At 40.1% G+C, this 1153433-nt stretch overlaps 1 protein-coding gene and 1 long non-coding RNA gene across 29 annotated transcripts; one reads left to right on the forward strand and one right to left on the reverse strand.

Annotated features, from left to right (window-relative positions):
* Positions 1-37010: 37010 nt before the first annotated feature.
* Positions 37011-897979, reverse strand: Celf2 (CUGBP Elav-like family member 2). 28 transcript variants are annotated; one of them, XM_060372818.1, is made up of 16 exons: positions 897839-897979; positions 897575-897666; positions 675607-675705; positions 463978-464013; positions 217956-218152; positions 156839-156921; positions 121847-121895; positions 111614-111748; positions 104029-104108; positions 100104-100262; positions 96774-96837; positions 84189-84323; positions 56180-56299; positions 49465-49662; positions 45020-45163; positions 37011-42390 (listed from the first exon to the last, which is right to left on the reverse strand). In XM_060372818.1, exons 5-16 carry the CDS (start codon positions 218131-218133, stop codon positions 42263-42265), a joined length of 1473 nt encoding a protein of 490 aa, XP_060228801.1. In that variant the 5' UTR covers positions 218134-218152; positions 463978-464013; positions 675607-675705; positions 897575-897666; positions 897839-897979; the 3' UTR covers positions 37011-42262. The 28 variants fall into 28 exon arrangements, with proteins under 28 accessions (XP_060228801.1, XP_060228813.1, XP_060228788.1 ...); XM_060372830.1 differs by lacking the exon at positions 897839-897979 and adding an exon at positions 320143-320205 and having other exon boundaries at positions 897575-897613; XM_060372805.1 differs by lacking the exons at positions 897575-897666; positions 897839-897979 and adding an exon at positions 320143-320205 and having other exon boundaries at positions 37011-40846; positions 42219-42390.
* LOC132649275 (uncharacterized) lies at positions 383522-386757 on the forward strand. Its single transcript, XR_009587722.1, has 3 exons — positions 383522-383618; positions 384365-385120; positions 385745-386757. It is a non-coding gene; the product is annotated as an uncharacterized LOC132649275 (long non-coding RNA).
* Positions 897980-1153433: the final 255454 nt, after the last annotated feature.

A 1153433-nucleotide genomic window follows, 5' to 3' on the forward strand; every position in this document is an offset into this window, starting at 1 on the left:
CTACTCCTAGTGTTCTAGCCCCTGTCAGAGGCCTCACAGATCCTGGAGGGGGGACACCCGTGTGTTTCGACACCTGTGGCCCTTGTGGTCCAAGTCAGCCCACGTTAGGTTGCCTCCGTGCATTCCACTTTTCAACGGCAAGCAGCCTCCACGGCCTCTAAAGGTTCTCCTGACTCAGAGGCTCTCCCGTGCTCTTGTCTGTGGATGGGTTCGCAGTGGGATCTTTTGGGGTGGTAGATTTCAGAAGCCTGGACTTAAGTCTCTGGAGTGCACGTCCGTTCTGTCTATAAACACACCCCGGTGAGTCCATTTTTTATGCTCTAGATCCCCTCTAGTCACAGGACGGTTCTTCCCAAACACTAAAAACTTTGGTGCTTTTGTCAGTGACCTTCTCCTCCTGTCTCTCCGTAGTGGAGTCATAGAGGGGCATTTTTCCCTCCTTCACTTGCTCATGGCCCATTAGTGGCAAGAGCTGTTCCATTATCTGAGCCGTGATGCGCTCACTAGCTGGAAAGAGAAGGCCCGTGGGGGCGATTTCATTTCAAATTCAATGGCCCACTTATTCTAGTGGGCTTTAGTCTAGACCCCAGGGTCCACAGAGGTGGGTGTACCCCGGCTACCAGAGGTACCTGTGCTGGTGTGGAGGAAGAACAGAGGCATGGAGGGCGGAGGAACAGGAGGGAAGATGGAGAAGTCCCACTGCAAAGCAGAACTGCTGTTTTCCCTCCTCCTGACCCGGCTCAGCCGCAGTTCCTGCGTGCTCTGTGGTCTGCGGCTTCACACTAATCACACTCCCCCAGCTTTTAGACCTAATTCAAAAGGTTCTGCAGGAAAAGTTTGGTTTGCCCATGGGTAGCGCAGTGGCCTACTTGCGCATGGTAATAGGTGCTTCAGTCTGCTGCAGGTACCAGATAGCCACGGGGCATGGGTGGCTATCTTAGGACAGCCCTTACACAAAACAGCAGGCCTGCAGGCGTGTCTTGTCAAATGCGCAGCTGATTACTCATTTGTTCATCTCTGAACTAATTTAGCCCCTCAGCCTACACACACACCCCTTCCACAGACTTCCATTATAGGCTCTGAATTTGTGAACACGGAACTGCCCCTTTTCTCTCCCAAGGTCAAAGTCCTCACTCACCCGAGGCGCTCACTGCTGTTAGTTATTTTCCAGCTTCTAGCTTCATCGAGGTGTGCTCAAATGTCTTCCAGGCACAGCCTGGCTCTGCTTGACCCTTCCTGCCCTCCTCTGGTATCCCTTTCCCCTCCAATCAGGGTCTTTACTCACACTGACCTCCTCTGCTTCTTTGAGCATACTTAACCCTTTCCTGCCTCAGGGCTTTTGCACTTGTATCTTCTAGTGGGAGCAACATTTGTTTTTCTTGCCCTTTCCATCGCTGGCTGTCTCTCTGGGTCTGGCATAAACTCCATTTCAGAAAAGCCTGCCGTGTCAGTGAGGGTCTACGGAGAACACAGCGAGTAAGGTGCGCATCTGCTTACATCGATATTATCCATCTGCCTATGAGACGGACATTGTATTCCCCTGGGCTGGGTGACATCAGGCAGGGCGAGGATATAACGGACTTTTAGCATGTCACTCCCATTCTCTGCTCCAGCTTCTTCTCATCCCTCCTCCTTCCTCTTGGTCCCTTTTACTCCCGTAGACAATGTCTGCTTGCTACTTTTGTGCTATCTGCACATACATAATCCCGTGTTTCAGCATAACATTTACAATATTTGCCTTTTGAGACTGATTTGATTCACCCACATGATGGTCTACAGCCGAATTTGTTTCCTGCAAGTGGCATTTTTTTTCCTTATAGCTAAACAATTCCGGTGTGTATGGATGCCTTTTCTTTATCTGTTCCTCCCTTGTTGGGCACCTAGGTTGCTGCTGGGAAGAGTGCTGCAGTAAACATGGATATGCAAATAGCTCTGTGATGCACTGATGCGGAGTCTTTTGGGTAAATACTGAAGGTTGATTTACATTTGTTCAGAATTGCTTGGTAAATAACGCCCTTGATGAAGGAGGAAGAATGAATGAAAAGTGCGGTAGGGAAGAACCTGGGGACTCCCCCACCCGCAGCCCACGCTCACTCACACTGCTGGGTGTGGATGGTTCCTTCGCAGGCTTCCATGTTCCTCAAAATGTCACCTTCCCCAAAGACATGTCCATGTAGGTCAAACTCCTGAGTCCCAGATTCTTGCTTCCTCAGCTTAATCATCACTGTAATTTTAAAAACTCTCTTCGGTGTGGTGGTTAATGATGATCAGTGTGACAGGATTTCAACTCACTGGGGTATAGACCCAACCCTGGGTAAGTCTGGGAGGGAGGGGAGTTTCTGTGTGTGTGTGTGTGTGTGTGTGGTATATCCCTCCATCACTTTCCACCTTACCTTTTCAGACGGTGTCTCACTGAGCTTGAAGTGGTCCATTGGCTGGACTGGCTGACTGGCTGTCCATAAACCTGAGGGATCCTCCCGTCTTTCTCCACAGCACTGGGTAAGAGCGCACACTGCCACCCACAGGTGCTGGGGATCCGAATACCATCTCCCCCAGCCTGAGAGAGTATTTCCAGAGATTAGTTTCTGTGGAGAAGAGTCCCTTCCCGAGGTGGGTGGCATCAGCTCATGGGCTGGTAGTCCAGAGACAATATAAGGGGGCAGGTAGAAGAAAGCCGAAGACCAGCGCTCTCTCTCTGTGTTCCCTGGCCCCTGGTTACATACACAGCAAGCTGTTCTGAGAGGCTGAGCCTTCTAAAACCATCCGCCTAATATGTCTTCCCTCCCTTGAGGCGTTTATATCATGTATTTTATCACAGACACATAAGAATAATACAAGCTGGGGGGGGGCTCCATTTCTCTCAGAGTCTTTGCTTCCTGTCCATAGCTTTTCTCCTAAGCAACAGTTAGATCGGCACCGAGGAGAGTTTTGTGGGATGAATTGGACCTTTCCAGAATTCATATCCAGAAGTCCTGATCACTCACACCTTAGATATAGTTGCATTTGAAGACAGACCCTCACAGGTGTGGTTGACTTACCATGAACGAGCTATAAAGAAATCATAAGATACGTTGTTAGGCTGAAACCTAATTCCTGACTGCTGTTCTTACAGGGAGGTGGTACATTGTTTAAGCAACCCTTATGCATGGTTTTCCGATCTGCTTAACTTCCACCCAGTCAAGGGAACCTTCATCGACTCGTCCAAAGCCTCACTCCCTGCAGACAACACACTCTTTCCATGTTCTTGGTTTACCTGGTAGAGTTTCCCCAGTGTGTCCTCACGAGTCTGAGGTGCTTGTGGAAGTGAGATCTTGGCGTTTGTGGTGCTAATGGCTATACTGCTGGTGCCTTGTGCCTGGCTTGGTATCTAGAAGAATTTGTCATGTGTCCAGCAGAATAAGCAAAGGAGCACATCTGAAAACACCACAGGAGGGTCCCAGAACTAGAGGCCTGCTCACCTTGCGCAAACTGCCTCTGCCGCAGAAGCAGAGGACACGGGGCGCCGGGCACGGAGCATGGAGCATGGGGCAGGACCCTAACCCCTACATCTTCCATCCTTTGCACTATGAATGGTTCAGGAGTAAACGGAAGGTAGGGTTTTAGAGTATTGAAGGGAAAGGTAGCGTGGATTCCGTCATTTGCTCGGATTTTTCTCAGTGAAGTGACTCTGGAAAAGATAGAGACAAGGTGTTAGTGGAGGTGGAGTGTTGAGAGAGACTGACAGGAAGTTAGGTCACGGCGAGGACCATCGTCCTCACCCACAGCTCATGCTCCCCAGAGTCTCTCTTTGTGGGTGTTCTGTCAGGCTGCTCTTATGTGGTAGCTACTGAATAAGGGACAGATGGAGGGGGAATTCCAGAAGTTGCCACAGGCACCTCAGGGGAGGTCTGCTAATGCCAGGTTTTCCCCTGTCATGTTTTATCCTTTCACTGAGGGCGAGGGGAACACCACACTTCCTCTGAGTGTGATGAAAAACACATTCTTCGGTCCTCCTTGGCCTCCTCCCTTGTTTTTCTCTTCCTTTCTTACTGGTTTTCTTTATGTCCTCTTTTACACTTCCTCTTCAGCCTAGAAATCCCGCTGGATGGATGCTGCGCAGCCTCACAGATGTGCGCATGCGGGCTGGCTCAGTTCCTGTTCTGGGGAAGCTGGTTGGGGATTCTGGAGCGGTCTGGGTTTTTCTGCTGCAGCTGAAGGCGGACCGTGGACTCGTTGTACACATCCCTATGGATTGAGAGAAGAACGTGGGTGTGGGAGAGAGGAATGAAACGGTGGAGTAGGGAGGGTGGGTGGTGATGATGGCAGGGAGGAGACTGAGGCGGGACGCTTTGCTAGTGCCTGTGCTAGGAATTTCCTTAGGCCTTTGGTATCAATTTCCTTGGCTCTTCATCCCCTCCTCCTTTGCCATGGATGCTTCTAATATATATATATAATTTATTATACTACATGGGTTTTGATGTTGGAGGCATCAAAGGTCTTTATGCCTACAGATCACTAGGGAAACCAGGAATGTTAAACATGCAGGGTCCCAGAGGCCTCTCCGAATGGAGGAAATAAAATACCTGTTTTCCTGCCCGGAAAGCTGGAAATAGGTATTGTTAAGGACCTGGTGACGTTTTTTGCTATCTGTGGGGCAGACAAACCTGCCCCAAATTCCTCAGGATGTTTATCCCAGACTCTCCATCCCTAGACCTTTATCTTTAGTTCCCAGTTAATAGAACCCATTCTTAAGGGGCTATCACGTGGGTTTTATGGCTGACCTCTATGCTAACTCAGTCAGAGACCACATTGGATTCTAGGCCCTTTAGGTGTGGAACCCATCCTTGTCACATATACTTTGCAACCTCTTCGTGGTTTGCTTCTGCGTCCCCTTCATTCGTTCTGCATTTTTAAGGAATCATTGTCTATATATTGATATGCTGTATGTTTCATTGTGCATATGAGCTAACTCCTATTCATACGAACCCCACTGACCTTCCTTGATGCTCATCTCTCCTTTCCTCAGCCCCTTCCTCTCCAACCAGTCTCCCTGCTACTCTTAACATCACACGTATAGAGAAAACATGATGTCTCCTTTCAGTTAACCTGGTCTGAGCTCATCTCTCCTGAAAGAGATCAAACTCATTTGCAACCCTTCCCTCCCCTGCTTTCACCCTCCTACCTTCTGCTCCCTCCCTCCTTTTCTTACCATTCGTTTCTAGACTGAAGTGCCCTGTGCTGGGACAGAGAGTCCCAGACAGCGGCACTGGGCTTGTTCTGGAGCTCTGACATTTGTTGCCAGGAAAGCCTCCTCCTCATGTCTGCCCGGTCTCCCTGGTTTCCGAGAAGGCCTGCCCCCCAGCCCGACTCAGCGTCCTTGAGGGCACCAGTGTGCTGTGCTTGTGTTCCCGAATTCAATGCCAACCCCCTCACAATGGAACCAGTGCATGTTTTTATATACAGGGCCGTTCATTGTCACCTACATTTTTATATGTAAAGCTCTTTCCCAACAGGCCCTGAAAGGGATGCTCAGCCCCACGGAAGGTTTCATTGTCCTCTCCAGGTACAAGTGACACAGCATGCATGTGCGTATCCGTGTCACACATCGAACTGAATCACAGTAGCACAGTGCTAATGAAAGGGGGGAGAAGAAAGCTCTTTAAAACACGTTGTTTGATCAGAATTTCTCAGCCCTGACTTCGTGTTTGTTAATCCTTCTGGAAGAGAAATGCCACAGTAATGACTAAAGCATGCTGAGTGTAGCCTCGCTTTATTGAAAATGTTTTTTTTTTTTTTTTTTTTTTTTTTAAGGAGTCTAATTTGAACAGCAACATCAGCTGGCCTCACTTTAATTACAGTCTTCCATTTCTATTGGTAGTTGTATCTTGCTCAGGAGAGTCATGGGGGTGCAGGAAGGGTGGGGGACAGGCAGGGGAGGTCTTTCTCAGATGATTTCAGCCGCTTTTATGTAGATATGGATGTGTTTTCTTTCTTTTTTTCTTTCTTTTTAAATGAGCTAACATTTAACATACAGAGTGAGCAGCTGGGTTTCCGGAGCAGAGCTTGGAGTGAAAATACATCCTGTCTCTGTGTGGTTTTTTTTTTTTTTTCTCCCATGACAAACTTTCCCCTGGTTGCTGTTGTTCTCTTGTCCTTCCCGTGGCTGCTGCTGGCCTGCTGAGTTAGGAGAACCCGTGAGTGCCACACAAATGGAATAATCAGAGATGCAAGCAGCTGATGGCTTCAGCTGGTCACAGAGCTGTGTGCTGCTGGGGTCTACCGATTTTCCCCAGTGTGCTCTGTCCCACTGGTCACCTGCCTCTCTGCATAGCCCTGTGTTTGGGATGCGGTGGCCAGCGTGCAGTGACAATAGGCTCTATCCACTGGATATCCACCATCTCTGACCCCCTGTCCCCAGCGCTGGTTAGTTTTACCCTTTTCCAACTTGGAAACTATTTTAAATAGTCCCTTTGCACATAGCGCTGGTGAGCAGAGAACCCACAGACTTTGTGGGGAGACAGACAGAGGATTACATCACAGCAAGCTACTTGGAGATCAGGTCTTGTTTTACTTCTGTCATTCTTCCCAGGAGTGTTCCTGAGGTTCCCTGCCCCCAGAAAGTGCTCAGCCTACCTGGCTTGTGCTCTCCTCTTCCAGGCAGAGCAGAATGCTTTTCCAGTGTCTCCTCCCCCCCAAAAAAAACCCTCACTAAACCTCCATGCAGGGCACCGGAAAACAAAGGCTGTTGGGTTCACTAGGCTGGCTTTTTGTAAAAGGCAGTTTAATGGTTTTCTTTCGCATATTGCTATAGTTATATCAGTCACCGTGACTGAAAAATCACAACAGTTCTTATGCCTGGTACATGCTTGCCATTCTAGGACTTAGGAGGCTAAGAGGAAGGGTCAGCCTGGGCTACGTAGTAAGATCCTATCTGAGGATGTGTCTTGATAAGAGTTTGACCTCCCTAGCATGTGCAAGTCCTGGGCTCAGTCTGAACACAGACACAAATTTCTTCAAAAGAGGCGTCTCTGCTGAAGAGAAATAACTGGAAAGCATTTTGTTCTCCATTATTGAATTTTTAATTGGTGGTTGTAAATGTCATGTCACATTTAACATCTATTTAATATCTTTTTCCTTTGGGTTCTATACTGTATTGGCCATTAATTATTTCAGCAAATTCCCCTCGCCTGTCTCTGGATGCTGAGCCCTGGTGGGGAAAGCTGGTTGAGCAGAAAGGACCCTGGTAGGAAATAAGATGTGTTTCTGGCTCATACCCAGGCTCTAGTCCACCTGCCTCCTACATAGCTTCACCTTCTGCCCAGCGCTCTCTGGAAATAGTCCTGTCTTGCTTAACCCGGTGAACAAGACCTTCCAATATGGCATCCCTTGAAATGTGATGTTTTGCTTCTTCCCATTCCTCTGCCTGTTAGCCGAGCCAGGCATTAACTCCTCTAGAACATTTCCTTATAGTGTCTTTAGGGGAGTGGTCTTTGGTACAAGTCAAATCCTTAGATTGTTGGCTTCTAGTGCTCTCTTAGGTGTTGTAATATCTGGACAAACTCCTTTTCTCACATCTGCAGCATCTGTGGAGGGATAATTTCTTGGTCTGTTTCTGCGCTCATAACAGGACACCGCAGACTGGGGAAGTGTCGGCTTGAGGCCTGACATCTGGCACAGCTGGAGAACCTGCCTCATCTCAAGACTCACATCCATCCCCCCTCTGGTTTCTCCAGCAGGAGGGGTGGGTTCAGAAGTCACCGTGGGCACCTGTGGGTCTCACTGACGGACGGTTCAGCTCTTCAGCTCTGCGGCCTGGTGTTTTCTGACAGTTCTGTGTCTTCCTGAGCATTAAGGAGTGTTTCCCAGGATACATGCATGTCAGCGCTAGTGCCATCTTATCCCAGTGTTGACAGCAGTAACCTAAAGAAAGTGGTAAGCAAGGTAAATTGGCCCCTGTGCTGCGGGCTGGAGGGACAGGGAAAGCTTCCCCCATCTCCACTCCATTTAAGGGTAGGTCCTAACTAACCTCTCTTGTTTCTAAGATCTGAGTTCATAACAGGGTTCTCTTCATTACAGGTTCTCTGGCTTCTTCTCTCTCCTCCTCCTCCTAATCACCCAGGATCTGCAGGATCTGGAAGGTCCTCAGGCAACTCATGGAGCCTCAGGGTATTTGTTAACAGTGTCAGTTTTTTTTTTCTTCCCTAAACAAAACCTTGCTGGGTTGAGCCTCGAGCCTGCCTCTGCCTCTGCCTCTGCCTCTGCCTCTGCCTCTGCCTCTGCCTCTGCCCCTGCTCCTGCCTGACCACACGGCTCTCCAACTTCATAGCCTTTTCACCCTTTCTTCCAGGCAGGAAGATATTTATTTATTGGTATCTTATATTTTGAAATTTTATTTATTTTTTATGTGTATGGGTATTTTGTCTGAATGTTTGTGTGCAGGGCACCATGTATGTGCAGTGCCTGTGGAGGCCAGAAGAGGGCGTCAGAACCCATGAAACTGGAGTTACAGATGGTTGTGAGCTGCCATGTGGGTTCTGGGAACTGAACCCAGCTCCTCTAGAAGAGCAGACAGTGCTCTTAACTTCCGGGCTGTCTCTCCCGACCAGCAGCAAGCAATTTAACTTGCATTTTCTTATCTGCTCTTGCCCACTAGGACTAGATGGTTGTAATCCTGAGCCACTCACACCCATAAGATAAAACCTCAGCACCTAGCTTGATAATATTTGGACATGAGGCCATGGAACAGTAATTGGGTCATGGTAGGACCCTCATGGATGGAATCAGTGCCCTTATGAAAAGAGACGCAGGAGAGATGACCTCTCTGCCCGCCACATGAAGAGGAAATCAAAGGATTGCATTTGTATGCCTGGAGTCTGCCCTCACCAGAAATCAGTTCAACTCAGATTTCATTGTGAACTTCTAGACCCCAAGACCGTGAGATAATATGGTTTAAGTGTGAAATGCCCCTCGCCCAGGCTCACGGTTTTGAACCCTGGTTGGAGGTATTGTTTTGGGCAGTTGTGGGATCTTTAGGGATATGCAAATGGGTTGCATCAGACCTGAGCTTGGGGCTTGGTTGTGTAATCTTCAGGAGGTGGAGCTTTGCTGGCGGAAGTAGGTTGCTGGGGGTGGGGGTCGTAAGGCCTAGAGCAGCGGTTCTCGGCCTCCTTAACGCTCCGCTCCGACCCCCTAATGCAGCCCCTCAGGTGCTGACCCCAACCATAAAATTGTTTTAGTTGGTACTTTCTAACTGTACCTTAGCTACTGCTATGAATTGTAATGCAAACATCTGTGCTTTCCGATGGACTCAGGCGACCCCTGTGAAAGGTTTGTTTGAACCCTAGAGTGGTCACCACCCACGGGCTGTGAACCCCTGGGTGAGAGGCTCGCTTTGCTCCTGCGGGGCTCTCTGCTTCCTGCTGAGCCACTAGGCATGCCTCACCATATAGCAAAGGGTAACCCAAAGCAAATTCTCCTTTGATTTGTCTTAGCTAGAATTCACTGTGAGGAGAAATGCAGCTGATGAAGACAAAGACAGTTTAGTCACCTGGTTCTCGTCATCCTGTCACATTAACCCCACATTGGTCAGTTGTTCATCTCGGCGACCAAAGCAGCTGAGAGAACACCTCCAGGGAAGGGTTTATTTCCTTGGCTCCAAGGTTTCTGCCCACAGTCTGTGGCTTTGTTGCTTCTGGGCCCATGGTGAGGCAGACATCACAGGGGTGGGAGGATGTGGCAGAGGCCCCTGGCCTCTTCTCATGGCAGACACGAAGCAAAGGCGGAGGGAGGGTAGAGGGAGCTGGGGCACAATCCAGTCCTCCAGGAAGCACCTCCAGGAACCTGCTGCCCCCAACTTATCTTGCCTCCCAGACCTTAGAGAGCCTCCCTAAATAGCTACCCTTCAATGCATGGCAGCCATTTTATACTAAACCCCAACTAACCCCAGCTGCCTGAGACACTGTCATTGCCTGAAGCTTTACTGGCAGAAGAGGAGGATTCTGGACACACCCTGCCCCCCATTAAAGAGCCTACTTTCCAGCACTGTTGTCGTGTTGGTGGATAACTTTCTAAGACATCATCCGTGGAGAACACATTCAAACCCTAGCTCTGCTTTTTCACAAGGTCCTTTCTCCTGATCCACCTACAACCCTAGATGCCACTAGAAACTGAGACATTTCAAGTGTCCTCAGTCATTGTGTGAGCCTTTGGCACTCTGGGTATGGTCTTAAGCCCTGGAGGAGGGAGGGGCAGGGCTGAGGACTTCCTGATACATCCCAGACTGTCAGGGCTCAGTCATCCACTCTAGCGCTTCACTGGCGAGGCAGTGTGACATTGTTATGCTGTGTGAGTGATGGACAGCCTCCTTTAGTATTGAGATTGGGTTTGGAATTACCTGGGAGACATACCTGTAGGTGTGTCTCTGAGGGCATTTTCAGAGAGCTTTAACAGAGAAGAGAACACCCACCCCAAATGTGGGTGGTTCTGTCCACATGGTTCATATCCACGGACCATGAACTAGGGCCCAAGACTAGATAAAAAGAAGCTGTGTGATGGAAACTGGGCAGAGACTCGGTATAGCTTTTTCTTCATGCCTCACCTTACCTGTCCATCTGTGGAGCAGAGAGCCAGGCACATGCTGGGCCTCCGTACAGAAAGCTTTGCAGCATTCCAGGGTGGCCAGGCACATGCTGGGCCTCCATACAAAGCATTCAAGCATCCCCGAGGTGGCCTCGCCTGCCGGGCCACCCAAGTGTAACTGGGCAAGAAAGAAGGCCATGGGGCCTGACCCAAGAGCTGTCACCACCTGCCACCGTGACTTCTGGAGCTGTTTTCAGCTGTATGCTGAGCTATGCGAGGACCTGGAGTGGAGCTGCCTGGGAGAGGAGAGGAAGCTGGGCCATGATGTCACTGGGGACCACACCTCTGTAGCGCCGAGCTGCAGGAGGCCCTGAGCCCAGCAGAGGTGGTGAGTCAGGGACTCTATTTGAAGGTAGGTAAGCTGTAGAGATGGCCAAGCAGCTGCCTCTATCATGTGGCTGGGACTCTCTGTCACCATTGATGGTGGTCCCAGCTTGGCTCTCAGGAAGAGCCGAGGAGTTGGCATTGGTAGCGGAAAAGCCTGTTTCTGGAGGGTGATCTCTCAGCTCTGATTAACAAGGAACAGGGATTTCAGACACTCTCCCCGAAACCCTCCCCACTCCGTAGACCCAAAGCACATGTCCATCTACCCTGAAGTTAAAAAAAAATGTGTTTGGAGGAGAAAAGAGCCTGAGGTAAGCTCTGGTTTTCAGATGTAATGAGAATTTGGAAGCTGGATAGAGGGGCTCTCAGGGGCTATTGCTGGGACTCTTGCCTTGCGGCTTCACCCCCTGCCTCTCCCTCCCTGCTGCCCCTCCCCACAGTCATCCTTATAGGGGCTGCATCTTCTGCCTGTGCTCACCATCCTCAAACGCTCCCAGATCCCAGGGGGATAGGATCATCTTGAGCCTGATCTACCTGGTCCCCCAAACCGCTGTCACTAAAGGAACATCCCAGAGCCATGGTTGGCTTGTCCTTAGCCAACTTGGGAGCTCAGTGAGGAACATGGGTGCTATTTTCCAGGCTGTCATTATCAGGAAGCCTAGGGCACACTGCCAGCAGCTGCTGGCCCTACCTGGGGCTGCTAACTGCCCTGCCTGGCTCTACCTGGCTGAGCCTTGCTCTCTCTTTTCTGTGGGACTCAGAAAGTTGGAGTTTGGCTCACCCTGCAGGAAAACTGTTTCCTGCACTGAATCCCCTTCTTCCCTGTCCTCTTACTCTATCCATACTTAAAATTTTCTACCTCCAGTAATCACTCTCTCTCTCTCTCTCTTTCTTTTTTCCAAGAATGTACTCCTTGCCGCCCTTTCTTCTCCCCATATTCTGGGCATGAAATAACCATCGCAGTGATGGACTTCCAGCAACTACAGTCTGGGAAAGACAGGACCTGTCTATAGCCAATCACGGATGGAGGAATGGCTCGTGGGACCCTGCCCCTCCCTCCTGAGCCGATGGATTCAGCAGGAGGAGGAGCTGTTATTTTAGGATGTGTGTCCACTGGTAAACCCTCCAAGCTCCATCGGACATTTCCATGACCATGGGAACGTACAGTTATGGTTAAACCTAACTTGGGAGAGGTGGGGGTCATAAAACAAAACAAAAAAGATGCGAACATGGGAAAGGACTCTGGAGGGAGGCGTGACTTTGCCAGGGCTGGGGAGGCAGTGAGAGTGGGGAGTAGTTACAGTGTGTTTTGTACATGTATGAAACTGAAAAAGAAATTGATTAGTATTTAGAGAGAGGTAACTGAAGGCCAGAGAGGGCAAGACAGATGGGCTGGGCCACAGAGCATTTGTGGCTGAATATGGTCATGCCTACTTTTCTGCTTTCAGACGTGTTCTTTCGACACCCCACTGGCTACCTCTTCGCTGTTGGCTTGATTGATCTCCTCCAGTTCCCCTTCAGCTAGGTCTAATATGGAGCGGTGACCCTAGTGTGAGCGAACACTGTGGGAAGAAAGACTCCTCTGGGTTGGGTCAGCTCCTTCTACCTGCCAGTGGCCTTTGTCTGGTGTTTCTTGCTGATTCGAGGCATCCCCCTATGGCCTGTCCAAACCTGTTTCCTGCAGCGCCTCTGTCTGCTGCTCTGGGCGATCCTAAGCAATTATCTCTCCCATAAATGTGACGGATGGTCCCTCCTCGGACACTAAATCCACAGCTAAGCAGTTCGTGCTCATTTGCAAATCAGCTCTTCTCTTCCTCCCTCCCTCTCTCTCTACCCAGCTCACCCCCACCCATCCCCCACAGCTGTTGCAGCCCAGGATTCATGGTTTTCATTAGTCTCCTTCCAGGGGCTCAGCTGACTGTGGGGGCTGTGGGGACAGTGGTTCGCTCCGTTCTGTGTACTCCCCATAGGAGTTCTAACAAGGAGTTGATTTTCCAGGCTCATTTTCCAGGCAATGCAACGAGCCAGCCAGGCCTGAGAGATGCTGCAGATACGGGTGTCCTGGCAAACAGCATCTATGGAAAACCCACGGGCTAAATGAAAGTCTAGGGTCTGTGGTCCAGTTCCAGACCTGCCCCACCCAGATCTGTGTGACCTCAAGCAAGTGCTTTGACTTCTCTGAATATCCATTTTGGTCTCATGTGATCTGGGGTCCCAGCTGTAAGGGAGCTGGTGGAGCAATTTGAATGACTTGGTCAAAATAGTTTCCAGCTGCTGAGTGTCCCCAAAGCAGACTCAAATGTGCAGTTAGTGCTGCTATGATCCCCACACAGTAGATAATGAACACAAATCTCACAGAGGTTGATTAATTTGTCAAAGAACACACAGCTAGTTAGTACAGAGCTAATTGGTACAGGACTGAATGACCCCCAGGTCTAACTGAGGTCACAAACAGGATTTTGATGGTTTATTTCCACGGTCAGCTTGGTGGGGTTAGAAAGTGCCTATGGCATTGGTACAGAACACTTTTGGGCCCAATTGGCGGGGGACTGTTTCTAGAGCGGACCAGCTAAGGAAGGTAGGGCATCATCCCCCGGTCAGGGGTCTGAGTCTGATATCAAGGAAAGGGAGCCTCATCCCCCAGAGGCCAGCCCTCATTCCATTCTGCTTGCTGATCTGCCCAGATGTGAGCTTCCTGCTGCCTGTCCTGGTCCCTGCACGACTCCAGATAGAGAAAAATCCTCCCAAAGCCCCACAGTTGGGCTCCTCATCTCTAAAACGGGGCAGTTGGGTCAGTTCCATGGCCACATCCCACAAGTGAGGAGCTTTGAAACCACATCGATGCCCAGCGCCACCCCAGAACAGCTGTCCCCAAGAAGGCTGGCCCCAGACTGTCTCAGCCCTGGGGTGACCCTAGCATACACAGGGCTGACAGTCCCCAGCCCAGGGAACCCTAAAGGTCTCTTTTTTGCTAATAGCTTTGCTGTCATAATCTATCAGGTGGTGTGCATCATCCCAGAATCAGGTTCGCTCAGTGTACGATGCAGCCTCAGAACTGCTCAACACCAGCTACAGGCGGGCGAGGGTAGAGGCCAGGCTCAGAACAGGGAGGGGCTTGCTTCAGCCTGACCTGGTGCCAGCTTGCTCTGTGCGTAAACAGAGACACCTCCGTGGATGTCTCTTTCTTACTTCATTTTCTCATCTGTCACACCAAGCGCTGTCACTCCTGCAGAGAATGGCAGGCCATGTGACAAACTGAGCTCCCTAGCCAGGGAACTTGGAGATGGTGTCTCTTCACAGATGCTTCATTCCCAACGTCTTTAGCACGTCATAGTCCCATTCACTACTTTGGTTGGTACAAATTAAAATTCTGCTTGAGATTTAAAAAAAAAAAGTAGTCTGTGATGCCCCATGAAAAAAATGGAACCCTCCCCTGAAGTATTTCATCCTATGTTTCCATCCAAGAAGGGTAGAGTCTAGGATTTTGTGTTGACAGAAACAGCACAAAGAAGGGCACTGGGGTCTGGAAGGCTGACGAGGTTCCATATTGACGACTGAGCAGCCTTGAGGACCTAGGGAACATTCCTGACCACCGGAAGCCTCTGATTGATCCCTGTAAAATAGGTCCAATATGTCCTGACTCATGGAGATTTTGTGAGAAGACATGGAGGGGCGTTCTGTGAGCATTGCCTGGAGGCAGTGGCTCTATACATGCCTTCCTCAAAGAGGGCCCCTGGCGATGTCAGAGCTGTGTAATTTCATGACCTGGAGACTTCTCAGGAAGAGCTTGGAGTAGGCATCGTGGTTTGGTGAGTTTCCATCAAACATCAGGAGTGAGTCGTCTTCATCTTTGAACGGAGCGGTGGGGTTGCCGGATAGAGCCTTGCTGGAATGCTTGGCATGCTGATGTTGGTCGTGCCTGCATCGTTGTGAGCCAGATCCCTGACAGGAGCAACTTGAGGGAAGAGAGATGCATTTTGGCTCATCTAAGAGGGTTTCAGCCTACCGTGTTGGGGAAGGCACGACAGAGTTCATGGCAGAGGGAGTTTGTGGTAGAGGCTGCTTCCTCTGCGGTAGACCAGGAAGCAGCGAGAGCTGAGATGGTGAGGGCGATTAAAGGTAAGGATAACAATCCAAGATCTGCCCTAGTGAGCCCCTTCCACTGACTCAGCTCTGCCTCTCAGGGGCTCTGCCACCCCCAGGAACACTGCCTCCAAGTGGGGGTGGGGCGGGGTGGGGCAACACTTAAAACACCTGGATTCAGATGCAAACCCTAACACTCTCTGAATCTGCGTGCCAAGACTGTAACACAAAAGATGGCAGTATTTGGAGGCAGGACCTTCGGGGGATATTAGTCCTAAGGGTGGGGCCTCCATGCTGGATTAGTGCCCTTGAGAAAGAGACTCGGTCTCTCTTACATGAAGAGAACGACGGGAGCTCATGGAGCGAGTCTGCTCCATGATTCTGTGATTCTGTCAGCACACTACTCATTTTGGGGGGTGGAAAATGCTGCCTTTTCATTTCTGAGGGACTGGTTGTGCTGGGTTTCCTGGAGAAAGTGACATCCGAACAGGGACGATGGGGAGTGAGCCTTGTGTGGTACCTGAGGCAAGAGCCATGCGGGACATGGCAAGGCTGTCCACAGGTGTGTGACAGTCATCAGAGAGCATCAAAGGAATGCCGGAGCAGAGAAGGACATCCAGGCATGGGCTGGGGACATGCCAGGGCTTGGACACAGAAATGTGACAGAGCGAACAAGGATGGATACTCAAGGACAGATGAGAAGGGGACTCATGCAGCGAGTGACTAGTGGAGTGTGAGGAATCATGATTCAAAGTCCACCTCACATGGTACTTTCTGGGGCCCCTCTGTCACCAGCCCACCACCCCGTCTTTCCTCTCAGGAGCAGCCTTGATAGTGGCCACCCAAGCCACTCACTTGTCACTTGTCCTTCCCAAGAGGAGCCTCCATCTAGGTGATAATCACAGCCTCGGGGTTCTCTGTGTCCTCCGTTCGGCCTGGTCAGCAGCTTTTTACACAGAACAACACGCACAGGGACGGAGGTGGAAGAGAGCAACGGGGCTGCCATTTCTTTAGCCACATTTACTGAGCACCTAAAACATGCAAGTAAGAGGGCAAGAAACAACCAGAGGGGGCTGTGGAGAGGGCTCCTGAGGGTTAACTGCTTGCCATATTCCATCGTCGGCACTCACATAAAAATCCCAGCATGGCCTTGTGCACCTGTGACCCCAAAACCGGAGATGCAGAGACAGGGGGATCCCTCAGACTCACTGGCCACTCACCCTAGCCCAGTCTGTGAGCTCCAGATTCCGGGAGAGACCCTGTGACAAAAACAAAGTAACATAAAAATAAACCAGGGAGACTATTGAGGAAGACACCTGACACTGACCTCTGGTCTCCACACACAGGGGCGCACGTGTGTATATGTGTATACATACATCTTTCAGAAAATTAGGTCACAGCCCTGTCCTAGGAGGGAAGAAATGAACTATGGATGAAGAAAAGCCTCAGGGGACTTTTAGGTTGCCTGACCCAACCCCTCCCATTATGAGTCGCCTCAGAGGGGAGGTCTGTGGGACCCCTTGGTGGCTGTGAACTTGCTGGGCAAACTCTGTCCTTCCCTTGCTCTGGAGGTGGTGTCTGGGTCCTCAGCAGAGCGTGTGGGGACGCTAGCATTGTTACCCAAAGGAAGGCGCCGCTTAGCCACCTGCTTTATGCCAGGCGCTTCCTGGTGCTGTCCCCGTGAACTGCCCAGGCCCACCTCATACTTTCTCAGTATTTTCAGTCCCTGGCCTTATTGTTTGCCTTCGAGAACAGTCTTTTCCAGCCACCCTCTACAAGCTGGAGTCACGAGGGCTACATTTAAGTTTAAGTCTTCCATCAACGATTGTGAGACAGGGTGAGGAACGGGATCTTCCCTGCTCACCCAAAACATAGCAAGCCAAAGATGCTGTCCTCTTGTCCCCGAGTGCTCATCCCTGTGGAAACTTCTAGGCCAGTTTCGTCTTTCTCCTGCATGGTCCCCCTGGCCAGAACCTCCCTTCCTTCATTTTGTGTTATTTTGAGAACATTTCTTCCTCTGCATTTGCCTCCCTCTCTGTGCGTCTCTGTGGTGTCTCGGAGCCCAGGATCTGAGTCCTCTGCTTCTCCACCAGTCTGGGATCTGCACACAGCCAGGTGATTGCCCCCTTTAAAGCTCAGCATGGCCCATGCTTTTTCTGGAATCTGTGCCCGGCACAGGGTTGAGCTCAATGGCAGTTTAAACGGAGGGAAGCCTTTGACGATGCCCTCCTCTCACCTCTTGCCTCCACAAAGACACAGACCTTTCTGAGCACAGCTTTCGAGTCAGGTTTTATCCCACAGAGCCAGCATGGGGGAGTCTGGCCTTTTGAGCAGGCCTCCCTATAGTTTTGGCTTTCCTGTGATCTGGGTTTATGTAATGTTCCCTCATCCAGGCCATCACCTTCCTGTTGCCCCACCACAGACCTGGGCAGGAGAGGAACCACAGCTGAAGAGCTGTGCAGACGTTGGGATAGGTCCCGGCTGGGTACCCTGTACTGGGAAGGACCGAGATTTAGTGACAATGCAAAGGAGCTGAACTAGCAGGGATGCTGGGGATTGATCCAGGGTGCATGTGGTCTCAGGTGAGCATGCAAGCTCTACAAAGCCTGTTTCCCTGTTGAACATTGTGTCCCCCTACTCTGACTCTATGTCAACCTAGAACATCACAGTGTAACCCTACTTGGAGATAAGCTCTCTGTGGATTTGACCAAAGTAAGGGTCAAGACGGGATTAGATATGTCTTAAGTCGCTATAAGGGACTGCCCCTGTGTGACGCAGAGGACACAGGGGCTGCTTAGGGGAGAAGCCATGTGAAAGATGGAGGCAAAGAGGAGAGAGACGTCACTATGAGCTGAGGATTTCAGGGGTCACTGAACATCACTTCGGGCTGTGCAATGAACGTTAGCTTAGCTCAAATCCCCAGGGCTCATAGTGCACAGAGGACAAGATGAATGGAAGCTGAAGCAGTTAAGTCACCGGGGAGGGGTGACAGGTCATGATAGCTCTGGGAAACCAGGACAGGGTGTCATCAATAAGACATGCTCCCTTCTGCCTCTCCTCTACAGGGAGCACTCAGGAGAGATGTTCTCCCACAGCCCTCCTGGGGAGGAGACACCGCCCCTACCAGAAAGATCTCTCTGGAGGAGGATCTCTCTGGAGACAGAGAGCTTGTAAAGGGGGTGGGCTGAGTAGGGTAGGGTAGGGTATATGGATTCCTAAGGCCACTTCTATCTTTCTTCTCTTGTCAGTGGGACCTGTTCCCTGGGAGTGGGGACACAGAGTGGCTTTAATTGACTAAGAAAGCCAGTGGTCTTCATAGAGACCTATGTCATCTGAGCCAGGACAGGAAAATGTTCAAAGGTGGCCTCACAGCCTGGGCCTGACATTTCTCCAGGCGTGGTGTGTATTTGAGGTGGGAAAAGGGATGGCTTATCTTGCTGTGGGTTGAGCTACTCACCTGCCCAGGGGTCACTGTCTGAACATTCTCTCAGTCTATGTGATGAACCCTTAGCTCAGAGCCACAGGGCACAGAGGAGAGGGAGATATATGGACAGTTGTCAGGGTTTGGATGGAAAGCCTCTCCCTCCCAAAGACTTCTGTGTTGAAGGCTTCAGACTTAGCTGGCTGCACTGCTTGGCGAGTCCGGGCCCCGACAGTCTATTCCAACAGAGCGGTCACATGACCACCATGTCATCCCCGGGTCCTTGTCATCCGGCAGGGGCTTTGTGCCTCTCTGACCAACCCTGGTTTTCCCTTCCTCCAGCATGGCAGTGCCCTGAGGGAGGGGCATTGAGAAATGGCTCCTGGGAGCACATCTTGACAGGGCCATGGTGAGGAACTGTGAGGGTGAAGGTGTGCAGCTGGGCCCAGGGCGGGGATGGAGAGGGGTGTGTCTAGGGCAGAGGTGCTCAGCTGACACCAACCCTCTCTGAATCCAGAGCTGAGGACACAGGTACAGATGAAGAAGTGTTTGACAGGGTGCCATGCAGTTTGGCTTTGAGGATGTTAGCTGTCAGGCCTCTAGGTGGCCAGGGTAGGTTCTGAGCTTTCTTTTCGTGACAGCACCCATCCAGCCCCTCTTGTTGCTCATGGGAACACAGTTCACTGGCTCCAGAGTCTTTTGAGCTCATGAGTCAGGGGGTTTCTGGGCTCCTCACTCTGACTTGGTTGGAGACGTACAAAGGCCATTTCCAAGAGGCTGCTGATGGCATTTTTGAAGGTCTAAGAAGCTGTGGGATGCCCCCTTTCACCTGACACCCAGTCCCTCTTCCTGCCAACTTCAAGAGTGGGCTTCTGACAATGCCACAGCCCTCTGCCAGGTGACCGGCTGCAGTTCCTCCGAGTGCCAGGGAGGGGCGGGAGCACGGCCATCTGGCACAGGGATGGGGCTGGGCCTCACCTCTGCTCTCACCCTGGAGTGAAGCCTGCGCCAGAGGAGGGAGGCATGAGCTGTGAGTGACTTGTGAGTGACTTTCTCTCCGTCCTGCAACGACGGCCAACTCCTCCTCCTCCTTTAGACAGTGGTAACCTGCTCACTCACTACAGCCCTGTTCTTCGCTGTTAGACAATACCTGAGGTGGGGCCTCTGTGAGGGTACACACATAACACACACTCACTCACACACACACTCACATACACACATTCACTCACACACACACTCACATACAAACACACTCACACATACACACATTCACACACACACTCACATAGAAACACACTTACACATACACACACATACACACACACACTCACATACAAACACACACATACACACACACACTCACATACAAACACACACATACACACACTTACACACATACACACACTCACACACACTCACATACAAACACACTCACACATACACACACATACAAACACACTCACACATACACACACACATACACACATTCACATACACACACTTACATAGAAACACACTAACACATACTCACACATACACACACTTATACATACACACATACACACACACACACACACACACACACACACACACACACACACACACGGCGCTTATATAGTTTACAGTTCTGGAGATTCAAGAGCAAGGAGCCAGGATGTACTTGGCTTTGCTGGGGCCCCCATGGCACATGGCCTCCTAATGATGGCAATGCGCGAGGATGTCAAGATGAGGACTTCAGGAAAGATGCCAGCTCCTTTAGAGCAGCTGACATTCTTGCAGGGATTAATTTAGTTCCGTCAGACCTTCATTAATCCCTTCAAAACACGGTTGCCTACTCCTTTCTAATTACTCTCCACGATGCCCTGAGTCCTGAGCAGAGGACCAAGCTATCAACACACAGACTTCTCAGACACTCTCAAATAGTATCCAAGTGATAGCAGACGCCTGTGAGGACAACTGGCCAGGGAGTGAGATTATCAGATTTACCTCTAAGAAAAGAATCAGAGGCCACATGGAGCATAGACAGCCGTGGAGGGGTGTGGCCAGGGTCTGAGACAGAGGAGGGTGGCCTCAGGGGAGAAAGAAGCAGGAGGAGTTCAGAGACGGTCTTCGGAGGTGAACAAGGAAGGAGAGGAGTCTGGTGCGTGTGCACTGGTCACGGGGTGAAGGCACATGCAAGCACTGCAAACTCAGGCTCCCTGTGCTTTCCTTTTTTTTTTTTTTTCTTTTTGCCTATCGGAAAGTCCTGTAGATGTCACTGACCGGCCACACAAGCACCGCAACTCTGTAACTCTATGTGATGTGTAATTATAGCAACACAGGCGTAAAATTACCGAGGACAAGGAGCTGCAGGGTAATTACACGACTCTTTGTTATTTGGCTTTTCCTCCTCTTCTTCTTTTAAAGCTGCTTCCATTGAACACGCCCATTTGGTGGGTGGGTGGGGAGAGCAGGTGGCAGATGGGCAGAAAGATGAGCGCCAGTGAGGAGTGAATTCAGCATCGCTAGGGTCCTCAGCAGGGGAGGTGGCCGAGGTTGAGGTGAATGAAATCTCTCTGCGTGAAATCCGTGTGTCCCTTCGGTCCAAAGTGTTTCCGTCCCCTCACCCTCACCCTTAGCAAACATCTTCACTGCAGCGCTCCACTCCCGCCCCTGTGGATGGGGGATGGTTGGCTCTGGATGACCCTGAAATCAGGAAGGGGAGCCATGAGGTAGGCTGCGCACCACAGCATGCCAGCACGACCGAACAGCACATACGCCGTGGTCACAGCTCAACTCTGATGCCATGTGCAGCACAGCATCCTCTCTGACACCACACATACCAGGGTCATGGCTCAACTCTGACACCACTCGTAGAAGGACTGGGAGTTTGAGGCCAGCCTGAACTTATAGTGAGACCCTCTCTTAGAAGGGGGGTGGGATTGGTTCTGTGTGCCGAGGTAGCTTAGCCTCTGTGGGGCTCTTTGTCTTGGGTGAATGGGGAAGGAGAACATTGGTTAGCAGATCTGCTGATTCCTATCTATGGCATTTATGGATTTTTTTCCCCTGGAGGTATTTCAGCTTCTTTGGGGAAAGATGTCCATGTGCCCAGGCTGGGAGCACCACCCTGTTTGCCTGAGTGGAGGCTGACTGTCTTGCTTCTCAGCTTGCTAGCTCCTCTGTCTAGTACTACCTTCTTTCTGCCTGTTGGCTGACTTCATATTTCCATGTCTTATTATTCTTAGAGGGTGGAGGAGAATTGGTTGCATAACTGGGTGGGGCTAGGGCAAGGGAGTCTTAAATTCCTCCTAGGGACATTGAGAGAATTTTCTTGGGGGCTGGGTATTGGCCTAGTTGGCCGAGTGCTTGGCTTAGCATGAGGGAAGTGTCGTGGATTAGGCAGGGCTCTCTAGAATAACAGGACAGCTTACAGGCTGTGGTCTGTCTATCACATCCATGGCCACCTCCTGACAGAAAGGCCAAGAATCTGGTAGTTCTTCAATCCATGTTGGAATGACAACTAATGTAGATTCTAATACCAGCAAAGCAATGTGTCGGCAGAAGGGTGAATGAACTCGCCAGCAGGAGTGAGGGCAAGAAGTAAAGGGCACAGGCTTCCCCTGGAAAGTGTATCTCAGATTTAGGCTGAGGCCTCCCACCTCAAATGATCCAGCTAAGAAAGTCCCCGAGAGCCAGGCCCAACTGCTTGAGTTTTAATGGAGTCCATAAATTGACAACCAAGATTAGCCATCACACACTGGCTAATCACAGACTAAGTTCCACCCCCAACACTGTGTGAACTAGGCATGGCTGCTCATACCTGTAACCTTGGCACTTGGGAGATAGAGGAAGGAGGATCACAAGTTCAAGATCATCACTGCCTACATAGCAGATTTGAAGCTGGTGTCGCCCATGTCAGACTCAGAATAGAACAGAACCGTTTTCTGTTTCACCTCTTCATTTTCCTCAGCTGCTATGGTCTGAATTTGTCTCTCATGCCTTGCCCAAATGTTTTTGTAGAAACCTGGTCCCCAGTGTAATAGTGTTGAGAGTTGAGGCCTTTGCATGCAGCTTGGGAGAGAACAAGGACCTTGGTCCATGTCAAGGGCGTGGTAGAGAGAGAGAGAGAGAGAGACGCCCATTCTGTGAAACCCCACGGTGCCACTGTTTATGCAGTCCCCTCTTCGATTCAGTCACTGCTTTTGCTCCTGGGCGATGGGTCTCTGCTGGTCCTCCCACCAGACTGTTCTCCTGTCATCTGATGTTGAGGCAAGTGCTTAGGTGTAGGCTTGTGGCCTCCTCAGGCCTCATGCAGCTATGACTGGGCTTGGTTATGTGGCAGGAACTTATGAAGTAGGGTATTTTCGATTTGTGTGACACTTTCAACTTAGGATGGTTTCGTGCAAGAGGGAACCCTGTGACAGCTTGGGTTGGAAATGTCCCTCACAGGTCTGTTCGTGTGTTTGAATATTGGTTCCCTGGTGGCCTGGTCTTGGAGCTGTAGAGTCTTTAGGAGGTGAGGTGCTGCTGCAGATGAGTTCTGGGAGCCGGTCGAGTCATAGCTGAGCCAGCTCCTGGCCCCGGCTCTCTGCCTCCTGGTGCCCACACACTCCTGCTGCTGTCGTTTCCAGCTGTTCCAGCTGCCACACCTTCCCCTCCAGGAGGGACTGTACCCTCAAGCCACAAGGCCCACAAAACCCTTCCTCCACTGCTTCCCGCCAGGAACTTGGTCATAGCAGCAAGGAATGCTACAGACACAGCTGGCAACCTGGGAGGCTTGCTCTGGATTCTCTTTTGGGCAGATCTTTCTGGTTGCAAAGTGAGTCATTGGGGAGAACAGGGTGTTCAAAAGGGGCACAACACCTGGGGGCCAAGTATCCGGCTGGGTGAGTTCCCCAGCTCAGAGCTGAGAGTGGTCCTCCTGCCGTCCAGTCTCTGTCTTCCCCCCCTCGCACTGTTCCGACAGAGACGCCTGGTCTGCTGCTCAAGTGCTGTCAATCAGATAGACTGTATGGGAGATGACACAGGCGTCCTTTGTAGAAAATTATTTATTTATTTTTATTTCACAAAACCCAAGGCTGAGTGGGTGCTCTATGGTGCCCTTCAGTGGCGAGAGTGTTCCCCCGCGCCCCGGCTCTGGCTCAGGCCCGGCTGCTTATTATGCGAGGGTTATATTGTGTGGAAGTGTGGAACAAATGCAGCTGAGATATCAAATTAATACTGTGATCTGCTTCCCTGTTCTGTTGCCATAACAGTGTGCGGCTCTTGAGGCAGAGAGAGAATTAGACTGTATTGAAGGTGTTACTCCATGTTCTCCAGCTTGCGTTGTTAGTCGCCGCTCTAAGAGGTGAGGTGAACGCTTGCCTCTGCAGGCTTTCTGCACAGCCTTCTGCCCTGCCCTTGCTTTTGACCTGGGCTTTTGTTATCTGTGCAAGGAGGAAGGAGAGGTAGGACATCAGGACTCCTTATACAGTCCCTGTCCTTCTCAAACCATGGCTCTGTCTGTCTGTCTCCTTTACCAATTTCTCTCTCTCTGTCTCTCTCTCTCAGCAAGACTATCTGGCCAGAGGGCCCCAGCAATTCTCTTGTCTTTGCTGCCCCAGTGCTGAAGACGCAGGTGTCTGACACCATGCATGGGTTTTTTTTTTTTTTTTGTTGTTGTTGTTGTTTGTTTTTGTTTTTTTAGTGTGGGTGTTGGCTTGCATGGCAGGTAGGGACTTTACCAATGAACCATCTTTATAGAGCCCCTCCCCCTTTTGAGATAGGTCTCACACAGCCCAGGCTGACTTCACACTCATTATAGCCAAGGATGACCTTGAATGAGCCTCCTACTTCATGTCCCCAGTGATGGGATTGTTGTTGTACCATCATGCCCAGTTTTATGAGATGCTGAGGATTTATGTCTTCTAGGAGAGCCCTACCAACCAAGTCATGATGTTATTTATTTATCCATCCATCGATCCATTGATCCATCTGTCCATAGATCCATCCATCCATCCATCCATCCATCCATCCATCCATCCATCCATCCATCCATCCATCCATCTATCTATCTATCTATCTATCTATCTATCTATCTATCTACTTAAGACATGGTTTCTCTGTGAGCCCTGGATATCCTGAAACTCACTCTGTAGACCAGGCCTCAATTCAGAGATCCACCTGCTTCTGCCTCCCGACTAGGATTATAGGCGTGTGTCACCAGCACCTGACTGCCATGGTGCTTCTAAAAGTCAAGTCTTTGTTAGGTACAAAGTAGAACTGGATTAAGTTCTGGTTCTTTTGGTCTCATTTCTGACAGTTAACCCTGCTGAGGAGGGAAAATGAGAGATGGGGAAAAGGATATATTGATGTGCTGTGAGGCCTCAGGAGAGGAGAAAACGGCCTCCCTCAGCTTTCTCTACTCCGAGCGGCCAGGGTCCGGTTCCTCAGAGCCGTCTTTGAGGCTTTCTGTCCCAGTCCTCCAAGGCTGGTGGCAGATTCCCCACTGGGCGGAGTTCTAACTCATGTGGTTGCCCAACTCCCATAACAACGGTGTAAATGTCTTCTAAAGAAGGGGCTTTTCCTCATGGCTGCACCTGTGTGTGTGTGTGAGTGTGTGAGTGTGAGTGTGTGTGTGTGTGTGTGTGTGTGCGCATGCACACATGAATGAGTATTCAGGCCAGGTAGGTTGGGTATCTTTTTAGTTTGCTCTGCGATGTTTTTTTGTGACAGGGTCTGTCCCTAACACTGGGATGGAATTCAGGCACTGTTGTACGGTACTTTTCCCTGGGCTCTAGGGCTTGAACTCTGGTCCTCATGTATGGACAGCGAGCACATGACTGACTGAGCCGTGGCCTTCTGCACCAGAGGTTCTGCCTGGTGGTAAGGGCTGCAGACGCTTGGGATGAGAAGAGAGTAAGTGATGTCTGTATACGAGGGTACTGCACAGGCACGGTCAGGTCTCAAGTCCAGGACAGGATGAAGATCTTTTTTGTACATGGCTCTTTGGGAGCATGATAAACCCAAGCCTGGGGTGAGCCGTGGGCATGCAAGTGACAGAGAAAAGAGTCTATCGGTCCTAAAAAGAAAGCAATATTATCCTACAAGGACAATATCACTCTTTCTCTCCCCCCTCCCAACTAAATTATTCATGATGAAAAGTATAGAAATGGTTTTGGAGAGTCAGGTTCTTACGTCACGCCTGCTGCCTCTCATGTCACCATGAGAACATCAACACAGGGAGAAGAATGAAAAGGAGGGAATATTAATTGGCCTCATTAAAGGAAAACGCTTTGGGAAGGATGGCTTTGGGAGGATGTAAGATGCTGGGGTGAGGTTCGAGTAAAGTTGACATGAAGTCAAAAAGCTTTATGTTGTGAAACCTGGAATCTGCTGCAATGAGAAGAGTCAGGGCTTTTGTAAAGCTATTTGATCCTGGGGGGGGGGGATTAATCCATTGATGGCTTTATAATCAAATCGACTAGTGATATGTGGGGAACTATGGAAGGGGGGGCCCTGGTTGGAGGAAATAGATTTTGGGGGTGTGTCTTTAAGGGCCTGTCTTACCTCTCTGCTTTCTGTGTGAGTAGATTTCCTCTGTCTTCCTCCCTCCAGCTTTGCCACAGGCCCAGGCACACTGGAGCCAGCCAGACTGGGGCTTCTGAGACCTTGACTCCAAATCCATCCGTCCTGTTTAAGTGGTTCTTCTTAGGTGTTTTGTCACAGCAATGAATAAATGAACTTGGCGCATTTTTGTGCAAAGCTGGTTGTGTCTTTCATGGAAGTGTTGTGTTGTCATGGAATCCTGGGCAGGAACGCCTCTGTAACTAGGAGTAGGTGAGAAGGAGGGCCACAGGAGGCAAGGTCTGTGCTTCTACGATAACCTCGATAACCTCGGCTACAGTGTTCCATCTTAGTCCCCCTGCTGAGAAGGGTGAATAGCCATAGCTGCTTCCTTTTTTTTTAACTAATGGGTCTAACTTGCTTGTGAAATGTCACAGATGCTGCTTCGGTTAAGTCACCAATTCTGATTTAGCCGTAACAGTGTGTGTGGGGGGGGGAGGAGGGGATGCGGGAGTCACCAGGACTTTGCGGAATTCTTTGCTTGAATTTCATTTTGCTCATGTCCGGATGTCCACGGCTGGGAGGATCAAGGAGAGCAGGTCGTGGTGACTGTGCCTGCAGAAGCATGCGCCGCCCGCGTGCGCAGCACATGGGGATTTTAGCGTTTGAAATAAATGCCTTTAAGATAGCCAGCTCCATGAGTTTAGCAAATAAAAGGGCCCTATCATCATTATTATTTTTTAAAAAAGTTCATGAAAGATATTCATTTTGAGAGGAAAAATCACACTGTGAATATAAACATGATCTCCTGTATGCCAAGGGCAAGCGCAGACCCTTTATCTCCTGGCATTACAATTGAGGGTACTAAAAAAAGAGGTCCTTGTCTACTCAAAGGAGGGCTGTCAGACTTAGCAGATAAAAATTGAGGATGCCAAATTAAATCAGAATAAGATGAGCAGCAACAAAATGCTGGGTACCTATACGCAAAAGCATGTTAAGTCTGGACATTGAGGACACTGCATTGATGTCTGTACATCCATGATTGCCATGGCACATTTCACAATAGACGGGTGGTGGGGTCAGTTGTGGTGCCCTTCACCAGCTGAAGGCATAAACAGCGTGAGATGCACAGCCACCATGAAGTTTTACTCAATAAGCAGTAAACAAGGATGGAATCAGGGCACTTTCAGGAACATGGATGGAGCCAGAGGTCACTGTGTGAGGTGAAATGAGCCAGGCTTCAGAAGTCAACCATCACGTGTTTTTCTTTTTCTTTCTTTTTTGTTTTGTTTTTGTTTGTTTGTTTTGATACAGAGTTTCTCAGGGTAGTCTTGGCTATCCTAGAGCTTGCTCTATAAACCAGGCTGGTCTCAAATTCAGAGATCTGCCTGCCTCTGCCCCCTGAGTGCTAGGATTAAAGGCATGTGCCACCATCGCTCAGCACGTTTTTTCTAATACCGAATCTAGATTAAAACAATAAGAGAAGGTAAAAGGGAGACTATCTGAGAAGCAAAAGGAGACCAGTGGTTAGGGAGGAGGGTAAGAGAGCCAATGGGGTGAATATGGTCAAAATATGTGATACACACACATAAGATTGTGATAAATCCCTTTCCCCCATGCTTTTTGAAATAGTCTTAACGTGTAGCTCTGGCTAGCCTGGGCTATGTAGAATGAGCTGGCCACAGACTCACAGAGATATGGCTACCTCTGCCTTTCAGTGCTGAGATTAAAAGCACATTCATGCCTCATGCCCCGTGAAACCTACTTTTTTTTTTTTTTTTTTTTACTAAGATGGAAATACTAAAAGATGCATTGTTGAGTTGACCTAATTTTTCTCCCTGAGATGGAAAAACTCTGGAATGGGATAGAACGGAAGGCTGGAGTCAGGGAAGGAAGCAGCAGTACGGCAGCAATTTCCTGCCTCTTTCTTTGCTGACCAGAGATGGAGGATATGGGAGTCTTTAAAATGAAAACAAACAAACAAACAAACAAACCAAAAGCAACAGTGAACTGTTGTTTGCTTTGCTGGGCCATGGAGTAAAAGGTGAAGGTTAAATGAGATGCTATAGACAGAGCTCAGGGCCCAATGTCTGGTCCACAGCAGAAGTGTCAGGTTTTGTGTTTATCGGATGTGAGAGGCAATTTGTGTCTTATTTGTTCTTCCTCATCTGTTGGAGCACCATTCATGTTTGCAGGCGGCCTCTTACTGTTTGGCTGTAATCAGGATGGCTGCGTTCTGGCCTGTTGTCTGAGCTGGAATGGCTGGTGCCAATGGCCGCCCTTTGCGTGTGGGACTTGTTAGAAGGCTCACGGTTCAGAGACAGCATCTTGATGGTGAGCATCACAGCAGGGGCAGCCTGAGGAAGGCGGTGGTCTGCTCCAGGGTTATGTCAACATGTCCCCTGCACGTGCATTTCAGGGTGACGGCACTGCTGGCGGTGCCTGTTCATGGCTGAGCCAGTTCTCCTCAAAGTGAGAGTCAGCAAAACAGAACCGGGATTTCCCACAGGAAGGGGCATGGCTGTATGGCTTTCTGGTAAGTGCCAGGACTGCCTGGGGATTCCACCAAACCACCGGGCCTAGAAATGAACAGGGCTTCAGGTAGGAAAATTTACTGTGGACTTGATAGAGACATTTTGACACAGGTATGACAGGGGGAAAACCATGTTTTTTGTTTTTTGTTTTTTTCTTTTTATTAAAAAGTAATGTGTTCAATAGACATTGCTGATGTGTCCGTTCCAAACTCCATCCCTCTGCCTCAGCAAACCTCAGGGTTCTGGTTATAAATTTAAACATATCCCTTATTCCTACGCTAGGTTACTATATTATATGGTTTTAGATTGAGTGTCACTATCTTGAATTGTTTCTACCACAGTTGTCCCTGAGGACCCCTAGTTGACTGTCCCTTCAGCAACTCTTCATCCTAGAAGTAGGCAGACTATTAGAATAGTCTGTGGAAGCCGAACATTCTTTTACTGGCTGGAGACGCACTAGCTGGATTCAGGCTTAGGCAGAGTCACCTTCTCCCTGACATTCTATAAGCTGGTATTTTTGACCCAAATTGCAGGGGCCAACCTGGTTTCTTTGCTGTGCAGAACTACTTCTCTCAGGAAGCGAGAACTCTGAGGTACGTTGTAACCCTGGGTCCCCAGGTCTCCCATCATCAGTTCTAAGGCATATTAGGGTCTGTTTCTCATATGCTGGAAGCAGAATGTTTTGGAACACATACTATGTAGTTTCACGGATCGAAAGGAATTTGGCAATCCCTAGCCATCCTGGAATAGAGAGGAGGGACCCATTTTGCCTTCACTGGGTACAAACCCAAGGCTGCTGCCAGCCACTGGGGAGGGGTAGGAAAAGACTACACCCTTGAGATGTTAACATTCCTGTCACCCAGAGTTGGCATATTCACCACCCCTGCAGCTCTCTGGTGGTGTGGCTCACGGCTCAGGCAGGTACATTCCTGCCCAGCCATTCCCATGGTGGCTTACGTCTCCTGGACCTCACAATGTGAGATCAAGACTAAGGTAGTTGGTGCTCCCTTCCCAGGATATGCATGTTCTATATTCATCCCGAGGATGCTCCCTGCCGCCTTGGACTTCTCCCCGCCCCCCATATCCGTCCTCTCTTTTCTCCTGTCTCTGGTGCTGTCACGTCTCGCCTTTCTTCTAGCTGCAGTCCCACAGGAATTTTGATATCTGTCAGTTTGGCTGTAGACTCTCCCAAAGTGTTCCTCACCCTCTCTGAGCTCCAAAGTCCTCATTTCTTCCTCATGATTTCCTCTTTGTCCACCAATGTGTACTTTTCTGAGACAGGATCTCACTATGTAGATGCCTTGAACTTACAGCTGTGTTGACAAGGCTGGCCTCGAGCCCCAGCTGGCCTCTTTCTCCCCAGTGCTGGGTCTAAAGGCACACCACTTCAGGTAATGGAGAGCTTGTCAGTCACTCTGTGGACAAGCAGGGACTTCTTACATGTTTACAATTTCTTTCCTTCTTTTGTTTGTTTGTTTTTTGAGACAAGGTTTCTCTGTGTAACAGCTCTGGCTGTCCTGGAACTCGCTCTATAGACCAGGCTGGCCTCAGACTCCGAGATTCACCTGCCTCTGCCTCCCAAGTGCCGGGATCATGGGTGTGGGCCACCACTGCCCAGCTTCTGCAACTTTCTTAGGGGTCCCCAGAACTGCACAGCGATTCTGATCTTCTTGTCCTGTGTCCCTGACATCTGCTCGGTGTGTTAGTGTTGGCCTGTGGCCCACCGGGCTACAGGTGCTGTCTCTTTTATAGCGGTGATCATTATAATCACGTCACGTGATTATAAGAGAGATTTACTAACATGCTTCAGGGCATTCAGCTAATCAAGGAGGAGTGTGCACCTTAAAAAAAAAAAAAGTGGCTAAACACTTAGGTAGACGGACCTGGCCGGGGGATGAGGCGACTTTTCAGGTCATGGTATATGTTGAATTTCTGAGAGGAAAGTGCTTCCGGCAGCATTTCCCACATCTGTGTGGCTACAAAATGTTTTTTTTTTCCTCCAAGATGACTTTGCAGTTTGCGCTTGCAGGGTGACCTGGGAAACAGTAGTGTAGAGCTGTGTTTCCAGGTTTGCACTGCAGTGTCAGAAGAACCGAGCTAACCGTGAAAGGGACAGTTGTAAGTGCGGGTGGGTGACGTCTCCGTGGTTGCCACATTTGATGCTCACAGGGCCGAGGAAGCCAGGGCCTCGTGCCTGCAGGGCGAGCACCTCACCACCAGGTTAATGTCCCCACTGCTGTCACACCCTCTAGTGAAGACTGGCTAGTGATTTGTTTTGGTTTTGACCCGGGAAAGGTTGATTTTCTCATTTTCTTCCTGGGCCAGCAGTTCTTAACCTTCCTAATGCTGTGACCTTTAATACAGTTTGTTCCTCATGCCGTGGTGACTCCCCAACCATAAAATTATTTTTTGCTGCCACTTCATAACTTTAATTTTGCTACTGCTATGAATCACAATGTAGATATGTTTGGAGATAGAGGTTTGCCGGAGGGGTCGTGACCCACGGGTTGAGAACTGATCTCCTAGACACAAGGAAGGGCGTTGGATCTCTCCTGTTTTTTGTTTCTTTGACCTCTGTTCTGCAGAGGTCAGTGCCGGGGAAGGTGGGAACTAACAAATTATAGTTACTGGGTATATGTAGCTATAAAAACTGAATGGGTCACGTCAGGGATCGCCACAATCATGGTGGGATAGGAGGTGGGCAGACTGGGGATGTGGACAGAGGGGAGAGAGCTTCGGACTTGGGCCCCCTGCAGCTGTAGCCCAGTGGTGACCACAGTCTGCCCAATGGAGCCACAGCTCTGTCCTGTATACCCACAGAAGCCCTGGCCACCAGGCCTGTCCCTGCTTCCGTAAGGCGGGCAGTTTGTAAAAAGGTGAAGTTTTTTTTCTTTTTTTTTCACGGAAAGCATTTCCAAGCTGGTTAGAAAGCGCCCCGTGATCACGCGGGACCACGTGATCAGCTCTGCCCTTCGGGGAGATGCTGTTCACGAGCGGTCCTCTGCCTCACCACCAGTAGCCTTTCCGTGTGTCCCCGCCACGTTCCAGCAAGGAGACGCTGAGTCTCAGTAGTGGCCTAGAGAGTCCCTAGCCGCCCATCCTGAGCCTCCGGTGCACTGGCAATGCGGGCACCTCGGTGCCCTTGTGGAGGGAGTGTGGCCTGACTGGACTGCCGTCCTTTGAAGCGCTTTTCTTTCCCGGGCAGAGGGGCCAGTTTTGGCAGTACTCCCTGGGCATGGATGGTGTTAGTTTTGTGTGTATCCTGGTTCCTACCCAGTAGCTGGTATGGGGCGGGGCAGCTGTTTAGGACAGATCTTTTGAACAATTGAATGATTCGTGGGTGATGCCCCACATTTTTGGAGTCTTATGGGCAAGTTGGACCACCTCTCTGTGGCTGGAGGACATTCCTGGATGTTTGCGCTTACTGGTACCCCAGAAGCGGTGGGATCCTTTTGCCCCCTCAAGTCTCTTGCAGTGGGTCAGTCATGCTGTCGGGGTCCAGCCAGCTACAGACTGCAGATTGCCAGGCCCAGCAGGAACACAAGAGGAACCAGAGGGCCTGTTTCTTGGGAGGGCCTTGCAAGCAGCTGCCTCCTCTGTCCTATGGCTCCTCTGGTTTCTCAACTGTTAGAATTAAATCAAAGAGCATCCCTAAGTAGAAAACTTTCCGGAGAGGGTGAAGACTCACTTAAAAGAGATCTGCAGATTTTGACCCACCTACGGGCATCTCCCGCCATTGAGGACCCCGTGCCTAAGAACTCTGTGGGAAGTTTCTCCCTCCGTCTTTGGGGCTCACAAGCTCTTCCTCGTTACTGCCTCTGTCCTAGGCTTCCCAGGAGGTTCCCGACTTTTGCCAAGAGACTTCCAGTTTTCACCATCCTTGGTTCATGCCAGTTAGGTATCTCTCTGCATGCATGAATTTCCTGAGTTATTGTCCATTTGATACAGCCAAACGCCTGGGCACATCCTGCGTACTCCCATGCCCCCCCCCCCCCAGTCTGCCCAATGACCCGTGCTCTTTCCCTGCCTCCATGGCCACCAGGCTCTGTGAGCATGTGTCTGGCCGGGGAGACAGGCCCACGCGGCACGTACTCAGTACCTAGCGATTGGTGGATGCTAAGCGCTGCATTGGTGAATGCCGAGATGGGGAGGCTCCGGGTGCAATGTTTGCCGCAGGCTCTGGTAAGGGAGAGCCTGTCAGCCGCTCTGTGGCCAAGCAGAGACCTGTTACATGTACTCCAAACAAGGTTGGTGTTCTAGATGAGACACGACATGGGCAATAAGTGAAACGACAAAAGCAGAGCATTTTCGGCTAAGCTGAGATGAACACAGGGATGATGTAGGGAGCGCTCCACTCCGGAGCCTCCCCCTGTTGCTCTCCCCAGCATGATCACTTGAAGACCTAGCCTGGCTGCTTGTAAAGACATTGATTTGCCTTGGAAAGGTCTAGAATCTGCAGGCCTGTGAGAGGCTGACCTACAGGCAACCTTCTCTCTCCCCTGTGTTGGCGACCAAGGGGAAGAGCAAGGCTTTCCTATTGGGAACGACAACAACACGTGATACTGCACTGCACAGGGGCTCAGCATGAATGATGTGCTGGTTTGCTGACTCAGAGCCTCATTGTGGCCTACTGGCTTCATGTCACCTTCGGACAGTTCCTCGGGAATGGAAAATGTCTGTTCTAGGATTTGTTACACAGAACTCTCTACTGTAGATTCTGGCCAGCCATGGTACCCCGGGAGTGCCGTGAGGCATGCTAGGGGTGACTGAGCAGTCAGCGGGTAGGCGGCCAAGCCTTGACTGTTCATTTGTTGTGGCTTGCTGAACAGTAGTGCTGTGATCCAATCATCTTGTGTGTGCGTTTGGTTAATCCTAACAATCACACCCGCTAGGTACAGTTTCACCCTGGTTGTACTAGTGAGGAAATTACGGCACACATAGGCAACAATCAGTAATTAGTGGGAGAGCTGGCATTCAAACTGGGGCAGTCTGGGCTCTCCTGAGAACGTGCGTAAATGTTTTCTTTTTACACCAACTTCATGACAGAAGCATCACTCAGTGAGCCATGCTCGGAGAACCTCATGTGCAGCTTAAGCTGTGACTGACGGGTTCTAGAACACAGTGCCTGTGTGTGTTCTGTTTGTAGATACTTTTTTTTTTTTTCCTGCCTTAAAGACATCCCCCTGAAGCAGCAAGGATGAAGCTGGTTCCAGGCTGCTTTGCTGACCAGCAAGGTTAAAGAAAATGTAGTATTCTGCATGAAGCAGCTCTTGGAACATGATGCCAGCTCAGCTGGCACCGGGTTGACCTCCCTGCACAGAGCACACCGGACTCAGGGCTGTAGACCTACTGGGAGGACAGTGTGCGAGCCTGCACTTCTCTTGTGCTACTGAGCCCCACAGCCATCTTGCCTATGGCTTTGGAGAGTGAAGGCCACCTTTGGGCTAGCCAGCTCGTGATGGCTGAGCCCAGATCTAGCACACCGGTGTTACCAGTGTTTCCAGTGTTACCACTCTTTCTTACAAAGCATGGTGCCACCAATGGCATGTTATCAGCCCCTCTCTTGATGTGACAACCTGTTTGTGACCCTGGCCTTTGACTACAGGCTTTGATTTTTGGGGTGTGTGTCAGGTTTCTGAGTTGGAAATTTAGGGTCAGGGGAGGTAGAGCATGGAAGGAGTTCTGGCTCATGAGTGGATTTTCAGTAACGGCACTCTTTCTGTTCCTCACAGAGATGAGATCTGTCTCATAAAGGGTGAGGTGCCTGTACCATTTTGCAGGCAGAAATTTAAGTTTTTCTTAGACTCATGCATGAGAAAGAAAAACAAATCTAACCTAAAACTCCCAAGGTGGAGAGATCCAATAGAAATGCCATTCCATTCAAACTTAAAGCCTGTATAGAAAAAATTCAAAAATCCTCTCAAAGGACCAAGCAGCAGGCCTCCCGTTTCAGCCTGGAAATTCACAGGCCAGCTCCTTCTCACGAGCGGCTTTGAAATCTTGCCATCTCATCCAGAATGATCAAATGCTTCCTCTGCTGTCCCTCATTCTGTGGCCCTGAACAGAGCTGCCAGTGTCCTCCACAGGATATGGTTTCAGGGTCGCCTCATCTGACACGTATCAACCTCACTCTCAGGCCTGCCTTTCTTTTTTATCCCCTTCTTCACAGCCCAAGAGGATCACACATTCAAAAGGCAGTGGGCTTTCTAGGTTCGGGTGTGGATAGGTGCTTTCTAGTGGCCTTGGAGGTGAAGGATTTTTTTTCTTTTTTGTCTTATGAAGCACTTGGCTAGAGATTAGCCACAACCACAAAGATGGGATGCCAAGCCCTTGCTAAAATACACTTGGAAGAACTCCCCCCTCCACTCTGTTTTGTTTCCAAAGTCCATTTATTGAATATTAATTCATAAAGACAATGATATAATTTTAATGAAAAATATCCTATATCACTCAAGACTTAAAAGAACAATATCCCTTAAAAACACTGCTTTGAGAAATAATCACATTAACTTTACACACAAGTCCTTTCTTAAGCTTTATTTAAGAAATCGAGTACTATATAGTTCAATATATATAAGACACATCCAGTATTGTGTTCCTGATAGCAAGTGCATAGATTTTGTTAAGATACCATTTTCACTCGATAGAAACGGTTCATGGTCACACGAAGGTAATATTCCCAGTGAATTTTCCCAAGCATGAGAGGAAAAAACAGAACACAGCAAAAATAGTGAGCTACAACAGAAATGAAAAACGAAAACAGTGAATTAGTAGAACAGTCGATTCCTGATAAGTGAATAAGCTGATTGTCTGGCCACAGTGTTTTATTCACTTATCAGGAACGATGCCCCGTCTGCTCGTGTTCACTGCATTGCCTAGCCTGCTAGCTACGAGCCTGCCGCTCACACCCCATGGCTGTGGCCTGGCAGGCATATGGCTTCCAGCAGCCAGGAAATGTTGTTCTGTGGTTTCTCAAGGTGCCTGTGCGCAGGCAGTAGGCAGGCCTGCTCACAGCATGGTAGAGTTTTACAAAATCAACACTGAGTGAATTTAAGGAGCAGTCGGTCGACTTTATAGTCACAAGTGCTTACAGGACGAGCCTTAGTGTCTTCTGTGGAGAAGCCCACTTTGTCTATCTTTGTGTGAACATTTGTGCTGAATCGTGGTCATATTCGTATTTCAAAAACACATCTTGGAAAGAATTTTATCATCCTCTTTCCCAGCTCTTCCCTCCCTCATGCGGCCCATTCCTCCAGAAAAGAAAGAAGAAATCACACCTGCAGCCGTCTTTCCTCAGTAACGGGAGCAGTGGCCTCTCAGAGGCACACTGACGGCCCCACGAGAAAGCCAGCAGCCGTGTCACTAGAAATCAGCTTCCATCAGCATGCCTTTAGGACTCTGGAGCTCATTCCCAGTGAGGTGTTCGGCCTAGGGAAAGAGCCGCCTTTCTTCCGGTTAGTAGGCTCATGGCTCTTGACCTGACTGAAGACTGAGGAGCCAGCTGAAACCAAAGAGGTGTGTGTGTGTGTGTGTGTGTGGCAGCCAGAGCTGTCAATGGCACCAGGCTCAGGCACAGGGAGGCCCAATGCAGGCACTGTGTGCACTGAAACATTAGAAGGGTGAGAAGAGAAGGGAGCAGCCGGACATGGGATCTGGGAGGACTTTGAGGGCAGCGGGCTCCTGAGCAGGCAGGCAGTAGGGCCGGGAGGCTGAGGCTTCCCTGCTGGGGGAGTGGGCACAGTTCTTCTCTGGCCGGGGCTGGTGACAGTGGGAGCATAGCTCATTCCAGGAGGGGTGTGAGGCCTACAGCACTGTGAGCGCGCGCCCTCTGGGAGTGGACGGCCAGGACTTGAGAAGTCTCCCACATCCCTCCCAGAGCACGGCTTCACTGGTGAGCCTGGAAGTCTTCCCACATCTGCTCGTTTAGTAACTGAAGCTGCCCCTGAATGAAGTGAATTAGCTTGCAGAAATGCATTTCTAATCATACCCATCGATCCATGTAGCAGACACCTAAGTTTAACTCTTTTTACCCCTGTTGACAAACCCTAGGGGTTTGCCTCCTGTATAACCCTGACTGCAGTCATGTGACTTTTGAAATGAAGGTAGAGAGAGGGAGCCCCCGTCTACTGCTTCCATTCCTCCTAAGGCTGTAGCAGAGACGTCATGAATGCTGGCAACTGTGGATGTGAGGGAGGGGAGAGGAGAGAAACATGAGTGGTCAAAAGACCGTAAAGTGCCTTTGCCAAGGCCAGCCCTGCCGGCAGTTCTTAGAACCGCAGGGACAAGGCAGATTGTCTTGGAGGCAGCGTTAGCGGCGGCAGGCGGTGCATAGACCAGGTGGGATGTGAAGTTTCCTTGTTTCCCGAATCAGATATTCACTTAGGTGGAATCGACTGTATCTCTTTACACAACATATGGAAAAAAACAGATACGTGCAACAGTGAGGTGTGTAGATGCGCCAACACAGAATGACCACCAACGATACAACACGCAGAGAGAGGAACAAGTATTAGGAAAATGGTTTAATATTGGAGACAGAAGCAAAAAACCGCATCACACAGTAACATACATTACAAAAATAAGTCTGACTGTTCCAGCTACACGGTTATGTTCACAATGAGGACAGAAGGGCCAGAAAAAACTTCCATCTAAACAGCAAAAAAGCAAACTCCTAAAGTTTAACTAATACATTTATCCACTTAAAGTGACTGAGTACTTCTAAATCTAATTATCTTATTGTGTAACTGCACAATACAGAATAAAAAGTGAAACTTACCGCTGTATTTTAAGACAAAATTCTAATGCTAGATATAAGCAAAGGGAAAAAAGAAATCAAGCCAAAGTTTTTAATCTTAAAAGAAAAGCAACTTTCTTTCTATCAACCAGAAATCAAACTTGAAATCAGTCATTGTCAGGGGCCCACAAGAGTAAGCCACAAAAATTTCCATTTTTTTTTAATCTCCAGTATAAAAAATCCCACTGGTACAAAATGCATAAGTACAATCAGTTGTAGAAATAGGAAAGCCTGCATTTTTGTTTTTTTGTTTTTTTTTTGGCTCAAATTCCATCAAACAACAAAATCCAAATGCATCAATAAAACAGAAACAATACTCAAATGGTCTTACAGTTCCCACTAGATTGCATTAACTTTGGCTTTTCTCAGACAATATTTAAAAACTATTTTGTAATTCTAAACAAAATGGTATTATTAATCTACAAACAACAATTCCCACAGCACAAAAACACAAATACATTTTTTGTATGACATTATTCAAAAGGTAATGAAACTACATTTTTTTTAAGTTTTATTTTTTTTTAATTAGCACTTAAGATAATAAAAACAGAAACAGTAAATGATTCCAGAGTAGCACAAGCCAAAGACCTAGAACCCCTGCGGTGACAGAAAGATGAACTTGTTACACCTCGGAGGCGTCTGATCAGAGTTCTCTGAGTGAGTTTTAAAAGACTATTCTCTACACTTGATTTTTCAAACGCAGTTTCCCTGTATTTTGTCTTCCGGAAACAGGCCCTGTGCACCCTTGCAGCTTTTTCCTTTTGATATTGAAAGATAAAGGACAGTTTGTCTCTGAGGAAGGTTCTCTTTCTAACAGTGAAACATGCAAAACCAAAAGCCTCCCCCTCAATGTACTGTCTTGGTTGCCTGCAAAATCAGAAACATCAACAGAAAGTGCCTGCCTGGCCCGAGCCTCTGGGGAGTTAGGGACGGGGACCTGACTGCGGGTGGGTCAAGAGGAAGGAGGGCAGTTTGCTTCCATGGGAAAATAATTATCAGATTCTTTTTGAGATTTATGTCACTGATAAATGAGCAGATTCCGGATGCGATGGTCTACGAAATACAACTGGTATTCTCTTGTGTTTCTACATGTACCTACACACCACCACATAGTAGAGACTGAGAAATGTGTGTGGCCACTTTGTTAGTAAGCTGAGTGCTGCAGAAAGTACAAAATAGCCCTCAAGGATGAAGGAAGGCCCCGGCAGTAGTAAACAGGTGTGGGTAACACGGATCATGTCACTGGAAGTGCACGTGCTGTAAGGAAGAAACTGTTTTTTGCATTGTGAGAGGCTAATCCTTTCCATCTCAGGGCTATCACGTTCACACACACATTAAACCAAATGGGGTGGGTGAGAAGGAAAGGGAGCTGAGCCAGAAGCTTGCGGGGTATGCTTTCCCAGGGGCTGGCTGCATGTTGGGGCTGGACGCATGACAGTAAGGTCTGTCAAAACAAGACATCTGTTCATGTGAAGTCAGACTCGGAGGAATATGGCACTTGAAAAAGTGGCAGCAGGAACTAGTCCTAGTATTTGGTTAGTAACTGTGGTAAAGGGCACAGCTGAGCTCCTCTTAAATGGCCAGCCCCTTTAAGTGTGTTCACCCTAAAAAACCAGAAAGGCATGGAGAGGCCGGAGGCTCTGCGTGCAGCCACCTTGCATACGCAGGTGTCAGCTGGAGTTCGAGAATCCCTAGCATAATGGCTGATTCAGCATTACTTAGGAGTGTTTAAGAAACAAATGCAGAATTCCTTGAAAGGCTGGACTACTATAAAAGCCATTTAACTGCAGGGAGTATGAAAACACACTAGGACATACCGTGAAACCTGATCTCAAAAAGCAAACATCGTCTTTAGGGTTTTTGTAGGGGCCGAATCTACATATTTTTATTTTTACCTTCATAGGCCTTACTCAATCTTTTAAACTTAAACTAAAGAAGCAGAGGAGAACAGGAATGCGGGGGAAATAAAAAAAGAAAATAAAAATGGTATAGGAAAAAGACTTAAAAGTTTTTTTGGGTGGCTGGGGATCTCAAAGAACAAAAATAACTCAGAAGATACAGATGGGAAAAAAATTCCAAATCAAAAACACCCCCCAAAAAACCCAAGGATGACAGTATAAAAAGTTACCAACATTCCAGATAGCTCTGGGTAGAAAGGGTTAAAAGTTCAAAACTTTCTCACCTTAGAGGTTTCCAGATATTCTGAAGAAAATACATGTGAGGGCTGCCTTCACAGCACTGCGTGCAGAGTGGTTAGAAAAGTGAGACATGAGCACTTATACAATGTCTTACAAAAAACAGCATAGAGAAATAACAAACAATAACAATTTCAGGCAACAAGACCACAGAATAGCAAGTTAACAAACTTTGTAACCTTTTTTTTTTTTAAATATTAGGGATTTATACAAAACACATAATAAAATACCCATGTTATCAAATTACTTCTCACAAGAAACACACCGAAGCTCTAGGAAGGAAGTACCTTTGGAATTTGGCACAATATAGTTTTCACTTTTTTTTTCTTTAAAAGAAAAAACAAAAACAAATCACATTTTGCTGAACACAAACACATCTAATAGTTCACAATAAACAAAAGTGACACCAATGCTTCTCAAGCCAACACAAAACTTATTCTGGAATAGTTTTTTTTTTTTCTCTCACATGAAATTTTTTTTTAAGCAAACAACTTTTTTTTTGAAATTATTTTTTTTTTTTGTTTTCAGTAAACCAATTCTAAGCTTGTCTTATCAACAAATAACATTAAGACCTTAAGACTCATGATGAGACCACAACTTAATCCACAGAAGCACCAACGTGACGCAGTTTACAGTAACCTTTCTCCTGTACATTGGAACAGTATAAAATATAGGTCATTTCATGTGCATTAAACCATGGATTGTCTAACTGTGAGTCAGTTCAGCAAAAGGTGACACAAATAGGTAGCATTTGCCCCAAAACAGGGTAAATATTTTTTCTTATACTAATCTACAAAAAGTGGTTCTATATATATCTTAATGAGAAAGTGAGCCACCTAAAATGGCCTTATCAAAAAACTTTACACTGCCTGAAAAATGTAAAAACTATTACAGACCTCTGGAGACTTAAAATCAGACAGTTTTGTTTTCTCAAACTGTTTTTGGAAGTAGTCTGTTAGAAACCAACATTCTGTGTCCCTGGACACATATTGCTTTGTCACCAGTGACCGGGCAGAATGCCAATCCCTGTGTAATACTTTCAAGTCTGTTTTATGAAAAGAAAGAAATAAGAAAGAAACATTTTTGCCACAGGTTTTTTTTTTCCTATAATTTGTCTAATAATTTCAGTCTTGCATGAATGCAGCAATGTTTTTCACATTGACTTCCCAGAATTCATAGCTAGATGAGGTCACATGCAAATTTCAAAGGTCAAAACTAGATCAAAGGTCAGTAGGAGAACCAAATATGATGTGAGGTCAGAAAGACATCAGAAACAATGACGGGACGATGAAACTTTTTTGAGACGCCACAGGGACATGCTAGGCAAACGATGAACTAACGGGCATGGAGATGTCTAGGGAAAAAACAAGGAAGAGTAAAGTTACACAGAATCTACGCAGCAGCAACAAAATCACTTTCAAGGGTGCAGGAGAAAAACTAATGCAAATCTTAGGTCTTCAGGGAGTCTATGAGCCATTCACATAATTTGCATTTCTTACACTCTTTTTCCACAGCACAATGAAACCCCAAGAGAATCCATCTGGAGAGAGTGAGAGGGGATGGATTCTGGGTGCTTTGGGGTGAAGGACTAGCAAGGGACAGAGGAGAGGGTCCAGTCTGAACAAAGGTGACATAAGGGGAAGTCAAGACAACTGAATCATAAACTAGATAATGGAAATTACAAACAAAATAATCAGACAGATACAAACAACAGGAGGATAAAGCATGAACTTTAGGTCTAGGGTTCAACGGTGAAAAAAAGCCCATTCCTAGAACAATTCCTCTAGAGACTACTTCAGAAGGTTCTAGCTAGACAGAGAACTGCTCTTTAGGTACCCAATAAGTTAACAATAGGCAATAAATAACTTCCATTATTTCTGAGGCAGTAAAAATTTTGTATAAAAATAGAAATGCTTTTTTTACAAATAAAATTTACAGGCCTGTGGCTTTCTTTTTTATTTATGTATTATTTATGTATTTATTTATTTATTATTAAATTTATCTTTCAAGAAACATCAAGTATTTTCACTCATTTTTATTTGATTTTTTAAACCCTGTAGCTTTAAGAAACAGATCTCTAAATCTTTTTTTACATTAATCCTTTCTAAAAACAAAAATAAAACAATAACAAAATAGACAACCAGTGTAATAATCTGACCAATAAATGTCATGTTTCTTTGAACCCTAAAATAAAATCCTACTTATATTAAAACAAACCAATGTAGTGGGAGGATGTTTTGTGGAGTTTTAAGTGCTTCTCCTGGCTTCTCCCTCTGCTGGGCCGCCACGTTCACTCTAACCGTGGGGCCCTCCGAGGAGCGGGCGGGCGGGCAAGGAGGGGTGAGCTCCCCAGGCAGTGCTCTTGGGGCACCAGTGGTTTCAGAGTTAGAATTGCACATTAGTGTTTGCTTGCCTTTTAAATTCTCAAGATGTCATTTATTTCTTTATATGTTTTTCTTTAAAAAAAGCAAAACAAAAAAGTTTTAAAAAGGAGTAAGGATATTAAAATCGCAAAACAAAGGAGAATACAGTGGCACAGTTGGAGGAGGGATTTACTCAATAGAAACAAGGTAGCCCAGGTTTAGCTATGGCAGATTGGGAGAAGGGGGCATGAGTGGAGGAAATGGAGGCCTTATTGTAAAATAACCGTCTCTCTTGGTACAAGTTGCCATTGTGGTCCCTCCTCTGCCTTCCCTGTTGAGAACAGGCTGGCTTGTGGGACTTACCCTAAGAAAGCTAAAATAAGAGCAGGGAACTTCTGGGGCTAGGATCAGTAAGGTTTGCTGTCGTTTTTGGAGCGCTTCAGCTGCACCTTCAAGCGTTTCATGCCGATCTGAAAGCCGTTCATAGCCTGGATTGCAGCTTGTGCAGAGACTGGATTGTCATAGCTAACGAAACCTGGAAAACATAAAGGGGAAGGAGGTAGGGAGGTCAGGGTGAAGGGGAAGCCAAGTAGACAGTGGGGCTGGCGGGCTGGCGGCATAGCGTGGCTGCAATGCTGAGAGGTGCCAGTCCCAGGGTCTGAGCTGGGCTCTGCTGGGTTTATGCTGTCCCATGCATGCACAATGTATGCCTGTGGACAGCAGTGGAAATACCCACTGGCCAGGAGTGAAAAAAGCTGGCTGGACTACAAATTCTCCATGTAGGACAAAAACCCTCCCCACAAAACTAAAACTGAGTTGCTCTAGGAACTCTGTCCCTCTGTTTAGTGCTCTGAAGTCATACATGGTGTAACCCACCCGACCCTGCCAAGGATCCTTTGGAAAAAATCCTCAGGGAGAGAGTAAGTACTATATAGATGTACTATGTATCCATGTACATTCACAGACAGAGCCTACACAGGGTTGGCTGCTTCAGGATGAGTCACCCACCAGAGTAACTGACTTAGAATAATGTACACTAGCTTCTTGTCTCGGGGCTTAATCACAGTCTAAACATAGCCCAGTTGTTTGCAACTACAATAAGCCACCATCAGAGACAGGTCATGCCTGTTTCTGAAAAAGAATCAATGATATTCTACAGAGGTTCAGGAAGAGAAAATTCTGGTTACTGAGTTTGTTTTAACAACGGAGTGAGAGGCAAGTCAGGAGCACACGCGTAGCTTGGTTCATACTGAGTCAAGCCGTGAGCTTATCATTTCAGGGCTTTCAGGGGCAATAGGAGGCTATTCCATAGACTGATTTTCACTTCCAAACATCAGCAATTTGGAAGATTGTAGCATTTTCACCTCTATGAAGGTTTAAAACTAAGAGAAAATTCGTTTACAAACCAGTGGAGGGAGCAAAGGACATGAACATACTTTGAGCAGAGTTCTCAGTTGGCAAAAGTGGACAGATGGTATAAAGCAGGAAAGCTTTTCATATGTAGGCTATATTGCAAAAATGATTGTTTAAATTTCTATTAACTCTAATTCCCAGTAAAAGTAATCTCAAATCCAAGACTTTCATTCTGATGTGACTTCTCCTTCTCTCTGGGTCTCTTAGGTAGAGGTGGCAAGATGATTAAAGAATGGAAATGGGTCAAGAGTGAGATGGATGAAAGGATGGGTTTATTACGACAAGCAACTCAGCAAAGTGGGAGTGTAAGACACACAGACTCGCTCACTGAGAAACTTGGGAGGCAAAGCTTTTAAGACAAATTGAAAATACATCCCTCATTCTCACAGCTACAACTTGTCTTATCATGAACGTATTGGTTAAGTAGTTTGTGGATTGACAAAATCTCTTTCCAAGGTTATGTTTCCTCAAATCACAAACTACAATCCCTTTTAGTTTCCAAATAAGCTTAGAACAGTAATGAAGCTATGAAAAATGTCGCTAAAAGCCTTGCCTGGGGAAACCTTCCCACAGGTAAGCTGTGGCTCTCATACATGTACACCAGTTTTCATGGGGCTCCGCAACTGTTCCAAGGGAATCTTTACAGTTCCCACAGAGAGGGGCTGTGGGGTTAGGCTTTCTCCTAGGGTAAAAGCAGTCACTGGAAATGGTGATGCATTAATTCTTCTAACCCCTGAGGTCTAAGTTTTCCTGGATGATGAAAGAGCTTAGCAGCAGAGCTGTAGGAACCAAAACATTATCTACCAGTCAACTAAATAAAGTTTAAATTTCTGGCTATTTGAGAACCATCCCTACCTTATTTTCTTTGTAGCATATATATTCCTATTTTTTTGGGGGGGCCATATCTTATTTTATAAGATGTACTGCCTCCCACAATGTGAATTATTAAATTGTAGGGGTGATATCGGCAAAATGCTGTGATGCACACTGGGCCAGAGCTTGCTAAACAAGGCTCTGAACACCCCAACTTCTTTGGGGGCTAAATCAATTTAAAAAATAAAGCAGTCATGGATTTAACAAATGCTGTCCTTGTGGTATAGAAATACGGGGACACAAATTTTCATTATTTTGTGGAAAAAAAAAAAAAAGATGTTCCCTTTGGATAGAAGGGCTGTGAGGGCAGCCAGCTAGGTGTTTTGGAGTGTTTGGTTAGTACTGGTATATTCCTGTGCTCTGTGCCTACTCAGGCAGCCCTGGACAATCTTATAAGCCCATTATAATTTTGTTGTCTGTAACCATGGGATGCACCCACTGCTAATCCTTAGTCTACAGAGATGCAGTGGCAGCAGCCTAGCCACATCCTGCTTGTACGTAACAAGCCCTGATATAGTGTGTGAGCTGCTTGAAACTGCAGGAGTAAGGCTTGGTATCAGAATTCTAGCAGTGCTCATCTGTGGTAGTACAGACTAAACATTCCTGGCTCCATCTTCAGGGCTGGAAGAAACAGCTACTGCTCTGTGGTGAAAGAGAACCAGATATATAGGAAGATACTGTAGAACTCCAGTATAGAATATTACCTAACATAAGGGAATGCCCCCTTTGTACGGCTCTTCCCCCTTTTCTGATTAAATAACTTCGCCCAAATCTGTTGACATGCAACTAGAAGGTCAGGCGCTACCACCACGAGGAAGGCCCTATCCTGACTCCTGACTGGGAAACCTGCAATATTTAGCTAGGTTTCTTTTGCATACCAAAACACTTGCTCAGATTGGTCTGTTTGTCAATGAAGACTTTAGCAGAGATAACATTTCCAAAGGGCATGAACATCTGCAGAATGTCCTGGTCTCCAAACTCCTGTGGAAGGTGGTAAATAAAGAGGTTTGCCCCCTCTGGACCTGAAGAGGAAGAAAAAATCAGAGTAAGGTATCCCCCAAGTCTCAGTCCCCAAAGCCTCTTAGGAATACTTCAGTCACAGGCAGGCTAGTTGTTTGGCTTTTTCTTATGAAGAATGAGTAGATGGGGAATGTTAAGTGCTGGGATGGTCTTCAGGAAACATTCGTCCTCTGAAAATTTCTAATTAGCAGTAGGGGTGGGTGGGAGGTGGGGCGTGCTCTAAGTGGCTTCTTTTTCATGGAGAATCTCTAGATCACTTTAGCTGAACATTTGCACTCATCCCCACGGGGGCAAAAAGTGTAGTAGTGGGCAGGGCAGGGGTAGAATTTAGGAATGAGTTACTCCTGGGAGGCCATGCTTCATGTGTGGATGATCTCCTGAAGTAGAAGGGAATGCTCTTTGCCCTCTAAGCAAACTGCAGCATTTCAGAATGATGAATGCAACAGCAGTTAATGCTTCTCAGGTTTCTCAATCGCTTACTCAGTTACTCAGCCAGTCTTGATTAGGCCTCTCTGCGCACACACACTCTAACAGTCATCTGTATCAGAATGTGGCAGGAGTCAACAGTAGGAAAGGTGTCTCGAGCCTTGCAGTTTGGGTGGCTTTTACAGCTCTGAGAATTAGCCTTGGGAGTGCAGTAGATGCCAGAGCTTCTTCAAGAATGAGTTAAGCAAAGCTCTCCCCTTTCCATGGAAACATCAGAAACCAAGGGAGAAAGGAAAAGGGTTTTCTTAGCTATCCTGCTTGGAAAGTTAGTTTTAAATTCTTCACTGAACTCAAGACTCATCTACACAAGAGTTGTATAAAAGTTAAAAGAACAAAAAAAAAAGGGTACCAGATGTCGTTTGACAGAGAGAGGATAAAGTTGGGATACTTCTTGGATGCTGCAAAGAAAAGAGCTCACAGAAGTGGGAAAAGGACATGTGTTCCTGACTCTCACAGGAGAGGGAACCTCTGTTCCAAGTGGTCATCATGGGTCAGGATCCTGCAAGTTCCCTACAGAACTCCTGCAGTGGGGAATGAGCTCTATGTGTGTGCACAAGAGGAAAAGGAGGATAAAAGAACTTTGAGAACTATGTGAATTGGCACATCTTTGTCTGCCCCCAGAAAATTCTCTTAAAGAATGAGACTTTATTGAAACCAGAGATGAAGTTATTTCTTCTTTACTTAAAAACATGTCTACATTACTATGTTGTTATGGATTGTATGGATATATCTGTAATACAGCTCAAGGGAGGCAGCCTGTTTTAAAGGAAGACAGTTGACACGTGTCCTTAACTGTTTTCTTGTCCTAATATCGATAGATGTGAACTCAAATGCTGGAAATGGGTGTGCTAAATGCTACTGTACCATGTGCGTTTTTAGTAATAGGTATACTACTAGTCAAATGTGTGCCCAGATTGAGAGTGCCTTTGAAAAAAGGATTTAAATGCTCCAAGAAGGATTAATGGGCCCAATTAGCCTTGTAAGGAAGGTTGCTACTCCTGAAGTCTGAGCAGTAAGTGCAGTCTTAATGATTAGGACAGACTATGTGTGCCTGAATGATCACGGCAATCCAGAATGCTACATACATTCTGAATGTGCCCATGCCAGAGAGAGGGAAGCCACAAACAGTGAGACAAACAAAAAGAAGTCCTGGTTCTTTGTTTATTATCTTCCCAGGGACAAATTCCAACATCTTCATCACCCTCTTCTGACATCCCTTTACCAAGAAGCATTTTGACCTTTTAACCCTCCCAAATGGAGGGAAAAAAAAAGCAGTTTCATATAGAAAAACATTCACTATATGTAACTGATGCAGCTGATACCCAAATTAACATAAATTCACGCACGCACGCACGCACACACGCACGCACGCGCACACACGCACGCACGCGCACACACACACACACACACACACACACACACATGCATGGAATCCTGTTCAGAACTCACCCTTTGTCTGTGCATTTTCTCCTAGCACACCTCCACTGGCAGTTGTGCTACATTACTGGTCCCTACAGGCTGGTTGTTGTGTATTTCTTACAGGGTGCCCAGTGTAGCACAAAATCTTGAGGCATCTATCTGTCAGAACAAAGCTACACTAAAGTACCAGTGCCAATTGGGGGCCCCAATGACTTGTGGGTATAAAACTTGCCTCCTGTAAAGGGAGAGAGATGGGGATGTATGAGAGTGGCCAGAGGGGGTTCACAATGGCATGAAAGGTGGCAGAATTTCCTGATATTTACATCTGTTGGAATGCCACAGTCCTTCACAAAATTTAGCTATGGAAAAATTAATTTAAACAATTTCTTTGCCAAGTCTAAATGGCTATTTTTTCCTGTGGTGAAAAGAGTCCATGACTACATACCTCAGGGAACATTTCAGCTCAACTGAAGGTCGGTACAAGGACAGAGCTGTAAGTTGGGGAATCGGAAAATCTGCCGAGTAGGACACCTGTCTTCCCCCTCCTTGCTGCAGTTTGTATTTGAAATTACATTTTACTTAAACTAACGATAGATAGGTGACATTCTTGACCTAGGTTAGCCGGATGAGAAGGTGATCATGAGAGAGGTATGAGAAGGCAAGAGACAGGGCTGGAGAAAGGTACAAGCAAACCAAACCAATGAAATGAACAAACCAAAAGCTATGGCTAGTACCAAAAATAAAGAGCCCTAAAGCATATCACTGATAGCCAACATCCCTAAATTAGAGTTAGGGCTTGGCAATCATGACTTCTAGTCAAAGATAAGCAGCTTATGGCAGTGGGCTGAGGTGAAGTCATTCAGAAAAATGTTCTTATGTGGCCCAGACTTTAACTGATTTTTTTTTTAAAATCTTTTGGTGGCAGTTATGTCTGGGTGACAAAAGTTATATTGTCCTGTAAAGCCATGCGGGTAATGGAGAGAACCAGCATTCTCTGGAGCCATTTAGGAGACTTAGCTTGGTCATCTTCCAGGTTACCTCCTATGGCACTTATTTCTCACAGTGACTCTCAGACCCTACAGGGACTAAACAAAGACAGGCTTTCTTAGGGGAGACCTGTGATATTCATAAAGTTGGGTCCCTTCCAAATACCAAGTGAGACACAGTTGTCCAAGCAGCTACGCATGCTTGAAAACCTATGAAAGATGTCATAGCTGAGAGGAAAGGGAAGGAGGGTTGAAATAATGAGAAGTAACTTAGGTTTCGTTTATTCTTTTCTTTTTCTCAAGATCTCTATGCTCTTTGTCAAAGGAAAATTTATTTCCTACTTTTTTCACACTTTTAATTGTAGCTCCTTAAAAACTCCTAACTTTGCAGAGTAAAACTATGATATCGCTTAGATTACCAGATTCTTTACATTAATATCCAAGCAAAAGCAGTTTGTAACTATGGAGTGAGGGTAAAAGGGAGAGAAAAATAAAAACAAAAAAACTCTTCTCTGATTTACCTTTTTCCATATTCTGAGTAAGTCAGAAAGAAAACAGCACACTGCTGACTTCTTTAAAGCAAGTTCAGTCAGCAAAGAAATTAAAACAATTGCGTGTGGTGGTGTACCGCTGTCAGAGTGGCCAGGAGGCAGGGCCAGTGAGACTGGCACACATCAAGGGCAGCCTGGGCTACAGATGAGACCCTATGTCAACAAACCAACCAATAAAACAAGAGAATAAAAAAGAAGGATAAACTACCTTTTTCTTTTTCTTTTTTTTTTTTGAGTAGGCAATTAACCGTTTTATAATTAGCTTTAATTTAGTCTAAGTGCTAGCTTTCTGAAATGTATCCTGCCTGACGGGCAGAACATCCAGGCAATCCATCACTTTCTTCCTTTCTCAGAAGACACCCTCCCCTATAGACTAAGTCAATTCTAGCGGTGGGCTCCAGCATTAGTCAGAACCATTCCTTACTGAGAGGCACCTACACAACTTCAAGGGATGTGGACACCAAAAGCATGGGGAATTCAGAGGAGGTCTTCCCTCACACCAGCCTGACGCAAATGGTACCCTCCCAGTGAGGAGAGAGAGACCGAGTGCTCATGCTAACCAGGGAGAGGAAGTTCTAGGCATTTTTGATGGTAGCAACTAGTAAATAATTTTCTGTAAACAGCTGATGGATGAGAACTTCTTCAGGGGTAAGTGAAAAACTGAAGAAAAAAAAAAGAGATGGACAGAAGACTGATAAAGGGCTTGCTTGAGACTTTTTTTTTTTTTTAACATGAATACTAGAAATTAGGCGGGTGATTTCCCTTACGGCGCTGGTTCGAGCCAGCACCTCCTAGGCATGCTCTCAAGGCAACCGCAGGTCTGGCTGCCCCGCCAGGCCCTGGGTGCAGGTGGACACCTACCTTCCTTCTGGCTGCCTGCGGCACTCTGCTGTTGCAGCAGGCTCTGGCTGTACAAAGTGGGCAGTGCAGCTGCCGCATACTGCTGAATTCCTGAGTAGGCCTGGGTGAGGGCGTCCATGGTGCCAGCCGTGCCATTCGTCAAGCCTGTGGCGCCAAGTCCTCCATTCAGAGCCGCCATACCTGAGAGCATTTGAGCAACTTTACAAAAAACCCAACAATAGAGAAGAGAAATAGCACTTATTCATTAGTGCTTTCCAAAGGAAGTCAGAGAATCATTTGACACAGTACAACAGCAAGTGCATGCAGCTCACACACCAGTTAAACCAACAGAAAACAAAACATGACACATATGAAGAAATAAATCACAGTGATGTGGAGAAAAAAAAGAATTAAGCAATGACCACCCTCCCTCCCTTCGCCAGTGAGGTGCCGTAGTCAGACAGAGCCACTCCACGCAGTGTGCTGCTGGCAAGTACCACTGGGGTCTTTTTGAAATAGATGCCTCTGCTTCTTTAGATCTTAGAAGCATGTAAAGGAAAGCCCAAAGCCAACGCAAACCACAGCTCAGTAGCTGAGGCCTATCATATTCGTGCGCTGCCGTCCCCTGACGAGGCTCTTAGGCCATGGGTGGTTCGGGAAGCCCGGCGGCAGAGAAGCCTTCACACTCAAGCTGGGTGATGAGGAAGTGGCCGAGCAGGCAGGTCTTCCTTTCTAAACACTCAAGGGACATTGGGAGGGACTGGGGCCTCAGGAGTATGTAACCCAGCCGGCTCAGAATTGGCGAGCAGGACACCTCAAGCTACTACGGAAGATGTGTGTGTCTGTGTGAGCACACAACTTAGAGTAAGCAGTGTCAATGTTTTCTAGTGAACTGCAGTGACACTGTCTATAAGCTGGATTCTGGCAGCAGCTTGGGGGATGTGAATGTAGACTGGTTTGTGATTTTGTTCTTGTATCCAGGCTGTTCTATTCTGGCTGCTGACTGTGACATTTTCCTTCAACACAGAGTCAAAACAAACAATGCTTCATGGAGTATGAACTTTCATATGAACTCAGGAAATGGAGTTAGCAACAACACAATTGCCTTTGGTTTCCTTTTTGATTAGAAAGGCTTAAAAAAAAAAGGATCTGTTTCTGAGTAAGAATTTACTAGAAATAATGCTAATCTTGATGGCAATGGAGGATAGTCACTATGAGACGCTTGCAAAATCTGAGAAATCAAGTACCAGAAGCAGTTAACAGTCCCATTAGCGTTACCCGCAGCCCTCAAGGAGGAAGGGCAAGGGGAGACGTCCTGTTCACACCATTTGTGCTTATGTTAGTTGGACAACTTCATCTTTCAGACTAAAAGGAAAACACGGGAGCTACAAAGTCGACGACTTAGCAGTGGAGGACCTCCCAGTGCTTTGGGTCTGGGTTTTCTATTGTGGGGCTTAAGGAGACTGAACTAGGCCTTGAGGAGTGGTACAACAGTGTCTTCATAGAAGCCGGGTAAGGAAAAGTCTGTCGACCTCAATAATGAAATACTAGTCCTTGGAGAAAGGAAGTAATTTGAAGTCATTCAGCAGGCACAGAAGCAGTCAACTAAGAGGTGCTGGTCAGAAGAGGGCCCACTGCACCTGCACTGGGTTCTTATTACAAGGAAGCCTGTTCTCCTCTATGCCGTCAGAAAAAGCGCAGCGAGTGAGTTTAGAGAACATTTGTCCTCTTAGTCACCCCAGCGATTCCTCCACACTAGCCAATCACATTTGCCTTACTGTGTCTTCTCTTCCCACTCATCCCTATTGTTGTGGCTGCCAAAGGGCTGAAGAGTAATTTTCTTTTTCCCTTTTGGTTATGTTTTATCCTTACTGCTCAGTAAGTGTGTGATCCTTCTGAGAGGGCTAAAGGAGTGTGTCAGACAACTTGAAACCACTGGAGTGCTTCTTTGAGTAACACAACAGGCATTAGGAATGCAGGCCATCAGGTGTGAACTCAATTGCTTTACAGGACAGACTTCCGGAAGAATTGTGACTTGCCCTCTGCCCCAGAGTGAGTGGTTTCCTGTGTACACAGAAGCCTTTGGAACCCTGGGTAACCCAGCTGCCTGACACGGATATGCTGAGGCCTAAGCTTCACTCTAATGAATGCCTCCACATCTACCTGACACTCCACCACAGCTTGTCACATAAGTCCCATACCTGGAGCCTTCTTAGGTTGTACCTTTAAATTCTCCCGTTTTGTCATTTTCTACCTTTTAAAACAGATACAGAATGAATCCTCTCAGAATATTGGAAGGAGGTTTCAGGAACGAATAGAGTATGTAGGAGGCCTGCAGTTTCACCAAACAACAGTCCAGCTTAGTCCTCATTCTTCTGGGTAGTATTTTGCCATGTCTGCTTGTATTCTTCTACTATACTCCAACCAACACTTACTTTCCAGAAGCTCTGCTTGCTGCTGCTGCTATGTGTGTGGAAGACAACTCCTAGCCTTATGTGCCTGGGGACGGTTACAGGGAGGCATGAAGTAGATGACGTGTAATTGACCAGGTGTGGGGGAGACGGGTCAGAAGCCTGTGTAGAGGCTTGTGGGATAGTTGGTCTTCCCAGCCCAAAGCTTCCCTCTTCTATGACATAAATCTTTTGAATGAAGAATAGGAGGGATGAAAAAGTTCTTTCAAACACAGATGCATTGAGAATATTTAGACTATCCTGGAAAATGACATGGGTTAACCAAATTCAAGGATTAACAGGTAAAGGAGCGCATGGGAGTGTGTGAAGAGCTGTCAGAGGAGTTCAACTTTTGAGAGCAATTCTTATTACCTGATGTTCTTCTAATCAGTTCAGCTGTCAGCATCTGATTACCTCTAAAAGCCTTGGATAATAGTAGCAGAGGTTTGAAGAAAGTTTAGTTGAATAAAATAGGTACATTTGCAAGACTAAGGCTTTTTTTTTTGAGAAAGATGAATGGATCAATTATTTTTCCTATTCATCTATGTTCTCATGCATGCTATTTGGACAAAAAAAAAAACAAACAAAAAACAAAAAACAACAGCCTGGATAAAATGATAGGTGTGACAAACCTCTGTAAGGGAGGTCTGGGTAGTTGGCCTGATAGTATAGTTCGTATGTCACCTGACTACTAAATCTTTTACATTTAATTACTCTTCAGAGGTCTTCATTTACAGATCTAAATTAGTTAAAATGGCAGCCACAGCCACACATATGAACAATTATTCTTGTTAGCACTGTGGAGATGGTACTAGGTAGAACTAGAAGGAGGGTATCATAAGCAGACTACATTCATTTGCCAGCTGCTCTTGCAGGTGATACAGATCACATAAAAAGAGAGAAAAGTAAGGAATGCATTAGAATAGGTTTATGACCCCTTGACTGAGGTAAGTTTTCCTTTGAATAGATGACATGTAGCCTGCTAAGCTACAAGCCAATAAACGAGGATCAGGGGAAAGCAACTGGAATTAGGTAAGATCCTACCTATGTTGGCAAGATCACAATTGCAAAGGTGTTTGGGTTGTGCTCCGGTATGAAATGGCATTCATCTTTACAAACTTCTAGCAGATAGATGAAAACAATGATCCACAACATAAATAAAGAGCAGGATAGGCTAGGGTAATATGCTTAAATCCTCTCTTCCTTTATCCACAGAAAAGAATTTCAAAATCACTCTTCAACAAGTATTTTGACTCATTACAGTAAAAGAGCCATAGTTTTATGAACAATATGTTTAACCATGTGGGAGAATCACACAATTTAAACAAAAAGATGCATTTCACTTACATTTAGAAATAACTAATCAGGGAAAGGCTCTTGGGTAGATAGATCTGCACAAAGGATTTTTCATCTTAATTTAGATATTAATACATAAAACACAACCATAAAATCTTCAAACTATCTAGATGTGAGCCCCAAATAAGTCATGTTCTTTTTATCCTGTTGGTCTCTGGCTTTATTTTTAGAGGGCTGTACTTTTTCTTTTTTTTTAAGCTTCACTCATTAATATGTAAGGTAAAGGAAGGAAAAGGTTTTTCAAACAGTTTAACCAAGCAACTTATCTATGAACCCTTTTAGTAAGAGAGGGGCTGGCCTTCTGGCAGGGACGAGCACCAAGTGTAGGTTAAGGTGTGTCATCTACCTATTTTTTTTCTGGATGCTTTGATCATGAAGAATAGTTGGTTCTACTCAGAACACCAGAATCCTCTCATTATTGTAGCCATCACACCATACAATAACCATTTCTGGGACATAGCTGGCAAGGAAACAATATGCAAATGTCTTAGGAGCTGACTGTCTAGAAAAGTACTTCTTGATTACTTTAAGAGATTTAGCTTCAACAGGTGACATCATTTCCTTTGAGGAAGACTGAATTAGAGAGATTCCACCTTCAAAGGGTTTTCCTTAATATTCAATGAGACAAGCAGTAAATACTCCCTCTAGGTTGATGCTGAGGTGTTTAGATGTTTGCACTTAACACTTAGTAATCAAGAAGGAATATGTTTCCATTTGTGTATCATTTTTGTTTAATTACACATTTTCTTCCTGGTTCACACTGACTGGTAGGTAGGGATATACGAAATTAAGAGCATTCTTTCTTAACTTGTCAGGAACTATGCGTATTCCTATTAGCCCACTTACAAAGGATGAAAAATAGCAACTCAATTTATTCAACTGTTGTCCTTGCCAGCGCAAACTTTGTGTAACATATGACCCCACACAAGGACAAGGTGTGGTTTCTCATCATTCAACAAAGGTCCCCTTGGGCCCTCACAATAAAGATGGGAAAAGCCCAGCAACACAAAACAAAGCAGGTGCACAGGACACGGACGAGAGGACACACAGCAGTCATGAGCACGTGCTGAGGAGGACAACCATTCCCACTGGCCTGTTACTCTGCAGACCAAGGACAGGCTGGCGATCAGATCAAAGTCCTTGTTTGAGGGGAACTAGGCCCTGGGGCAAGAGAAGCAGCATGAGGGATGTATGCGCACCCCCGAAACCCAGGTGAAGGGCAAGTGGGCCGGCACTGCTGTGGACAAGGTCAAAAAGAGGAGCTGCACCGGACAGGACTCAGGCCTCGAGGCTCCTAGGTGGCTGTTGAAAAACGTAAAAGCTGGAGGCAGTTTTAACTCGAATAAAACATTCTGGCTGTCACAAGTTTACCAGTCCATGTACTATATGGCAATTAAGAGCTATGACACATGGAAAGAAACTTTTTTTTCTTTAGGGTCAGATAAAACTCAAGTTTTTTTTTTTTTGTTTTGTTTTGTTTTGTTTTTGTTTTGGGGGAGGTGTTGGTCTCCCTACAGCATCTAAAAGAAAGACTTAAACTGGAAGATTATCTACTTATTAAAGTGCTGTTTTATTACCAGGTTTATACAAGTTAATAATTATGCAGATGCATTTTAGACTCTTTAAACTTTTTGCTACATTTGTTTAGTGTGTGAGAGAGAGGCAGAGAGAGAGAGAGAGAGAAGAACGCTGTGGAGGTCAGAGGACAGCTTGTACAAGTGTGTCCTCTCCTACCAGGTGATCCCTCAGGGGTTGAACTCAGCTCGTCAGCTTTGGCGGCAAGCACCCTTACCTGCGCCAAGCCATCTTACTGATCACATTTTTTTTTTCAAATTATTACTTTGAACTTTTAAATGTAAACTAGGATTTTTGCTTTAAGATAATTACGATAGTGATCACTCAGTAAAACAGTTCAGTACTTACTGACTCAGAACTTAAAGTGAGGTAAATGGCCAGGACTCATTTATTAAAAATGTAAGCAGGCAGTGTTCCATTGCTTGCGTCATCTGGCAGACAAGGTCCACAGAGCAGAAACTGTGTTGGATGTTATGGACCTCCTGGGGAACTAGGGTGACCAAATAGATAGACGGGCAGGTTAGATGTCCTCCTTGTGGATGAGGCTAGTTTCCCTAGTGCAGAGGCCCACACTCTGTCCTCGAGTGTGACTCCTCCTCAGGCCTGGGCACTGCCCCGCATGCGTGTAGGTATCAGCAGGTGGCTGCGCGGGGCAGGCAGTGTCCTCTCTAAATGAATCAAGTGTCATTTGCTGAGCTATTGTCCAGATCCTGGGTCCCCGCCATAGCAGTCTCTACTGTGGGGCAAGCATAACTCTGGGTACTTAATGAAGACACTTCTCATTCTAGCAATACCTCCCTGCCACTCACGCTTATTTCTGGCTTTCCAATGACTAGGTTTTGCTCCTACACTTGTCCGGAATCTTTGATTTTTCAGGCTGCAGGGTACCTTTGATATCACTGGACCCAGAATTTTCAGTTTTCGGGTGGAGACTGCAGGCCAGCGAGGGAGCGGAGCTGCTGGAGCTCTTACAGCTGGCTGGCAGTAGAGCTGGCACATGCTTCCCAGCTTCTACGCCATTAACTTTTCTATTAGAATACCCTGCCTTGCAGCAGGACTGAGAAAACCAACACCAAGTCAAACTTCTGGATTTCAGGTTCCATCTGTCAAACCACAGCCATCTAAGGATTTGAACTTATGCTGCACATTGAAAAGAAGCTGGGGTGGGCTGTGGTTGGTTTATTTTGAGATAAAGTCGGGGGCGGGGATTTTGCCTATTGAACCATGTGCTCCTCCATCCCAAGTTTTAGTTCTCCCCATTTTAGATCCTTTTTAGTCAATTCTGGCTGACTGTTTCTGGAGAATTTAGGGGAAGGCTGTCCACCAGAGCAGCAAATACTCACTGTTTATGGTACCTGCTAGTGCATTAATATTATTCAGTCCGACAGTGGCTCCAGCCAATCCTTGCAGAGTCCCAAGAGAGGTCAAGGAATTCATGGCTGCACCAGCAGTAGAATTGGGGGTTGAAGCAGCCACTGAAAAAGAGAGAAATGGAGAGAGAAAGCACAAGATGAGAGCCAATTGGGTTGTTGTCACTAACAGGCTTACCATGGTGTCACTTAGGCACCTGTGTTTTTTTTCCTTAAAGTTTTTCTGTAAAAGACAAATGGGACTGGACTCAGGCCCCTTGGTACTTAGAGTTGATAACTGAAGAGATGACACGGTGAGCTGCGGTTGTAGCTCAGTGGTACTGACTCACCGAGCAAAACCTTATTTCAGTCCTCACCCTGCAAGAGCCCACCTCTACCTGTTTTGCCAGCAAAGTGAGTGTGCTCCTTGCTGCTTCCCGAGGGGGAAAATCTAAATGACAACTCTGCAAGTCTATGTTATCTGCTGTTAATCCCACTGTAGGAGACTCTCGCTCAAATTTATATGTTGAACTACTTTGCTCACCAAACTTTCTTTAGCTGTATCTCAAATGCTCTTAGATGTATAGTCACTGGATGATACATTACAGTTTACATTTCTAGAAGCATTGGTTATGGTCATTTCAATAATCAGTTGCTTTTCTAACTTTTAAATCCTTTCTATAAACATGTTAGCTTTACTTCCTTTCTGTTAATGTTCTAATAACAAAGGCCTTGGATTGATCTAAATACATTGTCCAACTCTGACTCTGCTATTTGGTTTTTAGAAGATTTTTACTGCGTAACTATTTATATGCTTGTGAGAGTATACGTGTATATGTTTGTTGGTACTCGTAGAGACCAGAAGAGGGAGTTGGATTCCTTGTAGCTGGAGTTATAGGCATTTGTGAGCCACCTAACATGGGTAATGATATCTGAAGCCCAGTCCTCATGCTGGAGCATAAATATGACTTGTAACGACTGAGTCATACTTCCTGTCCTCTGGTTCATACTCTTGGTCCTTGGTTTAACTGTATTTAATGATTTCTGAATGTGAGCTTTAATACTATTGAAAAATTATTTCTGTAAGACTCTCTGCACTCTGCCCAAAGTTTGGCTGTGAGTCTCAGCATCTGCTTCAATCCCTATTAGGTGGAGTCTTTCAGAGGACCCTCTATGATAGGCTCCCATCCTGTTTCCTCTATTAACACAGCTTCTGGTGTCTATCCTGTTTGCCATTCTGAATGAGATTTAAGCATCCTCCCTAGGGTCCTCCTTAGTGTTTAGCTTCTTTAGATCTTAGTATGATTAGTAGATTTTAGTATGGCTATCCTAGATTATATGGCTAATATCCACTTATAAGTGAGTGTATGCCATGCCTGTCTTTCTGTTTCTGGGTTGAGGGGGGGTAGAAAAACATGGAGAGGACAGGAGCCCCACAAGGAGACCAACAAAGCTAAAAAATCTGAGCCCAGGGGGTCCTGCAGAGACTGATACACCAACCAAGGACCATCCATGCAGAGGACCTAAACTCCCTGCTCAGAAGCGGCCAGTTGGCAGCTCAGTCTCCGTGAGGGTTCACTTCTAAGGGGAGCAGGGGCTGCCTCTGTCATGAATTCAGTTGCCTGCTTTTTGATCACTTGCCCCTGGCGATGCAGCCTTACTAGGCTAGAGAGGAAGAGGATCCAGGCTGTCCTGATGAGACTTGATAAGCTATGGACAGATGGCAGGGGAGGAGGACTTCCCCTTTCAGTGGACTAGGGGAAAGGGATAGGGGGAAAAGGGAAGGAGAGTGGGACTGGGAAAAGTTGAGGGAGGGGGCTTCAATCGGGACATATAATAAATAAATTGTGAAAAAATTAAAATTAAAAAAAGTTATTTCTGGAGATCTTTGAGGTCTGGGTTGAAGACGGATCCTTCAGGGATGATGTCCATTTAATTACACAAAGTACTAGAGGAAAAGACATAACAGAGACCTTTTCAGGTGGCTTTTGATCACCTATGTAAAGTTTATGCGAGCGCCTGTTTACTACTTGACGTTCTCAGAGGGAAATACCTATAGCACTAAGTTTTTTTTTTTTTTAAGATGTATTTACTTTATGTATATAGTGCTCTATCTGCATGTACTCCAGCATGCCAGAAGAGGGCACCAGATCTCATTATGGTTATGAGCCATCCACACGGTTGCTGGGAATTGAATTCAGGATCTTTAGAAGAACAGCCAGTGTTCTTAACCTCTGAGCCATCTCTCCAGCCCATACATATAAGCTTCCTTGTATTCTTTATGCACCAGGAGTCTTTGAAAAATTTTGCTTAAGTTTTTCTAATTTACCAAATGCCCCTAAGGTGTGATAGATATATTTATTTGAAACAGAGATGGGAAAATTTAAGCCAAAAGTGCTACTGGGAACAAAAGTTCTGTTGATAAGCGATTTTAAAAGTAGGCTGATAATTCATAGCTGATGAAGCAGCAGGAGAGACAGTTCAGTGTCTTCCTGGGGTCAGTGCATTCCTTAAGGACTAGTTCAAAGATTACCCCTAAAAGGGCTTGGCTTTAATCAGATCAGACTTCAGAGGCCATGAGCAAAAAAAAAAAAAAAAAACAAAAAAACAAAAAAACAAAAAAACAAAAAAACAAAAACCAACCAACCAACCAACACCCCCAAATAAATAACAACCAAACAAATACCCCACCCCCCAAACTACAAATGTGCTAAGGCTAAGAACAGTGGTTGTGATGACAATAGCTAGGAACCTAACATATCAGGCAAAGAGGCAATAGAAGAGAGCCATAGGAAGAGAGAAAGAAGGAAAGAAAGAAAAGGAAGGAGAGAGAAAGAAAGAGAGAGAGAAAGAACGAACAAATAAACCTGTCACTCATAGCCCAAGGCTATGCCTTTTGAGGAGTAATATCAAGGGCACCATGGCAGAGCAACAGTCTTTAGTACCCTAGTCTTTCTTTTTTTTAAACTACCCTAATATTGCTAAGTTGCTAAGCAAATATACAACCAAGAAGCCAGTTTGGGAATAAAGGATGAGGATCAGGATCCAGAGTTTCTCTATTATTTATCTAAAATGCCTGGCTGTTAAGAAAGCATCACAGTATAAGCCAAGAAATAAGATGTGATGCATACATAGCAAAAGAACAGATAAGAAGGGTCCAGATACTAAGATTTAGCAGGTGAAGGAATCAAAGAAGACATTAAAAAGCTACTCAACTAAAGGAAATCCTGCCTAAAGAATGGAAAAAAGGTATGCCAATGTTTCATCATCAAAAAATGCTAGCAAGAAGACAAAGAATATGAAAAAGAAAAATCCTACAGTTGAAGAATAAAAAGCTGCAATAAATTATTTCACCATAGGGCTCAAGAGCAGACATGCACCTATATAAGAATGAGTGAACTTGAAGCTATCAAAAACTATATACGTAAAAACTATATACATTCTGAAGAACTGAGAGAAAAATAAGCGTGAATATACTAACATATATAACTCAGGGCAAAAGGTGAGAGTAGAGACTAGAAAAATGTTCCAAAGCAGGATGGCTAATAATTCCTCAAATTTGATGAGAGACATTGACACATTCAAGAAAATGAACCAATTCTAAGTACAATAAATTGTCACAAAGGACCAGTATCTAGATATATGAGTGTAAATACTGAAGGTCAAAGACAGAGGAAATTCTCAAAGCCAAAGAAAAAGATCATTAAACAAGGAGCTTCAAGTAAGAGTCACAGCTGACTTCTCAGGAGAATCAATGCATTTACAATAGGATAGTGTCAATGATGGAAAAACCAAAACCAAACTAAAAGTATATCCAGCAAAATTATCTTCCAAAAATGCAGAAATAAAGAATTCCCAGATCAAACAAAGAAACAAACAACAAAAATACTTCACAGACACCAGATGTGCTTATAAGAAATAATCAAAATCTTTAGGTTTACAACAGATCGTAGGTAGGTATCAACACACATATATACACACACAGAGTGAAAGTAATTAGAAAGTAAAATAGTTTTCCCTCTTAACTAAGTAAGTAGGCTAACATGTATATAAATGAATGATTAGGTATGTGATATAAGAAATGTAATATACTTGACAATAACCAAACAAGGGAGGAAGATGGAGAGAAATTCTATGAGGGCTAGGAACTTAGATCTTGAGAATGAAGAAAGCTAGAAATTGCAAATAAGATTATAAATACCCTATAAATATAAAGATTTATTACTTGTTCTCTCCTTTATACAGTTTCTTTAAAATAAAAGATTATGTAAAGTAATTAAAATTTGTTGCTAGGTTTTTAACATACTGTTCATATAAATAACATTTAAAAGGCTGGAAGGAAAGGAATTATATAGAAGAAACATTTCTTTATCTTACTGAAACTAAGACTATAAATTAGAAGTATGTTCTGATGAGATAATTTATATTAGGTGCAGTTCCATGAGCCTTGTGGAAGAGTTGGGTGAAGAACAGAGGGCCCTGAAAGGGGGCAAGAACTCCACAAGAAGACCAATAAAGTAAACTAACCTAGCCCATGGGGGTTTACAGAGAATAAACCACCAACCACAGAACAAGCATGGGCTGAGACCTAGGCTCCCTACACGTATGTAGCTGATGGGCAGCTTGGTGTTCAGGAGGGTCCTTTAGCAAGTTGAGTGGCTGTCTCTGACAGACTCTGTTGCTTACTTTTGGATCACTTTCATTTAGGCGGGCTGCCTTGTTTGGCCTCAGTCAAAGAGGATGTGCTTAGTCATGCTGTGACCTGTTGTGCCAGGGTGGGTTGGTAGGGGGCCTCACCTTTTCTGAGGAGAAGGGGAGGAAGGAAAGGGGGAAAAGAGTGGGAGGATAGGACTGGGAGGAGAGGAGGGAGGGAGCTGTGATCGGGATGTAAAATTAATAAATAAATGGGAAGAAAATATAATTTATGATAATCATTAAGGTAATAACATTTGAAAACATGAAAAAATAATTAAATTAAAATGTTGTATTAGTAAATATTCATTTATTGTAATATATACTTAATGTAAAACCATAAAAGACTAGAGAAACAAAAAGGCATGTGACAAAAAAAGAAAAAAAAATAAAAGAACACACTGAAATTCAACTATATTTGTAGAAGTATTAACTAAAAGGTAGGCATGCTCAGACTGCTTAACAAAAATCCCCAGCTGAGATTTAACCATACTAAGTAAGGAGGCACACTTAAGATTCAGAGACATAAAATAATCTGAAAATATAGATGTTCCTTGACATCCATGTATCCTACCTGCTACACAGCACCCTATGAACATCCTGGTTCAGCAACACAGCTAGAGGCCTGCTGTTTTTCCTATGACGATGCGGCCACCTGGCAATGTGGTTCGCTGGTGCTGTTCCCATGGGAAATACGGAACCTATACATCACTAGCTCAGGAGAAGGTGAGCTCAAACTCTTAAGTATGATTCCCACTGAATACACACCGCTTTCAGAAGTGGATTCATAAGTCTGAGAGGACCGAAAAGATCTATCCTGTCAACTGCAGCCGTAAGGCACTGCACTGGCTAGACTAATAAGAGATGAATATAGAACTACCCCAAAGAGAAATACATTGGCCTAACTAACCTCTTGCATTGCAAAGGAGTGTCATATATTTTCACAAAACCTGTACTTCATCAGTGCCAAAGAAAACCACGGGGAATATGTTCTGATGAACATAGTCAGCATAATGCCTATACGACAGGCACAATGGACAGTGCCTATCAGAAGACTGACTTTACTCAAAGCCCATTTTTTCTTCTCTTCCTCGCATTCCTCAGAGTAAAGAAGTGAATGAAAAACAATAGGCTGAAACGGGAGATAATCCTCACACAGTCCAGGAAAGGAACAGAAAGCAAACTTGGAGGAGGTATGGAGGAAAGAAAATCTAGGCTCTTGGTCGTCTGACAATCATGTTGCTAGAAGCTGTTTGCCCACTGTCTGCCTGTGGTCAACTACGGGGGAATGTAGGGCAGAAGGAAGGAGACTCAGCAGCAGCATACTTTAGACACTGGAACTGGCAGGTTCCATGACTCACGGATGATTTTAGGGGGTTCTTTAGGTCTGAGAGGTGAGTTTGAGAGAAGAGGCCCTCCAGCATCAGGCAAGCCTGGTTCAGGGAACACAGATGGTCAGGAAAGAGCGGTGGGGCCACGGGACCATTCTGCCACGAGCAGTAAAGAAGCAGGGTGCAAGTCACAGGTCTGCTTACACCTTGTTTTTCTACTTCATTAAAAACAGTGCCTGGGAGTGACTACAGTGAGTAGACGGAGCACACGCCTCACTTCTCAGGGCACTGTTTTGTTTTTGTCGTAATTTCATTATTATTTGGAAATCCTAGTAGATGAAGGCAAAGAACAGGTATAGAGTGAGGAGTTAACTGTATGAGGTACCTCCCAGTGATACGGCTCTATACATGCTGCATCATTGGCTAAAACTTTAAAATTTGCCCTCACATTCTGTCTTAGTTGCAAAGAGATATTTCCAGTTGAATATGGACTTGCCTTTAAGAACCTTTTAAATTTTAACAATCTGTTTAAATTCAGATTTGTCACAGGGCCAATCTCAGTCAAGTACTTAAAAACTAAATGTTCAGCAGATGCATACTAGAGAAAAAAGATCTCAACCTAACACAGAAACAAATTAAATGGCACCAACCCACATATTTTCCTATTTCAGTGTTGCAGACAGCAATGGGCTGTCTTAGGCACCTGTGTTCTCTCTACCTAAAATTCATGTCAGGCTCCACCAGGAGCCATAGCTTTCACTTTCACTGAAACGATTTACAAAATGCACAAAGAGCACCTCAGGAAAGGGGCAGTGTATAAAGGACATTTTCCAAGAATGCCTTTTGGTAGGAGGCTGCTCCATACCATACAAGAGGCTGCAGGGAAATGCTAAGGAGGCACGGAAGTGGGCCCAGCAATGTTCGCTTTGCCTTGCCTATGTGCGACCGTGAGAACTTCCACACATGGCATTTGAAGCCTGCTTTACCATAGGTTATATCCCACCTCCCAGCCCAGAGGTTTGGACAATGTGGCTAACAAGGAAAGAAAATGAAATGTAGTAGACAAAAGTGTGGTCTTCACTAGCTCATGTGGCAGGCACAGCCTGTGCCCTTTTGTGAAAACTGTGTATGTGACAGTAGAAAATGTGAGACGTGAGATGGTCAAAGGAGACTGGTGATAAAACATGTTTACTTTGACATGGTCACAAAATTTCTTTGCTCATCTGATTAGATATGTTCCTTACTGTAAAAACTCTACACTGGAAAATCCCTAATACCAATCCCAATGGAGGGAACATGATGGCTTGTCTTCAGGTTTGTCCAGGGTAAACAATATATCCAGCATTTTACTGCCTTAGATGAAAACTGTGGTTCACAGACTGAGTACCTAGTCAGGCCTTTGTGATGCAGGGGAAAAACAGTGTTAGCAGATGCCCTAAAGGCTGCTGTCTACTATGGGACTCACCAGCACCAGGTCTGGCTTCTACTCCCTAGTTGTTGTCAACCCTAACGAGTAACCAGTCTCTCAGACATTCTTTCACTGCACGTGGATCCTTTAGGCAACCTGCAGACTAGCCAGAAGTCTTTTCCTTTACTAAAAAGATGAAAAAGCATACATGAAGGTGTTGAATGGACAGACATGAGCGGTACAGATGGCAGCTAGACTTCCAGCTGTGAACAGGGTCCACAGAACGACCACGTGACTTTTTCATGCTGATAGAAACAGAATTTGTTCTTTAACCAGCTCACATATTAAATAAAGTAGGATTAGTCACCTTGTTAAGAAAGTTTCATCTGAGGCTGGAGGGCATAGAACAGGGGAGAACACACCTTTACATACGCAAGGATTGGTGTTCCAAGATCAGCAACAAAGAGCTTAGTTTGTTTTCTTTCAAAGGTGATTTCTGCCAGAAATACATGGCCTCCCCCGCCCCTTTTCCTAGTTTTCCAGAGGTAAAAGGACCATAACTTTTATTCCCATCGTCATTTTCACTTTGCTTCTGGGAAAAGGGGTGACTTCTTGGAATGGAGAGACTGGCAGTCTCATGCATTCATTGATGATGATCATGAAACAAGAGGCCATGGAGCTTTGACAAGGCCTTTCTGTGTGTTCTCTTTCTATCCTGGGTAGGCAGATAAACTTTGGTTCCAGATTGAGTATGTTTTAAGAAAGAGGTAGGCAGAACAGTGCTCTCTCCTGAGATGTCCCAGCTTTAAGTCCTAGGACCTGTGAATATGCTATGCTACATAGAGAAGACAAACTAAAGTTGCTGGTTGGCTGGTACTGAGATAGGGATATTTTCCCATGGAAGTGGAAGTGAGAACTGGAAGCAAAAACTCCAGGAATATGGAAGCAGGAGAAGGATGTGGCCCAAAGTCCCTGGCTTTGCAGACAGAGACAAGGCTCAGGAATGAAATCAAATCACTGGCCAGAAGCAGAAAAAAGGGAAAGCTCCTCTAGCATCCTTTGAAGGAAGGAATGCAACTGGCTGAAGATACTCTGATGTCAGCCCAGTGATACTATGTTCTTGAAGCAACTACACTTGCAGTAATTAGTAACACAAATAGAAAACTCACTGTCACCAGGAATGACATTCAGAATGATGGCAGCTAATACTTTTTGGGTGCATACCAGGTAGTAGGAATTATAAATGATGGAACCCGGATTTACATGTAGCTCATTAACTATAGAGGGGCAGTTCATTAGCTATGGAGGGCTAACACCACATTTACATTTAACTTAAAATCCTATTTTGTGTTCTGGATTGAACTTGTGGGTACTGCAGATTTACTTACGGAGGCAATGAATTTGCTTGAAGCTCCTAGAGCTACTTGTTTTTGACTCTGTTGCTTCCAATCTGGGAGACACTAGGCAGTCTCAATGTAACTGAGGCTTAGCATTAATTCCCAAAGAAAAAGTAATATAATTATTTATCTCTGAGAGTGGACACGAAATCAGATGAGGTGGCATTGGTGTTCACTAAAAAAAAGATGAATTTGTTGGGAAACCTTTCTGTCCTTAAGAGAAATTTACTTCGACTGCACCATTCTACAACATTTGAAGATTCAAAGATTCAAAGTTTCCCCACTCCTTGGTAATTAGATGAATATGACAAATTCTGTAGCTTTTATTTCTAAGTTAGTCATCCAGAAAGAAGCCATCCCAACTCTGTGTGTGAGTGTGTGTGAGTGAGTGTGTGTGTGTGTGTGTGTGTGTGTGTGTGTAGTTTTGAGAACATCCAGAAGGAAGATAAGACATGAAACAAAAGTTAACTAAGGGAAGTTTAAAATGTAATATTTAGTTCATAAAGAGAAATCCAAGGGATGAAACAGTCTGAGGTGCTGACAGCAAAAGGGTATTCTTTTTAGTTTGAGAGATCAAAATTAGAACCAGTGGATGAAAGTTACAAAGCGATACATTTCAGGTTAATATGAAGGAGACTCATCTGAGAATTGATGTCTTCTAAAGTGAGTGGAGCTGTCCCAGAGACATGTTGCTCTTGGTTGTAAAAGTATGAATGCAGAGACTAGTTATGTATGAAGGGTTTGCTGCAGACCTTGGAGCTAGCCTTATAGCCTCAGAAATCCCTTCAATCAGCTTTTAAAAAGCTCTTAATTTCCCACACGTTCCAAACATGGCTGCCATCTCTAAAATGAGCACTCCAGTGAGGCAGAATTCTCACAGTTCAAGGCACAACTTTTGGAAAGTTTCCAGTTTCACTTCCCACAATATAAATGAAGATGTGAAATGCTCAGCTCTGTTTAAACACTGAGGGTCAAAGGTAACTACATAACTTTATGACTCATCAAGCTCGCCCTATTTGCAGTTTCTATCTTTTGTCCAAGTGGTATTTACTAGCACATGCCACTCCAATTCCAAATGAACATCCGTAAAGGCCAGATGTTTGTGCTGTGACCCTGGAAGCTGGTGATGCTCAGATGATATTGGGCCATCTGGTCAGAGGTGCCCTGTTTTTGTTTTTTTTTTTTTTAACATACATAATTTCATATATAACTCTCTAGGTCTGTGCATTCATTTACATATGATAGCCGTAACCATATATGCACTTAGCGATAAAGTTTTCTTTTGTTGTTTTTGGTTTTTGTTTTGTTTATAAGAGGTAGTTAGGATGTCCCACATCAGAATCAGGAGGTTCTTGGGGCTTACTTAGATCCACTAAAAACACTATGGTTATGGAGGAGACTCTCTGAAATCTGATTTCAGAAAGCCATCTTCATATTTCTTTTTCATGAGTGATTGGGGAACATTGGTATCAGGGATGTCTGAGGTAATTCTATCAATTTCCCAAACAACTGGTTTGGTATAAACTTTAGTTTGAGTCATACAAAAGTAAAGGTTTATGGAGAGAGGTCACATCTAGTTTATGGCAGGGAAGGAGAACTGGGACTCAGGGAAAATTAGGAGTTAAACTGTAACGGGTGTTTTTCTGTTCTATCTATTAAAAAAAACTCTACCAGAAGGCAAGCATTTTAAAGAACAAGTAATTTTTGCCAGTTTTGATTTTTCAGAACCTCAAGAGTGATGGCACACAGTAGGTTCTAACTAAGCATCTGCTAAATGAATGGACAGATGACCGAGGCAGGGGGATAGGATGTCCTCATACAGTTTTCTTACAGCAAAGCTGATTTGCAGACTAGAGAGACAAGGGCACTCATTTCTCTTTGGGTGACAGCCTTACTGTAGGGTTTCTAATGACCCAGAAGAAGCCATGGCTTAGTGGAGGACACACCAAACTGTTTCTTTTTGCTATATGCTATGGAAAGTAAAGGCACTTAAAAATAAAACCAGTGAAGCCAGATGCTGCCTTCATGTCACCAGAATAGAGCCAGGGACACTTTTCATTCTCCTGATACAATTCTTGAGAGGAAATGAGTAGATGGCTACTCTCAGCTTGCAAGTGGCCACTCAAGTGCATAATTAGATGTGAGGCCCAAATCCAAGGCCATTTGTGACTCTACTTGCCCTGAGATCCACTGGAAACACACTACGAAACTTCCCTATTGCTTTCTTATAATCTACAGAAGGTGGGTTAGTGTACAGAATCGCTGTTTGGGGAAGGCTGACTGCTGGCTGCTAGGAATGGCCTTTACTTAATCCTTCTGAGGAGTCCGATGTGACATGGAAGGTAGAGAAAATGCCCACTAGGGGGTTGTTGCTGCCTCACACCTGCCACGTCTTTACTGAAGTGTTTTTCTGTATCAAGAAACCCCTTTACCTGTGTGTTTGCAGGCCATATCCAGCACAACTCTATACAGCCTTCACAGGGAAAGCACATTTTCTTACACTGACCCTCTTCCCTAAATTTTCCGGGCAGCAAGAGTTTTCTTTTAAGCTACATAAAACAGCAACAATAGAAAAGAACAAGAATTGCCTTCAGTGCATTCATTAACCACTTTCCACAAAATAATTAGGTAGTGAACGCGCTTCGTCTTTGTGGTTTAGGAAACAAAACAATTGTGAACACAGAGAAAATGTAAGGCATGGGAGCCTGTGGTTGCTGTCTTGTCTCCGATCATCTTGGATGCTGTATTCCAGCAGTGTAGGAAAACAATGTGAGGGGCAGAATTATTATGCCATGACATGGGCACTATCATTATAAGCTAATCACAACCCTAGGGCATTAGTGAAATACAGAGTGTCTCTTCTCCCCTGGAGCCTAATTATTCTCTGATAACCCCACCTCTTATTTTAACTTATTTCTGAGATTTTTGAGAAGAGAGAGAGAAAAGGAAGGGGTGATGGGAGAAAAGAGAGACCGTGTTACATACCAGCATAAAAGGTTTTGAGTTGGTGTCCTCTCATTATTTGACAATCTATGGGAACATGTGTTTTATCCCATGTTCGCTGGTGACTTTCACTGCCCATTCATAGCGGGAAGTGTGTGTGTGTGTGTGTGTGTATACACACACACACAGAGGGATTCTCTGAAGACCAGAAAATTCTGTCTCAGAACTAGATTGTGACTTGAAACTATTTTCCAAATCTTTTACTCCATGAGAGCCAAAGTTTTGGAAGAGGAAAAAACGATGTGGACAAATACCATACTTTAAAAATACAAAGTAGTCTCACTGATTTCCTAACTTTAAATTTCATTATCAAATGCCTTTTGGAATACTCACTAGTTTGTTTGAAAGAAATCTATCGTAGTGATTGTCAATAAACTATATTATTTTTGGTACCATCTCCAGTCCCATGAAGACACACTTATAGAGATGAAAATGGCCTTTGAGGTCTTGAGTTTGAAAGAATAAAATTTATATAATTTTACCACACATGGATCTGTTAAGAATGGAGTAGAGAGAAAGAGAACACTGATACTTCAATAATATTTTGCTCGATCATTTATCAAGGTAAAAGTACTTTGCCAGCTGTGGTGGGGCCTGCTACATGCCAGCAACTGGGAAGCAGAGAGGCAGAGGAATAGACAAAGGTATAAGCATATACATGGGACAGGGGCAGGGGCAGAGGCAGCTGGATCTCTGTGAGTTCAAGGCCAGTTTGGTTCAATAGTGTTCCAAGCCAGCCAGAGATACAAAGTGAGATTCTGTCTTTAAAAAAGTACATTCCCCTCCATAGCTGCCCTCAGACAGACATGCGCTTTTACAAATGGTCATGGATACAGACTGAAAATGATGTTGACAACTACTGACAGGGGTGAGAAAATGAAAATACAAAGACCCAGAAAGAGAGGTCTTGTTTCCCAGGAACTCTTACTCTCAAGTCTTTTAAAGTGTTATAGAAATAACTGTCTCAACACCTCTGGTAAAACATTTTCCCCTCCAGACAAACTATCCTTTAGCCTCTGGCTCCGTGTCAGGATTACAAATGAGGTATCTGGATAGATGACCATGAAGACTTTTTGCCCTTATAATTTATGATATGACCAGGCTGTGGCCCCTGAAAAAAAAAAAAAAAAAAAAAAACAGTCGGAGGAAAGAAGGCCCCTGTCATCTGCTTTACTAACTACCTGCCTAACGGCTGACCTTCCTTATGGTGGAAAGAGAGTTTCCCAGATGAGGGGATGGCCAGAATCTATGCTCTGACAGATTCTTCTTTGGATAACAGAACCTTAGAAGTTCATGTCTTACTGCCTCCATTTGGAAAACAGAGATATGGGCTTGTCTGCATCAGAATGTGTATCAGCAAAGCTTTGTCTCTTCAAGCAGCCACCACAGAGCACACATCAGTGTGTTGCCTGGACAAAAAACAAAAAGCAAAAAACAAACAAAAAACTCTGGACAGGCCTCAGTGCCTGGTCCTTGAAAATTAAACCCACCCAGACATAGATGTCCACTCTTATTTAACCCAATAGCACTGTTTTGTCTTTGCCAAGGAGGGTTTAGTCTTCCAATTATTCATTTTAGGCACCATGGGAAGTTTTCTGTCCCCTGGGCATAAAGCACAAAAGGGGGGGAACAGCAAGGAAGTCATACAAGCATTTACATTCACATCCTACCACTCTTCTGAAGATTGCAGAAGTATTTATTTTCCAAGGCAAGAGGCCACAGGAATTCCTCTGGATCCTGGTTAGCAGTTCTCCATACCAAATAATTCCCTCACAATACTTGAAATTTTATTTTAGAAACAATAACTATAGTTTACTGTAGGCATAAGGTTATTGTGTAATTCAAATGCTGATTTCTGTATCCCCCATTTATAGTTGCAAGCCTTGTTCTGATAATCTCCTGTTTTAATGTTGTATAAACCCTGCTCCCCAATGGTACCCTGATATGTCAAATTGGCTTACAGCCAATCACTGAGCATGGGAGAGAATAGGGCTGGACTTCTTGCTAGCCAGGGGAGAAGGAGTTAGAGGAGACGAAGTAGGGGATTCAGCTGGGGATTCTGTCACTCCATCAAGATCTAGGAGAGTTGCTCAGCAGGAAAGCTACAAAGTGTAAGGATCCTGGGATGCAAGCTGGGAGGAAAACAGATTAGAAAAAATCAAATGATTAGCTCTACTGACTCTTGCTAAGATGTCAGCATTTTCTATAACAAAAATGGCACTTTCTACACTAATTTTTTTTTTTTACTGTTTTTTAAACCCCTACTCTGAATAGGAATTTTTCTTGTTTCCAGATCTAGATATTGAAGATTTTCACCTATATGTGAGGTCAGTATTCTTTTGCTTCAATTCTGGTATGTTCCCAGTTAGGCTGAGTTTTTCCTCATGTCTTAGAAGCTCTTTTTGATCCTTAGTTAGCAGATTACTTAAGCAAGACTATGCAGAGTCATCGCTGTCAGGCTAACTGGGGTAATTGTTAGTCCAGTTCTACATTCTGGGTGAGCTATTCCCACCCTCCACTCCCCCTCCCCCCCTTCCCTGTTCAGCAGTACTAGGAATTGTCCACAAGGCTAAGTAAGTGCTTTATTAGAGACCAAGAGCCTCAGCTTGATTTTACTCTTTAAGACAGGGTCTTACAAAGTTGACTAGGCTGGCCTTAAACTGTGATCATTCTGCCAGGTAACTGAGATGTACTGGCCTTTGCCAACAGGCCTGGCTATGGGTGCATTTTTTTTCTAAATACTTATAACTTTAGAAGGCATACCAGCAGAAAAGGGGGTGAATTTCAAGTACTGTTCCTAAAAAAGGCTTTGGAACTAGACCTGAAATGGGGAAAGGCATATAAAGATGTTAACCAGGTCTACAAATCAAGGCAGTTTCTCCAATACACTTGGCTGGGTTGCGATACTGAACCAGTAAGCCCAGGTTCTGTAGTCAGCTTTACCTAAGGACTTCCAGAAGTTAAGTCCTGTTTAACTAGGTTGACTGTACTGAGCAGAATGGCTAACTTCTAATCTTTGGAAGGACATCTTGGTAGCCAGTTGGAAAACTGTATGTATGTCAGTTCTTCAAAGTTTCAATCCATTTATTCATCATTTCTTTGCTATTCTGCTTTTCACCTTGTGGACTAGGTGTCTGGGAGAGATGAAAAGGCAAGGGTTGGGAAATGTTATCAGAGAGATTCATCTGTGGGGTCAGCCTGAGGACTGACTCTTCCAGGGACTGTTCTGTGACTGTCATAACCCTCCAATCCGCCTTCCTACTCTAGTCTTCCAGTTTTCACCTCACATCCACCTCTTTGGTTTCTTTTTTTCTAGATACTTCTCTTCAGTCTAGGAAAATGTTTGTTTTATCCATCTTAAAAACATTTTCCTTGGCAATGATGCATTTTTCCAAACTTTTAAGAATTACTTATTTTTAAAATTAATTTTAATTATGTGTGTATGTTTTGGGGTATGCTGTGAATGTGCATGTCTAAAGAAGCCAGTGGCACTTGATCCCCTGGAACTGGATGGTTGCCAATGGCTTGATGTGAGTGTTGGGAACCTAATTCATTCCTCTATTGGAGAAGGATGTGCTTTAAAATGCTAAGCCATTTCTCCAAATTCCATAAAAAGTTGTCTGTAATTCCAGGCTTTATCTCTCTTTCTCTTTCCCTAAAGAACTGTTCCAAAGCCACATAAATGTCAATGCCACAACATCACTTTGCTGCTCTTACCTTTCCTAATCCTTTTCTGTGTGGCATTCTTGAAACTGGATCATTCAGAGAACTTTCTACCTCTTGCTCCATCCATCTATCCCATATGTAAAACTAAGGATTTATACAGTCCTTTATTTTCTTCCTTGTTGATGCTACTTTAATGATTTACTTTAAGTCAGTGGTTTTGTCTCTGTAGCTGATTTTCAGTTCACTCTTCTAGCTGTGAGGATGAACTAGTCAACCTGTTAGATATATTCCACTGAGCTCAGTTTTAACATGTGCCAAATCAAATCATCTCATACTACACAGGTATCTTTCCCCTTGAACAACTCTCTACTACCACAAACATTGTCCTACTGATTGCCAAAACCGCACACGCTGGGGTCTGTCTTCTGTTTTTCCCCTTCACATCAAACTGGTACCTAATATTAGTGACTGACGTCCTTGGGGTTGAAGTCCACACATAGACGGCTTTTCAATGCTGCAACAAATTCTGGCTCTAAGCTTTAGAGCCTGAAAGGGTCCTCCATGGTTTTTATTTTCTATACACCTCATACTTTGAAATAAATGAGAAGATCCATTTTCTGACTAGATCATTTTACCTATACATTCACATTTGACATGTCTTTCATTCTATTTCTACTTACAAAAAAAAAATCCTATTTTTTAAGATTTGGGTTTAAATACCTAATTACCTACTTATCTATCAAAATTCTCATTTCCTCAGGACTAAGTCCTTCTTGTCACCAACCATGAACTTTCCCTTTGTGAATGATCTCCAACTAAATTTTACAGGTTTGAGTATTTTTTTCTATGTATCTGTGATATATAAGTTATAAGGAGTTCAAAAAATTAATCCACACATAAAATGAAAACTCCTTTTATTTTTTTCTTAAAAAAAGTTTTGCTTGCCTAGTATGAATGAGGTTCTTGGCTCAATTCCTACTAATTCCAGGTTGATGTGGGGGTGGGGAGAAAACTATATTGACTTGAGGTTGTCACAGCAAAAGTTTAGGGCTGGACTGCGACTCAGTGGTAGAGCACTTGCCTAGCATGTGTGAGGTCATTGGTTCAAAAGTTTCTCAAGAGCTTTTTTAAAAAATAGACATTAGATAATAAAATTCTAGGGAGGTATGACTAGAATCATGTTTTGTTTTTCTCATCTATTACAGAACACAGGCAATTAATACTTAATACTTTTCACCAGTGCTAGTAATGATGCATAACTGTATTTCACAGCAACAGAGATAACTGTGAAGAATAAAAATCTCATTAAGTGGTTATGATGGATAGAAAACACACCACTGAATTCACTTAAATATCACAAGAGAATTGGGTATTTGCTGTACAGTATGGGGACTGTGATGACCGATAATAAAAATGCTCACTGATACTTACACAGGAACAGAAAGAGCAAAAAAACAGACATGAAGAATTAGTCAATGTCTATAAATTTTTAAAAACTGCAGCCAAGACAACAACACACTGACTGTGTAACAGTCCTGAGGAGTTATCACAGGGACTGCTTCCTGAGTAAGGGGCCTAGGTGGACTCTGCTGACTTCAATCTGAGGATGACTGTGTGGTGAGCCTTAAACATCTGTTCCCTCAGCGGTTCAGCTGTATCAACTTTGAATTAGCTCAGGGCAATTGAGAGCCTCTAGTCTGCTCTAGGTTAGGAGTGACACACAAACCACTGGCTACCCAGCTCCTGTGCCAAAGTTACTCTGCTGGCAGGGGCCCAGACCATCTCACATATGAAGATACTAATGCATTAAAGAACTAGCTGTGGGTTTGACTATTTCAGACTCCCCACAATCATTTTCTTTAAAAGTTATCATTATTTAAAATGTGTGATTGTTTTGCTTATAAGTAAGTCTGTGTACCATGTGTGTGTCTGGTGTCTGTGGAAGCCAGAAGAGGTGTGGAATTGGAGTTTCGGTTGTGAGTTACCATATGGGTGCTAGGAATTGAACTTGGAAGAACTGCCAGTGTTAACAATTGAGATAACTTCTCCAGCCCCAACTCATTTTCTTGATGAAAAGTATAATATAAAGGAGGTTCTATATTAAAAAAAAAATCTGGTTGAGAAATATTTGCATCTTTTATCCTTACAGTGGCAGATTCCTGCTAAAAAGATAACCTTTCCCAAAAAGAACACTCTATTTCTAACAATTTGGTTTTAAAAAAAATATCAGATTTTAACATGTTAAACAACAACAACATCCTTGGTTATCATATAGTGATTCTACTGGGAAGCTTCCAAACAGGAGTGAGAACACACTTGTTCTCATGACAAAATCCTCATGCTTCTAGTTTTGTTCTTTGTCAAATCTATAAACAAGAACAAAAACTACCCAGAACTCCTGATTACATTGAATATATAGAAAAACATACAGTTTAAAGAAGAGAAGGAAAACTAAAGAAGATTGTTTCCTCACTTCTATCCAAATCAAAACTTTAGTATAAGGTATAAAAATGTTATTTAAAGTTTGTTAAAAGTGTACAAATTATAGTTTATACCTAAAGGCTGCTGAATTCACTTTACTATGGGAAGTCTTATAAAAATGGTTCTTAAAAAGCTAACGGTAATGTGAGAAAAGACTTGTGTCAATTTTATCTACTAATGTGTTAAGTACTTAAAGAATTCCACATACAAGGCTAATAGTTTAGAGCTCTTGTTCTTGCAGAGATCCCAGGTTTGATTTCTGGTACTACATAGTGGCCCCAAACCACCCATAACTCCAATTGTGTGGTGGACATGCATACACACAGGCAAAACACTCATATACAGAAAAATAAAGGGAAAAAAGAATTCCAGGTTCACAATAGATGCTCAATAAATATTTGCTGAGTGGATGAAGACTACATTATTAGATTATAATTACTACAGTGTCATTTTACTTATAAAAGCTCAAATGTAATACTTTATTCCATTGAGTTTCATAATGTCAGGACCAAGAACAGACATGGAAACTTTTAGAAAAGCAGCTCAAAAGCATTGAAACTTACAGGAAATGAGCCAGTACGATTTAAGAGGAAATGAGTCAAGAAGTGAATGTCAATCTTTTCTGTAGTAAAAGGGTGTGAGGATATTTGACTGATTTACCCCAAAAATAAATAGCTCATTTTACTGTTTTGACTCTGCTTACCTAAAATACAGACAATATAATACAGGAGAATTGAGTGCTTTGAGATTCATTTCCTTTCTGCGATGATAAACAACGGAAAACAATAGGCGTGAGGGGAACAACGGAAGGGTATGAAACAGGCATTCTTTATGAGTACGGTCCTGAACTACTACAATGCCATGTTCTGTAAGTACATTATAAGTAAAATTACTCTAGGCTAAATGGATCTCATTTTTCTAACCAGTGTAGGCATTCCATTGCTATGTGGAATTAACAATATATACATGTAATTAAGGGGTACTTGCTAAGGATGATTTGTGTCATTTTTCAAAAGTCTACCTTAGAGTAGGTGGTTCTGAAAATGAAGTGCTTTTAGTTGATAAACAGTGTTTCCTTATTCTGTACCTGTGAAATAAGAACATTTGAAAGCCAACTTTGTAAGAATCTTGTAATAAACCAGACTACTATATATAATTTTGTTCTAAGATGTCAGCATTGACTAATTCTCAGCATCCTGTCAGAGGTGAGTATTCACATGAAAGGTATGGCTGTATTTGGATTCCTCAGGAACAAATCCTAGGCTGACTGCGTCAGGTATCACCTCACAGATGCATGCATTGTAGTGAAAGAGAAGGAACGGCTCTTATAATATACTAAATAAGGACTTTTCATGTGTCTGTTCCATTAACATAAAAAATAAAAACATTAGAAAAAAAAAAACCCTAGGCAAAGTCAGGCAGATCCTTGTGAGTTTGAGGCCAGCCTGGTCTATAGAATGAGTTTCCAGGATAGCCAGGGCTACACAGAGATGCCCTGTCCTGAAAAACCAAGAAAGAAAGAAAGAATGAAAGGAAGGAAGATGGACAGATGGATGGACTGACCCTTTAGAAGCTAGTGTGGTGTTTAAAATGCACAGGGCAGTTGTGAACAGAAAAGTATTTCTACTTTGAAAGTGTAGTACTGTCTGGAGCAGTGCTTCTCAACCTGTGGGTACTGGAGCTGCACATCAGATATTTACATTACAGTTCCTAACAGTAGCAAGATACAGTTAGGAAGCAGCAACAGAAAAGAATGTTTCAGTTGGGGTCGGCACAACACGAGGAGCTGTGTTTAGCAGCCACAGCGTTAGGAAGGCTGAGGACTCCTGACTAGAGTGTGAGACAAATGCGTATGTTTAAACGACTGTCGCCAGAGCCAGATGCTGGGTGTTAGGGTGGAGGGATGAAGCGTGTCCTTTGGCAGCAGAGAGGATAGTGCTGTGACATAGGATGCTCACCCCATGGAGATAGCTTTCTTCCCCTTCTCTGTCCCCTAGGAGCTCTGTGCTGGAAGCTCCCTAGGAAGGAACTGCTATTGATTCAGGGGTAGACTTAGTTAAGCATTTATGTTAGAGTGATAAGCACACTGCATCGAAGGCTTAATTGATGAGGAAGTCATTTACATTGATTAAGATTTAAGTATATTCAGTTAGACCAGCACCATTTGTTGAAGATGCTGTCTTTTTTCCATTGAATGGTTTTGGCATCTTTGTCAAAACTCAGCTGTCCATCAGTGTGTGGATTTATGTCAGGGTCTTCTATTCGATTCCATTGATCCACCATTCTGTTTCTATGCTAGTACCATGTAGTTTTTAGTATTGTTGCTCTATAGTACAGCTTGAGATCAGGGATGGAGATACCTCCAGAAGACCTTTTACTGTGCTGGTCTAATTGGATGTCTACATGCAGAAAAATGCAAATAGATCCATACTTATCACCCTGCACAAAAGTAAAGTCCAAGTGGATCAAAGACCTCAATATAAAACCAGACACAATAAACTGCTTAGAAGAAAAAGTGGGGTAGAGCCTTGAACTCATTGGCATAGGAGACAACTTCCTGAATAGAACATCAACAGCACAATCTCTAGGAGCAACCATCAATAAATGGGACCTCATGAAATTGAAAGCTTCTGTAAAGCAAAAGACACTGTCCTCAGAACAAAACTACTGCCTACAGATTGGGAAAGGATCTTCAGCAACCCTGTATCTGACAGAGGACTAATATCCAGTATATATAAAGAACTCAAGAAGATAAACAGCAACAAATCAAGTAATCCAATTAAAAAATGGAGTACAGAGCTAAACAGAGAATTCTCAATAGAGGAATATTGAATGGCAGAGAAACACTTATAGAAATACTCAATGTCCTTAGTCATAAGGGAAATGCAAATCAAAATGACCCTAAGATTTCACCTTACACCCATCAGAATGGCTAAGATAAAAAGCTCAAGTGACAACACATGCTGGAGAGGTTGTGGAGAAAGGGGAACCCTCCTCCACTGCTGGTGGGAATGTAAACTTATACAACCACTCTGGAAAGCAATTTGGCACTTCTTAGACAACTAGGAATAGCACTTCCTCAAGATCCAGCTATATGACTCCTAGGCATATACCCAAAAGAGGCTCAAGTACACAATAAGGACATTTGCTCAACCATGTTTGTAGCAGCCTTATTTTAATAGCCAGAAGCTGGACACAGCCTAGATGCCCCTCAACTGAAGAATGGATGCAGAAATTGTGGTACATCTACACAATGGAATATCACTCAGCAATAAAAAACAAGGAAATCATGAAATTTTCAGGTAAATGGTGGGATCTGGAAAAGATCATCTTGAGTGAGCTATCCCAGAAGCAGAAAGACGCATACGGTATATACTCACTCATATACACATATAATATAGGATAAATCTACTAAAAGCTGTACACCTAAAGAAACTAATCAAGAGGGAGGACTCTTGTTAAAATGCTCAGTCCCTATCCAGAAAGGCAAAGAGGATGGACATCAGAAGAAGGAGAAAACAGAGAACAAGTCAGGAGCCTGACATAGAGGACCTCTGAAAGGTTCTGCCCTGCAGACTATCAATGCAGATGCTGAGACTTATGGGCAACCTTTGGGCAGAGTGCAGGGAATCTTAGGAAAGAAGTGGGAAACAGTAAGATCTGGAGAGGACAGGAACTCCACAAGGAGAGCAACAGAACCAAAAAATCTGAGCAGAGGGGTCTTTCCTGAGACTGATATGCCAACCACGGACTATGCATGGAGATAATCTAAGACCCCTGCACAGATATAGCCCATGGCAGTTCAGTGTCCAAGTGGGTTCCATTGTAATAGGAACAGGGACTGTCTCTGACATGAACTGATTGGCCTGCTCTTTAATTACCTCCCCCTGAGAGGGAAGCAGCATTACCAGGCCACAGAAGAAGACAATGCAGCCACTCCTGATGAGACTTAATTGACTAGGATCAGAAGGAAGGAAAAGAAGTCCTCCCCTATCAGTGGACTTGGGGAGGGGCATACATGCAGAGGGTGAAGGAGGGAGGGAACCACAGGGGGGATACAAAGTGAATAAAGTATAATTAATAAAGAATTAAAAAAAGATTTAAGTACAGAGATACTTGAAACAAAAATAATAACAAAAATCTTTACTGCAGTTTAATTTACACAAGTAGCAATATGTGGTTTTCTAAAGCCACTTTTAGGCTGGCATGGTTGTACACACCTTTAATCCCAGCACTTAGGAGGCAGAGGCAGGCAGATCTCTGAGTTCAAGGCCAGCCAGGCGAATGTGAGATCTTGTTGCAACAAAATAAATCAAAAGCCAATTCTACACCTGTGTGCAGTGTCAAGAACAAGCACTGCTGTATAAGCAGAAGATGGCTAAGTGATTTTCAAGAATGAGGCAAAGGAAGAACTCGAGATTCTGGGAAGACAGAGTGCAAGAAGAAAGGTGGAATGGTCTGGCATGTGTTTGGTGATGAAAAAATGATATGACTTGGTTTGGCTACCCAGAGGCAGTGCCTTCCTGGCAGGAAAGGGAAGAGCAGCCAGCAAGTATGGAATGCCATACTCAAGAGTGTGTTTTACTTTAGCCTAGATCACATTGAACCAAATTTAAAGTTACAACAGGGTTATTTTATTTGGTCAACAGTGTGAAAAATGGTCAGAGGATGGAAACTGCACTGGGGCCTTGCAGTATAGACCTAGCACGGGTCTCTATCAGCTTAGTGTCAGCTTTGAGAAAAGGCATTTGTAGGGTGAACCGACCAGGATGAAGACTTACAAGGTACGCTGCTGCCATGGCTGGATGAGAGCTCAGCCACTGCATCCCATTAGGCTGAGCAGAGTGGGAAGGTAGCAGGACAGGTCAGTGATGACGTTCACCTGTGGACTCCCGAGCTTCAGATAGACGCATCTCTAAGTGTCTTCTATCTGTCTCTCTGGGCTTTAGCATAGGCCCATAAGGCACTGCTTGGGGGAAATGTAGGGTCTAACACATTTGAATACACTGGCATACACACTGAAAGGCTCACAGGGTGGCTCAGAGATCTATGAATTGCTTTCTACATCGCGCAGGCTCTCTGTTGATGCAGATACAGACACATTTAAGACAACAGAGCCTCCTACAAACCGAAAGGCTGCAGGATAACCCCTAGGGACAATCTTCATATCTTGTTATACATGCAGCTGCCTGAATAACGCATGTGAACATGGACAGCATCATTCATTACTCTCTGAAGAGGGCAGAACAGGGAAAGGGTCTGACTCACATGAGAACACCTCCTCTAACCTCAGTTGCTCCAGCAGGTCACATCAATATTTCCCTGGAACTTTGAGACTTCAAGGAGACCAAAGATATTGAGAAAGACTGCCAAGAATTTAAAGGGAGAACTCTTTGAAGAGCCAACAGTGGGAATGGAGAAACGCTTCCTGGCATTTTAAAATGTCTTATGCTATTGAAAGAAATTATCCATTATCTTGAAGTGTGCACTTGACTGAGTCTGCACTTAGAGAAACATTTGGAGAATTTTAAAACATCTTTTTCTTAAGGAAAAAAAAAAAAGAAGAAAGAAAACAGGAGGCCAGTGAAATAATACAGTAGATAAGTGCAGTATTAGGTTTTAGACAGAAAATGCTTAAGAAAAGTTCACATATGGAGAAATTAATGCTATTTTCCATGTTCTGAATATTACTAGACAAGAGACCTCTGTATACACATTGTAGGAGACAAATATTACTGCCTTTAATAGCTAGCTATCTGCTGGACATACACTTTGTATCTTTCTATAAAAACAAACACATTTCTCAAAAACAGGTTCAAAACTGGGTAATAAGAAATGACCCAAGAATTAATTAACTAAATAGAAGACTGAAGTAAATAAAGAAAAAATTATCCTATCAAAATAAAAGAAACACGATTAAATTAGGCTCCAAAGACCCATGAGGAACTCATAAAAGGAATAATATGCACTTACCTGCTTTTTATTCTTTCATGATTTAATTTCTAATTTTATTCACTACTATCTGATAATTGCATGAAACACTTTATTCTAACCACGGGCAATTTAAACTATTTTAATTTTTATTTCAAGGCCATGAGACAAAGGAACCTATTTATTGCTTAAGGGGATTTTTTTAAAACAAAAATTAAAGCTTAATCTTTCATGTTTTAAAGCCAAGACTATTTAAAATCATTTATAATAATGCTGTAGGGAGACTTTTTCTCAGTATGCAAAATTGAAAAGATAAATTTACAATTATGAAAAAAATTAATAGTTTGGGGATTAAATTGTCCCTTTCCTTTGTAGATGAATTTGTCTGGAACTTACGAGACATATTTAAACACAGGGTAAATTTAAACCTGGTGTAGAAGTGAGAAGATGAGGCTTCATGTATTTTACAGTATGGCTGTTCATGGTATAGACAGTAAGCCCACTTTACTCGCATTTTAAAAAATGTGTAACAGCACTAGTCCTGTGATGGATCCTAACACTATTTTATAATTGATCATCCTGATAAAGAAGAGAGTCAAGAATGTTACTAATATTACCAACCACATTTTCTACATCTCTGACAAAGTCCCTGATGGAACTTAGCCAAACACATTTACTTTTACACTAAAAAATAAAAAAAAATAGTTTTTCCTTATAAGATTTAAATAGTTTTGCTGCCACACTTAAAGGTTCTAATGGAATCCTGGCTTTTATGCAGAGCATTCTCTAGGAGGGAAAATCCGCTTTTGGTCATCCTGAAGTGCATGCTGCTTCAAGAAGGCAGGGAAGGACACATGGCTAATGGGACATTTTGACCACAGAGCAGGATGAAGGCAAATGTGAAATGTTTTCATATAATTAAGATTGCCTTCTGGCAAGCAGACCATCTTCCTAGTCTGAGCACCCTTCACTTCAAGTTCAAAGATAAAGGCGCCCACGGGTTTCCTCTATTCTTGCCTAGAGCTGCCTGTGCACTGTGTCCTCTTAGTTGAGTAGATCATGTGTTGAGTGTATTCCTCTCTATCCTAACTGCTTTTTTAATGTAGGTAATAATTTGAATTAAAATAAAAACTATCAAAAGGAAAAATAAAGAAGGTTCAAATAAAATTCATAGCTAGGCATGGTGGCATATGCATTTAATCCAGCACATGGGAGGCAGAGGCAGGTCAGCTCTGTGAGTTCCAGGCCAGCCAAGGACATACAGGGAGACCTTGTCTCAAAACCCCAAAAGCACAATACAAAATAAAAAACTCATGATTTTCAAAATACTGGATGGAACAGCATTAGGGTTCGTATGTGAAATACCTCCTCTGGGCTCATACATTGAGAGCATGCCCTCTAGCTAGTGCCATAACTTTCTAAGCCTGCAGTAACTTCTGGAGTTGAGATCTACCTAGAGGAAGCAGGTCACTGAGGGTGCATTGTTAAAAGCTGTGTCTTGCCAAGGTCGCCTTCTGTATTTTGTCTTTACTTCCTGTTGCCATTAGGCAAAGAGACTTCTCAGCTCTCACTAACGCTGAGGTTTCTTGTGATGGGCATAAACACAGGGCCAAATGACAGGGGACTAAACTGAAACTAAGCTAAGCAGGTTAGGTCAAGCATTCAGCCTTTCTGCCACCGTGATGGGAGAGCTAACACAAATGGCCATGGATCCACTAACATGGGCCTCTGTTCTTTTCTTTTCTCTTTTTTTTTCTCTTTTTCTTTTTTGAGACAGGTTCACTATTTTCTCTGGCTGTCTTAGAACCCACTATATACCCCAGGCTGGCCTGGTCTTACAGAGGTGCAAGTCACAGAGCTCTATCTGCCACTGCCTCCTCAAGTGCTGAAATTAAAGGTATGAGAACACATACCCAGTTAAGCCTTACTGTTCCCCCCGCCCCCATTCCTGGAAGTGATACTATCCTTGCTAGTTTACTATTCAAGCTCCCCCCTCCTGGAACCTGTCCTTTTCTGACGACTACATGGGTTCTTTCCTTCCATTCTGGCTTTGGTACAAATGCTACCTTCTGATAGAGGCTGACTTTGTTCAGATCCTTCACTGTAAACCTTATTCTGTTCTATCAGTAGCAACAGCCTTATCTAAATTAACAGTTTGTTCTTTATTTTCTGAGGTCTCTCCTGAAAGACATGAAGACTCCTAAGTATTATGTATTTCTGGCTTACACGCCATACTTCTCCATACAAAGGCAGTATCTAGCATTGTAATATACCTTATAAATATTATTTACTGAATTATAATGTTTTCACACTAATATATTTTAAGGAAATCACTGTTGTTTTCATAAGGGAGAAACTAATGTCAGAGATGTTTGTGATGCTTGATACTGTCAGCTCAACATGATCTAGGATCCCTTACTAGACAAACCTTTAGCTGTGTCTGTGAGGCTAGTTCCAGAGATAGTTCCCCGAAGAGGGAAGACCTACCCTGAATGTGGGTTATACCACACCCTGATCTGGAGGAGCCGCCAAATGAAGAGGAGAAAGTGAGCCGAGCTCCAGCTTCATCTTGTGCTTCAGACTGTAGAAGCAAATGTGACCAGCAGCCTCAGGGCCCTGCAGCTGTCACTTCCCAACCATGATGGACTTGAACCCTTGAACTGTGAGCAAAATAAAACTTTTTCTCCACTTAAGTTGTTTTGTCAGAATAAGATAAGTAGTTAATATAGGGTCATTTAAGGATTTATTCAGATGCATTTGTGCATCAAATTAAAGATATAATTTCTTGAAAAAAAATGTCAAAGGTTGATTTTCCAGGAGTACTATTTATTCCATAAAATGAAGCCCATACAGAGTAATGGTGTATTTTAAAAACACTTGAAAGAATTAAATCACCATAGTTATGGGCTGTTGTCTACAAATTTTAGCACATTAAGGATAAATCCAGGAGATTCTCATAAACATTGCTCTCTAGATAAACAATGTTGTATCCACGGCCTAATTTTCCCTTTAGTTTTACAGGTTCAATGGACATGCTTTATTGCTTCTTGAAGTCAGAATTCTCGAGAAAGCTGGTGGGTTATATGTGGTAGCTTTCATTTCCTATTTTACTTGCACAATTACAATAAAGTTCTGCCACGATTTAGCTAATCATCTGGACACAGGTGAAAGAAGGGCATAGGATTTTCAAGAAGATAGAAGTAAGATAGTCCAAGTCCACTCCCTTATAGGTTACAGAGGAGGAGAGGGGATTATTGGCCCATACAGCTTAGAGACGGAAGACAATCCAACAGTCTTTTTTTTTTTTTTTTTTCTTTTTTTAAAAATAAAGAAAAAAAATCATGGTAACTAAGCAAACACATTAGGTCTTTCTTGTACAAAAAAGAAAAATGGTACTAGCCCTTGAATAAGGCAACAAAATTTCTAGGGGGAAAAAAAAAGACATTCAATTACATGCCCAGAGCGTGACCATAAATAAAAGACACATGTCCTTCACTACATCATGAATTTTAAACTCAAAGGTTCAGGATAGATTTGGTGTGAAATTCAGCACTAAAAAGATCAGAGAGTTTGAGAATCGGTGGAAAATTCTTAAATTTTTTTCCCTTTAAGGGAATAGGACACAAAGGCAGGATCATAAGACTGAAGGTGGCTATAATAATACCCAAGGAAACTTTTGTAAAAATAAAGGATGTAAATTCTTTTCATTGAAAACTTTTCTCATTTTATCTTTGGAAAATAAAACACACGCATACAAATTTCTTCCTAAGAAAGTATGAACTAGACTGGAGAGATGGGGCAGTGGTCAGGAGCCCTGGCTGTTCTTTCAAAGGACCTGGGTTCAATTCCCAGCACTCACGTGGCCATCTGTAACTCCAATTCCAGTAGACCCAACACCCTCACATAGACATACAAGCAGGCAAAACACCATCTAATTAAAAATAAGTAAATATTAAAAAGCAGGAACTAAAATAAACCAGACCCCCTGTGCAGGTTTTCCTTACTTTGTCCTGGACACATCTAACCTCATCCCTTGCCTCTGGGTGCATGAAAACTTGTATCTTTGTCGCGTATCATGTGAAGGAAGAGTAAGGCGTTCCACTCACCGGGACTTGTGAGGGCTCCCAGGGCACTGCTTGTGGTAGAGAGAGGGTTTGCGTTAGTGCTGGTGGCTGAGGTTTGAGCGGCAGCCGCAGCGGCAGCCAGTGTTGCCAGATTCTGTAATTGTAAAGCATTCATGCCTAGAGAGGGAAAGAAAGGTGCTGTTAGCCACAGGCACAAGTTTCTAAATCGAAATTGAGTGCACACACACACACACACCCCATCTAATCCCTTGTTGCCTCAGGGCATGTGTGATGTATCTTGAACAGGAACTGGGTTATGTGTCTCACAGGACACCTCCTTTGAGTTTTAGTGGTATCACTTTTCACTGCTAGAGGTGGACTACTAAGAAGGGGTACTTGCGCCATAGCCAGTACTGAGCAGACGCAGCTCAATGGGGACACTGTCTATCCTAACTTAGGGCTGTCTTCTCTCAATGCTGTGAAGGTAATTATGTAAGTTAAGAGAGTATTCTGTATTAACTCGCCAGGGTAATGGAGACTGGCAACCTCTATCTATTACATAGCTGTCATGAAAATGGTGAGATGTGGTCATAAGTGGCTGCAGGACGAGTAATGGTGTAAACTCCACATTCCGTAACAGGTTCACAGATATTACAGAGGAGTTATAGCTCATTGCTTAAAATTTCCTGCTCTGAATCTGACTGACACAGGTTCTAATCTTGGCTTTGTCATTTTTCCAGATATGTGGATATAGACAAATTACTCAGCCTCTTCATTTCTTGGTGGCCAGGCCAACTGGACCTGAATGCAGGGAGTTAGGCAAATAAATATGCAGAATGCAAATTACTCTAGCATGATCTAAGTATCCACTGAATGTTAGTGGTTACAGTTGTCACTGGCCCTGAATGTCTCCAGATTTATCTTATCATCTCCACAGTGGGAACTCAATACAGACGAACAGAAATTGGCAGTGCCTTAAATCACTTGAAGCGTATTTGCACTGATGCCAAGCCAGATGACCTGAGATCTATTCTCAAGGCCCCATGATGGAAGGAGAGAACGATCCTACAAGCTGTCCTTGATCTACACGTGTACGTGATAGACAGATAGACAGATGTAACACACACGCTAAACCTACGGCCAACATATTTTTTATTAGAATGAATTTATGATTAGTGAAAGTTAAGAAACAAAATGAAAATAAAAAATGGAAGAGTGTAGGATAGGCTGAGAGATCTTGGGCCAGGTTTGGAGATTGGGTTCCAGCCTGCTGCCTTTGCTGTTTATTATTTCAACATCCTTTTCCCCCTCACTCCTTATTTCTCAAGTCACAGGTTCTTCAAATACCTCAGGTATTTCCCCGTGATTCTCTTCACAGTAAGTAAAGGCAACAATGTATCTCTTCTTACATATAAGACTTAAATAGAAGATTCTATATATAGAGAGATTGGAGTCAAGTAATCAGCTTAATTTTAAATTTTCATAACTCAAATTCAAATACTCAATAACTATCTCTTCAACAGATTTGATCTGTTTAAGAAGAGCGGACTGGTAATGGTCCATATGTGCTGGGGGGAAGGGAGATAAGATTTTCTAGCAACATTCCTAAGCAGACTGGCAGCCACCAGTATATAGCTCACTGGCTGAGTACATAACTAGGCCTGGCTGCTGAGCCCTAGAAATAGCACTGCTTCTGTGTGCTCCTTTGCTTTGCCTCCTGATTTGAAAAGTAGCTCTTAAGGGTTTTGCTATAAAATAAGTTCTCATTATGTCCCAAATCACATCCGCCCCTCCTTAAGGAGCCATTGGGCTTGTTGGGTTGTGGTAAAAACCAAAACAGCCACCCACTTCTTTGGTGTCAACGCATAGAAGCACAATGTGGAATGTGTGAAATCAGGTGATCAAATGTGCTTGCGAGTGAAGCTCTCTCTTTGTCTCTCTGATAATGGTCAAACAGTGGCATATTTATATTAGAAACACTGTGGGTATTATGAAGCACTGGACTAAGTTTTCAGTTTCACTTTAGCAAAGTGGTAGTACAAATATGGGAATTATTTGTCTTTAGCGAATGCCCACTCAGACCAAAAAAAGGCTGTACTTCTTTAAAGCTACATGAACATGCTTCATGCTGAAGTGTGACGAGAACACCTGGCCTGTGAGTGATATTGCAAAGAGTGGGGCCTACTGCATAGATCCATCTGTCCCTTCTTGTGACTAATGGGCCCTCTAATGTTCTACTGATGTGAACCAGATGACCACACTACATCACCAACAGACAGATGGGCATATAAGAAAAGGATTTAGCACTGAAATGAAAACCTATACCATGCATTTGGTACCAATTATTAACAGACCATTATTAAAGGCTCAGGTCCGAGGGTCATTTTCCAGTACATCTGTGACTCTCAGAGTAAGGGACAAGCATAGTACTGGAGCCAGTGTCAGAAGTCTGTATCAGTTGGCCTGGCTGGGTATGTCCAATGGGTTAGCAACATCAAGCCTTGTCTAACGCCTTGAGAATACCTCTCTGAGGCCATGAGCACTGGATCCTGCCATACCTCACTGCTTCATTCTGACCACTACTCAGTTTGCATCTAACACAGCCTCTTTCTGTGTGTTATCTACAAACTGCTTTACTTATTTTGTATCCTACTTAGACACCATTTGTATATAATTCTTACTTTTATAACAAAATATTAAAGTTTTTGAAGATTCTATCTCACTCGAGCCTACCCAAACACACAGAGACACAGGCACAGATACACACATGCATGCTCTCTCTCGTGCGCACACACAAGGGTGGGTAGGGGGTGGGAGAATGAATACGTGGTATGTCATAGACTTTATTAAAATTATGGGCTGTTCTTCAAAGTGCTATTAAGAGTGCTGTCTATACAGCTAATCATGTTTTTAGCTCTCCCCATTCGTAATTCTTTGGTACTTTTTATCAGTATCAAATGTTCACAGTTTTCTTCAATGATTAGCTAATCAAATGTATACTTGTTAGATACATTCTTTACCATATACACCTTACATACTGACATTCATTACAGGTCTTGGAGCCAAGGTGACAACAGTGAGGCTCTCCCTGTATGAACTAAGGGTGAGGGTACGTGACCTTCCTCATATCCCCTTCACATGTGTACCGCCTGACAGAGTCTACGCCATCCTCTTCAACCTTTTCTTGTTGATAGCTAGAAAGGCCAGGGAGAATGACTGGCTCTAGGACACCACTGTGGGGGATGGCTAACAAGGTTCAAAGATCATTCTGCAAAGCAAAGACAAGCTACTGGCAAAGCTAGCCAAGCTGAGTAGCAGAGCATTGTAATCCTCAGCATCTGAGTGATTTGAGGAAAAAGGAAGGGGGCAGAGTCAGGCAGACTGTATTTGCCTAATCTCTCCACCCCCTCATCCATATAACTAAGCAGTACCTACTAGCCATGCTGGGACAGTCTCTGTGCAGAACACAGAGAATAAATGGACAAGGAAAACTGGTCCCAAAGAGCCTGCTGGGCACTAGAGTAGGGAGAAACCAGTGACCGAAGCTCACTGGTTCTCGGAAACAAGCCCACCCTCAACCACATTATCACCAAAGCCTTTGATCTGATGGAGTTGAGAGAGCAGGACAGGAAACACTGGTCAGTGGAGAAGTGGGGAATTACTGCCTTTCCCTGTCATGGAAAGGCACATCCTATTCTAAAACATAAGCATTCAGTATCATGGGGGCAATAGGGATAAGACAGCTTACCTGCTGATTTCCTAGGACTAGGCCCTCATGGTCCCTACATTCCTGGTTTCTCAGTGCAGCCCTGGCAAGAACATCCTATCCTTTATCCTTAACTTCTCTTTCTAGTACCTGCGATGTACTAGATTCTGTGTTGGTAACAAATGCACTGTTTACCAGAGCAGTGTGGGCCTGGAGAAGTGTGCAGGCTCTGCTCTGATAGGACCTGGATGCAAACTCAGCTGTCTCACTGTTTCTAACCCCAGCTATCTGGAGTAAACTGGATAACTGCTTGTTCCTTGGGATCCCCAACTACAGTATAATTCAAATAGAATCTATTTTCTGAGAATCAGTACATGTAAAGACCAAAAACGTGACCTTGGATAGAGCTTGGTTTAAATAGTAAGTTCTCTTAACTTCAACTAGCAAAACAGCAGTGTTATCTCAGGCAAAGACTGTGAGAATGAGGGCAAAGCAGCTGCCACATGCTTCTCAGGGCTTTGTGTGTGGTCTCAGTACTCGTAACAAAATACGGTGTATACACTACTACTGGTGGACAGGCCACAGATCGAGGGGACTGAAGTATGAAGAGGTCAAAGGGGAAGAGTGGCACAGCATAAAAATTCAAAGGAAATTTGGCAGGGGCACTAGAACTTCCCTGCTCCCCCATGTTTATCTACAGTGGTCTCGTTAACCTCCAATATAATCTAAGGCAACTAAAGCTGTCTGGTGAATCATTTGCATCTGTTATAATCCAGTGCAAGTCCTGCTTGGTAGCAATGCCAGGCTTTAGAGATACGCTTCACAACACGTGCTCTCAGATGGATGTCAGATACCTGTCATTCAGGGTAACCTTGTTTTATTAGTAGCAGAGAACCAGGTAACCAACAGTAACCATTTTATAACTTGTACTACATCATCTTTCTGGATCAGTTATTTTATTTCTTAATTTGATCTCTTTTTTTTTCCATTCATCTTACCTTGTTTACTCCATGTCAGACACAACAGATCACCAACAAATCAGTGGCTGTAGTTGCCTCAGATGGGTATCTGTGGTCCCCTTTTCAATACTAAATCTGCTACATACTCTTTTTCCCACACAGCTGGACATCCACTGATGGGGTTCAGTCGGTGTATGAACCCCCTAATGTTTATTTAAAAAGTGTTTTTGTTATGTGTGATCTTTTCCTATGAAAGACCCCAGAAAATTGTATATATAACCTTAGACTTACCGAGATAACTGAAAACAACAACAACAAACAAACAAAAAACAAAAGCAAAATAACCAACATCCTGGCAGAAAACAATTGAGTGAAATTTCAGTGATTATGTGATATGAGAAATCAAGAAGAAATTAGAGCCAAGGAGTGACAGAAAAAAAAAAAAGAAAAGGAAAACGATCCTCTTATTCAGTATTAACACACACACACACACACACACACGAAACAGAAGAAGCCCACAAAGCCAGTCTGTGTACAGCTGAACAGAGGACACAGCAGAGGCGGAAGCTAGGCAATGCCACAGAACAGCCCCGAAGCCTGAGGAGAGCTTGCCTTGATCTTGCTTTGGCTGTGTTCTCACAGCTAAACAGAGATGCACAGCAGGTCAGCACAGAATAGTGCTTCTCCCTCCTCTCAATCTGACACAGACCAGACACCTCTTCTTCTGGTCATCTGTCATTTATATAATGGTTATGATCCTAGGAGCAGTAGAAGGAACTTGGGAAACTTTTACTGGGCCTGGTGCTTCTCAACCCTTCACTGACAACACATACCCCTGGTGACAGGTTTGTGCTCATTCTACCACAAATAGGTACCTGGCTGGGGTGTTCTCACTCAGACATCTGATTTATTATCTCTTCTTCCTTAGGGCCAGCTGTTTGTAGAAAAGGTAATGGCTCCATGTCAGGAAGCAGGTGGGGCAGGCTCATTCTGCTTCCCATGCTCACCAGATTTTTCCCACTGCTGGAAGCTGCTTCCCACCCACAGCTGTTCTGATGGGAATGTAAACTCTGTCCTCCCTTTAGAAACTCTGCCTTGTTCTTGGTGGGCCTAAGTCAACAGCTAGGGCTCCTCCGGAGTCTTGCATGGTCTCTGCTTCCAGGCATGTGGAATTCACACTTTTGCTTCCTTTCATGTCTTCCTGCAGCAAGGAGCGCTCCTGTCTTTCCTTTTCTCTGGGTCCCTGCAGTAGGCCCTTCTTCCCACCCCCACTCAGACTTTCTCTTTCACCATGAAAGGGCACCAGACTGGAAGGCGCCTGTCACCCTTCTTGGAAGCTGGCTCTGGCTTGGCAAACAACTTTTCTGAGATGAAAAATGGCCACATTTAACTTCTGCTCAGTGGATACCTCTCAAACTAAGGCAATTTGGTGACTAGACATGCAAAACACTTAAGTTTTAGGAAATCTGAAAGTGAGTTACTATGATGATGGCAAAAGGAAACAAGTTGGGAGTAAGGAGATTCAAGTTTTCATTCACTATATAAGAAAAAAATCCTCAAAAATGAAGAAATTATGTACGAAACAGATGCACAATATTCCTACTTGAAACTTAAGATTAAAAAAATATTTATAAGGAGAAGGGCATGAAAATTTAATTTAATGTTCACCTTAGGTAATTTTGTGTCTTATTGTTCATGGCAATTATCATAAATCTGCATATCAATAAGTGAGAACAGATGTCAGTTGTTACAAGTGCTTGCCAATCAGGTCTGTTAAAAAGTGACAGATGGGTGGTTATAGAACATTCTCATAAGGCCTATTAGCACATTCACAGGAAGTGTCTGTGGTGTGGACTGCTGGAGACTCAGGGAAGAACACAGGGTCTTTGTAGGCCTATGAGCACACTTCATGCTGGGAGCTGCTCCAGCCGAAGCTTCTCAGACTGCCCAGACACTGCTTTTGCAAGCCCTCTCCACTTGTGAAAGACAGGCTCAGAGAACCTTCTCAGAGACTGGATTTTAAATTCACAAAAGGAAAGGTATTTTGTTGTTTTACGTAAATGTTTCACAATTGTTACTTTCAAAATTTAGAGTGGACTTCTAGAAGGGAATTATAGTCATTATAATCAGATTCAAAATGAAGCAGTTCCACTCTATTCCTCAGTAGGTAATTTCTCTTCATCGATAGCTTCAAATCTTTACGATTTATTATGGATTTCTGATTCTTGGGGTAGGATATAGTTCAGTTGGTGGAGTATTTGCCTATCATGTGCAGAACCCCAGGTTCCACACCCAGCATCACAGTTGTGGTGGTGCACTTTGAAGGAAAGAGGCAGGAGGGTCATGAGGTCAAGGCCATTCTCTTCTTAATGTATTTTTTTATTTATTACAATTAATTCACTTTGTATCCCAGCTGTAGCGCTCTCCCTAGTCCCCTCCCAAGCCCAACTTCCCTCCCTCTTCTCCTCCTATGCCCCTTTCCCAGTCCACTGGGAGGGGAGGTCCTCCTCCCCTTCCATCTGACCCTAGCCTATCAGGTCTCATCAGGACCACTGCATTGTCTTCCTCTGTGGCCTAGCAAGGCTGCTTCCCCCTCAGGGGGAGGTGATCAAAGAGCCAGGCATTGAGTTCATATCAGAGACAGCCCCTGTTCCCCTTACTAAGGAACCAACTTGGCACTGAGCTGCCATGGGCTACATCTGTGCAGGGGTTCTAGGTTATTTCCATGCATGGTCCTTGGTTGGAGTATCAGTTTCAGAAAGGACCCTTGGGCTCAGATTTTTTGGATCTGTTGCTCTCCTTGTGGAGCTCCTGTCCCCTCCAGGTCTTTCTATCTCCCCCTTTTTTCATAAGATTCCCTGCACTCTGCCTAAAGTTTGGCCACGAGTCTCAGCATCTACTTTAATACTCTGCTGGCCAGATGTCCCTCAGTTGAGAATGGATACAGAAATTGTGGTACATTTATTCAATGGAATAATACTCAGCAATTAAAAAGTAGGAAATCATGAAATTTGCAGGCAAATGGTGGGAACTAGATAGAAAAGATCATCCTGAGTGAGGTATCCCAGAAGCAGAAAGACACACATGGTATATACTCACCAGTGGGGATTAGACACATAATACAGGATAAACATACTAAAGCCTGTACACCTAAAGAAGCTAAGCATGAAAGAGGACCCTGGGGAAGATGCTCAATCCTTATTCAGAAAGGCAAATGGGATGGAAATTGGAAGAGGGAGAAAACAGGGAACAGGACAGAAGCCTACCACAGAGGGCCTCTGAAAGACTCCATCCTGCAGGGTATCAGAGCAGATACTGAGACGTAAGGTCATTCTTGGGTTATATACTTATGAATTTGAGGGTAGCCTGGATGAGAAACTGTCTTAAAAAGAAAAGAAAAGAAAAGAACTTGTTCTAGAAAAATACTCTTGTTTGACTTACACAGCCTTAATAAATTGGAAACAAATGAAGCGAGGCAGTTTCCTGTCTGCTCTGAGCAGCTACTTCTTTAGCAGCTGCTGGTCTCTACTATCAACTGGGATTTGTCATTTGCCCTTAGGCCATCTGTGTAGGCACATCACTGGAGCTTGTGTTTACGCCGACATACCTGACTTGGCTGAGACACAGTGCGGATTCATAAGCTGGATGGTGACAGGCAGCACAGGTTTTGGATCAGATTTACTGATCCAAAATTTTTGAAATATGGATTCATACCCACTAGCTTAATGACGTGGGTTAGGTTTGTTAGCTCTTCTTCTAAGCCTCACCTGTTACATGGCATGGTAACAGTCTCATTTTAATAAAGTGCCATTTGAGAGGTCTGTGTCCTAATCTACACCACACCACTTAATGGTTCTGGCTGTGATCTCTATGTAATTTAGTTAACTATTTCATACTTCTGTTTTTCCCACTGCAATGTGGTAAAGAGGTGATATATATAATTTCAATACTCTTGAAATTGTGTGATATTCTAAGGATCTAGGTTAAGTGCAAATGTGAAGTGTTACTCCTATTCGCTCATTAAATAGTATTCTAAGGTGCCACAGTAGCCATGAAAAAGTTAAAAGGCCAAAAGGATACTTGGCCCTTGTTCTTTTCGCCTTCACTTCATATACATGCTCTTGGGACAGATGCAGATCCCATACTTCTCAAATTTCAAAAATTCATTGAACAAATAATGAAGGAAAGTAAAATATCAATATGTTTCTGTTAGAAGTTTTCAAAAAGAAAATAAGATCAATTTCCTTTCAGAAAGCACAGTATGTATACATAAAAGGGGTTAGCTCATGAAGATTTGCTCCTAAATCCAATTCTGCTGTAAAATTGAGTATTTAGTACAAGTTCCTTTTATAGAAATCATAAAAACATTTGTAGTTTCAAAGGAAAATGGTTAAGATTTTTTGAAGTAAACATATAGTTGATGTATGGCTACAGTATAAAGTATAGCTCACTCTAGCCTTCTTTTAAACAGTCCTGGAGTGGCTTTGTTAGGAAAGAGTGGGAAGACGTACAGTAGGAGACATGGCCACCACATGCAGCTTGATGGGGTTAGTAAAGGAAAGCTACCAGATGCTCTGAACCACAAAAGGAGTTTCCTTATTTCAACCGGTCTTCAGGGGGTGGTGGGAAGTCTGACATCACAGGATTTAGCATGGCTTAGTGTAAGTGCCGAGATGCAGGCATTAGCTAGTACTTTAAACTTAACTCGCAGTATCAAGGGGATGGTGGTACGAGGATACTGTATAGCATAGCTTTTTAACTATCCCAGGAACAGTTGAGGTGTATGTGATTTCTGCAACTAACAGAAAAAGGCAGCTAGCTACAGGGTTTATGGTCTAAGAATCAGATTTTACTGATGCAATTACTTACGTCAGCTAAAATTTATTTTTTTTCTGTTTTTTTTTTTTGCCTTTGTTCTCTCTTCAAATGAAATGTTTTGCTCATATAAATAAACCATTTTTAAATCTCTGTCTCCTGCAAGACTATTATGCTTTGAAAGCTGTTTGTAACTAAACAGTATTGTTTTACAAAATGTTTCACAGTCTTTGGCAGTATGAGTTGTATATTTTCTCACTTTTACTATGTCAGAATATCAGTGTACCCTGTAACTTGTTTTATATTAGACAAACTATTTCCAAACTCCCAGAAATGCACTTTTGAAAGTAATAACAATGGTTTTTATGGTGATTTTCAGTTTATGTGTTCAGCTAAAGCTAAGTTTTATAACTAAAAAACTGGGCTGCATTGGGAATGCATCCAAGATACAAATTTATATCTATCAATTCACAAGCTGATTTTCACCCATCTATGCAGAAATAGTTGCTAGCACCTTTACAGGAGGACAGAACAGGTGTCGACATACACTATGGGCCAGGCCTTGCTCTCCAGGACTCGACCATGGCCTCCAGCACTGAGGAGTCTGAGGTGTTCAGGGACACTCTGGTAAGTTGGAGAGTTATGGAGTGGGTGGTTGGAATGAGAATGGCTCACATAGGCTCATATATTTGAATGTCTGGCTCCTAGCTGGTGGACTATTTAAGGAGGATGAGAAGGAGTGTCACTAGCGATGGTCTTTCAGTTTTCAAAACCCCATGCCAGACCCATTCACATCTGCACAGAGTTTATGGATCAGATGTACACTGTCAGCTCCTTTTCCATGCCATGCCTGACTGCCACCATGCTTCCCACCATGATGATCATGGACTAACCCTCTGAAAAGGTAAGCAAGTCTGCAACTAACTAAATGCTTCTTTTATACATTGGTTTGATCATGGTGTGTCTTCACAACAACAGAACAACAGTTAAAACAGCAAGATATCTATGTCACTCATCCACCATGATCACCCATAATGCTGTGGTAGGTAAACGACAGGTATAAAGAGTAAGTCCTACCAAAGTTAACTCCTATTTTGGGATAAAACATTCCATTACTTTACTGAAGAAAATAAAATAGCCCAAGCCATAAAGCTTTAAACACTTAGAGCTGATTTGATTATTCATATAAGTGAAAAGTACTTTTATAAAGCGATACAAAAAGGGGTGATGCCTATGTTCTAATACTTTAATATTCAAGATGCTGGCCCACAATGGACTGTCCAGAATTTGATTTCACAGTGTGTGTAGACTTAATGTGGTGAATTTAACATGATGAAGGTTCAAGAGAAGGATATTTTGGGGACCCCAGAACATTTTCAGAGTGTCTTTAAATTAGCCACCTGCTCCATGACACCTTGTAGGGTGACTCCTAGATACCCTGAGTTTTCAAATGAGCACACAGAACATGTAAATGCTAATATCTTGACCTGTAGCTGAGATGGCAGAGGCACACACATCCTAATGAAAAATGGCAGGGCACTCCGTCCACCTGGGAAGGCATGCTGGGTAACAGCCTCAGGAATAAATGACCTTTTTTTGCATAATGCAGCTCTGGGGATAGGGCAGCCTGAGGCTACCTCTCAGGAAACCCCCTAATTTTGAATCTGGGTGGGTCTGTGCTACTAGAAGGAAAACAATTCTCCCACCTGCTCAAAATGTGACAAATGCCAGCATGTATTTTAGCAGCTTGCAACTGAGAGGGTTCCCCCCCCCCCCCCCCCCGTTTTCTTTCAAAGCATAGAGACTCGCCTGAATATTCTGCTAATATCTTTCCAGATTCTATCACAGATTATAAACACATTAGTCAGTCAGTGTGATTCTTGGCACCAAGGCCAGCTTACTAATACATTGTCTTAAATATAATGCAATCATTTAACTATTTATCAATTTATAAACTATATTTTTTTAATAATCTAAAAGCTGTACCACAGTGCTAACAATAGATCTGACTAAACTATACACTCTAATGAATTGCCCTCATCCTGTGGACCACAACAGACCACTGGGCTGCTATTCACAGAAAATATATAGAGAAACCTTTTAGAATGAAAAACAACAACAGCAACAACAAAATCAAAACAGCACAGCAACAACATAAAAACCAACTATATATATATATGGAAAAAAAGTAAGTGGAAAACGGTTTCTATAGGGACACATAAATAAACTTGATCTTTGTTTTTATTTTACACATGTGGATTTTGTTTAATTAATTAGGGGCATCCCTAATTAAAGAAAAATGGCTTCATTCTAACATGTCCCCCTCAATCTCTTCTTTGCCTTTCCCACACCTACCCTTTTGGAATCAAACAAGGAAAAAGCTTCCTACAGTCCTCCTGGCAGGTTAATGGGCACCTGTATTCTGATTTCCTGCACACACTACCTCCCTGTTCCTGAGCTAGGGTAGGTGTCAGCATGAAAGGTGGCACAGTAGGAATGACCTTTCGCTAATCACCGTGTTGCAGCAGCTAATGGCACAGCTCATTATGAAATGGAATCCTCCAATAAGCTGCTTTTCAAATACAGTTACACTTTGATTTTTCTAAGAACAAAGATTATACTTTTACATAAAAGCTTCTGATGCACTATTCTGTTAACTGGGCACTAAAGTTTAAAAGAAAGGAACTGTGTTAATTGTCATCATCAAGGGACTACAAACTGTATCAAATGTATGCTGGCGATCTTGGATTTTGTTATAGAGGTAAGAACATTTTTATTGATCACCTATTATTAAAAAATTTTAGAGATGTTAATCATTTTAGCTGCCCTTAGACATAGAAACATTGCTGGAAACCTCCCAGTCACCACCCATTAAAAAAAAAAATCCCACAAATAACTAAAGAATATATTCTGCTGAAATTTGCAGCTCCTCTCACAATTGTTCTGCAAGGTGAACTGTGAACATGAAATGCAAATGCAAGAAAAAACATTTCAGAGCAGCTGATTCCAATTTTAATACCCAAGACACAAAAAGCTAATTTATCCTGTATTACTATTTACTCTTTTTCTCTGTTCTTTTATTCTTTGAAACAACCAACAATTCAGAAAATAGCAAGGTCAAAAGGAATGTCATGTTTCATGACTTACCAGCCATTTGCTGAATGCCACTGAATGCACCCAGGTTGCTGGAGGAGGTGGCCTGCTGCAGAAGCTGCAAAAGAACACAAGAATTCAGTTAGAACAATGTGGAGTCAAGGCAACCCCTCCTTAAATTGGATACAAATTTAGTTTCCTTTACGATTCCATAGTTGGCTGCCACTCCCTGTTGACAGGCTGAAGGTCCCCAGAGTTGGAGGTGTAAATCCATATTAATGTCTAATCTCCATTAAGAAACACAGACACTAGGGAAACTCACTAACACTGCTGCCTTAAAACAATTAATCAATTTACTCTTTTTAACACCAGGTGCTAAGTCTTTTGAAACCAACAAAGCATGACTAATTATAAGTCTCTGCAGTCTGGTAGTTACTATAACTCATCTCTGTCAATCAACATCCATTTTCTTCTCTCTCCTACTTTTCTTCCCAGCTCAGTTTTCCCTTTCTTCTTTATTAAATGACATTTAAAAATATTTATTCTTTGAGAATTTCATACCTGACTACAATATACCTTGATCATTTTCCTCCTTTGACATATGCCCCTCCAGATTTCATGTCTTCTCTTTTTATATCCCACTGAGCCCACTTAGCCACCCATATGCACATGGTGAATGGGTGTGGGACCTTCCATGGAGCATAGGCAACCTATCAGGGGCCACATAACAATGAAAAAAACGGCGTGCTTTCACCCACAGCCACCAACTGCTAATAGCTCCTCAGCTAGAGGTAGGGCCTTGTAAGCATGCCATCCATGCCCAGAGTCAGTTTTCTTTAACCTTCATCAGAAACACATGCATCTATGGACTCAAAACAATGTTAAGAATCATAATGACCTCAGACCTAAGAATGTCTATTTGCAGTCACAGCCACAGCCACATGGCCAACTAAGGGGCCAGCTATTCTTAAGATGGTCTTTACTAGCAGAAAAAAAGACAAAGTATTTGTCAAAATCTGGACTTATCTGGTATACACTGAATCTGTGTATTTTGGATATGTCAAAATCTTTACAAAAAGATATTAATTAATATGCCTGTAAAATTCTTCACATTCTACTTTCGAAACCCCACTGTCTGCTGTGCAGAATCTGTGGGTGTCACAAGGTATAAAGACACATGGTTCCAGTTCTGAAATGTTCTTGTCCACCTTAGCTGGACTGTAGGCTAATGTAGGTCCTATCTTAAGACATGTCCTTAAAGATAAAGTCGATATATGAGGAAACATACAGTTATGTACACACAAGCCTGTTCTCAAACTCACACAGGAAAACAGGGAGGTGAGAAAACCTGGGGATTATCCATTTTAATACATAAAAATCTTATTTTAGTTTGATCTTTTGTCTCATGTATTTGTGTTTAAAAGTATATGCTGTTGTTATTTTAATTAAAGTTGTAAAATTAGCTTTAAAGGTATTTTAAGGAATTAGTAATACCTGCTGAGGTAAGCAGACTATTTACAAAGTTAAGGTACACTCACCAATAACTGCACGCTTGATTTGTGGTTTAACACAGAGGTAGAGAGTGCTTTAAGGGCCAAAAGCCCTTTCAGACCAGAAGACTTTCAAGTGGCAAGAGAGGAGAAGCATGGCTAAGAACACACTGACAAAACCTACTCACATCTTATACAAAGTCAATTCTATAGATGAGGTTAAGTTTTATTCTCTTTTAGGTTATGAAAAGAATTTTCAGAGGGGGTAACAGGAGCACATATCAGAGATTTCTATGAGCTGGGGAAATGTGCCATAATATTAAGACAGGTACCTATGTCTTGGCTTTCAGAAATGGTAGAACAAGAAACTGGACTTATAGAAAGTATAAAAAGGCAAGCATGATGTTAACCTTGAATAAAAATTTTGATACACACAGGTAAGCAGATGGTCTGTGACAACCTCAACAACAAATTTGTGAAACAAACAACTTTTTTTTAAACATTTAAAACCCCTTTTAATGAGCCGGGCATGGTAGCGCACATCTGTAATCCCAGCACTTAGGGAGGCAGGAGTGGGCAGTCTTTGTGAGTACTGCCTAACGAAGCAAGTCCAGGCCAGCCAAGGCTACATAGAGAAATCCTGTCTCAAAAAAACCAACCAACCAACCAAAACAAACAGAAAACAAACCCAACCTTTTTAATGAATATGTAACTCAAATACAAAGGTATAGTTACAGGGTTGTCTAGCTACATCCATAAAATCTGCCCAATTATGAGCTGAACAAGGAGGACAACAATAGACATGCCAAACCAGATGCAGAAAAACCCATGAGGCCTCAACCCTACATAAAAAACTAGAGGCAATTAAGAGAGCTGTGAGAGGGAAAGGTGGTCCTCCCCAGGGAAAAGTACACCAATTGATTGACCCGTGCCAAACAATCAGCCCTGAGAACATACATGCTGGTAGTATTATGTGAACAAAACCCATTCTATTTAGGACTATATATGTATATGCCTATACATATACACAAAAAACAGTAATAAAGAGGTTATGAATTTGAAAAAGAGGAAGGTCTATGGGATGTTTTGGAGGGATGAGAGGGAAGGGAGGAATGTCCCAATTATCACCTCAAATATATTTTTAAAAAGGTGAAAAAAGAATTAGAGTAATTATTACTTCTGGAAAAGAAAGGAGGAGGAACAGAACAGTTTTAGGGTATAGGTTATATTCTACTTTATTCTTTTTTGGAAATAATATTACCAGGCAACAGACTAGGAAAAAAACATGGCAGTACACATGTAGATTTAAGCAAGACATGTGGCAAGAATATCCATGGTATTTTTAAGGATAAATAGCCACAAAATGACAGTAAACATAGTCAGTCTTTACTGGCTCAAATGAAGGCAGGAAAAGAATGCTTCCTTCCCTTATTCTTTTTTGAACAGCCTTGTTTTTTCACATGGGAACTCTGCTGGGCAGAGGGTGGCAGTGGTAGTGACAAAGGCTGAAAACTTAAGTTAGCTGAAAGCCCATAGACACATCCAGCTGTGTGATTTAGGTAAGGGCACTGAGTTCATGTCAGAGACAGCCCCTGTTCCCCTTACTAGGGTTCCCACTTTGCATAGGCTTTTACTGTGCCTGCAAACACTGTCTAGAAGTCTAGTGTATTGGGTTTTAATCAGCTGCCAACTGCTTCTACAAAGTTAGATTAGGCACATTCTTATGCTAATCAATTTAATTAACAAAAACCCGCCCTAATGCTGATTTCATTTTTGGGACTCAAAATACATGGAAAGTGGAATTTTGGCATACTTAAAGACAGCTTTGGACAGTTTCGGAGTTATGCTCTGCTCCTCACGGACACCACAGAGACCCCTATTCTCCAGCACTTACCGCCAGGTACTGTGGGGTAAGTCCACCCAGCCCTGTCAGGTTCCCCCAAGTGGCAGTGTTGAGCTGTTGCATCTGCTGTGCAAGTTGCTGCTGGAGGCGTCTTTGCTCTTTGTCCTTCTGTGTGTCAGCAAACTTCACCACGATAGGTGAAGAGCAGCCCTGTGGTCAGACACATTGGAAAGTGAAGAGGATGTTACAGCCTGATTGCATCCCTTTTGGATATTCAGTCATCACTGGGTTCATCTTTCTCAACTATCTTGGAGCACATGGAATGGTCTGGAATGGTTTTAAATGGTTTGATATTCCTTCTTCTCTGAAAGGTATCAATAGAAAACTCCATTATACTGTCACTGGTTTCTTTAAAGGGATCTGTTGGTGAAGCCACCTGCTTTTTTGTTTTATTTCACTGCCTCTCCTCTCTTCATGTGTCTTCAACTTTCCAGGACTTCCTTCAAGACAAAGACATTATCTTTAATTAAATTTCATGGCTTGTCTTTGTGTGTCTGCCATTTCCATATAACGTTACAGGATAAGCGGACAGAAATCACAATTGGAATAAAAATATCTCACTTTTTTTTTTTCACCATTCACTGATTTTCAGTTATGTATTTCTGAACACTGGAAAAGTGAAAATAATTTTGACACAATAAAAGTGAGTTTCATTTTAGAAACATGGATGAAGGACAAAGACATAAAAAAATATAGGCACTGAACAAAGTAATTATTCACGTGTTCTCAGAAAGGTCTCTTTTCCTCCTTCCATGTCACTTCTGTCCTACCCAAAGTCCCAAGAGCAAAACAAAAAATTCAGAAGCACATTCTATGTAGTCAGAGTGATGTATCTGAAATGGTAGGAGAAGGATTCTACATGGTTCCTTTTCTCAGTTAATCTCACCATTCTACAAGCCCCATTCAGTTTTAATTTCCTTTAAAAGGTAAGGAGTAAGAAAGAAATGGTCAAGGGTCATATAATAAAATGAACTAATTTTTGAGTTAGATATCATCTTTGGGAAAATATTAGCCTACAACTTCAAACAGGATGGCCCTATCTCAAGCACCTTTGAAATACCTGCTACTTGGTAAGAACTCTGCTAAAAAGTACCGTCCCTCCCAAGCCTTCAGTCCTTGATATGGGACATGGAGCACATTCCATAACCATTCTGTTACATTTTGCTGAGACTTTTAAAAAATGTTTTTCTACCCCAGAGATTCAATAAAATCTTATTATGTGATAACAGAATTCTCTCACAAAAGATAAACTGTTGAAATGAACCCTTCCCTTCCCTTCCCATTTGGTCATCTCTCTGTCTTCTAAAAGACAAGCCTGCACGGTTTCCTTCATCACTTTGGGTAGTTACTAGGAATTTAGCTATGAATTACATTAGGCTATCAAGTCTGTTATTTAAGAAAGTAAGAAATGTGAGATAACCATCTCAGTGTGAAGCTTTAATCTATCAGCCTATAACTCTGGTAGGCAGAGTCACAGAGCAGACTGTAAAATGGTAATAAATTACATAATAGTAGCATTTCCACTATTAAAAGCTTATTACTTTTCATTGGTATTAATTTTTCTTTATCTGCTTCATATTTCAGTACTTTACTGCTTCTATTCTTAGAGCAAAATATTCTAAAGACAAAACTAACATGGAGAAGTTTTGCATGGAGAAAGTTCTGTTGCTGCACCAAGCATGTTCCTTAACGAGCAACAGCATCTTCTACCTTCTCCTGTTAGTACATTCATTGCTTTCTTGCTCTTAAGTGTGAAAAAAGGCATAAAAGTATAACATCAGGTAAACAACTGTAGCTTTAATAGTGACCTGTTTAAGTCATAAAAGAAAAGCAGGAATTGTGTAGAAAAAAATGGGAAATTAATGCTGTATGTGTTTTAGAAACAAACATTTGAACAGTCACATCATTTTAAGTTAATGTTTTGCTTAAAGGTGTGTACCAAAGTCCTGAAAATAGTGTAATTAGTTAAAACTGAAGCAAACAACTGTAGTGTTATGATTATAGTAGAACTGCATGGCATGTGATACTCTGTTTAGAGGTCAAAATTGTAAATCAAACTCAGGGTCCTTTGTTTAAGGATGGGCATCCAGTTTTAAAAAGGAGTATACCAACTATGATGGAACCACAAAAGCGATCTGAAGAATAAACCTGAGCCAGCCTTATACAGTGTTTTTCTGCATGAAAGCCTCATTGTGCTTTCGCTCATGTCTCGTTCTGCCTTCTATCTTGAGCTCTTCTGCAGTGGAATGAGAGATTCGAAGCATATCAGCATTCTCTATGAACTCATCTGGGGATAGCAGCACTTTTAAATGTCAAAAGAACTTTAAAAACCTTATCTAAGGAGAGATCAATTTTGGTATAAATTCCTCAATTAGAGGAAATTAAAATAGCTAAATGCATATATGTAAATATGTACATATGAGGACTCCCCCTTTTTTTTTCTTTAATAGCATGATTACTTTAACATCTAAGCTGGGAAATAGCTGGAAATCCACAAATCTTGAGCAGCTCATGAGCAAAGGAAAAAGAACCCAAAATACAAGGAATGTGACTGCAAGGTAGACACTCTTGGAATCCTGCTTTTTATTTTCTACCATGTTTGATTTCACCTGAGCTTGCCTTCAGGTAGGGGGGTGGGATTGTCTTAAAAATGCATTGCACTGTAAGGAAAACACATTAATTATATATGTTAGGAATATCAAAGTCAAAATGAATGTTTAAAAAAGACAACAGGCTTTGCAATGCTGATGTCACAACTCAAAAGGTACAGTAAACACTTAATGACAATGCCATGCACACTCCTTCCACCCTTTCCACCCGCCTTCTGAGTTAATAAAAAGAACGTTCCCATAAAACATGACGCAGAATGATCACTTAGCTCCCAGCATGCTTTGGAAGATGCAGCATTGCAAAAACAAAAACAAACAAATAAAAACAAAAAAATAAAATCTCAATCAAAAGGGGATTTAAAAAAAAAGAAGCTCAAACAATTACCATTTTTTTGCACATTAAATAAAATTGAAAATATTTTTGTTCAAATAGGAAAAGACAGCTTTCTGTAACAGCACAAGGCCACCACCTCGAGAGAATCACCCACATACAGACACAGTGTACATGACACAGCAGCACATGCACTGTAGATGATCCTATCACACAATACAGAGTAAATGATGGCATGTCACTTCTGGAATGTTCTTGTGCAAAATTCTGAAAGATTACATCCCAAATCACAGACTGAGCACAGAGAGCCGTGCCTCTCCACCTGTGGCATATTTCACATTGCTGATTCTCCTGTTCCTCAAGTCACAACCTCTTAGGAGATTGGATTTGAGCACGCATATTTCTTTGTTGTTCACTTTTAATTAAAAGGACCAATCTAACTTTTCAGGAGACTAAAAATTATCATTTCATTGTTAAATAGGAGAATTACTAACTTTCTTCTTAATTCCTGAGATGAAAAAAACAATTGTTTGATGATATTAAGACCTTTAATCAGGTGATTTGTTACAGTATTGATCTGAGGTGGGGGTTGTTTAGCTTAGTACACACCAACCCTGCTGTGGGGTACTTAGTCAATCCTCTAGGTTCAGAATGACACTTTGCTTCAAGTGCCTCATATCTCAGGGCTCCAATAAAAGGCTCAGAAGACAGCTGTGGGGCAAGTGGAAGGTTTCACTGAAGTACATTTCAAGTCATTAGGGGAAAAATGTAAGTGGAAAGAGAAAAGAGGGAATGGAAGTGAGAAGGGACACGGAGAGAGAAAAAGAGGGGGGGATGAATATGAGTGAATGAAAAGCGAAATGGTGAAAGTTAAAATCTGTGATTGTCATGTGAACAATCCACACAGGAGAGAATTGCTTTACCATTCCCCATCATTTGCACAAAGAAAACAAAGAAAGGGCAGATGATACAGTACCTCCATGGTCTGAGACTGATGCATGGCTTTGATTGCATTCTGTGCCATTGCCCTTGTAGAAAATGTGACAAACGCACAGCCTGTGGGAAACAAGGGGACAGGGAGCAGGAAAGACAAAAAACAACAAGACAAAAGGGTTGGACGCTTGTTAAACCAACACAGTCTACGAGAACTGCCACAAGACGACACTGTTCTCAGTAGTACATAAAAATAAACAGCTTCTTTCTTTGGTTTTTATCTTATTTTTCTTTTTATTCACAGTGCTGAATTGCTAATCTGATCAAAGCAGAACAATTTATTCATTAGCTTATTATTATTATTATTTTTTAAGGGAACTAGGGAGCATGTTGCGTACTATTTTTAGCCACAAGGTTTGAAAGTAGCAAGAGGTAATTTGCATTTTCAGAGTTAAAAGTGGGCAACTTTCTATCCTCTCCTTGGCTGACGATCTCTGCACTGAGAGCATGCACACACCAGGACTTTGTATTTCAAAATTTATCACTGAATTTTAAGAAGCAAATAAAGAATTCATCAAACCAGGGGTCAATTAGCAAATAATTTTCAGGAGCTCAAAATGTTAACAAATAAATATATCTAACTCATCTGGATAGTTCAAAATATATAAATATAAACTGATGCTATTCAAATGTTAACAAATATACCAAATCCATTACAAAGTAGTAATTACTAATTATTGACAAAGCAAACTATTACTCTGAGCGAATTCAACAGTGCATATGAAATAAATTACAAAAACTGTTTTGTCTGTACAAAATTTTCATGACTTTTGAAGTTGTAACTTTCTGAAAGGAATCAGAGATTTGAACTAAACTTTAACACACACAAGACAATGTACATTTCTTTGAACATCTACTATAAGACCTATAAAGTTTTCTGTGTTTATTTTATCTAGTGATATAAAACTGCTAGCATCTCTAGCGCTGTCTCCTGCTTCTGATGGCAGCCCTGGTCACCATGCAGGTCACCAGTCTAACTACATGGCTCATCGCCCACTGCACTAATAAAAACACTGCCTTGTGAAATTTACATTTTATTCATCATATACCCTTGGGCTTCTTAGAGAAAAAGGCTGTGAAATTAATGCAGATTTAGGCTGATTTTATAATAATACCACAGCACACTAAAAGCTCAGCTAGAGCAATACAGACTTATTTCATTTATGATCTCTAATGACTTTAAAAGAGCATTGATTTTCAGCTTCTTTAGCTTGCACAGTTTGAACTTAGGTATCAGCGAATAATTTAGTGTTCCACTCAATTTCCTCAAAACATTATTATTACTACTTAAAAGATTTCCAAATGAAGCAGATCTAAACACTGAGAGGCTGGAGCCTATTGTCATTTCAGAGTAAAGGCATGAAAGCAGAATTCTGGCATCAGCAGTATGAGATTGTTGCCCCTGTGGCCAATAAACAAAGTAGGACATTCTATATTCAAACAACCAACAGATTGTTTGGTTTATGTAAATCAATTTGTGAGTCATAAATACATTTTCTTCCTTTGTCCTGCATTGTGGACCTGGTGAGAATACCATGTCAATCAATACAGCAGTATTCTGCTGCAGTGCCTTTTAATCAGACAGCACTAAGAGAAAGCAGTGCCTGTCCACTATCTCCAATGCACAATGACATCCAGTCATGAAAGGAACTAAGTGCGTACTTTCTGCAACATGTTAATATACAAAAGTTCCCCATACACAGGATGGTTATCCCATATTCCCCCTGATAGTTGAGCAGGTCTTAAGAAGCAGGCAAGAAGTCCAGCTCGCATAAATACTGAGCTGTTGCCTGCAGTTCTCTGACAGAGCAGTTGACAAAGCCTACTATTTAAAGATGCTGCATGTACCTAGACATGACTGTAGCTTTTGTCATCCAGAGAAGCAAGGGCCTTCTTAAAGGCCAGTAGACCACGTATGTAATAGTGTGTGAGAGGGATGACAGTGTCTCCACTGGATTCCGTATTGATGCTAAGATATAAAAGTATAGTCTTAAATTTACCAGATGTTTTAAAGTACTATCTCTTCAAAATGTTATGATCATCACTGAAATTACAGAGGAAATAATAGTTAAGATTTTAATTTTTCCACTTATTGCCTTGAGATTACAATGGAGGCCAAAGCAAATCATCTAGCAGCAGTATGTTTGAAAGCATAAGAAGCATGGACCAATTCTGCTTTAATGGTCATGAAAACTATTATATTAACTTCATTTGCTCATATTATTTAATGAATGTGTGCCAAGTTGACAGTTTCCAAATGGAGGTTAAAAATGTATTAGAAACATGTAAAATGTCAATAAGAATCAATAAGGCACCGCTTATTCATTTATCACAATTTCACATAAGTAACATGAAAAAGATAAAGCAATTACAGGCACAATAAAATCTCTATCAACCCGAATCATTGCCCTCTCCTTTAAGAAGCCTACAATTAAAAAACCAAACAATACTTAATTTTACAATCCTAACCCATTCAAAAAATGATCTGACAAGTGTGATGACTTCTTTAACCTTTTTATTCTGCTGGCGGTGGTGCAGGGAAAGAGAGAAGCTGTCTCCTTAGGGGCTTCTCTCAAGCTCTTTAACTGTGTGCTGTGCTCAATTACTCACTCAGAAGAAAAAAAAAATACTGTGTCATTTATAAAGTGGGAACACATGGGGAAAAATTTCATTCTCTGTACAACTCTGGATGAAGTTAAGCAGCTGAGGAGTCAACTGTTTTTTGGGATAGTAAAGCTTGTTAACTTTTGTGTCTTAGGGGAGCTTGTGGTAGTTCTATGTGGCTCTTCATCAGCACAGGATCATAAGAGCTCTACTATTAAAACTGGTCACTGCTTTTTCTACAGCTGGACCAGAAGGCTTTCTACTGGGCAGAAGTATCTTAGGTCCTAACTGGTCCATCCTTCTGCTTTCAGCGGCACTGAGTCTTTACAGGACAGGGCCTCTGACTGTGTACTGTCGGTCTATGACTATTTAGGACTCCTAAATGCAGTATCTTGGAAACTAGTATCTCTGTAATTGTATCTCTGGTAATGGACCTCAATGTTGGAGAAATTAGACGGGAGTAAAAAACATACAAGTATTAAAATGATACCACATTTATTTCATCTTTGGCGTGGATATAGTAGCATATATACACATCACTGTCTTAAAACTGCCAAATACATATAAGAGAAAAAAAAATCCTTTTGCGGCTAACCTACAGTTTAGCTGGCAATTGTTTCCACTTTTCAGAATGTCAGAGATTACTAATAGGAATGAGGGATGGAATTTTTCAGTGAGCCTGCCTTCTTGCTGCTAAAACAGATAGATGACTGACTGGGAAAAGGTTTCACGAAGTGATCTCCTCATACAGACAGGATCTAGGAAGCTCAGAACGCTGCCATAGAGGGTGGGGTGCTGGGATCATCTCTGCTGTACTTGCCATTTCAACAGAAAGGGCATCTTCCCCCACTCCCTTCTCCTCTGAGACAGGGTTTCTCTATGCAGCCCTGGCTGTCCTGGAACATGCTCTATAGACCAGGCTGGCCTTGAACTCAGAGATCCCCCTGCCTCTGCCTCCCTGTGCTGGTAATAATGGCGGGCACCACCACTGCCCAGTGAAAGGGCGTCTTAACTCAGGTGTTCTACCTCTTATCTCAATTACTAAGAGAATTTTACAGAGCAAGATGAATTCTTGCTCCATACCGAGAAAACAAAAACAAAACTAAAAGAAACCCCAAAGTTAGAAGTACTTTTAAAAGAAAAGAATACTACCAGCTCTCTTTCAAAAAGGCACAGTGGCCTATTATATCTCACAGAGGAGAAACATGATTTAAAGTTATTGTGCAGCATGAAGGAGACTTCAAACTAGGAAAAACTTACTTACAAATTCATCATCAACTAACAAAGATATTAATACAGCTAATTCTTGCTGTATCTTTTTAACAGTGGCAGGAATGACCAAACACACAGTACGGCATAATACTTGGGCACATGCATTAGTAATCTAATATATCATAGATAATGTTGGGTTAGCATATGGAGAACTGGCATTGACACAATCATTCATTTATGGCTTCTGAATTTGGGTACAGACTAGGACCCACCTAGCAGGTGACAAAGCCTCATTTCTTAGATGGGGCTGGAAGACTATTTTGAACAAAATGTAGTCAGTATTTCAAAGAACGTGATGAAAGTGTCCATGTAGATGAATACTATCTAGGTACTGAGTGGACAGGACTAAACTGTGATCAAAAGCCCTATCTTAATATACTGCTTGAATACAGACAAGGAACAAACAAGGATTTAAGTGCTAAGCCCAGTCTGTGCTATTCCTTGAAAACACTCATTTGTCAAAGGCTTAGGCAGGGGAATGCTGGAGCACAGCTGGAAAACTCTTAAACAAGCAGAATGAAAGTTACCTTAAATGGTAGTGAAGATTTGACTACAGTTTGTGGGGAAGAAAAACAAAATGAGCTTTTTTCACTGAGAGAAGTTACATTTTGCCATTGTGCAGAAAATCCCATGGGTTAGATCTCCGTAACCTTTTTGACTGTATGGATCAGTGAGAACATGTTTAACTTAGGAGCGCAACATCCTAAAGTGACACTGTTAAATATGTATGTTTGGTTTGGAATCCTCAAGCTATGCTTTTGAGAGCAAATGTCTCATTGGAAAGGTCACAGATGGGTTATGGTGGCCTCCTTGTTTTCTCCTGGAGAGCCGTGCAGGAGCTGCAGCTGTCCTTGCAGAATGGTGTAACTATTGATATGAAACTGTTGCAAAGTGATGAGGAACACGCTTTGGAAAACAGGAGAGTCAGCAGAATGAATGACTGTCCCCAGTGGGGGAAAGGCCTTAGATTTGGGCACTTTGCCCTTTGCATGGAATACTTGCTAAGTAGTTTTGTGTGACTGGCAAGTGCTAGGTACTTTCCATGTAGACACGTACAACTGTTTTCTGAGTGTCTGTCTCGGGACATGGACTGGTGGTAGTCAGCCCCCCCCCAAGATAATGACAGTAACTGAAAGTGTATTTAGGGCTTGATAGGTACAGCTGGGAGTGCTGGCAGCCTTTAGGCCTCTGAGCTGCTGAGTGGCGTTCTGAGTCAGCATCTCTGAGGGGTGTCAGCAGAGCGCCTGTTACAGAGGAAGTCAACTGGCTGATGTGGCAGAGGAAGAGCTGGGGGTTGGGAGAGGCCTGCTTGACTAACTGTCTTCATATTTATAGCTTAGCTGTGTAAACCCAGAATAAAGGTAAGTGGCCAACCATTCAACGGCACCTTCATTTATCATCATTAAACCGTCTAACTTAACAACTTTCTCAACATTTATATTCTGATTTTGGGTTTTTTGCTTGTTTGTTTGTTTGTTTGTTTGTTTTTCGAGACAGGGTTTCTCTGTGTAGCCATGGTTGTCCTGAACTCACAGAGATCCACCTGTCTCTGCCTCTCTAGTGCTGAGATTAAAGTCGTGTGCCACCATCTCCTAGCCTTATGTTCTGATTTTCTGTTAAGAGTATATTTCAGAGCAGCCAAGCTTTCATTTCACTTTTTATTTATTGTTATTTTTCAACAGCTGAGCTAGCTACCAACACTGAGTATCTTTCATTTGAAGGGCCACTAATGTGAGACATTTATTAATAGTTTATTGAAAACTGAAATTCTTCAATGAGAGCAAAATAGTAGCATGAAAAAGAATTTTTTTTTTTTTAATCAAATACAGTGAGTGATTTGGGAGCTGGTCCCTGAAGCCAGGAGTCCCTCCATCCAATAGGGAATTCTCACCAGTTCACCAGAAGTTACTTTTCTGTGTAAATATGGGGGTGGCACTGTTCGTTACACTGAGTCTACCCGTTTGCATGACATATTGAGGCGGCACCCATAACTTACTGTAGGAAAAGGCTGCTTCTGGGGCCATATGTTGGTTAATCAACCCAACAGCAGATCAAATCAGCTAACTTCTCCTAATAACTCGTGGGTGGTCTGCTCTTTCCCGTGAAAACTAATGACCCCTGAAGATATCCGTATGTGGTCATCTCCCCAGCATGGCACTTTATAGCTGCCTAAGCCAAGCCTAGGGAGGCAGGAAGCCAGCATTCAGCTTCACACTCACTGTCTCTAGCACCCGTCAAGACAGTTAAGTGTGGGAGCAGCCAGTAACTGGTTATTAATATTGCCCTGCAGGAGAAGCAGGCCAGACACACCTCAGTGCTGGCTGTCATCTAGGAATGGGGAAACAAAAAGACAGAGAGGAAAATAAACTAAGGTCACAAATTCTGGGACTGGGAGCTAGAATGACTCAGCGACTATAAACGTCACTCTGCTTACTTTAAAGGCCTTCCCTCCCTTCCTTTCTTTTTTGTCCTCTCCATGCTCTCTGCACTTCTTGTCTCAGGTGCTAAGTCTGTTATTTAAGGGTCACGCTCAGTATCTTCTGCAGCTGTTAGAGATCCAGCCTCTAAGTGAGGGTTAAATAACAAGTATTTCAGAACTGACAGGATGAATGAACTGTGATTTGCACAGTGCTCTCCTCCCCCTCCCCCTTTAAATCAACTTCAGAGGAAAACACAAGAATCAAAAGTTGGTGACATTCTGCTCCTCCGGGTTCTCTTGACAGCCTCCATCTGGGAACTCTGGAGGCAGATGTGGGTGAAACTTTTGTTCTGGTTTTAATTCTAGTTTTGAATCTTTATGTCTAAGATAAAAAAAAAAAAAGCCAAAAAAGTTTCTCTCATGGTTTTGAAATTAGGTAAGAACGGTGAGACAGGTGAAGGCCTGGCTATTTCTTTCAATGTATGGTTTGGGTACCAGAGCTGGCCTAGAACTAGAGGTTGAGAATGAGCAAGGTTCTTAATTAACTCGGAGGAAACTGCACTGCAAAATGAAGATTCCTCTACAAACTGAAAAACACTTGACATATACACTTCCTCTTTGGATTGACTTGGAAAAATGCAGGCAGAAAACTGTTAATACATACTGTCAACCTTCTTGTACTTTAAGGAGGGAGGTGTGAGGTCCTGGTAACGGGGAGGCAGGTATGGAAAGCCACAGTGATCCCCACTGATCCTCATGGCTTTAAGCCACAGCCTTTGCTTCTGTTGTGGCAAAAGAAGAGTCTACAGTTTTCTTAAGGTCAAGGCCTTTTTTCTGTCACAGGACTGGACAGGGGACTAGAGATGCTTGAGGGGATGCAGGGCAGGACAGGTACCGTTCCCTGAGGTACTGTCCACTGCATGAGTAGTGACACTCTCTCTAGGTTGTATAGCTTATCCATTTTCATCCCCCACCTTTCCTCCTTGTCTCCCAAATCTGCTCAATTTGAGGATGAAAAGGGGGTATAGAGCTAGGGCAGCCTTCCAGTGTTCCAAGGGACCTGATCTAATATGGCACTCAGACCTTTTCACCTGAAAAAGTAAGAGATGATCATTTTGATTACAGAGGAAAGTTCAGGTTGGATAACTTGATCACCTGGGATGTATTGCAAGCTGATCCCCCCCGCTACATGTGATGCCTACATCTCCCTTGACTGTGACACAGAGTTCCAATTAGCACTTAAGGAGAAAGACTTTACAGAAAGCACATTCACCTCGGCTCAGCCCGTCGGGTCCCCGGAGAATCCGGCATTCTTCTATCTGGCCAAATGGAGAAAACATCACTCTGATATCATTCTCATTACATTTCTTCGAAACCATTCCTATGAACAATTTTCGGTCTTCCACAGCTAAAAGATAAAAATAATGAAGAAAGGCCATGTCATCTTTCTTTTTTTCCCCGGATAATCAATGCTTCATTACCAAATCAAACCAGGCTTGGTCATGTGAGAATGAATGCAGCCCTAAAGCTAACTGCACACCTGCACCTGCCCTCTTCCTCCTGCTCACCCCATCTGTTCTCTCTTCCACTCTGACATCAAGAACAATTGATTTAGCTTCTAACTAGCCAGGCTGGTTACACTTGTGGCAGAAGTCGGTTCTAGAGGAAAAAGTTGTTGTTCCTTGAGAATCATAGGCATGCACCACCACACTCAGCTGATGAGAAACAGATTTTTAGTGCTCTCACTTTAATTTAAAATTTCTTCTTTTTAAAAATATTTATTTATTTTATTATGTATACAGTGTTCTGCCTGTAGGCTAGAAGAGGACACCAGATCTCATTATCTCATTACAGACTGTTGTGAGCCACCATATGGTTGCTGGGAATTGAACTCAGGACCCCTGGTAGAGCAAGCAGTGCTCTTAACCTCTGAGCCATCTCTCCAGCCCCAATTTAAAATTTCTAAGCCCTATGTATCTATTATATTGGTTAGTGCAGTTCTGAAAAACTGAAATGAAACAGGTAAATGTTTCTTGTCATAGAATTCCACATAATAAGAAAAGGACTAATTCCATCGATTTGTAAAACTGATTTCCGAGTCCATAAAGAGGGAAGTCAACTTTCCTAGGGTCTTTCAGGAAATAAGAGCTCTAATGTGGACTTGAACCCACTTTCGTTCCCCCCCCCCCCCGCCCAGAGTTCTAGTTTCTTTAGTGTTTCTTCCCAGCTAGAGGAAGCAGATGAGGCTTAAAGGGAGGAGGGACGGTCATGACTACGAGACTTCCCTCTCTGTTTTGGTGTTGTCCTTAACTTGAAATGTGATCCTGGTAATCATCTAATGTTTTTTCAGCTACTCTTTCGCTTCCTTTCCTTTCCTTAGCACTGCACTACGTGCTTTGGTTAACTGAAGCACTGTGATGGAGGGTGCTAGAGCAGTGTGCAGAATCCCCCTCTCTACACCCAAGGTACTTTCTAAGACAACTCAGAGAAAGTTGAGAGCTCTTTTCATGTCTCCCTAAGAGAAAACAAGAAATAAAGCAGACTCTGGAGAGACTTGGAGTAGGAGTAGGGAAAACAAGGCACTTAACATTTATGGGACAAAGTCAGGAACACACTGGTATATCTGAAGAAGGAGAAAAATCTTATGATCAGAGAGAATAGGCTCAATGACTAAGTACAGTGACAGATTTAAAGGTCACTGGATAGGCTACTTATTTGGATAAAACATTTCAAGTATTGTTCCTTTTATAGTTTTGGAACAAATGAAATGCCAGTGATTTACCGTGAATTAGCAAACGCCTAGTGGCCCATGGCATCAAGCTTCAGCAATCCCAATTCTCTTGACAAGGACCCTGTATAGTCTTCCTAGCTGAGTACAGGCTATCTGTGGGCTTGCCCCTGAATACGGAGGTCTGTGGACAGCAGGCCCTGTGAGAATATGGCGCCCCCTTGATGAGGCATGGGAATGGATGGAGAAGGAAGGAAAAGACTACTAGTCACGAATTCTTACTATTTTCTGCTTGGGACTCCTATGCCTGTTAAACTATGGCTGGCAGTGGTATGAGAATAAAAAAATCCTGTCATATTTCTTACCGTGAAGAATATTGCTTTTAGTTCTTTAAGAAAGAAGCAAATTTTAAAATTTTTGTTTGGTTTTCATTTTCACTGGTAAACTTGGAATTACAGCGGTTAGCTAAAACAATTTGTATATTTTGAGTTCCAGGGTGGTACTACAGTAAATCATACATGCAGATCCTGAGTAAGTTAAATATAGCCCCTCCCTCAAGATAAGTACTCTGAAAATGGAAATCATTTAAGAGGAAATCCTGACTTCCTGGGTGCCACTAAAAATAAACTCAGCCAGATATTAAGAAGGAAAGCAATTTTTCTTTAAAATACCATTAGCTAAAAAAGAAAAAAAAGGGGAGGAGACGTCCATATGCTAGTAAAAATGTTAATTTCCTGTTCTCTGTGTGAGGCTCATATCTAATCTTTAATCAGTAAGAATTTGGATTGTTTAAATCAATCTACCCTAAATGGAGTAGTCTGGGAGGTGCCTTAGATGAATAAAAAACAAAAAGTAAGCTCCCTTCTCTTTAGGGTAAAACCACTTTCCTCAAGGATACAATGAATTGAGTGGGGATGGAACTTTTACACCTGAAGTGCTGCACAGATGGGCTTCCTACTTCCAAAAACCAAAACCAAACCAAACCAAAACAACCCCCCAAACAAAAACAAACAAAAAAAACAACAAACAACAAAAAACCCCAAACCCAAAAAACAAACAAAAAATAAAACAACCCCCTTCCCCCCACAAACAAACAGCAATAGAACCAAAGGCCTTCCAGACCAGAGATCAATAAAAAAGTTCCTCCCATGGTATAATGGGGAAAGGGTTAATGTTTTGAGTAAAAGGGCAACTTCTTCCAGGTAGGGGTTAGAAACTTCATTTTAAAACATCCCTAATTGTAAGTCTGTGCTAACACCCTGGTATATAATCTGTCAAAGTCACACCTGGATTTGGGGCTGCTTGAATTAATTAACAACTTTTCAATGTGTTGGTGCTAACATATGGCATTTAATTACTCCCTCCAAATCTGCCAGTGGTCCCACTTTGAATTTCAAAACTATTTTTTCCATCTTCTAGTAAATCAGAAAGTGGCTGGGTGAAAATACTGAGCAATTCCTATTTTTAATGGTGGAAGGTTTTCACCTTCCCATAAAAACAACTGTAATAACTTTGGCTTACTCTGAGCTTGACAAAAAGATAGAGGTTTCAGAGGTCTTGAGAAAAAAAAGACAGGTTTTAAATAGCATTTCTGGATTGCAGGAACTAAGGTTCCCAACATGTTGTGAGGTAGGGAGGTTAAAAGAGGATGTGTTATATGGTATTTCTATAGAGAAGCTCCCTTGTAACAGGAAGCATCAACGCATTCAACACTGGCTCTAGCCAATGAGAACCAAGCACAGCGTCAGAGCTGAGCTCGTGCTTTAGTTATCACTCACTGGCCAACGAGGACTAGCTTCGGCCACTGCTTTTAAGTTTTGCACAGCTGGTACCTTCTACTTCATAGAAAGAGGACTGGGAGCTGATTGAAAACTGAAAGCTGGATGCTACAGAGAATATATGGTATACAGAATGGAAGAAAGTAACTATGCTTATGCTGGTTAATACAAGTACTCTTCCCCATATCACCTTAAACACACTTCCCTTATTATCACTCAGTTTTCTACAGTAGAAAAATAACAAAAAAACTGAATTCTGTAGACACCTGAGTATTTTAAAGTATTATAATTAAACACTCCATCAATTATTATTTATCTGGGGCTGGAGAGATGGCTCAGAGGTTAAGAGTACTGGCTGCTCTTCCAAAGGTCTTGAGTTCAATTCCCAGCAACCACATGATAGCTCACAACCATCTATAATGAGATCTGGTGCCCTCTTCTGGTTGGTATGTGTATGTGCAGGCAGAACATTATACATAATAAATAAATAAATCTTAAAACAACAACAAAATAACTATTCCTAACAAATTAACAAAAAAAGGTTTAAAAAATTATTACTTATCTGAAGTAGTAGTTTTTTTTTTAATTAATTTTTCCCTTTGGATAGCTGGCATAGTAGCACAGAAAACAAAATGGCAGCATGAATGAGACAGAGGATGCAGATTAAATTATAGCTTTGGAAGGGTGGGCTATAGAGAGCTATGAAAGTTTAGGATGCCCATTCAGTACAATCCAGCAGTACAGGGCTGATGTCTAAGCATCTAAAATTTCTCATCTCACTAGAGATTCCCTATATCAGACTGTACATGGCTAATGATTCAAAGCGTGACTGTTTTGCTGGAATTCTCTTATCCATAACTAACTGATCTGTGATTAGCAGTCCTGGCTATAAAAATTTTTAGATTGTGAGCACAGAGATAACGAAGACAGGAACTGTCTAGCTGTGATGAGTCCTTTGTTGCTATACATAAATGTCAGCAAACTCAATAAAAGTGCAATTAGAGCTTGTTGTACTTCTTTCACTGCTACAGGAGCTGTTCAGAGTGTCTGAACCAAAGAAATCTTTGTGTTCTTTATGCTTCTGAAACTATGCTAACCTGTCAAAAATACCATGGTGAAACAGAGAGGGCTGCAGCACTTAAATTTTGAGTGTTAAAAGTAGGCATTTCTTCTGATTCCAAAGTTAGGCCCAAAGAGAAACCTGTAAGTTGTTCATATTTATGTAAGACAAAGTTCCATTTGAACTTTCTTATAACAAGAGTTCTCGAAAGGTAATTGTAATTCTTCTCTCATGTTTTTGACTTTTCTAATCAAAAATTCAGAAAATGAAGGCAATAAGAGAACTCACTGTCTAAGCAGGTTTGTGGGTTTTCAGTGCTTGTGGATTCACAGATCTGTACTGTGGTGTGAACACTCCATGGCCACCTATGAACTGTGCTGCTAATTCAGCATCAGTGTAACCCGGCAAACTGAGTATTTCTGCTGTGCTCATTATGCTAACCCCTTCTCTGTTCTTTGTTAAATTTCCCCCAGTGGGCTCCTGCATCTGAACACCTGGCACTTTGGGAGGAGCTGATGAACTTTTAAGATGTGGAGGCTTTCTGGAGGTAGTATGTCACTGGAGGCGAGCTCTGAGAGTTTCTACAGCCTCACCTCTATTCCAGTTCCCTGTTTCCTCTGTGTGGTTGAGAGCTTGACATGTGATCTATTAGCTTCCTTTTCTGGCCTCCTGCCACCATGCCTTCCCTAACCTTATGGACTCTCCCTCTGAAACTACAAGCCCAAAAAAACTCTTTTTTCCTTTGGTCAGTATATTTCTTTTCAGAGCAACATAAAAGTAACCAACACAGAAGTTGATATCAGAGAGTAGGGTTGTTTCCGAGAAGAAACGTGGAAGACTTTGGAGCTTTGGACTGGAAAAATAGTTAAAGGTAGTTAGCAGAACTTAATGGTATGTTGTAGTGGGAGTATGAAAGCCACACGTACTGAGATTAGTGGAAATCAGGCTCAAGAACTTTCATAGGGGAATAAGGATTGTATTAGCAACAAACTTACAGACCATTTCTATGATGTTCCGGCAAAGAATCTGGCTGTTTTCTGCCTATGTTCTGAGAATTTATGCGAGGATAAATTAAAAAGAAATGGACTGCTGGATGTTTAATCCCAGCATTTAGAAAGCACAAGCAGGGGTTGGAGAGATGGCTCAGTGGTTAAGAGCACTGTCTGCTCTTCCTAAAGACCCGGGTTCAATCCCCAGCACCCACATGGCAGCTCACAACTGTCCAGTTTCAAGGGATTTGACACCTTCAAGCTAATGCATATAAAATAAAATAATAAAAAAAAAATAAAAAAAAGAAAGCACAAACAGATAGATCTCTATGAGTTTGAGGCCAGCCTGGTCTATGTAGTGAGTTCCAGGACAGCCAGGCTGCACAGAGGGACCTGTCTCCAGGGGTCCAATTAAAAAAAAAAGTAATGGCCTAATTTCTTTGATAGAGAAAACTTCAAATCAGCACAATGTTGAATCCGTGGTATAGCAGTTACTAATAACTTTTCTATAGGCTTACAATAAAAAAAGAGCAAATGGGGCAGAAAGACATTTAAAATGGAGCTTTTGTCACCTCTAGGTTCATTTATCCTTCCCCCCTCTTTCCAGTAGACTCTCTATGTTTTATCTAATGTTTGGCTCTGAGTCTCAGTACATGTTTCAAACCATTGCTGGGTGGAGCAATGGAGGACAACTCTGGTAGGCTCCTGTCTCCATAAGAAGACCATTTGCACCAACCAAGGACAATGCATGGTCTGGACCTAGGTCCTCTACTTATAAATAGCTGATGGGCATCTTAGGCTTCATGTGGGCCCACTAGTTTCGGGGGTGGGGGATATCTCTGACATGGACTATTGTTGCCTGCTTTTTGGCATCTCCCCCTGATGGGTTTGCCCCACCAGGCAAGGAAGACAAACTCAGTCCTTGTGCGAATAGATGAGCTGGGGTGTCTGGGTATGAGGGCTATTATGCAGGAGGGGAGGTAAAACTGGGAGAATAGGAGGGAGAGGCCTATGACCAAGATGTAAATTGAATTAATTAATAAAAATATGAAAAAAAGACTAAAAATGTATAGGTTGGACAGAAACTGAACACTATGAAGCTTAGTATTTTAGCTAAGGCATGTGCTAAAAGAGAGACTGTGATTGCTTCTTCTTCTTTTTTTTTTTTTTGTTTTGAGGCAGGGTTACTCTGTGTAGTCTTGGCTGTCCTGGACTCACACTGTAGAGCAGGCTGGCTGGCCTTGAACTGATAGGGTTCTGCTTGTCTCTGCCTCTCATTGTTAAGGTAATGAAGGAGAGGCCTCTTGCTCTGCACTGGAACAATAGGAAGGATGACCTTAGGAAAAGACTCCACCCAGCTAGATTCCAGTTTGTGAAAGGAGAAAGCCTAAGGGGTTGCTTCCGCATAGAAATCAATTGCTCCAAACACAGAAAAGCTGCTGATAATGCAGTCAAATGGAACAAGAGTCCATTTTTTTCTTTTTTTAAAGATTTATTTATTTTGATGTGCATTGGTGTTTTGCCTGCATATATGTCTGTGTGAAGGTGCCAGATTCCCCTGGACCCGGAGTTATAGACAGTTGTGAGCTGCCACGTGGGTGCTGGGAATTGAACTTGGGTCCTCAAGAAGAGCAGCCAGTGCTCTTAACCACTAAGCCATTTCTTCAGTCCCACAAGAGTCCATTTTAAGATGGCAGTTAACTTGGCAGTTAATCCAGATGGTACTGGTTTTGAAGGCGTGAGTATCACCTGTCTCAACTTTGTGTAGACATGCCAAAATAAAGCAACTAGCCACAACGTTGAGCAATGAAAGGAAGCAGGAAGAGAGGGAGGAGCCAGAGGACAGGAAGGTGGGAGGCAGAAGAGGAGGAGAGAAGGGCAGAGGAGAGCTGGGAGAACAGAGGCAGGAGAGAGATCTTTGAACAACGTGGAGAGATGGACTGAACCTAATATATCACTAACAGCAAGTATAATGTGGGAAATCTAAATGTTAGGAAACTATGAGGGCTTGGAGGTTTAGGATTGAGTAACTATTGCCCAGCATTGTGTTCTAGGTTAATTAAATTAATCATAGTCTCTGTGTGGTGATTCGGTTATACAGCTATTTAGGATCAAAAACAGCAGCATTACTAAAAGATATTTAATAGTAAATTTTAACAGTAACCTACAACAACATTGCAATGTTGGAGTCTCTGTGAGAAGGCCATAGCAGGCCATTACTTGAAGCTGTGAAAGTGAAGCCTGGTTGCAGTGAAGACTAAAAGATGTTGAAGGTGTCAGAGACATGAAGCATCTCCCAAACTGAACTGAATACACGGGAAAGAATCAGCTCAAAAAAAGAAATGTATGTTACAGGCATGCAGAAAAGCTGCAAAGCTCAGACATCTCAGCCCTTTTAAACTCCTGGACATGGAGCTACAGGCGTTGGTATTTTCCCTGCTGGGTTTTAGTGTTGCTTTGATCTAGTTTTTCCTTACTATGTCCCCATTCCTCCCTTTTGGAATTTTCTTTGTTTATGGTGGAAGTATGTAATTTACATTTTGGTTTAAGAGGGGGAGGTCACAGTTAAGAGATTGCCTTCCGTCTCAAAACAGACTTTGAACTTCTGAAGAGTGTTGAAACTTTATGGACTACTAGGATTTCTGAAGTTGAGGACGAAATACATTTTACATCATGAGAAGGCCATGAACCTTTGAGGGCCAGGAATGGAATGTGGTGATGTGAGTAGAAATGTCCCCATAGGCTCATTCATTTGAATACTTGGTCCCAGTTGCAGCTTACTTTATCTGCTACCCTGTACAGTTTCCTCACAAGGGCCATTTAAGGTGTTTTTATTGTAGGGGTAAGGATACCCAAATCCTCCTTGACTTTTGAGATAATGAAAAACTGGGGGCAAATAGTAAGGTCTATAGTAGTATTAGACTTAAACCAAACGCTGTGTCCAGAATTGACACTGGAGGGTAAAAGCAGCAAAACACCGGGAATTTTTGGCAGTACAGATTCATACATTTGACTATATACATGAATAATAAACAATACAAAGAAGAAAATATACAATATTTCAGTACTTGGGTATTTCAGGCCCTATGTGCTCACCTCAAATATCTAATTCGTGTGTTTATAAATATAAACTAAAGCTAAAATAAGACAGACCCTTTTCCACAAATTTTCATTTCTGACTTTTGTTCTGATCTAATTTAGAGATGTATGAGGCCGAAGGATAAGAAGATGTATATTGACAGGATTTTCCCACATGATTCACCGCCTCTCTTTGCCACTAAGGAGTAGAAGGGTATATGTTTCTGTCTGGGGCAGAAACAGTTAAAGGAAGACATACTCAGCAAGGAATGCTACACAGTCCGAATATCCCTCTGGGAGGTAATAACACTTTAATAAGTGTTCCGTCAGCCAGGTGGTGGTGGCATACACCTTTAATCCCAGGGCTTGGGAGGCAGAGGCAGGCAGACCTCTGAGTCTGAGGCCAGCCTGGTCTATAGAACAAGTTCCAGGATAGCCATGTAACAAACATCTTATTTTGAGGCTCAGGAAGAAACAAAAAGCCAACCCATAAGGTAGTTACCACTGGTCCTATTCTATCAACAAGCTCATACAAATTTCCATGTTTGAGTGGCTATAATTAGTTATTAAGTCAGTAAAATGAATAAAGTTCCATGTTAGGGTCATATTCTTTTTCCTTTTTCAGTTTTACTGCTGTAATGCCACCCCCTAGCCGACTTTAATTGTACATAGTAAGTGATAAGTGAGTAACTAATGAAAAAAGGAAGCAATTTAATCAGAGTCTCACAAAAAAGCAGTGGCAGATTTTTACAAGTCTCTTGTGATAAATGCTGAAACAGTATCGGGAAGGGGACTGGGCACTAAGGAAAGCGCAGGGCTGGGAAGGAAGGAGCAAAGCACCAGAGCCTCCTCAGAGGGCGGGTGAATGACAGAGTAAGCCTTGTCTCTGACACAAGTGCTGGCAACTCTTGGGACGTGGGAGTTTTCTTCAAAACTTTCCAGTTTGCGAAGAAGCCAGATAATAGGATGCATAACAATTAGAGAAAAAACAACAACAAAAAACCAAAACAAAAAAAAATCCCATGGAGAGGTTTAGAGCTCAATTGTAATTTACATTTGCCGATATACAGATCTCTAAGTGCATGGCTTCTGCCCTGATTACTAATTAATGAGGTGCAAAACTACCTGCTGGACGGAAACAATGCTGATTATGTCAATCTGTGGGCTAGAAGAGCTCTGGAGTCCATGAAGGTAGATACTTCTTTTTAATATACATTTCAGTAAATTAAAGGAACAAAACAGGGACAGGAGGCTTGTAGAGATGGAAGCAAAAATTTGATAAAAATGTGGACTATCAACTCTGAAGTGCCTTGAAGAGACAAATCCTATTTTATTATAGATCTCATCAAACACAATTTTTTTTTTCCAGCAACTGTATGTTCTTAATCAGCAGACTGAATTCTGAATGGATTCTGATGCAAATGTATTGGTATAATTTAGAGAAGAATGTAATAAGACAGTCAAAGAGGAACACTGAGAGAGCAAAGAATGGTAGCCTGTTTCTTAATGGGCTACTTATTTTCCACTCATGGCTTTTACACCTATCAGGTATCCCTGTGTTGTAGCAGGAGTAGATCAATACTAGCCAGATCCCATAAGGCCACCACATAGGGCAAGCCCTAAGCAGGATATGGCAAACCATTCTTGCCACAATCTTCACAGTTCGTGTTGTGCCTCCCCACCCCCCAAATGAATGAGAAAGAGTCGCAGAACACCAGTGTCTCCATATTTGTCGACAACAGTGGAAAGTTCCTGGAGCAATAGCTGTCCACCTTCCAGAGGGTAACAGCAGCTAGAGCTGCTCATCCCTCCGCCACCTGACTCGATTTAAAGTAGCAGACATTATTAAATCAGACAGTTGGTTGCCACCTACCGTTGGACTTTTCACTGTCTGCAGGTTTCATCTGAATGGGATGATGCATCTAAAAATATAAAAGTGAGAAAAAACTGTCAAACCAGCTCCAGAAATGTGATACTATCCAAGTACTGCTATAATTACATCACATAATTAACAACGAAGCTTTACAAGGTTGATATTACCTTAGTTTGTCGCCTGAGTTTTATTTTCAGGAATTTAAGTGACCCCCACGCCAGGGAAAACTGGAATAGCATTTAAAAGCTCGAGCTCTGGAGTCAGGCCGGAGTATGAAGCCTGGCTTCACATTCAATATAACTTTTACTCTCCTTATAGGTAGTTCTAGCTCAGAAATTTATCACAGCCATGTAGTGACTAGTGTAAGTTCTCCAGGATAATCTCTTCCTCTGTAGGATGGGAATAACACCTTCAGAGAAGGGCTGTGAGAGTTAAGTGAGGACACACATGTAGAGTGCTTAATGCACGAGCAGAGCCCAGGATGTGCTGAAGAATTTAGAATTATGGCTGCACTACTTAAATGATAATCATCTTTGTTGTCCACCAGTTCCTATATTTGCTTTCTGGGTTTATCTCAGGTCTTAACAGAAATACTTGAAGGTCTTCAGTGTCTTGACTTAGGTACCAGTATATAATGCAGAACCATTGGCATATATGGAGGGAAAGATAGGAGCAAGAGCAGGAGAGAGACATGAGCCTTAGGATTCATTTGTACATATACAGCAATATAGAAAACTTGAAGCAAATGAGGCTGAAATCCTGACCATGGAAGACCTGGATGTCCCACAGCTTGTTGTACAAAGCTGATGACACCACTGTGTGTGACCAGAGTTTACTCTAAGCACAGAATGCTCCGCTATTTCCAATTAAAATAAATCCCTCACACTATTTCCAAAGGTCCTCTCATTTGATATTTCATCTTACCCCACGGAATAGGGGAGCCACAGGAAGGGATGGAATCATTGGCTGTGCAAATGCTTTTATTACAATGGGTCCATTCTTTGTGAACTTTTAATTCCCCCAGTGGACTTCCATTACTTGCAAGCCACAGCTCTGGGTTTTATCGAATTTAAATGAAAGGGGAATGGTACTTAGTTATGGCACTTATATGATGGGACATTATTATCAGGTAGTTTGTGTGTACCACATGCCTGCCAGTGTCTTCAGAATACCAGAAGAAGAAGACAACGAGAAGGAACTGCCAATGGGAAATACCCTAAGAAATTTAGACTGTTATGTCCTCATAGGTATGATGTTCTGTCCATACAGCATAAGCCTTGAGATGCAGCACCAATTAGCATTCTCACTCCATAACTCATATTCAATTTGTAGCTCAGAGACTACTTGAGGATATAATGTTTAGGAGTCCTAAGTAGTCATTAAAAAACACCACAGAAACAAACTTCCGATTTGGCTGAAGAATAGGGAAAGAACAAGGTTTAAGGAAGATCAGCAGTATTGTCTTTGAGAAGGTTATCCTTTGGTTTCATCTGTCCACCCATTTAGCAAGTGTCATGTTCTATGCTATGGCCAGCTAGCTAGCAAAGGCCATAAGAGACGTTTTCTCTTCAGGTGCTATATGGTCCTGTATGGCTGGCAAGCAGCTTGCAGAGCAATGTGCCAAATGCTGGAGGAGAGGTAACACAGTTTCTAGGAACCAAGGGACAAAGGAACTTTTACTTTGCCTGAAAAGGAGAAAGTTAGCAAGCATGGTATTTAATTCCAGTCTTTAGACTTGCTATCAGAAGAGAGAAGATACCTTGTCAAGCCTATAGGTGTCCCAGCTGCTTTCCCCCTGCCGTCCTGTTGCTGTTGTTACAGTGAGATAACAAGTTGGGGCTCTCCTGAAACAAGGATTGGACTGGCTCCCAGGAACCTGATGACTCTAACCAGCAGGAAGCAGCCAAGAACTGTGCTTCCTCTCCCACTAACCCTTTCTTTCTCCTACCTTGTGTTGGGGTGTTGGAAGGAACTGGGTAAAGTAGGGAGAGAGAGATATAAGAAATGTAAATAAAAGAGTGTTAAAAAAGTACGCCAACAGCTATTAGGAGCCATTTTATTGCTAGTGGTGGTTTTGTTTTTGTTTTTTTCTTAACATTAGTGTTTGGGATTTAAACTACACATAGGGCAGGGCCCATGTCCAGCAATAGATGGACAACACAAAAGTCAGTGGCACCTTTGGAAATTCTTTGCCTCATAATATTTTGTCAGGGCATTAAAAAAAAAACAACCTTACAGATCATTTGTGTATACATTATGGCTTCTGGTTTTGTGTTATGAGATTCTCGTGTCTACTAATGTGTTTCTCTCTGATTCTCTATGTGTTTCTTGTGCTTTTTCTTTGCCTCTTCTTCAGATCTTTTATTTTTTTTACTAAGGAGAGACAGAAAGGAGATGTATCTGGATGGAAGGCAAGGTGAGGAGGAACTTGGACAAAGTAGAAACTGTAACCAGAATATGTTGTATGGAAAAAAAAAATCTATATAGTCAATAAAGAAAAAAAGAGTGAACACAGTTCCTTTTCAAAAAGTTTAGCATGCCAGTAAAAAGGGCAGCGTAAGGCTGTGAGGGTGTTCAGCATTCAGGTCTTAGAGGGTCTTGCAAGCTAAGAAATTGTTTTCTTTGTCAAGTGTGTGGTGAGGACAGAAGATTTTAGCAGTAAAGGCAACTGGGAAGAATTTTGACTTTAGGAAAAAAAAATGAGTTTTGGTGACACCATGAAGGATGAATTATATACAAGACACAGAAGCCAGGACGGCAGCTAGTAAACAACCCCAGTAACACTATGAGGTTATAAAATTCAGTGCTAACTGGCTCTTTTGGGGATGAGGGAAAAGAACTCCATGACCAGACAGCCTGATAGATCAAAGAGTCATTGCTCAATTGGGGAAAATGAGAGGAAAAACATTGAATGCTAGTCTGAACATGCTAAAATTTGATGTGACTCTGGTGTAGCAAAAAGTTGGAAATGGAGGGCTCAAGCTTGAGAAAGAATCCAGTGTGGGAGGTAGAGTAGGAGCCACAGGAATTGATGGAGTGAAAAGAGCCAGGAACAAGGACAGAACCATTGAGGGTATATATCAGGAAGACAACATCTTAAGAGGACAGAGCAGGGAGCTGGCAGAAGAGTAGGAGGCCATGATAGGGGAGTTCCAAGAATAAGGAAGTTGGGGCTGGAGAGATGGCTGGGTGGCTGAGGGCACTGACTGTTCTTACAGAAGACCTGGATTCAGTTACAGCACCTACATGGTGGCTCACAGCTGGCTGTAACTCTAGTTCTAGAGCTCTTTTGGCCTTTGGGGGCACTGCCTGCACCGGGTATACATGCACACATGCGGGTAAAACATTCATACACATCCAATAAAAGTAGAGAAATCTTTATCTAGGAATTTAAAAACCCAGTATCTGTGGAGTATTGGGGCCATCTCCATCTTATAAGAAGTAGAGGAGTGAGTAATGCAGAAGGCAACAGTGTATATGTTAAAGACTACTGCTTCCATTAGTTGCAAAGGGATGAATACATGTATCTTAGCAGATGTCAACAGTGGTACATGACATTTTTTTCCTTTCAAAATAATAAAGAACATACAGGTTAATACCCTGCAGAGAGTCAAATGATAGTCACAGATTAAAGATACAAGAAATGGAGGTAACTGTATCCATATTGTATAAGAAGTAAGCATGAAATGAGTGTGGCTCTTGCCCACAGGAAGCCTACTGTCTATCATGGTGGCTGACACGTTTTATAAAAGGGACTGACAAACACCAGAAAAGTAGCAGGCGTTAGTGCTAGGACCATCTAGGCTTATCTGTGATGTACATAGGACTCCAGAGGAGGGATCTGGAGCCACATGAAGAGTCTCTTTCCACTCTAAAGTTGTCCTCAGCTGCAGTTTTGAAGGGAACAATTGCCTTGACTAAGGACACACAGCTGGTTAATGACAGAGTTGGGATCAGAAGTCTAATCTCCCTGCTTTTAATCCAGTGATGTCTCTCCCAGACCACACTGCTTCTCCACAAAATGTCTAACGTGGGACTTGGACATATGGGCCTTTAATTAAGAACTCCAGCCTCACTCTCCAGAGTCTGGCAAACACTCTCCAAAGTGCCTACCATGTTCTCTTAGGTGAAAGTATCCTCTTCTTCCGTTAAACTCCCTTGATCTCTGCAGCTTTGTGACCAGGCTACAGCCTACCAGTCTACTATTCTTCATCGTCCTTAGCTGCTCAGTATCTGGCGTAAGAACATCTGAAAGGAATAGCAGCCGTAGTAAAGCAGCTTCTCCCAGTACAGACTTGAACTCTGTTTTGTTCTTTATTGGGCCCACAGGGGTGGTAAAATCTAGTTCACAGAAATCAGGGTTGTCAGACTATGGTGAATGCTGAGTGGGTGGTCTACTGCAGGTACGGTCTGAAGATAATTTAGATAATGTATGTAAAGCACTGTAACCTTTGAGAAAGGTGTTCAATCAGTACTGCATTAAGAATGGCTCATTATCATGAACATTGTTCATTTGAGTTATAAATTTCTGATCACATACAAGATATAAATGTCAAAAAGGACAAAAGCAGCATGGAGGAATGATTCTCATCATGTTGTTTTACTTCCTCAAAATCTCCTGATTCAACGAACTTTGAGAGGTTTCTTGAGTGGAATAGGAAGATCACTACAAAAGAATGGGCATTTTAGTTTAAAGGTTCAGATTATAATAAAGAAATTCTGCAGCAAGGGCATTTTAAAGGTTTGATCCAGCATGATCCTGGGACTGTTCATCCATTCATTTGTTTTTGTTTTCCATACATCCTGTTAGATGAAGAGCTGTCATTGTAATGGACTATGTAGAGGATACTGAGACAGGTCCATCAGCAGTTTTCTAGAGTACAGTATACGCTGAGCTCAGACAACATGGGAACTCAGAAGCACCCAAATACAGACTAAGGAAGGACAACCAGAATATAGTATCTCAGATGACTCAGGATGTTCCTTCTTGAATAAATCCTTGCTGAGCCTATGGCACAGGATTGTGAGTTTATGTCTGCCTGGGCTACATAGTGGGTACAAAGCCAGCCAAAGCAACCTTGTAAAACTATTTCTTAAAAGTTAAACAAGACTAGTGATACAGGTTAGTGGTAGAGCGCTTATGTAGCATGAATGAGGCCCTTGAATTAATTTCCAGTACTATAAAAAGAGCTGAGGAATGCTATCTCAAAAACAAAACAAAACAAAAAACAATACAAAACAGTTTCAAAGGCCCAAAGCAAGTGAAAACAGGATGTATTGTTATTATGGAATGATGCTATGACGTTCTAACCAAAACATGTTATTATAGAATGATGCTATGACTTTCTGACCAAAGCAGCAGGAGTAAAGAAGAGCATTTACTATGAACAACTTAGTTGAAGCATTGTAAGATGAGGAAAAGAGGACTATATTCATGAGTAAGTTTCAAAGAAGCAAGTGATGCAACACTGCTCAACCATGAACGCAAACTGCCCTAGTCACCAGGACTGGCAGCTAGAAGTCACACCCTCAGCACCTTTCTCAAGAGCTGAAGATGAAACTAATGGTGTCAGCACGGCTGTTTCTTAACAACTTCCAATGTGACAAAGGAACCTTGTTTGATGCCTAGGCTGGATGTGGGCCAAGGATACATTTTCATGTTGTGCACTGCACCTAGAGATTCTAACTAATGGCAACAGAGCAGAAAAGGCTCAGAGAACTTGGTCTCCATTTCAGAGTCTAGTGTCTCAGCAGTTGTAGGGGGTCCAGAGTCAGAGCTGAGCACAGTTCTGGGTTGCAAGTGAGCACATGACTGTCAAGATTTTTTTTTGGGGGGGCAAGAAGTTTCCCTAGAAAATTGTGCTAGATAAATTAAGGCTGTGTCTTCAACAATTATATAGAATTGGCTATGTCTGAAAAAAAAATTCAGTGATCTGCCTACATGACAATATGCCTGAAATGTCTGATGTGTCTCGGAAGTTTCTAAAACGCCAGCCTCTGACATGTAGAGGGTGCCTTCCCTGAGCTGTGCCGAAACATGAGTAATGAGTCCACTATTCGTACTTAATTCAGTTGTGTCGGTATCAAACTGAAAACCAAACCAAGCCACGTATTCCCACTCCCTGTGGGTAGTGTGTTTTCATGAGAAAAATGACAGGTGCCAGTTTTACACACAGACCCTGCTCACAAGCATGCAGCTAACCCAACATACTTCAGGTTGGCATTTCTATGAAGAAAGTTTTCTAAATTTGTATTACCACAGATTTTTTTTTTTTTTTGACTGATGGGAATCTCCTTTTAATTCTTTATGGAATAACAACACTTTGCCCACAGTTACACATCAAATTGATGGGTAGTTTCTTGGTCTCTGTTTGGCCTTACTTGTTTTGAATAAATGAAACATAAAAGGGAAAATTTAACACCTCCCTCCTTTTCTTCTTCACTGGGGTTGGGTAAGTAAGATCTTTATATAAGGGATGCTTAATTTCCTTTATATCAACTACTGGCATCATGTGTGTAGTCAAAGCAGAGTCACCCTGAGCAACCGATCTTACTTTAGTGTAGTAAGCAATGCTTCTGCGGAGCTGCTTAACTTTCACTGAGGAAAAATTTATGTATCCCCATCTTTTCTACCCCAAAGCTCTGACTGTGCACTATCCTCAACACACAGCCTCTTCTGCATGAGAATGTTTCTTGGATGCACCCTGACGGTGCTGTGGGACACAGGATCCCTGCATAAAGCTTCCCCACTTGGATGCTTCCTCTTCATGGGTGAGTAGCCTGGGGCTCATCTTCCTCTTTTCCCTTCACACACTCACCGAGCCCTAGAATTGATCTGTGCACTATGGTGCTTACAATGGCAAGTCGCTGACTGGAACAGGTATGTTTCACCCCCTGAAGGTGCTTTAGGTTCATCACAGAAGAGGCCAGCTGTGGCTGACAAAAATGAAAATGAGTATAGAGCTTTGGAACAAATCCATTCCTGAAGGTCTGTGAGGGTAACAGATCCTCACCTACCTCTGGCAGCAGCTGTGATGCCTAGAATCCAAGCATTATGCCACAGTGACAGATATGAAACTGGGCCACAGCACCTGCAATAACTGACCACTGTTTATAGAGCCCATTATAGAGGAGCCTAGGAGCTGATTTCTCCTAACCTTTATGCTCAGTCCAGTGATGCTTACCAGGAAGAAATGAGTTACCGCATGTCACTGGGGCAAGGCAGGAGATGGTGAGAGGACAGGGTGGATGAGTTCTTATGGAAATGAGAGCTCCTGTGAAACTTGTTTAATCCTAGCCATCACCAATTGATGAATTAATCACCTTTCACACCAGATTGTTGCCTGCCCTTGGATCCCTTTCCCCTAGCTGGGCTGCCATGCCTGGCCTCAGTGAAAGAGGATATGTTTAATCCTGCTGCGACTTGATGTGCTAGCAGAGTGAGTTGATACCCATGAGGGGCTCCCCTTCTCTGAGACGGGAAGAGGGAAATGAGGGAAGGAGGTGTAAGGGTGGGCCTGGGAGGAGAGGAGGGAGGGGGCTGTCATCAGGCTGTAAAGTAATTAAATTAATTAATTAATTAATGAAAAAATGCCATTTTAAATATGAAATAGGTTTCAGAAAATTACCTTTACACATCTCATTCTTAAAGCTATCCCAACACTAAATAGGACAGCTGTGCTAGCACATATTGTTAAGTTTACTGCAATAAGATATTTGAAAGTAGAGGAGGGGAATGAAATAGGCAAGTCTATGAATGAGCTCTATGCCAAATGAGAAAATTAAAGGGTTCCAGTTTATGGAAAAACAAAACAACTACAAAAACACCAAAAACCAAACCAAATGAATAACCCCCACAAAACCACAAAAAACTAATATTTTAATTTCACTCCAATGATAACACAAATGATAACACAAAACTAATATTTTAATTTCACTCCAATGATAACACAAAAAATGATTCCTGTAGGATACTTGGTATTTTGCTTGCCTAATAACTATGAAACACCAGATGCAAATTATACTATACTATCAACATTTTTATAAAAACAATGTTGTAAATGATAAGTTGGAAAAGAGTTGCCACCTACTGTAGGTAGGTGATTCCCTGAAGTGGAAGACTAAATATACCGTCAATAGTTCTGTTCTCTTTCTTACAGTAAGACACCCCATCTTACTTTGCCACCTTAAGGACTTCCATCATTCCAGTTACTGTCATATTATGCTCTGCATTAGGAGATGGGGAGAAACAGGGGTGACTTTAGAACCATCAATTCATCAGGACTGAGCAAGAACCTCTGCACTTGCTTTTGTTTCAACTGTAAATCAGCCAAGATGTGGTTACTCCAAGGACAGCTAAGCAGGAACACAGACGACAAAAATAATTTCTCAGATCAGTCAAAGCCAACTTTAATTGATATTTATCTATTATGAAAACAGAGGAAATCATCCCTTCACTCTTAATTTTTCAGACGTTTGTTAAAGGCTTTCTGTAAGTTAGACAATTATTTCTCACAATGTCACTGTTAAGTTGGTAACTTAGAGGAATCAAGAAGGCAGGGCCAAATACCTTGGCCTAGTCAGATAGCATGTAAGCTGGCAGCAGGATTCTAAATGCCTGTCTGTAGCAAGTTCATAAGCCCATAGCTTCTATTCCATGCATACATTTTATGTATCTACATAAAATCTAGAAAATACAAATAAAACATTATATATTTCTTTCTGAGACTGCCTCAATTCACTTAATATGATTATCTCCAGTTGCTGAAATCTTTAAAATCAATCAATGTATGGAAAACTTACTGTTACCTAAGCCATCATTCACATCCAAAGGTTGTATTAACTACATAGATTATTTGCTATCACAGTTATTTAAACCCTTCTTTATAAATTCTGGAGAAAGATGTTACCTTCTGAAGATACACATTCATGAGAGAAGCAGAGTATACACAAGGTTCATTTGGCCACGTGGCTATTCTTTGCTCTTTTGGAGCATTCTGACTGAGTTGCCATAGTAGGTACACCAAGAACTTTCAATCACTGTTTGCTGGCATATTTTTATATATAGGCTATAAGCCAAAAAATATGAGATTTGAATGGAATGGCAACAAGAAATATAACATATCATTTTCTTCCCATGGCAAATCACAACTTGAGAAAAACTCAGTGGAAAAAAAATCATGATTTCTTTCTTAGAGTCACTGAGCTATGTAAAGTGTCCAATAAAGTTATGATCATTTTTATATAGAACTTGCCCTGAGGGGTTTAGTCAGGGTCCATTTGAAAGCTAAAAGAATGTACTGTAAAGAATGGCCCTTTCTGGTCCTTGGAAACCAATGTTCAACTCCCAGTTTTTTGATACATAATAATAATATAGTGATGGGAAACATAGAAAACTTAGAATTCTGTATCTGCTTTTGGCTTAGTGGGCTCCAATTCAGCCTTTTTAAGTCACAATGACATGACCTATTTATATTTCTGCTAGAATAATGCAGTGTACTAAACAGGAAAACAAGCAATATAACTATTTATTCCTGGCAAAATATAAAATAAAATATGGCAAGAAAATTAGATTACTCTGGGTAGAATTCTATGAGGGAATTTGGAGTCTGTTATGGTGATTAAGTCATCATTTCTGACAGATTACTCTAATCGGCTGTCAAATAACATTCCCAACCCCATCTGTAACTTGGCATCCTAGTTATTCAGTCCATGTTACCTTCTGTGTATAAAGCACACACCAAACAAGAGAGCTGCAGACTAGCATTTATTATACTCATTAGCTATGATTAGCCTCTGTTTTCATACTAAGTAAAAACACAAGCTTCCACTTTGCTTTATTTATTCCTAAACTTAGAAGAAAAATGAATAGTTTAAAAATAGGAAGCATAGGCCATAAATTAAAAAATTAACTGTAACAAAAAAAATACAGACCTTTTAGAAATAGTGTTATTTAAGAAGGGAAATCCTTTTTGTTTTCTTTGACGTATTAGTGATAAAGTCAAATCGATGTCACTTTTCAAAATATGGTTTATTTTACTTCTATATGCATGAGTATTTGCCTGCATTTATATATGCATACCACATCTAAAACTGGTGTCCTCAGAGACAAAAGAGGGCATCAGTTCCCTTAAACTGGAGCTATGGTTAATTGTGAATTGCTATAAGGGTCCTAGGAACCAAACCTGGGTCTTCTACAAGAGCAGCAAGTGCTCTTGTCCACTGAGACATCTCTGTAACCCCCTATGCCACTCTTAACTCTCCTAACAGATCTGCTATATAACTGGTGATTTCTTCAACATAAGGCACTGCTTAGCACTTCCTATGTGCAAATATGTTGGGGAGCATTTCAGTCCTTCCTAATTTGTCACTCCATCTTTGTGTTATAAACATAGACAACTATACTGCTAGTTAAAAGCAGAATTTGCTAAAATTGTGCCTATGTTTCTTCAGACCTACATGTATTAAAGACAAAACCAAACAACCCCCCAAACAAAAATAAACTTAAAGGCATGAAGCAATTTGAAAATGGAAATAAATGGGGACATTCAGCATAAGAAGAGCCTTAAAGAATTACAATGCTGCTGAAATTAAACACACAATAGCTACAATTAGAGCAAAAGACCACAAAACCTTTGTGTGACGGCTTAAAGATCCAAATCACTACTGATTAATGAGCCAAAATAAAAAGAAAGGTAATAATGTGCCCTTTCTTATTGCTAAGTGGGAAATACATGAGTATCACTTCTTTTTGCTGTGAAACTGTCTTCTAAAGTCAATAATGATGCTCTAATACTCATTCTTCCAGACATTAAGCAGATGCTAAATCAGACATGATGTTTGGTGGAGCAACACAACACACACACACACAGTGTCTTATGCGGCCATTAAGGAGTAGCCAATGATCTGGAAGCTTGTGTACACTTCTAGTATGAAATGCCATATGCTATATAAATTTATTGTAGTCTCATACTTTAACAGAGTGCGTGTAGTTTTTAAAATGAATTATCTCTTTGGTATTAGTCTGTGCCCATAATGTGGCCTTTGGCTCCATTCCACGTTGGCTGTTTTTAGATTTGCCTACCCCCATCTCCAGAGTTGGGGTGAGCAGGCCCTGCAGGCAGGTGAGAGGTGATGCCGCAGGCTTCCTGCTAACTTTCATTCTGTGTGAAGATGCCCTTTTGGCTTCTTTTACCCCTCTGCCTGGCCCTCCAAGGCCTGCTTTTTCTTAGTGGTAAATTCTGCAGAGTTCCCTCACCTGGGTCTTCTCCACATTTTCCCCAGCGTTTCTTTTCCTTAAGAATGATTTCCTGAACTTCTTTCCAGAGAAATCGTTACTCAGACTTTTAAAGACATACCACTGCCTCATCTTCCCAGGAAATTGTTTTGGAAAGAGAAATCTGTCCAGTTGGACTTGAGTTTTGGTGATCAGAGGAAACCTGAGGTGCTGGACTGAGACCAGCACCAGTGGAGTGGTCCCCTCTGGCACAGCAACAACCCTTGCCACAGAACATTATGCTTAAGTTTCCTCTCTTTGGATTCCCAGATTAGACCTTTTTCTATTCATTTTCTCATTGCCATACTTATGCCTGTTTCCACAGCCACTATCTTAGCTAGGTCTTCATTTCTGCTCATCTGAAAGCCTTCAGTGTCTTCCTTACCAGTAAACTGTCTTCTACACCATTACCTTCTGAATTCTCTAGAAAGTTAGGTCTAGAAGTTTTCCCTTGTAGAAGAAACCCACAGATATCATCTAAATTCATTTCTAGCTCTTTGGCCTATATCTCAGGATACTGTGTACTTCAACTCAGTGCTCTCTTGTCTGGCTATTTCTCAACGCAATACTGTATTTCTCTTTTATTCAAAACATTTTTTTGAGACAGGGTTTTCTGTGTAGTCTTGGCTGTCCTGAACTCACTTTGTAGACCAGGCTGGCCTTGAACTCACAGAGATCCACCTGCCCCTGCCTCCCTGAGAGCTGGGACTAGGGATGTGCACCACTGCTCCCAGCTAACTTTTCTTATGCGTATAAACACATTATTTCTTGTGGCAACATAACTGCTGTAAATCTGTTCTATACAAAGCCTACAAACTAGGTTAAAACTATTACTTTTGTTGATGAAGCATGGCTTAGTAGAATAATTTCCTAATTGAAATTCATCTACTGCACAGCAAAAAACAAAACAAAACAAAAAACAACAACAAAAACCCCTGCATTATTTTCTTTCCAGATGACTGATAAAAAGTTTCAAAAGTTCGATTTTACAGGCTATTTACTCTGGAGAGAGCTCTAGTAATTTCTCCATAATATTTATTAGTTTTTATTTATTTATATTTTAGTTTTAAAAATTTAAAGATTTAAAAAAATTTTGATTATGTGTGTGTACATACCTGACAGCAGGTGCACAAGGAGGCCAAAGGTGTTGGATCTGGTGGAGCTGGAATTACAGGTGGTTTTGAGATACCTGATTGGTGTGGGGAACTGAATTCAGATCCTCCTCAAGAGGACTCTTAACCACTGAGCCATCACTCCAGCCCCATATTTACTAGTTTTAATCAAGTAAAATTAAACACCATGACTCATTGGACCCATTTATTAATTGTAGATCTTAGAGCCTGAGCTGTTGGTACTCTTGTTCACCTCACGAAACTGAAAAGCTTCTGTAAAGCAAAGCCCATTGTCAACAAAATAAAAGGACAGCCTACAGACTGGGAAAGGATCTCTATCAACCCTACATCCGACAGAAGGTTAATATGCAGACTATATAAAGAACTCAAGAAATTAAACGCCAACAAACTGAATAATCCAATTAAAAATGGGGTATAGAGCTAAATAGAGAGTTCTCAACAGAGGAATATTGAATGGTGGAGAAACACTTAAATGCTCAATGTTCTTAGTCATCAGAGAAATGCAAATCAAAATGACTCTGAGATTCCATCTTACACCATCAGATGGCTAAGATCAAAAACTCAAGTGACATGTGATGTGAGGATGTGGAGAAAGGAAAACCCTCCTCCATTGCTGGTGGGAGTGAAAACTTGTTCAAAGTGCAAACCACTTTGGAAATCAATCTGGTGCTTTCTCAGATATTTGGGAATAGCACTACCTCAAGACCCAGCTATACCACTCCTGGGCATATATCCAAAAGATGCTCCACCATACAACAAGGACATTTGTTCAACCATGTTCATAGCAGCTTTATCATAATAACCAGAATCTGGAAACAACTTTGATGTCCCTCAATGGAAGAATGGATAGAGAAATTGTGGTACATTTACACAATGGAATACTACTTGAGTATTAAAAAGAAGGAAATCAAGAAATTTGCAAATGGATGGAACTAGAAAAGATTATCCTGAGTGAGGTAACCCAGAAGGAGAAAGACACACATGGCATATACTTACTTATATATTAGCCATATAAAATAAAATAACCATACTAAAATCCACAGACCTAAAGAAGATTAAATGACAAGGAGGATCCTAGTGAGGAAACTTAATTCTCATTCAGAAGGGCAAACAGGATAGACACCGGAGTGGTGGAAGAGAGGGAACAGGATAGGAGCCTACAATAGGTGTCCTCTAAAAGGCTCCACACAGCAGGATATCAAAGCAGGTGCTGAGACTCACAACCAAATTTTGGGCAGAGCCCAGGGAATTTTATGGAAGGGGGAGGTGGAGATAGAAGGACCTGGAGGAGACAGGAGCTTCACAAGGACACCAACAAAGCCAAAATATCTTGGCCTAGGGAGCCCTGCAGCGACTGATGCACCAACCAAGGATCATCCATGGAGAGGACCTAGAGCCCCTGTTCAGATGTAGCCCATAGGCAGCTCAGTCTCCTAGTAAGGGGAGCAGGGGCTGTCTCTGACTTAAAGTTGGTTGCCTGCTCTTTGATCACTTTCCCCTGGTGGGATGACCTTGGCAGGCCACAGAGGAAGAGGATCCAGGCAGTCCTGATGAGACCTGACAGGCTAGGGTCAGATGGTAGGGGAGGAGGACTCTCCCTTTCAGTGGACTAGGAGAGAAAGATAAGGGATGAAGGAGGAGGGAGGGTGGGACCAGGAGGAGATGAGGGAGGGGGTTACAATTGGGTTTTAAAGTGAATAAATTATAAAAAAAATAAAAAAACCTTTTTTTTAGATTTATTTACTTATTATTTATATAGCATTCTGCCTGCATGTGTGCCTGCACACCAGAAGAGGCCACCAGATCTCTCTACAGATGGTTATGAGCCACCACGTGGTTGTTGGGAATTGAACTCAGGACCTTTGGAAGAAGAGCCAGTGTTCTTAACCTCTGAGCCATCTCTCCAGCCCTACTTTCCTAATTTCTTACATGCCTACAGAGGGAACATTTGATTGGGGCTTGGGCTGTTTGGTCAGTTTATTTTGTAGTAATAAGAAGATTATAATTAGAATTACAAGGTTTAGATTTGACCAAATAGTCTTTGCCAATTTCAGATATTTACAATGAAACCCCTTGATGCCCTAGGCTTTCTTAGACTCAAGCTTGAAGCAAGTGTCACACCAGAAGCAAGGACGTTACATGCTATAAATAAAAGTGTATGCTAGACAGTAAAGCACTACATGGCTCTAACGTTTCTCCTCTCATTTAAAGAGTATAGTTGGGAGTAAAAACTGCCCTGTGACTCGGGACATGTTCAAGTCCCACTGTGTGCTTCTACTTTGTAGAGCAGCAATCTACCCCTCCCCACAAACCATGAAAAACTCCTGATCTATAAGAAAGACGACCAAAGCTCAAAAACTAACTCAAAAAGAAATATTACAACTGTTCAGGGCAGATGACATTCTTTTTTTGTAATTATGTTTTAATTTTATTAAAATTTAAGAAGTTATCATTTATTACAATTCATTCATGTCCCAGCTGTGGCCCCCTCCCTCATCTCCTCCCATTCCTATCCTCCCTCCCTCTTCTTCCCTTATGCCCCTCCTCTAGTCTACTGATAGGGGAGGTCCTCTTCCCCTTCATCTGACCCTAGCCTGTCAAGTCTCATCAGGACTGGCTGCATTGTCTTTCACTGTGGACTGGCAAGGCTGCACCCCACAGGGGAAGGTGATCAGAGCACCTGCCACTGAGTTCATGCCAGAGAAAGTCCCTGCTCTCCTTACTAGGGCTGCACTTGGAAACTGAGTCTGTGGGCTACCTCAGAGCTAGGTAGGTCCTCTCCATGCATTGTTCTTGGTTGGAGTATCATTCTCTTCAGGGCTCAGTTTGTATGGCACTGTTGTTCTCCTTGTGGAGCTCCTGTCCCCTCCAGGTCTTTCTATATCCTTCTTTCATAAGATTCCCTGCACTCTGCCCAAAGTTTGGCTATGAGTCTCAGCATCTGCTTCAATATCCTGTGGGGTAGAGTCTTTCAGAGGCCCTCTGTGGTAGGCTCCTGTCCTGTTCCCTGTCTTTTCCTGCTTCCAATGTCTATCGCGTTTGTTCTCCTGAATGAAGATTGAGGATCTTCCATAGGGTTTTCCTTACTGTTTAGCTTCTTTAGGAGTATAGATGTTAGTATGTTTATTGTATATTATGTGGCTAATATCCACTTATGAGTGAGTATATACCATGTGTGTCTTTCTGCTTCTGGGTTAGCAGATGACATTCTTTTAAAGCCTTCAAAACTATAGAAAAGAAAGTATATACACAGCATCCCTTATGCAATAGTCGATCTACCCTAGCACTCACGTGGTTGTTACACTTTCTTCCTCAGCAAAAGTCTCTTAAGCTGTACGTATCAAGAAAAACAGCATAATAAATGCTTGCTTTCTTAGAAAGTTATTTCAAACTCAGGATAATGAAGCAGAAGGAACTCTACATTCTTATGGCTTCTAAACAAAGGAAATAGGTTGCTGAGTATTACTGATTAACTCGTTGTGGGCAGAAAACTGTTCTTCCTAACTTATTCTGGCCAAGAGGAACAAAATAAAACAAAGGAAAACTGCTTGAAATAACATCAATTCCATTAGTCTCCTCATAGTCTAGGATGTATTAATTCTATGTGGTCCCATTCAAAGATTTCCCAGCAGGTTTAACGTACCAATGAGAGGAGAAAATAGAGTTATGCAATAAAGGATCCTGGAAAACACAAGCCAGCCTTATATATCTATTTACTTCTTTTCCTAGATGGTCAGGTCACCTTAATTTCTTTTTGAATATCTGAAAAACCCAAGTCAGCAAAATAAGTCTTTTGTGCCACAGGAGATCCTGTTACTTTTTAGTTGTCAGATGAGGAGAGTAAAATAATTCAGCAATTGCAAAAGGTACAGCTCTATGTATATTTAGAGCTGACTTATCCTATACTATAAGAGAAACCCAGAAATACAGCACAGGTGACAGTAGTCCTATCAAAATGTGACTCTGACTCATAACCAAAGTTTGGGCAGAGTGCAGGGAATTGTACGAAAGAAGGCAGAGTTAGTAAGACCTGGAGAGGACAGGAGCTCCACAAGGACCAAATATATCTGTGCTCAGGGGTCTTTTCTGAAACTGATTCTCCAACCAGGGACCATGCATGGAGATAACCTAGAACCCCTGCTCAGGTGTAGCCCATGGCAGCTCAGTATCCAAATGGGTTTTCCAGTAAGGGGAACAGAGACTGTCTCTGACATGAACTCAGATGAATCATGAAACGGGATGTAAAAAACCGCTTGTACTGAAAAGAACTGGACCCCAACTTGAGTCTAAGAAATAACTGGGAAAAAAAGATAAAATCATAGTATCTCTGTCTTTTCTTTCATCTGCCTACTTTAATTTGGGACCATCTGCTTACCTTTTTATGTATCTGGACATGTTATAATAGTTAACATCAAAGTGACAGGATCTAGAATCACCTAGGAGCCAAACACCTAGGAATGTCTGCAGAAAAGCTGCTTGAGTGGGTTTGTGGTAGTAAGGACCACATTAAGTATTGATGGTACAATTCCATGGACTGGGATGCTGTACTCCAGAGAGAGAGAGAGAGAGAGAGAGAGAGAGAGAGAGAATGCCCTAAGCACAAGCACTCCCCTCGCTGTGGATGCAATATGACCAGCTGCCTCATATTCTCGCTACTTTGATTTTCCTGCCAGAATGAACTGTATTCTTGAACTGTGAGTCAAAATAAACCTTTCCTTCTTCAAGTTGCTTTTGTTAAGTATTCTGCTATTACAAGGGGATAACTAAAATCTATAATATTTAACTGTTATCATTCTACTTCAAAGCTAAAGTCACCAAGAGTAACTGAGACATCTTATTTGACCATACTACAGTGACCAACATATTCTTGATCTTCCAAATGTGCCTAAATGTCTTCAGCCAAATCTTTTCAAATCTGCAGTCACCATGGATGTCAGGAACAGCAGACTCTCATAGGGCAACCCCATGAGGCAATTATTCATGATGGCAGAGCTGCACCTTAAGCATGAGTGATGATTTGAGAAACAGTTTTCCCTTCAAGTAAGAAGGACTTCTTGGACAACCTTATAGAACCAGAACTGAGAGAAGGGTCATAGACCACACTTTGGCCAAGACAGTTTAATTATGCATATCTCTAACCCTCTGCCACCGTTGTTCTTCTATTTAAACTCAAAGCTAATGCCAGGATGTAAAGATGAAATTGGGGTCACTGGAGCCTTTATCAGTTTCTCTTCCCAGTGAATTCTGATTAAATCTTCTTTGTCTGCTTTTCAGTATTACCATTACCCATTTCTTTAATTAACTGCAATTGTTGGCTAAGTGTAGCTCATTGGGCTTTCTGGGACCAGAGCTTCTGCCTTAAAACCCTAGTTACAGAAAAAAAAAAAGTTGGTGTTTGTTCATCAATGTTTCGTTCTTGGAGCTGATATTGGCTATGTCTTGAACTAGGAGTTCTGAAACTTACCTAACACTGGACCCATTCAGGATGCCAACTGTTGGGCAGAGTGCATGAAATCTTATGTAAGAAGTGGGAAATAGTAAGATCTGGAGAGGACAGGAACTCCACAAGGAGAGCAACAGAACCAGAAAATTTGAACACAGGGGTCTTCCCAGAGATTCATACTCCAACCACGTACCAGGCATGGAGATAACATAGAACCCACGTTATCTCCATGCACAGATGTAGCCCATGGCAGTTTAGTGTCCAAGTGGGTTCCATAGTAATGGGAAGAGGGACTGTCTCTGACATAATCTGATTGGCTTGCTCTTTGATTACCTCCCCCTGAGGGGGAAGCAGCCTTACCAGGCCACAGAAGATGACAATGCAGCCACTCCTGATATGATCTGATAGACTAAGTTCAGAAGGAAGGAGAGGAAGACCTCCCCTATCAGTGGACTTGGGGAGGGGCATGCGTGAAGAAGGGGGAGGGGAGGGTGGGACCTGGAGGGGAGGAGGGAGGGGTTTATGGGGGGATACAAAGTGAATAAAATATAATTAATAAAATAAAATAAAATTTAAAAATAGTATTGATTCCAGGCTCCCACCAAGAAAAATTCTTATTTATTCTGTACCTGTGATACAGCTTTTGCATATGCACTTTTAAAATCTTCCATGATTCCCCAAATCTTACCTCCCAGATGAAATTGGGAATCACTGCCCTAGTTGTGCATACAAATAGACATGAGCATTGAAAATTGCTTTCATTTTCTTCTTCAATGTGTTCAAGACTCACCTGCTTTATAATAATTCTAGGTCTATGGCCAGAAAGATTATTATTATTCCTTTAGGTTTTCCTCAGAAATGAAAATGAGGAAACAAAATACCAATAGCCTCCTATGTAGGAGGAAAATCCAAGAATACACTGGTAGTTTGGACTCTGAATTTCTGCTTCTTTAAAATAATGCATTTGGCATAATTTTATGGGGAAGTTGTGAGAACACGGCGCCGTTCGTTGTCCCCTCTTCACCTGTACTTGATTGTGTTATCTCTGGCACACTATCAGCTGACCTTTCTGGGTTTCAGTTTCTTCATTATAAGTAGGGAGGTTAGTTACTATAAGCTCCTACAGCAGATGAACTATCATTAGATTTAGCCTACTTTATTTACTCCATATGTCTTTATTCCTCTGTTGACCCATATAAGAAACTGAAACAAAGAGAAACTTATTTTATTTAGCTGTAAGAGTCCCTGAGATTTTGACTCTTATTTTCTGCACTGATACTTACTTGTTATTAATGACCTATGAAGTTTTTACATTTGGACAGCTGTGACTAAAAATGACTTAACTCATTTCATGACAGAGATTCCTGAGCAAGTTATTCAGTGATACTGGTGAGCACTTTTTGGAGGAGCTGTGGTTATGGTTACCTTCTATCACACACACACACACACACACGCACGCACGCACGCGCACACACACACACACACACACACACACACACACACACACACCCCTAATCAAAATCCAGGGTAGAGTTTACACACCTACTTAAATGATAGCTTATAAATAATACGGCATAAATAAGATACTGGCAATAGATTAGAAACAGACAGGAGGCGCCAAGCATCAGTTAAATGATGGTTGTTTTCTATGTTAAATAATAAGCAGTCTAAGAAGTCTGAGGTTTTGCTTTCCATGGTCAAATACAGCCCTGAAACATTAAATGTAAATTTCCAGAAGTAACTTACAAGTTTTAAACACCATGCCAGTCTGAGCTTCAAGCTGAAATGTTGCTTAGTTCTTCCCCAAATATGAACCGTGCTTTTGTCTGACATACCAATACTATACTCTGTGCATTTAAAAGTATGTTTTCAAGAAAGAACTACACACAGGGTTCAAACTATGAGGTTTCAGGTCTAAACTGGGGATAGTGCAATCTATCTCCCATGGGTAAGTATGCTTTTACTTACAAGGTCACAGAGGATATTTTTCATGGATTTTTGTTATTTAAAATTTATTTATCAATTTAGTTCTCTTAATCTTAACAGACTTCTGGTTGCAAAGGCAACCAGAAACAACAACAACAACAAAAAAAAACTATCCATACTTTATTATTTATATATATTCAAATATAGGTAGGTAGTAAGTAGATAGGTAGGTAGGTAGATGGATAAACAAATACAGACAGACAGACTGCACTCTTGGTCTAGTTCTCAAGATATAGTAAACACAAATGCTATTACTTTTAAAAGTTTTTTGTTCTTTTTAATTTTATATGTATTGGTGTTCTGCTTTCAAGTATGTCTACACACTACATATGTGCAGTGCCTATGGAGGACAGAAGAGGGTGATGGATCATATCGCACCGTAGTTACAGATGGTTATATGCTGCAACATGTGACTACGGTCATGACAAGTCAGTGATGGTAATTGAACCTGGGTCCTCTGGAGGAGAAACCAGTACTCTTAAACTGTTAAGCCGTCTCTCCAGGCTCTAACTGAAACTTTTATTGATTGACTATTATTATTTTATTAAATTATTTAAATTTGGAAAGCCACTGAAAAACCGAAATCATGTACACAAACACAGAAGCAAGATTTGCTAGAAACATACTTATCCTATTTTGTAACTATTTCTCTGCTTTACAGCCAGAAAATAAAATAGGAAATGATAGAAATTTATTTACAAGTTCCCGACCCCTATGACTTGCTGACAATACTACTTCTGTACACTGATCATCAGAGGCCACTTTGTACAAAATGTCTCACATAGGTCCTTGGTATGTAGTTAAAAAGGCACTCTTCTGAAGAAACAATAGTACTGTGTTTGGGCAAGCTCATACACTTCTCAGCTCACAGAGTAGAATACACAACATGGCTGAAGCCACCGGGTTAAACTTCCAGGGATAAAGACGGGTTTCTTCTCTCTGAAATGTGACAGTACCATGGAAAGTGTGGGCCTAAAGGGGTGGCAAAAGTCATCTGCTTCTAAACATGACTGCTCCTTTAAATTCATACAAAAACAAGACCACAATGAACAGAAAGATTAATATCCCACGGATTCATCTCTTCATTCCAGCTTTCCTCTTGATGAAAACAGGATGCTTTAGTGGGACAAGAAGGCAGGCAGCAGGATGGAACAGGGAGAGCAGACAGGAGCACCTCTGCAGGCTGATTATGTGTAGCCAGTGTGGCAGTTGTGGGGTTCCCTGGCTGGGCGGGGGCTGTGATTAGTCTCATTACACTGTGTCTAAGGAATCTGCTGCCTGGTTGGTTCTGTTTCTCAGAGCCCTCACCTGTGGTGGAGCCTAGTTCCTTACTGGCAGGGGCAGTGGAGCAGCAGCAGCTTCTTCCATGGCTATGAAGAGTTCGCAGCACAAACCTAAGCTTCTTCATCAGTAAAACAGGGTACACCCAGCTGCTTTCTGAACTGCTCCAAATGTATTGAGCACAGAGGAGTGTGATGATGGCGGGTAGCTTGAAATTTGTAGCTGTTTTTCCATTTTAAGTCAATGTTCATTTTTTTTTTCCTGTTGCTTCAAGCTTAGAGGTTTTTGCTTAGTCTTTTAAAATAAGCCTCAGATCCTGTCATGTCTGCCCCCTTGGACAGAGAAGCACAGCAATGGGGAAGGGGATATAGTGCAGTCTCTATCTCAGTTGGATAGAGATAGGCCTTAGAATAAAGATGATGGGCTGGCAACAAACCCAGATAAAGAAAAGCCCCTTATAACATGAATCTCAATGGATGATGCTGGTAAAGCTATACTCCTCTGAAGAAAGGTGTTGCATTTATAATCATTGTTTTGTAAAGCTATTCCTTTTACGAGTAATTCTTCGATACTCAGATTCTTCTTAGAGAACCCTAAGATAGCAGCCTCATACTTGAGTTTTGAGCAAACTTCCTGCTTTGCCCACAGTGTTCTGTATGACCTATATGTGCTAAAGTATGGTTTCACAGCTGGGGCAGAGCTGAGCCACGTGCTCACATACAGAGGCCATAGCAGGATCCCCTGGAATGAGCACATGTGGAGATGTTTATATGACCTCTGGTCTCAAATGCTGGTGCCATCCTGCACAGCTAGAACCTGCAGAGCTGTCCTGATCCCACTGACAGCTCAGCAAACCATACTGAAAGCTGCAGCAGGATTAGGACTGAGAATCTGAACTTATTTTGTGATAGACCCCAAAGGAACTCCTAGACTCATGGCATGCTCTGTTGGTAGGAATGAGGACTATCATGCCAGATAGGGTCTATAACAGTAGGAAGCCCTTCAGTGACTTCATAATCCAGGCTTTCGGCCTTGAACCTAATTTCTTGTGAACCTAGTTACTAGTTGGGTAATCCAAACAGGATTCCCCCCTCCCCTTTGAGTCTTCCTTGTTTTTTCACCTTATTCATAGAGGCAGGATCTCTCACTGAACCCAGAGCTCGCTGTCCAGACTAGTCTAGCTAAACAGACTGCTCTTGGGATGCTGTCACCAACTGTCTCTGCTGGAATTGCATGCAGCCTGCCATGTCTAGCTGACATTTATGCAAGTGATAGGGATCTGAGCTCTAGTCCTCATGCTTGTATGGCAAGTGCTTTATCCACTAAGCCACCTCTCCAGCTTTGTAATGATGGTTTTTTATTACTGAGTGCTGTGTTGTTTCTCCAAGTCATGCTTTCCACTCTCCAAAACACTCTGCCTAATCCACTTACAGGGCACAGATACTAGAGTCTTAAAGACTGAACTGTCTCTAGTTGTCAGTGCTTTGCTAGAGGAGACAAGAGAAATTAATCTTTGGCACTTCAGTGTCCTCAAGTTTAACAAGGTAAATGCTATTGATATACCTCTGAAACATTTTTAGAAAGGATAACAACAACAACAACAACAAAAAACAACCCTATTTATAAACAGATGGCTCATTTTATCCCTGTTAACTGGGGACAAGAATCAAACAGATAAAAGGAGTCCACTAATAATTCTAAGACCTCATTAGGTAAAACACTTTTCCTAACTAACCTAACCAAAGGCTCCAAAGAAGGAATTGAGCCGATTTGACGGAGTCCATTCTCTTCTCCTTTTTTCTGCTCCTTGCTGGAAAATCTGAGTGCTAAGCTACTGGTAGGTTCTTAGAAGGGAAAGGAAAGCAGGTGCCTGGAGAATTACAAAGGAATTGTGAGATTCTGGGTGACCCAGATTTTTTTTTTTCAATGCAGTTTATTCAGGAACCTTGAACAATCATCTGACCCTGGGGAAAGCCAGCCCACAGCTTAAATAGCCTCTGGGTAGCCAACCCCAGCGTGCCACGTGGGCAATGCAGATAGGTCCACATACATGGAAGCAAGCCAGATCCTCAGCCTTAGCCAAATGTGGAGTTGTTCATGACAGAGAGCACTCACCATCGGGAAGGTGGAAGGCAGAAACCAGCTCCATCTTTAAGGCATAGCATTCCGCAGCTCTCTACAGTTCCCCCTTTTTGTTTTAGACGCATCAGGCAAGAGTAGAGGTCTGATCTCTGATATTAGAAATAAATTGGGACTTTGTACTGATGTTCATTTAGGTGTCATCCACCCAAAGAGCATCAGACCCGTCTGATACCTTTTTCTCAGAGGCGGGACCTGGGGCATCAACCCACATGCAATCAGACATGCTCTTCTCTGGGTCCAAAGCGGCTGACCCTGAGTGCAGTGCTTAGCCTCGCATCCTGAGCGTAACATTTTAGCTTTTTATGGTATCCAACCATGCTTGGGGAGAATGTCCTGCTTCAATGGCTGTAAAGGCCTGAATGATCATGGCTGCATTACGCTGTTGTGAGACTCTAATCTTGCACAACTAAAAGGAAGCTTGATGGTGTTCAATCAGAGGATTGACCTCATGCAGGAGCAAATTGATACCCTATGGCAAATCGCTCAACTTGGCTGTCAATGAAAATATGCTGGACTTTGAGTCACTAGCATATAACATGAGAATTTTTCCTGTGCTGCAAATCTGTCTAAACAATTGTCGAGCTATATTCTAGGTAATTGGACTGGAGAATTCGATACTACGATGGAGCAGCTGAGAGTGGCCATTGTCACAGTAAATTCTACCAGAGTGGACGCAGGACTAGCCACAGGATTATCATCATGGATTGCTGCAGCCATGAATCATCTGAAGGAATGGGCGGGCATGGGAGCGTTAGCAGGCCTTCTGGTGTTGGTCTCCTTGGTTTGACCCAGATTTTTCTACATGAAGTACTCTCTAAATACTAGCCTAAAATGGAAGGAAGTAAAGTCCCATAGACATAAACACTAAACAGGACGTGAGTACAGACAAAGCACATAAGGCGGAGGACAACTGAGTAAGACTGGAGAAACTTTTTTAAGAGACCAGAACCTTGGTTTTGCAGATGAAGAAGGAAGCAATTTCAAATGCTTTAAAGCATTTGCAGAAGAAGGGATGGCGGCAGGCGTATGTGTGTTGAGTCCTCATAGGAATCAATGATAGGAACAATGAGTAAGATAAAAGAATACCTGGCATACTGTCTTTTTTTGCAATCTCCTACACATACTGTTCACTGTTTTTCTTTTCGTATCAGTGATGTGACAGCAGTAATAGCATTTTAAAATACCGTGTTATTATGAAAACAATTTTAATAGTTTATGTCATAATACTAATGAGACTTCATAAGCACCTGCGTACAATGCCATTTACAGCAAAAGCAAGCAGTGAAATACACGAAGCTCTTTTCTGTTTACCTGCTTATGTCACCAATGACCTCTTTTGCACTAAGCAGACCTGACTGATGCCAGGCTCTTCCATTCTCTACTTCTTGGTGGATGAGGAAGAACTTTGGTGTTCTTAGAAGAACATTCTTCTCACTTACTCATGTCATACACTTTTATTTTGGGAGCCTCAAGGCTATGACATGTCCAGCCTGCTTCAACTGGGCATATGTCTTCTGAGCCGTGCCCAGTTCCCAATGAAGGATTAATGTTCTGCCACTGTCCAGATGATGAATTTTTATGGAATGACAGAATTTAGATGATTATCTGGCTTTATTTAAAGATTTTCATCTTTGACCTTGAAAGCCCTTTCTTTGCAATTCCATGCAGACCTTTACTCAAATTCATAGATACTTTCCTCTCTGATTTTCTTTTAAAGTTTTATCAACCTTTTGGAATCTAAGGTCTTAAAAATGAACTTAACATTTCAAGTTTACTCTTGAGCAATTGTGGAGAATGTTGATGTCTGAAATCTGTTATTTTATTGTGTAAGTATGCCATTCTCCTAAACAGTCATAAAACAATAATCAAATCATAGTTCTTTTCCAGGGAATTTTCGAATTCTCTCATAAAGCTCCATGAGAATACTATTATTTAGACATGTTTACTAAATAAAACAGAAACACCTTCTACAGAATGTTTTTGTTTTTTTTTTTTAATTTTTAAGATGGTGTAGCTGGATCTCTACTCTTATCCTGTGCTAGCATTTTTAACTTTTCATTACCAAGGAACGCTCAGTTAATTTCATCCTGTACATTTCCTTGTATTGAATAGGCCATGTTTGAAAAATATCTTGTTTTTCACTGTATTTAGTCAGAGCCATACACAATAACTGCCAGTCAAAGCTTCTGAGAGTTGATACACTGCTAGCCTAAAGCAAACATCCTGCTGTTCAGGCGGCACACAAAACTTTACAGTGGGTGGAATGAAATAATTCCCCATGTTCCTTAATTAATTAATTATTACATGTATGAATGAATTTCCTGCATGTTTATCTGTGTACTTTGTGTGTGTCTGGTGCCCACAGAGGTGAGAAGAGGGCATGGATTCCTCAGAGATGGAGCTACGGATAGTGCTGAGGATAGAAGGGTGTCCTCAGGAAGTGCAGTCAGTGCTCATAACTATGGGGTCATTTTTCTACCCTCCATGTCTTTATTAAAATAGTCTTCCCATATCTTACAGGAATAAGAAGATAAACGGTAGATTATTGAATCTGCTCAACTTAAGGTTTTATTTGCTATTCTCAAATAAGATTATTTTTAACTCTGGTATAGGATTTTGTATATTGATACAAAAATAAGTCTATTTTTAATACATTGGTAAATTTTAGTATATTGATATAAATTCAAGGTTATTTCCAATACTTTTAAACTGCTATTACAAACTGTTTAGGGTATTAGGTAATATGAATTCATTGCTAGTTAATTAACTCATAGTCATCTCAGACACTAGTCTAATTTATCCCAGGAATATACACCCTAGGTTTAACAGATAGGTGGGATTTTGTAGACAGATAGATTACATAAACTTTCATTACATAAAATTTCAAAAACTTCAGAGACCTACAGAATATGGCATTTAAACATGTCTTTATTATTTTAAAGATTCTTTGACAATGAGACAGGCTATCTCCTGGCAGCACCCTGCCTACCTTAAAGAAGATGATGAGCATCAAATAACCTCCATATGGAGATGGCTTCAAATGTTGCAAATGGGCCAGTCAGGTAAAAAAAATACCCTTGCTTCATGACAGACAGAATTCTGCCAAAAATGGGCAAGCTTAAATGCAGGACAAGTTGACTGCCGAACTCTGCCAAGACAGGGTAAGCAAGTCCCTGCTTCACATTTATGTCTGTCAAATATTCTGAGCCAGAAGGCTGAAGATGATGCACCGTTATAAAGTTATGGGTGACTGCTGAGGCAGCAAACTGTCTCTGTCAATATTTTATTTTTTGGAAGCTGCTAACATGCAACATGCACTTCCAGTAACTAACTTTATTCCTTCTCAGGTCTCTGGTGGGTTGAAGACCAAATAGTTACAGTTCCACAATTAAGATTAAGTTGTTTAGAGTTTAAGAAAATGTTTTCATACAGGTAATACCAATAAGGATAAAAGTTAATTTTGGTATAGAACTCTAAGCTTGTCAAGATAGGATAGATAATCAAATACTTTCTCCTAAGTTGCTAATATACATGGACTGGACGTTGCACATGTAAATTTTATTTAATAGTTTTCATAATTTTATAATTATTATTCTATTGAAAGAAAAGGAGCCTTTTATTGGACTTAAAGGGGGAAATGTTGGTATAATGTTCTTCTGGAATGTATACAATTTACCCTTGTTCATTCAAATGCTGATTTCTCTGCCCCACTATCTGGTTTCAATCTGTATATTGCATTGTCATGCTTATTCTAAGCATCATCTGTCTCAAGTTTGTGTAAACATGCCACCATTAGTTCTCTGTATTGTCAATAAAACAACCAGCCCCAATGCTGAGCAATAGAGAGAATAGGGTGGGACATCCTGATCCAGAGGGGTGGGGAGAAGGAAGCCAGGGGGAAGAGTAGGAGAGTGGAGATCAGCGGGCCAGGACTTGGAACCATAAGGAGGGTCTTGGAACCAGGAGCAAAGATGAACCGGACCTAAGATATGACTAAAAGCAAGTATAATGGGTGGTATCTGAATGGTAGGAAACTACGTGGGCTTGGGGGTATAGGATGGATTAACTATTGCCCAGCACTGTGCTCTAGGTTAATTAAATAATAATAATAATAATAATAATAATAATAATAATAATAATAATCAGATCTTCCCAGGTCTCAAGGATCTGGCTAGGACTACAAACTGGTGAAGTTTGACTACGGTGTCTTTCCATTGTATAATGGTTTTTTTTTCTTTCTTTTTCTTTTTCTCTAAAGCCGTGAGCTGGGAGTAACGTGGTCATAGCTGATTGAGCCCCACTTGGAGATGGGACTCTACACTCTCTACCTTGACCCCGATATCCCCCTCTGGTTTGACTCCTAGGGAGGTCCTGTATTGCCACCCCTTAAAAGACTCCTTTTTTAACCTTCAGTTACCTTAAAGAAAATCAAAGACCTTACTTTTTACTTAGCTTGCATTTTTGCAAGATGAAGTATTATATCAAAATAATAGCAACAAGCAGGACATGGCCTCTTTCAGGCAGGCAGTCCTGTGAAGCCAAATATTTAAATTCTGGTCAAATTTTGTGAATGAAAAACTACAGAAGGCAAACAAAAATGGATGCTCTGGTTTATATATCCCATAGAAAGTATACTTTCTGTGCTAGATGGCTGCCTAGAAGAGGTCATGCTTAGACCTAGAAGCTCCCAAGTAGAAACAATAACTTGTAAGGTATATATCTTTCCAGATTCCAGGAGTTTCACAGGCAACATGCCACTCACTCTCCAAGTCTGCTGTTAAGGTGAAAGACAAGTATTCTTAGTATTTAACAGCAGTTCTTAAATATTCTTTTATAATGTATGGTGCATCAGCCAAGACTCTCACTGACTCTTACTGAACTGTTATTGATTGAGGAGCTGAGACAGGTGACTATAGTGAAGCAATTAAGAACACATTGGACAGGTAAAACGAGAGCATAGGACTTTACGCTCTATGTTCCTGTATTTCCTTGACTCATCTCTTTATAGCTTTATAAAGATGTGCATTCCATACGTAGAACGAGCCAGATAACCATTCATATATATATCTATCCATTATATACCATTTATATATATATCCAGGACCTCCCTAGGAGTCAAACCAGAGGGGGATATCGGGGTCAAGGTAGAGAGTGTAGAGTCCCATCTCCAAGTGGGGCTCAATCAGCTATGACCATATATTTATGTTAGTATATATATATATATATTAACATAAATCTATATTTATCTTGTATTAGAATATTTACAATACAGGCAGAATTATATTTCTTTTCAAAGTCAAATTTGACTACTTTGGAAATACTGGAATAAATAAGATTAGTCTATTATTTATAAATTAAATTTCCTATAGCTACTTATTGGAAATTTACTTAGAGTAAACAATCATTTTCTTCTTGTTGATTCAGTTAAGAAGGGCAATGCTGATATTCTATATTCCCTAGCATCCAGAAAGCTACCTGGAAAGCAATAAAAATGTACTGTTTGTTGAATGAATGAACTCAAATTTTATATTATATATGACACACAATTTTGGAGATGCAAACCTACTTAAACAGATGCTTTGGATATTCTTTTCATAAATTTAAATAAAGAATATCTTAGAAGAAATTTCCTCAAGTTGGTCTAGGTAGGCATTAATTCATATAGCATGATTTATTTATTTTTTTGGGGGGCGTTCCATGACATGAGGAAGTAAGAGTTGAGAGATTTTATGACAAATAAAAATGAGAAAGGTAAAATAATAATCACGGCTCTGAAAACAAAGGCATTAAATACACATTAATAATTAGAGGTGCTTCAAAGAAAATGAGTGACTCAAAATACATTACAAGGGGAAATTTCAATTTGGTCCCTGGGAGAGCCCAGTTGTTCTGCAGAAAATAATAAACCCTAGCATTCCACTGATAATGACATGAAAACAATTCTATAGTTAGTTTAGTCAAATTCCACTTGGGAGGAAGGTGCCTACCCACAAGGGTAAATTATTCCTCCAGGGCAGCAAGGAAAGGGCCTCCATTCACATCATATGGGTGAACATACTTGTCCTAGGAGACCATTTTATTTTCAGCTTCTTCCTACTGTACCAGGATCATTTGTTTTTATAACCCAAATCTATATGTAGTCCTTGTTCACAGAGCACATGTTACTATAAAACATCTTTCACTATGCCTTCACTAAAATGGAGTGCTCTAAACAAATGTTCTCCTAGGGCAGTATCTCCTTAATACAAACTGCATTTAATAAAACAGGTAGTGATTCTAAAAAGGAAAGGATACGGCATATTCATAAAAAATGTCTGAAAGAAATTTGTGATTAATATTTCACAAGACACTTAGATTTCAGATTCCTCTTTGCTGTTTAAGTTTAAGAGCTTTTTCAAAATTGTATTCTCTGATATTACATCCTTTATTAAATTAATTTATACAGAGAATGCTCTGCTGATCTTGCTGTAGATTCCAATCTGAAGGTCTTACTGCCACAGAGAGTGTGTGTTAAGACCTTGCGCAAAGAGCCACAGTGTTATCACTTTCATGAGGATATTTGGCTCTAATATCTGATCACTGAAGAGGTCTCAGAAGTTTTTATGTGCCTCAGACTTATTACTTTTGTTTTTAATTGAACAAAATAAGTATATAATACAGAAGTATGTAATCCAGGTTGCCATCATAAGGATGTCCTCTCTGGACTACACAGCGGCAGATGCTGACGTCTCCTCTGGATGATGCTGTCCTGTTTGCCAGCTGTAGCTGTCTGAGAGGAGACTACTGCTCAGAGTGGCTGCACACACCTGAGGGGAAGCCCTGGGGAGGTTAAAGTTAAGGTTAAGCCTGGGCCGCACCATTTTTGCCTCAACAACAAAAAAGGATAGTTGTTGTGTGTGTTTGAAATTTTAATTTAATTATAATGTTTCTCGCCTTTCCTCCTTCTAACATTTCCCATATACCCCTCTCTGCTCTCCTTTACACTATCTTTTTTAAAAAATTATGATTTATATATTCTCTTTGTACATGGTGCTGGGGATTGACCCTAAAGCTAGAACTCTGTGGGTGGGCTATATTATATTCTTATCCCGAAAGGAGACACTCTTTAAACCTAGTGTGTCACATCTTCAGATTAGAGGCAACCAAAGTTTTTTCAAGAACATAAGTGGCATAGAAATAGAAAAAAATAATCAAATATTGCTGCAGGAAATGCAATGTCCCATTAAGTAACCTAGCCTGTGCACACAGGGATATAATACTCTCCTTCAGACTATAGGCATACTATTTACCTCAAGTGTGTGTGTGTGTGTGTGTGTGTGTGTGTGTGAGAGAGAGAGAGAGAGAGAGAGAGAGAGACAGACAGACACAGAGAGAGATTTCCATATTTTGTCAGAAGTAGAAAAGCCTAATGCATAGATCAAGTGTGCATTAACTGTCCACTGTCCTTCAGCTAGACCGAGAGGCCTCATCAAGATTGAGCCTTGCTATTTCTATAGTCCCTGGCATCCAGCAGTTGCTAGTAACTGCTTGTTAACCTCATGAAGTATTAGCAATAAACACTATGATTGATGATTGCTTAAGCATTAAGCAATCCCTTCTAGAATAGAGTTGATCATATGAAAAAAATGATTTGCAAACTTATTTCTTCCTCCCAATATGGACCTGCTGGATTAGCTCCCTTTGTTTCTACTAGTCTTTCTAGGGATTTGTATTGAACACGGAGATACAATATCTGGGGATTTTCTCAGTTACACATTTCTCAGAACAGGCTTAAAATATACACTTTGGGTTACCAAAAGGTCCAATTCTTCACCTCAGTCACACCCTACTTAATGAAAAGAAGGGTGCTTTAAAGTACAGTTGAAGAGCAGACATCACATGCCTCGACAGACATTTGGTCTTACTGGTTCCTTCCCTTCCTGTACTACTATTCAAGTTCTTTGCTTCTTTCAACATGGGAAAATAGTGCACAAGACTAAAAGGAAATCCTGATCATTAATCAGGTTCCACTGTACAATAAAAGTTCCTTAAGATACAAAACATGAACTGTACAAAAAAGAAAAAAAATGTACTATTTGATCTTGTTATGAATTGAAAGTTTTGGACACTTCAGAAAAAAGGCAGCAAATAATGGACTTTATCCACATGAAAGTGATTGCAACCAGAGAAGATCTGAAGTGTCAGAGGATGATATGCTTTCTTTGTCCCTTTTATTTTTATTCATAAAGGGATTGAAGACCTATGGTAAAGTGCAACATTAATTTCTTATAATTTTATAATATGAAGGCAACCAGTTAAAATAGTACTGCTACAACTTTAAATTACTGAACTCACTGGGTATTTAATGAGAGATTTAGCACAGCAGGGTTTCTGCTAAATTAAGTCTTGCCTTCACATCACAGTGGGAAAACAGGTGTATATTGGTTTAGAATTATGGAAATGTTGACTAATTCTAAGGCTTGTAATCAAACAGCAAGGTACCCTGTAATATTTTTTTCTTCAAGAATATGCATTAATCTTTGATGTCTGGTCCCATTTCTTACTGTCTACCAAAGGCTCACAACTGAAAGGCGACTAAGTACTTTCATGTTTTCCCTGCACCTCTTAAGGGTGATGTTTGTAAGACAAAGCTACAAAAAAAAAAAAAAAAAAAAGCAAGATGTGAGATTCTATCCCCATTGAACATTGTGAAAAGGCAAATGTAGCGAGTGTGTGTACTGTGAAAAGCTTTTAATCTTACTAATCATATCTGACTTCTCAAATTCTTGTTTAATCTGCTTCAAGTAACTGAGCCTATGAAGCTGAGATGGAAAAAGTATTCCACCAATTGTATTGTCCAATTCCCAGTATATTTATTTTAAAATTATAAAACTATTCTTTATCTTATGTGTACGGGTGTTTCCCTACATGTGTGTTTGTGTACCAGGTGCCTATTGCCGAAGGAGGCCAGAAGACTGTGTCAGATACCCTGGGAAAGCCACCACGCAGGTGTGCTCGGAGTCTCTAGCACCCGCGTCCTTTGGAATAGCAGGCAATGTTCTTAACTGATGGGCCATTTCTCTAGAACCTTCTCCAACTCCTAAATTAATTTAATTATAGGTTTCCAAAATCTTCACTCTTGAATTTTAGAAGAAAAGAACATGCAATATTTGAGAAACGTACAGAAGCACTTTTTGTTTGTAAGAATCAAATACAGTTGTCAGCACTTCTGTGCATTTCAATATATCTCATTCATATTCACCCCAGGTTTCTAGTAAATTGTACTAATCATTAAATATTACTGGCATGTAAATCGAAAAATACCATTAGCTTTATATTTTCTGTTCTGTGTCAATCCAAGGCCATAAAATGGGCAATAAAATATTGACTGATGGTCAGCTGTTATCAGCAAACTGGTTTTCTAGAAAACCCCTTTCCACAGGAAGACAGCACAGTGAAATCTAGCTTTCCAATCAAGGGGTGTAATCAAATGACCCAAATTATGTGCTACCTATACCTTATAAAAAGCAGTTTGTGACGAAAAATAATTTTTAATGTACCAAGATGGTTTTTGTGTGCTAATTATTGCAAAGCATTCATTTTTATGAGCAGGAACACAAAGTAGTCTGGATTAGAGTCTGGACATGAAAAAGTTAATTTTGTTCTATTTATGTCCAAGGCAGTAAATATTTGCCTATACTTTTCTAGAATTATATTGGAAAAATTTCACTTACATTAAGAATAAAGCTTGTATACTATTACTTTAAAAATTTTTAAGTTAATGATGAAAGATTTAATAAAAGTCAACTTACTAAAAATCACTTTGGAAGTTTTAGGAAGTAGTTTCACAGAAGGATCATTCTGTCACTAAACACTTGCTTTGCTATCCTTTGATTTGCTTAAATGAAGAAGAGAAAACTCCAAAGTGGTATGGCTGAATACCTGTGTTCATTAATTTATTACCCTTGGTAATTAAGAAGTTAATAGTCTGGCTAAGCGTGATGACACTTGTGCCTGTATTCCCAGTACTGACCCACAAGTTAGAGGTCAGCAAGGGCAGCAAGACCCTGTCTCAAAAATCTACCTCAAAAGAAACTTATATTTTGAAAATCTTTTGCTAAGCATCTTTCTTTTTATTTTTAAAATTAATTAATTTTTTTATTATTTACAATTTATTCACTTTGTTTCCGAGCTGTAGCCCTCTCCCTTGTCTTCTCCCAATCCCACTCTCCTCCCTCTTCTCCTCCCATGACCCTCCCTCAGTCCACTGATAGGAGAGGTCCTCCTCCCCTTCCATCTGACTCTACCCTGTCAGGTCTCATCATGGCTGGCTGCACCGTCTTTCTCTGTGGCCTGGTAAAGCTGCTCCCTTAATCACTTTACAGCCTAATTGCAACACGCTCCCTTCTCTCCTCCCAGTCCTACCATTATACTTCCCTTCCCCCATTGCCCACTCTGTTTCTCCTCAGAGAAAGGGAGGGTCCCCCATGGTACCAACACACCCTGGCACATCAAGCTGCAGTAGAACTAAGCACATCCTCTCCCACTGAGGCCAGACAAGTCAGTCCAGCTAGGGGAAAGGGATCCAAAGGCAGGCAACAGAGTCAGAGACCAGTCCCTACTCCAATTGTTAGGAACCCATATGTTGACCAAGCTGCACATCTGCTACATATGTGTAGGAAGCCTAGGTCTAGCTGTAGCCAAGCATCTTTCTACTACAGATGTTGTAAGTTTTTCAGTGAGCCTAAGCTTGAATTGCAAAAATTCTATCTTTTGGGGAAGCAGGAGGCTAAAATACTTAAGTGTGCCCATCTCAGTGTTCACATACTATACATGGTTTGTATACTTGTACAGGTATAGACAATAACCAAACATGGAAATTATAGCCTGAAACATCAGGAACATTTTATGCTTTTTTTTTCTTCTTACCAAAACAGACTTTAAAACATCATGGCACTTGGAGCATTTACCACAAGCCCTTTATTATAAGTAACACATATCATGATGTTAGTAAATTAACTTACCACTGACATTTAGGTAAATGAAGAAAATATACCAAATCAACAGTAAAGGACAATTTCTGCGGCCATGCAATACATAAAAGTCTCACAAAAATCTGATAAAACCTGATGAACATGTCATATGCAACATCAGTTCATTTCTAATGAATTAACCACTCATCAGCTATGATGAGGAAGGGGTGTGAAAACAAACACCGCAGGCTTTCTATGTTGTGTTCTTCACCAGCACGAAGGCGCAAGTTTGGCGTCAGAACACTGATTTTGTTAACCACCACTGACTGTTTAGAAGTCATTAGGAGCTTTAATATTATGTCTATACAGAGCACATTTTGTCCTTTCAAATGAAAATCTAAAGACTAAAATTGAAATGGGGATCCTGGAGAGTAAAAGCTTTTCCTTTTCCATTTGCTTCACGTGGGCGTGTGGGTGACCCCCGCCTTCAAAATCTTAACCCACCCAATACTCTTTGGCAGCTGCTGTACCAGCAGGGTCGCTCTGATTGTCTAGCCAGGGTATATGCTATTTGAGAGTTCTTCCCATTAGTGTTAATGCCAGCCTTTCTTTGTGGGCTGGCCAGCTAGTCTGGCTACTGCAGGGAACAGAGGGGTCAGCATGTACTCCTCAAAAGACCAAAGCCGTTTTTGGCACTAAGAACTCATAACTAGAACCTTTAGTTGAAAGGACCATTTTCAAGCAATAAAGTGATTTTGGTACAAAAGTAAACCGACTCACCCCAGGTAAAGTTTTAATATTGTGCAGTGCATTCTGGGCCTCAAGTGCAGCTTTTCTTGTATAAAATGTTACGAAACAACAACCTACAGAGAGAAATGAAAAGGTTTTAGAAATTTCTTTGAAGGCTTTGCTTAGATATAATGGAGACTGTAGTGAACAAATAATCTACTTAAAAGGATGCACAATTTAAAAATAATAAAGCACATGAGAGCAGTAATAACAACATCTCAAGCATTTACACGGCGCCTTTCATCCTAAATCACATTTATTAGCTTTTCTTGCACTGGAGATCAATTCATATCTCTCCGTGCTAACTACCTGGGATACAACTGTTTAGAAATGAAGGTAGGAGGTAGAAGAGGGAGGGCAAAGTGTTAATGGGACTTGGACCATAGCAACTACAGTAAAGAGAAGTACTTAACCACAGTAACATTAGCATAAACTTATATATAATTTTCTTAGAGTATCTCTAGAATGTCACACTTATAAAATACTTTGTAAGCGTAAAGGGTTAGAAAGTAGACAGATAAGAAGATAGGAAGGTTCTTAAAAGCTGTGATAGTGCCTTATTCTTTTATCTCTACCGTGGAGTGCATAAAGTCAAGATCTGTGCATAGGACCACTCGGTCCTTGCTTGTTAAAAATGATTAGCTAATTGATTTAAACCATTTTAAAATTAACTTGACTGGGCCATGCTAGTGCACACCTTTAATCCCAGCACTTAGGAGGCAGAGGCAGATGATCTCTGAGTTTGAGGACAGACTGGTCTATAAAATAGTACCAGGATAGCCACGGAGATATTTGAAAACAAACAAACAAAAACAAAACCACCACCACTAACAACAAAAACACTTGCAATATGAATGGGTATGTACCCAAACAGCTGTAAGCCGACTCTAGCCCATGCAATAAATAATGGCTGTGGCACAATCTGGGTTTCTCATTTCTAAGAGCTGATAGAAACTCAGAACAAAAATACCCCCAATGCAGGCCAGCAGATACCTCTTTTAAATCAATATTCTCTACCATTCTCTGATCTGAAATAAACTAAAGGTTTGCCTGTCACTTTCACCAATTTATAAAGATACTAGTTAACATCAATATACAATTTCTCAGCATATTCAGCTTGGGAAGAAGTAACATAAAAAAATTATAAATTGCCAGCTAAGGTGAGACCCTGTCTTACAACAAAACAAAACCCCAAATAAACAAACAAAACGCTCCCCAAAAACCCCTTTACAAAATTATTTAATTAATTAGTTAATTATATGCTCAGGCCACAGCCATGAGGGACAACTTGCAGGAATTAATTCTCTTTTTACCACATGGATCCCAGAGAAAAGTAAACTCAGGTGGTCAGGTTTAGTTGCTTGTACCTTACCATCTTGTTTCCCCCACTTTACATATTTAAAGAAAAAAAAACCCTATTTTTGATCTGGGTTGTCTAGTAAGTTTAAGACTGTTACAACCCAGAAATGAACTTTTAGCCTTGATTTCATAGCCATGTCTCCCTGCAGCTTTCTCTGGAAGAGAAAATTAAGAAGTTGTCTATGCTGGGGTGTAATGGCATTCTCTCTCTTTGTAATTTTGGCCCCAACTGGTACCTGGTCTCTCCATGGTCCCTTCCATATTTGCTATGCTGTACTGAATTATGGGAAGTGAAACTTCCTACCACTCCTAAAAGGTTATAAAGGTGAGGCTTTTCCTTTGTTCTGGGGATTGGTCTGAAACTTCTCAAGGCCTCTGATCTGGAGTTTAGAGCTGATCTCTGAGGGGCTCCTCTGGCCTCTCCCCACGACTCCTCTTGTGGTCTTTCTCTCTTGCTTTCTCTCCCTATCTCATTTACATCCTCAATGAAGTTCCTCTCCAGACTCTAGTGGAAAGATTCACCTTTCTTTTCTTTCCCTCTAAATTCCCATCACATTTAGGTATATCCATATATTGCATTGTTACCCTACTACCTCCATGCCTAATGATGGCTTTGGGGTCCTTACATTATAATAACCCACACTGAAGGTCTTTGTGGGCTAATTGCAAGGTTCCAGGCCAGTCAGCCAGCCAACCAACCTACTAACCCCAAACAAACAAACAAACAAACAAACACACACCCTTTTCTCCCCCACAAAAAACATCCCCAAACAAAGTTCATGGTTAAAAATAAAAATTTAGGTCAAGAATATACATATTAGTCTAGAGACTGGAGAAATGAGGGGATTAGAAAGGGGATTAAAATTTAAGAACTAAGCAGAAACAGCATCAAACACAAAATATAAAATAGAGGCCACTTGAAGAGTCCTGATACAATGCAGTTATCTCAAGATTAAAGAAACTCTATCACTTTGGACATCCAAACACAATCCCTGCCACTCTACTCCCTGGGAGGCACTGAGGTTCATGAATCCCATTTGCCAATCTTGAGGAAGGAGGTATGTAAGTGTCCTAGCTATTTTCAGTGTGAATTTGGCTGATGCCTCCATCTTGAAAATACTTCTTTTGGTGAACAGAAGGTAGGTGGGTTGTGTTTTTCCTTTTTAAACTGTTTTTCAGAAAGTTTGAAGTTAGCATTTGAGCAGTTGTGGGAAAGTAGGTGAAGAGAATAAAGGAATGAATGAAGGTGAGTGATGTACAGAAGAGAAAAAGGCAAGCCATCTCAAATCTCCCAATCTTTCTAAGGTTACCTAGGGTCCACCTACTCTACTTGAGCAATCACTATGGTGAAATCAGGGCCAGATCACTATACATCCTTTCAAATTTATACAGTTTATTAACTCTTTTACTGTATACTCATTTAAACAGAGAGTCTTTAGGATTATATCAAGATAGGCTCTGGTTTCACTCTAACACCAGAAAAGGTCCTGAAGACTCAAGTAGCATACTTCTTTTGCTACTTGATCATTTGCTGAACCCAGTAGCTCAGCTCCAGCAATGCTGTCTTAGCAAACAAATTTGGAGCTTTTTATGTAAATTCAAAAAGTCATTCTACCTCCCAGTGGATAGAGGTTCATTAACGGGCCTGACTACACTCCTGTCCTTAATCACAGCCTCAGTTGAGCAGACTATCATGATTAAATCTTAGCAATGTGGGAGAGCTGCAGGACAGACAATAAAACTAGGAATATTATCCCGTATTTTCTTTTGGTTTCTTGGATTAGATCTCTATATCATAGTTCCTTTTTCATTAACTTTAAATCAGTGAAGAAAAACTTGCCAAAAACTTTTTAAAAATTAAAAACTTTTGCCATTTTTTGTGTTAGAAGTTATTTCACACACGAAGATGACTGTCTTACAATCTGAAGAGCAGATACGGACATTCACATTTGAGGAGTTGCCATAGATGCAGCATTCAGGGGGGTGGAGCATTGGTCCTTCCCAATGGAACTTTGGTTTGCATACTTTCAGAATTAGGATCTATTTAAAGATTGTGTTTTGAGTACTCTTATAGTTTACTACAGATATTTAACCTACTCATGATTATTTACTTAAAATCTTAGATTAATTTATCAATTGAGAATATCTCTAAAAAGGAAAACATTTTCTCTTGATTTTTAAAAAATAATTATGGCAAAAGGCAAGGAAAAAGTCTAGATTTCAGATAACCCTTGAAGGCTTAAACAAGCATAAAATTGTCTTTCTTGCTGTCCCTAACTATAACTACAGCTGTTAATGGAACCAACCACCTGCTCTTAGATTTTCCCACACCAGCTGTAACTCAGGTCTGAGATGTGCTGAATTCATTTCGAGGTCAGATGTAACACCATATGGCCCAGCCACCAGATTCAGGGGACAAGCCTCCCTCCTTCTGCTTCAATACCAGTTTTTCAAGGTGGGTGGTTAAACACTTAAAATACCCAGATGATTTTATATGGTCAGTGGCTGTAACACACATCAGAGGGGCTAGCCCTCTTGTGGCATGTTCATTCCTGGGACTACTCTTTCATGGGGTTTCAAGAAAAGCCTTCTATTCCTCCACTCTTTCCTATGATTCCCCGCTCTCTGTCCAAAGTTTGGCTGTGAGTCTTAGCATCTGCTTTGATCCCCTGATGGGTGGAGTCTTTCAGAGGACATTTATGGTAGGCTCCCATCCTGTTCTCTCTCTTCAACTGCTTCTGGTGTCTATTCTATTTGCCCTTGTGAATGAGAATTAAGCATCTGACCTAGGGTCCTCCTTGTTATTTTGCTTCTTTAGGTTTGTGGATTGTAATATGGTTATCCTGTATTATATGGCTAATATCCACTTATAAGTGAGTATATATCATGTGTGTCTTTCTGTTTGTGGGTTACCTCACTCAGGATATCTTTTCTAGTTCCATTCATTTGCCTGTAGATTTCATGATTTCCTTGTTTTTAATAGCTGAGTAGTATTCCATTGTGTAAATGTACCACTATTTCTGTATCCATTCTTCGGTTGAAGACATGTAGGTTATTTCCAGATTCTGGCTATTATGAATAAAGCTGCTATGAACATGGCGGAGCCAATGTCCTTGTTGTTTGATGGAGCACCTTTTGGGTATATGCCCTGGCCAGACCAGATAGGAGCTCCATAAGACCAACAGAGCCAACAGTCTGGGCCCATGGGGACCTGAAAAGACTGATGCACCGACCAAGGACATGCATGAAGACGACCTAGAACCCCTGCTCAGTTGTAGCTGACAGTCAGCTCAGTCTCCCTGTGGGTTCCCAAGTAAGGGGAGCAGGAGCTGTCTCTGTCATGGACTCTATTGCCTGCTCTTTAATACCCGTGGTGGTGGTGGGGGCCTTATCAGGCCACAGAGGATGCAAATAGTCCTAATGGAACTTGACAGACTGGGGTCAGATGGTAGGAGAAGAGGGCTCCCTGTTGCTGAAAAATAGGGGAGGGGAATAAGGGGGAAGAGGGAGGGAGAATGGGATTGGAAGGAGACAAGGTAGGGGCTACAAGTGAATAAACTATAAAAAAAATAATTTTAAATTAAAGAAAAAAAGAAAAGTTTTGCTCCCCTTTAAAAAAGAGCACTGAGTATCCCCCGACTCGCAGGATCGCCAGCAGTGGATACAGTTTGAGTCATGTGCTTCAACAAGTCCCCACCCTTCTATTTCTGCTTTATGTTGTTGTTTTCTTTTTTAAATTTTAGTTATTATATATACAGTGTTCTGCCTACATGTAACACCTGCAGAAGAGGGCACCAAACCTTATTATAGATGGTTGTGAGCCTCCATGTGGTTGCTGGGAATTGAACTCAGGACCTTTGGAAGAGCAGCCAGTGCTCTTAACCTCTGAGCCATCTCCCCAGCCCTGTTGTTTTCTTGATGCTTCATATTTTTCTCATTTGCTCACTTGATACTGTCTAATGAGCACTTACATTTCATAATTTATCTCACAGTTATCACTCATTCAGGAATTTCTGCCAGTGACAGCATCCAAGTCTGTCCTTTTAGCAAAGCTCAGATGTAGAAAAGATAAACAGAGCTACCTTACAGTAGCTCTGTTTCAACAACACCAAAAACTCTGTGAGTTAATAAAAGTCACAACAGGAAAAACACCAATCACGCTTCATATGTCCATTTATTAACCCTCCCTAGCATCCTTCATCAGGGCTTTGACATTCTCAAGAACCAGTTCCATGGTAAATTTCGAGGGGTGATGCCACAACCCAATATCTTAGTGTCTGTGGCAAATCTAATATCTTCATTACCGATGGCCCTCTTCTGATGATGCTGTATACATCTAGGGCATGTATGTGAGAGCATGTGCACACGTGTGTGTTAGCATTCTGAGGTCTTTTCTCACAGACCACTAGCAACTCACTAAGAATCCATTCTGCTGTTAAAATTTTAAAATTCTATCAACCTATCAGAGCATGCAGGAAGGGAACATAGCAAGGAAAGAGATATGGAGTTACACACTATCCGAAGGCACCCCGTGTGCAGCGTCAAGAACACCTCTGGGGGTCAGGAGACAGCAAGGCAATCCTGGCTACTGAAGGACACTGAGAAACACAGAAAACCCACCAATTTCCATCGTCACACCTGCCATTCCATCTACCTTCTCACAGTACTGGCAGGTGCACTTGGAACCTTTCACTGCCCATACTCCCAGAAGTGGGTAAGTCTAGCAAAATTAGAGGGCTCTGCTTGGTAACATACTCTGTAATAACTATTTTAACTATGAGACTTAACTATGCCATCATGTGTCAGAAGTTGAGAGTGGTCATTTCCAGACAAGCCCAGAACCACATAGTCTAAATAGGGTAGTCAGTATCTATTATATTTTCAGCAACAGTTTCTGCTGTCATAAAGAGTTCCCTTAGGCATTTTCCCATCTTAATTGGTGAATAACTTGAACCACTGTTAAGGTTTCTTTCTGTTTCCAAAGATAAAGACCCTAATAGACTGGCCAAAGGAATTGTGCGGACACACACACATACACACACGCTTAAAAAAAACATAAAGAAAACACTCAATTTTACTGAAAGACTTTAATTTTAAATTATCAAGTACATTTATTCTTAAAAAAAAAAAAAACAAACCATCTGGGTTATTGCACATCTTTTCAGACCACAGATGTTTCTCTAGAAAATCTGTGCTTGGGACTTCTTGGTAATAATAGCCAGAGGGTGGAGAAGCACTGCTCGTGTAGAGAGAACCAGTTTATATCCTGGCTCGCCCTGATTCAGGCAGCAGACATATTCTTCAGTGTGAAAGGTAGTATCAACCCAGCTCAAGAGGATACTAACAGATTAGAATGAAAAATTAATTCTGCCCTTAAGGAGAGTGACAACAAACTTGTTAAAGAAATGTCACCTGAGACTTCTAAACCTAGTGCATTGGAGAGGTTACCACTGTGAGCTGATGCTCTCGAGGTGCCATTTAATTTTAGAAGCCCCATTTCTTTAAACCCTTGACTCCAAAATATGGACAATAAATATTTTTTAAATTACATTTGTGTCTGTATTTAAATAATCCAAGTACAAAGACAGTAGGTCAATGACTTGGATTGTTTTAAATTACTGAAATAGTAACTTATTAGGGACAGGAAAAAAAATCTCAGGTCACATGCTACCAACATCCATTCTCAGTGGCTGGAGCCAGTCCCATGTGCTGCTGGTATCAAGGACACAGGCCTCATAAGATTTTCTGCACTCACCAGCCTGGTCCAAAGACAACCCCCCCGCCTCCCATAGTAAAGTGCTCCTTAAATGGAAAAAAATTGTCTATTTACAATATCCATATTCTTAAACAAATACTTTAATATGGAAATTTATGTTACCTTTTTAAAACTATAGATAACCATCCAACTTGAGGACTGAGAAAGGGAAAATAATTTTCTGTGTCTAAAGTTGTTTTGAAAACAAATATTTCAGATTTGAAAATTACAGCTTGGTATCTACCATAAATGACCTCAAGAGGTTTATCCATGTTTCCAAGGTTAGTCAACATCGTAATCACAGGAAATCTACTTTGCTTTTTAAATCGAAGCACCTGCATGTTTAAAAGCAGTTACAGAATGACCGTTTAATGCTAATGCCCACACCTGTGTCTGTCCCTCCACCCACCACCAAATAGTCCTGGCAGGTAAAGTCAAGTTATACCGGAATTCCAGATTTCAATAGTTACCATGCAAACTAAAACTTTCTTTATAAGCCACCTTTGAATTCTATGTGGCTGTGAGGTCAAGGGAGCAAAGAAGGCTTGGAAGGTTAAATCAGGAAGCCTGATATGTTTTCTTACTATAAATGAAGTGGTTTTTTTTTTTTTTTAATTCACATTTATGAGCAAATCAGGTGACTGCTTTACTGAAGCAGGATTTCAACTGGATCTTGCATGCAACCTAGTATAAGCCTGAAGAGGACATGCTCTGCATACTCAGTTTCTTCTATGATCTATTTTATCTCCAAATTCTAGCTACTACGTAGATAATATATTTTTTAAAGAGGCAAAGGTTGTGATCTAGGTGGTTAATTTTATGCTCACTGCATCTCCCACACATTGTAGTTACCTATCAATTTCTGGCTTTGCCCTTACCAAGACCGTCTATTTTTCATTTCCTACAAAGCAGTTGAAGATTTTAATAACCCTTCCCCCAAAAAAATCCTGATTAAATTTTAAAAGCAATGTTAGGGTTGATCTTAAACAAAAATCAAACAAGAAACAAACAAAAAACTCAAACAACAATAACAACAACAAAATACCAAAAACTAAAAACCAAAACCAAGTGTGTTGCTCAATGGTGTGGGATATAACTATACCTCTACCGTTTCAAGGTGAAAAACAAGAACAAACTGTCATTCTTAGAAAGTGCAGAGATGCTTCAGGAACCTCTGAGGTACTCTGGAGAGTTAAAACCAACCCTTCCCACAGCCAAATCTACACACCAGGAAGACCTGCTCTTACCAATGAAAACACATCAGATGCACTGTTACTAACTTGTGACCTTGGTAGTTAGGTGCCCTGTGTGTTCATTTTACTGATTCTACCAGCAGTGGAGGAGGGTTCCCCTTTCTCCACAACCTCTCCAGCATGTGTTGTCACTTGAGTTTTTCATCTTAGCCATTCTGATGGGTGTCAGGTGAAATCTCAGGGTCATTTTGATTTCCCTCTCTCTGATGGCTAAGGACGTTGAGCATCTCTTTAAGTGTTTCTTTGCCATTCTGTATTACTCTACTGAGAATTCTCTGTTTAGCTCTGTACCCCATTTTTTAATCAGATTGTTTGATTTGTTGCTGTTTAACTTCTTTAGTTCTTTATATATTCTGGATATTAGCCCTCTGTGAGATATAGGGTTGGTGAAGATCATTTCCCAGTCTGTAGGCTGTCATTTAGTCTTTCCTTTTTAAAAGTGGGACTTTCACAGCTAAAATAACAGCTTCCCCAAACAAATGCCCCATTCTGTATGAATCAATTTTTAATGAAACTTTAGCCTATTAGCTTAGGTTTATAGAGCTTGATATAGTTGGCACCCCGATATATTAAGTACTACCATATGGCCACTACATGGACAACAAAGATATGCTATTTGCTTTTAGGACTTGAATCACATGGGCACCACTATCTGAAATACTAAATGCCATGCTTGTTCCTCTGACTTCTTTCCAAAATCCCTGCAGACAGGATCATTCCTACACAGTAAATTAGAACTAACTCTCAGCTAATCGGGAATATAAACACTGATCTCACCCAGCTACGTGGCAGCCCTACAGCTCCCCTCAGACATGAGAGGTATGAACATACTTCTATTAACTGCCTGGGAGATCCAGGCTGAAGCCAACTTCTTCCTGCCCTTCTCTTGGAAGACCCACTCTCTCTAGGTCTCAGCTTACTGAAGAAAGTGTTGTGTTTTGAATCTTCTGCCAGAAAAAAACTAGATTAAAAAAATTCTTGTTGCTTTTTGAAAAAAAAAAATCTCCATTAAATCTGCACTTTCTATCCTTCTGGCAAAGAAACTGAGGCTTGAGGTGTCTATTACCAGCCCATCCCTCTTTAAATTCCAAGTATGGCTCTCAACTGACAGAAGGTCAACAATGAAATGTGAGGGCCTGCTCTCTCCTCTTCTGGCTCTCTGGAATGACCCACGTACATAAATCCTTTAAACTATCTGACAAATTTTGCTGTCATCTTTCTCCCCCTCACTGGACAATTGCTACATCAGCAAGCGTTTCTTGGATTCTCTAAAGAAAGGTAAGCTCATTGAAGTTCATGTTTGTTCGGGTCCCAAGGGACAGTGTCAATGAAGAAAGCGGTTTCTTTTGCAACAGAAAATGCTGTTTGACCTTTGGAATAAAAGATAATAAAGAAACAGAGGATTTGATTACATTTTCTATTTTTCAAATTCTAAGTCTAGAAAAGTAAGGAAGGCCAAATTGTCCCCATAAGGTAAAGAAAGGAAAACAAACAAACTTACTGCAGTAAAACAAAACAAAACAAAACAAACATACAAGCCAGTAAGGAATGGCTTTCCTAAGGTCACTGTGAATGGCCCAACTTACTAGCCAAGTCAATTTCCCATGCCATCCTGGTGAGGGAGACTAGATGTCAGTAGGGATGGAAACAATGGGTCTTCTGTAAAGAGGAAGTGAGAGAAGGAATCTTAAGACATATCAAGAAAGACACTGTAGCATTATGTATGGTAGTGCTGTATTAAATCCGATTAAAGAGGATTTATCTTCTAAAGTAAAGAGGTCTCATTAAAACAAACTTATTTATAAGGTTATTCCATAATATAGATTCTCTTGAGGACAGAATGGCATTTTGGGTGGAGCCCAGTGGAGAGAGAATAGGTTAAGATTCGATCCATTTTCCTATGAACCTCAATTTTTAGCATACTGGATTATTAGAGGCTTGTAGGTCAGGACCCTTTCTTTGGTCTCAAACTCATGGTTTTGTTCAACTTATATTCATAAGAACATAGGCATTCTAATGTTAGTCTATCTAAACTGCAGCCTAGTCACAAGCCTCAAACCATATCAGGAGTACCAGTGTTCCTTTATTATAATTTTTAATAGAGGATCTCTTGTATACTGGTAGTCTGAGCTCTGCAAGGGGACATTTGCAACACAAACAGAGCCAGGTTGATTTTTGTTTTAAGGATCTGTAAAGAAGATGGTACCCTTACTTCCAAACTCTGATCTTTATATAATAAAATGAAGGAAAAAAATCCTTTGGCTATGGAAACCATAATGCTAACCTGAAGTAAAGACTGTACTTTCTTCAGACTTTTTATTGCCATCTATAAAGTCTTGAGAGCTAATATTTACAAACACTATTATATCTGTTTCCACCTCACTCCAAAAAAGTAAGTAAGCCGCTTTAAATAGTGAAAGTCTAATATAAATAAATTTTGGAGCCATGTAGAAAATTTCCCTGAATTCTCATGACAGCTATGACAGTTTTCTAAGTAATACTGTTTTTTTCTCCATTTCGTTCATGATCTTTCCGGAAAATCTCATGTAGTTATGTGACATCCTGTATCCTAACCACCCATGTTCCCTGATTAATGGAGGTCGCCAGATACCCTGTTCTCAAAATCAAAGGTTTGGGAAATTATTAAAAATGACAAAATGGTGCTCCTGGGACACTACTAGAAAATAAAAAGCAAGCAAACAAGCAAGTAAGCAAGCAAGCAAACAAACAAAAAACAGAGACTGATAAATCAACCAAAGACCATGCACGGAGAGAAGCTAGACCCTCTCCTTAGATGTAGCCCATGGGCAGTTCAGTCTCCATGTGGATTACCTAGTAAGGGGAGCAGGAGAAGTCATTGGCACGAACTCGGTTGCTTGCTCTTTGGTCATCTCCCTGTGGTGAGGTGGCATTACTAGGCAACAGAGAAAGAGGATCCAGAAGTCTTGATGATACCTGATAGGCTAGGGTCAGATAGCAGGGGAGGAGTCTCTCTCTATCAGTGGACTAGAGGAGGGACATGGGAGGGAAGAGTGAGGGGGCTACAGCTGGGTTATAAAGTGAATAAATAATAATAATAATAATAATAATAATAATAATAATAATAAATTAAAAAATAAAAGCTACTCTTCTTTGGATTATGAATTATATATACAGATGTCTGCATCTAATTGTGGCACCAACAAATAAAATCTTGATTTTACTCAGGTTTGGTTATAATGTCTACCTCCACTGGACAATACACCTGGTAGATAAGCAAAGACATGTATTTCTGGAAGGGCACCCCAAAAAGACCATTTCTTTAACTGACTTCTCTCACAGTGTTTGTTCCTTATGCAGAAGACCTGTGCAGTGAAGAGCTGACTGCACAGTTACATTTTGATCTGTTAGACATGACTTAAATCAATCTGGATATGCAGAAGACCATTTCTATGACTTTCTCCTTCAACAGGGTTCTGGTAAGAAAGTTATGGTGCACTACAAGTCCAGCCAGTGGCATAACAGGGATGATATTAATCATAATGTGGAAGAATTTTCCTCATTGACACATCTCTTGATGCTCCCTATGAGGTTGGCGTACAAGAAACTTAGTGGCTGACTTCTGAACTCTTGAGGTAGATGAATGGCCTCTTCCATGGAGTACTTTTTTAAATAATGATTTCACGTTAATTTAATTTGTGTGTGTGTGTGCGTGCGTGTGTGTGCGGGTGTCTTGCCTATATATATGTGCACCATGTGTGTGCCTGATCTTTCAGAGGCTAGAAGAGGGCATCGGATCTCCTGGAACTAGAGTACTGAGCTGCCACACAGGTACTGGGAATCAAACTCTGATCCTCTGCAAGAGCAGCAAGTGCTCCTAACTTCTGAGCCATCTCTCTAGAACCCATGGAGTACATTTTATGGTAGATGATGGTGGTAAAGAAGTCCTCCGTCTTGTTGATACCTATGACAAAGCCTGCTGAGGATTCTTTGGATGGTTTTCTTGCCTATCTTCTTCCTCTAATAAGGGCAAAACTGCCCCAAGCTATTTTCTTTAACTATACTCTTAGGAATTATAAGGTTACTAATTATTTCACTTTTTATGTGTTACAAATATTGCCTCCCTCCATGGCAAACTCCAAAGATACACACTACCACAACATGGCTACCTTATGCTCTGGATAATAGCCATAATGGTCTCTTAGATTAGCCTCTCTCTGAGGCACTCTGACTGCTGCCTCATCATCCCTTTGGTCAGCTAGAAGCAGTTGAGAGTGGTTGGCATCCTCAAATCCCTCAGGGTAACTTCCGAGAGTGGGGAATGAGGAACTAGGAGGAGTTAGACTGATTGCCAGGTAGGAAGACAGGCAGAAGGTGTAGGTAATAAAAATGGCGAAATTACAAGATGGCCTGCTTCTTTAACACTGTCCTGAGACAAAAGCCAGTATCCAAGTGGGTTCCATTGTAATAGGAACAGGGACTGTCTCTGACATGAACTGATTGGCCTGCGCTTTAATTACCTCCCCCTGAGGGGGAAAGCAGCATTACCAGGCCATAGAAGAAGACAATACAGCCACTCCTGATGAGACCTAATTGACTAGGATCAGAAGGAAAGGGAGGAGGACCTCCCCTATCATTGGACTTGGGGAGGGGCATGCATGCAGAGGGTGGAGGAAGGGAGGATTGGGACGGGAGGAGGGAGTGAACCACAGGGGGGATACAAAGTGAATAAAGTGTAATTAATAAAGAATTAAAAAAAAAAAAGCCAGGCCAGCTAAAAACAAAGGCATTGTAGGCTTTTGACTTTTATCAGCAGCAGGCCCTCTGCTAATGGACTGGCTCAACAATTTCAAGGCCAGATCACGACAGGTTATGCAGCAATTGTGGGCCAATCAACCACTCTCTATTTCTTCAAATAGATCAACTCTAAATTAAGGGAGGAAAACTCTTTTTTTACAGACTTAAAACAAAACAAAACAAAACAACACAACCCCAGCATCTTCATGAGTCTCCCTTCTGCTTTGTAGGTCTTTTCCTCTGTGCTGCAGGGCTGTATTCCCTTAATGCCAATAAATACCTTTCTTCACCGGCTGATTCTGTCTGCTCCTGTTTGTGGTGTTCCAGATTTCTCCACTGCTACCTGTCCCACTTGAGACTTTAATTGATAAAGAGAATAAACCAAATCAAGACCTCTAGACGGTATCAGTTACTTGTCTCAATTTGATGGTATGTTTGACAAATTACCACTTTAACCCTCTCATTCTTATTTGTAATGTAGGATTAATAATGGGATTAAAAACAGAGGAAATACACTGAAAGTACTTCTTGAACGTTAGAGATTATTAGCTATCTTTAATTTATCATGTTTCTCTAGGAAGCCTCTATCATAAATAGACTCTAAGTAGGTTCTCTTTTGAGGCAGGTGGGGGTGAGCAGCATTACCCTCTCTTTTAACAAATGACACTAAGATAAGGAAAGGCTGCATTGACAGCTGCACCACCTGCTAAGCTGACTCAATGGGCCTCTGGAGAGGAGGTAGGGAAAGGGACCTCTTTTAAAGCGACAACTATGAACTCTTTAATAGGGTTTGGAGCTGATTGTCTTGACAGGGTTTCTGAAGTAATTACTCAGAATCATCCTAGTTCAACCATTTGCATGACCTCTGAATACTCTTCACATCCATTTATATGGCCTCTAAACAGAAAACCAATTTTAATGGAATCATTTTGATTGACTTTCTTATTTAGGGTTCAACAAAATTTCCCCCAGTTGTACATTTTATGGTATGCCTCCACGCACAGAAATTCCCCAAAACAGTGCATATGAAACAAAACTGTTGCTATCCAATGAGTGCACTCAAGTGTCATTACTACACAAAGACTCTAAGCCTAGGTTTGTTTATTGTAATCCAACAACAGAGAAAGAAGAAAAAAAAGCCACCCTCGGCTTTGCATGGAGATACAATGTTCTGGGTGCCATCGACAGAAGGGAAGGAGGAAAGTGTCAGGCAGAAGTTTGGGGCACATACCTCCACGAAAAGGAGTTCCCAGAGGCTGGGCTTTGTTCTCAAGTTTCCCATCAAATAGGAAGATGCATTCAGAGGATCCTTTACTGCCTGATAAAATTCTTCTTGCTGTGACTCTGTGGTGACTTTCTTGCCATGCTATGTTAATGACTACCACAGCTCTGTGAGCTTCCATGGCTCCCTGGATCTACTTGGGGAAAAGTATGCTGCCAGGTATGCTAACTCAGAACACTAGATTTTTTAAAATTTTTCAAATGATTAATTAATTAAAAAATGTATATGGGCATCGTATGTCCATACATCATGTACGTGCCTTGGTGCCATTAGAGGTCAGAAACAGGGCATTGTTTCTCCTTGGCCTAGAGAAACAAATAGCTGTTGAGCTGCCATGTGGATGCTGGGACTAGAACCCAGGTCCTTTGCAAGAGCATTCAATAATCTTTGCCCCTGAGCCCACTCTCCAACCTCATGACACTAGTTTTTTAAATGAGTGTTTAACTCATCTAAGGCCCTTTCCACATATATTGAGGCTACAGCATTATAATCTTTTTTTGCTTCATATTCTATAAGCCTTTCAATGCAACATTCCATTTTCTGAGAATGACTGGGAATAATTTTTCAATTTCTGATCTAAGACACTGTGGCTTAGCTGTTAGACAAAATGCATTTGGTTTGATCCATTTAACCACTTACTGTTCACACAGTGCTAAATTCAGAAAGTGTACACAGCACACAGGAAACAGAGGTAGGTTCTCTTCCTCTTTTCAGTACCTTGTTTTAGGAGCACCATAAAGACCACCCAGGTGATGGCATTTCTGAAAGTGGAAGGTGTAATGTTAATAGTGATTCTATCTTCTGTCCCAATCATTCCTCTCATTTTTTGAGATTTGTACTTTTACTTTATAGTTTAGACTAACAGTGAAACAAAAATTTCTAGTATAAAATAGCCCTTTCAAAAGGACCTAATCTTTATTGTAAACAATCTGTGATGACAGGCTTTGGTAAGTATCTATACAGTGAAAATGTGGATGCTGAGCCAGCCATGAGAGAGTCATGAAAGAAGAAAAATGACCCCCCAAATTACATGGTTGGGACAAAGTGACAAACTTTAATCACACTGTGATTTTGAACAAGTAATGCTTCTGATTTTCTTGTGATCAACTTCTAATGTTGGAGTAAAGAAAGAAGTAGATCTTAGATACAGTGATTTAGTTTAATCTTCATTTCCAATAAAGGAAACAGAAGCATAAAGAGGTATTATCCTGAGAGCTTCCACACTGGTTACTGACAGAGCCTAGACAGGCAGGCAGATTTACACATTCCAGAGATTGCTACTACTTCACTGTTCCTCTAAGTAGAAACACATTAAGTATTTTTCAGAAAATAAAATAAGGTACAACTGATTTTGGAGAGAAGAAAAAGATATGGTTCCTATACTTGATGTAACAACTCCAACTTAGCTGCAGTTCACTTTTCATTCATTAGCAGGCTAAAAGAGATTCACATTCTTTGAAACCTTAGAATACCTCAGAAAAGTAAAAATGTCCTTGATTTTAGCATTTCCAAAACTTTTAATGCCATAAACCGAGCGTCAGAGCCACTCTGACACATAAGCGAAAGAATATGTCATCTACCAATCTGCCCCACCCTGCATCATGTATGTCCAAGTAGTATTTGATCTAAAATTTCTTCCTCTTCTCCTTCTCCTTCCTCTTCCCCTTCCTCCTCCTCCTTCTCTTTCTCTTCCTCCTCCTCCTCTTCTTCTTCTTCTTCTTCTTCTTGTTCCTCTTCTTGTCCCTCTTCTTGTTCTTCTTGTTGTTCTTCTTGTTCTTGTTCTTCTTCTTTTTCAATCATGGCCAATGGTACTTATTTGTCTATTAACTTTTTAGAAAAAAGGAAAAAGAAATATCTCAAGGGCTCCCAGTTCTTCCTCAGATGACTAGATGAAGATGAATTCCCATGCACCTTAGCCCTTTTTTTTTTTTTTTTAAACTTCAAGATCATTGCTTCTATAGATTTTTACTCCAAACACATATTATTATGGGGTGTGAAAAAACCTATTTTAAATAAAAAAGCAAAATACTACCAAGAGTAGAAAAGTTGTATGTGGCAAAGATTATATGTATAGAAAAACCAATGCTACACTATTACTTTCTAATTGTGCAGGAAACAAATTATAATAACACTCTTTGTCATCAGAAGAGATTTCTCTACCACTACATCTAACTATATTCTATAGCAAGACCATCAATGGCTCAAATAATTCAAAACAGTGAATATTCCAAACATCTTTCCACAAAATCCTGGAATACTTTGGATGTTAGTGACAGAGCACTTACTTTAATCAATGCAACTGTCTAAGTCTATTATTGAAGCTGGCTTGAATTCCCTGAATAAATTCCATTTTGTCAAAGAGCTCATGTAGAGCAACACAGCACAGGAGCCAAAGATTCAAATTTACTGTGAAAGCTTATAGAACAAACACGCTAAACACATGTCATTCTTCTAGGTTATTTGGAAGGCTGAACAGGCTTTCCTGATTTAAAAAATCCAATCACTGTTCATCCAGTGTATTTCTGCTTTTACCTCTCAGGATGGCATCCCGAGAGCTTCAACATTATGACAGACACAGTGAAAACTATCCTAAGATTTCATTACTAGTCATCTTTATCCACTGAGCTGTGTTAAAGAGCTGTCATAAGGCGATATATTTTAAGTACTTTATATAAGCCATAGAATCATCTTATTTCAAAATGATTGGTAAACTTGGTCAACTAAATGAAATAATCATCATATCCAATCAAAATGCAGACTTGAACAGATGTATTAGTGTTATACCTGTACAACGAAGCATGTAGCCAAATAAACACAGCACTCTTAGCAACAGATGTATATAACACCTTTCAAAACATAGTTATTTCTTAAAATATCATTTACCAAACATTCCTGAAGGTAAAATTCATGTAGGGTGTTGGCAAACCCTGGATTGCTGGAGCCACATGAGTGAGACCTGTTAGCTTAGGCTTTTCAGGGGAAAGGACTGAAGTTTTCGTGATGCCATCCTCTAGGAGTCTGGCTCTCTAGGAAGCTTAGATAAAGCAAAGTAAAGAAGTTCCATGTCAGAGAATACTGGCTCTCCACCCAAACTCATTCTTTTTTTCCCAAAGTGTCACAGTACATGTGTACTACAGTAGAATACTAAAAAACCACATGTGCTAGTTTCTTGCATGAGACCACATAAATCTAAGAGGATGCGAGTATAAGTGACATTTGCTGCTTCAGAACTCTGAAATTTTCTCTCTAGGAAGTCTGAGACAAAAACAATAATAAAAAAAAGAATTCCTGTGATACTATCAGGGATCCCAGAAAATTTTCCTGCCAGGCAACACACAGCCACCATGTTCTCCTGAGAAGCTCTAGAGAGGACAGCAGAAACCAAGGGACAAAATACTCACACAACAAAGATAAGGCCAGATAGCAGCACCTAGAATTACAGTCTTCCCAAACCTAGATGCCCAGACACCAGTGTAAAGACACAATCAATAACAGCTAGAGCCTAGCAACCCTATCACAATAGGCCCTGAGTATTCTAACATAGTTGAAGCACAAGAAAAAGACCTTAAAATCGTCTTTATGAATATGATAGAGGAGATCCTTAAAGAGGAAATGAATAAATCCCTTTGAAAAAAAAATCTATGAAAACACAAGCAAAAAGTAGAAGAAAATGAACAAAACTGTTCAAGATCTACAGTAGAAATAGAATTAATAACAAAAACCCAAACTGAGGGAAATAGGAAATGAAAAATGTAGGAGCTTGAAGAGGAACTTGAGATGCAAGCCTCACTAACAGAATATAAGCAATGGATAAGTGAATTTCAGGCATTAAAGAAACAATGGAAAAAATGGATGCCTCAGTCAAAAAAAAAGTTAAAATCTATAAAAACTTCTAGCACAAAACATCCAGAAAATTTGAGACACTATGAAGAGATCAAATCTAAGAAAAGTAAGAATAAAGGAAGGAGAAGAAACCCTGGTCAAAGACAAAGAAAATAATTTCAACAAAATCACAAAAGAATATTTACATATCCTAAGAAAGGAGATACCTATCAAGGTACAAGAAGCATACAGAAGAATAGACTGGTCTAGAAAAGAAAGTCCCCTTGGCACATAATAATCCAAACAGTAAACATACAGAGCAAAGAAAGAATATTAAAAGCCACAAGGGAACACCAAGTATCATATAAAGGAAGACCTATTAGAATACACCAGACTCCTCAATGTAGACGCTGAAAGCCAGAAGGCTCTGGACACATGTTCTACCAACTCTATGAGACCACAGATGCCAACCTAGACTACTATAGCCAGCAATTATTTTTTATTTTTTATTTTTATAATTTATTCACTTACATCCCAATTGTAATCCCCTTCCTCATCTCCTCCTAGTACCCAGCAAATTTTTCAATCACAACAGATGGAAAAACAAGACTTTCTATGATAAACCAATGGGTCAAGACAGAAATGAAAGACCTTACAGAATTGGATGAACTTGAATACACAACATACACAAACTTACGGAACACAATGAAGCCAGGTCTAAAGGGCAAGCTCATAGCACTAAATGCCATATAAAAATTCGGAGAGAACTCAGACTAGTAACTTAACAGTGCACCTCTAAGTTCTAGAACAGAAAGAAGAAACCACACCCTAAAGGAGTAGGCGGTGAGAAACAATCAAACTCAGAGCTGAAATCATTAACAACATAAACAAAAATTACAAAGAATCAATGAAACAAAGAGTTGGTTCTTTGAGAAAATCAGTAAAATTGACAAACCCTTATCCAAATTAACTAAAAGGCAAAGAGAAAGAACATCCAAATTAACAAAATTAGAAAAGAAAAGAGGAAAAATAACAGACACCAAAGAAATCTGAGAATCAGGAGGACATATGTTAAAAACCTGTACTCCACCAAAGTGAAAAATCTAAAAGAAGTGGACAATTTTCTTGATACATACCACTTACCAAAGTTAAATCAAGATCAGATAAGCTATTTAAACAGACCTATAACCACTGAGCAGTATGGCACACCTCTTTAATCCCAGCACTTGAGAAGTGGAGGCAGGTGGATCTCGGTGAGTTTGAGGCCAGTTTGGTCTACAAAGTGAGTTCAGGACATCCAAAAACAAAAACAAACAAACAAAAAAACCAATACCCAAACCAAACCAAAACACAAACCAAAACAAAACCCTCCAAAACACACACACACACACACACACACACACACACACACACACACACACACAAAAGGAGAAACAAAACCAAACCAAAACCCAACAACAACAAAAGCGAAATTAGATGTATGAAATAGAAAAGTCTCCTAACCTAAAAAAGTCCAGGTCAGGACCTTTTAGCTCAGAATTCTACCAGACTTTCAAAGGAGACTTAAGATCAATACTTTTCATAATATTACATAACACAGAAATAGAAGGAACATTGGACATCAGACAAAATGGCAGCCTACAGAATGGAAAAATACTTTCACCAACTATACATCCAATAAAGAGCTAATGTCAAAATATATACTGAACTAAAAAATAGAAATCAACAACCCAATTAAAAATGGCATAAAGATATAAACACAGATTTCTCAAAAGAGAAAACTGAAATGGCCATTGGGAAAATGCAAATCAAAACAACTTTGAGGTTTCATGTTAAACCTGACAGTTTGGCTAAGATCAATAAAACAAGTGACATCTCATGCTGATGAGCATGTGAAGTAAGGGAACACTCATCCACTTATTTTGGGAGTGCACCCTTGTACAACTACTAAAATCAGTGTGTCAGTTCCTGAGGTAGAAGGGAATCAATTTACTCTAAGATCCAGCTATGCCATTTTTAGTCATTTACCCCAAAGACTCCTCATCCTATTATAGAGACATTTGTTCAACCATGTTCATTGCTGCTCTATTCATAACAGCCGGAAACTGGAAACAACCTAGATGCCCCAAAGCAGAAAAATAGATAAAGTGTGGTATATTTATATAATGGAGTATTACTTAGCTGTTAAAAAATGAAATCATAAAATTTGCAGATAACATAAATATGTTATGAATTCGCTTATATGTGGATATCAGCTTTTAAGTCAATGATCAACAAGCTACAGTCCATACAACCACAGAGATTAGGTTTAGAATAAGGGACTAGGGGTGAAAGATAAATCTCATTAGGAAAGGGAAACAGAATAGATAGTTATAGATGGATGGGGAGCTTGAACAGGAGGATCAAGTGGGGAAGGGGAAGTGTGAGGAGAAAGGGTACAAGAAGAGAATCTGGGAGAATCAGTTAAAACTGCAACACGAAAAGGCAGACCATTTCTACCTCTGTGGGAAGGCAGTATGAGGACCTAATGCAGTAAAGCTTCTCAAAATATATACAAATGAAGATGATTGAAATAAAGTCACCAAATAGTGGGGGAGTCTGAGTCCCACTGGCCATCTCTTGTCATCAATGAAGCTTCCAGTACTGGGATTGGGTTATATTTAATTGAGTTCTTTGGGTCTTGTGGGAATCCCTAAACCACCAATCTTTTGCTAAGACTGTAGGCTGCTCTCCACAAACTGACAGCTGAAGACATCTACACAACCAACTGATCATGGAGAAGTTCCTACATAGAAGTTCCTCACCCTTCTATTCTAGGTCCTCTGCATATTACCGAAGGAGAAATATAAAAACCAACCCAGAATCTATAATGGTGTCCTGCCTGCAAGATATGACGAGGCAATGATGGCACAAAGCTTGTGGAGTAACCAACCAATATCTGATTTGACTTAAGGCCCACACCACAAGATGGCATCCATACCCAACACTGCTAGGGTGACCAAGCCCAGAGATGTAGAGTAAAACCAAACACCACTGTTATAACCCCCTCCAAACAAACAAACAAACAAACAAATTCCCCAAACAAAAAAAACAGACCAAAACCCTCTCTAGACCACCATTGCTAAAGCTCCTATGAACTCACAGAGACTGAGGCAGCAGGCACAGGGCCTGCACATGTCTGCAACAGGTCCTCTGCATACATATTATGGCTTCCAGTTACTGATTTTCATGCATCTCCTGACTGTAAACTAGTGGGTCTCTGATCCTTTTTATTGGGCTCTTTCCCTTCTGCTTTTCTTGTCTAATTCTTATGTGTTAGTTTTTGTTTTATCTGAATTTTTAAATTTTAATTTATTATTATCCCTTAGAAGCCTGCTTGTTTTCTAATGAGAGGTAGAAAGGGAGTAGATCTGGATGGTGGTAGGGGTGGGGAGAACTGGGAAGAGAAGAAGAAGGGAAACCATAATCAGGATATATTATATGAGATAATAAGGATATATTATGTGAGAAAAATATATTTTAGATAAAAAGAAAAAAACAAAACAAAACAACAACAAACCGAAAAAGAACTTCTGGCAGAGAATACTGGCTGTCCACCAAAACTTGTTCTTTTTCCCACAGTGTCAGGGCTACAGTAGAATACATGCTAAAAACTACATTTCTTAGTCCTTTGCATGAGGCCACATACATCTAGAAGGATGCAAGTAGAAGTGACATTTGCTGCCCCAGGACCTGGCTTTTAATAGAACAGACATGACAGAGCACCTCCTGTTCTTTCCTTTTTGTACTGCATGAATGGAGATGGCATAGCCAAAAACCAGAGATGTCTAGATCCTTGGAGCCTCATGGGGAAGGCAATCTGTCTATCAGACAGAAACTCTCAAGCAGGATTCTTTGTTGTTGTTTTAAGACAGGGTCTCTTTACATAGCCCTGCCTGTCCTACAACACAATATGTATACCAGGCTGACCCTGGACTCAGAGATCACCTGCAGCTGACTGCTGAGGTTTGGTCTTAAAGGAGTGCACCAGGATGCCAGACCCATGCAGGATTCTTGTTACTAACAAAAAGTAATCTACTTTGTTATAGTTCAGCTTATCCTCATTAATGTAATACTCAGTGACTGAAAAACACTGTATGGTAAAATAATGACCACTCAGAATAGGACATGGCATGTTGTGTCTACCTCACGCCTTTGGCATATTTTCTAGTAACTTTTTAAAATGGTTATTATTTCAAATATATGTTAAGGTAAAACTTGATTTTAGAATATTAAACAAGTGCATAGAAGTTGTGTGAGCAAAGAAATCACAATGTTTAACCTGTATTTACATTACCTTGGTGAGACTCTCCTTAAAAAAAAAATTAAACCACATGGTAAAATTCACAGGACTGAGAGAAAAATATAATTCTTGATAATTATGTCTAACATTTTATCATTGTTAATAACTGTTAAATTTCATTTGCTCATAGGAAAAAAATTGGTGCATTTCAAGATTTAGCTCAAAAAAAAAAACAACAAACAAACAAAAAACCATACAAAAGCTCATTTCTATCCTTTCCCCAAACTTATTCTTTCTTCTGTTAGTACTTTTTAATTTTAAAAATTATATTTTAACAGTGTTCTTTGCTTTTTAACAGAAACTTTTCAGTTTTATGAGGTCCCATTGATTGTTGATCTTACGACAGCCTACAGACTGGGAAAGGATCTTCACCAACCCTACATCTGACAGAGGGCTAATATCTAGAATATATAAAGAACTCGAAAAGTTAAACACCAACAAACCAAGCAATCCAATTAAAAAATAGAGTATAGAGCTAAACAGAGAATTCTCAATAGAGGAATATTGAATAGTGGAGAAACAAAGAAATGTGCAACATCTCTAGTCATCCAGGAAATCCAAATCAGAATGACCCTGACATTTCACCTTACACCCATCAGAATGGTCAAGATCAAAAACTCAAGTGACAACACATGCTGGAGAAGTAATGGAGAAAGGGGAACCCTCCTCCATTGCTAGTAGGAATGTAAACTTGTACAACCACTTTGGAAATCAATCTGGTGCTTTCTTAGAAAATTAGGAATAGTGCTACCTCAAGATCCAGCTATACCACTCCTGGGCATATATCCTAAAGATGTTCAACCATACAACAAGGACATTTGCTCAACTATGTTCATACCAGTTTTATTCATAATAGCCAGAATCTGGAAACAACCTACACGTCTATCAACTGGATACAGAAATTGTGTTACATTTACACAATGAAATATTACTCAGCAATTAAAAACAAGGAAATCATGAAATTTGCAGACAAATGGCTGGAACTAGAAAAGATCATCCTGAGTGAGGTAACCCAAAAGCAGAAAGACATATATGGTATATACTCACTTATAAGAGGATATTAACCATATAATATAGGATAAATATATTAAAATCTATAGTCCTAAAGGAGCAAAACAACAAGGAGGACCCTAGGGAAAGGGCTGAAACCTCATTCAGAAGGGCAGACAGACATCCAAAGTAGGAGAAGATAGGGAACAGGAAATGAGGACAGGGACCCTCTGAAAGACTCTACCGAGCAGGGTATTGAAGCAGATGCTGAGACTCATAGCCAAACTTTGTGAAGAGTGCAAGGAGTCTTATGAAAGAAGGGGGAGATGAAAGACCTGGAGGGAAAAGCAACTTCACAAGGAGACCAACAGAGCCAAAAAATCTGGATCTAGGGGGGCTTTCAGAGACTGATGTGCCAACACAGGATCATGCATGGAGAGGACCTAGACCCTTTGCTCAGATGTAGCCCACGGGCAGCTCAGTCTCCATATGGATTCCCTAGTAAGGGGAGCAGGTACTGTCTCTGACATGGACTCAGTGGCCAGCTCTTTGATCACATCCCCCTGGAGAGGTGGCCTAACTAGGCCACAGAGAAAGAGGATCCAGATAGTCCTGATGAGACCTGATAGGCTAGGGTCAAGTAGTAGGGGAGGAGGACCTCCTCTATCAGTGGACTAGAGTAGAGATATAGTGGGGGAAGAGGGAGGGAGGATGGGACCAGGAGGAGATGAGTGAGGGGGCTACAGCTAGGATACAAATTGAATAAGTTATAATAAATAATAATAATAAAGAAAAAAAAATTAAAAAATTATTTTTTATCATTACCTTTCATCTGTAAGACTGTTTTGTCTGAATGTTTATTTTTGTATCACTTGCATCACCAGTGACCCTGGCTGGCAGAAGAGATTGTTGGGCCCCCTAGAACTGGAGTTATGGTGGTTTTAAGTGCTATGTGGGTGCTGGGAATAATATCCAGGTCCTCTGGCAAAGCATCAAGCATTCTTAGCTATTATACCATCTCTCCAGCTCCTTGTAGTACTTTTAAACAAGCTGACCCATGGTCACATTAAACTCCACTCCCTTCCTCCACTGCCTCCAGAAATTACTACTTGTCTCAAGTGAGACCTGAGAGGCAGGTATATGACAAGCATGTGGGTGATGTAAAGAAGCTGAACTACAAACATCTCAGGAAGCCTGGGATGATTTGGCAAAGAAAAGAAGCAGGATCCCATGTGATATTCCTGGTAAGTTATGGGCTAGCAGATGAAGTTCTGGAAGTCCTGTAAAGTATTCATGAATCTAAGTTCATGTCTATATAGTACAAAGTAATAGAACTCTCAAACAATAAAAAGTCATAATGTTTCTTTATTCTTATTGGTTAGGATTTCATGTAATTCTAAAAAGTATGGAACTGGTGAGGCAGTGATGGCTTGTTGATACTGGTATTTGCCACCAGGCCTGATGACCTGATTTTGATAGCTGGTTCCACATGGTGGAAGGAGAAAACAAAATCCTGCAAATTGTCTTCTGACTTCCATTTTCATGCTGTGGCATAGCTCTACTTCCCCACAAATAAGCAAATGTAATTTAAAATTATAAAAATATCATTGCTATGAGAAGATATTCTTACCCTTTCATTGATCGATATTCCATAACAAAGAAAAAATTATTTTCAATGAAAATCAAAGGGAAGTATAAGAAAGATATCCACATATAAATTTGATCCTTAAAAATAAAGAAACAGAAACCACTGGGACAATTTGTTTCTTGAAAACTATTTGTATAACTCCTCCAGTGACCCCAAAGAGTTCGGTCTCCTCAGCCTGTTTTCTAACCATTGAGGTTGAACTTAGAAAGTCTGGGTGAGTTTTAACACCATTCATTCTTAACTAACACTGCAAATCCAGACTCTTAAAAACTGTACCCAGAAGATTACTTTAAAAGGTATTATCTGGAACATACTCTCATGACCCAGTTTTGTGACACCAATGCCAGGGCATATCTGGGTGTTGGCTGCTCTGGAAAGTCCCCAGATAAGAAATTCAGGCCATCCAATTAGGGCATTTCTAGTTATCTAGAGCCTAAAGATTCAGATTGGCTTTTACCTCAAAAATGGTTGAATAACGAGCATGGAGGGAAATGAGGGTGTAGATCAGACTGCTGAAAGGGGCAGGAGGACAGAGGGCTTGAAAAAAGAAAAACTGTGGGTGGGGGCATCTCTAAGACAGCTGGAAATATAAGCCAGGTTAGGCTCTCGGGAAGATGAGGGGGTGATTCTAGCTGAGACTCTTAGTAGCAGGGGTCATGGAGACTGAAGAGGACACCCTCTAACTAGACTGGACTCCTAGCAGACGGAGGGGAATACCAACCCACCCACAAAAACTTCCATCCATAGTTTACCTTGCCTACGAGATGTGCAAGGATAGAGAGAGAGCAGCGACTGAGGGAATGTGTAACTCATGCCTGGCACAACCTGAGATGTACCCCATAGGAGGGAGCCAACTCCCCCTCCAAAAAAAAAAAAATGTCTAAACTCCACTTTAGGCTAACTTTGTCTGCTAACAGCTTTTATATTCCTGATGGTTTTCTCCTTCAAATGGAGTCTGGAGGGTTTGCTAGTAATTTACTAGAAGTAAACTCCTTGTAATTAATCATCTTACCCAGAAAGATATACTTGGGAAGGCAGGGAATGTGGGGTGATGTCTATATTTCTTTTTAGGGTAGCTACATGGGACAGAACATTCCGAGGATGTATGCTTATGTGCCTTCTCATTAGCTTGATATCTTCGTTTGCTACTTTTCGTCAGGCAGCAATAGCAAGCATGGCTCACACTCAAACTGTGACACAAGAAGTGTCTGGCTGCAGGGCTAAGTCTGTTTGGAAGTAATGAGCTATATATTCACGCAGAAAAGAGAAAAAGCCAAGAAATGACTGGCAACTGAATCCTAGACACAAACAGAAACATCTTGTTCTATCTTCTTAACTAATGGCTTCCAACTAGTTTCTAGTGAAAGTTTTTGGTACTGCAGGTCATATTTTTGAATTTTAATAAAACATTTTCTAGCTTGATAATTTTTCTCCTATAAAAGAACAGCCATGCTTCTCCATATCGTCCCACTCTTAGCTTCCAGAAAGCTCTAATCTATAAGAAATTCCTGGTTACTTTACAAGCAAACTCATTGTGGCTGTAAGAACAGAACTATAGCTCAGTGCAATTCACTGTATTTCTTTATTACCTGAAAAAAAAAGAAAAAAAAAAAAAGAAAGAAACACATGGCACTTACTGTTCAAAAATGATCCGTATAATCTAACTGGCTAGCCTCTGTGTAAAAAATGTTGAGTCTCGGGTCTTCTTTGCAATATACGTTAATAGTCTACAGATTACCTAGGAGGAGTTAGAGGGATGAATGGGAGTGAATAAGATCAAAATATACTGTAGAAACTTCTCAAAATTAGTAAAAGTATTTTTTAAAAACAGTGTAAGTTACTGTTAACATTCCTGCAAACAAGAATGTTATCTCTAAAGGCTACAGTTTATAAAAAAAAAGTCTGATGCTTTAAAAAAATAAGCTTGGTAGAAAATGTTAGATCTTAAGCAAAACATGTGACCCTTAGCTTATATGTCTCTTTTACAGTCATAGCTGCCTGTGGAAGTAGAACATTTAAAAGTGAACACTGGCCTACAGTTCGTTTAGAGGTCTACATTCTGCATCTAGTATCTTGATTGCTTTCAAAATAAAAGAGAGCGTTAAGGATCAGCATTCTTAATTCCAGGGGCCTACCTAAGTGTAACTGAGTGAACAACACTCTAGCCTAAACACACATCTAAAAACAAAAGAGCAAAGCTACAAAAATACGGTGGCAATAGATTAAGTATTCTGTCTCCTAGGGCTTGCCCCTAAGCTTATGGGCTTCCAGGAGGGTCGATGGCTATAGCCCTGTGCTTTTCCTGGAAGAAGATAACAAAATAGAACTATCAGTTTGGGAAAGGAATTGCTAGATGTGCTTTATCAGTTGCTTCCTTTTGCTCTCATGTTAACTACAGCAGAATAATTAGTTTTGAGATTGTACACTGCCACAGAGAACAGAATAAACAGAAACAAGAGAAGATAATGGACTGATTACAAAGCCATCTTTTAAACATTTCATCAGTCTTAGAACAGGAGATAAAACAACTATTTCATGTGTGCCAGCAGGTTGCAGATTTAGCCCTGTAGTATTAAAAAGCTGTGTAGCCATATACAAACTGATTCTAATTTAAAGTAATAAATCAGAGGTGAATGCTGTGGTTTGGTTATCAGGTGATGGTTACTGTAAGTTTTAATCTAACTTCTGCATTCAAGCTGCCATGAGAAAACATTTTTAAAGGAGTAGTAAAAAATAATGAAGAAATACCCTTATAAAATTGTCAGCATCAAAGAGACACAGAAGAAGAAATAAGGAAATGAATTAAAAACTACCTGATAAAATGTAACAGTAAGCTAAGCATGAAGGGAAATGGACCAGCTTTTATCTCTATCACCTAAATACCAGATACAGACGTAAGTGTACTTTCCCTTTTTCCTGCCACTGACTATGCAATTCACACAGAAGCAAGATTCTATTGCCTCAATTAAGCAAAGCATCCCAAAGGGCAGTCTGTGTTACTTCCACACTGTGTATTGTTTAAAATAAAAGTAGTTCATTGAGAGCTGGCCAGAGAATGTGTTGGCTGCTACTTTCATTCGAGATATTAGAAAACCTGGAGACTCCACTATATTCTGAGAGCAGAGTAAATGACTGTTTTCTTTCCCCTGTGACATTTGATAAGGGTCCATTTGCTACTGTAGAATCTATTTATTGTATGTTAACTGAAATGAGACAAAATGAAAGCTACTAAAGTAGCTTTTTTATTCAGGAGGGTATTGTGTATTCGAATGAAGGGTTCTAGATTCCACAGTCCCCCAGGTATAGCAGAAAGACTGTCGTCTCAGAGCTATTGAGGTCTTAGTCTCACTTCTTACAGATGAGTCAAATCACTAATGCCTTTTGACTACATATTCCTTTCCTGTGAGAAATGAAGATACTAAGCCCTATTCTACTTTATCTCTGGACCAGAATGATGTAAAAATTGCCCTATTCACAAATGGATTCCCTTCAGATGTAAGGTTTTATTTAATGGGCATCAAAGTTCTCTAGGCAGAAAACCTATGGTGACTGCAGAAGCTAAACAGTTTTCAACAGGTGTTTTTTCTCCATGCTTCATTTCTGTCCTCCTAAAGAGGGGTTGACAACTCTTATGTGCTTCTCAGGACAGCTATGTGGTTACTGGTCTAAATGTTCTAAATTACATACTCACATATAAATGATAATATACAGCTGCCAACAAATAAAAGTATCCCAATTATGAATGCAAACAATAGTCATATACAAATGTTAAATAACCCTCAAGGGGCTATTTTTTCCCCATGAGGTGTTCCTTCATCAGGGATATGAATAAAGGCAATTTATAAAGACTATTTTGCAATGTTCAAGAAAGAGTATTAGTACTGTGACAGTTTTCAACTTAGGCTAATAATAAGGTTATTTTCCACCCACTTCTTGGCACTGCTATAACATAAAGCAATGTGGATCAAGGTATCAGAAGATAAATGATGAACAGTACACCAATGCCAGTTCATATAAAATATGATTAGGCTGATGACCATTGCTTAATTACTATCCCTTCTCTCTTTCAGTAAGCATATAGTTTAGGTATTAAGGGCTGACAAAGAGCTTGGCTTATGGCACCAAGATGGCAGTAAATTAATTTCTGTTATTCCAGTCAGATACCATCCTAAACTTTACACACAACTTATCTCTTGTCTGTGTTTCTATTAGTGACACTCCTTTTTATAAGCATTGCTTTTGGCATGAATAGGTGTGGCAGCTTAAGTATGGTAATTAGTGATTAGAATACTAAAGGATAAAAAGAAATAGAATATAAGCATGGCTTAAGGAGATAATGACCTGCTGTAGCAAAGCCACAAAAGTAGGGAGTCAGCAAACACCAAATTGAACTCATTGCCTTTTGGAATGACCCATTATACATAGTCTCCAACCCCCTGCCCCCTAACTTGCATGTTTCTGTTAGCTGTTGAGCAACAACAACAAAAGAGCCAAAAATCAATTAACATACCTAGAAAAGCACTTTGGGGATAGTCTAGGAAAAGGACATTAAAAGTGTTAACTGTGGCCTTAGTCTGTTTTAACAGAAGGAAATGGTGTCACATCTAGAAGCAAGATATGCATTTGAGTTCCGGTCTTGTCCCAGCAGATATCAGGAGGTAGATCAGGAGGTATTTCTGTGACAAGCTGGTGACCTAAGTCAGGGTAGGTTCCTGCGAGGATATGAGGGAGATTCAAGCAGAGACTCCTAGTAGCATGGACACCCTCTAACTAGACTAGTTTCCTAGTAGAGGGAGGGGAACACAACCCACCCACAAAAACTTCAACCCAAAATTCACCCTGCCACCCAAAATTTACCCCGCCTACAAGATGTGCAGGGATAAAGATAGAGACTGAGGGAATACCCAACCAATGCCTGGACCAACCAAAGACCTACCCTATGGGAGAATGCCAATCCCTGACACTATGAATGATACTCTTTTAAGCTTGTAGACAGGAGTCTGATGGAGTTGTCCTCTGAGAGACTCTACCCAGCAGTGCCTCAGAACAGATGCTGTGACTCACAGCCAAACATTGGGCAATGCTTAGGGAATCTTGTACAAAAGTGGGGGAAAAAGAGGAAAGGATGTGGAGGTAACCAGAGCTCCAGAAGAAGACCAACAGAGACAACTACAACTAACCAGGGTCCAGGGTTGATGCTGAAACAGAAGCATCAGCCTAGGACCATGAATGAACTAAGCTAGGCCTCCTACAAAGAAGTAGCAGATGGGCAACTTAGGCCTCATGTGGGTCCTCTAGTAAAGGAAATGGGGACTGCATCTGATATGGACTCACTTGCTAGCTTTTTGATCACCCCCCCGTCCCCACCGGCAGGACTGCCTTGTCAGGCCACAGGGAAGAAGACATGCTCAGACCTGATGGAATTTGATGGGCTGGGGTGGATGGAAAAAGGAGCTCCCCTTTCCTGAGGAATAGGGGAGGGGGAAAGGAGAGGGGAAGAAGGTCTGGGAGGACAGGAGGAATGGGGCTACAACCAGAATGTAAAGTGAATTAAAAAAAAATAGTTCATAGTTGAACACTGACAACAAATATCATAGATCTCTAGTTTCCAAAAGGGTACTTCAAAAGCTTAAGTATGCAAGGAACGGCCCTATTGTCCCCATCATAATGAACTGCACTAGTCCCAAAGGCTGCCTAACAGTGGCTCACTGAAAACTTTACTTCTGAGCAGGGTCCAGAGAGGGGCAAGTGTACTTCTACCCTTTGTTCCTATAACCAAGCCAAGAGTTGTCAGTGTCTTGATTATCCAGATGGCTCTATAAAACATAGGGGTTAGCTACTTCCCACGAAACAGACAGCACTTAAGAAGACAGGTGAGCTTTTGACCACTGTCACCTTCTTCCATATTCAGAAACTCTTAACTCAATTTCCACATTGAGAAACTCCTAACTGAATTTCTATTACAATTTACTACCTACAGTTACAATAAAATACCAGATATTAACACACACGGATACTAATTTACTAATAATAACAACGGTGAGGCCATTAGGAGCCTCACCTAATTAAGGAACAGGGAATCATCTTTGTATGCAGTCTGCTTTACTCTTATCTTTCAGTGTTAATATCTGGGTCCTACATGTTTTTTTAAATTTTATTTTTAATTTATATATTCACTTTACATCATGATCACAGGCTCCTCCCTTCTTTCCTCCTAGTCCCTCCTTCCTACCTGCTTCCCCCTAACCCCACCCTTCTCCTCAAAAAAGGGGAGCCCCCCCTCCCGCCAACTCACCCTGGCACATCAAGTGGAATCAGGACTGAGCTCATTCTTATCTACTGAGGCCTGGGAAGGCAGCCTCATTAGGGGGGAGAGATGGAAAGCGGCAACAAGGTCCATGTCATAGACAAGCACTCACTTAGCTTTCTAGGGCACCCACATGAAGATCAAACTGCCCATTGGTTACGTATGTGTAGGGCCCTACATGTTTTAAGACACCTGCAGAAAAAGGACTGATTTCCTGTACAGGCCTAGATCAATGTACAGGCTTAAAGCTATTGTGTGTTTATTGAGCAAAAGTTAAACTTTTCATTTCAAGTCTCTTACTTCTCACCTGAAAATGAAAATATATTAAAATTTTATTTTAATAACTTAGTAAATAAAACAAAAGCATAAAAAACCCAAACCCATGTACTATGAAAATTATAAAAAAAGCATCAAAGCAAGTATTTTAAAATCACTTATGTCCTGATCCATGAAATTTCTAGCTATGAGAACTATTTAACTTGTGAGAATCTTAGTTCTTCCTTATAAACTCATTTATCAAATGGTAAGCATTTCTCCAATTCTACTGAAAATTCATTCTTTGTATATGTATAAATGAAAGACCCATGAAACACGTATTTTAGAGTTTGTTGGGAATAAACCCCATTAACAAAACATTTCAGAAAATTAATGCCTGAAAAGAACAAAACATTTTAGAAAATTAATGCTGAAAAGATTACATTTTTCTAATTAACTGTATTCTTACTTTCTTACAGTGAAAACTACTGCAGACTCTTAAGAGGTATCATCGATTATACTAAAAAATGCACCAGGAGATAGGCTTGACTCACTCCCTTTCCTCTCTCTTCCACATGAAGCAAACAGGAATCCTTGGCTGCAGGCAACATTAGCGCTGACAGAATTGGCAGTAGAATTTACCATTAATTCACTTACCTCCCATTATAGAGAACCTTTTTAGTTAACGAAGTTTGTGGTGAAATTTTCCTCTGTACTCATTTAAATATAATCACTGAACTTATCTTGTCACTGTGAAACTTTTGAATTGTTCTCTTCACATAAATCTATGATTTCCTACACATACTAAGCTGTAATACTGAAACGATCTCATCCATCAGATCCCATCCCTCAGCCTTTTATTTGGCATCTTCCTCCCTGAAGGAGCTCTTAAAGGTTTTCCAACTAAGGAGAAATTACAGCCTGAGAGTAACTGGGGTGGGGGTGGGCGATGGTCCATGAAAGCCCTCCTTTCTCTCAGGGACAAGAGTATGTCCTGCAGAAATACTCATGGAGGCCCAAGGAAAGGCTGAGGATTTTGTGTGTGTCTGCTTTCAATCCTGTAGAACTGAGCTGGTGAAGTCTCATTAAAAATGACCAGAGGTAACAATGTTATGAAAAAAAGTCATCAAACATTATATCTTTATGAGAAGAGGAATGGAAACTGTAATGACAGTCACAGCAAACTAAATGTAGTCAAGCATCGATTTCTCTTGTTTGTAGTTCTTTGAGAATTTTGTACACTGTATTTTGGTCATATTCACTCCCTCCCTCCTGGTTCCTCCCAGATCCACTCCCTGCTCTATACCCACCCAAACTGTGTTATCCCCACCATTGCTCTCCCTCCTCCAAGTACAGTGTATGCTGTCTATCGTCTGTATCTTCTTCGATGTACAGCTTTCACTTGTGGGTGGTCAGCCAATCAGGGACCATGGAGAGTTGACTCTTCTAGCAGCTATGAAGTGGTAATAACACCTGAGCTGGGGTGCAATGTCCCGCCCACCTTCCCTTTCTATACTAGCCTGCTGCCTGGCCTGAGCTTTCAAAGGTCTCGTGTAAGCTGTCTCAACTGCTATGAATCCACATGTACAACTGCCCTACTCTGTCCAGAAAACACTCTTCTTTTGTAGCCAAGCATTTTTTTTTTAAACCTTGCTCCTGCTCAACTTGAGCTGTACATTAGAGTCACCTGAAAACCTTCAGATGCACCTGGGTCCTTCTGTAGAGGAATTGTTTAGATCAGAATTCAATGTCAGAGCTTTTGTTTTAAACTCCTCCAGTCAATTTTAAAATACAGGAAGGACTGAAAAACTCTGGTCTCTAGCATCTGATTTGAATTTCATATCAAGTGTGTGATAAGAGATCTCTGAGAAGGTGGGCCACATGCTGCAGACCACACGGTGGGATCACACTGACTGGATCCCATCTCAAAGACCCTGACTCCTTTTCAAAACAACAGGCTCACTTGTTATCCCATGACAGCTGGTCACAGAGCAGTAGTTACAAAGGAGGTTGAAGAGTAAAGTAACTGACTTCCACACACACACAAAAAAAAAAAAAAACAAGCAAAAACAAAACAAACAAACAAACAAACAAAAAACAACTCTTGTGCAATCTAGTACAAGGATGTGCAATCTAGTACAAGGATAGCAACTGACACCTCAGTCTCACCTCTAATGGCCAGTTGCATGGTGGCACATTTTTGCCAGAAGGCTATTTAACACATGAGAAATGGCTTTTTGGGGATCAAAAACAACTGTGCTTTGAAATGCTACTAGAGTAGGGGAAACAGCGTGGTTGCTGCTTTCAAGTGACTGCATCACTTTCTCTTAACTCCCAACCTCTCAGGGACAAGCCAGACAGAAATTCGGGAGGCAGGGCTTCCTCAGCGCCACTTGCTGGAGTATTGTGACATTATACTGGAGGAGCCGCATCTCAACCGTGACTAAATACTACTTAGTGAGTAGGAGTTTGACAAGACTCCAGCCTGAGGGAATGCACAGCTGCACAGGTGGGACAGCTGGCTCCTTATAACTGATGAAAAGCTAGAGATGAGCAGGTGACAATCCCTCACTGCTAATTGGCTCTTCTGAGCAAACAGCAAATAACCTAGGAAAACTGTGGGTTGTCAGGTTACTAAGAAGGGAAACTGACAGAGGGATGCAGAGAGAGAATATAAATTCAAAAAATAGTATTTGTATGCAGAAACTACCACACATTACCTCCTTCATCTAGAGTCAGACTTCATTCAGATAACCACTGGGTTCAAAAATAGAAACACAAATGGAACAACAACTAAATAACCATTAGCTGGGTAGTGGTGTTGCAAGCCTTTATACCAGCACTTAGGAGGCAGAGGCAGGCAGATCTCTATGAGTTCAAGGCCAACCTGGTCTACAGAGAGTTCCAGGACAGCCAGAGCTATTATTCAAAGAAACCCTGTCTCTAACCCTTGCCACCTCCCTACAAAACTAAACTAAACTAAACTAAACTAAACTAAACTAAACTAAACTAAACTAAACTAAATAACCATTTTTCACTTACAAAATCTTATGAGATAGAGAGTCTAACCTTTGTCAAAGAAGAAGCTATGGAGTATGTGCCTGGGAAGGCCACACTTAAATAAGGCCAGGCAGAAGATGAACCCCAGGTTCTCAAGGGCTCAGTGACTTCAGATTTCAAGACAGCATCCTGATTTTGTACTCCTGCACGTCACCATACTGAGAGATCACCTCCCACTGTATACCCTGGCCCCTGCTACTACACCAGAAGACACAACTCAGAGACTGCTGTAGATCAAAGTATCTCCTAAGTCTAGATGTGGTGTTCTGTGGTGGCGAGAGAACCCCTCATAAATCTGCAGAGAGAAGCATTCCCATCCATTGATTAAGATGAGCTAATCGCTACATTTATAGGTCAGCACCCTTGCTCTTTTAATCTTACCTCTCCATACCTGGACAGAACTATCTTAGGAGCAGAACTTTTTCCACAAAGCTGACATGGGAAAGAACTCAATGAGAACTTATGAACATACTCTGCATTACGCTGTAGTTTTCAATACATTATTGATGAAGAAACTGAGTCAGAGGGTAAATAGACTGTTCAAACTTGGGTGACTGGAATTTAAACCCAGATTTACTTATAATCCGTCTAAACCCATGGCTAGGGCTTCAGTGTATTTTTCTTTCTTTTGATGAAACATGTACACTTTAAGTACATTTTAAGGGTACAGTTTAGTGGTATTACTGAACTCCCACTGAGAGTTTAGTTAGTGGTACTACTCCCAGTTACACTTTTGTGCAACCATAACCACCATCCACTTTCAGTCCTTTTACATGTTCTCTTACTGAACTCATACTAAAACTCCTGCTTTATTCCTTTCTCTAACTTTCTGTCTCTGAATTTTACTGCTTACTGTAATACAGTCTCTGGCACAATAGGATAATAGTGGAACCTTTAAAAGTAGGAACTCAATGAGAGAGGACACCATTTGTGGATGTTCATGATGAAACAGTCTCCTCCTCTTCACATTTGGCAGGAAGGGCGTCAGATGTTTTTCAAGCACTTGTTCCTAATACACACATGTAACACCTCTTCCACCAATATCAATGGTGCCAACTAACTATGGCTTGAAATTCCCAAAACTGTGAACAAAAATAAATATTTTCTTTTAATATCTTGGGTGTATGTCTCAATAACAAAAAGCTGATGAATGCATCTAGGTATGTCCTATAAGTGCAATCATTCCAAATATTTTCTTTTTCAAAATGAGATCATATACTCGATGTTGATGGCAGGTTAGAATTTAGTTTCATGCTTTCTCCTTCTTTGGATACTTTCAGTATTTCAAAAGGTCTTTAGAAGAGAAAAGTGATCCTAACTGCTTCCTGGGTATTGCTTACTTTGTGGAGGAAAAAAAAAAGGAAGGAAGAAAGAAAGCAAGCATTATTCTTTGTCAATACCTCCCACTGAGAGTTACTGCTGCGATTAAACAGCCAATTATTGAATAGAATTATTCTGGGTTGAAGGAATACAAAAATATCAAACAAAAATCTTTGCCTTCAAGGTTCATTTCTTCAAAGGGAAAGGGGCGATCATATGAGACACCAAGAGATACAGCCACAAAAGAAAGGAGTGGGACCCAAACATCCTAAAGATTCAGTTCCATCTTTCCACTGACTTCTAGTCTAAGCCACTTGTTATCCCTGGGTTAAGATTTAATCAATATCTATTCAACTGTCTAGTTTCAATTCGGAGCAAGTGCACTAAGTGGGCCTGTAGGGATTCACTATTATATACACATTGTTTATTTTTAACACATGTAAATGAGGTGTAACTCACATACATATGAGATTTACAGAGAAAGGAAATGAGACTTGTACATAAAACAAGTTAAGACAGGCTAAATAAAATTAGCTATACATAAAACTTGACAGAAGTTTGGATAAAGGAGTTCAAGCTGGAGATATGCTAAAATTTAATAGGGAATGGTTAAATCCCAAAGGAAGGTGAGATGTCAGCAGAGCTGAAGTGTAGGAATTCTAGCTAATAGAGCTGTACAAAGGGAAACTTGTATTACAAGAAGAATTGAAGAAAACAAACTGGTTAATGAATGGCCTGGAAAACACAACTAAGGAATTTTTTTTGGGGGGTGGGGGTCTGTGTTTACCAGGCAATGGGATGCCACCAAAGGTTCACACATCATAATCAGCATTTTGCATACTCTGGACACATTGGCAGAACTTGTAAGAAAAGAACCAGAAATAAGAAACATAGTATGACCAGATTCTGATCCTGGCATTCATTGTTGGATAGCCCTCCAGATGGAACAGAGCTTACTGCTCTGAATCCACCAGGTCACACAGAGCAAGCTGGAAGCTGAGTGGAACCCTCCAGGTTTCCAGACTTGAGACTGAGCGCCCAATGTAATGAGAGTTAGAATTCAAAGACTAGTCAGTATAGAAGATCAAGCTGTATAAAGGGAACTCCAAAGGTCCCTAGCAGATTCATTTCCTCTAGTATTTAGAGAATTCTGATCAATGCACCACATGAAAAAACTACCAAAGGCAAGGAAAAGAGTCACTCAAACCAATTCAAGGCTCACTGGGAATTGTGCTACATTCCTGTAACGTGGAACTTAAGAGGCAAAGGCCAGAAGATAATTTGAGGCCTTGTCTCAAGAAATAAGCATAAGCATAAGTGGAAGCGGAAGAGGAAGAAGGGGAAGAGGAAGAGGAAGAAGAAGATCAAGAACAAGAATAAGAACAACAACTAGTACTAGTACTACTACTACTATTACTACTCCTAATAGTTGAGGTTTAAAAGCTCAAAATAGTAGCTTCCAGTTTAGAAAAACTTGTAATTCACAGCTTAGTGAGAAGAGACTCAGGATGGCTTAACTTTAGATTGGAAAAAAATAATAAAGATGTGAGAAATAAGCCAGGTGTGGGGGCATGTGCCTTTAGTCCCAGCACTCGGAGGCAGAGGCAGGAGGATCTCTGAGTTTGAGCTCAGCCTGACCTACAAAGTGAGTCCAGGACAGCCAGGGCTACACAGAGAAACCCTGTCTCAAAAATTCAAAATAAAATAAAATGATGTGAGAAATAGCAAAGACTTTCAAAAGTAGCTATCACCCATGTAATCAGGAGGTCCTAAAAATAAGACAAGAGAATTTTAAAAAAGATTCAAAGTGATTTTTAAAGATTAAAACTATGTTGACATGAAAAGGACAGTGAAAGCCAGATTAAGTACCACCCCTCCAAAAAGATTAATTATCTGTATCTTAAAATCAAATGGAGAAAACAAGACCCTAAAAGACAAACATCTAAAGAAAAGCAAATTAATGAGTTACAGGTTATATGAGAAGGGAATTTTTAAGGTGAGAAAGAGGCAGTTCAAAGCACTAAAAGAGTGCTAAAGTCTTGCCAAACTTGATGGATAATATAAACTCAAAATTCTAAAGAGCTCAATAAACTCCAAATATAAGAAATGGAACTCAAGACACAGTGTAACTCAAACTCAGCCATTATGGAAAGATTGCAAGCTGATGCAGCTACTCTAGAAATCAGTGTGGAAAATTCTCAAAATGTTAAAAACAAAACCAAAACGAAACCCAAAAAAAACACTACCATATGATCCATAAAAATGTGGTACATATACACTATGGAATACTCTTCAGCTGTAAAGAAAAATGAAATTATAAACTTTTCAGGCATTTGGATGGAACAAAAAAAGATCATGCTGAGTCAGGTAACACAGACCCAGAAAGACACACATGGTATGTTCTCTCTTATTGGAGGAGTCTAGTTCTAAATCTCCCAATATAAGGACATAACCCAAGTAACTGAAGAAAAAAGGGACCATTGCCAGGCTGGGAAGTGGAGAGCAAAAGAGAGGAATAGTAAGGTACAAGTGATCTGAGTGGAGACATGGAAAAGGGGGGGAGGGTTAGGGAGGAGAGGGAAATAAATATAGGAAGGTAAAATAACAGCAAGGATGTTTGAAAAAGTCATAAGGAATCATATTATTAAGTATTTTCCTAAAAACCACTATGATACACATATGTCATATATATATGATGTAAATACATTTAAGATGTATACATCTTATATATAAAATATACAAATCTTACAACTAGTTCCTAAAAACCCCTATAATACACATGTCATATATATGCCACACATATTTAGACATATATCTACATATGACACACATGTATACAGATATAGACACACACACATATACACACATATATCTTAAATTAAATTTCCTCATCTGTGCTGATAAGGCTTCCTCCAAGGGCCAAAGACCACCTAAGAAACATGCCAACAGCAGGTGCCAGACGCCCTCTTTGGAGGTGTTGGTTAGGCTGTCTTATTGCCTGTTGGTTGCTCCCCGAGGTGGAAGGTACACTCTTACTGCTGAGACACCACACATGTGAGACACAGGGCCATAGGTCCTGAGCTGGAAATGACTGCATGCGTCCCAGAGGGTGCCACACAAACATTCAAAGGAGGGAAGCAATCAACAGTCTTACCCAGCTACGACACCTGTGAACTGCAACAATGATCAGCCTGGCATGAATCTCAGGTACAATAATGGCACCCATCACATATTGAAGCCAGAATACATCCACAGCTCTCAAAACAAATACCCAATGCAATTAAAAATAAGCAAAGTTTGAGCTCACATCATCCAAAGATAATATACAGGTTCCCAGAACAGGAAAAAATTCTTAGCATCATTTGCCATGATACAAATGAAATTACAGCCACAACAGCACATACCACTCCACCCACACTAGAACTAATTTTTTTTAGAACTAAATTTAAGAATGCTGATTATACCAGAATATACTGAGACACTTAGAGTTTGTAGAAGTGTAAAAAGGTACAATTACCTTCGTTTCTTGATATATATACACCTACTACATAGCCACTGTACTTGGAGACATGCAGCCAGGAGAAAAACACATGCCTTACATTGTATTTGAACACTTACAAGAGCTTTAAAAATATGATCACAGCTATAAAAATAGGAGATCTGACGTGTTCCTGGGCATGATGGTGCACACCATTAATTCCAGTGCTCAGGAGGCTTCAGCAGGCAGTTCTCTATAAGTTTGAGGTTAGCCGAGCTCCACAGTGATACACTAAACATGTACATGTTTATATACTATATATACTAAACAAATACATGTTTAGTATATCCATTCGATGGAATACTACTCAGCAAGGAAAAGGAAAGAAGGATTGATTCAAAAGAACTACTGACTATGATTATGAACTTAAATGAGTATATTAAGTGAGGGGCTGGAAAGATAGCTCAGTGGTTAAAAGCGCTGTCTCCTCTTCCAGGGGTCCTGAGTTCAATTCCCTGCAACCACATGGTGGCTCACAACCATCTATAATGGAGCTGATGCCCTCTTCTGGCATGCAGGTGTACATGCAGATAGAGCCCTCACACATATAAAAAAATCTTTTGGGATGTAAAGTAAAATAAAAATTTAAAAAGAATATTAAGTGAAAGATACAGACCCTAAATAAGTACATGATATATTATTATTTTTATAATAAATTTGAGAAAATAAAAAACAATATATAGCAACAGAAAACAAATTAATGTGCTGGATGTGTATGCATGTGGTAGGGTTAATTCCAAGTAGTCTGAGGAGGCTTTCCGGCGCATATATATATATATATATATATATATATATATATATGTATGTATAATTTAGATTCTAGTGATGAATTCACAGGTATATACATGTTACAATTTACCACATCTAAAATTTTAAGCATGCACAAAACTTACTGCTAATTAACTATGTCTCAGAAATTGTTTTTAAAAAGGACACTGTAAAGATTATGGAACTACTATAGGAAACCGGAATGAGCAGTGGTAGTGATCAGGATGGGCAGAATTCAAGGCTGATGGCGAGGAAGCAGTAATCAAAGATAACTCCATGACTGTGAGGGTAGCTGACATGAAGTAAAGGTACTATTAATATAAAAAAGGATGATGTAAAGAAGTGTGTGTGAAGCCATTTGCTAACAGAACATCTAATTCTGAAAAAACAGCTAAAATTTGCAATGAGACAAGACAAGCTAGAAACCACAACACAGGGACTCTGCAGGCTCATTGCAACTTCATACTTTAGTCTTTATTGTCTTTCCTCTCTTGTTCCCAAAAATCATTTGTTCCTGTGCGTCACAATCCAACCTCTCAAAGGAAAACAGATGAGCAAACAAACAAAAGAGCAACACTGAAGTCTGGAAGAGTTCCACTTACCTATACATGACCTTCAGGGAACTTATAGGATCACACCCTGAGGCAAACACATCGCCATCTTACAGTTCCAAACATACACTCAGCAAAGTGGGGTTTTCACAGCCTCATAAAAACATTATATGTGCTGGCACTAAGAGGGCAGAAACTAGAAACGGGTAAAAGCTACGAGGCCATTTTGATTGTGGCCGCCTCCTTTTCCATCAGCGCCTGCCTTAGAGAATTGTTCTGAGAAGTGCAGTGTAGTTCTTCCCACCAGGGGCACGGGAAGCATCTATAAGCCTGGCGGGATCTCAGGTGAGCACGCTACTGAGAGGTCCCAGAGCCAGTGATGGGAAGAGATTCAGACTACGAAGTCAATTGTTTTTCTCCTTCCTCCTTTCATTTTAAATGTCAAAGCTCTTCACACTAGAGTGACACCCTAAAATGATGCTCTTACTTTTGTTGTTTTAGTTGAAACAATATTATTTCATGCTCCATAGAGTGCCCACCAGTTGACTTAAACCAGGAATACAATGAGTACTGTATTTCAAACTGGAAAGAAAGAAAGATAAGCTGATGGGATAAAATACTTTTTCTCTGCAATGCTTTACATTTGTTTAATCTACAGGTGTTTATCACTGTTTGAAGGCACTTCATTAAGCTATAAATGTACTGATAGACTAAAATAAGCCCAGCTGGGTGTGGTGATGTACATTTGTAATTTCTGTACTCAGGAGGCTAAGCAGGAAGATGCAGAGTTCAAGGCCCATCTGGGATAAAAGACCCTGCTTCAGGAAACAAAAAGAATGAACAAATATAAAAATCAAATAAGTAAAATGTCCTCTGAAAGTAAAAAACTTCAAGTTTCATAAAGGTGTAAACACAACTGCAATGTAATACAGAAAACACTAGGCACAACAAGACATACAAAGTGTCCTCGATATTTCTGGGAGAATATGTACGAGAATAGGAGAGTAGGCTCTTGGCACTATCCAGGTATGGACCTAGCATATAAGCAATCTAAGTATCGATGCTGTAATTACTTTCATGCCACTGATGACTGCTTTTATTGAAAGGCCAATTTGCTTTGAACAAAGGCTCTTCTCATCTGTCCTGCACTTCAGCTTCCTCATCTGGAGTGACAGCTTTTTTGTACACCAGATATCACTGAATGCTCTACAATAGAACCTCCCTTAATCTGTATAACATGTGGCTTTGTTTTTAGATCAGGAAGCCAAGGCAAGGATAAATCAAGTAGCTTATTCTCAGTCACAGATAGGAGACTGATCAGGGGTTGGAAATCAATTAATATCTTATTTCAAACACCCTGTTCTCAATCATGACCAGTCATTTTTTCAGTTATATATTCATTCAAATCCATACCTTTTATGTGAAGTTAGTATTTTTTCTAGTAGACAAAGTGGAAATAGAAACTAAACATGGCACTGAGATTAACTAAAATTAGTAAAGAGCATATGCTCAAATATAAAATGTGTATGACGTTTAATAATTTATAAAATGCACTATTGGTCTGCTCCTTCTAAAGCCAAGTAACCAAAGGGCTATGAACAGGCCAGTAATAGAACGACACAAAAATATGCCTCAGTTATGTACATTAGGAAGTACTGACAGACATCACCATGGGACTGCAGATAGAGAAAACATTTTTTTTAATTGCATGTGTGTGGCATTTATACCATGGGCTTCATGATGAGGCCAGAGGAAAACTTGTGGAGTCGGTTCTCTCTTTCCACCTTTCCATGGGTTTTGGAGATCAAACTTAGATCACCAGGCTTATACAGCAAAGCCTGAGTCATCTTGCCAGGGTGAACACTTCTTTTGAAGATGTGCTGGGAGTGGAGGTGCAGCCTTCTCTGAAGCTAGTAAGTTCTACTATTAAAAGTATGAATTTTAGTAAGTATCTGGTAAGATACTGTACACATTGAACACTATGCTGAATGCAGAACAATTCTAGTGTTCTTTCCTTTGAATTGTATTTTACTATTGTTTTTATGATTTCCTGGGTGACAAGAGCTTTCAAAAAACAGAGGATGTTACATTTCCTTTCCCTATCATACATATATGAATGTACAGACACACAAATTCATCTATACAATTATACGCTCTTCTTCTATCACTAGAAGATTTTGGAGGGCACTGTGGACCTGGACCACACCTTTTGTCCCTGTATGCCCAGGATACTGCACCCTGTCTATCACATAAGGTTAGCAGAGTAAGTGCACAGCATAAGCAAATAAATATGCCTGATTGTTGAGAATAACTAAAAACAGTTAAGCTAGTGCTAAATCACAGAGTCGAGCTTATTTCATTCTATCTCAGAGAAATCTGAATGCCTCCTTCATTCTAGGTACTGATGTAGACATAAAAATTCTGGGGATACAAAAAAACATTCTTCTAACAAGTAATGTGAAGGAGTTGTATGAAGGAGATTTGTAAAAATAAGTGATAGAAATTAAAAAAGATTTTCAAAGTGTTCATGGAGCTTTGATTTTTAACAGTATATTTTTATTATATGCCTATTTTTATTTGAAAAAAATTCCAGGAACAAAAAAAAAAAGGAGATTAAGCTGCCTCTTGAACTTCATATACAATATAAAGGTTTAAGATCAAGGTCATATGGAACACAAATGGTTTAGGCAAAAAAAAAAAAAAAAAAAAAAAAAAGAAAGAAACATTAAACCTCACTCTGAAGAATGTGTTAGACTTTAAGCCTAGATCGGCAATTTTCCCTGGAATTATAAACTTTGTTCAAATACACCTCTTAATCTTTGTTTTAGGTTCCTATTCTATCAAATGGGGTAAATTTTCCTGAGGGCATGGGGGGAAGTGACTGGAGGGCAAAGGAGGATGCAGTATGGTTTAACGGTTTCCTGACTTTGAAGTACTGTAAAAATGCCGCACTTTCATTGCAAACCTGTAATGCAGTATCATCAACACTGCGTTCTGTGGTGCTAGGGCAGCTCGACCACAGCTTTATTCACTCTTGTGCGACTCTTCCGTTGGTACATAGGAAAGAAAGCCACAGAACCAGCCCTGTCCTTATTTCTCAAGCATCCCAGTCCTGACAGTGGCAGGCCCAGCAACTAGTGATTACTCTGGGTTAAACAACCCAGTTCTGTCATCTGACACTCTTCCTTTGCATCTTAAATTGTTGTAAACTTATTCGCCTTGGAATTTAACCTGTGATACAAAAGCCTGACATGTTTGGCTTAAGAGCAATACTCCTAAAAACAGATTAGAGCACAATTAGGTAAAGAAAAAAAAAAACTCTAAAAAAAAAAAAAAAAAGGAATTTTAAGATGTGGTTTATTTATTCATTACTTTTTCTTAAGTCTTTTTCTTCCTTCACACAGATTAGAGCAAAGCTGTGGCTTCTGGAAGCATTTGCTTTGAAGAGTCACGGCTTGTAGAAAGACTGTATGCTTTCCACTTCTAGAGTCAAAAAATTCATACTGGACTCACAAAACAGCTAAGAGCAGCCATCATCTGGCAACTGTATGGTGGCTTGTGTAAAACGAACTGGTAGTCACAGTTCAGTTCCCATTTGACAGATGTCCACTTCAAAAAGATAATATCACACTCAGCAGCCTGGTTGGCAGAGGAGTGGTGATTGGGCATGGAAACTGCATTTACTTTTTCTGCCTAACTGGGTTGCTTATTAAAACACCACGTCATGTTGCAGCAAGGCAGAAGGCACGTGGCAGGTAATATGGCAATAGCGCTCAGTGAAATTCTGTGCTTCTCATTCACCCTACTTATGAACCCTGTTTTATTGTTTGTTACTTGTCTTAATTAGGCTGCATGTATTGAGTCACACATGGCTGTCTTCTAAGACCACTGTTAAAACATCACTTCACTCAGAGATTGATGGAGACTGTAATTACCCACAATCCTCTCTTCAGCTTTCCTTACAGTATCAGGGAAAATGTTTTGGAAACAGCAAGTGGTAAAAGGCCCTCCTTATTTTGTCCTGGAGTTAACAAAATGAACAAGTTACTTAAGGAATCCTAAAAAGAAAGGACATGGTGGTTCTTCATTATAAAATGTAAATTCTCACTTAGAATCTTATAAAAGACTTTAAAAAGAAACAAACAAACAACACAAAGAACCCAAATGTCCAATTTTCTGTTTTGTCTCACTGAAGTATACGGATCAATCTTGACAGTGAAACTCGGATGCCCTGCTCTCTCTCTCAGTGGAAGAGAGAGGGGAACCATGCTCCTAGCACAGCAGTGGAGTGTACAAATGAAGTAGTTCTTTTGCTGATTTCTCTCAACACGTGAAAGCATTTTGGTTATATTTTCTTTTAAATAACACCATATTCTGTTTTTAAACATTCTCACATACAAACATATAAAAGCAAACACTGAACCAACCTGATTTAGAGAAGAACATTCAAAAGCATTTTCAAAAGTGCAAAGGATTAACTGTGTTTATTTTCTTACATGAAACAATATCCATTATGTAGGGGTGTGTGTGTGTGTGTGTGTGTAAATATGGCAACAGGACCTATTCTGAATTACTATTATTTATCATAATATTTTCCTACTAAACACAATTTAAATATTTATGAAAGGGATGTATTAGCAATATGTGTTTTAGAGAAGTATAGCTATCAAAACTGTTAACACATTTACTTTCTTCTCAATATTATGGTTTCTATAAGAATTATCTTCTCCCCAAGCATGGATGGATACCATAAAAAGCTAAAATGATACGCTCAGGATGCGAGGCTAAGCACTGCACTCAGGGTCAGCAGCTTGCGACCCAGAGAAGAGCATGTGTGATTGCATGCGGGTTGATGCCTCAGGTCCCGCCTCTGAGAAAAAGGTATCGGACTGGTCTGATGCTCTTTGGGTGGATGACACCTAAATGAACATCTGTACAAAGTCCCAATTTATTTCTAATATCAGAGATCAGACCTCTACTCTTGCCTGATGCGTCTAAAACAAAAAGGGGGAACTGTAGAGAGCTGCGGAATGCTATGCCTTAAAGATGGAGCTGGTTTCCGCCTTCCACCTTCCCGATGGTGAGTGCTCTCTGTCACGAACAACTCCACATTTGGCTAAGGCCGAGGATCTGGCTTGCTTCCATGTATGTGGACCTATCTGCATTGCCCACGAGGCATGCTGGGGTTGGCTACCCAGAGGCTATTTAAGCTGTGGGCTGGCTTTCCCCGGGGTCCAAGGATTGTTCAATGTTCCTGAATAAACTGCATTGAAAAAAAAAAAAGAATTATCTTCCCTCAAAATGAGCTCTCTCGTACAGGCTTCTGAAAGCAGTGGTAATTCTGGGTAGGGTAAAACAAAAAACAAACTAGCCTCCTTTGAAATGATTGTTCATCATTGACAACTATGGTTCTTAGCGATGCCTTCCATGAAAGTCAGTGAACTCCTTTACTGGGCACAGAACCCACCTATTAAACCCACCCACCATTTTCAAAAGTAGATATAGCTGGCAGTAAGAGAGGCTTAATCAAATAACTGTCATAAGCAACAAAAGGTGACTCAGAAGTAACATCCTGCTCATGGTTGAGTTGTAATGTCAATTCTGCACAAACCATAGAGACGCCACATCAATGACAGATTTAAACTTGAAAATCCTCAGAAGATATAGAACAGTACTGAATAGAGGAACGTGGACTAAGCTCTATGCTGCTAACAGGGTGCCCAAGTAAGTGGGCATGTAATTATTTTGAAGGAGTCTGTCATTCTGAACACCAGGAACACTAGGATGCAGAAATTGGAATAGTTTCTTAAGCTTGGAATTTAAATGAGCTCCTCTATAGACTCTGATTTTTAGTTACAAACCAATTGTTTTGTCACAGTTTACACTTTCTCAAGAGAACACTGACTTTATCCAACTATTCTCATCCCTTCACTCACTCTACCACAATTTTTTAAGTACTAGAAATACTTACTCCGATTTTGTATATTTTCTAGCAACACAATTAAAAAAGAAAAGCACTCAAGATTTCCCTACCCAAAAATTCAGAATAAACATTTCATAGTTTATCCAGCTTACAAAGTCAGGTATTATTCTTTTAGCTTTCTTCTCATTATTTTTTTCTCTCTTTACTTCTTACTACTTCTTATCTAGTTCCCAATATACGCTTAAGTTCTTCATTGAGCAATGGATTTGCAACATTTTATACTTTATTCCTCAGAAGTCTTCCAGGGAGGACTTCACATCCATTTGGGAAAACATGCAAAGAAAAAAACAATTTCAGATTATAACGAAGTTTGAAACAATAGAGTTTAACACACAATTTATCATGCTTCCTGTGAGGATTAAGGATACTAGTCAGCATAATCTCAGGTAATGTGTATGAAGCAGGGCCTGGCAGTTCTTCCTCAGGACCCCATGCTAAACACCGTTGCAGTAAAAAGGGGGTTTACACTGCTGAGACAACCCAGGCACCAATGGATAACTCCAAGTCCATGGTCACAGAGATGATTCCTGTTAAATTCAGTGGGTCACAAAATAAAACGAAAAGACATGAACAGGATGAAGGGATCTGTCAGAAAGGAGAGTAGAGAGGAGTAATAGGGAGAACGAGAAAGGGTAGGGAAGATGACAGTGGTTAAGAATGCATTATACTATGTGAAATTGCCCAAAACCAAACTTTAAAAGGTGGGTTTTGAAGGTCTATATCGTTCTTTTCCCCTCCTGGAGAGAAAATGGAAGATGGAGACTTACAGGGCTCAGGAAGGTCACAAACTTGAAGGCCCCATTCCAAGGTTACACAGACAATAAAAACCCACAAGGGGACAGGACAAGAGGCTGTTCAGTGGAGTTTCCTGCAGGCGGGGCTGAAGCTCCAGGGATCCAGCTCTCCTGCTGTCACCCCTGCTAGGTGATGCAGCAGCTTTAGAGCCATTCCTGTAAGCAACCTCAAGACAGACTTGGGTGGAACCCTTTCATCAGTCTGTACTGGCGACCTATCTGGGTAAACAGATGTTTGTTCATGTTTCCTCAGGAAAAACAATGCAGCAGAAGGCCAGCTTGATTCATTAGGGATGACTTTGTTATAACTATGTGAGGGCTGCAACAGACCTCATCTCCTTGCATTTAATTGGAAAGCCTTCAGAAAGGCATTCTACACAGACTTTAACTGGTCTTATTCTAAATTCCCCACGGGGAGATGATAGAAGAAGGAAGATTGAAAATGAAGAAAAAGAGGAAGGAGGCTATATGAGCATGATACTGAAAAGGGAAACATCATACTTCCTGTCACATGATCTTAACTCCTCTAGTCTTTCACTTCATCTATGTCATAGGAAAAGCACTGAACTCTCAAGCATGTAAGTATAATGCTTTCTGAACAGTAGGCCACACACACACACACACACACACACACACACAAACAAAAAAAAAACCCAACCCCCCCAAAAAAAAAACAAAACAAAACCTTATTGCCACATGACTCTGGGCCACCTATTTCTCTTTCAATGATACCTTAACCTCCAAATCACACTTACAAGGAGTTTTGCACCAGTCCTTTTAAGATGAGCAAGGTATGCTCTTGAGAACTGCTAAGTTAGCTGCCGCAGTCCCATTGTCTTAACTTTTATATGGTGCTCTAAGTTCACCACTTCTATATAAAAGTTTGGCTCAAATTCTGTACCGCCTGTTTAAACGTTTTAAGAATAAACATCAGGATCCCAGGGGTTTGCATTAATTCAAAGAGCTTATCTATACAGATCCTTGCTCTGCACTTGAGCATCTTTAAAACTTCAATCAGCGTCTACCCCCACTTTTCTTTCTTTCTTTTTTTTTGAGAGCACAAACTCTCCTTTTAATGTCTTGCTATAGGTTTCTCCCTCTTTTCATTCTTGTGACTTAATGCTCTCAGTCCTTTTAAGTTAACCTGCTAGACTTTTCCATGTGGGTCCACCTTCCTAGACCTTTGTGATTCATGCTGCTCTCCTTTGGAATGCCTCCATCTACTTGACAGAACTTCAATAATACTTGCTAATACTGGGCATGGTGTCCTAGAAAGCAGCAAAAAGGCTTTGTGTGGTAGAAAGTGGTTAAGTTACCTGCTCCATACTGTTTGCCTCTAGCATCACTTTTTTTTTTATAGTTTATTATTCTTGTTTATTTATTTATTTATTACAATCGATTCACTTTGTATCCCAGCTACAGTCCCCTCCATCTCTTTCCAGCCTCATCCACCCTCCCTCTTTTCCCCCTACGTCCCTTCCCTAGTCCACTGATAGGGGAGGACCTCCTCCCCTTCTATCTGACCCTAGCCTACCAAGTCTCATCAGGGCTGGCTGCATCATCTTCCTCTGTGGCCTGGCAAGGCTGCTCCCCCCAGAGGGAGGTGATCAAAGACTTGGCCATTCAGTTCATGTCAGAGGCAACCCCTGCTCCCCTTACTAGGGAAGCCACTTGGTAACTGGGTTCCTATGGGCTTCCTCTGAGCAGGGAGGTCTGGGTCCTCTCCACGCATGGTCCTTTGTTGGAGTATAATTCTCTGCAGGATCTCTGGGCTCAGGGTTTTATTTTATTTTTTTATTTTTAAACTTTGTAAACTTATACAACCACTCTGGAAAGCAATTTGGCACTTCCGTAGACAACTAGGAATAGCACTTCCTCAAGATCCAGCTATACTACTCCTAGGCATATGCCCAAAAGATGCTCAAGTACACAAAAAGGACATTTGCTCAACCATGTTTGTAGCAGCTTTATTTGTAATAGCCAGAAGCTGGAAACAGCCCAGATGCCCCTCAACTGAAGAATGGATGCAGAAATTGTGGTACATCTACACAATGGAATATTACTCAGCAATGAAAAATAAGGAAATCATGAAATTTGCAGGTAAATGGTGGGACCTGGAAAGGCTCATCCTGAGTGAGTTGTCCCAGAAGCAAAAAGACACACATGGTATATACTCACTCATATAAACATACAACATAGGATAAACCCACTAAAATCGGTACATCTAAACAAATTAAGCAAAAGAGAGAACCCTAACTAAAATGTTCAATCCCTATCCTGAAAGGCAAAGAGGATGGACATCAGAAGAAGAAGAAAACAGGAAACAACCTAGGAACCTGCTACAGAGGGCCTCTGAAAGCCAGAAGAAGAAAACAGGAAACAACCTAGGAACCTGCCACAGAGGGCTTCTGAAAGCCTCTGCCCTGCAGACTATCAAAGCAGATGCTGAGCCTGATGGGCAACTGTTGGGCAGAGTGAATGGAATTTTATGTAAGAAGTGGGAAATAGCAAGAGCTGGAGAGGACAGGAACTCCACAAGGAGAGCAACAGAACAAGAAAATTTGAACACAGGGAACTTCCCAGAGACTCATACTCCAACCAAGGACTATTCATGGAGATAACCTAGAACCCCTGCACAGATGTAGCCCATGGCAGTTTAGTGTCCAAGTGGGTTACATAGTGATGGGAAGAGGGACTGCCTCTTACATAAACTGATTGGCCTGCTCATTGATCACCTCGAAGAAGACAATGCAGCCATTCCTGATGTGATCTGATAGACTAAGATCAGAAGGAAGGAGAGGAGGACCTCCCCTATTAGTGGACTTGGGGAGGAGCATGCATGCAGAAAGGGGAGGAAGGGTGGGATCGGGAGGGGAGGAGGGAGGGGCTTATGGGGGGATACAAAATGAATAAAGTGTAATTAATAATAATAAAAAAAGAAAAAAAATGATTGTACTAAAAAAAAAAAACTTAGTCCTTACAAAAATGCTTCCTTTCTGTAAAACTAAGTAAAAGACAAATATACTGAATATTTTCATATATTTAACCATGCAGAGTGTCTTTATGACAATAGACTTTGTGAGGTAACTATACACATCCAAATTTGAAGGCATGTAGTTACACTGGATACTCCTAAAGAATGTGGTTTACATTCTAATAAAGTTTGGAACTCTCTTTGTACAATGATTCAAAGAAAAAAAAATTTTTTGGCTCTGTTTGTCTCCTTGTGTAATTCTCCAAATCTTTCTATCTCCCTCTTCTTCCATAAGGATTCCTGCACTCTGCTTAAAGTTTGGCTATGAGTCCCAGAATCTCCTTCCATATCCCGATGGGTAGAGTCTTTCAGAGATCCCCTGTGGAAGATTCCTGTTCTGTTCCTTGTCTTCTCCTACTTCCGATGTCTCTCCTGTTTGCCCTTCTGAGTGAAGTTTCAGCCTCTTCCCTAGGGTCTTCTTTGTTGTTTAGCTTCTTTAGGACTATAGACTTTAGTATGTAGCATCACTTGTAATGCAGAGCATTTGGAAGGGGGCAATTTGGCCCACTGTCTTGTCAGATGCCTTCTTTCCTATATACCTCAATGCCTATATTTGTCTTTCTATATGTCTCTGGATATGATCAACACTGATTAATAGTAGCATTTTGTTTGATCATGAAGTTTAAATGAAGAAGAGGGTGAAAAACCAGCAGCACTTTCCGAATAATGCAGGAGACAGAGACAATGGTCCCTTGGCAGGTTGTGCTACAGAATCTACTATATAAATCCAAGGCACAACTCACCTCAAAGCATTTTATAATGATGGAATTCCAAAAGAGCTGAAGAATAACATCACGAACATTCTACTTCAATCTTGTACTTCTGTTCTCTGATTCCAACCTATGATCTACTAATAGGAATAAAAATTATATTCCTTTATTCTTCAGGATAATCACTGCCTGAAGTATATGAGTTTTCCTAATTTGAGTTAATGCCAGAGTGTGAATTCTGGATTAGACACTTCTTCCTCATTAATTTACATAAAGAGTGAAACAATAGTGATCCTAAACACCAATTTCTGTGGTCTCACATGCCATCCCTGTCTACCTTGATCCATTAATTTGCTATCATAATTTGTTCCCACTCAGGTGATTTCCTCCCTTTTCTATTTGTAGGAGAACTTGCTATTCTGCTTTTTACTTCTGTGTGGCTGACCACACAAACCAGCTAAAAGGCAGCCTGGAGAAACCCAGCACCTCATAATGCATCATCTCCTATGTGCCTTATATGCTTCTTTCTCCGTTGCATGTACTCACCAGCGTTGATCTGAAGGCCTTAGTCTTTAATACGTCTACCTGGACTAGTTTACTGCCAGAGTGTTTCTAATGCTGTCCCTAAAGCATCACTGAGATGCCTAAAGTTAATTTTCTACTGAGTTTTACAATATGGATCAGAATACTTTCAACTTCTTTAACCAACTCTCCTGAAAGCCAATATATTAGTATCTATCATTTCTGCTGTCAAAATACATAATTTTCTTTTAAGACAATATTATTTTAGGTTAATTTCTACTTTTCCACTTGGTAGATACTTAAATTCCTTGGTAGTTTTCAAAGGTTTTGATGTTCACAATGACTGTTGTATATTTATTCACATAAGGAATGCCTAATTCTTACTGGAAGAATACTTCCTGTAAAAAGTTTGAGTCAACCAATGTTGTAAAAGCAAGCATGAGAATAGGTGGTCTAAACATTAACAAAATTAGGAGGAAGAACCAACAATCTGAAACCTTAAGCCTAAATAAACTTTGTTAGCATTTTGGGCAATATATATAAGAATAAAAATTGGTATTAACCATACTAACATAATTTGACATTTCACAGTGGGTGGAATTATTAAGGATAATAGGCTTTTTCAAAGGGAACATAACATTATTTTTAAATGTGAGCATTTAAATTCATTTTATAATAACTATAATCAATTCTAAACTTCCATCAGAAGTAAAGTTTGAAGACAGAAGAAAGTAAGCCTTTTAATCAGAATGTATGAATTTTTAGGACCTATGGATTCAAAGTGGCAGCTCTCTGGCAATCCTTAACATGTTTCTAACTAAGTAACAGGACTGCCTTGTGGATGGCATCTTCCTGGTGGGGAAGTGGGACTGCTTATTTCCAAAGGACTGCTTTCATAATGTCTCACAGACTGGTCATCTACGGCGGCACGGCTGTATAGCTGATGCCACAGCCCCTCTGCCATAGAGAAACTGCACTGGGTGCTAATGAAGGGCAAATGAGACTTCTAGGCAGCCGAGCTATCAACATAAAATGGCAAACGCAAACTGTGAAGCTACCTAGGCTTCATTCTTTCCATCACCCGGCAATACGTGCTGAAGGCGCTCAAAGAGACAAAAGCCACGAGCCCTGTTTTCTGTCAGGTGAAATTTCTACCAAAACAAGCTTTCCTCTTCTGTCCAGAGCTTGTATTCTTTAGTCTTCTAAAACTTAAATCCATAAAACCTAAATCTACCAAGGACAAGACAACTGGGGACTTGCTAAAGGCTTAATCTTCCAGACACAGGAGAAGCGAAACAAAATAATCAGAGGCAGGCTTGAGTAATTTCTTGTCTTCTTTGATATTAGCTTTGATATTGGCACTCTGTGTGTTCTGTATCTCTCTCTCATTCCCTTTCTTCCTTTTTTTACTCTCCAGAGACATAAAGATCAAATGTACCCATGATAAATATTATCTGCTAAGGTAAAAACTGGCTTTGATCGAAGTAAGAGAAATAAGACAAATTCCAGTCATTCCACAGTATGGACCACTAGAAAAGATTCTTATGAGAACTTAAGGAAAGTTAGTTTGTATTTCTCGCTTCTTTAACTCAAATCATCCAATGTGTGGTATTTAAAACTCCATTTAAAAATACTATCTTGTTAACTCTTTCATTTATTTTTGTGTGTGATGTACATGTATGTATGTATCTATGTCTACTGGTTCCTGTTCCTGTGCAGGCATGCAGCCTGCGTCTTTGGGAAGTCTGCTGTCTCCACTCACTGTGAGAGCCCCAGGATTACAGATGCACACTGCCATATCCCACTTTACACAGGTCCTCACATATACACAACAAGCACTTCACCCCGCTAAGCCATCTTCCCAGGCCTCTAACAACACTTTTTGTATAACCATGTGATATAACGAGTGAGCCCATCTTTCACAAGGCAGGATTAGGATCCCTGCCTACACATACATGGACATTCTGATTGTGTTCTATATTTACCCTGCTGGTCCTCAGTCAGTTAATGATGAAAGAGTCCCACAGTAAGTGATACAGTGATTTCTGTTAGGATGAACTCACCTCAAGATAAAAGAATTCTTCCTGAGGACCACTCGATATAGAACAGTCCCACACAATCCGGGTACGGTTTTAAGAATTGTGGGACAGTTAGATGTGGTAGCACAGACCTATATTCCTAGCATCATTTGTATTATTTAAGGCTCTGATAGAAGTTTTCAGGAAGAAAGGAAAGGCATAGAGAATCGCGTTTTGTCACCTCATTCCCCCCGCCCTGAGCCCCCTGCAGCATAACACAATGTTTTTATAAACCTGTAACATTTTCGAGAATACAACTTATAAGATTACCAGCTGTCATTGTACTCCACTGCAACGTTCACATTTGGTATTTATTGAATATGTAAACACCTCTTAATGATAGGTATTACCTCTATCACGGGGATAGACAAACTGAGGTTCATTCTCTAAGTTATTGTATAGGAAGAAGCACCAGCTGGAAGTCTTTTTCCGGGGTCCACGCTCATTCTACCAGAACAAGAAGAATCATCTCGATTGTGAGCTGTCACTCTTCCCAATTCTGAACTTTTTTTGCATTAGGCGTTGCTGTGTTTTCCTGTCACTGTTCACTCTCTAGCCATCTAGTCCCACTCTCATTCCACTGTAAACTAAAGAGAGATTAGGTCAAAGTTAGACCTTATCTCTCAATTATTCTCAAACACTGAGTAAAGTCGGTGAGATGGAAAGAAACGTCTTGCCATCATATTCTACGATCAATGGGGCCAGTCTGGTGGGTCACCTGAACTGCAGCCTGACTGAGAGGAAGATGAGATAGTAATCATGTCATAAGCATCACGAAAGCTGCTCTTCTGAACCTTGAAGGCAACAACTCCTTGTAAGGAAACATGCACTTAATTTTCATTTCACCCAGAAAACACTGAGCTCTGAGCAATGCAGGGGTACACAGCTGCGTGACTAATGCCTCCTAACATGCTTCATGAATAAAAGGAAGTTTTGTTTTCCCAGCCCCAGCTTACAGAGATAGTCACCACTAATCATTTCTACTTTCTGTTTCTCTTTTGGCTTAGAAGTCATGAAAGAGATGCAAAGCAATGCGTTAGGATTGAGGTTCTGTCCATGACTTACAGCCTCAAATGTTAAGTTATTTTAATCACTTGGTTTTCATTCCTGTAAAATCAGAATAATGATTTAAATTTAGAAATAGCCTTCATTATAGAGCATGTTTCTTCTGAGGCCATGATCCTTGATTATAATTTTGATTTGGTCCAGCCCACATATTTCATTACCAGTAGTTATGGGCCTCATGTTTGGTCCTGACTGACCACAGTATCTGCATCTTCCGCTTGCTCTAGCACACAGCTCTTCCTGTTGCTCCGAGTCAAGGTGATCTTTCAGCTTTACCAGCTGTCCACTTTAGACTGTGTGGGAGGGATTCCACCACATTTGCTATCTTTTCAACCTTTTACCAGATCAGCTCAGCCATCCCCAGCCTCAGGTTCTCTACGAATTCACTTCTCTGCTTGTTCTTTTTTTTTTTGTCTCTTTTAGTTCTCCATGACCACTGCCTCTTGGGGCCCACTTTGAAACACAATCTAAGTGCACCAGGCTCCTTTCTGCTCTTCAATAGTTCTCCTGTTCAGTTTCCCAAACCAATAATGTTAAGTCTATTTTTCACAAATCCTCAATTCCACGTGGTGCTCTCAGAAATTTACTATTTACTATAAAAACAGAGAGTTCATCTACGAGATATTATCTACTAAAGAGCATATTTTCTCTCTATGTTGACCCTTTCAAAATGTTACTGCCTCCTAACTGCACTCCTGTCTTAAACTAAGTATCTTTCTACCCTTCTAATTATGTTCTTCAGTTTTTCCTTCTCTCCTTTCAAGGACCCTGACTCAAACGTATTTATATTTCTGTGGTCACCATTTATTCTGTTTGTTTTTATCATCATCAGATGCAGTGACAACAGCGGAGCATGTATAAAGTGCTCTTCCCTGATCAGCGCAGCAGTAAAGAAATCTCTGGACCAGCCCCACACACCTTCAGCTCCTCTCCTTCTCCTGAACAGCCAGCTTCCTTCTGAGATGTTGCATACTCCTTGCAACCACAACATTCAACATGTTTTCCTGGCCCTCATTCTTTTTGACCCTTCAGAGGCACCTCAAAATTGAACCTGTTTTTCTGTTTCCAACATTTTTCTTTATCATCGTTCCCACCATTGCAAATTCCTTCCCCACTTCTTTCAGATAAACCAAAACTTCTCCAGCATCATCGTTTTAATTTAGCAATTTCCTTCTTTCCTCTGCTGTTCATGCCCCTGTTACTCACTTCTTTCCTTTACATCCTCAGGATAGGCAGAACCCTTCTCTGAGCACAAGACGACACACCGTACTCATTTTTTTCCTTTGGTAGTTTTTTGCTTAAGTATACTTTCCAGACCCCCCCCCCTTTATCTAAAAGAGAAATTTTATTTTTTAATCCTAAGAAAACAAAAACTCTCTAAAACCTGGTCCCATCCTATAAATTTTAGGTTTGTGATTTTCCTGTTTTCCATTTCATTTCACATATTTTATATTTGTGAGACTTCAGCTTTCAGGCTATACTCTGCCGGTATCTCTTCTTCCCTCCCTCTTTTTCTCTCCTTCCTACCTTCTCTGGGAGTTACATTAAGCTAAGTCCATCCATTTGTAATGCTTAACTTTTTTTTCCACTTTTTTTCTTTATTAATTGCACTTTATTCACTTGTATCCCTCCTATGGTTCTCTCCCTCTTCCCGTCCCAATCCCTCCCTTCCTCCACCCTCTGCATGCATGCCCCTCCCCAAGTCCACTGATAGGGGAGGACTTCTTTTCCTTTCTTCCGATCCTAGTCAATTAGGTCTCATCAGGAGTGGCTGCGTTGTCTTCTTCTGTGGCCTGGTAATGCTGGGGGGGGGGGTAATTAAAGAGCAGGCCAATCAGTTCATGTCAGAGTGCATCCTAAAAATGCTTAACTTTTAATGTTTAATCTCTATTTACTAAAATCCCATTACCTCTTCCTATATCATGCAAAATAAAATTGATTTATTTCTTCTGTGAACTTCTCTAATTTCAATGTTTATCTTCCTCTTTTTGTGGTTACTATTATCTCATGTTCTTTTATTGTAGTGAGCTATGAGCTTACTTTATTGTTCTTAGATTTTAAGATTTTTAAAAGACAGTTATGAAGATAACAATATAATAATCTTTTATAACAAGTTCCTATCATATTCAATCATGGAACATCACTAACACTGCACCTTATGAGGACTGTCCCTGTTATTTTGATATGATTAACTGAAGTGCTCAAGTGTAATTCTTAGGGAATATCAGACCCAAGAATTGGATGTAGGCACATCTCCTTTTTGTTTTTGTTTTTCAAGATGGGGTTTCTTTGTGTAGCCTTCGCTGTCCTGGTTTGTAGGCCAGGCTGGCCTCTGCCTCCCTGAATGCTGGGATTACAGGAATGCACCGCCACGCCTGGCCTGGCTTGTCTTGTCTGGTTTTAAAGGTCCTATTTTTATCCACTATATAATATTTCTCATCATCTGCAGAACTGGCAGACCACCACTGAATAAAACATGCTCTTTCTGAACTGCAGAGGTAGTTTAGGGAGTAAAGTACTTGCTGTACAAATGTGAGCATCTGAGTTTAGCTCTGTATATCCATGTAAAGACAAGTGTAGTAGCACACATTTGCAACTGTAACACTCCTATATAGAGATGAGAGGAAAAGAAGTCTTCATGGAAGCTTACAAGCTTACTAGCCTGGATGGCACATACTGGAAAAAATAGCAGGGATGAAACAAGGTGGAAGGCAAGGCCTGACACCTAAGGCCATCCTCTAATCTCCACGTGTGCTCCCACAATGATGCCCAGAAACATATATGTAAATATATAAAACACAGAGAGATTTTTTAAAGTTCCTCTTAAGTTCTAACAGGTTAGGATAGTTTACTTAGTTAGATTCCCTAGTTTCTGAAACTGCTGGCATAACATATCTGTTAGAAGAAACAGACAGCTTAGACTTCAACTCTTAAAGAATGAAAACAGAGTAAAGCTTTTATACATCAAGATTAAAAAATGCAAAGAAAAAGAAAGATCTAATTCATCTGGATTAAGTAATAGCATAACTTTTGCCTCTTTCCTTGGCACCATCAAGGCCATCCAAAAGCCTTGCTTAGATAACTTAAACCATATTTAGACAAAGCCTCCAGTAATTCTAATTTCTGAGACTCTGACATCAGTGCTGTGAAAACATGGTAATTGTACTCTGCTGACAGAGTCAAAATCAATGTAAATTTGGGCTTCAGTTTTACAAATGAACAGGTAAAATTATATATGGTATGCACAGATACTGATGCAAAGAAAATGGCAGCTGTTGCTTTCTATACATAAGCAGCTAAGAACTGTAATCCTCTGAGAGCAATGTCATTATATAGCTCAAATCCCATCACAACAAATACCTTTACAACAGAGATGTCTGTATAACAAAAACCCTTTCAAGCCTTGGCTGACAGCCCACATATTTCAAGCAATATTTGATGTGAGACTTGGAGTTCACGGTAATGGGAATTGACCTGTATTTCCAAAGGTAAGATTTGAATGATTTCAGCTCTAACTCCTATCCCATGATACCAGGAGTCAGAGTGATGTACAACTCAAACCCATGAGTATAAGAACTAGACACAATGGCAGAAATGAAACCATCAGTGTTCTTAAAGGGAGAAATCCCATCTTTTCCCTTGGGGAACACTTAGCTATGAAAATGAAGCCACGAAGCGGAGCAGATGGCACGTTTTTCTTTTCTTTTTTTTTTAATCTCCTCTTACTGAAAGACAAAAGAGTTAAGTGTCTGAAGCCTGAGTAACGGCAGATACACACTACTAGCTGAGGAAACTGGACTCCATGTCCTATAGCTTTTTTGAGTCTCAGCATTCCCACCTGTAAAATGTGACTGACACTATCTGCCTTCAGGATTTTGCTAAAGCTGAATGGAACATATATAAACATATATGTTATAAACATATCTCAGTGAGGGCCTGATATGTGATACATGCACCCCAGAGTTCCTTTATATGTTTTCCCTCTCTCTTCAAAAGCTTTGCTTTCATTTCTGCATACTACTTTCATGAAATTAATTAGAAGACAAGGTGAACAGAAGTTAACAAAACATATAGTCTCAAATGTAGTCTGGATATGATATTGCTCAAAAGAATGTATGAGTAAGCCATACATAGAACATATGTGGCTGTGGAAAAGGACTTTGGGCCAACGTAAGGAACACATATTCAAAAATAAAGAGCAACCAGGCATCATAGTAAAATTTGACTTTTGATTCTTTTGTCAGAGGCCATTTTGAAAAAGGTCGATCAATCCAGTATCAATGTCCCATTTTCCTCAGTGAGGATGCAATGGGTCTGCTGCTATAGCTAAGTTTTTTCCATCCTACTCTAGAAAGAACTTTCATTTAAACACTACTTACTCCAAAAACATGCGTTATATTGTCTCTCTTAAGTTGGGTGCTATGAAAAATATTAAAATAAACTCCTAATTTCTTTGTGTGGAAAACATCTAAATATTCACCAAGGTCTCTAATATAATTCTGATTTCTGTGGTTTTACATTTTATTAATTTTAGATACCAGAATTTCTACTTTTCTAATTACAGAGGGTCAAAGTTATAGACACAAAATTATAGTCTCTTTAAACCAGCTGTAGAATTACATTATATGTTTTTTGGGGAGAACCTAGTTTATTAACAAAATCTGAAGGCAGATCTGTCTACTTTTACAAAGTGAGTATTGGCTGTTCACTTTTAAATTTCTTTAAAACAGCCCCAAAGGCCAATAGACACTATAGAGAACAGGAGCTAGCCCAGAACTTCACACAATTACAGAGTATTAACCTTAAAATTTTTCTTATTCTTTTATCTTCAAAAGGCTCAGAGAAAACTGAGATAAGGTTCATGTGCCTAACTAAAAAGCACGCACAAGCCAGACGAGCTCCCTCTTATAAGATGCTCATAAAAATAAAACAGGCTGGAAAGAAATAGTAAAGCACAGAGAAAAAGAAACTGTGACATCTACAGAAGAAAGAGAAGCCCTGTGAGGAAAGACTGAAAAGAGAATAAAATCTAAAGCAAGAAGGTTAAAACAGCAACATAAAACAAGTGGTAGCAGCAGAGGAAGCATTTTAAGTGCAGTCTATACAGACCTTACAATGTAGCAGGACTTAAAAACACAGAAACAGCAACCAAATTCTTGGCCTCAGTTTTAATAATTGCAACTTCTACCCCTCACCATTATCTTAAAATGGAGGCAGCAATAAGCACCAGGCTTTTCACTTTGATCTTAGCTCTGCTAAGGGTGTATGCCTTGGGTATTTCTATAGGTGTGTTAACTATCTCACGCCACTAGCCATGGCTTCAGCATACACAGTTCTCTTAATGATCCCTACTGGCCTCCAAGAATGGGCGTCTGTCTTCAAAGAGAACCCCTTCTCTGTCCCAGCAGTGGCATCACACCAACAGTTTGCAAGTCATTTTCAAGGTCTCTACAGGCTATGGAAAAGTGCGATACATTTGTAATTACATGAGAGATCATAAGAATGTAGCATAGAAAGAGTTAGCTCCTAAAATACAAGGTTGAGAAACATTGTTCCTTACAGGGGCAGCAACTCCACCCAGAGGCCACACTGCTTAGAACATGACCTCATACAAGCAATCAGGAGACCATAAAATGGGCAGCATTCCTGCCCTCCTTCTCGAGTCCCACCTGTCCCAGCAGGCGGGAGTTCTGGGAGGAGCCCTGAGGCGTAGCCAGAACACCAGGGCTGCCAGCACCAGCTGCTCTCAGCCTGCCCTCCCTTCCTCTTTGTACCCTCCCTCCTGCGTACTGAAGGCTCTGGGAGCTCTGCCCAGCCCTGGAGTACCCATCACAGTCACTGAGCCCACCCTGACACATGACTGACCCCTATCCCATGCGCCACATGCTTTCTGTACCTTTACTCTGGGGAGGGTTCTGACTCCGGTCGCGGAGGACGTTGATCTGGTAGACAGCTCCATAAGGCTCAAAAAGTTCTTTCAGCTCCTTTTCCGACCAGGACCTAGGGATCTGTCCGACAAACATCTTAATGGCATCTGGGTCTGGTTGGTCTGAATGATCCAAAGCTCCGTTCATCTTGTTGGCTGTGCCGTTACTGTCAAAAACGGAACCAGGAGCCAGAGTTAGAGCTTCAGGGTGAAGGACAGGAAGAAAAAAATAGTGGGGGTTGGGGGTGAGGAGGCGGAAAGAGGAAGAGGAGCACAGGGGAAAGTGCCTAATGAGTCGTAGAAATGTGAACTAAAACAAAGCAGAGGCACCATTAGGTTGCTTCTCAGCAGCAGCGTGATGCTTTCACTGCATGCTGCTGCTGTTCAGCATTGACTCTGGAGCACAGGGCAGTGCCTGGACGCCTGTCACCCAGGGCATGGACAGCTCAGAACCCAGGCTTGGGAGGCAGCTGCAAGTTAAGTGCAGGTCTCAATTGGCAAGGCTGCCATCAACACATCACAAATCGGCAGCATTATCAGCTCTGCTCTGGTTATCGCTGGGAAAGAAAGGCAGAGCTGGATTTCTCACCCTCTCCCCCATTCCCCGCCCTTTTTCAGAGGTTTTGGAAGAGAGGTGGTAATAATAAAGTCACATGGAAAGAAAATGAAACACTTGGCAGTCCATCAGATGACTAATGCAAGATGCTGGTGATGAATTTGCAGAGTGTGAGAGGCATCCATGTGTGCATCAAATTAGTACGATGTTGCTGCTCAGAATGGAAAGCGCTCCAGCTATGCAGCTCGGTGCAGCTGATTGGCTGCTTGCACTGAAGAAAAGGGCCAGAGCTTGGGGGGGGGCTCCCCTTTAAAAAGCACATTGTTTATGGGACCTAAGCACAAAGGGCTTAATTCAGAGAGGCAAAAGTGATCTCAGAATTGCTTGCTTTGTGTTGGGAAAAAATACACCAGAGAAAGTTGAGTTCCCACTAAAGAACACTGAATATTTCAAATCCTTCACACTCCATAAATTGCTCTCTGTATATCTGACTTCCAGATGTTGCACTTAAGTTCTAAACAATCACACGTTTGGGAAAGAGAAAAAAAGAGGAAAAAAAAAGTCTGCTTTTTCTTCTGCTAGCTTCAGTAAATATTTGGGGCGGATACAAAGAACTAAAGCATCTTTTAAATGTTTTTCTTCCTATCATTTTCCAGACCCACATTTGGGAGAGAAAAATTTGTTTCAAGCCTTATATGATGAAGAAGTCATTCCTTTTTACCTTGGACAACCCCTTTGAACTAGAATAACAAAGCAAACTAAATAACCTTTTCCTCATAACGTCCATCCAATACATTGTATACCCCAGCTTCTCTCTAAAAGAAGACTAAATGCTTTTAAATGTATTTTTTGTAGTGGAGTACTCTTAGTTCAGTTACTCAGTCTGTGAAAATACAAAACACCTGACCAAGTACAAAGCCAAGCCTAGTACCTACAGACCTGCAGGCAATCACATCATGATATAAGCAGGACATAAGCAGGTCAGAAAGACGATACATTGAACTGTAAATGGCAGGTGTGGTTTCACTGTAGCCTCAGAGAAATACCAAAACTGTACTGGAAAAAGATGGTAAGCAGAGTTCCTTATTCTGTTGCAAGAAACATACAACAGAAAGAACACTTTTAGCTGCTGCAGGTCTAGACTCAATAGACTGGAGCCATGTATATACACATATATATATATTTAAAAAAGCATGCCTGCAATCTTTAGCATGGGAACAACTGGGAGCTAAGGCAAGGGGTTCCTAAATTTGAGGACAACCTAATCTATACAGCGAAAAGTTTTACACACACACACACACACACACACACACACACACACACACCTCTAAAAGCCAAGAGCTTGTAGAACGAAAAAAACAAAACAAAACAAAAAAACAACTCAATTCAGATTTAATCCAGAGAGCAAATGATGTCAGATACTCTTCCCTTAGTTTTTTTCAATTTTTTCTACCTCTACTTCCCTATTTTATCACTTTTTTAAATCTTTAAAGTAAACAATCAGACTATCTAATATGAAGTATTTTTAAGAGCATTCTCTAATCAACCTTATTGTTATAAAAATGTTCTAATGAGTAAAATATTGAATACGAAATCTTTTTTAAACAATTCAGGCATAATGCAATGCTTATGTTAGAGCTAGATCATTTATCTTGTTCTCATGCACCTATCTTATTTCCTATCACTGAGAATTCAATAAGCAGTTTAGCCTGTATAGCTATGCTGGCACAGAGTGGAGGTGGCACACTTCTTTGCTGTAGAGTATATAGTGTTTATAGCACTTTGAAAGCTGAGAGTGTGGCAAGAGTTTGGGACAGGAAGGACTTGTGGTTACTGCTGTTGATAACCAGCAAGATGCAAAGAGGAAGGTACTGCCACAGTCTAAGCTAGTAGAAAGCAGAAGTTGGACGATGATTAATATGATGTAAGAGTTAGGCTCAATACACTGCCTCACAGCTAACCTTAGAGTTCTGAAGCAAGCACTCACTAATGTTCACATTTCAAAGGAATATTCCTTTTATGCTTTTCCAAACAACAAAAACTCAGTGAGTCAAAAAAGGAGGAAGGTTGCAAAGAGGGATGAATGTTTACCTCTCTGGTCCTTACATGGGAGAAAGTGCTTATTTAGCATCTCTTCCAGTCAGCTGTCCCTCCTAGACACTGTGGAACCTCTTATCATTCAAAGCACATGCAGAGCAGTGGCAAAATGCATGGCCTCTGTATCCTGACATCATCACTTTCTAAATGTACTACTTTGAGCTTCAGATCCTTCATCTATAAAATGGCTACAACAGATTCTGCCTCATATAGTCACATGGCCCAGATAAGTGTTCTATAAATGTCTGCTCTCTCACTATGTGCACTCCCTTTTTACAGCTGAGAAGAGTAAACACCATAAACTTATTTTTAGTTACAAATTCTTTCGGTATAAGTCCAAACATGACTCATATCCTTTGTAATAATAGTATCTTATATATACCAATACTATGTTATGTACCTTACGTTTTTGTATTTTTTATTGGTCTTGGGTTTTTGTTTGTATGTTTGTTTTTCACAGTTTCACTTTTAGACATGATGGCTGACCTGAACTGGCTATACAGAACAGCCTGGCCTTGAACTCACAGACATCTGCTTGCTTAGCAGATGTCTAGCAAGAGCTGGAATTCCATGGGTGAGCCACGACGTTTGGCAGTACTTTACATTTTTAATCCTCAGGACAAAGGACATTTTTTTTAATTTTTTTTTATTTTTTCAATGCAGTTTATTCAGGAACATTGAACAATCCTCGGACCCCGGGGAAAGCCAGCCCACAGCTTAAATAGCCTCTGGGTAGCCAACCCAGGCGTGCCACGGGGGCAATGCAGATAGGTCCACATACATGGAAGCAAGCCAGATCCTCGGCCTTAGCCAAATGTGGAGTTGTTCGTGACAGAGAGCACTCACCGTCGGGAAGGTGGAAGGCGGAAACCAGCTCCATCTTTAAGGCATAGCATTCCGCAGCTCTCTACAGTTCCCCCTTTTTGTTTTAGACGCATCAGGCAAGAGTAGAGGTCTGATCTCTGATATTAGAAATAAATTGGGACTTTGTACAGATGTTCATTTAGGTGTCATCCACCCAAAGAGCATCAGACCGGACAAAGGACATTTTTAATCCCTATGACAAAGTAGTATTTTCAAATGCCAACATCTGAGAAATAAATTCCCTTCCTAAGGTTACCAGACTATAAACTACAGTTAGAATCCAAATCCAGGCCCCAAAGTACGAAGTATTTCTAATCCACCATGTGGGGTTAAATGTGTGCAGTCTGGCTGGAATGGAGTGCAGACAACTCATAACAAGTCAAGGGAAAGACAAATTCCAGAGTAAGTCCTACTGGGTCTCTAGGTTTGCTCTCCCAAACTTAAAAACAACAACAACAGCGCAATGCTGGAAAGGTTTACAAACACCACTCTTCTTTCTATCTGTGGGAAACATGCTACAAGACATGCAACTTGGGAGCCTGTAAGGGTGCTCTGAAACCCACATCTTCTCACTCGTCACGTAAGATCATCGTCTGACCAGAACCTTTCTTCTCTATCCCACAGAGTCACTCTGATGAGTAGCTGTCACACATTTGTGTTTACAGCCTTTCTTGTCTGCCATTTTGAAAAGAGCCTTTGTACCCACTGTGAGGTGTATAACTTCTGTCTGGAAGGAAATCCAGTCATATGTAGCATAAGTTAAAACCACCACCAAACACTCCCAATCAAAAAACATGTATTTGGGATAGAGACTCACATCACAGTGACTCTCTTATTGTTTCTGCATCTTGATGGATCCAACAATCTTGTTAACTTTGTTTTAATATACCTAAACTTTTCCTTTGGACTCTGAATTTCTGTTTGGGCTGAAGCTCATTTCTCTTGGAAGTCTAAAGACTTCTGTTATCTTGTGGCTGTTGGTATAGTCTTCTGAGTAAGCCAAAGATTATGTGTTAATTAGGTTTTAAGTTAAGATTTTGAAGGTTCTTGCCAGAGGCAATAGATGGCTAAGGTACTATACATAGAAAATTATAGATAGATATATCCCAATCTCAGTGAAATCCTCTACTAAAATCTTTGTCAAAAAGACTTTGATTGACTTAGAAAATTACCACTAGCTTTTTTCCCCCTTTACTCCCTACCTTCCTTGGAACACAGGGTAGTGCCTTTTATAGTGTAGAAATTTAGATACAAATCCAAATAATATTAATAGAGGGCCTACCCTTTGCCAGAAAGCTTTGCCAACTATTTGACACACAATATCAGAATAGCTCCAGTTGGAATCATCTTCATTTTAGAAATGAAGCAAATGAGAGCCACAGTGGTAATGTGCCTTTTCCAATGTAATACCTGCAAGGAATAATGACTGTAAAATATGGATATAGTATGACTTAAAAGCTTATTGTCTTCACTTCTGGTTCCATGAACTAGACTTCTTTGGAGAAACCCCAAGGTAGTGTTTCACAAGGAGTCTGTGACCACTTGCAGACCTTGGACACAGATATATACATCTGTGGGCAGCTTGCCTGAAAACTTCAACAAGACCCTGAATACCAATTTTGCTTTTGCCTTTGGCAAAGAACCTATTCTAAGACTCCTCTAGGACAGGTGCCAAATGGAATGGGAGCATAAGTCAGAGAGCATGAAGCCAGGGGACAATGCTGGTATGAGTCTTGGAGCCAAGATGAAAACCTAATGATGTTGGGAGGGAGGTGAGAGTGCTTACATTTTGGTTTTAGCACTGCATTGACCTACTTCCCTACTCTATTTTCTAGTAAAAAGAAATCAGATCAACAGAAAATATGCAAAACTGTCTGTGGTTCCTATGAGAAAGCAGAATATCATTAAATATAATCAGTTCAATGTATTATTAACTTCAGGAAAATGTTTTATAAGGCCTAAAACTTTTCAAGTTTCCTTTTCAAGACTGGAAACAAGAAAAACAGATTTCTGATTTTGAATCTTTTCTTGGATAATGTTTGTTTATTTATATAAAGCAAGAGCAACAAATTTACGAAATGGCTGTGATAAATTCCAAGTGCCAATAAATACCCATATTAATGTACTAAATAAAAAATGCTATGTAAACAGATACTGTCTCTGAATACCTTTGCCTAAAAGTATCTGATCTTGTTGGTGTTAATAAATAATCACATTGTTCTTAACTTTTTGTTTGTTTACTCTTTATCTTCCTGTTTTTATTTTTTGAGATGATTTACAGCAGCTCAACCACGTCTATGCTGATAGAAAGGATCCCCATCTGTATACCTTAGTATTCTAAGCACTAGCTATGCATATGGCTACTGAGTACTGAACTGTGGCTAATACAACTATATAAATAAATTTTTATTAATTTATTTAAATAGCTTTAGAAACAAATAAAGCTCCTCTCCTCCCTTTAAAATACTGGTCAGAGCTGAGACTCACCTGAGCATGTGACTGTGGGGGAGTTATTTTGAAAATTCTATTAATGCTGAGTTGTGTAAGGCCGACAGGTCTGGTCTTGGCTCAGTATCAATTTAACTGTGTGCCCTCAAAGAAAATCACACAACTTCTCTGTACCTCATGTATCCCACTTATAAACCAAAGAGAATAAACAGCTTCGATTTGGCTATCATTTCTATAAGAAGGCTATAAGAATTACTGATTCCTGTAAAATCTTATATTAATGTTTAAACAAAGTATGCTATCTCCAGTGTGTTTGGTTATGGTTTGGATGCAAGAGAATGACTTACAGAAAACATAATTTAGATAATATGACCAGCTGCCTGGAACTTTGGTATAATGCCCCTTTCTGTGTCTAACTTGATCCCCATACACAGGCCAGAGTTGACAAGGTGTCATGTGCACGGTGGGGAGCAACACAAGCTTAGAAGAAACTGTGAGTGGCCAGCCGCCAAGGAGCCACCCCTCTCAAGATGTGCCAGCATTCTTCCTAACAAAACAAGCTGCAATGCCATCATTTCAGTTAGCCAACAAAGCCACTCTTTCAATAGGTTTAGGAATCATTTTTTTTTAAATAGTACTTGTACTTAAACTAGGCTGTTTGACTGTCACAGAAAACTGTCCAAGACAGAGCTGCATAAGGCATAGGAGGAAGAGAGGACTGACGATAAACCTGTCCGGTACTTCTGGCAGGCTACAGGATGAACATGAAATCCATGAAAACTAACAATCTTTTTCACTATCCATCTTGGTGGTACTGGTCATTAATAAGAACACTATCTTCTCCACAGAAGGGCAGCATAGTAACCACAGGCCAGGCAGAACCAGTGTTTGGAGAGTTTAGAAGCTACAACTTTCCAAAGGTCAACTGTCACTACAAACTTTTTTTTTTTTTTCAGTTAAAAACAAAATCAGGATTTCAGGTTCAAGCTCTGGGAACTGCAACTCCTTTTCAAATGTTCCTCTAAAGGGCTGACATGACCAAACTTCCATCTTCCTGCTTGCCACCCTTCAATAAGTTGCAGCTGGATACTGTTAGGCTACCCAGAAGTGAGGTTGTGCGTAGCTTAATACTTTTAGTAAATTTAAAACTCTCTGGATATCAATTATACCATCAATGGGATGTAAGAGTAATGGCTCGCCTGTATTTACTTGGAAGATACTATTATCACTTGACACGTATAGCAAAACCTTTTGAATTACAGCCATGCCACTCGTAAAATAAGACCCTAGATCTCTGGGGTGAAATGGCCATGTATCAGCTACGAAAACTTTATGGAAGATTAATTGGCATAATTAATACCGAAAATATCTGAAAGATGTAAAATCCTCCAATGCTCAAATTTTAAGTAAGTTAGCTTGTGTTATTCTGAAGAAAACATTCAAGGTTATCTACACATGTAATCCTGCTTGCAATACTTGTGATAACCTTGTAATACAAACTAACAATAATAAAAGGTTACTCTATACATGTACATGTAATACAAGGTTACTCTATACATGCAATAATATATACATTTAAAACACATACATGTAATACTGCTTGTCCATAAGCTGTTACAAAAAAATGAGAGGAAAAGAAATGTAATAAGAATGTACAGGACAGAGGTGGTGGATGAAAGATACCTAGAGGCCTGGCTGTTGTGTGGCCTGCCCACAGTGGGAGCCACTACAATGTGCAAGTACGTGGTGGAGAGATGAGAGAGAAAAGAGAAGTGGATTGGTTTGACCACCATGAGGAGAGGTGGAACTAGAGACACAGGGTGGAGAGAAATAGCCTGATCAGAGTAGCCTGCCCTGCCACCGGAGGCCATGGTGAAGTCCTGGCCAGTGATGCCTCTGCTGGCCATGTCTAGGTCTATGGCCATGTGGCAACAAAGGTCTGTGCAGATGTCCGAGGCTCACATTGCCACCAAAGGCTATGGGGACATCCCTGGTCTGGGCTGCCGCCTGGGCCAATGTTGGTGTCCAATGGCTGTGCAGAGCTGGCTCTGCCCCTTCCAAGCTGCAGCACTGAGTGAGCTAGCTGGGGCAGTGCTGGAGAGCTAGCCCTGGTGGTGTGGGTGTGGGAGAGCTTGGTGGGATGACCAAATTGGCTACCACCCAGGTCCAGAGTCAGGGCTTTGAGCTGGTCCACCCCAATATCTACCCCATCTATGAACTGCTAGAACACGTGAAGGGGCCAGTTCTGCAGATCTAAAGCTGACAGATCTCCATAACACAGGACAACAATGGGACATCTGAGAAGAGTCCTGACAAGGATCCACTATTGAAAGAGCAGCAGAAGCCAGGGGCCTCCAGCCAGACCAACTCACTGCAGTGAGCATTTGTGTGTGCAAAGGGGTATACTGCAGGACACACTGACATACTACAGCTTCCACGATGAGATGTGGGTTTTTTTAAAATTATTTTTTATTTTCTTTTGGTGCATAGGAGTCAGGGGAAGGTTGCAAGGGTAGAAGGTGGACAAGGGATAGGGAGATGAGTGAGATTGGAGTGCATGGTGTGAAATTCATAAAGAATCAATTAAAAGTTTTAAAAAAGAGTGTACAGGATGTCATTTTTTGTCACAAGCACCTTGGAAACGGCACGTTTTTGATGGATGTTTCAGTACAGTATTAGAGTTAATACTGGATTGTATCTGGTCAGATATCTGAAAGCTACACATCTGTTATCAGGGTAAAAAGTAACCATGACTCACAGGGAACTGTTCCTGTTTAGAAAAGGTCATAGAACAGCAGCATTTGGACTTAACAAGTGAAAGGAAAACCTGATTACCTTATCTCAATTTGACTGCTAGTAAAAAGCAGAAAGCTGGAAAACCCCTACAAAGAAGTAAATTTGGAGGCATGCAGAGGGGATACATGATGGCTGAACACACAATAACCCTTGCTGGGAAGGTAGCAAAGCACTGGCTATAGACTGTCCTCAATGAAAAACTCATTTCCTGCTGTGATTTGTCAGAAATAGTTCAGTGGACTATGGGACTTGAGCAGAAGGCATTTTCACTAGGTGGAAAAGTATTCCTGAGGAATGTTTAGAAATGGCAACAGGAAAACAATCATTTCAAACATGCTATACAGAGGCCCTCACCTTCCGAAGAGCTCAGACACATTGACACAGGCCCTCCTGGAAAGCCGACTGCTTCCACCTTAGATGAGGAAATTCCTCAGGCTACCAAGTGAGTATCTTTCCAGTTTACTTTATTTGCTCATACCTGACTGCAGAATGTGCTTGTTTGCTGTGGGCAAGTAGTTGAAAATGGCTCTTTAGGACGAGAGAGGAGATTGGTTTGGCTATCAATGAATTGGAAATTTAGATAGTTATGAAATGAAGATAAATACTGCAGGAAATTAACATGGGCTCAACTTCCCAAAATGAAAACTGATTTTTTTTTACCCCTGGCCTACCTGTTTATAATCTAACATAAAGTAACAAAAATAAAGAATGCACAAAACAGAAACAAACAATATAGACACAATGTCTAGTTTCCTGCAGACTAGGTTTTTGCAGTTCTGACTCTAGGGAGAACAATTCCTGCTTTAGACACTAGTGAAACAGTACCTAGAGTCATTCACCTGTAAAGCAGCAAGCGAGGAAGACTCACCACCCTCCACTCACTGCACACATGCTGGCTACCCAACTCACACAATTCCTCTATGGGAAATTCAAATACCTGAGAAGTTACCATACACAAAGCCCTTTTCATTTCTTCCCATCCTTTTTTCATGTTTGTAATTTATTGGTGTGTATATATTCGCACGTCTGTGCATACTTGCCTGTTTGTGTGAGTATGTGCAGTTATATGCATGGTATGGGTTCACATGAATGGTGAGTGTGGCAGACAGAGGTCTATGTTGATGTCTTCCTCATTTTCTATCTTACTGTAACACTTAAATCAATTCTATTTACTTATTTACAATTTATAAGGTATATGTGTATATGTGCCAGTCTGGGTATCACAGTATGCATGGGGAAGTGGGGAGGTCAGAAGATGACTTGGAAGAGCTGGTTTTCCTAGGGATCAAATTCAGGTCACCAGACTTCTCAGCTAGCACTGTTAACCTAATGAGCCATCTGGCTTGCTTTCCACTTTATTTTCTGACGTGGAATCTCCCACCAAATCCGGAACTCATTGGTTCAGCTAGGCTAGCTGGCCAAAGAGCTCCCGGGACATGCCTGTTTCTGCCTCCCTGGCAGCAGTATTACAAAGACATGCTGCTGCACCTAGTTTGTTTTGTGTGCATGCATGAGGGTTTTGGGCACCAGGGATCCAAAGTAATGCCCTCACTTTAGTGAGGCAGTAACAGTGAGTAATAGTTACCACCAATGTTTAAGTAAAGTTTAAACAAATCAAAGCCAAAGGATGGGAGAGTCTTGTTATTTCACTTAGTTGACCATGTGACTGAAAAGCGTAGGAGGTGGGAGGAGGTCAATCAGGGGAGAAGGAAGAGGAGAAGGCAAGTGTGACAAAGGAGATGAGAGTTTAGAGAAAGCAGCCCAGAAGCACTTCCTCCTAAACATGCCCGTGAGACACAAGGCTTGTGACTACGGGGAGAGAACTCTGGCAGAGATCCCTGCTGGGGATGGTGGGTCAAATGTGCTACTGGCCTTGTAAAAAGTAATAGGTCAGTCATTCAACTGATGTCTATGGTGTGTATCCTGGGAGTCTAGGATACAAAGCTGTTCCTCTATCTACTCTTTACTGTTATACTCCGCCAAGTCCTGCATAGAGATTCTGTCTGTGCAAATATTTCTTTTACCACACCTCTATGAAAATGGCCTGCTCATGCCCATCCAACTTCAATCTGAAAAAACACTCTAGCACCACCTCAAATTCTACACATCTTGAAAAAAGAACCTATAAGGTAAAGATGTGTGGGTTGGGGGGGCACATACATGTTTGCAGTGGGTGAATGGAGGGAGTGCATGCTAATATGTCCATGCAGAGGCCAGAGGATGTCAGTTGGGGAGTTCCTGCTCCGTTGCTCTGTCCTCGTCCTTATTCCCTCAAGGCAGTCTCTCCTTAAACCTTAAGCTAGGCTGTTTATCAACAAGCCTCAGTAGTCCTCTTGTCTCTATCCCCCAAAGGATTAATGGCTATAAGAGCTCATAGCCACACCCAGATTTTTTAAAATTTTTTATTTAATTATTTTTATTATTACAGTTTATTCATTTTGTATCTCCCCTGTACCTCCCTCCCTCTTCCCCTCCCAATCCCACCCTCCCTCTTCTCCAAACTTTGGGCAGAGTGCAGGGAGCCTTATGAAAGAAGTAGGAGATAGTAAGACCTGGAAAGGACAGGAGCTCCACAAGGAGAGCAACACATCCAAAAAGTCTGGGCACAAGGGTCTTTTCTGAGACTGATACTCCAGCCAATACTCTACTCATGGAGATGGCCTGGAACCCCTGCACGGATGTTGCCTATGGCAGTTCAGTGTACAAGTGGGTTCCATAGTAAAGGGGACAGGGACTGTCTCTGACATGAACTGATTGGCCTGCCCTTTGATCATTTTCCCCTAAGGGGGAAGCAACCTTACCAGGCCACAGAAGAAGACAATGCAGCCACTCCTGATGAGACCTGATAGACTAGGATCAGAGGGAAGGTGAGGAGGACCTCCCTTATCAGTGCACACCCAGATTTTTATGTGGATACTTGAGAGCCAAACTCAGATCGTGAATGTATAGCAAGTTCTTTTACTCACTAAGCCATCTCCCTGACACTTCCAGTGGAATTTTATGCTCAACTTCTCTACTACTGTAAATTCTCCTGGCACATCCAATAATCCTGAGAAATGAAACTGTTTCATACCCAACAAATATATAATACAGATTGAGTGTTTGTTCTTACTCTGATTTCTCCTTTCTGACCACCGAACCTACAGAAATAATAATTAATTAAAATAATTAATTATACTAGTTGGGTATAGTGTAAAACTGTGAAATTCTTGATAACATGGATGTCTTATTTAATTATAACCTCAATAAATATTCATTCAGTGACTCTCACAATCAGGACATTATTCAAGGCATTAAGGATAAACCTATTAGAAAAATGAGAATAAAATACACTTACAGAGGTTATATTTTAGTGGGTGACATAAAATAAGTAAAAAATATTATATGAGAAATATTTCAGTGGTGAAAGTAAATCAGGGAGGCAGAGCACTAAGTATAGTTTTGCAAATGAATGAGGTAGCCAGGGAGAACGTCATCTAAAATTCTAATGCTATCCCAACCTCTTTTCAATACATATTTTTATGAATGAAGCAACCTAATAGGGCAAGAAATCTTAAAGTTTATAAACCTTAAATATCATAAGATTACACCATCATAAAAAACATGCTATCCCATCTAGCACTGTCCTGTAAAATTTTAAGAGCTAGTGCACTAGTTCAAATGAGTTCATGTATCAGACCCATTTTTCTCTCAAGGCCTGCTGAGATTACTTGCCCTGAGTAGTCCATGTCCCAGTCATGGCTATTGTCTTGTGTTTCTATCATTGACAAATTATTCAGTGGTCTTTACCACTTTGGACTACAGGACTAAGAGTTTTCTGGCCTTAAGTATAATATAGCACTCAAAACTCTACCTACCTTTCTGTTAAACAGTGACCACCCATCCATTCATTCTTTATTTCATTATGTATAGCAGCAAATTAAGCTCAAGTTGGTCTCTCTTCAGCCTGCTCTTGGCCTACCTTTCTTGGTCATTTATGACCATAAATGATGTATAATCAAGGAGTACAAATAAAATGCAATTGCAGCTGAAAGAAGGCATACGAGTTAATCATTTCTTTTAAATACTGATTTGGTAGATTTTCATGCTACAAACCCATTTATGAAAAAGGAAAATCCAAAAGACAATCTACTTTTTTAAATCCCTAAATTGAACATTAAGATGAAATCAATACCAAAGAGAACATATTAATTTGAAAATTTGTACCCCTTCTTTCCAATAAGAAATTAACTTTAATATTTTAAATAACCAATAAAAATGATTTATGTCTTAAATCAACAATAGGCTTTGGAATTTAAATTACTTCTTCTTCTCTCTTTTTTTTTTTTAAGACAGACTTAATTCACTTTATTTTTCTTGTGTAAAAACCCTGATGTGGTAGCCATAGCTGGAGCCTGGATTCTCTGAATGGAGACTCTGGTGTGGGTTTTCACAAGATGATCAGTGAATTCCTGATAAGGACACATGGTGAACACAGTCTCTTTTCAGGGGTCGGGAGTCAGGTAGCTGTAGGTCGTGGAGATGGCATCAAGGGTGGCCTTGGCAAAGTTGCCCCGAGTGGCAGTGCAGCCCCTGGCTGATGTGTAGCAGTCATCAATACCAGCCATCATCAGTAGCTTCTTGGGCACAGGAACAGAGACAATGCCAGTGCCTCTGGGCGCAGGGATGAGACGCCCCAAAACAGAGCCACAGCAGCCTGTCACCTTGCATGGAATGGCAGGGGAGGGGAGGGGTGTTGCCAATCTTGTTCTCCCAGTAGCCTCTCCTCACAGGGAAGATGGAAAGCTTGGCCAAGATGACGGCCCCTCAGATGGCAATGGTTACTTCTTGGAGCACTGAACATCAAGACCAATGTGACCAGTGTAGTCCCCAATAGCAACAAAAGCCTTGAACTTGGTCTGTTGGCCAGCCCTTGTCTGCTTCTGCACTGGCAAGATCTTTAGAATCTCATACTTTAAGGGTGTACCCAGGAAAAAGTCAGTAATCTCAGATTCATTAATGGGCAGGAAGAAGAGGTTCATCTCCTCCAAGAACTTCATGTAGTTAACCAGGTGGCTCAGCTTGGTGACAGGGATGCAGTCCTTGTCTTTAGCTTTACCTCCACAAGCCCTGCAGCTTTGACCAACAGCCATGGCCTGGGTGAGGACCATGGCCCTTATGACCACTGCGGGTTCCACAGTGGCCTCCTAATCCTGGGCCTCAGGGTCCTCCAGGCCCTCCTGCTGCACTGGTGTCATCTGCCATTTGGTGTTTTCCCAAAGAAGAAGCTAAATTACTTGTTCTTACACACACACACACACACACACACACACACACACACACACAATCAGATCTAAACTCCCTAAAAATTAAAGTAAGACTATGTGCTAAAATATAATGGCTCTTTTACTAAGAGGCTGAATTTCATATGAAAATTCCCCACAGATAAATTTTGAGACATTTCTTCATTTTTGACACTACATCTGGCACAATGAATATAGATGATCATGTGTTTATATATCTGTCTAAGTGCCTTTCCTAAACACAGCCAGATGGAGTCTTTCAGAATGAAATTAATTTTAAATTAATTCACTCTGGACCTACTCCAGTTCCATGATTCTTAGCTTTGAGGCAGCAACCAAATCAATGTGAAGTCATGAACTTGAGAGAGATCAGGTTCCTTAACATCAAGGGAAAAATTAGTATAACTATTGTTGCTACCGCAACCCTAAGAGAAATTATTCATGTACCATCACAAGCTGGCAGTTCTGGACTGATCAACACTGAATAGTGGCAAAATGATCTGAAATTTTCTTTTGGATGGAAATAAGACTGTGGCTAATTTTACATTCAATATTCATAATGACGTGAGATGATTCCAGTGGAAATCAGTATCATTATCACTATCAAAGTAGCTGAAGATGTTATTATAAACTTGCCATGCAGACTGAATCAGGTAACACTGTGACAGGAGAGAGTTAATTCTAAGTACCCAAAGCGCATGTTTCTGTCTCTAGCTGTAGGTACTAAAGGAACTATAAACAAACATAACTAGGCTTTGCTTGCTGTCAATCTTGGTGGATGCCTTTATTATCATACTTGTTTCAATTGCAATTTACGTTTCCATGGAGACACAACAGTCAGCTCCAGAAAATTATAAGATAAATGTCAGGCAGTGATAACAGTGTTAATGAAGCTTCAGTGACAAGCAGCTCTGTGCTTCACTAATAAGCCTATTTTCTATTAACATATGTGGAACATGTCAAAAACCTGGAAAGTATTAAAAATTAAATATCCATCTATCTATATTTAAAAGAGGGAAGAGATCATTCTAGAAATAGCTTACATTTCTATGGTGGGAAAATTAGACATTAGTCTTGGCTCTTAGGAATGCATCAGCTGGCATCCAGAAGTGTAGAAATGGCTTTTTTTTTTCAACCAATGGCGGAATAATTTTTCTAATAAATGGTTAGGGAGAAAGTTCTTCTTTTGGACCTGAGATCTGTATTAAATCTGGCTATGACCATGGAGAGCTTTAAAGAAATCACTACAACTCATGTTCCCTAAACTTACATAACCCACCTCTTCCTCTCTGTTCTAGGTTACTGGATCACCAGTATCCAGAATTGTCACTGACTATTCTATAACTAAATATATGCCACTGAAATTTTAGCAAGTCACAAATGACAATTCTGGCTCTTTAGCTATCTGAAGATGGAGGTTAAAATTATACCACCACCTAAAGGAAGCTTCTATTAAATAAAACTGAAGGACAAATAAATTTCATGTTTAGGAAAAATATATAAATATTACTTAAAATGAGGCACATTTTTACGTTATGGTCAAAAATATCCTTTCAGCATGCTTAGTTAAAAGAAATGATCAAATTAGGTTAAATTAAAGGTATTTTTGCAAACCCAGTAGACAGACAAAGAGAGATCTGCTCACCTGAGTTTCTCCTGCACAGTTAATGCTGTCTTACCCCACCCCTACACTGTAATATGACTGATATCAACATTGATATGGAAAGGCATATGTCTCTACTCATTGAACAAGTGTGCACTAAGTCTCCATTGTGTGCTCGTCACTGGGTTCAGATCACAGTGACAACACACTGTTACTGTTTAGTAGCTTATGTAATCTAACATCCAAGGTCCTAAATAAAATGTTCTTTTTTTCTGTTCAAAGTTTGGTTTATTTTGAAATTATTATATGAGTAAAATTATCTGAGGCAAACCTAAAATTCTACTTTAGGAGTGGTAAGCTGTGTAAAAATCTCCCCTGACTCACTGTCATTCTAGGCTCCTTTCACTCAACCATACTTTTTAGTTTGTTTTGGGGTTTTGTTTGTTTGTTTGTTTGTGTTTCCTGTGTAGCCTTGGATGTCCTGGATTCATTTTGTAGACTAGGCTGGCCACCAACTCACAGAGATCTGCCTGCCTCTGCCTCCCAGAGTGCTGGAATTACAGGCGTGTGCCACTCCAACTGGCTTTCGACTATACTCTTAAGAAAGAAGGTTAACAGGAATCAAACCTCAAGTCTAGGATATGTCTGGGCTATGGCACTAGGGTGAGCACTTTTTATACCACTTATATTAAAACTGCTCTCCACACAGTATTTCTTCTCTTAAGGGCCATCTTCCGTTTTTTTCTCCATGCCTCTTGTAGATTGCATAGTGCAGATCCCATTCAGAGCTGTGAGGCATGAGCAGGAAGAAGGGAAGGGATGAACAACGTCATCTGGAGAGCCCAGTTATTTAGTCACGCTTAGATCTATTCTTTCCAGTTTAGTTCATTTCACCAAGAGAACTGAGAACTCAGGGATATTTTTAAAGGTTTGGTCTACAAGAAACTGCCTCAGGTGGGTGGAAAGATGGCTCAGAGGTTAAAAGCACCTGCCGCTTTTACAGAAGACACAGGTTCAGTTCCTAGTACCTATATGGTGGCTTATAACCATCCATAACTCCAGTTCCAAGAGATCCTACACCTTCTTCTGACCCCTGTGGGTGCCAGGGATGTATGTGACAGGCAGATACATTTGCAAATGAAAATACTCATACACATAAACAAGTCTAAAATATTTTTTTAAAAACTTCCTGATACCTTTTAGTATAAAAGTGGCAATGATCATTTGACTCTTGTGGCCAAGCTGACTATCCAGAACAGTAAGTCTTCTGCTGTATAGACCACTGCGTAGATAATACTGGTGTATCTGCTGGAGTCAGAAACTTAGAGACTTCAGAGCCCAAAATGTTATCAACCCACTCAACTACAAGACAGTCTTTCCTCAAAGCAAAATTCAACACAAACCACACCTAACACTATCAAAAAACAACAACAAGAGCCTGTAACGCTTTCCACAAACACTTCCTGGATGGTCTTCCTGTTGTCCTTCTCATGAAAAAGACACAGAAGAAAAAAAATTCAGAAAGTATACAAAAAACCCAGGATACTAGCCCTATGGCTGTTGTGCAGGTTCAAACTGGTGCTCTGAATGTAGGGAATACAAAGAAAAAGTTGTAAAGCTTAAATTTAACAACTTTGATAATGGGATTAAGAGTTTAGAACTTCCTGCTACAAATTAAAGTCTAGTACTATGTTACTATGAACTGGATAAGGAACATCTGTAGTTGTTGAATGAAAAAAGATTATCAACAGCATGCCTTTCTCATAATTCTAATCACACAACTTTATCCTTCCAGAAATATTGTTTATAAATGTTACGTTTCTTCCATTGTCTTTTCATGATAACTCACTGGGAAAAATACCCAGAAAGTCTAATACTGAAACTAAAAAGTTACCTGAGATTATTATTTGTGGTATTTTAAAATTCCTGAAATAATTACTTTGATTTTTAATAACAACACAGTATTAAAATAGTTTTTTTCTGTTAAAATAACAGCTGTAAATTTGGGCAACCTAAGTTGCAATAATAATTTTCCTAAATTGACAGTATTTGCTAAATAGCCTTGGAGTGAAAGGAGTTACATATGTGTGAAATAAACAGGATAGTATATTGGAGTGTGGCACTAGCTTTAAAAACAAGTTCAAAAGTGAAAGCTGAAAACACACATCTCCCTCTGTTTTGTGTTCTTGCCTCTGTTTATTGTGGTTTGATCACACAGAAGAAGCCCGATGTCTACTGACTTGAAAACAAGAAGTCTGTGCTGAGTGCTGCTGGGACAGCAATACCTTCTACTTTCAGGTATCTGTTAAGATTTTAGGTTTGGTCCAAGTGGGTTACCGAGTAATGGGAAGAGGGACTGTCTCTGACATAATCTGATTGGCCTGCTCTTTGATCACCTCCCCCTGAGGGGGGAGCAGCCTTACCAGGCCACAGTAGAGGACAATGCAGCCACTTTTGATGAGAACTGATAGACTAAGATCAGAAAGGAGAGGAGAACCTCCCCTATCAGTGGACTTGGGGAGGGGCATACATGCAGAAAGGGGAGGGAGGGTTGGATCAGGAGGGGAGGAGGGAGGGGCTTATGGGGGGATACAAAATGAATAAAGTGTAATTAATAAAAAATTTAAAAAAAGTTAAAAAAAAGATTTTAGGTTTGAATGCTTTTTTGATTAGCAATCTTAGGAGGGCAATCAATTCAAAAAATTGAATAGAGATTTCCCAACTAATAGGGTCATTAAAATGCTATTATGTAAGAAGCTTTTCCAGAACAACATGGAAAACATAGTAAATAGTCTTTTAGGGTTTGGGGTGCTAGGTTTGTGCTTAACAAGAATACCCTTCCTTACAAGGCCAGTGCATCAAAGTTAGTAATTATGCCAAGGCAACCTTCTCTCCACAAGGTAATATGGTATCAATTTTGGAAACCATACACTATTGAGGGAAATCTAGCTGTGAGAGCTTTTTGTATCCACAGTATTAGGAACAGAACCTGGAAACAACCCAAATGTCCATAACGGAAGAATGGATACAGAAATTGTGGTACTTTTACAGAATGGAATACTACTCAGCAATTAAAAACAAGGAAATCATGAAATTTGCAAGCAAATGGTGGGATCTAGAAAAGATCATTCTGAGTGAGATATCCCAGAAGGAGAAAGACACACATGGTATATACTCACTTATAAGTGGGTACTAGACCTATAAGATAGGATAAACATACTAAAATCTGTATACCTAAAGAAGATAAACAAGAAAGAGGACCCGGGGTAAGGTAATCAACCCTCACTTAGAAAGACAAATGGGAATAACATGGATCGTAAGAGAAAACAAGAGCAGGAGCCTACCACTGAGGGTCTCTGAAAGTCTCTATCTAGCAGTGTGTCAAAACAGATATTGATACTCATAACCAAACCTTCGGCAGAGTACAGGGAATCATATGAAAGAAGGGGGAGTTAGCATGATCTGGAGAGGAGAGGAGCTCCACAAGGACCAAATCTATCTGGGCACAGGGGTCTTTTGTGAGACTGTATCTCCAACCAAGGACCATGTATGGATACAACCTAGAACCCCTGCTTGGATGTAGCCCATGGCAGCTCGATATCCAAGTGGGTTTTCTAGTAAGGGGAACACACACTACTTCTGACATGAACTCAATGGCTGGCTCTTTGACCCCTACCCACACACTGAACCCTACTAGGCCACAGAGGAGCACATTGCAGCCAGTCCTGAAGAGACCTGATAAGTTAGGGTCAGATGAAAGGGGAGGAGGGAAAATAAAATCTCATCAACTAATGGAGATGGGTGACTGCTTACTGAATATTAAGAATTTAGTGCATGCAGGGCCTTGTCACAACTAAGAAGGTAACCCCTCCACATAGGTTCCAGCTAGGATGCACTGCCCTGTGAAATCCTACAATCATCTTTACTGAGGCAATTTTCAGCTCACTGACTGGCCCCTATGGAAAGGCTACCAGGTTTGTTTGGAGCTTTGTTTGTTTTTAAGACAATCAATAAGAATAACTAGGTTGGTTGGGTCAAAATAGATAATTCTTTTTTTCCTTTAATTAACAAAACAATTGAAAACCCTGGTAGAGAAGAATTATGGTGAAATAAATTAAGAAGTTTTTTATGAATGAAATCATATATTACTAAAACCACTCTAAGTGTGTTCTTAATTTAAATAAAGGTGGTCATTGTAACAAAACAAAGTATTTCAAGAATGGACATAATGTTAAGAAAGGACATAATGTTATTCTAACCCAAGACATAAAAGGTGGATTTGCCAGCAGCCAGTAGAGTATTATACTGCCCTTGACTTTTATTAAAATTCATGCATGGCTCTAATGTGGATAGGTCTCAGCTTCAATTATTTACAGCCTCACATCTCTATTGGTTATAGATAGGAGAAAGCAAGATACTGGGTAAAATGAACTAATATTTACATTTGGTCAATTATTTTCAGATCAGTAAGCAAAAGCAATTTCTTGTTCTCTGTATGGTAAATGAAGGTAAAGACTATTTCTGGTAAAATCTAACTAATGAACAATACAATAGAGCCCAAAGGACCTATATCTCAATTTGATTGTGGCTGGAGTACCTACCATTTGTTATACTGATTTTACTCTTAAGTACATATGTATGCATTTAGGAAGCATGTGGAGTCCATTCCTGATTAAACCAAACCCTCTTTATAAACATGACAGACCTTGCTGTTGAACTTTCACAGATAAACCAGCACAGTTTTTTGGTAGCTTTGCTGGTGCTAAACTGTGGGGCTCCTTTAATATAAAATCTATTTTAACTTTATATAGGTCTATGATCTCACTGACACCTTCAGGCTCATCCTCACTCTGAAAAAGTGACTCTCTCAAAGACAGAGGCTAGTGCTATCTCTCTGCTAGTGCTATCTCTCTCTGCTCCAGTGGAAGAAAGCAGTTAGGCTCTGTGCATGAACCCCAACAAGGATCTGCTTGGCATTTTTACAGGCTTATAAACAGGTATTCACAAAAAGGGATTTTCAAGTGACAGAGTACTATGAAATCTCCACGCTATACGATGAAGATAAAATCAGAACAATTTCCTTCTAACAAAAGGGAAACAGTTATTATATATGCTCCTGCAACTTCCGTTCCACATTCAAGGCAAGAGAAATCCATTTGCTTCACATATATTGCATTGTGCTTAGGAAACCTTTAAGAGGTTCGGCCCATCTTGGTTGATATTCATAGAAGTCATACTCAAAAAGGCTTATAATGACAAACTTTGTACAAGCATTTTTTTTTCCTAATGATTACAGCAGTTCTTGGGAATCATCTTTAAAGAACCAAAAAAAAAAAAAAAAAAAGCAGGAATGTTTTTTAATTAATTGAATCAAAAATCTTAGTAAGAGTTTAGAAACATTTAGAAACTACAAAACCATCTCCTTGGGTTGCCCAGCCACTGGGTTTTGTTGGCACCAATACTGTTAGTAATGCCTCACAACGAGTTCAAGGCCACCCAGAGCAGCTGCCTGACCCCTAGGATCTTCCACAAAAGCAAACACTTAGGAATCCCAAGTAATAATTTCTTTGAATCATCTCCTCCTTCTCACTCCTATGGTTATTATCCCACGTATCCTTTAAAATATTTGGTTACTTTTACTTTATGTGTATGTTTTGCCTGCATTTATGGCTGTGTACCACATGCATGCAGTGCCCACAGAAGGCAGAGGAGGGCGCTGGCTCTCTTAGAACTAGAGTTAGAGAAGGTTTGGCTCACTGTGAGTGCTAAGACTCAAAGTCAGATGCTTTGGAAAGGCAGTTAGTGCTCTTTACCGTCGAACCATGTCTCCACCCCCCCCCCCATACCCTATGCAGCAAATGGGAAGGGAGTATCAGCGAGACATCATGTAGATGAATGGGATATAGCCATCTTCCTTAGCGTTTAAGTACTGATCTAACCTAACAGTTCCGAACATGTTATTAACACACCATATAATCTCACTATCGTTTTGATTAGCTACATTTACCAAATAAACACTATCCTCTTCAGAAGATGGATGGCTAATGAACTGCTTTATTTTTTTTTTTTACCTAAGGTTATCAGAGAGTTCAGCAAAGATATTACTTCATGGAAGAATGTATTTAGAGATGGGGCTATGAATTGTAAATGAAAGATGGGCTATCCAATGACACAGAGAGTCAAGGGCCGTTTGGCTTGGAGAAAAAGAATCCTGAAAAGATTTCTTAGACTAAAAGAAGGGGTCCATTCTTTAAGAAAGTAAACAGCAACAATCTACAGATAGAGCACTGAGACCATTGCTCATCAGGGAAGCATAAAATGTGGCTTTGTGATTCAATGAAATTCTCTGATTCACTTTCTGTGGAATTTAATTCAGCCAGAGAAGGATAAACCATAAGACACACATACCATGCAAGAAATCATAAGGGGAAAGGGAAAAATAAAATTTCTAATTGAGATTACAACAATCTTTCTTTTAAAATTTATTATTTATTACAATTTATTCAATTGTATTCCAGCTGTAGCCCCCTCCCTTGTCTCCTCCCAGTCCCATTCACCCTCCATCTTCTCCCCCTATGCTCCTCCCCTAGTCCACTGATAGGGGAGGTCCTCCTCCCCTTCCATCTGACCCTCGCCTATCAGGTCTCATCAGGACTGGCTGCATTGTCTTTCTTTACGGCTTGGCAAGGCTGTACCTCCCAGGGGGAGGTGATCAAACAACTAGCCACTTAGTCCATGTCACAGACAGCCCCTGTTCCCCTTACTCGGGAACCCACTTGGAGGTATGGTCCTTGGTTGAAATATTGGTCTCTGCAGGCCCATTGGGCCCAGGTTTTTGGTTTTGTTTTTTTGTTTTGGCTCTGTTGGTCTCCTTGTGGAGCTCCTGTCCCTTTTAGGTCTTTCTATCTTCCCCTTCTCCCATAAGATTCCTTGAACTCTGCCCAAAGTTTGGCTATGAGTCTCAGCATCTGCTTCAATACCCTGATGGGTAGAGTCTTTCCAGAGATCCCCTGTGGAAGGCTCCTGTCCTTTTCCCTGTCTTCTTCTACTTCCGATGTCTATCCTGTTTGCCCTTCTGAATGACTATTAGCCTCTTCCCGAGGTTTCTCCTTGTTGATTTTCTCTTTAGGACTATAGATTTTAGTTTGTTTATTCTATATTATATGGCTAATATCCACTTATAAGTGAGTAAATACCATTTGTGTCTTTCTGCTTCTGGGTTACCTCACTCAGGACAATCTTCTCTAGTTCCATCCTTTTGCCTGCAAATTTCAACAAATGGTGCTGGTCTAACTGGATATCTATATGTAGAAAAGTGCAAATAAATCCATATTTATCACCCCACACAAAACTAAAGTCCAAGTGGGTCAAAGACCTCAACATAAAACCAGACACACTAAACCTATCAGAAGAAAATATGAGGAAGAGCCTGACCTCAATGGCAGGAAACAACATCCCAAATAGAACACCAACAGCACAGGCTCTAAGATCAACAATCTTTCTTTCTTTTGTTATTGTGCAAGTTTTGAATGTTCAGACCTGGAACATAGCTAGGCTTATTTTTGCACTCTTTTTAAATCTTTTTTAAATTTAAAAATTTTAAATCTTTTAAAGATATGCTTTTGTTTTTAAATAGCCTGAGAGCCAGCTGTGAGAGTACATGCCTGTAATCCTTGCACATCTTAAGTGGGAGTCAAGAGGACCAGGAATTCAAGGTCAGCTTTTTGATCACAAAGTGAATCTGATGCTATTCTGGTGCACATGAGACCTTGTCTAAAACAAACAAACAAACAAACAAATCAAGAACAAGAACAAGAGACCTAGTGCTGTTATGTTATACACACATTGCCTATAGGCCATAGAAAAAACAATCACAAACTAACCAGGAACCTTCCTTTTCACTGCCACCTTTAACAGTGCCAGACAGTAGCATGTAGGCTGCTGGGGCAAAAGGTTGTTACCTAGTGCTGGACTCTACAAGCTACAATACTGACCTACGTACAAGAAAAGATGTACACACTGGTGCAATTAGTGGTATTGCTGTTATGGATAGCTACATACTTTCTGATGGAATTTGAAGTCTGATCCATACAAGAGACTTTCATGGCTGGCACTGCAATCTAGACCAGAAAGCCAGTGATATGACTGAGGAGGTCACACATCCTAGCGTACAAGTAGTTATAGTGTCAAATTGCCTTCTAACTGTTTATGTTTAAACCCATAGACTAGCTTGCCTTCAACCTTGGCTAGAGACATTTCTTTGAACAGTGAGCTGTATCAATGATGAGATGCAAAATGTTGGTAATGAGAGACTATGGAGCTCATCCCTAATGCTACCTTTTTTTTTTTTTTCCTTAATTACATTCCATCCCAAGGCTCAGGGAGCATTGTGCAGAGATAAAAATAATGTAAGAACTTGATGATAGCAAGACATATTGTCAAGTACAGGTTTTTAGATTTGATATTGCTGTTGAACTCAGGGACTCACACCAGCTGTTATTACCCTCGTAAGACCCATGCAGCTAACATTTTGGCATAGATGGGAGACATCCTCTCTAGGCCTCATCCTTTGTTGAGGCACTGTTGACAGAGGATACCTGCGGGGGAAGGAGAATCATCCCTTTCTGAATGCATGGCTGTGGTAGATGCCCCAATAAATGTGGCCGCGGTGGATGCCCCATGCTGTGGTGGACGGCCCACACTTACAGTGGATGGGCAGCACTAACTAGACTAATATGTAATTTCAACACATTTTTAAAAAAAGAAATGAAGTTGGGAGGGGGCCATGTTGAGGGGGAATTTGGGGAGAATTGGATGAAAAATGGGGACCTTATATAATTCTGTTTTATTGTATACATGTATGACCTTAAGAGGGGACAAGAACTACACAAGAAGATCAATGGAGTCAACTAGCCGAGGACCATGGGGGTGCCCCAAGACTGAACCACCAACCAAAGCGCATGCATGAACTAGACCCAGGTCCTCTATGTAGCCGATGGGCAGATAGCCAGGTCTTCATACGAGTCCCCTAGCAATTAGGGTGGGACTGTCTCTGACATGGACTCTGTTGCCTGCTTTTGGGTCACTTTTCCCTAGCTGGGCTGCGTTGTCTGGCATCAGTGAAAGAGGATGTGCATAGTCCTGATGAGACTTGATGTGCCGGGGTGGGTTGGGAAGGAGTTCTCCCCTTTTCTGAGGAGAAGGGCAGGGAATAGAGGGGGAAAAGAAGAGAGGAAAGAAAGAGTGGGACTGGGAGGAGAGGAGGGTGAGGGTTGCAAAAGGGATGTAAAGTGAATAAATAAATAAATTTTAAAAATTAATATTAAAAACTAAGAACAACCTTTACTGTAAGGATTAAACAAGAAATGCTTTATGTTTAGCAGTCCTGGGAAAGAATAAGGGCTCAATACTTTCTGATTTTAAGTAAGGAAAAACAAGAACAAAAAAATGATAAAATAAAGATTTAAATTAAAAAAAATTAAAAATATTCTCATCAAAAGCTTGAGTAGAGTTGGGGTTTTTCTTTTTGGGGGACTTCATGGTTCTTAGTAATATACAGTTATTTAAAATAATTCATTAATTACACCGAGTCTATAAAACACTCTAAGATATTCTGAGAAAGTGTAATGAGCTGGAGAGGTTTTTATGCTAGCCAGACGCAACTTTAAATCAAAGGTGTGCAACAGCACAAAAGTCTGGGCAAACTACTCAGATAACTCTGCTATAGGATGAGCACATGCGGCTTCTCTGTGTTTCTGTGAGGCCTGCACAAGAAATGTTCATGTTTAACAGTACTGGAAAGAGTAGGAGCTCAATGCTTTCCGATTTAAGTAAAGAAGAATCTGGAAAATATAAAAAATGTGTGCAAAAATACTGTTTCTCATAAAACCCAAAAAGCCCGGAATACAAGATAAACACATAAAAGAATAGAGTCCTCACAAATGAACATGATTCCTGCATCCATAAAGCTAGAGAAAGCTTAAACATGTTAATCATGATATTGTAGAAATCTGAAAAAATAGGCAAACAGTTTTTGTACTGTGGAGGCCCAGCTGGGTTCTCTGAGCCCTATTTGGTTGTCTGGAGGTTGTTCCACATTCAGGCTGAATAGAGGTCACTGTTGACGTGACGTTCTCTCTGCAGTCACCCACAGCTCACTTCCGTTCTCTACTTCCTGCTGTGCACTCCCACTCACCTTGTAGAGTTGTTTTGACAGCATAGATTTCCCAGAGCAAGTCTATCCTTTATTATATCCACTCTACCTGACTCTCATATTAAATATAATCACTCCCCACAGAACTGTGTTTTCAAATGTAAGAGTCCTCCATACAACCTGTTATTTGCTTGGTCAGCACAAAACATATTTCAGACACTCATGAATCTCGATGTTCCTGCAAACCCATCTGAAGCTCAGCCAGCTCTTTCAATGGTACATAAAAGTATCTCTGCCACACAGATGCCCAAGTCTCATTTGTGGAGCAATTACAAAACTTGAGCAGCAGTGTTTCACAGTGTTTGTCCAATTTTGTATTTTTAGCTCAGGCTTTTTCCTTTCATAGATTATGGTAAATACAACATTTACTTCCAGAATGTGTGCCTTGCTGGGGTCATAAAAGAAAGTGCATAACAAGCAGATTACCTTTGGCTATAGCATTATAAGGAGGCAGACTATTATTCTAAATGGATAAATTTAGTCATATTAAAATTCTATTAAGTTGTCCTGCCCATAACATAGAAATTGGTGTGTTTTCAACTTCCAGCTTCCAGCTGGGGATTCACTGGGGGTACTTTTTAAAAAAGTAAATAACACAATTTATGTTTAGTTTCTACAGTTCTTTTCCATAGTTTACGGCTTTGTAATCTACCTTCTCTGCTAACATAGCAGTCTGAATACAGCAAATAGTTCTACTGGAAGCTACATTCTGTCCATCTACAGAAAAAGAGTAAATATTTGTAGTATTGTTTTTGTTCAAAGGTGGTATTTCTTATGACATTACATTCAGTGCCTAAATCTATTACTACATTAACCTCCAATTTGTGTATTTCCTCTAACTGCCGAACCATAATAATCATTATGAGTATAAAAAACATTTAAAAATATTTCTCATAAGCCTGCTTCTTTTCTGATCTTGCTACCAGTAAGTCAGATACAGGCTTATAAATGTACTGCTGCACTATGAAACACTCCGTCTTCACTAGAGAATGTCCACATGAGCCACACTACCACAGAACGTAGAGACTCCAACATGTAGCAAAACAGTAACTGCAGAGATACTCTGAGCTGCTGTACCTCAGTCTATATAGTGTTCCATTGCTACATGTTAGTGCTATGAACATATTTAAAGAACTTGCTCTTCTAAGCATTTTATTTAATAAGAAGCCAGGTGTGCTAGCACACACTGTAATTCCAGCACATATAAAAGCAGAGGGAGGCAGATCTGTGTGAGACTGAGGCCAGTCTGGTCTACAAAGTGAGTCCAGGTCATCCAAGGCTACACAGAAAAACCCTGTCTCAAAAAACGAAAAAGAAAAAAAAGTCAGCAGACTACCTAGGTTAATGTTTGATATAGTATTTTAAAAGTTAATTCTCACTCAGAAGAGCAAACAGAATAGACACCAGATGTGGTTGAAGAGAAGGAGCAGGATGGAGCTTCCACAGAATCTTCTGAAAGACTCCACCTAGCAGGGGATCTAAGCAGATGCTGAGACTCAGCCAAACTTTAGGTGGAGCACAGGGAGTCTTATGGAAGAGTTGGGGGGATAGAAGGACCCAGAGAGGATAGGAGCTCCACAAGACCAACAAAGCCAACAAATCTGGGTCCAGGAGGCCTGCAGAGACTGAAGTACCAACCATGCATGGAAAGAATCCAGGCCCTCTGATCAGATGTAGCTGATAGGTAGCTCAGTCTCTATGTAGGTCACCTAGTAAGGGGATCAAGGGCTGTCTCTGACATGAACTCTGTTGCCTGCTCTTCAATCACTCCCTCCAGGGAAGGCACCCTTTGCAGGCCACAGAGGAAGAGGATACAGGCTGTCCTGAAGAGACCTGATAGTCTGGGGTAAGTTGGTAATGGATGAGGATTCCCCCTTTCTGAGGACTAGGAGACTGGGGATTGGGGGTGGGGGAGAAGGAAGGAGGGTGGGACTGAGAGGAGTTGAGGGAGAGGGGCTATGACCAGGATGTAAAATGAATAAATTTCATACAATATAAAAAAAAGATATACAATAAAAAAGTTAATTCAATGGATACAGAAATTGTGGTACATTTAAACAATGGAATACTACTCAGCAATTAAAAACGAGGAAATCATGAAATTTGCAGGCAAATGGTGGAATTGAGAAAAGATCATCCTGAGTGAGGTATCCCAGAAGCAGAAAGACACACATGGTATATACTCACTTATAAGTGGGTAAACATACTAAAATCTGTACACCTAAAGAAGATAAACAAGAAAGAGGACCCAGGGTAAGATGATCCATCCTCACTTAGAAAGACAAATGGGATGGACATTGGAAGTAGGAGAAAAGAAGCAACAGGACAGGAGCCTACCACAGAAGGCCTCTGAAAGACTCTGCCTAGCAGTGTATCAAAGCAGATCTTGATACTCATAACCAAACCTTCGGCAGAGTGCAGGGAATCATATGAAAGAAGGGGGAGTTAGTATAACCTGGAGAGGACAGGAACTCCACAAGGACCAAATATATCTGGGCACGGGAGTCTTTTCTGAGACTGATTCTCCAACCAAGGGCCATGCATTGATATAACCTAGAACCTCTGCTTGGATGTAGCCCATGGCAGCTCAGTATCTAAGTGGGTTCTCTAGAAAGGGGAACAGGAACTGTCTCTGTCATGAACTCAGTGGCTGACTCTTTGACGTCCCCTCACCCTGGAGGGAGAAGCAGCCCTGCTAGGCCACAGAGGAGGACATTGCAGCCAGTCCTGAAGAGATGTGATAAGCTAGGGTCAGATGGAAGGGGAGGAGGACCTCCCCTATCAGTGGACTTAGAGAGGGGTAGGGAGGAAATGAGGGAGGAAGGGTGGAATTGAGAGAGAATGAGGGAGGGGGCTACAGATGAGATACAAAGTAAATAAAAAAATAAAAATTTAATTAAAAAAATAAAGGATCTATATGTGAAAAAAAGTTAATTCAAATCCTAGACTAAGACTAGCACTTGTGATAGGAATTTTCAAATGGAATAAACAGCATATAATTTTGCAAGACATGCCAAATTGTGTGGTAACCCAACTAATTCATCTGGGAAGAAAAGAAACATTAAAAATGCAGATTCCTAAATGCTGATGAAGACAGGAGACAAAATAAGAATCTTCTAACATGGAGGGTCAGCCCAGCCAAAATGTAAACTGAAGTGAAAGGACTATGGAAATTTTAAGTTCAATGGCAGAGTTTCTAGGACCCGAAAAGTAATAATGTATTCTACTTATTTGTTTTGCTTCTGTGAAGATGGATCTCATCGCGTAGCCCAGACTGGCCTCTACCCTGCAATCCTCCAGCCTTTCCCTCTTAGCTTTGGGACCTCGGGCATGAACCAGCATGCTTGGCATTGTAAATGTGTTTTTCTATAAGTCTAACCTTTCAAAGGCTTTCGGATTTCCAAGCCACAGAACCAGGGTGATTAAAGAACACCAAAGCATTTCATCAACCAGATTAAAAAAGATGACATGAAAAATATAGGGCTGTGAGATAAGAGTAGTCACTCAAGGCACATAATGGACATGAGGAAGAAACAGAACAAAGGCAGTAAGTTTGCCCACTGGAGGACGGGCACACGTTGGATCTATCAGAGCATTTTCCTACCTGGCCATTCATTCCAAGTGCTACTGTAGTGGTTCTGTTTGCTTGCTTGCTTGCTTCCTCACTGTATTTCCATCCTGTGGTCATCACTCTATTTAGAATACTCCATATACTTTAAATACTGACACTAAGGTTCTTGACTATTAAATAGACTCTACTGATGAGTCCAAATCTTTTTCAACTTTTTAAAAATTATTTATTTATTTTTATAAATAATTTTTATAATAATAATTTTAAAAGTTATTATTTATTTTTTATGTGCATTAGTGTGAAGGTGTCAGATCCCTTGGAATTGGTGTTATAGACAGTTGTGAGCTGCCATGTGGGTGCTGGGAATTGAACCCAGGGCCTTTGAAAGAGCAGACAGTGCTCTTAACCTCTGAGCCATCTCTCTAGCTGAGTCCAAATCTTTTGAACCAGATCCTTCAAGAACCACACTGTATTGAGTCTCACATTCTGTTGTCTGCCTCCATACATTTCTTCTTTTACAGAAGTATCTTGAACTGGTATCTTATTCCATTAAGAAATTATTACTTACAACAGACTGGTCAATTCTCCAATTTTCTTTACCTTTTTCTTTGTTATTATTAATTACAGTTTATTCACTTTGTATCCTGGCAGTAGCCCCCTCCCTCATGTCCTCCCACTCCCACCATTCCTCTTCCCTCTTCCCTGCTGCATGTCCCTCCCCTAGTCTACTAACATTCTCCAAATTTACCACATAGTTCTTGTCTATCCAAGTGTCTGAGGAGTAACCACATTTTACAGTGTTACATATCTTCACCATACACATCACCCAACAATCTTGTTCTTTTTGTTTTGTTTTGTTTTGTTTTAACAAGGAGAACAAGTACAGTGTAGTGGCAAGATCATATACCTATGAGTTCAAGAAGCCTGTTTGGAATTTTGTTTATTAATTGTGCCAGAAGCTTTCACTTGGAAAATGTCAGTTATTCTCCAAGAAATCACAGTATTTTTAAAGATCAAAAGAGGTATTGCACACAAAAATTCACTGAAAGCTATTAAAACTCTTTATAATATACATTATGTTTTTGTTTTTCTTTCAAAATATACTCTAACTGTCTTAAGGACAGGAATCAGGTCTAACAGTTTTTTGAATTCTCAGTTTCATTTATCAAGACACATCCTGTGCAATATAACCTAAATAAATATGCAAAGATGAATTATTCCGTACATCAAAGTCAATGGCAAAGGCCTGAGGAACCACAGCCTGTTGCTTAGTATTCTTTCCCACTTCAAGCTTGTCTTGTCCATGCTAATTCATTTTCCACTTGGCTTCTAGAGGATATTTCAAGAATGTAAATATGCTTCTGTTGCTCCTTAAAATCTTTTAAAGCTGCTTTAAATAATCTTCAAACTCTTGAGAATGGTCATGACTTCCTAGGAGCAGGCTGGTGTCTAATTCTATATAACTTTGCTAGTACCACTCTATCTTACTCAAAGTCTCTGTCTCAGATATATTAGACTATCATTTGTCCTAGATCATGCCCGACTACACTCCCCCACTGTCTTCCAGTATGGGAATGCATGCTCCTCATTTCCATTTAGCTAGAAAAAATTTATTTGCTGCTGAAACACTTCTTAAGATCCTCTAAGTAACAAAGCTTCATGCATATGAACAGACAAAGGTCCCTTTCAAAGAGGCCATATTTTCATTCTCAGATCCTGTACAGATTAAAAAAAAAGTACTGAAGAATACTCAGAATATAAAACTCTGTGAATGAATCAAACATTTGTATATTACTGTATGTGCATATATATGTATATACATATGTATATATGAATGAGAGAGAAAAAGAAAGACAAAGACAGGGACAAATGGGACCCCAGGAAAAAAAAACAAGGAGAGATTGAAACAGGAGAAAGAGGGGAGCAGGGAGGGACAAAGGAAGGGTAAGAGAGATAAATAAAGACAGACAGGCTCAATATGTATCCCTGGTTGGCCAGAAATTCAGTATATGATAAGGCTGGCCTCAAATTCACAAATCAGCTTGCCTCTGCTATCAGTGCTGGTCTTAAAGCCTATGCTACCACTCCCAGCAGCTTTCCTATTTTTTAATGTAAGTAAGGCATTGTTTCAAAAAACTATTCTTTTAGGTTTACTAATTTTTAAAGTCATAAACCCTTCTTCTGAAAGAACATTACATTTTTCACAACATTCTGAACAAATGCCAGGGACATGTGGATTGTTACTTCCCACCCCCACTGCCAAGTTCACAGTGGCCACCAAGCACTGCTCACAAGAATTACATGGGAACTTTTTTTTTTTTTAAAAAAAAAAAACCACCAACAATGTACAAATACTAAAATTCACTTGCCTTGCTGCCATTTCAAAATGTCACTATTATTTTTTGCATACCCTCCCCCTAATCCTGTTTGTGAGGAACTAACTAACATTATATCTTGTGAAGAGCAAAGATTTCACTACACTTCAAATACAGAGCACCCATGGAGCAGGAGAATGCTGGCTTCTTAAACAGAAGCAGTTTTAAAAATAAAGATTCAGGACTCCTTCAATTTTTCACTAGTGTTAGAAAAACTTTTCGCAATACTGCTTCACACATTCACACACAGAAGAATGCAAATAGATGTATCTTAACCACCCTTCACAACTCCAAAAGGATCAAAGACCTCAACAGAAAATTAAAAATGTTTTAATGTTGAGGACATTAAACTGAAATTGATATATTTATAAGATGGCAAAGATAATCCACTATTTTATAAATGTTTTTAATATAACACACATTTTGTTCATGGTTAAAAACACATGCTCATAAAATGTAACTGATTTTTCTCAAAGCCAATGTAAATAAATAACAGGTTAAATAAAAGGAGAATGGAGATTATACTGTTCTCACAGTAATTTATAGAAAAAAATACTAGACACCTGAAATGAGTTACTGTGACATCCAAAGATGATGCCTTCCATGGAATTACTGACCTTTTGGGTACATACAAATACATGCCAAGTAGATTTCTTTTAAATTACTAACTGATTAAACAGTTGAGGTGGTTTCCAAACTAGTATTGGGATATACATGCTCAAACTCCAACAATGTCCTTTTGTTTTTTACTTTAAATGAAATCCTATGAAATCATTTCTGACTTTAACATCTCAGAACACAAGACAGGTAGGAAACTGAAAGTGGTTTAATACAAAACATTACTGATTAATCAATTAATTAATCAGGCAGACTTGAGGGCCCCGTAGATATGCCTTGAGGGGATGTTGAAGAAAATATCAGCAAGTGATGCGGTTGACTTGAACGTGCTAGAAATGGAAAGGGGTGACGTAAAATAAAATGTAAGATTAGAACTTAGAAGTAGGATGACTCAAGTAACCACACTTAGGGCGGCAGAAAGGACGGGAAAGAGTTAGAGACTTCAAAGGCTTTATCCAAAAAGAGTCTAGAGAAATAAGGGAAATACTGTATTAATTGCACTGAGATACCTCACAAGCTCGGGTGACAATGACTTCTTTAAAGGTTTTACTTCCACATAAAATAATTGTATTCTCTTTGAAGGTTTGCCCATAACGTAGCCAATATATTTAGGAGGAGGCCTTAATATGGCTGCTTCTTGAACATAATTCCATTGGTATTAATGCAAGTTTTTCCTAGTCATTACAAAATATTTCTCAAAAAAGAGCTCAGGGGTTAAACAATAATCTTGAATTATAACAGTATTTCTTTTTTTTTATTATTTCCAAACAACTTAAAAGTATACTTTACACTTATATATTTTTTTAAATAAAGTTTTTAAGCACTTAAAATTTTAACTTTACAACTCAAACTACATACTACCTAAATATCATATATTAACTGGCTTAGTAACAAAAGCTAACTATTAAACTCTGGTATTGTTTTTCACCTATAACCTCTCACTTGACATAAATTTCACATTTATTCATTCCATTTCTCTTAAAAGTAATATTTCTTTAAGAATTACTACTTCTATAGTTATTCTTTACACGTTAGTTGACAAGTTCTTAAAGAATGAAACTTTATTCTCATGACTTTTTATTGAGCCTATATTTGCGGTTATTAATTATATTGTATTTTCCAAAGGAAAATAGAAAAGATAGAATATAATCACTATAATTACATTGTAAAACAGTAATTACCTAGTTACATAGCATTCCAAGCTCAAGTTCATGTTAAGTAGTGACTTTCTTTCTTAGATTTGATAATTTATGGCCCTTTTCAGTCCCAGCACCAAGGCTCCATCTTAAAGTATTGTACATTTCCAAGAGGCAGAAGACCACTCTGTTAACAGACTCAGAAGATGGACTCCTAATGAACACTAAGGAACTCCTACTGCCACTCATTTTAGTATCTTGACATCCCTAAGGAAAGCAGATTTGAAACAAATGAAACAAAGGCAGATCATGATACCTGTACAATTATTATCTTCAAATTTGTTATTCTGTGTATGATATGTGTGGGCACCTATGTGTGTGTGTAGGTCAAAGGAACGCTGTAGAACTGGTTCTCTCCCTCCACCTGATAAAGTTAATTTTTTCAAAAATTTTTGTTTGCAAAATTTGACATAGTATCAAGTCAAAAATAAAAAAAGATTCATGAGAGTTCAATGGCTTTTTACCAAACTAAACGAAGCCTAATGCACCAGCTATGTACTTTGGACTTCTGACCACCACTCTTGCACGCCATTCATGCAAAAGGGGAATGTCAGAGAAGTGAGAAATTGCAACAAACAAACAAAACTGTGAAGGTTAATACAGAGGTTGAATATAAATTATTGTAAAACAGGTACTGAGCCATTAAAGTACTGTTGGAGAAACCTTGAGCAGTATTTTTTCATACAGCTTAAATAATATTGAGAGAGAATAAAATATTGTCATAATATGCCAGAACTTGCTGGTGCAGGTGACTTCTCAAAATGAAAGATGTAGGAAGTTGAAACTGAACATTCATCTTTTTGCTTGTAGTGTCCTTCAACCTTGCAAAGCATTGGTTAATAAGGACTTTCCTTTTTAAACAAGATTCTAGGAAGTTGTATAAACCAACATTTAAGGGTCTGAAATTTCAAACACCACTGACATTAGGTACTGTGGCTGAGACCACAGCTGTTATGATTTAAAAGAAACCTACATTTGGATAACAAACATATGACCTGTGCTACAGCTCTGTATGAGCGGAGGCAGAAAAAGGGAAAGTTTCCTTTGTAGCCTTTGATTCTTAGGTCACTGCCAACAGCAGGAACACTTAAGAATAAGATTCATTCTATAATCTAGTTGACACTTACTAGAGGTCCATAACACAGCAAACATTTAAGCACTACAAGAACACATACACTACATGTTGGGAGAATACAGCAGTCATGTCCAACCAAACCCAAATTCCAAAGCTTTCATCCGGCAACATGAAGTTATACATCAAGCCTTACTTAGAGTCATCTAAGACTCTGAATGGGTTGTATTTCTGAGGCAACACATGATGATTTGCTACTATATCACTCTTGTGTTGAGAGCTCCAGGAAGCTGATTTTTTTTTCCACTTAACTCTGAAGAGGAAGAGCTATAAGATCAAAAGACATCTCTTTAAATGTAGACTTGCGACTCAGGAAGTGCAAGGGCAAATGTTCTGCTAGCAGTAGTTTAGTGCTTCACAAATAGGTTGTGATGACTGCTTTACTAGGTACATGCCTGTGATGTGTGGCTGGAACAAAGGACAAGACAACAATGATATGTTTTTCTTTAAAAGAGTATTACTGATAACCATAGCACAGCACATGTGCTTATGTTCATGCTAGTCATTTTATAGTCTATGGACTGCATTAATATTTATGTATCTGCAATCCAAAACTCAGTAAGTTTATTTGTGATAGAAATAATGCAGTTGTGAAAATACCACACAGGTTATTATATAAATATTGAGTTTTCCTGTTTTTGCTTAACATTTGCTAAGAAAAGGAAGGGCTTCCTTTGAGAAGAATTTTTATTTGTGTGGGTGGGTGGGTATGCAAAGACCAGAAGAGAGTGTCAGATGCCTTGGAACTGTAGGTAAAGGTGGTCGTGAGACACCCAATGTGGTGCTGGGAAACAAACTCTGGACCTGGGAAGGAGCAGGTTACATTCAATCTCTGAGCCACTTCTCCAGCCTTGCGAAGGAGCTTTTTTAAGGATTTCAAAATTTTACACAGCTCTGCTCCTAAAAATTATGTGATAACGTGTAGTTTTTTACTAGCCTTTCAGAGAAGATCATCAAGTCAGGCAAAAGCTACAGGAGACAGAGCCAGCAGGGAAGTCCCCTAGCCTTTTGAGACGGCATGCTCCTCTACAAAGCAGTGTAGAACAGCCAATAAAACCGAGCACTGGGGGGCTTGCTGAGACTGATACCCCAACCAAGGACCATCCATGGAGAGGACCTAAAACCCCCGGCTTACATGCAGCCCATATACTCAGTCTCCAAGTGGGTTCCCTGATAAGGGAGCAGGGACTTCCTCTGGCATGAACTCAGTGACAAGCTCTTTGATCGCCTCCCCCTGGGGGTGCAGCCTTGCCAGGCCACAGAGGAAGACAATGCAACCAGTCCTGATAGGCTAGAGTCAGATAGAAGGGGTGGAGGACCTCCCCTTTCAGCGGACTAGGGGAGGGGCATAGGGGGAGATGAGGGAGAGAGGGTAGGATTGGGAAGAGATGAGAGAGGGGGCCGCAGCCTGGATACAAATTGAATAAATTGTAATGAATGATAAATAAATAAAAATAATTTAAAGCCGTGCTGAAGACATTCCCAAGGCTGAAGAAGCAGTGATGTAAATATGTCACGAGCAGCATTTCCCAGGCTAGTTAATCTTGGCTGTCAACTGGGGTGGATGAGAGGTACTCTGATCAGTAAAGCATTCCTCCGGATATGTCAGTGAGAGCATTTCCGGTGGCACGGATATTGGGATGGCTGTGACTTGGTCCACTGGTGGATTCGAAATTTCACCAGACCATTTAGAAGGAGAATCTTAGTTGGCAGAAATGGGACGCCAGCAGTGTATCTCTGAAGTGTGTACCTTGGCTATGGTCTCTTCCTTTTATTCTTGCATGCTTCGTGACAACAATGAGTTTAAGATGCTTTGAGCAGCATTTTTAGCCTTACCTACAGCTCAGATTGAACATGAACTTAAATCTTTGAAACCATGGGCCAAAATAATATTTCCTTTTTAAAAGTTGTTCTCAGAATGGAAAGACAACACATTCATCTTCTTAACTACTTATTCTTTTGTCTGGACCCAAATATTCCATAGCTTGGACATGTATGTAAATAAGGCTTTCTTATTACCACCATTAGTTACAGTATATAACTGCACAAAAGTCTAAACTAAAAAATGCAGACTATTGAATATTATTAGTTCTGAGTTGGTGAAACTGTTTGGGAAGGGTTGGGAAATACAATTGTTGGAGGAGGTCTGTCACTGGTCTTTGACAGTCTAAAAGCCCAGGCCATTTCCAGTTAGCTCTCAGCTTGGTACTTGTGAATCATGTGAACTCTTAGGTACTGTTCCAGTGTCATGCTTGCCTGCCTGCTGCCATGTTTTCTACCATGATGGTCTTGGACTATAACCCTCTGAAACTGTAAGCCCCAAACAAATTCTTTCTTGTGTAAGCTTTCTTTCTTTCTTGGTCACAGCAATAAAGAAAGAATCTAAAATATAGAAACAACTCTAACACGTTTCATAAAGATCTGAGTCATCAGAAGTTTTCATTTTTTATATTATGAGTTTTACTCCTGAATGTAGAAATTAGAATTTAATCAGTACCTATAAATGTATAGAGGAGGATCAGGAATTTGTGGTCTTCCTTAGTTACACAGTAAGTTTAAGACTAGCCTAAGCTAAAAGATACTGCCTCAGAAAACAGAAACAAATAATTATCTGTTCAAAATATTACTTTCAATAATAAAATATTTTCTCTATGAATTAGTAGAAATTCAATTTTCATTCAGTATTACCATTCAGGAATTCAGGCCTTTATGTCTAAGCAGCTCCAAGACAAGATCTTAAATGGTTGCTCTTTCACTAAAGAACTGTCTTTTCATAAACAAACAAACAAACAAACAACAGAAAAACACAAAAATAAAACCAAATGCAAAGCAAGGTCAGTTTATCACTGAACTCAAACAAGCTGAAGAGTATATTCTATGTACAGTATCTTACCCTTCCCCTTTGTCCTTTGTCTTAGTTTGCTTTCTATTGCTTCAATAAAACACCATGAACAAAAGTGATTTGAAAGAAAGGTTTTCTTTTACTTACAGGTTACATCCCATAACTAGTGGAAGCCAATATAGAAGCCCAAAGCAGAACCCAGAGGCAGCATCTGACAAAGAGGCCATGAAGAAGGCTTCTTATAGTATCAAATGCCTGCTTTCATACAGAATACAGGGCCATTTTCCCAGAGATGGTACCACACACAGTAAACTGAGCCCTTCTAGGTCAATAATTAATCAAGAAAACACCCTAAAGACTTGCATACAGGAAATTTTGTGGATGTATCTTCTTAACTGAGATTTCCTCTTTCTGGATAACCCTAATTTGTGTCAAGCTAACATAAAACAGAACACACAGACACACATACAGAGACGCATACCCACAAACACATGTATGCATACACACCAACAACCAGAACACAGTCATTATAATATGTACAGTATGCAGTTGTGCTTACTACTACGATATTAAAAAATTCATCGCATAGCTTCATAGGCAATGTATACAGACAGTACTAAAGGAGGTACCCTACGATTGATAAGTGGTCTAAACTTTTTGCCACAAAATCTTTTCGTTTATTTGTTTGTTTTATATACTGGCATATAACAAATAAGTTCTAAAAAACTGTAAAGCTTTCAGAGTATGCTTTTATATCCAGGGAATCCATCCTTTTTTTTTTTTTTTTTTTTTTTTTAAAGAGTGATAATCCAGGGGACTGACACTGTGCCTGGCCCTACAGAAATACCACAGCATCTTTTCTGTAGTAACATAGTCCTCAATGCAAGGTCCAGATTCCACTGTGCTTTGGAACACAATATCTTTCCTGGAACTGAAAGTACTCTAGTGAGTTGTCTGCCTGTAAGGCACGTGTTAAGGTCACTATGATGTTTTAAACTTTCTCTTTGACTTAGGCTCTAGTCATATATATCCTCAATAGTATGCCTATACTGGATGGTTTTTTTTTTTTTTTTTGTTGTTGTTGTTTTGTTTTTTCATTAAGACAAATAATCATACCTTAAGGCTCTATTTTCATGAAGCTTATTTTAGTGTAATTGAAGAACTTGAAGTCAGTTTATATTATTCCCGTGTTACAAATTACTCTGTGTGTATGTGTGCATGTGTGTTGAAAATGTTGGGCATTTCAATGAATATCTCCCTTTACAATAAACAAATGCTCTGAAATCACTTCTGGGAATTTCTTATGTTCTAACACCAGATGGATTAGCTTTCCTTAAATCTAGTTGTATAAAAACTAGCAATAAAAATGTCTAAGCGATAGTTCTATATATAAGATCAAAGCGGAAAGGTGAAGGAGAAAAACAATTGCATTTACAGACATATTCGTTTCGGTAATTTCATTCCTCTAAACAATTACTAGCTAGCAAATACATTTTATAAGAGATTATGCTAGTAGTGTGATATATAAAATCAACAGATATATAATCTATGTAGCAATAGAGTATGCTCTTAAACATGCAATCTGATTAGAAACAGAAACTTATACTTTAAAGCTTGGCCATGGACACACATATGTACTGAATAAATACAGTTATATACTTCCTATCTCAGTATTTTTAATGATAAATGACTTAAAATAGTAACAGAGTGCTGTAGGGCATCAAAGTAAGAAACTGAAACTTCTAATTGGGGCTATGAGGAGAGGCAGTTTATGTGAACATTGTAGACAAGACTGTAACACCATTGTGATCACATGAGACAATTTTGTACTTCCAATTTAGGACTAGCAAAAATTGGGGCTGCAATAAAGCTGTCTCAAGGTAAATACACAAATGAGCGAATGGCAAAAATATGAATGATCACAAATGACTGATGAGAAAACACTTATCCAAGGATATGTAACAAACTGTTATGATAAACGCTAATTGTTAGAAGCAGTAGGAAATATAAAACGTGAACTAATAGTGTGGTCATTAAAAAACTGAAAAGACTACAAACATTCATTCAATGTCCAGACATAAGTGTTTTATTCTCTTTTCCTTCTCATCAATTTTGTGTACCAACACAATTGCTTTGAACAAAGAACTGTGAATATTAAAAAGCCACAACCAGATTCATCCAAGAGAATGACATTTTTAAATACACACAATGATTGCCTCTAAGCAAAGTTTAAAAAATCTTATTACACTGATACAACTAAATATATACTCAGGTGTGTATGCTTCTGTATGTATACTACTACCTTAGAAATTTCTGGAGACATATCTAAATCCTCTCTTATTACTCATTTCTTTAATATTGTAGTCTTTGTGAGAGTTGGATTCATACCCTGGCAGGCATTTTGATCTATTCTTGATATCTACAACTATGAGTACAAAGATGTGTGAGAGAAAACAAAAAAAGAAAAATAGCTGAGAGATACAAAGATCACATGATTTTGAAAACAGGATTTCTTGGTTATTAAAGAAATTGCTGTGAAAACAATTTTAAATATAACATAAAGTAGAAATTTAGAAATTTACCCTTTTGTCGTAGACAAACCATCCTTAAGGGCCCCTTGCTTTCTAAACAGAACATTCTGACTAGTCAAAGAATGGAAACTCAAGCCATCATAACTGTCAGATCTAATATGTCAAGTAGACAGAAAGTCCCATTTTTCAGAGTTATGGGAAGAGAATTTCAGGAAATATATTGGAACTTTTGTGTGTGTGTTTGACAGAGGAATGAACTGAATGGTTTACATCAACAGAAGAAGCTCAAACCAGAACAGAATCAAAACAGAAAATTTAGAGAAGTGCAGAATATTACTGTTTGAAAAATGGCAGACAGAGGAGGAAGAAGAAATGTGGCAGACATGAATTTAGTTTCTAAGAAAGGCATAAAAACCAAACTGTATAAATGGGTTTAGAAGACAAGTAGACACTTTAAGGGGGGTAGTAGGGATTTAAAGCTGTAGTAAAAGTAAGAAGTTGGGGTAGTGAAATTGAGAGGTGACAGGCAAAGTGACAAAATGTGACTGTTATTATGTTAGAAGCAGGCACTCTAGACCACTCACCATTTTAAAGTAAATTAAAATGAAGAGCTATTAAGTAACTGATCGTTAACTTACTAAAGGAGGTAAATGAAAGAAGTTAACACTCTCAATCAAGGAATATTTTCAGAATTTAGTTGTAAATGCTGTGTTAGCTTCTGTTTGGTTGCCTAATAATTTTTATCAAATTATCTGTTTTAAACTGCCTTTCTTTATCAGTATTTCATAATCAGGGTCTTCCCCGCATGGCCACATTACAAATAAGAAAGGTCACCGCATAAACCTGATCCCTGGCTCACAATAGTTTAGATTTATGTTCAAGAAAAATAATTTCACTGCCAACAAGAGAAGTGACCATGTTTTTTCACTCTAGACTCTGGGTATACGGCAGCTTAAGAGTTTGGTTTGTCTAGAACCTGCTGTTTAATGAGCTGATCTCAGCTGGGGCTCAGAGGTCTTCACACTACATTTGTCTAAATTCTTGGCCATTTCTACCACTCATCAGGTCAGCTTCAAAGGAGAGCCTTTGAACCTGAAACTACCATACTTAATGGTCCAGCTAAGTGGTTCCTATTAGAAAAGAAGCCATGTAGATTAAAGTAAGAAGTAAAATAACTGCACATGGTAAAGAAGAAAATTCTACCTTATGCCTACTTGGAATATTCTTGTTTCAAGAAAGACAATTTCAGTAAGTTTCTTTCCTTTCTATCCTTGTCTGTAAGAAGCCACTTGATGTGTTTTTTTTTTTAAAGAGTAAGTGTGAATCAGAGCACAATGTTATTTATATCAAGAGCATTTGTGCTCTGTTATATATGTTATAACATAGATATATAGTGTGAATGATTGGTAATGCTTCATAAACCTTCCTGTCCCTGATACAAATAATGACTAATTTTTTGAAAATTTCAAACACTGTCATTCGGTATTGTTTCAAAATATAAAATCAGTTTGTTTGAGACATGAAAAACATGAATTGCATGTATATTTGTACTGCTTCTTACTTTCAAATGAGCTACTTTTATCTCACCACCATTTTCATTTTCATCTTTACTAGGAATAAAAATGAGATCGCATTTCACAGAAAAATCATCAAGAATAATAAGCATGATTATATTAAGTATGTATTTTGGATGCACATGTCTAATCAAGAGGCGAGGGAATAAGGGGAGAGGGAGAAAGGTAGCATAATGGAAAGACACAGGTGTTCACACTTTAGTTTTGTAAGATTCTATTTGTCAAAAGTCCTTCCCCAGGCTGTCATCTGGCAGTAGAGTCACTGAAGCAAGCTGAGCAATGTACAAGACGAAAGAAGCAGGTTTTTTGTGTAGGCCAAGTACTTTCAGTTCTCAAAGAACCACCCCAAAATTCATAGAATGTTCAGCCCAGCCACATTAGGACCTCACAGAGTCGTTTAAGAAAATGTTGATTTTTGAACTATCTCCACCTATCTCTGAAATGGTATCTTAGCTATGCATAGGAGCTCATGCCTAGGTGGCAGAAGCAGGGTGACCTCCTCATGTTTGAGGTCAGTTTACTCTACAAATGAGTTTCAGGCTAGCCAGAGCTCTACAATGAGACCCTGCCTCAAAAAAAAAAAAAAAATCCACCAAGAGAAATAAAAACAAAATAAGCAACAAAAAGCGAGACTCTCCCTCCACACAATACTGTATATATTGGCATCAGAGTCATACTATGTCTCTTAGACATTTTACTCTTATATCCTTTTTTTTTTAATCCTTAATACAGGTTGAGTTTTGTAGTGGCCAAACGATAGGAATGGAAAAGGCTCAAAAAATGTAACTATAAAGCAGTAAATCAGAAATGGCTTAAAGCCAGAAATTGTGATTCACAAACAGTGAGTTTTGGCCTTCCAAGCTCTGTATTTCATGTGCTCGAAGGTCCTCGTTCAGAACATCTTTGTCAACAAGGATACTTCAGAGGCCACTAAACTTCCCATTATAGAAAATGCCTTTTCCCTCCACATCTCTGTCCACTACATCACTTCTAGTACAAAGACCAGCAAGTAGGGTAGGAGCTAGAAGGGCGGGGAAAAAAACTAATTTTAAATTTATCTGTCCTTAATTTCCTTTTTTTTTCTTTTTTCTGATAGCCATACTTTGAATGCCTTCTCTAAAATATGTGATATAATTCTCAACACAAGGAAGTTGAGAGGTGGACTTTAAGAGGTGAGGAGCTGAATGACACCCCATAACTGGATTAATGCCACTACAGCATTTTAGAGGGTTATGTATTTCAGTGTGAGCTGCTGAAAATGCAGGCTAGCTTTTTGTTGTTATTGCTGATGTTGTTGCTTTTGTTGTCTGTTTTGGTTTGTTTGCTTGGGTTTCCAGGCAAGGTTTCTCTGTGTTGCCCTGGCTGTCTTGGAACTCACTCTGTAGATCAAGATGGCCTAGAATTCATAGAGATCCGCCTGCCTTTGCCTTCCAAGTGCTGAGATTAAAGGCATGCACCGCCATAGCCTGGCTTTTGTTTGCTTTTGTTTATCAGCAGATCAGTTTTTCCTCTGTCTCATGTTGCATGATTACCCTTCTATAGTATTATGATAAAGCATGAAGGCACTTCTCATCATCATATTCTTGGACCTAACAGCCTCTAGAACCATGAGCCAAAAGAACTTCTTTTGTTTATAAACTTCTCAGTCTTGGTTAACCTTTTGTATTATCAGAAAACAGACTAGGGCATTCATAAATGCAAATCTGGGTTCAAGATATGACACTATTATATGCCAAACTAGATGTTCTCCCTGATCTTGCAGGAAGCTTTCTGTCAGCTCTATCCTAATTGGCCCCTGAACCAGGTACCCTGACCTTTCTTTCCTCACACCAATTTTTTAAAATTCTTTATTAATTATACTTTATTCACTTTGTATCCCCCCTGTGGTTCCCTCCCTCCTCCTGTCCCAGTCCCTCCCCTCCTCCCACCTCTGCATGCATGCCCCTCCCCAAGTCCACTGATAGGGGAGGTCTTCTTTTCCTTCCTTCTGATCCTAGTCAATTAAGTCTCATTAGGAGTGGCTACATTGTCTTCTTCTGTGGCCTGGTAATGCTGCTCCCCCCTCAGGAGGAGGTAATTAAAGAGCAGGGCAATCAGTTCATGTCAGAGACAGTCCCTGTTCCTATTACTAGGGAACCCACTTGGATACTGAACTGCCATGGGCTACATCTGTGCAGGGGTCTTAGGTTATCTCCATGCATGGTCCTTGGTTGGAGTATCAGTCTCTCAGGAAAGACCCCTGTGCTCAGATTTTTTGGTTCTGTTGCTCTCCTTGTGGCGTTCCTGTCCTCTCTAGATCTTACTGTTTCCCACTTCTTTCATAAGATTCTCTGCACTCTGCCCAAAGGTTGGCCAGAAGTCTGAGCATCTGCATTGATAGTCTGCAGGGCAGAACCTTTCAGAAGTCCTCTGGCTGACAGCAATTTCAAGTGCTAGAATAATGTTCTGTTTCAGTCCAGTGGTATACGTTTGCTGAAGACAAAAATTATTTTATTGGCCAAAATGTTTGGACAATAAGTACCTGCTAAATGAAGCTTTAAGCTTTGTAGAAGACATTAATTTATTTTATTTTATTATTTGAATTACTTGGTTTTAGGAGAGCATTTCTTCCTCTAGTTTTAAAGGAGCAAATGCAGGAAGAGAAGAACAAATTGCCATAATTTTATTAAATTAGAAAGTATTTTGATGTACTATCTATGAATGGGCTATTTTTTGAAGACTTTCTGAGTGAACACCAAAATATAGTTTTAGCTTGTTACTGTCTAATGGGTACAGCTTGCTGGTTGGAAACCAGCAAAACAACTAACTGATTTTAGCACTAGATTTTTTTTTTTCACTTTGACAATATCTGAACATCATGAAAGCTTTTGGAATTTGGTTCTTTATTATGTAAAACATGTCCTTGGTTACTAAACTCAGAGTAAGTCTACATTATTCTAATGGTTGCCACTTTCATTGCAAAAAGCTGGACGGGGGAAACAAGGAGGTCCAGTGAAGCTGGAAACTACTTCTGTGCAGTACTGGGAGTGACATAATGTCACATTCAGAAAGGATCCAGGACATAGTCAATGACTTGAAGCGTTGACACATTTTCAAAATAACCTATCTAAACGAAAAAGGTGCTATGTACAAAAAAGATAAAAAAAGTGTTTCATTCTTGTAAACACAACAAAAGTTCAGGATAGGAACCAAAAATCAGGAGCCACAGATGCTCTACTTTTGACAGTGCATTACCTGGAGTAGTCTGGATCCTTCAAGATGAATTCATATTCCGCCTGTCATTCTAGCTCTACAGTTACTGGGCAAATCCAAAATACAAAGGCCCTTTACCTGGTACCATGCCCTTCCTTGAGGAGTTAACTGACTCAGTTAGAGGCATTATTTCTTACCAGAGCCCTCCTCTAAGCATACTGACGTCAATGCATTCAGAATAAGATTCCTAAAGACCAAGAGACAGCATCTGCAAGAAGCATCATGACGACACTCTTCAATAATAAACACAATCATTTTCCAGACGGGAAAAGTTAAACGAAGCAAAAGAACATACTAACTTATACCACTGAGAAAAAATTTCCATTGTGCTACTCAAAATTAAGAATTTGTGTTTAGTTTTAAATTTATATAACTAACGCCTGCACCTTTATTTGGTGACAAGACCCATAAAGAAACGAATAAATCGCTTTTGTTTCTGTCCATAAAAGTGACCACAAAATTGGATGTTGGTTGACACACACTGTTTGTCCCAAATATTTGTTGAAGAAATGGAAAGCCACCAAAGAGAAAAGAAGAAAGAGTAGTACAAAATTGAAAGGGACACTTAGTAACCTGGCATTAGAAAAAAATATTTAATTTTTTATATAAATAGACTATACCTATTAAATATGCAAATACCTTAATACGAGCTATTTATTCATAAGCCCATAGAGAGTGGTTAACCTGAAAAATCATCAAGATAGATCTAAAAATTTTATATCAACCCTGCAAGTGGAACCATTAAGGAAGAAATTGGTTTTCTGTGTCTAGAAACTGGTGGGAATTTGATTCCTTCTAAATTTGCAAACTACATGTAATCCAACTTTACAGACATAACATTCTCGGGTAAATAGTGAGTTTAAGTTGATGTTTTCTAACCCAAGTGAAACATGCTCTGGGGTTGAATTCACTTACACTGTAGACACTGAGTTCATTTGCAGGCTGTTCATCCACCTTTAAGCTCTCGTTGCCTGTTCCAAAAAATGGATTTGAACAGCTTATTATTTGAGATGGGAGTCTGAACACTGTTTAAGCTGCACTTTCATTCATTCTATACTGCAGGGACTACAAGCTTTAGGCAGGAACACCCACAAAGTAGCTGTAAGAGTCTCTGTGTAGCATTTCTATGTTTATATGCAATAAACTGGGAAACCAAGAGCTTAAACTAGCCACATTATGAAGGAGTTGCAAAGGGATAAGGACACTGAAGGACTCAAGAGTGCCCCTGAGTCAGCAAGGCGAGAGAGAGTCAAGAGTCACTCTGAGAGTCACAGTTTAACGTATCTTTTTTCTAATCTGAATTTGATTTCAGAACAAGTGTGCTCCCTGAGTGGTGTTTTAGGATTTAAAGTAGGCCTTTGGAGGTGTGTGATATAGATTCCAATTTCAAAGGTGGTGCAGATTAGGTAATTCTCTGAATAATCTGACATTGGTTTGAGTCTGATATTCTCTTTGTGAATTTTCTGTTATTTAATAATGATATAAAAGTGTTGGAACATTATGCCCTTGGAGCAAACTGTAGCAAGTTGTCCTTTCACTTCTTGGACTAAAGGCATACTTGACGAGAACAGCCCTACTACCTGATAAATCACTACTCAGGGAGCATGTGCACCATGCCCATTATGCGAGGTATTCATTTCTTCTTGAATGTATAAATAGGCAAATGCACACTTCTACCAACAAATGACTACATTTCGTACTATGCAACTCCTTGAAGATGATATCTCTATACCTGGTCATGGTGTCTAAGGAATGACATACTGCTGCTGCAAATGAATTCTCTCATAACCTGTAGAATTAGCACTGGACCTATCTTCCCATCAAGTTCTTGTTTATGTAGGGGAAAGTCTAAAAATACCTAAGTCTAAGGTATTTATATATATATTAGCACTCTGAATTCTCATGTGAAAAGCTAATTTATTTTTATCCATTTCGGGGGGAGAGAAGGATAATTTTTCAAAGTATGTGAAGTACTTTAAATTGTTTAAAACTGTCATTTAAAAGCAAATAAAATTTTATAATACAAAGATGTAATTTCTGAATATATAAATTCTCTTTGAATTTATGGGATAAGTTATTAACGGTTAGATAAATTTGATTATTTAATATGTTTTCTATTAAACTTTTTGGGTTGTTTACAGAGAGCATTCTACTTATATGCATTCATAGGGAATCAGGTATACTGTAATGAATCAGGGAATCCCCCATCTCCTGACATAGCTAAAAGGTACTATTTCTTAGCAAGAAGGTTTTAGTAAAATAAAATCCAACCTCTAGAAGACAGGTCTATTAAATCTGCTCAACTGACTGCTTTATTTTATTAAACTACAAAATTAGTCTGCTCAAGTTTATTTAAGAAATGTAAAGTTTAAGGGAAAAATATCACTTCTGAATGATCACACCCTCCTTAACACACGCACGCACACACACACACACACACACACAAACACACACATGAAGAAAGGGGGTGGGAGTGGGAAAGGAGGAGGAAGAAGGGAAGAGAACATACACAAACACACACACAGAGGTGCCATATGCTACATCGTTTTCTGATGCCTCTTGTTAAAAAGTCATCATTCCTCACTAGTTTTGGCCTCTTTCATCTTTCTGCACAACTGGATGGATGGTGGTATGGCAAAGTGCCATAAAGTAGGCCAATCTGTCTGAGCAGCTCCATTCTCTTTTCCTGATACAGTCACTGTTTGAGACAGGCAGGGAGCAAGCAGGGCCTTCCATGCTCATTTAGCAGTGAGTGACAGAGGAGTTAAGTGACTTGTGAAAGGTCATACTACCAGTCAATGGTCAGGACAGAAATAGAACTGGGGTTTCCTAACCTCCTAGTCTCTTGCTAAAATGATTTAAGGACAAGAGAAATGGCTTCTGACTGTAAAATAACAGTCTTTTGACTGTCACATCCCTGTACAGGATGAGTCCCCACATTTACATAGTTTAACATCCCTGGATACCCAAAAGAAAGGTTATTGAGTTGGTAGGAAAAACTGAAGTCCAAGAATCCAAAAGTTAGCAACTCTAGTTTTTCTGCTATATGGCTGTAACATTATTTATAAGTTTGAGGTCACTATTCTTCCTATCTTCTATCTATAAAATGAGGACATTAAGAAGTACTGAATAACTTCTTAAATTTCATGCATGTGTTTTTATCACTTATCTCTCATCCTTTCAACCCATGCAGTCCCATACTACCTCACACACATACCCTATGAGTCCATTTAGCATTGTGTGTATGTTTCTGTGTTTAAAGCTGAGCACATGGTATTAGATAACTATAGGAGTTCACCCTGGAGAAGACTAATAATACTTCCTTTCCCAGCAGGCCTTAATTGCCTATAGTTATTCATCTAGGGGTGGAGCTGTATGACAATTCCCTGATCCACACTGGCATTATGACTGGTATCAACAACGTTCAGATCTTGTTTAGGCAGCCAGATTACTAAGATGCTATGGTACAGCTCTCCTATCATATATGAAAGATTATCTCACAGCAGACTTTCTGGTCCTTTGGCTCTTACAACTCCTCCCCCTTTCCATGATGTTCTCTTAGTCTGAGGTGTAGGAGCTGTGCTATAGATATAGAAATCTAACTGGACTTAAAGAGGACCTAGTATGTGTACTCATGCCTGGTTCTATAAACCTAGCCACCTACCTGTGCTAATAAGGTCATGGATCTTAGATAAGAATCTACTACTGCTAAAATCCTAAACCAGTATATATTCTAAATGTTTATCCTTACACCCACAGATAAGTGTAGTTATCACTCCTCTTCAAACAAAGTTTCTTTTAGCAGCTTATAGAGACCAGTATAGAAAGCCACAAGAACAACTGACAACTGGAGTTTAAAATTATTTTTTAAACAAAAATGGCAGAGTTCTGACTATACTCAAAATTTTCAGGATTAATTATATGCACATGGTTTGGGGTCATGCCATTTAATACAAAAACAAGAATTCAGTGTAGCTGATATACTAGCAAAAGCTCACTCATCTTTGGAATGGGATGCCAGAGAAGAGAATCTGAACAAGAATCCAGTGTAACAGACATTCTAAAAAACATCTCACCGATCTTTGAATTAAATACAGTGAAAAGGATTGGGGAAGAAGCACACATTTCAGTGGAATTTACTTATACAACCAGCCAACAAGTCTTTACTTTTTAAATTACTAAACAACACAGTATCTTTGCTGTTCAAATCAAGATTGACAAGGACTGTATTAATCAACAGACATATACTTTTGAAAAACTAAAAAATGTAGCTTTTAATTATAATTTGTGAAACATCTAAGAAAAGCCATTCTGATTACCCTCTTAAAAACAAACAAACAAAAGCAGAGAAGAAGCATTCCTACATAGCCTTTACAGAGAAATGCCTTTTTAGACAGAATGCTTTGAATACATTCTGCCTTATAAAAAATGTATAAAAGGATAGCACAGAAAGGGCTGTGAGCCATGACATGGCCTATCATGTTGTGCATGCATGAGTTAGCTTTTACAAGATCAGAACCAGAAGCTAAGATGACTACAAGCCAGCCTACGCCTGATGTTTCGGGAGTTCAACATCACATTGCTCAGGGTCAGTGGAAGATCCATTCAAAGTTACTTTCTCTGGAGAGTGATGCATTTTAAAGATATTTGGGTGAGTATGTTACTTATCACTCAGAACCGAGACTCCACTGCTCCATTTTAATATGAACAGGGATCATGTTCACGTTAGGACACCCATAACATATGTATTTTTTTTCATGAATATAAAGTAGACATACTATCCTAAGCAAGACCAGTATCTAAGAAAAGCAGCCCCCATAGTGGTTAATAGGACAGTAGGAAAACTGAACCACAGGAAAGCTAGCAAAGCCCACGGACATTCTCATCTTTGCAAAAACTTTGGTCTTTCTGAATGATGCCTACCTATTTTCCATAGTGCTCAATATCTTAGAGAATATTTTTCCTGTGATGATCTCAATGGAATCTTTGTGGTTTTTGTTTTTTGTTTTTTTTTTTTTGTAATAAAGAAAATAACTCTAAAAGATGACTCTTCGAAAGATCTACAGGTAATAAACCTTACATTTTAAAGACATTTCCTTGAAATCCAACATAGAGAACATTTAACAAAATCTCTGATGGTTTCAATAAGAGATGTGAAGGGAGAGATACAAAGGGATATGTATGAACACACGCTAGAGAGACTTCTATCACTATCAGTTTGATTTACAAATGTTGTTTTGTATTACTTGGGACCCTCCTAGTACAGTGGGTACAGTATGCATTCAGAAGCTGGGCCCCTCCAAACCCAATAATGTCTCTGCTAGGTGTGTAGCGTTTACAATGCTAACCGTGCCTAAGTTTACTGATGTTTAAAATAAAGGTGATAACAAAAGCCACATTATGTAGTTGTTATATAAAACCTAGTATTGTATGTTCTAAAAGTGTTGATTAAATTAATAAATCATTCTAACATAATGTTGGGGATTGTCCAACGGAAACAACATAGCAAATGTTTTCTTAATAGATGATGTTATCTTAAAAGTTTCTTTCAATCCTTCCTGACATGTTTCTTTTTTCTTTTTCTTTCCTTCCTCCTTTCTTTCTTTCTCTTTCTTTCTTTTTTTCTTTCTTTCTTTCTTTCTTTCTTTCTTTCTTTCCTTTCTTTCTTTTTCTTTTTCTTTCCTTCCTTCCTTCCTTCTTTCCTTCCTTCCTTTCCTTCCTTGTTGCTCTTTCTTTCTTGTCATATCATCAAAAGAAGCAGACTCTTTCCTCACCGATCTTTCTTCCATTTACTAATATATTTAATAATTTTAAATTGATATTTATTTACTTTTGTAACACACAACCCAGGCTTACCTTGAACTAACTATACAGTCTTTTATTTTAAGCTTTTTTCTTTTTTTATTATTGTCATTTATTACAATTTATTCAATTTGTATCCAGATATGGCACCCTCCCTCATCTCCTCCCAATCCCACCCTCCCTCCCTTCCTCCCCAGTGCCCCTCCCCTATTCCACTGAAAGGGGAGGTCCTCCTCCCCTTCTGTTTGACCCTAGCCTTTCAGGTCTCATCAGGACTGGTTGCACTGTCTTCCTCTGTGGCCTGGCAAGGCTGCATCCCCAGGGGGAGGTGATCAAAGAGCCTGTCTCTGAGTTTATGCCAGAGAAAGCCCCTGCTTCCCTTACTAGGGAACCCACTTGGAGATTGAGTCTATGGGCTATATCTGAGCAGGGGTTTTAGGTCCTCTCCATGCACTACCTTTGGTTGGGGTATCAGTCTCTACAGGGCTCCCAGGGCTCAGTTTTTTATTTATTTAATTATTTTAAATTTTATTAATTACAGTTTATTCACTTTGTATCCCCATGTGCCTCCCTCCCTCCTCCCCTCCCAATCCCTCCCTCCCTCTTCCCCACCTCCCCAAGTCCACTGATAGGGGAGGTCCTTCTCCCCTTCCCTCTGATCCTAGTCTATCAGGTCTCATCAAGAGTGGCTGCATTGTCTTCTTCTGTGGCCTGGTAAGGCTGCTCTCCCTTAGGGGGAGGTGATCAAAGAGCAGGCCAATCAGTTCATGTCAGAGACAGTCCCTGTTCCCATTATTATGGAGGCCAATTGGACACTGAACTGCCATAGGCTACCTCTGTGCAGGAGTTCCAGGCCATCTCCATGAGTGGTTCTTGGCTGGAGTATCAGTTTCAGAAAAGACCCCTGTGTAGGGCTCAGTTTTTATGGCTCTGTTGGTCTCCTTTTGGAGCTCTTGTCCCCTCCAGGTCTTTCTATCTCTACCTTCTTTCCTAAGATTCCATGCCCTCTGCTCAAAGTTTGGCTATGAGTTTCAGCCTCTGCTTCGATTCCTAGATCAGTAGAGTCTTTCAGAGGCCCTTTGTGGTAGGCTCCTTTCCTGTTCCCTCTCTTCTGCTTCCAATGTTTATCACATTTGTCCTTCTGAATGTCCATCTTCCCTAGGTCTTCCTTATTAGCTTCTTTAGGAATATAGATTTTAGTATGTTTATCCTGTATTATATGGCTAATATCCAGTTATGAGTGAGTATATATCCTGTGTGTCTGTTTCTGGGCTACCTCAAGAACTAGAAAAGATGGTGTTGATTGAGGTAACACACTGTCTTAAATTCCTGATTTTCCTGCTTCTGGCTCCTAAGTGCTGGGATTAGAGATTCGGACAGCCATGCTTGATTCCTCAATGGCTTTAAAACGCAAAGCCATTTAAAATTCTGGCCATCACTGGATATCTAGCCCACTGCGCTAGGCTTACCAATTATTCCTTGTTTACAGGTTGAAAAATCACTAACAAATTATAAGCCAAAGAAGACACTGTAACCAGCCATAGCAGCACAGCTTTTTATTTGAGGCCTGTAGTCTTCTGGTTAGTCTGTAGTTCACCCAATCCTCTGAGGCCTTCCACTCACAGACCTGAATCATTCCAAGCACTAAGTCAAGGAAGAGAATGGTACAGGGGTCTACATAGGACTCGGTTTTTTGATCTTCTGAAGAATGGTCTGCCTATTTGTACTTTCTAGCATTCTCACAGAAAAGAGATTTAAACACATTAATTATACTAGTAAATTCAAAACTTTATTTTAGAAACCATTAATTCCACTTTAAAGAATATTCCCAATTCTTGCATTCATCATTTGAAAGTAAAGAGATAGGACCTTCATGGTGGCTACAGGGATAAATGTACTTTATTATTTGTCTTCATATACCAAGTGTGAAAGCATGAATGTCAGATATTCGTTCAAAGAAAGCCAGTACAAGTTGTAAAAAATCAGCCAGTTTTCACTTTCTGATAGGGGAGAGAGACATACATGAAACGAATTCATATAAAACCATTTTTAATACCGACAAACTGGAATAGTTACAAACAGGATTAACAGTAATGATAAATTTGAATCTCTATGTTTTCTCACATATTTCAATATTTTGCTCCATAGATCTACTGTTTTTCCTCTGTAGCTCTGTCATGTCTCAGTTATGACTTTTTGAGTAGCTTTGAGAAATGGTATCTGCTAATGTTCTGTACATAAAGAAATTCTCTATCAATTGTTTTTAAGAATACTGCTGCTTGCCACTGGAGCCAATCAACTGTGATGAATAGTCAAAGAGACAAGTAGGTCTCTAAATTTACTTCATATCTGACAGCCCCTCAGCAGATATTGATAATGAATACCTATGACTCAAAATACAGCTTCCCCACAAGCATGTCTTTTCTTTTCTACCTAAGGGCAAAGTTGTTGTTGTTTTTAAATAATCAACTGCATCCTTCATTACTCTTTCAAGAACTCAACAAAGATTTGTGATATGCATTTAATATCAGGATCTATGCAGCTGTTGGGTTGGGATGAATATAAAAGGCTAAATTGGGACACACAATATTTTAATTCATCAGAAAGCCATTATTATGAAGTTTACCACTAGGTGCCAGTGAATGTTACCAATCAAAATGTAGTTTAAAAGGACAGAAATTTGTAGCTATGTCTCTGCCTCACTCTCTTTGCTTACTGGCCTTTAGGTATATATTTGATCAATCCGTATAAGGCACTATTTGTCACAAGTGCATTCCCATATAACTACATGGAGACAATTAATTTCCTAGGTGTATAATATATATTCATCAATATAAATGAAAACATCTGTTAAGCCCCTAATATAAGCCAAAAGCCATGTGTTACATTTGCAAACCAGTGCTAATACAAAATGGATAGAGTAACATACAGAAAGTCAGTCACCTATTGAGCTGATGAACTTTCAGAAAAAATAAATTTTGATGTGCTTATTATATATTTTGGCTGATGAGAACTCAAAATTGCATGTTAAGATTGTTGTAGTTTCTGATGAATAAAATTGATTCATTTCTAGTTGTCCCAGAGTAGAAATATCTTTGTGAGGCTAAAGATCTTAGCTATATTTAAATTTACTGAGTTTTTTTTTTTTAAGGCCTTTACTAACTCACAACTAGAAAACACTAAGAACCTTGCCTTTACAAGGTCTATCTTCATCCTCCACTCACTCAACTCCACACAAAAACAGTTGTCTGGCTGTGCCAAAATTTCAACGACAGGTCTCAACTCTGATTTTTGACTCAATAAGAACACAGCTCGGTATGAATGTATGTTTATCATCTTACCACAAATAAAAATCTTGTGCTATCCAAAGATTTGATACAGTATCAAAAACATTAAATTGTCTTCAGCAAGTTATATATTTACTGATAAATATACCAACTTTACTCATTAACAATTCTTGCAGCTGCACTATCCTGGCATTGTAAAATAACCACAATTAACGTATTGTATTTATAAATAATAGGAAATTACCTCAGTGTTCAAACAGTTTTACAAGTATTTTGGGTCACTATTAACTATCATATTATGGATGTTTATTCTCTGTATGTGCTGAGCAGGTCATTTGCTAGGCTCTAGAACAGTGTTTCTCAACCTGAGAGTCGTGACCCTTTGGGGGTCAAAGAATCTTTCATAGGGGTCACATATAAGATATCCTGCATATCAGATATTTACATTATGATTCATAACAGTAGCAAAATTACAGTTATGAAGTAGCAATGAAATAATTTTATGGCTGGGGGTCACCACAACATGAGGAAGTATATTAAAGGGTCACATGTGGCGTTAGGAAGGTTGAATACCACTGTTCTAGGATTAGACAGACAAATGAGAAACAAAACCCTTTACATGAGATTTTACATCCTACTTTTTAAATTTTTTCTTTTATTTTTATATTGTATAGTTTATTCATTTTATATCCCCATTGTAGCCCCCTCCCTCATCTCCTCCCAGTCACACCCTTCCTCCCTATTCCCCCTATCTCCTTCCCTTAGTTCCTCCCCTGTCATCTGCCCATAGCTTATCAAGTCTCCTCAGGACTGCCTGGATCCTCTTCCTCTGTGGCCTGGCAAGGCCTCATTGCCAGGAGCAAGTGATTAAAGAGCAGGCAACCTAGTTCATGTCAGAGACAGCTTCTGCTTCCCTTACTTGGGAACCCACATGGAGACTGAACTGCCTATTGGCTACATCTGAGTAGGGGGTCTAGGTCCTCTCCATGCATGGTCCTTGGTAGGTTATATCCTACTTTAAAATTTTAAGCACAAGGAAAAATAGGAAGGAACGTAATAATTTCCCAGACTTGGATTTATGAGCTACTTCTGTTCAATTATCATCTGAATGGAATGAGTTGTAATGCCTTCCACTGTTTTCAATCTAGAGGAAGTCAGACATAGGATATAATACATGAAGCTAAAGGCCAGCACACTTCCTAAAAGTAAAGTCTCCCTCAAGTCTGTTAAAATCACCAGAAGAAAAGAGAAATAAAAAAAGTGATGGTCGGAAGATGATACCTGTCAAATCAACAGCCTTTATTTCATTTCTTATGTTTCAGGGCAAGCTTCATAAAGAGGCTAAGTGGGGATTGAGCCAGAACTTCAATTCAGGCAAATTCACATATGCTAAGACACACTGTCTTGTTTAATAAGGGATTCTCAAAGTCCTAGCTCCACTGGAAAATTAAACTCGTTTCAACTGCAGTTAAAATATTTGCTTCCAGTGAAAGGTATTTATAAAATCTACTTTAGTGCTCTATTTTAATTTAAAAGTGTAAATTTAGGAGATTTCCTCTTTCACCATGTCTACATTCTATCACCCTATCTCCAAGACAACTTTAATTAGCAAGAAGAGTTCACCAAATGTTATCAACCCTTTCTACTATTCGACAATACATTCCTATATTCCCCTAACAGCCAATTAGTGATAACAGACAGGAAAATGGATTCTATAATATTCTAGATCCCTAATTCCCCACACACCATCTAGTGAGATGATAATTCTATTAATAGTAATGATGATGCTGATTATGCATTCTCAATGAATTTAAAACACCTATAAAGACCACTGTAATAGCAAACAAAACAACCTTGACTTTTCTTTTAGAAGCATTTCCCAAACATCGTAAAGCTCTTACAACATACTAGCAAGAATCCCAATGGCTTTCAAGATAGAATTTAAGTTTTGGTCCTCCATATTTTAAAGTAAGGTATTGATTAACCAAATAATCAAAGACTATTTCCCTTTAAAAGTCAGCAGTTAAGCAGAATGTGGATACTATGCAACCATGAGGGTACTGAGGTGGGAGAAGCAGCTGATGGAGAGTAAAGCGGAGTGACGATGACTTAAGCACAATCTATGTATGTACAAAAAATGTCAACACGAAACCTATAATTCTATAAAAGATGTGCTAGTAAAAACAAAAGAATGAAAAAGAAATCCATTTTCTTGTTTACTGTCTCTCTAAATAACAACAGTAGGATATGGTATCTTTGATGTTAGAAGACCAACTTCTGAAATACATAGAAAGGAAATCCATGTACTTATGTCTCCGTTTCAAAGTTACCTTTCATCATAAATATGCATTTGATATAGCTCTGTTTATAAATCATTTTTACTTTATCAATTTCTTTTGCCCTACATTACTACCATTGATTTTTCCAAAATATATATTGTTGCTTATAGTTTATTTCTACTTTTATTCTTTTTCCTTAAACAAATATTAAGGCCATTATCTCCTACTCCTCATCTACCTTACACTTTGCTTCTAGAAACATGTCTGAACTTAAAAGGCAATAAATAGTCCATTTTGAAGCATATTACCAGTTGGAAAACTGATAAGCCCATAGTAGGACTGTCAACAGCTATAGTGTCTCTAATTTGAACAGGGACTGTGTGTGTCCATTTGCACACATGCCTGTGATTATTAGTTAGGCATATAGACACATGTATACTATATGCATATACTTTGCTATGAGTGTAAATTTGTTATTGTCTTTAACTTCTTCAGTTACTCATTCCATTGCCTAGATAAAATAATTCACAATTTCAGATTCTGTATCCTTATGACTGTTTAAAGGTGCTTTCTACATACTGAGATCCATCCTGAAACAAAAGAAATCACTATTTCCATGGCTAAGGTGAAGGACAGTATGAAAAATCTTATAATTATAATATTTCCTTGAATAGAAGTCACTTAAGTAACATGAGATGTTGAAAAATTCTGTGTTAATACACCATGTATACTTAAAGGTTTAAATATAGTAGACATACTCTTACAGGCGAAAACTAGAAAAGAGACATAGGCAGAAAGTATATTTGAAAGCTACTCTGCAGGAGTCTCTAAATAATTAGAGACTTTTCCTTATCAAAGCTAGGCTGAGGCACACAAGTTGCACAGATTTGTCTTTTGTCAAAGAATAAAGTGTTCCTCTACTGAGCACAACTGTGAGTGCACTTGTGATGTGGGGCGAGAGACTGACATCGGAAGTCTTTCTCAATTACTCTTCACCTGGTTCTCTGAGACAAAGTCTCTGGCTGAACCAGGAGCACCCCAACTGGGCTAGAATGGCTAGCCAGTAAGTCATAGAGATTACAGGTGTGTGCCACCACGCCTATAATGTTATGTGTGTGCTAGGGGACCAAAATCATGTCCCCAAGCTTGCGCTGCAAGGACTTTACTCTCGGAGCCAGCTGCCAAACTGAAGACATGACTATTTTCGGTCAAATTCCTAAGATGACATTTCTACTGCTTTAGAAGACTCTTTTGGAACATATTATGAGGACTGCTTAGTTCTCAAATTGCTCAGGAAACCACACTGAATGTCAGTGATGTTTCTGCCTCTACTAGACACAGGGTGACCCACTCACATAATTTCAATCATTTTTCTTCTATTATTTCTATGTCATTGTTTAGTAAGAGAGAATGCAACAAGCCTGGTAAAAAATAAAGATATTATAAAGAAATGCTTGGTGCCTCTCAATCTATCAAACTACTGAAACAATAGATCCCCCAAATGGGAATTTCCCCAGGAATCTCATACTGGGAGAAGAAAAAGGCTCCAACCAGAAGGGAATTTTTCTTCAGTAAAAAGATTTCACAGTTCTAACAACCTCTCCGAGGTGTTCTAAGGTGTTACAGAAAGAGAGCAAAGTCCAAACACTGATGAGTCAATGGGTCGGACCACATCTTGACTAGAACTGCTTACATATGCAAATCCTTGGGGCCTCTATTTTTCTTTTTCTATTTTATTTTAATTTTATTTACTACAATTTATTCACTTTGTATGCCAGCTGTAGTCCCCTACCTCATCCCCTCCCAAACCCATCCTCCCTCCCTCTTCTCCTCCCATGCCCCTCCCCCAGGACATTGACAGGGGAGGACCTCCTCCCCTTCCATCTGACCCTAGCCTATCAGGTCTCATCAGGAATGGCTACACTGTCTTCTTCCTCTGTGGCCTGGTAAGGCTGCTCCCCTCTGTGGGAGGAGGTGATCAGAGTCAGCCACTGAGTTCATGTCAGAGACAGCCCCTGTTCCCCTCACTAACTCTGTATTTGGTTTTCAGGACCCCAAGACAGACTTCGGGAGTCACTCTTCCTCTTCTAATGTGGCCACACGGAATTCATCTCCTTTTTCTTGTAAATACTTTTATTTATTTATTTTAATTTGGCTTATTGAGGACAGGTACAAGACCTGGCTTGGGGCTCCGCTGTGGTCCCCAAGTAACAAGATAAGTTAAATAACATCAGATGAGGGCTTATTCTATCTCAAAGAACAGATGCCCACTTTCTTAATAAAGGGAAAAGTAAAAATTAAAAACTCTTTATAAGTAAAAACAGACTATCTTGAATTTAGGATTTGGTAGGGAGGAAAAGTTTCAGTTCATAAGATAGATTTTATTAAGTCTGCATCAAAGAAAAACCAAGGTTACTCATAATTAAAATAATTTAAATGCTGTATTCCATGAAGCTCTTCTAATTTTAGATAACACTAAATGACTTATTTAGTGAATAGAAAGAAAAATTTCCATTTTTAATGCCTTGTAAGAAAGTAAAAATAAAGCCATCAGAGGCCCAGAAAGTCTCTGTCCGAATGAAAATCTTATTAACAGGATGTGGAGGGGCACACCTGTAATCTCAGTGGCTGGAGGGCACAGCAGGAGGAACATGAAGTCAAGGCCAGCCTAGGCTGCAGAGCAAGAACCTGCTCTAAACAAACACCATTTCTTCAATAAATGCTGTACATTACTATTATTATTTCATCTGAGGACCTCACAGCACTTTCAAATGACAGCTTCCTGTTTTCAGAGGCAAGTAACACATGGAAAATACTGAGGAGCACATTCTAAGTAAACAGCACTCAGAGAAGAGGCTCAGCTGACTGACTCCCTCGCTGACAGCCACTCACCCAAAATGCCTCCTGATGCCATTCACATACTTACGCAGTTTTGCAAAGATTTAGTAAACTGCACTATTGTGCTACATAGGCAGGAGCCTCACTCCTTGTTAGTGGTTGTCAAGGCTTCCAAGCTTGCAAGCATGAAATGAGGTGGCAATTAAGGTCAGGCTCACAGTTCTGGACACAAGTAGAAACTGCCTTTAGATGAGGCTGCTTTGGCAGAAATTATGGTATTCTTGAATAAAAGGTCCTTTGTCAGTGCACTGCTGAGAATACCAATGACTGCAGGTAACACCATCAAGGCTGTACTTACTGCCTTGTCCTTCTTCATAGTACATAACCCAGAAGGCCTCTTTCCTTCCAAAACTTTCTGATTTTACCTCTAGGCATCACATTCATTATTTTCTTTTCTATTTTAAGAGTTAACATATATTTGTTATATATATGCATTATATATAGCTAATGTACACATATATGCACATATATAAACACACAGTATATACACCAAGCAAAACAAATATAAGAAGCCTAAATTAGGTTTCACCCATGGTTAGGTAACTGATCAGAAGAGAAGTACTAAGGTCTGAAGGCTTCTCATAAAGTTGTTCCATTCTTCTCAATGGGAAATGAGATGGAATGGGCGGCTCTTGGAAATTTAAATTCTTACATTCAGAAAACATCCTGTCCTGATGAGACCTGATAAGCTAGGGTCAGATGGAAGGGGAGGAGGATCTCCCCTATCAGTGGACTTGGAGAGGGGCTTGGGAGGAGATGAGGGAGGAGGCTACAGTTGGGATACAAAGTGAATAAACTGTAATTAATATAAAAATAAAAAATATATAAAGAAAACATCCTGTTAATGTAAATCAAGATCTTGCTTCCAGAAAGGACCAAAGGTAGGTAATTTTTTGAGACCTATTAAAATACAAGGTCATTCTTGCAACTGCTACCCTATTCCCAGACTTCTCACCTGAGCCTAGACTGGTAAAAACAAATTCCTACTTGTTACAAAGAAAGGGAAGAAAGGAAAAATGTAGAAAATATGAAACATCTACACAGTAGTTCAGTAAAATAATCAGCTCAGTACTGGAATAATGCCTCAGTAAAAATAAAATGAAATAAAATTTAAAATGTTTGAAATCACGTAACTAGAAACTGATAGGTAGGAATAAAAAGTTAGGCTGAAAAAACACCTGTTTGGGAGGTCTAAAGGGTAGAGGCAGCCTCAGCTAACTGGTTCAGAAACATCATCTGCCACCTGCCCTGGGGAAAAATTGGCTCACAGTCCTAGGCCTGTGGCATACTATTCTGAGTTCTCCCATCCCTAATAAGAACTGGCTGTATTTAAAGGCCTTTTCAATTTCCAACTTCCTGTGTGAGGTTTTGTGATTTCTAGCATCACTGGCTTCTTGAAGACTCTGGGGCCCAGGTCTGTTTACGACTCTCAAAAACTTAATCAATGTCCTAAAACAGACCCTTGTGTATATGGCAATTTTTTTTCATATGAAAGAGGTAATAATGCAAATCATTGAGAATTAGATGAATAATTTACAAGATGGGACTGTACTGACCAGTTTCACACACACAGAAGTGGTGACTCCTTATCTCACTGTCATACTGCCATCCAACAAACCCCAACCTCTTCTTAATGTGTCAGCTGTCAGAGGAGAAGTGCAGACTGAATGGTCCTTATCTCAAATATATGATTCTAGAATTATTTCAGATTTCAGCTTTTCAGATTTTAGAAGCTTTGCACAGACTTTAATGGTTGACCACCTCTAATCTGAGAAGCTGAAATTGGAAAACTTCTGAACTCAAACTTTCAAGTTAGATGCTGAAAAGAATTTCAGATTCTGAATTAGAAATGCTCAATCTGTATAATTAAGAAACTAACAGAAATAGATTAAAAATATCCTATGTCTCACACAACTGGAATATGAAGATTTCTTAGACATTCAAGTCCTGAAGAAATACACTGATAAATATACCTATATCATAAGAGCATAGTAACAAAACTAGTAAGATATATTTGCCATATTGAAATTAATAGAATAATAATACAACTATATAAATGAATACAAAAAAGAAAACCAGGAGGAAAATATGCAAAAAGTATAATTAACAATTGAGAGAATTAAAAAATTCCAAAGGCTAAACAGTATAGAAAATAAAATTGTATTTCATTATTTATCAAACAAATACAAATTGAAATGACAGACATCAGCTATGTCACTAAGAACACGAAGTCAAAGAAGGCCAGGCGGAGGTGAGGAGGCGCCCCTCACGGCTCTGGGAGGCCGGTGGGTCCAGTCACTGCAGAGGGTAATCTCTTGCACTTGGTGAAGTGAACGCACACTTCCTCTAGAGCCCCGAGCGCAGAACTAGACATTTCTCCATAAAGCCATAGTTGGACAATATATGTACAGCAAAACTCCTTGAAACGCCAGGACTGGAAGGTTGCTTATGGTGCCCACTAGTAGTAAATAAAATGAAGATTTACATGAGAGGATATCATGGAGCTATCACAATGGGAGATGATTCCCATCCCCAGCAACCTAAAATGCTCCAATAGTAGCAAATAAACAAAACACGGGAAGTAGAAATTTATAATCCCACTTACATTTATTATAAAATTAATTCATACAAATATATGATTTTCCATATACATCTAAAAAATATTTGATGCTCTGCAGTGATTATCTTTTATAGGAAATGGAAGAAAGGTACTGGAAATGGAAGAAGAAGAACTGAAATGACAGTACTCTTACACAGTCTGATAACGACAACTTGTTACTAGTACCAAGCAACAGGCTCTCTCCATCCCTACTGTGCATCTGCAAGACTGAAGAGAGGGGAAGGAGAAGAGTGCAAGAGCTAGAGGAAAAGAAGGGAACAGTAACAGAAGGGGGCAGGGGGAAGAATGAGATGGTTAAAGAAGAGATACAGAGAAACAAAAGCAGGGGGGACATCAAGGAAGGAAGCACAAGGGGCGAGGTAACAGGATGAGCGAAGGGCAGGAGGAGGGTAAGGAAGGAGGATGGGAATCATCAGGAAGAACAACTGAAAGTGAGCATAGTGGGTCTGTGGAAGCTGGCTTGCTGGAAATTCTCATGTGGCAAACTCTAGAGTTAAGAATCCCAAACTCAGGATGAAAAGACTAAAAAGGCGAGTGTTAGTAGAAACCTATAATCAGTAAGGAGACAGGAGAATCACAAACTAGAGGCCATCCTGAACTGTACAGCACAACCTGACTCAATAAAAGTGGAGCATTAAAATGTCTTAAATAGAAACACAGGTTTAAATAAAATACAACATGGCATCATCACATTAAATGTTTACCAAATAACTGGGATTACAGAAGGTATGAATTCAAACTAAAACTAATCTTCACATGGAGAAAAGTTTTCTAACATATTAGTGATAAGATTGAGAGCTCATATCAGAATATCAAGGCAGCTATTGCTAAATGGGAAAGAGTCCCAGAATGCTCAGGAGCACATATATGTATTAATCCACAACTTGCATGTGCATGCACGCACACGCACACACACACACACACACACACACACACACACACACACACACTATAGACAGATAGATAGACAGACAGACAGATAGACAGTGAGCCATAATTGGCTTTCCTATGAGTAGTGTAAGAATCTGGAACACTTCCTGTTTTTGTTTTTTCTTTTTATTTATTTAATCACTTTATAGCCTGACTGCAGCCCCTTCCCTTCTCTCCTCTCAGTCCTATCCACACACCCCAATCCTCCCATTCTCTCCATCTTGTATAAAGCTCTGGGGATGATGCAACTTTTTTCTTTAAGGAACAAATGATGCAATTTAGACAATATTCATAAAAATGTAATTATTGGCCAATATTTAGGTTCCACATTAAGTCTGGGCCTGGGAGCTCTCAGAGCTACCATGCTATGATGAATATGTAACCTTGTTCTGCCAAAACTCCCACCTCCTCTCCTCAGTTGCTTGCACTGCCCCAACGGCTGATGGACACACGAGTTGATACTGCAGGTATCACTAATTCCTAGCAGGGGACAGTAACCCTGTAACCCTTAAAGCCACAGAGGAAGCTATGACATGCATTGACACAGGTCCCTTTGTATAAATGGTGTGAAGCTACCTTAAACCTGGCACTGAGTCCACTGAAGTAGATACCAGAACTACAGCTTCACTATTTTTGGACTCAGAAGTAGCAGAAAATAACAGGACATGTAAAGGGAAGCTCTCAAGATCTCCTGTGGCAGAAAGAAATTCACACATATGAAGTCCCCTAAGAACATTTCTGAAGGCACGGATTTCTGACCAGAAGCTTAAATTGACAGGAAACAGATATACCCGGAAGTCTCTCTCCCTCTAGACAACATTCCCTCCACTGTCACACCGAGTTTCCCTGCTCAGATATCCTCTCTTTCCATTAAGATAACGAAAGTACAAGCAATGACTATTTATTGTTTAATTTGTAATGCTTTTCTTATCTTTGGTGAACATATCTAATGCAAAATCTCTGGGAATTCTAAGAATTCTATGCAAGGATACTTGAATCTTTGTACTCATTTTATAGTTCTACAAAATGAACATACTGCTTGCACTTAAGATCAATGTTAAAGAGTTAAGATGACTAAATTCAGGCTTCAAATGTTCTTTCTGGAGAAATCCTGTTTTTAATGTGGGCCACACCTTCTCAAAATGATTTTGGAAATTATGGTGAGGGCTATATTGCCATATTCTTTGCAGTGTGAACTCCTTGTACAGAGTAACATAGTCCAATAAAAATAGTTAATGGAATACTTACATAGCACTGATTTGTTTCAATTAAGGAAAAAAAAACCTGTAAGAAGGCAGGTAATGCTAAGGGTAGGACTAAGTATATAATATAAAAAGTAGTAATTTTTAAAAATTAAATTACATTTATTTATTTATCTATAAAGGACAGAGCACACATGTGCCAAGGTACTAGACAACCTGTAAGAGTCAGTTCTCTTACTTTTATGAAACTGTACTCCACAACCCAACTAATCAATTCAAAGCAATGCAACTACAAACCCGCTGTCAGATCCAAAAGACATTCCAACTTCCCAAACACTGAAAGGCAGTACAAATATCCAGAAATGAGTTCAACCTGTACTATAGGAGGATTTCTAATGGTTAGATAAAAACCAGCATTCCTCTGGAACTTATGAAACGGTTCCCCTCCACCAAAAGAAGTCATTTCGTACCTCTGGCAGAAGAGGCATATGGCTGGCTACATGTGGCATCTATGAGTATATAAAAGCACATGCTGGCCTCCAGACTCCCTCAGTATCACAAATACCTGTCACACCCTTCAAAGCCCATGCTAGCGTTTTAGCCCTTCTCACCTCCACCTCTACCCTAAATTCCCTCTAGCTCACAGGCTTCTCCTCCCTGACACCCATTCTCCTTATCACCCTGCTATTCTTGCTATGTTCTCTCTCTGCTCTTGCTTTTCCTACTACATGTTCTCTATTCTCTATCTTCTGCTATTCTCCCATCTCTTGCAAATATCCCTGGCCATGTTCAATCTACTTCTTTCTCTCTGCTCTGGATTCTTCCAGACACTTCTGGCTGTGTGTTCTCTCTTTCTCATTTGCAATAAAATCCTCTCCTTTACTCATACCATGAGGCAGTAATGTTATCAGTTTATATACTGGCAAAGTCAGATTCAACCTCAAGCTGGCCATAGATTTTGTGTTCTATAACACTACTGTACAGAGAAAGAACAGCTTTTTACTTTTACTTTTCACCTAGTGAAAGTCAGATATCTTAAATTATTCAGGTTTAAAACTTATTTTTAACATATAACTCAAATGTTAACTCACGTATTGGGATCAGTAATTTAACTTTGCCAGTCATGAAATCAGAGAATTAGAATAATAATGCTTAGCCCAAGTACACCACAGTTAAACACAGACTTTCGTTTCCTAACTGTGTATCTGCTCCAGTAGGCAATGTTCATATTCCTTATCAAGCTGCTGGTGCCTATCACATAGTATATGTAAGGTAACTAGAACAAAAAATACACACATTGACATTAAAGCTCTAAATATTCCACCGTCTTTTTTTTTTTTTTTTAACCAGAAAATGACTATATTCTCAGTAGAAACCTGATAAAATTAAGCCTCTAAGCAGCATTTCTTCTTGGTTCCTGTTTCACTCACCTCAAAGATGGACTATGACCTGGCAATGTAGGACAAAATAAACTCTTTCCTCCTTCTCTGGAGTTGTTTTGGTCATGATGGTTTTAACACAGTAATAGAAAGCAAATTAGAACAACTGTAGATTCCAGTTATCTGACAGAACATCATAATACTTTACTGGCATGTGGGAAAAAATGCAAGCAGAGAAACTTGAATTACTAGACAATCCTTTAAAAATTATCTTCCTCCAAATGTATGGAATTGAATAACTTCACATAGTTTATGACATCTTAACATTAGCATAATATTAATGGTAGGCACTGTCATTGAAAAATCAAAGGAATACTGGGATTCAAATGGCAGATGAGTGGTGTCTGTCCCTATTTCAGAGTTCAATAACTAAATATTTCTCATGCTTTCCTGAACTAATAAAAGGCTGAACATTAACAATAAAACCAAATTTCCTATTCCAGGAAAGGTCAAATTTATGACAGTCCATCTTTTCAAATTTTAAAAATATCCTATAATTTTAGTCTCCTAATCTCATAGTATTCTGTCTCTTAGGAATTTTCTTTTCTTTATTCCCAATTCTGAGAAAGTGCCAGATTGATTTCCAAAGATCCAGCGATACCACTCATGGACATATACCCAAAAGATAGCCCACCATTCAACAAGGACATTTGCTCATCTATGTTCCTAGCAGTTTTATTTGTAATGGTCAGAATCTGGAAACAACCCACATGTCCCTCAGTGGAGGAATGGATACGAAATTGAGGCACACTTACACAATGGAATACTACTCAACTATTAAAAACAAGGACATCATGACATTTGCAGCCAAATGGATGGAACTAGAAAAGATCAACCTGACTGTGGTATCCCCGAACCAGAAAGATACGCATGGTATATACTCACTTACAAATGGATATTAGCCACATCATATAGGATAAACATGCTAAAATCTACAGACCTAAAGAAGCTAAACAACAAGGAGCACCCTAGGGAGAAGGCTTAAATCTCATTCAGAATGGCAAACAGGATAGACACCAGAAGCAGTGGAAGAGAGGGAACAGAATGAAAGCATACTATAGGGGTCCTCTGAAAGGTTCCACCCAATAGGGGATCAAAGCAGATGCTGAGACTCAGCCAAATGTTGGGTAGAGCACAGAGCATCTCATAGAGGTGGGAGGCGAAGAGAAGAACAGAATAGAAGACCCAGAAATAAACCCCCACACTTATGGACACCTTATCTTTGACAAAAATGCCAAAACCATACAATGGAAAAAAGATAGCATCTTCAACAAATGGTGCTGGTCTAACTGGATGTCAACATGTAGAAAAATGCAAATAGATCCATACTTATCACCCTGCACAAAACTAAAGTCCAAGTGTATCAAAGACCTCAACATAAAACCAGACACATTAAATCGGTTAGAAGAAAAACTAAGAAAGACCCTGGAACTCATTGGTACAGGAGACAACTTCCTGAACAGAACACCAACAGCACAGGCTCTAAAAGCAACAATCAATAAATGGGACCTCATGAAACTAAAAAGCTTCTATAAAGCAAAAGACACCATCATCAAAACAAAATGAATACCTACAAATTGGGAAAGAATCTTCACGAACCCTCTATCTGACAGAGGGCTAATATCCAGTATATATAAAGAACTAAAGAAGCTGAAAAGCAGCAAACTAAGTAATCCAATTAAAAAATGGGGAACAGAGCTAAACAGAGAATTCTCTGTTGAGGAATATCGAATGGCAGAGAAACACTTAAAGAAATGCTCACCGTCATTAGCCATCAGGGAAACACAAATCAAAACGACCCTGAGATTTCACCTTACACCCATCAGAATGGCCAAGATCAAAAACTCAAGTGACAACACATGCTGGAGAGGTTGTGGAGAAAGGGGAACCCTCCTCCACTGCTGGTAGGAATGTAAACTTGTATAACCACTCTGGAAATCCATCTGGCGCTTTCTCAGAATCTTGTCTTTTTAAGGCTTCCAAGATTCCTGTAATTATGTTAATAAATGTAAAAAAAAACTTTAAAAATGTAAGATATTTATTGCAAATTGACACAATGTCATAGGAAGACGAAAAAGAAAAAAATTACCTTTCATGTATAAAAAAGCACGAGGGTTAAACACTCACTCACAAACAGGCCCTTTCCTCAATTATGTAATTGCAATAACTGCTTCAGTCTCCCGAAGCACGAGGGCAAATATTACAACTGACTCTTGAATAAGCAGTAGGTATTCATAGATAAAAGTCAGTGGTCATGGATGGCTAGGGTGAAGAACAAATAGGAGTTACTAAAGACGACACTGGAGAAAGGCAGGTTGGAGTCACATTGTGAGGTGCTCTCATGTTATGCTAAGAAGTTGAAACTGCATCTGTCAGTCAAGGGTAAGATGTTGGAATTATATAAGCAATAAAATAATGAGTTTGAGGCCTAGAAAAATCAGTGTGTTTAAAAAGCAGGCTTGGGGAGACTGAAGCAGTTACTGCAATTACATAATTGAGGAAAGGGCCTGTTTGTGTCTTATCAAGAAAAAGGTGCTATTTTTTTTTATTGTACGTTGGAAAGAAAAATAAACATGGTGAGTGTTTAACTGTTGGAGGTGAGGGAAAGAAAGGAGTAAACCATGATTATTGTGCATGCTTGTGAGACTTTTGTTTTCTGTGGAGAAAACATGTAAAACAAGGGAATTTCAGGTGCTGTTTGACACTTCACCATCAAAATAGAAATCCAATAAAAAGTAACTGCAATTCAAACAAAAAGTAGGACTGGAGCTAAAGATGTGGAAGTCTGTGTCATATGGGTATCTAGATACTTAAAAAGAAACTAGGGCTCAAGAATAAACTGCATTGAAAAAAAAAAGAAAATTAAGAATAAAAACTAAAAAAAAAAAAAAAGAAAAAAATTCAAGGAAAAAAAAACATATTTCCCTACAAGAGTTACAGACAATAGTTTACTCGTGATGGCAGAAGGGACATTCATTTTAAGGAAAATATTCATTAATAGATAAAGACTTTTCATTATTAACCAAAACTCGGGCATTTAAAACCCACTTAAGCTGCCATAAGAATCAGGCATGCAACATTTGTTCTGTCTTTACATACAGCAAAAGCTATTTCTTTTTTTTTTTTTAACTGTGGTTTCTTTTTTTTTTTTACTTTGTATTTTTTATTTTATTTTATTTTACTTTATTTTATTTTATGTGCATTAGTGTGATGGTGTCAGATCCCTTGGAACTGGCATTACAGACATTTGTGAGTTGTCATGTGGGTGCTGGGAATTGAACCTGGGTCCTTTGGAAGAGCACACTGTGCTTTTAACCACTGAGCCATCTCTTCAGCCCCAGCAGAAGCTATTTCAACAGAGAAAATGGAGCTGTATTATAAAGAATTGCTTAGATATTTGTGATTCATATTGTATACTAAAAAGTAATCAGCTGATGTTTTTATCTTCTTTTAATTCAATATTTTAAGACCAGCATACTGGTGAAGGTATCTTGAATTCTACTGAAGTCCTGTTTCTGTTGTAGATCAGAATGTAGAGAAAAGCAAACAGTGATTACTATTTTTAATACATTTCTCTGTGTGTAATAGATTTACTGGATTACAATTTGGCCTAAAAATGAACATCAAATTCAGAAACTTTAATGTGGTATGTAAAATTAACATTCATCAATCACAGTAGCTCTACCATAATAACTATCTCAATAAAGACTCCTGATGCTCCTATGCAAAAGAAAAAATTAAAAATACATTTAAAATTTTGGACTACAATTTTATTGTATTTGATGCTCTCCCCTAGGAAATGACTTTAAACGAGGATACCTCTGCAACAGTGACATTTTCTTATCATTAGCCAAACTGTTAACAAAAGTGAGATCATTATAATCCCATATAAAACAGAAAAAAAAATGGGGCAGTAAACAAGACACATTTCCCACAGGGTAGTATTAAAGCAAAATTGTAGCAGGCAGGGGGAAAACGATGCTTGGAATATAGAGGTTGGATTTTTTCCCCCTCATAAAATTGTAGTGGTAAATGTATCTATCAATAGTCAGTTGAGAAAGGTGCACCTTTGCTGATTTCCTTCAAAATTTTAGACTAAGGTGCTACCACCAGTGGCTGTGCATTTGACTATGCTGGAACCTGTCGAGAAAGTCACACTTTATTTTTCAGTTTATTAGTTTCTTTGAGCTCTAAATGCTGTCTTGCCACACTCCTCAATTTTTGGAAAAGTCTTATCTCCCTCCTGTACCGACCCACTGCCATGTTTCCAAGTGCATAAATCATTAAACAATCTCACTCACTCCATAACTAAAATGATTTTATATACATATAGTTTATAGGTATTTAACTCAGGTCTTTCTTACGATGCTGAGATCTTTGTGTACTACTCACTATTACATTTCCATTTGGATGTCGCACAGGTATCATCATTCTTTCCACACATCAATCTTAAACACTCCTATTCATTCAACCATTTCCTCTGAACTCGGTTTTCTTCCTGTGACAGTCTCTCCTCACACCAGTCACTGAAGTACACATAAATTCTAGTCTTTTACACCTTCCATCTCTCTCACTCACCATACTCAATCCATAATACCCTGCTGGCTTCTCTTTCCAAATCAACCCTACATGCTCAATTAAAAGATGTGTAGGATTGAAAAACAAATGTATTAAGAAACATTCAAGCTTCACAGTTCTAACTAGAAAGCCTCAAAGGTATTTGTAAACTAGCTGTGCTTGTTGTTTCAACATTTCACCATCTGTATTCTACTCTGGATTTTATTTTATTGACTGAAACCTTCCACTTCATAGAAGATAACCAGACAGCTGGCATGTGATATTCACATTACAAACACAACAGAAAGTTTGCTTTTTCCACCTGCCCTGAGCTGTATCCTCATTGGCTTCGAATATTAAACATTTTTCCATGCTTTAACAGTGCTTCATGTTATAGAACACTTTGGGAGCACTTTCCAAACAAGAAAATACACCTATACATTATTACACCTATAAACTTCCGTGTCCAAATACTAGAGAGGGTATAGAGAGTAGAGGAGTGGCTAAATGTAATTTTAAAGTATAAATACAAATTTCACAGTTCTAATTTCTGCATTTTTTTCAGAAAACACAGTCTACTTATGAATAATGTGCTGACTAAAGGGCAAAAACCAAACTTTTCTGTAATTAGTATCACCCTTAGCAGATATTTCACAGTACTGACTATCTGATCTACACTATAAAAATACGTCATGTTTTTAAACAGTAGGATCAGTGAGTTTCTAATAATAGGAATAACTAGGCAACATGTAGTAAGATCAAAATTCTTACATTAAAATTGTAACAATAACTATTTTCCTAGGAGTGAGTGTCTAATTCTTACAGTAGAGAGGAGAAATAAGTTACCTGCAAATAAAAGCCAAATGTGTAAGAAGAAAAACTTAGAAATGCACTGGGTTGACAGTTTTACTTGATCACAAATAACAATACAAACTCCTGCTATAATCAATTTTACTGGATTACAAACAAGGCAGAAAGAGAAGGAAATCTAGAATTCTAAGCCTATATGCTTATCCTCTTTCTAATGTTTCTTTGAAAATTATTATCTTTGGTTAAAAAATAACTAAAAAGCCAATGAAGAGAGAAACACTGACCAGAAGATTATCTTAAATGAAAACTTAAATCTGAAAGGATGAGTGATTCAATGTTTTTTATCTCCCTTTTTAGCTTCTTCCTTATAATTTTTTTCCCTCCCCTGTGATACCTTTTTCAGTGCTAGAGATCTTCTATTCCTCCCCAGTACACTTAGATTTGAATTGTTATCAAATTTGCCCTGGCCCAAGAACAAACAGGGCCGAGCAGGAGCAAGAATTAGACATTTACTTTTGAACCAGACTCTACCGCTCTCAGATGAACTGGAGAGAAAAGCAAACTGGCTCATGACCATTCACAAAAAGGAATGAAGAGAGCTGAGTCAGCTTGTCACTGTTGATGGTAAGGAACATTTACTCATCAGCTTCTTATCTCAGCTACAACAGTCCTTTACTTAGTCTATTTGATCTAAAATAGGTTATATAAAATATATTTCATTTGTCAAAAAGATAAAGTTCTAACCCTTCACTAATACTTCTTTCAATAATCCTGACTTTGTTTTCTGGTTACTATGTGGGAAGCTGTGGTTCAGTAACAGGCTTCATGACTTCAGTAACACAGCATATCAAACTTAAGTAACTAATGCACAATTCAGGGCTACGTGATATCATATGTTAAGACTTTCACGTGGTAATATGGCAGAATACATTATAACCTGAAAGGCCAGAGCCTAGAGAAGAAACCAAATTATAACCAAGTTGAAAAGTCCTTCATTAGAGATAATGACAGTGGCAATGAAAGAACATGATGGATACCATCTGTCTATGTGGGCCACAAAAACCAAGAGACAGCTATTTGGTTCTCCGAGTCAAGACAATGGACAGAAAGGGGACTGGAGGATACTTGATCCTAAACTGGAATGGCACATTTAACCTGATACCAGGGTTTAGGGTACAGAAAACCTTGCCAAAACAGGAATTAAGTGGCTGTAAGTAAAGGAACTACCCCAAGAGGTCACTTAGCTGGGTAGTTCAGTTTTCTAACATATTTTCATCTTGTTTTTTAATCTTAAGACATTTCCAAATTCAAAGATGTACTTTAAACTTTCTTGAGCTTCTCTAGGTATATAAAGATTGGACAATACCATTGAAACTACTTTTGGATATGTGAGTCAAGGGGAAGATGTATAAATATTTTCAAAGGCTGGTTTCTTTTGTTAACCATACAATGAAATATCTCTTCCAGCTGTGGTTTCTTAATTTTTACTGCAGACATGCCATAAAAATGAGTGGACAGGGCAGTTCTATTTAAAATACTTGGGGTAACTATTCTGACAACTAAACTGCATTAGATAAAACAATATGGAAGTTGTCAAGAGCAATCAAGAGCAGGAGAATGTTATAAGAAACAACAGTCAGTATTCCTTGGGTCACAACTTTGAGCCAGATTCCACAGAAAAAAAGCAACTGATTTCTTAACTGTATATTTTTTTCTTTTTCCTAAATTATTTTAACATTAGAATAGAATACATTTAAGGTCATAAGAGACTAAAGAAGTAGAATGAGGAGCGAGATTTGGTTAGTAGTACGCTTATTTCAGATGTCTTCAGATTAAGGACAACCAATAAGTTTTTCTCTCTTTCTCCCCTCCATCCCAGTTTGTTTAAGTTAGGGCTAATGATTTGAAGGTCAGACTGAATCACAGACAAGAGCAGTTGCCTAGCACTTCTTACCTTACAACTACAAGAACTGCTTAGTAAACTCTAGAAGTAGGAGGCAAAACAGAGTGGATTCCTGGGGTGCTGGTCATCCAGTCTGATAAAAACGGTAAGCTGCAAGTTCTGTGAGAGAACCTCTTCAAAAAAGGAAAATGTTCAGTGGTGAACCAGTTAGCGAAAATGCACGATGTCAACTGTTGACTTCCACACATGAGTACACCCCCAGCCATTCTCCCCACCACACATACACACGTGAATGCTGTCCACAGTGAAGGTTTATTAATAGCCTCTTTGGTACACACTGAAATGATGTGGATCCATTACATAAAAATTTATAGAAAAAATATAACTTGGGTCCATAGATTAGCCGTTTTTAGCTTCAAAATATGAAGAAATTTAAAATCTGCTGACTTGAGCTTTAAAAATCAAGATACTGTTAGTAAAATTTCAGGCCTATAGGGTTTTAAATATAGGAAAACCTGTCTGCCTTCGCTAAATTTGATTTTTAGCATGCAGTTTTAAAAATACAGATAAACTAGAGAGACTGAATGAAATATTGGACTTGTATAAAGGATTCTGGCTTTGAAATCTTGTTCTGCTCAGTAATGTTAAGCAAATAACTTTTATTTTTGTTAGCCTAAATTCCTTACCTATAAAATGGTAAGTTGCCTCATCCTATGCAGTTTTAAGAATTATTAATTCATATTAGTTAACATATCCTTGTGATAGTTCATATACTTCTCGTGGTATCATAAATGCTAGAGTTTCAAAGTACAGAATAGTTTCTAAGAATAGGACACTGGGAGAAACATATGCTTAGTATCTGAACTTTCAGTATGTTTATTTTCTGTTACTTTCGTCAGAAAGGTTCCATGGCCAAAAGCTTTGGCAACCCTTAATTTGACCAGACACCCAAACATGGCTACTTTGAGTTAGCTTACTCAAACAAATTTTAGAGATGGCAGTACTTTCCCAATTCATTAATTGCTTTTATTTATTTTCCATTTTACTCATGACACCTATTTTTTAGTGATTTACTCTTCTTTGCAATGAGATATCAAAATTAAGCTAGTGCCTTTTCCTTGATAATGCAATTTTCCTTCAACATAATGACCATAAGTAAATATTACAGTTGCCATTTCTTTAAAGGATTTGTGAAGGAGAAAAACAGTCAACTAGGTATCTTCCCTTTTCCTCAAGGAATGCAAGTAAAGGTAAGAAAAATAGGAGAAATAGAAGGAAGGCAACAAAATTTATATTTTAAGTATAAAATTGATTCATAACATAACACTTTGAAAGAGAACTGTTCTAACAGATTGCCTTGGTGAAAGACGTTACTAAAGCATTAGTTCTTCAGATATGGAAGTAAATGCATCTCCTCTGTTTTTGGTGCACAATGTAGGTGAGTATATGGCTACTTCTTTGCCTTTGCAAAATCAGGTCCAGTATTAGCACAAAGGCAAGAGGATGTACAAGAGACAGTAACCTCTGAGGATACAATGACATGACTGCTCCAAAACATGGTTCAGGCTTTTGTTGTAGATTGGAGGGAAAGTACTACCAAAGGTATGTGGAAGAGTCCAGAGGAGGGAGAGAAAGTAGTTAAATAAATATGCCCAGTTGACTGAATCAAGCCATGAGAGGAGGAAGTTGGAGGAAATAAGAGAGGTAGATAAAAGAGCAAAAGAGACAGAGACAGAAGACCAAGAATGAACCAAGAAAACCAAGAGAACAAAGATGGTGCATGGCGAAGTGGCAAGGTTATGTAAGAATGAGAAGCTGGATCAAGGGAAACCCATGAACTGGAGAAATCTATGGTAGGAGCCAGCGTGAGAATCGCTGATAGGAGCCAGGATGCCAGCATGGACTCTGTAACTGTCCTTGTGATGCTGAGAGAGCCCACAGGCCAGCATGCACTTTGGTATGCTGATAGGCACCTCAGCTAGCCATTTGTCCTGGGTTTCTCTTGGACCTGATAATAACCAGACAATATGCTAGTGCCAGACAAAAGCAAAGATGTTAATTTTAAGGAAGTCGCCATCTGTGATTGCTAAGTTGGCTTATGTTAGTGTGCACTAGTGTGCATGCATACATGCATTAGTGCCATTCTCTGAAGAAGAGAACCTCAGAGCACTTTGCTAACAAGCATAGAAAGAAATATCATGTTGTCTGTCTTCCACACAAAGTATCATTAGAACACCTAGCAGGAGCAGTGCTGATGAAAAATAAAAACAGAAAAATGGGCAATGATATAATTTAAAACAATGAATGATTGATGAGAATAATAAACAACTTCAAGATCAAAAGCAAGTCAAACCCAGCTATTACTCTACCAAAAATATCAAAATGTAATTATACTGTTTTCACACATCATTATTTGCCATTTGGGGAAATTAGACTGGACACAATAAGTAATGTAGAAAATAGCACTCAATTAAAACAAAAGCAATATTCCCTTAAAGAGTTTACATTAGAATTCTTTTTTTTAAGTTTTATTAATTACACTTTATTCACTTTGTATCCCCCCATAAAACTCTCCCTCCTCCCCTCCTAATCCCACTTTCCCTCCTCCTTCTTCACGTATGCCCCTCCCCAAGTCCACTGAGAGGGGAGGTTCTCCTCTCCTTCCTTCTGATCCTAGTCTATCAGATCTCATCAGGAGTGGCTGCATTGTCATCTTCTGTGGCCTGGTAAGGCTGCTCCCTGCTCAGGGGGAGGTGATCAAAGAGCAGGCCAATCAGTTTATGTCAGAGGCAGTCCCTCTTCCCATTACTATGGAACCCACTTGGACACTAAACTGCCATGGGCTACATCTGTGCAGGGGTTCTAGGTTATCTCCACGCATGCTACTTGGTTGGAGTATGAGTCTCTGGAAAGACCCCTGTGTCTTGGTTTTGGTTCTGTTGCTCTCCTTGTGGAGTTCCTGTCCTCTACAGATCTTACTATTTCCCACTTCCTTTATAAGATTCCATGCACTCTGCCCAACAGTTGGCCATAAGTCTCAGCATCTGCTTTGATAGTCTGCAGGGCAGACCCTTTCAGAGGCCTTCTGTGGCAGGCTCCTAACTTGTTTCCTGTTTTCTTCTTCTACCGATGTCTATCCTCTTTGCCTTTCAAGATGGGGATTGAGCATTTTAGTCAGAGTCCTCCCTCTTGATTAGTTTCTTTAGGTGTACAGATTTTAGTAGGTTTATCCTATATTATATGTCTATATGAGTGAGTATATATCGTGTATGTCTTTCTGCTTCTGGGATAGCTCACTAAGGATGATCCTTTCCAGGTCCCACCATTTACCTGCAAATTTCATGATTTCCTTGTTTTTTATTGCTGAGTAATATTCCATTGTGTAGATATACCACAATTTCTGCATCCATTCTTCAGCTGAGGGGCATCTGGGCTGTTTCCAGCTTCTGGCTATTACAAATAAAGCTACTACAAACATGGTTGAGCAAATGTTCTTATCATGTACTTGAGCCTCTTTTGGATATATGCCTAGGAGTGGTATGGCTGGATCTTGAGGAAGCGCTATTCCTAGTTGTCTTAGAAAGCGCCAGATTGATTTCCAGAGTGGTTGTACAAGTTTACATTCCCACCAGCAGTGGAGGAGGGTTCCCCCTTCTCCACAACTTCTCCAGCATGTGTTGACATTAGAATTCTTACCAACTTCTTTATTCTAAGAGTTTACAGTATCTGATTGTTAAGATAAGATTCATCTGCAGAAACAAATTCTTTTTCCTGAGAATTCAGCATCCATGACACCCTGGACAGACAGACATTCAGCAGGCCATCTTTCCCACAGTGCTTGTAATGCTTCCTATATTTTTTAAACTGTAAAAAAATAAATCAGCCAATGTGTTAACATATAGACATGACTTGCTTTCTCTTTCTTTATCCCACTTTCAAAGAACATGCTTTCAGAAAAAACGCTGGTTGCTATAGAAGCTGTATTGCAAACCACTTTAACATTAAAAGGCTGAAAAAACATTAAACTGTTTCAAGTCACCTTTTTAATTAAATGCGCACTAGTTCATTATAATAAGAATGAGGACAAAAAGACAAAATAATTTTGGAAAACAATGCAGCTCTTTGCTCTCAAATGGATTTCATATCTTACTAGCAAGAATCTCTAAAATCACTTGTAACTCTGACAAACTTCTCTTACAAAGCTATTTCTTAGAAATGATAGCCTTTTAGAAAAATAACAGCCTCGTGTTTCAAAAGTTACATTCCGTTCTTGTCACCATTATGTACTTAGGATAAAGTTAATGCTCACAATTCAATTCATTCTAGCCATGATGCCTCCAGCAAGTTAACTTGCCATAAAGACAGGTTTCACAGAAATCTGTACAAATAAAGCACTGCAACCCACAGAAAGCATTTTCAAAGTCGGCCTGACAAATTTAATCACTTCAATACCACTTGGACACAGTCTCTGAGAACTCATATGGACTGTCACGCAGTGGATCCAATCTCATCTGTAATACCATTAGCAGAAATTAACTGTAACCAATTGTAAGTGGCTACTAATTGCCCAAGACAATAATGGAAAATACTGACTCAACCTTAGAAGAGTTAATTTAGTCTGAGAGTAAGAGCTAAAGTCTGGGGCTATCATAATTATATCACAGGTTGGCTTTATTAGTCATTTATTCTGGAGTTCTAGCCGGAAAATACAGATGAAGAAATTTATAAGAAGCTGAGATTACACTGACAATCTCAGTCATGTTAATTGAACTCTCTGGATTATAAAGGACTTAAAAATGGACAACATCTGTAAAAAAAGTTGTTTTGGACTCTGGGAGTTTGCTCATCCAATGAAAGTACACCTGTGGCACAAGCTTGATGATGTGAGTTTGATCCCTGGACCTATCTGGATGTAGTAGCATAAAGCTGCAATCCCAATGCACTTATGAGGACTTAAGAGGTAGAGCCAGGCAATTCAGGAAAAGCTCAAAGGCCAGAGAGCCTAGAGTCAAGTAGTCAATAGATGTTGCTTTGACAAGGTAGAAGACCAGACCAAGCACAGCAGGTTAGCCTGTGACCTTCTGTGGCTTCCTGAACACATACACATACAAAACAAACAAGCAAACATTTTAAATGCCGTTTTCTGATACACTCAAAACCCCTAAGTTGTTTTACATACATAGAAATTATTACTAATATGTAGTGTTCTTGAGGCTGGGGATGTAGCTCAGTGGTGGTGAGCTTATTACCTACAGGGCTTTAGGCTTAACTCTCAGAAATGATGATGATGATGATGATGACATACAGGAGCACTACAGTGCACTGCTCCCAATCAAAAGAAATCATGTTCCCTGTAAAAGCTGGCATTTTCATATTTTGTCACAAACATAGCTTAGCCAGTTTTAAAACAGCTAAAAAACGGCACTGACAGAAAAGGCAGAGCATTGAGGTTTGTATCACAGGTTCGTGTCCTAATTTCTTTTAAGTCTTGGGCATAGGGTTCAGTATTTTCTCAAGCTTGAGAGAGGCTGATTAACTTCTGGACCAAGAGGACATGTTTCTTACAACAGACCTCATTCCTCTGCTGAACAGTCCCCTAGGGAGAAGAGGCCTTAACCCCCTTTCCCTAAGAGACCAACAATTTCACTTTAATATCATCAGATGAGCTGACTATATGGCACCTGGTTAAAATAACAAAATCTGAATATGGGCAGGGGTGGGTTAGCTTCCTAAAGTAATGTTAAGAAGCTAGTTAGACAAAAAAGGGTAATCAAACTTCAAACTTGTTGTAGGCTTACTTCTCTCTCTCACACTGTGTGTGTGTTGGGCTGTGTTTTCCCTCTTGAAATAATCCTACTTTAAAGAAAGAATCACTGCTGACTACAATGCTCTTAATGTTGCATTCAAGTCTTTAATCAAACACTCAGAATTCTCTCCATGAGTCTGCTATGCTTCTCGAATATTATAACCCACAAAATGCTTTAAAGGAGGCATATATAGAATCAAGCATGACTTATTCCCTATTTCCCAAAGGTTAAAAATAGAAAGCCTCTCATTTGAGGAGACTGCTTTTTACTCTAATTATGCATTATAGTATTAGATAAAAATCTTGTATGTTGCTGCATCTTTGAATATCTCTTCTTGCTTCATCAGAGTTAAGGTGTTCCACCAGCCATCTACTCCCTAGGCATCTGTGTTTCTGCCTCTACTAGTCACTGAACCTTTTTCAAGAGCTCATGTAACGCACTCCTTTCTGTAAATGCTTTCTTAGTTCAGCTTCCATGGTTTATATTCTCTCAAGTATCCTGCTGTGTTTCTTGTGCTCTTTTTTCTTGTTGTTCCGAATATAGAATTACCTGAAAGAGCTTTGCTAATCTCTAGGTGCCTTCTCCTATCTTTACATACTCAGTCCTTTAAAATGCACTATATCTAGACTGAAGTATTAATTCCTGTAGTTTTTACTATAACGTTTCCCCTCCAAAATCCTATAGATACCTCCAACAAGGTAAGTACAAAACTCAAGTAGTAATTTTTGCTGATGCCAGCTGCCAATCCCCACTTTTGACAGACTATTTTTCAAAGATGGCTTCAATAATAATTCTCCAGCATTCTTGTACAATAAGAACATACCATTTCCCAGTGAAGAAAGGGAGATCTAGTCTTTCTCTCTGAATCTAGGACAGTGTGGATATATATATATATATAACTCACCAGGTCTAGCACAGCACAGCTTTCTAGGAATTTATTCCTGAACATTAAATATATACATGGAATAGCCCCCAGATCATCAAATGATGCCAATCTCAGGCATCTGAGTCCTCATCATCAGCCATTTCACATTTCAACAGTTGCAGACTGGGCTAAAATACACTGTACAGCAACACTCCATGTCCTGACATGGCGTTTTCAAGAAATGATTAGCATTCGTAAGCTACCAAGTTTGAGGTGAACTGTAACACTACAGTAACTGCTATTCAAGCACAATCACAGACTGGTTCTGGACCCTCCTGCCATCCAGGAATTGGTTCTCTCCTAGCCACTTACACAGGAAAGACATCATTCTCCAAGACAAGACAAAGTGAGCAAGAGTCTGTCCACTGACTCTGCTTCTAGCTTCTCCACTTTTAACTGAGTCTATAATCGCTGAATCAATGTTCTTTTAAACTACCAACTTTACTGTCTCACTCCCCCACTACAGATCTCCAGCATCAATAAAGAAAATCCCAAACTCTTTATTGCATCATACCAAGGGTTCTGATTTGGTGGACACTTACACTTTATGCTTGCCTTATACTGCGGATGCCCTAACTCAATTGGTTTAGTTACCATCCTCTATAGGTAGCCTTAATGTGCCCACGCTTATACCTTGCTGATGCTGCTCATGCACTTTTTGCTCATACCATGCATATAAATTTGTTTTTAATGCAAAGTTCTGCTATGTGCAAATGTCCTTAGTTCTTATTACTTTCTGACATATCTTACCTTTCATCTCATATGATTATGTTTGCATGTTTCTCTCCTCTGTTGAATGGCAAAAATCATTAAAGACTCACACTGAATTTTTTAAAATTATTTATTTATTTTATTAATTACAGTTTATTCACTTTGTATCCCAGCTGTTACCCTTCCCTCAGCTCCTCCCAATTCCACCCTCCATCCCTCTTCTCTTCCCAAGTCCACTGATAGGGGAGGTCCTCCTCCTCTTCCCTGTGACCCTAGTCTATCAGGTCTCATCAGGACTGGCTGCACTGTCTTCCTCTGTGGCCTAGTAAGGCTGCTTCTTCCTCAGGGGGAGGTGAGCAAAGAGCCAGCCACTGAGTTCATGTCAGAGACAGTCCCTGTTCCCCTTAATAGGGAACCCACTTGGAGATTGAGCTGCCATGGGCTACATCTGCACTGGAGTTCTAGATTATCTCCACACATGGTCCTTGGTTGGAGTATCAGTCTCAGAAAAGACCCCTGTGCTCAGATTTTTTGGTTCTGTTGCTCTCCTTGTCACAGTGAATTTTTGACTCTCCCTAGTTTCTAATATATTGTCTTGCACAGACACCACCAGAAAAGAAACTAGTTTAAAAATTCTTCTATTTTAACATTTAACATTTAACAAACATTAAAAATGTGCAAGGACATGAAAAGAAGACCCCCTGAATTACCTTCTTTGAAGTTTTGAAATAGCAAAAACTAGTTTATTCTAGATAGAAAAAAGGTTAGAACAAAACTTGAAGTTTTAGGTTATATCCATACATGGTACTTGGTTGGAGAAAAAGTCTCATAAAAGACCCCTGTGCCCAGATATATTTGGTCCTTTTGGAGCTCCTGTCCTTTCCAGGTCTTCCTAACTCGCCCTTCTTTCACATGATTCTCTGAACTCTGCTGAAGGTTTGGTTATGAGTCTCAGGTTCTGCTTTGATACACTGCTAGATAGAGACTTTCAGAGGCCCTCTGTGGTAGGCTCCTGTCCTGTTACTTGTTTTCTACTTTCAATGTCCATCCCATTTGTCTTTCTATGTGAGGATTGATCATCTTACCCTGGGTCCTCTTTCTTGTTTATCTTCTTTAGGTATATAGATTTTAGTATGTTTATCCTATCTTATAGGTCTAGTACCCACTTATAAGTGAATATATACCCTGTGTGTCTGTCTGCTCCTGGAATAACTCACTCAGGATGATCTTTTCTAGATCCCACCATTTGCCTGCAAATTTCATGATTTCCTTGATTTTAATTGCTGAGTAGTATTCCATTGTGCAAAAGTACCACAATTTCTGTATCCATTCCTCTGTTGATGGACATCTAGGTTGTTTCCAGGTTCTGGCTATTACGAATAAAGCTGCTACAAACATGGCTGAGCAAATGTCCTTGTTGTGTACTTGAACATCTTTTGGATAGATACCTAGGAGTGGTATAGCTGGATCTTGAGGAAGCACTATTCCTAATTGTCTGAGAAAGCACCAGATTGATTTCCAAAGTGGTTGGCAGTTCAGTATCCAAGTGGGTTTCCTAGTAAGGGGAACAGGGACTATTTCTGACATAAACTCAATGGCTGGCTCTTTGACACCCTCTACCCCCCGAGGGAGAAGCAGCCTTGCTAAGCCACAGAGGAAGACACTGCAGCCAGTTCTGAAGATACCTGATAAGCTAGGGTCAGATGGAAGGGGAGGAGGACCTCCCCTATCAGTGGACTTGGAAAGGGCCAGGGAGGAGATGAGGGAGGGTGGAATTGGGAGGGAATGAAGGAGGGGGCTATGGCTGGGAAAAAGTAAGCACAAAGTGATAGGACAAGTGCTACTTAAGGAATAATATTGAGCTATCATAGCTGGGTGTGGGGTGAGGGCCTATCCAGCACTCTGGGAGGCAGAGGCAGGCACATCTCTGTGAGTTGAGGTCAGCCTGCTCTACAAAGGGAGTCCAGCCAAGGCTCTGCAGAGAAACCCTGTCTTAAAAGACAAAAACAACAATAAAGACCCTATCATAAATGTAAAACATCTCATTTCGAACCCATATTTTAAGCACTGGTATTCTGAGAAGAAAGGGGATGGGGACAGTTTATTGTTTATATGTTAACAAAGTCATTTCCCAGGGCAACTGAGATGACCACAGAAAGGCAGAATTTAGAAAGGAAGGTATTACTAATATCCTTCAGCTGGACAACTTTAGCTAGAACTCTCAGGAGCACTCAACCCCCTTTTATCTATCTATCTATCTATCTATCTATCTATCTATCTATCTATCTATCTATCTATCTATCTATCTATCTATTTCTTGCCCTGTGCGTTTATAGTTATGTTAACAGTCTGGTGTTACCTCTTAAAACATCAGAAACAAAACCAAAACCACTTACAGATAATCCAACTACATAGGAAACATATATCCCACTACCTACAAACCTTTCTATTGAGCATTCTGCTCAGTATTTGAAGAACATTCTTGGGCAAATCCAAGTGCCACATGCCATATTTTATAAATTATAATACAATCCTGACACCAGTATTTTTCTTTTGGGCACTGTTCGTAAACATTATCTAGAAATACCCCTCTTAATGGCTATATTTTATTTTATATAATGGCATAGTAGTGACCTCTAAAAACTAGAACCACACAATTCTGTTATACCCTTTGGCCTATACCAACCCACACTGTAAAAAGACAATACAAAAGCCATCAGATGTCTCCAATGAAACCTACCTAGTCTCCTGTCTTAAAACATCCTTGAACACCAATTTCTCCTGCAGTGCTTGTGACACCCATCTCTCCCTGCCTCTTTAGGAGAGTAGAAACGCCATTCACTGGAATTTATAGAAATGTATTTGTAAATGAAATTTTAGCTTTGTCTAACCATGCAAGAAGCTATTATCCATCCGTTATCTCTATGTGCATGATTAGAAATAATAGCTGATTTGTGAAGTTATCTATTACTGGAAATAATCAAGATTAATGAGCCCTGTGGCACTCGCTGAATGCCTCGAAAGATTTATTGCTCAGACTGTGCATTTCTCTTGTGTTGTTGTTGGTGCTGTCAGGCACTTTTTCTACAAATGCAAATGGAGACATGGATTAATTATAAAAGAGAAAAAAAGCTCTTTCAATCCTATCAAGTATTTTAGATTGTTCAATCACACCTTTTACAATGGCACCATCTTGTTTTATTTAATGATATAGGAGCCTAACTCCCAATCTCCTCTAGATTTGTAGAGAGTATGTAGCTCTTACCCTCAGTGACACAGGAAGCCGATACAAATGATACTGTTCAGTTAAGAATCTTGTCTCAAATCAAAAGAGCTTAAAAGCAAAGGGGAAAAATGGTTGCTATCACTGTGAATGTCAGGAGTTGAAATCACTTCCTCAGTCAGGGAGATCCTGCTTTCTCCTCAATGGAACTGCCCTACAGTTACAGGGCTAGATAGATGGCAGCAATGATGTACCTTTCTTCTGAGTGGCTAAATTAATTCAGGACAGTGTTATACCCTGTACCTTTCTGGAAATAGGACAGAGATACAGGATTCAAATAAAACTTCAAAAATGTGTAGCTAAATAATCTTGAAATTTTTAATTTATTTTATGTGTGTGAATGTTTTGTCTACAAATGGTATCTATGGACCACATGTGTGCCTAGAGCCAATGGAAGCCAGAAGGGGGAAATAGATGCCCTAAGATTGGAGTCACAATTGGTTGTGAGCTGCAGGGGTCTGAACCTGGGTCCTCTGAAAGAGCATTTAGTGTTCTTAACCACTGAGCCATCTATCCAGACCCTTCACCTTTTTATTTTACCAATTGTACAGTTAGATGAAATTACAAAACTGCTTTTGACACAAGGAAGATGGAAAGATGAGAAACAAAACCTTCTCATAACCAGATCTCATTTAAAGAAGCAGAATAAGGACTCCGACTCAGATCATCTATGTAAACTTTTTGCTCTTTATGGTTCATATGTAAATTGTGGAAAACCAGTACTAATAACATAAAGTCGTTTGAATAGACTAAACAAATTAGTACCTATAAAAGAGCTATGGGGAACTTTTAAAAAAAGGGGGGGTGTAACTATTTTTTGCCAGTAAAACTTACCAGTCAAGATGTACTCAACAACTACTTGTATTCCTTTCTAAATTATTATTATTATTATTATTGTTTGCTAAAATTTATTCACTTTGTATCCCGGCTGTAGCTCCCTCCCTCGTCTCCTCACAGTCCTTTTTCCCTCACTATGTCCCTCCCCTAGTCCACTGATAGGGGAGGCCTCCTCCCTTACTATCTGACCCTAGTCTATCAGATCTCATCAGGACTGTTTGGATCCTCTTTCTCTGAGGCCTAGTTAGGCCTCCTCATCAGGGGGAGGTGATCAAAGAGCTGGCTACTGAATCCATGTCAGAGACAGCCTCTGCTCTCTTTACTAGGGAAACCCCATGGAGCCTGAGCTGCTTACGAGCTACATCTGAGCAGGGGGTCTAGGTCCTTTCCATGCCTGGTCCTTGGCTGATTCATCAGTTTCTCCAGGATCCCCTGAGAGCAGATTTTTGGCTCTGTTGGTCTGCTTGTAGAGCTACTGTCCCCTCCAGGTCTTCCTATCTCCCCCTTCTCCCTTAAAATTCCCTGCACTCTGCCCAAAGTTTGGCTATGAGTCTCAACATCTGCCCTAACACCCTGCTGGGTAGAGTTTTTCAGAGGCCCTCTGTGGAGGGCTCCTGTCCTGTTCCCTATCTTTTACCACACCCGATGTCTACCCTGTTTGCCTAACTGAATGAAAATTAAGCCTCTTGTACTCTCAACTCATAGTGTTCTGAGGCATTTGTTCAAATCTTTAAATCTATTTTTCCCAGTGGTCAAAATTGCTATTTTAAGAATGGACATAAATAAGAAATTAAGAGATCTGACTGTTAGGTTCAGGTCAGCCATGAAGTAACAATATGATGTTGGTCACTTTATTCTTTTCAGCTTAGTTTTCCTTTCTATAATGAAGAGAAAGCTAGCTTACAATGTCTTTAATGATAACATTACATAAAACTAGATAATACTTACTCTTTTATTAAATTTGAGGAGAGGAATGTCACTGTAACATAAAAATCAATGCAATTTACTCAAAATATTGAATTGTAGAAAAAAAGAACAAAGTTAGATTTGAATATTTAGGGGATCACTGCATTATCCATTAGGAATTATAGTCAGGCAATAGGGTACTTGTACAAAAATTTTCAGACACCAAACCTTTTGCAAAACGCAATAATAGCAAAATATTCCCAACAGGATTCTTTTAATGTGCTACAGCCTGCATTTCCATAATGATATTAACAGGATCATTGGGTTCACTTAAAAGCATATATACACTGATGACCTTACTGTTTGATGATAACAGGACTTTTTTGTTGGTAAAGAGGTCTGTTAATCTCTAGACTATAATTACCCACTCTCTTGTCAGAATTTAGAATAAACTATTTTTTCTTCTGTTCCCCTTTCCACAGATTTGTTTCTAATTATCAATAGAATCTGAGATTCTTCCACTAATGGAAAATTAGCTATTTTTAAACTATTGCTTAAGCAATACCTTTATTTTTCATACAAAAGCAGACTGCTTGTGAATTCGAGTGCATCATTTCATAGTTTCTGTGTCCTAAAGCCTATCCGTGATTCTGTCTATTAATAGGCTATCTTGTAAAGCCAAAGTCAAATTTCAAACCGCTGCCATTTCAACCTTTTTGTACGATATTTTTCTCTCCAGTAATGCTCCAAACCTCTACTTCTGAAGCATTTTGTACAGACAGGTAGACATTTTTTTCAGTGAACCCTAGAGTAACCTAAATAAGAATACAGCCCATCACAAATCCAAGTTAGCTAAACATATAACAAAAATTATCATATTTGTGCATTCCTTTTCTCCCCAACAAGAACTAAGTACACAGATGACCTCTTAATTAATGTTTGGTTCCACTATCATATCTGACAAATACTATCAACATAAGTTGTTATTCAAGTATGTTTTGGAATTGTTTTTACCTTTCTGGTTATAGCCAACTAGAGAACAAGAGAGCAGATTCTTTTGGATTCCTCTGTCTTCTGGAGCCTGAAACATTATTTAAATGACACTTTCTCTATTGCTATAAAATCTGACAACCAGCAAGGCTGATCTTCACAGTGGGCTGGTAACAGCTCTGAATGTCATGAGGTCCATGCCCCTAGTTCCAGTGGATAACTAGTAATATAAAATAATTGTTCCTATTTTGGTTGAGATTAACAGTGGGACTCATGAGTGAAATGTGTTGGCTGTATTAAAACATCTGTTTTGGAGCTCTCTGCATGTATTCTCTGATTTAATCCTGCCACTAAATGAAACAGGAATAACCCTGTCCTGAAAATGAAGGTAAATAACTTTGCCCAGCTAAGTGGCAGAACCAAGATTCCAATTCAAGCTGTCAGAACCCCACAGCACTTGATCTTAACCACTGAACTCTCTACTAAATGCGTCAAGAAATAATTGTATTTCTTCCCTATTTTAGGGAAGACATAGGGTGTGTGGAAACAGGTAAAAGTGGGATGCGTTGTAGTTTTAGAGAGGAGACATGAAGCACTTAGCAAAAAGCTTTTACCCAAAACACACGTCTTCCCTTACTCACAGGTTAGTTATATATCTGAACATCATGCTTATTTCAGAAAGATAAACATGTCATAGTCACCAAACTACAGTTAAGGCCAGTCTTCACTACCTTCTCCTACTAAATTAAACTACAATTATTTTAAGAAGTCATTTTTATGTAAGCATTCACAGTAATGAGTCAAGAAGTTGAAATACCTTTTTGTTTCCCATGATTAAGAACCTATCAAATGGAAGAAACCCTCTCCCACCTCTATGGGCATTTGTCAAAACAGTAACATCCTTTTACTAATTTGTCATTTTCCCAATAGAAGTGTCAGCTGTCAACATACTCCATGGTATAAAGACAGGGCCATTAAGTTTCCTAGTCTCACTGCCAGTCAGGAGAGAATAAAATCACAGCCAAAGGAAACACTGTGAACTAGGATCAAACCTGCTGTAAACATTCATCCTCACGGCTATTTCATGGGGAAAAAAACAAGTATTTCTTTTTAAATAAATGGAATCTTCATCTCATATCTAGTCACTCTAACATTAAGTAATTTATTGTTTCTTAACAGCTGGTAGCCACACATAATGAGATATCCACCACGAATTATCTGAAGAATAATAAAACTGATGTCTTTGCTCAGAGGTTTGGCTGTTTAATCTTGCATGAATGCCTAAAAGACAGTAAATCCATTCTACTGTAGCTGAAAAAGCTAACTCAGGCTGGGCATGAAGGCACAGGCCTTTAATAGCATCACTTGGGAGGCAGAGGCAGGCAGATCTGAGTTGAAGGACAACCTACAGAGCGAGTTTCACACCAGCCAGGACTCCACAGAGAAACCTCATCTTGAAAAAGGGGAACAAACGCAAAAAAATAATTCACAATCCATGGACCTATTAACAAACAGTCATGGACTCTGTGCAAGATGAAGGGAGTTTAGTTTTCTGCTTAGATTTGGAAACGTAAACTACCGACTCTTAAAATCTATAATCGGAAAAAAAACCATAGTATATTTTGAAAAGGAAGTGATCTCAGGGCTCATCTAAGTAATTCCTTCAAATTACAGATGAGAGAATTGAAAGCCAGGGAAGAATGGTTTACATAGTTACTCAAGTATTCATAAAAATGTAACATCTGTAGCTTAAGTTCTCTACCTTCTACACTGCATCACACCAAACTTTCAATCTTTGGGCAAACCTACTACTCACAGTGCCCTATCTTGCTGTATCAATCATCAAAACCTTTTTATTGAATAAACAGTTAAACTACTGAGAAAAATTATAAAGTAATATATCAGAAGAAGAAGAATACCTCTTTAACTATATCATAAAGTTCATCTGTATTATTACAAAAATGAAAGAAGGGAGTTCACCCAAAAGCAGCTATATGTATACTTTATATAGAGCACCACTTTTGGCTGTTTTCAAGGAATTAGGATAGTTTTGAACTCTAAAAGGGAAGTAAAATGTAAATAGGGGTACAGAGGGGTGATTTTCATATTCTCTCCTACCCGAGGTAAAATCTACAGTAAAATCTACTTATCAATGAAGTACTGACCATACTTTGGTAAACTAGTCAATGGTACAGAAAACTTTAAAATATTCTCCAGAGTGTATTGATAGCCTCAGAATGAAGCTTGTTTTAATCTCTACAAATCAGAAAGTATATAGAAGAAACTATCAACACAAAGGGAGGAACCAGAATCCAGGAAAAATGCAGCAGTAAATAATCAGTGTGTCCTCTTAAGAAATGGATTTTAAGCATGCTTAGTTGATAACACACTAGAAACCCTTCAGTGCTAATTATTTATTAGAGTAGGCAAGAAAAGATGTCAAGGGCTCAGAAAAAAAATCTAACTAAATCTCCGTGCCTTATTTTTATCTGTCTTTACCTGGATTCTCTATGAGAATCTTCACATAGCTTCCAACATGTTAGAGAATGCATTCTCCTGTTTGGTTTCTTTAGCTCCTCTGGCTCTAGCAGATGCTTAAACCCATAATGTTAAAAGGGTGAAAAGGACTACTGAGGTAGTAGCCCCACCCTTTGCAGGGACAAATCATATCAAGAGTACCAATGCTCCTTTTAATCCTTTACTTACCTTCTCAAATTTAAATCATTCCATGTGTGACTCAGATGTATACACAATGAACTCTGTGCTACGTAAACTTGAATTTTTAAGTGGTACTCCCTACTATGATTTAGATATAACCCTCACAATCCTTCACCATGCAAGGCTGTTTCCAGCACTTCACAAATAGGACAGGAAATCACTGCGAAATGTAGCTTATTCAAAGTATCTCACTTTCTCTTGGTGCTACTGATGTGGCAGCATGTTTTACCTTACCACCAACAGTATGTTTTATAGCACCAGGTCAACTGTCCATGTTTCATCTTTACTAAAGAAGTTATCACAAGTTTGATGCTGTCCCTCTCCCGAGTAAACACATTAGAATTTAATAACGGTACATACATTAAAAGTTTAATTTGTATAAAAGAGAGACTGAACCAACATTCCAGAAAGTGAACCAAATACCTATCTCTCGAAACCAGCTTATAAACAGAAAATAGAAACATGTTGAAAACAATCCTAAAAAATGGAACTGGCTAAACTTAAATTTAATGACAACAAGCATGGATCAACTCAGAGTTCATACAATTTTCTTTTCATTAAATGGATATTAAGACTTCGGTCCAAAATAAAGATTGGCCAAGCAAAAGTCACTGTCCGGAAGAATAGCTTATCATGTTAAGTTTTAAATTAAGTACTCAGAGGACAGTCTCTCTATAATGTATAATAAAAAAGGCCCTTAAATATCTGAGTCAGTACCATATAGAAAGTATATTCTCACACACTGAGTGTTACATAGACCTTAAGGTAGTTGCTAATACATATAGAAACTTTCACATCTGTTACTAGCTTTGGATGAAATTAAGTCAGTAATTTGTTTACATTTCTAGATTCTCATGTAGTTGTTAAATATGTTCTTAAGAAATCCTGAGAAAATTGTAAAATCTCTGCTTCTAGATTTCTGAAGAAAACAATAATATCCACAACCAACTAAAGACAGGTCCCATCGAGAAACTCCTCCATAATCATCCACTCAGCAGCTAGCAAAGCACTAAGTGGATTCCTAGGCACTAAGAAATTATGTGTTAATGATATTAAAGACTTGAAAATAGATATTTAAATGATAGAAAAGGGAAAACAAAGTTAATAAAGAGAGTCAATATTTAGGCCACTGTTTAATACATGTCCTCACTTAATTTTTATGAGGTGTCTTTCTCATCTCTTTCTCTCTCTTTTTTTACATGAAAAAAAAAATAAGGTTCCTAAGTGTTAAACTGATCACTGAGGATGACGATTACTATAAAAAACTCAACATTGACATTTTATATGGGGAAAAAAAACACCTAACAGGTCCTTTTGTAAGGCTCAGATGACTGTCACTGTTTTCCAGAAGATTTAATTATCTAGTTATAAAAGCCTTACTATGGACTAATGAGAACTGATTTACTTGAAATTATTTTGGATTTTTGACCCCACTGTAGCTTTCTTGCCTTATCTGTGCATGGCTTAAAGAAAGAAAAAAATATTGGCAATCATTTAAAAAAATTAATCAAAACTTATGTATGAATGAGTAGCTGTTTCAGGGGTATGATCTGATGTAGGCATATGTTTCTCCCAGTGTCCTATTCTTGGAAACTATTCTGTACTTTGAAACTCTAGCATTTATGATACCACGAGAAGTATATGAACTACCACAAGGATATGTTAACTAATATGAATTAATAATTCTTAAAACTGCATAGGATGAGGCAACTTACCATTTTATAGGTAAGGAATTTAGGCCAACAAAAATAAAAGTTATTTGCTTAACATTACTGAGCAGAACAAGATTTCAAAGCCAGAATCCTTTATACAAGTCCAATATTTCAGTCTCTCTAGTTTATCTGTATTTTTAAAACTGCATGCTAAAAATCAAATTTAGCGAAGGCAGACAGGTTTTCCTATATTTAAAACCCTATAGGCCTGAAATTTTACTAACAGTATCTTGATTTTTAAAGCTCAAGTCAGCAGATTTTAAATTTCTTCATATTTTGAAGCTAAAAACGGCTAATCTATGGACCCAAGTTATATTTTTTCTATAAATTTTTATGTAATGGATCCACATCATTTCAGTGTGTACCAAAGAGGCTATTAATAAACCTTCACTGTGGACAGCATTCACGTGTGTATGTGTGGTGGGGAGAGTGGCTGGGGGTGTACTCATGTGTGGAAGTCAACAGTTGACATTGTGTATTTTCGCTAACTGGTTCACCACTGAACATTTTCCTTTTTTGAAGAGGTTCTCTCACTGAACTTGCAGCTTACCGTTTTTATCAGACTGGATGACCAGCACCCCAGGAATCCACTCTGTTTTGCCTCCTACTTCTAGAGTTTACAAGCATATGCTTCCACACTTGGCTTCACATGGATACTGGGGACCTGAACTCAGGTTCTCAGGCCTGCTCAGAGCTAGAATTTGAGCTACTGCTCCATTTCCCCAGCTCCAGCACTCTTTAAAAGTGGATGCTAGTTGCTACATGTTGCTCATCTAAATGTGCTGCTATCAATCAGGGCTTCCTTTAATTCTGAATTGTAAAGCATACTTGTAAACATGTCCAAGCACTGACAAATATCTCTGGGTCTGGCTCTATCCATGGATATTAAAGGGCACAGTGCACAGTAAGAGCCCCTGGGTCATATCTCTAGCTCTGGGTATAGAATGTATCAAGCCTGTGTCTCTGAAATGCTAATTCAGTCTTAAAGCATCTGCTTTTCTTGTTACTGTGACAAAAGTTCTGTGTCCCTTTTTTGCTAGTTGCTAACTTGGGATCCTAAGCATTACATGGGATTGTAAGGGAAAGTTCCCTTGCAGCATTCTCCTAATCCTTCAACATTCTTCCTCATCTATGTGTAAAGTCTGATTTATTTAAAGTTTGGAAACTTTATACCAGACCAATGCAGTTAACTAGCTTTCTCCATCTAACAATATATATGGCATGTATTTTTTTTAAATCCTGACTACTTTCTATGTCCATACTTTCTTTTATTTAATAGGAACCCTATTTTTCCTTTTTAATTCAAGAGATGAGACTTCAAATAAATTAATTTTTTAAAATAATTTGTTTTCTTACACTATTTTTGTTAATTTGCCTTTAAAAAAAAGATTTCAGCTAAAACAAGAAAGCCAAACAAATGGCAGATGCATGTAATTCCAGCACTCAGGGCCTAAGGAAGGAAGATTACGTTTTTTAAGTCTAGCCTGTACTACATAGTGAGACTGTACTAGAAAAATAAGACCAAAGAAACCAAAAAGAAGAAAAGAAACCTTACTTTGATCACTTTGAGACATTAACGTTGCAGTTAATTAAAGATATTGACTGAGAGTTTAATTGAAAAGTTTTCCCTACTCTGGAAACTTTCATAGTGTCTGCATGTGTCTCTTCATTTTACAAAGTGATGCAGATGCTCATCCTCATTTGTCCCTCCCATCCGACAAACCTTACTACTAAAACAAGTCTCCAGTGGGTGACAAAGGGAGCTAAGGTTAAAAAAAAATACTGTCAATCTTGAGACCTTGTGACAGCTGAGTCAATATTTAGGTTTCAACATAAATTGATCTCATTCAGAGTACAGCAGCTTTTGCTGCAAGTTTTTGTTTCTTTGTCTTGTTTTGTTTTAAAAATACAACTTTTTATAGAACACTTTCAGGGCAACCATTTTGGGAATCAAATTACTACCTCTCACAAACTTTCCTTATCTCTCATCCACCCACCCACATTCTCCATACCCTCCTACAGCCTGGACGACACTTATAGTGAATCTTTAATCCAAAACTGTCATAGAATATAACCCTTTGGACAAGTGTCACATAAATCCCCATTTTCTTTTCTGACCTGAAAAGTGTGTCTAACTTATCATGTAAGGAGAACAGTGCAAGAAATGAGTTGAGTGGGCCTTATTTTAGTTAACTGTCATAAATATACCTTTGAATGTCTTCTGAACACCATTACAGATGAAGGATCCATGCAGTAAAAGCAACTTCATGCCTTTACCTGCTCTGACATAGCAAAAGAAAAGTCATGCTTGGCAAGGGATCAGATAGTTCATTTCTATGGAAATAAGAATTAAGAGAGGAACATTTTCCTTTAATAAGAAAAAAAAAATGTTACTATTGCCAAAAGTCCCTGATTCCTTGCAAATTCAAAGACAGTTTCTGTAGCCAACCAGGAATATACACACAAATATCCCCAGATTCAAATTGATGGCTTAAACTTTTAACTAATTTGTCACTTAGTCAAATCATTTGCTTTCCAAATATGAATATTAAGCAGAAAACTCATAATCCCTATGGCTGGGCAAGAATAATGAGTCTTTACTAAAGAAATGATAGTTTCCTAAGCAGAGTCATTAGAATTGTGTCTTTCAGATCAGATTTTCATGCCATCATTTACACTTTCTGTGACTTTCAGAACTACCACTGCTTTCTCAACTGTGTTTGATATGTTTTTCTATGACATGCTTTGTCTCTGAATACAGGGTACTGCCATTAACACCAGTCTATAGAGCAATCATAGGCACTGAGAGGCAGCTGTTAGCATGTTTAAAAGGACAGTAAGTTATCACACTGAATATTAATTATGGGATTTAAAGAACAGTGATCAAGCATGGGCCAGAAATCTTCCAGTGCTATGTTGATTCTGAGGCAGTACTAAAATATTTGGGGAATGAAAGTATTCATTTCGGTGATGAAATTTGACTTTAAAATAAACTGACACTTTCCAAGAATGGAGAACACGGCTAGAGGTCAAAGCCACCAAGTACTTCCTAATACTTCCTAATAAAAAGGGACTTTGAATTCAGCAGTATTTTTTAAAATGTTTATGTTTGATTGATAAAAACAACAAAAACGGATTTAACAACTGTCACTATATCCTCAAATCTGACATATACTCCAGCTCACAGACCACGCTGGGTAACTCAGTGTTAAGGTAGTTTGATAATGGGCCCTTCCACATAGAGACCAGACAGCATTGCTCTAAAGCAAACCCCAATCTTTTCAGTTCCATAGTTATCACACACACACACACACACACACACACACACACACACACACTGATTTATTTTGCATTTGAGTGCACTATGAAAGTATTTATTTCTTTTAATGAGGAAGCAAATGTTAAGAAATTGTTAAGTCTTCATAAAAGATAAAGCACAGATGTATACTAGTGAGTTCCCATGACATCATACTACCTTCCTTAAACCCAGAAATATCTAGCCTCTCTCCATGCTTAATAGTAAAATTAGTACTCTGGCATTCAAGTCCATTTTTTTATTATAATAATAATAATCTTTAATCAGTCAACCACGTAAGAGTACAATGTAAAAACCATTTCACTCTAAACAAAAGTAGTTACACTGTGTTCATGTTCTCTGTAATGTGCAAAAATGAACACCTATGCCCTTCAACTTACCCATTATAATGTGGCAAGAATAAAATCAATCACCAAGACCTGATTTTCATCTTGTAACATCAAAATCTTTTCCTCAAGGCAAATTAACAATCTGTCACATGCATGTCAAAGAGTTGATATAAGTTACAGAGAGAGAAAGAAGGGATGCAGGAGAGAGAACAAATCCCAGAAAAAAAAAAACCTGAGTAATTGGGGGTTTGGTGCTTTCCATAGGCATAATTAAATAAAGGCTTTGATCCTGAAAAAAATCCCTAATGGGCTGGAGAGATGTGCTTGCAAAGCATCCAACTACAATTCCCAACACCCATAGGATGGCACACGGGCATCCAAAACTCCAGTTCCAGGGTCTTCTAACCTCTGTGGGTACCAGACATGCATGTAGTGCATACACATATATACATACATACATACGTACATATACACGTACCACTTATATATAAAATAAATAAATATAATTTTGTTTTTGTTTTTCAAGACAGGGTTTCTCTGTGGAGTCCTGGCTGTCCTGAACTCACTTTCAGAACTACCACTGCTTTCTCAACTGTGTTTAATATGTTTTTCTATGACATGCTTTGTGCCTGCCTCTACCTCCCTGAGTGATGAGACTGTAAATGTGTGTCACTGCACCCAGCATAAATATAATTTTTCAAACCAACAAATTAAAAAGAGAGCAAGAAGGGGTACATGAGAGGGTTTGGAAGAAGAAAAGGGAAGGGAAAATGTAATTATAATCTTAAAAAAAACACTAATGAAAAGAGCATGGCTTGAATTTACCTATACCAACAATTTCTTCTGTTTAACTTGGCAATATGAACTTCAGCTACAGATGCTCTTGGTCAGCATCACCCTACTGAGAAATCATAATAATATAACATGCAAGGGAATCTCCAAGACCAAGACTGTTATCACAAACTCATCATTTTATTTGAACACAGGATTAACCTAGTATAATACTGATATTAGTTCTGTCTCTCTTTTATTCAAAGTTTTCTATGTATGTTACATGACACCCATTTAGTTCGTACTTAACAGGGTGTGACGTGAAACATTTTATATCTCCCTTTTTTCTACATTTGGGGTCTCAAATAAAGTAAGAGTAAGTAGGGTGGTGAGAGATCAGAAACACATTTTCAAAGCTTCTTGAAACTCATTTTATTCATTCAATTTTCAAAAGGACTAATTAAGAAACAAAGTCGGTTTGGAGAAATATAGTATGAGACATTAGAAGTAGGGAAATTGATCTTTTTTATTTATTTTTATTTTTTATATTAATCACAGGTTATTTACTTGTATCCCAGCTGTAGCCCCCTCCTTCTTTCCCTCCCTCCCTGCCGCCTTCCAAGTCCACTGATAGGGGAGGTCCTCCTCCCCTTCCATCTGACCCTAGCTTATCAGGTATCTACAGGATGGCTGCAATGTGTGGCCTAGCAAGGCTGCTCCTCCCTCAGAGATGGGGGAGAAGGAGAAGCTCAATGAGCCAGTCATTGAGTTCATGTCAGAAATAATCCTTGTTCCCCTTACTAGGGAACCCCCTGTATACTGAGATACCATGGGCTACATCTGAGCAGGGGTTTTAGGTTATATCATGCATGGTCCTTGGTTGAAGAAACAGTCTCATAAAAGACCCCTGTGCCCTGATATATTTGATCCTGTCCCCTCTAGGTCATACTAACTTCCCCTTCTTTCATATGATTCCCTGCACTCTGCTTATGGTTTGGTTATGAGTCTCAACATCTGCTTTGATACACTGCTAGGTAGAGTCTTTCAGAGGCCTTCTGCAGTAGGCTCCTGTCCTGTTACTTGTTTTCTCCTACTTCCCATATTGATCCCCTTTGTCTTTCTAGGTGAGGAGGAAAACTGATCTTAAATTGGTTTTCCTCTGCCAGGTTGTATGACAATATGGCCACCTGCTGAAAAATCATGTTTCGATCAATGTTAGATCACATATATGACAGTAACAATGATGGAAAATTCCTATTGGTCAATGACAGCATCACAGTGTGACTTATTACTAAAAAGTTTTCAGTGATGCTAAGATAAACAAACTTATGGTGCTCTCTACTGTATGGAAATTTAGCACATAAATTATGTATAGTATGTAACGCTTGATAATCAACAACGGTGTTGATTGTTTCTACATCCACTCCATTTTTGTAATTATTTTAGTTTATACCTTACATACTTGGAAAATGTACTATAGGAGAAGATGGTTAATAGACGTGTCATTCATCTCATGTCCACGTCTCTCAGATGCACGAGGAGACAACTCCAATGACTGGTCTAGACAATTTAGATTTGTGTGATATACTCCATATGACATATGCACAATGAAGAAAGTGCCTAAAGACAAATTTCCCACAGCATATCTTTACCTTTAACTAACACTATTAAAGCACAAATAATATGCATAATCCTAAGACACTGAGTCTGTATGCTCACTTTAAAAAATATTTTGCTATGTAGCACTGGCCAGCCTGGCCTCCAACCCCAGGTCCTCCTGCGTCAGCCCCCTAGATGCTGACTTTACAGGTGTGTACCTGCACGTCTGTTAGGAACCCCTGGGAAAGCCATCTCACTATTAAACTGAGCCACTACTGCTGTGAAAAGACCGATCTTAAAGGTTTTGTATTCCAGAGACTTAAAAAAAAATCACTACTGATTGTCACTATCTAGGTCTCCAACAAGCCCCTTTCTTCCTTCTTTTTTCCTTTTCTTTTTTCTTTCTTCCATTTTCTTTTCTTCCTTCCTTCCTTCTTTCCTCACCTTCCCTCTAATTTCTTTCTTCATGCATTCATTCACTCACTCATAATTCAATGTAGTACTGGAAATCAACATCAGGGCCCCAAATGTGGTTCACAAGTACTCTCCTGATGAAGTTCTCCCCAAGTCCTTACACTGTCGTCTGAGTCATAATTAATTGTAAGGTATATTTACCAATTTTTCTCTCTTTGTTATCATGAAGGACTATGCCATGATTTGAATTCTAAGTATGTTTTATTAAATATTTTCTTTAATTTAGATATAACATGGTGACTCTTGATTTTTTCTATTATACCTTTCTTAAAGATGCTATAAAACTGTAGCGAAAATTCAAGAATAAAGAAATGAACATTCATTCCACAATTGCATCATCACCCTGACAATTTGATCATTCTGGCTTCTTGTTTGATTTTTTTCTAGAGTGCTAGGAATACTTAATGAGCAAAGATGTAATAAGTCCTCAGGTAGTGAAATAGGACAGAAAAATCACTATGATGCCACAATGTATCCTAGCTTCAAAAAGGGTTACAACGGCACCATTTAATAATAATAAGACAGAAACAGTTACTTCATATCTGAAATAAATTCTTTTCTAGGAAGATAAAATATTTGAAATATAGATAAAATGTTTCTATAAAAATCCTCCAAAATTAATATATTGTTCAAATGCCCCAACTATACAGCGAGAGCTCAAGCTATTTCATGTTAGTGTCATTATTTTGAAGGAACATTTTCTGGATACCCTTACCTTGGTTAAACTTGGCCCATTTACAGTTTCATAATATTATTATCTCCCTTTCATGGCACTAAGCACAGCTGTACTTTGACATTTATTGTTCTGATTAGTAGAAAATCAACGTTCATTCTCACAAAAATAAGGGTTGTGAAGAAGGGACTATCATTTTCATTTCCAGCAAATTCTCAGTACCAGGAATCAAGCATGGTACAAAAAAATTACTCAACACAGAATTCAGTAAAATGAATACAAATTTACTTGTTTTTAATCTAGCTGCTACGGACAAAAATTATACAAGAGACACACTACTGAATCATCATTCTATAAGGTTATACAGTTTCATTATTCCCCGCTTTACTCCCATCAAGTGAGATGCTTGATAACTTTGAAGTGTACATTTATAAGTACTTACTGGGGACAGGTGGTTTCTATTTTAATTCTCAAATTTTTGAAAAAAGAATACCTATTACTAGTCTCATTTTACAGATGGGAAGCTGGGATTTAGAAGGTTAAATAATTTGTTCGAGGACACATAATCAATAAACACAAAAGTAGATTTAAATTCATGCCTGATCTGACTCTACCCAGTATTTTTTCTAATCCATCCACTGAAAGACACCAGGGAAGCAAGCATGTTCTATTTCTGTTATAACTATCCTGGGCAGGAGTCTCTTGGTTAGGAAATAATGAGTACTAAGAGGTACTATCAAAAGAGCTATGATGAATTATTTGTTTTTGTTTTTTCTTTAAAGCTGTACTTTCCTTGCCTTACATATGGAATCTTACTCAAAGAGTAGCATATTTGCCATTCAGGTACTGTCAGACATTTTTATTTTCCTTGGAAAACAGAAAGTCAGCTTCAGTATAATAACAGGTATGCCACTGATTCCTTAATAAATTCAGTAAGAAAGCCCTCCAATAGGGATTTACTTCTTATACACTTAAAAATTTGTTTTTATGCCTAGAAGAATGTTTGTTTCCATGCAATACAAAGACATCAAAGAAGCTCAATGTCTACACCCGTCTTCTTGGCCACACACTTATATAGTCTTCTAAGTTATAATGGGTTCCTCCTTGGGGCGTATTTCACTTCACACATTGCTGTTAGAGACTTTGCACCCCACTTTCAAAATGCAACAGAAAAGTCGTGAGGTAACATCAATGGCATAAAAAGGTTGAAGTGACATTAAATGAGAAATAACTTGATGTTGGAAGAACCTGAGAAGGGGCTGAAAGTCACAAATTCAACCGCTCTACATAATTTCTACCTTTATGTAGAAGTATCTATCATGCCACCTAACAGTTACTGCAGAGCCAAGAAAAGTGATTTCCTGATTGTTTCACTTCAGCCCAACAATAGCTGCACCAGTGGTATCAGGAAAGGAGAAGATTCAACATGAGCACATGCAGGCACCTGTGCAGCGATCTTCCCACCCTTAGTTCCCTATTTCCCGGGACACAGCAAGGTATATTAAAATTTGGCCACACTTAATTATGTCTCATATAAAGCTGACTCAAATAGCAGCTGACCCTCCCCCTCCCTCCATTTCCACTGATTCACATGCACACACACACACACACACACATCTACACACGGGGGTGGGGGTGGAGGGAGAAAGGGAAGAAAGGGAGAGGGAGCCAGAGCTATGAGGGCCTCCATAATTCTCACTCACCATCCAGGCATGGGAGTTAGTGCTTAGCATTCCAGAAAAGACAGAATGTAAGGTAAAAATTCCAATAAGTAGCAAGACACGTGGGACCAGATCACTTGTTCTTCTGCTCAATCCTTTTAAAGGCATTCCATGCACCCATAACCATTTTGCCAGGCCCTAGGTTCTCTGGAGCTGCTGTGCCTATGCTGCCCGCCTCCTACCCATCCGTACCATTTCACTCCATACCTGCCACAGTTGTTCTCAGGCTCCTGTGCCAACATTCCCGTTTCCCAAAACATTTTCACTCTTCACAGGTAGATGTGCCTTCTCCCTGGAGTGTCCCTGCATTACTCTATGTCCTTGTTATTGTTCACGAATCTCCTTTTAGATAAAGCCCTAAAGACATCAAATTCCCTTGCCCTGCTCTATCACCTCCAGCTCATGCACCTTTTAGGATAGTTGTCAGTGTTCTGTCTCTCCTACCAGACTGTAGAATCCAAAAAGCTAAGAGAAACTGTCTGCTTTGTTTCTTGATAGTCCATAAACACTTGGTGAATGAATGAAATCTGACCATCATTTTACTTTTAAGTTTTCTCCTGCTGGCTCTAAAAGTAAAACCACATCTTACGCTTTTCCCATTTTGACAGCAATAAACCAAAAACCACTATTTCAACTGATCCAGAAAAACTCTAGCCAACATATTAGATACTGACTGGATAGTAAAACAACTTGTTTTATGAATTTATTTCTACCCATGTCTTTTCAAAAAGAATCTGAGGTCCCTTTAGTGTTAAGGAATGTCCTCTCCCTAATTTAAGAATTTCAGATTTATGTGAAGAAACCTGTTAGGGACAAGGTGATCTCATATTTTCAAAAAGCAAGTAAATGATCATTGTTAAGGCTATGCTCACCAATTTTATGTCACCTTGATACAAGATAAGAGTCATTTTGCAGGAGAGAACCTCAATTGAGAAATGTCCTACCAGAATGTGGGCAAGCCTGCGGAACATCTTCTTGTTGGCTGTTGTTGGAATGCCAACTCACTATGGGCAGTGCTACCCTTGGGACAGTGGTTCTACTGCCTCGACCCTTTAATACAGTTCCTCATGTTCTGGTGACCACAAACCAAGAAATTATTTTTCTTGCTACTTCACAACTAATTTTGCTATCTTTATGAACCTAATAGAAACATTTTTGGAGACAAATGTTTGTCAAAGGGGTCTTTACCCACAGGTCGAGAACTTCTGCGCTATAAAAAAAAAAAAAGCTCAGCAAGGGCAAGCCAGTAAGCAATGTTCCTCTATGGCCTCTCCTTCAATTTCTTGCCTCCAGGCTCCTGCCTTGATTCTCTGCCCTGATTTCCTTCATTGGTGGACTGTTGCATGAACCTATCAGCTGAAATAAACTTTTCTCCCCAAGTTGTTTTTGACCATGGTGCTCTATCACAGCAATAGAAACCTTAACTAAAACAAATGCCAACACTTATATACGCAACATCTGTTAATTTTTAAGGCAGGTATTGTCACTCTGGTAATGACAATGGTTGCCAAACTTACGGCTATCTTTAGTTCTCAAGATACATTAACCAACTGTCAGAAGAAACAATTATCTGACAAAAATATGAACTCCCCAAGTCACAAAAAAAAACGACAACTTTAAAATATGAAAACTGCTTAATCACCAAATTCCTTTGATAAGAAGAGACTTTGTACTAATCAAAGCACACACTGCAGGATTACAGGCTAATCTAGGCGACTAATTACACACAGCTTGAGAAAGAAGTATCCTTGAAATAGAGACCAGGCCTGTAAAGCTCTGCACTATTTTTCTGCCTGGTCTAATTTTAGATTATTTCCTGACCACTGAAGAGTTTGTGCTATGTCAGGCTTCCCCAGCCCAGGCAATAGATTTTTCTCTCTGGCTGCAAGTCACATTATCTCATGAATGAACTGTTATTTAGGTCAGTAAAGAGGCTCTGGCCTAATTGAATGTGCATTTTATCCCCGATGTTCATGCTCTATATATCAAAAATTTATATAGTTATTGAAAGTAGAGAGATACTGTCATCAAGAGGCAGAAGAGACCATGATGATTAGACTGCATTTGAAGCAGAACAGTTTAAAATACCAGAATAATTTCAAAACTTAATTCTTTTTCAAATTACATATTTATTTTGTGTTGGCAGTGTTCACACTGTGTTGCCCATACAAAGGTCAGAGAACAACCTGAAGTGGGCTCTTTCCTTCTACTACTTGGTAGAACTACTATGGAACTCAGGAAGTCAGGCTTGACAGCAAGTGCTTTTATCTGCTAAGCCATCTTATCTTTCCAAATCTTTCATATTTGAATGATACTTTTTGAACACCCATTTTTTAAAAAGAGGTATGCTTTCTCTCTTCAACTTTAGAGCCTAAAGTTCAACAAGACAAAGGCAATCGACTTTATATTTTTATTATTTTTTTTATGTGTGTGTGTGTGTGTGTGTGTGTGTGTGTGTATGTGTGTGCGCCCACACACATGAAGGTGTTCTCAGAAAGCCAAAATAGGGGATACCCTGGAGCTAGATTTACAGGTGGTTACAAGACACTTGATGTGGGTAATGGAACCAACCTAGATCTTCTGCAAAGGCTGTGAATGTTGTTGACTGCTAAGCTGGACCATTTCTTTATTACAGGCAAACAAAATATAATCCATTGGTTAAATGACTATACCATACTCCTTATGAGGGGAATGATGGAGAGACTGACCTTGGTAAATAGTGATTCGATCCAAATAAAGAATGTGGTTGAGAAGAAACAAGATCCAAAAGTCTAAAAGAAAAAAAAAAGGTGAGGCCCTGTGAGCTGATTAGAAAACTCAGCCTGTACCCACAAATTACCTTAAATCTGCCAAAGAAAATGAGACGAGTCTGCTAGTGGCACATTCATATTTAAAGATAACTAAAATATCCTTCACCAAAAGTGAAATATGAACTCTAGGATCCTAATGAAGTCTCTTCCAGAAGGAGCTGGCAGTCAGGCCTGACATATATGGTAGACATACACGTTCTTTTCTGAAAATACGTATGAATAATCAGCATTTGTTGTAATACAACTGAGTAACTACAACCCCACTGATAAACACAGCTCTGTGGGAGCTATGGAACCTTAGACTACGTATGCAGAATGCAGAAAGTACATATATTTCTTCCACTTCCTGTCTAAAGCTAAAAAACAAAACAAAACAAAAAAAAACACAACCAAAATATGGAGGTTCCACTTTCAGAGACCTTTACTTAGCTGGTCAGAAAAGGATCCAAGTATCAGTGTTCATGTATATATAGAAATAACAACAACCAATGTCAGTGTGACACTGATTATGTGTTTTCTTTTGTTTTGAACAGGGTCTCACCATGTAGCCCTGGCTGGCTTGGAATTCACTATGTAGGCAATGTACACCAGACTGGCCTGCGCTCAAAGAGATACTCCTGCCTTGTTCTCTGCTTCATGGCTACTGTGATTATAGAAACGTGAGTGGCTACACTGAATTCTTTTACAATAATCTCTCACATATGCTGCTACACTAGATAAGTTTTCTTTTTCTTTAAAGATATTTGCCATACTGGTGTGACATTTCAAGAAGTCTGATGTTCAAACTTTAAATAAGAAAGCATATTGTAATTGTGTTTCATTTACTATCAAATAAAGAAATAAACCTTATTTCCATGATGATTTCATGTAAAATTTGTGATCGCAAATTACTCTCAAAAAGAAAATGATGTACACAATGTCTAACAAGCAGAGGTATTTGAAGTAAAAACAGATAATTAAAATACTACAGCGTCAATAACTTTTAATGTTTCCATGCCTATGCTTTAATAGGAAAATCAGGACTATAGTAGTTGCTAACCATTTCAAATCACTATCTCTCATTTAATGATATCAAAGCACTTCACAGATATGTAATTCACTTCCACCTCTTTGTACATACTGCATTTATTTCTAAATATTCATCAAAAGCTCATCAGAGAAGGATGACCCTGAGTTTTTAACAGTGGCAACAGAGCTAAAAGCTGTAGCACCGAGAGGCCATAATAGGCAAGGACATCAGTAACACTAAGAAACTGCATGACAGAAAGTATTTCCTATAACCAAAGTAGCATTTTTCTATAATCAGTCATATTATGGAGATAGAACCTAGCCTATGTCTACCTTAATCCTCAGGAAGTTCAAAAGGCTTTATGTGCAGGAAAAGAAGCAGCCACATGGGAGCAGGTGTTTGAGTGATGTTTACTTAGTATTGATGAGGTAAATTAAAATGAAATGCATATGCCATGTTATGGCAGATAGAACAAAATAAAATTCTTTGGTGTCTCTAAGGAAAAAGAGCGGTGAGGCAACACGATGAGACAAACTGAGCTTTGCCTTTGTATGCCATGTTCTGCGGTCTCTTGTACTGAGAAGTTGGCTCACAGTACTAGTTAGGACCTCTTTCTCTTTTCTTCCTTTTTCTTTTGAGATCCGGCCTTCTGATGTCAAAGATCAGCATTTCAACAAGTTTTAGTATTAAATGAATCGAAGAAAGAAAATCATGCGCCAACTCACCACTTATAAGTATCTACTCTGTGACAGACCTGCTTCCTAAGGCTGAAAACTATAGCAAATTTTATAAACTTCAGAAATTTAAAATTTAAAGTGCTATGTTCTCATTCAGGCACACTGTCAGAAGATGGGAACTTCTGGTTGAGATTTCAGATAGTCAAGAAAAAAAGTTTGCAGAAGTGAAAGAAAGCACTCTTCTCTTAGGGAGCCAGAAGCTAAGCCTGCCAGGAAGTCCTTGCAAGTTCCATCTTCTGCCTCCAGGGCACACTCCTGGAGTTTGCAGATACAAGCTTATTGCAGTTGCACAACTCCCTTCTTTGAACTCTAGAGAAGGTTTAAAATCCTCCTCCATGGTGGGAAACATTAACATGGGATACATTTTCAGCATTTCTCCTAATTTCTGCTACAAGTAGGCTTTTCCTTAAGAAGGGCCATGAAAAAAGCAAAATATTTTCATTACGAGAAAAAAAAAAATCTCCATTTGGACATTAGTTTTGTGCAGGGTGATAAATATGGATCTATTTGCACTTTTCTACATGTACACATCCAGTTAGACCAGTACTATTTGTTGAAGATGCTGTCTTTTTTTCATTGTATGGTTTAAAAGGCTCCTTTGTCAAAAATCAGGTGTGCCCTCCTCCTGAAGGGGAAGCAGCCTTGCCAGGCCACAGAGGAAGACAATGCAGCCAGTCCTGATGAAACCTGATAGGCCAGGGTCAGATGGAAGGAGAGGAAGACTTCCCCTATCAGTGGACTTGGGGAGGCGTATGGGAGGGAACTAGGTAGGAAGGATGGGATTGGGAGGGGATGAGGAAGGGGGCTACAGCTGGGATACAAAGTGAATAAAGTATAATTAATAAAAAAATATATTAATTTAAACACACATACACAACAGGTGTACATAGGTGTGTGGGTTTATTTCTGGGTCTTCAATTCAATTCCATTGATCAACCAGCCTATTTCTATGCCAGTACCATGCAGTTTTTATTACTGTTGCTGGAGGTCAGATATGGAGACACACAAGTCACTTCTCAGTGGACGTTAGTCATATAGTACAGGATAGACATACTACAATGTATAGACCCCAAGAAGATAAGCCTGATGGACACCTTCAGCTTCATGTGGGCCCAATAGTTAGGGGAGAGAGAGAGATCTCTGAAACAGACTATGTTGCCTGCTTTCTGATCACTTCACCCTGATGAGACTTCCCTATGATGGCACAGGGGAGGAAGATGACCTCAGTCCTCATGAGAATAGATGAGCTGGAGTGACTGGGTAGGGGATCTCCCCTATTCTGAGAAAAAAGCTCATTGTCTTTTTTTACTTGTTTAGTAAATTCTCTGAAAACTTTGCTTTCCAGCTTGCCAAACTGTCTTAAAAATTCCATCACCCCGGTGAGGCAGGCCAAATTATTGGGTGCACTGTAAAGATAATGGTGCTGAAGCATTCTCTATCCATTTCACAGCAAACATTCCATTTCATTCAAACCAAGTGGAACAGCCAGGGATTAGGAATGGAATACACGTTAGCTGACTCATGGAAAGAGCATCACCCAGTGACAGCGCCAAGGTGGTGGATGGAAAGAGTGGTGGCATGCGAACAGGAGCACCTGTGTCCAAGCAACAGTCTGTTATCTAGCACAGGACACATGCATAGTTGTAGCTTTTCTACAGTCTGTCTCACATCCAAAAGACAGCAAACAATGGCACTCCAAAGTGTGTGAATGGTTAGTGAAAAATCACACTTTATAGTTTTACACAACAAACTAAAGGAAAGCTAGTAAAGCTAACAGATATAAAATACGAAGTATGAGTTAATTCTTAAATGATTTTTTTTTAACAAGAAGACCTATACATAGGCAGGAACAGCTGAATATACTATACCTATAGGAAGAGAATTTGTAGACAGAAAAGCACTTAGTATTATTACACAGTCGAGCTCAGGCTAAACTAGTCTGCTATTTTATCTATAAACATAGACTATGCTCTTTTACATTACATTTAAACATTGAATTCAACTGAAATACACCAAAATCTCCAGTGGCTTCAGAAGAGACGGTTTTAACATTAGAGTTTTGCATATTTTTCCTTCAGATAACATATTCCAAAATTGGTTGGAGAAAGTATTTTCATTGTGTTTAGCCTCTTATTTCTTTTCAGGCAATGCAAAACTTAGGCAGGATAAGGAAGGAGAAAACAAAAAGAAAAGTATTTACTTCAGCATATTTAACAGTGAAAAGCAGTCTCTTTTACTAAGTATAATTGTTTCTGCTGGCAAGTTGCTAGTAAATATTAGAAACTAGTTGGATACAGAATCTTAGAATGCATTTTTTTTTTCATAAAAAAATGAGTTAAGAAAATGATTCTGGGGTTTGGGGATAAAAGCTTTTAAAAATATTCTGTGAATCCTATTAGTCCCAAATCATAATCTGACAATCTCCATCACTATACTACTTCCTTATACTTAAAAGCCTGTTTTCAAATCCTTCATCAGAAAAAAAAAGAAGTGATTACTATGGCAATAGCTTTTCGTACATAATCAGTGTTTGTACTCATAAAGGCCTTGCATTCTCCTTGGATTAACATTCAAATGGCCTCCTTGTCTACCAGGCAGTGTCTGGGGCTGCTTTGTGAGTGTTTAGAAAAGAATAGCTGTTTATAATGTCATTAACTTGGGTTTCCTTTTTCTCTTCTTTATACAGAGTACTTTTCAACAAGCTAAAATTTTCACAAGGTGACTACCTGACTGTATTCATAATACTACTGTTTCCTCTGGCAAAGGTCACAGTCCCACAGCAATAGGTCAGGATGTTGGGTTTAGATTTCTGTGGTCTCACTGGCCTCCAGCTCCCCTCCCCTTTACTTCTACTCCCCAAACTACAAAACCACAAAACTTTCCAGAGGCTTAGAAGGTGCCCTCATACCTGGTCACATTTCCCTCCTTAAGCCAAAGCAGTTCATTAGCTATGGTGGTATTTCTTAAAACATAGATTGTAAAGCTCATTTTTCTTGCATGGGACTGTATCTGCTTCTCTCAAGGCTTTTCCTCAGGCAAGTTATCTTCTGCTCACAGATGGTACCATATCCTCCAGGCACTGCAGCTGACTAACCAACCAGGACAGTCTCCTTTGAGACTCAAACAACTTGGAATCCACTGGTGAGCAGGTGAGGGGACTGGTTCCCACTGACCCCCAGAAACACGTGGTTAGGAAGTGGGCTTAGTTCCTGATGGGCCCTCTTGACTGCCTTTGCCTGTCACCACATAGAATGCCCCTCGCTCTATGAGCTCTTTTTTGGTGTACATTCACAAGTTATTTCTGATGTCTATGCCCACTCAGTCTCCGATTAGAATACAACAGTCATTCAAAATGATTTGTTTCTATTGCGTGTACACAGTGTCCTCTTCGCCTCCTAATATTTGTGGTTTACTGTGTTAATGAAAATTAATTCCTCCTGCCTTGCGTGCTCTTAAATGTTTTGTGAGGCTTCTAAACAAGAAATATATCAGCATTCTTTGTAAAGATTTCATTCTTGCCCTTAATCATCTCAATTCTTTTGGTATACAGTTCAAAATCATCATTATTACCTTAAAGTTCCTTAAAGATTCAGTAACATACAACCATTTCTCTTCCATATTTTGCATTACCAGTATATACTATAGGATTTATACTTTTAACTGGATTTTACATTTACTTTTCTTATTAATGTGGAAAAGCTTGGATAAGAAATCATTACCAACTGATAATAAACTACAGAACATATTATTCACTACAAATTCCCAGCTGTTATTTTTTAAAAGGTAGATGTCATTTACCAAAACATGGAATTACTCATTTTGTATGAGAGCATTTCATTTATAGAATAACCCTATAAATAACACAGAATGTAAAAGAACATAATATATGCGCAATAAATTATTTGCACGGTCATAAATGTACACCAAAGTATTATTAGTAATTACTATTTATTCACTTTGTATCCCATTGTAGCCTCCTATCTCATCTTCTTTCAGTCTCACCCTCCCTCCTGTATCCCTTCTTCTTCCCTCCATATGTTCCTCCCCTAGTCCACTGATTGGGGAGGTCCTCCTGCCTACTATCTGACCTTAGCCTATCAGGTCTTATCCAGACTCTCTGGATCCTCTTTCTTTGTATCTTAGTAAGACCACTTCACCCGGGGGAGGTGATCAAAGAGCAGGCAAGCAAGTGCATGCCAGTGACTGCCTCTGCTCCCCTTACTAAGGAAACCCCATGAAGACTGAGCTGCCCATGAGCTACATCTGAGCAGGGAGTCTAGCTCCTCTCCATGCATGGTCTTGGATTCATCAATTTCTGCAGGTCCCCTGGATCCAGAGTTTTTTGGTTCTGTTGCTCTCCTTGTGGAGTTCCTGTCCCCTCCAGGTCTTTCTATCTCCCCCTTCTTCCATAAGATTCCCGCACTCTGCCCAAAGTTTGGATATGAGTCTCAGCATCTGCTTCAATACCGCCTGCTGGGTAGAATCTTTCAGAGGCCCTCTGTGGTAAGCTCCCGTTCTGTTCCCTTTCTTCTCCCATTTCTGACATCTATCCTGTTTGCCCTTCTGAATGAGGATTAAGTATCTTCCCTAGAGTCCTCCTTGTAGTCTTTTACAGACTCTGGGATACAAGTACATGATAAACACACACAAAGACATGTAATAGAAATCTCCAGTCTCTAGGAAAAAAAAAAAGTATCCTCCATTTTCAATGGATAAAATGTTCAAGTCAATTCTACCTAAAACAAACTAAAACTCTAAATGCATTTCCTGGATTTGGGCCATTGTCACAAAATCACTACTCTTCCATGTAGCTCCCCTGGCTGCCTTTAAAGCTTTGTTTTCCAACACAAAAGCAGATTTGAACACTGCTGTAGTGAGTGCTGTAGATGGGATTTAAATAATACAGCAGTTAGGACTAAAAAGGAACCTTTAGAAATGGCTAGACAGGGGATACTGCAGATGGGGAGAGGGAAAGGAAGGAAAACATGCACACACAAGAGCTCTTAGCACAGGGACTAGAGCATTTGCTCTCAGTCTACCAAGTCTGCCGTATCTTCTAGATGCCATCAAAACTTGGGGCCAGCAAAATAAGTTTGTTTTCTTCTTAAGGCTTTATTTTCATAATATCAGGTTTTTAATATCTTAAAAAGCATTCAAGTCAAGCACATCTATTCTGTTTACTCACTCAAAAGCATGTAAAGTATGAGGGCACATAGATAGCAAAAAAAAAAAAAAAGGAAAAGAAAGGAGGAGAATAACAACTTTTTTTTAGCCTTGGTTGTCTATTAATATTAAAACAATTAAAACAATATAATATTGTCTTTCATAAAACCAATAATTCTATTATTCTCCATTATTTCAATCCAGAAACTCTGGAGAAAGAAATCTGATCTTGTTTGTAAAATCTAATACAAAACACAGAGTAACAAACAGGACGTTTCAAGACATTTTACAAATGGTAAAAACTATCAATTAATTTTGTGTGAGTGTTCTGCACTTGTAATTCATAATGAATAGTAAAACAGAAAAAGAGGAAATTTATGGAATATGAGAATGTCTTTCTTAATCCTCCTGTCTTCTATTCAATAGAAATCAGAACAAATATATAATGGGCTATACAGCATGACCAGTCTCAACTGTAACCAAGCTTAGCATCGACACTACTTCACAGACATATCTCGAAACACACGAGAAGAGGATGTGAAGTTTCAACTGTCCTTCAGTTGCTCTCTGTGGGTCACTTGATTGTTATACGCAGTACAGTGTACAGACTACGGTCTACCACAGGCTCTCCCCAAGCCACTGGAAACAGGATCAACAAGGACACTGTGACTGCCTTTCTTCTTTCTCTTAGATATCTCACATAGCCTAGGCCGGCCTCAAACTCACTATGCAGCTGAGAATAATCTTGAACTCCACCTCCAAGTGCTAAAATTACACACCACACCCAGAAATTATTTGAAATGTAATCTTTTTTTTTTTTTAAGAAACTTTTATTTGCACTGGTGTTTTGCCTAAAGGTATGTCTGTGTGATGGTGTCAGATCTTGGAGTTACAGTTGTGAGCTGCCATATGGGTGCTGGGATTTGACCCTGGTCCCTCTGGAAAGAGTACTGACCCTGGTCTGTACTCTTACATCTGAGCCATCTCTTCAGCCCCAAAACACAGTACTAATGTACATTTATCATCTATTTTTCAAAATATGAAGTAAATGACTGATAGGTATTTTTTTAAGTCTTTTATTATCAAAATAAAATCTAGAGTCAACATAGTGGTATATAAACTTATGATCTAAGCCTTTGGGAGGCTGAAGCAGGAGGACTGAAAGTTAGAGACAGGCCTAAGTTAATGCAGCAAGAGTCTGTTTCAAAAAAAAAAAAAATCTAAGCATTTTTCTACATGTCCCTCTGAATCCAGAAAGCACTGCCTTGAATACCAAGTATTAACACTTCCTAATAACACTGAAGTAAGTAATCACAGGATGGTGGGTAAAGAGGAAGAGGCTAAAAAAAAAAAAGCTTTAATGAGGGAAGGTAGCATGGAATAAAAGACATTTGCTATGTATGCTAGAACAGCTGTACAAATACATGCCAGCTTTAACAGAGAATCAAGAGTACTACTGTGTATTTCCTATATTCCAGGCTCTATATTAGTTGATTTATATATACTTTTTTACTCCTCCGAACTTGAAAAACTTGGAAAGTTGTTGCTAATATCTTTAAAAAGCAACTGTATATCAGAATACTTCTGGTTTATATTTGATAATATCAAAATGGAATTTCTTTTCTCTCTCTTTCTGCACATCTTTACTTCCACCCCTGCTTTTTGAGATTGGGTTTCATAATGTAACCAAGGCTGTTCTGGAACTTGCTATGTAGTCCAAGCAGACCCTCAAGTCTTGATCCTCCTGCTGGAGACTCCCAAGTGCTTAGATCACAGGCAGTATGTCTTACAACACCGGACTATTTTAACTTTTTTTTTTAATAATGTAAATCTAGTATTGTAATAACATCGATAAAACTTAAATGTTGAATCAAAACTGTCAAATATAGTCAAAATGAGCTACCAAAGAATCAAACGCCTACAAATGTTCAAAGGGATTGGTTTAGTCCATTAAAAATCCATGTTTTATACAACAATGACACAATTTGTTGACATAAAAAGTAAAGTTCTCCCTGCACAGATGTAGCCCATGACAGTTCAGTCTCTTAGTGGGTTCCACAGTACTGGGAACAGGGACTGTCTCTGACATGAACTGATTGGCCTGCTCTTTGATCACCTCCCCCTGAGGGGGGGAGCAGCCTTACCAGGCCACAGAGGAAGACAATGCAGCCACTCCTGATGAAACCTGACAGACTAGGATCAGAAGGAAGGAAAAGAAGACCTCCCCTACCAGTGGACTTGGGGAGGGGCATGCATGCAGAGGGTGGAGGAAGCAGGGAGGGATTGGGAGAAGAGGAGGGAGGGAACTACGGGGGGGGGGGGAACAAAGTAAATAAAGTGTAATTAATACAAAATATTAAAATAAAAAAATTCAGATAGAGAAAGATGAAAACTAAAAAAAAATTAAAATATTGTTGTGTTAAAAAAAAGTAAAGCTCTGTTATCTTAACTCTGGAAGTCTTAAAGACAGTAAGCTATTTCTCCTAATAAATATAGTTGAAATGGTGCTAAATGCATTTGAGTGTATTTATTTTCTTAGTTATGCTTCTCAGGTTACAGAAAGGACCAATAGCAGTATTAAGTAAGATTTTGCACTAGCAAATATAAACAAAAATCAGGGCATTTCATCTACTTAACTGAAGATATGGTCTACTGAGGAAAAACTAATTAAGAGTTTACCCAAGCAACAAAAGAATGCTTTTATGTGACATTTTGTTGTGAAAGTGTCTGGAGAAGAAAAAACAAAGAAAATTAGTGACAACATCACCTCCTCTACCCTGTGAGAATAGAACAATAAACAAACAAACAAACAATAAATAAATGCTGATTTTTCTAAAAAAGAGATATTTGAAAAAATGAAGAGTTTATCAGAAAACTTTTTTTTTTTTTCTAAAAACCTAAATTAAATAACATAACTTGGGATTTCACTTTCCGGTCACTGACAAGTTCTAAAATACTAGTAAAGAGAAGCTGCAAATACTATGAGAATAACCAGCAGATATTAAAATCCCAGTCTCTCTACCACATGACACACTAGTTCTGTACTCCAAATCCACGCTCTGCATCTTCCCAGGTTACAGTGTCCTCCTACAAATTCCACTGTGGTAGCAGAGCCGCCTACTTCAGAGTGATGCTTGAAACAAAATATAAAAAGAGCTTTTGTCATACAACTCTTATATGGTTACTGCTAGAGACATTCACCAAAATCTGTAACTATTAAATAACAGAATTCTCTTCTACCTCCATGAAGCAAGTTTTTCTCTTTAAAAAACTTCACTAGTTAGTTCTCAGCCGGGTAAAAATGTATCTGAAAACCTAACAGCCACCACCTAAAGTCCTCACAATGGTCACGTAAGGAAACGTGCTTTAGATTTTCCATTCTGGTGATTCTGAGATCAAGCAATCTAGAACTTGGTAAGAAGAAAATGAAACCACAGTCTTATCTGCCTGCATCAAACGAAGTTGAACCACAGTAACTAAAAACTAAAGCATGTAAAATAAATTTTCTGCTCCATGTACACAGGCCTCTGCTTGTTAACTCCTCTCAGACTTCCCACCTAATTATAAAAACAGTGTTAACACATACATATACATATATACTTATAATACTCATAAAAACAACAATCTTTAAAGTCTGAACGCATCAAATGATTATTCTTATAAAGAAAATTTGAAGGTCTCTTATCTGAAGCTCAAACCTTTTATCCTCAGTTCTCAACTGGTTTCACCTGCACTGAAATAAATCTTTGGTAATAAGTCACACAAATAAGTATTTCTAAGTTAGTTTCAAATGCAATAAACACAAACCTAGTATTTGTAATATTAATAAAACCTATAAACAGAACTCTGTTCTGAAACCCTATTAACAGTCAATATCCACTGAATGGGTTAAATTGAGAGAGCATGTTGATTTTTCACAAACACTAGTTAGGTTTTTGTATTTTATCAAAAGTAGCTCATCAAGAGATGAAAAACTAAAAACTAAGGATCCTGTAAGAAATAAATATCTAGCCTAAATTAAAGTAAGTAGAAACACAAAGATAAATATCTACAGTTCAACTATAAAATATTCAATATATAAAAAGTACCTCATGTCCATGTAGAAAAAGTATTTCAAAGTAACATCATATCATTGTATGCATATCATATATATACATATATATATATATATTAGTTGTAAAGGTCCTGTTTAATAAACATCTAAGATTTAGTAAATTACTAAATATCAATAAATATTTTCAAGAACAGCTATTATTTTTAAAAAACCAAGGACTACAGATCTTTTTTTTTTATGAAATAAACAATCAATTTATTTAACTTGAAGAATATCTGCTTTAAAACACAATTGCTAAACACTGACTGGACACTCTGATTTATAGTCTGTTACATTCCAATGTCTTCACATAACATAGCTCACATTGACCATATTAGCTATCATTATCTACCTTATTATTATTATTTTTTAATTTTATTTTTCTTATTAGTTACATTTTGTTAACTCTGTATCCCAGCTGTATCCCACTCCCTCATTCCCTCCCCAATCCCACCCTCCCTCCCAGGACTACAGATCTTTAGCTCAGAGTCCATAATCCCTCCAGACTCATCTTCTCCCACACTGAATTACTGCTCTCATGCTTTAAAGAAGGTAATGCTCAGTCATATGACTGTTCCTTCACACTTCCATACATCTTCACCTGAATGATAATTTCTCTGAGCATTTGGGTTTTTGTTGATATCTCCTTCAACCTAAACAGTAGCGTTATGTAAGACAAATAAGGATAAAAGCAAAGAGGCAGGCAATTAGAGACAGGCTCATTGAAGCAGTGAGTTAAAGTATAGGTAAGAGAGACATAGGTAAGAAAAGGAATACTGTAGTCTGTAGAGTAAGTAAAAGTAACTACTGAATACTCTGAGAATAGGCATGACTCCACAGGATAAGCTGCTAGTTAAACAACCTAAATATGTGGGGTGGAAAGGAGTGGGGGTGAACACAAAACATAATAATCCAGATGGTAAGAATGGGGATGCAGTAATGGAGAAGGAAGAATTACTGAGAGATGACACAGACAAGCTCTACAGAAAGAACTTTAAACTAGAGTTAAAGAAAGATATCCTTTTCCTAGCATACTCATGTATATGTGTGTATGTATACATGTGTGTATGTGTGTAAGTATATATATGAGTATGTATGTATGTATGTTTCCTATAACTGTGAACCAATGAGGAGTAGCCCTCTCCCAACAGTAGCTGATACAATCCAGGAGAACCAAATTAAAGCAAACCAAGCTCAAGGAATGTCACATTATGATAAAAGAAATGTCTTCTACTTGCCCCAATTTCTGTTTTTTAGTAGCAAAAAGCATTTCATTCATGTCCCAGAAGTATCTAAAACCCAAGCGCAACATAATGCTCAAGCAATGTGGTTTAATGATTTTTAAATGTTCTATTTTCTTTGCAATTCAGAAGAGATCAACATAAGCATGTTTTTAAACCCTTACACTGGGTTTCTCTGAAAACTTTAGGGACAAAGAGTTTGGGACACAAGCAACATTCTGTTCTCAGAGAGCCACATTTTCAGTGGCTCATTAATTCCTCCCATTGCTGTTAGATTCTCTGCCCTTAGCAGGAGGCCAGTTTGTCAAGAAACCCAAAGGGAGCAAGAGAGCTGTAGCAGTCCAGCTGAGCCACAAACCCAGATAAAACTATTCAAGTACTGCCTGCCTCTGCTTGTCCTCTGAACACTTCGTGGGTCACAGGTGCTATGCTTAGGCCTGCAGGTATTCCTGACACTCCTGAGAAAGGACAAAGAATCAAAATCTAGGAAGGTAATACTAGTTCTACATACTGGTAAGTGTGAAGATAGCTTTTGTTAGCTTTATCACATTTAACATTGGCTTTTCCATAAGCTGTAATACACAAATATCCTGTTTAAAAGATGACTGCTTAAAGAAAGCTGTCATTTTAACAGCCTCTCTATAGACTTTTATATTTCAAATTCTACAAGCTGACATGCATAGTATATACAGGAAACATCTGGGAGTGCAGAAAATAAGAGTTACAAATACCTAATTATAAGTAATTTTTAACGAAAAAAGTAATTTGGAAAAACAGAGGAATACACGAAGAAACAAAGCTGAAAAATAAAGGGAAAAAAAGCACACGCAACCAATAAAGGCATCTTATGGAATGATTCAGACTAGAAAAAAAATGAGAGGACTTGGTTCATACTGTTTTCACAGACTGTATGTTTAGTGTCTCTCCCATCTATATTCATGATAAAATGATTAGACACAAACAAGGAATCTGGGTTAGTAAAAGCCTGTTGACATTAGAACACAGGTTAAAATGACGACAGACTCCAGCACACTTGAACACTCTGTAATCTTCTGAATACGTAAAATATTAACTGTAAGTCACACTGCCTAGGCTCTCGGTCCCAGGCCCCCATCTGCAATGCAACCCTTGGGAGGTAAAAGGGGAAAACAGCTGCAGTCTGGAGGGGAGCTCCAGAGAGGCGCAGAGTGTGCATCAACAATGTTTGTAAGACTAAAGGTCCAGTTCACTTTTTTCACCAAGGGAAGAGTAAAGGCTTTTAAAAAAAACCAGTTTGTTCATGGTTACATAATAATACACAAAACAAGTGATTTCCTTCTTGCCAATGTTTCATAGTAATATGTTACACCCAAGATCCCACTCAATTCTCTACATATTTTGTAGTTTTCTTGGCTTCTCACACATGAAGGCAGCATGCAGAGACAAAAACAAGGCTGTAAAATACCTAATTTCTGTTTTCCTCACAATTTCAATGATGTTTGTGCTTCCTGTCATTCACTTAAATTAGGTATTCTATACTTGAAACATTTACATGCAACACGTTTATAAGTGTGTACAATTTGGAGTTTTAAAACCAACTAATTCACACACCTACGCTCATAATTATCGTCAGTGAATAAGAACCAGATTAGCTGAAACAGAAAATGACAGTACTCTGTAATATATCAAGTTAAAAAGTTCGGATTACTCCTTAAGGAATGAAAGCAGAAAGCCTGTATTCTTAAATTCTACCTTAGATGTTTTATGGATGCATTTTTGCAGCACCTTAACAGTGTAATACTGCCATCAAATAAGGTTGATCTAACTTTTTCCAGATGCCAATAGTCCTTATGTGAGGAGCAGGAGGTAGACTAGGGGCAATGAATAATTATTATTCTTAATAATTATTCAAGGATTAAAAGTTCAACTATACTGCATACCAGAGAAAACCCTATTCTGCATACTTGAGAAAACTACTGAAACAGCTAAAATGCATATTCTGTACACTGACAGGTTTTTTTTTCAAGATGCAATAGCCTAAATGCAAAGAAAAGAAATATGTCAACTTTTCTATTGTCAGGAGTGTTAATAACCTGCAGCTATAAAACTCTACACTTTTCTTTGACAATGTCATAGAGATTAATAGCCTCCACAGTTCAAACTACACCTCCTTGACATTTCCTAGGAAGCAGGAAAAGCAACACTACAGGCAGACTATTGCTAACTAGAATACAGCCTTGGAGAAGGACAGAGGAGGGGTGCAGACAATGAGCTTGGAAAGAACATGAACTGGCACAGAACACTTTGTCCATTTTGGCAGAGGATTTGTGGGCTTGTTTATGATGTAAATGGTTGGACCTTAAATTAACAGTTGAATTTTCCATAATGTTGAAATTTGACAGATATAAGAGGTCAAATATAAGATTTCCCTGCAAAATATCATTCTAGAAGATCATCTGGCAAAACTATCAGACTGGATGAATTAGACAATAAAATTTTGTTCAAATAAAGGAAATAGAGAATGAAAATGAAGATGTAAATGGTTGGACCTTAAATTGACAGTTGAATTTTCCATAAGTTTGAAATTTGTCAGCTATAAAGGGTCAAATATAAGATTTCCCTACAAAATTTCATTCTAGAAGAACATCTGGCAATACTGTCCGACCGGATGAATTAGACAATGCAATTTTGTCAAAGTAAAGGCAATAGAGAATGAAAATGTCAGTATCTCAGAAAAAGCTTAGCCACAACTCAACATTCCAGAAAGGCCCTGAGGTCACAAAAATAAGAGAATTACTGAAGAGAAACTCTTCACTGCCTTACATCTTTCCAAAGATTCCCACCAACACCTCTCCACTTTAAATAAAAACAAAACTATGGCCTCCATACTGACACGAAGAGCTCAGCTCTCCACAACTGACTTTTCTTGAGGAATGGAGTATGTACTTCCCAAAGTCTGTTCTGCTCAATGTTAGCACCAGAGGTTTCCATGATATACAGAGTCTGAAAACACACCCTTCTCTCCATACCCACAATTTATAACAACCATCAAACACTCTGGAGTCCCAAATTACAGTCACCTGCTTAACTCTGTTTAAACTTGTTGTGATAAGTTTTATTTCTGCTGAAGTCCTTTTCATCCACAAAACATTTCTTAGTGTCCCAGGGACTCTAAGGAAAACAGTACTCTGAAAACTGAATTCGTAAGTTGGCTGAGGACAGTGTGAAAATTAAATTCAGAAATTCAGTGGAAAAGACATTTAAAACCCACGTGTAGTATTTTTCTAGTGGGGTAGTGAAGGGTCTCTAAAAGTTCAATCTTACAAACCTACGAAGGCTGGTTTGGGGCTCTCTGATTTTGCTGTTGTTTCCTCTTTTAATGAAGGAAATGCCCTTTCTCTCTAAAATGCTTCAGTAGGAGAAAAATAAATGATATGGCAAGCTATCTTGCAAAATTCTTTTCTGGTGAAGAAGTGTCCATGTGCTTATATTAAAAAAACTGTGAGAAAAATAATAAATTTGGCAATTCCAAACACTTTTTTCTCTACAAGTCTAACTTATTTGTTTTCTTCTCTTTTCTTTTTACATATCTTCTCTCCAGTAACTCAATCAAATATTAGCTTAGTGGAAGCAGTTATAGTCAAACTTAAAATTTGTTTACCAAAATTCTTTGGAAGTACAAGAATTCTCATTCACATATTAGTCCTGAGGGCTCTATTGGATATTATTAGTGATTTGCCTAAAATGAGTCAAGAAAAGAAAGAGTAAATGAGAACCTTGGAGTAGATGAAAATGATAGTACTTCAGGGACTGCAGAAGCCATGAAAATTAGCACTGAGACCTCATGCCCAGGACATAAAAGAAATCAGGACAGTCTTAATGAGAGTCAGGCAGAGCGCCTAATGAGAACCTTAATATACTTTATCTTCCCTTTATATTTCATTCCAATGTCATTAGATGCAGTGAACCAACCAGCACTTATTGAGAGCATACTGTGTGCCTAACTCTGGGCCAAGCACTCTGGGAAGACTCAAATTACATACATCAGCGGTTGGCAGGGTGGGATTTCCTGACCAGAAGCATCAACACCAGAACCTCCCAGGAACTTGTTAGAAATGCAAACTCAGCTCCACCTGAACTCACTGAACCTGCAACCTGGGGACGTATTTGGAATTGGATGTCTTTTAAAACAAAACAACAACTACGACTACGACAACAACAAAAAACCCTGCAGGGATTGCAAATACACTAGCCTCTAGCATTGTTGGGGAGCCATGAAAATGTGAAACAGCAGCAAAGCTGCCAAGTATACAGAGCTCCAGGTCTGATAAGCTCACTAAATGTTCAAATTCTACAATGCATTGTTGCTTTTCTAAATAAAGCCAGAGCATCTGAGAATACCTTCTCTTCCTCTCAAGGCTGCAGGAAACACACACACAGAAATCAGAATGTGGACTCTCAAATGAGCACATGATCCAATGAGTCTCCAAAAGACAAAGTGCTACAAAATAACCAATTCTGCAGCTTTAGATAAGCGATAAACCGGTATGGTCCCTCAAGGGAGTCTATCTATTCTGAACCGGCTATGTTGTGTTTAAAGGCAGCCCCAGTTCTCTTTTCAACAAATCATGATATGGTTCTAGGGGCAAAGCAGAAGTGATAAATTTGCATTTTATTGCTCTACTTGAAACTCTTTTTTATTCTCCTTACTGATAATCATTTCAGCATCATTTTGCCAAAGAGCACACAATGTTCAAACGCTTTAGTAATAATACCTACAGTTAGCATTATTGCTCATTTTATTACTGTTATTTGCTTTTCATGAATGGTCTTATTCACTGTCCTGGTTATTCATCTCACTTTACAGAAGGAAGATTAGCAAGATTAAATCCCCCACTGTCATACATCACACTAAAATATAAAGTTCAAACCTTCCTACAAATGACTATAGGGCCCAGGTTTCAGTCACTATCTCGTCTTCCTCAATTATTTAATGTACTAGAATATTATCTGCAAAGCTAATTTTAACCTCACTTCTCTCTGGCAATTCCATCCAATCACATAAAAGATGAGACAAGGGCTAAGATACTAAATCTGGAATTTCAGGTGGAAACATGTAACATGATTTCATAATGAATTAAAACAAAAAGGTGCAATTTAAACATACAGACATATTTGATCAAAGTCCCTTTAGATAATAGTATTTTACATTTTAGACAAGATTCTCAATGGCAAATTCTTACTCTGGATATTTATTCTTAAACTATGAAAGCTCAATGTGTATATAACTGAGATCCTATTAGTGGAACCAAAGTAATAAAAATTTATTAAATTATAATATTATATCCTAGGGTGTTATCATAGGTTATTACCACATACTTGGCTAATAGGGTCCACACTATTATAATATATTAAAATTAGATTGAATTACAAAAGTTATAATATTATCATCATAATCCTTAGTACTTACGAGGAAAACATTTTTTAAATTAAGTCCCAAAGCACTTGCCAAGCACAACTACAAATTTATATGTGGAGAAATCATGTTACAGAAAGACACACATTTATACCAAAATACACGGACACCTTTCCAAAATGTTTGACAGATTACAGGCTCACCCCATGTAGACTAGCAGCACAAATGCAAGTGATGCAAGGGAGAGGAAATGAAATACTTGTTCATTTAATGGGAATTACTGATTACCTATTATCAACTAAGTAGTATTCCAGGCTGGGCATAAACAGCAACAAGCCAAAGAGAAAATTTTTCTATTGTCTGGAAGCATACAATCAGTAAACAAATTAGAAAATAAACAACTAAGCATATACTATTAAATAGTATATTTAAATATTAAATAGTCAAAATGTCTCAAAAGGATCAATAACAATAAGAACAGAAAATGACTAGCTGCTATTTTTGATACTGAAGTTAAGACAATGTTCTGATGAAGTAACATGCAAGTAATTTTTTTTTAAGATGTGTGCTGGTGCACGACGAGATGGTTCAGTGCTAAGGACACTTGTCACCAAGCTTAATAACCAACTCCAACTCCTAGAACCAAGACAGAGGAAGGAGAGAAGTGACTTCTACCATATGTGTGCTCCAGATGTATGTGCATGAACTCATATGAACACACACACAGTGAGACAGAAGAGGTCAGAACAAGAATGGCTACATGTAGCTAAGCTAATTAGCTAGGTCTGAAGAATGGGAAACAGGAGTTAAGAATATGAGGATTTTCCCCCCAAGAACCTGGCTACCATTTAGGGAAATAGAAAAACAAAGATAGGTGAGAAGATTGGGTTTGATGGGCTATGCAAAGTTCCACATGCCCATTACCATCAAGCAAGTTGGATATTGAAGCTGATTAGAATAAAGGCTGAGGCTAGGGACACAAAACTGGATAGCATCACAGGAAAAAAAAAAAAAAAAAAAAAACAATGCTGAAGGGCTCTCAAACAGCTCAGGCATTGCAAACATAACACCAGAAGGTCTTCCCCACTCTCTTCCCTCTGCTTTGCTAAACCATTATGTTACATTCCTAATAACTACCAAGGTCTGGTTCCTTATTTGGCCATTTCCTTAAGCCTGACTCATTCCCGATGCTCTTAACCAAGGTCCAACTCTCAAAATCTACATGTCCTGTTATTCTTTTCAATCTGCATCTCATAAAAGGGTTTAGGGACTTTTCAGAACAGCTTTCTAAATGCTCCTGCCCAGAGTCTGAAATAGAAACTTTGAAGTATGTGTTAATGGACATCATCCTATCATTTATACCTAGCATATATGCTGTTTGTTTTTTCAATGCTGGGGATCAAACTTAAGGTCTTACAATACACCAGCCAGTGCTCTACCACTTGGCGATACCCAGTCCTAGCTAGTGGGCCTGGGAGGGTTGCCTGGTAATCTTATTTAACAACACAGTGCTAAGCCCAAAGCTTTCCACTAAGTGATGACTACAGCGCCTCGGTCTCTCTTGGCATCTGCTTCTTTTGTCAACTCTACCACTGACTGCTACTTACTTACTGACTGTCTCTACAATCTCCCTAAAACTTCCCATGTGTCAGCATTAGGAAATGGGGACTTTAGAAAGTATTAGATCAGTTAAGTTTACAAATATGGAGTCCCTGAGAGGATTAACACCCTATAAGAGGAAGAAATGAACTTAGAAAATTAGGGCATATGAGGATACAACTAGAAAGTGGTTCTCTGGTGAGCCTTATAAGAAAGCATTCACCAAAGCCAAATCTGCAGGCTACACTTCAGTCTCGAACTTCTCAGCCTTCCAAACTGTTGAGAAATTAATGTATGTTCTCTAAGCCCCTCTGTCTATGGTATTTTCTTACATCAGCCAAACCCAGTAAAATGTGATGAGCAGCAGGAAGACAAAGAGCTAAAACAATTTTTTTTTTTGAAAGACCAAGTTAAAAAGAAACACTATATAACCCTGGATGAGGTTCCTAAAAAGAAAAGGCCGAAAAATTAGAGGAGAGAAAGTAATCAAAGAATGAAACAGTGTTTTCTATAAATGGGAAATAATGTTGAAGATTCAGGATTTCCTCTGCACCTATGATGGTAACGGACACATAGATTCTGAACAGAATAACACTTGAAATCATTACATAGGTAAAAGGGACTCACTAAGCAGACCAAAACAAAACAGAGTGCAATGATGTAAGCTGCTATATAGTATTATGGCTCCAGGTTTATTGCTCTATAAATAAAATCCCATACAAATTATGGCTTTAAATATTTTCATAAGTTATTCTTACTTTTATAGGTTCTAATATATCGCTATGAAACTGTTGGTGTAGATTAAAATTTTATCAAACAGTACACATAAATGAGTATGTTTATAAAAGAGAACCTATTTTGTTTCTTGAAAACACTGTATCTACATCTTGTCAATGCTTGTTATAAATTATCTGCATACCATGGGAGGCAATTCACATAGATCACAGCAAAGGTTTCATCAGAAAAGCCACTGTATCCCTTTCCTCTGTTTTGCATTGCCATGAGTATTTCTTCACTTCCCCTTGTCCTATGCTTGCCTTAAATTCACATGTCCCACATCAATACCAGAAAAATTTGGTTTTCTAAATTGCACGAAACTCTAAAACATAAGTCTTCAATTAAAAAAATCTACCTGGCCAGGTGTGGTGGGACACAAGAAAGGGGACTGTTATTAGTCAGAAGCCAGCCTGGGCTACACAGTGAGACCATTTAATAGAAAAAAAATCAATCTCTTATAGTTCACTATAAGAGCTATATCAACACACTTTGTTCTTTTTTTTAATTCTTCATTAATTACACTTTATTCACTTTGTAACTCCCCTGTGGTTCCCTCCCTCCTCCCATCCCAATGCCTCCCTTCCTCCACCCTCTGCATGCATGCCCCTCCCCAAGTCCACTGATAGGGGAGGACTTCTTTTCCTTCCTTCTGATCCTAGTCAATTAGGTCTCATCACACTTTGTCCTTTTTAATGACTCCCTCATTTGTGCATTTCTGTGTGTGTGTGTTCAGCTTGACAAAAGCAAAGCAGAAAGTGACAACACTGCAAAACTCCTTGCCAACCTCACCCTCAACATACATTACATTTCAAAACCATTTAAAATTAAGACATTTATCTACCCATTTATTTGGATTGTGTGGCCCATGGTTTCTTTCAGTGCCAACCAGCATATAGTATAAAATGTAACAGATAATTATTCATCTCTTAATTAGCCTTAATAGTGATAAGTTTTCACTTTAATCATCAAAGTTATGATGTGCATTTAATATATCTTCTATTGACCAGCTTTAAATATTTTCAAAAAACATGATATTTCTCAATATGACTCCACAAGTTAATACATGCTGTGAAGAGAATTTAAAAATGTACCTGGGAAAATATGAAACAAGTTCTGAAGTCTTCTGAGGTAAATAAACAAATTCAAAGAGTGCTAATTTTGTAGCGTTTTCAAACTATCTGTACTGTAAATACAGCATCCCCTGCTCTTAGTCAGAGTGCAGGCCTCCAGCAGAAGAGGAGGTAAGGAGACTATAGCAGACGCAGAGAGTAGCTCTGAATAGATGCCTCTGGCCTCTACATCACAACTTCCAGTGTACAGAAGGCATACTCGGTAAGCACCTGTTTGCTCCAACACTAGCACTATGATTTCTCTGCTTCTCTTTGATTTTCATCTGAAAGGCTTCTCCTCTTCTATGTGATACAGAACATAAGACTCACTTTCATTCTGAGGTCCACTCAGAGCTTTCCTCTAGGGCTACCAGAAGAGACTACACAGCACTAATGTCGCCATTATACAGTCAATGCCATGAAAGGACAGTGAGGACATCTATGTGTACATACACAAGTCAGGACAACAGGGACACAAAGAAACACTCAGCTGAGTGTGTTGATATATAATTACTATGGACAGACAGATAGATACTCGTTATGTATAATGAACTCATTATGCATAGTCAATATCTATATATATTCACTATATATATAATGAGAAGACAGTGATTAGTTGCAGAAGGTTCTTCCCTTCCTCTATCACCACGAATTTATAAAACTTGCCTGATACTTACTTTTTGCTCTTCACTTGGGTTTGGATATATAGTACAACTTGGCCCTGAACTCACAGTAATCCTCCTGCCTTAGTTTTCCTAAGTTGTGTGATTGTAGTTATGGGCTGCCATACCCAGTTTAAATTTTCCATTTAAAACTCTCAAATTCCATGCAATAAGTACTACTATCATTGTTGCCAGAAATGTTTTAATAAAAATAAAATCAACCTGTATAATTTAAAATAATTATGATTTCAAGCTCATATATAGTGCTTCAAATATTAAGATAGTTTGAGATATTTATACTATGGCTATATAGCTCATTTGAAAATCATAATCCTTCAGAAAGAATAATGTGTCCTACTTTTTTAAATTATGCATGATTTTTTTATGATTTACACGTAACTTATACATGTAATATATACAAAACCAGTACAAAATGGATATTTCAATTTTTACTCTAGAATCCATTTCTATACTGTGTACTGCATAATATTTTCCTGATAATATAAAGCCTGTCAGAATTCCTACCATCCTAGTACCATAACTACTACTGTGTGGATGCGTTTTTTGGTTGTCAGGTAATCACTTTCTAATAGGATTATCTTCATAGCTAGCATAAGTCGACAACCACCCTATGTAAGTAACTTAATAAGCACTACAGTTTGGAAGACCATTCGATTTCGCACACCACATACCTCGGCCAGCACAAGTTGGCAAACCCACCTTAGATGTGTTCTTTCTTGTAATTTTCTCTTCAGGGCAAAAGAAAGTACAGGTGGGGGGAAAGATAGTCATTCTTAAACAAGGCTGCAATGTCCTAGGAACAATGACTGATGTTCTTCCTTGCCAGTACGGCTGGGTGCTCCCAGAAGCAGCCACTGATTCTTACACAGAAGGGCACAAAGCATTTCCCATGCTCCATTTCTCCTCTTTTGTCCGAACCAGCAAGATGGCAGCTATATGGTCTAACACAACTACTACCTATTCAGGGTTCTGCAGACTATAGGGCATTTTCTTAATCTAGTAAAAATGAGAAAATATGTTTCAAACCAATCCATTTCCAAAAAAGGAGAAAATATTTTTTTTATTTAATACTTTAATTCAACCTGGTACCCATGTTTATGATTTTTTAATTAATTAATTAATTAATTTATTTATTTATTTATTCACTTTTACATCCTATTCATAGGCCTCTGCCTTCTCTCTTCCAGGTGCCACCCTCTCTTTTTCTCTCCTCCCCCCTATTTCTCAGAAGAAGGTAGCCCCTCCCACCCACTCACCCAAAAATAACAAATTTGATGGCACACCTTTGATCCTAGCATGTGGAAGGCAGAGGTAAACAGTTTTTTGTGTGTGTGAATTTGAGGCCAGTCTGTCTACATAGAGAGTTCTAGGTCAACAAGGACTTGAGACTTGTCCCAAAAGAAGAATGGAGAAGGAGAAGAAAGAAGGAGAGGAGGAGGAGGAGGAGGAGGAGGGGGAGGAAACAGAAGAAGGAGGACATAGAGAGGAAGAAGAGGAAATTTTAAAACAATGCGAAAGCAGAACATCATGATAAAAAAGCCTAGTATCACAGCAAACCCATTTTAAAGTGCGTAATGCAAGGTCGGTGGGAAATTAACTCAAGCTGGTTTGAAGCACTTCCATCTTGTAGAACCTGGAATCAAGTAAACGAATCTCTTTGTTTTGGTGAGCTATGAAGCACTTGGTTGAGCCTTTACACTTTTAATAAACTGTTGAAACGGGACTCTAGGCAATTCAGGAACATCCAAAATATCATGACCATGGCTGATTTTAAGCCCACCCACAGAGGCTGAAAAACAACTCACTGAGACAGCCTCATTAAAATGTGAAATGTTAAAAAAAATAACATTTATACTCCCCCTACCTTCTTCAACCTAGACACACACAGTAGATGAGTATGTAAGCTCACTGAAAAGGAAAGTTAAAAAAAAAAAAGTTAAGAGCCCAAGATGTTCACAGGCTGGAACAATGGGGATGTGAGGGGTAAACAGAAAAGGAGTAAGAAACACACAGAGGTCAAGAAAAGATTTTTAAGGAGATAATAAAAATTGCCAAATACACTAAAGATATGAGAGAACTACCCTACCCTCTGGGTAAGGCTTCTTTCCCTGGTGACCCACCAGTGAGGGCCTGGATGGTAAAACTGGCTATGTCATGGTTTCAGGACACCATCCTCCCATTCAAGATTGGCCTAAGGGGCCAAAAGAGATCAACACACCACCAGATGGCCACACTAGGTCAAAATATAATTGTCATTTATTTATTTATCTATAATATTTGAGGACACTAGATCATAATAATGGCCATTAAATGTCCGTCTACTTTTATATTAATAAAAGATTAGAGAAATAAAAAAGTCTGTTTCCATAAAGAGGTAAATATTGAAATGGAAGGAGCCGCCTGTCACTCGACAGCACAGACCCTCAATTAGTAACTGTACCTTCACTGTGTAAACAGCAGAGGAAAGTAATTAACAATTAATAGAATCTGCCCTCAATTTAAAGCCTCGAAGGGAAGTAATTAAATTTAGTAGAAGCTGTAGCTTCTAAACAAGGACACATCATACAAACACAAAAGAAAACACAGATTTGAATAATAAATGCAAATTAGAAACAAGATTTGACTATAGAGGTTAAAGAGGAATGATCATAAAATTATTTTTCTGAAAAAAAAAACTATTCAAGGAACTAGTTTATGGACCTATTTTAATCTAGGCAAAGGTTTGTATTTAAATCTTGGCTGATGTACAATCTTGCTTCTACTGTATTTATGCATGCAGATCAGACAGCTTCCTGCAGCTTGAATTAGCTGTACAAGTACCTTTCATATCAATGCAGATAGATTTGATATACACTGTCAACATTACTACCAGGGATAGAGATCACAAACATTGCTCTGCTTGTTGGTCATGAAATAAAATTGCCAAGCAGATTTGTGTAGCTCCAGAGGGTAAATTAATGCAGGCAACATGGTTATCAGCAGTCTTTAGCCTGCCTCTCTAAGCTTCTAACAGAAACATTTAGGGAGAGGAAGCATTATGTCTGGCTACAGCTGCACATTACACGCTCCATTGAGACTCATGCTGATGGCTGAACTGAATAACAAACAGCTGGGTATAAATGTAAAAATCAGAAAATCAATTTTAAACACACATATTTCACAAATCCTCTGAAATTCTAGCACTGTACAAGAAAGATAACGTAACATTATAGAGTGAAAAAGTATACCAGAGATTAAAATTCCAAAATAACTCTGGGCAGCCTGGGGTCATTATGCCTCAACTGAGCTCTTCTGGCGAGGTTTCAGGAAGGGCAATGTGAGAACAAACAAAGGCAGGATCATCTCATCAGATTCTGTTTCTGGTCATGCTTGAGTTGATGGTCATCAGAAGTATCTCACTCACCAAAATGAGGAAAAGTTATTTCATGAATTTAACTGAGTTGAATAGAAAGGTTTCCCTCAAAGTCTTATTTCAGGAACCTTCATCAAGGATCCAGGTACTGGGGAAGGGTGTTGACAGAGAGTTATCCGCAAAAATTTCTAGTACAAAGCATCTGGGTTAAAGAATAAAAATAATCTAAGGAAGTGGCATATTTTAAAGTGCCCTGCAGGTACTAACTAACACATTAGAAACATTAAAGGAAAGGTTGTCAAATCTTTGCTTGCTTATAGAGAGGATAAAAAGGTCTTTTCGTGGGCAGTTTAAAAGGATGCATAACCATTGTGTAGAAAGGTTTGTATTAACCTCATGGATCAGATTTTGATGATAACACACCTTTGCATTTACAAAAGCTAGTCCCACAGGGTTATACCTGAGACGGGCAACCAGACTGCCTATCATTCAAACTAGGTCGGTTTCTAGAGGAAAAGGAGCACACTATTAATGATGGCATCAGGGCAACAATGACAAACTAGATTACCCCGCAGAGCGCGTCACATGCTCACTGTATCTTCAATACTGGGAATGTGAAAAGGAACTGGAAGCCAAACCGGAATGCCAAATAGGTGGTGGCCAGTCCTTCCTCTTACTTGCATCCATTTGTGCCTACTTGTACTCTTCTAAAGGAAGTTCAGAGAGCAAAAGATGGACCAGAAAAAACTCCTCACCACTTTGCTCACACAGCTAATCCAGTGGATCACAGTAGAATCAAATCTGACTCAGTAGGAAGGGCACTACAATCTTGTAGCTTTTTCAGACAGAAAGATCTATAATCTTTCCAGTTTTGATTAACTCTGAGTTTCTGCATCACAAGCTAATCGAACCAAGATCAACAAATTTTGTATCCGGCCACTTTGCTGAAGGTGTTTATCAGCTGTAGGAATTCCCTGGTAGAGTTTTTGGGGTCACTCACATATACTATCATATCATCTGCAAATAGTGATAATTTGACTTCTTCCTTTCCAATTTGTATCCCCTTGATCTCCTTCAATTGTCTTATTGCTCTAGCAAGGACTTCCAGCACTATGTTGAAGAGATATGGAGAGAGTGGGCAGCCTTGTCTTGTCCCTGATTTCAGTGGGATTGCTTTAAGTTTCTCTCCGTTCAGTTTGATGTTGGCTATAGGCTTGCTGTATATCGCCTTTACTATGTTTAGATATGTGCCTTGTATCCCTGATCTCTCCAATACTTTGAACATGAATGGATGTTGGAGTTTGTCAAATGCTTTTTCAGCATCTAGGGAGATTATCATGTGTTTTTTTTCTTTCAGTTTGTTAATATGGTGGATCACATTGATGGATTTCCGTATATTGAACCACCCCTGCATACCTGGGATGAAGCCTACTTGGTCATAGTGGATAATATCTTTGATGTGTTCTTGGATTCGGTTTGCAAGTATTTTATTAAGTATTTTTGCATCAATGTTCATAAGGGAGATTGGCCGGAAATTCTCTTTCTTTGTTGAGAATTGTCAAGCTATATTTTAGGTAATTGGACTGGAGAATTCGATACTACGATGGAGCAGCTGAGAGTGTCCATTGTCACAGTAAATTCTACCAGAGTGGACACAGGACTAGCCACAGGATTATCATCATGGACTGCTGCAGCCATGAATCATCTGAAGGAATGGGCGGGCATGGGAGCATTAGCAGGCCTTCTGGTGTTGGTCTCCTTGGTTTGCCTGTGGTATATATGCAAGATTAGAGTCTCACAACAGCGTAATGCAGCCATGACATGGCCTTTACAGCCATTGAAACAGGACAGTCTCCCCAAGCATGGTTGGCTACCATAAAAAGCTAAAATGTTATGCTCAGGATGCGAGGCTAAGCACTGCACTCAGGGTCAGCCGCTTTGGACCCAGAGAAGAGCATGTCTGATTGCATGTGGGTTGATGCCCCAGGTCCCGCCTGTGAGAAAAAGGTATCAGACGGGTCTGATGCTCTTTGGGTGGATGACACCTAAATGAACATCAGTACAAAGTCCCAATTTATTTCTAATATCAGAGATCAGACCTCTACTCTTGCCTGATGCGTCTAAAACAAAAACGGGGAACTGTAGAGAGCTGCGAAATGCCGTGCCTTAAAGATGGAGCTGGTTTCCGCCTTCCACCTTCCCAATGGTGAGTGCTCTCTGTCACGAACAACTCCACATTTGGCTAAGGCCGAGGATCTGGCTTGCTTCCATGTATGTGGACCTATCTGCATTGCCCACGAGGCATGCTGGGGTTGGCTACCCAGAGGCTATTTAAACTGTGGGCTGGCTTTTCCCAGGGTCAGATGATTGTTCAAGGTTCCTGAATAAACTGCATTGAAAAAAAAAAAAAAAAGATCAACAAAAGTACTAACTTATGTGAACACTGTCATGGAAACACTGTATTTTTCCAGTGCTTTTAAATAATATTATTTTTAGGGACTTTGATGTGTCAAAAACGATGTGGCAATATAATATTAATGCCACATGATCTGTAGGTTGAAGAATGAAGCTGGGGAAATGGTTCCTGGGTGAGGGCTCTTGCTGCCTAAGCATGAATGCCAAGATGAAAATTTTGAGAACCACTGTGAAAGCCTGATGTCGATGTGGGGGCTGTGACCCCAGTTCTAACAGGAGAGGGAAAAGCAGGAGGAGCTACGGTCTTTGCTAGCTGCTGGCCTAGATCCAGGTTCAATGGGAGATCCTATCTCAAGGGAATAAAGTAGAGAGTAATAAACTCTCTGTCCTCCGTATGTGAGTCTGCATATGTGTGCATATGCCACACATACATGCCCCCATCTAGCCTCTTTCTATTGCACATAAACACACATGCAAACTTTTTAACCTAATTTTTTTCTAAATTACATACAATATATTGGATATTACGGAATTTTTGGACAAAGTGTGAAATCACTTTTGAAAACAAATGAAGGTCTATGGAAAGTTAGGAAGATCAAACTAGTAAATCCTGGACTGACCCAACACAGCCTAAACGCAATGAACCTGAAGATCCTTCCTATTACGTTAAGTCTCTCCCTAAAGAAAATACAAGTATTTGTTAAGGTCACAGCTAAACCTCAGAATGACCCCATGTTTAATGCGTGTATGCCAAGAACATTTTACAAATCTTAGAACATCTTAAAACTCTTAGTAAACATCCAGTCCATATGAGACTTTGAATGTGTGAAGAATTACAAGTAGGAAAGAAATGCAGCAATTTGTTCATTGGCAAGGATTTTTAAATAATATAAAAAGAACAGATTCCAGTACAAAGAGATGCTTAGTTTGTTTCCACATGACAGCAAAACAAGCAGTGTCAGCTGACAAGGTCAGGTGAGACTCCTAAATGTCCCTCAGCTGCCCAACTGAATTTTAACTATTAGATCTGCAGAACAAGGTGCAGTTTGTTTACAGTGTAGTTTCTGACCTGCACTGTATTTACAATGGAATCAGTTTGCTATTCTAGAGTTACACAAGAAACCTAAAGAATTAGGTAATTCTAAAGGCTAATATACTTTAGTTCTGGGCTAATTACATTTCCTAAAATGAGTTCTGCAAATTGGCTTGGAACTAAGCTATCAAGAGTTCACGTACTTAGAAACAAAAAGACAACCTATCAAGAGAAACAATCCAGAAAAATACAGGAGGGGATAAAGGCTGAGAGTGATTGTAATTCATGGAGGGATCTTAAAAAATAGACAAATCGAGTTGCCCTCACATCTTACAATTAGCAATTATAGAAACTGCCCATCTCTCAGAATATTTACCACCAGAACTTACTTGCAAAGCTGTAACAATACATCCACATTTCAGAACAATAACAACAACAACAAAACCTTGCTGCCCTGCTGTATTACATCAACAACTTTGTTTTAACCCCAGTTATCTTATTTCAGTTGTACAAATGTTAAAAATACATAATGAATTTAGAAACCTTCATATTAGTCTATAAACTGGTCTGTTCAAAACATAACATATACTGTGACTTAAAAATCTTATTTAAAAAGATAGCACAGATATCCAGAATATATTAAGAGCTAAAGAAGTTAAAAGGCAATAAATCAAGCAACCCAATTAAAAAAATGGGGTTATGGAGCTAAACAGAGAATTCTCTGTAGAAGAATATAGAATGGCAGAGAAACACTTAAAGAGATGCTCAACGTCCTTAGCCATCAGAGATGCAAATCAAAACTACCCTGAGATTTCCCCTTACACCCATAAGAATGGCTAAGATCAAAAACTTAGAAAGACAAATGGGATGGACATTGGATGTAGGAGCAAACAAGTAACAGGATAGGAACCTACCACAGAGGGCCTCTGAAAGACTCTACCTAGCAGTGTATCAAATCAAATTAAGACTCGTAACCAAACCTTCGACAGAATGCAGGGAATTATTAAAAAAAGGGGGGGTTAGTATAACCTGGAGAGGACAGAAGCTCCACAAGGACCAAATATTTCTGGGCATAGGAGTCTTCCATGAGACTGTTTCTCCAACCAACCTAGAACCCCTGCTCAGATGTTGCCCATTGTAGCTCAGTATCCAAGTGGATTCCCTAGTAAGGGGAAGAAGAACTATTTCTGACATGAACTCAATGGCTGGCTCTTTGACCTCTAGGGAGCCAGCCCTAGAGGGAGGAGCAGCCTTGCTAGACCACAGAGAAGGACACTGCAGCCAGTCCTGAAGGGACCTGATAAGCTAGGGTCATATGGAAGGGGAGGAGGACCTCCCCTATCAGTAGACTTGGAAAGGGGCAGGGAGGAGATGAGGGAGGGAGGGTGGGATTGGGAGGAAATGAAGGAGGGGGTTACAGCTGGGATACAAAATAAATGACCTGTGGATTAATACAAAAAATAAAAATTATAAAAAAAAGATAGCACAACATTCATATTGGGGGATCTACCATATATATCAGCCCTAACCATGCAATAATTTAATTCTGACCCAATAAATAGTTCTTTGTTTGCTAACAAGTTTGCATCATCTATCAGAAAGGGAAACAAAAGACTCAAATAGTTTGTGAGGTTTTGGAACAAATTAGTTTCTGGAACAACCCTGTTTCTCTATTTTGCTGCTCCTCTGAAAGCCATTACAGTATTATTTCTTTAACTTTTTCAACAGTTTTAGGCTGTAGTATAGATTGGAAGGTGAATTATAATATCATAATATAACACAAAGAATGTAAATTTGGTACTTTAAAAACAAATTAACAATAAAATCATTATGATTTCCTCTTCCTATAGGTTTTCCACTCTAGGCCAAGGCACATTTTATATTTCATGGAGTTTAAAATCATGAAACAATAATGAACAAAATAGATGCCACATTATATCTCTTTTTACTTTCTTTTAAAAATTCAAATGGTTTAGACTCTCGTTGAAGTTAAAAATGAAGTCTGGTGTCTTGAAGTATAAAAGTAGGCCGGATGCTTTTCTTGTACGAGGGCCAGATTTTAAGGACCAGGGACAAATCCATGATGGTCCCGATAGGAACAGTTTCTTTCTAATCAGTGGTACAGCAATGGATGGGGTTTACAACTACAACATAAGGTCAGAAGAATACAACTGTACCTGCTCCAGGAAGGCCACAGTGTTTGTTTCTCTATTGCCCTTCATGCTTGAAGCTAAACTAAATTGTGGTTTCTTGTTTTACATCCTGGAAACAGTAGATTTGTGATAGTCGACACTACAGTGATTGAGATGACAATACAGCAAACAAAGCACTAAAAGAGTAATAGCATTTTCCTCCAATTACATGATCATCATTGTAAACCCAGCATTTTGACAAAGTGTTCAAACATCAGAGAATGGAGCTGGTATCACACAGTCGAGAGCCATGGTATTGGGCCTCATAGTCTGATTTCTGAAAGCCCTATAATGAGGATAGAGTAGATATACATTCCATTCTTTGGCTGTATTTTTGTTCAACAAAGCCTGCAATTTTCAGTCACTTGAAAATGTAATTACAGATAATGTTTGCATCAGTAGCAAGAATACAATAAGCACATGGGGCATGAAAACCCCACTCCAATCACATCCTCTTAGGTTACAGTGCTTGTCTCCTGCCAAGTGTAAAGGCACTTCGACAAGCTAATATCTGGTGTAAAATTGTTGATAGTTTGGATCAACCCATGCATGAATTCTACTCTAACTTTGCTATTAACTCTTATAGACACTCAGTGTTAAAGAAAAGACAGAAACTTATGTTTTCCCGAAAACTCAGGATCCTATTAAATTTTTATTCTTGAGGAAAAGCTATGCTACCTGAACAGGTCCCATACAAATAAACATACATACCTACATACACACATACATGTCAGTCACCTAAAATCAAGTAACAATTTGTTTAAATTTCACTTAATCTATTGCCTATTATATGACTTATTTGAGGAGGTAAGAATGGCTGTAACTCTAGAAAAGATGCTGCATAAAATCGTCAACTAATGAAGATGGTGGGGACCAAACACCACTTGAGAGCCTTTTTCTAAATCATAAGAAGCAGAGCTGCAGTTACCACACACACACACCCCAAATACAAATCAAATGCAAATGTTAAGAAGCTGAAAGTAAATCTCAGAGTGAAATTCCAGGTGTCTAATAAATTCCTGAAAGAAAACCCTTGATAAAACATAAAACCATAAATGAAGAAAAAGGATCCACCTTAACATCCAAAGTATTTCTCTATCTTGAGTCGGTAAGAATCTACCTCAGACACAAAGGTACCGGCACTAATACGGTTCCCTTTTGCACTGACACATCTACAACACTATTGCCTTCTAAACTAAAACACTGGGTCTTGCAATGAAATAAAATAAAAAGGCATTTGACAGAGAAGTATAAAAAAGCACAAGAGTATTGGTTACAAGTAAGAAACTGTATTTAGCTAAATATAGAAATCCTGGCACAAAACATCCAGGAAATCTAGGACACTATAAAAAAAAAAAACAATCTAAGAATAGTAAGAATAGAGGAAGAAAGAAGAGTTCCAGGTGAAAGTCACTAAAGTATTTTCAACAAAACCATAGAAGAACATTTTCCTAACCTAAAGAAGGAGATGCCTACAAAGTAAAAGAAGCATACAGAACACCAAATAGACTAGACCAGAAAGGACTCTCAGCATATAATAATCAAAAAATGAAACGTACAAAAAAGAAAGAATATTAAAACCTTCAAGAAAAAACAACTAAGTAACCTGCAAAGGCAGACCTATTAGAATTAAACCTGACTTCTCAATAGAGACTCTAAAAGCAGAAGGGCTTGGACAGATGTGCTGCAGACTCTAAGATGACACAGGCCAGCCCATACTACTTCAACCAGAAAAACTTTCCATCACAATAGATGGGGAAAATAAGACATCATTTATGATAAAACAAAACTTAGTCAATCTCTGTCTATCCATAAATACAGACTTACAAAAGGCACATGGAAAACTCCAAAGTAAGGAGTTTAACAACACCCAAGAAAATACAAAAAATAAGTAATCCCAGACCAGAAAAATCATACAGGGGAAACACACACACACACACACACACACACACACACACACACACACACAAGCAAAATAACAGGAGTCAACAAAGACTCCTCACTGATATCTCTCAATATTAACTTTCTTAATTCTCCATTAAAAAAAACAAAGACTACAGAATAGAAGTGAAAAAACAGGATCCATCCTTCTGTTCCATCCAAGAAACACACCTTAAAATTAAGAATAGATATTACTGCAGGGGTAAAAGGATGGAAAAAATTTATTCCAAGCAAAAGGACTTAAGAAGCAAGCTGTTGTAGCCATTCTAATATCTTAAAAAACAAACAAACAAAAAACAGACTTCAAACCAAAACTAATCAGAAGAGACAGCAAGGGACACTACATACTGAAAGAAAAAAAATCCAAGAGGATTTGGCATATCTATGTACCAAACACAAAGACATGAAAAGAAACAATGTGATGGCTTAACTCACATACTGATCCTCACACACTGACAGTGGACAACTTCAGTTCCCCGTTCTAGCCAATGTACAGGTCATCCTGACAAAAACTAAACAGAAACGCTGAAGCTAATTGGCCTTATAAACTAAATGGACCTAGCAGATATTTACAGAGCATTTCATCCAAACATAAAAGAAAAGACCCCTTTTTAGTACCTCATGGAACTTTCTCCAAAACTGACCACATACCCGGACACAAACAAGCCTCAACAGATACTAGAAAACTGAAGTAATACCCTGCATCCTATCTGACCACATGGAGTAAAGCTGTATATCAACAACAGAAACCAAAGAAGGCTTACAAACTCATGAAAACTGGACGACGACTCACTACTGATTTAAGAATGAGTCAAGACAGAAATGAAAGACCTTACAGAATTGGATGAAATTGAATACACAACATACGCAAACTTATGGGACACAATGAAGCCAGTTCTAAAGGGCAAGCTCATAGCACTAAATGCCATATAAAAATGCGGAGGGAACTCAGACTAGTAACTTAACAGTGCACCTGTAAGTTCTAGAACAGAAAGAAGAAACCCAAAAGAAGTAGATGGCGAGAAATAATCAATTCAGGACTGAAATCATTAAACACAACAACAACCAATACAAAGAATCAATGAAACAAAGAACTGGCTCTCTGAGAAAATCAGTAAGATTGGCAAACCTCATCCAAATTAAGGCAGAAAGAGAAAATCCAAACTAACCAAAATTAGAAATGAAAAAGGAGATAAAAAGACACCAAGGAAATTCAGAGAATCATAAGGACATACTTTAAAAACCTATACTTTACCAAATTGGAAAATCTAAAAGAAACGAGTAATTTCCTACATATATACCACTTACTAAAGTTAAATCAAGACCAGATAAGTCATTTAAACAGACTTATAACTCCTAATGAAATGGAAGCAGTAATTAAGTCTACTAACCAAAAATCCAGGGCCACGTGGTTTTAGCACAGAATCCTACCAGACTTTCTAATGAGATTTAATGCCAACACTCCTCAAATTATTCCAAAAAAGCAGACATAGAAGGAACATTGCCAAATTCATTTTATGATGCCCTGATGCCCAATCTACATAAAGACCCAAAAAAGAAAGACAATAACAGTCCAATTTCCTTTATGAACATAGATAAAAAAATTCTCAATACTTGTAAACTGAATCCACAGAGCATATAAAAAAGTCACCCACTGTGATCAAGTGGACATCATTCTAGATAAGTAGGGTAGTACAACATACATAAATCGATAAATATAATCTACCACATAAACAAACTGAAAAATAAAAAAAAAACACATGACCATCTTATTAGATGCAGAAAAGCTTTTTACAAAACCCAACACTCCTCTGTGATAAAAATTCTGGAGAGACTAGAATAAAGGGAACATAATAAAGGCAGTTTAAAAAAAGACCATAGCCAACATCAACTTAAATGGGGAGAATTTCAAAGTAGTTCTATCTAGAAACAAAACAGTACACTCTCTCACGATATTCAATACAGTACTTGAAGTCTTAGTTAGAACAATATTACAAATGAAGGAGATCAAGGGCATAGATCTCCCATGCTCATGGCTTGGCAGGATTAACATAGTAAAAATGGCCATCTTAGCAAAAGCAATCTACAGATTCAAAGAAATTCCCATCAAATTACCAACACAATTCTTTACAAACCTGGAAAGAAAAATTCTCAACTTCATATGGAATAACAAGAAACCCAGAACTGCTAAAACAATCCTCTACAATAAAAGATCTGGAGGTATCTCCATCTCTGATCTTAAGCTGTACTATAGAGCAACAGTTATAAAAATTTCATGGTACTGGCATAGAAACAGAATGGTGGATCAATGGAACCGAACAGAAGACCCAGAAATAAACCCACACACTTATGGACACCTGATCTTTGACAAAGATGCCAAAACCATACAATGGAAAAAAGATAGCATCTCAACAAATGGTGCTGGTCTAACTGGATATCTACATGTAGAAAAATGCAAATAGATCCATACTTATTATTACCCTGCACAAAACTAAAGTCCAAGTGTATTAAAGACCTCAAAATAAAACCAGACACATTAAATAGGTTAGAAGAAAAAGTGGGGGAAACCCTAGAACTCATTGGTACAGGAGACAACTTCCTGAACAATACACCAACAGCACAGGCTCTAAGAGCAACAATCAATAAGTGGGACCTCATGAAACTAAAACGTTTCTCTAAAGCAAAGGACACCGTCATCAAAACAAAATGTCTGCCTACAGATTGGGAAAGAATCTTCACCAACCCTTTATCTGACAGAGGGGAGAGCTAATATCCAGTATATATAAAGAACTAAAAGAGCTGAAAAGCAGCAAACCAAGTAATCCAATTAAAAAATGGGGAACAGAGCTAAACAGAGAATTCTCTGTAGAGGAATATCGAATGGCAGAGAAACACTTAAAGAAATGCTCAACGTCATTAGCATCAAAATGACCCTGAGATTTCACCTTACACCCATTAGAATGGCCAAGATGAAAAACTCAAGTGACAACACATGCTGGAGAGGTTGTGGAGAAAGGGGAACCCTCCTCCACTGCTGGTGGGAATGTAAACTTGTACAACCACTCTGGAAATCAATCTGGCGCGTTCTCAGACAATTAAGAATAGTGCTTCCTCAAGATCCAGCCATACCATTTCTAGGCATATATCCAAAAGAGGCTCAAGTACACAATAAGGACATTTGCTCAACCATATTTGTAGCAGCTTTATTTGTAATAGCCAGAAGCTGGAAACAGCCTAGATGCCCCTCAACTGAAGAATGGATGCAGAAATTGTGGTACATCTACACAATGGAGTATTACTCTGCAATGAAAAATAAGGAAATCATGAAATTTGCAGGTAAATGGTGGGACCTGGAAAGGCTCATCCTGAGTGAGCTGTCCCAGAAGCAGAAAGACACACATGGTATATACTCACTCAGATAGACATATAACATAGGATAAACCTACTAAAATCTGTACACCTAAAGAAACTAATCAAGAGGGAGGACTCTGACTAAAATGCTCAATCCCCATCCCGAAAGGCAAAGAGGATGGACATTAGAAGAAGAAGAAAACAGGAAACAACCTAGAAACCTGCCACAGAGGGCCTCTGAAAGGCTCTGCCCTGCAGACTATCAAAGCAGATGCTGAGACTTATGGCCAACTGTTGGGCAGAGTGCATGCAATCTTATGTAAGAAGTGGGAAACAGTAAGATCTGGAGCAGAGAGGAACCCCACAAGGAGAGCAACAGAACCAGAAAATTTGAACACAGGGGTCTTCCCAGAGACTCATACTCCAACCAAGTACCAGGCATGGAGATAACCTAGAACCCCTGCACAGATGTAGCCCATGGCAGTTAAGTGTCCAAGTGGGTTACATAGTAATGAGAAGAGGATCACCTCCCCCTGAGCGGGGAGCAGCCTTACCAGGCCACAGAAGATGACAATGCAGCCACTCCTGATGTGATCTGATAGACTAAGATCAGAAGGAAGGAGAGGAGGACCTCCTTTATCAGTGCACTTGGGGAGGGGCATGGGTGAAGAAGGGGAGGGTGGGGCCAGGAGGGAAGGAGGGAGGGGTTTATGGGGGGATACAAAGTGAATAAAGTATAAGTAATAAAATAAAATAAAATTTTTAAAAAACTGGAAAGGAATAAGTCAAGGTATTGCTACTCAAAGATGATGATACAAAATCAATTCACAAAAATATGTATCCCTTCTTTATAGAAATGACAAAAGGTCTGAGAAAGAAATCAGAAAAACAACACCTTTCAGAATAGCCTCAAATAATATAAAATACTTTGCACTGTATCTAACCAAGCACATGAATAACAAAAACTTGTATAACAAAAACTTTAAGATTTTTATAGAAAAAAACTGAAGAAGATATCAAAAAATGGAAAGATCTCTCATGCTCATGGACTGGTAGGATTATTATAGTAAAAATGGCCATCCTACCAAAAGCTGATTCAATGCAATCCCCATCAAAATTCTAACACAAATCTTCACAGATCTTGAAAGAAAAAAATTCAGCTTAATATGAAAACACAAGAAGTCTGTGGTAGCTAAAATAATACTGAATAATAAAAGAACTAAGGGAAGCATTAACACCCCAATTTTAGCTGGATGTGGTGGCACACATCTTTAATCCCAGCACTTGGGAGGCAGAGACAGGCAGATCTGTGTGAGTTCAAGTCTAGCCTGGTCTACAAAATGAGTTCCAGGACAGCCGGAGCTACACACACAGAAACTCTGCCTCTTAAAAAACACAACCCAAACAAAAAAAAACCAACAATTTCATGGTGTACTACAGAGCTACAGTATATTAAAAAAATAATGTTGGCACAAAACCACCCAATTGACCAACAAAATTAAACTAAAAACCAGACATAAAGCCACATGCTTAAGCACACCTGATTTTTTATAAAGAAGCCAGAAATACACACTGGGGAAAAAAGACATCTTCAACAATTGATGCTGGTGAAACTGGATGGCTACATGTAGATACTCCAAATAGATCTATACTTTATCACACTGCACAAAACTCAAGTCCAAAGGGATCAAAGACTTCAACATAAAACCAGATATACTGAACCTGATAGAAGAGAAAAACGGGAAATAGCCTTGAACTCAGAGGCACAGAAAAAGACTTTCTGAATAAAATACTGTTAGCCCAGGCACTAAGGTCAACAATTAGTAAATGGGACCTCAAGAAACTTATAAGCTTCTGTTTGGCAAAGGACAACATAATGTCATCCAGACAAAGTAGTAGCCTGCATAATGGTAAAAGATTTTTACCAAACACATCTAATAGAGGAATAATATCAAAAATATATAAAGAACTCCAAAAACTAGATATTAAAAAAACAAACAACCCAATTAAAAAAAAACAAGGTACAGATCTAAACAGTGTGTTCTCAATAAAGGAATTCCAAATGGCTGAGAAACACTTGAAGAAATATTCAACCACCTTAGTCACCCAGGGGAAAAAAAAATCAAAACCAGTTTGAAATTTCAACTTATACCTATGACAAATGGCTAAGAGGAATTTTAAAAAGTGGCAGCTCATGTTGACAAGGATGTGGTGCAAGGGGAACACTTATCCATTTCTGGTGGGAGCAAAACCTTGTGCAGCCACTGTGGAAATCAGTTTGGTAGTACCTCAGGAAAATGGGAATAAATCTATCTCAAGATCCAGTTATACCATTTTTAGGGACAGACCCAAAGGACTCTTCATACTTGCACCATGTACATTGCTGTTTTATTTATAATAGCCATAAATAAAAAAATCAACCTAGATGAGGGCTGGAGAGAGGTTAAGAACACCGGCTGTTCTTCCAAAGGTCCTGAGTTCAATTCCCAGCAACCACATGGTGGCTCACAACCATCTATAATGAGATCTGGTGCCCTCTTTTGGCATGCAGTTATACATGCAGATAGAACATTGTATACATGATAAATAATGCTTTAAAAAATTAAAAACAAAACAAAACAAAACTAGATGTCCCTCAACAGAAGACTGGATAAAGAAATTGTGGTAACTTAAACAATAGAGTATTACTCAGCCATTAAAAAATAAAGTGACATCATGAAATTCAAAGATAAATAGAAGGAACTAAAAAAAAAAAAATCACTGAGTAAGGTATCCCAGACCCAGAAAGACAAATATGTGAATATTAGCTGTTAATTCAATGATAACCAAACTCCAATCCATAGAACCACAGAGGTTAGGTATAGAGTAAGGGACTAGGGGTGATAGCTAAATCTCATTAGGAAATGGAAATAAAATATATAGTTATAGATGTATGGGAGCAATGGAATGGGAGGATCAAGTGGGAATGGGGAAGGGGGACAAGAGAGAGAATATAAGGAGAGTCAGTTAAAATTAACGGCCATCTCAGGGGTAGAATAGAAACCTAATATGGTAGAAGCTTCTTAAAATATAGACAAATATGAAGTCGATCTAAATAAAACAGCCAAATAATGGCTGAGACAGACCACCAGTTAGACATCTCTTGTCACCAAGTAAAGCGTTCAGTACTGAAACTAGGTTACATCTAATTGAGTTGTTGACCAAAGATGTCCCAAAAGAATTCCCAAATGACCCAGGCTATTACCAAGACTATATAGCTCATTCTCCACAACTTACTGCAAGGCCCCATTGCCAAAATCAACACTGAGACAACTCACTGAACATGGAACAGGAAGGTAGTCTTCACACTAGCAAAAAAGAAATGTAAACACCAACCCATGCACCATCTACATTGGAGTTCTGGCCACAAGATGTACTTGGACGATGGTTGTACAAAGTTTATGGGTGTAACCAGCCAATATCTGATTTAACCTAAGGTCTACTGCACGCCAGAACCTATACCTGATGCTGCTTGGAACCAAAAACCTGAAACTAGATATCCCATGGACCTAGGTTAAGAGCAAATACTACTGGTCTCTAAAGAAAGCAATAGAATGACTTGTAATGACATTCTACTACACTCACAGACTCACAGATTACCACCTTGCTCATGCACTGTCAGAGATGCTTCCTCCTGCAGCAGATGAAAATAAATATGCAGACATCCCCCCACCACCCCCAGACATTATGATGAGAATGAGAGCCACTGGAACATTCAGATTTGTCATCAAATCCCTCCCTTCAGAGCTCAGGAATCCTGCAGAGAAGGAGGAGTGTAAGAGCCAGAGGGGATAGAGGACACCAAGAAAACAAGACCCTCTAAGTCAACATGATCCAAGCATAGATGAACTCAGAGACTGAAGCAGCATGCACAGAGCCTTCACAGGTCTGAATCATGTCCTTTGTATATATATAATATGGCTTCTAGTTGTCCAAGTATATCTTGTAGACAGGCTTTTATAGAATTCCTGAATGTGAATTAGTGGGTCTGTTTCTTGTGCCTTCTCTTGGGTTCTTTTCCTTATGTTTGCTTTGTTCAGTTCTTATGTGTTAGTTTTTGTTTTCTCTTATTATATTTTATTATATCTTATTTTATTTATTATTATTCCTTAGAAGCCTATTTGTTTCCTAATGAGGAACAGAAGGGAAGCAGATCTGGGTAGGAGAGGAAGTGGGGAGGAACTGGGAGGAATAGAGGGTTTATATTAAGTGAGGAAAGATATTGTCAATAAAAAGAAAAAAAATTGTATTATTTAATATTCAAAATCCAACTACACGGTCACCAACACTTGCAGAAATTCTACCTGTTTTCTGCTTTGGAGCGATCTAAGAACTCAAAAATGTTTTTTTTTTCATTTAATGTATTTACACATATTTTTCTTAGGTTAATACTGGTCTCTGACATTATAAAACTTCAGTATTGTTTTTTGCCCTCTGAGAATTTCTAATACAAACTTAATTAAAACATTGTTCCAAAATCTGTTTCACCAAAAGGTGTGAACACATTTCTTAGGGCAGGGAAGTAGTCTACTCAGATTTTAGTTGCCATTGTCTGAGAGGAACAGGAGGAAGTGGCTAACACACTGGAGAGACCTGCACACAGCGACACTACTTCCCTTTGCTTGCACTGGCACAGTCCGAGGAGCATCCCGCTGTCGGCTGGGCACTATAGACCGGCTCTGGGGATCTGGCCTTACTGCTGTCTCCATCTTGAGGATGCAGGGTATTATCCTGTCTATTGAAACATTGCCAATGAGGAAAAACAACAAAACACCTCAAAAATCTTAAGACCAATCTCTAGGTTTAAACATCAGGGAGAGACAATAAAAAAGCCTTGAGCTTTGGGAAGATGCCTGGCTTTTCAGCACTCCCATGTTACTGAACCCCAATCACATAACCTTCAAAACATGTTTTAACTATTAATATTTTGTTTAAACTCACTAGCCTAAGTAAACCACAGTGTATCCTAAACAGAGAAAAAAATAAGATCATAAAAAAATTTGGAAATGTATCTATAGGAAGGATCCCTAAAGAATTAGTTTTCAGAATGAAAAAGAAAAAGGGGGTGGGGGCGCTGAAGAATGTTTTGTTGACATTAGGAGACTTTTCTTCTGTATAGCTATTTTAGTGAGCAGAGCACCAGAAGTAAATCTGTATCTAAAATATTACATCCCAAGCAGACATATGATATAAAAGCAAACTAATGGTGTGGCCATAATTCAACTTCTGTCTGTGGCCAATAATCCAATTTTGGTTGCTTTCTAAAATATTTTGGCCCAAATGAGTATCTGCCTTTAAAGGAAGTGAAACTTCTTTGACACTGATAAAATGTGCTAATTACAAAGAAGTGATTATTCCACACAGAAACACTTAGTATCTGTGTAACTGGCCCCCTTTTCTAAAGATCTGCCAGTTTCCCACCAGGGCCCTAGTTTTGCTTTTCCAACAAACTTAAAAGACAACTTTAATTTTCATCATCACCCAAATCCCTTCTGCCTGTATCGAAGACCCTATCTGGCTCACCTTACACATGAAATGCTCTGCTATAAAAGGCAAGAGACTGGGTTTGTGAGGTCAATTTCATGGCTTATAGAGTCTCTCCAAACAATGAGATGATCTTAAGCACAGCAGAAACCAAGTGCTCAGGGCGCATTATCGAGGACATTTCCTAGACAATGGGTTCACATTCTAAAGGCTTTGGCTTCTGAAGAAAACATAGTCATGATCTAAAAGAATCAGGTGATTTGCAGCACCAGGATCGAATGTTCACATTTGAGTCTGATCTCCTAGGACTCCAAGGAGCCTATCACCAATGTCTGGAGAAGGAGGACGTGCTTTCCTAAGTACAAAAGAAGAACTGGAATCCAGCAGCAGCTGGGTACCACCTAGGTGCATCAAACAGTTTACATACTACGCTCACTGTCATAGCCTACGCCGTACTGTAAATTAAAACTGAGTTTTTCTCTTCTCCAGCCACTCCTGTGTTCTTCAGGTGTGCTATGGCCAGAGTAGCTAATGAGGCCATTGGGTGGCAAATGCTAGAACATTTCGTTCCACATTCCTACCAGAGGCTTGGGTCTCTAAAATGGAAGGGATAGCGTCCCAATATGTGAGAACCAACCTTAATGTTGTTTAGCTGACTCCTTTATCCTAAGAAAATTGCAGTCTTAATCAGTAGGTATAGAGATGGGCCTTACAGATTACATATATCAGGATATTGAATGAAGATATTGCTTTGGCTTTATCTCATCCCAGAATCAGAGATCTGAGCATACGTTCACAGTTGGAACATGAACTGCATTATATTTCTCTATCATCATGCAGAAGGAGGATGAAAAAAGAATCAGTCATCATAATGCTGTCCTAGAGACCGACATTTCCTAAAAGTTTATAGCAGAACAATACTGCTTTATGGGTCTTTGCCTGAGACTTTGCAGCATGAATGCTCTAAAAGGAAAAAGATTAACAGTTCAGCTATAATGAGGGTTCCATTAAATTTGATGCTCCCAGGAAACAGGTGAATGTGTGGTCAGTGTCAAGTACTACGAAACTATAAAATATTTAGGTTGTCATCCTTGTTCCAAATTGGTCTCACAATAAAACTGTATGAAAACTGAATACCATTTTATTATTCATATTTTCTTGATGAGAAATTTTTGGAAGTCAATTGAGACTTGGAAGAAACAGGCATAAAACAAAGTAGACTTTAAGTCAGCAGGAGACCTAGGGTATATCTTATAAAGGATGCCTGGGCTGAAGAGACTCCATGCTGCCATACCAAAGTAAGTATGGCCAAAACAATACAAGACAAAGTTATTTCCACTTAGAAACACTTAGCCCACACATGGCCATAGAACTAAGGTGTTTTCATACTAAGAGAGAGAGGAAAAGAAAACACCTTTAAATTCTTATGAAGAAAAATAAATTTATGGTAATGCCAATCAAGAAAAAGAAAAAAAATGTGTTTCTAATCCAACATATTAGAGATCTTTAAGACACCAGAAGTCAGTAAAAATATATATTCAAAATGCGTTAGTACTAAAAGGACGAAATAGCACCCATAAGCAGATGTTTGTGAGCAGCTTTTCAACATCTAAACAGATAGGAAAGAAAAGGAGGAACTAGAAGTCATTAAAATATAGGTATGAAAGAAAAAATCCTGATAGGATTATGAAGCAACAGAAAGACAAATTTATTATTAAGAAATTGTTTTGAGATCAAATAGTATTCATAAGACTCAGACCTTATCTCTAGAAGCTCACATTATGAAAAGATGCTCTAGAAGACAATGCATCATGAGGAAAGATGTTACTAGCCTGGACTTAGTGAATAATTGCAGTTGGAGGCCTCCTGGTGACAATTTTGAGAAAGCAAACACAGCTGCAGCACAGCCAAATATAGCTGGCCAAGACAATGTCATCCATAAAGTTAATCACTCTGAAGTATGCTATCCGTATGCTCAACCCAAAAACCTCAACACCCCTTCTTTAATGCAGGAAGTCAAAATATAGATCTGCACACAGAAATATGCAGCTGTTCCAAGGCTGATATAGGTGTTTTGACATTTCTCTATCAAGGATCCAACTCTGAGAACTTTGTCAGGCATGGATATAACCCTTCTGAAATTCAGGAAAGGATAGTAAAACAAATGGGTTTTAGAGAAGAGTCAAATAAAAGTTATGTACCAAAAAAAAAAGAAAGAAAGAAAGAAAAAGATGATAAAAGCATCAAGAAAACTTCAAAAAATATAGACTTTTGTATCCCCACTGAGTCTAGGCTGAAGTACAAAGAAAGAAAAGAGTAAAACAAATACGCATTAAAAACTGTTTATACACCAATCTCCTACCAAATGCTGTCTTTTTAAATGTTGTTCATGTTACCCTTCTCTTCTAATTTTCTCCTACAACTTTCAAGGACAAAACCAAATCATACCTCAACCCAGCAGATCTTTTGGTTGTCCAACACACAATACCTTACTTCAGCTCCAAAAAGACAGAAGAACTGAGGTTTTGCATGTGTGTTTAAGTTTGTTTTTGTTTGTTTGTTTTGTTTTTTTACACCAATTAATTCTTAGGGGCTCAAAGGCTCATCAATCTCTCATAATGTCCATTTTTGTCAAATGCTCATTTAGGTACTGGGTTCCTATTACAATAATCAAATTTCAAGAACTGCTTTTAAAATCAGCCAGAAGCTGTGGACTGATGGTATGGTGCTCATAAAATAATGTCAGTACCAAGAAGAGCAGAAGGAACTCAGTCAGGACAACAGCCTATCTAATCACACAGAAGGAAAAGAAACAGGACTTACTGCCATGATTTTTCTCTGAGGAGGCTTTCCCCAGCGTGCTCAAATGCAGATCTTGTATGAGGCAGCTGAAGCTCAAGCACTGAAGCCCCAGGGACTTTACACTAAGTGGAAAAGGAGTCACTACACTGTGAGGGTCACAGCTGTTTACCCAGTAATATACATATTACTGGGTAATATATATATAATATATATAATAGTAATTATTATTTGTCTTATCAGGATAAATTTCCTTTGCCTCTTTTTATTTTATATTTATTTTTATTCTTTTTAAGAGAAATTAATCTGTGCTCTAGGCCAAAGGTTGAGAAATTTCTGAGACCTTTGGATAGCAGTAATCATAACTTGTAGTCCATAGTTGGTCTTACGTGTGAAATATTCCTAAAACATATTCTTCAGAAAGTGTATGTTATGTCACAATTTCCTAAGTTTCATAACTAAAGACCACTGAATGGAAGCTATCTCAAGACAATGAAGTATGATCAATAAAAACGTAATCTTGTAAATACCTATCTGCACACACTTAATATCTGCTGAGTACTGGCAAGCTGATAAGTTTTCACCTTTTAGTCCACAGAATCACCTGAGTCTTTTTACATCAGATAACTAAGGTTTAACTTTCTGGCTACAGGAAGAAATAATGAAAAACACAAATATAGTTCATGGGAATAGGATGTAAAATACCATCTTAAAACTTTATGAGCTCCAGTGTCCAGGTGGATTCCCTAGTAATGGGAACAGGGACTGTCTCTGACATGAACTCAGTGGCTGGCTCTTTGATCACCTCCCCCCTAAGGGGGAAGCAGCCTTGCTAGGCCACAGACGAAGATGATGCAGCCAGTCCTGATGAGACCTGATAGACTAGGGTCAGAGGGAAGGGAGAAGGATCTCCCCTATCAGTGGAGTGGGAGGGGGTGCATGGGAGGAGACAAAGGAGGGAAGGTGGATTCGGAGGTGGGGGGGAGGCTACAGCTGGGATACAAAGTGAATAAATTGTAATTAATAAACATTTTTTTAAAAAAGTGAAGAAAAAACTTTATGAGCTCAAGCAAAGCATGGAAATTAAGTCTTTTAAGAAAAAAAATAATAACACAATGTTGAACTTAGCATAGTAAATTAAAATACACAGGACTATACTGTATGGTATAAAAAAAGTTTTAAACTGCCCTAAAGTTATGTCAAATAAATCAGCTAAAGCTAACTGCATTCTGAATGCTATGTAAAATTCACAGTCCTAAATAAGGCTGTAAATGTAAAAACAAAAACCAAAACTGCAGCTACTAGACTAGGGACTCTTCCACGGCTATGTGGGGGGGGGGGGGAGTGTGCTATGTCGTGGAGAGACAAACCTCTTTAACGACTGCTACTGAAAACATTCTCCGTATCTCATTTTTAAAAGCACTGTTACTCAAAAAGGACCCTGGGCCAACTCGTCATCCAGACAGGGGATTCCTACCCTGATGCTGGCCTAAAGGCCGTACAGATTATTTAAACTAATCTGACCTTAAGGTTACATATGAATGACAGAACAGAATCAAATAAAATGTTTTAAATTTTATTGTAAACATAGTCCAAATTTACAGTAAATTTTTAGAAAAAAAAAAAATGGCCTAATATTTTGCCACTAAGTTGGCTGAGACTTTTGTTAACTGAAATCATTAAAATAAAACCCAAATCTGAATTTGTATTCATAGGTCATTTTGAAAGCCATATGGCTGCATATCTGTTATCACTACATTTTAAATTATCGGCTGATTTTAAAATATTACTCTCCATATCTGAACAAGGAGCGTAATATACAGCCTGCAGTTCATTAAAGAGAATGTTCATAAACCTCTGTTGGCACTAAAAAAGTGTAAATCTCTGATATGCTCACAGAAGGCATTTCAGCCACGTAAGTGGAATCATATTTCTATAGAAATAGTTGGAGTAATCACATTCTGTCATGATTGAGGACAAGCGGGAAGAGAGAAGCTGCTCCAAGCCTCCCGAAATGTTCTCCTCTTTCTTTTACAAGTCCTTTAGGAGGATTGTGCAGCTCACACTAAATGAAAAAGACATTCCCTGGAGAAGGAGGAGGTTGCTATCCCTTCACATCTGGATTCAGAGCAGGAAGATATTGGATAGCACAATTAAACAGTGATGATGCTAAAGGGGAATAATTATTTTACAATTACCTGTGAGCATCACATTTACTGCTCTAATTAGTTTTTGTTTCCCACATAGGTTTTTCCAGGGCCGCGTGGCTCCATTTCTCTTAGGTTCAGCAGCACTTTTTCTTAAGGAAAACATAAAAATAAATTTTCTGCACGACTACACAAGTAGCACAGCACTGACGGTGGCTTCATTATATGACTTGATACTTCTGCGATGGTGGAAACAGACAGAGGGGCATGAGAGCTTGGAGTTCCTAATGAATTGGAAACCATTAGTGTTTTCTAAAGCCCTTTTTTTCTGTAGTTTTGTAAAACAAATATTACACTCAGAACTACCTAGCTCTTTGTGATGACACAATCCATACCTAATAACAAAAAATGTGTCCTTCCCCTAAAGAAACAAAACCTCCCAATAATAAAATTCTAAGTTTGAAATAATGACTTTCTAAACTTGGGTGAAGTTCTTCAGATTCGGAAGTAAAGCACAACAATGACTTATTAATTTAGCTCCTTATGCTAAAAGTATAAAATTTTCCATTTAAATGCAAATAAGGGATTCTTGTGTGTTGTTGAACATTTATGAGCGCATAGTTCACTTCCGTTTATTTTTTGTAATTCCTGATAATGACATTAGATTCCTGTTATAAACACTACCTTGAATTTCTGCACAATACTTGTACTGTAACATGGGCTAGTTGTATGTACACTCATGTGCAACAGATTTAGCACATCATAACATTACCTCTTTTATGGGAACTGAGTGAGTGTTAACTTGTAAGAAACAAAATCACACACATCAAAAAGGGGGGGGGCTAAAAAGAAACTAAAAGTTTCATGATTTATGTAAAATGGAAAGACCACATTCCTCAAAAGCCAAACAGTGTTATAGCTGTTAGAGGGAGGAAAAACACACTCCGAGGTGGAAAACATCATCCCATGAAATCTTAATTACTAGGTTCATATCTGAAAATCCTATCTCCTTTTTATCTTGTCTTTCAAGGTTCTTGTTTTCCTAGTTCACTGCATCTCACCAACAGATGCTGGAGCAATCTCAATCCAGCACATTACAATTAAATAGCAAGACTTAACAATTAAAGTAATACCTCTGCCCAGATCAAAGATAACATTCATATTCTTAAAAGCCTATGTGGTAAGAGCTTTTGGTCTCAGAAGGCAGCTGACACTGAAGTAAGTACGTACTGTTAGCTGAAAATCCTACCCCAAAATATTAAAAAATTCTTCATTCAAGAGCCACATACATGCATAGCTCCTCTTTCAGAGTTTCAGTTTAGTCTCCTTTCATGATCATTGTGGAATCAGGTAAGAAATATCCAGATTCTTGGCATTTTATGATTTGTCATTTTCCACATAAACTTTAAAAGTCACACAAAAGGTGGGGAGGAAGTACCAAATGCTTTTAATCCTCTTTTTGTTAGTAAACTTTAAAAAGTTTAAATTGATGTATACTCTCATTAGTTAGTTAATAAACATATTTAGTAATTCAAGTTTGAATCAGAAGCAAGAGTGTTAGTGATGTTAAGTATGTGATACAGTATTCTCATATGGTAAGATTTTGGTGTTAAAGTATCACCACCTGTCCAACAGGAACACTACCTACCCTCTAGACCAGCCATGATAATTAGAGACCATATAAATCAAAGCATGTTGCCATGCAACTAACTAAACACGCATTTTCACTTTTTCAGAAGCAATAATGACTGCCTCCTAGGGGTAGGCGCATGGCCTTTTTAGAGTTCCCTTATCTATAAAATGAGGTCAGATGACACAGTCTCAGCCTGTTTTAACTTCAACATTGAGGACTGAAAGCAGATGATTTCCCCAAGTTTATTAATTTATAGTCAAGATGACTTACTCCTTTAAGGCTACTTACTGAATGTAAAACAAACAAACAAACAAACAAACAAACAATACACTTTATCAGTAACTTCTCAGCCTTCTAACACTGCAAATCTAAATACTGGCACTAATAATTTTCAAGCTACATTTTTCACCTGTAGTTCCTCATTTCTAAGCCATTATATATCGGTTCTCTTTAAAAAAACCAAAGATAAGAGACTTTAAATGTATCACTAATGAGGTAAAACCAAGAGGAAACACTCATTCCCATTCTCAATTAAAACCAAAAGCCCCAGTTTAAAATAAAATTTAAAATGCAATTCCTATTTCCATTATGCTTTGCTATGAATAATAGTTTATAATAACACACAAAAATAAAACTCTAAAAGCCAAGATTAGTTAAAATGCTTATTTCCATTTACAGTTTTGTTACTGAATGTTTAAAATCCCAAAACTTTGAAGCATATGTTATAGCAATTCTAGACCACTACAGAGCCTTAAATGATCTGGGCTCTTTAAACATTGGATGGCTCATGGGGCCATCAAGCGTAATAATTCATCTCAAAAGCTATTTGTTCATCTGCCTGGAGGACTCGAACATATTACATCTTGCAAACTTATCTAATATATTCCTGTGGGAAAACACCATTGGGAAAATACGTTCTGCTGCTTTAGAAAATCAACACCAGAAAGGCCCCTATGCTTTATTTAAACTCCTTTTATGAACAGGCCAGGAGCTAGCAGACTGCATTTCAGTCCACGTGGCAACATACCACCCATGACAACCAGTCCCCGAAACAATAAACCCACTCAGCTCTCTTCCTCAGAGTCCAAACATGGCTATAAAATACAGTGCCTGGGTGGGTTTCAAGCATTTTACAAGTTATGTTCCCATTCATATACCTCCAGCCCCCAAAAACAATCTCTAACACGAGTTAAGTACACACTCTTGTGAAAATATGTCTCAGCATTCTCAGGACTGTGGAGATGTACAACAGTTAATGGTGGAAACCAATAGCAAAAGTATCATTTGCAAAGACCATTTTCTTAGTTCATTTAAGCAATAGCTGACAAACGCTGAAAACAACCTGGGGTTGACTTCAAAGGCTACAGTTTGGAAATAGGGAACTTCTGGAAAGAAAAAGTGGGGTAGAAGTCATAGTAAGATTCATATAAAAACTCTATTGCTGAGATACAAAGGTTCCGTTCAGAGCTGGGTCTGAACAAGCCACATTCATCTAACCAAATGAAAAGGGGGAATTAAATTTTCATAATCCATAATTTAATTGACAAGAGACTACATCTTTCAGAGGCCATTAATGCTTTAAATTTATAGAGCATTCACTAGCTAGATATATTATGTCACTTAGGTAGCAGGTGACCATAAATTCAAAATAATGTATCCTACTCCTTGATTCGGCCCTAACATTCTAGTACGCGTAGAGAAAAACAGGGAAGACTTGCGAAGTAACCCGTGTGCAGATATGGACTAGGTGTGTGTAACATTTATATTTTAAGAGGAGGCCTGGATAGAGATCTCTTCAAACCATCAGGAGAATATTACTAATCAAGATTAATTTTACAGAGAAAAGTGCCAAAAGGGAATTCGATTTTTTAATTTGTTATCCGATTAACTCTGAGACCTGGCCGTGTCCACTCCCATGTTAGCCCTAAGATCGACTGAAAAGACAATTCATATTTAACAGATTCTATCATCCTTATCTCCCACTTGATTTTTTTTTTTTTTTTATTCTAGGGCGTCAATAATTGGCCACTGTGGAGTTTCTCAAGATTCTCAACTCATGATACTTAACATACCAGAAAAAGAATCCAGCATCACAAGGGAAAGTTAGCTGCCAGGGAAATGGATCATAAAGCTTGGAATGGCCTGAGCATTTTGAAGAGCAGCATAAGGTGCCAGAAAGCGTATAAATGTTAAGTCTCACAGCGGAGACAACAGGACAAATTTGTACATCATCTTACTGACGGCAGCCCCCCCACACACACACACACTAAATCTGATACATTATCAAATACCTCACTTGATAAGCGAATTAAATTCATCCCATCTCTCAGAAGGACAGACTTTGCCATCAGGCTCTGGCAATCCTTTTTTTCTATCTGGGGTTTCTTTACATAACATGCCTGAAACACAAGTGGCTCGTGCCGAGATCCCCGGAGCTAAAGAGAGAAACTTCCCTACGAAGATAGAAATCAGACACAGTTTCCTTTCCTCGCGGATCCCTGCCCTCTCTCTACTTGTCCCAATAACCGCTCCATCCTAGTTTGACGACACGTAAAACCACCAGAATCACATTAATTATTAAATCACGGACTGCCTATCAGACAAAACCATTCCGATTACGTAAAAAAAAAAAAAAAAAAAAAATACCTCTAATTTCTGCACGAGAGTACACCTGGCTAGTTTTAAGGGTTTGGACGCAGCCTCTTCCTCTCCCCCGTCCTCCTTCCTCCCATCTCAGGAAGGAGTGCAAGCGAGCCGGGGATGTTCGGCCGGGCCACCCCGCATTTCTAATGACACGAGCGTGCAAGGGAGCACGCGCCCGCCCCGCCCCGGACCCCGCGCCCCGCCGCCGCCCGGCTCGGACCGCAGGACGCCGCGCCCGGCCCCGGGGGGCCCCGAGGGGTTCCGGGGGGCGCCGGGACCCCGCGCCGGCACGCCCCGGGGAGGCCGGCCGCTCGCCCCGCTCGGCCCGGGCGCCGTCCCGGCCGCGTCCTCCGAGGCGAGGCGGCGGAGGGGAGGCGGCCGCCGCCTCGGGAGGGGGAGAGGACGACGCCCCGCCGTCCGCCACTCACATTCTGTCAGGCACGAGCAGGCGGCCCTCGACCATCATGTCCGGGAGGAAATCCAGCTTGAAGGCAGAAGTCATGGTCTCGGCGCACGCGGCGGCGGCGGCGGCGGCGGCGGCGGCGGCGGGGGGCTGTGCGCGCGTCCGAGCGGCCGCGGGCGGGCGGCGGCGGCGGCGCGAGACAGGCAGGGACAGGTGCGCGCGGCCTCCCCGGGCGGCCGCCGGAGCGGGCACTTGTCACATTCTCCCCCTCGCTCTCCGCGCGCTCCGCCAATCCCCTCCGCGAGCCGGCGCCGGGGCGGCCTGGCTGTCGAGCGCCAGGTGCGGCGGCCGGGGGCGGAGCTCCCGGGGCGGCCGCTCCGCGCTTAACCCCTGCGGGCCCGCCCGCCCCGCCGGCCCCGGCCTCTGCGCAGGGCGGCCCGGCGCCAGGTTCCCACGGCCGCCCCGGGGCGCGAGGCCGCGGGAGGCGGCGACGGAGCTCCGCGCCCCGTCGGGGTCCCCACCCACCCCACCCCCCGGCCGGTGTTCGCTGGGTGCTGGAGGAGAAGTAACAGTCAGAGAAATGGCCCGAGTGACCCTGGGGGGGACAGACGAGCTGTTAAACCCCCGAGGGAGAAAAGGGCCTGGCAGTGAGAAAGTCGCAAATCGCACTTTTCAAAGAAAAAAAGAAAAAATTGTCATTTCCCATTCCTTATCACAGATGTCAGAGGCCGGTCCTGTATCTTCGTGTCACGTTTAAGATTGGTGGGAAGACGGACGGAGAGGAACTGAGAGAAGAGCCAACAGATGCTTAGTAAAAGTTTTCAAGGAAAGTAGCTTTATAACCCGGCGTGTTGTTCTGATTGTTTGGTTATTTGGGCTAAAGCAAAGTTTTCACAGTGTCGACACACGTATGTTTAATTTCATGGTCTAAGACAACATCTTAAATTACATAGCAGAAACCTTACAGTTGGCTTTCTGTGATAAAGACTTTTTATTACATTTTCAAATGACATGTCTTACATTTTGAGGTAATACATATGTATGTATGCACTTAAGTATATGTATGTGTGCACATAGGCACATACACACATTACTAACACATAAAATGTCTACATTTTATGATTTTGTGTGATTTTTTTTTTTTTTTTTTTTTTTTTTTTTTTTGTCTATTCTGTTGTTATTCTGAAGAAAACCAGAACATTGCACTAAGGATCTGGGTTTTTCCTCACAAATCAAGGCATGCCTGGATTATGGTAGCCAAATGGTTAAATAACTAAGTGAGCAACAGTTAAATTAATTCAATTTTTCCTCACCAATTTCTTGTGTGACAGTGGGAACCCTCCTCAGAGATTATAAGACAAAATAGTTACGTGTCAATTTTAAATTCAGACAGGGCCGTGAGCAAGATGAAGTAACAGTTAAATCCACAGAAACAAACTTAACGGACTCAGGTGTCCTTCTTCAACTGGCTTTTAGCCTCCTAGCTGCAAGGTACGTAAAATGGAAGAAATAATCAACTTTCATTTTTAGATAAAAGCCAGGTCCCTCTGTATAACCATTTGACAGGCAACTGCATCAAAAATGAATTATTAGAACAAAACAATATTCAAGCCTTTCCTCCCTAATTCTAATGTTTTTTACTCCTTACCAAGCCATTGCCAACTACTTTTGAAATTATCCTCCTGAAGTAGTTAGCTGGATAATTGAAGACACATCTTGACAATTCTGGATCAGTTATTATATACTACTTACATAAATCCTAAATGCATACGAGTTGACTCTATAGTAAATTTAAGGTAGAATGAACAGAACCAACCTCCAAAGCAAACAAAACACAACAACACAACAAAAGAAAACTATTTTCACATCAGCTACACAATAAAGCTGCATGTTTACCTATGTTCTATGAGGCAGAAAGTGCTTCATCGACATATACACTTCTAAAATATTTATTTTCTCTTTAATTGCATGTGAATTAGTTAGACGACGGAGCTGTAGGGAAGCCCTCTTACTGACTTAAGCCTTCTCAGCAGTTTGTTAAATTCTAGCCTCAAATCCCTTGAGGCAATAGTGGATTCAAAGCAGCTTTTAATCATACTATAAGGAGGGTGAAGTAGGATGTAAGTAGGTCATAGGGAGAGAATTACAAGTGCATAGGCTATTGCCTTATTTAACAACTACTGTGTAGCATGCTTTTCAAAGCACATTTGCTTTTGCCATTTGAAGTTAGCAGCAAAACCAGGGTCAAAAATAAAAGAAAAACACACTACATGGAATATGGTGATGTGAACCAAAGAAAGCTTACAGGGTGGAGCTGAGTTTAAACACTCTGGCTGGCAAATACAAAAATAGTGGCGGCTGCCTAGGCACCTGATGGAGGAGCAGCAGGGAAGCCGAATGCACACACTCCCCCACCTGACAGGTTATCCCTGAGTCTTCCAAAGACAGCTTTTACTCCTAGTGTGTGTTCAGTTTCTATAATCATGTCACATACATGCTGTCCACTTCTGAACATCAACTTAAGCACAAAAAATAAAAATAAAAATAAAAATATCCAGCCAAATAGCTTTGGATGAAAAGCTTCAGTTTCTCATTTTACTGCTTTGGCAAAAAGAAAAAAAAAAAAAAAACTTAACAAGGCTCCTTTTTTAAATTTCCACACAGCAGTGAGCCATCAGGTATCATGTTTTGGCAGTTAAAATTAACTGGCAGACAGCTTCGCTGGGCCACAATTGAACACTTGGGTTCAATGAAGAGCGATTTTAAAGCCAAGGATCTTATCGAGAGCAATGAAAGGGGGCGAAGACATTAGCGGGGTCTCTCTCTAGTGGCCATGAGCTGGTTGGTGACACCACCTTGTGCTGATACCCCTGGGGACCAGGCTAGCAAGAACAATGAATTTCCCTCCTAGTTTTAGCTCCATTGGAACAAAATCTTAAAGCTCTTCTCTACCCCATCCCCCTACCTCCCCTAATTGTCTCCTTTTTTTAATCAACTTGCTATTCATTTCCCAAACAAAAGGCAATTCAAGAATTGGAAGCACTTCAAGGGAAAGTTTCTGAATGACCTCATTTTATATGAGGCTTTCCAAGGCAAGGCAGTGCACTGTGCTGTTTCAGCTCCCCTTCCCCTCTCAGCATCCCATACTGGTTTGTCCAGTGGCCATTGTTTGAGCACTGAATTATCACTAGTGTTAAAAACAGCTCTCAATAAAACAGTGCTAATAACACTGCACATGAGAGTGCACATTGCTTAAAATGGAAGAATCCTTTTCCTGCCACCCCACTCAGGGAACCAAAATGCATTCTGCTGACTATGGGTCTTTCAATGTTGCTTTTTGTTGTTTGTTGTTGTTTTGTTTTGTTTTTGCAAAGTGTATACTCAAATTTGAAAACTGATACCTGACAGACTATGATTAGCGTTCATACTAAAAGAAATTCCTTTTCTTCTTCTGCAGATGACTTTGTATTGTCTTAAGACAATTTCCATCTTTTATTACTACTGTTCTTAGCTTCCCACATAATTGTACCTTTAAAAGCATTAGCCAGCAGTAATTAACAAAGATGTGTTAGTATTGTTCACTGGACTTCAAATGCCTCATTTTTTTAAAGCATTTCTTACTCCCCTCACTACTGGCTGCTCAATGCAAACGAAAGGTGATAACATCTTTTCCATATCACGCTTTTGAATTCAGATTTTATTAGCACACTTGTTTCAGCTTAAAAAAACAAAACAAACAAACAAACAAAAAACAAGCCCAGTGTGTTCAGAGCCATTTGGGGGAAGAAATACAGGCCCTATTATGGGATTTTCCATCATTTCCAGGCAATAAACTTGAAATCCACATGAATTTTAAGTACCTGAGAGAGTATCTGACTTTGTGGGCATGTGTTTATTCTTGGCTCATTCCAGTTTTGCTAGCAACTTTCAAAAATACACAATGGCTTTTAAAAAAAAAAGATTTTAAACAACCCTCAAAAAGTCCTTAAGCAATACATTTTAAGTATAGCTTTTGTTACTAAAGGTTATCATTTCAGAATAAACATAACACTGATCATAAATTTAAAGCTATAATTTCTCCCCATACTGAGTGCATCTTTAACACATTCCTAGCACTAGGTAGGTAAAATTAAATACCCATGAAGGTAAAGTAGTTATTAAACAGTCATTTTACATTTTAAGGGAATATTAGTCTATTTCTCTGGAGAACAGTTTCTACGGATGTTTTGCAATCTTATGTTGTTGTTTAAATTTGTTTTTAATGGAGGCAAAACACAGCATGGTGAATTTCTCTTCTTTCTGAAGAGGCCCTTCACCGGAAGCTGCTTCTTTGCATACCTACCTTCTCACTGGAAAATGAGATGCCCCTCCAGGGCTGTCAGGAGCTTCCATTCCAATGGGAGAGAATGTTGACCCAGAGCCGAGCCATCGCCTCATTTCCCCAACTAACCTGACCTTTCCCTTTTCTCCTTTCTCCATTACACCACTCCTGCAGCCTTTAATTTTTCTTGTTCAGACTTCTCTTCCTTTCTCTGTTCCCCCACTTTTTCTATCTTTCAAAGGGAAGCCAGACAATGTCTGCACCCTCCTCTACAGCTGTGTGTCTGAGGAGGTGGGTGATTACCAAAGTGAAGAGAGGAGCTGGCGGAGAGTCACTTACTTGTACCAGAAATCAAATTTCACTTGCCTTGACCAAGGCTGAGTTCTGAAGTAGCAACAGCTGTCTCTATAGGGAGCAGCAGAATTCCTTTCTAGCGATTGCTAGGAGGAACAAGGGGGAGGATGAGAGATCGTGTACCACAAAGCAAGAAAATAAGATGTGAACACTGCGAAGAAGTCTGGGGAAAGGGTGGGGAGAAGGAAAAAGGCTTCCCTGTCTAGCATGGAGATTCGTAAACAGAAGGCATTGGAGGGGATGGGGGTAGCCTTTGAAGGAATGTTCCAGTACCCTTTTGGAAGTTGCCTAGATTTGTCAAATGATACTAGTGCCCTTATCTGGTGCCAGACTGGCCTCAGGAACAAAATTTATACTTACCAGAATGATATTTCTAATTCCCTTGTAATCCACCCATCAACACTCTATCCCATCAAATGTTTCCCCTAATCCACAGAAAGTTATCTGACTCTCTCCCAAGTTGTCAAATTTTAAAAAGGAGAAATTGCTGCCTGATGAAATACAACAGCTGAAGAGCAACAGCTGGGAGGACACAGTTGCTGGCATAACGCGAGGTCCCAGCGAGAGCAGGAACAGGTGGGCATGGAATAAAAAGAAATGGACAAATGGATGTGGCAAGCTTTCGGGTTGGGGTTGGCCGAGGCAGATCTTATCTGGAATCAAAATCTCCAATGAAAAAGACAATCGGCCTCATTTGTCTGAAACTTCTTCTTTTCCTGAGCAAATACAACTGGAAGAAGAGTGATGATTAAGAGACTAAAAGGTTGGGTTTCTGTAAAGTAAAGCACATGAGTCCACTTTACTCGCAATGATAACTGATCCCCAGCAAAGAGATTTGGGCTCCTGAGATCAGGAGATACCCGACCTGGTGTTTACAGGTCAGACCCTTTCAAAACTGAGGGGAAAGATCTTGAGATTTAAGAACCAAACCTGTTGGATTCTGAATTTCATTTTGTCAAAGAACTGGTTGACACTGGGACAAGTCATTTAATTTTCTGGATTCATCAGCTAGACCTTTGTCTTACGTGTGGTCATTACTTCACAGAGATGAATGGCTGGCAATTCAAAGCTTGCCATGATCCTCAGATAAGAAGTATAATGTGCTAGCCTAATTATTACTACAGCAATTATATAACTGAGCTATTAAAGTGACATGTGGGTTGAAAATATATCAAGGTATTGAGATCAGAAAAAAAAAATCCCCCCTATAATAATAGTTCAAATCTGGAACCACTTTTATTCTATAAGAGAGGTTTTTGAAGATTCCAAAATGACTATTTAAATTTGCCTTTGATGCTAATTCCTACTAAGTCTATTAGAGGAAATTTGCTTTCCTTCTCTTTCTTTCTTTCTTTCCTTCTTTCTTTCTTTCTTTCTTCCTTCCTTCCTTCCTTCCTTTCTCTCTCTCTCTCTCTCTCTCTCTCTCTCTCTCTCTCTCTCTCTTTCTTTCTTATTGAGAACTACCCAAGATCTTCATGAAAATTTTGCCATTTCATGCAAGTAGTCTAACTATTTATTCAGGGTGAATATAACGTGTTATATCTTCTCTCTATCTTTATCTCGGTTGTCAAGTGTAAAGCTGTTACCTAATCCTTAAGTCTCTCAATTCTTTCTTAATAGTAACAGCTGCATTTGGCCTATTTTATAGAAATATGGCAAGAAAGGAGGAGAGATAAACTTTGGGAATTAAAGATGAAAAGTAATTAAGCTCAGGAGTTTGTCTTGCTTGGTTTTAATAACAAAGATTGATATTTTCTTTAGCCCCTTCATTTCTATCATGCACATCCTTCACGGCCAGGTTCAACTTCCATCTATGTGCTAATCCTTCTCCAGCCATCATTTTCTTTTTCCCCTATGAGTCTTGGAGCTATTTGATGGCCAAGAAGTGTCTTCTCTTGAGCAGTGTGTATGTGCATTGTTTTGATTGGTTAATATTGTAATATATTTTTGATTAACATTTTAAATCCATGGTGCTTTAGAATTCTCTAATTCTTTCCAACAGCAGTTTCCATTGGTTGTGCATTTTAAAGTCTAAGAGAAATGAGGCATAGAATATTTTTTTCTTAGACTTCATGAGTGCCAAGTGTGGTGACATACTCCTATAAATTCCACTGTGTGGGATGCTGAGGCAGGAGGAGATATGAGAGCAGCATGGGGTGTATATGGAGATCCTGTCTAAAACTAACACAGAGACCTTATGAATGCTAAGGTGAGCAAGTGAGAACTCAGAAGCAGAAATGCTTTCAAATAATTTCCTTTCTTTTTCCCTCAATCCTTTCTTATTGTTGTTCTTTATTTCTTCTGGCCCACAAATCCTACACTCTTCCAAAAATGGACACCGGAAATAAGCTAAAAGAATCGTAATTCAGGAAGAATAGAGCAGTTAAAACCATTTGCTGTGACCAATGTCTTGATGAGATCTTTAGTGATGATGGTCCACTGATGAACAGTTTTATCAATGGCCAAGAAAAGAAGTGTGTGTCAATCAGAGTATACAGTGGGAATGCTACAACATAGGTTTTAAGATGGCAGATATCTGAGGCTTGACAGGTGGCTCAGTGGTTAAGATCACATACTACTCCCGCAGAGAACTAGAGTTCAGTTCCCAGCACCTTATTTGTATGGCTCACAACCATCTGTAACTCCAGCCCCCAGGTATGCAACACAGAAACACACATGCTCACACAACTCTCTCCCATGCTTATACCCACACCCAGACACACCACACGCATAATTAAAAACAATAAGATTAGTTTTTTAAATGGCAAATGTCGCTGAGCCTGGTGTCATAAGCCTGTACTTGGGAGACTGAATTGGGAGGATCAGCCTGGGCTGCAGAGTGAGTTCAGTGCCATCCCTGACAGCTTAGTGACATCCTTTCTCCAAAGAAAACACGGGTGTGGGGTGAATAGATTGTTGGATAGTGTTCAGTGGTAGAGCCCTTATCTACCATATTTAAAATACTAGATTCAATTCACACCAATAGAAAAAAAAAGAGAAGCAAACATTAAATTGTTATATATTTGCCACTGCCCAAAGAAGGAACTTAGCTGAGCTTGAGTTAGAGTCCTTTCCTCTGTGATCTCTATGACTCCAGGTATGTGACTTCATTATTTTCAGTCTCAGGTTTTTCATCTTTAAAATGGGAGCAACTATCATTACCACTTTGGATCTATGAAAATTACATTGGATGGTATGAACTTAATCACTTAATGTGATGCCAAGCAAAGAGTCATTATTGTATTCTTTCTAAGTCTTAATTGTATTCTTTCTATGATAGCATCTCACACTCAAATCTTTGTTGGGAACTAAAAAATGGAAGTGGAGAAGAAAGGAAGACAACCTTAATCTTCTAGCATTACAGTTTCAGTGATCCGTCTAAAGCAGCCTAACTCGGAAGTTAACTTTACGCACAGATACCACTCATTTTCCCAACAGAGCCCCGCATCCCTTCTGTCCAGAGTTCTCACTGGTTGCAGCTGTAAGCTTTCTCAAAACGCAGATTTAAAAAAAAAAAAAAAAGCCACGAATCTCAAGAGTGTGCCAGCAGTATGCAAGCTCCACTCTGCAATCACAACAAACTTTGTTGAATGGAGTAATTTGAAGGTAAATTCTGATTTTTGTGGCCATTGCTGTTCCGTGGAGGAACGCTGATCGTCTGCTTCATAAACCACAGTGATCCGTCCTGATCCGGGGTAGCCGGAGAGGGGCACACCAACCTTCAGTGGGCTGGGGCAGTAGCAGCTGCCCTAGTGATACATATCATCCTGGTCCATCCTCTCCCCACAGGTGACACTTCCTGTTGACTTAGCTTTGACTTACAAAGAAGTGTGCCAGGATGGGTCACAAGAGGAAAGCTGTGGAAAAGATGAGCATAACGACACGGTGATCCTCTCTAATGACGTTCCATGATGCATGAAGGCATATCGGGGACAAAGTAGATCCTGTACCAGATCCGGGTGCACCAGCAGCAATTCTGAGTTGCGTGGAGCTCAGCGCGCGCGCACACACACACACACACACACACTACATACATACGAATACATGCACACACACACACAAACGGAGACACACACGCACACAGTTCCCCTTGGTTGTTTTGTGCTGGCCACAACCTACCGTTTCACATCCTCGCATCCTCACACTACCTTCTTTCTCTGACAGCCCTCTCCCTAGTGTCAGCTGAGCAAAGTGCCACAAAATTATAATTGATTTCATACTTCCACAGCCTTGTCTTTTCTACAGACCAAAAGTCACCCTATCTCAGAAAAACTCGCAAGTCCAATAATTAAAGAGGCAATCTGTAGTTTCAGGAAATGAGAAAGAAGTATCTCTGCCCAGCCACTGAGTCCCCCGGGAATTATCAAAATAAAGAAATTCAGGGAAGGCTGGTAGATGTGATTCAAGAGGACATTGCTGTCACTAACTAGACTTGAACTTGTTACAGTGCTAAGAAGGGTAGATAAATGCCACAGAACAGAGGGGCTGCTAGGCAAACTGCATTCTTTCACTCAAATGTCTACATAACAAGGCTGGACATTTCTAATTCCGCAATCATAACGATTGAAAACTAAGTTACATTTTTCTTTATGAATGTTGGTGCCTTCCACTCTGAGCAATCATCCCCACGTAACATGTTCCTTTTTCATTTCACCTGGAAACACCCATCAACCTGGGTGTTTCCAGGGCTGTGAGCAATGAACTTTCCATCAGCTACATTTTCACCTAATTAACCCCCCTGATTACAATAATTAGTATTGATTCACTCTTTGAATGACTTCCTAGGTATTCAAGCACAATTCCCAGTTGCTGTAAAGTTCTAGATATGAATATTAGTCAAATGTTCTTTGTCATTTTTCCAGTCCCCCAAAAGCAAAGATATCCTGCAATTTTATCCGCTCACATTAAAAAAAAAAAAAAAAGAACCAATAAAGAAATGTTGTTAGGTTCCATCTCTTCAAAGAAAGAATTTTAATTCGTGGGAGGTTATAGATCTTGGCCTGTGGTCTGCTGAACACATTTATGTAAATGTTCCCGAGGCTTCTGCATGAAGAGGCTTGGGGTACAATTGTTATTCTCTAGTGAAAGAAACCATTTTACCAGTTTGAATCTTTGCCTATTCCTTTTTATCAGGTCCGGGGTGAGAATTAAATTTTTATGTCTACAATTGTTTAGGTTACCATCCAGGAAAATCATTGCACATGGAATGAATAGCATTGTGCAAACTACATTATCTTGTTACTTTTGTAGAAATAAAAGCAGACAAGTTTGCCAACTCGCAGCAATATACTTTTTTTTTCTATTTGCATAGAGAAAACACATTGTTCTGTATGTTAGAGGCTGGAACTGCATGGAGCGGGGGAGTGGTAGGGGACCCCTAATCCTGGAAAGTGGTAATGTATCAAAGCACCAGAAAAGGGGGGCGAGAAGTGAAATTATCCCTGTCTCTGGACTATTGATGAGCAATCAGAAATTTAAGTGACTGTATCACAGTTAAATAATTAACAATTTAGAAAAAAATCAACACGGTGGTCTCCAAGTGACTTCTTTATTTCAATGAGTTTCTGACAAGCTCCCAGCAAGCAGGGAAGGTTATTCTTCTCTCAGACCACACAGTCTCTCTCTCTCTCTTTCACTGATTTGCAACCTGTGTTTTAGATTGAAATTTTTCCATGAAAGCAGAACCTCTGTGTGCTGGTAACAGTTGGTTAGCCTTGGATATGAAGCTTCACCCATTACCTTTTATGAGCTCATCCTAAAAGCAATTATTGGTATACCCAATGCAAGGAGCAGTTCAGATCCCACTGGAATGAAGAGACCATAACAAGCATTCCTTTAAAATCCACTCTATTCACAATGGATAGCTTAAAGAATATTATCACATCGCACACATATGCTTTGGGTGTACCTAAGCTCTGGAAATATTGCCGGTAGGAAATCTCAACTTGCAAAGGCAATTGTGGGTAGCCAATAACATTTATGTAAATAATTCTACATTAAGCCTTTAAATAACATTTCAACTTAAGTTTTAAAATATTGAAACTTGTCTCCAAATCCAAGGAATAACTGGTACTTCATAATTGTGTTTTCATAAATAATATATATTGTCTTTCTGGTTGATAGGGAGCATCTCCAATTTGGACAAAACTCTATCAGCAAATATTTGAAACCAATTTTATCTTTTAATTTTATTTTTTGGAAGAACACCCTTTTGCTTTTCAAATTAGGCTCTTAGTTTCATTCTATGAATTTACTAATATATATATATATCATATATTGATCTGGCACAAAGAGTTTATTAAGCAAAACACTAAAACATAAATATATATTCTTCACGAACATCAGTCTTAGGAAGAGGATTTTCATTGAAATCAACTACTGAATTACTTATTTTTATTATGGTCAGGTTTTTTTTTATATTTAATGTGCAATAAAAATGGTTTCAACATTTGAGAAGTTTGAACCAGATTTTTCTATGTTCTCTTTTATAGTCTCACAATTTTCACCTTAGAAGCCAATGTTTATCTTATAAAATGAAGGGCATCTGAATATATGTGAAATGCTTGCCTTGCATAGAAATGCAGTTTGTAAGAATATTAGCATTAAGTCAAAGATCAATATATTCCATTGAAACCTTTAACATAACAAAGTAACAAACAATAGTTTATAATCAAAATTGTAAAGTCAAAAGTTCTTACTTGTCCTTGGATTTTGAAACTGTTTGTCTATGATGCCAAAAGGGAAGCTAAAAACTAGGAATGCTGATTACTTAATCATTAAGCCTATTCCTGTTAACTTCTCTCTCGTGCTACATTCCATAAGTCCAAAAAAAGGGCACATTATGAAACCCTAAGCATTAAATACAGTAGAAGCAGGTCTGATCAACAAGGCATTTGCCACAAGGATAATAGCATTACAAGCATTCTCAATCAATAAGTTTTCTTTCTGTAGTTAACAGAGAGGCAAGCCATAAATCTCTAACTTAATCCAGCCAACGTAACTGCAAAATGCAAAAAGCTCCGAGAATGGTAGATAATAAAATTTTAAAAGCATAAAACCACAAATAAGCAGACCCAAAGCTCTTCACTCTGATAGTCCATACAAACAAGATTATAGGAGATAAAAAGGGGTGCTGATGAAAAAACAAAAAACCAAAAACCCAGAAAAAATAGCCCCAGACATGCATTAAGCTAGTTTGACAGCTCCATTGTTTGACCGGTCCCATTGTCAGACCCAAAGATGTATTCGGTGCTACAATGTCTGCTAGCAAATAAACAAAAGACCGCAGTTTGAAAAGCAGGGTGCCAATCCCATCATAATTCTCTCTCAGCTTCCCATAAGGTCAGCTGTGCCTCCTTCTTGGTCTACGATAGAACCCCAACACCCATGCAGGAAGCAGAGATCTGCTTCCCCACACATGCGGACCCAGGACGCCATGCATGAACAGAGGTCTCCAAACAGGTACACATTTTGGCAAACAGGATAAAGTGACCCAAACCTGATAACACGGGAGGAACTACTTGGGTGGCTTAAGTCCAGAATAGGGTGGTATTTGGAACGCAAGTCTAATATGGAGTCTCCTCAGCTCCTTTTTCGGTGATTATTCCATGCAGAGTGCGTAATAATGAAAGAGGCTTAGACATTGCAAAGGAAAAGACGAACCAAAAGCCAGATTCGGAACCTCTAAAACATCCACTGGCTGCTCATAGATAGCAGGGAGCAAATGCATGGTCTGCTTTCAAAAGGCAACTAGTACACACACAACTCCCTCACAACAGTCCTTCTCCTTTCTCTCCTGGCTCTCTCTCGCTCTCTCACGCAATCTCTTGGTCTCAATCTCATTTCCCTCTCTCTGTTTAGATTCTTTTTTCCCCTCTCCTTCTCTTCTAAGGATAAGGAAGCTGCTTGATTCAGGGCGAGATTAGTGTCTCCACGAGCTCTCAGAACTAGAAAAGCCTGTATTAAAAACAAAGGACCCAACAACATACCTTAAAAGCAGCTCCTCATTTCTCATAGTAACAGCGGATTTGGGACAGCGCATGCTTTCTACACTGATAGTCTCAACAAAAGCCAGTTGAGAAGTGCGCTCAAACATCAATGCCACAGCCGCTATTCACTGATGCGCCCCCTCTCCTCTCTCTCTCTCTCTCTCTCTCTCTCTCTCTCTCTCTCTCTCTCTCTCTCTCTCTCCACTCTTCTCCTCTCAGATGCTGAATAGGACAGAAAAAGGCTCCTGCAGACTCGCTAAGAAGAAATAATCCTCTCCGACAAGTTATGTTATCTAGGCATGTTTTTGCACTAGTATGCTGTGGCTTCCATGAAGAGCTTGTTTGCGTGCACTCAAGCCTGGCTGGCGTTGGTTCTCCTAATTACCATCTTAAAAACTGGAACGATTTTAAGCAACTCAGTGACCTTTCATACATAAAATAGCAAAACCAATCTCACAGTTTCACTATCAACTATCAGCGAAGCATCACAGAGGACTGAGATTTGAACAGGTCAGCGTGCTCAAAAGGGTTTTTGCCTCTCTTTTCTGGGACACTGCATTCACAGTTGGATTCATCTGTTCTCTTCTCTTGTCCTCAGAAAGAGTGACAAGGTCAAGACCCTTAGCCCCACCCTGGATCATAGATGCGGAGAGGAGAGCCTGGAGGACTCGGAAGTGCTTTAACTCTGTGCACGCCAGAGTTCTTACAAATTAGAGCTTCATTTACTGAAATCAGGGCATCAAAGAAACAGGCAACGCAAGGATTGTTTGGTCACACTGAATACCTCATTGACAGATATAGCAGCTTCATCCCCAAAAGGCCAATGAGTGGCTTTTTTTCCAAAATAAGAAAATTTGCTACTCTGCTTCACTGTATTCTCGGGGCTTTGCACGTAGAGTTCACCGGAGAAATACACACCCTCCTTCTGTTTATTGGAAAAGGAAGAATTCCACGCGTAATTACCCAAGCCAAACAGTAAGTTACACACACACACACAGAGAGAGAGAGAGCGAGAGAGAGAGAGAAATGCTATGGACTGAACAAGCAGTCCTCCAAAAGGGCAAGTTCAGACATCACCCCAGGGGGCGCATCCTGACCTTGGAAGTTGAGAACACTCTCAGCTTGTATGGAATATACTAGAACATTTCAAAACAGACCCGAGTCAACAAATACTTGTGTGAATCCTGAATGCTCACTGTTATCCTACATCAGCACAATGTGTATCTTTCCTAGAAAAATTCTAGACTAGAAACATAAATGAGAGTAAGAGTGAAGAAAGATAATGGAGGGCTTTTCCCCCCCCCACATATTTGAAGAGCAGAAGTCATATATCCAATATCTTGCAAGGTCCCTGGCTTTTAAACTTGGTCTTAGTCCCTCTGGGGACATGGTGCTTTGGAGAGGGAGTTGAGGAAATAATTCTGTAGTAGTCTCTGCTACACAGTTAAACTATGGAAGTAAATAAAAGGATAGCCAGCTGCCATTCCCATTTCTACACATCAGTAAGACATGGCGAACCACTTAGCAAAGGTCAGGTCCTGAAACAAGAGATTTATCTTGACGACAACTCCATTTTTATACCTCTTTGCTTCCTTACAGGATACGAGAGTCACAGAATGAATATACGAAAATGAGTGCCCTTGCCAAGAATGCTGTCGTATGAAATCCAACATGTCCCTTTGAAGTAGGAAAAGCATCATGTAAATTAACTTGGATCCAGAGAGACCTTGGGGAAATAGAGTGTGACCCTCTTCCCCTTGTGGCTTGTGCTGGGTGTTGGAGCGGAAGGCTCTTGGCCTCTCTGTAGCTCTCTTTGCCCTATAGTTAAATGAAGCCAAAGGCTGCTAATTTATTTTAAAGGACGTGAAGAACCTGTAATAAAACTGGGTGTGTTTGGTCAGTGTAAATATTAATAAAAAGTGGAACGGTTGTATGAGTATCCGACAAAAGTTTGGTAGGAAAGAGCAAAAATACAAGGCTCAGGTTACTGCTCTGATAGTCCATGCAACTCTTCCTACATTTCAATAAACTATAAATCCATCCATAGTAGTAACGACCAGAATTGAACCAAACCACTGAATCTTTTACATGTAGCCACTTCCTTTGTAAAGCTGAGACCTAACTAACGGGAGCACCACTGAGGTAAAGGCTCACTGCTCCACCCCAATTCTATCAAGATGACAGACTGAGGACCTTGTGCATGTGCTGAGGGTGGGATTGTTAAATGAGTGGATAGAACATGGATGTCATTTAAAATATTTGCATAGTGTATAGGAAGTTTGTGACCCCGAATGTACAACGAATTAACCTCTGTTCTTCCTTACACATCCAATAGGCTTCCTTTCTCTCAGCTTGAGTCTTCTTACTGAATATTGATCAAATAAGTATTTGTTAAAAAATAAATTACCATTTTAACCATTGAAACGGGGGAAAGGTTTTCAAGGTTTGCATTTTTCTTTATAAATAGGAAAAAAAAAACTTCCCCACTTTAGGTATGAGTTGGCACAAACGACAACTCAGGAAAGTTCCTTTCACACTAGTGTGCTCTAAACTTCGAGGTCTCTTTGTATTTCAGGCATCCCCCAACACTGATAGAGGTGGCATAGTGTTACACTGTCACCCACAAAGTTCAAGTGCAGAAAGATCAGGTGACTTGCCTACAGAAACACAATAATGACGAAGCTTGGGAACTCTGTCCACTGCATCTTTGACACAGAGCTTGGCTTCTGGACACACTGAGCAGGGTACGGCCTCTAGGGACACTTAGTGTAAGGGACCTGACACTTCTGTGATAGTGGCAGCCTAAGAAAAGAGCTAGTAAGTTAGTGAAAACTTGCTTAAAAGTTTACTCCTCTGATCCCAGTTTTATATCATCAATTCATTTCAAGCTTTATTACCATTGAAGATTAAAGCCACATAGACTAACTTACTCTTGAGGGCAAATTATTATTTGGGTCATCAACAATAGTTAGTTTTAACAGTCTTGATTATTAAATTAGGTTTGTAGGGGAAATTTGTTTGAAAAAATTGTAGCAGCAATTAACAAGGAACAACAACAAAAACATAAATTGTTTCAGTGCCTTCTATATTCAAAAAGACATTTTTCACTTCATATATTAAACCTTTAACTAAGAAATCAAATTTGGCAAAAGACAAGCTGGGAATGTGTTGTGATGTGGGGAATATTGATAAGAGTGAGAACCGGCCAACTTCTTGATCTTTCTTGATTTGAACTTCCTAAAAGTTTTTTGAAAGGTAAATTATATGTGAGTTTATTTCTGTTACAATTTCCAGAATCAAAAGCTAAATTTTCACATGCTGCATTAATGATTCCAACTGTTTTCCACCTTCTGTGCCTTGTCTTTGCATCTTGACATTTACATTGCAGAAGTAATAAAAAGGCACCATTTCAATAGGCTTGTATAATATGGGGAATGTTAAGGATGTAGGGTCTCTGCAGAACAGAATCCTTCTTTGATGAAATGTGGAGCGCTATGAAAACATGGCCTACCTCTCAGGTCCACATCCTCAAAGGAGAGTCTTGAAATGCTAGGGCACCTAGAATACTAAATTCAGTTGGTTGCAAATTTCAAGTGTTAACAGTTGTTTACCCCTGGCATATACCTGAAGGAATGTAAGTGTGTATACAACAGATATATTTGTACATGTATGCTTATTGTGGAACTTTTCACAATAGTCGAGACACAGGGCTAGTTTAGTCGAGACACAGGGCTAGTTTAGATGTTTGTCAACAGATGGCTGGGCAAAGAAAGTATGGTATAGACATACAATGGAGTTTTATATAGGTGTAAAGAAGAATGAAATTGTGCTACTTATAAGAAAATGGATGAAACCAAAGATTACCTTGTTAAGTGAAATAAGCCACACTTAGACAGATATTCCATGTTTTCTCTCATCTGATGAATATGGATTCAAAATCTATATTTACATACATGTGTATATAAAATACACACATACGTGAAAGTAAAAGTAAATTTTGTGATGGAAAAATAAAGGGATCTTAAGGAAGAACAAGAGAGGATAATGGGAGAGGAAATTAAAAGGGAAACTATATTGCAAGGTTTTTTTTAATATGGGAAAGATATATACACATATGTACATATACATACATACATGGAGAGGGAGGTGATTTAAAAAGGTGATTTTGGGCAAATATGAGCTAAGTATAATGACACACATAGATGGAAGTGTTATGGAGAAAGCCATTTTTGTATCCGTACTAAACATTAATCTAACAAAAGCAATGGAGAGTTGGGGAGTTGGTTCTGTTGGTAAAGTCCCTTCTGTGCAAGCCTCAGATCCTTAGTGAGCACATACAAGCAAGGCCCACCGGAAAAACACCTGTGACACCAGCAGCAAGAGAGTGGGGAAACAGATAGATCCCTGTAGCTCCCTGGCTAGTCACTCGCCCCGCTGAGCTCCACGCTCAGAGAGAGCTAATGTCTCAAAAAACAACGTGAAGAGCAAACTAGGTAGATGTAGAGCTGTGGTCCCTACACAAATGAGCATGCTCATATGACCATGTACATATAACACATACAAACACAAACAATGGAATTACTTGGTCTTTTTTGTTTTCTTGGGTTTTTTGTTTGTTTTGTTTTTTCCAGATAGGGCTTCTCTGTGTAGCCTCAACTGTCCTGGACTCACTCTCTAGACCAGGCTGGCCTCAAACTCAGAGATCCTTCTACCTCTGTCTCTCAAGTGCTAGATTTAAACGCCTGGCTCTTGGTCTTTTTAAGAAACACTTACTACATAAGCAAAAGGATCTGAGATAAAGCCCCCAACACTTACATAAAATCTGGGCATGACCATCCCTGTTACCCCAGCACTGACAAGTGAAGGCAGGAGAATCCTGGGAGCTTGCTGGCCATCCAGCCTAGAGGAAATAGCAAGCTTTAGGTTCAGTGAGAGAGTCTTTCTCAAGTGAATATGGTGGGGATGATACAAGAAAGTATCTCCAATTGTCTTCTGGCTTTCCATGTGACCACATGGGCACATATACATATACAACACACACACACAACAGACATATCTATAGCACATATATATAGAGACACACACATACAAGAAACATACTATATTGTTACCAGAATACACAGAAAATTTGCAACGTAAATATGAAGTAAATGACTGAAGTCTAAAAGAACTAGATTTCCAAATACCAAATGCAGTACACACAGTGGGTTCTTAGTAACACTGATAAACACATGTGCAAGTTGTCGTAGTGGGCAAACAAATGTAGTTTCTTTCATTTTTTTCTTTCTTTTTCTTTTCTTTTCTTTTTTTTTTTTTTTTTTTTTTAGTTTCTTTCATTTCTGCTGATATTGAGCAAAAGACACAAGATCTCTTTGACTTAAGCTTGCCAGCCTCAGAGGCAAAGTTTAGGTTGATGTAATGGGGGTCAAGCTAAGAATTTATCTCGGGGGTGAGCCAAGGGTAGACCTAACAGAATATGCTACAACCCTGTTCATTCAGACTGCACTACTTTCAGCTTGCTGGTGCAGAAGTAGGGTTACATAAAAAGCCACAGGACATCGGTCAGAGCAGTCGTTCAAAACTGATAGTTGGTCCAATGCAAAATCACAATAGTTTAGTAAGCAAGTGTTTGATGGTATCCTGAAGACCCGTCTGAGAGTCCCCTTCATACGAGCACTCATGAATTACCCGAAACTCTCACTTCAGAAGCAGATGGCAGCCCACGTACTGACAAGAAGTGGCTAAATTCCAAACGGCTTTCCTTGTTTAAACCCATTGGACCACTTACTCATTTCAAAGTGAAGATGCTTGCTAGGGTGAATGGGACAGGTGAATGAATAATTAGCAAGAAGAACTGTAATGCCCCTCAAGTTGAAAGTGATATATTTATCAATAAGTATGCATCCATAATACACCATGAAGTACTTAGGACTCCTAGAAGTCTCTTCGAACTAGGTGTTAGGTGGATGTAAGAAGAGGTATTATAAACTAATAATGATGGCTTGCTCTAACGAAAGCAGACATCAAACCTTGGAGAAATGTGTCTGTCCACTAAGGGCAGAATGTAGATTTCTCAGTTAAATCAACAACCATATGCAGCCCAGTTGATAAAATAATTGGCTGTGAACTCTTACCATTCACTTAGCAGACAACACTTTCAAAATCGAACAATCATTTTTGGCTAAATGGTTTGCCAAGGATGAGCCTCGGGCAGCTCCACAGGACAATGTTCTAGAGGTAGGTGGTGGCAACATTTGCATGGAAATGTGCCAGGTATATTCCTGCCATCTGTCTCACATTGATTTACTTATGTGTGTGTGCGCACACACACGTGTTCACACTCAGTATACTTACAGAAGTCAGAGGACAATGTTGGTTCTCTTCCTCTGCTATGCAGGTCCAAGAGATCAATCAGGCTTAGCTACAATTCTCTTGCCTACTAAGACATCTTGCCTGTGCCGTGCCTGCTATTTTTAAGAAAGCCACATGCATAAGCAACTGCTTTTCTGCTTGTTCAAATGGCCAAGTCGGAGGCACTATGCACTGTGATCACTGTCCACGTACTGGTAAAGGGCACACAGATTTCAACGCGCTTGGGGAAGCCCCCTCTCTCGGTTGTCTCCATCCTAGCACATCCCGAGAAGTCAACTGCACAGCACGAACAACGAGCATTATTGGGGCTGACCAGAACTGCCTTTCAGAAGAGAGAGACCGGGATAACAAATCACATGGGGAAAAAAATAAAAGGGAAACCACGATGGTCTAGGGAAGATGGTTTTGAACCTATGGCAATGCACTCATGTCCGTCACAGTAGTGAGGCGATGTGAGGGTTACTTTTCCTTCTTTGGCACCTTCTGAAGTTAGGTTATTTGCTCGTTTCTTTGCTGTTCTTTCTAGCTGAACTTCAGATGCTTAGACTCAGGAAGACACTCATTTGATTGCCATCACAGAACACGGGGAACATAGGGTAGATACTTTATAAATTCATGTCCGGTGGCTCCAATTCCCCTGAGCATTATCTGCTCTCACTGACCAGCTGTCATTTTATACTATTTCTAAAAGTCTTGTCAGACCCCGTGAAAAGTAGCCACTGAGTCGTTGGGCAAGAATCTGAGAGGTCCAGAAGATTAGAGGTGCTCCGTTCCTAACTTACAGGACTTTCAGGTACCTAGAGTTTGAATACTAAGTGTCATTTTACATGTTTGTTTGCACTTTAATTTAATTTATTTTAATTTATTTTGTGTCTGTGCATGAACCTGTGCTTGTATGTGTGTATGAGTGTGTGCCTACCACAGCAACACAAGTGGACATAAGAGAAAATCTGTGAGACTTAGCTCTCTTTCTTCACCCTGTGGGATTCATGGATCGAACTCAAGTCGTCAGGTTTGCCAGCAGTGGTATTTACGTACCAAGCCACTTTTCCAGCCCAAAGCTGTGTAACTTTCAAACAATTATAAAGAGGCGAAACTGCATTTCTTTCATTGCTTTCTATAGATGGGGGTGTTTGGGGTCTTGATAAGTCACATGCTGGCATAGGGCTAGATGAGACTGTCAGAACCAGGAACAATGGGAGCGGTGGGGTGGTTTGGGTAATATCTTGGAAAGAAGCCAGAATAGTTAAAGTCAAGGAAGAAAAATTAGAAGCTGAACTCCCCCCCACTCTTGGTTCTAAAAGTGGTTGGCATGTGCAACTAACTCTCTAGTTCGTTGTGAGCATGGCACCAAGGGTTGACCTCAGCCCACTTCTTTCAATGTATCTTGTATCTAGGTCCTTCTCACTTCACTGGTTCTACGGAAAGTTGCGTTCTTACCTGCTCTTCCTGCTGTTGAAGACAGGACATGCTATTAAATGCCACATGCATGTCCTGAAGTCAGTCCCTAATGAATCATAGCCTTACATTTTAAAGCGCTTTACATTCGATGCTGCTTTGCATCACAGGGGCAGGCGTGCAACGTTTTGGATTCCTTATTATCGTTAAATATGTTAGTATAATTAGAATATATGTAGTGAGTGTCCTAAGAACACGATTAAGTCAGACTTCTAAATAACACTCCTGACCAGTTAAGCAGAGACGCAGAAGTAATGAAGACAAGGCAGAGGATGGTTAGAAGCTGAGTGAGGACGGGGAGTGCATTTCACGCTGGGAACTTTGGCAGAAAGAAGGCACAGAAAGTTCTAGGCTCTAGAAAGATAACTCTGTTTCTAGTGTGGAGTGTGAACCAAGAACAGGATTGGGAAGGAAGCAGAGGGGAGGTCACTGTGCAGATAACAATGGGCAGGCCTGTAAGGGAGGTTCTCCTATGAATTAGCCACTGTGTATTTGCTTGCCTGGGTGAGGTGTTCCACTGAAGATCAAATCACTAAATTCAGTAAATACAAAGTAGCATACTACACCTATGAAGAGACTGCTTGCTTTTGGAGATTGTGGAAAACCCAAGATAACAAGCCTAATAGACAGCAGAATGGGGAGTGAAGCCCAATTGTTTTCACCATCCCATTTCTACATAATTAGCAGCTGTGGAAAGAGAACTCATACACCCCAGAGTGGCAGTCATGATGTAAACAGCAGATTAGGTGGGAAGAACACAACAGAGGAGTTGGGGCTAAGTTCTGATGTTTTTATCATGGACCATTTGGCAACTGATGTTATTGCTGACTGAGAAGGACACTGGACATACAACACACCACACATACACACACACACTGAAAATCAGGGTGGATGAGGAAGCTATTTGGATTCATTGAGAACAGACTAGTGAGTATGTCCACAGGCAGATCTGAGCTCAGGAGGCAGTTGGCAGCAGGGCTGTGGGTGAGATCAGCCAGAAAGAGAAGAGAGAGTAAAATAAGAAGAACTGGGTTAAGACCAGAATCCCAAGCAAATCAACAGCGGAGGAGGAGGCAAAGGAGGTCGCTTCAGTAAAAAAGAGCTAAATACATTGCAGAGAAGCATAGATCTAGTGGAAGGGAGAAAGCATATTCATAAAAAGTTCTTTGTTAGCTCATCCTAAGTGATAACAGGAGTTATGTGTTTGGATGCTGGTTGGAAAACAAAGCAGGGCAAATGAAAGGCAGCAGAGTGTCAAAAGCTAAAAGCGAACTAGAACGATAAATAAAAGCCAGTCTACTTTTGGCTGGAGTAGTCTGTTTCTGGTGCACAAACGTGCTGAGAAAGGAGGAACAGCAATGGGTAGAGGCACATCTCATAGGTAAAAGGAAAAGTCTAGCTTGACTAGACTCTAGCCAAACATTTAGCTACTTGCCCTGACCACTGAGATATATATGAACGTGTTGAGTTGTCCGCCACCATCTCTTCCAGTACATAAATAAAAACAGCCAAGGTGAAGGGGCTGAGGCAGGAGACTGCCTCCTACTTTCAGGAGGAGGAAAACAATTATGTATAACAAAGACACATACTTCTGACAGGCATGTGGAAGCCCATATTTAAAAACAAACAAACAAACAAAAAAAACCACACAAAACAACAGCAAAAGTAGTTTTTGAAGGTATGTGTGACCTCTGTCTGATAAAGATTTCAAAAGTCAAAGAAATCATAAACTCTAAACTTAAATAAAACTCTCTGTGTCACTCATAAAATTTAAAGTATTATGCCATTAAAGGAAAGTAGCTGTAAGTGTTCACCTCGCCAGTATCGAGAGATTGAGCTTCTACAAGCAATCAGCATTCAGATCAAAACATCCTGGTTGCTTGGGGGTGTGGCTCAGTGGTACAGGGCCTGCTCAGCATCTGTAAGGCCCTAAATTTCATCACCAGGATTTCAAAACACCAAACCAAACCAAACTAAACCCTTGTGTCTATTTTTGGTTGTGTAACCAAAGCATGATTTGTTGACTATAAATAGAAATGATCTAGAATGGATGCAAATAAAAACTAGCAGAGACGCTGAGGGCAGTCTGAACAATACTTTCTCTAGAATGTGCCCAATTCCATGCCCTTCTAATTCAAGTCACCGTGAGTCTAAGGCAGCTCCCAATGACTTGCTGGTCTCTTGGGTTCTCATCACTCTTATGCATTCAAATCAGAGTCAGTTAGCATCAAAATATGGTCATAACTGTCTCCAGCTGAAAACTCATCACAACTTCAAACTTTCTGCCCCTTTTTACGCAGTTCAACCCACGTAAGATCCACCTCTACTCAAAGGACCACCACCTATGGTGTCAGCTTATCTGTTAGATGTCTCTACTGGTTTATTATGCTCTTTCCACTTTGAACTTCTTGCCGGCCACATAGATACTATTTCTCTTTCTGCTGTGCTTTTGTTCATACTGTTTTCTAACCCCACGAAGCTTTCGTGGTTACCAGCACCTCACTAGGTACATTTTTGTCCATCCTTCATGTCTTAGCTTACCTACCATAGCTCTATGCACAGAGTAAATGCTAAGAAACATTGGCTATTGATATATACAAGTTGAGACCATCACCTCAATGGCAAATGACATACAAAGATTCTCTAATACAATCTGTGTTTTTAAAGAAGCCAAAATTTGCGATGACCAAATTTTCCGAAGGACTGCAATATTGCCTCTCTAAAACTGAATTGCATCATGTGGCATTCAAAAGCAACACTAGACACAGCCTCTGCCTTTGAGGAATTAATAATCAAGTTGGAAGAGGATAAGTTTCAGGTGAGTTGAACAATATAACCTCTCATACTGTAAAGTTGTATGAGCCGCCAGAGCTCTAAGGCACAGCATATGATAAGAGTCAGCGCAAGCAGACGAGCGGATAAGGGAACATACTGTACATACACAGAGGAGCTTCATTGCCTGTGAAGGATGAGATTATGGCATTTCTGAGCCAACAGATGATACTGGAGCTCATCATGTTAAATGAAACAAGCTAGACCCGGAAAGACAAATAGCACAAGTTTACTCTCAAATGCAGAATATTGATTTAAATTTATTTACATATATCTAATAATATCACAGTAGAGAGGGGACTATATTTAGGGAGAAAGAGTGTAAAGTGTGGGAGAAAAAAAAGAGAAGGTAGGAACAACAATAATAAATGCCCCATGTTTTCTTTCATATAGATTGAAACACTAATACTTATATATAATGAAATAGAAGGCAGACTTTGTGAGGAAGGGGACTAGTAGGAGTTGGGGAGGAAAAATGAAGTGCTGGGGGATTAATATGAGCAAAACACAAGGGTATATGTGTGGAAATGGCATAATTGGGCACGTAATTTTTATACTAACTAAAAATAAGTTAAAATTTACCAGAAAATAACAAATAAGCACATAAAACAGAGAAGTGTAAAATGTTAGTTAAACAAGCAGTGGCCTTGGGATAAGCTTGCAGGGAATGCTTTCATTTGATTAAGCCATGTGTGGAAGCAGTGAGGAGCCCACTCAGAGGTGACAAGTCTTAAGTTAGAAGAGAGGCCATGAAAGCAAGCCTGAGGAGAACAGCATGGGCAGCCAAAGGTAGAAAATAGATACTTGCAAGACCACACTGTGGATCCTGTACACTGGGAAAAGAAGTTTGTGTTTGATATAGTAAGGATGGATACCTCCATGGAACTTCTGGGTCAGTAAATGACAATATTCTCTGAACAAGACAACAAAGAGGAAAGCAGATTGGGAAACAGGTATCATAGAGACAACATAATATCCCGAAGGGAACATTGAACTCTTAAACAGGAAAAATATCCAGACTGTGACCATGGTGAGATAAAAGAAAGGCCTGGTAGCCTTTAAACAGACATAATAAAACATCCTCATCTCCTAATCACTATCTTACCAATGACAAACCCCAGCTCTCTATCTCTAAAACTACCCAGATGCATGTATTATTCAGCTGGGGCCGCTGTTATAAAATACCACTTACCAGGGTGTTAAACTATACAAATGAAATTCACAGAGTACTGGAGGCTGAAAGTCAAGACCAAGGTGTTATCAGGACTGTTTCTTTTTTCTTTTTCCTTTTTCTGAGCATCTTTTTTTCATTGTGGTAGCATTTTTCGCTAAGCCTTTCCTCTTCTTACAAGGCCAGCAGTCCCCTTGGCTTGAAGCCCTACACCTATGACTTTGGTAAGCTTAATTACCCCTTAAAAGTACTCTCTACATACAGTCACACTCTGAGGTACAGGAAGTTTGGGCTTGAAAGGCATTAGAGGGGGATTATTATATGGGGTATTTCTATGTCCTCTTCCAAACCTACTTATCCCTACCTTATCATCTATCCTATCTATGTGTCTGTCTATGTATCTATGTATCTATCTATGTGTCTATCATCTATCCATCTGTCTATCTACCTATCTGTCCAGCCTTCCATTTATCATCTACCTATTAACTCTCCTCATTATTCTATGCCTTTGATTGCCTAACTCCTGATGATGTATGCCTTTTCTGAAATGTTTCATTGCAATTTCTCTAAATATCGAACAGACTGCTCTTGCACCATTTTCATGCTTCATTGTCACAATTTGTGTGGAAGATTGGATTATTTTGGCAATTTTTCATGCTCTGCCCCAGTCATGTGACCTTATAGTGCACTAAAGTGGGTAGGCTATGTGTATGCACTCTACTGGGAGTGAGCTTGCCAACAGGACCTGCTTCAGCTATTAAAATGTAAGTAGACATTGTGTGAAATGTTCCTGTATAGATACGGGCTTTTGGCTGTTGTGGCCCTTAATTATGAAAACATGCACCAGGGAATCTGCTGCCCTATCCATGTGAGCTCCAGAATACACAGATGAAAGATCTGGGCATATTCTATAATGGGAGCCAAACACAGCTGACTCATAGCCTGAAAGAGAACCACCCAACCTGGATGTGCCAAACCACCCTTGGTCTGAAGGCTTGCAGATGTAAGAATAAGCATTTACTGCTGCAAGTCACCCAGGCATGGAAGGATAGGTGCAGAGCTTATTGTAGCAATTGACTGGTCAACTCATTTTCTTGTATCTGCTTGCTTCTTGAGAACAGAGACCACAGTGACAATTTACACAACTCCAGTGCTTGCAGAGGTGACTGATGCACAGTCACTGCCCAGTTGTGCTCACCGCACAACAAGATAAGCAATCAAATTGAAGCACGATGAAGAAAGGTGTGACAAAGCCATGTTTTAGGAAACAAATGGATAAATGCACGGGATGAAAATGAAATGAGAGCTGGTAGTCAGCATCATTTTAATCCCAAGCAATTATGGGATTAAAAAGTGATTTGCAAAGAGGATGGAGGATTTGAAACTAGTCTTGGCTTTGGTATGATGTAGTAAGGCATTGTCTCAAGTTGAAAACAATCATCACCAACAATAACCAAACAACAACAAAAATTCACATTAATAGAAATTGAGACGAAAACCAACAAACAACAAAGCATGATTTGTCTGTTTTATTCAGATGATCACAGACTAGAGCTGTAGCTCAGTTGGTCCAGTGCTTGCCTAGTAGGTACAAAGCCCTCGCTCCATCTCCAGCACTGGACAGGGTGGCACACAACTGTAACCCCTGTACTCGGAAGGTAGAGACAAGGGGATCAGAAGTTCAAGGTTATCCTCAATATGTAGCAAGTTTGAAGCTACACTTGGCTACACGAGCACTTTGTGTGTGTGTGTGTGTGTGTGTGTGTGTGTGTGTACACTCAGATCATCAAAGATTCCAGATTGCAGCAGTGTCATGTGACAAGCAAACAGAACACCATTACGGCTCCCCAGCTACTGAAGTTGTCTTTTGGTGTCATTTCTTGCCTATCAAGCTGTTGGGATGGCTGCAGCTCCTGCCTATAGCCACATGGGATATCAGGGAAGTGAAGGACAAAAGAGTGACACTCCACCAAAGAATTAAAACAAAACAAAACTGTAGGAAAATAAAACTTTATTTATTCTCCCATCAAACAACTTTGCTTCTAGGTAACCATCTCTTTTGATCTGGAATCTATCTCCCTTGATCTGCTGATGGCTTTTGTTCCTGACAAACAGGTATGACACTCCATGTGAACCTCTGGAAGGCCTTTGGTCCCCGGAGGTCTCTGCTGCCTGTCCTCCTCAACCTCCTCAGTAAGGGATGTCCCAACAGGGACATTTGTCACATTCCCTTAGTATGTGTGTCATTAGCCTGTCATCAGAATGGCTTCTTAGGAGACAGCTTGAAGAATTCCTAATGTATTAGCTGTCTTCAACTAAGCTTTAAAATTTTCTGTCTTACATTGAACAGATAACACACATATGTACAATGTGCATACACATACAAAACCAATGGTACTTACATGTCTTCCACTGTGCTTGGGAGAACAAAGAAATGGCATGCCTTCTGTTTGCTGTCAATCATAACCCGAGATTAAAGCTGCTGTTTAATGCATTCAAAAGTTACACATGCCAAACTCAGGCTTTCTCTAAGCTCTGAACTTCAAAAGGAATATTTTATAAGGAACACACACACACACACACACACACACACACACACACACACACTTACAGGCAAAACAACACTTAGAGAGGAATTGTAAGCATTAGAATACATTCCATTTTCATGTCTATAAATGAAGTCTAGTGACAGAACGCCTACAAAATCATTAGGGTTATGCAAAGCCACAGAGAATTCAAACTGCCCCCAATGACAATACACCATGTCAACACAAGAAGAAAAGCATTAGTTGGCATGCGCGTGGGCAATTTTCTGAGTCCCACTTCCAGGCTGATTCAGACTGAAACCAATCTTGTTTTGTAACAATTATTTATCCAGAACCTTCTAGAACATCATTTCCTCCCTCAGCCTATATTTAGCATCCTGCTACAAATGGAACTTATCAACATAATATACTGAATTCCCACTGAGCATACAATATTATATTACTAAAACTTTACTATTAAAATGTTCTTAATTTAGATGCCATTAATGCAGATTTAGTGACAGTTTGGACATAGGGCATGATTTTTTCTAAAAATAATGTTTATTGTTTTTAATGATCATAAAAGCAATGCATGTTCATAGTGTTGCTTTGAAATACCAGTAAATATAAAATAAATAACTGTCATCATCTATAGCCAACCAGAAAGAGACTATTTAACTTTTGCTATGTTTCTTTTTAGGCATTTCAATGTATATATTTCATCTTTCCAAATACAAGATTTGCATAGTATTGATTAATTAGAAATTTTTTTATCTTTAATCGATGTGTGTATCTGTGTGGGGGGTTGTGCACACGGATTCTGTGCTCATGGAGGAGAGTTGAACTTATGTGCAGCTATGGGTACTCTGACATGGGTACTGCTTTGGGTCCCCTGAGAAAGGGTTATTCGCTGCTAACTACTGAGCCATGTTGCTTCATTTCATTGATACCCTGTAACATATTAATCTGTTTCTTAAAGTGTGTTGTTAAAGATACCTTAACATCACTGAGATGGAAAGTCTATTTAAATATTTATTTACTTTATTTGTGTGTGAGAGAGAGAGAGGGGGAGAGAAAGAGGAATAGAGACACAGAGAGACTGTAGGAGAGTGTGTACGTATGTATCACCTATGAGTGGATCCTTGCAGAAGAAGAGGACATGTGATCCCTGGATCTGTACTTACAGGTGACCAGTGGGAATCAAGCTCTGGACCTCTGTAGGAGCAGCAAGTAGTTTGAACCACTGAACCATCTCTTCAGCTCAGAAAAAACAAAACCTAAACTAGTGGTTCTCAACCTGTGGATCATGACCCCTCCGGTAACCCTTTATCTTCAAATATATATACATGATGGTTATAACAGTAACAAAATACAGTTATGAAGTAGCAGGAAAAAGGATTGTACAGTTGGGGGTCACCACAACATTAGGAACTGTATTAAAGGGTCATAGCTTTAAGAAGGTTGAGAACCACTGTCTTCAACAATAATGCTGGTAGCCATGTCTCATTTTCTTTGGAGAGAACTATTTTAGGCTTGAGCATACATTTCCAAATTGCGCTGTGGAAAATTTACACTTGCTGACACACCCTCCCCGGTATAATTCATGCCTTTCTGGTCTCTGAAGCACACTATTATTTAATTTTACATTTGCAAGTATGATGAGTGAAAACATATTACTTCACTGTTTTATTTGCATTTTTTGAATATTAGTGAAGGTGAATATTTCCCCCAATGGTATTGTCATTTGTCTACCTTTATGACAAGTTTATGTATCTCAGCCATAAACCAGAGATTTTTAAATGGAGTTGTAACAATCTGATGTATAGCTTTTCTATAGGTTTTAAGAAAGGACTTTAAAATAATCTCTAATTCATTTACTTTATTATATAAACAAAGATTATGGTTATTTAATTTATTTTTAACAAAAATTACCTGCCAATGAAAGATTGGTATTTACCTTTATATTTTTTTGTTTGTATTTTCATAATTTGATTCATGTACATTTAATTTTGATGCTTGGGTTAAGGCAAAGTTGCAACATCAGTTTTTCTTTTTTCCTATGTATGTCACTTTATTAGTATTGTTTATTGTATGACCTATTTTCTAGTGAAGGTAAGATATATGTCCTTGTTTATTAGATTCCATGCTTCTGAATTCAACTGCCATTTTTTGCATTTAAATATGAGAGTTTAGTGTTGTTTTATAACATCTGATTATCCCATTGTTGTCTCCTTTCAAGGAAAGCGTAAATCATTTTCTCCATCTGAAATAACTCTACTACATTGTTTTCTTGAGGTTTGGGGAGAGCCTGTGCATGCTACAGTCTACCACTGACACACACCCACAGTCATTCTTCCAGCTTTTAATTGGCATTTGTAGTTAGAGACAAATTAACACCTTTATAGTTCTTGCTTTTTACATCTAGAAGCAAAGGTAGCCATTAAATCTACTAAAATCTTAATGCCTTCTTTCTTAGGAAAGACATATTTACTTCAAATAGTTCCCATATCAGGGGGTTATTGATTAAAGTACTTGTATAATCTCTTTGAATTGTTCCAGATTTTTAGTTGGGTTTTTTTTTTTTTTTTAATTTTTGTACTTACGTTCATCTCCTTTTCAAGTGAGGGAATTTTTATCTTTGTGTTTCTAATGAGCATATCTGTCATTTTAATTAAATGGCTTTTTATGATGATAGGACCTTCGAGAGCATTAATTAACAAATGATGATAAGTTGCACCTTGTCCATCTCTGATCCACTGCTTGGTTTAAGATGAATGTCTCTTATCATGTTTTACAAGTTGGTATCTACTTGGCATCTTTAAGCTTCGCTCCCATTTTAGGGACAAGACCTAGTTTTATTGAGAACTGCTTCTGAGTTTTTCTTAGTGTCTTGCAAAATGATTTGTTACACTATGTTATACATTATAATTTTAAAACAGCCTTTTATATTGTTGCAAAACTATATTAAATTGTGGGTTATGTATGATTCTTTCAATGTACAATTCTATCTTTGTATTATGTCAAGGGCCCATATATTTAAACATCATCTTATCTAGAAAGCTCAAAGAATACATTCCTTTTTATATTAAAATGTTAAAGGCAAATGATGTAGTTTGACTAAATTTAGGAAACATATTTAAAATAGTCTCATTATAATATTCCTATTTTCTTAATATACTACACTCACGTGATGTATATATATTATATATGTATATATATTACATATAATACGCCTTAGCTTATTATAATATTTATAATAATACTTCTCATATGAAGAATTCTAAGTTTGGAATAGACTTTTAAGTTAGTGAAGTTTTAGAGCATTCCTAAAAACTATAAAACAAACTATCTCTAAAGAATCGTCACACACGTTTTCACTCCGGACTGATGAGGTCACTTTAATTTATCAGCCATTTTGCTGCTTGTGTTTTGGAATCGAGAGTCTCTGCACCTTGCCAATCTTAATTTCTTTCATTAATACCTTGAGACATGTTTCAAGTGGTGGAGTCAAATTGAAATGGTGGAACTAAAATTAAAGATGCCTATTGCCAAGAAGGCTGTCCATGGCTGACCTTCAGGAAAATCTCCTGATGACTTTCAGCTTCCTCCCATAAAGTAAACAATTTACACTCCTCTCAGCATTCCTTTAACATTTCCGTCAATTACACCTTACATGGTGCTTCTCTACTTTGCCGAAATACTTAAAGCTGGAGTCAGTTTTCTTCCTCTTTTGTAGGCTCATGCCCATCCCTTCTGTGAACAGGGATCCTTGACTGCTGTACTTCTAGTTACATCCTATCCTAGCAACAAACTGGCCACAGTGATGAGAGAGCCAAAGAAAGATCAGTGGAACTCTTCATTAAGGTTCTATCATAGACACTGTAAGTGCTCTTTCAATTGCTTGAATTCATTAATCCAATTTAATTTAAAAATTACTGAATAGTTCATGTATGAGGCAGATTCTTAATTTAATAATATGATACTCTTTTCTCTTTTAGAGTTCTGCTAAAAGTTTAATTTCTACTAGTTCAGTATCAATATCTAATTAATTTTAATTTTAAGCAATGACTTAAAATTCACCCAGTATGTCTTTTAAATTTCCATGTTATGTGTTTGTCTTATAGAAAGCCCATAAATTTCATAAGTTAAGTGACAGTAAGAAGACAAAGCCGATAAATATTTATGAGATTAATCAAATTTGCATAAAACTGGTCATGTCCACATTATAAAATATCACTTCTCAATATTAGAGAGTAAAACATTCCACTGACAATTTTATATATTTCAGAGTCTAGCCAATTATAAGAAATTTAATCTTTTGAATTTTTCCTTTATAGTTTAAATATAGAAAACCTATTCTTGTTCTTCAAGATTTATACCAACAATATAGAAATTCTGTTACTTTATACTATAATGAAATCAATAAAAGGTGAAATGAATCAATCATCAATGGGACATTTCAAAGATTTATCCAAAAATGATTAGAATTCCCCTCTCAAAGTCAGTGAAGTTTCTGTATTTTGATCTCAACACACAACTATTTTCACTAGAATTTTTATCTGGCAAGTATACAAAATTCCTAGATTAGAAGCTCAAGAGGGTAAATTCTACAAACAAACGTCATCTTTCATATGGTTGGACAGGGCAATTCCTACTGGCCGGGAGCAATTATCAGTATAACCATCACCATAGTAACCCTTAGACTCAGCTTTGCAGGCATCCATTCACTGGTTTTTAGAGAGATGAAGGAAAAGGAGAGGGAAGGAGAGAATGGGGAATTTGAGCATTCAAAGTGGAGAGCCTCAACTTTATTTTACACATTACTACAATGCCAAGGGCAAAGGTTTAAAGATGGCTGCTGCTGGTTCCACACTTCACTAAGGATGCTGTTTCTAGCATGAACCAGACTCCCACACACAGCATCAAAATCACAAAAGGAAACTTGTACAAGATGATTACCAAGCACATATATCAAGACAATGTGTGCTTTGTGATCAATTAAAATGCGAGAATAGTCTGCAGTGAGGTGCCTTACAAAAGGGCCTTTCTTCTCAGTGCTTAAAAAAAGGCAGATCCATCAAACTTATGATAATGCATTGCCAGGATGATTTAATTGTCAATTACAAATTACTTAAATGTACTTTAATGATCTATATAAAGCCTTATTTTTTCCACTAATAGCTATTAATGGTTGTTAAAGAAAATGAAACCACTTTACTGAAACATAATGTAGGGGTCTATTAAGAACAAGTTTTCAAAATGATAAAATATTATCATGAAAATGTGAACTCCTGTACTTTTTTATATTCTCATATAGGTCAGTCTTCATCCCACTGAACATTTCCTTCAAATTACATGCAATTACAGTTTAGACATCTTTATGTATATTATAGCTAAAATACATTTTACCCAATTCCCAGTCAGAATGCCTTTTCAGAAGTTGGAAATGGAGTGAGAGCAACCTATGATTACATTTTCTCAAGAAGCTTTTGGAATGCTTGTCATTAGAGTCAGCGCGAGTGACCACACTTGCGCCGGCTTCTGTTCGTCTTGGCTCTGGTCCCTGTTAGCTTTTAAAACTTTTGATGGTATGAATGAAGGAAGCATTTTGTGTTATCTCTAATGGTCAGCATTTAGCCGTTTCAAGGTACATGTTTGCCTCACGGAAGAAATGTACTGTCTCAGAAAGGCACAATCCACATGCATGGATGAAAATAATATTGTAACAACACTGAAGTTCTTCATAATGGAATCAAAGTACAAGGCTTTTTTTTTTTTTGAATAATCATTTTGTAGTCAAACTATTATTTGCTAGTGACCCGCTTGTACACCTGACTTTCCTGCATGTGCTTCCTTAAATGGGGTGGTGGGGGCGGGGCACGTTATTCTTTCATCGTGAACACCGCTGCACCCACATTCCCGAAACCATTCTCACGTGTGTCTCTTCTCCGTGCTCTAAGATGTTCACTAGACAAGGCTATCGGGCACAGGGAATTAAACCTCACTAGAATCAGAATCAAACAGACATACCACAGCACCCACAGGCATTTCAAGACTTAAAGGACCCATTTATTTGGTAACCATGGGCAGTTAAATTAGGCAAATAGTGAAAGAAATACAGCTGTTTTGGATTTGCAGCTGTCCCACCTGGCTGTCTACACTGATCATACGGAGTGGCCACTGAATCGTCATCACTCGACCGAGCATGAATGGATGTGCAAGTTTTGGACTAGGAGAAAGTCTGAAATCCAACTGACTCAATAAAAAAATCCATGTTTCATTTTTTAACACTCTCTAATCTAACCACCTAGGAGAAACATTTTTAATTTGGGGAGAAATTTCTGACAAAAGCACCCTCCTAGTCCTCGTTGTTTTCGTTACCATCACAACATGTGTCAGTATTGCTTCGTGGAGTCAGGTAGCATTTACGTTAAAATATTTAAGACATAATCCAAATGCATAATGGTCCTTAGCATTGAAACTTGTTGGCGCACATACGCTTGGATTTCCTTTTGAGAAATTTGGAAAACAGAAAGAAGTTTCAGAGTTAGGAGCACTGGGGACTTCTCACGTTTGGGTTAGAGAGGCACTGCAAGTTGTGAATGGCCTATTTTCACATCCCCTCAGCTCTGACCTGAAGGAAGCTGGGTCCCCCTTGGACTAGGCTTATTTTGTGATCTAAGCCACAGTCATTCAGCTGACATCAGGATTACTTTTCTCACAGCCATTTTAAAGCTGATTGGTCTATCAGGCACTTGTCAGTGTTCCTTTTCTTGTTAATAAGCTATCCCCTGAATCTGTGTGGCCTTTTAAAGCCTCAGTTTTCTCATCAATAAATGAAAATGATATAATTTTACCTGCGTAATAGAGTAAAGAGGACTAAATAAGGAAATGCATGAAAGGGTTTGGCGCAATGCCTGGCACACAGAAAATGCAGCAGAAATGTTGGCTATTCATATTATTTTTTATTATAATATTGCAGTGAGAAAAATCTCAATGCAAAATGTAATAAAATTAGTGGCGTCTTAGAAAGGAAAGTAGCTATGGTGGCCGCTGTGGGAAATGCCGACTTTCTCTGAGACTCCGGAAAGACGGACTATGTGCATGGACAATAGAACGCTAGGTGCGTGCTTTTTATAAAACGGGTGTAAGAGCTCGGCATTTCAAAGCTACAGGCCACAAGCTGAAAAGTACTTGTGCCGATGTGGGTCCCCAGTCCTGAGTATGTTAATTACGTCACGTCCTGCCTCTGTTGTTTTTTACCGGTCTTACAGTGTGACAGTGGGTCACAAAATGTACGGCGAGAACCAATAAGTGTTCGGACGGGAGGATAAAGTACGGTGGGGTCACTCCCTCAACCTCTCTTCAACAGGCTACAACCGCCCCAACTCCAGAAAGGAGATCTTTGAGCGCAGGTGCTTCATAGAAGTCCTGGTTGTGAGGTAGAATCCAAGTGAGAGGAAAGGGACGAGATGAGCGAGGATTATTCATTCATTAGGCAGTGCTTACGGGGTACCTAATCCATTCAGGTTCCAGGAGTGAGGGTACCTACTTGCAGGGCCTGGGAGGAATGTGTGATGATCTTTGGTGTAAAGACATGGGAATCTTCGGGCGCTGTCATGGCAGATAATGAGCAGTGCAATTAACAGAAGGGGAAATAGTGGCGAGGAAAGACAGGGAAAGGGGATAGGTGGGGGACGTTTTGTGGAAGTTAGTAGAGACACACCTTTCTGAAGAGCCGGCATTAGAACAGACATGGAATGAGAAGAAGCCCAGTGCATGCCAGTTTGTGGGGAAAGACTCATCAGCGTGATCTAGTTACTGCATTTGCTTTTTAATTTCAGTTTTTTAGAACTTCATACCCGTGTACACTGTATTAAACACCGTCCAGGGAAAGCAGGGTGAGCTAAGCAGAGTGTGGTAGCTGGGAGAAAGGCTCTAGGGTACAGACTTCTACAAAAGTTTAACAGAGAGACGCCAGAATCTAACACCCAAATATAATGTCCTTTGACTGTAATATCCCTTCGAAAACAAAATCTGAGTAGAGGAAAGAAAGAAACAAGATGGCTCCTCCTTCAGAATACCTTGGATATCTGTAGAGGTGCAACTCCAGTTTGGGAAGAAAAAGCCCCATGTGACGAAGCTGAACGGAGGCTGGCCCACGTGAGACAGCCGTGTTAGCAGTTCGTTAGAAAAACAAGTCACGTGTCTTCTAGTTGATTTGTGAATGTTGATCTCACAGAATACAGATGCCTTGTCGTTTCTCCTGCTGTCTCTCTAAGTGCTGTCAACATTCCCTCTAAAAATAATAACTTGGACTTAAAAAACAAACCAACAAACGTGGGAACAAACACTATCTCTTCTTATAAAAAAAAAAAAAAAGGACATGGTTACACCCTAGGGTAGTAAGTCGCGTTTCCCCTTTTGTGTCCGCATAGTTAATATGCCATTCCTCACCATTTCAGATGTCCTTTAAATATGTTTGCACTCATTCTTTGAAAGTGTCATATGTGTATACAATATATTTTGATCTTATCCAACCCATGACTTTGCTCCAGTTGTCCTTGAAGCCCAGTAACCTGTTTCCATCCCAACTTATTATTATTAGCTTATTATTAGCTTCCTGAAGCCACTTAGTGTTGATCCCATAGGCATAGGTGTGGGGCCATCCACGAAGGTGTGGGACACCTAGTATCTGCCACATACCCCAAAGACAGTGACTCTCCCTTTTGTAGCAACCATCAGTTGCCAGTATTTTCTCAACTAGGGGGTGGGGGAAGCTTAGGAGCCCCTCCCCCCCATTCACAAGGGAATTTTGATGGGTTGTTTGTTTCTTGTGCAGGTCTTATGCAGGTAACCACAGTTGTTGTGAGCTCATGTCTATGCTGACCATGTTCTGTCTGGAAGACAGTATTTCATGGCTCTCCTCCCCATCTCTTACATTCTTTCAGCTGCTTCATCCTTCGGCCAGGTTCTCTGTACCTTGGATGTGGGGAGGTGATGCAGGTGTTTTAACCAAGTCTGCTCTCACTTATTTCTGCTCTCGTGGGCATCATCAACTTTGATTTGTTCTTCAGTGGGAGCACTTCCCATGTCATAAAATTATAATCCTGTGCCATTTATATTTAGTTAGGATAGCTTATAATTAGTTGAGAAATTTCCATGGCGTGCCCTAACCTTTCTCTTGGACATAGAGCCTGAAGTGTGACTGTTGGTGACTCATCCTCAGCCTGATTGTCAAGATGGAAGGCACATGGCTAGCACAAGCAGGGCAGAAAAAACAACACTGCCGTCACAAGAACCATAGTAGAGAAAGGACTCTGACCCACACTCCTTTTACGAACTCTCGGGCCTCATTGTGTCAATCACTTTCTGGAAAAATGAGTGAACTTGGCGTGGGGAAGCCTTGAGAGAGACTTTAAGAGCAGAGCTCACTGCCTCTGGAAACACAAGACTCCAGAACGGTTTCCACGGTCATGGAAATAAGAAGCTTGGAAAACTGAGAACAGGGGCAGGGTGGACACACACTCGAGTCCTGCCAAGGAGCCCAACTGCCCAGTCAGGAGTTTCTAAAACAGCAGGCTGTGTGCTTACAGAGAGCTAGCTCTGCCTTGCTCACAGATATAGCTGGTAACTTTCCCCCTATCTGACGGCAGTGACAATATCATCAGACACAGGGATTTAAAAATTTTTCTCCTTCATAACTTTCTCTCCTCCATTCACACTTAGTTTTGTGGTTTAGGGCAATAGAGTGAGGACATAAGTAACTAGCAGTTGCTGAGTTATTCAGTGTTCCCACCAGGTGATGGCTAGATATGGCACTGGTGGTCGATTCCTAAGCCATACTCCACATTGCTTTTAGTGCATTCTTGGCATGCATGGGAGAACTAGTGTTCTAATTCAGCTAAGAGTTCTGTATGCTGCTCAATTTATTGTTGTCTACCACTTTTCTTGTTTAAAATATATAAACCTCTTTGAGACCAGAGTGCCATCAGGAATGTTTGAGCTCTGACTGTCTTAATTAGGGAACAGTCACAGTTACAAAACAAAATAAAATTATAGAAAAAAACTTTCAGAATTAACCTGCTTAAAAAAAAAAGAATCAACTAAGCTTAGGAGCACGTGCCTGTAATCTTAGCGTTTGGAGGTAGAGACAGGAGGAGTAGGAACTCAAAACCAGCCTTGGCTATACTTTGAGTATGAGGCCAGCCTGGGCTACATGAGAACCTTTCTCATATTTAAATAGTTTGATTGTCTTCTCCCATAAAACTAGTAAGAAGTGTTCAAAGATAATGAAATGGTTAAATTGTGGCAACGATGGGTTTTACATCACCTTTTTAGACTATTAGTCTAAAATGGGATATTCATTTTCTGAATAACAGAACAATGGTATAAAACCAGTATCTTGCGAAAGCTGGAGATGTTTTGAGAGCAATTGCATGGCTTTCATTTCTGAATTACATAATTTCAATGTGAGTCAAGTACAGTAATTTCATAGAAAGAGTTTTATAAATCTATTATCAACTTCAAAGAAGAATCACCTAATGTTAACTATCTCTGAAAAAAAAAACACTTTATGCTTTCTTACTACATTAAGTTCTTTATAATAGCAAAATAACAGCTACATTGGTTGGGCCCTTAGTGTGCCAGACACCTCCTCTAACTCTCCATGCATACATGCTTGCTCTTCCCAGTAGTCCTAGGGGACAGGGACTACTGCCATCCTCCTCGTTAAACATTCGCTTATTATTTTGGGTACGTATGCATATATGCAGGAGTGTGCATGTGTGTGAAAGGCAGAGGACAACATGCAGGGGGTCAGCTTCCTCCGTCCATCATGAGGGTCCCAGGGATTGAACTCAGGTCGTTAGACTTGCTGGCAAGTGTTTTTACCAGCTGAGTCATTTTGCTGTCCCTCTTGTTACCTTTTTTGATAAAGCAACAAGTGAATCTGAACGCAGAATTCACCCCATCCCCCGCCCTCTTTTTATCAACGAAGCTGTGGAATAGAAATCTGAGCCCTGTCCAATTCCAGGGCACATGAAAATGATCTTCCAAGTAGGCGATATTATACTTGGATGTGTTCAGGGAAGATACACAAAATCCTTCTATTTTTCTTGAAGTCACTGCAACAAAGTTTGTCCTGTAATTTTTAGAAGCAGATGACATTCAGAGGGGGAAAGCTTTCTTTCCATTTCCGTGTTTTGGAATATCTAAACTGACTCACTCCTAATCTTTAGAATTTGTACATTTCACACCAGGAAAGGCAGTCTAAGAAGGGAACATTTTATTCCCAACTGACATTCCGGGTTTAAATATCCTTTGCAACAGTTTTGTTTTGAAAAATCTCAGTGGCTGCCTATGAACCTGCCAGATGTCAACAATGTGTCTGCCATGTACAATATCCCCCAAAGACTAAAAATACTTCACAGTGATACAGTGTTTGGAAATAACCCTCCAACACCATTGGCCCCACCGCATCACTAAATGTCTGTGTAAACTTCTCTGAAATAACAGCTGCTCTGTATTCTTGCTCCCTTTGAAAAACAAAATGACTTTGAGAGTGAGGGGGCGATGCGTCTCTCATTTTTACAGGGTGCATTCTGCAAGAACCCACAGTTCTCCTGCTCAGATCAAGTTCAGGTCTTGGAATCCACCTGTAGCTACTGCAGGCTTCTGCAGGTGTTTGCCTGTGGGAGGCTGTCAAGAATCAGTCTAAATCAGGGCAAAGCTACTGACAGAAGGATATTAACTGGCAGGAACTGTTTTAGGTGTCAGAATTTCTTTCTGGGACACGATACATAGGGGCAATCTGCACTCAAAAATAAATCGGTGATGAGGACAGCGGCGACTGCAGTAACTGAGTATTCTGGCAGTAGGAAGGCTGCCTGAAAAATGCACAGTGATAGATGGAAAATGTAAAATAACACATGACAGGGCACACACCCACACACCCACACACACACAGAGGCAAATGGTTAGCTAGTTGCCATTTCCAGTTACTTTAAGAGAAGAGTGACAATTTCAAGAGGTCAGATGCTAAAAGGTGGGGGAAGTCAGGTGTGGTGGTGTACACCTCTAGTCCCAGAACTCAGGGGACAAAGGCAGGCTGATCTCTGTAATTTCCAGGATAGCCTGGAAATTAAGTTCCAGGACTGCCAGGGCTGTGAAGAGAGACCCTGTCTCAAATGCAAACAAAATAAAATATGAGGGAGAAGGACATCTAATAGGTACTAAGATGGAGCTGGAATTTGTGCTCAAGGAGACTCAAAATAATACTGATCATTTGTCTGTCAATGTATCTACCTAGTCTATCTTTTATCTATCTTCCATCTATCTATCTATCTATCTATCTATCTATCTATCTATCTATCTATCTATCTATACCTGTCTAACATCTATCTATATCTACTATATGTCTGTTATCTACTGCCATCTATCTACCTACCTATCTTTCTATGTAGTATACATCGTCTATTTGTCTCTCGGGTTGACTGCCTGTCTAGCTAATCATTTATCCATTAAGCATTTTGCAGCTTCCAATGTCCTCTTCAGTGCACTGTGTCACTGAACTGATTAGTAACCTAGTAACCCCCTTTTTTGCAACTACAGTCATAAGGAGAGCAGGGAGACAAACTGCCTGCACATGAAAAAGAGAGAAGAGAATCAGAATCTCATGCCTGATGTGCACGAAACATGTTAATTTCATGAAGATGGATGCATGCACACACTGTCTACAGAAGAACCTCTGGCTCTGGGAAGGAACATTTGCAGGCAGATGAGATAGATCCATATTTTAGACTTGGCTCAGGAAGTTACCAACTGTGTAACTTTGGCAGTGTCGTTTAGCATCTCCAAGGCCATGTTTCCTAATCTGAAAAATAGGAGTAATAGGATCTGTTTTCCTCCAAAAATACAAATGCATTTGTGGTATTGCTTGGCAATAGGGAGCCAAGCTTCAAATGATGATCAGATGCGTTTGAATCAATCACCTACAAATGTCTCCCAGTATTACAGATTCAAGTCCTAGGACCGCTATCAATTGATGGTGTTCCCACCACACACGTGAAGAAAATTGAAACTGAGTGGTCAGTTTGTGAAACTGGCATTTGAAATTAGGTCTTTGAACTTCTGATCCCTAAATCTTTTCACTGGGGAAAACAAATCATGTAAATAATGTGCCATGGAGCAAAAAGGATATGAGCAACAGTATTTGACATCAGGACTATACGATTCTAAACCTGTGTCTTTCTGCTATACTTGCAAAACAAACAAACAAACAAACAAACAACAACTAAACTCCCAGCATTTATCTCACCTTCTGTCTACTGTGTATTACAAGTAATTGTCATTCATTTACAGATGAGTATCAAAAGAATGTTCTGCCAACGTTCGAAGATAACTTTTTGAGTCAGACCATTGTAAAAATCAGTATATACCTTGCCTTTGTGGGGAAAACAGAGGTTCACCTCTATTCCTGTAATGGAAATTAATTTTTGGTCTTGCTTCATGAGAATTTGATGAGGCACAGCCTGATGTGACTTAAAATGGTATATTCAATTTTGTTACTGCCGCTGAGAGGTGGGGCTGGGGGAGAGAGCAATATAGCGAGCGTTTATTTTCTCACACTGATGGTAAATTGCTGTATATAATCACATAGCCAGAGGCAGTGGCTTAGTGAGCTGAGCAGCAGGTTTGCTATCGAAGGCAGCGTAACACCTCAAGTCCTAATGCCAGGAGAGTCTGTATGACTCTTCATCTCCTTGAGTTTGATCAATTACATTTCATAGATTTTTTTTTTTATTATGTAAGAGACTCAAACAAGGCTTTCTCCCACAGATCCAGTCTATCTTATGGAGACTCTAAATGCTTCGTACTTTTTGTTTATCTAAGTATTGAATTTCAGGCTTACCGCTCCTAATACCTTTGCCACAGCCAGAGAGCAAATTATGTGAGAACTCATAATTAAGCTGAGACTATCTGAATGGACGTGGGCACCATACCATTTATACGTGTGACCTGCCAGTTCTGTTGGGAAAAAAAAAATGGGTCCATGAAATAAAGATGAACCCAAAAGACTAAGTGACACCAGCCACTATTTATTAAATGGCCAGCATGCCCTTGACACACAATAAGAATTATCTATTCAGTCCTCATAGCTGCCTTTACAGGTAGATATTTTTAAATCCAGTCTGCATGGAGGTTTAAATGCTGTTTAACATCACTGCAAGGTATGGAAGTGCTCAGATTTAAATGCGGGTGCGTGTGACCCCCAAAGTCTGGCTTGTCCCCTTTATTTATGCTGCTGTGACTTACTCTATGTCTCATTAGAAAGTAAGAATGGAAGCTAAGGAGATGGTTTAGTCCATAAGTGGCTGTTTGGTAAGTATGAGGACCTGAGTTCAATCCCTAGAGTCCGTGTTGGGAAAATCAAATCAAATCAAAACAAAAACCCCTCAAACCGTCACCGTTCCTGCCCCTATGACCAGGTGTTGTGATGTACACTTGTAATCTCAGTTCCAAGAAGGTAGAGAAAGGTTTCCCTAACACATGCTGTTTAGCTAGCCTCTTGGTAGGTTTAGGCCAATGAGAGAAACTGCTGCCCAGGCGAGGCAGAAAATATCTGAGGAATAACAACAGGATGCTATCAAAGGTTGTCCTTTGGCACATAGACACACGAAGATATGCATGGACCCCCCCTCACAGATACACAGACACACAGACTCACACACACACACACACACACACACGTGAACTTCACCTGCACACGTGTTTATCCACATGTAAGAATATGTATCTACATACATAATCCCCCACTACACCCTTCAAAGCACAAAGGAAAGTAAAGAATAAAATAGGAGGAAGGTACAAAACATAGAGCTGTAAAATGAAGGCTCAAGCCAGGAAGGTGGTAGGACCCTGAAACTCAAAGATCAAGCCTGTGTCACAGCTTCATAGTGTTACAACATGGCTGCCTTTAAAGAGCCAGTGGAGGATTCCCACCACCCAACCCCCCAACACACACACACACACACACACACACACACACACACACACACACACACACTTTCTCTTCCACATGGTGAGTGGGCAGGCTTTCAAGCACGGTCTCTAGAAGAACCCAGCATAGGTTAGTGTGAGTGTACAATACCCTTTGAAAATGTCTTTAAAATGGCAGAGGCAGAGTTTTTACACTTTGTTTCACACTCTTCATCTTCAGCTTCCCCCTTACCATCCATCAGGACACTGACCGTTCCACTGTGATACTCTTGTGCTGTGTTACATGTGAAATCATAGACAAAATGAAGTGCCCCATGATTTGGGGGAGGATAATAGCATATATTCAGGAATAAGAATCACTAAAACCAACAAGTGGAAGCAGAAATAATCTTATTGAGACCTATTAATGATAGGGTACCTGAGAGGCATGCAGGTGGGTATGGGTGTGCAAATCACAGGAAGGTTTGGCAATCATCTCTTTAAAAGATGGTTAAAATTAAAACTGTAAGGAAGCGTGAACTCACCAAAGAAAGGCTATACAGAATTAGGAGCTCGGGCTCAAGGCACAGTGGTGGGAAATATCCAAAAAGACTAGAAAAACAAAATTGTAATAGTGCTCAGAGAACTAGATCTGGAAGGGGAAACGCCTTTGAGGAACAGAATTTCCAGAAGTGGAGTTTTAGTTTTGTAATAAGATTTTACAGACGAAAGCTAACCAGGATCACTGCTTAATACCGTGAATCTGGGCTTTTGTTTGTTTTTGAGAGTAGGAACTTGCTAGGCGGCCCAGACTGTCCTGGAATGAACTATGATTTTTCTGCTTCAGCTTTGGAGTATGTGACCACGGCTGTGCACCATGAAGCTTGGTTACATGGAGAATCTTTTACATGATTACGATCTATAGAGTTTAATGAATTGATCAAAACACAACTCTTTCTTTTACATAAAACCCATCCATATTTTCAAAGCTAGTGTGCCTTGCAGGATGTTTTGGGGGAAATTGTAGGTAGTGAGCGTCTTTCAACGGTATATGGTCAATATCGGTACCACAAAGAGATCCTGCATAGAGATAATGTTTCTGTAAGGCTCAACTTTGACCATTCCCCAGTTATTGACTACTTTTATCAAAGAACATTAGTGGAGTAATAAGACCAGGTGCAAGGTGGTAAAGGACTGAGCAGAAAAGGGAGCGAAAAACTTACCAAAACCTCAAGATGTATATTCAGATTTATAATTTTGCCAATTGGACCTAAACAAAGGTAAATACAAGAACTGAGAATATAAAACTGGTGTGCATTGATTACTCTTTTGAAAAACTCGAGTTCCTTGATCAACAGACACACATGGTAATGATTAGGGACATTATAGCAGTAACAGGATATTTTAGGAAAAGAGAGCTTCTTATGCAAATATGATAGATGTATAAATAGAAAACACAAAGTGAGGGTATGTGTATATGTGAGAGAGAGAAAGAGAGAGTGTGTGTGAGAGAGAATATACAATAAGCCAATAAAAGATAGGACACAGGGAAGGGGTCTTGTAGAAGAGAAGGTCAGCCATCTATGGGAAGGCAAGGAAAGACAGGCTTAATAATAGTAATAACCATTCGAAGGGCTGGTCAAGGCCCCTTTGACTTTGGGTTTGGAAGTAGCAAGTAGAGAAGAGAGGGGAAAAGAGAAGACATTCTGAAGACCAGAAGCCAGGAGAAAAGGTGGAGCAGAGCTGAAACTCAGAATACACTCAAAGAAAGACATTTTGTACCAGAATTCAGTGCTCTCCAGGGTTAGCTAATGCCCTTTTTACTGAAAATCACTGCTTTTCTATGATACAATGGCTAATTGGCTTCAGAATCCCATTTGGATTTCTATGTTTCTTTCTGTTCATGTGAGTGTTTACTTTTTAACCTGTTTGATTCCCAATATTTATTTTTAAATTGTGTTTAATTAATTAATTTATTCACTTTATATCTCAGTCTTAGCCTTCTTTCTCCCCTCCTCCCCATCCCTACTCACCTATTCCTCAAAAAGGGGGAGCTGCCTTACCCATCCACCCCAGCTCATCAAGTCACATGAGGACTCAGTTCGTTGTCTTCCCTGTGGCCTGGTAAGGCAGTCCCATCAGGGGGAAGTGATCAAAAAGCGGACAAGAGAGTCCATGTCAGAGACAGCACCCTCTTCCCTTACTAGAGGACCCACAAAGCCTGAGCTGCCTATCAACTACATATATGTTAGAGGGCTTAGGTCTAGTCTATGCATGGTTCATGGTTGGTGCCTCAGACTCCATAGACTCCTCTGGGCCCTGGTTAGTTGGCTCTGTTGGTCTTCTTGTGGAGCTCTTGTCACCTCTAGGTCCTTTTATCCTTCCCTCTACTTTTTCACTAGACTGCCTATGCTTTCACCAATGTTTAGCTGTGAGTGTCAGTATCTATTTCAAACTGTTGCTTGGTGGAGCCTCTCAGAGGACAACTTTGATAGGCTCCTGTCTGAAAGCATAAAAGAGTATTGTGAATAGTGTCAGGGTATCTTCCTTCCATGGAGTAGGTCTTGGGTTGGGCCAGGCATTGGTTGGACATTCCCTCAATCTCTGCTCTCTCTGTTCTGTCTTTGTCCCTGCAGGTCTTGTACGCAGGGTAAGTTTTGGATCTAAGTTTTTGTGAGTGGGTTGCTGTTCTTCTCCCTCCACTAGGAGTCTTGTCTGGTTAGAAGGTGACCTTTACAGTCTTTATGGCTACTAGGAGTCTCAACTAGAGTCCCCCTCATATCCTTCCAATATTTAAAGTTGCACAAAAATTTCCACCAAACAGAAAAAGAGAGAGCACAGGCATTCATAGAGCACTTTAGGTGAGCTGAAGCCTTAAGACAAGTGGGAACAAACCATGAGTAAAACGAAACAAAACTGTGTTGTTTGTTTTTCAAATTTCTAAAGAAGAACCGAGTCCAGGATTTGTGGGAGACCACAATCTGGAAAGAGACATTTGTTAATCAGTCTGGACAAGATTATGTTTTCTACCTTGTTGGAATGAGACTCTTTACTAGACAAGAAGATGGGAGTTGCTGTGGGTAATTAGTGTTTGCCACTTAAAGATATGAAGTAATCAGTATTTGTGGTAATATTGAAAAAACAATTACTTTAAGGGTTTTGAATGCCTGTGCAAAGTAAGATCTCATTCCCCATTCCTTGATTTTGGAGAATGTATGAACACTGGGAGTTGGATGCTTTCTGATAATGTTTCTGCAGAAATGATTTTGTTATGAGATTGCACGAGCACAAGCTCTTCAGCTGTTTTCTTGATTAACGCTGCATTTTCATCTGTTAGCAGGTCATAGTATAAATGACAGACATGGAAGTGATTCGGTTCTAGAGGTGCTGTTGTTGGTTTAATTAGAAGCCAGCTCTTCCACCGAGGCTTGATGAAGCATCATTGTGAGTCTAAGCTAGCTGTAAGACAAAGCTGTTGCCCATCTCAAACAAGTATTTAAGCAGCAATTACTAGACAGTAAATTGGCAACCTCTGACACCAGCATTAGCCAACATCCTATTGATGGAGCAAGACCATTAAATATACATATCTTTAATTGCCACATACACATGGATAAGCGTCTTCATTATGAGGAAGAAGCTTTTATGAAAATAGACCTCAAAAAATAAGACAACACTTCAGCTGTATAACATTAGGGAACATACATTTTATTTGACCTAAATTTGGAGGCAAGGAACTATAGGCAGAAAAATTTTCCTTTATGTTTTGTAGGTAAGTGAATGAGTGTGTGTGTGCATAGAAGAGGGAGCTGCAGGATTTTCTTCTCTCTCTCTCTCTTTCTCTTCATGTGTGTGGTGTATGTGAGAGAAAGCACAATATTGAATATTGCAGATGCCTTTGTACAGCAAAAGAGGAGTGCCTGAAGGTTACTCATTATTCATATGTAAACAAAGGAGACAGACTGATCTATACAAGCAATTACTGGTTGTAAGTGCTAGTTTTCATTTTACAGGAGAAAAATTTCCAAATACTGGAAACAGTCACATTTCTTAGCAGCATCTCACCACAGCTGTTTCCTTTCAATGTCCGCTTCTATTCTGAAACTACTGGAATTCACTCCATGGCTTCTGGGATATGCCCAAGACCCACATTTTGAGGCTGACCCTGGATCATCTTGTCAGAATCATTACCACAATCAGAATCTTAGCTTTTCTCTCCACGGGAAAACCCCAAGTCTTTGTTAATCACATTTGTGTATTTTCAGGACCAGTTCATACGTTTCATCTTGAACAAGAAAACAAAGGTATTTTATTCTTGGAGTCATTATCTTATTATTAATTTTAACTCTAGTTGTTAGAAGCTTATCTTATTAACCACTATGAAGGACTTTATCAGGAGCCATAATGGTTTGACCTTTGCATTCCTTCCCAAGAAAAACAGTATTGAACACTAAGCAATGGTATGTCCCCTGATAACTGAGTTATAAAATCATTTTTAAGTAAAATCCATTAACATATTGTCATTGTTGTTACAGATTAGTTTAAGCCTGAAAGAGCTGAGAGTGAAGTGCAGTATAATCGGATTAGGATGTGATGCAAGAGCATCTAAATAAGATGGTTCACATGAACTACTTTTCTAAGCGTTATCTGAAAGCAGCCCTCCTCTGTACACACTTCTGCCAACCTTGTAAGCATACAGTGCCCAGTAGGCTTGGGGAAAAATAACTCTGCAGTCTCCATTTTAACATTAAATGAGCAGGAAGCAAATTGTATACATAATTAGAATGCAGTGTGATATGTGCTTATTTGACTTGGAGGAAGACTGCAATGTGACTGCTGGATTTCTAAAGAACAACCCACTTCATGGAATGGAACACATATCACTTACATGAAGTGAAAGATTAGGTGCTCTAAAGTTAAAAGTCAAGGTTTTTTTCCCCTTTTGAGTCAAAAGAATGAAGATTTTTGGTAACCTCTGGGAAGATGTACCATCATTTCTTCATGATTCAATAGCTGTGAGTAAGGAACTTGGGGCTTTCCCACAGCCTATCCTTACCCCTCTGGCAGCCGTGTCCATGCCATTCTGTCGCTCTTACCCTCAAGACAAAATGAAGCCAAAGTTGGCAATTTTCTCCCCTTTTCCAGACTCAGGCCTAGTTCAGAGGTGGAGCGGGATGATGGTGGTGTGGAGAAGTGCTTGCTGCGCAAACTGGAGGACTGGAGTGTGGCTGTCTAGAAGTCAGATAACCAAGGCGCAGAGCGCACATTAGTAATCCCAACGGTCCTAAGGGGAGATGGGAGGTAGAGACGGAGTTCCTAACAGTCTCAATGAAGTGGGAGGCAGTGACTGACCCTTCAGTTTGTACTCTAACCTTCCCAACTCACACATATGTCAGGTGTGTGTGCCCAAATGCCCCTCACCTCTCTCTCTCTCTGACTGTCTCACTCTGTCTATCTTACACACATACCACACATGCACATAAACTAGAAAAATAGTTCAGAGGAAACTGTATGGTCGATGGTCGAAATCCCTTCATTTGGATCTATTTCAGGACACTTTGGGTACCGCTCCATGTAGATGAACATGTCCCTCAGGGAAGGCCAGCCATAGTGTAGTTGACCTGACATCCCAGATGCTGCGTTTGAAATATGAGGCCAACTGTGTTCTGCCCAGCTTCCCAGGCTTTGATTGAGCACATCAGGGAGTGTCAAATGGGTTCTTTCCTGGGAGACACAAGGCAATCGTGGTGAAGTCTGGGTCAAGAACTCTGAGTGGCCTGCTGAGTCCCCCTTCAGCTGTGCTGCATGGCAGCCTGGCCAGTCTCATCTATTCTGGCTCCTGATGTATTTTCTCTCACAGGTGTTTCCCTTAACACAGTCTTTGCTTGCATTATTTTTTATTTTCATTCTTATGTCTGGGAATCCTGCAGTCTATAATTCTATATGAGAATCAAGTGTAGAGAAGCACGAATTGGTAATCAATGAAACCCACTCAGACATTTCATTGCCTGAATGTGGTGTATGTGTTTGGATTTGTGATTTCCCTACTTTATAAATACCCAACTTCAAATAACAGTCTTTGCTCACCCCATCCAAAACCAGGAGTCATTTCTGATTTACCAGTAATGAATATTTTCTTCTGCTCTTTTCATTTGACCATAGATGAAACAGAGAAAACTCACTATAACCTAAGTTCTAGAGCTCTAGGTGCCTCATACAGTGGTGGAAGGCCACAGGAGTGAAATAACTCACGCACTCATTGCAACTGTTCTGGCCTTTTCTCTGGCTTCCTGCTCTTGTCCTTTGTCCAAATTGTCAATCTCTGATCAGCAGGAAATCTTTTTGTGCTCAGAGATTTTCCCTGAAATGCCCATGACACTCTACACTAAGCCCCATCCTGAGCAGATTTAAGTTTTTTATAAACCTGGGTAACAAGAGGAAAATAGAAAGGCTAGAGTACGGCAGGAACTGGTAAAAGAAGGTAGGAGAAAAGCAAAGCCGTAGATAATGATGCTTACATGTGTAAGAGTGCCTGTACCGTCAACACCCTTAGTGCTTTATTCCACATGACATGCGATATTTCCACTGTACTGGACTCACTGACCTAGCCACGTATGAATGGTATCACTGGGGTCCCACATCTCCGTTACAGTCCAGCTAGCTGAACAGAAAGAACAAAGAGAGTTTATTAGTTGGCTCCACTAGAGCTTGACATGTGTAGGGCGGATGTCCCTTGTAATGATGTCGTGGCTTTAACCTCGATATGCCAAAGTAAACTAATGCATTGGGCATCCAAAATCGACCTAACAATTTCCTCTCTCCCTGCTCATCTACAGAGTACCTAGTATAAGTCAGTGGCAGCACAGATCTGTAAATGGCAAGGCTTATTGAGTAAAGCACTGTCACACATTGCGAGGACCTGACTTTGAATCTTCCTTACCACTCAGATTCACAAAGATACTGCTACGGTGCTTTTAGAACAGTCTTTGAGGGAATTATGGGTAAAGAAACATTTCTTGCTATTGCGTTCCACCATTCTACAGCAAAACATATTCCACATTAAAAAAATAATCCCGAACACACTGTGATATGATCCATTCATAAGTTGGGTAATAACTGTGCTAACGATGTGGATACAACCTCATTTAGAAAATTATTATTATTATCATTAATCAGTTAGAGTTATTCATTCATGGCCTGATGTATTTGGAGCTCAGCTTGATTTTTTTAGGTCTTTTAACTTGTGGGTTTAGCATTAAGCTCCTTTACTATATTTGTTTCTGTGAATAATGGCTTAAATCTCAATTTAAAGGTTTTAAAATAAGTGGAGATCTTTTATATCAGCAAATAAAACACAGAGGAGACTATACATGAATCCAGTGCAATGATTCTCAAGGTGTTCATCAGGACCAGCTACATCAATACTACCCAGTGGCTTAGTGATTTTTCTGTGGCTGTGAATGTGCTCTGACAAAAGCAACTTCAGTGAGAAAGAGTTCACCTTCAGATTGAGAGTACAATCCATCCTGGCAGGAAAGTCCCGAGGCAGGAGCTTGAGGACACTGACCACACTCACTGTTTCCACAACCAGAAAGCAGAGACAGTGAGCACCTGTGCAGCTCTTGCTCTCTGTCTTAGTCAATCCATGGAGTAGTCAAAGCCCTACTCCATGACAGATCTTCTCATCTCAGCCTAATCATCTCATCAACTCAGCCAATCAACTCATGGGCGAGTCTAGATCCTTCCACAACAACAATATTAACCGTCTCATCTGGGGGCTAGTCAGAACTGTAAATTCCATATTTATTGCTACAGAAATTCTGGAGGTTGACCCAGAATTGTGTTTTAACCTCCAAATACCTTTTTTTTCCCCTCAGAGTCAGACACGTGTAGCAGATTGAATATTCTTTTTGTATTCTCTGGTTCTTGCTTCATTTTCTCTTACAGGAGATTTTGTCTTCTGCTCATGTTTAGGAATCAGTGTACTACCAACCAATATATCTATGTACCAATGGTATCGCCACCTCACCAGTCACCTAGCTATTCTGGGTGTCTGGTAGTGAACTCCTTCTAGCTAGTTCAAAAACAACTCCAAGGATGACTCAAAGTTTTTAAAGCATTATTCACCAACTTGGGGAGACTCAGACATAGAATTAACTGACAGCCAATAGGGCAATAAATAATTAAATTGATGCAAAGCAAATTGTACCATGGGTTCTTCAAGAAAGAAGGGATAGATTCATTGCATTATATCTGTTTGGATATGATTCAACATTGGCCTTTCACATATATAATTAATAGTGATGGAAAGGTAAGATGTTCTTCTGGCAAATGAGAAGAACCAGAGTAAAGCTGGCTTTTTCTAGACTCCAAGAATTGGATTGAGGGAGATTTAATAGAATCTTTAAGTATGCTGCGTTATTATCAGTGACAGTGAATTCAAGGCTTTTCTCATTAAACCATATCTGAAGTTCTTTATACTGAGTAGGGAAAAAGCCTGCTTATTTTTAATACTCAGTTGATAAATAGAGTCAAAAGGGTGTGAAACTATTTTTTTATATATATGGTGGCTATTATTATTGTGTGATTTAAAGTGTTACACTGATTTAAAATAGCAATGAGAAAGAGGGGTCATATTCAGTTTAAAAATCTTTTAAAGACCTATTTTATTATTCTTTCTTTAGATGCTTTAGAAAAATGCACATTAGACAAATCAGAAGCACCAGGCTTTCTTGGGGTCTCATCTATTTTTTTCTGAAAGGACATGGAATCACATCTGTTTGAAAGACTCTGGCCTCACCTGGGGTTCTACAGGCCTGACCCTAAAACAAGGAGGGCTCTGATTTGCTCACTTCAGTTGATAATTAATTCTTTTATGTTACAAAAGTATCATTTGGTAAATTACCTTCTCCAGGGCCCTAAGTGATGTCTTAAAGGTTTAAAGTATTGAATCACCCTCCAAAAGCGGCCACTCCACCCTGTTAGTCACTGATGACGTTAGTCTAAATAGCTTCAATTTCTTTCATGCTGTATTTTGGTAAACATAAAACATTTTTATAGACATTATCAAATTTTCTCTTAACATAACAGTTAGGGCAAGGGACAGGAGTCTGAGAAAAAGCTTCCAGAACTTCTCTCATAAGGAAAACCATTTCCAAAGGCTGGATTCAAAGATTTTTTAACAACAAATGTGTTAAAAAAAAATCGCAAAATGGTATCTGGGTGTTACTTTTGTCCTCGTTTTATATTGTTAACAAAGATCTCTATTGTAATACCAGTTTGATTATGGTTTATGCTTTTGGGATGAGTAGGAACACATGGTGTTAGAATTTAGATTTTGGTATAAGAAGGGATCTTTGTGACACTCGTGGGGATGGCAGGAAGTCTGAAATGTTGAGGATGTGTCCCCAGGGAAGAGGCAGATGAATTATGTTTATAGAAGGAGAAAGGTTGAGAATTTCTTGCTTCATTAAAATTGGGATTGGAGCTGCCAACTGGCAATTGAGGAGAATAACCCCCTTTTTTTCATCTTTACCTACCCATATCAAACCTTTAATTCACTTTTATTTTCTTACTCAAGAGTCAAAATTAAACCCAGTCCATGAGCTGCTTTATCCTTTTCTAACAGAGCAAGGATAAAAGTTTTCTCAACAAGTAGTAACTTGTTGTTTAAAAAGGTAGTGGGTCTGCTGAAAACAGAGGTCCATACCCAGAGGCAGCACGCGGAGAGTTCATCATGAGGAGGAAGCTAGTTTGTGTGTTTTCCCACAATTCTTTGAGTGTTTAGGTCTCTGGATTGCCTGTGCAGGCACTTTGGCAAGTTTCAAGGAAACGTTCTCTAAGTGTTTGTGGTGAGGTGCTAAGGAACACATTAAGTGGGCAAAGTAACTGAAGGAAGACGTGTGTGTGTGTGTGTGTGTGTGTGTGTGTGTGTGTGTTTGCAGGTGCAGGTGCACGAGGCCAGGGCATAACCTCAAGTGATGCTCCTCAGCCACTTTCACTTCTTTCTTTAGACTGATTTTTTCTTATGTGTGTATGGGTGTTTCGCCTGCATGTATGTCTGCGTGCCATGTGCACACCTGATGCCTGCAGACGGCATTAGCTCTCCGGGAGCCGGAGTCATAGATGGTTCTGAGTTGCCATGTGGGTGCTGAGAGTGGAACCTGGGTCTCCTGGAAGTATAGCTAGAGCCCTTAACTGCTGAGGCATCTGTCCGGTCCCAGTCTTTCTATCTATCTATCTGTCTGTCTGTCTGTCTATCTTAGGCAGTGTCATTCATGGGACTCACTGAGTAAGCTAGGCTGAGTCAGCAAGTCCCATGGATTCTTCTAGCTGCTCCCCGCCCTTCTCCCCCCCCCACCCCCGTACTGGAATTCCATGAGCCAGATTTTAAGTTTGTGCTTCCTTAAGGGCGTACTGGGGACTGAACTCGGGTGTTCACACTTGTACGGTGGACACTTTACCAACCGAGCTGTCTCCCCAGCCTATGAGGCTCTTTTTTTTCTTCCCCCAGCACTGGCTGAAACAGCACTTCCTCATAGAGGGAAAGTTCACTCATTTGCCTCACTCGGTTATTTTACATCTGATTTAAACATGCCTGGGGGCACGTGGGGCAACAGATGGCCACACAAGGAACAGAAGCTGCTGCAGCACTCGCTGAGGGTACGAGTGACCTTTGGGGAACTTGGAAGAGACAAGAGATGATTTTCTCCTCATTTTTCCCTGCCATCTCCCCTCTTCTCTCCTTTCCTCCCGTTAGTTGTTGAGGAGCGATTCCTTGTTATGCTTTTTTATCCGCTGTGTCAAGCATAAAAGCCTCTTAAGGCAAAATCATGATTTACTCTGTAACAAGCAGTGGTTCTAAGAGCTCTTTGGAGCTTTGTGAAGAGAATCCAGAAAAACAGAGAAGGGAAGGACACACGGGCCTGGTGCCCAGCACCCTGTTTTGATTTGTTTCCCTGGAAACCTCAGCCACATGACTCCATGGGGCTTGCGTAATACAAAGGGGATGGAAGAACCCCCAAGGTCTCCCCTGGGATCTTGTTTTCTTCCATACTTGCACTGAAAAAGAAAAGAAAGGCAACTAAGAGAAGAAAAGGAGATTTTAAAAAGTAAAAGTGATGAAAGATTAACCTAAAAATCCAAAATTATTGCAATTTGTGTGTGTGTATGTGTGTGAATAGATGTGTGTGTGTACGTGTGTGTATGTATGTGTGTGTGTTTGTGTTTACATGGTAAACGTACATGTTCATGTGTGCTCACGCATGTGGAGGCCAGAGGTCACGGTGTCTTCCTGGACCGCTCGTAGCCCTAACATTCGAGACAGGCTCTCACGTGAACCTGAAGGTAACGGTGCCGCTCAGGCCGCTGGCCAGGGAGCTCCAGCTCCACACTCTCTTACTCCCCAACTCTAGGATTACAGAAGCATTCTGTGTGATTAGCGTTGGACAGGGGTGTCAGGGATTCAAACTCAGGTTCTCAGCTTGCACGGACAGCACTCTGCAGACTCAACTCAATACCCACTCCTCAAATTAAGTAATGCAGAAAACATTCAAACTTCAAAGAATGCAACCTTTGGTGTCACGACTGTTTTATTCATTAAATGAATAAATTTACCTGTGTGTGAACGTCAATCACTCCCCCTTTCACACTGTAACATTTCGCAGTACATTTTTAGTTTTTCTCTTCAGGAAGTCAATATCACCATCTATAAATACACAGTGTAATCTTCTGCCAATAAAATGAGGTCAGCTTCCCTTTGGGTCTTCTTTTAAACCTGAAATCATTATCTCCGTACCCGAAACCCCTCACCTACTTAGAAAACTTACCTTCGCTTCCCTTGGAAATGAGTAACAGAAGACTTTTAGTTCCAAATTAGCTCCATGGCCTCCATTAGGCCAAAAAATAAAAGTGAACTGTGAGACTACTACTGTAACTGAGTATGTGACTCATACCTGTAATGCCAGCACTCACGAAGCTGAGGCAGGAGGATTACTGCCTCCAGTTTGAGGCCAGAGGTGGCCACACAGCAAGCTCTGGGTCAAGCCTGGGCTACAGCGTCAGGCGTTATAAAAAAAAAAAAGTCATCGTGAAATATTTGTACTTGTGTGAAGAACACTGACCAGCTGCGAGCTAGTGCTAAAGAAAACGGCAGCGGTATTAAAGCAAGGAAGAAGGTCCCATCCTTGTGCTCTTTTTAATCCCATTAGCCAAAAAGAATGCCAGACTTTGAGAAATTTAGAAGCACAAAGCCCTCTAGCTAGGAGCATGTCTACTTATAGCACAGTGCCTAGCGTATTTAAATCTATAAAGCTAATGCCCAATTACCAAGAAAAAAGAGGTAGGTTCCAATTCATACCTATTAGTTTCGCTATAAAAAATAAGAATGGCCTAACGCTGCCTACAGCAGAACAACCAGCCAGCTATAAAGGGAAGGCTTTGCCATTCTGCTCTGCTGGGAAATGGGATGTCGCGTCAAATCAAACACTCAGTTTAATAGAATATTATCAAAATACTAGGTATGTATTACCAATTTTTCCAGATATGGAATGCAATAAAATACTTAACACTAAAACAACACTGAGTGTATTTTAATCTCTCTCTGATGATTCAAGACATTTCCAAATTTTTCATTGACTCCACATCACCTTTACGAACCTCAATTTTTACTAGGCCCAGTGAAGCATAGTTATATCAATTAATAGACTTTTCCATTTGACAGAATATTCTAACAGCTAGCTTTAACAGCATATTGTTTCTACTGGGTGGGTTGAAACAAACCAAGAATACTAATCAGCTGGATTTTTTTCCCCCTCCAGTCCATGTGTCTCAATTCCAAAAATAAAATAAAATGGATAAATAAGTAAATAAATACACAAGAAAGAAAGCATTGTCTTCAGTTGATGTCAGTAACAAGAAAATGTTTTTTTTTTTTTTTTTTTTTTTTTTCTGCCTGAGACTGTAGGAATGAGGAGCAATGCACAAGGTAATTAGTTCTTCGCCCTTTGCTTTTTCTGTTCCCTTAACAAAAATCTTTCCCATCAAGACCAGCTTATGCTGGCTGAGCTCCAGTTTCCTTGGGAGGACACGTCAGGGTTGAAAGTTGCTCCTCTCACCTGTAGCTTCATGCCATCCTGAGTGGTGGGAGAGTTTAGGAACCCACACAAGGCATCCTGGCAGCCACACGTATAACAATAACCTCTGCGTTGAAATTAAAAAACAAAAAACAACAACAACAAAAAAACATACTGATGCTAATTCTTTTTCAGTTTGGGTCACACAAGGTGCCAACAACTGGTGCTAATTGAAAGGGAAAACGATAGTTCAATACTCTAGCAGCTTTCGTCCACCTCACACTCCTTGATCCAGAAGACTGCAAAGACATTTTTCACAGAGGAAACTAATAAAGGTACCTTCCCTGGGGGAATGGGGTCATTCTGTGTCTATGAAAAGGTCAGGCAATAGTTATGTGATGACAGCCCCTCTGCTGATGGACCAAAAGGATCCAAGGTCAAAAAAAAAATGTAATATTCAATCATAGGAGGTCGAATCACACTGAGTAACCTAGGCAAGAGGTTGAGAATATTCCAAGCAACCCTGGCATGGGTCCTTACTGTACAGCTTAGTTTTTATTGCCAAATAGACACTACCCAGAAATCACCTTGGAAGAGGGAATCTTAATTGCAGAACTATCTGAATCAAACTGGCTTGCAAACATATCTGTGAGAGCTTTTCTCTCTGATTGATGTGGCTCAGTCCACTCTGGGTGATACCATCCTTAGGCAATTGGGCCTGCGCTGTATAGTAAAGCAAACTGACCATGAGGCACAGAGCAAGCCAGTGAAGCAACCTTCCTTCATGGTTCCAGACTCCAGCTTCCTGTCCTGACTTTTCTCATTGATGGACTCTGATCTTAATGTGAGCACTGAAGTACTTCCTTCCCTAAGTTTCTTTTGGTTATAGCATTTATCACAGCAACAAAAAAGCAAACTGGAATGCCCATGTTGGACTGGTTGGACTTGTAAAATGCATGTGACATTGTTAAAAAAAAAAGAATAATTGTGGTCTGAGCAGAATCAAAGAATTGTAAAAGTTAAACAAATATTTATGAGAGATGACCACAACCTCTTATTGAAAGTAAAGCACAATATGGAAATGGTTTGGCCATGATAGAACTGAACTGACTATGGTAACTGATACATAAAAATTCATAATGTAAAGTGACTCAAGGAATACGAGAGTTGATCTGGGACTTGTTGGAACTGGGGAAATTTACCAGCCTATTCTTAAAGCACACCAACAAAGGCACCGGACCTATACACAGCATGATGTTGTAGGCTGATTTTTTTCTGTTTTCTAACATATTTGAGAAGCATGCTTTGATGTAATACTCAAAATCGAGCACAGGATGGTTGCCTGCCCATCTCAGAGAGCCTCCATCGAAGCTTTACCAAGACGCTCCACACTCCATGAGCTAGCTCTGAGAACCCCAGGGTGGGGTGAAGACTATCTTGGCAGATGGCTGGATTTCTCACTTCCTTCTCCCTGACTCTACAGTTTGTTCTATTTTTTCCCCCTTTTGAAATGTGGCTCATTCTAGAAGCAGCTGAATTGGTACAGACAGTACTTCTGAGGATACATCCCTGAGAATTTAGCTGTAAAGCCCGGGAGAAGTCAGATCCCTGGGAAGAAGCCAAGCACAGATTTCAGAGAAACAGCATCCTCATGCCTGAGCAAGTTTTTCTCTCCTAATGAAACTTGTCAAATTCCCTTCATACACCCTCCTCTCTAGACAGATGGACACAGAGAGAAACAAGGATACAGATCCATGCTTATTTCAGTGTAAACATTTTTTTTCCTTCAAAATACAGCTTTCAAAGAGTTCCCATTACTGACTCCTAAGGAATCACTCACATTTAATCAGTCTACTTCATCCCAGATGGTCTAACACTTCATAAGCATTCCCCTTAAGTCAAAACAATCCTGAAGCAGACAACCAAGACGCTGTCTCTGATCAGACTTCACAGAATGATTTTCTTCCGGTTCCTCTCCCAAGGTGATGTAGTTGTGACTATGATATCCGTTGGGAAGATGAAGAAATGAAAGAAAAGGTCGTGAGTCAATGAGATGGCTCTGTACATGCAGATGCTTCTTGCCAAGCCTGATGGCCTGAGTTTGAGGCTCAGAACCTACATGGTGGAAGGAGAGATGACCTTCATACACATGCTGTGGTACACACACACACACACACACACATACACACTCACATACATGCATATGTATGTATATAAAATCTTAGAAAAAGTTAGCTTGTGGTATGAGTTTCTACCTGCTCTACCCCAGACCAGTTCATACACACCAACTACTTTCTTTTATGAAATCACCTGAACAATGCAAAGACCAATGAGGAGCCATGACCATTTGAGTCTCCTCTGAAGATGAAATCAATGACTCCATCTTTCTTCTTTTCTTGGGGGGGGGGGCAAAGGAGCGGCAAGGGAGAAGGCTGTAGGGGCAGGGAGATAGACAGGAGGGGTGAAGAGAGAATCCACTGGCCAAACTTGTGGTTAGCTAAAGCAGACCTTACTAATTTTGTAGTTTCTTGTGTGTGAGTGTGTGTGTGTGTGTGTGTGTGTGTGTGTGTGTGTGTAGGTGTGCAGGTGTGTGGAGGGCAGGGGTTGACAATGAGTGTTCTCTAAGTTATCTTTGGAGACAAAGACTCTCCTTGAATCCAGAGCTTTTCAGTTCACCTAAACTGGCTGCTCAACAGGCCCCGGGACTCACACCCCTGGCACTGTGATGACAGGTGTGCTCTGTTACACACTTGGCTTTTTATGGTTTCTGGGGCTCCAAATTTCGGTTCTCACGCTTACATTGCAAGCACTTTCCTGACTGATCCTTTTCACTAGCGCTGTAATAGGGCCTCTTACGGCTTTCACTCACTGTTGAATGCATTCATCCTCTTATTCACAAAGGCGGCTAGGGTCATCCTTCACAGAGCTGATGACTCCCGGAAGATACATACTCACGAAATGTTAATTCTATTATACCATTAATGTACCATTACCTGTAATAAATGTCTTCCAATAAACTGGCTGGTGCCATAGGTCACATATAAATACATAAACTAGTTTGAGTGAATTATCAGGAAGACCGGCTTAATGGTGGAGACTAAGAATGATCAGATGTGGAAAAGGCTAAAAGTCCAGAGTACCATGAAGCAAGTAGAGTGGGGAGAAAGTGGCTACTTCCTGAGGTGCTGGAGGGCAGAGGAGGACCATTTACAGAGAACATAGAGAGGCAGAGTATGGCACATTATGAGGATGTGAGCTTGAAGTGGCATCAACCATGTGCAAACCACTTCTGTGATTCTTTTTACAACAGGTGATTCACTGTCTGATCTTAAAGACACATCTAGTGCACAGCATTTAACACGGTGGTGGAGAAAATAGTGCAGCGAGGCTCACAGATGGATAATCAGGCTGCTGGTCACTGTGCTTATATGCAGAGGAAAAGAGAAGTGTGCTTCAAATCTGAGTCCCTCTGAAAAGTGCACCCACATGACACTGGCAGCTGTTACCCAAGAAGAGTCAACTTCCCTAAAGAGAGAACTACAAGCTAGCATTGCGGCCTAGAGAATTTTGTGCTTGTAACTGGATGATGTCTTCTCTAAAGAAGAATTTCCAAGGACTCAAACGTTGATTATGGGATTCTCTCGAAGAAACAGAGTGGGGAGAACACAAGTTTCCATTCTTCTTCCTTTCACTTCTTATTAAGGCAAGTTTTGTGGCAGCAATAAAGGAAAATAACTTGGTATCGATGTTTTGTAAGCTTCCCATCAAACACAGAGGGAAAAGGATGAAGGATGCTGCTATAAAAATATCTGTGAGCTGATCCATCCACATAAGGCAACATTAAAAGCTGGGAAGAATGGACCCTCAATTACCCTTTCTTTCCCATTTCTTTCTAACAAGGGTAATCTTTCCTAACTTAGGTCCAGACAATTCCAAATGATGACTTAATTTGTGGTGAGTGGCCCTGAAGGAAGCAGAGAGAGCTTGGTTAAGCATTTAAACCTCTGTGAACATGAAGAGGGTGCCTGAAAGTCCTTTCCACTGGCAGCTTTGGTTTCCTTGTGTGAGTTATATGAAGGGATCCATGTGGCTTCTTTGACCTCAGCCACGTGGACGATGAATGTCCCTACAGCAGTACTGCAGAAGCTGCTTCTTACCTTACTGTTGAAATCGTGGCTGTAGTACATGGCTGAGAAGATAATGCTGTCGATAAGCATGCTGGAGTCAGGTTAGAAGTGAGCCATCCGCCCCTGACATTGAGCTAAATAGCTTTTTAAACTTCTTTCGCAAAGCCTCAGCTTTTGGAACTGTGAAGAGGTGATATTGGAAGTACACTACAGGGTACTCTATATAGTCATGGACAACTGAATAAGTTACTAGGTTGATCATTTCTGATGTTCTTATTGTCCTTGTGGAACTGTGCTTCAGAATTGATAAGGTTCATCCAAGGCGTTCTGAGCAGCCCACAAGCAAGAATTCTGTCCTGGTGGCTCAGAGTCTAATGGTCTTGAGCTATAAAATCTGGGTACAGTCTTGCCTAGCTGGAAGTAAAAACTCAGCTCATGTCAGTCCCCACATCCCTCCCTTAGGCAGATCAGGCATACTTGATCAGTGTGGTCCAGACTTTGGAGCCAGGTGGACAAGGCTCCCTCAAACACTCCCTCTACCACTTCTCAGCATCTGTCAATCTCAGTCTCCTCATTTGGAGGAGAGAAAAATCATCATTCCAGCAGTTCTATTGTGAGGTAGAAGAGACAGAGATCAATGGTGAGAAGTTTAAAGCCCTGGCAAGGCAATCAATACAAGATACTTAAACAAATGTATAAGTATCATTATAGAGCTTGCTCAACCCAGTAAAAGATAGCACAGGAACAGGAGAAGTGCTGGGCTGTTTGGAGCGATTGAAACAGGCACTCCATCCTCTAAGAATGGTGGAACATGATTGATCTTCTTAGAACAACAAATGCATGTCTGTGATTTTCTCTCCCCTTTGAATGAAAGATGCAACATGTTTACATTCTGTGTTGTTTTATTTTTTACTAACAGTGCATCTTGGGAACTTTTTTCCATATCTGTGCATAAAGAACAACCTCATTTCCACTTTCTAGAATCATTCTGTTGCACTGACTTGCTCCCATAACTCAAACTCATCCCCTATGGAGGAAGAGTCAGGCTGTTTCTCCAGCCTTGGGTTTTTACAAACAATGCAGGAATGAGTAATTGTTTTAAGTGAGTCTTTTCACAGTGTATTTGTAGGGTAAATTCCTAGAAGTGGAACTGCTGAATCAGAAGGATTGTCCATTTGCCATTTTTGTTAGAAATTGCTGAATTGTCATCTTCAGTTTGTACCAATTTACGCTCCCATCAGCATTGGGAGAGAGCCTGTTTCTAACCCTGCTTATAACACAATTTGTTATCATATTTCCTGACCATTTCTAACCTGATAATCAGAAAGTGGTATCTCAACTTTGCTTAATTAGTATGAGCAGTATTGGGCATATCTCTATTGAAAAATGTGAATACCCTTTTCTAGGAAATGATCATTCATAGCATTTGCTTATTTATTGTTTGTTGGACATTGTCATTTTGATTTATAGCAACTCTTTACATATTTGGCCTTGGATGATGAAATGAATTACAAAAAAATTTCATGTACTTTATAACTTTGTTCATGGCAGTTTTGCTTTTAGTATGCTAGTTTGCCATGTGATCTTTTTTTAATATTATGTAGTTGAGTTTACCTAATTTTTCTTCTAAGGTGCTTGAGTTTCATATGATAATTTAAAATTGTTTCTTTATTCTGATGTAATAAACGAGTCCCCCCATGAATATTTTGATACAATTGTTATTTTATATTATTAAATTAAATATTTTATCCATTTGAAATATATGCTGGTATAAAGGTACATCTTTCTAATTAGAAGAATTCTATTTTTTCATATCTAGAGAAAAACAACCGGTAACAAAGCTATGGGGGATTATAAATAGCCTTGAAGATTTTGAGCAAAGAGAAAACGAATAACTATTCTTGTTAGACCACTTCCACAGCTGAGTTTTGCCTGGTGAGAGAGCACTCTCAATAGTCTTCTCCCTCTCTTTCAACAGTTGTCACTCATCTGCTAAAAATATTAATCTTAGTAGCAAATCAAACTGAATATTATAGATGAGAATGGATTGGAAATGTCTGATGATGATATGGCTGGTGGGCCTAGGATCCTCACCTTCTCACAGGACTCTTTGCTGGGCATCCCAGCTCCTTGATTTCCAATGCTTAAAAAGCCTCAATGCAATAACAATATAATCATAAGAGCTAATTAGTAAAGATTTTGTGTCTTGTTAATGATGTACAATTGATTGTGGCTCGAGGACAGAACGAGAGGAAGCATTCATCCGCGATGAGCATTGCATTTTATCTTCCTACAATGTGAAGGTGGTGACATTTTTATGGCTGTGCTGCGATTATGCAGACATCTGAACCAACTCGCCAATCTGGTTGTGTCTAGCAGCATCTTTTACTACTACCAAACCTGAGCCCTTTACAAATGTAGAGGTAATTCTGGAAGCGTGACTGGAGGAATGAGAAAGAAAATTAATTACACATGGGCCAAATGGTGAGCAAGAATCTGGGCATCATTTATCTGCTCCATCTTTGCAACTGTTCTCTTCTCCCATAAAGCCATAGGCCATAATTACTTTGTACAAGTGTCTGATTAAATATAGCTTTAACATAGCCACTTAAATAACTATAATACCCTGCCTCCCTTTTCCAGAATTATCTTATGTTCATTACTTCTTTATAAGTAGATACAGATAGATACACAGATGTGGATATAGACAGATGTCAAGATGCTGGCTGAGAACAATACTCAAAGACTCTGGGGCTCCCCATAAAGCTACTTCCTAGTTTATTCTTTGCTGACTGTCCCTCCTGAGTCTTTATTGTTGCCATCCTAAGCTTGCTGACTTCCTACTCTTTTCATGATTTCTACCTCAAGAAGCTCCAGCTACAAAGTCACGCACCATTGAAGCTCATGTCTCAGAGGCCTGCTCCAACACCCAATTTTTCAAAGGAATGGGAGCTTCGCTGTTGGCCAAGATCACACAGCTGTGATGAGAAAAGTACAAAACAGGTACAGAACTTCATTGGGGAAGGGCTAAGAGTTTGTTATGACACAGCTTTTAAGTAGAACATAAAATTAAAACAGTAATTCTGGCGTAGTAATTCCCTGTTGCTACTTTCTGACTTTGGAAAATTTCCCAAGATTTCCTTGCCCGTGGATGCTTGTAGAGATGCCACCCCCCTCAACATGTCCCCTGCAGGGCCCAGGCACTGTGTGGATGCGCAGGGCCATATGTACTTGGTTTTCACATCTGTGCCTTTCTTGGATCATGGAACCAAAGGTGCCCTGTGGACAATCAACACGCCCCATGAGTTCAGCATTTGGAGACTGAAAAAAGCCTGCTATGTAAAAAGAACAGGACATTTTGGAGTTGGGTTGGAAATGTCTCCTAACACAGAATAATATTCAGCTCTTGGGCTGGCCAGCTGACTTGGTGAAGCCTCCATTGTATCTGAGCTACTGGACTCATAAGGGAAGGAGATGGGAGTTTGGTGGGGATAATTGATTTTTCTCTACTTTCAAGGTGATTAGAGTTTGATTTAACTGGAAAAGCATGGCCCTTTCCTTTCCTTTTGGCCCAAGAATCATTTAGACAGCTCAGGAGGAGCCCCTGAAAGCCTCTGAAACCTGAGCACAGGGCAATTGAATTGTGGAGGAGGGGTTGGGTGGTTTTTAATCTTCAAAATAGGTGTCTGTGGAGGAGAGCAATGGTATGAGAGCATTCTGTCACTCAATTGCTCTTCTCCTTGGTTGATGGCTAATCACTGAAAAGAAATTTAGTATTATTATTAATTGAATATACCATACTACAAAAAGAGAGGATGGTGTTATAGGTGAGTTCCTAGTAGGCTTGAAGAATTTGTTCTTGTGGCATTGTTAACTTACTTTTTTCTTGTGTAGCCAAGGGTGACCTTGATTGCTAGTCTTCCTGCTTTCAGTTCCAAAGTGCAGGTGTTACAGGCATATACAATCATGGCCTGTTTATGTGGTACTGGGATTGAACCCAGGGCCTCATGCATTGTAGGCATGTACTATACCAACTGAATCACATCTCTAGTTCTGGTTACTGACTACTGTAGACACTACCTATGTAGGCAAATAGTGGAACATGAAACAGAACACATCCTAAATGGCACAGCATCTGTTTTCATAAGTTACCACATGACTCTCATGAGAAGAACAAGTCTTGCCCTATACAGACACCACAGGACTATAATCGACCTCTTCTTTGACATTAATTTACCAAGAGCTTTCTGTAAAAATTCTATTCTGTTTAGCATACATCTCTATTCCAAGATGTCACATATGACATGCTTTTCTAAGAGGCACTTAGCAGCAGATATTTTAATAGGTGTTGATAGCTGCTGCTGTTCCATCTTACATACTATAACGGAACTTACATACTTTGCACTTATGCCCCAAGGCAACATAAATGATCATAAAAGTTGCAATCAGATGTGCAAAAACAATAAGTAAGTGCGTGGTATCCAATCTCCGAAGCAAGCGGCAACAGTGGGGATGTAGGGAAATCTTCATATCATCCTTCTGAAATCCTGGAATTTTGGCAGTTCTTCTATCCTCCCTTCAGTGGGGCAGGCCAGGAGGAATGTGTTAAGAAATCACACACATGGGGCTGGGAGATGGCTCAGTGGCTAAGAGCACTGGCTGCTCTTCCAGAGGACCCTGATTCAATTCCCAGCATCCACATGGTGGCTCACAACTGTCTGTAACTCCTGTTCCAGGGAATCCAACCTCCTTACAAATGCAGACACAACACCAATATACATAAAATAAAAATAGGTAGGTTAAAAAAGAGATCACATACTCTACTCACATGCACAGAATATTAGGAACTATTATTGTGTGCTCTTGTGATTGCAAATATTCATAAGAGCAGTGCGTGATTCTTTTGTCCTTCTCTAGGTCTCCATCTGCAATCCTCACTGAGTTAAGCCTCTGGCTGTCTTTGCTCAGACATAGCTTTTATGTGTGTGTGTGTCGAAGAGATGTGTGAATATGTGTATACATGTCTACATGTTCATGTGTTTGTGTGTGTGCATGTATATGCACATGTATGTTTATGTATATGGAGTCTAGAGATCAGTGTTGAGTGCCTTCCTCAGTCTCTGCCAACCTTATTTCACACTAGTCAGGATCTCCCACTTAACTTGAAGCTAGGCAGTTCAGCTAGGCTGGCCATCCAGCAGGCAGCGGAGCTTCGCCTGTTTCTACCTCTGTGTCTCTAGGGTCGGACATGTGCCACCATGCCTCCCTTTTCATTCGGGTTATTAAACTGTGCATGTTTATGCAGCAGACACCTTTCCAACAGAGCCATCTCCCAGCCCTGGGAGGATGATTCTTCACAGGAGAAGGAGATTTTCTCATAGTGGCCAACTTCTCATCTATCCTCAGACAGACATGTGTTTTCTCCTAGCAAAGTATCCTGGAGCTCCAGCAACCTGCTACGGGACACACTTGAAACTACTGTTTGCGTCCAGGCTTTCCCCAACTCTGGCTTTTTACCTTTCTTCAAGGACACAGATGAAGACAGAGGCCCACCCAGAACCTGGGAACCAATGTCCAGCACTGCTGTGACTTTTCTCCTATTGCCAGAAGCCAAACTCAGCAAGAAGGGGAGGGAGGTGTCATGCCATATGGTCCCCTGCATGGTCAAAGTAACAAGATAAGATGTTCAAGAAATCTAAGGTCAGAAAGGAGACAGATCTTTTAGTACAAAATGAGCAAGCGCCATTGTCCTGGGGAATTTGAATTTCCTTTCTCAACAAGATCAGGATCTTACCCCACAACTGCCTGTAGGGATGTGAAGTGAACGAGGGTTTTAGCAAGGATTTCAAAAGACAAAACTGAGTCAGTATGTGGTTTAAACCCCTGCTATGCTCAAATGCATGCTGTCCTCTAAGAGCCACTTGCTCTCTGCTAACTCAGTCACAGCTGTAAAGCTAAGCTTCGGTGGATGTGGGCAGGCTAGCCGGGGCCTCCTGAAAATGCTTTCAGAAAGGTTTGTAAAACTGTTAATCAGCCGGAATGGTGGTGCATGCCTATAATCCCAGCACTCAGGGAAGCAGAGGCAGGGAGAGCGCTCTGAGTTTGAGGCCAGCCTGGTCTACAAAGTGAGTCCAGGTTGCCAAAGCTACACAGAGAAACCCTGTCTTGAAAAAAACAAAACAAAACAAAACAAAAAAACCTGTTAATCAATCAGACAAAGAGAAGGTAGGAACCCACAAGCTTCTAAGGCAGTAGAGCATAAAGTCTTATGGCCAACATAGGAATACCATAAGGAAATAGGATGTGGCTTTGATGGCCACTCCCAAATTCAGTTACTGCTCAGACCTTTCCTGTCAGGAGGAGCTTCAGGTTTAGCTTACTGAGTGTTCTTCTGGGCCACTGCATCTTCTGTTGCCATCACTGATGAGAAAGAAATTTCCCTAGCAATTGGGAATAGGCACAGACTCAAACGGAAGGCCAGGTCTTTATAACAGGGTTGGTAAAGAACACAGAGGGGGTATCACAGGGTAAAAAAAGTTCAAATTAGTCTGTGATATGGAAATGAATTGCATTAATCTTTCCGTATGTGTTGCCTACCTTCTCCTTATTTGGTTGATAAGACTAGGCTCCTGATAAAAATTCAGAGAACTTTAATTTTGCAATCAAGAAAAGCAGACATCTGTGTGGCTGTGGCCTAAGATCTAGGATTCCTCTTGATTTTAATCCCTTCTGGGTGTTACGTGAATGTGGCCAGTACCATGTCAGTACCTTTTTCTGCATGAGTTCCACTGAATGTTATGGGCACCTTCACCTATGGCCAGGTGGAAGCTGAGTGCGATGGAAAGAGAAGCCATTGGCAGCTCACCCCATCTAGTGATGCCCTGAGCACTCACGTCATTTCACTGTGACAGGTGGTTAGGGAAACGATAGGCCGTTGTGTGAGGAATGGACATAGAAGATGAAAAACAGATCTTTCTCGATACTGCCATCTTTCTAGTTTAGGAGAACATTTCAATGTACCTCTGCCCCACGCTACTTTTAAGCTTTTAAGGTAGAAGTGGGCTTGTATGTGTACTGTTGGCAAATGCTATAGTGTTCTGACAAAATATATTAGGAAGAGCTTTGGGAGAACGTGAACAATAGTTCCTTAATGTAGTAGGCTGTCACAAGGATGGTACTTGAATCCATCTTGTGATATATATCAATTCTATGACATTTTATTAGATTGTGTAGAGTGTAGTATATACCAACAAAGAGAATCACAGATCCCCAGATTAATTTTGATCTATGCTCAGGCCCATCCTATAAACCAAGGGAAGTAACAGATATGAATGTGCAGAGGATACTAGTAAAGGTAACTGGCAATCCTCTCATAACTTGATCAATGGCTTGTGGCAGCCCCTTCCGTGAAGGATTGAATGAAAAGGTCGACTGCTTCCCTGGGCCATGGGTAAACTCTAAGGAAGTTAGTAGATCAGATAATCAAAGTATTGGGACTGGTTTATCCAAAAGAACCGTTCATGCATTAGAGGCAGTTTAGTGTCAAATAGACTGATGAGAATGAATTGCATTGTACCAGCTCTTTTGGCTCTGATAGCAAAGTCTGATGCCTTTGAAGTCTTGATCATGGCAGTCCTGAAGAACTTTAATGATTTCTAGTTTGGGATGAAAAGAATATTTTCTGTTTTGTTTGTTTGTTTGTGTTTTTGTTTTCAAGACAGGGTAGCCTTGGCTATCCTGGACTTGCTTTGTAGACCAGGCTAGTCTGGAACTCACAGAGATCCACCTGGCTCTGCCTCTCTGAGAGCTGGGATTACAGGCGTGTACCACCATACCCGCCTAATAAGAACATTTTTAACCATGTGATAGCTAGAATGAAATGGAATTTGGCCTTTGACAACAAGAGAGAGCAGAACTTTAGCCACTTGTGTTGGCCTGGGCTTTCAGAGTATATGGATACTGTTCCCAGACAAGACAGAGGCTGCCGTCCCCTACTGCGAGAGCAATAGGAGGCTGTAAGAGACTGACAGCCTACTAGTATGAGAGAGTGAGCAGCTCAAAAATGGGGGATTCCTCAGAGGATTTTACCTATGCAGCTCCCTTGACCCAGCATGGGACTGGCCTGGGCTAGCACAGTATAAGATGACTGACAGGACAGTCAGTAGAAAAGATGCTGCCTTTTGTTTTAATAGACCTGGGATCTTTGACACCAGGGTAGTCATTGATTAAGGGAACCACACCCATGATTTATATAGGGTTGCACCTCAGAACCCACTGATTTTGTCAGCATATAAATTTCACTCTTACTAACCAAGACAGATAGACATAAATACAAGAACAGAGAAAAGCTCCATCAACGTTTTTATTTCACAAGTAATTATCTGATTGCCTTTATGTGTACCCATTTTAGACTTTGGAGATACAGTGGTGAACAAAATAATGAAAATCCTCAATAGTGATGTTAAGAATCTAGATATAGAGACTCATATGCAAGAAAACCGGTAAACATAGGCCAAGTGATGCTAAACACTATGAGAAAAAAGTTCCTGAGAACAAATATCTGGGATGAAATTCCACTTTACACATGAGGACTTGATCCTAGCCACAACCTCATTATACCCCCATTCAATGGAGGAGAAAAGTGAGGTTATGAAACTATTAAAGCAGTCAACCAAAGAACATGCATTTGAGAAGCAGGAAAGGCCAAGGTTTACCCTGGGAATTACAGTTCAGAGTCATGATCACTTCCACGCTGGCAGGGGATGAGGAAGGGGGGCAGGGCAGGATGGAGGCCAGAGTGATGATTTTAATAGTGATATCACCGGAAGCTGTGCTGGGAAAGGGGCATAGAAAGGCCAACAAAGAGATGAAGACAGAGATACAAATCTAAGTGGAAAGAATCATTCGATTGTGAAAGTCCCCAAGGGTGGAGAGAGAAATGAAGCTCACGGAGCGGCTGGTGCAAGGGAGCAAACCAGCCAGGAGGGCAGTGAATTTCTGGATAGACAACGGCAGAGGGCTCAGGCAGGCTTAAGGAAGCTTGCTGAGTCTGAGGGGACGAGTGACGGGGCCTGATTTTTATATTAAAAACATTATTCTTGTGGCCTGTGTTGGGGATAGACTTAGGAGGCTAAGGGCAGAAGCAGAGAAACCCCAGCCCTCTAGAAGCTACTTCTGAACAGAGAATACGTCCTGAAGGTAGTGTGGATCTGCCTAAGGACTGGAGCAGAATACCATCCTGTGCCCTGTGGACACGCTGGAGAGGATGAGGGTAGATTCTGCTTAGCAAGGAGGAAATATGGGTTTCTATTCACTCAGTGATGAATAATCCTCATCTCGTATATGAGATGTTCTCACATACCTCACCTTACTTCCTTTCCCCCAGGGTTGTGACTCACTCACTTGGGACGCTGTAACTCCAGTCTTGGGAGGGTAACTTCTACTTCCCATTTCCTGCCCCACGAAACTCAATTCTACAGCGTTCCACCCACACCGGATCCTCTTCTAGGCCAGTGATTCTCAACCTCCCTGATGCCACAGCCTGCAGGACAGTTCTTCATGATGGTGACTCCCCAACCATAAGATTATTTTGTTGCTCCTCATAACTGTAATTTTGCCACTGTTATGAATCGTAATGTGGATGTGTAGGGTACCTGATATGTAACCCCCAAAGGGGTTGCAACCCATAGGCTGAGAACCACAGTGCTCTAGGTTATTCTTTTCTTTGTTCATTATTATTATTATTATTATTATTATTATTATTATTATTATTTTGTGTGTGGTATTTTCATGTATATATGTGCATCTGTATATGCTTGATAAGAGGTCAGAGAAGGATGTTGACTGTCCCAGCCTATCACTCCATCCTGTTTCTTTGAGACAGGGTGTCTCACTGAACCCAGAACTAGGTTGGAATCCAGCAAAATGGCAGCAACCCTCCTGTTTCTGCCCAGCAATGCTGGTGTTACAGGCACGGCCACGCCCAGTGAACAGCTTTTACACACCTAGTGTGATCTGAGCCCAGGTCTTTGTGCTTCGAAGCAAGCCCTCTTACCCACTGCGCCATCTCTTGAGCTCCCATCTTTAATCCCCTTTCTTGACGACTAATTATTCCAGCTTTACTGTGTAGTGGAAAATCCTCCTTTGATTTTTTTTTCTCTTTCATCCAAATAATTCTGATTTTTATAAATTGTGCCCCTGAGACAGTTTTATTTTTATTTCTGGTTCTACCACTACCATCTTTGCTCAGATATACCTTTCATCTAGGCAACTCCATCTGCTTCCTAAATAGCTTCCCTTGCCCCACCCACACTATTATTATGAACTTGACCTTGCAAAGGCAAATTTTGATCTCATCAAAACCCTCAAGTCTTCTCCTTTGTCTGGTGAACTGTGTTCAAATGTTCAAGTTTAGCATTTAACATGCCACCATCCATGCAAATCTATATCCAGCTTTCTTATTCCCACATGTGATGCTCATGCCCAACTCCTAGGATGTAACGATTGTATTCTGTGTATTCGTTCTGGCTCCTATGGACCTCCCTTTTCCACTACCATCCAACACTCTGTTTGTGAAGGCTTTTCTGTCCTTTGAGATTGCAACCATCTCCTATCTTCTCTAAAAGGTCACATCTATCTTATACAGCTGTAGTATGGCTTTGGATATTTGCTTTATTACAGCCCCTATGACCTTGAGAAGCAGAAATGCAAAGGCTATTTTTAAGTATCTTAATAGGACTGTTCAGTAGGTTCACTTACTAGTTTTTTTGTTTGTTTTATTATTATTATTTTTACTTTTCTCTCTAAACACTGAAAGCCAGGCACTGTTGTAGGCATGGAGATGCAAAGAAAATTGGACATGATTCTCTCCATTGATATGTTTGTTGAGCATCCAACATGGCAGGAAATAATTCAGAAGTTATGGGAGTAGTAAAATGAGCACCAGCAGTTAAGATGGTGTTTCATGCTACCTTCCATTTCTGCCATTGCAAGTCAAGGTAATTACTTGGCAATTTGGCCATGCCTTGTAAGGCCAACATGCTATTCATGTCTTATGTCAAATGGTGAATGGAGAGGGGGAGAGGAAGTGGAAAGGGAAATTACCCTACCTCCCATGTGTGCCCAATAAGCTGTAAATCTCCAGGAGGAAAAACAATGTTTGTGATGAGCAAAGAACCATCTCTCAATTCTACAAGTAGAGGTGGGTTTTATGTAACAGGCAAGGGGAAGCCAGAGGGAGTGTGTCAGCGTGTCTGGATTCTTGTGGTGAGCCTTTACATTTTTATGTTTGAGAGTCAGCATGTGCACTTCTAATGGATTTAAAAGGTTACCTTGCTTCCTCAGACTGCACACACAACAGGCAGAGCCAGGCCTGACCGCACCAAGGGCTGCACATTTTGCAGAGGCCTCATGAAAACAGAGGATACCCTGTTATTCTAACGCAAGCACGATTCTTCTATCTCACTAACTCTCTAATGCAGCAACTGCTTCCATGGCTGAGTTTTTAAAACGTTATGTGCTGGTTGGTTTGTGTCAACTTGACTCAAGCTAGGGTCATCAGAGAGGAGGGAACCCCGATTGGGAAAATGCCTCCATGAGGTCCAGCTGTAAGGCATTTTCTTCATCAGTGAACAGTGGGGGAGGGCACAGCCTATTGTGGATGGTGCCATCCCTGAGCTGGTGGTCCTGGGAAAGCAGACCATGATGGGGAAATCCAATAAGCACCACCCCCTATGGCCTCTCATAAGCTCCTCTCTCCAGGTTCCTGCCCTGCATGAGTTCCTGCCCTCACTGCTTTTGATAATGAGCTCCTACATGGAACTGTGATCAAAATAAACCCTTTCCTCCCCAGGTCGCCTGGGGGCATGGTGCTTCATCACAGCAATAGTAACCTTAACAAAGACACCTGTTCTCTCCAGAACTCCCCTGTTAAACTGAAAAGAGTCCAAAGGTTTGTCCTGCGGCTGGGGAATTGAAATGATTAAGACCACACTGGTAGAAGACTGATGGGGTCGTGGCCCCACCTGCACAGCATCCTGGCTGTAAAATCTGGGCCTGGTTCACAGGTGAAAAACTCTGTGGTAGCTTGAATAACAATGGTCCCCACAGTTTCAAACTTTTGGGTTCTTGATCACCAGGTGTCACTCTTTAAGAGGACTAGGGGGTGTGATCTTGGAGGAAGCGTCTCCCTGGGGAAGGACTTTGAGTCTCCCAAGCCCAGTCTCTCTCTCCCTACTGCCTGTGGATCTGGATGTAGAACTCTCACCTACTTCTCCAGTACTGTGTCTGCCTACGTGCTGCCATGCTTCTCACCATCCAAGAATGGACTAACCCTCGAAATTAGGAGCCAGCCCCAACAACAATGACTGAGCTATAGCCTTTCCGTACCTTGTTTCTAAACGGATGTGATAAATTGACTTAGCCTTCAAAGTGTTGAGTATTGGGTTAGTATTTGTAAGGTGCTTGAAGTAGCATCTGGCACTAATTCGTGTCACTAACATGTTTATCCAACGACTAACATCCCTTTAGCATAATCTCTTTAAGAAAAGCAAGATATGTGATACAGGGGTGTGACTCAGTGATAGAATGCTTGCCTACCAGGTAAGAGGCCCTGCTTTCAATCCTCCAATCCACCCCCATCATCAGAAAAAAAGGAGTCAGGGTGGAAAATGAGGTACATAAATAGAGTGGTACACACAGCCCAGAAAGCACCTCTGGTCTTATTGCCAGTTGGACCCACCTCTTGATTCAGTGGTCTGCTGAGCATGTGGCATCATTTAAATGGGAGGATGGGAGGCAGGGCAGGAGTAAGTTTTGATGTACACAGTAAATTTTATATTTACTACTCCCTCAAATAAAGGAAAACATGCAGAGAGGAAAAAGCACAAAGATCCTTCCCAAAGGATCCTTGAATAGACCTGAATAGACAAAGTCCCTGTAGGTTAATTAACCCTCTGGGTATAGTGACATGGCCTATGCTATTAATGAGCCTCATGGGCAGTCCTGGGGGAAGAGAAATCCACCCCCGCCCCCACCAAATTGGCCATCTTCATGCCCTGTTTCCTTTTTCTTTTTGTGTGTGAGCTCGTGTCTTTCCGGGGCCCATATAAATCTCTCTCAGCCTGTATTATCTCCCCATTATGAGTGAGCGGCCATAATGACAGCCACCTGTTTTAATGACAGAGCCAGGATGGCAGCATTTTCAGCAGTGTTGTTAATCTGCCTAACCTTTCCCTTCAGGAATGCCACCCCCGCCCCCTCCCAGCTACATGACAGCTCCAGAGCACCTGTGCAGGACTAATTTTAAAAGGTAAATTCCTCCCCAAGGGGGCTTCCCTGCTTACACCCTATCCCCTGCTAGAGGAAAGGCATAAATCCTCCACTTTTGGGAGCTATGGTTTTCTCAGTCAAAGCAGTAGGGGGAAAAAAACGGAAGACAGAAATATATTGTTTGAGAACCCACACTAACAGACTGTAACAGCCCAGTTAGGAATTTGTCAACATCGCTAACTGCCACTTTCCCTCCACTCCTATCCCGGAACAGCTGCTGACAGGCTCTCACTGTCCCTTCCTCCCGGATGATAAGCGTGCAGAGCCAGCAACGCCACGTGCTCCAGTACCAAGGCCACGGCAGACACTGCTCACAGCAGACACTCATACACGCTGGCTCCCCTAGTTCCGGTCGCCCAATTGTCCCCAGCAACCTTCTTGGTAAGCCTCTCTAGACACCAACGATAGTCTAGCCATCTCAGTCTGGGTCACCGCATGGCGAGCACTGAAATCACGCCAGCCTCAGAATCGTATGTTACTCTTGCTCCCGCCAGCTGAAGGACTGTAGGCAGACTTGTTGTTTCTCTGACAAAAAGCTAGGCCAGAGTTTGGCAGAGAGCAGTGTCTCAGAGTATGCTTACAGCTTCTCCCCTCTCCTTTAATTCCTGTATTCTGGCAATCTTCCTTGGCCCAAGGAAAGGCACATTCAGTTTCTGTGTTTCAAGTCAAGGTCTGACCTCCCCCGGCGGCCCAACGATTCTCCAAGTTGAGAATCCTGACTCTCCTGGTCAGCTCTCTTCCTGTCCATACTGTACCTTACTTCCTCTCTGCTTTTCTCATCTGCTTGCTGGGTCTTTGCTACTATACAAGCCTGTACTCTATTGCTCAGGTTTAAGTAACCAGAGAGGAAGCTGTTTGCCTTCCCCACCTGCCCACCAGCCTTGTTTTTTCTGTCAGAGGTTAGGTCAATTACTAGCATCCTGTTCTTAGTGATTCCTTTCTGCTACTGCGGTAGTCAGTAGTTAGGTTGACTTTCTAGCCTCCAGAACCCTAAGCTCATCAGAATTTACACACACACACACACCATTCTTCCCTTCAGCCTACTAATTTAATATATCATTTGAAGATATTTATTTTTTATTTTTTATTTTTTTATCAGTTACATTTTATTAACTCTGTATCCCAGCCGTGTCCCGATCCCTCATTCCCTCCCAGTCCCTCCCTCCCTCCCTCATCTCCACCGTGCCCCTTTCCAAGTCCACTGATTGGGGGACCTCCTCCCCATTCATCTGATCCTGTTTTATCAGGTATCTTCAGGACTGGCTGCAAAGCCCTCCTCTGTGGCCTAACAGGACTGCTCCTCCCTTGGGGGGGTGGGGAGGCCAAAGAGCCAGTCATTGAGTTCCTGTTAGAAATAGTCCTTGTTCCCCTCACTTTGGGAAACCAGTTGGTTACTGAGCTACCACAGGCTACATCTGAGTGGAGGTTCTAGGTTATATCCATACATGGTCCTTGGTTGAGTGTCAGTCTCAGAAAAGACCTCTGTGCCCAGATATATTTGGTCCTCGTGGAGCTCCTATCCTTTCCCCATCAGACTAACTCCCCTTCTTTCTTATGATTCCCTGTACTCTGCCAAAGGTTTGGTTAAAGATATTTATTTTTATTTTATTGTGCGAGCGTTTTGCTTGTGCCTATGTCTATGAACCACATACGTGCTTTGTGCCTTTGGACTTCAGATGCGGACATCCGATCCCTTGGAACCAGAGTTACAGATGGTTGTGAACCACCCTGTGTGTGCTGGGAACACAACCTTGGTCCTCTGCAAGTTCAACAAGTGCTCTTATCTTCAAGGCCATCTCTCTCGCCTCTTAATGTATCATTTTAAATTAACTTAGTAACTTGGTCTTGTTGTTTTGAGACAAAGTTTCCCTATGTTGCCAGGGTGAGCCTGGAAATCCATATGCATCTCAGGATAGCCTTGACCTTAACTCAGCTTTGGGAGTAAGGGTAAACTGGTCTGCGCCAGGCTCCATCCACCTCAGGTGGAAAGTTAGTTCCTTTATTATGCAAATCTCACCTGTGTTCTAGATTCATTCCATTGTCTCCTACTTCTGGGGCTTTCAATTCATCCTACCCTTTCTGTACACAGGAGCAGGGCTTCCTTAAGAATCACCCTCTTTTAGAGTCCATTCCTCTCTCTCCACTATAACTGGGATCTTGTTCACTTGAACTTTCCAGTGACTTTGTAGGGTTTTCCTGGTGAAGAAGGGGAAGAGCAGGTCATTTAACTAAAGCCAATGCCTTAAGGTGACTTAGAGGTTAAACGCTTCCTTCTCTCTGGAGGTATTTCCAGCCAGGAAAGAAACAGTCTAAATGCCATATTTTCTTGGCTGTGTATTTTCTTGTTCTTATCCTCAAAGTTTTAATCTACATCATTAGAAATAATTGAGGATTTATTCTCAAATACAGCATTAACTGCAGCGTGTATAACTACCTTATTTTACCTTGGAATCATGTCAATGTAAATAGCTTCTAAACTATTCCCCAGTGGCCCCTGCCTCCAGAAATTTGTATCCTTGATATAATGCCTCTTTTGAGTATGGGTTGGTCCTGACAACATATTTTAATGAAGAAAAGATATTCATGGGAGGTTATAAGATTAGGTTATGCGAAGGATATGACCTCCATTCTTCTGACTCTTTTCTTAGTTTATTTCTTATTTGTTGTAATGGAAATCAGCTTTCCTATGGAGCTGCCTACAGGGCCAGGAAGTGAGGAAAGGCCCCAGCCAACAGAGAGGCTGCAAGTATGACCAGTGGCTTTACTTACTCTAAAGAACTGGATCATCCTGAGAACCATACAAGTGAATCCGAACACTTACCTCTTCATAGTCGAGTTTTTGTATTATGGTTACTGTCCATCAAAGACCGTGATGGGAGTTTCAACTCTCCAGCTAAGCCATGACCATTTTACTGACCCAGAAAAGCTGAGATAACATGCTAGTTGCTGTAAAGCCTCTAAATTTCAGGATAATTTGCTACACAGAAACAGATAACTAATATAGCACCTAAGCCAATCCTTCTGCCTGGTTCAAGCACAAAAAAATAATGCATGCAAGATGAGTTTTCTCCCCTAAAGACTAAATCAAAAGAAAACAAACAACAGCACCAACAAATCAAACTCATGTTGCCAAATTTCGGAGTGCTGAGAAACGTGGTGTTAGTGAAAGTCTCTGGCTTCTGCTTTCCAAGATTAACTGTTGAGATGAAAACAATACTCATGATGGATTCCTACTGTCCTAAGGAAGAGAACAAACTGATGTTTGATATCAGTTGCTAGCTTGCTGTGGTTGATTTGGGCAGATGGGATCTAGGATCCAAGTGCAGTGTGTTAGCATTAATGAATTCCCAAAATATCCTGTTTTCCTGGGGTAAATTTGCATCATAACTACCACCATTGCCAACCAAAAATTAAATCAATAAATCAGTATGAGGAAATTGTCCAGAAGAGATAGAAATGCAGCTAGACAAAAGAAGTAAATGTTTATGGGTTAAATTTGCACCCTCTATGTAGTTGACCTGCCACCTAGTTCCAGGGTCATGACAGACACAGAGAAGGAGGCGGTGTCAGGTCCCTGAGGGCACAGAACTCAATGATCTGGGTCCATGTTGGCCCTGATGTCTCTGTGGTGTGTTTCTCCATTTCTGCAGGAAAAACATAGACTGCAGTCATTGCCAAGGCCTTTCTGTTCTTGTTTCTGGCAAGAGTAAGTATGTCTAACTTATTAACCCTTCGCTGGCACTTGCAAACTGCATGATCAGTGCTACTTTCCTATGATACTTCTTCTCTTTCTCTAGCACAAATGACTCAAGAATCCAGCAAAGATGATGGAAAGAAGCCCTGATTCTCAGATAAGAAGTTAACAGTGTAGCAAGCATTAAAAACTACTGCACAGTAGAGAAATGGTCTTCTCCGGCTTTATATGATCCTGACACAGTAGCCATCATTAAAAATTAGTGTTCAGCAGAGAAATAGTCTTCTCAGGCTTTATATGATCCCTACATAGTAATTCTTATGATCATGTGGCAATCATGATTGCTACAAAAATGACGCATGCTCAAAAGGATAAACTAAGCCAAAACAGACATATTTCTGGAAGTAACTCCTCTTTATAATATTCCTCGACCCTTGACTCTCTAACAATACATGTGTCTACACATCACATATAAACACATGGAAATCCATGTTTGGCCAGGTACTTCACTTTCAGGCTACAACTATCTAAAAGCATAATGAGAATTATCAGAACAACTGCATAATTACACACTTTAAAAAGATATTTATATGTTTAATGCCATGGATTTAAATGTCTATGATAACATTTTGTATTCCATCTTCATATATAATCAGGATATAAATAAAGTCATTTGTAGTATGCTAACTATCTTGATATTAATGGAATCCAAGGCAAATTTTTCATTTTTGTCTAGTTGGTGAACAATGTCTACTGGTATTTTAAAGCTACCCTTTCTAGTCCACTCAACTTTTTCTTCCTTATGACCAAGAAGGAAGCAAGCTCTTCCAGGATGCTTTGAGAACTGTGAACTATCTGGAACACTGGAAACTCATCTGTCATGAATAATTAAATATAAATAAACTGTTAATCTTATAGAAATTTGAGTAGTCGTGTTGGGGAGATGGCTTAGTCGGTTAAATGCTTGCTGTGCAAGCGTGAGGTCTTGAGTTCAGCTGTCCAACATTCACATAAAAGGCTGGTCATGGCACTGAACGCATATAATCCCAGCATTGGAGAAATGGAGACAGGTGGATCCCCGGGCCTCTCTGTACAGCCAGTCTAATTGAGTCAGTGAGCTTCAAGGTTAGTGAGAAATGTCTCAAAAAATAAGACAGAACATGATTGAGAAAGATCTCTGGCCTCTATGGACATGAATACACTCACATGACATGTTCACACAAACACACACACACACACACACACACACACACAGAAAGAGAGAGAGAGAGAGAGAGAGAGAGAGAGAGAGAGAGAGAGATTAGATAGGTATAGCTCTTAGAGTCGAAGCTGGTGATACACAGAGTTATTTGATCTCTTGTGTCCACCCTCCTTTCTCTCTCCTATCTCTTCATAAATAATAAATGTGGCAGAGGTAAACTTTGATATCAGCTTAAGGACCTGAATCAAAAGGGAAATACCATTTTCAAAACCTATCTCTTATCTTCCTCCCTCTCTTTCCCCCTACATTTCTCTCCTTTTCTGTGTTTCTCTTGAGTAAATGCTTTAGTATCTGATAGCTAGAGGGTAGTTTCGAGGCTGAGAACCTGATAGTGGTCACATTGACAAGATAAAGAGTAATAGTGGCTCACTTTTGTGGCCTCAGCCTTCTCTGAACTTTGCCTGAAGATTCTTCCCCAAGAAGCCTACAGCCTACCGACTCATGTTTTTATGCCTTTAGAGAGGACTTTCTGAACCCTGCAAATGCTTGCACTGGGCAAGGGTAAAGGATAGCCAAGGCTCCTAGAGTTCCTTAAAGCAGTGAGGGCTTGGGCATGGTGGATGACTATACCACTTTTTTCCTCTGCAGGACAGTATTTTAGTCCCCCATGAGTTACCAGGCAGTAACACTTTCACCCACAGTATTCACTGGCTTTGCTCCCTTCCTTTCACATGTCCCCATCTATTCCCTTGTGTCTCTTGGTCTCCTTTGGGGAGATACAGTGAACCAATAAAGTCATGGGGGAGACCCAGAAAATGACCTCTGCAGCACGTGATTTCTATAATCACCCAAGTTGCTCAACTGGCAGAATGCTAAAATAATTCCAGTCTAGAATGATCTCACCCAAACTTGACACACACACACACACACACACACACACACACACACACACAATCTAGAAAGCATTCATCTAAATGATATTTGAAGGACAGAGAAAATGCAAGCAAATTCCTTGAGGAAATCATTATGTCACACCTTCACCCTAATGCAACTAGCAGTTTTTATTTTCTAAATTTGAAGACAATCCTTTGGTATCTGGGTCCTTGGACTGGGTGAACTGCTCAGCTTTTTGTTAAACCTAGATAACATTTCCTATTCTGCACAATGGTATAATATTCTGAATCAAACCAATTCCACTTGGTAAACTTCACCTGAATGCTATTTCTCATCAGCATCACATGCCTATTAGAAAACAAAGAACAGCTGGCTTTTCACTAAAGTGATTATTTTTTATTATTGAATTCTGAATATGCAGAATTACCTATCACTTTCTCTGCCTCTCTTGAGTCATTTCAAATTAGATTGCTTTATATACGACACCTCAGTTTACTTTAGTAGAGGGACTGGATGCATGGGAATAGAAGGGAAAGTAGAGAAGTAATATTGCTTCTGTAATATTGTTTGAGTTTGTGTGGAATAAATAAAACAAAGACAATGTTAACATCTGTCTAGACAGTAAATGTCAGTTGCTGACAATCAGTTTCTAAACCAGAATCAATCCATAGGTTCTTTCTCTGTCTCCCCTTTCCTCTTTATTTCTCTCTATACATGTATACATTAACAAACACACTCACACACAAACATGCTTCATATTTAAAAAATGAAAACTTTCTATTATACATTCTTCTATTCTTTCCAGAAATTATAGTTACCCAGGATGACCTGAAAGCCAAATCCTAGTTGATACTGTATCCAAAACTCCCATGGTCTCCATAATGCAATCTTGCTTTCATGAAGCTCTTTATGACCCACAGGCTTCTGCAATGCTTATAAAAACTAGAGCTCTACAAGGAAATGGGCCTACCAATGGCGGAGTACACAGTCTTTTGTTGTTTCTTGTTGAAACAGATAAGTCAATCCGATTTGAGGAAGAAGGATGAGAACAGTTACACGCATCCTCAGACAGCTGCATGCCCCTCAGAACTTGAGCAACACCACTTTGTTCTAGGATGTGAAGAACCGGCATCCACATTTACCTCAGCACCTTGTTTATATTTAGGAAGGACACAGCTATGGAGGAAAACACTAGAAAATAAAGTTTTTGTCCCAAGATGCAAGTAGGGGAGTGGGATAGACAGTACCTACAGGATAGTGTGTACCAATAGGTCAATGGGTAGTTAATGGGGTTCTTGATGGTAGTGTCTGAAAAACGTGCTCTAAAATGGTAACAGTACTCAATCCACACCGAAAAGCCAAAAACAAAACAAGCCCCAGCTTGTCTAGGAAGCCCACGTTGTGCGATAAAGGGGCTCTCCTTAATTTTTTGTGATCTTTAGTCTAATCATCTATAGAACAGGAGAAGACACAAAAGAAGTGCACTGTTGCCCTAAGGTGCTAAAATTCTAGATGCCCAAACTAATATCCAGAGAAGAAAATAGTATGGTGGCATATTTTTAAAGAAAACAGTCACAAAATGAGAGTCTCTGAGCAATTTGTATGTGGATACCTATGCTGCTTTTGGACACGTTGATGTTGAAATGTGATCATTGCTCCAAAGGTAATAACAGTAATACTCGTCTCGCTCTTTCCCCCTCTGACAGTCTTGGAGCTTCACATTAAGTATATAAGAAGTCTTTAGAGTCACAGGGTCGTGAGAAACTCATGCCAAACAATCCCCTGGGCTATTATAGGAACTTTACACTTAAAAAAAAATTGGGCAAGTCTGGAGCTAGATGACTAAACTGGTGACAAAAACATGTGAAACTTGGGCTTCAGTTCACTCTGGTATAGAGTCTTGCATCATGGAAGTTGAACTTAGATAGGACTTTCTCAATTGGAAACTCTCAACTGCCAAGGCTCTAGGCAAGAACACAGAAAAGACGAAGCCCCAGGCATGATGAAATAAGCCAAGATCGTGCAGGCCAAGCTGGGAAAGGCCCATCAAGAATACGCAAACACAACCCTGTTGCTAAGAATCTCCTTTAATGGTGTCAGATACAGACCTTTCTATCATTGTCATGAAAAAGATGGTTATTGAGCTGTCCCAGACAGTCTTTATACCCATTTTCTCTTGAGAAATTCCCAGATGAGTTAAGGAGTCATTTGTGTGTTACATTATCTCTGCATCAACATTGTTGTCAAAGAATCTCAATCTGCTTTGCAGGTTTTTTTCTAATTTGGAAAGATATTCCCCCATGGGAAAAAGAAAACAAACAAACAAAACAACTGCAGAATCATTGGAAACTCAAAATGGCTTCTTCTAACCCTCCATGTAAATAGTACACAACATACTTTCATATTAAATGCTCAAGACACCCATCTGGCATTCAGAACTTACCCTCAAACTCCATCCCTTGACCTAAATTTACCCCAAACTTAATACAAAACAATCCTCATTAAAGCTCCACATTTCCAACAAGCGCTTGCTTTAAACCTCCATGGTTTTGGTTGGAATTGTTGGAATTTCATCCCATGTTTGCTTTTTTAATATCTGAACTTAAGTAGGTAAAGTTAATTTGTTCTTACTTTTTCAACATTGTCTGTAATCCATTCCTTTTTTTGTTTCTACAATGACCAATGCATGCATTAATTCTCATCACCCAAACTGTTTAGAAAAATTTGTGTCTTTCATTTAGTCATGAGCCTGATGGATAGCAGAGTCCTGGGGGGCTAGGGTAGGTTTGAAAATAGTAAGGCGAGGAGGATGGGCCTTACTAGGTGCTCACAGCCCAGTGGCACTTCCCTCAGTGGTGGTCTTTGCAGGACACCAGCACAACCCTCGTTTTTTGCATCTGCTGAGTTCCATCCTTATCTTGCTGAAAGGCTGCTTATGGTTTACTGACAAACACACAGACAAACAGACAAAAGTCCCAAACAAAACAAAAACCAAACAAATAAAAAGCAAATTCTTTAGGAACTCTAAAGCCTTTACCTAATTCTCCTCTCGTGTTTCATTGTTTTCTCAATGAGCCACCTGGGCCGGAGTAGCTGGCAAACCACCATCCCTGAACACTCCATGTTCCTGGCTCTTTGAATTATTGCTGCTACTTCTTGTCTCCGAGAGCTTCCTCCAATGTTTTCTTTTTTTTCAAGTATCATATATAAGTGTTTTCTCTCCTCTGCACTTAAATATCTGGTCAGTTTATATGGTAACTGACATTTTCAATATTTTAAAAATTATAATGTGACAAACTTTGTATCAAGAGAGAATGTACTTTTCATTATTACAGTTAAATTTTTAAATTTTGGAATATCTTGCTTAATATTGACTAATATAACTATTTTAATTGACAAATAAAAAGCACATAATTTATAGCATATAACACACTCTGACATGTATGCATTGAAGAATAATTAAATAAGTTAGTCATATATCATTACCTTATATATTTAATATTTTATAATGAGATCATTTAAAATATACACTTAGCAAACTTCTGATGTGTTGCATTATTACTAACTGCAGCCACCATGCTCTACAAGTACAATTGATAGATATTCCCAAAGTCATTTTTTGTAATTTAATTCTATAACCTTTAACCAACTTCCCCTTGTTTGCTTCTATGCAAAGCCTCTAGCCATTGTAATTAGCATTATACTCTCTCTCTGGTGAGTTCCATATTTTTTTTAGTTGGATCTTTGACTCTTAAAACAAGATCATTTTACTTTGTATCCTCTGTAGCCAGATCACATAATTTCCTTGCTCACATGGGTACTCATGGTGTATCAGGAAGCCATGCCATTGCTAATGTCAGCACATTCATTTTAATGCCTCCTCATTTATTATGCCAATCAGCGTCTTCATTATCCACTCAATATCTTAGCTTTTGAATTGGGAGTTCTGCACAGAAGCCTAATCAGGAAGCACCTTTTCTTCCCTGCTTTGAAAGGAGGTTTTAGTGTCCTCTAATGAACTAAGGACCACCAGTTGTCATCATATTGTAGATTTTGGCTTGGGTTCTGCAGGTCTGAGTGTAGAAGAATGAGGGTCCCAAATGACGCATTTATAGGAAAGTAGAATTCCACTTATTCATTGGACAGTCATGCTCCCAGTTCACATCCTCTTTAGCGTCCATTAAAGTCGCACTGTTCCCCGGTGAGTGTGATGGGTACAAGGGTAAGGATGGGCTAGGCCTGGTAGCGAATGCATTTTCTCTGTTGGCTACGCCACTGCAGCATCTCGGCTGTGCCACTGCGCCATTTTATGCAGTGTTTGTGACTTTAATGAAAATAAAAAATGCCACTGTGTGCACGCACAGTTTAGGTTGCAAATAAAAAGAGTGGAAAGGAAAATACCCGATAGAAACATTTACGAAGCCTAATCAGAAAAGAATGTTAATAAAGCTTAAAAACTAGTTACAGCCAAGAAAGAAGATATTTTGGATCTTTATATGCTTTTGCTTGCTTGACAATGTCAAATATCAATGGGGTAAAAAAAAAAAATTATGGTGCTATCAAAAGGGGGGAACTCAGGAGAGACTCTCCTGCTTGCACCCTTTTTTTGGCCAAAGTTGAGGGGACAGCAAAATGTGAAACCCATCAGCAGAGCAAAACTTTTCTCCCACGTGAGTGTGCCTTATACCATTCAATTTCCTCAGTTAATTTTATCTTCATAGAATCTTTTCAATGGCAGACGAAAACCAAGTGAGAAAAAGTTGTGAAGCAAAATTATTATTTCTTTGAGAGGTTGCAATAATTCTTAGGATTCCCAAGCTAGGAATCATTTTCCTGCAGTGGCTATTTTACCTGAGAGTGCTCTTTCTGTGTGTGTGTGTGGGTGTGTACGCACGTGTGCGAGCATGTGTTTAATGTTCTCAGGAAGTAGAACTTTTATATAGCAAATAAACTTCAATTATAAAATTGTGTCTTAGACAGAAACTATTTTCTACCTTTTTGCTCTGTGAACTCGGAAGACTTGAATGCTTCCACAAACAGCCAGACAGAACTCCAATTCTCAACAGCGACAGAACAGGGGAAATGGCAGGTTTTATCTTAAAAAAGTTCAATTGCTGCACAAAAGCATTCATCCACAAATAATGAATTCTCAAATTGGGATAAGTGTGCTTTTAAATTTTTTTTATTTTCAACATTTATTTCAGATAACACGTATGGATCAGGTAACAGAGCATTGAATTATAGAACAGATAGAAAAAACCTAAAAGGAAAAAAAATTAGGGCAGGCCTTTATTAAATTTTAAAGTATGTCTTTGCTAGACTCTTATAAAGAGCCAAATAGGGTATCAAATCTCTGGAGATCACCAGTATAATTTCTTTATCATGTTCCATTTAAAATTTAATTATGTAGTCTACAACAAAAAGAATCTGATCAGTCTAAATAGGTCAGGCAGTGAGTAACTTAATGATATTCTGAAGTTTTCCTTGTAAGGATCCTTCCTTTAATAGTGTGTTACACATCAGAACACCGTATTATAAAACAAGTGTAATTTAATTCCGTCACTACACTCTTAAAAACATCTATAAAGAATGAAATGTTTTGATTTAGGTGCTTTGGAGAATTAATGAAAACTATGTTCTGGATGGAGCCGTCTGTGATTGATGACAAATAATTTCATATTCAGGTGCTCCTCGACCCACCATCAGGCCGCATCCCCGTAAGCTCATCACACCTTCAAAATATCCCCAAATGGAAAGTGCACCTCGCCTATTAAAGGCCATCGCTTTATCCACCTTCTCTTAAAGGTGCTTATAACCCTTGTAACAGCTTATGGTTTGGCAAAATCACCTGACAGAGAGCCTGAGTTAACAAAGTGGAGGTTCTCTCCTACAAGGCACGGGAACACTGGCAATGCACAGCACTCCGGGCATCGGCTGGGCCCCGCGGCTGCATGGCTGACTGGGAACCGTGGGCCCATGAAACTGTGTACATTAACAGAGAAGAGCGGAATCAATATCTCTAACCAGCAAAAGAGAAAATTCAAAATGCGAAGTGTGGTTTACTTTGAGTGGGTGGCTCTCTTGTGCCATCATCAGCCTGAGAAACTTTAGTTTGAATCACTGTAAGTCAGGGTCTGTCTGTAGTCTAGCCTCGGCCAATCACTGTTTTCATGTATAATAACAGAGCGAAATGGCTACGTATATACACACACACATACACACACACTCTCTCTCTCTCTCTCTCTCAAATAGTAAAACAAAGCATTCTAAACATTAAATTATGGTGTGTGTGTGTGCACGCGAATATCTGCATGTGTATGTTTGGGTATATAGAGAATCAGGGTTTATCTATGTCTACTTTATTTATCGATTCTGCATCACTTAACTGAACCGGGAGCTTGCACATTGGCTGGCCCTCTCTAGGCACCCACCTCTGCTTCCGCCATGCTGGGATCATGAGTAGCAGCCATGTCTGCCTGGATTTTCCACTGGCTCTGGTGATCTGGACTCCAGGCCTCATCTTGTGTAGCTAGTGCATTATCCTCTGAGCCATATGCTCAACCCTTAGCAAACTTGGCTTTACACCACCAATCATGTCATTCCTAATTAGACAGAAATCCAGGCACTGAGAAGTGACATCTGAATTAGCGGCTTATATGCATTCACAGATTCTATCTCAAACTTCAGCAAACATTCTACCTGAATTTCTTTATACTGATAAACACTGTGAGTGCACTCTACATGTATCTTGCCACTTATTTTTCAGAAACATTGTTCTGTTATTGTCCCCTTTACAGAGAAAGTGAAGGGTTGTATGGAAGTTCACAGAGCTAATGGCTCGGCAGGAATTTGAATAGAGACTGGCCTTTGAATCCAGAGCACAGGAGATGCAGTATTTTGCTGGGCATCTTCTTGTAATGAAGTGTGATATCGCCCTCTACATAGCAACACTATTCAAGTGTTGATACAAACAACTAGCTAACGCTAGCCTGGAATGAACCCCAGTAACAGTAACCATGTAGCCACTGTGGGCTGTGTGCCAGGCACTTAGTTAACAGCTTTACACGGATTATCTCCTCATATTGACTCTCTGAAATGAGTATTAGCTCTCCAAATTATACATGAAAAATAGAGGTAGATAGACTGAATTAGCATAATCAGGAAATGGCAGGTAGAGAATTCAGGTTTGCCTGAGCCCCACACGTAGTCTTGCAGGCTCTCTACTGACATTCAGCTCCTTTAGACAGCTTATGAAGAGTCAACCTTAGCTTAACAACTTCCCAGCCAAACAGATGAAACCCTCTTGGTGTTAAAAATTATGAAGCAGTGAGCAAAGTGGGAAGAGGGATGGTAGAAATCACACGCCTGTTCCAACACTGGAGATTGCTCTGGTCCTTTTCCTCTGCCTTCTCAACTCAAACATCCATTCATTCATTCATTCATTCATTCATTCATTCATTCATTTAAACATCTACTAATTAACTCAAATATTGACTCACTCAGAAAGTCAAACATTATGCAAATATTTATTCAGTGACTGCTATGTTCCACACAGGACTAAGCATTAGGGTAGACTTGGGTTCTCAAAATTTTTTTCTTTATTATAAAAGGCATAAGAGTCTTCTGGAAAATGACATCATTAGATGGCATACATGCTGTCATTAAAGACTTTGGAAGTAAGAGAAAGAATATAAAATTGTTCAGGGCTGAGAAAACCTTACAGAAATTATCTCTACTACTCTGTATCTAGAAGAGGGGTCAGGAAACATTTATATAAAATGAACACAAAATACTTTCCTGTTTACAGGCTATGCTTTATCACAGTGAATCAACTCTGACACTACAGTGCAAAGCCAGGCTTAGACAATATATAAACAAGTGATATATCTTTTTTCATGTGAATGTTTGTTTATAAGCGTGAGCTTTGGAGATAGACTTTGCTTGCAACTATGGCTTATACCTAACCCCCCCAAAAATGAGTGGAAGATCATTTGGGAGGTGAGAGGAAGAAGAGGGAGATGACAGAGTACCTAGAGGAGAAGAAAGAAGAGCAAAATGCAGATTAGATCTCAGTTTCCTTGTTTCTAAAATGGGGACTTACGAAGTCATTCCATAAACTTTTTCTTTTTCTTTCTTTCTTTTACACAGAGACGAGGTTTCTCTGTGTAGCCTTGCTGTCCTGGACTCACTTTGTAGACGAGGTTGACCTCGAACTCAGAGAGATCCCCTGCCTTTGCCTCCCTGGGTGCTGAGGTTACAGCCGCCACTCTGGGCTCCATAAACAGTTCTGTTCTGGGTCTTGCCAAGCATGTGACAAATTGGACAGGCAAAGAAGATAGTGTTCTGGGTCTGAGGAGGAGGACAGCACATGGTGGCCATGAACAGCAGATGAAAAGATGATGACAACGGCTGGACGGACAACACAAGATGGCAATGGGACCAAGGGCAAATGTATCTCGGGAGGAGCTACTGAGGGCAAGTGCCCGGGAGAGGGCTCTCTGAGAAAGGAAGGATGGAGAAAAGCCAGTGGGCCAGAAATGATGGCAATGAGAAGAGGGAGGCCAGCATTTGCAGGGGCAGAACAACAAACTGAACCACGTGCTCAGCTTGCTTCCTCCTTTTATACAGCCCAGAATCCCCCTCCCTGCCATGATCCTGTCCACATTAAGATAGATCTTCTTACATCTAATCAAGACACCCCCCACAGAGGATCCCAGAGGCTAACTTTAATGCAGATGCTCTCTCCCAAGTGTACCTGAGACTGCCTCTCACTTACCAAGTTCACAATCCATGCTAAGCACCGCAGGTGTTTTTCTGTTTGTCCTACCCACAAAGCACTGTGTGCCAAGCACGGGGCTTACCTGCCTGCGCCTTCCCTCCCCGATTAAAGTTCCAGACAGAAGAATTGGTGTTTCATCTCTTTTCTCCCACGTAGTCTACTCTTGGCATATACAAAGCATTCAGCCTACTGTAATGGAAGTTTTGGTTCCTTTAAGAACTCAGTTATGTTATGTAAATATGTTTTGGTTTTGATACCAAGTGTGGGATTTTAGTTCTGGCTTTAGTTTGTGCAGCTGATAACTGCCTCCTGTGGGTCGTGGTCTTTGCCAGCTGGTAAGGGCCTGCCTCATGCAGCATGGAGAGTGTCATGATCTAGGACTCTGGGTGATGTAAGTATGAGAGCCCAGAAAAAGGAGGCGTGGCAGTTTGGAGAGTCCAGAGACAAACGGCGTGGCAGCTTGGAAAAGAAAGATGAAGAGGAACAGCGGCTTGGAAGAGAGTGCTTGATGCATTTGCTGTTGGCATAGATTGCGACCCTAAACAGCTGGGAGATGTAGAAGGTTCTATGCCCCCTCTCCCCACTAACCTTCTCTCTCTTACCTAGGGCTAAAGGGTTGATGGGATGGAGGGAAAAGCTTTAATGCCCCAAACAAAATAGAGTTTAAAAGTGAATGCAACAACCTACCTTGGTTAAATCGGTGAACAAATAAGTAAACCTATCAATATAGAACCACACTGAATGCAGGTCCCAGGACAGTAGAGGGGACTGTTGTTTCCTCGGCATTATGAAGAAGGGAGGAAGTAGGTGTCCATCAGCTCTTATAAAAAGCTGACCCGGAGAACCAATGTATTTATCCACTACTTTCTAAGGGTCTCAAGGGAGACAGATTTTGTATGACGACAATGAGAAATATGAGCTTGTGTTAGCTACCAAAGCTTCCACAGAGAACTAAAGCCCTGACCTTAAACTCTCTAGAGCCACAAGTAGCAACTTGAGCCGTCTGAGCTTATCTTAATTCCCTTTGCGTCCATCTTTCTTCTTTGTTGCTTCTTGACCAGGCGCATCCATGACAGAAATACGGTTGATAATAAATGGTGCATTCCATTTCCAACCTCAGAAAACAAAGCCCTACACATAATATCACTACTCTGGTATCAGTCAGTACCCAGAACCAGTACTCAAGTGTCAGTACTCCCCATGTAAAACTACAATGGAGTGACTTGGTTCTGATAGTCCCAGACAATTTCATTTTCTTGGTGGAGGGTCTCAAAGGCTAGTGCTCTGTCCCCGTGCTTCAGGAACTGGGGGTTCTAGTGCTCAAATGGATTCTTCTTGACGTATGAGGAGAGGTATGTTGGGATCAATACGTAAGCTGAAAATACCACTAAGTCAAAAATGCATACGATGAACCTAATCTAGTGAATCTCCTCATTCTTTAGAACAGTTACACACAGGGTGGTTGTCATTTCCTCTCACGATGGAGAGGCTGATCCAGAGCCTAGAAATTATAGTGGAGAGTGTCACACTGCCTATGGCTAGGCTCAGAAATGTTCAAAAACTCCAACCAAATGCTAGTGTGGTATATGGAGACTAATTGCTTAGGCCGATGTACTAAGGTTTCATTGGGATGCAATTAATGAATCTGAGAGAAGAGCATGCTGGGAATTGCAATATCTAGGGATGTCATGGTAGTATTTTTTCCCCCACCATCACAGAAGATGCAAGAAAAAAAATTACTAAAGTGTTAAATTTGAACGAGTGAAAAATATTGTTTTTCCTTTATAACATTTGTCCTTAGCTCTGATTTCCACTGACTGATGCAAAAATCCAATAGAAGAAAGCGGCCGGTTCACATGCCTAATTATTTTAAGTTTCATTGACTGACACTTCATGTTCTTGGCAGAGTGTCTTGAGTTGGAGGGACGGTGTAGAGGAGCTGGCTCATGAATCACTCCTGTAGTACTTAAGAAGCGTTTATGAAGGTCCATTAAATCCCTTTATTTTCCATACCGTTAAGTCTATAACCAGGGCCATGTTAACAGGGAATTGAAGTCCCTCTCTCTCTTTCACAAACAGCAGCTGATAACACATGGTGATAGTAAAACCTGAGTTTCTATAAATTTTTCTTTGTATAGGCATCATTTACACTAAAAACTCAGCTTATAGTTAATTTAGTGCCTCAACTCCATTGAACACCCGGGATCTCAGCATGTTTTATTTTGAACACACCTACCTAAACTAACTACCCTTCAATAGAAAAAAACACAATTGGAAACCATCATTGTAGGGTGAAGAGGTGGCTAAGTTGGCAAGGTGCTAACAAGGACTGACATAGATTCCCAGGAACCATTTAAACAGCCAGGCATGGTGGCATGAATTTGCCATGCCAGCACATGAAGGCCAAGACAGACAAGTAGATCCCTAGGGAAGAAAGGGGGTTCCAATGGCCAGCGAGCCCAACTGGCTGAACTTCAAGGCAGTGAGAGACCTTCTTCCCCACCCCACCCTCCAAAAAAAAAAAAAAAAAGAAAGAAAGAAGCAAACCTACAATTCAACAACAACAGAAACAATGGTTGATGCCACCTGTAAAATGACACCTGAGTTTGTCCTGCGGCTTCTACATATATTTACCCACATATACATGACTATGTGCGCGCGCGCACACACACACACACACACACACACACACACACACACACACACACGGTTATAATAGAAAAAGTGTTCAGATTGCTGCATTGCCTTTTGCTACATGTAAAATAAAAGCAAGAAAGCACATGCAAGAAAAAATGATTGTTTTCACAGTTTAAGGAAGGGAGCACATCCCATTTGTGGAACACTTCAAGATGAGTATTATAGGGAGTTGGTTTAAATGTTTGTTTTAATCTTGACAAGATCATTGGTTTTTAATATTTATAATATAATTACATTGCTTAGAGTGCATGTTGCTCATGTAATCGAATATTTTTCCAGTGACATATTATTACTAAGCTTTAATTTCAGCAACAGCAAGAATTCAGAAATGCATTTAGGCTATCATCAGCAATGGAGAATGAAGCTGATGCTTCTTCAAGTGCCTTGTGCATGTATATTGTTTCAACTTCAAAGCATTTTCAGCTTTTGAGATATAATCCATTCTTCCCGATTTGTGCATTTGTACAGAGTATTATCAACCTGTGGCCGACGACTTAAAATTAAGGGCATGTAAGGCCATTAAAGGTGAAATATTCCAACCCCCACTCCCACCCCCAGCCCCAAACAGCTGTAAAAGGCCTTTTGGAAAATTTTAAGACAGTCAAAGCCAATGAACACAGAATCATAACAGGGTTATAAAATCCCACTGTCTTCCTTCCTAGCCACGTATCACAAGCTAGCAGTTGCCTGGATTGCAATTTTCCATTTTTCTTAGATGTCACAGCAAAAGCATGCTTTTATGACTAAAAGGATAAAAAACTCCAAGTGTCATGTTCCACTAATCATTAGCTGAGAAACAAACAAAATAACTACAGATGCCTTGTTCTAAATGATACTCAGGTATCAGAGGGCTCATTTTCCAGTGACAGGTTGAAGAAATCTGAAGACAGGAGGACAGCTGAACAAGGGATGGAATTCTGCTGGGCTGTGTGAGCAAATGCTTGCCAAAGAAAGAGTCTAGGCACCAAGGGGAACATTCATTGTGAAGTAATTATGTTATTTTATGTTAATATGAGAAGGGAAATACTTGTGGATGGATATAGCCCAAGCTGCCCCTAGAGAAAGCCAACAGAGTACCGGAGGCTGTATTAGAAGCCTCATTGAGAAACAACTCACCTTATTTCTCATACTTTCACACATGCATGAAAATGACTGCAAGTCACAGTTAGAACAGGGATGCCACCATGCTGTTGATTTTCAACAACATTCAACAATAGAACAAAAAAAATCATGACAAAAAAATAAATAGGCTCATTACCAAAATACCACCCACCAAACTCAAGGAGAGAGCATTCTGTCCCTTGGGTAATAAACCAACTACAACAGAAAGATCATTCCAGGGGAATACGCAAATGGCTGCTTGGTATTCACAATAAAACACTGCTTAATAGAATTCAGGAGGCTCTGCAGATTTTCAGACATATAAGCAATTTTCATCTGTATGATTACAGCATGGCGTGGGTCTTCCCTGACAAAACAGAGGTGGTCCATGTCTTAGCCATAATATAAAAGTTTGGAAGCCATTTCTCATCCCATTATTTCAGGATTAACTTCTTCACCACAAACATAAGTAGACACACAATTCCCCCATCCCCTGCAAATGATGGGATGCTCAGCCGCTGATGACAGACATTTTCCACGTGGAAAGCACCAGGACAAACAAACTCAGCAGTGACACATACGACAGAACATGCTCAGAGGTTTAATCTTGCAAGCTGGCACACCTTTGGGTACTTCTTGAGATGATATCCAAAGAATGGACATACACAGTAAGCTAAATATTTGGATCGCACCAAACTAGTTTTTGGGGCAATATCAGTTATGATTCTATAAGCAAGTTTTTTTTTTTTTAACATACAAAAAAAAGCAGCTCAACTGCTTCTCATCTCATTCAGATTTCGATGCTCCTTTACCTGTTTCCTGGTGCTATTTAGAATCACAATCTTCGTTCTTTGTTCTGTTCTTGAGATTATGTTAATGGACATTCAGCAGCTCCCAACCAGTGCCCCATGTCATGTTAATTGATTCTCAAATGGGCATTAAGCACCTTCAAAGACTGAGCAGAAGTTTTGGTGCTAAGGCCAGACTAGATACACAGTATTCAGTAAAATGTCTTTTAAAAGATGGCCACCCTGTTGATTTTTTTTTTCTTATTTAAACCATGAAGAGAATTTCAAATGTGTTTTTTATCACCAAAAACTCTGATCAGGTTGTTTAGGGGTACCATGGGGTTCTTTTATAAATCATCAACTTCTGAATACAATAATAATTGATACATTGAAGAAAAAAACCCACAAAATATCTCTGACTAGCAAATCTTTTGACTCTAATAATGAGTCGCACTTTCATGATTTCTGGAGCAAATATAGTTACTATTATCTCTATATCTTCTATCACTCATCTGTGTATATATCATCTATTATCTATCTGTCATCTATAATTTATCATCTATCTATCTATCTTCATCATCATCAACTATCTTTCTAAAGACATAAAAAGAATGAGAATAATTTCTCAAAATCATACATAGATATTAGCCTGTTACTTCTTGATGCTCTCACTTCCATGTGACCCAGTGACTCATACAGAATTTTTTAGCACAATGGTAAAAGAAAATGAGAAGCCCACTTAAAAAGGACACAATGCTGTTCTCTGTATGTTTCAAAAGTCAGGAGAAGTATAAGAAAAGCCAGCTGCTCACCTCGGTGGACTTCCAGATAACTCGGTGGCAGTTTCTCTGTTAAAGAAAAAGAAGACAAGCATGATTAAATTCACTTCGGTAAATGTGAAAGTTAATCACATCACATAATGTTGCAAGGCAATGTGTGAAGACAGTATGAAGCATGCAGTGGTTGGTCACATTTCTGGTTACTGTCTATGAACATCTCTGGTTACTTTCGAAGGAAATTTTACGCGCATGTAACATAACTGCTTCTGCTTTCTGTTGGTAGACTTTACTTGAAATTAGAACACTAATATTTAAAAGCGCACAGAAACTGGTAAGGAAAACATCTCAAACTGTTTCATTCGCAATGAAACAGGGCGTGGAAATCACTTCCTAAGAGTCACTTAAGAACAGAGGACTTTGGGAATATTGCTACATGTTTTCGGTCATCTGCGGCTTAGGCAGGAGCATGGGAAGCACAAAATTCAATTTTACATAACACATGTTATTAAGAAGAATGAAGTGAGCTGAGCATGGGGGCGCCTTTAATCTGAGCACAGAGGCAGGAGGGTCATTATGAATTTGAGGCTAGCCTGGTCTACAAAGCAAGTTGAGGACAGCCAAGGCTACACAGAGAAACCCTGTCTTGAAAAACAAAACAAAACAAAACAAACCACCACCACCACCACCACTACCACCAGAACCAACAACAAAACTCACAACAACAAAAAAAGAAAAATGAAATGTGACCAGTAGAGAGAAAGTAAAAGCTGGGGTAGTGGGGGGAGTTTTACATAGGGAGGTTTTTCTGGACCGCCTCTAAGGCCTAACTCAGGAAATCCGAGGATGCCTTAAAGGCAGCCTCTTCTACTCCTACTCCGTGCTAGTTTCCTACACTCGTCTCTTTCCTTTGCACTTGTGCTTCCTCCCTCCTTTCAGTGACTCTTCCTGGAATACCCTGAGGCAGACAGCATCCCTTTAGAAACAAAGGAACACCTCTATGCTGACTTGGAGTGTAAATTCAAAATGCCGACAAGGACAAGGGAAGAGCAGACCCTGTGATGATCTCAGCTAGTCAATCACTGAGGAAAATGCAGGTTTCTCTGAGAGATACCTCCCGTTGGTACTAATGCCCTCCTCTGTTACAGTGAGGGCACAGTGAGCAGCCACATTCACAGACATGCGTCTGGTGTCTGACTTCGCTGGGATACAAGCTGGGGTGGATGAAACTCTCTACACCTTTCAGCTTAAAAGCAGACATCTGGGAGGTAGGATTTCCCTTTATGTCACCCAATACACTTTTGGGATTGAATTTTCACATCAATATCCAGACAGGCTCCAGGCTCTGGCCTATTGAGAGTTGGCACCATGGAAGACTGGACTTCTGTTTACCAAATCCCCCAGGACAGGTGCCGAACCGAGTGGGCAGAGTTTGGAGCGAGCGGCTTGCCTCTGAGAGCAAGCAGGCATGCACCCAGATTGTCAGAAGGGCCAACACTGTTAAGAAAAAAATGGAATCTAATTCAAGTTCTGTCCAGTTTCCTTCTGATAGTCCTCGTTTTCATCTGCAGAGATGTTGCTTAAGATTTTACTTGGCTCAAGACATATTCATAATATTTTAGTAGTCTTTATATGACGCGGCTGCAAACGCCTGCTATTGTCTGCGTCCTTGTGCTCAAGTGCCTTAAAAATCAAATTGCTGGAGGTTTCTCTTCATCAGCACTGCAAAGAGTGCATCTGGCCTGACTGGTCCACAAAAGAGGCCACTGTTTAAATGGTACCACTGTCCCTTCTGTCGCTTTGAGGTAGTATTAAGGGCTCTTGCTTTCTTTTCTTTCACATATGCCATTTTGGCACTTGGCTCGCGAACCCTCCTAGGAAGATGAGCCTGTCTTCAAGCACTGTCAGTGGCACTACGGGATAAAGAGGCCTCCACGTAGCCTCGTCTCTGTGTATCAATCATTGTACTCTCAACGTTCAGTGATCCTACCCTCTTAAATAATGTGAAATAGCAAGTACCTGAATAGGTCATCAGCAACAATTCCTGCTCATTAAAACACATTTACACAGACTTTAGCAGTGGCAAATGTTACCAGGCCTGGAGGACAGTTGCTGAGCTTGGAAATGGTACGTTAACTTTCATTTACCAAATTGTACTCTCAGAGATAAAAAGGAAATGCAAAACCACACACACAAAATCCAGACCAGTCATATGTAAGGGCATGGATTAGTTCCTCCTGTCTCTCCTGTGACAGAATACTGACAACAGCAACAGGAAAGGAGGAATGGAGGGAGGGAGGAAGGAACGGTTTCTAATGGCTCCCATATCTGGTGGGGAAGGCATAGCCACACGTGAATAGCCAAGTGGGTGGACAAGGGTGAAGAGCTAAGAGGCTAGGGACTGAACTGAAAGTCTATGCATGCTAGACAATGACCCCACCACTGACCCCTGCCTCCAACCCACTGAACTCCTCTGCGAAGGGAAGCTTTGGTGAAAAAAATCTGGAAAGATTTGATTTGCAGAATAACCACCACCAAAGTCACGACTGGCAAAGCAGACTCCATTTGTCAAGAGGAAGGATGCTTTTAGTCTTAGGCATGCCCATCTTTCTACAAATCTAAAATGTAAGAGCCACTGTCTTGAAGAAGAGTGCAAGGTCAAGGTGGGAGCCATTGACATGTCTGTATGGTGGAGGCTGCTGAAGGTGGAATGCAGCAGAGGAACGGAAGATGGGGAAAAGAGGGAGGGCAGTGCAGATGAGGGTTCCTGGGGTGAAGTGACATGACGAAGGAAATGAAGAGGTGTCCTGCACTTTCTCAATGTCTAGATTAGCTTTGGGTTGCCGTATGCCTCCTGTCTGGTGCTAGGAGGTCTTTGAGGAGTACAAACTGGAACTGAGTCCTCATGGCCTTTCTGGCCTCCAGTCAATATTATGACATAAGGGACAGAGAGTTGCCACCTGGGGCTGGGGCCGGCAGTGTCCTCTGTCACATGGACAGTTCCTTAGAAGGCCTTCTTGGACTCAGGCCTGGCCAACAGAAGAGTGAAAATGAAGAATATGAATCTCAGTGGTGTTTTTTTCCTTTCCTTTTTAAAAAGTGCACCAGAAATTATATCATAAGTAACTCCGACATTAGGGCTGAAAGCTCTTAGCAGCCAACCACAAAAAAGAGGAGAAATGAAGGGTTTTTTTTTTTTTTTGATGTAACAACAGGCTGTTTTTATTTTATTTTATTTCTTCTGTATTATGTTTGTCCAGAGAAGTTGCCTTTATATAATAAAATACTCTCTTTCCATAAAGGCAAAAAGCCCACTTCTTGATACAGTTAGATGGCTCAGCAGGCACAGGTCTTTGCCATGCAAACCTATTGGTCTGAGTTCTATCGCCAGAACCCATGTAAAGGTATAAGAGAAATGACCCCACAAAGTTGTCCTCCACCCTCTTTGCTCATGCCATGACATAAACATGTGCATACACAAACATACACACACATAAAATAATAATAATACTAATAATTAATAATAATAATTTTAAAGCTAACTTCTTTTTTTATTCTACAGTGTTAGTGTTAAATCAACTTTCCTATAGTCACAAGAAGGGAAGATGTGCCCATCAAGTGTCATTTCATGGAGGAGGAACGGTTAGGGGTCACCAACAGCTTCACTCAGCCCCAGGGACCAAGGGCCAGCCTTTGTGAATACAGAAAATAGTCATAAGGTGTGTATGTGAGAGAGGGGATGGCAGAGGGAGATGGAGAGAGAGAGTGTGCGAGAGCCTTTCATGAATCAGATGATTTTACCTATTTGAAATGACATTATTCTAAGCATCGTTAGCAGAGGGACAGTTTATGTCATTTTAGAGCCTCAATATTTTCCATGTTGCTCCTTAGAGCCTCTGCTGGCTACATTAAGCGTGGTATTCATTCTACCTCTGAAAATTCCAATGCATGCATTCAGTGTGTCAGCCACAGCGGGCCATGTCCAAGCTGCTCATTGAACCATCTCCATTATGTCCTGCTCTGCAGCAATGGGAAATCTGAACCAGCCCCAGATGAAATCTACAACCTTCAGCACATTCAGAGATGACAATTATGTCTCTACAATCACTAAAAGAAAGAAATAAAATAAAACAAACTGAAAAGGAATCAACAGTAAAAGAGCTAAATTATAGCTAAGAGAATATTCATAAAACTATACCTCATCTCATGAACGTGGGCACACTGCCTCATGCCAGGATTTCTTTAGGCATTGGTGATATTCAGTATATTGCAATTGAGTGCAATTACAGTTAGCTATAATTAAGAACAATTACAGCTTTTATTTCTCTACTTGTTCTTTAAAAGCACATTTGTAATAAAACTTTTTTTTAAAAGGTGAAGAATATAATTATACATCCTTATAACGTCTCAAATAATTAGTTTGACTAAAGTTTCCTCTGGAACAATTTTCATTTTAACTGTCAGATCTGCCATTTATAGTCAATGGAACATACTTTAAAAAATTCCATCATTAACCTTTTTTCACCCCATATTGCTGTATATGAATTACTGGTACAAATGAAAGGTTTCAGTATTTAAATCTCTGGGGCCTATTGCAAAGTAAATTTTTTTGCTAATGTTTGCATGTATTATGTATGAATGTGTATATGTATATGATGTATGCATGAGTGCATATGCATATGTACATGCATGTATTTTTTATGTGTATGTTATGTGTATATGCATGTATGTGCATGTGTATGTACAAATGTGTATATGTCTTTGAAAAAGGATTTTTGGAAACGGCTGCTTTTTGCAGGTAACCGTGTTCTTTACTTCATGTTCCTAAGACACTAACCTCTGTTTATTTGCTGTGCGTTTGTGAAATGTAAAGCCCAGAAGTCCTAGGATTGTGACGGAGCTTCTTTTGGTTTAGGAGCTTACATGATACATGTCAACAAAGCTTAATTGGGGATAGTGAAACACTACTTTTCTGTAAATCCTGCATCAACAACACCTCCTCTTAGCCTCCTTGTTATTTGGTGAATTCCAGGCGAGGACTTGATTACCTCTGGACAGCTCTGTCACCAACATACATAACTAACGGGTGTTGCAAAGTGACCGATACAGTAAACAAGTACAGTTCCCTAAAAGAACTTGTTTTAAAAGGTCGTTGCCATCAACAATGAAAATAACTGATGAAGTAATCACCTGAATGATTGACTTGAACATCAAAGAAAATTTGACAATATGATCCTGGAAACCAAGGATAATCTCACTTCTTATTCAATGGAACCTGGGAAGAAGCAGATGATTTGACAAAGTCTCTGCACCCTGAGGATGAGCAGTTGGGGTAAATCATCTCTTAAGGTCCCTAACAACCTTGAGATGACCTGACCCAGCATCACTTGATGTCAATCAGGCTGAAAGAGGCCCATGTGGCAGTGATGGGGTGGATGGGTAACAAGCTCACCCACAAGACAGACTTGTAGGATCAAAGACACTAACCTATTGAGACACTGCTGTCACTTAAACGTTCTCAGTGTCACAAGTTCCAAAGAAAAGCTGTGTACAATTATGTGTTTACCATATTATTCACTATGTATTTTGTTCTACATCAACCACAAAGAACTATGAACGTGCTGCACTGTAATCACTTTGCCTGGAACTTACACACACTTGGTCTTTAGTTCTTCACCATTCTGTTATGCCCATCATTCACATGAAAAAAACCAAGGCTCAGAGGAACTGAGTGAGAATCTAAGCATATTAAATTCTAAGATCTGTGAGTAAAACAAGGAATAAGGATCAGAAAAAAACACAGCCAGTTATCCTTAAGGGACACCAAGAGGTGGACAATCTGGAAGAGTTTCTAAGCATTTTAAATTTAAAGTAAAAGGGAACTAAACAAAAAGTTCCATTTCTAACTTTAAGCATAAATCCATAGACATATATTTTACTATTTCTTTGGCACACAAAAAATACTCTTATCTTCCCTTTCTTGAGAAAAAAAAATTGCTATGTAGATTAGGCTGTCCTCAAATTCTTTCTTTCTATTAATTTATTTGTTTAATTAATTTACGGGCTGGTTGCAGCCCTCTCCCTCCTCCCCTCCCAGTCCCACCCTCAACCCCCTCCCCCATTTCTTTCTTCCCTTCTCTGAGGAGACAGGGAAGCTCCCTGTGGGTACTGGCCTCAAATTCTTTACAACCCTGCCTCTGCTTTTCTAAGTTCTGGTATTACAAATGAGTTGCAGACATTTTCTATGTAAAAGGTCTATGTGTGTTAAGAGTTTTAAGAACAGAGAAAGGGTAAAATGGTTTTTCTCAGGGTGAGGTATGAGGTAAAACATTCCTTTCAGTTCCTGGTTTTCCATTATCCCAAAATGAGTATAAAGGCATGAACACTGGACCATGCAGCCTCATCTCTAACAGAAACAATCTACATGGACAAAGATAACGGTGAGAGCAACTGTACTGTGTTTTTGCAGTCTATGGGGTGGTTAAAAGGAATTATGTAGACTCCAATGTGGTAAGATGGAATCACAAAGCAAGGTGAGTAATACAAAGAACGTAAACGAATAATACAGTTAAGGATATTTATGTTTAAAGCAGAAAACAGAAAAAGGCATTCCACGGGCAGATTTGAGTTTAAAGCATGGACAGCAATAGTCTGAGGAAGCGATGGCTTCTCCTCTGAAGAACTTAGCACTCTGTATCCATCATCTATCTGCCTTACATCGACCCAGAACCAAGGATGCTCTCAATCACTGTGCCGTTAGCTAGGCCAGGCACGACCACAGCCCCAGCGAGTCTGCAGACATGTGGGCATGGCCTGGGCATCCACAGGCCCTAGCAAGGGCACAGAGTCCCTTATACATTGTGTACAGCCCAGAGTTGGTTAGTCTTAACTGGCTTTAGAATCATCTAACAGACCTCGTCTGGGTATGTTTTTGAGGCTGTTTCCACAGAGATTTAACTGCCCCCCTGAATGTGGGCAGTGCCCACATAGACCAAGATTCCACATCAAAGAAAAGGATGAACATCATCCCTGATATTGCCCTGACTGTTGGCACAATGCGACCAAGCCTCAAGCTCTTGTGGCCATCCCCTCCCCACACTGGTGAACTGTATTGCTTCTTAAACCCTCCCCTCCCGCCCTATCAAAGCCCCTCCTCCGCCCCAGCACTGATCATTTCCCGTCAGTTTGCCTTGGTTTCTAGGTCTAGAACTTCATCTAAATGGAGTCAAATTACATATCCATCTTTGGTCTGGCTTTTCTTGCTCTTGAAATGCCTCTACGGTGTGCCCTCATTTTCTGAGCATCACCTCATTGTTTGAATATAGTGCAGGCTTGCTGGCCCTGTCTCTTCTTTATAGCTTGTGAGTTATTTCTATTTCTTACTATTACAAATAAAGCTGCTGTGATCATTTTCATTAATGTTATTGCGTTATTTCCTTAGAGAAGCAGGAACATACTTGTATACTCAGGGGAAATAAGATTTTCCACAGGTAGATTTGAATAAACACACCAGCAAATGCCATATGTGTGTTTAGCTTTCTCAGAAATGTTCAACTGTTTTCTAAGTGACTACAGCATTTTACTTCTTACCTGCAGTGTGACAGGACTGGAAGGTGTTCCAATGCTTTCCTTCAGAATGGGTTGGAATGGAATTTATTTCAGCTATGTGTCAAATAATTGTGATAGCAGCCCACTGTACATTTAATTAACTAATAATTTTGAGAAACTTGTAATGTGTTTATAGGATATTTGTCTATCTTCATAGAAATATTTCACCCAATTAAAACACCAATTTGTTTTCTTATTGATAAGTGCTTAGCATTGTGTGTGTGTGTGTGTGTGTGTGTGTGCGTGCGTGTGTGCGTGCGTGTGTGCGTGTTTTGAGATAGGGTTTTTCTGTACAGCCTTGGCTATCCTGGACTCTCTCTGTAGACCAGGCTGACCTCGAACTCTCAGTGACTCACCTTCCTCTGGTTCCCTGAGAGCTGGGATTAAAGGCATGTGCCACCACACCCAGGTTGTGTATATATATTATTTTTCTTTTCTTCTTCTTCCTTCTCCTTCTCCTTCTCCTCCTCCTCCTCCTCCTCTTCCTTCTCCTCCTCCTCCTGCTCCTCCTCCTCCTTCTCCTCCTCCTCCTCCTCCTCCTCCTCCTCCTCCTCCTCCTCCTCCTCCTCCTTCTTCACAAGTTATTCACTTTGTATCCTAGTTGTAGCATCTTCCCTCATCTCCTCCTGGTCTCATGCTCCCTCTCTCTTCTTCTCCTATCCTTCTTCCTTAGTCTACTGATAGGGGAAGTCCTCCTCCCCTATTGCCTGACCCTAGCTTATCAGGTCTCATCAGGACTGTCTGAATCCTTCTCAGTGGGATGGCTGGCCTGCCCACCAGGGGGAAGTGATCAAGGAGCAGGCAAATAAGTTCATGTCAGAGGCTCTCTCTTCTCCACTTTCTTTTTATATGTCCCTTCTTCCATAAGACTCCCTGCACTCTGTCCAAAGTTTGGCTGTAAGTCTCTGCATTTGCTTTGATCCCCTGGCAGGTGGAGTCTTTTAGAAGACATCTGTGGCAGGCTCCAGTCCTGTTCCCTCTCTTCTGCCCCTTCTGGTGTCTATCCTGTTTGCCCTTATGAATGAGAATTAAGTATCTTCCCTAGGGTCCTCCTTGTCATTTAGCTTCTTTAGGTGTATAGATTTTAGTATATTTACCCAATATTATATGGCTAACATCCACTTATGAGTGAGTATATATCATGTGTGTCTTTCTGCTTCTGGGATACCTCACTCAGGATGATCTTTTCTAGATTCATTCATTTGGCTGAACAGTTCATGATTTCCTTGTTCTTAATTGCTGAGTGGTATTCCATTGTGTAAATGTGCCACAATTACTCTATCCGTTCTTCAGTGGAGGGACATCTAGATTGTTTTCAGATTCTGGCTGTTAAGAATAAAGCTGCTATGAACAGAGTTGAGCAAATGTCCTTGTATGGTTGAACATCTTTCAGATATGTGCCCAAGAGTGGTATAGCTGGAGAGTGAGGTAGCACTATTCCCTATTTTCTGAGAAAGTGCCAGATTGATTTCCAAAGTGGTTGTATGAGTTTGCAAGTGTGTATATTTTTAAAGCAATTCCTACATTGGAATTGTGTTTTTTACTTTATTTTTGATGATATACAAAGAGATGATTTTATTATGAAATATAATATGCAAGCTTTGACTCATGCTTCATGAGCTTCTAGAGCTCATGTCTTAAGAGCTCTTGCTAGAATGAGGAGAGAGCTAAGTGAATAAAGCATTGCCTATGCAAATAAGAAGGTCTACATTTCCCAGCACTCACGTGAAAATCCATGCGCAGCAGTGCCTGCCTATAATCCCGCCAATTATGAACTCAAGGTTCAGTCAGACACATTACCAAAAAACAGGATGGAGAGTGGTTGATGAAGACAGGTGACTTTTGACCTCTGGCAGCCACAAAGGTGCACCTGCAGCCATGAATCATAACACACATACACACAGGCACACACACACACACACACACACACACACCAAAGAGGATTCTTTGCCTATACAAAATTACAAAGCATTTTCTTTTATATATATATATATTTTTTTTTTATTTATTTTTTCTGCACGTTTTGTAACTCGAACTTTGACATTTGGGTCTGTGATCATTCTGAGATCATCGTAATGTGGTGCAAGAGTCAAACATGCTTAGTTGTGTATAGATATCCAATTGTTCTAACAGGGTGTTTTGCAAAGCCTTGTTTTCCCACTAAATTTCTTTTTCAGCTTTGTTGGAAACCATTCATCCAAACTCAAAACTCTGCTGAGATTATGATTGAAAAACTGATTTAAATTTAGTAAATCTAAATTTATTTTTGTTAAACTTATAGATCCACTCAGAAATTTGCTACCTCAACAAAACTGTATTTTCTGATTGGTACAGCTAACATTTCTATAGGTGAACTTCTTCTTTAGTTTATCTTCACAGTATTTTATAATTTTAGTGTGTAGATTTTACCTGTTTGGTCAGATGCATTCCAAAACACTTAATATTTTCACTAGTTTATTTAGCAATAGCGATATAGAAACGCATCTTGTACTTTTCCAGCACACACAACTTACTTACCGGTTTTAGCAACTTCTTTTTTAGGATTCTGTCAAAGTTTCTATGAGGACAACCGTGTTGTCTACAAAAAGACAGTTAATTTCCTCCATCTCAACGTAAGCATCTTGCATTAGTTCTTCTGATTGTAGTGGGAGCATTTCCTAGCAGTGCGTTGAGCAAACACGCAGAGGACAGCTATCACTTTCTTGTGTCTGATTGTGGGGGAAAGTCATTCAGTCTTTCGTTATTAACCCTGCTACCGAAACATGGTCTTCCCTTACTAAACTGGGGAGGTTTCTGATTGAGAGCACTTTTGAATCATGAATGTACATAGCATTTTCTTTACTCCTCTTCTCCATGAACCTATGAGTTTTCTCTTTTGTTCGATACAGTGAATTATAGAAATTCATCTGTGGACGTTAAACCCAGTTTGAGTTTCTTACATAAACCTCATATGGTTATGATAATTTTTCATCTTAATAGTTAGCCATAATTTGTACATTTGCCTGGAATTTGTACATCCATTTTTCAATGGCTGTTGACCTTATACTGTTATTTCTTTGTGTTTTTGTCAGCAACACAGTGATAGTGGTCTCATTGAATGAGTTGGGGAGTATTCTTTATATTTAAGTTTTCTAAGAGGATTGATGGTGTTATTTTTGCCTTAACTGTTTGATAGAACCTATCAGCAAAGTACATTGTACTGCAGTTCTCTTTGTGACAAATTTTTGGACTTAACTTCATAATAATATAGAGCCATTCAAATTATATCTTATTAAATGAGATTTATACATTTTTCCTCTCAATAATTTGGCTCAGATCATCTAAGTGAGGGGAATTTAATATGTAAAATCTATCTAATATGTAAAATGTATCTAATATGTAAAAGCCAAGGATCATTTTTATTTTTAGACATTGAAAAGAAATGTTTCATAGACCATATGTGACACCCCAAAACTAAAATATTTACTGGGGGGCTTACTGCTGTATAAAAGGCTTGGTGATCCCTAATTAAAACTGTGAAATTTATTGGCATAAAGTTTCTTATGATAGTCATGTTTAATCCACTCATACCTATGGGATCATTAACAGTCTTTCATTTTTAATATTAATAAATTATGCTTTCTATTTTTCTCCCAAATCGGCCTCCCTATAGTTTTTCCAATTTTATTGATCTTCTCCAAGAAGTAGCCTTTTGTTTCATTGATTTTCTGTTTCCCATTCCACTGTGGTCTTTATTATTTCCTTTCTTTCTCTCATTTTGTGTTTAATTAGCTCTTATTTATTTATTTATTTAAGTTTCTTAATTGAAAGCTGACGTCAGTGATCTGGGATAGTTCTTTGTTTTTATATTGAGGTTTAATGCTAAAAGTTTTCCTGTAAGACTGATTTAGGAGCATAGTATAGATTTTGATACACTGTATTCCTTTTGTTACTCAGTGAAAAATACATTCCTTTTTTTTTCTTTCTTAAGATTTATTTATTATGTATACAATGTTCTGCCTGCATGTACACTTGCACGCCAGAAGAGAGCACCAGATCACCTTATAGATGGTTATGAGCCACCATGGGGTTGCTGGGAATTGAACGCAGGACCTCTGGAAGAGCAGCCAGTTCTCCTAACCTCTGAGCCATCTCTCCAGATCCGAAAAACACATTCTATTTCTCTTTTGATTTATTTGATGCACTGAAGCATGTGATTTTGGGGGACTGAAAAGATGGGTCAGTGGTTAAGGGAGAATTCTGCTCTTGCAGAGGACCCAGGCTTGGTTTCTAGCACCCACACTGGGTGGTGTGTACCCACCTGTAACTTCAGATCGAGGGGACCTGATTGGCATTGGTAGGCACCAGAACTTAAATGAGCACACACTCATGCCACAAGTCAAAACAAGATAGCTGTTAAAAACGTGTTTTAGTTTTAGATATTTGGAGATTTCCTGTTTTTAGTATCTAATTAATTTCCTTGTCATTTTTGTATTTTTGTATCATTTGAGTATTTTCCGACTTATTCAGACATGTGCTGAGGCTCACAGTGTGATCTGTTTTGATAAGTGGCCTACATATACTAGAAGGGAACACATGTTCTGTTGATGGGTGTGATGTTCGATAAATGTAAATTAGGCCAAGCGCTTTCAAGTACCGTTCCAATGTTTTATATTGCTGCTGATATTTTTGTCGAGTTGTTCTATCAATTGTGAAGAGAGGACTGCTGAAATATCTATCTCTTCTGTCTTTGTTTATTTCTCCTATCTGTTTATTTGGATCTCTCTTATTAGATGGACAGAAATTTAGGATTACCATGTCTCTGTATAAGCTGATGAATTGTCAAATGACTGTCTCTATCCCTGGTAATACTCTCTGCCCTGACATCCACTCTGTCTGCCTGCTTTGAGGAGCCTCTTCAATTTCCTTCTTATTAAAATCTCTAGGCACATTTGTTTCATAGGTCTGATATTTAAAAAAAAAGCAGAAAACCAGAAAAATACATGACTTATGATAATACAGGAATAGTTTCTGACAAGTCTAGAGGCTAGAATTTCAAGAGTAAGGTATCAACATGGCAATGGCGCTGTAAAGCATCAAATGTCATGACAGAAATCATGTAAATCAGATCTGGCTTGATTCTGAGAATGGTCCACAATGGGAAGATTCTTGTCCACCTTAGACACCAGAGGTAGTTTGTGTACACCTGAGTTCTATAGTGAGGCCGGCACACGACACACTCCCATTTCAAAAGACAGACAAGAATACATTTAGGGATCATTGGTCTACAGTTAGTTAGGACCCAACAGGAAGCTGTCCCTCTGCTTTCCAGGCCTCACAATAGTCCCCTGAAGCTAGACCTGCTCTCTGAGCCGCTAGAGATGCCCCCTCCCCCCAGTGTGACTGAGCCCCTGCTGGGCATCTGTGTGGACTGCTTTGGTCCTGCTTCAGGGCTTCCACTTTGGTCTCTTCCCCAGCATCTTTCCCTTTGAAGCCATTCTCCATATTCTTGTTTGGAGCTGAAGAGTTTTATCAGACCATTTCTGCCTGCAGAATCCTGGAGTCTGAGGGCCTTCTTTCATCTCACCCTGACTCTCATCTCTCCTCACAACCTGCCAATGCTTCTGTCTACAGGACACTTTCAGAAAACCTTGTTGATCTGTGTAAGTCAGAGATCCATGTCATTACACGAGAGCATCTGTCAAGGATCCTTCCTGGAGATTGTTGGACCAATCATAAGCTAACCTCTGAGCAAATGTCTGTCCAGCCACACCTTTGTCCTGAGGCTAGAGCGCATCCTAGGGATAAGTTCTTGCTTTACAGTTCCCTTCTCCACATAACTCATTTCTCTCTCAATATGTTATAAAACAACATAGAGACACTAGGCCATAATTTCTACATTTTACCAAATATTCAAGTTATCACTTGTATTTTTTATTTTCTCTCCAAACACTAAGCTCAAGATCAGCAAAGTTTTATGTTATTTTCTGACAAGAACTCCCCTTCCTTTATGGTCTAAGAATATGTTTTTTACTGAGACTTCACCTGAAATTTGTATTTCTACCACCACCTTGTTCAGAATGACATAAGCATTTTCCAAGATGATAGGCGTTTTCTGGTGTGGCCTTCACTTCCTCCAAGGCTGTCTCCAGACTCATATTTTAGTGTCAAAATTTTTGCCAATAATTTCTTTAAAGAAATCTTGGCCTTTTCTATCAGATACCTCAAAATTCTTCTAGTCCATGCACAGTCCCCAAATCACTTCCACACCATGAAGTATTTATTTGGCATCACTGTTTTTCAGTACAAAACTCCGTATCAGTCTCCTAATGCCGCTATAATTAGTGACCAGAAAGTAGATAGCTTGAGACAATGTACATGTACTCTGTCATAACTAAGGAAGCCATACGCCTGAGCGTGAAACATCGGCATTGCCACGCTCTATCTGGGGGCAGTGAGGAAGAACCTTTTACTCCTCCCTACCTCCTGGTGCAACAACTTTTGAGATCATTTGGCTTGAATCTACACCCCTCCATCCTCTCTAGTGATGTCATAGACCTTTCTGTATGGGTAACTGTGTCTATCTGTTCTTCTCTTCTTATAGGACCGCGTTATATTTTATATATAGGAACCATCTTGATCCCGCATGGCTTCATTTTAACTAATTTCATCTTTATAGGTCCTATTTCCAAATGATTTCCAAGACTACGGGTGCCCATACACTTTGGGCAGATGTAATTGTGCTTAGTGACCAAATGTACCTCATCTTGCCTGTTTACTGTTAGCTTAGTTTTACTCTGATGCTGTCTGTCTGTGCTTCTCTTGCAGGCAGCATACAGTGGACCTCGCTCAGTTGTGACTCATCAGCCCCCATTATTGGGGCGGACTCTGTGCCCTGTTCCCATGGTCTTGTGACTCCCGCGGAGGAAGCACTCTTAGCTCTCTGACAGTACTAGTAAGGGCTACTTCCCATCTTTTCAAATGGTTTTCTTTACCTGTGTGTATTGATCAGCATGGATGTGAGGACTGAGACTGGTCATTCTTCAGATGTGTGGTGATTTCGTCCTGTACAGCTCTCAGCTTTCTGCCGCTTTCCTCGTAATTCTGACCCTCTTATTCTTAAAATTAGTTTGCCTCCTTAACTCAGTCACACCCTTCTCCCTCCCCCATGATCTGAGCCATAGCTTAGAAACTCATACAAAAGTGATATATCAAATTATTGTCTTATACCATAGAAATATGTACATCCCAAACCAAACATTTGAGAGGAAAACAGTTAAGTAGGGGCTATTTATAGGCCTCCTCATGCACTTCTTCTCTCTGAAGGATTACTGCTTTTTGTTTTCTGCTGGTCAATGGCTTGCAAACTAGTTTCTTTTTCAAAAATAAAATTAATATACTTAAAGAATGTATTTAATATATTTTGTCATTATTTTAGACTGTTCAGTAATACAGAAAAAAAATCTAGTCCCTGTTATTCACATTCTTTGGAAGAAGAAATTCCAGAACTTTCTTGAACTAGATGGTGTTAAATTTCACAATTAAAAATAAGTTAAAATATTGAGGGTGGATAACACTGTCAAATTCACATCAAGATAATCACTATGTATCTTTTTCCAGAGAAAGTATCTTTATGAGGTCAGACTATGAAGAAAGCCAGTAGGCAACACTGTTAATATGGGCTGGGGACTCCGAATGCTTGCCTTCAAATCTGAGTTCTGTCACCCATCAGCCATGTGGCATTACACAGCAGGCTCCTTCATGTTTGGGCCACAGTGTCTCGTTTATAAAATGAAGACACATCTGGACTCTCATTATGATGTAATGTAACATCCTTCCAAGAGTTCCAGGTGTATGGTAATTAGCACATTCAAGTCTCACTCAGCCATGGGATCTTATGATTGTTCTAGTTCATAATCTCTTGGAGGCCAGTGGGGTGAGCAGCGTAGGAGGAATTCCTTTCTAAGATACTGCTCTGGGTCCCTAGGTAGCCAGCCTCTTCTTGCTCATAAACAGAGAATGAAAGCGTGCCGGGCTTCCACTGCATCCATCATCAGTGGGTGACAGGCAGACTTGCGGTACAGAGTAAGTCTGTGAACTGGCTTGGTGCCACTTAAGACATTATGTGTCACAGGCTGCCTGCTTTCAAGACACTTTTCCTCTGTAAGGTGACACATTTCATATTTGATCACAGTAGATTACTCTTTGGCGTTAATCATATGTAGCCCATGTTCAGACAGGCCTTTATGATCAGACTAACTGATACGATTGAAAGGTAGCTTGAGCCTGTCAAGTCCCTATGCTAGAGAATATATATATATATATATATTTAGCATGCTCCATGTCTGTGGCTTTGACAAAAAGGATCTACTTTAGAGCAATACTAGGGAAAAAATCAAGTTACTTTAAGTGTCTCACTATGTGGTCAGGCTACTTATGTATCAAAGCTAAGCAATTTTGGGCATTACGTTAAAGCCATCATATCAGCACTATTGAACTGGTCAGGTGATTCATCATAGGAAACCCAGTAACATGTTACAGCTCTTATTCTCAGGCCTCAATTTTATTGCATTTGACTCTTTACAATCTAATCTATTTTAAGGCTTCCATTGTGTTCCCATACTACAAGATATGGCCTCTGGCCTCAAGTGGTAACCTTCTGAAATGACCTCAAATTTCTTTTGGCTTCCAAATAAGTTTTTCACTTGGACTTTTTTGTCCTTAAATAATCACGTTAAAAACATGTTGTGACCTTCAAAACTGGTTTTGTAGTTCTGATTCATACTCATTATTCTTGTCGTGAACAGGTTTGATGATTCTCTCTAAAAATCAGGAGGGAACCCATGCTCACTTTGATAGGCTAGATTTGTTCTCTGAACTCTGCAGTAGAGCAAGGCCAAGCTATTAAGTTCTACAACCCTCTACAAGAGGACAGTGGTGGCTTGGGGACTCCTGTAAATTTTTGTCCTGTTCTTGCAAACTCCTGGTTTGTAACAGTTCTTCCAGGCCTCATGGATGTTAATATGGCAACCACTGGGACTAAAGAGTAGCAGTTGGGTGCCTCGGATATCATGGCACTTCTGAAATCCCAGAGCTCAAATAATTAAGATCTTTCTATATGTGTAATTGCTCCCACGCAGCTTGCTAACTTGCTGTGTGGCCTTGAGCAAGTAATTTACCCTCGCTTGTGTCTGTGTGAGATGCCCTGCATCAGGGAAATAAGAAGTTTACTGACCTCCCTCCTGGAATTTGGGTCAGATTAATTTTTTTTCCTGTATTTAAAGGGCAGTTAATTCTGATCCATGTTTCAAAGCATGTTAGAATGTTCCATCCCAGTGCTGCCCAGGATACCCCCAGAGAGCCAGAAAGTAGACAGAGAAGACGGAAACCATTCTGAAGGAAAAATAAAAGATTGCAAAAATGGCTTGTTTGTTAAAGTGTCGGCTATGCAAACAGGGGGATCTAAGTTTGGATCCTCAGAACTCAGGTTAAAAACAAACAAACAAAAAACAAAGTTCAATGTGTGCCTCTGATCTCAGCCCGAGGGATGCAGAGGCAGGAAGATGCCTAAAACTTCCTGGCTCTCCAGAGGATGGAAATGGGGAGGGATGAATCAAAAGACCACAGGACTGAACCTCAGATATGTGGGCCCAAGCTTCTATTGGAGAACCAAGCCTGAATAAGAGGCTTTATCTACTGTCCCTAGGAAGGAAAAGTCTCTAATTGTGACAGTAGACATAAGCAAGAAATTATATTGATTTTTTTTGAAAATTCCTTCTCTTCATTTCTCTTGTTATTGTGTATTTCACACAAAAGTGGAGTTTGTGAGAGAGATGAAAATCTGGGTGTGACAGCACATACCTGTACTGCTTGTGAGGGTAAGGCAAGAAGCCTGCTTGCTCAAGGCTATCCCGAGCTCTGTAGCAAGAGCCTGTTGTATTGTTTTGTTTGTGTGCATGTGTGTGTGTGTACATATGTATATGTGCATGCACTTGCCCATGTGTACATGTGAAAAAGGCAGAGGAGGACGTCACTTATCGTCCTCTATTACTCCCTGCCTCATTGCTTGCCAGGAAAGGGCCTAACATTTAAAGGAGCTGCAGTTGTAGGTGGTTGTGAACCACCCTCCACAGATGCTGGACATTGACACTGGCTCTTTTTCAATAGTAAAAATTTGGTTGACCTGAGCCATCTCTTTAGCACTCCCTTTTAAAGATGATTTTAACTATAGTGGCCAGAAATAGCTATTGCAGCTAGACAAGATTCACCTGTTTCTGTCCCTTTATGCTTGAGGTTACAGACACGTGTAGCCATGCTTGACTGTTATATAGATGCTTAAGATTTGAACTCAGGTCTCCACGTCTGTGTATGAAGCACTTTTGCCCATGGAGCCCTCTCTCCAGACCCAAGACCCTGTTTCCAAAAGGATTAAGAACAAGCAATAACTAATTAATGATTTCTGATTACCTAGAATCTAATAAAAGGTTTTAATGCATTACATTGTCTATATCCTTGATTACTATCCATTTCTAAAGATAATACAAATCCTAGAAGGCAAATGTAATGTTTGGAAGTCTGATTCTACTGTACCACCTGGGAGGCAATAGACGTAAAATCTTGTGTTTGTCTACTACTTAGCATACAGTGTAGCATCTGGTCCTCAAAGAACACTTTGGGACTTGATGGGCCAAGGCTAACAACACTTTATAGATGAGACAACAGGCTTAGAGTGATTAACAGACTCTTCCAAGACCATAGAGGTAATAAATGACAGGCCTGAGACTAGAAGCCAGAGGTCATATGACCTCAAGGCCTGTTGCTCTGTAAAGCCAAGGACTGCACATCTAATCTAATGAACACAGAGACAGCACCGTTCAGTTGTGAAAAGAATGAACTGAGGCCTGGAGCCATGTTGGGGTAGAAGTCCAGCTTTGCCTCTTACAAACTATCCGAAGTTATGTCAATGGTCAGGGCTACTGTTTGTGCATCTAAAACCTGGAAATATAACATACACCTCTCAGGTTGATGGAAAAATCTGCATGAGCTAATATACATAAAAACTCTGACTGCATCTGACACATACAAGGAATTCAGCACATTTGCTGAATTCCTCCTTTCCTTCCTTCTCTCCCCCGCCCCACCTGTTTTTGTTCCCTTCCTTTTCTCTTATACTATTTTAGAGAAAGAGATGGACATTTTCCCATGGTGTTTGACTACAGGGTTAGTTATATTCCCACTCGCTCTCAAATAAACTTCTTTGGTGAAGGGTTTGCATCTGAAAGGCTTAGCAACAGTCTATCCCCAGCTGGTCACAGAAAATATAGAAAAAGCAACACAAATAATGTGAAACATATAGTCCAAAATTATATTTGTTCATACTTTATGTGATCTTTGTGCGTGTGTGTGAGAAATAATTTTAGACAAAAGAGAAAGAAAAAAGAAAGAAAGAATAAAGTTTGATGTCTAATAATTTGAAAATAACTGAGGAAGAAGGTTAGGAAGATAGAGTTAGTGAGTAAGGAAGAGAGGGGGGCAGGGGGCAGGGGGCAGGGAGGCAGGGAGTCAAGGAGGGAGAAAGGGAGGCCTGCAGGAAGAGAGGGAAGGAGGCAGGGAGGCAGGCAGAGAGGCAAGGAGGGAGGCAGGAAGGGAGGGAAGGAGATCACCAATGCTGGCCTTACTCGCTCCCTTTTCTTTTTCTTCTGCATTACATAAATGGAGGACTACACCCATGAGAGTAATGCAGACCAGAGTTCAGTTGTCTCATTGAGCATGTTGCTCTCCTAGGCTAATAGGGCTTTAGTGCTTCAAAAGGGTTTTTTTTTTTTCCTCAACAGAAAAGTATCTCACAGAGAGCAACAAAAAATTGCATCTCCGCTGCTATTGGATTATATAATCAGTAAAATTATAGATCAACAGTCTCTGTAGTGATGAACAGCTGAGTTTTGTATTATAATGCTTTTTCTTTTACAAAGTGTTCTTTCTTCCCGGGACGTTCTGTGAAGTTCCTCATAAGGACGTGGCTGGTGTGGGACAGAGGAATCTCAGATGTGTTGTCATTATCCCTTGATATGCTAAGCAACCCGGGTCTAGATAGGAAGCCATAGGAACAGGCTATTGATTTTCAGCAACCAGGACTATAGCTGTTTGGGTCTGAGAGCGTCATCAACATTCTCATTCTCTTTGGCAATTAATTTTACTCTCATTTTAACAGAGAAAGGAAAGTCCAGAGGACCTACCAAATCCGTGTAACATTAAAACTCTATCTGGGAAATATGGGGAATGTAGCCCTTGTCGCTTTGACCCCATTCCCTACACCGTGAGAATCTGTAGCCCTTTCTTGGTACTGACCGCTGGAAGGCTCAGTTTACCGTTGAGGAAGGTCTGTGCAGAACTTTCCTGCTCGTACCTTCCTCAGATGTGTCTTGCAGAGAGAGGAGCGTTCCTTACAGGCCAGCAGCTTTTACCAGAATCAGAGCCCTAGTTTAAATTTTGTCACTTTCGTTTTCCATTCTGCTGGCAATTCCCTAATTAAGGAACTCGCAGAGATCAGCCTGCCCCTGCCTCTGCGGGGCTGGGACTCTAGGCGTGCACCACCCTGTTCTGCCCGAGAATGTCTGTGTGGGTTCTGGGGACCGCTCAGACCCTCACGCTTGTGCCCAGCACTCTTCTGACCACCCATCTCCTGAGCCGGAGGCTAAGCTCCTAGCGTCGGTCCCAGAGCCAAGCTACAGAGGGACCTTTCTTCACTACCTCCATTAGCAAACGAAGCAGAGACTGGCAAGACCAAGCCACGGTGGCCTTCGGAAATAAAACTCGTCGCTTGGATCTCACGTGGTCCTGGCAGCCAGCTCCAGCTCTCCCAGGGCGTGGAGCGGTCACGGTGAGACCAGCACCCTTGCCTGGGTGCGAGGGAGTAGGGCGGGACCACGGCGATTCCCATCAGAAGACTCGCCACTTTGGATCACATTGCCCAGCAAAGTAAAACCCCAGCGCCCGCAGAGCACCGTGTGTGATCGATCTCTCTGGAACTTCATCACGTGTAGATTAACCTCTGCAAAATGCCTCCATCACACGGAATTACTGAGAAGAGGCGGAAACAACAAGAAAGCAAAGCCATGGATTTCTGAGCGAAAATCCCCAAGGCTTACTTTCTTCTCTCTGAGATGTACCCGCATGAACATTTTATTGGAGGACTGAGGTTTCACCACCTGTCCTTGTTTTTTTTTTTTTTTTTTTTTTTTTTTTCCGTCAGAGGTTTTAATATTAAGTAAAATTTACATTCTTTAGCAATGCAAGAGATACCAAGGAGCGTGGGGGTCGCTTTGACAGGTTGGTGTCTCTTCTTTGAGATCAAATTCCAGAGAGGAAACAGAAACTTGAAGCCGACAGTCCCTAGTACAAGAAGCTCCCCGTAGATTGGGGAGGTAAAAAAAAAAAAATCACATTATTAGAATTTATATAATCTAATTTGCGGCCTTTATTGTAAATAACGAACCCCTCATCGTAGGATTGTGCCGTGTGCTGAAGGCCTTCTGGAGAGAACTATTTTTGTTGATGTCATGAAGGTCCAGCAGGATGTCACCAGGAAACGACAGTGCTTTAGGCACAGAGAACAGCTTGACCAAAGACACGGCGGCCTGAGTAGGTTCTCGGATGGAAGCTCTCCAGTGTGGCTTCCAGCTACATGCTCACAGAACAGGGGTGCAAGGTGGCGGAGGAGACTCCTCAGGCGAGTTTTGCTTTCTTTACACACATGCGCGCGCACACCCACACACATCCCACACACCATACACACACACACACACACACACACACACACACCCCACACACACACGTTCATGAAAGACCTCTGACATCAAATAAGAGCCTCTGTGCTCAACTTCTCACCTTCTCCTCCTTTGTGTGTGTGTTTTGGGAGGGGGTACGGAGCTCAGGTACACTTAGGTGGAAGCCCGGACAACATTGGCTATTGCTCCTTGAAGGTCTTCTACTTTTCTTTTTGAGACAGTCTCTCATTTGGCCTGAAATTGCTGACGAGGATAGCTGGCTGGCACGCTCCCCGGGCTCTTTACTTCCAGCCTCCTCGACACTGATGTTACAAGCAGGTACCACCACGCTTTTTTTTATGTTGGTTCTGGGGGTTGAACTTGGGTCTTCACGCTTGCAGGGACAGCATTTACTGACTGACTGATCTCCTAGCCTCAGCTGCTTACCTTTGCAAAGCCCCAGACCCATTTATCTAACTGGCTGAACTGTAGCCAAATGTTAATTTTTAGCTCTGCATCAAGTTATGGTGTCAGATGAAAGTGTTTCTCCAGTTCTTCCCCACAGAATTCAATTCACAAGGAAGCCTGCTGGATTCCCTGTGAGACCCTGCATACACAATTAAATTTCCTTTGGAATGTTTCCAGTAGGCGAGTCTGACCTTGACAGGATGACTTTGGGATCCAATCAAACCCATAGTTTTTTGTTTGTGTGTTTTCTTCACCACTTAGGTCTCTTGTCATTTAGAAGTTCCATAACCCAGAATCCTTTGCCCATTTTATCAATAGACCTTTTACATATGTGCACACTAACATGTTAAACTACCCCTGACCAAACTCACAGAAAACAGCTGCCTCCCATCTTCCCTTTAAGGAATCCCAAGTTTTCATTAATTTTAATTGTGTGTGTGTGTGTGTGTGTGTGTGTGTGTGTGTGTATGTGCATGCACATATGGGATGCAGGTGGTTAGGAATACCTCCTGTCCTTCGGCACCCTCTGTTTTCTCTTGATGTTATTCTGTGCTTGCCGTGCAGCATAGGCTAGCTGAGCTGAAGGCTCTAGGGACCCACCTACCCTGCCTCATAAGGTCTGAGATCACTCTGCTTTTTTCACATGGTTCCTTCATGCTTCTAGAACTAGCGAGCTATCCACTTTACCAGTGGAGCTAGGTCCTCAGGCTTCTGAGGTAATTTTAAATTTCACCATTTTTGTATTCCATAAGAAACTTGGTTGTATTAATTCCTATGAAAAATAAAAATAAAAGGACACCTGGGAAAATTCTTCAGAGCGTGAACACTGGGAGGAAGCAGCTATCGAGGGAAAAATATGATGGAGCGGCCAACAGATCATCTCCATCCTGTGCATGCAAGCTTCAGCCTTATCAGTATTTGTTATTCTCACAACAGAAGCACAATCAATTGGACAAGAGAGCCAGTCGATTCAATTGAACTTGGCAAAGTACCACCCTGTCATAATAATACGCCTCAGAACGCCTGCCCACATGCTTACATAACACAGCTCTTATCGCGTGAGATTTATCAGCAGCCACATTTTCCTCAGTAGGCTGGAGCTCTGAGAAGCCAGCAGTGAAAGAGTCCTATTAATCACGGCTGAGCGTCACGTGCTATCTGTGATGCCTCTTAGAAAGGAGGGTGATAAAAAAAGATGCATAGTGACATGACAGTCAGAAATGCTTAGAGGATGATGTACTTGTACTAAATGGCTTTGCAAGTTGGATTGACATTAAACATTCCACAAGTGGAGTTTGGGGGAGGAAATAACAATGCTACCAATCTGGGAAGGGACTTTCTTGGCCTCTGCCAGACCCCAGTTATTTTAGACCTGGCGACAGAGAGCTTAAAGCTAAAGGGAGGTGGCTGATGACTCCACACTCAACTGCAAACGCAAGAAGCTAGACAGAAATGTGCCCAGCCATTCCACCTCGCCTAGAAATGCCATTCCTGTGACAGTCCTTCTTCCACACAGCACACGCAGTTTATAGCAATGTCCACACATCACTCACTTCCTCGGTACTTTCTCGGCTGTCAGATCCAACTTCACAAGTCTCATATGTCAGAAGTCTAAGGGGCAAGATGTGGCCCCTTTGTCAGTACTGTGCTCTCTGTCTTGGATGTTTATATGTTCAGTAAATGTTCCACAATAATGATGGCCAACTTTATATCTGAAGAGCTCCGTACATTTTATTTTGTAAGGCTGATGAGTGAGTCTTATCATAACAGTGTTGTCTTGGAGGAGAGAAGAAGAGCAGATAGTCAAGTGACTTCTGTTGGTTTATTAATGTGGGCAGATATGGTTGCCTATGTTTAATGGAGCATCTCTAAATTCCTACAAAAAGAGGAGAAGGAGGGAGAGAAGAAGAGAAAGCAGTAAGGAAATACACTTGGATAGACAATTGTTTTATAACTATAAAAACAATCCATCAAGATCCCAGAACTACTTGGGGTGGCCTGAGTATTTCTGTCACCAAGAGATGCTGTAGGCATCACAGTCCTCCACAGATTTCTAAGTCCTTGCCCTTAGACTCCTTGAATCTTCTACTTTGCATGGCCAAGGAGCCTTCCAGGTGCAGTAATTAAGGATGCTAGGATAGAGTGTGCAGCTGAGTTATCAACATGGGCGCGATGGAACGCTGAGGGTCTTCCTCAGTGAATGAGGGGGCAGGGGAAGCCCACAAAGATGTGGAGATGGGATGGTGGAAGCAGAGGACTGATCAGAGGAGAAACGTGAAGATGTCTTGTTCTGAGTGAAGAGGATGGGTGGGTCACGAGCCAAAGAATGAACGCGACCTTCAGAATCTGGAAGAAGCAAGAAATGCCATCTCCCCCTCAGATACAGCAGGCATGATGACCTTTGGAATGGCAACGTGTAAACCACTGTGTGTGTGAAACCACTAAACTCCTGTTAATTTTTTTTACAGTGAGAAGAAAAAAGTATTATAAATAATTTCTGCTTTGCTTTCCATGGGTTTCTGGGGACACTTTCAAGATGAAAATGTTTTTTGGTTCTTTTGTGTAATTATGTCCATGCATTTTAAGAAATGATGAGATTCATTCTAGTGCCCAGCACTATGAGAAGGCTTGCCTTCTGTTTGCTTCGCAGCAATCTGAGATGTCGTGGCTCTGCAGTGACAGCCTTTCTCGCACACTGCTCTCTGTGTTCAGAGTATGTGTGTGCAAATGTGTATGTGGGCTTGCTGGCTGTGCACACACACGCCCTGCGGAGGCTGGAGGTTGATTTGGAGTGAGTTATTTCTCTGAGATAGAGAATTCCTAGATTGGCAGGTGAGCATGGTAGCAGGCCTCTGCGATCCACCAGCCTCTGTCTCCCAGTGCTGTGGTTACGGGCCACCAGCACATGCTGCTTCACCTGGTTATACAAGTGTGCTTACCCCTCCTGAGCCACCTTCTGGGCCCCATCTCAAATAATGTTTAAGATTTGTCCTCTAGCATTGAAAGCTTTGTCTTTTGCTTCACGTTTTGACACTCTGAAAAAACGTTTAACATAGTATGAGGCAGATACTTACATGCCGCCTGTTAAGAGCCCCTTAGTAATTACCACGTGAGGTACCACCTCAGGCGCAGAAAAGGTAACAACAAATGAGCTAGACATACACGCGTATGTGCATAATCATGAGCAGGCCCAGTGGCGCTTTGGAAAAAATGAAAGGACTTAGAAGGCTGAGTTGAATCGGGAAAGCTGTTGCAAAGAAGGCAAGGCCTTGTCTGGTTCTTGTTTTGTTTATATTTCCTAAGATCAGGAAAATATGAATCAGTGGTTGTGGTCATGTAAAATAAGGCATGTCTAGAAATAGTGGGAAACCAAGTGATGGTTAAACTCCAAGGTGTGTGTGTGTGTGTGTGTGTGTGTGTGTGTGTGTGTGTGTTTACTGAGACTGTGGTAAAGCAAAACAGCAGTACATGTGAAATACCATGTCATTCAGGTTTGTGTGAACCTGAGCCCAAGCTGGTGCTGGGTTTGTTTGGAAATGTGAATGAGGATCACCCCACAGGGCTAACATACATGCAGAAACTGTACTTTCTCAGTCAGACGCTAGTAAATGCCCACCATCTGTGCTCAGAAAGACCAAACTTAATTCCAGTTGCTCTTCCAGACCTTCTGCTCCAGAGTGTTGAGCTTGCAAAGGGCCTCGTGGGGGTGGGGGAGTGCTTGCTGGGCTGGCTTTTTTTTTCCTTTTGGTTTGTGTGCTTCTCCATTATAAAGGGGTCAAAAAGGAAACTGAGAAAGATTATGTGGCTCCTCTTAGATTCCTAAGTCATATTCCCAAGCTGTTTCTGATAAGAAGGACAGAAAGGAGAGGATGAGAAGAAACAGGGAGGAAGGACAGGAGGTGCTAAGAGGAAGGGAGGAAAAAAGAGGAGGTAGGAGGAGAGGGAGCATACAGAGGAAGGAGGATACAGAGGAGGGAGGAGGAGATGATGGGAAGAAGATAGGAAGAGAAGGAGGCTACTAGGAGGAAAGAGGAGGAGGGGGAAGATAAATAGCAGGAAAGGGAGGATGACAAAGCAGGAGAGGAAGGAGGGAGAAACAAAGGGCCTGAAAAGAGGAAAAGAGGAGAAGACGACAGCCTAACCCAGGGCTTTTCTTCAGCATTGGAAGCAGGAAAGGCATGTTTTAGGCTAAACCATAGGAAATGGCCACATTGGAAGCAAATCGGTGTGTGGTCCAGGTGGACAGGGTCTAGCCTGTCTTTTTCCTGACATCTCAAGACTCAGCAACAGCACAGCCACAGCAGATGGATCAAGCCACAGCCCTGGCACTGAGGTGCTTCCTGTCACTGCATGATGCTGGCTTGCTGGGGCCTCTGAATGACACCAGAGTCTGGGAAGACTGCGGCTAACACACGGAGGAAGAACAAAGCCCTTACGCAGGAGCATGCCTTTCAACAGGAATCGGGATGCTATGGATTTTCAACATTGCTGCCTGAATAAAACATGTCCTTTCATAATGCAGGATATGAAATTCTGAAACATGAAAAATGCTGTGCTTTTCAAATTTTATTTCTTAAAGGCTCAATTTCTGTGGTGGGAGTTGTGAAGCTGCAAATAAATATAATAAACTCAGTTAACACACAGTCTCGTTATTTTTCTGTGGATTTTTTAATATGTGTGTTTTTCCTTCTCTAGTCAGTATTTAAACTTATGAAGATTTATGGTGACATTTCTCTTGAGAAGTCAAAGGGATGTGCATATTTCATGCTGAAAACTGAATGTGTCCACTGCTAGTAAAATGACACATATTGGTTATCTTATGAAGGACTGTTAAGATATAATTAGGTGAGAAGATTTTTTTTTACTCTCAGCCTTATCTTCATTTAAAAGTGTTTGTAGGTAGTGCTTGGGGACAGTCTAGGAAGATGGCTCTGTTGGGAAAGTGCTTGCCCCAAAAGCGCTGGGACCTGAACTTGATGCCCAGCACCCCCACATGAGACAGCCGAGCATGGCAGCACATGTCTGTAATCCCAGCTCTGGGCAAGTGGAAACAGGAGGCTCCCTGGAGCTTGGTGGCCACCTGCTCTAGCCAAGTTGGTGAATTCCATATAGAGAAAGTGGCCCTGTCTCAAAAAGTAAGGAGGATAGTGTTTAAGAAAGCCAAAGCCAACCTCTGGCCTTTGCATGTGTACACACATGCACATACACACATATGACACATGTGCGCATAAACGCACACACATACACTCACCCTTCAAAAGACAGGAAGACAGACAGCAAGCTTTTTGTCATCTTCCAACATCCCGGGCTTAGAAACCAAGGGGCACAAGAGCTACACAGTCAGGACAAGAGTATCTATCAGAATGTCAACCTGAGGCTGCATCAAGGGGGCAGAAAATGGGTCCAAAGCTAACATCATTCTCAAAACATGATGGTTTTACTTGATGTCTTAAAATCTGGAATAATAGAATAAAATTGTGAGTGCAGAAGAATAAAATGTGCTTTGCGTATCAGGGGCCTGAGTCATAAGAAAACCTTCAGAGAGAAAACCCTCGTGAGGGAGACTTGCCATGTACTATAATGCTTTTCTTCCTTAACATATTATAGTTTCTTTCATCAATGAAGGAATTCGTTTTTAGAGCAATAAAACCCGATGGGATAATTCCATTTGTTCATGTTACCAGTGGGATTTTCCTATAATGAATTGAGTTTCACGAGAAAGAGAGGGCACATTTTTATAGTTGAATGAGGATTAAACCAATATAAATGTCTTTCCCTGACTGGGCAAGTAATTTAGTGACAACAGAACACTTTGTCTTTGTGGTCAAGTAATGACAGAGTGGAGATGAATTTAAACAAATTCTGAGAGAGACCACATTTGGTTCTGCTGCTCGATGGCAATTTAAGCCAGCCAGCCAGGGACCACTCCAGAGAGTCCACGCTGACTTTTCCTTTCTCTTTCTTGGGAAGGCTTTTAAGCTCACTTCTTGGCTGATTGCTTCATCTTATGAGACAACACCAAAGGCAGGTGTATAAGATCCAAGCCAATGGCCATATGGGCAATGGCACAGGTGAATCTGTCAGCAGGGAAATACTGTGTACAGACACGGCTGTCTTTGAGAACTCTGATGTCTTTACAACCACAGATCAAATCCATCAGAGAAGTAGATGGAGACAACCGCTGAAGAGTGAGAGCTGCTGAAGATGCAGAGAATTCGTGACTATGAGGTCCAGATGTGTATCATCCCTCTTCCTCCCAAGGCTGGGGGTCACTGAAGAAGGAGGCATAAACATAGTCAGAGTCAGAGGTTGTGCAGGATGGCTGTGAAACTGTTTTCTGGACATGACAGGACATAGGAGCTCACAGAGACTATAGTTGTATGTACAAGACTGCACAAGAGTAAGGCAAGGACAGGGGAAGGTCCATGAAGTCCACCACCCCCAGCTAGGAGCTACTGGCCCCTGGGAGGTTAGCCACGCTCCAGTGGGTAGTCACAGATCCACACACATACGGTGGGCATGAAGTAGACTCAATGAATTGATAAAAAGACTACACGAAGTAGAGAGTGAAAAGGTGTAGGAGAGTAGGAGGGAGGAAGTAGGGATGGGTCTGAAAGGAGGAAACGAATCGAGAAACAACAAAAGAAATAAATGAATCCGTGGTGCTGGAAAGGGGTTGGAGCATCCTGTCTGTGGCTTCGTCCAGCATTGCTCTATGCTGGCTCTTGATGAGCACTAAGCTCGCAAGAATCATTCATGGTGTTACACTTCGCCAACAGGTATGCTCTTTCCACTTCAGCAGGCTGAATTTCTAACTCGCCGAGATTTATGTGTCTGGTTTTTTGCAACTGTTCCAGATGCACTTGAAATAAACTCATAAACTCTCAGAAAGATGAATGAGTCTTAGAGATCTGCTGTGCAGCGCTGTGCCTACAAACAATGCTCTAAGAGGTACCGACACACACGCACACACAAAACCACAAAAACTATTACAACGGGAGATCCCGCACTAAAGGCTCTTATCCTGGCAACACGGCACCAGAAAAGCACTAGCACAAAGAGAAAGGACCCACTGTGGTACCCATAAGCTTAAGTGTGAGTGCTTATGTTTCTGGGCAAATATCTCAATTCAATAACATAGGGATGTAGCCAAGGGTTTTCCTAGTAGGCAAGTACCCAGTGCTTGCACACTTGTGCTCACACATACACAGCACACCTTGTAACATGTATAAGTTACTTGGTCTTTGGAACGCAGATACTTTGGCTCTGAAGTGGAGAGGATGTCACACCATGGGAAAAGATGAAATGCATGAGCACGTGATAAGGCCACAGAGTTTAACATCACCCAAGCCCTATGGGCCACGACTTTAGAAAATAAAATATCTCAAACACCAGAGAGAAATCTTGGGAAGGTGTGGGAAGGAAATTGACAGGGAAAAAACTCATCTAAAAACCCTGTAGATACCAGCTTACAGGAAAATACATATTCAAGGCAATAAAAATGAAAAAAAAATTACTAAAGTGTGTAGGAAAGTACTCCTGTGCAAAAAGTAATGTAAACAAAAATAAAAGATAAAAGTTATGTAAAAAAAACCCAAACAAACAACAACTGAAAATTTAAGAAATCAAGGAAGGAACCAGAAAGGAAAACAAACAGAGCAAAACAAGCTGGCCATGTGACTGCAGTTTCTGCCACCCCACTCTCCTTTCCCAGGAGGACTCTTTCCCCACAGGCCAGAATCGAACCCATGCCTGGCATATGAAAGCGCTGTTGCTACGGGGCCATGCTTTTAAAAGTAAATGTGAAAGTAGGCGTTAATTTACATCAATTTGTGCTATAAAGTCACATAAAATACACACATATTTTATTTACACACATTTATATATAATTATGTGCACACACGTAATAAGATGAGTGAGATAGATTATAATTAATGGCTTTTTAAAGATTTATTTATTTATTTATTTATTGTTTTATACAGTATTCTGCCTGCATGTGCCCCTGAATGCCAGAACAGGATGCCAAATCTCACTATAGATGGTTGTGAGCCACCATGTGGGTGCTGGGAATTGAGCCTCAGACCTCTGGAAGAGCAGCCAATGTTCTTAACCTCTGAACCATCTCTCCAGCCCCAATTAAGGGCATTTTAAAGTAGAAAAAATTAGCAAGCACTTTCCTGAAGTAAGAAAATTGAGTCAATAGGAGGAGGTGCCTCTGTGTTCTAGAATGAATGAGTCACAGTGGACTTTTAAAATGTTGAGACAGAAGAAAAGTCGTCATATTAGAAGTCAGTCTTGAGCTTGGCTTGATGGCCCATGTCTACAATCACAGTCCATGGGAGGCAGAGACACACACGCACAAACAAAACAAAACAAAACCCAACCAACCAAACGAACAAAAAACAAGAATAACCAAGTTTTTATGACATTAAATCTGGATGGTGGGTTTACTCCCCAATTTAATGAATCTTTGGGAAATGTTATATGTTTGAAATAAATTTCATATTTTAATAGAAATTACTTCCTTTTTCCAGACTTTTATAAGCTCTAAGGGGAGGTGGGGGACGAAGTCTTACTTTTATCCTTTTCCTGAAGAAAATAGGTGGTTACTTATGAATTCTGCACATAGCCAGATGGCTTTCAGATTTTAAAGCAACAGTAAGTCTTACTAGGACATGTGGTCTCTGAAAATACCCCACTCGTGTACCATTTCTAAAAATTTATGTGAATATATTCTCATGTTAAATGAGATTAATCAAGGTAAAAACTCAGTGTGGAAAGTCAAAGTGTAAGAAGGTTGCAGTGATCAGTTAAAACCATAGCATTGCAGTCCAATACTAACTGTAAATAAAACTGCAAATTTAACAGGCAAGTTAAAATGATGTTTGAAAGAGTGCCTGCTTCCTGTAATAACTGACAAGGTTGTGATAAGAATTACAAAGCAGGGCCTGAAAAGACAGCTTGCCTTGCAAGCTTGAGGGTCTGGGTTGGATCCCCAAAATTCCTATGAAAAGACAAGGGCTTAGTGAGTTTGAGGAGAGCCAAGGCTGCATAGTGAGACCCTGTCTCAACACCTCACAACCCTGAACAAAATCCCAAAAGGCTAAAGAACAGTAACAACCAAGTTGGAAGAGGCCAGAGATTGATCTCTCGTGATGGAACCGGCTGTAGGTAATTCAGGACACAATGGAGAGAGCTGGGATTGAGAAACTACAGGTGTGTGTGTGTGTGTGTGTGTGTGTGTGTGTGTGTGTAGCACATACTCGCGAGTATGTACAAGCACATGGAGACCAAAGTGTAGTAAGCCAAAGTTCTTTCTCAAGCTGTGGACAGCTGCTTGCTACACACACACACACACACACACGAACACACACATGAACACACACACATGCATGCACGCACACATGCTCATGCCCACACACATGCACACAAGAACATACACACATGGGATTTCAAAGTAAAAGTCATCAGAGGCTTAGGTTTTCTATCTAATTATATAAATGTTACCTAGTACATTTTCTTCCCACAGATAGGAAGAAGCAAAACTGTTCAAAACACTTTTAAATTTAAATATTTTATTTGTATGTTTTTTTTTTTTTCGTGTGATTACTTTTCTTTATGTGTCATACGAACACAGGTGGCTGTCGAGGCCCTAACAGAGATCTGGGTCTCCTGAAACTGAAGTCAAAGGCAATCGGGGGTCACCTGACCTGGGTGCTAGGAAGCAAACTTGGGTCCTCTGCAAGAAAGTGTCCATTTCTTCAGCTCTGAAATAAGATTTTTTACCATAAATACATAAAGAAAAAAAATCTAATAGTCCATGAGTCAGGTGATTGGACTAAGTAATCTTTTCTCCTTTTCAGGAATATGCCTTCTTCATTATTAGAAAACAAAAATTAAAAACAAATATATACCGTGGAACCTATAAATTAATACTGTAGAGGTTACAATACACATGATAAGAGAAAAAAGCCAGTGTTTGAATAAAATTGAAATCCTCTTTTAGAAAGTGGTAAAAAGTTGTTAAATAAAATTAAACTACAAGTTAGTTTTGTTGGAGAAACAGGGGTATAAAAGATTTTAAGAAATGAGTTATCTTCGCTGGGGCAACTGCAGATGAAAGACAGCAGAAGTGATAGCAACAGTTTAAGGTGAATGTGAACTCAGAAAAAAATCAGCACAAAAATCATTCAGTGAAAAACAGTGCCATTTCCATTACTAGGAGTTAAAATCTTAATAAGCTATTGACCACATAGTGACAGATCAGGTATCCTATCATACAGAAGCCAAAAACCCCAAAGAGCTGTGACAATTGTCTCATTGTTTTTGACAGATTATGAATCTTAAAAAGGTGTGAAAGCACATACCTATACTTGGGTATGTACTTGGAGGTGGAGGCAGGGGTTCGAGGCCAGCCTGAATTCACTATGTAGCTAAATTATATAAGACTCTTTTTCGGGGGGGGGAAGAGAGATGATTATATTATCATAAAATATATAGAAGATCAATGCATATTACCTATCGAATTTTTAGCTGTGCAATGTAACCATAATGCAATTGCCACAAAACATTTGGTCTACTATTAGGCTATCAAAATAATATATTAGTAGGAAAAAAGGATGTAAAGGCTATAAGTTACCCAGATATTGGTATTAAAAATTAATTTCAGATACTTGGATATCATAGAAATAAAAAAATAAGGCAAAACACATATAGATATCTGCTAATCTCACAGAGAAAAAACCATTTTTAATTATTAGAGGATAAAAACTTAAATGTAACATCAAATACATGGAGAAGATTTATTAAAAAATAATTAAAAATAAAGTAAGTCCTAAAGATAAGAACACAGAAGGGTTGAGAAAGGAGAGCAGAAATTAAGAAAGAGAAACAAAAATAAATTCTAAAGTCAACTAATGAACTGATTATGGGCAGGGTGAGAAGAAATCAAATCAGGAGAGAGAAAACCCAGCAAGACCGGGAAAATGATCTCTGTAGACAGTTCTCAGTTCCGTTTTAAAGGGGAATATGCCTTTAGACTACGCCTGAGCCTTTAGAAACAGCAATAAACCTTTGGAAAAGTCTCTCTACTGCCTGGTTTGCCCAGAACACAGAAGGACAACAAGCCAACCAGGAAACATGGCAAAAGTAGAAACACAATCAGCTGTGAACAAGAAGGACAACAGTGAATCCGTGAAGCCTCCCTTCTGTGTCCAGATAGGAAACTATTCTAAACACGACTTTGGAAAAACACATTGAAAACATCTCAGATCTTTGCTACCAGGCCACGAGTCTTTATAGGTGTTCGGTGATTTGGAGTGAACAGATTATGTAAATAGTTGTTTAAAAAAAATAAGTAATACAGAATCACAAGCATCTTTGTTAATGTGATTTTAAAAATAACACTGTTACTCAGCAAAAATACGGGAATTTTATACCGTGATTACAGTCGGTGCGGTAGTGATCCAGGCTGGTAGATGGCTCATTCAGTAACACGCTGTGTAAGCATGAGGGTCTGAGCTTGATCCCCACCACACACCGCAGCTGAGTGTAGAGGCGTGTGCTTGTGTGCCCAGTGCTGGGGAGGCAGAGACGCGGGGATCCCTACGGTGTTCTGGCCGGCGACGGTGGGCTCTTACACTGTGAGCACCTCCGTTACTTCCGCATCACCGTGACCAAGATGAGCCAGGAAACACTCTAACCGAAGAACGGCGTGTCTGGTCCGATCGTTTTACAGGGCGAACCCAGAGTCACTTGGTCCTCTGAGCTTGACTTGACAGCAGCTTGCGGAGGACAGAGCTGCCGTGACTCGGCAGGCAGGAAGCAGAGAGCACCAGGAATTGGCAAGGGACAGTATTTCTCCAGTGACCTGCTCCCGCGTGGCCTACTTCCTCCAGCTAGAGCCCTGCTCACCAGAACCTTCGCTTCCCTGAACAGTTGCATCAGTGGCGAAGCAAGCAAGCTATCAGGTATTTTCCTCCCGGTCCAGTCGCATGCTTCGGAAGCCACGCTCCTGCGCAACACGCGCAGGTGCACTTGTTTTAGTAGTGCCAGCGGCAGCGCCAAATGTCATTCGAAGGACCCGTGGGTGAGAATCACCGCCTTTTAAGGACACGCTTCGGCACTCTTGTTGATTCGGGTGTCTTAAGAAATGAAGCTGGAGGGTGCCTTACCCCTGTTATTTTTCTGCTGTAACACTCAGGCCTGGAACGCTTACAGGCCTATTTCTCCAGCGACTCTTAAGCTACAAGAGAGCAGAAGCTGTCGTGTGTGCCCTATTACCAGAGAAGAGTCTGCCTCTTCCCAAATTCCAGGCTCTTTTTCCACCTTGCTCCTGTCAGCCCCTCAGACTCGGCGGAACTTGTTGGATCTCACCTTCTGTTGGCCGACAAGGGACAGCTGCCCATTGCGCCAGCCCTCTTGTCATTGCCAGGCTCTTCTGTTTAGCTCTTCACAAACTTCAGGTTTGTGGTCCTTGAAGACGGGAACCCTACCTTCCCCTCCTGACTCCCATTAGACTGAGCACATTTTCTCCTACTTAGCAGGCTGAGTAAATATTTGCTAAATGGATTTAAAAACGAAAATTGAACTGCTTGAGTTCACCCTGTGTCAGATTTCTCAAGAGGTTAGATGTCAGGCTTTATAATTAGGAAGCTGGTCACCTCTGGGGTGCCATTACCGTCAGACTAGATGAGGGTTGGGAATGTGTATGTGTACTGAGGTGCGGAGGAGGGGCCAAAGGCAAGCTGAAAACACTGCAATTGTTCAACCCAGTAGAGGAAAGGCTAAGGAAAAGGATGATGAGGTCTGGAGGAGCGTTTCAGAGACGTAGCCTCTATTTCCACACAGAAGGCAGAAGTGGGCTGGAGATAACAGGATGACATTGGATGACATTCATGACAGGTGGAAGGAGGGCCTACATAACTCTGTGGTTTTAAAAGACTTACTTGCTCTATAGATTCATTTCATGGAATGCCTTTAAAACAAAACTTCCTCCATTCCAAAAGTTTAAATGCAGGACTTCCTGGAAGGGTCTTGGTAAATTCAATGTATTTTCTTCATATTTCTAGGCCTCTGGATTATGAACGGGTTGAGTCAAGAATGCGCTTTGCAACTGCATGGCTCTTAGCATGTCCAGCTTTCTCTTAAGACACACAGGCTAAAAAGAAGTTCTAAGTCGCGTTTGTAGTCTGAGTTTAAGTAGGATGCTTTTGAAAATGTGAGCCAGTGTGTGGCCGGCATCTTCCACACATCTGAGAGGCATTGAGGGGGTGCCTGAAGGGAGAGGGGAGCAGGCAACATGGTTGTTCCTTCCTGGTCCAGTGTGAGCAGGTCCATCAGGCCTTTCTTTATGTGTGTTAGCAAAGTGACATGATGCTTACTTTCTGTTAGCAGGAAGTACACTGCCGAGCAGGTTTGGAGTGAACTGTTTTCAGTTGACTACCCGAAGGATGGCTCCCTGGGATGTGAGCACAGGCATCTCTGTTGCTCTCCTGGATGTAATTAGACAAGTGATGAATGGCCACTTGTGCAGCTGACAAAAACTAGAAGGAACTGCCCTAACTGTGGATGTTAGAGGTACGAAGAGTGAAGGTTAGAAAGCTAAGCCTGTGTTTTCTAGCCCGTGTGCAGGGACAAGATGGAAGGGGATAGCGTACGGCAGTCCTGGCTCTCCATGTCCGCTGACCCTGACCTTTACCCAGAGCACACCAGAGACCAGAGGAATGCTGGGACCAGCTGTAGTAAGTGACACTGTTTTCACCTATGTGTTTGCCAAAAGGAAAGTTATGTTTTCTGTCATGAACAATGATTAGATCTTAATTTGAAGTAGAAATAGACACCTTCTCCATCACTATTAATTAAGGCTTATCTCAAAACCAACCTTCATCCATCTCAGAGGAGGATGGTCTTGTCAGCACAAACTGCCATTGCAGAGGACTCAGGCAAGTTGAAGGCCTTTGTACAACCAACCGTCTGTTTAGCCATTTGCTGCTAGAAATGTGCATATCAGATCTCTATGCACTATATTTCATTCAAAAAGAGAAAAGCCCCACACCTCAGGCTTGGATCCTGAATGGCGCTAGAGCCCAGACATGCACAGTGGACTCGGGATCTCCATAGAAAGGAAACGGATCGGCAAGGGCTTACACCGTGTCTCTCTTTCCCTTCAGCAGGTGACTCGCTGTGCTAAGAGACTCGGAGAAAGGCCTTTGGCTCATGTTCCTGCATGGCTGGTTACCAGATGAGCTCAGGACTTCCCGGTGACAAAAGAAGGAGCAAGTCTCGGGCCTGTAGTGCCCGGTGCTAGAATCATTCTTCCCCCTTCCCGCTGAGTGAGGGGTCTGAACAGTCACCCTAAGGGCCACCTGAATGCCTCCTATTCGGGCATTCGGCTTCTTCAACCAGGACATTTCTACTGGCATGCCAGATAGCTCTATATCTTCACTTGCCTCAGCTTCCCAACCGAGAAGGAAATTGTAGCTTTCATAGGGTTGGTCCCCAGCAATTCTATTTTTTTTTAAAGAATTGTGTCTAAAGTTTTGTGTACTGTTCATGTGAGTGCGTATTCGTGTGTGTGCACATGTGTGTGCGTAGGTGCATACACACATCTATCTGCATGCATGTGGAGGCCACAGGTAGATGAACCAATAAATGAGTGACTACGGTAACCGATTCTGCCCAACTCTTCCCCTTAGGTCACTAGCTCCCAGCTTGAGTGACTGTCCACCAAATTCTTATACAGTTAAAAATGGTTTCGTTATAATGCCTCACAGGTTAGGGTGAAGGCAAGGTGAACTACTGCTTGCCCAGGCCCCTGGATGGCCTGCTTCTTATCTAGAGTCTACATCAGTAGCTCTTCTTGCCTTGAAAGATTTCAGATATATCAGGGATTACGACCTTTCCAAAAGGCATGCAGAACTGCTGACGGATCAGAATAGAACAAATGAGAGACTTGTGGATCCCATTCAGCTGAAGAAAAGTGAGTATGGGAATTGGGGGAAGGAAGGACGAAGAGGAGAATATAAGAGAACTAATCTTGCCAATAGGGTAGGAAAACTGATATAAACAGCGAGGATGGATGTCAAACCTAGGTCATCTCATTGTATGCGAATCACACAGCCTCATGCACACAGGGCTTTTTGCTGCACCTCACCTCAGGTAGATGTGCTTGTGCTCATGTGTGGGAGTGGAGGAGTTAACAAGCCCATGTGTGATGCACAGATATTTGGAACAATGGCGGAGTGCTTGAAAATTTTTGTTTCAAAGCAAACCGGGGAATTGGTACTTAACTGTGAAGGTTGAATGAGATGTCACCAAAGATGGGCACATGGGGGGGCTTCCTTCCAACACGCCACCCCGCTTCTCCCCACTTCCCGTTCCTCCTGCCGTATTTACAGAGAAAGTGCTGCTGTAGCTGGCACTCAAATGGAAGCTGACATTTGGTTCACTTCCAAGAGAGGGATGCGTGCATAGTATTTTTTTTCTCTCTCTAAATATGGCCCTTTGGACAGACCCAGAGATTTAAAATGAGCTTCCATAAAAAACCATAGGGAAAGAACACAAAAATGATTTTAAACCTCACCTATGCCCAGCTGACACCTGTAAAGCACAATTGTGTTTTAATGATAACACTCTGGGATGGCTCCGGTAAACAGACCGCCATATGCAAGGCTTTCAGACCCCTGCAAATGCCATCACTACTTGCCATCCCCATAGGTAGGTTTTGCTCTTGATGTGTTCAAGTTTGAATGGAGTATAACAGCACCATTAAGGGTGCCCTGGAAGCACTGAGAGAGACTGGTGCATAGTTAAGTGAAGAAGGGAGCATTTTATGGCTGATAGAGCAGTCATCTTGCCAAAGGTAAATTGGGAGAGAGAGGCAAGGGGAAGAGATGTTTAAAGAGCAGCTTCAAGAGAACAGGCAAATGGAAGTGTGAATTCTTTCATAAATTCTTTTCAAGTAACACACTTTATCGAGCTTTTAGAAGAAAAATGCAGGTTCTTTCTCAGGCTCAGAAATAAGGCACCTCTCTCCCACCATCCCAGCCTCTGCATGCTTCAGACGGATTCCGATTACCACCCTGTTAGCAGGAAGGGGAAGAGAGAATCGAGGAGAGAACCCATCTTTCACTACAATAAACAGTGCAAGTTCAGCTTGTCACTGTGAGTGATGAATGGTTACCTATCACTTCCATAGGGAGAGAGAATCCAGCGATTGTGTATCAATTTTTATAATTTTAAGGCTGAAAGATAATAACTGCTGAAATGGGGCAGAGTATATAACAATCCCCTCTGAAAATGTGATTATACATAAAAATCCATAAAAATGTACAAAGTGATAGATGAACCAAAAGTAAACAAATGCAGTTTTTTTATCCTTCTGGAGTGGAGCAGAAATAGCATATGCAGAGAGAATGACTTTATTTTGTATTTTTAAAAGAAATATTTGGAACTTAATTGAATTATGCAGCTGGTGGGAATTGAAATTTTCAGACAGAATATCGGATTTTATTTTAAATTGAATTCTATATTGAAGAAATGAAGAATGCACCATCAGTGAAATATTAGCAATAAAGTTGACACATTTCAATAGACAACAAAGAAAGCTAAACATAATAAAAGCTAGCACAGCCATCCTCACATTCTCCTGGCTTCCCAAGGGCTTATATTATCCATTCATGCCTAATTTTGATAAGAAAATCATCTTTGATCTATGTTTAATTAAATCTAATTTACATCTGATATTTATTTTTTGAGGATTTCCTTTAAAGATCAAAATGATATTTTTCTGGCTGTCATGCCACATCAAATCTATATCTCAGACTTCTAATAATTTTTTAATGAATCTGAACATATTTCAGATGCTTGTCTTGTTTTATTCCTTATAAGTTATCAAGTTAATTCAAAATTTAATGCAATACATTCTACCAGTATATATTAGTTTTTCATTTCTTCTGAGCTTTTTTGTTTGAGTTTGAGTCTTTGGGTAAATCACGGATCTTCCATTAGGTAAATTTAAAAAATAATATCACATTTATGTGTATGTATTTTTGAGGGACACACGCCCCTGTGTTGTAGGGAGAGTGGATTCAGAGGATAAATGGGTCCTGGGGTTCAAACTCAGGTCACTGGGCTTTGAAGCAAGCACCTTTACCTCGGGCGTCATCTCTGGCCTCAAGTAAATACATTTAACCAAGTGTACTCGGTGAATAGTGCTCACTAGTGCTCATTACGCTTACTTAAAAAAAAAAGGAGGAGAACGAGGAGAAGGAAGCGAATGGAAAAACAGGAGGAAGAAGAGGAGGGTCTTGTCATATGGGCCAGGTTGGCTTCAAACTCAGGATCTTCCTGCCCAAAGTTCTTGAGCACAAAGATTACACGTGTGTGACACGACGTCTGGCTAACTTTTGGTTTACTTTGTAAGAATAGTGTTGGTGGGGGTGAGAGAAGGTTGGAAGGGCGTGGTGAATAGTAGTCAGGGGTGACTAGAACCTGTGCAGTGTGTACAGGGGGGAAACTATCAAGACTAAAAGAGATTGTTTTTAAAAGTTCAGGTAAAAATAATTAAATGAGCGAAGATGCAGATGGCACAGTGGCTGAGGACAGAGTGGGTGAAACCATGCGACTTTTGAGACAGGAGGTGCAAAGGGCAGACTTCTTCTCAGGCGGAAGGCCTGCTTCGCTTTGTTGACAGATGTGAGTCAATCCTTAACAGCAGGCACCTGATTCCGATCTTATCAATTATTAAAACGTATGTCTCAATATTTAACCTATATTCTGCCCACGTTTATCTCCGTAAGCGGTTGTTTAAGAACAAAAAGCAGCTACAATTTTTTATCTATTTAAGAAAAGATGTTCGGTTTATAGAATATTTTTATTTTATGGTAGTGGGGGTCAAATGGAGGACCCTCTTTCTCCTATCAGCACACTACCACGAGCTGTGCTCTCAGCCTGTGTTGGCAGCTTTTGCAATTAGAAATTGCGTTAATAATTTATATATGTTTTATAGTTATAGTCAATGAAAATGCTCCTTTTCTCCTATAAACTTTGAAAATATTGTAATGGAGGTCCTTTGTGGTCCATTGATATTCTCCTACTCTTGATAAACAAATAGCATGCATAGCATAAGAACAACCTCAATGGGATAGGTAAGTGGAAGGCTTCCATAGTTAGTTTTCAAATATCATACTTTGTTGAGCATTTAGAGGAAAAATTTAGGTTCATGTGGCATAATGCAGCTTTCCCCCTTTTTCTGCACCTGAATATATTTTAAACACAATGGTGTATTTTTTATTGTGCAGTTTTGATGTATTTATAAACCAGGTTTAGAAAAAGTAGAAAGATGTAATGAGTTTTATACCAGTCAAAGCTGCATTTTTAAGTGACCACGAGGAAGAACATTGCAGCATCTGCCCAGGTCAGCGATGCTTACAGGAAATGTCTTACTCCATCAGACACTCCTACATAAGTCTGGATGGCCGGGAAAAGATGGATCATGAAAACTCATGGAAAGGAAAAATGTGGGGAAAAATCCTGAACAATGTGGAAGTTAGAGATGAGCGAATCTTTGGTTGACCTGTTATCTCTTTAATATATGATGACTTCGAAAGCTTCATTAAAAACGGACTCAGATTATTCACCCTCAGGTGCCCCGATTCCTAATAAGAGCGACTCGGGAAGACTAGGCAGCAGGGGAGGACACGCATGAGCCTGGTCCAAACAGCACAAACTGCAATTCATCTCACTAAACTCCTTGGATGAAATCCAGCTCGAGAATCATAAAGTACCTTCCAATGAAAGATGTTGTCACTGAAGCAGCCGTGTTTGCTTATCAGAGGAAAGGCAACCAATTAATAGCTTTATTACTAATACCATTACCCGGAGGGCTAAACTCAGGTTTATTTATTTATTTTAATTCAACATACTGAATTCTACACAAATGCACAACAAGGCGCAGCTCGTATTACAAATGAATAACTTAATTAAAAAACATTGATTTGGCTCATTGACTGCTGCAAATCTTATTAAATATTAATGATAACATTTTGTATTTTTTATATGAGGCATGAAAGTTTTATGCACTCACTCCCCTACAGGAGCCTTAGGTTTTATACAATATCTTGGGCAGCTCAAAGCACAAATATAAATATTGCATCGGCCGCCTTGGTACAATATATGCATTATACACATGCCTACGAGTGAATATGTGCACATTTACCCAGATGGGCATGGCGTTAGGGAAGCTGACTGTAAGCAAGCAAAGAGGAAACTTGAAGACTGTAAGTCTATGTTTTACTTTAACCCACCAAGGAGCTCTTGAAACAGGCGCTGTATGAGACAGGTCAAAAGGTCAAAAAACAAACCAAACAAAACAAAACTCCAACTCAAGAGTGTTTGTTTCCAGATTCTGAACATGGACTCCAAGTCACGAAATGCTGCTCTGTCAGTGGTTTAGTTCTCTGTGGTACTCTCTCTCCTCTGGCAAGTGTTGGCTCCAACAGGGCTCAGTGAGTAACGTGCTTGTCTAGGGTGACCGCCTGAGTGTGGTCCCCCAGCACCCATATAAAAGGCACATCCGAGGGGACATGTCTATAGTCCCAGCTTCTGGGGAGATGAAGAGAACCAATTCTTTGGAATTCACTGGTGAGTCAGCCCAGCCAATTGGTGAGCTACAGTTTCAGTGAGAAACCAGCTCTCAAAAAAAGAAGGGGGAAAGTCATGAAGGCAAAGACCAGACATTGGCTCATATGTGCACCCATACACACACAAACACCTGTCTTGCCCCACAGAGAGTTTTTACAAAAGGATAGTATTCCCATCCCCCTACCCCCACGTGCCCAGAAAACCGATGAAGTTCACTAGCCTATGGGGCTGCTCTTAAAATTTGGATATTTTGTTTTATTTTTTTCGCTGTAAATGAGTTTATTTCACATGTTTATATACAAGAGTCTGCCCAGTCTATATGCACAACAAGGAGCCATTTGGGTCCCTCTAGGCTCTTATTGGGAGGCATAAACGTTTGGCGTCAACTGACAGCTGTGGGCAGTGAACCAAACACCGTTATTTGGAATGTTTTTCTATCATTTGGAAAATTTTACTTACAAATTTGTAAAGTGTCCAGCAGAACGTCGTTACTTTGAACTTCTGCAGTGACTTTATTTGTATCTTGAAGTCATTTGACAACAATTGAGAACTTAATTTGCTTAAGTCATTTCCTTCAGTCACCTCAGAGGTCAGAGGGACAGCTCAGACCTCTGAGTTAAATATTGATTCCAAAACTGAGCAAACTTCCTTAGGAATGCAATCATAGCAACCGAGACTCAAAAACAAAGCTCAAGCCATATTAAATACTTGTCAAAAGCTTCCAGCCACACACTACAGAACTTGAAAATCCCCACCACTGAAATCTGAGTGGGAGAGGGAGGAGACTGATGTCTTCCTAAGAAAGCATTGCTTATAATAAGTTACAGTGTAAATAACCTGGGCCCATAGGGGCTTGCAGAGACTGAAGCACCAACCATAGAGCGTGCATGACTAGACCGAGACCCAGGACACAGATGTAACTGATGGGCAGCTTGGTCTTTATGAGGGCTTTCTACCAATTAATGTCTCTGACATCAACTCTGTTGCCTGCCTTTGGATCACTTTCCTCCAGCTGGGCTGGCTGCCTTGTCTGGCCTCAGTGGAAGAGGATGTGCTTAGTCCTGATGAGACTTGACGTGCCTGGGTGGGTCTGCAAGAGAGGGGAGCTCCCCTCTTCTGACGAGAAGGGGAGGGAGGAAAGGGGGAAAGTGGGAGGGTGGGACCAGGAGGAGAGGAGGGAGGGGACTGTGATCGGAATGTAAAAAGAATAAATTAAAAAAAAATAAAAAAGGAAAAAGTTACATATTGTCTAAAATGTGTAATTTAAAAGGCAAGCCAGAAAATCTTTAAAATATAGGTTTCTGTGAAACATGAAAATGAAGTTTTTACATAACATACAATGGTCATTGTGGTAGAGTGAATGAGACAACTGCCATAAGCTCATATAGTTAAATACTTAGTCACTAGGGAGTGGAGCTCTTTGATTTGATTAGAAGGACTAGAAGGTGTGGCCTTGTTTGAGGAAGATGGGTCATTGTGGGTGGGCTTTGAGTTTCAAAAGACCGTGGCGGGCCCAGGCTCTCTGTCCACTGGGAATCAGGTTGTAGCTCTCAGCTCCTGTTCCAGCCCCATGTTTGCCATGCTCCCATGCTCCCTGCCAAGATGATAAGGGACTTCCCCTCTGCAAGCCAGCCTCCAAATAAAAGCTTTCTCTGATCAGAGTTGCTGTGGTCATGATGTCTCTTAGAGCAATAGAACAGCAATGAAGATAGTCAGTATTGTGTAAAAAGATAAATTTATTCAATGCTATAAAAGCACACCTCAGGACCCAAGTTCATACTTGAGTGACATATCAGTCTGGGCCATCATCTCTGCAGTGTTTGCCTCTTCCTCAGTTCTAACGGGTCTTTCTCTAGAAACACTCCTCTCTTTGCTTCTGAGGTTTCCTGCTGCTGTTAGTGTCTGGGTTTCTTTTATAGACCCTGTTTCTACCCCTAACATAGACTGCAATTACAAGTCTTTGAACCTCCTTAGTCAGGACTCCCTTTCCTTCTTTCCCCACCCCCCAGCTCCCCACTTCCGTTTCCTTCTTTACTGCTGTGATTCTAACACATGTGCAGGGGCTCTCACAACTCTGAGTGTCCATACAGACTGGGCTAAGTAAAGCAACGGCTCCACTCTGCTAATCACATATGTCACAGAGGGGTTTAAACAGAATGAGAAATTTAAGGAAGACAATGGGTGAAACAGTCACCAATCTTGAGTATCAGAACAAGCACATGAATTTTTCTCTGAATTTAGAGATACGGGGAGTCCTGCCTCCTTGCTTCAACAAGAAAATGTATCCCTTTCTGCCATTTAATGAAGTTGCTTTTCCTAGTAGCAAGCACTGGGTCCTCAAAACACAATGCAAGAAAGAAAACGCAACTGTTCCTGGCCTGGGAGTTCAGCCCTAGACCTGAGGGCATGTGCCCTGTAAGTGACACATTTTGAGTTGTGCTAGCGTCTTCAGCTTAGTCTGTCTGTGTGCTGGGTCTATACAACCACCTTTGGTCCTCCCAGGGAATAAATTAAATCTTCATCTTGTCTGTGTTGCCTGGAAGAGACTCTTCAATTATTTATGGAGCAATACCAAGGGGAAGCCCTTCTCTGCAAGTCGGAGTTGGGGGGGGAGGTTGTATTCTTCCTCCTGCCTCTTGCCTCCTGCCTCCTCCAGGCCAGTGTGTTAGGAAGTCCAGGAAGGTCTAGAGAAAATAATAAGACCAGAGGCAACTAAGATAAATGAACTCAAAAGAGGCAGTAAATCACTTTCTCCTCGTTTAGAGACTATTCCCAGTTTACTCAACTGCCACTGTATTCTGTTTCTGTCTAGGGTGTGGCAGGTAGAAGATGACAGCCAGCTGGAGGAGGCTGCGTAGATAACGGGTTAAGAAAGCTGTGGATCTTAGGTTGTAGTTTTAGGGCAGAAATTCAAACTTTGAGAATTTGTGAGCTTGGATGGACTAATGGGTAATGTCGGTTTCTGAGTTCGGCTCATTGGTCTACTCAGTATTGTAACAGCCTTGTGTGTGTGTGTGTGGGGGGGGGTGGTCAGAATGTATGGCCTGCCTTTGCAAAGAGCTTATCAGGGATGAAGTCCCAAAGCCCTTCTAGTTATTTTTTTTTTTGGTACTTTGGAAATCGTGGAAGCAGAGAGATGCATAAAGAGCCTCAGAGGTATTTCTACTTGGGAATGTCTTTCTTGAAGAGATGAACTTCCTGTTCCTGATGGCTAAATTACTTTAACAGAGTGAAAAACAAAACAACAAAAAATTCTGTATAAAAGTACCATTTAAACAAACTCTGAGACATGCAATGCATTTACGTATTGGCATAAAATTATCTCAGTGACAGACATCTGATTTTCTTAGAGCACCTTTAGTTAACCTAACACAGGAAAAGGCTACAGTAAGGAGTGTCAGAACACAGTCAGAAGAATGAACCATGTCTTGGGGAACTGTGAGAGAGGCTCCAGGAAAAAAGGCAGAGGGCCTTTTACCCCAAGTGCATTTTGTTCCGTGGATTGTTCTTGGATGTGATTTTGTGCCTCCTGCAACAAACATTTACATTCAATTTTTAAGCCATGTTTTATTCCTGTTGGATGTCAGAACACAGCTATAGAGCTCAATCTGGTCAGTGTACCCTGAATCTGGATATGACCGTTTGCCTTGCTTCCATGCTTTACCAGATATAATCTATAGTATGTGTCCAGTAATTGTGTTTAAATCAGGCTGTCCTGAGAAAGGTCTGGAAAGGCCTGCTCTGTTAATATTTAGTATGTGCTTATTGGAATTTATTTACACGTTTTCCTGATCATATTTTTCTGAGCTCAAACAATCTGCATCAGATCACTGCTTTCTTTGCTACAGTTGTGTCTAAAAGCACACTGAAACGGAAGTAAGTCTGTCTACAGTGTTAGACCGTAGCCTGCCCCATCCTTTCAGGTCCTCAGATGTCAGGTCTTGCAGACACAGATCTGCAGAGGTCAGCAAATAGTCAATGATGGGCAGTGATGCAGAGAAAGTGGAAACAGCACTGAAGCAAAGTCAGAAGAGTCCAGTTTTCCCCTAAAACCAGGTCTTTAAAAAATGCTTTGTCATACTTGTCTAAAGAAGCACATTACAGTTACTGTTTTTATCTGTATGGATGGGTGGTAGACATGTGTATCTATACAGTTTACATGTGTTTGGGAAATGTGTGTGCTCCCGTGTGTGGGTGCATGTGTATGTTCATGTGTGTAGGCTGAATGTGCTCACTGGAGGCTGCGTTAGGTGAATCTTCCTCAATTGCTCTACACTTTATTTGTTGAGGTAGGGTCTCCTGTTGAACTCAGAGCTCACATATTTGGTTAATCTAAGTAGCCAGATTGCTCGGGTAACCCTGTCTCCACCTCCTGAACACTGAAGTTCTGAACAGACCAGTAGGCCCACCCACTGTTTTTGTGAATGTTGGAGCTCTGAACTCTGGTCCTCAGGTTTATTGGTCAAGCACTCTATCTAGCATGCCACTTCCCCATTGTGAAAATTCCGTCTTATAATGATATGCAAAGTCATCTCTCAATTTCCATGGGATATTGGTAAGGCTCGTTTCCCTGGAAGAATAGCAGATCAAATACATCATATTTACATGGACTTTCTCACTAGACCTCCAAGCCTTTTAGACCTTATGTAATTCTTCCAATATCCAGGTCAGAAGTTAGTTTATTATATGATTTTACTATTAAAGAAATTAAGGGATAGGACAGCGAAAGATTTTTTAATTCTCCATTGATGTAGTAGGTTCATTTGTCCAACTTGCCACTTTAGATGCATGGTAAGGGTTGTTTGTTTTCCTCTAAACTTTAGAAAGCATTAAATTTGGGGTTACACTTAGCATTTAGGTTAGAATCAAATGGAGTCAATTGAGTGGAAGAAGTAGCTCAGGAGCGTGCTTACCTAGCATGAGTGATCCTCTTCACAAGGGAAGTCACATGTGATAGGCTACGCATGTAACCTCCACACTTGGCAAGTGAGGCCAGAGTTTCAGAAATTCAAGGTAAGTTTTAGCTATGTAGCAGGTTGATCAGTCTAGGGTATGTGTGTCTGACTCAAAACAAACAAACTCTACACATTTTGCTAGTCTCAAATTCATCCCTTTCTTCTTGCAGTGTTTAAACTTTTCACCGAAGTTTATATACATACAGTTGCATATATATGATGAATTTATTTACCTCCATACTTTGAACAAAACAAAATGGCAGATTCTGCTCCTAGATTGAGAGGACCAGTCTACAATGGAAGCTGATGAAAGTGGGGGAAAGTTTTAGTGTTGTAACTGATTGTGGTTCCCAAAGACAACTGCAGTGTTAGCCTTCCATCTTCTGTAGTGTGACCCCCATAAAGGCCAGCACCTTATTTTCTTGTCCACTGAGTCAGCTGGCCACTGTAATTGCTCTGACCAACAGATCAGAGTCATCCCAGTACTTCACCATTTCTACGCTATACCTATTATTGGTTTGGTTGCCTTTTTCCTCTCCTGGAATATTTGCTTTGGGTTTGCTTTCTCTTAGAAACAAGCTCCTGGCTGTAAGAGACACTCTGGTCCAACCCCAGTGGATCTATTCAATATCAACTAGATGACCTCAGTAAATATCTGAGTCCAAGTGTTTAAGGGATCCTATGGGGAAATGCTCAGAAGAGCCTGCATCACCTATAAATATATGTGAGACAGTAATGAATAATTTGAAAGCTGCCAGGACTTGGGGAGCTAAAGAGGAGGCTTTCTTTGTGACAAATTCAAGGCTGATCTGAGCCCCGCAGTGAGACTTTGCTTATCCCCTGACCTCATCACTCAAAAACAAAACCACAAAACAAACCAACAAATTTAAAGCCAGTAGCTTTAGGAAGGTATGTTAACTAGGAACAGATAACTGAAATGGGTACCTGAACACAGATCTAGAAACTTGGCATTGTCAAGAGGAAAGTAAGAAAGACAAATGAATAAGGCAGTTCAGATATTTTCAGGTTGAATAGGTGAGAAATTTGAGGTGAAACTTTGGATGCACTGTTGTTTGGTAAGAAAGTGAAAAAGATGGGTCAGTGTGTTTAAGAAATGAATAAATATTTGAAATATCAGTGTAGAAACGCAGAGAGAACTCAGCCGAAAGGTCATGGGCATGCTTGAGGGAGGGCCATGCTGAGGCTGTATGCTGTAGATTTGAAGAACACCATCTGCACGGGGCTGGGATGTTCCCATCTGTGCTCAGCTGCACAGAGCGGTACAGGATTGGCTTCATCTGGGAATGCTGCTGAAGGAAGACAGGGTGAGAGAGTGAGGGATCAGTGGCTTCAGGCAGGTGGTAGCTGAAGCCCGGCCCAGGATTTTAGCCTGCTTGGGAACAGAAAAGCCTAATGTGAAAAATGAAAAGAAAAATAAAGATGCACAGATTTGAAGTCAGCAAGATCAGCTTTATGAGGAAGCTGGAGGGTGTGCTTGTGGTACAGTTACAGAGCGTCCTCCAAGCCTTTGATGTGTTGTTTAATGCTATCACTGGTAATTAAGAGTTACACAAATTAAAATATTTAAACACTAACCTAAAGAAAGGACAGTTCATTTTTTTTTTCACTCATCAGAACTTCATAAAACCCTTGACTGTGAAAAATGATACCCAGGAAGTATGAAACCAAGGTTTTATTAATTAATTATTATTATTATTACTATTTGTTTAAATTATTTATTCAATGGTGTGCTGAAGTAGGCTGGGATCCATTCATGAGACCCAATAGTGTGCAGTTATTTCAATATCTGCATTCAGGACAACATAAAGAGGAAAGAGTCTGTTTGGGTTTATGGTTCTGGAGAGAACCCACAATGGATTCCATAATGGATTCTGGGGGTAGGGAGGCATGGCAGCAGGGGTCAGAGGCAGGAAACTGAGAGATCACATGTCAGTCACAAACAGGAAGCAGAGAGGGAGAGAATGGAAGTGCCCCGTGAACTCTCAAAGTGAACTCTCAAAGCCCACCTCAAGTGGTGTACTTCCTCCAACAAGACTACATCACCTTCCTTAAACAGCACCACAACTGTGGACCAAGCGTTCAAATACCTAAGCCTGCGAGGGCATTTTTCCATTCAAGCTACCGCTCAGGACATTCGCGTTCTTGAAACCAGAACTTAAGCACTTAGCCACTTCTACCATCTCTGGATCCTGCTTATTGTGAAAAAAGAGAGAGTTTCATTTTCCTCATCTCTCATCAGTATAGCTTATGCCTTAGTCTGCGTAATATCCTCAAAGGTCAGGAGTGAAGACCAGAAGAGGATTTCACCATACTTTAATTAGAAGCATGGAGCATAATGGTTGGACTAGAAAATATGTGATTAATTACTTGTGACGAGACATATCTTCCTTTCCCCTTGCCAGAACATTCCACTACCAAAGGAGACAGGCAACAAACACAAGCAAACTGAAGTAAGCAGAATTTAGCGCTCTGCAGACACAGTTCCTAGCCAGATGTATGGAACTGGAGAAGGAAAAAAAAAAGATTAACTGTGATATGATTATTTTAAGAGGAGAAAAGCCATTATCTATCTAGCTCCTCAGTGAACTCAAGGATAGGCTTTTGCTCAACCGACATGAACATCCCCACTCCTGGTAAAAGTCACACAAGCAGTAGCCTAACACTTCATAAGATTTGTCTTTGTTTTACCAACACTATATGATTGAAAAAAAAACATGTTAAATATACCAATCACTTAAAAATATCTAACTTCACCATTTCATCTAGTAATGTAACTAGTATATAAGAATTCAGGGCTCCAACTGACCTGTTTTTAAGTATTATATTTTTAAAGGTTTTTCCCTTCTAGTTCAATTTCTAAATAACTGTTCATTCTTCTTTCTGATTCCTTTTGCTTTAGGATAGTAACAAAATTGAGTGTATTAAGACAACAAAAAGAAAAGGTTACTAGGAATATGAGTAAAAACATAATCCCAAAAGGATTTCAAACTCATGGGTTTGAAATAAGACACAAAAAGTTTTTATCAGTGAGGCAAAGCAAGCCTGAGGATTTGGAGCTGTTACTTTGTATACTAAACTATATTAATATTTTTTCCACTTGTGCAATAAAAACTGATTGAGAATGGCTTAGGAGTGACTACGAGGGTAATAAAGCGCTTTGTGACTCACTCTCTGAATTGTAATATTGACTTGAAAGGTTTCATTAAAATTAGAAGCCTTTTAGCTTGTTCTGTTTCTATTAAATAGGAATGCATTAGTGTATTTTATTTCAGGGAAAATTAGAAAAGAAGAATATGTAATAACTGGTGTAGAAATATTGGGTTATATTTTTGAGCAGGTGAAAAAAAAAACCACACACACTCATAAAATCTTCATGCCACTTGAACTCTTCTGCAGCCTACTTTAACCAGGCAGCTTCAGCGACAGTCCCAGGAGGCACTGCAAGCATCAAGCTGGTCACTAAACCTCCTCCTTCCCTACTTCCCCTTGAAGGCAGTAGGAAGGAGCTGAAGTTTCCTGCTGAGAACAGTTGAAAGTGAGGCACATGGAGGTGGATTCTACTTAACGGCCATTCTGTTTAGTGAATGAAAATTATCTAACAGGGAAAAATAATTGGCCTCATTTTTCCTTCCAAGCGCACTTATTAAAATGGATTTTTTTAAATGAATATGCAAAGATACAGCAAATTAAGCTCGCTATATCAAAACAACAACACACTCGAAGATATTGCAACGACTCACTCTATCTTTTTTCTAGAAGAGGAAAACACTATATTGCCAATATATTTTTTTCATTGCTTCTGGCTGATAAAATTTGATGACAAGAAAGGATGTTTAAATTCCCTCAAGCTTTCTCTCAGGGGAAAGTGTGCATGAAGTACGCAGAAGACTAAAGCTAGACTGTGGTAGCCTGGATGTTTGTGCCTTTCCCCAAATTCAAACCAAGAAGATGAACAGCCCCGGTGATGGCATGTGAAGATGCACCTTGCAGAGGCAATAAGGCTTACATGCGGTCACGTCAATAAAGTCACCATGATGGGGTGCACAGTCTTATAGAAAGAAACCCTTAGACTGGAGATACCGCTCAGTGGGTAAATATGCTTGCTGTGCAAGCCTGACAATCAACATTGGATCCCCCAGACCTACAATGGGAGGGGGAGAGGACCAACTCCACAAAGTTTTCCTCTGACTTCCACATGGGTGTGCGCGCACACACACACACACACACACACACACACTCTCTCTCTCTCTCTAAATGTAATAAAAATAATTCAAGAAATGTAAGAGCTAATGAGATTGTTCAGTGGGCAAAACTGCTTGCCACATAAGCATGGGGGTGATAGTATACCCAACATTCCTGTTCATAGATTTAAACACTTCCTTGGCTCCACATGAGTTCCTGAAAAGCCATGGTCTAAATTCCTGAGGGTCCTGTGTGGAGGCTCCATCATCAAGGTGATGGTGTCAGCAAGCGGGGCCTCTGAAAAATGATTGCATCATGAGCGTGAAACACTCTCAAGTGGGATTATAGTCCCAATAAATGAGGTCCAATACAGCTTCTTTGCCACGCCAACCATGTGGAGGCATAGCTAAAAGGTAGCGTCTGTGACAGAAACAGATCATTAAGGTAAAGAAGTGGCCTTGATATCTGATCTTCCAGACACCAGGCTGTAGAAATCACCTTCCGTTTTTTCTGTGCTGCCCAGCCGACGGCGCCCTGTTACAGCAGCCCTGCTTGCTCTTCCACACATTCCCTTCTCCCCGTCCAGCTTGCTTGCCTAAGGAGCTGTAGGGAGACTGCCCGTTAAGCTGCCGGGCTTGTGACCCCCCAGCTCCCTGGACACGTTCTCTTTTCAGCTTCATCTGCCTGGCTGTTTACTCAGCTTTGGTTCCAAGCCCGCTCTCACCACCATCCTTCTCTGTCCTTTCCTCCTCTCTTCTCCACATGCTGTTAAATAGCAGTAATTCCTCTGTTAGCTGCCCTGGCCTAGGAGGTATGAGAAGAGAATTTTGTGTTTCATCACAACTGGATTCATGACTTGGAATATCAGGCTTTCCTAGACCTACCAGAAATGCTTGTCCTAACATGAAATGGAAGCTAACCATTAACACTGTACAGAGCTATGGGGTTCTCTCATTCTAGTGGGAATATTAGGATTTTAATCCTTAATTAGCATAGTCATTATGGATTGGCCCCACTCTCAGTGACCTTTGACATTTCCCTTTGGCTAACTATCCAGTGAATTTCTTCACTGGTGTATGTCCTCTGGCCTTGAGGCTTAACAGAATTGACTTTGAACTATTTCAAAGTTTGGTATTTTTGTTGTAGTTGTTCTTTGACAATAGTGAAAACTCTAAACTCTAGATAAAATTAGTCACTCTCTTTGGTCTTCAGTCCGAGAAAAAGGCTGAGGGAACCTAACATGAAATCATATATCATGGCCACACAAATACCTCTTCAGCTGGCTGGTTTAAGTTGGTGCCTGTTTTAAAACAGCTGTCTCAAATTCCATGACGACTTCCCATTTGTCCAGTTACCAGGTTAGAGGCCTATTTTTATCTCTCCAACTTAAGCATAAAAACATTTGATCCCATCGCCGTCACCACTGCTTAGGATTTTACATCATTTCCTTTAATTAAAATGATCCTCCACTTTCTCCAAACTCTCCCTATATTTTCTCCTTCCTTCCCTCCCTCCCTTCTTTTCTTTCTTCTTATATTCACTTTTTAAGGTCTCAACATTTTTCTCATCTTGTCCTTTTCTCATAGATCACACCATTACTGAAGGAATCTGAAAGCTTCTAAGTTTAAATCGCTCTTCTAGAACCTTCCTTCGGATTCTTCACTTACAGTCTCAGCTGTTTGTTAACCACGCCTATTACTGAATTTCCTAAAAGTGGGTAGGAGAAGAGTTCACCTGGGCACACGCACACGGAAGGCAGCAGACACTGCGCTGCAGGGCCGGTCCTAAAGCGTACAGTGTGAGAGAGAGGCAGGGAAGGGGTGGCGGGACAAGCCCGCAGACACAGGGCCTCCTAGGTCATTTTTGAAACCTTTGCTTTTCACATGGAAAAAGTTTCATGACTGACTTAGTGCTTTAAAAGGTAGTAATTCTGCCAAGGGGCATAGAACATTCAGCATGTGAGAGCACTGATCTCGGCAAAGGGAAGAAGGGCCATCTAAAAGCATTATTATGTGATTTTTTTTCCCAACCTTTAAAAACGACATCAAAAGATTTTCACATTTCAAGTAAAAAGTAAATATCATGCTGACTCTAGCACTGTGAATTGCAGCTGAATTTAAGTTTCGAATTTTCCTGAATTTGATTGCTCCGTTGTAACCTCCTTAAACCCATGCTAATGATTAACCTGTCATGAATCTGGTTTGATGCTTCGGCTCTAGGCCACCCAGTGTCTGAAGTCCTGAGTTTCTCCTAGCTTGTAGGTAAAGCACGTTTGTAGCTTCCTGAATCTGTCCTGTGGCCTCCTGCCAACCACTGCTCACAGCGCAGTGCCTGAGTTTCCACACAGACCTGTCTTCAGTTTTCTCCTCTGCTCCTCTTCCTTCCTACAGGAAAGATGGGATGCTATTGACCCCTTTCTAAGAACATATAAACACCTTCCTTGTGTTCACAGACACATTTCATATATGTTCCAAATCAGAAGATGCAATCAATCTGATCAAGAAACTTGAGCGTATCTGAACAAATTTTAACATAGTAACTTTTAAGAGTCACTCCAGCCATGGCCTGATGCCTATCACTTTTACAATTAACTTTAAAGAAATAATTGTGCTTTACTCTGTTTTCTGAGAAGATGACATTTTCACCGCAGTGCTGGGGGCTGAATCATTGCATATGCTAGGCGAACAAACTAGCAGTGAGATACATCCTTCACTCTCATTCTTACTTTTTGGTTTGAAACAGGAAATCACTAAGTTGCCCAGATTGGCTCTCGACTTGCTACAATCCAGGCAGGACTTGAATTTGGGATGTTCCTGCCTTAGCTTCTCAAGTAGCTGAGATCGCAGGGCTAAGTCATCAAGCCCAAGATTGCATTCTTGATACAAATTAGAATTGTGTGTGTGTGTGTGTGTGTGTGTTTAAAGAGAATTAAAATAAAAGTTGAGACTATGACTTGTTCCCATGTGATCAAGAATATTTCAAATGAGAATAGAGTTGTGTTGTATTGCCTAGTTTTTATGGAAATCTTTTTCTTGTTGGAGAATACGAAGGCAGGTACCCTTGGTCTCACATGGTCTGTTGATCTCAATTCTCTTTTCATATTTCTAGATATGTCTGCCATGGACAGGGGGTGAGGTTCACATTCTCTCTTCTGTCTGGACTCACTCTAATGACACACTGGGATCAATAGCACAGGGGACATGATGTTGAGGGGCTGCTGAGATTATACCTATCTGTATCTACATATCCAACTAGCTTTTGCTAATTCTCTGAAGTGCTTATCTCGAGTAATCCAACCAGGTGCCGAATAAGCAATTTGAGACTGTCACGCTAAAAATTCCATGTACAGGCATTTTGATTGACAGCCCAGCTGAGTTTCAGCTGACAACCAACATCAACTGCCAGCCAGGTGAGTGAGCCAAATTGGATATACACTCCACAGAGCCTTCTGATCACGGCGGCCCAGCCAACATCTGACTGCAGCCTCCTGAGGGAGCTTCGGTGACAACTGCTCAGCCACGCCCTTCTTACATTCCTGACCTAAAAACTTCGAGCAAAATAAAAGGAGTATTTCACGCTGCTAGGCTCAGTGGTAATTTGTGACACCACTAGTAGCTAGAACATTTGCATAGCAGAATCTTTACATGACTACTGTCCTCTATGCACTGCTATCCGATCTAACAGCCTACAAAAAAACATATTACTATTTCCAAAGGGGTGTTTCATCACAGGGTAGAAGCCATCTGTTAATTTGAAGAGCTAGCTTTACCTTGTTTCAGTGCCCCAAGAACCTCATTTTTAAATACTGTGGAAAGCTGGATACAGTTGGGGAAATGTGTGAGGGGGTTGACTCTGCTAATTCCTTGTATTATACCTATTGTTTTCAGAAGATCATTTCTAATTATCTAATGGCCAGAGTGCCAAGGACTTCTGCCTAGCTTTGAGCAAATTAATTATCTTCCATCTTTGCCTCACACTCTTAAGGCTTTGAGAACAGTTTTTACTTGCCTTGATCAGAACTTCCAGGCAATCAAAGTTTTTTTTGTTTTGTTTTGTTTTTAATGAACTTTGAACACTTTTTCTTTGCAATAAAACATTTCTATGATTTTAATAAATGCAAGGTTCCGTTCTTGCAAGATAGTGAGTAGAAAAACAGGTAGGGAGGAGGCCTGGGCAGTGCAGAGTCGGTGAGTGGTGGTTAAAGTCACTAGGGCCGAGTCTTCTGGCCAACATATCTAAAACATTATTCACAGACGGGAAACAGTCTATGGATAGTTAATCTCTTCTATGCAAACATATTTTCTTTATAAAAGAAAACATAACTCTGTCAAGCGTCCTATTATATTTAGAGGCTGCCTCCCACCTCTCACATGAAGTTAGTGCAGAGTTTACTGTAACTCACCTTAGTGTGCAGACAGAGCGGAACCTCCTGTGAGAGTTTTTTCTTGGGACAAGTAGCCAAGTTTCAGCCAATCATAGCAGCTGAGTTTTAGCCAGTCCTTGGCTGCTAAACGATCAGCCTATGTCCAAATAAGGCAAATGGTATGCTGGGATCAATCAAAATAGTCTTCTGAGTCATGTCTTTTTTTTTTTTTTTTTATAAGATTACCTTCCCAGGTTACTGGGTAGGGAGTGTCACTGAACTCGGTTCAAATAAAACTTTGGTAAAGTTAGTTTGTCTAAATTTTTTTTCCAACAAGTCTCATCATGTAAAATTTATCAGTTAAAAGTTGAGTTTTGCCCTAGAAATCGACAGAAAAATATTTTCTTTCTCCAAAACTTTTCATAGCTTTTTTGGTTAATCTGACACTCTCTCTGTCACTCTGCCTCTGTCTCTCTCTTTCTCTGTCATTGTCACACAAACACATACACACAGTGTGTATCTATGTCTCTCTTTCTGTCACTCTGTCACATAAACCTATACACTCTCTGTCACTGTCACTCTGTCATTTCTGTATCTATCTCTATCTCTCTGTTGCTCTATCTTTCTTTCTGTGCCTCTGTTTGTCCCTGTCTCTCTCTGCCCCCACTCCCTATTACTCTGTCACTCCCTTCTAGGTCTCTTCTAGTCTATATGATCTTAAATTTTACTGTGTTGCCAAGGGAAATCTTGAACTTACCCTCCTATATCTACCTGCTTCTGACATCTGGCTCATGCAGTGCTGAAGACTAAACTCAGGTTCTCACATTAGGAAAGCTCTCCTCCAACTGAGCTACATCTCTAGCTTGTACAGTTAGCCTGTGTGTGTGTGTGTGTGTGTGTGTGTGTGTGTGTGCATAAGTGCTTTGTCTGCACGTATGTGTACCACATGTGTGCCTGGTGTCCACTGAGGCCAGAAAAAGACCTTGGACTTTCTGGAACTAAGGATGATTTTCAAAGACTGTGTTGGTGCTAAGAATCAAACCAGAGTCCTTTGCAAGAACAAGTGCTCTTTACCCCTGAACCATTTGTCCAGCCCCCAGACTGTACTTTTGATATTTTTATTCAATGTTAATGAGTCATACATTCCCTCAAATAGCTTTAATTAGGAAAAATGCTTTGAGCTAGTTTGCATAACCACTTTAGTGGTGTGGGGGCATCTATGGGTCCCATAAAGCCTCTTAGGAAGTCTGTGAAATCTAAATGTTTTCATAAGAATGTTAAGATATAATTGCCCATTATCTTCTCATGAAGGAACTATGGAGCCTTCTATAGACTATGTAGTTATGATGTTGCAATAGGTCAAATGTAGAAGTATATAGAGTACCCAGTTATCTAAGATGCTAAAATGGTTTGAGAAAGTGTAAGGACAAGGAACAGAAGAGATGGTTCATACGTAAAATGCCTGCTATGTAAGCATATGGACAGGTTTCAGACATAAGCATGTATAAAGCCAAGTATGGTAGCGTGAGCTTGTAATCCCAGCTGAGAGGTAGAGACGGAAGGATCCCAGGGGTTACTAGACAGCCAGTCTAGCCAGTTAGTGAGCTCCAGGATCAGTGAGAGACCCTGCTTCAAAATACAAAGTGGAGAGTGATTGAAGAAGACACCCAGCATTGAGGTCTGGCTTCCAGAGGTGCATGCACAGGCACATACTTGGACATAGATGTGCACACATATGCATAAAACTTGTAAACAGACAAATGACAAGGCAAGATGATTCCAATGTTTTCACTACAGTAAAAATATGTAACTATTTTAATGGGGCTGGAGAGTTGGTCAAGAGTTAAGACCGTTCGTTACTTTGGGGGAGACTTGCATTTTGTTCTCATCACCTGCATGGTGGCTCACAGCCGTCTTTAACCTCAGTTCCAGAGGATCGGGCACTCTCTTCTGACCTCTGTAAGCACCAGAAATGCACATGGCGCACATACATACGTGCAGGCAAAACACTCAGGCACACACACAAATCTAAAATTCAAAATATATTTAATAAAATTATTAATGAATACATGCACTTTCATAGAAAATATTAAGTAATGGATTCATACATATTTAACATTCCCTTGGTTTCAACTTATAAGGTAAATATTGACAGGCTTAATGCATACAGACAACTACTTTGAGATCCTCAACGTGCTTTTAAAAACCATGAAAAGGTACGAGCGCAAAGTATTTGAGAATTGAATGGCTCAGAACTGATCTGGAGAAATAAACTCTGCTGCATTGAGGATGATATTTATGCTGGACATAGGTCGATCCTTTTGGGCAAACTGAAGCCTTAGGCTTGCAAGGCTGTGTTTTGTTGCAAGTTTCGCTGATTCCAGAAAGAATCAGAAAACATTGTGGCATAACATCCGATACAACTAAGAGATACCGGAAGTGCTCCTTCAAAGAGATGTTGGCTGGCATAAAAAAGTTTGTGTGTGTGTGTATATATATGTTTACAGGGTTGCTTGACAGGGTGGCATCAGAGTGGGGAGCTTTTCCCCAAACGAGATACTATTAGTTGAAGAATTAAAGCCACCGTAAATAGGCGAGTCTTTCAGCTTTCCACAACACTGGATGAGCGTGGCTTTTGACCATTTCCTTATCTGATTAGCAATGTAAGTCAAATGGCAAACGCCTGGCTCCCTCTGTTTCAGTGACCTATTTCATCTCACCCCTCACCTTTAGTTAGCCAAACAAGAATATTCAATCACACTTGACCAACAAGTCCTGAAAGTAGACTTGCGTTTGATCAGAATAATCAAACTCCACCGTTCTGACCGGCCTGAAGCTGCAGCCAATCTGCGATCTGATCAGTAAGTGTTAGGGGAATGTGAAATGTCTTTGTCATTGCCTAGTGACTTGCTCCCAGGTCCCTACAATTATGTTTTTAGCTAAACAACAAGTAAATGTGTCTAAAAGGGGAAAACACTGAGAACTGTAATAATGAGACTTTTGAAGAAAGCTCAGTTCTCTGAAAGCCAGTCAACCAGAGAAGAATACAGTGTACTTATCATCTGCTCTTGAAGTGCTTGTGAGCACATAACTGTACAAAAGAGATCACGCCGTCCTCTCCCAACATCAAATTATGCCGGTATACTTCGTGCTTTATTACATCTTCCCTTACTTAACAAACTCTTTCAGAGTTCGGGATCTTCTAAAGGAATTAAATAGCTATTTAATCGTCCCCCTAAAAAAGCAGAGGCTGTAACAGCCATGCACGTTTAAGAAAAAGGTATTAACTTAATAAGCATTTGTTGATTACGTTGCCATGTGCCCACAGTTGTTAACAGACTGGAAGAAGGAGATAATTTAATAGGTTTTATGTTCTAAGGGAGCAGATGAATTAGTATTTCCTGTAATTGTGAGCATTTATAAATAATAGAAGGGAAAGCCCTGGATGTAGATGAGGTCAGACTGAGCTAAGATGGTCACCAGAGGTTTGTTACTTTGCTTCTGGCCCTCTTTCTGGCACATCCTAACTTCTATGCTGTCTTCAAAATAAAGCTTGGTGTTCTAAGCTCACCCGGACTGCTGTTCTCTACCTGGGTCACCTTTCCTACGTGAAGGTTTCTCCAGGTAGAGAGCTGGGGTGCTCATGGGGTTTAGGCTCATTTCTGTCCCTTCTCTAAGAGATTCTGTGCTGCTTGTCTATGCACAGACAACCTTGTTTATTTGCTTCACCCAGTTTTCTAGTTGACCATATCAGTTGTACATGTGCAGTAGAAATTATTTCAGTCAAGATGGAAGTGCAAGATCAGAAAGTCACAATTTGTTTGTATGAAGACGAATGATTCTATAGCAATATTATAATCTATGCTAACACAGTAGTGCAATATTATAATATATGCTAATAAGAACACAGCTATGGAAGGACAGCTGGTAAGCTCAAAGGATTGATATTTCAGATGTGAATCCTTTGAGAATGGACATGTGTGTGTGTGAGCAGAGGGCTGTCCTCAGTGGGGAGAATGGGAATTGTAACACTGACCTGGCATTTAAGTGAGGTGCCAGTAAACTCACAATATTAAAATAAAAATAGTATGTAATAGGAAGACTATTTCCATTAATTACCTGACCAAATGATTTCAGTAATCAGAACAAAAGCTGTGATAATGCCTTTTGGATAAAAATGGGAGCTATTTTTCCTTCCCAAATTAAGTTTTTAAGTCTTCAGGTACTAATTACAGATATTTCCTTGGAGCAGCGCCATATTCAGAGGATAAAATAAACTTCAGAAAATACTATAGGCTAGTGACTTGGATGAATTCTGGCTTTACTGCTAGTCACTTGGTTCTTTTCCAAAGCAAAACATTTGGATATTTATTTATTTATTTATTTATTTATTTATAGTTAGGAAAATTATTCCGTCTTGTAGAAAATAATAGGAATTGCAATTACACTTGAGTAACAGGGTTGGTTCATGGTATGGTTCATTCCTGTCATCCCAGCACTTATGAGGTGGTGGAAGAGAATCGGTAGTTCAATGCCATCCTGGTTATATTGTAAGTTCAAGGCTAGCCTGAGAATCGGTAGACCCAGTCTCAAAGACACACACACACACACACACACACACACACACACACACACACACAAACACTGACATACAGGCCAATCAATTCTCACTGAAATACTAGCTTCCATTTCTTCTCCTCCCAAGAAAAGTTCTTTTTTTTTTTTTAAGATTTATTTATTATGTATACAGTATTCTGCCTGCATGTGTGCCAGCAGACCAGTAGAGGACACCAGATCTCATTATGGATGGTTATGGGCCATCATGTGGTTGCTGGGAATTGAACTCAGGACCTTTGGAAGAACAACAGTCAGTGCTCTTAACCTCTGAGCCATCTCTCCAGCCCAGAAAAGTTCTTTTGAAAGATTAATTAGTAAGGTAACACTGGATAGCATCCACCAAAGAATGTTAATGAACTTGTGTTTCCCTTCAGTGTTATCCTTGCTAACATAATTCTTAGAAACTGTTTCTCTAAACACATCCCTTGACCATCTTCCCTATCTTTTGGTCTTTGCTGGTTTTCTTGACCCTAGAATCTAGTCTTCCACATCACAGACAACCAGGAGATACTATACCGGAATTGCTGTAGAATTTGTTGGGTTAAATTCTTAGGCAAATCTCCAAGAATCTTATGACTCCCTGGAACAGATTTGGGAATTACTCTCGCGGAGAATAACTTGGTTTTAAGTTAACTACTCTGTTTGTACGTCTCTCTGAAGAGACTTGCTTTAGAATAGTAAATGGGAAAACCTTTCTTTGTATCTGTCAAGAATATGCTTTATCCTATGTCTGGAAGCTAAGGCTTTCAAGGTCACAATCTGTATGGGATTGTGTGCCAGTGTCAATGACAGGTTTACCTCTTTCCACGCTGTGCCAGCCTCTCCTGACAGCTCTCTGTTCTTCTCTCATCGGCGCCCCTGCCCTTTGCTCTCGCCCCAGTGCCAGTGCATTATGTGGGGCTGGCTGGGCATCACTGTTGTGCATACACGTCAGCTGCAGGGAGCCCATCTTAGGTGACAGCCATGTCACTTTGGTACCACATCCCCCTTTACACCTGATCACACTTGCAGAGGGGAAAGCCAAAAGTTTCCAGGCAGGAGGAAGTGACTGGAGCAAGAGGTGCCAAGTGGACATGCTGGTGTGCAGAAGGGGACAGAAGACCCTCCCTCCGAGCGCCAAGCGAGCTGATGAAGCTGGTACCTCCTGTGACGACTCCTGCTGTGGCTGGAACCCAGTTGCATAAATTGGTATCAGTTCAGGGCTAGAGAAGGGCAGGTGGGTCTAACCCTCATGGGCACCGAGAGATGCGGTTTCCCAGCAGGGGAAGGCTGATCTTGACCAACTCTGTCTGCCTGCCAGAGTTAACAGGGCGTGGGGTGTGAACCCCCTCACCCCAGCTGGATAGAAGAGCTATCGCTCATTCTCCTCACCTCATCTGGAGCTCACCTTCTGTGCACTCACACAGGGCTAAATCCTTCTTTGATTAAACCATTCAGGGGATTAGGAGAGGTGAGAAAATGATGGGGACTTGTGCAATGGGGGTGTTCTGCATTCAGATGTTTTAATGCTTACAAACGAATACTTTTTAAGTCTTGCGTGAACACTCTCTCCTTACTTTCTTGTGCACAGTAGCAGTATTCTCACTTTAGTACCCTCATGCAGGTGGACATTCGTCATTCCCTGGTCAGCTAGATTCCATTTTCTCTTTCTAAGGACTTTTCCTATTTTCTCACTAATGGAGGGGGAAGCTGCAGCCCCAGCTACATTAAGTCCTGCTGTCTGCCTCTCTCAGGGGAATGACACAGCCAGGTGCTTGCTCTCATTGTGAATATATCGAAAGGGAACTCATGTCACAGTGAAAGATTCTCTGATGTATTTGATCAGGACATTTAAGTCCGTGCTATTGTCCTGTTCTTTTTATTCATTCTTGGACTTTGTTTTGGTTTTGGTTTGTTTTTTGGTTTTGGTTTTTTTTTTTTTGTTTTGTTTTGTTTTTGTTTTTGTTTTTGACACAGGATCTTATGTGCTCTGGCCTCACACTAGCTGTGTTGCTGGCTAGAAAACTATGTATAGAATAACAAGCATAAATAATAGACAATAATTCCGTCATATCAGGTATTAGGGATCACTTAAAGATGATTTGAAAGATAAAGAAGAATATAAATAGATTACATGTAAATGCCATGTTCCCTGCTTTTTTGAGACAAGGTCTCATAAAACCTAAGTTGGCCTTGAGCTGCTGTGCAGCCAAAAAGCATGAACTTGAATTTTGGATTTTCCTGCCTCTGCTTCCCAAGTATTGTGATTATCCATGTTTGCAACCATAACCTAATGTATGTCTGTGTGTGTGTGTGCTTTCATTTCTCACTGAGAGTTAATTGGATTCATATCCAGTATTAAGAAATAACACAGAAGTATTTTGCACACCCTTTGTCTATTTTCTCCAGTGGAATCATCTTGTAAAACGGGCTATGCTCACAATTCTGACACTGACCCAAACCCTGGATCAAATCTAGATCTTTATAGAATTCTTCCATTCTATAAAGACCCCTAATTGCATTGTGCCATAATCTCCACTGCCTAGAGATGGTTGAAGAAATTCAGGAAATAAAATTTAAATGGAATTTTCCCCTTGTTAATGGACTGACAAAGGTAGCAGTGGGGGGTGAACATATTCTTTTGATACCCTCTGTCTCCTTTCGGAATGACCCACCCAGACGTATATTAAGACCGAACAAACATTTCACCTTTTGTTCTGAAAGAGAAGAGATCAGCAACATTCTACAAAATGAGGAAATTTCCTCTGGAAATCCTTCCAGAGTGGGTGAGACTTCTCCCCATCCGTGCAAACCATGCCTGTAAGACTTCTGCCTTCTTCCCATCGACAACTGAAGACCAACATTTCCACACATTCCTAGACTGTAGCAGATTTTTAGTTTCCAACATCATGCTTTTTAAAAGTCAAGCTCGAAGTGCCAGACCTCAACATTCAAGGCTCTCTCTGTTAGTACATTTAAAGGCTGAGGTTTAGATAAGAAAAAGAAGCTAGTGTGAACACTAGGAGTTCAAAATAGCTTCACTCCCAGAGTCAAGAGCATTCAAACTTATTCAGGACTGCACATTGTTATTGCAATAAAGAGGCACTGAACAAATCAAATAGAAAAGCTTTTTACCTAAAATGTACTTGTTTAAAAGGGCAATTTCACATTAAAAAAAAAAAAAGAAATGAAATTTCCTTAGAAGGATTTAATCTGAGCTGATGTGCACAGTATAGCAGGGAACTGTAATCTCCAGTTATTGGATGGACTTGTCTACCTTGAGGGTAAAGAGAAAGAACAGAGACAGGGAGGAAAAGAGAAGTAATTCGGAATGCATGCTCTGATGATGTCCTATATGGTAAAAATAAAATGCTTACAGTATTCCCTAGTTGTCATTTTAATATGGTCAGTTTGGTTGTGAGTGTGCTAAATCCTGTATCTTGAAACTCAGGGCTAAGGCTGTAAAATCTGCCCGGCAGAGGCCCTGCAGAGCTTAATCCAAACCAAAGCTAAGCCTCATCTTAAACCAAATGAATGAGCAGCCCTGGGCCCCACTGGCTCTGTGGACCTGTGACAGGCCAGCCATGCTTTAAAAGGCACATCCTGCTGTCCACATCACCACTGGCCTGCAAATGGAACCCTGTGACACCCAGGGACACTTGCCCTTAGAAGTCAAGCCATCACAATGCCTTTGAGAACAGAAAGATATTCTTCCTTGCTGAAATGTAAATCTGAATTTTTCTATGTGTATTTGCTTTAAATCATGCAAATTTTTACAGAAAGAGGTGCTTGTGTCAGAATGAAAGCACTCTGCTCTTCACAGGTGTCTCACAGGGTTGCTATTGACCCTTGCATTTGAATTTTCTTTCCCAGAACCTTTCCTCATATAGGCCTATAAATAAGTAGGTCAGAGTGATACCCTCACTATTTTATAGACTGATAAAAAGACAGGCTAGAACTGAAATGACATTTTAACGTTAACTCTGTACCAAGCCTACAATATAGAGGGTTTTTTTTTTTTTTTAGATCTAACATTGGACTCCTCCCATTTTTGTTTTTATATTTATAATATCTATTATATACTTTGTATATGTGCTACATATATTATAATACTATATAAAATACAAATATTGGACTGCGGAGATGGCTCAGTAGGTAAAGAACTTGCTGTACAAACATAAGGACCTGAGTTCGAATCCTAAGAACCAAGCACGAAAGCACAGCTCTATATTCGCTGTGTTCCTCTGGTGAGATGGGAGTTGGAGACAAGAGAGTCTCAGGAGGTTATGCGCCAGCTAGCCTGGCAGATGCAAAAGAACAACAAAGAGACATGGTTTTAAACAAGGTAGAAACCAAAAGACTAACAGCTAAGGCTCTCCCACTTCTACACGCACTTCATGGCATGTGTGTACACTTGCATGAACACACACCAACACACATATACACAGCACATATCGGTGCTTCACAGGGCTGCTACTGACCTACAGGTTTAAGTTTTTCTTCCTAGAACATATCATGTACACATTTACATGCAAAGATTTTAAACATATAATATAAAATGACTGTGTGCCCACACATATAATGAATGTAGCATTTAAGTGGTGTGCGCATGTGTATGTGTATGCTGGAAATAAATATATTAAACTTCTGTTTAACTTTCTTTACAATGCCCTCTTCAAGGTTAATAACGGACCTGGCTACAAAAATTGTAAGTCAAGTATAGGTAATAAAAGAAGTCATATCAGATCTATCTTTCTTTTTTAACCTTAGGCTAACAGGTATGGGGAAATTGCAAGAAGGAATTACAAACAGAAAAATCCAAACCCTGCAATTACTTGAGAGCGCTCAGATCTTATTTAAGCAGCACGTACAGTGGTTTGGTGCTGGAACTCAATTTTTACTTTGGGAAAACATAACTTTTCCTTAGATTGTTTCCTAACCTCATTTTCAGTGGAGTCGAGCTTGCTCTCAAGAGTCATAGACACTGCGCTGTGCCCTCTGCTGTGACTGCAAGGCCGTCTGCCTGGACTGTGCTAGCTGGTAGACAGCATCCATTAAGTCCTGGACCACTCAGAGCCTTGCACAGGCTTGGCATTTTGCGCTGAGCTCAAGGGCAATTAACTGCCTTTTCTTGCAATGTATGGATTCTTTCTACATTTTTATCCCCGGTGATAAAAACATCAAAAGGAAGACAAGTTCTTGAAAAGAAAGTGACAGGGGAACGATCACATGCCTAGGTTCTTCTGGGATTTGTGGAAAGTTATTTGCTTATCTGAACGATATTTGCCAAGATGAAAAGACACCAGCAGATTCCTTGGGCTCCTGCTCACTGGGCAGCAGCTGCTGCTCTGTTGATACAGGGAACATCTGTGAGAGATTCCGGGCAGTAGGTGGAAAGAGTCCCTGTCAGCAAAAACAGTTCTAGAAGCAGCCAGGCCCTAGGAAACCTGAAGAAGCTGTGAAACCAGCTGAAGCTTGGATATGAGATTGTCTTCTATCCAATGAATCAGGAGCACTCAGAGCCTCCGCAGAAGAGAGGGGCCCGTTCTACACAGTGAACAGGAGCCCCCACTGTTGCCCAGAGGGATGTTTTGTCTTGTTTTTGAACTCAGGTAGCCTAGAGAGACCTGTTCATATCTCAAAAGCCTAGAAAAGAGGGGCCACAAGTCACCTCATTCTACAGTGGGAAAATGGAAGCACACAGATGCACTTGCATGTTGCCTTCCTGGGTTACATTTTTGTTTGCTGAGGCAGGCTCTCACTATGTAGTACAAGGTAGCCCTGAACTCACAGCTATTCTCCTGCCTCAGATTCCCAAGTGTTGGCATAACAGACTCATTTTTCTGTATTAAAGACAAATTTATTCCCCTTCCTCTTTGAACCAAATGTTTAGCTCACATTTGAAGGCTCTCTTTGTTTCTTTTCAAGAAGATGTAACAAACAGATACTGTGCTAATTTATGACATATGTGATATTTTGTATATGTACTTACCTGGAAATTATTAAATCAAGGTATTAACAGAGCCAGACAATACTGATGCTTGGTTTTATCTTCTGCTTTTAGAATCTCTCTTCAACACCTTTCCCCAAGATCCTGTTTTCTTGAGAGAAGAAATAATTCAGAAATGACCAGTAGAGTCTAGCAAGGAGTGCTTGGGGATTATTTTTCCTTTTCAGCAGGCATTTGCATATGAATTTGAGTGTATGTGTGCATGTACATATGAGTATGTGCATACATATGCGTGAATATGTGGCTATATATGCATGCATGTGTGCATACATGTGTATGTTTGCATATGTGTGAGTATATGTACATATGTGTAAGTCTATGTGCATATCTTTATGTACACGTAGATATATGTGCATATGTGTATGTTATAGGTATATATATCTAATATACATATGTGTGTGTATATGTATAAGTGTGTTTGTGTGTATGTGTGTATGCATGTATTTATATGTATCATGTCTCTTTGTCCTTGCAGGTATGTGCATATGAATGAATATATGTTATGTGTATGCATATGTATATGCATGCATGCATGTGTGTATTAGTATCTATGAATATATGTGCATGTATATATGTTTAGGTGAGTATATATGTATATACATGTGTGTATAATGTATGCATGTAGCAAGTGTGTATCAGTATGCATGCATGTATATGTAAGTGTATGTGCATATATATCTGTGTGCTTATATACATGTGTGCGCTTGTGCATGTTTGAGAGCTTTGCTTTGATTTGCCTCATTATTATTATTTTTAAGTTTGAGGAGTTTCCACAGATACCATCACAACAACATAGGATTATTTGTAAATCAGCTCTCATTCTTTTGAGCAATGTGTTGAATACTAAGGACTGGAAGCTAAGATTGTGTGTTCTTTCTTCCTCTCAAAGACAGCTGATTTGCCTCAGAAACTGCTTAAAACATAGCTCTCATTTAAGATCCTCAGAGAGCAAGCCTGTGCTCTCTAAGACACCAGTTATTCAAGCAAGAAAATGGCCAAAGCTATTTTCCATCTGTGATGGCAAAAGCCATTCATCATTAGGTAAAACATTTAAGCAGTAATTTAAATATTACAGGCTATGAAACTGTTTAGGCAGGGAACAGGAACTGGAATTAGAAGACCAGGCTTGTCCTTGAGCAAATAATTAAAATCTTGCTGTTTCTCACGCTTGTCAAAAAAAAAAAAAATGGAATGAAAATTCTGGCCATTCATCCATTTCACATGAAGCTCTGAGAACTAATGAATAGTCACAGGCTTTGCTCAAATGGAAGTTCTTGTGGCAGAGATAAGCTGCAAACAGCCATGGCACTTGCCTGGTTTTCCAGGACAATTCTGATTTAAAATCATCTATCCCTGTTCTATGTCACAAATCAATGTTTCTTTCAGGGTTTTTTGCTATCCCCAATAAAAAAATCTCCTTTCTTGTGATCCTAATAAGTAGGTAAAAATGCCTCACGTCAGACAAGACTAAGAGAACTCAAAGAAGAGTAAACAGGAAAGAAAGGCATAGGGTTTTTTTTTAAGCACTGAGCACAAGGCATATGCTAATTTGCTAGAGTGATTGACAGGCATGGTGAAAAGGCCATTTGTCAAAGTCTCCCCTAGGCCTTAAATGTTTTGGATAAAACTGAACTAGTGATGGTGGAGTAAAGGGCTGGGCTTTCTCCATGCGCAACTCTTCTATATCACCCAGGCACACGTGCCTAAGACAGTCCATTTGTAAATTTTCTTTACAGTTTTGATCCAGAAGACAGTTTCCATGAAGAGTCGTTTCTCCGTCTGCTTTCAGGCTTGCCTTATCTGGCTCTAGGTACTATGGATTGTTTCTCTTGGTCTTGGACCACTCAATATCCATACATATATACAAGTCACAAATTGTGTGTTATTAACAGAGAGTCTCTACTGACGAGAACAAAAACAGTACGACTGTGAGGCAGGAATATCAGTGGGAACCAGGGCACAGAAATGTCAAATAAAAATGAATCTAGAAGCAGCCAATATATGACAGACTCCCAGAGATGAAAGGATTATAGAAATCATCAATGTAGTTTCTTCCCAGATTCATGATTCCTTTCTACAATGTCCTCCCATGCAGATGTTCTGCTTGCTGCATTCAAACCTCAAATGGAAAGATGGCATGGATTCAGAAGGAAAGTGAATCAGCAGTATTTAGGGTCGGTTTTGTTTCAATTATCAAATCACAACTTGGAAAAAAGTGTGGCTGTGCAGCCAAAACAATCGTCAGAGAGCAGACAACATCAGACGTTCAGCCAAAGCAGCAGTCAGAGGATAACAGGTAGCATCAAGCATACATTAGAAATGAACCACCTAACATTAGGAACATCCATTTCCATGTTATGAAACTAAAGAAGGAAGATTTATAAAGCAATACAAGAAAAGAAATAATACAAAATGAGAGTAGAAATCAATGCCTGAAAACAGGAAACAATGAAGAAAATGGATGAAACAAAAAAAAATGATCTGTTGGAAAGTTCAATAAATAGTTTAACTTGTAGCCAGGTGAGAAGAGAGAAGGAATGAGCAGACAATGTTGAAAGTGAAAGGCAAGTTAGCATTTCAGTTCCAGTGGTCATTAAGACAACAACAACAACAAAAAGCACTAGAAACAATTCCATGGCTACAAACTGGGTGATATTGGATGAATCTCATCAAAGATATAAACTACTGAGAATCACTGAAGAGAGATAACAGTCTTATAACGACTAAAACATTTGAATCAATGATTAATAACATTCTACAGTCATATGAAAGAGACTATTGGATCAAACAGATCCACCGGCCAACACTACCAAGTATTTACTGAAGACATTATACTACGTCTTGACATTATCTTCTGAAAATTACAGGCAATGAGAAGACTTCCAAATGTGTTTCATGAGGCCAGCATTAGTATTAAGTTACTATCACAACCAGAAAAGTAAAGTATAAAAAATGAAAACAGTAGATCAATATCTTTCATGACTATACACGTGAAAATCTTCAACATGATTTAGCAAATCAGACTTTTAAAAAGGTACATAAGAGTTATTCACTATGGCCAGCTGAGGTATATTCCATATATGCAAGCCAGATTCTAAATTAAAAGAATATCCACCAAGGTTACTTGCTATGTTAACAAGCTGATGTATAAAAATCACAGGGTCCTATTGACTGAGATGTAGAAAAAGCATTTAAAAATGTTAGTATCTATTTTTGACAAGAAAATTACTTAAAACAGACTGAATAAAAACATTTTTATTTTGATAAATAACAAACTGCCCCTCCCCCAGTCCACTGATAGGTGAGGTCCTCTTCCCCTTCCATCTGACCCTAGTCTATCAGGTCTCATCAGGACTGGCTGCATTGTCTTCCTCTGTGGCCTGGTCAGGCTGCTCCCCTCTCAGAGGGAGGTGATCAAAGAGCCTGCCACTGAGTTCATGTCAGAGACAGCTGTTCCCATTACTAGGAAATCCACTTGGACACTGAGCTGCCATGAGCTACATCTGAGCAGGGGTTCTAGGTTATCTCCATGCATGGTCCTTGGTTGGAATATCCATCACAGAAAAGACCCCTGTGCCCAGATTTTCTTGTGCTGTTGTTCTCCTTGTGGAGCTCTGTCTGCTCCAGGTCTTTCTATCTCCCCTTCTTTCATAATATTTCCTGCACTCTGTCCAAAGTTTTCTTTTTTTTCATTTTTTAAGACACCATATCATTTTATTTTATTAATTTATTTTTATTCACTTTATATCTTGTTGTAGCCCCCTCCCAGGTCCTCCCTGTCCATTGCCTAGTCCTCAGAAAAGGGGAGGCCGCTTTCCCATCAACCCGAGCTCATCAAGTTGCATCGGGGTTGAGCTTGTCCTCTTCCCCTGTGGCCTGGCAAAGAATTCCTGTCAAGGGGAAGTGATAAAAAAAAAAGCTGGACAGTGAGTCCATGTTAGATGCAGTCCCCACTTCCTTTACTCTGGACCCACATGAGGCCTAAACTGCCCATCTGCTACATCTTTGTGGGGATCTAAGTCCAGTTCATGCATGGTCCTTGGTTGATGCTTCAGTGTCACTAAGCCTCTCTGGGCCCTGGTTAGTTGGCCTTGTTATTCTTCTTGTGGTGCTCCTGTTACCTCCACATCCTTTTCTCTTTCCTCCCACTTTTCCACAAGACTCTCTAAGCATCACCCAATGTTTGGCAAGGAGTCTCAGCTTCTGTTTTGAGGCTCTGCTGGGTAGAGTCTCTCAGAGGACAACTCAGTCAGGCTCCTGTCTGCAAGCTTAAAAGAGTATTATTGTTCATAGTGTCAGGGGTTGGCACTCTCTCACAGGGTGGGTCTTTGGTTGGGCCAGGCATTGGTTGGGCATTCCCTCAGTCTTTGCTATATCTTTATCCTTGAACACCTTGTAGGCAGGGTAAATTTGGGGTTGAAGTTTTGTGGGTGGGCTGGTGTTCCCCTCCCTCTGCTAGGAGACTAGTTTAGTTAGTGGGTGTCCTCTTCAGTCTCTATGGCGTCTGCTACTAGGAGTCTCTGCTTGAATCCCCCTCATATCCTCACAGGAGCCTACCCTGACTTAGGTCTCCAGTTTGTCATAGAAATACCATTTCAATGTCACCAAAGACAAAACAAAATACTTAATTATAAATTAAAAAAATTACAGAACCCTTGAGCAAAAAATGTAAAACATCAAAGAAAACAATTACAGAAGAATTAAATAGATGGAGTAATAATGTCTGCTCATGATTTGAAAGTCTCATTATCATCAAGAAGTCGATTTCTTTCCACCTTCATTTGGAGATTTCATGAAAACTCAATCAGAATTAACGCGAGTTATTTTTGTGATAAAGTATTCAAATGTTTAAATAGAAATGTGAAAACATAAAAAAGTCAAAATGATACTGAAGAAAAAATACATAACTGGAGAATTCAAGCTATCTGATTTCAAAACTTACTAGTAAGCTATAGTAATCACAGTGGGATCTTGCCAAAGGATTAGAGATAGAGATCAATAGAAGAGAATGAAAGTCCATGGCAGACTGATACACATACAGTCCACAGGCAGCCCAGTAGAGCAATGACGTAATGGAAATGCTGTTTATTGGCCTACAGACAAAAACACACTTCAGGCTGGAAAGAAGGCTGGCCAGGAAGCTTGACGTCAAGCTTGAAGAGCCAAGTTTATTCTCTAGAGTTCGCATGGTAGAAGAGGAGAAATGACTTGTTTGCCCATCTTCGGATCTCTACACGTGTTTCTGGGCATGTGTGTGAGTGAGTGTGTGTGCACGCGCACACACACACAAGTAAGTGTAAAGGAACTAAATACAAGACTCATAAAATTTCTATATGACTTAGGATTTGACTATTATTTTTAACAGATTTTAAAAAATTATGTGTTTGCATATGTGTATGCATATGTGTGTGGATATGCACACATGAGTACAGGTGCCCACAGGTGCAATGTGACCAGCTGGCCTCTTGCTGTTGTTGCCATATTAATTTTTCCTGTCATCATGGAATATTTCCATCTAACTATAAGAGAGAACAAATCATTTCCTCCTTCCAATGCCTCTGATCATTTTTGGGTCACAGCAATGAGAAAAATAAGTAATAGAGGTGGTTATAGATGAACATTCTCACACAGAGACACACACACAGAACAGAGCATATGCTCACGTAACAATGAGTATGCCTGGTGCTGAGAGTCATTCTCTAACCAATGGAACCAGGGATCTTCAGAGAAATGCCAACTGTAGCATGAGAGAAGTAAACAGATATAATATCTATATCATCTATCTATTACCTATCTATCATGTATCTACTTATCTGTCATTTATCTATTCATCTATCTATCAAAGATAGAAAAAAGTACTTAAAATACAACAACACAACAAACAAACAAAATCCCACAAGGGCTTGTGTTGAAGGAGACACATACAGCAAATAAGTGAATCAGAGCTCCGGACAGTTAAACATTTGAGCAATAAAATAATCAGAATATTATTAGATCATGATCCAAAGTTTAAAACACATGCTATGAGACCATGCTACCATAAATAATTTAACAACTAAATAAATGGAATACAAGAGCTATAGTTCCCATTAAGAAGAATTACAAGTACTATTTATAGGTAATCCACCCTCAAGTGGGTGAGTCATGACTCCACACTTCTTAAATATGAGCAGCTTCCTTTCTTACACAGGGTGCAGAATGGAAAGAGAGAAGACAAATAATGTTATAATGGAGAAAAAACGATGACTTCCAGATGATTAGCACCAACAGTACAGTGGTAAAAGGTGAGCATACTTGCTATGCAGTCTTCCTTCCTTCTTCATAATCTCGGTCTGATCACGAGGGACATATTAGTTATCAAATGAGGGATGTTTTACAGAATATTGAGCCAATATTTAAAACTGACAAGGTCGTACAACATGAAAAAATTTTGAGAAAACGACAGACCCAAGAGGAGGCTCAGGAGCTACCACACCAGAGGACAATGTGACACTCTAAAGGGAACTTTGGAACAGAAAGAGGACATTAGGCGAAAACTCAAGAACTACGAGTCAGTTGTGGGCTTAAGGTCATAATGTGTTAATCTTAGTTCATTGGTTACTACCTGTGCAGTTTTTTGTAAACCTAGAACTATTCTAAAATTAAATATATATGTATATATAGTCAGGCATGTTACAAGTTCATAGTCTCCCACAAACCCAGCTACTTAAGAGAATGAGGCAGGAGGACTGCCAAGAACTCAAGGTTTGTTTGGTCAACCTGAGACACTATCTCAAAGAAAAAAACACAAAAAGGGGTGGTGGTGCCGGCTGTGGCTCAGTAGCAGAGAAGCTATGGGTTTTGTCCCTAGAACCCTGGCCTCGATGCCTCCTTCCCACAATTTACTGAAAGGAAAAAACAAACCACCGAAATGACAAGGACAGTTTGCCAGTGTATTTCTCAGGGAGAGCTCCGGCAGAAGTATGTGGGTACAGTTAGGTGACGCCGACATTAAGAATCCGGTCAGATAACCCTACATAGTAATCTGCATAAAATCAAATAAGTGTCACTGCAGGGGTTGGGTCTCTCTGACTAAAAAGGAGAAAGCAAGCCTCTCACCAGCACCCATGGCTGACTGCATTCTGACTGAGGACTTAATGTGACCAGGTGTTATGCTGCTCCCGATAAGCCTCTCTGGGCATGCTGGTGTGCACCAATCAGACTGTGAGCTGAAATAACCTATACCTCCTGGAGTTCCTTTTGTCAGCTATTTTATCGTAGCAATGAGAAAAGTGACGGAAATCCATCCAGATCTAGCACTGTGGTCTTTACTTACTCTTTACGTGGTTTTGTCTGTTGGTCTATTACATCAGATACCCTAGGAGGATTCAGGTATGCCTCTTGTGGATATATGACATGTATACCATCCCAACATTTAAAAGTTAACTTGGATCTGGATATGTAACTCAGTTGGTACACTTCTTGCTTTTAGTATGGGCCAAGTTCAGGGTTTGACACCCCCCCCCTACACCCGGTACTACACAGGTCAGCAACGGAGACACGCATCTGCAATGCCAGCAACTGAGACGTGGGAGAATTAGAAGTTTAAGCAGCTTATCCTAAGCTACGCAGTGAGCTCAAGGCTGGCCTGGGATACAGGAGACTGTCTTGAAACAAAACAAATACTAATCTGGCCACATCTATTGGCAGTTTCAACATCTAAAGATAAGTTAGCTGGCTAATGGTCCCGGCTTCAGGTCTGACTTACAGCAAGAGAAACAGAGAGGGTGTGTGTAAGAGCCATTGAAAGGAAAAGAGGGACTGAATCATGTTTCTGATTTGGTAAGGATGAAGAGAGGCAGAGATGCCATAGTGATGATTGTGAGGTGTAGACCCCCGGAAGACACAAAGGCCAGCCATTGAGGTAGAGTGAGGCAGAGTTTGGGCAGACAGCATAGAAGGCGGTTCTGAACCTGCCAGTGGGGAATCTGCACTGCAAATGTCCCAGGATTCCTTTTGTCCAGTCACCAAATTTTATAATTTTATTATGTATCACATCAGATCAAAGTTGCACCTGAGGGGCATGATAAATAGTTTTGGTGAGTTCCTCCCTCTCTCTCCCTCTCTCTCTCTCTCTCTGTGTGTGTGTGTGTGTGAACATGCATGTGTGTGGGTTTGTGTAGGTATACATAAGGTCAGAAGTCAATCCCCAGTGTTGTTTTTCAAGAATGCCATCTTCCTTGTTTTATGAGATAGGCCAGCAGTTTACTGCGCAGGCCAGGCAGGCTAACCAGCCTGCCCCAGGGATCCCTTTGTGTCTGTCTCCCCAGTGCTGGCACTACAGGCATTTACCATTGCACTTGGCTTTTTAACACGGGTTCTAGGGAACAAACTCAGGTCCTCAGGTTTGCCAGGCACTAGGCTTTCACCGAGCTATCTCCCCAGCGCCGAGCTTTCTATTTCTGGTGGAAGGAGTAAAGGCTTTGTGCTAAGAGTGTAATGCCCCGCTCTGCTACTCCACAGAGGCATGTCCTCCCCATGCCAAAGAACCTCTTGGATTCTTGGAATGTTCTGTAAAATGGGGACAAATATTTTATGTCACTGTGATACTTAAAACAAGGAGAACACACAGCCTGGCTGCCACAGGGCATTCACGGCCTAGCCCACCACTCATTCCTTCTAAAAGCTTCTTGCTTTTCTTGCTTTTCAGCATCCAGGATTCTTGATTTTATTCCTGCTCAGTTTCAGGGCATGGTGTGGAAACATTTGAGACAATGCAGTTGGCCTCCAATTACCTACTTTTAAGCTTATTTACAACACATTCTTCTGCTTGGTCTGGCCTTACTCTGAATCGAGGAGACATCTGGGTAACTTCTTTCTCCCGTCAGGCGGTCTGTGCTATGGAAAAGGAATGTAGGTGGAGCATCACTCTAACGAACACATACGTTTCGGGACCGAGCATCCGCGCCTTTGAAAATTATTTGTGGTTTTGGATTAGCGTTGCTCTTTATTCCTGTACATTAACCAGACTGATTGAATGGGCTACTTGCCACAAATCTGAAATGACTTAAAGCTCTTTGAAGAGATTAGCCACGACCACTATGCCTTATCTAACAAAAAAGCTATGAGGGGCCAGGGGAGACGGCTTAGACTGGAGAAGGACCGTGCTGGAAGGAGGGAAGCATCCCTGAAAGTTGTACTCTGATCTCTGCATATGCTTGGAAGATTTGCAAAACCAGGAGGCGTAAGAAGCATCTTTACTCTTTCTTTGTGCTAAACGTAGTTTCCACAAAACTTTCCTTTAAGACACACACACACACACACACACACACACACACACACACACAGACATACACCTGTGTACATGGACTAAAACATTTCAAATAGTGCTAGTTTGTACAGATATGGAGAACATCCATACAAGGCCCTTCTACAAGTTTTAGATATTTTGAGAAAGCTATTTTAAATAACTAGCACATTTCAGATTTTATTGTTCTTAGAGGTTGATTTTTTAAAAAATCTTCTTTCCTGTTCAATTTCAACAGATGAAAAGTATGTTTTCAGAGGTTTAATATTTAAATTTTTCCAGTTAAAAACGAAGCAATGGGACATTGAGACACAGTGAACAACTATGAAAGACCTTATCAAGAAGCTCTTGAAAACAGAGTGAATCTTTGACCTTGACTTATTGTCTGCGTGTCCAAGGAATGGATCATCGATGTTTTGGTGGACTTAGTCCCCTACACTCATTAGAGAGCTGTAGTTGCTTCCAGAAAGGGCCACACTCTCCATTGTTTAATTTTCAGAACTGTGCTTGTCAAGAAGTTGAGATGCTTGAGGCTGCAGGGCGAGATCAGTCATTACAATGCTTGTGCAGACATGACTACTCAAGTTCAATCCTTAGCATCCACATTAAAAAGTCATGTATGGCTGTGGCACACATCTCTAACCTCAGTGCTAAGGAAAGTTGAATGGGGGTGGAAGTGGGGGGTGAGAGGTGGGAGGGAAGAGAGACAGGTGGATCCTTGGGATTGGTTTGGCTAGCCAGTCTAGTCAAATCAGGGAGCTCCAAGTTCAGTTGAAGGCATTGTGTGGAAAGTGCTTGAGAAAAGCACCTGATAGCCACCTCTTCCCTTCACATGCACACATATGCACATATATTGACACATATACATAAATATGAAGAAGGAGGAGGAAGAAGAGGAGGAGAAGATAGCAGTGGTCATGGTCACTGTGGCCTTGTGTGAAATGCAGAACTGGGTTATTTCCTGGCTTTTGAAATTGATTCCAGTGCTATTGCTGCTATCAATGGGATCTTATGAAAGACCTTAGGGAAATTAAAATATGTGAGTAGCTCTAGAATTCCTGAGCTTAACCTATTTGTGCAAGCTCTCCGTGTTTTTGCTTATCCAATGTACATTTATTAAAACCTATCATGTGTTAAACACTGTATCCCTTTGGAGACCGACAGTATGAGGTAGATGGTTCAGGTAGAGGTCAAGCTTTCAATGCTGTATCAAGGATTCCCAATGCACCGTATGAGTCAGGGCTCTTTTCCTCCATGGTGGAATGAAGAGCTGTCTCATATCCTGAGATCTTGACAAGTCCAGTGGACACTGAGATAGGAGCACAGTCTCAATCTTTCACATACACTCACTCACACACACACACACACAGACACACACACACACTCTCTCTCTCTCTATATATATGTATATATATATACATATGCATGTATGGATGGATGTGTGATGTGTGTTCATACATGTGACTATTCATGTGTTTGCATGCCAGTGCCCACATACCACAGAGTGCATGCAGATCAGAGGTCGACCTCAACAGTCCTTTCTACCTTGTTTGACCCAGACCCTCTTGCTTACTGCATCACCAGGCTAACTGGCTCATGACCTTCCTGGACTTCTGTCTACCCTCTCCATCTCACTGTAGGGGTGCTGGGATTCCAGATGTGTGCTGCTACACCCAGCGTTACCCTGGTTCTGGGAAGCTAAATTCAGATACTCAGACTTGTGTGACAAGTACTTTACACTCGAGCCTTCTCCTCAGCGTGCCTTCTTAGCCTTCTTTTCATCACCTTTCTAGAGAATTTATTGAATCAGCTCTTCAGGCCAACAGCCTTTGTAGGAAGCTGGCACACACCAGCTGACAGCATTAGTCTGTTACATGTAGAGAGACAGAAATCCTCCCTGTATCCTCTGATACAGAAATACCTTTGCTACTCTTTATAACCCCAAGGAGGTAAACATGGGGAATCTGGGATCACACTCAAGTTTCTCAGGGTATTCGTTATGTCATCGGGAGTCAACACTAGGCCATTTGTTATGGGCTATTGCTAACATACTTGAAATTTACAGTTGGGAATTTAACTAATTTCAGAATGTAAGAACATTCCTTTCTTTGTTCTACAGCTTTCAGGAAAAAAAAATACTGAAAACCCTAGTATACTATAACTTCGTTTCTCTCAGTTCTTGAATATTTTATGTTTCTTTCTTTCATGCAGTTTCAGGAGGTCCTAGTGTTTAGCAAAATGTTGTGTTAACCAAGGAGGATTTAATCATGAATTTGGAATTCGACACGCTGACATCTATTGTTTTTAACACATTCTGTAAGAAGTTAGGGAAGTGGATTCATTGACACATGTGTGTAATTGTGCTGAAAAAATAGTTTTGCAATGTTGTGTTGTGCAGCTAGGCAACCAGAAAGCGGTAACACACAGGAAGTATGTAGCTGTGTGCTCCCAGCCAAATTACGGGAATTATAAATCTCTTATTTTCTTTATGCGAATTCCCTCTATGTCAAAGAATAATACATAAAAGAGCTAAAGCCCGTGGAGCAGCGAGGGCTTGCTTTTGACTGACTTCTCTCCTGTAGCCCTTTTATTTTATTTCCTCAGTCTTTCCCACAGGGCATAAGGAGTGGGAAGGACCTAAAAAGAAAGGAAAGCAATGAATTGTAAGCTATTAAATTTTTCAAAAAAAAATGTATATATACTTTAAGGGTGCAAGGAAGAATAACAGGAAATGAGGAGTCAATCTTTGCTTCATTGTGGGGTGACTAAATGAACTCTGTTTCATTTTTCAAAAAATATTCAGTAAATAGACGAGCATTGAAGAAAACCATTTCAATAAAATAGCTATGATTATACTGTAACTCAAATCCAATGATCCATAATAAATACTGTTTGTATTATTACTGTAATCCCACAATATCCTCCTGATTTTTTTTTAAATCCATAGCATTTAATAGCCCCTGATTTGTATTGCCCTTTGGAAACCTTTTCAAAGCCTGAGCTAAACAATCGCCTTTATGAATCCGAGTGGAGAGACTTCCATTACTGAACACCACCCAGGCATTTGAACAAAAGGAGTCTTATAAAACTTCTCAACAGAAATGGCTGTTTCTTGGTGCTCAGCTGGTTATAGTTAAAAAATATTTCCACACTGATGTCAAGACAGGCAGAGGAGGAAGCAAGAGATAGGACTGAAGAAATGGCAGTGGCAGGGAGAAAACAGAAAGAACAAGGCCAGCAGGTTATAGATTGTTTCTGATTGCGTTCCAGAAAATGCAAGTGTTGTGAAAAAGGCCATGGCTGCTATCCTAAAGATCCCAAAGGTGGCTCAAGTGCTTGAAGAACTGAGGGACTTGGTTAGAACCTGGGCATCACACACTGCAGAGGCTAAAATCCTGCAGGGGCTGAGTCAGATTTTATCTGTGCCAGGTGACTGTACATGCCAGACCCACTCTCTCTCTCTCTCCCTCTCTCTTCCCTTCCATGTCACTTTTCAGTGTTTAGGATGCTGACTGCTCCGAGGCCTGGCAGCCTAAGAATATTTTAAACGTTTTTACCCAGTATAATTTCTTTCACCTCTTTTGCTAAAGCTGGCTTTAACTACAGATTTGATATAGTGGGTTTAGTTATTTAGTTAGTTAGTTTGATAAGAAACTCTGGCAAGGAATATAGATATATATTTAAGTCAAAACTATACAATAGTTACAAATCAAAAAATCATGTCTCACTGGCCCTCCATATTTATATATTATGTATCTGTAGAATGAATCAAACATCTCAATCCAGATTTTAATGCTATGAAGAGACACCATGACCAAGGCAACTCTTACAAAAAAAATCATTTAATTGTGGGGTTGCTTAATGTTTCAGAGGGTTAGTCCATTATGATCATGGTGCTGGCGAAGTAGCTGTGACTTCTACATGGAGATCCACTGGCTGAGAGATGGGGGTAGAGGAGATGAGAGAGAAGAGAGAGTGGGAGAGCGAGAATGAGAGAGAGAGGGAGAGAAAGGGGAAGAGGGAGAAAGAGCAGAGAGGGTGAGAGAGAGAGAGAGAGAGAGAGAGAGAGAGAGACTGGACCTGGCATGTACTTTTGAAACCTCAACCCCAACCCCAGTGACAATTCCTCCAAGATGCCACACCCCTTAAGCTTTCTAATCCTCTCAGAGCTCCACTCCCCAGTGACTAAGCATTCAAATGTTTGTGCCTATGGGCGATTTTTATTGAAACCAGAGACCAAAATTATTTTAAAAATTGTATCTGTGATGAACATGCAGACCTTTCTGTCATTATTTTCTAAACAAAACACTGTACCAACTATTTGCATAAGTAATTTATGGCAGGATGACATGCAGGCTGTAGGTGAAAGCTATGGCACACAAACACACACACACACACAACACACACACAACACAAACACACACACTTACATGCGTGCCCCCCACATTTACATATTGGCTGCACTTCTTTATAGTCTTGCCAGCAGTACAAAAGGGTCCCGATGTTACCCTGTCTTCATCAATACTTGATTTATCTTTTGCATTTGTTTTTTTGAGCGTAGCCATCCTAATGAGTATGAGAAGGCATCTAATTGTGATTTTAATCTGCATTTTTCTAACCCAAAGCAATTCATTTCTTAAAACAAGTACTTTGTTCTATTTTGGAGAAACACTCGTGTCAGGGAAAGTGAGGTTCATAACCTGTGCACGACCACTCATGATTGGCAGCTGTACTGTCACTGTATCTTTGTTATGAAGCCGAGATGAGCACAATGCATACATTCCCTACACACAGGAAGATGAAACCAATGTCAGATCTGACACATCAGTAGTTTCTAGAAGCGCTTTAAGGAGTGACTATGAATTACAAGAATAACTCAGCTCCATGGTGACTTATTAGGAACAAGAAGTTTTTGTGTGTGCCAAAAGAGGAATAGCATAAATAACCTCTTTTAGATCATTCTTTGAAGCTAAGGTGCAAGAGTATATGTTCCTGAAGTCATAGATGAACTCTGTCTCGTTTGAATGTGAAGGGTTCACCCCAAAGGCTCGTGTTGACCTGGAAAGAACAGGGGTTCCACAAGGAGACTAACAGAGCCAACAAATCTGGGCTCAGGAAGGCCTGCAGAAACTGATGCACCAACCAAGGATCATGCGTGGAGAGGACCTAGACCCCTTGCTCAGATGTAGCCAATAGGCAGCTCTGTCTCGGTGTTGGTCACCCAGTAAGGGGATCAGGGCCTGTCTCTGATGCAAACTCTGTTGCCTGCTCTTAAATCACTTCCCCCATGTGGTGCAGCCCTGCCAGTCCACAGAGAAAGAGGATGCAGGCAGTCCTGAAGAGACTTGATAGTCTGGGGTTCATTGGTAAGGAAGGAGGGTTCCCACTTTCTGAGGACTAGGGGACAGAGATGGAGGGAAGAAGGAGGAAGAGTGGGACTGGGAGGAGATGAAGGAGGAGGCTATGATTGAGATGTAAAGTGAATAAATTAATAATAATAATAGAGTGTGATATCCAGAGGGTGGGGCTATGGAAAGATGACAGGACCACAAGGGCTCTAACATTATCAGGAAGTTAATCTGTTGCTGAGTTTATACAAAATGGGATATTAGGAGGTGTACGTAACTGGAGGTACAGAGGATGAGATTCTATCATTAAGATTTGCTATGTCAGATGCACTGTGCAAAAACACAAGATGTCCACTTAAATTAGAATTTCAGATAAACAACAATGTTTTAATTCAGGTATGGTTTGGGAAATATTTGATGCAGACTCCCACTAAAGAATTATTTACTGTTTTGGTGAAATTAAAAGTTATTTGGAATGTCCTGTACTTTTTATTGACCCATTCTACAATGTAGTCACAGAATGATCAAATCGGAGAGCATGAGGCCTGGGAATGAGCATAAATCGGCTTGATGTCTATGGTGGTCACAGATGGATTAGTTACTGAGAGCTACATACAGCCTCCATGTTCTTTGTACATATAGAACATCTACCTATTGGATATGAATGATAATCATCTTCCCCCAAGGACAGCCAGAACTAGATGAACAGGTGTCTGGGAACAGTAATAATTTTTCTTTTGTACTATCCAGTCCTTAATTATATGTGATTTATTTGGTGAAAGTAGAAGCTGTTTCATTTTAATACAAAATTAGGGCTCGTCTTAACACATTAGATTCTAACTCAATTTAGTTAGGTTACCCTGGCATTTGTTTGGCACTGTTAGTTCCTCATCTGACCCAGCAGTAAGTGCTATCTGAGAAGATGGTTTATAGTATGACTCCTGGCACGTAGTAGGCACTTTGCTGTTCTCCTTAAAATACTTGTGTATGAATGAGGGGCCTTTCCAGGAATTCTTTGGAGAGTTTTATAAACATGCAATCAGAGCTGAGGATCTGAGAGATGAACATGTCTGATTTTATAATTTTGTAGTAAGGAACCTGACTGAGGAGATGAGCAATTTACTCAGGTCTTCTGTCTCACAGTCTGCAATACTCACTGCTCTGTGCAGTGGTGCCGTTTGGCAGAGAACAATACCACACTCCAGATCTCCAGAGAGCTGAGAGTGTGCATAGAAAGGCTCGAGGCAGGGGTTAGGAATGTCACTGCAGTGGTAGACTAACCTAGCATGTGCAAGACCCTGGTTTTGATCTCCATGTTCTAAAATACAAAAGACTACCGGGTAACTGAAGTATACAGCCTTAGGTTATTACTATAAAGATTATGGGAACACAGACATTTTACTATCAGCATTGAATGTATAAAACAACAACAACAACAACAGCCATTTCTTCCAATAAACTCTGTTCAGCTCACACAGAGGAATCCCAAGGGACGTTTCCAGAACAAGCTCCAAGTAAACGCCCATTTCTCGTTGTGAAATAGCTCAGAGAGCATCCAAGAATCTTTGGAAAATAGTAAGACGCTGTGTGGATTAAAATCACAAACACTTATTAAAACAGCATGTGCAAGGAAACAGAGACAAACAGAAAGGTCACCGCTTGAATAAATATTTCCATTGGGTAGCCCTATCCCATTCCATGCCCAGTCCTTGTTTTCCTTCTTGAACAAAAGAGGTGCAAGTGGATATTGAGAAGTTAACTTTTTTGTGAGAGCTAGAACCTTCAACTTACAACTCATTGTTCTACACGTGTTTTTATGTATTTTTGGCAGCTTGGACATGCTGGCACAAATCGGAGCTGACCTCCTCTGGCTACAGTTTGCTCACAGTCTGTTCACCATTGGAGAATAAATATTTCTGAAGTTGCTTAAGGAGGCGGTAGCTTTAAGTGGGCTTACAATTTGCATTCCTATTAAAGCTGGGACTCAGCGTTACTGAGGGTAGCACCCCAGGTGGAGACTGTGCTTAATTACGATCTGAGAGTCATGTGAGACTCAAGACATGTGACATGAGACGTTCACTGAAGGTTGGCCTGATGGGGATTTCAAAGGTCCTAAAATTTTGCTTCATTTTGGGTTTTGCCCACGACGTTTGGCTTAAGACATCAGGGTTGTAGATATGTACTTGAATTAAGTTGTAATAAATACTATGGGGCAACGACTCTAGGAGCTATTTGCTGGACAAAGAGAAGAATAAATAAGCAGGTGGATAAATAGCACAGAGCACTGGTAACATTTCAAAGTGTGGCTCGCTCCTAGCACATCATGCTAGAAAACAAAGCAAAATGTTTTCATTGGCTTCCTACATAGATTTTTTAAAAAATACATCAGAGCTCTTACTTTTAAACTTTAATAATGAAAATTGTTTATATAGTAGGAACAAACTCCAAATAAAATTATATGGGGAAATTAACTTCTATTCGTCAGGTGTATCTCAATTGTATTTGTCACACAGATCATTAGATACACTTTTTTTCAGCTTGGTATGGTTATGTATGATTCATTTGTAGAAGGTTCTTAGTAAACATGCATCTTAACAGTGTACATTCATGTGAACTCTGTGCTTTGTTTTCCTTGACTATAAAATGGGGATAATCATGATGCTGGTTTATAGGGATATCATGAGGAGAAAAATGAAATACTAGAGATAGCAGATTTTAGGACTGGGCTTGGCTTACAAGGATTATTCAAATGGCAGGTGAATCATATCTATTGAGGAATTTACAGATACAATATCTGTATAATCATGTCTACCATATTAGTTTCATATTTTTATATGAAAGAGATTTATTGGATGGAGGTGGAGAGAGAGAAATGGTGGGAACCCACAGGAGAGAAACTGAGGCAAAGAGAGTGTAAGAGAAGAGAGCTAGTTTCAAATTTTTAATGAGTTAAATAATTTTGATGTTAATTTTACATGCATTTAGCATAACTCAGCCACTCCATTTTTTTGCCTATAAGAAAATACATTACTTAATACATACATACACACACACACACACACACACACACACACCTTATAGCAAAGGCTTACTTATTTCTCTGGCCTTGCTTTAAAAAGCATTATGTGCAAATGTGAGATAATCTTTAAGCCTGAAAGGTCCTAGTCGGGTTCCCAGTCTGATTCAGGACTCCTGCATTTGAACACCAGACCCCAGTTTCCATCCCTGGCACAGCTCAGATCCTTATTCATCCTTATTCAACCTATCACACTATGTTGGGGATGTCTGTAAGTTGAGATAAGAAACAATTAACATACTTTGAGACAGTGCATCTTTCCTCAACAAGATATAACATTTAACTACAGATTCACTATCGATTACTAGAGCTTCAGGGAACACACACACACACACACACACACACACACACTGCTTTTGTCATACAGGGTGTATGTGTGCTAGGCAAGGGTTATACCATGGATACAGACAGCTCTAGCCGCACATATATATTTAATATCACCTATGTTACTTTACGAGCCTTTCTGTTCATCACAAGAAAACACCCAGTGCTCAAGAATCTACACAGATTTAGGCACTTAGTAAAATAAGAAAAATTGGGATGTGGTAGTTTCATGAATAACCCTAATGCAGAGGTGGCTGAGGATACAAGTTCACAGATAGTCTGAAATTTATAGCAAGAGACCCTCAGGATCTCCCCCTCCATATAACCCCTAAACTAGGACAACTGTAAATAGTTAAAACTCTCATTTTGGAATTATCTGTATTTCACTGGGAATGAGGAAGGGACAAGACCACACACATTTCCATACACATTTCACATGGGCAAATCCCACAAGAGTACAGATTACTTTTTCAGTATGTAAATTCTTTGTAATGCGTTAATACTGGGCAAGCCGTTAGGACAGCCGGCTACTCTCCAATCAAAAGGAAAGGGGAAATTAAAACCTGCAAGAAGCAAATAATCTAATTTCTTTTACTCCAAATGACTAGATTTTTGAATTTATATAAAAATATGTTCATGTTCTGTGTGTTCTCATGCCTCTCTCTCTCCCTCCTCCCTCTTTTTTCCCTCCCTCCCTTTCTTTTACCCTCCCTCCTACTTCCTTCCCCCTCCCTCTACTTCTCTTTCCTCCCTTTCCCCAAGTAAACAAAGAATCTAAATTAGGGGAAATCAGTAAAATCGTGTTTAAGAGCAGATATTTAATTGCTTAAACAGACCTCTTTTCCTCTGAGGTTTTTCACATTTGAAGAACAAGTTTGAACTCTTCCTTGCTAAACCCGTATTCTGTGGAATTTAATCCAATGAGGTTTTGAGGGCATTTTATTTTGAGTAACAATAATACCATACCTGAAACTGGCAAAACAGCTTTGGCTATTGGCTCGATCTAAATGACTGCCCTCGTGTTCTTATTCTGATTTTCCTAACTCCCTTCCTTTCGCAGGACAGATCCTTTTGCATATAAAAGCATGCCTCTGATATAGGTAAGGGGAGAGGCTTGGCGTTCACTTTAGTCCTGGGGAAGAAAGAGCTCGTTCCTGCATGCTCCCTAAATGCCAGCTTCCCTTCCGGGCTTGAGGAGCTTCAAGAAGGTGAGATCCAGTCTCCTCCTCAGGGCCTGGCTGCATTCCAGCTGCGGAGGAAAGAAGCTTCCGGCAGCTATGGTGTAGCGAGATTCCTGCCAGGACACTATAACCAGTGCGTTGTGAGAGAACAGAAAGGGAGGGAGCAATCCCATTGTTAGCAGTCCTGTGTGCCAGCTCCGGAAAACTTTCACTTGATTCTGTCAGCAACAGGAAGCCCCAGACAGAGGAAGCAGAGGAGGAGGGAGACCACACTTGTCTTTTTTGAAGCTCACCCAGCTGCAGCTTCAGGAAGTGCTGGGGCTGGGAAGGAAGGTGGAAGTGAGCTTTGTAGACTCTGCCAGAGCTTCGGAAAGGGACAATTAGGATAGGAGTGAGCCCAGAAGGACTCCAACTCCCAGGTGTTTTCAGGGTCCAAGCGAAGGAACAGAATGACCATTAAGCACACGTGCCAAGGCACAGATGGTAAAGCATGGCAAGTGGCAACTTTCCAGCCTCCTTGACACTCTTTCCCTTTCATGCCAGTCACCAGTGGTGTAGCTCTTTCCCCAACCAGACACACACATCCAATGACGATGTGTGCATTTAAGGATCTTCTCTACCCGAATGAATTGTGGGTACATTTCTCCAGTCACCTCCTCCCAATCATGGCGCCAGACCATCAACTGGCAGTTTGAGATGTTACCTGAAGGGCAATACGGGTCCCTCAGACCTACTATGCTAGGATCCCAGGAGTGACACTTGACCTTCCTTTGCCCAGCCTCCTATCAATATCTCTATCCTATATTTCTAGATTCAAATTCTAAATATCATTTGGAGTATCTGTCCACTTATCTCCAACCCCACTGTTATTTTCCCAGTTCAGATGATGTCATTTCTGGCTTGAACATCTTCCGATAGTCTCCCAACTGTCTTTCCCACATTCACAATTGTCTCCTCAAATGTGCCCTCCCAGGGTCCAGATATACTTTTGAAATGCAAATTTCTCTGTGGCCTTCTGTTTACAGTCCTGAAGGGGCTTCCCTTGTTCTGAGAATAGAAGAGCAAAATCCTTAAGGAGGTCTTGAATGTGCCCTTTTGTCTTCTTTTTCTTTGCTAGTTAACCTCTACAATGTTCCAAGCTTACATCAAGTCTTCTGGAACTCCTCTGTGGGCGTGCCCAAGGAGATCAGAGACCTGTACAAGAGTTGCACAGCACTGGGAACTTTTCTATCTTGTTCTGAGCACAGATGTGAATCTGTGTTTACTTTTCTGTTATACCATTAACTAAGGTTTTGACTACATTAGACAGTTAACTCTATGGGGCCTGGCCTGTGTCTGTTCATCCCCACTATTGAATATCCCTCCTCTAGGACATTAGATGCTTGATAAATATCTGAATGGAAATAAAGGAGTATGCTTGGTTTCCAAGGTAGAAAAACAAGAAGTAAAGAAAACTAATCTTCAGACTTAATAGGATTAGACATTCAGAGAAATCCACTGCATGGAATTTTGTGGGTGTATGCTGCTGTGTAGCCAGACACACCTAGAAACCAAAAGACACCCTCAGGTTCTCTCTCAAAAGCCTTCCCATCTTATTTTGAGACAGGCTCGTCCACTAATCTAGAACTCACAAAGGAGGCTAGACTGACCAGACAGTTACCTCCAGCACTCTGCCTTCCAAGCACCTGGATTATAAACACAAAAACACACCACTACACAAATATACATATGTATATGTGTATGTATGTATGTATGTATGTATGTATTTAACATGGATTCTGGGGAGCAAACTCAGGTTCCTAACCTGTAAGTCAAGCACTTTACCAACTGAGCTGTCTCCTCAGCCTCTTAGTATACAGTTTTGTTATGTTTCTTATCTTTTGTTTGTTTGTTTGTCTAGTAGGCTGTGGGGTAGACTAAAATGTTTTAACAGAGAGGTTGAAACTAGGAGTTACCACAGATATATACTGGAAAGGATGCATTGTGAAGGGGGTGGGCTCACAGAAGGGCTGAAGTCTCAAATGCTTGAACTAGCCAGGCAGATAAGCTACAGCAAGGGTCACTCTGAAATGGTGAAGTATGAGGCCAGTGGCTAGGATGCTAGCTGGCAGGAGCAAGCTGTACTTTAAGGCATCCAAAATCTGAAAGAGAAACATCCCAGCGTATAAAGCTGTTGGACATCCTAGAGAATGCTGCCACAGGAGGTCAAAGATCAAGTCCCAGGTATGCATAGGCTATGCTAAGTAGTGAAGGCCCAGAGAAGCAGCTTCCTAGGGAGATGAGGGTGTCAGAGCTGGGAATACTTCCGAGAGTTCAAGTTCAACAGGAGTTCAAGCTCAGCCATTAGGTATGGCTGCCAGAATTTGGCATCAGTTTCCTTAGCCAAAACAGTTTAATTGCGAACTTCTGTGAAGATTCATGATGACTAGCTCTTTCTTGGGCCAGACTTATTTTATCATTCCCTTCTCAACTGTTTCTGACCTTAGGTAATTCAAGTTCCCTCTTGAAAATAATGCATATCTCATGTTCTTCTCTAATTGTTTCGAAAGAAAAATAAATAAAAATATAGCTAAAATAAAATAAAAGTGAAGGTAGCTTTGCGTCTGCTTTATGTTATCTTAATCTGAATCAATAATAGCTTTCACAGATACACAGGGCGAGTATTCTCATAGGTAGGAGCACAAAAAGGGCAGGTGTGTCAAAAGGTATCAACAGCCAGCCAGATGCCCTGGTAGCTACCTCCGACAGGTGTCCACTCAGATCTAAACTTCTGCCTCCTGTCTGTGCTGGCTCTTTCCAGTTAGCCCACTCAACGATATAACAATACCATCATCAAACCCCCACAACTCACAGCTGCAAGTGTCTAACAGCATCTCCAAGTTCAGCATTCCATATGAAGGACCACAGTGCTTGTTGGAACTGCGGAAGGCTAGAACCTATTTCTGTGCCGGTAAGGAGGTTGTCTAGGCAAGTAACCTGTAAATGAGGTCACGTGACTCCAATCTGTACCCTAGGATTCCTGTAGCAGAAGGGGAACCTCATCTTTAGGAAGACAGAATTTTCTTTCTGGATATTTTCCTTGGGTTTTCTGCTTTCAGCTAATGGTCTGCACAATCAATATGTCCCTGCTGGTCATGGGGCCGCCTCCTGCTGGCAGGACAGATGAGAGGGCCAGTGATGGGCTTCCTGAGTCTCACTAATGCTTAGTAACCCGTGACTTGTGATGACTCCTTAAAAATTACTGCCTCCAAATAGTTTCCAAATGGATGCTGTGCATACAGTCTTGTTTACTCTACAGAAAATCTAGCATGTGACCAGAAATAGTTGTTTCTTAGAAGCAAGGGGTTTTAATCTCTGAACAGTACATCGGTTTGTTGAATGAGGGCATCAGTACTGCATGCTGGGGTCTTATAAAGATTATCGATAAGGTAACAGCCCCCTGGAAGGGCTGAAAGATGGGCTACTTAGAGGACTCAATACTTTTCTAAATTCAAACAACTGTTAAGTCATAGAATGCATTTGAAGTTGGATAGAGCTTGCTATAAAACCTCTCACAAAGTACTTTAGAGCTTCAGAAATTTGCAAAAAGCTAATTCACTAGTTCTTATTTGTTCGGGACAGAGGAAATCTAATAATTCAGAGGCATGTGTACATCTCTCTCTTCTTAGATTCTACATAAACATCAGCTCCCCTTATACTGTTTCTGGCTTTCCACCACCTGGCATACTCGCCGTGGATCATCTGGAAACTTTCGGGTCTGGTTTCCAAGTCACTGGTCTGGCATTACTCAATGACTTTTGCTTTTCTATTACATATCCCAAGCTATTTTTTTTAAATAAAAAAGACTGAGAGCAGTGTGTATTATCATACTTTATCTTGCATTTATGAAAGTTTTTATGTTGACAACTGCAGCACAGTCCATGATTACATGCTGCCTTCTCAAAAGAATATCTGCTTAACTTTAATCCATTACCTGAGTCTGGACTGTGCTAGACTTAATTGTTATATGGGTTCACCTGTGGAGAGTTTAATGGAAAAGCTGGGCAGTAAATTAGTAGCATATGATCAGCTTGAGTAACACTAAGTTTGTTTATCTGAGGCCCTTCAAGACGAGTGGACTGTATTTTTAAGATATGACTTGTTTTCCATATCTGCACAGAACCATGTCCTTAGTTAACTGGGCATTTAATTTTCCACTTATTCATTTTTTCCCCTTTCAGATAGCTCTTTGGCCATTCAGGATGTGCATAATGCAGAGAAGAATAATTATAGGAAAAGGGACATAGAAAATGTCATAATTAAACCATGCATTTTCAGAATACATTCAATATACCCAAAACATCTTGATTGCTATAATCAGGTAGACTGGGGTTTTGGCAAATATTATTTTGAAAATAAGGTTTATTTAAAGTCAGAAGCAGAGGGGCAGGTTTTAGAATTACCCTGGAACTCAAAACTCCTTACATTTACCACTACAGATCAGATATAAACAAGGATGGATGGATTTATAGAACATTAGGGCATCCTGAATGACCTTCTAGAACAGGCTTGTCTCTGACATAAGCTCTCATTAACAAACACTTCTGTATGTACCAATGGTAAAAACTGTAGAAACTGATTGCCTGGAGATGTGATTTAAATGTTCATTTTATGGTTTGGAGGTTACAGCTTAGGGCATGCCCACTTACAAGGTCAGTGAAAGTAGAACACCTATATGAGAGACTGGTGTTATGAGTTAACACTTGCTGTTTATGCACACAGAGACTGTCTGCCAAAAGCTAAGAAAGAACAAGCAAAGTGGGCGTGGAGGCCAATTTACGAGAAAAGACCCAAACTATGCAACGCAGACGTGAGGAATCGTAATCTTTTCCCCCTCTTTTTGGACTTTGTGGTGTTGGAAGTTTCTATGCAACTATTTAGTTTCATTCTCTCTCTAATAGGCTTGGAGAGAGCAAGCCTGGGTCTGCTGATTTACTGTGTGGAGAGCTGGAGGAAGTAAGCAAAAGACAAGGAACCTAATTTTATGGCTACAAAAAAATTAACTAGAGAATTAAAGCTTAATATAGTTTCACCCTCTGGAGAGCTCTGCCTGATTACAGACAGCTTAAAAGCCAGATTCAATAGCATTATACACTAGCCCTGTTTTAAGGGCTTTGCCTAAGATAGGTTCAATAGATAGAAAACCGCGTTTGCTTGCCGTCTGCCTGTATGACAGCAGAATACCAGTCTGGGAAACAGCTGCAGAGGTTTGACTCTTCAACTTCTTTTGTACCAGGTTGGAAGAAAACAGAGCTCAAGACTCATAAGCTATTTCACTCGAAAACCGGCATGTCTCCATCAGACATGAAAAGAAGGACTGTTTCCTCCTTTCCTAAAAAAATATTGAGGTTGGAGAGATGACTCAGTTAGTGAAGTGCTTGCATAGGTCATGAGTTTGATCCAAGAAGGCACATGAAAAGCTAGGTGTGGTGGCCCTTGCTTTTAATCTCAGTGTTGGGGAGGGGAGGCAGAGTCAGGGAGCTCTCTGGTTTTGCTAGATACTCACTCACATCATTAGCTTAATTGGGTGAGTTCTAGGTTTTTACCGAGAGAGCCACTCTGCTCCCCAAAATAAGGTGGTAAAGCCACTGAGGAAGACACCGAAGAAAGACTTCTGCCCCCCAACACAGCACACATGAACATGTATACACACACACACACACACACACACACACACACACCTACTCAGTACAGTGCTTTTCCTTCTTCACAGCTTCTCCTATCCATTGTAGGGGGTCTCCCTGCCATGCAAAATTTGCCTTTTCACCAGGAGGGGAGAGAAGAGCAAAGAGAAGGTCAGAGGTGGCAAACTAAGAGGGAAAACGATCCAATCCATGCTAGGGCAGGGGTTATATAGCTTCTCTTTCCATCTGGAAAAAGTCATCAATAAAATTAAATGTCTAAAAGCAATTGTGTCTCATTTCACTTCCTTCTCTAGTGATCTTCTTGAAGCCCCATTCTGCTATAATTCCAGTTCTTTGATAAGGTGGACTGACACTTTCAATCCAGTAATTTATGGGCAATTTATTGTGAAGTGGCAATTTATTAAGTAAGATCCAAGTGTGCTGAGGACTGTCATAACCAGGAAGCACCTCACTTCACATTCTGCCTTCCTGACTCAGGTTTTCTAGACAGAACCTAAGGGCTTTATTTAGGGGCTACAAATACCTTTGGCAAACTTCTAACTCCTGAATTCTTCTTTTCCCATCTTCCATCCCTCATTGCATAATTGGACAAAAGTCATAAAATGTAAGCTCCCTGATGTCCCATTACACTGATTTAGATTTGGGTTGAGCTGTAAGCTGCCAAGCACTCTGAGAGTCTCAGACTCTGGGAGGAAATGAGGGAAACCAGGTGACCTCATCTGGCCCGCAGCCAGCTCTTAACCCTAAATCTCTCCACAAGTTCTACTTCTGCTCTACGGTGACTGTGATGAATGGCCCATCATGGACTGGGCAAAGAGGCATCATCGATCACCAGAAAATGTTAGCTTCCCTGGGATGCCACAGCTCCTCGCTTCCAGTGACCTGGTACACATTCAACCCAGCATTTTGTTCCACGATAAACTATGGCCAAATCAAAAGGGAGAGGTGAATCTGAGGGTAATGAAGACAGGGATACTGGATTAAGAACCTAAGGCACCAAGAGTCAAATTTACAGTTTTTCTGAAGTCATGTGTTTGTGGGGTCAAAACTTTAACTGTTCCCAGATGCTTTCCTCCATTTTTGTCCATAATCCTTCCAGGGACGGGTTTTTAAGGATTCTCTTCTTTTTTTTACCCTTCCCTTGGTCTCATATTTTGATCATTTTCTTTAAAGAGATGGACTATGGCCATGAATTGATAATTTTTTTTTTTTTTTTTTTTTTTTTTTTTTTTTTTGGTTGAGGGCAAATGCTCAGCCTTCCTTAGGTGATGTGTGCTCTGTTCTTTGTCTCATTTATAACCAAAATGAGAGGTGATCTCAGGCCCATGAAAAAGCCTTCCCCAAGCTCTTTCTTCCTGCTCCCTTCTTCCTCCCCATCCTTCAATCCTTGCATACTTTGCCTTCTACCCATGTCCGTGGTCCAGGTCATCCTAAGCTCACTTAGCACATAGCAGTGTTAGAAATTCACTCCCTTTCGTTGCTTTTCCTGGCTCCTACTTTCTACAGATTGAAAGGTCTAAAGCTCACTAGAACATATGTTGTCTATCAGCTCACCCATAGTGATGATAACTATGACCTGGGGCCAAATCCAGACTGCTACCTGCTTTTGTTAATAGTTTTATTGGTGTAGATGACACTGTAGAGCAACAGGCACTCAGTTTTTATGACAGAGTTATTTTAGCACAACAATGACAGAGGTGACTACACTTGACTATTAACTCTCAAGGGTCTAACATCTGTTGGCCCAAGTAATAATAAATTGAAAATAGGAAAAAAAAAAAACCCCACCAACATAGGCCTATACTAAATTTATATATATGTCATTCCTTGAAATACAGTACAACTATTTACAGTATTTATGCTGCATTAGGTATGATAAGTAACTTAGAAAGGATTTAAGTATATGAAAGTATATGAATCTCTTGTATGAAAACAGTATGCTTCTTTTTTTGTCATTTTATTTTGTTTTGGGATAGGGCCCAGGCTGGATTTGAACTTCCTGTACATGGGAGGATGACCATGAACTCCTGGGCTGGGATTAGAAGCTTGTATTCCCTCTCCAGGTTTATGCAGTGCTGAGGATAAACATGGCTTCCTGCATCACAAACAAACATTCTTCCTCCTGAACTGCTTCCCTCGTCTCACTATGGCATTTTTGAAGAAGGGCTTTTAGCATCAGCAGACTTTAGTATTGCAGGCACTTGGTTCTGGAACCAACCTCCTCGGAGTACCAAGGATGACCGTAGCAGTAGCTGATCATATAGTTAGTAAGGGTAGCATTTGCTCATTCGCAACTTGACAGGAAAAAAAAATTAAAAAATAATTTAAGAACCTTAAATGACTTTCAAAATTGGAGGAAAACATGGAGTTAGTCAATTGGCATGGAGCACGTCTCGCCCCTGGGGGCAATGGTCTCCTGAACCTACTCAGACCTTGGACACCACCACTGCTAGTTCTAGAACTGACGCAGGATGCTCCAACGAGGGGTTAAGGCTTCTCATAATATTTCCTATAAGCCCACACCTGTTTGTCTATATCCCCCATTTTTATTCATTATTAGCCAGATAGAGCCAAGTAATTGTGGTAATGATACTCGCTTTTTTTTAAACCCCAATGCTAGTAAAGTTAGGTATGCCCTGGTTACTCGCATGCCTCACTGGGTGCCTATGCCCATTGATGCCCCTCACGCTATGACTCTCTTCAGACAGAAAAGGGATCTTGGAACTACAGCCACCATTGTTACTACCATCTCATTGACGGCTGTTGGAGCTACCACCAGGGCATTAGCCATGAGTCATACTGGGCAGACTGCTCAGACCCTGAATAATCATTTAGCCAATGTAGCTCATGCCTTAGTTGTACATAAAGGAATTAATGCTCAACTAAAAGGAAGCTTGATGGTGTTCAATCAGAGGATTGACCTCTTGCAGGAGCAAATTGATACCCTATGGCAAATCGCTCAACCTGGCTGTCAATGAAAGTATGCTGGACTTTGTGTCACTAGCATACAACATGAGAATTTTTCCTGTGCTGCAAATCTGTCTAAACAATTGTCTAGCTATATTTTAGGTAATTGGACTGGAGAATTCGATACTACGATGGAGCAGCTGAGAGTGGCCATTGTCACAGTAAATTCTACCAGAGTGGACGCAGGACTAGCCACAGGATTATCAACATGGATTGCTGCAGCCATGAATCATCTGAAGGAATGGGCGGGCATGGGAGTGTTAGCAGGCCTTCTGGTGTTGGTCTCCTTGGTTTGCCTGTGGTATATATGCAAGATTAGAGTCTCACAACAGTGTGATGCAGCCATGATCATTCAGGCCTTTACAGCCATTGAAGCAAGACATTCTCCCCAAGCATGGTTGGATACCATAAAAAGCTAAAATGATACGCTCAGGATGCAAGGCTAAGCACTGCACTCAGGGTCAGCCGCTTTGGACCCAGAGAAGAGCATGTCTGATTGCATGCGGGTTGATGCCCCAGGTCCCGCCTCTGAGAAAAAGGTATCGGACGGGTCCGATGCTCTTTGGGTGGATGACACCTAAATGAACATCTGTACAAAGTCCCAATTTATTTCTAATATCAGAGATCAGACCTCTACTCTTGCCTGATGCGTCTAAAACAAAAAGGGGGAACTGTAGAGAGCTGCAGAATGCTATGCCTTAAAGATGGAGCTGGTTTCCACCTTCCACCTTCCCGATGGTGAGTGCTCTCTGTCACGAACAACTCCACATTTGGCTAAGGCCGAGGATCTGGCTTGCTTCCATGTATGTGGACCTATCTGCATTGCCCCCGTGGCATGCCTGGGTTGGCTACCCAGAGGCTATTTAAGCTGTGGGCTGGCTTTCCCCGGGGTCCGAGGATTGTTCAATGTTCCTGAATAAACTGCATTGAAAAAAAAAAAATTGCAGACCCTTGTTTCAGACCATGGCAGACAAGGCTGAAGTATTCAGCTACCTGAAGCTGGTAGGTTCCTAACAGACAAAGGCTTCAGCGTTTCCTCTCAATCACTCACTGGTTCTTCTCTCTACAGTGTTAGTAGAGAAAACTTCATAGTCTGACGTGGTTCTAGACCACCCAAGGTAGAAAAATCAAGCACCCCATATAATTCAGTATAGCTCCAAAACTAAGTCGATTGTAAGTTCTTACTTTGCTTGCTTGTCACTGTTTCTCTCAGGCCTGGAGGGTCCCACATATGGCCATATCCAGTAGCATATAGGAAATATATATATATATTTTTGAACCTCCAGTTGAGAAACTAAAGAACACTGTTGTGATTTTTCCATCCTTAACCATTCTTGGAAATCCGTAGTTTACACCTGAGCTGAAATATTCCTGGGTTCCCCCAAAATTGTAACATTAAATATCATGCATCATTTGTGCTATGGTTTGAATGTGAAATGTCCCCCACAGGCTCATATACTAGAGACTGAGTTCCCAGAAGGCAGGATTAATAGAGGGATGTGAGCCGGAAAAACTAGGTCACAGGAAGAGATTCCTTGAGTGCTCTCTTGTCTCTGCCTTTCTGTCTTACCTCAGTCTGATTCCTGGCCTTCCTCACTGTAACTAAGACAGATCGACATCTCTGAAATTAATAATTCCTCCTTTTGAGTTGTTTCCATCTGGTATTTCTTTTCACAGTGAAAAGTAACAGTACAATCTACATAGAAAAGAACTACGTTTGTTACATAGTTTAGAGGTGAAGAAAGAACCATCGCAGTGGGCCTTCAAATGGGGGACACGTGTAACGTAGAAGAATGAAGAAATTAAAAAATGAAAAACAACTACTGAATTCTCATGGTTATCTAGACACCATCACTTGTAGGGTGAGAACCAAGTACTGAGGAAATTTGGAGACAAGAAGATGAATGATCTGATTATGATTCTCCGGGAAATTTACACTCAGGAGCTCATGTGTGAGCCAACCCTTTCAATCCCTGTGAAACGAAGCCCAGCTTCAGAGAGCTGTAACGAAGCGCGTACCCCTAGTCACGCCGATGATGATGATGGTGGTGGGCAGGAACCCGAGCGAAGGCTCCGCAGCACGGCTGGGCATCGCTTAAAATAACAAACTTAAATAAAGGGCAGCATCTTTCCGCTTCACAAAATCTTTCATTTTGCTCACCGGGAAACAGGATGAAAGAGGTAAAAAGCGTCGCTTCCACGGGCCCCTAACAATTCTTTCTGCCTCAGACATTTGTGTCTCTATAAGAATGAAAAACTGGCGCCACGGAAGACACAAAGTGGAGTTGTATAGCCATGGATAACGGAACACCTGCAACCTGGATTGATGGCGATGTTCGTCCCCGCAGGACTAGACGCACGATTGCTGAAGCCGGCGCGTGTCAGCACGACTCATGCCTGCAACGGCTGATTTACATGATAGCTCTAGCTCAGAGAAGGAACCTCCGAAAACAGATTTGTAGTTTAGTCCATCAACTCTACAGAAGGATTGGGAATAGAAGAGCCTTGAAAGAAAATGAGGATCAATAGAAAGAGAATTGCTTTGCTTCGAGAAAAACTCGAATGAGTAGAAAATGGATTCGCAGTATCACTTAGAGGTGGGATTCATGATGCGGGGGGGGAAGGTGTTTCTGCTCCGCTCTACACTGATCATGACTTTATAGATGGGGGATTGTTAGTTACAATCGGGTTCAATTTCTCATTTCAGAAATGAGGAATGTGTGGGTGTCCATCCACATACTGGCTCAGCGCAACACGGCAGCACGGATACAAAGAATGCAGGCTGGCCACTGAAGGCGGCTCGGCCGGGAAATCACTTGATGACCTGATTTTGGTCCTTGGAACCAGGTGGTAGAAAGAGAGAACTGGCTCTGAAAAGTTGTCCTCTGATTTCACACATGCAGTCTAGCATGCACGCACGCGTGCGCACACACACACATACACACACACACACACACACACACACACACCATACCTGTGTACAAATCTGATAAGCGAAAATTTTAAAAAGTGCAGGTGACAAAAAGACAAATCAGGAATTGCATATCATCAGACCTGGGAATTTCTAGCATAGTAACAGAGCATGTGAGTGTGTGTGTGTGTGTGTGTGTGTGTGTGTGTGTGTATGATAGGCTAGAGTCAGGTAGCAGGAGAGAACTCCCCCTTTCAGTGGACTAGGGGAGGGGGAAGGGGAAAAGAGGGAGCGAAGGTGGAACAGGGAGGAGATAAAGGAGGGCACTTCAATAGGGATGTACAGTGAATAAATTATAAATACATATATGTATATTTTAAAAGACTTAACAAACAAAGTAGAAGATACACATTTATCAGGACATTTGGGGATGAAGGGAGATTCAACTGTTTCGATTCAGCTCAGAGAAATCGTCTAGTTGGGCATGGTGTTTAAATGAGAAGTTCCCAGGTAAAATCAGGACACAACAAGCCTGGGTTCCGTGGATAGGCCCAGGCAAGGCTAGGGCTGTAGTGATGAACCAAGGTATATTTTCTGTCTTTGTAAATTGTGTGGCTTGGGGGTATGAAGGGTATTTTCCTAACACAAGACTTGAAAGAGAAAGAACTCTATTTCCTCTACCCTAACCCGCTGAAACAAAGATGGGAGTCTAGTATGTGATGCGGATAGATGGATGTACACAATTATTCTTCATGCCATCATTCTATAATGGTGACTCTTAGAATCTGGGACACTCTGCCTAAAACAGTGTCTGGGGAGAAGAGGGAGGGACACGGCACATTGAGCTTTTTAGGTCCCTGGTGAAATGTACTCTGACTGGACTCTGCTGAGCCCTCTTTGTAAGTGGCCCACAGCCATGGCTGATGAACACAATAGGCTCAGTGCAAGCAATTTTTTCTACTCCCTGCTTCCCCTTAAAAAGACTTGATTTCCAGTAGTTTAAGTTTAATAGCTTCTAATAGTTTAAGACCACATTTCTGGGGTGACTCAGCTGCTTTCAAACTTTCTGCTTGAGAAAGCTCAAGCAGCCCACAAAAGTGATGGTGAGGTCCAGTGTCTGAACATAGGGCCATCTCTGTTCCTGAAAGATGTTATGTTTCTTCCATAACACAAGAATGTGTCTCTTCCTTAAACACCAAAAGCCATTTCTTTTCCCTAAGGTGCAAAGATTAGGAAATTTAGCAATCCTGCCTCTCACGCTCTGAGGGAGACTAGCCAGCACTTTCTGCTCTGAGACACAGCTGGCCAGATCTGCATCTACACTGACGAACCCTTTGTAATTTTCCACTTTCCTGAGTCTCTGAGGCCCGGAGCACCAGCCCCACCCTGAGCTCCATCATTTTCCCTTCAATATGCTTTGTCTCCCTATAGAAATCAAAGTAAAGTTGGCGCTGGCTTGCTGGGTACCCTACTCCACCGCAAAAGCAGACTGTCGGTTAGAAACTGCCCCCACCAGGTAGCGTCTGCCTTTATTTATTGCAGGCAGACAGTTGACAGCGACTCAGACCTGGATATGGCAGTGGTCGGACAGGACAAGTCTGTGTGCCCAGAGACCAGTCTCTCTCCAGAGTACAGCACAGAGAGATTGTATGCTGGGGATTCTGAGTGTAAGCTCCGAGGCTGTTAGTCTCAGGCAGCTCCCTGCAGGAATAGCAGGAGCTGTAGGCCTTTCTTCACAGACAGTTGTTCCCAGTAGGGATCTCCTCCCTAAGCCTAGAGCTGGGGCTAGTATCTTGTTTCCTTCCTGACTCCTTGTGAAACCTCTTTTGTTCTATTTGGTTCTTCTTGTCCCAGAGAAACTTTCCAGCCTGTGCTGTGGAACTCCCCTCCTTGAATTCCTCTGATGCCATGCACCATCAAGATTTTTACAACTGTCTTTTGCTCATGAGATGGTACCAAGGATGGTTTGGAACTTTGGCAATTTCTGTAGGAAGCCATCTCTCTCCTTCTATCACCTCAGGCTCTACCCCTTCTACCTTCCCTGAATCCTTTGGTATGTCCCTTCAAGCTGCTACCTCCTCTACTCCTTGCTTCAGCCTTGCCTGGCAGTCTCCTTTCCATCTAATGCCCCACGTCCAACAGTTGCTGGGAGTTTAGTCTTGACTGAGAGACTGAATTACCCTCAAGAACAACTACTCCCCAAGAGAAATCTTACAATATTAAAATCAAATATTTAGTGCACGGTGCCCTTCAGATTTCCAAACTGAGGGAAACAGAATAGAGTCTCCTCCATAGACACTGGTGTTAGTACCATTCACTGCCATCTTGAGCAGGCAGACTTTATGTCGCCTTATCCAGCTGAAAAACAGTTTGGATACACATAAAAGGCAGAGTACAGGAGAGTGGCATCTCTTACGTAAACAACTTAGTTCGGCACTATTGCACTTGTAACTGACTCGTGAAACAAAAATATTTGTGTGTTTTGGAGTAAGTTACTAAACTGCTCTGTGTGCCATGTCGCTCAAAGGCGGTAATAGCACTACCCACTCTCAGAGGTTTGTTCTGAAGCTGTGAGAGAGTATAGCGGAGAGCTTAGCGTGCCGCCTGGCACAGGACAAGAACAGAGAGTTCTCCCAGTGGTTCTCAACCCGTAGGTCGCAACCCCTTTGGGGTCACCTATAGCATATTTACATTATGATTCATAACAGTAGCAAGATTACAGTCATGAACTAGCATCGAAATAACACTATGGTTGGGGGTCACCACAACATGAGGAACTGTGTTAAAGGGTTGCAGCATTAGGAGGGTTGAGAACTACCATCCTAACCTCTAGGAAGATGAATTCCTGGTCATCAGGTGACCAGCCTGCCTCTTCCCCGTGGATACTCACAGTTTCTACAGACCTTCCCAAGATATCCTGTAATATGAACCACAGAGCATGTCCACGTGGATGTGTTAAAACACAGCAGGCTCTCCTGGACACATTTGGAATTTATCTCGGAAACTTTGTCAGGCATATGAAAGGAAAATGTATGTTAATGGAGCTAGAAGGATCAGTGAAAAAGAAAGATTTGCTATTCTCATTAATGGGAATTTCTCACAAAGCAAATGCTTGTTTTATTTATTTATTTTTTTTAGTGCTTCCTGACACATCCAAACATTTAAGGGATGTGGCAAACTATACATTTTCTACAGACTATAATCATCATTGTGAGATCAAATGCTCATGATTTCAAACATCCCTGACCTTTGAACCAGGCTTTTTAATAATGAGGCAAGTTTATTAATTCATGTTGCTGTATGAGTTTGAAATCCAATTATTTGTCCAAATCACTTCTGTTTTGTTGCTGGTCACATCTTTAAGTCTCCACAAGTGCCAAGTACAACTGATTCCCTGTTTTGGGAAATAAAGTTTTATTAGCTCACAGCAAACCAACTTTGTTCACTTTTTAATCCATGTCTGTCATGATGCTATAATAGCAGGGGTTGGCCATGACAGTAATTGTACAGCCAGGAAATCTCAGGCATTTACTACTGGCCTTTCACAGAAAAAGTTTTCCAACTTCTACCCCAGATCATTTGCTTATCTAGAAAGAATAGATTCCATTTGAACAATAAAAAGGCCTCTTAGGCTCCCAGGCAGAATCACAGATAATTCCCATATTACTGAATCAAGTTTTTTTGCTGGCTGGTACAGAATTACCACAGGAACTGAGAACCATTCATTCATTTTTCATTGACTGTGAGAGCACCAAGCCACCATGAAAAACACAGGAGTTACAGTGTGAACAATACACAGAACCCCTGGCTATGTAGAGTTTATGGTCAGATAAGAGAGACACTAACCAGTCCATTCACTCGTGCCTTACTCAGTGTTTCATTGTCTGCTCAAAAACAGCGAGAGTATTTTAGCCGTTGGGTATACAATAATTAAACCTATGAATTATAGACCACAATGAGGGAGGCAGAGACAACAAAATCAAATACGTCTGAAAGTAGCAGGGCTTTGGCAATGCTGTGTTGAGAGTACGAGTCCAACTATAACACACGGACATCTTTTTCAGTAAAAAGTAGTCAGACCTAGAAAATATCCCTGCTTCGGGAGCGGAGGCCCTGGACAGTGCCTTCCGGATGATTCTGGGGTGGGAGTTGGGAGAGGCATTGCCGAGATGACTGCCCTGCCAGTAGCTAAGGAGAAATTTCCAGGTAAGGGGAGGCAGTAGCGAGTGCAATTAAAGCCCACATGGGGTGGCTGTCTGTATGAGAAAGGGGATGATCAGAGTTGGGGGAGCAACAAGAGCTGGGAAAGAAGGAAGAAAGACAGCTGGAGAGGCTGTCCCAGCCCTTGTCAGATAGGGCTAGGAGGAGGGCACTGGCTTTTCTCCTAGGAAAGTAACAGGATCTGATGGGTGGCTTTGGGAATGTTTACATTACCCACTTGTATGCACAAACAGTTGAAGCCAGAGGAAGGGTTGGCAAAGAGAGAGGTCCTGAAGAGTAGAGACCCACCGGGGTTGAGGGAGTGTTTGTATGTAAATTAAGATTGAAAACAAAGAATCAGGGAATGCGGCTACTTTTCTTTTTCTTTATTTTCATTTTTTTTTTAAATTTTATTTTATTTTTAATATTAATTACAATTTATTCACTTTGTATCCCAGCTGTAGCCCCCTCCCTCATCTCCTCCCAAGCCCCTCTCCAAGTCCACTGATAGGGGAGGTCCTCCTCCCCTTCCATCTGACCCTAGCCTATCAGGTCTCATCCTGCAATGTCCTCCTCTGTGGCCTGGCAAGGCTGCTCCCCACTCAGGGGGAGGTGATCAAAGAGCCAGCCACTGAGTTCATATCAGAGGCAGTCCCTGTTCCCATTAGTAGGGAACTCACTTGGACACTGAGCTGCCATGGGCTACATCTGAGCAGGGGTTCTAGGTTATCTCCATGCATGGTCCTTGGTTGGAGTTTCAGTCTCAGAAAAGACCCCTGTTCTTATTTGAATACCAGGATGGGTAGTGGTGTGCTTCAGTAACCTACCAGAGCAGGGAGAGGAGGTCCTAGGGGACCTAATAGACAGCGTTTACTTCCCATTCAGCTTCTGATGTCTGTACAGCCCAGGATGGGCTCTGCTGAGAATCCTAGGTGGACCTGTCTTAAATTCTGTCAGGACACATGGCAACAGTGATACAGATGGGGGAGAAAATCCCTCAATGAAAAGACGAAAGTAAGAATGGTATAAAGCTTGGCCTATTAATGAGCCTGTGATTCCCAGTCCCTTCTAGCACCCAGTTCCCTCATCTTGATATGAGAATAATAAACTAGGAAACAAGGCCCTCTGATAGAAGGGAAGCAGGAGTGTGGCAGGGTGAAGAGAGGCCATGTGCTCAGCATTTTATTTCCTATTTAGTTTTCTTCACTATTATCTTTCTTTTTACCTTTGAAGCCATACCATAACAGGAAATCCGATAGTCATCATACTGCTGCCAGGCTATTTTCTTTGTTCTTTCTCTTTCTCTTTCTTTTTTTGTGACGCTATAGAGTTTGTGCTTTCCCAGAGGTCAAAAGGGGAGACTCAAGGTTGGAAGTTGTTGGTGTGTCTTTTGGTAGCAGCAGGTTTCTTTTGTGTACCTTGGGTAGAGAAAAATGAAAACAGCCAACAACTCTGTCTTCGCCCTTGATTTTGCCACACGACAAACAAGGACCTAGGATGGAGCGCTACAACTACAAAGGGTTTCATGACCTAGAGATGTGCCTGGCAACAACAGTATATTAATAACCAATTTTTTTTGAAGACTGTCTTAGGGTTTCTATTGCTGTAAAGAGACATCATCACCACGGCAGCTTTTAGAAAGTAGAACATTTCATTGGGGCTGGCTTACAGTGCAGAGGTTTTATGCATTATTGTCCTGATTGGAAGCATGCGGCATGCAGGCAGACAAGGTGCCGGAGAGGCAGCTGAGAGTTCTGTATTTGGATCAGCAGGCAGCAGGAAGAGAGAGACACTGGCCCCAGCATCTGAAACCTCAAAGGTTATCCTCAGTGATATGCTTCTTCATACAAAACCACACCTCCTCCAACGAGGCCACACCTCCTCCAACCAGGCCACTCCTCCTCCAACGAGGCCACACCTCCTCCAACCAGGCCACACCTCCCAATAGTGCCACTCTCTGTGAGCCTATGGGGGCCATTTTCATTCTCACCACCACAAAGACATATTCAAGAAATCTTTCCATTTCAATGTCCTATCTTACAACACTCAACTGTGAGGCACACACTTAAACTTCACCTCTCTTGCAATGACTTTTTAGTAGCAGCAGCTGCAGCTGGACTCCAGGCCACTTCCCTGACCAAACACTTGAAAACATTCCAGGTTATATGGGCTTGAACACCTTTCTGCCTTCTGACACCCTGTCGGTGCCAAGGGTTCTACTCAACTGATGATGGGCGAGGGCAGACACCGCTCTTTTCTCTACTGGAATGGGGTCTTGTGCCCAATTTCTCTGGATTGTTAAAGCATCTGTTGACAAAACTCTTACCACAGACAACTGAGAATGGCATGAAGGCACATACCTTGTGCTTCTGCAAGGTTCCCTCGTGGATGTAATTAGGCTCAATCTTTGCTTTTCCTAAACTTTATAGACAGAGAATTACTGTGGGTGAGTAAACAGGTCAGTGAATCAAAATAGCCAACGAGGGGGTTTGGAGCAAGAGTTCAGGCAGTACAGTGCTGCATGAGCCTGAGGATGTGAATTTGGTCCTCAAAACCTATGTGTGGTGGTTTGGGTGAGCAATGTCCACCCCCTAGGCTCAGGTATTTGAACACCCAGTCCCTCACTGTGGCACTGTTTGAGAAGGTTATGGAACCTTCAGGAGGCTGAGCCTTGCTGGAGGGAATACCTCCCTGGGGCTGGGTTTTGAGGTTTTATAGTCTCACCCCACTTCCTGAGCTCTCACAGTTCCTTTTGTCAGGGAATTTCATTAGAACCATAGAAAAGCAATTCATGCATCACAGTCAGTGGGAGAAAGGCCTGGCATGGTGGTGGTCTTATTCCTAGTGTTGAGGAGGTAGAGAAAGGTAGACTCTTGGGGCTTACTAACTAACCAGCCCAGCCTACTCAGCAAGTCTATGCTAATGAGATACCTGCCTCAAAAACAAAAACAAACAAACAAACAAAAGAAAAGAAAAACCAATCTCCCAAACAACAACAATGAAACCAATGTGGACAGAACGTAAGCATGACATCCAAAGTTTTCCTTGGGCCTCCGTGTGCACATGATGCACACGCTCAGTTACTTGCCTGTGCCCTCACACATAAACACACACATAGATATATACACAACTCCCCAGGTTAGCCAAAAGCATGCTTTACAGTAAGCAACTGGGAAATGGAATCAACAAAACTTTACTGATTTCATCCACATTTATAATTTCTTACCTTGGAAAAGGGCCCTACGTAGCCAACAAGTTGCCTGCCAAGGAGTGTATATAGAATGAACTCGCCGGTGCCAAAGCATCTACGTACGAATGTTTATCTTTCCTGGGTCCAAAGCTTTTGCGGCCTCACTTACTCTATGCACAGAATACATTTCACTTGCATAAGGGACACGTTGATGAGGACAGTGACATCACCAGAGTTTGAAGAAGGTTAAGATGGAAACGTTATTTAAGAAGGCCTTTGAAGGACTTCATTTTCAAAGCTTGCCACCATAAGTCATACATGTTCTTACAACCGGAACCCTCCACATCTTCTTGTGCAGTAACATTAAGTTAATCGCCCAAAAAGAATTTTTCAAAAGCACTCTTAAGGTATCTTCCCGTTTTAGAAACAGGTTAGTCGTCAGAGAAAGAAATGGCAAGTGAAACTTATTTTAGCATCTGTTGCCATGAGAGCATTAACAGAAATGCTCTGCCGCATCCCAATTGAAAATAAAGTTTAAGGGGCCAGTGACATGGCTCAGGACGTAGGGGTACCTGTTGCCAGGCCTGAAGAACTGGAGTTTGATTCCCAGAAGCCAGATGGCAAAGGAAAGAATTGATTATTGCAGGTTGTCCCCTTCTCTCTCTCTCTCTCTCTCTTTCTCTCTCTCTCTCTCTCTCTCTCTGATTGTGTGTGCGTGTGTATCAAGAAATAGATTCAATTTTTAAAATATAAAGTTCGACCATGCAAACAAAAATTAACCAAAGGACCCATAGCGGGAACCTTCCCATTGAGAAATCCTGGAATTTACTTAATAAGAGTAGAGAGCTGTACACATATATAAGCTCACTGTGTTGCTGTCAGTACATGCCGAGGCCTGGAAATAACGTATAAGGTAAACATCCAACGAACGAAATAACTCAGCAATCGACGAGCATCACAGAACAACGTTGCCCCTGACCACTAAAGTCATGGCCACGGCAGGTAGCCGAACACAGATATGCTGTAATTTTAAAAAGATTTTAAAATAGTATATACTAGATGATACGCAATGTGCATGTACAGAAAGTCCTAGGATGTAAGATTCAGGACCAGAGGGCAAAGGTGAGATTGATGCCCAGACTCCACGGAAACGCGGAAGGAGAAAACTGTCCCCATGAAACACACCCTCCGCTCCGCTCATGTGGGCTGTGGCCTGGGCGTTCACCCTCAGCCATCTCTCTCACTCGCAACAAAGAGAACAGATAGGGAAAACCAAATGATGCAGTAACAGGAAAAAGAAAAGAAGATGAATATTTTTATTTGTTCTTATTTACGAATATTGCTTTAAAATAACAAAATTAGCTACACACTGCGGCAGAGCTCACGAAAGGGCGCGAAGGAGTCGGCTGACCCAAGGCAAACATCGGTAGCAGGTTCCCAGGCATGTGTATACTTCCCTCATATGTGTTCTGTGCTTGGGCTCTGGGCTAGCTCTGACACGACCAAGTTTTGGAGAATTTGGGAAAACACAAAAACCGACTAGAGCCACTTCCAAGAATAAAAACACCTCTGAATTTTTATATTTTATATTTATATATTTTTATACGTTAAAAGCTGTCCCAAATGCTTTCTCTGGGGAAATACCACTTGCATTAAAGTTAGACTAAACCCATCCCGTCACTGTGGATTCCACCAAAGGTATAGCTTTCACTCAAGTGGGGATGACACGGGAACTTGCCTGTTCTGGCTCAGGTTCTAAGTTCTGTTGTGAAGGAGTCAGAGGCCGCTTTTTCACATTTTTATTATTCATTTGTTTATTTTTGAGGTAGTGTTTTGGTCTGGCCTCAAACTCCCTTTGTAGCCAAGGATGACTTTGAACTCCGGCCTCTACTTCCTGAGTGCTGGGGTTCCGGTCCTGCACCACCATGCTGAGTTTGTGCAGTGCTTGGATCTAACCCAAGGGTCTTCTGTATGCTACCTAAGCGTTCTGTCAGCTAAGCGACTTACCCAGGGCTTACTTTTTTTATTTGGAGAGAGAGAGAGAGAGAGAGAGAGAGAGAGAATTTTTATATACATTCTACCTGATCAGCTGAGTTTGTATATATCAGCTTTTCTAAAACTGACCTGGGAACAGAGGTGAGGGTAGAATTTGCTGGAGGGACACACATATTTTTGGACTCTTCAAGTATAGGCACTATGAGATATATTTTTTTAATAGTTTACTCTTCCATGGGAAATCCCAGAAAGTCTACCATATTCTACTTCATCCCTGAAACAATAATTAAACGTAAGGACTATCTTCAGAGCCAGCTAGCGGTTGGGAGCATTGAAACAGCACTGAGCGTTCCTGAAGAGAGCCTATGCTCTCTGCTCCCCTGCCGTGAAACTTGAGGACCACTTTCACGTGCCCGCCTGCTTAAAGCTGTGTCTGTCTTCCTCCATCCGTGTTGGCCTGTCACTGAAACCCACCGGCAGGCATTTCGGAGGAGAAGTTTGGGCTCTCCTTGGCTGGTGGGGGTGGGCAGGAGCTGGCCTTGAACTGAGATAGGAGAGAAAGCGACGCAGGCCTACCTTAACACTTTCCAGCCCCTCAGGGAGTCCAAGTCAGAGATTAGGGAAACCATTGTCTGAGAGCTGCCGAAGGAAGGCAAATCGGAGAGCAGAGGTGCCAGGACAGGGTGACAGGGACGCGGGCAGAGGCGGCTCTGGGCTGAGGCTGGAGCAGCAGCGCCCAGCAGCGCGGCTCTTCCTCCTTCCAGGACTGATAAGCGCTTGTCCTGGCTTCTCTCCACCCCCTGAATCAATCTTGTGCTCTATTACTTCCCAGACCGGTTCCAGCTCTCCACACCACCCTTCAAAGCCCCTGTAATCTGCTCCAACTGATCAAATTTGACCTTTTTTGTAGCCCACTTTATTCCAACCACAGTTCTCAGTTAAATCTCTCTTTATTAACTCCGTCCTCCTCGGCTTTCTTTTGGAACAAACACAGCTCAAGCCTGAAGCTTCCAGACTTTAGGAGCAATCATTTACAGATTACTGCGGGCTGTGGCCCCCTCGTCCTTTGTATGTGTGGGGGTTCTTCTCCTGCCGCAGAGATTTCCTTTCCTACTCCCTCCAGAAGACCGGTGAGGCTGCTGTCTTCGGGGTCCCCCGGCTTCGGCTCTGAACCTGACTTAGAGCTTCCCTCCGAGGCTGGGATTGCATCACTGCTAAAATTTGTTTTTAAAAAACAATCTGGAGCCATACTGCTAACAAACTCGAATTTACTGTGTTTTCCGGCGTCAATTTCCTACAGTTCTTTCATCCGCGTTGTGCGTCCCCCCCGCGCCCCCCCCCCGCATTCCTTTCTGTCCCGTTAAACTTAACACGAAGAGGGCAATGCACACTCTAAATACGAAGCGAAAAATGTCAGAATTCCTCCCAACTTTTCCCTTTTGTCTTTTATTTAAAACCAAACATCAGGCCTGTGAGATGGCCCAGTGGGTAAAGGCACTTTTTGCCAAGCCTTTGTTGGATTCCTAGGACCCCTACGGTGCAAGGAGGGACCTCCACACAAATGCTGTGCTCTCTCTCTCTCTCTCTCTCTCTCTCTCTCTCTCTCACACACACACACACGCACACGCACGCACGCACACACGCACACATTTGAACGAGTGTCCGTGGTTCCTGGCTTACCCTTCTGTACTGACAGGGTGAGGGATTTCTTTCTTAGCACATGGAATTCTTACTTTCTTAAGCACCACCTTCTGGGCTTAGGCTCATTCTGCTCTGGGGGATGTCGGCCCTTGCCAATGCTTCTCAGCAGCTATGGCAGGACCTTTTCCTCCTGTCACCTGTCCTCACGGGACCCTGGAGGCAGACAACCTTGAAATCACCCAGTCCAGGCTCTCAGACTGTCAACATTTTCCGTTAGAGCCATGAGCCATGTAAGCTCGTGTGCATCTCCTTCTTTTATGCCAATTTCCCCCCGCCCCCTTTTTTTCTTACTCTAATTTTAAAGAGAAGATTTTAGATCATTACCATACTTGGAGAAGGAGCTTGAAGGAAGCAGATTCTCCAGTGCATGCAGAGCAGATGGAAGCCCGCACAGCGGCCTCTTATCTTTGTTGAAGAGCAAGTTTAGAGGCTGGGATGTAGTTCAGTGCTGGCGCTGCAGAGGTCTTGACTGGTTACCTTTGAGGTTCTGGGTTTGAATCCTCCCAGAACCACAAGAGAAGATGATTTAGGGCTGTTAGGGACTGCACCAGCACGAGGCATCCCTCAGGGGGAGGACATGGTGTGAGGCAGAGAACGCTCTTGGAGCACCCTTACACTCCAGGGGAAGATTGGTGGGGCAGAGAGGGGTTTACACTTTCGTCCACTTTCTCACCTGCTAGATAGAACTCGCCAAAAGTTGAAACTAGAAAATAAAAGGAGAGTGTGTGCGAATATGAATATATCTTGCAACTACCGTGTGTTTTATTTTATTTTATTTTCTCAGCGTTTCCAGAGAAAAAAGTAAAACCTGCTTTTGGGAGGTCTTATTGTCAAAGTTTCTAGACACTCCCCAAACCTCTCCCATTTTTAATCTCCTCTCTCCTTTCCTCTTCTGCATGTCCCCTACCCCAGTTCTTAAGATAGTTGGTTAACCCTCAACGTAGGGTTACTTTCCTTCACAGTCATAAATATCGTCCTAATGGCTGTGAATGACACTCTTCAAAAGTGTGACTATCTTCATGCTAAAATTAAAAGACAATTTCATACCTTGTAAAAAAAATCACCACCTCTCTAGGGCTTTCTGCTTCTATCTGGGCTGTTTGTGGCATCCCAGTGTGAAGCTGGGGCCATGTCATAATCATGTGTAAACATTTGCATAACGGCTTTTAATCCCCAAGTGCTTCATCCAATGTGGCTAATAGCAGTAGCCTTCATATAGAGTTGGTTTCCAAAAGGCTGCCAGTGCTCAGATAATTAATAAAGTGTTTTTCCCTTCAGAAAGTTAGTAAGAGAAAAACAAAAGATTACCATGAAATAGTTTCTGCAATTATAATGACATCATCCTTATCTCATTAGCCCACTGTACCACAGGGATCCGGATCCGGGGAAGGGAGAGCAATGAGGCCTTCATGCTTAGAGATCAGGGTTAATGGGGGGAAAAGGGGCGGAGGGGCTAGGCTCTGGGCCAAAGGACAAATGGATAAACATGATCCTAAGTTGTAAAGTAATTTATTTTGTTTTGTCTTTCTTAGACAGGGGTCTCACTGTAACCCAGTTTGTCCCTACACTCACTCTCTAGCCCAGGCAATTCCCCTGCCTCAGCCTTCCAAGTGTGCAAAAATTACAGGCGTCAGACATCATGCCTGGGAAAATAGTAATTTTGAGCAGTAGGGTTTTCAAAACATTTTAAAAGATAGTAAGTAGAATCTTTCTTTCAAACAGAACTCTGCATCAAGACATAAGGAACAGATAAAGCGAAAGTCTCTCCAAGAATAGAGCCCAGACTGATTTTCACATGTGGTGGTACATTCGCTCCTCGTGGCTAACTCGTTTGTGAGACCAGGCACCAGTGGTATTCTTGTCTTCCTGAAATAAACTGGGGCTCCGGGCTTGAAGAAAATAAGCAATTGGCTTGATCCCCAGGCACTGTGCTAGGCATCTGGGCAGTCACAGCCCCTCACTCTTCTCCTCTCCCGGCAGAGCACACTCTCTTGAGGGTGGGGATGGAGTGGGGATCTCTCCCTGTCACTCCCAAGAGTGCACAACAGCATTTGAAACCAAATTCCTGCAAGCCTTTATGGATGAGGGAGAGAAATGATGCTATATATATATTTCAAGGTTCAAATATCTTACATGCAATACACATTCATTCTATACTTTTAATTGAGGCAAATTTTCTTTTTTACCTTGTTCCTCATTCTTCTGTTTCTGCTACACTGAATGTTCATACCAAATGCTCTGGTTTTCTGTTCTGCCTTGGTTTTTGAGACAGAGTCCCTCTATGTGGTACAGACTGGACTTGAAATCTCTGTGAGCCTCTTGCCTCAGTCTCCCAAGTCCTGAGGCAAACCAGATCAATCCACTAGTTGTTAGGCCATCAGAATTATGAATTTCCTATCAGGTCTGAGTGTGCTGACTGCAGAGAAACAAAACTATTGCTTTGTTCAGATCCGAGCCGGCTACTTATCTGGAACACAGCAAGCCAACAATAAACATTTTATTCTCAGAAGTGAAATGTTAAGTTCAGCCTTGAGAAAGTACATTTTCCCTCTGTATCACCATGTGAACTGCTGCGAAGTTTCATTTTTTGTCTTATTTTTCTCAATTTTGATAAAGTGACTCCGTTACATGAAATGATTTTGTTGCTGCGGTTTCAGACAGAGCCTCACTGTATAGCACAGGCTGGCCTTGAACTCTGATTTTCCTGCCTCAGCCTTCTGAATGCTGGGATTGCAGGCATGTACCATCAAGCCTGGCTGTTGCTGCTTTTGCTTTTTTTAAAATTTAACACTTTCTCCTTTTCTTCCCTCCCACATACATACACATATACTTATGTGTATATGCCTCTTTCTATGAGTGTATACAGCTCTTTCTTTCTCTGTATGTCTCTGCTTGTATGTAGGCCTCTCTCCGTGTATGTCTTTCTCTGTGTATATGTGCGTGTGTGCACATGCTTCCTCTTTCTCTGCATGCATGTAAGTCTCCTCTGTGAGTATGTCCTTGTGTATGCATGTTTATGTCTAGTGTGTATGTCTCTCACTGTCTTCTCTCTCTTTGTGCGTGTATGTGAGTGTAGAGGTCAGAGGTAAATCGTGGGTGGTGTTGCTCAGGTGGCATATGCCTTGTTAAGACAAAAAATTTCACTGGCTGAGCTAGTCTGGCTGTATAGCAAGCTCCAGGCATCTGTCTCTACTTGGGTCTGTGGGTACGAGTGGTACCCGCCATGCCCAGGCTTTTATGTAGATCTTGGGACTCAAACTCAAACTCAGGCTCTCATCCTTATGTGGCAAGCGCTTTACTGAATGAGCCATCTCTCTAGCCCTGTTATTTCTTAGTTGGTCTTCAGGAATCAGCTCTGAGATTTTTTTTTCTTTCATTGAAATATATATATATATATTTTTCATACACTATATTCTGACTTTAGTTTCCCTTCTACTTCTCCAAGCTCCTCCCCACTTCCCCAGCTCCAAGATGTTTCTGTGAAATGTAGATAAGGCAAAATTAGTGGCTTTGTGTTATTACCATCAGTAAGACAAAGCATCCATTCTTCAGCTAACCAACATCTCCCTGATACTCTTTTCTCTTCTTTTCGTTTCTTCAGAGAAGATAGAAAAGTGAAACTATGACCCAGGTTCTAAGCGAAAAGGAAATCCACTATTTTGCCTGTTCTGTCCAAACCAGCAGAGCGGTGGGGCCGGAGGCTCCTCAGACTCTGGGATGACAATCATGTGGGAAGCAGACAGATATGCAGAGTCCCAGTCAGGGGACGGCCAGAGCCTGAGACTCCTGCACTGTACGCTAGGCCTCTGCTGACAGCAGTCTGGGCAACTTTAATCCAGGAGGTTAATGCCAGCCAGCAAGCGGAGCCATTCCTGCTTCTGTGGCACCCTGGGTGGCTCTGCTATGGCCCAACGTGTATCACTGGAGCCAAAAGCAAAACACTGGAAACTCAGCAGACATGTCCGAGGAGTAAGAAACACCTGATGCTCGAGGCAGCCAAATGCAGAAAAAGCATTTACCACCAACTGTACGTTCAAGTAGCCACCTAAAGGGCTCAGATAGATACGGGATCTTCCTGTGTTTCTCTCCTGTCAGTGTTCAGGTTCTTAGTAGTGAAGAAATCATTGACGTGTGTGTGTGTGTTGGATGTAGGGTATTTCACTGAACTGGAATCTATCCAGTTTGGGTAGGCTGGCCAGACAGCCTTCTGGAGTTGTGCCGGTCTTTGCCCCACAGTACCAGGCATGCGCAGGTTTTTACACGGGTGACACGGCCTCGAATTCGGGTCTGCCCGCTTGCACCTCGTCATTCCCTGATGTTTTAAAAGTTGTATTCTCATTTCAATAAAATATAGTTTCTTTCTAGGAATTTTAATTTCCTGGAAGTTTTCTTGTTTTGGTTTTAAATAAAGCTTGCTTCTCTCCTACTTGTTTCCTGTTCTGCTACTTCCTGACAGAGACTGCGGTTCTGCATGTTCCGGTCTTCCCCTTCAACATAGCTGCCAGATCTCACCTTCTCAAATGGCTGAGCGCCTTCTCTGACGGATGTGGAATGACGACCTGGAAATGTGTTCCGCCGCTGGGAGAGAAGGCTTCCTGGGCTCGAGGATGTGTGAAAGTTTTTGAGTTGACAGATGGAAGGAGCTAAGAAGCTTGCATGCTTGTCCTTGACCCTGGAAAGTTCTAGGAGGCTCTACGTGCTTTCTATGGAACCCAGAGCAGATCAGGGTCACCAGATAGAACACAGCCTGCTAGGCGTATGTTGCACTTCAGAGAAATAGCAGATCATATCTTAGTATAATTATGTCCCTAAATACATAAAGACATGCACTAAAGCTTTTATGTTATGTTTTATATCTATCTATCTATCTATCTATCTATCTATCATCTATCTATCTATCATCTATCTATTTGGAAACTTCAATTTCAGTTGTTGGCTCTGTGTTTTCTTTTGTGGGATCTGGCATTCACAAGACAGTCTCTGTCTCTTTTCCAAGAGAAAGTTTCTTTTTGTAGCCCCTGGCTCTCCCAGAATTCCCTCTGTAGACCAGACTGGCCTTGAACTCACAGAGATCTGCCTGCCTATGCCTATGGAGTGCTGAGATTAAAGGTGTGCACCACTACCTCCCAGTGTCAGAATAATTTTCAAATAAAAATATTAGCATCACTGTTAAGATTATCTGTTATTTATCTGTGTCTGTAATGGTTCCCTTGATGTTACTGATAAAGTATTGAAATATATTCATGTATTTTTAAAGCTTTATTTTATTTTTAATTATTTTCTTGAAGCTTTCTAGTGTATTAGAATACCAAACACATTGTATTACAATTTTTATCACAAGCCACACAGAGAAGCCCCACTCCAGCTTGTTTTTGATCAAAGAAGTAATTTAAAGAGAAACAATAACAAAAAAGCAGTCTGTTCACAGGGATGCTATATTTTCTTGCTTTTGCTTCACGCTCCTCCCCTCAGAAGCCGGCATAGGGAAGGGTTAACTGTTAATCTTCAGTTACACAAAAAACCTTGTAGATATCTTCACTTAACGGTGTCTGAAGAGACAAACTTCCCAAGACAGCATTTTTCTTCTTTTAGATAAAGGAATGTAGCTTTAATGGAATTCCAAGTGCTTTCGTGTTTTACTTGCAACCTCTGATGCTATGAAAAGCCCCGGAACAAAGACACATGTTTTGGTGCTTCGTCAATGACTGAAGAATTACGATTCCAGAACACTATAAACTAAACAAAAATAAAACAAAACAAAACAAAACAAAAAAGCCTGAAGGATATCTAAACAGACAGCTTTGAAACCTGCTAAGAAAAGCGGAAGGGCCACTGTACAATAATTCAGGGTCCACATATTTATTGGTATGTTTTTCCACTGGGCTTGAGGCCTCCTTTAAAGACTGGGAAGGAATGCTGTTTCTCATTTGGAATCGTGTTCAGCTGCACAGGAGAGCAAAGTGGAGTGGAGTCAGGAGGGGGAAGTTGGGTCTTCGCCAGACATATTTGAAAAGTGAGAAAGAAAGGAGGTGGAGGGACTCGCACCCAGCCGGCTGCTTTACATGCCATTCAGAGGAATCACAGGCCAAATTCAGTCCATCCAGGAAGCAAAAAATATTAGAGCTTTACTTAACTCCTAAGTTGCCAGAACAGATGCAATGTTCAAGCTGTATTCTTCTAATTTCCTGGCTCGTCTTTGTTAACACGGGTGGTTTACAGTGACAGACATAGAGAGATGTTCAAAAGAGACGTGTTTTGTTTGGTCTCCATGTTTTGCGCCAGGGAGTAAACCCTGAATATTGATCTCCCAATTTTTTTCCCTTTTGTTTCGCTTTGCACTGAACAGGGCATTGTGTTCTTCTGGACTGTAGGCTTAAAGACTCAACTCTTTGTCAGTTTGAAGAGGGGAATCTGAGTTTCAGAGCACAGCCAAACACACGAGCCAAGTTGCCCATCAAGGACACAATGCCAGCTTCTGCTCTAGGACTGCCTTGCTTGGATCATTGCCCTGGGATTATCAAGGAGGAGGCAAGCCTTCCCCTGAGGCCACAGAGGTAAATGCCAACAGGCTTAAATGGAGTTGAAATCTCTAGCCATTGTCAGAGATCTAAACAGTTGCTTACCTGTTCATTTCCCTGGTGGTAACTAGACACACTAGAGACTGACGGCAGGAACACTCTGTTTTCACTTTCTGCTTTTGGGCTGATGAACGCCTAGCCCAGAGACTGTAAAGGACTCTCATAGTGAATGCACAGTACAGGTGAGCCTGCCTCTGCATGGCTGCTTAGTCACTAGGAAAGAGTATCTTCTACTGACAGTCAGGAAGAATGGTGAGGGTGTGTTTGAGCCGTAAATGTAATTTGAGTTGACTAGTTATAAGAAAGAGCAATGTGATTTTAGACAAATCTTCTCCATGAATATAGTTAATCCACAGATCAGGCCACGGGGAAGAAGCCTGAAGTTTACTATTAGAGCAATGGAATCTCACTGTTTGTTCACCTGCTCCCGGACTGGAGCATCTCACTAGCTGGTGTTCTGAGCCGTATAACTAGAGCAATATAATGGCCACCTGCCTAAAATAATATTGTGGCGTAAACACAAACGCCCCTCATAGACTCTTGTTGTTTTTACATACTTGGTCTCTGGCCGGTAGTGCAGTTTGGGGAAGTTCTGGAACCTTTAGAAGGTGGAGTCTTGCTGGAGGAAGTGCATCGGCAGGGGCAAGCTTTGTGGTTGTATAACCTGGCCTCACTTCACGCCGAAAACAAAATTAGTTATCACGCAGTGTGAACAGTTAACTACAGAGGTAAATCCACAGAAAATTGGAGGAAAAAAGCCACAGGAGTAGCAATTTCTAACTCTGCTCTCAAGTAAAAGCAATTACAAAGGATCTTCTTAAATAAAAAGCAATTATTAAAAAACGATAAGAGGGAGAGTCAGTTTTCCTTAAGGGTGAGAGCTCTCGGTCAGCCCCTCTCCAGGGTAGGTGCCACACCCAGGGGTATCTGAACAGTGAAAATTAGATGTAATGGGGTTTGAGAGAGGGAAAGGTGGGGTTGGATGGGTAGCTAAGAAGGGGGATATGGGAGGAGCCGGAGATGGGTATGCATGAGATCAAATATACTACATAAAATTCGCAAGCATTAATGAAATATTATTTGTAGAAAGATGAAAACTTTATGTATTTGGGTGCATACAATTATATAAATATATATTCAAAATACCAAAGCTCAATTAAGGAGCAAATATGCATCTATGAAAGAATAAAATGGTTCTGAAATATTTTTTTCAGTAAGACCTTCACAGAAGTGCTGGGTATATTGGTATATACTAATGAGTTATCAAGTAAGCTTAAATAGCCAACAAGATGGATTACATAAATATCTGTGTTTAAACACACACTATTATAGCAGGGTATGGTGGTGCACGCCAGTAATCCCAGCACTCTGGGAGGTGGAGTCAGGGCGATCACTGTGATTTTGAGGCCAGCCTGGTCTACAAAGCTAGTCCAGGACAGCCATGGCTACATAGAGAAGCCCTGTCTTGAAAAACCAACAAAACAAAACACCCCTCCTACATACAATATTTATATCTATGAAATGGGATATATGATGGGATAAATTTTAAAGACCTTAAATATGAAATGAGCAATGAAGGCAGGGCATTATAAACAATATGGCTTACAACATATAAACAGCATAGTAACAGAATTTTATCTTGCCACCAAGAATTGTAGGTATGATTGCCCCAAACTACAGAGAAATGCCACAGTGTAAGAAGGGAAGATTCTCATTAAAACATCAACTTTTCATATTTATTTATTTAGTCTATCATCTATCTATCATCTATCTATCTATCTATCTATCTATCTATCTATCTATCTATCTTACTGGAAACAACATCACTGGTCCAGCATTCTCCTTTGCAGCAGTCTTTTCTCTTCACGTCACCTACATTTTCTTCCATTCATACCGAAGAACGGGCACAGGTGGCCAAAGTGTTTCATTGTGTTAAACTACTCGGGCATCCCAAACCATTCAGATAGGTGTGGCTTTTCTAATGGAAACGATGGCTTTTAAGGTGTAAGCTAGCTCTGTCACGCCATCTTTTCCACATAGGCTCTGATCATCACCTCACAAAAAGGGATCAAAACTGAAAAAGGAATGCAGCCACTGAGAACTGTACTTAATCTAGGAAGAAAAAGAATGTAACGGGCTCAGCTGATTGAGAGCAATGATAAAAACAACTGGCAGAAACCACAAAGCCCTCTCTCTTTCTGTGCGGACAAAGAATGCTTTTCACAAAGCTCAAAATCCATTAATTACAGAATCACTGCTGGGCACTGCATGCATCTTGATTCCCCTCTCCCTCCAGTGGCCTTCTGAGGCTCTGGGAAGCGAGCTAGCTTGGCTTCTCCCTCTTGATAATACATCTTGTTTTTCATGGGAATTGGAAAACCGGAGAAGAAACTGAATTTCATCTTTCATCAGCTTTTGTTTTTCTATTTTCTAAAAAGATTTATTTTCTTTTGTGTGTAGGAGTATTTTGTGTGTAGGAGTATTTTGTGTGTAGGAGTATTTTGTGTGTAGGAGTATTTTGTGGGTAGGAGTATTTTGTGTGTAGGAGGAGTATTTTGTGTGTAGGAGTATTTTGTGGGTAGGAGTATTTTGTGTGTAGGAGTATTTTGTGGGTAGGAGTATTTTGTGTGTAGGAGGAGTATTTTGTGTGTAGGAGTATTTTGTGGGTAGGAGTATTTTGTGTGTAGGAGTATTTTGTGGGTAGGAGTATTTTGTGTGTAGGAGTATTTTGTGGGTAGGAGTATTTTGTGTACACATTGTCCCAGGAAAACAGAAGAGGGAATCAGATCTCTTGGAATTAGAGTAAATGATGGTTGTAAACCATTGTTAGGTGCTGAGAACTGAGTCCAAGCCCTATGCAAGTACAGCAAGTGTTGAGGCGTCTCTCCAGTCCCTCTGTGTTATTTTACTATGGGGCGTGTTCTGTTTTTAAAGGTCTAGGGGTGTAGTACGGTTGGCTGAGTTCTTGCCTAGCATGCGCGAAGCCCTGAGTTCTATCCCAAGCACCACAGAAGCCTGGGATGGTAATTTATGCCTGTAGTTCAGCACCTGAGAGGTGGAGAAACAGAAGGGGAAACTCACAGCCAGCCTAGAGCTTCATGAGAGCCTGTCTCAAAACAAGAGCAATTAACAAAATAAAAAGACAAGATGAAAATCAATTAATTACAATAGCATGAAAAAAAAACCCATACCTTTGCTATTAGACTGGCATTAAGGACTAGAAAGTATTATACTTTGTTTTCAGGATTGATATAACCTTTAAAATAAGATCTTTTTTTCTGGTGTGTGTGTGATATCAGACCTTAAGGGTTTTCTTCCTGCTGAAGCACGGAAAGTAAGACTTCTGATTTCTTGCTGACAATGTTTAAATGAATATGCCAGTTTATAATTGGAAATGCAGGGAGGGAGGACTTTTTATAACTGAATATTTAACACATATTAAAGTTATCACAAATCTGCACAGTTTTTATCCCATTTAATCTATGCTTTCTCTCTACAAGACTTATTCACTTGTAAATTTGAAATTCTTTTTTTTTTTTTAAGTGTTGAGTTCCTATGAAGGCAAGGGTTTGGACAGCTCCTCTATGGCTCTTACTTCTGTGCTTTCCTTTCTGTGTGTCTATGTTTCTGCATTCCTTTGTTTTAGTAGCATAATTCCAGTTAGGGGGTGGTAAGCATACTGACAAGGTCAAGTTACCTGTAATCCTAGTCCTAGGTCAGCTTGCATGGCATAGTGACAGCCTGTCTCAAAACAAAACCGAAGACAGATTCCTACCCCTTAGCTCTTACAAGTGAATAGTATTTGAAAGGAGGAAGCTGTAAATGTTTTCTTCAGGGGCAAGGGAGACTGTTTACATCCACCATGCTTTGATTCCTCTTTTTCACTATGCTTAGCTCCGGAGTACATTTTGCTCTTCCACCTCTCTAGGGAGATGGCAGACCACCTGGTCACTATGGCAACATGTTTTCCTTCCTCTCCATCCACCCCTCTACTTCTCGGGACTTCTTGTAAATAACAAGAAGCCATTTGCTTTCTGCTAATTTGACTTCTATTCTTTGAGTCGAATCACAACAAATAGAAAGTTTGTATTGGGGGTGGGGAGACAGAGCTCAGTCAATTAAGCTCTTGCCTAGCAAGCGTGGGGACCCAAACTCAAGTTCCAGAAACTGCTTAAAAATGAAAACAAAACAAAACAAGTGAAAGAATAAAAGTCCCAAAATGGATATGGTGATATGTGCCTAGAATCTCAGTGCTGAGCAAGCAGAGGAAGGCAGACACCTGGGCTCACTAGCCAGCCAGCCTGCCTTTCCTGGAAAGTTCTAGGCTAGTATGAGACCCTGTCTCAAAAAGAAAGAAAAATAGGCAGATGGCACTTGAGAAATGATACACAAGATTGTTGTCCTCCACAGGGACACACACTTGCACACATATCTACCCACATTCCTCTCTCTCTGTCTTTCTCTCTCTTTTACTCTCTCTCTTTCTCACACACAAGGTAACTTCATTTGAAAACAATTATAGGGACATTTTTTTTCCCCAGAGAGGTCACCACTGAAGCCTTCTTACCATGCAGACATAATTTGTAAAAAGCTGCCCATCACGGAGGTTTAGGTCATCCTTGTTGATTCCATTACACACTCCAGAGTAGAAATCTCTAGGCTCAAAGGAATCTTCATTCACACTGGCATTCCGATGGCCTGAGGGTTTTTGTACATTAGCTTTTCAATGCTCACATAAACATCATGAAGTGTGAGGAGCTATTACTGTCCTGGTTTCAACAATGCCAAAACAAAAGCACGGATGAAGTAGCTGGGCCATTAGAGCAGCCATTAAGCATACATATGGCTTTCACAGAACCTCTGCTCCATCTACTGAATAGCCTCTACATTGCCTCCCATACCTCTAACTGGTGGGGAGAACACCCAAAACTGTTTTTTTTTTTTTCAATTTAAATGACACATATTTTATTAACTATGATCACCATGTTGTTAAGTGGCTCTCATAAGCTTATTCTTTCAGTCTAACATTTCTCATCCTCTGGCCAATGTGTTGGCAACCCTTTAATCACTCCCCATTTCCTATCCCGACCCTTTGGCAAAACATCACCCAATTCTTTGCCTCTATGAAATTACCTTTGTAAAATCTGTACGTAAATGGGGTAACGTGGGATGGCTTACGTCACTTTATGTAATGCCCTCCGTGTTTACCTACAAATGACAAATGACAGGCGGCCACGCTTTTTAGGGCTGGATACGATGCCGTTGTACATGCACACCACATAATTTATCTGTTCACTCCCATGAAGACATTTAGGTTGCATGACAGGCTCATATTTGAATGCCAACCAGATAGGGTTCAGAATCACCATGGAAACAAACCTCTAGACATACCTTCGAGGGGGTTTTGTAGATTAGGTTAATTGGGGGTGATAAGATTCTTCTAATTGTAGGTGTCATCACTCCCTGGACTAGGCTTTCAGACGGAATAAACAGGAGTCAGTGACTGAACAGTAGCATTCATCACTCTCTGCCTCCCAGGTGGGAAGTCAGTGTGAGCAGCTGCCTCAGGCTGCTGCCACCATGACCCTCTCCCCATGACTGTGTCCCTCCTCGAACTGTGAGCCCCTGCAAACCTTTCTCCTTTCTATTTGCTGATTATTCGGTATATGATCACAGCAATGGGAGGTGTAACAAATGCAAGTCACTTGCAGTTATAGAGTACTGTGACAGATGCCACAACCAACAGGCTGAAACTGTTGGTTAAATTTCCTCTGCATAAAATCCTGGGGGAATGGTTGCATCCATGGGAGAGTTGTGCATCAGCTGGAAGTTTTGAGAAGCCCAATGTCCAAAATGCTCTAGAGGAAACTGGAATAGAACTTCAGAGGCTGGCAGTCCAGTAGCAGCGATCTTCGAACTTCTAAGGATGTTTGTGTTGAGCCAGGTATCACGGCACTATGCAGGCTTCTCTACTGATCATTGGAGAAAGCATTGGCCACAGTTCAAACCTAAGTCAAACGCATAATGTGGGTTTTATACTTGAAAATAATCCTTCATAAGCCTCATCATGCAAATGCAGTAGAATTCAACTAGAAAACCTTTAAGGGCACATAATTAAGAACTTCCAATGGCAATGTTTTTCAGTGTGATCCAGTGCTTTGGTTGAAAGTGTCCATAGCGCCAACACTGCCAATATGAAGTCTGGTAGTAGAGATAAGGGCATGCAGAAGGCACGTATCCACAAAGGATCCCTCCCACTTTCAGGTGAGAGGACAGAGCTGAGGCATAGCCAGTGGCAGAATATGCAGCTATGGCAAGAGTCTGTGGTGGTGAGGTAGGTAAATAGTGGCAAGCCCTTTATGGTTCTATCTACCTCAAGCTCTGGTCTGAATCCTGTTGCCTTTCTATTGCCGTGTGGAACAGCCCCCACCTCACACCCCCACATCTGTAGATGCAGCTGCTTTGAAAGCCTCCTCAGGGCTAATATTAATCCATGGAAATTGTGAGGCCAGATAAATCTTTCAAGTATGATGTCATATCACAGCAACGCTAAGGTAAACAACACAGATAGAGTTCCTGCTTCAACTCCAGCCATCCAGCCTCATGTCTGTTTACTCCTTTTGTCAAATAAATCCTTAGTTCAATCATAGATCATGGGCTATGCAAGCCAAAAAAAACCTAAGGCCTTACTTCAGGAGAAAAGCACTCAAGATGAGAGCCTGCAGGGAAAGGGAAGACACTGGGTACCACTCTGTGGATATCCTGTAAATACTGTTTGCTGGCAAGGGTGGGAAGGAATCACCCTGAAGGTTAACTCCTGTCAGCTTGATGTCCAGATTTAGCCATTCTTCTTGGCAATTCTGAGAGATCATTTCCAACAGAGGAAAACTTTCTAAGCGGTTATCTCAGGAGACTGTCCTCACCAATGATACAGGCAGACATCCCTTAATTCATTCTTGACCTGCATATAACCAGTGGTAAAACGAGGTAGGAAGGGGTAGAAGGAAGCATGTATTCCCTCCTTTATGCATGATGTAGCTGGGATGTTCCAGCTCACATGCTGTCGACTGTCCCTGGCCTCTGGATTTGCACTCAGTTCTACGTCAGCTTCCCTGAAACTCCAGGTGACAGATGACGGGTCTTGGGATTCCTCAGCTTCTCCAGTCATATGAACCAATGTCTCATAAGATGTCCGTCCTTTCTCAGTAGTTTCTGCTTCTTTAAAGAATCCTAAGACAAACCTCAAAACTGTCTTCATAAAATGTTCTCTTTCATGGAATCATTTGCTTTCTTAGCACTTCTGGGTGGCTTGGGGAGAGGGGAATGTTTTATCAACAGGCATGTTGCATACTGAAACCTGCTGAGCCCCAAGTGGAGCAGTTAATGGAGTCGGTAAAACCCCACCTTAATATCACTGACAGGCTAAGCTAATTAGAGTCATGTTGATATGCAGGGTTCAGGACAATGGTGCCACCAGTGCTGGCAAATACCAGAGGCTACAGCTGTGTGGGTTCCTTGGTTTGGAATTTCCCTGCTGGCACCATACACCATGGTCTCCATTCAGGATGGGGTAAGATCTCTAGAGTTCTCCACCTTGCTGTGACCCTGGAAACTCCACAAAGCATGGGCACTTAGCCTTGGCTGTAGAATGCCCAGAGTACTGGTCTGAAGGTCTGCAGGGGCCTCTTGTTCAGTCCTGATAGCCATATGCATAGGACTGGGTGAGACTGGCAAGCTCTACTATTCTTTTAACTCAATTTCACATCAAAAACCAAAATAATTAAGGAATTTAGATCTTATTATGATATATTATGATATATTATTATGATATATGATATATTCAAAATATATCATTATTATGATATATTATTATGATATATGATATATTCAAAATATATCATAAAAGAAGTTTCTTTTTTTTCTCCCTCAAATGAAGTATGGGTTACTCTGCTCCTAAAGAACAAAGCAAAAACCAAACCAAATGACAAAACTCACCACTGTCGGACCTTCAAGTAGGTAAAGTTGTTAAATCCCTGCATCTTCATTCTCTTCCACCTTCCTTCAACTTCATCTGCATCCACGGTGGCTCTCAGCCTTTAACAAACCTTCCTCCATAGCTATGGGTCTTTGGAAGGAACGTCATGCCATAAGAGATTAAAAACTTTCTTAGCAGAGGGCTGAGGCTGTGGGTGAGCATTTTTGCTCAGCTTGGCTGGGACCTTGAGTTCAAAAAGTGTCCTTACATAGCTTTCAGGCTGAGGCACCCATTTTATGGATAAACAAATTAAGGTGAAGATTATAGAAGTCAGTGGTTCTTAATACTGAATACACTTTAGGATTATTTATGGAAAACACTTTAAAGGCGCTGATACCTAGATCTCATTCCAGACTATTTGAATTCAAACCTTGAGAGATGAGGTCAGGAGGAAAACATCCTCGCTGAGGATGCGGAGAACCAGGATCTGTGAATCCTTGGTCTGTATGTTCACACTGGTTAAGTTTGCTACCTGTAGGGTTTGGCCCAATGCTTCCTAACAGAAATCAAGGAAAAAACACAGGGCAGGGGGAAGGAAGCAAAGATAAAGGGATAAGCATAGGAAACAACAACAACAATAACAACAACCCAGGAACCTTTGTAGAAAGGTAAGGAAAGTGGCTTCAGCATAAAAAAGCTGGTGGCCCTGGCCTGACCCAGGTTTACATTTGTGACGTGCACGGCGCTCATTTTTGTCTCTGGCTCTACACTTCCCGCATGCTCCAGTTGCTTAATTGACTGTGTAGAAAAAGACCTCGGCAGAGAAAGTAGGGCAGAAGTAGCTAGCTTCTGGAGAGTGTGCCTATTCCTAAAACCACTGATATACTCTACTATTGGCAAGTGTTAAGTGAACACAGTCTGGGACCATGATCCATTATGTGAATGTAAGGCTTGGAGAGAGGTAAGCAAAGACAACATGAATGATGGGCTGTCAAGGTGGCTCAGCATGTAAGGGTGCTTGCCACAAAATCTGACGAACTTGGTTCACTCTCAGCAACCCACATGGGGAAAGGAAAGAACTGACTCTTGTAAGGTGTCCTCTGACCTCCATATGCCTTCTGTGGAGTGTATGTATACACACACATATACACACATGGACACACACATGTGCACATGAACAAGGGTGAAAGAAGAGAGGACTCAAGGTTAAATGCACATTACCTACTGGGCTCCTTCCAAATAGCTTGTAATGAGTCCTCAGTGCCCATCTGGTGTGTGTGTGTGTGTGTGTGTGTGTGTGTGTGTGTGTGCATGAGGCAGAGGTTTCTGTTGGGTGTCTTCCTCATTCATGCTTCATCCTCCACTATATTTTCTCAGATGGCCTCTCACTGACCCTGAAACTCACAGATTTGGATAGGTTTGCTCAGGTATCTCCAGATCCTCCTATCTCTATGTCCTCAGTGCTGGGATTATAGGCAATCCATAATCTCATGTATGACCATGTACATCTTGGGATCTAACTCAGAGCTTCATGCACGTGCAGCAAGCACTATGCTGACTAAACCATCTCATCAGTCTCTCTTTTTGTTCCATTATTTACCTGTGAGCAGCCCTATGCTATCAATATAACACCACAGAGCATTTACAGTTTCATTCAAGAAACAATGAATGATTCTTCTTTGGGGCAATAAACGAGGCAGTCTAAGGCACAGCTCAGGACACACACATGCAAAACTCCTTAAAACAACAACAACAACAAAAACTCCATTAACTTTACATTCCTATCACCAAAGATTCTTACATAATTTTCACTTAAATCTGAGTTAACTCATTTCCCCCTCCCTTTCCTAAGCTGGGCTCTGGGAGCGTAGAGTTTACTAAGGTCTGTGGGCAATGCTTGAGTTATCTGTTCATCTGTATTTCTGCTTGGATACAGAAAGGGCAAGGCACCAATTGCCTCATGCTCTTGCCTACACGGTTCCCCTAGGGTGACTGGCTCACTCTATAGGATCATGGTGTCTGCCCATCAAATCACCTTTGACTATGAAAGTGGGACCTGCCCCAATCCCTCACACCCCCTGTTCACCATTATGTTTTGAATACAAAATATTCCCCCAAAGGCTCATGGGTTTGAACACTTGTTTTCTGGCCGGTGGCATTGTTTGCAGGGGGCTGTGGAACATTTAGGAGGTGGAGCCTTGCTGGAGGGAGGAGTCCCTCTGGGTGGGGCTTGAGGTTATATAACCAGGTCCTACTTCGTGTTCACTCTCTGCTTCATGACTGGGTACAGTGTGTCTAGCTGCCTTCCACTCATGCCATGATGGACTGAAGTCCCTTTCATCACTCAATTGCTCCTTGCCAGCTGTTTTGTCATAGCAATGAAAACTGTAACTGATATACCTGCTCTCTGGGTCAGTTGAATTCATCTATAATTTCGTTGTTGTCCTGGCCTCTTTCTCAGAGTGATTGATGGAGTTCTTCCATCTTGAATCTAATTGTGCTGTCAGAGTCAAGGTTTGTTTTTTTTTTTTTTTTTTTTTTTAGGATTTATTTTATTTTTACTTATGTATATGTATGTGTACCTCTGGATGTAGAGGTCAGAAGAGGGCTTCAGTTGCCTGGAGTTAGAGTTAAGGGTGGTCATGAGCTGCCTGAACTGGGTGCTGGGAGCCAAACTCTGGTTCTCTTAAAAGCAGTGGGAACCTTTGTGTGTGTGTGTGTGTGTGTGTGTGTATGTGTGTGTGTATCCTGATTGTAGCTCCCTTCCTCATCTATTCCTGGTCCCACTCTCCTTCCCTCATCCTAGTCCAAAGAAAGGGGGAGTACTCCTCCTCTGCCATCAGCCCCTAGCTCATCAGGACTGCCTGGATCCTCTTCCTCTGTGGCTTGGCAAGGTCTCATTACCAGGCGGAAGTGATCAAAGAGCAGGAAGTTCATGACAGAGACAGCCCAGCCCCTGCTCCTCTTACTCAGGAACCCCCATGGAGACTGAGCTGACTATGGGCTACATCTGAGCAGGGGGTCTAGGTCCTCTCCATGCATGGCCCTTGGTTGATTTATTTGTCTCCACAGTACCCCCTGGGTTCAGAATTTTTAGCTTTGTTGGTCTCCTTGTGGAGCTCTCATTCCCTCTGGGTTCTTTTATTTCCCCCTTCTTCCATGAGACTCCCTGCACTCTGCCCAAAGTTTGGCTGTGAGTCTCTGCATCTGCTTCAAATACTCTGTTGGGTGGAACCTTTCAGATAATATGAAACCTTTCAGATGCTGGAAAGATCCTGAATAGAGTGACTGATTTGATGGAGAGTAAGTGAGAGAGACAAGTGTGATATCTCGGTTTCTAGCTTGATCAACATACTATATGGTATAACTCTTAAGTTAGGAAGCACAGACTGAAGGCTGCTTTGGAGAGACACTTATGGATTCAGTCTGGCAGCTGTTGGATTTGTAGTACCCAGAGATATCTTTGTAAGGGTGGCAGATGGGGCAACTGTCTACACAGGCCCAGAGTTTAGGATGGAGACCTGGCATGAACCTGCAGGATGAGCATTATTAGCATATCATTAGCATACAGAAGTACTATAGCCTAGAAGTCATTCACCTGGTCTTATTGCATGTAAAATAAGGAGAAACAAAGGCTAAAAACGTTATATTATAGAACACTAATCACCAACAGCAAAGGGATACCCACGAAGGAGACTAAGGAGTTAGGATTGAACTGTCAACATCATGGAACTTGAGAAAAGAGTGTGGAACTTGAGAAGAAGAAAAGGCAATCGGACAACTGACACTGAGGAAAAACAGTACAGAGGACCTTGCTGGATTGTTACCAGAAGAGCAGAGACAGCAGGAGCCTGATGGCAGTTGATCACAGAGCTAATGGGACAGAGAGCTACTATCCATCCAGTTGTGAGGGTTCTGTCTTGCAACTACTCTTTGGTTCCTCATCTGTGTTCTGATTCTTAGGATAAACTTCATTATGGCCCAGAAGGACCCTGTCCTCTTCCTTGTCTATCTGTGACTCCACCTTCTCTGCTTCCCTCTTTCAACCTTTGTAGCTATTGGCACCTCCTTTCTATCTCCCAGACACTTGAGGGTCATTCCAGTGGCAGGGCCTTTTCAGCAGCCCCTTCCCCTAGTCTTCCTCCTCTATTCCAAGTCTCAACATAGAAATTCATTCACCCGAGAGGACTTCTCTGAACATCTAGAGAAAACAGTGCCACTCTGTCAGACCCGCTTTTATCTTCTGCGTTCATCACCTTTCTTGTCACTGTGACAAAACAAGTGACATGAGTAAATGCATGGGGGGGATGGTTTGCTTCTTTCACAGATTGAGGGGACACATTCCCTCACATGGTGGCTGAGGCAATCCCTGTCTGCAGTGGGAGGAGACTGTAGCACAGCTTTTTACAAATCGGGAAGCAGAGAGAAAAACCGGAGTAGGCCTGGCTAACTTCAAAAACCTGCCCTCATGAAGGAATGCCACCAGCCACGCCCCACCTCCTAAAGGCACTATAGGCTCCTAAAACAGAGCCAATATTGGGGGACCAGGTGTTTACACACATGAGTCCTTGGGAGGACATATTAACCTCAAAATGTAACATTTTTTTTAAACGTACATCCTATTTTAGCTCCATCATAGTGTCTTTCTTCTCTGTTTACTGGTACATTCATTTATTTGTCTATATTTATTGTATGTTTTCTTCCAGCTAATATAGACCCCTCTAATCCAGGAACCTTAGCTGTAGTTCCAGTACTAAAGAGTCCAAAGTAAATGCTTAATAAATACTTCTTGGTGATTGAGTATCAGGAGTAACTCTTAAAATCATTCAAAACTGTTACCAGGCAGAGCGTCGGCACTCAATAGACACCTTGCCTGGCAAGCATGAGGACCCGAGTTTAGTCTCCAGTGCTATAGAAGAAAAATGTTACCCAAATTATCAGGAAAACCAGGTGCGATGCCACAGTCCAGTGTTGCTTATGTTTTTAGAAACATCTCCCAGGTGACACTAACACATAACAAATATGATGTTAATGTGAATATAATCTGTAACTTACAGTATAACACATAATGCTAATATAAAATCTACTCAAGGAGCAAATAGCGTCATGTTCACCAAGTTCAGTCTTAGCATGCTTGTCAAGTCACAAGGCCTACCTTTTCCCAGTAGCTTGCTTTTCACCGATGCATCATGCTAAGCTTTACATCCGAAGAAATAGGCACATGTGCGCAGGAATTTTGACTCTCATAAGGAATCAAAGGGGATGAGAGCCCTCTGCATGATGCAGGGAGGCTGCGGACGGTTTTCAGTTCAAGTGTTCCTGATGGAAAGGCTTCAGAGGAATGCATCTGTCTCAGCCCTCAACACCTTTACCCATATACCTTTGCTGTGTGCTCACGTGTCAGTGCACAAAGGACAGGACCTTCAGAGCACCCCCGTCAGACACCTATAACTCAATCAGTCCTTGCAACCATCTTGAAAAGGGAGAATGTAAAATGTATGTGTCTGTTGGGGGAGGAGGACTTGGTTTTTCTTTCTGATTTCTCAATTTTTTAGAACCCATCCTCATATTTATATTTAAAGAGACACCATCTGTCTTCTATCTACCTACCTATGCAGATTTACCTATCTATTGATGTCTATATCCTGTATCATCTATGTATCTTTCTCTTTGTCTGTCTTTCTATTTATCATCAATCAATCTAACATCTCCCTATCTATCATCTGTCTGTCTATACCAAGACCAATACATAGATATAAATTGATATAGACAGATAGATCTATAGCTCTAGACAGACAGGCAGACAGACAGACAGACATTTAGATAGATTAGATAGATAGATGGATACATAGATAGATAGATAGATAGATGGATAGATAGATAGATGGATACATAGATAGATAGATAGATAGATAGATAGATAGATAGATAGATAGATAGATGGATAGATAGATAGATGGATAGATAGAAAATGTTCTTTTTCCCTGACAACTGGCTCATGCTGTAAACACAATAATGGCTAGAACAGCATGTGTCAGGCTGTTTTGAATATCCTGTGTGGTCTCCCATTCCAGCATGGCCATATGAGCCTTTTTTTTTTTTTTTGAGTTTTCATAATAACTTATTTGTTGCTAATATTGACATCTTTACAAATTTTCAGTTGAATTAAAACATTAAATGATATGCACGGAATACAGGATGCGTACAGACACACATGTACACAGTACACTGAATTTAGAATCAGAGACACCTGTGTGAAAATCTTCACTAATCAGCTACTGCCTGAGTTTATGGAATATAACTGCAGTGGAATACCAACAGTGGCCCTTACATCTGCAGAGCACAGACAGATTACCTAGTGTGGGTAGGATGGGAAAGATGTCCCCACAAGCTCATCGACTTTTACTTATGTTGATGCCACTGATTAGGGAGGCCCTAGAATCTTTCCATGGTGGGATCTAGCAGGAGGAAGCATGGGAGTGCTTCTACTCTTATTGCTTCTTGTCTTGCTTTTTGCTTCCTGACCAGTCAAGATGTAAACAACTCTTTGTAGCCTTGCCTTTACCACCTTTTAGGAATATACAATATTTAATGAAAATAGAGGCCATGAATTTGAAAGATAACAAGGAGAATGCCTCAGAGGAAGAAAGGGAAATAGAGGAAATAATGTAGTTATATAATAATCCCCCACAAAGTAAATAGTTAGAATTTAAAAAATCTTTCAAGAAATAAAACAAGATGAATAGATAGTTGAATATCCAACAGGAGAGAGGTACAAAGTCCTTTATATTTTATAAATATCACTATATTATATTATGTGTGTGGAATATGGACTAAAAGAAGCAAGAGGACAATTATTAACAATAAAAATGAAAATGATTTAGTGGAGGAAAAGTAAAACAGAGTCCCTTAAATTCACGACAGAATCAGAATTTTAAGACAGAGAACTCTGTGGTGCCCTCTGTGTTAGGCATGTAGGTAATCTCTTTCACTGCTGTGACCAAATACCTAACAGACAGAACCCAAGAAGGACGTATTGATTTTGTCTCATGGTTTTAAGCACCTTTAGTTTATTAGGTGGCATATGAGCCTTTAAAAGTATATATTCTAATGAACTGCTATTCATGGTGCTGAATTCTCTTCTACTGTATGGAAATTAAAAGCAGCATTTCTTTGGCTTAACGCTAACTTTTTATGACTCCCAGGTGCTTCCCTTTTATCTCCATTCTTTTAATATGTTCAAATAAGTGAGTTTTCCTTTGACTTGACACATTTTCACATATGTTGCCTTGATCTTTCACATCTCTTACCCAGATGGGAGCTTCACTAGGAAATAAAGGACTGTGTTTAATTATCTCATGGGGACAATTTAAAGGGGAATCCATAGCTTCTCCAGTGCTCTGGCTCCAGGAGAAATAAGTAGCCATGGTGACGTCACTGCTTTTGACAAATTTCTCTCAGTTCCATCCAGATTTACCGATTCAGACTCTAACTTCACATTGCACCCAAGCTGCAGTACCTGGGTGCTTTTTCCTCAATGATGTACTTTGCAAAAATTAAGTTATAAAAAGTTAAGAGATGGCATTTCAAGTGAATGCTAACTTTTGGATACTTTTAACCACATAAAGAACTGTTCATATATATTTGGGAGTTTAAAGCTGTTGTTTAAAAATCTTTTTGGAGGTTTCTTGGTTTTGTTCATTTTAGTTTCTATTTTCTATTAAAATAAAGAGAGAAAAGAATAAAGTTGAGTAGGAGATAGAAAAACATCATCAAAATACATTTTATGGAATTTTTGTTCAACAAAACACATCTAGAATGACAAACTTTACATGTCATGGCTGAAACTAAGTTTAAAGAGTTCAAATGACTTACTCAAAGTCATGGTGCTAGGGAGTAGTAAGACCAAGATTACGAGGTGGTTCTTCAGATTGTCTGCTATGCAAAAGTGCATTTCTAAGCGTCACTGAAACTGGAACCACGGGGGCTGGAGAGGTAGCTCAGTAGCAGAGCCCTTGCCTGCCATGTGTCTTGGGAGCTGGGTTCAGATCTGAAATCAATACCAAGCCAAACAATCTCCCCAAATGCCCCAGAACTCCAGGGATTTTCTAAGCTAATCAGTTTATTTTAGTCTTGAGTATAATAATATTTCTGGTAAGATACAAACCAGTTGAAGACCTTTTCTCTGAGTAGTCAATAGTCACATTGGTGAAGTTCTATTCTATTTTGCTACAGTATGTGTTGTTGCAAGAGTTTTCTATCCTTGTAGAGACATGAAGTCAAAGAAATCATCAATAACACTGTGTACGTAGGAAGACACCCACACACACACATATCCTGTCATTTATCCTATCTATCTTTCTTGGGGTCGTCACTTCTGTGATAAGACACTATGACAAAAGCAGCTTGGGGAGGAAAGCATTAATTTGGCTTATGCGTCCACATCACTGTTTATCATTAAAGAAAGTCAGGACAGAATCTGAAGCAGAGCAGGAACCTGAAGGCAGAAGCTGATGAAGAGGCCATGGAAGGGTGCTGCTTACTGGCTTGCTCCTCATTGCTTGCTCAGCCTGCTTTCTCATAGAACCCACTACCACCAGCCCAGGGACGCAGGGATGGTACCATCCACAATAGGCTGGGTCAGAGAAGATTGCTTCTTACTGGCTTGCTCAGTGTCTCATTCTCAGACAGTTGGTTTTTTTTTTTTTTTTGTTTTTGTTTTTGTTTTTGTTTTTTTTAATAGCTCAGGCCTAGGAATTGTGCCACCCATAATGGATTGGGCGTTCCCAGATCAATCACTAATCAAGAAAAATGCCCTATAGGCTTTCCTGCAGCATGAATTTATGGAGGCAGTAAATCAGTTGAAGTTCTTTCCTCTCAGATGACTATAGCTTAAGTCAAGTTGACATAAAACTAGCCAGCACACTATCATCTATCTGTCTGTCTTACATAGCATATCTATATATTTATATCTGTCTGTATATAATCTATTCTGTCTGCCATCTATATAACATTTATATATCTATTCTCTATCTTATTTATCATTTCTCATCTGGCTGTCATCTATCTATGATCTGTTTATTTATCTAATCTGTCATCTATTTATCTTTCAATCATGTATCATCTGTTATTTTATTTATTCTTTTTCTGTGTGTGCCTTTCTTTTTCTGTCTCTGCCTCTGCCCTTGCCACAGCTTCCCTGCCTCTGTCTATCTCTCTGGATGTTTTTAGCAGCAGTGAGTGAAATCAATATTGTTGACTCCCTGAGCTGGGAAGGCAGACTTGGACAGGACCCATGACTGTACAAACTTAAAAGAATAGAAACCAGGGGCTCCTGTTATTTTTGTTTTCCTGTATTTGCCTTCATTTTTATAAACCCCCTCAAACATCTGACCCGGGAACACAGCCACAGAGGCTGAAATTTATACTCTGTTGGCAACACCACTGTAAATTGTGGCTCCCATATCTATTTCTAAATCTCTGAGAAAGTCTCCAATGGGGTGACTTGTACCATGTATTCTGCTGTGTCCTCAGGAAAAAGACTCCGAGGCTCCCTAGGGCTGTTTCCAACTGGGCAGGATGGCAACACAAAGAGAAAGTGGGGAGCAGGAGGGTGTTACAGAGAGGCGATCAATCGCAGTCAATTACACAAAAAAGCTATTGACTTGAGGAGCTGGAACGCTCATCTCTTCTCCCATCTCTCTCCATTAACCTGCCTTATAAATGGAGATATTTGCAAAAGTTCAGGCACCCACACTTTATCTCATAGCTGCTGAATTAGGACTTTTGGAGGGTGGGGAGCCTAGGGAACTTAAGTGTCAAAACAGTCATAATGTGACTCTGTTACATCCCCAGACAGGAACTCCTGTTTTAAGCTGGTATGATAAGTCTGTTTCCTAAGCTGGATAACGTATCAAACACTCTTTAGCTATCAATATCTTATCACTAATTAGTCCAATCACAGATGAGTCTAATTCACTTACCTAGATTCAGATGCATAAGAGTCATAGAACCAACTCAATTTAATGAAAAAATGAGGAATTAGAACTGGCACTAACGGTGTTTCGCTGTAGGGGAGAGAGGCAACTGTATTTATATCTGTGGCCACAAGCCAGCTGGAGCTCACATTCCATCTTCCGGCCTGTTTATGATTCTAGCTCTCTGACACACTTGTATGTGTTCTAACTTCTCTTTAATCTCACATATCCACTCTGTGATTATTCTGCTTACTCTAAATACATACTGGCTGGAATTCCCTCCTTCCATTCTAGAGCAATAACCCCTTTCTCCTAGCATTCCCATCCCACATCTGGATTAGTCCTCTAATTTGCTTCGTTCTGTTCTGCTTCCCAGCTGCAGTTCACTGGCGAGAGATTATCCACCATGTCTTTCCCTTGCCAGGGCCCTGAGAAAATTAGGGCAACTTGTCCCCTAATGTCATTTTTGTCTGCATTCAGACACATATCTTTACTTACTTTTTCCCTATTCTCAGAAAATAGCCAGCACCTTTCCTTCTCCCATACATTCAAAATGCTTCTTTGGTTCTCCTTAAATCATCTCTTTATCTCTTTCTTCCTTTTTGGGGAAGGCCCTTTGTTTGCCTTCTCCTAAAACATTAGGTTTATTTAAACACATGTTTGTGGTTCGTTCTTCTTCATTTTCTAGACAATTACCTGGGTGATCTCATACATTCAGGTCGAAGCTGATATTTCCAGATCTAGCTTCTTTCCAGACACTCAGCTGAATGTTCCATGAGACTTGGGTGCTGATATATTCAGACCTGATTGTCTCTCCTTTCCTGCTAAGCCTGAATCTTTAATACCCTGCCCCCCTCATCTCTTTATGGACAGAAGAACATCAAGTTAATCATCATACCTCTGTTTACCCCAATCTCAATATCCAAATGACTACAAAATCCTGCTGAAGCCATCACCAAATTATGTCTTTCTTTCTATTCCCCTGCACCAGTCTTTTTGTCTCCATGATATATATCTGACACAACTGATGTGGGGGAAGGGGGACTCATTTTGGTTCTCACATACAGAGGTTTCAGCTTATAGTGGGCTGGCCCAGCTGTTTTGGGGTTGTGGCTAGATAGAACACCTTGGTGGGTGGATAAGGAGGATCTAAATTGCTTTCTTCATGGAAGCCATGAAACAGAGTGGGTAGACAGAAAGAGACTTAGGGCAAGAGATGACCTCAAGACACGTGTTCCTCAGGATTTACTTCTTCTCTCAGAGCCCTATTTTTTAGTAAGTTATTCATTTATGAATTCATCAGCCTTCACTATTCAATCATTTCTCAGGAGAACCACCATCTGGGAGCCATGCTTTTGTCATATGAACACTTCATTTATAAGCTATCACCCTCTGTAGCCAGGTTACTTTCATAAATCTTTACCATCCTTTGCTTAGGCATTTTCAGCAACACTATAGATTGTCTCCATGTTGCGACAAAGCAATTAGAACTTATCAGTGGAAGTTAGTTCTAGGATAAGCATATTTAAAATTCTCCAGTACATTGATGTCACCTACTGCATTAGGAGCAAATTCCTGATTGTGATTAAAGGCACCATGCAATCTATTAACCACTCATATTTACATGGCCTTTTTTCTGCAAGTACCAGGACTGACTGCAGTTTCTTTCATTTATACTCCAGCCCTAGGCCTTGATATAGGGATTTTCTCTATCTGAGGAGGGGTTTTTCCATCAAGCTTTGTTCCTTTGCTTCTTTGCTTCTTTGTTCCTTCCTTCCTTCCTTCCTTCCTTCCTTCCTTCCTTTTTAAAATATGTGTATATTTGAGCATAGGCATGTGGTAGAGCTGGTTCTAGCCTGCCACTTTTACATGGATTCTAGGGACTCAAACTCAGGTCATCAGGCAAAGCATTTTACCACTGAGTCATCTCATTACCTACTCACAACCATTATTTTGACCAACTCCTACCTAGCTTTTAAGATCTGGATTAAAAGTTATCTATTCTTTATCTTTCTTCCAGCTTTGGAGAAAGACCCAAATTTGATATGATCAGCTGCCAAACTGTGCATTTAAAATAGGGCCACAGCTTTAGTGTCTACATTCTTACCCCTCATCATAATGCCAAGCTCATGGTAAGTGTACATTTTATATCTGTTGAATGAATTGGTTGGTCTACCAGAAACCAAAAGAGGGAAAAACTTAGAAAATAGACCACAAAGAAGTCTACTGCAGCCAGATGTTAATGGGCATAGGTGAGTGGGCACAAAGCATGTAGAAAGCTGTATGGTTGTTCCTAACAGACGGAATGCATTGCAGAGAAAGTTGTCAAGACACACATAAGCAGGAGGACTCATTTCCATAGCCTGTATCTTTAGTAATCTCAGTGCAGGTGTCGTGTGTCCATAAACAGTAGCTATGGAAACAGGGATGGAGTCCAAACCTGAGCCCAATAGCATGTGTTCTCAGAATAGCAGATCCAGCTCTCATTCTTACTAGGTACCCCACTTCTCCATGCCAGGGCGCCATTCCTCACACAGAACAGCCAAGGACCTGTGGCATGCTATAGCAGCTGCCTTAAAACCTGATGGAAGCAGCAATCTGTCCTTCCTGGATTCAACATGCTCACCATATATTATCCTCCTTCCTTCTGTTCAGAGAATCATTCTACTCATCTACACTGTTTAAGATTGTCTCAGAAACAAAGAAAGTACAAAGGCCAGATTGTAGAAGAATCCTCTTATTCTTTGTCACACTTCCCTTAGAAACAGTCAGCCTTATACCACAATTAAATGTCCTGTTAAGGATCCAGCTAGGACACTACTTTGGGGATGTCCTAGCTAGATTTAATTTGTCAACTTGATGCAGCCTAGAGACACTTGAGAAGGAGATTCTCACCTGAGAGATTGCCCAGATCAGATTGATCTATAGCCATGTCTCTCTGTGTGTGGGTGCCCTGATTATTAATTAATGTAGGAGAGCCTGGTCCACTGTGGGTGGCATAATTCCCCGAGCAAATGGTCCTGAGCTACATAAGAACGCTAGCTAAGCATGAGCCTATGAGCCAGCAAACAGGGTTCCTCCATTGTTTCTGCTTCAAGTTCTTGCTTGAGCTCTTGGCCTGCTTCTTTCAGTGATGGACCAGACCCTGTAAGATGATATAAATTTATTCTTCCCCGAGAGTTGCTTTTGGTAAGTGTTTTTATCACAGCAACGGAGAGGAAACTCAAATAGGGGAGAGTATTCGCTAAGAGTTTGGAAGCCAAGGGGAAAGATAATTGTTTACCTCTCACCATCTATGACCTAGAAATCAACTAAACAGTTTGTGTTTCAGTTTCTTGCAAGCTTGGTTTTTACCAGCTTTGGCATTCTAGTCTCCAGGATCCGTGGCTGGGGCCTTTACACAGAGGCATGTGCTTTCTCAGGTAAGTATGGACTAACAGAGCAGCTCTTATAAATCACCTCTGCTTGTGTGATCTTGCTGTCATGAAAGCCTCTGAGGGCTGCTGCACAATGAGGCAGAGAGGACATTTCAGACCACTAGGCTAGGAATCATAACTATTAAGATCCAGGAGAGAGGGACAAAATACATGAACAAGTAGCCTTATTCCAGGAAGCACAGAATTCAGAAGGGTCACCAGAGGGTTTCTTGGTGCTTCCAATCCACCAGATGAGGATGGTCCGTGAGAGATCGACTGTCTCAACCACAGGATCAGGAAGGGACAACCAGGTTTTCAGGGATAAAGGCCTAGGGCAGCCAGGCTGGCAGGTGAATTATACAGAAATGCCTTGGGGCTTGCTGAGCCTAACAGGACAGAGGGTAGAGGCTTTCTAGCAACCACATCCCCAGGACCAATGGCATAGGAGAGATTGCAGTTCACTTAATCCACTTTTTCATTTTAGCTCTCAGATACTGAGGCTGGCCTCCTTCTTCACAGAACTGGTTACTTTCTCAATCAGGGCATCCCTAGGGCACCAAACCTATTGTAACAGGGCCATCAGTGCAAGATGGAGACTGTAGAAGATGTACTTTGGGTCTTTCCCTCCTTTGTCTATTTCCTGGCCCTTGTCATTTGCTCTTACCTAGCCATTACTTTATAACCAGCTCCAAATGGAGTCAGGTGAGTAGTACCCAACAGTCCCTTATATGTCATTCATTGTACTAAGCCCCGCCCATTTCATGCCCCGAAGCTTCTAATTTTGTAAGAACTCAAGTAAATATAATGATCTGGGACCTGCTCAGAGCAATGCTTGTATAGCTCAGACGTTCAGGACAGTCACTCCATGAAGTGAACTTTGACCGGTAGGTACTAGGAACTGACGGTTAAATTCTCCCCCCTCCTTGAAACACTGTCTGAGGTTACAGCGGATCATACGGCATCTTGGACACCAGTCCCACAAGCTCCAGCAACTGGCAATAGCAGATGTGGATCCCTAGGGGTAGCCAGCTTGGCAATAGTAATTCCCCCTTGTAGGAGCTTGCACTCCATTTTCTTTTCATATTTCTTGCCCCTTAATCCTACTTTTTTTTTGGAGATTGTACTTCCTACAAAAATACTACATATAAGCTTTTGCCTCGGGCTTTGCTTTCTGGGGAGCCTAGCCAAAGCAAAATTCACATAAAAATGCAAAGACGTGAAGCAGGGAGATTTAGCTCATCTTGAAGACGCACAGGCTGATGCTTGGAAGACAGCAGAGGAGGTGTGTGTGTGGGGCGGGGTACAAATGCCGTCTGGAACACAGAGGAGGCTATTTTTGTCCTGGTTGTGTTATTTCCAATTTTAAAGGTAGAGTACTGGTGTGATGATTTATAAGACTGTTTAAAAAAATGACACAAAGAGGGGGAAAGTAACCTTGTGCGATGTGACAGGGTCAAAGGGTGACCCTCTACGGATGCTTTTCCTGACAAGCCTGCCGCTTTCTTCCCCGGAGCAGTGATCTTAGGCCTCATTTTGGGAGACTTGGGCTTTATCTCTTCTTAGAAGGCCTCTCCTGCAATGTGCAGGGCCATTCTATTGCTGGATTAGGTTTGCACATAATCATGGGGCAGAAGTTTGAAGTATCCCACCCTAGGTGTGTTTGTTTAGACTTCATGGGCATGTGGAAATGCTGGCTGGACACATGAGAGTTACCTAGGGCAAAGGCATAGTATGGGGCACCTGAATTGGCAAATGCAATTTTTGTGGAAAAGAAACTTTTTTGAAAGGAAAACCCAAAAAACAGTAACATACAAGTTTTGAAGGGATGCAGGGTCTCCTTTTCTCTTTTCTTTCTTTCTTTCTTTCTTTCTTTCTTTCTTTCTTTCTTTCTTTCTTTCTTTCTTTCTTTCTTTCTCTCTCTCTCTCTCTCTCTTTCTCTCTTTCTTTCTTTGTCTTCTTCTTACAATTTATTCAACTTTGTATCCCAGTTGTAGCCCCCTCCCTCATCTCCTTTCAAGCTCACCCTTCTTCCCTCTTCCTCCCCTATCCATCTCCCCTGGTCCACTGATAGGGGAGGTCCTCTTCTCCTACTGTCTGACCCTAGCCTATCAGGTCCTATTAGGACTGTCTGAACCTCTGTGGGCTGGCTAGGTCTCCCCACCAGGAGAAGTGATCAAGGAGCAGACAACCAATTTCATGTTAGAGACTGTCTTTTCTCCCTTTATGAGGGAACCTACATGGAGACTGAGCTGTCTATGGGCTACATCTAGGCAGGTGGTCTAGGTCCTCTCTATGGTCTTTGGTTGATGTATCAGTCTCTGTAGTCCCCCCTGGACCAGCTGTTTTGGCTTTGTTAGTTTCCTTGTGGGACTCCTATTCCCTTAAGGTCCTTCTATCTCCCCCTTCTTCCATAAGACTCCATGTGCTCTGTCCAAAGTTTGTCTGTGAGTCTCTGCATCTGCTTCGATCTCCTGCTGGGTGGAGTCTTTTAGAGGAGATCTGTGGTGGGCTCCCATCCTGCTCTGTCTCTTCCACTGCTTCCTGTGACTATTCTGTTTCTAGGGTGTCCTTTTCAAACATGAGCTGTTCAGAATTTTATTGACCATACACACGATAAAGCGGGCTATAAACAGCCTTGCAGCAAAACATGTTAATCTCCCAAAAGTGTCCCACTGACATCCACTTTTCTTTCTGGATTTTTACGTGACCCCAGTTGCTTTGCTTCTAATAGAAACAAATGGTTGAATGAGCAGTGAAAGCAGGAGGTGCGGGCAGGCTGTGGGTTACCATTTCAAACTCTTTCAGACAGCAGCACAGCGGGAACCACTAATTCACTCCATCTACAATGCCATATCCATTAGCACTCCCTCATCCCCGAATTTAAATAGTCCAGAGCTGTGAGAGTCACTACAGAGAGTAATTAACGCAACAGCACAATCCTCCATGCTTCAGGTGGTATGATGGCCCGCCTTACCTGTCACCAATACATATTACAGGAGATGGTCTCCTCTCGCTTTGCATTTTTAAATAGTTCTCCTCCCTCTTCATGTTTGAACATTCTCTTTACAGCTGTATTTTATGCTTTTGTCAGGCAAAAAGAGGCTGGCCCTCCTTGTTCTCAGGCTCAGGCTTCTTCCCTTTGTTAAATACAATTCTAGAGTTTCATAATTGTACTCTCATGAAATGATATGCAATAAAGAGTGTGCACATTTCAGTTTTGCTGGTGTCTCCTCTTTCATACCCAGGGCAGCTCTATGGAGGGTACCAATTCAACCTATGACCATCCAGGATGGATTTTCTGGCCTGGACTGCCTGCCCAGGTTGTGGGATCTGGAGGGCCTGTGTTTCATAATAACAGACTATTGGAGCCTAAGTAAGCCATCTCCATCCTCAAGTCAATTACCAAATTCATCTTACAAGCAAGATCCCAAGGCTCACTACAGGGAGAGACCTGCTTTTGTGTGCAGTAAATGGGAGGTGTTGAAAGCTGTCTCAAAATGCCAAAAGTGCTCAAATGACTTTTCACAAGAGAAAACCCATTGCTCCATGTGTTTGAATTTAGCTAGAATTTTGTTCTCAGTGAATCCTGTGTAGTGCACAATTTCATGTGATTCCTGTGTCTTTTCTCTCAGTTCCATGAAAGAAGTCGCTATCTATTAGGCACAATTTAAATAGTCCAGAGCTGTGAGAGTCACTACAGAGAGTAATTAATGCAACAGCACAATCCTCCATGCTTCAGGTGGTATGATGGCCCGCCTTACCTGTCACCAATACATATTACAGGAGATGGTCTCCTCTTGCTTTGCATTTTTAAATAGTTCTCCTCCCTCTTCATGTTTGAAGAAGTCTTTAAATTAGAAACCTGAAGCTCAGAGAGGCGGAGTCTGTGTGTGGAAAATCTAGAACTTGTAATATGAAGTTCTAATATTAATTAGACATTAAGATTTTTTTTCTTATCTAAACCTTATTTCCCTCCAATTGTTCTGGGATTGTTTGCCTAAGGAGTTAAGTGTTTCAACTCACAGAACATTCCCTTGTTACAGACATTAATTAGCTGGGAATCAACCTGAGACTAGAGAGCTTCTCTCTGAAAGCTGGGCGCTAGTCTTTTCCAGGATATCCTGGAATGCTGTCTCAGATCCTGAGCATGAGTTTGAAATCTTGGTGTATGTTGAAAGTCTATCATAGGTCTAATCCCCTTCTAGGATCCAACATGCTTCAATAATCTACTTCTCTCCCCCTTTTACTTTCTTCCCCATGTGTCTTTCTCTCTCATCTCCTTCCCCCCTTTCCTTCCGTCTCTCTTTTCTCTCCTTTCCTTCTTTTTTCTCTCTCCCTTCCTTCCTTCCTTCCTTCCTTCCTTCCTTCCTTCCTTCCTTCCTTCCTTCCTCCTTCCTCTCTCTCTCTCTCTCTCTCTCTCTTTCTTTTTTCCTTCTTTCATCTCATTGGTGTCTTAGGAGTTAAATAAATCAATGAATAATATAGTAGATAAAAGTGAGAACAATGAATGAACTATTAAAACGGCTGCCTTTTCCTACACAGCGGACATCAAACCAAGAAGCAGAAGAATGTCTTCTCAACTCAAGAGCCAGCAGAAGACCTCCAGATCTGTATATTCTCAGGGACAATGGGAGGACTGTGGTGGGATAAAGCCAGAATCTAAATGGGCCAGTCATGGAAAGTGAGAGATAAGACAATAAAGATAATCATGGTAAAGTAGTCATGTTAGGTATTCCTGTTCTGCTAGGAATGTCATGTCTTTTTTAAAATTTTATTTATTTATTTATTACATTTTTTCACTTTGTATCCCAGCTATAGCCCCCTCCCTTGTTCCCTCCCAATACTGCCTTCTCTCCCTCTTCTCCTCCTATGCCCCTTCCTCAGTCTACTGATAGGGGAAGTCTTCCTCCCCTTCCATCTGACCTTAACCTATCATAACTCATCAGGACTGGCTGCATTGTCTTCCTCTATGGCTTAGTAAGGCTGCCCCCACTCCCTCAGGGGGAGGTAATCAAAGAGCCAGCCACTGAGTTCATGTCAGAACTTTTCCCTTTTCTCCTTACTAGGGAACCCACTTGGACACTGAGCTGACATGGGCTACATCTGTGCAGGGGTTCTAGGTTATCTCCATGCATGATCCTTGGTTGGAGTATCAGTTTCAGAAAAGATCCCTGAGTCCTAATTTTTTGGATATGTTGTGGAGCTCCTATCCCCTTCAGGTCTTTCTATCCCCCCCTTCTTTCATAAGATTTCCATCACTCTGCCTAAAGTTTGACTATGAGTCTCAGCACCTGCTTTAATACCCTATTGGGTAAAGTCTTTCAGAGGCCCTCTGTGGTAGACTCCTGTTCTGTTCCCTGTTTTTAACCTTTTCCGATGTCTATCCTGTTTGCCTTTCTGAATGAGGATTGAACAATTTTTATTTTTAACTATAATGTTCCCTCTCTCTGTGGTTTTAATATAGACATGCATATTATATTCAGAAAACCATAAAGTTTTTTTTTTTTTGAGTAGAAGACAAGCATTTAGGCTCCTATGATATTGGTGATGCTTCTGTGTGTGTTAGGGCCGTGTGGTTCCCTTGAGGCAGAGGGTCAGGATGAGGCATGCTTGGCTGCTAGTGAGTGGTCACTGAGAAGTGTGGCTGATACTCATGGATGCCTGCTTCATGAAAGGTGAATTGGGCTCTGTATCTCCAAGTCTACGTTTCCCATTTTACTCTGGAGCCACAGCAAGATGCTCTTGGGACTTGTTGGTGTGATGCCTTGGCATGTTAGGTCATGGAGTGGACGGCAGCACTGTGGGTTACAGGCTATTTCTTCACTGATGATGGTTCCTATCACAGTGCAGCAAGGGTCTAAGCACTCCAGGTTTTTGGCAAGGTTAAGGAAATGTAAAAGACTGTCTGACAACCAGGAGATAGAAAAGCTCACTGAACAGCATTTTATGCTCAAGTACAACTTGAAAGGCAAGTGAAGTTATAAGACACATAATTTCGCTTTGGGGGAAACTGAAGAAGGCATAATTCAGAGGAACAGAAACACATGTCATAACGGGGGAAGGTGTTTGCTTTGGGGTAGGTGGCTTGTTTCCTTGTACACTATTTAAATGCGCTCTAGTCTGTCAATTTTGCAATGGGCACCACACCTATAATTCTTTGTTTACAGCCGTGCAGTGTCTGAAATACGTTTTCCCATTAAGGCTCCAAGGTCAATGACACAGATAATTAACCAGCTGATTTAGTGCATTTAATTTTCCTTGAAGCTTGAGCAAGGCACCCCCACCATGCAGGCCAGCCTCGAGATTCCTATTCCGTGAGGACACTGGGACAGTGCTGTCTCTGTAAATGGGACACTGATGTGATCTGTGGCTGAGGTTTTGTCTAGCAGCATCGTATGTCTGCTTAAATGATGATGAATGCTGCCTTTGTGCCAGGCAGGAAGATGTCATTATGCTAGCTCATATCACTGACCTCTCAGGGCTTCCCAGTAAGCACTGCTGAAGGGTTTAATGCTGATAATTCCTTACAGAGTTCCAAAGAGAATAATGCAAAACGGCGAGCCCAGCGAAAAGCAAAGAAAGAGCCCAAGGTGAAGCAAAGCTTCACACACCAAACAGAAGAGCAGCCGGCTTCTCCCCTCCTCGTGTCTCCTCTCTTTGGCTGCTGTGCTTGGGAGTCTGGCCGTTATTTCTACCCTCTACCAACTTTGTTCACTTACTAGTATCTGCTCCTGTACTCCACCTATCCATAAAAAGAATTTGAAATCTCTCGACCCAGGGAAATTATTTCTGTTTTACTTATTTCAGGATGCCACACCTCAAAATGAAAATCTGCAGGTTGTGGACAGCTATGTCAATATCATCTACCTGCTAACACTTTATTGGTGGCACCTATAGATAAACTGTGGGCATTGGAATCTAACTGACAGGGGGAGAGAAAATCCTGAGGCTCAGATAAGTCCATGCTACACAGAAGCAGTTTACAGACTTTGATGCTTCAGTTTTCAAAGGCTCCCTGCAAGTTTTAAACTATTTAATATGTAGTCATGTCGGGACATAACATAGAACATAGGCAACACTTGTTCACTGGTTTCCTTCCTTCCTTCCTTCCTTCCTTCCTTCCTTCCTTCCTTCCACCTTCCTTCCTTCCTTCCTTCCTTCCTTCCTTCCTTCCTTCCTTCCTTCCTTCCTTCCTTCTTTCCATCCTTCCTTCCTTCCACCTTCCTTCCTTCCTTCCTTCCTTCCTTCCTTCCTTCCTTCCTTCCTTCTTTCCATCCTTTCTTCCTTCCTTCCTTCCTTCCACCTTCCTTCCTTCCTTCCTTCCTTCCTTCCTTCCTTCCTTCCACCTTCCTTCCTTCCTTCCTTCCTTCCACCTTCCTTCCTTCCTTCCTTCCTTCCTTCCTTCCTTCCTTCCTTCCTTCTTTCCATCCTTTCTTCCTTCCTTCCTTCCACCTTCCTTCCTTCTTTCCATCCTTTCTTCCTTCCTTCCTTCCTTCCCTCCCTCCCTCCCTCCTTCCTTCTTTCCTTCTCTTTCTTTTGTTTTCCCTGAACATTTATTTCATGCTAAACAAAGAGGAGTATTTGCCATAATATATTATTGCTCCAAATCCTAAGTAAACATTCAGCCCCTTCAAACATATATTTAAAGACAAATCTTTTTTTTTCTGATTTTTTTTTTGCCCCAATTCAGTTGATTTTATTTTTACTTCTTATTTTTAGGCTACCAAGTTTCTTTTCCTATGTGTCTTTGAGTACAGCGTCGCTTTGCTTTAAGCAGGGATGTCCCGTGAAAAGCGCATTGTCAGATGACTTGATTCTGCTGACGTCAGTTCACCACACAAAACTAGATGCAACAGATTTGCAGGAACATGGCCTCAGTTCCCACAGTCACACATCACTATGCAATGAACAGCTTTGTCCTCTCTCGTTTGACAACATGACTGCATCTTTTGTCACACGCATGCATGTGCATATGTGTGCCCATTGTTGAGTTCAATGAATTCACTGAGCTGTTTTTGAAAATTACAGATATTGATCTTTCATGCAGTGCATTATAAAAATTATTGATTCTTCTACTCAATGTTTGGAATCTTGATATTAACACTGTCCTAGCACTACAATTTCTAGAAAATTACTAATCATAAGTGAATTTTTAAAAAAAATGATTTTCAAGAACATAAAATGAAGATGTCAATAAGATGTTATTATGGCAAGCTTATTTAAATCATTATGAGCCACTAAAAGTCAATATATCAAAGACATTAAATAGGACTCTATTGTCTTTACTTTAGTGGCTCTTGATGTTTAGTAAGAAGAAAAAAAATACTCAACATACAAGAAATAAACATATGTTATGCTTCAAGGGTTTTATAACTCAAGATTTAATGTAAGTTCAATTTAAGAAAAGGGAAAATAAACTGTTTAAGTAAAATTATTACATTGCTTTCATGGTTAAAATAAATTCCCCCAAAACCAAAATATAATAACTCTATTCCAAATGCAGTGTCTAACAGTACCTTTCTACCACTGTCACACTTAGGAGGTTGGTCAGGAGGATTGTGAGATTAGGGCCAGCTTTTTTGACATAGCAACTTTTGTCCAGCTTGAACTATGTATATAGATAAAAATCAAAAGAAATTAATCTACTCCAAATATTTAGTTTTGAGATGTTAGGTAAGGATAGTTCTTTTAGGCAGAGATATTGGCTTGTTGTAAATAAATGATAATAATTGAAAATGTCTGACTAACAAATTCTGCATGCCAATGGAAAGAGACACCTATTATCAATTAGTGATCAGTGCAGCAACTTTGCATAAGCACTTAAATTCAGACAGAACTTTTGAAATGTCTGATGTGTTCGGTTATTAAATGGCTGAAGAGTGTCCTCTTTTCTCTTAAGAAAATGTATGGAGGGTAAGAGAAATGACATCATAGGTTGGGGTGTGTGTCTCTGTGTTCTTCCTGTTTTTTTTTAAGTATTCAAAATAATAAGAAAACTATTTGATGGCATGTGACATGGGTTCTTGCAGCGTAGACAAGTAACGCATATAAGAAATTGCTGTGAGAAAATACTTTTCCTTCCTTGCACATGTATATTTAACAAAGCCAACACAGCCGCAGAGGCGGCCAGCTGGATGGTAAGCTCAGGTTTTATTGAGGAAGCAGATAATTTTGATTTGAATTTCAGAACAGTGAAAACAGACCTGGGCCAAGCCCTCTGAATCCAGTTCTTCGACAGTGATGCTCATACTTTCAGGTTTTATTTTTCTCTCAGTATTAGGGATTGGACTCAACAGCTTGGCTGGCAAAATGCTCTGCCACTGAAGTATGTCCCCAGCACAATGATGTCACTTCTTTAATGGTCAGGTTCTCTCTCTAGGAATATAAGTTAATTCCCCCCCCCGCCAAGTGTCCTGTCTGTGTGTATACTTGCCAGTGTGAGTGTGTGCGTGTATGCTTGCAGTGTAACTGTGCATGTGGAGGCTGACAATGGCACTGGATAGCTTCCCTTGATTGTTCTCCACCTTTAGTTTTCTAGTCAGAGTCTCTCCTTGAACCTGGAGTTCACTGATTCAGCTAGAATGGCTGCCCAAGAAAGTTCAGGTACTCCTAAGCTTGCCACAGCCCTGAGGTTAGAGAGGCATGTGTCATGGGATCTTTCTTTTTGTGTGGGTCATGGAGACCCAAACTTGACTCCTCTTTCTTGAGTGGTAGGTTATTTTGATGGCTGAGCCATATTCATCTCTCCAGCCCAAATTTATATTCTTAGTCATCATCAGTTAACCGGTTAATTTCAAATACTCTTCTAGTATACTGTTAAAACCGAAAACTTACCTCAAAATGTGCACATACCCAAACAGAATTGACTTGTATTTATTTTTATTAGCAGCAATAAAGCATGCTCCAACAAGCAGTAATATAATTATATTAATGCATTTGACCTGTTGAGACTTGGGTTCAAATAAGCCTTCATCTTTAAACACACATTAAAAATACAAATTAAGCATTCCTATTCCACGCAGGGTGGTCTATTTCCTGGACATCATGAACTCTGCTCTTGAGTTATTTGCAGCAACTTTTAGAGGGGGCTGTGCTTTTCGCACAGTCCCATGAATACACTTTTATTTTAATTCACAAAATCCAGGGTATGGGGCTCCAACCCCAAGGTAGGTATCATGGAAGATTTCACAGATTCAAGAGTCAAGTGCTCACCCCCTGAATTCTCTAGAGAAACTTGGAGTTTTCTTTATAGAACAGACAAATAATACTCTTGTTTAGTTGTTTAACAGTAAAAGCGACAGTCTATTGACCAAATATTGTTATGCTTTTTTTTTTTTTCAGTCACTGTCTTTTAGAATGGATTCTAATCATAACAGAAGCAAGAATGCAGCATTCTATTCCCTCTAAATTGGCGGGACTGGAAATGAGGCTAGAGATTACTATATAAGGTCAAACATTCATTATTTTTTGTGGAATCACATTTTTAGTATGTATGTATGTGCACATGTATATTACTGTGCGTGTGTGTGTGTGCATGAAAAAGAGAGAGAGAGAGAGAGAGAGAGAGAGAGAGAGAGAGAGAGAGAGAGAGATGTATGTGTGCCTTTGGTGTCACCTTCAAGAACACTGTTCATTTCCTTTGAGACAGGGTCTCTCATAGGCCTAGAACTCACAAAGTAGACTAGACTTGGTGACCAGCAAACCCAGGGGTCCTTCTGGCCCTGCCTCCCCTCTTCCCAGGACTGGAATTACAAACGTGTTCCATCACATAGGTTCTAGTAATCAAACTCGCGTCTCGTGTCCTTGTGTTTGCAAGGCAAGCACTTTACTCACTGAGCCTCCTTCCAAACTTGTGAATCACCTTTTGTTGTAGTCGATCACAAATAAAGACACAAAGAGGGTAAGAACCACTGCCCCACTTTTGCTCCACACATAATATACATTTCTCTTTTGAAAATTAGAATCCATGAAATTTAAAAAGCATAACCCATTATTGCCAAAGTCAAAGGGAAATAAATTTCTGTGGTACTGGCTTCAAATTTTAATTCACATCATGACTTGAGATATAAGTTCACAAACAGACACAAACACAAATATCGTCCTGAGTAATTTACCTTTGTCTTACGAGAGGAACTCAGAGAATCATTTGTTCTACATCATCATTCATTTAAAAATACAACAGAAAAGTTGCAAAGCACAGCCCTGATTTGGAAGCTCACTAAGAGGCCATGTCAACTGGAAAACACTGTCCTCAGGTACATTATGCAGTATTTGTGAACACCTGTGATGGGTGTAAACAAGTGTAGCATTAACTTTTGAGTAGTGGGACTAGAATTCTCTTAAACCAGGGATTAGAAGTAGAATAATTCTGAGATTTGATATCATACTTTGATGCGTATTATGGTGGTTTATTATCATTACTTTGCTCTCACTTTCTCCCCCCCGGGTAGTATCAGTAAACTACATAGTTCACTGAATTCTTTTCCCTCTCTAGACAGATTTTTTTCTTTAATCTTTATTATTATTATTATTATCATTTATTACAATTTATTCAATTTGTGTCCCAGCTGTGACCCCTTCTTGGTCTCTCCCAATCTCAACCTCCAGCCCTCTTTTTCCCCTGTGCCCCTCTCCTAGTCCACTGGTAGGAGAGACACTCCTCCCCTTCCATCTGACCCTAGCCTATCAGGTCTCATCAGGACTGTCTGTATTGTCTTCCTCTGTGGCCTGGAAAGGCTGCACCCTCACCCCCCCCCCCAAGGAGGTGGTGAGAGAGACAGCCACTGAGTTCATGTCAGACAGTCCCTGTTCTTGTTACTAGGGAACCCACTTGGAAACTGAGCTACCATGGGCTACATCTGAGCAGGGGAGTCTAGGCAATCTCCATGCACGGTCCTTGGTTGGAGTATCTGACTTTGCAGATACCCTCGGCCCAGATTTTTGGCTCTGTTGCTCTCCTTGTGGAGCTCCTGTCCCCTCCAGGTCTTTCTATCTCCCCTTCTTTCATAAATTTCCCTGCACTCTGCCCAAAGTTTGGCTATGAGTCTCAGCCTCTGCTTTAATATCTCGATCAGTATTGTGGTTGACTCCTGTCCTGTTCCCTGTCTCTGCTGCTTCCAATGTCTACCGCATTTGCCTTTCTGAATGAGGAATGGACATCTTCCCTAGGGTCTTCCTTGTTGTTTATCTTCTTTAGGAGGATAGATTTTAGTATGTTTATCCTACATTACATTAGAGAGATCTTGAAATAGAACGACCACCACAACCTGCTCTCTCACAGTGCTTTGTCACACTTCTAGAGCCGGTATTATTTGGATGCACCAGCCATCCACATGCCTCTGGTGGCATCTTAGCTCACAGAAAGGATTCTATATAATGAGGGATAGATTAGCAGTGGTTGCCAAGGACAGAAACCCTCCGGGGATTAAATCACAGGTCAGATTCTCTTCAAGGGGGTGTGGAGCTCAGGCAAATGGAACCGTGGCTTATACTTGATACCCACGCTGCTGAACACACTCTTATCTGTCTCCACTGGATGGTTTGGGCTTTGAGTAGCTTCTGTAAATCTTCACCATTGTCAGTTGAGTGAGCAACCCTGTCACACTATGTTATTGCGAACACATGCTTTTCAAGCAAAGTTGTTTGTTGTCATCAGAACTCTGTTCAAAATTGCTTTCACGTTAGGAAGTCAAGGACAGGAGAGCCATGCAATGTAATACTACATCACCAGAAACACTCAATTGTTTAGCTGTTCACCCAGTGTTTAAAACTTTTCCATTAGCATACATTGGAAATGTGATGTATTTCACAAACACTCCAAGTTAACATCCACAGGAGCATGTTAAACTGAGTTTTCCAAAAACAAAACAAAACAAAACAAACAAACAAACAAACAAACAAAAAACATACAAGGTTTTTGTTGATCTGTCTATCACTCATCTCATTTCTTTGCTATTGGGAATGACAATTAAAGCTGAGTCATGGAATTTATAACCGTAAAAAGCAGATTTACCTGACTGGTTGGTTTGAGGACTGAATATATAATGAATATATTACCTCATTATGTCAAGGTTCTATTAAAAAATATGGGCTCCTTCCGAAAAACCCCAAAACAAACAAACAAACAAAAAAACCCAGACACACTCATATGTACACACACACACACACACCAGACATAACCACAAACCACACACTCACAAACCACACATACACACAACACACACAAACCACACATACATACAAACACCACACACACACACACACACACACACACACACACACCATATGCACAAAACTGAAAAGGAACCATCTGCATGAAATTACAAAATGGCTGGTGCCTGTCATAGCTCTGCCTATGGTACTCTATTTGGCCTTGAAAGGAGTTATAATTCTACACTGTTAGATACAAACCTGACCTTGAGTGTGTTCAAAGTTGTGTCTGAATTGGAGTTACGTTCTTTTGCTTTCTAGAACATCCATAGCTCTACCTACTAGACTTTAGCTGACCTTTTTGAAAACGGTTTTCCTCATAGAGCTCAGCAGGCTCCCTTTCCACCTACTATAACTGAATGTAGGGCAGGGGTAGTTATTTTTAAACAAAAGGACAGGAGGAGGGGGCATCGCAAAATCTGATTTATAAATGTATTCCCAAGCCAAGATTACGGAAAGATTTCCCACCAGCTCCACACTCCAATATCTCTCAGAGAAGGGGCTATTGTTAGCGCAGTGTGTGCCTCCTAAGCCTGCTGGATTCTACCGAGAGCGCGAGGAATATGCAGGATTTCCAGACACCAGTGAAACATCTTTGAAATCCTGAAACAATTATTTTGAGAAGCGATGTTTGTTATTTTTGCAGGTCTTTATATCAGCCTTAACAAAGGGATTTGGGTTTTACAGCTGCCAGTATCTAAGATGGAATAGGGACGGAATGGATTTGCAGGCTCCAGGGACCTCAGTTTGCACCCACGGTAACTCTATCTAAGCCGTGTTTCACCACTTGAGAGTCAAGGATGCCTTCACCAGCTGGGCTTAATTAATGATAAATCAACAGACAGACAGGTGACAACTATTATAGTCTTCCACCTTATCACTAGGGCCAGAATTAGTGACAAAATTTTTAATTAAATTTTAAATTTCTCTTGATTAATTAACTTTATATGAGGGTAGAATACACATGTGCTCACACACACACACTTGCATCTGTGTATTTGTTTATTAGGTTTTTTTTTTCTATTCCTTGCTCTGCATGAGAGTATGTGAAGAGGGGAGGGGTAGCGTTTAATACAAATCAATCCAGTGTGAATTTAGCATTCTCAGTTGTCTTTCTTAAATCAGAAATTTCTACAAGGATGCCTGAACTGTGAGTGCATTGCAACATGTCAGCCAACAACAACTTTATTTACTATTCTGTTTGTCTTCCTTCTTGAGCTTCTCTCTTTTATGCCCCTCCCATCCTTTCATCCTTTCCCCTCAGAGCTCTAGTCATTTAATACACCGGCCAAAGACAATAAACATATAAACGGAAAGAACTGGTGCTTACAGGGAATTAATGGTGCTGTTTTAGACAGCCCCTTTCTTCAGTGCAAGGTATCATTTCTTTTCATTCCTCTTTTTTTCTCCTGATCGATAGCATAGTTCCCTTTTCTCTCCAATAATCAACACCAACCTCAATGTAGAACCACTACAGTCAGGTCATTCTGCAATGTTTTCAAAACAATCTATTTACAAAATTATTACTTTGAATATTGATTTTGATTCTTATCATCTACTATATTTTTTATTAATTCAATTTACATCTTGGTCATAGGGCCCTCCCTCCTCTCCTCCCAGTTCCACCCTCACTCCTTCATCCGCTCTCCTGTATTTCTCAGAATATGGGAGGGCCTTCTACCCACACTCCTCAGCTCATCTATTCATGTCAGGATTGTTTTTGTCTTCCTCCCCTGTGGCCTTGTAGGGAAGTCCCATCAGGGGGAAGTGATCATAACTTAGAACCTCCACTCAGATGTAGCCTGTGGTAGCTCAGTAACCAATTGGTTTCCCAAAATGAGGGGAACAAGGACTATTTCTAACAGGAACTCAATGACTGGCTCTTTGGTCTCCCCACCCCCGAAGGGAGGAGCAGTCCTGTTAGGCCACAGAGGAGGGCTTTGCAGCCAGTCCTCAAGATACCTGATAAAACAGGATCAGATGAATGGGGAGGAGGTCCCCCCTATCAGTGGACTTGGAAAGGGGCACGGTGGAGATGAGGGAGGGAGAGAGGGACTGGGAGGGAATGAGGGATCGGGACACGGCTGGGATACAGAGTTAATAAAATGTAACTGATAAAAAAAATAATAAAAAAAAAGAAAAAAAAAGTAGGCAACATGCTCTGTGTCAGAAATATCCCCTAACTAGTGGGCCTAAGATGTTCATTGGACTTATATTATTGGGGTCTGTGCATTGTAGTATGTCTATCCTGTACTATATGACTAAAATCCTGTACTATATGACTAAAAGACAGACCATGTGTGTCTTTCTGGGTCTGTGTTACCTCATTCAGGATGACTTTTTTCTAGTTCCATCCATTTGCTTGCAAATTTAATGATGTCTTTGTTTTTAATGGATGAGTAGCATTCCACTGTGTAAATGTACCACAGTTTCTTTATCTGTTCTTTGGTTGAGGGGCATTCCAGTTTCTGGTTATTATGAATAAAGCTGCTATGGACATGGTTGAGTAAATGTCCTTATATTGTGGAACATCTCTTGGGTGTATGACCAGGAGTGGCATAGCTGGGTCCTGAGGTTTGCCTAGTCCCAGTTTTATGAAAAGGTGTTAGATTGATTTCCAAAGTGGCTGTACATGTTTGTACTTCCACCAGCAATGGAGGAGGGTTCCCCTTTCTCCACATCTTCACCAGCATTTGTTGTCACTTGAGGTCTTGATCTTAGCCATTCTGATATGAGCAAGAAGGAATCTCAGTGTTGTTTTGATTTCCATTTCCCTGATGACTAAGGATGTTGAGCATTTCTTTAAGTGCTTCTCTACCACTCAAGATTCCTTTGTTGAGAATTCTCTGTTTAGCTCTTTATCCCATTTTTAATTGAATTATTTAGTTTGTTGGTGTTTACTTTCTTGAGTTCTTTATATATTCTGCATATTAGCCCTTTGTCAGATGTAGGACTGGTGAAGATCTTTTCCCAATCTGTAGACTGCAGTTTCATTCTATTGATAGTGTCCTTTGCTTTACAGAAGTTTTCAGTCTCATTTATTAATTGTAGATCTTAGAGCCTGAGATGTTGGTGTTCTGTTCAAGAAGTTATCTCCTGTGTCAATGAGTTCAAAGCTTTTACCCACTTTTTTCTCTAGCTGATATAGTGTATCTGGTTTTATGTTGAGTTTTTTGATCCACTTGGACTTGAGTTTTGTGTAGGGTGATAAATATAGATTTATTTGCATTTTTCTACATGTAAACATTCAGTTAGATGAGCACCATTCGGTGAAGATACTGTCTTTTTTTCTATTGAATGGTTTTGGCTCCTTTGTAAAAAATCAGGTGTGCGTAGGCATGTGGGTTTATTTCTGGGTCTTTGGTTCAATTCCATTGATCAGCCAGCCTATTTCTATGCCAGTACCATGCAACTTTTATTTTTATTTCTCTGTAGTATAGCTTGAGGTCAGGTATGGAGATGCCTCCAGAAGTTCCATTATTGTATAGGATTATTTATATTATTCTGGGTTTTTTGTTTTTCATTTGAAGCTTAGAATTGTTCTTTCAAGGTCTGTGAAAAATTGTGTTGGTTTTTGATGGGGATTGCATTGAATCTGTAGGATGGCCATTTTTTACTATGTTAATCCTACCAATCAATGAACATGGGAGATCTTTCCATCTTATGATATCTTCTTCAATTTCTTTCTTCAGACTTGAAGTTCTTGTACAGGTCTTTGGCTTCCTTGGTTAGAGTTAGTCCTACATACTTTTTATTATTTCTGGCTATTGTGAAGCGTATGGTTTCCTTAATTTCTGTCTCAGACCGTTTGTCACTTGTATACAGGAGGGCTACTGATGTGTGTGTGTGTGTGTGTGTGTGTGTGTGTGTGTGTGTGTTTTAAATTAATCTTGTAGGCAGCCACTTTGCTGAAGATGTGTATCAGCTACAGGGTTATACTTGATATTTTTACTAATTTCCTTCCAGCTATTTTTTCTGTCCATATATTATTTTCAGTCTTTAAATCAAGCTAGACTCATTTTATAAATATTACCAAGCAGTCTTTTCACAGTTACATTTAAATTTTTATCTGATGCCATTAAGTATATTTCAGAACCATTTGTCTACTAACGGCTATTTAATATCCCCGTATCTGAACAAGTACTATGTAACTTTTCTGTTTGCATTGGATATTTTAGACTTTATAAATGGTTTGCTATTATAAACAGATAATTATACTCTTGCACATTGGCTATCAACACTGTTGACTGGGCTCTGTTGCTACAATTTGATGGCTGGCGTAGAAAGTAATATAGTTCATTACTTAGGAGCTCTTTGCCACTCTTGGCTTCTCCTCAAGCGTGGCTTGTCATTGTGCCAGTAAGAGCTATCTGTCTTCTGGAGCAAAGCCAGGACTTTGAGCTGATTTTATAACCAGCACAACCTTCCCCTTGATCCCAAGTCAAGAGCCTTCTGCAATTAAAAAAAAAAAAAAAAACAACCCCCCCCCCCCAAAAAAAAACCAAAAACACATCTGCACAGGCTGAGCAGCTGGGTATCTGATTGACATTTCCCTTGCCTGTCCTCTAGGTATTTCAAGTTTAACTCACCTGTCTATCAAGCTGCTCATTGCTGCCCGCATCTTCCACAAAACAAGCAGAACTATCACCTGTCTGTCTTCCTTCTTGCCAACTGTGCCTCAAGTTACACTGGTTTGCCAAGCCAGTAAGTGAGACTCTGTCTTATTTCTTTCATGAATGTGGCAAATCCTTCTGTTCACCCTACATCATCTATGTGAACTCCACATCCTTCTCATCATCTCTGTCTCCATCCCAGGAAAGCTACCGTCAGCCCACCTTGTGCCTTTATCCTGTTCTCACTCCCAGCACTGACCTCATCTACAGAGAATGTGTGTGTGTGTTTGTGTGTGTTGTATACGTGCTACAATTACCCAGGTGGGACTGTGTGGAGGTCAGAGTTGCAGTCGGAATGTCTCCTCCATCGCTTGGCACCTTGTATTTTTTGAGGCAGTGTCTCTTGGTGAACCTGTAGTTCACTGCTCTGGCTAGACTGGCTGGGTCAAAGCCTATTTCTGCTGCCCAGATGCGTGCTGCTTCACCAGATTTTTTTTTAACATAGTTGTTGGGTGTTGGGAGTTAGGCATTTACACTATGCAGCAATCACATTACCCACGGAACCATCCCCCCCTGCCTGGGGACTTCCTTCTTGCAAACAATATGGTACTAGTTTTTGCCCTAAGCATTTTAAATAAAACACAAGGCAGACATCTCTCCATGGCTTACCAGGAGTTACCTAATTTATTTCCTATCATAGGTCATTTTAAAAGTACAGTGACGATGCCATTCTCAGAGTGTCCACCTAGTTCATCTCTCACCCTGTCTGTCTCCTTTTGTGATGCTCATTGCAAATCTGAATCTTTGTTTTACCTGAGAACTAAACACCTCACAGAGCAGCTGCCAGTCCCTATTAGTATGACTGTCTCTTTCCTGCTTTGCACTTACTCCAGTTTGCAAATACAGTCATTTGTCACTTAATCATGAGGGTGCCTTCTGAGAAGAAGGTTGTCAGGTGCTGTTGTTGTGTGAAATCAGAGTGTATACTGACACAACCCCAGGTGGTTTAGAAGACCAGCAACAAAACCTGGCTTTTTGACATAATCATGAGGCTGTAAACAACAACAATGACGACCACACACATACACACACACATATACACAGACATACAAACACGTGCACATGCACAAAGCTGCTGCCAGGACAATGTGGCATAGTATCTTGCTGTTAACCAATCTTCCCTCCTTCCTTCCTTCCTTCCTTCCTTCCTTCCTTCCTTCCTTCCTTCCGAATAGCAACATGTAAAAATAACATTAGAAAGTATGCTAAAATTATGAGTCCATATCAAGCATTATGCTTGCATGTAGCTGCACATGCTATATCCCAGGAGGACTGTCAATGGCCTGTTTTGTATTATGGTGCCTCCAGGGCTATGATGTCACCAGGCAATGGCATTGTTCACTCTCCTTCATGATGCCACAGGATCACCATATCAATATGCGCTGCCATTGTTCAAAATGCTATTTGGCACATGCCTACATTTATTACCTATTTTTGTCTTTTTCACTAGATTAAAGACTCCTAGACAACAAGAACAATACTGTCTGCTTGTCTTACTGTGTGTTACCTAGTTCCTAGCATACAGGAGATACGAGGAAAATACCTAGTGAAGGAGACTTTCAACCCAATTATCCAAGGTAGGCAGGGTTAACTGAGAATTGGTGAACACCAATCTAGTTCACCTGCTGGATATTTCATTTTATATTTTGCTTTATTTGTGTTATTTTGTATATCTGGGGTTTGAATTCAGGGCACTGCATCTGGTAGGCAATTGCTTTACTATTGAGCTGTCATCATCAGGCCAAATCTCTGTCTCTCTCTATCTCTCTGTCTTCGTCTCTGTCTCTCTTTGTCTCTGTCTGTCTTTCCCTCGCTCCCTCTCTTTCTCTGTTACTGGGGATGGAGCCATGGTAAAAAAAGTTCTCTACAATGAAACCTCTTGTTCATTTTAAAGATTGGATTTTCTCCTACACGGGAATATCAGCCTCAGTTCCAATATTTTTCCAAAGCTCCCTGAATAAATCCCATCTCTAAAAAAAATCCCAAAAGCTGTTTAATAAATTGATTAGTATTTTCTAATCAATTTTTATGAGGTAACCAGACCCTACATAAATGCTGCACTCAGATAACCTCAGATCTCACTTGGAAAGTAACAAAATGATTGATAGGGTTTATTCTTTACTCTCTGACACATATGATACCAAAGAGAAAGGTCATGCTTTGGGAGCTACTAGAAACAGGAACATTAGTACCATGGTAGCTTCACATTTTTAGTGCATTCTAGATTTAAGCTATTAACTTAATAATTAAAAAATATAATGACTTCCTTTTTGTAATTATTATGGATATCAACTTTAAATCCAGTATGATCTGATTCTCTAATTCTAAGGGCTGAGAGATTAGTAACAGGTTTTTAAAAATCAAAAAATGACTTCACAGTGATTGTTGGTATCTGTTCAGTTTTAAGCAGAGAAAGGTCAGAAGATAATGAGATTTTTTTTTTCACAATATGCTCTGGAACTTAATTTCCAGATTTGGCCTTGTCAGCAGCCTAAGTTAAAATCATTCGCTTAGACTTCTAAAAATGTTTGAATTAGAACTCTATATGAGAGGCAGTCAAACCAGAATCTGAGCTTTATGGCTTCCTTCCTTCCTTCCTTCCTTCCTTCCTTCCTTCCTTCCTTCCTTCCTTCCTTCCTTCCTTCCTTTTTGTATTTCTCCCTTCTTCTATCTTCATGTCTTCCCTCCCTCCCTCTCTTCCTTCCTTCTTTCTTTCTTTCCTTCATTCCTCCCTCTCTACTTTCCTTCTTTTCCCTATTCCTTTTTTTCTTCCTCAATCCCTCTTCCCTCCCTTTCTTCCTCTCGGCCTCCCCATCTTCCTTCCTTCATTCCTTTCTTTCTCCATTCCTTAATCTAGTTCTCCCTCCATCTTTCCCTTCCTTCATTACTTTCTTTTTCTTTTCATTTATTTTTCATCGAGCTTATCTAACACATCTCTCCAAAAAGCCTTTGTCACATTGTTCTGCATAGGTGAACAGAGTGATTATGGCATATTTTGATAAATCATCAAATGTTAAACATCTGATTTGTGAAGTCTGTATCAATACTGCCCACATTGTTGGCTTTCCTAGTTTTCTGCAGATTTTACTTGTTGCCTTCACAGAACATGGGTGATTCCATTTTCATAATAGTGAATCTTGCTGCAAGATTTGAAAGCAAAAGACAGTGGCAGTGAAAGGCAGTCAGGTCAGGTAGCTAGCTGATCTGCATTAGATGAATGGCAAAGACTTTGGCAATGTGACGATTCATTCCCTGAACTGGCTATCTAATTAAAATGAGAAATTGGCACAAGACGCAGAAAGAAGCTAAGCAGATTGTGATATTTACAAGCAAGCAAAAAAAAAGGGGGGGGGGGGAGAAAAGAAATTGTGAAACAGGGACTTTGTTTCTTTTTTTTTAAGGTGATTCATTTCTAGCCCTACGTTATCCAAACCAAATAACAGGCAGGAAATAGTATCAACAGGATGCCGTGACATTAGAAAGTGCTCTACCGCACAGAGTACAAACAGATGAGAAGACCCAATGATCATTGCCCTTCAACAGCAGGAATTCTGAATATGACCGCAGGCTACAAATATGCTATACCCAAGGATACCTGGGTCGAGGTTAAGGGCCCTGGGAGCCGCTGATGTGCGCGATACGCAGTCTCTTATTCTGATTCAGAGGACTAGGGGAGAGTCACCCTCCACCAGCACTCTCATAAATAGTGAAGCAGAACAGAGAGAGGCGGTGTTGGTGGGCTGGACATACCCACTGGAGAGAAATGGACTCGGCTTGAAGGTCATACAAACTTCCCTCCAGCAGGCCAGTCAGGAGAAGGTTAAACAGTCCACAGCACCCTCCTCCCCGCGGGAGAACGCATGCTGCTTTGCTGGCAAGAATCTGCCAAGTTCTCTACTTCAAAGCCAGCCCGGCAGGGGTGCGGGGGGGGGGGGAGGTGGAATTTGGATGAACATGTGAAAATGTTTACATGGACTTTGGAGAAGATGGAACACATTCACATGGGCTACAAAATTGCCTTCAAAATGATAAGAAGAGATATGAAAAAAAAAAAAAAAAGAGTAAAAGGAAAATAATTTGGGAAGAAATCAAGGCGATGAAGTCGCCTCTGACCAGAAGCAAGTGTGACTATACTGCGTGAATTCTGACCGCCATTTGCAACATTTCTTCTTGTTGGCTGAGTGAGGACAAAAGGGGAGGGCTGTTCAGAGGTCACACCATAACGTGGGCTTCTTTGCAGATGTAGCTTCACTTTGTCATCATTTTCCTCCCTCCTTGGTATGTCTTTGAGTCAGCGCACTGTCTTTCACAGAAGAGTCTTTCCTCACAGGAATAAACCGCTCCGCAAGGCTAGTCAGTTTCTCAAACCCGATGCTTTGGTTTGGTCCTGTGAGCCTGGCTATGCACGTGCCTGTTTTGAGAACTCCATCCTTAAAGAAACCCCATTCGACAGGAAGTGCTGCGAAAATGGATCCGGGAACATGGTAATTGCCTTCCAATTTAAGTGAAGGGAGGATTTAGATGGTTAATGATCCCTGCTCCGAACAGGCAGCATGTCTTTGATTTACAGATCTTCATCTTGTACTCAGAGTCTGAGGGAAGACCCAAATTAGTGAAGAATATTGACTAATTAAATGTCAGACTGGGAAGGGCCCAATTCCAAGCACATGCTCAATAAACGCCTGCTAAATGTGAGAGAGATGAATCATATTTACCAATGCAATCAGCATATATTAATGCATATATATTCAAAATTCAAGACCAAAAAGCAATGTATTTAAATTACATATGGAAATGACAGAGGGCAGGGTATACTTGGCTGTCTGGGATGAGGATGTGAATTGCCCACCGTGTCTCCATACCAGGGAAACAATCATTAGTACCATTACCTCTTTACTTGGGAACAACTGTGTGTCATAGGAAATTATTTATAAACAGACACTTCAAACACTTTGAAAATGTACTAATACATGTAAGTACTAAATTACATGCACCATTACTGTTAATTTATGACCCAAAGATTTCTACTTGCTTTTTGCAAAATGTGAATAATTATACCTAACATCTTCAGGGACTGGAATTATATGCATTTGAACAATTTAGGATGCAAAAAATCACACTAATGTGCTTTAAACTCAAAGCGAGAGTGAACTATCCATGTGGAGGAAGCTATGGCCTCTTATACTCTTCTGAGCTGAGAGGTTCTGTCCTTTAGGGGGGCGGCAGTCTGTGTGAGTATGTTTGTGTGTTTGTGTTTGTGTGCACATACATGTGGATGCATGCAAAGTCCAGAGAGTCATCCTGGGTATCTTCCTCAATCACTTCCCACTTAATCACCTTTTGAGACAGGGCCTCTTGCGGAACCCAGAGTTGACCACGTTGGCTGGATTCTCTGGCCAGCAAGCCTCAGGAGTCCTGACCGCATTTTTCCCAGTGAGGGGATAGTGGGTGTTCACTGCCACAAGCAGCTTTGTATGCGGTTACTAGCTATCCAAACTCAGGCCTGGTGCTTGCTCAGCAAGCATTTTACTGACTGAGCCACTTTCCTAGCTAATCTTCCTTTGAAATATAGCTTTATGTAGCCAAGGCTCTCCTCCAACGAGATGTACAACTGAGGCTGGCCCTTGAATTCCTAACCCTGCTGCCTCCCACACACTGGGATTACCGGCACGCACTGTCATTTGAGGCCATTTATGCTTACACATATATGGGTTTGGGCCCTGAGAATTTTTATAGAGAATCTTTGGATCACTTTCATAGCTGAGATTTTTATAAAAAAATTTTATCTGAGTCATTGAAGGAAAAAGCTAATTATAAACCAATTTGATATTAAAACTGGGGTCCAACAGAGTTTAGTATAAAGAGCAAAAAGGAGTTATTAAAATTGTTCACCTCTATATTTCACAGACTGTAACAACTGAAGGTGACCAGGCCTCCTGGGTTGGGGTGGGTTAGTGGAATCATTTTATTTACATCAGTGTATTTGTGCATCTACTAAAGTATTTTCTCTGATTTCTCACTGACATATTCTGCTCTAAAAATGCCTTTAAAAGTCCACATAGTCTAGATGACATCCAACTGAAGGTAATAGTCCTTTGTACAGGAAATTCCAATCATTTCCATAGCAACCACTTATGGGTGGAAGATGTCAAAAGAGGGATTTTGGCTTCATGTACCAAGCAAACAAAAACTAAACATCACTAAGGTAGTGATTCTACTTCTGTGTTAAATAAATGAGATGAAAATAGCCAACATGGAACAGCGGTATTCTCTAATAAAAAAAGTATTCATTACACTCTTACGTTGCTTGTCAGTGAGGAAGCCATCAAATGTGCATTTGGGCAGATGGTGTCTTCTCATCAGGGGTGATAATGGTACGGCATGTAGCCATTTAGAGATGAGAGCCATTCTCAGTTTCTCAAAGGGCAGTTCTTTATCTGGCTGTGTAGCATGATACACTTTGTAGCAGAATTCTATGATTGTGTACCTAACTCTTCCTTTCTGTTTTTCATTTGAAAAGGCTCCAGTTTCTCTCAGTCCCCAGGGGAACTTGCTTTGCTTTTAAAGACCACTTCTCATCCTAATGGAGTCTGCTAGTTTATTCACACACTAAACCCCAGTGGTCAACTGTGAGTGTTTAGCAAGATTAGAGGGATATTTTGGGGTAAAGACTAATACCACTATGGGAAAATCTTGGACACACAGTAGGCAGTCAGAAAGTGTCTTAGGCCAATGAATTAATGAATGTAGCAAATAACCAGGAAAACAAAGAGAAATATTGAGTACATCACTTTCAGAATATTTTTCACAAGTCTGAAATTCTAACTTTGAAATTGAACCCTTCTTCCACATGCTGGCTTCTGTGTTCCCTTTGTTGGCTAACAGAGATTAGACATTCCTTCCTTTCGCATTTCCAGAGAGAGATGGAAACTCCTGCCTGAGACAAGATCACTGCCTTGATGGTGGAGAGATGAGACTAGAGGGACCACAGGAAGCAATGGAGTTATCCGTAGCAAGTTCAAGATTTATCTATCCTCATAGCTAACCCAACATCACACTTCAGCTCAGCTGATTTACTCCAAGCTAATTAATACTTCTTGGTAAAGATGTTGTCAGTAGGTGATAGAGAAGGTAGGATGTGGCCACAGAAACAGATAGGCCAGGCTCGAGAAAATAAGTCATCTAATGATTGGAAGAAAAACTGTAGCAGGGATTGTTTTTTATCTCTGTCTTGAATCTCAGCGATAATAAAAGATGCATGCATTGATTTCATAACAATTAAATCACTACATATCACAAAATAAAACAAAAAGCAAATACCATAGATTAACAATGGAAGATGAGGATGGAAAGATGAAGAAGGTGTGAGACCAAAGGGATTCCTACTGGCAATGATGAGAGTTACTATAGGGTGATTACACCCAGAATAAGAGCTTGAGTCCTACATTGAGCGCATAAAGAAGGGAGTAAGAACAACAGGGACTGTTGGCAGTTAATGTCACTAGAGGAAGGGCTACCGTTTTCTTCACTGGTGTAGTCACTGATTAAATACCTATGCTTCAGTAAATAACTTCCCACCTGCCCACACTCGAGAAGAAACTTGAAGCAAACTCAGTGGTCACATATGGAAAGAGGACATGGAAGCTGAAGGGACTTACTAGGTAGAAGAAAAGCTTTAACAGGGGAAGGATGAGAGAGAGAAATGAGGGTAAAAAGATAAAAATTCATTAAAAATGTATAAAATTGTTGAAGCAATTTTAAACAGTGGGGTGGAGGAAGAATTCACATATATATATAATATATAAATATATATCTGTGTGTGCACATGTGTGTGTGTGTGAAGAAATAGGAAAACCATTAAACAAGCAGTAGTAATTGTTGAAGATGAGAGCCATAGAGTAGTTACAAAAGGTATTCAAGTTAGAGGGTAAGCACAGGAGAAAGAATCAGAACATTTGCGTCGTCTCAAAGGATTTTCCTTAAGATATGATAATTTCAAGAGTAGATCCCGACAAGCCCAGTGATCAATGTGAACTTCTTCAAGTATGGCAAATATGGGCCTCAGTGCACACTTGGATGAAAAGCACTGATAAGGGCAACACCATCTTGCTGGTCTTCTTGCTCAAATGCACTGTCTCCTTCCAAGGAGAAAATTTCAAAGTGGGCATATTAGAAAATAATTGATGAGGACTTAAAATTATATATATATATATATATATATATATATATATATATATATAAATTCTTAAATCTATCTATCTATCTATCTATCTATCTATCTATCATCTATCTATAGGTCTTGAAACACACACACACACACACACACACACACACACACACATGCACGCACACTACAGGCAAGCAGATTTCCTTCTTTATCATCCTCCCCAGATACTTCATTTCTCATTCTATAGTGTAAGATTTGGCTGTGGCTTGTAGTTGTGTTAGGAGAACTGTGTCAGTGTTGATTTTCCAGTATTTTTTTCTTTAGTTATGGAAATTATGGATTTGGGTAGAACTGGATGGTAGATATTTGGGACCTACACATTTTGCCAGTTTCTTTTTTGTAAGTATAAGGTAATTTTTAAATATATAAAGCAAAAGGATGTATATGTGACATAGAATTATTTGTTCCAATTCTTTTTTTCTCAGTTTAAAATGTATTTATTTATTACAATTTATTCTCTTTGTATCCACTGCAGCCCCTTCCCTCATCTTCTCCTGGTCCTACCCACATTCTCTCTTCTCCCTCTATGCCCCTTCCCTAGTCCCCTAATAGGGGAGGACCTCCTCCCCTTCCCTCTAACCCTAGCTTGTCAGGTCTCATCAAGGCTGGCTGCATCATCTTCCTGTTTGTTCCAACTCTAAAGGCATTTTAGGAGACCACAGCAGTCAACACATGCATATTTCCCAGGGTTTGAGGTGAGGGAGGTGTAAAGCCAGAGGTACGGGGGAGAAAACTACTCACTAGGAGAACCAAAGACAGGGTTGTGCCTTGGTTGTGCCTTACCTCAGGAGCCACCCCTGTGCCCCTCCTCTGGTGGTCAGCCAGTCAGCCATTTGCCCTGTCTTCCTGAGAGCTGCATGGTCCCCACCCCAAGCACCCAGGAGAGTGAAAAGTAACCCACCTAGCAGGAAAGACAACTAGAGGCAGACCCAGTGGCTACCCTCCCCCCATCCATGCCTCTCATAGGGATAGGCCATCACCTGCTGGTCCAAGTGAAGTGCCAATGCCCTCCCCACCCAGAGCCAAGGCCCCACCCTTCCCAGGCCCACAGGGGAAATTGCACATTAAGTACTGTATGGAGAGGAGTGGTGTAGGGAAATGTGAGCCCTGAGAGTCAGTGATGCTGTTAAGAATAAACAAGACACCTTTGTAACAACAACAACAACAAAATAACAATAATTTGGAAGAGTTCAGTGAAGGAAAGAACGAAAGAAAGAAAGAAAGAACAACCAAGCTAACTTTGTGATCTAGTAATCAATGTTAAACACTAGAAAACAAAACAAAAATGTATCCTCACTATTTGTATCTTAGCATTTGTGCAACTTTTCTGGAAATATGCAGTCATACCGACATAATGAGAATCTTTTTTTAAATGCACTTAAAATAATTTAACATCAGAGCTTTAAAAACTGACATTTTGTGTTAACATGTTCACATCCACAGCTTTATTTTTGCCTTTCAAACAGGCTTGCATTTAGGAATGTTTGAGATTGACAGGAAAACAGGGAGTCTTGCACAGAGAATGCTCACATGTCCCCCACACACGTCCCTTCTTTGACAAACAGTATGACAGCATGGTGTGCTTCTCACGGAGCTGAAGTCCATACTTCATTTGGATTTTCTTAGTTTTTACCTTGTGTCTCGATATGTACCCAAATCTTATCCACAATCTCCATTACATCTCTTGGTCCTATCTCCTTGCTCTTGTCAATAGTGACATCTTCTCAGATTTGCTTCCTTTCAATGACCTTGACAGTGAGAGAGGGTCCCATCAAGTATTGAGTGCATATACCTCTGCGGGAATTTGTCTAGGGTCTCTCAGGATTGAGATAATCTCGGAGTCTCACATTGTACATCTTAAAGTAATCCAAGTTATACCTCAGTAACACTAGGCAGAGAGAGATGAGAGCAATGGATTTGGGGGAGGAGGACCAGACAGGTAAGCATCATTTTTACCCCTTCTAACGACGGCGTAGCCTCCACCATGATCAGTGACAACGTTCACCAGTCAGGTGAAGGGAGCCTTTGCCTGGCTTGTAGGCACTTCCTCCTCCCTCTTTTTGTTCTGTATTCTTTAAAACAATTTCATATTACTCTATTTGTGTGTGGACTGTGTGTGTGCATGTGTACACACGCATGACTGAGTGCGTGTGTACCACGAGGAGAGCCAGTGCGGACGATGCGGGTCCTGGGGGTCAAATTGTTGCCATCAGGCTTGGCAGCAAGCACCTTTGAGTGCAGAGCCATCTCACTGGCTCTCGTGCTACATTCTGTGAAGGAAAGTCACTGTGTACTTTCGCATTTAAGGATAAGGCCTAATTTTAATAGCTTCAGAAATACTGTTGTGTTACATCATATTTATCCAAGTTTTGCTTGGGAAGACATCAAGGAAATTTGAACTTTTAGTTGCCACCAAGGACCTCGTTGTTAACTGTGACCTTATCCATCCATCTGTTCACGTGTCACTGGTTATATCTTTAGGATAGAAAAGCAACAGTGAAATTGCTGGGTCAAAGAATCTGCAGATCAAGGCGCTGGATGCATTGCGCCAGTGGGATGTGATGAATGTGTACGTCAGTGCAGAGCCCTGCACCCCTACTCCAGCAGGCACCATGACAGCATGTTATGTGAGTGGCTGGAGTAAGCCAGGGTGATGTGAGACGGTGCTGGAGTGGTGAACACAGACCAGGTGTGCAGAGATGTTGCCTTTTATTCTCAGTGTCTTAAGGAGACCGTGGGAAAGGGGGGGGGGGACAAAAAACCTCGTGTACTTCATGTGATTTGTGCGGTGCCTTTGCTTCTTAAAGAGTTCCTATAGATTACAGCTGGGTGTTGCTTTCTGACCTCAGTTAAGGAGTCATCCGAGCAAAGAAGCAATAAGACAGATGGCCTGCTATACTTTCTTATGCCAGTCTAGCTTGTCATCCATTAGGGAAACTCAGAAAGTGGGAATGGAAAGAAACGGAGTGCCAGGATGATTTATCCAGAGGGAAGAGGTTGGGTGGTAGGATACAATAGGGCAGAAGAGGGGGCAGACCTCCTCACTGCTGTAGACTTTCCAAATGACCCTGTGAAGAAAGTCAGCCTTGCTTACTGTGCATAGCACCCTGCTGGGTGAAGAGCAATGGCTGGAAAAAGTGATGGGACTCAGATCGCAGACAGTGTTCTGCTAGCTTTGAATCCCAGAAACACAAGGTGGCATGGGAGAGAGCTGTTCAGAGTAATGGATGTAACAGCATCTGCGAGATACTAGGTCCATCCTTCTGTGTGACTTACTAATTCTTCATGTAACATATTTATCATGTTTGAGATGACAAAAGGCTGATATAAAGTACCAGAGGCTCCTAAATCTCCATAGCTTTTCAAAAAGGAGGATTAAAGAGAATTATAGAGCTACTGTGTGGGCCATTAAACAGATTCATCAGATAACTTTTTAACCAGGTAGGGAACAGAGGGGACCAATAAAAACATTAATATAAAAGGTGCTGAGACTTCTTTGTGCATTTTCTCTCTAAAAGGTCTTGTCATTGATTTGGACATGTAAGTATCAAGGCTCTTTAAATGTCTCAGGAATAGCCAGATGGTCCATCCATCATAGAGCCTACTGAGATTTAGAATTAATCTTTAATTACTTATTTATAATTTATAATTACACAGATAGGGCTAGCTCATCCTACTTGCATCATTTTCTCCGTGGGAATAAGTTGGGCCATTTGAAAGGCACAGTGACCCTTTCCATCCCTAGAGTACTGGATGCTTTGCCTGACGGTACCACAGCACTATGATCCAAACATAAATCATTATTCCCATGAAATTTCTTACGTAGAATGGTCTTGGTATTTCCACCATTCTATTATCATTAAAATACCTTAGTGTATGGACCCTACAACATTGGTAGTCTACATACATTTGGCTACTATGAATTCTGAAAACACTGGTCCCAATGTTTCTTTTATTTTCTGTCACTCAATCCTCTTGTTCCATAGGCACAATTTTGTGAACCAAAACAATACAAGGAAGCAAAAATGCATTAATACTTGCACATATCTCTTAGATCTGTATTATTCATTGATAATTGTAGTGTGTTTTATAGATGTTGGCCAATGGATATTCATCACCTTTTACTGTGATATGCTGGATGTAATCAGCTTTGTGAACCAGAAAAAAAAAAAAGAGAACAAAAAGAAAGAAAGAAAGAAAGAAAGAAAGAAAGAAAGAAAGAAAGAAAGAAAAAAATCAATGAGTTTAAGAAACACAAATGAAGGTGGGGGAGATGGCTTTGTTGCTAAAATAACTTGTTGACCTGACTTGGACTTCTGGAACTAATGCACAATAGTCAGCTGAGGTAATGAGCATCTATAATACCAGAACTCCCACTAAGAGTTTAGAACAAAGAATAAAAGCTGGATGGGAAGCTGACAGAAGATTTGCCACTAGACTGTTGCTTACTAGGAAGGTCTAGTCTGGCTTCCTTTTTTAAAACATGAGAAGAGTGATGTCCACTGGGGTTTGGGTTTTTGTTTAGGTTCACCTATCTTGCTAAGAGCAGGCGAATGAAGCGGGTGTCTTCAGGCTCCACGTTGAGTGTGTGCTGAGCACTGCTGCATTTTACATGCATAGGATGCAGTGCAAGTTAAGTTTTCTTTGAAATTGACATCCAGGCTGCCAGAATGTTGCTCACCTAAAAAAAGCTGAGGGGAGAGAACATCATCAAACTTATCCTAAGAAAGGGCGGGTGATTGTTCTCAGCATATAGAATCTTCCGTGGTGGTGATGGTCATTTATTGTCGCTATAGCAGTACAGACAAGGACAAATGGGTCAACACAACTTCCTGGAAATCGCAGTTATTAAACACTGAAGTCATCGGTAGAGTTTGAGGACGGTATAAAATAGAATAGCCACTCATCAGCCTTCAACTTTTATATATCGTTATTTTTGATTTGTATGAGGGCCTGTTTCAAACTACTAATTTCATGGTCTCAATTCCAAAGTTCTCTCTCTATCTTTTTAATATAAATTGTATCATTCTTGTCCATTATGGCAAAGTGAATCTAAACTTAATTTAGCTGTGTGCTTCTACTGAAATATTTTTTTTTATAACATACTGATCCTGGAAATAGCCTGTAAAATGACGTGTAGGATTCTTTTTTTCCTTTTTTTATATTAGTTACAGTTTATTAACTTTGTATCCCAGCTGTAACCCGCTCCCTCATTCCCTCCCTATGCCATCCTCCCTCCCTCATCTCCTCCCTGCCCCTTTCCAAGTCCACTGAGAGGGGACATGTAGGATTCTTAAAAGTTAACTGTAAAGTAAAAGTTGGAATTCAGTCTTTATATTTTCTTACAGATTTCTCGTTACAATGTTGAAGGGATGTACCCATGGGGATCCTTCAGTAATAATCTGTAATAATTGCTAAGAGTTGAATTCCCATTGTATACAACATATTTTATACTTAAAATTTCATACGCTTATTGCGTATATGTTTAAAAAAAGGAAACATGGAGAAAAAGCAAGTCTTTGAAAGTCCCATCTGAATAATTGCCCAGACAGGACCTAGAGTCAGGGTTAGCTTCAATGTGAGGCAAGTGGAGTGTGAACCTGCAGACCCTTCACACACACATGGACCCTCTACGGGTGTTCTCGGCACACATTGAGAGAGAGAGAGAGAGAGAGAGAGAGAGAGAGAGAGAGAGAGAGAGAGGCTGTCTTGGTGTTGCTGGTACCAAGAAGTTTATTAGAATTTTGGGCTTTTCTTCCTAAGCTGAGAATGTCTCAGGCAAACAGGGAGACCAAGTCAACCTAATATAAAGGTTTCTTCTTCTTCTTCTTCTTCTTCTTCTTCTTCTTCTTCTTCTTCTTCTTCTTCTTCTTCTTCTTCTTCTTCTTCTTTTTCTTCTTCTTCTTCTTCTTCCTCTTCTTCTTCTTCTTCCTCTTCAGATTTATTTATTTATTATGTATACAATGTTTTGCCGGCATGTTGCTTGCAGGCCAGAAGAGGGCTCCAGATCTCATTCTTGAAAGGATATACAAACAGATAGAGACCTTGGTGGATTGGTACATGTGTACCTTAAACATACGAAACCCAGATCTCGTCTCTAACACCACATACATTCAGCATGGTGGCGCATGACTGAAATCTTGGCACTGTGGAAGCAGGAGGATCAGTAGTACGAAATCACTTTGCACTAAAGATAGTGAGTTTGAGACCAGCCCAGAATACATGAAATGCTGTTTCAAATAAAAATTAAGATATTATCACCATAGATTAAGGTGCCACCTTTTCTCACTCACATTTCCCTTCCATTTGTCTTTCTCTTGGATTGTTGGGATAGCCTTGATACAGTTTTAGGCTGTAGCTTAGGGAAGGTTGAATTGTGATTAGCACCATATACTTTTGTGGTAAACAATTCTTTCAGTCAACTGTGGGATATTTGTTAACTATCTTGGCTTAGGATAACTTCCAGAATCCTAGTGTCCCTATACTCACATAGTAAACTCACAAGGCACTGTGAAGTGACAAGGCCAGAAGTTCAATAAGGACACAAATATGTCCTAAAGGAGCTAGACAGAGAAAGGGGTGGCAAACAGATAGAAAGTAGGATGTGAAATGAATGGAATGAGAAACACTGCTAAAGATCCAGTATGAAAACAGTTGGCTACACCTGTCATAGTCAAGCCACTATGTAGCATACCATCTTGCCTGGCAGATAGGTATTAAAATTCTCCATCTTACAGACAAACTAGAAAAGAAAGTTGAAAAGGTTTTCTTAAATGTGACAGTAATCTTGTTCGTGCAATGAATGACAACTGTGAATTTAGAACTCATAGCAATAACTATAATAATTAATAACAATAACCGAGAGTTTCAGGTTAAACATGAGAGTCTAATTGCTTCATTTTCTTCATTAGAAAACACGCAAAAAGGTTCATATATCTAGTAAGTAATGATGATGAAACTGAAAACTCATAAGACATAGCAAAAACCAACTGAGACATGGTAAAAAAGGTGTCACTGAGATTTGCTGGACACTTATTATTAAATATGTACATGCTGCTTTTTAAAATTTTTCAGATTTTTGAAGAAAATAATATCTGTAGTGTCCCGTGACTTCTTATTTTAAGTATATATTTACTTTCAACCTTATTTTCTTTTGGAAATTCCACATTATTCACCAGAGACAACTGCCCAATTTGTGTGTTAGGCCTGAGAAAATATGGTACCACCCTTAACTGTCCTTATTTTCTCAGGTGGGACATTTTCTTTAGTCTGTCCTATTTGACATTTCCTCTGAGGAAACATTTCACTTTTTTATATACTCAAAGTTTGCTTCTTTGATCACTGTGCATGCAACATTTCTCTTCTTGACCAATAGAAGGAGAGGGAGGTTAGAAGGAAGCAGAAGTCAATTATGGACTTGCTTATGGGTCTGATAAATACAGAGCCAAAGAAGGATTGGTTCGAATCGAGAAAGTTGACCATGAGCTAGAGTTTGAATGCTTATTATGTTACCAGTGGCACTTTTTTCTCCTTCTTTCTTCTTTTTCTTTTCTCCTCCTCCTCCTCCTCTTCTTCTTCCTCCTTCTCCACCTTCTTCTATTTCTCCTCCTTCACCACCTCCTCTTCTTTCTCCTCATTCTCCTCCTCCTGCTCTTCTTCCTCCTTCTCAGGCCATGACATCTTTATGAGGTGGAACTTGTCTGGCAGAAGGACATCACTAGAGACAGCCCCAAACTCACTCCTCTGCTTCTTCCACAAATGCAGCGTGCTTTCCTACCCTGATGAACTGAAATCCCCTGGAATTATGAGACAAAACAAGCTTTTCTTCCCTTCAGCTGTTACTGTCAGGTATTGTATCAGAGCATTGTCAGGACAATACAGGCACTAAATCTCTTTCAGTAAACATCTCTTTTTCAGAGGAGGGGGAAGGGAGAGGGAAAAAGAGCTGTGGAGGGTAAATAGAACACGGGTGCTGAAGTTTGCTCTAGGCTCTCCTCTTCCCTATGAGAAATTTAGTCTAAATTGATTGATTAAATGAGTAAATTATGCTCTGATGTTAAATTTGAAAAAATTAAAAAATGGTTCTATAGTCATTTCTAGGAGATATATTTTTTTCTCCTTAACTCCATCTTAACTGTTGGTAGTAATATCGGTTACTTCTTTCTCTTCAAGAGGCATTTAAGGACAGGCTTCTCTATCCTAGTCTGCCTGCTGATTATGGTTCTTTTGGCATGCTTCTAAAAAAGGCAGGTTTTTTTTTTTTTTTTTTTTTTTTTTTTTTTTTAACCCAGAAGGTATGTTCCTTTTCCTCTTCTAAACAGACTGTCTTTGTGGTAGGTTTGTAGTCTTGAATCTCTTATGACTATATTACATACATCATTTATTGAACATAGCATCATTTAGCCTGGGGAAATAGGTTAGTCAGTAAAGTGGATGCTAGGCAAGCACGAAGACCCCATCTCCATCCAAGAGTATGACTCTTGAAGTCCCAGCACTGGGAAGGTGGAGACATGAGAATAATCCTTGGAGTGGGCTGGCTAGCCATTCTAGCCCACTTAATCCCCAGATGCCAGTAAGAGACCTTGTCTCAAAAACACAAGGTAGGTGGCTCCTGAGGAATGAAACTTGAATTGACCTCTCTCTCTCTTTCTCTCTCTCTCTCTCTCTCTCTCTCTCTCTCACACACACAGACACACACTCTGCTACATATATGCGCAATCACGTATACATGCAAACACACAAACACACAAAAGAAAAGTATTCCTGTTGATTCAGTAATCTAAGAGGTCCCCTTTCTAAGTGATTTTCTTTTTGGAAATCTTATTTTGACAAGCAAGCATGCTCAAATATGGATGAACCACATTTTGTCTCTTATTTTACATTTCACACTGCATTTAAAAATATATTTCCATATTTCCATAACAGATGCTGGAGAAGTTTTCCATCCACAACTTTCAGAAGAGAATGTCATTTAATTTAGAGCTTCGTTTCTTCCGACTTTATATAATTATGCCATTTCTTTCTGTTAATTACCTTGTTTGCAGTATAATGGAACCATCAATTCAATAATATTAGTCCTGGAAATTCAAGACACTAATACTCGATCTGAAAGATCACCACAATACATTTCATCATGCAAACCTCTTTTTCAATATTCGTTAGATGAAGAATAGATAGAACAACTCGGGGAATGTCCATGAACACATGTACTCATAATTTCCTTCAGATCTTTCTCCTTGTGGCAAAGATTCAGTTGTAGACACTACCATATTTAATGGATAATTAACATGCTTCTTGGGGAAAGGATGTTGATTGAAAAGGAAGTTACGATAACTGCAAAACTGTCTACCACTTAGAATTTTAACTGGCCAAGCCTTGTTTCTGGGAAATGTTCATTGTTCTCTGTGTTTGTCTATCATGCCATTAGGATCATCACAGGGATTTAGGCAAACAGGTTATTTTTCATGTGTGCTTTATCTCCACAGGTTGGTAGTAGCATTCATTGTAATCAGTTTGATACTCGGACTTACAGAGCAGCTGGCATGAATGCTGAGAAGGAGGAGCTTGCTGCCTTGGAGCTCACATCAGAACCAAGATGGTATAGCTTAGGGGGGACCTCATTGTAGAAGCTCCTCTCTTGGGGCCCCATGCTGCCATGTAAGGAGTGAAATGCATCCCATCCTTGATCACAGAGACATAGAATTAAGATTCAGAACAGGGTGAATGGACTTTACATGGCAAATATTTTAACTTCCTTTCTTTCATTTCTAGATTTATTTAGTCACTTATGGTGCAACTTTGGTGGGAAGATCCATTCTTGGTACCCAGGATGGTCAACTGTATTGGAGGAAAACACAGATGATGTGTGTGACACTGGAAAGAGATCTCCCTCTTTCCTCTTATCTTCTCCTCCCAACTCTCCTAAACTGTAGTCCAAGCTAGCTTGGAAGTCAGTAAATAGCCCAACCTGGCCTCAAATTGATAACAGTCCTTCTGCCTCAGCCTTCCCAGTGCTGGGACCACTGGTGAGAGCCACCACAATACTGAAATTTAATTGATATTGAAATCTTATTGCTATTGAAATTTCCAATGTCTCTGACATCTCAGTATATTGTCATTTTCTCTCTCCTAGTACATAGACGATGCCAAAGATCTGTAAAATGCAATGGTTTTCTATGGAAGCCCTTTTTCTTGAGACTCCCTTGGGATAGCTAAGCCTGTGGAGGAAAAGTGTCAGAGATTAATCTTAATTTATTTGCTGCTCAAAGTGAAGTATACAGTTTTTACTGCAAGAACAATAAGCATGTCATTAACAACTATGTTATTTTTCATACTTAAGTCAGTTATATGTTTCTATAATGCATCTATTATGAGGGATGATTAACTACAAATGGAAGTACAGCTTTGATATAGTCCTCCCCGAGGAGAGAAACTAAGATTAAGTCCACTCAATGAAGCTTCAGGTGGGGAAGACTGAGGCTGAAACAGTCTGAACTTAATCTATCACATCATTCAAGTCACAAACAGATGATTATTTGATTGGCTGCACTTCTCTTATTATCACTAATCTGCTGCCTTCAGACTGGGAACAGTTAGGAAATTTTCTGTGTGTTTCTCTGCTAAACAAAGGGCACAGAGGTCTCTAAACATCTGGACAGAACACTGAATCTTCTTTCTCCAGGAAGACTGGTATTTTTATCTGCTCTCCTCAGTTTGTCTGTATATTTTTTTTCTCTTGCAAATTGGTATTTAAACCTCAAAACCTTTAGCTAACTACATCTGTCATTGATATTTTATTGTTTAATTTTCATTTTATGGAGCCAAATTACATCTCTCCCACATACAGCAGGCACTTTACATGTCTAATTTGTCGACATGTTCTATAATGATAATTTCATTGATTTAGAAGGTGACATTATGAGCAACATATGTTCAGTTTAGCAGTAGACCTTGTTATTTCAATCAATTTTTCCCCTCCAGAACTCAACTATATTCCACATTTAGAGGCAGTAGAATCACTTAACCAGTTAGTGTACAAGAGACGGGGCTAGCAGTGGTGGTCTGCTTTCCTCAAAGAATAAATCCCCACTGTGGAGTTCACAGAGTGCTTCTATTATGGGCATCTACTTGAGGCAACTGGAAAATAACAACTCCATAAAGGCACTTAGTAAAATAACAACTGACAAGGAACAGCACTTTACCAAAGTCCTCCTTCTTCCACCCTCTCTTATTCACTGCACAAGTCTAACCAACAGCTCTGAAATATAATATTGTGTGGGGGTGGTTGATGGTGGTGGTGGTGGTGGTAGTGATGGTTTGTGTGTGTGTGTGTGGGGGGGTGCATGTATTTATATGTACATGAATGAAGGTCAAAGTGGATATCATATGGAACCTATTCTATCAGTCTGTTGCTGTCCCTCAGGCAAGGTCTCTCACCAAACTTGAAGGTAAGTTAGGAGCCAGAAGCCCCATCCCCAGATGTCATCATTTCTACTGCCAATAGCATGGGGTTTCAGGTGCACACAGAGACTTCCTCAGCTTTTACATGAGGTCTGGGGATTCAAACTCCCATCTTCATGGTTGTGCTCCAAGTGTTCTTCCCCATTGAGCCCTTTCTTCAGCTCCTGAAAATATAACTTGTGAGAACAGAGCCTGTTGGCTTGAACACCCTCCACTGAGAAACTGTAGAGACCAACCAACAATCCAGAAAATCCAAAGGCAGAAGACAATAATAACAAGAAAAGCCTGCTCTCTCAAGCTATCCTGGATTTCTCAGTGTATCTGTCTCTCCATTCATCTGCGTGTCTCTCCTTTGCCCTGTACTTGTCTTGCAAAGAAAGTTACTTCATCTGTTTCTAGATCCAGCCCAAAGGTCAATTCAGCAGAGGCTTTCTCGCCCACTGCCTCCTCTGTACACCAGCCTTAGTCCTGACATCACAAGCGACCTCAGTGTGTCCCACTCTGCCTTCTCACCCTCCACCCGGCTGCTTGCTGGAGGGACTCACTCATCTACGTGTCCACAGCAGCTTCCTGCCTGGCTTATTGTAAGACTCAATAAAAATGAATTGGATTAAATATAAAATATTTCCTATGTGACAAAGTTATGGTGTGTCATAAAGGAGGCTTCAAGATGGCAGCCTGTTTTTCTTTATAAAGCAATCAAGGGCAGGCTTTCAGTGCCCTTGCTGCTGCTGATTTATAAAACCAGCCAGGGGTTTAGTTCAATATCAATACCAGACAGCCTGGCTTAGAAACAGTGTGGGAAATACGGGAAGAGCTTGTGAAATCTCTAATAAAGTTAGGGTAGGTAGCTGTGGCAAAAAGACTAGCAGTGTGTGAAAACAGAAACCACCAGAGTAAGGTATTATAGCATCCTCATGTTTCCTGAGTTTCTAGGCTCTGAGCTGTGGTGGAGGCAAGTTCCCCGTAGCTCCCGAGCCTCGGGGGCCTCTGCCACACAGTCACAGGATGAAATGAAGCCCTGTTCTTCAACATACAAAATTAAAAATGGTGTTTAGAGAAAGGGTCTCACCATGAAGCTCAAGATGCCCTTGGACTCATGATTTTTTGGTGGAAGCCTTGGTAGTGCTGATATTACTGCCAGGCAGTACCAAGTCTGACATTTAATTTTTTAATGTAGATGTTGACAAAGGTAGAAAACCACAATATTCTCAAATGATGCTATATTTGAAAGTAAATATTAATGAAAAAACTCTGAGTTCTAGTTTGTGAATAAAAGAGACCCATTTCTCACTGTATTCCCTGCTAAGTCCAAAAAATACTCTGGACATTTTAAATTATGTATATATATGTATACACACACACACACACACACACACACACACACACACACACACATATATATATATATATATATATATATATATATATATATATATATGCAACATGATAGAACATAGGCTGCCTGGGTAAATACTTCAGGATTCAATGACTAATAAGGCTGTGGGTTATACTGAGTTTTCTCCTGGGTTTAAATAGCCTCCAATATGGGACTGTAGAGGCCAACAAAATCCAAATGTCCAGAAACTGAAGACAAAAATATCAGGAGAAAAGCATGCTCTCTTTAGATAAAAGAAGAGGAAAGGGGCAAGCCAGCAAAAAGGGATGATAATGATCCCCGAACAGCTTCCAAATGGCACAGAGAAATCCGCAGCCTCCTTCTCAGCCCTGAGTACCACCCGCCCATCCTTATGCCCCAAGGGATAGAGTGCAGAGCATCAACTGAAGTGTGGAAGCACATGCTAGGCACCCTACCTGTCCACCATCACCTCATGCTTGTAACAGCTTACCATGGTAACATCCTGCCCACACTGCACAGAAAAAAATGCTGCCCACTGGAGCTGGGCTGTGGACCCCAGTTAGGATGCTTCCATGTGGAAGAAATCCACATTTAAAAAATGGGTTCCTCTGGCTATTCAACCCCAATGCACAGCTTGAGTGCTCTGAGCAATGTGGAAACGGCAGTTCTAGAGTGTGCAAGCCGAAGTGTCTTAAGTGGCTAAGGATGACTAGTGGCAGGTATGCATTGCAGAAGCCAGTAAATAAAGACATGTCTTTTGTTTGTCACCATCCACAATGCTGCACTGCTACAGACTAGACAAGAACCACCACATTTCACCCCAGGTGATGGCATCGATCCCTTGGATTCCATTTGTTTATCACCCTGTCACACTGGAAAAGGGCTCTGTCCTCCTCTGATAAAAAGAATGTCCTCTCTAAACATAAGCACTTTCCAATATTGCTATTATTGCTATTATTTTTGATACTCTCAGCTAATTGGACTCACTTTTCCATTCATATCCAGAAACAAAAACAATCGATTTGTCTGTAACACAGGAAGAAAGCTTCCCTTAGGGAAATTACAGTCAATAAGGGCGCTTAAGAATTGGAATTCAGGTAAAAGCAAAAGTAAATTCAAGAATAAATTCACAGAAGTTAGTGTTGACATTGAACACATTTTCAAAGCAACATAAAATGAGTTGAAGGCAGTTATATGACTCAGGACGAGACATTTGAAGTTGAGCTACCATATTTTGAGTTTTAAGACTATACTCAAAGTCATACTCTCTTCATAGCTTTCTGAATGATAAGCAAATCACCACCCTTTACCAATACCTCAACAAACACTATCCTGGTGTCTGTTCCATAAAGCTAAAGGGAGCCATTTATAAAAGAATTTTAGGGCTGAAAAACATTTGTAGGCGGCAAGAATTTGAGAAAAGGAGGTATGTAGCCAGTGTGAATGTGAGGTTCCATATCAATGCCAGGTTCAAAGGCATAACCTACAAAGCCCCCCAAATTAGGTGGAAATATAACCCCTCACTTATAACCTCTCACTTTTAAAGTATAAAGGGCCCAGAGAGTCCATGAAGCAATCTCTCAGTGAGGAAACTGAAGCTGGAGTCCCCATCATTTGATAGCTTAAGAGTCAAAGACCCAGGTTACAAACCACATCATTGCTACTTTCCAGAACTTGATTTTTGCTCTGGCCTCAAAAGAAACGGCAGTTTTAAGGAAGATACAAAGTGAGGGCATTTAAAATTGCTACAAGGTTCAGAGATGGGGATCTCAGCTTCTTTTTATTTTGAGATGCAGTGAAGCTGGGGCATGCATGTGAGGAATTTAAATGGTCTCTTCTTGAATACATTCATCCACTGATTCTACATAGCTTTCATTTAATAGATGAGGATGAATAATTTCTAGTCCTTTCAGATCAAATCATGGTTGCACTTAAAAACAACAATGGAAACCAAACAAACCAAAACTTAATCTTACTATTTTTAAAGTTACACTGAAAGCACCCATCTCACCCAATGAAGAAGAATATTTCCAGTGATATATGATTTTAAATAAAATACATGGGCAGCTTTTAAAATTTATCCACTGACTCTACAATATGTATTGCTGCTTTTAATGTTCACCTTCTTTAGAATTTCCTCTCTTCCTCCCAGAAGGGCTCAGTTGTATTTGCAAGAATTCTCGGCATCATATGTCTTTGATCCTTTAAATATCACCAACTCTTTAATTACAGTAGCAGCTCCATTCTGGTGTTTAAATGGTAGTGTGTATATGTAGGTGTGTGCGTGTGTGTGTGTGCATTCCTGTGTGTAAAATACACAGTATTACAGAAGACAACCTCAGGTGTCAGCCCTTATTTTCCAGCTTATCTGAGATGGGTCTCTATGTTGTTTTTCTAACGTGTGTGGAAGGTTAGCCTTCTTGGTAGTCTCCTGTATCCATGTCCCATTTCTCGTAGGAAGTGGGTTTTAGTTCTGAGAATTTGAATTTAGGGTCTCATAGTTGCGTAACTATTTTACCCAGGGAGCCATCTCATCACCAGTTAAATCCAGTCACAGTTGATGAATGCTTTGGTTGCTTCCATTAAATTTTAGCTACTGTGACAGTCTCTGAGATGCACAGAGGTATGTGGGCATCTCTTTGACACAATGCCTTTGCTTTCTTTGAATATGTACCTAATAGCAAGATTGCTGGCGACTGTAGGCTCTCTCTCTCTCTGTTTTCAGGAAGCTACCTACCATTTCTCATTGCCACCCTTATCCTAACATGCTCCTACGGCCAAGCTATAAGAGTTTCTCTTTCTTGACACTCTTTGGTAACTTTTTTTTTGTCCCTTTGAACATAACCATTATAATTGGAGATGCCCTGACACTAATTTGAATAATTAGTGTTAAACACTTTTTCATGTGGAGATGTTGCACAGTTTTCATAAGCTCCTTGTCTGTTTACATATTTTCTTTTAAAATATGTTTATTCATGTCTTTTCTTCATTAAAAATCAGATCATGTGGATTTTTTTAAAAGTAGTAGTTACTTGGAGATTTTATATAATCTATTAATTCTTGGTGATTTTGTAAAAAATCAGTTGGTTATGAGCATATGGGTTAAATTCTGGGTTTTCTGTTCCACTGGCTTGTAAACTGGGTTTGGTTCTCATGACATGGTGTTTTGATTGTTGCAGCTTTGCAGAAATCCAGTACTATGCTTCCTTTGTTAGAATATTGTCTGCAAGTGTTTCCCCTTCTTCTGAGGTAGACTGCTCTATTGATTGTTTTCTTAACCATACAAACTAGAGACATACACTACCAGATCCAGATTTTACATGAGCACTGGGGATCCAAACTTAGGACCTCACACTTGGATCACAAGCGCTGTACTGACTAAGCCATCTCCCCAACCATGATTTTTTTTAATTTTAAACATATTTTTTTGTTATGAAGGTTTAATTCTGATACCACCACCACCACTATCACTATTGCCACCACCCCTACCGCCATCACCACCACCAATATCTCCATTACCACCCCTACCACTATTACCACTGCCACCATCACCAATATCACCACCATAGCCACTACCATCATCACTATCACCACCACCAATAATAAATACTCATTTGTTTTCAGTTTCCCAATTTGGGATTTAAGGGTACTGTATGTAATTAATATACATAGAAGAAGGTAATTTAGACTTTATTAATCCTTATGTGGCTGTGAGTATTTCTTATACCCTCCCCTAAGTATTTTAAATACTTAATATTAATACAGATAATTCAAAGGTCTGAAGTTTTAATAAACATATGCTGGAAGTAATTTTCACTATTTATAAAACGTTCTCACAAACTCAAAGCTTTATAAATTGTGGGCCACAGCCCTATACAAGGCTATATAACAGAAAGAGAAGGTGGTGAAATTTCTGGCAATAGTAAGTTCAAATCAGAGACACAGCGAATCTTTCTTGTGTTGCATGAACCTCACTGCAGCCTGGGTTCTGAAGTCATACAGGTGTCCTTTACACTGTGCCTCTTGTCACAGTGAACACTGTCTGAAACCCTTCAGACTCTTGTGTGCTCTGAGCTTCCTGTACATACAAGAGTTTCAGTTCTTACAGAAGTGACATAGTTTAACATAGTAATACATAGGCTTACTATTCCCCTACCACAGATCCTCAGCATGTAAGTATCAAGTTAGTACTTTTTTGGCTTGCATTGTATTAGAAAGTTTGATTTTTAAAATGTCTGTTTGAGTTTCTGACTTAAGTTTCAGAAGAAGAGGATTAAATGAATTATTGTCTTGGGAATAGAGCAGAATTTCCAATATTTTCTGAAATTTCCCCAAACATATCTCTGTTATTTTGTACTGTAGTATTTATGTGAAGTGCTGTTTGCAGAATTAATGACAGTGACTTAAATATGTCAATCAACTCAGAAAGCCTTTGAAGATGCTCTACTTCCTGCAGCATCAAACATTCAGCCAAGATATCATTCTTCATGTAAAAATAAACAAGCACACATAACTCATTAATATGCTAATATGCTTTCATGTATCTCATTAATATGCTAACATGCTTTCGTCTTTAATAAATAAGCTCAAATGCATTTCAAGACATTGTTTTAAAATAAACTTCTTTATGATTTATTAGCAGTATTTGATTGATGAGCTTATAGTATATACACAGGGTTGTATAAGAAGGATCACCAGTGGAGAATGTTCAAGAAGCCATGCATTTGTGCCTTGAGTAGCCACTGACACCACTCATCATATTGGAGGGTGGCCTTCATGACCTTCAACTTATGCTCATTCATTCTTCAGATCCTGAACTGCTCAGAACTATGGTTCCTATAGACATCAAAACAATGCCACAAAGTGATATAATCACAAGGAAGCTGTGTGGGGAATGCTACTCTTTGAACCCTCAATTTGCTATGACTGTGCAAGCCACCAGAGCAGGCAAATGCATCATGGGGATTGGGTACACCCTTAGTTTATAGAGCAGAGATTTTTTTTTATACATTGATAGTTCTATGGACCAAAGCAAATACAAATTTGTTATAGAAGCTAAGGTTAAAAAAAATAGTGTATTCTTATTTTCAAGAAATGATAAGGTGATTAATGGTATGCTGTTACTGAAAAAAGAGAGAGCATTAGCAGGTACCAAGTACTGATGTATTATTATTTTATCCTAAAACTTCTGCTTGGTAAACATTAATCAAAGAGAACAAATAGTAGCTTTGAGTTTTACCAATTACTTTCCCTAAACAGACACTAAATATTTGATGGTTGGGTATAGATTGCCATTAAACTCCAAGTGATATTTCAGTGTAGATTAACAGGGGTAAAATGCATTAAGAACAGGTAAACAAATGATTAATATTTCAAGCTAGATCTGTTTGGCTACTTTTAAAAGTTGACCTCAAGCCTGTTTGAAAATCTCTGCCCAAACCCCGCATTTGGCTGCTGTCCCCAAATGGCATGGAAATAAGTTTCCATCAAGTGTGGTTGGATGGGACATTAAGGCTTTGCATTTAAAATAAGGTATGCTTTTAAAAACTCGTAAAATGCAAACGCTTATAGTCTCCGAGCACAAGCTGCAAGCTGCGTAAGAGTGCTTTACTCTCACTAAATCGACTAAACCGTTACCTGTCTAACATGGCTTAATTATTTTATTAATCTGTGTTACCAGGCAGAACATTTTGTCTTACATCCAGTGGGGTTGTAAATGATACTTCCAGGATTTGCATTCATTGTTTTTCCCCAACAGGCTATCCTAAGATTTTATTTCTTCTTATTTTATTATGCATTATGTGCTGAATTTAATTGTGGAGGGGGAGGGTAAAACTAGGTCTGCAGTCTCAGCTCAGGAAGGAGCCTGGCTGGATTGCGTGCAACCATTGCTAACCAATGTTCTATTAGGGTGAGTTGGTGAGTTGGGCCCTGATCAAATCATGGACCTTGTTATTAGTACTGGTTACATTGCATAAGAAGGTTAATTAGGTGAATCTCAATGATACATATAAGATTAATATATTATCTCCCAAATTATTTGCTTGTGGGTATGTGCGTGTGTTTTGGGAGTACAGGTGGATCTATGGACATAATAAGTAGGTGTGCAGGTCAGAAGCCAACATCAAATCTTTCTTCAATTGCTCTCCACAGTTTGTTTTGACACAGGGTCTCTCACTGAAACTGAAGCCTGTGGATTTGCAGCTAGGCTCTCTGGTCAATGAGCTTCAGGGATCCACTTGGGTTACATACACTCTTTCCCAGTGCGGGGGGTTGTAGGAGTATTCAGCCACTCACAGCTTCCTACGTGGGTTCTAGAGATCTGAATGTAGGTCTTTCTCTTTACTCTGTAGGTGTTTTATCCTCTGAGCTATCTTTCTTGCCCTTCTGCTGTTTTAAGCAAAAACATTAAGTCAACGTAAACTCCATGCTATGAAACATCAAGGCACCCCACTGCCACTTTCCTCTCTAGGTCCTTGCAACCCAGCTACTGTGCCATTGGTCCTCCCACCAAAACCTGCATACGGTGTGGTGTGGTCGGCGGCTTAATTTTCCCTAGCTTCAGCAGATTTGAGTGTGGTACCCAGCCAGAACTAAATCTTCAGCAGAAAGAGATCTGTCTTTAACCTTGTCAACGTGTCAACTTGACTGGATTGCTTGGGAAGATTAGTCAATCACAGTTCTGAGTGTGTCTCCCAGAGAGTTCCCAGAAAAGATTAGAGATGAGACCTACTGGTTTAATTTACTGAATGATTCGAATTTCGAATCAGCTGTGGGGAGGAGGTGGAACTCCACAAGGTGAGACTCACTTGGAAGCCTACCACCCGCGGGGAGGCAATCTTGCCTGGGCTCCTTCCTGTTACTGCTCTATTTTCTTCTTGTCTGCCAGGATCTGCTCTGCCAAACTCTCCTCACCACGAAATCCTGAACCAAAACAAGTAACCCCCTTCCCTGTTGAGTTGTTTCCCCAGGTTGTTTGGTCAGAGTTACAGAAAGGTAGCTAGCACAAATGTGGTCAGCCTTGAAGACGCCCGCTTTCCATTTTCTTCAAATGAAACGGGGGCAAATGCACAAAATCAGTCTGTTGCCCTGCGCGCGAAGCCAGCAGGTTCCTGTATGACGGTGTGCTTTAAGCAAGATGCTGTTCATACTCCGGCTCTGTACCGCCGTCAGTGTGTGTTTGCTGTGCAAACACAAGAAGCACCATTGCTGCCATCAGCTTTTTAGGGTCCTGCAAACGCTGTAAGGTAGAATGCAAGATTTTGATGCTATCCTCGCCACTAGGCTGGTGCCGAACAATAAACCACACTGCCCAGCCCTGGGCGATGTGGAGAAATGCCAGTAGAGATAAGAACAGCCTCACAGGACTCTGCTATTGATTAGCACTACACAGCACAAGGACATTGTTGGAGGCACCTTTGTGATCTACAGAGCTGGCTGGTCATGGCTTTCCTATTGCTCACAAATGGTTGGCTAGAAGTCCCAGGTATGTTTTACAGTGAGACACCAAAAACGGCAAAGGAATGGAAAGAACAGATGTGTCCTCTGTCTAAATTTACTGGTTGTTACAGTTTGGGTGGGAAATCTGCATGCTTGGTTTTGAGCTAGTGGGGCTGTTTGGGGAGGTGTTCGGACCATTGAGAGGTGGAATCAGGTTGGAGAAAATGGGCTCCCAGAGTCAGGTCTTGATGCTAGGTCTTATAGCCTATGTTTCTGGTTCTCTCTGCCTCCTCATATTGGAGAAATGTGAGGATGTGAGGGATCCAGGCTGCATGTAGCATGTCTTCCCCACCTGAAGGACTCTACCCCCTTAAACCATAAGCTGAAAGAAAGTGTTCCTCGTTGGCAGGTATTCTGTCAAGGTGACAAGAAAAGTGACAAGAGAAAGAATGCCCTGGGTGTTGTATGATCCTTCTTTGAACTGACACAACCCCACTAGATAAAGGAGGGAGACACATACAGTTCAGGAAGTTAACTGAACGTACATGGCTCAGGTTCCTGAAACTGACAGGATCAGCGAGTGGTAAGGCTCCTCTCTTATATAAGTTATAAAAGTAGTATATAAGAAATTGCTGTGGAGGGAAGATGTTGGGGGGTGGGGAGGGGTGGGGTGGGGTGAGGGCTGTCCATTTGGCCAAGCTGCCTGAAGATGCAGCTTTTGTGAGTTACTCCTTTTGAGGAAGGCTTTGCCTTAGGGGTGATGCTCCTGCTGTGAGTGTGATGCCTCTCTCCTGCCCTGGTGACTAATCCCAGTAAACTCAGTGGCTTTTTAAAGTTGAGGTTGGGTAGATTCATTTCTTTGGTTTGTTGCCTGTGCTCTATCTGGATGAATTGCTGTTTGTTCATGTCTCCTTAGGGACAGGTCTGCAGCCCTAGTGTTTCTTTCCTTCCTGCAAAAAAATTAGTCAGCCCATAGCTTGGATCTTAAGTGTCTTCCAAAGACTTCTTCATCTTTTTTCTACAAATCTTTACTATTGAGAGGTGATGTGATCACTTTAAGAGGTGGGGTTAGTGTAAGAGAGCTCTCCAGGTCATTAGGAGCCTTCCTCTCTTCCTGACTCTTACATCCTGGTCACAGGGCCAGGGAAGTGGGGTGGTATCTTTAACATACCCTCCCCTCCACAGATTCCTCCCAACAGATCTAAAGGCAATGGAGATGGACAAACTGAACTAAAGCCTCCAAAAAGGTAAAATGTAAGAGAAAAAGGATAAAGTGATCTCACAGGTATTGATTCTAATGACCCTTGAAGGGATTATAACAACAATTCACAGCCACATCTGACTCTTGGATGTGTTGGCTCAAACTCTTGGCAACTGCGGAAAAAAAAAAATGGATCGGTTATTGAACAGGAAACCATTTACAGGCAACTTTTCCCTTCAAGATCTCATTTTCTGTATTTCAGAGATAATAATTATCTTCCCTCTTTTTTTTAACTCCAAATATGAAGTTATGTAATTTAAATGAATATATATATTGTCATCAAAGTAGAAAAATTATAGTTCATGAATTTGACAATATAATCTCACCTGTAAGTAAGATTCTACCATTATTTTAATTATTTATCATAATTGAGGAACATTGGGGTAAAGTGGGGTAAAGAAAGTTGCCTTAGGGGATCAATAGTCTCAGAGACATGAATAGAAATTTAGAGAACAATAGTCCTCTTTGGGAGGATTTGGAAAGGACCTTCTAGATGGAAAAAATAATTTCCAGGTCAAGTACAACATCAATCTAACTGTTCCTTTTCTCTTCCTTCAGCTGACTCTTTTCTTTATTTCCTTGATGTTTATTTTTTTTGTCCATTAAAATAATTCCATATAATATTAACACATTGATCTCTCTCTCTCTCTTTGCTGAGTTTTATTTCCTACAGGTATAATCACTAAGAGAAAAGCTGTGTCTCTTCATTTGGGAGCCATGAGGTTAACTATTTTATACATAAATTGTTCCATCTCCATTTTTATGAGAGGACTAAGTATAAATTTATTTTTTTCACATAATGGTCTGAGAATTTCCTTTATGAATAAAAGTAATGGCCTATGAAGTAGTTTAAAAAGCCATTCAGGAGGTTGTTTTGATTAGGTGTCGGCATTTGACTAAGATACATTATTTTCTTAATAAGTTTCATAGCCTTTAGAGACACTTCTCCTCCAAGGAAAGGAGAGACTGGTAAATTAAACGTACATGCAAGCACGTTAAAGAAAGTTCCAGTGGCAGGGCACAAATTATTTTATTACCACACCAACTGAGCCACGGATACTTCACAATTCATGAACAAATTTTCCATTACTATAGAGTCATGGTTTTATTGACTGCTATAAAAATCACCATTTGTATCTTTTTTATCCTGCTGTGTTTCTATTTTATTGAAAAAGTCCTGTAACAGGTAGAGTATGAGCTCAGATTACCAAGAAATCTATAAAATAGTTTCCCGCTACTGTCTTTGTACAGATTGAAAGAACACATTATGATCCCACTGAGCCCCTGATAAAAACTGTGATTCACAGGCCCCTGTGAGCACCCTCAACTGTTAGACATCCGAGATCTATCACTTTATTAAATCACAGGAGCCTTTTACTGTATTGATTAGGTATGTTAGGTGCAATTAGACCTCTGGGTTATAAAATTTAGGCACACACTTTGGGGATGGTGATAAAAAAATAATAAAATAAAATAAAGCAACCAAAAGCCTGTTGTGAAGAGAAGAGGAAATGTTCAACACTTTCGGTCAATGCTGTGGTTGCGATTGATTGTTTTCCCTTTTGATACTAGGACACGGTGAGTGCCTGGAGTTAGAATGGAAATTTGTACAAGAGCATGGCCATGAAGTGCAGATCAATTTTATGGCTACATTTCAATAGAAGAAATAAACACAATTTTAAAATGATTGCTTTCAATACCTTTTAATATGAGGTGGATTAATTTTTTAAATTGTCCAGAATTATCTGACCTGAATCTTCCAGACAGTAACGTACCAGCTAACCAGCTACAGTCCTTGAATGAAGATGTGTGGAAGTCTAGCCACAGTCCCATCTGTGGGCCACTGCATCAGCTCCTTTTCTTGTTGCTATGACAAAATGCCCGTCAAAAGCAACTTGAGAAAGGGTTTATTTGACCCAGACTTTGAGGTTACAGTCCACCATGGGAGGGAAGGTATGGAGAGGGAGGCCGCAGGTCTCCTTACATCTGGAGTCAGAAAGCATAGGCTGATGAATGCCAGTGTTAGGCTGCTCTTCCTTGTTTTACTCAGTGTTTATCGCTAGCCCATGGGTGGTAATGCCCACAGTCAGGGTGGGTCAGCCTCTTCCTATTAAACCTTTTTTGAAACGGTTGGAGATATGTTTCCTTGGTGAGTCTAAATCCCATGGTTGATAATGATGGTTGATAATGAATATTAATCATCATAGCTACCAATAATAATAAAAAAAACCCTTGGGAATATCTGTAGGCCTTTCAGGTGTTTTCAATTCAAGGAGAGTCTTACTAACTAATGAGAAATGATAACTGTTTTAACTAGAGCTCAGAACAATACCAATGCCAATAATATAAGTCACGTGGCAGAGGTGTAAGTCTTTATCCCAAATACGACATTAAAAACAGTTCAAAATGTCATGAACGCCATGTCACATTTTCCTGACCAAGTTACTTATAAATGGAATTGTGTGCCAACGTTAAATACCAGCATTTCTGGAAGTTTTATGTAGCTGTGTATGCTTCCCATAGACTTTTCAGATGTCAGACCTACTGTCATCCTTGTAAGAACTATAGAAGCAAATAGCTGAGTTATTAAGCTCCATTTTATTGCTGGAAAAATGGGTGGTCACACAGTAGGAGCAGAAGTGACCCTTCTAACTAAAAGATTTAGAAAAATATGTAAAGTTAAAATATTTTCTAAATCTGTCCTGTCCCTGAATAATGACACAGAGACCTATTGTATTTATTGATAAACTTCAGGCACTATACTGGGCAGATACTAAGCTAGTCTGACCCATCTACACTGGTCTGGACTACTTCCTTTCCATGTGCCCTGTTACCCACCACCTTAGTTTTTCCCTGGCTGCTCCATCCCTGTCCTCATGGCAACTTCTTCATGGCAACATTTCCTCTCTCTCTGCCCTCCACCTGGAAACCACATGAGGATTCAAAGTCTTGCCTTAATTCTCCTCCTCAGCTATAGGCTGTTCAGCTCTTTATTAACCAATCAGAGTTTATGGCGAATAATTTTACACAACATTGAGATGGAAGATGCTCATAGAAATGGCAATGCCAACATCCAGACTGCAACCAGGTCTCTTGGTATAGAAATCGGCATTTGAATACACAGTGCACAAAAAACATCCTCTGACAACAATGCATCAGGTGCCTTTGGTTTTGTAGACGGTTCTACAATGATTTATTCCATTTGAACATTCAATGTCCTCAGACAGACTGACCAGAAGAAATACGACCCTGGGTTTTTCTTTCAATTATGAAGTCAGAGAACAGTAAGGTTTGCAAAAGATGTTTTCATGTACCCTAGGATGCGTGATATTCGGATGTACTCACGAGTAGGTCTCTGCATGGCTGGATGAGCCTTTTTAAATGGCCTGAAGACTTTTCTTCATCTCCTCTCCACTTCTCTTCTTCCCAGCCAGGGATGCTAGGGTCACAAACACCTACCCTACTGTGACCTGTTTTTAATTACTCTACTTGCTTTTATGTCCCTTCAGGGCACCAAAACAGGTCATGGGACAAGTGTTTTACCTCCTGAAACATCTTCCCACCTCAGAATTGGATTTTTTCCCCCCACCTAGTGGAAATGCTAACAGCTATTTTCTTTCCTTCATGGTTTTTGATGAACTACATTAACTACAACTATCCTGTTTTATATCATGGTTTTCTTCTTTAAAATGATCCACAACATTTTGAAAACGTTAACTGACTCTGCTATTGACTCGTTTAATGATTCCAGAGATGTTTTATTTTTATTTGATAGCTCTTCAATTGGCAATGGCTTCCAGAACTTGAACTTTAAAGCTCATTCTTCCTGTCATCCCAATCCAATAATAATCTCTACCAAAACACTTTAAAAAGAGAAGTAGGGCTGGGAGATGGCTCAGTGGAGAAAGCATTTGACATGTGTTAGGGCTAGAGCTCAGAAGCCCAGCAGCCGTGTAAAACATGAGCAGAGATGCCAGCTCGTTCACTCACCCCAGCATGCAGGAAGGGAGGTAGGGATCCCTAGAGCAAACTGGCTACCTCAATGAGCCAGGATTGGCAAGTTCCAGGTTTAGTGAGAGATCCTGCCTCAATGAATTGAGAGTTCCAAAGAAAGACTCCAGACTTTCAACTTTGGTGCTCTGCATTCATGTGAGAAAGCATGAAGCCCAATGCATCCGTGCGAACATGCATGCATTCTCCCACACACTTCTCACATACACCTTGCACCGCATACCCCACCATACACACACAAACACACACATTAAAGAAAAGAAAAAGTTCTCTATTAAGTCATTCAATGATGAAAAATCCTAGTAATATAAACTATTTTCAAAAAAAATTAGATTTTGATTTAGAAGAATAAGACTTCTTAATTGTGTATGTGTGCTTGAGATGGGGGCGAGCTGACAGACAGTACCTTATAGATCTGCCAACATAATTATCTGTCAATTAAAATGTAGGCACGTGTATACCAAAGGAAGTACTTCAGCATCTCCGCTTTAATACTTGGTGGATGTTATTTTTCCTATGATTAAAAGATATCCCTTTTAAGGAATCTATCAAAAAAATATCTCGTGTCTTTCTTAATACTGAGATGATTGTAAGTCTGTCAGCATGTCACAAGGGCATATATAACCTTCTTTTATTGTGTCAGCCCATGGACACCCTTGATCTCAATTGGTGTGAATCTCATTTAATTGCCAAACTCAGAAGATGCAAAGATGAGCCTGTGATATTTTTTTTCCTTGTTCACACTGTCTTTTCCTCTTGAAGCTGAACATGTCTCCCCGTGAGAACTTCTTAATTCTGATGGCCTTTTTCTAATTAGTTATAATTCAGCTATCATCCTGTCTTATATTCTGGGTCAATATTAGTAATTATGCTACGTGCTTTCTTTACTTCTCTAGACAAAATTTCTTTTACAAAGGCTAACGCTGATGAGGTTGGCAATAGCTAGGTCATTCCAAATACAATGAGAATTGCATAAAAGTTAAAGAAAGATTAGCATTAGGAAGCTGTCTCAATTTGAAGAGCTACTCTTAAGGAAAATTTCATATTTCCTAATGGCCAAAAGAAGTATATTTTGAGGAGTTACACTCATTGTCACTGTCTAAATATTACCTGTTCTCTTAAAGGTATTTCATTTCTGTAAAAGCTTTGATATACATTTTCCTTGAGTATTTTGCTGTCCCTGATTATACTGTAGAAGAATTCTGGAATTACTGAGTCTTAGAGGTACTCAAATCTGTGGAAGCAGAATTGCAAGCCATCCAAGGATCTGAAGTTGTCTCAAAGGAGGAGTTCACCTGATTGATTCATAAGTCAATATCATTGAAAGAAAATTCAGGGTCATCTCTTATTCTCAGCATAGATACTGGCCGTGTGAAGGGAGGTAGGGATGAATAACCACAGCAGCTGGTTCGTTAAGCAGAAGGTCTAGTAAGTGGGACTCTTCTATATTACATATAGGGTTGTCTTTCTATGTAATCAAAACTGTAGAAGAAACCTGCCTAAGGTACCTGCTGTCTAATAAGCCAGCTGCAGCTTCTGATATGTAGGTGTGTATATCACATTTCATAAATTTTATAAATCAGAAAATAGTGACATTGAGAAGTTGTGGGTTATTTGTGGATGGTTTGAACTTTGCACTCTCTCTGGAGTCTGTTCCTTACAAGTCCAGAGATAAGTAGTTTGGTGTGAAGCAGTGATGGGGTGAATACAGTTATGTCCCCTTAACATGTTTTCACGGTACGTGTGGGTAGTTCTTGCATGTACCCCCAGGTGTGTATATTGGGACCATTGGGGCAGGTCATCTTTACTTGGGAAGCTTGGAAGTGAACTTTCAATTCCAGATAAGACTTTGAATATGACCAAGAGTCAGAAAGATAACTGTGAGACTGGTAATGCCTCATGGCCTGTAACATCTCGCCCAACTTGCTATGCCTCAGGTGCTGAAGTAAAGCAATGTTTTTCAATGGGTATGAAAGTGATTTTGCCTCCCAGGGATCACTGCGTAATGTCTAGAGACAACAACGAATGAAACCCAAACAACAACAACAACACAAATTGCTTTCTAACACTGAGAGGCTATGGCTGGGGGTAGCTGATAGAGGCCAGCAATGCTGTGGCACAGAGGACACCCCTTCTGTGGAACAGAATTCTTTCATTTCAAATGCAGTGGTGGGTGGGAGTAGTTCATACATTACCTTCCAGAGGCAAAGTTAGGTGTTAGTATTCATATTCACTCTAAAATTGGTAAAGAATATGATCGTGTTGGTTTATTCTTTTCTATTATACCTATACAACCAATGCCGATGTTTCAGTTTCATGGCATTTGTTTCACTTTAGAAAAAACAAAGTAAGAATTGGATTCCATTAGAGGTACACAGAAATGCTCACAGCTTTCTAGTGATTCCATTAACTCGTTTTAGCATCTCTCATGAAGTTTCTGCATGTCACTGATCTTGCAGATGGAACCCCTACTGTTGCTGAGACAAAACATGACATTTTAGAGTCATTCCAAGAGAGGAACAAAAATGAAAAAAACAATCGAATATTAAACTCACCAGGTCATGGGTACCTGGTGCAATTGATTTTCATCGAAACAATTTGTTCCTTAATCATAATATCAGATTAAATATAGTCTTCAGTTACATTCAGGTATGCTTTGAAAAAGGCACTGCAAACAGGGGCATATCCTTTTTTTTTTTAATAAGCAACACTCACTGATGGAACTAATTGCCTATAATTAATCATTTTTACTTAGAAACATAAAATCTTACTCTTAGGAAATTTTTATATGAACACCAATTATTCCCAAATGATGAGTCTCTTATTACAAACCTCCATCCTTACCATCACTTTATGATGGTAATGACTTCGTTATTGTAAGTAGCCAACTTACACATTCTAATTTGAGAAATGCATTCTTCTCTTTTGGTTTGAAGTTTGTGTTCTCTGCCTTTGTAATGAAGACTGTTTTGACATTTGATTCTTAAACCTTTTTTCTCAGATGAGTGTGATTGTCCTTGCCTATAATCTTGGCTCTGAGGAGACTGAAGCATGAGGATTTTGAATTTAAGGCTGATGAAGGCTATATAGCAAGACTCTGCTTCAAAAAGGACAAACGGGGAGAGAAAGAAAGAGGAGGGTAAGAGGCAAAAGATTTTTACAGTCCGAAGGGAAACCAGAGCTTGATGAGCTGGGGTGGAGGGGAAAGGGAGCCCTCCTAAAAGGGAAGAAGAAAGAGGGAGGGAGAGAGAGTGGGGCTGGGAGGAGGAGGGAAGGGGCTACAAGGATGCAAAGCGAATAAAATAAATAAATGAGAAAAAAAGAAAAAAGAGGTAAAGAATGAAGGACAGTGATCAGAAGAGGGAGAATAAGGAAGAAAACATATTTTGGCTTTTGTAAAGTAAAATGTAATGGTTAGGACTCTTTTTTTTCCATGAGTTAAAAATCATCTCTCTGGTATCACACAACCAAAAACTGAGCAAGGGGTCACCAGGAAGGAAATGGACAAAATGAATATTCTTGGGTCTGGTACCAAGGGATCTATTTCTCTTGGGGAGATGCATATTTATAGTAGATTAGGTGGTACAGGATCATAGGCCTAGCCAGTGAAAGGAGAGCACAAACTGAGAAAATCTGAAAAATCCAAGTGCTTCTTGTTTAAGATTCATTCCAATTCCCGTCGTCGTTTCCCGAGGATGTAACCAAGTCAGTTGATTTCCTCTGCTTTGAAGAGCTTATCCTGCCCACTTCTAGTCAAATCTTGTCAAATAATGATCAGAAGTGCTGAGGGCACATTTCATTTTCCCTTCTATCGAGAGTAGCGTCGACAGTTAGTATTGCTTTAAAAATTGAGCATCTTAGAGGCCTTTGGCTGTAGGCTCATCAAGATCCTCCATGTGCATATGCTGGGTGAAAAGTTACTGCCCAGTCCTAACATTTTATTTTGAAAACATAATGCAATTACAAGCTTCAGAGCTGGGAGCACCAGGTAAAATCAGGATTAGTGGAAGAAAGATGGAGAACAACAATGAAACCAATAAAATCTGAAGTTTGGAAATCAAAGTTTGTTGAGAAATTAGAAAAGGGCTAGTAAAAGACAAGGGGAGAATGGAGACTTCTTTTCAAAAGAGTACCAGCACTCAGGGCTTCCATTCCTTTAGAATGTTAATTACAGTCTTTACCTTGGCATTTTGCTCTCATATCAGGGAAGCAATTACTGGCCTAATTCAAATTCATAGCAGCCATTAACAATGAACAAACAGATACATTATTTTAATTCCATTTGCTGCTTCCTTTCTGCTGATGTATTGACCCATGAAGCCTTGACTGGATGTCCTATAATTGGCATTTGGCAAAGGTTGTTGTCATCATCATCCTTCCCATATCTGAGTATTTATGGAGCACGTATTGCACACATAATACCTTGCAAGGGCAGGCGGCTCAAAGACCACGAGCCAGAAATAGCCTTTGCTTTCACAGAGTTTTTATAATGATGCCTTCATTTTCTCACATAAGAATGTAGTATATGAGCTGTGTGTATGTGGTGTATTTGTGTGTGTGTGTGTGTGTGTTTGGCAGGGTCAAAGTGAATAATAACACAGTAACAGGGTCATTATTTCTCAACTTAAATATAATTTTTATTCTTCTGTCTGTTTTGTCTAAAACTCTTTGTGTGTTTTAGTTTGTTTAAACCAGGCTCTTATGTAATCCATGCCAGCCTTGATATTTCTATATTGCCAAAGCTGGCTTTAGACAACTGACTGATCCTTTTGCCTCCGCCTCCCAGGTGCTGGGATGGCAGGCATGAGCCACCACGCCAAGTTTCCAATATTCTCAATCATCCCCAGTCTATCATCTTCATTATATATGTAGACATGTATTCTTGGCTTCATAGCATAATTTTATATCTGGCTCCAAGGCAAGAATCCAAAATAAAATATAGTTATTAAAAAGAACAGAAAACAAGAGGAAGAACTAAAAGAAAACAATGGAACAATGTCTAATCTTTTCCTACAATGAAGCCCTGTAATAAATACTCTCTTCCTTTCTATTAGCTTTATATATTATTTCTGGTAAGTTTCAAGTTAAAAGTGTTCAATATGTGTCAAGTCCTTCTCTTGTTTTTTTTTTTCTGTATAATTTAAGGTCCTTGTCTTGTGTCTTAAGGTACCAGCTATACATTAATCAGTTATTCTAGGTAGCAACAGCATCAGTGTCTCCTGTGTGACACTCAAGATTAAAGGCTTCTGGAATCTGAATTTCCTCACTGGTAAAACAGGATGCCTTCTGTTTCTGAGCCTGAACACATAAGTTCATGTCAGTATCTATATGTGAAATAATGCTTCTCAGTTTATGGACTGGGCTAGAGGAGTGTAATGTAGGAAAGGTTATTATTTATTATTGATAGACTTTCCTCTATGCCCTTTGATTTTGCTCTGTGCCCCAAAGATTCAATGTTTTAATGGTAACTCTTCCCTGGCATGAGCTCCCAATACTTCCATTTACATAAAATATGTTAGCTGCCCCTAACTGTTGAAGGGTAATAGATCCATCACAACTTATAGTATTAAATATATACCGAATCCACCGTCTAAAGCAGAAGGTGTTAGGACCGTAAATGTTCCCTTTGCTGGTCTGAATACACTTAAATTCAGACAGGATTAGAAGTAAGGATTAGACCATATTGCTAAAAGGGACAAGGGCATAGATCACTAAGGCATAGATAACTAAGGATTAGACCATGTTGCAAAAATCAACACAGGCATAGATAATTATAATTACTCTTAGGTTTTTAAGGCTTTGAGAATTGACCAAGCTAAATACACAGATCAATGAACAAGAGAGATAGGTTGGCCATTTTACTACAAGCAGACTAACAGAATGGGTACATTCTGACCTGCCTTTGTTAAAAGCAAAACTGGTTTCACCATCAGGCAAAACAGCGTGATATTTGCTGCAGTTGTGAAGTCCAGAAGTCTTTTCGCACACTGTCACTTTGTTGGTTTTCTTTTGAATCTAGTCAGCACTAATGCCACTGCTGGTTTCTCTTGATACCCTAGTGATCTGAGTTGGCTCTTTACCCTTTCTCCATCACTAACACTGTTCTTTTTTTACAGATTTAAATTTTAATTCTCTGTGTGTGTGTGTGTATCTGTGTGTGTGTGTGTGTGTATGTGTGTGTTTGTGCATCTGTGCATGTGCGCATGTGCATGCTGTGGCCTACAGAAGCCAGGAGAGGGCCTTGGATCCACTGGAGCTGCAGTTACATGTGGTTGTGAGCTATCCAATACAGGTGCTGGGAACAGAATTCTGTTCCTCTGCCAGAGAAAATATGGCATACACTTGTAAGCACCAAGCCTTCCCTCTGGCCTTCACCACCATTATTTTTGTATTTGCTGTGCCTATTTGGTTCTTTAAAAAGTCCCCAGGTCTCACTGGAACTGACAGGAGCTCCACAGGAGAACAGCAGAACCAAGAAATCTGGGCCCAGGAGTCTTTTCTGAGACCAATATTCCAACCAAGGACCATGCATGGAGATAATCTAGAACGCCAAACAGGTGTAGCCCATAACAGTTCAGTATCCAAGTAAGTACCCTAATAATGGGAACAGGGACTGTCTCTGACATGAACTGATTGGCCTGCTCTTTGATCACCTCCCCCTGAGGGTGGAGCAGCCTTATCAGGCCACAGAGGAAGACAATGCAGCCAGTCCTGATGAGACCTGATAGGCTAGGGTCAGATGGAAGGGAAGGAGGACCTCCCCTATCAGTGGACTTGGAGAGGGGCCTGGGAGGAGAAGAGGGAGGGAGGGTGGTATTGGGAGGGAAAGAGGAAAGGGGCTACAGCTGGGATACAAAGTGAATAAACTAATTAATAAAAAAAATTCCCCAGGTCTCACTGTCTATTTAACATGGCAAAAACCTATGGACTCTCCCATATTCTATCAGATCCTTTCTACTTCTCCCCCTCTTTCAGTTTTCTGAAGGTACAAGGCTTCACTTAGCATGTACTCTGAGTGAAGAGTGAATAGAAGAGGTTGAAGGAGATTTTCAGAGCAGGAACAATATTGGAGTCAGGAGTAGGATAGGGAGTGAAAATAATACAAAATCCACTTCAATGATTGACTGACACATTCAATCCCTTATTTACCTGCTCACTCTTGAAACAAAAAATTGCTGAGTTTCCCCTTGAAGTAAATTAAACATTTGCTGGGCTGAGACTGGGATAAAGATGAATCAATAAGCACAAGCCCTTCCTTCACATGCAGTTGGCATGGAAGATGCATGCAAAGAACATGATATGTCCACCGCTAGGACGAAGTAGCAAAACAGGTCCATACGCTACTCGGTGTCCATAGCCTGCCTCAAAGGGGACTGTTACTATCCAAACAAACTGAACAACTGACTTGAGAGAGAGAGGGAGAGAGAGAGAGAGAGAGACAGACAGACAGACAGACAGAGACTAAGAACTGCTTGGGGAGTGTTTGACCCCAACTCATTATAGGCTTCTAATCCCCTAAGTACTAAGTTAGTAACTGGGAAGTTTTAGGCTCTGTTTTAGATTTTTGTCCATAATTTATGCAGACTTTCTTCACCCTGACCTGCTACTTCCCCTTCTTTTCCTTGAAGTTCAAACATTGTCTTCCCTTTCACATTTCAGACTTCAATGCTTTAAATACGTTAAATCCTCCAGGAGTTATGTCATTGCTGTAGAGGTCTGACCCTGAGGTTTATTTATTTATTTATTTATTTATTTATTTATTTATTTTTTAACTCTGTAGGGACAAGGAAGATGACTTCTGAACCACACAGACAGGAGAAGAAAATGAACTCCCACACTCACAAAACATGAGTGCTTACTTATGTGGGTTTGAGTCTTTATTTGTAGAAGATACCAGAGTATAGCTGGAATGGGATGGGTAGGAGGGACAAAATGAAGGGGAGATATTCGTATAGATGGTTCTTTGTGGCCTGCTCAGCAGATCTGGAGGTGGGTGGATGAATAATGGGAACGCTGGAATTCTCTTGACATTATAGACTACAGTTGCAGTGACCATTTCTGTTTCTATTCTGAGTCCTGACATTCATGATGTATGAGACAAATGTGGACAGGCAGTAGGTTCAGAGAGAGAGGCCACTGAACTCAAACTGTCTAGCTACAGACCTATAGAGAGATCAGGGTGGAGCTCAGTGATAGAGGACTTGCCTAGTGTGCACAAAGCCCTGGGTTCTGTTCCCCAAACCACACATATTGCAAGCAAATGAACTGATGATGAAATAAATGGAGAAATAAAAGAAAAATCATTCTTCTGTGTATTTGTGACACTGTAGCCTGACTTACATGAAACACACTATGGAGCCCAGGCTAGATTTGAACTAGTGAACACTCTCTTGCCTCAATCTCCTGAATGAGACAGAATAGTAGTTTAAGTTGCCATACACAGTTTAAAAACAAACACAAACAAACAAAGAAGAACTCAGTTTATAAAAAGCCACAGAGAGACTCACAAGTGCTTTTCACTACCACCGGCCCTGATCATTAGCCATTTAATTTTACAGTTTGAGATGAAGTACCCGTTGATGTATGTTTGATTATTAATTATTATATTATTGTTCATTATTTCTGAAAAGTAATAACATGTTTAATAAAAATCTGAGCTATGATAATGAAAATCATTTAGATAATTTCAAGCGTTTCAACCTCCTGAGGACTTCAATTTGATTTCTTAAAATACAGTAGGAACTTCCTAATTCAGACTAATGACGGAGGGACCCATTGTGAATTACCAGATTTTGCAGATGAGTGGGTATGCAAACAGACAGAAAAAAAAATCCTAGGGAAAGTAAATCACACAATATGCTTTCCCCATTTATTTTGACAATGGTGGCTCAGACTTAACGGTCTATGATAAAACTTGGCCATATACGGTGCTACTGTTTAGTAAAGATAATGAAGTCCTGGTAATCGGAAATCTCACTCTAGGACTCACACATTAAATCTCTGCTCAAAAATGGCATTGGGACTGCAGGGGTTTCAAATAATGATGTGACTTACAGAGTACTGAAGCGAGAGCACTAGACTGTCTGCTGTAAATGTGGCGCGAGGGACAGAGGTAAAGGCTATTTTAATAGTTAGCATTTAACATTATTACAACATTTTTTTTTGTCAGCAAAATCATAAATCGTTAGGCAGAAGAGATTTTATGTATGTTCTTTGTGTGTATCTGAGCTAATGTGTGCCCATATATGTACAGGTACGTGTGTGTGTGTGTGTGTGTGTGTGTGTGTGTTTGCTCATGTGTGTGCATGCGTGCATGCACGCACGCTTGGAGGCAAGATGTTGACTTTAGGTATCTGCCTCTATTGTTACCCATCTTACTCTTGGTACAGGGTTTCTGGCTGAAGCTGCCGCATGCTGTTTTAGACTGGTGAGCTCCTGGGATCTGCCTGCCTCTTATCCCAGTGCCAGGGTTACAGGGGTGTGGCATAAGGCTTGGCCCTTTACAGGGGTGTGTGGGATCTGAACTCAGGTCCTCATAGTTGTAAAGCCAGCACTTTACATACTGAGAGATCTCCCCAGACTCTTACATATGTCCTTTTACTCAGCCTCTGGTCCACTGAGCTGCAACATTGCCAAAACCTGTCTCCCTCCTGAAAACAGAGAGGGCCAACTAATGTCCATGTGATTTCTCTTTATCTGAGGAAGAGGCAGGTAAGTTGGTGTGCTTAAAGGCTCCAACACATAGGAATAACAGTGGAACTATAGTGGAATTAAGAGCCTAATGTTCATGTGTTTTTCATACCCATAATTTCATAATGTCTTCCAATCTATCTTCTGTTATGTCTGCTGAATGGTCCCCAGCCATGGCTGGGGGTACAGTGGAATCAACGAAGGAACTACCTAAAACCACTCCCATCTTGCAGGCATCCTGCTGTAATTCATGTTTGAGAGCCTTTGGAGGTTGGAAGTCATGCTTCTGTGCTGAAGTTTCAGGAGCATATTCCGTGTTCTTAATGGACTCACTGAGAACATGAGGAGATGTCAGATGTTGGAGGGGTGAACACGGATGTGGTTGGTGTCCCGTTGGCTAAATCAGATGAGCACCATGTAGAGGGAAGGAGCTGAAGAATGCTCGTGTGTTGCCGACAGCACTCCTAGCTTTAAATTCTTCCACCACTGACTAGCTTTTTGGTGTTTTGACTTTTATTTAAGGTCCCCTTACTCAGGACTCCTCATCTATAGCAACCGGGCAAGAAAAGTACTTGTGATGGCTGCTGTACCTGGATGGGCTCATGAGTCTGACAAGGTTAGATCTATTCTGGGCAACGGTGAGAACCACAGGTGGTCATTTGGTATTCTTTAGGATATGTAGGCATGGAGAGAGAAATCAGAGGGCCCTGCATCCCTCCAGAGTCTAACAGCGATCAGCCTGGACCCTCAGGAGATGACAAGGTTGCTGAACCAGCTTGACCCCCTGACGTAAGTCCTGCAAGTGGTTCTGAACAGAGTTGTCTTTATAGGGCCTTTGACTTTTTATCTGTTTGGAGGAAGTCCACTTACATGGTGGGAAAAGGCCAAATAAATAACGCTTGCTTTAGAGAGAAGCGTGAGCTGGGAATGTAGCCCAGCGCTAGAAGCCTGGCTCAGCACACGTGTTCCATTCTTCTCATCAAAACACAAAATAGAAACAAACTTTAAAATAATGTTTGAAGAATTTTATTACATTTATTTTGTGTACATCTGTATCTGGGTGCATGTTTGACATAGCTTGTATGTGGAAGTCAGCGAACAATTCCTTCTATTATGTGGGTTATACCCACTTTCTCATCTCTTGACCCTCTTTCTCAGGCAGGGAGTTGTGTACTCCATGCTGGTCTTAAACTCCCTGTATAGCTGAGGATGAGCTTGAACTTCTGATCTCCCTGTGCCCACTACCCCAGTGCTGACATTACAGGCATGCACTATCACACCTGCATTATTCAGAGCTGGTGAATAGACCAGCGGCTCACTTGTAGGCACACAGCCTACCACCCGAACAGCACTCTACCAAGCCTCAGTCCTTAGCATAACTGAATTCTAATGAAGTTCTGTCAATAAAAATAGATTTGATTTCCCTTAAGACTAAGTTTTAAAACACTTGCCAATTTGTGAAAGCAAATGCTGTGGAGGCATAAAAGACATGGTTAAGATGTCCCAATATCAACATGGTTGAAGTGATTGGTTTGGGCTGGGGGGAAGGAGGAAACACATTACAGCAAAATTAAAGTCCAGCTACTCATAGGCAAAGACATACAAAAGACCAATCAAGTGAGAAGAAAATTTCTGCAGAGAAGTTAAGGCTGGGGAGATGGCTCAGTCAGAAAAGGGCTTGCTTCACTAAGGTGGGAACTGGAGTATGGATTCCCAGAACCCACTTAAAGGACACACCCTGAAGTCTGAGCACCAGGGAAGCTGGGAAAGGAGGACCCCAGAAACTCACTGGCCAGTGAGTTTTGCCCAACCAGTCATCCTGGTTCAGTAAAAGATCATGTTTCAAAAAAATACAACAAAGGGATATACATGAAGCTTACCTCTGGCCTCCGCATAGACACACACACTCACAAACACATACACATACATAAAACACACACACACACACACACACACACACACACACACACACACACACGCCTGCACGCACGCACATGCACACACAAACACAGCATTCCACCACCACTCTTCTCTCCAAAGTCAAATCCAGCTGAATGTTTTGTAAATTGTTCATTTCTTGTCTCTGCCCTCTTTCTATTGTTTTTTGGTAGCAACAGTTACATTTGGTTCCTCCATTCCTCTTCTGCATAGTTTTATTTCCAGACAGGCAGGGTTCACAGAGCAGAATACAAGTTTATTACTAGATTAACCTAAAACTAATTAGGAAAACAAATCCATTGTTCCCCTCAAAACAAAGCAAATACACACACACACACACACACACACCCCAAAACACACATACACACACACACACACACACACACACACACACACTAAAACACACACACACAGAAAAACCAACCACTGAAGACTAAAATCAAATCAAATCAAATCATCTTTTAGAGGGCTTGCTATTTGGGGATTTCTGCACTGCGGTTCCTTCAATTGCCAGATCTGGTTTGGAGTCTACTGTAGGTTGAAGTACTGCAGCAGGAGACGTCCCTGAGTCATTCAGACTACACCTGGTTCATTTTACAGTATTTCTTGGGTAAAGGTGGGGGATCATCTAAGCACAGCAAAGAGGAACTTTATAAAGACCTCTAATTCGGGTGCCAGAATAAATGGAAAGGGATCTAACTTCTCTTTGTCCTCAGCCCATGCTGCTTCTTGGCTGATGAAACTTGCCTGCTGACTACCGGGACTATTCCCAGCACTGTCCCTCTTCCCTGTGCTCTGGCACAAACACACAGGGGTAGGCTCCTTGGGAAAACACTAAGCCAAGTCACAGCAACGCCTACACATCTTTTGCTTCTTTTGCTTCTACCTGGTGCATGTCCTATGGAAACCCAAAAACTGGCATTTGGATCTAATTGAAAGGCTCTGTGCTAATTTGGGCGCTGTGTCAACAGGATAACTGAAACCTGCAGTTGTAAATGCTTGACAACTCAGCTCTTGGGTGATAAGAGGTTGATGGGAATCTGATGTGATAGGATGACCCTTCCTGACATGTGAATAAAGAAACCTGCATCTCTATTTTTAACCAGGCTCTGGAGATTTCTAGTAATTGACATTTGGATTCGAGGGTGTATTTGTCCCCATTCCTGGAGATATTTGCATCTTTCTCTGTTGGAGTTCCCTAGATCTAATCCTTCCTAGCAGCTTGGGAAGGCATTTGGTGCTGGCTTGGGCTTCTGGCTTGCAGAAGGCAGCTCTTCCTTCACACTAGGGCACTCACTTCAGCCTGCCTGTATTGCCTGTGGCTGAGCCATTAAAGCTGGAGCTTGACTTTTATTCCAGGGCGAATGAATTCCCACTTTGAGTTTCTCTAAGTGCTTATAGTTGAGGGCTACTGAATGAATAAATGGACGAATGGACAAACTGATTGACTTCTTTGTGATCCTGGGAACAGGATGTCAGACTTCGCACAAACCAGACAAGTGCTTGACCACTGCACTAAATTACCCAGTCCCGAGCTTAGATTTTACGGTAATTAGTAAGGCAAAGTGAGACACCGCAGTTGAGTCATTGGGTTGAGGCTTAGCAGAAGGGAATAACAAAGGCAATACCTGTGCTTGGCAGTTCCACGCCCCATCTCCCACACCAGTGGGAAATGTCATGGCTGCCAGTAGAAGGTACTAGATGCTGGCCCTTTCTCCACGGTGTCACTCATTCCCCAGAATTAGTGGTCCTGTAACTGGTCTCTTATTCTCCCTCTTTCAGAATTAAACCTCTTCCCATGAGAGGATTCAATGATTAATCCACAGTGAGGTATAATCTACAGATTTGTATGCTGGTGCTTAGATTCCTCTTAGCATATTAATAGGGACACAGCCTGAAGCCAAAGGAATCAGTCCTTTATCTGGGGACACCACATGTCCAGTGGGGTTGATATTCTCAGCTAAAGGTGGAGGTGAAGCCTTTTCTGAAATGTCAGCATTTAAACTTTTAGGGCTCTGCTGTTTCTATAATGACAAGACCAGTCTCCCCTAAAAAGGATGCAGGAATTTGTGAAATCTGAGATGTTCAAGCTGCCATTCCAGTCCTCAATATGTGTTGCTATGATTGTTTAGGAATTAAATCTCTCCATTCCAGTATAAAAGTTAGAGCGAGGACCTGGGAGATGGCTCAGTGGGTGAAGTGCCTGCTGAAGCATGACTAGCCAAGTTCAGATCTTCATCACTCATGTATAGAAGCTGGATGCAGGGAGTGCCTCAGAGTTCACGGGACATGCAGTCTGGCCAATCACTGAGCTAGCACCAGTTGCCATGAGGGATTGCATTTCAAAAAAAATAGTGATTTAGGAGGACATTCAGCATTGACCTCTGGCCTCTTCATGCATAGAGCTATTGAATTTGCATATACATGTAAATACACAGATAGACACAAATTTATGCACACACACGGAAAGTAAAAGAGCGAGAGAGTTTAAAGGTAGAATATTTTACAGGTTTCTGAAAGAATAACCATCAAGGCACTATGAGATTTCAGTCTTGATTTGAGACTCTTGTCCTGGAGTGGCCACTGTCTCTGGCCACTTTTTTGGGTTTTCAAAAACCAAAGACATTTTGTGGTCACGCTATCATCTCCTGAGTTAGTATGCATCGTGTGCCCCTCTGCAGGATGGTGCTTCTCATAGCTCAATGCTTGATTCCCACCCTACTGCTGCTCACCAGCTAACCCCAACCACGCTGCACATGCCAGAACAAATGGCATTTCCACTTTCAGATACTTCTTTGAAAACTGAGAACCATCTTCCTATTGCTCATTCTGATCAGTTATAGCACCGAGACTATTTGCAGTTATGCTTCTATTTGTTCTCCTGTTCTCTAACTCTTAGTAAAGAGGGGACTCTCTCCTAGGACAAAGACTGCACATGAACTGTTCACCATCGACATTTCCAGCTTTTCCACATTGCCTGACATAGGTGCAGAAAGAAGCCACTGTCACAGGGGTGACTCTAACTTTGCGGCTATTATCAGAGTAATTACCTTATGATCACAGGGAGAAATGGTATGGAGGGAGTAATCTTCAAAAACATGTTATTAGCTGGACCTTGTGGTTCATGTCTATAATCTCAATAGTAAGGAGGGTGAGGGAAGAGGAAAACTGTAAATCCAAGACCAGCTTGGGCTTCTAAGTGAGCCTTGTTTATAAACAGCAACAGCAATACGCATAGACTACCAGTTAAACACCTCGAATTTAAAATAAAAGGAGCAAACAAAAATTTAAAACGTATAATTTTCTTCGGTAAGTTTGGTATGTATATGAATGCATAAAATATGTGATATAATTGGTATAGTTTAAAAAATACTTTGTATCTATTATATTTGTTCATGAAAAAAGAATGTATGTGAGGGGGTGGTAGGAGGCTCAGTCAACCAGAGGAGGACAAGATTTTCATCTCCGGAACCCACGTACAAATGCCAGATGTGGTGGCATGTGCTTGTTAATTAACTTAGCACTCAGAGGTGGTGATAAGAGGGTCCCAAGGGTTTGCTAGCCAACCAGCCTGATCTAATTGGTGAACTCTAGGCCTCAAGTGATGTGGACACATTCTTGAGGATGATATCCAAGATATGCTATGGCTTTTACATGCACACACACGTGATGAGCATTGTCATACACATGTGTACCTATGTACATGGATACATTCAAGAAATAAGAAAAGTAAGGTGTTTTATTGTGAGAAAATTAAAGTGTATATATATATGTGTGTGTGTATTAGTTATATATGCATTATATTACGTAGTTATGGATATTATGCAAGATTCTAGCATATTATATACATATAATTTACTAGTATATATTATATACTGTGATAACACACCATGCTCTCTATGTGTGATGATATATACAAAAATACTAAATATATGTATTTGCCTACAGGCTTATTGAAAAGACAGAAATCATTACTGAGCTTCATAATTGAGAGTGATGATTAAGATGGTGATAGCTCTACATGAGTTTTGCTTAAAGGACAGACTCTCCACTGTGCCTCTCTGCTGCCTTGTAGAAACTCCTCTTTAATCTTTGCATCATCGTTTTGGAATTTCTAGGGACAAAGCCCTGTGCCTTGAGCATGCTGGGAAAGTGCTCCACCATTGAGTGCTCCACCATTGAGTGTTCCACCATTGTTTTCTACTTATGATTAAAAACAGTTAAGTGTCATGAGGATTCTTTTATTACCAGCTTTTCTGTAGAGCAGAAGAGAATAAAACAGAGGTCAGCTGGGAAGTAGTTGAGCCCCAAATGTGTTGTCTCATGAACACAGTTTTAGATACAGCCCAACTCTGACCCATGGTTTATTGAGAAGGCTGCTCTGTAGTTTGTGTTGTTACTGTGAAAGTAAATGGGTCCCCAAACGAGATCTGGTGGCATGGTAATAGACTGAAAAGGGGTCCTTAAACAAGATCAGGCATGTCTAAGGTGGTATGACAACACACAAAAAAGGATTTCCCCCAAAGATAGCTTTCTCACTGCAGTCTATGAGGACTAAGATAAAATCTGGCTGTCTACAAACTGGAAGGGGCTCTCACCGGACTCCAACCATACTGTTACCTTGATCTTGGCCTTCCAGACTCAGACTTTAAGAAACAAATGACTGTTGTTAGCTATAATAACAATCTAAACAGACTAAGACGCCATTGTCACTGATGTCTGTAGAGCTGGTCTCTAGAGAGCTTCTAGAGCCTCTGGCCGCAGTTGGTGTTCAAGCACACTCTCAGAGAAGTGGGTTGTGTGGTTCTCCGGCTTATAATGGGCAGCTTCTCATGCAAGGGCTGTTGGGTAATTTACCAATAAGTCTCCACACCTTACTTGTCCTCCCAAAATCCATCACAGGGCTGATAACTCCCAGGCCTTACTAACGCTTCCAACCTCATACTTATTATATTCTGCACTCATGCTATATGCTTGATGTCTTCTAAGTTTGTCAGATGTTCCAAGCGGACAGCAACTTTTTGGCCTCATTCTAAAGTAGGTGTCAGAGTGGTAGTATATGGCTTTCATGATACCATTATCTTAAATACATTTTATTATTTAATTTGTAAAGGCACAGACATTTTATCTAAAAAAAAAAAAAAAAAAAAACTGAGGCAAGAAATGAAAGTTAAGTTTCCTAAGGGCACATAGCTTGGAAAAGGTTGAAGTAAGAGTTCACACCTTTAAGCCATGAGCTACTGCCCCTTGGACATCTGTGGTTCATTTTACCACTTTGGGACGTTCAGCATATCTTAGATAGTATATTGCACATGCATATATAAGCACAGCTCTTCCTAAGATTATACCGATAATTTTTTAGTGTATAAGTTGATAGACTAAGAAGTACATTTCTTTCAAACACAAGATCATTACAGTCTGACTCATATCAGCTCCTAAGGGTATCACTTGCAAGTTAGGCATGTCCTCTCATTCTTTTCTTTTCTTTTCTTTTCTTTTCTTTTCTTTTCTTTTCTTTTCTTTTCTTTTCTTTTCTTTTCTTTTCTTTTCTTTTCTTTTCTTTCCTTTTTTCTTTTCTTTTCTTTTCTTTTCTTTTCTTTTCTTTTCTTTTCTTTTCTTTTCTTTTCTTTTCTTTTCTTTTCTTTTATGTGTTTAAAATTAGGGAGAACAATGAAAAAAGTTATACATTGTGGGCCTCCCCAGCAAAGGGCCATTAGGGCTCACGGCCTAGGGCAGCTTTTACTTCCGTGCCTATGGAAGTAGTCAGAGTACATGATCTGATGTTAGAAAGTCGGCTAGAGAGGAACAACCGCTGGCAGGCTTGGAGATGGTGTGGAGAAACCTGATTGGTCACCTAAAGCTCTATCGCGTGCTCTCTCTTCTAGGAAGGAGTCTGCGGCTGCTCGCCCTCGCCCTGCATTTGTGTTCACCTGACTCACGGTGTCTGTGTGATGACTGACTCCGGGCCTCTCACCCCCTCGGCCTGGACCCCTTGTCCTCAAGCACAGGCTGAACCCTTGGGAAGAGGACCAACAGTACATGTTCATCAACTTGTTTTGTTTGCATCATATGCTCTCCAAAGCCCTTTCCTAATCAGTCAAAGGAGGGAAAGGTACAAGTTCCTGGGACCTCTCTGTATGAGGTCAGAATCTTCTATGCAGACGAATGCTCTGCGGAGGCAGTGAAGAAAAGAAGGGAGTGAGGAACTCAGGGGAAAATGATATAAGGAGATTGCACAGTACTGACGGGACTGTGGCTCCCGCTGTGTGTGCGTACCACCAGGCTCTGGATGAGATCATAGCTTTAATTGCATTCTCAGTGTTGTCAGTGTGACCCCGCCATGTTCCTGTGTGGAGGTCTTCCGTGACGCTTCACATTCCCTTTACCCACACTTGTTAAATGGAGTGGCCTGGAGAATATTCTCTGTGGGATCTCATATTTGATTTCCTGATGAAATTCAATAGGGAAATGTTATGTATAGATACAGAATTTTGTTAGCATATATGTATTTCAATCAACCTGTAGCATAATGTGGTACTAAACTCAACTTCTGCTTAAAATGTTCCACTTAACACAGGCTGTCCTTATGGAAATTGCTGGGTATATTCAGCTATTTGCCAATTTGGGTTACTGGGAAAAATTCCGTTTTTGCCATGGTGATTTGAATACTATTTCTGGAATTTGCTTAGGAAGAATATCATTGGCCTAAACTCTAGAATAATTTAAAATAATTATATTAAGCATATATGTGTTAAAAGCACAGAATTATGAAGTATATTAAAATATAAGTTTTAACTTTTCCTATGGTTTCACAAAATATACTTTTATAAACTTCTACATTGAAAGGTTATTAAATATTATGGCATTCAGGAAAGTATAGCATTCGTTTTCCTAAAACTAATTATATAGCCATGAACTAGTCTTGAATTGTTGATTCAAATTTTTTGTTTATTTTATTGAGGCAGGATCTTACGCACCTTTCTGCAGCCCAGGCTGTCCTTGAACTTTTGATCCACATGCTAGGATTATATGTACCCCACCATGCCTCACTGATTAGATTTTAAGGGAAGGTCAGCGAAAGAAATCTAGAAGCAAATAGGCCACAAACAGGTGCTGATCAAGAAGCCGTGCATTGAGCTGAGGGTATGGTTCAGTCAGGAAGAACCTGAGCTTGAAACACAAAGCCCAAATACAAAAACCCAGCCATGGTCATGTGTATTTGTAATCCTGGCACTGGAGATGCAGAGAAAGGTTGATTCCTGGAACTCACTGGCCAGCCAGCCTAACCTACTTGGAAAGTTCTGGGCTAATGACATCCTCTACATTAAAAAAACAAGGTAGATGGTTCAGAGGAGAAGCCTAAGGTTGTCTCTGGCCTCCATGAACACACACACACACACACACACACACACACACACACACACACACACATCTGCATTGAAGTTCCTATGTTAAATCTAGGATATGTCCATAATAGTGGTACATCAAATACCCTGTTGTCTCACTCTATGGTGAAATGAAGCGACTATCCATTTCAGTCTCATTAACAACAAACAGCAGGAGCCTGGGCAGGATGTAGGCAGCACTAGAGGACAACAATGATAATTTGTTTGCATCTTTCTTTCTGAGAATGGCAGTGGGAATGTCATCCTTGACATGTCATGGTGTTGTTTCACTGCCACATATGCTCAGGTCTGTCCATAAACAGGCTTTGTTTTTCTCCTACCTTAAAGGGTCTGTCGTATAGGTATATTGATAGTTTCTAAGCTGAACCCACCATTCTGGTTTCTGTAAAAGTAAATTCAGACCATCTGTTACAATGTTAAAATGAAAAGAATGCAGGTACCATGTTAAGTAAAAAACAAAACAAAAAACAACCCTCCATATTTTAGCTATATCAACTGTCTTAGTCAGTATTCTGTCACTATGAAGAAACACCATGACCATGCCAATTCTTACAAAAGAAAGCATTTAATGAGGACTTGCTTATAGTTTCAGAGGCTTAGTCATAGTGGAGAACATGGCAGCAGGGAGGCAGATGTGGTTCTGGAGAAGCAACTGAGAATTCTCCATCTGGATCCATCTGGCAGCCAGAAGGGCTGGCTTAGGTTTTTGAAACTCAAAGCATACGTTCAGTGACACACTTCCTCCAAGAAGGACACACCTCCTATCTCTTCTCAAGTAGTGTCACTCCCTGATGACTAAGCATTCAAATATATATGAGCTTATGAGGCTATTCTTATTCAAACCACCACAACGCATGCATGAAATGACTTAGCACATGCTGAACTTGGCCCTGAATGTTCGGAGATAGACCAGCAGCATCAGGCCGTGCTGGAACCATAGGCCTTAGAAAGAATGTCTTCAAAGCCTTCACCTACTTCATGGGAAAGGGTGGAAGAAATCATTTTGCCCTCGGGACCTTTTAAGCAGGCCCATTGTTCCCCTCAGCAGAAATCCCAGCCATTCTGCCTGTTCAGATCATTTTTCTTCCTCCTGCTTCAGGTAGCAAACTGGCAGTGGGTTGAGGGCTTTAAAACGTTAGGGCAATAGAAATTATGTAAATATTGCGTTTCAGCAAGAAAAAAATCCAACCCCTTGAGGTCTTTTAAAGAGCATTAATCCAGAAATTAGGTACAAATTTCTACTTTTTTCATACTAATAATGATTTCATAAAGAAAAACTCATTAGGAATTGTGACAAATAAGAAGTTCGATTGAACATTTAAATTCAGGAACCTCAGTGAATGCCCGGGGAGGTATTTATCCAGCCAATGACTCTCTGATGTTATTAGAAAGTCATTTATTCAAGAAAGTCTCCATTCATGGGTTTACATAAGAACAATACCTGCTTTACAAAGGCTTGCATTTTCAGTATATCACATACCTAATTTACAATGACTTTTGGTTAAAATTTTCATTAGGTTGGTTCAATAGCATTTGATAATTTTAATTTGGTTTTATGAGATCCCAGGTTCCCATTTATAGGAAGAGGAACTGCTGAGGAAATAAATTTTTAAAGAGCACATTCGTCTCTCCAGTGAGGCCTGATGGAAAGTGTGGAGTGGAGGAAAATGAACCTTTTCTATTTCTATGGCAATCTTTTTACACAGAGATTCTGGGCAACCATGAAAAACAATGCAGATCCAGGCCATCACTGTTTTGCATATACTGATCTGTATAGTCATTCTGCAACCAAGTATTCTGTGAGATACCAGAAAGGACAAAGAAGACCCCCAGAGTTTAAGTACAGAAACATCATGGGCATAGAAACACAACAGGTCCAAGTGGTTTCCTGAAACAGGGGTCAGAAAGTGCAGGAGACCAGCATTCAGGACCTGAGTTGGGAAAACCACTATTTAAGGCTGATCCATGGGTATGAAATCTGGGCAGGGGGGCCGAATCCCAGTTTACCATCCTGGTATAACTAAGAACCTTTCTTAGGCACAGAACCTAACTTTCTGCTCCAGGACAAAATAGGACTAAGGCACAGGGTAGACGCAACTATCTGGAGTGATGAGAAATTGTCCTTGTTTAGTCTGAAAAGGGCAAGTTAGCAAGAGATTGAAGGAAACAGACCCAGCATAAATTTTTTTTCAGAAATTAAGTTTTTTTTTTTTTTTTTTTGTAAATGTTCTCTGATCTAAATGCCATGATGGTAACTTCAAAAACCTCTGTAGCTCATCTGTAAAACAGCCCATTGCTGTGCAAAGCACCACCTTTCCCTCACCATATTAACACAATAATATAAGATGGCTACTGAGCTGGCATTGTGTAAATGCCAATGAATTTCCTTATCACACCACATTGAAGCACCCTGGAAACTTAGCACTTATTTGCCCAGATGGCTATAATAAAACCCAAAGTGGACAGTCCATACCCTTTGCCACCATTACATTCCAAAGTGACCTCTTATGCAGAGGAGACGATTCTGAAGTCATTATTGATATAGAAAAACCAAAGTGGATCATTGAACCTCTGAATGCTGCTTTTCACTTACTGAGAGACTTGTGTTATTTTCTTTATTTAGCTCATGAAATCCCATGGTTTATTTAGAGAACAGACTCTTTTACACCTACATTGTCCCAGAAAGGGCTGTTTTGTTTCTCAACAAAAGTCCTGAGCTATTGAGTCAGCTTCAAATGACCGATTCAAATGCCTACCTTCTCCGTACGTAGGACTTGGCCTCTGATATAGAATCTAAAAGCCCTGGAATGGAAGTTACAAGCCCTGTGTCACAGCTGAATGTGACATCACGGTTAGGTATGCTCTGATATCATGGGAGGCAAACTTGCAGAATGTGTTGGGTGACTGCCATTGCCATTGTAAGTTATGCTCTGTATTTTATAGTACATCATGAAACCATAAAAGTGACATTAAACTTTAGATTTCAGTGTTTAAATCACACATTTTATTCATCGTTTGGCAGTTAAATGCTTCTTAAATACTATGGAAATTTGATGATTTGACATATGTAAGGCTGAATTACTAAGTGCAGTAAAACTACACCATCCAAATCCACCACAAGGCAAAGGAAGATCTGATTCCCTTTGGCCTCTGAGAAAGGAGAGGCAGGACCCAACAGAGCTGATTTCTCTAACCCTAGATGCCCATTCTTACATGCTTATCAAAACCATGGTAGGAACTGACCAGAGTCAAGCATTTTTATTTCCCATGATTGCTTTAAACTTGGCCTGACATGTTTTAAAAGTTCCTCACCCTCAGGGGCATAGGAGTAGATGAGGGAGGGAGAGAGGGTGGGATTGAGATGGAATGAGGGTGGGGCTACAGCAGGGCTACAAAGTGAGTAAAACTGTAACAAATAAAAATTATATTAAGAAAACTTCCTCTTCCCTCCTATGAAACTGTAAATTGAATCCTAGGATCATCTGTGCTTAGTTTCCTAGGCTTTGCCAGAAAGAGTACATGATGATGTGAAAATCTCAGTTGGCATGGTTCAAAGCTTACTGTCCCTGCTTCCCTGTCTGATGGCTTGTCCAGACTCTGTAAGCTATGTATCAGATTTACCCGCTTTGGAATATAATGTCCTATTCTTGGGATGGAAGTTGGCCTTATTTGACAAATATTTTGCTGCTATTTTTGTTGTTATTTTTAATTTTTTTTTTTTTTTTTTTACTGATTCTTTAGCCAGTGGAAAGGGCTTTCCACCTCTTCCCCCCACTTATCGCTCATGCACTGGCAGTCACTGAGATTTGAACTCCCTTGGCTGTGACTGCAGCTCTGAGTACATGATCTCCAGCAGACCCTCCTATTCACTGAGGAGCAACTTAAGCTGTGGGGTGCAGCCTCAGGACTGTGAGGATTCAGGGACAGTGCTCCTACTTCCTGGAACGTTTGCTCATCTGTGGGCTCCACTACAACAGTCACCGCCTCCCCCATCTTCTATGCCTGTTCTAAGGCCTGAGTCCCAGGCAACATGTAAAAGATTTAACCTAGTGCTTTCTCAAGGCGTTATTAATCCTACGTCCAGGTCCAAGAAATACTTCAGTTTCTCTTTTGTGGGAGTAAGGGGCCATGAAAGTAGATACTCTAGAAATGGAGAATAAAAAGAGACCACCAAAGAGATAAAAGGACCAGAAATCCAAAACCTAAAGTTATTCTTGCTTAATGATTTTTGCCTTTGGCTTTGTTAATAAAACTCTAGGGGTTTCAAGAGTCTAATTTTTTTTGCCACCTCTCAGCTAGTGAGTCCAGCCTCAATATCAATGGAAGCCTTGATTTGTAAAATATGCAACGTTTCCTCTCATAACCAAGCCCATTGCATATGACTCAGATCTGAACCACTGTCCAGAAAAATGCCTGTGTTTTAGAATTCTGTGACTTTTTGCTTGTCCTCTGTGTTCTGCATCTCTGCCACAGTCGCCTAACAAGGCATTTTCCATTCTTCTTTTCGTCAGTTCACTGCATGCAGTTCCTTGTGTCCTTTAGAAATGAGCTCTTCAGTAATCAGAAATCACTTTCACTACAGTTCAGTGCTTTTACTGTAGATGTGGCAAATGCTTGTTTACAGAGCTGGTAATTGGATTAAAACATTGAAAAGAAACGGAAACAGGGAATGTATTGAAAAAAAATGAGAAACACAACCATGAAAATCAACAAAACCAAAATGAATTAAGCAGCTTTAATAAATGAAACTGCCATTTCTAGGAATGACTTATCAGAGTAACAGATACTCCAGAGTGTAGGGTCGTCAGTAGCCAATGCTACACTACTTAATAAGCTAAGAATAAAAGGAAAGGGACTCGGGAAGAGACATTAAGTGAGGATGACTTGAAACAGTTGATTGATTTCCTTTTCCTTGAAACTGAGTGTAAGTCACTCCCAAGTCCAGATACTGAAATTCACTAGTAGGAAAAAACCCCAAGGTAAATTATTTAAGAAAGGAGATTATTATTTTAAATTTAATGGCCCATTTAATTACCATTTTAATCACCCAAGAGTACAAGTGTGTTGAGATTGTTATTTTGAATTTAGACACCATTTTAATAGAATAAGAATATGAGTGTGTTTTTTCTTTGGCTTTGCTGACATTGGGGAACAGAAGAAATGCAACTGTGGCCTGTGTAATACTGTGTCCATGCCAGGGTGGAGTCGATATATGAGTATACTTGACAGCTTCCCTTCTAAAGAGCAGATCCATAGAGCTACTTTTCTGAATAGACTTCTAATAACCCTTTTATAATAGTTTTATTTTTTTCTAAAGATGAAGCTCATGTTTTGAGGAAATAAAAACACCTTGCAATAAAACCAAAGCAATAGTAATAAGAGAATGTGAAATCAAAGAGTGAACCGTTATAGACACGCCAATATCCAACAACAAAACTCTCTTGCACACATGACCCAAAGGCACACGGGTCAGACTCAGCAATAATCAGAATCCAGAGGAGAAAATTCTCAAGGGAAAGAGCCAAATGTTTATGTCCCAGCAAGTTTCAGAAGGAGAAAAGGAGCAGGCGAATAATGCACCGTCACTACCTTGTCGGCAGAGATCGCAAGGTGCCGCTCTGGTCTGCGGAAGACACTGCGGAAGGTCTGCTGAGGGCCTGGATCACTCCTTTCTGCAGCAGGGCGGACCTAAGCAAACAAACAAAAAATACACTCAGGGAGCGAAATACAGTCTTTCCAGCTTAGAAAGCCTTTTAAATGCAACTCTGCAATTGTCAAAAAAAGAAAACCTTCTTGTTTTTAAATAAAATGACACTTATTTCTTTTGTGTGTTTGTGTGTATGTGTGTGGAGACCGGAGGGCAGCTTTTTGGAGTTAGTTCTCTCCTCCTGTTATGTTGTTTTTGGGAACTGAACTCAGGCTGTCAGGTTTGGCAGCAAGTGCTTTTACACCCATTGGGCTAGAGTTAGGTTTGATGAATGAGATTCAGTCAGAGTTTTTTACGCAAATTAGTCATTGTTCTAATTGAACAGTACTGGTCAATTGAAGGTAGAAGTGAAATTTCATAGTAGTAAAACATTGCTTCTTTGATTTATACCTGCTGAGGTTGGTTTATGACCTGGAATTTATTATCCTAAGCCAGGAGCTGGTGAACTCTAGTCCATGGTCTAACTTCAAACAGAATCCTGTTTTGTTTCATGGTCCATAAGCTAAGCATCAGCTTTGCTTTTCTCAATGGTTAGAAAAAAAAAATCAAAGGAAGAATATGTCTTGATGTGAAAATTGTAATGTAAAATTCAGACGTTAGTATCTGCAAAGTCTAACTGGAATTCAGCCACACACCCTTGTTCACATTCTATGATTATTGTTTTACACTACAGTGACAGATATGAGTTGTTGAAAATGAGAGAGCATGGCCTGCACATCTTAAAAGAACTACTACCTGGCCCTTTAAGAAAATGTGTTGACACCTGAACTAAGCTATAATTGATATCAACTTTGTTGAAGGAATGGAAAACAATGTAAAAAGATCCTAAATATTGAGGCCAGTCATAAAGCAAGTGAGTGATAGGTTTATAAACTGCTAAAATAAAAGCGTATTTTATTGTAGGATCGTGGTTGACCATGAGTATATACAAATGGAATCATTGGCTATCAGTGATGGAAAGTGTGGCCTAGCTTTACTACTAAATTTTGATGTTTAGTAAGTTCATTTTGACAATTATTCAAGATGATCCATTATATTTGATATGAATAGTTATGTATTAATTCAATATAGAATAAGTAAAAATACCCCTCAAGACAACCTTAACATTTAAGTGGATATCTAATTAATCATCTGTTAGTCTACAATCTCTCTCTCTCTCTCTATCTTCTATCATCTATTTATCTATCTGTGTGTCTATGTATGTATGTATTGTCTATTTATCTAGCATCTATCAATTGACTATCCATCTATTGTCTGTCTATCTATTTACCTGTCTGATCAAGTGTCTATCAGTCTATCACCTATCATCTATATATCTATCTAATAACCATCTATCTTCTATTTATATAATCAATTATCTATCATCCATTTATTTATTATCCATCTATCTATCGATTTATCTATCTATCTATCTATCTATCTATCTATCCATCCAATCAAGCATATGCCATTCTGTCATCTGTCCATCTATCATTTATCTATAACACATGGGTGTGTATTTATGGAATTCAGTGGAGACTAGTGAGTGCTTGATTTTAAGGGGATTCAGATTTCTCAGTCTGTTTACTGCAGCCACAGAGCTGTATACAGATCCAGTTCCTGGTGGTTTGCGATAATGTGCATCTAGGCTATACATACAATTTGTCTAAGAAGACAGTGGTCATCCCTCACATGGAAATAAACAGCTTAAAAGCAGCACACGATCCTTTTCAGCTAGTATGTAGACCTCCTCTAACAACTGTCCTTCCTGAGAGTTTGAAATATTTAATAAGAGCGTTAAATACAGATGTTACAATTTTTTCACAGTAAGGTAAAACAATTTTAAACAGCCACTGAACTTCATAAGGTATTAGATATAATATGTTAACCTTAGAATACAACAGAAAGACTACTAGTTTTGAAATCATTTTGATTGGTGCTAAGATCTGTGGGTATGAGTAATAGAGGGAAAATATTTTGATGTCTGGCCACTGAATAGAAGAATCAAAATGAGCCAAAGAAGCAGTTTGACAACAAAGCTGCCTTACTGGTTAGCTGAAGGAAGGAGATACATTTAGACTGAAAGAGCAACTTGCTAGGTCATATTTTCAAGTGACAGTGTTGAATAGTGACCTAGATAGACCATCAGTCCACGCTACTGTATTGCACAGTTTCTTGTGAGTCCATCGTTTATCTGGTCCTATGTCATCAGACCACTCTCATCAGTTAGTGGCTTGTCTGGTCAATAGAATGACTCAATCAACTGATGCTGAACAGTTTGGTTCATTTTGTTTAACAGATAGCAGATAGGAGTATCCCAAAGGCCGGGTCATCTTTATTTAGGTCATCTTAAAGTCTGATCCATGTTCCTTACATTCAGAGGGATGAAGTCAGTTGTATCCCTCTAATATTTCAGGATACATTAGCCACAAATGGAGGCTCTCAATCCTTATGTGGGGTTAGCAGTCACTCAGTGGAACTTTAAGAAACTCTAAATCCTACATCTACTTTCATAAGTGTTGATTCAGTGTTTCAGGGTGGAGCTCCGGGAACATGCATTTTTTAATAGTTTTGTATGAAACACTTCCTTGAGGCACGTGCATTTGCACAGCAAGTCACTAGCTGGTGGCACTGTTCGGACAGGTTGTGGAATCTTTTGGATGTGACACCTCAGCAGCAGGCGTAGAGCCATGTGTTTAGGCCATGGGGTTATCACGTGGGCCTAGTTCCTCTCTGAACTGTCATCTCCATGACTGCTGCCATGAGGTAACCTCATACTCTCTGCTACACCCTACCTGCCATGATCAACTACACTGTCTCAAGCCACAAGCCCAAATCACTTTCCCCTACCTTGAGTTCTTTCTATGAAATATTCTACCATGACGATGAGAATTGTAACTAATTCAATTTTTAATAAGTACCCATGTGATAAGATGTCAATGGTCTCAGGGAACCTCAAAGAGATCTAAGGCTTTCTCTTTGGTTTTTGGCCCAAAGATAGAAACACTTTTGGTCCAAAGGCCTTATTTCTTGTTAATATTGCCAAAGATTCATATGCACATGGCCAGACTTTTCTGCAGCCACACGCTTTATGATCTTGTGGAAAAGGTTGCTGCCAATGGTCCCATTCACAAGCCCTAAGACACACTTGTCCAGTGTACAAATGATACTTGATGCATTTCTATGTAATTTTGAGAATGGAAATGATGTGATTTCCCCCAAGGACTTTATGATCATCATGTAATTGTGTACTGTAATGTCTCCAGAGAATAATCCTGGCAGATTTCTTTTCCTAGATCATACATTGCTTTGGCCATCATTTCCTTACATCTGTCAAACAAAACCATGAGCAGCTGTGCTGATAATATCTGCTTCTTTTGGACTATATTAAAAGGTTTATCTTATTAATAAATGGAGGCAATTAAAGGTTAACTAGTTAGCTCATCCAGCCCTTAGCATAATGACTGATTACAAAGACATGCTCAATTTAATTACTGAAATTTAAGGCTTGTATTTCTAAATTTGGGAAATCTGAAAGTAATTCTCATTCCTAATTCTATATGTCAGCTCTATCAGAGATAAATAACAAATCAACATTGCTTCATATATTCACAGGAGAAGTAGGACCAGGGTAATCTGATGACATTCCCCCACCCCCTAGATTGGAGTCATATCATTGGCAGACACAGAGAATCATAGCACAAAACCTTCCTGGGAGCCAATGATAGAATATGGGCTAAAGAACTACAATTAATGGGCTGTTGGGGTATCAGTATAGACAGGCTGAGAATCGTAAACAGCAGAGAGAAGTTCTCTTACATTTTTGTGGTGTTAACTCTAGAACTTAATCGTGTTCTCACTGTAAAGACTAGACGAAAAACCCTCTATTGATTTTTCCAGGAGTAGGGGAGAAAAAGAGAACCACACTAAAGGCTGTCAGAGTACTGGGCTGATAGTCTACCCTCAGGAGAAACTAGTTCACCAGAGCCTGGCCTGAAGGGTTTTTACCAGACCCTGGATCACTGGAATGAGGAGATATCCAACTCTAATTAGTTTTGGCTTTTTTCCTTGGGAGAGAGAAACACTTAATTCCAAACCACTGTAGTCATCTTGTCTCACGTGGTAGCTATGTAAGGGTGAAGATGGAGATACCCAAAAACTATAAAGTTCAGAATCCAGTGGTCTAAATCCAGTAAAGGGCTTAGATGGAATCATAGACTGCACAATGCTTTCTCGTCCCACACTCTTGTCATCCGCTTTACTGAAGGTTTGTTGACAGCAGGTCCTTCACCCAGTGTGCCTTATCTGAGTACAAAATCAAACCAAACCACGAGGCAAAGTGAGATTCCAGAATGCAGTGTGAAAGGGCAGAACACATATCAGAAGCAGATGATGTGGGATGAATGACCTCACAGAGAAGTTAAGGCAAACATATCAGTGTCTAGAAACATATGGGCAATATAAGAAAAGATATAGAAAATCTAAGAATGAGCTGAAAACATGCTAGAGATAAATACCACTATGGCAGAGCTGAAGGTGCCTTTCATGGGCTTGTTGGTAGAATAGACCTGGCTGGGGAAGGAATTCTAAATTTGAAGACAGCATTTTAGAAACCCCTCCAAATCTGTAAAGCAAAGAAAATAAAGGGTGATTAAAAAGTCAAGAGCAGAATATTTCAAGCACCGTGGAAGCACTGTAACACCTATAAAACACATGTAACAGCAAGAACAGGAAGACAGAAAAGAGAAGGAACAGGGGAATTATTTGAAATAACAGCAACTGGGAAGATTCCCAAGTAAATGTCAGACATCCAACCACAGATTCCCAGAAGCTCAGAGAGTATCAAGCAGCGTAAAAGCTGAAAGAACTACACCTTGAGCATATTATTTTCAAACCATGGAAAAGCAAAGATACTTAGAAATTTTTGAAAAAGCCAGAGTTAGAAAAACAGATCCTCCACAGAGATATACAGGTAAAATTTACATAGAAATACATTAAAAAGTAGATTGATATATTGAGTGTTGAGGGAAACAAAGTCAAAACTTTACCAGTTTAGAACTTTGTGCCCTGTAAAGTTACCTTTCAAAAGTGAAAGAAGATTAAAGACTTTCTCAGACAAAACAACCCAGCCAACCAACCAACCAACCAACCAAACAAACAAAAAAACAAACAAACAGCAAGCAAGAAACAAAAACAGACGGCCCTTAGATCTGTTTTGCAAGGAATGCTAAACAATATTTTAGAAAGAAACAAAATAATAAAAGTCAGAATTCAGGGCTACATGAATAAAGAAAGAGTACCAAGAAAGAGTGAGGGAGAAATGGATCAGTGGTTAAGAGTATACACTGCTCTTGAGGAGAACCTGCATTCTACACTCAGCACCACTTTGAGTGTCACACTGTCACCTGTCACTCCAACTCCAGGAGGATATGATCCTCTGCCTTCTGAGGAGAGGGTAACCCCCAAAACATGCACATGATTAAAAATAATAAAATAAATCTTTTGAAAAAAAAAGAATTAAGTGAAGGAAACGCCAAAATTAGATAACACCTTCTTTAAAACCATGAAGAAAGTGCAATCAACAATATATTGTGTCTATATATTAAAGAATGGGCCAAAGATCCTAATGAACTCATCAGAGAAGAATATCAGTCACAGTCTGACAAGATACCCCTGGTGATGACCTATCAGGAAAATGCCAATTAAGGAATCACCAATGAGACACTGCTGTGTACCTAGTTGTTCTAGTTTTATTTCTTTTGCCCTGATAAAATACCCTGACAAAAAGAAACTCGGGGTTCATTTCAGCTTGCAGTTCCATTTGCAGCCAACCATCCTGGAGAATCCAAAGCAGCAACTTCAAATAGCTAGTTACGTCACGCTTAGAGTCAAGAGTAGAGAGAAATGATGGCATACATGCTCATGTGCTAGCTTGTGCTCTGCTCAGTTTATCCACTCATCTACAGTTCAAGAAGCCCTGCTTAGGAAATGGTACCATCTATAGGGGGCTGAGTCTCCCCACATCAGTTAATTGAAGTAAGACAACTCATGTTCCATAGCTATGCCCATAGGCCAAGGCAATTCAGACAATCCTAATGATTTTAGGTTGTGTAAAGTTCATAATGAGAGCTAGCAATCATACTACTGGAATGGTCAAAATCAAAACCCTGAACATAAGAATTGTTGATTGAGTCATGGAGGAATTGGTAGTATTCTTGATGCTGGTGGGATGCAAAAGTAGCGTACCTATTAGTAATTTCTCACAGGACTAAATGTGCTCTTATTGTACAAGCTAGCTGTCCTGGTCCTCAGATATTACCCAAAGGAGTATACAAAGGCAACCACATATATGTTTGTAGTGAGTTTATTTAGAGTGGTTTCAACTAGAAAGCAACCAAAATGCCCTACAGTAAAGAACTAATAAACTGCAGTATATCCAGACAATAGAATATTACTCAGCACTAAAAAGAAAAGAGCCTTTTAGTGAAGGAACACTTACATGCATATCATTAAGGAAAAGAAGCCAGTTAGGCATGGCTATATGTTTTGTGCTTCTGTGCTGGTTGGAATGAGAATAGGCCCCCACAGACTCATATATTTGCATGCTTGGTCTCTAATTGATAGGAGAGGCCTTGTTGGCAGAGGTGTGTTCTTATTGGAGGAAGTGTGTCACTAAGGCTGGGTTTTGAGGTTTCAGAAGCCTACGCCATGCTCAGTTTTTCTCCTCCCTCCTTTTCCTCCTTCCTCTCCCCCTGTGCCCCCTCCCTCTGCAGCTGCCTGTGGATCAGGATGTAGCTCTCGGCTCCTCCAGCACCACGCCTACCACCATGCTTCCTGCCATGATGATCCTGGACTGATGCTCTGAAACTGTAAGCGAGCCGAGCCCCCTATTAAATGCTTCCTTTTGTAAGAGTTGCCTTGGTCATGGTGTCTCTTCACGGCAATCGAACACTGACAAAGACAGCTTCCAAATGACAGTCTAAGGAAAGCAAAACTACAAAGGTAAAGTCCAACAATTTACCACTTATCGCTGCCCCGCAGAGGACTGTTACAGTGTTCTAACACCCAGCCATTCTACATGTATCCAACGCTACAGCGTACACAATCCTCATACAAACCTAATGCATACAGGTGATTGATTATATTAGGTTGATAATTACTCAATTTGGAAGCAATCAAGAAGGCCTTCAGTAGGTGAATGAATTAATAAGTGTGGTATATTAAGACAATGGACATCACTGAGCACTCTGGGTAATAAGTTGTCAAGGCTAACTCCATCATCTGTAATAAACAACCTAAATCATTCTGGGAAAAATGAGTTCTGAAATTTAAAAATAAACCAATTGTTCAACTACCAATAACCTATTATATTCATCATTTAAAAACAAAATTTGTTGATTGGCAAGAGACCTCTTAGGCTATAAAATCAGTATGGGTGTTATTTCCATGACCTGAAACTAAGATTGAGATTAAACAATACTTAAAGGTGATCCAATAAATACACATCATATTTATGGTATGCTTAAAGTATATCTCAGACTCAGCTCTCATCTGCAAAAGGCATGCTATTTTACACAAACAGCAACATTACTATGTAAAAATGTCTCAGGGTGGAACTCTGGTGAACTCCTCTAGGGTTCAGAGGCAAAGGAAATAATATATTATGAATAGAAATGAAGACATCGAGGAGAGGTGATAGAAATAAGTCACACAGCTCAGGTAGTTGGATTATTTTGGGGAGTGATAGCCAAAGACAGACCGGTACGTTCAATCCTCTTACATGCTGGGCTTCTGGCTCCTGGGAGACGTGGCAGTTTGCAAATCAGGATCAAGACTTGCTCATCATCTTGAGAAGGAATAAGACTATGAAAATAATGCCATTTAGCTTTTGATACTATGATCTGGAGGGAGCCTAGCCATTGATACTCTGTTTTCCAGTTTGCATGATAGCTGGCTTGCTGTTTGTCTCATTTCTACTTCTACACAGTACAGAGGGATCTGAGGAGAATCTTCCATGTCTCAGATGGAACGCCAGTGTAAAAATAACCACAATAACATTTGACTAAAACTTTACTCTGTATAAAACACTAACTTATATATTACTTCCAACTCAAACACTGGTCTTTCCAGGCATTTTCTCTACTTCTCAATAAGAAAACTAGACTTAAGAGAAGAAAATTAAAATATTTTCATTCTAAGTCACTCTGCTTTCATCCATGAAGCCTGGACTTAAATTCACTTCTATTCACACTATCACATTGTCTTTCTTCATTATGGGAAGTAAATAAAGGTGTCCATAAAATATTCTATAATGCAGACAAAATGAAAATTCTCTAAACAATGGGTCAGAAAGAGTGCTTGCTGCTCTTCCAGAAGAGCCAATTTTACTTCCTAGTACCTATGTTGGGCACAACCACCAGTAGCTCAAGGAGATCCAAGACCTCTAGCTTCCTCAGGCACACAGAGGCATGACCACACCCACACAATTATACACATAAATAAAATCGATAATTTAAAAAAATTCTCAAGAACCCAAGAGAGATTGAAGTAACCAGAAATTGAGAACAAGTATTTCTCTGCTTTCAAGGACTGACCTGGTGATTAATGTTCAGGTAGGTAGATGGGTTTCCCCTTACCTTTGTATGGCATATAGCTTTCAGGGAAAGTCACAAATAATAAAAAGAATACCCAAACAACCAAAACCTACTATTGCGTTCACTAGAACAGAAATAGTTGGGTCAACCAGAAGATAGTGAGTGGTTTTGGTGTGTAGTTACAGGAAACACACAAGGTGTGTTTAGTCAAAGGTGCTGGGTATGAACACCTCGGGAATTCATGGCACAGACACATGTGCTTCACTTGTGGGACAGAAGGAAGGACAGGAAAAGGGAGAAGGGAGGTGAATGAGGAAGGTGAAGGATGGGTGAGGGAGAGGAAGGAGCCATCAGCTTCAGGAACAAGCACACCAATCTAGAAAGTGCTGCAATGTGGCAGCACAATACCTTTGCTTGTTTTTCTAAAGGGCCCACGTTATAAACTGCAGCATGAGGCTAGACAGCAGAGAGAGTGAGGGATGGATTAAACGGGGATCTGAAGGGAATTCAGATCGTATCATGGAGGTTGTGCTGATTTTAGAGATGATCACAGATCAACTCACTGAGTTGTTCATTTAATCCAGGTTGTTGTTTGTTGGCTACACTGCTATAAAAGTGGCTGGAACAATTGTTAATCACTGGAAAAATCCCCCAAAGCAGAGAAGGGTTTATTCTCTATTTCTGGGTACTTCAACCTCTCCCCTGAAGTTGGCATTTTGCTTGAATCATTGGGTTCCAAACAATGGAGAAAACAAAAATATGAGGTGCGGAGCTGCCTTTGTGAATCTCTGTCTTGTTGGGGTGTATAATTTGAGCAGCTAATTTAGTTGAAAGACTGTTGTTGGCAAGTGTGGGCAAAGAACAAGGGCTCCTTTTGACAGTAAAAGTGAAAATGTAGTGCTAGTCCTGGCTGTGCAGAACAGTCTTCGCTGGAGAATGACGTAGGCTATGTACTGAGAGTTTGTAGGCTCCACTTTATTTTCATCTGAACTTCTGATCTAAGGTTTCACCTTCACTCCCCATGCTCCAGGGACTGGGGACTAATGCACGTGGACTCACCAGAACACCTTCAAAACAATCTAATTTGCCTAAGCCTACATGCTGGAGAGTGTTTAAAGGGCCCAATCAGTAAGGATAATATTGTTTCTGAAGATAAAAAGACTCTTTAAAATGTCGAATGTATTCAATAACTGCAGCTTACTTGCTAAGTTATAGGAAATATTTCTGTACTGATTTATAGGGTTTATACTATGGCCAGCCAAGTCTTCCTATGGTTTCTCGTGCTTAAAAACATCTCCATTTCTGTATGTAAACCCCATAGACACGAATATATATGCGTATATATACGTCATTTATTCAGAGCAGCTAGCAAGCAGAAGTGAGATTTCAATAGGTTATTTTTTTTTCCGAAACAAATGCTTGCTAATGTTTTTACATCATCCACTCACAGAGGTGGCCACCAACTCAGAAAGGTGACCCCCACACACTGTCAATTCAATTACATAGAATTGTGGACATGGAAAGGGGTAGGGAGGAGCTGAGGGAGGGAGGGTAGGATTGGGAGGGAATAAGGGAGCGGGATACAGCTGGGATACAGAATTAATAAAATGTAAATAATAATAATAATAATTATAAATAAAAAAAGAATTGTGTTACGGTTTGACTGCATACATTAAAAGAGAAAGCATGCTAGGTGCTGGAGTCCTAATGATCATGACTGGCATGGTCACAGTACTGAGGAGTCAGTTCTCTTATTCCAGGAGCACGGAACTCTTTAGCCTGACTTCTTAAAACTGTTTCAAAGCAGTGGAACCTCTTGGATCATGCATTTCATTTTGCCTTCTGTTATTCACCCCTGTTATGTTCCCATCTGGTTTGTTTTGGAGCGCCTGTTGGCTTATAGCACGTGATGAAACTGAATGCTTGCTTATGCACACAGCATCTTTGAACCAAACCCCAAGCTTAACTACGTGGTGAACTAATTTTTTTTTTATTCCTCTTTCCCTCAGGTAGAAATCTTGAAGGATTTTGAAGCAGCTTATTTGACGGTCTCACTCTTCTCATTTTCTTCTCCCACTACCAACTTTGGAATTATCTCTGCTTAGTGCATCCAATGAGCAGAAAATGAATTGCTTGAGAATAATTATCTGCAGAAGGTAGATCTGCTCCAGGCTCTGACCTATCATCTACCCCTCTGTCCTATTTCTTCTGGGGAGAGCTGGAGCCAACACAGGTCCTATGACCTGGAAGTGGCTTGACTGCTGGAATCTGGCAATTGGAAGATGCACACTTGGAACTTAATGTGTGGGAATAAGGAGAGGTTAATGCTGTTGGGTGCACTGCATGCAAAGACTGAAACGTGTTCTCTAGGGAAATCTGGTCAACACACATGAGCCAAAAACAGGCTGTGCTACCCAAGCAGCCCAGCCAAGGCTGCAGCCTGCATGATATAGGTTTCTCTTCTTCGTAACAAGCAGAAGGATGAGGTCTGCACAGAAAGCTGTTTATTGGTGTCACTTGACCAGGAAAAGGTGGGGAAAGTCCTACTGAGACTCATACCCATGAATTCCTTCCTAGAGCTCTGACTGTGGGTGAGTAATTAACATTTCATGTTAAAACCAAATTTAATTAAATCTAGCTACAAATCTACCCTTACAGAAAGTACTAGAAGGAAATCTCCAGCCTAAAGAGGTTAACCACACCCCCAAAAATACAAGGGATAAGTAACCCTAGACCAGAAAATCATGAGGGGAAACACACACACACACATACAACAACAACAACAACAGCAAAATAATAGGAATCAACAAACATAGTGCATTGAATCTCTCAACATCAGTGGTCTCAAATCTCCAATAAAAAGACACAGACTTGCATTTCCCTGATGACTAAGGATGTTGAGCATTTCTTTAAGTGTTTCTCTGCCATTCGATATTCCTCTATTGAGAATTCTCTGTTTAGCTCTGTACCCCATTTTTAATTGGATTAACTGATTTGTTGCTGTTTAACTTCTTGAGTTCTTTATATATTCTCAATATTAGCCTTCTGTCAGATGTAGAGTTGGTGAAGGTCCTTTCCCAGTCTGTAGGCTGTCTTTTTCTTTTAACCACAGTGTCCTGAGATTTCACCTTACACCATCAGAATGGCTAAGATCAAAAACTCAAGTGACAAAAAACATGCTGGAGAGGTTGTGGAGAAAGGGGAACCTTCCTCCCTCCATTGCTGGTGGGAATGTAAATTGTACAACCACTTTGGAAATCAATCTGGCACTTTCTCCAACAATTAAGAATAGCTCTTCCTCAAGATCCAGCCATACCACTCCTAGGCATATTATCCAAAAAAGGCTCAAGTACACAATAAGGACATTTGCTCAACCATGTTTGTAGCAGCTTTATTTGTAATAGCCAGAAGCTGAAAACAACCCAGATGCCCCTCAGTTGTGGAATGGATACAGAAATTGTGGTACAACTACACAGTGGAATATTACTCAGCAATAAAAAACAAGGAAATCATGAAATTTGCAGGTAAATGGTGGGAACTGGAAAGGATCATCCTAAGTGAGGTATCCCAGAAGCAGAAAGACACACAGGATATATACTCACTCATAAGTGGATATTAGATATATAATATAGGATAATCATACTAAAATCTGTACACCTAAAGAAACTGATCAAGAAGGAGGACTCTGGTTAAGTTGCTCAATCTTCATTCAGAAAGGCAAAGAGGATGGACATCAGAAGAGAGAGAAAACAGGGAACAGGACAGAATCCTACCACACAGGGCCTCTGAAAGATTATACCCTGCAGGATATCAGAGGAGATGCTGAGACTTATAACCAAACTTTGGGCGGAGTGCAGGGAATTTATGAAAGAAGGGGAAGACCTGGAGAGGACAAGAGCTCTACAAGGAGAGCAATAGAACCAAAAAATCTGGGTACAGGGGTCTTTTCTGAGACTGATACTCCAACCAAGGACTATTCATGGAGAAAACCTAGAACCCCCGCACAGATGGAGCCCATGGCAATTCAGTATCCAAGTGGGTTCCATAGTAATAGGAACAGGGACTGTCTCTGACATGAACTGATTGGCCTGCTCTTTGATCACCTGCCCCTGAGGGGGGAGCAGCCTTATCAGACCACAGAGGAAGACAATGCAGCCACTCCTGATGAGACCTAATAGACTAGCATCAGAAGAAAGGAGATGAAGACCCCCCCCATCAGTGGACTTGGGGAGGGACATGAGTGGAGAAGGGGTAGGAAGGGCGGGACTGGGCGGGGAGGGAGGAGGGAGCTACCGGGGAGATACAAAATGAATAAACTGTAATTAATAAAAATAAAAAAGACACAGACTAAGAGAATGCATGCAAAAAACAAAACTAAACTAAAAAACAAAACAAAACAAAAAAACAGGACCCATCCTTCTGCTGCATTCAAGAAACACACCTTAACATCAAGCATAAAAAAACATTATCTTGGGGTAAAATGATGGAAAAAGATATTCCAAGCAAATGGACCTAAGAAGCAGGATGGTATACTCATTTTAATATCTGACAAAATACACTTCAAACCTAAAGTGATCAGAACATGCTCATCAAAGGAAAAATCCATGCAGGGGACTTTGCAGTGCTTAACATTTATGTACCAAACACAAGGACACCCAAGTTCATAAAAGAAACACAACTACAGCTTAAAACACATATCAACACTCACACTGATAGCAGGAGACTTCAAGATACCACTTTTAACAACAGACAGTTCATCCAGACTAAAATTAAACAGAGAGATGCTGGAGCTCAGTGATGTTTTAAACCAAAGGGACCCAACAGATATTTATAGAACACTGAACCCAAACATAAAGGAATATACCTTCTTTTTAGCACCTCATGTAACTTTCTCCAAAATTGACCACGTACTTGAATACAAAGCAAGTCTCAACAGATACAAAAAAATTAAATAAGAAAATTAAAATAACTCCCTGCATCTATCTAGCCACAAGAGATTAAACCTGGACACCAACAACAGAAACAACACAGAAACTGAAGAACTCACTACAGAATGAAACCTGGGTAAAGACAGAAATTAAGAAAGAAATGTGAAACTTTCTAGATTTGAATGAAAATGAATACACAACATACACTTTAGCTTGTCTTTTCTACTTTGTGGATTCTTCTTTTTTCCCCCCACACTGTATATCCCCAGTTTCACCCCTAACACTAGAAAGGAGAGAAACAAGGATAGAGGGGAGAGAGGAAAATCCCCGAATCTAATTTCTTTCCTTTTGTTTCTTTTTTGATCACAACTACCAACAAACCTCAACCAACCTCCCTAAATGACCATGGACCACAGACCCCGCCTACCAGGGGGCTGTAGTATTTACATACCCTCTGAAAAGTTCCCAGAATTCCAAAGGTCATACAAAAACTCTCTGCAGATGGCAAAACTATGCTTCTGCTAGAGCATGAGGCAAATTTTGGGCAGCTGCTGTGAACAGTTGGAAGCAGCCCCATATCTCCACACCTGAGATTAAAACAAAAGCACATTCTTATAATATTTCTGTGTTTTTAAAAGAAACCCAAATAGTCTGCATTGATGGTCTGCAGGACAGACTATCAATGCAGATGCTGAGACAACCTTTCGGCAGAGTGCAGGGAATCTTATGAAAGAAGTGGGAAACAGTAAGATCTGGAAAGGACAGGAACTCCACAAGGAGAGCAACAGAACTAAAAAATTTGAGCACAGGGGTCTTTCCTGAGACTCATACTCCAACCAAGGACTATGCATGGAGATAACCTAAGACCCCTGCACAGATGTAGCCCATGGCAGTTCAGTATCCAAGTGGGTTCCATAGTAATAGGAACAGGGACTGTCTCTGACATGAACTGACTGGCCTGCTCTTTAATTACCTCCCCCCTGAGGGAGAAGCAGCATTACTAGGCCACAGAAGAAGACAAGGCAGCCACTCCTGATGAGACCTAATTGATTAGGGTCAGATGGAAGGAAAAGAAGACCTCCCCTATCAGTGGACTTGGGGAAGGGCATGCATGCAGAGGGTGAAGGAAGGGAGGGATTTGGACAGGAGGAGGGAGGGAACCACAGGGATACAAAGTGAATAAAATGTAATTAATAAAGAATTAAAAAAAAACAAAACAATAGACAAAAAAGTACATTCTTATAATATTTCTGTGTTTGTAAAAGAAACCCAAATTCCAGAATTCTTACTACAATACCCAAATTTGTGGGACACAATGAAAAAGGTTCTAAAAGTCAAGTTCATAGCTCTGAGTGGCTATATTAAAAAAACAATGTAGAGAGATTTCTTGCTAGTAATTTAAGAACATACCTGACAGCTCTAGAGCAAAAAGAAGATATCATGCTTTAAAAAGATTAGACTGCAAGAAATAAACAAACTCAGGGTTGAAATTAATGAAATAAAAACAAACAAGCAACAACAAAATAAAAGGAATCAATGAAATAAAGAGTTGATTTTTCGAGAAAATCAGTAAGATTGACAAACTCTCACTCAAATTAACTAAAATTCAGAGAGAGAGAGAAGATCCAAATTAGCAAGTTTAGAGATAAGGAGGGGCACATAACAGTAGGCACTGAGGAGATCCAGAGTATCATGAAGACATACTTTAAGAAGGGTGTACTCCTTCAAATTGGAAAATCTAAAAGAAATGGATAATTTTCTCAACACATGTCACTCACCTTAAATCAAGATCAGATAAGCAATTTAAACAAATCCCGAAATCCAAATAAAATAGACTCAACAATTAAAAGCCGACCAACCCCCCAAACAAAACAAAACAAAACAAAGCGAAAGAAAGAAATAAAGAGAGAGAGAGAGAGAGAGAGAGAGAGAGAGAGAGAGAGAGAGAGAGAAAAGCCCAAGGTGATATTGTTTTAGTGCAGAATTTTAAGTGATTTTCACAGAAGAATTAATGCCAATACTCCTCAAATTAATTCACAAAATAGGAACAGAAGAAACATTGCTAATTTGTTTTATAAGGCCTCAGTTACTCTAACACCCAAACCACATAAAAACACATAAAAAAATAGAATTATAGACCCACTTTACTTATGAACATACATGCAAAAATTCTCAATAAAATCTTGCAAACCGAATCCAAGAACACACACAAAAAAAATGGTCACCCACCATGATCAAGTAGGCTTAATCCTAGAGTTGGAGGGATAGTTATACATATCTAAAGTGATAAATGAAATTCATTATATAAACAAACTGAAAGACAAAAAAAAAAAAAAACATTATCATCTCATTAGATGCAGCAAAGTTTTTTTTTTTTTTTAAATCCCTTTATGCTAAAACTCCTAGAGAGACTGGATACAAGGGACATAGCTCAGTTTCCAGCAAGCCAATAACCAATATCAGCTTAAATGGAAAGACACTCAAAGCAATTCCACTAAAATCAGGTATAAGACAAGGTTTCTCACTCTGTATCTATTCCATGTAGTACTTGAAGTCTTAGCTAGAGCAATAAGACAACTCAAGTAGATTAAGAAGATACAAACTGAAAAAGGAAGCATTTAAACTATCTTTATTTGTAGAGGATATGAGATCATACATAAGTGGCCCTAATAATTCCACCATTGCATCACCACTATAGCTGTATAAAAAAATTAACTCACAAAAATTATTCTCCTGTATACAAAAGACAAATAGGCTGACAAAGATGTCAGGGAAACAACATCTTTCACTACAGCCTCAAATAATATAAAATATATTGGGGTAACTCTAACCAAACAAGTGAGAGACTTGTACAATAAAAACTTGAGGTCTGCGAAGAAAGAAATTGAAGAAGATATCAGAGGATAAAAAGATCTTCCACATTCATGGATCAGTAGGATTAACTGATATAATAAAAACGGCCATCATGACAAAAGCAATCTATAAATTCAATGCAACCTCTATCAAAATTCCAACACCATTCTTTATAGAGCTTGGAAGGACAATTTTTCAGATTCATATGGGAACACAAAAAACTCAGGATAGCTAAAAAAAAAAAAAAATTCCTGTTAAACTGCTGGAAGTATCACCAGGATTCCCAACCTCAAATTGAAATATAGAGCTATAGTGACAAAAATAGTATGAGAATCAAATTTAAGACTGACACATTCTTGAACACCTCAGTTTTGACAGCTACATATTTGATAGAGGGCTAACATCCAAAATATATAAGCAAGGAAACAAATCTAGATAATCAAGAAAACAAAAAAAAATCTAATTTAAAAGTGGGGTACAGATCTATGCAGAGAATTCTCAAAAGAGGAAACCCAAATGACTGAAAAATACCAAAGAAATTTTCAACATCTTTAGTCACCAGGTAAATGCAAATCAAAACTACTTGGAGAATTCTTATTCCCTCCAGAGTGGCTAAGATCAAGAGAACAAATGACAGCTCATGCTGGCAAGGATGCAGAATAAGGGGAACATTCATGCATTGCTGGTGGGAGGGCACGCGTCTGTCTACAACTCTAAAGGAAATCAGTGTGGTGGTTCCTCAAGAAGGTGAGAATCTATTTCTCAAGGTCCATCTGTACTGCTCTTGAGAATATAGCCAAAGGATGCTTCCTACTACCACAGAGACACTTGCTCAGCCATGTACATTGTTGTTCTATTCACAATCGCCAGAAATAAGCAAAGTAGATGTCTCTCAATAGAAAAAAAATGTGGTACATTTACCAAACAGAATATTATTCAGCTGCTAAAAGAAATAAAATCATGAAATTCTCAGGAAAATGGATGGAAGTAGAAAAAAAAAAATCAACCTGAGTAAGGCAATTCAGACCCAGAAAGACAAATATAATATGTATTTACTTATATGTGGTATTGGCTATTAACTTAAACAAGTTACAGTCAAACTTACAAACTTACAGAGGTTAAGTTTGAGTAAAGGTTAGTGGGGCATGGTGGTACATGGCTTTTATCCCAGTACTTGGGAGGCATTGGCAGGAAGATTTCTGTGGGTTCAAGGCCAGCCTGGTTTACAAAACAAGTTCCAGGACAGCCAGGGCTGTTACACAGAGAAACTCTGTCTTGAAACAAAAAGTCTGAGTGAGAGATTAAGGGAACAGATAGCTCTCCTTAGGACAGGGATATAGAAAGGGCTGGAATAGGAGAATCAAGTGGGGAGGAGGATGGGAAAGAGAAAAATGAGGGAGGGCACATGGGAGGAGCATCTAAAACCAAGGGGCATTTGAGGGTTACTACCAAAACCTACTACAGTAAAAGCTTCATAAACTATATACACATATAAAGGGAATCCTAATGAAATCACCAAATACAGAAAAGAGCCCCAGCTGGTCATCTCCAAATAAAGTTTTCAGTAACGAGATTGGCCTGAAGGGCCCCAAGAGAATCCCCAGACAACTTAGGCCGTTACTAAAAATATAGGTTGCTCTCCACCAACTGGTAGCAAGGTCACACTGAGCGTGGAGAAGCTGAGGTGGTGTCCGCACAGCGCCCTCACCACTAAGTGCGTACGCTTTTGCCCCAGGTACATACTTCTCACGCTACCGACAGGGAGCCGTAAACAGCAAGCCAGCCATGTACACGTACCCTTTGATCTACAGTGGTGTCCCGGAGCTTGTGGGGGTCATCAGCCAATCACTAATCTGACTTAAGTCCCACTCCATGAGATGGAACCCGTACCTGATGCTGCTTGAAGGACCGAGAGCCTGAACCCCGTGAAAAGAGTAAAACTAAATACTGTTGTTATAAAAGGCAAAACAAAACAAAAAGGACTTGTAAGTGGATGTCAGCGGTGCAATAAAAGACGATCACGCTACAGTTCACAGACCCAGAGAGGCTAAGTAACACGGAGGGCTCACAGAAGGATGTTTGGATCTCCCTGGTTAGTAGAAATAAAATAGATATCTTGGGTGGGCTGGGGGTGGATGGGAATGGGAACAGGGACCAGGTGGGGAGAGGATGGAGGGGAGAGTCCTGGAAGAGACAACTGGGATTGGGGGCATTTTAGGGTGAACTGGAAACCTAGTGCAATGGATCCCTGGAGGTATCTATCTCTACTCATAGACAGGGGCCTAGCATAATCACTATCAGAGAGGCTTCATCCAGAAACTGATGGGAACAGAGGTATAGACCCACAACCGAACATTAGGTGACGCTCAGGGAATCCTGAGGAAGAAAGGGAGGAAAGACTGTAGGAGCCAGAGGAGTCATGGACACCACAAGAAAACCCACAGAATCAACTAACCTGAGGTCATAGGGACTCACAGAGACTGAAATGCCAGCCAGGGAGCCTGCGTGGGTCTGGCCTAGGTCATCTGCATATATGTTATGATTGCGTAGCTTGGAGTTCTTGTGGGGCTCCTAACAGTGGGAGTGGGGGGGGCTGTCTCTGACTCCTTTGCCTGCTTTTGGGACCCTTTTTTTTCCTCTACTGGATGTCATGTACAGCCTTAATATAAGGGGATGTGCATAGTCTCACTGTAACATGCCATGTTGATATGCCTGGGAGGCCTGGTCCTTTCTGAAGGGGAAGGAGGAGGAATGGATCTGGGGGAGAGAGGAGGTGGGGGAGGGACTAGGAGGAGGGAGGAAAACCTGTGGTTAGGCTGTAATATATGACAGAATAAAAAAAATTAAACTATTATCTTAATGTATTATTTAACATTATGTTATTAAATATAATAGGCATATTACATATTATAATATATTGTTAATATTAACATTATATTCTTGATATAATTTAAAAACACTATTATAAAACATATCTATGTACCTGTGGGGCTTGAATTTGGTCATTAGGTTGGAAGGCAAGCATCTTTACCTATCATCTCTAACATCTTGCCAGTAGTTTTAAAATTAATGCCTCTTTGTGGGCATTCTCACAGCTTTGATTTTTTTTTTTTTTACAAGATTGAAGTATGAACTATCTGAAGGTTTTGCATATAAAACTTGTCTTTGTACTCTCAAGTGATGTTCTTCCAATGTGGCCTATTTCATGGTTCTATCTTTCCTTTGGAAAAAGAAAAGAATAGAAACCTGATTCTGGGTTCTAAATACAAATGCATTTAAATTTTTTTTTTTTGGTCCGGTGTGATGAGGAAAGAGGTTTGTTTCAGAGCACCAAAGTTCTGTAGCAGCCAGAGCTAAACTCTAATTCCCCTCTCTCTAAATGGCCTTTCTTTCCCTTCATTCCTTTCGTGTTTCTTGTTTTCTACTTCATTGTTTGCTATGCTTCTTCAGGCTGCTGCTCACCTCAAATACTTAATTCATGAAACAAATAAAATGAAAATATTTTAAAAAATCAACTCAGAATTTATTAACACTTAGATAAAAACATGGAAAGAATCTTATTTTTCTTATTATGTTAGTATTCAGTTTATTTTCAACCACAAAATGCAATCTTATTTATTGCCAAAATACTGGTTACTTCTGGTGACTTTTATTACCCAGACAATGGGCTTCCTGGAAGAGCCCACTCTCATTTGGGGGGATGGATAAATAATTGAAGTGTTCACATATCAAGGAAAAGTAGAAATGTATCTCTTGCTTAGACATTCACATGCCTTTTACTGTGTTTCATGGTTTTATGCATTTGAAATAGGAAGCTACAGAAACTGGAGTTGCAGCCAGCTTTGCTACTTCTGCAAACTGAGGGGCATAAGCTCTGCATTTAATTTTGATTGGCCCAGTCTTTTCCTCATGCCGGCATATTCTTTTGACCCTAGGAACAGATTTTGACCTTTTTGGCTTCTTTGTTCACTTTGACATTAATTTTGATTTCTTATTCTTAACAGGATTTCCATTGTACTTAATGAACAATAACGGGGCCCCGGGGGCCCAAACAAACCTGTGAAGTGCCCATGAATTTTAACCAAAGAAGGCAGCGCTCCATGATTAAAAGCTTTAAATTTGCAGAGAACAACATGATTAATCCAGCACCATGGCGCTGAGTGGCTTCACACTGGTTTCATTTGTTGGTATTGTTATTTTCCTCCATTATATTTGATTCACTAGGATGATGATTTCAGCTCCCACGGTTGGAAAGAATATATCTCCACCATTGCAAAATGTCTTAAGGATTTCGGTAATTTTTAACACCACTTCTGTCTGCCGATGTGAGTTTGCGGGCTGTGCCTATGAAGACTGAGTCACCTAGACTACAGAGTCCAGGCCACAGTGCAAAGATGAACACAGACCCTCTTCAGTTTATGCTTGGTGGAACTAAGGAAAGATGGTTTCACGTTTCCTCTCTGGTCTTCTCTTTTCTCTGCTGCCTTTAAAACTCTCTGGGACCCCCAGGGTTGCGTGATAGCACACCCCACAATTAAAATCAAACATCCCCCAATAAAAACGTCAATAGGAGGACACAATTTAGTTCTATGCTTGGTCTCCTGCTTGCTCTTCTGCAAACAAGGAGAAACTCCTTTTGTGTCTTCCTGATAACATTAGCTCAGGTATCTGAGAGTTATTGCTAGAGGGACTTTTTTGAGGCTCACTTGCCCAGGTTTTAAGTTTTATGATAATTATTTGTTCACCTGAGTTTCTTTTACTTCACTTTGTACTTTTTCTTTTCTTTTCTTTTTTTTTTTCATTTTTTTTTTAAACAAGCTTTAACTCTATAGCCAAAGTTGGCTTCAAACACAGGTGAGATCCTTCTTCCTCAGCCTCCCCAGGACTAGGATCATAGGTGTGTGTCACCATTGCCACAACCCTGTATTGTACGACTTCATTCACGTTTTAAAACTTGGGGTCCAAGTTAGCTGCCACGAAGAATTTTGTAATGAGTATTCAGTACTGGTTTGACTTCTCGTCTCACCTCTATTATTCAGAAGACTTTTGTTTTGCTTTTGTTGACACACTAACTTGATATGCCTATTCTTTTCAGTTGCTGAAAATCTCCTCCTGGCTTATTATCTGCTGTGAAAAGTAAGCTGGATTTTTGTTTGTTTGTTTGTTTTGTTTTTAGTGTGCGTGCTTTTTGTCTACATGTCTGCTACTATGATTTTGCAAAAGGATCTTGTTTATTTATTTTATTATTCATTCATTTTGGTGACGTAGGGTCCTACTCTGTAGCATAAGCTAACCTCTAATTAAGAGCGATTCCTGCCTCTGTTGCCCGCATTCAAGAACCACAGGCATGAGGCACCATGTCAAGATCTCAGGACATTTTGAAGCTAAGGATGTTACTATGCCTCTATCTTCAGTAGTTTAGACCCTTGACTAACTTTTTTTAGTAGGGGGGCATTCAAAGTTGTTGGAGATAAGTTGTAGATGGTGGAATACATGCTCTCATGGTCATCTTTGCTCTCAAAATGTCGCTCTTGATGCAACAGATTCGTTTTGTTCCGATAGGCAGCTGTTAGTGGTAAATTGAAGTGGTCATGCCGAAGGGTCTGCCCACGTGCTAATGACGTAACATGGGGCTGCTGCTGAGGTTGGGCTGTAATAACACTTCTCTTACATGCTGTGACTCGTCACTGAGGGAAAGTGACGGTGTCTGGTGTTCGGATGAGGGACATTAAGTCTCTGATGTAGGCAGTTAGTCACCACAAACAGCCAGCCTCACATACTTTTTAGTGAGGCAGCTGACTGAAGTGACTTGAGAAATTACTTGGTTCCCATTGTCCCTCACTAGTCTTCCTCTTTCTGGCAAGTGGGCGTTAAGGGATAAATAGTGAACCTTCAGCTTTTGTTCCTATCTGTCTTTGCCTCCATTCAGCTACTGACAAACATTCTTCAGCCCCCCTTATCACATGGTATGGAAACTTTAGTACTCAATCAACACCACAATAGTTTGAGGATAACTAATTTAAGAGTTGTCCTTGTGATCTAAAGCTCATTCTGTCATTGTAAGAATCTTCTTTTGGCTTATTATCTGCTGTGATAACTAAGCTGTTTTGTTTTTTAGTGTGCGTGGATTTTTTTTTTAAAGATTTCTTTCTTGTCTTTTTGTTCCTTTTAGGGAAACTGTGAAGAAATTGTAGCTGACCAGACAACTTGCTTTGAACAATCCTAAATATTAACTTATAGCCACTTGTTATTGAACAAGCATGGAGAAATAACCAGAGATTAATAAACGTTGCTGGGTTTCATGGTTGTTGTTCTTGGTCAGGCCCTTCCTCACAGAGTTTAGAGTGTTTGCAGCAGCTGCACGCTAAAATGAAAGGCTTTTCAAGCTCACCTCTCGGCCTCTGTCATATTTCAGCTAAGCCCGCCTGAGGACTTCCCTTCTCTCTTTGATGGAAATAATAAAGTATGATGAGTTTGCAATAACAGCTCTCGTTTCCACCACCATGTGATTCGTAAGATGTGGAACAATGGCTCCTTAGAGTGCAGTGAATAGGACCTTCCAGACTGTGGCTGAGACAGACAAGACAGAACCGTGCTTTGTTCACACAGAGTGCGGCAAGGGTCATGGAAAGGCATTTTGACATTGAGTTGCCATGGATGCGTGTGAAGCTGTCCTGACACTCTGCTTTTCCAGCAAGTGGTTAATGTGCACTCCAATTAACACATCAGAAAGCAAAACTGCTGGGTCAGAGGATCACCCGAGGCTCCTGAGGCTTCTTTGCTCTCATACCCTCCAATATTGCTATTTATTGCCAAGTTTCTCTCCACTTAAGATAATATATGCTTCTACAGACACCCTTGCTCTGAAGATCCGGCCCACAGAGGTGGAGTTGGTTTCACTGTGACAGGATTCTCCTTAAGCACATGAGCTTCTATCTAGTAACTAGCACTGACTGTCTCCTCTGCCACACTGCACAGCGATTGGTCCCAGCCCTCCCTGGGAGCTAGGGAGCACTGACAGATCTCAGCTGGCAGCCAAACCATTCCTGTGCCACCAGGTCAGCAGACAGAAGTTCAATAGTAGTGGCCACTGTTGGCTTTTTACTTGCTAAGAAGCCATGGAAGTTTCAAATACCTGTGAGCCGGAAACATTATGTATTGTCTCTGCATGGTGAGCTATTCTCAGCCTTTCTTTGGTATGGGTTTTTTTTCTACTCTACATATTACAGCGCGAGAAGAGCTGACTTATTTGGTACAGTGGGTGCTATTGGAGCTATCATGATGGATACACCCAACAGCCAGGCATACATACATACATACATACATCATACATACAACCAGGATGAAGACCCACGAATAGCTCAGAGCTGCCTTTCTCTTGATGACTGCCCTTTGACCTGTTACCAACTGTCTCAACCAGGAGATGGCTAGATTACTTCCTATGTATAAGTCTTAGTCCACAAGAAAGCCTACTCCCTAGAAAGTGATGGATTGGTATGAATGAAGGCTCTGTCATCAGTGTGGAAGATGTTCCCGAGCTTTCTATGGGATGAAGATGAGGCAGTTCTCCAGCTGACCCACCTCTTTGCCCAGCCACTTCCTTGTCCTCTGTTTCCTTAGTTCCTCCCAGCATGCTTGCTGATATCTCACACAGGAAGGCATCCCTGTTCCAAGTACGCATGAAGAGAACGTGAACTCAGACACTTGCTTACTCAACCTCCTATTGTGGTGCACTGACTGTCACAGCTGGATTATGATCCACTGTATATTGTTGAGCATATACAATTTTGCATGTATCTAATTACTGATCTGTTAAAAAATACGGACACATGCTTACAGAATCCCCCCCCCTTCGGATATACCCAAACACAATAAAGGCATAGTTACAAAAAGCCGTAGACAAGAATGTTTATCACGGCTTTGGTCATAAGAGTTCAAACAAAACATCCAGATGTCTATTAACAAAGAATGGAAATATAAGTTGTGTTGTGCCCACAGAATAGACCCCAGATCAGCAACCAAGAGACTGCACCATGGGATAGAGGGATCTTAAAAAAAATACTACAGAGTGAAAGAAACAACTCACAACAAAGGAGACACTTCATGACTCGGTTCAAATGGAAGTCTAGACCAGGCCAACTGACCTATAGTCAGATCAGTGACTGCTTTAGAGGAATACGTGGAAGTGTTGGGAATGGAGCAGGAAGGAATTTCAGGAATGATGGAAATGTTCTGTCTGATTTCACTCATCAACACTGATTGAAGAACACATTTAAGATCTGAGCGGCTCACTGTATGTAAATTATACCTCAATTTTCAAAAAGCAGATGTAGGAAGCATAGTGTGTGGGTTTTTTTCCTTCTCTTTCCTGAGTTGTGTTTATTTCTTCAACAGCTGTGTTGTATAGGGACCAAGTCAGCCCAAAGTCCCACACATAGACCAAGGAGATCGACTCCATTACTTTAGCAGCCCTGTGTGCCTGCCCCATGGCGTTCCATTTGGGCTGAACTTATTTCAGGTTAACTTTGGATTCGAAAGTGAAGAGGATGCAAGAAAAGGAGAAAGAGAAAGAAAAATCAGAGAAAGAGAAAGAACACATTTATTTTCTACATTGGTTTAAGAAATGAGTGTAATGGGTGCTGAGAATGGCTCAGCAGGTAACAGAATTTGCTGCACAAGCCTATGGAATTGAGTTTGAATCCCCAGCACCCATGTGAAAGCAAAGCGTGGCTGGAAATGCCGATAAGGGTAAGAGACACTCAGACCATGGCACCATGGCCATCTAGTACAGCTGGAGTCGTAAGCTTCAGGCTTAGGGAGAGAGCTTGTTTCGAGCATAGTGGAAGAGGGGTAGAAGATATCATTTTGGGCCCTCACGTGCACCTCCTCAGACACGCATACACCACACTTGCACACGAATAGCTCATTCTATCTCTCTCCTTCTTTCTCTCTCTCTCTCTCACACACGGATATGAATTTAATATAGGTCATTTTAAATTAAGAAATCTCTTTTACACTTATTTATCCATTTTCTGTATGTGCGGGCATGCACATGCTGCGAGACGTGTGGAAGCTTAAGAACTACTTATAATAATCATTTCTCATTCTCTTCCTACCGCATATTTCCTCGATTGAACTCAGATTGTCAAGCTTAGCAGCAAGTACCTTTTACTGTCTAGCATACCTACTAGCTTTTTGATGATATTTTATATGCAAGAGTTACAATTTTATTCTTCATTTATTTTGCCTTATCACACATTTATTGGTAACTCATAAGGATGGAAAGATTAGATTGCAGCTATAACGCTAAGATATGATTAAAATAAGGACCCCATGGAACCTAGCAGATGCTAAATAGAGTTGTCCTGTGGAAAGCTACCTAGAGAGTTGAAACAAAACATATGATGATTGGAGTAAGATAGGCAAGATAGACCTCAGGAGAGAAATTATTTGTCTGTAGCAAATCTGACCTTTGCGATAGTTGAGGACAATGTGATTTCTACCTGTGTCTCCACCTAATTATTTCTAATTTTAGATGATTTGTTCATTTTGTAGTATTACAATAATGCCATATTGTCTTAGGAAGATGATATAATATTTAAGTCAGGGTCATTCATTAATGTTTTGCTTTTATCAGATAGGCACTCAATTTAAAAGAAAAAAAAATAAGGTTAGTGGGTAAAATTAGTTGTGGGGGTTAAAATCAGGATGTTTTTATTGCTGTGGGCAGCTTCTAGACCAGCAGTTCTCAACCTGTGGATTGTGACTCCTTTGGGGGTCACATACCAGATATCCTGCATATCAGATATTTACATTATGATTCATAACAGAATTTCGCTACTTCATAATAGTGAAATTACAATTATGAAGTAGCAATAAAATAATTTTATGGTTGAGGTCACCACAACATGAAGAACTGTATTAAAAGGTTACAGCATTATGATGGCTGAGAACCACTGTTGGAGAGGCTTCTTGCAACCGTTAGCTCATCAATTTTTCAAAGCCAATAAGTGGTATTTTCAAATATCAGTCTCTCTCAGTGTCTTCCTACCTCTGTCTCTTTCTCTCTTTCTTCTCTTGTTCCTCTTTTGCTTCCATGGTGACAACTCCTTTCTTTCTGCTTCTGTTATATTCTCTTCTCTCCTCATGACCTTCAAGCCTTCCTATCATAAGAACTCTTTGAATTACATTAAGGTCACTAGCACAATCCAGGAGAATCTCCTATCATTAAATTATTTACTTAACCATCCTTGAAAAGTTTTCCTGGATATGTAACATAACATATAGCATGTCATGGGAATTAAAAGTTGGCAAATTGGGGAAGGGGTGTATGTGATTCCAATTCCATAGGCGTCATATGGGGCACCCTGAGATAACAGCAGATCTAAGCAGGTAAAGATGAGCTCACTCTGGGATCTAGGGGAGAGAAGACCATGCAGGTTCTTGCATGTCACTGTGAATATTTAGAAAACAGGCACTAAAAGCCTGAACAGCAACCAGCAGAGATCTGTGCTTTTGCAGAGCAGTTCTAATCAGGGAGGAAGATTCTTTGAGTGTCAGGGGACTAGGAACCATGGCCTTAAACTTCTAAGTTATTGTTACGTGCCAAACATTCACCAACCCTCCCAAAATGAGCTTTCATGATCTATATATTGGGTTTAGCAATGCTCACCACAATCAGGAAGACTATCTGAAAGAAGAAGAGGTAGGGATGAGGAAGATGAGACTTGGGATTTTCAGAGCTTTGACAGGATAGGGCAAGCCTAATGGAAGGTAACTTGCATGAGACAAGTTTGTAATTACTCACTTTGAAGTTCCTTTAAATACTGCAAGGCCGAGGGCACTTTAGACTTAGCAACATAAATATTTTATTAAAGAGCAAACAACTCACTGGCTAACCTGACTGGAAGAATCCTTATCGTGAGAACAGTGACAAATTATTTATATTATCAGGTACATCATTTTTATTGCACTTCTGTTTCTTTACGATTTTAGGGATTAGGTAAGTTGAATTAGAGTGAAAGAACAGAAAACACTGTTATCAAGTCCTTGAAATTAAATGAAATATCATTTGAAATTAAATGAAAGAATTCAAACATTCTTATAACAAGGGCCTACATACTTATATTTGACATTCCTAAGAATCTGAAGCCTAATGTAAGACTGTCATTCTTCTCGTGAACATTTATTCAGAACCTGAGGCATTTGACACAGGGGTGAAGGTGGGGTTGTGGATTCTAGGTGAGAAGACAGAATTGTTCTTCAAATCAAAGAGAAATAATTTATCTCATCTGAAGATTCTTCAGCTGCCAAAATGACCTTGGCATTTTCTCTGCATTATCCAAGGAAAATGTCCACACTATTAGAATTCAATAACTTCTAGAAAGTAACTATCAAGCCTCTCTGAACACAGACTTCAGCAGGCTGAGTGAAGTGTTAAATATGTTATTTGCAAAGGGAACAAGAGAACCTGAATAGAACATACCCACATTCAAAGAGTTTAAAAGGTGAGGATGTAGTTTTGAAGGCTATACTTGGAGGTTAGCTCTTTCCTTGCTCCAGAAATGTAACAAAACACTGAAAAACAAATCTAAGCTACTTGGAGGATGAATCACAGGTAGCTTAGGCAATTTGTGTAAGATCTAGACTTATACAAATTTATATGTATAAAATGAGTCTCTGTCATATTGCTTAATATGTAGTAGTCATAAAATATAACACCATTTAATTAATGTATAAGATAATCTTAACCTGACAGTGGAAGAATGGATGAACACAATGAAAGTTTTCAGCCGTATAAAAGGACAAGGTTTGTCATTTGCAGGAAGATGGATGCAACTGAATATAATTACATTGGCTATCAAGTCAAGCAAGCGCTAGAAAGGAAATGATCCTGTTTTCTCTCATTGTAGATCTTAGCTCTTTGTATAGATACATAAAATTACTCATATATGTGTGTATATATACACACATATATACATATATATGACACGAACATATAAATACATGTGACATGAAAGTAAAACTGCCTGGATAAATGAAGACAAGAGAACAGGTTTGATGAGAGATTATGCTCAATATATATATATATATATGCAACATACATATATATTATATACATACATATATATTATATACATGATTTTTAAATATTTACATATAGAATGTATTATTGTGTACATATATGTGCACATACATGTAAAATTTTTAAGCAGAGATGTAATTCAAAAGACACAATTGGTCAATAGTCTAAGATGGAAGAAATGTTTTTTCTTAGTTATTTGTCTATTACTGTGGTAAAACACTATGACCAAGGCAAGTTACAGAAGGAAGAATTGGGAGGAGGGCTTCCAGTGTCAATGGGTTACAGTATATAACCTTCATGGTGGGGCGCCTGACTGCAGACAGGCAGCCATGGTACTGGGGTGATAAAAAGGGCTGACATGTTGAGACACAATCATGAGGCAGGTTTTTGAAATATCGAAGTGTTCCCCCGGGGACACATCTCCTCCAACAAGGCTTCACTTCCTAATCCTTTCCTAACAGTTCCACCGACTGGGAACCAAGCATACAGATATATGAGTTGATGGGGACTGTTGTCATTCAAAACATTGCACATTTCAGTACTCTAAAGGACAACAAAACATTTCTGTAAGCAGATGCATAAGAAGAGACTCTGCTGATCCCAGTGGTCCACAAACTAACCATGCATTCAGCTGTATTGAGAATTATTATTTGGATTATAAAACACCTGCCTAGATAGGAAATGTTAAGTATCCACTTTCAACAGGAGAATATCAGCAATGATTCAGGGCACTGAAGTTTTTTGTTTTTGTTTTTGTTTTTTTTTTTTTTTTTGTGGCATGTACACAAATGTATTCTCAATCTCCTTTCAACCTATAGCTTGATTTTAAAGTTAGAAACAACTGTGGAAGGCGATGCCTGATTTTACCACCTGGTGTGAAGCTGAATGGCAGAGGAGGCACATGTGAATAAAATCTAACAGATTTCTCAGGATGCAAGCATTTCTTAGTTATATTTTTTTATTAAATAGCCCAACAAAAGCATACAAAATGACATACCATGTATTTCCAATTAAAGTAAGAAACAAAAATAATGCAAACAGCACTGAAAATCCTGGGCTGACATGGAATCCCACCTTCTCTCTCCTTTGGAGCCCTCCTTCATCACATCTGTGGGTAGACCCTTGACATGCAGATAGTACTGTTTGGTAAACGTGAGCTTTATCCAATTAGATCTACATTTCAGACACCCTTCTATATTATTCAACATTTCATGGAGACATCAGTCATGGTGATAACTTTTCTTTTGTAACTTTTAAACAAGCAGTTTTTTAGTTCATATAATCCAACTCACCTATTAAAGTATATTAATCTATTTTCAGAATAGTCATAGCTTTGTGGGCTATGATTTTAGAACATTTTTATTCCTTCCCCCAAAGAGCTGCTTTCTTCATCAGCAATCCATTTTCATTTTCCTCTTTCTCACCAAGCCAAAGGCAAGGATTAATCAATTTTGTGTCAATATGGATGTGTATATTCTGAAAACTTCAGATAAAGACACTCACATTTAGCTTTTTGTGTCTAGTGTCTTTGACTTAATAGTTTCAAGGTTGAGTCATGCGACAGCATATACCAGAGCTATGATGTTTTGTTTTATTTATTGCTGATTCACAAATGACATAACCATCCATTCACTGGTTGATGGACAGCTGGATGCTTTTCATTTTGGCCTGTTATGACTAAAACATTGATTTTCATGCATAATAGTTTTTCTGTGGGGTCATATATTTTCATTTTTTCTTTGAGTGGAATTTGTAGGGTTAGATGGTAACTCTATGTTAAACATTTTGAAAATGCCCAAATAGTTTTTCAAAGTGGATGTGTCATTTTATATTCATATTAGCAATGTATAAAGGTTCCAATTGTCCCGTTCTAACATACATTTATTATTTTCCATCTTTTTGGATGACAATCATCCTAGAGTAGTTGTAGCAATATCGCACTTTTCAGTTTTTAATTATATCATATTTTCACTTGTGATATATATATATATATATTATTATTAAATACCTTGGTTGCTTGAGTTCTGTATGTACATAGGCATATTTAGAATATATATTTAGAACTGAAACTCCTGGGTGGTAGATTATATATATATTCTAGTTTACAAAAATTATGACAGTTATTTTTAAAGTGAGAGTTTGAGTAAACGAGCAGATTTAATGTTTGGAAGCAAGATAAAAAGCGAACATTTTAATGTGCTCAATGAAATAAATAGGATTCTTTCACTGAGATTCCTGCAGCCTTGTGTGCATTTCTACTTTGACTAAACACTCACAGTGCTTTCAACAGGGCCCTTTGTTTCCCATCATTCATTTTTCCATGATTTTTTGTTTACAGTTTCCTTGGACTGCCTCAAATTAGTGCTTTAATAGAACTCTACCAAGGGACAAGGTTATACTTTGTACCATCCTTTATTAATACTCGAGAAAAGCACCGCAGCATTAAATAGTCTGAAAGTTTTCTGCAGACTGCAATATAATTGGCACTTGTGCAGCTAAACCAAGGCTATCCACACACAGTGAAGACACTATGGAAGGGCAAGGCGTCTGTCAGGCTGATTTTGGAAGTGATCTGGAGCAGTGGTTTTCAACCTGTGGGTCAAAACCTTTTTAAGGGTCACATATCAGATATCCTGCATGTCATATATTTACATTAGGATGATCCATAACAGTAGAAAAATTACAGTTACGAAGTAGCAACAGAATAATTTTGTGGTGGGGGTCACCACAACACAAGGAACAGTATTAAAGGGCCGTAGCAGTAGGAAGGTTGAGAACCACTGATCTTGAGAACTGATCTGAGGTCCCTGCCCCATAGAGGCCAGTGTGGAGGTATTAAAGCCAGCAGGGGCATGGCTGCTCCCCAACATACTATGAATACAGATGTGGACAGTGGTGTCTCCTCAAAAGCAAAAAGATACAATTTGACGTGTTTCATTTATCTTTAATTTTACAATACTGGAAACTACGTGGCCATGAACGCACATTTTGGGATCTCCAGGAAAATGTGAGATGAGGAGACTTCGCTTGCACTTTAGGGCATGGGAGAGAACTAGCAGAATCGACTTGTAATCCGCAGGGCAGGTCAGTCACCACACAGAGGCAGTGTCTGTGAGTGTGCATTATGGATAGTAAGTGTAGTGGCTTCTAGGGCTACACCAGTTTCATATCCATTGTATTGAATGAAAAAAAACAAACAAACCTTTAAGTAAAAACAATTTAGGGGAGGGAAGTGCTTATTTTAGCTTACAAACTGTAGTTGGTCAGTTAAGGAAGTCAGGGCTGGAACCCAAGCAGGAACTTTAAGAAGAAATCACGGAGAGATGTGGTTTGCAGGCTTGCATATAGGCCCACATTCAGCTAGCATTCTAGGGCCCAGGACAACCTGCATAGGAAATGGAGCTGCCCACAGTGGGCTGGGTCCTCCTACATCAACTAAGAAACAACCTTCAGCAGGCATGTCTATAAACCAACCTGATCTTAGCGATTCTTCAACTGAGATTCTTAGATAACTCTGGGCTATGCCAAGTTGACTAGCCAGGGCAGGGGCTACTTCCCTTACAGAATATATTCATATACGAAACATAAAACAACTTTGGAGGTTGTCCAATGTACTTTTTCAGAAAAAAAAGTTGGCATTACTGATTTGATTATGGTAATACCAACCTGAGAATATATAAAAGAGGGAAACACATAATGATACCTCTTCTCTTTAGCAAATGCCATGCTCAGTTGAAAAAAGAGACTTACTTTTTTTTTTTTTAATTTTGTGTAAGATAGCGAAGGTGAGTACATTCTGGAAATGTAGCTAGCTTGTATTTATTAAACCAGTTAGGAAATGAAAACCTCACCATCCTTGGATATCAAGAATGCACAAATGTGTGTAGAGTGATCCCTGAGCACCCACATTTCACCGGCATGAAAAATATCCAAAGATAATGGTTTCTTTGGCCAGAGCACCTCTATCAAAGAAGAGGAGATGGGAAATCAGCTTCGGCAGAGCGGCTGCCCAGGATTGAGCTATTCAGCCTTGAGAAGTTATAGAATATCGTAAGGGAAGGTGAGGTGCCTGTAACATTTCAATTCAATGGCTCTCAAGAGGGGATACGCAGAGTAATAGATATGAACACAGTCTGTTAGCTGCACGCCCCTCCCCTTTTATTGCAGCCATTGAACCAAATGGAATGAGGCTGTTGTAATACTTTTGAGAAGATCAAATCTCGAATAAGAGTGTTCTAATATCTCAGAATAAATAATCATGACATTTAAGGATGGAGCCCCTTGGCTGCTAGGTAGCATGGTCAATCATCGTGGATACTCAGAAACAAAATTACAAAACTATAAAATATTTTTCAACAAGCAATAAAAAAAATTCAAAATATACACCTGGCCCATCTGAGCTATAGACCTTCACTTTCAGAACAACATATATCATGCCAGGCAGCAGAAAGGAATGGCTCTACACCTGTGATGTTTGGCATGCTGTAATGTGTTTCTTGTTGCAATGATTGTAATCCTTGGCTCGTGGTGAAATGAGTTCTTAAAAATTATTTAATTCATTTCAAACCTCCCTAGACAGTTTTGTGTCACTGACAGGGTAGTTCATTTATTCATTCAGTTACCAAGTACATAGAGAAGAACATGTAGCATGGGCGAAATCCTGGGCTGAGATGCACTGAGATTTGTCAAGGAAGGTATTTGTATGCAGAGGTTTTATAGGGTACTGAAAGTAGACAGACACAATGATAGCAGTAATAAAATGCTTCAAGAAGCCATGAAACTGCTGTGGTTTAGACAGGGTGATGGATGTAACCATAGAAGGGGCCAGAGTAAGGTCTGGTAGAGTAAGGTAACCTAAGCACGGGCAACCACTGGCCTACACCCTGAACCCTCCCTACCTCTGGATGCTAGGTGGTGAGTGCAGATAAACAAATATACTTTTCACTATTATAAGCTATGCAGTTGGAAGATTCTTGAGGGAACAAAATATTTACATGTGATGTTCAGAGCTAAATACATCTGTTTTCAGCATCCTAGCCCCCAAACCTTCTGTAATCTGGGAAAATGATCAATATTGTTCCATGTTTTAATGGAACAGCACCAAGGATCTCACTATTATTATTATTATTATTATTATTATTATTAATTATTATTTTACAGAAACATGAAAGGGTCAGCAGGAACAACACAGTAGTACTTGCCACCAGGATAGGAGACTCACGGAAGCATTTTGGATTAGGCACATTTGCTCAATGTCATATCATGTTTAGCCAAGTTAAAGCTGAAAATTAACAGGATTATCATGGAAGATAAAATTTGGCATGAATTTTAAAAATACACTTTGTGTATTTGTCTACATTTGAGAGCTAGGGCTAGGGCTTAGAGCCATGGTGTCAGGGGGAAAACAGTTTAAGACATGGCATCATAGAGGTACTGAGTAAAAAGTGCAGCTCTGAGGGGAGGCTGATTCAATCATCTGCCATACTTATTACTGATAGGTTATCTGACCCTTGGCCAAGCAAGACCAGTACTTTGGTGACAGAAGGCTGGCTCTGGAATTTGGTATCTAAGTTTTGTCATTGATATTTGCTTTTGAAATTCTCCTTAATTTGTCTAGCTCACACAAGTGTGGAGAGCAAATGTGGAAGAATGTTTATGTGAAAGCAGTGGTGTTGTGCATGCTCTCACAGAGGGTGAGACCACACGGACGTCAGCGGATAGGAAACCGTAGGGACTGGATTTCCTTGGCAGGTGACAGGTTAGCAAAGCTGCCAAGGAGGTTTAGAGTTTAGCTTGGAGGAGAATGGGAGGAAAGAGGATTGGGCCTGAAGCACTAAACCGAAACCAGGAGGGTAGGAATAAAGATTCCTAAAGACGGGCCAGTGAACTTGGACTCTGGCTAGTCGTTCCCAGAAATTAGGCCTGAATCTAAGGTGGGGTCAGTCAGGCATGCTCCAGTGTCTTTCTTTATAAAGGCGAAAGTGGGAAAGGCAAATGTTTTCTTTCTTCCAGCCTTCACAGCCACAAGGGGGTTGTTGGGAAGTGTGCAGGCCCTGTGAACCATGTGGCTCACAGAAGGCCAGGTAGAAGTCATTAGCACAGGGCAAATCACTTACTTTTCTGGGCTTAATTTCTTCACTCAAAGTGCAGGACTGCGGAGGTCATAGCCTCAATAAGATGCACAGGTGACGCTTTAGGGGCTCTCCCGGCAGTTACCACATGAGGGGGCGGCCCCTCAGCGTCACCTGCTTCTAGTCAGAACATCCTGGATCAATATTTTATCACAGCTTGTCATAAATATTCCATGAAACAAAACTCAGGAAGTAATACTGGATTTAGATAATTTTTCTAGCCTCCAAGTGACAGAGGCGACTTTCATTTTCAAAGCATCTAATCCAGCTCTTAATTATGCATGAAGAGGGATGTGACTGAGACCGCATTTAACACTACCAAGTGTTATAGTGACGGAAAGAGGCGAGGCTAGATGTTGGGGGAACACGCGAGGGGCCGAGGGACAGTGAAGGAAACCAAGGAACCCTGCTTATGGTGACTTATGATGAGGCTGTGTTTACTGGGAGAACCCTGACTAGAAAACAACTCTAGAGATAGCTGCGGTGGGAAGGGTCTTACCAACTTCCTTATTCTGTCTCTGTACATGCAGAACTGTTTGGCTTTTTGGAAAATTGTGAAGTAGGTTGAATTTTAGTTCTGGAAGTTTCCTGTCCTCGCTTGAGACTGACTTGCGCCGTTCTTGTTCTTTGAAGTCCTTTGTTTTGGGGGTGCTCAAAAAGCTTGAGAAGCCTCAGATAGTTTGTCTCGAGGGAATAATGGTCAGCATATGCTTTGGCACTTTGAATCAAGCCCCGTCAGTAGCTCTTAGCTCAGAATTTATATGTTTAGACAGAATAAAATGTCAAGAACTCCAGATTCTAACTCATGGGATTAGGGTGAGTCTGACTGCAAAGGTCATAATACCCACTTCTTGTCACTCAGGGATAAATGGAAGTCACTGCAAGTTCATGTCCTGGTAGCGTCCCAACCAACAAAACTCGGAATCAGGGTATGGTTATTCAATATCATGTCTTCGTTAAAAAAATCTTTCTGTGTCTTTCTGTGGGGGTATATGTGTATACACATTTGTGTGTATGTATCCATGTCTGCATGTGTATGGAGGCCAGAGGTCAGTGTTGGGTTTTTTCCCTCAATTTCCCCCATCTTATTTATACATTTATTTATTTCCTTGGAAAGAGGGGTGGGAGAGGAGAGAGAGAGGAAAGTTTATTTCTGGACCCGAGCTCACAGATTTAGTTAGCCGGACTGGCTGGCCAGCCAACCCAAGAGGCCCTCTGAAGCTCCACTTCCCAGAACTGGAGTTAGAGACACAAATCACATTCATATTTTTACTTAAGTGCTGAAGAGCCACATTCCGGTTGTGAAGCTTGCATTGCCAACACCTGCCCAAGTGAACGTCCCCCTTGCCTGCTTTCACAGTCGGAAGTGGGAATGTCCGATTTCCTGTGAAGAGTTGTAGGCAGCTCCACCTTCCTCATGCTCAATCACGCATCCACTGAGGGATTGACTGAGTGCCTGGAGGTGCCTGAGAGATGTAGGGGTTGTAGACCGAATAGCACATCTCCTGCAATCTGGGAGCTACGAAGCTGATATTTGCTAAATCACCATTGTCACAAGTTCTTGAAGGTGTATCATGAGAGCTGGCTCTCTCTTCCAAGCCTACGTGAAGAAGAACAAATTGCAGAAATGCCAAGAGCTCAACCAGCTCCTCCAAGTGTATAATCCTTCTCCATGACAGCCATTCACCAGGGGAAAGGACAGGATGCCAGAGCATTCCATGAGGCAGAATTCAATCCCATCAGCTACTAGCACCTTATAACCACTCCACAAGTGAGTGACATGGCTCCCTGCTGCCCTGAAAGCATGCGTGTGCTTCTAGAAGTGCCCATTCTCCCCAGGAGACTAGTCACAACCCTGGAAGGGGATTTTTATTTTTGGCTTGTTTTCACAGCTGCTCCCAGAGAGGAGCTTTCTCTGGGCGCATTGGCTAAATTTACCCAAATGGGCCCTGGTGGCCAGTTGTCCCAGTTCATGTGCCTGCCACCAGGAGGTCTGAAGTGATGCACACAAGTCGAATTCCGTCTGACATATCTTAAATCACTGTGATTTGTTGACGTTCTTTCAGTTCTTGGAGTGCCAACTGTGAACCATTCCAAAGTCAGAGTAGCCCGTTGTATGGGAGTGAGTCGAAAGGACAGACACTTGCCAGACATTTGTGACCCCAAGAGTCACATCAGCGGACCTGTTAAGAGCCTATCTCTGTTGCCTGGAAATGGATGTGTAGAATACAAGGTTAGTTTGAACCATGAACGATGGAACAAACTGAGACCAGGAAAATTCCTGCAGACATTTCTCTGTATCAAAGCAGGATCTCTGAGATGCAAACAGTCACTCCTACACACACACACACACACACACACACACACACACACACACTGTGAAGTCTCCTAATTGAATCTAAAATGTAAGTGCTTTGGTGTTTCAAAGGACCTTGCAATCTTGATAAGAAAAACTAATGAGATGCCCTTTCCAGGGCTGGTCACACAATAGTCCGAGTGACAAGGACCCCTATCAAGAAATAAAGCAGAAGATAAATGAGATTTTTCTAATATCCATTTCACCCATTGTTCACCAGTGTCAGGCAGTACAGATTCTATTTATCATGGAGGAGAAGAGGGAGAGACAGGAGTTTTATAAAGAAAGCCTCAACTGCAGCCTGTGTAAAAACCTCCAGCTCTATAGGTAAACCTCACCTGGTAGGGAAAAAAAGGCAAAATTTAGGTGTGGGCTACAAGGGTAGGGGAGGAGGATGCCCATTATATTGCATTTTTTTTTTACCTTAAGAACAAAATAATATGCAAGAAATTATCCTTTTCAAGACAGAAGAGAGATTATTTCTGACTGTAGACTACAAGAGGTTGCGATTTATGGCCCATTATTTATAGTATTTATAACCCATTAAATTGTAACTGTGTCAAAGTCTCTAGATGCAAATGTGGCTTCTGAAATTGCCACTTAAATCTGATGCAATTTAGAATTCTCAGAGGGTGCATTAAGACAGAGGGTAAACAGCTAAGGCTGCAGCTCAGTTGGGCGAGTGCTTGCTTACCCTGAGGAAGCCCTGGGCTCCATGCACAGCACCACACAGTGCTGGCACCCCCAGCACCGGGGATGCGAAGCCGAGAGGATCAGGGTTACCTTTGGCTATCTAGACAGCTTAAGTCTAGCCTGGGCTACATGTTTTAAACAACAGCTAAAGAAGAGATAAGGTAAACAGGGTGCTTGCTTCCTCTTCTAGGAGGTCATCTATGCTTACAGGAAGGATGCTTTCATGTCTTTGAAGTGACTCTGTTGGGGTCACTAATGAGATCTTATTCCTTACAATCCACTAGCTGCAGCATCCATTAATTGAGAGCATCGGACAAAAACATAAAGTATAAACCAGGGGAACATTTAAAACTCTGATCCAAGTTTTCAAACATTTCACCCTTACAAGAATTACCTCATATTTAGAAATCTGACTCTGTCACAGGCTCATTCCCTTGGGGTGCATAGATGCTTCTGTGTCCTCTCCCAGCTCTGTTCAGTGACAGCAAGTGTTATCCTGTGATGGCTGAAGCTTTTACAAGTACTTTACATTTCAAGAGAACTTGACTAGCTGCAGAACTCAAAGGGCTGTGCCAGCTCCAAGTCTCTCAGCAACTGCTGTTTGCCAGGGAGGCAGATGAGGAATGTCCTTGTTCCCTCAGAAGGGCTGACTGAGAGGCAGCCCACGAGCAACAACAGTACCAAGGTCAGACGGCAGGCCAGACTCCTACAGCTCAACATGTGCCCCACCAAATGCTTCCTGTGCAGTCCAGGGAGGGGGTAGGTCCAGAGGAAGGGCAGTGATTTTGATCCAACGTTAACTTCCTTTTGGAAACATATACTATTTTTACCGCTACAGAAATGTATGCTTTAGAAAGAAGCACACATTTAAAAAGTAAAGTCCTTCCTCTCCAAATTTCTTATATGTTTCTATATTATTAGTGCCGTGTGACATTGTAGAAATAAGTAAAGAGGGGAGGGATGGCAACTTGAGGGCTGCCATCTTACAGATTTTCTATTTCAAAAGAGCCAAAGAACACGCACAAAGGATTCATTTGCATTTCAATAAACATTTTCTCTGTCTAGTTGTTTCATTTTCCCACTTGCTCCCTGCTAGAAAGACATCTTCAGTCTGGTTCTGACATCCCTGCTTAATGCAAGCTGCCGCCCAGACAACACTGTGTCTGTTGGGTACTTTGAATTTCCACCTAACCAATTTGGCTTTGAGACTTAGAAAAAAAGTGATTGACAGAGTTAAATGGTTGGCAAGACTTGCCTGAGGTCCCATGTTCTCTACCAGAATCATAAGAACACTACTGGGCAATTCTTAGAAAGGGAAAGAATTTGCCTCTGACAGTAACTGGGAAAGAACTGGAGACAGAGCTAGGTTGGCAAAGTGCTGGCCCTGTGTGCATCATGTACTAAGTTCTGTCCCCAGCACCCCAGAAACTAGGTGTGATGGTGCATACCTGTACACTTAGCCCTTTGGATGCAGAGACAAAAGGACCAGTTCAGAACCATCCCTGGCTATGTAGTCATTGAGGGCAAGCTGCGCTACATGAGGCCTAGTGATAAAATAAAGTAAACAGAAAACTTAGCAACCCTGGGCATTCATAAATGTCCTTAAAATGCAAGAGAACCACACTTTGTGCTCTTTCACCTCTGTCTAGCAGACTTCCTGTTTTTCTAAAATTTCCTCATAGGATGATGTTGACCTACAACTTAACGAATTAGTGAATCAATGAGCCGAATATTTGTTGGTCATGTACCATTAAGTCATTTGTAGCTACTGAGAATCAGAAATAAACCCAGAGTCTTAATTAGGATTTCTATTGCTGCAAAACAAACAAACAAAAACCAAACACACACACACAAACACACACACACACAAAACAAACAAACAAACAAAACCACCTTGACTAAAAAGCAAGTTAGGGAGGAAAGGGTTTATTTGGCTTACACATCCACATTGTAGTCCATTACTGAAGGAAATTAAGACAAGACCCAAACAGGGCAGGAACATGAAGATAGGAGCTGATGCAGAGGCCATGGAGGAGTGCTGCTTATTGGCTTGCTCCTCATGGCTTGCTCAGCCTGCTCTCTTACCTGGCAGCCCCACCCACAATGGGCTAGGCCCCAACCCATCAATCACTAATTAAGAAAATACCATACCATACAGCTGAATCTTTTTTCTTTTTTTTTTTTTATTTTAACAGCTGAAATCTTATAGATGCATTTCTCAATTGAGGTTCCCTCCTTATAGATAACTCTAGCTTGTGTCAAGTTGATGTAAGACCAGACAGCACAGAAAGTGAGCTCCTCCCAAGAAGGTTTACAATTAAACTTGACGCATATTAAAATATTAAAACAGAGTGAGCAAAGCTCTATAATAATAGAAAATGTGGGGTGTGTCAGGAGAGAGTGAGACCTGATACAGTATGGGGTGATCTATATGATTTAAGCTTTAAAAAATATTTATTTGTGTGTGTGTGCGCATTTGCATGTATGTATGAGTATGTTTGTGTGTGTGTGCATGTATGTTCATGCACATGCATTTCACAGTGGGCATGTGGGAGTCAGGGAATAATGCACAGACATCAGATCTCTCATTCCACCATGAAAGTTCTGGGTATTGCGCTCAGGTTAGCAGGTTCGCTGCAGGCCACCTCACCACACACCTAGATGGATTTTCAAATTCATTTTAATCAATCTTTTAATCTAAAGATGATTATAGAGTTGGTGTTAAGGGATACGTTATTAAAATTGATACGTCTGAGAGATCATTCCTAAAATTTCTTTTGCACTGTATCTATAGTATATCCAAAATGCTGCGTTTGTGTGAATACTTGCTACATAACTTAATTCCTGTGCACACATGGCAGAGTAATACACTAGTTGTTGGTAAGTTCAGTTGTCGGAAAGTGGTGACACTTTACATTTCTCCAGAATGGTCAGTAAGATCTGCAAAGGACTGAGGTACCACAGTTCTGCAACAGCTTCATGTTCGTTCCCTTCAGATGTTCTAAAATGTTCCTTTTTCCTTAAAGGGAGTAATATCATATTCATGAAACTGAATTTTAACTAACCAGATTTTTTTTTTTTATTTTTGCTATTCAAAACCAAGCAGATGGAATAGGTACTATGGAGGGAAAGAAAGATGGTGGATGGATGGGCAACCCATTGCTATAACAGAGCCAGTGTGTTTGGGGGGGGTGAAGAAGGTAAATGAAGCCAAACATTTGCAATATGGTGTCATTTAAATATCTCCTCTCTCTCTCTCTCTCTGACAATAATACAAGGATCACCATTAGATCCATATTTGCATATCAAATTTTATGATTATTGTTGTTGTTGTTTGGAGACAGTGTTTCTGTGGGTAGCCTTGGCTGTTCTGGACTCGCTTTGTAAACCAGTCTGGCCTTGAACTCATAGTGATCCACCTGCCTCTGCCTCCCCAAGTGCTGGCATTACAGGTGTGCACGATGGCACCCAGCCATCACATTTTATTTTAACACTTATTAATCCAGGATATATTTATTGTCTGCCATGCTAGTCATAGCAACCCAAAGGCCTGTAATATGTCTGCTCTCTTTAAAAAACTCAAAATTGCAGAGTTAGACAACTGGGTAGAAGTGAGTCATGCTGCTATTAAAGAAGATAGAGATTTCTCAGGAAATGTCAGGAAGAAACCCACGCCTCACTTCATAGGTGAAGAAGATAGTAATTGGGGAAGTTCATCAGAGGGGCACAACAATTGAAGAAGTCTTGATGCATAAGTAAGAGTGTGAGCAGGGAAGGAAGCAGAATTGGAAGATTTCCCAGGCAGAGAACCTAACAGTGCAGATACATAAGGATGAGCAGGGTGTTTTCACTGAATTGCAAGCCTGAAGGATCTGAACATTTAATAAATACCACCTGCTTTCATATTCAAAGAAAAATCTTAAGCCCCTTAGCGCAGTCTATGGTTTAATCTACATAGGAAAATGATTTGTCATAATTAATAGTACCATAAGCCATAAGCTGACAATGTTAGGTACAAAATACTCAAGACGCTTACGGTCTTCCACTACATAGAAGACATTTTAGCTTGAGTAGGTCAATTACTCAATTCACGACTGTACATTCGCCTAGAATTGATTTTAGATTGTTTCCTTGTGGTAATGAAGCAGTGGCCTTGGCCCTCTAGTAAAAGCTTGCTTCTGAGGTTTTCAAAATAAGGAGAAGATAGAAGAAATCTTAAGGAAGAAATGTTAAATCAATGTGTTAGTCCAAACTCCTATTGGTGATTAAACAAGCAATCTGTTGGTGACTGCAGATCTGTGGTGGAGGGTCTCTGGTGGTGGGTCTCCCGGCACTGTTGGTTGGTTTTTACAAATTTTATAATTTCTATTTTGCAAGTCAGGGTGAGTCTGAAAAACTGACAGGAAAGTGACATTTACTTTCAATCTTCTAAAGAGCCAGATAGATGTTCATGGGTTTAAAGAGAGATTTGCATTTTGGAGCAAAACTACTCCTCTGCTAAGTACTCCTTGCCTCACCTAGAGGCAAGTTGAATGATGGAAATACCTGTGGTCTTGCTGGGATCCTCATACACTGTTAACAGCAGCTTTTGTTTTTGTTTTTGTTTTTGTTTTTTGGTGATCACGCATTTTCAGACCACCAATGGGTGCAATCAAGAATGACTTAGATGGCATGATGGTTAGTCTCTGTGTGGTACTTTGAATGCTTTATTTTCTATGAATAACTCAGTAAATTGAGAACTCACTCATGACAGTCACAACCTTCTGGTAGATGGTGCAGTGTCTATTCTAGTTCTGAACCCCTACTGTACTATAATGTGACCATTTTCATCATTCTTGAATGAATGGATGGATGGATAGGTGGATGGGTAGGTAGATGGATGGATGATGGATGAACAAGTGAGTGAGTGGGTTTAGTTAGAAATCCATTAATGAATAAATTATCTGAAGGTAATTAGCTATGGTTGGAGACTTCTTGAGGAGAGCTTTGAACACATGGTCCAAAATGACCTATGCATTTCTATAAGCTTGGGCCCTTAAGAAATTTCCTTGTTTGAGACAGGGTCTCACTCTTATAGCTCAGACAGGCTTGGAACTCAAGATTCCCTTCCCCCCAGCCTTTTTAGTGAAGAGCTTATAAGCGTATGTCACCATACTCAAACTTCCTTTAGAAACTAAGAATGTGAACAACCTGCATATAGTGGTTTTTGTTATCATATTATTAATTTTTATAAACAAAAAGTTTTGGTAGGTGCTTTATTCATTATGCTCTAAAGACAGTGTCAACATTGATCACTTTGTTTTAAGCACAGGCAGGCAGGCTTTCTCTTCTCATGTTGGTGCCCTTAATTAAGTTACTCAAGATTCCTTTTATATGGGAAAACCTCATCAGCCACACTGAACGGGAAACCATATGAAATATCCTAGTGATTTTTCTTTTCTTTGTAAGGAACTACAAACTTTAAACTATTATTGAATTTTGTATGTATGATGCTTATTTTTAAGGACCTCAGAAATTTTACTTAACCCCTATTCAGATGAAGAATTGCAAGGAGAAATTTCCTGGTGCCAAGGAGCAAACAAGTGCAATGATGACTGTTCAGGATGATTTGTGGAGAGCATGGATAATGACATGTTCAAATCATCGGATGATCAGAGTTAACTAAAAGGCGAGTTTCCCCCACACCTCCCCCCCACCCCAGGTAGCCACTGGAGTCCTGTGTCCATGCAAAATGAGCAGTTAGCTACAACTTTATCTGTTGAACACTTCTAGTTTGAAGTATTGATGTGACAATTGATTAGAGTTCTGAAAACACATTTCTATAGCAATAAAGGAGACAGGATGGTGCAGGGAAGCTGTACTGGCTTGGGACTGGAATGTGGCCTGAGGTAGGACCTTAGTCCCAGTCCTGTGACAACATTGTCTACGTAAATACGTCTCTACTCAGAGGGCTACGACCCTAAGATATTTTTTTGTAAGTGAATAACAAATGCCTGTAGGATACAGACTGTAAACTATTTAGGGACTTTATTCCTTTGAAAATGTTGACCATACACGTAATATGATGGGACAATCATCTAATGTAAATCTGATGAACTGTGTGACTGCCATACTTCTTCAAGCCCCAGTTCCTAATTTACGCAGAACTCCTTATCTCTAAACACTTTGAAGTTTAAAAGCTCTTGCGGTGCTGTCTTCTTTTACATGCTCTATGCATATAGTCACTCGGAGTTGATAGATTTGTAAGTTATATCCTAATTAGAGAGTAATGCACATTTATTTTTTTCTAGTCATTTGATGGCCACATCTACACATGTTTCATATTCCTGCTTTCAGAATTTGGCAATCTATCACCACTTCACAATGTCTGACACATTGTCTTCTCCTGGAAGATTGTTTTGATAGGCAAAATTTTCATATGATAAGTTACTGCATCAAAGACATTAATGGAAAGACTCTAAGCCATGGGGACTTGCATTTCTTTAGACATTAGAAAAAAAAAACTATTGGGAATGCATGGGGTGGATTATTGCAATTTGGATTGATTATGGCTTTATATTTCCACCTGGAGTAGGTCATGGAGAAAGAGAAAGCCATGTATTTCCATAGTTTTCTTCCTACTTAAATTGCAACAAATCTAGGCCCATGGGGCCTGCAGAGACTGATGAAGGGCCAAGGACCACGTATAAAGAGGAACTTAGACCCCCTGCATAGATGTAGCCAGTAGGCAGCTCAGTCTCCATGTGGGTCTCCTGGTAAGGGGAGCAGGGGCTGTCTCTGACATGGACTCTGTTGCCTACTCTTTGATCACTTCCCCCTGATGGTGGTGGTGGTAGGGTATTGCCAGGCCACAGAGGAAGAGGATACTGGCATTCCTAATGAGACTTGATAGGCTGGGGTTAGATGGCAGGAGAGGAAGACTCCCCTTTCTAAGGACTAGGAGAGGAGAATTGGGGGGAAGAAGAAGAGGGAGTGGGATCTGAAGGAAATGAGGGAGGGATCTACAATCATGATGTAAAGTGAATAAATTATAAAAAATAATTCTAAATTTAAAAAATGCCCGGTAAAGTAAATGCAACCATCATATTATTGCTCTTCCTCTGAAATGATGCATTCTGCTCCAACACAGGGTATTAACACAACAGAAATTTAGAGTCTTATTCGTCGCTGAACTCAAGGCTACTTTAACAAGTTGAAAGAAAAATGTTAATATATGTAGCAGACAGTATTTTAAATAAATATCTGTCATCTATAGCTAAACCCCGGCTTCCTTGGTGCTAATTATGCCATAATCAGAAGAGAATAGAGAGAAAAGTATTTATTGCAGGTTGATAAGCCAAATATTAACTCTACTACAAAGTAAGGCAAATGAAGTAGCAATTATATATTGTTTTGATCATGCAGTGAATTCTTTAAAACAGATATTTTCTTGTGCATCTATTATTGATCAGAAGGGAGTGAGCCATATAAAAATTTTAACTAATTGGCCATTAAAATGAGACTTTAGAAGTGCTAAAAAATTTATTCCTTTAGATTCTTTGATGCATTTCTTCTATGAAAAAGTTCCCTACCTATTAATACTTTTATTATTTTACCACATATATTTCTGCTTATGTACTCAGCTGGGTCTAGAGAAAAGAGGAAAGATTTTCACGGATAGATAATAATGACTCCTAAGAATATGTCAGTCATCAGAAATTCTATTTTCAGCTAGATACAGTTGGGCATATCTGTAATCCCATCACTCCAGAGATAGAGGCAGGAGGATCAGGAGTTCAAGGCCATCTTCAGCCTCTCCATAAGTTTGAGGTCAGCCTGTGCTAGATTAGACTTGGTCTCGTACACTTCCACACACACCACCCCTCCCAAGAAAGAAATTGTGTTATCAAAGTAACTAGGTCAATCATGACAGGTCAGGAATTTGTAGAAATACACTTGGGGTATCTGTTTAACAATTGAATGATTCTTTGTTTTTGAGTAAAATTTAAAATAATTACAAAAACCTTCTTCTCAAGGTCATATAGTATAATTTTCTTCATTTGCCAACCTTTAAATTTCACTAGTTGACAACCTAAATATACTTACTCCTGATGATGAGACTTTTGAGGAGCAATTATAGAGGTGACTTTATATGTATTCACATGTGCATGCATTTATTCACTGTATGCACATAGCCTTTATTCCCATAGATAACACATAGTACTTATGGACAGTCCTACCCTCTCAAAATGATAGCAAGCTGTAGTGACACACACCTTTAATCCTAGCACTCGAGGGACAAGCTAATTTCTGTGATTTTTGAAGTCAACTTGCTCTATACAGTGAGTTTCAGGCCAGCCAGGGTTACCTAATGAGACCCTGCCTTAAAAGTTAAATTAAATTAAGTTGATGAAGCAAATGAGACAAATTCAAAGAGATGGCCCTACCCTATGGTGGAGCATGACATGAATATGGATTAGAATATTAGAAGAAACCTGGCTAGACCCAAATGGATACTGAGGACTTTCCAACAAAGGGAAAGTGATTAGAGTCATTCATAGATATGTTTAAGAATGGAACTTTAAAAAGAATATTTTTAGCAAGGTATGAAGTGATTTTAATCATCCAAGTGTACTTTTTTCCTTTAATTTGCAGAATAATAAATTACCTAAAGAGCTACTTTTTCAAGCAGCAAGTTTGTTAATGATTTAGGGAATCACCTCTCTTTCCAGGTATGTGTAAGAATACTATTCCAGTCTTGACTCTTAAGTTAACTCTGCCACTCGCTTTGAACAATGAAATGCAGGTTTTAATAGCTGGCTAATCTCCCCTTGGCCACCTCTTCTATTTCACAGATTCCATGGCAGGATGCATTATTAGGGGAGGTACTATGAAGCTTGCTCAACTTGGATGCCTGTAGAGCTATTGCATGATAAATTACTACACTGGAGAATCAGCTGGACCCACACATTGTAATGGCAAGAGATAAATGTTTATTGTGTTAAATCTCTTAAGAACTTGGGGATATTCAGTATTGTCCCAAAATACAAAAGATTCTGAAGATACAACTCAACAACCAAATTAAGAAAAGCTGTTTATATCTCATAGACATACTCATCAAACATCTCAATTAAATCCATTAATTTAAAAACTAGGTGCATGGATCAGTGGGTAAAGGTGCTTGCTGTCCTTCTCAATATAATGATTTCAATCTCTAGGATCTGAATATTGGAATGAGAATACTCACTGAGCCTGGCAAATTGTTCTTTACACATTAAAAATGGCTTTACAAAACAAACAAGTTAATGTTTAAAGACCAGTTATATTTTATATTAACATGTTATTTACTCAAAAAACTTGACACAATCAACTGAAAAGTAGTATAAAAAGTATGATAATTCATGAGGTTGTTTAGTGAAAATCTAAGGTATAAAATAGACTTCGTGTATCTTTTTTGTCGTATCTTCATGTCATCAATAAATATGAAGATATGACAAAAGACCATTTATTAAGCCAATGAGAAATATCATAACAAATGTCATAATAAATTATAGCATTATTAAAGAAGTTGAAAGAAAATTTGAACTAATATAAAGGCATACCATGTTCTCAGACAGGAAGACATTGTATCATAGAGGCTTAAGCTCTTATGTTAGCAAGAAATCCACAGGTAGGTGATTAAGTTAGCAAGAAATCCACAGGTAGGTGTTCTAAACTATACAAGGCAAGACATAAATGCAAATACCAGTCAAATTTTAAGAAAGCAGCATATTAGAAAACAGACCATGGAGGCATAATGTTATTGTGCACTGTGGAAAGATTCAAATGGTGATTTCTGTGCCCCTGTATCTGGTTGCAATCCTTGTTCTGAGACTCTCTCATTTCTAACAGTGTCAGTATTACTCCCCAATTATTCCCTGATATGTTAATAAAGAAGCTTAACAGCCAATGACTGAGCAGGGGAGATAATAGGGCTGGATTTCCTGCCCGGCAGGGGAGGAGCAGAGAGAGAGAGAGAGAGAGAGAGAGAGAGAGAGAGAGAGAGAAAGTGGGAATTAAGTGGGAATTTAGCCACAAGGAGAGGTCCAGGAGACATCGGCAGAGAGCATCAGAAGAAAGAAAACCACAAAGTGCAAGTATTATTTTGGCGACTTACATTGGGAAGAAGCCAGATTAGTGTAGAGGGTTAAAATATATCAATACTGTTCAGTTCTTGTGCCATAAAGCTTGTTAAATAAATAAAACAGTCCAGTCTCAACGATTTGGGCACTAGCTGGGCAAAGAGAGAAACAGCATCAGTTTCTGCACTCCCCTCCCGGCCCTGTTTTTTGTTTGTTTGTTTGTTTTTGTTTGTTTTTGTTTTGGCTTTGTTGGTCTCTGTTTGTGGCTCCTCTTTCCTCTGGGTTTTTTTGAATCCCCTTTCTCTGCTCAGATGTAACCTATAAACAACTCAGTCTCCAAGTGGGTTCCCTAGTTAGAGGAGAAGAGACAGTCTCTGACATGAACTATGTTGCCTGCTCCTTGTTCACTTCTCCCTGTTGGGGTGACCTTGCCAGTCCACTGATGAAGAGGATCCAGGCAGTCCTGATGGGACCTGTGTTGTAGGTAACTATTAATATTTACTATTGATATATCTTCTGGTAAAGCTGCTGTTAATCCCAAACAGATGTATAACCAAATCACCACACAGGCACTGGGATTTATTTAATCAACCTAGAACATAATGCTTGGCAATAGTTGTTCCATCTAAACCTCCAAGCCCTCATAGTTTCCTAACATTTAGATTTCCCACATTATACTTGCTTTTTTGTGAAATCTTAGGTCTGGTTTATTCTCTCCACACTGTTGTTCCAAGATCTCTCTCCCACTTAGCTTGCTTCTCTCTCTCTCTCTCTCTCTCTCTCTCTCTCTCTCTCTCCCTTTCTCCTCCCACTCATTTCCTGCCCTCTGGCTCCTCCCCTCTTTCCTGTCCTCTGGCTCCTCCCCTTGCTCAACATTGTGACTAGTTGCTTTATTTTGGCCTGTTTACACAAAGTTGAGACAGGATGCTTAGAATAAGTACCACAATGTAATATCTGGATTGAAACCAGAGAGTGGGAGTGGGGGAGAAATCAGCATTTGAATGAACAAAGGTAAGGTGTATACATTTCAAAAGAACATTAAACCAGACCTGATAAGCTAGGCTCAGAAAGTAGAGGAGCAGGACTTGCCCTATCAGTGGACTAGGGAAGAGGGATGGGGAGGAAGAAGGGAGGGTGGAATTTGGAGGAGATGAGGGAGGGGGCTACAACTGGGATACAAATTGAAAATTTGTATATAATAATAAAAAAGAGAGAAACTGCAGCACATTTATAAAACCACCACTAACAAGACCAGTCTTGCCACTTTTTGAGATATAATAAAACTATAATAGCTTAAGACACGTTGTTCTGGCAATTCAATTGGTAGACACACATCAGAATGGAGTAAAAAATTCTAAAAAAGAATTCAAAATACATGCAAAAGCTTAACATATGATAAAATAATATTTTAATGAGGGGCAAATATTTAATATTCATTATAAAATATTAGATGTTTAAGATGTATCTATCTGTATGTCATTTTTTATAACAAGTATAATACATACAGAAATGAATAACAGAAGATTCATATTTTTGAAGGTTGAAAAAATAAGGTCATCAAAATGTTAGAAAACAAGATAGTATCAGAGCTGGACAAGTGTTTCTAGTTTGGCAAAGCAAAGAAGGTAACAAAAATAAAAATGGAAACATTTTTTAACATTTAACATTCCATTAAACATTTTTAATGGAAACATTAAAGGTTTACTTTTTTCTTTTTTATGTATGACTTTTTTTTTGTCTGCATGTATGTCTGGGCGATACACATGTGTCGTATCTGCAGAGAACAAAAGAAAGCAGTGGAATTATTATCTTTGACATAAAAGCATACGTAAAGCAATGTCAATAGACACATTGGGATTACAAATGAGAAAATAGAAACAAATACACAAAGATACTGAGCCAGAGAAGGACAAACCCAGCCATACTGAGCTACTGGTTCTTGTAGTAGCGATCATCAAAGCCAGTGCCTAGATGTGGCACAAGGAGGAACTGGGAGACAATTGAGGATTCCCCTGCTTGCTAATTGCAAACTGAAAAACCTATTTGGGAGCATTTTGGATCTTTCTGTCCATGTTTGGCAATATTTTCATGTGTTCTTCGAAGCAGAGCAAGATGGCAGTTCCTACGAGAATGTATCTGTTGGCACACCACTTTAAACTGCTCTTCAAACTCTAAACTGTCATAGGAGAGCAAATAAAACCAGACAAGAGACCATAGCACCTGGTTTTGGTATAAACAGTGGAAAAAGAAGACCTACTTAAAAGGAGAAGAACAAAGTTACTGACATCACTCTTCCCCCAACTCCAGACTCTGAAAGATCCTTGAGGATAGAAGAAGGAATTAATTCCAAGCCTTATATTTAAACACTGTTCAGGGCCCACCATAACAAAAAGTCACGCATGAACAGACACACATAATCTCTGCTTCCAGGCTACACCTCACATATTCAGACTATTATTCTTAACTTCTACAAATAAAATAAACTCATGCAGTCATACAATGAGTTAGTTTCCTGTAAGTCTAAAGACTAGTTTCCAGAACAGTTGTGATGATGACAATGGTAACAATACCACAACTAATGTCAATGCCCATAAGAAAAGATCTAGATTAAGTACAGTATACAATGAAATACTATACAGTATTTATATATATAAAAAAACACAAGGCATCTTTATATGTACTACTAATAAATCATCTACAAGGTATATTATTAAGTATAAAAATCAAATCAAGGTATAGAATAGTATGTATTGTATAATGATGTTTTTGTTTTGGTTGTTGCTAGTGTTGGTGTTGGTGGTGGTGATGATGGTGGTAGTGGTGGTGGTGGTGTGTGTGCCCCTGTCTGTGTCTCATTATTATTTTGGAAGAATGTCCTACAGCCTTGATAATAATACTTGCCTCCAGGGAGGTGACAGAACCTGAAAGATTGGTCAAGAGGCTAAAAGAAAAATGCATATTTTCTACCTGTTGAGTTCACATTAGTATTTTGAATTATCTAGTAAAGTACGAGAGCAATTTATCAAAGAGAGCGTAGAAAACAAGTATACACAGGATGAGTTTTTTTTTTCTAGAGAGTTCGTTCTCACTAAGTGCTAATTATCACAGAATTCTGAGAAATGACAATTGAAAGCTCATTTGATTAGCCTCTTCTTGACAGATGACAGAACACTTGTGCTCTCTTCTCACCTTTCCCACTTTGTCAAGGTTGTTTTTAGAACATCATGCCTTCAACCTTTCTAGAGCTAGTTAGAAATGGAATTGTGTTCACATAGTCTACAATGTGAAGCTTCTAGAAATCCCTAGCTGCAATCAGCAGCAGAATTGCTGGATGAGTAAGGTGGGGCTTGGGTTATGAAACCCGTTCTGTCTCTGTGCCTGCCAGCATCCATATCTGCATCTCTAAGTCAGAAGAAGGTACCATCTCCTTTGCTCCAGTGGGTGGAAGTTTTGGTTCATATCAGTCTTGGGAAAAATTCAGGAATAATAGCCTCTCCAATTTTCACTTAGTTTTAAGAATAAAGCCTGAGCTTTGGAGGTCCCTGAAATCAAAGATGTGAGGGAGGGGAAGGAAGCTGTTGGGACAAAAACAAGCAACAGCAAGGCCACCTGTGTGTGAGGCATAGTTGGTGTAAAGCATTTCATAGTCGTTTGTGTTGCTTCTCATGACAACACCAGCAAGTTTGTTTTGTTAGCATCTTCCCATTCTGCAAGCAAACTGAAACTCGAAAAAGTGCAGCCCAGCCGTTCTTTTGCTAGGAAGGGAAGTAGGTCCCCCCACCTCCACCCCTACCACTTATAATTTACACTGCATCAGAGGTTTGGCCAGATTTTTGGAAATTTTGCTCAACACTTTCCCACTTTTCCATATCCTACTTTACAGAGTATTTTTTTATTGGAAGAATTCCATCTGTGTTATACTTAAAACTTTTGGGAGGACCTGAAAGTTAAGTGTGGATATTCTTCCAAAAAAGAAAAGGATGGTGAGTGAGTCACCAAAATCCTGCTTACTTATATCAATGAAACTTACAGTTTCAAATTTTCTTCAAAACATAGTTTCCTTCCAGGGTTTTAGCATCTTAAGTGAGTATATGTAACTATATTGTGAAGTTTTAAGCTATTTACCACCAGAATGGTTGGCGATGGAGTGGATGTTTTTTACCCTTGCTTTTGTAGAGCTTCTAGAATTTTTAAAAGGAACATTTCTAAGTGCCATGGTCTCTAGTAACAGTTTGGAAGTATGATTTTTGGGACAGGGATGACCAAAAGCAACTGGGGTGTGTGTGAGAAAGGGTTTATTTTAGCTTCCATGATTCAGTTTTCACAGTTTATCATAGAGGGAACTCAAGGTTGGAACTCAAGGCAGGAACCTGGAGGCAGGAACTGAAGCAGAGGCCATGGAGGAACAGTGCTTACTGGATTGTTTCTCACGGCTTGCCAAGACTGCATTTTTATGGTGTCTAAGCCCCTTGGAAGACACTGTCCACAGTAGGCTGGGCCCTCTCACATCAATCATTAATTTGGAAAACAATACCTCTAAGGATTTGCCTACAGGCTTAACATGACAGAGGTATTTTCTCAATCTAGGTTCTGTCTTCCAAATTGACTCTCTAATTTATGTCAATTTGACACAAAACTAAGCAAGCAGCACAAGGAATGAGTCCTAAGCCCTTTGGGTCAATTCTGTGTTTATGTGAAGTTCTGGGTCCAAAGGACAATTTCAAAATGCAGTCACATATTTTGATGAGTGTGTTTTTTTTTTTTCCCTCCATCATTCAGCTTGCTCAAACTCACCAAGAGTTTGGCTCCGTTTCTAATGAGAAAAGGTGTCTGTGCTAATTCAAAGTCTTCCATTTAGGGAAGAAAAAAAAAGTTCCAAATGTCAGGCTGAACCTGAAAGTGATTAGTCATAGGAATAAAACACGATGAGTAGGTATTTGAATGGATGTTCACAGCTATTTTTTTTAAGACATTCAGTGAGAAAAGTTTAATGCTATACCACAGTCGCGAGTCGTAAGGTGTCTAACGTTGGCAGTTCCAAATTAGAGCTCCCCTGGCAACTGTCACTCTGTGACATCACATTTTATCTAATGAGGCATAAAAATGTACACTTTGTGAACCCCACAAAGCTCCTTCATGAGTGCAGAGAATGAGAGTTATGGGGAAAGTGGGAGCCATCTCTTTGAAATCTTAGCTAGAATGCTCACCTATGCCTTGTTTACCTGCAGTAACGTTTTCGGCAGTTTCACAGTCAATAATTCTAAGGTGATGAATTTGCTGTAACTACGAGGCAGATGTTAGGTAATTCACTCTCTCACCCCATCTAGCGCATCCACGTTTATTTGCCTTCCAACCCATAAGACCTTCTGATGTTATTAACAGGTTCCATCTTTGCCCTTGTTCAAATTTCACTCCTTTATGAAGCCCAGGCTTAATTACTACAGCAGATTTTGTAGCATTTAGTGACAACCTCCACCCAACGGGTCTGGTTATGACTAGTCGCTTGAGTCCTGTCACTATAATGAGGAAAGGTTCTCCATGAGTTTGGCTTCTGACGCTTTACAGTTAGGGGACCAGTCATTGTTGATTAGAGACCCTAGTGTGCTCCAATCAAGATGCTAGGTATATCAGGGTTATTTTCTACCCAGATGGCACACTACTTCTGGCCTGATTTCTAACATAGTGGGAAAAGAAAGAAAGAAAGAAAAAGTAGGTGAGGGCTGAGGATGCTTGGATCATCTTTGCAATTGCTTAATGTATTTCAGCAAGCCACTGTGAGCCTACAGATATACCCTTACACTGAAGATGTAAACATAATAAACACAGATTACTCAGTCCCTTCCCCCACACAGAGTGACACAGATGGACTGATTAAAATCACAGGTCTGTGCTAAAGGAAAATTACTGCATTAGAGGAAGCATTTGGAGGAAGTGGGCGATGGGCTAGGAGAAAAGTAACAAACAAAAGCAGATGGAGTGTCTTGCTTGGCACAAAATTATTCTATTATTCTTTTATCATCTAACTTGTGAAATGAGGGTACAGTGAATAGTATAGTTAGTAGAATTCATCAATAAGAAATCATTAGCTAAAACTCTTTGAGGGGTGAAACAACGAATAGGTTACTGTTTAACAGTCTTAGGAAAGCCTAATATTTCTTCAGTTGTGCTTTGCAATGGTTTGCTTATGCAAAGACCTAATGAATAACATCTTTTGCAGTGTCCAGATTCCTAAAACTATGTACCTTCAGTTCATTTTCCAATATGGAAGATGTGGGTCTCTCTAACATTCTCCCCAGATAACAGTTAACTTCAAATACACTGTTTCTTTTACCAGCAAGAATGGCTATTCCTAAAGTACCCGAGTTTAAGTAAAGCACAGAGAATGCAGTTTAAGTAATAACAAGGTGCAGTTTATGTAGCAAAAGGCATCATGGTAAGACATTTATCTCAGATGATATAAAGAGAGTTAGAATTAAATTTAAGGAGGGAAAATTTCAAAAAAGAGGTAAAAATCAGTTGGCAGATTTTTCTAGGTATTCCACATCTATAGTAATTTAAAGCCCAATTTGCTCATTCTGAAGATAGTTCTCAGGAATAGCAGTGTCTTTTACAAGCTTTAGTTTTCCTCTAAGTCATGAAGGAAAACTCTTAGTTTTGAGGTAACTTCAGAGCATGAGAAAATGGATTTGGATAGAAGATAGACAAACCCAGCACTGAGAAACAGTAGAACCAGAGGCTGAAAGCAGTGAGGTTGGATAAACCGAGGACACATCCCACCAGAGTCCAGGATCCAGTGTTAATAGCTCTTCAGGGAAGATGGAGTCCCTGTGTTAGCACCAGTGTTCATAAACTCAGCTGGATTCAAAGTGTTGGTTCTTTCTACATGCTGAAGCTGTGAGGCTCAGGGTTAAAATGTGACCATGATGTGTAGTCATGAACCTTTCTGGAGATTCTTTATTCTCTAGCTACACATTTCTGGGGCAGTGGCCTGGAAAAGAGGCAGTCTGCCTAGTCAGACTCCTGTGAGCCACCTCTAGGAAATGAATGGAGATAAACTAATCTGAGGTATCATTTATTTTAACTCCAAAATGAAGGTCATGCGCTGCTAAAATATGGGGAGGAGAGGCTAGTGAGACACACACAGAATGGATAGTGTGTAGTTGTTTGGTAAGCACTCCAGTTTTTTTCCCTGGCTTCCTTTCTTGTCTTGGGAGCACTTTTAGCATTTCAAGAATGGATTATTTGCTTCTCTAGACACAGCAATCTTGAGTTTTTGACTGTGGCATTCACTTTGCTGTTTTTAAGAAGTTAGATAAGAATATGGCAACCTGAAGTCCCCAGTTAATAAGTCAAACATTTTGAATACAGTGAGGCACACACAAGATGTAGAAAGGTCTGCTCTCGTGGGGCTTACATTCATGGAGAAAGAGATTTTAAAGATATTGTGTAGAAAGTTTAATTTGTAGAAGCTGAAGTGTTCTAAGGTCTCCAGAGTCTTCTAGGAGGGTTTATTTGAGTCAGACAGGGTCTTATTAAGACCAATTTGTTTCTTCTTTCCTCACACCAGGTTCTTTATATTTTGGTTCAAGAATCTTATCCACTGAGATCAACAGCTGTCTGGTGGCAGGTGGTAACAACTCAATAAAGAAAAATCTGAGACAGTTTTCAATGCGCAGAGATGGAGCATGAGGCAAACAGGCACGTAGTGCTCTGAATGAGAATGGTCTCCATAGGCTGATATATTTAAATGCTTAGTCTCCATGGAGTGGCACTATTTGAGAAGGATTAGATAGATAGGGGTGTTTGGCATTTTTGGAAAAAGGGCATCACTGAGCATGGACTTTGAGGTTTCAAAAGCCCCCACCAGGCCCAGGCTCTCTCTGTGTGTTTGAATTAGTATGTGGCTCTCAGCTTGTTCCCCAGTGTCACTCCTGCCTGTCACCATGCTGCCTGCCATGATGATAACAGACTAAGCCTCGGTCAGCAAGCCTCTAGTTGATTGTTTTCCTTTATAAGAGTTGCCTTGATCCTTGTGTCTGTTTACAGCAAGAGAACAGTGAACAAGACATTAGGTTCTTCCATGTTCTCTGCACCCAAAGGCCTTCTGATATCCTGCAATTTCTCTGTTTGTCCTACCCTCATCTGTCAAGGTCTTTCCAGATCCACTGAGGACTCACGGAAAGCAGTTCTGAGAGCACTCACAGTTTTAAAGATAGCTGACAAGCATCTGAAAATGTCATTACCAATGGCACATTACTAACTGAATTCTACTTCTCCTTGGAGAGCTAAACACGCAAAGATTTCTTTGAAGCCTTTTCTTTGAAAGCACACCACACTAGCTTTTCCCAGTTGTCTAACCAAGTACCTGATGGAAGCAACATAAGAGTGGAAGGATTTATTTTGGAGGATTTGGCTTATCATGTTGAAAGGCCATGGAAATGGGAACTTGCAGTGGGTCACATGGCTGTGGTGTTCAGGAAGCAGGGAGCTCACTTGGCCAAAACTAGCCCTTGACATCACATTCAAGAAGGATCCTACTGTGCAAAAGTGATGCTCTGTTCCTAAAGGTTCCACAGCTTCCTAACAAACAGCACTATCAGCTCAAATAAAGCTCCCATAGGGATGCACCTCAGCTTTATTCAGAGGTTTTATGGAGAAGTTCAAGGCCGTGAGGTATGAAGTCACGCAGACCTGCTTAAAATGCACACAATTTCTTTCAGGAATCAGCTAAGATTATAGAGGGCTTCACTCAAGAGAACTTCTGGATGTTTTCTGTTGGGAGCTAAGGAACTCTGATTATTCTAAGAAATTTATGACTCAGTTACAAGAGCCACTTGGCATTAGATTCTTTTTAAAATTTAAAATTTGATTTCTAATTTTAATGCCTGTGTGCAAGCATGTTGCGTGCATGTTTGGAAGATATCAGGTGCCGTCCTGTAGCACTTTCTGGCTTATTCCTTTAAGACAGAGTGTTTTACTGAGTCTGAAGTTCACTCCTTTGGATAGGCTGGCTGGCCAGGAAGCTCCCAGAATATACCTCTCTTGGCCTCCAGTGTTGGAGTTACAGGCAGCCACGCCTAACTTTTTATTTGAGTGATAGAGATTCCAGCTCAAGTCTTCAGGCTTGCGCAGTAAACATTTGTACCCGTGAAGCCATCTCCTCAGTCCCAGCAATAATTTGCTAAATGTCACCGGCCTAGAGTTTGGAATTTGGAGGACTCTCCAGTGTGTTCTTAGTTTACAAAACCTAGTAACGTGTCTATTTCGTAGACTTTAAGGAATGCTGAAAACAAGTAACAAACAAAAACCCTAAAACATAAGAAGTCCTTCCAAGTCCTGCAACTTTTGGTATGTGGTCTGTAGTGCTGACGGGGAACATGCAACATCTTAAGATCCTATTCTAAGCAGGTAATTAAAGATTGATTTCTTTTTCAGGATTTGAGAACTCCAAAATTAATATACAGAAGAAAGCACATTTTAATAAGGTGTCGATTAAACACACCAAACAGAAAATATATTTTGGCCTCTATTGGAGTCAGCCAGCTGAAGAATTACTCTGTTTTGGCCCAATAGCATAGGAACCCTTGAAAAGATTAAATTTCAGCTTTAGCCACTCTCTCCCAAAAACAAAACAAAAAAACCTTCACCCAAACCCAAAAAGCAAACTCAAAAACAAAACCTTAGAAAAGAAAATTCTAGAAGATTTGTTTATTTTTAATTTTTTTCTTTATCTCCTTCATGAGAACTTTGTCAGTAACTGTTAGGCTTCCTGGGCATGAATCTGTTGATCATATTTAAGAAATGTTCATGCTGTTAAGCACATATGAAACACAGGTTGGCAAGATTTACTGCTCTAGATCATTCTCATCTCCCAACTCTGTGCCCATTGGCAAGACAAGTTCTTTTCTAACATAAATATGTTGGGGAGATCTTGACTTGAAAATGACTCTCCCCTTTGAATTAATGAAAACTTTGGTATTAACCCAAGTTCTTTGGAGATGGTGGGATTTTACAGCCTGAACTTATGGCATAGTATAGAGCAATGAAACAGCTAATGTGTTCCTCAATTGGATGTAAGCACACAAGAAAATCAGGGTGAAAAGGAGTCTGTGTTGGCTTTTTACTTAGCCTGGAGTGGAAAACAAATCCCCAGATGCCTTTCTCTTTGTGAAAGCGAAGCCTTCCAGGCCCTAAGCAGCAGGTGAAACATGATGAACCAGGGTTCAGTCCCCAGTATTGGACTAAGTGTGCTGCCTCTTCTCAGTGGATCCCGTGGTACTTAGAAAAACAACACAAAAGGACATATAGTCACAGGAAAAGAGATGCAATGACCAGAACCTTTAAAGAAGTAGTGAAAAAAAATTAAAGAATCATGCTAGCCCAGGGAGGCCTATAACTTGTGAGTTTCTTCCTTCCCTTGGGGGCTTGGATTGATGCTGCACCTGCTGGGACCTTTGTGTTTCTTCAATGAGGAACGCTAAGAAGCCTGAATGGAGAGCTTGGGCTAAGGACCAGAGGGCAAGGATGCAGTGGGGAAAAGGAAAGCTTGCCCTACAAGAATGCTTTCTAAATACAACCCATGATAAAGACGGGTTTTCTATTTCAGTTTTGAAACTTCTCTTCATTCCCAGTTGATTCAGCCAGGCATGACACACTTTTGTTGTACAAAAAACTAAGGCATTTTTACTGTGTTTCCAAGATACACAAGGTTGCCTCCAGTAGAAGGTGAGATTAATATCAGCATCTATTAAAGTGCCTTATAAGAGGTTGCTATGGGCACGCAGTCCAGCCATGGCTTGTGAGAGCAGCCCGAAGCACACACTTAGCAAATGTTAACAGCTATTGCTTCTAGCCCGTAGCCAAGATTGTCATGTTTGAATTGTCCCTGGTCACAAGACTTAGAAAGCAGATGAATGCTAACAGAAAGGGTGGACTAAAGGCCATATTTTGGAAGAGGAATTTGCATCCTATCAATTCTAGTCCCACATAGTTAGGTTAGTGAGAACCCTTCTTTACATTCTTAGCTAGTTACTACTTCATCTAAGTGAGAACAAATCAGGGGAAACTGTAAGGGACAAGGAAGACACAAAGGGGCAATGCAGGAGCTTGGGGAATGGCTCAGTCTGTAATGTGCTTGCTGTTGCGGAAGTATGATGATCCAAGTTTGATGCCCAGGATCCATGTACAAAGCCAGGTTTGGTGGTACATACCTGTAATCTTTGCACTGGGGAAGTAGAGACAGGAGGACGCCTAGAGCTCACTGGCCAGCTCTTCTTGCTGACTTTGTGCACACACATAAACACGCCCACATACTGCATTTATGCACAAAAAATTTAAGACAGGGAAGTATTGAGTTGGTTTTGCCACATTCTTTTTTTTTCCCACCACATCTTTTGGTGAAGTTGAGTGGATATCCCCATTGCCTGAGCATTGGCAATGCTTCTGGGGAAGGGCAGGGAAAGAGTGCTACAAGCTCTCATGTGACATCTTATTTTTATCATTAACAAAAGTGGCAGCAGTAGTCCCTTTCTCTCTGCCATCTGCCTCTTTGTGTCTCTGGGAATCTGCTCTTTCTCCTCTCATTCCCTGGAGGAAGATGATTACCCGTGAATTATTTCTGCAGACAGAATTTCCTACAAAAATCTCTCAGCCTCGGATGATTGTCTTCATTTATGAAATTCCAGGCAAACAGCTGAGAGTAGTCTGCTCTGTGAGACTTGTAGATCTATTGGGATTGGAGGCCGCGTCCCCAGAGTTCTCAGTAATCAACATATGCAAGAGCAACAGGGCTCAGTTTCTGTGATGAAAACATGGCGTGACATTTACTTGGGTCATTATTTTATAACCATTCTTCTTTGACTGACTAAATTACCAAGCACCCTATGGACTAAGGTAGCCTGACTTGCCAATTGATTGCACTGAAGCCAGCACCATTTTGATTGTATGAGTGCAGACTAGATCTTTAAAACCACTGTGAGCATGCAAAGCAAGCATTACTATGACTGCTTAATATGGCTCCTACATGCTGGAAGGAAGGTACAGCCTGAAGACGATGAAACAAGTCTGCTTGGGTACTGTAGAAACTTTTATGTGGTAGGTTTTTTTGGTATGGACTGCAGGAATTTGTTCAACTGCCACTACCATTGAAGAGATGATAAGAAGGGCATGGAGACAGGGAACTGCTGAAGCCCATGGGAATTTTCTTCCCATTGCACACTGTCTAGTACTTCCTGTTCTCTCTTTCAAGCCACAGAGTAAGCAAAAAAAATTAGATAAATGCCAATGGAAAAACTGAGACAAGAGCACAGGGGTTGTTCTGAGAGATCTTGAAGAGCCCAAAACTATCAGCTCTAGGATAGCTCTCCTCTCTACATCCACTAGGCTCACCAGCTTAATTCATTGGATCACACTGAGGCGTTCTCTTAACATACACATCTCACTCTCCTGAGAAGCAATTTTTAAATAAGAACCTTTATCTTGATTTTGGAACACTCAGTCTTAAATGGGCATCTTCACCTAGCTCCACCCCTCCACACTTGTAAATTTCAAAATATTTTTGATTCCTTCCTTCCTTCCTTCCTTCCTTCCTTCCTTCCTTCCTTCCTTCCCTGTTTGTTTTGTTTCTTTGTTTTTGTTTTATGGTTTTTGGAGAAAGAGTTTCTCTGTATAGCCTTGGCTGTACTGGACTCTGTAGACCAGGCTAACCTCGAACTCACAGAGATCCACCTACCTCTGCTTCCCTGCATGCTGGGCTTACAGGGGTGTGCCACCTCATCTGACTCTGATTTATTTCTTAAAGTACCCAAAATCAATAGGTGCTTCATTCTTGTGGTGGGGAATGCTGGCCACACTTCATAATCCCCTGTAGGGTTTCGGTGGTAGACTTTGACCTCTACCCTCCTGACTGACAGCAAGTGTTAGGGGCTTAGGAGTAAGAGACTGTGGATACTTCTAAGGCTTTTAATTGTGAATTCAGAGGGTTTGGTTGGTGGCATGTTTGTCTGGCATTCAAGCAAGCCATGGGTTCCATTCCTAGCACTGGGTATGATAGGGCACACCTGTAATCCTAAAACTTTGGAGGTAGAGATTCAGAAGTTTGAGGTCACCCTTAGATAAAAAATGAGTTTGAGGAGAGCTGGCCCCCATGAGATCTTGTCTGACAAAATAAAATACAATACATAAAAATTTAAAATCAGCCGTGAATGCCTTTGGGATTTAAGAAATTCTGTATAAAATTTAGACCGGGATAAACCTTTCTTTTTGCTTTTTACTCCTAAGTGTAATCAGAAGTCATATTAACTCTCCTTGCCAATGTAGTCCTTCTTCTGTTTTGATTGACTTTTGATGTCCATAATACGTAGATTACACATTTCACTTAGACTTTCTGCAAGTCTCAGGGGAATACTCCTTGTTGGTTCTCTTTGGTCCCCTCAACCACCAAGAGTGAAGAAGGGAAAATACAGTCGGAAAAGGGTGTGTCGGGGGTCATCTAGAGCATCCTGAGCAGTTCCTCTCAGGGAGTTCTGTGTAGTCTGAGCCGATACTTAGGCTCTCGTGGTGCATAAACTCACTTCTTTGGATGGGGACCTCTGGAATGTTGCTTTGTTCCAGATGTGGAACACAGCTGTTCTTCCAGTGTTCTGTACAAAGTGCCCTCAAATGAAATCATGAGCAAACAAACACTTCCCACAGAATTGAGGAGGCACGATGCTTATGTGGCATGTGAGGTTGCTTCCTGACCTCTATGATCTGCAAACTTCTGTTGAGACTCTGTAATGAGGGGAGGGTGCTGCCTCTGGCCATTTCTCTAGCCACACTAGCTGCATGTTTTTTTTTCCTTCAATATAAAAGCAGATGGTAACTATTTTAGATTCTATGGACCATGTGGTTTTTGTTAACCTACTGAACTTTGCCCTCGAATTGTGAAACCAAACACAGATGATATATAAACAAATTAATATGGCTATGGTCCAATAAAACTTTATATGCAAAAATAGGCAGCAGGTCAGACATGGCCTTTGCTTTCAAAATTGTTAATCTTGTCCTACATTATTGTGTCTGATATCCATAAGCCTTTTCTACTTATTTGTGTTTGTCTCTTTCTTTCAACCCTATTCCCTATTCTAATCATTGCCAACAACCACAAACAACTTTTCTTACTACATAGAGCAATTCTTCCATCTTTTTCCATCTTTTGTGGCATCAAAGACAGTTAAACCCTTGGAATCTCAACTTGTACCCAAACTTTTAGCATGATGTTTTAACCAACAATATAGTTCTCCTATTACAAAGGATGTGGCATGAACTATTTAGATAAGATGGAATTCCCTTCATTAATACATTCTATAAACATACAAATCTGTAATTAGTGGACTTAAGCTCTGATGCCTTTGAGATCAGAACATGGAAGGCTGGAGAAACTTAGGAGGCTACTGTATTTGAAGATAATATCATATCTTTAAAAACAACCTTTGTGGTCAATTAACAAAACACCCTTGGATCCAAGTTAGCCCAGTGACTTCCAGCGAGTGGGGCATCCTAGTTGATCTACATGTCCTAGGATGTCTTTCTATACATTTTAAACTGAGACCCAAAGTCCACATGGTTTATCTGAGAGCAGGTAAATAACAGAGCATTTTAAAAATACTATAATGTTGCTACTATGTGTCTTGGGGATCCTTTGCCAAACCTTGTTTTTCTTTTTAGGAAATCATAATCTAATAAGTATAAGATGCAAGTAAGATATTAATAAGATGCTTTGGGATGAAGTCTATGACAAAGCTGGAATGGTGGTAAAAGCCTGTAATCCTAGCACTTAGGAGGTCAAGCATGGGGACCAAGAATTCAAGTCTATCCTAACCTACACAGTGAGCGCGAAGCCAACCCAGGGCACAGGAGTCTTTGCCTAAATGGAAAAAAGTAAGAGCTATGATAAGAATTGTTTGGAGTGCTTTGCAGGGGCAAGCATGGTGAAATCCAATTATATGAGTTGGGAATCATTTCTTGCATTATATTCTGACACTCGTTCAAAAAGCAGGATTTCATCGGATAGATTTTTGTATGCACCGCAAAGGCCGAGAGTCCAGCAAGTACCAAGACCCTGAGGTGAAAGGGAACAGACTTATTTGAAGGACAAGCATGGAACTTTGAGATTATAACAGAGAGGGACAGATGAGAGTGTGTAGATAAAGAGCATGGAGGTGAGCTCACTCCCAGGACACTAGGAAATCGTCACTAGATTTCAGGCAGCATTGACTTTAAACCTCAATAATATCCATCAAGATGGGTTATATAGATTGGAAAGAGTGAGACACAGAAGCAGCATGGCGTGCAACAGTAACCCGGAAAGGAGGTGGCTAAATGAAGGACCACTTAGCAACATTGAGGTATGAAAGACATTTAGCACTAGTATTACCACAGGGATGGACAGACAAAAGGGGTGGGGAAAGGCAAAATAATGTCTAGGATCCTTTCTGAGCTTCATGATTTCTCTCTCTAGCATAAAAATTGATGTCAGTGAAGAAATAACTAGAGGGTTATGTGATGGGAAACAAATGCAATTAGACACACTCTTCTTGATAAGGCTGCTATACCCTGTCTTTTCTTCTGTAGTTCCAACCAAACATTGTGATTTGGTTCTTTCTAACTTCTATTTCCTATACTTTTTCCCACACCAGCACATGCCCCTCTCAGTAGCTTACATTATCTTTCTTCAGGGACAAAGACGTCTTGGACTGTCTGAGTTATTCATTTTTCCTAACAGGAACTATGGGAGCCTGCTACATGTAGTGATTAAATGAGGCATCTACAGTTTGCTGGCCTAGGTTCAAAGCCCAGTTTAGCCACCTAATCACCTTGGTAACTTTGGCAAACTACTCAACATGTTTGTACCTGGCTTGCTTCAGTTTGAAATGGGGTTAAAAATAGTCTCTTAGTTTAGTGTGCATTTTATGGCTTAACTCCATGATACTTAGAACAGTGTCCAACATAGACTGAGAAATCAATTCATGTTATTGGTTCTGAAACCCATGTGAGCCTGATTTCCTACCATTCCTAGGCTGTGAACCCATTCTTTCAATGGTATCTCATCCTATAACCACGAAATACTCATTCTTATAGAAAAATGTAGCTACTAAAGATCTGAAATATAATTTATATATGGGAACTGATGTCATACATTCCATAAGGTTCTTTAGTGTAAAAATATAACTTTGGAGTGTAGTAAGCATTTCTCTGTTTGTTCTTTTCGGAGGGAGATGGATAACAGACTTGTCCTCCTAAAGGGACAGAGCTTGGGTGCCAATAACACTGCCAACACATTCTCATCACTATGGAAGCCCACTCATTTATTTATTCAACACGTGTAATACTGTTTCTGTAGAATCTGACACCTGAAAAGAAGGACTTATACTTCTCTTCTATATCCTCCATTGAGCTGTGTCAGAAAATGGAGAAACTTCCCAATGACTAACATTTATATGTTAGGGGAGTCATTTTCAAGACTACAGAACCTTTCTACTTCTTCTAATCAGTAGGTTCTAAATTTTATTTGTAATAGAACTTGGGATGAAAAAGACAACAACCGTTCAATCTACACAGCAGTGATTGCTTTTTAAGACTTAATTCATGAATTTTTTGTTTATAAAAGTTATTACAAACCCTGAATTGGCAAAAAGTAGGCTGTTACTTCTTGAGAAAGTGTAGATTTGGCTTCTTACCTTTTCACTAACTGAACCATAATAACCTTTTAAATATCTGTTTCTATTTAAAGACCTTGGATTCATTAACACTGACTCATATGACCAACATCCCCATCACTGATGCCCAAATAAATCTTACTTAACACGTACGAGACATCACAGGTTCCTTTCTCTTAGGAAGACTAAACAATGCATCATTAGTTCCTAGGGAACCAGTAAAAGATAGAGCACTATGTAGCCTGTGAGAAGGAGAATGCCATGTAGGAAGAGATCTGGTAGAAGATGACACCACAGTGCCTTGTTCATCTCAGCAGGGAGTATTCATATTGGTTGATTCAGGCATTTGCTGCTGAGTTCACGCATCTCAAAGTGTACTACAAGCCTAGGGATTGGGTCATTGAGAGAGTATTTGACTAGCTTACACAAGACCCTAAAACATACACTCTCTTTCTTTCTCTCCCTCCCTCTCTTTCTCTCTCTTGTTCTCTCTCTCTCTCACACACACATACATACAAACACATATGCAAGCATGCATGTACACAAACACACAGCACTCAGGGTTTACAAAGAAATTTTGGAAGGAAAAATTAACACATCGAGAATCTATGAATCATGTGAGCTGATTGCTTTTCTATATGCTGTATCTCCTTAACAACATGGAGTACTGTGTGTCTGTACTTCTTGGCTTTAGAGATTAAAAGAGCAAATTAATAGTTCCCATGCCCTTCAACTGGTACTAGAGTTTAGAAAGCATCATTTATTATGGATAGACAATTCCTAGGAACTTGAAGATAGGAGCCAGCTGCCCAAACTAAAACTCCATAATTCATTTGATCTTTGACTGTCATTAGACTCTTTGAACTTGCTTCTTCATTAGCGCCCATTACCTGGTTGTCAGCCACATTTTACTGTAAAAGCACACTGTGTAGACATCTGCCTGTCTATAAGAGCACTTTGGACTGCTCCTTATGACTGTTTCCTAAAGAGGAAGTGTTTTATTTACCAACTCACCCTTACCTAGGTTCTGGGAAGTACTTGCAGAGAGAAAATCCTGAATTTACTATCACCTTCCAATCAGTGGCTTTGAAACCTGGGCAATCTGCTCTATCTTAATAGCATGATAGCAACTGGCAAAGGGCAATAACATGACGATAAGGCTGGCCCCATCTCTCTCCCTGTCAGCAGGCCTGGCACCTTGCTCATTTTTATTCTTGAATAAGTGACTGTATCAATGCCTTCTTGCTGTGTTCCTTGTGGCAGCCTCTATGAAGCGACACAGAAGGTGAATTGCCCCCATCAGTTCTGGAGGCACTGGAATTTTATAACTTGTGCTTTGCTTTGTTTAAGTGGGGCCATTTGCTATACAATGGATTGGCCTTTAGCACCCGAGAAACAACTTCTGCAGAGGAGCAGAGGACTTTGCTTTTAGGGGATGCTACTGAGAGCACAGCCTTGTATTTCATACTGTCTTTCTTGGAGCTGGGAACTATGTCTCAGGCATTGAGGGAATTTATTACTCACAGAGAAATACGGCGGTAAGTGAGGTTGTAAGAACAAGTTTACAACGCTGGTAACATAGGTATGCCCAGGGACATGCAATAGTGCATAAGTCAAGACATACAAATTGTTGAAATTAGAGCCTCCAAGATGGCTTTGTGGGTAAAAAGTGCTTGCTGTACAAGCACAAAAACCAGATGTGGCACACATCTGTAATCACAGCACTTCTAATGCAAGGTGGAGAATGGAGAATCATCCGAAAAGCTTATGGGGCAGCTAGGTTGAAGTTTGCAGAGCAACAGAAACAAGAATAAGCCTGTCTTAACAAGGTAGAAGGAAAGAATCTACTCTACAAAGCTGTTCTCTGACCACCTCATATGTGCTATGATGATGATGATGATGATGATGATGATGATACAGAATTATTCAAATACAGAAGATACCATAGTTGGTAAAACACTTGGCCTGTAAACAGATGGACCTGAATTTGTTCTTCAGAACCCATGCAAAGTAAAATCAAGTATGTGGCATGTGTGTCATCCTGCATTTGGGACAGGAAGATTTCTGGGGAGTCCTGGCCAGTTAACGTAACCTACTGGGCATATCTGGGCATGAGGAGACTCTATCTCAAACATGGCACACACATGAAGATGAAGACACACCCAATTAAGTTTCCTGAGGGAAATGGAAGGAGAAAAGAAGTGTGATCAGTTTAATCAACCTCAGAGACTCGTAGAAACAGATTCTCACATCCAAATTATTCTAGAAACACAAGAGCAGATTCCTAGCAACAAAAGTTAGAGCCCACTCTCATTTCTCGATATGATTTGGTAAACGACTAAAGCATTGGTTACCACTCACTGTAACTCGCCCTTTACCATAGAGTTTCTAGTCTAAATATCACAATTTGAAATTTATAGACATTGAAAATAGGGCAATAACAGAAGATCAACTCTTGATTTTGAAAGTGCCCGTCACCTTATAGGAATATCAGATTATAAGTCTAGGGGGCATGGGCAACATGAATAATCATTTCTTGGACATTATCTGACTCAAAACCACCATTTCTATTTTGATTGTGATTATCTTGCCAAAATTACACCCTTGTTCTATGTTACTACTTTTTAGAAAAGTCCTTACCTTGAGAGGAAAACCCTTTTATTTCCAATGCATTTTTGGGAAGGATTAGAAACTATTCTAAATATAAACAATAGCTATCTTAACAAGGATACCAAACTTTATACTTTTGCACTCAACAATTTGAGAGTAATTAAAGGAGAAGAGTCAAGAATCTGCTACATGCTACCATTTCCATAATTAAACAATAAAACTACTATATCATTTCACACAGACATTGTAAATACTAAATTAAGAAGCTCTGATGAAATGTCAGAAGCATTTTTTATGAGTTTATATCAGCCATGTGATTACCATATTGATTCTGCATGCCAATGAGATAGCATTCCACTGTGTTTATTTTTCTCCCAATTGCCTTCCGGAAAGTAATAAAATTAAATCCAATATGATATTAAATGTAAATATGCATGGATATTATATGTAAATACCCATTTTAAACTCTCTTTGCTTTTTGATATTTTCTGAGCATAATGTTGTCAAGCCAACAGTAATATTCCTATTTCCCACATGGCCCACCCTCACTTCTAGCACCAAGAGGAAGAAAACCTCTTATAATTCTGCTTGACATTTGTTTCATGATCTATGGAAAATAAAATACTAAAAATACGTTTTCTCTAAGTTACAGAACTAGTGCGTCTCAGCTAAGAAATTTTGATTTCCCATGCTGTCATTCTAAATGGCTGTTCATTCACCACAGGCCTCCCTTCGTTCCTTTCCTTCTTCTGATGTTAGTTTCATTTTCTGCCAGTTTTATCACTTGGCACTAATTGAATAATTAAAACAGCTGTACTCATCTGGCTATGGGTTAAAATTGCCATCTAGGATTTTGTTCTTGTCCTTCAGTTACCCACAAAGCCTTTACTGTATTTGCAGAAAACTAATCTTTTTGTCAAGATCAACCCAGTAAGGACCAGCTTCAAGAATCAGGTTCTCAAATGAGGACTTGTCACACACAGCAGCATAGATTATGCATATGTTCCTTGAAGAACATTAGCAAAACGTAACACAGGGGCCTGCTGAAAGAGAGACAGCTGACCCACCCTGTTTCTTTACATATGTTGGGACAGACAGAAATGTAGATGCATTAAAAGATTACTCATCAAACTCCCTCTGTCTTCCTTCTTGACATCTATGTTGAGAACCTCTGTCCCTTTGCGATGCTGTGCCCGCACACAAGTCTCTGTTGATCAGAATGATTTCTTCATGTGTACATCTGCACATCTAGCAGTCTAGGGCACCCAGAAAATTTAACTATCTAGGTTAAGAATTTTTAAGGTCACAGCTAGTAATGAATGAACCCAGGTGAGAAGTCACACGGATGTTTGTGTGCAAACAAAATGATGATGTTTCCTGTTCAAACCAAACGCAATCTTCACAGAATATACAGAAAAGTTATCATTTCATCCCATTTTTGGAAAAAGACCAAAATAAAACACCGCTGGCTACATTTTTTATAAAAAGTTACTGTTGCATTTCTACTTACTCCTGGAAATCCAATCAGTTTTGATAATTCTAATAGTGTGACAATAAAAGGACTGAAGGGATATTTTCATCTTGCTAACAGATTGTTTCTGTTATACAACATAACAAGTAGACAGAGTGATTCTTATTCTTCTTTCAAAAGTTTTTCTTTTACATTTATTTATGTGTGCACATATATATGCATGTACAAAGGCATGTGTTAGAGCCCACATATGAGGGTTAAAGGTCAATTTGCAGGAGTCATTTCTATCCTTCTGCCATGTGAGTCCTGGGACTAAATTAAGTCACAAGGAAACTTGACAGCTTATTCCTTTATGCATGAGTCACTTCATTGGCCCTTTCTTTTTTCCATAAAATTAACTAGATATTATATCAAAATAATGGATTTCTTAGAGTCATGTGTAACTTTATTGATATCAATTGTGAATGAAGAACCCAAGACTCTGTCTTCTCCCTAATCATGATGGACTGTTCAGTTTGCCTTTGACAAACAGCTTGCCTGAGTTGATTGAAAGATGACAAACATATTTCATGCATCTATATTTAACTATCCATCCATCTAGTGGTGTGTGTGTGTGTGTGTGTGCATGTGTGTGAGCATGTGACACTCTGCATTTGGGTGTGTATATATAATTAACAGGGCTCATGTGTCTCTGGACTCACTTACTAATCGCTAACCAAACCAAGAAATCAAGTTAGACAAGGGCAGAGATGACATTGACTTACAGGGAATGGGTTTTCCAATCAAGCTGGAGTTTCAGGAAGGCTAGTGGTAATTTAAAGTAACTGCAGTTATATTTTGCTATGGCTTATTACAACTGTATCTTCATGTCAAATGCGTGTGGCTTTGAGTTCTGAAACACATTACTCATGCAATTTGGTGCCACTTTCTCTAGCTTGGTGTCAAGATAAATTAATCAGAGATGCCATCTTATGACTGAATGGGATGATGCCGAGGGGTGCAGTGTCCTCCCAGGGGTTTTAGTGGAAGAAGTCATGGCAGGCAAACGTGCCTTGTGTTTTCTCTTGATGTGTCTCTGTGTGCAGCTCCCCGTCACTTCTGCTAGAGGATCTGCTGCAGAGTTCTTCTCCAATCAGCTGATAGTGCTGAAGTATCAAGAAGAGGTGCATAGGGGTGGCTGCTTTCATGGCTCCAGCACTGTCTCTGCATGCCGTCAGAGTTAGACCCTCATGATATAGTAACTCAAAGAACAAAAGAGTAAGTAAGACATCTGACCTGGCCCACTACAGCTGATGTCTCCAACTTTCTCCCTTCCAGCTCACATCATAGCTAGAGCATGTAAGAAGAGCACATGATGATCCCATTCCAAGCTCATGGCCCCTCACTCTACCCATCTAGAAATGAAAGGAAAAGTGATTTAGCCTTAAGAGCCTGTGTGGTTAACTGACTTCCAGACATACAACGCTGATTTGCAAAATTGTCTATTTCTGACCCTGTCATTACCTCCCAGCTCTTTCTTTTCTCAGCTGCCCTCTCAACCACAAAATCTGGTAGAGCCACTTATGTGTTTGCTTTATGCCTATGAGATTACAAGTTTGACTATTTTTAATGACCTTTCAGAATCTATTATTGGATCTTTCACATCCTATAGAAAGTGCTTTCATTAGCATGAAAGAATAGTTTCCTGTAAATTAAATAGAATTGCATCAAAGAAAACTTACTTTCTTCAGATTTCTTACTTATATCTCAAGGAGCATATAGCTTGTGTAAAGATAAATGTAAGAATTTTTTTTAAAAAAAAGTTCTTTCACATTAGCAAAAACTTGAGGCTATTATCATTTTAAATGAGCCATCAAAAAGTGTTACTTCTAAAACAGAACACCACCCTCAAATTGTAATTTATATAAACTTTCCAAAGCCACTCACAGAATGAAATGATATTCACACATATTTAACATTTTCGAATGAAAATTTGCGGGGAAAGTTGGCACCATTTTCAAGAAATGTTAAGGAATAGGGGATGTGAAGAGATCTTTGCTTCTATAGAAAGAACATTTTCAGCTTTGGGAGCGCACACGGCTTAAAGATACAGGTCTAACAAGACTCTGCATGATGCAGCACATTAGGCCAAGATGGTAGCATATTTGTTTTGATAGCTCTTGTTTAACTAACTGGAGAGTAATAAGGTTCATTGTGTTCTTTTTTATTTTTCTTTCTTTTTTTTTTTGTTTTGATCAAATTATCAAAGGCTGCTTCAGGCTGAACTAGTTTTCTTAATTGATACAATGCACAGCAAAATATATTGATCCACATGAATAGGTTCCAAATCAATTGTCCTTTTGAAAATAATATTTACATTTAGAACAGGTTATGGGTACTCACTGAATACAAAGGTTAAAGCTAATTTTCCCTTAACCATAGTGATTAATACATCTCTGGTATCCTGAGTGGTTTTGGATCGATACAGAATATCTTAAGGGATTCATTTATTGCTCCTCAAAGCCCACCGTTGAGTCTAGGAGGTACAGAAGATGGTGAAGCCATTATTTTAGCACACTGGCAGATGGAAGGAACTGAGTCACAAGCCAGTTGGGTGATTTGGCTAAAACCAAAGCATCGAATATGATGACTGCAATCTCAGAATAGTGTTCCCAACTCCTACCTCCCATCTGTTCCTTACAGGAGATTGAGAGCCAGTTATCTGTTACTTTGCAAGACACATCTATTTCTTCTATTAAAAGGGCTAAAGCTGGTCCTAGCAGAGTTTGCCTCATCTATCTTAGCCCCACGCTCCACGTATTTGGGAGCAAGAGTGTATGGACACCTGGCATAAGGAATCTTTATTCTTCATGAAGTAAACAGTATTTAGCTCTTTTCCATGGGTACTCTGCATAAATTTTTGAATACCATTTTGGTGAGGGATGTGGGATGTTATTTCATAGCATCCTGGATTGATACAAAAGATGCAAATTGATAAAGACAGAGCAGGTGTTAGGAAAGCAGAATACTTGCCGAATTTTAAAGAAAATAACTTTTCTAGATTTACATGTGGCTAGTGAGCCAATATAATGTTTAGACTGTAATTTCCCTCTCTGGACTTAGTTCTGTGTCCTGGAAAGTTAAGTACCTACTGTAGTTTATGTGACCCCTCAGGCTGCTCTGACATGAAGATGCTAGGAGGATGCTACAAGCGTTATTTGTCTATAGCAGGAAGAACTCTGGTCCCTTACAGGAGATTACATTCCAAAGAAGGCTGTTTTACCTCCTGGGTGGTCTCAGCTGCCACCATAGGACACATTCACTGCAGCCCTCATTTCCGGATGATTGAATATTTGGAATGTTAAATATTCTGGCTTAGGGAATCTTCTAGCTCCCTCTGCTACATTTTTCAAAACATCTCAGATTTTTCTGATAGGTTTTTCTAGCTATGTGGCATTCTTGTTAATAATATTTGCTCTTTTCCAAGGACTTAGAAACAACAGAGGGAGAGGTTTGACATGGTAGAAGCTTTGGGACATTTCTTAAATCAGAACCCAGGGCTAGAGAGATTGCTCAGTTAGTTAAGAGAACGTCCTGGTTCTTCCAAAGGACCAGAGTTTGGTTCCCAGTAGCCCTGCTGAGCAACTCACAACCTCGTGTAAATCCAGCTTTGGAGGACATGGCTTTGGAGGATAGGCCTCCACACAGACATGGCAAACATTCACATAGAAACACACACACACACACACAATATACATATATGCGTGTGTGTGTGTATTATTATTATTTTTTTTTAATAATCACACCACTTACATAATCCTGGTGTGAGGTTAGGCCTACCTGGGAGGAAGTGAGCTAAGTTGAGGAGAGACTGGGATTGGTGGAGACACACTGGTTATTGAATGTAAACAGAGAGCTGTTTGTAACACCAATCTTCATTTCTTTGGTTTCATTCAGATAGTTTTCCCGTTCCTTTAGTTCATCCTAGATAGAGTTTTAAATCTTCTCCTAAACCCCATTGAAGATCATAAAGCAGTCTGCCTCTCAGGCTCACCCAACCCCAGAAGCACCAAGGTAAAGCAACAGAGGCACACAGAGCATCTCTTTTTGTCTTTGGAGCTAATTAAAATCCTTGGGGATGTGCTCCTTCCAGGATGCTACTCTTGCTCAAACCAACGGACAGTCACTAACCATGAATGGTGTTGGGTCCCTGGGCCAGTGTTAATCTGGTTGTCTTAAGTAAAATACATCTGCTGAGTAAAAATTCTCTTCTGTAAATCAAATAGTCATCTTAGATTGGGAAATCTTCAAAATATCTTCCCACACAGTTCCTTGGATGAAACCAAGACTATATGTAAAGACTTAGTATCACTTACTTCCTATTTACAACTTTTGTTGTTGGTACCAAAACACCAGGATATTCTGTTGTCTTAATGTACAGATTCTCATTGTTGTTGTTGTTGTTGTTTTGAGCAACTCCTCAGTTTAACTGTAAGTTATTCTGTCAGTAGTTTTGAAGTATTTCAGCCTTGTAACTACTCCCTTCCAGGTCGTGTACGTGAGGAAGGAAACTTACATAGTGACATAATGATCCTGTTCTCAGATTCTCTCTCTCTCTCACACACACATGCATGTACATACAAACTCATACATACACACATGAAAGAGAGAGAGAGAGAGACAGAGACAAAGAGAAGGTTTTTATCATTTTGATCCTTAATGTCTGGAGAAAGTCAGGATGAAAGAGAAACACCTGCTGCTTTTCAGGATAGAAATCTACATGTGTGGTTTTGAGATCTAACAGGGAATGAACCTATAATTTTAATACTTGTAGGGAGAACCTGGAAGTTACAAATGGAAGCCACAATTCCTCTGGTAGGCATTTTTTTTTAGGCTGTTAGGGAGCTCATTTTTCTGTCATTCCCTACATTTTTAAACAATCTCTTTATATAAATTAGATGTAACACTGAAAAACAAAACACATGGAAAAATCACATACGATGGGACACACCAAAAAGCACTTTTATCATTTACTTCAAGTAAGTTGACTGGCATCGTCACTAAATATTTCAGAGTTTAGGATTATTACTAAGGTTTAAACTGAATAAGGAAATAAAATTGCTTTTTTGGTCAAGGATCAGCTTATATCATTAAATAACTTTTCGATATTTATGGAGAGAATGTTGTTATATATGCCATAGTCATATTTAAAATGAGATCACTTTATGATTTTTTTCTGCTTTCTTAATATTAAAATAGACAGGGAATTTTAGGTCTGTAAGAAACCTCAGAAAAAGGTTAAGTTGTACCCTACTGTAGATTATACAATTTATTCTTTATAGTTATATTCTAAATCCTAATTTGCCACCTTCCAATCATAACATTCTTATATAAAATCTTGTGTTTCAGATAAATGTGGAGTCAGATTTTTCCAGCCCTTGTAAGAATATTTTAAAAGGGGTTATAGAAGGTAGTAGGAACAAGGTACTTTATATGAGTGAGAAAAAAAATGAGAAAACCAATTACACTTTTATACAATGACTATATATACACAAAAGGAAATTACTTTAGCATGGTTGGTCCTCAGTAATTATAAATAGTAAATTATTATTCCAGTATTCATATTTTATTCTAGCAATTCCAAGGAGCTTTAAGGTCCAACTCAACATATTTTATCTCAGAAAATCTCAGTCAGTTAGAATATGTTACAAAGAACCACCTTTGTTGATTTGAACTTCATAAAATGCTGTTTCATGGCCATAGCAGATATCCATAATTTGTGTGGCTGGCCTCAAGAGTGGCAATGGTGTTTGCGCCTCAATTTATCACTAGTAAATCATTCCGAATTCAAAGCTCATTTTCAACTCACCATGGTTTAGTTGCATGGCTGTTGATTTATGAAGGACATTCATGTTCAAAATAATTATGCAATTGCTTTTTGTTTCAGGCCTGGGACTAAAACTTCAACCTTTATTCTCCATCCAACAAAATTTCCATTTCACTCTAAATCTCTCTAAGCTCTCCTAGCAGACCAAAATTGGCCATGTCTCTTCAGGGACTTTTCTGTGTGTGTGTGTGTGTGTGTATGTGTGTGTGTGTGTGTGTGTGTGTGAGAGAGAGAGAGAGAGAGAGAGAGAGAGAGAGAGAGAGAGAGAGAGATTTCAGTGCTGCAGCTACTCCATTAAACACATCCCAACCAGTGGAACCCAACACAGCCATTTCTCTTGTTTAACTCTGAAAAACAAAGCTGAATTTACTTGGCTTAAAGAAGACAGTGTTTGGGACAGAAAAGAATGGAAGGAGCACAGAACAGAACAAAATACCAGTTCTGGCCAACATTCTGAGTCACTTTCAGGGTTGTAAAATGACTTACAACCCTGAAAATGTTGGCAGGACATTCTGCATACATACACACTACAGGCACATGACTCAAATGCTCTCTGGCTCACAATTGTAGGCTAGTGATTTCTGAGGCCCTGTTGCAGTTCCAAACAACTCCTTGTATTCACTTGCCTAACTAAGGCCCTTTGGCCTGATTAAATGGAAGTCTTCCAGAAGCCTGTAACCACCCTAAGTTAGTATACAACTTTGCTGTCAATCACATGGTGACTGTGACCCTTTGGAACTAGGTAGAGGTAGAATACTCATGGAAAGCCACATCATCTTCATTTTTTGAGCTCTTCTTGGCATAAACACACATTTAAAACAAGACCAAACTGGCCAGAGTAAGGTTCAGCCAGTGCTTTGTGCTGATTTCATGTTTGACTATGTAGTAAACTGTAGAATCATTCACTTTGATTTGATTAATTAATCAACCAGCCAAAAGAATAGCCACACTACTCAAAGATTTTCTTGAACATATGGAAAAATATATTGCTTTATCTTATATGTGGGACTTAGTGTTTTTATTTATAACAATATTCTTCTTTTCTATTTTTATTGAAAAAGATTTTTTTTGATACAACAGTTTCTTATTATGTTTCCCCTCCCCCTGATTCCTCTGAGATCGTCCCCAGCATCACTCCCAGAATTCATACTCTTTCCATCGCTCTCTCTTTTAAAGAAGATAGAAATTGGATACACACACACACATACATGTATATGTACATTATACACACACACTAAGGATAGTTGTTAAGAATATTGTGTTTATTGAAGAATAAAGTTTTCAACATCAGTGATTTTGAGTTTGAACAAAACATTTAGGGCTGCAATGATCTCCCCGTCCCATTATTCCATCAAGACTCTGCTTTACTGATTGACTGGGTGCTGATAAGAACAGGTAGATGATTCTAGCAAAATCTATGGAAGTAACTCTTGGAAGAAGCCCGAGGTAAGTAACTCAGTACATGTTCTTTTCCTAAGTGCTTTATGTTAGCACTCTGGCTTTCACTACCATGTCTAGGAGAGGACATGAATTATTATTATTACAACCATTTTTGTGACTTAGAAGAAGCCTCTTTCTAGGCTATCACCTCACTGAGTCTAACAATTTCAACACGTTTTCCTCTTTTTGTTCACTGCTTTGTAACCATCAAACATTTCCTTTTTCCAGAATAGTTAATGCCTTAATTTTTAGTAAACTGGAATAAAAACACTAAATATATAGAGTCTTAAGCTAGTTTGTTTCCTGTACAAGACTCAGCCATTATTTTTAAATATTCAAAACAACATTTTGTGTCTTTTGGGAGCATTTCAACGTGTGTTACTTACATCAGGAATAATTTTTGACTTAAATAGTTTTTAAAAAAATGGAGGTCTGGAGAAACAAGTCAGTGATAAAGAGCAGATTTGTTCTCTTGCAGAGGAACCCAGGTTCAGGTCCCCAGCACACATGTAGGATGGCCCTCAACTGCCTGCAACTCCAGTTCCAGGAAGAGGATACAACAACCTGTACCGCCAAAGTTGGTGCCTGCACTCATGCGTACATTCATACCCAGACACAGGTGTATACATGCAATAGAAAGTAAAATAGTTTTCAAAGGTGTTAAGGAGGGGTGTGTGTGTGTGTGTGTGTGTGTGTGTGTGTGTGTGTGTGTTTGCATCACTTCTATACTCTACATTTGGCAATAACATAGCCATTCCTTTCTACAGTCACCCCGAAGGCCCAGATGCTCATTAGCACAGCAGTGGAGAGGATCCATTTGTACTTCCTTTATTTAGGAAAGCATAGGGTTTTTATAATGTAAAATATTTCAGGTTTTATTTCATTTGTGTCAGTGGTGCAGTTTTAGTGATAAGATTAGTGATGAAGTGACTTTGGTGATAATTACCCCTCTTCCCCTTCAGTTTCCTCCAAATAAGCTGAGAATTTAGACTGAAATGCATCCCAAGAGGCCCAAGACTGTGGCTCCAAGGTAAAAGCAATTTTAGCCTTCATCTCCGCTGCTCTCTCAGCTCTTCATTCATTTTGTGGCTTGAATGGAGAATACATTGCCGAGATTTGCAAAGTATATGGAAAATAATTCTACCTCCAGTTCATTGTCCTCCTGGCTATTTTTCTCATTTTCAGGCTTCATGGAACTATTTGGGGCCTTCCCAGTACACTTAGCATAGCTTTAAAATAGATTTAAGTCTCCCCTACGAAACTGAATCTCTAATTCTCCGTTCGCCACAGCGACCTTCCCTTAAAGCTCTGTCGGATGTTTCAACACTCGGACTTGTCTGCCTCTTCCTTCAGTTAGGAATAATAGGAAGCAAAATTGAAGATTTATAGTTACAATGCGATTCGATGAAAAGCCTGTGTAAGAACAGCTTTCTGACTTCTTGGTAAAGACACAAATAAAATCAGAAATATCTTAAAACGTAAAGATATATTTCTGCTTTGGACCCTATGAGCCCCTTGGTATATACTATCTCATATTTTAGAAATAACTCCAAATCCCTGGAGGAGAGTCAGTTAGGAAATGTATGTCTGTATCATTTATTCCTGTCAGCCCACCTTGTGGCTCCTTTATGGCAAATTGGTAACATAAAAAATCAAATGGCCAAGTCTTCTTGTATTGTGTCTGTGTGGTATACGCATGTGTGTGTGTGGAGGGGGGTAGACCTGTCTGTGAGTGTGCATGTAGAGGGCAGAGGCTGACATTAGTGTCTTTTTCTACTACTCTCTATCTTATTTTTATTTGTGGTTTAAGTTTATGATTTTTGAAAATACAATTATGAATCTCCCTTCCCCTTTCTCCTCCAAACCCTCCCATGTATACCCCTTCCCAATTTCCTTCAAATTCATGGCCTCTGTTTTTTGTTAATCGTTATTATATGCATATATGTGTGTGCATATATGTGTGTGCATATAAGTGTGTGCACACATGTATACACACACACACATATGCACTTCTAAATATAAGCTGCTTGGCTCATATATTGCCACCTGTATGTATGTTTTCAGGGCTGACAACTTGGCACTGACCAGTTGGTGTGCTAGCGCTGTGGAGACCATCTCTCCTGCTCCCAGCCTTCCTCAGTTGCCTACAGTTCTTTGCGTGGAGTTGCGGCCTTGTGGGCTTTTCACCATCCAGCGTGGCATGTCAATTTCTGCCTCGCATTTTGACGAAAGATCTCTCACTAAGAATCTTGATCTTGCTATTTCTCCTACACCAGATGCTCAGGGAGCCTACAAGATCCACGTATCTCCCCAACCCTACACTGAGGCGTTGGGGTTCAAAAAGGGTACCACCATGCTTTGCTTTTGGACATGTATGCTAGAGATCCCAACTGAGGTCCTCGTGTTCTTACACCAAGCATTCTACTCACTGCTCCGTCCACAGGTCCAGACCTGCTCCACTTAACCTCATAATTCTATGCAGCACCTGGTCACTTTCCAAATAAAACATGTATGCTCATTAAGTGATAATCTTTGCTTTAAAAAGTAAATGAAAAGTGTGTTGGAAATAATAGAATTTTCTTATCTCTTTTCAGCTTTGATGGTTGTGGACTAATTGGCAAAATTATTATATTTATTTATATTCATGTCATGAAGTTTGATATACAGGAGATACTCATTAACTATTTGTGAAACAAAAACTCATCTAGAAATAAGGTTTTTGTTTTTTTTTTTTTTTTTCCCAGTTAACTGCTGTCATTTGTAGCTTCTCTAGACTGCAATATTTTTCAGAGTGACTCAGTTTTGTATATACAGGTGATTGACTTCCTACAGTGTGTATAATGTGTGATTCTTCACTGCAGAAAAGAAATGATTTCCGGTACTTCAAGCGCCCAGACTCAAGGCCACTGAGAACATGAGAGATTTGCTGCAGGACCAGAGAGAGACACAGTCACTCTCTGTAGATACAGTTGCAAATCACAGGAAAAAGGAAATGAAATGTCCACACCCAACTGTTATTGAGTCAATGTAAGCTACCGTGTTTGTGTTTTTGCTCCTAAGAGCAATCAAATACAGGCAGGCCACTCTACATGTAGAATACAGCAAGTTAGATAGTTAAAAGCTTAGAGATACGAGGTTTAGAAGTGAAATCGACTGTAGTTTAGTGTACCTCCGTTCATTACTATGGGAATCTGTGATTCAAGTTAAAATTAAAAAGAACAGTGTCCATTTTCCCCTCAAGTATGTTCTCAGAGCACTGGGTAGGTTTGAGTTATCCATACTCTTCTATGCTTCCTGATTAAATCTTAGCATCCCAATTGAATGAGTGCTGCAATTGTTATAATATCATTAACACTATCCTCTAATCTCTGTGGTCCCCTCTCTGTTCCCTCTGCCATTACAGTGCTGGTTTTGTCTTTCTCCCCAGTTCACATTTCTCTCCATTTCCCCTTGGAACAATTTTTAGGGGTGGTGATGTTGAAGCCTTGTCCAGAGTCTGGGACTACCCTTTGCAGGATCAGTAGGGAAATTAAATCTCCATTTATGAGGGATAGAAAGAGAGGGAGTTGTCAAGGCCAGGACATTGGCTGATCTGTTGGTTCCATAGTTCAAAGGAGACTTTTCTTTGTCTTCTACTCCGGTAGCTTCTTTGTGCTGGGAATGGCCATCATCCCCTCTGTGATATCCTTATGGATGTTTCTAGCCCTGGACCTGTCTCCTCCTGCCTCCATGACTTTGGGATGACATTTCCCACCTCTGTGCTTCAGTTTGCTCATCTGTGAAATGGGACTTGCTCATCTGTTATGACAGTGTTTCATAAGGTAATTTTTTATTTACTTGAGCAGATATATAATATACTTACAGTGGAGTTATATGTTCTATAGAATTGCTTTTAGTTTATATATTGAACTTGATATCAGATTCTTGGAGAAAAAACATTCATGTCTAGAAAGTTGGAGACCTCCTGATAAAGATCTGACCCACTGCCTTGTTTACTGTGTCAAATAACTTTTGACTTGTGTGTCTCAGAGGCAATTAAAGTTTTCTTCCTTTCCTGTATCTACCATGTGAATGAACGCCTTTTCTAAATTTTTGCACTCAGATCTACTTCTGCCACATTTTAGGGTCTTATTTGTTTCCATGGTTACAAACAAAACTACCATGCAAACAATTTCCATGTCACTATTTTTACCCAAATTATATCTTTAAGAAATACTTTATGCAAAAAAATCAATTTAACCCTTCCAATTAAAAGAATATGGAGTTGAATGGCCAACTGGGCACATTTTTATTCTGTCTTGTGGTCTTCAAAACAACTTCAGAGATAGACCAATTACAGATGAAGAAGTTGCAAAATAGACTTCGGTGATTGAAGCCCTACAAATGCAAACTAAGAAAATTACTCTCATTTTTGTTTTGTTTGTTTGTTTTTTCAAGACAGAGTTTCTGTGTGTAGCACTTGCTGTCCTGAAACTCTCGCTGTAGATCAGGCTGGCCTTGAATTCATCCACCTGCGTCTTCCTTCCAAATATAAGATTAAACGTGTGCAATATCACTGCCCACCTAAGAAAATTACTTTTAAGCAAGGAAGGCTGCTGTGCAAATATCCCAACTTGTATCCAAAGCCACCCCCCTCCCTTTTTTCCTTGCATCCCTTTCCTGGTGTGCAAGAGCTCCTCTGCATTTTATTGGTGAGAGCACTAGATGCACAGCTCAGCTCTCAGCACATTAGCTGGTAATAACTGCAGAGGATGTGGCAGTGCATTTGTGTAGAGGGTCAGCACTAAGGCAGACAAAGAAAAGGGGCAGAGACCAAACAAAAAAGGCATCAGAATGGAATGAAAACACGCTACAGGTGGTTTGGCAGCCAAGAGCAATGAGATTGTCTTTCTCCCTTTTAAGGCACATTTTCCATTTTCTCCTTTGCAATCTGCCTTCAAAGCTAATGTTTCTTAGACTGCCAAGTCACCACATTTTCACAGCCCTGATGGTCAAAGTTAATGATATCAATTGGAATTTGGAAACAAAACATTCTTTATAATATTACTACCTACTGTTGAGTACAAGTAAGGATAGCTAGAATTTACTGTATACCTTTCTGACCCAAGAACCCATGGATTTCATAGGCAGGCAGGTAAGTAGATAGATAGATAGATAGATAGGCAGACAGACAGACAGATAGACATATATTTGATGGGGAAGAGGATCTGGGTTTGTCTGTGGAACCCAGGCTACCTTCAAACCTTCAATCAGTTTCCTACTTCCTCCTGAGTTCTGGGACTACAGGTATGGGTCACTATGCCTGGCCTGCATACTTGCTTTTCTTTGTGTGTGCCCATGTGTGTATAGGCCAGAGGTCAAACTAGTGGGTTGTTCCTAAGGAGCCATCTACATTTTTAGCCAGGGATTCTTACTAGACACAGAGTTTGCTAATTAGACTAGGCAAGCTGGACAGTGAGACCAGAGATTTTCCTGTCTCCACCTTCCCAACACTGGGATGGCAAGCGTATCCCACCATGCCTCACTTTTTACAGGGGTTCTCAACTCGGGTTCTCATGCACAGCAAGAACTTCACCAATGGAGCCATCTCTCCAGCCCCTGTGATGGCTTTTCATGCATCATCTCATTTAATCTTTGCATATGCTCAGAGGTGTGTTACTTTTATCTTCACGTTAAAGGTAAGGAATTAACTTGCATCTCATGGAAGTTGTGTGACATACTCGATCACATTTTATAAGTGATAGAACCAAAACAATCTTAAATGTCTTCAAAAGCCATTGCTCTTAGTGCATTTTCTGTAGTGGTCTTCCTAATTGTTCTTGGTAATTCTCATGACTACACAAGTAATCTTTAAAACTCGGCTTAAGTGGGCACATGGAAACAAAACTTCTGGATATCTTCAGATTAGTAAATCACTATTTATCTGTCAGAAGTTGACAAAACTTCTGGATATCTTCAGATTAGTAAATCACTATTTATCTGTCAGAAGTTGACAAAATCCTACAATTGTTCACCATTCCCAGTTCTATATTTTCACTTTTGAACTAAAGAACTAAGCACACAGAATCCTAGCCATTTTTACAGACATGCATGGCTTCATAAAGCTTAATGAAATACAGAACATAGATGCTGGAATTCTAGACACAGAGTTTGCTAACATGAACCTGGTGAACCTGGTGGCCTGGCATCTATATAACCTACAGTCAGAAACCCTGCTACTCCCATGAGGCTAAGAGTTTGCTAACATGTCTTGAGCTTTATGTTTCATATTGATTATCTTAGCTGGTTGGCACAAGCCACAGACCTCGTACATAACCCACAGACGAGTCTCCGGAGAAATGCAGTAGAACTGAGCAAGAGCTCCTCCGATAAGTGACACTCAGTCTCCTTCCAAGCTATATGTACAACACACTTGAATTTTGTCTATGTCTATCTGAGAGTCCAGAACATACATTTTGACCATATTATCATCTCATCTGACACACTAAGGTTTAATACAAGACTGAAAATATTTACTTTTCTCCTAAGTGTGGTGATAAATATATATGTAATCCTAGCATTTGGAATTCAGGATACTGAGTTTAAGACCTTGGGCACAAGGACACCTGGTGTCTAGAAACAGAGAGAGATAGAGAGACAGAGAGATAGAGAGTGATGGATACACAGAGAGATAGAGAGATAGAGATAGACAGAGAGATAAATAGAGGGAGACACACACAGAGAGAAAGCCAGTGAGCACTGTCTTTACGATACCTGCTTATTTGAGGTACCAAATATCAATTTAAATACAAATATTGTTTATAATATTTCATAGTTTAAGAAGCAAGTGATTTATTTTAAACTAGAAAACACAGTATTGACAACTGAAAAATCCCCCATTCACAGAAAGGTAGTCTTCTTAGACTAATTAAAATGAAGGTCTCATTCCTGAGTTTGATGGGGAAATAATTTTTATGTGTTAATCCTAGACACCATTTTCTTTTGGGCTACACTGGGGAATGGTTGAGAGAAATATTTAATTGGACAAATGTGTTGCTTTATCTCTAGTCAAGTACTAGTGTCATTAGAAGAAGCACTTGAAAAAAGATTGTGAAACACTGAGCATGTGTTAAAAGAAGCCTAGGGATTGGGGCACTTGAAAGGTGATTTTTTTTTAATGTTGTCACACTTCATTGTGTTCATTTATTCATTCTTACTAGTGGTATAGAATCAATTCTCAGGGCATTTTAGAGGACTACACATTACACATTTGTCATTTACTGTTAATTATAACTAGTATAGACTATCAGAAGGTTTTTATGCAAAATGTTCTTTTGGTCATTAAAGTTGTTTTTATCTACGGCACATTTGTGCTTGTCGGCAAGGAACAAGGAAGAGTATTTGTTCTTTCTCAATAAACACATAGCTTGGATTGTTTTGTGCACAGCACACTGAAGTGGTCTACTTGACTGTTTTACTCTCCAAGAGCTTTTTGGCCATGGTAGACAACAAAGTATATTGTTGAGTCTTACAAGTATTTCCATTTTCAGAAAGGTATTTCCAGTGTATCATTATTCAGAGTTCAGTGAAGCTGACTACAAGCTGCAGAATTTGTACAAAGAAATTGGCCCACATCTTGGGCTCCCATTCTCTTAGGCTAAGTCATGAATCTGCATCTAAAAATTTAAGTTACTAGAGACACCGATCTTTTTGTGCTCAACTAACAAACTCAAAGCACTCATATCTGATCTGAGAATGGAAAAGAGATTGAGTTTTATTTGTGAGACACATGATCTGAACAGAGAAGTGCATTTGGAGAAAACTAAACAGATTACTGTAGAGGGGGATGTTGCAGTTGAATATGATATGTCTCTCAGAGCTCCTGTTTTGAATGTTTGTTTCATAGCTGATGCTGCCATTGTGGGATGCTCTGGATACTTTTGGAGGTGGGATTTAGCTGGAGGAAGTGGAGGTGCATCCTCGTTATCTTCTTCCTGGTCCCTCCCTGTCTGTTTGTTATGGAATGAACAGCTTATATTCTAATCCATGGAGATACTATGCAAGTTACAATTGACTAAACACCCCGAAACTATTAATTAAAATAAATTCTTCCTTCCTTAGGTTGTTCATATATTCTATGATATGTTTAGAAACTTCAGGACATTGACTATTCTAGGAATTTGGAACATCTACAAAAGATATGCATAGGCAACAGTTAGAGACAGCCCAGGGAACAGACCATGTAGGCTTGTAAGCGACAAGGATATAGGGGTGAGACTGTTCCTGTTATTGGACCCCATATCACAATGTCTTATGGCCCAGGTGCTGAACATATAGTTATCGGACTTAATGATTGGTCTGCTGCGTTATAGTCTTCCTCTAGGCCATTTCCAATTTCTATGTACCCATTCCTTCCTTTGAGAATACAAATGTTTACCCAGTGCTATTATTAATTGAAAATGTGTAATTTTCTTGGTTTTATAGGGTTCATAGCTCAGAGTGTGTCTTGAGTATCAGACAAGACTTGGGACTTTTGAAAACTTAGATTTTAAGACTGTAGTTGGGGGGGGGTGCTCTTGGAAAACCAGTAATACATTTTCCATTATAAACATTCCCAGGAGCCATTAGGATCCAGGGACAGAAATTTATGTTGTGATTATGGAAATGCAACACAGAAATTCCTGTTTCAAATGCTTGTTCCTCAGCTGGTGGCACTACTTTTGGAAATTGAGGAAACTTTATTTGAAACTCACCTAAATGTAGAAGGCCCTTGGCAAGCAGCCTTTCCTGTGTTTCCCTTTGCTTTCTGTCCACCACAAGATGTATAGCTTGGTTCCATCACACATTCCTATAGACTATAATATATTCTCCCCAAGGGCATGTTTAAATGATCCTAGACTGACCCTTCTAAAACTATAAACTCAAGTAAACCCTTCCTTCCTTCCTTGGTTGTGCCATTCATTTTGTCATGGCAATGAGACTGACAGCCCACAAAGGACAGGGCAGCATGGCTTAGCACTTCAATGCACAGCAAAAGTGGGTGGCTCAAGTCAGTGTTGAGTAATCACTGAAGTTTAGCATGATGAAGAGAAGGATGCTTCAGCAGGACTCAGAAGAGAGGTGGAATGTTAGAGCAGAAGGAACCTCCATTTTCAGTGAGACTGGAAACCTGTGTTCTCCAAGGCTCCTTCCTGCCTCACAGGCATCTACATTTCCAATTCCAATAGAGGAAAAGATGGGAACTGGTCAGGAGTAGCAATAAGGAAGAGCAGAGGTGATTGGCTTTACTTTCCTCTGAGAACTGGGTAAAGAAGATGATGGAAAGCACACACACACACACACACACACACACACACACACAAACATACTTCTACTAAGCAACAGCCCATGCCAGAAATTTTAACTTCTGAATACAGGAAGTTGCTCAGTGACCAGAAACAATTCTAAATGCCTTCTTCTCCCTGTGTGCTTCTCACTACAGAACTGTTTGCTACTGCTGGGACACCCACACTTTACACAGTAACACCTGGGTCTCCTCCAGCACAGATTTCTACCCACTCACTACAGCAAAGCAGACCGAAGCTCATGCACACAGTGTTCTCTGAAAGGATATATCAAGCCACATGTGCAATTCCGAGACAATGTGGAGAGTGGGTGGGCTGCCCAGCAACCGTGCTGTAAACACAGGAAGGAGAAATCACACTTTTCATAAATCTCTCAAGGCAAACAGTATGAGAAGGGCTTGAATTTGGTAATGCTAGGTATTTATACAGCTAGAACTTGAGATTCCTTCTAAAATTCTAGTAAGCCTTACCTTTTCCAACAAATTCAATCTCATTAGCTGTAGTTATCTACCATACCAAATGGAGAGGCTCTTCTAATGAATTTTCAATACAAAATTATTCAGTCTCCTAATCATTCCAGCTAACATCATCATGGCTGGCTCATGCATGTTGTCTTAGCTTGGCCTCGTACAGAGCTGGGATTTGATGTCTAGGCAGCTGATAAGCTTCTTTCTTCAACATTTCCCATATTAAGTGCTTGGTTTTGTGTCCTCAGACCCCATAAATCTTTAAAAGGCTTGTGCACAGCCTGTAGTTACATAGATAATTTTATGTTGTATTTATGTTCATAGCAATATGCTTTCTTCATGTTAACAGCAGTGAATCCAGGGAGATGGCTTGCTTGTAAGTTACTTGCCATGCAAACAGGAAGGCTTGAGATCAGATCTCCAGTGCCCATGTGTTAAGCCAACTGTGGTCATACTGGGTACCTGGAATCCTTGCCCTGGAACCGTAGAAACATGAGGAACCCTGAAACTCTCTGGTCATATAAGCCTCCCCAAGTGAACTCTCAGTTCAGCGGCAGATCACGTTTCAAAAAAAGAGGAAAACAGCTGACATCAATTTCTGGCGTTGACATACATGCATATACACATAAACACATACACACCACATATACTCATATTCACACACACACATAAACACACAAGTTATAGGCAATGGAGAGGTTTATTAAATAGACCAGCATGGACCACGAGTCTAAAACAAAATAACTCCTAAGTAAACCAACAGAACCCCACACTCCAGTAGGATGATATTTGAAGATACTCTGTCCTATATTCTATCATGTCTGAAGTCTGTTTTGTATATGCTAATTCCAAGGTCAGAGGTTCTAAGCATTTTTAAGCTATCTTTGTGCACTCACCAAATTTGCTAATAGAACTTTAAAATTTCTTTACCCTAGTATACTTTCTGCCCTCTACATGAAGGAGAAATGCATTCATCCAGTTCCTCACAGTCATGAGAATTTCTAAAAGAACCAATTTGATCCCTCAAACTTCCTGGTCATGTCCATGGTTCTTAATCAAAACCACATCTTTCCATATATCCTGATTTTTGGCTCCTAGTTCTAATCATTTGACTTGGAGTCTTAAGTGCCATAGCTTGGATCAGTCGTTTGCACCACTTTTTGTCCACATGCAGTAAAAATCGTGTATTTCTTTCTCCAGGTCTCAGCTTCATCATCACCCTTGGACTTCCATGTCTGGATCCTAACTGTTCAGACACACCATTTTCAAATTCATAAAGATAATGACATACTTCAGTAAAGCTGATGCTTAAGGGATGTTTAATCAAGCTGAAGACATTACAAGGTGTTTTGTTTGCTTTGTTGTAATGAATGCCTCATGTGCATTTGGCATCATGATCTTCTCTTGACAGATAGAAAAACTGAGATATTCCTGGTGAATGAATCTGAGATTCATGAAGACAGCTCAACATTTCTGTGTATTCTCTTCCTCAGCATCTATCACAGTAGCTATACATAGCAGTAGAAAAAAAAATGCTCTGGAAGAATTTGAGGAGATGGAACAACAGTAAAGGAGTACACACTGCTTTTTCAGGCCACCAGAGTTTGATCCTAGCACCCACATTGGGAGGCACACATTCATCTATAACTTCTACAACAGATGCAACAACCTGTTCTAGATTATACAGTAACACACAAGCACATGTATTTCACACACATGAACACACATAATTAAAAATAAAATAAATCATTAAACATTAAGTGAATAAGTGAGCAAATAAATAAAATCAAAAGGAGGTATCCTTGAAGAGACTAGCAAAAATAATTAAATGAGATAATTGATTTGACACTCATACTTTATTTTTTATGTGCATATATACATAGGTTTGTGTGTGTGTTCATATGTGTGTAGGCATATGTGTGAGTGTACACGCACATGTGTGTGCATGCTTATGGAAACCAACAAAAAACCTTGAGTACTGTTCCTTAGAAACTGTCTACCTTTGTGTTTTTGAACAGGGTCTCTCCAACTACTAGGATTTCTCCCACTAATCTAGGTTGCCTGGCCAAAAAGCCCCAGGGATACGACTATTTTCACCTCCTCTGTGCAAGAATTACAAGTTTGCCCTTCTATAACCAGCCGTTTTAGGTGAGTTCTGAGGATTAGTCTCAGGCCCTCATGCTTGCAGGGTAAGCACTTTACAGATGGAGCCCTAATTCATCTTTTAAACACTGTCACTCTTGATCATAGGATCAAATCCTGCAAGAACAAGGAAGATGAGGGGTTTTTTTTGTATTTTTATTAATTACAGCTTATTCATTTTGTATCCCCCCCTGTACCTCCCTCCCTCCTCTCCTCCCAATCCTACCCTCCTTCCCCTTCTCCACCCATGCCCCTCCCCAAATCCACTGATAGGGGAGGTCCTCTTCTCCTTCCTTCTGATCCTAGGCTATCTCATCAGGAGTGGCTACATTGTCTTCCTCTGTGGACTGGTAAGGCTGTTTCCCCCCTCAAGGAGAGGTGATCAAAGAGCAGGCCAATCAGTTTATGTCAGAGATAGTCCCTGTTCCCATTACTAGGGAACCCACTTGGACACTGAGCTGCCACGGGCTACATCTGTGCAGGGGTTCTAGGTTATCTTCATGAATGGTCCTTGGTTATAGTATCAATCTCAGACAACTTCCTGAATGGAACAACGATAGCATAGGCTCTAAGAGCAACAATCAACAAATGGGACCTCAGGAAACTGAAAATCTTCTGTAAAGCAAAGGAAGATGATTTTTAAGCAAAGGAATCTTCAGGTAACCAGCAAGGCAGATATCCCATCTACTTGAGACAATGGCTCAGAGGAATTTAAGGTCACTACATGAAGCCCATGGGAAGAAGGACTGGGGCAGATTATTTGACTTGTTCAAGTGTTCAGAACACTTGAACATAACAGAAACTGGGTCCATTTTTCTAACATGTTACCAGTATGTAGAAGAGATAGTAAATGAATTTCTCTTTCCCTTTTCCATCCCAAACCTCCAAGTATCGTCATAAAACTCACCAGGAGTTTATAAACTGACAGATAGTATCAAATGCCAGCCAGAGCTTCTTTCCATCCCCAGGCTCTGGGGAACAGCCTATGAACAGATTGTTCCTGCCAGAGTATCTCATTATTTTAAGCAAATTGAATTTCTCATTGACTATGTTGAAAGGTTGTTCTCTAGTTATAATTACCGGTTTTTACTTAATTTCCTTTTATAAATAGGTTGGTACTCTGTACTTGAAAGTAGTATGTTGATTACTGATCCCCCCCCCCCCTTTTGGCCTCGGGGACTGTTTAGTGCAGAAACTGCTGACTGAAAGAATTTAATGAAACAAATACATATCCAATTACAAGGGGGTCTGTGAGAGAGCACACTCAGGCAGGCAGGTAGAGAGCGCACAGTTGGCCACGACAGTTTGGCTTCTGGTCACGCATTTCATGTTCCAAGTGCATAGTCAGAAAAACACAGTGCTGTGGAGAACCAAGAAGGTCCCAGTGGTGGACTCCTGTGGCTGGGAAAAACCGGCTCCTGGGAATTTCCTTCTCTCTCTGAATACAAAGATGTCCACTCATGGAAAACCTCCAGCCTAAAAAAAAGTCAGACTCCCAAGACAGCACAGATATGTGATCTGGAAAGGGAAACAACTGAAATGTCCATTTCCATAACAATTTTTAATAAAAAAAATATAGCTTTGGTTTTTCCCTGATATGCATGTAATATATTATTTCAGTCCAACTATTTACAAAGTGAAGCAATCCAAAGGAGGAAATGATAAAAATAATTTATAAATCCTTCACATGGAGAAGTAATGAACCCACAATAGTTTCTTAGTTTCTTCATATCTTTATCATCTCTATCTGTATATTTTTTGCCTATATGCTTGTGTGTTCTTGTACAGGTTTGTTACATGTCCAACTTTGTATTTGTATTTTGTTTTTCACTAATAGTAAGATGTTGTAGGTATAACCTGTGTTATGGAACCACTAAATATAACTTTTAATAATTAAGTTTATTCCATATTGTGTATGGACTATTATGTTTTAAGCCATTCCAGTATTTTGTTTTAAAGACTTCATTTGAGTTGCTAATTTTGATATTATAAATAATATGGTACTGAATATTATATAATTAATCTTAATTAATTAATCAGAATTATTCTTTCCACAGAGCTTTGTGTATCCTCTGAGGGAAAAAAATCCTTTCTGGGTTATGGTATTTGAACTAGTTTAGGTTGTTACAGCGATGGCATTAAAAAAAAAATTCTGGCAGGTTGTAGTCACTGGATTGCTTCAAAGACTGTTTTACTATAGTCTTGTGAACACCAGAAATAAAAATACTTATAGTCAATGAAGTGAAAGGTTTAATCTCACTGCTTCATTTCCAGATTTTATGCTGATACCTGTCTACCATAGGAAGTTCACATAAAAGGAGCCCTATTTAAAAGGACTGGAGCATGGCACGTGAGATTTTATTAGAAAATGCAAGGAAAGAAAGAATACACAGACCTTACATCTCAGCACAGAAATCAAGTTTGGGGAGGTTTGGGCTGAACTAGCAGGGAAGCCTCAGATATAGTATTTTCTGGAAGGTTTGTTGGTGAATCTGGTCTGGGGTGGAGAAATGATATCTATGATGGAGCTTCACTGGGCAGGCAGTCAGTGTGTTTGGCATCAAAGAGGAGCAAGAGAGGTTGACAGTGGGTCCTGAAAGCATTAGGGCTGGTCATGGTGACGACCGAAGTTGCTCAGAGGCCAATCAGAAGCGACCACAGGCTATTGAGGTAGTGCTTTTGACTAGTGTGTTCACACTTGACTTGGTGTCGTACATTCACCCTTTGGCCACATATACCTGTTCTTCAGTAATGGCTGAAAATTCAGTGTGTAGATTTTTCTAGCCCCCGGTTGTTGTTGTTGTTTATTTGTTTCTCTGAGATGAGCTTTAAGTACTTCCTTACCTGTAAACGTTACAGGGAGATATTAACTAACATAATGAGTGACAAGGCTGGAAAATTTTTGATTATTTTTCAAATAATCAATTCTTTTCTTGACCTCTCGTGTCACAGACAATAGAAAATTAACTTTATTAGAATATTTTTCTTCTCATGTGCTTCTTCCAAATAGAAATAATTTGAAGGTAACTGTATGAATGCCTACTCCTATGTGCAGTATCAAATCTCAAGGCAACACATGTTTGTATGGTGTTGGAGGTGAACAGACAACAGACTTAACTCTGTGTGGTGGAGAAAAGATTCCTGAGTTTCCCAGTAAGAAATCAGCCCCTATCTCTGAGATGAACTCAGTGGCTGGCTCTTTGATCACCTCCTCCTGGGAATGCAGCCTTGCCAGGCCATGGAGGAAGAAGATGTAGCCAGTCATGAGGAGAGACCTGATAGGCTAGGGTCAGATAGAAAGGGAGGAGGACCTCCCCTATCAGGAGACTAGGAAAAATGCATAGAGAGAGAAGAGGAAGGCTGGGGGGGGACTGGGAGCAGACAAGGGAGGGGGCTGCAGAGGGGATACAAAGTGAATAGTTTGTAATAAAAATATATAAATTAAATTAAATTATATATAAAAAGAGATCAGCACCAAGAGGAACTTCCTGCCAGGACTGAAAGCCTTGTAGCAACTCAGCTACCCTGGTTCTAGGGCTGTATGAGCACTACTGTTTGCAAAGGTCTAGGCCCTTCTCCAATATTTTAGAAGCAGACTGTTGAATTTAAGTCAGGAAGCGAGATTTTTTTTTCTTAATTATATACAGGTAGGATGAGATAATGAGACCTCCACCTAATTTGTCTGGGTTTCATTCCTTTCTCACTGACCACAACGGCAGTGGCTCCTATCCTCTGCTATGGGGAAAGAACACAGTCTAGTCCAGAGCTAACCAGATGTCAGTCTATTGGCTTGGAAAGAGTCACTGGGTATTTTCAAGTCATAATTTCATATTCTGTCAAATGGGGTTCACATCAGCCCCATTTAACACAGGTGGTAAGTGGCCTATAGGTAGAGTGAGTTAACACATGAACATAAGCCATGCAAGTGTAGAATAAAGAATCCGAGAGCCAGGGGGACAGAATGTTTGGGGAGGGGGAAGCTTTCACTCAGTGTGGGGATGTGGTCTCATAGACATGGTGGAAGACACGGCTCTCCAGGGCCTTACCCAGCTACCATAAGAGAGGCTTCTCCTAGCAGCCGATGAAAACAGATTCACAGACCCACAGCCAGACATGACACAGAGAGTTCTAAGTAGGTGGTCTCCATCAGATACTCATAGCTCAGGGAACCCCGTGGAAGAGGAGGTTGAAAGACTGTGAGAGCCAGAGGGGAAACAAAACAAAACAAAACAAACAAACAAAAAAACACCAGGAGAATAAGGCTCTATCAATCAATTAAACAAGTTGCACATGAGCTCACAGAAACTGAAGCAGCAAGCACAGGACCTACATGGGTCTTCATCAGTTCCTCTGCATATATATTATAGCTATTATGGGACTCCTGACCTGAAGAATGAGTGGTTTTCTGACTCCTGTGCATGCTCTTGGGACTCTTTTCCTCCTACTTGGTTGCCATGCCCAAATTCAGTATGACATTTTTTTCCTTTATCTTAATATATCTTATCTCGTCATGTGTGGTTTTTATCTCTTAGAAGCCTGTGCTTTTCTAATGAGAGGCAGATAGGTAGTGGATCCAGAGGGGAAGGAAGGTGGGGAAGAAATGGGAGGAGTAGAGGGAAGGAAACCTATAATCAGAATATGTTGAATGAGAAAATAATCTATTTTCAATAAATGGAGAAAATGAAAAAGAGAGAAGGGAGTATGATCTCGGGTTCTGCTGATCAAGTCTGTGGTACCTTGGAAATGCTGGAGGCTTTTTTCATTAACAACTCTTAGGTCATATTGGCGAGCCTTTACAGTTCCTAATTTTTTGTGTGTGAAAATTATAAATCTCATATATTTTTATTAACAGTATTCTAAAAGGTGATAGAACATTAACTCTCAGGGCAAAACTCACATAATTCTAATACCTCTGAGGGGGACGCTTGCTAGTGTCCCTTTTCTTCTACATTGAACAGTACTACTCTGAGGTGAATCCTGAGGTTTACAGGCCTTTCTTCTCCCCAGATATTCCTAGGAATTTTAGGATGGTACAACCATACAGCGACCCTAGCTATCCTGTTCTTCCACTTCATTGTCAAAGAATGCCAGAGTCATGAGGTTCATCTATGGCTTAGCAGAGTGAATGGCAAGCATAGGGTACCCTGGCCAGTTAGGAATAAGATTGGAGCCATGGTCATTTGCCTCATTGAAACAAATGGAAAAAAAAGTCTTTAGCATTGAAGCTATTTCTTTTCCTTCTGAGCCTCACAGTTCCAAATACCAATCCTTTAAAGACATTAGGGTGTCTCAAGTCATCCTGGGATTTGTGGAGCACACGCCATGGAGAGACTTCCAGTTGAGAAATGTACACAGACTTAGGCCTACTGACTCAATTATGGAAATGTTTGTGCTTTTTTAACATGTAATTTTCAAGAAGGAATCATGTCTTTGTCTTTGAGAGAGTTCAAATGTTATATTAGATAATACAAAGAATTTGAGTTTTACTCTTCCTGTTTTTCCTTTGAGTGGGTTAACAACTGGGTTGGGAAATCCTGTATTTCCAAAGGCTGTAAATAAATATTTGCAACACTCCCTGGTATATTTCCCCACAAAGCTTCTAAAATCAAGAACTAGTTCTCTGTATCAGCTCCACATCTCTCCCTTTGAATTTAACTAGTATGGAAATCATCAAAGGGATGAGAAAAGAAAGGAATGGAAAGGAGAAAGAGGAGAAGGAAAAGGAGGGGGAGAAAGCAAAGAAGGAGAAAGAGGGAGCAGAATAAAATGATCTGGAGTTCTCACACTGTAACATTAAGACTAACCTGGATAGTTCTGTTATTTTGGTTCGAAGAAATTTGTTTTGAATGAGACAAGGAAAAAGAAGTTCCTACAACATACTCATTTTTAAAGTTTGTTTTTTACTTTCTTTTGCATTGAAATATTTATTTTTCTATAACAGATGAGTCAAAATAGTTTGGAAAGTTTCAGATACGTTGAGTAGCAAAGGTTATCCTCTGGAATTCACAGGGTTTGGTTTGGCAAGATGTTCATGGTCCCTACGTAGTTTCACTAAGAATTATCTCAAGGGTACTCATTTCAGGAAAAAAAATGAATCCCATGATGAGGAGAACTGGAACATGCGTGTCTAGCCTACAGTCGTCACATGGAATTAATGAATCCCCATGAAGGTCACACAAGTCTATTTTAAGTAAGGATTGTCTACCACTTTCATATTCCACTTGGTGTGAAGTCTCTCTCCTTTCTCTCCCGCTCACTCCCAGAAAACACCAGCATTGGCAAAGTGGTTGAGAGCGGGGACTCTAGAGCGGGAGGAAAAGCAGTTTCTGACAGCTCTGGTTTCGGGAACCAAACTTGAGTCTTCTACAAGGGCAGTAAGTGTTCTTCACTACTGAGCTCTCTCTCCAGCTCCCAATTCACCTCTTTGTGAGACAGAAGTATTCATTTTTTTTTCCCCAAGGGACAGATGCAAGAAAAATAAGGTTTACATCAGTGCCAGCTACACGTGAGGCACTGGGTGTATTTTATGTAATTGTTTCTCAATTTTTCACGGTTAGCACTCAGGGATCTCTCCTGTTCTATGGTACTTTCAAATGGATCCAAGTTGAATTCTTTGCCTCGAGAAGTAGAATAGAGAAATAGTACTTTTTGCCTATTAGCTGTTAGGCACCATGTTACAAGCTTTTCAAACATCATGTGATTTACTCTTCAAAGCATGAGGTGTTGGATTTTCTCTAGTTTTTAGTGGATGCAGAGATGAGTCAAGAGTTCAAGTTGATGACCATGCATTACATACAGCGTTCGTGGTGAATCCAGATCTGACTGTGGAGCCTGTAGGCTTTTGAACTCTTACATGGTCTAGAAGAGAGATGAGGCTGCTTAAATGTTCAGTGCCAAATGCATTCTTCCTGTCTATTTATGGATTGACCTCAGGCTTTTTTCTCCAACTTCGCACAGGGTTCCAGATTACATCATTGCTTTGGGATAGTCTAGTCTGCCCAAAAGGAAAATTTTGCCTACTTTCATGCACACTTTAATTGTGCATATAATAAATAGCTTTGAGTGGGTAGGAAAGGTAACAACCGACCACTAGTTCTATTCATGTTTGTACTTACTTTCTTTCTGAACTACGCTGGCAGTCTTTTCCTCCAAAGTCCTCATCCTCTTCCTATGTCAACCCACTGGCACTCTTAGGTAGCAGACAGAGCAGTAAACAGTAACAATGGCTATCAAGTGCACTAGCCACCATATACAATCCATACTCTCTTTTTGGCTTATAAAAATTATGAAGAGAGCTTGAAAAAAAGGTAAATTCATAAACTCAGCATCAGAAATTCCAATGGAGCCATGCTGGAGAGAAACTTAAGGATCTGTATTTTATCAAGCTCTTAGATATAGTCAAAGTTGGAATTTACCAACTAAGCCAATTATTTTAAATTCAGAAAAGATGATGTGATAGGTCCAAGTGTCAATTCCACTAGAACACAGCACTGATTACTTTAAGATATGTAGTCTCCAAAAAGACCTCCTTAAGGGACACAATTAAAAGAGGATACTGGCAAGATTTTTCTGGACTAGCCCCTTCTTATCTTTCAAATGACATCACAAAGCAGGATTTAGCTTTCAGATGTAAAGACTTGGACATCAATACATGCAGAACACAGATACATCTTGATCTCATCTAAGCAACACACATGGAAATTCCGCTTGGCTTGAATTCAAACACCTTCTTAAGGGGTCAGCTATATGGCCTTCTTTTTGTTATCTTATGGTACTTCACAGGAAAAAATTAAAAGGATTTTAAAAAATAGGCAGTAACCAGATTTTAAGAATAGAAGACCTATTTCGCCTGGTACAAGGTTATAGTCTCAAAGGAGGGATAGAATAAGTGTAAAGTATGTCTATTTCAGGAAAAGATTAAACAAAGACAGACTGCCTCTGAGTTGTTAGAGAGTGAAAACATCCACAGTGGCGAAGCTTAAAAGCATGGCTTTTTTTTTTTATTAGAATCCACTTCTCTTCTGAAAGGCTAATTGTAAAATTTATAGAGCTAATTATCTCCCTAGATTAATATTTATGAATATACAATAGCAAATGTGAGCTGCAAGTGTTGTGTTAAGCAGTGGCTTTTCTCTCTTCACACATACAAGCAAACAACAGATATCTCAAGGTGATGTTAATATTCTCTCTACAATGTATGTAAACAGTCATGCTAAATTCTTCTTCCCAATTGCTGCAAATTGGTATTTACCCAGTAACCGAAAACTATTTTTAACAGCTAACGCTCCCGAAATGCATCTGGGCCTTTCTGCAATGTGGGGAAGAGCTTGAAAAATCGATTATACAAAGGCTAATCAAAAAACAAAGAACCAGACTTCTCCTTATTGACTCATTTTAACAACATTTTATTCTTTTTAAGACAAAGGAAGGAGCTGTTGAAGCATCTTGTTGTTCTTCCTGCAGTTAGAATATGCACACAGAAACTTTTTTACCCCCCAAACAGGAGAACAAAGTCAAGTATGGTCAAACACAGCTTTGCCCAGAAAACCAATGTGTGCTCATGCCTACATGCCCAGCCAAAAGCCCAGCCTCCTTGAACAAATTCTAGCTGGTTCTGTAATACACACATCATAAACTTTCCGTGACTCTTGGTCAAGCAATATGTAAAAGGCAGGAGAGACAAGAGAAGACAAATTTGATGATGAATGGATATCTTTGAGCCAATTTTGAAACTCCGTTTTAGCTTTTTTGTGTTGCACAAACACTGAGGGGTGTTATGTGAATTTGCAAATTCTTTTTTTAATTTAATTTTATTTTATTAATTACACTTTATTCACTTTGTATCCCCCCATAAGTCCCTCTCCCCTCCCCTCCCGGTCTTACCCTCCCTCCCCCTTCTTCACGCATGCCCCTCCCCAAGTCCATTGATAGGGGAGGTCCTCTCTCCTTCCTTATGATTTTAGTCTATCAGATCACATCAGGAGTGGCTGCATTGTCATCTTCTGTGGCCTGGTAAGGCTGCTCCCCCCTTAGGGGAAGGTGATCAAAGAGCAGGCCAATCAGATTATGTCAGAGGCAGTCCCTCTTCTCATTACTATGTAACCCACTTGGACACTAAACTGTCATGGGCTATATCTGTGCAGGGGTTCTAGGTTATCTCCATGCCTGGTACTTGGTTGGAGTATGAGTCTCTGGGAATACCCTAGAACTCACTGGTACAGGAGACAACTTCCTGAACAGAATACCAACAGCACAGGCTCTAAGAGCAACAATAAATAAATGGGACCTCATGAAACTGAAAAGCTTCTGTAAAGCAAAGGACACTGTCCTCAAAACAAAATGACTGCCTACAGATTGGGAAAGAATCTTCACCAACCCTTTATCTGACAGAGGGCTAATATCCAGTATATATAAAGAACTAAAGAAGCTAAAATTGCAAATTCGTAATCAAGGACTGTGGTTTGGAGAAGAAATAATGGACGATGCTGAGGATTTCCTAGCCCTCTGCTCCAAAGTCTCCTATAATTTCATCATATGAACTAGTGTGAGCATATTAACTGAGAATATCTGTACCTCTCAAGACTTCTCAGAGGCTCTGAGAGCTGGAGAAAATCAAGAATGATAAAGCTTTGCTGAATTTTGTCTTGTTACAGTTTTCTGCTACCGCTATGCTCTCGGCCTCATTTCACGTTTGGGCCTCAATGGGCCATCCTCCATCCTAGACCTCCCTTCCCTCATACATACTTGGAAGTCCTCTTTTTTTTTAAGGTTTCTTAAATGATTTGTTTCATTTTCGATTATGTGTGAATTTATGCCATATGTGTAGAAATGCTTATGGAGACCAGAAAGGTATATCTTACCCCCCTGGAGCAACAGATAGTTGTGAGCTGTCCTTTGTGGGTTCTGGGAGCCAAATTTGGATTCTCAGGAAAAGCAAAAGTGCTGCTAACCACTAAGTCATCTGTCTAGCCCCATCCTTCCATCATCTTATGTTTTTTTTAACTGTTTATGATCAACAAGGTAGGCACATGTGGCAATCTACATTGAAGATGGACTTAAGGTCTGAACCTCATTTGGAGCTTCCACATAGTACAGCTCAGCAGGCCCGTGCTGTTGATGATCTCTGCCCTGGACATCAACTCCATGAACAGTGACATTGCCCTAGACCTTTCTATTAGGTGACCTTGCTTTCTAGACAGTAGCTGTCATTCTAAGAATCTGAATTCTAGTAAGTCTTTCACAGTCTCCAAGGTCCTCAAGTCTTGTAGTTGGAAAGAATCTAGGGTTACCCATTGTGAATACTCACTTGCTGATTGGATCCTATTTTCGATTATTCAAAGACAAAACACAACCAAGTGATCATGTAATTTAACTTGCAAAGAAATGTGGATGATGGAAGAAATTTCTCTTAGAGAACCTCACTTTTAAAAGTGCTAATTATTTTCTTCCCCTGTATTGAAACATGTCCTAGTAATGTCCACACACTAGTTCAGGACTTTGACCAGCCAGAGCTCAATTCTGAAACTGAATATATAAAGCTGTCTCAACACTCCTTTGCTCTCCAAACCCTAGAAACATATTTTATAAAAGAAAAAGTTTATGGAAGAAAAAAAAATCTTTGTTGAGATGCCTTAGATATTATGGAAGAAAAACTATTCCTTCCAGCAAAGTTATTCTTTGATTTTGAGAAACAGAGGCATATTGTCTGTCTTTGGAAACACCATTTGTTTGTGCCTAAAGGATCATAGAATTTCATTTTTCAAAAATGAAATTTTTGAAATAGTATGTGTGCGTATGTGTGTGTGTATGTGTGTGTGATGTCCTGGAGCCTGGTTATGGAGGAGAGGTCATACACATGCCAGGGCTCATAGGCAGAGGCAGGAGGATAATTTTCCAGAGTTGGTTTTCTCCTTTCACTGTATGATCTGGTCACCAACTTCAGGCTGTTAGGCTTGCATGGCAAGTGCACAATTTTACGCACTGAACCATCTTACCAGCCCAAAGCTCAATGATTTTTGCATTAAAAGGCATTTGTGACCTTAGGTTAAAAGACCACTTCTTTGTCAGGTAGAGAGTGTTGTCACCAGCAACAGAAGGAAGCGGGCGGTGCTTTCCTTATGGGCCTCTTGTTGAGGTATGACAACAAGAAGAAAAAGATGCTTCTAGGAAACATAGTTATAACCAGGAACGTCTTGATTGGTGAAGTCAGTTCCTGTTTCTCTGCAAGTGGGAAGCAGCAGCTAAATCGTGGTATTCATGGGACCTCATTTGTACTTGTAGGTAGGGGAAGTTAGAGGTAACAAATTATACATTTCTTACAATGTTCTTTCACACAGCTGCACTGCAAGCCCTTCCGCTCTTCAAAGACAGCTTTCATTATCTTCCTACATCCTTTCTTCCTTAGGTTAGAGACTCCTCTATTCTTTAGCTTTTTCTCCCAGTACATGGCCTTGGAACCACTCATTATCTTTCCAACATGCTGGGGCTTATCTACTTCTCCTTACACTGACAAGATCAGGAATGACGGTTTCATTTCATATGACTTTGATCATCCTTGAATAGAGCAAAAGTATCATCTCCCTCTCTCCAAATCCTATCATTCTGTAAAACAAATCTGTGATTTCATCACCTTCCATTGAAGAAAGAGCCCGGGAGAAAGTGGAGACACTCCTAACCCAGTGGCCCCCACCCCTTCCTCCAGTACCTTTCTCATTGGATTTTCAACTATTAAGGAGAAGATGATGGTATAAATGCGTTATTACCACCCCCATAGAAGCTAGAACAGCTTAGCAAACAGGAGGACCTAACAAATATTTGCTGATTGCTTGAGACTCTAAGGCAAAATAATAAATTGGCAGAATTATAAAACGAATCTAATACCATTGATTTGTGAATCCGAACTGGAAAGTATTTGGACAGCTGGCAACAAAGGGTTTACACAACTACAAAGTGAGAAAATTAAGTCCATAATTACTTGGGTCTCCTGGTTGAAATTTTTAATTTATTTTTATTACAAATATGCAATGTCAAGAAATTATCTTAAGCATTATCCCAAACCTTCCTAATATGAACCCATAGAAATTCTTCAGAGCTTCACAAAAAATTCACAGCCAAATGGGGCGCAGTAGAGGAGATCCATACATTTTCTCAAATCTTGATAAAACATTTCAAATGCTATAAAGAGTTTATTTAGATACCCATAGTCCATCCCATAGGGCTTCTGGAAGACTGTATCTAACAGTGTATCAAAGCAGATGCTGAGACGCATAACCAAACTTTGGGCAGAGTGCAGGAAATCATATGAAAGAAGGGGTGTTAGTATGACCTGGAGAGTACAGGAGCTCCACAAGGAGAGCAACAGAACCAAAATATCTGGGCTCAGGGGTATTTTCTAAGACTGATACTCCAATCAAGGTACTTTCATGGATATAACCTAGAACTCCTGCTCAGATGTAGCCCATGGTAGCTCAGTATCCAAGTGGGTTCCCTAGTAATGGGAACGGGGACAGTCTCTGACATGAACTTAGTGTCTGACTCTTTGACCCCCCCAAGGGAGGAGCAGCCTTGCAGGCCAGAGAGGAGGACATTGCAGCCAGTCCTGATGAGACCTGATAAGCTAGGGTCAGATGAAAGGGGAGATGGACCTCCCCTATCTGTGGACTTGGAGAAGGGATGGGAGGAGATGAAGGAGGGAGGGTAGGATTGGGAATGGAATGAGGGAGGGGACTACAGCTGGGATTCAAAGTGAATAATATGTAATTAATGTAAAAAAATAAAAATTTAATGAAAAAAAAGAAATAGCTACATAATCTAGCTTAAACATCTTCAGTCCTCAAGAGGGGATTGGCTTCACAGGGCAGTGATGAGGTTTCACTTGATCAAGTGTAAAGAAAATACCATTGAAAAGGACATTTGTACTCCTGGTCATATTTCTCAAAGATGTTCAACCATACAACAAGGATATTTGCTCAACCATGTTCATAGCTTTATTCATAAGAGCCAGACTTTGGAAACAACCTACATATCCCTCAACCAAAGAATGGGTACAGAAATTGTGGCACTTTTACACAATGGAATACTGCTCAGCAATTAAAAAACAAGGAAATCATGAAATTTGTAGGCAAATGGATGGAACTAGAAAAAAATCATCCTGAATGAGGTAAACCAGAAGCAGAAAGACATACATGGTATATGCTCACTTGTAAGTTGATATTAGCCATATAATATAGGATAAACATATTAAAATCTGTAGAAGCTAAACAACAAAGATGCTTAATTCTTATTCAGACGTGAAAACAAGATAGACACTGGAAGCGATAGAAGAGAGGGAACAGGATGGGAGCCTAACATATATGCCTTATAAAATACTCCACCCAGCAGTAGATTGAAGCAGATGCAGAGACTCCCAGCCAAACTTTGCACAGAACACAGGGAGTCCTATGGAAGAAGAGGGATATAGAAGAACCCTGAGGGGACAGGAGCCCCACAAGAAGAACAAAAAATCCTAAAAAGCTGGGACCAGTAAGGACTGCAGAGACTAATGTATCAAGCAAAGACCATGCATAGAGAAGACCTAGACTCCCTGCTCAGGAATAGCCCATAGACAGCTCAGTTTGCCTAGTAAGGGTAGAAGAGACAGTCTCTGACATGAGCTTGGTGGCCTGCTCCTTGATTACTTGTCCCTGATGGGGTGACCTAGCCAGCCCACAGAGGAAGAGGATCCAGTCAGGCCTCATGGGACCTGATAGGCTAGGGTCAGACAGTAGGGGAGGAGGACTTATTTTATCAATGGGCTAGGGAAGAGGGATAGGGGAGGAAAACAGAGGGAGGGTAGGACTAAGAGGAGATAAGGGATGGGGCTACGACTGGAATACAAAGTGAATAAACTGTAAATAACAACAACAACAACAACAACAACAACAACAACAATAATAATAATACACAAAAGGAAAGAAAAGGACATTTGTGGTACATGGTCACAGTGTTGAGAGAGCCTTGCTTTGGCTTGCTGTCACTATGGCTCTTTCACTCTTAATGTGACAGAGAGAAGTTTCTTAATTACTACTACATCACCAGGTTAGTTATTTCTCAATTTTAAAGAAGATTTGGTAATAGGTCTGTGGCGTAAGTGTTGGCTTCTCTCTGTATCTTTCTTGCTGAAATCTCATGTGACCTGTTTCTCTAGATGTGGGAAACAACATGCCTTTCCCACTGCTGTGTCAGTGTGTCAGCTTTCCTGAGTACTATTGACATGATTTCCACCCCTGCCAAAGCCTTCTCCTCATCTCTCATCCTGCCTGTCATCTCCCATTTGCCACGCTCAATCCAAGCTACAGCACACTGGACTTTTCCATAAAGAGACCCTTTTGATAGTAAGTAGATCAAAATTGGCACTGTTCTCAACTTACCTTTCCCAGATTGCTTCTTCAATCAAATAACTGGCTACTTCTAAAACTGCCTTAAATACACATATTATAGCAAAAAGTTATTTTTAATCTGGTATCCAAGGAACAACACTTATCAAACCAAATGAAGAGGGCATATTCTTTGACCCTTTGGGAAAGCGAAGTTTGCTACATTGTAAACACCACACACTGAGCAAAAAAGCTTTGTGGAATCCATCTTGCTTTCTCTCTGCTTCTTTTTTCTTGCCCAAGTCTCATGTGACCTGTTTCTATGAATGTGGAAACAATACGCCTATGTGTGAATACTGACACCCTGTCATTGTCGGGAAATTCAAAATATGCCTAATTAGCCAACATTTAAAAAAATAAAAGCATATCTTTGATGTACAGGTACTAATGACTATAGATTAATGCCTACACATGACAGGATCAACAACAAATTATGATTATGGATTTATAGTTATGAGCCTAAAAATGCATTTCTTTAGAATTATGATCTTTTCATGGACACGGAAATTTATAAAAGGAAATCATTCCTCTCCATTCACATTATGTTCCCAAAGCTATCTGTTGTTCTGTTTAGGGTTCATACAGTCAGTATGATATCAATTTAACCTTGAACTCAATAACTCAACTGAATGTTGTATAGCTTGTTAAACTATTTTTATTTCCTGTTTCTGATTCTCAGAAGACAGATGTGCTCACACAAGAAACTTGAAAAAGTAACAGAATGTATAGATTCTCTTCTCTCAAAGTCATTATGACCTATACTATGAATTAATATATTAAACTATCAGGAACTTTGAAAACTTTGTGTTTCAATTACTCTATTTTAATTACAAAGTAACTGTTGCCCAGAGAAGTTAAGACATTTGCTCAATGTCACAAAGATGCTTAGGGATAGGGTCTGAATACTGCCCTTCTGGTTTTCTTGATAAAATACGGCACCACAGGCTGAAGTGATGGCTAAAGTATGAGCTATAGGCACAAGAAAAGCCAGGACTGACAGTGTGTTTCTGTATTCCCTGGGTTGGGGAAGTGGAGACAGGAGTATCCCTGGTGTGTGTAGCCAGAGAGTCTAACTGAATCAGTGAATTTCAGGTTCAGATAGAGATAATAAAGATTATCTATCTATCTATCTATCTATCTATCTATCTATCTATCTATCTGTCTGTCTGTCTGTCTGTCTGTCTGTCTGTCTGTCTGTCTGTCTGTCTATCCGTCTATCCATCTATCCATCTATCCATCTATCCATCTATCCATCTATCTATCTATCTATCTATCTATCTATCTATCTATCTATCTATCTATATCGAGAGATAGATATAGAGATGATAGAGACAGATTGCTTGAGAAAAATATCCAGTTACAACCTGTTTGTTGACTTTTACCTGCACACCCTCAGGTGTGTTATATATATTTATATTTACACATAGATAACATACTCATGCACTCATATACACACACTCAAATACACACGGACACCAACATGCACACACACATACACACACCATGCTATCATTCAAGTGAAATTTTACACTCTGATGATTAGTTCAGGGTATACTGGGGTTGGTCCTGTCTGGAACCATGGAAGAAATGGGGTGCAGAGTCTAATTGTAAAAGAGCTCCTCAAAATTCTAAGTGTCATCGAAATGCATAGAGAAACCTGGCAAATCAATCCACCCAAAGCACAAAAATAAGTCTGGAAAAATAGGACAGATGCCTCCAAGCTCTCCTTTATTTTGCCTAAGGTTGACACAAGAACAATTATAACCTTCTAACACAGTTTGACCTTGGGAATCTATTCTCTCCTTTTCAAGTACACATGACTATGTTTTGAGATGCACTATTTTAAGGGAAAGTGATTTCAATACATTTTCCTGGTACAGCAGTTATTATTGCTGTGTAGAGGAAGAGCATAATTTATAGTAACCTTTTTAGATTTGTTTGTGAATCCCCTCGTGTCAATCCATATCTCATATTCTCTCTTATCTGTTCCTGTACCTCAAATCTCTATTTCCTTGTATCAGCATTCTATTTATAAATTATTCCATCAACACTTCTTTGTGTTTGGGGCATACTCTTCTCTCTCTGCAGCTCCCACTCAACAACAATTTTATTCCTTTCTCAGATATTTGGAACTTTTAAGTATTCTATAATGTCAGATAGTTAATGTTTCCCAGAGGAGATTAAAAATTCCTTCAGTATGTTTTTAAGCTTATGATATAGTGCCAAATGATGAGCTGCTGTGAACATTCTGGGGAAGGATTGTCTCCATTAAGAAGCTTGCCCTCTCTAAATATGCCTCCACTAGGTACAGAGAAGAGCTTATTTTAGGGTATAGAATATCGTTTTAGCCTATCATTTAAGCCACAGTTTCCGAAACTGTGGGTCACAACCCCAAGTTGTTATGTAACTGGATGTGGGAGTCAGGGAAATTTGGCAAAAGCAAAAAGTTTCTGAACATCAAACAGTAAAAATTACCTAAAAATCAAGTGTCTAAGGTAATCTGGCCCTAACACATGACTTCACTGATGCAAAAATACTCGCAAACTGAATCTAAGAACACATCAAAGATATCATCCACTATGACCAAGTAGGTTTCATGCCAGGCATGCAGGGGTGGTTCAATATACGGAAATCCATCAATGTAATCCACCATATAAACAAACTGAAAGAAAAAAAAAAACACATGATAATCTCCTTAGACTCTGAAAAACATTTGATAAAATCCAACATTCATTTATGTTTAAAGTCCTGGAGAGATCAGGGATACAAGGCACTTACCTAAACATAGCAAAGGCAATATACAGCAAGCCTATAGCCAATATCAAACTAAACACAGAGAAACTTAAATCAATCCCACTGAAATCAGGGACAAGGCAAGGCTGCCCACTCTCTCCATATCTCTTCAACATAGTTCTTGAAGTCCTTGCTAGAACAATAAGACAACTAAGGGGGATAAAAGATATTCAGTTCAGAGAGGAAGAAGTCAAAGTATCACTACTTGCAGATGTAATGATAGTATACGTAAGGGACCCCAAAATTCTGCCAGGGAACTCCTACAGCTGATAAACACCTTCAGCAAAGTGGCTAGATACAAAATCAACTGAGCACACAGAAGACACACTTTGGCCTTTGCGGGCCATTGTGTCACACAGTGCCAGTGAGCCCTGCCTGAAGCATCTTGGCTCAGAAATGGGACACTGTATGGTATAAATAGTGGCATTTCATTATAGTGTCCTGCAGTGACAGGAACATAATCATTTAATTATGGAAACCACAGTCTTTTACTGACTTCCTAAAGTTACACCACAATGTTTAAAATTATTTAATCTTTTGAGTTGTATTGCTTTAGGATTATTTGATTTTAAATATTACCAAAGACAAGCAGACACATGGAACAAGAGTTAAAACCAAGAAATAAACTGACAGCTCTCTGACAACCAAAATTTTCACTAAGATAGTAGTAACAATATATAGTAGAAAACAGATAGTAGATGGTGCTGGCAAAACTAAATATCCTTGTGCAGAAGAAATTAGAAATGTATTTTTCACCCTGCAAAACTCAATTGTGTGTGGCAAATCTGAATTTGAAACCAGAAGCACTGAAACTGCTGGGGAGCATATACGGAATGTTCTTTAAGATAACAGTCCAGGAAGAACTTCTGGAATGGAACTCATGGCAGAGGAACTAGCCATGAGAATCAACAGACAGGGCTACATGAGAATAAAAGGGGTCTGCACAACAAAAGAAATCATCAGCAGAGCAAAGCACCTGTAGAGTGGGAGAGAGTCTTCAGTAGCTGCAGTCCAGGCAGGGTGCTTATATCCAGAAGTGCAAAAGTCTTGCAGATATTAAAAGGCAAGGAAATGAAACTGCCAATCAGCAAACAAGCTGCTACAATGAACAGATGAAAAGAAGAAATGCAAGTGGTCAATAAGTATTTTTAAAAGTATTCAATATCCCTAGTTGTCAGGAAAACTCAAATTAAAACTACTTTGAGCTAATATCTTACAGAATGGTAAGTATCAAGAGGTTTGGCAACCATCTTACCAACAGCAATCTACGGATTCAATGAATCCCCATCAAAATACCAACACAATTCTTTACAGACCTTGAAAGAACAATTCTCAATGCAGCCAGTCCTGATGAGACCTGATAGGCTAGTATCAGATAACAGGGGAGGAGGACCTGTCCTATCAGTGGACTAGGGAAGGGGCATAAGGGAAAAGAGGGAGGGAGGGTGGGATTGGGGAAAACGAAGGAGGGGCCACAGCCAGGATACAAATTGAATAAATTGTGATAAATGATAATTTTTTAAAAATAAAAAAAGATGTCTGGCCACAAATGCTGGTGAAGATATGGAGATGTGGAACCCTTATTCGCTGCTGATGGGAGTAAAAGTTAGCATAGCTGTTATGGAAAATCAGTTTGGAGGTTTTCCAAAACTAATAGATCTATCATTCGACCCTACACTTGAGCATACACCAGAAGAACGTCATATCCTACCATGGAAGCACTTGCACATCCATATTTATTGCTTCTGTATTAACCATGACAAGGAGATGGAAGCAGCTTAGATGTCCTTTAACAGATGAATGTGGATAATGAAAATGTGGCATATGTATTCAATGGAGTATTAGTCAGCTATGAAGAAAGGTGAGATCATAAAATTCACAGGAAAAGCAATAGATCTTTAAAGTATAACATTAAGTGAGGTTGCTCAAATCCAGAAAGACAAAAAAACTCCATGTTGTTCTTCATATGTGTATCCCTATCCTACAATGTAAGCATCTGTACACGAAACTAGGTATAAATGTAGATAAGGTTTAATATGTAGAAAGGAGAATAAGAGAGAGAAATATTTGGTGAGGAAGGTAGGTGGGTGGTAGGAAAAAGGACACATGGGACATAAAAGAAGAAAAGACTTTGGGGAGGGTTATAAAGGGGGATGGGCAGTGGAGGATGAGTAAGATGGAGGAAAGAAAACCACAGAACAATGCTTTATTATCAGTTTTTTAATGAAGATCATCTATATCAAGCAAGTCGCCTTGAACACATGGAAGTCCACCTGCCTCTGATTCCCAAGCGCTGGGATTGCATGCATGTGCGACCAATAATCCTAAACACATTTCTGCCATTTTGTCCTACATCCTCATGCAAAATAACATTTTCAGGATTTACTATTATGAAGTCAAAATATCATAACTCTGAAAAACACTGAAGATGACCCAATGTCCTACAGGATCAACTACTCAGCCAGGATTTAATTCTTTATGTAACAGTAAAGAAGCACCTCCACTGTATTCATTTGCAAATTCGCTATCAACTTCACTAAATGTTAAAACCAGGTAAATGCAAAAGAATTAATTTAAAATTTGGTTATGATTTCTTACCAGTAGACATTTGGTTTGGATGGCCATCTTACACACTTAGATACTCAGGGTCTTGTGAGGAATTCTTGTGTAGAGAGGTTAAGAGTGAGAAAACTTCATGAAGCATAAGTGAAGCTGTGCGCACTTACAGAGTTTCCAGTACCAATTGGCACAACACAGTGAAGAGATCACACAAGTAATGACCTCACAAACTGTCTTAGTAAACTGTGGAGATACTTGAGAATTCACAGAAACTGTACCTGAATAAGGCGTTTCAGTTGGATTTGAATTTTCCCAGGCTTCCGTCTAGAAAGGCCAAGGAGGCAGGTCCTGGAAGATCACTGGGATTCTCTTAGTAGCAAGTCTCTGTTATTTCACACACTTTATTTTCTAATTAATTCTTTACAAAACCCATGTCCTTCCATGAGGGAGGACCTATTGGGCATTTTGAAACTTTAGAAAGTATGGAGGGGACAGTGTTGAATCTCTGGCACTGAAGGTCCTAATGTAGTTGAGGAACCACACCAAGAAGAAAAGCAGTGACTGTGAATGTAACCATCTATGAATGTGATGCACTTAGAGACATGCTGAGCGCTAGAACAATCGATATGGAATGACATTAGTTTTAGTCCTTGTGGGAAGAAGCAATATCAAGCTTTGAACTGAGTACGTAAGGAGTGTTTGGACCCAGGGAAGATTTAAAATTATGGGTGAAAAGTGAGCGACAAATGCCTCATGCTGAAAAGTGCCAACCTCATCAGTGTAGACTCTCCATACAGACGCATGTTTGATTCAGATAATTATGATTTGGGGTTGGAATGTGCTCTCAGAGTGCTTTGCCTACTTTGAAAAATCGATATTCCAATTTAAACAGTCTTGCAGGACAAACCCGGACTATATTCTTTCATTAGGTGATTTCTCGAATAAATGAAAACTGAGGTCCTCATGAAAACTGATAAAACAATTTGATGATACAACTAAAGCCAAATGCCATAATAACAGCAGAGAATTTCCGGGGCTGGAGAGATGCCTCAGCCGTTAAGAGTGTTACCAGTTCTTTCAGACTAACACAGGTCAAATCCCAGAACCAATGGCAGGTAGCAGCCACCACTAACTCGAACCCACTGAGATCCAACACCCTCTTCTGACCTCAAAGGGTACCCATAGATAGGTGCACACACACACACACACACACACAAACACACACACACACACAACACAACACACACAAACACACGCACTAAAATTTAAAAAAAATTAAAAAAAGAATCTTGTTTTAAAAAAAGAGAACAGATTTTCACTCTTACTAGGGTTAATGGGGAAGTTCATCAAGTGATCTCTCAACCTGCAGAGGTTGAGAGACATACCAAGTGCAAGCAACCTTGGCTCCATCGAAAGCCCACACCCAAACGTGGGCATTTCACCCCACATCCTGTGGGTCTTTCAAGACTTCCTTTGGTCCAAGGCACTTGGCTTCCTGCTTTGAGGCCTCTATTGTGTATACTGTACCCGGCCTCTCCGCTAGGAGTCGAGATGATTGGATAGCTGTATTTTATGTGTGTGGGTAGGGTTTTTTATTCTTTCTGCAACAGGAGTAGACGTGGAATCCTGATTGGGAAGAGAACAGCCTCTTACAGTGTGGCTTCCAACATGAGGATGGAATTTTCACTCACATATGTATCCGCTACATTTTATTTGTGCTATCACACAATTCGATGTCCTGCTGGCTAAAGTAAATCAAGACCTGGTTTATCTTGTGCAGGTCATTTGGGGCAACGTTCCATAGAGTGTACAAGTAAACGGTAAATGGATGATGATCAAGAGAAAGAACAGAACAGATACGCTTGAGCGTCAGGAAGAGAAGGGACCTTGAAAAGGATGTAGGGTTGTTTGTTTGTTTGTTTGTTTGTTTTTGCTAAGAATCATAGTTTGAAGGAGAAATGGTTAGTGGAAGTTTGAACTAAAGGAAATAAGTCATCCCAGAAGAATGAAAGCCATTCACAGAAGTAATGTAGTCCAAGTGACAGTACTAAGCTACCTAGGGCCCTAGGTGACCCCATGAGAACAACCAAAATGCACGGCTAACCGTGTCCACAGTTGTTTGGAGTTGATTCTATTTTCATGCACATTTTTTAGATCTACACTGGAGTTTGAACAATTTGCTCAAATTCCTACATTTGTAAGCACTGGACTCAAGATACAAACTCCCCTTTGACTCCCCTTTGAGAGCCTGTGCTTGTGTCAAAGACACACAGGCTTTTTGCATATCCGTTGGGAGGCTTCCAGCATTAACATCTGAAGCCATTGGGGGAATCTGATGTCAAGACATCAGCTGTTGCTGATGCTCGTTATTCTGCATTTCAGTAAAGAAAAGACCCCGAAGGTCCAAGTGGCTTCCCTTCCACCTTAACTCCCCCTTTCCATAGGCAGGTGGGAGCACTCTCCCAGTTAGCTAGACCCAGCCCTCTGATTCTTCCAGGTCCTTCAGCTTCTCTTGTACCTAACCCTTGCTAGAGTTTCTACCTCTTCACGGGGATGAGGCAGAACATTTGGAGTTTTGGCCATGTGAAAAGTATAAAAAAAATTCAGGGCTAAAATTTCAGTCACATAAAGAAACAATCAGGTGCCTGAAGCATGGCCCTCAGTTTTTGCAAAATTGATTGATGAATCTACTTTGGTAAGATTTATTCTTCTGGCTGGCTTCGAGCACTAGAGAGGCAGAGGCAGAGGGGCAGAGGTAGAGGCTTCTCTGTGAATTCAAGGCCAGCCTGGTATACAGGGTAAGTTCCAGGATAGCCAAAGCTACACAGAGAAACCCTGTCTTGGAAAACAAACAAACAAACAAACAAACAAACCGATTTATTCTTCTAAGCCTGCTCATGATCCTAGATCCTGCTAGGAGTCAGAGGAGTCCATAAACAGAATCTTTAAAAAAAAATTTCTTGAGTCGTTCAAGTCCAGTTAAATTATCTGGTGCTATCACACAAATCAATAACATACTTTAGTTTTTTCCCTTAACTTACACGCAATTTAAGTGGGTATCATGTCTTTTGTAGGACTCCCACCATTTATTGAAACTATTCAATAAATTTATTCAAACATTCTGTGTTGAAACTATTTTAGTTGTTGCTTGTAGTGACCCAAAACATTACATTTGTGACTTTAGTAATCAAATTAAAATTAGGCTTTCAGTTCTTGGAACATATTGATCAGTCTGATGTTAGGACTGACAATGGTGTTTCCTGTTCAGACGGTGTTCCCTTTCCATGGTGGTGGTATGGATTCTGCTTTCTGAAAAATATTTCTGACATGCTACATAAAACACCTGGAGCAAAATCATGTTTAGGACTTTATATTAAGTGCCATTAACCTCAGCTAATACATTTTGATAATAAAATGGAATAGAAGCACAATATTAACACAAAATATGGATTTACTATGAACTTTATTCTATATTAAGATTTTTATGTATTCCCATCAGTAATTAATGCCCATCAAAATGAATTAATGGATCTGAGGGCATGACTTGGTTGCAAAATGTGTTTTCTGCACAAACAGGAGTACTTGGGTTCAGATTTCCTGCACACACCTCAAAAGCCAGGCATGCCATGTATGCTTGTAACCACAGTGCTTTTGAAGAAGGTAGGAAAAATGGCTATCTGAGGCTGGTCATCTAATGTCCTGAAAAACAGTGAGCTCCAGGCTCAGTGAAAATAAAGGATGAAGAAGTAGGATACCTGATGTTGTCTTCCCCAGCCTTTACACACACACACACACACACACACACACACACACACACACACACAGAGAGAGAGAGAGAGAGAGAGAGAGAGAGAGAGAGAGAGAGAGAGAGAGAGAATAGTTAATTTTGAAAGTGCTTGCCTAGCTGAGGCAAAGCTCTGGGTTCAGTCTTTAATACCACCAAAAATTGTTGAAGTATTTAAGTTGGAATAAGTTTCAATTTAAGAATAGGAATCCAGGAATGAATTGACGGATTGTGTTCATTCTTGTATTTGCTTCTGCCTGTTGAAGCTGCCTTATTTGGAGCACTTGGCTCAGGGACCTGTTGCATTCCCGAGGTGGCAAATGGTTGTGCTTACATTCATTCTTCCATTGTCAAGACATTCAGAAACATTAAGTGTAGTTATGTCTAACAAAAACAACTCAATAGGACTCATTTGTTTGAGTTTAAACAATATACATGCTGTCAGCCACTAATTTTGAGATTGTATGTGTGCACTATTCTTCACAAGCTATGAATAATGAATACTTAGTTGGAGATAAAACATCTTTGCCTGCCACTATTTTGTTTGGTGTGTGTGTGTGTGTGTGTGTGTGTGTGTGTGTGGTTTTTGCACACATGTGTAAAGATGATAGAAGGGGTGTTGCATATCTGCTCTATCATTCTTCTTATGTCTTTGAGAGATGCTTTCTCAGAATCTAGAGCTAGGCCAGTAGCCAACAACCTCAGCGGCTCTCTTGTTCCCTTCCCTCTTCACCATAGAAGGAGCAGACATGTGCATTGCCAGGCCCAGCTTTTTCCATGGGAGTTGAGGGATACAAACCCAGGCTCTCCTGCTCATGAAGAAAGCGCTGTCACCTACCGAGCCATCTCTCCAGCTCTGCCATCATTTTCCTTATAGCTCTATTAATAGAGTTGAACACCGACTGGATATTTTTGAGCCCTGGTTTTATTCCTACTTGTCAGCTTATTGTAAATAATTAGTAAGAAAGTCTGTTGTCTGATCATAACATCTTTATCTTCCAAGTCTTTATTCTAAACTGTTGGAAACATTTTTTTTTTTTTTTTTGGTTCCTGCCTGCACCAATGATGGACCATCACATTCCATTGTCTCTTGTTTACAGATCTTCTACTTTGTCATCAATGGGGTCATGCACTGCTCCCTCATTTACAATTTGTTTGGGCCTTTTTCTGGCTAGAAATAGCATTAAGAGCTTGTGGCTGCTAATCTTTAATTCTTATTACATATGAACATATTTTGAGAGTTGGTTCTATCATGTGTAGATTCCATATCCCCTCCCCCCCTTTTTAGGATACATATAATCTTTTTTTTAATTTAACTTTCCAACTTCTTTTTAAAATATAGACTTTTTAAAATATAGACTCCTGCCTGGGGCCTGGGGAGACAGGTGGCTCCATAGTTACAGTTCCCAGCAGTAATTCCAGTCTTGGAAGTCAGAGACAGAGGGTCTTCAGAGCAAGTTGGCTAGACAGATTAGCCATATTAATGAACTCTGGGCTTGATTGAGAGTCCTTGCCTCAGTGAAAAAGTTATAAGGGTGATTTGAAATAACTCTAGACACCACCTCATGCCTCCACATGCATGCTGACATGAGCTCACGGGCATATACATTCATACACATGTGATCACAACATATGTGAACGAGTTCACACACAAACACAGCACACCATACCATACCATATTAAACCATACATACTTACATACATACAGACACATCCATTCACACACACACACACACACACACACCACCACCACATATACCATATACACTACACACACATGCAGGAGAAAAATAACCCTTTGAGACTCTGTACCACATAATATCACATTGATCATTTTTTCTCTATTAATATTCAAAGCAATTAAAAATCTGCCTAATGTTTCTCTTTGTCATTTAGTATTTGTTAGCTTTTATAAAATGTTACATATATTATAAATAGAAATATATCAGTGAATGACATGGACATCAGTGACCTTTGTTTTAAACTTTTTGTAGTAGAAACTTTGATGGCATAGAAGACATAAATAAATGTCTGAGGAGCTCAAAAATACCTTTACTTCATCATTTTTAATCCTATGAAATATTTTATTCCTTATTTGATTTGAACTTGATTTAAGATTTAAAATTATTTTGCAAATTGATTTCTTAAATCATTTTATGCAAATGGATCTAGGTGTCCAGGGAGGTAAGAAAAGGATGTCGGAGGCCAGATGTAGAGTGTCAGAGGCCAGATGTAAAGGGTGTCAGAGGCCAGATATGTGGAGCATGCCTTTAATTCCAGCAATAATCAAGGAACAATGAATGAACTAAGTAACTAACTAACTAACTAATTAAAGGTCACCCTAGTGTACAGAGCAAGTTCTAGGACATCCAGGGATACACAAAGAAACCTTGTCTCAATTTCTATCTAATTTCCAGCTTGAAAAGGTCCATTGTCTAGGGCAGTTTGCTCTCCCACCACCTTTGTTTTCATGACCCCTGCTATACTTGTTATTTAGGAGTCAGACACATTTGTTAGAGCTGTTCTCAAAACAGCCTACTTCACTGACAGAAGAACCAATAGGATTTTCTCTGTCTTCTCACTGTCTGCCACAGAGATCTTGCTTTCATCCCATTGGATTCTTAATTTTGCCTTCTGCCTAATTTCCAATTTCTCCACATTCTAATCAATAATTTTTTCTGTCAGTCTTCAGATCTCCTATCTACATCTTCTGGTTGACTTTATGATTTAAAGTCATAGTTGCCCTATCCAAACAACCCTCTAAAACCTCCCAGAACAACCAGTGCTCTGAAGTGGGCCTATATCCCACCAACAGCCATTGCTATATTTCTTGACCTTATTGAGACCTCCTAATGACATCTCCTTCTACCTTTCTCCCCAAGCCATTTATATACTCTTTATTCCACTGCTGAGATGTCTTTGCTTTCTTTTGTGTTTGTTTGTGTATTTGTATGTCATGTGGCTATGTCTGCTTGTGGCTGGAGGTCTACCTTGGATATCATTTCTCTAGAGGAAAGTTGTTGATGTTGGGTTTGTTTCTTTTTTTTTGTTTGTTTGAGACAGTGGCTTGGAGATCACTGAGTATCCTGATTTCACTGGTCACTAACCTCAGGCATCTCCACCTCCTCCAATGATACTTACTGGTTCTTCTGTTGTTTCTTAGATTTACCCATTTTCTCTGTCTCTTTCTCTCTCTCTTTCTTTTTCTTTCTCTATCCCCCTTTCTCTCTCTCTGTCTCTCCCTACATCCTCCTCTCTGCCTGTCTATCTCTCGTGTCCCCCCCCCCCTGTGGTGTGTGTGTGTGCCTATGGGGACCAGGAGAAAACACTGGTTCACTGGAGCTGGGCTTACAAACAGCTATGAACAGCCTTGTGTGAATGCTTAGGAACCAAACTCAGATCTTTTTAAAGAATAGCAAGAGTGCTCTTAACTGCTGAGCTGTCCCTTTGGCTCCATTTCCTGTGCTTTTCACATAGGCTTTAGGGATCAAGTGCAGATCCTTCAATCTCCCCACTTGGGCTTTATTTTCCTCATAACCCACTTATAACCCACGATCCACCACTGTTACTCCCTTGGCACACAGAATCAAGAGCCATACCCTTCTCTTTCCTTTAATTCATAGAGTAAAACCCAAGTGTTCATAGTCTTCCCTCCAATGACTGAGAAGTATAGACGCATGGAAAATTGTATTATTTTGGGTGATTGGACTGACATTTATTTTACTGTCAACAGTACATTTGGAACTATTGTTAATAAACCCTGCGGCAGTGCTTTTCTCCCAGGTCAATTGACTATTCACTTTCTCTCTACAAGTACATTCTTCAGTAATAGCTGCAGTACATGCCTGGAGGTGGGAAATGGCCTGTAGTTCAGCATATCAGTATTTTGTTTTCCTGTCATTAAAATAACCTAGTCTAATTATAGAATGTTTTATTCCATCTTTTGTTCTCGTTGTTCCTCTGATATTAAGCTAACATTTGCTTCTGGATGTAGTACATTATTGTCGATGAAAATTCTGATGGTCATGTAATTATTGTTTTAAGTCTTATCTTTTCTTAAGATTTTCTTCTTCTTTTCATTAATTTATTTATTTATTACATCCTTGTCACAGTTTCCATTCTCTCCTCCCAGGCTCACCCTCACACCCCCTTCTACCATTTTCCTCTCCTCCTCAGAGCAGGGGAGGGCATGGGTCCAAACCCACCCTGACACATCAAGTCACAGAAGGACTAAGTGCATCCTTTCCTACTGAGACCAGACAAGGTAGCCCAGCTAGGAGACTTTATTATTCTTGAGATGCATTTATTCAACGATAATAGATCCTAGTGTACATTGAATTTCCTTAACTTGCTTAGTATTGGGATATACTCACAATTTTAAAAAAATAATATTTTTTCTGCTTGCAAAATCTTAGAAATGTCTCCAGATATCATTATGTTCTGCATTGTCCTTTGAAGCTTTTGAGACATACACCAAAATACTTTATCTTATATTCCATATCTCCTAACTTGTTATCTACATTTTAATAACTCTATCAGTGTTCTATGTCAATTTCCCCTTAGAATCTTTCAATTTACTAATTTTCTCCTTAACAATACCGATCTTATTTATGGAACCTATTGAAATGTTTGACTTTGAGTAATGACATTTTAACTCACAGATTTCAAAATGGATCTCTTTCATGTTTATTATAATTATTAACCAGTGCTTCTTTTACAATATTCTTATTGTGAAAAGTTTTAGGTTTCTTATCTGCCATTTTTTTCTTTTCCAGTAGGGAGTCTGGCCATAATTTATATTTTATTGTTATGTTTATTATAATTACTGCTCTTAACTAGTCTCTTTACTTCAAAGCAAACAAGCAAACAACCAAAATTTTTCATGCATTTTGTTGGACTAGGCAGGCTTAGCTTTTCTATGGTAGCTGAAGAATTCTTTTTTAGTGGGAAGTGGGTACATGGTTTATTATGTTTCATTTAATGCTATTTGTTTACTTAATTACATATTAATTTTAACTGGGGTCGTTTGCATGAGCATGGATGTGAAGTTACTTAGTTGAGCATGCATTACTCACTAGTGTCTACAATACCAAAGAGGAAGTCTCCTTACCCCAGATGAACTCTTTAAAAAATGTGGTTTAGAGTATCCTGATAAGTTAGATACATGTTAGATTTGGAAAATGCTAGTGAGTTAGAGGTAAATTTTGTGAAACTTCGCTAGTGTCTGCTGAGTTAGAAGGTCATAGTTTTCCTGAAGAGCCTTCTGGTGAATATACTCTGTTCTCAGAATTCACTGTAGCCATGGCACTAGCTGCCAGGCTAGCAGAGCATAGGTCCCAAAGCCCCTGAAGCTCTGACTTCATAGTATTTACTTTCATGCTATCTTGAAGTCATTCCAACAAGTCCAACCTACAACCTGCTTGTTCAAACAACTCAATGGTTGTATGTGCATGTGTGTGTGTGCATACACTTGTGTGGCACATCCACTTGTTTGTATGTGAGTGTGTGCACACGCAGGTGCATGCATATTCATTGGGTATCTCACTCTATCCATCTCTGACTTATTCTCTTGGAAGGGAGACTCTCATTGAGCCTGGAGCTCCCTGAGTTTGGCTAGGTTGGCTGGCCCGCAAGGCTCAGTGGTCTTGAATCTATGTCTCTCCTCTTCTCATGCTGAGGCTACAGGTGCACAGGGCCAACTCAGGTGGTTTGGTTTCCTTGGGTTTTGTTGTTGTTTGTTTGTTTTTCCTACTTGAGTTCAGGGGATATAGACTCAGGCCCTCCCTCTGTACTCTTATCCACTGAGTTATCTCCCAGGACTTAAAGATTTTGTAAGCCCCTGATTCTACCCAGTTCCTCTGTGCTCATTGTTTCAAAACAGCTTTTTGCTTTCTCTTCTTAAACTCGCTGATATGCAGGCCCAACTCCAACTTTGGTAGCAAATCTGTAATAAAGCTCATGTTCTTCACCTTGAAGAAATAAAATTCACAGGCATGAATGCTTATTGTAGATGGGTGACCATTAGCACTTTAGTTTTTGTTTTGTTTTGTTTTCTGTTCTGTTTTATATACCTGGAGATGATAATCTTATTTTTTTTTCAACCAAATCTTTTAAGTCTTGTATTTTACCCATTACTAGCATAGGTTGGAAGAGAAAACATAAGCCCAACACATGAGCTAATCACATCTTTCTAAGTACATCTTTATAAAGATACCTTCTTTCCTCCCTTTCTTCCTATCTGCCTTAAGAAGGTATTGGGGACCGTCTGTGAAGAGTCTCTTTCTGTAGTTCTGTAGTCTCTTTCTGCGTCTCTTCTCTTTACTTTTTGTAGGACGTGTTTCTGCTTTCAGTATGTAGTAGTCTGCTTTCATTCTTTCCATACCCTACTTTCTCTGTTCATTCTTTAATCTATTCTACCTGAAAAAGTTCTATTGGCCCATCTTCTAGTACTTCACAAATCTTTACTGTTTTCTGTATAGTTCTGACACTCTATAATTAGTTAGTTAGTCCATAGATCTTTTTATGTTGTCTAGAGAAAGTATTTCATTAGGGAAGGAATGGCTTGGTTGGCTTTGTCCATCATTTGATCTCAAATGATCATTTTGTGATCATTTGATCACAGAAGGCCATTGTGATTGCCTAATGACTGAAGGAATTCCATTAGTACCTGTCAAATGAATGGATGTGTGGTTCCGAGCCTCTATTGGAAAATCCTGTAGGACGCTGTCCGAATATGGCGTGACAGGCTGTATCTCTTCAGCTGCTGGGAAAGCACTGACTGATGCCGTTCGTTCAGACATGCCAGTTCTGAGGGGACTTAGGTGGCCCAAGTCATGGCCACCTTCCAGGGAAGCCTCTACCCTTCTAACAAGATCAGTGTAGCAGTTACACACACCTGACCCCTTCCGCTCAATTCAGGGCAGTCCTGAGGCATCACCTCCTTGGGAGTCCCAACAGTCATCACCCTTCTGTTGGCATGGAAGGAGGTGCTGGGCACAAACCAGGTCCATACACACGCTAGGCGAGAGCTCTCTCACTGACTATACTCCTGGAGCGTGCACTGAGACCACGCAAAGGCTCAGCTTCCCCCAGAACTGGCCCCCGCCCCTGCCCCACGCCAACAGTACTACCCAGAGTCAGCTTCCCAGCTTCCTCACCCTCTGACACTTGCTGAAGCCTAAATTAATCTAGTCATGGAAAATCAGGATTTAAAACAATTCCTAGTGAGTTTTCAAGTCAATGTACCTTTCTCCCCAGCTTCTTAGAAATAAAACACTATTTTCTTGTTTTAAAAGGAACCCCTTCCCTTCTTTGCCTTCTGAGTTCTTTTCATCATTAAAACTGACTTAGCAAGAGAGGAGATATTTAGTGTACTCACTGAATCTATTTGCATTTATTAGTTCCTTTAGAATAAATGTATCTAGAAATTTCACTCCTTCATATTTCATTAAGACATTCTTTTCTTGAATGAACACTATCCTTTTCTGCATAATGATCTTCACTTTTATCTTAGTAGCAGATGTGGCTAATATTTAAACATGAATATTTATATATATGTATAGTTAAGTATGCATATTTCTCAAAGCCAAAAATTCATGCCTTTTTTTTTTTTGCTTATAACTTGTATACCTGGAAAGATAGCTAACACTGAAGTGGAGTTATTAAAAATAATAATAATAAGATTCATTGTAGGAGAATTACTTATTTTCAAGGGCCTTAAGTCATGTCCAGAAAATCACGAAACAATAGGCTTACAAAAGACCTTTTAAAAGTCCTTTTTTAATCTCACAGAAAATATATAGCATTCATTCATGTACATGACTAGCAACAGGTGGCAACCTAACAATTTACAAAATGTGGTTCCTTAGTCTTCTTTTCCTGAAAGTTAAAAAAAAAAACCAAAACTTGTATTTTCTGTGGTTGTGAAATGTCCTTACAAGAGGCTCATGGAACCACTGGCAATTAGGAAACATTCCTATACATCATTTTCCCTGTGCTTTATGGTAAGGATGATGGAAAAGCCTTGAAACTGCTCAAGCCCCACGCCTTGATCTGACCTCTTCTATAGATTAGCTCTCACACTTCTTCCCAGAGGCTTCCTTTAAATGATGTCTGATGAAGCCTAATGTGGACACCTCTGGACACTGAGTTCCTCAAGGGTAAGGACTATGCATGCTTCTGTTTCCTTGGGTGCTTAATAGAGGTTTGTCACATAAACAAACATAAAGGAGGTTATGTATCGGACTGATTTCTGCATTATTTCCAAAGGGCTCTTTTTTACATAGCCTCTCAAGTGAAGCCAAAAGAGAGAATGATGCAATGTTCAGACCATGTTTAATTTCTGCTAACTAAAACACAAAGTCAAGTACAGTAACCTCAACTGCCTCATTAATTGCTGACCCTTAATTAAAGGTATCATACATCATTAAGGCTTGAGCCTAAGTAAATGCAAAATTAGATAAGCATAGCTATTACCTTAATATGAAGCTAATGTAGCTCCTTATTTAATGATTATACAAATAGGCTCTCCGGCTTTGGATAACAGATCTTTGCACTACTGCCACACTTATTAAAAGGAAACCTGTAAATCCCGAAGTCTTCCTAGTGGAGAATTTATGTACACACGTTAAGCCTTCCAGGGCCCTACGTATTCTTAGAGCAGAAATAGCCAGGAATGACCTGGATAGTTTTCTCCTAGGGGCCTTCTGCACCTTTAAGAGCCAGGTCTTGCAGAGATTAGAATGAGGAGCTATTTTGCTCCTCTAACCACACTAGCAGGGTGAGACAGAATGAGGGCAATTGGATCATTGCATTCATTCTCATTTGGGCAAGCCCGTCTCCCAAATGCAGTTTAAAACCTCAGGTTCTGTGTATTCTCGCTCCATATTCCTCTTACATCTGTCTGTCCCTGTGGGTTTCTGAGCGCTTTGTCACTGGCTGGCATTTCAGAACTCTCACCTCATGGTTATTTTTTGACTGTTGTAACATAGCCCAGGGAAGCAGGTCAACATCGCTATTAATATTTTCTAGAAAAATGAGGGAGAAGAAAGCTGCAAGGGACTTGCTTATGATAGTTGCAGTAAGTACATAGGGATTTCAAATGCACGTATAATAGCCTGGTTCACTTGACTGACCATCTCACCCCACTCTTCTATCTTTCAAACCTGAACCAGAAAATAAGCCCTTTTATCAATTAATTAAAGAGCATGGCCTGTAGAGCCAGGCCATTTTTTTTTTCCTTTTAAAATCATAAATCTGAAATTTTTGGCTGCATGGTCAAGAGCATATTTCTCCATCTGAGCTTATGTTTATTAATGTGCACAAAAGGGAAGATTCAGTTTTAATAGGATTGTTATGAAAATGGTTAATGCTCTGTGCCTGCTACAGTGTCTGACACATTGCCAGACTGCTCCGTCAAAGGAGCCTTCCTGGTCTGTGTATTTTATTGGAGCATTTATTTCTCATGGAACAATTTTTAAGTAAACTTTCTGTTTATTTTCTTAGAGAGAAGCAGAAAGGTAGAGGAGAATATACTGAAGATGGTATTTATTATCTCAGAAGTGATGTAGTTCGTTGTGGGGGGAAAATGTGTGTGAGCATGCATGCTCACACATGCATGCAAGTAGACATGATCATATATGTGTATATATTTAGTTATACTCTAAAATATGTTTAGATACTCTAAATTAAATAAAAATTATTGGTCTTAGAACAGCAGAAAAAGCAAGATGTAATAATTAAAGGCTCAGAAACTAATAAAGGGGTAATGGAAATTATGATCAAACTGTTTTGTTTTTATCCCTTGCGATTTTCACATCAGTGCAACTCCAACGGCTTGTAACAGGAAATTATACCTTCATAAGCGCAATGGGTGGACATAAAGAGAGGAGGAGGAGGAGGATCAATACTTCACAAAGAAATCAACCATGGCTTGCTTTCCTTTTCATTGTTTTTTATTATTAGGTTTTGGAACTCAGAACCAGAGAAGACCTGCCTAGCTTTGTCCTGGAGAATGTGTTGACGTTCAGCCATTTCTGTGGGTGCGTTTTTTAAGCTGAGCTGCAGGGGATGTCATGTGTTGCAGTCATTGCCATGGAAACCATTGTTGTCGGATGAATAGAACAGTTTTAAATCCTTGGTAATGAGCCTGAGAAACTAAGTAGGTCTTCAAGTTTAAGTTGTTTGGAAGTGGTTCATATTTCACACAGAGGCAGTGGTGGCAGAAGGTAGAGGGCAAAGGAGGGGAGAGATGCAAATAAGATAGACTAATGTTATGCTACACTTCTACTTGAACTTCTTAATGAGACACACATGCAGGAAACACATACACACAGAAAGAGAGAGGCAGAGAGACAGAGAGAGAGAGAGAGAGAGAGAGAGAGAGAGAGAGAGGATGCATTGCATTAAGCTTCCAGCATTGAGCAAAAACTTACATTCTCATTCAAATCAGCTCTTCCTATTTACTTCATCCAAGCATCCACAGCTTAAGAACAATAAATATTTTAAGACATTTGATTATAAGACTTAATCTATACTGTGAGTGTTTTGAAGTCAGGGTGCCATCTCAGTCTGATACTAGGTTTAGAGTGTGTACATTCCGTAAGCTGCATCTTCACACAATATAACAGCCTCAAGATGTTCCTACATTTGAAGAAATAGGGAATGCAAGAATCCATCCTACCAGCCGTTATTTCTTTTGTTTGTTTGCTTTTTGTTTTGGTTTAAAATACATAAGTTTCGTAATTATTTCAAAATAACATACACTGTATTTCTATCATATTCGGCATTCTTCTCAGCTCATCTGAAGCCCTCTCCCATTTCATAGCCACCCAACTTTATACCCTCATTTCTTTAAATTCATCCAAGTAACTTCCTTAACATTGGCTATTTATTCTAGGGTATGTGACCATTGCAGCATATTCTACCTACCAGGGCTCACGCCTTTTTCCAGCAGCTATCACTTATCAATAGATCCTCTGTTAGACATGAGACTTTATGGACATCTGGCCCCTCTATGCTGAGATTTTGTCTGGCTTGAGCTTGGCTTGTAGATACTGTTGTAATTGCTTTGATTTCATAGGAGCAATTATTCTGTTACGTCTCAAAACCATGTTTTTGTAGTCATCCATAGCCTCTGGCTTTTATTTCTGCCCGCTATTATTTAATGATTTTTTTAAAGTTCTTTCTTCTCTCTTTCATTACACACATCTCTAACTTCCATCCCTCTCCTCTCCCTCCCCAAGACCATTATAGGTAAAGTGCCTAATATAGAGGTTTTGGGAAGGATACAGAGCAATGAGGGCAAGTAGGAAAGGGTAAGCATTTGCTCTCCCAACAGCTGGTAGACTCCTAGTAGGCACCTCCTTTGCTCTTTAGACTCTGTGATGTACATTCTTGGGCCTGGGGATGGGAACTGCAGCTTCCTAGATATGCACAGGTTAACCAGGGCCTTCTCTAAAGCAGCGGTTCTCAACCTTCCTAGTGCTGCAACCCTTCAGTAGAGTTCCTCATGTTGTGCTGACTCCCAACCATGAAATTATTTTGTCGCTATGTCATAGCTGTAATTTTGCTATTGTGATGAGTTGTAATATAAATATATGATATGCAGGATATCTGATATGCAAGCCCCAAAAGGGTCATGACCCACAGATTGAGAACTGCTGCTCTAGGTATTCAGTGAGGGTGATGAGAAGGAAGAACACAAAGGAAAAGCATTTTTTTCCTGTTTTCTAGTTGCCCAGAAAAAGCTTCTGCTCTATGGCAAATCTGAGAATTTCTTGTATTTCACAGCAAGAAATTCAATAGCAATGTGGAGCAGAGAGATGGCATCCATGCCCCACCTAGAAATGAAAGGAAGGGCTGTGGTGAGAGGAAGGGAAGACAGGGAAGGGGAAGAAAAAGGGCAATGGAACCTTTCAAGATTAAGGATTGTGTGGGCAATTCAGTAAATGAGTACCTCTCCTATAAAATTGCCACCTTCCTGCGTTCCCTGGGAGACTCAGCATGACTATTAGAAAGAATGCTCTAGAGTCACACTGCTGGAGTGTAGGTCTTGGCTCTACCACTAATGGAGGCAAATGGCTTAATTTTCTTTACGCTTCAGCTTTATCATATGTAAAGTAATTATAGCACAAAAGAGTTGTTGAGAAGATTAAGAACACAATGCACACAGAAATTTCTAAAACTCTCCCAAAACCCAGGAGATAATCAGTAAAAGGAAGTGATTATTTCATCTCAAACTGCACAGAATGGTCTCTGGTTTGTACAGAGCTGGAAGCCCACGTGTGGCTGCGGAAGCTGTAATTCAGGTCTAGTCTTTCCTTTCTCCCTGGGGCTCAGTGGAGATGGAGAGAGACGTGATACCAGAGGGGGAGGGGATTGTTTTAGTGTGGTTTTGGAGCTATTATTGCTGGAAATCTAGCAGCTCTGAAATCCTACCTTGCTAACAACCCCTCTAGCTGAAAAGTTCCCAAGGGACTTCTAGGCAAGGAGCTACGCGGATGCTGGTTGCTGTGTTTTGAGCACTTGGGTGAGCATGAGAATGAGAGCTTGTGCTTTAGATGGCTTAGATTTTTACCCACTGACTTTAATCTTACGATCGTGTCTGACTCTCTAGCCAGGCTCCACAAAAAAATGAGTTCAAGAAGAAGGTGGCAAGCAGGATGGCTATGTGTTGGGTCGTAGTCCTAGGTCTCAGTGAGAGTGCTCCCATCTCCTGTGTCTCCACATTAAAGTCCGCTGATTTATTTTCCTCCTTAGCACTTATCAATTTGAGATTCCCGATGTTCTAATTGTTCTTCTCATTCTCATTGAGTATATATGAAGTCTAAAATATAGTTTGGGGGAGAAAGGGGGTCTCTGCATTGCTCAGAGCCTTGTCCCAGCAACTAAAACAGTGGCGGGGATAAAGAAGGTAGTTGGGAAGTATTTGTTGAAGGAACTGGAAGAAAAGCTCTGGAACATGACTGTGTGCTTAACACGTAACACCCCAGGCACCTGGTAAATGTCAGCCAAATAATTAATTTTCCTGCAATGAAAACCAATCCGTTCAACTGATCCTCTATGGAAGCTGGGTTGCAGAGTGGTGGAGAAGGCATGTGAACACACAGGTGTCTGGTATAGGAAAAGGAGGCTGAAATTTCCTTTGCACTTAAGAGAAAATGGTGAGAAGAGAGCAGACTGTGATGGTTAACCTTTCTTGCCCACTGACTGAATTGGAATCACTAAGGAGACACACCCCTGAGGGTGCTTCCAGAGAGGTTTAACTGCAGTGGGAGCCTGGAATGCATGAAATTGGGTAAGAGGGAGCTAGCTGAGTACCTGTGACCAGTTCCCGTCTCTTTCCAGACTGTAATTGCATTGCAATCAGGAAAAGTCTCACACTTTTGCCACTTGTCCTTCCCAACAATGAAGGACTGCATCCCCTCAAACTGTGAGCCAAAATAAACCCTTCCTTAGAGTGCTTTTGTAAGGTATCATGGCATAGGAACAAGAAAGTTAACTGATACAAATATAAAATAAAATTGAGAACATTACCCCCAGGTCTACTAGGGCAGAATGGAAAACATGCTGAAAAGGACTAATTTTTCCACAAAAATCTTAGGTGGTTAGGTAAACCGTTAGTCATTCTATAGTTCATTGTGTCAAAGGAGGCATCTGTGATTTTACTGTAATATCGGCACATGTGTGTGTGCAGGTATGGAGATGTGTGCCTATGTTTGTTAGTAAGGAGGGCTGAGATGGATATTAGGCATCTTTCTTTATAGCTCTCCATTTGGTTTATTTGAGACAGAGGTTCTCACTGAGCTTGAAACTCACTGACTAGCTACACTGCTGGGCCAGTGAACTTCTGTTTCTTCTTTTCAGCATTGGCATAACAGGATTGTATCACCACACCTTGATTTTCATGTGGGTTTTGGTGTTCAAAACTCATGTTTAATGAGCCATTTCCCCAACCCAGGATTCTAGAATAAATTCAGAGTAAAATTCCCTTTTCGAGTTGCCCTTTTGGAGACTACTCTTAAGCGGCAGTTATTCTTGGGAAGTTGACCTGAATTTGAAAGAAATCTGGGCAGAGTCATAACAGATATAAATCAGATAGAGGATTTCGTGACACTGAACCCTCAATTAAAGCTTTCTTTTTAACACTGTCTAGCTTGGTTGGCAAGTAAGCTTCAAATTGCAAAATAGGCTTTGTGGCACGTCATAAAAAACCCAAGGAGTCACCAGATATCTCTAGAATGGCACTAAATGGAACTAGTTTCCATGCAGTAGTTATTGTAGCAAACTTTTTAAATTCCCTAGAGCTTCTTAATAAAGATCAGGCTTAAAGTTTTAGAGACCTTTGCTATATGTGGAGAAAGTGGGAGGCAACAAAGATCAGGCCTTCAGGAACAAAGCAGACCATGGTCTGTGCTTCCCTTAGGCTGTTGGTCTCCATGCTATTTCACAGTCCTCCTGAAGTTTTCTTAAATGGCTTAAAGACTTCGCTGTAAACTTTTGTGGGACTCTCGAATGTACATGTGCCGGTGTGTACGTGCTGTGTATGCAGACCACCAATGCTTGAATCAGTATGGAAACACAAGGGTAAAATCAATGCTGTCTTACCAACTGGTCCCACACATACCTGATTAAAACACAATCGGGGTTGACTTTGGGCATCTACACATGAAAAGCTGTGCTGCTTTGTTTTCATTATCTGTAATCTTTTGAACTTCACAGAAGGTTTAACTGATGAGAGAGTGAAACCCCAGACAATGTAATAACTTGCCCACAGCCACATGGCTAGTGGATACAAGATTTAAAACCCCATTTCTCTGGCCAAAAATCCCACTTTGTTTTGCTACAATCCATGACACCTCCAGGAACCACTGAAACCCCCGAATCAACAATGGCATGGGTCAGCCAGGCTTCATGTAGGTCGTGAAAGGAGATTTGGTTGTATTTAACACTGCTAAGTGCTTGGAAAGATTTCATCTCTGAACTTGGTGAGCTTGAGAACTACATGTAATATACAATCAAGGTGGGCATGTAGAGGGAATTTAACCCAAATATATTTTTTAAAAATGATGGAAGAACTGAGAAGCCAGCAAGTGGATACTAAAAAATAACTCAAAGGTGGATTGAAGACCAAAATGGACAAATACTGTTCCCAGAAACAACCGCCACGGTCATCAGAGGAAAGGTGGAAGCAGATGCCTGTGTGTCTGGGAAAGGTCAGGACCCCAGATGGACACAACCACTGTTGGATCCTTCCTGGGACAAGCAGAGAGATCTGGCTTTTCAATCCTTCCTTTCTTTTCTCTGTCTTAGCACTTCCTGCCTGTGGCCAAATGGGGAAACAAAGACATCAGGGACCAACTGGTAAGCAATTAGGATAGAAAAGACAAGCTGAAAATCTAAGAGCATATCAGGTCATGTGCCTTGGCCATGGGCACAGGAAACGCGTGCTCTGCACTGATTGTGTATGTGTGTGTGTGTATGTGTGTGTGGTGAGAGGGCACACACTGGAGGTTTTCTGTGAAGACTGAGAAAAACAAGATTGGCAATGTGCAGGTACAAACACCTTAGAGAGACTCTTGTGTCATTTGTCAGTTACATACACATGCACAGATGCCCTTCTTTTGTTCCCAGTACCTAACCAATCACCCCATTCTGTCTTCTGGACTTCTCAATGACTGCACCCCCACACCACATTCCCTCCTTGCCGCCTTGTCTTCTCCACCATGATAGACTGTATCCCTGTGGAATTCTATGCCAAAACAAATTCTTTCTTCCCTAAGTTGGCTTTGGTAGAATCTTAGTTTTTTTAAGACAACAGGAAAAGAAACTAAGCGAATTACCTTCTCCAGCTGAAACTATGATCCTGCTGCCACATCATACCAATTGCTTCGGTGGTGGTGGGGGGAGAGTCTGTTTGTGCTGGGGATAATGACAGTGTCTACCAGACTTGGCAAGGTCCTGCCTGACCTGGCACACACTGATTCCCCTCCCCCCAAAAAACTCTTCATAATATTTCTTTAAAGTCTTCCTGCTCCAGCATAATACACTTTTTCAGTCCTTGAAGATCTTGTGCTGGCCCCTGCTAATGTCATGCTGTCACTGTCCCTCTGTATCAAGTGATCTTTTTTTGGTTGATGTCAGCTCGTCATTCCTCTTTTGGCCTAGTCATCACATCCTCAGGGAAGTTCTGCCTGATTTGCCTAACTGTGGAGTGCTTATGTCATCCTGTAACTAGACATTTCTGCTCCTCTTCCTGACTATCAAATGGATTCCGTGGAACTGGAAGTTCTCCAGGAATCTTACACATACGGGAAAATGCTTTGTACCAGCTGGTGGGCAAGTCTGCCTTCCATTAGAGACAGATAACTTGTTAGTCCACCTGGCAGGAGAGATTAGAGTCCTGAAAATGTCAAAGGGCAGAAGCACACCTTAAAACCTTTACAGGGACTGCAGCGGCAGCAGCCTCTTTCTCACAGTCGCTGTAAGGAAGGAACAGACCCACTAAGAGCATGTCTGTGGGCGCACTTCCCAGGTGCCCACATTCCAGGAGTACAGCAAGCGCCCTACGCATTATCTCCTCAGAAAGTTACAGCCTGGGGCTACCAAACTCTGAGACCTCAGACAGCTAACCACCTACCTGTATGATGGGTACCCCTGAACTGAATGTGCCCTTCCTGCCTACGTCTCCATATCCTCCTGGTGATATTTCTTAGTGACAAGAATTCTTCCTGCTCAGAGTGGAAACAGAAGATGCCCTCGCTCTCACTGCTGCCTGGGATAAGTGGCAGCCTGATTACAAGGATTACTACGAACTACTCATGAACAGTGTGGCATGAAACTTCCCCCTTCCTCTGATACCTGTGAGAAGGGACACCCCTCCCATCCCTCCACCCCCACTCTTCTTGGGGGCCCAAACTCACCTCAGAGCCTGTTATGCTCTCTCTGATGGCATTACTCTCTTCTAATAAATAAACATCTCATCCAAAATGTATCTACAATATTTGAGCCCCAAACCTGATACCTTTCATGCGCTACTTCCAAATGCACTCAGAAGGCCCATTTGAGGTAAGAATGGCATTTTATTATAAAACTACACGTGAAAATAGGATCCTCATCCACGCCACACCCAGGTAATACTGAAGGACGGGCCATATGTCCTTGAGGGAACAAATAAATCAAGTGACTCCCTATTATTTATCCTCCGTTTGTTTCCATCAGGAAAAGCCGCAGATGAGAAGGATGCTATGTGTTTCTTTTGCTTCCACACATTACCTTTCTTTACTTAAAATTCTTTGTTCCCTCCCCACCATTCATCACTAGGCTACGTCGCTTGCAACAATGGACTGCCATTTAATTTCCCTCCTCTTAGCCTAGCGGTTCTTCAACCCAAGGACTCGCCACCATGAAGTATTCTCTTACAGTTTGGAGAGGCATGTGGCTTTCCCAAATGGACTCTCCTTTGTGCTGGTAAACAACAACAAAAGCCTCGTGTCAGAGAGAGAGGGCGAGCGCTTTGTCTGCCACCACCCACTCCTCTTTTGTTTCCCTCAAAGGGCTTGTTCTTTATTATGTTGCACATGCTCCTCTCTGGGGCTCTGCAGATGTGAGGCCTTAAAAGTAGGGTATTTAAAAATAATAATAATAAGCCTCCACCCCGCAAATTGCAGGGCTCTATGCCAGAGCAGCATGCGGGCTCCCGAAAGAGCTGTGTTTATCAGGAGCTTGATGGTTTCTGTTGATTAAAGAGGTCTGGATGGTGGAAGGAAGGGTGTCAGAGGAGACGGAAGTTAAATTTCAATCCTGAAAAGTATCTGAGAGGTAACTCTCTTGGGCCCTGTTCCTATTCAGAGGACACATGTGAAACAAAGTTGTGAAGGCCAGATCACTCATGGTGGAAGGACGCTGATCACAGGGAGGGCTGAGGCCTGAGACAGGAAGACCTTAGGAGGAGTCAACCCTGAGACACCTTGATCTTGGACCTCTGGCCGCTGGAGCTGTGAGAAGGGAAATGTTGATTGCTTAACTGCTGCGCCCTGTCTAGTGAACTTTCTGAAGGCAGTCCTGGCAAGCTGCTCCACCTAAGACACTGCTGGTTACCTGTCTGCATTTCACAGATGAGGGTCAAGGTGGTAAGTGCTTTCCCTAAGGTGATGCAGCTCAGGAGCAGAAGGGGGATCCAAAGCTCCCGCCTTTCTGTTATAAGAGAAGAAGTTAAAGCTTGTTGTTACTGCCTGCTCAGCCCTTGGCAGCTGTGGTTAACCCTCTACAGATAGAAAGAACTGAATCAACACTCACTGTCATTAATGACTGCCTATGAAGAAGCCTCCTCCTAACTGGGGCTGGTCAAGGGGAACAAGACACAACCCATTTTGATCCTCCTAATAATTAAAAATATCACAGTGAAGCTTTAGAGATGGAACAGTAGGTAAAGTACTTGTTACGCAAAGATGGTGACGTCCTGAGTTGTGATCCTAAGAATCATGGAGGGCCAAATGAGATAGCACATGCCTGTAGCCCCACTACTCCTGCAGTGAGAGAGAAGGCATACATAGGAGAATCCAGAAGCATGCAGGCCAGCTAGCAACGGCCTATGTCTCGCACAAACTACAGGGCAATGTCTGTCACCTAAAGTTGTCTCTGACTTTCTCAGGTGCCATGGCACGTATGCATGCGCGCGCACACACACACACACACACACACACACACACACACACTTAAAAAGATCATTCTTCTGATCACAAACATACTTTAAAATCTAAGGCAATCCAAACATGAAAATAATTATGGGATAGAAAATACACTTTTATCAAACCACAATAGCTTGAAACTGAGCTCCAAATAAATGTAAAAGAAACCTTTGGTGTATTTTCTAAAAATCTTAAAATATGACTTAATCTTAGCCAGGGGAAAGTTATTGATTCACCCTGAAAGATAAAAATATTTTTAATTCTGCAGAATACTGTGACTCCCATAGCTATAAAATAATAATCACATCTGTTTGAGTCTTCAAAATTTACTGTCAAAAGATTTCTCCTGTTAGGATATTTGTTAGGACAAGCTGAGAGCTAAAGCAGAAACAAAGCCACCCAGAATGGCAGGGTTAGTTTGCTCCCCAGCACTCATCCCTCCCCATGCCACATGGTTGCCTGTGAGTTTGCAGAAAGTAGTGTTGAACTGTGAAGCTGAGGCTGTGACAGACACCCTCCAGCAGGAAACAAAGCAAGGACAAAATACATGTTTGCAGTAGTTGTTACAAGTAGGGGGGTGGGAAATGGATGATTTGGGAGCACGTGTTGGAGCGTGGAGGATTTCAGACAGTTTCTAGCCTACCCCATTCATTTAATAGACAGGGAGCCAGAGTCCAGAAACATTAAACCATAGGCATGCATTTCACAGAGGACAGGAAAAATGGCCCTGCTTGCTCAGTCAGGTTCTCTCTCTGATTATGAGCTGCCTTTACCTTCCACTCTTCATTTGTAAAGTAACATACTAGCCAAAGTGCACATGAAAACAGTTTTCTAAAGAGCCAGATCTTTTCTGAATGGTTTGTATCTCTGTATGGCACGAATGTCACTGATCTGTGGTTTATGCTTGTGTTCCGGCTCATAGTAAACTATTAGGTCATTGTGAGAGAGATGGTAAATACTTATGGAAAAAAAAATTAAAAGTTAGAGGATATCAACAAGCCCAGTAGTTTTACCTTCATGTTAAGTCTGTATTTTTCATCTTTATATTATTATTTTAAATTTAAATATTTAAATTGATTTATTTGATGATTTTGTAGAGTATATATAACAAGTTCTTTTATAATGTTATTCATGTATACAAAATATTTTGGTCTGATTCACTCCCTGTTACCCTCTCTTATGCCCTCCCTGTCCTACTGACATAGTCTCCTTTCTACTTTACTTTCCTGTCTTCCTTTTTTTCTTTTTTTTTTTTTTTTTGTTAAGCACTACTATGTTTAATTAGAGTTGATGCATGAGCATTGATATGGACCTAGGACTTTTTATTGAGTTTGGGCCACTTATGAGTGACTACATCACTGAGAAAAATTGCTCCTTCTTCCTGGCAACCCATTAACGACTAACAGCCCCTCAAGGAGGAGTGGGGCTCCATGGAAATGCGCATTAAAGAATTAATTGCTGAAGTATACAAAGTACTCCTTGCCCTCTACGGCTTCTTCTGTTCTTTGGATTCTAAGGACAAAATATCGACACTGCGTGCGGATGGGCTGGTCTATGAGGGTACTTCCTCAGAGATGAAGTGGTTCACTTCTGCCTAAGTGAGCCCTGGCGATGAAGCCGCCAACGGCTCCAAAGGAGAAGGATAAATTGCATATTAGAAAGATGCACAGGGGTTCAAGGAACAGGAGGCTTTGTGTTGCTAGTCTTTGCTTTGGGACGCCCTTATCCATTTGTAATCTAATGTTCGTCTGTTGTTCACTGTTTCATTGGAAAATGCAGTGAAAATCAAAGCCTTTCTATGGTCCAGAACATATTTCTAACGGTTATAGAAACAATTAACGGTAATTGCTTTGTAAGTGTGTTCACCCCATAGACAGCTTGGCTGGCCAGACATCCTACAGGTGGGGCTGCAGTGCGTGCAAGACAATGAGAAGCTTATAATTGTTGTGATAAAATACTGACCAAAATCAGCCTGGGCCATAAAAAAAAAAATTCAGTTAACAGGCCGCACTCTACCATCTAGGGAAGTTAACGCAGGAATGTAGAGGATGGAAGGGAATCAAGGCCACGGAGGAGTGCTGCTTACTGGTTCACTCTCAGGGTCTTGTTCAGCTGTCTTCCTACAGTTCAGACTCACTTGCCCAGGGGTGTCACCGCACACAGTGGGCTGGGCTGTAGAGGAAGATCTTGTGTGTTGTATGGACGTAGCAGCTGTCAATAAAGATGTAATTGGCCAATTGGCTAGGCAGAAGGATACAGAAGTGGAAGGCAGGGCAGAGAGAGACAGAGACAGAATGACAGAGAGAGAATGAGAATTCTGGGAAGGAGAAGGTGGAAAGTTGGTTTTTTTTTTTTGTTTTTTTTTTTCACCGGAAGACAGGGAGGAAGACAGATATAATTACAGACCTGGGAGGCTAGGTGGCCACGTGGCTGGATGAAGCAAGGTGGGTGGATTCACTTAGATGACAGTCTGCCCAGCCAACACTTAAGCTTTAAAAATTATTAAAAGTTCTTGGAGTCTTCGTTTTTATGGTCTAACGGGCGCCTTGGGGCTTAGGTCTTTCTTCACCAGGAGACATAAGGTGCTGGTCTTCAACACTGGTCCTTCTCACATCAATTAAAAACCAAGAAAAAGGCCCCATAGACACAGGCCAACGAGAGAGATAGAGGCAAATCCTTAGGAGACGTTTCCTCTTGCCTGATATGTTGTGTCGACTGCTAAAGGTATCTGTGACAACAGATGACAAGTGTTGACTCCCCAAAGCAGTTGTGGCCTGTTCCCTTCTAATATGGTCAGTTTATCATTAATGATACAGGGTTGATCTACATCATGCGCCCAGACCCAAACCCACCAATGACTGAAAACTCCTTTTCTGCTTCACTGATGCTTACAAATTAACCCAAATCAAAATGAGCCATAAAAAAATCACATTAACCCTAACTCTAAACAAAACCATGTGTTCAGCTATACATAGGCATTATAACATTGTGTGATTTTTATCATCAGTAAGGAGATTATCTTGTAATGACTGCCACATTATTCTGCAATTTGAGTGAGGGTGACCTCGCATCTTGGTTACACTGTGAATGTATTTAGTGTTTATTATTGCAGTAACTAAGGAGAGATAATCCCAGTACTTTTTTTAAAAAACATTCTTTATTAATTACCCTTTATTCGCTTTGTATCCCCCCTGTGGTTCCCTCCCTCCTCCTGTCCCTATCCCTCCCTTCTTTGATGCATGCATGCCCCTCCCCAAGTTCACTGATAGGGGAGGATTTCTTTTCCTTCCTTCTGATCCTAGTCAATTAGGTCTCATCAGGAGTGGCTGCCTTGTCTTCTTCTGTGGCCTGGTAATGCTGCTTCCCCCTCAGGGGGAGGTAATTAAAGAGCAGGCCAATCAGTTCATGTCAGAGACAGTCCATGTTCCTATTACAATGGAACCTACTTGGATACTGAACTGCCGTGGGCTACATCTGTGCAAGGGTCTTAGGTTATCTCCATGCACAGTCCGTGGTTGGAGCATCAGTCTCAGGAAAGACCCCTGTGTTCAGATTTTTTGGTTCTGTTGCTCTCCTTGTGGAGCTCCTGTCCTCTCCAGATCTTACTGTTTCCCACTTCTTTCCTAAGATTCCCTGCACTCTGCCCAAAGGTTGCCCATAAATCTCAGCATCTGCATTGATAGTCTGCAGGGCAGAACCTTTCAGAAGTCCTCTGTGTTAGGCTCCTGACTTGTTCCCTGTTTTCTCCTTCTTCTGATGTCCATCCTCGTTGTCTTTGTGGATAGGAATTGAGCATTTTAGCAAGAGTCCTCCCTCTTCATTAGTTTCTTTAGGTGTACAGATTTTAGTAGGTTTATCCTATATTATATGTCTATATGAGTGAGTATATACCAGTGTGCATCTTTCTGCTTCTGCAATAGCTCACTCAGGATGATCTTTTCCAGATCCCACCATTTACCTGCAAATTTCATGATTTCCTTGATTTTTTTATTGCTGAGTGATATTCCATTGGGTAGATGCACCACAATTTGTGCATCCATTCCTCCACTGAGGGGCATCTGGGCTGTTTCCAGCTTCTGGCTATTACAAATAAGGCTGCTACAAACATGGTTGAGCAAATGTCCTTATTGTGTACTTGAGCCTCTTTTGGATATATGCCTAAGAGCGGTATGGCTGGATCTTGAGGAAGCGCCATTCCTAGTTGTCTGAGAAAGCGCCAGATTGCTTTCCAGAGTGGTTGTACAAGTTTACACTCCCACCAGCAGTGGAGGAGGGTTCCCCTTTCTCCACATCCTCTCCAGCATGTGTTGTCTCTTGAGTTTTTGATCTTAGCTATTCTGATGAATCCCAGTACTTCTAAAGCTATTTTGAATGGATTACAGGTGTCTGATGCCTTGGATAAAAATAGTTTTCCTAAAGTGCTTGTCAGAATCCTTCCCGTGCTAGGTGTCAGTACTCTTCTGGGTCCTGCTGGTTAGGCAATTTTTCAGCCTTGCTCTGATCGTTTACTTTTCTCCCAAGACAGTACCCACAATTGCACGCATGCAGTCTCCTCAAGGGATCTCCTCATGTCTTAGTGCTTCCAAAGATGGATGCAGCTGTGTTATTTGTAGAAATCCTGCTTCTACCAGAACTTAGGCATCATTACTATCCCAGATCTTGCCAGATTCTTCTTGGAGTAGCTTTGCTAACTCATTTAGGTTAAAAGTCTTGACTGTTTTTTTTTTTAAGTCATCCTCAAATGAAGGTTAATGCTTAACATAAAAATGTAAAGTATATACTATACAGCATTATGTGCCATAGGCATATTTTTCTCCTAAGAATGATTGCAAGTCAGTAACATCCTCATGATAAAGTATTTTAAAAATCAAGAAATTAATGAGAGCATAATTTTACATGTGGTTTTGTGTTTGTGTATTTTCTAGAATAATGAGGTGAGTAATCAACTCATTGCTAATATAATAAGAAATCCTTTTTCATTAATGAACACATTGTTTTCCTTTGCTTAGGAGAGATATGGTGTCATTTCTTTGAAAGTAGGAATTGGCTGGGTACAGTGGTACACACCTGTAATCCCAGCTACTCAGGGAGACAGAGGCAGGCTGATCTCTGTGATTTGGAGGCCAGCTTGGTCTACAAAGTGAGTCCAGGACAGCCAAGGTTTGTTTGAAACCCTGTCTCAAACAAGCAAAAATGGGACTTGCTTTGGTTTCTTCTATTGATATGTGCTAATTTGCTATAAGCTAAGTGGGATGTGTAACTGTGTTTCCCTAGATATAGGCAGAACTTTCTACATATATCTCCACAGATCATGTCTGACTTTTAAATCATGAAAGAGTACTTTTAGTAAGAAACAAGCATTTTTTTGTTAAATGAATGATTTTACAAGTTTTCTCTCTCTCTCTCTCTCTCTCTCTCTCTCTCTCTCTGTGTGTGTGTGTGTGTGTGTGTGTGTGTGGCCTCGCTTATGTATCAAGTGTTCAAGAAGGGCTGCGGACTCACATGGGCTGATTGCTTAGTTCTCTGTGTGTATCAAAGAAAAACTGAAGTCCATTGAAATGTGTGCACTTCTGTGATTGGGAATCCAGGCACTTTAGGCTTAAGAACCTTAAAAATAGATGACTCTGAACAAAATATTTTCTCTTAGATGTAGAAACTTAAAAAGCATCCAGAAAGCCCACTTGATGCTATTCACCACCCTTTTCACCAACAGAATACTCAGCTGTATCTGTGCCATTGGCGAGGCTTAGGGCTGGCTTCACTTCATGTGGGTGAGCACCAGCTTACTTAACCTTTCTGTTATGTTTGTAACTTCCAACAGGAACATGCCCTTCTCTGGCATTGGTACCCTGGTGCCTAATGTGGATAAGCTAGTCATCCCAGAGTTCATAAAGATGACTTACAGATGTTTGAATTCTTGTTTAGAGTGGAAGTGGAATGAGTGAGTGTATCTGGCTATCCTCATACTGCATATAACCAGTAGTGTTAGAGGTGTGTTTCCTTGTTACAAGTTATTGGTCAGGTAAACCCCTTAAGACCTTCCAAATAGTACAAGCAGTTGATACTGTTGTTGGTTGCACACCAGAACTATATAAAACTATGGTTGAAGACACCCCATGCTTAATCACAGGACATAGGGAAACCACGTTGGAACTGGGCTGAAAGCTTTCTCCATGCTGACTAGTCCTCATAGTGCTGGAAGGTACTATGAAGGCAGCTGATGAAGGTTTGTCATCGACAGTCTTTCCGTGGTAAACCCTGTGTGCAATAATACCAACTGACCACACAAGGTAAGTCCATTGGTGCAATACTGGCAAATCAATTATCAAGGTAACCAATCGTTTTTGACTGGATCTGATGAACACTAAATAAGAGACAGTTACATGTGTTTATGTCTGGTACTGTAAATCTGGTGATAATCTCATGGTTGTGACATTCATAAACTGAGTGGGATATAATTAATAACACTATACATAAAATATTTTATTACATTTTAAATCACATATCTATATACAAATCCATCTCAAAAATTGCACGTTCATATTACCAATACATCTCTATAAAATGTTATTTCTTCTGAAGCCCAGAGAGGAAAGCCAAAAGTCTTACTTCTAGGTCAGTAATTCTCAACCGTCTTAATGCTGTGAGTCTTGAGTGCAGTTTTTTATATTGTGGTGACCCCAACCATAAATTGAGTTGATGCCATAATTGTAATTTTGTTACTGTTATGAATCACAATGTAAATATCTGTGTTTTCCAATGGTCTTAGATGATCCCTGTGAAGGGTCAAATTTTTTTTTAACCCCTCAAAGGGGTCGCGACCCTAGGTTGAGAATCACTGCTCTAGTTGGTAAATGATCAGGTTAGAATGCAGATGTACTGAACTATGCACTTTCCCCTGCTGTGCAGTGCAGGAGAGGGTACTCTTCTCCTCTCTCTGTTATCCTATGACCTTTCCCCTGGTTCCTGGTTATTCCCTCTCAGCAGGAATAAGACAGTGACTTTGGCCTAGCAGGCCACTCCTTCTGAAGACTATTGTTTACCCTTGTCACCAGTGGAGGATTCACTTCTGCATTGTTTTCTATTAGATTCCAGTTTTATCACTGGCGGCTCACATTTGTTGCACCCAGAAGGTTAGCAGGTAGAATGGCAGAATCTCTTTAATCTTGTTCTATCTCTTTAAAACATCTACCTATAGTTGTTGTGTCATAATTGATTCAAGACCCCCCAAAGCAAGCACTTTCGTATTAGCTGCATGTTAGAAAGAGGCAATGAAATCATACTAAGAGCCATATCTCATTAGGGACTTCTGTATTTCTCAAGGCAGACCTCACCGGACGCTTAGTGCTGCATTTGTTTATCATTCTGTGGAGCCAATGGGGGAAAGGAAACCACGATGCACACAAAAGACTACAGGGTCCTCTGGAGGCAGGAGGATTGCAACCTACTCTTTTCCTCTTTTCTCATCGTGAGCACAAAGCTGGCGCTCAGGAAAATGGTTAGCTCTGACGATTACATATGTACTTCTCTGTGATGTAGCTGGTGTTCTTAAAAACAGGACCACTTACTAGCGTGATGGTTGCTGAGAGCCTTCCCTGCAGGTCCAGCTGCTGTAGAGGACTTCCGCCCATAGGAACAGGCAGGAGTCCTGTGTGAACTCCAGTTCACAGACAGGGCAATGGAGGCGTGCAAGTGTGTTTAGTTGAGACAGCAATGCGCAGAGGACACTTTATCCCCCTGTGTTACCAGCAATCACCTTGGCTAGCCTTTGCTACTTAGTCAGTGGCAAGACTGGGAATGTGAATCTGTATCTTTACTCCATCAGACAGTAAGCAGCAGGATCAACACCAGGGTTGCAATATAAACTAATCCTTTAACCTTATCAACACATTTGAATCTATTGTCATCTGCGAGGCTTCCACTAACATCTAGGGCAGTGGTTCTTAACCTGTGAATCAGGACCCTTTTTTTTGGGGGGGGGTCAAATGACCCCTTCACAAGGGTTACCTGAGAATACCGGGAAACACAGATATTTATGTTATGATTCCTAAAAGTAACAAAATTACAGTCATGAAGTAGCAATGAAAATAACTTTATGTTTGGGGGTCACCACAGCATGAGCAACTGTATTAGAAGATCACAGCATTAGGAAGGTTGAGAACCACCTAGCTAGGGGAATCTGAGGGATTCCCAAAGCCCCTTCTACCTGAGAGAGTGAAAATATACACCACAATGAGCAGAGCATGTAGAGCAATAGAACTTTGACCCTCAAGTTGTGCATCCCAGAATTTATTCCTGTGAGCTTCAGCAGCTGTTTTTTCAACAGTCAGAACTGTAGGAAAGCACATTGTTATCTCTTATAGTAATTCAGGGCACTGGGCAATAACAGGAAGACACTACCTGAAATGATCAGGACTTGGCCAACAAATCATAACATCTCGAATTCTCATCCTTACTTCCGCGTTTAGAAGAGAGAAAGCCAAATCTATCTTTCTACTTGACCACACAGAATATAGATATTCTGGTTAACCTGCTTGAAAACTCTTCTTATGACAGCCCCTACTCATATAGAATGGAAAACTGTTTACTATAATAAAGTTCATCGTCTGCTGGCCTTTGAGTCCCTAACTAAATGTAGGAGATGGTGGCCAATTTCCTTGTTATAGGAAGCTCTGAATCAGTAGGCATAGCTTGGATAACAGTTATCATTAATAACTTGATAGAATTTCGAATCACCTAGGAGACGGACTTCCGGGAACATTTGGAGGGGTTATTTAGACTAAGGTTAGACTCTGAAGATGTCTCTGGGGGGTCATTTTCATTAATTGAGGTGGGGAAACTCACTGACTGGCTGGGATCCTGGGCTGTATGAGTGGAGAGGTGGGACAGAGCAGCAGCATACACTTACCACTCTCTGTTCTTGATTGTGGGTACAATGCTTTCAGCTGCCATACCCCTATCTCCTTGGCTTCCCTGCTATGATAGACTCTGTCTTTGAGCTGTGAGCCAGAACAATCCATTTCTCCTTTAAGTTGTTTTGCTAGGGTCTTTAATGAAAACAACAGAAAAGTTAACAAAGACAGTGTGTGTTTCTTTTTTATGTACTCCAATGGTTTCCCCTTACAAGGTTGACTGGAGATTCAGTATGAGGACTGGAGAAGCATGATGGATTGTGTTTGAATATACATCAACGCTTAAGTAGCTCTGGGTGAATCACTTGACCATCTGTGTCTTAGTTTCTTCATCTACAAAATGGGGATGCTGCTGCTTTGTCACATAAAGTAGATGAGACAAATAGATGATTCGAACATGTGGGTGGCAGCCATTGCTATTAGTTTGGCGAACTTCATTACCTCTTTACCTCTTCCTTTGACCTGCAGCAAGTGTCAGTCATCTAAAGAGGTAAGTCAAGTCTGGTTATAAGAAGTAGTGCTTGAAATTATTGACACTTATTGTCAATTTAGTGTGAGCATATATGGAAGATTTATTTGTCTGGGTTCAGCAAAGAACACTGAATACTACAAGGTTTCGAAGCCCCTAGGTCAAGGTCTTACTGAGTCACCAGGCAAGTCAGAACATCAAAAGGCAGCAGGAAAAAGGTCAGTTACAGGATGAACACTGAAGGGACTGTCACAGCCTAAAGGCCGCCAGTTCCTTCACATCTGTGCGCTTTGTGAACAAAACTCCAAGTCCATCTGCCTCAGGAGTCTACGTAAACACAGTGCTGGGGCCTCCTACGTTTTAATTAGTGGTGAGTATAGAAAGATGCCCTTCCCTGGGAGATGCAGAAATTCTGCGCTCTTTTTCTATTTTTGTTGTTCATCACCAAGTTAGGTGGTGAACTTAACCACTTGTACCATTCCCTAATTTGGATGGAGAGGATCCAACCTTCTCTCTCCCGTGTTTCATTACCTTCTGCTTAGCCAGAAGTCATTGTGTAGGTCGCAAGGTTCTCTAGCACTTAGAAATTTAAAAAGCCCCTCTGCCCTCTCCAAAAAATGAAAGCCCGGTTTAGATCTTTTGCTGCAAAGTCAGCCAGCTGTGAGATTGCTCTTGGTGACTTTTGGAAACAGCCCCCATGGCAAAAAGTTCCTGAGAGTCTCAGGATCTTCCTTTTGGAGCCTGTAGCCCTGGACTGTGTGCAAGAGATAAGGATAATTTGAGTGCTAAATGCCAGCAGCATGCTGTCCTTTGTCTCACATTAAATTGCACAGGGTCCTTGGGTTTTTTGGTTTGGAGGAAAGATAATATTATGCTGTGTGTGCTGACATGCATTCTTCCAGACTTTGTGATGAAACAAGTTGAACAGTGACACAAAATTAAAACTTCACCTTGAAGTCCCTCTCCACTCAAGCGAGCAATACTGCCTCTAGCAAAAGAAGTTGCAACATTTTTAATACTTGCTCAGAGTCAAGACAGTGGGAAGAGTTACTATCTGCCTCACCAGCTTTTGGAAAGAAGTATTGGTGTGTATTTGTGTGTGTGTGTGTGTGTGTGTGTGTGTGTGTGTTTGTATATATGTATGTGCACATGTGTTTTAGGGCCAAATTGTCCAGTATCCCTTCATCCCTATTGAACTAATTAATTTGTGTCCCCAAATTCGCTAGGATAAAATGATACCTGGCAGGCTTCCCTGAATCCCCAAAGGAAAAGAAATAAAAATCTAGAAGTGATTCCCTTATTTAGCCAGGCTTATTTTCTTATATTCTGCTTCAAATAGCAAAGTCATTTGCTCTGGAAACTGTAACTGAACATGAGTATTTGCTGAGATATTTCGAATGTGTTCTATTATGTCTCAGCTTCTTTCTGTGATGGACTGTGCACATAGCTCTAATGCCTAGTGGTACAATTTCTAACCGGGAGGCGTTCTCAATACAAGCTGAGTTTAAAAAAAAAGCGATGACACACTGCTTAGGACTAAAAAATAATAATAATAACAGCAATATTTAAGAGCTAGAGTTCCTGGTTTTTTTCTGTGTCACTCCAGCAGCCAAGCACTGGGAGCATTTCCTCGGCCTTTCTTCTCCTGTCCATGTTGCGATGGTGAAAGGCTGCCCCACCTCCCTTCGTTGTCACAGTGAGTTCAAATCTTAATGGCCCCATCGTAGTGCACAGGGAGGGACTTGGTTCTTTGGAAGTTTTGATATTTTTCTCTAACGCCAGTCCAGCAAAGGTCCAACCAATCTTCATAAAAACCAGATGTTTCTCTGTTGAAGGAATACGCTCTCCAGGAGGTAATCTGACTGGTAGTTCCTCTGTGCTTTCTGGTGACTCTACCTTTCTTTGCTCTTGTATAAGTTCCCGAGCAAACGGCTTCTTTTGGCCTACTCAGGCTTGTGTCTGGAAAGCAATTTTTCCCTCCTGGAAACCCTCTCCTCATACCTAAAGTCCTTGGGGAATAATGGCACCATACCACTTGGATTGCATATATAACCTTTTCCAAAATCTGGCCTTAAGTGCTGTGAACATCAAAGTCTTTTGTTCAAAAGACCCCAAGCCTACTTGGAGAGTGGGCCAAGCCTCTTCATTAGGTCAGTGATGCATCCATACTGTTTATAGCCATAGGTGCAGGGGATGGTAAAGTTAGGTTGCTTCTGGGGTTGCTAATTCAAGGAGAACATGCAGGGTGGGTTACCTGGACTCACAAAGTCAGTGGCAGACCTAAAGATTGTTCCATAGTTCTCAATTCCAGGCTCTTCACAATATTGGGGTAGCTTCCCATAAGTAGTTTTCCTTGCTGACTATAGAGCTATTTAGTGTGGGTCCCAAGTTCACCCTCCCATTCACTTCTCCAGAACTGTAGCGCTGGCTTACATCTCTGCAGCCATATTGCTCTGTTTGGTTCTCCCTGCTACAGGGAGTCTGACTGCAAGTCCAGAGAGAGGGGGGATTTTCTCCAGTTATTTCCCTCCTGTGTGATGGCAGCTTCGCTGGTCTGACAGTTGCTTTTATTCCAGTAGCAGGAGCAACAACAGAATCCACCTTGACTGGTCTGTTAGCGTTTCAAAGGCCAAAGAGCTAGCCTCGGTACTTCTTTCTGAAGACCATCAGTAACAGTCATTGAAGCTCCCTTCTTAGGGATCTGATTCCCTCCCTCAGGGCGCCTTCTCTCAGCTTGTACACTTAACAATTCCAATTGTTGCGCATAGATTTTTCTAGCTCAATTTGCTTCATGCATCTCATCTATCTTCTATGCTTATTTACTATTCTCATTTTACTATTTAGTTACCCAGGAAATGCTTCTTTATATTAAATTCTCTGTTGAGGCTGTCAAGAAGGCTCAGTCATCAGTGAATGTCTTAAAATTATGAGGACCAGAGTTCATCTCCAGCATCCACGGAAAAGCTGGACACAGTGACATATTTCTGTTACCTCAGCACTGAGGACACAGGTAGACCTGTAAGGCTCAATGACCAGCCTGTCTAGTCAGGTATGAGTTCCAGGTTCAGCAAGGAATTCTGTATCCAGAAAAAAAATAATGGGGAGCTGTAGAGAAAGACATCTGACATTGAGCTCTGGACTCTACATGCGTGTGCACACATATGCTTGAATCCATGTATACACACATGCATACATCCACACAAAGATATGCATATTCCTCTACACACATTCATAATTCTGTTAAAATAACTGGTCTTGCACTTCATAGCATAGGAGTAAGGTCCTTGCATGCACAGATTTCCAGAGAAACCAGGAGTTTAAAGCCCACAGGATTGTCTTTCCAATGGGAAAGATGTAAAACTTGTTTTTCTATCCAGAAAGCTGGAAATTGCAAATGAAAAACAGCTTGTTGATCTGTTGTTATCTCTTGGGCAAGGCCACATTAAGCTTCTACAACCAGGACCAGAGTTAGCTAGAAATCTAAGATTTACTTACATCCTGGCCTTCCCCAGCTCCCACAACCAGGACTAGAGGGGTCTAATAGCACAAATGACCTCTATGCTGTCTGTATGATGGAGACCAGGCCAGGTACTTCCCTGGGCCCTTAAGCTAGAATAGTGAGACTATCTCTAGAACCCATCTTCTTGGAAGAAATGACATGTACCCTGAGTGGAGTTTTGATATAATTATGTTTCCTTGTACACTGGGATTTTTTACACCAGGAGACTTTCCCACCCAAATTATACTGTTAATATATTTGTTGAGAATAAACCTCTTGATATCTGACTCTTCCAGGCTGGTGATGTCAATCTGAACCGAGCTTTCATTCTCACCTTTTTGAAGTTTGCTTTCCTGCCTGACACCTGCAAAGACCACCTCAGTCTGGTTTCTGTCTCTAGTCATCTAGACTGCCAACACTGTCTAAGTTGAGGTCATAACAAATTACAGCTTAATTCTGCAAAAGCACAAATGCTCCTCGTGTGTTATGAGTGTGGCATAAGGTCTGAAGTTAAGGCTTAATATCATGGGATGCCATGACATTTGCTAAAATGAAGGTATATATGGAGGGCCTCTAGTGGCACAGTGATTGGGATCTCTGCTTCTCATCCTGTTCCAGTTGGTAGGTCCTTCAATAAAGCAGCCCTTCTTACCAAGGGGATCAGTTCCTTCTCACTCTAAAAAATTGACTTCAAGTTTTTCAAGCAGATGATTCAAATATCAAACCTCACATTTCCATAGAAGCTATAGGGCATTTCACTCATCTTAATTTATGTTTGTGTATGGGTGCATGTGTGTATATATACGTGTAGATATGTATTTGTGTGTCCGTGTGTGTATGTGTGCATGCACATGTGTGCATGTATGTGTGTGCGTGTATGTGTGTGTATGTGTGTGCATATCCACTGTGAGTACACATGTAGGTGCAAATGCATGCATGTCATAGTGTGTGGAGGTTGGAAGACAACTTTGGTGTTGATCTTTATGTTTCGCTCTGTTTTTCGGTTGTCCTTTATCTTGTTTCATGCTGCATACACCAGGTTAACTGGCTTGAGAACTTCGGGAGGTGCTCACATCCCCACTGGTGGTGGTTTGAGTCAGACTGACCCCTATAAGCTCATCAAAGAGTGGCACCACTTGAGAAAGGTTAGGACGTGTGGGTTTGTTGTATGTCACTGGGGGTGAGTTCTGAGGTTTCAAAAACCCAAACCAGGCCCAGTGTCTCTTCTCTTCCTGTTGCCTGAAGATCAGGATGGAAACTCTCAGCTACTTCTCTAGAACCATGTCTGTCTCTGTGCCACCGTGTTCTGCACCATGACGATAATGGACTAAACCTACGAAACTGTAAGCAAGCTTTACTAAAATGCTTTCTTTTGTATGAGTTGCCTTGGTCATGGTATCTCTTCCCAGCAATAGAACAGTGAGCCAGACAATGAGATTACAGATGTGTATTCACATTTCTGGCTTCGTGAATTTTCTGGAGACTCAAATTCCATGTTTCTACCATGAGTTCACTGAGTCATCATTACCCCGCATCTCACTCTTTTGATATTACAGACTTACTTCTCATAACCCAATATCTGTTACCACATTACAACATGCCTTCATCCTTGCTTTGAATGTACATTACTTATATCTATTATTGATTTATCTGCCCAATGTTGAGTGTTGTCTGTATGACCATAGTGATTCTACTCCTTTATAATGGGGTGGAAAGTGATAATTAAAATTCTAGGTGAAACAAAATCTCTCCAACAACATATTGGTCTTTTTTCTCTTTCTCTTAAAAACTGATCTTTTCATGAGTTCAGTGGCATTAATCTATGGTGTTAGCATATATAAGCACATGTTTATGTTAAAATTATCCTGTTTATAAAGATCTCTAAAAATACACTCAAGTATTAAGTACTTTATTTTATATAGTCTGACTGAAGATAAAATAAGTTCTCTTCTCTCTCTTTTTTTTGTGGCAGAGGAAGACAATTATTTGCGACAATAATGATGTGTTGGGATAATCTTTCGGTTGTTCCTGAAAAAGTAATTCAATGGCCTGAAGTTAACCATTTCTTAAAAATGAATCTATTCTTTTCTGCTCTGAAATAGATTTTAACTTGATATCTGGAAAATAGAGGAGGCAGACACAAAACTACAGATAACTGAGGAAAGAAAAATTGTGTTAGACCATGGAGTCCATATTTTCAATTTGTCCAGCCATTATAAAATGTATCTCCATCTCCTCTGACTTGAAAAGTTATGTTTTCCAAGAGTAACCTACCACTGTGTCCCTTGCTTTATTTCCTCCCAGGTTGATTGGAAACTTGATCAGTTTCTTCTTCTCTCTATGGCTGAGCCCCATCCACAAAATAAAGTAAGTATTCTAAGTGGGGGCACAGGAAAGAAGCCGCTGCGATGGTTGCTCCATGATTAGGGGAAAAGGTTTTATTGTGAATAAGAAAGCGAGAGAACATACAAAGGTATCTGAAAGAGGTCAGAGCAGAGAGGAAAAGAAGTAAACTGGACATGCCTTGGCTAGAGAAGCAGAAATGGAAAAGGAGAGGGAAAGAGAGAGAGATGAATGACTTTACCAGAGAGCGATGTAATTCTTTCATTACATAGAAAGAGTGAGTGTCTGGGAGGACAGAAGCTGTGTATTACAACAGCTCTGGGACCTAGCATAGTAGCTAGCATAGTGGAAGAAAGGGGCAGTTGGGGAGGTGAGAAAGGCCAGGATGTTAGTGTGGATTGTGGAATGTCTGATGGGTAGCTGTGGTGGGGAGCTGTAGGAACCTGGATCCTTGCATGGACTTTGGAATGCTGATAAGCACCACAGGTATACGCCAATAGAGAGACACAAACCTCTTTGACTAGGGGCAAGGGCAGTAGCTACTTTTGGCAGACAGGAGCCAGTTTCACGAGTTCCTTAGGAATGCCGTCTTTTGTCTAGGCACCAGTGATCCTTCTATAGTCCAGTTTGAGCCTATACTCAATTTTGGACCAAGTCAGGGGGCCTGCCATTTGTGGAAAGGGATGGGGTACCCTTGGAAGCTGACAGTACTCAAGTCCTCCGTCTTTAAAAGCAGTTCTGAGTTGTCTCACATCATTTGTGCTTTTACTTTAAACTTCTTGGAAGTATTTCTACAGTTACTGCTTGGTTTTTTACTTCCTCCATTTGCCCCTAACCTTTTCGCAATTGGCTTCCATCTCTACTATTCCTCCAAGTATTCCCTATAAGTCCAAAGCAATTTTTTATATTGATATTTTTTTGATCATCACATAGTATTTGCTTCTACTCAAAATACTTTGAAACATAGCAGCATTTTAGTATTCTATTTCAGACTTGCTCCATTTCTTTCATTATCAACTGCTTAATCTTTAAATGTTATGTTTAGTGCTATTCTTTTTTTTTCTCTTGTTACTGATCTCCTTGGTGAAATTATTTCAATTTGCTAATTTAAGTATTATTTACCATTAGAGTCTAAATGTTTATTTTTGTACCCCAGCTGTTCTCCATATCTTTTCCAAGATAGTCAGTCACACCTTACCTTTTCGTGTCCCCAAAGACATGTGCCATCATGTCTAGTCTTCTTTCTCTCTCATTATGACTTTTTTCTCTGCACCTCAGCGGTTAAGTTATTGGCTCAAGAGCATGCGGCTAGTCATCTACAGAGTCAAGGTTCGAATCAGTGCTTGTCTGATTCTATCCTACTGAGATTGCTCTTCTCTGGCTTGCTCTGACAAAAAAATTATAAAAAAATTAATGGCCTGTGTATGATTGGTCCTTAAAAACTCTTAGTGTATATCCTGTATCCCCATAAGAATGACTGTGTTGGTTAGTGTTATGCCAATTTGATACAAACTAAAGTCATCTGAGAGGGTGCCTTTGTAAGATTACAATGTAGGCTGGCATATAGTGCATTTTCTTGATTAAGGATTGATGTGGGAGGGCCATTCCATTGTGACTGGTGTTAACCCTCAGTAGGTGGCCCTGGGTGGCTTAAGAAAGTAGGGTGAGCAGGCCATAAGAAGCAAGCCAGTAATCCTCACCCCTTCATGGCCTCTGCTTCCACTGTTCTTGACTCCAGGTTCCAGCCTTGAGTTCCTACCCTGACTTCCCGGATTAAGAGACTGAAAGGTGTAATATAAAATAAACCCTTTCCTCCCCAGCTTGCTTTTGGCTGTGGTGCTTTATGACAGCAATAGAATTCTAAAACAGTAGCTACAATCTATACCATGAACCAAAGGAAACTTTATTCTGGGTTTTCAAAAATGCCTCTGCTTAGAATTTCTCCCCATGTTCCTTAAAATATCCTTTATTAACAGAGAAAGTAAACTATTTGATCAACATTTATAGGTAAAATAATAGATGACAGCCTAAAATCAAAACACGTCTCTGTATTTAGTCCCATACTGTAAATCCTGCTCTCCATGTTTAAATGTGTTCTCTCTAATTAATTTCAGGTGTTTAAAGCTATATTATGGTAAGTTGTCATGGTTTCAAACAAGTGAGGATAATTTAGCCATCTGCACCATTTTTTTTTCTCTGTTAAGAATCCAGCATTCTGAAATAAGATGGATTTAAATGTGCAGAGACAGCATTCAAAGCCAGAACAAAGCCAGAAATGCTAAATTCATGGAAATTCCCATCAGCCTCTCTCTCTCTCTCTCTCTCTCTCTCTCTCTCTCTCTCTCTCTCTCTCTCTCTCTGTGTGTGTGTGTGTGTGTGTGTGTGTGTATTGCTGATACTTGGAAGGTGTCTTAGAAGCGGCTGCCCCCCATTTTTATTCTTTATTTAGAATAATCATCATGTATCTTTAATCTTTTACCTCTTGTATCATTTTAGTATTTGATTTCTCAGTGATACACCATGATGGCTTAAAGTCTCCAAGATGTCTAGTAAGTTTGCTTTGAGAAACAAAGACATGCTGCTTAAAGGAAGGATAAAATCCCAGTCAGGGACCAGCATTTAACACATGCAGCCTAAGAATGAGCTCAGAGTTGGCCTTATCCTAACTAACTATCAAGACAGTAGCAGGAGTGACGTGGTGTACAACTGTCCCCTAGAACTCAAGAATCTGAGAAAAGAGGATTGTTAGTTCTAGGACAGCCTCATCTCAAAAACAAGGAAATAAGTACATAAACTACTGACTTCAGCAAGGTTGCTGATGTCATATACAAGAGTCTCGCTGTTGTCAGTATTATATGGTATATTCACAGAAAACCCTGTCACTGCAGAGTGGGATCCCTTTCCGTAACTCTGACTTCCATTGTAACTAGGCCTCCAACTGCACAAGATGAAAGTGCTGTTTTCATAACAGCTTGTTGAGAGAACTCCATGTTTCCCCAGGATGTACTTGAAAAAGATTAATGAGTTCCATATAAAAGCCAAGTCAATCTGTTCCTCCTGTCAATCACTAGCCCATGAACATGCATCTTTATCTCTGCTGATATGTTTCCAAACAGATGTGTGGCTTAAATTTTAATTAAATCATTGGAACAAATGATTACTAAAGACTTTTGAAATCTGTGGTGAAGGAATTTTATAGTAGTACCAACGAGATGCTACCAAATAGATTCCGCTCAGTTGAGCACATCTGAAATAGTGGTACAGGATGGGCAAGATGTTGCCCATCTTAAAGAAGGTGAGTATCATACACAGCATGCTGCTTCAGCACACTCAGAATTTAAAATGGGTACTTTTTTCACCCAATACCTTCATTGTAGGCTCTCCAGTGTTCAGTCAGCCCGATGCTTACCTTCCTTCTCATCATGTAGATGCTATATAGAGGCTAACACAAACGTGATGCCAGAGGAGGGGGTGGAGCGTTGCAACATACTGAGGGCCTTCTTACTAGCCTTGTTGACCACTGACTCATGACTGGACCTGGAGACAAGCACTTTCTTCCACCAGGGTCAGACTGAGATGATGAATGACTGCAAATGAATGCCAATCCAAAGGCATTTCTTTAGAGACGTGGTTAGCTTATTTTTTTGGTAGAGCTGATGTTGGATTGACTATTTGTTGTTCATTTGCTGATACTGTAAGGCTAACTGCACACAGAGACACAACTCTGATTTTCTATGCTAATATCAGCAGAAAACTCCCACTTGACCATCATCTTAATTAGCTATTTTGCATTACAAATACTATGAGCACTCATCAGCTGCAGGTGTAGGTCCACCCTCTGGTTTACGCCTATGTAATCAGAAGACGTGACATTGAAAAAGACTGTTCTATTTTGCATTTGGAATTTAAAAAAAAAAAACAGGGTAAAACGAGTACTGAAATAGTTTTTAACAGAATTAATGAGTAGCATGCTGTACTGGCTGCTTTTGAAATCTGTCCTCTTTCACTCCGCCTGCCCATCTCAGCATCTGCTGGGTTCACGTCCGTTGTAAGCATCCAGGTATCAACATCTGAGAGATGCATAGCAATTGAGAATGATGACCCCATTTCACAAACGTTATTTCTGTTACTTTCAGTCTGTAGAGTGATGGCATCAAGATACTCAAACAGTCACCCTAGAGCCAGCAAGATGGCTCAGCGAGCAAAGGTACTGGCTACCAAGGTTGACAACCTGAGTTTGATCTCTTAGGTCCCAAATGGAAGAAGGAGAGGACTAACTCCCATCTGTTGTTCCCTATCCTCCACATGCACACTGTGACATGTGCCACCCTGAAATACATTTAGAGTTGTAAAATATAAAAACAAAAACAGTTGTCTTTGATTGGATATGGTGTGTGTGCATGAAAGAGTGAGAGAACAAGATAGAAAGAATGTGGTGTGTGTGTGTGTATGTGTGTGTGTGTGTGTGTGTGTGTGTGAGAGAGAGAGAGAGAGAGAGAGAGAGAGATTGAAACTTTCTATATTCCACCTTGGCATAGAAATCAACTGGCTTCTCCAAGACTTTGGCGCTTTTTGGAGAATGGAGAACACTTGTGAATTGCTAGATAAGCCACAGTTAGGAAAAACTGGCACCTTCTGTTGCCTATATGTAGTCAGTGATGCAGACATTGGGGCAGAGAGTCTTTGTCATTGTTGAGACTCAAAAAATGATACTACAAAGGAAGACACTTTATCATGCCAAATACTTTGAATTAAAGCACACTGGAAGGTGTCAGAAATGGTCTAAGAACCAAGGTCTTTCTGACTTTCTCTGCCCTCCTTTTTCCATTCTTTATTCTCCTCTGAAGTGAGTTATAGAAACACGAAAGACCTTTTTCCCAAGGTAAGTCATAGAAAGCAAAACCCACTTTACCCAAAGCAAGGTATGAGACCTAAAAATACTACTGTTTCTGTGTTGAAGCTGGCCTTATAGAACTTCTGTGACCTCCTTTGTCTGGGAGTAGATCAGAAGATCTTTATCCCAGAAGGGGTTCTGCAGGATACTTAGGAGGAAGGAACATTCTCAGACAAGCCAAAAATAAACTGAACAGACGGGCCTTGCTGAGCTATTCTGCTTTAGTCTATGGCCGTTTTCACATACCTCTTTGGTCTTACTGGATTTTTACATGGCTTCTCCTTATGCTTTACCAACTCTACACGTGGCTAGCTTCCTCTGGGTCTGAGAGTCTTCCTTCTGAAAGCTTCGTGTCACTTAACAATTAAATGAAATCAGGTTGTCATAGTGCATGTTATTAATCTGTCTTTTGTTATAAGAGGGTCAGCCATGGCCCTTGTAAAAAAAGGTATTCTGCCTTTCTGCTTCCCCTTCATCCTTCCGCTAGGATGCCATTGAGATAGAGGTGATTTTGGTATTTAAAGTTATTAAATATGAAAGTTGCTAGAAGTGTAGTTGATAAAATGAGAGGTCTTCAAAGCACAGATCACAACTAGCTTCCCAATCTTCAAGATTATTGTAGAGAAAAAACAAAAAAACAAAAACAAAAACATGATAGCTACTCGTTGTTTTATGAACAAGCATTGATGTGGTGAAATGGATAGAATCTCCATCCATTAAAAAGAGCATACCAGGTCCACTGGACGCACACCTCCAACTAGATGCAGGCAAGGTTTGCTACATATCACTCATCAGCAGTGTTAGACTCTGCCCAAAATGACACAGCTTAAACTTGCTATAGTGCTAATTTACATTGCCATCAATGAGCATACAAATTTAAATCAGAGACCAGGAAGTGCTGTTGTGTGTCTAGCTTATTTCTGTCTCACTCGGGATGATAAGACATTCTCCAGACAATTGTAATTATGGGTAATTTGTAAAATAATAATAATAATAATCATAGCTACTTTTTATTAGATGAAATAAAAATCAAGTTTTCATTCAATTACTACCATCCGATGCACAATGATAGGTATTTGCGGGTAGGTGGTAGTGTAAAAATACTACTAACAATATTAATGAAAAGATTGTGAGAATAAAAATTCATTTTTTAAAGTTGAAAAAAAATTCTATCTTTAGCCTCCCTCAAAAAAGTGATTTTTGAATGAACTATTTGCTTTCTTGGTTCTCTTATTTGCTAATACAAGCTAATGAGCAAACATGGCTGTGACTGTGAACACCATCGTCTCCATCTTAGTCCTCAGAGCGAGAAGGATGAAGCACAAACATCCATGCTGTGAAATCTCTCATGCTTACTCTGCTGATTGGGAGAGAATAGATTAACATGTTCATATATTAGTTTCAAAACTCAGTTCCCCAAGCTTGAGACTGAGCTCTTGTTACATAGAAAGTGTTTGTGGCACAGGATGCCATTTGCAGTGATACTCATTGTCAGAGTCAATTAGCTTACAGAGGGTTTGTGAAGCATAACAGCATTGTCTGCCACCCAGGGCCAATGTGCTAAGCCTATCCATTGGCCTTCTTTATGTTCCCCAGGAACTAGTGCCTTTTGGTCTTTATATCTTCTTTTCCCAGAAAGCTTAGAGGATTCACTTATTCCATGTTCACGTATTAACTTCATGATCATAAAGAAACATAAAAAAAATGAGTAAAGATCTAAATTGTAGAAATTTAGTTATCTGTGAGTCGAGATAAATATGGTGAGTCAGTGGGTCAAACACACTTTTCAATGAGCTAGTCGTCTGAAGGACTGGTGTCTAGCATCACTCGGTAAGTAGAATACATGTGCTTACTACCTGGCTGTATGGCCTTGGTATGTTTTTTCTCTGAAGAACAAAGGAAATAACACCACAAACAGCCCTTTCAAGACCAAGGGAAAGTCCGGAGTAAATGGCAACAAGCCTGTGTGTTGGCTTTCTCATGGTAGAAGCTCCTGGGTGAAAGAGGTAAAGCTAAGCCAAAGAGGTATTTATTAGCTATAAGGACAGTCTTCAGGAATCCCTGCATGTAAGCTTAACCTTGTTCTTGTATCCAGCAGTGACAATGTCAGAAGTGAAAGGATGTGGAGAAAATGGAACTCTTGTGTGTTGATGGTAGGAATATAAACTAGTGCAGCCATGATGGAAATAGTATGAGGGTTTCTTTTAAAAATTAAACAAAAATCTTTTCACTGGTTATATATCCAAAGGAAATGAAGATGTTGAAGAGGCATACATGTGGTGTATTCATGGCAAGATTGTACATAACAGCCAAGATATGGAACCAATTGGTGGTGTGCCCATCAACACGCGAATGGATGGAGACCAGGTACATACAGTGGGATCTTATTTGGATACAAAAAAAGAGAGAAATCCTGTAATTTGTCTCAAAACAGAAGGACATCATAAATAAGTGAGGGTCAGACAAAAATCACTATTATCTTATTCACTTGTATAATTTTAAAATATTGGACTCATGAAAGAGAGAATGATGAAGGTGATTAGATCTTGGAGATGGATCAGGAGATGATGGGATGGAGGAAATGATGATTATAGGTACAGAGTTGCTTTTAGGTAGGAAGAGTACATTCTGGTAAAACATGATGGGGCAATTAACAATGCCTCATTAGAAAGTGTTAAAAGTATGTTTTACATGTCCTTGCTGAACAGAAAGATGGTAGACGAACTAGTAATTATGTTAGGTAGATTGTTTTAATCTGTATACATTGGTAAATATATATTGAGATGCCATGCTGTCCTCTATAAATATATAAAGTGAAAATAGAGAAGGCAGTACTTCATAGCCAGAGAGCTTTCTGTATCAGGACTATAACACTGGGATTTTCAGACACATACATTTATACCCTGTTACTACTCATATACCATATGAAACTCTTGGTTCTAAATAAATGATCTGTGTAGCCCTCCTCTAAGAAATTCACAGCCCATGTGTAAAAACAAAGTCTCCCAGTTTTAAAAAAAATTTCACTCGCACGTAGTAATAACTGAGTGATGTGTCTTTGTGTTATTTAAATTCTTCTATGATGGAAGAACAACTTTTATGTTCAAAGTTCCTAAAATAAAACAAAACATGCCTATCTATTCTTGAAATATTAGTGAAAGAAAACCATTTCTAAAGATTATCCTTAAGCTATTTCTGGAAGTATTCAAAGAGGAATAGAAAAGAAACTGCCAACATGGCCACTCTATAATGTAGTTAAGGTTTTTACGTAGATATGAGAGAGAGATCAGTCAGAGGCATCTGGAAGAGTCCAGAGCAGAGAGATAGATGTAGAATGAACACAGAGAGCAGACTGAGCATATCCAGGGACAGGGAAGTGGGAGAGAAGAGTGGAGATTGTGACATATCAAGAGACAGAGAAGAAGCAATGGTGGGTGACATTACAGCCAACAATGGAGAGAGGTGGAACATGATGGTAATGACAGGTGAAAAAGAAGGCTGGTGGACATGCTGTTCTTGCCAAGTACAGCTGGTGTATAACATTTCAGAGCCTATGCAAACATCATCCCTGGAATCTGCCACTCACTGGGCCACAGTATCCCCACGGCTCTGGGCATCATCAGAAACCTGAGATGAAGAAAGGCTCACTTTCTGGATTAGACATCCTCAAAGGACCACCTTGGTACATAATTACCACCAGATGACATGTTGGTGTCAGTGGTCTATGCTGCTGCTCCAGACAGCCATGAAGCCTGAGATTCATGTGGACTTAAACAGTCTTGGCCACTGCCTAATGCCTCCATGATGTCCTTAGGCTTGCCTCCATGATGCCCTTAGGCTTGGCTCCCTTGGGGGTCATCCTGATATGAGCAGCATGTGTAGCCACTTGAGACAATGATGAGGCTTGTGTTCTATGCAGCTGCTGAGGGCTATGAGGGGATCAGTGGTACTGACACAGCCAATGGTTGTATTACTACCTGTGGCCCTGTACCCCTGTGGCCGGTGTTACCACTGAAGCCCATGAGTTGAGTACTGTTGGGGCTGCTGCCTGAAACCATGTTAATGTCCATAGGGACAGGAGAGATGGTCCCATCCCTGGTGGGAGAGCTGCCCTGTCCCCTACATCAGCCCATAGCACTGTGGTGCAGGGGTAGAGGACAGTATGGTACAGGCATGAGAGAGCTAGCCCCACTGAGCTCCAGTCACCACATGGTTTTTCTTAGTTGATGGCTTCTTGTGTAGATGCAGGTGGAGAAAGACTCATTCTACCTTGGAGTGTGGAGCTGCCCACTAGGAATTTGACCATGCTCCACACAAAATGAACTCCCCCCCCAACTTTTAGGGTTGGGGAGGTAGTGAGGGAAGGAGGAGGACAAGTTGGGAAGACTGGGACATGAGTGAAATTGGGACACAAAATGTGAGATTCTAAAATAATCAATAAAGATAATTTTTGAAAAGAGAGAATAGAACACACACACAGAAAGAGAAAGAGAGAGAGAGAGAGAGAGAGAGAGAGAGAGAGAGAGAGAGAGAGAGAGAGAGAATAGCCAGAGCAGGGAGTAAAACCTTACCATTATAAAGAGAACAAATCTGGAAGGAGGGTAGCCTGGGGTGGTGAAAATCCATGCTAACACGGAGGCTTTGAGATGTATAATAAGTACTTGTGAGCATGGGCTGAGGGAGCCTGGAGGTCAACATGGGCTTTGATATGCAATCACAGGTATCTGTCAGTGGAGCCCTATGTCCTCTCTGCCAGAGGCAAGGGAAACAACTCCTTTTGGCAGATGGGAACTGGTTTCACAAGTTTCTGGGGAATGCTGACTTTTCTCTTAGCTGCCAGAAATCCTCCTGTAGCCCAGCTCCAGCTCATTTCTGGATATTTGGACTGACTGTGAGACCTGACAGAAAGTAAATCTCTTTGGAAGCAACTTGAGGCTAAGGTTAAGGAAATGTTTCCTGTGCACATGACTGTTTTCTTTGGTAATAATACGTAAAAGGCATGAGGCCCAGATCTCAGCTCCACTTTAATACTGATGGGTTGTTTATTCAAGAGCCTGTGCATAGTATTTTCATCTGAAGTAAGGCCTCAGTATCTCTTCAAGATCTCTGAATTTTCTGTCGGCTTCAAGGGCAAACATGCACCCAAAGAAGTGCACACATTGATGTACCAGGAAGGATCATCATTCAAGCTTCCATGCTGAGCTTTCTCTATGTAGCTCAAGCTGAGCTTAAAACTTGTCTTCCCTCTTGTGATGGTGATTCTTGGTTGTCAACTTGACTATATCTGGAATTAACTAAAACCCACACATGTGAGCAATTTTTGCTTCATTTAAAGTAGGAAGATCCACTTCTAATCTGGATTTTGAGGTGGGAAGACACTTCTATAATCCATATCTTTTGATTTGAGAAGACATATCTCTAATCTGGGCCATTCCTTCTGTTTGAAGACTATATAAGTACATGGAAGAAAGAGCTTTTGATCTTTGCCTGCTTGCCCTTACCTTCCTAGCAAGGCCATATCTTCCCTGGTATTAGAGCCTACTTCATCAGGATTCTGGTGTATAGTGATGACTAGCTGAGGCATACAGTTTCATGGACTGAACAACTACTGGATTCTTGGACCTTCCATTCATAGACAGCCATTGTTGGATTAGTTGGACCACATCCTATAATCACTCTATTAAATTCATTATATAAGTTATGTCATTCTAGAGAACCTTGAAAAATACACCTCTGAAGAATTTATGTCTTATTTTAAAACTAGATCTGTCTTTACAAGATAGCCCTCAAGGAGAACAACAGAACCAAAAAAAATCTGGGCACAGGGATCTTTTCTGAGACTGATACTCCAAACAACAACCATTCATGGAGATAACCTAGAACCCCTGCACAGATGTAGCCCTTGGCAGTTCAGTATCCAAGTGGGTTCCCTAGTAAGGGGAACAGGGACTGTCTCTGACATGAACTCAGTGGCTGGCTCTTTGATCACCTCCCTCTGAGGGGGGGAGCAGCCTTTTCAGGCCACAGAGGAAGACAATGAAGCCAGTCTTGATGAGACTTGATAGACTAAAGTCAGATGGAAGGGGGAGGGAGGACCTCCCCTATCAGTGGACTGGAGGAGGGGCATAGGAGAAGAAGAGGGAGGAAGGATGGGGTTGAGAGGGGCTGAGGGAGGGGGCTACAGCTGGGATACAAAGCAAATAAAATGTAATTAATAAAAATAAATAAATTTTTAAAAAGATAGCTTAAAAAATCACAGATGAAAGAAGTTATCTAACCATCATATTAACAAACCTAAGCAGTTGTATAGATTTTTGTATCTTATAGTTAGCAACTAAGCAGATAAATGTAACATGTAATGGTGGCATGTGGGAACCCTGGGAGCAGAGGTAAGATGATTGTCATGAGCTTGAGGCAGGCTGAGGCTATAGTGAGTGCTAAGTAAGCCAGGGCTACAGAGAGAGACACTGTCTTTCGTTAAAAAGGATACATAAATAAATTAAAATAAAACTGCTCTCATTTCTTTCTCTCCTCTGCTTTGCCTGTTCAGAGCATTGCAGTAAGTACTAAGAAACAGATTCCTAAGAAAATGTGAAACACATGACATATTTAGCATGCTCTACGGTATAGAACAGGGATGAAGTTATTCTAAACAAAATTCTAGAACGTTCCCTTATCTTTTCAGCCTCTACTTAGACACTTCTGTAGAATCTATAGCTGCTTTCCCTCTGGCCTTCTCACATTCAGTTATTTGCATTTAATTGGACCTGGTTGTAGATGTGACATCTTACAAGTTCATCTCAAATGTCTCCATGTTGTACCTTGGCTTTCTGGCTGATAGTCCAGTATTGCACATGGTCTAAACTCTTCCTTCTGCCTTCAGCACTATAGAGAGTTCCCTACCTCTGCTTTGGATCTACACTTCTCACCTCTAACTCACTAGGCCTGTCCCACAGCAGACGATACCCTGGTTTCTCCCCTACGGGCTCGAACTCTTGTTCCCAGCTATCTCTATCTCTCATTCCCTCTTGCTCACGGTAGCCTGCCACTGCTTCCTGTTTAGTCATTTGAAATCCTACTCCTCTTTCAAGAACACTCTTAATAGGAACTTGAATTTCACAAGCTACTTTTTTTTTTTTTTTTTTTTTTATTACATGGTAGTCTGACTTTTGTCAGGTCCCAATTTGAAACCATCCAGCTTGACTAAGTAGTTACTAATCTGTTTGGTTTTCATTTAAACCTCCCCCCCATGTGCTCATTACTTTGGTTTATATTCAGCTTCTGGTGATAGCTAGCCATTTTTGTGAAGCCTAGAGCATAATAGGTATTAAAAGCTCAAGCCTTCTGATGCATCTGCTATTTGTTTTCCCTCCCTACTAATTAGTGGGTCTACATACTCCTTTGTCTTGTTCCTAATGTATTTGTGAAATATTGTCTGGCTGCCCTTTGTTTCTCCAGCTAGTTGCATCTCATACTGTGCATTGGCTTTCCGGCTGCTGTTCCTGTATTACACATGCCCTATTCTCTTTACCCTCGCCTTCAGCTCTGCGCCCTCATTTCCCCTTTGCATGTCATTTCATCCTGGCAGCTTAAAGTGCAGCGTGGGTTTTGCTCTCCATAGAATGACTAGCACGGAGAAGGCTTGAGGACATGCTCCTAAGCCCTGGGAGAACAGGAGTATTTGGGCTCTTCTAGTGCTTGTACAAAATATTCCAGTATTTTCTGGGGAAAAAGTCTATTTATGCCTATCCAAAAGCTTGGGAAGTTTGTCGTGGTGCCAGGTCATATACATGGTCTGCATATTCTCAGATTTGCAGTAACTTCCTTTGTTGACTTCAGACATTAGACAAGATGTCAGATATGAAAGGGTCCTTTGTACAGCTCCTCTTGCCCTTTCTTCCAAGAAAAACATTTCTCCACAGGTCTTTAAACAAATGCTCAAAGTACACTGGTGACAGTCAGGTGTTTTGACATTATTAAAAAGATGAGATTGGGCTCAATTTATCTATTGTGGTCACTCTCAGGTAAGAAGAAGTGAAAGATTTAGTAGCTCCAGTTTCAAAGGAGAGAATTGAGCACTCTCAAAGTGTTTGTCACCTTTCTTATTGCTGTGACAAAATGTTTGACAGAAAGCAATTTGAGTAGGAAGGGTTTTTCTTCTTGTTGTGGTTAGTGTGTTTTGTTTGTCTCTGCTTTGACTTACAATCCTAAGGTATGGGATCCATCGTGGCAGGGAAGGTGTGGCTGCAGCAGAATGTTGAATGGAGTGGTTTGGTTAAATTATGTCTTTAATCACAAAGGAGCGATGATAGGAATTCGGACTAACCCAAGAAACTGCAAGGTCTACTCCTAGTAATGGATTTTGTTTAGCTAGGTCTTAGGGTCACTCCCAGCCAGTGACCCAGTGTCCTAACACGAAAACCCATAGAACCCGCGATTGTGACATAGATTTCTTTGGCTGGTAATAAGCAGAGGGCAGCCATAACTCATACTCTGATGAACCAGCCAGAGGATGTGAACTGCTCTAAAAGCAACAATTTACTTCCACAGAGATGGCACTATGGGACCATCTCTGGTACTTTGTGGACAACTAGGAAGGCAGAGCCTTGTCCATGTATCCTCATGCTGTGTGTGTCTCTTGAATGGTATTTTTCAGTTCAACATAAGTGAGGGCAGTTTTAACCAGGTCTGACTTACCATTCTCATTAGTCTTGAAACCCAGGGCGAGCCTTGTGGTCTGGTGCAGCCCAGCATCTGGGAGGTGGCCTATTTATAAGCAGAACACCCTGAAATTGTTCATCTATGAGAAGCCCTTTGTGAGGGAAATGGGAACTGACAGGAGCATTCTAGGCATTCTTTAATTTTCAGCACTTTGCTTTCATGGGATACATCTGTCAGGACTGTTTTTCTTTTTCTTTTTCTACCACTAGGAAGTCGAATTAGCTGTTGACTTGTGAAGTTCCAAAGCTTCTGTAATGCTAACCTAAATGGTAATAATATAGACACATCTTACATGCTATAAGAAATACTGTCAGAAAAGATGTCATGGGTCATTTCTGTTCTGCAAATTCAGATGCATTCACTTTGTGGATTTATCTTACTGGTTTAGCCTAATATTAGGTGACAGTAATTTACATAAAAGAGTTCCCCCAAGCATTCACATATCTGTATTGTAATCAGACTTCTGAGCTGAAACCTTCAAAAAGCAGTTACCTCCAGAGTCCAGACCAGAATCTCCTTTACATACACAAAGATCGGGCACCAAGTGACCACAGAAAAAGCCAATGCTGGCTCCGAGGCTTTAGCACTAACTTTCTTTTATATACATATATATATATATTCTGTTCTTAGCTTAATGTTTAGCCAAAGCCCCCAAATCCATGTCAAATTGTCTCTATCACTCCATGTTGTTTTGCTATATTATATTCTTACGTTATGTTATGATGTCTCTTATTCATCCTTTTCCTTACTTTTTTCATCTGAACCCCTGACAAATTGCCTATTAGGAAATGTTTGTGTTATTTGCTTCCTGTGCCCAGTACCTAAGCAACAGATACCACATCTGGATACATAAATTTGTTTCTATTTTATGATGTGTGTGTACATATGTATGTGTATGTTCATATAAGTGTGGGTGCAAGCATGCCATGGTACATATGTGGAGGTCAGAGACAGCCTTGGAAGTCAATCTTTAGTGTCCACCTTATTCTTGACATGGTGTCATGTTCATTGCAGTTTATGCCAGGATAACTGGCCTGTCAGCTTCTGGGGATTCCGCGTCTTCCCCTCCCCGCTCGCTGTAGGATGACCATGCTCACAGATATTCATGAGGGTAGGAATTCAAATCCTCCTACTTGTGCTTTCCCCCAAAGCCATCTCCAGAACCCTAAAACTTGATGTTTCGTAGTTGCCTTGCAATTAAACGCCTTTTCTCCTTTTGCAGCCTGCATTGTGCATTTGTTGGTCCCTAGAAGCGGCCTCCTGTTTTCCTAATAGGAAGCCATTTATCTCTTACCACTTTGTGCTGCAGTGTACCTACTTTGATGTTCATTAGAAGAAAATAAATGCTAATATTAAGTGCAAACATTAGCTTCTTTCAGATTCTATGCATCAGCACTTAGTGCTTAATTAAAGATTTTACTGAATCTCCATTAGTGTTTTGCAGCCCAAGATAATAAGAGAGAACTTTTGCTCCTGGAGTGTTGGAGCTCAAAGAATCAGAAACACTAAATAAACCCACGGGCTGACCTATGAGCTGTCCAGAGTCCTGACAGGATAATCAACCTGCTTATCACAGAGTGGCAAACCAGTAGGACGAAACATGACCTCCCTTGTGCTATTTGGTCCATAATTCCCTATGTCATTTTTTTCCTATTCAGTCAGCTACAAGGGTCGAAGAGGGCTCAATATTTATCTTAGGCTCTTTTTTTAGATCTGGGCCTGTACAAAGCAAAATATCCTACTTCCATATTCTCAATTAGAGCAGAGAGAAAGATAAAAGCATAAGAAGGTACAGGGAGGGTAAGCACCACTGGATGGGGTGATGACAGAGAACGGCCGGGTGCCATTTATTGCTTTGCGGCCACCTGGCCTCCTAGTGACATAAAGGAGATGCTGTGCTTGGTTGGAATGTCCAAACAGCTGGGTGGGTTTCAAAGAGATTGTAGGTGGTTATGACATGGTTTGTTGCTTTTTCATTGGCAATGAAATCTGAGGGTGCCAGTGAGGCCATTGTATTCATACAAGAACCTGGCAAGTGCAGGTGTGGGAGGCTGGGAAGCTGGAAAAGGAAATGCCATTTTATGAAGGCTTTTCTAGAACATTAACCATATAATTCCTCAGCAGGATTGCTGGTTCTCAGCAATATGCAAATGTCTGCCACCCAATGGCCTTAGTGGTGGCATTGCTTTTGGAAAAACTTCAGAGTTTTTGCTGCAGGAGTGTCGTGCTGGCCTCTCTGAACCAGGCAAGACCACACTGTCGCTGCCACAGTCTTCACCCACCATTTGAACACTGTCGGCCTGAACTGCTTCCTCAAAGTGAGCTAATTTCATAAGAGAACTTGACATTAACTCTGGCTGATGTTTTCAATACTCTTGACTAAGGCATCAAGGCTTCAAATGTGAAATATGAGTGTGGGTGTCAGCCTGAACTTCAAGAAAGAGTCATATGTCAAAACATATTTCCTATTTCATTGCTTGAGCTGACCAAAAGACAAGCTGGTGGATAGTTGACAACCTTTCTGATCATTTTCTCTTCTCTCCCTCCCTCCCTCGCTCCCATCCTTCTTCCTTCCCTCCGTCCCTCCATCCCTCCCTCCCTCTCTCCAACCATGTTTCTCTTCATTCCTTTGAGGTTTAAATTATATTACTTATTTTCCTCTTATGCCCCAAAATTCTTATGAAAGAGAAACATGCTAAATTGGATAAAAATGTGGGCTCTGAGGTCAGATAGCCTGAGTTTGGCTGGAAGCTGCTGTCATTTCTGGCATATAAGGCCAGGTCTGCATTATGGGTACTTATAGTAATGCCTTCTCACAATGTGTGTAAAGGGTCTGAATGAAATAAATGGCAGAGCAAACAGCCAATAAATGTCAGATACAATTATGCTGCTGGTCCTTGTTTCAAGGGGAGAATATGAATTCACTAACGGTTGTCTCCATGATTATTCCAGTAGCTCCTACCTTCACCACCGAATGAAGGCAAGATGGAAGATTATGGGGTTCCTCAATCATGCAGATGACAGTGGTGTGGAGGAGGTGAAGAGAGAAAGGAACTGGGTAGGGTCAAGCCTGCTCAGTCAGGGTGAGTGAATATACCAGGAGAAGAGCAGGAGAAAGGAGAGAGAGGGGAGTGTGTGTTCTGGCTTCCGAGAGATGAGCAATGCGTGCAAAGATGAGGAGGGTGTCTTCTCCCTTCAGAACCCCAGAGGAGGTCCGGGCGGGGGTAGAAAACACAGTTCAGTGGAGGTGATTTTTTTTCTGCATTAAAAAAATGATGTTGAATGTTTATTTTCTACCATCTTCTTTCTCCAGATCTATGGAAATAATTTACAGAAGACCCCTGAGGATAATTAAGCTCACAATTCCTTTGCCAGTGAAATGAGAAAAGCCAGCTCTCAGTAAATTCTGAATTCCACCATGGATGTTGCAAAAGCAGAAGTAAAAACAGCTGCATTCTCTCTCTGCTGCCGAATCGACTATAATTTGCTGCTACCCTCGCTCCTAGCAGATAGCAATCAGTGCTCTGAAGTGCAAGGTTTTAAGATGATGAATGTTTTATTTCTTAAAATAAACAGTAGCAATTTAGAAACACAGTTATATACTTTACATTTATTTTTTATATAGTAAAAATATATTGGAAACTTCCTTACTGTCAAAAATCCTAACACTTGCTTGTCAGAAATACCAAGATGACAAGCAAGAATGGAATTCAGATTTAAATAATAGACTTCTGAGATATATCCCATGAAACTTCTGATTATTTAGTTTGCCATGACCCAATGATGCAGCTTCCCCACTCCTGCCCGAGTATTTTAAAGCTGTTACATTTAAAAGCTATACATTCTAATCATTAAAACTATACCAAAATATGAATACTTTTGACATTTTGCTTTTGCTTCCTTCTCTTCATTCCTCTCTAGTTCCTTTCCCCATTCATTACTTCTCCTTTCCCTTCCCTTATTTCTTTTCTTCTTCTTTTTTTTTTTTTGTGATTGATTACTGCTGTGTATTCCAGTCTATACTCAAACTTGCCTTGGCCTTCAGAGTACTGGGATCACAAGTATGCCCACTGTGTCAGTTTCTTTTGCAGCTATAACAAAATACCATGGCCCAATGCAACCTGTATAAGGGTTTGTTTTGGCTTATGGTTCCAGAGAGTTGGATGTGCTTAATAGTGGAGAAGGCATAGCTGAAGAAGAAGGAATCCAAGAGATCACATCTCAACCACACACAGGAATATGAGAGAGTGAACTGGAAAGTGGGATGAGACTATAGATTTTCAGTTTCCACTTCAGTGACTCCTTCCCTCCACCAATACTCAATGAACTCCAAGTTCCAAAGTCTCTCCAAATAGTACCACCAACTGGGCACCAAGCATTGAAATACATTACTTCATAGGAGAGATATTTCTCATCTGACTCCCACCAGCCACCATGCCCGGATAACTTCTATTCTCACTACCTAGTGCATTTCAGTTTCTTGATGAGACCCTTGGAGGGCGTGACTTCTCCGGATGATAACTTGAGTACACACTACTCCCACGTCTGTACTGTATTCACCTGTTCTTGCCAGAACTGTTATCATCTCTGTCTCTGTATGCATGACCGATGGCTCTTAAGATATATAATTATTTTGTTGATGGTCAAGCTGGAGTAGGTAACATCATCATGTTAGAGCGCTTCTCCATTTCAGAGATGCTCAAAGACAATACGGGAAATACAGTGGTGCTCACTTCAGCACACGAACACACACACACACACACACACACACACACACACACACACTGAGTCAGGAACAGTAAATCGTGGTCCCTGCGTAAGGAGGACACACAAATTCATAAAGTGTTCCACATTTTTCTTTAAAGAAAGAGCAACACAATCTAATTCTCATCACTTGCATTGGAGGAAACCAGTAATGTGACTGATCAAAGTTCAGAGTAGGCTGGGGAGATAGCTCGGTAAAGTGCTTGTCATGCAAGTATGAGGATCTGAATTCAATTTCCAGAACCTGTGCAACAGTATGGAAGTTCAGCCTTGTAATCCCAGTGCTGAGTAGGCAGAGACAGGTAGATTATTGACTTACTGGCTGATCCAACAGAATCAGCAAGTTTCAGGCCAGGTGAGAGAAATATATTGTCACAGAAAACCAAGGTGGACAGAGTTCTGATGAATGATATCTGATATTGATCTCTGTCTTTCACAGTCCCCCTCCCACTGAGAGAGAGAGAAAGAGATAGATAGATAGGTAGATAGATAGATAGATAGAGATAGAGAGAAAAAGAGAGAGAGGTCAAAGAACTGTGACATGAAGTAGGCAAAAATAGGAAGCATGAGTCTCCTGTTTCTGACTGCAAAACTTTCCCACGTAGCTTGTCTACCACAGTGACCTTGAGGAGTCCTGGATCTCTCTGAATGAGCAACATCTACCCCCCTTGCTTAGAGTGAACTGAACAGTGATAATAACATAGTATTAGTGAGGCACAGTAGGACAGGAGGTTCAAAAGAATTCCTTGACTTCACATTATCCCTTTTACTTCCTCAAGGTCATTTTTTTTTTACCAGATAACATCACATTTGCTTTTCCTAATTGCTAAATAAAAATGCTCAACTGTCATGTATGACCATTTGAAAATTATGTTGGAAGAGATTCAGGTGTTAAATGAATGACCTTTAGTTAAAGCAGTGAAGATAGCAATGACATGACCTGAGTGGAGGCTTACAACAAGTTTTCATGCTTATCCTACCTTCCTGATTCCATGAGTCCTTTCAGGCAGTGAAAGCCAGCTTCATTGCACATCTAGAATCAACTGTGGGAGTTTGGCATGATGCTTATAATATATAATTACATGCCATCATAGAGCTCTTCATACGTATAGACAGCCCTGGGGAAGAGGGGAGTTCACTTGTCCAGGACCTCTGTCCTTAGGAGTATTTTCATTTTTGTTTATTTAGTTTGTTTTTTAAACCATATTTGGTTCCTTCCCCCCCCCCCTTTTGTATTTTCAGATCTCTTTTCAAGTCAAATGCTACAGGGGAAGCAGCTTGGTTCTTGCTGCTATTATGCATTTACATAACCTGTTATATAATTCCTCATTTGTCATAAATGTTAATTAGCTGTGCTTGGCGAGTCACACAGAGGTTATCCCGATTTTGCTGATGAGGAAATTGAGGGTAAGACTGATTGGGAGCAACGATTTGAATCACACCACAGAGTGACCTCATAGCATTTAGGGAGTTGGTACCCGTGCTCTGGGTTCCATGGCGTAGGGCTTAATTGACAGACTTAGCTATCTCTAATTGGTTTCTTTGAAGAAGGAACTGGGAAATGTGTTACCAGTGCCTTTCTCTCCTGTGATTCCCAACCATGTCAGAACCTCCCCGGGTACAGCCTCACTCTCCTGCCCCTGGGACCCACCTTAGCCTCTGCGTGTGCGCTGCTTGTTGTGTGCAGTATATGTCATTGTTAGTGAGGGTTTCTGTGCACGTGTGTGGGTGGGTACAAATGCACATGCCTATCACGTGAAAATCATTGTCTGTCTTTCCTAGGGCCACCCACCTTCCATGTCTGATTTTCGAGACAGGTCTCTCAGCAGACACAAAGCTCATCAATTCACCTGGAGCATCTGATCAGTGCATTTCTGAAATGTGCCTGTCTGGTCCCCTCCCAGCACTGAGATTCCAGGCTCAGCCTCAGTCTTTGCTTTACCAAGCTTTCTTGAACAGGAGCTTTCTAAAACTTGATGGTTGTTCTACCATGCTGCTCTCTTCCTGTGCTAATGTTAATTATGTGCCCGTGAGTAGAGGGTCATGACTGTTATTTTTCTGAATCTTCTGCTTCCCTTCAATCACACAGAGCCTCAGTGGCTCCTCAGTAGCTATTATTTCCATTGAAAAGGGTACTTAGATCAGTCAGTGAACTGCTTGCTTTGCTGAGGAAGCATGAAGAAGTTAGTTCAATCCTTAGATGCCGCCCAATAGAAGCCTTGGTTGGTTGCAGATGTTTGTAACCCCGGCCCTTGGTGTGGAGACAGGCAGATTTGTGGGTGAGCTCTAAGTCCCATTGAGAGATGCTGTCTCAAACGCAAAACAAGACACACCTGAGTTTGTACATCCAGCCTCAGGTGAGCCCACACCAATGTGACATAATTGGAGCACACATACAAACAACACATCAACACGCACACAGGAAGATACTTGGCCCAGTAGGATACCAGCCCTCAGTAGGTCAGCTGTAGACTTGTCCACTCTGATCACAAATTCTATGAATTTGAATGGCAACTAGCTACATTCCAGGATCAGTTCTTTCTGGAAACTTCCCCATTTCCATCACTCTGAGCTGAGTTGCTTATCTCATTCTAGAACATATAAAATTTGAAACTTTATTTTTACATACATTTCCTGAGGATCCTGAGGATCCAAAGCCCTCAGGAATTCTGCGTGCTTGACAAGGAATATGAATGAACTCATCAGCAATCCATCAGGAGGGGATCGCTCTAGGGCGTTTGCACAGCCAGTGGCTGATGGACAAGCTTCTGGCAAGAGAAAGAATCTAGACTTTGTTCACATACATTACTTTTGTTCCTTCTTTGGAGACAATATGGATTGTGGTGGGGCCTGTAGCAAAGTGGATTCTTATTTTAAAATAATAAGTCTTTACACTAAATCAGCACCTGATAGTAGGTACCTAGACAACGTACTACTATCTCCTCTGTAATTTGTACAAAGCGTACAAGGTGTTCTTTGTAATTTGTACTTCTATTATATATAACTTTTCCGAAGTTTTATTGAAGCTACATGATGCAATAACATCCCCACATTGCTTTAATTTTTTATTTTTTGTTTTTTTTTTTCCCCACATAATTTGTACTGGGCAAAAAATGAATTAAAAAAAAAACACTGATCAAGGTACTTGGTCTTATGGATTGATAGACTATTTAAAACGCTTTTAAATAGAATGAATAAGAGGAAGAGTGGAGAGGCAACGTAGTCATTAGGATTGGCCTGACCTTGTTCCCTAGCACCTGTGTGAAAAAGCTGGGAGGAGCCATGTGCCTATATTTGCAGTACTGGGCAAGCAGAAACAGAAGGGTCCCTCTGAATGCTGACCAGCTAGCCTGGGAGAAACAGCAATCTGTAGGGTCAGTGAGAGACACTGTCTCAAAACATAAGGTGGGGATCAGCTGAGAAAGACTCCAAAAATTGACCTTTGGCTCCACATGCACATACATATGCAAGTATATGTGCAGAGCACAGACATAAACATGTACACGTGTGCACACACAAAAGAAGAACAAAAAACAAGGAGAAAAAAATCTTCCGATCCAGTAAGATTACCATATCAAAAAATACTTTCTTTTTTTATAGTGACATAACTTTATTTCTTTATTTATTTTTATTTTTATTAACTACAGTTTAGTCACTTTGTAATCCACCTATACCTCCCTCCCTCCTCCCCTCCCAATTCCACCCTCCCTCTTCTCCACCTGTGTCCCTCTCCCAGTCCACTGATAAGAGAGGTCCTCCTTCCCTTCCCTCTGACTCTAGACTATCAGGTCTCATCAGGAGTGGCTGCATTGTCTTCTTCTATGGCCTGGTAAGGTTGCTTCCCCCTCAGGGGAAGGTGATCAAAGAGCAGGCCAATCAGTTCACATCAGAAGCAGTCCCTGTTCTCATTGCTATGGAACCCACTTGGACACTGAAATGCCATGGGCTACATCTGTGCAGGGGTTCTAGGTTATCTCCATGCCTGGTACTTGGTTGGAGTATGAGTCTCAGGAAAGACCCCTGTGTCCAGACTTTTAGGATCTGTTGCTGTCCTTGCAGAACTGTCCTTTCCAGGTCTTATTTCTTTCATAAGACTCCCTGTACTTTGCCCAAAGTTTGGCTATGAGTCTCAACATCTGCCTCCATACCCTGCAAGGTAGAGCCTTTCAGAGACCCTCTGTGGTAGGCTCCTGTCATGTTCCTTGCTTTCTCCCTCCTCCAATGTCCATTCTCTTTGCCTTTCTGAATGGGGATTGAGCATCTTATCCAGAGTCCTCCTTCCTTTTAAGCTTCCTTAGGTGTACAGATTTTAGTATGTTTATCCTATATTATATGTCTAATATCAACTTATGAGTGAGTATATACCCTGTGTGTCTTTCTGCTTCTGGGATACCTCACTCAGGATGATCTTTTCTAATTCCCACCATTTTCCTGCCAATGTCTTGATTTCCTTGTTTTTTATCGCTGAGTAATATTCCATTGTGTAGATGTACCACAATTTCTGTATCCGTTCCTCAACTGAGGGGCATCTTGGCTGTTTCCAGCTTCTGGCTATTACAAATAAACCTGCTACAAGCATGGTTGAGCAAATGTCCTTGTTGTATAATTGAGCGTCTTTTGGATATATGCCCAGAAGTGGTATAGCTGGATCTTGAGGAAGCACTATTCCTAATTGTCTGAGAAAGTACCAGATTGATTTCCAAAGTGGTTTTATAAGTTTACATTCCCACCAGCAGTGGAGGAGTGTTCCCCTTTCTCCATATCCTCTCAAGCATGTGTTGTCCCTTGAGTTTTTGATCTTAGCCATGATGGGTGTAAGGTGAAATCTCAGGGTTGTTTTGATTTGCACTTCCCTGGTGACTAAGGACATTGAACATTTCTTTAAGTGTTTCTCTGCCATTCGATATTATTCCTCTATTGAGAATTCTCTGTTTAGCTCTATACCCCATTTTTTAATTGGAGAAACAGAATGGTGGATCAATGGAACCAAATAGAAGACCCAGAACCACACACTTATGAACACCTGATTTTTGACAAAGATGCCAAAACTATACAATGGAAAAAATATAGCATCTTCAACAAATGGTGCTGGTCTAACTGGATGTCTACATGTAGAAAAATGCAAATAGATCCATACTTATCACCCTGCACAAAACTAAAGTCCAAGTGGATCAAAGACCTCAACATAAAACCAGACTCATTAAATCGGTTAGAAGAAAAGGTGGGGAGGAGACTCATTGGCACAGGAGACAACTTCCTGAATAGAACACCAACAGCACAGTCTCCAGAAGCAACAATCAATAAATGGGACCTCATGAAAATGAAAAGCTTCTGTAAAGCAAAGGACACTGTCATCAAAACAAAACAACTGCCTACAGATTGGGAAAAAAAAATCTTCACCAACCCTGTATCTGACAGAGGGTTAATATCCAGTATACATAAAGAACTCAAGAAGTTATACAGCAACAAATCAAGTAATCCAATTAAAAAAATACTTTCTTTCATCAAATCATCTCCTATGAGTCCTGATGGAAGGATGATCTATGACATTTCTTGTTCTTTGTTATTAGAGTAAATATGTCATGGCCTCTGCAGCTTCTGAGCAGAATTAAGCTCAAACCAGATCACACCAAACCAAAATACCCTCCAAACCAACATCTCAAATACCTCCAGGACCATATTCAGTGTTACATGAATTTAAAAATTTTCATTATTATCATTTATTACAATTTATTAAATTTGTATCCTGGCTGTGTCCCCTTCCCTCCTCTCTTCCCAACCCTACCTTCCCTCCCTCTTCTTCCTCTATGCCCCTTCCCTAGTCCACTGATAAGTGAGGTCTTCCTCTCTTTCTGTTTGACCCTAGCCTAACATGTCTCATCAGGGCTGGTTGCATTGTCTTCCTCTGTGGCCTGGCAAGGCTTCATCCCCCAAGGGGAGGTGATCAGAGAGCCTGTTACTAAAAGTCCCTCATAAGTTCCCCTTATGAGGACCCCACTTTGAGACTGAGTCTATGGGCTACTTCTGAGCTAAGGTTTTGGGTCCTCTCCATGCATTGACCTTAGTTGGGGTATCAGTCTCAGCAGGGCCCCCAGAGCTGAGGTTTTTTGTTTGTTTGCTTGTTTTTTGGTTTTTTTTTTTTTTTTTTTTTTTTTTTTTTTTTTTTGGCTCTGTTGGTCTCCTTTTGGAGCTCCTGTCCCCTCTAGGTCTTTCTATCTTCCTCTTTTTTCATAAGATTACCTGTACTCTGCCCAAAGTTTGGCTATAAGTCTCAGCCTTTGCTTCAATACCTTGATCAGTAAAGTCTTTCAGAAGCCTTCTGTGGTAGGCTCCTGTCCTTTTCCCTGTCTTCTCCTGTTTCTAATGTCTATCACATTTGTCAATCTGAATGAGTATTGAACATCTTCCCTAGGGTCTTCCTTGTTGTTTAGCTTCTTTAGGAGTACAGATTTTACTATATTTATATTATATGGTTAATATCCACTTATGAGTAATCATATATCATGTGTGTCTTTCATGTTGCAAGAATTTGATTCAGTAGGAATGCTTAGTTTAAGTTTTTTAATGAAACTGGTTATTACCGTTGTATGTAACTCATAACAGTAGAGGAAAAACAAAAAGATTTTACCTTGTCAAGAAAACAAGTCCCTTTACACAGTTCTTAAGAATGTTAGGTGAATCACTGAAATGAATGGCCTGAAGTCAGGCAACAGGAAGCTCTCATGAAGGAGTAGGCTAAGACCATCCCAAGGGTATTCTTCCTAAGCCTGGAATGCTGGCCAGTGTGTTGATGTGGTCACCAGCTAAGACTAAGAGGTGAGCTTCCAATCTAATGTCACAGGAAATTCACAGAGGAAATGAAGACATGACTGTGTTGAAGTGGAGGAGAGGAAAACCCACAAAGAGCAGAAATGACCACACTAAAAGTGACTAGTGGATTATACTAGGAGTTCCCGGCGTATCCAGACTGGGCGTTTTTGAATGGGTGAAGTCTTAATGTGCAGTGATGGTTAGCACAGGAATCATATTTTTCTATTGTTAAGATACAGAAGTGCTGATATTTGCTGTTATACATTTCCGTTTGTTACCCTAGATGTTGTCAGCAATACAAATATTTACAAGTTCCTTCTTCAGACAGAGAATGGGGCAGAAAAAGCATTTGTTCACAGAGAATTCTTAAGTTCCTTGTTCCACTTTTATCCTGGGGTGAGGTACTGGTCAGTTCCTAATCTTATTTATTTGTTTATTTGTTTGTTGATGGGAAATGAGAGTAATATTCCTGGTTTCCGTGGTCCTTCATGGATATCTCAATTGTGACATCCTGGCAATGATTTACTTCAACGCATACCTACTGTTCACAGTCTCATACTGATCCTTCAGGGAGAAGACAGTGTCGCAGCTTCACATACCACAGTGTTTTTACACACTGGAGAAAGAGGATCTGTGAGTGCAAATCACGACCCTCTATAAAGCCAGCAACGACAGTAACAAACCTTTCTGTGGGTCCTACTGGGCACTGCCAACTCTGCGGAATGCCTCACTTACCTTTACTCATACAGTTCTTACAAGCTTCAGAGAGTGTAATAGCACCATCTGTGCCTTACAGTTGAGGAAACTGAGGCACAGATAGAGTGAAACAGCCTATCTGAGGTCTCATGGCAGAGCCAGCATTCAGACTTAGCGGGAGTAGGAAGCGTATATAGGGGTGGCTGCAAAGGTAGTGTTGATATTAGCTAAACATTCTATCCCTCTGTAGAAGACTCTTCCTTCTTCAAATGTTAAATTTATCCTCACAGCCTTTTCTTTTCTTTTTTTGGACCATATCTTACTTGTGGTTTATTCTACCACCTGCACAATATATGTGTGTGTGTGTGTGTGTATTTTCATGTGCATACATATTCATGTTTCTATATATGTATATATACCTGTATGTATATAATGTATAAATTAAAGTGAAGCAGAGCACAGACTCTAGGTCCAACCCTTACACTACTTTCTGTGTAATAAAGACACTAACACAGAGTTTCATGCAGGCCTGTGTAGCCTCCGCATAATGCTTTAACAACACCTCAATGTTCATCTCCTGCCTGCCCGGTGCTTCCACTGGTCTTTCCATCCTCAGAACACTCCCGCTCCTCTCCACTCATGTCCTTTGGATGTGAGCTTCCTTCCTCATGACTCATGCCCTAACTATTTTCTTGGCGTCCTTCCTCTTTCATTCAGATTTCTGCTCAGACACCCTCTCTTTGGTCCTGCTCTAAAGTGGTGGGCCTCGCCTCGCCTCTGCCTCACCTTCTCTCTGCCCATTTCCTCTCTGCTTTCTTTTCTTTGACACTTGGCACTATCAGACAATTCATTATTATGTTATTGCTGTTAGAGTGACTACCTCACCAGAGTAAGGGTTTGAACTCATTTTGTGTACTACTTATAACCCCAGTGACAAGAACACATCTCGACACACTGTCAATGTCATTACACATTTGATAAATGAGTGAATGAATAAATGAACACATTTAATGAAGTATCACCTGGGAGAAGATGAACTCTTTAGTGAGGTAAAAAGTCAGTGTGAAATATATTGATTTACCCCTCCAGCCCCTGCCACCAACTCTCACTTCACACACACACACACACACACACACACACACACACAGAGAGAGAGAGAGAGAGAGAGAGAGAGAGAGAGCGCTTCAATATATGAGAGTAATGTGATATTTGTCTTTCTCAGTCTGGTTTATATTGCTTAACATAATGATCTTCAGTTTCAGTCATTTTTGTGCAAAGGTCAGGTTTTCACATGAATAAAATCACTATGTATTGGTAAGTGGGCTAATACACTCTATGAGAGGACCCATGCGTGGCACTGCTCAGATTGCCAAGAGCTGGAGACTGAATAGGCCATGAGCTTAGGGAAAAATCAAATACTGCTGTTCTGCTAAGGGGAAATAGCAATAAAAAGACTCCTAAAGACATTCTCCTGTGCCTACAGATGAGTGGTTTGCTCAGCCATCATCAGAGAGACTTCTTTTCTGGTGATGGGAGCTAACACAGAGACCCACACCAGACAGCAAAGAAAGAGCGAGAGATTTCTGAACACTCCGTGCCAAACGGGATGACATTATTATACTCCTTTGCTTGGGACTCAGAAAGCCATACAGAGGAGTAGGTGAAAAGCATAGAAGGTCCAAAGGGGACGGATAACACAACAGGACAGATGCCCATATGAACTCACAGAGACAGTGGTAGCGTGCTCAGGGCCTGTTCAGGTTCAAGTCAGAGAGGGTCCCAGTGCTGAGAGGGCGCAAGTAGACACATGCTCTTATCTCTAAGAATCTATCTCCAGTTGACGTCTACTGAATTTTCTCCAGTGGAGTCTCATTGGGTAGACTAACCACACTTAAAGGCAGGCCCCAGGTTCAGCAGCAGCCATCTCATATTGTTTTGTTAGGGACTTTTTTGGTCATAGTGCTCTTTGGGTTGCATAGTGTGGTTTATGAGTTTCTGTTCTTGTGAGTTTTATTTTTATGTGTAGGTGTTTCTTGTTTTTTTTTTTTTTCCATTACTTAAAAATGTTTGTTTTGCTTTGTTTTCAAGAGGTGTGGGGTGGGGAGAGAAAGGTAGTGGAGTTGATTGAGTAGGGAAGAAGGGGATGATCTGGGAGGAGTTAGGGGAGGAAACACTGATGAGAACATATGAAACAGTTTTTTTTCTACATATGTGAACTAATGAATTGAACATACAGCTTTCAAGACAAGAAACATTTGAACAAATGTCCAAAACCCTTTGCCATCACACAAATGTAAGTTCCAATTACTTTGAGATGCTGCCTCTCCACAGTCTCTCAAAGTCATGATGAAGGACGATAGATGATGGGGACAAGCTGGGAGAGGGATCCTTGAGCACCATTGGTGGGAATATAAAATAGTTCAGTCACCAGGTTTACTCCTAAAAAATAAAGTCAGAAGAGGTAACTCTAGATCCTTTTCAGGAAATAGGGTGGGAGCAATAGTCAAGGACTACAATGCACAAGCCAAAACACATTCTGAAGCACAATTCTCACTGCTCACACAGCAAGTCAAACAGTTATCCAGCCTCCTCAACCTGCTCACACAGTTATTCCACCTCCTTTGCACAAACAAAGCTCGCTGTCCATAGTGCTGTGGCTTCCCAGTGCATCCTTCATCTATAACTCTTTGTTGTGCTTGGTGATGGTGACAGGGATGTTTAAAACATCACCTAATTCTTTGACTCACTGAAGAGTTCCAAAGCCACCCTGGAGCTGTTTTGCTGTTATTAGGTTTTTTGTTTTGTTTTGTTTTGTTTTTTTTATCTGCAGCAGGACCAGACTGTGACAAGATCAAGATCCAGACTTTGTCCAAGACTATGACAAAGGGCCACTCACAGCTTTGTAGGATGTGGCTGACAGCAAAGGCTTCCATGACAAAGAACGGCAGTTGAGTCACTGACTCTTTGCTAGAGTGAAGGTTCTTTCCAGAGCTGCCTAGGAGTCCTCTGCAGCATAGCACCATCTGAGTCTACATGGATTTACACAACAACAATACAATAGGCTGGATGACTGCCACACAAGGGACACTTACACCCCACAGCTCTGAAGTCTCGATGGCCTGGACTTGTGCTGGAAGACTGTGTGTGTCTGTGTGTGTGTGAGAGAGAGAAAGAGAGAGAGAGAGAGAGAGAGAGAGAGAGAGAGAGAGATCTGATTTTTGAGTTTAGATGGTCATTTTCTCATTATATCATTTCTCCATAGAGGGGCAGATGAACTATCCAGGGTTTCTTTATAAGAACAAAATCCTACTCCTGAGGATTACTACTCTCTTGAGCTAATCATCTCCCCAAAGCTCCCCCTCCTAAAAGCATTTCTCTAGGGATTGGGATTTTAGGATTTCTACATCTGTTTAGGGGACTCTCAAATATTCTATCGCAAATGTCACAAAGAGGCATGACAGAATGAGGACAGTTTACTGAAGAAAGAATACTATCCAGTCACTTCCGTCTCATTATAGACACCTCCTGATTCTTCAAGTATGTGACATTATTTGTGGAAGGGAAGTCAAGCATGCAGGAAAAACAGTGTAGAATCAAATTAAACAGATCCTCAAGTTCTTGAGTGTGGTTTATTCTGAACAAATACATGCTTCACGGTAAAAGCATTAGATGGTCCAGGTTTCCCAACCATACAGCCACCTTGGGATTCAAGACACTTAATTATTATTGTTTCATTAAATGAAATGTGTGTGTGTGTGTGTGTGTGTGTGTGTGTGTGTTTCTTTTAAGAAATCCGACTGAGGAAATTGTTGCGAATATAAGCACAGATGTCTCCAATACTTTGAATTGACATTTCTCCCTGCTACAGAATATTGGAAGGTTTCCTTAATAATTCCTAATTGGAGTCTTGGTTCAGATAAGTCCGACAGTCCATTTAAGATGGCTTTGGTGGCTCAAGAACATGCTGAGACTCTTTGATCTAGGTTGTTTGGCTTGAGGATTGGAGAAAGCAAATAGAAGCAGCTGCACTAAGGATTTTGTGCAATTAGGTTCATGCAGATTCTGGAAGTTGCTTATTAGGTCTGTCACTTTCAATCCATCTGGTATTTTTGTGTTCAAGTCGAATTGCAGGTTGCGCAGCAGGGTCAGTGGTTTTCCTTTTACCTGCTAGACAGCATTGTACAACCGTGAAGGCTTATCTGCTGGAGGCAGGATGCACAATTTGGCTGCCTATCGCAAGGCACATGCATTTTTGATTTGGCTGTGTGAGACAGCTCAGACACCTCCTAGGAGTTCCAGTTTGGACCAGTTCAAGACTTAGATATTATTCCCTGGTTATTCTGGACTTATTTGCTTTCAGTTTTATAATTTTTTTTTCTCTCTGCTTCTTTGTGCAATGTACAAAAGCAAAAGTAGATGTGTAAGTGGGTTCATCCACTTTACTGCATCCTCTCTGTACTGTAGATTCAGAATCTGTAGAGTTAATTAGATACAATCCCCGGAACAGGGCGTGACCCTTTCAAACTTCTGCTAAATTGGGGAATTCTCAATATCAAAGATTCTTAGAATGTGCTAATTAGTACATGATACTCTCTTCCATCTTTCTCCCCCAAACCTATTTTTATAATGCCATCCTTCATTTGGACAGAAGAAGTTTGAATTCAAAGATATTCAGAAGAATTCTATATGCATACTTCACCCTTCCCTTTCCAAGACTTCATTTCCCACCCTAATAACTTGTCAGTTCTCAGTTTCCAGTGCCATTTTGGATTGTATGTGCTTGATAATTTTGTAGCACCTTTCTCCCTATCTGTGAAGTAGCATGGGACTATACTAAGGCACACCATGTCATCTGTGATGAAAGCTTTCAACTTTCTGGTGTTTTGTCTATTTTCTGCATCTATGTACTTGGCCCCTTGAGATTCTGAGATTCGTTTTTCCAGAAGTGTGAATGAGCCTGAGCCTGAATCCATTGGCTTTCCTTGGCATGTTTCATTAACCTTGTCTTTTATACTCATGAGTTTAAATTTCCTCAAAGATGATGAGAAGAGGCCACTGGGTTTCCTATGATGTATTCTAAAACAGTGTCATGACAGAGACAGGGATTGATCCAAGAAGATGAAATGACTGCCTATTCTCTTTTATCTCAGCAGTGAGGAGGTAGATCCTGCAAACACAAGAAGTCCAGCCAGTGCATTTTGTCAAACGGTTCCTGTTTATGCCATCTTACAGGGGTGGGTATGAGAAAATGGACAGTTGAGAAAGAGGCTCTTCTTGTAAGAGCAATGTTGTTTGAAAGGGAAAAGATAATTCTGTGAAACTGATGGACTGTCAGGGAAAATCTAGTGGGTAGCTTGTTTTTTAAAAATTAGTTTTCCCTGGAGGATTTCTTGTTGCTTATATGAGATCTATGTAGACACCCTCTTTTATGCTTTTAACTTCTGTGCTATAGAAGCAGGAAGTGACAATAGTTAGGCTGTTGAAAAATGAAAGAAAAAGGCTTGTTTCAATGTCAAATTGAGGTATTTGAGATTTGAAGAAGGAATAGCTAGTGAGGAAATGACTGGTTTCTGTCCAGTCCTCTGAAGTGTCAACCAAACACCCTACATCCTCATCTGATGGTCTACAGAGAGACCCCCATCTCAAGAAATTAAAAAAAAAAGGGACTTGCAAGACTGATAAAATAGCACAGCTGTTTAAGGCTCATGTTGCCAAGCCTGAGGACCTGAATTCAATCTCCAGGACCCATGCTCTCTCTCTCTTTCTTTCTTGCTTGCTCATGCACACATACTCACAACCCACACACAAAGTAAATAAATGTAATAAAAATTTAAAGAAATTAAAATAATAATTATTAAGATGCTAAAGTGAAAACATTCAATTGAGGTTGTCTTTTTCAAAAAAAAACCTTTGAGAACAATTTTGCATAATTTTTGGGCAAATAGAAAAAGGGGAAGAAAGAAAAGAATGGATGGAGAAGGTTATCTAGTTAACCTAAGTCATATACCTCCTACAAAACTATTTAAATCATTGGCTTAAGTATTGTGCATAAAATTTCAATGACTTTAAAACTTGGGAGAACACCCAGAGGAAGGCACAGCAAAGGTTTTTCAGGCACGCCATCAAAACCAGAATGCTTTGAAGGAAGACTCAATGAACTGCACTTTCCAGAAATTAAAAATTTCTGTTTTGTACAAGACCTGACCAAGAGGGACGAAAAGTTAAGCTATGGAGTGGAAGATAGTTTTTACAAATCACAAATCCATGTTGAACTTATATTTAGAGTTTTCAAAACTCACCAGCAAAACCAAGCTAACCCAAACCAACCAGTTCAAAAAGCACAAAGAGGTCATACAAATATCACATAAGCACATGAATGTTTGTTGTACACCCATAGAAAAATACAAACATAACTATACATTTATCAGCATTTTTCAAGAAAAATAGCAGTGAGAAAGCGAATACTGGCAAGGAAGTAAAGAGGTGAGTTGCTTATGCATTGCTCTGCATATGAAATGGTAGAGCTAGCTTCGAAAATATTTAGGCTCTTCCCTGTTTTCTCCCTTCTCCCATGTCCATTCTCTTTGCCTTTCTGAATGGGGATTGAGCGTCTTAGCCAGACTCCTCCTTCTTGCTTAGCTTCCTTAGGTGTACAGATTTTAGTATGTTTATACTATATTATATGTCTAATATCCACTTATGAGTGAGTATATACCCTCTGTGTCTTTCTGCTTCCGAGATAACTCATCCAGGATGATCTTTTCCAATTCCCACCATTTACCTGCAAATTTCATGATTTCCTTGTTTTTTATTGCTGAGCAATATTCCATTGTATAGATGTACCACAATTTCTGAATCTATTCTTTAACTTAGGGGCATCTAAGTTTCCAGCTTCTGGCTATTACAGATAAAGCTGCTGCAAACATGGTTGAGCAGATGTCCTTGTTGTATACTTGAACATCTTTTGGATATATGCCTAGAAGTGGTATAGCTGGATCTTGAGGAAGTGCTATACCTCAGAGGGCCTTTGAAAGGCTCTACTCTGCAGGGTATCAAGGCAGATGCCGAGACTTATAGCCAAACTTTGGGCAGAGTGCAGGGTATCTTATGAAAGAAGTGGGAGATAGTAAGACCTGGAGAGGACAGGAGTTCCACAAGGACAGCAACAGATCCAAAATGTCTGGGCACAGGGGTCTTTTCTGACACTGATACTCCAGGCAAGGACCACACATGGAGATGACCTGGAACCCCTGCACAGAGGTAGCCTATGGCAGTTAAGCGTCCAAGTGGGTTCCATAGTAATGGGGACAGGGACTGTCTCTGACATGAACTTATTGGCCTGCTCTTTGATCACCTTCCCCTGAGCAGAGAGCAGGCTTACCAGGCCACAGAGGAAGACAATGCACCCACTCCTGATGAGACCTGATAGACTAGGATCAGAGGGAAGGGGAGGAGGACTTCTCCTATCAGTGGACTGGGAGAGGGACATGTGTGGGGAAGGAGGGTGGGATAGTGAGGAGAGGAGGGAGGGAGGTACAGGGGGGATACAAAGTGAATAAACTGTAATTAATAAAAATAAGTAAAAATAAAAAAAATAAATTTCAGAAAAAATATTAGACTATACAAAGACTTTACTCAGAAATTGTACTACTTATTATTTATTCCTGAATAATGAACACTATAGTCACCCAAACCAGAATATTGGTATAGTTTTCATATTCATCCCAAACTAGATAAAACTCACATGGACATCAGAGAGTAGATGATTAAACAATTCATGGTATATCCATACCATGGAATAGTACTCAGCAATAAAAAAATAAAATTAAAAAAATGTACCAAGGCTGTGTCCTACAACCTTGAAGAATATCTAGGAAAGTACCCAGCCTTTGTGTGTGTATGTGTGTGTGTGTGTGTGTATGTGTGTGTGTACCTGAGGTTGCTATCAAGAGTCTTCCTAGATTACTCTCCACATTTTCCAATGAGGCAGGGTCTCACTTGAATTCAGAGCTTGCCAGTAAGGACATTTTTAGCTTGCTACCTTACTCTGTGAGATCTCCTGTCTCCATCTTCTAAGTGTGGGAATTACAGGTGGGATGCCACACCCACTTTGCATTGAGTAAGTGCTAGGGATCCATTTGTGAAGTACTTTTCTATTAAGCCACTTCTCTAGCCTTTTGCATGTCTTGTATTTAAAAATAATTCAAATCTAACCATAACGTTCCTGAACTTGTGATAGGCTTTTTAGCACTACTTAATAGTTAGTTTAAAATATTCAGTATAGTTGGGCATGGTGGCACAAGCCTGTGATCCCAGCACTCAGGAAGGCTGAGGCAGGCAAAACTCTCTGAGTTCCAGGCCAGCCTGGTGTACAAAGTGAGTCTAGGACAGCCAAGGCTACACAAGAGAAACCCTGTGTTGAACTTCCCCACACAAATTCAACATAACAATGCATTGAATATCCCTGAGATAAGCAATTTCATGAGGTCGGAATTGAGAACCCTGATGGTCTGTTTGTTGACTGGGAACTTAGTTTGCTGGACATCAGCTTCTCAAAAGAGTATTCTATCTATCTTTTGCCAATTGCTTGAGAAAAGATCCAAATTCAAATTTACAGTCCCCCATGGGTGAAATGCCTAGGAAAAACACAGTTGTTCACACAGGAGAGATGGTGACAGTCCTTAAGTATAACATGGGTGAGTGAGGAAGCCATCCATTTCTCTCTGCCATCTATCATCTGGGCTTCAGGAAAGGTGGGGAAAATACGTGTTGAAAAATGGTCTCGCCTTCCTCTTTTCTCCAGCTCTCCCCCCACCTCCTCGTATCCCTTATCTAATTTGTGAGTAAAGATTTTAATGAGAACATTAATTGTACTACATTATTTGGTATGTAAATGTCCTTTTGTAATGGAGTGAATTAATCAAATTTTAGCTGCAAATTTCTACCTCCTAATTTTAATGTACTCCTTTGCTTGGCTTTTGTTGTTGGGCGTTTTCAGCAGTCTTTATTCAGTTCCATGATGGGAAAGATGGTAGAGGAAGGTGGAGCTTAACTCTACCCTGCAAAATAATACTCACTGGCAAGGATTTTCAATTGAACTTAGGTGGGATGTCTAATAATTATGCAACTCCTTGTATCTAACATTGAACTGTAGCCTTCTTAGTGTTTTTCTGTTTTGTTTTGTTTTGTTTTGCTTTGCTTTGTTGTCACCTCTCACATTCTTCTCCGTGGCTAGTCAAAGTCCATTGGCAACAAAGCCCAAATTGTTCTCTATCAATGGGACCCAAGAAACTTGCCAACAGTAATCATTACTAAAATTACAGTCTACAGCATTTGATCACTCCCTGATCAAATCCCTCATTATTTGTGAAATCCCCTTTCTCCTAATAATGTGTTTTTCCAGTTTTGTTTCTATTTCTCATTATGTGTATGTGTGTTTGCCCTATGTATGATAGTGCACACTGGGGACCATAATAAGGAGTTAGATCCTCTAGAGTTGGGTGCTAGAGACTGAACTTGGTCCTCCGGAAAAGCAGCAAGCATTCTTAGCCACCAAGTCATTTCTCCAGCTCCTGGTAGCTCTGTAGTTTTGAATGCTTCCCCTTCACTCAGCTCTTCTTCATTTGTGAATTACAAATTATCCAACCCATAGTCAGAGTCTGGACAGTCACTGCCATTTTCAGTTGTCCTAACTAAACTGTGGACATGCTCCCTGATGCATCTCTTTCTTGGAGTTTCTTACTCTAAAGAGTGGGCACTCCATTTCCTGCTTGCTCTGACTTCACACATTGGGGCACTGTTTGACTCTATCTCCTCTTTATTTGATCCATAAGCCATTCTTCTCTGCATTATTTATAGAATTTGAGCACTTTTAACTACTTCTGTCTCAATTCCCTCTATCTCTGGTTTGGATTGCTATGAATCCCTCCCTTAGGTCTCCCTGCTTTAGTTTAGTTCATTATGGGACCATGCTGAACTGCCCTTGGCAGGTTCATGTTTTCAGTGCTTGTTTTGAGGCAGTGGCTCTCTATAGGGCTATGGAACCTTTAGAAGATGGTGCTTGACAGGAAAAAGTAGGTACCTGGGGGTGGACCTTTGAAATTATAGCCACCTCTGATTCTGACCTTGTTCTCTGTGTCTGCTCTACTGTGATGTGCATGGTCTCCTGTTGCTATGAACAGCTCTGCTATTCCTCTCTGCTTCAATTGCTTCCCCCAAAACCATGAGCAAAGATAAACTTCATTTTGTATGTTGTTTAGGTTCATTGTTTTCATCAACAGTGATTCAAGATTAACTAATACAAACTTCATCCAGCATTTTAAAATGCAAAGACAGAATGATGAGGCTCAGTTATGAGGTGGTGATGTTACTGAGGTGCTTTAAATCCTCCAGAGTTAAAAACAAAACAAAACAAAAACTTGTTTTTAGTACAAACCCAAACTCATCTTTACAATGGCACCCACCATTGGGTCCTATCCTTCCTCCTCACCACCCTTTTCTCTGATGCAGCCACATTTGCTGCCATGCTCTTGTTGGCCATGGAAAAGCAGCTCCTACTTTGGAACTTTTTTACTTGTCCTTTGTTCGCTCAGTCTTAAAGACCCTTTTGCAGTGGCACAGCTCCTGTCTCATATCTAATACTTTCCATAGTCTCCTGAGTTCACCGTGAAAATGCTCATCTCTGGCCCCCCTCATCTATTTTTTCTCTTTCCTTCTTTTGCTTATCTTTAACACTTTTCATGCTTCTATTTCATGTATACTTGATTGAACAATTTTTCTCAGTGTCCTAGTGTCTTTTTCCTCCATTATGCTGCCAGGCTAGTGGGCAGAGTCTTTTGTTCCTTTCTTGTTTTATTGCTGTATTATTTATTTATTTGCTGAAAAACAAACAAACAAACAAACAAACAACACCATGGCCAAAGCAACTTAGAGCAGAAAGAGGTTTTTTTGGGCTTTACAGTTCCACAGGATACAGTCAATACTGGTGGAGAAAAAACAAAACAAACAAACAAACAAATACAACCAACCAACCAAACAAACAAACAAATAAACAAAAACATTGTGGCAAGAACAGGAAGGTGAAGGCTCATACCCTGAACCATACACAAAGAGAAAGAATGAACTGGAGATTGCATGCATCTTTAAACTCAGCAAGCCTGCCTTTTGTTAAATACCTCAGGCAACAAGGCTATGCTCCTTTAAACTCCCAAATAGTACTATCAACTGGGACCAAGTATTCAAATGCCTAAGACAATAGGAATGTTTCTCATTCAAAGCATCATTGTGGCTATGTTTTTAGTACATGGGCCAGTGCTTAGCTTGTACTGAACACACAATAGGTATCTTTTTATGAACAGAACTGATGATTCCTTGCTTTGTTCTCTTGTCTTTCCATCTTTCTTATGTCCTCTGTTTCCTTCCTTGGCTTTCCTTTTACTTTTGTTTCATAAATATGGGTATTTTCCTAAAGCTTTCTGTAAGTGCTGCCATTTTCTTCTTTATCCTACTCCTTTTCTCACTCTTTTGATGTTACTCTCCCCTTCTCTTTGTCATAGCCCCTGCCTCTGATGACTGGTCACTTTCACTCTCGACTTTATCATAGATTCTGATGATAATTAGGGTGTTGTGTAGGACAAGAGAGTAGATTTCATTTGCCCAGATGAAATTTCAATATTACTTTTCAGAAAGACCTTTAATTTTGCCACATATTATACAACTACATCTCCATGTCTTCTTTCCTTTTGTTTAATAACATTTTAGGAATAATAATTACATTCAATTCAGGCTTGTGTTAATTCATTTTTTCTTTCATCTATCCATATTCCTATATGATTTTATTGAAGATATATCTTAGTTTCTTTTCTTATTGACATGAGAAAAGAAAAAAGCAACTTAAGGGATAAAGGGTTTATTATGGCACCCAGTACAAGGACACAGTATGTCATGGTACTCACAGTACAAGGGCACAGTATATCATGGTGGGGAAGTCAAGGCAGTAGGAGCTTGAAGCAGCTGTTCATATCACATCCACAATCAGGAAGCAGGGAGAAATGAATATTTGTTGGCTTCCTTTCTCCACTACACAGTCCAGAAACCAGTCAAGAGACCCAGCCACAGTGGGTGGGTCTTTTCATCTTAGTCAGTACAATGAAGGTAATCCCCTGCAGACCTACTCATGGTTCCATCCCCCAGGTGATTCCAGATTCTGTAAGGTTGGCATTTAACATTAACTCTTGCTCTCACTGTGTGCCAGATTCTATACATGGGCTCTGAGTATATGAAGGCAGTGTGGAAACAGAAGTGGTATTAAAGCAACCTGAAGACCTTCAAGAATTCTAGTTATAAGTATAGATGTGGCTTCTAAAAGACCAATTAGGAAACTTTTCAGATAATATAGAAAGAAATGAAACAAGTTTCTAGAAAGGAGAAGATATGAGTTTCTGATGAAGAGGCTGCATGCTGCTCAGCAGTTACAGGGACTGCCTCTCATTTACAAGGCCCTGAGTTCAGTTCGTAGCAGAATATGCATATTAATACACACACAAAAGTAAAGAATTCAGATACTTTATAAAAGACTTACAAAGAATAATATTTATGAAATATATTAAATACACATTAACATTTAATGGGTGAATGCATGAAGCAACTGGATTGTTTTGTTGTTTTTTTTTTTTTAACTTGAGGAAGAAATGACTTATTACAAATTCAAGGTTTGAATTTGTTACAGATCTTACTGTGACTTCTTCCAGACTCTTTGGCCGAAAGTCTGAGCCAATTTATTTAGTTTATTTTTTCCAGCCTTACATTTTTAGCTAAAAGTGGAAGTATGGGGAACATATAGTTTCATAGGATCTTTCTCAAGCACTATATGAGACTGTCTATATCCAGTAGAGTACACACAAGCAGGCAAACAGTAAGTGCTCAATTAAAATCCCACTTACGCTATAAGCAATGTCAAATGCTACAGTCTAAGGGGTAACAAATGGATACATCTAACAAGCTGGCATATCAATCAATTAAACACAGACAAATGGAAATTTCCATCTCAGCTAAATTATACCTACTGCTTCTGGCACATATAGATATGGGGAGCTAATACCTACAGAGAAAAGGTTCAGTGAGACAGCCAGTGAGGTTACTCTGTTGGACTAGGAGGACTCATTACAACTCCAGGAAATAGAAAGGCACAGCTCTCTGCCTGTGTGTCTCTCTTACTCAGGAATGATCCATGCTGCATTAAACACTGGGTAGAAAGGTCACTTAGAGTCATTTTAATTATTGTACTGTCAGATAGGAGCAGGTAACAATTTTACCTGCCAAAATTTCTTAGCTTCCCATTAAGAAGGAGAGACAGTGGCTCAGCATTCAATGGGTCAGTGTGGAGGGTCTTGCTGCCTGCTAGTATACAGAACTTGTATTAAAATGTGGGTGCCGTTACGGTGCCTTTGAGGCTTTTTCCAAGAAATAACTGTAAGTCCTGTGGTATATTTCAGAAAAGGGGCTACATTAAGATATAACATGAAAAGAGCTGTGATTTTAACATAGAACAAATTAAGTGTATGGCTCATGCCTATCTCCTGTCTCATATACAATGTAAACTTTGATTTTTATTTTTTCACTCACAAATAAATATTTCAGTATGGAAAGATTGACTGTGACTCATGTCCTTGAGTATCTGTAGACTGATATTAAAACAATGCTAGAGAGTAGTTATGTAATTCATTCTACTTTGGATAGTCAGCACAATTCGAGTCTTTAGTTACATATGTAGACTCAAATTCATGTGTGTCTGGTATCCTCACTTCATTTCTGTTGTGCTAAAGTACCTTATTAACCTTATTAACTTAGGGGAGAGAGTTTCTACTTAACTCACAAGCCCGAGGTTAGAGTTCACCACTTCAGAAAAGTCAAGATAGGAACTTGAGGCAGCTGGTCAGATCCACAGTCAGAAAGAGTAGAGAGAATAAATACACATATATTTGTCTGTGCTGCATCCTTTCTCTAACTTAAATAGTCTAGAACCCAAGTCTGGGGGATAGGACAATGGCTGGATCTTCTCACCTCAGTTAAGTCAACCAAGACAATCCCCACATCATCCCAACAGGTAAGCATGAGATAGGCAATCCCTCAGTAAGACTCTCTCCCAGGTGACTGCAGTTTGTGTCAAGCTGACAATCAAGACCAACCGTCACAGCTGGGGCAGTGATTGTGATATTTGAGAATCCAAGCTTTTAACCCAGAACAGGTATACAACAGATCCTCTGTGTTTATATGGTTAGGAGAAGAGCTTCATACCAGAATAGCATGTGAGAATGTTTGACATGATTGACATAGAACAAGGCTCTCTCAGATCACCTCCCAGTCAAAGCCACTGTGTTCCACTGAAGTTAATTTTGTCAAACCCACCTGGATTTTGCTGTCATGTTTCCATTTAGAAGATGAAATTTGTTAGAAAGTGATGGAGTCCAGTATTCAGAGGATGTCTGCTATGGAATCTTTGCCTGGCTGGGAAGGGTCAAAGATACCAGGTTCCTCACTCCTATTGTTCTATCATTCAATAACAAAATGTACTAAAATAAATGTACCTGTGATGTTGAATTTAGCCTTATGTGGAAACTTTTTGAATGCCATTATTTAAAAACCATCATTTTGAGGTTTTGTTATTTACCTTTATTCCCGTTCTTTGATAGAAAGGGTAGTAAAATGAAGAGATAATGGCTCTTGCAGCATTATCTATAGAACAGTACCTGCTAACGGCCTTAATTAATTCAGTGTTTATGAGATGTCAGCGTGGTGTCAGGAGAGGGCTGTTCTGCTTGGAGAAGATATTAGTATACATTTCTCAAGAATTTTACCAGCAGACTGCAGCTCTGAGAACAAAAAGCCAGTGGGTCCTCTTAGAGTCGCCATTCTTCCTGCTCCAGATCATCAGGGAAAGGTTAGAAGTGGGTTGACCAAATGACACTTCCTAAGTAGAGAATATAACAGTCAGGGTATGGAGAAATGAGGGTGTCACAAGACTGCAGCTTGTTAAAAATTCTGGACTTCATGCCAAAGACATGGAAATTGTATTTGTTTTAGGTGTTACAGTAAACACTACATTAAATTGACTATTTCAGCCACAATTGACGTGTGTGTGTGTGGGTGTAACACTGAACATCACACCCCTAGAGATTTATTTGTGTCACCTGGGCCACACCTCCAAAAGACTCAAGTCTTGGAAACAAGCATCCAGAACAGCCAGATTCAAATCATAATGCACCTATTCTCATCTGTTCTCCAAAGACCACACAATGAGCTTGGTAAGCCAAATATCAGTTTCTCACCATTTAACAACCTCCGAAAATCAACCCTCCTTTAGGAATATAAAGCAGGGTGGCTAGAGTAAAAGAAAGACTATGACAATTTCTCTCAAGCAAATATGCCACAGAACTTCCCCAGATGACCCACAATTTAGATCCTGGCCATGTAGGAAGAGGAATAAATGGCATCAGGGAACAAACAAGATGGTTGTTCAGCTAGCTTCATAGAGACTTTATTCTCAGTAGCAAAAAGACAGAAAAAACCCACATGTCCATTTAAAGTGAAGAAATAGAATATGGTTTCGACATACAGTGGGATATTATTCAACATTAAAAATATTATTCCCCAGGCCACAGGGGAAGAAGATGCACTCAGTCATGATTTGACTTGATTCCTGGGGTGGGTTGGTGGGGAGGCTCTCCTTTTCTGAGGAGTAGGGAGGTTATAGGGGAAAGAGAGAGGGAGGGTGGGGCCAGAAGGAGAGGATGATCAGAATGTAACATGAATGAACAAATTAAACAAAAAATCAAAATCATGGTCCAAAACACATCTTTCCTGCCGTAAGCTGTTTCTTTTTTTAATTTAATTTCATTTTTTAATTACACTTTATTCACTTTGTATCCCCCATAAGCCCCTCCCTCCTCCCCTCCCAGTCCCACCCTCCCTCTCCCTTCTTCACTCATGCCCCTCCCCAAGGATATATAAAGAACTAAAGAAGCTGAAAAGCAGCAAACCAAGTAATCCAATTAAAAAAATGGGGAACAGAGCTAAACAGAGAACTCTCTGAAGAGGAATATCGAATGGCAGAGAAACACTTAAAGAAATGCTCAATGTCACTAGCCATTAGAAAAATGCAAATCAAAACGACCCTGAGATTTCACCTTACACCTATCAGAATGGCCAAGATGAAAAACTCAAGTGACAACACATGCTGGAGAGGCTGTGGAAAAAGGGGAACTCTCCTCCACTGCTGGTGGGAATGTAAACTTGTACAACCACTCTGGAAAGCAATCTGGCGCTTTCTCAGACAACTAGGAATAGCACTTCCTCAAGATCCAGCCATACCACTTCTAGGCATATATCCAAAAGAGGCTCAAGTACACAATAAGGACATTTGCTCAACCATATTTGTAGCAGCTTTACTTGTAATAGCCAGAAGCTGGAAACAGCCCAGATGCCCCTCAACTGAAGAATGGATGCAGAAATTGTGGTACATCTACATAATGGAGTATTACTCTGCAATGAAAAAAAGGAAATCATGCAATTTGCAGGTAAATGGTGGGACCTGGAAAGAATCATCCTGAGTGAGCTGTCCCAGAAGCAGAAAGACACAAATAGTATATACTCACTCTATATGACACATAACATAGGATAAACCTACTAAAATCTGTACATCTAAAGAAATCAATCAAGAGAGAGGACCCTGACTGAAATGCTCAATCTCCATCCCAAAAGGGAAAGAGGATGGACATCAGAAGAGGAAGAAAACAGGAAACGAGCTAGGAACCTGCCACAGAGGGCCTCTGAAAGGCTCTGCCCTGCAGACTATCAAAACAGATGCTCAGACTTAGGGCCAACTGTTGAGCAGAGTGCATGGAATCTTGTGGAAGAAGTGGGAAAGAGTAAGATCTGGAGAGGACAGGAACCCCACAAGGAGAGCAACAGAACCAGAAAATTTGAACACAGGGGTTTTCCCAAAGACTCATACTCCAACCAAGTACCAGGCATGGAGATAAGCTAGAACCCCTGCACAGATGTAGCCCGTGGCAGTTTAGTATCTAAATTCCATAGTAATGGGAAGAGGGACTGCCTCTGACATAATCTGATTGGCCTGCTCTTTGATCACCTCCCCTTGAGTGAGGAGCAGCCTTACCAGGCCACAGAAGATGACAATACAGCCACTCCTGATGTGATCTGCTAGGCTAAGATCAGAAGGAAGGAGAGGAGGACCTCCCTTAAGCTGTTTCTATCACAGTATTTTGTCATAGTGAGTTAAAAACTAACAAGTGTTTAACTTGCTCATCATATATTCTGGATATTAACCATCTGCAGATATAGGAATCTTATGAAAGTAGGGGGGAAACAAAAATACATGGAGGGGACAGGAGTTCCACAAGAAGAGTAACAGATCCAAAAAATCTGGGCACAGGGCTCTTTTCTGAGACTGATGCTCCAAACAACAACCATGCATGGAGATAACCTAGAACCCCTGCACAGATGTAGCCCATGGCAGCTCAGTTTCCAAGTGGGTTCCCTAATAAGGGGAAGAGGGACTGTCTCTGACATGAACTCAGTGGCTGGCTCTTTGATCACCTCTGCCTGATGGGGTAGCAGCAGCCTTGCCAGGCTACAGAGGAGGACATGGCAGCCACTCCGATGAGACCTGATAGGCTAGGGTCAGATGGAAGGGAAGGAGGACCTCCTGTATCAGTGGACTGGGGGAGGGACATGGGAGGAGATGAGGGAGGGAGGGAGGGTGAGTTTGGGAAGGGACGAGGGAGGGGGCTACAGCTGGGATACAAAGTGAATAAACTATAATCAATAAAAAAAAATAAAAGGTAACAAGTGCAGGGAGCATGGCTGAAGTTAGGAAGTTGTAAGACTATATTGGAGGTGAAGATGTTAGTGAAGTCTGTCCCGTGTAAATGGCAACAATAGCATGCTAGCAAAAGTTTTGAGAGAAGTGCTTCATAAAGTAATGTGACAATGGCATCCCAGCAACCAGTTGCCGCCGTGAAAGATTAAGGAAAGAATAACACTCAGATTACTGAGTTGTTAGAAAAAAAGCAGAATGCAACAGTTTGAAGAGATGGAAAGAGGATCAGAAGAGAGTGAAAGAGAGACCAGAAAGTGAGAAAGAAAGGTGGTGAGAATGGCTCTGTGCCCAAGCTCATGAAAAGATGAGCATGACTGCTTGCATGCAACAAATTTGAAAACTGTCTAATACGTCCTTCCGACAAAGTGGGAAACAGCAGGGACAAAAGTGATGTCACAATTTTTCAAATAACTCTATCATCTGTGAATAGTGATATTTTGACTTCTTCCTTTCAGATTTGTATCGCCTTGATCTCCTTTAGTTGTCTTATTGCTCTAGGACTTCAAGCTAGGGCTTCAAGTACTATGTTGAAGAGATATGGAAACAGTGGGCAGCCTTGCCTTGTCCCTGATTTCTGTGCGATTGATTTATAGTTTCTCTCCATTGAGTTTGATTTTGGCTATAGGCTTGCTGTATATTGTGTTTACTATGTTTAGATTTGTGCCTTGTTTCCCTGATCTCTCCAAGACTCTAAACATGAATGGATGTTGGATTTTGTCAAATGATTTTTAGGCATTTAAGAAGATGATCATGTGGACATAACCTAGAAACCCTGCTCAGATGTAGCCCATGGCAGCTCCGTATCCAAGTGGGTTCCCCAGTAAGGGGAACAGGGACTGTCTCTGACATGAACTCAGTGACTGGCTCTTTGACCTCCACCCCCCCCCCAGGGGAGGAGCAGTCTTGCTAGGCCACAGAGGGGTACATTGCAGCCAGTCTTGAAGAGACCTGATAAGATAGGGTCAGATGGAAGGGGAGGAGGACCTCCCCATCAGTGGACTTAGAGAAGGGCAAGGAGGAGATGAAGGAGAGAGAGTAGGATTGGGAGGGAATGAAGGAGGGGGTTATAGCTGGGATACAAAGTAAATAAACTGTAATTAATATAATAAATAAAAATTAAAGTAAACTTTTTTTCCAAACAAGAATTAAGAAGTTACTGGTATGGGCCTAGCCATTTCCACTACTTTAATCACAGTGGTTTAACTGAATTGCCTAATTCAAGGAACAAAAAGATCCCACTGGCTTTGTGTGTGAACATAAGGTAAGATTTTGTTTCAGGCATAGGAATCCAGATTCTAAAATGACTCACAAATACACCAGCATGAAAGTAAGAACATCAACACAAGCAGTTTGGGGGCAATGGGCTTCATACAGCTTGCCTGAAAAACCCCTAAGGTTGGAAATACAGCCAGCAGCTACCCATATCCAGGGAAACACAAGGACATCGGATTACGCTGCTAAGAACAGCCAGAATGAAGATTATCTTCTCGATGATATAAATGAGCACAAATGGCTGAAAACTATTTCTAGTGCAGACACTGCAGGAAACCTCATTTAGTCATATTTTAGAATGGATATACTATGCAAACAAGTATAATTTCTGTGTGAGACAATTCTCCATCTATTGAATGTGTCTGGATGGAGTTTTTGAAACACTCTGAATATGATCTATTGAATAGATCTTAATGTTAGTGAAAAGCTCTGGACTAAAGCATTCTGACTCATTTGTCTGCTCAGTTGGGGAACTGTATTTGCCAACCAAGTTCCTGTAACCTTGACCTTAAGGGATTCTAAGCTGAGTCTGAGAAGCAGCAATCAGCGACTTTCTAAGCTGTGATCAAATTTCAGTTTTCTCTAGAAGGTCCCCTACAGACATTTAAATAATATTGTCTCCCTTGCTGTAGTCCATGGAGGACAAATAATGACTGCATTTTCTAAGTTTCATATCATCTATCTACCCCCTGCCAGGTTTTTATAGGATCTTTACATTTTCAGTTCATAGGTTGCTTTTGGGGGGAGGGGGAGACTGAGGTACTTCTCATTCTAAAACTTTTCTGTTTGTATCAAAATTTATCTTCACTCCCATGTAGCCTGTCTTTACTAATTCCTTGGTAAGTCTAGTCAACTGTCTATACCTCCAAATTTACCTGGTGAAAATTCTGTGTGCCTCCGGGTATAGGACTGGAGGTAAAGGACCACGCTTACACTAATTTGCAAGATATCCACATGGGGCCCTGGAATTCTTTCTTTTTCCCTCTTAATTCTGTAGTGTGTGTGTGTGTGTGTGTGTGTGTGTGTGTGTGTGTTTAGTGTGAACAATTTACAAGTCACGGAATGTTGTGAATTTGACTTTGTCCCTTTAGGGAAGAAGGTCATCTTCTAAAGGCTCGGTTAACAGGTTAGGGTGCCACTGGAACCTGGCAGAAGTTTTAGCAGGTGAGGCCTCATGGAGGGAAGTAAAATCACTGTGGCTGCGCCCTTGAGAGAAATAGATCTTCTCTCTCTATATCGCTCTCTGGCCACTAAGAAGTGAGCCCTTTACGCCAATAAACTCCTATCCCGACACAGGTCCCGTAATGGGACCAGTCAATCATGGATGGAAAGATCTGAAACCATGAGCCAAAATAAACCTTTCTTCTTCATATTTGCCTCTGGTATTTTGTCATGGGGCTGGAAATCTCTGTAGTAAATTGTGTTTATGCTTCCTCTATGACAAGATAAATTATAATTTCTGGTATGGCAGAGAATAGTTTCACATATTTAAAGATTTCCTAACTTCTTTCAAATAATCAGACAGGTTTGACTCAACATTGAACGTCAGTTACATTTATGGCCTTAGCTCCCATTGTGCTCCGGGTCTTGTCTGAATGTGGGTTATTGCATTTTGCTGAGTGAAATTCAGAAAAATTACCATGTAAGATTTCCTGTCACAAGGGTATTTTTCAACAATAACAACAACAACAACAAAGATATATCAGAGATGGTAAATGAAAGATGGAATGTGACAGTCAGAATGACTTCTGCTCACAGCAGCTTTTTACATTTCTTAATAGACATACAGGTATTTTACATTCTCCATATCTTTTAATGATATGACTGTGTCCAGTATAGGCAGTAGAGATGTACTCTACCATCTGGGGATTAGGCAAACTGAAAAATTCCTGCTACCAATATTCACATATAAGTAGATGGATAAGAAATGAATTAAACAATTCACAGCACCTTAATAATTTCTGTTGCTGCACAACACTGTAAAAATTATTCCTTTCCCTGAGTGGTTCAAGTATTCTGTGTGGTATGTACATGTATGGGCATATGTGTGTTTGTAGCCAAAGATCAAATCTGGGTGTCTTCCTCAATCACTTTCCACATTATTTTCATCATGATCAATCAATCATCATCCGTCATCATCATCAATTATTATGTATAAAGGTCTGTCCCTGAACTTGGAACTTACATATTGAGCTAAGCTAGCAGGCCAGTGAGCACCAGCGATCCCACCTGCCTTCCAGCACCTAGTTAGAGGTACGCATATCATACGTAGGGACTGAACTCATGGTCTTCTGCTTGCCTGCAAGTGCTTTACTGACTGAGCTACACACATCCTTCTCCTCCTAACACGAGAATGTTATTGGAAGAACAATCAAACGTGATTTTCAGGTAAGTATTAAAGATGTATGAGCTGTTAATTCTGCCACAAAAGCGCCCTCTGCTTTTCTCCTTGACATCCGCAACCCTGTATGAAACAGTTAGAGAATCATGTGCTCCTTGGAAATAACAGGAAACACTCAGTACAAATAAATGTAGACCATCAGGCTTGGGTGTTCTTCGGAAGTAGAGTGTTTTGTTTTTAATTTAGAAGAACAAATGAAAAAAAAAGTGATATTTTTTTCCCCCTGAAATTCTCAAGTTTTCATAAGGTTAATTGAAGCCGTCAGCCTTGCCTGGTATCTTACTGCTTTGCTGACGTTTCTCACATTTTATTTTCTAAGACAACTGGCAGAGGATGTATTATCACAACTCACTCTCCAATAATTCATGGGCTACCTGGTGATAAAAGTTCTTCAGAACAGTGAAAATCCTAAGTATTGTTAAATCTTGAAAAAAAAAAACAAAACAAAACAAAAAAAAAAAAAACAAACTTATTCACCCCTGTGCAGGTTTATTCATTAGTTACAGTTGCTTTTATTTTACTGGCACCTGACAATCAAAATTTAATGAATGCAGAATATGCCTAACACATACCACACAGTCATTGAATTGTATGAATATATAAGGGAGCTACCTAAACTGATTGAGAATTAAAATTCACAAATGAGTAGAGAAAAATGAAAATACAGTATGGCTGGATACCATTAAAACAGTAAAGCTTGGAATAAACCTACATTGAAAACTGCTAATTTTCAAATGATCGGTAATGGAGATTGTCTATAGCTACACAACTACCTACACCGTTCTAAATAAAATCCAGAATCCCTAGGGCTATTTGTCATTTGGGTGAGGAAGATGACAAAACTAATACATTTGGACTTTGGAAGAAAGTCTTTGTGACTGGAAAGACAGCTCAGCCATTAAGAGTTTGTGCTGCTTCTATAGACCTATAAGATATGATAAACATAATGAAATCTATACACCTAAAGAAGATAAACAAGAAAGAAGACCCGGGGTAAGATGATCAACCCTCACTTAGAAAGACAAAAATGGGAGGTTCATTGGATGTAGGAGAAAACAAGTAACAGGACAGGAGCCTACCACAGAGGGCCTCTGAAAGACTCTACCTAGCAGTGTATCAAAGCAGATACTAAGACTCATAACCAAACCTTCGGCAGAGTGCAGGGAATCATATGAAAGAAGGGGGAGTTAGTATGAAGTGGAGAGGATAGGAGCTCCACAAGGACCAAATATATCTGGGCACAGGGTCTTTTCTGAGACTGATACTTCACCAAGGACCATGTGTTGATATAAGAACCTCTGCTCGGATGTAGGCCATGGTAGCTCAGTAACCAAGTGGGTACCCTAGTAAGGGGAACTGGGACCATTTCTGACATGAACTCAAGGGCAGGCTCTTTGACCTCCCCATCCCCCAAGGGAGGAGCAGTCCTGCTAGGCCACAGAGAAGGACTTTGCAGCCAGTCCTGAAGATACCTGATAAAACAGGGTCAGATGAAAGGGGAGGAGGTCCTCCCCAATCAATGGACTTGGAAAAGGGCAGGGAGGAGATGAGGGAGCGAGGGTGGGATTGGGAGGGAATGAGGGAGTGGGATACAGCTGGGATACAGAGTTAATAAAATGTAACTAATAATAAAAATAAATAAATAAATAAATAAAAGAGTATGTGCTGCTCTTCCAGAAGACCAGCATTTGGTTCCCAGAACTTACGTTATATGTCTCTTAACAAACTCTAACTCCAATTATAGTGTCCTCTTTAGCAATTATGTTGCCCTCTTCTGACCTCTGCAGGTACCTGTAGTCATGTGCACATAATCCAACACAGACACAAACAGACACACTACAGATGACTGACAAAGACAAACAGACACACGGACACTTAGACACAGACACACATATAAACAGACACAGGCACACATACAAACAGACACAGACACACACAGACAGACACAAACACACACAGGCACACATACAAATAGAAAAATAAATAAATCTTGATAGAAGATAAAAGTGTTTTTGTTTTAAAGACTTGAGATGTCATTCTCAAGTATCCTTCAATCACTGAGCTCTAGGTCAGAGAGAAAGAGAGAGTCTGTGTGTGTGTGTGTGTGTGTGTGTGTGCGTGCATGCTCATGTATGTACACGTACTGTGCATTTCACAAGAGGTTAGAGGTCAGAGGATAACTTGCAGGAATCTGACTCTCTCCTGTCCTGTGGGACGCAGGATTTCAAGCCCAGGTCATCAGGCTCAGGGGCAAGTGCCTTTACCTGCTGAACTGGCCCCAAAGTGACTCTGATGGTCCATCAAGAACGCTATGAAACTCCACAGAGGTTCAACCTTTACAAGATTGGGTGTGTGGGATGATGTCACAGCTGTGTTTCCTCCCTCGTGGTTAAGGTGAGACTTGATGGGAGATTTTCTACAGCCTTGCTTGGAAAAAGCCAAATTGGGCACTCCCACTGTTATTTGCTCTTCAACATCACCGTTTGTTTTTATAGAGCATAGGGCTCCGCTGGGTGAGGTCTGTGGGTCTCAGCTGAGGATTTTGAAATTAGGATTTTGATCCTACGCACTTTGGCTCGGCATTATTATTATTATTATTTTCTTTTTTACAAATGAGAGTAGAAATATTTGATAGTGAAAATAATTCTGAGCTTGGTACCACAAAAATAATCTCTCTCTCTTTCTCTCTCTCCCCTTGGGTGGCACTAGTGACTGAGCCCTGCCTACCACTATATATTTCTAATACTGTAATCACTAGGTTTCCTTGTATTCTATTTCCACAGAAATATTTAAGCATTGGTGTTGACTGATGGTGGAAAAAGTCAAGTGTTAAAGTAGAGAAATAATAATAATAATAATAATAATAATAATAATAATAATAAACTGCCTGGCCCTTATTTACTAATGATTTCAAGCTCAGTTTTTTTACCTAGAGTAGTAGCTCTTAGCCTGTGGACCACATGAGCCCCTTAGGGGTCCAAATGACCATTTCACTGGGGTTGCCTAAGACCATTGGAAAACACAGATATTTACATTATAATTCATAACAGTAGCAAAATTACCGTTATGAAGTAGCACTGAAAATAATTTTGCGGTTGGGGTCACCGCAACGTGAGGAACTGATTTAAAGGGTTGCAGCATCAGGAAGGTGGAGAAGCGCTGGTCTAGAGGATGGAGTGATATTAGTGACTACATTAACTGGTAACATATATATGAAGTATGCATAGTTCACCGTAAATGGCCAGGACCCAAAGATTAAAGACCGTACTAAATAGTGTCCAAAAATCATCTCATCTGCTCGGGCAGTCTGATTCCAGAAAATAATTGTTTTTAGTTCTGTTCTTGCAAAGGAAGGAACTAATGAACCAGAAATTTAAAAATCTTACTGCTTCAGAGAAAGAATGAGTAAGTCTCCTAGAATTTGAAACTTCACCCTCTCCCACTCACCTGCTTTCAACCATTCCTCTCATTTAATCATGTGTACTGTCATTTGATTTTTATTCTATTCCTAATTCTCTTATGTTGTACTAACAGTCAATATACTAAGTATATGCATTCAGTAAATTCTTACAAAAAAAGCAACTTATGTTGATTAGATTTCATTATTTTATTTGATATTTTACAGTAGCAGTATAATAGACCTAATAGACATTTAGTTGCGGGATTTCCATGTTCAACTAAAAATACTCTGGCTTTTACTCTTACATAAACCATTGACTGGGAAATTATTAAATTAGGATGTTCAAATGATCGGAATTTTTGCCATCTTTATATTATCAATGTAACATACTTAATTGAAGCTTCTCAGTTTTATGTTGAACAATACGATGCAACTACTCTCTTGTACAGTTTACAGCGCTATGCAGAGAGACCATCATTATTTCATTTTGCATTCATTATAAGACCTTTAGTCTTGATACACTCATCTGGTATAAATGTGAATAAAATATATTAGTTTTAATGAACTCTATTATAATTTTAAGTTAACTAATTATTTCAACATCTTCTTAAGTATGCATTAAAGTACAATGTTTTTTATTTATGAAACATCTGAAATTAATTTTGAAAACAGCACTTTTGGGGTTTTTTGTGTGTTTATTTATTTTTTTTCTGCAACGGAGATAGGGCAGCAAGGCATCCAGTGGAAGCGCAGATCTAGAATCATGGAAAGCCACTCTAAAGCCAACAGGTAATAACAAGAACAAATGCACAGCATTGTGTTTGATTTGAAACTTTTGGAGGTCAGTGTGAAAAGTTTTAGAACCAATCCAAACCATGCAAAACCGAAAGAAGATACCTGTGGCTTAACCTTTTAGATGGATAAGGTACAACAAGAGAGCAGGTTTCATCTGTAAATGAGCCCTCAGTGCTTATACTGTCCTGCTTTGTCACTCAGCCATTCTACTGTGTAAAATCTACATCAAGTGAGCAAAACGGTGATGAGTCATGACGAGTAAAGATAAAAAGTTAAACCCACAAAGCACCAGAAGTGCCTCGTGGCATCCCTACTTTATGCCATCTGCAACCCGCTCTAATCATCCCACGTATCCATTAACCCATAATCCACTTCTGTATGTCATCTTGCCCTGATGGCTTTAATTTTAAATTGCCTCTGTATTCCTTAGTCCAGGGAAATAATTTCATAGACAGGTAGCATGCCAAAAGAAGTTTAATTTCATATTAGGGGAATGAGGACAGGATAGGGCAGGGCAATGCCGTCAACATATACCAACTTGTTGCCATGAGCTTTCATTATTCCTATCTGCTCTTTTCCGTCCTCTGACCTTTAGCAGACAGACTCTTCCCCTGCTTTGCTGAGTCCTTCTGCTTTAACCTCCTGTCAACAGATTCCTAAATGAAGACACAAACTCCAGGGCACCAAGCTCAGGCTCGTTTATTTATAGTTTATTCTAAAACCTTAAAAGCAGCAAACAATGAACAGCACAGAAACAGTATGCAACTGTATGAACTGGGTGCATAATTCTTGAATTGAAGACACAGGATATAGTTTCCAAGGGGAGGATTCTTGTTGCTCTGATATTTAACAATTGTTAGGTTTAGATGACATATAATTAAATCATGGAGACTAAAATTCATCATAAGAAACACAAGAAACAGTATCCAAGCCTCCGCCCTCCCTCTGTGAGTATTCTTTGTGGTTAAGGAACTAACAAGGAAAGAAGCTCTCAGTTCTTCACGTCTGTGTTTTTGTTATCTGATCACTGTTATTTTTCTTAGTGTTTTGCCTAGAGCAAATTTAGTGGCAAGAAGATTAGAACCCCTGCTTCCCTGCCTTTCCTTCTATACCTGTTTTTCTAGAATCTCTGGCCTTTCAGTAGAGCTAAGATCAAAATACTGGAAAAGATATAAAAAAAAAACCACTTCAATATCAAATGCAGTTATTCTGTGTCTCTGTGACTCAAGTCTCACCCTGCTCTCTCATATAAACAATGAACTCATCTTAGAACGCTGTGCTTTGTCTTCTCTATGCCAAGTACAGAACTGGAAAGTTCCTGATCATGAATGTCAATGAGAGGGGTTGATTTCACTAGCTTGTCTCTATCTCTCCACATTGGACTAGCTACACTTTATGTTTCTGAATGCGAGTAAGCCTACTATTCACCCTGGCTATGATGAGGTTGTGGGGCTCTGCCTTGCACTCTTAGGCCTATTTTAGAAATGAAAAGTACAGAGGCAGTTAACTCCAGTGAAAATCACCACAACACCCTTGGGAGTATTCCGGGAAGAGATGCTACATAAACACAAAGAGTTCTGCAAAAATGGTTTTGTGTTCATCTTCCTAACGTCTCACGAGGTGGGTATGCTGTGAACAGTGCTAATATAAAGCTGCGGCAGCCACAAATAGAACACAGCTGATTTTCTCTCACTGCATGAAGAATGGTAACATTTCCCCTTCATAATTCTTGAGAGGAATTATCCATCAGACCTCGCTCTGCGTGCCAGCCTGTGCACATTTATCTGATCACCCACACATGTGACCTAAGGACTGATTTGGAAGAAAAGCAATATTCCAAGCTTAAACAGTTTTACATGGGCAAGGTACTCCTACTGTAAACCTAACTGGAGAAGCTAGCTGTGTACCCCTGAAGTAGGTAAGATCTATTAGAGGAGAAAGTCTACTGAACAACGAACCCAGCAACATATCGCCTCTGGGTAGCTGTACCTTTACAGACAGAGGCTTGGTGTGTCTCCTCAGTGCTTTAATTGTTTTATAAAGACGATACTATAACAACACGGAGAGTATCTTAACAATAAGACTTCGTAATGATGGCAGTCTGGGTAATTTAATCTGTTACCAATGACTGAATAAAGAGTTGACGCTTGGGAAAGGGCAATCCTCCTGGCACACCATGTAAAATATATTGCCCCAGTGAAATGTCAGTGTGTCCCTAGAGGGCAATGCCGGGTAGCCTTAGAGAGAGTACATAAAGAGGTGTGAGACACAGGCTTCTCACAAAGCATTGTGGAGAAGCTATCTGCAAAGAGGATTTCAACAAAAGAGATATTTGCATCTGAAAATACCTACTTCCCCAGGACAATTTAGGAATATAACAACAAATGAAGCCCCCATGAAGGGAGTAAGAAATACTGCCTCTGCCTAATTACTAACAGTGCTATTTGCGATCGGCATTGTATGACTTTTATTTGCTCTATTCAATCTTTTTAGATTCTTTATGCCAGAAGATTTTTTGTATTAACATGGACAAACATTGTTCAGCTGCATGTAGGCCTGGGAAATGCTTGTATTTCTAACCTACTTGAGGGTCACAGAACATTCGTTGAAAACCTATTTATTTGAAATACATTAGGATTCAGGAGGAAACTAATTTTCTTTATAAAATAATTTTAATTACTTTAATGTGGTATATTTCTAAAGAACTCTTTTTAGTGTCTCACTGACAAACACAAGTTTGGGGACAGGCCTAACAGGCAGAAGTATAAAGAGTAAAGTGGATTCACAAAGAGAGCTAGCCTCCATTTTTATTTTATTATTAAATTTTGGCTAGAGAAAAACAAAGGAGCAGATATCTGTCTTAACATGGTTTATTTTGTTAAGAGGCAAAGAACTATGGCATCTTTTTTATATTTTGAAGATAATAACTGACTAATATAAACTATTCTCAAGCTTGAAGACACACTTTCCTTTATGTATAGACCTAAATGCATATACATTTAGGCCAGACTATCGTCTGTTGCCATGTGTTATACGGTGTATGTCTCATATCACAGATATTTCTATAACCTGATTCGGAATTAGCTTTGGGAAGAGCAGTCTCCTAGATGAACAGAAATTTTTAGTATCAAAATATCAAAATACAGAATGTTAAAAGCTTGATTAATGTAGTTTGTTTAAAAATTACATTGCTATAACTTGTGTGAATAAAGCAAATGTTATATTTGGCTTGAACACTAAAATGCCCTTTAGCATACTCAAGGCTGCCTGAAGTGTTATAATAGAACCTTGCCTGGAACTGATGATGTAAACTAGGTTGGCCTTAAACCCACAGAGATCCACCTGGCTCTGCTTCCTGCATGCTGGGATTAAAGATGTGCACCAACATACCTTAACAAACTTTTAAAATACTGTCAAATCTATAGTTCTTATATACTGATTTACTATTTGCAGTCAGTATCTATTAACATCAATAGAACATTCATGTTATGAACCTGATTTGCTAAATACTTTTCCTCAACTAACTTTGTTTTAGTATTTTAAATTGAATACATTTATGAAAGAAAGTGTTAGAAATAAAATATAATGCATGTTTCACATACCTGGTGCATATGGGATAATTTATAACAACAAAAAGAAAATTGTGCTCTGGTATATTTTAGGGACACCTTTGCTAAGAGAATATTTCCTGATGAAATCAAAATGTAACCAACAATTTCCAAGTGGAATCCTCTCCATAGGTACTCACCATGCAACCTTTTGAAGGTTCTTTCTCACAAGCATCAGGTTAACATTCAAACAGGAGCATTCACTAACTGACAGCAATTGTTATAGTGCCAGCTCCTGTATATACTTAAAAAGATAAACAACTGATTCCTAACAGCTCAAACATGCCGTAGGAGATTAAGAACCATGTGTCACTAGAAATAACTTTTGCCTAAATATGACCCTCTACAAAAATAACAAGACCTGAATCTGGATCATTTTATGTACTGAGCCTATGTCTCTGTCAGGAAATAATCATTTGAAGTTACTAAAGATGAAGGAACCTTAACAGTTGAGTGATTTCACTCTTGATACAGAACTGAGTCAACTCTCTGCAATCAAAAGAGAAGAGAGTCATCACACAAGAGCTTAAGATTCCTGATAAGCTAGAAGAAGATGGCAGGGGAGAAGAACGCCCGCTTTCAGTGGACTAGAGAAAGGGGTGGGGGAAGATGGAGGGAGGGTGTGACCGGGAGAAGTTGAGGGAAGGGGCTACAATCAGAATATACAATGAATAAATTGTAAAAAAAAAATAATACATTAACATAGAGAGAATTAAAAAAAAGATTTCAAAACAAAGAAATGCTGTTGTTTCTCTTTGCTTCCCAAGTTCTGCTGACCCAGTTATACATTTCCAAGAGAAGCATGTCACCAACATGGGAAGGTGCTGGGACAACTTTAGGTTTCTTTGGTGAATCTGAGACTCGGGTGCTTCCTGAGTCCTCTGATCAAGGGTGAAGGTGAAGAGAATGTGAATGGATTACTAAAGACTTCAAGATCCAGGAATACCAAGATGGCTCAGCAGGTGGAGGTTACTTAAACACAAGCCCGATGACTTGCATTGACTGGCAAAGATAGAACAGATAATCTGCCCAGAATTGACTTCTGACCTGAAAACATACACACACACACACACACACACACTCTCTCTGTTCAGCTAAACAATTAAAAATGAGTAAGAAACTTAATTTAACCAAGTGTCACCAAACTGAACCAAAGCCTTCATGTTCTTTTACCCTCCTCAGGCTCCCTAGCCAGATAAAATACTGCCTCATTAACAGTTCACTGGGACTGCTTTCAAAAGTGAAATTGTCCAGCCATAACAGAACTGTTGATGTATATTGGCTTCCAGAAGTGTCTAGGGTCAAAGAGAATTCTCTTCAACCGTGTCTAGGAATTACTGACACCTCATAGCTACTGTCTCTGAATGGGTTTCACTCCTGTAATTCTATTTAACTTCCAAATTTTTTTTGGAACTGAGGGAGTGGTGACCTCAGGGCAAGACCCCACCCAGCTAGGCTTAATGTTTACACGTTTGCAGTTGTACAAGGCATAGTTATGGCATGTTAGGCATTATGATGACTGTATTCACGATGAGTTAAAAAATACATATTTCCTGTGACAAGAATAAGGCTTTATTTTGGCAGATTTAGAGAGGATCTTATCTTTTGTAACTGATTTTTTTTCGTTGTTGTTCAACCCAAAGTTAGGTCTAGAAGCAATGCCTTTAGAAAGGGACATGTGGGCCTTATGTCCCTTTCTTCTGAACTACAAAAATTCTGGTGAATGTTTGAATATCAGTAGCCATAAATCAAATGGGAGAAAATGAACGACATACTTTATGATTGCGGTAGCTTGAACAGGTTCGGGCCCCATAGAGTCATGTGTGTGAATGCTTGGACCCAGGGAGTAGCACTATTAGAAGGTGTGGCCTTGCTGGAGAAGGTGTGGTCTTGCTAGAGGAAGCGCATCACTGTGCAGGCCGTTTCCTGTGTTCATACTCCACCCGGTGTGGAATGAGAGTCTCCTCCTGGCTGTCTTTGGATCAAGATGTAGAATTTTTGGCTCCTCCAGCACCATGTCTGCCTGCTGTCATGCCCCTGCTATGACAATAATGAACCTCTGAAACTGTAAGCCAGACCCCAGTAAATGTTTTCTTTTATAAAGGTTGTCGTCCTCATTTTTGTCTCTTCACAGCAATGGAAATCCTATCTAGAGATGGAAGTTGGTAACAGGGGCTGGGGTATTGCTTTGACAATGCTGACCATGTTTTTGTTTGTAGGAAAGTGGATTTGGGGATTTTGGATTACGAAAACAGTGGGATGCTTTAAGTGGGACTTAACGGGTCATTCTGGTAGTAAACATGGAAGACAGTGGTCAGGGTGATTTGAACTGCGGAGGCCTGACTCAAGAGGTTTCAGAAGAGAAGCAATTTAGTTGCCTAAAGATCGTTTTTTTTTTTTTTTTTTTAATGCTATTTAGTGAAGCATGTGGCTGAAGAACCTGCCTGAGGCTAAAGCGAACAGCTTTAGATTAATTGCATCGACAAAGAAAATCTTAAAAACAGCCTAGCGTAGACTGTGTACTGTGGTTTACTCTTAGGAAAAGTGTTTTGTTCAGGCGCAGCAAGTTCAGAAAGGGAAAATATAAAATGCATGATTCAAGGACTAAAGGGCCACCAAGGAGTGAAAGGGAGCTGCATCCGTGTTTAAGGATATTAGGTGGAACTGAGGGAGTGGTGACCTCAGGGCAAGACCCCACCCAGCTAGGCTTAATGTTTACACGTTTGCAGTTGTACAAGGCATAGTTATGGCATGTTAGGCATTATGATGACCTGGTTATTGTTTTCCTTTGGACATAAGGAAATACAATTATATGCCAAATTGACAAAGGATGGATTATGATGACTATTCTCAGTTGTCAACTTAACTAAATCTGGAATGAACTACAATCCAGAATTTACAAAGATCTTGTGAAAAGAAACTAAAGAAAAGCTTAGGTCCAGGTAAGCAGAGGCAAGCAGATCTCTGAGTTCAGGGCCAGCTTGGTACAGAGCAAGTGTCAGGTGAAGAAAAGCTTAGGACCAGGCATGCTGACACACTCTTTTAATCCTAACACTCAGGAGACACAGGCATGCAGATCTCTGAGTTCAAGCTCAATCTACAGAGCAAGTAGACCTGACAGGACAGCCAGTCTTAGGCAGTAAAGGAGACTTTTGAAAATGGAAAGCTGGTGAAGATGTAATAGAACAAAGGAGTTGTGTTCCAGCCCCAGCAAGCTGCAGAACTTGGCAGCTTCAGCCACATAGTTCTGGCTTTAGAATCAAGATTACAAAGGGTTACTGGGACAACTGGTGCTGGTTAGCTGGAGCTAAGAAATTAGTGGTGATTAAGAAGAGACCAACATCACTGAGGCACAAGAGTATAAAGAAGGTGTGTTACAGAGATAGACCTAATGCTGGCAGCCAGACATGTAATGTGTAAGAATCACATGAGGTGGCCTAACTAACCCATAGAGGAAGAGGATCCAGGCAGTCCTTATGAGACCTGATAGGCTAGGATCAGATAGTAGGGGAGGAGGACCTCCCCTATCAGTGGACTAAGGGAAAGGGAGGAAGGGTAGGACCAAGAGGAGATGAGGGAGGAGACTACAACTGGGATACAAAGTGAATAAATTATAAATAATAATAATAATAATAATTAAAGAAATTAAACACCAAAAAAGAGTACTTGCTTTTCTTCTAGAGGAACCTATATGGAATGATTTCACAACCATACGCAATTCCGGTTCCAGGAGATCCAATTTATTTTCTGACAATCTCTGCCGTCAGGCACACATGGAGTATACATATGTGCGTGCAGACAAAATACACACAAAATAAATGAATAAATATAATCTTGAAAGGTACAATGGGTTGTAAAAATCAGTAAACAAAAGCAATGTACAATTGGACATATGCCAGCTTTTATTGAGTGGGAACTTGTAATTAAAAATCCCAAAGCTTTGGTATCTACAGTTTTTCTCATCTATGTCCTGGCCTACATGTTCTTAGGAGTAATTCATGTAACCATAATCTATTATCAGACAAAAGACAAACAAGCCAATGGCCACCATTTCCTTTGAAATTGAAAACAACACCCACATAACTCACTGAACATGAGGAGGCTGAACTGGTGTTTATATACAGCCTTCATACCTATGTTCCAGCATCACTGGAATAGGAAGGCATTCTGCATGCTTCCAAAAAAGAAACATAAACACTAAAGTAGCTACAAACCTTTTTATCTACAGTGGTGTACTGCATGAACAATATGCTAGGTTAGTTGTAGCTTGTGGGAATAACCGACCAATAATTGATTCAACTTAAGGCCCCTCCATGAGATGGAACCCTGACACTGCTTGGGTGACCAAAAACCTGAGCCTAGGTAGCCCAGGGATCTAGGGTGAAACCAAACACTGGTCTAAAAAAGAGAAAAAAAGTGATGATAAAATGACTCCTAATAATATCCTGCTATACTCATCAGCCAGCGACTTGTTCAGCCACCATCAGAAAAGCTTCTTCAGCAGCAAATGGGAACAAATACAGAGACCCATAGCCAAATATTATGCAGAGAGAGAGAGAGAGATTTTGGAACACTCAGCATGAAATGGGATTTCTCTATCAAATCCCTTCCTTCACAGTTCAGGGAACCCTGTAGGAGAGGGGGCGGAAACAGTGTAAGAGCCAGAAGGGATGAAGTAAACCAAGAAAACAACAAGGCCCTCAAAATCAGGATGAGCAAAGTTCCTGTGAATTCACAGAGACTGAGACAGCATGCATTGGGGCTGCAGAGCTCTGCACCAGGTCCTCTGTGCTTATAGTATGGCTTCTAGTTTAGAGCTTGCATGGGATTCCTGAATGTGTGAAAGAATGTTTCTCTGATTCTTGTGCCTTCGCTTGAGTTCTTTTCTCCCTATTGGGTTCTTTTCTATCTATCTTGTCCAACTTTGCTTTGCTTTTGTTTTATCTTTATATATATATATATATATATAGTATTTAAAAAGAGAAACAAATGGAAACTTACCACTGTGGTAAAGGTAACAATGAAACTGTCTTTTATACCTGCTGGGAGAGGGAAATCAGTTTTTGCCAATGGAGTGACACTGGGTACATCAACCACCCCAGGGTAATCTTCATGTTCAGGAGTATGACTAACATATAATGGCCTCTCCAGATTTTGTGTGTGCTTTTATTTGATTACAGTTTGTTGGTATTTACTTTCTGATGAATGTTTAAATCTCAGTAGGCATAAATCAAATGGGAGGAAATCCTTTCTTTCAACCTTTCTTTCTCTCTTTATTTATTTATTCTGTTTTGGGTACTGTTTTATTTTGTTTTCTTGTTTTGGGGAGTGTTGATTGTTGTATTGATTTTTATTTATTTTTATTTTTTAGAAAGACCTTAAAGTTGAGTGGGTAGAGGAAGAGGATCTGAAATGGCATGGGGAAGGGGAAGAAGATGATCAAATATATTTAATATTAAAAATTGTTTTAAATAATAAAAAAATAATAAAGAGATTGACCTAAACTAAAGAAAGAAAGAAAGAACAAAAGGAAAGAAAGATACATAAGAAAAATGCTATAAGGAACTGAAAATTTGATGCCATTTTCAGTTGATGTTGGGAGTTGACTCAGTGAGGGGTAATGATTGGGGAACTATAACATCTCTTCTGGGTGATCTGAAGCCATTTGTATGCTTTAATATTACATGAGTGATCTCCTTGAGAAACTGTTAGTATTTTTTATGAAATAATAACCAACCAATAGTCACATGGAAAGCAGGCTGTGAGCCCGTTGTTCCTACTGACAGAACTACGAGCTTCATGAAGTGTTTTGCCTAGAAAACATGGGGTCCAGAGCTGGGGCTGATGGGGTTTAGAATGAAGAGTTATGATTTCAAAGAGTCACAGATGTCAGCGTGCTCAGCAGGTCGTCCATTTTTCTCTACTTATTTAGTATGGTTATGATGTGGCCAAATCAGAGAGAAGCAATGCTTCTAGGCTCACTCTCTGTGTTTCAGTAGGCACAGCCCAAGATTCTAAGCCATGAGCAGGGCCAGGATGAAGGTAGGAAAATGTACTTTTTAATGCCCATTTCTTCAAACAACCTTACATTGTAATACAATAAAAGTATGCATTTTCTCCATCTCATGGGGAGTGATATGGAAAGGCAGCTTCAACTTTCTATTTAGGGAGAGCTTAAGATCGCTGATGGGTCACTGTTCTTAGACTCATCCCTTGATGCATAATGTTTTAGGAAGCATAACATGAAACAGACCAGCAAGTTGGCTCAGCAATGAAAGGCACTTGCTGCCAAGTCTGATGCCCTGAGGTCAATGGCCAGATCCTACAAGGTAGGAGAGAACTCACTTCAGCAAATTATTCTCTGACCTGATGTTAGAGCCCTGGTCAAATGGAATTACTTCAGTGCCTCCTTCCTGGTGTCAGTATTAGCTACTTTTCCGGTTGCTGTCACCAAATGCCAGGCAAGAAGCAACTGAAGAAAGGAAGCATTTATTTTGGCTTGTGTTTTAGAGGATCCAGACCCCATATGGGGAAGACATGACCTAGGAGCATACAACAGCTCATCACATCACATACATAACCAGGAAACATACAAAAGAAAATGCTGGTATTCTGGCTGGCTTTCCCATTTGTTTCTTTTCTTTCTTTTTTTTAATCTGAGAATCTGAGACTCAAGTCCTTAGGAAAAAGAGGGTGAGCCTCCTCTGTACATCTTCACTGGATACATTTTTACTGAAATGTTCAAAGGTGTGTTTTCTAAATAACATTAAATTCATTGTCGTTGACACTAAAAATTAACCATGTGTCCTCATATATTGAGCTCTCAGTTTAAAAGAGGCAATCTTTATATTCAACTAGCCCCAATGATTCTGTATCAATCTTACTTAAATTCCTTTTTAGTGGTAAATGTATAAAGTTTAATCATTCATATTATGAGACTGCTTGCATTGGGGGTAAAGAGAAGCTGTTTGATTAAAGTTAAATGAGAAGGTGAAGCCATAGGATGTCCAATAGCCTTCCCTTGTACACATGAGTAGCAAGACAGGAAAACAGATTGAGAATCTGTGATTTTTCTCCAGAAAGTCGTTATGTTTGAGAAATCTCCAGGTTGTCAGCTCTTTACTAATCTGTGCTAACCACCTCTCTTCCTTGGAATGCATTTTTAAGAGAATGAAACCCCAGTAGTCTTGGTAGCAGGAGGCAGCAATCCACAGTTAACATTAGCAGAGCCAGGTGCCAGAGTGACTCAGAAGTGATGGTACACAAAGTAAAAAGCAATTGTCAACAACCATTACAAAAGAAAGAGCTAAACAGCTTAAAAGTGGAATATACAAAAGAAGAAAAGGAAGAAAATGTCTGACTACTCAAAGAAAAATGCAGTCCATCATCTTAATTGCCTAAAATTGGGAGTTTAAGGGTTCATTATTTAAAAGTTAAGCCTTTTATGCATAAAAATTACAGAGAAGGTCTGAACAAAGTGTGAAGCAACCAGGGGCATTTTTTGTTAGCCTCAAATTACCTATGAATACAACATACATTGAGCATATGAGTTTAGGACCAAAATGTTTTAATTACTACACAATATGTTCTTTGTCCTTCTACCAATACATAGATTTGTTCAACATCTGCTGCTCAGAAAGAGGGCCTCAAATTATATAATTACTTTTTTTTCTTTCTCTGTAGACAAGGATGCTACTCTGAGAAGTGGGTGAGGAAGTACAAAGACACAATCATGTTACTGGCCGCCTCCCTACCCAGGAGGCAAGCATCGCTACCTCACCAGGTCCTCCACTGGAGACATTGCCAAGACAACACTGGAAGAATAGTTTGTAGACCCACACTCAGAGGAGTGGGATCGAGACAGACTAGATTTACACAAAGGGTCCTGGTCAAAGTTCCCAAGGACAGAGTTTACAGGACTCTCGACTTGTAGAAATAGATGGGGTCCTCCTGAGAACTCTCTATGATGTCCATATGCCTACCTGCTCACTTTCAAAGTGTGTATCCGTTACCTGCCCTCTTAACACCAGCATTACAGAGAACATCAGAGCCGTAGAGAAACAGAGGGAAGTCTTTGCATAGGGTCACAAAAATGGCTCACCAGAAGTATGACAAAGAATAGTTTAAAATATGTAAGCTCTCTTTCTATTAAGGAAAACCTTCAGTTGCTTCTTGGAATTTGAGCATCTGTACGTGGACTCCTGCCTTTCTACATCTTCTGTAAACAAGTTGTCATTCTCTTGATCTCTATATTAGCCACACCATTCCCAATTTACTAGAAAATGCTCTTAGGTCAACTTTTCGGGGTTATCTTAAGCCTGACCCTTCTTTTTACCTCTATAGTTGATATCTTAGCCTTCCCTCCCTTCGCTTGTTTACCTTGGCTAACCCAGCTGTTACCCTTTAGCCATTCATGTTTCATCTATAGTCTGTTACTATAAACAAGCCATGCTCATTTTCATCATCTGACTTCCTCTCAGAGAACTTTATCTGTAGGGACCACCTACAGTTTTTTATAGTAGTGGCTGAGAAGCTAATTTTTTCTTTATGTCCTTCTGCTTTTAAATGGTTGCCATTAAAACAATTAAACATAATTCAAATTTTCATGTTCATAAATAACATTTTGTTGGAGTGTGTTTAGTTATTTTCATAACACTACAGCTTTAGTCTGCAGTGTCTTACAAAGACCCACATATCAGAGCCCTTTAGCTTTGTGCTCTTCGGGGGCATTAGAACCTTCCAGAATTGGGACATGATCAGAGGTGTTTTGATCATTAGGGACAAGATCTTGAAAGTGATAGTCAGATCTCAGCCTTTACCTTTCTCTTTTTCATTTCCTGGCCCTTAGGTCAATGGGTTTTAATTCTCATTTACTCTCTGCCATTTCCATTCTGTCACATATATCAGAGGCTTAGAAGTTTTGGGTATGTTTGACCATGCCCTGGAGCCTACAAAATGTGATACACTACAAGCCCATACTTAGGTAATTCCAGGCATTTGGTATAGTGGTGGAAAGTACACTTGCATTCTCTCTCTCTCTCTCTCTCTCTCTCTCTCTCTCTCTCTCACAAACACACACACACACACACACACACACACACTGTGTGGCTGCTTTCCTTCATACTGTGGCACAGAATTGCATTTCCACAGATGTTAAGTCCTGGAAACCCTAAAAAAGTTTAGTCTCTGATTCTTTACCGAAAATATTGTCTATGTGCTCTCATGACTATATGGTATGACCTTCCTTCCTTTCATCCTTCCTTCCTTCCTTCCTTCCTTCCTTCCTTCCTTCCTTCCTTTCTTTCTTTCTTTCTTTCTTTCTTTCTTTCTTTCTTTCTTTCTTTCTTACCATTCTACTAACTGATATACTGTAACCTTGCTAAATTCACTACTCTGTAAACTTCTACTACTTGTATACTGATTTGTTTTGTCCATGAATGTTGTATCTCAGAATATCCCATGACTTCCTTCCTAAGATCATGCTAGAACCTAATTGTACCTTTCCCAGGGAAACCTTCCTTGTTCACATTATAGAAAATATCATGGCTACAAAAATGAGAATTGCAATCAAGAAATCTCCTTCTAAGATATAATGCTTGGTTTACCTAATTCAAAACGTTTCTCCTTCAGATGTTGAAATTATTAATTGTTAAGAATTAACGTTTTATATTTTATTCTCTTATTTGATTTCACGTATATGGGTATTTCACCCAAATGTATGGAATGTATGTCTTAGGCACCACATGAAAGGAGTGGCCACAAAGGCCAGAAGAGTCTGTCTGACTTCTGGGATTCCAGTTACCAACAGTTGTGAGCTGCCCGGTAAGTGCTAGGAATACAACCCCGGTTCTTTACAAAAGCATCCAGTGTTCTTAACCACTAACCCAGCTCTCTAGTTCCCCAATAACTACTGTTTAACTCCAATGCTTAATATTTAATGGCTGTGATTCACTGTGGAGGAAAAATTAACAATGCAGATGGCCATTTTATCTCTTGTCTAGCATTTCTATGAGCTTAGTATGTGACCCTGCACAAACACTTTAGTGAAATGTAGTCTTGGTTTTTCTTTCAGTGAGTTAATAGTTATTCCTTTTAGTTTGTTTTACAAATATGATTGACTAAAAGCACAACAATGATACAAAGCAAAACTAAACTGAATAGTAGCCAAATATCTCTGTAACATACTATGGCATACACCATTCCTCACCAAGATTTTTTTTTTAAGAAGTTGCCCAAGTAAATCATTGTTTGTTTGTTTTTTTTCCTTTAAATCTTGCTATGTGTCTATCTGACAATGATTCCAATATATGACCTGTTATAAAATATTATCACAAACTAGGAGAGTTAAAACAATAGAAATCCAATGAATCACAATTTTAAAGGTTAGAAGTTCAAAATAAAACTGTAATTCTCCCTCTGAAACCTGTGGGTGATTTCTTTCTTGTTCCTGGTGACTTACTGGGCTTTTCTTACTGTGCAGAAGCAAAAGTCTGGCCCCTGCCTCAATGTCTAAGGGCACCCAAATCAAATCCTTCTGTGTCTCTGTCTTTATGTGGTATCTTAAGAATATCACATTGAATTAAGGGCCAACTTTATTTCAATATAATTTTAACAACTTTCATTTGCAATGGCTCCTTTCCAAATAGGCTCACACTGTGAGATAGTGGAGATTTTCTATCAACATTTAATTTTTCTGGGGGTTGAGTTCACACGTTAATCTACTATAGTGTCAAAAGCTGTAGGGAGCAGGATTTCTTCTCTACAATTCCTTTTCCTAAACACAAAGTATACCTCTTACTTACACTAATGAAGATTCTTAAAAATGTACTTGTTAGTTACTATTGTAAATACTATTTATCTGATGACTGAAAATTTCTTTCAGCAGCATTTATATTTTTCAATAAGCCATTATTTGAATCCCAAAATGAAGAGTACAAATAAACACCTGATGACCTAAGTACCTGTCTCTTACAGGATGTCAATATATTTATGACTTTCGATGGTAGCCCAGTCAGCCACTGAAGGAGACTTTGGAATCATTAGATGACTAAGCTAGAATCTTATCAGTTTATTCCATAGCAGAACAAAGCTCGTTGTCTTCGTTAACAAACACCTGACAATGGATTAGTAACTGCTTTGACTAACAGTTTAAAGGGACACAATTTCACATCCTGGTAGAGTAAGCATAAAGGGTGCAATGGGTTCACAGGCAGCTGGTCACGTGCCAGCTATAGGTAGAAAATAAATCTGGTACTCCCGCCTACGAAATGGTGCTGCCCACAGTCAGTGTGGGTCTTTCTCCCTTGAGCCTTTTCGGAAATGTCCCCATAGATATGCCAAAAGGAACATCTCCAATGTGATTCTGAATCTAGTCAAGTAGACAATCATGGTTAACTAGCATACTCAGGAAAAGCAGCTTATCCAAAGTTCTTTTTGTAAAATTCAATACTCCCAACTATTATTATTTTATTTTTTCTTTATTATGATTATTATTTATTACAATTTATTCACTTTGTACCCTGGCTGTTGCTGCCTCCTTCATCTCCTACCAATCCCACCCTTACTCTTTTTCCTCCTCCCCATGTTCCTCCCATAGTCAGGGGAAGTCCTCCTCCGCTACGATCTGACCATAGCTTATCAGGTCTCATCAGGACTCTCTGGATCCTCTTTCTCTGTGGCCAAGTCAGGTGATCAACAAGCCAGCCACTGAGTTGATGTCAGAGAAAGCCCCTGCTCTACTTACTAGGGAGCTCACAGGACACTGAGCTGCCATGGGCTACATCTGTGCAAGGTGTCTAAGCTCCTCCAGGCATGGTCCTTGGTTAATTCTTCACTCTCCGCAGCACCCCCTGAGCCCAGATTTTTTAACTGTGTTGGTCTTCTTGTAGAGCTCCAAGCAGACCCTAGGGAAGAGGCTTAATCCTCATTCAGAAGAGCAAACAGGATAGACAACGGAAATAGGAGAAGACAAAACAGGACAGGAGCCTCCTACAGGGGCCCTTTGAAAGACTCTATTCATCAGGGCACTGAAGCAGATGCTGAGACTCATAGCTAAACTTTGGGCAGAGTGCAGGGAGTGTTATGGAAAAAGGGGGAGATAGAAAGACCAATTCCTTTTTTTTATTAGTATTTATTAGTTGTACAAAGTAATGGGTGTCATCATAACATTTCAACACTTCTAGGTCCTAAAATGCAGCTGTGTGATGGAAACATATCATCTATTTCATAATGAAGTATAATAACCAGAGGGAAAATTTCAGACTGATGTACTTGAAAAAAACATACAAAAATTTGACTTGACATAACATACTTTTAAGCCATTTATGTGACACATTGATATCAGTTATATGTCAGTATAGGTAAGTAATTTACAGTTAGGTCAACGAAGATTCAAAATGTACAAACCTTCTGCAACTATAAAGATTGGATAATATACAAAAGGTCCTGGTAGTTTAAAGAGAGTGGGGTATATCTAAGTGTAGACAAAATATTCTAAAGTTCTTTAAGAAGGATAATAATACAGGGCAAAAATGATAAGTTCATAGACTAAGGCTATTTCCCAATACTTATGGCTGTGGCAGAAGAAAAACCAATCCTGGTCAACAAGTACTGACAGAAATTAGAGTATGGAACTGCTGAATAGGAAGATGAAACTTTAGATCAATATAACTGTAGGTGAATGTAACCCAAAGCCACAGTATTCAGAGGATGGCGGAAGTATATGTGTGGAGTAGAGATTTTAGAATTCAGCAACAGAGCAGGAAGAGATCAGGGGCGAATGTATTCCTGAGAAAATTCAGGAGACAAGATATGGAATTTTTATTTGCTTCAAGCTAAAAACACTTCCTATTTGTGCAATGCATAGGCAGCAGGGAACCAGCCATGTGGGGTGGAAGTGTCAAAAGCAAGAGCCAGGGGATATCACCAAAGCATCTGGATTTAGACAAATGGTACAAGAAAGCAAGAACACACAAAGCTAAAGAAAGGTGGACACTCAAACATGAGCCTGTTTTGCACACTCAGAGAAGACCTCCAGAAGCTGACTAAAAATAAAAGCCCTCTTGAAAAGTTGGTAACTGAGCAGAAACATCAGTCATGTCCAGTCATGTCCATGCAAAATAAAGAGTGGAAAAAATGTGAGGACTCTTAAAACACTGAAGGATCCTTTGTTACACTCCTATAAACATAACAGTGTAACACACGGAGTAGAACAAAGACAGGACATAGAAATTGACTTCCAGTAGTCCCAGGGGTGAGAGTTAGCTGATAAAACTTTTATCACAGCTCTAACACACATGTTCACATAACTAAAGGGTGTATGATGTTCTAACTGAAAACTTAAGGAATCTAAATTAAAAAAAAATAAGGGGAAACAACCTAACCAAAACCTTCAGTAAGCTGAAACTTCACCAGGGCTAAAGAACAAAAACAATAAAGACTCAACAACCCTAAATACCTGCGTGCACAGGTTACCCAGTTTGGAAGACAGTGGAAGCAGGGCGGAAGCAAATTAATGGGAACCTTAGGAACCCACGGGAGAATGCGCCAAATCTTAAGACACACAGCTGATGCTTATGAGGAAAAGGAAAGTTAAAAATGATGAACGCATTTTACACAGTGGCACGGCTTCTCCCCAGGTTGGTATCTCCTCTTTGTTAATCTCCAGATTGCATACATGCGGTGTATGCATTCCTTCAGACATGTTCAAACACACACACACACACACACACACACACACACGCACGCGCCAAGTTGAAAATGATTGAGGAATATATCCGACATTGAGATCTGACTTTCCCATTCGTGTGCATGTACAAGTAACCTCATCTACACAAGTGCGCATAGATATATGACAAACACAAACAAGGATGAACAAACCTTATAAAATAACAGGATTGTATTATTTAAGGCCCTAAGATGACAGAAATTCATTATGGCAGGAACAGAAACTGAGTGGACTGTCTTAAAAGAAAAAGAGATTAAACTAGAATACGTACTGTTAATAGAATTGATGTAACTCTACAGCTTATAATATGTGAAGAACAAGAACATAATGGACATCCTGTGACCATATTGTGATAGCTCAAGTAACATACACAAATTCTCTTAAAAGCATAAATTGCCAAGGGGACCTAGAGATGAAACTGAATTTATAATCACGTTTTTCCACAAAGAAAACAGTAAGACCAGAGAACTTACTAGTAAATTCCATCAAATATTCAAAAAAAAAATAACAGAATTCTAATTTGACACAGATGAATTGTGAAACAGAAGAGAAAGGAATATTTCCAACTCTGCTATGAGTCTATTTTTAGTCTGTCACTACACCAAACACACCAGAAGACAGATGCCAGCTAGCTTCTCTCCCTTATAGGGTATTAGCAAATCATATCCTCGTCATGCAAAGGGGCAACATCCTTCACTGGAAAGAATCTTTAACTCATGAGGAACCCGAGAGGGCTGCCTTTTCCTGATGAAGGTTATGGCTAAAAGCCTCTCCTGCTCTGTGGTAAGAGATTCAGTCATTTATGTAAGGTTGGTAATAAATCAAAGTTGTCAACTTTCATAATTTCTGCTTAATAATTACTGCAACATCTAGATATTTCAACCAGCCAAATATTAGAAAAAAATGATTTGGGGATAACAGTATAGTTAGAAAGTCCAAAGAAATATCTTCTTAAATGTTCTCACTCGAAATAGTAGTTGATTTTATCAGTATGAGTCTAAGAGGTTATTATACAGAAAATCAATAGTTTCATGCAATAGATACAAATAGTCAGAAAATAAAATAAGAATGGAGGTGTACTTAAGCACTGTTTATGCTACCTTTACATTAGGGACATATGTAACATATGGAGAAACAATTATACTCCAACCATAGCCCATTGCTGGAAAGAAATTAAGAACAACAAAATGAATGAAGAACAATGGCATAACTCTAAGTGGAGACTTAAGCCAGTGTAGCATCTCTGCAATTGAGCTGAATATTCCACATGATTCTGTAAGAATCTTCAGAGCATTTTTATTTGGGTAGACACTTACTAGCTGCTTCTGAGTTATCGTGAAATGAGAGCAACTTGTAAAAGGCAAAACAACGTTTAAAAAGAAGAGAAAAATATTAATAATTTGCATTATCTGTTTTTAAATGTCTGCCATAAATCTAGGTCAATTAACACAAAATGAAACTGAGGGTAGACACATAAGTAAACACTACAGGATGGTGACATTCCCAAAGATGACCAACACACAGCAGCATTAGTTGAGTTTTGACAGATGATATAAGGTAACTAAGTGAGGGGAAAGAGTGCTCTTTCCATTGACAGCGCCGGAGCCATCCATATGAGAAAAAATATGAATCTCAGTAGAGTAACTCATAATGCATGGTAGATCTGTAGATAGAAATAAAATGCTAAAATTTACAGATAAAAACTTAGGGAAAAGGCCAGGTTGGCAGTGTGTGCCTTTAATGCCTTTAGTTTCAGCACTGGAGAAGCAGAGGCAGAGGCAGAAGCAGGCAGATCTCTGTAAGCTTGAGGCCTGCCTGGTTTACTAAGTGAGTTCTAGGACATCTAGAACTATACAAAGAGACCCTGTCTCAAAACAAAGAAACTATAACTTAGGAGAAAACTCTTTGTTGTATTTAAGTGACGAAAACAGAAAATTATGAGATATACAAATATACTTTTTCTTTTTCATATATTTTTAAATTATTTTTATTTTTATTAACTACAGTTTATTCACTTTGTATCCCCCACCCGCACAACCCACCCTCCTCCCCTCCCAATCTCACCCTCCCTCTTCCCCACCTCTGTCCCTCTCCCAGTCCACTGATAAGGGAGGTCCTCCTCACCTTCCCTCTGATCCTAGTCTATCAGGTCTCATCAGGAGTGGCTGCATTGTCCTCCTCTGTGGCCTGGTAAGGCTGTTTCCCCCTCAGGGGGAGATGATCAAAGAGCAGGCCAATCAGTTCCTGTCAGAGACAGTCCCTGTCCCCATTGCTATGGAGGCCACTTGGACACTGAGCTACCATAGGCTACCTCCGTGCAGGGGTTTCAGGCCATCTCCATGAGTGGTCCTTACCTGGAGTATCAGTCTCAGAAAAGACCCCAGTGCCCAGACTTTTTGGATCTGTTGCTGTCCTTGTGGAATTCCTGTCCTCTCCAGGTCTTACTATCTCCCACTTCTTTCATACGATTCCCTGCACTCTGCCCAAAGTTTGCTATGATTCTCAGCATCTGCCTCTATACCCTGCATGGTAGAGCTTTTTGGAGGCCTTCTGTGGTAGACAATTAGGAATAGCACTTCCTCAAGATCCAGCTATACCACTCCTAGGCATATATCCAAAAGATGCTGAAGTATACAACAAGGACATCTGCTCAACCATGTTTATAGCAGCTTTATTTCTAATAGCCAGAAGCTGGAAACAGCCCAGATGCCCCTCAACTGAGGAATGGATATGGAAATTGTGGTATATCTACACAATGGAATATTACTCAGTGATAAAAAAGCAAGGAAATCATGAAAGTTGCAGGTAAATGATGGGAACTGGAAAACATCATCCTGAGTGATTGTCCCAGAAGCAGAAAGACACACATGGTATATACTCATTCATAAGTGGATATTAGATATACAATATAGGATAAACATACTAAAACTTGTACACCTAAGGAAGCTAAGCAAGAAGGAGGACTTTGGCTAAGATGCTCAATCCCCATTCAGAAAGGCAAAGAGGATGGACATCAGAGGAGGAAAAAAAACAGGGAACAGAGATACACAAATATTATGTCGAGTACACATCTGTGATCCCAACCTTCATGATGTGAAGGAAGATCAGAAGTTCAGGGTCATCTTCAACTATACAGGGAGATTGGGTCCACCCTGGGCTTCATGAGATCCTGTCTTTAAAGCTTGTGTTGGCATTGTGGAGCAATGGGAAATATTATATTAATCAAAATAAAACTGTCATTGAGGTATATCATTAAAGTGATAGGAAAACTCATATGCTGGGAGACAATTATTTTCTATGCAGATATCTGAGAAGAAGCTTCAATCCAGGACATAGAAATAATGCCTATAACAAAATATTAAGAGTAGTACATGATATGATATGTAAATAAAAATAAGATAGAAGACTTGAAAAGACACTTTCAAATCAGTCAATGCCCTTATGTAAAGAAACACAGCATAAGCAGTTCCCATGTCACTGCTGATTAAAAACCACACTGAGCCTGTGCTCCACTCTCCTGAATGGCTGACTTTTAAAAGACGGGCACCACCACCTGTTGGCAGAACCTCCGCACCTGGAACTCTCCCACACTGCTGGCAGAAACACATAATTCTACAAGTAGCAGGGTAAATGGCTCATTTTCTTACTTATATAGGTAAATACACACTTACCATATGATCTAGTATTTTCATTTCTGTATATTTCCATGAGGCAAATGGGTACCCACACTCACCTAAAAACTTGAGCATGAATGCTTCTATGATTTGACTCTTAGAAGTTTCTTTGTTGAAACTATCCAAGTATCCACTGACAGGTGAATAAATGAAAAAGCATGTGAGTTAGCTGTACAGGGAAAAGCTATTTTGCAACAATAGAAACAACCATGCAAAACTCTCAAAGGTATTATGTTAAGTGAAAAAAGTAGGACACAATAAAGCACAGAGTATATGATTCCAGCCTTCTAATATTATGTAGAAGGCAAATTAATCTAGTGAATGAAAGCCAAATCTAGGCATGGGGGAAAGAATGCCTGCATAGGGATAACAGGAGACTTTTGTTCAAATGTGCATTTTCTACCGTGTGTTTGTGGTGTTTTCACAGTTCTGTGTATCAATGAGATCTTATCAAAAATTTCAAGTTCATTTGAAGTGTATGGAAATTAAGTTTCTGCCCTCCCTCTTTGGTTGTTGGGCAAAAGAGCTGTCTCAGCAGAGTCCAGGACTCAGTCTTCTGTTGCAGTGTTTTTCTGTGGTCCTGTGGGATAGTCCAGTGTCAGTGACAGCAGTGAAAAGTCTAAAACCAAGAGATGGACACCAGCCTGCATTGTGCATTGGCTTAGTACAGATGTGGCTACCAGGATCTGTAACTGACTCATTGGTACTTCTCCCTTTTTGGACCACTGACACACAAGGTCTACTATAGCTGCTTCTTTCTTTTTACTGGAGTTACCACATTTTCATCATTGATGAAATAAATCAATTATGCTGTTTGAATGGGGTCATTCCCTCTTTTTTAAACTTGAGAAGACAAAGCCTCAGAACACTGAACAATAAAAGCAATGAGTAGGGTAGAGATGAGGCTTTGTATTTCCTTACATTTGGCTCTGTATGTCATTTATTTTCTTTTATAGCCAGTAAACACGGGTTTTAAGACGACCTATATCACCAATTTAAACATATACACATATGTGTGTGTCTGTGCAAAGAGAGAAAGGGAGACAGGGATGGAGAGAGAAAGAGAGAGAGAGGAAGAGAGAGAAAGAAGGAAAATATGAAAATGAGAATACATGGATATAGAAAAATAACCTAAGCAGATATGAATATGGGAAGTAAGGTAAGAACACTAATTTTCTTAACACCCGATACAATGCTAAGTTCACCAAGATGAATTAATCAAATTACCGTTACTAGGTTCCTAGATAAATTTATACTACATTAGAATTATTTTGATGATCAAGGTACAGCTTTTCCTATTTTCTTTTCTTTTTTTTTTTTTTCATTTTGCCCCCAGATTTGGTCATACTGCTTGTTTTGTTGATACTCAGTCCACTTTTAACAATAAGTCCAGCACATATCCCATCCAACCTGAGAGATTCAACTTTTATGCTTTCATACTGCCTTCATATTTTCACTCTGGCATCACTGATAATTTCGTCTGTATGTCGGTGTGAAACGTTACAATGTGTAGTCTTCTCATCAAATATTTTCTACTTCAACACCTGTGCAATTATAAGGTGTAAACTATTCCCACATGCCACAAGAGCTAATGATAAATGTGGAATTATTGTGGAAGAATTTCATCTTAGAAATTGTCATGTCTGAACCCTTCAGCAGGGAAGAATAAAAGACATTCTGATGTCATCTATGTTTAGGGATCAGAACTTGGGGTTATTGTTGGTTCTTTATCTGTTGTGAAGATGGGTAGGGTGAAGGTGACCTCACTCTTCAATGATTTATTAATGGGGGAAGCATCATTTCAGTGTCGGAAATTTACAGAATCCTGAGTTGATGACTAGTTCAGTGACAGAGTCCCACTGTGAAACCCCTGGTTTTACATGAGGTTCAGTAAAAGAGGGCGGCAGCTTCCACACGTTACAGCCTTTCTAGATCCAAATCTTGTTAACACGAGCAGTTGGAGAGGTTGGGGTTATCCTAGGCCTATTCTTATTTTCTGCCAGAAATAGAGATCTACCGACTTTTGTTTTTCACCTGCTCATTCAATCAGAAATTTGTAAAAAGAAGACCTAGACTTCAAACATTTAAAAATTTAAAGAAAATGGTGAAATTATAAAGAAATGGATTTTCTTTCTTTTTTTTTTTTTAATAATCAGGAATTACAAATGCTGTTGCCTGACTTACACGCAGCTCTGGGTAGCTCTTTCAGATCACTGATTCTATGCAAAGTCACTATGGAGTTAGTTACTTGTTACTGGGCAACAATTTCTTCCAATTATTACTGAAACGTGACTAACAGACAGTTACCGGCGAAGAGCAGATTTTTTAAAATGAACTATTAAATCCACAGCATTTTTTCTTGTTGTAAAGAGGCAGAAATTGTTTTAGCAGTTGACATTTCATAATGTTCTGAGGTCTTTTTAGACATTTCAAGTGGTCTAAGGGCATCGGTGAAGACCCAAGGGTGGCAAGGTTCACAGCTGTTAAATGTAGGGATGACACAATCAGACAGAATAGCTACAGAGACCAGTGTATGCATAGCTCCATTCTTTCTAAAATGCAAAGGTGTACAAACCTCAAAAAGCCGTAGGAGACATTTCATTTATCAAAGGCTTAGGTGGGCACTTGCTAACTTCTGCTTCCGAATGTCTCCCATTCTATTTCTGCTTCTCCATTTTCTTCTTGAAACTAAGTAAAATCTATTATAGCTTAAAAAGCACAGTGGAGGATAGAAAATTACATTCCTTGATGTTTTTATCCATTTTAAGAGCAAAATTTAAAATCCTCACTTCTAAGTTTTTTGACCCAGATCTAAGCCGGACTCAGAAAGTCTAACCCTTTCCATGTGTCTTGCAATTTCTGACACTCAAATCTGTATGAGATCAAAACTTACCACATAGAAATATACTTTTAAATGGCATGCATAGTATTAGATAATAATGACAACGGTGGGAATATTTCCATCCTTTTCTTCTTTTTAGTATTAAACTACAATCTGAAGCGTGTAGGCGACAGGTACCAATCAAACAGTAGCAAATGCATAAGCACCAAGGGCAGGGAAGTCCTCCGGTCTGCAGAGAGCTAACCAGCAATCTTCCTCTACAGCTAACAGTCATGCAGTTAGGAACAGTGTGAGAAGTCAGCTCTAAAGGCAGGAGAGAAGCCTGCCTCTGGAAATTTACACCGAGTAGTTCGAATTTCTCCCCCACCACTGAGTAACAGGTACCAGCATTCTCCATAGCTGCTCCAGTCAGTGTGGAGGAATACTTGTTGAGTGCAATTGGGTTGAATTAAAAATTGTCCTTTCAAAAAAAAAATAAAATAAATGTCCTTTCAAAGAATTAAGTTGGCATGTTGGCATCTCAAGTTCAAGGTCCCCTAACGATACAGGCGCTCCTTCACAGCTGTCTAATGAACCCCTGACTAGTTACAGATAAAAGGGATTAAAACCACTCCACAGAGCACTTGCTTTAGTCTTTCATTATCTGGACTACAGAAGTCTGTGATAATTACACTGTACCATAAAACAAAAGAAGTTTAATCGTTGTACTTCCTGTTTAAGAAGTAAACATGAAAACGTAATGATGGTTACGGTCCCGTTACAATAAATAATAACACCTGCCAGGCAGCAACTTTGAGGAAGTCAAGACTTCTTCCTTACAGGACACTGAAACTCCAACCCCAAACAACCAAACAGCTCCTTGACACAGCGTAGCAATCTCAGCCCCGTGGCGCCTGGGCATCGAATAGTCAGTTTGCAGAGAGAAGCATCATCAGGATGGATAGGGATGCCGTTATTCCTTGTGATAAGTATGACGCGGAGGTCATATATCAGGCAATTATACCTTTTCAGTACAGGCTAACCCCTCACAGCAGGGATGCCACGCTTATGACAGCATTAGAGAGACAAAGCCTTCAGCTCTTAAAAAAAAAAAAAAAAGAAAAGCCAAAAAAAGAAAAAAAAGATTAAAAAAATTAAATTCATTTTCTTACCAGCACGTTGCAGCACCAACTTGCTCACGGGAATGTTGCTTTTACAGGTTTCTCTTTTAATTATCCTGGAAGCAGGGAGACAGGGAGGGGGGCTAGAAAAGAAGAAGCAGGGTGGTTAAATTAGCGTGCTGGAATCTTTTCAGTTTGTCGCAGAGAGTAGAAAAATAAAAAAAAAAAAAGAAAAAAAACTCAGTAATTTAAATTTGCTCTCAGTTCAGGCTGCACCGCTGGGTCCCGCCCCTTCTTCCTGCTGGGTTCCATTACCTGCAAGGCTGGGACTGACGGCCAGTGTTCAAACACAAAAAGGCAGCCAGCATGCTGGGACCATTCTGTCTGCTCTTTAGGTCTCACTTGTCCTGTCAACTAAGCATCAGGACCAGGAAGGTGTTCTGCAGCATCTCCTCGGGCACTCTCATGCCACTCCTTGCCATGGGAGCTGATCACACCCAGCGGGGGCTTTTGCTTACAGTTTGCTTTGTTTTTAACTCGATCATTATATCATTATTTCTTGTAATTATGTATTAACTAAATATACATTGTTTATCTTGTGCCATCTTTTGTATTCCTCACTGTCCCCCTCCCCCACTCCAAAACACATTCTCTCCTGTTTTGTTTTTTTTTTTTCTTTATAACACAAACATAGACATATCTATGAACACAACAGAAGACATATCAAAATTATAAGGGCTCTCATTTTTTCCTTGAACTTCTGACTTTTTTCTTTCTTTCTTTCTGAGCCTGCAATGTTGAGAATAATTTGTGTGAAAACATGCCCAAGATGAAGTTTCTAAAGTACCTGAAACTTCTGAGAGGGATAAAATATGGGGAAAAGTCTCCATATCAAATTCAAAATGCTTATCTTAATATTTATGAAGTGGCTAATAAGTAAAGACCACAATGTTAACCTTGGTGCATACTGAAACTTTAACCTGACATATGGAAGGAAACATTTGGAACTTTAGCAATGGTAGCAGAACACTGACACTTAAGACGTAGCATGTTTGGAGTTTGCAGTACAGAAAAGGTGCAAGAAAAGACATCGTCTTCCATCAGTAATTGTATTACCTACATGGACTTTCAAGAGACTTCCGATTGTTACCTTTCTGATCAGGGGGTTAAAACTATTTTGTGATTGACAAAGTAGTGTGTTTCTTGGCTTTCTACAGGTGTGTTTCAATCTCCTGCTTTCCTTTTATTCTCTAACACAGCTCTGGCTCTCCTTCCAAAGGGTCACACAGTATATTCCAACGTAAAAATACCATGACAGTCTGTCATGTCACATAGCCACATAGCAGATAAGGAATAAAAGATGCTATGAGAGTTCAGGAGATAGCCCAGTCAGCAAAGTGGTGTGTGTGTGTGCGCACACACACACACGTGTGATGAGGACCAGAGTTTGACCTCCATGTAAATAAGCCATAAGCTGGGCAAGGTTGTACGTGCTTGTAACCCCAACACTGGGGAATCAGAGAGAGGAGGGCCCCTAGGGTCACTGACCATCCAGAAAAGTCCACGTGACAAGTTCTAGTGCAGCAAGAGATTGTTTTTAAAAACAAAACTTGGACTATGTCTAAGGAATGACATTCAAAGTTGTTTGCTGGTTTCTATACGCATGCACACATGAACATGTGCACATGTGGGTTTAGTGAGCACCTATTCAGACACACACAGATAAAATCATATGTCTGTTGTGCTACATGCTGAATACATAGAAGAAAATTACTCTTGATGACAGAACAGTGTTTAATGTACTTTTTCTTGATAATTTTTGCACTTAATTGTTTTTTTTTTTTTTTTTACTCCTTACTATCTTATCTTCTTTTTCATTTAAATGGATTGCAGTATTTCCAGAATTTTGTAAGGTTAAGCATGGGCTGCTTTCATACACTTACTTCATTTTTCAAAAGAAAAGTTATTAATGGTGTAAACATAATTACATTATTTAGCTTCCCAAATGGGTAAAATGGTAGCTAAGTGTCAGATATTCTCTGCCGTTCAAGGTCTGTCATAAAAACAAACCAATTAAAAATAGAGAGGAAAAAAACAAATAAAAATTAAAAAATTAATAAGAAAGAAAGGACTGGGAGGCAAAGAACAGAAGCAACTTTTTTTTTTATATTATGAACTTACTCAGGGTTATTTCTTCTAATATTGTTATTTCGGAAAGGAAAGCCTTTGCTCAGTGCCCACCAGCTCTATACCGTGAAGAAATAGGGCAGGCCAAGTATACCAGAAGCCATGTTCACTTCCCAGGGAGTTGGCAATCAGCTGTAATGAAGCAGTGATAAATTACACCAATGTGCTAATTGTGGGACTTTGTAACAAAAGTAGGCCATACTTTGGCTTAGAAATGTTAGGTATAGATGTTTTTTCAAAAACTTTTATTGAAGGAGGATTTTATTTCCTTGAAGCATTTTATAATTTGCAGTGGCTTTCCTTTAATCTCTCCATTAAAAAAATTTAGAAAAGAAAAAAAAAAAAACACAAATCTTAGGTATAAGTAAAAAAAAAGAGCAAGTATTTAAAAAAATCAATGTCTTTTAAGTGTTTAAATATTGGTATCATATTTATGGCTACTATGATAATATTAATTACTTTGCATAAATGTAAAAAAAACATATGCTTAGAACATGTGTGTGTATGTATACACATACCATATATATAGTAGCACACATTGGTATATATCCTGAATGTTTTTGTTTTAAATGAAGACAAAAATAATGCTTATAGGAAGCAATGTTATCAAGTTAAATTATTTCTATATTAGTTACTTATATATCAATCTTTAAAAAAATTGTGATATTCCTCTGTGGTCTGGTAAGGCTGCACCCCCCTTAGGCGGAGGTGATAAAAGAACCGGCCACTGAGTTCATGTCAGAGACAATTCCTGTTCCCACTACTAGGGCACCCACTTGGACACTGAGCTGCCATGGGCTACATCTGTGCAAGGGTTGTAGGTTATCTCCATGAATGGTCCTTGGTTGGAGTATCAGTCTCAGAAAATATCCCTAAGGCCAGATTTTTTTTTTTCCTTTTTGTGAAGCTCCTGTCCCCTCCAGGTCTTTCTGTCTCCCCCTTCTTTCATAAAATTCCCTGCACTCTGCCCAAAGTTTGGCTATGAGCCTCAGCCTCTGCTTTGCAACCACTCCTGATAAGACCTGATAGACAAGAATCAGATGGAAAGGGAGGAGGACCTCCCCTATCAGTGGACCGGGGGAGGGGCATGGGTGGAGAAGAGGGAGGGAGGGTGAGATTGAGAAGAGATGAGGGAGGGAGCTACAGCTGGGATACAAAGTACATAAACTGTAATTCATAAAAAAATAAGCTAAGAGAAAATCATGATATTAATTTTTAAAGAAGAAACATTTTTGTTAAAATAAGGTCATCTGGCTTTAGAAAAAATATAAAACATTATTCTAGTAGTTATTTATCCTGTCACTTCTGAAGTAGTCACTAAATTCTGTAGGAGTAGGGATTTAAAAATATACTACATTTCATGCAGCCCTGCTGGAAAGCTATCCACTTCAAAAATAAATTCCTTCTGAACTGGGGAATTGTGGGTGGTGAAAGACGTCAATATGGCTACCAAATCATGGAAATGTTTCAACATATTTGTTGAAAATGTATTAGACTTTCACATCACTTTAGGCTCTTTGAGAAAGGATGACAGTGTAGCCCAGGTCAAAGGTTTGGACTAAAGGCATATCTAACCTTTAGACAGATTTTATTTATTTATCTGTTTATTTATGTATTTATTTATTTATTAAGATTTATTTATTTTATATAAGCACTCTATCTGCGGATCACATGTGCAGAAGAGGGCATCAGATCCCAGTATAGATGGTTGTGAGCCACCATGTAGTTGTTGGGAATTGAACTCGGAACCTCTGGAATAGCACATAATGCTCTTAACCACTAAGCCATCTCTCCAGCACCCTAGATTTTATTTGTTTGCTTGCTTGCTTTTTAGATATGGAGATCTCATGCAGCCTAGGCTTGCCTTGAACTTGCCATATGGTTGAATATGGCCTTGACTACTGATCCTTCTACTTCTGCCTCCAAAGAGCTGGGATTCCAGGTTTGTGCCACCACATCCAGACTAGATGTATTTTGAAGAAAATTCTTTAAAGCTGGACATAGGCATGGTGGTAGATCTCTATTTTTCCAAAGAGAAATATCGTGAGCTCAAGGCCAGCCTGAAATACATAATGAGTTCAAGACAAGGAGGGCTACACAGTGAGAACATCACTTGAAACAAACAAACAAACTACTTGAACTACTGTAATCTACTATAATGTTAAACACTGTTTAACTTTTCATTCCCAAAGCAACTCAACTTCAACATGGGAAATGAGACAGTAATTTTATTGTTTGGCTCTTTGGGCAGTGGAATACTGCCTAAGGCATGATGTTACGTCTCAATGATAATAGTCATTAATACAGTTTGCCTTCAATAGAACTCAAAGAAATTATTCACTTTTCCTGTACCACTAAGCTATCATAATTATACCTTATAAATCATATAACACGGAAATATTCATCTCAGTCTTGTCATAAAAATAGGCTGTTATTTGGACTCACAGGTTTTTTTTTTCACAAGTTATTCATTATCTATCCCAATTGGAGCCCCCCTCAACTCCTCTCAGTCTCACCGTCCTTTCCTCTTCCTCCATCTCCTTCCCCTAGTCCACTGAAAGGGCGAGTTCTTCTCTTCTGCCATCTGCCCGTAGCTTATCAAGTCTCAATAGGACAGCCTTGATCCTCTTCCTCTGTGGCCTGGTAAGACCGCATCACCAGGAGCAAGCGATCAAAGATCAGGCAACCAAGCTCATGACAGAGGCAGCCCCTGCTCCCATTACTCGGGAAGCCACATGGAGACTGAGCTGCCAATGGGCTACTTCTAGGTCCTCTTCATGCATGGTCCTTTGTTGATGCATCAGTCTCTGCAGGACCCTCTGGGCTCAGATTTTTATTATCTTTGCTGGTCTCCTTGTGGAGCTCCTGTCCCCTCTATGTCCTTCTATGAACCCTCACCTCTTCTCTCCCCCAACTTCTTCCATAAGACTCCCCGAGTTCTGACCAAAATTTTTTAAAACAACACCTTCATGGTCATAAACCAGTTTCTTTACTTTCTTAAATAAACATATGATGTTTGAACACAGGAAGACACATATAAACCCCAAACTCCTCATTCTAAGGTGATTTTTACAAGCAGATTTTTTTAGAATAGGTGGAAAGAGAATTGTGGACAATTTCATTTTGAGTGACTTAGGCTATAAAGAAATCAAAAGAAAAGCTGATATTTGGTCTAGAATAGAACAAAGATACCAAGGCTGATGTAAACTTTGATAGCTGATTTCCTCCTACAGCTATATCTTACAGAGAGGAAAAGGCAGGCTGAAAGCTACTGACTTCAGATTAAATTCAATTGTGAAGTAAAAGGTACCCCATGTGAGTGTGGACCGAGTGGGTAAACTTTATGTCCCTGAACTCCTGGTGTTGGATATATGTGGTACATGGGGTGTCACAGCATTTTATTAATATCTATATATACACGACACAAAGATAGAACACTGTAAGCTGTCAGACTAAAAACAGAAACAAAGAACAAAATGGTTTAAAGAAACATTCAGTACCTGGTAAAAGAGGTTGCTGGAATTTCACTAAGAATACTGGACAAAAGCAAATTCACATGGCAAGGAAGGTTCTAAGTGGACATGGAATAAAAGGTAACTGACTTTGACCAATGCATGTTGTCCAATATGACAGAGGCTATCTGTATCATTTTAAAGGAGAAATGTTATTGCCTTTTGCATGGTTGAAGAATTGCTAAGTAGGCACCTAAGTAAATAGGGATGAGATGTGCCCCCAATATTCTTTTAAGACACTCACACTACTTCAGATAGAGAGCTGGGCAGTCACCAATACTGGTCTGAACTGGCCATATTCTGTCCTGGTTTCAGGACTTGGCTCTACGTTGTTGGTTATGAATTTTCTCCAAGTAGAATCTTAATCCAGTGATTGAAAAGGAAGGTTAACCTCCCATCCAGCAGGTGCTCTGCGGCGTGCTTCTGCTCGACAGAGCTTCTGCTCCCTGATATTGTTAGTAAGGCTGAATATAAAGATGTACTATTTTGGAACTTCAGCAAAGGAATATAGCACTTCACTCCAAAAACTCAAAATTTCTTTTCAAGCTGTTGGTAAGAAATTGCTTTTTAGGGCAGAGCGATTTCTCCTAAGCCATGATTTTTTATGCTTACCAGAACTGACATACCCTAGTCTCCTTTATGCATAGTTTTGATTTGGGGGATTTCAGTAAGTCACAGTCAACAGTGATCTAAAAAATATTAAATAAAAAAATTCCAGAAATTAAGAATTCATGTGGTTGAAATAGCCTTTATTATAGTAATTATAATTGTTCTATCTTATTACTAGGTATGGGTAACCTCTTTCTGTGCTTCACTTATAAACTAAACTGTATGTTAGGGATTTGTGTATAAGAAAAGCCATAACCCTATAAGGTTCAACACCCTCTCTGCTTTCAAAATCTACTAGGGACCTTAAAATTCTCTCTATTCCATGACTAAAGGGGACTATTATATTTACCTTCTTTTAAACCAAAACAGAATATCAGAGGAAACAATGGGTGAATAAGATTATTTTTGAGTCTTGAAAAGGTTTTCTTTTTCTTTTTTGAAGTAATTTAGCACATTCTTTCCATTCAAAACAAATGGCCACATCAGGTATAGCTTCCATTGACTCTGAGCTATCTTTGTTGTCTAGTTAGTAGCTTTCACAGTGGTTTGTTCATAGAAGGTTAGAGATTTGACTAGGGAAAAGTTTCATAATTAATAATTCTGTCTTTAACCCTTCTCTCATGCTTTGCTAATTACAACATCGCCACAAGAGTTCTAGCGTTTCTCTTCCTTCCCAACAAAGTTCACTATATCTCTCTGTGGGGAAAAAAAAAACAAAACAAGAACAAACTAAACCAACAGGAAACTAACTCTTCTGTGGTTACTGTTGTGAAAGCAGACCACCTTGTTGTTACAGAAAGTGATTTATTTATCTTTACTAGTAATTCAGTTAAAATGTAGGCACGTTGTGCTTAAATGAACATGTCAATAAAAACCTGAGAGAAGATGCCACATGTGACGTTCTAAGAAGTTGGTAATATTGTTGCTTTTTGGTTTATTTGTTTGTTTACCATAAAGCAAGGAAGGGCCAATAACATAGGTGAATCAGCTGAATTAGTTACTATTGGGGAAAAAATCTGCCAGCAACATTTCAAAACTGTTGAATTGGTGAGGATTAGGTTAATAACACATCAACCTGCAGATACTTTACCTAGTTTGGTTGAAAACACCTTAGGGTGTTCTATAAGGACCCAAACCCAGAAAGTAGAAGATGAAACTTCGTATTTTAAAGAGGCAGAAATTAAAAAAAAAGTGAAAAAGTAAACAAGCAAACAAATTAACATCCACAATGAGTCTATAATGTTGTATACACTCTTGATAAAAGCAAAGGCAGTGGATCTCAGTTTTCCTATTCTCAACAGGAGAGAATAGGACATGGCCAGATAAACCTCATACTGTTTATAAGATGAAACCAGAAACTTTGTCTAGGAGAGGCACAGCCCTTCAGGATGAGAAACTAGAGAATAATTTTATAGGTTCTACAGAGAAAAGTAGGAATGGGGTATTTAATAATTTTTTCAACACAAATATTTATGTTTTATATATAGCAGGCCTGATATATCATAAATATATTCATTTTCTTAAATCAGGCTTGAAGTAGATTTATAATTTTAGCCTGAAAACAAAAGAATTGAGTTCTTCACCTTAGCCTTAAAACTAAATGCCAAGTGTAGTAAGTGATTAGTTATCAGTTAAACAATATTAAATACCTAATTTGTTCAATGCTTCTCATAGGGGATAGACCTGTAGAGAAGATACTGCTTTGTTCACACTGGTGGGGCAAAGAGAAGTTCACAGACAGCATCAATAGTGAGCAATGAGTGTTGGCCTGAGGAAAGCAGAGTCTAACATGCGTATGTAAATGATATTCTCAACTGAAACATGGGAACCAAGATGGCTACCAAGTGTAAGTGACATCTACCTGGCATTTTGAAGACGGGGAAAAGACATTGCCTAAGTTAAGAAGCCTCCCTTCTCTCCAAAAAGAGCAATAACCATAACTGAGGGAAAAAAGTGAACAACTTTGCTTTTGTGACTCATCATTTCTCTCTCTCAGGCCTAGAAGAGGGCAACCTAAACAAATTTCAAAGTAATTCCTAGGCAAACATAATTTATTAATAAATAGTGATAGACTGAAGCTGACTTTAAGGCAGTGAAGGTCATTTACCTAAAGTTTATGAGCGGCATCATATTAAATGTAGAAGCACAAGCATTCCCAGTGGCTCAGAAATAAACCATGGATGGCTTTGATTACCCTTGTGAAGGAGGTAAAAATAGTCAGTCTTTAGTTTCTGGAAGAAAATCTCTATAATTTGTCCTATCTCTTTTCAAACAATAAATTTATCTATGTATAAGAGTTACAAGACTATGTATGAGCAGTTTTGGCTGATAGAAAACCAAGCTAACTCATGCAAAAGAAATATATAAGGGTCAATCCTTGTCTTATAACTCAGAAGTTACCGTGAAACTGAGTGGAATGTGCTTTGATGTCTTGAGTAATACCTTTAATGAGATATGTAAGACATTAGCGTAATGTACAAACATTACTTAATATATTAACATGAGATGTAAATATTATATAATGTAATAGTCAATTTAAATTATTTTGTAACTAATTTTATATTTTTATATTCATATTATTAAATAAAAGTAATTTCAATCAAAATCTCATACCTTAGAACTCAGAAAATCAAAATCCACAATATGTTGCTTTAGGTATGCTCTGACTCTCATTAATAAAGAATATGTTTGAGAAAATATGTGAAAAATTCCAGCTATTCCCTAATAATATGAAATTACTGCTTTAAGATGCACAGCACATCTCATAGAAAATGAACAAAGTGAATAAATGCTATAACAAGATGTAATGAAAATGAAAAGAGAAGCCATTTTAATTGGGGCAGACACTTCAGTCTCTGGATATGATTTGAGACCAAGCCCAGCATTTCCCTACCAGTCTTGTACTATAACCCGAGGCAAATACACGAATAAATCTAACATAAAAACGAAGCAAGGGACTAACTCCCTGGAAGCAGGGAAACTGAGAAAGCACGTCTCACAAGCCGCTCAGCTCCAAGGGCAGAGCCTGAAATACAGCATGGAGAAATAAAGTAGCTCAGGGAGAGCTTCACCATCTCCATGACACCAAGAGACAGAGTTCCAGATTCCAAAACAACCCCTGAAGTTTGTAGGTGAGGTTTACTGGAAAGGAGGCCACAGAGAGGGAACTCCTGAGATGGTGGGTGGGTTCTTTGCTATTGTTTAAGGCTCAGGTGGGATTCTGCACTCATCAGGTCCTGGTAGTTGGCACCACTTAAGAGTGGAACTCAAAGTGTACTGTGCTGAAAATACTGATATTCCAGTCTAACCAGATTGGAAGGCGCTTCCTACTACACCAGGCACCGGGCTGATGAATCAGTAAACGGTTGTTAAGAGTAAAAAACTGCATCTGAGAAATTACTCATCTTTTATAAACACCCCAAACTAAGCTTAAACTAAATACGGTAGTCATGCTAGGGAATGCCACCCTATTGATTGAAACAAACTCAACAAAGTAAAATTCAGTGATCCAGGCTTACTTATTGCAACAGATCAATCACAATAACCGGCAGCCTTTACCCTACTTTACATATGAGGATAGGCAAGAAAATACACATTCATTTAATCAAAATAAAGGTAATGAAAGAGAAGGCATAGGCTGACAAAAGACAGGGCAGATAGAAAACAAATAGAAATACCCAGATACATATGAATGACTGCAACCAAGATGTCCTAGTTGGATTTAGTGTGATAAAACACCATTATCAAATGTGACTTGAGGTTGACAGGATTTATTTTAACTTATAAGTCACAGACCATCATGAAGGAAATCACTGTAGGAACTCGAGACAGGAACCTGGAGGCAGGAACTGAAGGAAAGATCACTGGGGAATGGTGCTCACTGACTTGTTCACAAGCTCATACTCAGCAGTTTTTGCATAGCCCAGGCTGTAGGAATACCCACAGCGGGACTAGGCCCTCCTAGAATTAGTAATCGAGGAAATGGTCCAGAGACATGGCTCACAGGCCGATCTGATGGATATAATTCTTCTGTTATGGTTTTCTCTTTCTAAATGTGTCAAGTTGACAACCAAGATTAGCTATCACACGGGCCTGTCAACTAAAATGCAGATATTATCAGACTATATGAAAAAGTAAGATCCAATAAAACGAAATCAGTGAGAGATTCACTGACAGATATAATGAGAGCATCGCACTTTAAGTAAAAGTGTGATATAAGGCAACTGGAAACAATGGGATAATTAAATTTAACTATGTTGGTTTAAGGTAAGGAATATCAAGAAAAATAAGAGGCAAGATTTTATATTGCTGAAAGTTTAAATTCAACAAAACAACATACCAATCCTACATGTATATTTGTTTAATAAAAATTCATTGAAAATATGTCTAAAACTTTTTTTTTCTTTTATAAACAACCTTTTTATTAATTCTTTGAGAATTTTATGCATGCATACAATGTATTTTGATCATATTTACCCCAGCTCTTCCCTCTTATTTCTCCAGATTCACCACCACCACCCTACCCACTCCCAAATTTGTTTCCTTTTTTTAATTATGTTATTATTATTATTTTTTATCAGTTACATTTTATTAACTCTGTATCCCAGCCGTGTCCCGATCCCTCATTCCCTCCCAGTCCCTCCCTCCCTCCCTCCCTCATCTCCACCGTGCCCCTTTCCAAGTCCACTGATGGGGGGGACCTCCTCCCCATTCATCTGATCCTGTTTTATCAGGTATCTTCAGGACTGGCTGCAAAGCCCTCCTCTGTGGCCTAACAGGACTGCTCCTCCCTTCGGGGGTGGGGAGACCAAAGAGCCAGTCATTGAGTTCCTCTTAGAAATAGTCCTTGTTCCCCTCACTTTGGGAAACCAATTGGTTACTGAGCTACCACAGGCTACATCTGAGTGGAGGTTCTAGGTTATATCCATACATGGTCCTTGGTTGAATGTCAGTCTCAGAAAAGACCCTGTGCCCAGATATATTTGGTCCTTGTGGAGCTCCTATCCTTTCCCCATCAGACTAACTCCCCTTCTTTCTTATGATTCCCTGTACTCTGCCAAAGGTTTGGTCATGAGTCTTTGCTTTGAAAACACTGCTAGCTAGAGTCTTTCAAATGCGCTCAGTAGACTCCTGTCATACGCTAAAACTTAAAGAGATAGGAAAACTCAGAGTTGCCAATCTTGAATCTTCTCTCAGAAATAGACTGAATAAAAAAAAATTAATGTAGGCATGGAAGATCTGACTGCTGAATATTAAACCTTGTAATCTCCTTTCTTCTGAGGAGTTTATGAAATGGTCACAGACATATTTTATATATATATATATATATATAAATATATAAATATAATGAGCTATAAACTAATAAAATAAGTAGACTTGAAGTAATGAATCTTCCTACAATTAAAAGTTTATGTATGAAAATATCTGTGATGCCTAAAAAGAGAGTAACAATATCTATTTTCACAAACTGGCTTCAAAACAGATAACACAATACTTGATTTTATGAGGCTATTTGTAATAACAACATAGGATATATGAGAGTATTTTTACTTACAAATTTTCATTTTAGAATATTTGTAGCTGAGGTAAATAAACCATATGCAATTTTGATTCAAAAACTGATAAAAATATTCTGTCCTTGATTCCAGACATTTATTTATCATTTTAGAAAATTGTTTCATCAGTTTGTTCAATTTTCTATTAGAATAATCATTTGGGCTTTTGGATCCTCAGAGCCTTCACTATATCAATGAAGATATATTTATATTTTATAAATATTATTCTGAGTTTCCCTTTTTCCCTTTTATTGAAAATATTTTTTTTTCCTCACATCATACATCATGACTATAGTTTCTCCTCCCTCTACTCTTCCCAATTTCTCCCTATCTGAATTCACTGCCTTTTTTGGTCTCTCATTAGAAAACATCCAGGCTTCTAAAGAATGATAATATAATTAATATAAAATAATACAATATAATGTAATTTATATAATTAACATTATTTATATAAGATAATATATAATAAGACAATACTAACAATACATCCAAATTGAGAAAACAAACAGAAAGAGCCCTAGAGAAGGCACAAGATACAAACACCCATTTGTCCAAACACTAGGAAACCTCACAAAAACACTATACTCAAAGTCATAATATATCTGCAAAGGATCTGTATGGAGAGAGAAAAGAGAGAGAATATATATAAAATAAAAATTTAAAAAAAAGGTAAAGCCCTGATACAACATTAAGAGATAAACAACTTCCAAAGATGTTGGTTAGCTAGTGCTGGACAGGCAGCTTACCCTTACGCTTAAGAGTATTTTGTTGTCTCAGTGAGACTCCTTTGGAGAAAACTAAAACTTTATTTGAAAGTGGCTGTCAATCAGAGATAGTTTTTATGTTAGTGATGGGGCATGGCTCCATTTTCCCTTTCAGCTCTAGCACTCCAACTGGTTGCAGATGTGAACAGGCCATGCATGTCCTTGATGCCTTAGTCTCTGAGACTTCCTATTGATTTATAGGGCTGTTTTCTTAATGGCACCATCCCCTATTGCTCTTACACTCTTTACACAGGGTTCCCTGTGCTCTCAGGGAAAGAATTTTATAGAAACGTCCCATTTAGGGAAGGTCTCCCACCCTTCTCATTATGTCTGGCTGTGGGTCTCTGTGTTTGTTCCTATCTTCTGCAAGATGAAGCTTTTCTGATGATGCCTGAACAAGACACTTATCTATGACTATTGCAGAATGTCATTAGGAGTCATTTTATTCCTTTTATTGTTTGTTTGTTTGTTTAAAGACAAGTAGTATTTGCTTCTACCCTAATTCCATGGACTGTTCGGTATCACGTTCTAAATCACTGAAACAATGTCAGGTATGGGTTCCATTTTGTGGAGTGGGACTCAAGTTAAATCAGATAATGGCCTGTTTTTGGGGTTTTTTTTTGTGTGTTTCCCCCACAAATTTTGAATCACCATTGCATTAACAAATCTTGCAAGCAAGACTGTTAGCGCTATTTTTTAAACTCTGTTTTATTTGGGGCTTCTTATGCCTCTACCTCTCTTCCACAAGGGACAGGTGACATAGACCTTTTTGACTTCGTTTTTGATGGTTAGGGGCATAAGTTTCTTTAAGAAAATTCCAATATCAGTTGTCAGGATATCTAGCAGTCCAGGAACAGCAAACAACAAATGCAGGAGGACGAAAAAGCAGCCTTTTTACTCTGTCCGCCTCCTCAAAGCACCTTTCTCTCTCTGGGCTCTGGTGTTTATACCTTCCCAGAGTCCTCATAACTTCAGCTGGCAAAGACCACACCTCTCTCTGAGCTGCAGAAAGCTGTTACCAGCTGGCATAGACCACACCCCACAAGAGGCAATTATCAGCCTAAAGCTAAAGCAGCCCAATATCCCACACCTGAGACTAAAACAAAAATATAACTGTGTTTTAAAGAAACCAAAACTTCCACTGCACAGGACCATTGTAGACAAAAGGTTTTGTGCCTGCTTTGGAATTTATGTTTCTCCTTTTGTAGCATGCAGAACACCTTCCTGTACCAAAGATGCTAGAACGTAAGGGTGAAGGCTCTATGCAGGCACCAGTTCAAGTTCTCCATGCTCAAGGAGTTGTGTGGGAGTCTTCAGCGATGGAGCCTTGCTGTCAGTTTGTGGAGAGCAACCTATAGTCTTGACAACAGCTTTAGTTGTTTGGAAGTTATTTTGAGTTTTCTAATAACTTAAATATTACTTACAGAAAACTTTCTTATTGTTATTATAAAACTCCAAACTTCAAGGTACCCTAAGTTTGTTTCTTTTCTCTTCATAATGTTTAGAACATCTTTTACCATTGTGAAAATACGCAATGATTTCCACATAATTTCTTTACTTTTCAATTAAGTTTTTTTCTCAATAAATTGTGTCTAGGTAGAAAAAAAATCATAATAAAAATGAGAATAATTAGAAGCAATTGAAATAAAATTGGTATTGAGTAAATGAAATAAATCAAAACTTGTTGAATACAGTATTGTAAATGGAGTAGAAATTTTATAGCAGTCACAAGCATTTATGCTAGAAGATTAGCAAGCAACAAAAAGTAGAAAAGACAATAAATAAAAGATTAGAAACCATTCAAGTAGAAAGAAAATATAGCATACATATTTAAAGATGAATAAAAATATAATTTTCTCATATGGGAACAATACAAGCAATAAGGAGAGTATAATTAGAATAAGAGAAAATTTTTAAATATGATGAGAGAAACTATGAACAATTTGATGCTAATTAATTAGAAAACCTGGACCAACTCTGAAAATTTTAAAGGCACATAAATGAGTCAGCATGCTAACAATGAATCCCTAGCCAAAATAGTTTTATAATGGCCATGGAAATAAAATTAGTAAAAAAAAAATATTTCACCAAAAATTAATCTACCCCAAATCCTTTTGTCACCGAATTCCATAAAACTTTGAAGGAGAAAGTGATTCCAATTTTATTCCATTTTAAAAAATGGTAAATATTAAAAAAATATTCTCCAATATATCCTGCAACCCATATCAATCATCATCTGAGGTTCAAAACAGTCAAATCCAACATCGGATAAAATGACTAAGTCACATGTACATGAAGAACATAGTCACCACAGTAACTGATTTGAAAATAAATCTATATGATTATCTTAATATAAAATAAATTCATTTCAGTACCTGTTTACATTTTTAAAGGAAAACATGTCACTGATACCTGTTTGAAGGTAGCCTGTAAAAGCCTTTAATAATGAAACTATAAAAGAATTCTTAACAAATGCTCAATGTAATTCTTTGAGTATACTTTTTCAAGTTTGCGTTAAGTCCTTAAGAAGATGTGGAATTAAGAGAATTAGACAGCTCATACAGGTATGCTTGCCTGTAAAGCATGTGAAAAAGAAAAATAAAGATGCTTAGACATTAAAGTGGTCATAACAGTCATATAAAATTGTTATTTCCATACATGAAGAAATATGAGCCAAAATAATAACACTGTCAGTCTTATATTCAAGAAAAGAGTCTACCATATTTTGTGTAAAACAACCAGAAAATCCACATTTATAAAGAGATATTTTTAAACCAGTAGGCTCTTAGTATATTTATTTCTTCAAATAGATCCATAGTTTAAGTGATACTTGCTTTAAAATTCTCTTAAGAGCATAATGAAAATATTTATTCTTTCTAAATTTATGTAGAACACTCAAAGACAAAAATCTGTCAACTTTTTTTCTTTTTAGAAAGAATTGTGAAGTAGATACATGTTTGGGTAACTCAGGGATCAGTCTTATTAAGCAATAGGTCCAGGGATAAAGAAATTGATTGGTGAAACAAAGTAGAAAGCTTAAAAACAGGTTCATTCATACATGAAATTTGGTATCCATTGTCTCATCAACTTTGCCATAAAATGGTTCATTGAATTCACAGTTATGTTCTAGGAACCTGTGGTATTTAACAGGTTTGGTGTAACAGGGTTTCCACCAAGTGGCTGTCTCATCTTTCTGCATTATAGTCCATATTAAGAACTCAGGTCTCTATTGCTGTTTGCATGGAAAATACAAAAGCAGAACATTGGTTCAAGAAACCTAGGTATATTGAACTCGGGTTTAGCCTCTACCTCCATCATTGAGTGCAGGGAATCATATTTTAAAAAGGTGAGTTAGTATGACCTGGAAAGGACAGGAGCTCCACAAGGACCAAACATATCAGGGTTCGGGGGTCTTTTATGAGACTGTTTCTCCAACCAAGGACCATGTATATATATAACCTAGAACCCCTGCTCAGATGTAGCCCATGTTAGCTCAGTATCCAAGTGGGTTTCCTAGTAAGGGGAACAAGGACTATTTCTGACATGAACTCAATGGCTGGTCTTTGAACTACCCCCTTCCCGAGGGAGGAGCAGCTTTGCTAGGCTACAGAGGAGGACATTGCAGCCAGTCCTGAAGATACCTGATAAGCTAGGGTCAGATGGAAGGGGAGGAGGACCTCTGTTATCAGTGGACAGGGAGGAGATGAGAGGAGGGAGAGTGGGATTGGGAGGGAATGAGGGAGAGGACTATGGCTGGGATACAAAGTAAATCACCCATGATTAATATAAAAATAAAAATTATATAAAAAAAGAAATTACCATACCATGTAAGAGGTGAAGTCAAGCATCAGCACCTACTTAGCATTCACCACTCTTCTGCTTATCTCATGTCCCTAGTAGTTGAATGTTTATATATCTTCTAGCTGTTGGTTACTAACTTACCAGAGTCCATAGAAGACCACTTTTCATCTTTTTGCAAGTTGTTAAGTCTGGGGGTTTCCAGGGTTTTAATAATCTAGTTATTGCTTCTTACCAGGTTTCTTTATTTTCTGTCTAAAAGGAATAACCAAAACTTCTGCCTATTCCCATACAAAGAACATGTTTATACAACAAAGTTCTTCAGATTATTCCTGAGACAGAGATGTCATACAACATCAGACCTCCCCCCCATAACCAACATATTGAGCTAAGCTATTTTGTAGTCCAAGACTTAGTCTTTCCTTCCTTTTTTTCTTTTGCTCACTGTTTCTGGAGTCCTTAGTTTAGTCTTGGGGTTGTCCATGAATGCAATGGATGATGGTGGTACGGGGATCTTAGTATAATTTCTCTGTATAATTTCAGGGTCATTTGGACTCACGACAAATTCTAAAAGTATAATTCTCATTGTATGATTGCTTGTGACTATAGCCGTTAAACTAATAACTAGGTAACTACCAACTCTCTAACATATGTGCCATGCCTAAAGACCCACTGTCTCCCGGGATGAGGCAGCACGCTAACAGAAGCTGTATAAACAAAAGGCAGTACCTTGTTTATTACTATAGTGTTCTATGCAGTGACTCATCTATTGGAGATTAAACCACTTTGCCATTTATAGACACCATCAGCATCATTGGATCTGACAAGTCATGCAATCAGGACCTGTCAAAAAGTTCTCGTGCACAAAGCCTGGCAGCCATCCTAGTCCCTCAGTGAGAGGACCAGAACACTAATGCATAGATATAGCATATGCTGTCTCAAAACACAAAGAAACCCGTGAAGTCCGTGTTTCCCTCCTGCTGAGAAACGGTGTGCAGTTCAGCAACTGGCCCTGTTTCTTCTGATGAGATATCTTAATATGACCTCGATTAAGATTAACAGAGTCTTAGAAAAACCATGAAATTGGCAGGTGAATTCTGAAGGCACATGTGTTCCCTTTGGCATGTCAAGTACCTTACCAGGGCATCAGAGTACCAGAGCACTTAAATGTGTTATAATAGATATGATGGTAAAGTTGAAACTTTGTAGAATAAGACAATGAAAGCCTATAGAGGGGGTCATATGAAAGAGTTAATAAGATTAGGCTGAATAATGATTGTGAAGTTTTATTGTCACTATGTATTTTATTTCAAGATCCCTATAGCCAAGATCCTGAGATCCGTATTATCTCCTTGTTACACCCATAGAGGTAAGCTGTGAAGTCAACAGAACATTTTACCACATTGTCTAGGTGCAGCAACAGCTAGAACTTGTCTTGACACTCTTTGTGAATATTCTAGATCTCTTCTCTAGTTAGGCATACAAAAAGATTACATTTTTAGCATTATTTTGAGATAAAACCTTTTTGACTTGCTTGAAGAAAGAAAGCTTTGATGAAATTTATGCCAGTCATTACGGGTTATAAGCCCAAGTCAAGGTACTAGGAAGCCATGTTACATTGTCTTTCAACAGTGGTAATCAATAGTTTCTAATTTTTGTTATTTTATTACTAGTTATAATAATTAAAAATTGTATAACATGATAAATAATGTTAAATAAACAATTTATTTAATAAGTATTAAATAAAGTATAATTAAATAATCAGTATTTTATTACTAATATTTAAATTAAAATATGGGTATTTTTTTCACATTATAATATCTTTTTCTATTTCCAAGGTAAAAAATGTTTGATATAAGACTTATAATTTCAGATAAAAATCTCATAAAATTTTACTGTCTGAATATTTAAAATTATCAGTGTCTCTGATGCTTTTGGATTGTTCTGATATATGTTAACATAGGATTTAAAATTTGTATTCATTTATTCAATCATTTATTTACTTGACTTTTTTAGATACAAGGTTCCATGTAGCCCAAGTTGCATTTGAATATATTTTGTTTAAATTAACATATTTAAATTATTTTCTCATCTTGCTGTCTCACCTGAACAGAATTATTCTCAAGGTGCTTTATTATGTGTATATCTATCTATCTATATATATATATTTAATTTATATATATATTTATTGTATATATATGTAAGTTTACATATTAATTTTCTATTTATTTCCACAGTTAAATAGCTACTATAATCAATATCTCTCACAATAATCTTTACTTGATCATAATATATATATATTTTTTTTCTATGTTTATGGTGCATAGTGCATATTAACTCAAGATTTCCTGTTACCTCTTAGATCTATCTCTCTCTCTCTCTTTTTGTTTCAGTCGGTATTTTCATTTGGTTTCCCAGTGGTACATACAGTAAAATGCCATTGAACTTTTAAAATTTTAATTAATTAATTTTATAACATATTACAATTTATTCACTTTGTATCCCAGCTGTAGCCACCTCCCTCATCTCCTCCCAATCACACCTTCCCTCTCTTTTATCTTCCCATGTCCCTCCCCCAGTCCACTGATAGAGGAGGTTCTCCTCCCCTTCCATCTGACCCTAACCTATCAGGTCTCATCAGGAGTGGCTGCATTGTCTTCCTCTGTGGACTGGTAAGGCTTCTTTGCCCTAAGGGGGAGGTGATCAAAGAGCCAGACCCTGAGTTCATGTCAGAGACAGTCTCTGATCCCATTAGTAGGGAACCCTCTTGGACACTGAGCTGCCATGGGTTACATCTGTGATCAAAGAGCCAGACCCTGAGTTCATGTCAGAGACAGTCTCTGATCCCATTAGTAGGGAACCCTCTTGGACACTGAGCTGCCATGGGTTACATCTGTGTAGGGGTTCTAGGTTATCTCCATGCATGGACCTTGGTTGGTGTTTCAGTCTCAGAAAAGACCCCTGTGCCCAGATTTTTGGTTCTGTTGCTCTCCTTGTGGAGCTCTTGACCCCTCCAAGTCTTTCACCTCCCCCTTTTTTCATAACATTCCCTGCACTCTGCCCAAAGTTTGGCTATGAATCTCAGCATCTGCTCTGATCCCCTGCTGGGTAGAGTCTTTCACAGGCCCTCTGTGGTAGGCTCCTCTATTGTTCCCTGTTTTCTCCTTCTTCTGATGTCTACCCTATTTGCCTTTCTGAGTTAGGATTGCTCATCTTACCCAGGGTCCTCCTTCTTGCTTAGCTTGCTTAACGATGTACACATTTTAGTATGTTTATCCTATTTATATGTTTAATATCAATCTCCCAGTAAAAGCTGCATTTCTGCAGTTCTTCCTTCTTTCTTGTCCTTGCAACTGCAATTCCTCTGTCTTTCTTTCACTGGGGCAAAGTCTTCCAGGATCACACCTAAGTTTGCGACAGAATTCTCTTTTCTAAGGCTGAAAGCCATTTCAGTATGCTAGCATACTAACATAATAAAACACAAAGCACTCATACATAAAAGAATGCATAGTCACCAGAGACTCAAAATGGGTGCAAAATTTCTTAGTAAAAAATACTCCAAGAGTCAGAGACAAGAATTTCAGAATTTTAAAGTCATAGGGGTGATGCGTAAAAAGAAAGCCAGTTTTCTTCATATAAAAAAATAAAAGACTTGGTCCTCTCAATTCCACTACGATTGGGGCTTCCTTCTGAGCTCATGTTCTCTGCCCCTTTAGTTATATTATTACCCCCTTGAGGCTGTGCTCCACTTGCTGAGGTATTTCAGAAGTTTGGTCATCTTTGATATTTTCTTGTTGGCACAAACAAATTAGACTCCACTGGCCCTCAAGGAGCTGCCTTAGAGAAGCCTGTTAGAAGTAGCGGCTCATGTAATTCCCAGTAGTTCTTTGGAGATCTTACTCTAATAATATAATTTGATCCCATGGCTTGAATCAAAGAATAAGTCATTATTTTAGTGTAAAAGTGTATCTTCTGATATGCAAAGAGACAGATCATCAACTCTGAAGCTCTGAAGAAATAGTGGTGTAAGTAAGAAGATGCACAGGCCTTTAATTTCTGTGCTCTCTGAATTTCTAATAGACCTACTTTATTAAAACACATCCCTTTAGGAACATGGCCTATTATCATATATTTTAGACATATCTAACATGGCACCTACACAAGAGAATGTTCTAGTACTTTAAATTGGGATAATTTTAGCTGTTTTAATAAATAACCCCAAACATTCAATACTTCTACTAAGGTTAATTTCTTGCTCAAATAATGGTGATGAGGAAATTTCTGAACTATTAAAATGTTTCTAAATTGGACTTAGTAGGTTGTACTTTTATATTCATACATATGTAACAATGATACTTAAAGAGGTCATGAATTTGACAGGGAATTGGGGTGGAGCATAAGATGAACTGGAGGCGTAGAGGGGGGGTAGAAATGATACAAATAAATTAGTCATGTAGGGAATTCTCAAAAAATCTAAGATATAACTGTGATTCAGTGGGTACACTCTTTCCCGGGGGCAGCTTCTGAGTATGACTCTGGGCTATAGAATATTCTTTTCTGAGACAATAGAAACAGGTGAGGAAGCAGGAGACAGCACACTGTTAATCCACTTGAGCTGCAAGCCACGCAGTATGGTCATCAGGTGGCTGTTGCTGAGGTCACTATTCAGGCTTAGCTGAGAAACACAATTGCTGGCTCTTGGACAAACCCTTCCTAGGATGAATGTTATCATGGAAAAGGAGGGCATTGGCTTCAAAAGCTGTCTCCACTCCCTCCTATGTCTGAGCAGTCTATCTGGACAAGACTATCTGTATTTGTCAGTGTAAAAGCATGCCCAAATAAGCAACTGATGGGAAGATTTATTTTTGAAAGATGGGAAGATTTATTTTGTCTCTTCATTTCAGAGAATTAGTTCTTTCCTTGTGTGTCCCATATACTTGGACGGAATACAGTGGTGGTAAGAGTGTGTGATGGAGGAGAGCCATGTACCTCATGTGTATCTAAGAAGCAGAGAATACAGGAAAGGGCAAAGGCCAGAGGCAGCCCCGAGGACACTATTTTCTCTCTCCCCTATGACATACCTCTTCCAAGAGTTTCACTTCCTACATTCAGCTTCCCATAGTGTTATCATAGGATTCATTCCCCATAACACATCAAGAGACACATTCATTTGTTAGGCCAGAGACATTTGGGCAAATTTTCTTTGGAACCACCATCAGAGAAGCTCAATGAGGTTTATTAATATCCTAGACATTTCTTAATCCAATTACTTTGGTGAGCAAAATTAGCTACACTTTATCATCTATCTATCTATCTATCTATCTATCTATCTATCTATCTATCATCTATCTATCTATCTATCTATCTATCTATCTATCATCTATATGCATAACTTTCTGACTGCGCATCTGTTGATATATTGATTTAGGCATTAGGAGATACATGCTGGAGATGCTATTTAATGCTAAGGTCACTGTTGTAAATTAGATTCTGGCACATGGGTTTTTACCAACTTTATTAAAGGAGAAATTCAATTCTTTGCTGAGTCCTATGTGAAGATTGGCAATAAAATTTTCCCCAGTTTTGGCTTGTGGACTGCACTCGTTGTATTCATTACTAAAATAGAAAGGAATGCTGAATAAAAAGCATTATTAAACTAAGCAATCTTGGATGGATTGATATGAAGGTCTTTTCCCCAGCAGATTGCTTCTAGTTTTGATTATTAACTCAGAGTTCCTGTTTAATGATGCAAAGAAGAACATTTGGGGCTCTGATATTCAATATTGAGAGTTCTGAACTCCAGTCTCTGTCTCCGCAAAATGATGAGATTAGACTGAGTAATCTTCATCCTGTAAAACCTCATGAGTTACAGAGAAACCCGAACTCTTGCTCCCTTACCCAATCTCACGAGGTTTTACTTTTCGGTTTCATCATCATGCACTCTGTGACGCTCAAACTTAATTGTCAGCTTAGCGCTATCTAGTACCACCTCTGGGGAGGGACCCTAAGCCTGTGGGGTTTTCTTTTTTTTTTTTTTTCTAATTCTTTATTAATTACACTTTATTCACTTTGTATCCCCCCTGTGGTTCCCTCCCTCCTCCCGTCCCAATCCCTCCCTTCCTCCACCCTCTGCATGCATTCCCCTCCCCAAGTCCACTGATAGGGGAAGTCTTCCTTTCCTTCCTTCTGATCCTCGTCAATTAGGTCTCATCAGGAGTGGCTGCATTGTCTTCTTCTGTGGCCTGGTAATGCTGCTTCCCCCTCAGGGGTCGGTGATCAAAGAGTCAGCCACTGAGTTCATGTCAGAGACAGTCCCTGTTCCTATTACAGTGGAACCCACTTGGATACTGAACTGCCATGGGCTACATCTGTGCAGGGGTCTTAGGTTATCTCCATGCATGGTCCTTGGTTGGAGTAGCAGTCTCAAGAAAGCTCATGTGCTAGAACTGTCTGCATTCCCTAGACTGGTATCCTCAATCAAATAACAAGGATAAAGCGAGCTGAGTACAAGCTTTTGTTAGTCTCTGTTAGTTGCCTCAAGCTCCCACCACAGTGATAGACTATAACCTCAAACTGTGGACTAAAATAAGCATTTCCTTTACAAGTTGCTCTTGATAGGGTATTTTTATCACAGCAACAGAAAAGTAATTCTGCTACAGAATTTCTGATCATATGTCTCTTGTTGAAGTACCTTCTCCTGCCAATTTTTTAATGTATTTATTATGTCCAATATATTCCAAACACAGCCAGCCTCTTAAGGTCTTCAAGTACTAGTTTGTGATAACAGAACTATTTAACTGTTACAGCATACCCTCCCAGGTAGGTATCACTCTTCTTTTCAAATCTAATTTAACATCCATGAATGTGTTCAGTTCGATGAGACCATCTGTTTTTTTTTTTTTTTTTTTTCTTTCCCCCTTTTGCCAAAGATACTCTGAGCATTTTGGCAGACTCCCTAAGTATACTCAAGAACTTGTGCCAAGTACAGTTGGAATGCTCCATAAATCTGTACCCCGAAAAACAACTGAACCAAGCACTGATCACTGTAAACTGCTTGCAGATTTGTGGTAAGCCCGTCCACACTGCCTGCTCATCTCAAAGAGCAGGGTCAGGTAGCATAAATTAGTAATTTATTACCTCATCAGGACAGACTACACAACAAAACTGATCTCAACTCACATTATCGTGAAAGTTATGAAATCCTCTCCCCACAAGAAGTATGCCTCAATTTGGGAAAGCATAGTTTCTACCTAAATAGCAGTTATCTAGCTTACACATGAGACCTGGAGCATGTCTATAAACAGATGAGTGGTTCAGGAGAAGACATCTGACTTAGAACGGTTGAAGCTCAGATCTTGTAGGACAAGACTGAATTTAAGATGCTAACAGTAGGATAGTTTTGAAGTCACCAACATATCAGAGAAACTGTGAGGGTTTCAGGTTACACAGTTGAACCGAAGAGACTAGGATGTGTGAATAGTGACCAAGCAATTTTGAGAGAAAGAGAAGGGGAAAAACAGAAGAGTGAAGGAGATAGTGGTGAGTCGGAGAACACTGAAATGAAAATATAATTTTGTTGTCATTTGTGCAACTATTTTTTTTGTCAGCCCAATCATATTTCTTAAATTCTGAGTCATCCTAAATGATTTCAAAAGCATTTCCCTCCTTATTTGTGTAAGTTAGTTATACGGTTGCAAATTAATATTAATTTATATACACAGGGAGAAACAGACATAGTATCTTTCCAATCAACATGGGACTTGATTCCCATGTTTGCCAAAAGAAGCTTATAAAAAAAAGCCGAATTGGAATTGCTTTCAGGATTGTTCTCAGTGTAGGGTTAATTGTTCACATGATGACGGTTTCCACGGTTGGTGTGATTGTGACTGGATTTCTATAACCAATACAGTTAAGCACAGAACATACTTACAACTCTAAACTGGGCTTTTGTCATCTCATAGAGAACATTGACATAGAAAATGAATGACTGTGCCTCAGTACTGACCTTCCTTCAGAGTTATTTCAACGCTTATTGTACTTCTCATCTGTTTAACAGAGAGTCCATCACACCATAGGACGAAGCACAAAGGATGTAGTCAGGAACAAGCTTAAAATAAAACTGTATGTTTGAGTGTCTTTATTCAGTTTGTCCAGACTGTGGTAAAAATATGATGGCCAAAGCAGTAGGTAACCTGTTGATTTCTGTCATCCAAACCCTACTGTATCAGTGACAGAGCCTTTTAAAACTGTCTCCCTTGTTTCTCTCATTTGCTCTTATTCTCACTCTCTGTATATACATACATACACCTATACATCATATAACTATGTGAATACACATTCATACATATGTATATGTGCATTAAGCTTCTTTTGTGATATATCACAAGTGTCTTGACATTAGGATATAGGAAAAGTTAAATTCAAAATAGATAAGAGTACAGCTTGTGCAATAGTATCTGAATAGAACTTGATACTGATTTTTAAACCATCAGCAATTCATATGTAGCACATTTAGGAAACCCCTTAATATTACATACTCTGTTTAAATTTTAGTGAAATAAATGTGCCTTCTAGAAACTCCTTAATATTACATACTCTGCTTAGATTTTAGTGAAATAAATGTGCCTTGTTTTTAACTACCAAGCCCTTTACTGGAACATGATCTTTTCCTGGTTAAGTAAACACAGGTTCTTATTGACTGAGGTTGTAATGTAATGAAATAAAGCCATCCTTTGATCTAGAACTCTGCTTTGGAAATTTGGCTTTAGAAATTCTGAATTGTTTACCCTGAGGCTTATTATTTGTCCTGTATGAATCTTATTATATTCATCTTTGGTAGTATAATAAATAAAACTGGACTTGTGAGGTTGCTGAGTAAAAGACAAAGGCCTGAGTCATATCTGTAGGGGGTCATGAACACTTACAACTGCATTCTTTAGTTGCTTCTACTAGGATTCTGTTTGGCCCCTCCACAAAAGTTTCCATAAATCATTTTTTTCTTAGTGCATTTTTGATGTTTTAGAGCATGGCTCTTTTGGTGCAAAGGAAAGAGCTGTAAATAAAGAGAACTTTGCTTATAGCTGTCACTGTCCATACAAGCTACCCAAAAAAGCCTCTATTTTCTTCTGGCTAAAAAATCAACCAAACTGGTGGAATCTTCAATTTCTGGTGTGCATGTGACTTTTTGTTGCTACATAGATCTTAATAGTGGAGCAAGATAGAAATAGCTTTTCGTCTTCAAGAATAAACCACACAAAATACCATATTTTCACATCATCACAAAACCCAGAAAGTACAGAATTGTGCCTTTCAGTTCTAAAGGAACGTTTTTCCTACCCTCATTTTTTTCTTACCATAAGAGAAGCAATGTTAAGGAGAAAAATACATTCTACATTGATGAATGAAAATCACCTGTGAATGATGGGTTTGAAAATATATTGCATTTGTTCTGTGAAAAAGTCTCCAGACAGAAAATAAATTTGCCTGATATCAAGGCTTTCAATTATTATCAAATAAACCATTTGAGTCATGTCTTTCACTGTTAAAGTAAAGGAGGGCACTGGTGTCCCATTTGTTGTGATTCATAGTGAGTTGAGCAGATTCATGATGGCTGGGTTTATTCAAATTTATCTCTGTGCATTCAAAAACAATTTTGAATACAAATTTCCTATTTCTTATTATACAAATCAGTACAAGCATGCTACTGTGATTCTGAAAGTCTCTGTGTGTGTTACCTTTACTGGTTTCTTGGCAGTCAGCCTTGATTGTGCTTCCTTAGGGTTTATGCAGGAAGTGATACAGTGATACCTGGTGAGCATTCCACAGTGCTTGAGTTACATTTCTCTGCTTGTAATATATATCTATTTTGCCTTTTGTATTTGAAAGCAGAATCTCTGAAGAACTGCTCGCCAGGAAAAATATAATTATTTACCTACTTGTTTCAAAAATAAACCAATGGTTTTAAGGTAACCATGAGCACATATTAAGAATGAGTTTGTACAGTATTTATAATGTGCGACACATAGAACATCATTAATATTTATACTTTTAAAAATCAGTTTAAGCCTCTGAGTTTTTGGCAGCATTGTGGGCTGAACCCAGGGCCATCTGCATATCAGGCAAGTACTCCATTGCCAAGTACATCCCTTTAACTAGTAGCCATCATGTATCAGATCTTACATCATGAAAACTAACTAGATTCCATAACTGCAACTAATGTGTCTAATCACGATTTAAATATCCACATTTCTTCTTCCTAAATCTTAATAACTTAGTGTCTTTCTTCAACTTTTCCTCCAAAAAAAACACCTTTATGTTTAATGTTATAAAGAAAGAACTGTGTGACATAAGACCAGCAATTGACTTATTTACCGTAAGCTATTAATAATTTTTATTATAATTCTATGTGGAGATATAAAATTTAAAAATATTGGAAGGACAACATTATTATCATTGGAGCTTTTCAAACACTTGTTTCTGTAGCTGTTTTCCCCTATGACCCATTTCATTGAAGTGTGGGGAATTTGAAAAACATCAACAATACCATAGAAAAATATATATTGGTTATCAGGCAGAGACCATCCATATAGGCATTTTTTTTCTCAAAAGTCATTAATTTCAATGGGAAGCACAAGAATAGGATAAGTTATTCCCTCTACTACACAGCTGTAATGTGCATAGTCGTCACGATAAGGAAGACAGATGGGGTAGCTCACATTCTTCATTGCCTTGCTTCTTAGCTTTCACAGGTCTTAAGTTAACTGATCACTTAAAGGACCTCAGAACCATCACAACATAAGACCATCTTCTTGGGCTGGAGAGATGCCTGGGCTATTACCAATCTTTGCTGTTCAATCATAAGGACCTAAGTTCAGGTCCCAGTACCCAGGCAACAATATTCACACATACAAATAAAAACATTAAGAAATGAAGAACCCCATCTTCTTGCTGTTATTTTTTTCAAGATCAGTACTAATATGTATTTATCATTTTAATTATTTTATTTTTTGACAATTTTATACATGTGCATACTAAGTTTGGGATTTTACACACCTCATTACCTCTTTCATCTACCTCCTCTCCTATTAAATTTTTTCCCCAGCCCCAAAATCACTCTCCTACTTGATATTTTCATTTTTTTTACTTTATTTTTAATCATCTGAGTTTAATTGTGTTTGCTTGTATGAGTAGTGTTTTCTGTGACGTGAGCAGTTTATCAGTCCTACACCACTGAAGGAAATGACTCCAACACCGTTAACTATTCAGTCTTTCAGTTAGGGATGGGCTCTCTTGAGCTCTTCTCCTACGCATGATGAAATGATGATAGGGCTAGTGTTGTGTGTGTGTTCTGCAGTTATCCATGGCTGCAGTAAGTTCATAGGCTGAGTGATGACTGAGTCATATTCAAGAGGCTCTGTTTCACAGCACTCTAATACTTGCTTTCTTTCAGTGACTCCCTCAACAGTGTTAGCGTCATCTTTCTGCCACACATAGATCACTTAATGTATCCTGTTAGCACTTCTTGCTATGTTATAGTTCATGCTACTGTTGTTTGATACATTGGACTTTATAGCCCAGAATCATAAACTCTACCTTCATAAGATAATAGGATCAGATTGCAGGCAAAGTCTTTAGCAAGAGACTTAAATGGAGATATATGAAGCATTCATTCCACATTGGAATGTAGAGTGGGTTCCATTCTATATTAATGTTGTGGGCCAAAAGTAAAGGGAGAAAGGTTAATGAAAACACTTATGTTCTCCTAACTAGAAATCATCATCTTCTAATCAGCAATTCAAATACAAAAAGACAAAGCTAGATAAAGAAAGCCTATTGATAGAATGGTTAGTGATAGAAAGTATACACTGTAAAAGCAGAATGTCCTTGGCTTTTAGAGGCAGACACATTCAAGGACATCGAGACTCTGGCTATGTCTTATGGTCTGTATCTTGCTGAGAACCCTCTCAAGAGTAAGGACTTTGTTGACTAAGACAGATGCAATTCAGAGAGACCAGATCAAGAGTATAGAGAGAGACACTTCAGACCTTCAAAATGTCATTTGAGATTTGCACCTGTGGCTTTCCTTTGAATCCATGTTTACTTTTCAGTAATATTATACATGTGTCCTTGACGTTGACTTTTAAAAAATGCTTATATTACATGTGCTGGTTTGTCTTTCTCAACCCTACACAACCTAGATTTACTCAGAAAGCAGGAATTTCAGTTGAGAATTGACCTCCGGGCATGTCTGTGGGGCATCGTCTTGATCTGCGAATGATGTGGGAGGCCCACTGCACTGTGGGTCTTCCCCTTCTTGCAGACAAGAAAGCTAACAGGGCTGGAGAGACGGCTCAGTAGTTAAGAGCATGTGTTCTTTCAGAAGCCCTGGGTCTAGTTGCCAGCATCCACACGGTGTTTCCAGACTATCTATAACTCTAGTTCTAGGCAATCCAATGCTTTCTTCTGACTTCCAGAGGCACCAGGGCCTCACATGGCACACATACATGCATGTAGGCAAAACACTCATGCAAACAAGTCAATCTAAAATTTATTTTTTAAAATCTAATGGAGCAAGAGCTTGATAGCCAGCCAGCAAACAGCCTTCCTCCATGATTTAGCATCAGTTCCTGCTTTGCCTTTGCTTGACAATTGACTGTAACCTGTACTGTACAATAACCCCTTTCCTCTCCTGAGTTGATTTTGACCACAGTATTTATCACAACAGAATTAAGTTGGCACATCACATCTATCTATCTATCTATCTATCTATCTATCTATCTATCTATCTATCTATCTATCTATCTATCGTGCATATGTATGTACGTACATATGTGTGCCTGTCTGTGGGGACACACATACCAAAGCACACGACTGCAGGGTCAGAGGACAACTCAAAGGAGTTGTTTCTCTCCATCTGCCATGTGGGTCCTGGAAAGCTAACTCGGGTCTTTACACTTGACGACAAGTGCCTTTACCTTCAGGCCATCTCGCGGGCTCCATTCAATTTCGCCTCTTTGTTTGTCAAATAAGGCTTTAAAAAACTTCCTTGGTAAATGTGAATTGAACTCGGTCCAGCAATCGAACTCGGAAGGACTGGGTGGTGTTGTGCAGCACCACTCTACTACCACCTGCCTCCACCTTCGGAGAGCATCTGTGCACACTTGCAAGGATTCCCTGACGTGGTCGCCGACTGTTGGCATTGTCTCCTAGAAGGAAGACTTGGGGAGTGTCATTGCACTCTCACCTGACATTTTGGTACAATTTTACTCTAATTGTAGGTTGCCTAGCAGGTCTTAGAAAGGGATGAAAGTATAAGGAAGTCTGAGAGAGAGTCTACTTGTGCAGCTGCTGGGAAGCCATCATCCAGACGGAGGGAAGAGTTTTCACCGCAGCTGCCTTAGAGTCACCGTTACTCCTACTCCTAATGTATGTAAGCCGGAGCAATTCATTGGCTCGCCAGGGTGAGCTGTGGTGGGACCTTAGCAGAAATATGACAGCCTTGCTTAAAACCCACCCCTGCCCCCAAGGAGAAAATTCTGGCAATGATGGGTCACTTGGTGATATCTAAGTTCCTGGGCAGAAAGGCTTTGTATCACTTGTCAAGCCGCCAGCCACAGGCACCTATGTCATCTGGAATAGGTGCCTCCTCAGCACAAGCCTTAAGGTGGTTCATGTCTTGTGCTGCAGAGGTGGCAGCTTTGCTAGATAAGTTCTCAAGATATGTTTTGCATTACCTCATAATGTATGTGTAAGCACTTTCATGTGCGTATGTGTATCACATGTTTTTAGGTCCTCACAGAAGCTAGAAGCTTCTGGAGATGAGTGACAGGTGAATATGAACTGCTGAATGTGGGTACACTGTCCAGAACCCGGGTCCTCTTCCAGAGCAGCATGTTCTTTTAGCCATTGAGCCATCTTTCCCATTCTCGTTTGTGTGTGTGACCACAAAAGGCAAATTTGTGTTATTTCATTGGCATCACAGTAAACACACACAAGATGTGTCTACATCTCCAGTCACTAGAAACATTTGCTCTTCCTCTCCATTTACATTCCTCTTAAGGAGAAAAAATATTCAGCAGGATAAAGCAACACTGTTTGTCAATTGCTTTTGCAATTTGGATTCAGTCCAGAAAACCCAGGAGGCAGTTAAACTCCACCACAGTTAATCTGAGAACTATCCAGCCCATGTGGCTATCCCCCGCACCCCTCACTGCTGATCTTTTCATGTATTCTTTATAAGGAAGGAATCCACTGAACTTTAATTAATATGAAAAATTCAGGTTTTCATCTGATTTAAATGTGACTGACATCACGCTGCTTCTAAAAGAGGAACAAAGTACAACCGTGGGGGCGAAAATAAGACTCAAACCTGGTGCCTGCCATCGTTTTATGTTCCTGCTGCCAACATCGCTAGCATTTCCAGGAGGCACAAGAGAGACATATCTTCCCTACATCTTCATGTCAATATTTATAAGCTTGGTCACCCTTGAAATATGTCTATATCCTGGAATGGACAAAATCAGCTAGCTCCCTGCCAATAAACTGGCAACCTTTAATCACAAATGCTAATCACAAAAGGTAGAAATGAGAAGAGTGATGTAGTTCTTATGGGCTTGTGGTCAAAAATTCCATGTGGTTAAGAGGAAGAAAATACACACGCCTGTGTACACTGTGCTGTGCATCTGCCACGTGTTCACCCATTTCTCATTTTCATGAATCATGATGTCAGGTGTAAGTGTGTTCTTAGAAGCCAAGCAGGACAGACGGCCTTCCTGTCAGCCATTGCCATTCTGTCTCTACACATCAGGTTTCTCTCCCATTTGCATACCTGTCTTATACATATGAGCATGTGTGCCATGATGCTGGGACGGCGCCTTGCACAAGATCAATAGTGGTTCTACATTTTGTGTCTTCCACAGAAATAGAATACAGTCCCAGCGATGCAGGAAAGTCCAACAAGTGACCAGAAAAGAAGATTGGCACATTTCATGTCAATATCTTGGCCATTCCACTTCCAATAGTTGTAGTTGTCAATTAAAAATTATACGATCTCTATCACCTTAACATTATGATTGGTGAAGGTGGCCCTGATTCTCACTAGATTTTTTAGAATCAAATGATTTTTTGGACAAGAAGCAAAAGCCCCTCATCTTCTCCAGTAGCCTCAGATAAAAGCAGCAAAGAGAATCATGTGTAAGTCCAGAAGAACCATGGGGAAGGCCTACGAAGGCAGCTGTGTAAGGAATGACATGGGAGATGGCTTATACACTAATATTACATTGTAGTTACTATATTGAATTGAAAAGTTTAACTTTTCCTGGAGAGATGTGAACAAGTATTAGTTCATATGAGACAGGACCCCAAGCAATAGACCAATGGAAGAATTCTGCCAAATGTCAACTCAGCAAACTGACGAGTTTATTGTGGTTCCTGGCAGAGCATGAGTGAGGGGCTACTTACAGTAGTTTGCATAATCCCCAAATATCTCCATTACTTCAACATGGATCACCACCTCATGGAAGCTGCATCATGAATCCATGACTTTTGCTTACTTCCTATGTACTCCAGAAATCTTCCAAGACTACTTTTGCACCAGGGATGGATGGGCCTGCAGGTGAAGAACCAGACAGGTTTTCCTCTTTCGTTTTCTAGAGAGTATCAATGGCTCCCTATGATTAGCATAGACTCGGCTTGGCTGTCACTTTATTGTTCTGCTCCATTAGCTGAATGATTACTTCATGCATGCAGCAGCAAGCTTCCACTGTCAACTCTACAGTGCTTTCTCTGCCATGATGGAGTAAAGCTAAAGCCAACATTTTCTCCCTAAACAGCTTCTGTCAGGTATTTGGGCACAGCCACATCATTGAGGGAGGCTATAAAAGCCACATATTCTGCTAACCAACTTAAGATTGTTGTCACATAGGTATAGATTTCGCTCGGGTGGTAGAGGGCTTGCCTAACATGCCTATCAGGCACAACATTCTGGGTTTAATCCCCAACACAGCATAAACTTGACATGACAGTGCATACCTGTAATCTGAGTACTGGGATGGTAGAGGCACAGGAATCCGAATGTAAAGGTAATTTTCAGGTCTGAGAGTGGTGTGAGATACAAGAGACTCTGCCTCAAAAAAAAAAGTGTATTTTCATATTGAATTACTGCAAACCCCTCAAAAACAGAGGTGGCTGTTCTCATTCTACAGATGAACACAACTTAGACTTAAGAGTTAAGTAATGTTGAAGTTCACGCCAATACCAAATGTTAGTGACTGATAGTTATTGATTCAAATGCAGGCCATCTCCCCCTAAATACTACTTTCTTTTCTCTTCCTCTGCTTTGCCTCTGCTGTCTTAACCATGTAGAGCTGTAGCGCAGAAGAGCCATCAGGATGGGGTGCTCCCACTCAAGAGTAAACCCCTGCCGACAGCCATTGAAAACCCTTAGTCTCACACTGTTGTGAGACTCTAATCTTGCATATATACCACAGGCAAACCAAGGAGTCCAACACCCGCCCATTCCTTCAGATGATTCATGGCTGCAGCAATCCATGTTGATAATCCTGTGGCTAGTCCTGTGTCCACTCCGGTAGAATTTACTGTGACAATGGCCACTCTCAGCTGCTCCATCGTAGTATCGAATTCTCCAGTCCAATTACCTAATATATAGCTCGACAATTGTTTAGACAGATTTGCAGCACAGGAAAAATTCTCATGTTGTATGCTAGTGACGCAGCCATGATCATTCAGGCCTTTACAGCCATTGAAGCAGGACATTCTCCCCAAGCATGGTTGGATACCATAAAAAGCTAAAATGATACGCTCAGGATGCGAGGCTAAGCACTGCACTCAGGGTCAGCCGCTTTGGACCCAGAGAAGAGCATGTCTGATTGCATGGGGGTTGATGCCCCAGGTCCCGCCTCTGAGAAAAAGGTATCGGACGGGTCTGATGCTCTTTGGGTGGATGACACCTAAATGAACATCAGTACAAAGTCCCAATTTATTTCTAATATCAGAGATCAGACCTCTACTCTTGCCTGATGCGTCTAAACAAAAAGGGGGAACTGTAGAGAGCTGCGAAATGCTGCGCCTTAAAGATGGAGCTGGTTTCTGCCTTCCACCTTCCCGATGGTGAGTGCTCTCTGTCATGAACAACTCCACATTTGGCTAAGGCCGAGGATCTGGCTTGCTTCCATGTATGTGGACCTATCTGCATTGCCCCCATGGCACGCCTGGGTTGGCTACCCAGAGGCTATTTAAGCTGTGGGCTGGCTTTCCCCGGGGTCCGAGGATTGTTCAATGTTCCTGAATAAACTGCATTGAAAAGAAAACCCTTAGTCTCCAGAGACAACTTCCACTTTCTCTTCTGTGATCCAGGAGTGGCTCCTCGGTCTCCTTGGTCTCCCATGCTCCCCAACACCTGTGTGATGCTAAGGCCAACCCACGCACCCATGCCCCCACTCCCCACCCCACTCCACCGCACCTCGACCCACCCCTTCCACCCCTCCCCCCCCATATTCACAACTCTGATATTCTCCCTTCCCAGCCATCTCTGACTGCTGTTCACACTTTCCCTGTGAGCGGTCTATTCTTTTCCTGGGCTACCTCATTAACATATTTAACACTTTAGAATAAGGAAATGCGAAGGAAGCCTGATCTAAATCTTTAAGATGTGCTAATAATAATTTTTCAGGCAAATCTCATTATTTCTCCATGCTTTCAGAAAAGTCCCACTATAAAGTAATTATAATATGTGCCAGTGGCTGGTCCAGCACTCTAGAGTCTCAGACAAAGGCTGGGGCCTGTTCAGAGAAACCAGCAGCTTGAAGGAGGACAAAAGGCCCAGGAAAAGGAGTGTCGACAGTCCCTGGCACACATTGTGTTTTTATCATTTCACTCTGAGTCATTTACCTTCACTATGACCTTAAAAAACACTAAAAGAAAAGTAGAACTTTTATAGCCAACAGGATCAGAAGGTGAAAAGTTTCCAAGAACAGTAATGTAAGATGAAGTAGAAATTCAAGAACATCGATAAGGCATGCCTTCACATAGGTCAGAAAGTACAGAGTTTAAGGGAGGAATTGCTCCTTAACTCTTATTGCACAAATACAGGCCTAAAGGAGGTTAGGTTCTTGAAAAGACTTCACTGGATTGCTGTGAAAATTTAAAACTTATATTCAATAAGCCCAAATTTAATTTGTATTCTAGCAGCCAAAGGTCTCCATTAATTTCATGCAAAACAATTTCAAAAACTAAAAGAATGATTTTGCATGCATTTCTTTTAAAATTTGGCTCCTGTGTTTACTGTGTGCATGCTCGTGTGCTGTGGGAGAGTACATAGGCCCGGGGCTTAAATTGTAACTTCTAGTCTTGTTTCTTAAGTGCTGTCCAACTCCACACCCTCATTTATGACGGGGTCTCTTATGGTGTGAAACTAGACAATCAAGGTGTCTGGCCAGGAAACCCCACAAAATGGAGTTTGTCTCCATTTCTACACCATGAAAAAGTCATGCATGGATTTTTTTCTTTCCTTTTCTTCTTTCTTTCTTTCTTTCTTTCTTTCTTTCTTTCTTTCTTTCTTTCCTTTGACATGACTGTGGGATCACAGGTAGGTTATTGTATTCACAAGGCAGGAACTTTACAGTGGAGCTTTCCCTCTATTTCCTCCATTTCTTTAGATGGAATTTTTACCTGATGCTTGCTTGCCTCCAAATTCTAAAAAAAAAGAACTAAAACTATTTTTAAGAGAATAGTAAATGAGTGTGCATCTTTTCAAGGCTTATAGTGTTTTAGGCTTCAATAAACAATGCTGTGTCAATAGCAAAGGAGTGACTGTTAGTGTCTGACAACTCTACTAAACTGCCCGTTCTTTAAAGTGCACAACCAGGCCTTTCTGTGATTTGTAGCCTCCTCTACAAATATATCCCTATCAGTTACTAATATATCAGAGGAGTCCATGACATTCTTTCCAAGCTGGTACCATGTATTCATGTATTGTAGTAACAAATACTTGTAAATTGCTGGTTAGCTTAAAACTGTTCTGATTTGAACATACACTCCCTGTTCTATCTGAAGGTCATCAGAGTGACTCAGATAAGTACTTTTCTTGCTCACAGTATGACTTGCATGAGAAGGATGATTCTAAGATCCATGGCAGTTCTGAGAATGGCACTGGCACATACCCCTTGAAAACTTACTTTAGAGCTGTATGTTTTATGAAGGAGTGTCGACTTTCACTTTGTTAACCAAATTATCTATGTCTGAACAGAGAGTCATCTATCTGAGGAATGAACCTTATATTTCCAGATCCCCCTCCCAGTTTCTAAGACTCCACTCTAAGAGAGCCCATGACTGATATTTCTCTCTTCAGTGTTCTCATCTATTTTATTCTGAATTCTGTGGCATACACCTTCCCTTAGCTTTTTGAGCCCCTCATCTCCTTTTTGTATTCTGTAACACCGTGTTGATCTTGACCAACATATTTCTGCATTGAGCTGTTTCAAGAAATCCTAAGTGACCTCAATCTAGATTCTGCCTTTGGATCCAGCACAGTTCTGTCAGACACATCTTAAGTGCCTTTTCTAAACAATTCAATAGCTGACTCTTTGTATATTTGTAAGGAAGACTTTCTGAAAATTCCCCTTGCCCTCTCCAGATCAAATTCACGTTCTCAGATATACATTTCCTCACTTGAAAGCAAAAGGATTGAGGTTGTTCAGTCCTAACCAACTGGGATTCCTTATTTCCCTCAGAAGATGATTCCCAGCACAAGATCCCTGGAGACTGTTAGAATTTGGGGTGTTTTTTGTTTGTTTGTTTGTTGGGACTCTAATGACATCTAGGGAGGCTTTCCATGGAATAATCAGATGCAGAGTCTCATGGCTCAGGTAGTGAGGATCCACTATCAGGAAGCTGGGTTACCCTGTCTCCTCTGGCATTGGCCTCCTTTTCACACCAACCCAGGTGTTGACATTTTGACATCTAACGCAGACATGACAAGTGACATTTGCTGTCAAGTTCAAATATGACATCTTTCACTGTCTTCTCTATTTTCACTAATCTGACACAAATGACTCAATTTTTAAAGCTCCTGCCATTTTATGCAGAACTTTCTCTGTGCATATGACCTCACGTGCTAATTGTTCTGAGTGTTCCAATCTAATTCCCTCTTCCCTGTTGCAAAATCTTCCAAAGAAGGGCAAGTGCCTCTCTTCACTCAGGCCCTCCTTCCTACCTCCACCTCACTTTGATCTTGAATACAAAAATATTCTATGAGTGTTTATTAAACCAGCAAATAAAAAAAAAGTAATTCTAAAATCTCATAACTTGTCACTTAATTATTTGCCTGTACATTGATAAAGATAATATAATTTCATAATTATTAACTGTAACTTATAAAATGCACTGACAATAAATACCTAGAATACAACATAAGGTTCATCATTGTCATAGTAAGTGAGCTGTAGAATTTCATGGACTATGTCTGAGAGTGGCCCATGGTTTTTAAAACTATTTTTTATTCATTGACAATTTAATATATGTATAAAATGTGTATTCATCACATCCAGCCAACACTACCTCTCTCAGACTCTCCCTAGTGACACTTACTTATCTTGCTACCAACTTTATGTCCTCTTTAAAATGTATTATTATAAATACTCTCTTTAGTCCTGTTAGTGCTGTGCATATGTGCCTGAGTATGGAGCAATCACTGGGGCATAAGTAATCTACCGGCTGTAATAGGCCTGGCCAAAATAAGTCTGTTCTAAAGAAACACTTGTGTCTCCCCATTTGAATGTCAGACTTGAAACAGTGACTCACGCCCCCCCCCCCCCGGCAAATGGGAATTTTTCCAGACACCTCATGCTGAGAGAAGAAAAACACTCCACTCGGAGCAAAATATGTTCCCAGGAAATAAATTTCACACAATTCTAATAATCTGTTAGGCCATCTTACAGGATGGTGCTGAAGCCTAGGTGATGATCTGTCAATGGTGGTCAGGAACATACTATGACAGGTATTGTGTAAATGTTCTTATTCTTGGCTTTCTAAGCTGTAATTTCACTCTAGACGCTGAAGGAGGACTTAGGGTTTGCCTGGACATTCCCCCCTTTTCTTAATTAGCCATTTCGAATAAATAAACTTTTTTTGCTTTCTATTTTTGATTTGGCTTTTTGGTTGACTTATTGAGGACAGGTGGCTCAACATGATTGAGGCCATAGATTGTGACCCACACATTTAGTCACAGAGTGACCATGTCTCCAGAGCATACATGGTCTCCTTCCCTTAGCTGCCATCAACTCTTCAAACAAGGTTGGGGACCACTACCTCATCCATGCTGGGATTGGGACTTGTTGATAGACTAGTTCACATCCAGATCTTTTGGATAAAATTGTTATTGCACATGATACCAAAGTCAACTTTTACAACCCTGTATTCTGCATTTTATTCAAATTCAATAACTGTAAATTTTAGGAGACTCTTCTTCATTTTGTTTTTGTTTTTTAATCTCTGAGAAAATATAAACAACATGCTTTCTGTTCCTCAAAGTATTGCTTTCAAAACTGGAAAGGGCTTGCACAATACTTCTCAAAGTCACTCTTTGCTTTTTCTTTTATGCTATGTATTTAGTACATCAAGGGAGAACATGTCAACACATTCCTTTCTGTTAGATGATGCTAGGATCCCAAGTATAGTCACTTACATTTTGAGTGTCCTGATTATGAGGTGGTAATGCTCCTGGTCTCCTAAGACCAAGATGACTTTGTCACTTATCCTCTGGATGGTTCTGGCCTTCCAGAGACTATTCTGAGCTCTTCTAAATTGGTGCATCCATATGCTTATGACCACACAGAATATCTAGTCCACACTAAGTGGGTGCTTAGATGAATCCAAGTGTCCTACATGGCTTTTAACAGAAGAAAACAGTACCTGCTTTATGACTCATGTGTGCTGTCTCAAATATATTTATTCTTAAGAATGTCTGAAGGAGGACATTCAATGGGTAAGATGATCAGTCCTCACTCAGAAAGCCAAATGAGACCAACATCAGAAGAGGGAGAAAACAGGGAATAGGACAGAAGCCTATCACAGAGGGCCTCTGAAAGACTCTACCCAGCAGGGTATCAAAACATATGCTGAGATTCATAGCCAAACTTTTTCAGAGTGCAGGGAATCTTATGAAAAAAGGGGGAGATAGAAAGACCTTGAGGGAACAGGAGCTCCACAAGGAGACCAACAGAACCAAAAAATCTGGGCATGGGTTTTTTTTTTTTTTTTCTGAGACTGATACTCCAAACAAGGATCATGCATAGAGATAACTTAGAACCCCTGCACAGAAGTAGACTGTGGTACCTCAGTGTCCAAGAGCATTCCCCAATAATAGGAACAGGGATGGTCCCTGACATGAACTCAATGGCTGGCTCTTTGATCACCTCCACCTGAGGAGAGCAGCCTTACCAGTCCACAGAGGAAGACAATGCAGCCAGTCCTGATGAGACCTGATAGACTAGGGTCAGATGGAAGGGGAGGAGGACCTCTCTTATCAGTAGAAGGGGGAAGGGGCATAAGAGAAGAAGAGGGAGGGAGGATGAGATTGGAAGGGGATGGGGGAAGGAGCTACATCTGGGATACAAAGTGAATAAACTGTAATTAATAAAAATTAAAAAAAATTAAAAGTGACTAAAAAATATGTTTCTCATAAAATCCAACACAATGTCTTAATGTTGTGAATTAATAGGATAAACTTATCAAGTTATGTCTTTAACTGGGAGTTGGGCAGAAAGAGAGGTTAGACGTATTTGGAATGAAATTGTCTTGACAGATCACATACTGCCAACTTGATGGCAAGAAAAAAAAAGTCACTCACAGCTATGTGGTGGTTCTTTCAAAGTAAAGCAAGTCCAGAAAAGAATTGGCATTCCTTAGGACAACACTGTTGTGCTTGTCTTGAAGCTTTAGGCCAGGCTACCATCTGGTCTCAAGTGAGTCCATTGGCTTCAGCGAGGTAGACTGGAACCTTGCATTTCCTACCAAAAAACATCGAACAGTCTGGGTGGAGTTAAACTAGATGGAAAAAAAGAGAAAAATTTGAACTCTGTAAACAGAGGCCTGAGTGGTTTAAGCAGTCTGGAAGTGATGGAAGGAACTGTAAGAATATTCTTTGATTTCAAGAATGGAGTCTTATCTTAGACTATTTAATTCACTTGACACTTTTTAGATGCTTGTCAATCAATAATGTCCGTACTTCTTACTAAAGATTATACATCTTTCTTACTTTGTTTTGACTGAGGGAGAGCCTAGTGACCACTTAGTAGAAAACTGCATGCCCTTCCACTGGATTTGTTTAGAGTTTAATGAGTAAGACTTAACATCAGGGTGTTTTTAGGTAAGGAATGGTAGTTATGTCCTTTCTCTGTCATTTGTGATCTGAGAGGCAGGAAAAGCCACTGCCCATGCTCTCAGTGAGTAGAGAATTTCTAGGTAGAGTCATTGCCATTACCACAGTATCCTGGGACCATTACATAGCTGGGAAGCTGCCAGATGAGGGAAAGTATTGGATGGTTATTTGCGACCAAGATGCACACAAGCTGCCTTCCAGCATGGAAGACATCCACCATATTCTCACTTAGGCAAGTGGTTACCTGGGTTAAAGAGAGTTAGTGCCCGAGTGAATCACCACTGTGTGTCAGTAGACAGTAAAATATGCATGAACAGTAAAAAAACCAAAGGGAAACATTTCATGAGATTTGTCTGGACCACGATGTTTTCGTTTATGATTCCAAAAGTACAAGCTGTAAAAGCAATAACAGACAAATGGGACTGCATCAAACTAAGAGCTTATGCTCATTAAAGAAAACAAGCAACAAAACAGGGAAACAACCTGAAGACCAGGAGACACTTTTATATGCTGCATATTTGCTAATAGGTTAACTGGTAAAATATATACAGTACTCAGTATCAAGAAACCAGATAACTTGGTTTAAAAGTAAGCAAAAATTTCAATAGATACTCTTAAAATATGACACATAAATCAGCTGTGAGCAGATTAATGAAAAGAAAAATTCTTGCCATTACTAATGGTTGGAGAAATGCAATTATAGTCAGGGTAACATGTTGTCCTTCTTTTTAGGATGCCTATAATGTTAACTCATGCCAGCAAGCATGTAGAGCAAAGAGAACTCTTACATAATGCTGGTGGCAATGTAAATTAGTGCAGCCATCAAGGAAAACAGTATGAAGACTTCCCAGAACATCAATAATAGAGCTATCAGCAATTCTACTGCTGTGCATATACACAAAGGAAATGAAATGAGCTTATTGAAAATACATTTGTACTCCCAATGCTCACTGCCACATTAGACACAATAGTTAAGATCGGGACTCATCTCAAATGCCCACCAGCAAATCAGTGGATAAGGGAAAGGTAGGTGGAATATTTATACAATATAGTGATATTTAAACTTAAAAAATTGCTATCTATGATAACATTGGAGAACTTGGAATAAGGACTTAAGAGAAATGAACCAGGTAAGGAAAAGACAAACACTTGAGATAGGCACTCACTCTGTGCAGTGGCACAAACCTATAATCCTACACTGGTGAGGCTGAAGCAGGGGGATTCTAAAGTTAAGGTCATACTCTACTACACGGCAAGACCTTGTCTCAAAAAAACCCATAAAACTTCCTGGGCTGATGAGATGGCCCAGGGATGAAGGTGTGTTCCACCACGCCTGACAACCTGAGTTCTATTCCAATGAAACTCATCTTGGAGGTTGAGGACTGACTCCCCTAAGTGCCCTGTGACCATACCATGGGCATACTCACAAACATACACACTTGAGAAGACCTTCCTAAGCTCATCCGTGGACTCTAAAGATGGTAAGCTCATAGAAGCAGTACAGTGGTGGACAGTGCTTGTACAGTGACTGGGGGAGGGGTGAAAATTGGGAAGAAGCTGGTCAAAGGCAGATGCCAAAACACAGGTCTCACTTGAAAAGGGATACAAGACCTTTTTTTATGGAGTACGTGGGACAATGACCTAGGAACACAAATGCGGGTTCCCCAAATTCTGTGTTCCAATGAGGTACCTATTTCATGAACTGTATATAGTAACAGAAAAGAACCATAAATCAAGACATTTTTCTTTTCTTTAATTTTTATTATTTTTTATTTTTTTAATTTATTTTTTTTTATTGATTACCGTTTATACACTTTGTATCCCAGCCCCCTTCTTCATCCCCTTCAAATTCCACCCTCTCTCCATTATCTCGTCCCAGACCCCTCCCCAAGTACAGTGAGGTCCTCCTCCCTTTCCCTCTGACTCTAGCTTCTCAGGTCTCATCAGGACTGGTTGCATTGTCTTCCTCTGTAGCCTGGTATGGTTGTTCCCCCTTCAAGGGGAGGTGATAAAAAAGACAGCTACTGAGTTTATGACAGAGATGGTCCCTGTTCCCATCACTAGGGAACCCTCTTGGACACTGAGCTGCCATGGGCTACATCTGTGCAGGGGTTCTATCTCTATGCATGGTTCTTGTTTGGAGTATCAGTTACAGAAAAGATCCCTTGTGCCCAGAGTTTTTGATTCTGTTGCTCTCCTTGTGGAGTTCCTATCCCTTCTAGGTCTTTCTGTCTCCCACTTTTTTCATAAGATTCCCTGCACTCTGCCCAAAGTTTCATTATGAGTCTCAGCATCTGCTTTGATACACTGCTGGGTGAAATCTTTCAGAGGCCCTCTGTGGTAGGCCCTTGTCCTGTTCCCTGTTTTCTCTCTCTTCAGATGTCCTTCCCATGTGTCTTTCTAAGTGAGGATTGATCATATTACCCAGGGTCCTCCTTGTTTAGCTTCTTTAGGTGTACAGATTTTAGTATGTTTATCCTATATTATATGTCTAATATCCACTTATGAGTGAGTATATACCATGTGTGTCTTTCTGCTTCTGGGATACCTCACTCAGGATGATCTTTCTAGTTTCCACGATTTGCCTGCAAATTTCATGATTTCCTTGTTTTTAATTGTTGAGTAGTATTCCATTGTGTAAATGTACCACAATTTAAGGGTTTACCTATCTTGTTGAATTTCTCAAAGAACCAGCTCTTGGTTGCAATGATTCTTTGAATTGTTTTCTTTGTTTCTAATTTATTGATTTCAGCTCCAAGTTTGATTATTTCCAATTGTCTTCTCCTCATGTGTGCATCTGCTTCTTGTTTTTCTAGGGCTTTTAGGGGTACCATTAAGTTGCTTGTATGAGATGTCTCAAACTTCTTTTTCCATTTCTTTCCTGACCAAACTGTCATTGAGTGAGAGTTGTTTAAGTTCCATGTGTACGTAGGCTTTTTGTTATTTCTGTTGCTGTTGAGGTCTAGTTTTAGGCCATGGTGTTCTGATAGGATTCAAAGGATTATTTCAATCTTCTTATACCTGTTGAGGCTTTCTTTGTGTCCGACTCTATGGTCAATTTTTGAGAAGATTCCATGGGGTGCTGAAAAGAAGGTATACTCTTTTGAGTTTGGGTGAAAAGTTCTGTGAACATCTATTAGGTCCATTTGATTTAGAACCTCTGTAAGTGTCCTTATTTCCCCATTTAGCTTCTGTCCAGATGATCTGTCCCTTAGTGAGAGTGGAGTGTTGAAGTCTCCCACTATTAAGGCATTAGGACTGATGTGTGATTTAAGCTTTAATTATGTTTCATTTACAAATGCAGGTGCTCTTGTGTTTGGGACATAGATGTTCAGGATTGTGATGTCCACCTGGTGGATTTTTCCTTTGATGAGAATGAAATGTCCTTCCTCATTTTTTAAATTAAAAAATGAAATTGGCTGAAATTCTATTTTATTAGATATTAAGATACCTAACCCAGCTCTTTTTCTGGGTCCATTTGCTTGAAAAACATTTTTCCAGGCCTTTACACTGAGGTAGTGTTTATCTTTGTTGTAGAGGTGTGTTTCTTGGGTGAAGCAGAATGTTGGATCCTGTTTCTGCAACTGTTCTGTTAGTCTGTGTCTTTTTATTGGAGAGTCCATTGATGTTGATAAATAATAGTGACCAATGACTGTTAGTTCCTTTTATTTTGGAGTTGGTGGTGCAGTGTATTTGTGTGGTTTTCTTTTAATTCGTTGATCTGAAGCTATCTATATACTGTGTTTTCTTGGGGGTAGTTTATTTCGTTGGATTGGAGTTTTCTCTTTAGTATCTTCTGTAGGGCTGGGCTGCTATGCAGATGTTGTTTAAGTTTAGTTTTGCCATGGAATATTTTGTTTTCTCCATTTACGTTGATTGAAAGTTTTGCTTGGTATAGTAGTTTGGGTTGGCATCTGTGTTCTCTAAGAGTCTGCACGACATCTGCCCAGGCCCTTCTTGCTTTCATACTTTCTTTTGAGAAGTCTGGTGTGATTCTGATAGGCTACCTTTATATGTTACTTGGCTTTTTTCCTTTGCTGCTTTTAATATTTTTTCTTTGTTCTATAGATTTAGTGTTTTGACAGCTATGTGATGTGAGGAGTTTCTTTTCTGATCTAGTCTATTTTGTGATCTGTAGGCCGTTTGTGTGTTTATGGACATCTCTTTAAGTTGGGAAAATTTTCTTCTATGATTTTCTTGAAAATATTTTCTGCACCTTGGAGCCTGGAATCTTGTTTTTCATCTATTCCTGTTATTCTTTTTTTTCTTAAAAGATTTATTTATTATTTACACAGTATTCTGCCTGCATGTGTGCCTGCAGGCCAGAAGAGAACACCAGATCACATTATAGGTGGTTATGAGCACCATGTGGTTGCTGGGAATTGAACTCAGGGACCTTTGGAAAAACAGCCAGTGCACTTATCCTCTGAGCCATCTCTCCATCATCCCTATTGTTCTTAGATTTCTTCTTTTCATAGTGTCCTTGATTTCCTGGATGTTTTGTGTTTGGAACTTTTTTGATTTTGCTTTTACTTTGAGAGATATATTAATTTCTGCAATTGTATTTTCAGCACCTGAGATTCTGTCTTCCATCTCTTTTATTATGTTGGTGATGCTTACCTTTGTGGTTCCTGATCTTTTCTCTAAGTTCTTCAGCTCCAGGGTTTTCTCTGTTTGTGTTTTCTTTATTGGTTCTTATTCTGTTTTCATGTCTTGTACCATTTCCTTCATCTGTTTGAATGTGGATTCCTGTCTTTCCATGATGGCCTCTATTGTTTGTTTGTTTCCTGTCTATATGCTGCTACTTGTGCCTCTATTTGTTTGGCTGTATTTGCCTGAATTTCTTTAAGAGCTTTGTTTGTTTCCTCTTTATGTGCCTCTAATAACTGGATAAGCACAGATTTGAGATCCTGTGTTTTCAATGAATTAGCATATCCATTGATTTTGGGGGTTTCTGGTGTAGCCATGATGTCCTGATTTTGTTAAGCCAACCTCTAGCCATCTGCTTATCAGTAACCTTTGCTATTGTTCTTGGACTCTGTACTTCAGACTGGATCCTTCTGTCTCTGGCATCTGGACTATTCTTCAGGAAGATGAGAGAGTTCCACTGGTTTGAGAGTGGTTGCTGGTGTTTCAGCTGTAGCTAAGGCACATGTGCACAAGCCCAAGAGTGTGCTTGGAAGTGTGCCTTGAAGGACAGGTTGCTAGAACATGTAGATGCCTGGAAGGGAGGAGCTTAATCACAGGAGGAGTTGCTGGTGCTTTTCGTGGGCACAATGAGCATGCACAGGTGCCCTGAATACCTCAGTTACCTACAGGCCTGTGAAACTGTCCTCCTGGTATTCACTGTCTGTGCTCCAGGAAGTGTTTGCCTGGACTCCACAGTAGACCCACAGAAAAAGGGGCTTCAATGTTGAGACTGCTGTCCCAAGGATCCCTAATTTGCCCACAGTGGGGGTGTGGGTGGGAGGGATCCAATGTCTGGCTGCTAGTGTAGAAGAACTCTGGATCTGGGGTTCTTCATCCACTCACTTGAAGGCACACTCACTGGCTCACAGGCCTAATAGGAAAACACAGGAGATCCTCCTGTTCTTTACTCTCAGATGTGGGCCTGCAGGGGCAAATGAGAGTGTAGGAGTTCCATCAGTTCAGTGGTGTCCGCTGTTTGGCTGCAGGCCAGGGAGACCCATACTTGGGGCAGCTGCCCCTGTTGTCTCAGTCACCAAGCAGGGCGGATCCTGCTTGGCGCTGCCACCTGTGCCTTCACAGTCACCAAGCATGGAGGCTTGTGTTTGGGGCAACCACTATGCCTCTACTGAGCAGGGAAGCCCATGCTTTGGGGAGCCATCACTGCAGGCTGCTTCTGCTAAGTAAGGATGGCAGTGCTTGGAGCAAGGCTAGTGAAGAGTGGTTGAATTATTTGTCACTCTCAGTCCCCAGAGACATCCATGGGTGACGTGGATCCAAACTGTCCCAGCTCATGGGTTGTCCCCCCTCACCCAGGAAGCCTCAATGTGGATGTTCTGGCTTCAGCTGCCCCCTCCACTCACCAATTTCAGAGCTTCGGAACCTGTGCCCCTCAGATGCTGTGTGCGCTGGTTGCTGCCATCTTTGACTCCCCCTCAAGAACTTTTCAACCCTGTAGATGGGTACAATAGGTAGACAAATTATAGAAAAAATGGGGAGGTGCTTTTATGTGTCTTGGATGCTCTCTGACTTTATTTTTTAGCGCTTTGATCAGTAAAAAAACTGGGGTTTTTATTAAGCTAATTCATTCCCAGAAGTGTTTATTTCTTAGTCACTGGAGGTGTTAGGCTTGACACAAAGGTGGGCAAGGAATGGCTATTGAGCTAAAGACATCTAAAAAAAATACTACAGTTAGTCTCTGGACTTGCAACATTCCACCTTCTTCATACACACCACTGAAGTTATGATTCATCAATCAGTTTTTACCGGCGTAGTTTCTTTCCTGGGATTCTCATTCATGCATTACTTGTGAGGCAGCATTAAGAAACAGAAGGCAAAAGTGAGGGGAACAAGGACTATTTCTAACAGGAACTCAATGACTGGCTCTTTGGCCTCCCCACTCCCCAAGGGAGGAGCAGTCCTGTTAGGCCACAGAGGAGGGCTTTGCAGCCAGTCCTGAAGATACCTGATAAAACAGGACCAGATGAACGTGGAGGAGGTCCTCCCCATCAGTGGACTTGGAAAGGGGCACGGTGGAGATGAGGGAGGGAGGGAGGGACTGGGAGGGAATGAGGGAGCAGGACATGGCTGGGATACAGAGTTAATAAAATGTAACTGATAAGAAAAAAAGAAAATTAAAAAAAAAGAAAATGAACCCCCCCCCAAAAAAAAAAGAAAAAAAAAAGAAAGAAACACAAGGCAGAGAGAGACCAGAGCCTGGCCATCAACAGGCAGGACTGTTTATTAGTGCTCCTGGTGAGGAGCAGCCTCTGTCTTCTGAGGAAAGGAGAGGTCTGCCACGGGAACAAGCTGTCTGAGACCCTTTATAGGTACAGAGTGAGGCACTTGGGCATGAGGAGATTGTTGTAGCCTTAGGGGACTTCCTGTGTTTCTGCTGTATCTTCATCCTGAAATTGTTTGCCCTAAGCAAAACTTTCCTTCTTGGGAGACATTCCTTTTTGTGCTGACCAATAACAACTGAGTAAGGCCATCTGTATTCCCATTCACATGGGAATCGTGTTTTACAACCTAGGCACTCTATCAGTTCACACACACACACACACACACACACACACACACACACACCCATTTAAAAGAAATAATTTTAGGTGATCTAATGTGCAATAATTATAACATACTATATTCCACCCCTTCAGGACACCTGTACTATCCATGTTGGCTATCCCGATCAAGTTCTTCCTCAGAGCAGAAGGGTATCTGTGCACAAAACACAGATTTCACCCTAAAGGGAATAAAACATTGCTTATTTGAGTGAGCCATGGCCTGGGAACTCAGATTTGGGTTACTTTAAGTTTCATGTTTCATTGTAGAAGCACTTTTATAATCTTACAGAACAAAGAAACTTATGCATTGAGCCTGGTGGGTACCTCAGAGAGGAGGCTGCAGAGAGAGGAGGAAAGCTATCTAACAACGCAGTCTTTGCTCTTGGTTGGTGGAACTGAAGGTCTGTTAGTTTGGTAAATTCTAAAAGGGTTTTATCTGCCAGTTATGGGATATCACTTCTAACACAGAAGTAGGCAAGGAATGGTTATTTGGGGGAGCTAAGGTTAGCCCAAGATGAGGTAATTAATGCCTAAACCTGCAGCATTCCAACCTCTCAGTAACACTACAGTTCTAATAAATCAATCAGTCTTTGTAGGCATAGCTTCTTTGTAGGAATTCTCATTCAGCAAGGATCTGTTTCTCCCTTCAGAGCTCTTGGTCTATATGCTTTCCGTATAAAGCTCTCCTAAGGGGCCATTCATGTCAGCATCCTGTGGACTTGCCCTGTCCTATTTATAACAGTAATTAGCCCAATTCAGCTGCTCTGTAAAATATATATCTGTCAAGATACATTATAAATGATGAATATATATATATATTTTTTCTATTAGAAAAAAATTTTTAGCAGACTAGTCTGGAGTTGGAACTCAGCATTATTAAAAGCTTTAAATCTGGAATGAAGAAGAGCATATTTCCCCTAAGGTGCCTGAAAGGTAACTTTTAGTTCTCTGTGGCTAGAGGTCACCATCTGACTCAATGGACTGACCCTGGGGTCTGAGGTCAGGTGCTTTGATCTAACATGGTCAAACAAAGCAAGAATGCCTTGTATTTCCCTTCCTAGGGAGTACTTTGGATACCGGTAAAGTAAACTGAAAGAAAATACTTTAGGCTGGGTTACTACTGTGTTGATTCATGTAAAGGTTTATTCCATGGTAGCGACTAGCGAGTAGCTATGACAGAATAAAAATAATGTCAATCATTTCTCATTTTACACCACTGTGAGAACTGAATTATTTCCTTTGCTCCACATGCATGGGAGTGTACATGGACACATTCGTTACTAGACTTTCCAAGGGCTCTAAGGTACACATTATGCACCAGATGAGGGCTTTGTTGATATCTTCCTGGCACTTTGAATCAGCTACTTCTACAATTAGTGTAACTCTAGGAAGATTGAAATGAACATAAAAGCCCATGAAATATAACACAGATTTTATAAATGTTCTGCCTCATCCGCTGCTCCCTAGCCTAGAGTAATTACTCTCTTTTTTGAGCAATGATCAGCTCTCGTTTGGCACTTTGCATGTGAATCTTTTTATTTGCATGCACTCCCTCAGTAACCCAATTGTAATTCAGCTCAATTCCATTCCATTCAGTTTAAAATATTTATTCAGTAGCTATTGCATGGCAGGGACTGTATGAGGTGCTGGTGATAAACTGAAGACAAGACAAGGCCTCCGGTTACTACTAAACAGCTTTATAACCAGATGTGACAGAGTCAATGTGGCCAGAGAAGGGGCTCATGAGTAAACAGATGGCAGGGCAGGAGAGCAGAGGGCTGGGGCCAAGTGTCAGGGTATGTTCCATAGGGAGGTAACAGCTGTACCAAGTTGAGCGAAGCTCCTCAGGAAGAGGTGCCACAATCAAAGGGAAGGGAAGGGAAGGGAAGGGAAGTTGTGGATCAGGCAGAAAAGATGCTTCTTACAGGGCTGGACCATCAGTTAGCATTTCAGCACTATGGCAAAGACAAGAGGGTGGAGCAGGTGGCATTAAGAGCAGCATAGTTTTAAAAAGTCAGTTCACAGGTCTAGAAAATTTTCATTACCAGGCGACATGAAACAAACAGCATAGACAGAAAAGTGAGTGAAAGCTTAGCATAAGCTGGTGCTATGTGAGTGACAAAGGATCATGCGATTGAACCTATGCTATTTTCCCCAGCTTATCAGCCTGCTTATTCCTAGAAGTGTCCCTTTCTGTAATCAGCTGTTCTCTTTTCTAGTACCTTATGTGCTAGAACATAAGAATCTAGAAATCTTAGTGGGTAAACTTGGATTCATATCTGAAACACTGCTAATGGAACACAAGGTTAAAAGAGTGGAGATTAACAGGAAGTAATGTGGAGACCTGGGTGATTAAGGAGTATGTACATTTATTAAAAGGCGTGGCGTTAGTCATACATCAATGGGAGACTGTACAGTGACTGTATCACGTTTGCTGTCTTAGCTCTTTTCTGGTTGCTATGATAAAATGTCCTGATGAATTCAACTTGTGGAAGAAAAAGTTTGCTTTAACTCACAGTTTTAAGTACAGTCCACTCTGGGTGGACACTAAGATACCAGAAGCTTGAAGCTGCTAGTCAGATCACATTCAAAATCATAAGAGAATCATAAAGCTTGAGCGCTGCTCCCTCCTTCCATTTTATAAAGCTTAGCATCCCTGCCCAAGGAGTGGTCCCACCCATAGTCAGCTTCTCTTCCTGACTCCATAAACACACTCCAAACAGTTCCCATATACATGCCCGGTGGAGCAGTGATTCTACAGTCTGCCAAGATGACAACCCTAACCATCACAGCGACTAGCAGGCGTTATTCATATTAGGAAGATTTTTTAGAACTGATGAGAGGAAGAGGGTTAAGGTATATAACTTCAATAAATTCAGTAAATAATGATCAAACCTCAGTCAGCTGGAAATTGGATAATCACTGCTTCAGTGATGGAATGTAGAGTTGTGTAAAATAAAAACATAACATTAAGATCTCAGGGTGGGATGAGAAAGTTCCCAGGTCTATCCCTAAATTCCACCTTGAAGGACTACTCACTCAAAGGGAGGAGTGTAATGAAGAGACTGTACAGGTAGGAAAAGAAGTTCATGTGGTCATTCAGAAAGGTCTTCATATTTGCAGGCAAATGGTGGGATTTAGAAAAGATCATTCTGAGTGAGGTATCCCAGAAGTAGAAAGACACACATGGTATATACTCACTTATAAGTGGATACTAGACCTATAAGAGAGGATAAACATACTAAAATCTGTACACCTCTAGAAGCTAAACAAGAAAGAGGTCTTGGGGTAAGATGATCCATCTTCACTTAGAAAGACAAATGGGATGGACATTGCAAGTAGGAGAAAACAAGAAACAGGACAGAAACCTGCCAAAGAGGGCCTCTGAAAGACTCTACCTAGCAGTGTATCAAAGCAGATCCTGAGACTCATAACCAAACCTTCGGAAATCATATGAAAGAAGGGAGAGTTAGTAAGACCTGGAGAGGACAGAAGCTCCACAAGGACCAAATATATCTGGGCACAGGGGTCTTTTTTGAGACAGATTCTTCAACCAAGGGCCATGCATGGAGATAACCTAGAACCCCTGCTCAGATGCAGCCCATGGCAGCTCAACATCCAAGTGGGTTTCCCTAGTAAGAGGAACAGGGACTGTCTCTGACATGAACTCAGTGGAGGGCTCTTTGACCCCCACCCCTGAGGGAGGAGCAGTCTTGCTAAGCCACAGAGGAAGACATTGCAGCCAGTCCAGATGAGAGCTGATAAGCTAAGGGTCAGATGGAAGAGGATGACTTTCCCTATCAATGGAATTGGAGAAGGGCAGGGAGGAGATGAGGGAGAGAGGGTGGGATTGGGAGGGAATGAAGGAGGGGGCTACAGCTAGGATCAAAGTAAATAAACTGTAATTAATATAAAAAATAAAAATTAAAAAAAGAAAGTTCTTCATTTGCTCTCCTGAAATAATTTAGGGTTGCTACACAGAAGGCAAGCAGAGTGCTTATTTGGAATACGGGTGTGGGGAGGGTTGGGGTACATTCTGTTCTCTGTCCTGAGTCTAGCAAGCCTCTGATGATAGCAGTGATTATGATGCCGACCATGATGGCTCTTTCATCAGATGTGCATTTTCTCTGCATATGACATCGTGGAGTACTTGGGTCTAAAATAATTTAGATGGCCCCTCTCTGATGTGGTATTTCCTTTGATGGGCTCTGTTTGCAACAGCAGGAGATGCCACCTAGTCTTTCCTGGTGTCCATGAAGTTCAGGAAGTGATCTGAGATTGCCCACTGGGTGCTGTGCCATAGTCCAGCTGTTGCCGTGATGAAAACAGCTGTCTCCAGATTGAGAGGAAACAAACACTGCTTTGAACATTATTGTTAATGACAATAATCTTTTTGCCCCAGGTGCTTTCCAAAGTTCTTTTTAAGCATTTTTTTCCTGCTTTACCAGAAAATCTATGCAGTTTTTCCCAGTTTTTTTCTTATGCATTTCAAGCTTAAAACTGTCAGCTGAAAACGAAAGTATTTAATGGATGGTAACAGGAGAAGAAACTTGGCTCTATTCGTTCTGAACGCTTGCTTCCTGGGGAGACTGGGCTCAATGACAAATAATTCGACTTCACATGTTTATTTTGTTCAGTAGTAACATGATATCTAGAAAGTTTTCTATCCATTTGCCTATCAGGGTAAAGAGATCTGGGGAAAGTCCATTCCGTGAACACACTGGTGTGGGGTGTTGGGAGCTGGTGCTGCTCTGAGCTTTAGGATTGATAGTAAGGGGGAGAAGCTGGCAGGGTTGCAGCTCCCACAATAGCCAGGGTCAGACTGTACTCTACTCTGACATCATCCTCAATCAGGCAATGAGGAATGCAGATAGCAGACCTCAGAGTCTGATAAGCTAGTGGTCTTGTGGCAGTTCTGAATGATGATGGCCTCCATAAAACTCATATATTCAAATTCTTGGTGGCACTTTCGGGAAAGGGTTAAGAGGTGTGGTCTTGTTGGAGAAGGTGTTCGGGGCAGAGGTTTCAAAGGACTTGCACCATTCCCAGGATGTCTCTTCTCTTCGTGGTTATGACTCAGGCTGTGAGCACTCGCTACTGAACAAGTGTCATGCTTCTTTGCATGCTGCTGTGCTCTTGGCCATGATGGCCATGGACCCCAACTCTCTAAAACTGTGAGCCCCAAATGAACTATTTATGTTGTCTTGGTCATGGTGTTTTATTGCAACAATAAAAAAACCCAACTCAGATAGGCCCCTCAATGTTCTTATGTTGGGAATTGCCTTACAAGTTTGCATGTTGATAGAATTTGGAGAAAGGGCCTTTTAGAGGCAATTAGGATTGGATGAGTTAATAAAGGTAGAGGCCCTAGCACAGAATTAGTGGTCTTATAAAAAGAGGACAAAAAATATCTAAGCTAAACATCCTAAGCTTGCCTCCTCTATTCCTCACCATGTGACACCTTCTGCTGTGCTGGGTTGTAACAGAAACCCCTCCTCAGATACAAGTCCCGGATCTCAAAGTTTCCAGTCTCCTGAATCATCTTAAGGCAGATGATTGTCTTCCCTTCATAACATATTGTCCACCGCATTCTGACACAGCAATATGAAATAGACTGTAACGGCATCCAAAGGTAGAATGACAGGTGGCAGCTAAATAAAGAATGCTAAAATCCCAGGGAAGTAAATTCTACTTTCTTACCTTCTTTTGTTCTTATCTTTGTTTTTGAACTTCTTATTCCTTTCTTTCATTTGGTTATGTTTATTTTTTTGTTCTCTCATAATAGTCATCCAATTTTATTTTTATAGCATGTGATCTTTAAGTGTTTATTACACACAGCTCATGTTTTAAGTTGCTCAGATGTGGTGTCTATTTTCTCTTCTCCTTAGAGAATTTGTAACCTAGAGTGTACACATACATAAATAACAAGGTAGCAAAGTGGAATGGAAATGTCGAACAGTCTGCAAAGCACAGTGGGCAACCCGAGCAGAAGGGATCATGCCCACTGGTGAAGCCAGAATGTATTTCAAAGGAGCGGTGATATTTTCAGCTGGGCAGTGAGTGGCGGCAGCACTGCAGTAGGTAAACACATAGAGCGAAATGGTTCAGCCAAGACTCAGCAATAAAATCACATTTCACATCCAAAGAGATCATGACAAAAGTCATCCGAGTGGAATTGGATAGTATTTTCTTTTTCTTTTCTTTTCTTTTTTCAAACAAAAATTTAGTTTTACCATCCCCACTATTTTCCCAGAAGATATTGATTCTCTATTAAAACCCCACTTAGTTACTGTATGAACCTCAGCAAACACTGCCTTCTAACATATTTCAGCTTTGTAAATAAAAAGTAGTCTCAAATGATATTTCGTTGGCTCTGAATTATTGTAGTTATATATTTATTCTATCCCATATTAACTAAGACTGTACTAGAGAGTGTATCCATGGTTTATTGAGGGAAGTATAACAAAACAAATACAAAAATTAAAAATTAAATAAAGATAACTTTCTCTGAGCCAAACTGCTCTGAACTTGGCAGCAAACATAGACCTAAGATATGTGAATCTACTATTCCATAAGTTTATTAGCTGCATTGACATCATTTTCATGAGGCACACATTCAGACTTGCAACAGTGCTTATACTGGAGTTGCTGATTTTTGTTGACTCTTTTGTGTGATATTTTTATGTATTTTGAAATTAAACCCTTTATAAAGTGTGTGTATATATGTATTTATGTGTGTCTGTATACATGCATACACATGTACCTACATATATAAATATTTCTATAATGTACATATAACATATATATACACACACATACATATAGTGTATATTATAAATATAGTTAATTTTAATTACATGTGGTAGTTATGGTACATAAAGTTACTCTAAATTCTGCCACATGGATATTAATAAGGGCCTATCAGCAGCCTACAATGATGAAGGAAGGGTTCAAGGAGGCTAGCCTCTCAATGCTGAACTGTTTGCTACTGCTAGATCCAAGGATCAGGACAATTATTGCCTTCAATTGTATACCCACTGTTGATCCTACCAGATTCCGATAGATAGTTTCAAACCAATAGGGACACCAACGTCCCTGGTTAAACAAAATGGTTCATGTAATAAAACCAAAAGCAATGAGTCTGGGAGAGAGACAGGTCCAGAGAAGAGGGAATTTCTAATGATGGGAAATGATAATCAGAACACATTACATACATGTATGAAATTGGCAAAGAACTTAGAAGAATGATTGCACATGTATGTATATTTGCATATGTATACATATGTGTATGTATGCATATTGAAGTATGTGTTGACATGTATACATATGCATGTGAACATGAGCAGTACCTAGAGTATGCAGATGTGTAGGACACACCTAAAAGTATGCAAGACATGTGTATATATTTACAGATCTGCATGTATATACAACTGAGATGGGGGTCTTCCTGTATCCTCTGAAGATGGCTGTTCTCCACCTCAGCTCAGAGTGGTGGGTACAGAAGTGGGTGACATAACACCTGCCCACTTGTTTTGTGCAGTTTGTGAGGGTTTCTTTTTCTTTTTTTTTTTAGAGGGCTGGAATACCAACATATTCAGCAATCACATTAAAAAAATTTGCTGCACGTCTTACCAATTTTTACAATTAATCATGTTTTCCTTTACCCAGATATCGTAACGTGAACACATTGCTTAAAGTTCCCACTGATTTTAATGCCATATGTCGTTACAGATATCATGGTTTATATTGCCAGTGTGCATTTAGATTGAAGCATACATTTACCATTTACTTTGCTCTCTATTGCTTCTTTAATCATATTGAACCACCAGAACTGATCTTTCCTGACCAGTAAATATACTTTAGCAATTTCTCTTAATGATTTCATGTGGGTAAAAGTTCAGTTTTTATTTGCCTGAAAGAGTTTTTCCTTGTTTTTTTTTTCCATGATTGAAAAAAACCTTTCATCTCCCACAAAGTTTTATGTGGACTTTTCAGCACGCTGAAGATATGTGTCCAATAATATCTGATTTCCCACGCTTTTGTGAAATCAGCTCATAGTCTGCCTTTTAATCTTTTACTTTCAATTCATGAACTTTTTTTGTTGCCAATTCTTATCTCCCATGAGGGCTCAATGATTAGTTTCTTTTGCTTTATGAGAAATAGTCATAGGACAGAGGCCGGTTAATATTTCAGAGTCTACCCACCGTCACGCAGAGGGTAGAGGTCGTGGCAGAGGTGCTATTCTTATAATCCTCTCTACAACAGAAAATCAATTGAAAAAAGTAGATACTTTAAAAAATGAAGTATGAAAGTTTTCATATAACAGACGAGAAAATGAAGGAGAGATTATATCAATAAAAGCAATAAAGGAGAGACAAATTAAACAGGTACAAAACAGACTAAGCACAATGCCTTCATTAAATGTGGGCAGGTTGATTGCTGTAAGAAAGCAAACTTGTGGCAGGCTGAAAGGCAAAGAACAAAACTTAAAATCTGATTGCATGCTTCTTTCCAGGGACCTCCAAGAATATGTGGAAAAGTGGAGTTGGAAGGTGGAGGAGGACACACAGAATATTTCCACAAGAAATTTCTGCAGATAAAAGCCTTATTAGGTAAGAAATGACTGGTTTGGACTACAAGATGTCCAATTTACCAGACAACTGTACTTTTTTTTTTTTTTTTTTTTTTTGTATAGGCATTTATTCTGGTCTATAGACTCAAAACATATAGGAAAAGCTGCAGGAGAGTATAATAATATGAAAAACAGAAAATCATGGTCAAAACTGGACATTTCACTATGATTCTAAAAACTTGGTAGAATAAACTGAGAAAAAGAAAAGCTTAGGACATGGAAACCAGCAAACTCGATCTGGTATATTAGACAGGGTTCTGTGTCCCAAAGCTGCAGAATACACACTCCTTTCAAGTACATATAAAAGATACATTCAATTTTATTATATCCTGGGTTATAAAGAAAGCTTGACAAATTTCAAAGGTATTAAAAAAGAAGGAGCATGTTTCCTGATCTCTACACAAATAAGTAGCGCTCTAAAGGATAATAGAAAAACTTCGTTCTGGAAATGGAGAAATACACATTGAAGTAAGTCATGAGTCACAGGAACACATCATCCTGGATATCAGAAAATATTTTGAAATTAATAGTAACAGAGTAACATCTATAAAAACTTTAAAAATAGTATTTTTGCATTTGAGAAGTATAGGTTAACAGTGATTGTTGTAACTCTCAAACTCATGGATCTGGAAAAGAAATAGCAAAGTAAGCCCAAAGGGAACAAAATAAAAAATATCACAGGGAAAAGAAGAAATGGGTTGAAGATCACAGAAAAAATGATAACCTTAAAAAAGAAAGAAAGGAAAGAAGGAAGGAAGAAAAGGAGGAAAGGAAGAAGGAAAGAGGGAAAACAAGACAATGACAAAAGAGAAACACCCAGATCAATAATCCTCCAAACTACAAGAACAAAAATGGAATAAAGAGCACAGGCATTTCCTACAGATACGAACATGGAAAAGATTACAGCAGCATAAAATGTACCAATACACTTGAAAGTAAGAGGAATTTAGGATTGTTTCTTCAGAAATAAACGCTTGGGTTTTTCAATGTGGAAAGCATTGACTGTATTCACAAGAGCAATACAAGGAAGGGCATGAGTTCTGACTCAAAAGAGGTGATCAGGAAAGAACCTGGTCAAAAACAAAGCTGAGAAAAATTCTAAGGCATAAAGAAGTGGAGGCAAAGATGTCAGGGGAGCTGATATGTCTTACTTGTGGACTGCTGGGCACTCTCTTAAACAGGTGGGAAACTGATGGGCGAAGGACAGCTGAGGGCTGCTAAGGAGATGTGCTTGGCAAGGCAAAAGAGATGGAGAAAGAGTCTGAGCAAATGCCAGAAAGGCTTCAGTTGGATATGAGATAGTCACATACATAGCCTTAAGGACACGGAAACAGGCAGCGGTTACAGTGACATTTGGAGACTGAAACCATTGGGATTCTCTCCTGGTTGTCTTCTAAGGGATGAGAAAACTAATATCAAGATAAAAATCTAAATTATCCTGTAATTTAAATATAATTGAAAGTGAACTCCCTACATAGTTTTGGATAAATTCGACCATCTGGATATTGAATTTGACAAGCAAAACAAATAAAAAGCCAACATTGAAGAAAAAAAGTGTAGTGTAGTGTGTGTGTGTATGTGTGTGTGTGTGTGTGTGTATGTGTGTGTGTGTGTTAGGGGACGGTTTACCATATACCAACATTTGTTTTATATCTATAGCAGTTATGTTAATTTAATCTTAGCATAGAATTAGGAAAGTAGAGAAATGACAAATCTTGAAACAGGCAAATGTGCACAGAAACCTAGCAGGTTGGAATTACTGTTGGGAATTTCTGGGGAAATTATTTAATAAGTTGGGACAGTAAATGGTATCTATATTAAAAGTGAGACACAAATGTATCAAAAATACAATGTATCAAATACCTTAATATATAAAAAAGTATTTCAGTCATTAAAAAAAGAGAGAGAGATTTGCTTATATTTCCAAGTCTTGTCATAAGCCTTTTCTTTTGAAGTCGGAAGTCTCTCAGCTCTGGTGCTTTGGTCTGGCTCCTTCCCTAAACAGTCGGCTGGTTTGCTCTCCCTCACTGTGGTCTTCCTGGTGAAGAGTCATCAGTGACGAACTCCTAAGAAAATACTGAGTTGTTAAAAATTCATGAATGATGTTATTATCTCGTGTCTTTCCCGGCCCTGTTTAGCATAGTTCACTTTTTTTTCTGATAAAAATGTACTTATTTTGTTTGCGGGACAACGATACGCATCTGTGTCATACAGGAAAGACTTCACAACTGTTTTTGTAGGCCAGTAACGGACAATCTATCCGCCCCTTTAACACTAGTGTGGATTAGAAGAAAGGGGAATTCTTTTGTAAGAAAATTCCTCCACAGAACTTTCCTTTTCCCTTGTTCAGCCCTTATCTCTTCCTGTCTTTGGTCCTTTCCTTGCCCTGTTCCACGCCCCAGAAGATGAACCGAATCTGCAGTCTTTGAACCCAATAGGAGCTCCACAGGCGAGCTGCCGGAGCAGGGACATGGGACCTTTGTGATTCTTGCCTTTGCACCTTGCAGCATTTGTCAATTTTTTTTTTTTTTTTCCCTGAATAGAGCTCAAAACACTTTGCTTTGAATTTGATGAGCTCCTTAGATCTTGCCACAGAAATTCTTCCCGGAGTACTTACAGCTAGATAACGATCTCTTGAGACTCCCACCTGCTCCAGGGCCACGCATTCTTCAGTGGGACATGTTGGATTGTGGCGGGTTCTTGATCTTTATTTCTGAAACTCAATTTCAGGCTCAGAGATACTGATGGCATTTAATTAGCAATCTCCAGGCGCTCGGCTCCCAGAGAGGGCACTTTTTTCTTCTACATAATTCCATTCCAAAGTGTGCTCATTTAAGGGAAAAGGGGGCAAATTTAAATGAAAATAAAGGATAAGATTCTGCTCCCTTCTGTCATTTATCTTTAGCCACGGCTCGGGAAGCTCGTTAGCTGATTTCTCTTTTCTGTCCTCTTTCGCTGCTCCCAAACCTGCTGGATATTTCCGTTAAGCCGTCATACGTCTGTTTCAGTGGATAGTACCTCCTATGAGCTGCTCTGGAGAGGCCTTGAGACTCTCGCAAGAATCCCAAGAGTTGGACTGATCAAAAGTAGGAGAGCTGGCCCCACAAAGAACGGTCAATTTTAATGGTAATATTAGTAGGTTATGTCACCAAACTCCAGACAAGGACTTGGGATGAGGTCATCTAGCTTTTTGTTCAGTGTGTGTGTGTGTGTGTGTGTGTGTGTGTGTGTGCACATGTGTGTGTGTGCAAACTATTTAATCAACTGAGTGTTTAGGGGCAAACAGGAAACTAGAAGCTGGGTGTGTTGAGATTGAGGCCTGGGTGCTTAAACAGGGAGGTCAGGGCTCCCCTGTTGGTGTTAATGCTGAGGGAAGTGACTCTGATCGTATGCTTGGAAAATGACAGAGGTTGTTACTAACCTCAGCCGACACAGACCATTCTTTCCCTGACAGAAAATTTCCATATGTAGAAAGAATTACATTACTACCACTCTAGATAATACTTAGATCTCTTTCAATCATTCTAGTCCTGCCTTAACAGGTAGTTCCCAGAACTGTACTGAAATGTGAGTGAAGGGTAAGGATGTCTATCTACAGTGTGGGCCTACCAAGTTGTAAATTGTAAAGCCTCCTGGGGCAGGGAAGTCCCCACAGCAGGAGGAAAAGGAAAGCTGAACAGACTCTGGGGGAGCAAAGCTGAATCTGATCCTACCAGCTATTCCTCTAAAATAACTTTTTAAGGACGCATTTACAGTTGTGAAAACAATCATGAAATTGTTCTGCAGTCTAACTTGCTGCTAATTAAACAGCCCGTGTTGACCTCAAATTACATATGGAATGAACTGGCCGCCTCTGGATGCCAGGAGGAGCAAATTCTAACATAAAACATAACTATAGTTAATATCGAGTAAATTGCATTTCTAAACAGATACAATATTTCACTGAGAGCATCTAATAATTTTGCATTTGAACTGGTTAATGTGCCTGATGTCTGAAATGAAGCAAAATAGAGGTTAATATTAAGTTGTGTACAAATTATACATATGCTAAAAGTAAGGAGAACCAGGGTTGGTGTCTAAATGTGGGCCTGCCTTGGAGGGGTGATGACAAAATAGATAATATTAAAGCATTTATTTTCTGCCAGTGCTTTTATATATTGTCTACAAGTTTTGAGAACATGAATTTTTATCTCTAAGTTACTCCTCTGGCTCTCCGCTAATTCACCTAATGTGAATGGGATGTTGCAGGGTCATTGTTTGGGAACATTTAAATGTGACCATAAATATTTAAGTATGTTAATTCTTTAAAATACATACACATATATATCTATTACAATAACTGCTTACTCTAGGGTTTCTGAGACATCTGGTCTTATTTCTATTAGAAAATACCAACACATACTGTATACATAGTGTCTTTTTCTGGATTGTTTCTAGGTACATTAAGATGGAAAAACTATTTTCAGGTTGCATACTATAACAAAAGCTTACACAGTAGGTCTGTTGTAGTAGCTGGCATGAACTCATGACCTAGCTGAGGCCAGTGTGGAACATGGTATCCTGTAACCCCTGTCTCCTGGGTGCTGGGAATGGGGGCCTGTGCTGTGGCTCCAGTTAGAAACAGAATCTTGACATTAGTGATTGTATTGGCTTGGTGAGAAAGAAAGAGGTAAACTTTCTCAGCATTTAAATTACATCCCCTAGGAAGGACCCTAGAGTGAAAATTAAGGCCTCAGAGCTAGTTCAATTTGCAAAGATGCTCAGCTGAAACTCAGCTGGCTAATTGTCACAGAAATAAAAACAGATAAAATGGTGTTTTACTGACCTGATAGTGACTCACTTATTGTTCATGTACAAATGTCACCGCTGGTCTATTAAGCAACAAAGTACAACTTTTCGTTTTCCCTGAAGCCAGAAATTACAGTAGAGGTTGAGGCAGATGCCTCTAAAATTTCTAGAGGGTGAGAAAGTGAACACGTTGATGGTGACAATAATGCTCTTAGGCAGACACTGGGAAGATTTAATATGGGGCCTCTGTCCTCCCTATGAATTCTAGGAGTTAGGAATGGAGACTCCAGAGACCGTTGGAATTAAAGCTTGTAAGACTTTGACCTTCTTAAATGAGGTTTGTTCTTTAGGTTATAATGTCCTATGGATATGGAAAACTCATAGGTTTTGTTTTCACTTATATCATATTAGTTGTCTGAATACAAAGCAAAACAAAAAGCAAACTACTAACTATACAAAGATTTTCATGAATACTGCAATAGAAAACACAAAGACATGCAATAGTTTGTAGAAATCCAATAGTTATAGTGCTGAGTCTGTTTGCTAATTATTCTATCTCAAGTGCAGAAATCTCTCTGTGTGTGTGTATGTGTGTATGAGAGAGAACGTATTTTTCACAGCTACTTAGTTGAGCTGCGCAACCATTGCCTTTGACAATTGGACTATCCTTAATCAAGGGCAGAGAGGAAAATGTTTGTGCATATAAGATATGGACCCTGATCATGTAGAGGTGGACTTATAAGCTCCCTTCTGAACTCTAACCCTACAAGCATAATCATGTATGGGACTGACCTGAAACACGCCTTCCATTAAAAAGCTACCACACGCAGATCTATGCTTTCCATGGCTGCATTTCAGTGAAATGCCATCCTTTCAGGAATCTAGAGTTGTCCTTGGGCCATCCTTGTGAATATTAACTGCCCCTTCAATAAACATGTCAGCCAGTTCGGCTTTCTAATTGCCTCCCAAATATCCTAAGGCAAAACCCTTTTAAGGAGGTGAGAGCTGAAATAGAGACATGAACATGAGCAATTAATTCAGAGGTGACATAGCAGAGAGATAAAGCAGGCCAGAAACAGAACTAGGAAGACTTTTCAAATCATGTTATAGATCTGACATTTGTGGGAGGAAACAGGATTGAGCATAGAGTTGCAGTCAAGCAAGCAGACCTTGGGAATTCTAAGAAACCTCAAGAAAAACTCAGGATTCAGGATCAGGCACATGAGAGTCCTGAGTTGGACGAGTAGCCAAATCTTCATGTTACTGCTCTGTTTAGTTGCTGGCTTTGGGCTATTTGGATTGAATAATTGTTATCTGATATCTGAGTTGAACATCAAGTTATTTCTTGAGTCAAGCTCAATAGCAAGCCCCTCAATAGTCACCAATGTGTTTTCATTCTTTCTGTCCTTGCTGCTAATGAATGAGGCATTCTCAAGTTCCCCATAGCCTAAATTCTCCCCATGAATTCAGATAACTGTACTGGTATCCAAACTGATCCTTCCAACTATACCAAGTTTTTCTATCATATCCACACTCCAAAGTCACAGCAGTTGGGATGTGGAGACTAGAAGATCAGGAACTCAAGACCAACTTCAGCCCCACAGTGAGTTCAAGGAGAGCCTGAACTAGCTTGTAAATACATGAGAGCTTGTTGCAAAAAAATCTTTTGAGACAAATACCCTCCATAAAGACATCATAGTTATCATGCTGAAGGACCAAGTAGAAAAGATCAAGGAACTTCTCTCTTAAAATAGGTCACATGATGACACCATCCCAACAGATTGTTCTGCAGGCCCTTCTGAATTGCTTCTGTGCTTGTTATGCTCATGTTTGTCCCTGTCTCATGACTTGGCCTCTCACTGCTGTGGGCAGAGTCTCTGATTGTTTTGTTTCATCTGTTTGTTGCCCGCACCGCTATACTCATGCTACAGGCAAGCTGACAATGTATCTTCACCTTTAAGACTACACAGAGCCTCAGTAGGCAGAGTGCTTCCAAGTGTGTCCCTTGAATGCATTAGATAATGTGAATATAAGGGGAATCTCACTGAAAACCAATCAAGGGACTCTACAGATTCTGTAGTCTAAACGCTGGAATTTAAAAAGAAATTATCCCGTCATCTCCATAGTCAATAACTACAAATTTTAAAGTGCAGCATTAAACAAGCAAGGTACAAGCATGTTTGCTTATAGTTAAGGTTAGCAATACATTCAGGAATTTTGAAATCTTATGCTTAGTCATCTAGGCTTTTGAGAATACTTGATAATTCATTTAGACTTGATTATGTAACTTCCATTCAGTTTCATTTTGGTGACCCAAAACTTCGGGCATCATGCCCGAGAGAAAAATCAACAACACCGTATGTTCCTAAGTGATGACAAACGTCATAAAGTGGAATGAAAACTCTATTTAAGAGTTGTGTTTATAGGCTTCTTTCTGGTCATTAAGTACAGAACAACTTTATAGTTCTTTTTACATGTGCTATTCCTTTATATAAATCTATGCTTATATGTGTTGTCTTCTATTAGATATGAAATCCTTAAATTTAGGCTTTCCCTGAGATTTTGTCTTTCAGTAAAAAGAAAACGCATTTTCTTTTTTATCCTTTGTTTATTTCTAAAATGTTCTTGTTATGGGAAAGGTGGCTTCCCAGGCAGATTTCTGCACAGATTCTTCTATTTTCATTTAAATGGTGATTTTTACAGCATGCCGGGGTCTTTGGAGAACATGGGATAGAAAAGTGTAAGAGGAAGTGAAGAGGGCAGCTGAGATTTGGAGGCCGGTAAGATCCAGAGCAAAGTTCTTAGAGGGAGGTCATAAGAACTCCCTTATTGGTTGGGTAGGAGAAATAAAATTATAACAGGTAGTTGGGGTGTGAAGAGAGAGGTGGCTTTATGGATGAAAAGCACTTGCGGCCCACCCAAGACGACTTTAGTTCAAACGGCTGAAGCCGGGCACCTTCAAACCCATCCTTACAACCCCAGTAAACAGACAGGAGAGTGTCTAACATCTGCTACCTGCCTCTGGACATTCTCCTTTGGCATCTGCACTTGGGCCTAGGCCCATTTATACACACACACACATGTATATACCACTCCCCCCACTAACGAATTAATAAAGGCTAGTTGGACCAAGTGTTAGGGAAACTCCAAGAGATGGTCACTAATTGCTTATGTTAACCCTCAGTCTACTCATAAATCTCTAACCAGTACATTAGCATGTTTTAAATGCATTTCTCCTTTGGAGGCCACCTTTTCCAAAGCATTGTAAGCAAAGCACACTGCTACCCTCACTCAATCTTTTCTCTTCTGCCCCATTCCTTAAACTCTGCCATGTATATTGACTTTGCAGCCCTACCAGATTCTTTTCTGTTTGCTCTTAAGTATCTCTATCATTTGGCACAAACTTGTTGCCAAACCAGCTCATCGATACTTATGAATGTCTATGAAGCATCTAGATTTGCTAGGGAATGAAGATCAATAATATATATTTCTGTCTTCACAAAGTTCCCAACCAGACATGTGTGGAAGAAGATGCTTTTGAAGCATACACTCAGGTAATGGGTTCATCTTAAACATGCATTTAATACCAAGAGTGTATTTCAGATCACATTAAGTTTCACAGAGAATGTTCATCACAAATTCAAGAACTTGTAGAGAAAAATCAGATTCCTACAGGGGTGGATAAAGTTTCACTGTTAGAGATAGTTTCAAAATCCAAAACGTGCCTCTCTTGGCATAACAGTTCCAAAGAGACAGAGATGATATTTGTACAAGAAAAATGCATTAAACATTTGCTTTATGTAAACAAATAAGAAAAGGCCTGGTAAACAATAGCTCCACCCTCCCCCATGTATACCTTAGAAATTAACTTTCCTCTTGTTAATTCCTCCACTATAGCAATTTTCATTTCTAACCAACCTTGCTACAATGGGATTTTTACCTGAAACGGATTTCAAGATAATATGTCTATTATGCCAGGTCTCACTTACCCGGTTCTTCTTATATATGTGATACAATAAGACAGGATTATTTTCACAGGAGTTAAGTTATATGCTTATGTTCTGTAATACTCTAGGAGATTACATGAATGCACCTGCACATGTCTTAAGGAATAATTTATTTTTGATATAAAATTGGTGCTATCTCAATGACAGAAGCTTAGCATGGCTGAAATTACAACATGGAAAAAAAAAGAGCATGATGGGGAAGTAGTGAGCTTATTTTAACAGAGTACAGGTTGCTCTTAGGCCTCATCCTCTAAGGTCAGAAGCAGGATTGTCACTCGTGCCAGAGACACAGTTATTGATTGGGGGTGCAAGTAACACATGGTAACCTGTGATGAACTGGAGCCTGATGTATCATCATTGACTCTTGGTAGCAACCTTGCAGTTGGGCAATGGGCATTTTGGCACCACCAGGGCGTGCACAGCTGTTTGAAATGACATATTTAAGCAGTTTCTATAAATGAATGCTTGGAGTACTTAAATAATATTCTGCCGTCATCAGGACTAGGTATCTGAAGACAATAGCATAGACCAGGGCTCCAGACTCACGTAACGAATAGGTAAGATAAGGTCTCCCTTTCTCTTCTCAGAGACTGCACACTGAGTTCCTTATTTAATTTACCAGTGGGGTTGGGCGTTCTTAGCTTGATGGTTTCTTTTGCAACACAGAACAAATCAGAAGATTTCTTGACAGTCTGATCTCTATTTTTGTGGTCATGTCATAAACTGGTGGGTTCTAATGTTTACACAAGCTTTCACTGACCTCTGTAAACCCCACCATGGCCATAAACTCGTACACAGTTTCTTTAACAAAAGATTAACTCATTTGAGATTATCAGAGTCTCTAAAGCAGTGGCTCTTAACCTTCCTAGATATGCGATCCTTTAATACAGTTCCTCATGCCATGGTGACCCCAACCATAAAATTATGTCATTGCTGCTTCATAACTGTGATTTTGCTACTGTTATGAATTGTAATAAATATCTGATATGCAGGATATCTGATGTGTGACCACTGTGAAAGGGTTATTCATGACCCAAAGGGGTCATGGCTCACAGGTAAGGAACTGCTGCTCTAAAGGAGTTCATTGTCATCATTTCAGATAAGAATGAGACGTCTCTATCTTGTGATTATTATGAAGATGATTTCTTTTAAATGGGTCCTGAAGAAATCTGCTAAAAATAGTCATAAGGCAACCATGCTTTACAAGCCTCCTGTTTAAGTCCCTTAATGTTACTTAGGTGAGACCAAGGAGTTGGGAGAACCAAAAGGCATGAGACAGAAGCATTACTTACAGATCTCCAGGAGGGTAGGGGTGCCACCAGTATTTTATTTGGAAGCAGCTGGAGCTTAAAGGAAAGCAAGGGCATCAGAAAGACAGAAAAAGTAGGGTCATGGCATTATTAAAGATCTCAAGGCTTTTTTGCTTAAGCTTTCCCACAGGACTGTAACTGGCCAGTTTGAAGAATGTGCTTGTGAAGAAGCCCTTGTTCACATTGCTCTGTTGTTTGCTATTAAGTTTTATCATTGTCAGCAGCTGTGGAACATGGCTGCATTTTTATCTCAGTGAAATGAGAAACAAGTGGTCCTCACTGAGAAACAAGTGCATGGGGAGAGAGCGTTCAGCAGGCCCAAGGTGACCAGATATGACTGGGTTTCAGACAGCTTATACCAGGCCTGGAATGGATCCTGTGGCAAGAACTAGAACACTCTGGTCTGAGACATCATCCTTGTTTAAGGATGAGCCAATCGCCAATAATATTGATTCAACAACTAAGCTCGAAGGTGTTCTTAGACCCAGAATTATTTGTGCTTGAAAATACAAACAAACCAAAGCAAAACCTTGATGGTATTCAGGGACACCTTTGAACCTTGGGGACATGTGGCCTGACCAGCAGAAACATATCTCCATTATAGGCCTTGATGATTTTACTGACCTCTGGTTCTGTCCCCATCTCATTGATTTCTGGTTGGCCTTAACTTCATCAAATAAGGAAAGGGATACTGAGTAATTCTTGTGGCTCTGAAAATTGATAATGCCGGTAAAGAGTAGGGACTGTGAGCTTTGTAGCCATGCTGCTTGGATTTCTTCCTCACCCCTGTTTGCTAGGTAACTTTGGTTCCTCTTTTAAGTTTCCTGTGGTTTCATTTTCTTATTTACAAAATGTAAATGATGGTTCCTACTTTATGGATGTGTTAATATCAATTACTGTCGAAATAAGTGACCACTGATATTGTAGCTCTCAACAAAATAAAATTGTCTCACTGTTCTTTTTGCACAAAATCCAAGTGATGACTGGGGCATGATTCCTCCAGTCAGTGGGTCAGATTATGGTCCACGCCTTCTTCTAGATTCTGGTGCTTGTTGATACTCCTTAGTTTGTGGCTGTCTTACTCCTGTTTCTGCCATCACTTCTGTTGATTCTGTTTGACTCCAAACAAACAAACAAACAAACAAACAAACAAACAAACAAACAAACCCTGCCATTGGTTTAGGAAGCACCCAAGATAATCACACCTCAAGATCCTTCATTAAAATTCCTAGGAAATTTATGTTTTCCAAATAGGATAAAAATAATCTGTTCTGGATTTAGGACATAGTAAGATATATTTCTTTTTGGATTAACATCCAGCTCATATCAATAGGGTTTGATGAATGAGCACAGATGAAATAGCTATACCAGGGACTTCTATAGAATAATGGATTGTTATAAGCTCATTTTCTTTCCTACTTTGTCTAGTTCTTTCTTCCCTTTTTTCCACCTTTCTTTTCTTCATTTTTCTTCATTTAACACTCTGTGTTCATTCCTATAGCTGTTCCCAACTTTCAGCTTAGTTTCCACTGGGATCTTTCGTTGTCTCCCAATCAATTCTGATGCTGAAGCCTCAGAGTAGAATTCTTCCCCTGGGCTCACATAAGCACCTATGCTCAGTGTGGTTGCAGACTGTTTCTGATAGCTTGAAGGAGAACAGCAGTTTTCCACATCCCACCTGACTTTCCCTCCCATCTACTGTTCAGATCTTGCACACTACTCCTGATGCTTAGCTACCTGAGCTGCACATCTGGATGCCTCCAGCTCTGTTCATGGTTTAAACAACTGCATGGTTTGCATTCTGCTACTGCCTTTTATTTTATTTTATTTTTGCCAGGGTTCAGCTTCCAGCTTCCTACTTATCTGCTTTCCCAGACACCAGATGTAAGCACAATATCAGACACTAGTGTTCAGTGACAGACACTGCTTCTCCTCTGACTTATCCAAGGTCCCTTCGTAGGATATATCCTAGTGGATGGGCCTGAGGAGAACTTGCTTCCTTGTTTCTTCTTCATGTTTATGCATACAATGCTGAGAGATCCTGGTCGGTCTTGACATACACCAAACTATCTAGCTAGGCTAATTTGCAAACAAGTGAGCATCTGGAATGAATATATCCTGAGCATTTGGGGTTAGCTAGTGTTATATGAGGAACAAGAGCAAACGGGTTCATAACTAAGAGCACGCGAATGTGTAGGCAGTCAGGGATTTACTCCTGACTAAACCAGAAGAAACGTAGATTTAAAAGTAAGGTAAATCCAAAACTCAGAATCAAAGATCACAAACACTCTTCCCACCCAAATTTAACAGCTGCCCTCTCATTTTCAAAGACACAGGACATATAATATTGTGTTTCCTTTACTCTGGTTTCAGGTCCCACCATTGTATAACCTACATGGTTTTCAGCAACCGTAAAAGAACTTACTGTTTTACACAGTCACTGCCAGGAATTCACCATGGAGGAATTGTACCTTTTAGAGACATTGTGCTTGACATTCATTTTGCTTAAAAGAAAAACAACAACAAAAGACTTGAGATCAAAAATTCAAGGGATTCCTTCCCAACTACACAGATATGACTACCTTCAAATGGAAAGTACATTATCTGAAGACCAGAATACCTTAAAAAAGGATTGTAGTAACAAGACAAATTGAAAGTAAGGTAGCCTTAGCTCAGTAAAGTGCTAGCACAATATTTTCAGGTTTGGTTGTATTTTACCACTTTGAACTTTCAGATATTGATTTTCTGTACATTCTTGTTAGACTGGTATAATGGCTGCTCAGACAAGTTCTGCATTGAAAAACTAAAGCTTGGAAAGAAACATTTAAAGTTGTCTTCATGAAGTGTCCCCTAGTTGAAGAGTTTCCTATATTTTCTGTTAATTTTCTAAGCTTTGGGAGAAGCTAGCACAACTCATTTACAGAACAGAGAGCCAGCCCGGTGCATTTCCAACGTTTTTGGAAAATAGTTAAAACAAAACAAAACAAAACGAAGCCTCTTTCCACTTTAACTTTCTATGTGAACAACAGGGTATTCATGGTCTGTACACTGTGGGCATATCCTCAGTTAACTGGTGGGACCTCAGCACCACCAGTGATGAACTTTCAAAGCATTCACTCTCTCCTTGCCAAGGCATACCCAGGCCATGAAGTCCACACTGATGTTCTTCAGGTCGACATCCTTTTAGTAATCAGGGCTTGGGACACATCTTTGATTGTTTACTATGAAATGGAGCTTTGAGCCGAATTAAAAAGAACAGGAACAGAGAACAACTGAAGTATTCCCCCAACGTCTGCCCCCACTGTCCCCCAATTCTTCATCTCTTGTGTCAGGAGTACTAAACTGCCAGGACACTGCAGAGTAGGACACAACCCCAAGCTACACGCTTTTTTTTTTCTTTTTCAATTCAGTGTCAGCTGCATGTGGCTCGCACTTCATTGCCCCTTTTAGCTGCCACCAACTCTGCATTTCTGAGAAAAATAGGCAACAAAGACACACATTGTATAGCTCAAAGATATTCAGTGGGAGGCACAAACAGCCCATCTACTTCAGAACTTGGTCTCCTTATGACCATTCCTTAGGAAGAAGCTGAAAGATGGAATCTTTATACATGGCTATTGCACTCTCAGTTCCTCATTCTCCCTTATACAGAAAACTTTAATAGTGGTTAATTAACATTTTATTTTATTTTATTGTATTTGCAGTGTAGGGGAAATCATACCATAACAAATGGTGGGAACTAAAAAAGATCAACCTGAGTGAGGCAACCCAGCCGCAGAAAGACACATGATATATACTCACTTATAAGTGGATATCAGACATATAACATAGGATAAACACACTAAAATCTATAGTCCTAAAGAAGCAAAATGCAAGGAGAGTCCTAGGAAAGATGGATAATCCTCATTCAGAAGGGCAAACAGAATACACATCGGAAGTAGGAGAAGACAAGGAACAGGACAGGAGCCTCCCACAGAAACCTCTGAAAGACTCTACCCACCAGGATATCGAAGGGGACACCGAGACTCATAGCTAAACTTTAGGCAGAGTGCCAGAGTCCTTAAGGAAGAAAAGGGAGATAGAAAGACCTGGAGGGGGCAGGAATTCCACAAGGAGAACAACAATACCAAAATACCTAGGCCCAGGGGCCCCTGCAGAGAGTGATACTCCAACTGAGGGCCATGCATGGAGAGGACCTAGAACACCTGTTTAAAGGGAGCCCATTGGCTCTCAGTTTCCAAGTGAGTACCCTTGTAAGGGGAACAGGGACTGTCTCTGACATGGTGGACTCAGTGGCTGCCTCTTTGATCACCTTTCCCTGGTGGGTGCTGCCTTTCCAGGCCACAAAGGAAGATGATGCAGCCAGTCCTGATGATACCTGATAGACTAAGGTCAGATGGAAGGGGAGGAGGTCCTCCCCTAACAAGGGACTAGGGAAAGGGCATGGGGGAGAGGGACAGAGGGTGGGTGGTACTGGGGAGAGACAAGGGAGGGGACTGCAGTAGGGATACAAAGTGAATAAATTGTAATAAATAATATATATATATAAATAAAATTTAAATACTATGTAAACATTAAAATGTATAAAAAGCAGAGACTTGAGTTTTTATCTTAGCCATTCTGATGGGTATAAGGTGAAATCTCAGGGTCGTTTTGATTTGCAGTTCCCTGATGACTAAGGACATTGAACATTTCTTTAAGTGTTTCTCTGCCATTCGATATTCCTCTACAGAGCATTCTCTGTTTAACTCTATAGCCTATTTTTTAATTGGATTAATTGTTTTGTTGGTGTTTAACTTTATAAGTTCTATATATTCTGGATATTAGCCCTCTGTCGATATAGAGTTGGTGAAGATCCTTTCCAGTCTGTAGGCTGACATTTTGTTCTGATGATAGTGTCCTTTGCCTTACAGAAGCTTTTTAGTTTCATGAGGTACCATTTATTAATTGTTGATCTTAGAGCCTATGCTGTTGGTGTTCTGTTCAGGATGTTGTCTCCTGTGCCAATGAGGTCAGGCTCTTCCCCACTTTTTCTTCTAACAGAGTTAGTATCTCTGGTTTTATGTTGAGGTCTTTGATGCACTTGGACTTTAGTTTTGCACAGGGTGATAAATATGGATCTATTTTCATTTTTCTGCCTGTAGACATCCAGTTGGACCAGCACCATTTGTAGGTGATGCTATCATTTTCCATTGTATGGTTTTGGCTTCTTTGTCAAAAACCAAGTATCTGTAGGCATGTGGGTTTATTTCTCGGTCTTCTATTCGATTCCATCGATCCACCATTCTGTTTCTATGCCAATACCATTTCACCTTACACCCATAATAATGGCTAAGATCAAAAACTCAAATGACAGCACATGCTGGAGAGGACGTGGAGAAATGCTCTTCCATTGCTGGTGGAAATGTACACTTGTACAATCACTTTGGAAATCAATCTGGCACTTTCTCAGAAAACTAGTAATAGTTCTACCTCAAGATCCAGGTATACCACTACTAGGCATATATCCAAAATATGCTCAAGTATACATCAAGGACATTTGCTCAACCATGTTTGTAGCGGCTCTATTCATAATAGAATCTGGAAAAAACCTCGATGCCCCTCAATGGAGAGGAATGGATACAGAAATTGTGGTACATTTATACAATGGACTAATACTCATCAATTAAAAACAATGAAATTATGAAATTTGCAAGCAAATGGTGGGAACTAAAAAAGATCATCTTGATTGAGGTAACCCAGAATCAGAAAGACACACATGGTATATACTCACTCATAAGTGGTTGTTAGACATATAATATAGGATAAACATACTAAAATCTATAGTCCTAAAGAAGCTAAACAACAAGGAAGACCCCAGGGAAGATGCTCAATTCTCATTCAGAAGGACAAACACTATAGTCATCAGAAGCAGGAGATGACAGGGAACTCAACAGGACCGAAACACAGAGGGCCTCTGAAAGACTCTACTGATAGAGGTATCGAAGCAGATGCTGAGACTAATAGCTGAACTTTGGGCAGAATACATGGAATTTTATGAAAGAAGGGGGAGATAGAAAGACCTGGAGGTGACAGGAGTTCCAAAAGGAAACCAACAGATAAACTAAGAACAATGCATGGAGAGGACCTAAAATCCCTGCTCAGGTGTAGCCTATAGGCAGCTCCGTTTCCAAGTAGGGTCCCTAATAAGGAGAGTGAGGCTTTCTCTTGCATGAATCAGCTTAAGGGTCTCTGATCACCTCTCCCTGGGGGGTGCAGTTTTGTCAGGTCACAGAAGAAGACAATGCAACCACTCTCAATGACACCTGATAGGCTAGGGTCAGATAGAAGGGGAAGAGGACTGCCCCTATCAGTAGATGAGGGGAGGGGTATATGGGGAGAAAAGAGAGTAGAGGTGGGATTGGGACAAGATGAAGGAGGAGGTCACAGCTGTGATACAAAGTGAATAAATTGTGATAAATGATAATAAATAAAGCAGAGCCTTAACTTTCCTCAAAATTTTTGAACAGAGTGAAATATATGGCACATTCCTTTGATTTTGTATCCTTGTAATATATCAAAATGAACGGAATATGTTTCCTTGAAAATATCTGGATATCTTCCCATGCTTTTGTATCTGCATATCTATGCTTCCCATTTTTGACAGGCTTTTCATCAAGGTTAGGCTTGCTTTGAACTTGCTTTTCTTTTGACTCAGCCTTCCAGATGCTGAGAATACAGCATCAATACTCTCATGAATGGCTTTCTCTGACCTATTTTAAGGTCACATAGCAACACAAAAGATTTTATACCTACTGTAAAGCATAGAACCAGAGATTCATGTTCATGAACCTCCCTCTCTGTAGGGAGAGAGTAAAGTCCTGAATGATTGTGTATTGTTTGATATGGGAATAGCCATGTCAAGGACCAATGCCATAAGCCGTGGGAATGGCAAACCCTTCCCCAAGTGAAGCTCAATGCGATGGCAAAGCCCACTGCTCTAGTGTTGACAGTGTGTACAGAAAATGTCCACTGCAGCTTTCTTCCACTGTTCAAGACTGAGCCCCGACAGAAGCTGCTCCTACTGCGAGTAGTTAAACCTGCTTCCTTGTTCAGCTACATGTAATTGTCTTATGTAATAACTCTGCCTCCTTGTTTGTCTCTACCTACTAACCCTGCTTTTTGTGAAATTATCATAGAGCACAGTCCAAGCATTCTTTCCCTTTCCCTCCCCCTTCTCTGTGTGTGTGTGTGTGTGTGTGTGTGTTTGTCTCTCTGTGCTTTCTTCATTCCTTCACTGCTTCAGCTAAGTCTGTCCCTGAAGTCATGCAAGCTCCCCCCCTGCCCCTTGATATTTTATGGTAACAATAGAGTTAGCAGAGTCTGCTCATATGTTGCAAGTGTGTCCAAGGTAGGGAAACTCAAGTTTAGGGAATTGTTTAAATGTACTATGAACTAGCCTGCTCAATCTTTGACTCACAAGAATTCATCATAGACTCATTCTTACATTTGTCAGCAAAGTGATATGCCTTCTGTCCTAGAGAGGTAATATAAAGCTTCACTATACAAACACCTTCAAAATGCAGCCCGGAAAATTGTCATCAATGCTGTGTGTACAGAGTGTGTGCAAGTGCAGATACGTGGATTGCTGTCCTCCCTGGCAGCAAGAATGGTGCTTGTGGAGAGCTAGCTATCTGTAGCCAGCCTCTGCTCTACAACCTTCTGTGAAGAACTTGAGATTACTGATTTCTTAATTGACATAGACAACATTATGGGTCAGGTGACAGAGGCTAGAAGAATACTGAAGAATACTGAAAAAATCAGTTTAGACCTTAATGGATTAAATATTATCAAAATACAACCAATATACAACCAATAAGGCATCTAACAACTAACTGACCATTTACCCAACCAAATAAACAACCAACTAATCAAGTAATTACCCACCTATCTACCTACTCATCCACATGCCCAAACAAGTAAGCAATCAATCAAGTAACCAAAGAACAAACTAACTTAGCAGTCAACTACCTACCCAGTAACCCAACTAGCCAATGAAACAACTAGAAATAACCAATCAGCCAACTAACCAAATAACCAACTCAACAACCAATTGCCAGCCCAGTAGTCAGATACCCAACCAGCCAGCCAGCCAGCCAATCAACAACAAGGAGCCTAAGAAGTATGCACTCAGGATGACACAGCTGTTCCTATCCAGTAATGTCTAGCCACCCATCAGCACATGCTGTACTGTTTCGCTTCATTGTCACCATAGGAATGATGCTGTCTAATCTTGCCATCAGCTTGGAACAGGAGAGGAAATCCAAACAGACCTTGATCTCTTTAAGGCTTATGCTTTGTGAAATGTTTCAAATTTACAAAACATGAACTGCAGCCATCAAATGGAGCCTATGAACAAGCCATCAAATGCAACCTGTGAAATGTATGTAAATGCCCACCCAACTGTGTCATTATCATCATGACCATCTCCTTATTAGGAATGATTTACTTTGATCTAATCCTAGTATTGCTAAACTAATGAAGACATAATTTTCTTACTTCCTTATTTGCCCTAAATATTTCTGATCACAAATATACTATTTTATCCTCTCCATGTAGGTTCTCAATCTGGGTGAGGGGTTTATTTCTATAACTTGGGCATGTATTTATTCAGACCAGGTTACTCTTCCACAAAACTTACTAGGTGATAAGGATATTCCTCATAGAAATACTGATTTTTCCCCAACAATTATGACATTTTTTTTCTTTTTTTTTATTGGTGTGTGTGTGTATTTTGGGTTTTATTCTTGTTTTTGGGGGGGTTTCTCTGTGTAATAGTTCTGACTGTCCTGGACTTGCTTTGTAGACCAGGCTAGCCTTGAACATAGAGATCTGCCTGTCTCTGTCTACCAGCTGCTGGGATTAAATGCCTGGCAACAGTTTTATATATTGTATCAATTGTAATTGATTGTGACATACATTTTAAAATAACTTTTATTCATAATGGGTTTCATAAAGACACTTATCATGAACTTTAACCGTTGTCAGCTCCATTACTGTTTTGTTGCCACAGTTCCTTCTTGCTAGCCCTTTTCCTCTTACAGTACTCTTTCCAAACATTCCTCGCTCTGCCTTTATACCATCCCAAATGTTTGTGTGTGTGTGGCAGAAAATATATATGTACATATATGAGAAAATGTAATATTTGTCTTTCCGTGTTAGGCTTAGTTCATTTATCATGATGATATTCACTTCTGTCCATTCTCCTGAGAATGACACAATTCTCTTCTTTACAGCTAAATGAAACTTTATTGTGTAAATGTTCCATATATTTTATTTTATTTTTTCTTTTCCACACCTGTTGATGAACACGTGTTCTTATCTGGGCTTTTCTACTGAAGTAGTTCTTACACGCTGAACCAGTGTCAAAAATACCACCTGAGAACTTCTTTGAATGTAAATTCTAGATACACTAATTTGGAAATCTGGGATAGGGCCCAGTAACCCCAGTTTTCACAGTCTTTCTAGGTGCTTTGCAATACATTAAGCCTGAGACTCATTCTTTAAATCAATGCCTATTAACCTGTCTCACACACTGGAATTATTGATGCTTGGGCGTTAACCCTAGAAAGTCTGAATTAATTAGTCTCAGGTGAGGCCAGAGATCTGGGAATTCTATTAGCTCCTCTAGTGGTTATAAAGTGCATCCAAGGTTGAGAGACACTGCTCTAAGTCCTTTAAAACTTCTCGGTAATTGTTTTACTTTCAGTTTCTTGAAAGCTCCCCATTTTTCTTTTCCATAAAGAGTTATGGCATGAGAATATAGGGTACCATGAATTTGAAATGCCTTGTTTTGAGTGAATTTAGATATCAAATGAAAGGTGACACTGCGTCTCATCATTTCCCGTGGCTTGTTTATCACACGTGAAAAGCCTTTGAACTTGAAGCTGATTTAATTTAATTCAGTGCCTCCTTTTGAGTCCACTGGCTTTTGTGTGTGTAAGGATGACATGCAAAATGAACATCTAAATGCTATTCCTGTGATCTTTGGGGAAAGTGTCGGAGTAGAAAGAGGGTCCATGGTACATTAACCATGTAAAGTGAGTTTAATCAGAGGGAATTGATTTGTTTAAGTTATACTCACATGTAGAAAAAGGAATGTTCTGGACTAAATAAATTCAGTATTAAAATTGCCTCCACACTCCATACCTAACCAATTTTATAACCGTGTATACCACTACTTAGACCGTACTCTGGAAGGAGAACCGTGACCCTGTAGTGAGTAAATGAAGAGAGATAGTAAGAAAAAACATCTTCAAGGTTTCAGTTAGGAGAAAATATGTTAAGAACCTTTCTTAACATGCAACATGGATAAGAAGGACTCCTGTCTTATTGTATAAGACTGAATCACTTTTTCTACACTCAGTCAAGTGTAGAAAATAAATACTAGCCAGTGACATAACCCCTTTGTCTCCACTCTCTCTCTCTCTTTTTCTGTTCAAAAAGATCAATGTTGAATATCCTTTGTAGGTCAGGTTTCTGGAGCCCCTCCCTCACTTCCCTGCCTTTTTCTAAGAAGTTATTACATAAATTTAGAGTGAGGTAAGGTAAATTCAATATGAATGAAGGGTAAATGAAGGGTGTTGCCTTGATAGTGGGAAAGGCTGCTATAAACTGGGCTTCCTAGTGTGTTTGAAATATGGAGATTCCTGATGATTCAAAGCAAAGTGACTTTATTTAACCATCAAAGGCAAGAAGGAAAAATCACCCTGCAACAAAATCAGTATGTTACCTGTCTTGATTCTAAGCATCTGCGGTGACTGGCTAGCTTTGCATAGTGTTCCAAGGTAAGGCAGGGAGATGAGCCAGCAGCAGGCTACTAGTTGAAAGTCTGAACATTTCTTCTGCTTAGACTGTGTCACCTGGTGCAGGAAATCATGTTATAGATAGACATCATAAATATGGTGGCTGCTTTTGAATTATTTATGTTAGGCTACAATGCTCATGATTTTGGTCAGTTACTAGTCTAGATGTTGCTGTGACAGTACTTTTAGATTATCATGATTCAGCTAAAATTAAATGACTTCCAAGAAAGAGAGATTACTTTCCATGATATTAGTGCTTCTTATTCAACCAACAGTAGGCATAAGGAGCAAAGCATAAGCTTTTCTGAAGAAACTACCTTAACGTTGCAACAGAAAAATTCTACATGAGTTCCTAGTAGCCTGTTCTATGTATTTGACTTGCCTGCTTACAAACTGTGTGAGCTACCTTACACAGTCAGGTTTGAAATGGAAACTGTTTTCCCTGGCTAGCATTAATGACATCTCAGCATCCTACTTTTGACTCACAGTCCTATCTACAGTCCTCCCAGCACGATCATCTGGCCATTTTGTGACAACTTGATAGCATTAGATAGCTCCTGTCCTTCTGTCACTCAACCTTCATGAAAATAAAATCTGTCCTAAACTTGGATTTGTCTGTTCTGACTGCAGGGCCTCTGCACCATTACCAGATTCCTTAAAGGATCCACTGTACAGAAAGAAAATAAGATATTGGATGTATGACTGTGACATTCACTAGTCTCTCCTTACAAGGCATCAGAGGAAATTGACAGCCTGGTAGGACAGAATCTTATTAAAGGTAGAGAGCTAAGCCATAATAAGGAAAAGACAGACAGCCTGCTTGGATTTTGTGCCTTAAGAAGCCATGTGATGCTGCACCCCTAAAGCTACAAACATGGGGCTTACCCACCAAAGGTGGAAAGAGGAGCTGTTGCCATCACCATTGGTTCTTACAAAATTACTTGTATACATTGTGCATGGCATTCATGAAACTAAGTTTTCCTAGAGAGCCTAGATCATGGTAAGCAATACATACTTTCAGAAGATATTGAAATGATACCACTAGACTTAAGCTAATAATGTCTACATGACTATTCTAAATACTGCAGTCAGCTGCCCCTGGGCAGAAAAAAAAAAAAAAACAGGAATTAATATGTCAACAGAGCAGGCTAATTAAAGTTGAATTTCACAAAGATAGAGGATCACTGCTCAGTGCTAGAGGAAGGGAGAACACTCAGGACTCAGAGAAGTTACCAGGTACCTCTGGGACCCTCTGTGCCTTGTGATAGATGAGAATAGCCAGTTGAAACAGCCACAGTAAAAGATACGAACAGTAATCATGGTACAGATTCCTCAAAAATCAAAGTGTGGTTACCTCAGCAGATAATTAACTTCAGAAGTATAGCTAAAGGTGAGCACTAAAAAATTAATATCTGTTATGGTCTCTAATAGGACAGTTAGTCCTATGAGTTCTCTACCTGTAGAGACATGGATATTGGCATGCTTATCTTTTTAGAAGCCATGGTGACCTACCCCCTTAAAAGGGCAGAGGCAAGACCTAAGGACCACACGAATTCCAGACGGTGCGTAGGAATACAAGTAAACACATTTACAAACTAGAAAATTAAAGTAGCAGCTGTAACAAAAACTTGTCTTTAGACTATGCGTAGCTAATTTACATCATTTTATAAACACGATGAAAAGGCATGATGGTTGTGCATCACTATCAAGTTGACTGGGCTGAGACCTACCCAAGATATTAGTATAGCACCCCCCTGGGTATGTCTGTGAAGACATTTCCTGGATGAATACTTCAGGAGGGCTATGACTTACTCAATGGTTTACTGCTTTGACGGATTCCAAATTTGAATAGACTACTGGAAGGGTGGGGAGCCACTGGTAACTGTGGTTGAAGAATGTATCTTGCCATGGCCTGTTCTTTTTATACTCCTTTTTTGCTTCATAAATGCTATGAGGCGAGGAGCCAATCAGTCTATCCTGTGCCAATCAGTCTTCTGTAATGTTTTTGTCTTGCCATGGACTGGAAAAATGTTTGAAGCCTCTGAGTCAATATAAATATTTCTTCCTTGAAACAATTTCTCTCATATATTTGTTACAGTAATGAAGTCCAGCTAACACAATTGTCTTGAGAGGTTGCTTTGTTCTCTGCTTAGCATAATAAATGGCTACTTCATATGTCAATATCTTACTGATCAATACTATGGATAATTAAAAGTTGAGAACGTTCCATTCAGTCTCAGATTTCAGAACCACAATTTCTCCTGCTATGAACTACAGTTGCTCAACAATTGATTAGCATTAATTTTATTTTTTCACTCTCAATTTGTTTGTGCACTGTGATTAAACTATTTTCTGTCATTGCCAATAAATAATCTTAATTATAAAGCAAAAATGAATAGACAGTGCAATTCATTCTGGGATGCTAGTTAGAAAAATATTTTCCAAAGTTCCTGTCTCTTTTATTTATCTTGTCTTCAGTTCAAAATCCGGTTTTAGAATATGTATTTTTAAAACTTTTAGACATTTTTCTATATCTGTTACTCAACATATTCTGTCATGAATTTTAGCAGCAGGCTCATAGCTGCATTATACTGCAGCCATAGTACATTTTGAAATGGACATCTCTCAATACTTGCTAGAAACTTTCAGTGACACCCCATGCTCTTCTGTGTCTTCACCCCTAAAACATCTTGCCAGCTCATATTCTGCAGCATTTTCTTTACCAACCTAAAAAATAATATCACATTTTGTTTCTGGGTTAGTTCTTCATGACCATAACAACAACCTACCTATGCTAATCAGTTTATCCAGAGAAAAAGGGATTATTTTAGCTCACACTTTTGAAGGTTCCAGTCTGTAATTGGTTTAGCCTCTTTGCTCTCTGGACTTGTGAGAGACAGTACAACGTGGAAGCAGTGAAAAGCAGAGCAAAGCTACTTACTCCATCACCGGGAAGAGGAGTAGAAATGGTTATTGCAAAATCGCCTTTGATGGTATTTCCCTAATGACTTGAAGACCTTCCATTAGGCACAGCTTTTTATAGATTCCACTGCAATCCACTCTGACCACAGGCTAGGGAAGCAGCTTTTGACATGAGGTTGGTTGAGGGTCTCCTATCCAAACTACAACATGTATCATATCCTTAAATGTAACTGTACTGTGAGTAATTGTCTACCCACCACACTTTGATGCTTTTTACAGACAGTTTCTCTCTTTCCTTTATGGAAAGTAATTACTTGTGCCTGGACTAGGCCCTGAGTTGGAATGATGCCAACTTTTCAGTGAATATTTTTTTGGTACTTATGGAAGCCATGGATCCTTATAGAAGCTTTGTGTGGCAAGCAATCAAAACAAAATCATAAGCATAGACTCATAGACACAAGCATAGCTTCAATCTAGCATAGTGATTGACTAGGAGACAAGTAGATCCATTATGAGCTTATTAACTAAGTAATATAAACATCTAAAGAGACTGTGGAATAGATCAGAAAATTGGAAAAGGATATGAGAAATCTTCTTTGAGGAAGAAATTCCTCTTGTTCTTTCTCCCTTCTTTTCATGTAAGCATAGACAAGTGCCTACCTTGGTGCCGAGAGACAGGAGGGAGCAACGAGAAGAGAAGATGTATTTCTGAGATGCTGGTGACTGTTCCATTTGGACCAAATCACATTTCCCCAAGCACAACTTTTCAACAAAACCCTCAAGGACGCTGGGAGATCAATAGACGCATTAGGCAAAAGAAGTTAAGGATTATATTTTGGAGTTTGTTAAATTAGATGAAAAACCCAACTGACAGTTTGTATAGCCACGGGTTTTGATTTTTTTGTTAAGAGATAAAAATTGTGCAGACACCAGCTGTTTCTTGGTCAAAGACACTGTGGGGTCCCCAGCTTTGTAGTAAATGACCAACATCCCTGGGTAGGCTCAGTCACCTGCAGCCTGCTCTGTCAGCACAGTGGGCCATTTCCGAACCCATTGGGGGTCTCTTACAAGTCTGTTTATTTTTCAATAGAGCCACCTGCCTGTGGTTGAATTGTATGGACTATAAATAGAGAAATAGTACAGAGGATAGTTTTAACATTAAAAAAAAAAAGAAGAACATTAGATGGAACAAATTTCTAGGGTCCTCGGTAGGGGCTTCAAAATTTCTACCTAGTTAGTTTTGCAGTTGGAAAAAAAAGATATGAATCTAACAATGCTAACGTTTTTTAAATATCTGAAGTCTGTGCACATCATTTTGTAATTTCTGGAGGTCAGAGGAAGGACTAATAGTGGAATATTAGCTCTGTGGACTGCAATGCCACTGCAATAAACTGATAATCTGGACAGCAAACAGCACAGTAATGTCCTGACATGGCTGATAGGGGAACACACTCAGTTCCTAGAAACTTGCTGGGCACTCTTCAAAGCAGCCATCACTCTCTAGACTGATGCATGGTAAGATTAGTAGGGTCAAACATCTCCACCACGGCACATTTTTGTGTCCTGCTACTCACGTATGTATGTATATGCATGTATGTGGAAGATAGCTGTTTGAGGCAGGTTTCTTCCTCATATAACTATTCATAACATTTAACATTTTAACATTTAACACTCGTAACAATAACATTTTGTTTTTTTGAAGTTTTTCACCAAAGCTGGAGCTCATCCGTTTCACTAGTTTGTCTAGCTAATGACATTATATAGGTCTTACGCAGGTAAATAGAGGCTGCATAATAATTTGCATGTGCATGCCGGGTCCAAAACACAACATTTCTCAGTAGTCCTACCCAGCCTCCAGCTGTCCTGTGTCCTCTTCTGTGATGTTGAATAAGCCACGGTGGTGGTACAATTAAGGTAGATGTCCTGTGTCGGGATGAGCACCTAGTCTCTTATGATCAACACTTTGATCAGATACACATTTTTCTATTGACTACTGTCCACTGCAAAATGAAACATTTTAGAGCATGGTTGAGAGTAACACAAAACATTGGAAATTGGCATAAACATTTTAAAGAGAATTTGACAGCATGGCTATTCAGCAAAATAACAATAGCAGATTCTATCCTTGGGCTTTTGACCTTTGACCTTTGACCTTTGACCTCCCAAACTATAGATTTGAACCAGGATTAAATTAACACACATGCCTCCTGTGGCACATGCCTCCTGTGGCACACACCTCAAATCAGTCCAAAACCGTTACCCCATAACAATTATAACACTATTGTGCCAATAGGCAATTCTTGGTCTGGCAAGTACAGAATTCAGGCACTGGGTTAGATCACTGGTAAATTTCTACCTGGAATCCTGCATAGTACCTTTGGCCGCTATGAAATCTACCCACCAGGGAGCAGTCTTCCCGGTTAGTCGGAGACTGACTTCTCTATGCCCTATGGCTAAAATGAATGTTGTATTCAGCAAAAGACTCTGACATTGTAGCTATCAAGGGTTACCACATTAATAACAACAGCCCGTGCTGTTTTGGAGACTTTTGGAGTCTTTATGGCCAATAACTCTTAGGGGAGATATCCCATGCCTTATTTTGTAATTTTGATAACTCATGTCTTCTGGGAGTAATATTACCAATGCAGGATAAGGAGGTCTCATTTATTGATTGTTGCTCTTAGAGCCTGGGCTGTTGGTGTTCTGTTCAGGAAGTTGTCTCCTATGCCAATGAGTTCCAGGCTCTTTCCCACTTTTTCTTCTAATTGATTTAGTTTATCTGGTTTTATGTTGAGGTCTTTGATTAGTTTTGTGCAGGGTGATAAGTATGGATTTATTTTCATTTTTCTGCATGTAGACCTCCAGTTGGACCAGCACCATTTGTTGAAGATGCTATCTTTTTTCCATTAAATGGGTTTGGCTTCTTTGTCAAAAATCAAGTATTCATAGGTGTGTGGGTTTATTTCTGGGTCTTCCATTCAGTTCCATTTATCTACCTTTCTGCTTCTATGCTAATACCATGCAGTTTTTATTACCATTGCTCTATAATACAGCTTGAGATCAGAGATGGAGATACTTCCAGATGATCTGTTGTTATACGGGATTGTTTTAGAAATTGTGGGTTTTTTTGTTTCTCCATATGAAGTTGATAAATTTTTCTTTCAAGGTCTGTAAAGAATTGTTGGTATTTTGATGGGAATTGCATTGAATCTGTAGATTGCTTTTGGCTGAATGGTCATTTTCACTATGTTAATCCTACCGATCTATGAGCCTGGGAGATCTTTCCATCTTTTGACTTGAAGTTTTTTCAAACAGATCTTTCACCTGCTTGGTTAGAGTCACCCCAAATTGTGAAGGATGTTGTATCCCTAATTTCTTTCTCCAGCAGAGGCTCTAAGAGCAACAATCAATAAATGGGACCTCATGAAACTGAAAAGCTTCTGTAAAGCAAAGGACACTGTTGTCAGAACAAAACCACAGCCTACAGACTAGGAAAGGATCATTACCAATCCTATATCTGACAGAGGGCTAATATCCAGTATATATAAAGAACTAACGAAGTTAAAAAGCAACAAATCAAGCAATCCAATTAAAAAATGGGCTATGGAGCTAAACAGAATTCTCTGTAGAGGAATATAGAATGGCAGAGAAACACTTAATGAAATACTCAACATCCTTAGCCATCAGAGAGATGCAAATCAAAACAACCCTGAGATTTCACCTTACACCTATCAGAAAGGCTAAGATCAAAAACTCAAGTGACAACACATGCTGGAAAGGTTGTGGAGGAAGGGGAACCCTCCTCCATTGTTGGTGGGAATGCAAACTTGTACAACCACTTTGGAAATCAATCTGGTACTTTGTCAGACAACTAGGAATAGTGCTTCCTCAAGATCAGCTATACCTCTCCGATGCGTATATCCAAAAGATGCTCAAGTACACAAAAAGGACATTTGCTCAATCATGTTTGTAGCAGCTTTATCAGAAATAGCTAGAACCAGGAAACAACCCAGATGTCCATCAATGGAGGAATGGATACAGAAATTGTGGTACTTTTACACAATGGAATACTACTCAGCAATTAAAAACAAGGAAATCATGAAATTTGCAGGCAAATGGTCTGATCTAGAAAAGATCATCCTGAGAGAGATGTCTCAGAAGCACAAAGACACACATGGTATATACTCACTTATAAGTGGATATTAGACCTATAAGAGAGGATAAACATACTGAAATCTGTACACCTAAAGAAGATAAACAAGAAAAAGGACCCAGGGTAAGATAATCAATCCTCACTTAGAAAGACAAATGGGATGGACATTGGAAGTAGGAGAAAACAAGTAACAGTACAGGAGCCTACCACAGAGGGCCTCTAAAAGACTCTACCTAGCAGTATATCAAAGCAGATGCTCGTAACCAAACCTTCGGCAGGAAATTGTATGAAGGAAGGGGGAGTCAATATGGCCTGGAGAGAACAGGAGCTTCACAAGGACCAAATACATCTGGTCATAGTGGTTTTTGTGAGACTGTTTCTCCAAGCAAGGACTGCATATAGAAATCACCTAGAAACCCTGCTCAGATGTAGCCTGTTAGCTCAGTATCCAAGTGGGTTTCCTAGTAAGGGGAACAAGGACTATTTCTGACATGAACTGAATGGCTGGCTTTTTGACACCCTCCCTTCCCCACCCCAAGGGAGGAGTAGCCTTGCTAGGCCACAGAGGAGGACATTGCAGCCAGTCCTGAAGATACCTGATAAAACAGGGTCATCTGGAAGGGAATGAGGACCTCCCCTAGGTGGACTTGGAAAGGTGCAGGTAGGAGATGAGGGAGGGAGGGTGGGATTGGGAGGGAATGAGGGAGGGAGTTACAGCTGGGATACAAAGTAAATAACCTGTGATTAATATAAAAAATAAGAACTATTAAAATAAAAAAAAACAACAGGCTTTAATTTTGGTTAATGTGTTCGTTGGTCTTTCCTCTCCTTTATCTCAACAGCCATGCCCTGCTTAATTCTTTAACACCCAATAGTCCCTCCACCTTCTTTCTTTTCTCTATCTTTCCACACTTCTTTTATTGAGTTGAGATATAAGATAGGAGGCTTCTACATGGCTTTTCCTATCCCTTTCCTTTTGGTAAGCCGTCCTCTTCAACCCCAAATTCCATACCCTTCTTTGCTTAATTACCCCTCCTCCCATTTTCCCACTACATTACTTTTATTCTGCATACATTCTGTTAACCTCTTTCTCATGTGCCCTCATAAAGGAAAGTAGAAAACTTTCTTGGCTTCTATTTGTGCTCCAAGTTGAAGACACAAAACAAAAGATTTGAAGTTACCTTTTGTACAATAGAGAATACATGGTATGTATTTTTCTTGGCCCAAGCTAACTTATTCATTTTATTAATATATATATATATATAATTTCATTTTTCTTCATAGCTGAGTAATATTCCATTGTTTATATATGCCACAGTTTACTTATCACTTCACCTGCTGATGCACAGCTAGATGATTTCACATGACTGCTGTAAATAGAGAGGCAGTAAACACAGATGTGCAAATATCTCTGTTGTAGAATATAAAATATGATTGGATATAAGCTGGGGAATGGTACAGGAGGGTCATTTGACAGTTCTGGTCCTGGCGTGTTGAGGACCCTTCCGAATGATTTCCAAAGAGACTGAACTCGTTTGCACCCCACTATCAGTGTATGCAGCCTCCCCTTTCATCGCATCCACAGTAGCTTGAGTTGTTATTTGTGTTTGTGGTGGCTGTGCCGACTCTTCAACTGCCTCTACAACACACACCTTCCACCCAAACTTGGCAATCTGAACAGCTCTTCACTCCCACAACACTACCCAGGTGGGATCACGGGCTTGTATTTGAGTCATGCCTTTTTAACTTCGCAAATTGCATTTTAGATTTATTTAAAGCGTTGCATGAACCAACAACTCTTTCATTTTTGTCACTATATACACCGTATGATTACAGAACAGTGACATCATGCTCATACTTTTCTTTTTCTGTGTGGAGGACATCCACACTGTTTTTAGGCTCTTGGAAGTCACGAATAAAGCTTCTATAGTCATTTGTGGCCAGGTGCTCATGTGACCCTTTTTCTTCTGTAAATATCGAGCATGGCACATGTGAGTTATATAACTGAGATTTCTGAGGACCTGAAGTGCTGTTTCCTGCTGTTTGGACCATTTTGCATCCCTGTCAGCAGTGTATGTGAAGTCTATCTGCTTCACATCTTCATCAGCACGGTATTTCAGTTGTTTTTTTGGATGGTGTTATCCTCGATAATAGCTATTTTAATATGTATATAATGACATCTCATTTGGCTTTAATTTACATTTCCCTGATGACTAATGATTTTTAGCACCAATTTCTATGCTCATTTGCCATCTGTACATCTTTCTCTGGTGAAATGTCTATAAAAGAAACTTTTTTTTTCCCGTTAAATTATCTTTTTGTTTGTTTGATACTTTCTTAAATTTTGAGAGTTCTTTATGTACTCTGTATAGAACTTCTTTGTTTCAGTGTTTTCATGATTTTTTTTCACTTGCCTTTCTATACAAATTTTAGATTTTTATTATGATAGTTACAAAAACTTCATGCTTAGGCTTTGCCTAAATTGTATTATGCCTAGTTTTTAAATTGGAGGAAAAAAAACCCTGATATTTAAAAAAAATGTCAGTTTTCTATTCCCTAAACATAGTGTCACTCTCTAATTACATAGATATTATTTCATTGGCATGTAATATCTAGCATGAAAATAATGCGCTTAGTTTTGAGAGATGTATATCTAATGCTGTGTTCTGATGTTACTGTAAATATTAAAAGGGAAATGATATTTCAAAGCTTTCACTATTAAAATATAGAAATACTGTTTGGAGCACAAAGTGCTATTATCCCATGGATTTCTAAAATCACTCAAGGAGGGAGGTTTTATTTTATGCTATATTATCCTCCAATAGTGTAAGCATGATTCTTATTAGGACTAGCACACAGTTTTGGATACTAAAACATTACATGAAATAGATAAAAATTTCTTTTGAAAAATTTTCTTAGTCTGTAGCTTTTCAAGAAATCCATGCAACTCAGATTACTGAGATGGATCATCAGATCAATGAGCATGCCGTCACACCCAATCTTGAAGACAAGTGTTCCATCCCCAGTAGCCACATGGTGGAAGGAGTAAACCAAATCCTGTAAGCTTTCCTTTTTCTCCACATGTGTCCCATGCTGTGTGTTTGGTCACAGTCCCCACAGCTACATAGATGTAATAAATAAATAAACAATCCATACAACTCAAGGTCAAGGAAACTCTAATGCCTGGTTAGGAATTATTAAAGGATTTGAATGGACTTTTTTTTTTTTTTTTTTTTTCAAAATAAGACCTAAAAGTGGCCAATAGTAAAAAGGCTCAACAATAGCAATCATCAAAGAAAACACTAAAATCCTTGCAAGATAGCACACCACTCCTGGCTGAGTAGTCCTCTGGTCTTTCTAAAGACCAGAAGCAAGCAATGATGAGAACAAGGAGAAAAGAGAACACGTGTGCATTGTCAGTGGGAATGTAGACTGGCATATTATGGCATTTTTAAAATAAATTAAAAATAGAATTCTTATGACTCAGAAATTCCTCTTTTGGGAGGTAATAACCTAAGAATGAACTTTTTGTACGTACAGATATCTGCACGTTCGTGTGCGTTGTGCCTTTATTCAGAGTATTAAGGTAGAAAAAAAGAAACTCTGGAGTCTATTAATGGATGAACGCATGAGGAAACCTCCATGCATCATGTATGTATCTTGCATGTGCACATCTATACAGAATGTAATCCTTTTCAGCTTTAGCGGGAAAAAGATATGTCACTTGCCAGCGCATGGTGGACCTGGAGTATATTCTGCCGAATGAAATAAGCCAAGTGGAGAAAGAAATATACTGACAGAGATTACTGATATGTAAGATTTAAAACAACAGAAAAAAAAAGGAGCACATATATGGATATAAAAAGTCAAACCATGACTCCTAGGCCTTGAATTGGGAAGAAATCAAGTCAAAGAATAAAATGTAGAGGGAATACAGGATGAAGCAAGAAGCCCGACATGGGGAATATCACTCATGACAATGTAGTGGACACAGGATGTTCTGCTAAATGTGGTCACAGCTGCACTTGCTCAGGTGACACTGGGCAATATTAGCATAGACACACGCTCTTTTCCTACTACAAAAGCTATGTTAATATGTGTGCTCATTTTATACACGTATGTAAAACCTTCTAACGTGTTTTATGCCTTAAATACGTAGAGTGAATTTTACTTCACAGAAAGGATATTTTTGCCTAGATCCTAGTCTGAGGGAAACTTCCCAGTTTTCCTCCATTAAGCACATACTGCTATTGAAAGCAGATGCTTTTACCAAGGGGATCATATGATTGTGTATATATATATGCATATGCTATCGCTTATTAAATACACAGAACTCTCCATTTATTAAATTAAAACTAATTTGAAACATTTCCTTGAAATGTTTAACTCTAGCTCTTGTCTGTCAAATCAACTTCGCCTGATTTTACTCCATGAGTACCTGTTGACGATTAATGTACAAAATAAAAATGTTAGTTTGCATTTATTGAATATATGTTATAAGCTGGAAATTTCCCAAATGATCAAGATGAAACTTTACTTGCAATAACAGTTTTGGTTTCTTTGAAAACTCAGTTATGCTATGTAAATATGTTTTTGTTTTGATCCCAAGTGTGGAAATTTAGTTGGGCTTTAGTTTGTCCACAGCTGATACCTGCCTCATGCAGTGTGTGGCCTTTGACAGCTGGTAACAACCTACCTTGAGTATGGCACAGAGAGGCACATGATCTAAGGCTCTGAGGATAAAAATATGAGAGCCCGGAAAGACAAAGGTGGGTGTGGTGGTTGAATGTGGCGAGTGGCAGTTTGGAGCAGACAGACGGAGAGAGACACTTGGGGTGCAAGCAGCATGGAGGAGACTGCTCGCTGCGAATTCTGTTGACAGAGACTGGTATAGCTCTAGGGAAACCGATCGACCCTAAATAGCCAGAAAAAGTGAAGGGGTCTGCACTCCCTCTTCCTACTAACCTTGTCTTGTCTACTTAGGGTTGAGGGGTTGGGAGGGAGAGGCTTGTCACAGAGTTTAAAAACGAGCACCACGGTTGCCTTTAATTAACTTCTTCACTTCCCGGCTGTGAGTAGGATAAGCGGTTATATACGGAATTAGTTTAGGTTGCTATGTCGGAATATCTCAGACCACATAATTTATGGAAAACCTGACGTTATTGCTCTTGATTCAGTGTCCGGTGAGGATTCACCCTCTGCTTTGCAGATGATGCATTGCTGCTGTTACCTGACTTGCCCTCACATGGAGAAGAGGCAGGAGCTTCACCAGTTTCCCTTTGTGGAAGTCCTACTCCGATGTGTGAGGGAGGACATCTCACATGCAATAACCCCTTGGAGTCCCGAGTCCCCAGCTTTAGTATCAGAACAAGGGGAATAGTTTCAACACAAATTTGGGAGGGACAAGAGCATTCAGAACACAGCACACAAATTACAGCTTTGCCCAAGCCATGGTGCAAGGATGTCAGTAGCCAAGAAAGGAATTGCTCTGACCTCCCTCAACTTGCAGCTCTGTGGGTTTTACTTCCACCACTCTCCGGCTTGCTTGACTTTCTTACCTATGTAGGCACTACGTTTTCTTCTGAGTCTTCAGTAACAACAACAACAGCAACAGCAACAAAAGAAAATAGGAGAGATAATGAGGGAAGAAAAATTAGTCTCTCTGATTGCAATGAAATTGCTATAACTTCTGATTTCACTTACCCATACTTGGTTTTATGGGAAAATATTAACATAATTGAAATTATCTTAAAAATTATTTACCATGAAATAAACAACTGTAAGCAAAATTACAGTTACACATAGATCTCTATATATTAAAGAGTCTTATTATAGAACATAGTTTAAAACTATGTTTTTAGGCAGAATGAGTGTAGGTTTATTCCAGTGAGAAGGAACTCCAGAGAGCAGGTGGGCCTTAGATGGAGGAATACTCTAGAACTATTGTTTAACGTTAACTTTCATGTAGGATGAATCCCCTGAAAATAGCTTCATATCTTGTGACTGTTTGATAACATCATGATATGAAGAAATAGAGTTAGGGCAAAATGAGCTCTCATTATCCAATTACTGACCTTCCTTGAATTTTTTTAAAAGTTTTTGAAAAGTTTGCAGTAAGCATTTTGTTTGTATTTGCTATCAGCTTTGTTGCATATCTAAATATTGACTTGTTCAGGATAAAATATCCTACAAGGTAAACATCTTTAAGATTTTAGTCAGGTTTCACCTTTGTCCTCCAGTTACTGTTCCCCAAACCTCTTGATGTCCCCATGCTTGGCCAGATGCCCTGATGATACCTAGTTTCCACCTCTGTCCTAGCATCTATCACTTTGCATATTTTTATCTGATATCTGACAGTTAAACCCCTCAACACCATTAATGCAACACTGATTACCAGTTTATGTTTCATAAGTATTTTCTCAGAATTATGTGTGTGATTTCTGTTTGATTCAGTGCCTCATGAGACTAGAGCTCAAGCAGATAGGTGGTTTACCAAGAAATTTTAGGTTGAAACCCTTTAAAAATTAGATATTCAGAGAACTGAATAGTCAGTTGAAGCATGTACATTCTATTCGGAGTATTTTCGAACCTTTAAAAACAAAAGTGGTTAATTTCCTTTTTTTACATTGTTTAGGATGCAGAATTATCAAGTGAATACCAAAAAAACTGATCTGATATTTGTCTTTATGGAGTATCAGGGCACAGACTATTTACAAGGATGAATCATCTAGGACCTGCTGAACTTTAAGTCACCTGAAATATGTGGTCTTCTTCATGTAGAAATACACTTCATAAGGCTGGGAATGCGTTTAGAAATTTTCATGTTCTTTCTCAATGTATAAATATGTTAGTTTCCATGGCAACATTGAGTATAGTTTAACCTATTCTATTTTTATTATGAGAAAAATAAGCAAGAGCTCAGATATTTTAAATAAATTTCCTCATAGAGGGCTAATAAATATTTTGGTGATTATCTAGATATTTGAAAGAAAAATGTTAAAATGAGATTTGAAGGTACCTTCTTAATAATAGAATCAGTAAAATATTCACAGAAAACCATCAAGTGACATAAATTTTCAACTAATATGAAACCTTTCAGTGAGTAATATCTTGTGTTTTACTGTTTGGATATGAAATGAAGTCAGATTAATTTTTAAGGGATTAAAAATCTGAAGTTTAGGAATAAGGATATTAACTTTTGAATGCTGACCTTTTTCTTCCTTACATATTATATCCAACCAGACATAAGTGAATCAACTGGTTTTATATTTTTAAATGAAAAAGAAATTAATGAGCTGGAGATACAGCTCAGTGGTTCGGAGCATGTGTTGATCTTGCCAAGGACCCCGGTTCCATTCTCAGAACCTGGGTCTGAAAGCTCACAACTGTCTTCAAGTCCAGCCACAAGGCTCTGGTACTCTCTTCTGGTCTCTGTAACACCTGGACCTATGTGTGCACAGTCAGTTATGGGCACACACAGATCACTAAAAATGTAATACAGAGAAATCAATGAGTCAAGGTCAAATCTTCCTGCAATATTTACCTTCTGCTCCGCTTCTTTAGTGGGGCCCTTCAAATGTCTCCATTTGTCTCAATTGGAACCTAATTTCCTCCATAGGGAAATTAAAGCAGTGTTTGGAGGTGAGGCATGGCAATAAGGCAGGACAGGGCCATTAGGTACAGGCTAATGTTTCTCTCATGAGCATGTCCTGCTCTGGTAAGACTGATTTAATTACCAGGCGAGCACTTTATTCTGAAGCAAGTCTATTCATGTTTTGGGACAGCTCACCTATGCTAATATTACCCATCAGTTTTTTATTACATCTTTAATCAGTCCGAAGCTATTAAAAGGGAACACCCAGATGCTTTGCACCATGGTCCTTGGGCTTTCCTAAAGTGTAAGCCATCACAAAACCCCTTTCTTTCATAAATTAGTCAGTCTCAAGTATTCTGCTACAGCTTTAGATAATTGTCTAAGAGCTTAAAGAAAACAAAACGAGGCCCTCTGTGCCAGGTTCCTAGGTTGTTTCCTGTTTTCTTCTTCTTCTGATGTCCATCCTCTTTGCCTTTCGGGATGGGGATTGAGCGTTTCAGTCAAGGTCCTCTCTCTTGATTAGTTTCTTTAGATGTACAGATTTTAGTAGGTTTATCCTATGTTATATTTCTATATGAGTGAGTATATACTGTGTGTGTCTTTCTGCTTCTGGGACAAAACACTCAGGATGATCCTTTCCAGGTCCCACGATTTACCTGCGAATTTCATGATTTCCTTATTTTTCATTGCAGAGTAATACTCCATTATGTAGATATACCACAATTTCTGCATCCATTCTTCAGTTGAGAGGCATCTGGGCTGTTTCCAGCTTCTGACTATTACAAATAAGGCTGCTACAAACAGGGCCTCTGAAAGGCTCTGCCCTGCAGACTATCAAAGCAGACGCTGAGACTTATGGCCAACTGTTGGGCAGAGTTTACGGAATTTTATATTAGAAGTGGGAAATAGTAAGATCTGGAGAGGACAGGAACCCCACAAGGAGAGCAACAAAACCAGAAATTTTGAACACAGGGGTCTTCCCAGAGACTCATACTCCAACCAAGTACCAGGCATAGAGATAACCTTGAACCCCCGCACAGATGTAGCCCATGGCAGTTCAGTATCCAAGTGGGTTCCATAGTAATGGGAAGAAGGACTGCTTCTGACATGAACTGATTGGCCTGCTCTTTGATCACCTCCCCCTGAGGGGAGAGCAGCCTTATCAGGCCACAGAAGATGACAATGCAGCCACTCCTGATGATAGACGAAGATCATCTGATAGACGAAGATCAGAAGGAAGGAGAGAAGCACCTCCCCTATCAGTGGACTTGGGGAGACACATGCGTGAAGGAGGAGGGAGAGTGGGTTCGGGAGGGGAGGAGGGAGGGGCTTATGGGGAGATACAAAGTTAATAAAGTGTAATTAACAAAATAAAATATAAAATAAAACAATAAAAAGAAAAAAAACGAAATGAAACAAAAAGAAAACCTTTTTGTTGAATGGCAAATCAGCATAATGGTAACCAAAACATTACAATGTGGGTTATGATGCAGATTCTAAACTGGTTGCTAAAACACTGAATTGAAACATTGATATAAAAAATTAGGTGACTCATCAAACAATAACATATTTTAAAAGGCCATAAAAGTATATTCTGACTCTCTTCTGAGTTTTAGGCATCGGTCTACTTCTATGTTTCAAAAATGGTGCAGTCCTCATGCTGGAGAGAGGATGTCCAGACATACCCAACTGCTCTTATGTATGTGAGGGAGAGCGCGGTTCACCTATGGACTTGAACCATAGAACCATCATACACCATCTTCTTAAAAAAGACCCTTAATCACCACTTCAGAACTTTCAACAAGCTGCTGACTCATGCTAATTTTCTCCCTCAATTATTTCCTGGATCTGCCACCCTATCTTCCTCAAGACCATAGATTTCTTCAGAAACCCTTCATTCTCTCCCACCAAGTTAAAGAGATTCCTCATAACCATATCTTCTCTCCTCTTCTTTCTTTCTCTCCCCCTTGTCTCCTACTTTCTCCTTCCAGTCTTAGCAGTTTGGACGTCTCATCTTTATTGTGCAGTTGTGATCCGGGACTGATTCTCATACTGTACTCTCTTCTTTCATGCCCTCACCATAACTGCTCAACTCCCATTGACTAAATATAAAGCCAGACCCCTTTATATCTATACAGTTGCCTGATTTCTGCCCTCCTTCCTTCCCTCTTGGTTCTCAATTCCCTATAAGCACTGTCCACTAGTAGTTCCAAGCTGCTTGCATCTGCCACACTGGGAAGGCTTTTCCTCTTTTGTGCTCTTACTTGTGAAACACTTCTTTCCTAGCATTTCCAACCTACATCCTTCATGCACCTTACTCATATTGAACATCTTAATAAGCAGACATCTGTTCCATATTCCCAGGCTGGTTTTCTTTGTAATCCTAGAGCACTTGTTACTAGCTCACACCTACCACCTATATCTGCTCTTTTGTCTTTCCTATATGGCACAGATCAGATCCAAAGACCAGGAACCTGCTCTTCCCACCTGTGATCTCTCAGCACTTGCCATCTGTTTCCTGTGAGAATGAAAGGCTGAGCTTTCAATGACCCTGAAAAAAAAATCAAGCATTGTAAAGTCATTTACACAATGCCATTATTTCTAGCAACTGTCAAGTCTTTTCAGTGTTTATCCCTGCCCCCTGTTTAATGTTCTTAATTTGATCTAAACTTAACATTAAAATAAACAGAATCCTGAAAGGAAGAGTAGTTTGAGGTTCTAAAAAGGAGGAAAAATGCCATCAGATTCAGTTCGCCTTATTTCTTGCAAAACATATCAGAAAAGTTTTAGGATACTCTTCCTCTGTGGGTCTCACTGTAACCACATGCTGGGTAGACACTGGGCTGCAGATACCATGGCATAAACTAGAAAACCATACTTCCTAATACTAAGAAAAGAGGAAACAACAACATAAACAAGCCCCAAACTTAAGTTCTGCCATTTCCCACAAAACATCATTGTTGAGTAGCTCATTTTTCTGCTCAAGGAGACAGAGTCCACCATTTCTGCATCATGTAGGGAAACTATTCAGTCTTTGCCAGACATGGCTACGTTTGTTGATTATACTACCCCTTTGAAGCAGGAATTATAATGGTCCAGATGAAGAAGTAAGCCATAGGATATACCACATATACCAATAGAAAATGACTTAGAAAAGAGGACCAATAAATCCTCATCAGACATTATGGGATGAGAGTTTTATGAGAAATCATGTATCGTATTCAGAAGTGATTCAAGAGCTACATACATTATTCCTCATCTCTTGATTTATATGCCTGTGCCTTTGTAGGGTTCGCAGAGGACAGAAAAGCACATCAGATCCTCCAGAACTGCAGTTAAAAGCAATCATTTACATTAACAGCAAGCATTATTAATTTCTGAGCTATCTCCCTAGCACTATTCTTTTCTTTAAAAGCAGAGGGCTAATCAGATTCTGAATCTGAGGGGAGTCAGGATTATCACCCGCAGCCATTCCTTTATATGCTTTTAAAATATATTATAGTATGTGCAGCAAAAGTTGGCATGACTGGTCATTTAATAAGACAACCGCCCCTATAGCAAAGATAATATGAGATGAGGCTTCTTGGAGCATTTTTGGTTTCTGGTGGTCTCATAAATGCCATGGATGACATTTTCACTAAAAATGGTCCAGATACTTTCTGTACATTCAAGTAACTTCAGACTTCAGAAAGAAACCAGGATGTCTAGCTGTCAGTCTGGAAGCATTAAACATTGAATGGCTAAAGGATGTGAGATGATTTTAGAGGCTTTAGCTGTAGTTCTAGACGTATAACCCCCACATACGGAATGTTTTCTTCTTTGCTTGAATAGGGAAACACATATATATTCTCTCTGAATTAATGGAGTGCTGATTTTAAGAGCATTGGTACTATTAGCTGTTAGTACTGTGATAGCAGCAAAATGCCTGACCTGGGCCAAGCACCCTACACTGTAGAAAGCACACCCTCACCTTCTCTATGATGGTTGTGTGTATCAGAGCACTGTTCTGTTATTTATTATTCAACCGGTTTGAGAAACTACGTTAAGAGAACCTAAGTGTGAAAATAAAAACCTTAACTGAATCTTCTGATACGTAGTGCCTGCCTAACTTGAAGAGTCATGGGCTTCTGAATTAGGTAGAATTTATAAGGTAGACATTTTAGCTTAAAAAACAAACTGAACTATTTAAAATTCTTATCGCATATTCAGGATGGTTAGTAGGGAAAGTTTTCATCTGACATGTAAGCTACATGACAAGGTAAATATCTTTTGGTTGACAGAAGGGCTGAGTGAGCTAGTTTGAATCATGGATGTTTTTGGTCCAGGTATTGGTCATGGATAATAAACAGATGCAATTCTGTTGAGAATAAAAATGACTGAAAGGTTAAAACAAAACAAAAACAAAAAAGGTCTCCAATGAAACATTTGCCCCAATCAACTGCCTAGGGGTGACGTCGTATAGGACCAACAGAAAATTCCTGAGTTTGACAAGGTTCCAGCGGTCTTGTTATCATGAAAGGGCAGCAGTCAAAATTATGAGGAGAAAATGAATTGGTATTCAATATCACCAGCAAATTGGAGCCAGAGCTGGTGTGGCAAAGGTCTGTTTCTCTGTCTTTGACACGAAGCTCAGAAGACGAGAACATGTAGGCTCTAGTTAAGCAGGTACTAGGGAGGCCTGAACGTCTACATTTAAAAAAAATAAATAAATAACCAGGTTAACAACAATGATTCTGGTCCAGATACCACTTTCACCATCTTCTGAAAACAAGATATTCAGAACCATACCAGAAACTCAGCACCCGCCACTGACTTACCCACCTGCATGTCAGTTTACAAAATCTAAGACCTGGGGGTGGAAGCCGTCCAAGATGAGGTTGGACAAGGATGGCCTCTGGCTCAGCTCTCACCCTGTCAACACACGGCCAACTGTGGCCTGTTGACCACTTGTTTTCATGCTTTTCTACTTTTTAGTGGTTTTGCTGTTTCAAAAGACCCATAAGTGTAGTCACGAAGTGCTGCGGAGACTTACTGTGTACAAGAAGGTTATGATGTCCCTTTCTGAAAACACTTAAAATTTGTTCAGGCACAAGTTATAGTGTGGAAGGCCACAGGTTCATATTTATTGAATCAAGGTCTATAACAAACAAGAGGTCCTTAAGCAGAAATACTTCTAGAGTACGATTATCATTGATTGGCTCATTTGGCCACAGTCTTATAGATCCCTAACCTTGTGTTTCTCCCTAGATGGTCAAATACTTTCTAATGCACTGCTTCCAGTTTGTGTTCAGCTCATACTATAGATAGTACATTTATAAATTATATTACAAAGCACATATTGAAGCAGAGAAGCCACTCCTAATTAAACATGTACACTCTGTAAGGTCAACTCTGTGCTGCAGTGACAAACAGCGAAGAGAAAGTATTTAAAAGGAGGAAGGGTGTGGCCTGGTACTGCAGGCCTATAATGCCAGCTACACTGAATACTAAGGCAGGAGGACTGCACATTTAGAAATGACGTGGTGGGGATGGAAAGGTGTCTCAAGAGTGAAAACAGGTGTTGTTCTTGCAGAGGACTTGAATTCAGGCCTCAGCACCCATATGGTAGTTCACTACTGTAACTCTAGGGACAGGGGATCTAACACTGTCATTTGACCTATATGGGAACCAGGAACACATGTGGTGCACATGAATACATAGGCAAAACTATTTAACTGTATAAATAAATGAGTTTATTTATATATCTAAAATAAATTCATCTAAAAAAAAGTAAAAGGTAGGCTACAGAGTGAATTTTAGGCCACTCTGGCCAGTGTAATGAGTTCCTGTGGCAAAATTGAAAAGATAAGAGGAAGGCTGGCCATTTAGCTAAGGGAGGTTGAACTTTTCCAACATTACAAAGCCTAGTTCTTCTTTTTTTGAGGATCTGAAAAGTGATTTATTTTTGCGAAAATTGTGTTTAAAGGAGTTTACAGTTTTTTATTATTATTACAATTTATTCGCTTTGTGTCCCAGCTGTAGCCCCTTTCTTATACCCTCCCATTCCCCCCCTCCCTCTCTCTTTTCCTCCCATGCCCCTCCCCCAGTCCATTGATAGGGGAGATCCTCCTCCCTTTCCATCTGGCTCTAGCCTATCAGGTCTCATCAGGACTGCAAGGCCCAGTTCTTTTTTTTTTTTCTTTTAATTTTTATTACTTATACTTTATTCATTTGTATCCTCCCTGTAGCTCCCTCCCTCCTCCTCTCCTAACTGCATCCTCCCTCCCCCCTCCTCCACATATGCCCCTCCCAAAGTCCACTGATAAGGGAGGTCTTCCTCTCCTTCCTTCTGATCCTAGTCTATCAGGGGTCATTGGGAGTAGCTGCATTGTCTTCCTCTAGCCTGGTAAGGCTGCTCCCCCCTCAGGGGGAGGTGATCAAAGAGCAGGCCAATCAGTTCATGTCAGAGACAGTCCCTGTTCCCATTACTATGGAACCCACTTGGACACTGAGCTGCCATGGGCTACATCTGTGCAGGGGTTCTAGGTTATCTCCATGAATGGTGCTTGATTGGAGTATCAGTTTCAGAAAAGACCCCTGTGCCCAGACTTTTTTGTTCTGTTGCTCTCCTTGTGGAGCTCCAGTCCTCTCCAGGTCTTACTATTTTCCAGTTCTTTCATGAGATTCCATGCACTCTACCCAAAGTTTGACCATGAGTCTCAACATCTGCTTTGATACCCTGCAGGGTAGAGCCTTTCAAAGGCCCTCTGTAGCAGGCTCCTGTCCTGCTCCCTGTTTTCTCTTTCTGATGTCCATTCTCTTTGCCTTTCTGGAGCAAAGCATTTTAGGTGATTAAGCATTTTAGTCAGAGTCCTCCTTCTTGATTAGTTTCTTTAGGTGTACAGATCTTAGTAGGTGTATCCTATATTATATATTTAATATCCTCTTATGAGTGAGTATATACCCTGTATATCTTTCTGCTTCTGGGATACCTCACTCAAGATGATCCTTTCCAGTTCCCACCATTTACCTGCAAATTTCATGATTTCCTTGTTTTTTATTGCTGAGTAATATTCCCTTGTGTAGATGTACCACAATTTCTGTATCCGTCCCTCAATGGAGGGGCATCTGGGTTGTTTCCAGATTCTGGCTATTACAAATAAAGTTGCTACAAACATACAAATTGGAAAGGAAGAAGTCAAAGTATCACTATTTGTAGATAATATGATAGCATACCTGAGTGACCCCCAAAATTATACCAGAGAGTTCCAACAGTTGATAAACATCTTCAGCAAAGTGGTTAAATACAAAATCAACCAAAAAGAAAAATTCAGTAGCCCTCCTATATAGAAAAGGCAAAAGGGCTGAGAAAGAAATTAGGGAAACAACACCCTTTACAATAGCCATAAAGGACATAAAGTACCTTGGTGCGACCCTAACCAAGAAAGTCAAAGACTTGTATGAAAAAAAATCCTGGTCTCTGAAGAAAGAATTAGAAGAAGATATCAGAAAATGGGAAGATCTCCCATGCTCATGGCTTCGAAGGATTAACATAGTAAAAATGGCCATCTTACCAAAAGCAATCTACAGATTCAATGCAATTCCCATCAAAATACCAACACAATTCTTTACAGATCTTGAAAGAAAATTTATCAACTTCATATGGAATAACAAGAAACCCAGAATTGCTAAAACAATCCTCTACAATAAAAGATCTTCTGGGGGTATCTCCATCCCTGATCTTAAGCTGTACTATAGAGCAACAATACTAAAAACTTCATGGTTTTGGCATAGAAACCAACTGGTGGGTCAATGGAATTGAATAGAAGACCCTGAAATAAACTCACACACTCATGGACACACCTGATCTTTGACAAAGATGCCAAAACCATACAATGGAAAAAAGATGGCATCTTTCAACTGACCCAACAGATGGATAATAAAAACGTGATGCATCTGCAGTGTGGAATACTGTTCAGATATAAAGAATATAATCATGAACTCTGCAGGTAAATTGATGGAACTAGAAAGGATAATAATGAGTGAGGTAAGAGAGATGCTAAAAAACAAACATTCTGCGTTCTTGCTCATTGGAGGCCTTTAGTAGTAATGTTCAGATATGACTATATAACCTGAATAAAACCAGAAACCAGGATAATTGAAGGGACCACAGACAGTGTAAGGTGGGTATAGGAAAATAGCAAAGCACCAGTGACTGTATGGAGAAAATGGGATTAAACTGGGGAGCTTTAATTAGGGAAGGAGGAGGGTAAATTAACAGTAAGGATTTCTGAAATAGTCAGAAGGAATCATAGTACCAACTCTCTTCCTGAACATACCTATAATAAATGTTAATCTGTGTATAAATGTGCACATATAGTTTAAATAACTTTTTTTTCACCTAGGATGACAGTGTTTTCTTCAAGAACCAAAGAAAATCCAACAACAACAAAACCCACTGCAGGCATGAGAAGCACCTTTGAATCATTGGTGAGAGTTGCCCCAGAGACTTCCAACACCTTATAGGCATTATTATTACTATTGTCCTTGGTTGTCTCCCCTGAAGTGAAAGGTAAGTCACAAGTACTGAAGACACCATGCACTGCAGTCATGAGGCCCAGAAACCCCTGAGGTAGAACTGACCTAAAACCTCCTCACTGAGAACTAGCTTTTGTGGTGCCAGGAGTTTCCAAAGGAAGGAAGCAGCCAATAGTCACCTACAAGCCACAACAATGAGCAACATGGCACAAGTACCTCAAGGGCATTGTAGTTGTACACAAACCTTGGCAGTAACAGCTCTCTAACAGACTTGAGGCTTGCTCAAAAAGAGGAAAGTCATGTCTGGTACTGGAAACCTAGCCAACTACCGGGGGCTAGTGAAAAATCATGAATCTTAAAGGAGATCCTACAATTGTCACTTGATTAAGCCAGAATAACTCTTAATTACACCTAAAATATTTATCCTTATAATCACAGATAAGTTTAGTCTTCACCCTTCATTGGGAAAACTTTGTAGCCAGAGACCATTACCGAAACCACAACTAATCAAACCACGGAGCTATGGAGTTCAATCCCAACCTTCATGTCTACAAAACACTCATGCACATAAGATCTCAAGAACATTGTATATGAGGGGTCAGAAACATTGTAAGAGCCAGAAGATTTGCTGTGAGATTGTATCTTTTACATATCAAACGTGGCACCGTAAAGTCTTAAGGACACGACTGCCTAAGCATTAAATGAACTGGGATGACCTCTATGGATATGCTAATGTTTGGGGGGCAAAGCTCTTGAGGCCTCTACTATGGACAAAAACTACAGGCAACCAAGGAATGCTGAGAGTGGGAGAAATTGCCTTCCCCAAGGAAGAGCACACCAATTAGCTATCTAACATCCAATGGTCAGCCCTGAAACCATATGTGCAATCAATCAAATTTATACAGCAGGAGCAGTTTGTATTTGTGTATTTAAGAATATGCATGTATACACATACATACATACATACATACATATATGTAACAACAGTTAATGTAAAAAGAGGTCATGCTTTTGAATGAAAGCAAGAAGGGGATAAAGGTTATGTGGAGGGATTTTGAGGGAAGAAAGAGAAAGGCGGTGATATAATAATGTTATAATCTCAAAATAAAAAAGAATTATTGTTTAAAAGATTTAAAGGAATTTCTACACACAGACTCAGTCACATACTTAATGTGCTCAGCATCATGGCTGGCAGAAATCAGTTCACTCTTGTCTATTATTTTATAGACAGTGAGACTTTGGAAAGCTCCAGAAAAGTATATACTATCACACACTAAGTAGTTCAGCAGAGACAGAAATGGAGCTTTTCTGAGTTAACAGCAAACTCACAGGAGAAGCTGTCCAAAGAAGAGTGAGAAGTGTTTGGAGGCTGTATGTGCGTCTGGTCATCCACCTAAATATAGAGCTATGGGATGTGTGTTGAAAGACAGGAAGGGATGGGGTCAAATCAGCAAGAGCTTGGGAAAGGGGTGCTTTGAGCGATTGCAGCCATTCCAGGTGTCAGATCTCAGAGCCCTTGGTTTTGCAGCTTTTTATAGAAATGCCTGTGGAAATATAATGGTAGGCAGGGGTGACCACAGTTCAGCATTTCAGACAGAGCATCCTTTCTCTCTACTGCTGCAGGGGTTATGCTACAAATTGAAAGATCTAGCAACATGAAAAGGAGCTGACACATTGAGCCAGGAAGCCTTTTCTTGTGCAGAATGCTCTGATCTTCAAGTTAGCCAATCTGAAAGGGGCAGTTTTGACACAAATAATTACACAGTTGGCAACTGCAGGAGACTGCAAACTTAACAAAGGAATTAGAAACATGTCCAGGATTGATGAATTAGAAAAAAAAATCCAAATATAAATTTGGAACAAGAGACACAGAACATCTCCAACACTTCATGCCCTGAAAAAATAAAAAGATGTATTTCCGAACAAAATAGAAAGAGAATTCTTGGGTTACAGGTGCCTTAAAGACGTCCTCCTTCAGTATCATTTCCTGTGTGACAGTATAACATGCCTTCTGCATGCCATGACATCCTATTCCAGTGGGTGGGACTCACCTTTGTTGTTAGTAATATCTTGAAAGGGTTTACCTAGATCTGGGAGAGAAATGAGATGATAGCTCCTATTCCAAGAATTCTGGCATTAAATAGCATACTTTCCCCCAAGAAGGAACAGAGGAAAAGAACATCTTACAGAAATAAAGATAGGGGGAAATTGTATTAGTGTGTTAGACTCACAATAGTAAGTTAGCAATAAGAATAGTTAAGAAGATGTTTAAGGAGTCAACATGCTAACTAAGCAGAAGAGAAAACTAGTGCCAAGAGGCAATGATAAAGTAGCCACCAGACTAGGAAATGCCCCTTCCCTGGCTTAAGGATGAGGCATAGCTTCCCTTGTTTTACTACAAATGCAGCAGACTCCACTAATTTTTAAAGGTTACTCGTGGTCATATGGCCAAGAAGGGACTTCAACAGGTATCTGTATGGTTTCGGCTCTGAGAACTTTGCAACAACAAAAGACATCCCACAAAGCCAATTCTATAAGCTAATATTTATCAAACAGTTCTTCATTGCTGGACTCTCTTGTTGAGATTTTGTTTGCATCTACTCATTTTATCTGTTGCTCATGTTGTTGGTGTTTATGTTTGTTTTGCTCTTGTTGTGGTTTGAATGATGATGTTGGCCATAGGTTCATAAATTTAAAAACTTTGTATCCAGTTGATGATGTTGCTTAAGGAGGTTAATGGTACCTTTGGTACTTGGAGCCTTGATGGAGAAAATAAATCACTGGGATTTGGCTTTGAATGTCTATAGAGTAAGAGATTTTTGTTTTATTTTATTCTTTTGAGACAGAATTCCACTGTCAGACTGGGCTGAAACTCTAAGACTTGTCTCTTACTTCAGGTTTTTGAAATACAGGACAATAAGGAATACAACTAAAATAAAATTCTATCCACTTTGTTGTTGTGTAAAAGAAACCTTAAACTGGATGATGATTGCTAGAGTCCTATGAAGAATGTTTCATAGTGAAGCTAATTAGGAGGTAGGGGTTTTTCCATTATTCTAAGAGCCAAAGTTTGTAAGAATAGAGCTTGAGCCAGGTAGGAACCCCAGTGGTCATTGAGCATGACATGAGCATGAGCATAAGGACTTGAGAGCTAAGGGAACAGGGACATTTACTGAATTAACAGCATACTCAGCTGAGATACTTAGGCAGGGTTAGTGGCCTGTTCAGATGCTGGTGACTTTCCCACCCTGCACTGGAGGAAGAGCAGGTGAAGGAGAGCTCCCACCCAATGTGCAAATGGGGGCAGGGTACACAACAGAGAGCGCTTGACTTCTACCCTCAGGACATGGTTGGCCAAAGTCTAAGGTTTTTACATCTCCAGAGAGAAGGCTGACAAATTTCCTGCTTCACTAATAGTGACTTGCTTTTCATGGGGAAACAAAACAAAATGAAACAAAACAAAACAAAAAATGAAAACAAAAACACACACAACCCCCCCCACAAGTCGGTATGTCTGTCCTTGCCAAATGATTTGTGTGTTTATACTTCCATATACTACAATGCTCCAATGCATTTCTGTAACTCAGCTCATCTTTCTGTACTCAGCTCTCCAGATGCCACAAGCATCCTGTACACAGCTCTCCTCCTCTCTCTGCTCCTGAGTACAGATGCATCTTCTGCTGAGTGAGCCGTGCAGCTCCAAGCACAATTGATTCTAAGAGAAAATTGCCCACCTTTTAGAGTAAATAAAGTTGAGAGCAGGGCCAAGCAACTTCATTTCCACTTCCTAGTATAGGGACTAAAGAGTGAGCTTCCTCCAACTTCAATTGCTCTTCTAAGAAAGTTTTTATTTAGCTTAACAGAAGAAAGCACAGTTTCTAGACCAAAGAGGAAAAAAAAAAGATGGCTCAACTCTGATTTAAAATCTCTTTCTGACTTTCTGTTTCTGTCTTTGTCTGTCTGTCTCTGACTCTGTCTCTGTCTCTGTCTCTCACTCTCTCTCTCTCTGTGTATGTGTGTGTGTATGTGTCTGTCTCCTTTACTTGTATTTTTTTTTTTTTACCAACAGTCAATTATAGTATTACGAAGTGTCAGCATAATGGATACAGGTGTGCCATAAAAATGACAAGAGAAGAGGGACAGAATAAAAGGCATTGAAATATCCATCTGAAGACGCTGTTGTGAATGATATATATGAAGCATCCGCATGGAAGCCAGCAGACAAAACACAGGTCTCTGTGAGATAAGGACCACACCTTACCTTCCATAGAAGCTGATGTTTGTGTGCTGTGAGCGAGGATGCTAACAAAGGAACACACTGAGTGATGCCCCTCAGATGTCTGGCCTTTGTGTGGCACACGTCGTACATTACGCAAGGCGCTCCCTTTGCCCTCCTACAGGCATGATACTTCTTTCTTTCTTTTATTTTCTTTTTGAGGATTAAAGGAGACCATCCTACGTGGAGCTGTCAGGCATCAGTCAACGTGGGTTTAAATTAACCATAGAGAGTGACGCCCAACTGGGTTTAATCTGAAGGGAAAACGAAGACACTGTACTCACAGGAAGTTTAAATAATGGCATCTACATTATTTATATCTCCAGGCTTTAATCCGAATAACCGATGGGACAAGCAAAATAAAAAGAATAAAAGGTTGTACACTGTGTTTTATGCAGTATAGGTGTCTCAAACTAATGAGCCTTCTGGATCCTCGTTCGCTTCTGAATATCACCAGGGGTGATTATAGCTTGCAAAAAGTAGACCAGAAAAAGGCATGCCTTCGTGTGTCTTGGGCTGTAATTAAAGCCACAAGCCATCAGATAGCAAAGAGGCCAGCTGCAGCCTTAAAACCTTTAGCACCCTGGCATTAAAAATAGATTACAGCACAAAATATGTACCCAAAATAATCCCAATAAAAAATTTGCACATTTGATTACTATAATTGATTTTTTTTCCTTCTAGATATGAATAAATGACCCAGGCTAAATGCCAGTTCCTTGCAAAGAATTTCATTTAAGCTTCACTGAATTGAAAAGGCTCAACCAGACTCAACATTTCCAACTTCCTAGCAAGTAGCAGAAAATCTACCTGACAGTTGCTATGGAAACACGAACAGGAAGAGTGAACCACCAGCCTATAAATCCACAGAGAAACCTTTCTTAATTGGAAGGCCTTTAACCCACACATTTTTCTCATAGCTGCAGAGCTTATTTCTAAAGAGATTATTAAATTTCTCAATTGACTTATGAAGGATGCTTCCCGCTATATTACTGTGCTTTGGGTTGCTCATTCTTTATATCTGTTTCCAAAATTACAAAGCAGACCAAGGATAATAAAAGTTAACACAGATGTTTCAATGAAAAATCCATACGATGGTCCGAAAATAACTTCAGAGGCAACTCTGAACACAGAGGAGTCGTGTACAGGAACCAAGATGGGTAGATGTGTTTGTTTCCAAGCCATGTCTAAGTCATAAAAGTTATCCTTCCTGAATCTGACATGTTAACATAAGCATGAAACCCTGGCCACACATCCTAATGTTTATGAGAACTGACCGCACTGCAAAAATGAATAAATGAGGTGATTGGGTGGGCTAGTTTTATACTTGCTCTTGACATTTTAGAAAGTTGCTCCTCAGGGAGAAATAGCTGATGCTACTAGCATGTGACTGACCAAAACAAGCAGCATAAAAATACCACCTAACATCTCCACGAATCTTAATTGCATTGGCATAGTTTAACTTGTTCTTTATGTGGTGAAGTTTTTAATATAATATGCGTGAGAAGGAAAAGTTATGACAGAAAATGTAGAGTATAGGTACCTATTCATGCTCACACAGGGACTTCTGTGATCTTCAGAGCTACGTCCCTCCTCCCAGTCCTATTGCTTTCAAGTTTTACCCGTGAGGATCTCTTAGGCTCCTTTGTTAATGGCTTTCTTTTCCTATTGGAACATCTTCCTAAATACTCCATGCATGTGTTATTTATTTTTGTCTTGCCACTAGAATTTACGAACACTGTGGTGGCACTGGAGAGATGGCTGAGTGGGTTAGCAGGGACACTTGCCCTTCAAGCATGAGGACCTGAGTTCAAATAGGAAACAACAACATAAAAAATCTGGGTATAGCAAAAATGGAATCTGCAACCCCATTGCTCTGGGGTGGAAAAAGGAGTCTCCTGGGTCCTGCTGTCTACCAGCCCACCTCTGGGCTAAGTGGAATTCTTTGTCTCAGAAAACATAGCAGAGCAATGGAGTATAACACCAATGTCCTCCTGTGTGCAAGGGCATATGTATTTGTGCACAAACATGTAACACACACATGCAAGATTTTATCTTTTCTAGTCTTTAAAATATAACCTAACAGGACTGGAGAGATGGCTCAGACGTTAATGACCACTGGCTGCTCCTCCAGAAGTTCTGAGTTCAGTTCCCGGCAACCACATGGTGGCTCACAGCCATCTAGAATGATGGTGCCTTCTTCTGGTGTGTAGACATACATGCCAGCAGAGCTCCTTGTACGTAATAAATAAATCTTTAAAAATATAACCAAACAAATGCTGTTCAACCCATGTTCTCCTACTTTTGCCATGTTCCCTCTTTCAAGTCTTCTTTCAGTTTATATTTATATGAATTTGTTCTTCTTACGCCCTCCACTTGTTTACTTTATCTCTTTTCCTGTTTCTGGAAGATAACTCCATTTTCTGTCTCCACACACATGCTCTACAGATGCTGACTTCCCATCTAGCATGGCACACTCCTGTTTTCTTTCTGATGACAGTCTTCAGGCTCTCTTCCACCCTCTGTCTACATTATGTTTCTAGATATCTTTTGTCAAGTTTTTCCTTATTTAATGGCTTCCATTAACCTGTGTTACAGTAATGACTCACAAATATTTCTTATGAACTCATTAGAAAAGAGAGACTTAAAATTATCTATTTATGGGGCTAGAGAGATGGCTGAATGTTTAAGAGCATTTGCTGTTTTTCAGAAGGACAAGAGTGTGATTCCCAGGAACTACATCCAGTGGCTCATAACTGCCTGTGACTCTCGTTTTGAGGGATCTAACACCCTCTTCTGGTCTCCTTAGACACATAAACCTGTGTGCAAGCACATACACACACACACACAGACACACACACCCATGTACAGACATAAATAAAAATACATCCTAAAAATTATGTCTCTACAAGCTGTTAGGAGCTCTAGGAAACTTAAACTTAAGATTCCATCTAAGGGCAGAAGAGATGGCTCATGGGTTGGGAGTGCTTTCTGCTCTTGCAGAAGTGTGCTGTTTTCTAGCACCTTCATGGGAGCTGACAACCAGCTGTAACTATAGTGCCTGCTAGTCCACAGTCGTTTTCTGACTCTGCATATACCAAGCTTGTATTACGTACATACACAAAATACTCATAGACATAAAAAAAATACACCTTTTAAAAAGAATGCATCTGGTTCATTATCTGTACTTACTGGGAATGGCAGCCAAGGCTAGTATGCATTTGAAAACTCTTACAGGTGACTGCCATGGAAATGAACACTCTTTTCTCACAGGGCTTCTTCTGCTTAAGCCTCCTACTTATTTTTTATGGTCATCAGCAGCTTCATAGAGAAATTCTGGTCATTAACCTTATGGAGGTGTCCAGAATTACTATGACTTTCTGCAGCTTTGCTGGATGACATGGAATTTTCATGTAATATAACAAGCGTTGTTAAAAAAACAAAACAAAACAAAACTTGATGTTGTAGATTGTTGTGGAAGGTTTAAGGTAAGTGGCATGCTATTATAGACTCATCAGCACAGACAATATTTTCTTTTTTTTTAAGTTTTATGTTTATTTATTTTTTAATAGTAGGTACAGTTTGTTAACTTTGTATCCCTGCTGTATCCCACTCCCTCTTTCCCTCCCAATCCTACCCTCCCACCCTCATCTCCTCCCTGCCCCTTTCCAAGTCCACTGATAAGGAAGAGCCTCCTCTCCATACATCTGATACTGATTTATCAGGTGTCTTCAGGCTGCAAAGTCCTCCTCTGTGGCCTAGCAAGGCTGCTCCTCCCTGAGGAGGGGGGGGAGAGTCAAAGAGCCGCCATTGAGTTCACAGACAATATTTTCTAAGTATTCACAGTTAAATTGCTTTTTTCTGATAAACTTAGCTGGTATCTATTTTGATCATTACTATCCTGTAAGGAAGAGTGTTTTCTGGAGCTATTTATTTAACAACAAAGCCTTCTCCTGGTTAATGCATTCATGAGATTTGTTCAGGATGTGCCATGAGGACTTCTGTGGCATCTACACCAGGAGGCCAGGGCAATAGGAATATTTGGACAAAAATGTGTTAAAGCTTGCAAGTGAGAGAAAAGAAGCCTGAGGACAGAAATGTGGTGCTCACATCTAGCTGTTACAGTTGCCACTGCTGATGCTGCAGGAACTAACACCTCTGACTGGAACCAGGGAAAGCACACAAAATTCCAGTTTTACACAGGTGAGCACATGCTCACCACACACACACACACACACACACACACACACACACACAGAGAGAGAGAGAGAGAGAGAGAGAGAGACAGACAGACACACAGACACACAGACACACAGACACACAGACACATAGACACACAGAGGCACATGCACACACACATGCACCAGAGGCCACTTTGTGGCACACATTCTCATTCAAACACATCCTTTGTGCTTTGCTTGCAAACCTTCATCCTTCAAGTCCTTGGAAGCCACAGGACAGAACATTCAGGAAAAAAAGGAAGTGTTACAAAACCTACCTTACCCACAGAGACACCATGGCAGGGTCTATGTCTGCATATTTCCGCACAAAGATGGTGTGTGCAAAAGTAGAGCTTTGCTGTGAGAGGGAATCTTGCTTTCTGTCTTGCCACCTGTATGATTTGGGATAAAACTTATTAAAACTCAGCAATTTTCCCCGTGAAGAGAATAAGCGTACTATTCTTTAGGGATTGGTGTCAGAATAACATGAACTGATGTGCATATGATGGTTTGGGTCAATAAATTTCCTGTAAAATGTAGCTACAAAGGGGTGAGCCAAGTAGATGAGAATCCACGAGGCCGTTAAAAGGTAGTGCTCTAGCCATTTCTGCTGAAGCACTGATCAAAGGAATGGGTGGATAAATTTGTTCACATAGTGTGTGACCACTGGAATATCATTTTGGTTTTGAATGTTAATCATTGTCCGCTGTCTCCTTAGCTCTGACCCTTGTTTGAACATATCATTTAAAAAATATTGTCTTTTGCAGAAGCAGGTTTTTAACTTGTTCTTCAAGATTTAGAAGTAGAAATTTTAATGTTTATTTTAAAAAGAGAATGCTAAAATAACGTAGGTGACATATCTGTATACTTGGAGAGATAATTATAGACTTGACAAGAAACAATTTTTCTACAGAGATAGTATAGTCAAATTATTTTTGTTTAGTTTGGTTTTCTCTTAAGAAGAAAAGAAAATTATTCCCAAAGGGTGTAAGCAAGAATGAAATTGCAAGTTTGCTTCACTAATTTGAGTCATTCATCTCTAGTCTACCTATGGAGGACTCATCATGGTCTATTACATAATTTATTTTAACATCAGTTAGCTAATTTGATTCCCGTCATCCCAGTGAAATACTTGCAGATTTTTTAGATGTTATTTCTATTTTTACAGAGAGGAAGAAAAAAAATTCAAAGGAGTAATTTTCATAATTCTCCATTGAGTTCAACAGAATGAAAATTCAAATCCATTCTGTGTATGGTTGCTCAGCCTATGATCCAAGTGTCTGAGGGAATGAGACAGAAGGACTGCTATGAGTTTGAGGCCAGTCTTGGGGTACAAAGTGTAATCAGTCTGAAATAAATAAAATGAATAAGCAACAATGACACCAGATTCAACACAGCTGTGTGGGATCAAGACCTATTCTTATGTCTTTGAAAAACATTTTCTCTTGATATATCAATTCATCTTCATTTATAGGCATTTTAAGCCCCAATGTTCCTTGTCTTCCCTTCCCCCTTTGTTTTTCCTTCTTTCCCCCTCTCTCTTTCCTACCCTCTTAATATCCTCTTTTTTTCCCTCCCTACCTCTCCATTCCTCCTTCCATATTTCCTTCTCTCTTTCTTTCTCTCCTCATACATATTGCTTCTATGTAACATTTAGTGAGTTGTTTCTTGTGGCCGTTTTTACAAGGACTACCTTGAGAGTTCTCATCACTGTTTTCTTTCTTCAGAAGAAAGAAGCAGAGATTCTTCCTAGGCTTCCAGCACAGTACAGATGCTCATTACTTCAGAACACCTGACCGGGTCCCCTTTATCACCTCCTACCCCAACACAAGAATACATTACAGGTGCAGCTGGGAGAACTGGAACATTTAAGTCCCACTCTCCTTTTGAAGCTTACTATCATTCACAGCTTCTGCAAAGGTAGATATTGAAAATCCAGGATTTTAGGACTCAACAAAATTTTAGAAATGTGAGTCTACTACCAAACCAAATTCTGATGTATAAGCTTCCATGCTCAACACTTCTCTAGCAGGATTTCCTAAAGATGACTCCCATCTATGCAGCGTATTAAGCTTAATTTCTAATTAAATTTGCAATGGTTTAATGAGATAAAATTATTTCCTAGTATGAAGATAGCTCAAAGGAATGATGTGAAAGGTATGCAGAGTACCATACTGCACTTGTTGGAAACATTTTGAACAAAAGAAGAAATACATGAGATATCTATTGGCCTCAAATCAACCTTCTGATTCTTCTCCAAGATGTAACTCAAACAGAAAAAGAGCTTTCTTTGTAAAAACACTTATTATCAGTTTTGTACGTATGGTTTATGCATTCCAAAACATCAGATATTTATTTACATTATTATAAAAGTTTTCTCCAAGAGTACTTAATGAAAATAAGAAAATGTGTAGCAGGTCTGTACATTTCACAGCTGCCATGAAACTGCCCATACAAGACCCATACAAGATCAAACCAGCCAAAACTGCAGCATAGATCATGTGTGGCTCCTATTGTTTCACCCCTAGCAGGTAAGCAATTGATAGTTGATGGTTTCTGGGTAAGGGTGGGGCTTCTGAAAATTTCTGAAGAAGTTTTCTTCAGAAGTGTGTTCCTTCCTATGTTTCCATGCACTAATTTGATACAGTAGTATATAAATAAAGTTTTTAAAAAGAGAGAGAAAGAAAGAGGCCTGGAAAGATGTCTCAGCAGTTAAGACTACACAGCACTCTTTCAAATGACTGGGTTTTGGTCCTTGGCCACACATGGACCCACAGAACTGAACTAACTGCCTGTTACTTCAGAATGGGGAAGGCGGGGCAAGGCCTCTGGCTTCTGAAGATACCTGAAAGTACTTACAGGCAAAATCCCTTCTACACACACATACAAATACCTAAAAATATTAATAAAGTAATATGTAAAGAAGAACATGACATTGGGAAGGGACATGGTGGGGGTGGTCTGGGAGGAGACGACAGTGAAGAAGTACATAGATAAGACTGAATGACAGTGTGTACATGATGAGATTCTCAAAGAGTAAATTAAAATATATTCTAAAAAATAATGGCTGGGAAGAGCAGGGTTTGTCTTGGTGCTTTTTCTTACTGCCCAGGAAAGAGGCAAAGTCAAGAGCAAGTAATGAGAAATGAGTGAGGCTATTCATAGAACTTAATAAATCAGATTTTTACAGAGCACAGCCTTCAGTTGCTTTAGCAACCCAGGAATTATATTAACTCAGAGAACTCCCCTCTCCCCAGTAGTGTTCACCTTGCTTCCAAATATTAACAGCAGCACTCTTCAGCTGCCCTCAGAGGTGGGAAGGCACCCCAAAGAAAATAGCCATTTTATTGAGGAAAAAAAAGGTAAATCTTTAGGTGAAACAGCCCAGCTACATTTACCTTCAATTACATGAGTAGATTAGGATCTAGAGCCGGATCTAACCATTAGTCTTGGCTTACATTCTGTGATAAATAGAATTTATTCTTTCAGATTGAAATTAATTCATATTTAAATATTTATCTTTCTGTCCCTATTTTCATAGACTGCAGTCACTTGCATTGGTTACATTCACCTGCTGGTAACAATTATATTTAGAAAGCTGTTTGAAAGCACTGGAGCATGACCCAAATCAGGTAGACACTGGAGGGGGCCCTTCTCATGAAAGATGGAAACCACAGTGGGCAAAATCCAGTTAATGTGATTCTCCCCTGCAAGGGCAATCCCAGATTCCCCAGCTGGAAAAGGGGAAAACAAAACAAAACAAAACCAACTACAGCAACAACGATGCAAGTGCTATTAATCTCATGACTGAAGGGATAAAATGTGGGATGCAGAGTGGTGGGAAATTGCCAGGTGAGGGGCACAGTGATACAAGAACTATCCCAAGTTGACCAACATACTCCCTACCTGCCTCCAGATATGTTAAATCATACTGGGCATGTGTGTGAGGATGTATCTTGGGGCTCAGAAGGAAAAGGGTAACTTAAGAGAGAAATAGCTGAAGACGTTGCTATCTTGCTGAGGAGACTGAATTGGGAATGCAGGTCCCACAGGGCGAACGTGGTTTGGTAAATATTTTAGAATTTTTGTTGAATGCCAGCTTACAAAAGCCAAGAGATTCACTCTAGAACTAAGAGTCAAAACTAAAATGTTCTTGACCTTAACAGTAGTGACACCAAGAATCGCTCAGCTCACACTGGCATCCAATAAGGTAGCTGTCTGCTACAGCAAGGCTTTTCATGCCTGGAAGATAGCAAAATCCAGAGTCTCAACAGGGTACAGTCCAGAATTTAACATTAAGAACTGAGATCCACAAATAAAAAGTCAGTTTGTGAAAAGAAGCCTAAAGATGAATCAAAATATTTGAACTAACAGTCATGGATTAGTATTAAAAGTATTAAATACTATGTATAAATAATGAATTTACATATGTGAGTTAAAAAATTCCCTCATAATAAAAGTATAAAGAAAGAGATCAAATTGCATTACATTGTTATAGCATTTTTACATTAGTTACTGGGTAGACACATGATGTCATTAAGAAGCATTGTGCTAATATGTATCTGCACATCATCTATCATCTGCCTATTATATATCACCTGTCTACCACCTGTCTATCATCTATCTATCATCTGTCTGCCATCTGCTGATGATCTACCATCTAATATCTAGTTATTGATCTGTCTCTCATTGATCACTGTTTATCCAATAATCCTAGAGAAATTGTGTTACAATTACATAAAGTAATATGGATTAGAAATAACAAAAGAATTACAATGTTAACATTGTTGAGTGACTGAAATAAAGAGAGTTAAGGAAAAAATGACACAGATGAAAATGAGAAAATAAAAATGGCTATATCTTTTACGTATATCGAGCTTTGGTATACCACCAAAATATTTATAATTTACTAACAACTTTTCTGGAGCTAAAGATGTACTTATCAAATTATTGTAACCCAAGAAACTTAACAATTTTATTTAGTGATAAAAATAAATGAAAAGAGACCCTCGCTCACCTCTCTTTTAAGCCACTAAATCAAAAGGCCACGGTAAACCTAAGCATAGAAAGTAAATGAGGAGCTGGGAAAGCCTAGATTGATGGAAGTTCACAAAAATAGCCTCAGGATGTAAAGTAAATAAACTGATATAAATTAAAAGAATAAATAAAAATTAAGAGAAAAGAAGCCCGGCATTCCTTGATTTACCTCCTTTGGGACCAGAAGCTGCTGTTACTGAGTAATATCTCTTTTTGTTTCTATTAAATATTTATTCACTTTACATCCTGGTCACAGCTTGCCTTCTCTCCTCCCAGTAGCCGTAATGTCCTTTTTCCCCATGGGTACCACCCTGGCGCCTCACACTGCAGCAGGACTAGGTGCATCCTTTCCCACTGAGGTCAGGCAAGGCAGCCCAGCTAGGGGAAAGGGATCCAGAGGCAGGCACCAAAGTCAGAGACAGCCCCTGCTGCTCCAGGCGTTAGGGTACCTACATGTAGACCAAATTAGCTGCACACCTGCTACATATGTGTAGGGGGCTAGGTGCAGCCCATGGTTGCTCTTTTATTGATGGTTAATGTTTATTGATGAACGCCCATAGGCCAAGGTCAGTTTACTCAGCGTGTGTTCTTGTGGTGTCCGTGACCCTTGGGTTCCCACAATCCTTCCACTATTCCACAAGATTCCTGGAGCTCTGCTTAATGTTTGGCTGTGGGTCTCTGTGTCTGTTTCCACCTGCTGCTGGGTGAAGCCTCTCAGAGGTGTGTTATTCCAGGCTCCTGCCTGCAAGAATAGCAGGGTCTCATTAATAGTATCAGAGGTTAGCTTTATCCCATGGGGTGGGTCTCAGGTTGGGGCAATCATTGGTTGATCATTCCCTCAATTCTCTGCTCCATCTTTGTCCCCACACATTTTGTAAGCAGGAAAAATTTTAGGTTTAAGATTTAGTGGTTGGTTTGAGTTGGCCATCTCCTGTAGCCAGGAAGAACTTCCAGTGGGTGGATGACAACACCAACCAACTCCTCTTCTTTTACTCTGTCTTTTCTCGGGGTTAGTAGTGAAATAATATAAAATATTAAATTCATGTTTTTCACATAGCTCATGTCATCATGTCATGTATTTCATATGTGTAATATCTCTGCATATATAGCATATATACTCTACCTTAGCTCTACACCTATAACCTCACAAATCTGAATGATGAATGTGTGTAACAAAATAGCTCTAGTCTTGATTCTGGAGTTTTTTCTTTACATGTCTGGACTCTGCTTTATACCAGCTTTTGCATAATCTTGCATGGAGAATGCTAGTAACATGACCAGTCAATCTCTTCACTCAGGGATCATCTGTGAATTTCCAAATATGCTTAATCTTGGTAAATTCATTCAAAATTCCAATATTTAAGAATTTATATGTACTTAGGGTATATGCTTTTAATCCCAGCACTTGGGTATATGATTTTAATCCTAGCACTTGGCAGGCAGATTTCTAAATTTGAGGCTAGCCTGGTCTACAGGACAGCCCGAGATACACAGAAAAACCCTGTCTTTTGCCCTCCCATCCCCCAAAAAAAGATATTGTTTCTACTTTGGTGTGTTTTGTTGTTTAGCCTAAGAACTAGTAAAATTTATCAATTTGCATTTGTCTTTGTTTATATGACATTCCCATGAGCAAGTGTTCTCTCTTGAAGTGTCTCATAGTAGACAAATTGCAAACTTAAAGAGTTAGAATGTCATTGTATATAATAGTCAGTAGTCTATTTCCGTGAAGAGACTACATGACCAAGGCAACGCTTATAAAAGAAAGCATTAATTTGGGGCTTGCTGACAGCTTCAGAGGTTTAGTCCGTTATCATCATGGTGGGGAGGATGGGAGCAAGCGTTCCATCCTGGTGCTGGAGAATTAGCTCCAAGCTCTACATTGGTATCCACAGACAGCAAAAGAAGAGAAAGCTGCTGGTCTGGCCATGGGCTTCTGAAAACCTCCAAGCCCACCTCCAGTGACACACTTCCTCCAACAAGGCCACACCTCCTATTCTTTCAAACACAGCCGTACCCAAGCATTCAAATCTGTGAGCCTAAAGGAGCCATTCTCATTCAAACCACATACATAGTAACCCCAGCCTCACAGTTAAGCCTACGTGAGACATTCCACTTGCTCTTTAACCTGTTTCCCCCGCCCCCGGGATAGATCTCAAAGTATTTTGTCAGTGTAAGTAATTTAATAATATAAAATACTTACAATACTGCCTTGTAGTAGGCAAGTCCAGTTAAATAATTTTATTCCTTTTGACACATCTGAAATTCCATCAGAAATATGTTTTCATAGAGCACACTGATCTTCTTTTAGTGTGCCCTTGGAATTCAAACATAAAACGAGCCCATTCTACTCACAGCGCAGACTGGCTTTTAAATTGCATCCTGCTTGAATATATGTGATTTCACTTATTTCTATATCTTTTTCTTTCTATTAAGTTAAGAGTTTCTAGAAGTCAAGGGCAAGGTCTTGTGTTAACTAGAATATAAATAGAATGTGCTCAATAAAATCTTGGATAAATGAATTTAAGGCTGGAAGGAGGAACCTATAATTAAATTTATGGAAGAAGTGCCAATGCAAGTTAAAAAATACACTCTTTTATGTTATTATATATATTTATGTATATATATATATATATGTATGTATGTATGTATATGTATTCTTCAATACTATGAAGGAATCCAAACTGTATCAGAAATTTAAATTTGGCTTCCTTTATTTCTAAAACTATATGCTTTCTCTTCTATTCCTTGAAAACTCACTTATTAAACATAACTAAGCATGCATTAGAAGTATAAAAATGACTAGAAATAAGAAGGAGCTTTCTTGACTGAGGACAAATGTAAACAGTTTATTTTTTAATAAAACAGTTTTTAAAAAATAAATTTCCAAAGTTACTCATTACACAAGTGAAGAAAAATGTCCTGAGGCATTGGTTGGAGCTTGGACTTCTGAAGGTACTCACGCTCTGCCCTAGTATGTGAATTCAGATGGGAGGTGAATATTGAGTTAAATAATCAAGAACAAGGATGTCCTGACAAAAAGGCTAGCCTGAAAGTCTGCAGGCGAGAAGACATCAGAGTTCATCTAATAATGTACTAGGTGATGGATGCTCTGCCTACAATTACATTTTTCAGAAAGAAAAACTAAGATAAGAAAAGTTGAAAGAATTATTTAATTTCCAGCTTTTTTCCCCCAATGACTGGATTAGGAAACACAGTTCCAGGTATGTTCAATTCTGAAGTTTAAGCTCTTTCTTTCTCTTCCTTGTATTATCATCATAATTTGAAAGCAAATTCTGTGCACTAAGTTCAACCAAACTACATCGATTTTTCCTTTATAATAACAAACTACAAAATATGTATAGTTGTACACATTGTCTTAAGAAGACTAGCCATAGGATCTCCCATGGTCATCAAGATCTCTAGATAGGCTAATATATTCACACACACTCTAATATAAAATTGTATAGTAGTTACATTCAAGCTGTGTACATTCTTCCATGGAGAAAAGAGTAGAGGTGGGGATGAGAAGAAGAAAGGTTGAGGGAGTGAGTATGTTCAGGATGTATCATATGCCTGTATAAAATTGTCAAAGAATAAATTAAATTAAAAAGTAGATCTCCAAGTAGAATTTCTGGAGGAGCAAGGCATGAAAAATCTCAATAGTCTTGGACTATAGATTTAGCACATGCTGTTTAGGGTTCTGGATACTATTTTTTGGAGTAAAAACCTCTTTGGTTTGGATGTCTTTTAAAAATGACAATGAGTTTGGTTACTGAAAAAAGCCAATGCATTCAGTAATCACCTTTTTGCAAAGAACGGTGAGGTATCATTCTGCTGATCTCTCCAGTTGCTGAATTTGAAGCTATAGGTATCGAACAGGACCCTCTGACCCTCAGGACTGGCACTCAAGAAGGAAAATGTTCTCATAACCCAGACCACACATTAGCAAGCTCAACACTGTGTGATATTCAGAATGAGTTCTTCCCTGTACACATAGAGCTCAGTTGCACAACACATTAGCAGGTGAATGTATTTTTTAAAATGATTGAAGATATGAACTCTTATCTTAACTACCTTTCCGTAGCTTCTCTTTACAACTCATCTCATTATTCTTTCACTTGGGCAGTTTCTCCTAAATACCCCTGATGCAATTTTATGTTCATTCTCTCTTATCTAGAACTCGTTAGTATAACCCGAGGTGATGTGGGTTGTGTATAAGTCATTTTAATTTACATAATGAGCCCCAGTGCCTCCGGAGCATGAACTAAGAACTAAGGAAATTTTTGACAGCTTCAAGAGAGAGAGAGAAAAAAAAAAGATTCCTTTTTAGGTGGTGAGGAGATTGCTTGGCAATCTTCTAATCAAGGTTTGGGTACAATACAAATTGGTTAAAAATAATGAGCCAATGACCTTGGATTAGGAATTGAGCAGAAGTTCACACCTGAAAGTACTATACAGCACTTTTGTGGCAGAAACGGGTATCTATTTTATATATGACCTTTGAGAAGTGAGGTTTTTTCAACCAGATTGAGTGGTAGGGGGACTTATTGCTGCTTCTGGTCACATGATCTGAGACAAAGGACAGAAGCCTAAGAGGAGGCTAATCCTGGTCAGGAAACTGCAGAAGAACATAAGGTTCAGATGACCTAGCTGTATCTTATATGTGTTTTGTTTGTTTCCCAAACAGTTCACATCTAATAATCATAGTGACTTGTATAAATTATATCTGTGACCACATATGACCTCTATGGAACCATATGCAGTTAATGCTATAACTGCCATCTTTCCACAGATTATGAAATCGAGGAAAGGCTTCATTTGACCATTTCCCAAATCATGTAACCAGTGAGCAGTAGAACAAAGATTGCTAACTAGGCAAGTGATTTTTGCTGCGTGATCTTCTAACCAATACATCACGCGCTGTATTTAAGTCCTATCTAAGTGCTCACAAGACAGTCAATAGCTAATGTGGACCATTAAACATGTGCTTAGCAGACATTATGCCAAGGTATTAGGACACAAATATGGTGCTCTGTCAGAACAAGCCAAACCTGGAGTGACAGCAGCATCAGGTAGGCATGAATATATTTAAGTGGGCCATTAAATCAAAGAGCAGGATATGCTTGTGCTCTAGTGGAAGCATCTTCTATTCAGAAAAGACCTGATCATTTTTTTTTTTTTTTTTGGGAAGGTGCTGGGGAACTATTTTAGAACAAAGAAATTAAAAAAAAAACTTTTAATACTTCCATTTAATAGATCATGGTCAGGCTTTTTTAAAATGTAGTCGTCCAAAATTAGTGAGGACAAATTTGTAAACTTCTAACTGTGACATTTCATTAAAGAACTCTGAAGGGTTCATGCTTGGGGCGGTATAGAAGCTCTTTCTTGACATACTTGTGTTAAGGGTCCTGTTTGAAGATGATGAATGTGATGGATTATTTTATGGATCACCTTTACTAGGGGTGTCTGTGAGGGTAGGTCAGTGTGGAATGAAGCAAATTTCTCCACAACTTGGTTGTACAGCATCAAAGGTACTGAAGGACTGAGCAGAATGGTAGAAAAAATACCAAGGACGGTTAACTCTTTCTTCCTGAATGTTGAGCAAAGATGTCAATCTTCTTCAGTCTTCCGTCTTTCTTTTTTATTTATTTTATTTTTAGTAATTTCACTTTATTCACTCTGTATACCAGCTACAGCCCCTCCCCCATCTATTCCAATTCCACCCTTTCTCCTTCTTCTTCTCCTATGCCCCTCCCCCAGTCCAATGATAGGGTAGATCCTCCTCCCCTTCCATCTGACCCTAGTCTATCAGGTCTCATCAGTACTGGCTTCTTTGTCTTCCTCTGTGGACTGGTAAGGCTGCTCCCCCTTCAGGGGGATGTGATCAAAGAGCCAGCCACTGAGTTCATGTCAGAGACAGTCCCTGTTCCTACTGGACACTGCTGCCATGGGCTACTTCTGTACAGGGGTTCTAGGTTATCTCAATGCATGGTCCCTGTGTGGAGTATCAGTCTCAAAAAAGAACACTGTGCCTAGATATTTTGGTTGTGTTGCACTTCTTGTGGAGCTCCGGTTCCCTGCAGGTCTTTCTATCTCCCCCTTCTTTCATTAGATTCCCTGCACTCTGCAAAAAGTTTGGCTATGAATTTCAGCACATGTTTTGATACCCTGCTGGGTAGAGTCTTTCAGAGGCCCTCTGTGATAGGCTCCTGTCCTGTTCCCTATTTACTCCCTCTTCTGATGTCCATCTCTTTTGTCTTTCTGAATGAAAATTGAGCATCTTACCAGGCTCCTCCTTCTTGATTAGCTTCCTTAGGTGTACAGATTTTAGTAAGATTATCTTATATTATATGTCTAATATCCACTTATAAGTGAGTATATACCATGTGTGTCTTTCTGATTCTGGGATATCCTCACTCAGGATGATCTTTTCTAGATCCCACCATTTGCCTGCAAATTTCATGATTTCCTTGTTTTTAATTGCTGAGTAGTATTCCATTGTATAAATGTACCACGATTTCTGTATCCATTCCTCAAATGAAGGACAGTTGACATCTGGGTTGTTTCCATCTTCTGGCTATTACAAATAAAGCTTCTATGAACATGGTTGAGCAAATGTGCTTGTTGTATACTTGAGCATCTTTTGGATATATGCATAGGAGTGGTATAGCTGGATCTTGAGGAAGCACTTTTCCTAATTGTCTGAGAAAGCACCAGATTGATTTCCAAGTGGTTGTACAAGTTTACATTCCCACCAGCAATGGAGTAGGGTTCCCCTTTCTCCATGTATTGTCACTAGTGTATTTGATCTTAGCCATTCTTATGGGTGTAAGGTGAAATCTCCGGTTCGTTTTGATTTGCATTTTCATGATGACTAAGGATGTTGAGCATTTCTTTAAGTGTTTTTCTGCCATTTGATGTTTCTCTATTGAGAATTCTCTGTTTAGCTCTGTATCCCATTTTTTAATTGGGTTACTTGATTTGTTGCTGTTTAACTTCTTTAGTTCTTTATTTATTCTGGATATTAGCCGTCTATCAGATATAGGGTTGGTGAAGGTCCTTTTCCAATCTGTAGGCTGTCGTTTTGTTCTGATGACAGTGTCCTTTGCTTTACAGAAGCTTTTCAGTTTCATGAGGTCGTATTTGTTGATTGTTGCTCTTAGAGCGTGTGCTGTTGGTGTTCTGTTCAGGAAGTTGTCTTCTGTGCCAATGAGTTCAAGGCTCTTTCCCACTTTTTCTTCTAACAGATTTAGTGTGTCCATTTTTATATTGAGGTCTTTGATCTACTTGGACTTTAGTTTTGTGCAGGGTGATAAGTATGGATCTAACTACATTTTTCTACATGTAGACATCCAGTTAGACAAGCACCATTTGTTGAAGATGCTATCTTTTTTCCATTGTATGGTTTTGGCATCTTTGTCAAAGATCAGGTGTCCATAACTGTGTGGGTTTATTTCTGGGTCTTCTGTTCGGTTTCATTGATCCACCATTCTGTTTCTATGCCAGTACCATGCAGTTTTTATTACTGTTGCTCTATAGTACAGCTTGAGATCAGGATAGAGATACCTCCAGAAGATCTTTTATTGTAGAGGATTGTTTTAGCGATTCTGGGTTTCCTTTTATTCCACATGAAGTTGAGAAATTTTCTTTCATGGTCTGTTAAGAATTGTGTTGTTAATTTGATGGAAATTACATTTAATTTGTAGATTGCTTTTGTTAAGATGGTCATTTTTACTATGTTAACCCTGCCAAGCCATGAACATAGGAGATCTTTCCATCTTCTGTACCTTCTTCTATTTCTTTCTTCAGAGACTGATTTTTTTTTTCATACAAGTCTTTGGTTTGCTTGATTAGAGTCACACGAAGGTACTTTATGTTATTTGAGGCTATTGTGAAGGGTGTTGTTTCCCTAATATTTTTCTCAGCCTTTTTGTTGTTTGTATACAGGAGGGCTACTGATTTTTTTTTTAGTTGAATTTGTATTCAGCCACTTTGCTGAAGATATTTATAAGCTAAAGGTGTTCCCTGGTAGAATTTTTGGGGTCACTCATGTATGCTATCATATCATGTGCAAATAGTGATACTTTGACTTCTTCCTTTCTGAACTGAAACCCCTGGATCTCCTTTAGTTGTTTTATTGTTGTAACAAGGACTTCAAGAACTATGTTGAGATATGGAGAGAGTGGGCAACCTTGCCTTGTCCTGGATTTCATTGGGATTGATTCAAATTTCTCTCCATTTAGTTTGTTGGCTATAGGCTTGCTGTATATTGCTTTTACTATGTTTAGGTAAGTGCCTTGTATCCCTGATCTCTCCAGGACTTTAAATAAAAATGAATGCTGGATTTTATCAAATGCTTTTTCAGCATCTAAGGAGATTATTATGTGGTCTTTTTCTTTCAGTTTGTTAATATGGTGGATCACATTGATGGATTTCCTTATATAGAACCAACCCTGCATACCTGGGATGAAGCCTACTTGGTCATAATGGATGATATCTTTGATGTGTTCTTGGATTCAGTTTGCGAGTATTTTATTGAGTATTTTTGCATCAATGTTCATAAGAGAGATTTGCCTCAAATTCTTTTTGTTTGGTCCTTGTGAGGTTTAGGTATTAAGGTGACGGTGCCTTCATAGAATAAATTTGGTAATGTCCCTTCTGTTTCTATTCTGTGGAATAGTTTGAAGAATATTGGTGTTAGCTCTTCTTTGAAAGTCTGGTAGAATTCTGCACTGAAACCGTCTGGCCCTGGGCTTTTTTTTTTAGATGGGAGACTTTTGATAACTGCTTCTATTTCCTTAGGGCATATAGGACTATTTAATTGATTTACTTGTTCTTGATTCAGCTTTGGCAAGTGGAATTGATCAAGAAAATTATTCATTTCATTTAGATTTTCAAATTTTGTGATGTATAGGCTTTTGAAGTAAGTCCTAATGATTGGATTTCCTCAGTGTCTGTTGTTTATGTCCCCCTTCTCATTCCTGATTTTGTTGATTTGGATGGTGTCTCTTTGCCTTTTAGTTAGCTCGGCTAAGGGTTTGTCTATCTTGTTGATTTTCTCAAAGAGCCAGTTCTTGGTTTCATTGATTCTTTGAATTGTTTTATTTTTTTCTAATTTATTGATTTCATCCTTGAGTTTGATTATTTCCTACTGTCTACTCCTTTTGGGGATGTCTGCTTCTTTATCTTCTAAGGCTTTCAGATGACCCTTTAGGTTGCTTTTATGAGATGTTTCAAATTTCTTCCTGAAGGCACTTAGTACTATGAATTTTCTCTGAGCACTGCTTTCATTGTGTCCCATATGTTTGGGTATGTTGTGCCTTCATTTTCATTGAATTCTAGGAAGTCTTTGATTTCTTTATTTCTCCCCTGACCCAGCTGTCATTGAGTAGCAAGTTGTTCAGTTTCCATATGTGTGTAGGCTTTTTGCTTTTTCTGTTGTTGTTGAGGTCCAATTTTAGTCCATGTGGTCAGATAGGATACAAGGGATTATTTCAATCTTCTTGTATCTGTGGAGGCTTGCTTTGTGACCAACTATATGGTCTATTTTGGAGACAGGTACTGAGAAGAAGGTAAATTCTTTTGTGTTTGGGGGAAAGTTTTTGTAAATGTCTGTTAGGTCCATTTCATTCATTACCTCTGACAGAGTCATTGTTCATGTAATTTCTGTTTTGTTGACCTGTCCTTTGTTGAAAATGGGCTGTTGAAATCTCCCATTATTAATGTGTGGGGAATCTATGTGTGGTTTCAGTTTTATTAATGTTTCTTTTACAAATGTGTGTGCTCTTATATTTGGGGCATAGATGTTCAGAACTGTGATGTCTTCTTGGTGGAATTTTCTTTTGATGAGTATGAAATGACCTTCCCCATCTCTTTTGATTAATTTTAGTTGAATCTATTTTATTAGATATTGGAATGGCTACTCCTGCTTGGTTCTTGGGTCCATTTGCTTGAAAAACCATCTTCCAGCCTTTTACTCTCAGGTAATGTCTATCTTTGTGACTTAGATGTTTTTCTTGTATGCAACAAATGGTTGGATCTTATTTATGTATCCATTCTGTTATTCTGTGTCTTTTTATTGGACAGTTGAGTCCATTGATGTTGAGGGAGATTAATGACCAGCGGCTCTTAGTTGCTTTGATTTTGATGTTGTTTGTGGCAGTGTGTTTTTGTGCTTGGCTGTAGTGAGGTTATTTGTTTCCTGTGTTTTCTTGAATGTAGTTAGTTTTCCTGGGTTGTATTTTTCCTTCTAGTATCTTCGGTAATGCTGGATTTCTGTGTAGGTATTGTTTAAATTTGTTTTTGTCATTGAATATCTTGCTTTCTAGATCTATGATGACCTTGAGTTTTGCTAGATATATTAGCCTGGGCTGGCATATGTGTTCTCTTAGGGTCTGCATGATATCAGTCCAGTCCCTTCTGCCTTCTGGTTTTCATAGTCTCTGTTGAGAAGTCAGGTGTGGTTCTGATGGGATTGCCATTATGTTGGGCTTTTTTTCCCTTGCAGCTTTTAGTTTTGTTTTTTTCTTTTTCCTTTGTTCTGTATACTTACTGTTTTGGTTATTATGTGGAGGGAGGATTTTCTTTTCTGATCCAATTAGGTGTAATTATTAGGTGTTCTGTAGGACTCTTGTATTCTTATTGGCCTCTCCTTTAATTTGGGGAAATTTTCTTCTTTGATTTTGTTGAAAATATTTTCTGGGCCTTGGAGGAGGGAATCTTCTTTTTCCTCTAATCCTATTATTCTTAGATTTTTTTTCTTTTCTTGTTGTCTTGGATTTTTTGGACCATCTGTGTTAAGAATTTTTTGGATTTAACATTTTCTTTGACGAATACTTCAATTTCATCCATTTTATCTTCCACACCTGAGATTCTTTCTTCCATATCTTGCAGTCTATTGTTTATGTTCCTGTAGTTCCTGTTTTCTTCCCTAAGTTCTTCCTCTCCATGATTTCCTCCATTTGTGTTTTCTTTATTTTTTCCAATTCTGTCTTCAGATTTTGAGCCGTTTTGTTGATTTCCTTCACCTGCCTGACTGTATTTTCCTTTAATTCCTTCAGCTGTTTTTTTTTTTGACGAGTCCTCTATTTCTTTTATTTCTTTCAGAGATTTAATTATTTCCTCTCTAAAGGCCACAAACTGTTTGGCTGTATCTTCTTGCATTTCTTTACATATGGCCATAATCTCTTTGTCTTTGTCTTTCTCCATTTCTTTATGCATTTTATTTGTTTCCTCTTTCATCCTCTTCATCAGTATAGATGTAAGGTCATCTTCTTGAATTTCAATTATGCTTGGTTTTCTGGGGCTGCTTGCCCTTGAATAACTGGGTTCTGGAGATGCCCTATTGCTGTGCCTTTTGTTGGTTAAGCTTTTTTGCTGCCCTCTACCCATTGAGCTATCTTAGGTGTTAGCTGTTAGTTTCTGGTGCTTCCTGAAATCCTGGGGTGGGGAGAATCCCTTGGCAGGAAGATGATTTTTCCTGAAGGAGGCCTCCTCAGCTTTTTGGGTATGGTCACTGAATGGCTGGTGTTTCTCAGGAATTGCCACAGCTCACCCCAGGTGTATAGACCTGAGTGGCAACTGTGATCATTGTTAGTCAGGGGGGCTCTCCTCTCACCTGTAGAAGCATTGGAGACAGCTGCCCTTCTGCTGGGTTTTTACTCTGAATTTAGAGAACCACTGCTGTTGTTCTTACAGTGTTTTCCAGGCACAGCCTTCTTGAAGAACCTGGGAGCCTCACAGTTTGTTTAGTTTAGTTATGGATAACTGGTTGCCCTTGGAGCAGTATCTGGGTGCTGATCTCAGGGATCCCAGACTTCTGTAGGTCTGAGGTTGGAGCTCTGTGCCCAATACCCAAGTAGTAATCAGTGGCAGGTGAGCACAGCTCTCACTAGTGCAGCAGGAGGCTAGAGCCTGGACCCTGCAGGAACCCAGAATCTTTTCCTGAGCTGTGTGTCCTGAGGTTGGACCAGATGTTTAATCCTCACCAAAGAATTTCCTCCCAACAGGGAGACCCTATCTATGGTGTTTTGGGTCCACAGTTTCATCTGGAGAGAAGCATAGAGCACACACTCTAGTGTTGTCTCCAAGCTGGTAACTGGGGTCCTGCAGGAATCCAGGAACTTTTCCCAAGAACTTTTCTCTGTGTGCATGTGTGTGGTGGTGGTGGTAGTGGTGGTGGTGGTGATGTGTGGCGGTTGGCTGAAAGCTCTAAGCTTGGACCTGCTGATTTCCTAGCTGTGGGGCTCTCTCCTGACAGGGACACACAGTCTCTGGTGCCGTGGGGACCACAGTTCTGTCTGGGACAGTGAGTCAGGTGCGCAACAGGTCTCTGGGCTGGCAGATGAGGGCCCCGCTCTGGGCTGGTGGCTGAGGGCCGTGCTCTGGGGTGGCTGGTGGCTGAGGGCCGTGCTCTGAGGTGGCTGCTGTGACCCTTGCTCTGGGCTGGAGGCTGTGCACCCTTTAATCTGAGCTGTTGGCTGTGTGCCTTCCAGTCTGCTCCCCAGGACCTTTTCCAAGGATTGACTCGGTGACATGAGGTCGGTCCCAATTGATTCCCACACCGTGGGATTTCCTCTCACCTGGGAAACACAATCGCTGGTGTTTTGGGGCCCAGAGTTCAGTTTCCTGGTTGCTGTGCCGACACTGCTGTCCTGCTCCTCAGACACAGTGGCCTTCTAGTACAGCCATCTTGGATCTCCCATCTTCTGTCTTTCAAATGAGACTCACACCATGTGTTCTATGGGTTCCCAGGCTTTTGAACTTGGCTTAGAATTCGAAGCACTGACGTTTTTGGATTGTAGATATCAGAACATGGGACTTAATAATCATTTAAGCCTATCATTTATAGTAAATAAATCTCTCTTGTGTCTTGTCTTTTCTTTCCTTCCCACTCCCTACTCTCTCCCTTTCTCCATTCTTCCTTTCTTCTCCTTTATCTCTCCCCCCCCATTTCTCCCCCTTTCACACAGCTATTCTGCCCTACTTTGGTAATATTAGGCTAGAACACATATAGACCACAACAGGTTATAGTCACTTTCGTAATGATAAAAAATGGGTATTATAGGGATGTTTTATGGGTAAGAATGCTTACTACTTAATTGTGAGGTTCTGAGTTTGAATTCCAAACACCCATAGAGATGTACAGGCCTGTGCCTACAACACTGGTGTTGCGGGGTAGAGATAGGCAGATTCCTGAAGGTCATATCATATGATCAAGCTGAAATTGTGAGGTTCTGGTTCAGTGAGAGTTCCTGTCTCAAGGGAAAATGTCAGAGAGCTAAAGAGAATAAGCCTGGATTTCTTCTTCTCATGTTTATGTGTGGCTACATATACCTAAACAGTCATGTGTATGTATCATATATACATATAACATGGCACATGTACACTCACTAAAATAAAAATAAAATTAAAAAATAAAAGAAAAATTAGCTAGGATGTTAGGATTTTCATGGTAGATCAGACTTTGTGGTTAAAAAGAAAGACAATGTCATATTCCTTTAAATTGCATATTTCAGTATAATTTTATAATCATTAGAATGCCATTTTCATGGTGTCTACAGTCTTAAGATGTTTGAAAGTTTCTGAACATTGAGCATTCATTCACTTTACTATTTTAAGAGTGTTCTCTTGCCACCCCAAAACCTAGTGAACAAAAGATTTATTTTTAAATCGAGGGAGGAACACATAAGGAGAGGAATCAAGAATAGTTTGGATGCCTTTTCTGGCAGGAGGAATGAAGGCTTCAAGTACTTGATGTTAAGGCAGGATGAAAAGCAACAAGAAATGGAGCAGTACCAGAGTGCTGTCTTATGCTAGGTGTTCTGTGATGGGTGCTTTTATAGAGGCTGAGAACACAGGCAGCTTTCTCATTTCCCTGTTGTAGCCACCCCTTATCCACAGCCTGTTTTCCATGGCTGCAGAAAGCGGGAAAGGTTTGTATAAGTACCTGACTCTGTGTGTGTGTATACATACCCACGTATGCATATGTACACAGCAAGAATATTTAAATAGCTTTTCTTATAGTATGTTGTTACAGTCCTTTTGTTATTGCTGGTTTTACTTTTCATGTGCCTAATTTATAATTTGAGCTGTGAGGTACAGTATGCATGGGGCTCTCACAGTATGCAGTCTCACACAAGCCTTGGGGTTTCGGGAAGTATTCCCCACAGAAAACGAGGGGTAACTTACTTTCTAACAACTTCTAAGCAGCGTAAATATCATGGATGGATGTACCTTCCCCTACAAACTATTGTTTCCACTGTCTCACATAGTTGTTTCTTTAAAGCACCAGGTACTCCTGGAGGGTGCAATAACACATGGCCAGTTTGAGATGCTAAAAGTGGGCCTATTGAAGCCGTATGCAGCCTGCATTTTAGCCGGGAAATTCTAATTTCCAAAGGCTGAAGCAATCTTTCTAACCTCATAAAATTTTAGCTGTGAAAGTAAAATTTTAGGGACAAGGGGCACAAGTGACTAGAAGGAAGAATCATTCTAAAAGGAGTCCTTAATGCAGACAGGAGCCCAGGCTGTAGGGAATGGAGGCTTCAGAGGAGCCACGGAGGTTTCCAGTTTTAAGCTTTCAGCTCCTTTGTTCAGGCTTCTCCCCTTTTATGCTGGGCTCTAGGCAAGGCTTCTTCTTATTTCATTTGGGTGGCAGAGAGGGCTTTAATTTATTAGAATAAGGGTAAATGGCAAGGAGACAACTCAGTCGTTGTCAATGACTTGACTTTTGTGGTTGTCTCTAGGTACCCACATGCCATGATGGAAGGCCCCATTATCTTTCTCAGAGTGATTTTAATTTTCCTGCAGTGAGTATTTGCCAGATAGACCTCTTGGAATGTCCTTCCTTGTAAGGTAATGTGACTAAGGCCAAACCAAAGCAGGGCAGCTTACCTGTGGATCAAGGAGCATGGGACACATTTATCTTTCCTTTTTTTTCTCTACCGATTTTTTATTCCTGTGAACATTCACACATTCTGAAGAAATAAAAAAAAAAAGCAGAACAAATGCAAATGTGAAAAAATGCTGGCAAATAATTATAGCACTTCTTGAAATACCCAGGAAGACTGGGTGAAAACTCAGAATGCTTATGCATGAAGGGGAGAGGCAGTGTTGCTATATTTAAATTAGAAAGCTTCTTCTCTTGTTCCTCCCTCCTAACCTCAGTCAAGCAATGGTCCCAGCAGGCCAATTAAATACAAGCCATTCACACGCAGATGAAATAAATAGGATTAGATGAGGTCATGGGTTTGGACTTTGGAGGGCAGCAATATGCCTATCCTAAATTTCTTCTCATCCTGTCCTTCAGGCAGAGACTTTAAAGATGAGCAGGACACACAAGCAAGAAGAATCAATAGTTCCTGAACAAAACAATAACTGAGAAGATGATCCCACTGCCAGCTATAGAGGACTGTGTTGCTTTTCTGTTTTGCTTGCTACCTATGTTCACCCTCAAAGTCATTAAGAAGATAAAGGGCTCTTTTTTTTTTCTTTTTGACATGAAGTGTCTAGCTTTGCTAGAGACATGCCCATCTTCTTCTATCTCTTTGTCCCTGTTTCCATATAAATTTGTGCTGAGGAATTTTTCAGGTTTCAACTTGTAATCATTTACTATTACTACATTTCCCGGTTCTTTTTCTCCTTTTCCATCAGTGCTTCTGCGTGTGTGTGTGTGTGTGTGTGTGTGTGTGTGTGTGTGTGTGTAGCAAATAAGTAAACACAGAAAGAAATACAGGTAAGATCTCAGTAACTGTGACATGAAATGCATCTTACTGTTTTCTTTGGGTGAACCAAAGTGAAAAGCATTTGTTTATATCCTGGTTCTGTCCACCAATTGGGTTTTGCCAGTAAACTAACTCCTATGATATTGGAAAGACTTGCTCTGTGCTTAGAAGAGTTCAGTAGATATCCAAGAGTATGGGTTCAGAGGAGCAAGGTAGTCGGAATTTTGGGTCCTTAAAACACCGGCTTATGTTGTGTGAACATGTTTTTGTTTTAATCCCAAGTGTAGGATAGGGTGTTATTTCAGATTGTCCACAGCAACTAACTGTGATTTACCTCATTTCGTGGCAGGGTTTTTTTTTTTTCCATCTGATTTTTCCATCTGAGGATACTTTATGTTTAGAATTTTGGGGTATAAAAATGCCAGACCCCTGAGAGAAGCAGCAGCTGCTGCTGCTGGTTCCTACTGCTAATTTTTATGATTGCTAATTGCTTTTGTTGTTTTCTGGATGGCCGGTTGCTGATTGACATTTTATGTTTGCTGGATTCTTGGATTGCTGGTTTCTGGTGGAGATATCCTGATGATAAACATCAGGCTCACCCCAAGAAAATCAATGTCCCTAGTCAGCAGGAAGTAGTGTAAAGAGATCTACACCCACTTTCCCCTCTATCCTTCTTTCTTTCCTATCTTATGTTGGGGGATTGAAAGAGATTGGGGTGAAGAAGTGTGTTAGGTAAAAGCACCCAACAAAATAGTCAAAAACAAACAAACAAACAAACAAATAAAATACAGTTATAAGTGGCACCCAATGCGGAGCTAAGAAGAATGGGAAATCTGATTTCTAATGCCATAAAGGAAGCAGCAAGGGAAGAAGTGATGAGTATTCTGTTTTTGTTGGCAAAAAGTTTATTGCGGTTGTTGCTCCTGGATTCTCTTCCACTTTGCTCCCAGAGGAGATTTTCTCTTTCTTTTCTTCTTTTCTTTTTTCTTTTCCTTTCTTTCTTTCTCTCTTTCATCTGTCTTCTTCATCTTCATCATCTTCTTTTTCTTCATATAATCTGTCTCAGAAAAGTTTAGAATAGCTGAACAGTTTGAAAAAAGTGCAGAGTTGACTGTGCAACTAGGAAAAATGTAAGTAGGAGGTTCAAGCTCTTGGAAAGTGAATAGAAAAGGGAGAACAAAAGACCTGGTGACTGAGCAAGAGAGCAGGAGCTTTCTGCAGGATGAAAGAGGGAAGCAGACTCGTCTAGAAGGTAGATAATGGCTCTGCCTGGAACCATGCACTTTTTGTTTCAAGTCCCCTCAGCCCCTGGTCAGGGCAGGGAGCCAGGTGTGAAGCAGGAGTAGGGGCAACAGGATTAAAGAAAAACAGCCTGTTTTAAGAGAAAAAAAAGTTAATCTTGAGCTAACTATGACACCAGAGGAGGGATGGCCTGGGACTACAAAAGCACCATTGGTTTTCCTGGTAATTGTACCAAACATGCCTGCTGATGGTGCTTATCAAAAGTATGATGAAATAATGTGGCATCCTATAGAAATGATAGATAAGCTGTTTTAAAGAGACTATTATTTCCTATGGAATGCATTCCCCTTATGTTAAACAAATATTAAGTAAGTGGGCTACCCAAAATAGAGTTATTACTAAAGACTGGAAAGGTTTGATAACAGCTGTGCTAGAGGCCAGTCAGCCATTACAATGGTTAATATGATGGAGGGAAGAAGTTGTGAATATTGAACAGTGAAATAGAGCAGGGGGAATGAATTTTGTTAACAACCAATTAAGGGCGGCATTCTGGCCTATAAGAACAGATTCCATGTGATGATGCCATTATAGAACAATGTCATTTAGCTGGTTTATGAGTTTGGGACAAAGTTGAGGAACCAGGAAAAAAGATCCACCTCATTCACTAAGAGTATACAAGGCTCTAGGGAAGCCATCACAGATTTCTTGCAAAGATTGGTTTCAGTCAGCTGAAACAAACATATATTCGACCCTGATGTTAGACATATGTTGATAAAAACCTTGGTGTTTGAGAATGTGAAACACGCTTCTTATAGAATACTGTTTCTATAAGAGACGTGAACAGCACCAAAGGATGAGTGGTTAAGGGACACGACTAATATTGGCTCTTATAAACATCATGCCAAAACCAAAGGTCAAGCTATAGCTAGAAGTCTCCCATATAAAAACTCCTGATGCTTTAATTGCAGTAAATTCAGCCATTTACAGAGCCACCAAAAGCCTCAGATCCCAAAATGTCTGGTGTGGTAAGTACTTTCTGTACCAGATCTCAAAATGCCCAGTATGTAACCATGGGAAATATGGTGCTTTCCACCAGAGCTGAAAAAGCCCTTACTGGTGTCAATGGGTTCTCCAAAAGAATGCCTAGCCTTTCCAGGTTTGCAGACATTGTAGCAAGGGAAGTCATTGGACCAATGAGTGCAGGTTAAAAAAGTCTATCTAAGGCAACTTCTTACCATTGGGAAATGGCTCTCTGTGGGGCCTGGCTTGAAGACTCATAGAAAAAGGTAGGAGACATTTCAGACAGGAGCAGCCAAGAATCATCAGGTTATTAAAAAAAAAAACTGATTTGAAAAAGCAAAAGCATTGAGTTCATCAAAAGTGACTCTGTATAACTTATACAGAGACATTATAATTTCTCACTTAACATAGTACAATTTATGGCTTAAAACAGAAAGGGAAAAATGTAGTGAGAATTTTGGTTTCTTTAAAATCATAGAAATGCTTTGTTTTTGCTTTAATCCCTGGTGTGGGATATGGGACTGTGTCAGATTGAGAGTAACAGCTAACTGTGATTGTCTTGTGCTCTGGCATGGGGGTGATTTTGTCTGCTGAAGACAGTTTACATTTGGAATTCTGGGGACTCTTGATAAGTGCTAGAGTCCCAAGAGCGTCAAGAGAGGCTCAGAAAAGGTGGGTGCTCCCGCTGCTGCTGCTGCCTCTTGCTGCTGCTTTTTGCTGCTTGCTAGATCCTGGCTGCTGGTTGGAGGATATCCTGACGACAAAGATTGGCCTTGCCCCAAGGAACTCGATGCCCCTAATCAGCAGAAAGCAATCTAAAGAGATCTATGCACCCTTTCTCTTCTATCCTTCTTTGTCTCCTACCTAGTGTTGGGGGTGGGTGGGAGAGATAGGGGTCATGTAGAACGATGTAGGAAGAAGAAGCCAATAAAGTAGCCAAAAACATGACTACAGAGGAATAATTTATCATATTGCCAAGGTAGAAACAGCCAGGTAGCTTCTGAGCAAATAAAGTTGTCATTTCAGTGATGGGGCCAACATCCCAGGAAGGTTCCCTAAGAGGCCTCATATCTATTGGGCTACTGAATGTGAATCAATGACTGTTTAGGCAACTCTATATTTTATCATTTGCACACGCCAAGCCTTGCTAACAGAATTCCTTGTGCTGCCTTGAACTGTAACCATCACTAAATGAACATCTTTACAGAGTTAAGGCTCTAGATTTAGTCATGAGACTCCTGTCCTTTGACCCAGGCTTCAGGATATGCCACTAAGCTAGAGCAACACTGGTGAACATTCCCAGTTCGCCTGTGATGCTAGAGAAGGCTCCTTCTTAAGGCGATGCTTTGAGATGGAACCACAGTCTCTATGACTCCCAGTTCCCATTAATCCTTTTTATTTTCTTTGAAATTCTATCTTGCTGGTGATGTTGAATTTCAGGACTTGGCTCATACCCTTAGGTCTTTTGAAGGCTTAGGGTCAGACACTCTAGACTGGCCAATGGTTGTTAGATCACTAATTTAGGGGGTGCTCTGTAAGGTGATGGTGAATGAAATTCGTTTTTTATACTGTGCCACACTCAGATGTCCTCACAACTTCTAGACACTAGAGTGTTATTGTTTCTATAAACTCTACATGTCAGGCAGCCCTTTACTGTTGGCCATGTCAGTCTCTTCCAAGGGTGTTTGAGAACTGTACGCTTGGCTCATTATTCTAATGGGAATTTCATCTTCATAGTTTGTTTTCCAATACTGATAGAATGGCATTTTTTTTTTGTCTCCTGGAACTGTTCAGTGAAAAAGGAAGGCTGGCCATTCCCTGAGACTAGAGTATTGTCCCATAACCCCCCTGAACTGCTGATATTAATCCATAAGAGTACAGCAGTATATACTTACTAGGGAGAGAGACCACACCTTAGGAACCCATTAATATACTGCAGAAGTCTCAGGGTAGGTTTTGGGATTAGGTGCACATATGCACATGCCCTTAATATTGCTGTGCATTAACTGGGTAAAACTGGAATTCGTGGTGATGGCCACTAGGTGGCAGTCTTCAGGAAAGGAGGGGAGGAGAATGGATGGCACAGCTTTATTAAAGTCCCAGGTATTAAATAACTGACATGATGCGACTGCAGAGGCAAGACGATCGACTTTGTTTTGCTGAAAATACACTACAAGTGCTCATGATATCGTGAATATTGACAGTATGTTGCTTTTCCTTACGGCAGGATATATGAAATTAATCAGTGGCACATTTGGTAAAAATGACAGAAAAAAATGTGAAGACAACCTGACTGAGATAAGGTGATATCTAAATGATATGGAATGGTCACATGTACTCCTTAGCCAAGAAGAGGCTAGTGTATGAACAATTATTCCAAACATCATCGTTGACCATACATATGAAACTCAGCTACATTTGAGTTTTTAAAATACATTTTCTGATAAGGTTGTACATGCAGATCAATTCTGCCAATTTTTTTTTTTTTTCTGAGTCCTGTCTATCCCAAGAGCAGTCCTGTTCCTATGTATCTCTTTATGAAATCCTGGGAGAGTCTGTCTGGAACCTACTCAAGGAGAAAGATTGCTAAATTGTAGCATATGCATAAACATATTTCATTTCCCTAAGTACTACCAGATGGCTTTCTGGAAATCTGCATCACTCTTTTTCCATTAGCACAACTTGTGGTTCTTATTTCTCCACGTTCTCGATGCTGAGGTTTGTGTCGTAACCGTCCATCAAAGGTGCATGTGTTAAAGATTTGGTGCCCGGAAGAGTGCTCCTAGGACAGGTGGAATTTTGAAGAGTTGAGGCCTTCACGTCATCATGGTGCGCTCCCGTGAAAGGCTTACGCAGCTCTCATGTCTTCCTCTCCCTGTCTCTCTTTTGTCTCCTGGTTAGAGTGTCATGGCTTTTGTTCCCACCTCTCTTCTCTCTGTTTTGTCTCTCCATGGGGCCAAAGCAACAAGCAATTCAGTCATGGGTTGAAGCATGGGAAACTGGGAGACCAAACAACTTCTTGTTTGGTCCTCCCAAAATTTGATTGTGATATTATAATAATTTGACCAATTAATTTTAATTCTAATTTGGTTTTGCTACAGTGAAAGAAAGGTGTGTGTGCACGCGCGCGCTTGTGTGTGTGTGTGTGTGTGTGTGTGTGTAGTCCCCATATGGCATAAATAAGATATCTTTCAGCAGCATCTTGTCTTTCTATTTCTTTTGTTGTTGTTTGTTTGTAGAGACAAAGACTCTGCTGTGTAGCCCTGGCTGAGGTTGGCCTCCGTGTAGCCTCTGCTGAACTCAGAGTCACACAGCTCCATCTGTTACCGCCTGGCAAAGATTTTCCCAGGTGGCTGATTATAACCTTCCATTTCTGATCTTCCTGGCTCTACCTGAGAAGTGCTAGAATTATAGGAAAGTGCCACCATTTTGGTTTGTGTGGGACTAAGTATGAAACCCGGTACCATGTGCATGTAAGACTAGTAAACAGTTAAATCTTATATAGCCACAATTGAGTTCTTTATTGAATAAAATTATTTAAAATATTTTGAGAAGGTTTTTATGTGTCCCAAACTAGTGTTACATTAAGTAAGTAGCCAAGGATAGTGTTAAGATCCAGATCATTTTGCCTGTGTTACCTAATGCTGTAATTATAGGCATGCACCACTATATCCAGTTTATGCCGTGCTGGGGATCATACCCAGGACTTCATGCAGGCTAGGCAAGGACATCAGCTGAGTGACACACCTAAAAATTTAGCTTACATGCAGTCTGTCTCTAGAACTTGTACACAAAAATACTACATTACTCCATTCATACTGTATTTGTCTCTCTGTATTCAGCATTGCTATTTCTAGTAAAGTAAAAACAAAAACCCTGTGGACATACAGGAATGAGATATCTTGGTTATGGTCTCTATTTCTTTAAAGAAGCACCATGATGATGGCAACTTTAATAACTGAAAACATTTTACTGGTCGTGGCTTTTGAGGTTTAGTCCATAGTTATTATGGTGGAAAGCATGGCAGCATGCCGGGAAACATGGTAGAGAAGGAACTGAGAGTTCTCCAACTGGACTGGCAGGCAGCAAGAATAGTGAGTGAGCCACTGAGCCTGGCTTGAGCTTCTGAAACCTCAAAGCCCACTGTCAGTGACACACTTCCCCCAACAAACCACAACTACACCAACAAGCCACACCTCCTATGAATGCCACTCCTTTTGAGCCTGTGAGATCTATTTTCATTTAAACCACTTTACTCAAGCATATATTCTAACTAGAGTTCTTGTTAATTTGTTCATTCACAGCTCCATGTGTGTAGTGTATGCATTCTGACTATTTTCACACCCACCCATTCTTACTTCCTTTCTATTCCTGTCAGTCTCCTTTGGTCCTAGGTATTCTGAATATATGAATTCTGTAAAGCACAAACAGCCACAGATTACTAGGAGATCATCAGCACTAAATGATCATTAAGTTCATCTTACTCAGAGAATGGCAATTGCCTTGGGCTTTCTCAATTGGGAGTCAATGTGTGTGTGTGTATCTGAATCTTTCAGTCCCTAAATATTTTGGAAGAATAAATCTTTATTTTAATCTATGGTTTCCAGGATAGTTGTTCAATACAATTAGAAGATAAAGTGTTCCTTTCACAGGAAAAAGTGGAAGCACATTTATTGTCCATGAAATAAGACTTGGGAAACCTAAGCCCTGGCCTCTTACCAAGACAGTGGTATCAGCCAACTCTCCTCATATTGACCTATGAGAATTTGGGATTAAAGAGATGATACAATTTGGGGCATAATCATGGTGTGTATGTATCTAAAACTATCTTTTCATTTTTATCTATTATTTTGTGTACACATGGTGTGTGTGTGTATGTGTGTGTGTGTGTGTGTGTGTGTGTGTGTGTGCGCGTGTGCATATGTATGTCTACTATGGCATGCTTGTGCAAGTTAGAGGAAGCTTTGGAGGAGTCAGGTTTTTCCATCACATGTGCTCTAGGGACTGAACTAAGGCAGGCAGTTTTGGCGGGCACTGCCATTACCACTGAGACATCTCACCAGTCCTAGAAGTACTTCTGTCAATGGCCATGTAACTGTGGCAGGGAACTTGTTAGCATTTTATGTGAGAATCAAGTGGAGGCGCCCTGCACTGCTTGGATTGTTCTTGGCGCTCACCCGCCATCACACAGTGGTGCTTCTGCTGCCACGGGCCACCTGCTTCCTCCCCAACCTTCTTCTGCATTCCCTTTAGCAAGGGATGTAATTACCTTAAGTAATTTTAAGTAAATTGCTATTCACTGCATCACAATATCTTGAATTTTCCTGCATCCATGGGAAACCAAAGTCAGTATACTGAAAGCAGAACTAGTAATATCTCTTCTTTTGATCTCCTTCTGTGGCTTCCTGCCTTGGCATCTACAATATCTACACAGTGACTCAATCCAGACATGGGTATACCGCCTTCAGTTAATCACAAAGTCCTGTTTAATCTACCCCATAAATCTTTTGAAGCGACATGATTTCCTCTATGACCAGGTTTCTACCCTATTCTAATAAACCACTATTCCTCTCCCGTGTTTTGTAGCCCTTTGCTAAATAATATTTTCCTTTTCTTCCTGCTTTCTGCCCAGCTATTTTCTAATCTATTCTGCATGACCTGTTCAACTGTACTCAATTTTTCTATGTGTAAATTATTAAATGGTCTCCTTCTTTATCATTGAGACTCTGTAGCCTTAATGAAACCAGAAGAACTATACAGTTTTCTAGGCCAGCCTCATCTCATGCTATTCTTTCCCCTCCTATGTCTCTGTACACTTGAACAATATTCTTTGTTATGGCTCTAATGGCTTTAGAATGAAGTTGGTGAAGATCAAATTAGTATCTAAAGCTCTAGTGTCTATTGTACTGACCATGTGCTCCAAGTAGGTTTTAAAGAGAAATAAAAGCAAGCACTTATTGAGCACTTCCTGTGTAGCTACAAGCTAAAAAAGGTGGAATAGAGTCAATTTTCATTAACTTTTCTAAGCAAAGTATTGTAGATCTACTAATCTGTAGTTTCAACAGCTTTGTAAGTTATTATCACAAGCTGGCCGGAGAAGATCCTCATTCTGTCTGGTTTTTCACATGCAACAGCATTGGCTAAATTAATGTGTCTGCTACAAAATGAGAAAAACAAACACCCTGAGAATACATTAAAAAATAGAAGTTAAATCTCATAGATTTTACTAGAACAGGAATATCTTATTTAAATAAAGCAAACATTTAGCGTCCAAATTAAAGCATTTAAATGCATCCCTAATGCATAAATTAATTTTTAAATTTGTTTTAGACTTCATTAAAGCATTCAGCTGTAAACTGGCACCCATACATTTTGGGAGGCCTGGTTATAGAGACTACTTAACTGTAAAATAAACAGTAGCACAAACTCTTATTCTGAATCCAGTCATTCAGAATTCTTTTATTTTTATTTCCAGAGTTCTGCCTGGGCAGGAAATGCTTTTACCCCCTTTCATATGGAAATTATTTCCACAATATGCACCATCAATATTCATCAAGTATCACACCAATTAACAAACCGTGAATAATCTGGAACAAAAATTTAATGCATGAAAACCCACAAACGTCTAGGTGGCTGTTAATAAGGCTATGTTTGAGGTAATCACACACAAATTTAATTTTAAATATGCTTCCCTTAAGGAAGGAGTATCAATGTTAATTTAAGAATTTAATTTGTGTGGTGTTTTAATAAAATCTCTTTCATGAAATCTTTATGGAAACATCACGCAGTAACTTTGCTTACCAACTCAACATTTAATTTGCTATTACATGATAAGAATGTAGTACTACCTTTATAGTTACATAATTCAATTGTGTTTCTCTTATGGATTTATAGTGACTGTTAAGGCTTTGGCATGTTTCAATTGGCAATTGACTTTTCAGTCTTAGTAGGATATATGTATATATATATGTATATATATAAATGCATATCTAGAAATATATGTGTATAAGTCATATATGTGTATATATACATGTATGGAATTATATGCATGTGTATATGTATATATACATATATGTATGTATAGACATGTACATGTAGATGTGTTTGTGTGTGTGTTTGTGCATGTGCTTATGTTAGTGTGTATTTATATGAGAAGGGGCCTCTACATTTGTGTACCACAGCAGCAAGCATGTAACAGAAGTCAGAGAATAACTTTCAAGAGTTGCTTCTCTCTTTCTGCCATGTGAGTTTCTGGATTAAAACATAGACTATCACCTTTGGCAGGCCACACATTTTCCAGCTGAGGCTCTTTGAGCCTCCAATCTTAATGTTTTAAAGTAGTAATTGTAAATCCTAGAGAAATTTATTTTTCTCTTGTTTAAACTTCACAATAGATGAAATAGAGGTACCTGGGCAGTATTCTAGGCACTATTCAGTAGGAGACTAAAATAAAACTCATAAAAGTTAAGGAGAGGAAATTAGAAAGCTTTAAGCTAAAATTAATGACAGTGAAAATAAAGATACAATAGAAAGAAGTCATAAGAAAAAAGAATAATAAAACAGATAAATTTGTGCTGTAGCAAATCAAGGATCAAAGGCAGCACAGATAAGGATTATTAGAAATGGAAAAGAAGATTAATTAGCCAAAGCAGGACTTATAAGTATTGCAAAAGAACAAACTACACACACACACATACACACACACACACACACACACACACACAGAGTCAAAAACTTAACAACATCCCTCCCCCCCAAATTAATGGTAATGAAATTAAAAGCAGTAAAAACTGTTTATTTTCAAAGACACTGAATTTACCGATGAGTTGAAGAAAGGAGAAATACAAATAGATCTGGCATGATCAAAAAGGTCATATTCAAAGATAAAAATTATTTATCTTGGGGATGGAAGAAATGGCTTATTGTCTAAGAGCGCTGTTGCTTTTGCAGAGGCTTTGTTCCCAGAGCTTATGACTGCCTGTAAATCCAGAACAAGGGTTGGTTGTTCTTTTCTGATCTCCCTGGGCACCTGCAAGAATGTGCCCATGTTAACACACACACACACACACACACACACACACACACACACAGACACACATAGACACACATAGACACACGGAGTCTTAGACTTTTCACCAAACCTACTTTTGTTAGGATTCTTAAACACTTTACCTCCCTTTTACCCTCCTCCCTCACCTTAGATAGATTATTAAGGAAAGGGCTGTAGATTTCTTTTATCCAGTTCCTGCTGATTAAGATCAATGGGTTTTTAGGGGATGACCAAACTCAGTCGTCAGGACACCAGCAGTCCAGACCAGAGGCCAACACCAAGCAGCAACAGGAATCAGCGGAAATCCTCAAAAGCCTCAAGACTCAGTTGGATTTCCTCTAGAAGTTCTCTGGAACATTTCTCTTTGCAAAGTCAAGTGTTGAAGCACGAAGATCAAAGCATCAATGCCAATCCAAAAAAAGAAAAAAGATGCTTCCCTCTGCATGGGCCTCTGTATATCTCCTCTCCTTAGAGTCAAACTAGGGATATTCTCAGCTGGCCAAAATTGTGCCCTGCTGCCAGGAGAGAGCTTACAGCAAAACATCATGTGCCCTCTCACAAGCCAACCTCCAGTAAAACATTATGTGCTCAGCTTGCAACAAAACATCACATGACAAAACTTGAGTCTTAACAGAAACCAGAAACGTCCACTTCACACACACATGAATAAAAACCAAATAAATACTTGAAAAAAATAATCATTCTCTATAATAAAAATGAATTAAATTATTCTTGGCACATGTGATATTGAAGTCATCTATCAAAAGCTCAAATTACACCTTTTCTGGTTTTTAAAAATTTATTTATTTTTATTAATTACAGTTCATTCACTTTGTATCCCAGCTGTATCCCACTTTGTATCCTCCTCCCTCAGCTCCTCCCAATCCAACCCTCCTTTCTTCTTCTCCTCCCATGCCCCTCCCCCAGTCCATTGATAAGGGAGGTCCTCCTCCCCTTCCATCTGACCTAGGCTTCTCAGGTCTCATCAGAACTGGTTGCATTGTCTTCCTCTGTGGCCTGGTCAGGCTGCTCCCCACTCAGGGGGAGATGATCAAAGAGCCAGACACTGAGTTCATGTCAGAGACACACCCTGTTCCCCTTACTAGAGAACCCTCTTGGACACTGAGCTGCCATAGGCTACATCTGTTCTAGGTTCTAGGTTATCTCTATACATGGTCCTTGGTTGGAGTACTAGTGTCAGAAAAGACCCCTGGGTCCAGATTTTTTGGTTTTGTTGCTCTCCGTGTGGAGCTCCTGTTCTCTCCAGGTCTTTCATCTCCCCTTTCTTTCATAAGATTCCCTGCACTCTGCCCAAAATTTGCCTATGAGTCTCAGCATCTGCTTCTATACCCTGCTGGGTAGAGTCTTGCAGAGTCCCTCTGTGGTAGGTTCTTATCCTTTTCCCTGTTTTTTCCCCTTTTCATTGTTCATCCTGTTTGCCTTTCTGAATGAGGATTGATCATTTTACCCAGGGTCCTCCTTCCTGTTTAGCTTCTTTAGGTGGACAGATTTTAAAGGTAACACAACAAAACTCAAACAAAAACAGACAACACAAAGCTCATAACTTCCTTCCATTTTATAAACCTAATGGAGTTTGGATATTAGCAAGAAATTAGCATATAAGAAAGTGTCAATTTATACCACTCATGGGTATACCAGAGGGTTTTCAAGTCAAGAAATACCAGCAATGTTCACTTGAACATATAGCCAGCTATATGAAGTCTCACTCTGCTTTCCAGGATGATCTCGCAGGTGACAGTGACAATGGTAGTTCACAGGTGCGGTGTAAGAAACACACATCTGACTTCCCCTTTCCTGCTCATTGAATTCTTATTTTCTCCTACACCAATCACAAAGAACACTTTAATCCTTCCTTCTCGTGCTTGGAAAGTTAGAGACTATGCTTTTGAGCAATTTTCACATAGTTGAGAACTTACTTTGAGTCTTTTCATTTCTAACTAATGAACAGGAGCTGGAAAGCATCATAGCTTACTCACTTTCTTTTTAGTTTAGTAATATTCCCTGTTATTTCAGATTTTTTCCCCTCTAAATTCCATTGTTTTGGATAGCTAATAAGAATTCTGATTTTCTCACAAATTCTCCAATGTCATTTTTTGCCTTTTTTTTTTTCACTTTGATTTCTGTTTCTTTATTTTACTTTAAACTTTTCATGGATTGATTAAGAATCCAGGATTGGAAGACTCATAATTATCAACACTTCCAGGTAAATAGATGCCATATTTTTGATTCTGTTTTGTCCCTACTTTCTTTTTAGTTTTCATTTGAAATATTGGTTAGATAATCAATAAATGTTTTTACGTCAGGGATTCTTTTCCTGCTATATGTTTACAGATGCTAAATTCTGGGTGCCAGATCTGGTTGTAGTCCAGACAAGTACATTCTTACAAACACCAATATATTGTTGTGCAAATTTTGCTCCCTAATTTTCTCTGATTGGCTAATTAAAAAGTTAAACAGCCTATAACCAGGCAGAAGACATGTAGGCGGAGCTTCCACTCCCTTGTGGGGATCTCAGAAACCAGGAGGTGGAGCCGGAAAGGAAGAAGAAGATGGAAAAAAAAGGACATGGCCTGATAGAGCAGATGCAACCAGACAGATCAACATTAGCAAATAACTTGGGGCACATGTCTGAGAAGTACCCAGACTAGTCTAGAAGATTAACATAAAGAAGAGCTTCCCAGTTATTATGCTTAAACCTTGTTGACCTAAATCAGTAGGTCTCTGTCTCAGTTATTTGGGAACTAGCCAGGCTAGAAAAACTTGCTGAATTAATACTTTTTCCACAATATTTATATCTTTTTTCACTTTTAAACTTTTTTTGATACTTAAGCAACTGTTTTCCTGGGTTTTTAAGTCTTTACGTTTTCTCCTTTGAAAATTCTAGACATTTATTAATATGTATTGATCATATCAGTTCATTGCTACTTTGCAATTTCCCTAGTGCCACCATCCCTATCTTCCTCCCATCATCATGACCCCTTTCATTGTTGTTGACCTTTTCCTTAAGTTATAATCTTCAGTTTATCAATTCTTTTGACATTTGTGTATGTCTTTTATTTAACTCAACAACCAAGATGTTTTTCATTAGTTCCTGAAAATTTTCTTTGATTCCCTTAAAGTATTCTCCTGTGATAAGTGAGACGTTTGTGATAAAGAAGCTTATCACCAATTCTGGAGACCTGAATTCTATTTCTAGGAGCTACTTCGTGGCTAGAGAGGACCCGTTTCTACAAGATGTCCTATGACCTCCACCAGGAATGTGATACCCACACAGATACACCACCACAAACAATAAATGAAATATAAAAATATATTCTATCTTTTATAGGTTCTAATTTTAAAAGTCATATTACACATCTCTTTTATATCTTTTTAAAATATTCTGTTCCTGAGGAGTTTGGGGAATTTCTAAGTATATTATACGACCTTTCATTTTCTTTGTTTACAAGTAATATGCTAAGTTATAAAAAAATGATATTTAAATATATTAACTAATTGGTATTTTTAATATCTCTTCATAGCATTTCAAATCAATTGAGATTTTTATTTTGAGAACATGTTTAAATTTTTATATTTTATCCATATCTCAGAGGGGTATTAACTGAGTACACTTTGAAGTAATTTTTTGGTTGGGTGCCAGTTTGTTCCTACTTTTTAATTTTTAAATTGTATGTGTGTGTGTGTGTAAATCTACCTCAAATGGTGTAGCTTAAATTGTTTCTGAGTACAAGATATCAGGTAATTAGGAGAGATAAACAACCGTGGAGTTGATGACTTGATGGATTGATGACTTCAATTCCCTAGCTTGGACCTTAGCAGATGTACATGTCTCAAATGCTATCTTTTCATATGTGGACTTGATGCCATTATTGCCTGATCAGTCCAAATCGGTTCAGTTAAATCAATAGCTTATTGTCTAATTTACTTTTAGGGAAACTCCATCAAACTCTTTCCAAATCAAGATTTCCAATATAATTTTCTTCATTCTGGTTTCTCTGTGATTCCAATATATCTCATTTCTATGCCCCATAAACTCCTCAAAATTTTTTATCCATTGCTCTTTTTATTTGTGTTAACTGGTTAATTAATTAATTGTTTGTTCTCTAGTTAACATATTACTTTATTTTTTAAGTTAAGTGAGGTTAAACAAGTTTTCTTAGGAAGGGAAGAGAAATAACAATGTTTACAATCTTTCTCTTTCCATTTTTCTGACAAATTTATCTCAGTGTTTAAATACAATTTTAAATATTATGATGTAACAGTGTTTTCTTTCAACATGGCTGCATCTCTGTTTTAACATTCTCTACTGCTTAGTAACCATTTTGTTACTATAAATGACAACAGATTGGTTATAAATAGAAATTTACATATATACATTTTCACATATATCTCCTTTGGGTTTTCTGGAAAGAAAATTTTATCTAATTATTTAGTTTAAAATAAACCAATTGCATTTGAATTATATTGCTTTGGATGACAGTGGACATTTTATCTAAGAGTTAAAGTAATATGTGTTGTACACAGTTGTCAAAGAGATGCAGGAGGCTCAGCTTTAGGTGTCTCTGTTGTCAGCCTATCTGGAGAGCTGATTAAGACTTTAGGCAGAGTGCAGGGAATCTTCTTGAAGAAGGAGGAGATAGAAAGACCTGGAGGGGAGAGGAGTTCCACAAGGAGACCATCAGAGCCAAAAAATCTGGGCTGAAGTGGTCCTGCAGTAACTGATGAATCAACTAAGGACCAAGCATAGGGAGGACCTAGACAGCCTTCTCAGATGTACCCCATGGGCAGCTCAGTCTCCATGTGGGTTCCTTAGTAAGGGGAACAAGGGCATTCTCTGACATGGACTCAGTGGCCAGCTGTTAGGTCACCTCCCTTTGGCGAGGCCACAGAGAAAGATGATTCAGACAGTTCTGATGAGATCTGGTAGATTAAAGTCAGAGAGTATGGGAGGAAGACTTCCCCTATTGGTGGACTAGGAGAGGGACATAGAGGGGAAGGGAGGAAAGGTGGGACCAGAAAGAGTTGAGGGAGGGGACTATAGCCAGAACACAAAGTGAATAAATTATAATAACTAATAATAATAAAGAGAAAAAGAGTAAATGCCTCTTGTCACCAGACTCAGTCTAAGCAACAGAATTCAAAAATCTAGGCACAGGGGTCTTTCCTGAGACTGATACTCCAACCAAGGACCATGTATAGAGATATGCTAGAACCCCTGCACAGAGGTAGCCATGGCAGTTCAGTGTCCAAGATGGGTTCCATAGTAATGGGAACAGGGACTGTCTCTGATATGAGCTGATTGGCCTGCTCTTTGATCACCTTTGAGCAGCCTTACCAGGCCACAGAAGATGACAATGCAGCCATTCCTGATGAGACCTGATAAACTAGTATCAGAAGGAAGGGGACCTCCCCTATCAGTGGACTAGGGAAGGGGCATGGGAGGACAAGGGGGAGGGAGGGTAGGCTGGGAGGGGAGGAGGGAGGGAGCTACATGGGGGATACAAAGTGAATAGATTGTAATTAATAAAAATTAAAATTAAAAAATAAAAATAAAGAAAAAAGAAAAAGCGACACTTCTTCCAGTTATCTCAACAAACAGTGCATGTGCTACATTTAAGCAGCGACTCAAAGTTGATGTCACCACCTCTGTTTTTGTGTTTTTACTTAAGCTAGTTTTACATTTATTGTTAGTAACATGCATAAGTATGTGTCTATTTCTGTTGATCTATCTTTCTTATCAACCTATCATCTATCAATCTATTTTCTATCTATCATCTTTTTATCTATCTAACTACCTACCTACCTACTTATTATTTATCTACACATTTATGTATATGTAGAAAGAAGAAAGGAGGGCAAATATTTATGTATATCTCAAAATTCCTATTTTGAAAACCTAACACAAAATATGATGGTATTAGAGATGAGCCTTTGAAAAGTCAGCAAGGCTGAATGAAATCATGAAAATGGTCCTTGACAGTTTCTCAGAAAATTTACAATAGCTCTACCCTAAGACTTAGCTATACAACTCCTAGGCATATACTCTAAAGATGCTCCACCAAACTACAAGGACACTTGGTCAACAATGTTCATAGCAACTCTATTTGTAATAGCCAGAGACTGTAAACAACCTTGATGTCTATCAACTGAAGAATATATAAAGTGTTATAAAATTACACAATGGATTATTCAGATATTAAAAACAATAACATCATGAAAATTTCAGGCAAATGGATAGAACTAGAAAAGATCATCCTGAGCAAGGTAACCCAGACTCAGGAAGATAAACATGGTATGTACTCACTTATAAAAGTTCAGGATAACCATGCTACAATCCACAGACCCAAAAAAGCTAAGTAACAAGGGCAGCCCAAGGTGAGGAGACAGGGAGTAATTGAATCTCAATGAGAAAGGGAAAAAGAATAGAAATGGCAAGTGGATGGAGGAAGGGAACTGGGTTGGGGAGGGGTGAGAGAGGAGCAGGAGGAATCAAGTGGGCAGAGGATGGAAGGAGAGAGTATGGGGAGAGAGAGAGAACTGGAATGGGAAGGAGGCATCTCTGGGTGAGTAAGAAACCTAAGACAATGGACACTTCCAGTATTCTGTGAGGGTAACCATAGCTAAGACTCCTAGCAATGGGGGATGTGGAATCTGAAAATGACCATCTCCTCTAACCAGAAAATACTTCCAATGAAGGAATTGGGATACCAACCCAGCCACAAAACCTTAGACCCACAATTTCTCCTGCCAACAAGACATTCACGGGTAAAGATGGAGCAGAAATTGAGAAAATAGCCAACCAATAATTGGCCTAGATTGAGGATCTATGATATGAGCGAGAACTTACCCCTGACACTATCAATGATATTGTGCTATACTCTAGACAAGCGCCTAGCATAACTGTCATCTTTGAGGCTTCACCCAGAAGCTGATGGAAACATGCAGAGACTCGCAGGTAAACAATACGCAGAGCTTGGGGAATTCTATGGAAGACGGGGATGAAAGAGTGAAAGAGCCAGAGCAGTCAAGGGCATCACAAGAAAACATACAAAACTGATTAACCTGGACCCATAGGGGTTCACAGAGACTGAACCACCAAACAGAGAGCATACATGGTATGGACCTAGGCTCTCTGCACATATGTAACAGTGGTGCAGCTCAGTCTTCATGTGAGACTCCTAATAACAGGAGCAGAAGCTCTATCTTACTCTGTTGCCCAGCTTGGCATTCCTTTCCCTTAATTGGGCTGCCCTGTTTAACCACAATAAGAAAAGATGTGCTTAGTCCTACTACAGCTTGATATGCCAAGGTGGACTGGTATCCTTTTCTGACCCTTTTCTGAGGAGAAAGGAGAGGAGGGAGGGGAAACTGCCATTGGATGTAAAAATTAATTAATTTTAGCAGAAAGAACCCTTGTATCTGGCACGAATCTGGAGTAATGGCACCTAGGTTTTAAAGGAACCTTTTGTCAGTGATTATCACCTGGGATTTTATGGGGTTGTTCTTTTTAAGGATTCTCAGAGTCTTTGCATAACAGAGGCTCTGGACATGCCTGGCATAGGATGTCTCCTATGGCTGAGAACTGCTTAAGTGTCTTTCAAGACAACCCCTAGGTCAGATTAGAAGTTTTGGTATGCAGAAAATAACTTGTTAAAGATGCCTTTTGTATAACAATAAAAAGAGCATCTAGGAAGCTTTCAGGGTTTAGTCCTTCAGAGGCTGATTTTCCTTCAGCTGAGAAACCTAAATTTGAAAAAGAAAGAAAGAAAGAAAGAGAGAGAGAGAGAGAGAGAGAGAGAGAGAGAGAGAGAGAGAGAGAGAGAGAAAGAAGAGTAAATGGCTTTTAGTGAAAAAAAAAAATCCATGCGTAGATAAGAAGATATCAAAGAGCCTGGCCTTTCTTTGACCAGATGAGCACACAGCAAAAAGCAAGCCCTGGTTAAGTTGCTGCAGTCTCTGTGAGTTCATACGTGCATAAATGATGTTTTCTTGGTGTCTTTCATTCCCCTGGCTCTTACACTCTTTCTGCCTCCTCTTCCATGGGGTTCCCTGGGCCCTTAAGGGAGGAATTTTGTGGACACATTCTTTTTAGGGATGAATTTTGCATAAGTTCTCAGTCTCTGCATAATGTCTGGCTGTGGATCTCTGTATTCACATCTGCTGCAGGAGGGAAGCTTCTCTAAAGGTGGTTGAGCAAGACACTGCTCTAGTATAGTAGAATGTCATTAAGAGTCATTTTATTTACATATTTATTTTTTAAAGTTTATTTATTATTTGTTACAATTTATCTACTTTGTATCCAGCTGTAGCTCCCTCCCTCATCTCCTTCCAGTTCCACCCCTCCTCCCCTTTCTCTCCCTATTCCCCTCCCCTAGTCTGCTGATAGGGGAGGTCATCTTCCCCTTCTATCTAACCTTAGTCTATTAGGTCTCATCAGGACTGGCTGCATTTCCTTCCTCTGTGGCCTAGTAAGGATGAACCCCAGAGGGAGGTGATCAAGAGCAGGCCACTGGGCCACTGAGTTCATGCCAAAGATAGTCCCTGCTTCCCTTACTAGGGAACCCCAATTGGAGACTGAACTTCTTATGGGCTACATCTGAGCAGGGGTTCTAGGTCCTCTCTATGCATGGTCCTTGGTAAGATTATTGGTCTCTCCAGGTGCCCCAGGCCCCAGAATTTTTGGCTCTATTGGTCTCCCTGTGGAGCTCTTTGGAAATCAATCTGGCACTTTCTGGGAAGATTAGGCATAACTTTACCTCAAGATCCAGCTATACCACTCGTAGGCATATAGCTGAAATATACTCAACTATATAGCAAGAACATTTGCTCACCATGTTCGCAGCAGCTTTATTCATAATAGCCAAAATCTGGAAACAGCCTAGATGTCCCTCAACTGAGGAATGGATACAGAAATTGTGGTACATTTACATAATGTAATGCTACTCAGCAAATAAAAACAAGAAAATCATGAAATTTGCAAGCAAATGGATGGAACTAGAAAAGACCATCCTGAGTGAGGTAACCCATAAGCAGAAAGACACATATGGTATATACTCATTTAAAAGTGGATATTAGACATATAATATAGGATATACATACCAAAATCTACACTGTTAAATAAGCTAAACAAGAAGGAGGATCCCTGGGAAAATGCTCAATCATTATTCAGAAGGGCAAATGGGATAGACATCTGAAGTGGAAGAAGACAGGGAACAGGACAGAAGCCTACCCCAAAGGGCCTCTGAAAGACTCTGCTGAAAAGGTTATTGAAGCAGATGCTGAGACTCATAGGCAAACTTTGGGCAGAGTGCAAGGAATCATTTTATTTATTTATTTTTAGGACAGTAATATTTAATTTTATTCTAGGTCACTAGGCTCTCTAGTCTCATGTTCTTGGTCACCCAAGCAGTCTTGGATTTGGGCTCTGCCTTGTGGAGTAGGCCTTATGTCAAATTAGATATTGTTTGGTTATTCCTACAAGATTCATGCCACTAGCATATCTTGCAGGCAGGACATCACTGATGATCCAAGGGTTTGTATTTGTATGGATGTTTATATTTCTCCTTTAGTATCATGCATTCCTGTGGCAAAGACACTAGAATGTCTGGGTGAAGGCTCTATGGAGCCATAAGGTCTACTTCTTCATGTTCAATGATGAAGACATCAAGTTTCTATTACATAAGTCTTTCACTTGTTTCAATAGAGTTACCCCAAGATATTTTATATTATTTGAAGCTGTTATGTAAGATGTTCTTTCTCTGATTTCTTTCTCAGTCCATTCGTCATTCACATATAGGAGGTCTACTTAGTACTGCTAGTTAATTTTGTATCCAGCTACTTTGATGAAGCTATTTATCAGCTGTAGGAGTTTCCTCATGCGATTTTTGTGGTTTAATGGTCAAGAACACTGGCTACCCTTTCAGAGGACATGGCTTCAATTCCCAGCATCCACATGGCAGATCACAACTGTTTGTAACTCAAGTTTCAGGGGACCTGACACCCTCACACAGACTTACATGCAGGTAAAACACCAATGCACATAATAAATAAATAAATAAATAGATAGATAGATAGATAGATAGATAATTCTTTGATTTCTCTCCAAGTTGTATCTCCTTGACCTGCTTCATTTGTATTATTGCTCTAGCTACAAACTCAAGTACTATATTGAAGAGGTATGGAGAGAGCAGGCAATCTTTTCTTGCTCCCGATTTCAGAGGAATTGTCTTGAGTTTCTCTCCATTTAAATTGATGTTGGCTATGGGCTTGCTGTAAGCTGCTTTTTTTATGTTGAGATATGTTCCTTGTATTCCTAATCTGTCCAAGATTTCCATCATGAAGGTGTGTTGGATTTTGTCAAAGGCATTTTTTTTTTTTTTTTTGCATAATGAGAGGATCATGTTTTTGTCTTTCAGTCTGGTGGATTACATTCATTAATTTCTATATGTTGAACAAACAATCTCTGTTTCTCTAAGATGATGCCTATTATATAATGGTGGATGATCGTTCTACGTGTCATTGGATTCAGTTTACAAACATCTTTTTGAAAAAGAAAATCACCTGTGTTCATAAGAAAAATTGGTATGTAATTCTCTTTCTTTGTTGGGTCTTAATGTGGTTTTGGTATCATTGTATCTGTGGCCTTTTAAAACAAATTGAATAATGTCACTTCTGTTTCAATTTTGTGGAATAATTTGAGGAGTATTAGCATTAACTCTTATTCAAAATCTGGTTGAATTGCTAAAACCATCTGGCCTGGGGTTTATTTTTATTTTTGTTTGTTTTGGTTGAGAGACTGTTAATAATTGTTTTTACTTCAATAGAGTTTATAAGTCTGCTTAAGTTATTTATTCTTTATTTAACTTTGGGAAGTGGTATGTATTGAGAAAAGTTTCCATTTCTTGTAGATTTTCCAATTTGGTGAAGTACAGTTTTTTTTTAAGTAGGTCCTTATGATTGTCTGAATTTCTTCAGCGTCTGTTGCAAATAGAGTAACAAAATTTAATTGAAACATTTAACATTACAACTCAAGGACTCACTTCTTCAGACTTGAAAGAAAATTTCATGTAAATATTCTGTTTCTTTTCTGATTCAGACCTTGGCCCTTGAAAAGTCTAGTATTTCTAGATGACTATCCAGTATTTTACCCTGCATGTTTCTGTTCACATTAAATTCTACTTTTGGATGAGGTGCTAAAATTTCTCTCTCTCTTTCTCTCTCTCTCTCTCTCTCTCTCTCTCTCTCTCTCTGTTTCTGTATATGTGTCAGCATGTTTATTTGGTGTATATGTGTGTCTTTGTGCATGTGTCATCAGGAATGTGAATGAGCATATGTGTTTGTGCATGTGTAGGCCAGAAGTTTCATTCTTGTATCTTCCTCTATTACTCTACAGTTTGTTTTGTAAGACAGGGGCTTTCATTGAGCATGAAGTTCAGTGATGTACTAAACAGGGTGGCCCGTGAGCACTTGGAATACACCTGCCTTTGCCCTCCAAAGACTAGCACAACAAGTGTCCACCACCCACCATGCAGAGCTTTCATACAGGTGCCAGGATACGAACCTAGGGCCTCATACTGCACTGCAGGAACTTTACTGAATAGGATATCACCCAGCCCCACGTTATCCTGTATTTTCTTGTAAAGTTAGAAGAAGTTCCATAATTTTATCATATCTTCTCTTCTCATCTAATGAGAATATGACTTCCTGAGAGATGTGTGCCTTATGTTGAAGTTTTCCACACCTGCTGCCTTCAGGAAAACTTGTTCTATTTTGCTTTCTGTTGCTGTTACAAACACCATGACCAAAATCAACTTGGGTAAGAAAATGTTTATTTCATCTTACAGCTTACATCATGGAACAAAATCAGAGCCAGAACTCAAGACAATAACCTGGAGGCCGGAACTGAAGCAGAGACCATAGTCGAATGCTGCTCACTGGCTTGCTTTCTATGGATTGCTTAGCTTGCTTTTTATTCAACCCAGGACCACTTGCTCAGGGATGGCAAAATTCACAGTGGAATGGACCCTTTCACATCAACAAGTAATCAAGAAAATGCACCACAAGCCAATGTGATAGAGGAATTTTCTGAGTTGAAGTTTCCTCTTCCATTATGACTCTAGCCTGGGTTGAGCCAAAGACAGACCAAGCAACACAATCTTTCTAAATCCTACAAGAACAGGATGACCAGGTCTTTGCATGCAACAGACCCCTCTAACCATTGTGCTGTATACATGTCTGTATTGGAATTAAAAATCCCAAGACTTCAGGGCGATGGCTTTCTCAGATAAAGTCCCAAATACAACAGGACTTAAGGCAGGGCAGAAATTGAAGTACAAGTTGGGACATATATGAGCTCCTATGTCTGTCGTGGATGAGTTATGTGACTTTGGGTGAGACATATAGATTTCCCTGAGTTTAAGTTTTGATTTTAAAACAAGAATAAGATGATCATTCCTTAGTATTGTTGGAAATAAAAAAGAAAGTAGTTTTCAACCTTTGGGTCATGACCACTTTTGGGAGTCTAATGATCTTTTCACAGGGGCAACCTAAGAACATTGAAAAACACAAATATTTGCATTATGATTTGTAACAGTAGCAAAATTAGAGTTATGAAGTAGTATCAAATAACTTTATAGTTGGGTTCCCCACAACATGGGGAACTGTAATAAAGGTTTGCAGCATCAGGAAGGTTGAGAACCAAAGCTTTAGATGATACTTGATAACTGGCCGTGATTGGTAATGTTGTAGTTATTGTCCGTGTTGTTAAGCAAACTGTTATTATATGTTACTATTTTTGTTCATTGGCATGCTTTTTTAATTCTTATGAAATATAAATTAATCTGGATGTATGCTATTAACTGACCCAGGTCATTAATTGCCTGGAGTTTTCAGTCTTAAAGAATTGATTTATGTTCTAACTTCTTTCGCATCCTGACCATAGGATTAGGAAAAAATTGCTTAAGCTTCCTTTGCCTGTGTTTCAATATAAAAATGAAATAAGAACAGCTGACTTTTAAGTTTTTTATGCATGAAGATTAAGTACAGTAATATACATTTGCAAATATACACTGTCCACCAAGAACAGTGTCTTCAAAATATGTATGATGCATTATGCTTGCTATTAGGGATGCCCAATAATATGGATATATATTTTTAAATAGCAATTTTTTTCTGAGAAAAATCATTTAATAATCATGTTAAATTTCTCCTCTTTTGCACCATACTTTTTTTTCTGCACCATACTTTTTTATATCACAAGATTTCCCTTCCTATCCCCAAACCCCAAATTACTGTCTTTGTTTGCTTTAAAAAGAAGAGATGCCACAGGGAGGAAATCAAGCAAATAATGTAACTAGAAAAAAAAAAAGCTGTTAAAATGCACACCCTAAACATATTTTTAAAGAGATACTAAATAACCCATTGTCCCCAAAGAAAAGGAAAGAAAACAGATAAAATCACAACATACACCAGGGATGAAAATCCCCAAGTGAAAAGGTGGTTATATAAAGAGCCATTGAACAATGTAAGAACTATAAATACATACAGAATGTCATCATCCACTGTTTCTCTGAGAGACGTGTTCCCTTTCAGAAGTGCACGCCCATCTGCTCAAGACAAAGCTGCAGTGTGCTCCTTAAATTACTTACAGCTTTTAAACACGTACACTTTGGGTTGCAACTTTTAAAGTATTTAAATTTATTTAAATGTGTTTAAAGACAGTTTTACAGCTCTGGATTTGGAAAGAGATAACAGACTTCCCATAACCAAATCATTCTTAAACAGCTGAATACTTGAGTGAATATGAATTAAACCCAGAAGATATGTAAGAAAAAAATTAAAAATTCAGGCTCTTTATGGCATACCTTGGAAGGTATTTTTGAAGATGATGAAGGCTTTATAGATGGCAGTGAAAAATTAAGAAATAAAGATCTTTATTTTTGATTTATTTCTAAAGACTGCATTTTTGAATACACTCAGAATCTTAGGACATCATGTCAAATACTATATTAACTAAGTTTTGACTGAATCATCATCTTATATCATGAGATCCTAGGCACAGTACTTTATCAGATCAAAAGAGTATTCTAGCATTAATGCTTGTTTTCTTCATGCAATCCTACCCCAATGTTTTGAATGATTTTTTTTAGACTACTTTGTATTACACTGAAGAAGTAGAAGAATGAAATGGTCACCTGCAGCACAGTAAGAGAACCCAAGAAAGGGGATTCCATAATGATCATAATGTACCTGTTGTCCACCTTATGATTCAAACTGATTTCTCATGTTCATCATAGCCAGGTGACTATTAAGTCACTGGTAAGAAGATTGGCTTCCTGACCTGTGAAACAAAAGAAATCAGGTGGATTTAGATGAATCTGTAAATTCCTTTAGTCTACCCTACTGGCAGAGACTTCTTCAACACCTCTTTCCAAAGATGTCTGCTTCTCCTAGTTTGCAGATGCTACAATGGCCTTATATTACAATGTGTTGGGAGTAGATGTCCTCTGAGGCAATCTCCATCTTGTGGAGTGAGTTCAGCTCGGCCTTCTTGTAAAAGGATCACCCAAGATTAGTTTTGACTGTTTTGTACTCCTTCACAGATGAGTGAAGAGGGTCACAGACTTTTCCTGAGTATGCAGCTGCTGCTTCTTACAGCCTGCTGTACACAACTCTACCATAATTGCGAATGGCCATGGGATGGGGAGCCAGGGGAGGTATTTAAAGCCAGGGGAGGAGGCTTCCATTTATGTAGAGATACAGCTATGAGAAAGCCCCAGCCTCTCTGGGTAAAGGCTTTCTGGATGCTGCCTGTTGGGGGAGGGCACCCACACTTTGTAACTAACCCCTCACCTGCACTACCTAAGGAATCCCAACAAACTCATTGGTTTTACAGAGTGAACTTTGGAGTAATCATGACTTAGTTTGTCATAGGGAAATTAGGAGAAGAGATAGACTCATTGTTATCTCCCCCTGGGAAGGAATTTTAGCAACTCAGTGGGATGTTTAGTTTCAAAATATCTATACTGACTGTCTCTCATGGTCTCTAGACTCATACTAGAGTCAGCTCCAGTATAACTAAGGAAAACAACAAATACCAAGAGTGACCTGGGAAGAGTGACCTGGGAAGATGAGATTTATGCACTCAAAGAACTATAGAATACAATGTGTTTACATCAGTAGGAAACTGAATATGTGGACTGGCTGTGTGGTCATGTCTGCAATTTCAGCTTTGTGGAGAGAAAGATGGGAAGATTATGAGTTCAAGACAAGCTTTGCTTATATAGTGAGTTCAAGGCCAGCAGGAGCTAAATAGTAAGACCCCATAGGAAAACAAGTGAACAAACAAACAAAACAAATGAAAATAAAGGCTTGTAACACTTAGCTTCATTCTCAAAATACAAGAAGGAAATGTAAAATGGAAAAGAATTTGGGGTATATGTTTACAAAAATAGAGTATAAGTAGGACAGTTAAACTGAGTTGTCTACTTGATTAAATCTGGAATCAACTCATCAACTTTGGGCTAGAGTGTGAAGAAATTTTACAGAATGATTAACTGAGGAGGAAGATGCTTCCCCAAAGTGGATGGCCCATATACAAGGAGGTCTAAGAGAAAAGCTGTTGCTTTATACACTAACTACCCAAACTATCAGTAATGCATATACTTAGAGAAGAGATTTCAAATCATTACACTAACTTGGAAGTCCAAGAAAGGCTTTCATCTGTTGTTTACATAGTTGATGGCAACCTGAACTCAATGTTAATCCATTTCAGATGAACCTGAGATGCAGAGTTCTCTTGCTCTACTATGGTAGAATAAATTAAAAGCTTGGAGAAACAGCACATTTATGTACTGGTTCACCATCCCTTCACCGTGGGAACTGAGATGGAACATATAGAGCAATTCTTTGGTGAGGTGACACCATTTTTGGAGAGCTCTAGACATTTATTTGGCTGGGTTTCTCCCTAAGAAATACCCTGCTGTGGTTTCACAAGCGTGTCTGTCCATCTTCTTCCTGCCATTCAAAGCGACCCAGATCCATTAATTATCTAGAATAGCCATGCCTTCCAGGAAAAGGTGAGAATACTGGGGGTTTCTGATTCTAGATGCTGAGCCTGCAGTCATGATAAGGGAATTAAGGCAACCTGAGGTCTATCAGGCAAGATGAGGACTTAGAGAAGTTGAGTGATAAGCAATTTTCTGGACCCACTGTGTTGTCAGGTGGATCCAAAGGTGAACTGCAATTCATTTCCCGCTTCTCACTTGTTTATCTTAATCTTATTGTTGTTGCTGTGCACGAAACAGGGTCTTACCCTTTAGCCTAAGTTAGCATTGAACCCATATGTAGTTTAGGCTGATCTTGGACTTCTAGTGACCTACTCCCTCAGCCTCTTATGTACTGGGATTACAAGCACACACCATATATGGTAGCATCTCTTCATTTAGTTCCAGACATGTTTTCTAAAACTGATAAAAATACTCAGTCTGTGTGTGTAATCAGCATTCTTTTTTTTTTAAAGGAGAACACACCCTTTATCCATACAAACCCAAAGGGTACACTTAACAGGGTAGGCAATTTCTAGGGCACCCAGAATAGTATAACTGTTTAATCTTGTGTTTAGGAAGAAGTAGAAATCCTTCCTAATCTTATAGGTCTTCTTTCCTTCACTGGAACATACTCTCAGTGAGAGTAAATCTGTGCTCATATTGAATATTCTGAATTTAGAATAACTGAAGCAATAGAGTGGCTCTGATTTTTCTAAATATAATTAGAATGCACTCATGGACTACATGCACGAGAGCTTCTTTGTGTTGAGTAAACCCAGAAAATATGTTTTAAGTGATTTGTTTCTAATTTGGTATGCATTCAATAAAGGGTTATGGCTTGGTTAACAAATGGTGTCACATAGTTTTCTATGCATCCACTCTTAGGCATGATCTCTTAAACAAAGATACAATATTCAAAGTAACATTTCAAAGATGTAAATATGTATAATAATTATACACATTCTGGTTTTCAGAATTCCACTAATAAGTATGCAAAGGAACATTTGTTATTTTAGAACATGTAGAATGGCATACCATTGATACGAGTGGACAGAACTGTAGAGGCCTGGGTCCACTGAAAATCCAATCCCATTGGGGTAAATGGGCATTTGGTGATTCCAGTACGCCATGGTCACCAAAAGCAATTACATGCTAAGACAAAAAATTTGATTTATTTAACACTTTCATCTTCATCAAATTATAAATGTGTGATGTAAAGTATATAAGAAAAGGCTAGGAGTGGGGAAAGGAAACAGGAACCCAAGCAGGAATAAGAACACTGGCAATGGGCAGACATTCCTCCATGTCAACTCTAACGTAGTTGGTTGATTAGATAACATAGTGCTCCAAAGTTAGATTTGGACAGGTTCCTATCTCAGTTTTCTCTAAAGGGAGTGGAAAAGGCAAAACTCGGTCCAGGGATTAAGGAGGAGATGCCAATTAGGTGTTTATGACATAATCTGAGTTAAAGTCAAAAGAGCATAAACAGAAGACAAATAGACTCATTTTATCAGACTGCCACTTAGAGCCAAAAGCCAAGTATTTTAGGGATCAAAATTATAATACACTATTTTATTTGTCATTTTTTATGATGTATTCTTCCTCTAGCAGAGACTTGATATGCAGGGAAACACCAACAGCATCAAATACAGGTCAATTTTTTTTTTCTTTTGCAGGTAAGAGACATGTGAAAGAAAACAGAGGCCTATAGGGTATGATCTTGACATGAGAACAAACACACACACACATACAAACAAACAAAAGAAAAAGAAAACTATGTCCATCAGGAAAATGTTGCCCTGTTCTTTGTAAGATATAGCCTCAAAGGAGGTGGATTCTAACCCAATGAGGCACAAATGCTCTTCCCTCCAGACCTAAGGCTTTTCTTGAGAGTGGACAAAGTAGTACTTTGTCTTAAGTTATAGTTATAAGCTTGTTTATTTGTTTTTCAAGACAGAGTTTCTCTGTGTAGCCCTGGTTGTCGACCTGGTTGACCTCAAGATCCATCTGCCTCGGCTCCTAAGGGCTGGGACTAAATCATGTGTTGTCATGCCCAGATTTCTTATAGGTTTTTAAATTTAAGCTATTATTTATATGTTGTGTATCGTAAGAATTTCAAATTTATGGTCTGATAAATTTTGTCAAAAATATTTAACAAATAACCACAAAAGGGAGATAGTGTTCCCATCACCTCAAAGGATTTACTAAGCCACTCTCACAGTAACTGCAAAAGCACCAGGGATTATTGTTCTGCTTTCTGCTGCTACAAGCCTCATATAAACAGAAGCACAGAATTAGCAGTCTTCTGAGTAAGATTTTTTTGCCATTATTTTCATGCCATTGATTGTCATATCTGATCTTTTTTTTGTCATAGTAGCATCTTATTTTATGAATATAGCACAAGGTTCTTTCCACTTTCTTGGGAATAATCATCTGGTTTATTTCTAGTTATTATTATTATTATGATGTGTGTATGCTCTGAGTATTTTTGTACATTCTTTTATATATGGGTAAGTTATTTCTTTTCTGTATACAGACATAGGCAGAGAACTTGCTAGGATAGAGACTTGGTATCCATTTAACTTTATTGCAAATTTCCGAGGGCTTGTATCATCCATCTCTTACATAAGGATTGTGGTTGCTCCAGATTTATCTGAGAGTTACCATTACTCTAGATCTCTGCTGGCAATGACGTTATTGGTCTTGCCAAAGGCCCTCTTGCGGGTGAGCAGTGATACTGAATTTTGTTTTATTTATCATATCTTTGACTGATCATATGTTGAGTACCTTTTGAAATTCTTCTGAAGCTTATCTCAATATTTGTCACGTTAATTTTAAAAATAACTTGGTAGTGTAAGCCAACACTCTTCCTTGTATTATGGATATTATTTTCTGGTTTGTAACTTGGAACTTCTTTTTTTTTGTGGTGACTTCTACAGAATTAGAAAAATAATTCATACTATTTTAAATATACAAATATGCTGGAAATTATAAAAATTACTGTCTTCCTCTCTCTAACTCCTTTCTGATTCAAAATATACACATATTAAGATCTCAGTGGTTTTTTTATGTGATACTTTAGAAGTGAGGCATATTAAGAAAAGAGGCAACTTTTAATGCATATTGATCCTGTTACTATACAAATTCATGTCACAAACTCCTAAATTTGAAATTATAAATGTAAAAATATTGCAGTTGAAAAAGAAAGGACCTGTTTCCTGTGAGGTCCCAGGTTTAAATTTTACTTTGACTCTAATATTCAGTTTTTAGAGACAAAAATTTTCTCTTTTCTCATTAACCTTTGCCATGTTCTTTGCCTACCAAAATAAGAGCCCTCACAAATTCAATGTGGAAATAAAGGAACATGCATTAGGAACCTTCCATATGTCAGGGGCTGAACCATGCTCTGGAAATACACAGCTTTCTTTGTAGTAAGACCAATGCATTGAGTTCATGCTTACCTCCTGTCATAGCTGAAGAAGCTGGGATCCACACATTGCCAATAGGCAGATGCAGCATTCAAACCACGTGGTCTGTACTTAAACCCTTGGGCTTTCCCCTATGTACCTGACTGACTTCCAAATATAATTCTTAGGATATGGAGTGACACAATTGATATAAAAATGCAATTTACATTAGTTCCCAAAGAAGTGAATGTAAAACTCATTTTCTAAATAGTAATGTCAATTTAAAAAGAAGTTACAAAGTAATGAAAACTAAAGACTGGTTCTCTGCATCAGATGAGCTGTCTTTTATGTGATCATTACGTATATGAAAATTCTTGGAACAATCACTCTCTTCTTAAAACCTGATATTAACTTAGGAAAAAAGAATGCATCAAGCCATAGTCATAATCTGCTGAAGTAAATGTACTCCTACTGAAGCAAGAAGCATCAATCAGGTAAAAAAAAGAAAGGGAAGGGCCATTCCTCTTGATCAGTACTTTAGAAGTGAGGGTTATTAGGAAAAAGGGCAATTTGAGTGAATATTGATCTTGTTGCTATGCAAATTCATTTCACAAACTCCCAAATTTAAAAGTATACATTTTAAAATATTGCATTTGAAGAAGTAAGTGTGCGTTCTTGTAAATTCCCACCACTAGACTAAAGATACTACTAAAATATGCTCAAGTTGGAGGCTGGGGAGATGACTTAGTTGGAGAGGTAACTGATATGCAAGGAGAAGGAATCCAATTGTCAGTACCAACATAAAATGTCAGGCATGATCCATGACTTCAATCCTAGCTCTGGGAATAAAAACAGAGGGATTCCTAGGTCTCACTGAGCAGCTACACTAGTAAGTCAGTGAGCTCCTGGGTCAGTGGAGGACCTTGAATCTAAAGAAGAGCTAGAAAATCATAGGTTGTCAACCTCTGGCAGCACAGATGAGCAGAAGATAAAGGTAAGTTCATAAAGCTTTCATAAATGTTTTCACAAAATGGCAGTTTTATTTTCACACAGTAATGAGATGCATGAACATAGCTGTGGTGATGAGAGTGCAAAGATGTTGTGGCCATTTGAATGAGAATGGCACCCATAGATTCGTGTTTGGTTCCCAAAGTTGGTGGAACTGTTTAGGAAGGCTTAGGACCTGTGGCCTTGTTGGAGAAGGTGTGTCACTGTGGGCGGACTCTGAGGCTTCAGAAGCTCACTTCCGGCCCTGTCTCAGGCTCTCTTGGCCTGCAACTTGTAGATCAGATGTGAGCCCTCAGCTGCTTCTGTGGCACAATGCCTCCTTGCCTGTCACCATGCTCCCCGCCATGATGATAATGGCCTAACCCTCTGAAACTGAGAGTGAGCTCCAAGTAAATGTTTTCTTCTATGAGATGTCCTGGTCATAGTGTCTCTTCACAGTAATACAACAGTGACTAGGACAGAATCAAGCATTGCTCATTAAGAATAAATAAAAAAATGAGGTTCAAAATGGAAGTAGGAAGATGTAAATAAACTAAAAGCAGTATCAAACTTTGTAGATGAAGAAATAGTAAATATCTTATTTGCTAAGTTAGAAACAAATTATAGAATAAATTTTAATAACTTCAAATTTTCAGAACTGATTTGTTTCCAAAGCCATGTTTTTTTCTTAAAATGTTTATGTAAAGTCAGGCATGCTTTTAATTATAGCATGCTGGAATTCTAACATTCTAAAATGAAGCCAGGTCGCATTCTCAATCCTCTCACCATAGCTGTTTCCCTTCCTGTTTCTCTGTCATTTGTAACATAGCCCAAGCCCTCAACCAACATGGTCATTCAACCAATCCAAAATTGTGAGCCAAAATGAGCTTATTTCTTTTGAATATATCTACCTTAAGGGTTTTGTTGTTGTTGTTTGTTTTTGTGTGTGTGCGGAGGGGAGGGAGGATATGGATGATTTTGAGGCAGGGTTTCTCTGTGATAGCCGGAAGTCACTCTGTGGAACAGGCTGGTCTTACACACAGAGACCCTCCTGCGTCTGCCTCCTGAGGGCGAGGATGAAAGGTGTGTACTGCCATATCCCGGCTCCTTTAGGTGTTTTATAATAGACAGGTAAAACCATTAAAAATTTTCCTTTCTTTCGGATACTGTAAGAAATTACATAACTGTCTAGTATAATGTCAATGCTAGTATAAGATCTTACTTCAACACACCGTGGTTTGTTTTACAAGTGGATTACAGCAAGGAGCCGTTAGCTGGGTGCTAGGAATGCCTGATGTGACTTAGCATGTCATTTCTTTTGGACTTTCTGCTCTGACGGGGTCCAGAATATTTGTGTCTGTATCAACTGATGTACAGACATGTAGCAATAAATAATTCTGTGTACACATCTGTAAAGACATTAAGCTAGATTAAAGTACATTCTAACATTCCCAACTGTCATCCATTTCAACATCATCGTTCATTCCATCTCTGTCCCCTTGTTTATGTTCAAGTTCCCACCACATATCAAAGCTAGGTAGATGCTCCCCTACCACCATGACTCTTGAACACATTGTTTCATACATGAAATGCAGTTAGATTTTCAACAGTCTACATCCCTATTTAGGGCTCCGTCATACTATTTTAAATTTGCATATATTACAGTTTACATTTTCTGTGACGGATTTCTATAAGTTTTGACATCTTGATGTCAGAACCAGCCATTTGCTTGGCATATTGAAAAGTTTACCATCCTAAAAACACTCCACATTTTACCTCTAATCCTGACTTTCTCCAGATCCCTGGCAGCAATTAATCTAAGACATTATATATGCTTTTTTTCCCCAGAATTCCACATAGTTTGAATGCTATATTCTAGAGCCTTTTAAGTGCTAATTTGACTTAATGATGTGAATTTCAGTTAATCTGGGTTCTCTATGGTTTAATTCTATATGTAACTGTAAAATACTATCTTATTATTTGAAAAATAAAAGGCTGTAACTGGTTTCAGGTCTTGATATAGAAATATAGAAATAAGATTTGTTTTTTTTCCTAAATAAATAAAAATGGTGGCCCGTAGTTGTTGAATTATTTAAATCTATATTTAGCTTTGTGAAAAATTAAGTTTTTCAACATTGATGCACCATTTTGTATTTTTATCAGCAATGAAAGGGAATTCTTCTTTCTTCATTTTCTTATGTTGTTACCATTGCATGTTACATAGTGATGCCAGTACTTGCAGAGATGTATCATCGCTGTTTTTCTTTCCAATTTTCCAATGGAAAATTCAATTGAACATCTTTTCATGTGCTTTTATGTCATCTTTGGAACTTCTTTGTTGAGGCATCTTCTGCTTAGATGTTTTTCCCCAGTTTTGACAGGGTCACTTGTTTTACTGCTGCTAAAATGTATTTTTCTGTGGTTAAAAACATATAACATAAAATTGTTCCTGAAGTCATTTCAGAGTGTATAACTAGGCAGTCCTAAGTTCAATCACAACTTTGTACAGGCAGACCTGAAATACAGATGCTTCACATTCTTGAACAAAACAATAAAAAGAGGCTTGGTAATGAATACTAGTGTTTCTCTGCCAAGATTTATTTCAGATTTATTATTTTCAAGATTATTTCAAGATTTATTCTCAGATTTATTTCACTGACTATTGAGTCAGTCTTTTTGATCATGGAAATATCTACCGAGTCAGTCAAAATCCTTACCAGTTAGCTATAACACTATGCAACAAACTGTGAATTTTAAGTGAGATGTAACATTGCCTTTTTATATTGTCTGGTGAGAAGGACAAAATATTCTTATGAAATGCAAAGAAATATTTTTGTACATCAATGAAAAGAGAGAATAGTAGTGACCAACTAGTGGCAGAGAATTTTTAAAAATTAATTTATTTGTGTATTTGAATTCATGCATGTGCATGTACCTTGCGAACTTGCCATGCATGCTTGTCATGCCAATGCATGTGGAGCCCAGAGGGCAACTAGTAGAAGTTGGTTCACTCTCTCTACCATGGGGTTCTAGAGGTGAAGCCTAAATCAATATGCTTGGTGGCAAATGCACTTACTCATGGAGCCATCTCTCCAGCCTCCTAGAGGTGGAGAATTTTATATAAATGTAACTTAGAATGCTGCACAATGTTCCATCGGCCAGATATTGTCTTATTTATGAATATATGCTTTGAGGCCACACAGAATATTCCTCTTGTAGCAAAAAATCATTTTAAATGCTTTGAATATATTAAAAGCTAAACTTTCATCCATTTTCCTTCATTAAATGCTCATTTGAATTCACTGTTGAACTTTACAATTAGTTCCATTGATTGCTGATGACCTCTGATAAAAGGCTTCTGAGCTTGCAGCGTGACATGCTGCAACAGTAGGGAATGATACCACGGCCAGTAAGTGTAGAACTTCAATAAATCATACAATTGTTGAGATCCCGACAATCGTCTCTGTCTATGGCTTCCTTCAGCAATGATTTCAAATGCAAGGCTAATCATAATCTCTTTTCTTCCCTTGAGGTTGGAACCTCCAAAGCTGAGGTGGCTTTACATAAGATCTATTAAACATGGGGTCTATGGATCTACAGTGATTGGACAGCCATTTATTTAGTAATATCAAAATGAAATCAGTGACTGCAGACCCAAAAAGTAGAGTTCTGTCAAACATTTTGAAAGACAATACATGCTCCAGGAAATGCAATTCCAGTCCCTACAAAATATTGTTCCAAATCAGAACCAGCTACATAATTTATATATAATGATGACATTTGTAAGCATAGTCTTTTGGAATACAATGGTGATGGCAGAGCATTAAGTCATCCATGGTACGCTAGTCAGTGATGATCCTCTAACGTGTTTGTTCAGGTAACTCTTCCTACCCCACATAGTGAGCCCTGCTTGAACTAGTTCTATTTCTGCCTGAGATTGCTCAGGTATTCCACAGGAGTCTTTGTAAAATTAAAAGCACATCTATCTATCTATCTATCTATCTATCTATCTATCTATCTATCTATCTATCTAATTGTTGTATTTCTGCTTGTATATGTGTGTGTCACAATTGACAAGTAGAAGTTAGAAAACATCTTGTGGATCCATTCTTTCCTCTCATCATGTTAAACGAGGGTCTTTAGGCAAGAATCTTGAGGAAACTGAATGGAGAATTTCCTTTGCCTTAGGGTTCTGTGCAGGCAAGACACCTTTGGAAACTTTTGTTTTGGGACCTTAAAGATGCATGGGGGACCACTTTATAGAAATTCTAAAAGCAAGTAAACATACTTTCCAGAGAAGATAGAACAATAATTAGACAGTACCTGCAGTTTCTCATTCCTTCCTGTATTTAAATCCTCCTGAAGGGGACAAGAAAACAATTACATATTTTATTTGAGCAATTAAAATCCATTGATTTCACCATCTAATGAGGAGTGAAAAGGAGTCTAATGGTGATTTATTAGTTAGAAAATGCAGCAATATGGAATAGAAATAAACACTTCTCTATGTTAATGACTAAATACAGCGAAGGCTTATTTTTCTCTTATCCAGTATGCTGTTGAGTGTCTTATCACGTCAACTGACATTTATGTATAACCGAAGTTTTTACTTACTTAAAATGTGTGACAATCTTTTTTCTTAGGAGGTGTGTTCATGCTGCAGCCAATGACCTCTCACCCAACATGTATGTGAAGAAACTGTCTAAAGTTATTGTAGTACAGTGACTGGACACATTTGAGTTTCTTAAACTTTAGACATGTCTCCACAGTGGTAATCCAGTCCCAAGTTATGCTCAAGGTATACTCTTCAGTAGTAAAATGTAGTTTCTACCCTTCTTAATCATAATTTTTCACTATAGACACTTAAGAACACCCCAATCCATTGTGTAGATACACCACAATTTCTGCATCCATTCTTCAGTTGAAGGGTATCTGGGCTGTATCCAGCTTCTGGCTATTACAAATAAAGCTGCTACAAACATGGGTGAGCAAATGTCCTTTTTGTGTACTTGAGCCTCTTTTGGATATATGCCTAGAAGTGGTATGGCTGGATCTTGAGGAAGTGCTATTCCTAATTGTCTGAGAAAGCGCCAGATTGCTTTCCAGAGTGGTTGTACAAGTTTACATTCCCACCAGCAGTGGAGGAGGGTTCCCCTTTCTCCACAACCTCTCCAGCATGTGTTTTCACTTGAGTTTTTCATCTTGGCCATTCTGATGGGTGTAGGGTGAAATCTCAGGGTCCTTTTGATTTGCATTTCCCTAATGGCTAATGATGTTGAACATTTCTTTAAGTGTTTCTCTGCCATTCGATATTCCTCTACTGAGAATTCTCTGTTTAGCTCTGTTCCCCATTTTTTAATTGGATTACTTGGTTTGCTGCTTTTCAGCTTCTTTAGTTCTTTATATATACTGGATATTAGCCTTCTGTCAGATAAAGGGTTGGTGAAGATTCTTTCCCAATCTGTAGGCAGTCGTTTTGTTCTGATGACAGTGTCCTTTGCTTTACAGAAGCTTTTCAGTTGCATGAGGTCCCATTTATTGATTGTTGTTGTTAGAGCCTGTGCTGTTGGAATATTACTCAGCAATGAAAAATAAGGAAATCATGAAATTTGCAGGTAAGTGGTGGGACCTGGAAAGGATCATCCTGAGTGAGCTGTCCCAGAAGTAGAAAGACACACACGGTATATACTCACTCATATAGACATGTAATATAGGATGAACCTACTGAAATCTATACATCTAAAGAAACTAATCAAGAGAGAGGACCCTGATTAAAATGCTCAATCCTCATACTGAAAGGCAAAGAGGAAGGACATCAGAGGAGGAAGAAAATAGGAAACAGGCTGGGAACCTGCCCCAGAGGGCCTCTGAAAGGCTCTGCCCTGCAGACTATCAAAGCAGACACTGAGACTCATGGCCAACTGTTGGGCAGTGTGGATGGAATCTTATGTAAGAAGTGGGAAATAGTAAGATCTGGAGAGGACAGGAACTCCATATGGAGAGCAACAGAACCAGAAATTTGAAAACAGGGGTCTTCTCAGAGACTCATACTCCAACCAAGTACCAGACATGGAGATAACCTAGAACCCCTGCACAGATGTAGCCCATGGCAGTTTAGTGTCCAAGTGGGTTCCATACTAGTGGCAAGAGGGTGTGTCTCTGACATAAACTGATTGGCCTGCTCTTTGATCACCTCCCCCTGAGTGGGGAGCAGCCTTACCAGGCCACAGAAGATGACAATGCAGCCACTCCTGATGAGTTCTGATAGACTAAGATCAGAAGGAAGGAGAGGAGGACCTCCCCTATCAGTGGACTTGGGGAGAGGTATGAGTGAAGTAGGGGGAAGGATGGTGAGTTCAGGAGGGGAGGAGGGAGGATTTATGGAGGATACAATGTGAATAAAGTGTAATTAATAAAAAAATAAAAAAGAACACCCCACTCCCTTTTAATTATACACAAACTGACACACATACACACCCACACATACTCTCTCTCTCAAATGCACATACACACACATAGATATGTATATTTGCAGTGCTATATGTTCAATATTACCTTGAATATTCTAGGTGACACTCCACTACTGAGCTGCATTATCCACACTCCTGTCCCATTTAAATAGGAATCATACTTTCCTTGCTCAAAAGAACTTTGCTTTAGGAAAAAAGTACAATTATACCCATTATGGTTTTCGAGTCTGGAGAATATGCCCACTAAAACAAAATCAAGGTAGAAGGCAGATGATGGGATTCATTTTAATAAAGATTTTTATAGCTTTTTGGAGATGCAAATGAGATTTATGGCTCTTTAGAAGTGATAGTGTCTGGAATCAAAATTACTTAAAATAAAAAAAAAACCTCCTATTTTCTTGAAGTAAAATGCCAATCAAATAGACCCTAATCTACTCAGCATTTGTCTGGTGCCTTTTGCCAAAGTGCCTAGAAATTTAATCATACTATTTAGCATTTATGGGGTGCTTTTTATTTTCCGTTTTACAGATAAACAAACATGTATCTCAGCCACTTTTTAATTTTCTCCATGAACCTTGGTGGGCCAACTGGACCCAATTTACAGGGTACTGTAAAAATTTATGTTATTCTGGTGCCATTATGGATCCTGTTTCTTGGACTGATATATCTGGTTTCCTGGCACAAGAGGACTCTGCGTATTTTGCAAACATTGATAAATTGACGTAGAAACTTAAACCTTGCACAGACTTAAGCTTTAAGATATCTCTAGTTTGGCTGGTCAGTACCATCATGTTCACTGCTATCACTTTCACTTGATGTTATCTCTAAGTAGATGGAACCCTATCAGTTATATTAGTTTGGCTGAGCCTCTTAGAAGACAGTCTTTAAATTACATATAAGTAACAGTTTTAGTTCTCTCTTCATTTTCTTTTCTCCAGTAGCTGAAGCTCACTGGTGTGGCTCAGCACCATGGCTTCATGAAAGAAAATGGGACAAACAGGCCAAGAGCATGATGGTTCTACTATCAGGCTATGATGGTTGCATTAGCCGTAGAGTGCAAACAAGGCAATGGACTGTTCCCTGACCAATGTGTGGTTCTTCACAGCTGATTCTGGACACACTGAGAAAATGACAGCAGCATCTACAGACCAAGAATGTGAATTCTACAATTCCAAGCATGTGAAGAGACAATCTCACCTCCTGGAAGAAGCTTTGGAGGATTCCCTTCACAGAATCCCCTTCAGTCTCCAGAGAATGGATCTGCAGGACCTGCGCATGGTTGTCTTAATAGACTATTTTGATTTTAGACATTATTTATATGGGTGTATATCTCCCTTGCTTAATGTAAAATACCTGTGACTGAGTTCTTTTTCTCTTTTATATCTTTATAGACATTCTCATTTTAATATAGGATTTAGGCTCTGATTCAGGTGCCTTAGATAAATATTAAATGCTATCAACTTAATCTTAAATTTATAAATACAATTAATAATATCAACATCCATTTGAACATTTTTCTTTTTTTTAATTTATTACAATTTATTCACAGGGATACAGCTGTATCCCAGCTGTAGTCCCTTCCCTTATCCCCTCTCAATCCCACCCTCCCTTCCTCTTCTCCTCCCATGCCCCTTCCCCAGTCCACTAAGGGAGATCTCTCTCCCCTTCCATCTGACCGTAGAGTAGCCTATCAGGTCTCATCAGGACTATCTGCATTGTCTTCCTCTGTGGCCTGGTAAGGTTGCCTCCTCCTACTCAGGGGATGGTGATCAAAGAGCCAGCCACCGAGTGCATGCATTTGAACAGTTTTCAAGGTGTATCCATTTCTGTCATGAATATTGCTGTTACTAGGTGAAATTGTTTATATATACAAAGAGTGGTTTGGGAGTATTTTCTGCCTAATCACTTACATTTTTCTTTGAAGGAGAATGTTCATCAGTGTACAAAAGAAGAATGAGAACTTAACATAAGCTTGGAGGTAAGCAGAGATTAAAAAATAAAAAAAAGAACATAAAACAACACCCCCCCACACACACTGTGTTCAAAATCTGCAGGACTCAATTTGTGTCTCCTCATTTAATACACTATTACTAGATAAAGCCAACACTGCCTGCTTTGCTTCCCTCCTGGAGTGCTTTGAACTCGGCTGGAATTACAGCATGTGGTATACTGTGTGACATTTATTTATTTACATAACTGCTTCTAATAGCAGAATATAAACTTCTTGACAGGAAGACATGCTATGTTTTATCTCTGTAACACTGGCATTTGACATAAAGCAGTGTTAAAGTGATGCTCAATATATTTTTATTAAGCAAAAAGTGATTTACATTTTGGATATTAGAGATTGCTACAGACATCTTCAAAAGCTTCTTGAAATCAATGATAGAATCATCAGATTGGAGAGACTTTGGATAAGGCCATCATAAAATCAGCTTGTTTCCCTGTCTTTGGAATAGGATGAGAAAATCTGATTAAATAAACTATAATTATGCCATGCACACCATAATTTGCAGCAGACTTTAAAGCACGGCTTCTGTCCTAAATATACACTAAGTCCAACAATACTCTCTAAGCAATTTTGCTTTGTAATTATGATAGGAATGTGGTTAAGGAACATGAGTACTCTAAAGACCACGAGACTGTGTAGTTGTGGGGATTATAGCAATGGATGATGGTGGACAAATATAATTGATGCAATTTCATAGATGCCATTGGAGAAACGTCAGGGAATTCATCTTTATCTCTTTTTCTTCATCTTCTCATTTGGGCTATAAATTATAAATTACAAACAAGCTAAGCTACATCTTAACCTTTTTTCTCTTTATTTTAGTCTTGTCCCTTGTTCATCAAGACCTCGGAAAGATTGGACTGATGTGTAAGTCTTAATTTAATTAAGATTTAAATGGCAATCTGCTTACTTCATCTTCCATTCAATTTACATCAATAAGCACCTGCCAAAAAAACATCCAGAAGCGTTTTGATTGAAAGTTTGTTTCAGTAATTATCATGTCAGCCTCAGCCTTTCCTATATTTCTTTTTTATGAGCTCCACACTACCTACCACACAGTTACTTTCTATTAAACTGTCTTTGATTGAACGAGTTTTTGAAAGAGGAGGAAAAAAAAAAACCTCCATTAATATCACCGTAAGAAAAATTAGAAAATTAAAAAAAAATACATACATAACATAAAGCTAGGAGTCTTGTTTTATTGGTGACATTTGCATGAATCACACCAAAACCCGGAAAAATTCTTCTGCCCATCATTTAAATCACTTAAGGCATTGGGTAAATTCAAATATCTACTTCTTTCATTTTCTTGGGATGCTCTATTAGTCGGCCCTTCCAGCTAATGCTGTTCCTCTGCTGGAGCTGATTCACATGGATTGTGAGTCTTTTTTCCCTTTGGCATTTTGTGTGTTTGTTTGTGTCAGGCAACAGAAGATGCCTCTAGTAGACAAGTAGGAAAAGAGACCAACAGGGACCAACAAGACATTTATATTTTCATCTTCACTCTATCAGATGAAATCCACTGACCAGATCTATCCTATTCCCTAGAAGCCATAACATACTTTGTGGTCTTTACTGAAGCTACAGTTCTTGCTAAGTTTCACAAAAACCCTCTTATCAGTAAGGCCTACAGTAAGTCCCAAATTGAGTGGCCCTTGATACATACCTCATGCATGATTCATAGTTTCTCCTGCCCCTTTCACTTTGGAAATTCTATGTTCTCCTGAATGACTACATTTGAATGTTATTCCATATTTTTTTTTTTCTCTCCAAGATTTTGATTAATGTTCAACAAACTCTACACACACACACACACACACACAGATGCAGATAGCTAAGAAGACATATTGACCCAAGACAGTTTACCTTTATTTGAGAGTATTTGCTTAATATTTTCTCCTGTGGGTTATCATCTTTCCTGCACTTACACACTGACACCCAAAGGAAAGCAATCAAAAGGAACTCCTAGGAATCATCACCAGCACTGCCCTGGGTAATTCCTGCCAAGACTTCTCTTAATTTTGGTGAATTTTGTAGTCGATTCCTCTACCTGAGCGGTTTCTACTCATCCTTAACCAAGTTCTTCCTGCTCATCCACTAGTTCGTCTCTAACTTTAGTAGAGAAAAGCACAGACCACGGATATGAATTCTTCTGGTTTCCTTTTTCAGCTCCTTAAAACACAACACTTTCAGTATTAACATGTTTTATTTTTCTTTCCAAGAAATACGACACTGTTTCCTTTCTGAGAATCTATGAATACTTAAATGTCTCAAGCCAACTTTTTGTATTTTTTCTTTTTTTCTTTTTTTTTTTTTTTAGAGCTGGTTTTATTTTACATGGTTTACCCCTGGCTAATAAGATGTATTTGTTTATTCATAATATTTCTTTTTTCTGTTTTTTTTTTAATTACACTTTATTTACTTTGTATCCCCCATAAGCCCCTCCCTCCTCCCCTCCCGATCCCACCCACCCCCTTCTTTACGCATCCCCCTCCCCAAGTCCACTGATAGGGGAGGTCCTCCTTTCCTTCCTTCTGATTTTAGTCTACCAGATCTCATCAGGAGTGGCTGCATTGTCATCTTCTGTGGCCTGGTAAGGTTGCTCCCCCATCAGGGGGAGGTGATCAAAGAGCAGGCCAGTCAGATTATGTCAGAGGCAGTCCCTCTTCCCATTACTATGTAACCCACTTGGACACTAAACTGCCATGGGCTACATCTGTGCAGGGGTTCTAGGTTATTTCCATGCCTGGTACTTGGTTGGAGTATGAGTCTCTGGGAAGACCCCTGTGTTCAAATTTCTGGTTCTGTTGCTCTCCTTATGGAGTTCCTTTCCTCTCCAGATCTTACTATTTCCCACTTCTTACATAAGATGCCAGGCTCTTCCCTGCAGACTATCAAAGCAGATGCTGAGACTTATGGCCAACTGTTGGGCAGTGTGCATGGAAACTTTTTGTATTTTTGTGGGGATCATCTTCATGAAGTGAATGTTTGATCTTTCCGTCTCTTTGATCATCACTTTTACTTTTTCTTTATAGATTTAAATACCGCTTATTTCCCATCTTAGTTTTAAAGAGAAATGTCTATTTCTTATGGAAGTTTTTGACCATGCACTTACATTTCCTCTGATCTATGACGCTTTTGACCCTCTCATTTTATGCTTTGAAACTGTGGTTTCATAGGTCATCAACATTTCTATGCTTATCAAATAATAATGTCCAAATTTCCATTTAATTCCAACCTGTGACATCTGTTGGATTAGAACACATACACAAGCGTTCTTTCTTTGTGTTCTTTCAATAATAACAATAACAGCACACACATGTAAACTCAAAAACTAAACATGGAGTCCATTAAAATGCTACTATTTTTATAGATTCATAGTAAGGGCATTTTGGTGTAGCCTTCAACTTCATGAAGCAAAGAGAAACCCACATATCCTCTCCATCTCCCCATCCCAAATAAGGACACTAAACCCATTCCTTATTTGGGATCATTCTTTAATTTTTATTGTCTGGGGCCATTCTTAAGTTCCCTCTGTAGCCACTTCCAAAATCATATGCTTAAATTTATACATATGTTTTAATTGTGTTTCTGATTAATTTTAAACTTCATATCATGAGATCCAAATAAAGGCCCTTGTGATAGTCTGCATTGTTCAAAGCTGCCTTTGATTGTATATTTTATACCCTATTTTCAACAGTAAACTATTTGACATTTTATATCGTTCACTTCTATATTTTTCTTTTACGTGATTTCCTCCCAAATAGTGGTTTCTGTCTCTGTTATTCCAATTATATGAATTTTTACAGCTTACCGTATTCTTGAATATAAGTCAGAATTAAAACGATTTCTTTCTCAATCCATTGTGGGATACTGTTTTGAAACTACATTCCCAAATATAAATATAAAGAGGCCTTTTTTTAAATGTCTAATAAATGTCTGGAACTACCAGGATATCTTCCTGAAGTTATCTATTGCAGCCCTGTTGTGATAACAGTGAATCTTGAGATATATTTTTAAGTACTCTTGAGATATTTATTTTTAAGTACTCACTCAAGAGAGTGTAAATAGGTGTATCTATTCTCTTCCTTATTCTAAAATTTTGTTTACTTTCTCACCTTGATTTAATAAATGACTCTTTCCCATACGGTGCATTTGTAAGCTTCTGAAGCGTGTCTCACTGTATTGTATCCCATTCTAAATTAAAAGTGTCTAGATGACTAAGAATTTATTACAATCTAATACACTTCACTTTCACTTTTTATGATATCATGATGTTTTGAGATCTTTATAGCTATTAATTACTAGTGTGTTTATGATATTGCTATAAACTGGAAGGGAGAAAAACATTACTTTCCTTGGCATTAGGCATAATCAAAGAAAGGGAAAGGCAGTTTCATTAACTTGTTAAGATCTTTCCTGAGACAGGGGTCTGTCAGCACTCCATTCTGACCTAGAATTTAGATCAGAATGCTTTGCTCTGCAAAGTAGCCGCATCATCAAATTCTTTTTTTGTCTTAAATATCACTATTGAATCACTAGTTATACTGAAATTGTCCAATATTTTCAAAGACAATCTTAGCTAAGCTAAACGAACATTGAAACCATGACATTCCAGGCTTGTATGAGATCATTTTCCATAGATGGTAAATGTCATAAAACAGGTTTCCCTTTATTTGGTACAAAGGCAAATAGCTTTGTTTCTCTAAGCACAGGTGATTAAAACCATTTCTAAAACAGAGTGAAAGGTATGTATCTAAGTAAGCTTATCCCCACGGGTCTGGAGACCTGTTTATAGTACTTTCAAACTTGAAATTTTCCTTGTAATGACCTTAATTTGACTCCATATGAATTCCCATTTCTCAAGAAAAAGAGAGTAGCCCATTCACTGTTTCCTGTTGTTGAGATCATGCCTGTTTCTGTTTGCTTACGCTGACTGGACTTTCAGGAATAGAGCAAATCACTTAAAGTAGAAAGGTCAATAGAGCAAGCCAATTGGCACAGCCAAGTAAATGTCTGTGCTCTGGGGATGAGAAAGAAATTGCCAAAGAAACACAGTGCCCTCTAGATTCTTCTACCTCAAAAGCTAGCCCAAGATGTGAAACCCACCCAGTCAGTGGCAAGAAGCCCAGAAATCTGAAGCACCTGAGTTCTTCAAGCCAAGAATCTTTGGATGAGAAAGCTAAGTAAGTGATGGGAAAAGAGCCTCTTTCTAACAGCACAGATGGCCACCTCTGTGGCTGCCAAATGCCTCACTGGGTCTGACAAAGGAGACAGGTGATCAAATAGACAAAGGCTGAAATGACTGTTCTAAATAGTACCGGAGCATGTGACAGAAATGGGTGGGAGTAGAGGCAAAAACTGACAATTCATGGAAGTGATTGCTCTCTACCTGGCAGCATATCCCTGGGACATCTGTCTTCCCCAGTTCTTGGATGTCTCAGACTTGGCCAGTAGAGATCAGGTGCTTGCACAGATGATGTACTGGGTTCCTGCTGAGGTTGAGGGCGAGTCACTGAGTTTTTTCAGTTACTGCATCTCAGCGATCAATAGGACAGAAAGAAGGCAGTCATTTCATTGGTGTGAAAGTATTCCTTCCCTCCAGACAGTGAGTCAGTTTGACACATAGAAGGGGATGCCATTCAAGAATTGTAAAAAAGTTGAAACATTGGAGGAGCTAAGGAAGACATAGGTGGCAGTTTGTAACGTAGGGCCAACCCTATAAAATAATTAAACAGACCACATTTCTTTCCTTTTCAGTTAAACTCTTCTCCTAGCACAAAGTTATTTGTCTGCCAAAAACTATTTTGTGTTGGTATAATGTTCTTTTGAAATGTATACACCTTCTTTTGAAATGTATACACCTTGTTCATTTAAATGCTGATTTCTCTCCCCCACTATCTGGTTTCAATCTGGACATTGCATTGTGATGTTTATTCTAAGTATTCCCTGTCTCAAGTTTGTGTAAACATGCCACCATTTGTACTCTAATTTGTCAATTAAAACAACCAGCCATAATGTTGAGCAATAGAAAGGATAGGGTGGGACATCCTGGTTGAGAGTGGGAGGAGAGGAAAGAAGCAGGAAAATAGGAAGGAGTAGGAGTCAGGAGAAGAAGTAGGAGGAGAGAAAGGAGTAGGAGGGTGAAGAGGAGCAGAAGCTGGGAGAGCAGAAGCTGGAGGAGAGGTCTTGGAATGACATGGAGAAATGAAACAGACCCAAGATAGCACTAAAAGCAAGTACAATGGGTGAATCTGAATGGATAAATCCAAAACCTAGTCTCTGTGTGGTGATTTGGTTATACAACTGTTTAAGGTTAACTGCAGCTTTACTAAAAATAAATATACAATAGTAAATAGTAATAACTAATACAACAATTTTGCATTCACACATTTCCATTGCAAATATGTGCATATTCCTATGGGTAGTTGCTTAGCCAGGTGAATACCCATGCCATGGTGGTCAACCTTGGATGTTTTTTGTAAGGCCCATCCTGACTTGTTCTAGTAAAAATTATATACATTGACCAAACTCATTCTATGAAGCCACAGTCACCTTGGTACCTAAACCTCACAAAGACTCAACAAAGAAAGAGAATTTCAGGCCAATCTCCCTTATGAACATTGATGCAAAAATACTTAATACAATACTTGCAAACCGAATCCAAGAACACATCAAAGATATTATCCACTATGACCAAGTAGGCTTCATCCCAGGTATGCAGGGGTGGTTCAATATACGGAAATTCATCAATGTGATCCACCATATTAACAAACTGAAAGAAAAAAACCACATGATAATCTCCCTAGATGCTGAAAAAGCATTTGACAAAATCCAACATCCATTCATGTTTAAAGTATTGGAGAGATCAGGGATACAAGGCACATATCTAAATATAGTAAAGGCGATATACAGCAAGCCTATAGCCAACATCAAACTGAACGGAGAGAAACTTAAAGCAATCCCACTAAAATCAGGGACAAGACAAGGCTGCCCACTCTCTCCATATCTCTTCAACATAGTGCTGGAAGTCCTTGCTAGAGCAATAAGACAGTTGAAGGAGATCAAGGAGATACAAATTGGAAAGGAAGAAGTCAAATTATCACTATTTGCAGATGATATGATAGTATACGTGAGTGACCCCAAAAACTCTACCAGGGAACTCCTACAGCTGATAAACACCTTCAGCAAAGTGGCAGGATACAAAATTAACTCAAAAAAATCAGTAGCCCTCCTATATACAAAAGACAAAAGGGCTGAGAAAGAAATTAGGGAAACAACACCCTTCACAATAGCCACAAATGACATAAGGTACCTCGGAGTAACCCTAACCAAGGAAGTCAAAGACTTGTATGAAAAAAATTTCAAATATCTGAAGAAAGAATTAGAAGAAGATATGAGAAGATGGAAAGATCTCCCATGCTTATGGCTTGGAAAGATTAACATAGTAAAAATGGCCATCTTACCAAAAGCAATCTACAGATTCAATGCAATGCCCATCAAATTACCAACACAATTCTTTACAGACCTGGAAAGAAAAATTCTCAACTTCATATGGAATAACAAGAAACCCAGAATTGCTAAAACAATCCTCTACAATAAAAGATCTTCTGGAGGTATCTCCATCCCTGATCTTAAGCTGTACTATAGAGCAACTGTTTTAAAAACTGCATGGTACTGGCATAGAAACAGAATGGTGGATCAATGGAACCGAACAGAGGACCCAGAAATAAACCCACACACTTATGGACACCTGATCTTTGACAAAGACGCCAAAACCATTCAATGGAAAAAAGATAGCATCTTCAACAAATGGTGCTGTTCCAACTAGATGTCTACATGTAGAAAAATAAAAATAGATCCATACTTATCACCCTGCACAAAACTGAAGTCCAAGTGTATCAAAGACCTCAACATAAAACCAGACACATTAAATCGGCTTGAAAAAAAAAGTGGGAAATACCCTAGAACTCATTGGTACAGGAGAAAACTTCCTGAACAGAACACCAACAGCACAGGCTCTAAGAGCAACAATCAATAAATGGGACCTCATGAAACTGAAGAGCTTCTGCAAAGCAAAGGACACCATCATCAAAACAAAGCGACTGCGTATAGATTGGGAAAGAATCTTCACCAACCCTTTATCTGACAGAGGACTCATATCCAGTATATATAAAGAACTAAAGAAGCTGAAAAGCAGCAAACCAAGTAATCCCCTTAAAAAATGGGGAACAGAGCTAAACAGAGAATTCTCTGTAGAGGAATATCGAATGGCAGAGAAGCACTTAAAGAAATGCTCAACCTCACTAGCCATTAGGGAAATGCAAATCAAAACAACCCTGAGATTTCACCTTACACACATGAGAATGGCCAAGATCAAAAACTCAAGTGAAAACACATGCTGGAGAGGTTGTGGAGAAAGGGGAACCCTTCTTCACTGCTGGTGGGAATGTAAACTTGTACAACCACTCTGGAAATCAATATGGCGCTTTCTCAGACAACTAGGAATAGTGCTTCCTCAAGATCCAGCCATACCACTCCTGGGCATATATCCAAAAGAGGCTCAAGTACACAAAAAGGACATTTGCTCAACCATGTTTGTAGCAGCTTTATTTGTAATAGCCAGAAGCTGGAAACAACCCAGATGCCCCTCAACTGAAGAATGGATGCAGAAATTGTGGTACATCTACACAATGGAATATTACTCAGCAATGAAAAATAAGGAAATCATGAAATTTGCAGGTAAATGGTGGGATCTGGAAAGGATCATCCTGAGTGAGTTGTCCCAGAAGCAAAAAGACACACATGGTATATACTCACTCATATAGACATACAACATAGGACAAACCCACTAAAACCTGTGCATCTAAAGAAACTAAGCAAGAGAGAGGACCCTAACTAAAATGTCCAATCCCCATCCGGAAAGCCAAAGAGGAGGGACATGAGAAGAAGAAGAAAACAGGAAACAACCTAGGAACCTACGACAGAGGGCCTCTGAAAGCCTCTGCCCTACAGACTATCAAAGCAGATGCTGAGCCTGATGGGCAACTGTTGGGCAGAGTGAAGGAAATTTTATGTAAGAACTTGGAAATAGTAGGAGCTGGAGAGGACAGGGTCTGCACAAGGAGAGCAACAGAACCAGAAAATTTGAACACAGGGAACTTCCCAGAGACTCATACTCCAACCAAGGACTATTCATAGAGATAACCCAGAACCCCTGCACAGATGTAGCCTAGGGCAGTTCAGAGTCCAATTGGGTTACATAGTAATGTGAAGAGGGACTGCCTCTGACATAATCTGATTGGCCTGCTCTTTGATCACCTCCCCCTGGGGGGGAGCAGCCTTACCAGGCCATAGTAGAGGACATTGCAGCCACTTTTGATGTGAACTGACAGACTAAGATCAGAAAGGAGAAGAGAACCTCCCGTATCAGTGGACTTGGGGAGTGGCATGCATGCAGAGGGAGGAGGGAGGGGAGGAGGGAGGGGCTTATGGGGGATGCAGAATGAATAAAGTGTAATTGATGAAAAATTAAAAAATAAAGTTAAAAAAATTATATACATTGAAAGGACTCATAAATAGTCAGGCATGGATAGAACAGGGACTCAGGGGATCCTGATCTTTATTGCTGAAGATCTATTAGCTAACAACACCTTCATGGCGTAGAGAAATTCTTGCCCTCAGATTTACCAACTGATGAACCCACCAGGGTCTAGAGGACACCTCCAAAGCAAAGGTCACACAGGAGTCCCCGATTACAAAGCATGAACCTAGGAAAAAGGCTGTTGGAAATGTTGGAGGACAGGAAGAAGATTTTAGAGGACAGGAACCCGAATACATTACAAATACGTATGAAATTGTCAAACAATGAAAACAATCAGTTAAAATGTACATCCCTTTAAAATCTTTATATGCACATATATTGTGTGTTGGTATGTGTGTGCATGCAACGTGGTGCAGGGGTAAGGATGTGTGTTTATGCATGCACATCTACATATGCAAATGTAGGCATGTGGTTGTCATGGAACACTTTGGAGGAGAGACGACAACTTTGGAGGTTGGTTCCCCTTCCGCCTTGTATAAGAGAGGGCGTTTGTTTACCACCACGTACAACAGGCTCAGTGATGCACAAAGCTCTCAGGATTCAGTCTCCACTTCCCATGCTAGAAACATGGGAGTTACAGATGTTCCCTGCCACACCAGGCTGGTTCGTGGGTTCTGGAGATTCAAACCCAGTTCTTCACACTTGTGTGCCATGTGCTTTACCGCCATGCTATCTCCCCACTCCACTTCATGCTTTGAGATGAGCCTTCTCACTGGCCTGGTGTTCCCTGAGTAGGCTTGGCTGCTCTTTTTAAGGGACCCCTGAGGAAATTCAAAGCCTTTTATTTGCACAGCAGGCACATAACTAAGTGGTTTCTATCTCTAGCCCTGGTGTGTTGAGGTCACATAAAAAATGTTCTATTGTTTGTTTGTTTATTGTTTATTTATTTTCTTTTTGAGAGGGTTGCAAGTGGGGAAGGCAGATATGGAGGGATGGGGAGATGAGCGTGATTGGGGTGCATGATGTGAGACCCACAAAGAATCAATAAAAAATTAAAAAGACAATTCAAAACTCACTTTCGTTCCAGTACTTGGTATATTTCCATATATAGCGTATGGACTTGTTAGGAATAGGGCTACAGAATTCTCTTCCCACTTACATGTAACAACTAGGAAGATTCACACAGGGTTTATTAGGTGAATATCCCAAGTGAACCTTTATTGAGCCAGTTAAAAATTTTACAGGCCTTTATGTTCCTTTCTCTAAAGCCTTCCCTAGACAAAGTTACAAACAATGGTTCCAATCAATAGCTACAGTATCTCTGTAAGTCTTTAACCTTAACTGAATATCATTAGAAGTATAAATCCTTTAGAACTAACTCGGTAGTTCATGATAGTTTTTTTGAGGGATGTGGCATGATACCTAGGTTACATATAGTAGAAGGATAGGACAGATTCTCACAGATTGTCCCTTAACCTCCATACTAACAACATGGCATGGATACATGTACGTACTTAACACACACATTGTAAATTTTAAATTTCTTTGAAAGTGTAAGCAAACGTGTTTAATGTTTCATCCATGAGACTATAAATTGAAATAATAGACACAAATGAAGTTCCATTAGAGTATGTATTTAACCATCATGTGGTTAGGTTAAAAGGCCTTTTAAAATTACAGACATTTAAAACTGATTTTGTATAAATACATTAACTATTTCTATTCCAGCCAGGGTGTTTTAAATTATGGCATGTTAATAGCAATTATGACAGTGAAATTCTAGAAGGTTTGTACAAGGAGGTTTACAAAGAGCTCATATCACATGTCCAGGGCAGGGTGAGGTCTATTTCTGATTCACCATGCAATGTAGCCTGTGCAAATTAAACAAGGACCCCAATCGGACACAGTAACAAATCCTAGAACTTTTGAGCGTTATTTTACGTACAAAATGAGGTTTCTCTATATGGATCAGAGACTTTAAATAAGACACAATCCTCTGATTATCCAGATGGTCCCCAAAAGGCAAATTGCAAGTATTTTTGTAGGGAATAAAGACAGATTTGAGCACAGGTAAAAGAGGAAGTTACAAGACAGAAGCAGAGGGAAGCTGAGTAAGAGACAGTGGTTCGCTGGTGGCTTGGAAAACTGCTGATTCAACTGTGAGTCATGACCCCTTGCGGGATCGTGCGACTGAATGAGAAGGTAGCAAGGAAAACGGCACCAGCAGAAGGTTCCAACAGGGTACTCTTAGCAAGTCTGAGGTGTTTCTGGCCACATTTGCCAAGCTTCATCCTGTGATTCACTCAAGTTTTGATTCTGAGCACGAAGCATATGCTCTTTGACCTGCACATGCCGTCATGCCGCGTGACACCGGCGGACACGGCGGGCGACACAACAGCACTGCCATGCGTTATGGCTCAAGATTGAGACTATCATGTGTTATGGATTGCTATGTTTTTCCTCCACACACTAAGTGGTCCGCTCGCACAGAAACGCAACGTTTTAATTACAGAAAACAAAGACTGTATTGCTAAATCTCATCTTGGATTGCATTGTTTTAGGATATTTGCTCTTTAAAATTGCTGCTTGAATTACTGACTTAAAATCCACAGGGGGAAAAAAATTAAATGAATTTTAGCTAGGAATTAGAACACAATTTTCAACAATTTCTAAAATGGCCTTAAACATACATCTGCCATTTTTACTACACATTTATGTGAAATAGCATTCTCAGCACTGACAATTACAAAATAAAAACATCAATCAGCTCTGAAAACTGTTGAAAACAACGCTCTGCCCTGTACTATCCAATATTCAGCCAAGATTTCATTCATTATGCAGGAAACAAACAATCCAATCTCAATATGCAAATTTGGTTTTTATTTTCATTAAATTATAAAATTATACATATGGCAAATAGTTGTTTTTATAATACTTTATGATTTATTATCAGCAGAATTTGAGTTGTGCACTTATTTTATGTGTCTTTATACACAAGGTCACTTAGGCATTTCTCAGGATAAACAGGTTTGATAGATGAAGACCTTTGACAAGATGGAAGAGAAGATGTGGGCCGAGGTTGTAAGGACTACAAGCTCTACTGCTAGGAGAAGCAAGAGAGCAAAATTCTTCTCAAGATTAAGGTAGAAACCATGGCCCCGTCACCATCTTGATAACAGCCCTAGAAAGCTCATCTTGAAATTCTGGACTTCAGGACTATAACTGAATAAATGTATATGGTTTAAAGTCACCAAGTTTGTTCAATATGTTACAAAAATAATATTAAGGCAGACAGGATGGGGGTTTCTTAACAATTGCTAGTTCCCTCAGAAGCCTTGGTTAAGTTAAAAAAAAAATCTATAAATAAAAACAATTAGGTATCCTTTCTCTGAATCAACAGATTATTTCTAATTATTTTCCACAAATCAGTCTAGACATATGGCCCCATCTCAAACCCAGGATCCTAGGGCTCCCAGTAAATATGAAATTAAGAGAATTAGCAGAGTTAGGGATGGAGTTCAGTGAAAATATATTAAAGGCTCTAGGTTTGTTTCCCCCCAACACGCACACACACAGATACACCCATATCCCCCTCCAAGGAAAAAAAAAGAAAAGAAAAAAAATTAAATTAACAATTATTTGGTGAGTACAAACATGGAAAGCATTGGTAGTATAATGTTCATTGAAATCAGGTTATTACGGATCTGGCAAGTTGGATCACTGGGTAAAGACGTTTTCCACCAGCTTGATGATTCCAGTTCAGGCCCATGGTAGAGGGTAAAAAAGGAACAACTCCTGCAAGGTGTCCTCTGACCTCTTCCTGCTCTCTGTGCTCTAGGCACCCTCGTTCCCCACCCGCTAAAAAATAAGTAAACATAAAATCAGGTTATAAAATAATCGATAATGCAGAAGTGAAACAGGAAAGTCCATGTATGCTGGGAAATCAGTGTTCACAAAGTGATTTTTCCATCCTTTGACTCTTTTCATCTTTACCATGGAATTTGTACTATGTTTGGTTGATTAAATTTGTTGACAGTTTCTACGATGTTGGGTGAATAAGGCACTCATCTTTGAGTATAGCAAAATATCATTGGGAGTTGTTTTGTCACTACTTTTTCTTTTTTTTTTTTTTAAATAAGACCAGTGGTATTTAGTATTTCCCCAGGTTTCTGGTTCTTGGTCACCAAAGCAGCATCAGGTTTGGGTTACATCTCATGTCATGAAGTGGGCCTTATGTTAAATCAGACTGTTGCCTCCTGTAGCAGATGGTGTCAAAAAACAAAACAAAACAACAACAGAAAAGGCAAAACTGGACATTACACAGAGAAAGAGAGAGACAATGGAACACAGAGTTCTGAATGGAATGTCTCTCTCAAATCCTTCCCCTCACATCTCAGGAAACCCTGTGGAAGTGGAGGTGGAACGAGTGTAGTGGCCAGAGGGGATGGGGAGTAAGGAGAACAAGCTCTTCTAAATCAAAGGAGGAAGGCTTAGATGAGATCATAGAGACTGAAGCAGCAAGTACAGGGCTGGTGTTGGTCCCTCAGCAGGTCCCTCTCTGCATATATAGTATAGATGTCGGTTTAGCATTTTTATGTGGATCCTGAGTGTATGAATGAGCGGCCCTCTGATTCTTGTGTCTTCTCTTGGGATTTTTTCCTTCTGCTAGTTTGCCTTGTCCAACCTCCATGTAATGGTTTTTGCTTTATCTTATTATTTTTGGTTGTATTTAGAAGCCTAAATGATATTTTCTAATCAGAGTCCAAAAAGGAGTGAATCTCTGGATGGGAGGCAAAGAGCAGAGGAACTGGAAGAAATGGGGAGAAGGGAAATTGTAATTGGGATATGTTATGTGAGAAAAAAATATTTATTATTATTTTTATTTTTTATTAATTACACTTTATTTGCTTTGTATCCCCCAATAAGCCCTCCCTCCTCCCCTCCTGATCTCACTCTCCCTCCCCCTTCTTCACGCATGCCCCTCCCCAAGTCCACTGATAGGGGAGGTCCTCTTCTCCTTCCTTCTGATCTTAGTCTATCAGATCACATCAGGGGTGGCTGCATTGTCAATCTTCTGTGGCCTGGTGAGGCTGCTCCCCCCTCAGGAGGAAGTGATCAAAGAACAGACCAATCAGATTATGTCAGAGGCAGTCCCTCTTCCCATTACTATGTAACCCACTTGGACACTGACCTGTCATTTGCTACATCTGTGCAAGGGTTCTAGGTTATCTCCATGAATAGTCCTTGGTTGGAGTATGAGTCTCTGGGAAGTTCCCTGTGTTCAAATTTTCTGGTTCTGTTGCTCTCCTTGTAGCAGCTTTATTTGTAATAGCCAGAAGCTGGAAACAGCCCAGATGCCCCTCAACTGAAGAATGGATGCAGAAATTGTGTTTCATCTTCACAGTGGAGTATTACTTGGCAATGAAAAATAAGGAAATCATGAAATCTGACCTAGAAAGGATCATCCTGAGTGAGTTGTCCCAGAAGTAGAAAGACACACACGGTATATACTCACTCATATATATATGTAACATAGGATAAACCTACTAAAATCTGTACATCTAAAGAAACTAATCAAGAGGGAGGACCCTGACTAAAATGCTCAATCCCCATCCTGAAAGGCAAAGAGGATGGACATCAGAAGAAGAAGAAAACAGGAAACAACCTAAGAACCTGCCACAGAGGGCCTCTGAAAGGCTCTTCTCTGCAGACTATCAAAGCAGACACTGAGACTGATGGCCAACTGTTGGGCAGAGTGCATGGAATCTTATGTAAGAAATGGGAAATAGTAAGAGCTGGAGAGGAAAAAAATATTTTTTCAATAAAAGAGAAAAATGCTAATACTACCGATTCAAGATTATGGAAGATCTTTCCACTTTCTGTCATCTTCAAATTCTTTCTTCAAAGACTTGAAGTTTTTTTTTTTTTTTTTTCATATAGGTCTTTCACTTGCTTGGTTAGAGTTACACCAAGATATTATTTGTGGCCATTGTGAAAGGTGTTGTTTCCTCAGTTTCTTCTTAAGCCTGTTTATTATTTGTACGTAGGAAGGCTGCTAATTTTTTGAGTTAATTTTGTATCCAACCACTTTTTTGAAGGTGTTTATCAGCTGTAGGAGTTCTCTGTCAGCATTTTGGGGGGACACTTATATACACTACCATATCCTCTGCAAATGGTCATATTTTGACCCCTTCCTTTCCAATTTTCCTTTGATTTTCTTTTTAGTTGTCTTATTGCTGTAGTTAAAACTTCAAGTACAGAGCAGTATCCCTTTGTGTAATGTACCACAATTTCTGTATCCATTCCTCAGCTGAGGAACATCTGGGTTGTTTCCAGATTCTGGCTATTACCAATAAAGCTGCCATACATGTCTGAGCAAAATTCCTTGTTTTATACTTGAGAATCATGAAATTTGCAGGCAAATGGTGGGAACTAGAAAAGATCATCCTGAGTGAGGTATCCCAGAATCAGAAAGACACACATGGTATACACTGACCTATAAGTGGATATTAGACATATAATATAGGATAAACATACGAAAATCTGTACACCTAAAGAAGCTAAGCAAGCGGGAGGACCCTGGGTCAGATGATCAATCCTCACTCATAAAGGCAAATGAGACAGACATTGGAAGAGGGAGAAAACCAAGAACAGGATAGGAGCCTACCACAGACGGCCTCAAAAAGACTGTACCCAGTAGGGTATCAAAGCAGATGCTGAGACTCATAGCTAAACTTTGGGCAGAGTTCAGGGACTCTTGTTAAAGAAGGGGGAGACAGAAAGACCTGGAGGGGACAGGAGCTCCACAAGGATAGCAACAGAACAAAAAAATCTGGCACAGGGGTCTTTTCTGAGACTGAAACTCCACCAAGGGCCATGCATGTAGATATCCTAGAACCCCTGCACAGATGTAGCCTATGGCAGCTCAGTATCCAAGTGTGTACCCTAGTAATGGGAACAGGGACTGTCTCTGACATGAACTCAGTGGCTGGCTCTTTGATCACTTTCCCCTGAGTGGGAAGCAGCCTTACCAGTTCATAGAGGAAGACAATGTAGCCAGTCATGATGAAACCTGATAGACTAGGGTCAGATGGAAGGGGAGGAGGAACTCCCTTATCAGTAGACTTGGGGAGGGACATGGGAGGAGATGAGAGTGGGAGGGTGGGATTGGAAGGGAATGAGTGAGGGGGCTGCAGTTGGGATACAAAGTAAATAAACTATATTAATAAAAAATTCATAAATTAAAAAAACTCAAGTAGTTATATTGTCTGATTTTAGTGAAATTGCTTTAAGTTTCTTTCCATTTAATTTGATGTTGGCTATTAGCTTACTGTATATTGCCTTTATTGTTTTTAGGTATGTGCCTTGTATCCTTGATCTCTCCAAGACTTTTATCATGACTGAGTGTTGGAGTTTATCAAAGGCTTTTTCAGCGTCTAATGAGATGATCATGTAGCTTTAGTCTTTCACTTTGTTTATATGGTGGGTTACATTGGTGGATTTCCATATATTGAAATATCTTTGAATCTCTTGGATGAAGCCTACTTAATCATTGTGGATGATGTTTTTGATGTGTTCTTGGATTCGGTTTGTGGGCATTTTATTGAGTATTTTTCATCCATGTTCATAAGAGAAATTTGTCTGAAATTCTCTTCCTTTATTGAGTCTTTGTGAGGTTTAGGTATCAAGGTGATGGTGGCCTCATAGAATGAATTTGGCAATGTTCCTTCTGTTTCTGTTTCATAGAATAGTTTGAAGAATATTGGTATGAGTTCTGCTTTGAAGGTTTGGTAGAATTCTGCACTAAAATCATCTGGCCCTGGGCTTTTTTTGCTTGGGAGATTTTAATGGCTGCATCCTTAAGGGTTATAGGTTTATTTAAATTGTTTATCTGATTTTGATTTAACTTTGGTAATTGGTATCTATCAAGAAAAATCATCCATTTTGTTTAGATTTTCCAATTTTGTGGCAAACAGGTTTTTGAAGTAAGACCTAATGATTCTTTAGATTTTTCTTGATGTCTGTTGTTATGTTCCCCTTTTCATTTCTGATTTCGGTAATTTGGATATTGTCTCACTGCCTTTTGGTTAGCTTGGCTAAGGGTTTGTCTATCTTGTTGATTTCTTAAAACATTAGCTCTTGGTTTTGTTGATTCTTTGTATTGTTCTCTTTGTTTCTAATTTATTGATTTCAGCCCTGAGTTTAATTATTTCATGCCATCTAGTCCTCTTGAGTATATCTACTTCTTTTCATTCTACAGCTTTCAGGTAAGTTGCTAAGTTGAGAGTATGGGATCTCTGCAAGTTCTTTATGAAGGCACTCTCTGCTACGAAATTTCCCCTCAGCACTGCTTTCATTGTGTTCAATAAGTTTGGGTATGTTACACATTTAATAGATGTACAGCTTCATCCTCATGTGGGACCTCTAACACCAGAAGTAGAGACCATCTCTGACTCTGTTGTCTGCCCTTGGATCCCTTTCTCCTAAGTTGATGGCCTTGCCTATCCTCAACAAAAGAAGATTCATCCAGTTCTACTACATATCGATTTGCCAAAGCTGGTTGAAATCCATGAGAGTTCTTCCCTTGGAAGAAAGGAGGGAGAGGAAGTTCTGATTGGGATGTTAATTAATTAAGTAAGTAAGGAAGGAAGGAAAAAAATAAAATTGGGATATGTATTTCATATACATTTATCTATAAAAGTAAAAACAAAAATTTCACACTAAAAAGAAACATGTTGACAATTTCATATACATGTATAGTACATTCTATTTGTTCTCACTTCCATTCCCATTTTATCTCCTGCCACCTCATCACCCTCACCCCCTTCTCCTGCATACAGCTCCCTTCTCATATTGATATCCCTTTGTTTTATTTTTGGATTATTTATTTTTTAACCAGAGCCATCTGTGTGATCCGGGGATTAGAAATTGTCACTGGAACTGGCCAGCTCACTGAAGGTTATAGTTGTCCTTCCTTCAGAATACATCAGTAGACAATATTTCCAACAGGGTGTAGGCTAGGGCCCCATGACCACCTCCCCAACCTATGATTGGGCTCAGTGCAGAAAATCACAACAGCTATGAGATTATACCTCAATGGTTGTGTTGGGCCTGAAGATGAAGTGAGCATTTTCAGCTGCTTTTCCTATCCTCCTAGCTCTTTTATTTTTTCCTATAATGTTCTCTGAAGATTAGAGGAGGTTGTATAAATGTCCTGTTTAGGACTGCACACTCAATTGCCACTTACTCTAAGTACCTTGAGCAGCCAAGGGTCGCCACAGCTCTTTAGAGTCCCAGGGGCCTCCAGGAAGCCTGCAGATGAAATTTTATCAGCCACTGGGAAATGGGACAGTCTAGCAGATGAGCAGTGGCAAACTAGGACACATACTATTACAACATTTAAAGTAAGATTCACTGACGAAACGTGATATCTGGACACCGTAAAGCTGGATGTGGTTACCCCTTTTAGAATATGAGACAACATTTAAGCTTAACAGACAACAAGACCAAAATTGTTTCTTGCTTTGCTGAGCTATCAGACTCTGGGCCAAGCAGTTTTTCTGGCTTGAAGGATTATGTTTTAGTCAATCATAACTCTTTGAGTTATCAATACAATGAGCAATTTATTCTCCTCAAAATTTGACAAAGTATGTTTTCGAGCAACAGGGTTTAACTGGTTATTTCTTTCATTCTCCTCTCTCGGACAGCAATAGGGCAGCATCTGACAAAAGCAGCATTAGGGACCTCCCTTCTGATTTGTGTTCTCCAGACATCTGCTTTGAGGCCACAAACATACATCTGTCACATAATGCCAATCATTTCAGTCAAAAGGACAAAACTATGGCTTCAGATGTGCAGTGTTTGGGACTCCAGGTGTATTGCTTTAATTGGATTGCCATAAGGGACTTTGACAGACCAGACTAAAGGGCAGAAACCTTTAATAGAGAGCACAAACCTGAGTCTAAGGGATCTCTGCAAAGGGTTTCTTGAGAAACTCACCTTGACATACATGCAAAGGCTACGTTCTCACTCTGTCATCCTAAGCATTGCCCAATTTTCCCACCCAGCCTGTCCCATCTTATTTTCTTAAGCAGGACACCATTCATGCTGGATTGAAGTCCACATGAACACCCCCAGTATAACTTAATTGATTGTTTAATGATCACATCTTCAAATACAGCTCTAGGCCAGTGCCCCAGGAATTCAGACCATAGGTAGCACTAGGTTTTGAAGGGGACACACAGCCCTAATTCCAGGTTTTAAGGAACACTGCTTACTGACCCATAGTGAATGCATTCTTTGAAATTGATAGAAATGCTACACCTGAGAGAGAAGTTATCCAACTGAGCTGAGTTGAGTGTTAGTTGGTCTATCCCTCAGACATCTTCCTGTAGAGATCAAATTCTCCTCAGAAGCATGCAAGGACAGACACATATGTATGTTTAAATATGTAAACAGGGATCATTCCGTGAGCCTTTCTTCCTGGAAAGAGAGCTGCCTGCAAGCACATTGATCATCTCTGGGATTCTTTTAAAGCACCATTTGTAGAAGGCAGAGGCTTCCAAGAGCATGGTAATTTACCTCATTCCCACTGCACCACACAGCAGGTGTTAATTACTCTGTTATTTCAATTGATCAAAATGCCCCAATGGCACAGTGACTCTGGGCACAAACTCACCAACACTGTTTTCTCTTCCTTTGTTTAAAAAGGCTACCTTGAACATCTCTTTGTGCAGCCAGAACTCAGTGTTCCTCATCACTCCTGGCTCGGGCTTACCAGAATATGAAAAAATTCTCAAAGTGGACCTCTCAGACACAGGTTTTTACTCTATCTGCAGCAAAAGCATAAAGAGAAGTTAATGTTTAACAAAGTTTATGGCAAAAATCCTATCCTAGGAGACCGTTTGTGCATTACTCTCTACTGTTGACATTCTAGGACAGAAAGAAAAACACAGGCAATTTAATAGTATAAATATTATAGATTTCTTCTATGCATGTACTCACTAAACAAAAATAAGGTCAGGTGGTTCTTAGAAATTATTCTTATCGTATTTTCATTTATGTTGTGTGGTGCATATGTGTGTTTATGACGTGTGTGTATCTGAGCATTCCGTGGTGGAAATGTTAGGTCAGAGGACAACTGGTGGGAGTTGGTTCTCCCCTTCCCCATCATGTGTGTCACAGGGACTGAACCAGGTTGTCAGGTTTGATGACAGGCAGCTTGATCTAGTGAGCCATCTTGCTGAAATTTCATTTAAATGTACAAGTTCATGGAGTCAGTCTCACTGAAGCTTCAGAGTCTCCTGCTCTCACCCCCTTAATCTAGGTGGGAAAAAATGATTTTGGATTGCTGTTTCACCTATTAAATCACGGAAAAGAGGGAAAACTACAGAGCTCTATTTCAGTCTTTTAAATAAGAAACAAGTAATAGCCAGTTCAAAGTAGTGTTTGTTCCTGGCAGTTAGTGGTTCCAGGTTTTTACAGATTTCTATTTGGCTTTGCAACAATTGCTGACTTCATTTTGCAATGCGGACCTCAGACAACTCATCTGCCATACGGTAACCAGGAATCCCTCAAGTTAATAAACCATAGAGACATTTGCTCATCCATTCTCTAAGAGGACACACAGATGCAGAATCCTGCCCCTAAATCTAAATACAGTGACTAAGATGAAGGGTAGTTAATGTCTGACTAGTGTTGGTCAGTATAGCTGAGAAATGGTGCCAGCCTAGATGGTCCTCAACAGATGAGTGAAGAAAAACGGTATATATATGCAACAGAATTTTACTCATCCATAAAAAAGATTAGAATTATGTCATTGGAAGAAAGAAAATGGATGGAAGAAGAAGTCATTATGTTAAATGAAATAAGCCAGATTCATAAAGATAAATGTCATGTCAGGACCCTAGATTTAAATTTACATGTTTATATTTTATGTAAATATATGAACTTATATATTTTAGATATAAACGTGTACATGCATGTGGTGAAATTATAATGGGGGCAATAGAGGGGAGGAAGTAGTCTTCAAGCAGGTGGGAAGAAAGAATAATGGATTACATGTGGAATCTAAGCAGAAATGGGGATTATTTGTTGAATAGGCAATGAGCAGCAAGGAGGGGCAGTGGAGATTTGGGAGGATGGTAGAGGATGAGGATAAATAAAAGCAAAGTATGATAAAACAGCATATAAATGTAACGCAACATAATATATTTTTATGCTGAGTAAAACATTATAAAAATACCAACCCGAGGCATGCTTACTGGTTTAAAGAAAATGAAACCTAAACCACACTTATTGTTTGATACTTTTTTAGCTATCAGGTCAGCAAACAGTGACTAGGGGCTTGTTAGTACTTTTATCCATCATATGGAGTTTCCCTAAGGTTAGCTAATGGCTTGTTGTGATAACAAGGCTAGAGAACAGTGCAAGAACTCTTGTTTTCACAAGTGGGATAAAACAGATGAGCTACTGATGCATTCCACTCTGAGATCTGTGGGATTTTTGTTGTTGTTGTTGTTTGTTTTTTGAGAACAAGTAATAGCCAGTTCAAAATAGTGTTTGTTCTTGGCAGTTAGTGGTTCCAGGTTTTTACAGATTTCTATTTGGCTTTGCAACAATTGCTAACTCCATTTTGCAATGTGGACCTCAGAGAACTCATCTGCCATACGGTAACTAGGAATAAACTTTTTGAAAAGTTTAAACTAATTAGGGAGAAAAAAAGTCACTAAAGGTAAACACCGTTCTTCCATACTAAAAAGACCCAAGGATAACATAAAGACCTTAGACTTCTAGATAATACAAATGCTACTTTGGTCCTATGTAATCCTGTGTAATCCACTGAAACAACACCAACAAAATACTTGTGAAATTATCTGTGGCATCAGGATTCTGTTAGGTGCTCATCAGTCATTGGCTAAATCTAAAATGATTGAATCTTCTTTTTTTTTTTATTTTTACTTCAACTGGGCCACATGTTAGTTGCTGTATTGTTACAAACAATAAGCCTGTTTATTGCTTATAAATTCTTTTTCTGCAGGACTGTTTTACCCTTCATATGATCCATGAATTAGTACTTGAGAATATATCAAGTTTCACAAACGGAGTCAGTGTTAGAGGACCTTGTTGTAGGTCCAGAACAGAAAAATAGCTGCCAGAGTTATATTTCATCATTTTCTATTTCCAATAAAGCTTATAGAGTCCCTGGAATAAAATCTTAGGTTTCTCTCCACATATATATTATTTCCATGGTACCTTAAATGGATTTTTTAAACAAACCTCATTGCTTTAGGCCTCTTAAAATATTAGGTTTCATTTGTCTACATGTCATCCAGTAGTTTTACCTTAGTTGCTTTATTTGTATGCTTCTATGTGATATTGAGGCAGGATCCATGAATTCCTGAGTTTAATTCCTTTCATTCTCACTACAGAAAAAGTCAAGGAGAAATATATGTAACACTGTAAAGAGGGAAAGAGAATGAGCTCAAGAGAGAGCAAACTGGTAGCAGAGGCTTCAACTCTGGAACTGCTAGCCAGGCTGTGAGCACAGGAACTCATATGGTGTAAGAAAGGCTTGGATCTATTTCTGTTCCAAAGATAAGGATTGAAGAGAAAAATAAATTATAGGGTTTTTATGACCTTGTGAATCAAATAAAAGACATCTACAGAGGCACTGAGCTATACAAATGTATGTTCCTGTATCCGACAAAAATTGATAAATCACCTTCAGGGATTCATTTTCCTTTTAGGTTCACAATGTGTTCTGGTTCTAAGCATCCTTTGCTCTTTGGAATGACCATCAGGCTGAGTTATGACTACTGTAATGGTACAAAGTGACAGGCAGTGCACCTAAATCTCACTCATGAAAGTGTGTGACACAAGTCTCTATATCAGCTGCGTAGCTGTTGATGACCTTGGAAAATACACATCGAAAAATGATAAAACTTTCCGTAGCTCAAGGATCTGAATGGTTGCATCAAATTTTAATCCCCATCCCTCTATTAAGTAGAGAGCTCGACTGTACCTCTATTACAAATCTGAGCATGTTTATACTGTAGTATTCACTGATTAAAAAATATTAACCAAAGCAATACCTGGTCTGTCTCTAGCCAATGCAAGCAACATGACTACATGACAGCCAATACAGATTTCTTCTAATATACCTGATGGTTTTCTGCCCATGTTGGCTGTCTGCTCCTAAATAAGACAGACTTACACTGCACACTTGACAAACAAATATCTACAAGACTATACCAGCTAGCAATAACTGTAATTATGCAGCAATTGCTCCTGCAGTATAACAGTGTCCCAGCAACTGTCAAATCATGTGGTCACTGCACAGTTCAGTTAGCCAGCCTTGAATCCTGTGCAGTTATTTGTTTTGTCTTGGCCTCTGCCATGATCTTGTGTTTGTATTTACTCTAAAGGCAATTTACCCAACATTCTAGTAACCAAGTGAACTCTCTCTTGACTGATTCACAAAGCAGGTTGTATTAAGACAGTGCGATGCAATAATAATAACCTCTGTAACTCAATGGAAGCTTTGAAACAGGCTGCTATAAATAGACTTTCATTTCCAGCAAAAATATAGCTTGCATGTCAGTCACACGTTTCCAACACAGCTGCGCTGTGGTGCTCCTTGAAGGGGCAAGGTCTGGATGTTTCAAAGGAAACTTTATCTACTCTGTGGTTACCAAAGGCTAGACATAGAGAAATCTGATGTGGCATTGGAAGCATTGGCAAATGTTGGTTACCCCAAGGCATGGCACACACGCTGCAGAAATGATCAGTGAGACCCTCCTAATATATCCTACATTCCACTGATCAAAAGATTATCCCTACCACTTTCTTCCTTGCCACTCTGGTTTAGTCTGTTATTGCTTTCATATTTTCTTTGAGCTGCTATCTTTTATCTTTTATCATATTTTTCTAGCAGTCCCTTTTATCTTCAATACTTAACTTGTGGCTCCTAACTCATGTTTATCACTCTGAAGTGCCTTGTACAGAACCTGAGCAAATAGGGAACCCAACAAGGTTGACCTATTATATTCTGCTATGAATATAATAAAGATTGCCACGCCTTTGTACCTGAGGTATGGTTTTCAAAGCACATTCACGCTCTGTCCATCATAATTGTGAAATTGGAACAGCCAGACTCCTACTGAGAGAACATGAGCTTTGAGAGACAAATCACTCTTATATTTCCCTGACCAATAAACAGCAGATCTAAAACTAGCTCCACAGTTCTCACCTCCTATCTAATGTTTATTGTGCTATATCAAAGGCAAAAATATAACATTCAAGGCTTCTTATTGGCAGTAGGGAGAAGAGACTGTTTGAAAGAAGCCATAATCATGGATACTACAAAACAGCTTCTGGAACTAAAATGACCACACAGCTAATCTCTATTGTCAACTTGATTGGCTTTGGATTCACAGAGGAGATTGATGATGCATATCTCTTGAAGTACTTATAAGGATGTCTCCAGAGAGAAAGAGAGAATGGATGTGATCCACCTAGATATCAGAGGAATTACCTCATGATGTGGTGTCTAATCTTGGTTGTCATCTAGAATAGATCTGGAATACTAAAGTTCAAGCTGCTGGGCACTCCTGTGAAGAATTTTCTCCATAAGATTATTTGAAGAAGGACTCATCTAAGTTTAGGCAGCACCTTCTGGCGGCAATCAAAGGACATGGAAGAAGCCTGAAAACCAACAACTCCCTAGGAATCCCGCCAAACTTCAGCACCAGATCCAGACCACTGATACAGACTGAGCATGCCATGAAGCAACACTCCTTTTTAGGTCTCAGTTCCTCCAGCCAGATCCCTGCCGCAAGCTCTTGCCCTAGCTTCTCCACATGATGCACATTATCCTGTAAGCAGAAACAAACTCTTCCTTCACCCAAGTAGGTCCTGGCCAGTGTTTTGTCACAGCAACACAGAGATCTACAGACAACCAAGGAATGTAGAAGAAACAGTCTTCCTCAGGAAAGAGCACACCAAGTGGTTATCTAATACCAAATGATCAGCCCTGAGAATATGCACACAAGTGACATTATACAGAATGAGCAGGTTATATTTAGGAAAATACATACATACATACATACATACATGCATGCATATACACATACATATATATATATATATATATATATATATATATATATACACACACACACGCATGCATGTAACAGCAATTAATGAAAAAAGAAGTGGCCATGAACTTGAAAGAGTGCAAGCAGGGGAAGGTTTAGAGGGAGGAAATGGAAGAAAAAAATGATATGATTACATTATAAGCTCAAAAATGAAAAAAAAAAACCAATAAACTAGAACATATGGGCTGGAGTCTCCAACAGAAAAAAAAAAAAAAAAGAAAGAAGAAAATCAGCCAAGGTCTGCCATTACATTTCTCTGCTTCCTGGTCTACCAGGATATGTACTACTGTATTTTGCCACACCTCTTTCAACTCTTACGATGTATCTTACCCCACCTCTGAATCCATGAGCCAAAAAGAACTCTTATCTTTTAAATTGTCCATACCAGATATTTTGGTCACAATAATGAAAAAATGACTAATACAGTGATAGGCAGGTAAGACAGACTTTAATCTCTAGTAGTCTATTTTGAACATTCTTAAATTAGTATATTTTATAATAAGCTCAGCAAATTAATATAGAATAGTAGACTCTGCTGGGGCGAGCACACCTGATTTTAACCACATATTTAAGTGAATTTACATAGTCCCCTCCCAACAATACATACTCATACACACACACACACACACACACACACAAACATAAACACACATATGCATACAAACACACATATGTCTTTTGATTCTGTCTAAAATGAGACATTTATATTGGAAGGGAATCCAAAATGAAAGAGCTTAGAGTATTACTGCATTATAAGAATATGAATTATGATTTAGCAGGATCTGCTAGATAGCAAAACAAAGATGGCTGACAATTTATTTTGGGTTAAAATAAAACTGTAATTTCAAGTCCTCTGTGTTAGTACATATGCAGCCATATAAAGAGAATATACAAATAAGAGAAAAGCAAAAATGGCTTGTGTTCCATTTAAGCCTAATTCAGAAAATATCCTGAGTGTAGAATACATGAGTTAATCAAGGAATATTGATAGCTTCCAGCAGTAAGGAGCTTGGATAAGCAGGTGGAAGAGAACAGTCCTTCAACCTGTCTGCTTCCAAGTCTGAGTCTCTTTTGTTACTTCACCTGTATATCTAAACAGAATTACACAAATCAATAATGCAGACAGCAAATAACAAAAAAAAAAATACTTCAAGTATTGGTGTTTTGGAAGGATCCTATCATAATGGGAGACAGAATTATCAAAAGGAAACTCATAAAAATAGCACCATTTCAGCAATTCCTTTCATACTCATTTATTTGAAAAAGAATTATTTCTGCTTATCATCCAAGCAACTGACTGTTTTAAAACAAAAAGAAGAGACTGAAACTTCTATCTTCTGTCAAAATACCTCAACCTTTGGTACAAAGCTTGACACACATTCCATAAAGCACATGACTTTCTCTGACTTATTTGGGTGATTAAGAATGAATAAAAGTCTTATAAGTGAAACAGAATCTGCTGATGTGTGGTGTTGAGCATTAATCATGGGGCTTTATGCAGGTAAATACTCCGAATATGAAGCTATGTCCTCAGACTTTGCATTTTTGACATGTAGGTCTGACTAGCCTTGAACTAAGTAGCCACGCTGGCTTTGAACTCAGGATTTTCCTTCCTGTTCTGAGCGCAGTGCCAGTCAAATTTTAAATGTGTTGTTACTGTATATTACATAGAGAGTTGGATAGATAGATAGATAGATAGATATATGTGTGTGTGCATTAATCTTTTTATATAGATTCTACCCACTATTGCTTACAGAAATCTAGATCATATAATTTATGTGGGGATGATTATTCAAGTACAATTTCATATATATATATATATATATATATATATATATATATAATTTATGTCTGTAAATTTGATATAAGTGGAGGGTGTCCTTTAAACACATCTAACTTTTTCCTGGGAAGGAGTATATTCAGTATTATTTCACATATTCTTCCTATCATTTCTGTTTCTTTTTTTCTGTACATTTATTTATCATTCTACCTACTGATTTATGTGCCTCTTCTGAACAATGACATCAGCTTACTGGTGTCAGAAGCAGTGATACTGTTTAATAGTGGTGTGTTTTTAGACAAATGTCAAACCCTATGTCTTTTATCTATTGTGAGAAGTGAATGTAAATGTGTTGACTAGTTTCTTTAGGTGTACAGATTTTAGTATGATTAGCCTATATTCTATGTTTAATATCCACTTATGAGTGAGTATATACCCTGTGTGTCTTTCTGCTTCTTGGATACCTCACTCAGGATGATCTTTTCCAGTTCCCATCATTTCATTATTTCCTTGTTTTTTATTGCTGAGTAATATTCCATTGTGTTGATGTACCACAATTTCTGCATCCATTCTTCAGTTGAGGGGCATCTGGGTTGTTTCCAGCTTCTGGCTATTACAAATAAAGCTGCTACAAACATGGTTGAGCAAATGTCTTTGTTGTATACTTGAGCATCTTTGGATATATTCTTAGAAGTGGTATAGCTGGATCTTGAGGAAACACTGTTCCTAATTGTTTGAGAAAGCACCTAAAGAAACTAATCAAGAAGGAGAACTCTGGCTAAAATGCTCAATCCCCATTCAAAAAGGCAAAGAGGATGGACATCAAAAGAAAGAGAAAACAGGGAACAGGACAGGAACCTGCCACAGAGGGCCTCCAAAAGGCTCTACCCTGCAAGGTATCAAAGCAGATGCTGAGACTTATGTTCAACCTTTCGGTAGAATGCAGGGAATCTTATGAAAGAAGTGGGGAAATAGTAAGACCTGGAGGGAACAGGAGCTCCACAAGGAGAGCAACAGAACCAAAAAATCTGGGCACAGGGGACTTTCCTGTGACTCATACTCCAACCAAGGACCATTCATGGAGATAACCTAGAACCCCTGCACAGATGTAGCCCATGGCAATTCAGTGTCCAAGTGGGTTCCATAGTAATGGGAAACAGGGACTGTCTCTGACATGAACTGATTGGCCTGCTCTTTGATCACCTCCCCCTGAGGGTGGAGCAGCCTTACCAGGCCACAGAAGAAGACAATGCAGCCACTCCTGATGACACCTGATAGACTAGGATCAGAAGGAAGGAGAGGTCCACCTCCCTATTAGTGGACTGGGGGAGGGGCATGGGTGGAGAAGGGGGAGGGAGGGAGCTACAGGGGGGATACAAAGTAAATAAATTGTAATTAATAAAAATAAAAATTAAAAAAATGTGTTGGCTAAAGAAATGCATAGCTCAAGTCTCCAGCTTCAGGTGACAGCAATGGCTGATGGTGGCAATGGGCCACATCCTAGACCCACTGCTGCTTTCATCTAAAGCACGGAGATGGACTCTGCTCTTCTGGACAATGAACACTCTTAATGAATCCCTGGCTGGAATTTTCCCAGGGCTGTCCTTCAGTTGTAAACTCTTACACCCAAATTGGTTCTCGATGTTAAGAGTTTCCTCTAGTTCTCGCTGGTCCTTCCATTTACATTTTTAACAGCCATGCTTCTCGAGTTCCTGCACATCCAATATCATCATGGGATAGAAAATGCTTAATGCATAGCAACTATTTGATCCACATGGACTGTTATTGTATGTATTACATTTGTGCACAAAATAATAATTGCATAAACACAGCACTGAAATGACAATTTGTGGGAGGGGGCATCTGGGTACACCTAAATTACATGGTTAAGGTGAAGAAAGATGTGATCAATTTTGGAAGATACTATTTTAGAGAAATATGGTGACATTGACACAATTAATATTACATATAAATTTATAAATAAGAAATGTAGACACTAGATAAGAGATAATTAATAATTTGTGATTTAAATGATTTAGGTTTTTAAAATTTTTTGATTTATTTACCTGGATTTTATTCCCTAGCATCTAAAAAAAAATCACACTCAATTATAGATAAGTGCTTAAAAATGTTTGAAGAATGAAGGAAAAATGATTCTGGCTGTATAATGTGTTGAGCAATTAAATTTTAATTTACAAAACAAACTCAAATCAGGTTTTATGATTTTTTTGTAGGCCACAAGAAAAATAGACGAAAGGAGTGAAAGGAGAATTCTCATTTAGTGAGTAGGGTAATAGAAGATTTCCACCCCTGAAATTTTTAACCCTTGATAGACAGTGATTTTAGTATGAACTGAATATTAACCACAAACACAGCTGACTGCTAAATGGCTTGGAGAGACAGATATTGTATGAGAATACAAAGACTACCAAAGAATAAAGATTTATGATCCCTTAAGGCTTAAATGACTCTCCATATGTGGATAACTTATTAATAAATGGTAATAAACCATAGCCCACTTGCAGAGGTGATAAACCTCTACATGACTACACAATTAGAAGTTCAATAATAGAAATAGTAACAGTTATGCTTCACTTTCTTTTCCTGTAAGTCTGAGAAAATATTGTGACAAAAGCAACTTAAGGGAGAAAGGTATTTATTATGGCGTACAGTTCCAGGTTAAAATTTAACATGATGGGGCAGGAATGATCTCAGGAATATGAGTCAGCTACACACACTGTATCCACAGTGAAGAAGGAGAGAGCTATACATGCTAGTGTTCAGCTTGACCACTGCATTTTATCCAGTTTAGGATCTCAGCCCAGGGAATGGTGCCACCTAGAGTAGACAGACCGCAGCACTTCAATTAACCCAGTAAGGACAATCCCTAACAAGCATTCCCAGAGGCTCATCTCTTGAGTGATTCTAGAAATTGGCTAGTTGACAGCACTATCATAGTCATTAACACACATTTCTTGGTGGTCAACTTGTCTCAACATCTGATTTAAATTATCACATGAAATTCAACATTAACCTTGAAGAAATCTTTTCTGTGATCCATGAGAGAATGTTGATGCAAAGACTCAAAATCAGACTTATTCTGACTTGGCATTAACTGAGGCCAAGGTCTTTGTTTTAAACACTGAGCACTGAAAGTCTATAACAGATGCAGCCTGATATTGAAGCAAAATGCCTGTCTGTAATAAAGGGCAACTTTTAAGAGAGACAAAGTTTGTGTAGTACAAGGTATAGTTTTCATAGAAGTTAGTTGAGAATATTCCCAATGTAGGACAGAGAACCAAAGCCACATGTTCAGATGAAGATAAAATCTCAGCCCACTATCCTCTGGTGCTATCTAAGAGGAGCAGAAAGAGATGAAGCAACAAAGGTTCATATCTTTGGCCATTGTTGGACATGTGAAATACAGAGGAAGGCAGATTGGATGGCTGTTGTGTAAGGATCACTTGCCTGGCAGTTGCAGGTCCTGGTTTCATTGATTTCCAGAGTTTAAGGGTTTAACTCATAAGTAGAAAGAAGGAAGTAAACGTTGAGTGGGTGACTCAGCCTGCAAATTACTTGCCATGTAGGCATGAAAACCTGAGTTAAAATCCTAAGAATCCATGTAAGCAGTTGAGTGTGTCAACACACATGTAATACCAGCACTTTGAAAAGGATGGTGGACATACGGATTCCAGGTCCTTGGTGACCAATCAGTCTCACCTAATCCTCGAGTTCCAGGTTCTGAGAGAAACCCTGTCTCATAAGAGAAAAATTAGGAAGGCACTCAGTTTCAATGTCAGGTCTCCAAATACTTATATTCACACACACACACACACACACACACACACACACACTCCATACAACACACATACATATACATATGGGGGGATGAATCAGAAAAGCAAAATAAAGACTTAACACTTGAATGAAGGCACAAGGGACAGTGGGCCATCGTCCAGTCAAGAGCATATGAGGAGTAGGGTCAGTCATGATCCACTGTACATATCATACAAGACAGGGACCTATAACACAGACCGTCAGAAAATGTCATCAATGCACAAAGGCAGTTGCAACAAAAGTCCATAGTTATGTACTGTGTGTGTGTGTGTATGTGTGTGTGTGAAATATTTCAAGATGCTTATACACAGTTCTGTCTGAGAGCAGGGTTCTAGACTCATGGTCTTGTCTGGACTCCATGTAGGGGCAGAATGACCAGCTGCAGGAGGACCAGAGATAAAAGGGGTCTCAGGTTTAAGCCAGCTGATCAGAGTCTTGGGCACCTGTGAAGGCTTGCAGAGGAGACCTGATGTTGCTTGCACCCCGCCTTTCCCACAGAAAATAGCTAATTCCCCAAGAACCACACTGGAGCCGCAGTTCTGCCTTCTCTTCAACACCATGGTGTTTTTCTGCATCTTAAGTTGGCCTCAATGCTGGCAGCTAACAGTCGGCACTAAGCACACCGCTGCTGTGCCACACGGCTGCTTAATCAGTGCCTATTATGCAGCATAAAGCTGCACTGATGTGCCTCTTAAAATTTTACCACTGACACACCTACCATCTGACATGGTACAATTAGCCCTGTGTTCCCAGAGCCCTGGGCAGATACTGTTGCTGCATTAGGCGAATTGTTGTCGGAGATTTCCTGCAGCCTGTGCACAGGCAGTGTTCCTATGCGCTTCTGGGGGCCAAAGATGGAAGCTGTTAGCCTTTGTACTGTTGAAAAGTGTTAATTTTCTGGAGCATTTTCTCCTAAGAAAACCACAGTGCTATATTGTCATCTGATCCATTACGATTTGCCCTACTGGGAAACGCTACCCTTTTTCCTCCACTGAGAAAATAGCACCTTGCTGAGCCATTTCTTTATGCATTTGACTGGAGAAGAGAATGGGCTTGGGGAGCTTGGTAACATTTTCAGTCCCTGCAGATAATCACACTGGCTGCCTTGTGACATTGCCCTGTGGCTTACCACCTCTCATGACTCTACCTGCATCCCAGAGCACAGGCTCCCTACTCTACGCAAGTGCAGGTGTGTGGGCACATACATGCACACAGATTCATATACACTGTACTGATACACTGGCAGACACACAAGGACAAATGGAGATGCTACGGCTGGACCCCAATACTGCTCAAAACAGCAAAAGCAGGATAGTATTATAACTGTAAACTTACTCAGAAATAAAGATATTTAGATGTTTTAGAGCACTCTGAAATAGGCAAGGAAGTTGCTATAAACTCCATTGGAATTCTAATGTTAAACCATAAAACCTAGGGCTTGTGGTATATCATATAGATTATGTATATATCATATATGTCTGGATTTCGGGGAAATATAAGGACATTAAAATTTGAATTTTTCTTAGGAAATCAAGATGTATAATTTTCAGGGTACTGCAAACAGCCAAGGGTCAGAAAACCTGGGACAGGAAATTTTTCCATCCTATAAACTAAACCATTGTGCTTTCTCTAGAGAGGTGTTTAGTGGTGGAGGAAATATATGGGGGAACTCTATTACACACCATATATTCTAAGAGCTGATGCATATTCATGGTTGAGTGGCATCCAGGGAGGGAGAGGCAGGGAATTAAAAGCTTTATGATCATGTAAAATGGCCCTTTTGTCTCTGGCTTTTTAAGCAGAGAATACAAAAGTTTCCACCTTTCTTAAAATCAGTTTTTATCCATCTGTGGTCTCAGGAACACTGACAGCTCTCCTGCTGCTACTTAAAATAAAAAAGAAAAAGAGAAGTGAAACCTGAGACTCTCAGACACCTAAACATTCCAATAGCTTGCTTTTGTGCATGTGGTTCTGGTGGTGTAGCTGTGATGGGGGTAGGAACACTTGTCTTTATTCTACTTCCCGTCTTGTTCTGAAACCTGCACGGTTTCCTAAGAACAGCCCAGAAAACATGCTCTCTCTCTTCTCCTAAATTCCAGCTGTAACTTTTGGGAGTTAAAATTCCCTCAGTATGTCAGTAGCTGAGCTATTTCTAGCCCTATTTTGAATCAGATTAGGCTAAAAGTATGAACTTGGAGACTCTAGCAAGACAAAAAGTAATGTTCTTTAACTTGGAATACTGAAGAGTTTCTGAAGGCTTCTTTGTTTACTTGGTTATTTATGTCGGGAAATGGTGGTTACTAGTTACTGGCTTACTGAATATTTTGTATCTCAGAAACGTTTCCTTATCCTTACTTTCTGTTTCAGGGTGACTAGAGTCAGCCTGCTCAGATGTTTGGCTAAGTTGGTGGTTCACATCTTGCACTAAAGTGTCTTAAGCACAGGGCATTTCTTTTGCTTCTGTTATATCAGAGTCCCTCAGCAGACATGAAAGCAAGCTTAAAGAAAATAATGCAATGTAAAGGCCTGGAATCAAAGTTAGTAGGTCCGTCTGCTAACAAGATCTTACCACAGTGAACTCTAGACACCAAGAAGACCACCAGCTCTAGACAAATAGACAGAGGCCCTCTGCAGGTCATGGCTTCCCTTGTAAAGAAAGCTCACCAATGAGCACAATTTGGTCAGGAAAGAAAAAAAAATACTGAGGCACTGATACTTCAGAGAAGACAGCAGTGACTTTGGGGAACCAGTATCAACTCCCATAGCCTGCACACTACCTCCGTTCCCTATGCTTTTGGAGAGAGGGGCTGGAGAATGTAAACCTTCTTCAAACCTATCTCAATTAGAAGAAAATGACATAAAATTAGTTTCCCAAGAAGCCTTGGCAATCACAGAGATGGAATGGGTTGAAAGTATAAGGAAAGTATAAGATAAAAGAAGCATGCTCTCCTACGTGTTTGTTGGAGTGCAGTGATTGAAGATAAAAATGAAAAGAGCTTGAAGAGAGTGGAGAAGGGAGAGAAGATGAAGAGATAACAAAAAGGACAGGAGAGGAGAGGACAGGGAGGAGAGAGAGGAGGGATGGTGATGAGGAGAGGAGACAGAAACACTAAGGGGACGACGTCATTTTTAGGACAATGTATATTGGAGTAGTCCCATGAAGAGGCTGCTAGGAGACACATTAAATGAGAATACATATATTTTTTTCTTTCCATGTGTCTGTCTGTATGCGTCTGTGTACTTGTATTCAAGTGTTTGGGTGCGTATGAGTGTGAATACCCATGGGTATGTGTGTGTGGAGGCTCAAGATTCACATCCATAATCATCTTTGATCACTCTTCTACTTTATTTATTGAGATAAGCGCTCTCACTCAAACCCAGAGCTCACTAACACTGGCCATCTCTCTAGCTAGTTTGCTCTGAGATCTGCTGTCACTGCCTTTTGAGACTATGATTTCAGATAGACCACTATGCCTACTCCACTTTTCTGTGGGCTGTGGGGATCTGAACACTACATTCATGTTTTTATAGCAAGTGCTTTAATCTCTGAGCTGTATCTGAAGACTAAAAATAAGTATTTTAATTGATTAAAAATATACTGTTGGTCTAGAGAGATGGCTCAGCAGTTAAAGAAGTGCTGCTCTTTTTTTAATATTAATTACAGTTTATTCACTTTGCATCCCAGCTGTAACCCCCACATAGCCCCTCCCAATGCTACCCTCCCTCCCTCATCTACTTTCATTCCCCTTTCCAAGTCCATTGATAGGGGAGGTCCTTCTCCCCTTCCCTCTGACCGTAGCTTATCATGTCTCATCAGGACTGGCTGCATTGTCTACCTCTGTGGCCTGGCAAGGTTGCTTCTCCCTCAGGGGGAGGTGATCAAAGAGCCAGCCACTGAGTTCATGTCAGGGACAGCCCCTGTTCCCCTTACAAGGGAACCCTCTTGCAAGGACACTGAACTGCCATGGGCTACATCTGAGCAGGGGTTTTAGGTTATCTCCATGAGTGGTGCTTGGTTGGAGTATCAGTCTCAGAAAAGACTCCTGTGCCCAGATTTTTTGGTTCTGTTGTTCTCCTTGTAAAGCTCCTGACCTCTTTAGGTCTTACTAACACCCCCTTCTTTCATAAGATTCCCTGCACTGTCCCCAAAGTTTGGTTATGAGTCCCAGCATTTGTTTTGATACACTGCTAGTAGGGTCTTTCAGAGGCCCTCTGTGGTAGGCTCCTGTCCTGTTCCCTGTTTTCTCCCTCTTCCAATATCCATCCCGTTGCTCTTTTAGATGACTTTTCACATCATGTGGCTCATAACCATTCAGGGAATCTGACACCTTCCTTTGGTGAAGAAGGTATTTTCACTCATGTGACATACAGCTATACATACATACATATGCATAATAAAAATAACAACAATTCTTAAAAATATTTTGTCATCTATTAAATAAATTATATTTCCATTAAAATAGGCTATAGAAGATGGTAGGTACTCCTTTTATCCCCTATGAAGCTTGACTGTTTGAATATTAAATTGTTCAATTTTAGAAGTTTCAAAATCTATGTACATCAGTTTTGTAAGCCATAGTTTCCATTGTTGGAAAAGATGTGGTTGTATTTGTTATTGAAACAGTAAACAGACAAATCCAGCTACATTCCCCTTCTCTCATGAATCCACCCATTTGCACACTGTAGGATTCTGTCTTGCAGGTCATTCAAATGATTGATAATACTCACCCAAAGCCTTCCCCAATCATTGCCCCAATGAAAAATGTTTCAGGTCGTGCCTTCATTCCTTTCTAAACAGTCTCCTCTATCAACTTCCAAATGAAGTGTTTATTTTTACTTCTAATTTTGGGAGTATAATAAATTACATAATTTATTCCTTCATTTTTCTCTGTTCAAATCTTCCCATATACCCACTCCCTGATTTCTTTCAAATACATACTCTCCTTTTCTAAAATTAATTTTCATTAAATACATATATGTATATGTACATACATATATATTTCTAAATATAACCACTAATTTTATATAGTGTTACACGTATGTATGTTTTTAGTTCTGGTCTTTGGTACTTGATAACCAGTCCATTTTATTTTCTGGAGAAGACTATTCTTCCTGTCTCTCAGCATCTCTTAGTTTTCTGTAGTTCTTAGAGTAGGGCTGAGTCTTTGTGGGTTCTCCCCTTTACCCTGGTTTTCCATTTTGGCATATATGATGTGTCATCCTTTTACTGGTCCTGTTTAGGTAGCCATGTTCGTGAGACTTTATTGGTGTAGATTCTACTAAGAAACACAGTCTCATAGCAAACTCCATGATCCTTTTGCTCTTAACCGTCTTTCTGTTTTCTCATCCAAAAGGTTCTCTGTACTTTTAATGTGGGAGTGATTTGTAAATGCATCTACAAATTAAGAATTTTTAAGGGAGGTTTTGGATAGATAATAACCAATGTGGCTATAAACAGTCTGGTGGAAAAATAAACACACAACCGTCATCTTACTGATGTATCAGTCCTACTCATTGGCTAGCTGCATTCATGTAATACGAGACTTGCTTTCACATAAATGGTAGTTGTGTAATGCAAGGAAGCTACTAAATCTTGTTCTGCCTATACAGTTGAGGGACCCCTCTTTGGAGTCCAGTAAGGTTAGTGGAGTTGTCATCATCATGCTGTCTTCTTAAAGGTATTGCCTCCTGGGCATTGGAGTCCAATCATCTAGAGCATGAAGCTTTAGGAAGCTCTGTGCACAAACCTTTCTAAAACACAGTACATGACAAGAGAAGATTTTTGCCTTTGGGGAAAAAAAAATCTGTGTGTGTTGAGGATGGTGCGGGGGAAGTGTCTTGAGAACTTCTCGTGTTAACATTGAATTTTAGATAAATTTAGTAACAATTTAAATGTTTACTTTAAAGAACCAGTGAGAGCATAGACCATGGCTTGTCTTAATGGGAAGATAATGACCTGATGAGAGAGTGCTTTTCAGCATAGGTGAGGGATTCTTTAGGAATGTTGATTGAGAGAGAAATGGGTCAAGTTTTTATTCTAGAAAGATTAAATTGGACGGGTTGACAAAAAGCTTGCAACAGAAGAAAAGAAAGGAGTGACGAAGTATTTAAACAAGGACCATGCATGGAGATAACCTAGAATCCCTGCTCACACGTAGCCCATAGGCTACTCAGTTTCCAAGTGGTTTCCCTAGAATGGGGAACAGGGTCTGTCTCTGACAAGAACTCAGTGGCTTTCTTATGATTCCCTGTACTCTGCCAAAGGTTTGGTCATGAGTCTTTGCTTTGAAAACACTGCTAGTTAGAGTCTTTCAGATGCGCTCAGTAGACTCCTGTCATACGTTCAATGCACATCCCATCTGTCTTTCTAAATGAGGATTGATCATCTTACCCCATGTCCGCTCAATTGATTATCTTTTTTAGGTGTATAGATTTCATTATGTTTATCATATCTTATAGGTCTATATAAGTGAGTATATCCCATGTTTGTCTTTCTCCTTCTGGGATATTTCACTCAGAATGATCTTTTCTAGATCCCACCATTTGCCTGCAAATTTCATGATTTCCTCCTTTTTGAATGGGGAGGAGGTCCCCCCATCAGTGGACTTGGAAAGGGGCACGGTGGAGATGAGGGAGGGAGGGAGGGACTGGGAGGGAATGAGGGATCGGGACACGGCTGGGATACAGAGTTAATAAAATGTAACTGATAAAAAAAATAAAAAAATGTCTATTTTATATTGACACAACACCACAAAAAAAAAAAAAAAAAAAAAAAAAAAAGAACTCAGTGGCTCTTTGATCACTTCCCCATAACGGGGGAGCAGCCTTATCAGGCCACAGAGGAAGACAATGCAGCCAGTCCTGATGAAACCTGATAGGCTACGGCTAGAGGGAAGGGGAGGAGCTCCTCCTCTTTCAGGGGATTAGGAAAAAGGCGTAGGAGAAGAGGGAGGGTGGGTGAGACTAGAGGAGAAGAGGGAGGAGGCTACAGTGGGACACACAGTGAATAAATTGTAATAAAGAAATTAATTAATTAAAAAAGAAGAGAAGCACAGTCTCAGAAAGAAATTGTGTTAGAGCTGTGTATTTGTGTGCATGCTCAGGAGTGGCAGATAAATCAGAACAAGAATCATTGACAAATGCTGGAAAGAACAATATAGTAAAATACTGACAGTACTTGTCTTAGGTTAATTTCATCTAATAGGATATTATTCATTCTCTTAAGAAACAAAGGAGGGCTGGAGAAATGGCCCATTCAATAAAAGGCTAGCCTTGCAAGCATGAGGACCTGCATTCTGTCCTCTAGAACCCAGGTCAAAAAAATGGGATTCCATGTCAGTGTACAGCTTTGGACATTGGACTTTTACAACCCTTGCACTGGGGCTGCAGACACAGGGGGATTTCTGGGACTCACTTGCCAACCAGCCTCACATACTTGTGGTTCTCTAGTCCAGTAGGAAGTGTTGTCTTATAAGGTAGGCAGCTTCTGTGAAAGAAAACCTGAGATTTCCCTTTAGCTTCCACAGGCACTTAGGAAACACATGCATGGGCTCACATATATATATATAAAAAAAAAAAAAAAAAAAAAAAAGGAAATCAGTATCTGATTAGAAAAAACTGCATATAACTGACAATGCTTTACACACACACACACACACACACACACACAATATTCTGGTCCTCCATCACCTTTCTTACCTATATAATCTTGTGTAATCACTTCAGGTTTTTCTGCATCTGAAGTGAGATTTAACCAGAATGCCTTTGATTTCGAAGATAGCTATCAGAAAAGTTGCTGTGAAATTACTGCGTTTGGCAAATTACTGGATTAGAAGATGATTAAACAGTTTCCTCTGCAGCCTGAGGGGAGAATTAATAATCTTTGAGTACTTACTATTCTAAAACGTATTTTTAGCCTTAATGATTCTTTCATCATATAGAAGTAATGTGTTCAATAACATGAAATTATTTTGTTAGTAAGAACTTATTTCAAATCTGTCCTTTTTTATGAACTTCCTCTGGATTTCATCATAAAGACACACACGTTTTGCATTCTTAAGCAATTTGTTCTATAACTATGAAAGTATTTGCAACTTCAAAACTTTAAAAAAAAATATTTTAATGCTTCAAGACTACCGGGAAAACAAAACAAAACAAAACTTGGAAATATCAGTTAGCCCCAACCACAAAAGCCACTAAGAGCAGATACAATGTTGAAAACATTCAATAACTGCATTATTTTCTATGCATTATTAATAATCAAGCATTTATCCTGGTAATTAGTATAGGAAATTTATTCTGCTGAGTTAAAAGTGAAAAGTTTGGAACATTTAGAAAAATATCTAGGCTATGAAATCTGATACAAATTCAGGATTTTATTGAGTATGGTACAAAAAATAAGTATCTATTTTTTAATTAAATCTATGTTTTCCTTAAGGCCGAGGCAAATATATTAACTATGGCATTTACATATCTATGATATACCTATTTTCCCTCGTTTCTTACTCCCAAATTGTTTCAAATTAGAAACAGATCTGTTTTGAAACAACAAGATGATATCTCTTGTCAAGAAAAATGAGATTGAAGCTGTTAAATATTTTATGATTTTGTAATGTCTAGTATTGAATTAATCACTAAATAAGTTCTTTTGAGATATATTACACACATACACACAATTTGTGAGTTGTTTGTTTTTTTCTCCTATTGTTATTGAGTTTGTTTCCTTATTTTTTTTTTACACCATTTGTTTTTTTATGAAATAGTCTTATTATGTACCCCAGGCCAACTCCGGCAACCATGACCTTGAGCCCCAGCCTCCTAAATATTCGCTTTACAGAAGCATACCACTAATGTTGCTTTTGTGGCATGTGCTAAAAAGAATGAAACGAAAATCTTGGCACACATCATAATCTCTCAAATTACAGCAGAGATCTTACTTTTGACTTTTCAAATGTAGCTCACTAGTGCACCAGGTGTATGTAGGTATTTGCTGCTGACTTTAACATTTGGCTTCAAAATGGAAGTCTTCAAAATTGTAGAAGAATATTTCTTAATTGATTTTGTAAACAATTCTTGAAGAGGACTTGGGAATGCCCATACTCTTAGGGGAGAGAGCTATTTGGTTTTGCCTTATAATTAATTGGTAATCTGACTCTGGATTATCAGAAACCATCTAAGCTCATATCTATGAGCATTTAAATGTATGCCTACACTGAGTAATTTCTTTATATTTGTATTTTGTAAATTAAATAAAAGGTGGTGCATGCCTTTAATCCCAGTACTCTGGAGACATAGGCAGGCGGCTCTCTGTCAGTTTGAGGTCATCCTGGTCTACTTAGTGAGCTCTAGGACAACCAGGGCTACACCAAAAAACCCCGTTCCCCCCCTCAAAAAAAAAAAAACAAAACCAAACCACTTAGAGTTGTAAAAGAATACATTAATAAAAGAAAAGGAAATATGATTGCAGACTATAGGCAATAGAACACAGTAATATCCATGGACAGTCTTCAAAATGCAATCAATATTTAGAAGACTTAACTGACAGTTTTAGGTAAATTCATAAAAAAAATGCATGTCTGCCCAAGAACACTCTCATATTTCATCGTAATTAGTATTAAGTAAATGGTGCTCTGATTGAAATATTTCAGTATTCCACTGCGATTATCATCACAGATTTCTAAGCCTTAGCTTTTACTTGAATGTCATTCTTCCTATTTGGCTGATACTCTTCAACAAATCTTCAAAACATTACAGGCACCGATTAAAGAAAAAGTCAGTGTCTGAACATTCCATCACCTCATCTGGACAGCTGTGACTTTTATTCTTGTGTTTATAACCCATATGATCAATATAAAACAAATAGAACTCAATATTAAGACAAATCTTAAGATATTTTTAAAAGTCCAAATAATTTCTTTACTTTTGAAAAATCAAATTAAATACCGTCATCTTCAAGCCTGCTATTTTAGACCACCAAGCAATGCTGATTCTGGATAAGTGGCTGAAGACTGACAAGTCCCTTTGTAGTAAAGGAAGCAATCATACCTTCCTAATTTGATCTTTTTTCCAACACCCTTTCAGGCTGACATGCCCTGCTTTCATACCATGAGAGATTAAGCAAAGATATATTTTGAATGCTGACAGAAGATAAATATAGAGCTTATTTCAGAAATAAAACATAAAGATCCAGATTTACTTGAATGCCTTGAAAGTATAAAATAAATGCACCAATGATTCAGTAACTTTTTATTTGACTGCACTTGAATAGAAATTGTGCATTAAAAAGGGAAATGATGATCATGGAAGGACAGCAATAGCATATCTAACTATTTTAAGCGACAGTGTTAACTATAATTATTTTAAGGCAAATTTCAAACAATTATTTAACTATTAATAAAATAATTGATATTAAATTATATATTTTCTATGATGACTCTGAAAAGTAGAACTGGTTAACTCGGTGTGTGGTAGTTTAGATAAATGTTTCCAGACATCAATAATCTATTGTTCCCCCACCCACATCTCTACCAAGAGATGAAGAAAACCTACCATATGTATTTTGGACATTAGAGCATCTTCTAAGAGTATGTTAGTCTCTTTCTTTTTCTTTGTGGTGATAAGAGCAAGGCTCTCATAGTATCTAGTATCTGCTGTATGAGGAATGAGCCATGATGCAGCTCAAAAATAACAGAAATAATAGGGCAGAGATCTGTACCTTCAAAACCATGGCTCTAAATGAACTATTGCTCTTTATAAACTGGTTAACCATAGTAACAGAAAGCTGACACAGATAAACTGCAGTGATAGCCATGAGTGCAGCTAGCACTTTGGAATGATTTTGGTTTTGTTGATGTACAATATTGTACAATATGTACAATATTCTTGATTTTTGGACATTAGGTGCTATGATGGCTATTTTTGTTTATTGTTTATTAACTTAACTGATTTAGAATTTAAGTGGCTCGATATACCTGTGAGGGACTTTTGTGCTTAGCTAAGTCGTTTGAAGTAGGCCTACTACCCCCCCACACTGCATCACATGACATGACATGTGTATATAGTCAAAATGCATGTATATAATCAAAATCGAATTTTGTGTATATGTGTGTACAAAAAAGTTCCAAGAATTCAGCAGTTGTTCAGTTTACAAGCCTTGAGGTCTCAGCTCATTCTTGTGATATTTTGGCAAAGAATGTGGTTGCTTTTTGTAGTGGCCCTAAAAATCTGCCTGAAGCAAAATTGAAGTGTTTTGAATTAATGGATTTAATAGAGGAGATTTCTAGACAGCCCTAGTATTGCCTGTTTCTCATGGTTATTGGCAATCACTTATATGCAAAGCTACAATGAAAAGGAGCAAGCAGGGCAAAAGGAAATACAAATTGTACAGTTTGAGGAGAAAAAAGAACACCACGAAAAATAATGTTGGTGCAAAGTCTAGTGCTCAAGGAGATAACAAGTTTCAATAACAGCTTGATGGTAAGTGGAATAAAATGAGTGGTGCCCTCAAGACCAAGACCCCACCAAGCTAAGCTTCCAATCTGTAAAAAGGAATTAAAGAAAAGCTTAAGCAGCAAAGAAAGCCACCAGGAACTTAAAGCTTATGCAAATCCAATATGATGAGGAACAAAAGTTCTCCTATAGAAAGCACCAGACCTTGGCAGCTCAGGCCCCTTGGTCTGTCTTTACAGAAAAGGGTATAGAAAAGGGGCTATGGAATTTTCTTCCTGCTTAAGAAAAGCTGCTGAGAGGCAGCATGTTCATGTTCATGTTCATGTTCATGTTCATGTTCATGTTCATGTTCATGTCTGGTGTGAACTCATTGGCCAGCTCTTTGATCACCTCCCCCTGGGGAATGTGGCCTTGCCAGGCCTCAGAGGAAGATAATGAAGCCAGCCTTGATGAGACCTGATAGGCTAAGGTCAGACAGAAGGGGCACATGTCCTCCCCTATCAGAGGACTAGGGGAGGGGAATGGGGGGAAGAATGAGGGATAGGACTACAGAGGGGATAAAAAGTGATTAAATTGTAATTAAGTAATTAATTTAAAAAAAGAAAAGCTCCTGAGACCAGACATTTGGCAAGGCAGTCCCTTCAGGTAGACCCAGAGAGAACACTGTGTGAGACTGTAGAGGTGAAGCATAGTCTCCACTAGAGATTCCAAGATGTTGGAGATGTCGGAGCCATGGTATACTTGTCAAGGAGAGCTGCTAAGATGGTGTGGAACCAGTCCAAGAAAGATAATTTTGTTGTATTCAATAAAGATGAAAGGAATTGGAAATCTGAAATGTGATTTGATATCAGACATAGAGAGATACAGAGTTTGGAGTTTGCCCTGTTGAGTTTTTGTCTTACTTTGGTCAAGTATTTTCTCACTATGCACCAATTCCTACCTTTTGGAATGGTAATGTATAGTCTGTTCAAGTGTATGTTCAAAGTATCTGATCTGCTTTTTGATTTTACATAGTGTTATAGTTAGGAGATTGTTTTGAGTCTAAGAACCATCTTTGGACTTTTAAAGGTGTTGAGATTGTGAAAAAAAAAATATGGGGACTTTTGAAGTTGGACTGAATACATTTTGCATTATGATATGGTTATAAGACTATGGTTACCAGGGAGTGGAATACAGTGATTTAAACGGAATGGCCCCCATAGGCTCATATATTTGAATGCTTAGTCCCCAGCTGGCGAACTGTTAGGGAAGGATTGGAAGGTGTGGCCTTGTTGGAAGAAGTGCATCACTGGAGGTGATCTCCAAGGTGTCAAAAGCCCAGGCCAAGCCCAGAAGCTATTTTCCTGCCTGATGCCTGAGGGTCAGGTGTAAAGTTCTCAGCTACCTCACCATGCCTGCCTGTGTGCCACCATGACAATAGTGGACTAAGCCTCTGCAACTGTAAGCAAGCCCCCAGTTAAATGCTCCCCTTTCTAAGAGTCGCCTAAGTCATGATGTCTCTTCACAGCAACAGAGCAACCAAGACAAAGGCCGTGTGACTCACGGTCACATCAAACTGAATGATGAAGCTATAAACAACACAGCCGTGCTCAATTCAGGGACTTGAAATGGAGGGCAATGGTAAACAATGACAAAGGACTCTGGGTTCAACTTCAGAAAGGAACAATTTTTTTTCACCACTGTTTACATATTGTTTCATTATCTCCTAATATAGCAGTTTAAGCAGAGTTTAAATAAACTATGCTTTACCCCTTTGTTACCACCTAACAGCTCTCAGTAACAAACTTGTTTTTCCACTTCAACACAGTGCTATTTTGAAGACAACTGAGTGCTTGTTTTTGTTACTTTTCTCATTCTGAGGACAAAATACCAGAGAAGAGAAACCTAAAGGAGGAAATCTAGATGAACTCAGTCCTCATGTGAATAGGTGAGCTGAAGTGTTTAGGAAGTGGAGCTTCCCTATTCTGAGGAATAGGGGAGAGGATATGTGGATGGACAGTGGGAAAGGGTGGAGAAAAAGGAGGGGCCTATGAGCAAGATGAAAAAATTGAATTAATTAAAAAAATGAAAAAATAAAAGAAATATACAGAGAAACCCAAAGGGTAAGAGCTGATGGTTTGAGCAACAATATAATATGGTATCCCTCTTCTTTTCACTCATTCCCCAGTAGCTTGACTTGTAAACATAAAAATACTGTCATGTCTATCTGAAACTAATGAGCAGCACATATAGGAGTCACTTACCTATGAGAATATCATGAGAAAATATATAAACATACACAAAACAAACTTTCATAGATTTTTCCCCCAATAATAATGATGCATGTAATTTCCAAATCAAAAGAATTTATTTTATCTGCAGAGCAAGGCTAACAGACATCCTTTAAAATGGCACAAGGGGGATATTCTACTTCATGCACACCTTTGCTGCTTGTATTGCATATAACCTACTTATTACCATATGATAGGAAATTATTCCTAAATTTTTGTAATAATATAATGCACAGGAAATTTTAAAACTGGTGTATAACAATAATAAAAAATTGAGTTGGAACTCAATGCTCCCAAGAATAGATGTAAACTGTTCATAAAATCTTGCAGTAGTCAGGGCTTCAAGGAACCCCCAGGGTTTTTCTAAATAAGTTTGGAAAATTAATGAACTTATAGAAAGTCATATTTCAACAATTAACAGATAATTTTGGAGCTCGTTCCTCTGTGCCCCATGAATGAAATTTTAGGTTAATGAACCTAAATGCGTTATCATCAGTGGGTCAAATTTAGTTTCTCAGATGGAACAATGGGGAACTCAATCAAGGAAACATCTATTTTCATACTGTTTATATGAACACAAATGAAAATTTGCATTATCCTCAAAAGAAAGCTATTTTGTGATACATTAGCTACACAATATAGCAGCTCTGATACCTATTAAACATCTTTGTGTTTGACATAAGATAGAACACAGGTCACTGCCAAAAATTATTTATTATTCATGTATTTACAGATTTATTGAGAATATATAGTCCTCAAATATCCCTTTTGAGAGTCATATCCAATTTAATCTTCTGATTACTTACTGAATTATTCTTTTTAGTCGTCTTAACAACTATTTATAGAGTGAGACAGCCATCCTCCACTCTTCCACAAAACATATTAATAACCATAAACCCCTGATCCTAAGACTTTTCCTCAAGATGGGTCAATCATTCCTAATTGTATCATAATAATGATTTACCAACATATTAAGTAAGATATGCCTTACAAGGAACCCATTCAGACATAAATAGTATATGCACCTGTCTTAGTCATTGTTCTATTTCTGTGAAGAGACACCATGACCACAGCAGCTCATATTTAAAAAAGAAGTTTAATTGCTTCTGGCTTATAGCTCAATGGTTTAGTCATTATCAGCATGGCAGGAAGGATGGAAGCGTGTAGGTAGATGCGGTGTTGGAGAGGACCTGAGAGTTCCATGTCTAGATCTGCAGGGAGCAGGGAGAAACAGACACTGGGCCTCGCTTGAGCACTTGAAACTCCAAGGCCCATCCCTGGGACACACTTCCTCCAAAAAGGCTATACCTACTCCAACAGGGCCACACCTACTAACCCCTGTCAAGTAGTGGCACTCCTTAATGACCAAGCATTCAAATACATGGCCCAATGGAAGCAATTCTTATTCAAACCATCGCAACACATGCAATATGTAACATTTGACCACATAATATGATATATATGCATTTATATATACATATGAGGAAATGAGATGGGCTGATATACACATAGATATTTTCATAGGAAATTTGCTTAGAGATCAACTGCCTGAAATCAGAGTCTTCAATCTCTAATAAAAACCTTTAAGATGAGGAAAAGGGAATATCCCATGTAGACTGTAACTCACAGGCATTAATAGAAGCTGCTGTCCATAGGCAATCTTTTTTTTTTTTTCTCACGGAAACTGAACCCTCGCTTTGAAGATGTTTTAACTGATTGAATCAGGGCCATGCAGAACATCCAGGATAATCTCGTTTACTTAAAGTAAATTGATTAGGGGTTTTAATTATGTCTACAGCAATACTCAGAATTGGACTGAAGAAGTAGCCTAGGCAAGCTGACACATCAAAAGAGTTATCATAGTAAAGCTTTCGGGAAGGTTTTGTTTGGCCACTCAATAGCGTCTACTTTATTACAGTCTAATTTTTTTTCTAGCTTTTTCAAAAAGGGCTTGGCAATAGGGATATTTAAATATAAAAGAAAAAAACAGCCAATGGACAAAAAACAAAACATGCTGGACAACTTTTTCTTTCAAGTAAAAAGTCTGCTCTCTTTACTGTTTTTCAAAGAAAACACATTCAACAATAACTTCTTCTTATTTTATCTGCTGCCTCATAGAGATTGAAAAATTTGTATAATTTTTGCCTCTTATATGCATTCACGTAATGTTTAGCTTGTTTTAGATGGCAATGCACCATCTGCTTAAAATAGACAGACAACAATCAGTAAAAGACCAGAGGTAGGGATCAGGTAGCAAAAGAAGGCAATGCAAGGCAAATTGGTATTTTGATGGGAATTGCATTGAATCTGTAGATTGCTTTTGGCAGTATGGCCATTTTCACAATGTTAATCCTACCAATCCATGAGCACGGGAGATCTTTCCATCTTCTGATATCTTCTTCAATTTCTTCCTTAAGAGACTTGAAGTTTTTCTCAAACAGGTCTTTCACTTGCTTGGTTAGAGTCACACCAAGGTACTTTATGTTATTAGTGGCTATTGTGAAGGGTGTTGTTTCCCTAATTTCTTTCTCAGCCTTTTTGTCTTTGGTATATAGGAGGGCTTCTGATTTTTTTGAGTTGATTTTGTATCCTGCCACTTTGCTGAAGGTGTTTATCAGCTGAAGGAGTTCTCTGGTTGAATTTTTGGGGTCGCTCATGTATACTATCATATCATCTGCAAATAGTGACACTTTGACCTCTTCCTTTCCGATTTGTATCCCCTTGATCTCCTTTAGTTGTCTTATTGCTCTGGCTAGGACTTCAAGTACTATGTTGAAGAGATATGGGGACAATGGACAGCCTTGTCTTGTCCCTGATTTCAGTGGGATTGATTTAAGTTTCTCTCCATTGAGTTTGATGTTAGCTATAGGCTTGCTATATATTGCCTTTACTATGTTTAGGTATGTGCCTTGTATCCCTGATCTCTCCAAGACTTTAAACATGAATGGGTGTTGGACTTTGTCAAATGCTTTTTCGGCATCTAAGGAGATGATCATGTAGTTTTTCTCCTTCATTAGCCATCAGGGAAATGCAAATCAAAACGACCCTGAGATATCACCTTACACCCATCAGAATGGCCAAGATGAAAAACTCAAGTGATAACACATGCTGGAGAGGTTGTGGAGAAAGGGGAACCCTTCTCCACTGCTGGTGGGAATGTAAACTGGTACAAACACTCTGGAAAGCTATCTGGCGCTTTCTAAAACAAATAGGAATAGTGCTTCCTCCAGACCCAGCTATACCACTGCTAGGTATATACCCAAAGTTTGTTCAAGTACACAAAAAGGACACTTGCTCAACCATGTTTATAGCAGCTCTATTTGTAATAGCCAGAACATGGAAACAACCCAGATGTCCATCAACGGTGGAATGGGTACAGAAATTGTGGTATTTTTATACAATGGAATACTACTCAGCAATCAAAAAGGAGGAAATCATGAAATTTGCAGGCAAATGGTGGGATCTAGAAAAGATCATTCTGAGTGAAATATCCCAGAAGGAGAAAGACAAACATGGGATATACTCACTTATATAGACCTATATGATATGATAAACATAATGAAATCTATACACCTAAAAAAGGTAATCAATTGAGCGGACATGGGGTAAGATGATCAATCCTCATTTAGAAAGACAGATGGGATGTGCATTGAACGTATGACAGGAGTCTACTGAGCGCATCTGAAAGACTCTAACTAGCAGTGTTTTCAAAGCAAAGACTCATGACCAAACCTTTGGCAGAGTACAGGGAATCATAAGAAAGAAGGGGAGTTAGTCTGATGGGGAAAGGATAGGAGCTCCACAAAGACCAATTATATCTGGGCACAGGGTCTTTTCTCAGACTGACATTCAACCAAGGACCATGTATGGATATAACCTAGAACCTCCACTCAGATGTAGCCTGTGGTAGCTCAGTAACCAATTGGTTTCCCAAAGTGAGGGGGACAGGGACTATTTCTAACAAGAACTCAATGACTGGCTCTTTGGTCTCCCCACCCCCGAAGGGAGGAGCAGTCCTGTTAGGCCACAGAGGAGGGCTTTGCAGCCAGTCCTGAAGATACCTGATAAAACAGGATCAGATGAATGGGGAGGAGGTCCCCCCATCAGTGGACTTGGAAAGGGGCAGGGTGGAGATGAGGGAGGGAGTGAGGGACTGGGAGGGAATGAGGGATTGGGACACGGCTGGGATACAGAGTTAATAAAATGTAACTGATAAAAAAAATAAAAAATAAAAATAAAAAAAACAAAGTGAATACACTGTAATTAATATAAAAAAATAAAAATAAAAAAAAAGAAAGAAGGAGAAAACAGAAAACAGGACAGGAGCCACGGAAGGCCTCTGAAAGGCTCTACCCAGCAGTGTATAAAAGCAGATAATGAGACTCATACACAAACTTTGGGAAGAGTGCAGGGAATCTTAGAAAAGAAAGGGGAGATCTGGAGAGAGGAGGTGCTCCACAAGAATAGCAATAGAACCAAAATATCTGGCACAAGGGGTCTTTTCTGAGACTGATGCTCCAACCAAGGACCATGCATGGATATAACCTAGAACCCCCACTCAGATGTAGCCCAGGGCAGTTCAATATCCAAGTGGGTACCCTAGTAGGGGGAACAAGGATTGTTTCTGACATGAACTAAGTGGTGGGCTCTTTGACTGCCTCCCCTGGATGGGGGAGAAGCCTTGCCAGGCCACAGAGGAGGACAATGCAGCCAGTTTGGATGATACCAGATAAGCTAGGGTCAGATGGAAGGGGAGGATGACCTCCCCTATCTGTGGACTTGGAAAGGGGCAGGGAGGAGATGAGGGAGGGAGGGTAGGATTGGAAGGGGAGGAGGGAGGGGGCTACAGAGGGGATATGAAGTGAATAAACTGTAATTAATATAAAAATGAAAATTAAAAAAGAAGGCAATGAAAAATGTGCTGATGATTTCTAAAGAAATGAAAAATCCAATAGTGGGATTAAATGTGTACTTGAAAAGTAGTGAGGAAAATTATCAAACATCAAATTGGAATATATAGAAAACAATCACAGAGAAATAATATACACAAAGAACCAACTACAACAGAAAATAGTTGATTCTGTAATAATTAATACTGATAGTAAACTTAGAGAGCTCTAGAATCATCCAGGAAAATTTTGAGCAAATATATGAGAAGTTTTCTGGAAAAGATTAACTAAAGTCCAAGACGTACTTCATATGTAGGTAGTGTCAGTCTGTGGGATTGAACAGGAGATAAAGGAAAAAGCAAGTCAAAAGCGCATTTCCTTCTGCTTCTGCAAACACAGTGTGAATAGCTGCCTTATGCTCTGTTACTATGACTTCTCTATCAAGATGGACTGTTGGGGGGGATCTCTTCAAATACCACAGCCAGCAGGGTACCAATCTAGGAGAGGAAGGAAATTCATTCCAACACAACTCAGTAGACAGTCTTGTTTCAAACTCCAAGAGTTTGACATGAAGGCATTTGTTTTAGGCATATTTACACATAGCACAAATTAAAAAAAAAAAAGTTTGCTGGTGATAATTCGCTCACTCCTCTGAGCACAACAAAGCTTAAGCCATGATTACACGAAACAAGTGACATCTTCCATAAAGAGACTCTAGATTAACTAAAGAAGCAGGTTCAAGGTAAATAATGCTTATGGTATGAATCTGAGGGTAGGATATAGTGTTATAGGTTGATTTAGATAAACAAGCTCAAGATAATGGTCTGGGAGTGTGGCCTTGCCATTAAGATAACACAGAGGACACCAGGCTATTAACCACCTCTGCTCTCAGTCTTCTGGGTGAAAAACATATTACACATCTCTCCTGCTTGAAGAGACAACTTTGGTGTTTACCATCTCTGGTTCTTCTAGTGCTTATCTCTGAACAAAAGGACATCCGTGACCCCTACAGTCTATCTCCATGAACTATGAACCAAAATAAATGGTCCCTTAAGTTGCTTTGATCAGGTATTTAGTCACAGCACTGAGAAAGTAACTAATGCACCATGGATTTAAAAACATATAAGGGAAAACAACTCCTGTCCCTAAGGCTCAGGAAACATCATAGAAACAAGGCAGAAAGGTTAGAAGATCCAGATACCAGAAAATCTGAAGTGAGATGCTGTCTCCTAGAAATGACAGGAAGCTTCACTCATAATTCTTCAACAATATGGGTGCCTGAATAAGACCTGAAGAAGCACAGCACCACTAGGCACGCAAGGGAGGAATCTCACTGGGCTCCAATAGTAAATAAAGAACCACGAGCACCTATTGACTGCTGAGAGTAGGAGCAACAGTCTTCTCGAGAAAAAGCCACGATTGGTTACCTAATGCCAAGTGGTCATCCTTAGAATTATATGCATTCAAGTTACACAAAACAGATTGAGCAGGTCATATTTAGAAGTGTGTATGTGTGTTTATATTTAGTAATATAAATTATTATATACATACAAGTAATACATATATAGTAAGACTAGATGCAGTCTCTGTGTGTGTTTATTGGAGGTACACTCTACAAGGGAATAATTTTTCCTACAAGAGCAGTAGACTATCTAAAAGAACTTCTATGTCAGGCAAAGGAAAAAATTTACTTTGAGTTTTTGTTAGGGTGGCACAATCCAAGAGATGCCCAAAACAATTTGCTGTTGTCCTTGTCCCTAATTGTTGCTAAAAGCTTAAAGAAAAGACTTTTAAGAAAGATAAAATAGAATTTTCACAGAGTACTTGGAGAAATTGAACTGAAATTGACTTGGAAGTCTCTTCCCTGAGCACCAACTCTCATAGTAGCCCAAGGAACTATGCAAACTGCCAAGGGAAAAACAAAAACAAAACAAAAACAAAAAACAAACAAACAATAGTATTGCCCAACTGTAAAGCCTATGAACGACAAAAATGGCAAGCTTGGCAAAATATTAATGGTATAATAGTGGCACTTTTATATTGTGGTTAACCAACAAGATTATACTTAAGGTCTGCTCAACATGCTCAAGTCTGATACTGTAAATCTAGGCAATTACCCATTGATGGAGAGGTCAGAGATCCTAGAAAAGAACGTATTATTTTCCTAAGCCTATTTAATGTCTAACTGTATTCTAAATAAGCATTCATATACACACAGATAAGCTTGACTATCACCCTTCAAAAAAGAAGTTTATTTTTGCAGCGTTATAAAAATCCACAGCTGATCAAAATGCCAAGATAAGAGAGCAGGCCCTGTTGGTACATATGCAATGAACATCCTGTACCTAAGGCTTGGGGAATATAAGGAGAGAGGGATGGAAAGACTGTTAGAGCCACACCACCAGAGCACTGCTCTTAGACAGTGCCAGGCTTCTAGGCCTGACAAAGACATCACTCATGAAATCCTAACAGGGTGATCGCCTAAATAAGACCTGCATAATAACACATAATAACAATACCAGTTGACATGCCAATGCAGATAGCTGAAAATTTAAAAGCCCCTATTGCTAGATTAGCCATTACAGGAAATCAAAAACTGCCAATAGAGGGAGAATATTTTCATCCCCCCCCAGGCACAAATCTCCAAATTTAGGTCATTCAATCCCAAGTTGTGAATCCTAAGCACATGCATATAGGACCCATTACTATACATACCTACACACATACATACATACATAATACATATACTATACACAGTTGGTGTCATACTTAATAATAATTACAGAAGGAGAGGTCATGAATTTGAGAAGATGCAAAAGAAGAGTGAACAGGCAAAAATAGACTGTAAATGATGTAAGTAAAGTTCTACATGAAATTCCCAAAAACTAAAAATGTTAAAAAATAAAAAAGATAAGTATAATAGATTCAATAAGGCCTAAGTAAAAAAAAAAGTGTACAAACAAATAAAATTTTCATCTTCAAAGGGTCACTAAATGTGTCTATAACCAGATAACTTTTCAAGTATTTTGAAATTGACAAAGCAACAACAATATAACAGGATGAATACAAAAATATTGTGAATTAGTAGACATCAAAAAAGACATATTGAAGTAAATAAAAATTAGGTGCATCTCTGTCCATTTATATCATTAAATTTAGAAAGAAAATGTATAAGGGAAAGTAATTAGACTTTTGACCAAAAATGTATTATAAATCCAATTTTGTAATCACTTTAATTGTATTGTCTTTGAACTCATGCGAAAACAACACTGTTTATTCAATACGACTGACATTTATGTTCATTTTTGAGAATATAACTTAGTTACAATGTTTCATCATACCATTTCCTCTCTCTCTATTCTTCCATTTAACTCTTCTTGCTCTCCTTCAAACTCATGGGTTCTTTTTTTCTTGCTAACCGCATATATGTATTTGTGTGTATGTGTGTGTGTGTTTAGGATATATATTTTTACATTCATTAATATTATTAAGTCAAATATTATTATTAAGTCAAAACAGAAGTCGTTATATAGTGCATTTATCTATCATCTGTAACTCTCTTTTAAACTACTACATATCATCTATCTCTCTCTATATATTTATAATTTATTATTCAACCAATATATATCTATCTTCTATTCTTTTTAAAATTATTTACTTATTATAATTTATTCACTTTGTATCCCACTGCAGCCCCCTCCCTCATCTCTTCTTAATCTCTCTCCCTCCCTCCCTCCTCACTCCTGTGCCCTCCCCTAGTCCACTGATAGGGGAGGACCTCCTCCCCTGCTCTCTGACCCTAGCCTGTCAGGTCTCATCAGGACTTGCTGAATACAAATTCTTGAATCTATGTCTTCAGGGCTGATCACATAGCGCTGAACAATCTATAGGTGTGCTTTTGCTTGGGGAGGATCTTCTCTCTTGCTTTCCTCGAAACATTTTGTAGATTTGAGACTGGGATTCTGAGTTTTGATGGGTTGTGGTTTTCCATACTGTTCTCTGTAGCAAAGAGAAGTTTCACTGATGAGGGGTAAAGACAACACTTCTTTGTGGGCATAAGAACAAATGTTTATAGTGGTAGTAGATTCTCTTCCAATAACCAGGAATTTACTGCCACTGAGTAGTTAGCTAGGCTTTCAGCACCAAGCTTGGTATCCCTCTTTCTGAGATGGCCTGAAGTCCAATTAAAGAACTATTGATTACCACTAAAGTACACATGCTAGTACTGCACACACAAGGTTATCATGCCCTACTGGTCATTGATATGATTGGCAGTCCTCAGTCAACAGTCCTGGCTGGGTAGGACTTTTGTTTGTCTCCCTCCATGTGAAGCTTGAATGGCATCTTCTGAAAGCTAGTCCTCAGGGAGGCAGCATTCTGTAAATGTTTTGATTTCCTCGGATGGGAAGCAGTGTATTCACAGAGCCCAGAGTCTTTTTCTCTGTTCTAACAATCGCTAGGCCTAGGCTTGGAAACTTCTAGTCTCTGTACAATCAAATCCTCTGCAAACCTGAACCTGTAAGGCTTCAGCTTCTAGCCTTCCTCTGCTAACCTAGGCCTAGAATAGTTCAACCTCTGACACTGCTGAAGAAACTCACCCTTTCTAGCTCTTTCTGAACTCTCGCTGGCTGGTTCAATTCAGTTGTTCTGGCCCAAACTCATCTCCAAGCTAACTGATTCAATCTGGCTTCGCTCTTGCTTCTGACTAAATTGTTCTGCTTGGCCTCAAACTAACTCTGGCAATACATTCTAATCACCTGACTCCTTCTCATTCTTTGACTCCTTTTTTTCTGCAACCTGTCTCTGTAAAGCTGTCCTATTAAAACTTGCACACATACTCCTCCTCCTCACTTTCTCCTGTGATGTTCTTAAGCAGCCTCTATTTCCTGTGCTATTCCCGGGAAAGTTGGGCATATCCTATCTCTGACTCATTCTGTCTAATATTTCCCTGATTCATCACTTTATCTGTCCCTCAATTAGATATCACTTTCAAACACCACTGCTTCCTTCTACAAACTAACTTCACTTTCATTATTTGCAATTAAAGGTGTGTGCTAAGGGCATGTCTGTATTCTAGCCAGCTCATACTGTAATCCAGGGTGTACCTGCATTCCTGCCAGATTACGGAGAGCTAAAAGGACTTTAAATGTGATCCCTTTCCAGAGCAGCCATGTTGCTAGATTAAAATTTCTCTCCAGCATTCAGATCAGGTTCAGATCAAAGGTCTCTGGGCTCCATTTCTGAAATGCATAGCATCTTTGGCAATAGATATTTACTTTCCTTTTCTGGGAAGAAGGTAACTAAGGGGAGCAGCAATAGGTTGTATGTTTTGGGATACTCTTAGACAGTCCTATCTAACAACTCAAAAAAGCGCTATATCCGTTTATTGTTTGTGTTCTTTGTCTCTAGGAGGTCTCACTGTCAGCCAAATTGAGAAAAGTTTATTAAAACAATATATGTATTTATACACTGAATTATGTATATTATATCTATGTTTTTTAAGTAAATAGTGAATAATAGGATCCCTTGTGTTTTTTGTTGTTGTTGTTGTTTTTTTCAAATACCTATATCATTAGTTTACTCTCGTCTAACCTTCTTCTGCCTGAGGTGCTACCATAACCACAACAGAGGGTAGTGGACATTACCAAGAGCACAGATACCTCACCAATATGTAGAGGTACTTATTAAATAAAGTATGGAGTTACGGTTCTTGGTGCAATCAGAATTTATCTTTCAGGACCTGGAGAAAAGCCAACAGACAAAAGATAATGATACAACATAGATTTCACAGTGATGTCCAAGGGTATCATCATGTTAGACTTTGTGAGGCATAAAATGGTTGGTAACAGCAGGGCTGGGTAATGAATGACCTTGCACACTAGAGGCCATCTACACTTGTGTTCCAACCATGTTCTGTCTCAGGTAGCTAAGAGTGAATAGATACCACAGAGCATCATGGCATCCTTTGAAATCCTGTACAGGTTATAATGTGTGAATAATGACTCTTTTATTTAATCCACATTACTCTAAAAATAAGATGGTGGTTGTCTTAAAAGCGTCTATTATGTCTCACAGTTTTCAAGCCCGGAAGACCAAGGTCAAGTTATCAGTAGACCCAGTGTTATGGACACAGCCATTTTACTAATTCTCACATGGTTTATGAAGTATGGGGGGAAAGGAGGAACAAAGGAGAGAGAGAGAGGAGAAGTAAAGAAAAATGAGAAGAGAGGGAAAAACCTCTTTCACATCTCTTTTATGAATGGCATTTACCCTCATGGTTATTTACTTCCCAAAAGGCCCAGCTCCACATTCTATTGGGGATTAGGATCTCAATATATGTATTTGTAGTAGTCGGAACCTGGAACCTCCACCCAGGATGATCTTTTCTAGTTCCCACCATTTGCCTGCAAAATTCATGGTTTCCTTGTTTCTAATTCCTGAATAGTATTCCATTGTGTAAATGTACCACAAATTCTGTATCCATTCCTCCATTGATGGACTTCTGGGTTGCTTCCAGGTTCCGACTACTACAAATATATATTGTAGTTCATATATATATGAGTTTGAGTGATAAAAATATTTAGATCACAGCAAAGATCATATGTTAAAATAAGGATCACATGTAAGTCTTTTAAAAAATGATAAGCAAAATCAGACATTATTCAAAGATAAACACAAATAAAGGTTCATAGATTTAAAAAAGCAACAGCAATTTAAATAAAAACAAAGTGTTGGATATGATGGTGCATGCCTGAAACATTTATAATTTGGTGGCTGGGACACAACAGTTGCCATAAATTTGAGACTAGCCTGGGATGGACATTCAGTTCTAAGCCAGGTAGGGGCATAGAGTAAAACCCTTTCTGAAACACACACACTCATACACACATACACACACACATAGCCACAGCAACATCAGTAACAAAAAGGCAGCCAGTGTCCTTTAATGGAAAGCAACATAATCCATATGTCTTCATTTTCCAAAAACAATGCAATGCCCAGGGAAAGTTAAAAATCTTCGGACACAAAAAGAAAAAGAAGGAGAGGACGAGGGGAGGACTCCATAATAGAGAGAAAACAAATATAAAACCATGAAAAAGACACTATAAACATAACCTCATCTTTTTTAAAAAATATTCTTTTAAAAATATTTTTTCTATTATTATTATTAACAATTTATTTGCTTTGTATCTTAGTTGTAGCCCCTCTCTCATGTCCTCCTGGTCCTGCCCACCCTCCCTCTTCCTCCCCACTCTTGCCGAGTCCACTGATAGGGGAAGTCTTCCTCCCCTACAGTGTAACCCTAGCCCATCAGGTCCCATCAGGACTTCCTGGATCCTCTGCCTCTGTGGGTTGGCTAGGTTGCCCCACCAGGAAAAAGTGATCAAGGAGCAAGCAACAGAATTCATGTCAGAGACTGTCTCTTCACCCCTTACCAGGGAACCCACATGGAGACTCATGGAGACTGAACTGTCTATAGGCTACATATGAGCAGAGGTTCTACATACCTAAAAAAGCTAAACAACAAGAAGGATCCTAAGGAAGATGCTTCATTCTCATTCAGAAGGGAAAACAAGATAGACACCAGAAGTGGTAGAGTAGAGGGAACAGGACTGGAGCCTACCACAGATGTCCTCTAAAAAACTCCACCCAGGATGATCTTTTCTAGTTCCCACCATTTGCCTGCAAATTTCATGGTTTCCTTGTTTCTAATTCCTGAATAGTATTCCATTGTGTAAATGTACCACAAATTCTGTATCCATTCCTCCATTGATGGACTTCTGGGTTGCTTCCAGGTTCCGACTACTACAAATAAAGCATGGTTGAGCAAATGTAGTTGTGTACATGAGCATATTTTGGATATATGCTCAGGAGTCCTATAGCTAGATATTGAGGATGTACTATTCCTAATTGTTTGAGAAAGTGCCAGATTAATAAATGGATATTAGACATACAATATAGGATTAACATACTAAAATATGTACATTTAAAGACACTAATCAAGAAGGAGGACCCAGGGTAAGATGTTCAATCCTCATTTAGAAAAGCAAACACGATAGACATCAGAAGACAGAGAAAACAGGGAACAGGACAGGAGCCTACCACAGAGGGCCTCTGAAAGACTTTATCCTGTAGGGTATTAAAGCAGATGCTGAGGCTCATAAAGAAACTTTGGGCAGAGTGCTGGTAATCTTATGGTAGAAGGGGAAGATAGAAAGACATGGAGGGGAGAAGAACACCACAAGTAGACAAACAGAACCAAAAATCTGGACCCAGAGGTGTTTTCTGAGATTGATACCAAGGGCCATGCATAAAGATAACCTAGAACCCCTGCACAGATGTAGCCCATGGCAGCTCTGTATCCAAATGGGTGTCCTAGTAAGGGGAACAGGGGCTGTCTCTGACATGAACTCAGTGACTGGCTCTTTGATCACCTCCCCCTGAGTGGGGAACAGCCTTACCAGTTCACAGAGGAAGACAATGTAGCCAGTCCTGATGAGACCTGATAAGGTAGGGTTAGATGGAAAGGGAGGAGGACCTCCCCTATCAGTGGACTGGGAGAGGGACATGGGAGGAGAAGAGGGAGGGAGAGCAGTATTGGGAGGAGCTGAGGGAGGGGTTAAATTAAAAATACATTTATAAAAAGTAAAACAAATTTTATTTTTTCTTTAAAAAAATGACTCCATCCAGCAGGGGATCAAAGCAGATGCAGAGACTCATAGCTAAACTTTGGCTAGAGTACAGGAAGTCTTATGGAAGAAGGAGATATAAAGGACCCAGAGGGGACAGGAGCCCCAAAAGGAGACCAACAAAGCCATGAAAAGCAGGGCCCAGAAGGGGACTGCAGAGACTGATGTGTCACCCAAAGAGAGCTATTTCCAATATATTCAAAGACTTAAAAGATGGAATGCAGTGAACAAACACATTGGGAGTGATAAGAAAGAAAGACAAGTAATTAAAAGGGTAACAGCCATGTTGATGCTCCTTTAACATAAAACAGACAGGCCTAACAACAGATTTTGAGTTTATGATAAAGTGTAAAACAGTTAATTGAACTTGATGATAAACAGATGATGCAAAAGAAAAACATATAGGAAAAATAAAAGAATAAATCCTTGTCTATTCACTGTCATGGTATTTAATGTGAACACTTGAACTATGAAAGGATAAACCAAACAAAACAGGGAAAACAATTTTTTTAGATCAATAAGTCCAAGAATTTCTCCAAATTTGGTGAAAAATATTTTAGAATCTCAGAAGATACTGAGACACTTAAATAGAAAAAAAAAAGTACAATGGCTTCTACTGGACAAAACAGGATGAAATAAATGATAACATCACTAAGATAAAAAGAATGCCAGAGAACAGAATGAGGGTAAAGTGTTAAAAGCAAATAAAATTAAATGTATAATTTTATATCCAACAAATATTCAAATATAAGTATAAAATACATGTTTAATGAAAACACCAGAAATCGCTTTTTTCTAACTAACCTAAACTAGATTAAGAACTAATAAATACTATTCTCTTTAAAGGGAAAATGTTAATATTTAAAAGAGAACAAACACTCTAAATGTGTAATATTTGTGCATATAGTAAAACTATTTTAACTATAATACTACAACTTTTGATAAGTATAACAAAACATTGTATCACGGGACTATTACATGCACAAAAGTAAAATATATTAAAAAATCACACATAATTGGGGACCATTGAAATTATACCATTGTGTGCTTTAGGCAAAGTGGTACAATGTTCATTCCAATTGGATAATAGTAATATAAGGATTAAAAGTGAATAATGTAATATTTAACCATGAAGAAAAAAATCAATACCAAACGAGAAAATACAAAAATTAATATTTTAAAAAAGCCTGATGACTTACTCCCCTTAAGGAAAAAAAATACATGATCTCTTTAAATAATTGATCAATGATAGAACTAATACAAAACATAAAGCACAGTTGAGCCTAATAAACTAAACCATATCAATAACTATATCAACTTCTCTGAAAGTCAGAGATTTTCATACTATATAAAAATAGGAAGCCTTAAGTAACCCTTTAGTTATCATCTACTATGTCTCTTTACTTTTCTCAAATATTGGTGTTAAGCAAGTATTGATTTAGATATAGATCCTTATGGAAAATGGAAAAAGGAAGAACATGAGAAAGTAAAATGAGAAGTTGCTGTCTCTTGGTCATCATCTTTGGCATAGTGGGCTAAGGTCGCCGTGGTAGGTCAGCAGAAAAGCAGTCATAGCATAGACAGGCATGTGGGGCATAGGAAGAAACAGTGGACATGGCCAGCAGCAGCTCCCAGCTGGAGACAGGGTTGTAAAATGCTAGAAATGGAAACTTTGGGTCCTTGGCAGCAACACAGCTGCCAAGACCTCACAGCCAAGAATCCCACATACCCCTTTGCCTCAGAGCTGTCTTACTAGCTTCTACTTAAGGATAAGAATAGTGATACCCCGTGCCATAACAGAGGATCCTCAAATGCTACCCTGGAGAGGTTTAACTCCTGTCATCGTAGGACTGAGGACTCCCAGCCTGTCTGGTAGGTATAAGTGTGGTAGATACTGCTTGCTGCTATTTGTACCTGTCTGCTGTTGCCACTTACATCTGTGGATTTCAACAGGCTGTCAGGTGCCAGGGCCGTTGGTAGTTAAAGCAACCTGCCTCCTAGTTAATGCCCGCAGTCATAATCTCTGGCTTCTAAGCCAGGAATAATAGGCACTTAGGTCTCAGTATTTGGAGCTCTAAGCCTTTGAGTCTGCCAATGTATCAGCTAGATATTCAAAGGCCCGGAATTGCCAATGTTGGGATAGGGTGTACCCTCACATACCCAAGAACAAGGTAAAGCAAAATGACACCAGCCAGCTCTGTAACACCTGGATCTGTTGAATAACATGTGATTGGGATAATTTAAGCCTTAATAAACACTTTGGGTGGTTTTGGAACATAGTCAGATTCAGAAACCATTTTATGCCATCTCAGGGTGGTTGGTGTGGAATGGACTGAGCCTTTTCATTTGCAATTCTTCATAAAGGGACTTGAGAGTAGATGATCCCACGAGAGCTACAGGAAGTAGGTCATGAGGTAAGAAACAGTTGGGAGAGTGCCTGAAGCGCCTATATGATACCCTGGGCTCAGTCCTCAGCACTCCAGAAATGGGGCCTGGTGGCACAGGTTTGTAATCCCAGAGTTTGGGAGGTGGATCCCGGAGGAATATAAATGTAAGGTTAATCTCGGGCACATAATGAGTTAAAGGCAGGCTGGGATGCCATAGTATGGGGAGATCTGCTGCAGAAATATGTGAGTTTTCTGAATTTGTGGTTATCTGCATGATCCCCATGCAAGTGTGGGCCTGTCAACATTACCGTCTTGGATAGGAGAGGAACCCATAAGGTCCCATCTCTCCTTGAGGAAGTGCTAGCAGCTCTAGATTATTGGAGGAGTGCTTGCCATTCTCAGTGATATGGCTATTAAAAGCTTCTCCTATTGCAGTCATCACCTCCCTCCCATCCACAGTTAGACAAGAATTTTTTTTAACTTTTATTAATTACACTTTATTTACTTTGTATTCCCCATAAACCCCTCCTTCCTCCCCTCCTAATCCCACCTTCCTCCCCCTTCTTCACTCATGCCCCTCTCCAAGTACAATGATAGGGGAGGTCCTCCTCTTTTCCTTCTGATGTTAGTCTATCAGATCTCATCAGGAGTAGCTGCATTGTCATCTTCTGTGGCCTGGTAAAGAAGCTGCTTCCCCCTCAGGGAGAGGTGATCAAAGAGCAGGCCAATCAGATTATGTCAGAGGCAGTCCCTCTTCCCATTACTATGTAACCCACATGGACACTAAACTCTCATGGTCTACCTCTGTGCAGGGGTTCTAGGTTATCTCCATGCATGGTACTTGGTTGGAGTATGAGTCTCTGGAAAGACCCCTGTGTTCACATTTTCTGGTTCTGTTGCTCTCCTTGTGGATTTCCTGTCCAGTGAACCACACAAAAGATGACACAAGCATCAAAGAAAATCTTGTTGAGAAGATGAGAAGGGGATGGGAGAGTGGACTAGGGAGGTGAAAATGAATAAAACTCATTGTTATAAACCTAACAAACCTTTTAGGTCATGTGATGCAGGCTGGAGAGCAGGGCATTTGTGTGTGCTCGCACGTGTTATGTTTGAAATAAATTTAAAAACTAAAGTGACTTAGTAGTTGTTACACATACTTCAAAATCCCTGAAAAATACATTTAAAACCTCTGAACACTTTAGCCGCCTCTTCTTCCAACAAGGAAGATATATCCTGCAGATTTAACCAGAGAAATTAGGAAGGTAACTTGCATTTGTATATCTGAATGATGGCCCCACAGAGACTTTTCTCCTTGTCCCTCATTTGTATTACTGGTTCCCGTCCAGGATCATGAAGAAGTGCTTTAGTCATTAATTTATTTTCTTAACAAGTCTAAGAGTACAAATCAGTTACTGTAAAGAATTTTCTGGGAGTGAAGGAGCTTCTTCAAGTGCTAGCATCTTTGTTATAGATTCCACTGAAGTTTTGGTGGCTCTTTTCAATTCATTTTAGGAAACAACTCAGGCAGTTTTGAGAAATCACACCCTTAAGGTGAAAGCTGACAGGCTTACCGACAGTAAGATTATTCTTTCATCCTTCTCTGGCTTGTAAATATTTTAAAGGAGGATGTGTAGGTAGATGAACATATGTCTCATTCTTTGTTAGATTTTAATTGTTCCTAGAACTTTATGATGCAGTTCTATTTACTGAGCTGTAAGTGCATAGTATTATTTGACACTCAAATATCCCTGTTGTTTATCAGTGAGAGTGCCTACATATCGACCCCTATGTCCCTTTGCCCATTCCTGGGTTTCTTAGAGACCACAACCTTGTAGCTTTAGAAAAAGAGCACCCCGTGATCATCTTACAATGTGCATGCCTCATAAAGACTTACAGAATAGATTGCTCCCTGCTAATCTTAGTTCTGAACACTAGGCTGTTTCTCTTCTGCTTAGGTGCTGCTGTTCCCACGGCCTCCCTGTGGAGAGAGCTAAACACACTGGAAATATACACACACGCATGACGTGGGCACCATTTACATGGATCTTCATCTGTTTCTATTTAGCCAGGTGCACAAAGTTCACACCCAAATCTTCTGTTCAGCTCTTTTATATCGTGGCCCTATTTGTAATTCTCTTCTCTGACAGTACTAAAAGCACTGCAACTCCCAGGATTGGTGGTTCTGTTTGACCAAACTCCCCCCACCCTCCTCTTTTTTTTTTTTTTTTCTTTGCTACTACATTCCGGCCTCCTGCCTGTCCATAGGCCTCCCGTTCTGTCTATGATTCTATAAACCATGCCCAAGTTCAGGCTTTTAGCCATCTGTTTCTACACACTCTCACCATAGATTTAGAGTGAAATTTCAAGAAATAAACATAGACAAAAGTGAAGCAGTAAAAGCAGGGGGAAAGAGAAACAGCTACTAATATTTTTAAGGGCAGGCAATGATATATTAGATTTGAAGTTTGAGAGGGGCCCGCTGGAACTGCTTGAGAAAGGTGTAAGCCTATTGGGGTCAAGGATGAGAATTTGCATTTCTGCCATGCTTCATGTCATAATGATCGAGGTCTGAGATATGACAGTGACAGAAATACTATTTAAAAGGGAGAGGAACACCACGCTCTTTTTAGAATGGAAGATATTAATGATTAAATAGCCTACAGGTGGGAGAAATAAGGGGGTCAGTGCTTATACTAAGTTTTGCCTTCGTTTTAGAAATAGGAAGAAGGCAACATTTTACATTTTGGTGCTTCATCCAATCATGTCTTTTTCCCATTCCAAATGCGTAGAAGGTTTAGTTTCCAACCTTGCTCACACTATTGTCTTAGATGTATGTTTATATAATAAACTACTATCTTGAAATCCTTTTAAATTTCAGTGTAACCTTTAAATTTCTTTGGAAAGAATTCTGATCAGTAAATATTCTCAAGTTATCCAGTTTTTCCAATGATATAAGCCTGTATAACTGTAGAAGTCTTTTGTTTTGTCCCCAGGAAATTCATGTTTTCATACTTTTTCACTACTAAATCATCAAATAATAGCATATCAATCTTGACAAGATACACAGATATCTAACTGCATAGTACAGTCTGTAATGTGACTCACCAGAAGGTAACAATAGCAATAGAAGTTAGGGAAGGTGAGACCACCAGCGTTTTGTAAGATGCAGCAACGTTAGCAGCCATAAACTTAAGTGTTACTCAAGCCACTAAACTAAGAATTCTTTTATGGGAAAATAGCTTGTCAACAATTTAAAAAAAAAGGGCTGAGGAGAACACCAAAGAAAGAAACAGAAAACAAAAACAATGCCATGCACTCTGTTTTGAAAAGTGTGAGGCCGGCAAAGGTGACTTGCTTGACTTCTGGAAGTTGAAGTCCAATTTTTATTTCATTTCTTGTCTCTGTTTCAATATCCATACGTTATTATCAGCAGAGGCATAATCCTAGCCACTCAGTCATGGATAACCCTTCACCACTAGAAGTAATAAGACACACAATTCCTTCTACTGTAATGGTACTTTGAAGAATAATCAGTCGATGCATTTTTGGGCAGAAAAGTCTGTAGATACACAGAAATATTGGTTACAAGAAATTGAATATTTGGAATTTTGATTTCAAGTCCCATTTAAAGACTTTCCATGTGAGACACAAATTGTTTTCTATCTGAAGATATTTGGTACCATTTCGGCTATTTTTGTACTTGTCAAAAATGTAGGAGAAAAATTCAAATCATCTTAAATAAAATAAATTCTGCATGTTGGACAGCTCTTAGGATGTTTTTTAATCATTGATGGAACTTTCTGTGGGTCTGCTATCTTTAAAGAGTTAGATGTAAAGCACGAGAGAAAAATGACTCTTAAAACCTGTTACGTTAAAGGAATATTTAATAACACCAAAAGATATAGAAACATTAACTATAATTAGCTCATATACTGTGGAGACTTAGAAATTTCTGTTAGGATTTGGAGAAAGAAGAGAGAAACCATTAGCAGATAAGTGAATAAAAAGATCTTAGAACATCTTCTTGTTTGTGTTGTATGTACAGGAACTCATATGGAGATTGCATGTGCACACGTGTGGATCAGAAGTCAACCCTGAGTGGTGTTTCTTAGGGATTGCCATCCACCTATTCACCTTGTTTTGGGGACAGGGTCTTTCACTGGAATGGCCCTTGCCTCATAGCCTAGGCCTGTTGACTAGGCCCTGTCTCCCCAGAATTAGCATTGCAAGTGTATACCTCTATAGCTGATCTTACTGTGTGGTTTCCAGAATTTGAACTCGGGTTTTTATGCTTGCACAAGAGTTGTTACTTTACCAACAGAGATATCTCCCCAGATCTCAAGGTTTCGCATTATTTCAATCTGCCTTCCTTTTTAAACCATAATGATAGGCCTTTAAATCCCCTGGAGGCTTCAGTTTATGTTGAAGACTATTTGTTTTTGTTTCTAGGAGGTATGTCTGTCTCTTTCAGATGAAATGTGCTTAGGAAGGATACCAATGTCTCACTACATGTATTCTGATTCCAGATTACTGTTGTGACCTCCATTACAATGTACCTGGGTTACATCCTCCAACACGCCTTTTATCTCATACCCTGCCCACATTTCAGAAACGAACCAACGTCTATCCTCCCAGGGTTCATTATCCTTCCTCTCCAACCAGATAAAACAGCTCACTTTTGGAAACTAAAATTTAGTCTCCTGTGTGTTTCTTTCTTGAAAAAAGTTATATTAGTGTGTGTGAGTGTGTATGTGCGTGTAAGTCAGAGAGCAACTGTGTGGTGCTTGTTTTCTTTTTCTTCCGTATAGATCCACGAAATTAAACTCACAGCCTTAGTTTTGGCTGCAAGTGTTTCTAACCCCTGAGCTCTCTCCCAGATCCACCTCACATTGTCATGAATGTACACGGTTTGTTCTGTATCTCCTGTGTTGTTATGTAATAAGTGTTGCTATGTAACAAGTTCTAAAATACAAATATTTGCTGATTTAGTAACATATTTGTACCTAAAATTAAAAAAAAATCAGTAGTCCTGTGAGATTATGTAAATTTATGGTACTTAGGTTACTGTATTATTTGATTATGGTTATATAATTATCATAACATTTTATTACATTTCTCCTTAAAATAAAAATTATGAATCAGGACTTAGCTTAATGTGGTATGTAAAGATAAAAATGGGTAAAAACTAATATATCTCAGAAGAATACCACCATAAACTTATTAGTGAATTTAGAATCAGACACAGAGACAAACCAAATGCCAATATAATGTTAGGTCTGAGAACTTACATTTCTTCCAAATATAAACGCTGAAATTTTGGTGCCCAAGTTGATAGTGTAAGGAAATGTAGATTTGAGGATCTGACTAATAGACTGGAGGTCTCCTACTAACACAGCCTAACCCCTGAAAATTAAGCTCTCGAGGCTCCTGACTCCCTCCCTCATGCGACCACACAGTGAGGAACTGGCAGCATACAACCCGAGAAGTGTCTTCTGCTAGGCCTGATCGCAGACTTTCACTAGAATTTTCCATTGCTTTCATCCTCTTACCCTAACAGACTAAGCTAAGAATATAGAATAATTCTCTATTCTATAAGGCGAGAGATTTTTAGGCTTTTTTGTTTTTCATGTATATGTGATGTGCCTGTTTGTAGGCATCTGTGTGAGCACATGTGTTGGTGTTGGTGCATAAACATGTGGCTCTGTGTGCCTAGGGAAACTTGGAGTAGTTATCAGATGTCTCTCTCCATCTTGTACCATATTATGTATTCAGACAGGCTTGGCTATCGGAGTGTCTCATTTTGGCTATTCTGGCTACTCAGCTTGCTCCTTTCGGCCTCCCTTATGCCGGGATTAAAGGCAGCTGTCATACCTGACTGAATTTTCTGTGGGCTCTGGAGATCTCACCTACAATCTATATGCATTTGTGGCCAGTGCTCTACTCACTAAACCATCTCCCCATACCTTCAGTGGTTTTTAAGGAAGAAAAGATTTTCATTTTAGATGTAAAAAATGTGTTTTTTTAAATAATTTTTGAAAACTCATATATAAGTAATTTGTTGCTGTTGTTCTTGGATTCTTCCTCTAAAGAGCTTTAGCTGTCATTTAGGTCCTGATCTCCCACAGGCAAAGCTTCAAAATAGATGCATGTACATTCCTGACCCAGGCTCGTATAAGCATTTCTTTATTTAGCATCTATTATTCAGTAAATTATCTTGGTAATTTCACTTGATTTTTTCTCCTGGATAATTTTTCCCCTTGATTAATCCATTCTATTTCTCAGCTAACTTCATCTGAGGAAATATATTGCTTTCTAATTGACCCCTCAACTTGGAAAAAATACATTTAAATGTACTGAATATTTTGACTTTTCACAAGTCTCTCATAATTAACATGGCAGGCTGGTGACCCTGTGTCTCTACCCCACATTCAGAAGGAAGTCAAATGTGAGATCAGAAGGCATCCCGGTGTGAACCTATAGACTTGGTGCATCTTGCTCCCCGCATCAATGCATACCTCTTTTCTTTTTATATCAGTGTGAAGCTCAGTGTGAAAATGCAAACAACAGCTGACATATTCCTTTCTATGTACAACAGCTGACACATTCCTTTATATGTACATTTTTTTTTTTTTTTAGAAATGACAAGAATGGAAGACCCTAGGCATGCAAAGAGAATTTCAAGTATCCAAGAGGGGAAATGGAAAGTGGGCAAAGATTTGTCTTGGACATCTTGTCATCAGATATCAGAAAGAGAGGCCAGTCTGGCCAGGGAAGCAGGTAGGCTAATTTCATGTCTTTACCTCTCTCCCTGTCAGCAACTCTACATTTAATTCCCCAGTCTCATCTTTAGTGCTACTGCAGAGCAACAGCTTAGGCCATCTTCTGCCCCTACCCCATGACCAGTAGATGACACAAATCTTCTAATCTTTCTCCCACGATTATTGCTTTACTATAGTCCCCAACTGCAGCAGTGACCCTGGGAACCACAGGTCACTCTGAGGAGAAAAGCAAGCAGGTTAACTGCACGTCTTCACCTATAGCTCCTCTCCTCCAAATCTATATCTCCCAGTTTTATACATAACTCTGTAGAAGACCATCTGATGCATCCTCCCTGCCCCCACCCTGTACCCATCTCTAGTCGAACGCACAGATATTCCCTTCCTAACTTCTTGTCCCTTTACCCCATTCTCCAACTCCAGCAAGCATTCCCTGGGAACCTACAGGTCATTCCTGACAGAGATGTAGGCAGGCTAACTGATGATCTTCATCTCTCACTCCATTGCTCCAAGTCCAGTCTCCTAATCTCATCCACAGCTCTGGAGCAGACCACTGGCTATTGCTTCTGCTCACTCCATGCATCCAATAGTAAGAAAAAGAACAGATCCTGGTGAAATACCCTACTTTCCTCCCTCCTAAGAACCCCTTTTGCTTTCCCATTCCTAATGTGACAAGGCAAGACAGGGCAGAGGTTCCTCCATCTTCTGCTCTTGTTGAGGTCATTTCAGAGTTAACTAAACTTTCATCTCCGTGAAGGAGAATCTTGTGGGAAACTACCCAAATTTGTTCTAGGAACCCAAGGTCAAGATGCTGCACCTACCTTATCTTAGCTTCTGTTAAACTTCCTGCTTCCACCCCCACGCAGCTGCCAAGCAAGATTTCAGGAGATTTTTGCCTTCCAAAATCCATGCTTTGGACAGTCAGGGCTATTCTTATATGTTCAATACCTGAGCAAAGACCAAGACAGATGGAATAAGAACATTCAAATAGCTATAGAGCTGTGCCTCAGTGGTTATCTCTGGTGGGTACCCATATGGCTGTCTGCTTCCATAATGTAGAGACAAATTTTTACCTGAAACCCCTAGTAGTCACACCCATAAGGATCATAGGAGCATTTTCTACCAGGTGACACATAGCCATCCCAGTCTCCCTAGAGCTAGAGTGGGCAAGAGAAACCCAGGAACAAAACACCCACTCAACAAAGACAGTACCAGGGATCAGCACTTAGAATCATAATCTCCCCAAACTCAGATGACTTATGACAGCATAAAAATTCAATAAATAACAACAAAATGTCCCCATGAAAGCCCAGCAATCCTATACAGCAGGCCCTGAGTATTGTAACATAGCTGAAACACAAGAAAAATATCTTAAAATAGCCCCTTTTAAGCTTCACAAAGAGGCAATGAACTAATTCCTTAAAGAAATCTAAATGTATAAAACACAAACAAACAAACAGTCTAAGAAAATGGAGAGTTCAAGACCTGAAAGTAAAAATAGAATTGTGAGGATCTCTTCAAACAACACAGCCAGTGAAGTAATGATCAGTGGGAAGAATGATGGGAGTCCACTTCATCATGACTCAGCAGCTGCTGTCGGGTCAAACTCTGAGAATCTAACCTCAAGTGGTTTATTTTTGGCATATGTAAGCTCAACATAACTTGGCGAAAAGTTTCCTGGTGATATTCAACTCAGTCCTGCATGTACAATGATTTCTAAAGCATGACTAAATCAAAACACTTTGAAAGGACAAGTGACATGTTCCACAGAAATAGATTTTATAGATTAGTTGAGAAAAACAAGTTCGCAATAAGGGACAGTGCTGGAATCCATTGTGATCTCAGTCACACAGATGATTTATCAGGCTATTAACCACATCTGCTCCCATCGCAGTGTGCTGAAAACAGGTTATATGTCTCTCCCATTTCAGAGCCAAGCCTGTGTGTTTAATATTTCTTATTTCCTTGGCGCTTACCTATGAGCACAAGAGCATCCATGTCTCCTACACAGGATTAATAAAATTCAAACTGAGGAAAATCTGGAAATGAAAATTTAGGAAATCAAATTGAAACTTCAGAGACAAGCCTCACCAACAGAACATAAGAGACATAAGAAAAAGTCTTTGACATTGATGACAAGATGGAAGAATTGATATAGAAGAATTGATATGTTAAATATAAAAATGATCTGACACAAAACATCAAATAAATCTGAGACACAATGAAGAGACCAAACTCTAAAAATAATAGAAATAGGGAGGAAGGAGAAGAAACCCAGACCAAAAGCACAGGAAATATTTCCAACAAAAATCACAGAAGAAAAGTTTCCTGTGAAGGTACAAAAAGCATACAGAACAGCAAATAGACTGGATAAGGAAAAAAAAGTCCCCTTGGCACATAACTAAACAATAAACATACAGAACAATAAAAGAATATTTAAAGCTGTAAGGGAAAAAAACTAACTAACATATAAAGGTAGAATTATACCTGTCTTTTCTTTGGAGACTCTAAAAGCCAGAAAGGCTGAACAGATGTGTTGTAGAACTCTATGAGACCATAACCCTATGAAGCTGTTATATCCAACAAAACCTTAAATCACAATAGATGAAGAAAATAAGACATTCTATGATAAAACCAAATTTAAGCAATATTGATCTATAAATTCAGAACCAAAGATGACATTAGAAAGAAAACTCCAACCTAAAGGTGTTAATCAAATCACACCCAAGATTACACAGTAAATAAATAACCACAGACCAGCAAATCAAAAGAAGAAACACACACAGAGACACACACCATCACCATCACCATCACTACCACCTTCACAACAACAAAATAACACGAATTAACAAATACTAGTCACTGATATCTCTCAATATGTTGATGTCTATGAATATATTGATATCTCTCATTTCCCCAATAAAAAGACACAGACTAACAGGATAGATGTGAAAACAGGATCCATCCTGCTACTGCATCCTAGAAACATGCCTTAAAATAAAAGATAGCCATCATTTCAGAGAAAAAGAATAGAAAAAGATATTCCAAGCATGTAGACCTAAGAAGAAAACTGGCATAGCCATTTTAATATCTGAAAAATAAAATAAAATGCAAACTAAAACAAATGATAAGAAATAGAGGACACTACATACTCATCAAAGGAAAAAATCCACCAAGAGGACATTGCAACTCTTAATATTTATGCACCAATAACAAGGGCATACAAGTTGATAAAACAAACAAATAAACGAACACATTTACTGCGGTTTAAATCACAGGCTGACAAATACCTCACTCTTGACAATACACAGGTAATGCAGACAAAAACTAAACAGAGATAAGCTGGAGCTAACTAACGTTGTAAACCAAATGGACTTATAAACATGTATAAAATATTTTGCCCCAAACCAAAATAATATACCTTCTTCTCAGAACCTCATGGAACTTTCTCCAAAATGGATCACATACTCAGACACAAAGTAAATCTCAACAGATACAACAAAATTAAAATAACACCCTGCATCCTATTGATCACCACACATTAACACCGGACATCATCAACAACAGAAACAACAAAAAGCTTGCAAATTCATGGAAACCAAACAACTCTTCTGAGTGAAAATGATCAAGACAGGAAGTAAGAAGGAAGTAAAAGACTTCCTATAATTGAAAGAAAATGGATGTTCTATATACCCAAACTTACCAGACACAGTGAAAGTGGTTCTAAGAGGTGAGTTCAGCCAGCACTAGGTGTCTGCATAAAAAAGAATTTGGTAGACTTTATACTAGTAACTTAACAGCACACCTGAGAGTCCTAGAACAGAATGCAGAAAGTCACAACCAATAGAAGTAGAGGGCAATAAATAACCAAACTCAGGGATGAAATCAATAAAAGAAACAAACAAAAAATAGACACAGTGTATCAATGAAAAAAAGAGTTGGTTCGTTGACAAAAAATCAATAAGATTGAGAAAGCCTTATCCATATTAACTAAAAGAATGAGAAGATCCAAATCGACAAATTTAGAAATGAGAAGGAGGACATAGCAACAGGCTCTGAAGAAATCCAGAGAATCTTAAGATTATACTTCAAAAACCTGTACTCTACCAAATTGGAATACTTAAAAGAAATGGGTAATTTAAAAAAATATATATACTACTTACCAAAGTTAAATTTAGATCAGATAAGCAATTTAAACAAAACTATAACCTCCAGTAAAATAGAAACAATAATTTAAAGTCTCCCAATCCACAAAGGCTCAGGGCCAGTTGATTTTAGCACAGAATTCTAACATTTTAAAAAAATATATAATTAATATTAAAACTTCAAATTAGTCCACAAAATACAGACAGAAGGAACGTAGTCCGATTTTCTTTATGAGGCCATAGTTACCCTGATGCCTGAACCAAAAAAAAAAAAAAAAAAAAAAAAAAAAAAAGACTCAATAAAAAAGAGATTTGTGGACCAATTTCCCTTATGAACATAGGTGAAAAATATCTCAATGAAATAATTGCAAACAGAATCCAATAATACAACAAAAAGATCATTCATCATGATCAAGCAGGCTTAATCCCAGTGATGCAGAGATGGTTCAACATACAAAAATCTGTCAATGTAATCCACCATATAAACAGACTGAAGGACAAAACCCAAACAATTATATCATTAGATTCAGAAAAGACCTTTGAAAATACAACACACCTTTAAGATAAAAGTCCTGGAGAGACTAGGGATGAAAGGAACCCATCTCAACATAATAGAGGTAGTTTACAGCAGTCCCATAGCCAACATCAAATTAAAAGGAGAGAAAAATCAAAGCAATTCCACTAAAATGAGGAGCAAGACAAGGTTGTCAGGTTTTTCCACATCTATTCAATATAGTACTAGAAATATTTGGTGGATTTAATAAGACAATGGAAGGAGATTAAGGGCATGCAACTTAGAAAAAAGTCAAAGTATTTTTGATTTGCAGATGATATGGTAGTATACATATGTGACTCAAAATGTTCTACCAGAAATTCCTACAGCTGATAAACTCTTTCAGCAAAGTAACTGCATACAAAATTAATTCACAAATATCAGTACCCTTCCTATATACAAATGACAAATGGACTGAGAACAAGATTAGGGAAACAACACTTTCCACAATTGCCTCAAATAACATAAACTATCTTGTGGTACCTCTAAACAATCAGGCAAAACACTTGTATGATAAAAACTTCAAGCAAATGAAGAAAAGAAATAAATATCAGAAAACAGAAAACTCTTCCATGGGCATAGATCAATAGGCACAGACAGCAAAAATCCTATCAAAAGCAGTTACAAATTCAGTGCAATCCTCAACAAAAACCCAACACAATTCTTCACAGATCTTGAAATGATCTCTTTCATCTTTATATGGAAAGATAAAAATTCCAGGATATCTAAAATAAATAAATAGATGGATAGATAGACAGATACCCTGAGTAATAAATCAGCTTTTCTAGGTATCACCATTCCAATCTTAACTTGAAACAGTGAGCATTTTCTTCATTTAAAAACAGCATGGCTATTGGCACAAAAGCAGACATGATTATCAGTGGAATCAAGGACCTACACATAAATCCATACTCTTACAAATATCTTTTGTTTTTGTTGTTGTATGCTTTTTAATTTTTTTGCATCTCTGTTTTATTTAATTATTTTTATTTTTATTAATTACAGTTTATTCACTTTGTATCCCCCCTATACCTCCATACCTCCTCCCCTTCCAATCCCACTCTCCCTCTTCCCCACCCCTGTCCCTCCCCCTGTCCACTGGAAAGGGAGGTCCTTTTCCCCTTCCCTCTGATCATTGTCTATCAGGTCTCATCAGGAATGGCTGCATTGTCTTCTTCTGTGGCCTGATAAGGCTGCTCCCCCCTCAGGGGGAGGTGATCAAAGAGCAGGCCAATCAGTTTATTTTACAAATATTTTATTTTTGGTAACTACATATCTGATAGAGGGCTAATATTCAAAATATATAAAGAACTAAAAAAACTAGATATCAAGAAAACAAACCAATGAAGATATGAGGTATACAAGCAAGGCTCATGCATGTACTATAGGCTCCCTAGGTCCAGCTGGGATATAACTGATGGTATCCTGGTTTTCATGTGGGTTCCCTAGTAAGGTGAACAGGAGCTGTCTCCAACATGGACTCTGTTGCCTACTTTTTTATTACTTGCCCATGGTAAGGCTGCCTTGCCAGCCCACAGGAGAAGAGCATGCTCTCAGTCCTGATGCACCTTGATGTGCTGGGGGGGATTGTCATGTGTGGGGTGGATTGTGAGGGGCTCTCCTTTTCTGAGGATGAGGGGAGGGGGTTAGGGAGATGACAGAGGGAGGTTTGGAGTTGGAGGAGGAGATGAGGGAGGGGTTACAATTGGATATATGGTGAATTAATTAATTAATTAAAAAAGAGAAAAGCAATTCTCAAAATAAGAAATTCAAATGATTCAGAAATACTTCAAATGTTCAAAATCCTCAGTTATCAAAAAATGAAAATCAAAACTTAATTATTTTTGTTTTGTTTTTGTTTGCTGGTGTTTTCAAGACAGATTTTCTCTCTGTAATCTTGGCTGTCCTGGAGTCACTTTGTAGATCAGGCTGGCCTTGAATTCACAGAGAACCACCTGCCTCTGCCTCCCAGAGTGCTGAGATTACAGACGTGCACCACTGTACCTGTGTCAAAACTTATTCTTATACCAGTCAGAATAGGTAAGATCAATGAAACATGTAACAGCTTATTCTGATGCTGAGGTGAAATAAGGGGAACACTCACCCATTACTGGTGGGAAATGAAACTTCCACAGCTACTATGGAAATCAGTTCTAAAACAGAAATACTACACACTGGAAAAAAGACAGATGATGTTGGTCAAACTTCAGAGCTTCATGTAGATGAATCTGAATAAATCTATACATATCACCCTGCACAGAGATCAACTCCAATTGGATCAAAGATTTCAAAGTAAAACCATATACATTTAACCTGATAGGAGAAAAAGTGGGCAACAGCCTTGAACACATTGGCACAGGAAAGAACTTACTGAACAGAACGCTGTTTGCACAGTCACTGATATCAACAGTTGATAAATTGGAACTCATGAAACTGAAAATGTCCAGCACAGAAAAGAACATTAGCATTTGGATAAAGTGGATGCCTACAGAATGATAAAAGATTTTTATCAACTACACATCCGATGAAGGATTAATATCCAAAATATATAAATGACTCTAAAAACTACATATCAAGAGAACAAATAACCTAATTTAGAAATCAGATACACATCTAAACAGAAATTTCTTAAAAGAGGAACCTCAAATGGCTGAGAAAGACAGGGACCATGGAGACTGAAGAGGACACCCTTTCTCTAGACAAGACTCCTAGAGGACAGAGGAGAACACCAAACCACCCACAAAACCCTCAATCTAAAACTTACACTACCTATAAAACCTGCAAAGACAAAGACAGAACAAATAGAGCAGAGATTGAAGGAATGTCCAACCAATGCCAGGCCCAACCCTAAGACCCTCCCCTTGGAAGAAAGCCAACCCCAATTACTATTAAAGATACTCTGACATGCTTGCAGACAGCAGCCTATCAGAGCTGACTTTATAGAGGCTCCACCCAGCAACAATTTGAAACAGATATTGAGACTTACAGCCAAACATTAAAAGTCTACTGAAAAAGAGGGAGGAAAGATAAGTGAACCTAGAGGTGACAAAAGTTGCACAAGAAGACTATCAAAACCAATCAACCAAGGCCCAGAGGCCTATGGAGTCTGAAGCACCAACCAAGGACAATGCATGGTCTGGACCTGTGTCCTCTACTCATAAGTAGCCAATGGACATTTTAGGTGGACCCACTAGTTAGGGGAATGGACTATGGACTATGTTGCCTGCTTTTTGATCACTTCCTCTAATGGGATTACCCTACCAGGCCACGGGGGAGGCAGACAAACTCAGTCCTCATGTGAGTAGATGAGCTGGGGTGTCTGGGTAGGGGAGCTCCTCTATTCTGAGGGGGATGTGGGAGGGAGGGTAGGACTGGGCTTAGAGGAGGGAAAAGGCCCATGGCCGGGATGTAAATTGAATTAATGAATTAAAAAATGAAAAAAAAGAAAGAAAGAAAGAAATGTTCAACCTCCTTAGCAATCAGGGAAATGCACATCAAACTGCTTTGAGATTTTATCTTATACTTGTCAGAATGGCTAATATCAATAAAATAGGAGACAGCTCATGTCCAGGATGTGGGGTAAAGGGATCACTCATCCATTGCTGGTCAGAGTGTAAACTTCTGTAACTACTATGGGATCAGTGTGGTGGTTCCTCAAGAAGATGGGAATCAATCTACCTTAAGGCCAGTTATACTGCCCTTAGACACATACACAAATATTACTTTATCCTACTACAGAGACAGTTGCTTAACCATGTTTATTGTTGTTTTATTTATAATAGCCAGAAATTGGACCACCTAGAAGTCCCTCAATAGAAAATGGATAAAGAAAATGTGGCACAATTATACAATAAATTATTACTCAGCTATCAAAAAATAAATGGCACCATGAAATTTGTAGACAAGTCGATAGAACTAGAAAAAAAAATCATTCTGAGTGCGGAATTCCAGACCCAGAAAGACAACTATGATTTTTCTTTTTTTGCTTATGTGTAGATATTAGCTGTTTAGCTGATGATAACTGACCTACCTACCTACCATCTGTGGAACTGTAGAGGTTAGGTGTAGAGTAAGGAACTGGCAGAGACAAATAGATGTCATTAAGAAAGTGAAATAGAATAAGTAGTTATTGACAGATGGGGGATGCTGGGAAAGGAGGATCAAGTAGAGGGGAGAGGGAGAAAAGAAAGAGTCAGTTAAAATTAAGGGACACCTCAGTATAAAATCTAAAGCAGTATGTATTAGATGTATGGGGTAGTATGGAACTCTAATACAGTAGAAGCTTTCTAAAATATACATATAAATGTACATATATGTACATACATACATATATGAAGGCAATCTAAATGAAATCACCAAAGAATTGGAGTCAGCTCCAACTGACTGTCTTTTTTCACCAAACAAAGCTTCCAGAACCAGGATTGGCTTACATTTAGTTGAATTGTTGGTTAAAGGGGTCCCTGGTACCCTCAACGTACACAGGCTCTTATTAAGAATATAGGTTGCTCTCTACAGACTAAAGGCAAGGCCTCACTGCTGAAGACAACAGCTACCTGACTATAGACAACTCACTGACTATAGAGAAGTCAAGCTGGTGCCTACACAGAGCCTTTCCTCCTATATTCCAGTGTCTTCGGTGTAGGAAGGTTCTCTGCCAGCTACCAAAGGAGAAATATAAATAGCAAGCACAGCACACATCTTTGATCTACAATGGTTTTTCTGCCTATAAGATATGCTAGGGGTTTCTCCACTGGGAGGACTCTGGCTGAAATGCTCAATCCCCACTCCAAAAGGCAAAGAAGATGGACACCAGAAGAAGAAGAGAACAGGAAACAAGTTAGGAGCCTCCCAGAGAGGTCTCTGAAAGGCTCTGCCCTGCAGAGTCTCAAAGCAGATGTTGAGACTTATGGCCAAACTTTGGGCAGAATGCAGGGAATCTTATGAAAGAAGTGGGAAATAATAGTAAGATCTGGAGAGGACAGGAGGTCAATGGGGAGAACAACAGAACCAAAAAAATTGAGCACAAGGGTCTTTCCTGAGATTCATACTCCAACCAAGTACTATGCATGGAGATAACCTAGAACCCCTGCACAAATGTAGCCCATGGCAGTTCAGTGTCCAAGTGGGTTCCATAGTAATGGGAACAGGGACTGCTTCTGACATGAACTGATTGGCCTGCTCTTTGATCACCTCCCCCTGAGGGGAGAGCAGCCTTACCAGGCCACAGAGGAAGACAATGTAGCCACTTCTGATGAGAACTAACAGACTAGGATCAGAAGGAAGAAAAAAAAAAAAACCCTCCTCTACCAGTGGACTTGGGGAGGGGAGTGTGTTAGAGGGAGGAAGGGAGGGATTGGGAGGGGTGGAGAGAGGGAACTAGAAAGGGGGATACAAAGTAAATAAAGTATAATTAAAAAAAGAGATATGCTAGGGGAATTGTGACACAAAGGTGTGGATGTATCTAACCAATATCTGATTTGACTTAAGGCCCACTCCATGACACATAATTCATACTGGACACTGCTTGGATAACCTAGACCAGATACTAGATATCTGAGGGACTTAGAGTAAAACCAAATACTAATGTTCTAAAACAAACAAGCAAAACGTAGCAGTGAAATGACTCCTAATGACATCTGCTATATTCATAGATTAGTGCGGTGCTCCGATGTCATCAGAGAAGCTTCCTCTTGCAGCAGATAGCAACAAATACACCCACAGCCAAATATTATGCAGAGAGTGAGAAACCCGAGAACACTCAGCTCTAAAAGGAATGTCTCTATTAAATCCCTATACTCAGGCACAGGGAGCCCAGGAAAAGAGGAGGCAGGAAAAGTGTGAAAGTCAGAGGGAAAGGAAAGGTTCTCTAAATCAATATGATCAAAACTCAGATGAACTCACAGAAACTGACACAGCAGAGACAAAGCCTGCATGGATTTGTACCAGTTCCTTTGCATGTATATTATGGCCTTAGTGTTCTTGTAGGACTCCTGAGTATAGAAATGAGTGGTTCTCTGATTCTTTTGCCTTCTCGCGGGCTCTTCTTTTTTCTTTTTGTTTGTTTTGTCTAAGTTTAATGTGTTAGCTTTGTTTTATCTGATTATTATATTGTATTGTATTATTATATTATATTACGTTAATCCTTGGAAGCCAGTTTGTTTCTTAATGACAGGCAGAAAGGGAGTGGATCTGGGTGGACGGAGAGATGAGGAGGAACTGGGTGGAAAAGAAGGAGAAACCATAGTCAGGATATACTATGTAAGAAAATTATTTGAAATAAAAGAAAAATAATTTAAAAAGTCAGAAAGCTACGCAATTTATTCCCCTTCCTATTTCCCATAGGACATGCTCAGAAAAGCTACTTTCTAAGGGCGCAGCACAGTGAGAGTAAGTTAGAATAGCTTACAGAATTAAATCAGACTGAGAACTACCAAAACCATACTTTCTTTATATATTTTATAAAGACATATGAAATCACGATTACATATGACATGATAGAAGAAGCAAAGCTGTCTGGATCAATAAATGTGAACCATTGGGGGAGGGAAGAAAGAGAGTGGGAGAGTAGGGGGGGAAAACTTGGTCAAAATATATTATTTCTTGTATAAAATATTGTTATGTAATCTAGGACTATATATATATATATATATATATATAATTAATGTATACCAATACTTAACAAACAAATGATATACCTACATAAATCATAGGCAAGGTAAACTGGCTCAATATAACTGAGCCAGTTATATTCTCAAGGAACTGAAGAATAATTACTCCTAACTCTCTATTAGGCCTAATCTGGAAATGACTATAATTTCCTCCAAAACAATACTTCAATAGACCTTGAAGTATTGTCACACTTTGGAAGTCTATAAAATACTAAGAGTAAGCAAAATATTCCTACAGAAAATCATGGGCGAGGGGTTGAAGAGATGGCTCTGTTGATAAAGTATTTGCCACACAGGCATAAAGATCTGAGCTCAGTGTCTAGTCCCAACAGGTGTGTAGGGCCACATGTCATATCCGAGCTGCAGGAAGTGGTGCAAACAGATGGATCCCTGAGGTAGGGTGGTCAGCCTAACCAAATGGAGAATGAATGGCAGTGCGCTTACACTGGACCAGCAAAATGCCTTTGATCTCAAGGTTCAGAGAGAGGTCATGTCTTAAACCAGAGGTCATGTCTTAGCCTCCACATCCAAGCCCCCCCCACATTAACACGTATACACAAAAACACACAAAAGAGAAGGAGGAATGCCACTCTAAATAAAAAGCAGTATTAATTGAACATGACAGACACAAGAATAATCATTCTATAAGAGCACATATGTGTATAACTAAAACAACAAAACAATCTTCCTAAGTAATCTTTCTTGTTAAAACTTGGGTCAGCAGTAGCTGGAGAACTCCAGAGCAGGATGAAGGAGAGGAGGGCATTTTGGTACTAGTTCTGTTCTGTGTCTTGATCTGCAGGTGACTATAGGATTGTGTTCCTGGTATGAAAGTTAATAGAGACATATACTTAGGATCCGTGAATATTTTTCTTTATATACTGTATTCCTAACAAATGTTGAAAATTACATTATGCATCTGAAATTATCCCCATAGGGCCATTATAAAGTGAATGAGTAAGCATTTAGTCAGTAGTAAATGAAGTAATTAGCCAGATGAATGATCAGAGTTGAATGGAATGGTCATAATCAGAGTTAGAGAGCTGCTACTCTTAAGTCTAAAGTGCGTAGAAAGGTTTCTGACTGTCAACCTAAATGATAGTGGCTCCTCTATTTTAAATCTTGTCTCATCACCTTCTCTTCCCTTAGAGAGTGAGAACAATGATGCTATCCTTTATACAGGTGATAAACTAAAACTCGAATCTACACAGAGAAATCAAAATGCTGAGTGATAGATAGGTGAGCAAGATAAGAGGTTAAACTTGCTTTTCTATTTACTTGTATTTCTGTTTTATTTTTTGCTTTTTAATAAGCGACTATTTCTTTTAGAGCAGTTTTGGGTTCCTATAAAAATTACTGACTAGTAAGTCCAGAGCTCTCATTCCCTCTCTATGTAGCTATTGGATGTGCCAGCCTCACAAACACTACGAACAGGAGAGAATGGCTCTCCCACTACCACCCAGGCATCTGACTCACTCCCTGGAGGCAAACCTAATGAAATGTGGGGACTTCCGGAAGCTGACCCTTAGGATCAAACTGCTCCAAACTACTCCAAGTTTATTTCTTATCAACTAGTCAATTTCCCAGTGTTTCCTCATGAGGGCCACAGACGCTTCTGTCTCCAGAGAGCTCAGCATCTGCACATTGGCTTTTCTGTAATGCGTCTGAAAAGTTGTTAATGTTCAATTTGTTCATCTGTTCATGTTGTTAGGTATGAGATGGGAGTGACAAATTCCAAACACTTTTACATGCCGAGCTGGAAACTGGAAACAACTGGTTTTTGAGCTGTGTAACCATAGACACAGTGCACATAGGCATATATATATATATGTATATATATGTGTGCGTGTGTGTGTGTGTGAAATAGATAATTAAACAAAAAAAACTTTTTAAAAAACCTAGCACAAATATGATAACACTTAGGAATTGGCAATTTTAATATCTCTTAACTTTGGAAACATGAAATCCAAATGCACCTTGCAGTAAAACTGACATGGCAAATGTTTCTTAGAATTTCATTCTACATATTTCTCCATACCTAAAACTGATTCAATTCTTCAAGTGACAACTAAATACTTTTATGCCTAAATAGCGATATGGTTAGCAACAACCCTTGTTCTTTTGAAATGGTTAAAGACATTAGCTCCTAAGTGCCTCTGCTGGCTATCCCATTCCTCTATAGCGATAACATGTCTTACTTAAATCAGTTTCCTCAGCCAATGATGAAAGCCAGATGATTTCTGGCCAAGACCTGTCATATGTCAGGAAGTTTTTTACAAAGCAACAATAGCACCTTCTTTTTCTTCAAGTCTCTATGGTGTTAGGAAGTGCAAAGGGTCACTTCTTAACCCCGATTATATTCAAACTGTAAAATTACTGCCGCTTATCCAAAAAGAATGTCCCCAGTAAACATATTATTTTGATTATTTCAGGCATTTCTGCCTGTCTTCTTGCTTACACTAGAAATGAATACCTCTAGGAGCCTTTTGCCATTCTGTGCAAACATTTTGTGTTGTGCAGTGAGAGTGAAGGGCACTTTTTCACTGTGTATAATGCTGATGACTTTGAACAAATAAACTAACACAATCATCTCAACCGACTCGTTTGACAGGAACAAAGTACAATGCAGTGTAGGAGTTGACTCACATAACCTCATTCTCTAAATTTGGGAAATATTCAAAGTGTTTTGATGCTAATAAGCCTTAAAAAGCAGCATTATTTTCTCTGTGATTTTTCTTTATGTCGCAAGAAATTTCCATAGGTTTGTTCTCTGTCATCTATCCTCTGAGATGGAAGGCTCTTTAAAAAGAATTAGTAGAAAATGATCTAAAGCAATATTTAATCTGTGTGTAGGATGTTACCGAAAATTGCTGGTAAGTGAAATTCTGTTGCTATGACCAACTGGTATGTAATGCTTGGGATGTCAATTTTAGCACATATGTGGGTGTTTAAACAGATATATGGCATTCATACTTTTGTCAATAAAGATCAAGATATGACAAAATTATCAGAAGATCTATATTTAACTGCCCAAGCTTTATTTACTTCACTATAGTCCTTGTCACATAGAAAACAATCAGTTATCACAGTGTCCATAAGGGGAAGAGCAAACAAATTTCGTCTTTATTCATTAGGAAAAACTAGAGCAGAGTATTATTTTTCCTTATTATCACATTTGTTCTTACATTAAAAATAGAAATACGGTCATATAATACAGAAAAAATAAGGAGGCTTTTTTTTTTTTGGTTAGATTTTGTTGTGTAGCTTGTGAGATCTTCTTGTTTAACTCATTTTCTTAAAACCTCTTCTCAGTCTAGTTTTAGCAGATAAAGCATTATCATCACATGCTTGTTAACACCGTTTGTGCATTTTTGCTCCCTTGGCAGTCCAACACCGCAACGCTGAATTATGTTCCATTTACAAGTAGCAGCCAGATGAATGGATTACAGCAGAATTTAAACTCACAATGGCTGGGTTTAAGACCTCCAACCTTGCTTACTCCAGCACTTTCTCCTATTTGAGAGACCAATGAATGTGGCTGCAGACACTGACTCCAGAATATGACAGGACCTAAAGCCCACCTCCCCATCTCCAGCTCCTACTGTCATGCATTTTATTTCTTAACATGTGAAACTACAGTTGTTAGATGTTTCAGATAGGTGGCACTTAGCATTTTGACCGAAACATGAAACTAGCTGTGGCAGCATATGCCTGCTTTCCAGCATTAGGGAGGCAGATGCACGAGTATGGCAAGTAGGAGCCAGGCTGGGCTTCATAGAAAGATGCCCACTGCCTTGAAAAATCCAGAACAGAGATTGTGGTTCAGCGACAGACGCCAGTGTGCCGGGCCCTAAAACTCGTAGCGCCGAAAAAAATGTAACTGTTATCTACTTCTAATAGGTGACAGTTATCACAAGTCAGGCAGCAGAGAACCAAATGTGAATCCTTCATTAGAAGATAGCTGTGTAACACTACAATAAAACTTGAGAAATTTTATGATACATAAAATGATAGAAATCTATGAAGTCAAAGGGTATATATGCCCAATTAGGGACAAAGATCCAGGAACTATATTCATTGGAAAAAAATGGTCGATATTATAATTTTTTAATTTTCTAATCTGCTAAGAGTAGTGATTTTTTTGGAAATTAGAACTTGATACAGTAAATTATACTAGTTGAACTTTGTTGTTGAGCCACCATGAATTTAAACCCAAGTCAAAACACATTATTGTATACATATAAACTGATAGATTAAGCAAAATGTTAAGGAAAATAATTTCTACAAGTGTCTTTCCATGATTTGGGCAATGGGAAATTTTCCATCGTTTTCAGTTGTCTTAAGGGTTTATCATGGATGTGCTCTCATTTCTTCCTTTATCAGTTGCCTGAATTCAGCGGGGACTCAGTCCGGCCCCAAGTCTTTCCTGGAGAGGTATTAAACTGTAAGTTCCATTTACCTAGGACAAACAGTGTTTTCTCATTATCTGTAAGCACTTGCATGAATTTTGGCAGTTTGGGTCTTTTACCGGATTTTTCATTTTACCAAAGTTGCAGGATTTATTCACATAAACACTTTCACTATATTCCTTACCAGTGTTTGAAGAGTTCGTAAGGTTATATGTAATTCTCCTCATTCCTGGAAATAGTCATTTGTCCTCCCCTTCCTCTTTATAGATGAGTTTCAGTATATATCAGTTTTATTATTTTTCATAGAATCATTCTTATTTAATTTCTCTATGTATCATCTGTTTACCTATTTTCTTACATTTTCCTTTATTCTTTTTCTATTGGTTTACATGTTTTTTTCAGTAGTGCAGGATGGCAGCTTGGTTATTTAAGACATTTTCTTTCTTTCTCCTCCTCTTCCTCCTGTTCTTCTTTCAATGTAGGTGGTTGTGAACCACCATGTGGTTGCTGGGACTTGAAATCAGAACCTCTGCAAGAGTAGACAGTGCTCTTAACCACTGAACCATCTCTTTAGCCTCCTTTAAGATCTTTTCTAGAGTGAGTGCAGAAACCTTCCATCATTTTTTGAAGACTGTTTCTGTTCCAGTCCTCCAATACAGAGTCTATTTATTTTTTTCTGTTAAATATATTTGATGTCCTCATTGGCGACTGTTGGAGCTACCACCGGGGCGTTAGCCATGAGTCATACTGTGCAGACTGCTCAGACCCTGAATAATCATTTAGCCAATGTAGCTCATGCCTTAGTTGTATATAAAGGAATTAATGCTCAACTAAAAGGAAGCTTGATGGTGTTCAATCAGAGGATTGACCTCGTGCAGGAGCAAATTGATACCCTATGGCAAATCGCTCAACTTGGCTATCAATGAAAATATGCTGGACTTTGAGTCACTAGCATATAACATGAGAATTTTTCCTGTGCTGCAAATCTGTCTAAAGAATTGTCGAGCTATATTTTAGGTAATTGGACTGGAGAATTCGATACTATGATGGAGCAGCTGAGAGTGGCCATTGTCACAGTAAATTCTACCAGAGTGGATGCAGGACTAGCCACAGGATTATCAACATGGATTGCTGCAGCCATGAATCATCTGAAGGAATGGGCTGGCATGGGAGCGTTAGCAGGCCTTCTGGTGTTGGTCTCCTTGGTTTGCCTGTGGTATATATGCAAGATTAGAGTCTCACAACAGTGTGATGCAGCCATGATCATTCAGGCCTTTACAGCCATTGAAGCAGTACATTCGCCCCAAGCATGGTTGGATACCATAAAAAGCTAAAATGTTACGCTCAGGATGCGAGGCTAAGCACTGCACTCAGGGTCAGCCGCTTTGGACCCAGAGAAGAGCATGTCTGATTGCATGCGGGTTGATACCCCAGGTCCTGCCTCTGAGAAAAAGGTATCAGACGGGTCTGATGCTCTTTGGGTGGATGACACCTAAATGAACATCGGTACAAAGTCCCAATTTATTTCTAATATCAGAGATCAGACCTCTACTCTTGTCTGATGCGTCTAAAACAAAAAGGGGGAACTGTAGAGAGCTGCGGAATGCTGTGCCTTAAAGATGGAGCTGGTTTCCGCCTTCCACCTTCCCAATGGTGAGTGCTCTCTGTCACGAACAATTCCACATTTGGCTAAGGCTGAGGATCTGGCTTGCTTCCATGTATGTGGACCTATCTGCATTGCCCACGTGGCACGCCTGGGTTGGCTACCCAGAGGCTATTTAAGCTGTGGGCTGGCTTTCCCCAGGGTCAGATGATTGTTCAAGGTTCCTGAATAAACTGCATTAAAAAAAAAAAAAAAAAATATATATATATATATATATTTGATGTCTCTTTACATTTCTTTCTTTTTAACTATATAATGCATAATTTATTTAGATTTAACTACAAGAAATTTTAAATTATTTTTTTGTTACAGATTTTAGTTTTCTGTGGATTGAACATTTGTAAGCATGAATAACTTTAGATTGACTTTGTATAAGTTGGCTTTTTTTGTTTTGTTTTGTTTTTTACAATTGAGGCTTTAATTATATGACCTTTTTGTATACATGTTATTGTATGTTGTAAGAGTTCTGTGGCCACACTTAAATGGCCTGTAGTTAGTTATTTGTGTAATACTGTAAACTTTTCATTGAGGGCATTGTTTTGGTATTCTGTAAGTTTCCTGATTCTACTGCCTACTTATTTCATCAACAGTTGATGAAGAGACTTTTATATGTGTTTGTATTTGTGTGTGGTGTATTTATTGTGTGTTCATGTGTATATATTAAATGTGTGTGTACAAATTCATGTGTGTATGTTTCTGTATGTGTGTTCTTATGTGTGATAGTATGTGGGCACTCGCACTCATGTGTGTGCTTGTGTATGTGGAGGTCAGAATTCCACATTGAATCTTTTTCTCAATCACTCCTCTCTACCTTTTATCACATTTTTAATTATAAAGTGATTTTATAATTTTAAACAGGAAGATGATGCATTCTAACTCCCTCACCCTCAGTATTTTATTTCTTTCATCCCTCTTCCTTGTTGAATTTTGTTTTGTTTGGGGATCTGCTGAGTTTAACCAGAATTATCATGTAATGTTTGTTGGATTTGGAACCATTTATTGGACCCTGGTAAGCTTACTAGTGGGTATACAACTGGAGTGATAAGTCCCCTTCTTGCAGATTATATCAGTATTCAATAATTTCACAGGGAGAAAGGGGACCTATGGCCTTTCATTCTCCCACGATTGACTGTTGACAGTTCTAGTCTTCTGTAGGTCATGTTCAGGTTCGGAATGGATGTATCATGCTAAACAGTGGCATTTAATAGCTTATTCACTGAGCTTTACAGTGGGTGGTATAAAGGTATTCGTTTGTGAAATGGTGGCCTAACTGTTCCAAAGATAACCAACAGCTCTATAACAGAATTTGGAAAGTGCTTCACAGGACAGAACCTATACCTGGTGCAGCAGACACAGTTAAAGAGGAATCTCTGAAGATCTGTAGACCCTAGAGGGGGCATTGCTATTATTGTTTAGATTTCTTTAAGCATTAATGTACCTTAAAAATATTTATGTTTATATCCATAGATAAACATACACTCTCAGAGAAGCCTCTCTTTGCAGTGAACAGCAGTGACTGCAGGGCCTGGTAGCTGCTCAAAGGGCCAGAATAAGTGATGGTTAAAGACTTACCCCTAAACAAAATATTTATTTTACTTTTTTTTTTTTTTTTTTTTTTTTTTTGAGACAGGATCTAAACTTGGAGTTCACTGATTTGGCTGAACTGGCTAGTCAGCAGGCCCCAGGAATCCTTCTGATTGCCTCTCAGTGTTGTGATTACAGACATGTGGCCCTTAGCCTGACTTTTTAAATATCAGTTTTGAGCATCAGATTCAGGTCTTCATGATGAAACAGTAATCTCTTTGCTGCTTGAGCTATCTCTACATTCCCAGGAAAGACATTTTGTAGTTACCAATTATAATTAGAAATTGTTTATTTTTCCTGAAGCCCTACCACTCTTCTCTTCAAATGTTGAAACTCTGTGATTAAGTATACAGAAACCAGGAATTACCATGCTTCTTGAAGAATTGTTTCCAGTGTTATTGAGAAATGCCCTATTATCCTGCTCGGAATGTTTTTACTCTATTATCTACTTTTTCTCATATCAATGTAGCTTTTTCAACTTTATTTGAATTAATATCAACACTGTTTTCTTTGCTCCTTTTACTTAATTTTTTTTATTTTGTGTATTTGTAAAGGTTCTCTTAGAGACAATATTCAGTTGTAATTTATAAGATTTAAAAAACATATAAATAATAATAAGTTTAAAAAATATATGATCCATGAATCTCTCCTTTTAATTGTTATCTCATTAACACTGTCTATTGTCAGCAAAACTTATCATATGTCTATTATCTTGTTATATTTTTGATGTTTTCAAAATATTTTCACTATTAGAAATAAAT

The sequence above is a fragment of the Meriones unguiculatus genome, chromosome 19 (assembly GCF_030254825.1).
Source record: "Meriones unguiculatus strain TT.TT164.6M chromosome 19, Bangor_MerUng_6.1, whole genome shotgun sequence".
NCBI lineage: Eukaryota > Metazoa > Chordata > Mammalia > Rodentia > Muridae > Meriones > Meriones unguiculatus.

What these genes read in the sequence shown, in the direction of transcription:
- Celf2 (XM_060372808.1), bottom strand. Translation starts at nt 384,252, where the DNA reads ATGTTTGAGCGCACTTCTCAACTGGCTTTTGTTGAGACTATCAGTGTA. An exon ending in ATATTAAAACTTTACCTGGG is followed by an intron (nt 121,896 to 156,838) that starts GTGAGTCGGTTT and finishes TTATATTTTTAG; the next exon opens with ATGCATCATCCCATTCAGAT. An exon ending in TAATATTAATGCACTAGCAG is followed by an intron (nt 49,663 to 56,179) that starts GTACCATAAACA and finishes TTTTTTGTAAAG; the next exon opens with TTGCTCAAATGCTCTCAGGT.